At 38.1% G+C, this 1,043,022-nt stretch overlaps 5 protein-coding genes and 2 long non-coding RNA genes across 22 annotated transcripts; 2 read left to right on the top strand and 5 right to left on the bottom strand.

Annotated features, from left to right (window-relative positions):
• Positions 1-172,149: 172,149 nt before the first annotated feature.
• Positions 172,150-187,047, bottom strand: WNT5A (Wnt family member 5A). The gene is made up of 5 exons (XM_074914271.1): positions 186,525-187,047; positions 183,036-183,169; positions 181,646-181,911; positions 176,551-176,843; positions 172,150-174,963 (listed from the first exon to the last, which is right to left on the bottom strand). The coding sequence occupies exons 1-5, from the start codon at positions 186,528-186,530 to the stop codon at positions 174,505-174,507; spliced, it is 1,158 nt and encodes a 385-aa protein (XP_074770372.1). The 5' UTR covers positions 186,531-187,047; the 3' UTR covers positions 172,150-174,504.
• Positions 187,048-201,757: 14,710 nt separating this feature from the next.
• ERC2 (ELKS/RAB6-interacting/CAST family member 2) lies at positions 201,758-787,396 on the bottom strand. 5 transcript variants are annotated; one of them, XM_074914417.1, is made up of 21 exons: positions 787,058-787,396; positions 786,173-786,350; positions 768,184-768,984; positions 705,765-705,788; positions 704,725-705,141; positions 661,165-661,239; positions 648,559-648,714; positions 642,434-642,601; positions 549,231-549,398; positions 521,271-521,408; positions 512,262-512,402; positions 511,577-511,717; positions 508,131-508,166; positions 501,283-501,476; positions 478,794-478,929; positions 432,856-433,016; positions 356,077-356,224; positions 338,697-338,831; positions 321,506-321,571; positions 263,392-263,582; positions 201,758-204,654 (listed from the first exon to the last, which is right to left on the bottom strand). In XM_074914417.1, the coding sequence occupies exons 3-19, from the start codon at positions 768,838-768,840 to the stop codon at positions 321,545-321,547; spliced, it is 2,922 nt and encodes a 973-aa protein (XP_074770518.1). In that variant the 5' UTR covers positions 768,841-768,984; positions 786,173-786,350; positions 787,058-787,396; the 3' UTR covers positions 201,758-204,654; positions 263,392-263,582; positions 321,506-321,544. The 5 variants fall into 5 exon arrangements, with proteins under 5 accessions (XP_074770518.1, XP_074770520.1, XP_074770519.1 ...); XM_074914419.1 differs by lacking the exon at positions 508,131-508,166; XM_074914418.1 differs by lacking the exon at positions 705,765-705,788.
• A 29,411-nt stretch (positions 787,397-816,807) lies between these two features.
• CCDC66 (coiled-coil domain containing 66) lies at positions 816,808-841,291 on the top strand. 2 transcript variants are annotated; one of them, XM_074913808.1, is made up of 19 exons: positions 816,808-816,903; positions 818,131-818,195; positions 821,043-821,065; positions 821,905-822,325; positions 823,219-823,354; positions 823,519-823,622; positions 824,518-824,642; positions 825,420-825,596; positions 826,405-826,536; positions 829,146-829,399; positions 829,767-829,851; positions 830,664-830,825; positions 832,281-832,428; positions 832,850-832,972; positions 834,233-834,711; positions 835,993-836,030; positions 836,302-836,588; positions 837,042-837,169; positions 840,906-841,291. In XM_074913808.1, the coding sequence occupies exons 1-19, from the start codon at positions 816,893-816,895 to the stop codon at positions 840,987-840,989; spliced, it is 2,982 nt and encodes a 993-aa protein (XP_074769909.1). In that variant the 5' UTR covers positions 816,808-816,892; the 3' UTR covers positions 840,990-841,291. The 2 variants fall into 2 exon arrangements, with proteins under 2 accessions (XP_074769909.1, XP_074769910.1); XM_074913809.1 differs by lacking the exon at positions 825,420-825,596.
• Positions 841,292-842,944: 1,653 nt separating this feature from the next.
• On the bottom strand, positions 842,945-872,948 carry TASOR (transcription activation suppressor). 7 transcript variants are annotated; one of them, XM_074913825.1, is made up of 25 exons: positions 872,453-872,948; positions 864,965-865,110; positions 863,744-863,836; positions 862,769-862,841; positions 861,382-861,473; positions 860,879-861,037; positions 859,440-859,567; positions 858,765-858,796; positions 858,021-858,126; positions 857,491-857,594; positions 857,277-857,380; positions 856,979-857,051; positions 856,754-856,828; positions 854,814-855,495; positions 854,475-854,477; positions 852,652-853,076; positions 851,609-851,622; positions 850,060-850,201; positions 847,188-847,972; positions 846,355-846,474; positions 845,667-845,826; positions 844,901-845,009; positions 844,555-844,733; positions 844,310-844,468; positions 842,945-843,703 (listed from the first exon to the last, which is right to left on the bottom strand). In XM_074913825.1, the coding sequence occupies exons 1-25, from the start codon at positions 872,805-872,807 to the stop codon at positions 843,141-843,143; spliced, it is 4,881 nt and encodes a 1,626-aa protein (XP_074769926.1). In that variant the 5' UTR covers positions 872,808-872,948; the 3' UTR covers positions 842,945-843,140. The 7 variants fall into 7 exon arrangements, 6 of the variants coding, with proteins under 6 accessions (XP_074769926.1, XP_074769923.1, XP_074769925.1 ...); XM_074913828.1 differs by having other exon boundaries at positions 843,665-843,983; XR_012634257.1 differs by lacking the exons at positions 851,609-851,622; positions 854,475-854,477 and adding an exon at positions 843,853-843,983 and having other exon boundaries at positions 843,590-843,703; positions 847,188-848,095; positions 852,644-853,083; positions 854,806-855,522.
• Positions 872,949-881,200: 8,252 nt separating this feature from the next.
• On the bottom strand, positions 881,201-1,013,675 carry ARHGEF3 (Rho guanine nucleotide exchange factor 3). 5 transcript variants are annotated; one of them, XM_074914396.1, is made up of 13 exons: positions 1,013,538-1,013,675; positions 1,000,328-1,000,423; positions 971,541-971,607; positions 944,433-944,495; positions 900,433-900,540; positions 893,653-893,823; positions 891,845-891,907; positions 891,416-891,512; positions 891,243-891,319; positions 889,479-889,736; positions 887,044-887,214; positions 884,396-884,582; positions 881,201-883,443 (listed from the first exon to the last, which is right to left on the bottom strand). In XM_074914396.1, the coding sequence occupies exons 1-13, from the start codon at positions 1,013,570-1,013,572 to the stop codon at positions 883,097-883,099; spliced, it is 1,740 nt and encodes a 579-aa protein (XP_074770497.1). In that variant the 5' UTR covers positions 1,013,573-1,013,675; the 3' UTR covers positions 881,201-883,096. The 5 variants fall into 5 exon arrangements, with proteins under 5 accessions (XP_074770497.1, XP_074770498.1, XP_074770499.1 ...); XM_074914397.1 differs by lacking the exons at positions 1,000,328-1,000,423; positions 1,013,538-1,013,675 and adding an exon at positions 971,722-971,824; XM_074914398.1 differs by lacking the exons at positions 944,433-944,495; positions 971,541-971,607; positions 1,000,328-1,000,423; positions 1,013,538-1,013,675 and adding an exon at positions 911,637-911,784.
• Positions 1,013,676-1,034,076: 20,401 nt separating this feature from the next.
• Positions 1,034,077-1,035,263, top strand: LOC141964296 (uncharacterized). The gene is made up of 3 exons (XR_012634303.1): positions 1,034,077-1,034,150; positions 1,034,233-1,034,304; positions 1,035,064-1,035,263. It is a non-coding gene; the product is annotated as an uncharacterized LOC141964296 (long non-coding RNA).
• Positions 1,035,264-1,037,305: 2,042 nt separating this feature from the next.
• Positions 1,037,306-1,042,519, bottom strand: LOC141964321 (uncharacterized). Its single transcript, XR_012634306.1, has 3 exons — positions 1,039,696-1,042,519; positions 1,037,969-1,038,874; positions 1,037,306-1,037,474 (listed from the first exon to the last, which is right to left on the bottom strand). It is a non-coding gene; the product is annotated as an uncharacterized LOC141964321 (long non-coding RNA).
• Positions 1,042,520-1,043,022: the final 503 nt, after the last annotated feature.

Here is a 1,043,022-nt window from a genome sequence, read left to right as displayed (position 1 = left end):
CTCATCTTATGCCTTTGGCCATTAGGGTCAGACCATATTTCTTCCAATAGAATAATATTCTTGCTATAGCTCCTTGGGAGGATTTACCTCACCTTGAAGAGTCAGTCCTATGTTTCTTTGCAAGAATACTTTTGGAGCTGGATGTTTTAACTTGGATATAGCAAGTCATGGTGTATTCTTTTGATGCTGTGAGTGGATTTGTTTCCAACTCTTTCAGACTTTTTTTTCCTCCTTCTTCCCATAGTAACTGTGGTGAATTAAGTAAATGTTATTTTATTGTTTGCAATTCCAGTACAAATTATTTCAAATGTCCACAGTTCTGCCTAGCAGATGTTTTGAAGAATTTCAAAGCACATTGTTAATCTAGAAAGAACCCATTGACTTTCATGGGATTAGAGCTGGAACAAGAGGCACTTCTGCGTTATGGCTGAGTTAGAGCCAGTTTAAAGATGGTAAAATAAAGCTATATTACCCTTCAGTAACTAGTATTAACAAAATGTATGCAATACATTTTAAAACAAAAATTATACCTTACATATCTTTGTTAAATGCCAGATGACTGCTTAATGATCGGTTTTAAGAACATGAAACTTTGCTTGCAGAATTAGATCTAATTGAAATGAGTGTAAACAAGGCATGCTTTTTCATTGTGAGGGCATTGCATTCCCATGTAAGGATATGTTAAATATCTAATTACTGAGGCTTTCTTTACTTCTGTAGTTTTAAAAAAGGCACCCTTAATTAAACAGAAAATAAAGTAAAATTAAAGGGTGGTAACTAATTTTTTTAATGGTTTTCGCATAAGTCTGAAGATGGCCTTACTTAAAAGTAGCCAGTAGAGCTGTGAATTGATCCAGACATCCAAGTGATAAGATGTTGAAAGCTTAAGATAACTTCCATTTTAACAGTTTTGATTGCTCATCGTTGTGGCAGAAATAACCAGGTAACTGTACGTATGTCAAGCTACCCTGTAACACCTCACCAGGTGTCAAATGCTCACATTCATTCTCTGCTCTACTGCTTCTGGCAGCATATGGGGTGCCTTGTCTATGCAGAGATTTGTAGGTAATTCACCCCAAGCTGACAAAACATTATTGAAAAAAAAAAATCAATGCAGTATGAATGTAAGTGGCATAAAAGCTACTGTATTCCCTGTGATACTTGCCTTATTAATTGAAAGACCTTTGCTGTCTTTACGTTAAATGGAATTGAGGCTGAATTTCCAGTTTGTCACGTCAGTATTGCAGAATCCAAGATGCTTGTTGAAGAGCTGGGCTCTAGTTCATTCAAGTAGCGCAGAATTTTTTTCTCTCTTACCTGAATTCTTTTATCAAAACGTTATAAGGAGTTGACAGCTAGTAGAGCCTCTGTAAGATCAAACTCGAAAGCTGGCTTTTTTGTTCCAGATGCAGTCTTGAACTGCACTTATATGTGTTTAAAGCAGCCTTGTAAGAAAAGGTTACACTTGACAATTCTGTGTCAGACTTGAACCCTAACACCAGAAGTTCAAGTGGTTAATACTAGGTTTGTTTGATTGTGTTAGGATTTAGTTTGCAGCTTCAACATGCTGGGTATTTCACTTCCAGGAGAAAGGGAAGATCATATTTCAGCAAGAAGTGTTTTGAATCAACTATTTAAATGTCTTAGGAAGAGTGCTAAATGTTTAATAGCAAAAACTAGTTGGGACTAGTTGGGATAGCTGAACTAATCGAGAATGCTTTTGGCAGACATGCAAATGTGCAGATGGCTCCTGAGACAGGAAATAAAGAATTGTTTTGTTTCGTTTCTTTGTTAGTGTCTTGGCACTGGTCAGTTGCGTTTAGCTGAAAAATGAAAGATTATTTTTCATTTGCCCATGTTGTTTGTGGGGAAAAAAAATTAGATAGAATTAGTTTGTAAGCAGCCAGCTGCATTCCTGGATCTTCTAATACCACCTCTGAGACATTACTGTGATATGTGCAATAGTTAAGATAGAATCCCAAGTTCCTGTCAATATTTTATTATCCGTTACAGTTAATGAAGCTGTTTAGGTACATCTGTTTCATGTCTACAGATGTGAGTGATATATTTAGGGGAAAAAAATATATTCTTACATTGCTAGTTATATCAAAAATAAAACAGAACCACAATTACTTTGTAATTTCATTATTTCTAACAGACTTTAAAAAGCAGGAGACAAAACCTAGTGATAAAGACTTTAATGGAGACTTGTGATTTCCCATCATCAGATCTTTGTGGGTTTCAGAAAGGCATTTTCTTTTAAAGCAGATGTTCTTCCTGCTTTTTCTTCTTCAGTCTTTCAAATGCAAACCCAGATAATTTCAAGAACTCCCAGGAAATCTATCCTCTGGAGAAATGGTGAACAAAAAGTATTTTGAATTCAGCTTAAACCCTGAATTTAATGTGATACACTTAAACTCCTACAAGTACGGACTCAGTAAGGGATATCTAGTTAATATCCTTTCGGTCCACTAGTAATGATATAAGCAGAGATCTCTGTAGGAAGATAAATATTCTGTGAGATATAGGATGGTCAAGAATTGTTATTTTCCACTGATAAAACTTTTCTTGGCAGAAAACCTCCAGTTTTTATTTAAAAGAAAAAGCTCTAAAAACTTTGGTTTATGAGAACTTAGAGAGGCATTGTTTAAGTCCATTTTTTAACCATTAAATCCTTTTGACATATGGCAGTTATTAAGTATTTGCATCTGTCTATCTTGAAAGATTTTTTTCTAATAGAAGATACTTAGAAGTTTCACATTTAACATATTTTTCAATAAACACTTGAGAACTTCTTAACAGTAAACAATGATCTTAAACTGCCCTGCCAAGCATGTAAATGATCTACAATTCCTAATGCACCAAAGATTGTTACATATTTTCAGCTCTGCATTTGGGACCTCTAGGCAATGCTGTTTCAGATTAGGACAAACCATGAATTTCTTAACTGTTTCACTTGAGAGAAGAGGGCTTTATCCTTCTGATATTCATGGCAGAAAACCTGGAAATTTGTCCTGCCCATTCCTTTCCAAATACAGCAACCCTATCTTCATTAGCATCTGACAGATTTAAGATACTAATCTTAAATATTAGGGAGGATACTGTAATGCAAACCAATACACAGGAAAAAGCCCTCTATACTTTATACTGCTTTCCCTGCCTGTCCAGATTTTGCCTCAGTCTTACACAAGAAGAAAAATCCATTGTAACATGGCAGGCATAGAAAGAAAAGATTATGGCCTCTTGAAAGGGAAGAATAAAACATTTTTCCTTATGTCCTGTTGTAATATGCATTCCATGTTCTTGAAAATATTCTTTCTTTCATGTAGACCTACTGATAAAACTACATACGAACAGGTAGGGCATATAAGATTCAGCTTTTTTAGGTGTTAGAGAGCAAAATGAAATTTTGTTTAGACAGCATTTTCATGGCTTTAATGTAAAGCAGTTTTTATGCAGAAGGACACAACCGTATGTTATTAGCAGCAGTGGCTCAGTGCCAACTTGTAGAAAAGGCAACTTGGTGCGTGCTTGTATTTGTGACAAGCAAGGCATCTTATGAGAAGCTTCATTTGCTGTACAAGAATGAGCACAAGCAAGGACAGTAGAGACTCAAAGCTGAAGCAGTTGAAGACAAGGAAACAGGAGAAGGAAGTTGGCTCTGAGTAAATTCTGAAAAACAGAAAACCAAAAAGACAAGCTACCCACTGAGCTAGGTTTGGTCTTGGTTCAGCAGAGGGTTACTTTTGAATTCTTCTCCTGTAGTGTCCTTGATTTTATAGTTGGGGAGATGGAAATGCAGAGAGCGCAGGATGTGAATCCCTTGAGATTTTGCATTTGAATTTTAGTCAAGAAGTAAAAGTAGTCTAGCGCTTTACCTGACTGGGCAGTAAGTACTTTGCAACAGAAGTGCTACGTTAATCAAATCAGGAATTGAGAAGCCTAGTCATTCAGTCAGTAGTGCACAAGCGATGTAAAGATATGGCTCCAAAGAATTTTACCTATCAGTTTCATGTTCAGCATATTGAACCACAGTGTCCTGAGAAAAGGGAGGCTGATCATTTAAACGGACACAGAATAACAAATCAAGTGAAAAATCTCCTATCTGTTGTAAATGCTAGTAGAGTCTTATCCATATGTAATTGAAATAACAGGGAAATAGGTGCAGGTATCTTTTCCATATCATTAGTGAATTTTAGCTTGGAGCATATGAAGTCCTTAATCTAAAATATCTGTTATCTTAAGATCAGTGCTATAAATAAAGAAGCTTATTTGAAAAATAGTTCTTACAGTATGTCACGTTTATCATGCTTATCAGAAGTCCCATCCAAGAGAGAAATCTTTAATGGTGCCTGTAAGACCTGGAGTGTAATATCCTAAATCTACTTTCTGGAGAAAGAGAGTATTAATCTATTCTTAAAGCCTTAACATAGTTAAGTAACTGTGTAACATTGCAAAATACTCCCAACAAGCCTCTTGGTCCATTTGTAACGGAGGTTCTAGAAACATGATCTTCTATTACCTGCATTGTGTTTTGGAAGAGATTTGCATCTCATGTAAAGGAAAAAAACAGTGCTTATCAAACAGACAATGCTTTAACATATCAGTAGATCAGGTTAAGCAGGGTTTTTTTAATAGCTGAATAATCACTGAAGAAACACAATCACAGCATTCATGACAAAGAAAAAAGAAAGCAAAGGAGTATAAAATTGACCTATCATTCTTTGTTCCAGTCTTCCGAGACTGCTGTACTCCACATCTGTTTCTTCTCCATAGTTTTATCATGATGGATCTTTTCTGCTACAGCTTATAGGGCTCTAGGTCCTTTTAAATTCTTCCATTTTGTGTTTCTATTCCTACTTTTTTTCCATGAGTTTTGAAAAAACTCCTAAAACACCCAACAAACCACCAAACCCTAGCATCAGATTGAAGAAGGTAAAGAGCTCAATGAATCTTTTTTGAATTTTACATATAGTCTGTTACTATTAGAACCAGAAAGATCAGTTTCACAGTACTATAGGGGATGTGTGTGTGTGTGTGTGTGTGTGTGTATGTATGTACATTTGTATATATTATAGTTCTGGAAAAAAGTTATATTGTAAAGAGCATTATTTTACTTATGCAGCTATTGATAAGCAACATGTCATCCTAGAACATCCTTACTTTCTGGTTCTGATTACATCCTCTTAACCTGGTCTATACCTATGCACTGGAGTGCAATAATTCATGGAATATTATGGGCCATGTATATTTCAAGCTGGCTTCTCAAGGGACAGCATAACTCTTTCACAATCTCCTAGTCCAGTCTTCAACAGAGAATGTAAATCCTTGTCTCCTTTCTCTCCCTGATGAATTTGAAGAGTGCAGCAGCATTCCCTCTATCCATGCGCTGTACAATGAGGATCCTACACTTCATTCCATCTGTCCTCCCTACATGGACTGCCTCTAAAGCATCTTATGTATGGCTGGAGGGAGGCAGAGAATTAAGAAAGAACATCTATTGAGAAGCCTCAGATGACAGTGGTTTTTTAAATTCTGTTTGCTTTCACTTGTTATTTTTCAAGGATTTGTTGGAGAGAATTATCTTCCAGTCCTATTTATACATACACATAAAGTGCTTTATAGCACTTGTGCCCTACTAGAAGTGACTTGGCAGGACCATTCAAAGGTAACTTATTTCCATGGTGCACTTTAAAAGTATGTTCTTAAATGCAATATAGAGTATAGTGCTTTAATTTTTACCTGTAAATTCATCTTTAATTTCAGGGAAAGAAAAGACATTGGATTTATCTTGAGGCTTGAATGTAACTAAATGTTATTTTTCTTTCTGTTTCCACTGAGTTTGCTGGAAGCTGTATCAGAAAGGATCAATGAGCTACTTAAGAGAAATTTCAGCAGGAAAAAAAAAAGTACATATGGGCCTGATTCTGTATTCCACTGCAAACGGTGTTTGAAGTGGCCAATGGTGACTGGAACCTCACTGTTCCTGGGCTGCTGCAGCTTAAGAGTTTGTTTTTCTTAGCAGAATTTTAAATTAACCTCCTGGATCTTCTTGAGATCTGCTGGTTCAAGCTCACTCCTGTGCTAACTCCTTCAACTGCAGTGAATTTAACCTACTGGTTAACACAATTGCAAGAAAAAATGCTATTTATATCTGTGGTGCTGCTATGTTTTCCCACTTTTCTTTCACTTGTAGATTTCTCAGAAAATGACCATTCTTAGAAGGATTGGAGACTGTGATTATTCTTTTTATTCAGTTGTCTCAGGTTAATATATGACCTTTTACCTTTACTGAGGAATTTCCCCATATGTCTTCTCAAAGAATTTCCTTGGATGATTCTCTATGGATTTTGTTCCATGTTTTGTGGAAGTGAATTATGATTGGATTAGAAAGGCATAAATCTTCCTGAGTTTTCAGGAGATGATTTCCTGGATTTCCAAAGTTAGCAATATGTCATTCTATCTTCACCCATGCCATGGGCTCTGTATCCCCGTTCCAGGCTTCTGCCTGGTTGAAATTAATTTGCTTTAAATTTGAGTTTTTAAATTTTACCAATCAAAAGCAGCTAACATCATGCAAATATAAGGAAATGGCTTTTGAACAGAACTGTTAGAGTGATTCAGAAAGCCTACTGCTGAGAAAACAGTCTAGCTACTTTTCTGTCTGTAGAAGACAGCTCTCTACCAGGTGAGATCTATTTGGTCCAATGGGATAACGAGAAACATTCAAAGAGCTAAAGCTGTCTAACTAACCAACAGCAAATTATATTTTTTTTTCTTTCTTGTGAAAGGCTCACAAAGTATTGCATATTTCTAGTGTTTATCAGTTTGTTATAAAGACAAACATGTGTTCTTCAGAATTCACATAGAACTATTGCTACAACTATTTCTAATTATTTTTCTGTTGAGAAAAATAATAGATAATGCATGGAGAAATGTTAGTTTAAACATATTACTTTCAAAAATTAAATGAATATTCTCATAAGTTTTTCAATATTCCACAAATGCAAAAAGGTTCCAGTTTCTGTACACCTCTGTCAGTGTGAAGAGCAGCATTAATCGCATATTGGAGGGCCATGTCTGTACGTAAGAATCTGACATGTCCGGTGAAAGAAACAATAGAGATGCAAGATTCACACTGTAGATGCCTCCTAATTAGAGGAAGTAGAATATTAGAGCTGCTTCCCAAGTACACTGTATCAGCTTATATTTTTGCTTGAGTATCTCTCAAGGAGCACTGAGCAGCTGACATGCTTCCTTGCTCCGAGGCAGTGTTGGTCAGCTATTACTAGTGCTACTATTTCACTAAGAAGTGAGTAGAGTTTTTGAACAATTATGATTATTGAATGCTGGCACTTTGCACAAGTATAATTTCAAAGTATTGTAGCTGGTGCTACCTATATCACCCACTGTCCTTTTAAATATTATCTCAATTGACAGCCCTCATCCCCTGCTGCACAACCTCATTAAGTGCTGAAAGGCACTTCTTTCCCAAGGATACTGTCAGGTTGGACTCCTCAGGCTTTCTTCTGCTTTCTCATCCTCCTAACATGAGTCTGCTAGGAAGAACTGTCTGTAGGGGAACATTTCTTTGCTTGGCTATACTGGTATAATTACACCAGTTGTAATTACACCAGTCTGGCCAGTATAACTCCTCCTCTGGATATATTTAGTATGGAATAAAGATATCTTTTTCTCCTTAAACAGCTTTCAAAGTGACATAAGCTAACCAGAGATAAGCACTCATAGTCCTTCTATGCATGTCTAAATAGAGAGTTATATTTATATCCCAATTATAACAGTTCTAATTAAGCCACACAATTATGCTGGTAAATTTCCCAGTGTAGAGAAGCCCTTAATTAGGAGGTATAGTCTGAAAGGTTTTCAGTTGGCTAATGCCACCCAGCTTTAAAACAACACCATGTCAAATTCATCATGAACTAGGCAGCTTCGTGTGCCCGGTTCAGTGTGGGGTAAGTCTGAGGTCAGAGCTGAAGCCTGTTACTAATATAACTGAAAATATAGGTGTAGAATGGGGAGGGAAAAAAAAAAAAAAAAAAAAAAAGAGATAATGTGACCAGTCTGGTGTTTCCCACCCTTTTTAAGGATGCTTGGTCAGGACTCTTCTTTGGGTCAGATTTGTGCCTGGCAAAGAGCTTAGCTGTTTCTTTCTGATGTGGACTAGGAGCCTTTGCCACTTCCAGGTGAGGCTGCTGCAGTGTACCTATAACTCCAGGAGAGCAGACTCATAAAGAATGTCACTTGCTTAACAGATGATGTAATAACATGAGGTCCGGCTGCTTTGTAATCTACAGGTAGTAGCTCCCAGACTGAATTTAAGACACTAGTTTTGATTTAGAAAGTTCCAAACAGCTTTGGACTATCCTATATGAGAGAATGACTCTCCAACACCATACCTTTATACTTAAAATGAGCAAAGGCATCCCATTTCACTCGGAAGAGAGAATGCAGTTGTCTATAAATCCTTTGTTAAAATCATCCCTTACTAGAAAAGACTCAGTATGCTGATTGATCTTCAGGACATTTTGCAAAATACATACTTCTATATGAAGTCTGGAGCTTATGTGTTGTGATGGAAATTGGAGCTCTGTAAGGGATAGAAGGTGTGGGGGAGTTTTGCACAGGCTTAATCCCGATAGATGTTAAGGAAGGATGTGAATATTTAAATCTTGTCTGGGTACTTTAAAAGGTACAGAAAGATTCTGGATAAGTGCTCATTCTTTGTGACAATTTCTATAAATATTTAAGCATATACTGTCAGATGCACCAATAACCTTTGACCTCAGAATTGGTCATATTTTAGTTGTAGGTAGAATTATTTAATAAAATATAGATAGAAATTCTATTATATTTAATTATAAATTATATTTAATAAATTATATATAGAAATTATATACAGTTAGAGAGCTAGCTGTAATGGGAAACACCCAAATCAATCTGTGTTCAGGAACAAGCATTGAGAAAATTGCTAGAGGACTTGTATATTTTTGGAACTCTAACCCTGATTTTCTATTATTAGATTTTGATCACCAAAAATAGTCTAAAATATCAGTAGAGCTTTGCAGCTCTTCAGAAAAGACCAAGAAAAGTGAATAAATCCTGTAAATTGTTGAACACATTCAGAAGGGAAGGACTTCTAATCACATTTCAGCTAATGCTGCAGACAGTAAGTAATGAGTAAGTAATGGAAATCAGATAAAAACTGTAGCAACATTTGTAGACAAAATCTAGAGCTGATTTATCAGGCTCACATCTGCTGATTCAGAGAAGAGAAGTGCACAGCTGATTAATGAGAGAGATTGATCCTAATGCTTTAATTCAACTCTCTGTTGCTTTTCTCAATAATGTGCATAATGAGGAATGTCTGGTAGTTGATGATCAGTATCTATGCGAAATTTTCCACTGCTGTCAGAATTGCGTGTGATACACAGTGGTGTTCTTTGGGAAGTAATGCACTTTGTTTCGTTCTCCAGCTACACGTTTAGTTACTTTCTCATACTTCCATCTTTCCTCACTGGATTGTGGGGCCTAATTCTAACTGCCTTTGCCCAGGGAAATCTACAGTTGAAGGTAGGAGAAATCTGCCTGCTTAAGTTTTTGGCACAGAGAGGCAGGACTTCTTGAATCAAAGTTGGAGGCATGTGTAAAAGCAATAGCAGGTGGCTTTAATGAAGGTCTCCCAAGGCTCTACAGCTTCTTAGAGAAGTACGGACTGCCAGGCTGTTTTTTTCCAATCCCTTACAGATCTAGTAATATGGTTTGAAGCAAAAATAAAATACAGAAGCTTAGTTAATTTATGCCACTTTCTTAGCTCTGTTTAACACACAAGCTGAGTCCTGAACTTGTTTGGTCATTTTGACGATTGGCCAATTATGTATAATACATTGTACACTTTGGCTTTTTATTTCCTGTTTAATTCTGAAAAACAATTACAGTACCTGCCTAAGAAATGGTTGTAGTCTTTTTAAATGTCACGGCATATTAAACATGCTTGTATTTTGGCAAGTGTCACAATGCATTACTTCTTTAAAAATCATTTATGCACATTACAGATAAAAGACACAATAAATTTTGAGGAAAGACTGCATGCCACAGAAATAAGTGATGGCAGTTGTACAACAATATGGGTAGCTGTTAAATTGTATTAAGTTGTGGTCAACGTTTTTGGACAAAAAGTTTTAGTATGCTTTTGTTGTAACCTTTTTCTTTCCATGGAAAATATTTTTTCCTTGGGGGAAAAAACCCACATTTTTTCTTTTTTTAAAAAAGTAAAATCTAAAAATGTTTACTTTGAACTGACATTATGAAGCAAAATGAACAGTTTCTGTTCCACTAAAAGTGTGTAATTTTGAATTTAATGTCAAAATGTTTATTAGAATGGCAAATGCTATCTTTTTGTTGAATACCTGTTCATTTTTTTTAACTTGAGAGCTGTAAAACTATATACAATTCTAAGTGTATATAAATAGCAGCATATTTTAATAAGAAAATATAATTCAGATCTGTCTGATTGTCAGCTTTTGGAAAAGTAGATGAAGAATGAGACAGTTTCCTAAAAAAAATGCTGTCTCTGTTCAATGAGTTTTCCCCTTCATATTGCAGTATAACAGTCAGTGGTCCTGATCGAACATGCATTAAGCTAGGCTTGTTCAGATTCAGAAGGCTTGTTCAGATGCATGTACAGGTCCATCGGCTTTGGTAGAACAGATTTTTTGCTCAAAATTAAACACATGTGTAAATGACTGCTGGAGCAAAGCCTAACTTAGCAAGGGACTTTACCCCCTTGAAGGACAGTGCTTCACAAACCCAGTTCTGTGATATTATATGCACAATGTGTTCCAGAGCCATGCTCAATGACTGATGCATCATTTGACTTCAGTATGTGTTCATTTTGGATTCTTTGTTTCAAAATGTGGATTTAAAGACAAATGAGCCTGAATGTAGGCCAACATAGGGACCTCTTTCTGTCTCAAACTATTAAATGCCTAAGCATCTTCAATTTAAAAAAAAATAAACAAGGGACCTGATGCTAACTGGCCTGAGCTGTAACAGACGTGCTTATGTGATTTTATTTATCTTTTAACATGTGTGTAATTGAACACTATCAAGCCAAACCCACAATAAAATACAATGGAACTTTAGCATTAACATCTGTTTGCCCTATGTTGTTCAATGGAGGCAAAAAAAGTCCCCTTTTAAACCCATCTCTTGCACTCTTCCTTCCCCATAAGGGAAGAAAGTGGGCATTGAGCAGGCTTTGGCCATTGCACTGTTGGTTCAGGTAAGAAACAGAGTGCTGGTGCTGGGTGTGCTTTCAGCTAATCTGCTCAGACAGACACCCCTGTGATTTGTATACCCTCTCTAATCTTGAATCACGGATCAAAGGAAAATGCAGGCTGGTAATGTCAAAGCACAGAGCTCTCAGACGGTGAAAGCGAAGAGCAGCACTTTGAGCTGCAACCATTAAGGGAGTCTGCCATAAATCGTGTTGTGGCATTAGAGCAGGATAGGTGAAAGCCACCCACTGTGTTTGGCTTGTAGCTGCCACTTGGGTTTTACAAAGCCTGTTTGCTTCTTTTTCTTTTTTTTTTTTTTAAAAAAAAAAAAGATACTTTGCTGGTCTCTATTATAGTGCCATCTAGATCAGTACTCTTATAAAAGCAGTGACTTGCATGCTTTTTGCTAGAAGATGAGAATTTTTGATAACACACATTTATATCAGGGGAGTAACAGGCATTAGTGGCAGCAGTCAGGACTTTCCTTTTCAGTAAACAAAGGGAGAAGCTCATTTCTATTCCGAGGCCTGATGCACTATTTAAGCCTTGTGCTTGGACCAAAACCCTGGCAAACCATAGGTAGGTGGCAAGACACTCACTAATCAGGATTAGGTAATAAAATTGAAATGGTTTATGGGACCTTTGTGGGTCCTAGGCATTGAGACAAATCTACCTCACAATTTCCACTGAATTAAAGCATCTGGGGAAAGAGGCAGAGTGCCTGAATGAAGATAGACGTATGGAGAAAGCAGCCTGAGAGGAGCGGCTCAGTGAGCCTGTACTATCACATAGCACTGCAACAGGACTGCTCAGTAAGTAAAGCCTGTCCTCAGAAACTGGAAATTTTGGTAACAAAGATTCAGCACTGTCAGAAGAAGTTGTAAACTTAACATGCTACAACCTGAACCCCTTTAGAAGGAAAACCTTTGATTGTGGTGCAAGAGGTAACCTGGGTGTGGAGCTGAGGTGAAAGGGAGGCAGAGCTAGCTGCTCTGGTGCCTTCACATCCTCTCCCCTGACTACAATGCTACAGAAAATTTGCCTGGGCAAGGGCAGGCAGACAAGAGGAAGAGCATTTCTCATGGGAAAAATGATGCTGGAAAGAGGATGAAGCAAGATGAGAAAATGTCTTTATTCTTTGATTGAAGTCACTTCAGCTTTGCATGAGACACAAGGAGAAATTATTTATTAGGTTATTTAGCCACCCTCCACCCTACAGTTGAATGAATGAAATAGTTGCCTGCTGCTTTGGGGAGTCCCTTTGGTATCTCAGTGACTTTCCTTGTGTGATCATTACAGGCATTTTCTAGAATCCCAAAGATGAAGCAGAACCAGCAATTAATCAGGGAGCAAAAAGAAACCCTAATGCTGGAAGTTGTTGTGGTGGATGCCAAACCATTTCAATGATGCCTCGGACTGTTAAGTTCAGTGAGGTTGGGTCCTTTCAGAAATGAAATGTGTAAAGATACTTCCTGCAGGAATTGCCACACTGTAGTGACTGGTTAAACAATGAAAACAGATGGGCTTTTGTTCTGGGTGCTTCATAATGGGTAATGCTCAAATGATTAATGTGTTACTGGAGAACAAGTATCAACCTAACTATTATTCTGTATGGCATTCATGAACATAGCTGTTCGGCTGGAGTAAAACTCAAAAGTCAGAGCTTTGAAAAGTTTAAGCACATAAAAATGTTACACTGTTTCGTGTCTCCAGGAAGCACACAGTAATGTGAAACATCCACCACATGTTTAAACTGTGTAGGATTATTTATATATGTGCATGTTTGTGTATTTATAGGGGGGGAGAGAGAGAGAGAGAAGGAGAAATAAAATTATGTGATATTACTGTTTTAAGGCTGTTTGCAGATATTCTATAGCAATTTTGTAAAAGAAATGTCTAGAATGAGAGAAATGAACACCCAGCATTTAAAAAAAAATTAAGTAAACAAGATTGTCAGATATCATGCTGGTCTAAAAACTCAATCTACAAGAATTAATGGAGGAACTGGACCATGAAAGCCAAGAAATGGGGTCTGAAAATAAACTTGATTAAGAAGATAATGCTCAAGATGTACAAAGGAAGAGTGATTATTATAGATGAGAACATCAGTGAACAAGCAGAGGAATAAATCTAACATAGACAGTTGCTCAGATCAGATCGGAACATATTTAAAAGATGAAAGACAACGTAAGGAGCAATTTCTGATTTATACTGGAGAGGAAGGCCTCCAACTGATGTATTCCTATAAATGGCTTTTGGCCAAGACACAAAGCTTTGTCCACAAGAAAATATGGTAGTTGGTTTGCTTTTATCCTGAAAATCTGTAAAAAGACCACAACAGGAATGCCATTATGGGAAAGGGACACAAACTGATGAATAAAACAAACTTAATCAGCAAATAAATGTAAATGCAGAAAAGGTGGTAGACTGGGGTCATGAGGGTGGGAATGAAGTTATGACTGATAGCTATCGCACTTGTGAAGTAATCGCCCCCTATACCTCACAGTGACTTTGGTGGGAAAAGCCCAATTTTGATTTTTTTTTTGAAGGCAAAAGGCTTCAACCAATTCAAACTGTGAAAGCATCACCAGAGTGCAGGTTGCTAGCTGTTTATTAATTAATCTGATGAGGGTTTAAGAGTGTGAGTAAGTCTCTAGATGATGGGTCAAAACTGGAATGCATCATCTCTGCTGTGAACGACAAAAAAAAAAAAAAAACCAGAAGGGTGGCAGACATACGCTACAAGGAAATATATATGATACAGATAAAGTTAGCTACAAGAGCTTTTTTTTACATGTGGGCTGTTGGGTTTTTTTAATTGAGAATAGAGGCTTAGAGGAAGAGAACAGAAAGAAAGATCTGAGCTTGTCACCTGTAGTTTATACAAGACATAAATAGACATATTTTGTCCCAAGGAAAATTATTAAGGAGAGACAGAAGACCTAATTTGGCTAATGCTCTGTTACCATTGTTATACTGCCTTTTGGTAAGCTTAATTCTGAACGGACATTGCCATAGGGTGGCCTCACCAGCTCGATGTGTCTGAAGGTGCACAGGGTTGGGTATTTTCGGTCAGGCACAGGCAGTCACAGCTGTTGCTATTTTTGCGCTGACTCCTCTCTAATCACTCAACACATTTTAAAACAAGATATAATGATAGACTATGTTGCCAAGACAGAAAAATCAACAAAGTATCTAAGGGAATATGAAAAGAAATGAAAATTCAAAATGTATCTGGAAGAGAAATATAACAGACAAAAAAACTTTTGATAAAGGTTATTTCTATAAACTTGGCAATGTCTCTGCTGTAAGTAAATATGACTGTCTGCCTGTCTTGCTTTATGTTCAATATGTCCAAAATTGGGTGTGTGTGGGGGAAATACAAGGAAGTCTGTTCTCTTGGTGTAGCCAGCTGAGTTTTCAGGCCTAATCCATTCTGAAATTAAAATTAGCTCAAATGGTTGGATTCTACCAGGAAATTTAAAATGGAGAATTTCCTTCATAAATATGGATAAGAAGACAACTTTTTGGATGTTCTACACAGTGACTTCCATTAGGAAAAAAAAATAATAATTTCCCAACAGTTTACCAATGCTATCTCTGAATTTCAGATATTATTTAATACATGATTAGTATATATGAGTCCCAAATCCCCATTACTACTTATGAACTATCTGTGGGTTTATATGACATTTTTAGTGATAACCATTGAATCGGCTTACATGGAACCCAAGGACAAAGTTCCACTAACTTCATCACTACCGAATCACACACAAGAGGTAGTAAAACCCCTTCGATTTAAACAAGTTAGGAAACACCATGGTTTACTACTCCCCTTCTAAGCAATAGAAGTCCCAATCCAAAACAAGCTGACATAAATAGAACAGCTTGTATTTCTGATATCAAAGGGGTTTGGTTGCAACTACAAATAATGGTGAATTAGGCATAATCTAGCTGTGCTTCTATTTCTTTCATTGTAAATACTGCCTTTCCATCTCGATTTTAGGGGGGGAGTAGGGGTTTTTTTGATTTATTTTTAATTTATATTTTTAAATATTTATTTTTTTTTTATCAATAGTAGTATTTAGAATACATAATGACGTTTTCTGGCAAATGTAGGACAAATAAATTGCATTGTAATGACAAAAAATAAGTCTCCTACTGAATCAAGTACTCCATCTACCAAGCATTGTAGAAACTGAAATATGTGACTTTCTGGAAACAAATTTCTGGTAATTAGTAAAGCTGTATCATTTCTGTTTGAAAAACATACACTGCATTTACATTAGCAAACCACGTGCTTATCAGGAGAGTCTGTAACATGACACAGTTGGTGCAGAAGATCTGACACCCCAACATATAAATAAAACCAGGAGTTGAACTCTGGGCAAGGTTTAGCACAGTCCCTTGGGCAGATGACCTACCAACAGCTCCAGCACTTTACTGGGGCTTCTGAAACACATCTTCCAGTTCAGGTTCCTCCAGACCATGGGTTCCTCCGCAGCTTCATAGCATGAAGCCCAGCCAAGCAAGTGAGGATTGCTTCAACAGGTACGTGTCTGATCCAAAAAAATACTAATGGAAGTACAAACAAAGTAGCTTTTTTTTTTGCTGTTGATGTTGCTGTTAGACATTTTTAAATGCTTTCTTAAGACAAAGCCATAGTGTAAAAAATATTTGTGGATAATACTTGCCAGAGTTCTTTATGAATTTACTGCACTGCCTCTGTCTGAATTACAGACTGTTATTACTTAAAATAAGAGATAGATGGATTATGCTGAAAATATGTGAAAAAGGAAAAAAAGACTGTGGTTTACAAGCTGTGTAGGAGGTCCACACTAAGTCAACATGGAAGCTCGTTAATTTTATACATAAGGTTTCATAACTAATATATCTTATTGTTTCAAGTGGTATAATCAGAATTGTTTTGCTTCAAACCTGTCTGATTTACTAATATTGAGTAGAACTAGTCACATAACTGCATCTCAGACTGGATTTATCGTATGATGTTGATGTTGGATGCTATTCTGGGTACTCAAAAATCTTACAATTAGTCAAAGTGACTTTTTAAATCTACCTGAATACATCACGTGAATTATGCTTCTAGGTGCTTTGCTGATGCAGGGGTACAATTTGGTGGTCTTTCCCAGGATATGCAATTAACACCCTCCCTTGTGGCACAAATGGCGATGACAAAACAGAGGCAATATGTGCAGCTTTGAGTATTCATTTTTTTAAGAACTTCTCTGGTACATCTTAGTAGGAGATAAGCTTTTGGTTGGGGAATATATTTTTATTTTGTTTGTATAATAGAAATATATGTGTAAAGAAGTAATAATAGCAGTAATTCTTATCACACAACTAATCTTGAAAACTAGCTTTTGGAGAGGAGGCTGTTGGTAATGATCATTCCAATAATTTACATTTTCTTGATATTTTATAATTTAAATATCACTATTTTGCTACTATGAAAATGGATATTATTTTAGCATCTCTCTTGTTAGTTAAACTTGTCTTAAAATGCCCTTAGGAATAAATTTGTACTCTATGCCAACGTGAAAAGAAAATTTGATATATAACAGTTCTGATTTTATCCAAGTAAAATCATTTTAGCTAATTTTCTAATGAATAAGATTTGCATTGCAAATAGCACTGAATCTTATTTTGCATGTTGCTATTTCAAATACAAATATCTTTCCTTTTGCAGCATTTAATTTGTCTGCGAATATTTATTGAAATCAAACCCCAATGTGGAAAATATGCCAGAATATATTAGGTAGAACATAATAGGAATGTGTAAACAAGTAAGTAGAAACAGAGCTCTATGGGAAAGATCACTATGGATCCTCGGTATTAAGTAAGACAATTCAGTTTTATTGACATATGGCTTTAACCTGAAAATAACAAAATAATTGAATATTTTTTTTCCTCATGTGGGCAAACACTTCTCACTTCTTCATAGTTTTTATCCCAGTCCTGTTTCCTGAAAAATGGCATTGCCAAAATAATACACCTGCTTATCATAATAAACCACACTTAGCAATTTTCTCTTAAATTTTCCAGAATGAAACCAGATTTACAGCTGTGTATATAAAGTATGTATTTAAAGTATTTTAACATACTGGTACTTTTTCAAGTCTGTAACTTTGCTTTTACTTCCAGAGGCCAGCTATATGTGGCAGGACAGGTAACTCCTGAGGTACCAGTCTCTGTCTTGGTCCCCCATTTGCCCACACCATGAAATCTCAAGTGTCTGGATCCCTGCCTGACCCATGTGCCTTGACTCCATCCCAAGGAGACTAGGTTGTCCCCACCTCTTGAGCCAGGGCACAGCCAGGAACATACCTGAGCACACTCTGCCAGCATCCAGAAAATACCTTGACCTAAGTGCCGTTCAGACCAATGGATAAGCTCCTATAGACTAATGAGATTTAGATCTGAACCTGAAATATGGAGTTCATGCTTAGTTACTTACATACAAGTTAAGTATTCAAAGTATGGCCAGCACTGATATTCAATCTTAAGTCAGTTTGGCCTGTTAATGCATTTATTGCATGATCATGGAAGACTCAGGCATAAGCTGATTGGGTCACATAATGGCTTTATTTACTTAGCAGGGTTGGAGGCAAATTCTTCTGTTTCAGTAGCTAGAGAGCCTTTTAATACTTGGAAGTATATCCTAAAAGACTTTAAAAAACTCTTTATTTAAAAACAAATGCATAGCAAGTCCCTCTTATGTACCTGTGAAACCAGTAATATTACAATATTACAATATTACCATCAATATTATTACATCTACATTATCACATCTATGTAGTGTTCTTGAGAGCAAACATAAGTAAATATTTCACATTCTTAACTGTTCCATACCTACTCTCCCCCCAGATCCCCCATTAAATAGCTGCTGGATGGAACAGGAACAATCTCCTGTATCTGTTTCACTACTGGGATTTCTTAGTTGCATTTTACCTTGGGCACACAGTATTGAGGATCTTGCTATCAACTGACAAGGATAAATCTTAAGTAGGGACACATATAAAGCATTTTATAGGGTAGAAGATTAGTGTCTGATTCATCCTAAAGACTGGGTAAGGACATACCCAGCCACTGGGATACAGATTACATGTTATCAGGCTTCTGAAGATCTTACAGGTAAGGGGGATAAAAGAGCTGAAATACTTAGTCAAAGACCTTTACATAAAAGTGAACTTTATAAGAACATTCACTGTGTTCATTTTTCCAGATTCAGTCTTATTCTAGATCTTGTGCTTCACTTTCCTATCTGAATTGACTTTCAAAATGTCATGTTAAAAGTATGCTTATTCTGCTAAGTGTAAGGCAAAATACTTGCTAGATTAGTTTCTTTAACTGCTTCATATATTTGTTGCAGTTTGAAACAAGAAAACTAACTGGCTAAAATTCCAGTACCTAGTATACACCTACATCTTTTTACGCAGTCACCCTCAGGTGATACCTGTGCCCATATAAAATAATAAAAGTTAAGGCAAAAAGGAAAAGAGTATATAAAATAGCAACAGCATGTGATACCAATTATGTTACAGCCAAAAATAATACTTCTTGGCATGTTATGCTTAAACTATGTTCTGTTAATGTTACTTGGATATAGGCAGTTTTCGATGTATGCTGAGAAATATTTCTATTTGAGAACTATTAGGAAAATATTTTGAAATTACAATGTTTGAGCATGTGGAATGAGTTACCTCCCACAATTATGTGAACTACTGTATAGCAGAGCTGCATTAGATTCCCTGCGACTAATGAACCATGTCATTAATTACAGACATTCAAAATAAAAATTACTCCAAGGCAAGCCAAATATTTACTATAAATAAAATGGTCAAGAACTACAAAGTACCCATTTCATTCTAAACCAATTGTATTTAATTTTTATCCTCTTTCTCCTCAAATTTAATTTGAAGCAGATTAACTTGATTTTATATGTCAAATCTGACAGCTGTAGGTGCACCCCCAATGAAAATTCCATCAGGGTCTAAGATCACTGTAAGATTTTCAGTAAAAGTGTTAACTATTTTAAGGATGTGTTTATTAAACTCACGTGACTTGTTCTCAGGAAAGGTTTCTTTCGGATATAGCTAGGACACGTGTTTTCACAGATTTCCCTTTGATTGTCTCACCACCTTCAATTTTCAGTCACAGCATCAGGCTGGTAAATAGCTGCATCCCCTCATCTCCGAGGAGCTTGGGGTGGTGGGCAGAGCCCTGGGACTGCAGAGAGGGCTGAGGGTCAGAGCAGAGCTCCTGCTTGCCAGAACGGTGGGAGGAACCCTTAACTCCCTCGCTATTTCTCCTCACCTGCTGAGTAAATAGGATCTGGCAGGTGCCACCAGCTTTCTGATATCTATACAAGGGTGCTCCTCAGTGCTCACTAGGAGCTGGGGTCCTGCAAGGCCTTGAATGGTTGACCCACTGTCATAGTATTAAGTACAGAAAAACGCAGTTGGAGATCCTAGAAATTCAGGTAGGGCCAAAAGCTGACTGCTGTTGGTGGGTATGATTAAAGGTGCTGGGGTGGAGACTGTCCACAAGTCTCCCTTCAGTGCATCAGGCAGAGTCCGACTGTTGCCTCAGGGCTGTAAAAGCCACTGTACCCATTCTGCCTGCAGAAAACTCACAGCAAAAAGTTTGCTTTCTTCCTCATTTCAGGTCTCTACTTTGCTCCTCTACTATGTGCTGGCTCAGTGGAAGAGTGGGAAAAATAATTCTAATTTTTGCACAAATGTTTCTGTGGAGGAGGGTTTTCCTTGTCAGGCTTCTGAAGGGGAACCCTCCCTCGGTCCTGCGGGCGCGCAGTGGCGTCAGGAGGGGAGGCACTGCCTGCTGGCACCCCACCGACTGCATCGCACGCCGCCTGACCTGCACCTCCTACCCAGGGTCAAGCTCTCTGCACTGCCACTCTACCTATATTTTTCTTGTACTTTTACTATTTTGTCTAAGGGTAGTTTTGCTTGGATTGGGTGATTTATTTATTTATAGCAGATAATATACAGTCCTAAGTAATGTAATAGGGTTTTCTTCTGTGAACTCATTATAATGTTTTGTGTAAGTCACATGATGTTACATTATTGCAAGTTACATCATTGAATATTTTATATTATGCATACTATAAAATATTTGCCCTCTATTTTCTTCTTTTTCCTCTTTGATCCACATTGTTACCTCTCCAGATTGAGGCATGAGGCTAGACAGATGCACTGACCATATAGATAGCAAGCAAGAAGTTTCCCCAATGAAACAACCACATAAAAGTTCCTCAGGTATCCACCACCATGTTTGTAACTTAAGTGTTTGGCATAGTAAAGATAACAGCAGTAGATAAGTAGTTTATCTAAATGCATTGTCAAGAAAAAAAGCAGACAAAATGATGATAAATTATTACAGCTATCAGGAAGCCAGAAATTGCCACAGTTCAACCAGTTTCTGTACTATTTTCAGTTAGGTTCAGTTGTGTTCATAGTAATTTTAACAAAAGTGAGAAGAACAAGAACAGGAATTGAGTGGAAGCAAATAGCTCAAAAGTAGGCCTTGCTGGAATGTGGGAAAGTTGCTAAAAGTCATATTAAAATCAACAAAAGCATTCAATACATGTCTAGGAGAAGGAGGTTGTGTTTAAGTAAGGGAAAGGGTCAGCTGTTAAAAAAAATATTTGGGCATTATGAAAAATTACAAATCATTTCATCAGGAGTTTGTGACTGATTGCATGAGGTTGTACAGACTTAAAAGTGACAACTTTTACAGCTGAATGATGCTTTTGCAATGAAATCCTGGCTCCATTCAAATCAATGGCAAAATTCCCATCCGCTTCAATGGAGCCAGGATTTCGTGTATATCTGTCTTTTTTCATTCTTCCTTGATATTTGTATCCCAGCTATCTGGCAGACTGTTGTCTCTACAGGTCAAAATTACAGCTTTCTATTCATATATGTCAGCGTTACTGTTTGTTTTCTCATTAAAAAAAAAAAAACAAAACAAAACATATTATGCATACGTGTAGTGCTATATCATTCACTTCATTGCTCAGAGTAAAGAATTGTTTGCTGCATCCACTAGGAGAATGACAGAAATGCAAGCAAAAGGGCTAAATGCTGCCTGTGTGTAACTCCAAGGCTTTTAAAGAGTTCTTATTTTCAGTTCTACATGTATTAAGTTTCGGATATGGGTGTCATGGGATTTAAGCAGGGGCAGAATTACCTCAATGCTGTCTCCTCTTAAAAATGCTTCCTGAATATGGAAAAGTATTGCATGAGCAGGAAGGAAGGTGACTTTCATCAAACAAATCTGTCATGCAGTGAGACTATTTAACTCATCAAAAAAACCAGAGGCATTTGTGCTTCTGAATATAAGCATTAACCTAGAAAAATGAAAGAGATTAATGAAAATTCAAATTGAGAGAATGAAAATAAGAGATAAACTACTACTTTGCAGATGAATGAATTTTTAAAAATGCTTAAATCCACAGAGCTTGTCAAAATGCACCAAGAAGTGCCCTTTTAAGTGAGAAATGACACAGAGAAAGTAATAAATGTGAATGGGGAGCTTTGTGTTCCCCCAGTGCACTATTTGTACACTACAAAAGCTTTAAAAGAATTGTAATTCTACACTCACTGTTGCTTATCTTGAGGAAAGTACATGGTGTCTGTAATGTGGCTATTGCTATTCTGTTTTTAAAGCCCATCGGAGAGCACACAGACATTGCAAACCAGAATGTTTTACAAACATAATGGGGAGCCTTAGAAAAGTAAGAAAACATTCAGACAAGTGAAAATCCTTTAATCACAGTCAGAGAAAATTCGAAAAGAGGCAATATATCAGCTGGCTTTAGTTTGTGGATGGTAACATGGTAGATAAAATATACATGGTAGTGCATGTGCATCTATCAAAGACAAAGGAATATGTCAATAGTGAGTGAATCCCACATAAGAAAATGATAATTACATAGTATTGATCTCCAGAGATCAGCTCCAGGCTAGATACAGAGTGAATGCCAGAGGAGGGCAGTTTGGATATGTTCAGTAAATAAGAACATGTTCATAGTTCTTCTGACATTTTCTGGCCTCTATTATCCCAGGCAAAGTCCATGAAGTTACATCAGAAACATTACTATGTCATTAACTTAATGGACAACTGATATGATCAAATATATTTATTGTTTAAAATAAATATGCACATATTCTCAATTCAGTCATAGTTAAATCTTGCACAGTCCATGAAATAGAGGTTACACTGTCCATCCTTTTTGGTGGGGTTTGTGAGCATGGTATTTGGTATTCAAGTGCTGTTGCAACTACTTGTGAGTACATCGTTAACATTCAATACCACAGTGGTCACTTCTGAAAGCTGCATCAGCAAATATTTCTGCTAGCAGTCTCTTTCTGCAGAATATTAGTAGAAATTTAACACACTTGGGAAGTGCAAACAGCAGGGTTGACAAGCCTGGGATCAGTGCCAGGTTAATGCAGCTACACAGCTTTTGTACCAGCCAGTTCATATCCTACAAGCTTGGAAAGCAACTAAGGAGAACACATTCCTCCATGTAAGATGTACTTAAACATGGCCGAGACACCAAGGCAAACATCATAATTACTGATGGAAAAGGATGCCAAATGTATTGTCTCTCTTGTCTTTTCAGCTGGCCAGTGGAAAAGAAAAAGAAATCCTTTCTGAGTAGAAAAATATTTCTCTTTTCCAGTTCTTCAAGGTCTCTTTCTCCTGATTTAATTGTCTTTCTCAAAGAGATGTTGAATAGTGTTTTGCTCACTGAGAATAAGGAACTGTGTTTTTCCTTTGACACATTTGCTAATTTTTTTAGCTTTCTATATATTGGTAATGGTGAGAACTTTAATAAAGCTACAGCCTTAGATTCACAGAGAAAAACTGCCACAAACATGTGGAACTTGCTGTAAATCTCATTGCTCAGATTTAATCTGGAAGCCACAGAGAGGCAATAAACATGGTAACCCCTCTTGCCACAGTAAGATCACAGTTTAATTGTGTTGACCTCAGGAATCTCTTTGTGATATTTCCATGAAATTCATGATAGTGAAAATTAGTAATTCTGTTTTGGGAGCCAAAGTTACTAGTTGTTGCCAAAGAATTGTGTGGTAGTTAATTGAGTTTTGATGGTTTTGCTATCTACAAACCCATTTTTTCCATGTGACTTTGTGATGAGATCTAAATCTCTGTATCAAATGTTAAAGCCCATTGCACTTGCAAAACAGAAAGATTTTTGTAATGAATGATGGTTGAGGAAAATAACGTTGTTCTCACTAGGGAAGGGGAGACATTGTGGTGATCTAGTTGATGCTTGTCCTCATATGCAGAAGACTGATAAAATTGACCTAGACAAACTTTTCCTACTGGCAAAAACACAAAAACAAGATGACATAATGCACATCCTAGGAAATTAGGAGCAGGTAGGAACTTAACATGAAACCACTGTAGTTCATCCAAAGGGAAATACACATATTGAATGGATTATAAGAAAGGTCCACTAAGAGTGGCAAAATCAATTCGTTCAAGAGATAGTTAAAGAAATTGTAGACAGAAATGATTGAAAGGCGTAGGAAAAGGCAGTATCTTTAAAAGGAAAAAAAAAGGCAAAAGAATTCCTTTGGTTTCCACATACCTTGAATTTCTGGTTTAAAAAAGATGCTAGTTCAAAAGCACAGAAGCAGGAAATTATATACCAAGATATTCCAAGTCTAACATCCCAGCTCTGAAATGCACCGTCTTGCTCCTATTATACACTGACCTTGAATATGTATTGAATGAGACTTATATGGTCCTTTTGTGGGAAAAAGTCAACTTTCAATTGGAACAAAACACAGCTTGTAACCACTTTCAGATGACAGTGCTTCCCTGTCTTTCTTCAAACTCAAAACTATGGAGGTGCAGCAAGCACATTTAAAAGTAGTGAAAACCTGACCATGAAAATCAGTTATGAAATTCCTACTGTTTCCCAGTTCTGAGTTTTAATGAGATCATAATCTACTGAATGTAATCTAGATACTTTGGCTAAGTATAATTAGGTCAAAAGGAAGTTCTTTTGACTTAAATGTTCTTTTGGCCATGGCTCTTTCTTCCAGCTCTGAAGATACATATTCGAAAGCCCCACTGACATGTGAATTAGCTCAGAAGCACTATTCACCATGAATAACACAGTTCAACAGTTTGTCTTCTATTCCCTGAAAAAATACTGCACTACGTCCTTCTGAAATCAAGGATGATGTGTGCTTTAATTCTGTCCTCCTCCTTAAATACATTGCTTCAATATCACAAGGAATTTATATGCATCCATGAAATTATACTCTTCCTTCTAAAATGGACAAAACTCTTCGAATGATCCATCTTTAGACTGGTCTTAACACAGGCAGGATTATAGTTTTGTCCTCACCAGCAAGACTTCTCTCCAGGACTGCTTCTTGAAGTCTCTCTCAGTATCACCTTGGCATCTGTGATTATCATTGTCTTGTGAACATATCCTGAGAAGCAGTCAGCTTAAACATTTGAAATGACAGTATTTAGCCTCTGAACTGGGTAATACAAGCTGAGTGACTGCAGTGAAGTCTCCATGACACATGATCCCCCGCACTGGAGATCATGAAACAGCGATACACCTTCCTGAATTTCATCCAGGTGTGAGCTCTTTAAAGCAAGGGAATGGCCACATATCATGTCAGTTGTTTGTAGCAAATACAAAGATTGAAAAAATCCTTGAATAGGAGGAGGAAAACAGAGTCTGAAATACTGAGAATTTTAAGAAATTTGGGTTCAGAAGGCTGAAAAATGCTGGTATCTTGGACATGGGAGTTCTTTTAAATATGGTATCAAATAAAGACTAAGGACATTGGTCAGTGAGGAGGAAGTTTTGTTTGATTTAACACAGATGCCTGGTCAGAATGCACTGTGCAGAAAGGGAAAGGGCCTACAACTCTAGCTTAAGCAAAAACTGCTGAAAATAGTCAGGAATCTTGAAGGATAAAATGTATACCTATTTTCTGTTGCTGAGTTGAGATCTTGTACTACTTTTTGAAGTTGATTATCTTCTCTCTACTATCAAGTGCCCCTGCAAAGTATAACTAAGGAGTTTGTCTTTTGAACCAGCATCACTGGGAATTTGTTAGGTAGGGTAAGTCTAGGAACAGGGCAGAAGGCGAGCCAGCTCCTGATACACTGGTCAGCAGAGAGACACCATATTACTATGTACTATATTACTGAGTACCTGTGTGAAGGACATCTGCCAGAGGTAAGAAAGAGGTAAGAAAGCATCACTGTTGCCTGTTCAGATCAAAGGGATTAGTTTAGAGATTGTCCAGCAGAGTAGACTCATGAGGTCTATCCCCACTCCAACAATTCTGAGTTTGTAGGACATGAGGGACTACACATACAAAGAGAAGCACATGCTTACTTGTTTCGCTGTCTGAATCAGAGCCTAAGTACCTGAAGCAGTAGGGTATGCAGGAAACGCTGACTCTATTTCTTGCCTTTTTTGTATCTACTTGTAGATATGGTTTGTTAATCCCCACAATTAACTACAGAGAAGGAAAAAAGGGTGATAACCCTAAGAAGAAAATATTTCTCCCTCTTCCTCTAAGTGTTAAGGCTTCCCTGGCAAGGAATTCCAGTTTTCTGCCAGTCTGGAAGATGGTTTGAAACTGAAGAGCTGCATTAGCACTTCTGGAACAAGAAATAAGAAGAGTTACGTTGTCCAGGGCATGAAAAAGCACTGTGGAAGCCTTTCTACTTGAGACACCTAAAAATTAAATGACTGAAGTTTTTAGAAATGTAGTGTAGAAGACTCACACACAATTAACGGGTAAATAAAACAGATTGCCTAGAACTAATTTTTGAGTTGCAAAGTTTTGCCATACTCTGGTGCTAGCTGGGGCACTTAACTGAGCCATTCCCAGGTGAATGACTCTGTTTCTGCTCCTACAGCAGGCTCCAGGCAGGAACTGACAGGAGGAGGAGGCAAGCAGAAGGTTTTACAGGATGTAAGTCACTGAAGGAATGATCTCATTTGGTTCCTGGGGTAGAGTGATCAGGGGAGAGCAGCGCTCTAGCCATTGAAGGGTGCAATCAAGCTTTGATTTAGGTATCCAGAGTAGTGGAGCCAAAAGACACCAGTTTTACCAAGACTGGTAAAAACTGAACCTTCTCCCGCACCCCCCCTCCCATCTTCTTAAAATAGAAGGGAAAGTAAGAAAGATTATCTGCTTAACATGCCACAGCGCAAAAGGAGTCAGTCCATTGACAGCCTCTGGAGACAGGTCCAGGGTAGCTCTTGGGGCCAGCTGGCTCTGCATCGCAGCCAAGGACCAGGCTGCAGTAGGTCAGGAGCTTTGGAGATGAAGTGTCTGTTGGAGGCAATGAAGATCTTTAGATCCACTGGTTCAATTAACATAAATCTTTATATTTCCAAATAATTATTTGGGGAGTCTGGTATATCTTATAACCATATATTCATGCCCTGAACATTGTTCATTACAGTTATATTTCTAAGAGTGACAAGAAAACCTTCGCCCTGCTATTTAGCCTCATCTGCTGTGTCTTGCCTTGTCTTGTCCATGCAGCTGAGCCAATGAGGGAATTTAGGGAACTTTCCTTTCTACTTAAGCAGATGTTTAACTTTCAGCACCTAAGCTGACCTTTTGACTTGGGTTTGAAATTCTGGCCCGGCTGAAAAGGGTGGAACTTTTGGCACTGATTTCAATAGAGCAAGCATTTAATTCCAGGTGCTTTATTCAATAAAGCATATAAAATTACAAACCGTAGGCCTTTCCTCCTTCTCAACTTCTCAATCATCCTAGGAATCACTAAATGATAAACACAAAAATCTCGAGGAAACAAAATCGCATCTTAAAAAAGGCTCCTACATGAATGATTAAAATACCTTTTAATATATATAATAGGTACACCTATGCACACATGCACACACGTATATAAGATGTCAATGGGATCAAAGCTTTTCTCCAGCGCTTTAATAGGTGGCATGCACCCTCACTTATCTGCTAAAATCAAAACTTGTACATGCACGTGCAGGTGGTGGGAGTTGCTTTTTCATATTGTTGGCACAGGGCCACAGAGTAGAGCCATACACCTTCATTTCTTAACAAGCCTGTGTTTTCTCAGGTGTTCATTTATCTCTGTGAAGAAGTTTCTCAGACCAGTAAACTCAAGTTTAGTATGGTAATAGCAAGAGGTGCTCTTGCTGGCAATAAACAGGCCTTATTCTGTCTTAGATGCAAGGATATAACAATAGAATTCCTTTTGTATTATTTATAAATATTCTTTGCAAATGAGGATATCATGCACATGTAATAGTAACAATGTGCATTTGGAACAGACTACCAAAGGATGTTGTAGATTTCCTACCAGTGTTTTACCATCAAAGTTGTATAACTTTCTAGAAGACAAGTTTGGGTTCAGTCTGCAAGATGCTGTCTTAGAGACATATGAAATGTATGGCCTGTGTTGTAACGGCTCTTTTTGGCCTAAAAAATCCACCAGTCCATGCTGGTTTTGGTGACAGAAAGATACCATGAACAAAGGCAGAAGGCAACTAAAGATTATTTTCTTGAAAAAAAAAAAAAAAAGATTTGCTTTGAATAATGAAGCAGAGCTAAGGAAGGTGCATATTACTATCCATGTGATTAATATAAGCACTCTGCTCAAGTGGGCCAGTCTTTTAATTCACTGTTAAACTTTAAAATTGCAAAGTGGATTGACTGAATTTTTGAGTGATTGAATTGTTTATACTGAATACCTTTTTGGCAATTTAGGAAGTTACTCTGCTCTTGCTACTTAAGCCCCATTACAACAACTGTGATTTTTCTGCAGGGAATATTTGTCAGATCCCATTTCTCTCAATACTCTGCATTTTGATAGCAGCACAACCTGGGAGTCAAATTACTGATTTTTTCATTGTCTGAAAGGCCTTTGCTTTTCTGCAATTGTCTGCTTCAAGGGTTCATTCCTTCTCCTTTACAGTCAGTAGTTTTATTGTTGTCTCTCACAGGCTGTGGATGGGGTTCTGGTTTTTCTTTTGCGCATTTATTTGATCCAAAGAGCTGGCTCTCGTTATCTAAACTGAAAGTCACTTTCCCCTCCATTAGTCATTGTATGTTAAAGATCAAAAGTTTGGAGGATTTGTCGTTGATTCTAATCTCTCAACATTTTTCTCTGTTTACTGCTCTTGTAGATTCTGTATTTGAGAATTTGCAAAACTTGTTTTCAATGTCAACATCCAAGTACTTCCCATAAATAAAAAAGCTGGAGTCACTTAAAATAGTTTCAAAGACTTCCCTACACAATCTCAGATGGAATAGTCTGTAGTTTCCTGGTATTAATCTATGTTTTTATTTTACATTGTAGTATTACGTTGCCACTTGTTTTTTTCTAGTTCTTTTGGATCACTGCTAAAATGTATAACGTTATGAAAAGAAATTACATCTTTAAAGAATGCTAAAACCCTTCTAATTGCTGCTTACTTTTATGGGTACTCTGGAAGATGTACTGTTTTCAAATCTTATTAGAATCAAAAATATTTGACTCCTACCTATTTCAGAGTTTCCTGAATGAGCATGAAAAAAACCCCAAAGAAAAAAACAAAAAACATAGATTACTTAAAACTGTGTATTTTTCTAAGTATTAAAATGAGAATAACTTTCAGAGTCATCAGTTACTTCTAGGAGGAGGACATATGACAGAAAGAGGCTTTTGGGAAGGAAATCAGTGTGCAGGAATATTCAGCTACCCAAGAGTAACCCAGGATTTTGTGGACAAGTTAATATCCATGTGTCCACTGCATAGAGCAGCAAGAGCCATTAGAAATATTCTGAAGAAATACTGTGGCTCTCCAGCACCAGCTAACACCAGCACTGCAAGAGCCGCCTTAGACACTGCTTATTCTGTACCTATACATGTTCTTGAATGATGTACATGGCTCCATTTCTGCCTTTCCTGACTCCCTGTGTCCTACTGCTACTCATGATGCTGCTACCTCACCTGGTAGCAAGAAATACCCACAAGCACAGATACTAAAGACACTATTTTCCAAAGAGTTGCTGCAATATAGTCATTGCATTGTCAGCAGGTCACCCATGAGATTAGTGTTTGCATCTCCCAAGAGGCATCTCTCCAAAGCCACTGACAAACTCACGTCTGCTTTCTCTGGGCCATGCAGAATGAAAGCTGAGTTGAAATACATGATTTCTCTTAATATGCTGTTTAAAATCTTCCCTTTTAAATAGCAGTGCTTTCCTCAAAACCACTGTCATACACTAAGGGACATCTCAGAGCAGCAGTGATATTGGCACTAGACCCAGCCCAGAAGCCAGGCAGATCTGAGACCACTTGGGACATGCTGCTGTGTTCACTGCTCATCCCAAAAGGTAAGAGACATCACTGATGGTAGGAGCCATCATTCAGTATCAATCATCTTTTCTCTCTTTTTCCTGCTGCTTTAAAGTAATTGGTTTTAGTAAGTTTTGTGCCTCAACTCCTCTTTTCAATGGGCTCAGTGGATGGCTTATTCTCTAATTTCTGGTATGGATTATATTGATCAAAGTGCATTTTTCTCTTAGTACACTCTTTAAAGCAGGGAGAGTACTGCTTGAGAAAGAATTTGAATAAATCTGTTGGTTTATTTTGGTATTTGCAACAACTTAATTTACTTTCTTAAAACTTTCATACAAGGGATTTTTAAATTATTATTATTTATGGGCATAGTGATAGGAAGAATAAAGTCTATAAATATGTATAGACACAGTATTTACACTGCAATTCTATGTTTATCTTGGATACTGTATCTATTAGGTACTCTCTAGTCTGGAAGTGAGTGATAGCACAGGGCTCAGGTGGACAGTAATTATCACGCACAGTTAGTCTGAAATATTGCCCATGGCCAAAGGTTTTTCAGCAGTCCCTAAGGTGAGCTGTAGTTTCATTGAGCTAACAGGAGATTTTTAAGTAAATGTGTTCATAAAAAATGCTAAAATTGACTTGGAAGTTGGTTGCTAGCCAAAAGAGGGGCTGTGACTGTCATACGAAATATCAGATGTGGGTAATTAGCCAAGATCTAGTTTTGATGTTTTTAAAGTTCTGATATATGCAAGCTTCATTTCTACAGAGGATTTTGTGTATAATCCTCTTTATACTTCCCCTTAATTTTGTTTCCAAAGAATGGCCATCTATTTGTATTTTTCAGGTAATGACTTTATAACATGCTTTATTCTCTCACTGATGTGTGTCCCTCCCCAGTAAAAACCATGAAGCAAACCATAGATTTCAAAATGCATGTTCTCCTAAGCACTTTCCTAGGAATTCTGCTGAGCTTAAATGTCTTCAGCATGTGTGAGAAAGTAAATATACATGTAACAAAGAGTTCTTCCTTCCCTGGGCAAAAGCATGTTATATAATGGAAGAAATATTATTCTTAGCATGATAATTAAAAAGAAATAATGCATCTGAATAGTACTAGCCCTCAAAACTCTGGGCTTGCAGCTGGCAAGTCATATAACATTATTCTAGGATGACTTTTTTTTTTCCACTAAGGTAGAAGTTACATGGGTGATATGTCAGGAGCCTTTGGCTTTGGTTAGTTTTTGTAGTAACATTAATACAACTGAAGCCATAAAATTTTATTTTACATATTAATTTTGCAGAAGTAATTTTCTTCTCATTTTAACTGAACAGTACGAGTGAGGTCCATACATACTGAATCCAGAATGGTTTCATAACAGTATAATTATTTCTTAATTTTTCTGTGAGATTTCTTCTAACAGTCCCAGCATATTGGAAGTTATCTATTTACAGAACCTGTCTTTCCTCATACTTCTTTCTTATTTTGTGCTGTGGCAAGGCTAGTATAGTCCGGGTTCCTGCTCTCCTCCCAGGCAGCATGGCTGTGCCTGGAGATGTTCTGAGCACTGGAGTATCTACCACTTTCAGGGGTAATTTGGATTTCTATTAAAGATCCACAAAAAAAGTGTACCTTTAGCATCCTGCAGGCCAAGCATGGAGCCTTGGGAAGGCTGTGAAGCTCTGAAACCAAATGCCTTTTGTTTGTTTTGGTTGTTTTTTTTTTTTTTGGGGGGGGGGGTGTGAGTGGATTTGCACAATGACCTCAGTATTGGGACATGGATAAGTGCCACAATTTTGTTTTAAACGACTATATCCCCAGAGTATATAGCGAGTATCAAGGACCTTATGCAGGGGAACCTGTTGAGGCAATGGAACAGTACCAGTGCCAGAAAGAGCTATGTCCCAGCCTCTATCATTATTTCTTCCTGCACCACATTCTCATGTCCCCCTAATGCATGTGTAATCACAATATTCCCCTAAGAAAACATCTGTAACAAAAAGGAAGAGAAAAAAAAAGCCTCAAATCCATTCATTTCAGTTCTAATGAAACTAATTATCAGATAATATAAGCCATCTGCAGCCATTGACTATTGACAAGTCAGGGAGATCAATGGGGTTTTACTGATTCTTGGTTCCAAGGGAATGGGCAGACACACTGTCACCTTTTCTCACAGAAGCTCAGCCCAGTCTTGTGGCAGAAGCGATGGCCAGGAGCTGGGGTGTGCCCGCAGGCATGCCAAGGAGCGGTTGCAACAACATCACCTTCTGGTGGAGAAATCTCCGTGTTTACCTTCAGGCACGAGGTCTGATTCACAGCCCAAAGATGTTGTTGCTGGGTGGCTGGCAAGGGCATTCCTTGCATGCTTCTGAGTAAGTATTTGGAAAGAGAGTGGGTGGTCACACCTGCCAGCAGCTGCAAAAGAGGCTTGTAGTTCCTACCTCGAAGGCAAGGGCTCTCCCTACATTACACTGCCATTATATCTTCCTCCACTGTAGTCTATTGCAAGTAGTCTACAAACAAGGAAAACCAATATGAAACCTTTCTGATGGGATAAAATTGTAAAAATATTCTTCCACACTCCATTATATAACAGTGTGTAGTGTTGCTGAAGATGCCAGAAATACTGGGAGAAAGAAGAGACAAAGCACATGTCACCCTCTGCAATCCTTCTTCTCCTCCAATGCAAGTCAGATGAGCTGAGCTCACACCAGCCCATACAGAGATTCAGTACTTTCAAGCTGAGGAATCCTACGGAGGGATAGTCTGTGATGGAAACCTGAGGGATCCTCTGAATTTGCAGATCATTTAAGGGCTGTTGTTTTCCAGTGTGCATTAGTGTGTGTGTGCACACAAGGCTGGTGGGTTCCTTAGGCACCGGTAGCCTTTTGGAGGCTGCAGTGTATTCGAGAAGGTTTGCTTTTGGCATCACGCGCCTAGAGTCGTTTGGAGCCTGATCATGCACTACAGAACATGTCAGGAAACCACAAGACATAGTTTCTCTGTGTGGCGATAATCTGCAGGGAGCCGGGATAGCTATAATGGTACATTGCTGCTTGCTTTATGTCTGGCTTCACATTAACTCTTCGATTTGCTTGCTTTGGCTTCTCTGACCGTTAAATACATACACGCAGGGTCACTTTGACATAGTAAAAAATCGGTTTCTGGAATCGGCTCCTTAGTCTCCAAATCCTGGAGCTCCTTGCACTGGTCCTGTTCTCGCGTGCTGCATGGGGTCGCATACAGCGTGCGGCTGGGGTAAGTCACCATCTCGCCTTCCCTTGCAAATTTGCTGTGACAATGACTAATTCCAGAGACATTGGTAATGAGCTAGGGACTGAATAAAATTACCTGAATAAAATTTACTATAAGATTTACAAGGATTATTTTTAACTGTTATCAAATGAAAAGTAGTTTTTAAAAGATCTCTGCCTACCTCTTCTGCCTTTGCTATGCCAAACCCTAGCAAGCATGGGGCATCTGGCTTTTTAACCCTTTTTCTAGTTTTCTACTTTTAGATCTCCTCTTATACTAATGCAGAAGGATTACACTTTCCACCAGGCCTGGAATATTCCACTCCCTTTCTCTCTAGTTGTCCTCTATTTTGATCATTTAGATTTAAAGAGACTAGACAAAAAATGGTAGCTGGAACATCTAAAATCTGTCTTGGGAAGAGGAGATTGTTGTCCTCCTCTCCCCACGTATCGGGACAATATTTGCAAGGCTGCAGAAACACTGTTTGCTCTCCCATCCACAATATATGTGTTGGGGTCTCTCAGGCCCAAGAGATGCAAAATGTATTGACCTGGGAAATAAGATCACCACGAATTTATAGTACTGGAGGAAACTTTGAGTAATTATTGCTAGATCTAGTTTTTGTTAGTATTTACTGCTTTTATTTAAGCAGATGTACTTTAGATACATTATATTCCTTGCTGATTGCATCTAGTAAAAACAGACAAAATAATGTTTGATAAACATAGCCTGTTAACTGAAATAAATTGTTCTTGAATGAATATCATCAGAAGTGAAATTAAAAAAAAAAAAAAAAAAAACAAATCTGTATTTTTCCATACTAAAAAACACCCAACATCAGATTTACACTGCCTGTGACTTAAACTTAGATTGAAGAGAGACAGGTAAAGAAGAACCAAATATTATCAGCAACAAAAGAAACAAGGTGTCTGGCAGAGGGCACGGCAGATGCTTTCCTGTCTAACCTGCTGTTTCACCTCGACACATAAAATGGAAACTGGCCTTAGAGCTAGGTGACCTGCAGAAATAGAAAGATGCGTCGTAGGGGAAATAAAAAAAAATAAATCAGAGCAGCAACGTAGCTAGATATACCAGAAAATATTTGGTTTGGCTGAAGTGTCAGTTTAAGCTTTAAGCAGTTCTTGATTTTTTTTTTCAGGTTGGTTTACGCATCATTAACAAGGGCCGTACTACAGTTAGCTCAGTCACACAGAAGCTGCGCCCAGGATCTCGGTCTCTTGAACTATGCTGAAGGTGTGAGTCAGGGTAACTAGGCGATGTTTACAATTCGTACGTAAAGTGAACAATGCTGCATTGTCGAATCTCAATTAGCCGTGCTCGTGTATTTGGTCTAGGGATTATCCTTGCCATGGACCCCGAGCACGTGAACCTCCCAGATGTCTTAACCCAGCTGCGCGGGGTGCGGGCCCGGCCCTTCCCCGCCGGGCGAGGAGCGGGGCGAAGAGCCCCCTCAGCCGGCCGGGCCGCGGGGCAGCGCCGCCCTCGGCACCGCGTCCCGCCGCGGGAGGGGCGCGCTCCGCGCCGGCGGCCTACCCGCCGCCCCAGCTCCCAGCCCCGGGCCTGCTCTCCTCCCGCGGCGCGGAGGCGCGGGGAGCGGGGTCCCTCCGCGGGGCGGGGAGCGGGTCGCCCGGGGCGGGGAGCGGGTCGCCCGGGACGGGGAGCGGGTCCCTCCGCGGGGCGGGGAGCGGGGTCCCTCCGCGGGGCGGAGAACGGGGTCCCTCCGCGGGGCGGGGAGCGGGTCCCTCCGCTCGCGCTGCCCCCGCCTCTCAGCGGGCTGCGGAGTTTAACCCCGACGGGTTGGTTTGTCCCCATCGGTATGTCCAGGTCGCGTCAGCCCTGGCTCCTGGCAGGGACTTTTTTTTTTTTCAATTCTTTACAATTTTGGATGGGCTGCTTCATCATTTTACTCCTCAGAGATTTTTCTCCCAAGCAAGCCCTTATGGAAACCCAGTGAAGCATACAGCAATGACTATTGCTTTATTAGTGGAGAAAGAAACAATGTAGCTCATGCATAGTAAATTAGTAAAAAAATATTTTAAAACAGTAAATATTAAGTTATCCTCCTTGTCATGAGTGTCTGATAACTGTGCAGGCCTCTGGGAGGCATTACACCGTGTTTGTATATGGCACAACATGTTACTCACATAGCAGTGATCTCAGTCATCAGAAGACTTGCACTTCAATATAAAATGTGTGCAAGAACATGCATTGGAAGTTCGTATCATCTTAGCACGTGAGATGAAAGCTTTTCCCTTGTAAATAGAAGCCTGGATTAGAAGTTCAATATGCCTTCTATAAAATATTGTCCAAATATAAATATTTTTCTTCAGATAATACAGATGCCTTAAGACTGATTAAAAAAAAAAAAAAAAAAGTTTTAAAAAGCCCTTTCTAGAATTCTGTGGATGGATTTAATAGTAAGTGATGTTTCTGCAGCACTGCAGCAAGGTGGGGTTAAGCAGGCTCAGGTCTGATGGCTCCATTTCCAGCTCCAATAATATATTCCAGAGTATCTTGCAAGAGATTCTGTAAATGTGAATACAGAAAAAATGAACATTCTTTTACACAGGCAGGTCTTTTCCTCAAGCATAAAAATTTTCAGTCTGTTTTGTTGAGATAAAGGCTGTATCATTACCAGACCAATGGCTGGACTTTCTCTTTGAAAACGAATCCTTGTAAATGATGTGTTTCGGAAGTCAAATGCTCATAACATCCAGGGAAAATGTCACTGAATATTCCATGCAAATAGCAAATTGTAGTAATTAGCACCTTTCAAGCATTACACAAAATTAATATTACATAATGTTGAAAAAAAGAGAAAGTTATAAAGCTACTTCCTGTGAAAATAATCTGGAGCTTTTATTCTTAAATCCCTTCAAGATTTTTGAAATTATTCACATACCTAAATCTCATTAAATTAAATGGAAGTTAGGACCATAAATAAAAATAAATGTCCATTTTTTGTGTTTATTATTAAATCTGAGCTTCTTAAGAATTTTTAGAATTTTTTCAACTTTTTATTAATTAAAAACAGTGAATATGCAAGCAATCATATGCCTCAAACACTGTGTGCATGAGAACAAATCCACTATCTAAAACTCTGTAAAAAGGAAGTCAGCAGTCTAACATGATACTATCATGTACAAGAATATCTTATAGAAGTTTTAGAAGATTATTTTCAGCCAACACTGAGCTCTAAACTACACAGAAAAATAAATAATAATTCCGTTAGATCTGGATCTTTTTTGAGTTGCTTGTTTGAGGATGCTTGGTTTGATTTAAAGAGCTTTAAGATATTCTTTGCTTGCCTTTTCTTATGACAAGTAACATAAAAAATAAAAGATTTCCCCATATAACAGTAGCCACTGGTGTCCTGTGTCAGGGTATTAACCTTTTTAACCCTGTCAGTTTTCTGGGGCCAGGATATATAGACTAGTTTTTTACTACTCTTCTGTATGTCACAACTTTATTACACATCACATTTTTACTCTTCTGAAGTGTCCGTAGTACTAAAAAAAGGAGTCTTGTAAAGAGAATGCCGTGTTACATGGCCAAAAAGGTATGTAGGACTGAATATCATATATTTTATCAAAGCAATGTCCTTCTTCATCCAGAGTGCACTATTGTTGCTCTGTAAACTCTTAACATCAAAGAAAGACTTGGGGTTCTGTTCCGTATTTTGCAAAGGTGCTCTCTGAGCATTTCTAGTTGAATTATTCAATAGTTTGCTGTATATCATTTCGCTGATGACAAGAAAGCTGTCTCGTACCTTTAGTGGTGTCTGTACAAAGTTGGCTTGTCTTTCAAGGTAGTATAAAGCCATATATAGCTGATTAGCAATAAATATTTCATCTGCTATTAAAGAAATTTTAATTCCTACAGATAATAGTATTGTCCATTCTTTATACATACTATACTCTTCTCAGAGAGCTTGTACACAACCTCCATTAGGAAGAATAATGAGAATTATATGAGCACTTAAAAATCGTGATGGTAAAATGGCATCATATTACTAGGATAATCAAAGACACACTTTAATTCATAGAAAAACATTGCTTTATCACTTAATTATAAATCTTCAGAGATTTACACATTATTTTCAGTAATCCAGATGGTGGTAGAAGAATGCTATCTTCCAGTAAATATAATTTTGTTAAATATATAACATCTTTGGGCATTACATGGCAAGCTGCATCCAATTCTCTCTTCTTTGCTGGGGTTATAGCTGATGCAATAGCTTGGCTTCTTGCTCCTTACCCTTATGTCCTTTTTTTCCAGATTGTCACCCATCATTTAGTATTCATGTTTGTGCACAAGGTTCATCTCCAAGCGCTATTTTTTTTAACAACCATGGTAGCAATGGTTAAAATGACTTAGAGAGAGTGTCCTCAAACCATAGTGGTATCTGCCTGCCAAGGAGTTCTCTGTCCTATTTTGATCCTGACCTTACACACCTACCTGGTGCAGGCAGGTTGCCCCAGCCATCCCCTTTGGCTGGAGAGAGCTGCCTTGTTCCCTGAACCTCCTGCCTGCACTTCCCTACGATCCCCTTCACCTTGCTTGCACCTGTGCCACCACTCTTCTCCCTTGGAACCAGAAATGCGTAAGGTTTGGATCCCTCTGTTGCAAAATGGGTTGGGTGAACCCAACCAGCCTGCAGGACACCAGGTGGGCTTCCACTTCTCAGGTCACAGCCAACCCCCTATTACCTTGAACCATCCAAGTTTTTCTTTTTTCTTTTCTTTTCTTTTTTCTTTTCTTTTCTTTTCTTTTCTTTTCTTTTCTTTTCTTTTCTTTTCTTTTCTTTTCTTTTCTTTTCTTTTCTTTTCTTTTCTTTTCTTTTCTTTTCTTTTCTTTTCTTTTCTTTTCTTTTCTTTTCTTTTCTTTTCTTTTCTTTTCTTTTCTTTTCCTTTTCTTTTCCTTTTCTCTTCTTTTCCTTTTCTTTTCCTTTTCTCTTCTTTTCCTTTTCTCTTCTCTTCTCTTCTCTTCTCTTCTCTTCTCTTCTCTTCTCTTCTCTTCTCTTCTCTTCTCTTCTCTTCTCTTCTCTTCTCTTCTCTTCTCTTCTCTTCTCTTCTCTTCTCTTCTCTTCTCTTCTCTTCTCTTCTCTTCTCTTCTCTTCTCTTCTCTTCTCTTTCCTTTCCTTTCCTTTCCTTTCCTTTCCTTTCCTTTCCTTTCCTTTCCTTTCCTTTCCTTTCCTTTCCTTTCCTTTCCTTTCCTTTCCTTTCCTTTCCTTTCCTTTCCTTTCCTTTCCTTTCCTTTCCTTTCCTTTCCTTTCTTTTCTCATTTGGCTTCTGTCTCAGCAGCCTCCTTGGATTTAACTCCTGGCAGTCAAGCAGGGTAATGTCACACAGATAACCCAAGGGAATGGTGACATTTATTCCCTGCAACTCTGCTATTCTCCAGAGAAGGGTATTTCTTTGGGGTAATTTAAATACAATCCAAGGAGCATTCTAATGAGACTTTATCACAACTAGATAGAATTTGGTTCCCAAAATCACTCTCTCCTTAACAACTTTAGTCCTTTAGAAGGGGAAGACCATGGCAACACTTCCTGTGAGGAGGTTTTGTGTGCTGCAGTGGGATTTCAGCTTCATCCCGATCCCTCTGTGCACCTCTGGCAGCCTTTGGTAGACAGATTTTTGGGAGATAGATGTTTTGGGGATGAATTCAATCAGTAGAGCAGTAAGAAATAAAGTGAGGGGAAGTTTTCCCATTTGTTGAGATGATGCAACACTGTAATAATCTGGAAATAGATGGACTGAGTAGACTTTTGCTTGACTGATTTATAAGTGAAGTAGACAAAATAAAGGAGAACATACTTTCAAGAATAATCCTACCTCAGACTTTTCATCTGAAACTAGTTTGGGTTGGTTACTATTCACATTTTCCATTTCTTAAGCTAATCACTATTTAGAGTTTCCAGTTTTTAAAAAAATGCTTAGCATTCAAAATGCCCTATTTTTAACAAATGTTAACTCATTCTGACCTGAAATAAAAACACAGCATTTTTGAAATTTTACACAAAATCAAAATTCTGGGAAAAAGATGGTTCCCCGCATTTTTTATTCCAGAATTATGAAATGTGTTCCAATCTTTGGTCATATTTATAATTCTGCAACATATTTGTTGTTAGAAGACTGTTTTATTTCTGGTTTGTGATTTGTCAATAATAGTAGTAATCTGATAATATAATAATCAGTATGGTCTGTTCATTTTAAATTGAGAAGTAGTGCTCATGTGATTAAAAATGTCTTTTCTTTTTGTTCACAGTGGGTATATTTTAACCACCCCTGATAGCACTTTACATCATCAGAAGAAACTCCATAGTGACTGGTGTGTCTTTATGGTCCAGAGCAGAGCAATGCTGAGAGGTTAACGAGAGTCCTAAACTCAACAGAGCTGTGCTGGAAAAGTTAGAGAGTGGTAAGTGCAGCAGCAGATAATGGATTTGCTCCACTTTATCATCTTTTGTGGATCCCCTAAAGGTAGTCCAAAGGCTTCTGAAAAGACTAGTGGAATTCAGATTTATATCTTTCTTTTCACTCTTAATCCTTGTGCAAAGTATTTCAGTCCATTCTAAGAGGCTAAGGAGGAGCAAGTTATTGTGATTACTTTATGTCATGTTAGGCATCAGTAGTTTGTACCCTGTGTACTTCTGCTGACTTGCCAGAAACTAAAAATTAAGAAGAGCATTGTACAAATCACTGCCTGGAAAATTGAGATTATAAATGAAATTTCAAAATATTATGAGATAAAAACCCTCAGTGAAAATTTGTTCATTTCAGAACATTTTTCTTGAAAAACCTCCATCCAAAGTTCTGAGATTTTATCAAGCAAGTTTATGGTGAAGGAATATTTGACTAAAATGTCATAAACCATATACATATGGAGAAGGACCAGGTATATCTGGTCTAAATGAATTGCAAATTAGAGGTGTTATTTAACTGAAATTTCTGAGCTAAGGAGTACTCCTTATTCATTGATTTGATGGGAATGACAATTTGTTACCCTTCTTTTTTCTGTATCGCAGAGCTTGTTTACTCGGAGACTATGCTTTAAAACTTCGCATTACATTTTAGATGGAAAAGGTTAAATTTTTTGAAACACTGTGTATGCTATATAAATAAATATTGTCCTGGTTTTGTAAGATAATCCATTTTACTCATGCCAAAAGTGGAATGTCCCTGTTCTGCAATTGTAACTGAAATTTTTTTTTTTAAGTTTAAGATTTTAATTTCATTTTTTAAGCAAATGAGTTTTATCGTAAGAATAATTAAAATTGCAACACACTTGTTCCAGTAGCCTCTTGAGATGTAATTCATGAAGTGCATGCCCCTGCTTTGCCTGGCCTTGCCTTTCCCTTCATTCCTTTCCCTATTGTCTTTTTCCAGCACAGCAAATATGATTGCTTTATACCAAATATCATACATGACTTTTTTTTTTTTACAAGGGTTACCCCTTCCTGCCATATTTTTCTAATTTGTAATATATTAGTCCATTTTATTCTTATTTCTGGCACAACTGAGTGTTTGGAACTTGTTTTTAGATTTTTGTCTATACGCAGTTAAATGCAACCAACTTCCAGTAGTAAAGTTTTGGTCACTTAGTTCAAAATGCTGAAACAACATATCCTGTTTTAAGGTTTTGGTTTTTCTTCAAGACACTAATATGGTGTTCATTATGAAAGGACAAAGGGCACTCTGAATTGTAATAAGGACTTTCTGGTTTTAAATTCCATTACTTGCATTAAAACCACTTACTGCCACTAAGAAAAATGAGTATAACTTTGTGCAGTTTGTGGCAAATAGGCAGTCTTTTGATATCTTATAGCAGAATGTTTCAGTTAATAGGCCTGCACTTGAAAGTACCCTTTCACACCAATGGTTGCAAGTGCATTCTGTGTTTTTGTTTAAGTCTGACATCCATGAAAAGACAACCAAGATCTGTTTCTTATTGTGCATTAAAGAGGATTCTTTGGAAATTGCTGAATAACTTAGCAATATGCTCTGTATCATTTTTACTGATGACAAGAGAGATGTCATCTCTGGTGCATCTGTCTGAAGTATCCTCTTGGATAACTTCTGTATATAGCAATCTGCTTCATTTCTTCAAATAGGAAGCAGTTTCAAAAGCCCTGTTAATTGGAAAATACCAAAATATTTCACTTATTTGCAAGAAACAAAAACGGAGCATGCTGACTCTTGGGAATCAGTTCCCTATAGTAACAACTATTTCATTAAAAGGAGAAAAAAAAAAAAAAAAAAAAAAGGAAAACCCCCACAACACTCTTGCACTTAATTCAAGAGCAGGACTATTTTTTTCAACACAAATATGTCAGGACTATTTTTTTCAACACAAATATGTTGTATCATTTCAAGCATTCAGGTCTTTGCCTTGGCATGTCTAATGATCACAGCTGTACCAAATTGGTTTATCTTTCAGTAAAGGTCAGGCCTGAAGACTGACTTTTATTATATTTTAGTGTTTAGATTCATTTTATTCTGTTTATCACTTTTGTACATGGAAGAAAAAAGGGGTTCTTTCCCAATAAAACCCTTTCAAATCAAGATGTAGGTGGTGAGGCCATCATCTCACCAGGCTTCGTCTGCAAGACGGATCAAACCTGACTGTGCAGTCCTTCCCCCCGCGCTGTGTGGGACTGATGCAGCTGGGTGAAAGCACACGCATGTCCTGAAAGGCAGCTGAGGTTTTAGCCACTAGTCTCTTTTGCAGAGAAAACTACAAATCTGCCATGAAAATATGGTGTAACAGGCGCTTGACACACAGCTTAAAATAAAGGAATGCTCCAGCTGCCTGCTGGTACGCTTAGCATAGAGGATTAAGTAAAAACAGGGGGAGTTACTGCGAAATGAAGCCGAATAGTTTCACAACACAAATTTCCTGGAAATATTCCCCTCTTTTAGAAAGAGAACAGCAGCAGAGCAGGGCAGAAGGGAAGGAAGAGGCAATGGGAGGGAGTACAAACAGGGTGCACCTCCAAGCGCTGGCTGGTACGGCTGATATCATCCCAAACATGGGGTGAGACTGCCACAGTGGCTAACATGGGTTTTCAAAAGGGACAGCTCAGTGGTGAGCATTGGTAAAAAGAAATCTGCCATGCCCGAGGAAATGTCCTCTAACAAAAATGAAGTAATTTTCACCATATTTTACTCAGTGGTGCTAGCCAATGATGCTCAGTTAACATATTTGTGTTGGTTTTAGCCTATGAATAACTGGACTGCCCATTACACAGTATCTCAGTGGAGACCCTTTTGAATTGAAAAGGCTCAGGTTTAGTGTATTCCTGTTATATTTGAGGGGGGTTTGCTGAAGGCTATACTAGTCTCAAATGAGCCTCTCTTCACTTAGTTGTGGCATGGACTCCTGCCACAAAAATTCATCCTTGGGAAAGCTGCTCAGGATTTATCACATTACTGTGACTGGAGTTTGCTAATTATGATACTTAGATTGAGTGTTTTATAAAGCCTTGAGAGTTTTGATTTAGCATATTTTTGTCAGGTTGTTATAGATACAGTGAGTCAGCATCAGTATTCAAATCTGGATCAAAACCTCCACATAATTTGGACTTCTCATACCCAGGGATTTTGTGACCCCATCGCTGCTACCCACTCCAGGTGGCCAAGAAATTGATAGCCTCTAATTGTAAAATCTTCTTGAAAAGAGAAAACATTGTTTGGTGAGATGTGAAGAACCTTACTCTTATTGCTAGATTCACACCCTTCTTTCTCCCAAAATAAAATAAAATATAAAAGCTAGAAAAATGTTACTATTTCAAACTCTAAAGCCTGGCTCTTTTCACTTTTCTTTATATGCATATACTTTGTTTTCTTTTTTTAATAATGTCAGTTCAGGCCATGTCTCTGTCAGCCTGACTTACACTGTGTTTTTAAGATGTCAGCAGAAACATTTCTTTTAGTGACTGCCAGTCATTAATTGCTTCTCCTCTATGTCTCCATAAACATTATATGTAGATATATTGGTATATAATATTCACATGTTTTATGTTTGTATAAACATACTGCTAATACTGTGTTTCTCCAATAGAGATCTCTATAAATCTAGACCTCCAGAGATACCTTATAATGACTTAAACATTAAACCAAACAAGAGATTCCAAGAGGACATGATCAGGATGTAATAATGGGCCAGTGTCAAAGAGGATTTATGATTATTATTCATATGACTCAACCATATGCTCCAGCTACTGCTGTAATCTTGCTAGTCTTGGTCTGACATCTGTAGTGATAATGAGTAAAATTGCATTACGCCACAGAAAAAAATCAAGACACTTAAAAAATATCTAGTGGGCTGCCAGGAGAAACATTGACCTCCTCTGTTGGGTCAAGAGATGGTTTTAAAATATGCTGGATGCTCCTGACAAAGTTGAAGCACTCTGAGGGTCTGGCAGCCAGCTGTTCTAGCTTTATTAGAGAAGAACTAATAATTGAATTCCGAAACCATATGCATTTATCACTGCAGTTAAATACCACACGTAATCCTATCGAGTTGATTTTAAAAAAGGGAAGTTACCTATTTCATTCTATATAGTAGGACAAAGGTATCTGTTCTAATAATGTGAGTTTGGGAAAGATACTTGAATAATGTGTATTTGCAGGGTCACCTGAACTGTCATGGTACCTGTCAAGTCTTTCCTGGTTAAGCATCAGGCTTCCAAGTGACTACAATGAAAAGACAGATATTTCTGGTTTGTTCCCCTCTAACAGCCTTGGTCTGTCTTGGCCTTTTAGGGACCAACCCTCAGCTCTGGCTGCAGCTGAACCTGGTGCTGGCTGGGAAACAGTAGCTTATCTGTGCCATTTCCAGGCTTCCCCATTCAGTGGGAATTTAGCAAATATGCAAATAACTTCTGAAGAGATGTACAGACATTGAGAACTCCTTCATGCTTCTGGACTAATATATAGTGTTGTGCAATGTAAATATATGAGCGTAGACTTCCCTAGTTTCTGTCAAAGTCCATTAATGTTCCATTACTGACTGCAGCACTTAGGTGGTTCATTTCTCACAGAGAAAAAGAAAACTCAGGTGAAATGGCCTGATGTCAACCCTCCTAATCCTGCAGTGGTGGTTAGCAGATGGCCAGTAAGCAAAAGTCAAAGGAGCTCATGCATAAAGCCTGCTAAATCACAAACCACCAAAGCTGCTATAAAATCGTGGCCAAACATAGCAGTAAAGGACAAATATTTAGGCAGTGTCAGTCAGTCAACTAATGTATGTATCAGCATATTAGTGAGGAAATCCCCAGAAGCTCTGTGGGAGTTTTTCTTTTTGATCTGCCACCACCTGCCAGGCTGCTGGCACTGCCGCTGCAGCCACCAGGCAGGCAGGAGCAGTTCCCCTGGGACCTGAACAAGTTGCTCCTTAAGGCAAATAGCCACTTCATTAATTCAAAGGCAGACTGAGCAATCAACAGCAGGTGAGGAGCAAAAGGCAGGGAACCAGACTAGAGGCAAGCTTGTCTGGCTCCCCAGAACAGTGACGGGAAAGCTCTTTCTCTGTTTGTTAATAGCAGCAAATGTTCTTCATTGCTGTCAGACTTGCACAATCTCCATTTTGCTCATACTAAATTCTGATGCCTCTCCTCATCCTTCTGAGATCCTCAGCCAAAAGACACGTTCGACATCTGTGAAGCCTGAAGTCTTGGCTCACACGAACACAAGCACTGGTAGACTTGAGATGTTGTTTTAAGCACCTGACATCTTCCATCTGTCTTCTTTATTTTTAATTATTTCTAGTCTATAGAGTGACCTAATCAAACAAGCTCCCGTCTGATGTCAAGTTTCTTTCTTTCCTTTAATCTCTTCGCATTTCTATATAATTTCTTTTTCCTCTGGAACTATCAAAGTGTCTTTAACAAGCCCATCAATGAAAAACAAAGTCTGCATTCTTGAATTCTAAGTCACACATAAACCTTAAAGATGCTGTTTGTTCAGTGTTGACAGAAGCAGTCGTCTGCCCTAATTTACCTTCATCGTATGTTTTTATTAGCGCTGTGAGAGCATGCATAAACTCACCAGGGGCACATGCATGTTACAGTGCTCTTTTCTTAAACTCTCTCAGCTCTAATAAAAACACATGGGCTAAAACACTGTCCTGTATTGGGACAGTAATACCTCTCTGTCCTCTGTTCTTTCAATATGAGAACAATTGTCTCTGAGAATATTCACTCACCTAAAAGTCATCACAACAGAAATGAAGGAATGGTCTTCAAGGAATGTTCTCAAGGAACTGTCTTCTTCCACTGATGTTCTTCTGCTCAGTTCTGCCCAAAGATCTTAGTGATGCTTTAACTCAAGTGTCAAGTTTGATATCCCTTTTCTAACCTAATTATTTTTCAGGTGCCTATAGGGAGAGAGTGATGCCATGGACTAACACTAATGGGCCTCCAGAAGTAACTAAAATGGCCCACATGTTGCTATAGGCTCACATTTTCTAAACAAGATTTTCATATCCACTGTGAAATTTTTGAGTCCCTACCAACTGACAAATATTACCTATGGATGTATATAGCCACATGCATAAACATCAAATGGAGACACTATTAGCTCAACAGTAAAAGGGTTATCACTGTGGCTGATTGGGGTTCTTCATATTTAGCTTGTAGTATTACTTAGATTAGAGAAAGGTGTCATTTGATCTTCCATTTTTCCACAGATGCTGCCAAATAGTTTTCTAAATCAGTCCCAAATGTGGCCTGGTCTCTGTGCTGGGCCAGTGTGAGCATAGTAGTGGTTTTGTTCCTCCTTGCTACCTTTTCTTCTCCCCCGCCATGCTTCCTCCTAGAGTTTGGGGTGAGAGCACTGAGCCCCAGAATATCACATGAGTTAGACAAAACAAAGCTCCAATGTGTGCTAGATGTAATAACCTGCAATGTCTCCCCTGTCATCCCAAATTACTGGAACACACTGTGTTTCAGCTCTGCCTACCTACATGCCTGCCTGTTGGAGAGAAATGCCTCCTCCTCGTCAACCAGGCTGGTGCAGGGTCAGGTGTCAGCTCCTTGCTGGAATGAGCTGGCATTGCATTCTGCTTGCCTCCAAGGTCATGGGCAAACAGTGCTTATGCTGATCACCTGCAGGGGCCTTCATGAATTATGTGGCTTCTTAGAAATGTTTTGAGGTTTACTGGATGTACCCAGTAATATTGAGGATATTGGTCCCTGCCAGCAAGCAAGTCAGGCATACAAGACTCCGCAATACCTGACTGGTGCCTTCAGCTGGGCCATAAACAAGTATCCCCATTGGAGTTAGGGGAAAATCTGTTCCTCCACACCAGGCTGTCAAGGCTGCACATTTGGGAGCTCTGCTTTTTTAAAAAAAATAACTATTCTATGACATGGAATACAAGCCATTTCTGAAACAGTCCTGGATATGCATTTAATAAATTCTCTGCTATCCTGGGGAGATAGGTCTTCAGTGACGCCACTGATCACTTGCTTTTTTAACTGTTTATAGTAATTTTGTTCTTTTACTTCTTTGATTTTCTAGTGATGTCCCCCTAGTGTCGGGTGACAAGTGGGTGTTGAGAAACCACTGTAGTCCATGGTGGATAGGCTGTGTAGACAAACACTCTCCAGGCTTTTCATGCAAGACACTTATTGCTGCAGTCTCAGGTAGCTGGACTTTAAGAACTAATGTAGTGTTCCAGCCTTATAGTTCTCATAGTCTAAAGATTAGACACATCCATTGAAATAGTTTGTGTAGTAGGTCTGAAAATTTGTCTCAACCAGACAGAAAGAGGTTAGAAAACCCTTGTTAAAGGGTACATCAAGCATTAACACTTGAAGACAGTAGACTCTTCCATTGGCTTAGGTGTGTCCCAAAGAAAATGTTTTCCAGAGCCACATGGTGAGGGAATCCACACCTACCACTTTATTGCAGTCCTGTGTGCCTCAAAGAGGGTTGAGGCTACACACTAACACATCTGTAGTGTATCCTGGTGTACTGACTGGCATAGTTGAAAGTTAAAGGTGTAAAACTAATTTTTCAGGTAAATCAATGCAAATATGCCACAAAGTGGTAAAACAGATGTTTTTCCATAAATCAGTGAATCGTAACATAATGTGTATTTTTCTCCACTTACCCCTGCAACTAGTGTGTACTGATCAGAAGACTGGGTCCTCAAAAAGCTCTGCAATTACATACATGCTTGCATGTGGTATCTTTAATCACTGATAGTTTGTGATCTATTTCACTTACTGCTGCCTTGTTCTTACATCTAATAGTTGTCTTTTTATAGGAAAGTTAATGATGGGAAGAAGTTTGATTATTTTGTAGGATGCCATTTACTCTTGCCTTCCATGTACTTTTGCCTCTCTTTACCCTATAAAAAAATACAGCAAACGTGACAGAATCCCATAAGTATGGCCTGACACAGCCCCAGTTAAGACCCCACCTTCCCAGCAAACCAGATTTTTTACAGTACTTTCTTGAAGTGTGAGTATATGAATTTGGAGAAAACATTGTGGAAAGAACTCTAAGGGTTTAAAAAGGTTTGTTTTGTTTTAATTTGATTTGCACAATATAATTTTTTGCTTGCAGCAATATATTTTATGATGATTATGGCAGAAGTAGTTCCTAGTGTAAAGCAAACTCTTGCTTGACACTAGGGGAAAAGGTCCTGCTTAATCTTGCATTTTAGAACCTTTTTTTGAAAAGCACCAAAGGATCACTAAGTGCACAAGAGAACAACTGGAAAGGTAAAGTTCAGGGCCTCAAAAGCATCTCTGCTCCACTTTCAGATGTGGACTGACTAACACAGCTAAGGACAGGGATGCAAGTGGATAAGAACATGTGTCATTTTCCACCCATTAATATCTAAGGTAAGATACAGACAGTTCTAAAAGGATGACTGAATTTTTACAATAATGGTTGCCTAATTCACTTCTTAGAGCCTGTCTAGAGATTATGCTTCTAAAGGAGCAGTTTGGAGGAAGAGACTTGGAGAATCAGACTAGAAAGTCATACAATGTTCAATACAGTAGCATGAACACAGGGATTCAGGAGGTTGTAGAAGTGGAAAACAGGGATATAGTGATTGGCACTATGGCTAGATTAGTAGAGATAGATACATGAAGGGTTTATGGATAAGAAACAGGCAACACCCTTCTGCCCAGCTCTCCTTGGGTCACATAACTGAGTTATGTGAGTGGGCTCCAGATCAGGATTGCACTATACTAAACTAGGGACTAAACAGGGTGACAACATGGCATCTGGATGTTAAGTGGTGGAGAATGGCGTGACAAAGATCAAATTCACAAAGCCCCAAATGGACTGAAGATAATGTCTATTAGTGCCATTGCTTCCCTTTGATGTTTGCTTTTGATAATGTCTATTGGTGCCATTATTTCCTTTTTTAGCACACCTAAACTGCTTTGCTGGGCATAAAAGTACACCGGAATGCTTGGGTATCTTCAAAGGTGATGGAAAGAGAAATCCCATGTCTTAAAAGTGTATTTGCACAATGTTAACAAAAGTCTTTTGGTAGACTGCAGTCTGTATCACTGCTAAACTCAGAAAGATGTCTATCCAGGAGCACAGTGTCCAAAATCAACCCAGGGAAATTTCCTCCCAGTGTGAGAATAATCACTGCCACCTTTTTATCATAGGGATTTCATATCTTTCAACAGACTTTTCTATCATCTTTGCAGTAGTGGTTTGTGAAACGAATGAGGTCCCATAAGTGAAAACATAAGTAGAGTAAGTGACCTTCATACATAGAGGTATAAAATAACAAATCAAGCATCGCAACAAGCCAACAGTGCAGTGTGCACAGATGGAAGCAGACAAAATAAATTAAAACAATGTTGATATCTGCTGTATTCCCCAGTATCTCAGAGGCTCTGAAAAGTTGCCTACATTTTTAGTTCCCAGTTGCTTATATTCAGATTTTTAAAAGCCCAGAATCTGCTTTATGGATGTTTTCTGTGTCATTTAATGACAAATTGAGGGAAGGACTACTATAACTTCAGTAACTAATTGAGCTAGTAATTTAATCATAAATTAGATGGCAAAACATTTCTATTTTCAGTAATAATTTTTACTCTGCTTATTGCTCTGTAATTTAAGATTAAAACTGCTTTTTAAAACCACCATCTTAAAACTCAGAACAAAAAGAACTTACAAAAGGAAGTAGATGAATGTTAGTTTCGGGATGTTTTTATTAGAATACTTTCAGAAGAAATTGTTGGTGAAATATTGTTCTAGTAGCTCAGTTTTCCTTACTACTGAGGAAAATCAGAAGCAGAAAAGGAGGTGGTTTCTGGTCACACCACAAGTCTAGGGAATTAGGGCTCAGTCTCTGTTTACTGTTTAAACTCATAAAATGTGTAGGCTCATCTCTTAGTTCAGTGGAGTTGCCCTGATTAGCTGGCAGCCACACCAGCCCGTTCACCCGGGTTACTTCTAACCAGAGCCCGTATTCTGCCTTTCCATACCTGTGTCCTCAGTGCCGACAGGAAGGAGCCAACACATACTTCTGTAAGCAGAATACAGCCACGATAGCATGTCATGCCAGAAGAGATTTCTTTATTTCAAAGATTGATGTTTTATAATGGTTACAGAAATGCCTTTCCATGCAAATTCTAGCAGTGACACATCGAACTCAACTGACTTAAATCAGGAAAGAATTTGAACAATACATCTAGAGTTAAAAAAAAAAATCAGAAACAGAAAAACAGTGTGGGTTTTGTTGTCTGGATTCTTTTTACTTTCATTTTACTGTTTTATATGATGAGTTCCCAGAGTTTCTCTAAGTTTGAATGTCTCTACTCGGGAAAGTTGCCCCAGCAGAGGCATAAACTGGGTGTATACCTGGTCCCATGTTTTCACTTAATGCATGTATGACATTTAACAGAGCTAAATACATACACAGCTACACAGAGAGCTATCTCTGCAAGTAGCATTGCACAAACATCTCTTGTTTTCTGTGTTTATTAGTTTTCCACACCCTTCCATCACCTGTGGGGGCTTAAAAGAAAGTTATAAGAAGCACTACTGCTGCATGAATATGAAAAAACTCCAAAACAAAGGCTAGGTTACTGCCCTAACAATTCCACCAGCTGAAACATTTTCTCTGTGTAATCAAATGTGCCTGTCATTATGACACTCAAGCAAACAGCTTAAGAGGTGGCTTAGTCCAAGGATGTACAGTCCAATGTATAAGAAAATCCTGCTTTGTAGCTTGTTTCATGAAAAGCAAAATGTAGATTATGCCTTGGAAGTTGTTTACAAAAGTGTTCTTGGTCTGTCCTGAAGATCAGGTTGTCAGCTTTGTGAGCCTCTCGGCAGAGCTGCCTGTTCATGTTTCTGTGCTGCCCAGAGCAGTTTTCCTGGAGAAATAAGAGTGTCCTCTGGTGGCTGATACCCTGCTGCAAATCCCCAGGGTCTTGCACTGAGACAAGGGGGTCTGGTGGCACTGTAAGCTGCTGAGCCACGTAACCCTTATTTTTGTTTTCTAAATCAGGTAGTCTTTTTTGCCATGCAGTATCTTATTTTCCTTGCAAGTATCCTTGTTATTTGAAATGTCCTGTGATTAATGAAATGCTCGAATGGGTCCTGCAAAGCATGTCCTCTCCTTGCGAGTGAGTGCAGTGGCCCTGGTGGCATTCATACCACTGTAAGGGGGCATGACTGGGCGGGTTGACTGACTTCTGCTGTGAGATTTTCGTAACGATAGGTCGTATCTGTGAGAGCTTGTAACTCAGCCTGCGTGTACCCACATCACACAGTGCTGTGGGAGCTGCTTTTGCCACGAGGGCTAAGATTACAGAGCAGTTTCCTTCCCAGCCTCGTGACTCCACGTGTGCACACATGCACATTTCCAAAATACTTGGTTCTGGGGTATAAGGGGTTTTTTTTGATGGACTTGCTCTATGCCAGAATATTCAGAAAAGTCTTTTGAACTTTTGGGGGGTTACGAGAGGACAGAAACAATGCTCTTCCTATGAGTTAAAAAATTCCAACTTCTGTTTATTTCAACAAACGACAAATAAATGTACTGTGTGTCCCACAGTGTTTCTCTTCACAAGCCTCCTCTTCTCTAGTCATCCTCCTCTTTCCAGAAATCATTGCTTTCGGTTTCCCCACTGTAAAAGCACAATCTATCTCCCTCTTCTTTCTCTCCATCTTATCAAACCTGTTCTTTCTTTTCCTGGATAATCCTTACTTCTCATTTTCCCCTCAATCTTTTTAATACCAGCTGCTCAAACCGTAACTATTCCTTTTCCCAGTGGGCAGAGCCTGCAGTGTCATGATCCGTTGGTAAGACCACAAATGAGTGGAATTTGGCCCCATAATGACCACCTGGACAGGACCCCAAACTCAGGGTTTACAGGAGTGCCTCTCTGAGAATTTTAGTGCAAAAGACACTGTTTTATTCTCTTCTGTGCCATTTTAAGCAAAGAGCTCATTTACTCAGATACAACAGTATTTGAGTCCCAGTGGTCCCATGATTTCCGTGACGAGTTAGTTGGCTGGAGTATCCCTGAGGACAATCCTTTATTAATGTGACCACACTGATTATTATTTTCTTTCATTAGTAGGATATTTTAATTCACTGGAGTCACACCCTCTCTCTTTATTTTGCCTGTCACTCAGATGAGCAGAGTTGGCCCATCTGGATCTCAGAGAAGGATCTGGTCCTGTTACTCTGTGGTATCTTTGTCTGTTTGTAAATTTTGTCTTCTGTTCTTTAGCCTGCATGAAGTGGTGGCATCTGACATTTTAAGCCAATCTCTTTGTAACATCTCTAAACTAAAGCCTCTGTCTTGTTTGTTAGTTTGGTTTATCTTTACTATCATCTACCATGAAGCTACAAGCTTCACATTCTTTCAGAAAACAGACATGACTGACAGCACTTGCTGTACAGAAAAGCTGAAGCAAACCATGCTTTGATAGATTTTCTGTTAGGATTCATAATAGCATGGAGTTAAAAGAGAGAAAATAGGTGCTTTGGAGCATAAGATCGTAAAATGCTAATTTCAGTGACACAGTGGTGGACTGAGTAAATATAGAAAGGATTTATTATGAAGTTCTTTAGTGTTGTTGGCACTAACAGCAAATTGCTGGGCAACATTATATCGCCAAAATCCAGGAAATAGCACAAACATTGAACCACTGTATTTTCAATGACAATAATGAGAGAAGCTTTGGTATTGGTTGGCATCCCCACAAAAGGCACATGTTGGCATGTTCAGGAATGTAAATGATAGATCTGCTGCTTGAAGTTTATAATTATTTAATCAAACCCAGACTGCAGAACCTGGAGGGACATCGTGTATCCTTAAAGGAGAAGTAAGAAGGAGAGAGAAAGAAAAGAAAGTCATACTTTACAAATGACGGAATGTATAAGTCCCTTGGGTGTGCCTACCATGTATCTGTGACTGCTGCAGAATTTGTGGGTGATCTTTTCTGCTCGCTACTTCACCATATATTTAAGGAGCACTGCAGGAAACAAATTGCCGACAATCTCTTTTATGTGCTGATGGAAGTCAGATCAATTATCCTTTCATGCAAGAAAGAAAAGCTACAGATCAGGACAGGAAACCACTCATTTGATGAACTATTTCTACACTACTGTATACGCACACACATACGCAACCTCCACCCTTCTCTCCTGCAAGCAGACACGCACACAGCTACAAGCCCTCGCTTTTCTAGACACACAGAGAGGCACATTATTTTCATTCGCATTTCATGTTTAGATTATTATTACAGAATTTCAAGAAGACTTATTCTGTTTCCATTTTTTGTAAAAAAAAAAAAAAAAAAAGGAGATAATGAACATTCCGTTTTCAGAAATAAATCTCCCAGTACTGTATGTTCTGGCTGGTAACGGGCTGAGTAGCAGAGGTCTGCTGTGTTCCCAGCCTGGGCTTTGCTGATGACTCAACTTTCAATTTAGTCCTAGCATGATGGAAAAAGAAAAAAGTCTATCAAAAGGAGTATTTGTGTGTTTCAGGGGAGAGAGAACAAATTACTAAATCAAATTAGCATTACATTTCATTCCTAGACCCTAGGAGATTCAAGGATTTACTTAAGATACTTTCTTAAATTACAGTGTTAGTGTAAACATTAAGATTCTGCACAAAATCTCTGAGAAGTGATGCATCATTAGGTGATGTCATCATGCAATAATAAAAAAAAAAAAAAAAGAAAAAAAAGGAAGAAATGCCTTAGCTGCACATATCAACACATGATTGCACTATTTTTAAAAATGAAAGTTCAGGGGTTTATTATATTCTGAAGGATTTCATGTCATTAATCCATTCACTGTGTGTGCTAGGAATACTTGCATTGGTTTTTATTTTCCTCTCCTCACAGACAAAGATATTTCCTGTAGGGTATTCATGGCTGTAGAAGATGAAATCCAGGCCCCACACAAGGCTGTGGAAGAGTTACCATGGATTTCTATGGGGTTGTCATTTGACTCAATAAGGCTAAATAAGGGTTCTTGGTATTACTCCATTTCCCATCCCAAATTTCTATACCTAGTGACCTTCTCCTTCCTCATATTATCAAATTCTCTGTAATTCTCTCTAAATGTATTGCTTTCTTTTTTGCAACACTGAGGTAGAACAATGTTCCATGGGGGCTCTGCAGCTCGTTGTTGCCCTATGGGCAGCCACACTCTCACATGCTGCTGCAACCAGCCACGTGGCACCAGGCTGCTTCTAGCTCAAATTAAAACAAAAAAAAAAAAGCAAAAAAAATATTATCAAAATAAAAAGAAAAAATTTGCTTCCACATCTAGAGCATGTGCACTTGATAATTAATAATTTGAAAATTAATCAGAGTATAATATAGAGAAGTTTATTGTTAATTTTATGAGTTTCAGGTCCACTGAAGAGCTGCAAATGGTAAAAGGAGAAATGAAGTAAAACTGTATTTATGTCCTAAGACATATAAAGGACAGTCAGTACTGTTTCAGCTGTGGAATTAGAACTCCTCTATTTGAGGAGCTAAGCCACAACAGCATACAGAAATATGCAACTTCTGTTTAATTCTTTTAAATTTAAACATGACTTAAAGAACCATACAAAACAAGGACAACATCAAAACATATGGAAGTCAAAAATCTTCATAACAGTAAAAAATTATTGTAGTGTTCAGGTTTTATTAAGTTGGACTAAACAGTTCTGTTAATCCTAGGATTCTCTATATATATTTTCTGTGTTTCAGACTATAAATGCTCCCTACAAATTTATGCAATATTATGTAATATATTCAGGGAGACTAATTACTGAAGCAATTTATGTTTGGAAAGTTATGTCTAACGCCAGAGGGATAGAATCATTTTGTATAATGAAAGCTTACATCCCACATATAATTTCTTTTATTTAATCTACCTCTGTATAGAAAGCTATTATTAAAAAAATTATAATTGTCAGAATAAATTCAGTAGTTGAAAGACATAAAGAATAAATATGCAAATTGTGGAATAAACAGCTAAAATTACAGGTATTTTAAAACTTCTTTATTAAAAAAACCCATGAAGCTAAAAGTTGACTGTGTATCACAATTTGCTACCACTCTAAATGTACTCTTCCACTACCTTGCAAATGGGCATTTATATTAATAGAGTGTTGGGAAAAAAATGAGCAATGACCGCTTCTTATCTTTTTTGTTTGTTTCTTTCTTTTCTTGACAAGAAATGTGGAATTTACATTTAAATTTCCTGGTTGTCCGTTTGTCATCACTAAGGCCATCTCTGTGATTTACTTTATTTGCATTTAATAATTTTCTCAAACAGAATAAGAAACTCTCTTTTTTAGTTCTCCTTTTAAAATCTTATGTATTGATAGCAGGTTTTAAATAAGATCTATGATTAAAGAAAGATGTGGTTAATTTTACAGTTTAGAATTATTTTAAAATATAAATTAATTAATTCAAAACCACCACCCCCCAAAAAAAAAAAAAAAAACCCAACAAAAAAACCAAAAAACCAAACAGGATCACTTTGGAAAGCCTTCAATCATTGATTAATATGTAAGGATCAGGCAGATATCTACAATGTCTGATTATCTTTATATGAAAAACATAGCCCGTGCACATTTTTTTTTCTGTGTCACAAAAAGTTTCTTTTCCTGCTAAAGTTTCTGGGTGCACTGCTTAGCTGCTGGTCTTTCTCAAAGCCTGAAATTTCACGAGACAGATCCATTATCCAAATACATGTTCTCTCTGCAGCTGATCCCAAATCCAGAGAAATCAAGGGAGACCTTGCGTGAAGATCAGACATGCCAGATGCTCCACACAGGGGTGACTTCACTGAAACCGAAGGAGCCACATCACTTCACACCGGAAGTAACGCTATATACAGGCTGGGTTTAACGGATATTTAAAAACTGGCTCAGTTTCTCAATACACAGAAGTCTCATGTAGAATATATATTCTGTATGTCGATATATTAATTACTAATAATACATCGAACTGTATCCCTAGGTGTGCTGAAGACACTCCCTAGGTATTACTAGGAGTCATGTATTAATACAAATTGAGAGAACTGAATTTATTTATTTATTTATGGTTTATTTATTAACTCACCTATGCTCCAAAAATATTTTCATCTCAATGTTTTCTTTTTTTCTTACCTACATTTCCCATCAGCCTTTCCTTAAACTATATGCCATATTTGTGATTTTTTTCAAATATCATCATTGTGACTATTGTCAGCTTTCTTTATTCCACAGTTGGGAAGTGCACACAATTCCTTCCTGATTGCCCAAGAGAGGTGTGTACACCAGGAGTCTGTATTTCAGGAATTAAGAAAATGTAATTATATGCTTAGATATCTTATGTCACCAACTCATTTGCTGTGAAGTAGCTGCTAACTTTCAGCCCTGTCTTCTTGGTCCTTCTCCATCACCAGGAGCTTTACGTGTGTCAGGAGGAGTTCTGGCTCATTCCGGGGGAGGTGCCAGCTGTGCTTGAGCCGGCTGAGCTTCTTCCTTTCTGCCTCTGTATCACTGTGTGCATCTTCGAACACTGAGCTTGTTGACAGCAAATATGTGGCATAGTTTGTACTTTAGCAGCTTAAATTAAATTGTATCTCCTCTGTTAATAGCCGCCTACCTTTTGCCATTTAGGACAACATCTGTTTTTCAAAGCACACCGCTTAGGTAAAGCATTTGTGTACATTTTTTACCCAAAATTTGACTTACAAAGTCTCATTTTGACAGGCACATACAGAGCATGCAATATTTAAATGTGGTGTATTTATATCAGATGTATACACAGTAATTCATTCATATCTCTGTATATCAGATAGTTTTGTGTATAATGTAAATAATATGTCTCTTCCAAACAGCACTTACACTTCAACAGTCTAAATCTCCATTCATCCTATGTTAGCAAGATGAATAAATTTCTCCAACCCTTCAAACCAGAAAGCTAAACATGCGGTTGAGTGGTGAGCCCTTAAATTAATGACATGGTCTATGCTGATGTCACTGGACATGACAGTATTTCCACAGCATAAAACTCACCCAATATAATATCAACACATACACGACTTAAGCAAAAGTTTCACAGTTTAAGTATTTTGCAAAAATGTGCTTACGTAAACAAAAATGTCAATGGAGAAAAAACTACACTGTTGGTTTCATTTATTTTTAATAAGAAATACATTACTATAAGAAATGTTTAATAATTTTAATTAAATTTGATTTTTATAGCATATTACTAATTATATCATTTGACATTATAACATAACACAGTGATGAACACTCAGAATATCTCAGTGGCTGCAGCTTTAAAACTCATGACAATATTCATGTTTCAGCTCACTTTTATGCCTTGCCATAATTTATTTTTGATTCCAAAATAGCCATTGAGTTAGAAGTTTTGATTTTTGATCATCTTTAGAAAGCACATCAGTATTAGGAGGAAATTCTTTTCAAATTTGAAGAATTTAGTCAATATTATATACATATATTGATATCCTTTCTCTGTGCTTCATTTTCCCCTTTTGTAGAAGGGAAAAAAATAGGTCTTCCATGGTAAAATACTTTGAGATTGACTTATGAAGAATTGTTTATGAAAAGTTGTTTTAGTCTTTCTCATCATGCTCTTCTTTTTTTCACAAGATTCTCTAGGACCAGATTGTCTCTCAGAAGCATGAAGCTACCCAGATGCTGACTCACCCCTGTACCCTGAGGTTTCTTACTGCCTACAAAACTCTTTACCATTTCACCTCATCTTTCCAACTGAGCATGTATCATGCTTGCATTCACCTGACTCAGCTTCTCCAGACAGGGCTGTAAGTACCCTCATCAGCGGGATCAAGAGGCAGAGCATGCAGCTGACTTTGTTCTTTCCCAAATGCTATTGCAGTGTGTGCCACAGTAGAGACAAGATCTGGATCATGGGCTGCCTTTTGAGTGAAAATGGCTCTTGGCTGTGCATGGCTAGAAGCATGCCTTTGGTAACAAAAGTGGGAGCACTGGGCAGCACAAATGCACTCATTTACTTTGGCAAAACCACGCGGATGCACCTGGCATTACCTTTTCAACTCTCTTAAATACACAGCGTGAACTAACTGGCAGTACACCAGTCTGATTGTGTATACATTTAATGGGAAATGCTTTGCTACATGCTTAAAATAAACCACATAGATAAATTGAGTGCCACTGAATGAACTAGTTTACACAATCAAAACACACAGAACATTTTTGGCTATCTTTCTCTGGAAGGTAGCATTGCATGGCAGTGATCAGACCCAACAGTACAATACCAAGGTTATCTCACAGGTAACATCCAGAACCCTGGGAGGACAGGTTATGTGCCTGGGACAAGATGTGCAAGGCATTTAAAAATCTTATAAGGTTGATGTTAAAACTAGAAAAATAGCAAAATTGCTGTTAAAGTCCTATTTAAATTCTACTCTGCACGGTTTTCCATTATGTTTGAAAACCTGGTAATAGTTCAGCAGCCTATCAAAAAAGAGAAAAGGAAAAAAAAAGATTACTTTTCTTTAAGTGGGAAGAATGACAAGATTACAGCATCTGGGGGTCTATTACTCCAAACTACATTGTACAGAGTTAAAATGGATCTTCCTACAGAAAGCTAATCAAGGTGGAAGTGAAAAATTGAGTTCATTAACGATCTCTGTCATTGAAAAGTCACATAATTCTTCACTCTTCAGTTGAGTCCAATTACAGAGATATTACTAGAAATTGTTTTTCTGTAACAGAGTGCTTTGATGGTGGTTTTTAATTTTTGGCACTTATTGCTCACTCACATTGCACCCATTGCTAGGTGGAGATTAACACCTGTTACTGTTTTAACAGAAAATTATGAATGGTGCCATTACTGGCACAGCTTTATGTGAACAAAATTAAGCTTGTGTGTGTTAACTTTTGTAGTTACAGCAATTACCACAATTACTTTCAAATTATAGTTTTCACAGACCCTGCACCAAAGCTGAACAACTGAGAACAACCATCCTCCCATTTTCTTTGAGTAGGCTGTAGGCAAAATGCAAACTGCAAGCTCATTCCATGCCTCCCTTGAGTCAAGGGAAAGCTATAAAACACCCCCCTTATTTTGCCCTCTCAGCTAGTGATTTTCATAACACTCCTCTCTAATACGTGTATAAGGTTCTCACATTTCAGTTTATAGCTACATTTGACTCAAATATGAAATGGATATTTATAAAGCTTGAGTCAGATCTCAAGTGCTTATCTGGGTTTTTGAAACCTGACCCACGTGACTAAATTAATGGGCATAGTTGTAGTTTGGCTTTAAATATATGTATCAGTTGTAACCCTCATTATAATTCATCTCACCTGGTGTTGACTGTCGAAGGTTTGAGTTCCAATTTAAGCTGCTCATCGAGGTTCCCTCTATAGTCATTGGGGATCAAGACACGTCACTCCATTGAAGATAGACGGCTGGTATTAATGAGATCAGTTGCCATCTAGAAGTGCCTTTTTCTTTCCTTCGACTATAGAGGGAGCCCACACAACTGGCTTGGACCAGAAACCCAGATTTTATTTAGGATTAAATTCAAAGCCATCTAGATGAAGTGAAGGAAAATTGCCATCCGCAGATAGCCACTTACGGCTCTTCAGCTGGACCAGCCAGGTAAGCAGCTGTCTGTTGCGCAGTAGCATGTTCTGCTGGGTAAACTTCTCTGTTCAGATAGAAAGTGCTACTTTTCTGTTTCTCTTGTTGGCAGGCTGAGTTTCTTAGTGAGAAGTGCAAAAATCACAGCCCAACAGTTCTGAAATGTGATACTTAGAAATGTAGTTGTTAAGAGATCTAGTAATCTTTTAGTTTATTAGACCTCTGGCTAGTAAAAATATTAATGACATTTAAAAATTTTTCTTTCCTGCAGCTAACCATGAAATTCAACATCCTTTCTTTGTTTTGTGGTGAGATCAGAAAAAGTCTCTTTGTGATTTAATCTGATATAAAATGTTCTCTAAAATACTTTACATATAAATTGTTCTTATAAAGAAATATATTTTTCAGAAATAAAAAACCACAAACCAATTCCCATATCACATTTCTTGGAACTAATTATCCCCATTCATACAAACCAACCATTATATCTTCCTGCTGTCAGCCCTTCCCCTTCCCCTTCCCCTTCCCCTTCCCCTTCCCCTTCCCCTTCCCCTTTCCCTTCCCCTTTCCCTTCCCCTTCCCTTCCCCTTCCCCTTCCCCTTCCCCTTTCTTTTCGTAGCATGTGGATCAAATGTGTGTGGATTCTTGTCTTTTCCTGAACCCAGAAGCAAAGTAGCAACACGGCCAAGTTTTAAAAGTTTGCAAATAAGAAACAAAGCAGACAAAACATATAGTTTTCCCAAGAGAGCTGAGACATGAAAGCATCTGTGTTGTGATGTACATACACAAAATCTGTTGGGACTAGACTTAGTTGTTCAATAGGACTCAGAATGCACTATGATTCAGATCTCCTGTAGTAATTTCACAGAATCATTTTATATATTTTGCCACAAACTCCCCAGACACAATGTCTGTAATGGAGTTGAACCTGTTCATTACTCTGGACTGGACTTCAGATTTTAGGACACTCTGATCTTCATCAAGATTTTAGGTACATGTGCCATAATACATGTTCTACTTGAAGACAAACTCTGTAGATGTTTTGTACGCTTTGGTTTCTTTACAAACCTCATATGAAAAACTATCCCTATTGAAGTTAGTGGGGCTTTACCACTGCCTTCAGGATTTCATTCCTGTCTCTTGCTGTTTTCTTGCCATGGTCCTCTGCTGATAAACTTTCTGGTCTCCTTTCCTGCTTGTTTCACCTGACAATGGTTAGCCTGACTCCACACAGTTAGCAAGAGCATTGTCTGGCAGGAAACTGGCATGTGCTACCACACACAGTTATTATCCTCATTTTTCACTCTTCCCATAAACTACTTTACTCAGTGCTAATGCTTTAATCAGGTTATAGTGGGTTACTAAGTCAAATGTCTTATACAAGTCTTACATCTGTATAGTTACCTTCATCAAATTGTTTGACAAGACTTATTTTTCCATAAATCTGTCTTGACTGGAACTGATTATAGTGTCATCCTTTAATTTTATACTAATTAAATCCCTTATCAGCTTTTCCATTACTTTACTTGGGACTGATGCCAGACTAACTGACCTGTAATTACGGTGATCATTCTGCTTCCTTTCTTTGGTTTTTGGCAACATTGCATATTTCTACTGTTCTCTAGCAACCTTTGGATTTATAGTGTATGGGATCTTTGACATAAAAATATTCATCTCTAATAAAAGGATTTTAACAGTGGATTCTTGGGCAATGAGGGAGTTTATTATCATCATCGTGTCATTTGAATTAATCACCTTTTTTCTCTTCAAATACTAAAGAGTTTGTGTGTGTCTGCAGCTACAATATATGTTATATACCAGTATTTATGTTGTATATTGTATTTATATATTGTATAATATGTATTATTTCTGTCTTATCTACAATAACACTGTCGATTACAGCAATCCAGTAATGTGTTCATACCATTTAAAGGAATTTCAGGGGAAACAGTACAGTCCCGAAAAACCTTCTAATTGTCTTAGCAACATATATTTCCTTAGCTTGCTTTATCATATTTCTACATTATTTTCATTGCTAATTTATACATACCACTGTCTGATCTGATAAACGTATATGTACATATATACAAACAAGAGGTTTTCCATGTTATTCAGCAATGTCATGTTATGTTTTGGTGTTTTCTGCCAAATAAAAAGAGACATAATCACAAACACTGCTCATATGAAATCAAACGATCAGAAAATATGTTCTGATTGAATTTAATCCATTCTGTTCTGAATGGTTGTTATTTTACAGCCTAGAGCATTTGTTCTAGTATGTTCCAGTAAAGAACATAAGACACCCTTAACGCAAACTTTTTTCCTTTTCCATTGTCCTTTTTTTCATTTGTTTAAACATGAGTTGTTTGGAAATTCTACTTATTCTACTCATTCACTTTTGCTTCAAATGGTCAGTATACTTATGTCACTGCACCAATGCATCCAACAAAGCAGCTCGAAGCTTACCAATGACATCCTGACAGCTGAAGCTTGCATTCTCTGTTTACTGGTGTTTGTATCTCTCCTGTTTACTGTAGCTTTACAAGAGAATGATATTTTATAAACACCTGGTAATTTAGTTAAAACAAGGAGCTGGACTTTTAACAAGAGAGCTTTTTCTTTTAATGTTTGCCATTCAGCTATAAAACATATGTTTATTGTGCTTTTTTAAGTGTCCAGGAGATCTTGTCAAAAGTGTCTGGCATGTACAGTTATTTTTATGTTATATGTAAGTGTATATTATTCTTTGTTTTAATGTATTAACACATGTATATTATTTCATAAATGAGTTTTGTTTTCTTATTATGGAATAATACTTTTGGTAATTGCCTGCAGCTCTGCATATAAATGTGCTCTACAAAGGTGTTTGGATTAAAGATGTCTGGCTGCAGCATTATTAAACAAACTGTTAATTAATCTCAAATATTATCTAGCATGCCAAAGGCTTTCCCTTTGTAGACAATGTAGGTTTATCTGTGGAATCTCCAGTCACTTGGGCTTTCTTACCTCTTATACGCCAAACGCATTTCAGTTGTTTCCCCATGCAGAATGCTGGGTGTAATAATGCATGTACAGCCAAGAACTAAAGCCTTGATATGCAGCTTTGCCTTGCCAAATCACGTTACCAACCTGGACTGTCTGTTGGCCTCACACTGTGGAATGTAGACCTCACCTTTAAAGTTGCATCAAAGTAAAACACAAGATCAACTTTTTAATGGCAATTTCTCTTAGGACATCAGTCCTTTTCAAGCATTATTCTTAAGAGGAACCTTTGTTAAGAAAGCAAAGCTCTGGGAATAGCAGCCACTCCCACAGAAATGTTCCCATTGGATTCTGCAGAGACCGCCATTTCCCAGAACTCTTGTCTCAGCTCTTACTCATGACTAAGGACTAATAAAACCAAGAGGGATTAGTTCTTAAAATCCCTCAGAAAGCACCATTTAGGGCTAGACTAACCATTTCGCGTGCAGTCTCATTCTTAGTCAGATTCTGCCCTTGTTTATGCTAATTTAAATCTAGTGCAAGACTGTTGACTTCAATAATGTTCCAAATGAGGAAATTAAATTCCGAATTTTGACCTATTTTGCTTTATGCTACCATTTCTGTTCTTTTTTGTCTTATCTGTTTTGTCTCAGTCTATGTCCTCTTCTTTTGCATCAGGTAGTGCGTCCTCTCTGCAGCTTTATTTCAGGTTTTGTTTGCCTCTGATCTTTTTCTCATTCTTCTAACAAAAATACATAGTCTTATACAAAAGACGGTAAAAAGGTGTGTTTCCTGGACTAAGCATGAATGAGAGGAGTATAATACTTCTCTCTGTGTCTTCTGATTAAAAAAACCCCTGCTAGTTATGGAGCAGTTAGTGGGGGGAAACAGACTATTATAAATGAGCCTACATTTAGAATTATGAATTTGAGTCAAAGCCCACTGAAGACCATAGGAGCCTTTCCACCAACTTCAAAAGGATGTGAAGCACACCTAGTCTTACCTTGCTACTTAATACAACTTTGGGTAAGAGTAGCATTAACAGCCTAAGAAAACTGCCTTGAAGGTTAAGTCTGCCTTATTTTCAAAGGGAAAGTTTAACAAATTTTGCCAGACTCTGGAACTTAATTAAAACACTGGAAAATTTCAAAGTGACAACTACTTTAAGAGGTTTTTTTTCTATATTTTCTTCTTGGGTGGATCAAGTAAAGTAAAAGAAAAAAGAGCATCTTTGATTTCTGGGAAGATTTTCTTTCATTCAGATACCTATCCAAACTCCATTCACAGAGAGGAAAAAAAATATTACTTTGACCTCTTTGATATCTTATGCAGAAATTAAGTTATGGGGTAGTTATACATGTTGCCCTGTATTACACCCAGAACAAGTCTGCTGTCTTCTAAAAAGAAAGATCATTACCAGTCATACTGTTCCTGTGATGATCTTGTGTATCAGAACTATATTTAGTACCTTTTTCTTTAACAGAATGCAAAGTGAGTCTGTAATTACAAGTTTTTAAACTAAATTATTAGAAAATTGGTTACTCTGATGCACTATAAAGATTTCAGGCCTACTCATGTTCCCATGTTGACAGGACTAACCACTCATTTGCTACATCACTGATAAGGCAGAGGTGGTGCCCTCATTGGTGTCATTGGGTCCCTTGGGTCAAGCCAGTTGGATTTTCTTACTTGTATGAAATACCTCCTTTTTTTTTTTTTTTCCTTGGGTATTGTTGTGCTTCAGAGCAGTAGTCATTTTTCAATATTTCTGAGGAAATGGATACTGTGAAAAATTATTGGCTTGAAAGCAATGTCACAGAGTACTGCCAAAGTACAGAATGCACCTAAGAATCTAGAAGGCACCGAGTGAGGTGACGTGGATTATGCTGGCTGTGCTTGTCTCTACCACAAACAAATTTCCCCTCCGAAGTTGTAAGTCTGCATGTAGAATTTGTGTGCACAGTATGCTTTAAAAGTGCTGTGGTATGGTGAACCTCCTGGGGAGCCATGGGGAGCTTTAGCCTCCAGCTTCTTCCTACTTCAGCAGTCAGCGTGGGATGCTGTCCCATGTGCCTTTGAACTGTGTTGTAAGATACAAATATGAAACTTGCATGTAGAAATGTATGTAAATATTGTAAGATTTGTATACAATAAAAAAATACCAGTGTGTATATAGACATGTATTTAACTATGTATATTTAAAACTTTTTTTCTAACATTGATCTAAATTTTCAAGCTTTTTTCTCTGTTTGGATTTCCTCTATCCCATGTGCAGATTCACTATTTTCTTGTATCAGGAAACCAAAAGAAAAATCAAGATTAAATTGTTTTCTCATCTCAGTTTATAGCATCATCTGACAAAATGTAGGTTTCTTCTCCAGATAAACTTTATAAAAAGTTAGCACTTTGCCAGAATCCCTAGAGCGCCTGTTAAATACTTAACAGAAGGCTTGTTTTGACAAAGGAATATTACCCCTAATTGTCAAATCCATTCCAAACAAAACTGGGAGAAGATGAGTGGGTAATATTTTCAGTCAGCAGTCAGGCCTTTGAAAAGTGAATTGTGGACAGTCAGAGCTAATGCTGCATTTTTGTCCTATCAGTCACAGTTTCATGGGTTTCATTATTTTCACGGGTTGCTTTTGTTCGATACTTTAAACATAATGTTTGACATGTGGGGAAGACAGACGTGACAGGACAGTATTTGGAAAGAAAACTGCTGAGCTGATTTCCTCATGGTGTGTTGCTGGTATGTGTTAGCCTGGGCTGCAGAGCAGTGGGAGCTGGGCAGCAGCAGCATACCTGATGGAGAGATCCAGGCCCAGGAGCACAGGTACAACAAGGTTTCTTGGGGTTTTTGGAGTAACATCTGTTGAGAATGAACTAAGTTTCTCCCCTCTTTTTCACTGTCCCACAAGGGTAGCGTCTTACGGTCTATTTGTCTCAACTCTTTTTCACGTTGTTTTGTAATCCCTTTGAGGCCTGTTCCCCACCCTCTTTTCTTTTTCCAGTGCTGTGTTGCTTAGAGGTATTGTTGTCTTCCTTCCTCCAAGGTCTTTGCACTTTTAGCTAGAATTAATAACATTTGGGTCAGACAACCAAGAGAAAACTGGATCCTTCCAGTTTTAGGGACCAACTTTGTTGGCTTTGCAGAAGGACCAGCCCTGGAAATTGTTGACATAAAGGGAGACTGCACACTCATCTCTGCCTGTATATTTTAAAGGCTTTATTCTCAAATGGCACTCTGTGTTTGGAGAAAAGAAAAACCACAGGATACACTTATGAGGAAAATAATTTCTAAAGCCATGCCAGATCCTCAGCTCTTTCCTCTGGCACAGCACTGAGAAGCAATCTTTAAGCTGCCTGCAGAGGACATCTGGTGATTCTGTGGTATAGGGGAGTCATCATGTTGCTCAGCCACTTTAGGACATCTGCTCTTTTTAGCTTTTGGAAAGTGGTGAGACACAGCCAGAATTTGCAGTATTTCAAAAAAGATCAGTTAGCAGAATAGTCCCTGGAGAATTTTATTCTTGCTGGTGTAATTTCAGGTTGATTCTCTCTATGCTAGTTTGAAACCAAGCAGAAAAGACCCAGCACATCTCCAGATGAGACATCAGAGATATGTTTTCAAGCAGTTTTTGCCACTTCCATGGATTCTGCCCAAAAAGTAGGTTTCCAGACAGGAGGGACCTGTTCTGAACACTGAATATAAGTTTTTCAAGGAAATATCTTAGCCACTAATAAAGACAAGAATTCTGTAGCTTCATAGAGTCAGCATGAATTGAGAGATAAAGATCGTACACAGATGTTGAGAGCACAGGGCATTTGGTACAGCTCTGAACTTCCCTGGGCATGTCCTCAATGTGAGACAGTTGCAGGTGCCTGCTGTGCTGGTGATGTTTCTGTATGTCAGAAATGCTGAACCTCCAACTGTCAGCATTACCTCTCCAGTCCCTTGTACCACCTTCTGCCCCAATATTCTTGTATTGAAAACATCAAAGACTTGACTGCATGGCGTTATGCTTTATTTGCTACAAACCAGATGTACATAGACTTGGTCTTACTCTTCCTACATGAACAAAAAAGCAGAGTAAATCATTCACACATCCATCACAATGGAAAGAGAAAGGCTCAGAGGTAAATTTAGCTGAAAGGTGAGTGGATCATTAATTAGTCACCTTCTCCCTCTCTCTGTTACTCTCTTTTTTGGTAAAGATGGCCCAACCTCCACCAAGAAAATAAGGTAATAGAAAGATAACATAAGATAAACTAATTTGGTATGAACTGGAATAGGATGATATAGAAATTTCCATCTTCTCCTATGCTATATGTGGTAGCTGCATAATTAGACAACTTACTCTGTCACATTTCTAACATGTTAATCTGCTTAATAAAGAAAGTCTCATAAGTCTGATCTTTTTGACTTCTAGACAAATAATCACTCATGGAACACACACTATAACTTCTGTATGGACGAGATGGAATGGTATCATCATCCTTGGCACAAAACTGAGTTAGTGTGTATTAAATTATTTTTTACTCTTTAAATATTATAAGCAATTATTCTTTCCATAGCTTTAGGTAGAAAGCAAAAATTTAAAAGTACTTTTATATTTACATTCTAGAATGCCAGCAAGGGAGACCGAGTAAAATTGTTAGGGGGATCATGTCTAATGTAGAAGATATCCATGAAAAGTACACACATTTTTAACCATGTCCTGAACAGATACAAATTCCTTGGTTAACAGAAAAAAAAAAAAAAAGTATGTTTGGGTTGTTCTGCAAAAGAGTAAATTATTTCAATTGGTTATCAAGATGTCTGTCCAGGTGTTTGAATTTGTGAAAGACTTTAAAATTACAAGTAACATCAGTGCTCGCGTAAATGTGAATTCCTCTTCAAGTATCTTAAGCACTGAGAAGTAAACCGAACAGTGGAATATGCAGGTGTAAAGCCCATTGCCTTGAAAAAAGATTTGCATTGTTTAAACCACGAATTTGGTGCAGAATCATTTAATCCAGTAGATCTGATCTCCTGAAATCATCTTTAGATTAAGCCTCTTCAGCATGTCTTCTGGAAACAAGCATTTTTCTAGAGACATAAACTTCAGAATTTTAATCACTTTTTCAGACTGCTGGCACCAGTGATATGCATAATTCATGAGTTTCATGTTGCAGACATGTTAAGGCAACTATTGCAAACGTGTAGCTACTTACTGTGTACATACAAATCAAGAAGTAGATACTGTTCATACTTCACTACGCAGTGCAAAATGCCTTTTTGCTATTGAAATATAGAGGCAGCATTTTATGATTTCCATGGCCACAAAGAGCTAAAAGCATGAATAGGTGGATTTCAGTATTTCTGTCATGATGGAGAATGGTAACACATTTTCCTTTCTGCAAGTCTCAATTGTTAAAATACATAAATCTTAACAGTGATTACAATTTTAATTAGAAATACTATTTTTATTAATTTTCTCCTCTCCTTTCTTTCTTCAGAATCTAAGAACCCTTTCCTGAATTCAGTCACAAATACAGTGGAGGTTTTGAAGCAGTTCATTTGCAAATCTCAACCACAAAATAGAAGGAGTCACCTCTAAGATACTTGAACCACCTCAAGGAAAATGCCAATGTCAACGTTTACCGGTGAGGCGAATGACATTTTTTATTTAGGGCATCCTTAACATTATTAAAAATCCCTATGTGTCTTCACTGCCTGAGAAGGGAGCCAAGATGCTGTTTGTTATTCTTTGTCTACTGCTCATCTGTTCATTCCCATTTATCTTCTAACATAACATTTGTCAATACATGAAGCAAAGTGCCCTTCCCGTACTCCCCATGTGCTTCACAGATCATGAAAAGCCACCCATGTTTCTGAGAGATGCTCCTGGCTTTTGTAGCAGTTCAGGGCAGGGAATGGAAGAAAAGGGTTTGAATCAGGCAAATTAAGAATGATCTCTAAGATAAACATGTATTATCCAGTAACCTTATTTAAATTCCTGGAAGTCTGCAGTCCAATGCCTATTTCTTTGTGTTTTCCAAAGCCTGGTCTTTGTCTGCTGTCAGATTTTCAATGTATGGCTGGGGATGACTGACTTGCCCATTCATTTCCAGGCATAACTACTTTCTCACTCTTCAGCAGTGCCTTCAGATGTTTGTCACAGTCAAGATTTGTGGCTGTTGGCATGAATTCCACCAGGTCTGAGGAGGAGGAGGACATTGCACGTTTTCACCGAGGCAACTCAAGTCATCATTCTCCTATTTCTGTCACGCACTGCTGTCTCTCTCTAAAGTGATCAGAAAATGTTACCTTTTGCAGCTAACTTTATATAGCCTCGGTGATACCTTAATAGATTCACAATTTCTGATTTTTTAAACTTTTTATCTTTTTACATGTACTGTCTTCCTATTAAACAAAGGAGGTGGAAGAAGGAAAAAATGTCTTCAGTCATTCTGCTGAGACTGAAGCTGGGTAAGCTTTGGATTTTACATATCAGTTCATGAGAAGAGGTCAGGGAGCATGCAGATTTCATGTCTTGAACATGAAAATATGAATAATGGGTATAAAGTACAAGTTTGCTGCAGTTACTGCTTGAGTGGAACTCACTTTCAACAAGGCTCAGTAAATGAAGCAGGGGAACAATTGTTTACCCTTTGTGTTTTTTTCCATTCATAGCAGAAAAAGATGCAAATTAGAGCTCTGTCAAACATAGAATAGCTATCTCATGCAAAGTCTTGAAATATGGCTCTGTTTCAAACTGAAACAAAGCTCCAAAATTTCAAAATGTTCAAATGAAGAAAACTGTCAGAGAAAAGTAATTCACCCTGGGTTGGCTGAATCATTTGACTTTGTCAAGACTGAAGTGTTCTATTTTGACTTTGATTAGTTTTTTGTTTTTTTTTTTTTTTTATATATGTTGCATCTAACCTGATGCAAAATAAAATACCTTATTCAAAACTTTCAAGTCCAAAAATCTGGAAAATGGCACCTGCTAGGCTTACCACTTTGAAAGTAGAATTATCAAAATCTTCACAGATGTCTACTGAGATTGTTGAGAGAGGAGTTTCAGTCACTTACTAATTTGCAATTGGTCATTTGGAATTGTTTTTATAACCATTTATTCAACCATATTGAATGAGTCACACATCATAATAACGCCAAGAAGCAGGGAGACCACCTGACAAATACCGAGCCCTTCCTACTAGTGCCATCTGAGTATGGTCCCAGCAGTGTTTAGGAAAGCCCATGCAGATGTGTGAATTATCACAGCATAGGCTGAGGGTACACCTCTGGCTGAGTGCAGTCACCTGCTGCTTCAGGTCACAACCCATTTTAGCTGAAGGACGAACAGTCCTGGTAGACAATGTTACAAGTTTCCTTCATGATCTGAGTTAAGATGGACTGAAGTTTGGGTCTCCATAACCTTGGAAGATACTCCTGTGAATTAGCCTTGATTTGGGACGAGCTGGATGGAGGTAAGCATGTGTGCCCAGACCATAGAGGTGAGTTTTATTTATCCTAGATCAGCCACGGGCCATAATGAAATATTTAACAGCGGCATTATCCTTTTTTTTTTTTTTTTTTTTTTTTTTTTAAATTCTTTACAGTACCTAGCTAGAACACAATCTGGGTGTGTAACTGGGAATACACGTTTTGAAATATCCAAGCTAACAGTGGAAAAAAGGCTGTCCTTCCACTTCTCAATTGCCACTATGTTGATCCTGTGGGGCTTGTCTGGTTTTGTTTGTTTAGTAATCAAGCAGGGGCCTTTTTAGTCATTCTTTAATCATGAGGGCATAACTTGTTCATATGTGGTCATGACACAGATTTCCATCACAATTCCTTCCTACTGACTATAAAAGGCATGACTGTAGCATAAACTTGGAGGGCACATTCACCCCTTGTTTCATGTTGTACTCACAGCTTGATCATTGCAGTTTAATCACTGTTATATAACAATGTGTGAGCTGAAACCACTACGTTTCTCAGAATAATTTGTTGGTGGAGAGTAGACCTCTAAAATACAAAACATTAAGTTAGAGAGTTGGTTGATTCCTGCCATTCATTTATTTCCTTATAGAGCATTAAAACTCCCATCACAAAGACATTAAGTATTGCACATTTATTTGCTTAAGGAGTCTAGTAATCAATCAAATTTCTCTGCTTGTTTTGTGGCATTGTACTTCATCACTTGGTAGGGTATGAAACATTATCATTCTTTACACAAGTTTGTTAATGGAATATTTATTTGAAGAGTTTTCAATATAAATAAAGATTTTCTACATATCTTTCTTTTTAAAAGATTTATTTTTATTTCAACTATTTGTTTTCCTATGAAAAATTTATGTGAAAAAATAATCCAGAAGTGTAAAAGTCACAAAAATGAAATTATCCATCAGATGGAAGGGGTGATCACTCCAAGTCAGGTATGCAGGTTTGGGTGGAGTACAGCAAATGGCTTCGTTTGTTTATACGTTTGGGAGATTTTTCTCCATGGCCTTCTCTTCCCACTACTGTAGATCATTTATCCTTTGAGAAAGAAAAGAAAGGCTGGTATAAATTAGGAATGGTAATGTAAAAGCTTATATCCACTGCATAAAAGTTTTTCAAATTAATACAAGCATTAAATTGCCAAAGTTTTTTCCATATACTGCCAATATTAAACATGACATGCCTGCTAGGGTTGGTATAAAGTTTTGTCAACATTTTTGGCATACAAGGTCTCAGCCTGGGGTCAATATTTTCTTGACCAAATTTTGTTGTTTCAGTTGCCTTTTTACACTCGTATATTGTAAGTCAAACATTTCCAAAAAAATGAAATTTGGCAGGCTATTAGTCCATAATGTGGTCTAATGCCTTTGGGTATTTTTTTAAATGTAAATCACTGAGATATTTAAGGTTTGAGGTTTAAGAACTGTGCACACACTTTAACAACTTCTTTTAAAAATATTTAGTATGCATATTTACTACATATGTATCTTATAGAGACTAGAGATTAAACTGGAGATTACTTGCTAAAATATGCAAACTGCTGTCCATGCATAAACATCCTCATGAACTCCTATTGAAAGTTTTTAATTTTAAAAAAGTTGTTTAAAACTACAATGAAAGCAAAGGGAAGTAAGATGGGGAGAGGAAAAAAGCAACATTTAAGTAACTTTAATGGTTTAACCTGCCCACAGGGGGAAAAAAAAAAAAAAAAAAAAGTTCTTCTTTTTCTCCTGGGATGTAATCCAAAACCCACTGAGGTCAAAAGAAGGCTTTCCACCTATTCCCGTGTGCACTGGATCTGGTCTCTGCTCTGTTGCTCGCTCACTGCTGTGCGGATGGGCTGCAGCAGCAGCCCACATAACACAGGAGACCACTCATCTGCCATATGTATTACATAGGTTTGGGGTGAGCTGCTGGTGGCAGAGGAACTCTCCTCTGGAGTGTCCTTCCTCCTGCTGTAAATTTAAATCAGATTTCCACTTTTGCTTTGACATATCAGTGTTTACCAGTTATTCATTATAGTCCTCACACAGTAAAATATGGAAGGAAAATTGTAGAGGCTTCAAATGTCCCAGTGTGCCTGTGCACACAACAGTGTTACATACCACACAGCATCCCTGAGCCTGAGAGTTCTAGATATTAACCTCATCTCAAAGTAATTTTTAACATCAGCCTGGGAATACATTCTATAATTTTTGTTAGTTACAAATGACAGGATTTGTGTAATCAATGAGCACTGGCGCCATCGCATGCAATGCTCGTTAGGATGCAATTCCTGCAGTTCCTGGACAATCTGTTCCTTATGGTGATTTCTGGGAGCTTGTAAACTCTCACTAAGATGCTGGCAACATCAACCAAACATCTCAGACACATTGTCTTTCTGAACCTGAACTTTTAAAATGGTGGTTAAACATGTTGTCTGCTTTAGTTTCCTGTCTATCTTCATCATAAGCCAGCACCTGTTTCCAATAAATTATACACAGAGCTGTATCAGCAACACCTTGGCAGCAGCTGCCACCCTGAAAAGCAGAATGCCCTTGAGGACAATACACCTGTGAACACATACAGTGTTTATTTAGCTGAAAGGCAAAACTTTTAAGTTGCATAAAGCAATTATCTAAAGCCTAATGTATGCCCATTATTAACACAAAATAACCTTGTTCTTAAAAACCAATAAAAATCTATTTAAAGGCTTTTTCCAAATCCCAGGGAAACATGTACTAGCACTGTGGATCTGCTATTAGCCTAAGACTTAAATGTCTGATGGTGGGAAGACATGTGGGGGAGGCTACACGTGCAGAGTTCCAAAGTAATAGGGCAAGGATTTGGAGTTCATTGTACACAGAGATGAGGGAAGAAGCCAAATCATTTTCAGAGAAGCTGTTGAACAACAGACTTTTTTTCTTTTTTGTTTCACATTATAAAGTAGCATTTTGTTGCTGAAGTACAGAACTACTGTGTTTAAGACAGTGTTTGATCCTTCCATCACTATGAGGAAAAAAATGGTCCTGAGAAAAAGGTTTTCTTATTACTAGAACAAACCTTTTATATCCAATTCACTACCAGCACTGTCCTTTCATGTAACAGCAAGCCTCTTTTAGCAGCAGTAAGTGGAGTTTGTTGTTTGCAGTAGATCACAGGATAATGGAAATGAAAAAACTTATGATTAAAATAGAACACAAATTTGAGATAAGTTCTCAAGCTTTGGTAAAGTGAGAAGTAACACTAGGAACTCTGTAGTTCAAGTAAATTGTAAAATGTTTTCAGTTAAATATGCATACTTTAGAGATTATTTGACACATGAACTTTATAAATCACTTAAAGGGGAAGACATTTTCTATTTGATGTTTCCAGAATTAACACTAAATATGAAAAGTTTTTATATGTGTGTGCAAGTATGTATATTTTGCTCTATTAAATGCTCATAAAACACACTTTTAAGTCATACTTTACAATACTTTCATTTCCTGTCGGATGCCTCCTGATGCCATTTATGTGATCAAATTGATGCTCTTAGGTGAAAATGTGTTTTAACACTTCTGTTTGGCCAGACCTGAAAGCTATGTAAGGACTTGCTAATGAGTATTACAGCTTTCTTAGGCTCATTTTTTTAAACCCTTACAATGCTGAATACAAATATAGGTAGGGTGGTGATGCCAGCATGTAGCTATTCTCCCATCAGTTAATTTTGGACAACTACATCCAATGGGTTATGTTATATTTTATGAAGCACAAAACAAAATTCCAAGAGAATAACATTAGTATAACCTCACAATAAATACCTTGTCTTTCAAATGTTGCTAATAAACATAACATATTTTGTTTCATATTTTATCACCATATAGATTGAAGTTTAATATAGCCATATTTTTTCCAGTTGACTTTCCTAAAACTGCTGTTTTCATCTCAGAACAAGCCTGGCACATTTCAGAGATCCAAGCTAAAACATATGGATTAAGTCAATGATTCAGTTTCTAAACCTCCAAATGACTGTTCTGATTACTCATGCAAATCTATATTTTTGCCAGGTTTCCTTAAGACTTTAATACAAGTAAAATTAATAGGAATATATTTTCTTCTCCTAATGCACGTGAGAATATGATAGACTGCTGGTCTCCATTTACAGATATAAACCTGCTTCTTGATTTCAGTTTTCTTGGCTGTGTTTGATTCTAATTCAATATAAATGCTAGGAGCACCCAGCTAAGATTCCAACCAAAAGGAAATTCAGCTATGGCTGCAAAATAAAAACTATTTATTTTCCCCTGGAGTGTTTAGCTTTTATTAAATGTCAACAAATCTTAAAACATGCTTTACTAATCTATGGTGTGTATGGGAAATAAGTCACTAATACAAGTCACTGAAGATGATGTTTGCTTTGGTTTAGATAAACAGGTTCCAGAGAACTGAAATCTCTCACAAGTATTTAAAACCTACCCTTTGTTTTCCTTTAACATTTGTCAGATCTCCCACTGGTGATCAAAGAATGCCAAGCTGTGATATAGTGCAGGGGGTGAAAGCAGACATTTGTGACTGTTCGCTACCCTCTGTGATAAGTTTATCCATTAGTTTCTTTTCCTGTTGACTTGCATGCACAATATTAAGCCAGGATGTTACATGTTCTCAAACAGAAAATGGAATTACAAGTGGAAGATGCTGTCACCTGGAAGGTCTGCCTCTGTGCTGCCCATTCAGAGAATTGCCTTGGGAGTAAGGACCACAAAAGCAGCTTCATGCTGGGACCTGCGAGAAGCCCCACCTTGCTCCAGTGTAAGCTGTGTTCCTCCTGACCTCACATCTGTGTTGACACAGGTTTTGCTGAGATTGGGATGTCAGAGTCCAGGTAAGTGCTGTACATAGGAGAAATGGTTTAGATATAAAAGAGAGGATGCAACCACAATGCTTCCTCCAGCACAGTTTTTCCTAGATTCAGAGAGGATAATGGGAGTGAAAGGCCATGTGGGTCAGTCCAGACTCACCCAAGGGATACCAAGTTTGGTTTGATTTGGTGAAAAAACTGCTAAGATTTTATAAACTGACTTGCCTTGTGGAGGGGAGTAAAAGGGCAAAACATTACTGATACATGGTATTGCAGCCAGTATGTCCAGGACAGAAAAGCTGAGCCCACAAAAGGAGGAGGTTAGAGCGGTGGAAACCTGCTACCCTCTTAACATCCTTGCTGCAGTCTCTTCTGTGCATTAGCTGTCATCACTGGGTTTCTCATGATGTGATGTTTGGGCCAAGTAAATATAGGGCTTGACTTTCGTCTCCAATCAGATGGCATCCAAAAGTAGGTATAAAAAGGCACCCTCCTCTTATTAAAAAGACAAACAGAAGAAAGTACAAATGCAAAATACAGTTTGGGTACAGTGGACAAACAACCACCAATAAGGCTGGGCATGTATCAAACCATCTCTTTCAAGAATATTTTATTCCAGACACAACAAGGTGGGAAGAGAGCCATTGGTATGAAAGTTTCCTTTATTGCAGTGCTTCTTTATTATTTTAATAACATTTCTTTCTACTCATGGAGATACACAAAACAATAAAAAATGCAACATGAAATTTCACAGTATGCAAGATTCATCTTGTATTCACAGGTTTTGTGTAACCCTTTTTATACTGATGTTTGCTGGTTTAAGAATGCACACCTGCACATTACCACTTGTGGTAAATAAGTTTATTAGCCAAGGAATGTCTGAATACTTACTGGAAAGCTCATGTAAATACAGTTATGTTTTCTGTTAAGATCCCTCTCTGGTAAAATGTGCTCTCCCACTTTCATACTCCAGGGGGAAAAAAAGCAGTAAATGGTGTACAAACATGCAGGAAAGATGCAGGTGAAAAGATTCACAGGGCTTAATAACGTCATATGCCTGATGATTCAGTGTGTCTTTCCATGTACAATTTAAGTATGCTGTTTCATATAATATTTATGACAGATCAAGTGTTCCACTCAGAGACTAGGACTTCATTAGTGTCTTATTTGTATCTTTTTTTTAAATTTGAATTAAAACTTAAAGGTGGTGACAGAAGAAATTCTGATGCTTGGAATAGGATTAATACTTGAGGGCCATTCAACTTTGTTAATCATCCATTTGAAGAGAATTTCCTTATGCAAAGAGATTGCTCCACTTAGAACAAAACCATTTTTTTATCTCTGAACTCCAAAAGAGTAGAAGGGTGGAAAGAAAGTGAGGGGAGGCAAAGGAGCAAAAGGAGACAGAGTGAAGTGGGAAGCTTTGATCCTTTCAAATGAGGGGCTGAGGCAGTTCAAAATGAAAGAACCTCTCACCACCTTAAAAAAAAATAATAAATTAAAAAGGAAGAGAAACAGAGAGAGCAGTATGACAGGAGACAAAAAGCAAAGCAGGAGTCAAATTCTCAAAGCAAGGGCTGATGCCAGGCTCTGAAGGAGAAGCTTTGCAAGGAACAGAAGAGAGGAAGCATCTTGGCTTCCTAAACCTAAGGAACTTCCAAAAGAAGTAAATAAATCACAGGAATAAAATACATTCAAGTGACCTCCGATTTTGCATTTCTCATCACATTTCTTGCACTATCTAAATTATAAAATAATTGTGCTATAATTGGACTGAACAGCCTGGAGCTATGGAAAAAAAAAAAAAAAAAAACAAAAAACAAAAAACAACTAAGACAAAGCTACCAGGCAATCTGCATGAAGAGCACTGGCCCCAAAACCTTCAGCAGTAGGACTGAGAGGCCACATTTCTAGGGCAGAGAGATGCAGCCTGGGTGCGTATATCAGGGTTTGGGGAAGGGGCAGTGCTGGACTCCATTTGGGTCAGAGTAAACATCAGAGAAAAGGGGTCTACCAGCAGGTCTATTAGCTGTTTCATGACCCATGAGACACAGATCTACTACAACTGTGTCTCTGATTTAAAATGAGCAGAAAATTAATGAATTTAGCATTTGGGCTTAATTTTGTCATAGTCAGTTTGACTGGTACATTATTCCAACCCAATGAAATGAGTAGGGCTTCTCACAGAGCAAAGCATTATTACACTTGAGGCAGGATCAGTCTTCTAATCTGCTACCCTTATACAGTCCAGTTTTCTTTGTTTACACCTTTTATGTTACAATGCCTACATCATCTGTCAGTAAGCATTCTTTTGGCCAGCCAACAAATTGAGGTGGATATACACAAAAGCCAATTTATCTGTGCCTGCACTTTGCCAGGGATCCTAATGGAATATGAATGTACAGCCCAAACACTGTAGTATGCCAGCACTGTTCCTGGCAGTACTAGTTAATCATGAACAATCTGTGATTTGTTGAAGACCAATAAGAAACTTGAGTCCTTCTTAATCTGTAGTAAGATCAGTTTTTGCAAAATAACGATTGCTATGAAAGTGGTGCTTAGTATGCTTTTATTTTTGTATGATGGTAACCTCTACTGTTATAATTTATTCTTAAAGAACTACAGTGTATAAGTAATTATAAACAGCATATGAATTCAGTGTCTGAATAACTGCCATCTTTTTTTTCTTACTAACAGCAGTCACTGTTCAGACATTTAGATGGTAGAAACAGAATACACACCTATGCACTGTAATTTATTTCAGTCATTTTCAACAAGATGTCCTCTTTAAAAAGAAATTCCTTGAAAAATCCACATCAATCCTTCATCTCTCCTCTGAGGGATGTGTATTTATATTATTCTTGAGCCAAGAATGGATCATCATTCACATATGCAAAAGAAACATTAGATTGCTTCTAGAGTTTGCCCATTCCTACTTTATTCTCTTTACTTCACTTTTGTGCAGAGTTATACGTTATCTGTTCTTCTGCTGAGTGTAATAGGAGTACCTGGAACCTTACATAGAGAAGAGTGCTAAGAGACTGAGTGAACATTGTCACTTATTTTTGCAAGAATCTTCTATTTTTACAAAGAAATAATACAAGGACAATCTTGGGCAAGCAATAGCAAGGTACTGGTTTTCTGAATCCTTCTGGAAATACTATTTACAAACATACCAGACCTTGTCTTTGTCTCATTCAATGTCCATGCTCAAAGAGAATAGGATTTCACATTAATTTAGCTGTATATGTTTGTTATTTCAAGTAAAATTCTCAAAGCATCAAAAGGCCTCTATATATGAGGTATTTCAAGAAAGCAGACACAGGCACACCAGATCAAAGGTACAGAATACAGTCTGATTAAACTAATTTTTAAAAAATGTATCCAAAGAAATTTTCTTTGATTCGGGGAACATGAAAACCAAACTACCTTTGAACAAAAAGTTCCAATGAAATCCAATATTTTTTTTTATAATTTAAGAAATTCAGGGGTTTTAATGTTTCTTTGCTTTTGCCTTTTTATATGTCAATTAGAGTCGGACAGAGCTATTGAATGAAATATATATGAGGTCAAAGCCTAAAGTAGAGCCATCAATAATAATGTCTGCAGAACATCTAAGCTTTCTTTGAATTTCATGCCACTTTAGAACAAAGATGTTTGCAAAAGTCTCAGCAAGTAGTGGCATTTTAGGTTGTTTATTAAAAAATAAAGAGACCAAACCTTTGAAAAGCACAATATAAGTACATTTACAACTATTCTTGTTAATAAATTTGGAGACTCCTTTTCTGTTCAGCATTTATCCTATTTAGCTATCACATAGCTGGTCTCACTTCATGCTGTCCTGCCAGTCTCACAAAATGTAAAGCATCCCCAATATCCAGGACATGAGAGACATTATGGAAAAATTTAAGAGCACATACAGATTGTGACTTATGGAAGCAATCAGACATGAGCCTTGTCTATATCTTATTTTAGGTAGAATTATAGTATCTGATCACTGTGTGCTCAACTTTAAAAATTTAGTTAGCTTCATTCTTATGTCTTCATTAGTTTTGATGCTTTGGTCACCAGCCAACATGCTGCTATAGTTTCTTACCCTTTTTTAATTAAGCAGAATGAAGAAACATGTCTCTGAATATCTGAAGGTTTGGAATTTTTCTCATCTCCACTGACAAGAAATTCTCCAGCCAATAGCATAATCTAAACCTATCCAGCCCTCACTAGCTTTACTCCTGATCATTGCCAGCAGCAGCACACTTCTTGGTCACAGTTTCAGTAGCCTGTAGATTGGATAATCTCCAATAATATCCAGTTTCTAGTCAAGATTTGGGACCAGTCTGGAAAATAAATGCTGTCCTCATAATTTATCATTTTTCCCTTTTCCTACAAGAAATTGCCTAAAAATTGGTTGTCTCTTCATCAACTTTGGTTTCCTGACTAGCTGAGGTTTTTTTAATCCTCTTCTTATACTGTTCAGTTGTCATCCCTTTCACTTCCATAACTTCTCATTTTTAATCTTCAAACTGTCCTTCAGAAGCTCCTGAATTCTCTGAACAGTTCAGCCTTTCTTATTGCATTTGTACATTCCTGAATGTATGATAACTCTTAGATTCTAGTGAAGGCACCTTCTGTAGAGACTCTTATTCTCTAGAATGAAAGGTACAGTGCCTGTTGGAAGTACTGCATAGAAAGTCACCAACTCCATCTATTTTCCTACCTTCTATGGATGCCCAAATCTTATTTAGAAAACTGATTGTGAAAAAGTTTCCCAGTAGCAAGTAAACTTTACTAGTTATGCTTATAAAGTTGTGATAACTATAATCAGCATGAAGGCTATGAGCTTTCAGAAATGGCAAGCAAAAAAATGCAGCTAAATGGGTATCAGCGGCTGTTAAAGCATTGCCTGGCATAATGGCAAAAATAAGAAAATGTCTGTTAAAAAATATATTTTATCTATTTGATAGATATCTAATGACAGTAACCTTGATCACCAATGTCCTGGTTCTTGCTAATTTTCAGGATATTTATGCAAACTTAGGTTTTGGACTGTGATTATAATAAACAAAAACCTAAAGACTCACCAAGCAATTCAGTGCAAAGTGACTGAAGAAGCTGTCAGACATTCTCATGTGTTGTCTGTGCTGTAATTGTTTCCAGTGGTCAGCAAAAACCGAAACAGAACCATAAGGTTTTAAAGATTAGGCTTAATGTCTCCCGCATAGTCTAATACATGATATGGCCCTTTCCTGGAACACTGTATGCACTGAAAGAGAATGATGAAGCAGAAGAATGGGCACTATGCCATTGCATCAGATGAAAGGGACGTTGGTGGATATTTGCCATGGGAATACTTGACTGTTAAGCACTTGATCTACTGTCTGTTAGCTCATGGGAATGGAACTAGTAAACTTGGGAAACCTCAAATAAATTCCCATTGTATATATAATATAATCCAAAACAGAATCTTCTTGGGAACAATTGCTAATGATACTGGAAGTCATCCTTGTTTAGTGGAAGAAGAAACAATTTTCTATAATGTATTTCAGTACAGATTTTTATACTGAAAATTTCTACCCAATATTTACAAGATGGGAAGTCTGTCAGTGAAATCTCCATTTCAGGCATCAGTTTACTAGGGAACCAGAAAGAATATTTTTTAAAATGCCTGCTTCTGCCATCCTTGCAATGACATGAAGAACATTTAAAAATACCTACATGATAAATTACTGTTTCATAAGAATTCTTGAATGAGCTCATCTTTGTACCCTATCCACCATAGTCATGGTTTCTGTTACAAACCAGATGAGCTGAACAATTACCTTAGATCTTTTTTCTAATTTATGAAACAAATATATAACAAAGACAAAGCTAGTTTCACATACAAACATTTTCACTAACATCTAAAACAATCCAGTGATTTTGTCACTATATTTTAAAATTCTTCCTCATCCCCAAACTGTTACGTTTTTTTAAAATCAATCATCTGCAGATACTTCACACTGAATAAGTCATGCATTTCTAGCTGGCTTCCCTAAAGGGGTTTTATTCAGTGTTTAACAGAAACCATTAAGTCTCTGGAGTCAGAACACACAGCTAACATATTAACAAGCACAGAATAGAGTAACCGAAGTCAATTGGTAAAGAATTTATCTTTTAATTACTAGACCCAAATAATGAATCAACACGAACTAGTGAATGACATATCAAATATACCTGGTTTATAAGGTACATATAAATAGTGTGGCATTGGAGTTGGGGACATGACATATAATGAAATACATTCTTTTATATCCATTTTTTTTAGAAAAATAAATTGACTACTGTCATTTTAACAAGAGTTTTCTGTTATAGCAGCAGTTTAATAACAATTCAATAGCAGTTTTCTTCTTACTGCCTTGCAGATTTGTTGCTCATTTGTCTTGAAAGGATGTTTCTGTATTCACTGTCTAAAACCCAATATCTCCATAAAAATTTTATCTCAAAACGTCGTTCTTGGCTACTTTTTTTACTCTCATTGCCTACTTTTTTTACTCTCACAAGACATAGCCAGAGAATAATGTGTCTCAGATGCCACAGAATGAATTCCATCAAAAGAATGCACCCAAATTTGACCCAGGGAACAAGATACACCCCACAGTATATAAAGACATTAATATTAAGTTGCCAGAAGGGTATCTCTCAAGCTCTGAATTAAACGTCTTTTCAGCTATCTCTAGCTACTCTGCTACTCCATAACCTTCTTCCCATGGCACACTACTTTATGTAATTTTTTTTAAAAAAAACCACACTTTGTTGGACATACAAGTCTTTTCACAATAACTCCAAGGTTCAGGTGAAACCCAATTTTCCTGTTTAAATTATGCTCAGTTTTCATTCCCCTCTTTACCTATATTCTTCTCCCTTCCATTCTGTTTTTCTGTCCTTATATCTGAATGGATTAAAATTAAATTAAATTCTTTAGAAAATAAGGGATAAAAAGACACACACATGCATGTCTTCTCAGCTTTTTTTTAAAACTCTCACAGCTCTAGTAAAAATACTTTATACCTAGGCATTGCAAACCAACATTATTTTTGCTGTAAAAATACCACATGCACGTTCTTAGACATGAGTCCTCTGTGCAAGATCTTTTCACACGTGCAAAAACAGCTGACATTTCATCACTTTCATACAGGGATAAATAGAAGAATCGTGGAAGAGAAATCCACGACTGTTCTTGTCTGTTTTTCTAGCTATAGATGCTGCTTCTTCAGCATCAGGATTGTACATGTTAATATTAACTATGAAAGTCCAGTGGCTGTTACTGCAGAAGTTTAAATTATTTGTGTGCCCTGCAGTTGTCACAAACTTCTTACAAAATGAGAAGAAAAATTCATTTCCTGGACCAAAGTTCTGCTGCACCCGATACAAGTAATAATCTACTACCTTGTGTCACAGAATCACAGAATGGTTCAGATTGGATGGGAGCTTTGGAGGTCTCTGGTCCAATCCCCCTGCTCAAGCAGGACAACCTAGAGTCAGTTGCCCTGGACCACATCCAGATGGTTTCTGAAGTCCTCCAAGGTTGGAGACTCTACAACGTCTCTGGTCAACCTGTGCTAGTGCTCAGTCACCCTCATTGTAAAAAATGTTTCCTGATGTTCAGTCATCAACACCTCCTGTGTTTCAATTTGTGTCCAATGCCTCTTGTCCTGTCACTGGGCACCACTGAAAAAAGTCTGGTTCCATTTTTCTTTACACCCTCTCTTCAGGTATTTATATACATTGGTGAGATCTATCATGAGCCTTTTCTTCTCTAGACTAAATCATCCCAGCTCCCTCAGCCTTTCCTCATATGAGAGGTACTCCACTCCCTTAATCATCTTTGTGGCCCTTCGCTGATCTCTCTCCAGTATGTACAGTATTTGCAGGCAAGGGTGGGTTTAAAGCAGTGCAGAACCTAGGTTAAACATGCTTGAATAAGGCAGCAACACAGTCAGTGAAACCACAGATAAAAAAGCTGAGCAAATTTTTTAAAAAATCAAAAATAACCTGTTACGCCCTGGATTTTGTACATAAAGCCTTAGCACGCAGAAATACAACTTGCCTGGGGATTGTTCTGCTTTGCTTCTGGTGGAGAGCAAAGAGGGATAACCAGACATTACAGAGAACTAGGAGATGGGGCAGCGCAGAGATGTTTAGAGGTAGGATGCATGTGTGGATGCATATGTCCGTGTGTCTGTGTGCATGCCTACAGATAGTGGTCTGCTACTGCTAAAGCACTGTAATCTGATGCAAACTGTTTCACATATTAAAAAGCTGCATTAGTAAAAAGAACTTTTCAGAAATAGACAGATGTGGTATCTATGCCAAAAAATGACATTGCAAAGGGATTAACTGTTTAAGTGGTCAAATTAAACAAGACAGAAATAGTTAGCTTCCCTTGGCCTGTAGCTCCTCTGCATGAGGCAGCTTGTCTCAAGTTGCCAATACCTCATTGCTACTAAGGCGAGGAGACAGTAATGTTAGGAATTGGGACATTTCCCAGTCTCTCACTGTCTGACCTTATGCCTTGTAGGCTTATCTGTGCTAGGGCAGGATCTCCCAATCGCCCTATGCCTAAACCTGGGCCACAGAAGAGTGCGTTCCTGGTGTAGCTATTTCTAGAGAACTGTCCTAGCACTTGGCGTAGACATGTTTATTCTGGCAAAGCTGCACTTTTGCTGCGTAATATGGGTGAAATAAGCTACCCTGGTGAATACACAGTTTTGTCATAACTAAGTCCATAGCAGGGACTTTTGCTGACACAACAAGGGATAATACTCTTTGACTGATACTGTAGTTTGTACTGGAAGCCTGGCCTAAGTCCAGGACTGGGGCCTATAACCTGCTTATTATTATTCCTATTAGCAGTCTTATTTAGATTAAGGCACTGGTTTGATACTTGATTCAGGAGATTAGGAATAGCTATGTGCATATGAAAGAAAACACAGGGGCATGCAGAGGTGCTCTGTCCAGTCCGAGGGCTATTCCAACACATTTGTTTCTGTCACTCAACTCTACTCTTTCAGAACAAGCTCAGCTATCTTCGGACAGTATTGCATTCTGCCATAAGGCTAATCAGTCTCTTAAAAGTATTAGCTGGCATGAGAGAACATCAGCTGGTTTTTTCTCTTCTTTTTTTTCCTTAATAGGAAAAACTCACTTTATAAATACCTGTTCAGTTCCTTGCTTTAGTCTCAAGTTCCATAGAAAAGTGAGATGTGCTTTAGTCCTACGTTAGCAATATAAATTTAAAGTAAAAAAGAAAGAAACAGCTCTCAAAGTCAGCTTAGTCAGTTCTCAAAGTCAGCTTCCAAAGACCGTACCTGGTCCCATCTCCTTCTCCCTTACCCAACTATTGTAATTTTCCCAGCTTCTGTGTGCACAAATCCTGTCACTTCACTGCTTATGCCACCAATGCATGATCTCTTTCCTTAGGCTTAGCAAATGCCCACAGTGCAATTGATATCTCCTTTAAGCTTGGATAACATGTCTGCAGCAAACATGAACTGAGATGCACGTTGCCTTGGCTGGTCCTGACAGAACCAAATGCCAGGAATTGTGAACTAGTGTCTTTGTAATATATCTAAAGTATGTCCTGGCACAGCTCTTGGAGCATCTTGAGTCGAGTTTTTCAGCCTGAGTGGCTTAAAACAAAATGGCTTCATAACCACGGGAAGGTGTGCTCCTTCCCACAGCCACAGCAATACGGTGTGGTTGTAATGTATTGTGATAGATACGGGCAGCCCCATGTGGCATCCCTAATTCTCACACAAGGTATCCTAGATGGTTCACTGACCCTACTCTTGTCCATGTAAAATTATCATGCCATAGAGACCAACTTAAATCTGCCAGACTTTTTACTACCAAAGCATAAAAAGTAGATTCTGCAGACCTCCTGCAAATCTTAAACAAAATGCCAGAGAGTATTGAAGTCCTTAACTAGAGAAAATCAGTTTTGCAACCACCATAAATTGCAAAAGAAACAACAAGTGATTTGGCAACATTTGCTACTGATATTAGGTTCTAAAAGATGACAAAAGCATTTGCAGAAGAGTTGTATGGCACCGGGTGGCTGGATGCTAAAATGGCAGCAACCACACAGCCCAGCACAGACTGAAAGGGTGGCACTGAAGTACTTACTAGCAATCCCAAGGAATGAGACCTGGAGCCATAATAGATACGTTTAGAACACCAGTTCACAGTCAAGCTAGACCATAAGGAATTATTAGGAAAGAAAAACAAAACAGAGAACTGCTCTATTACCTGTATTTTGAATACCAGGAACAACTGTTGTGTCCTACATTTCAAAAATAGTAGTAGCAGAGAAGGTGCAGAAAAGGATACCAAAACCTGGTCAGTCCTGCAGAGTGGGGAAGGCACAGAAGGATGGGCTTGGTAGGACATGTCCTGGTTTCAACTGGGATAGAGTTAATTTTCTTCCTAGTAGCTGATGCAGTGATATGTTTTGGATTTAGTGTGAGAATAATGCTGATAACATGCTGATGTTTAGTTGTTGCTAAGCAGTGCTTATCCTAAGGTAAGGATTTTTCCATTTCCTGTGCTCTGCCAGCAAGCAGGTGCACAAGAAGCTGGGAGGGAACATGGCCAGGACAGCTGGTGAACTAGCCAAAGGGACATTCTATACCATAGAATGTCATGTTCAGTATAGAAACTGGGGAGAGTTGTCTGGGGGGCAGATCACTGCTCAGGCATCTGTCAGTGGGTGGTGAGCAATTGCATTGTGCATCACTTGTCTTTTCTTGGGTTTTATTTGTCTCTATTATTATATTCCTTTTCATTATAATTATTATTATATTTTTATTATATTTTATTATTATTGATTTTATTTGATTTTATTTTAGTTATTAAACTATTCTTATCTCAGCCCAGGACTTTTTTTTTTTCTTTCTGATTCTTCTCCCACTCTTACTTGGAGTGGGAAAAGAGTGCTTAGTTGCTTGCTGGTGTTAAACCATGACAGGGCACAATCCCCTTGCTATCAGCACCATCAGACAGAATGCAGCTCTTGATGGTCCTCTGGTCAGCCTTTCCCTGTTGGGGTTTTTAACATGTAAATCCTTCATTGGTGCTAGATCTGTATGGCCCTGAGTAGCTGAAAGGAAACCTAAAGAAGAGGCCGAGTAGGGAGAAGAAAACAGAGAGGAGAGAAAATATTCACAGTCTCTGAAAGAGCCAGTCAACACAGCTGGAAAAAAAGTTCTGGATAAAAACTTGCAGCCAGTAGAAGTGATGAGGTGCAGTTAGATTGAACTACAGCTGTTCTGAGTGGGCTTCGTCAAAAATATGCTTGCACAAGCTGTATTTCCAGTATCATTCACAAAACTGTTAGTATCAGTGAAGCTGACTTTACCCAAAATAATTAGGCATTTTTCTACTTTTAAATATTCTCTAAATTTGCAAAAATACCATCAGCAGCTCCAGTCTGCTACAGCAGCTATCTGGAAGTCAGATGGACAAAGAGACAGGGATGCACACATGCAGCCACTCGAGCTGCATCTGAAGTCTGGTGAGCTACAGCAAACACAGCAGCTGCAGAGCCTACAATGACCTAGGGGCTGCCTCAGCCGTCAGATGACAAAAGTACTAATACACCAAATTGCTGGAAAAATGCATCAGTAATTCTGTAATATTTGTGCTACATTTCTCATTTATGGTGTCATGTCTGACTATCTCCATAGCTTTGATCATAGAGGAACCTGGCAAAGGACTGTTCTAACTACGCTTTGCATCGTTCTTTCCGTGAGCAGCCTTGGCATGGTCAGTATCTCCCTGTGCAGGTTGCCTGTTTGCCACATGTTATCCTTGTATATACAGACATATGTACACGCTGATTAATAAGTTAATTTAGCACAAGAATTCGATGGTGAGACAGAAGACCCCAAGAGAAAAGTTCTTTCCTGTTGAGATAAAGCAGCAACTCTGTTAGCTTAAGCCAGAAGAGACTTTTTTTATGTTACCCAGAATTGCTTAGACTGAGGTTTTCTGAACATCTATGCATTTGAAAAAGACTAAACTATTTGAAAGGATCTATTAGCATGCATGCTTTAACTTCACTTCTTTTTCATGTTTGGCTCTTACGGAAAAATACCAGATTTTGATATGAACATCTGTTTCATGTTTTTCTAAATGTGAGCTTAGTATGAAAATTAACCCCTGAATTTTTGGTTTCAGCAGCCTTCGAGCTCTTCAGCATACATTCAGGAGCCTTCTCTTCCTAGTATTGCTAGGATCTCAGCCCAGCCTTATGGCTGCTTTGTCTTCTGGACATAACTTGGCCAACACTGGATGTGTTCAAATATATAATGAAGATGTTTTTCACATAGTCACCATTAGCAGTTGTCACTTCTTTTTGCTGAGGCACTCCAACAGAAGTAACTAACTCAGCTCTCAGTTTCATCCAACCTCATTCAACTTTTATCCCAAGAAAATGTAAGAAAATCACAATCATAACTGGTCTTTCCAGAAATGTGTTTTAATTACTAACAGGCCCAGAAGTTGTTTAGCAATGGTGAAACTCTACAGAGCAAAAGTCTGAGCTTGATTCAGTGGGGAGCTTCTTCTCGCTCACCAGAGGAGTAAGGCATCGGACACTAACATATTTTCATCTACCAGAACAAAGGTAATTTTCTTTCCTGTCAGTTTAGGGTACATTAGCTAAAGGTAGTGACAGGTAGCAAATATCCCCAAATGCAGGACTTCCCATCACCATGGGTGAGCACCCAAAATGCCAGAGGATTTTCTGAGTTACTCAAACTCCCAAGTCACCAAAACCAGCCTTTTGGTACCTCCTGCTTTAAGTTGGCTCCAGAATTGCTCAAATGTGATCTTTCTTTCTGACAGATTGGCAGTTCTCATCCAGAATTAAAGGGGGACTATACAAGGAGGAAGAAAATAACTACATTAAAAAAAAAAAAAAAAAAAGCAAAACAAAACAAAACCAAAACTTTTATGCTTTCTTAACTTTTCAGAATGTTTGACCTTGACCTGGGTGAGTTTCAGACACAATTCATCTCTCACCAGTTTGGCTATCTGTGATCATAACAAGGTTCTTCATCAGTTTATGGAAAAGGTAGGTATTTGATTCTGTTACTATCTGAAGAAACCATTTTTCTTTTACCACAGTGAGAAAGTTTTGCATGCGTTTCCACTGAGGACTTAAAAACTCCAGTAGTAACATCTTTCAAAGCTAATGAGATGCTGTTAATCTCCCCTTCAAATGTATAGGTGATGTACAGGGTTTTCTTTTAATACCTGTGCATGTTGGTTTTTTTTTTACATACTACCATTGTATTTCTGAGGCCATCAGTGACATCCAGTGGCCAACTAGATTAAGTCTAGACATGTTTTATAGACATCTGCTTACTGTTTTCCTTAGTAAAAAAATCAATTCAAATGTTAATCATGCAGTTGACCTGTTTAGCTTAATTCTCTCACAGGTGTGATGAGAATCTCCCTGGAGGAAAACTCACAGGATTGGACCCTCACTCTATTCCCTCCCTTTGAACTGGTGAGACCCAGATGTTTCACAGGAGGCACAAGGATGTGATTTGGACTCTGCTGTCTGTGTCAGTATCACTGAAGTGAATCGAAACTGAAGTTGCAACCTCTAAGAATTTGAGATGTGCAAAACTATAACTCGATTTTTTTTCTTCTTGATGCAAGCAGACATGAATCTCAGTATAAGCATGTCCTGTCCTCTCTGTTTCATTAATGAGATTTCATTTTTACTAATTTATTTTAAATGAGCTACTCTAAAAGTAGTTAATAGGAAAAGTAAGGGAAGCACAAATATTTATTCAGCCCAAATAATATATCTGGATAAAAAACAAGTGTGAAGCACTACAAAAATGTTAGTCATATTGTATCTTACAGAGATGTTAAGACAAAATTAGGTGCAATAACAGATTTCCAACACTGAATTTTAAGCTTGCTTGCAGTGAGTTACCATGTTATTAACTCTGTTAATAGCCTTCACTGGGTAAAAAAGAGGTGCTCTGAAGAAGGTGGTTGATGATGTTCAACCCCTTCAGTGGTGACAGCAGGGCAGCACAGGGGAGCCGTATCTGGCCCTCACAGTTCAGCCCTTGCTGCGGGTGGTGAAATTGGGTGTCCACCCCCCTGCATGCCCTTCTCCTGTCCATCCCTGGGGGCACTCGGGGTGCTGAGTTCAGCTCAATCTTTTAAACAGCTTGTGAAAGTGAATGGGGGTGACGTTTGCCCTCACATGGTTAACCTATGCAGAGTGTAAAATGATTATATTTTTGTTTGTAAAAGATCTTTTTAAATAGAAAGGATATGAAAGGAATAGGAGTTAGGGACCACAACTTCTGGTGTGCGGTTCCCAGGGCATAAGGACTTCAATTACTGATTTAGCACTACAGAGCATGGACAATAGTACCAATGGTCACTGCCATTGTATTCGAACAGCAGTAGTAGTCATTGTGCTACTAACACGTCTGATTTGTGATGCCTCTCATCTTTTGCTAAACAGGCAATTTTCTTGTGACCTGTTCCAATGAAGTATTACATCTGCACTTTGCAAAAAATTGAAGAGCTAAGTGCAATACATTTGGAAAGGACATTCATGCCAGCTACTATCATTGTCATATTTGTGATTAATTTCCCCCATTATCCTTTCTCCATGGTTGGCACAAACTAAAGAATCAGGGCTGCTTATGAAAAATATTTGCGGTCATCAGAAACAAGAAAAAATAATAAATTCCAGAACTCTCGTTTAGAATAAAATGTTTTACTTCTGGGAAACAGTGTGAGTATGAAGTAGCAGTGAACAAGAACTAAATGTCTATTGTTCATGAGTTCACCAGATAATGAATTAACAATACTTCATGGATTATAGCCTGTAAAGATGGAATCTGGGCTCATGTGCTCATGACAAGGGAGAAGAGAATCACTGAAACTGAAACTTACTCCCCATTTATACTGTCAGAGAAGGAACTGCCCCTTGTTTACAGTGTTTTAAATTCCTTTAAATACATAAATAATATGCATTTAATTGGTCAAGAAAGGCCCAAAACAAACCTCTGGTTTCATAAGCCTATATCTTTGAAGTGCACTAAACAGATTTTAAATTAAAAGGTAATGGGTGTTTCCTAAACTTCCTTGATTCTTGCCAAGGGCAGACTGACTTACAGAGCAGACAGCCATAGAAAACATGCTACCTTCTCATTGTAAGCAGAAATTTCTCACCATCTCTTCATACAATCACAGTTCCACTTCCACCTCTACCCTTTCTACAATAACCAGCAGCCACTTAAATGTCAACCTTGTGCACCCAGATGCCAGTAAGTAATGGTGAGGGACGGCAAATATGTACATATAAATATTTGTAGATAATTATAATATATATCATATATTAAAATATACATATATAAATATATATATTTGAGAGAGAGAGTATATATAGAGAATTTTTTTTTCATGCCAAGCACTTGTCCAGAAACAGCACATTAATGAGTCTGTTGAAGGTGTCATTACAAATACCAGCATTCAGATTCAGAGTATGAGTGCCTTCATTTTTTCAGTGGGAGACAAGCAGTTTCCTCCAATTTCACAGCAAAGAGAAAGAGCAAGGCTTGCAGAACTTCTACAAATGAAATACAGAAAAATTGTTGTGAATCATTTCTGTAGTAATTCCCCCTGAAAGCCAGTAATACATTTAGAAACTAGCAATTATACATGCAAGGCATCGTTACTGGCAAGTAGCACTGCAATGAAAGGCTGTATAGTTGGTATTGTGGTTACTGATGGTTTGCTCTGTTCTGCTATATGGTTTCCTTTTTATGTATCATGTAAAGATATTTTGATGATGTTTCACCACTGTAATATACAAACATCATTTTCTATGAGGCAGAAAATTAAAATCCAAGGTGGATACCCAAAGGCATTGAGAAAATTTTAGCTACTTTATTTATGCAGTTATTTAAAGAATCTCATAAGAAAACTGGCATAGCTAAGCCACCAGTAATCATTTGGACAGGATAGTTGAGCTCAAGATCTTCAGCTCACCATCAGCTGCATGGTCAGATCATTCCATGGAGCTTTTGCCATGTTTTCTTTGCACCGTGCTGATAACACAGTTTAAAAATCCCACTCAAAACTTTGAAGATATTCCACTGTGAGCAGGTGGTATGAGAGGATACTTGTGCCAGTTGTCTGTGCCTGAAGCCCCCCCTCTATTCCCAGAGCCAGTCCACAAGAGCTTCCCCATGTGGGTGGTCTGCCAGCATCCCTGGGAAGCTGCAGCACAAGAGCATCCTGCAGGTCTGAAAGAGGGGAAGGTACAACCCCACTGATGCTGCTCATTTAAATGAAAGGCCTTGAGCGTCAGGCCTATGCAAGAGGCTATGGGTGTTATTGCTGGGATATGCTTTTTACAGCAATGAGAAGGACTTGCACAGCTGGATCAGAAACCATGCACAAACCACCTGCTGACGTCGGTCTGTTTGGAAGCAACTTTGGCAGAAATATCTACTAAAAGAAGAAATACTGAAAAAAGTACATCTGTTTCTTGGTGTGTCTCTGTCTAGAGGAAGTTCAACCTCAGTTGAGGGTCTGGCAACACCCAACCAGTCTGCGTGAAGGGAGCATTTGGGCAGCAACTATGGAAAGATGTTTCTATTCTCCACTAGGCTTCCAGATGCAAAGGATGGGAAATAGCTTCTCCCAGGAGGGACACAGCAGTGAACGTACATCTCTGCCTGTCATGGCTTCTTCAGTCAGTGTGAAGCATTTGCTAACTTTTGCATGGAAACTAATCATACCTGCATTTTGGAAATCTTACTTTTAAAAGGCTCCGTGGTACTTCTATTGATAGGGTTCAGGTCTGCTGAGCTTTCTTGATGTTGCTGAACCTCTTTTGTTAACATTTCCTGACTACACAGACAACTGATCACAGCACTGGCAGCACTGTGTTTCCATCTAAGGTTTGTCTCAGTTTTAGTCTAGGTTAAAGCAATTATGGAATTAATTATTGGCTGTACAGCTGTTCTTCCCCTGCACCCTGCCAAAAGTCAGCTTAGCATACAGTCTTCCCTGCAGAAAATGCTGGTGACAAAGCAAATCTAGTGTATAGAAACAGCACCTACCATCATATAGCCAAACCAGAGGATTAAAAGCAAATGCTTGCCAGGAAAGCTGCCATGCATCCGGCATGCCTGTCACTCTGCAGCCTTTAAGCAAGTATTGTGAACACACAGCTGGGATCTGTAACATAATATATGAGAGTTAGTGATGCAAATTGGTTTGTCTTTAAAAAGCATTTGCCCCCTGTTTAGACAACCAAATCCCCTATCCAGTTATACTAATACTGAACCTGCTTCATCAGGTGTAGCAGAATTCTTTTTCATGCACATTCTTTGTACTGATTGTCCTTCATGTGGTCTTGTGCATTTCAGTATGCTGGTATAGAGTTATGTTTGGTCCACTTCTTTTATTGACACGGACACCTTTTTTCTCTAAGAACTAAAGGTAAAATTACCAATAATCCAGTCTAATTGGTGGCACTTTCCCTGCTCCACCTGCTTCCCTACATCCTGCGCAACCACTGTCTCACAAAAACACCTCCCATATGCTTCAGAAGAAGGTAGATTATTGTTATAAAATATCTTATTTAAAAGAGCCCATATAATCACATGTGTCTTTGGAAAGTATACCCCTTGCCACAGCATGACTTAATTTCACTTGCAAGGTCTGGTGTTGAGCAGCTGCCACTCACAAAGCCACCTCTTGCCTGCTTCCCAGTTTGGCACAGGCACAGAGAACATGAACTACCCAAGTGAATTCAAATGCTGGTTTCATCTTTGAGGATTTAGGTGACTACCGGGTATGTCATCTCTGCTGATGAACTGATGAGCCATAATATGCATCATGTTATATGGAAACTGAAGTGAGGTGCCAGGAGGAGAAACAAGGGCAGTCGGGGACAAGTGTATGCTGTCCTGGTGGCAGGTGTAGGCAGGGTATGTGGGTTTGCATGGTGATCTGAACTGGCTGCCAAACTGGGACCAAGTGAAGGGTTTTTCCCCAGCCCCACAAGCTCACTGCAGCCAGAGAGACAGCAGCGCCTTCCCCAGACCTGGTGGTCCTGGCACAGCGGGGCTGCTGTGGCCACATGTTGTCTGCCCCTGCCCCCAGATCAGGAGCCCACAGGAGCACCCAGCTCCTCTGCAGGTGCAATATGTCAGCACAGACATTTCCCTTAGTTTGATTCCTTTGCTTTAATCAAAACAACCAACATGCATCTTTTTCTGCTAACAACCTGTAACAGTGCCAAGCAACTTTGGTGCTCTAAGAGAAATTCAGGAGCCTGAAGGACAAAGCACAGCTGCCATGAAGAAGCAAACTGGGCTGAATTTAAAGCTGCAGCTTAAACAGCTGTCATCTACAAGTGCTGCAGTTCAGCAGAGCTCTTCCTGATGGCTCTCACCAAAGACATCTTCTCATTCAGTAGTCCCCACAACATCTCAGCAGAAAAGCATATATCCTTCCAGTGTGCTGCAGACTGTTATCATCACTTGTAAATGGAGAACTTGAGGTGTACAAGGATGAAGGAATCAGACTTTCAAAGATAGCGTTAATTCTCCAATGTTATGTTTGAGTTTTGTTATTCATTGGATTACATAATCACCTGATCAGTGACCAAAACCAATACCACATCACTCCAGCAGATAACCACACCAGGCTTTTGACACTTGAATAGTGTATCCTTACAGTGAATCACTTGTGTACTATACAAAAAGCCAAATAATATTTTTGAGAAATGGCAAGTAATTCTGAGCAAATAGACTGGATAATTTTTAAAAAAATATGTGAACAAAAAAGTGACTTCTTGTTAATTGTAGTTCACACTTCCAGCCTTAATCTCTGAAAAAATAAATCATATACTTAGGTGTTTACACTCTGATTATCCTCCTCATGGCAGTTTTTACTCAATATATAGCAGAATTGTTGGGGTTTTTTTCTTTTGAGGATTGATTTCATCTGGAAGAATTGTATTAGGTATAGAAGTGGTAAGAGGGAACTTTTTGGAACAATATATTATTTTCTAATGAAGTGTGTTTTATTGTTATCCTCATTCTCCTTTGTAAGTGAAATCTGAATTGGCCCTGTAATATCTGTGAAATTGTGCTTCCATGTCTAACCCTCACATTGCTTCTAGTTTCCAGTGACTTTCAATAAGTTGTCCAGTGGCTCCCTGCCAATCTGAAAATCTCTGTAAATGCAAAGCAACTCTCTGAGGATCATTTTGGAAGCACAAATGCTTTTGGTTTCAGTAATAGACACGGCAGAATCTAGAAAACATTTTGGGATATTTATTTATACAGCACAAATGGGCACACTGAGTATCATGCTGTTGGAGTTTTAATTCCCAAACTGCATCTTAGAAATTCAGAGCTTTTCCCCTCCTACAGTGAAGTCTGACTGCTGCAGAAGCAGAGAGAAGCAAATGAGATTTTTCTAAAATGGTATGAAAGTTATCAATAATGAAGAGATCAAATTTCACCCCTCTGGTTCATATAAATCTGAAATTACCTGAGTGGTTTCAGCTGAGTCATTTCCAGTTTGCACCAACAAATCTGACACTGGAATTATGCTTCTCAGTGATATTCATCAGCAACCTGTCTCTGCTGATCATTTTGGGCGCAGGGATGGGACTACGCGCCTCCACACACTGCATTGTACCTGCAGTCTGAGCATATCTGCTGTTGTCCAGTAAAACATAATAAGCTTTTAAATAAGTATATGCTTAATCCTAAATTTGTAGTCCAACACTCATGGCTCAAGCAGCCCAGATTACAGGTGAGGTCTGTAGGTGGTAATACCTGCTTTTGGTGGGTGTTTGAGGTGGACGACTGGACAATTAACCCTGGGGTTTTAATATTGTGGTTGGTTGGTTGGTGGGGTTTTTTTAACATCTCTGAAGAATGAAAAAATTTGTAAAGCAGAACTGGGCAGACAGTTTGCTGGCAAAAGAAGAAAATAGTGGGATTGAGCAGGTGTTAGGATTGAATTTTCAACTCCCACAAAACAAGCAAGAATTAACTTGAATAAAGCTCTTTCTTTGTGACCAGACAAGTATTTCATTCCAGCTGAAGTGTTTAGGGTTTAGTTTCTTTGAGTGAAATTATTTCTGGGTAGCTTTTGTTGACCTGAATTGATTTTTTTTTATTTTTTTTTTTTTTTGTAAAACAAACCATCCAAAACCTTCATCCACCTCAGCTGTAGAGGTCACTTTTACACAGAACTGCTCATTGTGGAGCAGTGGAATCTGTCTATCATTTCTTCCCACCAATGCAAGAGAAACAGTGGACACTACCATGCTCAGGATGGAAATCACCAGCATCTCTTTGTGAGTCTGAACACGTGAGAGTACAGGCATCTGCAGGGTGGCTGGGAGGGCTGGGCATTCCCACCTGCCAATTCACTTGCTTTTTCTGTCATAAAGTATTGTGCCATTTGCTCTGAGCTCAGATCAAAAATCTCTCTCTAATCCAGAGGATCTGGGACTGAAATGCAGAGGTAGGGATTTGTTTTCTTATTTTTTAAGACCCTCACAACCAGTCCTTTCTCACTAGTACACTTAATTAAAAACAGTACTTCCACTGAGGTTTATTGATGTGGTAAATGTGTGAGACTGCATCATCAGTTTGAGTAAAGGAAGATCTGGCCCAATATGTTTTTCCTAAGGAAGCTACCGTGAGACTGTGTATACAGCAAATACTAAATACACAGTGCATTCTCCTTCACAGATAATGTACTGTCCTATTTGGTCACTGTTTTAACAAATTATGCAAAATCAAGAGATACAGAAAGAGTTCATCTTCCTGCAGTAAAGCTGTTCACCTGCTAATGCTGTTACTAAAGACAGGAATCAATTCAGATTCGTAAAGAGGAGACAATTGCAAGAGACACAACAGTGTGATATACTTTTCCTGCAGCTGTTTTCAACAGTGCTATTTTTATAATAATCTTGGAAAACTCCTGTGGACTTAAGGGTTGGCTGATGTTCACTGAGTATCCAGCAGAAACACAAGACTAAGTGCTTACCCCAGCTCTGATAAGCAGAAGGAATTGGGCTGACAGGGTTTTCTCATTCACTCAGGACCCAAGTCAGCTCCAAGAAAGGAGTGACCAGCCAGCAGAAACATCCACAGACACCCCATGGACATACCTTGGTCAAGCACCCAGCTAAATAACGCAGTGGAATACCTGTCAGCTTGTACCAAGTACTGATTCTGAGGGAAATAGTTTAAAAACAGATAAACTCACCAGTTCAGTGAATAGAAGTGCCTAAACCCTGCATTGTCCATGTCAGAAGTAAGGAAACGCTGTTCAGCTGAACTTACTCCCAAATGCATCACCACTTAGGAACTAAAGTGGGAACAGAGTAAATAGTAAATAGGATGCCCAAAGTCATGTAAGTAATGCTGCCACACCATCAGAAACAGACTTTTCTCCTGAAAACCAAACCATATGCAAAGCCCAACAAGGAGAATGATCATCAACTGACTTTTGTGACAACTGTTTTTGCTTTGCATTCCAAAATGACTGCACGGGTACTGATTATAATGAAACAAATATCAGTTGTGCTTGCCACACCATGCCAGCTAGCAGATGCACTTTAAAAGACAAATAATTATAACCATCCGAGATTATAGATTAGATTAGCAAAAATATAACTGCAAAACAGACACAAATTTAATTACTGTACTAATTTTCTCTTGGTACGAGAAATACTGACTATTGTCCTGGAATTACTTGTTTTATACATCAAACCTTGCTAATACTACCGTTCAAGTTACTAAAGCACTTAAAAAAATGGAAACTGCACTGCAGTTGTGAAGTATGCTGAAACAACCTGTGAGTATAACACAGTTCTAAGATCTTAAAAATGCAAAAACTAACTTTCATCCCTTTCAGGGGAAATAAAACTTAGAGCTGCAAAGCACTAGAGAAAATAAAAATACATTTGTCAAAAATATGTTCTCTCTTCTATGAAGAACTTGTAAAATTTTTAGTAATTGATACAAAATGAAATAATTTTGTGAAAAATCTGGGGATTTCCTCCTTGCTCAATTAGTATTTTAGCACTGATTAGAAAAACAGTCTTTCTAATGAAAGGAAAGAAGTAATCAGTGGGACATCACCCAGAAAATGCTCAAACTTGGCCCAAATCCCTGAGTTTACTGTCAGTTTACTCAGGAAAATGAAAAGTGGAATTCGCCATGGAGATCTGCGTGATTTCGATCATACACTCTTTAACACCAAAACCCCACAGTTCTTCACATCTTCAGTGTCATGAGATCAAAGTTTTAAAAGAAATGCAAGAAAAGAGTGTCTATGTTGGATTTGCTGCTTGGTAGATGTAGATACTACTCCTATTATCATGCAGAAAGGAAAAAGTTGATGCTTGAATCCTTCCCCAAGGGCTGACAGCCAGTTAGTGAGTGTGTACAGCTCCCTGCCTGGCCTGTGAGAGTCCTAACAGGCTTGTCAGGGAACCCATTACACCAGTGCCCCAGCATCAGAGGCTGGTGCAGAGGGTCCGAGAGAGAGGGAATCTGCTGGGGGGAGTGGTAGTGGTGGTGATTCCAGGGGGGCCATGCAGACGTAATTACTGGAGCTGTGCAATACACATCTGCTTCTGCCACTGAGGCTGACTTGGCTCCATTGCATGGGAAGGGGATGATGAGATGGGAGGCTGGAAAAATATCATTGCTCTGGTGTCAAAGGAGACATCAGATCAGCTCACCTAGAAGACACCCAGACCTATTTGGACATCAGAAATATCTACCATTCCTTCAGAAGAACATACTTTTTTAGCCATATTTTTCTTCTTGCTTTTTTATGGAGATTAAATTTAATGCCTCTTGTTCAGCTCATCTTTACCTTAGATAGCAACAACTTTTTCCATTTGGGAGTATCTGCTATAGGTGGTATTGGTATTCAGCAGCAAAGAACGGTGCAACATGAGCCTTCAGGAAACAATCTCTGCCCTCAGATGTTCATGGACAAGTCCCATTGAACCTGGGGCATAACTTCACCTTATAACTTGTTTTTATCAGCAACATAATGTTTCTCTATCAACTGTTCTGGATTGCTAGGCAAACCTAAAGTTTCTATTTCTGAACAGTAAAACTATTTTCCATCTCCCACCCCCAAAGTAGAATATGCTTCTATTTTTGGCAAGAAACTCCCTCTCTACCCTGGGATAGCTTGAGTGAGTAAAAGGAAGAGAAAAGGAAAGAAAGAAAGAAAGAAAGAAAGAAAGAAAGAAAGAAAGAAAGAAAGAAAGAAAGAAAGAAAGAAAGAAAGAAAGAAAGAAAGAAAGAAAGAAAGAAAGAAAGAAAGAAAGAAAGAAAGAAAGGAAGAAAGAAAGAAAAGAAAGAAAAGAGACTCCTCCTGCTTGCGAACAGAAGATCAGTTCATTTGCGCATGCTGTGTAAAACTTGCCACAAAATCCTTTGTGCCATCAGCATGAAAAGAATCCTTTGCCCAGGCAGGAGATTAGGGTGGCCAGCGGGAATCCCTGCACCCGAAATTCAGATCAGAATGGCTAAGTTCATGGGAAGTTGGGATTTTAAAGGGATTGTTCTGATGATGCCAAAAAAGCAACAGCAACAACAGCCAACTCCACGGGCCTATCCAAATTTCTGTTTTCTCTTAGTGAAGGTACACTGAGGAGAAAAAGTGCAAGGGGCTGGATTTGCTCACCTTTAAGGGTACTACACAAGAGTGAACCATAAAGGTGATAGCAGGTACGTCAGGTATCTCATTTGAAATCCCCAACTGCAGCCTCTCCCTTCCCTTCAGATTTGCAAACCCTGAGAGATTGGGGCCGATGTTAAAAGCCCTGCAAGGAGGCAGCGGGGGCAGCTGAATGCTATGGTCTCACGCAGCACAATCAATGCATCAATCTTCCTTACACTGGTGTCTTGGAGGCTCCCAGAGTCGTACTCAACTCCAGAAATTATAAGGGCACCAGGGAGCGGGTGCTGAGATGCGGGGGCTGCAGCTGCCACTCCCCTCCTGCGCCGGCAATTGTGCTGCCACCTCGGGAGTGCTCCTGGCTGCCCGGCCTGGTCAAAAGACCTTTGAATTAACCTTTTCACTAGAAAAGAGATTGTGGCCCTATAGAAAAGTATGAATTCAGAGCAAAGCCTTTCTGCAGGATTAGTCCATTAGAAGCAAAAAGGAGAAAGGTTTTTTTGTTGTTCTGCAAAATATAAGTGATTACAGGATTTAAATAAAAAAAAAAAAAATCGTCTGTCTATAGTGGGGAGTATCTATGTTGGAACAATGTGTGCTCTTATCCTCTGCCTAAGTCATTGTACTGCCCTTATCTCCATCACATCTGACTGCCTGCCAGGAGTGTGAGCTAAGAGATATAGTGTAACTGCTGTCCTGTGTGGTCCATTCCTCCATCCTCTCTGAAGAGAAGAAGGTGTGTGAGAGATGTAGATCTGCTTTGCTATAGGATTTTTTTAGGGAAGGGGGAGGGCTGTGCTAAGATTTTATATCAGAGGAAGAAAAGCCAACTAATTCCTATCAGAGTTTTGGTGGGGCTTGGTTGGGGTTTTTTGTTGTTGTTGTTGTTGTTGTGTTTTCTTTTCCTCTACTTTTCAAGTTTCCCCAGTCAGATGTTTATCCCACTAATAGCCAAAGCACCCCCACCAGCTAATCTCACCTTTGAGAGAAAAGTAAACCACTGTGTACTGCAAAATACAACACTCCCCTCATCACCTTAGAAACAAAGGATTTTTTTGTATTTTCTTTATAAGATATCTATATACATGTGCTTAGGTACACACGATTATTTTTTTTTTTTTTAAATGATCAATTATTGGGGGGGGGGGGGTGTATTTTCATTCTGGTAACAAATTTGAGTAATTTTAAAAGAGTGAAAATTTTTTTCCCCAAGGGTAAGAGAATAGCACACACTTAATGAGAAATCTGTTCCCAATACAGTATCGAAAAACTGGAAGAGAGCAAACAGTGAGCACCTCTGTTTTAATTCATCATACAACTTTAAATAAAGCTAAAGTTCCTACAGCCCCCATAGTAACTAAAGGTAAAAGGCTTTTCAAATTTCAGATCATGCAGTCCTTATGTCAAAACTATTTAGTGCGGACCTTATGATCGGACTTTCAAATAGAGTCTGATCTTTGTTTAGAAACCATCTGGCCAAAGAAAAATAGCCAACTGTTTCATCTCTTTTTTTTTTTTTTTCCCTTTTTTCACCCCATCCCAAAAATATGTTTTGAGATCAGCATTCCACTTTTCATCCCTTTTTGTCAAATATGATAAAAGACTTTTAAATATCCAGTACATGTTTGTTACACATAACAAAGTTTGTGTAATCACATGCTTGAAGCAGTAAAATCCCATATTCCTCCCCTTTACAGATGGTGCAGTAATTATCATTTAGCTCTCTGAATATGACTCAGGGTGTGGAAAAGATACGTAAAGTTTGCATGCATGGTAGCGCACCCTTTTACAGAATTTCAAATGTAACCAGTTTTTTGGTTCTATGGTCACATTAAAATTCCCCCTTTGCAACACTTTATGCAAAAACCAAACACCTGGATTCAGACTTTCCTAAAGGAGTCATCTGAAAATAGGTACTTTCTGCCAAAATGTCATGAAGATTTATGTGCTTACATTCATGGATTAAATTGAGGACAGGTGGGAGAACATTCAAGTATGAGAAGGAATGATAGCAAATTTATGTGTAAAAAAGGGTGGGGGAGGGTAGTTATTATGATTTCTGGTGGCTTAGATAAAAAAGACATAGATTTGTAAAAGGGAAGGTACTGTGCCTGGAAAGTCATCCTTCAGCAGTAAAATAATTATCTGCAGGACTGTATTTCCTTAAAACAAAAATGGAGGCATTTTGGAATTCAAAGCATAGTCTTGACTACAACCACAGCACTGAATGGCACTTGGATGCCATGTGGAGTGTTGGAACAGATGTTTATGGGGAGGATTGACAGTGTATCAGCATGCTGCAAGCAGGCACTGAAACACCGCAGCTTGCTTTCCTCCCCTGGCCAGGATAATTGCTCTTCTCCCAAGGACACCCCTCCCACCACAGAACAGGAGAGAGCAACAGCTGCCACAGGGGAGAACTGGATGGTCACTGCCATTCCCTGGAGCCTCTCAGACATGGTGACCTCCAAGCTCTCGGCAGAAAGCCCATGAGCAAGTGAGCACTGATCACAAAATACCAGCGCAACACCTCACATCAGGGCGAGAGGAGACTCAAAGCAAGTAAGCTGAATTAAAAGCAACAAGTTGTATATGGAAAATTATAGTATCTGATTAGTATTTCCAACACTTTTTTAACACCAAGGTAATCTTAAAGTACGATCACCTAATGACTGGCCTGCTAGAAATAGATGCTAGGATCTGAGAAATGTCCTCTTATCTGGATTTTGCCGCATGGGGGAAGGGGGGGGAGGAAAGCTGTCCATTAAAAGTTCTGCTGTGACCAGACCCTATATAAAACACTTTCAAACTAAACTTTACACTGAAGAAAACTGTAATATAGCTCAATAGGCAGCCAAGCCAGCTGTAGTTTTAGCCTCTAAACCACCATCCCAACTATTATCAGCATCCGTAGCTAAGATACGTTGTAAATCAAGCTGTTCGGTGGGAACGAAATTCCTTTTAAATTAAAATTAACATTATTCCAATCCATGCACCACAAGCTGGCTGTGTATACATTATTGTTCCTTTAAAACAGTGGTGCAGTGAAGATCAACATATTCCCAGCTTTTAAATCACAAAAGGTGATTTCACTGAAATAAATGAAAACTGAAGCATATTGACAAGCTTTCTTTTTTTTCCCCCTCTGTAGGGAATGACTGTAGATGTAGGCAGTCTAGTGTTTCACAGATTTATGTAAATAAATATATAGCTAGGAAGAGTCATGAAGGTTAAAGTGTATCTGTAAAGAGAAACTATGATTTCTACACTCTTTGTTAAGTTTATTTAGTAGAGGGACTAGAGAAAGTTTCAGATTGGGCTGTAAGGTGCTAATAGTCTGACCAGATAAATGTTAGCTTCCCAAGTCTGGATGCCAGAAGAAACTGTAACATGGTTAAGAGCTGACAAAAAAATTCTTCTATCCAAAAAAAATATGTTATTCTGCACAAAAATTAGGGTATAGGGTATTATATCTCTGTATAACACTGATGTATTATTTCTTCTCAATTTCTAGCCTTCAGGATGGTGCATTGTTATTGTTCTCTATTAATCCTCTCATGCATATATTTAGTTTTAAAATTGTCTAAGTGGAAACCATGAACCTATGCTTCATGATTTAAAATTTATTTTTATTCACTGTTGCCTATGATTACTTCTTAGAAATTTAAAGCTGAAATAGGTTTCCTCTCTAAATCTATTTTTTTTCCTGTATCGCACATGCATAAAGATTTATCAACATAGAGCACTTGTATGAATTTGGTTGCATTCTGTCCAGAACTGAATTAAATTATTTACACAGGAACAGTGACTGTGGGGTTAGGACTTAATTACAGCTACACTTTTGCAAGCAAAACAGGTTGAACTCTTTGAAAAATGGCAAATTCAAAGCATTCTTTCTCCCCAGCAGGATGTTAAATTTTGTATCTATTTATGCAGTATGATCAAATCATGCCCCCATTTTCACCTGTACAATCACATTGAAACCAGTGGAAACAAGAAAGTGAAAAAGAAAGAAAATGTACAGTGAGATCATTGTTCTTTTTTTCTCAAAGATAAGAAGATTTCACATAACAACGCCCTCTGGGAAACAATCCATTTTAGACTAAATTAGTCCCAGTGGTAATGCTGATTTTTAGCAACTGTGTTACACCAGGTTTACATTTAATCCCACTTTTCTTTGTTGTTCTCATTAATAAGCCACATTATGTCGCTCAGTCTGCATGCAAAAGTATCATTACTGTTATTTAATTACTTTGTTTTTGTAAGAAAAACTGTAAGATTCAGTTGAGTATAAACAGTAAATGTGGCCAAATCAAAGATGTGCACTCCAACCTAAATATTTTTTACTTTGTTTCTGCACATATAATTGCATGTAATTTTTACTTGTGTACAGAATTTTTATGATAAAATCTCATTAATCACAAATTCATCAATGCAGCAAAAATACATCCAAGCAAATGTGATATAATGTTACAAATATAAGACTTGTTTCAGGATGGAAAGAGGCCAGAATCCCCATCTTCATCTATCCCTTAATGTTACATAAATGGCTAAGTCATCATATCAGTGGTTTTCACATGGAAATATAAACACCACTGAAATTCCATATGCTATAAGTGGCTATGACTCTAGAGTGCTCAAAATTACCAAGAGAACTATAAGAATAGTGTACACAATACCCACTGAAGGATGAGAACAGCCAAGGCAGTGCTGGCAGTGTGGTGCAGTTCATATGGGGCATTAACTGCCATGCAGGCTTCTGCTCCTGGCTGCAGTTATCACCTTCCCTTGTGCCCTCACACACACGTTGCTTCAGATCTCTGGCTGTTTGGTTCCTTCCAGCTCCTGACATGTTTGTTGTTATACTTCTGACACTCTGGTTATTTAGCTCTGAAGACCTGCATGCATGCTGAAAGAACAGAGTCTGAAACTTCGTTTAGCCCCTGAAGCCCTATTCTAGCACTAAGTAAAAATAACCTTTCACTGTGGACCCAGCTTCACACTCTTCTGCAGCACTGAGGATATGAAGTCAGTGCAGTTGCTTCTAATCTATAGCAGCATCCAGGTGAGAAGAATTTTGCTTTGTTTGTGCTTTTGCAGCTAAACCAAAGCCAGGATATAATCTGATTTTAATATAGTCCTTAAATCAGCGGCTCAGTGTCTTTTTAACTTCAGAGTCTCGAGAAGACAATTCACAGACAAGAGGTGGTTGTGAAATCCAGTCAGGCAAGACTTGCCCCTGATTTTGAAGCAGAAATCCATTCTATGTTGATGGCTCAAATATCATATTTACATTCTGGTTTTTAATGGCTTGCAGTTAGGAATCAGACAAGCTGTTCTGTAGGTGGTCTAAATTATATCCTGTGTGCACATCGCATGCTGAGAAGAGAGTCTGCTGATCTAACAAATGATAAAAGACAAGCAATCGCCCACTGTAAGTTCAAATCTTTACCCTGGCAAACCTTGCACTGATTTTTCATAGGAGTTTTGTCTGAGTAATGACTGTAGAATTTGGCCCATTTTGACCACACCGGTGATTAAGAGTCCAGCATCAGGACCCCTGTCCCTCTGGTCCATTTTAGGTATTTAAAGCTGATTCACATTATTGCAATAACCAAAAATCTTACTATCTTCTAGTCATTTTTAACCTCAAATTTCTCTGTGGTGAAGAAATTTTCTCCATTTAATGCTAATATTTTTTTCTTTTAGATATCTTTGGTTACCTAAAAATGTAGATGTATGCCTTACGGGATTTTTAGGAGTATCTGACTACTTGTCTCTCACTCAAATCAATGAGAATTAACTTCTAAATGTCTTTAATGAGTCATACAAAAGTGGCTGATGGAAAATATCACATTAGACGGTTTTGACAAAGCAGTAGATTTATTCTGCCACACATATGCCAAACCACTACTCAGGTCCCTGCACTTGACTTCTGTCATCCTCCTTTCTCTTCAATTCACTTCATTTCATGTACTTGAAAATAAGGGGAGCTCTAAGATATGACTTGGTCTTTCAATCTGTAAAGAGTTTAGCAGTGAAGGTCTTAATTCTGACTGAGACTGGGCATTACTGAACTGAATTAATTTAATTCAAATAAATGGTAAAACTTAGAAATTGTAGTGACACCAATGGCAAGCTGCCACTTTCCATTTTTGTTTTTAATTTCATACTTGAAATAGAAATGCTTGCAAACAAGCTTTCTTACTTGGGAGGGCAGGAGAGTAAAATTTTAATAACAATTCTATGACAGGCCCCTAAATGGTATAAAAACCTAACACCTTTGTGCTATGAAAGGCACAAAGGATGGTACAACAGCCGCTGATGTCTGCTCCCTACCCAGCAGCTAAGCAGCTCGGGCTGCAGGCTCGTTGCCAGGTGCATGCACATCTAAGCCCTTTTACCTGAAGCTGCTGAGGACAGACTCTGCAGGGCTGTGGCTCCTACCCTTTCTGTACTGGCATATTTACTGCTATATCCATGGCAGCAAACAAGCAGTGCAGTCATGGTGGATCTAATAACGTGGACCCAAAATCAACACAGTGCATTTCTGAGGGGAAAGGGGATTATCTGTGGGCCAGTCCTGGGCTCACAGTGACGGCAGCAGCCTGGGAGGTGTTTTGAAGCACGCTTCCCAGGAATTTGTGCTCTGAAAACATACTGGCTAGTGGGAACAATTAGGAGATTTACCTCCTGATCCAAAGTAACATGAGACATCATGTAAGAGTAAGATTAAAATGATTAATTTGAGGCAATTGCAGGAGAAACAGCCTCTCTTTATGTTACTTTTTCATAATCCTGAAATAACCCCTGGAAGAAGGGAATTTCAGTTTCCTTCAACACCTGCTAATATGTTTCAGATATGTGTTGTAACCCTTATTCCTCCTTCCTGTACCTTGTTGGACTTTGGCTTTTGGGGGTGGGATTTCTGTAACTGTATCTTTAATTGAATATAGTTCTGCTTACAGCCATGAGTTACTAACACTGTGAAAGTCCCTACAGTGTCTCAGCTCTCCATCAGGTTTAGGAGCAGTTTAGCAGATAAGGTGCTTGTTTCTCCTCTTTATCCAATCACCTTCCTACAGCGCCAGGAAAGAGCAAGGAATTGGAATTGGCTAGCTCTTCATTGCCAATAAAACGCCACTGTGCTTGCCAGTAACCACAGAAGGACAGAAGGAAATGCTCCAGGAAGTCCAAACTTGATGCCAACCCTGATGGTCAGGCAGAGGAGGGAGCTGGTGGGTCCCCAAGCATGAACCCTGTCTCAGTGGAGTGCAGGCAAGGAGAGCAGACAGCAAGCCCTTTGCAGGTCTCACCTGCAGGAGCTGCTGCCAACAGTTCATGGACAGGCCATGGAAATGCAGCTCTTGCGCTTTCTTGTAGTAGTTATTAGTAGTATAAGAGTTAATATTTTCATTCTTACAGGCAAAAATTACTTTATTTTTTGCTGTTTTGCATGAAGAGCACTACCGAAAGCTCATTTGTAGTGTATTGATCTGGATGGTAGTTTCAACCTAGATGCAACTACCTACTATTTTCCTGCCCAAGACTTTGGAGAAGGCAGGACACCTGCACCATGCCTGTCCTGGCAAGCCAGGTGGGTGCTGCCCTGCAGGTGGTCAGAGCCTGCCAAGTGAGAGCTTTTACTCAGAGAAAGAAGAGTTTCTTCCTCTGGGAGCAGTGTCCTAATCTTCACGCCTTGCAGACCCTCAGCAGCAAAAACTACAATCCTCCATAGTTGTGCTTCCCCTCATTTCTCCTCCCTGGAGGCTTCTCACAGCCCTGCCAAGAGGCCACAAGTTCCTGCCTCCTCCCAGCGCCCTGGATTGAACCGTGAGCTGTTGAACTGTCAAATGTGCTTTTTGGTGGGTGCACACAGTAATGTTTTGTCTGCTGCTCCTTCTAACTTGAGTTCATTTGTCTTGGTGTTTCTCACAGATGGTTACAATAAGACTGCAAATGGTTTCCCTGCTTTAAAAAAAAAAAAAAAAAAGGCAACAAAAACCCCCTCTCATTTCTTAAGTAAAACTTAGATATCTTAGTTAGGAAGTATACTCTGGACTATGCAGTGTAGTCATTTTACTTTTGCTCACCTGGATTTTTAAACAGTCAGACCTCTCAGGGGTGGAAATGTTCCCTCTTCCAGGAAAGAAGAATCTTTGCTGCTGTGTCTTGGGTGAAAAAGGCTATATACAATAAATAATAACATGGTAATATTTTCAACACTATCTTTGGTCATTTCATTAATCATCCCTATGCATAAAAAGTAGTAGGCTTTCTGATCTGGTTACATATTTTTCTGCATATTTGTTTCACATTTATAGCTTTTTTTTCCATCTAGCTTGCTAGATCATGATGGGATAATTTCAGGAAGCCTACTGATAGATTCCCTCCTGCTTGCACTGACTCTCTGAACAGCAGGACATCTATTTCACACTAATATAAGAAAAATAAGAACAAGTTTTCACTGCAAGAGGTTCCTCTCCTAATTCATTCAGACTTTCTGGTAGAAGGGATGAAAATGGCTTTTGAAATATAAAAGACTACTATAGCTGACTCTTCACTAGTGTTTGTCATATCCCATTAGCAGTGATCTGGAAATATCAGTGTCATAATGTGTTGGCAATCACTCATCTTTGCTAGTATCATATGAATGCCTATTCTTACTAATGGGCAACCTGTCACTCAAACAGCTACAAAAACATATTGTGTAGCAGAAAAAAGTTGCTAATGCACGTAGACTTTCATGTTACCAATACAAGTAACGGAATAACATGCTTTATGCTGTAGAGACTGGTACCTATGTCAGTGCATGCTAGACAAAAAACATCACCATCACATGTGCTTTCACCCTGTCTGCAGATTTTGCATTTTAGATATTCTTTTAGCTCCATTAAAATCCCTTTCTATACATGTATTTCATGGCCACAGTGTTTGTTTCAGTTCAAATAGAAAATATAGCGCCTCTGCCTAATAATTCCTCTTTTTTTTTACTTGTATTCAATTAGGCCCATTTTATTATAAAAGCCTCTATGTTCTCTCATTGTAAGGGATTACTATTACATATTCCTATAAATAATTGTTCACTTTAAGGATAAAGTGATTAGGAATTTGCTTCCAGAGCATTTTCATAAATATACTGTCAGCTTACTGCTGATACCTTTTAATTACAAGGGCTTGTTTCTGGAGATTTATCCTTAAATCTCTTGATAATCCCAGCAAAATCTCAATGTCAGATAATGACCACTCCCCTTACAGTGCAATCATATCAAGCAAAGGATCTAAATAATTCCTTTCCTTTTTCCTCAATTTAATGATATATAATTGTTAAATGGGAATAGACTCTAGGAAATGTCAATCCACAAACAAGAAAACTCACAGTAAAAGAGACAGAGTTACATCCCTTCCTCTGAACAGAAAAAATTCAGCTGCAAGTCTGTGGCATGCAATTTCATCTTTTAGGAATTTTATTCAGACTCACAAATGAATATGCATTATTCAGCTTTTGTCCACAAAGGAAAAAACAAAGCCAGCTATGCCTACAAGAGTTCAGAACAGGAAACAGAGAGAGAAGCAAAAGAATAGTCTTGAATTTGGAATAAAATTTAGATGTTAGGTGGCTGAGCTATTTGAAATATAATTGCAGTTGCAAATATTCTAGGGTTGCTCGGTGAAATTTAATAAATAAGTAAAAAATTGGGTGTGAACATGCTGTTGATCTGGGCATTCGGCAAAACGCCATTTCTTACAGACCTACAGAGGTTTCGTGCACATTTTTCTGATTGAATGCTATTCTCCCAGTCAGTCAGAGCGCAGCACAAGTTGCCAGAAATCATTCATCAGCCCCTCGCAGAAAAGGCTGTCAGCTAAGGCTACAGGCCTAGCGCCAGGCTGTCAAGTTTTGGGCTTGCAGCCAGTCTGTCATGGTTTGAGGCTGGTAGCCAAGCAGTAACTTTGATGTTTAAGGGGTTAGCCAACTGGTATGTGAGGGTGGCCTATCAGCTCAGAAATAATATACCGCACTCAAAGGTCATGAGTTCTGAAACTAATCTGGCTGTTATAATATTTCTAATAAAAACTGAGGTAGACCTTTTATATTGTAAAAAGTGTTCAAATTATTTCAGTATTTGTTTTGATTAAAATTTCCATTACACGTGCTTTTCATTATGCAACTCAATTAGTATATAAAAGATTTTCTGTTTAAAATGTTCAAATGAACATAATTGTTCAATTTGGAAAGATTACAATGCTTTTATTTAATTAACACTGCAATAAATACTTCATTTTGTAATGAACCCCATACTTTTGGGCCATTAACCATTCAATAAATTTACAGTATGGAAGGTTCTTTATGGGGAAGAAGATAAATAAAGCTATTTAAATGAATGTGCAACAGCTCTGATGCTAAGCAGCAAATTATAGCTTTTTGCTTCCCATCCACTGGAGTTGTACCTCGATTACAAACATGTGGGAATGTAATAAACACTATACATTTCAATTACTATTTTGAACATGAGTTACACAACACTCTTTCAAATTTGTTACGTAGAAATGCAGTCCGCATTCATGGCATCTTCCCAGGAAAAGAAATTGAAATAATTTTTCATCTGCCTTTCACCTTCCCCTTCTCCCACCCCATCCACACCTTATTCAGTTCTGAAAATCCATGTTGGAACGTCCCAATTTATATCTGATCATTTGTTTCTTCATGACAATATGTGTTAACATCCCTCCATTCTGAGGCCTATGACAAGTGCATCTAAATCCATAATTAAGAAAAAGGCTCAAGAAGTAAAACTGTCTCTTTCAGGTAGTGGAAGTTCTGCTCAGAGTGTGATTGGAAGCGAGAGTCTGGAGTCCCCACAAGCAGGGTGATCTGAGCCCACAGTGCCTGACGTGACTGACCACACGGTATTAAAGGCCTTCAAATCCCAACAAAATCAGCAGACCTGGGAGCTCTGGACAGTTGCAGAAGCTATTCAACATCTTGTTCCATCCCAGGCTGCCTGGGAAGTGTGGCCAGGGCCACAGTTCCATCCACCTGCTGGGTAGCTGTCATGGAAAAGGGGTTCACTTCTGTCAATATTTTATGGTGTTTCATGGTTGTATGCAAGGATGTAAAATGGGAGGGCAAAGTTATTTCAGATTTACAGAGCAGCTCAGCCAAAAAAGCTCATAAAACTCTAGTTTGCCGAAAACGGCAACATAACCAGTAACAAAATCTAATTTCTGAACTTCATTGGGTAAAAGGCCTCTTTGTAAAACTATGATATCATCTAGGAATATGGATTCAAAATATTTTATTATTAGCCAGACCTGACTTTGTCTAATCCATGTGTTACAATCCCAAATCTTTAAATGAAAACAAAAAAATTCCACCCAAGAAACAAACCACACCAACAAACAAACAAACCTAAGAAAATACTTTGGAAATGTATTAGACTTCCCTTTTTCACACTTTTAAAAATGGCTGAACACCATTTTTCTAAAATGTCTGCTGGAGTAATTTCAGATGTTGCACCATGTTTACAGTATAAATTGTTTACAATAATTATGAAATGAAAATAAGCCACATAACCATGTATTTAGGTGTTCCCTATGAACTGTAACCACTGAACACACTACTTGAAAAACATTACTGCATGCTGTATTTCTCAACTGTTATTTGAAGGATTTTTTTTCTATTCTGAATATAATATATAAACAGCACACACATAAAATAAAATAAGTTGTGGATGTAGAGAATGTTAAAAACTACAGGTGAAAAGAAAAAGTACTGCTGCAACTTACCTTAAAATTTTTTTCTTAAGAGCATTTAAAATTCCTAAGTATACATTAAAAAAGTAAACATTTAAAATGTATTTTTTTCAGGAAACCTAGCCACCTGTTTTTGTATATTTTCTGGAAAGGGAAAAAAGATAGACTCCTGCTGTGTAAAAATAAATTGTGCAGTTTGTGGTAACTTTATTAAAGATGAGTAATTTTTAAAGCTAGCAGTGAGACATAAATGTTTAGCACAAGAGTCTCTTTCTTATGGAAGCTTTGAATAAGGACATGCCTGTTTTAAACTGTAGATTTACAGGGAGAGAAGGAATAAAATATTTTAAAATATTAAGTGTATAGTCTGGTCAATGAAAGTGTTAAAATCAGATTAAAAACTCAACAAGCCACGTCCTGTTTTATACAAACTTCTTAGTCCCTGGCTCTTGCAAACCTAGTGAACTAGGATATGAGCCTCCGTGTATTTCAGTCTCGTAATAAGTGTAATAATACACTTAACATTGCTAGCAGAAAGGATATATCCCTTAAAGTCTGTTGTGAAGGCCTAATTCAAGGGCCTGATTAATAATCGATACACTTAAGAATGTTCTATATTTCATGGTACTTAAACACAAGTATATAAAGTAGTTTAGTTTAAATCCATTTGTTTCTCTATGATAGTAATCTCTATCTGATTATTAGTTTTCTTTCTAATTTCGGACTATGAGATCTGCTCTTTTCTTGCCTAACTGCATGATTTAGGGTCAACCAGATTGAGAAATGATAAAAGATTCCTTCATAATTAACTGATGTTATCAAACTCCAAACATAAAAGAAAAAATATTCGGAAAAATCAGGTCCTCTGGTTTAGTTTTGCAATGTTTTCTCTGAACTCTCCACCTAGGGAGGGAGACTTCTCTGTTTTAGAGCTCAGGTACCAAGGAAATATCACAATCCTGCCTTTCATCTATATGGCAAATGAGAGAAAAAAAAAATCAGCCATAACTGTCTAAAGGATAAGTTATTAATTTCCTGCTTTTGACTGTTCTGGCAAAACAATTTCTGTTTACACAAAGGAGGTTGATTTTTGTTTTGAAACATTTTTTCTTTACCATTCTTATCCCAATCCTCAAAACTCTTCATCCCTCTCTTTTTATGGCAATATAAACACTGATAGTAATAATGATACACTCTCCAGTGTTGTCTTCCCTCATACCTGAACCTTAATCTATCTACTTACAGCATCTTAAGAAAATAAATTATCAGAGTGGGTTTTTTCCAGTGCATTCAGTACATGATTATGCCCCAAATAGACTATTTTATGAAACGTGTGTTGTAAAACCCTGGACTGTCCTGAAGTGTAAACTTGAAATAGGGTCAAGAATGCTAATTTTTTGACCAATCTGTACCCTAATGACAACTGGGGGGTTGTGGACTTTTTTATTTTCTTTTTTTTAACTTTGTGGAAGTTTTAAACTATGCCATTAAGACACTTTTGAGTTATATGACCAACAGACGGTCTTGTCTGGTGCCTTAAATGAATGTCTTGTCCTTTATTATATAGATCAGAAGTTGAAGTATCGCAAGTCTCATGCACAGCACTCTGCACTCAGTGTGAGCTCTTCTGAGATTCTTATCTCTAAACCAGTTTTTCTTCAAAGTCATAAACATCTGGAAAATGTGCACCATTCTTGTTATAGAAATCAAATGCTCAAGTCCTTATTTGATCTCCCAGGGAACATTCCCATTGCTTTCTTCTGTTGTGTAGGTGCCACAGGATTTGGCTTTCTACTTGACAGCTTCTTTTCTTAGGTGACTGGGAATCAGTCAGACAAGGATAAATCAGGTCTTTTTTTGTCAGCTGCATTATTTAACTATCTAAATAATAAAATGTTCAAGAGACAGTAGGTTTTATATTGAGATAAAGTTGTTACAACAGAAAAGTTAAAGTCTCATTTGCCCTTACCAGGCACACAGTGCCCCTTCCCATCCAGGCTTTACCTGTTCTAGAAAGCTGTGGGCCATTATGAAATCCAAACTATTAAACATGTTTCTGGTTGTGAGTGAGACATATGACTAACATGGTGTTTTGCCTTTGACTGACTAAGGAAAAAAAAATTAACAGGGTAGGTATACAGTGATTTCTTCCCCAAGAAGTTCTTGCAACTTCTGATGGTACCAGGCTTGGGGACTTCCTAAGTTGTTTTCTAAAAGATAACACTCACTACTGTCACATAGTTGAGACATTAAAGTTTTTCCAGAAGAGACAGATCTTGCTCCATTTGAATGAAGCAAGAGTTGAGCTTGACCTGGTCTTTAAGAATGGAAATTTCCATAGCAGCTTCTTAAAAAAAAGGCTTGCATAGAAGGCTCTTGTGTGTGGCCACAGCTCAGCTTTAAAAGGAAGAGCTTTAAAGGATTATTGGAAAGATTTACTATCTATCTCATCCTGATTTTCCTATTTTCTCTGTTACAACCATCAGATGATCTCAGTAGCTTCATAAGGAAATGAAGTTAGGATATTTTTTAAATTTGTCAAAAAAAAAAAAAAATCAGTGGTATATATTCTATCCTTGATTTATCTTTAGAGCTAGGGAATACAGTTCCCCCTATCATGGTAAGCCTACTGGCCTTGTAGTTAAATCCTGTTCCTGTCAAAGAAGAGTGGCTAATGTTCCCTATCAACATTTTATTTGGTGCCCTTCATTCAGATAGATTCAGGATGTCTCACACATCTCAGGAAGCAACGAGCATCTGCCGTGTTTTTCATGGAAAATACAATCTGAATAAAACATGAAAATAGAAGCACAAATGGCACATGGCAAAAACAAGTCTTCCATGTCTCATGTCAAATGGGTCGATTTCTTGTTGAAAAAAAGGGACGTTTTCGATGTGTTTTCTTCCCCCCCCCCCAAAAAAAAAAAAAAAAAAAAAAAAAAAGAGTGAATTTCCTCCCCCTCCTGTTTTTATTTTTATTTTCCTTTAATGTTTCCTTCAGGAAAAGAACAATTCTGACCAGGTCTATTTTCCTGAATGCTCAAATATAAAATTTCCTTGGCAGCTTTGCACCTGCAGGATGTGGTCCCTTGTATGGAGCAGGAATTTCTGGAGAAGATGGCCCGTTAGATCATCCCATAAAGAGGAGAGACCAGCAGCAGGTGAGCAAATGCACAGCTTCAGATCTCAGTTTATCTTTGTGCCCTAAAAGCCTGAAGATGTTTCATATAAATGGCTGTAAATAAGGTGTACCAAATTCTGAAACAGAAGTTATGAAAAAATGGTGGGGTTTTTTTAACAGGTTACACCCCATCATTAAACTTTCTGAAGGGTTGTCTGTACTTCTTGAACTTTTGTTTTTGAACAACCCCTTAGAAAACAATGAAGTCATAAAACTCATACATATTGTATTTATAGTTATGATGAAGGATAACAAGTTTCATGTGAGCATCTGAATATATGAAAAAAAAAAAAGCAGCAAGTGAGACTGACTATAAACTGGTGAAGCATCAAAATGTATTTACATTCATGAGTTCAGGATGCCAAGCTAATTTATGAGCAGCTGAATGAAATAGAGCCATAAGTGAGTTCAAGTAAGTGGTCATTCCAGATAAGTAAAAAAACCCCAAACACTACTAGCCTCTCATTTAACCACTGGAGATGTTGCCTGTCGTGTTGGACCATGTATATTATCTGTGCAATAAGGAACAAGGGGAATTTAATGCTCTTCAAGGGGTCCAAAATGTACATTTAGTGGTACTAGCAAGCAATGTGCTGCAGAAATCTTCATGGCTGGCTGTCTTGTTCTAGTCTGGGAATTGTCAATCTCTCTACAGCACGTGAGAATAACATGTTGGGATGCCACAAGTATGTGGGTAACATTTATGTAACCTTCAGCCTTTGTGGGAAAATAAAAGCCTTTGTTACTTGGATTTGACTCTGTACCAGATGGTATGAATAAATGTTTGCAATGCCAGTGTTGTTCAGCTTGGCTGATCGATTCTGTCATACTCCCAAGGAGGTAAGAGAAGGCTTAAATAACTGATTCAGGATGTAGAAAATATTTTCCTTTTCCTGTTGCAGTAGTATTATGTAGAAGTGACACTATTCTGACTGTCAGCTTCTCACTCGGTGGGATGCGTGAATTATGTAAATATTGATCAGGTTTTTAACGAAGTTTACACAGCTCATTGCTAACCCTTTCACGTATTTTAATTCCCAAAGAGTCTTAAAGCACAATGGACACTATCTTTTTTGGTTTTGTTTTACTGTTTGGTGGGGTTTTCTAAAGTATTATTGTTGCTTGGACTAACCAGAGCTGATGCAAAACCTGTGTTCAGTTCTTGATCAAATTCTTTCTCATTTCCTATGGCAGAACAATTTGGCAAGCCTTTCTCCGGCCAGTACATGCCTGATGACAGCAATCACCTTATTTCTTATGTGTGGAATACAGTGCCTAGTACACTGGCCTGAAGCTGACTCAGGGCTTCTAGGTGCACACTATGAATAAAAACAACAAAACAAATCGTTTATAGAGTTGGCATAACATGTCTTCTTTAAATTTTCCCCCTTTCTTTTCAGGATCTAAGGTGGTGGGTCTCACAAACGCCATAGCTTTTTATTTGGAAAGGTTCAATCCCCTACACCCTACATCCACAAAAGACTTCAGCCCTTAAAGTTTGATCATGTGCCAAAATTTCTGTGGACTTTGCTAAAGCTGGGCCACAGAGCCCAAACTGCTTTTTTGTGCAAAATTGCAACCGAAAAACTCACTGATTTTTCATAATTTTCAAAAGCATGTGCTACTTTCAATTTCCATGCTACATACAAAACTTTGCTGAAACACCTAGTGTGGTATCAGGTGGAAAAAGTAAGTTTCTGCATGTTTCTGATGCAAAACCATTTTTATTTTGGCAGTGTCACATAAAGAGTTTCATGTTGTTTTTTTACTGAAAACTCCTGGTCTATTTTAGCCCATCTCCTCCATTTATGCTGCATTGTGTCATTTAGAAAGCTGTGAAATCTCCGAAGGTTTTTGTCCCTTTTATATCCTTAACAGAGTACATATCAGACCTGCTTCTGCAGAGAATTCCTCACTGCTCTTATCAGACCACAGCAAAGTCTCAAGATAATCTTTCTCCATGTCTTAAGGTGGAGGAGATACATAAGTATTTCAATATTGGTGTCTACAAAGCTATTATTACAAGGAAAATAAATACTTCTTAGACAAATTCACATAATAATAATTTCATCTATACCAATAGAGCAAAGCTGTATTTACAATATTGTAACTTAAAATGAGATTCCCCTATCTCTATCCTACCTGAATTTACAACAGATGCTCTTTGGGATATATACATTATGAACACAGAACTGTCATCATGCCACTCAGGACTACATTTTAACCGGTACATGTGGTGTACACCTGTGCTTTTTCTGACAATGCCCTTGATTTGTGGTGTGGTAAACTCCCAGGTTCAAAGCTAATCTAGTGTCTTTCTTTTCTCTTATAAGACCTTTTTAAGCTTTCCTCTGTAATTCTTACACAGCTTCTGGGGTAGCTGCATCTTTAGTTCCATCTCCTTTAAGAATATGGAATTTATTTTCACTAATACAGAGTTAACTATTAAGAATAGAAGGGCCCACTGCAGAGCACAGATGAAATGCTCTACTCTATATACGTTCCCTCAAAGCCAATAATGTTCAAGAAGAAAAACGTTTCATCAAATTCAAAAAAAAATGACAGAAAGTCAATCGCCACATCTAAAGGTAGAGCTTTTACACTGTTTCACTTCAAAGACCATAATCACTGTTTCTGTTATATTCACCCTGCAAACAACCCTTGCATTTTCATGTGATGAACGAAAAACAGTGGAGACATTATACAATTATAATTCAAAAAAACCATCACCAACCTATTCTTTCTCATTCTTCCTGGCCAAACTGTTTACGGACCCAAATGAGACCATGGAGTTCCCTTTCCTTGTGCTTTCCTCACCCTCCCTTGCTGTATTCAAGGCAGCTGCTGCATCCTGAACTCAACAATAACAGAAGTTGGCTATCTGGATTTTACAGGCAAAATGGCTATGTCCTATATATGGAGTATACTAGCCTCTTTGTAATTTAATGCTGGCATCTTTGACAAGGTAGCTGCATTCTGTCTCACAGCATGTTGTATATTTTAAATGCTGTTGTACAACTGCTAGCCAGACCGCACAGTATAAAGTAACAGCTGAACAAAAAAGAGATTCAGTATTAACAGGCAAACCACAAAAGTTTTGGCCGAGCATCCAAAACTGCTAATGCTTATCGGGACCTCCTGAGAGCCCCCCTCTTTCCTGCAGCCCAGAAACCTCCACCGCCAAGTGTCCTGATCCTCATTAACTTCACATAACTGTCATTTGTTCATTTTTTGCAGCAGCAGCCTCCACAAGCTGCTTGGCACTTCCCAAACACAGTAAGAGACATGCTTTGCTATTGTTTTTTCGTTGGTTGTTTTTCTCATTTTAGGGGATAGCAGGAGACGAGCTATGCTGGAGGAATTACAGAATTAGTGCAAACCCTGCTCTGTTTCTGTGCAGCAATGTGGTGCTCTCTGATGAGAGCTAGATTCTGGCCTCCCAGGCCCTTTCGGGGTCCTTTGTCACACCGTCAGGCCTCCAATCCTGCCAGCTTAGTCTGAAGCATGGAAGCAGCTCCATTAAGTTAAAAAGGAAACCCACTTTAAAAGTTATGCCTGAGATCTTACGTCTGAGCAGAGACAAGGACTTTTACACGCATGATATGAGACTGCATCAAAGTGCAATGGAAGTAAGTTTAAATATAGCTCTCTATGTAAGTGCTTACACCAAGCATTTACCTGACAGACAACAACTTCTCAAGCTTTTTCTTCTGCTCCCCATTCCTGCTCGGTCATTCAGTAGTAAGACTCCATACATATTTTTGGACAGAAATACCATCACTGATCCTTTCCTCTGCCAATAAGCACTACTGCAAGATCATTTGGGGTTTATGCAGTTTCTTAGAAATGGTCTGCGACCACAGACGAGCTTCAGGATGCACCATGTAATCACAACTTTATCTGAAAACTCCAATTACCTTTCCAAAGTACAGAAATTAGAGGAAGACAGCACAGACTCTATCACAGGATCAACATTTTGTTCACTAATTCTCTTTTTCTTTGCTTTCTCTTCCTACTTATCTGGATACTCTTCTCCTCTTGGTGTTATTTTGTCCATTTGGCTTCCTGTGACAGCTTGCCCTGCTCCTGCCCCTCTCTCTCCTCCTTGTGCTTCTCCTGTGGGTTGCAATGCTTTCCTTTTGCATTACAATTTATGATTTACATCTGCAGTCACAAGGCTCTGTTTCTGAATGGTCGATCAGGTACAATGGCATGTTGGTGACCTAACACCAGCAGAAAGTTTAGCAAAACTAATTTTTCTACATATGACTAAGAATCACAGTTTTACAGGAAAGCAACCACTCTAAGTCTTAACAAATCTGTGACCTGCCAGTGCCCTGGGGAGTGTCTGTTAGGTGTCACCAACACTCAGATAAAAGCACTTGCTAACATGATTTCACTCACTCAGAGTGTGACAATATGATGTTATTCCTTGGATCTGATCCACAGTGCCAAAAAGGGTGTGTATGTGTTGGGTTTTTTATTTGTTGTTTTTTAACAATAGCAAACATGGCTTCTGGCTTCTTTGTGGGTGGTATATTAAATTTAAATTTTTCCCCCTAAAGAGATTTAGCTATGAATTTATTTTCTCCCCGCCTGCTTGAACCATAATATTATGCTAATACAAGTTTAACTTTGGGGTTGCTACAAATCAGATATGCAGATTTTAGAATTTTCTTCTTGTTTTGTGTCAAGAGTTATAAAATAATTAGCATATGATATAGCACCAGAAAAATCCTGATTACCAGAATTTTCTTAATATGTATATTTTGAATAATATGTCTTCTTACAGACATAGTCTTCCTGTAGATAATAAAATGGTATAGGTTCAGTAGTTGTGGTGGTACTATTTAGCAAGGGGTAGCAGTGCAGATTATGGATAAAAAAGGAAATTGTCAGAGGTATCATTAGAAAATTCTCATGATCCTGGAGACAAACCATCATGGGAAATGAAGTGACGCAAGTACCCATGAAATGGCTCTATTTAACAAAGTAGTGCTTGTTAACATTTGAAAAGCTAAATAATCCTTTAATTTATAAAAGAAGTTGAATAATTATTCTCTGAGGAAAAAAACCACACCATCAAGTGCATCCTTTATTGCTGTCTCATTTCTCACTTTGTTAAGGAGCTAAGGTTTTCTTTTCCCAGGTGGGGAAGAAGAAAATAATGCACAACTCACAAAACAGATCTGTCTTTTTAACTGTTTATTAGAACTACCCAAATCATCTAACATGCTGCATTATTAACAAGAAATTAACTCATGATTATTTTTGAGCAGGTGTGTTAAGAAAGAAGAAGAAAAAAGCCCTACCTGGAAACATGCTACTGAAAGTCACTACTGCTTATGTGAAGTTGTAATCTTGCACTAACTGCTATCAGTGGACACCATAGTTTGGCCTGGGATTACACACTGACTGCTTATATATTTCATAATTATATATTATTATATATCAGCTTCCCTGCTTTTTTTGGACATACTTCCCACATCTGTGCCACTCTGTACACAACCATACAGTGGAGGGGAACAAGGTCTTTATTCTGTGTTTCACTGAAATTCTGTTTTAACTAAATATAAATATGTGTTCAAAATGGCTAGCAAAGTTTCACAAGCAAGAAACTAGACACTGTGCTTGCTTTCTAACTCATCTCAGAACCATCACAAATAGTGACTTCCCACTAAGAAGTCCCCTCTGAGCACTTTAGCTCACTGGCTGTGCAGTGTAAGAGGAATTTATATATACACTGGATTATATACAATCTTTGTCTAGCTAAGTCTTTTGCTTTTAAGTTTGTTAATCCTGGTATCTTTGGGTTCTGACTCACAAATCAGATAGTTATCTTAGGATGTCTGCAGTGATTCCTGCTCTTTGGTGCCTGGACCACCCGCCTCTTGGAGATCTTCCCCAACCCCACCTTCCTCCCATTGCAGCATGACTCATCAGCCCATGGACCAGGCATCACACTCTCACATCTTTAAATAAGGAGGGAATGACAAAGACGCACACCACCTCCAGCATAGTGCTCATCCGCAATATAGGTGATGAAAACTTGTGTTCTCTGACACTTTAATGGAAGTTAAACTCAGTTATCTGAATTCTGGGCAAATGGTTTCTCCTCTCCTTACTTCCCTTCCCAGAGGTTTCATCAGCACTGCTTTTCCCCAGTCCACATGAGGCCCTTTTCCATGAGATCAGGCCATGCACCCACATGTTCTTGGAGGCTGTTTTGAACAGCCGTGTGCGTAGTACATCGATTGTCAGGACCTGTGAGGTCTGGCCATGCTCAGAAGAGCATATTTAGGTGTTTAGGGGTATTTAGAGTTAGAAATGTACTCTTATCACCATGTTCCAGTATTTAAAGTATGGCTTCAAAGAAGATGGAGACTCCCTTTTTACAAGGATTCACATGTAAAAGATGAGGGTACAAGTTACTCCTAGGGAGATTCCAACTGGACACAAGAGGAAAATTTTTCATAATGAGAACAATCAGCCACTAGAATAATCTCCCCAGGGAAGTGGCAGATTTCCCAACATTGGACACTTTTAAGATTCAGCTGAACAGGATGCTGAGCCATGTGCTTTTGGCAAGAAAGGTTGAACCATATGGTCCTTGAGGTCCCTTCCAACCAGGCATTCTATGATTCATGTAGCAACTTAATCAAACTGAGGTACAAGCTGCAGAGGAATTTTCAGGACCTATTTAAATTTAAAGTGCCCAAGTTCCTTTAGAGAGCTTTACATACCAGTTAGTGACTGGTTTAGTGCTAATGAGGAAGTGAGCAAGAAGTATGGAAAAACAAAGTTTGTTGAAACATGGATGTCTGGCACAGAGTTCAAAAGACTGGTAAACAACATAAGGAGTGATGGGAGCAGCATTTCCTTTTTGACAGATAGAGCTTTTGGGTGCATATGAAGTATAAATTCTGTTTTTATGATGGTGGAAGTTAGTAAATGTAACTGCATCTTACAGCTGATAGTGGACTACCCACTGGTTGTGAAGAGATGGGCAAATATCATAAATTTATATAAAATATTAGAAACTGTTTCTGAGGTCAGGTCACACAGACTGTATCAAACTTCATTTTTCTGTGGGGAAAAGAAAACAACAACAAACAACATTTTGGGGAGCACTGACCTCTCTGAAAACCTTCTATAAAAGCTGCCAGCGTTAATTTTCATTCTATGGAATAATAGAAAGTTTTATGTTGTTTATACAAGTCTTCCTATTATTTTTGTTTGATAATGGAATGAGTATTAATACAAAGCCTTCTGTGTTCTCACTTGGAACAGTCGTCCCTAGTACTGACATTCAACCTGGAAAGATCTGTTAATACCATGCCCAGCATCTAGAGCTTTTCTATTCTTGACTTTTTGACTGCAAACTTTGTTTCAGCTTTTCATGTCATGGTTCTCTGTCACCTGTTGAGACAATATTATTTAACAGGATTTTTTTGTCCTCGGACATTTCTTCACAGCATTTTACCATCTGGCTGTCACGGCCTGCTTTTCTGCATGTCATCTGGTTTTGATTTAACAATTCTGGTGTGTGGTTTAGTAACTCTTGTCTGTGACCTCTCTATCTTGAATATCCTCTGTGACTCACCTTCATCATCTCAGTATTCTAATTCCTCTCATTTCTTCTGATCTCTTCTTCTTATACCTGACTAAATAGATTTGTTTATTTTGGCCCCAGTCTAGCTTCTGATCTTGTGCTTATTTAATCCTTAATCCTCTTAACACCTCAGTTGAAATACATTCTTCTTTTGGGGGCATCTGCTATTTCTAAATGAATTGTTAACTACAGTATCGTCTCAAGCAGCCACTTAATATTTAGATCTTCCTCCTTCTTCAGCACTAATAAGGCTCAAAATTAATGCAGTGTTCAAGAAGGTGGAAGACAGAGCTCAGTTAAACCAGGGCTCCTCTAGTATTTGCATTGCTCACATAAATGCAGTTAGACACACGAGTTTAGGCTCTGAGACAGAAATTTCAGCAACATAAATTTTGCAGCTGACAAAAGGAGATACAAGGCTTTCTTTTGTTTGACCTTTTGTCCACCGGTAACACTATGTCCAGGTTTCCCTCTATTGCTTGTGAAGAGGCAACAGTGTAGTAGAGACAACTAAATTTCTTCAGCACAGAACTCTGCAGACAACTGGCCACCTTTGATAGACTTTCCTGTTCCAAAAGGGATGAGTGATCCCTAATGTTTCTTCATTACCCTTGTGTGTAGTATTAAATTCATAAAAATTATACGTAAACCTGCTGGAGTGCAAGAAAGACTGAATTAACTTATGCATTGATTCACTGATTTATTGTACTTCTTCCAAAAGACTAGTGATCAGGACAAAATTTGGATCACCAGTTTAGTGACTGGAGCTACAGAAAACATCATGCATTGGACCACAGTCAATAACGTGGTAAATTTTTTTGCTTTTTACTAATACAGCTTCTCTGAAAAGATGACCTTCTCTGCTTGCCTAATTGTCCTACCTTGAGACCGTCTGAGGTAGCTTTCAGCCTGTGTGGTGGGAGCACCACCCAACACATCAAACACCTGTGTCATCATTTTATTTTTCAATTTTACACTACTTTGGTTTCTCACGCATTCAAAGAAACCCAGCAGATGTTTGGCATATTGATTGCTGCTGTGCTGTGTTGTTGTCTGGAGATCTTCCCACACTGCTGACCTGGCTGGCTAAGCAAGCCCTCAGCCACACTTTGGCACTTTGCTCTCTCCTATGAAGAGCTGCTCTTGGCACCTTCTGCCCTAATCAGCGCAAGTGTCCCAAAATGGCACTCTGTGTGGCTCCCACCACCATCTGTTCCTGCCATTGGAAAGCATTTCTTCTTAAAGACTGGTCTGTGATGGTTGAAACATGGCTGTGCAGTAGACACAGGGAAGAACTGGATTTGTCCATCATAAGCTAAAGAAGAACACATCTTCTTTAGCTTATGATAAACCCATTTCTATCATAAGAATGTCTTGAATGAAAATGACAAGCCAGTCTTTCAAATGTACTAGTTTGGATATTCTTCATTGCCACACAACTCTAGAGAAAATACCTGGATGTCTGCACAAGAATATTTCTTGTTCAATATTATGTACAATATACATAACCCTTGCTGAAATCACAACTGAATACACTCTTGATAAAACGATGAAGCTATCCAAATTTATCTGTACTTGTCTCTGAAGTGCTTTACAGGGAAAGATGCTTAAGGGAAAACTTAAGTAATCTAGTCTTAACATTTCATTCTTTGACTACACTGACATTTGTGGCTTTTCTCAGTTTTGGAACATTTCTCAGTTTTCTTACCAAAACCCCCTTATTGGTGAGCCTTTGGTGACAACAGTATCTCATCTATGAGAGATCATGGTTAAGGAGAAAAGGTACACTTTAAAAATTTGCTTTTCTTTTATATAAGCTGGAAAAATTATTCTATACAAAGAGAGGAAAATACAATTGAAATGTTATTTAATACAGATAGTCCCTGAATATTCAAGATCATAAGTTGACAGTAAATTGCTTTGTTAGAGAAACATGAATTTTTTAGCATTCCTTTCCTTTGGGGCTTTTTTTTGGTTTTGTTTTGTTCTTCATTTGAAGGGCTTCCTACAAGCATTTTGTATGTGGAAAACCATGTAAAGAACAATGACTGAGCTCAAAAAATAGAAATTCTTTGTAATATAGGAAAGCTCTTTTGTTCTGGCAATTTTCTTGAAAATAGTTGATGAAAAGAATAACTCTACAAGGCAGTTAAAAGCATGTATGAAGCAATGACAGTATCACTTAGTAATTTCTGTCTTCATGATGGACATTAAAGAAATTTTGCTTAGTTTATAAACACTTTCCACACTTAGATACATGTTGTTAGTGATTAATAAGAGTTCATGTTTCAAGCAGTCAGAGGTCTCTTTTTTTGACTGGAATTAATGTTGATTCCTGGAAGAGGGCACCACTGGTTTTGCTAAGATGGTAAAAAACCATGCTCATACACAGCTCAGTGAATGTAAGCAAAGATGTCTTACCATCCCTGGACACCACGAGGACTGCATTTGTCATGAAGATGAAATACACAGAATCAGACCTTAGCTACAACTTGGCAGAGGGACAATATATAGAAATGTGTGGATAATTTTATTATTCTGTTGTCTGTGGTTTTACTAATGGTGATATAAAATCAATGATAAATCACTTCTCTGTGTGAAATTGTCACTGGGTTGTCTCTTGACTGTTGTAGTTTTGGAGTCAGGCAACATAAATCCATTGCTTCTGCACAGACCTAACATCTTTAAAGGACAAAATTTCTCCTGAAAGGCTCCCATTGCATACTTCAGCTGACACTTGAGTTCTTTGTGAGAACAAATTACTTAAACGGGTGTGTACAGCTTGATGCTGCTTGGTTCTATTGTATAATATGAAATATATACAAGGAATACAAATCCTGCTCATCTCTTCTAGCTCTGGTAGCTTTACAGAAGCTGCTGGCAAATTTCAAGTCTTCTACCTAGATTTAAGCTTGCTCCCTCCCCAAGAACAATGATGCACAGATGCTTGTCTTTGGACCTTTGGGAACTGGCTGGAAATAATACAGAAATAGATATATACTCTGCATTTAAGAAGGAGAACCTCAAATTATGTGTAGCTTTTCTAGAAGAGCTGCTGAAAATGTTATGATGGTTTCTCTTTTCAACAACTGCTTCATAATTTTAAAAATATTATCTCCATTCTTATCTTCTTATTAGGTAATGTTAATCACTTTGCAGACGTGGCAAATTCACCCTATTACTGAGAACAAAAAAACCCCATGCATAGCGTTCACAGTTCAAATGAGCCATGTTTCAGAACATAAAAGCAAATATTTTCTACAGAAAGATAAGTTGTTATCCAAACGAATATAATTAGAAGCAATCTGGTGAAATAACACTCACAGTCCCAATTAGTGAGTAAGAGACCAAGAGAAAATACAAAACTAAACAGTACCTAAAATCTTTGTGTCTTTTTGTCTGATTTATTCTAATTCATCCATTATTAAAGTTTTAGAAGTGAACAAAGCAATCATACTCTTGATTTTCAGCCAGAAGCTAGAAGCGATATTGCCATCCAAACTACAGACCAAATCTGGGCTGTAATGATTACGCTTTCTTGAAAAACATAGTAAACAGTTTTGCAGTGTATATGACTAAGTTTATCATTTGCCATGCAAATTAGTATATATTTTACTATAGCAAGCTCAAAGCATTACAAAAGTGAAAGATGCAGAAATATCCCTCATTTGTATATTTTATATACACAATTAAATGTACCAGTTTCTAGTAATAACAGATCCAACCTTCCAGAAAGCATTGAGCTTTTGTGAATTGTTCAAGCACTCATTAGCTGTTGACATTCTTTAGAAATGAATAATTTATTTGAGTTTGGGAGAGTAGCACATGATCTAATAAATTAAATAAGTCATTGTCATCTGCAGGTAGTGTGCCAGATATATGACTTAAGCCTTGGTGGAAGGAATATTACTATTTGCATAGAATATTCATTTAATGCTAATGTTTGGAAAGCTCTGCTGACAGCTCTCGGCCTCTGCAGGGAGATATGAATCTTCACCTGCTGTCTGCTCCCACCTGCTGTTGAGGTCTCTTGTAAACTTAAGGACAGCCCTTGGCTCCTCTAAAAAAAAAAAAATCATTCTATATATAACTACTCCACACCAGTCATTTAAAGCATAACTTGCTAGACTCAACTTTTTATCAGTACTTATATGAGCATGCTAGACTGTGTCCTTTGTGAAAATAAATATGAGGGGAGTGATTTGTGATTAGTGCCTTCTGCTCTACTCAGACTGAGGACAAGGGTTGTATACAACATCTTATTCCCAGGCAGCCCTCCTGGCTGAGCAGACGTATCAAAGACTCCAACTGGCAAGTTCAGCACTTCATGGTGAAAGAGCGTCCCACCCAAGAGGCAGTCACTCCTATATTTCAAGCCTTATCTCCAGAGACAACTGACTAGTCCTATGGAACTGAGTACGACTTGGCATAGATAGCTTTAATACATTCACAGAAAACTGCATCAGCTCCCTCAAGCGCATTACGTTTACTCAAATGCTCGCTATTTACCACACTGAAAGGTTTTGTTTTGCCCAAAGGACATGAATAGAGAACTAACTAGAAGAAACATTTTAAAAAGTCATGGATTTGTAATAAAATTGCAGGTTTCACCAACTGTTACACCATGGGAGATGATAAAATGTACAATATCAAATAAACAGACTTGCTAGTTGTCATACAAAAAAAAACCAAAAAAACACAAGCTCTTAAATGTTCAAAGCATCAGCTTACAGCGCAGGAACTAATTAAGCATGCACTAATAAGGTATGATCTTATGAAACAAGAATTAATGAAACTTCAAAGTGCTACCTTTTGAAGTACAAAGCTGGCAAAAACAGCTCCAGATAATTGCCTAACTACTCAAGAGTCAGCTCCCAGTCCAGGCTCCAAGACAGGCCTAAAAATAAGTTGCCACCCCTTCCCATAGCCACAAGGAAGTGAACAATCAATCTCAACTAACTTCTGATAGTGGCATTTAAGGACTTGCTCCCCAACATATATATTTATATAATATGGACAACCTCCAGCAGGAAGTGAGCAATACCATCACCTTGCCAAAAGGAAACAGCTGGGGGCTAAACTACACAAAGCTGTTCAGCCCTGTGTCTGCAGGAGACTGTTCTGAAGTTAACAGAGAAGACAAAATCTTGATCTTGGCAGCTGGAGCTTTACAGCTTTGCTATCTGGAACTTCGTAAGCCAGTGTTTAGGAGTTTCTTTAGCTAATGTACCAAGGGAGTGACAAAACTGAGGGTTGGAGTGTCCAACTCTTGTTGCTTCCCTCCCTGCCTAATGAAGAGTTAGTTAATACAAAGCAGGACAGCTACAAAATGAAAATCAGGGACATATCCAGAAATAACAAATAGTCTGGTAGCTAAGGATGCTTGCCAGACATGCAGAACACTGCCTTGTAGGTCCTGGCTCTGAACCAAGGCCAAGCAAGGACTCAGCTTTGCTATCCAGCACCCGTACCAGCAGGTTACAGAGGTCATAGGAGCACTTGTATTCTTCATCAGCAAAATATTTTACTAGGCTAGAGAAACACTCTGAAAAATTACTTGTTTGGGATTTATTCAGACCTTATCAGTGTAGGACGTGTCTCTTCAAAAAACCTGGGGATGAGGTTTCCTGGGGCAGAGAATGACTTTTGAGATACTTTTCTAATCCGTTCAGCCCTACCATCTCATCTGAACATTCAAGGCTGCAGTAACAATTGATAAACTGTCATTTGCAGCATTTAAAAATGTGCTTAAGCCAAAAGATGCTCTTGGTAATTCTTTGCTTTGACTGCAAATCATGCTTCACAAGAATCAGTCCCTAACTGGCCTGTGGGACCATGGGAAGCATGCATGTAAGTAAAACAAATGGCTTATGCACCGGTAAGGAAAACATAACTGGGAAATGATGCATTTTAACATAGTATCTTCCAAATAATACTTCAGAGTCACTTACATGAAACATAACTCTATATCATTCAGTATGTTCCCTTCACCTAAAGTTCAGATCATTATTGACTTTAACTGGAAAGACTCTAAACCCTTGCATCAAGCAAAGCCTTTACAGGAACTCTGTCAGGCAAGGACTTTATAGGAACTATGGTTTTTAGCCACAATATCTCTAGAAATATGAATATAGTTTGCATACTACCAGTATTTAACTTGTGCCTTAAGGAAGAACCTCAAAGTCTAACATATTAAATGCACTTTCTTCCTCTAGGTACTGTAGGAGAGTAATAAATGGCATTCCTAGCCTCTGATCTGAAGCTTATTATTTGAACAGATCTCAGGTGACTGCGTGTGAAGCATAAAAGACATGTGGACTTCTGTCTGTGTTCATTTCACACAACACAAGAAAATGGTGCTGTGCAACAAGACAGTTCAAATCTACCAAGGAAAATCTGCATACTGGATTTTAGCTACGAAGAGAGAATTTTAACCATTTCATAACTTGCTGATGCATCTCAAGTTTGGATTGAGAACATTCCACTGTTGACCCACTCTTCTGTATCTTGTCACCTACTTTACATTTTGCTGTGTGAACTGCTGCTTCTCCACCTTTCGCACCGTGTCCACTGTGTGACATAAATATTTTGAACCACACCTGAAATGGTGTGGTCTGGAATTTGAGTCTCTCCCAAATCATTACGGCTTTAACTTCTTCAGCAGCTCTGGTTTTGTTCTGATTTATTAGTACTTGTCCTTTTTTTATTTAACTACACTTTCAAGGAAGAAAATGAAAACTGTCATATGAATTATTGTTCTCATATATAATGAAAAGCCAGATAAGGACACTGGACGTAGATTTAAAGCTCACTTTTTTTTAAAAAAAAAAAAATTAAAACAGTAGGATTATTTTCATTAAAACATCTATTAAAGTTTGCCCAACATTTTCATAGATATGTTTTTGCCCTTTTTTTTTTTTCCAATGGAAAAATATTTTCCAAGGACATTTGGATATGTTTTGAACAGACAGTCACGAAATATGCGGAATAATATCCTCAGCTGGTGTAAACCGATGACAATCCATTTCTTTCAAAGCTAGCTTTGTGCAACCACCCTGTTTTTCGCCAGTTGTGGCTCAAAAACTATCTGGAAAACAACCCCTTTGGAAATGTTTACATGCCTGGCTGGTCTTATTCTATCCTCTTTTGTTTATATCTTAAATATTTTGGACCAGATATATGATTAATTCAGTGGAAATTTTACCCTGGTTACTCACAAGTTGCTTTACAGTGGTTTGATTTAACTTCAGGGAGTGGAGAGATTGTGTTTACTGATGGAGGAGAAAGAAACAGCAGTCATAAACTCCACACTTTGACACTGCCGATGCACAGGAATGCTGCATACCGCCCTGTCAGCATTACACCATGCTTTCATACTTCTCTCACAGTTTACCAGTGAGAGATTCAAGATTCCTACAATTCCCAAAGTACCCACATCTTCTAGACTGAGGCCAATATCAAGTTATCACAGTAAAGTTCAATGAATTATTGTAGCTTTTCAAACTGTATTTATAGGTCAAGAGGAGGATTTGTTTTGTTTTTCCCTCTTTGAAGCTTCAGAACATATACTTTTTAACTAGATATTATCTTCCAATTAGAAAAAAAGAAAAGGGTTTCTGGCCCTAAAATCTATGGCCTGCAAAGTAAACATACAAGCTTTCTTCTTTCATGTTTTCCAGACCAGACATCTTTAAACTCCTGGGAAGCTCCTACCTCCTGCTCCTATCAAAGGCAGACAATGAGGAGGGGGATAGGGGAAGCCAGGGCTTTCAAAATTGGTTTATTAGGGGATCAATTGTAGACTCCGTGATGCTGCTTTTGTTTTACACAGACACCAGGACTTGCAGCTTCCTTCTTTCCTCAGAAACCAAACCTCCCTTGTCCTCCCCACTATTTCTGTGGCTCTCAGAGCTTTCAGCTACACAGAGCCATGATGAGAACAGAGATCCAATCTCCAACAGAGCTCAGCTAGGTAAGGAAATAACTTTCATAAAAAGCTAATTCAAGCACAAGCAATTCTCCCAGCTCAGGTCAAAAAGACCCCCTTGTCACTGCCTACTCTTAAAAGACTGGGTAAAAGTCACTTCCTTTCACATTTTAATGAACAATTTTAACATCAAAATACTGACATTGGAAATGATCTTGAGACAGATACCTTAAAAATACTTCATTGTATGAAACACAAGTTGAGAGAATATCCCACAGACAACTGAATGGGTAGGGAGAAGATGAACATGTGAATTCAACTCCCACAATGCTGTTGAATAATGCTTAATGCACTGTAATTGCTTATAAGCAATAGAAATACAGTGAAAGCTGTCTTTTCATGAGAAATAGCAGGTGGAAATAGGGAGAGAGAAGTAGCAGTTCACCGCAGACCACCAGAGCACCAAAGACCTCAGAGACCTTGTGTTAGGAGGGATTAATTCTGAAAAGCTAAATTAGCTTCCTGGTATTCAGTATAGCCAGATCTACACCCCCATAAAATATGAATGAGACCCCCAAAATCATGAGACTGGCTTTAAAGTGAGATTTAAGAAAAATAGTACTGGTTTATTTGCTTTCTGGGTGTTCAGCCTCTAGGGTAAACATTTCCAAGCTGCTGTTTGTAATCACAAGGCCTAGAAGTCCACTATTTAATAAATGGAAACTGAGATTTGTACATGTGAAGGAAAAACCTTAAGCCTTGTAAGAGATGTGATAGAGTCATCATAGTTGGCAGCACTGTGGATATTATATAGTTTGGCCTTGTCCAGGAGAAGGATATTCTCTCCAGCTGCTGACCTTACAAATTCTCCTGGTCTCTACTGGTGATACTGCCCAGTCTCAGGAAGTTCCTACACCTCTGCACAGCTTTTCTGAACTTCAGAATGTTTAGAGTTTGTTCCACAGTAAACTGAGCTCAACCCTGAACAGGCTGATCAGCCAAGGAGCCAACAACAATAGCTTTTCACAGTTTGGTTGGCCCCAGGAGTGCCAAATATACCATAGCATATAGAAATCTGAGACATATAATATTTTTCTAAAAAGAGAGCTAATTTTCTCAACATCTAATTGAATTCTCTAGTAGCTTCACTGAGAAATCTTGTGCTGGTTTCATCTCAACATTTAATGAATACCGATTTTTTTAAAGAAACTGTTTATTTACATTGAAAATTTACTTCCCCACATTTCCCAAAGTATCAAAAGAAATTGAATGTTAGATTTATAATTAATGTGGTTTGGATTTTAAAAGAAATTTTTTACAGCAAAGAACATTTCCATAAATCATGTCTATGATTGAAAAAACATGGTCATAACTGAAGACAAAACTGCTTCATTTTGCATCTGTTTCACATATATAAATGTGTCAGGTTTACATAAAACACGCTGATAAAGATGAGGAAGAGGGGAAGAAAATTATTAAAATAGCCTAGGTTGTATCGGTAACACCTCTTTTATTATAATTCTCTCTGATACTATTGTGACCAAACTCATGACTTTTCTTGTCTGGTTTAGTCACTTAAGCTATTAAAAAGCTAAAAGAAAAATAACTTTTATTGAATTAAGCTCTTAGTTCAACCCTAGAAAAAAGCTGGCATGTGTAATGTGTCATTACCTTATTTTCTTCTGACCACTTCACAGATAAGAACACTAAATTGGTTCATCACAGAAGTGATTGCTTTCTGTTCACACCAAATGTGGTCATATTGACAGCTTTGACTACAGGGCCAGTGTTGGCAGGGAAATGCCAGTTTGTACCCGGGTAGGATTGGCCCAGTGTTCCCATAACACAGCAGAAGTGAAGTAAGCAGTTGAAGTAAGTAGTTTGCCAACAGAACGACTTATCACATGCAATGTCCTACTTGTAGTATTACTTCACAGCATAACGTATGTCTTCCAAATAAATAACTCTGATGCCTAGTTGGCAAACAATCTGCTATTAATAAAAAAGGAACACTAATATGTTTCTTCTAATATTTTTAATTAAAATATACATCTTTAATGTATTTGACTTCTTTTTACCACAGCAGTTTGGCATGAAACATCAGAGAGAACAAGAGTATACAGCAAAAATAAATTGTTTAACCTACCACCATCTTGATGGGAAAACGTATGTAGTAAATTATTCAAACAGAGGTAAGTAATGTGCTACATAACTTTTTCTTCTAACAAACAAGTGTGTGGTTGGGGTGGCTAATGCAAAATGTATCTCCTTCACATGTAAAGTCCCTTTAAAGCTGTTTTCAGGCTCTTTCCATTTATAGTGGAATCTCCTTCAGTTTACTTAGGACTTAAATATTTGTGTGCTTAAAAAAAAAAATTAAATTCTTCTTTTCTATAGCTTATTTTCGCAGCAATACATTATTTGGAATAAAAAACCTGTTTGTGAGTAATTTCTGCCAATAAATTCCCCTGTCCTTCAATGGCAAGGTATATTTCTTTTTGTGATATGTCCATTAATTTAAAAATTAACAGCAAAAAAAGAAAAATCCTTAAATATTCTTCAAGAAATGGGAAGTAAGAAGTAAAACTATCACTCAGTTTTCAGATGTTTCAGTTAGGCAAATTCATATGCAATTTGCAGGCTCGCATGGATCTGGAGACTGACATTGTATATGTGGTTTTTACTTTTACTTACTGATTTTTAGGAAGTAAAATCTTAGAACTTCCTGATTCTGACATTGTTTTGCCTCTGATCTCTCCGTGTGTTAGAGATGCAGAGCTGCAGCTTTTACTTCCAGCTGTTTCTCCACCACCATTGCCTACATACACATGATGGCCATGGGCCCTTTGCTCCCTTTCCAGAGGCGGCAGCCTGCCCTCGCCAGCGGCGCCCTGTGGGACCCTCTGGCCAGGGGCCACCCCCTCAGTGGGCAAACACAGCCCCGGGGTGGAGAGGCCCTGTGGCATCCCAGCAGGCAGGGCGCAGGATTCGGCCGTTTACACTCTGCTTTCCCATCCAGCCTCAAGAGGCTTCTAAAGCTGGCGTGTGGCAGGCCTCATTATTGTTTTGTGCTTCCTTTTTATTTTAGTTGGCATTTATTTACTTGCTGAGGGCAAGGTATCCTCCAAACTAAGGCAAACCGCATTTTTAGAGGCACAGAAAGAAAGAAGTGATACAATTTGTGCTGACAAAATGGAAACTCAGTTTGCTTCCCCACAGCCCCTGCAGCTGCACAGCTCTCTAGCCACAAGGCCCTGACATGGCCGCCCAGTTGGGGCCAGGCCTGTGCTAGAGACCTCACTCTTGGCTCCTGGGCCACCAGGCATCATCGTGGCCACCAAGCACAAATATTGAGGAATATCATGGCCATTTGTGATCAGGCCCCCCATCCCTCATGATTGGATCACCTTTGGAAAGGGCTTTCAAAGCTCCTGTTGAGGGTGGGCCATGACCAGTGCCCACTGAAAGTTGTGCTATTCCCAAGGTGCTTGATGGCCACAAAAAGCTACCCAGCAGGGAGAGGCCCGGTGCCATTCCCTTTTCTGGGGCCAGGAAGCACCAAGCCAAGAGCCAAAATGCAGCTGCCCTCACTGGTGTGGGCCGAGGCTCCCCAGGACACTTCCACCTCCTTCCCAGCACCATGCCGGGCCCTGTGCAGCCTCACTGGCACAGTCAGTCCCCAGTCTCAGACCAGGAAAACACAAAAACAGACAAAATAAAGGGTAGAGGGGAGGGGGAGAAGGCAGGACAAAGAAAAAAGACAAAGGTTTAAATAAATATAAATAAAACAATGAAGCAACAGAAACTGGAGAGCAAACCTGACAAATGACTTGTCTGCTGACAGCCACCCTGGCTCTAGGACACACGCTGGAGCAGGAGGGTTTGTGCACACACAAGGCCTCAGGCATATTTTGGGAGAGCCTTGGCTGTGCTTCCACCCATGGTTCCCCAAGCAGCTCTGCCTTCTGCACCTCTATGCTGACAAATTTGTCATGACTTCAACCGGCACAGACAGCACAGAGCAAGAGGGCAAGTGAGGAAGGACGCACCGGGGTCCCTTACTGCTAGAGAGATGTTCGTAAACCTGACAAGCAAATGGCCCAGTCATGATATTTTTACCCTAATGTGAATAAGCTGTATGAGAAATTTGTTTTGTATGAGCAAAGGCTGCAGGACTGAGCCTAGGGACCACCTTATGAAGATGAAATATTTCTTCTGATTTGGTTTCTGTATTCCAAATCCTTGCATTAGCCAGTAAATAGCAGTAATGCCAAATTTCCTTTTACTGAGCCTTAGTCAGCTGGCTTTAGGTGCCAAGCCAAACCCCAAAAAATTTATTGTATGCTGCTATCTCCAGCTCCTAACAATATATTACTAAAAACCTGAAAATTTTAACTGTGCCAAGCATTCCTTATCAAGGAGGTACCTGAATAGGAACCTTAATTTCTGAGTGTTTCTGCAAAGAATAAACTACTACTTAATGGTAGGAACATTACAAGATGGATATATCCTGGCTCTATAAATTTGAATTCTGTGCTGATTTAACCCTATGTACAGAAGAACACAGAACAATTGTACTGGGGTGCATCTAACCCATATCCAGTCTGCATCACTCTGTCAGCTGGCACATGGGGAAATGAAAAACAAAAGGCAAAGATTTTTAATACTCCCATTACCGAAAGCATTCTCCCAGTCCAACTACTTTCAGCTTTGCTGATTCCCAGCTCCAGTCTGGGAACTTAGTAGTTTGCTCAGTAACCCTCAAAGGGTCTCTTTCATGAGACCTTTTCCAGTCTTGGCTGGAGCCCATGTGAACGCCCAACACCCAAAATGTCCTTGGTCTAGAGGTTCTTCTGCTCATCTCATAGAGAACTTGGGCTTTTGGACCTGGCCCCCACAGTCCTCACCTCTGAGTCCTCATTCTCCTGTTAGAGACAGGCAAGACTTAATCCCAGTTCACCTACTCATAATTTTCTAAACTTAAAAGAAAAGGAAGTAGTAAGAAACTGTGCTTTTAAGAGGTGGAGGGCAAATGAAGAAAAGGGCAATTAGGAGGTAATAGCTATACTGGGTGAGCTATTGAAACACTTTGATTTCCGCATTAAACCAGCAAAACTCTGATGTTTCCAAGTTCACTGGGATGTGTGTCCAAATTGACCTTTTATTGCATATGGTCAAGTGCTGTGAAAAATCCCACCACTTAGCATCTCTCTGTTATCTCAGTCACAAGCAGGGAAATTCTCCCCTTCAAAGAGAACCATAAAAAGAGATAACAGAGACAGGGACTTCTGTGCCATCAGCATTTCAAACTCCACATCCCCTCAGGAAAAGTGGGTGGGGGGAGTGTGGGGGGGTTGTATAAGGGAAAATAGAGTTATTTGTAAGAGTAAACTGATCAATGGCGGTAGTTTCTCACCCACCAATCTTATGCAACACAAGAGAAGAAATGCCTCCAGACCCTCCACCTGGAAAATGTAGTAGCAAACCAGTGCGGGTACAATTCCTGGAGTACTAATCTGGCACCAGTGACATTGGTAAATCACCTTACCAAACACACATGCTTAGAATTTTCCTGTATAGTTGCAGTGCAAAGACAGCTTTCTACCTAACTCTTACACAACCTCCTTTCAGCCCCCTTTTTACCAAGGCGCATGATTTTTCTTACACTAATAGATCTATAGTCAAAACTTCTGCTGTATACTGAATGCCAAAGTAGATGCTGCTGTATGTGGGTGGGAGGGGGAAGGAGTCTGCCAGTATAGCACATTTCATTCAGGGAACTGGTATAAACTACATACAGACAAAACACTAGCTTGCCAGTATAAGCTGTGGCTACACTAGGAAAGTTTGCCAGAATAGCAAACTGCCAAATCTTTTCTAGCATAGAGAATCCATGCTATGCCGCAGATAAATGTTGCTTCAGACATTAACTCTCACTAGTCTCACCATACTGCATGTGCGAGCTGATGCAACTGATAGATGCTATTTCTTTTCTCCATAATCTGTCTGAGGTCAGCAATTTCAGGAAGCCCAGACTCTTTTGGGGAAGTTGGGAAGGGAAGAAACCTTTGGAGGCTGGATTATACCCCTATACATTTGCTTCTGTGACAGATGCAATGGGGCATGGCTGCTGCCACATACAGAGACAGAAGATGTGGCTTTGTTGAATTAGAAAAGAAAGAGGACTACCATTTCATTTCACTTAGCTGGAGTAGTCACTAGTATCCCTAGCTGAATTCATCAAGCTATCTTCTGTCATAAAACATGAAGGAAATGGATTTTACTTGCAAGTGAGAGAATTGAACAACAGCTTGATGATGAGTTAGAATAACATGCTATTACAGTAGCAAAAAATCTCACCTGGTATAGCAACAGTATTGATTTCACAGGGTTTCCCATATGTTTGTACCGTTTCATGTATTACCTGTGGCCATCTTTCTTATACTTTTACCTGAAGTCAAAGCAGTGATGGCTATCATTCTTCAAAGACCTACACACTTAAACTAACGGTAGACACAGAAAGGCCAGAACATCTGGCACAGTAAATACCATAGATGCAGAAGCAGGATTTTCAATCTAGCACAGAAAACAAAGTGCATTCCTTTTTTTTAGATGGCACTTCAAGGTAATGTCAAGAGCTTTTCTGGGAGAACGTGCATAATATAATATAATCAGATCTGAAATCACAACAAAAATTATCAAAAAAAATCATACTGTACTCAAAGGATTTATCACAGCTTGAGAAAATCCTTTTATTGTTCAAAGTAATGGTCGACTCAGCATCTGAAAACAGAAAATGGAGGTAAAGAAGGGAATCAATCATTTAGTGGAGTGTTGCGTATATATGCCTTTTCCTGTGCAGGTTGTTTTTTTAATTGGAATTTTCTTCACATTCATGAAATCTTGATAATTAACATGCTAAGAACATTTAAACACTATTTGTGTAGAGCACAGGAACTGATACCATTGAAACCATCAGAAATAACCTCACTTTATAAAATTTTAGAGGTGATGCCCCAAGGCCATCCAACAGTGGCTCATGCTTTTTGCCACAGTGAAATAATTAATTTCTGATACAGGTTTAAATTCCAATCCACCTCCATTTCTTTTTTTTTTTTTTTTTTTTTTGATAATTTTTCTTTCCTTTTGGCAGGTAAGTGCATTGCTTATTTACTTCACATACTTTTTTTTTTTTTTTTTCATTTTTTCTCATATCATCCTGTCTTTTGTTAATCTAATTTCTGAGAAAATGAAGTCTTCAGATTTTTTTCCTGCATCCCCAGACTGGCTGGCAATTGGTCCTACACTGTTAAAGGAGAGATGACAGTTTATTAACCATTAAGCTACAGACTAATGAGTTCTTGCCAAAGCCCGTCAAAATTAATTCATTCTTCAGTGAAGTGAAATGAGTGGCTGAGCGGATCAATACAATTGCCTGCAATCAGTGCTTCTCCACAATAAATGCAAGAAAGTGCCACCACTAATATTCTGCTGTATTTGTCATTAGTGACTCAAGTCTCAAATTACCCAGCTTCTCTTCCGGCTGCTTTTGCAAAAAAGGTTTGCCAGGGAGGGTGAGGAAATCCAGGCAAAGTAAATAACAGTGTTATTAACTAATTTCTTATTCTCATCCAACATCTTTCCCCCTATTGCCCACATTTGCCAGCACTCAGATTTCATGTCTCCTTTGACTTTCAGGAAGAAATACTTCAGTTTCTCGTAAGGCTATCTTACCACTGCATGGGATCTGGCTTCAGATATAGTCCCACAGTTCTCTGAGAGGGGACCAAAAAAAAAAAGAAACAGTGGAGAAGGGCTTCAGATCAGTGGAAATATACATTCCTGGGTTAGGCACTCCTCAGTGTGAGCCAAGGTATTAGTGTGTTGCCACCAGGTTGTCTAGACTAATTAACTTGAAACACCACTGTTTATTATTAAAATTTATTTCACAGTTTTGTCTGTTATTTTTGAGCTTCTGAGATTGTCCTTGTGACTCATTCCTCTGAATGCTCCTGCTCTGTTCCCTCACAATTTAAAAAAAAAAAAGAAATCCCCTTTCTCCTCTGCTCTGGCCACCTTTCCCGGGGATAGTATGACCTAACTCACACATCAGGTCTCGAAACACAAAAGGCTCTGGAACCCCTTTAACATAGCCACTGACTGATTTAAGAGGCGATTCTTATTTATTATACATTATGGTAAATCATTTTTCATTGTTTGGGAGATTCAGGGGGCTTTGTGTTACCTTTAAAGAAAGTGCTGACAAGTTACCACAAGTGTAAGGAGAGAGGCCACACAAGAGGAGGAAAAGAAAACTGGTGCTAATGGCTGTTTGCTCGAATATGGCTGATATTCCTCATTCAGTCTGTATTTATTTAGGAACTCAAGGAATATTACAATTGTGGCAACTAGTCAGGGGCTACTTCATTTTATAAATTGGTTCACTTATTCATATCAGGTGCTCAAAGCCAATAAATGTCCTGGTTTGGGATGTATGACACCGAAGTGCGGAGTCACCGAGGAAAGCAATGAGAGCTCTCCCTCACTCCAGCACTCAGCACTTAGCAATCGTTGGCTGCTACATAAATACTGTGCTGTATTATGATACGTGCTAGGCACAGCCTTGTTCTCTGGTCGAGCCCCAGCACCATTGCTTTGGCTCTGCACAGAAACAAGTTAGCTCCTCTCTTCAGACTTGGCCATAGGAAGCAGAGCCCTGTTTTCCTTTCCTGTGTTTACTTATTTCTTGTGTCTTCTTACTTTTAGACACATGAAATTTATTGACTTTCTAGAATCAAGAATTTCAAATGTTGATAATGATCCCATCTCAGGGTATCTTCATAAGCAAACTCCCTGAGAGATAACAGTTGGTCTGTTGATGGAAGAGGCAGGAAAGCCTGCTTTCCTAAGAATTTGTGCTTGAAAGTGAACTGCTGGGTATGACATTATCTATGAGATTAACATTCACTAAAACCTGTCCTTTGGTAGGGACACAACTTAGGTCCCTTTCCTCTGCTGGGTTATTCTTATAAAACAAATAAAAATTGAAACTATTTTAGAACTTTCCCCTTCTGCAAAGTTTTGTTTAAGCATCATTGGATGATAATGGAGGAAAATTGACATTGAAAAAACAAAATACCCTGCAAGAAAGAGGATTAATTACTGTATAGAGCAAAGGTTGGGAACTCTAGTCAATTCTGTTGTAGGTAAGAAACAACTGGAATAATTTTTCAAGGACCACATGATTAGTATATAGCTAATTAACTATTGAAGGCATTTTTAGGATTCACGAAAGGAAGAGCAATATGCAACTAAAAAAATTCTCACATTTATGGCAGAAGTACACCTCATACACTATAAAGTGGATATAAATATAGTAGAAGACTAGTAATTGTAATTTCTTTTATACTATTTCTACATCAGTATTTGTTAATTCCAGCAAATTCTAAGATACATTTTTATTTCCTATATTCCTAGAGATAACATTATAGAATAAATCTTCAAATCCCAGTCCCTATGTTTCCCTAGGTTCGGAGTTAATATACACAAATATGTGCATTATGCACAAAAAAAAAAAAAAAAAAAAAAAAGAAAAAGGGGGGGGACACAAACAGCACATGTTTAAAAGAACAAAGAAATCATTACTTTAAAGCCAAATTCTTAATATTTTGAGAGAGATGGATGAAGGGAGAGGAGAACAGGGAAGATGAAAAGGACCAAGTTACAGTTTTAGAGTTTTTACAGATATTATATGGAGCAGCCTGAAATAAATAGGCTGTAACCAACATGCTCTTTCAGCAAGAAAGATACCCACATTCAGAGTGCTCTCTTGATGTGCATGCTTAGAGCCAAAGATGACTTTTTTTTTTTTTTTAAATCATATATTTTTCCCAATTTCAAATCAGAAATCTTCTACTTGGTTGCAAGTCTGTCAGATATAAACTATTGGACTAAGTAACAGAGCTCCCTCTAATGGTGCTTCTATAGTTATACTGATCTATAGTATATTGTTATGTCATTCCTTCTACTTGTTGCTAATAAAGTTACATCAAGCTTAGGACTGCCTTTGTTGTATATAATTGTGTTTACTCATTCCCATCTGGTACTGCAGCTTTTCCCTCTGAGAAGAGAGCGGTTCATTGCAATGGAGTCTGAATATCAAAGGGAGCTTGTGCAGAAGATGATGATGATTATGTATTAAGCAACCCAAAAGGGGAGCAAAAGAATTAGCATCTAGATAGCATTTTATAGGCCTTTTTTTCCTGTTTGTAAATACCGGTTACTTTCTTGCAAAAAGCATGCATTAAGAAAGATAGTAACACTTTATTTGCATGTTTGGATTTTATTTATTGTTTTCTCATCCTGGCACCCCATCATGGGAGAGGCTGTTGCTGTCTTTGGGATACTGCCAGGCACAGAATTGTTGAGGTGGGTTGAAGACAATACAGGATTCAAAGAGAAAATTTGAGGAAAGAAGTGTAAGCACTTGACAAACCTAAAGTAAGATAATATGAAAACTTGCTGATACAGAACATTAGTTCATCCACTTGCTTTTCACCTAGAAATTTGCCAAAGCCAGGTTTATTTCATATAATTCTCCCTGCTCCACCCCACTTTGCAAGCTCAAATGAAGCAAGACCCAAAGGCAAACCACACCTAATTTTGATCTAGAAAAACAAAAATGAAGTTTGTTTGTTTGTTTTACCCTCAGGGCAATCCAATTTTGCCCAGAAGAGCTCTGAATATTCCAGTTTGACCACAAGTAGAAATAATCTGCAGTGCCTCATCTTTCCCTTCATTTGTCCATATCACCAAGCTTAGTAAATTAGCAAAATTACAGCTGCTCAGTGAAGGAATAAGCAAAATATGAAAGAGATATTGCCAATATGAAATAAGAGGTATTGACATGGTTGTGTAAAGAAGTCAGCACTATTAATTCCCTCTTTAGTATAGGTATGAAACACATGCACGTATCTTAAACAAAAGATAGAATTGAACAGAAACTTTACTACAGTGTTGAAAGAAGAATAAAAAAAGGACAATCTGTCTAACAAAAATTAAAAACTAAGAGGAGAGAAGGGAACAGAAGTTAATGGAAAGAAACCTGGCTTCACAAAACTGTAACTAGGCACAGCTATGTTTATACGTATTTTGTACTTTATAAAAAATTATGAGTATACACCACATTGGTTTAAGAAAAAAGAGCAGCAGAAGTACTGAGAGAAATAAAACACACCCTTGGCTAAGTATCTTGGTCTGTCTCCCCAGGGAGAGAAAGCATTTTTGGTGGTCAGGCAAAAGGGAAAGCATGGATTCATTATTATTACTTTTGTAGAACTATTTTCTCCATGCAAAAGGAAAGAATATAGAAAGGGCACTTATTTTAACTTTCCCATGTACTTAATTGGTAACGCAACTTTAAATAACAGATTCTCTTTCTGCATAGTACCTGCCTATAAGAGGGTTGGCCAGTAATCAGATCTTTTTTTAAGTTTAGGGGGTTTTATATTGTTGTTAGTGCTGACAATCCATTTCCTCAGAAAAATCATCTCACAAGTTCAAAAATCTGGAAATCAAGAGTTAACAGAGGCATCGTTCAGCAGCTGGGGCACTGCAGGTGTACAGGTTGCAAGTCCATTTTAGGTCACAGTAGTGGGTGGTAGTGGGTGGCACTAGCAGTGGCTTATTTGATCCTAAGCTACCATCTTATTTGAGTTTGAAAAAACACCTATTCGTGGTTTTCAAATTATGGAATGAACTTAATTAAACTGTAAAACATTAAACAACAGTAGGAAAGATTATATCCTTGGAGAAAAAAAAAGAATAAATCAAGTGCCTTAGTGACTTTGAGAAAATAAACATAAACCGGTTGTTAAAATAAATCAGCAGTTTCCAGTCCCACCCATCACCTTTTTAGTGGATACAACAAGGTGAGTGTGTCTTCTTAGAGTATGTTTCTTCAAGAAAAAGAAAATTCTGATATATTGATGCAAGTCCTTGAGAAAGATATATCACCTTTCTCTTCTCCTTCTCGCCTCCCCCCACACCTGTGTCACTCTGTCATGCTAAGAGTTGCAAACTCCAAAGAGTTTAAATGTTTTTCTGAAGCTGAAGAAACATGGTAAAATGTGGAGCATTACAACATTACCGCTCTAATTTATCAAAAGTTTGGAATGTTTCTTGATATGTGTGAGTGGGAAGGCAGAAAGAGGCATTTTTAACATGTAAAATCATGGTTAGAGAACTTTAGAGAAAGTTCAGGTAAAAAAGGAGAGCAAAGGGAAAAAACCAGAAAACAAACAGAGAAAATTATGGTGGGGAAACAAATTCACAAATATATCCTACATTAATTTAAAAAATAAGTAAAAACTGTAATGAATTGAAAAGATTTTCTGCATGGTAATTGAAAGAAAAAAAAATTAAAAATCAGATGAAGTCTTTTACATGAGACAAAAAAATGTGTCTCTACCAGCCATCAAGAACATATTGCACAATGACTGGCATAGAAATCTAACCCTCAGCGGTTTTGGGGTTTTTGTTTCTGGGGTTTTTTTTAAATGTATAAGCAATGCATCAGAAAAGCTAAACTGGAAAAAGAAGTTACCACATTGTATTTAACTTTCAAACAAGTAAAAGCCTGATTCTTCTGCATTGCGGAACAACTGAAGACAATGTGATACTGAGAGATCAATTAAACAAGGTACTTAACAGTGTGCCCAGCTTCAAATCAAAGTGACTGCTCAGTTGGGTCAGTGAAATTCTCCAAGTCAGACTGCAGCAAAAATCAAGGACAATCTTAACATCTTCTGTATAAGAAACTGTCAGTAAGAAATTAAAGTCCTTGGTCTTTAGAGGACTCTTGGAACGGAGTAAATCACAGAGATTGACCAGGAATGTGAGGACAAAAACTGTCAAAGAGATAGGCTGGGACTATGTAACACCTTACAAACAAGGAGAGCAATTTCAAAAACAGTATGGTATTTGACTGGCAGCCAATACATTTTCAAAATAAATCGAATGTGCTCCTGTCGTCTCCTTTTCATAAGAAACCTGGCAGCCACATTCTGTGCTAGTTGGAGTTTATGTAAAGTCCCCGGTTCCCTTAACATAGTGAAAACCCAGCCTACACTACAAGTATTTTCACTGTTCATCTAAACCATACTTGCATCCTCAAACACCACTCTGTTTTCTCATGATTTTTCATCGTATTGCATTCATGAAGAGTCTTTAAAAGGTTAGATTGCCCCAATGAAGAAAATAAAAAATTAATTTGCTTGCAGCGTATGATCTCAGGAACATCATAAATAGAAGATTAATTATGTATGTGTAACAATGCTAAACCAGACCTGATGACTTTCACAAACAAAATTAACTGATCTCTAAAATTTGGAGCAAATTGTTATTTTCTGAGATTCATTTCACATTAGTACATGAAGAGGTTTTTTTTTTATTTCGTAGTATTCTGTTCCCAGCATAGTATATTAATATTGAGAATTAGTATTTACTATAACAGAACAGGTATTTCAGTATCAGTTGAATTCTGCGTAATAACTGAGTATTTTACAAAGATTAAACAGAGCAGGAACTGGCAACAAGTTGGGGGTGGGGTGGGTGGCAGGAAAGCAAAAGTATTGCTAATCACTGAAAGGGAGGGAAAAGGTGCATGCAAGTATGGTGCAATAAATCTACCTTTAAAAAGCAATGAAACAAAAAGTCAAAATAGAAAATGAAGAGCCTTACTGTGATGACACACAATCATCAGCGGCAAGCAAATCTCTAAGTAAGGAAAATCATTACACTGCTTTATACAAACTAACAAAACCAAATTACAATAGTTCAATTAGATTTTTTAAAATTCAGATTCTTAATATCAGACTCTTGATAGTAATTTGGGGAAAACTGCAATAGAAACAGCCAAGACGGATACAGCAGCAGAATTTTAGGTGAGAGAAAAAATGCAATGCAATGGGTATAGTGTGTTGTCATATATGTCTTTATAAGGGCAAAGATTGCTGGATAAATGTTAGAACCAATTTTACTTAACATCTTTATTAATAATCTCTAAGAGGGAGCACATAACACCTTAACTAAATACGCACAGCACATTAATTAGGAACTGCTACAAACATCAGAAAGGACCTAGAGATATTTAAAACCCCAGCGAGAAAAAACCAAATGAAGTACCACCCAGACAAATATATGCTGATATCCTGGGGAAAGTGGTGTTTAAATTCTGCACTGAACTTGGAGGTCTAGTGGCTCTAGTAATATATGCTGAAAGGAAATTAACTGTGCAACACTTGCTTCACATAATACTACACAGGACAAAAACATCTAGAATATTTTGCATGCCTCTTTTTAGACAGGGAAAGATATTCAAGCTTCATTGTGGCAAGGTTAGCTCTTCACAATGATGCGTCAAAGGAAGAATGTCACATTTGGCTAGGATTTATTCAGATAACCAGATGAATTATTATGCCTTTTTTATCTCTAATTCCTACAGCTTACATCTTCCCCTTTTTTTAACCAGAAGAATCCTCCCCCAAATACGAATTCTAATTAAAAAAGAGAGTGCAATGTAGCTTGATTACTATGTTTTACAAGTTATTTGTCTAAATTATGTTGCCTCTGTATGAATAATTACTCTTTATCATTCATTTTGCTCTCTATAAAGATAGTTGAAAGGTAATTAGAAATTGTCAGTGGTTAGCCAATGCTGTCTTTGATCACTCCTTGCTTTTAAAGTTTGTGCCTGTGCCCATACTGCATTCCCAAGATGTTTTCATTTACCATCAGGAAAGCAGATAAAATTAGATCATGTCACAGGGGAAGAGTGCTGAGAGGATAAGTAAAATTAATGCAAAAAAAAAAAAAAAAAAAAAAAGACAGTTACAGTTTATCTCACAAGTTTAAAAAGAAAAACCCAAACAACAAGTTGGGTATTTTAGGATTTTTTTAGTACAGAAGGAAATTGGTACAGTCCCTCCAACATGCTTATGATCAAATCCATAATGTGGCAGCCAAATATCCAGTGCTCATTGCTTCAATGGTTCCTTGTTAATTCACTTAAATATTGAAGTTATGTTTGGGAAGCCCCACTCAAAATTTACATGGCCAACTGACTCAGAAATGTCCCCCTGCTTCCATTAACTCTTTTTATATCTTCCTTTCAAATCCTCATCACTCAAGGAAAATAGGTCACTTGTGGCAGGCTTTGATTTTGATGGGAACGCCATGGGAAAGGCAATTCACACATAGGTGGGGTGGGCAGAGGACTGTTCATGTAGCACTCTCCAAACTCTTATGGAAACTCCTGTATTCAATATCACAGTAAACAAGGAAGTTATCAGAATGGACTCCACACCACTGGCCATTTGATACCTGATTATGCAGCAGGCTTGCCAGCAAGCTTGCTGAATAGGCTTTAAAATATCTTATATGGCTCAGTGGTCTCATAATCCCCATTATATGAGACCTGGAACATCTCTCTTGGAATTCACCTCTGCTTCGCTCAGTGTAAGTCTAACTGTCTTCAGCCTAAGCAGAACATATTGATCCCATTTGATTCTACAATACATCTGCTTCAAAGAGGTTTTGCCATTACAGCTTTTATTGGGAGGAAGATTCACTATAAAGGGCAACCTGCTGCCTGCCCAGCATTTATCAGTACCTATCTTCAGGGGAAAATGAGCTCATTAGCAATGTGCTATGCGGAAGGACTGGAAACAGCGAAACTTCATAACAAATGATGACCCATAAATTAGAAAGTAAAACATGCTATAGCAATGATTTGACATCACAGCAATGTCCCTGCCCACACTCAGTGAGTAAAGGAGACCCGCACTGAAGTTTATTCTAGACAGTAAATAGCAAGCGCTTCTCTTGTATTTGCCTTGCAGAATTAGCAGTGTGGCTAGAAATTGCTCTTCTGGGAAAAGCTTTACATTTTATGTTCCACATCTTCTTGGGAATTGTTGTCACCTCTATCTAAATCTTATCAGTAGGTTTTGCCAGCTATCTCCTTCCTCACTCCAATTAGCATAGAAAGAAAAGAGCATTTATCTTTGTCTTCTTTAGGGACTGAACAAGGTGATAGGAAGGGCAGATAATACTGGATGCATTACAGGAATTTTTAGACCCATAGTTACATGCACTATGCCCTGCAGCACAGGTCTTGAGTTCCTGGTGCTCTCCAGCCTCTGAGGTCTTCAGAACACAGAGCCAGAAGGATGGTAAACAGGGATGTGTACTTCAAATAGTGTGAGTGTCCTCTCTAACTTCTTTAACAGAAACTTGCTTACCTCCTTAAGAAGACAAGACACAAACCTTTCCTATAAGAACGTCAGTACTGGATCAGTTCAAAGATTCATCAAGCTCTCTATTCTGCCTCTGACAGCAGTCTCTAGCAGACAAGGAGGGGACAGTAAGGATCATCTGAAGATACACTTATAGATGAGTGTGCTGCAGTGGTACTCCCTCCAACATCTGCCTTCTTAACTTCAATCATAAAATGGCATAAGGACATCCAGAGCTGGGGGCTCCACCTGGACCATAGATTTTGACAGCCCCTGAAGGAGTCAGCCTCCATTAATGTATCCAGTTCATTTTTAATCTATTATACTTTCAAAAACACAGGCCCAGGATTCACTTCTTCCTCCCAATCACCTCATGGGAAGGGAGAGACAGTCAGAACATGCAGTTGCTGGTTTCTGGCTGCCTAGCTGTGCCTCTTTCAGAAATCTTATGATTGCTGAGGTGACACTTGAGAAAGGGGTAAGCAGGACTTCTGTTTTCATCATGTTTAAAAACAAACTTCCAACACCACCCAAGCAGTCCAGCAGCTTACAGTAAAGGGAATTGTATCCACTCTTGCAGGTCCTGTGTGGAAGACTGGTATATTAGATGTGAAACAAGCAGTGCTGCTGAGCAGGATTTGATACATGAAAGACTAGACTCCTCACAGACTGTCTCTGCTATTGAAAATAAAGCGGAGTCTTTTTCTAGGAGATTAGAAGGTGCTGAAAACAAGTTTGCTGGTCTGCAAATTAGCTGTGCTGGATATGTTGGCATGTTTAATATGTTACTTAAGGAAAATAAAGTGCTACAATACAAGATAGACAACATAGATAATGAGACCAGAAATGGGAATTCTAAGAATAGTTCTTCACGTCTGAGAAAACTGAAACAGGGAAAGGGGATGTTTCCTCTGCACAGTGGCTTGAAGATCTGTAGTACTGGGGGAGGACTGGGTGCTGATTGCTTTGATCTCTGCTGGAGGAGTACCACAGAAAAAGCAATATATCCTGCAGGAGTCTGTTAGCCAGTGCGGGGGCCCATCCACACCAGTGAAAACCTCCCAGAGATTGGACTATCTCAAAGGTGGCTCAAGGCTGAGGAATTAACTCTCCCATTTGCTCACCACTTCTGCTTCCAGGGTAAAATACACCTTTTTGACCCTGTCTTCCCTAAGAATTGCACATAAATTGCCACAAAGCTGACGTGATGCAACCTCTTGCCTTTGGGATGGGCCAAGACTCTCTGGGAGCTGCTGTGATTCATGCATAGGTGGAAAGCACGCATGAAGTGACAAGTGATTCCTATAGCTTGATTTACTTGCTCTGGTGTTTTATTAAACTGACTCTCCTTCCTGCTAAACACAGCACCTAGTTGTTCATTTCACACTTTAATGTCTGGTTCCAGTCACATCAAATATTCACCTTAAACTAGCTTAGAGGTCCTTTTCTCAAAATGTTTCTCTCTCAGGCAAACATTATATTAACCAGATGATCATAAACAAAAAGTAATCAGAAAATCTGTTTTCTTTTACACTCAACTCAGTAGAATGTTCCTCTGACATCAGCCTGCCCATTTTTCTGAAGTGCAATATTTATTGAGTACAGTAATTTTAAATTTTAGGTAATATTTCTAAAATGAGGGGAACTCTCTTGATTTGCATGTGAGAGTAAGTATGCACAAATTTCTATCCTGAAATCTTTTTTTCTTCCAGTTTGCTGCTTCTTCCCCTCTCTTCTCTCTGACAGTAGGATTGGGACCTAGTTCAGAAAGCATCTTCAGCATCTGCTGCCCAAGAACACCAGTGAAGCAGCCATTTAAAATGCCTACATGGTTTCTGAATAGAGGCCAGATAAAATGCATGTTTAAGTCTTTCTAAATCAAGGTGATATACTTAATACAGGCCACTATGCAAAGCCTTAGCTAGTCATTTTGTTGGAATAGGGACCACTCACCTTATTTGCAATGCTAAAAACATTGAACACTGCGTTTCTAAAGCTGATTTGTTCTAATGTTACATAAAGAGAGACCTTTTAGTGGCTGGTGAAGAACAGTTTTGGTGCATACAGCAACTACTCTACATTTACAGTTCCAATTCAGCTTGTTTACATCCCCACAAGTTGCATGCGAATAGGTTTGTTCCCATTACCCTGTCGCATTCTTGTCCCTTCCGTCACTGAATACTGTTGCAGTGGATGACAAACAACTCCCCACATAAAAGGCAGGCTAAGCTAAAGGTCATACTGCTTCTTCATTCCTAAAGCATAGCTACTCCATTTCATTTGTACAAGAGAAAACACAGTCCTCTTCACAAGAACTCTTTACTAAACCTGGGTTATTTAGGCCTAGATACAGAGGGTAAGAAGTGGGGGCAGCATCTTGCAAACACCCATACACACAGGTAACCTGACCCTGCCAGATGGCTGGAGCCCGACTGCCCTGTGCCACACGCAGTGGCTCATGCACCAGTGCCAGGCCTAGGGGTCACAGAGGTGTTTTGTAGATTTTAGGAATTGCTTCAAGAGAAGGGTACGGAGGGGGTATTCAAAATTCAGAAACATCTACTTTGATGTTGCATGCTTTTCCCCTGTCATTCAAACACATGTTTTTTTGTTTAAGGATGATTAATATATTTTTAATGTTTTTCCTAACTGAAGGGAAGCCTGTGCTATATATTAAAAGAGGCTAGAAAAACACCCCGAAAGCTGAGCTGGCATAAGTGGGTAGCCTGTATGTGATGTTTATTATGATTTTTCCTTAAGATCCTTGTCTCCTCATTTTTCACTGTTTCTTTTTGCATTTGTCACTGCCCTGTTTGAGGCATCTTGTCTTCACTCCTGTATTAGTCCAAGTCCCAAGAAGAATTCAACCCAAAACACCCTTTGAGAAAGCTTTAACAAGTACAAAACTGAGCGAAGCTCTACTCAGAGCTTTGCAATACTTACAGAGAGCTAACTTTACCACCAATGCAGTTCAACTTGCCAAAAATCTGGGTGTGATAGTGCAGGTTTCAGGGTGTTTGTCAGGTGCCTGCATTAGGGTACAACCTGGGGTATCCAAGCCTGGGTATGGGAGACCCAGAGCTGCTGATCTGACAGGGGAAGATTAACTAGCCACCACATGCCAGGGCTCCGTGTTTGCCCTGTGCCAGCAGCAGCAAGACCCTGGCATGTCTCCACCCCAGCCGCTCTGCAGGAGCCACCTGCTCCAGTCCCAGCGGGCCTGGGGAGAGCATCGGCCTCATCTCCGCCTGCTGCACATAGAACAGCTGTTTCGGTGTCTAACCCTGGGTCCAGACAGATACGGCGAGTCCTACCAAAAGCAGGGGGGTTATTCTCACTCTCATTATGACATTTTTCAACTTTTACGGGGGTAACCTCAGGTGATGGCTGTGCTTGGCACAAGAGAAAAAAATGGTAGAAGAAAAGTTTGTCAGAAAACATTCAAATGTGAACAGTTCCTGGAACTGGAGTCATGACACTTTTGGGGGAGGTACCAGGTTTAGAAACAACGTCCAAATCTGAGCTCAGGCTTACAGGTCAGATGAAACAGCTGCTTAAATGTCCACGAAAAATGACTGTTTCACTGGCATGTGGCACAAGCTGTAACACCAATCAAATAAATAAACAGTACTCCATGTGGTCCTCAAATTCATTCATTTCTATCATTTTCACCTTGCAGATAAGACAAAAATCCTCCTTATATTTTATTTCCTAAATTTTAGGACTCTGATATATACTCAGGAAGATTGCCTTTGCTGCTGTTAACTACCTGCCAGCACTTTCATTAAGGTTCATTTAGGAATAACCTGTGACCAAAAAAAGAAAGGTCCAAGTTTCAAGGATAGATTATTCAAATCGCAGCATGCCATTCTGCAGCAACAGGAAAATTGCCAGTTCCCCCCACCAGCACCTTTCAGAGCCGCTCAGTGGGGGAAGAGGCAGCCCATGGGAAGGTACATTGAATTTCCAGATGGGAAAGAAATGGCAGAAAACTCAGGCCACCACAACTCTGGACAAGTACAAAAGAGTGATATTTCACTCTAGTGTGAAGAGCTGCACATAAAGAATATACATTCTGCACTGTCCCTTAAAAACTATCCAGATGGATGATAAGAATATTTAAGACATCATGTGCCGTATAATATTCTTTGCATATATAGTATTCTTACTTGCATTTGTAAAAGAGATACAGAAATTACTAATATATTCTTGGAAAAGATGCAAACATAGGCAGAATGCAAAGCATGAGGCTATTCTAAACAGCATGTAATAATGCATACACCCATTTTTCTTTCTTTTGATTTTAAAAACTTCTCTAGAAACTTAAATGTATGCTTGAATCGAAATGTAACAAATATTATAGTTTATATTACTATACAAGTATCTTTGATGATTCACTTCAAAATATTTCTCATCTAGTTTACTTTTTAAAATGCATTCAAGCATAAATATTTTAGGAAAAAGCAAAAAAATGCTAATGGATTAAGAGGAGGAAAAATCAAGTAATGTTGACTGACACATAAAAAGTAGGTTTTGTTAATGTTAAATTCATTACCTTAGAAAAAGTTTTACAGGAAGTGTAGTAAATCCACCACAGATGTGATAAAGATTAAAAACTCTTTTAAAGCAAATCTGTCCATTTAAAATAACCCAAAAGGCATATGCAACATTTCTCAGCAATTCTCCAAATAAATAGCTGATGAAACAAACTTAATATTAAACTGAAGCATTTCATAAATTCTAGACAAATACAGTCCTGTTAAGAGGAAAATCACAAAATCCCCATTTTTCCCTTCATCTCCAAGAGATATTAAAAAGCACTTAGAAACTAATTTGAAATGGCAGTCCATTTGCTCTAGCATTGTGCTACCTACCACAATGACACACAAAACTGTTTTTATGTAACGTGCATTTCCCTTAGAGCACTACTTACATTAAAATAACCCACACCAAAACAAACAAAAAACCCAATACATTTTCAAAGACAAGTATCTACATTAAGAGTACATTATCTGATACATTTAAGGGAGGAAATGTTACTATTTTATCCACCATGTTTCATTTTGTTTTTTAATAGACCATCTTTAGATGAACCAGGATTAAATATTTGCGTTAAGCATACCTATAAATGCCATTGAACAGCTGGGTCCTATCAACCCAAACATCACAAATGGCTTGCAAGATTCTGATTACTACATGCATATTAAATCAGCATTAACATTTTTTCCTAAAGGATATATGACAGCGCAGTAGAGTTAAATGAGAGTTTAAAAATAAAGAATTAAACCAGCCACTTCATCATGATAACATGTTGTATTTCATTCTCCTCCAATGGGTTTCCCCATCCTGCAATTTTCATTTAAGATTTCTACCATTCTCCTATATATTTAATCAATGTTTCAAAGCAGTTGAATTGAAAGGAATATTTAGATCAACAATAGACACCCAGAAGAAAAATAATCACTTCTACATACAAAATTTTTTGCTATTGCTTTGTAAGACATGGTATAACCTGATCATTACGTTCTACTCCCACACATGAGGGCTGTAAGAGAATAAAAAAAGTTGAAATGGTGCAGCTGAAGAGGAAAAACAGCCTTGGGACCCAAATCTGCAAACATTTTTTTCCCATGATTAACTACTCTGCCATGAGGAATCTCATTTGAATCATTAAGAGTACTCAAAGTCCTGAAGTTAAATACATACATAAGTATTTACAGGCCTGGACTCTGATATGACCCAAGGAAGCAGCAGACAAACTCTGTCCCTATTTTTCTTTGTTCTCATCTGAGCTAATTCCTATCACTAACAGGAAAAATTTCTTCAGGAAAAAGACCAGTCATTGGATGCCAGCTTCCCCTGGGTACATAGATTATTAATTCAGATTTTTAATTTGAAGAAAAAGTTATCTCTCTCCCAACAAAAGCAGTACAAAGAGAACATGTGTGCCGATTGCAGCCCATAAAACTATATATAATGTTAAATGTTTGCATATCTTCTTATGTTAGCTTGGCAAGAATTAAATTTGCTACTCAAGAGTATTGCTGACATTCCAAGTTCATGCCAAGAAATGTATTTACTACCACACACTGCCATCTTTTATACAACATAACATATGTGTGTTTATATGCGTATACATATATGCATACACAGTCAAAAAGAGCTGTGCCATAAATAATAATAATAAATCAAGTGAAAATGGTATTTAACCCCCCCACACCAAACTCACTAATAAACACAAGCAATGTATAGACAAAACCTATGCTTGACTTTCATCATGATGTAATTGCTATTTCAGATCAAACTGAGAAAATTAACATGCTAGCCAAACTAACACGAAGTAGGCTAATTTGGCCAAAATGCTCAATTTCTCACTTTCTTTCGGCAATAAAAATATTACTGAAAAATTCCAATTATGTAAATGAGGTACGAATAAATAAAGTGTTAAAAATATAAATCGGTTCCAATGAGGGAGGAATATACCAGGGTATGAACCCTGTTTCTTAGTCAGGCTAATTCTCTGCTGAAAAAAAGAGTGCACAGATCAGGGTATGCCAAAAAGAACACAAGTGATCCAAATACAGCACCGTGTGTTACAAGGGAAATGTTACTCTTTTTTTTTTTTTTCTTAAAAGAAAGCAATGCAGTAAGTATATAGACTTCAATGCTTAAGAAATTTTCCCCATGGATGGTATATATAACTTGATATATTATATGTATTTCCTTGTACATTTCCTCCAAATTCCTGTACTCGAATTAAGTCAGTTGTAATACACTATTTCTCAACAGGAGCTTTAACAGACATCAGATCTTTCACTCTTCTGTGACTATGCTATTTTCTCACAGAAATAAACAAGAACCAAACTTGCTTCCAATTAATTCCCTGATGTCCCATGCCTATGAAAGGATAAAGCACCAGCCTAAGTAGAGCCCACAGCATGACAGCCATGGTACAGACTTGGACAAAGTGCAATCCCTGTGCCTGTGGGGTTGTTGCAATATATGCGCATTCTCTGCTGTTCAGAAAGTGGGATATGTTCAGGACTGAGCAAAAGAATCACAATTTACCTTTCACATCTGTATCTGTGGCTTTAGAGAACTCTATATCCCGATGCTGGGTGGTGTGTTTGTGCCACATGTCCTGATACAACACTGCTGGGCCCCTGCACTTGTTTTGTTCCAAAAAAAAGAGCATCTCCTTGTCTAAAAAGATTCCCACCTGATAAAACAGTCCCTGGAGTGCCACTTGGCATAATTTAGAGCAGTTAAAAGAACCAATCCAGACCCCCAAAGCAGTTATGAGCAGACACATGCATGTCTACACCATTTGTGCACCCATATTTACTTGGTTCTTCCAAGTCAAGCACAGCTCATCTGTAACTGAGCCTGTAGCCCTGCAATCACTGTGGTGATTCTTTCAGGTCACATCATGGCAAGTATCAGAAAGATGAGTATGCTCCCCACTTCACAAATTTCTCTGGCCAACATCAAAAGTTGGCCAAGTCCAAGACACATCAATTACACAAATTAATGTAAAGTTCACTATAAAAAAGAAAAATCAAAATATTGCGGTCAATACACTAAATTCTGCAGAGAGCACCCTCAGGATTTCTACTAGTGAGAGAGAGCAAAATGCTCATAAAATGTAGGCAACCGGTAATAACATCATGGCAAGAAAGCAATTACATATTGCTTAGAAGCTCAACAACATTTCAATTTGAAAATGCTTAAGAAAACTTACATAAACTGAGTACAAATCATATTTCAATAATTTACCCTCTCCATGAGAGAAACAACTTCAAGTGAGACTAAAATATACAGGTTTAGAATTTCTTTGCCTAAGAAAGACACATCCTCATTTTTGTAATATATAGTGTTAATAGTATATATTTAAATGAGCCTCTATAATTTGTCACCCTGCTACTTTAAGTGTTTCTTTAATCAGGAGAAATGGGAGCCTGGATGTCAGCAATTCTGAGTAAGTGCAGCTCCCTTTACCTTCCTTGAGAGCTGTGCAAAGCTCAGGGCTCTCCAGGAGGTCTCCAAGGGTCAGGGCTTCCCCACACCCTGCTGAGAGGCTCTTGCTCTGGCACAGCTGCCAACACTGCACACCATGCTCACTTCCTCATGTGAAGGCCTCAGAATTTGACCTAATTTTAATATAAGTTGGAAAATCACAACCACTGTTTTAATAACACACTAAAGCCAGCAGTAGGTCAGGAACTGTTGGTTCCTGTCTGCCTTTCCAGATACACGCCAGCTACAATTTCAGGAACAAAATGGACACTACCCACAAAACTCTTGTGATGTTACTAAACAAGAGCGATAAGTGGAGCATCCAGTAACTCCTAGAATAGGAATTCCAAAAAACAGCATTCCAACAGAGTTCATAAAAAGCATCTATCTATTTAATAAGAAAAATCCATTGTGATTTTTTTAACTTCAAAGCAATTTATCAGCGCCTGAGAGGTATTAGGATTGTATTTTGTGATGCTCCTCTGGCATAAGGTTGCCAGAAGGTAGTTTAAGCAGTCAGTGGAGAAGCTTTGTCCAATGCTTTGGGGTCCTTGGGACCTGGAGACATCAAAGCATCACTCAAGCCCCACTGATTGCAGCAGGCTAATAGCAAAGGGAAAGGGACGTGTCCCTCCCTGATGTCCCAAGCATCTCCTGAGCACAGCTAGGGCTGGCTGCCAATGTGGGCAGAGGGGCACAGCAGAGGCAGCAGGAGCAGCTGAGCCTGTCACCTCCCTCCCCTGATTTAGGCTCTCCACCTTTCACAAGCCACAGGAGTTTAAACCAATCAGGTATTATAGTTCTGGGAACGCATGAACCCCTACCCATCCAGAGACGATTTCTTCCCTTCACCATGTCTACCAGTAACGGGTACCAGTGCAGCAGGAGAAGATGCATGAGCTGTGGCAAGCAGCTATGAAGCAAACCCTTAGTCTAGGGTCTCAATGTCTGTACTTACATGTTTTTAAGTGCATTTGGCTATATGTTAATATATATAATAAATTAATTGTAATAGCTGTCTATGAGATGTGCTTTTTGTATAAATAAGTTTCTTACAATGCCTGGTCATTTGGGGGATTTAATTAACAACTACCTGTAAATTCTTACTTGAAAACTGACAAAGTTGATGAGTGTGCAGGTGACTGTCACCAATGGGATTGCTAGAGAGTCACTGATGAAACTTGAAAAAAAGAAGAAACTGCCACCACCCCCCCCCGCCCCCCCAGTTTCAAGTTGATAAATGACATATCTGAGTGTGCCTTTAAATGAATAAACAAAAGGGAAGAAAAAAAGAAAAAGAGATAAAAAAAAGGTTTCCTGATTAAATGATGAGCTATTGCCTAGAACAGCAAAAACACATAAACAAATACAGTGACTGTGAGAGCTAAAATGAGGAGAGAAAAACAGTTTCAGTAAAGACCAAGAGCCTCTCGAGAGCATGAGCTGTGAGCAGTAAGCCGAGCCCACGTCACAAGTATGGTTGGCACCAGTTACTACTGAGGATATTGGTTACCAAAATGTGCTGAATTTTTTTTAGCACTGATCCCAGCTCCTTACGTGTCCTGGTGTGCATTTCTTTTTTTTTTTTTTTTTTTTTTTGTATGGGTTTGTTTTGGGTTTTCTTAAGCAGCAATACAAAGTAAAGGGGTGGAACAGGTTGATATGGTGATGGCATTAAGCTTTGATCTCTCGCTTCAAACAAAAGATGCACACCCAGCTATCAAAATAAAGTGAACATTGTTTAACGCTACTTGCCTGACTTTCCCTTGCCTTTTAGCTTGCACAGTCATACAGATCTGAGCCAAGAGGATATAAAAAGTTACCCAACCAGAACTATCCACAATGCACATATTTTATACCCATGTCGCCGCCTCTTGTTTCTGAATTCCTTTTATAAATGCCCTTTTTACCTTAGTCCTCTCTATAATATTTAAGTAATTTTCAAAGCATAACAAACTCACATTTAATGCACAGTGTCAGAAAGGGAAAGCCATTTTTCCAGGACAGCTTCCCTTCCTCTCTGTCAAAGAATAGCAGGCTATGGTGGGTCCCAGAGCAGGTGACTGATTTGTAGAAATGTTATGTATGACGAGGAAATGCTTCTCTGCCAAGCAAGTGTAAGTGGAGCTGCTAAAAAAGTATCAGCAGCAGCTTTATATGCAGAATTCTTTTAAATGGCATGTTATTATATTGATGTTCAATTAGGAGCTTCCACACATGCTGTTATTTTAATATTGTCCAACCAGAAATATGTCAATGTATATATTTTTCATAAGGATTCCAAACTTCTAGATATCTCTAGCTGGGAAAACAAACAACACCCCCCTGCTCCTTCCAAGCCTCCCATTTCCTATTCCTGCAATGCAATAAAAATGCTTGCAAAAGTTTTTGGATGGTCTCCTATCTTTTCTCCTGTTTGAGGAGAAAAATAAATGTTCCTCAGATTCCTTATAGCAGAGAGATGTTTAAAATAGTTTCTAAAAGATTTTATAGCATCTTAAAATATTCTCTTTTATCTTTTATATTTTTCTTACAGTGTCTGTAGATTATGGGCCGAGTTTAAAAAACCCTTGGGTGCTACTTTTGGAGCTGAGAGTATGCATATGGTGCACACATTTCCAACTAAGTGATGACTTCCATGAGACGTAGTACTATATGTGGGTGGGATGCTGGCAAGTAACAAATTTTAATGTACAATTCAAATAAGGGCATGAAAATCCAAGTTTTGCAATAAAAGAAACATGTCGAAATTCAATGGGAGAAATTTAAAGTTATTTATTATCTGCCTTCAAAAGAGCTGGGATTTTTGGTTGTGTCCTGAGGCTATACAAAATGGCTAACTGGAAAATCTGTCTCCAACCAAATCTGCCCAGGACTGCAGGCATTAAGCTGGTTTTGTGATGTCATCTAGAGTATTGTTTCACACAAAATATGGAATTGATTTCATTTTGCTAAGTGAAGTGGAAACAAAAAGATTTCTCATGCTCAGTTGTAATCACTTCAAAATTAGGCCTAATACATCTTTCTGCCCTCAACAGAAACCTCTTTATCTATAAACAACTTCAGCAGCCTTGAATGAGGTGTGCTGATACCATGACGCCACCTAAGAAGCGAGCTCTTATTGTTAGCTGGGCAACAGCCGTGGCTGCATTAAGATGCGGATAGTGTGGTCTTTTAAAGCTGGAGCAGCAACACTATAAAAATTCTTTGCCTAAGGCACTAGCATAATTAGGGATGGCTCTGATCATTAGTGCTGGAGAAGCAGTTATATTGTTTAGCAATTTATCCAGTACCAGCAACGTTCTCAGTTCTGTACTGTATATAGTTTACATTTATTTCCTTCCCCAAGGAAAGTATAGATTGACCACACCATGAAATGTACTGTGACTGGGACATTGTGTCCCAAACATGTTATAACATACTCTTCTCTTTCTTGTGTAGACACTGTTACTGAATTGTGTTATAGCTCTAGATTAATAAAATATTTTTAGGTCTTTAAGTGTGCTGACAGCTTAGTACATAACAGATAACTACCAGATTCTTGAAAGTCTAGCATCAAATTTGTACAGATCCAAGTGATTTACCAACAAAAGTCTTAAAGGAAGGATTTGCTATAAAGACAGTTCCTGAAGAAAGAAAAAGTAGGTGTCTGTTTATTACAAAAATGGGAAGATGTTCTCACAAATGGAGGGAGTGGGTGGTGACAGCATAAGGCTAGGAACATAAGTGTGAGAAGGATGAAAAGTTTGGGGGATGCGGTATCAGGAAAGAGCAAGAGGTTATGTAAAACTAATGAGACATGCAGAGCCCTAAACCCACATGCTATTACCCAGGGATCAAATCCCACAAACATCCCATGCAATTTCAGAAAATCATTTTTTCTCATCAGATCTAAGACATACAATATAGTAGGAAAATAGCGTCTCCCTTTTTTTAAGCTTGGCACATCATCAAAGTCTCCTGTGAAGTCAAAGAAAAGCACCTCCACCCTAAACTGAGGCTTCCACACAGAGAAAGAAAACATATTCCCTTCACCAGCTATTTCTACTGATGAAAGCAGAAAGTAGGTGGGAGACACACAGAGCAATCAGCTCTTCCCATTACACATTAATTAAGCTGGAATTCAGCCAGGACACAGCTACAAAAATGCCATCGAAACCTGTAGTGATCCAGTCCACCCCTTCACAAAGATGGCAACTTTGGAAGTCCACCACTACCTTAAGGACTAATTTATCCCTGACTCAGAAGGGCTCTGCCTCCTGGTAGCCCACCAGCTCCCGATGTGCCCGAGCTTTGGTGGCTTTGCAAAGACTGAAGAGACCTCGCCCTCGCCTGCAAGCTGACAGCTCCCAGACCAATGGGGAATGGCTGCAGACTTGAAAGACATGCTGCTTAAAAGGCTCTCTCATGTTTCAGCTGACCATGTGTTTTCTCTTAGTACCCTGCAAGTTCAAATACCTCTGTATAACAGAAGTCAGACTGAAAAGGCATTGTGCATAAAATAATTCTTATCCGCATTGGTACCAGCCTTTGTGCTTTTTAAAAGCATATACGAGTAGGCAGGGTACTATTCGCACTACTTGGTGCATAGATTGCATCTTGTTCAAATTCGGTTACAAAAATAAAAAAATAAAAAGGTTTGTAAGGGTTTTCTTTTAAACCTGATCTGTAGCAGCACAGAAATATTTAACAACATCCATATCGTTCACAGGTAACTATCTTTTGAGAAAGACCAGATTTCTCTCTCTTCCTATGTAACACTGCTAACTCGAGTGCATGTGCCAACCACAGGATCAAGTTCACAGTAATGACACAGTTTGCAACAGCATCCTACTAAGTTCTAAAGCCAATCCCAAATCAGACAACTGTTTTCTAAATTAATTTTTTTTAAATATAAAAAAAAAAAATATGCAGTAGTAGTTCTGAAGTATTGAAGGATGCAAGTCCACCAGTGGCAAGAAATCAGGAATTGCACCAACAAGGTGTTTGGTGAACACACCCCAGTTCTGAAGAAGGGTGTGTTATCTCTGATTTTTATTAGTTATTTAAAGGTACTGGCTTTACAGCTTATTCAATGCACCCAGAATGCCATCAAACGTAAACCACTGAAGTAAAATTTCTACACAGAATGAGTAGTCACTGTCACAAAATAAGGTGGCATTTATTCAATTCAGAAACTGGGACATCTTGAGGACAACAGCTTAAGAAAATTTTGATTAAATTGAGAGGCTCATATTTTACTATATTTTGCTTCCTACAAAGTTATTCACTGTCCATGAGTAAACATTTCAGCAGCACTCCTCAAAGTCTTTGCATTTATACTGCAAACTCTGGCACTTGCTCCTAGACATCATTTAAGACGATGTGATGGACTCTGCATATTTGATCTCACCATCTACTTACTGAGCTAAACCAGTTGCTCACTCATTGGCATGGCAGTTAGGAAGCAGCTGAGAGGTGTCTTCATTGATGATTTTAGGTACTAACACATGGAAAAAAATAATCTTTTGGTGGTGACTTTCCAGCCTTGCAGATACATAGACTAAAATGAAATGTAGACACACACACACACACACACTTTTCCACTCTGCATGCTCAGCCCAGGGCCGTGTTCAGGTTTGCTTTCAAGACTCAAACGAGCCTTTCAGTGCAGGGCCCCGCTGTATGGCACTGTCCTCACCCTGCAGCCATCACATCCTTCCCCCTTGAACCCCCAGAATGTTTTTAGCACTCCCATTTACTCTCTTTTCTAAGAGCACAACAAAATAAGAACAGGATTGCCCACACTGCCCACAGACTACTCCAAACTCCTGCAGACCCACACTTAGATTAATGTCAGGCGTTAGGGATTTAGCCAGTCATTCACACAGGTGAGAAGTAACTCCTCTCCTCACCAGCTTCTCTACTCCTGCTTGACAGCAACAGTCTGAAAACCAGAGGTCAGGGATGTGTTTTAAAGCAGTACAAGTAATCCTCTTAGGCTACCAGGAATCCTTTTCCCAAACCAGGTCAATAGGGCTGGGGGAGCTTCATCTTCTGCACCACAGGGCACTTTGCCACTGCATCCACCTGAGCAAAACATATTCCAGCAGGTACCAACAAAGTCTTGCAGAGGGCAGCACTGGGAATTTTCTATCCTCTACCTGCAGTTTAATTTCCCAGTTTCGACTAATCAGCTTGTGATGAGCACCTCACCACTACAAGCATATTATTCTGAGTACTTAACTCATCCTCTGGGTTGTGCTGTGCAGACTACCCTTAACAGTCTGAGAAACACAGTCTTCATGACCTGATGCTCTGCTGTGGATTTTAGAAAACTCCAAATGCTTGTAAAACTCATATTAGCATACTGCATCCCACTGTCATGAAATTTTTTATCATTACAGAAAAATTCCAGTGTCATGAGAGCATTTACAATAATAATTTCTGTCAGAATTGTATTTTACAAAAGCCTTTTTCATTTGATAAAAATCAGACTACTTTGTTAACTAAAATTTTTCCATGTAAAGGCAACTCTAATTCAAAACCAGCAAATAGGTCTAGAGCTTGTATTGCTTGTATCCGAGCCAGAAAGAAATAGTTATAAGATGCTTATTAATGTATACCTTTTCTACTATGTTGACTCAGCCTTCCATGCATTTTTTTTTTTTCTTATACCCCACATATACCGGCCATCCTCTCTGTTCACACAGAAACCCGAGACTAGCAGCCTTTAAGAAGCATGTTAGCTGGAAAAGCTAGAGGTATATTCCACATTTCATGTACTAAATTCCCTCATCCTGCTGACCTCTTCTGCTTTCAGGGAAAATGCAGGCTGCATCACTGGGCAGGACTTCAAAACAATTAGGGACAGGGATTAGACACCACTGGACTAGTCAGGGTCAAGATTTTCTTTCCTTAAGAAAATCTACAAGACTCATGCTTCAGTTCTCATTCACAGTTTTTCTGGAGCACAACGTGTTCTGTGTTGCTGTGGGTTATGAACACATATTAGGGAAATTAAATAAGTACCTAATCCAAGCACCACTCAGTTAATTAATACTTTGCTGTTAACAGGGTTATAACTGCACGCGTTTCATGAGAATTAACAAGATTTGTTTGTGTTAACATGGTCTTACATCTCCCAGGTGACAGCAGGGACCATGCAATGGGGATTTATGCTGTGCTCTGGCTGCTGCCACCAGTGCCCAGAGGGGCTGGGCAGGGACCCTGACTCTGGTGCATGGAGGGCTCTGATCCCCACCCATCACTGCCAGCGCCAGCTGAGGAAGGTCACAGCTCGATCCCTGCTGTTGAAGTCAACTGTAGTTTGCATGAGGGAATTACTGGTGGCTTGGCGCAGAGAGAGGGGAGATGACCCTCTGGCCTACTGATTAAATAGACTAGAACTGAACTTGCAACAAAAATAAACACAGCAAGTACACAAATCAGCAACACTTGCGTGACTTTATGAAGACAAAAATCAAATTACTTCAAGATGATCTTTACAATTACGTTAGCAAGTTCAATAGAGCATCAAAGTTGACAGCTGTAGCTTTCTGCGGCAAGGAGCCCACAGAAGGTGGTGACAGAGCTTCTCGGGGCTTCAGCAGTGGCAGGGCTGTGCCCCTCTTCTCTCATTCCTCAGCCATTACTCACATGAGTACCATGAAGATTTTCATTAAACACTATTAGTAAGAAAGTTAGGATAGAAATGGTAGTCCTGCTTTTTATTTGGCACTGGTTAGGTGAGACTTCTACCATTTTCAGTTCATGTTTTCCTCCATTTGCTCCTCTTCAGTTGTCTGTCATGCCAACTTTGTGAACTCCTACACTGGGAGAGGAGATGCACCTGCCTTGCTGCCTGCACGCTGCCGACAGCAATGACTGGAGCCTTAGTGATAGGCCCAGGGTGCTGACAGGAAAATTGTAGACACCACTCTATAATAATAGATGGGGTTTGCTGTCCATTTGACTACACAGCTATTCATGATTAAAAGAATATCTTGCTTGCTTTTATAAATATCAACTGTAACAATATTTTGCATTAAATCATTTACCTCCAAACACTGCATTTGTCTCCATTACTAAGAGTTAAATATATCTATTTTCAGCAGTAAATAGGAAGTAGGACCCACAGCAATTTATAGATGAACACTACATCAAACTTAAGGTTTATACCCTTGAAAGGTCAGTATTATACGTTTGATGTAGACTACACAAGGTTTAGCCAAATGATACAGGCCATATTATGGGACAAATCTCTGTAGATCTAAGATGAGGTCCACATATTCTGCTACTTTGCTCATTTGCAAACATCTGCAGCAGAACACACTGATCTTCCACTAAAAAAAACACCACACAAATGGAGACTGATCCATTTGTTTTCCATATATGGGAAGAACTGTCTCTAAACAAATTTAATTCTTGACTCCAAGTGGGACTGAAGATGCTTCTCAGATAAGAAGTGGTAAAATAAAATCGCAAGAGATCACAGAAAATTATGTTGTTATTCCCTTCCTGCAGCATTCATCTAATTTTATGTTTTGCATTGGGGCAGTTTGGCCTTCTCATAAGATCAGAAAGACAGCAGACAAACAGCAGTTGAGCAGTGGTTAGGCTGCACTCATGTAACCCAGCAATCATAATTCAAGGGAGAAAATGATTTCCTGTCAAAAATATAGACTGAAACTGCCAAGAAAATCTCTCCAAAGCTACAAACTTATCACCGTTCACCCATTAGACTTGTGATGAGGAGAAAAATCAAAATTGCAGCAGTTAGTAAACCATGGATGGAGTATCACACAGAGAGGAAGAAAAGAAGATGGAGCCATGAAGCCAGCTTGAGTTCTACTAAATACTTTGCTCTGAAATCACATTTCTAAAATATCAGAGAAATAAGTAAAAATACAGTGGCATTTATAGCCTACCCGGTGTAACATTTTTCCAGACAACTGGCAAGATTTTGCATTAGCTATGAAACCATCTTAACAATCTTGTGGATTCACTCATCTTTCTATCCTTGGTGCCAGAACTATCATGTGTGATGAACAGCAAGTTGGCTTTAGGACACCATGCATATGATGAGCAACTGAGGGGAACACCAACCTGAGAGCAAGTGCCTGTATAACTATTCAAACCTCCCTAGCTGCAGTCCAGCTTTCATAAGGTTTATACCAGGATTATAGTCAGGTAAAGTTTGAGAGGTGATGCTCCTTGAGCTTTTTCAAAAGTATTTGCCTAACAATAGTGAATTTCTCTCCCTAGTATAAGTGGCACTAGCAGTAGGAAAAGGGGAAAAATCCCACTTGCACAGTGGGATTTCTTGAATTTCAGTTTTCAGTTGTGAAACCCTTGTCCATTTTTTTCACACTGGTGGCTATAGCAGATAAAGCATCATCATTAATGCATTATCCAACGTATTATTTCAACATCCCAGAGGAAAAAAGACTGGAAATTCAGTTATCTATTGCCACAAGTCTCTTTGTTACACCACGAAAACAAAACCCAAAGCAGATTGATTTTTTTTTTTCATAGAGCTCCAGAAAACAAAATTTATCAAAAAATGAGAAACACAGTAAGAGCTGAATCTAACTAAAAATTCTGACATATCTCCACTAATAATGATTAATGACTAAGAAAAAGAAAAGGGAGGCTGCATGCATAAATGCCAGCCTGAACCGACATTAAGACATATAGATATTTTAAATATTTTCCCTTCTAATTACATATTTCTTACTACTGTAAAATACTCAACATACAAAACCAGATTGGCTCTATTGCTTGTCTCAAAAGCAGCAGGCAGTCAAATAAGCTCTGAAAAGCTAATTCAAATGCCACAAGTAAAACAGAACTGCTATTTCTTTCATAGAAAATCCTAACAAAGCTCATTTACTTCTCTTTTGAGTATAAGGCAAAGGTATTAACACCACAGTAGACACATTCTACGGTGATATATGAACAAGGAGACTGAATGCCCAAACCTGCAGTGCCTACTACAGCCTCCAATATTTTTACTTACATTTCAGTGGGAGCATTGACTTGTGGAGAGGGCTGTGGCCACACTATCAGTTTGTTCACCATTATCTCCAAAAGAGAGAGCTCACGTGTGCCTTGGTAAATAGTATTCGTGGTATACCACTGTTCACTACTTTCCAAGCACCAAGGACCATTCTGCTGGCAGAATGGGTCTTTTAAAGACAGCTTTTCAACTAATGCATGGCACGTCATTCTACATGATCTGAGTTTCACCATTCAGGTGCAAAAAATGTAAGTTTTAGTATTTCTTTGTTTCATTGACAGGTCTAAAAGAGTGTTTGCATGCCAGAGAGCATACTTGGGCAGAGCTACACATGCAGCAGTAAAGGTTGTTGGAGCTCCGTTGGGTCCACATAGCAGTGGGTGTTATACCGGCACCATGACATCAGCAGGAGGCTAAATGCTTGTGGTATAAAACATACCAAAGTTATTAGCACGACACCAGCATGATGCCCTACTTAACACCCCACTGCTCAACTCACCCTGATCATGCGTGGCTTTACCTTTGCCCTCACAGCCCAGCTCCCAGGGAAGGATGATGTCTCTGCGCCGGTGCAGGAGGGCAGTATGACTGAAGGGGGGCTGCGCATCAAATCCCGCACACCAGGGAAAATGCCTGTGCAAACCAAAGCTGCTGAATACACCAATTCAGAGGCTGGTTAGGGTTTTGGGAGGTGGGTGACTGAAAGCTTGGGTCATGCCAGGCATCACAGCCAGGACTGGTTTCAGCAAGGTCACATTTGCCAAAAAGCAGGTAACTAGCAACAGAAAACAAACCCCATCCCCTAATGCCACTGACCTCATACAAAAAGCTTAATAGCATGTTGATATTTGAGGAGAGCAAGGTGCCCTCCTTGCTGTCCATTATCATGCAAGATTGAAATAACATCATTTGTCACTGGTTCAATGCCACGTAACACATCTGGAAGCAGGGTGTTGGCGGTATTTGTGTTATGCTCTCAGCGGGAGACAATTTGCTGGTAGAGCTTATGACAGCACTGCTGGAGATGAAAACACCCAAAAAAGCGTCCCTGACGGGCAACTTTTATTTTGCAACATATGTCAGACTCTTGTCTGTGATGTGGCACAACTAGCTATCGTATGATGTAAGCGCAACAGCACATATTTTAACATACAATACAATTGTCTGGGAGAAGTTAATTCAACTCCCCGCTGCGAGACACATTACGTGACAACCAAGTCTTGAAAAGTGCTCTCTAGTCCACTTAAAACAGTGCTGTGAGCTGAAAGGGCTTCTCACAAGGCAGGATGCACTGGGCAGAAACTTCCAGAAGTGAACTGTAAATGGAAAACCTTTAAACAAACACAAATATTAACCAAACTGGATGCAGAATTACTAGTTTGGGTTGGGCCTCCTCACAGTAATGAAGCAATTCCCTTAGAAATGCCTCTATATGTTCAGAGCCTGCACTTAAGGCAGATTAGCCATGTTGTCATCTTATGTGAATACCAGTCTTTGCTTGGGAAAATGAATTAAGACCACACCAAAATTACTCCAATGAAGAGTTCTCAACAACACTCGTAACCTCAGGGATGCCGTTATAACAGCAAAAGGAACCAGCAAAATACAGACTGGTTTACCAATGCTGTTTTACTGCAGAGCAAAAACACGGTTTATGAAAGCGAAACACACCAAGGAAATACTTCGCTCAGACCCCAGTGTGGTGATGCAGTTCCTCAAGAAAAGAAAGTCATTCTTCATCCCTTCCAACACAGAGTTTAGGAAAAAATCACATCTGACGTGAGTCATCTTCTCATTCAGACATGAATTCAGTTTATCCTTGCTGGAAGGATGATCTAACCCCTACCTTCTCCAGACTTTCTCAACAGGGGATCCAGGCACAGGGGTAGAGAGGAGCTCAGTGACAGAGGTGAAAAGAGGAAGGAAAAACATACACAAACACACAGAAAAGCGATAATTCTGGAGTTTTCCTCCAGGAAACCGTGTGCCACTGCACAGCAACAAAAATAACCCAGGGGTTCCCTCTCTGCTTCAGCTCCCTGTGAGGAACCACTTTAAAGCTTTTAGAACATTTGCAGAGTTTGAGAGAAATGTTTTTTGTTTAACTTCAGCTACTTCAGAAATGCCTGGGGCCTGAAGAAACATATTTTTGGATTGCACTTAAAGAACAGGCTGAACTTTGAAGTTTTGGGAATTTTTTTCAGATCAAATGTTAAATTAATAAACACCAACATGACAAATCGGTTTGAGTACTGGGGAAAAAATTAACAATCACTAAAAAATCTTCTTGAATTAATTAATTGTGGCATATTGTTTCTTATTCTAATATGTTGATGGGTCTGGCACTTCAAGTCCTATAAGCCACGCTGCATAAAGCGTTTTTGTGTTCTAACTAAGCACGTCTGATATTATTGCCCATTGCCCCTACAAAATAAAAGACATATTATCACCATTGAATAAATTCTGGTTTGGGTAATAATGAGATCATGAATAACTAGTTTACTTATGGATCGTTTAAGAAATGCACACAGAAATTCAAAGCATCTGGGATCTAAAATTACTTCTTTGTACACAGTTTCTTTATAACAGAAGTTTCATCAATGCCACTGAATTTACCCTGCACTTTCTTGTTAATTGAGGTGCTCAACTAAAGTGTCCCACATGACTCATTTATTCTTCACCGTATTGCAAGAAATGGCTGGATGAGGAACCCTTGACTCCATGGGAAGTCATGGGTCAGTCGGCTGCAAGCCACACACAAACTATTAATTACAGCTACGTGGTTGCAGAATCATCTGCTAACACTGTACAAACAGAAACAGTATCATGCCAGTATTGCCACATCCACATTTTTGTATTCTCGCCTCAATTTTCCTCACCCTATTTTCAGAAGAAAAACCATGATTCATTCTTAATAGGTGACCTATTAAGTACTTTAAAAGCAATAACGTAAAACGACCTTCCTCTATAAATACTGGTAAACAGTTCACTCACTGCTGTAGCTCCTTACCATCCCAGTGAAGTGTAGAGGGGGAAATGCTCCAATATATTTTCCTGCAGATTTCAGGGACATTTTTTTCAGGAATCCGAGAACTGTAATGCTTCAGCAACCCTAAAGTGTACCTACCAAGGACCACTGGAACAAGTTCGCTTCTCACAACTTAGCTGATTTGTAAAACAAAGAAGAAAAAAAAATACACCACCCCTAGATTCTACTCTATTCTCATTCACACAAGCCAAGTTAATCATACCAGGACATTCCTACTGCAGGATGGAGCTGAAATGGGAGAGTTCCTACTGATTTTATCCCTGGGGAATCCTACACCAGAATCACCTCCTTGAAAAACATGGTCCCTGCAGAAGGCCAGATCCTGAGCGGGCACTGACGGACAGGGTGCTTTGATTAACACCACAAGCTCCTGACCCAGAACATCAGCGCCCTGAGGAGGATTCCAGCAAACATCTGTTACCATTAAAGATCGCTGGTTGAGATCTACACTCAGAGAGAGCCAGGGCTGAGGGATTGCATAGTTCCTCTCTGAGGCTTAAACAGCACACAGATTTGAATGTTAGCAGAGCAACATTTAAGGAAATCGGCTTCAGAATCAGGAATGAGGAATGTGAAGCTATTCATTTAGTGGTTTCTCTTATGCTTCTCCATTTAATATTTGCAAATTTAATATTTACACATGTAAGCCTTACAAAAATTATGTTACAAGGAACAGCTTCTGTACTTCTCATAATAAACAAACAACCAAAAATACATGGTATGTATAGCAAGGATTTACAGCTGGGGTCCTATATTACTTCTTAGAGCCACTTATCTAAGATCTAGTATCTATAAAAAGCCTCTCTGTTTGCTATTTACACAGGTGTCCTGAAGCATTATATAATCATGTAGCAGATCAACATAGCCTTAGGATCTCAAAGTATAATAAAGTACATTAGGATCATGGCATAGAGGGAAAGAGTTGGCTACCATTTGACACCGGTCTTTTATTCCCTTCAGAAGTTCACCTAGACATGGAGGATAGATGTCTTCAGTTCTTCATGAGAATAAGGCAAAGAAAACACATCTTTTCCTAATCTTGCTCATACAGATTTTTTAAATGTAGAGTCAAGCTGGCTCATCACATAAATGTTTAAATTTTGCCACTCTTATTTACGCTAAGTAGTTCCACTAAACTTGGTGATAGATCTCTTACGGTCAGGTCCACAGGCCAGGGGTTTTACAAGATCTCTGCTTTATAAATAGTAAAGCCATAGTAACTTAAAAGTATTCAAAATATACACCACAGAGGAGGACAGTAAGACATGAGAGATGACAGAGTCTACACAAGGCATAGATGTTTCCACATATCCTCTAACCACAGAGAGGATCAGAACTACATTACAAATTAAAGCAGATTCTATGATAAAAATGCCCTCCAGAAAAGGCATATATCATCCCTTAAAAAAAAAAAAAAAAAAAGGAATGTGATGCATTATCCATAAAATCCTCTACAATGACTAATCTATCATTCCAATCAGCCAAATCCCGAAGACACGGTTTGAATCTTAACAAGGTAACAACAAAATCCACTAGAATGTAAGAACAAGGGACATATTCAGTTCCTATTACATCTGGCTTCGTTAGAGTTTATTCTGCTTTCAATCTGCTATAATAAAGACCTTACGTTTGAATAAAGATCTTAGCATTTGACATGTTCATATAGAAATATATATTGCATGCAAATGACATGGCAAAGGCATCACTTACATCAGACCTTGTACTTACTATGAATGAATTATGTCCTTCGTTCACGAAGTCCTTCTGTCATTCTTTTCCAAAGCATCTGTTACACAGGATCTGTACATAACTGCCTTGTTACAGAAGACAACATCAGGATGAAGAAACTTCCACCTCACATTCCATAGGCTGTGTACAGCTGCTGCTTATGCCAAGGCACTGCACCCTCTCCCCTAATTTTTATCAGTTCTTCAGATTCCCATATATACTAGAAGGCTGTAGCAAAAAAATAAATTCTTATATATAATACAATGCAAATCATAATACTTTTACAAATTTAAAAAGAAATCTTATCACCTATGTTCAGGTACAAGCATGTCATCATGCATACTGAGGACTGCCAGACCTCATAACTTACAAGCATTCTATATAATGTATATAACTACCAAGGAATTGCTCCCAGACTACTATCATTGGCATTGCCTAGTTGTACGTATATAAATCAAATGGCACTGTGGCTTAAAATGGACATACTATCTTTGACAGAAGTAACCATTTGCCTGCTTGAGCACTACAGCAACACCAGCTCTTAAAAAAGTATGTTTGACACATCTTGCACCGTTCATTCTCTTTATAGTGGTTTTTTGGAGCTGTTTCCTTGGTTATGGTTTTACTTCCAGTTCATTAAGTCCTCAAACTTGATTTACTTACAGGCTCTTTACTCACAAATGTACTATGTAAGATGAAAGTATCATCAAGGGAATACTTTCATCCAGAAAGCATAAATGCAGAAACACACAGACCTTCCGTCTTATATGAATGTCAATCATCACCAAAGACGACTGCTAACAAAGCCAAAGTATTTACCCACCACAACTTGGTCTTTTCCCCATTTTCTTCAGATATTTACTAGTTCATGTCTTGCTCAATAACAACTTTCTTTTTCATGCTTGAATCCTCTCACTCAAAGGAAAGCACAAAAATACAGCTGACCAGTATTTTACAGAATTAATGACCTAAATCTCCCTGCCCCAAGTAATGGCCAGTTCAAGTTTGCTCAGGGCTTACCTTCTACTCCTTGAAGGCTGCCGATTTACAAAGCAAAGAGATATCTGAGAAGTCCTAAAACTGTTTGCTTACCAAGCATTAGCTCTTCTGAAATCAATAGTCATGGAGAGTAAATCCCAGTCCATACTTGAGAAAAGCTGTGTAAAGATGTTTCTCTTTATGAAAAACAACAGGAAAACCTACCAGGAGGTAGGCTTGCTTCCCTGGCAGGAAGAAGAGGCAGCAGATGATGCTGTGATGACTGGGAAGATGCAGCTGCTGCATTCTGCTAATTAACTGCCAGGGGAGAAGCAGGAGGACACCTGGTTTCTGAAAGTCATCCTCACAATGCAACCTGTCACTGAGAACACGGGAGTCACTGCACAGAGGTTACCATCTTGTACTGCAGGGACCGTTTCCTTTGCTCAGGGTGTGCCTCCCAGAAAAGGACTTTCCAAAAAAAAATTCTTTAAAAAAAAGTAATTTTGGAATGGGCTGCTTTATAAAAAAAACCAAACCCCAAACCAAATCCAAAAAGAACTGTGAACCATGCCATGAACTCTACACTACAGTTTGCATTTTTTAAATTCCTCGCAATGGATCTGGAATACATCAGCAATGGGTCAAACTGGTTCAGAAAGTGTTTGAATAACTGCCCATGGAGTGTCCAGGGGTTCTCCCTCAGCTAAGTATTTTGACTGCTGCTGTTCAATTACCATTTGAGAAAGCAGAACTGCTGGGAAAGACAACACAACGTAAACCAACATTGGCTATAAAAGCATACAGTGTACCAATATTCACACTGCACAGCCTGGTTTCAGAGACATTACCAAAAGCAACTTCACATCACACACCACTCAGTGACACTCCTAGCCAGCAATATTCAACACAGCCAAAGGTAAGAGGTCTTCAAGAAATCATGAGAGCCTGAAATATCTCATTTTATCTCTATAATAGAAACAGTAATTGACAAATCATTATTTTACATTTATAAAATATATGATGAGGAGCATACCACATGCATTCTAGACTTTCTGTCTGCACTGGAAATCAACTGGGAAATTAGGAGGTATGGCGTAGAAACATCACTATGAATATACTGTATTACTGCTTTTGCAGCTGCAGTCCCAGAATTTGTTTCACAATAATTCAGTTACCCATGTTTAAATAACCAGCCAGCAGAAGAAAAGCTGATATATTTCATATGCATTCTCTTTGAGCAGGGGGGCCTTCACGTCTGGTCGAAAAATGTCAGGCTCATATGACACCACCAAAGTCAGGAGAGATGCCTAACCATAACTAAAAGCAGAATTTGGCCAACACAATTGGAAAATACCAGCAGAATATATACAAATGCACATATGCAACCTCATATAAGAGCAGCGCATGAGACAGATTTGATTTTTTTAATCACACCTTTTAAAAAAACAAAATTTAATTTGATTCATTTATCCCACTGCAAAATAAACAGACATACCAGAGCCTCTAGTAGGAGAGAAAGTTGTTTTTTTTTTCTTCCCCCCCCACCCCCCCACCATTGAGGATTTTAAATACAATTTGAAGAGCGAAAGAACAGATCTGGCCTGCTTTCCAAACTGACTTCAGTAATAGATAAGCCATTTTAAGACTAACACAGTCAGCAAGTACATACATAAGCTATACATTAATAGATTTATCTATATTTTTAAGAGAGCTTTATTTTCCCCCTTTGTTTTCATACTTTGTTCTAGCAAATAGTTCAGAAGAAAAAAATTGGATGTCTTTCCTGGTTCAGCAAAACCACCATTTTACAATGAGTATCCTAACAGTTCTCAAGAAATCTTACCCAAAGCAAAGCAGTTTTTCTGTCAGCTTCAGTACCAATTTCTACAAGTTTTCTATTATCTTTGTAAGGTCATTCTATCAAACACATCCTTCAGAAAGGAAGGACTTCAGCTTGCTTTCTGCATGCAGTGCCTGACTCAAAGCTGCCATTCACTTCTTCAAGCTTCTTCCCTGTTCCTGGTACACTTTCTGCTAACACCTGGGGTTTCAGTATTTTGCAAAAAACAGGGTGAAAATCAGTATTGGCAAAGCCATAACTGAACACAAAGATTTTAAGCTATTACTAAAAATACAAGATTCTGAACCAGGGGATAACAGCATTTTTAATAAAATTAAACAGATAAACTTTGCTGCAAATTAAAAACAATTCTCTTGTCTCTGAGCCCATAATGACTATTTTGAATACAGATATTTACTGCTGCCAATAAAGAAAATTTTTGGTAACTTTTCTGTTATTGGGAAGAGCTTGAATACAATCCAATCCAAAAAAATGCTGACTTTCCTAAATAGGGGCTGTGTTTTTGCAATAAAGAATACTGGTCAATATACAAGTGAAGGAAAACTGAACCAGATGTCAGTAATAGGACCACAGAACGTTGCATTTGCCCAGAATCGCTATTTTAAACACACGATGTTGGTCTACTGGTTTGTGGGATAATACATTCTTGGCAGCGAGAAGCAGTTTCGATATGTTAGAAGGTTATCCTTGAGAAAAAAAAAAAAAAAAAAAAGAAAAAAAAAAAAAAGGAAGAAAAGGAACAGAGGAGAGGTAGAGAAAGGCCACCAATTCATCAAGCTCCCTATAGCAGAAAAAAATTATGACTTACTCAGGAAATCAAAGAAAAACCAGTCTCAAAACAGGCAGCTTGGTTTTTACATTAATTTTCATTTTCTGCTTTACTTCATTACTACTAATACTTCATTGTGCCTTGCCTTTTGTTTTTTTAAAGGATTCTTCCCTCCACAGACACTCGATTTCTGGGCAAGGAGTCTAGGGAAAAACTGGTGAGCTTTCACCTTGCAGCTGAGGCACAGTCAGGCTGATGGGTGGGGAACCACACCCCAGCGACCGCAAGCGCAACCCAAACCGCACAAAACCCGGTCCTGAAAACGTTTCGGGTTGGAAACCTTTGCTCATGTGAGGATCCTGCTGCCATCACTGGGATTACTGGAGGAAGCTGTTCAAGGACCAGGCCTCGCTGACCCAGAATCACTACAAGCAGCCCTGGAAGCCATACGCGCACAAATAACATTAACCCAGGTCTCTATCCATTGCCAAATCAGTATTTATCCATCTCTAAACTGCTTTCTAATTCTGTCATAGGGATTTGGGATTGGGTTTTCTGTTGGGTTTTTTTTCCTTCTATTTAAGTAGTAGTTACATTTGTATGCCTTCTTAATTTAGAAATAAATCTTCAAGATGTACTTTGTATGTTTGGCGAACAATCACTTCCTGTTTTACCATGTAGTAAATTTAAAAATCAACTCTGCTCATTGTTTTAACAAACCCTCCTCTGAAAGATAATTAAAACCACTTCCCAATATACAACCAAAGTTTTATTTTATAGCCTATCTTCCATTATGGCATAATCCTTTCTTTTTTTTTTTTAAACCAGTGAAATATACAAATCACGTAAGACAGAAATATGTACATTAAATGTACAGAACAGAGGAAAGGACATAGAAGATTTACATATCTGAATGACAAGCAAAATATTTTACATTAAATAGTGTTTTAATACTAGGATCATGAGATTCAGCTCTGTTCAGATAAGTCACTAAAAAGGAACATGAGGTGATTCAGCAAATGAAAAAAGATGATCATGGTTTTTGTACAATAAAAACCAAAGTGACATATTCAATGAATTAGTGCTTTATTTATTTATCTTACTTTAAAGATATTCTTTCCAAACATCTGAAGATGAGGGGTAAATATGTCCTTGTACAATAAATTAAGAGCAATAAAGCGCCATTTCAGAAGCTGATAAATGATCAAGATGAACTTAATGATACAGCTCAAAGGCTCGTGAAAAGTTAAGGCTTTAGTACAACTAGGCTAAAGTGAAAGATTCTTCTCACTTGGTACTTGCAAAACCATTTTCTTTAACTTGTTGGAAGGGACTGAGTTGGAAAGAGGCATCTGAACCAATGATGAAATCCTGTGTAACTACACAGTACTAGGGGGAACGCATATGGTCCAACAAGTAACAATTTCCATTTCAAAAACTGAAAAGCAAGGGCCAAATGCAGCACATTTTAGAGTTGGAAGGTGTCTCCTTTCAGCAATAATCAGTAATGCCCTTAACATGAGAGTGGAATAGACGTAATCTCCAGACCGGTATCAATTCAAGTGCAGGGTGCTGCCTCTACCAACTGCCCAAGAAAGACCTAAAGCTGGGAAGAGACTTACTTCTTTGTGAGTATCCTTAAAACTTTTGAATGATAAAACCTTTAAAAAAAAAAAAAAATCATACAAAAATAAAAAACACCAAAAGGTTAGAATCAGTCTGAAAACCAGAAGAGATCTGAAAAAGAAAATGGGGGATGAACTGCCCCTGTAATTTAGACGTTTTATTATTTAAATCACTAAAATATATATGTACAAAAAGCTTTGAAATATCAGACACCAGCAGACCACAGTTCTCCCATATATATGTAACTGCTCAAGTATAGTCTGAACAGTTGTAGTGTATATCTGCAATATATTATCTAAAGCATGTGTATTAAAGACATAAGATGATAAATTTGGTATTGCTGCAACATTTCATTGAATTATAATAGTCAGTTAATGTTATTAAAATATGAAACTATTGTTTCTTTGAGTGAAAGCATTCCCAAAATCTGAGGAAAAAATAAAAATCAATCATTCCAAGAGTGGATATCTAATGATTTATTTTCTCACATAAAATTAGAGGAGTTATTTGTCAAGCTGTGTTTTGAAAGACAGCCAGCTATTACACCATTTTTAAGGCATTTTCAAATTTGGGGAATTCTATTTTCTATGGGCTTTCTAGGCTGGGAGACCGAAACTGTTTGCAAGCACTGCAGCTCCCCTCTGCCCAGCTACAGTGCTCACTGCACCTCGGATACTCTCCACACTCGGCAGCAGCGAAGTACTGCTCTGTAAGATGAGACACATGAACATCACAATTAGCTAGTAAGGCCAAATTCTGCCTTGAAGAATATCTTTATTATTCATCAAAGCCGATTTTTTCTCTGGTTTTTGGGTCTTGTTAGGTTCTGGAACCAGACACGGTGACTCAGAAATAGCACAGTTGAAGCCTTTATGATCCTTTGCTCTTTACCCTCCGATGACATTGCGTACTTAGGCAGGCACATTCAGATATGCAACTGACACCGCACTTCGTGATGAATTATACCCCTTATTTGCAGAGCCCTAAATGTACTGAACAGGTTTATATACCCTGTTCTGATAACTTCTAGTGTCTGAAACTAAAAGTCATGGACAGGTCTGTGTGTTCCTCATATCCATAAAGATTGTTCTAAAACACAAGCACATTACGTGGTTGCTCTGCCTACTGCACATGTATTACGTCCCATGGGACTAAATTAGGATATGTTGGATTTTCCCCTCAAACTACTCTATTATTCTTAAGAAAAGTCAATTTTTTATTTTTTTTTTTTTTTACTTTGTAAAATAAATATTCTCAAGTTCTCCCCCATTATTGCCAAAAATATGTCACACACAGTTCTGGGATGGACACAGAGAGGGTTTCCAAGGCACTTCTCTTTGCAACCTTTATATTTTTCTTTTTAAATTCTTTTTTGTTTTTCCCCTTCCCCCCACCCTTTTTTTTTGTTTTTTTTTTTTTTTTGTTGTTGGTTTTTTTTTTTTTAAAGAAGACGACAACTCAATGGACTCTATAAATAAAGTGGAGATAGTCCTGTGAAAAGGGAGAGGGGCCTGCACCCCTTGCTGGCAGGTGGCTGCAGTTCCTCCCACCTCATCCGTCCCCTATTTGCACACAAATTGGTCCACGATTTCTGTGCACAACTTGCATTTCACATAGCAGCACCAGTGGAACTTGCAGTGGCAGCGCTCTCGCTGCACCGTCTTGAACTGGTCATACCCCCGGCCACAGCACATGAGTTCGCAGCCGTCCATGCCCTCCGAGGTCTTATTGCAAAGGCGGCCCTGCGTGCCCAGGGACCCAGTGCTCTCGTTGCGCACGCAGTAGTCAGGGCTGGGGTCAATGTAGACCAGGTCGTGGATGGTGGGCGCATTGAAGCGGCTGTTCACTTGCACCAGCTTGCCCCGGCTGTTGAGTTTCATGGCAGCAGCGCTATCATATTTCTCCTTCAGGGCATCGCCTACCTTGCGGAAATCGGCAAGCTGCAGCCAACAGGTCTTCAGGCTACAGGAGCCAGAGACACCATGGCACTTACAGGCCACATCAGCCAGGTTGTACACAGTCTGGAGGAGCCAGGGAGAGAAAGCAAAAATGATGATGAAAGATTAGTATGGCTGCGAAAGCATTTATTCCCCTCATTTCCTACCCTCTGTGTCATTCCCACTCACCCCTCCACAATATTCACTTTAGCATCCTCCTCCCTCCTGCAATACGCTGGGAAGGAAGAGCAAGAGAAGACACATGCACCCCCAGCACCCCTGTTAGCCAGAAGGAGGAGGGGAGCACTCTCGCCAGCCTTTCCCCACCACAGAGAACAGCCGCAACAGCGCGCACACAGCCCAGACAGCAGCATCAGTCAAGCTGCAGTCAAATTTTAGGAATTCACTCTCACGCCAGCAAAGGATTTTGCTGTTTCATTGAGAAATGTAAAACATCCCTTTATTTTCTATCTGAGTTACTCTCTCTATTGATCTCTGCTTGAGGCTGCAATTAGGGAAAGAGTTAAGATTCCTCTTGGTCCTGGCTCAGCTGCAGCTGATTGTCTACTCTTGGCTCAGCATCCTCCTCCCATCCAAAATATTGCTCTGCAAAGGAGCCTTCATCCAAGAAGAAACCCCCAAACACCTATGGGTGGGAGACAGTGCTACATAGCAATATCCTCTTTACAAAGCTTTGGCAGGGAAATATCAGTCATTTGCCCTGTACAAATAGAAATAAGAGTCAGTGTTGACACTGCCCCAAAAATCCTGGGGTCTGACACATTAGATGATACTGTAGACAACTTCCACCCAGCAGTTGCAGAGTCTTAACACTGCCAAATGGCACTGCAAAGATGAGGCTGAGGAAGGAAAAAACTGCTCGAGTCTCTGTAAGCAACTGTGAAAGTGTCATTTTTCTTCTTGCTAATAGTAAATTGGCCTGTCCATTGCTTTCAGACACCCTCCTCTCACATTTAAATACTATTAATTCTCAATTATCTTTCATCTTTCTTCACCTTAGAACACAAGTGTAAAGTCTCCAGCTGAGTATTTCTGGCACTTCAAGGTCTAGGAAAATAATGATTTTGGCTCTTCATATTCAGACTATTAAAAAAAGAAAAGTTTACACCCATTCATTTAATGCATTTTTGAGATTAAAGAAACCATAAAGACATGTTTAACCACAGAAGACTATGTTTTCTAATAATATGGAGGAGCTTTTCACATCCTCTTAAAGCAGGGAAAGAAAAAAAAGTTAGAACAATCCTGCGGCACGATTCCAGCCTGGGAAGCCCAGCATGTCCCTCTTCCCTCCAACGCACACTGTCCTGGTTGGAAATACAAACTAATAAAATTCTGTTCTACAGGGAATCCACAGTGAGGAGGGCACTTTTAGTGAAACAATACAGAGGGAAACACAACACACTTTGGTCCCAATCCCCATGGGGAAGGCAACAGGGCTGTCAGACAACCAGGAGCAACACAAATTCATGTGCTCCCCACCCACCTACACACTACTTGCTGTCTTCTTGTTTCGTGCATTGGAACAGAGACAAGCCTTGGCAGCTGGACACTACCCAGTGCAGCTCTATGCCCCACCACGGCACGTCTTTCCCCAAAAGGAGGGATGTGGACAGGGGCAGAGGGATGTGCTGTTTCACAGCCACTTACTCTTCTCCCAGCCTCGTTGTTGTGCAGGTTCATCATGATGCGGGCGCTCTCATAGGAGCCTCTCTGGTAAACTCTCTCGCGCTCCCGGGCGTCAACGAACTCCTTGGCAAAGCGGTATCCATACTCGATATTATCCCCACAGCCACCCCAAAGCCAGTCCCGGGGCAAGTCCTTGGGCCGTGCTGCCCGGCTGCAGCCGCAGGAGGAGAGTTCACCCTCCCGGCAGGCACGACTCATGGCGTTGACCACCCCAGCTGCGCTCACCGCGTAGGTGAACGCCGTCTCCCGGCTGCCTGCACAGAAAGAGAAGCGGTGTTAGGGTGGAGCCCACGTGCACCGCTCCCTGCCCACCAAGGAGCCAGGAGGTCAAAGGCTCTCCAGGAGTCACCAAAATTCATGTGCCTGTTAAAAGGTAGAGTAACCCCGAACCATGCTTCTCAAAATGCCTTCACTCTGAAAACACCAAGAGAAACCAACCCATTAGAGCACACAAGGTGTTTGCGAAGAGCAGGAGTCACTTCTCATTCATGTTGGTGAAAGCTTGGATGAGGGAGCGGGGAGGAGGTGAATCAGAGCCAGAGCATGATGCCAGCAGAGCCAAAGCAACCGTGCCTGCGTGTGAGGGGTGGAGAGGGAAACAGACTCCCTGTCTTTCAGGAAAAAAAAGATATGTTAAATACAACTTTTAAAAGTCTGGTTCTTAAATTACTACTTCTCAAACATGATTTATGCACTTCACCCACTTGTTCCAATTTATTTAAAGTTATAGTGTTCTACAAAGCCTCCTAGTATCAAAAGAAATGCACAGCAGAATAACACACAACTTTTCACCCTATGCATAAACCAGGCACTTTGTAGGAAGCTATTTAAAACTAACAACAACCTGTGCTGCTTAGTATCCACCACTGCAGCTCACGTGAAAATAGCAAGTGAGTCCATGGACAATCACCTTTACAAATTACAGGGAATAAAAAACCCTTGGCATGCGGCGGCCTTCAAGGTTTTCTCCTGCATCTGGTGCCCTTAAATGGAAACTGAAAACCTCAAGTTTCAAACTTTTGGAAGAAAAAGTTACAATACCCACAACGCAAAATATGGCCACGTACCATCTATCTAATCCCACCTTTATTCAGAGCTTGACTTCTCCTACTGCTTTTCCAAGGGTGCCACAAATTCTAACTACAACTAGAGAAGCTTTCAAACAAACAAACAAAACCCCATAAAACTTGCACCAGAGAGCCCACTTGAAGTTTACTTTTCATCTTAAGAAAGAGCATCCCACTGGGTCTTTTCCAAAAAAGATTCCCAGAATGACTGAAAACAGACTAAATATATTTTTTTCGATTTAGATGAGTTAAGTCTTATCCTTAATCTTTGGTCTAATCAATAATCAAGCTATTTAATCTTAATTTTACAAGATTTTTCTTAGGGAACAGCATGGGCCTTTGTAAAATTAGGGCTTTAAGAGACTGCGTTTTGGACATGTCATATGTATTAGGCAGCAACATTCTGAGGTAGAAATTCTTTGTACAAGACCTACCATAACAGGTCAAATCTAATAGGAGCTTTCAAGCACTTCTGGAACATAAATAATTTGCAGTCTGGTCCATATTTAACATCAAGATGACACCATGCTCAGAGCAGCTTTGTTAATATAACAGCTGTCATCCACTGGATTAATTTTAGTAATAGATGCTAGTTTTAAATGGGAAAAATCAGAAGTCTGATGTGGAGAAAGATCAGATTTAAGGAAGATGAGAAGCACTTTGCTCCCTTACTTACAATGGTCTATTCTCACAGACACCTGCTCATGGAAGTACTTACATGAATTATGGGTATAAGGGGTTACAGGAGTAGCCTTTCCAGTTAAAAAAGATTTGGCTTTATGTGGTGACTTATGCCTTGCATTTATTGCAAACTATAGCAGGGGGAACCTCATACAGATTTTAACGTTCCCGTTTGTTCTGTAACACACATTTTTGGATTAATTCCTTAAACAAAATTTCCACTAGATTGAGAGGAAAGAAACGTGGTCTGCTTTGGACCACAGGACTTGCCTCTTCCGCTTCATTTTATTCTTTTTCATGTTTAGTTAGCTCATGCTTTCACATGGTTAACTATGCCGTTTATAGCAGGATTTAAACTCATAAAGCTCACTTTTTTTGACTAGTTTTCATTATTACCCTGGAGCATATTTTAAAGGACTTACTCTTGGTGGGAAGGAGAAGGAAATGCTGGGGTACAGAAAGTGGAGCTGCCCCCCAAGTTCCCTCCTTGAACATTTAGGCAAATTAGAAACTAGCATCAGCTGCTGAAGTAGATTTCAAGCCCCCGCAGGTTGCAAGCCAACACTGCCTCAAGTCATCGACCCCAGGAACACATTAGGAGTGATGGTTCCACATGGATGAGTTACTCTGATTTTTCTTTTTTTTTTTTTTTTTTTTTTAAGTCTTCAGGCACAACTGTGCTTTCCTTCACTGTCAAACATATCTGTCTTTTCCCACAGTCCAGCATTTCTCTCTGTTGTAGCCATGGCAAGGAAACACACATTCCAAACACGTTTGAGTCCCCTCTCTCCCATATATATAAAACACAGAAATGGAACTGTTCAATATACACACACTGTAGGAAGCCACCCACAGAGCAAGGAGCTGAGCTTTACACTTGATATGAGTAAGTCTGCAAGAACAGAACATTTTTTTTTTATACCTGGACATAAGATACAAAATGTTCTTTGTCTTGTATTTTAAAAGCATTCAACGTCAGGCAGCAGGCATGAATCAACTGGACCCTAACTACACTAAACTGTCGTGGGAGGATCCAGTTATTTTATTTTATTATATGTTAGCACTTAGCTGTTTGCAAAGCCCGAGCACAGCCAGCCCAGGGCCGGCCACAAAGCCAGGAGATGGCGCAAGGCAGGGAAGGCAGCAAGGACCATGGCCTGACCTGGGAACCAGCAGCCAAGGAGAGCAGCAGAGAACAAAAGCCCTAAAATTTTGCAGTTCAGTAAGCCACAGAGCAAGTTTCCAAACCCAATGCTAGGTTTATTTGTACAGCTTTAGCTAACTTTGCAGGATAAATCCTGGAAGAAAGACTGTCCATTTATACACTGGGGTAATTACTGTGCTGTCAGTCAGTGCTTTGCCTTGGCGCTCTCCTGTGCACGGCCAGCGACAGCTCAGATGACAAAATCCTCACAAACTATGTGCATTCAGATCGTGACTACCATCTTCTCACATCGGTGAAAGTAAGGAGTATCTGAGAGTCCCTGACAAGTCAGGGTATGGTAGGCTCAACTAAAATTGAATCAGACTCTAGAAATACGCATTTTTCCTTCCACTTGGAGGAACGGCAACTGGTCATTACCGAAGGTCAGCATGAAATAATACAACTGTTACCCACAACACCTTTCTTGTTCTCAGTGAATACACTTTTTAGGCTCTTTAACGCTTGAATATGGCTATTAACCTTGCTTCCATCTGCAATTAGAATAAGTGGCTTAATTACATGATGAATTGCTGTGTAGACATCAGCTAATGCAGTCATACTCAGCAGAAGGTTACAGCAAAGTTATTTAACTTGAAAGACACTACCTTTAAATAAATCTGTCATATTTGGGGAGGGCGGAAACATCTATTCCAGAGACAAACACCACAAATCATGGGCCAAATCCTGTACGTTTCTTCACACCAACAGTCCCCTTGAGCTAATTTTCACTTGCTTGGCTAATAAATAAGGGCTGAAGGCCTAATTTTTAAACATATTATTTTTGTGACATTTGTTAGAGTATTAGAACAGAAAGGTGTACAGAAAAAGTTTTCTTTCATGTTTGATGTGCTTTTAGACTTTGGGTCAGGTAGGCTAAAAGAACCCAAACTCCAGAGGGGGAGTTAACACTGTGTTTGCAAAAAAGCCAAGGAAGGGTTTTTTAATCTAAAATCAGCTGTTCCAATTTGGTACTTTTATGCAATAGATTTTTTTCTATTTGTCTGACAATCTTCATATAAAAACTTCTTTTAACAAAAATTGAGAACAAATGTGAATTGATGTATTCCTTCAACCTTAACTGGAGTTAGCCTATTTACAGATAAACCTAGCTTGAGTCTGGTTTTAAAACTTTATTTTTTTAAAGCAAGACAGGAAAACACCCATATAAAAACTTTACTTTACATCTCCAACTAAAAAGCGCTGCTGAGTTTGTCAGCGTACTGATCACTACATAAAAGATGACAACTGTCACCCAGGAAAACAAGCATTTTTTGGTTGCTTACAGAGTCAGCAATCTGACTTGGGAAAATCAGAGGAAGGTTTCACCATGGACCCAGTTCAACAGCACTGGTTAAAATTTCGCCAAGGACTTTCAAATGTGATGAGGTCCTTAAACGACAGGAAAGGCAGGCAGCACGTGAGCACTGGAGAAGTACATTTCAAAGAGGATCTGATAGGGAGAGGGGTGGGTGCCCACCAAATTGTGGTAAGATGTTAAACAGGAATCTGCCTCTCCTGCCAGCCATGTGATTACATTACATGCGAGTTAGAAGGACAATCACATTTTGTCCTGATAGAACTGATTTCATAAAAACTATCCCGCTACATTATTTTTAATATAAATCTACCTTTTCCAAAAAGAGAAAAAAGTTACCATATCGGGAAATAAGCAAGAAGGAATTACCTATAAATGCTAATAGACAGAGCAACAATTTTCATTTAACCTCCAGGCCAAGAGCAATTTATTATGCAGCCGCTAACTTTGGAACTAGACATAGACATCTTTAATTTTATAAGACGCTGCTGGTTTTAATTCTCTTCGGTTGCCTTCATTTTGTCTCAGGTTTTCTAAAAGGAGATTTTTCCTTTCTCCTCTTTTCTCATATGCAAATATAAATTCCTACTTTGTTTTCCAAGACACATGGCTGGACAGTGGTGGGAAATCACCTCCAGCTAAAAATAATTCAACTCCTTTGCCAACTTTTAAAAACAGTTGGTTGTATACAGTACTCAGTAAGAACCTGGCAAGAGTTTCAAGTGCAGAACAGTTTGTGCCACACATATGCTTAGTCAAGAGTTTAATTATAAAGATGGTGCTTCCTACCTATCTGCATGACTCTGCCAAAAACAGAGTTGTTGTCCACAGTGCTGCAATTCCATCTTCTATGTCTGAACTGATACTGGCACTCCTTAATTCCCGTCTTTGCACCCTCTCCAATGAACTGCATATGGTCCTGATACAATTGGCAGAGTTTCTTCTGTCCTTGGGAAAGCCCTGCTAGCTGGCTACATAGTGGCTGGGCTCCTATTATATATACCTCTGACATCTGAACAGGGTTCATGGGGTTCATAGGGTTCATCCCTAAAGACCTGCATAAAGAAAGATTTGGATTAATAAAGAGAAGACTCAAAAAAAAAAATCTAGAAATCCCAACAGAACTGTATCATACACATGAACATACCACTCCTGGTTTTCTTAACAGGTGAGAAAAAAAACACTTAAACATGAAACTTTTGTTTTAAGACAGCACAGAAGTTATTAGTTCCCATCCATGTGGTTATCACCGTAGATTAGGGACTGAAGTAATACGGAAGACTTGCATCTAGACAGCCCTTTACCAACTTAAATGGATGTAGTAAAAGTAACAGAAGCTCCAAACAACTCCAAGGCCAGAAAAATAAATAAAGCAAAAATGAAAAGAGCCCCTCAAACCCCAGTTTATTTTAACACGCGTTTTAGATTTAAGTCTGGATTTTTCAATCTGTTCTACCAGAAACAAATAGGGAAACATTTAACAAGCCAGAAGTTAAAAACTTGGTACAGACTACTTCTACCTTCTTCCAAACAACATATAAAAACACAGAGGCAAGTATATTCACTGTAAACAAAATCAACTTTGTTTTCTTAATTCTTACAGTGCTCTTCACATGATACATTTCAATTAAAAGTAGCCATTAATCCAAAAAGGATCACTTGAAACAGCAGGGAAACACCTATTTCAAGAACTCCCAACATCGTGTGCTACACAAAAAGAGATAATTTGCCAAAGCAGAAATTTAAAAGTACTTCTTTGTAACAAAATATATTTATAAAGATTTAAATTACAGAAAAGTTCAAACCAAAACTTTAACAAAAGTTTTTACTTGTAAATCAGCGTTCTCTTTCATATATGCAAAATCTCTAAGGGAGTTGAAATGACTCTTAAAAGAGAGGCAATGCTAGTAATTTAAGGATGATCAAATCCATAGAGAATCTATTGTACAGCACCTTAAAAAACCTGAATTTTACAACATGAGATATTGCCCATTTACGCTTATTCGAGAGATCCGTTCACTTTACTACACAACGTATTACAACTAAAACATTACTCCCCTGCTGTCCCGTTCATGCGATAGTACTCCCTCAGAAACAAAGTACACAAGAAGTAAACAGACATTTAATCAAGCAAATCTGAACACCCCCTTTAAAAATCAAGTCGATACAAGATGCTTACCACCAAGAGCTGGCTTCTATTACAACCTGGGTAAAAGAGGAGAAAATGGCCAGAGCCACTATGAGGTACTGAGAAGCCATTGTACTGCCAACTGTCCCCAATGCACCTCCTTGGATTAATACTGCCGTGGATTTCTGGAGGGGGGAGAAAAAGGATCAGATTGTTTATTGCTTCTCAGACCATTTTCGAGCATTCAAGTTTAAACAACGGAAGTATCCGGGCCCCTTTTAACTTGACTCTGACTCGCCTGCCCTTCTCCCCGCCGAGGCTTTGGTGCCAGACGCAGGCACGTCGCGGCTCCCGCTCCACCGGACAAAACCCACCCACGCACCCCCCACCCCCCGGACACCGCCTTCCCGGGGCGGCCGCAGCACCGACCGGCCCGGCCCCGCCGCTCCCCGCACCCCGCCCGCGGCGGGACGGGGCGAGACCGCTGCTCCGGACACGGGGGACCCCGTCCCCCCACCCCGCCCGGCCATCCCCGCTGCCCCGGGGCTACAGGCCACCCGTGGGCCCCGAGCCGGGCATTACCCCATCGCTCCCCGCTCCGGAGCCAGCATCGTGGGGACGAAACGCTCCCGGCGGGCTAAAGGCGGCTTCAAGGTTTGCAAAGCGAGCCCGAACGGGAACGATGGGGGGGAGGGGGGGGGAGGGGAGGCCGGTGCCACGAGGGGGTCGGTGCTGCGGGGGGTGGGGGGCCGGCGGCTCCCACCCGGGGACTAGGCGGCCGGTCCTCGCCCTTCCCCGCCGGCCGGGGAAGGCGCTTGCCGCTGCCCCTAAACCATCCCGCCGCAGCCTCCGGGCTGCGCCGCCGCCCGCTCTCCGCGATCGCCGAGGCAGCCCCGAGCTCCGCGCTCTCAGCCCCGACGGCAGCCCCCGGGCCCCGCCGGGGTCGGTGCCGGCCCGGGGAGGTACCAGGAGCGACAAGGAGCGACTCCGCGTCCCGACCCGGCCCCTGCAACGACCAGGCTGCCGCTTGGAAGTCAAACGCTCCCCCCGACAGGTCCCGCGATCACCGTCTGAGTCCTCACACGGGACTCTTTAACTTGCTAACCAGTGCCATTCACGGTTTTTTATTTCCCCTCCCCTCGGAAGGAAAAAAAAAAAAAAAAAAAAGGACATTTCGACACTTGAGGGCTCCCTATTCATTCTCAAAAAGCCCTTAATGCTGAATTGAAGCTGCTCTTAATTCTAATTTATTTCTGTTTGCGAAGGGTCGGGAGGAGAGGCCCGATCGCAGCGCCGCGGCGGGAAGCCGGGCTGACACGAACCGCCGGACACACGCGGGGGAGCGGCAGACAGCGCGGGGCGGCCCGCGGGGACGTGCGGAGCCCCCCGCGCCGCTCATCGCCACCGCGCCGGGGCTGCAGCCGCGGGGCGAAGCCGCCCCTGGCCGCCTCCCGCGGGTTAAACACCCCCTGTCCGGGGGCAGCCCCCAGTCCCTCCCCGCCGGGAGGGGTGAATGGGGCCGGTCTCCCGCAGCAGGAGCCCGGCCGGTTTCGATGGGATCGGTCCCGGGAAAGATGCGAAAGCCGAGGGCGTGTTAAGGAAGGGACGCGGCGAAGCCAGGCGCGCGAGGAGCTCGCTGCGGCACCCAAAAGCCAACGCGTTGGGGTTTATTTCTTTCATCTGCTAGTTCTCAGTAAAAGTAATAAAGAAGAGTCATGGAACTGCCCGAGCCCTGACGAAGCGGGAGACGCCGGTGCCCAAGCGGGACCCCAACAGATGTGCGGCCGCCGGGCCCAGCAGCCGCCCCGGTACAACGCCGAGCTGCCCCGGCGGGGCGGGCGGCCGGGGCCCGCCGGGCACGGAGAGCGCCGGTGTCCCCGTTGCCAGCCCCGGATGGCAGGGCCAAAGCCCCTCTGCCTGCGCCCCTCGAAGGGCCCGGGTGCCCGCCGCCGCAGCCCGCGCTGCACCGGGCCGGGGCCGCCGCGCCCCCGGGGAGCCGTGCCGCCGCGCGCCCAACAGGGGGCGGCCTCCGCCGCCGCAGCCCCGGGAGGAGCCGGGGCCGGGGCCGGGCGCCGCTGCCCCGCCGACGGCACCTCCCGCGCCTCATCACCGCTGCCAGCGCCCTCCGCGTCCTCCCGACACGGAGCGGCGTGGCCAGGCGGGACGAGGCACCTGCGGCCGGGGGCGCGGGCCCAGCTCCCCCCCGGCCCGACCCTTCTGCACGCAGCAGCTGACAAGCTGCCATCAAAAACCAAACAAAACAAAAAGCCAACCAAAAAAAAAAAAAAAAAGACAGACTCGCCGGCAGCACTGGCTATCAGGAGCGTGAGGCACCATGTTCAACTTTGTAGGGCCGCGGAGATTGGTTTTTGGTATTTAATCACCCCATGCGGAGCCCGCGCTCTTTGCTGAGATGAAAAGGGAGGCTTTTACAGATCCTGCAGCCGCGGGATCGCCTGTGATCCTGTTTTACACGGGGTGTCTGGACAGCCTGCGAAGGCATCTGGTTTTCTGGGAGCACTACCTGCGGGAAGGCGGCATCCAGAGCCCCGGCTCCGGAGGGCTGTAAACCTTGGCGGCCTCCGCGGGAGGCGCAGCGGCTCCGCGGGGAACCCCCCGGCCGCCCCCTGCGGCTTTACATCCATTTTTGAAGGGCGAGACCAGGTTTCACGTTTGCAGAGAAAAGCACTCGCTGGGTCCCCAGCCCAGCTCTCCCCTACCGGAGAGGCGGGGGGGGTGGGGGTGTGTTTTCCAGAGGGGCTTAAGGCGCACCTCCGTCCTTCCCTCCGCGCCAGCTCCGGCCGGGGAGAAGCCTGGCTTCTTGGCCCAACTGAACTCTCCGTGACCCTCCGAGCGCAACCGATTTAGCATACAATTGACAATTAAAAACAAACAAACAACAAAAAGCCAACAGTCTTTCCAACATGGAGTCCTCGCAGCGCCAAGGGGACCCCGAGGAACCGCGCTCCTCCGCTCTGACCCAAGCGGGACCCTCTGCAGATGCAGAGTGATAATCTCCAGAAACTTAGAATAAAATTAAAAAGGGGGGGAGGGGGGGGCTGACTCCGGGTCCTCCGCTGGCCCCCAGCCAGCTCTCCTTAAAGGTACAGGCCACCATTAGCGCCGACGTTGAGCTCCTCCATAGCGATCCTCCTCGGAAAAGTTTGGGAAGTTTGGAAAGATGTCTTTAAACTCGCGTTACGAGCCGCTGCCAGAAAGATGCACCGGGACGCGGCGGGCAGAGCGAGCCCAGCAAGTGTCCCTGCGGCGGGCAGCCTCTCTTGGGGGGGGGGGAGGGGGGGGGGAATTTAAAAAGAGAAAGAAAAAAGAAAATAAAGGCGCTTTTTCCAAGCGGGGAGCAGCGCTCTCCGCGGTGGGCGAGAGCGGAGAGGTGGGAGCGCCCGGCGAGGAGAGGGCCGCCCCGTTGCCGGGGACCCGCGCCCGCGCAGGGCCGCGCCCCGCCGCGGTGCAGCCCACCCTGCGCGCCCGCGGCGGCAGCCCCCCGCGGCGCGGAGGCACCTACGCCCCGCGCGGACTCACCTCCATTGCCACGGGATCACCGAGCGAGAGCAGCCAAGTAATCCAAGCAGAGCAGGAGGGGAAGGGGCGAGGCGAAAGTAAAATCCTGGATCGCAGGAGCCGGGCGGTATCCTCCCAAGCAGCGGACGGCGGCGGCTGCCGGGGGAGCGCGGGGGCCCGCGGAGCTGGCGGGGGGCGGTGGGCGAACGGTCGCTCTGTCCGGCGCAGGCTGAGCGTGTCCGACTGCGGAGCGGGGCACCAGTGCAGCCTTCCTTCCAAGGTCCATCAGCAATCGCAGTAATTAGGGCTTTCCACCACCAGAAGAAGAAGGAGGAAAAAAAAAAAAAAAAAAAAAAAAAAAAAGAAAAGCCAAAAAAAAAAAGCCAACCCAACACACGCACACAGCGCCCGTGGGCGTGATTGTGCGGAAGCAAATAAAAATCTTCACAAGCGGCAGCGAAAGCGCCGCGGGCGACGATCCGTCCCACCAGCCCAGGTGGTGCCGCCGCGGGGCTCCCCGCGCTCCCACCCGGCCCCCGGCAGCGCTCGGCCGCCGGCGCGCCCCCTCCGCAGGTCGGCGCGGACCGGGGAAGGGGGACGAGTTGAGCCGAGCGAGCGCAGGGCTCCCCCCTGCCCGCCCCCCTTCACTTGCTTAAAGGCTGGGCGGCGCGGAGCCGGGCGTCCGCGGCTGCAGAGCCATCCTGGGGCTGGCTCCCTCCATTTTACACAGAGAAGAAAAAGCCCAACAGAAAAAGAAGTTTCTGCACAAGCGGGGAAGGGGGAGGGGGGGACCTTGTGCACGCGTGTGTCTGTCTTACGGGGCGACTGATCCTGCAAGGCGAGTAGGGGCAGGGGGAGGGGAGAAGTCCGGGGCTTCAGGAGCTGCAGCTTCCCCAATCCATCGCTGGCAGAGACACACAGCGCCGGGGAGCAAGTTACGCGCGGGAAAGGGAGCCGGAGCAGACGGCGTCGCGCTGCAGCCGACCCTTCCTCCTCGGGGCTCTGCCCCCCGCCCGCTGCAGCCGGCCCAACTCCCCCCGTGTCTCTCCCTCGATCCTCTTCACCCCGCTGCTTAAAACTGTTAGGAAAAAAAAAAAAAAAAAGAAAAAAAAGAAAAAAAAGTTGGAGAGCCAACGGCAGCTGAAAAACTTTCTCCGCAGCGCATGCGCCTGGAGCCGACCTATTGCAGACGGGGCTGGATTTTAAAGCTGTACGGCAGCGAGCAGGACCCCGGCGCAGCCTCGGGGCGGACGGGGGGTGCCCCGGTCCCCCCGCGGCCGCAGCGCGCCCCGGGAGCGGCCGCATCGCCCGAGCGCCGCGTCGCCGGGCCCTTCGTGGCCACCAAGCCCGGCGTGAGGCCCCGCGAACACCCCCTCCTGACACAAAGCGGCGACCTCCCCTGCGCCCACCCCGGCCGGGGGTCTGCGCGGCCGCCCTATGCCGCCAACACGCTATCCCGGGGCGGGGGACACCCCCCCCCTCCTGTAACCTGCTGGGTCGGCCCCAAGGGGGCTCCCCCGCGCAGACATGTGCGCGCAATGTGGAGCGCACATGGCCGAGCCGGAGGGGGCTGCACCAGCATTCCTGGCGAGTGGCTCATTTGACAAGCCCAGTTTATCGCCTGCTCCGAGACACGAGAGGCGGCCGCGTCTGCCGCTTGCCAAGCGCGGGGGGACCGAGCGGGCTCGACGGCTTTGGGTTCCTCCTTCTCCAGCGTCTTTTTTTTTTTTTTTTTCGCTGTAAATTTGGCAAGTTGTTGACAAAACTGTTTGGGTTAAATCATGTAAGACCCAATGAGAGCTACAGGCGAGGAGGGCTTCGCGGACCCTTTGTACTTCAGAGTGCTTTCCCCGCTCTGCATTCCTCAGCCAAAGGTTTTTTATTGCACCTCTCACATGCACCCAAGTGCAGGAAATGGGAGCGTTCCCCCAGCCGTGCCGTAACTCCGCATTATTTCCCTTGTATTCGCCTGCGACTGCGGGTCCACGGGGGGACGCGGGGGAGGGGGCACATTATCAAAGCGGCCCTGGGAAATCCAAACAAGGCTGCGAGAGCCGCTCCGCTATCAATAAATGCATTCGCTCCTCCAAAGCCGTTACAGTGCAAATAAAATCCCTTCAGCAGCCCGGCGCGGGGAAAGGCACATCCCGGCCGGGCCGAGCCCGCCGCCGCTACACACGGCCCCGGGGCCCAGAGCTCGCCCGCCCCGACGGGGCGCTGCCCGCCAGGTAAGCGCAGCCCTCCTCCGGCACCGGCGACCGCTCCACGCTGCGGCCCGGGCCGCCGAGCAGGAGGGCTCCCCTCCTCCCGGCCCCGCTCCCCCGGCCCAGCCCCCTCTGCCCGGGGCGCCGCTGCCCGCCGCCTCCCCGGGAGGGGCCGCCGGGAAGGGGTCCCCGGCCGCGCGGAGCCGGGCAGCTCGGGCCGCGGGTGCGCAGGACGGGAGCGGGGTGGCGCGGAGAGGGGAGCGCTGCCTCAGGCGGGGGCTTAAAGGCAGCGCGGAGCCCTCCGGGCCCTGGCGCGCCCCCGCCGGCACCTGCCCACCCGGGCGGGGCCCGAGCCCGCAGCATCGCGCCCGGCGGGTTTATTTGCTCCCTAACACCCGAGGAGCCTTTTTGCATCGGGCATCCTCACAGCCCGGGCTGCGGTTCATTCCTCGGGACGGCTGGTGAGGAATTTATAAATTAGGTGTAGCACCAGGTCCGGGGAGGAATAAAGGGGCTGTTCGTTCCTTTTAGGAAGACCAACCTTAGTTTTATGCCTAGTAAATAATATTTTATTGCCTTTGGTTTACTGTGGCATTTCAATTATCCCCTTTAGGAGTCTGCAAACTGCGTGGGTTAAAGGTCATTTCTCAAATCACTAGAATTAGTAAAGAATAGCAGAAAACTGTAAAAAGGGGAGGAGCCGCGCAGTAAAACAAGAAAGATCGCCTGAAATAAACTAATAAAGAGCCCCGAGCTGTTTACCTCTCGCATTTGTATTCCCGAATGATGTTTATCATCATGTAATTGCATAATGTCATCGGGCACAGGAAAACGCCTAGCCCGGGACGATCAATACAGGCAGGCAGGCAGGCAGGGCTGTTAGCAGCCGTTTGGCAACAGGGGAAGCCAACACCAGATCATTTTCGTTGCCGGTATTCCTAGTCGTTGCTTTTTAAAAGAAAACTGAACAGGGAATTTATAAATCATGGGCAAATTTTCAAGCTATGGCGCATATAAGTGGAAATAAAGGGCAGAAATCCAAACATCCTGCAAGGCTTTAAGAATTTTAATTTCTCCTCGCTATTTAAAACAGCTGGGTGAAGCTAGAGGGGGCAGGAGGGAGAAGTATAGACAATGTTACAGGCATTTGTGCTGCCCAAGCTTTTGTTTTCCAGGTTTGCTGGCGATGGAGCTCTTAAGTTAACCAGACAGTTGATCAGGTGTGCTTTCCTGCCAACGTCGAAGTGTTTTCTGGAGGAAAAAAAAAAAATGCTCAGAGTAATGTAATAAGAAGTGCAAAGATATTGTTGAATGTCCAAAGAGCAGAACCCCAAACAGCAACACTGCGGGATTTTAGAGATTAAGGTCTGCCATAGCCCTGTGATTCTCTGCAAGACAGAAATAGGTTATCTTTGGTCTTTTAGATGTGTTTCTGCCATTTTTCTACGGAGTAATGCATTTTAACAAAGGAGTGGTCACATCGAAATACTGCACGCATGGTTCATTTTAATGTGTAGTGCTGTGTGATTTATATCTTTACACCTCGTCCAATGGCTAATATGCAGTCAGAGGCTGATAGGCAGGGTTCTCCATCATGAAGAACCCGTTTGGAAAGCAGAACTTTCAAGGGAAGAAGGTATTTTCCTAGGTATCTTTTTAGTTCATCATGGCATTTGAATACAGAATATAGGAATTATTACACATATTGCACTGAACCTCTGTGAAGGCATAGCCCATCTGCGGCTGCTTTGGTATTACTATGAACAGTGTATCTGCATATATGTTTTTTTAGGTGAGGGGCCATGCGTAGTACTATAATGACCATTTGACAGAGCAAGTATGTCATGTTCCTTTGAACACGTAGCCTGCACTCTGCCCACCAGTGCATCTACACCAGGCATGACTTTTTGTTTTAAGCTCTAAGGGACTTAGACGTAACTGCCTTGAAATCATATATGCATTTTCCTAAGGCTGTTTTCTTTCCTAAAACTTGCTGTTGCTTTCTTCTTCTACAGACCACCCTGTCATCCAAAAGATGGCTAAACTACAAAAGAAATGCCAAAGATGATGATTTTATGCCAAATCTTGCAATTGTTATTTTCCTATATCCTTAGCCTCTAGAGGCAAGAAATAGCATGGGAAACCCTCTTTTTAAATAATCATTTTATATTTATAACTTGCCTAACTGCTGAAGAAACTTTGACAAGAGACTAGAAGACAAAGAGAAGAGTATGGATGTCTGTCATGTCCCTCCACCCTGTCCCCTTCCCCTCACTCAGATCCCAAATTCCTGATGTTGAAAGAAGCCAGGATATTTGGGGGCTGCAATAAATACTAGAAAGGAAGAAATATAGTCTAGATTAGTATCCATCTTTACCAGGTGAAGACATATTTTAGATGCAGTGAGATGCACATAAGAGACAGCAACAAGAAAGTTTACAGGGTAATGAATGTCACAGATGCTGGGAAATACACCAATCTACAAACCTGCAAAGTCTGTAGAAAAGAATATACCATTTTATATTTGAATTGATGATAACTATACCAGTTATGAACTGCATAACAAATAGCCCCCTCAAAACAATCAGCATTTATCTGTATTATCTGCTGGAGAAAGACAGCTGTGGACTCATTTTTCATTTTTAATATGCGAAACACAGGTAGGTTCTTTTTATTCTCTCCTACTGAAGTCCACTAAACCTTGCTGCCACTGCAGAAACCACAGCCCAGGTACAACATGTGTGTGAGCTGAGTCATGGAGGAAAATAAATACATAAGAAAATGCTATACACAAATAAGAACTCTAAGCTGTTGAACCAGGCTGCCAACTGTGTGCCATGTCTATTGGAGCGTGGGGCTCAACTGCCATGAGCTCAGCCGGGTGGAAGGTGGTCAAAACCCACCCTCTCACAAGACCAAGAAGGCTGTGTTTTCATGCCCCACAGTGATGATTATTTTACTGTTCTGGGAGGCTGGTGCCAAAGCGCAGGGGTCTGGCACACTGAGCTTGGTGAGCTGATGGGGCAGGTGCTGACACTGATGGAGGTGTTCAAGGAGGACGTGACTCCCCCTCAACCAACAGGACATGAGAAAGCTGCCTTTCTGTAGTAAGAGAGACCATGAAAGGGTGCTTCTGACATTTTTAAATTTTATCTCTGCAATAGCAAAGGTTGTTGAAGGTAATTATCAGGGAGATAAATTTATGCCCCCAGAAGTGTTTGCAGTTTTCTCTTCTGTCCTTTCTCTTTCCAGGGTACATGTCCCTCTCCTTGCACCTTGTGCCTTTGCCTACAAGCTTATATCTTTATCTTGGTGATACCTCTCCTGCCCTCATCTCAGCCATCCCCCTGCTGCCACCATATGTCATTGGAATGTTTCAAGTAGTGAGTCTGGTTTACTTAAAGAATAGTGCTTTTAGAGGAATAATACTTTGCTTTGTTTCCATTAGGACCTTAAAAAAAACGTTTATGGGAGGAAAAATAAACAATCCCACCACCACTCCTTAACAACAGAGTACTTTCCCTCTCGTAATGCTACCAGTTCCTTCTTTCACTGAGGCCAAAGGCACCTCCCATAAACTCTGGAGGGCTCTTATACGTTTCTTCTGAGTGGTCTGAACATAACTCTCCCCAATACACACACACACACAAAGGCACACAGAGTTCATTTTCCAGAGATGACCAGGCAGGGAACTTTGCCACACTGACTACAGACCAGCACAGTCTCCCTGTTCTTCCTCAGAGAGCTGCAGAGTAGCTGAGGCATGGGAGACCATGGCTGCAGAGAGGGTCCACAGGGAAAGGACAGGACAAGTCTCTTCCCACAGCCCACCTGTATCATTCACGTGTAACAGCCCTGTAGCAGCCCCGTTCTCACATGCTGGTCTCTGCCTTGTGGCTGTGCTTCAGACTCCCAACTGCAGCAGCAAAGAGAGGGCAGAAGTGCCCCAGCACCAGGTACAGAGGTGAGGGATGACACTGAGGTGATCTCTGCTCTTTAACCAGACACCCCTGTAATGAGACTGCCATTGCGCTCCATGTACACTGCTAACACACCCCAGGCAGCCTGAGATGTGGTCTGGGGCTGCGTGTATGGTGCTGCGTGGTACATCACCACATTTATTTCACCATTGTCCTTGGAGCCTATAAGATGGTACACCTACCTTAGGAACTTTTTTATCCCATTTTCTGCCTGGCATATTTTCACGGTGTTGGTGTGATTGCTGTGCCATACTCATGACACACAGGTAACTAGGACTCTCAGAAGATTTTGCTGATGGCAAAACCAGCAGACCATGAACGGGCAGGAAGGGGAGGAGAGAAAAGGGCAACACAGACTTCCCATGAGCATGGACCAATCTGACACCCTCTCCTGACATGGTCACAACTATGCGTGGTTGCCTGGGATGGCATCTGGTCCTCAATAGCACTACTTACTTCTGAGAAGGTTAGGCTGGAGTTTATAACTGTAGCAATATGAGATCCTCAAAGTCTGCATAGCTCAGGGAGGAATGTAGGTGGATGCTGTCTTAAGCTCTCCCCTGAAATATCACTAAGCATTTCTTTAAAATATGTACACACACATGTTGTCAGTAAGGTGTGTTTAAGACTGAGAGGAGGGATCTTGGTTAGTCCTTATATGACACTTATCTTAAAGACAACTTAGCTAATTCATCATTTCCTTAGGACTAAAGATATATCATAGCAGCTAAGCCAATGTATATTTGTCAATGACTGCTTAAAGCCAATATAATTCTGAACACAGCTATCAATCTGTGCACTATGAGTAACACATCTGATAAATTTAACCCTGTCTTTCAAACTCCATAATAGTCTGTGAATTCACCTTGATTCTTACCAGTTTATTTAGAATACGGAATTGCTTGACAACTTGTTTTATAAAGATATTTAAGGTTTAGATTAATTTTGAAGTCTTCATTTTAAGTATTTGATTAGGCAAACCTTGTGACTTGTTTCCCCAGTGATACTGTTTGTCTTTATTTCTTCACTGAATGATTAAGGTACCATTTTAGCTCTGTATTATTTTCCTCAGTTCAAACGAAAATTGTGAAAACAGCACTGATGGTGCAAATGTTAGCCCACAGTGAATAACACAAGGATACACTGATAGCACAGCCGTAGGACCAGGCTGAGTAGTATGTATTAAGATTCTATACAGAATAGGTGTAATAGCCACATGTGTAGATCCAGCACTTATAGCCTCCCCTGCTAAAGTCACTAATCCAGCCTTGAAAAGTTAGAAATTGATTTATCATGGATGACCTCTCATTCTCTTTTGCTGTATAAGAGCCTGTAGACTCACTTTTTGAGGAGTGACCTGACAAAAAATGCTGTGGTATAATCTTGGAAGAAACAAGGACCACTGTAGTGGAAAGGGTATTGTGCTTCCAGGCAGGACCTGGCCATGAAGTGGATGAGGGCATCTGCAGTGGCGCCTCTGCTGTGCTCCAGCCTGCCTGAGTTCTGGTATCAAAAGTCCATAGTCTGTGTATGTGTGACCCCTCTTGTTCTGCTTCTTCATTCAAAAGCAGAGAAAAGCCATCCAAGCAGTTTACTGTGCTATTGGAGTTTACAATCCCATGGAGATGGGAGATGATATTCTGTTCTTTATTATAGTATAGAACACTATAAGCTTTTTTATCAAGTAGCTGTATTTTTGCTTCTGGGAGAGCATGACAGGTATTCATTACTGCCTAGTGTGCTGCTTTGAACAGCTAGGATAATTGCCCAGCCCTGCCTCATTGGCATCTGTCCTGGTCACAGCATTTCTTCCGCCCAAACAGTCAGTAATAACCTATAATTCAAAGCATAGTGGTGACTCCTTGATATCACTTTTAACAAAGCAGCCAAGCAAAGGAACAGCTACAGAAGTAGCCATTTAATTGCTTGATAATAATCACTGCACTTTATTTAATTGTCTTTATTACGGGTTGCCAATATAGCAACTTTTCTTTATTTAATCAGCTGTTTTGCTAATATTTTCATGAAACACTTCCTTCCAGAACGTCTGAGGCTTGCAGGGTAACTTACCCAACATAAAGGTGGGTGTACTGATCTACTGCTGGTTGTAGTGAACTCCACAGGAAAACAAAATCTCATTCATTTCTTTAAGGTTTTATGGAGAACATCTATTGCATTTTCATGATCAGTTACATGTATTTCTACAGAACGATGGAAATGCCAGAGGCTAACACCCTACCTGCTTTTCAAGCAGAGGTGCATTTCCATGCAGTTGCATCATCCTGTGACTTTTCTTTATTTTTTGATAGTATGGTACGAAGTATTGTGAAGGCTACATTCTCATGAGTAGAATGTCATGAGAATACTTTCTATTTTCATAGAAGCTGATAGTATTTCTTCACTGTCCCACAACACCAACTTGTGTTCTTTGGGAAAATAATCCCAAATTTTTCAGTATTTTCTTTGTACCTCTCCTTTTTATCAAAAAGCTGCCTTAGCTGTAAGTCCCAGCTTAACTCTGTAGAAAAAGGAGTATAGGACATACATTGTAAAAATCACTCAAATAGTTAAATGTATGTCAAAGCAGGGCCTTTTACCACTAAGTAGGCAGGGTGCTCCCCTTCAAAATGCTGGACTTCATACTTGGCATTTGCACTGCAATGAATATTGACAGTCCTGTCCCTGAGACTAGAACAGTTTTGGGGAAAGCATTCCTTGTCTGAAATACAATTTGAGCAGTATTTTATTATACTGTGACCCTGTGAGTATACAATCAGGAGGGACTCCTGGGGTTTATTTCAGCTGATTATGGAACACAGAGCAGAATACAGCCAGTGACCTCTGTAAATGATCACATATTTGTCTTTTGGATAAGAAGTCATCTAGTCATAAATGATTTATCTAAAAGATTCTATCAGATCTGAGACTAAGCTTCACTCAGCTACATTAGCAAAGCACGTAACAATTTATAAATGTCACATGCTGTAGTACTTTAGAAAATATATTTACATTTTATATTCTTTACATATATCTGGACTGAATTTTGAAAGCTAATTCAAAGTGAAATCAGATTTTTAAAATATTTGTTAAAAAGCCCTTCCTAAAAATCTGGTATTCATTTTAAGATGATATCCTGTATTTAATAAGAATTGTTAATATAGTCTGTGTAGCAAAATTAGAAAACTGTACTAAGATGTAGCACTCAAAAGAAGTGTCCTTTTCATCTTCATTCCTGCGGTGCAAGTAGGATGTGCATAACATCAAAACTATCTCTTCAGTTGACATTTTGTTTGTAATATGGTTTAAGGCAGCGACTTTGAAATGTTTTGAATATGCAAATAGGAAGAAATTTAGCAAAATAAAAACATCTGATTTTTTAAATTTGTCCCATTCCCCTGGTGTTTGACCTTCCGGAAACTACTAGGCTATCTCACATGAAGGCAGCCTTCCTTTCATAGGAATTAATTCAAATATCTAATTTACTTTATTTTCAGACTGCAGTTTAATGTCTGTGTTGCTAAGTAATCTAAATTCTTCTCAGAACTCTCTATGGTGTCAAGGTCCAACAAATCAGTTACAGAAAATGGCCCTTCAGTGCAATTTCTCACTAATCAGTTTACAAATATGCGTACATCAGAATTTGTATTTGGAATTTCAAAAGTGAATGGGAAAAATAATCATTGAGCCAAACTTATTAGACAAGGGAACTCTGAAAAAACAGCATTTCTAAACAACCTATTTTAATATTTCCGGATTTGTCTGATTCTTTGGGACATTAATGATGGCAAACTAATGTACATTAGGAAAATTTTATGAGGTTTTCTATATTTCAGTCTCTATCATGCAAGATGCGCATTATATTCAAATCCCACAGCTAGCAAAGGAAGGAGAGAATTTTCAGATTGCACAGAATAGGACCCATAGGTAATCCAGGTCTGAAGCATGTGTTTAATTTTACCTTTGGTTCCTCCTGCCTCATGCAGAGTCCTCTGTGCACCCCCAGAGAAGGAGGAATCACAGGATTTCTGCAAAAAATTTTCAAAGACTGCATATGGCACTTCTGTGTGAGGGAATTTAGAGCTGAAAAATGTGCAAAGCACTGCAGAAAGGAGAAAAGTCAGTTCTGTATGTCCCCATGGCTGCAATGGAGAAGAGCAAACAGAATAGCAGCAAAGCATAAACATTTTAACCAAAATAATTCCCTGCGATGTATGTAGAGAACAGATCTGGATGAGGATTGCTATAAAAAGGTATCAGTATGACCATGAGCATTCGCATTACCCCCAAAACATTTATTATTGATTTCAGGATCTAAGTCCTGTAAAAATTTCCTCACGTGAGTAGTTGTATTCTATAAGCTATCTGTCCAATTATAACCAAAAATGCCAAGCACTGGTAACTCTTACTGACTTGAGAGTGACTGAGAGTAATTCCTTCTGACTTCAGTAGCGTTACTCACGGAAACAGGGTGCTATTCTTGTTCTGTGATTTTAAAATTTTAACCTGTTTGAAAGATATGAATTAATATAATAGTATTTATAGTCAGGTTATTAAACAGTTCTCTGTATTTTAGTAGAATAACTATATCCAATGCATTATACTTCACACTGAAGGAAGTTTGTGGCATATTTAAATTAATTTATCTATTAATTGCAATAACTGATGGTAATCTTGAAGAAAAATTAAGAATACCTGCACAATTCTTAGGTCTGAAGACTTTTCCATTGAAATATTCACATTTTTGTAGCCAAGAAAAAAAATCCTTATCATATGAGCCGGACAGGTCTTTTCCTGTAGTTTTCAGACCTTGATGTTTTATTGACCAAACTCCTTGCTTTAGACTTGAGCTCATGTTCTCTGAGGAAGTACAAGTGGTAATTATGCAAGTCTTTCCTTCCCTGTCATAGGCAACATTCACAAGGGAGATTTACAACCTTCAGCTTTCAGATACGGAGACTGGTTGTTTAACTTCAGTGAGAATAACTCTGACATGGTGAACGGCATCAGAATTGGAATAAATCCTCTAGAAACTGGACAGGGACAGCCCTGGGAGTTAGATATGGAGGGGGGGGGGGGGGGGGGGGGGAGCAGGGGGGGGGGGGTGTTGCCTCTTCTTTTTCCTATAGTAGCCCCAACTGAAAGATTCATCAGAATTTATTTTGTTTTAGAAAACAGACTCCTTAAATATAATTCATTTTACTCCTGGAGGCAATAGCAAATCTATCTATAGCCATAGCAAACTAACCTATGGACTGAATGATACTCAATCGTAACAAATACTATAAGTGACTGTAATGTAGAGGTACTAGAATAGACTGTGTTAAGCATTGGTAGGAGTAGAGTTCTGACCTAGAAACAGTCAGGACAACTATAAACAAAATACATTGTAAATGAACTTTAGTAATGAATAATGTATTTTCTCATCACAAAGCATTCAAAAAGTGATGCAGTTTGTTCATCTGAATTACATTTAGCTCAAGTTCTGATATATAGAGGAAATGATTTGGCCCCATGCTCCTGTAAATGTACACATTGGCTCCAGAAAGAAGCAAGTGGGGTACAATCAGAAACTTAATCAATAGTCTTTCCGTTGACTTCAGTAAAGTTTGGATTAGTCCCTTAATGCACATCCTTACCATGACTGACAACAATCCTGCCTTCACATGTTTGATTGATCTAAGACTGGAGAAGGCACAGAGGGCAGGAGAGTTATGCACAAGGAATACGGCTGGTCCATAATGACCACATTTCTGTGACCTTTGGTGGATTGTAATAAGGATCTTTTTATTAAAACAAAACAAAACAAAATAAAACTGTAAGAGCTCCAGGGCAGATCTGTGTTCTCTTTTGGCCTGTGTTAACCTCTAACCAAAATCTGGCCATTTAAAAAAAATGTACTTCAGCTGGTTTTCTTTATTTTTGGAAGTTTAAAATGAAATATAAAGCCCATAATAAAATGCATATGAGGACACAAATCAGTAGACTTGAGAACTATGTTAAGAACTATCCAACCATATAGATCTTCATTAACAAGGGTGTTCTCATGAAATTTGGAAAATGCTCTTATTTGCTTGTATGCATGTTGTTGTTCATGATATTATTTATTGCTATGGTAACCAAAGCAGTAAATACAGCAATGTTAGACAACAATAATCAAGAAAAAAAAACTTATTGCAAAAGAAGACAACTAAGAGCCAAAACAGAGGTGTTTAGATGATGGTGTAATTTGCTATAATAACTGTTTAGCCACATATTTGGCAAGCCCTGGATAACTCATTTATGAGTAATGCATTCGTCTAAATTACACTAAAATAAAAAATAGTTACCATGCTACATTATCATGCATTCTGCACAGATATTTCCTCTCTATTGATTTTCCCACGACAAGAAGACTTCTTACTGAACTCAAGTTAACTGTTGATTGATGCTTATTTCTCTTGTGCAACCTCTCAGAAGCTGCTTAGGTGATGTGGAGCCACACATCATCAGTCCTTCGCTATCTGGAGCTATCTAACTTCCTTGTGCAGCCTCCCACTCGCCTCTCCGCTGTCTGCTCCATCTGGAGGGAGCTGGCTGCTCTCCTCCAGCCCTGGCTCCCCAAGCGCAAGGCAGCCTGCGGCTGCCAGAACATCTGTTGTCTCCTGGCCTTGCTGGGGTGAGTAGCAAAAGCATGGCCGTTTTAACGTTGGACAGTCACTTTCATTAGAAACTGGATGAGTTCAAAGTTCTTGGATTTGTCCTCATATTTGTAGCTACATGGGAATATCTGGTATAACTATAACACAAATCCAAGTGCACATTTCAAAGGAATACATGCGTTATCTTTGGGATGTACTGGCATTTTGCCTGCTCTTACCCTGCATCTGTGGTGATCTGGTTTTAAAATAGTTTCATTCTGAAGAAATAGTCATTTTTGAAGAGCAAGGAATGTAAAACCAACCAAAATCAGTCCTTCATTCTGCAATTGCATCTATCAAGGGTGGGCTTCTCAACAGGGCTACCACTGCATCAGTGCCTGCCTCCAGGCCATACGAAATCTGTAGTGATGTGTTGTGGGCTACTCCTGGTGAAGGCAGAGGTTGCCTCTTCTTTGAAAAGGTGCATTTGAAAAAAGTATTTTGTTTGAAAATTAGGAGTATGAAATAACGTCACTAATCTCACAGGAGGAAAATTTTTAGCCCCCCATCACCTGTCCTTTTCATATATGGGCCAAATCATGCCCTGGCGACATGCAGGGCTCCCACTGGCTTCATAATGGGAAATGTAGTACTTATTTTAGAGCTGACTTGGCTTTATTTAGAATGATTTAAGACATTAGTTATTAAAAGTTCTGTGTTTTGGAGAAGCAATATCAACAGGTGAAATACAGTGACACAGTTCTTTGACCCTCTGTTTTGTACTTTCTGACAGGTTTCTCCACAGGGCAGGACTCAGTGTGCATAATTAGTGTGGCTCTTCCAGGATCAAACCCTGGACTTGGGTTGTTCACAGTGTGAACAACCGGGAGATGCAGTAGGTGTTCTGCAATTGGCTTTATCCAACTTGTGCTGTCATGCAGCTGTTTGGGGCTCTCAGAGTGTGTCTGAACTGACATGTTGGCTTGAAATGCAAGCAGACACATGGCTTCACCCCCTGAATGTCCCCCACTGCTTATACTTTTGCTTGCTCAAACCTCGAGGTTCTTTGACTTAAGTCTGGAGTGAACAAACAGGCTCTCTTATGAAGAAACCTCAAGCTCAGAAGAGGTTGACCCTCATTCAGGCTCTCTCCTGTAGGGCTGGAGGAGCTCTTGACTGTATGAACTCAGCCTTCAAGTTGAGGTGAGATGTTCCTGCAGCCAGGGCTGCGCTCTGGGGAGCTCCCCTCCCCTGAGGCATCCACCAGACACAAACACACTGGTTCCCCTTCCCCTGGGGCCCTCACAGCCCCTTTCTACAGAGGAAAGAGGGGACTCCTTGCTGAAAAAAATTTTACAGAAAATGGGGCTCAGGAGCCTTTTACAGTTCTTCCAAATCCATTGCAGTCCTGCTCTGTCCCTAGTATGACATGCTGGCACATACTGTCCCCTTCACCGTGCAGAGAGGCAGGACCTGTCTTTAAAACAGGAAGTGATTAACGCTGAAAATAGAGTAAAAAAATGTGTGTTTCCAATGGAGTGAGATGGAGAGACCCCTAGTACGGGCACTGCCTGAATATAGAACAAGACCATTCTGAAAAATTGTGCAGGTCTAGAAAGAAGATAGAAGCAACTGCTACTCAATTTATAGTTTTGCAGCTCAAAGCTAAGTAGGCATAAGCAGAATACACAAACAATGTATATTTAGCTGTAGTTAAAAGTGAAACTTAATATCCTATGTTAGTACATAGTACTCTCTTACCAAGAAAACTAATTTATAGGTGAAGAAACAGAGTTTAAAACTAAAAGACTGTGTGTTTTTAAATAACCTAAGTAAAATGCATACTTACTTACCTTTTATTCTCCTGCTGTGTGTGCCCTGAGCTGGTCCAGGGAGTTCTATGAGGTAAGAAATTCCTGTCCAACAAAAGTTCCTTTTCTAAAAAAAGTTAACATAATGGAAACGGGGAACCACTTACCAGGCAGCTGAAAAAGGAGCTGACTGTGCAGAGAATTTCACACCTTATGGCTTTTGGTCAGTAAAGTACATAAACAAAATGTAATTTTCTATGCAATTACACAGGGTCACACAAGAATATTATGTTTTAGAAACCCACTCAAAAGCATATTGCTCTCTAAGAGCCCAATCCAGAAAAAGGTTCCTCACTTTAGTAAAGTTGCTGGTAAGCATTTCTGGGAGTGGGGCCTAGGAGACATTTTCCTTTTTATGCTTTCTTAAACAGTTTATGTGATAGTAACAACAGGAAGATAAATTACTTTGAATGGTAGCAATTAGAGAAATAAGGAGTGTGATAGATTTAGCATGTGGAAAACATCTCTCACACATTTTCTTACAGTCATTAAACCTACTTTTAATGACACAACACTGATTTCAGAAAGAAACAAAGTTTATTTGATGAATATAAACAAGCTGATCAACACTAAATACTTCCCATACACATGATAACAATGTTATGAACTCTAAATACCGTGGTACTTTACACTTCTACTAGACATTAAATTACAATGACTGTCTAATACATGCCCACTGGTAATTTCTAGGAATTCCTTAGTTTCATATCAATGTCCTTAACCATATATCAACATCACAATCCAGAACATGCCACTCACTTGAAAAAATTATTACAAGAAGCACTATCAAATGAGGACCTAAGGTAAATAGGGAATACTGACCCATTGCTGCAGAACATCACATTCGAACGTCACCCTACACACACAAAAAAAACACTGCAGATATAGTTTGTGTCAACACATCTGAGGTCTTTTCATAAACACTGTTTAAAAAGTAAATTGAAACTCACTTTCAAATGAAAGTCAATGTGCAGGTACGTGCATACTGGATACACAAAATTCATTAAATACAAAATTCATACTGTACATTTAAATGAAAGAAAGAATGTGCAGTACAAGACTGACCTCACATTAAAATAATAATCATTATCTTAAATGTTAACCGAAAACTGGTTTGCTTCTTTACACTTAGAGGGGGAAAAAAACCTACCAAACATTGCTCAAATAAAATATTTCCCAACATCACAGTGTTTATTGTAAACCCCGAGATTCTATTTTAGTGTATGAAAAGATTTTCTCCAAACATCATAGAGTATCACATGAAATGAAAAGAAAAAAAAAAAAAATAAAGCAAAAAGCAATGTTAGACAAAATTTTACTCTTTAGGGGCACACTTGCAGGTCCTGATAAAAGTTTAGGTCAATACTCTTACCAACATGAGTGGAGCAAAAATGCCCCTAAAATAATATCTGTGACAAAATTGGCACATACATATAAATATCTAACTATACAGCTTTGTATCTGTGACCCTACTTCCCCCCTAGTTTATTTCCTACTTCAAGTATTCAGTTGCAGAGTTAAGGTAAAGACCTGATTGTAAGAGACACAGACGATTGTCCCCTACTGTGACAACAAATTTGTCATGAGAAACTAGTTTTGTTGTCTGAGTTTCCAAGTGCAACATTTGTCATATGTGCTAAATATACTCCCAAAAGCTTTGCTGTTTCAAAAACAAAGATCTAAAATGCCATTGATAGTTAAAGGACAAACTTTTTAAACATGAATGAAATTGGGATTATCTATGCTATACTAATGCTATACATTTTACTCTATTTACTGAAGACAGTAGCATCCAGCAGGACTCCTGCTCGAATAAATTGCTCTTTGATTGCACCAAGAATTATGGTACAAATAAATAAAATATCATCTCTAGACAATAATTTTAAAGGGGTTACTACGTATGGCTCATGTAAGATGTTTAGGGTTAATTGCACCACAGGTTCCAAAAATAATTTTTCTAAATTCAGTGCAAGACTTTAGGAGTATCCATTTAATTTCTCTTTTTTTACAGCAGCAAAGAAAAACTACTAAGGATTAAGGCCACCCATGCTTAAATTTATTGTTTGTCCTTTAAAAATGCAGATATTCTATTCCCACTCCCATCAGCATGGAAGCATTTCTTCCATGGACAAAAAGATGCCTCAATAAAACAGCCAAACATTTGCACATGTTTGCCAGACTGACTGAAAGTGTTCACGGAGTCATAAGGATCCTCTCCTTGAGAAGTGGTAGAGATTTGACTATCAGTTATATTCTCTCACTGAATGTAATGACTTCACATTTTTATTTTTCCTTGAATGTGATTTAAATTTATTTTATTAGATACATTTTGTGGATGCAAACAGCCTTTAAGTGCTGTTTGTTCATTGGTATTTTCTTTAGCATATCAGAATCATTGGGATCCATGTTGGAGACTGTTTTTCAATGTAGAAAACAATAACAAACAGTTCCTCATTTACAGGAGACCTAGTGCATATACTGTATTCACGGCAATCTTATATTTTGTTTTGTTTTTTAAAGAGTCCCAGCTTTTACTGTTGAAAACCTGTATGCTTTTGGATGGTAAAAGCTTGATACATCCTTGTGTGTATGTCCATATATATACATACATATGTATTTATATATGCCTCAAGCTTTTACCATCCAGAAATAGATACATTTTGTATATAATCTTATATTTATGCTCAAATTAGATGTCCTATGCATTGTCAGAGACACACACCATATTTTCATAAAGCTAATCTTTGTCATCAGTTATTAGTACCAAAAATTGATTTCATTTCCAACCTGGCCCAGAGCTTAATTCCGGTTATACTATCAAAGTTTTTTGGTTTTAGTTTTGGTATTTTAAAAAAATTATTATTATTTTATCTGTAGATATAAGAAAACAGAGGAGGGTAAAGGCTTGGATTTTATCTTTTGGAAAAGCCCACATCTAACTGGGGGTAAGATTAATGCCCACACCCTTATATAGCATTTTACTAATACCTCTTTGATAATCTAGTGCAATAGAAGTGATACTTTAGAAGAGACTAGGTAAAATCAGCAAATGCAGATACCACATCTAAGAGAATCTGAATCACTTATTAAAATCAATATCAATTTACCAAAAATTAGTTAAATAATCTGCTTAACTGAACTTCATTAAACAATAATATTCTGAACAGATGGTTTCTTTGTGAAAACAGAGTAACTTCCAAGACCCATTAAAGACAGAAATGAAGCTCTTACAATTTCTGCTTGAGTCTCCTTCATTATTTTCCAAAGTATCTAAATTCATAGTAGACTACAAGAAATAATGGAGAAAATGCCAATTAATGCAGCATTTCATTAGATATCAACCTTAGCATTAATTTTCTGCATCTGTGATCTTCTCCAGGATATCATGGTCATGTTTAGAGATCCAATGCAATAGATTATCATCGTTAGCTTCCAGTGCTACATTTTTTTTCTTCCTCTTTCACTAGTTCCTCTGACAACTGTAACAAGGAAACAAAATATTCTGATTAATAACATGATCGAAGCATACAAAACATCCCAATTCTCATCTAATCAAGCTTCTCATAGACATCAGTGGATATATTGTTTTTCTAGGGACTAAGGATTAAGTAAGGATTTAAATTTGATTTGAACCCACTTATTATGTTCATGGGGTGGCAATTACTTTTACAGCTGATTTTTATGACAAGATTCACCCTAAAAGGGAAAATTCTTAAATTCCAAAGATGTGAAATTCTGTTGTGCTTGTGATTCTGTGAATGGTGAGTCTTCTGATCTTGTCTATAAGCACAGTAGTTTTGAAGTGGAAATGCTATTAAATAAAACTAAATATTTTTATTTGGAAACCGAAGTAATCATCCATTTCTTTCCACTGTGTTCCATGGCAGGTGGGAATATGTAGTACCTCTTGCAACTCTCCAGAATTGAAGGTACTGACAGCAACATTTTATTGTTATATTTTAAGCACTTTAAGTCCACTTTAATTTACAAAACAGTGGAGAAGGATTTTATGGATACAAGAACCTCAGATTTATAAAAGTTAAAATATACAACAATCTGTTATGAGTTTTTCAGCCATGCAGGCTGGCAGTCAGTGACTATTGCTCTTCATGGCCTGTCAGGCACTGCTGAAATCTAGGGCGCTATGAGAGGTAACTTGTGTAAGCCTGACTCTGTCCGTGGGAAGAGTCTTCCTGGTTTCCACAGGCTTTGGATGAGGCTCCGTAGTCTGATTGTAAGCAACTACGGAGCGAGGCCTGAATGATTTTTATTGTTACGCTAGTTCTGCTGCAAGAAAACGGCACAGTATTCTTGAACAGAGAGCAATGGATTAGTCTTATTCACATTATCTGTGTATCAGATGAGTGGGAGGAATTAAATGATTCCTTTACAGGGCAGTTGTTCATTTATCCATTGACTTTGTTTCTAGAAAATTGGAAATGGGTTATTATGGGATTCTCTGTTATTGGCCTTGCATTTATGTAACCTTAGAAGTTTCCGAAACATCCAGTTTTATGAAAAAGAAATTGCCATAGAATGCTTACACTTTTGCATACAGCTGAAAAATTGTTAAGTTTTGTAAATAGAACTAGTTGACTAAAATGCTGCTTTACATTCTAGAATCTAATATTTCTCAGAGTAATTATTTTGTGAGTAAAGTGAAATACTGTTTACAGATAAACTCACAAACTATTTTAAATCCCCATTTTCAAGTTCATATCTTTGTGGCAAGTACATGTAATGGTTTATATAACACAAGCTTAGATGAATAGTTCTACTTTTCCAATGGGAGGTTGGTACAATTCTTCTGGTTGAAACACTTAGGGACTAATCCAAAGCCCACTGAAATGTGGAAAGGTTCCCACTGATTTTAACAGGTTTTGGATCTGGCCCTTGAATGGAGAAAAAATGACTTCTGCAGAGCTGGAAAGCCAGGGAGTTCCTAAAGTAGATCATGTTACTAGTTCTGGCACATAAAATCTTTGCAAACTTTTTATGAAAACTGTAAGTCAGAGCATGCATTACGTTTCGTGAACTGTGCATAGCTCCCATTCTTTTGTGTGCAGAGTATTTCTTAATCATCAAAGAGATACATAAGCATATGAAGCACCCACATAACTTACTGAGCAGAGTACATTCCAGAAACTGTAGCACAAAAATGTCTATATTTTTTTAAGAGTTTCACTACAAACATAATCACAGCAAATCTTCAATATACTTGGTATTTTACAAGTTCCTTTGCAATTAATACTCGTTTTTGCTCTTAGAAATAAGAACCCAGCATAAAGTGTCCAATCTGAGGAACAGCAACAAATTACAAAATATAGTATCTCTCTGACTTGCTCCCCAAATTTTCACTGGGGTTTTACTGTAGAATGAAACCCCCAAATAAACCCCACCCACTTAATCAACCCACCCATTCATCAGGAAACCATACATGTATTGGAAGTGTAAGAAAAACTTATTCACCACAGGTAGGAAATGCAAAGTATTTCTCTAGTAAGTCAAATAAATATATAAAAGGATATTGCTGTCAAATACCAACTGAGGTTGAGTAAATTAAATTTATATTTGTTTCTTCAATGCTGTACTTGGTATAGGTCACTGAACCTCTAAAACAGAAATAAAATTTGGTAACATACATTGGGCCTGAGATTCAGCAGTGCTCCAGCTGAAATTAATGTCTTATGAGTTTGGCACCTCTGACAGTCCATTAGATACCAGTCAATGAAAACAGCAGAAGGATGTGAAGATATAAAAGTGTAGTAGCCCACAAATATTTGTTCAGATTGTTTTTCCTTTGGATAAAGACACCTGCCTGATTACTACTTTTTACCTTCAATCCTTTCCTCTCAGCAGTGATTTGCAGAAACAAGCTGGAGTGGGTGGGTAAACACAAAGGGGTTAAAGGGGAAACTGTTTAATAACAGTAGTAAAATGCAGGCTATTTTTGACATCTGGGTTAATGTCCATTATGCTCCATATGCTTTCCAAATGTTTGCAACAAGCACCCAGATACAAAAACAGATACCCATTCACATAGGCTTAAATTGCCCTCTCCTAACCTGTTACACATGGTACCTACATAAAAGGCCAACAACTGATATGGTAATTAGTGAGTCAGAAAGAGAGGGAATAGCCACTTTATTGCAGGGAATTGGTATCTGACCAAATGTTAGTAGAGAAGGATATCATTAATAAAAACCTGTTAGGGCTATTTCTCCTCCTTAGTCTATGACAAGGCATCTGCATTGTAATGTGACATCTTTTAAAAAGCTGTCAGGATCAATGACTCAGTTTCCTTCTCTAGACTCATACATCATTACTGTGATCAGAGTACGCACAAATGATGGGAAATTATTTCATTTTCTGGAAACAAGTAACTAGATTGGAAAGTAGTATTTGAAAAATAAGGCTATAACTCATAAAGTCTTTCTCAACTGACCTTCTGGAACTCACCTGCACCTCTTGCAACATCTAAATGATGTGAAGAAAAAAAAAGCATTCTCAATTTTTACTTTTGTCTGTGCAAAATCATGAGAAGAATGACACAATTAACTAAGACAAAGCCCTGGCACAGTAGTGTTCTGAATCCTGTCCCTGCCACTAGCTTATTGGGTGACTAAGGAAAAAGCCGTATCATTTTTCTGTGCCCAACTTACTCTTTGCTAGAGCAGGGATAACATCAGGCTCCTCACAGGAATTTGCAAGGCTTAATGTTTGTAATGTGCCTTAATAGTCTTGGATGAGTGCTAAGTATTATTATTTTTCAGTTCCTGCATTTGATTACAACTAAAATAACATAGTAAAAATTAAATTAATATATTAAGTTACAAGTAAAGAGCAAGCATGTGGTTTGTGGAGCTACTTGTAACACTTTTAATACAAACATGTATTACAGACTAGGTGATTCCCAAGGTCTGCAGTGACATGTACCATGTGGGCATAACTTAACAACTGCAGAATCCCCCCAGATGTTTGATTCAGCCAAAAATCTGTTCGTGGCTTCTGTGCGAGCCCAGAGCTCAGACCAGTGGGAGCACTGCGGGCTGCTTTTCCCCTGCCCCTGAAGTGCAGTTGCAAACATGATCACAGTCCAGATATTTGCAACTCAGCACAAGAAACAATATTAGGTAGCACAGATCTGCTGGAGTGCTCGCCACAATATAGTTCCCTTAACACAGGATACAAAAATGGGATGATATGTACTATTTGAACTTCTCTGTCATTACAGTCCCAACAAATACTGGTTTTGCTACTTCCTCCTGGCCTAACTCTCATGGAAAGAATGAAAACCCACTGTTCGCTTTCTAAAGAATACAGTAACCTGTTAAAGCCTGTTATATTGATGTAAAAATCTCTAGCAAGGAGGGCCAAGAAGAGAAATAATTAAGACATAAAGTTGTATCCAATCTATGTAGAAAACTTCCAGTGCCGAGATGCCAGAGACACCTAAGACACTTGTTGAGCTGAGTGAAAAGGTAAAATCTAGTTTAAATTTATAGCATTCCTTCAGTGTCCCTCTAGGAGTTTGGCTTTTTGCCAGTGTTCCTTGTTAAAAATTTGTTAAACGTGTTTGGCATTAATGCAAACACAAAGTGCTCATTTGTTACAAATTCTATTGGAATGCATTCATTTAAGGCAATGAAGTAGTTACCAGAAAAGAAAAAATGTTCATTAAGTACATTTTAAAAATACAATGATGTATGCGGTGCATAACTATGGCGCCCCAGTGGCTATATAAATATCTGACAGAATAACCACAAGTTGTGTTTGGTTTGAAATTGGAATCTTTTAAACATAACCGATAGAACAAAAACTGGTTTTGTTTGTTGTCAAAACTGATGTTAGTCTTTCTTGTTTAGAACTAGTTAAAATAACCAAAGTTCTGGCATACAATTTCTTACATCTCAAATCAATAAAGTCCACAGGTTAAAGTAATGCTAAAGGAAGTTTCTTGATTTGAACGGTAAGTGCAGCACTGCATATTATCTGGAGAACACTGAACAGAGAAAGTAAACACCATGCTTGGAGGAGAACAAATTTTCGTCATTCTTAAAAACTCCACTTAAGGAAATGTTACCTGTGAGATCTGCAACTGTCTGACAACGTTCAGGTATACCTAGGCAAAGCTGCCCTGCTCTACTCTTAATGCACTGATCCTTTCAGAAAATAAATAGCTTAAACCTAGTTTACAAAATCCTAATAACAAATCTCTTTTATAATAATGTGAAACATCCCTGATAATGATAACTTGATTTTGAATAAGCAATTCTGAGGTGTATTTCTTAGATTCTAGAAAATATCTTCGTAGCTACATTGTAAAAGTAGAACCATTTTTCATTTTACTTTTTCAATGATTTATAGTTACTTGCAATAAAGCTTAAAAATGGCAAATAGACAAGTAAAATACATTTTAAAAGAAAGATCCAGAAACTGTGTGATTTAATTAAATATTGAAAGGTTCGCAAAAAACATCAGTATAGAAGGTTACGTATAACAAAATTAACATTGTTCCAATTCTGGCAAAGAAATTATTTATCCCATTTTTTGCTATTTATGTTTTAAATTCATTATACAGTAAAATTCAGAAGGATCTACAGCTGGTGGTAGAATCACTGCTTGAACGTGATGAACTTTCCATATTGTTATAAAGCCAGAATGTTAATCTGAGTTAGGGATAAAAGCAGATACCATTGGGATGAATAAAATCAAATGCATTCAAGCCCTCTAGAGAGTGAGAGTCCTTGAAAACTACTGTATGATTATATGATAAAAGTAGATGAAGTTTATGAACCTTAAGACTATTTGGACAAGGATGTCTTCTCTACTGGGAATGTTTATAAATCAAAATTAGGTAAGTGGTATATGAATTGAAAGATTCTTTAATAAACTTTTTCTTTTCATAAAACAAGTCTAGTCCAAATCAAAGCTCTTCAGAAATTTATGAGAAAACTCAGCACATGTCCTTCAACCTGTCACTTTCATGCTGAATTAAAAAGAGTTCTATGGGAAATGATACGGATGGCTTCAGACTAGCACTTTGATGGGCTGAGCTGGAGTGTATCAAAGATGATGGAAGAATTTCTATCGACTCCAGTGGACCCGAGAGCTGCTCATGGAGGCAGCAGTGACTCAGCAACGCACGGCATGGAGCTCTTTGTCAAGACATTTATGACTTCCTTAAGATGCAGCATGTGAGACCATTAAACTCCTTTTTTTATTATTTAAATGAAACAGAAGTGACAAATAAAGAAGAGGTTTTGGGTAAAATGGATCAAACAACAAGAGTTCCCAATGTGATCCTAAAAACTGTCAATTGCAGAGATTACTTGATGAAATTTGAAGGACCCTTTTTCATCCTTGCTGATGTGGAATGCCATTTATTCTCATGCTAGGGACTAATTAGGGGCCTTTTTTGAAGATCAAGGTTTTTCGATCTCTGCTTCTTAATAACATGGTTTGCCTGTCTGCCACCTGGGACAAGGCAAGGCACTCTCTCTAACTCCTGAACAGCAGGCACTGCCTTAGGCCATTGCAAGTGCAGGCAGGAAACTGATCCTGCCTTTTCAGTTTAACCCGTTCACTGCCAGCCCTCCACAAGCCCACTCAAAGTCCGGAACAGGCAGTGACCAATCCAGTGGGAAAGCGTTAATTTAATATACTAAAAAATCGTGTGCCTGGAAATCTGACATGAAGGGCAAAATTATTGTATTGGTGTAGTGATAAAGTGATCAGAAACCATGCTCTACTTAGAGACCGGGTTGAATGCATGTGGCAGTATTTGCTGCAAATCCACATACCACTTACTGTGCTCCAAGCAGGCAGACCATGTTTCTGGTGGCTAAGAAAAGAAGTGGTTAAATAAAAGCTGTGTCAAGCCCCCAATCTAATAAGTCATCTTATTAGGAAGTTGTGATGCCCTGTTTGCCCTAGCCTGTGGCTTGTCTGCTCCACTGAAAGGTCTCCTGCTGGGACCTTTGTGGCATTATATGAGGTAGAGAAGGCTGCTGCAATATATGAGCCTTGGTTTTGAGCAGCCAGAACAGCAGGAGAACTAAGCTGCAAAGAATTAAACATGTAACAACTTTGTAAAAGCACAGACAGTGATTGAGGTTGGCCCTTTTGCTGTTGACACATTCTGGCCCCTGTAGGTTGTGGTCACTAAGCCCATTAGAGTTGCAGTGTGGCAACATCTAGTTCAGCAAGTTCAATGTGTTTCTGTTTTATTTCTAAATACTGGACGCAAGCTGGCAGTGATAGGAGAGTGGAATATGGCCCCAGAAATATGTCATAAACACAGTCGTCATTGTCAGGGATGTGAAATTACTTTTCAAACTATTTATTTTTGGCAGATGGAGGTTGTATGTACTTTTGCATTTTGTTAACTGAAATTTAATTGCAACTTGCTGCATGTTTTGTTTTAATTTTTTTTTTTTTCTTTAAAAAAGGAAACCTCAAGATGCTGTTTTCTCTTAAAAGAGAAAATTTTCACTGGATAGAGAAATCTTTGTTGTTAGAAATTCATTGCAAAATGAAAACAGAAAAAACGAACCCACTAAAATCCCAGCTGGGATAAGTTTCATTTATAAGCATCCACTTATTTAAATCAACACTCCTCACTGTTCTTTTTTGTTTGTTTGTTTCTTGAAGATAAAACATATATTTAATTCAGGCTTTAAAAACTGGATTCTAAAATGGACAAGAAAAATTAATTAAATTAATTGAGATATTACTGATATAACTGAGGGGTAGATTTAAATCATAAACCCTAATATGAGATGCAAATCAGAAGAATACTCCTCCCTATCTCTCCAAGGACTACACTTTTTCCAGGGAACAGTGTAAAGTTTCTATTGCACATTGATGAGGATGCTCATGGTCCCTGAGCTCTGAAGGTTCTGTTTGCCTTTCAAAACTGCATTGTGATCCCATCTTTTGTAAATCCCTGCAGATTCATCACTGCCAGTCTGTAGATATGGAGCAAATGATGAGCTGGCTGAACACTTGTGCATCTGAAACATTTGACTCTCTCAAGCCTGTTACGTGTTGCTGCTGTCCTCATTCCCAAATGAGCTAAGGCTTATGTAAGAGGTTAAATGTGCAGAGAATGATAAAGACAGGTCACAGCTGAAGGAGGGAAGGGGTTGGCAATCTTTTGTTCTTTCTGTCCACAGGCATTTCCCTGGTGCCCTTCCCTGTTTCTTCATGGGTGAGGTAACAGTGTTTTTGCTCAGGCGTAGTCACCCTTTGGGTGCACCCAGCTCACTGCTGCTGGCAGCACTGCCGAGGGCTCAGTAAGATCTGACTTGCTGACCCACAGAAATGATTGGCCACTCCTTTTGGAGGGACAAAAATTATGTCAAAGGAAAAGCACATTCTTTCTTCAGCCAGCAGTGGTGAGGGGTGTTTCTTTCCTGTTCTTAGGAGTTTGCCTGAGCCAAGCAAGGTCATAGCTGTGGCTTCTCTCTGGATGAGGGGAATTTCTAGAATTTGTAGGATTTTTATTTTTTTTTTCTGTCATCTTTTTAGATTTCCTGATAGTTTGGGACTAGAAGGAAATTCTTAAAATCTTATACATATTTGTCTGGTTGTAGGGAGTATGACTTGGTTTTCACCTCACACATCCTACCAGAGCCAGTCAATATTTAATAGCTAACATTGGCTGGCTGTCACCACACTGTTGTTAGAAGCATATTGGTTACTAGATGTTGTACCAGAGTAAATACTAATATATCTGGTGGTGAGGAAGTTTAATCCAAAAGCATTCCAGCCAATGAGCAGTACAAGGCCTGTACTCCTTTTGAAGTACCCAAAGGCTTGATGGAGTCGGGAGGAAGAGAGGTGGTGAGGGCTGAGTGCAGGTTTGAGGTACTTCATGTGTGGGCCCAGTTCTTCCCTTAGGAAAAGGTTGAATACTTGGCTAGAGAGGGCAAGTCTTCTTGGAAGTGCTGGGCATAGCATGGTGTCCTTAGGGCAGATGACTCCAGTAAATTGGCAGAAGTTTGCTGGGATTATCTTTTTCTTAACCAAATAGTAAAAAGAAAATTAATAAAGATGCATCTAATGGCTTATGTCTGCTTTTCCAATCACCTTAGACGGCTTATCTTCTAAAACTGAGAATAAACAAATGAGCTTCAGAGTATTGCTCTGTGGATCTGAATATTTGTAACAACCACTGTATATTCCCATCTATACTCATAATTTAGGTAAACCATTAACATGCCATTTCATTAGTTTTTTCTTCTAGTTAATAGCCCTGTACTCTTTAAAGTTATCCTATCAGTTATATTTAAATATTAATTGTGCTGTGGAGGGAATTGTGATGTATACTGATTGTATAAATAATAATATAAAAGAAATCAATATGCCAAAGGATAGCTCAGAATTTTGTTATATATCTAAAGCCTGTTTTACAGCATGAGATGTACTTTTATCTTCTTCCTCTCCAAATGATCCTAAATATTTTTTATTTTACATGGTTCATGATATGAACCTACTTATAAAAGTGAAGTGTGACACTTACAGTTGCATCTTTTAATGTCAGAAAGAAAGAGATACAACTAAGGAAAATGTTAGCAGGTTTGGTCTATTTGAAGTAAGACCAATGTTGGATCCACTTAAAACTCCTCAAACTGCTAAAGCATTACAATGACTGTGTGTGGCAGTGTGAACATGACCGTACATGCTTGACAGCTACTTATTTTTTAAATACCCATCCAAACAACATGCAGCATTTTGAAATCTAACTTGTGTGGTCTAATTATGCAATAATTTTTATACTTTAGGCCCCAATAATATGAGCTTCTCCACAATTATGAGTCTGCCCACGCATTTCTCAGTGCATGTTACGGAAGACTTAGGGACCAGTTCTAGGAAGCATATAAGCATATGTTTTAATTTTTACTCTAAGTGAGACTTAAATGTGCACCTAACATTAAGAGAATACTTAAGAGTCTATAATGAAAGGGGCCTTACAGGCTATCCTTTTACTAAGGGCATGCATACAAGACCCATAGTTACCAGTATACCAGTAATAATGACTATTGCACAAAGGGAAAAAATAAAATAGCAATAAGAAACTTGTTTAAGCAAAATCTTGCTTCCCCTCCCAAATTCCAAATACCATCTTTTTAACCATTCACAAACTCAAAAGCATGCATCTGTGTAAGAGTTAGCAAGTTCAGAGGCTTAGATTGCAAGATTTCCAAAGGAGATACTCAGACTTTCCATGCAAGTGTCAAATGACAGATAAACATAGACAATGAAAAATACGAACTTCATTATGACATCATATAAAATTACCAGGACAACATTTTCTACTTGATGCATTTACAAAAAATGATAAACTGTGTTTATCAAGACAAGTAAATTTGAGCATAAATAATCACTACAATTCATCATAAATCACAACTTACACTGAATAGTATTTTTTTCTAGAGAACACCTATTTCCCTGTGCCCATTTTCTTTCCCCTTTCGATCTCCCATTCCAACTGTGCACAGACCTTCTCTAGTTTTTCCTCTCTATTATTCTTCTTGCTTAAGCTTTATTTCTCCCCACTCTTTTTTATTCCATTCTCTGCAGCAGTGCTCTTACCACTCTGTCAGTCTCTGCTGCCTATCTCTGACCAACTCATTGCTGAGTGATGGTATTGGACTATAACTGGAAACTGTGTGATATCATCACCGTCTACTTTACTTGCATATTGCAGTTCTATTAGTTGGAACAAGATAAAACACGAGAAGAGTAATTCACAAAAGCATTTTTGAGGATAATTTGCTAATTAAAAACAGCAAAACAAAATCAGAAGATACTCTTGTGCATGCACAAATGTGTCAGTCCCACTGAGGAAAAAGTAAAGCCCAGAGTGGAACTTAACTCACAGCATCAACTTGAAAAATAAGAATAATGATGGCAATACAAACTTTGATAACTCCTCCATCAATTTTAGAGGGAGTAGCAATAAAAGTGGTGCTTAAAATTTATTTTTTTTCTACTGAAACAACTATATTACAAGAAAGATAAGATAGTTTCAGGGCTACTTTCCAGAAACTTTGTTCTTACTGGACTCCCTAATTCAATAAGAGAAAACCAAATTTGACAAGACATCCTAATTTCTCATTAAGTATTCTAAATACAATAAAATTATCCAGCCCATTTAATTCTAGTCTTCTGGATTTATTTCTTTCCTCACACTTGCATGTTTTGCCTCATTTTCTATCTGAACTTAAAGATATAGGTCGCCACCTTCACATTCGTATTTATACACTTCAGATATGAGACACAGCAGCCTGTGCTATATAAGGAACTTTGGAGCTGGATACAAAGACATGGGAAATTCAGCAAAAAAGCACAGTTGGATCACGATTTCATATTTGAATTTAGTGTACTGTATCGTGAGGGCTAGAATATAAAATGCAGGGATTAAGTCAAAGAACATGGTCTCACTGCATTTTTTTGATGAGAAAACCTTGGTTTTACAAACATTTGCACAGATAAATCAAACTTAACTTTTTATTAATTTATCTGAGTTACTTGTGCTATTTGAACAATTTTTATAGCATATACCCTAACTGTAATTTATCAATTGTTTTATCACCAAAAGCAATTGATTAAGCCAGGAATAGCTTTTTAACAGAGCTCAACAATTAACAATCATGTAAAAAATAACAAAACCCCATGAATTTTCTCATGCAAGTCCCAACATAGCACATAAAAGTAAGGAGGAGAATCACCCATGCCCTTTGCAGATTTTTTTTCCAATAGAATGTTTTAGGATCTTTACTTTCATTTCATTAAATGAAATGTTATTTTTAATTCCCCAAGGTACATACCTGATGGAAGCATCATTAGGCATTGCCCACAATAATGGCCACAAATTATTTTGTAGGCTCATAGAAAATGCAGCTTGTTCCAGTAATATTTTCTAATTTATCTCTCTTCCAAATTTTGAAGTGCGGATCAGGAACAACTCGCACTTTCTGCTATCCCTGTGTAGAAGGAAACAGGGCCTGCCCTTCTCCTCCAGAGAATATTCTCCAGGTTCCCCACAATGCACGTGCCCCTGAGTTCAGGAATCCCTGCTAAACCCAGAACCTTGCACTGAATAACCATCAGTAGACCAAAACCATCCACAAACCATTCAGCACTGTTCCAATTTCATTTATACTTGAGGTCTCCGCAGCTGGCATGGCAAGCCTAGGCAACAGTTACATGATATCTGAGTAAGTATTGCTTGCATTTTATCTAAAATCCACTGCCTACTCATTTCACTGAGTGTCCATATTGGGAAAACATACCAATTATTTAATATTCACACTCTTCAGACTATTCATGATTTTAGAGACTTCTAATTTTTATACTTCTTTTCCATGGGAGAATTATATTGCAATAGCCTCTTTTTATGTAAAAACAATTTGAAATCCTTTTTTCTAGCCTTTCCTGTGTTCTCTATTCTTTCTCAGTGGCTTATTAAAAATGTGTGGAATAGCAAAGACGTGGGCAAACCTTGAACAGGTACAGAGGTTAAAATGGCTTGGTGTTTAGGTATCTATTTGTTTCCTACATATTTATAGTATTGTTTGCCTTTTTGATCACTGCTCCAAATAAAGCTAAGATTTCGGAGGACTGTACAATAATTTCAATATCTCCATCATGAAAAGTAACAGTAATTTACGTCATGATGTTTGGTATGTAGTGTTAGGGTTGCTTTTCTCCCATATGCTTCTTTTTAAGTTTATCTAAAGAAAACTTCATCTGCCATTTTCCTGCCCAGTCACACAAGTCACAGCAACCTAGATTTTGAATTTTCAGAATTCCTTCAATCCTACAGAGGAACAAAATAGATTTCAAAACCATTTCATGGAAAATTCCCATTAAATATATCTGGTTTCTCAAAAGAATGATCTGAAACTTGCAGGGCAGCTGGGATCGAGGGAAGGCAACAGACATATTTCCATTCTGTGCATAATTCAACAAAGTGCCAGTCCATGCTTGTGGAATCCTTTTCTGTGCTGGTGTTGCTGGCTGACACTGTCAGCATTTTTCAGGATTATGCCATTATCAGCCTGTACTGGGACCCTTCAAAACCGCTGAAATAAAAGGGCTCTTTTTGCCTATTTATGCCATCCTGCTCTGAGCACTTCCTGTTGGCCCCAGTAAATCTCTTTGCTAAATTTCAATCGACTCTTGTGGTGTTCCAGCTGTTAGATAAACTTCCAAGGATATTTTTGTGACAGGTACAAACCTAGACAGGAAATCTCATGAAGAAATCCTAAATTAATTATATGTCAACATTCAAGCCACAAGAAGGAGCAATTGTCATAAATTTTTGAAAGTTAGAATCCAATTTTAGTTGTAAGTGCAAAAAAGTTCACTGACTCAGTTGTGAGTCACTGCCAATAAAATAATATATTTCGCATTCTTTAACAGTTCATTTTGGCTAAACATAGAAGGGAATAAGCTAAGATTAGTGAACTGTACATTTAAATCACATAAAAAGGCTACAGACACAAACCAATAACAAATTGTAGATTTATAAATTATCATTCAATATTGCCTAATCATATCTCACTTTTTTTGAAAACACATACAAAATACAAACTAATTTTGTGCTAAATGAAAACATCTTCACTGCCTGAAAATCTGATAATGATGCCAAAAAAACCTTTCTGCCATACCACACAACACGTATCCCAGCTCTCTTCCTCTATACACACACACACACACTGTGCATTTCGTTTGTTTTATGAATGCTAGTCATATTGAGTAAGCAAGGGGTTGAGAGGGCAGAGTGTTGAAACAGTACTGGCCCACAGAGGGTTACCCATGCTTCTCTGGTTTTAGCATTGCTATGGATTTCTTGACAGCTTTTCCAGTTCCTCTGCGACATGCCCTCGCAGAAACTCTGAAGACTGCATCCGGGACACATCGGCAGCGAGAGTGCTCTGCAGCCGCTACCGGCTGTGCAGGTGGCAAAGATTCCCTATCCTGTTCCCCCAATATTCAAAACATTTTCCTGGGAACGCTGTTGAGGGCCATAACCCTCGCAGTGCTGCTGCCTGGCAGTGCTTCCCCGACAGCAGCGGCAGTGACAGTGTGCGTCCTTCCAGGCCTGTCAGCTGCACACAGCTGGGAGCAGAGCTCTAATCCACTCCCAGCTGAGAACAGCTGAAAAAGCCAACCACTGTGTGTCAAGACAGGTACTCAAAAGCAACCTTGTGCTCTAGCCTGGTAGGGGGCCCTTTCCATACCATCTGCCTAAAGACAAAAGAGAGAGTTTTGATATACCTGTTGTCTCAGTACAGAGAAAAATGTGTTGTGGGGGTAGGAAGAGAGGGAGTGGGAGAAAATGCATTGAGTTTTGCAGGCTGCATTCCTTGATGCAGCTTTGAGGCACTTGTGGGAGATGCTTGTGGTCCTTATTCTGGCACCAGGTCTGTAACAAGCTCTGGCAAAAAGCAGAGCAATGCAGCACCACTCTGAATCCTGTGGCATCTATACAGACCTCAGGATACTGTCTGCTAGGTACGGAGCTAGTGGTGAGAAACTGTACTGGTCACAGCCATTACTCCTACACCTGGCAGTGCTCTGCACCATCAGCCCTTGGCTACATCGTCCAGCAACCATTGCTCAAGAAAGAAAACCCCAAGCAGGAAGATTCAGGCACCTTCCTCACGCAGAGGCAAGACAGAGGGAGCAACCTAGAGAATCTGCTTTACAGCAAGAAGTGTTACAGCTCGGAAGGAGAGAAAGGCAGTTCAGACTATTGAGAGGAGAAGCAATAAGACAGTCATCTCACACAACAGGCACGAGGCCATGGCTGACCATTCTGTTCATAAACAATATCTGTTTATGAAATACAGGTAACATTCCCCCTGCTTTACTGAGCGCTTTCTCTTCACAGATGAAAGACACTAAAAGGATACATCCAAAGCCCACAGAAGACAAAGTCTTTCCATTTATTTCAGTGGAGCTATGTCAAACTAGTACCAGGAAGCAAACACTCAGAGACCCATCTGCAGGCAAAACTTGGCCACAGCATAAAATACAAATACATAAGAAATCTGGCAAGGCACCAGCAGGAACATACTGCGCTTAACTGACCACCTTGATTCTGTGTCTCTGAAATACTGTGGATAAATAACTATTTATGTCACCCTGGGAGAAAAGGAATGTATGATATGGCTATGAAACCACCTGGACTTTTATATATAAAAAGTGTTTTCACTACTTATGGAAAGCCAGACATGTAAATTACACTACCTTTAGCAGGAAAAAATATGTGCCACAGACCATGCCTAGGAGCAGAACTCAGGAAGAATGGGGGTATGGTCATGCCAGTTTTGCAGTGTTTTCTTTTACAAGCCTGTTTTACTGCTGAGGTAGGGGAGACCAGTGTTATTGCTTCCTCAGAAAGCTGTTCTCACAGGATTTGACTATTGGTCATGAAATTCTTATAAGGTCAGACAATCCTGCAAGATTTTAAGAAACTGAAGGTTTAAACGTGTTCCCAAGATTTTGGTTATGTCTGTTTATAAGATGGAAAGTAATCTCCTTACAACCGTGTATCCCCTGGGGAACCAGAATTAAATAAAAGCAAATCTGGAGATCTGAATTCAGTTCCCTTGAAAGTTTACACAAATTTGTTATCAAATGATTTCTCTACTTTCACCACATGGACAGATAAAGTTGGCATTATCAGCAAAACTACATCTGCATATTTAGTATGGGAATAAATAGGCTTAGCCTGTTTTCTTGGTGCTGAAGACTGATTATTTTGCAAGACCAAGAAGACACACAGCCACAGCATCCTATGCCATTAGAGGTCCCCTCAGGGCTGATTGTTAGCATTAGAACATTAGCAATCTGTGTATTTATCAAAATGTGGACACTAGAGTGGCTTGAAGTAGTTCTACTTCCTCTTAAATGATAATAAATTGGCAGCATGAGTGTTGACTGCCTGAAATGCAACTTCATTACTTTAGAGGTTAATGGAGCAACCTCTCTCTGTTGATCTTCCTGTCACCATTGGCTACAAAAGACTCTCTGACACAGTGCAGTTTTCAGGAGAGGCACAAGTATAACAGGGATTAACCACATCAAAAAGAATACTGTCCCGCTCCATTATATTCTGCAAAGCTGGTGTGCAGTAAATTACAACACCCAGCAGTGTGATCTGCCTTGTCTAAAAATAAAATCAGCATAAAAAGAGATGATGATGATGATATATTACTGAAATACCTTTCCATCTTAAAAAGAAAAAAAGAAAGTAAAAAAAGAAAAAAATAAAAGGAAAAAAAATAAAAAGGAAATTTAAAAATCGATGAAAAGAAAAAGGAAAAGGAGAAGGAGAAAAGGAGAAGGATAAAAGGAGGGGGGAGGGATCGGGAGAGGGAAGGGAAGGGAAATGTGAATACTTTAATTATGATGTAAAGTATTAGGAGCTGCTGACCTTATGCTATTTTGCACTATTTCTATAGAATCCCTCTTGTATTTCTTACAGAAAGCTACACAGTGATTTAGCCAAACTACTATTCTTTTGAAAGATGAATTCATGCTTTTGCAGGAGATGAAGACTGACAGGAAAAGAGTAGGAGGTGACTACCGAGATTCAAAGAGGATTACATTTAATGCTGGTTAAGTGAATAACCCACTGAATGAAAGTGTATTCATTTAGGGAAATGTGCCTCTTCTTGTTATATGTAACTGCCCTGAAATGCCTGGAAGGTGTGATAAATTTCAATAATTCATAACTCCTGTTGATCACTAACAACACAATAAACATGTCCCTCACAATTCTGAATAGAAAACATTGCTCAAGGAAGCAGAACATTCTGTACATCCTATAAACAAATAATTGGAAGTCACTTCAAGAAGGGAGATTATTCCTGTCCTACAAGCAGCATCCGCTTTCTCAAGAACATTAACCTAAATTCACAATACATACAGGTTAGTTTTCTTTCTGTGAATATGTGAATGAAATAAAATCTCTCATTAGAAATGTTTCAATTAGTTCAATATTTATGTTCTCTTCAGCAGATTAACATGAATAAATAACTAAAAGTACACCAGCATGTAATTATAGCACTGTAAATGCATGCACATATCAAGTTATTATATGTGGAGTTGTGCAAACGATTAAGGTGTGTTTCAGGTCACTTGTACCCACTCTCCACTTCCCACCCTCGCTAGTGTTTGGGATGGTGTTTAGCAAGTCTGACAACACACCTACAGCAAATATATCAAATTTCCTTGTTGAACTCTTATCTTTTGGATGTTTCAATTAGAAGTGAATACTTCTGAGCATGAAACATATCAGCCTGATTGAAAGCATTCACTTCCTACACCCAGTGGCGGGTACCTGGATTTCTTATTAGAAGGCAACAATGATAATAAGAAGTGTCTGCTTGTATAGCTGACAGCACAAGGGAGGAGGAACCTACTGGAAATTATGGGAGATAAGGAAGATTGGGATTTCTTGCTGGAGAAGCAAACTGGGGATGAGATTCCAGAAAGAAACTCCTCTGAATGCCAAAGCAACTGTCACCTTCCCAGCCTGTGATCTAAGTGTTGTGAACAATCAGACAGGAATTCAGTGTTTGGCTCCATTTGTGTTAGTGGCTCCTTTAGAGACCTTGGACAAGTTGCTTAATCTTTTCTATATCAAGATTTTCTCAACTGTAAAAATCAAAAAAGCAGCTACTAAACCTAAAGAAGTCCCTTACAACCTACAGATCAAAGTGGGATTTAAATACTAAACTTTCTTCTGTACTACTACACCACTTCCAGTTTCTTTGGGTTGAAAAATGTATGCAGTGTTATCTGAATTCAGGCTGATTAGGAACCATGGCTTACCTTTTAAAAGATTGAATAGTGGCTCTGGATGACAAATTTGAAAAAAGTAAAAATTTTTCACTTTCACAAAGTATTCAGCCTTTCTCTAACTTAAGATGCAAAAATGAGGTCCACCACTTTGAAGTAGTGTTTTGCAATAGCTGCTATGTTGCAGATAACCCTTTAGTGAATGATTTAAGAAAATAATTGAGGAGAAAAAATTGGTAGATCAATGACATGTTGACCCCATGAATGTCAGAGTTGAAAACGTTCCTTCCACAAATATATCAAACTCAAAATAGATAATTAAGATGACAGCACTGCAGGTTCTAAAAGTTACCGGTCATTGTCTCACTGAAAAGTGTTTGAGAAATTGTATACTGCATAAAAATATTAATTGAATATGAGAGTGTAAGACAACTCTTAAACATGGGAAAACTCCACCTCTGCACACACAGAGCATCAGAATGCAGCCATATATACTTCAAAGCTACAATGCTGCAGACAGAATCAGCCACATTGCTCTTTGTAGACTCTCCTTTGAAGAAGGAACTTTATGGGTAAGTGGGTGAGAAGTATAGCTGCCACTTGTGGCTACACAAAGTTATCCTTCCTTGTCCCAGAATGCTTCATTTTTGCTCCATTCAAAAGTGGACTATGGAGTGGCTGGTCTATAGGTTAAGAAAACATTTTTGAATATCAGTGAGAATTTAATTCCAGCTTTTTTTCTATGTCCATAGATTTTTTTTTTTTGTATTTGTTTTTTCATATCTCTAAATCAGTTTGGCTCTGCTGCAATGTTGCTGCTGCAATGTCAAAGTAATGTACAGCTAATATAATGTCCAGAATCATGTAATTCCATCCTGCATCATAATGAATACTGTTGTAGATATGTTTATATAAAAGCACTTCACCTGAACAACCCAGAGGAAAAAAAAGTCTATTATGTATTGCAGAATCTATTCAGTAACACAGCTTAACAAAAGACACCTGACTACAGATAATCACTTCGGACAAAGGTATGTTACATGAAACAAGAAACTTGTACCAGGAATACTAATACAACAGAAAGTTTTGTATTTTCTGAAATAGTAATATCTTATTACTGATATCAGGCATCAGGTTTTATTCATGTTATGTGCATTGTCACCCACCACTGTAGCACAACAGTGCACTTTTACTTGTGTATGAGTGAGCAATTCCCATTCTCAGTACAACACTGGAATTAAAGCAACATCCTGATTTACAAAAGTAATTGAGCATAGACGGTTTACAAAATAACTACTATTAGCTGCATTTTAATGACATATATGGTTTTCAGAAAAGATTATGGTAGGTAAAATAATCCTAAATATTTTTAAAAATTCACAGTAAGAAAATATTCTAGAATTTTAGAATAGATTCTGACTTTGCATCCTGAACTTTTTTTTTTTTTTAAATAAAAAACCCTAGGTTCTTTAATTAGAATTTTTAACAACCAAGGGAAGAAATCTTAGAGGGAAACCTGTACCTATGTATTTTTCAATGGGATGCAGACTTTAGAAGGATATTCTTTGTTAAAAAGCAACACTTCTTTGATCTTTATCTCCATTTGCATGGTAAAAGTATTCAAAGGAGTGAAGTATTACTGTCATTAGTAAGTAAAAGAGATATCAAGTGTACTAAATTCAAAGATTATCCATCATAAATGAAAGAAAACAAAGACTTTACAAGTATAAGATAGCCCTTTTTTTTCTGTTGGCTGAAATCTTTTATATGGTATATAATGCTAGCAAAACAAAATTTTTCTATTCACCTTTTTCCCTATTGAAAAGTAATGCTCTCTTTATCTAACCTTTTTCTAAACCACCATTGAAAATTGTATTTTCTGATTCAAACAAAACATTGTTTTTCTTTCTGCCGCATATGGCTAATAATAAAGATTTGAGGCAAATCTCCCTACAGCTGCTTTCAGTTCATTTTAAGTCAATGAAACCTATATAATCCTGTAATACAGTCAATTGTTTCTTTTCTACTAGGCCTGAAGGGCTGCAAGCTTAGAAAGGGAAGAATTACTGTTTTGCTTTTAAGCACCTATTAATATTTTGCCCCTCCAGCAGTTCTTTTTTTCCCCTTTGAAGCCATTTTCCCACTAAATTAATGTTTAACAATTAAATCAAGCTGAAGGAGATCTTAAAAGATCTAGACAATTACTGATTGGGTAGAAGAACAGGCCTTTAATTTAAATGGGAAACATCTCTCAAATGATGGTATGAGACCCCACAACTAATTACATAATTTTCTGCATCTGAGAAAACATGAGCTGAGAGAATGCAAATAGAGCCACACATGTAATATCAGGAAAAAAAGCTGGAACTCTAACATCTACCTATTATCTTTGAAAATAGAGCAACTTGTAGAAAAACAAGCTTTGTGCTACTAGATATACAGAGTGAGAATATAACTTCATAAAAAAAGAAGAAAATCCAAGGGATAGCATCTCTTTTTCAGGCAAATATTACCAATACACCTAGAATGGCAATACTAACTCTCTATGTAAACATCACAAGCAGGCCTAAGAGCCCTTTCAAAACTGTATATTCTTTGTATACATAATATACTTTTGTGTACTTGTAAGATAGAAGTGTTCTGAGTTTCCTGCTTTCTTCTACAGTAATGTGTATGTTAGCTTAAAAATCCATCCACAGCTGAGCAGTAAGCTATGATAATGGAGTTTTTCTGTTAGGCCTGAATAGTTTGTCCTGAATGAAATCCCTTAACCTGAACTCAAAAGCTGGCTAGTGGCCATCTCCTTTGTCAGATCCTCTGAGTACCCAGTCAGAGAATTGTCTGCCCCCTTGATTCAGATAGTCCTTTGGGTACTGAGACCAACTCAGCTCCATAACCACATGTGTCTCTCCAGATCTCACGGACACATTCATGTGTGCTAAGATCCCAAACACTGTTCTTTGTCCCTCCTAACCCAAGAAAATTTAGCCTTTGCTTCTTAAAAAGGGTCAGACTGAAATACGACCAGGGAGTGTTTGGACCAAATGCGCATTACCAAGACTTAATTAACAGAGTCAATAACATTATCTTGCTTCCAACATAGGTGCAGAAGCAGCTAAGGGCACCTACTAGAATGTCCAAGAAAATGATGGATCGTACCATCAGAAACCAAATAGGTCTATGGTGTGAAACTCCCAGCACTGAACCCATCCCCTTTAAGTCTGTCCCTCACACAAGTATTAGGTACAGACATTCAATGAACTAGACACCTAACTTCCCGACAGGCCCTCTAAAGTATTTCCAAAGGAACCTGACTCCCACTGATTCCAAACATATGAGAAAACAGCGGTTTTTAAGACAGATGCTTTATGCTGGTTCCAGTTAAAACATATAATAGTTGAACTCTCAGGGAACTTGAAGGCTTCATTTGCTGTTTCAATGTTAACTAAACTACAGCTATTCCTTAAACATTTCAGGAATTGCACATTGTTCTGTGAGATTTTGAGAATGTCCTACAAGACAAGCCACAGGTAAATGAATTAAAAAAAATAAAAATCTCAATAGATTTTCACAATTCAAATACTTGCTTAATATTTCAGATGGAGTTTTCTCTAATACAACAGTTTTACTCATCCCTAGATAGAATCCAAACATGATCTGAGGAAAAAGTGTGACTCAGTTTTATGAGTCATCAAATAATTTTGAAACACCGAGCACATTTTAGCTCACCATCTGTTATATAACCTCAATGCAAAGTAAAAAATACTACGTCTTTGGCTAGAAATCTGAATTCCATTTTCAGAAAAAGTTTGAGATTACAAACATACTATGAAGAACACATTCAGCCAACCAAAACCACTCCAGCACTTCCAGGAATTAAGCCTCTGATTCCTATAATAACAAAAACCATCACGCATATGAAGGTCATGTCCTTTCCTGCTTTTTATAATATTTTAAAAAATATAAATTCTTTATCTTTCTATTATTCATTTTAAATGTTTCATTTCACCAAGCCAATTATATTAACAATATATTTCCCAATACAGGCTGCAACTGATTCATGAGTATACAGCTGAGGCATATCCACCAAAAAGCTATCCTTGGTCAAATGTCTTCTTGTCCACAGAAAGGACCTCAAGTTTGTGTAATTTACACAACGTGTTGTTAAAAATCAACAAAACTATGAAACATTTGTATCTTATGCAACCCCCGACCCCGGGACATTCTATAGTAACACTTCATCTATGCTCCTGAAAGGGACTGACTCTCTGAAGGAAGTATCTATGTATGCTGAGGACCAACATAAGCACCAGCCCCTTGCAGAGTAGAGGCTCTGCTCCCAAGTTCATCCCACTTAGTCCCTGTTTGAAAATCGTTTGCATGCGAGTGGGTGGGATGGGTGACAACCTCTGGGGCTGTGACTGAGCAGGCAGCAAGAGGAGATGCAGCCGGGCAAATCAGATAGGAGCTCAGGGGCTCCCACCACAGCCAGCATCAGTTGGGTGCAGAATGTGTTGGTGGTAGCTCTTAAATGACAAATCTGAGGTGTGGTTGTAAGTGCACGTCTTTACTGAGCAACCGGTACTGACTCCAGCACAGACTTACCTGCTGCCACCTTTTTTCTTCTGAGTCAGAGTGCTGCCAGAAGCAGCTGTCCCACACATCCACTAAGACTGGAGCTTAGCCCATCCCTGAGGTCTCCAGCTCCTTCTGAGTTGTCAAGGGCTCTGCACAGCCGGATAGCTTGAGGGCTGCTCCCTCACCTGAACACAACATACTCACCAGGGTGCAGAGCAAGGCCTCCCATAGCACTGCAAGAAGCAGCAGCCATGGTGGGCTGGTGACTCGGGAAGGGACGCACAGGACAGATGCTACTAGGAAGAACAATGATGATAGCTCCCGCAAAGCCTGGGACAGGCAGTGACGTGCTGTGCCCAAAAGCCCCATCCTGCTGAGTGGCTGCACTTTACCTCCACATTAGGCAGCAGTTCCTGTTACCAGCAAGCTGCGAACCATGTCCTCACTCTTTCCCCTCCATTTCACCATGCAAATCTGATGAGTACACTATCCTCTGACACCTTCTGTTTCAGAGAAACTACAGAACAAGCAAAGATGTTGCTAACACTTCAAGAATGTGCTGATTTGGGCAGTAAAGTTTGCTGAGGATTGTCTGAGAAGGCAGAACCACCCTCCTGGGGCAATCTGAAGGGAGCACAGTATTAAACACTGTTTTTTAAAAGCTGTGAAGATAGGGTGGGTCAAGAAGACAAATAAGGCAAAAAGTAGGAGAGAGATGAACAAAAGCACAGGCTTTGGGCCAAAGATTAAACTTTCCTTACTGTGTAATAGCAAAGGTGAAGGGGAGTTGACTGGCAGCAAGAAACAGCCTGCAAGTTTCCAAAGAGGGACTATGCCCCTCTCTAAAAGCTGTGTTCCTAACGCAAGAAGAAAATGCAAGGACATAAAGATGTTTCTTTCTTTTGGATTAGGGATATTTCTCGCAATGTCAAAAGTTCAAAGTGAAAATTTCCATCTCAGTCTGAAGAAGAACAGTGCAAGATTTGAGCTTTGGGAAAGCATGAGGATCTTCCTGGAGATCCAGCATGAATACAGGCCTAAGCAACAGAAAGCTGGTCTGAGCAATTAGGAGAGCATGTCTTGAGAAGGCGCATAGGAGCCCTGAGCCAAAGGCAGCCCCAGGTTCTGCTCAGAGTCAGGAAGATTGAGAGAGCACAGCTCCAGTGTGGTGGGACCTAAAGACAGAGCTTGGGGAGCATCCAGCCAGGGAAGCCTGTCCAGAGACATGACACCTAGTAACAAATAAATAACAAACAAAGATATACCGGTGACAACAATCAGCTTTAGAAGTTAACAGGAGAAGCCTGGAAAGTGTAAAATGTATTTGTGTTGCTAGGCAAAGGCAGTGAAACTAATTCTAGAGTAATGTTGTGTCAAGTAGAGTTTTGTGCAGAGGAATTCAAAGACCAGAAAACACGGAAGATTAACTGTTATTTAAATTTCCAGATTTGGATCCTTCCCATAGCCTGAAAATGAAAAATTAATAATACAGATTCATGAAGTTTGTAACAAAGAGGCCAATATTGTGTTCTCAACAAACATTAGCTAACGGGCATGGGAAGGTTTAAACTGTTACCATTCAGAGCAGTGATGATGAGTGAAAAGTGACACAGGAAACTTGGGGACTGTTTTTAATCACCCTTGCACAGCTGTTAAAGGCAAAATAAAACAGCAACAGGACATTATAAATAGAGCATGTAAAAGAGCGTTCTGTGACAGGCAGAACTGTTACAGACTCCCTTATTAGACAGGTTGGCTTAAGCATTCACTCCGTCACCTTCCGCAGTTGGTCAAATGCTCCGTTCCGTCTTAAAGATAACTGAGCTTGTTCAGCATGGTTTGGCCCATCTCTAGTTTAATATTAAAAGGGTGATTTATCAGTTACTTTAAAAAGCAAACCAAGCAACAACACAAATGTGTTAAAACTTTTTCATTTTCACAGAAAGGATGCCAGCTTTGTTGTAAAAGCTTCACGACTTGAAATACAATTTAAATAATCTGGGATGTTTGGACATAAATTTGTTTAGAGAAAAGAAACCTTTCTCCCCACAAAGATGCTGGGAGAGTATGGAGCTTCCTGGTGATTTCTGGTTGTGTGAGAAATGAATTTTGCACATCTGTCTGCGAATCACTCCCCAAGCAGCATTGCACAACATTGTCTTTTGGCCTAATTTTCAAAGGTCTTAATACCAGCAATTCCCACTGCAGTCAGTAGGAACATAGAACTAGTGAAAGGAATTTGAACATTTATGTAATTTATGAAGAATAAATGATAATCAGTCCATTTAGTCTTGAGATACAGCATGCAAACATACTGAATTCTTGATGCTTTACACAATCTACAGCAACAGTTTCATCACAGAGCATTCAAGCTTAAAAAAAAAAATCAAGACAAATGTTTCTGTTTTTTTAACAATTCAGTTTGGATTCTTATTTCACTGACAGTTATGAACCGTAATATAGAGCATAAAAATCAACTATCATTCAGAGTGAGCACTGAAGAATTACTAATTTGTTTCCAGCTTTTACTTCTTTTTGCTATTACATCACAGATGCACACACATTTGTTTTACTATTTTGTGCATTTAAGGCCACAGTTAGAAGTAAAGAAAATGGGGTCTTCCTTTAATATCTTGTTAGCAATGCTTGCTTTTTGTTATCATACAACAACATACAGCATGAAGACCATAAAAGGAATATTGGTGCTCATGTCATTTAAATTTCTTATTCATCCTTCCTTTCCCCAAATATGTATTGTGTTCAGATAATATCACTTGTCATTCACAGAAATGTTTAAAACAATGAAAAGAAACTCCTTCAAGAGAAAGATTATTTCCCTTAAGGCTAATCATAATTGAAGTATTCCAAGAAAATAGTATCTTTAGTGCTCAAAGACAAAGGACTGTTCACAAGACTTACAGTTTTGGATACTTAAAATTTACATTCTTCTCCCAAATGAGGAAAATATCAATGATTAAGAACAATTAATGGTTTTTTGGGGTCACCCAACAGAAAAAAAAAAAAAGAAAAAGAAAAATAAAGAGCACACTAGAATGCTGGGAGGGAAATTAAACAGTAAATAAATAAATCTGATTAGATTTAAGTGTGCATTTAATACATGTTTGGAATTCTTCACTCATGCCTGACTCCATTATTGCACAGATCACCTTTTCTTTACCCTTTCCTCTGGAAAACTAATTAATGGTATGGATGAGAGATGCTCACCAAGCACAATGAGACATGCAAGGGATGTACATGAGGAATACTCTGAACACTCTTTGTAGTAAATCATCCCAGTTTTTTTCTAAACAAATGAGAGTGTAAATACGAAGTTCACATAAAAGTCAACCACGCCGCACTTCTGCAAACAGACATGCCTCATCTTACCAGGAGGCAACTGTGTGCAGAGTAGACCAAACCTTCATTATATGTTCTCTCCTAAGATAAAAAAGGAACACACAGCAATGAATCTTACTATTATCTTCAGGTTTTCAAGTTTGGTGTTTTTGTTCTGTTACAATCTACTCCGTTCTCATGGCTTAGAGTAGCTGCAGACACGATGCCACTACTTCCATGCCTTTTCCATGTTACTGTATTCAACTGTTTCTAAAGGAAAAACATTTGGAAGCCTTTTCCCTCAGAAAATCTCCTTATATAAAGACTGTCTCTGAAATAATTAAGATTGCTCAATGCTAACCTAGAAAAGGATTGCACAACTCTGAGAAATAACCCACTAGACATAAGGACATGGTAAATGACAGGATGTCAAAAGCAAAAGGAGGGAGACACCTGCAAATTAATTCTGTCATCTGCTCGCTACTCACCCACTCACATCACGTGGGGCTGAAGAATGAGGGACCTCATCTCAGTGGGGTGGTGAAAGGATCACCAAAGCAGCAGTTGATCATAACAGTTGCAATTGAAAATTGGAAGGGCAAAGCTCAGGGAAAATTGAAAAACTGAATTTAAATACAGACATGGAGAAAGGCCAAGATAGAAGAGATAAAACACCCTGGGCAATTAAAGAGAAGACTGCATTAGAAGAAAAACAGGGTTTACCCCAGCATGTCAAACAAAGGCAGACTGCAGACTTTGTACCTGAGGGTCCCCTCTGTGCCAAAGTACATCGAGGGGACTGATGGATGTCCCTGCTGTTTCTGAACCTGCAGAGAAACTTCCCCAGTCTGGAAGAGGGAGAAGGCAGGTACAGGCACAACACTATCCTTGCTGAACTCCACTGGAAGGCTGCCAAAAAGTGAATGCAGTTGAAGATTAATTAAACTATGAGCAAACTACCATTGCTGAGCAAATCCTCCTCCCTGTGTTTGAGAAACTGAAAAGGGGAAGACTGAAGTGCAGAGGTAGCACAGAAGCACCCATCACCCCTGAGGATGTCTTTGTGATCTCTGCAGACCTGACTGCTCACTTCACAAGGGAAAACCATACTGCTTCTGCTGCACTACAGGCAAAAACAATCTACAAGGAAATTTTCCATTTTTCTTGTGGGCTTTTTTCCGTTAGAGTTAGCAGGTCATAACATCAAGATACAAATGCCTGGCTTGAAAGTCTGCAAAGTTCACCTGACAGTATGCCTTTAAGGAAATGTTTGTGTGAGAAGTGCTGTGTATGTGGGAATCTACCTTCAAAAGAATATGTATCCTTATCAATGTGCATTTGCCTTCCCTCCTTGGGAGTAGGTGCAAGTATCAGTGTAAAATGATAGCTTGATTTTTCAAGCATTTACATGGTTTTAATGAGTAGCTGCTTAAATGGCCCAGCAATTCCACACAAATATTTGACCCCAGGGCTACAGTAATTTATGGACCTTCCAATTATGGAAAGTATTCTTTTTTCTTTTGCATTGCACTTGGACTGTTCCTTTTATTGATAACTCCGTATCTTTTCTCTCTGTTCCCCTAAGAAGCTTTGGGTGATTTCGGGAAGTAACAGAGGAATCTGTACATTAATTTCTACTTTTCTAGAATGGCATGAAAGGGGAACTGAGTTTAAAAATGGGTACTACAGCTAGAGGTTCGAAATGATATATATATACTTGCCTCTAGATAAAAGTTAAAATCCTGGCCTTTCAGGTATGTGTCAATAACTACTGTAAAAGTTTATGAGGGAAAATGGAAATTCTCATCTAATTCAAGCCATGCCAGAAACGTATCTGCATTGTCTACAGTGATACAGAAACTGTATCAACCACAGCCTGATCATATTAAAATTATAATTACAAAGTCCTACGCAACTATGAACAAAGTCTTTGGATGTTTCTTCATGAAGTCCAATTTAAGACACACATTCCAGTACTTAAAAACTCTTGCTGTTTATAGCAGGGGATTCATTAAAGTACTTTAAAAATAAAAATTATATGTCTTCCATATAGTATTTGCAAAATCTGTTCTAAGTGTGTTTCTTAGTGCTGGCAATATTACAACAGCATTGGAAAAGAAGAAAGCCACAAGTAATCTCTGTCCAGTTAACAACAATCTTTTCAGCTATCTGAACTAACTAAAAATACACTGCTTGAATGAGGAAGGATAGCTTTCAGGTAAAAATAGCAGAAACAAAGAATATTTGAGACAAAACAAAAAAAAAATCCCAAATCATTCTTAAGAACTTATGCAGAGCTTTAATATTTATAACCTCCTTTCCCAAGCAGAGCTTCAAAACACAAAGAGGACATGAAATTGATAACAAAGGAAAGATGCCAAGAATGTACAAAATAGAAAGAATTTCTGCATTCCTTCTGTGAACATGGAAGTCCTCCCTCTGAAGCAATTTATCTTGGCTGATGAGGGATAAGTGGGTGTGCCCAAGACAAAACTTGTCAGACAAAGACATGTTTGTTTGCTTTTTATTTATCTTAAAGTAAAAAGCACAATACATTGCAGTGCTAACATGGGCCTTTCCAAATCTTCACTCTTCAGTGGGATATGAGATGGAGAAAAATACTTATTCCAAAGGGAGAATAGATCTGTAACTAACTGTAGTTATCATAAATTTGTACAATAGGTAGCCTTTGAAATGGCTGTACAAGCATATTGAAAAGTATTCTAAATAGATAAGACAAATAAAGACTGAAAACAGCAGCAAAGACAGAGGTGAACCAGTATATTCCCCCTCCTACAGTAGAATAATGGCCCACTCATTGCTAGAACTATTAAACTATAGAGCCTTGCTCCCTGCAGTGATGTTCCACCCCAAAGAAAAGTAGATCCTTCAATTAACATAAATTAGTCACTCCAGCTAAAATTCAGGCCTAACTGCAAGACAAATTCTTTAGTTTATGTTTTCAATTCCAGTCTTGCATACACTGAAAATTTCGTTTTGAAGCTAGGTATTATCCAAAATTAAGAGTTTCAGAAGAAAACGCTGCTTAAGGAGTAGGAAAATGGAATGGGTGAACTAATGTGTGTATTTTTTAATTTCTATTGTCCATGGCTCCAAGTGGACAATTGACCTTGAAAACTGCATTCCAAGCAAGATTAAACAGGGTACAATTAACCTTCTGTTTAGAACAAGATTAAAGAAGATATCTGGAAGACAGAGGGTCAGTGTTTTACTTCAAAGATAGGTATGAAAATTTATTCTGACAAAACAAAACAATATCAAGTGAAAAGTCAGAAAAAAATCGTCTTGGATCTCTACTAATCAACATTGCTTTTTTAAAAATGGAAATCCAGGAATTCCATCATTAAGAATTCATTGGAGATGAATTACAGTTAAATCAATTTATTAATGCATTATAATTTATATTATTTTATACTTTTAACTGTAGTTTGTTTTGAAATGTAATGGGCATAGTATTAATGCACTGGACATAGATTCTTCATTCTATTTTATACAGTCATCACTTTGGTGTAGAACTTTCGGAAATCGGGAAGTTTTGAAATGCTTAAGTGTTGCTACATCACTCTGGGGTAAACTCTGCCTTGCATATTCTTTTGAGTGATTGACAACAAGAATAAAAATAGTACTATGTTAATCCTTTTTCTTGATTAAACTTGATTAATTCTAGTTACATTTCTAATCTTATTAATCTCTTGGGATTACTAGTTTTAGGCTACGCAAGCTAAAATGTATTATCTGATGCAATCATTTGATGAAAATAATGGGCTAAGTGATTACTAAGGAAAATGAGTGTTCAGTACCTCAGGGGATGAGGGACTACCTAGGGGATCGCAAGGCACTGGTTTTTGTCCAAATCTTAACAGTTACATAATATTTACTGTTACCCACCCATATACTAAAAACACATAATGCAGATGGTATTCCTAACTTGAATTTGTCTCATTCTCAGAAGAGCCCATGGTGATTTTATTTATTTACAAAAAGACACTGAAGAAATAAGATATCCACTGTACTTGCATAATTCCTGGTGAAGACCTAGGGTTTGCTTTAGGCTGTATGAGTGTTAGAGGACTCACACCCTCCCTCATGTTGGAGTATGCCATATACTACCAATGCCTGAATTTTAGTCATGTTATTCTCAATCCTGGACAGAATTCTATTGGGTTTTTTTAAAGAAAATCAGAAAGAGGGAAAATGGGAACACCTGGAACTTTGTGGTAATAAATGGCATTTTATAGTTTGTCCATGACCTATTTACCATGGGAAGAACCCATAGAAAGGGGGAGGCTTGCGCCTTCCAGCATTAAGGTGCAGAGAGAAGCTTCTGCCTAAATATGATACTACAAGGAATGTATAATTTTCTCCTCATTCTCATGAGTTTCAGAAGAAACTACAGCACCATAATTTTTTTTTTTTTTTTTTGGTCTTAAAATCCCTTTTTTCATGCATTCAACCAGTTCTGTCTCACATACCTGCTAATCAAAGATTCCAGCTACCCAAGATCATTACAAGAAGCATTTCCATTTTCAAAGGTAGGTCAACAGCAGAACATTTCATATGAAATGTGTATTCTTTCATGAAACAACATCTGACATTTATCTGTTAAGCAGACAGTGACTAGATGGCACAAAATAAATGTAATTAAGTAGCCAAGCCCAGCAGCAGCAGGGTCAGAAGCGAATCTTGAACAGTCTGCAGTGCAGCAAGCTATACTTTCGGGTTTTAGTCCAAAAGTAGAGAAAACCTGGAAAATTACATATTTTCACAAGACTCATATAAAATGCAAAACATTCATAAATATGGTTTTAAACTCCTTAAAATATAATGCTGTAAATCTTATTACAGACTTCAGATGTAATTGTTCTGCTGTTTGTCTCATAACGCTGTGCCTCTTAACTTTATATGGTTACAAAGGGGATTAATTTTGCTTTAGTCCTTTGTTTTCTTTCGCTAATAAAGACCAGACATGTTTGTTCATTTTCATTCAAGTACTTCTGTTTCTTATAGTGTGAGCTCATATAGATGGAATATAGGAAATTGGTATAAAAATCTAGATAGTTCAGGTAAAGTCCAAAAATTTGGACAACTTGAGAGTAATTGGGGGTCATCCATGTCCCTTTTATTCCCTCATATTTCTCATATTCCTCTTCCCTTGACTTTTCCTTTTATTTCAAACTATTAGATACTTCTTTCTCTCTTCGTAACTTCATATGATTTCCTCTCAGAGTCCATTTTTCTTTTCCCAAAGTATCACCAGCAATTGAAAATACCTTCACATTACAGGCTTCTCAGTTCATCTTCAAAAGTCATCTTGCCAACAGGGATGTACATGTCTAGAAAAGACCATCTGATCCTCCTGCCAACTAAAGGGACAGACTCTTGTGTTTATATAGTGCTTTTCTGGTATGAATGTGTAGGTGTATATCATAGCATATCTAGATCAGGTCCAATAGTAATAATTTCTTTTAAATACAGCATCACTTAATAGAATTCAGAATATATGTTTATATATTAAAAAAAATATATTAAAAAAAGAGATATTTTGAAAAGCCAGCTGGCGTAGAAATGCCTTCAAATTTTAAAAATAATACAAATAATAATTGAAATTATTTTGTATTGCAAGCCCCTTACCTGTGCTGTGCTCCCAAATACAACCGCATTACAAACAAAAAAGCTTAGCAAGTAATACATTATTGCCCAAAGTGAGAGTAAACAGTCTTATCATTCATCCTTAAAAATGAATGAAATAAAAATGTGCAACTGAACCAAACGTTAAAGTCAATAAAGATTTTGGTACACTCTTCTGCTGCAGAAGCCCAAGATATTCATAACAAAGTAGGAGCTATATAGTTTACCTTGACAATATTCCTTTGCATTCTCTACTTATAATTCTATTTAAAGATGAAATACTGTTTTAAATAAAAATTTTCATGAAAACAGCTCCTTTCATTGTATTCTTTAGACAACACAGGGCCCTCTGACCTGTAATTTCCTGGACTACAACTTACGTACATATTAATAAAGAAATAATAGCTCTGACTTGTTATTGGCAAAAATTTTCCTCAATTCAATAAGAGATAAACTCTTAGAATGTAGATACCAGAAATACCAGAAAGTTTGCTTATAGATTTTTTTACCCATCTCATACAGTAGTCTAAGCCAGGATGAATAAAGTTCTAGCATTACTATACTGTTTAAGTAGACCTTCATACAGCCTTTCCGACTTCATCTTTCTTTCCCCTCTAAATATATAATATTCTAAGCAGCATATAACTATGCATGTATATGCACTTGGTACTAATAAGTTTAAAGTAGGAAATGATGGTGATGTGATAGCAAATGAATGTTGGCAAAATGTCAAATGTCCAGTGTAAAATTTTATGAACATGCACATTCCAATGTAACGTGGACACAAGCCATCCACTGTAGTTCATTTTGGCAGAAATATTGCAAAAATATAATTTTAGCATATACTACAATTCACTTATGGATGCTTAAAAACACATTCATCAACCTCCCAAGAAAAGTCAAAGAAACACATGGGTATACCATATATAAGAGCAACTGGTGTATCAGAAAAGACTGGTTGAAAATTGAGACACAGATAGGTACATCAAAGCTACTGCACAGATTTCTTAGTGCTGACTGGGCTACAAGTAAATACAAGTCTGACAGCAGGGAAAATGTAAGAGAGCATGGCTATGCTGATTTTAGTGGAACTATAGCAATTTAATCCAAGTAATGATCAGGCCGTTAATTTGCAGAAGAATTAAAAACTTCATCATCATCATTAAATGAAAGGGTTTGATGCTTTGTGATGGTACATACATAGGGCCATGTTTATAATCGTACCTGAGACAGTATCCTTTTTTTTTTTTTTCATGGAATAATCCAGTGGTTTAATTTGTGCATTAAAAAGACTAAGTAGAACGGTTAGTTGTGTGTGTTTAATTATAGGTGGAAACTGGAAATCTTTTCTTTTAGTGGGAGACCTGTTTTTTTAACAATGAAGGGATAGAGAGGTTGTGAAAGAGATAAGCAGGGTTAATGATATACCCCATTGCTGTACAGCAGCATTGCGCACTGGCACAGATGTAAGCAGCAAACAAGCAAACTTTGGGGCAAAACAATACAGCTAGAGTCCACCAAACAGAAAACTACTTTTACATGATGTCAGAGTGAGAGGCACTGATGTCAGCAGGGCTTCTCAGCACATACAGGGCTTACAGCTCCCAGCTCAGCAAGTGTCGAGAAGTGCTGTGCTGGTACAGGGTTTTGTGCCAGCAGGTGGGTGTGCAGTCAGGCACTTCTGAACCTCTGTAAACAAAATCTCTGTCCACCAGTGACTGGATTACAGAATGACTCTCAAATACACCTTAAAATATCTTTATAAATGTACTTAAATCTACTATGTATCATATAGGCAATATATGGCGGACACATCATAGCAACAGAGAAGCAATTGTATTACAGTGCTAAAAATTTTGTTATATCATTAGAGCTGGTAGGTTTTGAAAATAAGGTATCTTTACATTACCTGACTTCATCCTCCTAAACATGTAGTCATTGGGAATTAGAGGTTTTCAGGATGGATATAAATATTCAATGTTATACTAATTCTTATTTATATAATCAAGTTCAGTAATGGAAGTATGACATTTGCCACACCAAGAATAATGCCATGGTGTGCAGTATTTCTTTGAGTCCCAAAAAGCACATTCACTCTTTAGTTTGCAAAAAACACCTGGCATCTGGCAGAATTTCCTTCTTGGGATCTTCATCTTTATACACTGCTTCGTCACTAATCATTAGAATATTTGTGAAAAAGGGGAACTTACTCAAGGCTTTCAGAACCTCTGCCATAACTTACAAAACCACTAACTCTCAGACAAAACTTTCCTTTTAAAAAAACATATGACATCCCTCAAAGCTCTACCTCTTCCAGACTCATTAGCAGGAAGTGATAAAAGACAGTAACGAGGGAGATACTTCTAATGAGCTTCCACAGAGGTCTGTGGGTGTCCACTAGCAGCCCAACCCCTAGTACTCCCTGGGCTTCTGTTTCAGCAAAATAGGTCTCTTCTGAAGTGTGATTCTCTTCCTTCGGCATTTGTCATCCCTTTACAAGCTGTAAGTAAGCAAGTAAACTAAAAACCAAAGAGAACTCTGCTAAATATCTGTCTGGCAAAGTTGCTTTCACAGCAGAAGTCATACTGCACGTTCAGAGAGCATATGATATCTGCTGCTAGTGACTGCTTAATACTAGGCAAAAACAAATAGCCAATGTCCTTCACCAAGCTTTATGTGGCCAGTATTATCTCGACAGAAGTGGGAACCTTCAGTTCACAAAAAATGGCAAAAGCAAAGATCCTTAAAAGACTTCTTGTGACTAGAAAGGCTATGAGAAGTTAATGAAACATTCTACTGGATCAAACACCCACCAAATCCTTACCATAAACATTTGCTTGTCCATAGGGCTAGCTTCAGGCAGAAGTTAATGGAGAAGACCTCTAAATGGGGAGAGGAAATATTAAAGTAACACTGATTGTCAAAGGTGCCCTGGGAATGCTGCCCAAGACACTTAAGAACCACCTCAATGACTTTTTCATTAGTCTCCAGAGTTTCCAAGAGTCTAGACTTACTATCTTGAAAATGTCAGTATCAGACAAATTTATGGTGAGAAGCAAAGTTCCTGAGATAATGGGGGTGGGGAAATGAGGATGTTGGGGGAGAGGGGGAGACAGAGAGGGTGGGAAGAGAGAGAGATAATAAGTCCAGACTTTCTTTTGAATATATCTTCCGTTTTGTGACAAGATCTTGACTTCTAAGGATCTGGTTGATCTTGAACTCATGAAAAAATAAATCCAGTTCATAGACAATAGCATCAGTTTATTTGATTGATACAAATTAATAAAAACAACAATCCTTGATATTATCCAATTAGACTAGCTAATGAACAGGGATTCACTGTGATGTACATATAGCTAATTCCAAACTCAAAAAAAGTATCGATTCAAAGTTGCAGACACAGAATGTAAGATGGGATCATACAGAAATGAATATCATGATAAACTAACAGAGTTTTCTTATGTGCATTCTTCAGTCAAAGTTTTACACTTGGAACTGAAAGTAAGGTAGAAGATATGCCTGCCCAAGGCTTCTTCCATTCTTATCATTCTTTAATACTTAATTCCTGGCTGTGTTGAACTTTATTTGTACTGTACATATTGGTTCCTATGCAGCCTGAAAGTAATTAATGCTTAATAAATTTGCCCACTTCACCTAATGAACAGGCTGACCAGAATGAGCTTCCAACCTGCCTGATTAAACAAAGGAGAAAGGCAGACCTGAAAAGATTATAGGGCTTAAAAATCGTCTTTGATTGTCATTAACTGATCTGCATCTGGAAAAGGCATCAGAGAGCATAATGTGATAAAACTGAAAAGTTAAGATGTTTGCAGAACAAGAATAATCCTTATGCTATAGACAGGAAATATTCAACTCAGAATAAAGTTTAATGAGGCCAAAATAAAGCCTAAGCATGTGGAAATGCTCCTCTTTGAGGATATTCTTTATACCAATTACTCTTCAAAGTTATTGCATTAATGTTTTTGGCAAAAGATTACAATTAAATCAGATGAATAGTTTCCAATGTTTTTGCATCTAATGTGCTCAAAAAGGTTCTTTTGCTCATATTATGAATCTGTCATCCTTGTATTTTATTTTAGAAATTCATATAGATACTGATTTCAATTATGTCAAGAATTTAAAAACATTGCAGCCTATTAATCTAGTTTATGACATGACAAATAATTAATTGGGTTTCATTATTGTTTTTTGTTTTCCAAGAATATCACATGGGGAGAAACACTGCCAATAAGTTCCTACTTATTTCTTATTTCTTCCAGAGAGACCTATTTTCTTATTTTTATTATTACCATTTTCCCTTAAGGATCATCCACTGTCTTGAACTATACAGCCGCTTCTAATTTCATTCTAAAAAAATTCTTTTGCCTTGTTACTGTACTAATATCAGAAGCATAGCAAAATAATACAACATAGTAATTCTGTGATAAGCTAAATTTTGGGACACAAAGGAGATAATTTTTTGAGCAGTGAGTTCAAGATGGGGTGGCACATCAGAGTTGGGATATTCCTCAGTGCTTAACTTCCCACATATGCCCTCAAAAATTTAACCTCATGTTTCAAAACCAATGCTGTAATCTTTATTCCCCCACAAATTCTAATAATAGCAATAAGCCATTTTGGTTATGTCTGGACACAGAGATCTCTTTCCTCAGAAAATCTACTTAATCAGGTGATAAACTTCACCTTGAAAAGATCTGGGAGATGAAATGCACATCAAAGATCAGTCTGAATGCACTTCAGTAACAAGAGCGGGGGTTGAAATCTCCCGTCTCGTGCATTCATAGAAACTTTAAACTCTGGATTCCTCTTTTTCTCACACCTTTTCCTATTCTCCCCATACCATTTCTGCAAATTCTCCCATGTCTGCCATATGCCATACTGCATAGGAAACCCCAACTTTGCAGGACTCAGTAATTCAGCCTTTTTTCTGACTGGTATTCTTGGACTTCGGTGTTTGTCCCCAAGACATTGCCATACTCAGTGGTGCTAGCCTCCACTGAGGTGTCTTGCAAGAACTTCTGGATCACAGAAAGCAATCTGAGGAAACAAGGGGCAGTTGTGAGCAATTAGGAGATGATTGATATTTATTTAAAAATATATTTTATTTTTGAAAAATAGAAGAAAATTGTGACATAGGAGGGAAACATGGGGAAGAATCTCAGACAGGAGGAAGGTTTGACATACTTTTTCAGACAGAATTACTTTTTAAAAATCTGTCAGAAGAGTTGGAGGAAACATTCTTTATATAAAGATGCCAAGTAAGGCACAGTCGGAGAAAGCAGCCTCTGGTAATAGATGCTGATGTAAGAATCCCTGCATATAATCTCCCTTACAGTTTAGCTCAGGAAGACACTTGTCTCTTCCAAATTATCAAAACTTCAAGTGAAATAACAGTTGTAAAAAAGTGGGTTGATTGGGTTTTTTTTGGTGAAAAAAATCAAAACCCAAAAAAAGTTTATAGTAAGAATAGACCACCATAAACCTTTTGTTTTCAAAACCCCTAAGTGAGCAGATAGGAATTTATTAATCTAAGTTTTTGTTTTACTGGAGATTAAAATTAACTACCTAACCAATATTTTCAAAAAATACCAAGATGAAAGATTTGTTACTGACAGACCAGAACTGCTGAACCAGCACCTTGCTGGATTTGGCCTCCCCTCACTGGATCCTAGTTGCTATGAATTACAGTTTTCAGCTCTTGGTGTGTTTCCTTTTGCATTATTTTAACCTTTTCCTAAATCTATACTTACCTCCACTGCCGTGCTCTCCAATAACAAATTCTCATTTCAGCTTTTTATATATTATAATTGCTTTATAGTTTTGATTTGCTAAAACAAAAGATGATAGGATCACCATAATGACAACAAAGAACACATTCCCTTTGTTTCCTAGCCTATTACAGAGAATTTAGAGATAGATTCACGTATAAAATCAGCACTTTATTCCTTCGATAGGGCTTTTGTGCTGCTCTCCTTACAATTACAATGAAAATAAAATAGATATACTATGTCAACTACTGAAAGGAAAATTTTTGTAGATCTCTTTTGTCTAACAGTGTATTAAATTAGGAAAACAAGATGGATTTGAGTAGAAACAATGTAGTTGTTCTACTCAAACACCACCATAAATCTGACTCAACTTAAGTGCTTTGTTCAGAATTAGTGTAAGGAGCCATTACCGTAATTCTCCTACTCACTTTTTCCATCACACTTCAGCACTGAAGAACCATCACTCATTCCTGTGCTTTGAAGTGCATCCTCAGCCAAAGAGATTCACTTCCTATCACACACCCTTAAGTAATTTGATGCCATTTGCCTTCTTAACTACTACACGATTTGTTGGGATGCTTTTTCCAGGCAGCTGAACAATCATATGTATTACTACTAAAGAAAATTTTCAGAGTCCCAAAAATATGAATGGAGGCAGTATTTGTGCAGCAAGGTGTCTAAACTTTCTGCCTGCAGTTATGGAGCATTCCGGTCTGCATGTGGAGCATTCAGCAACTAGCAGGCAGCCTTTTATGGTGAGATACAGGCCTACCAGTAATGACAGCAGTAAAAAATGACAACACAGAATGCCTTTTATAACATTGCTAATTCACTGCAGACTACAAAGTACACAGGCATGCAAAAAAGGAAAAAAATATATATTGCATATAATACTAACAACTCTTGTATAAAATATAACAGTATAATTTGAAAACAGATATTCAAATTATAAATAGCTGTAGACATTTCAACACTAAGGTCTCCCAGTAATATTGCTGCTAATTTAGAAGAAGGGGTTATTGGGTGAAATGGTCTTAAACTATGTCATCAATGCCTGCTGCTAGTTTTTATTCTTTTTGCTGTATGGTCTTTTGGACATTACTATAGTTCTTTAGTTTTACCTAAAGCAGAGGAGGCAAACAGCATTTCTGTTTAATCACTGTGGCCCCTATGTGCCTAATGTTGATTCCTGGGATCTGGAGTGATCAGAAGCCAGACTTCTGTGGGTCACATTTAGCTCACAGGTTGGTTTTTGCAATAGGTTCATACATTTCAAGCATTAATCCCAATTTTGGGTTTCAGGATGCTCAAAAACTTCATGGTTCAGCTGAAAGAAGTATATTGTCCTGAAAGAAGTACATAGAAAGGGCAGACAGGAGGGGGAAGTGTATAGAAAACAGTCTTCTGAAAGGCAGCCCCTCTTCTGCCAGATAATTTCAAAATACCAGTTCAATTGCAAGTAGAATTTCTGTTCCTTGCACCTCTAAGTGGACTTGACTGTGGATACAAAAAAAAAAAAAAAAAAAAGTACCTGTTTATTCTCTAAGGGAAAAGAATATTCAGAGTAAGTGTATGCTTACAATTATGTTAATGCTTAGAAAGTACAGTTGTGAAAGGATTTGGTTTTTGGTTTTGTTTTGGTTTTGTTTTTTTTTTTTTTTATATATATAAGTTACAGTGTAATCTAATGAATTGTATTGAAAATGTATGATTTTTGCATTCACATCACATTGCTCCTTCTCTGTTCCCAAAATCTCATAAATGTAACTAAGACAGATCAAGTTTCACAGAGAAAATCAACCTAAGAAAAAAAGCAGAATTGCCTTCCACTACCCTTTCTGCTTTCCTCATACATTCACAAAAGAAAGTCTGGGGAAATGTCAGCTGTACTGAGAAAAAATATATAAGTCCAAACTTGAGACTTCATACTACATGTAGACTATGTATTTAGAAATAGAGCTTTACATGTTCTGGTATTTGTCAATAAAAATATGGCTCTTTAAATTCATAGAAATTGTGGAACATACCATATTTTGTCTTTCATTTTAACTTATCCTCTGAATTTTGACTTCATATGCAGAAGAATAAAGATTACATGTCAAAAAAAAAATGCTATAAGAATGAAATATACAGCATGTACTGTGGGAAAGTACTTGGTTTACTTACAGATGCAGCAGCTGGTGTGCACTACTGAAAAGTGCTTAATTTAATCACCCGGAAAAATAAAAGAGTTTATGGCATATTTGAAGCAAAGACATCTTGAGTTTTTCACATGCTTAGTATTCAGTATTTATTTTAATATTCATAAGTCTTCACTGAAAATTAGCACTTCCTATATGAGAAAAGATTAATTTTTAACTTTCTTTCCCATCTAATGTAATATACTATTACATAGCAAGGAAATCAACATGTCTTTTAAATCCAGCTTCAAGTATCCACACATTCCATGTTAAGCTGCAATGCTTAATTTAATATCTGTACAGCACTGGTAAACATCTTAAACAATAGATTATGTAGCCTAAGGGACAAAGCCATAGTATTCAGAAGGTGGTATAATAGGTTTGAAGGATGACTGTACACTTGAGAGAAGGCAGAAAAACCAAAAGCAAGGAAATCTTTACTACAATTGCCAGAAAATAATGCAGTTACTATGTGAGCACACCCTCTGGCACTCTCTTCTGTCAGGACAGGAGAGATGTCTACAGTACTGTCATGGTCCACAGGCTACAAATGTTCCCAATGTAGCTTTGTATTCAAAGCTTTTGACAAAAAAGGTCAACAGCTGTGGTTCACTGAAAGTCTGGGGGCAATAATTCTGTGCTTTAATGACATAAATGACAATAGTTTTTCAACAAGAGAAAGAACAGAGAGAGAAGAGAGACAGCAAAAACGGAAAATAAAATTAGTCTTATTTCATTTCCTTTCTACATTACTAGTTGGAATAAAAAATAGAATACCATTCCAAATTCCCTCAAGTGCTTGAAATCATTCTTCAAAATGAAAGGTGTTAATTACCTGCAGCAGTTATGTTCATCTAATGTAACAAGATTTCATTTAGCCTGTCTTAATCTCTTCATAGCTGTTACTGGTCTTTTATCTGGGCAGTGGAGGGCAGGCATGAATGTTATTATTAAAAAATTCATTACCAACTTTGCAAATAAAAATTCCTTAAGAACCAAAGGAAATAAGATCATTAATATACTGGTGCATACATATAAAATTCTGTTGCTAAATACTGGCACTGATAGCAAAAATTTCTACAACTACTGCACATGACACTGCAAACTGCATACAGCACTTCCAGGAATGATGCATAAAAGCAGTGTCTAGGGAAGACAAAATGTTTTCTAGATGATATTAACATTACCATTTAGGATGAGCCAAAAAATATCCTGCAGGTTCAACTAAACAGCTTGGGAAACTCTGGCATCAAAATACTTAGTAGATCCAGATGTTAAGAACTTAAAAACCAAAAAAACCTTCTAATCTTTCCTTCTACACTTATTCTACTGTTTTTCTACCATTCCTACCATTTCATGATGTGCTTGTGATTTTTCACAGGACCTCAAAAGGTTCAGCTCAGCTAGGGAACCGATGGAATAACTTTCTGCTCTCTCTTGTTCTCCATAATCTCTTTTATCCCCCAGAACACGCCTTCTGCCACCGACCATGCATGTTGCCTGCACGATCCTTTCCTCCCTCAGTGACTACCAGCAGCCCAAGTACCAAAATTTTGTCTCCAATATGATCCCCAAATTTTGTGGAACTATTGCAGATTTTCCTCTTCCTGCTCTCAGATTCTTAACAAAGCCAATAAAAACGGAGGGTCTGCTCATGGAATCAGTTCCACACATACTTGTCTTATGGAGGTGAATAATCCTGCTGATTTCAAAAGAATGACAAATGTGCATGAAGTTCAACATAAGTGTAACTGATTGCAGGCTCGTGGCCTGGATGCTGATCCCAGGATTTGGCTCCAGCAGCACAACCTTATGCAGCTTGTGCTGATAAGTCTTATTTTAATATTAGTAAAGGGGATATGGCACAGAACGTGTCTGTTAAAAGGTTTAAAATACATGTGTATTTTATTTAAGTAACGTTGAATTTCTGGGCAACCTCCCTAAATTCCTTTAGTTTGCTGAACAATTAGAATCAGCTTTGGCATTCTTGTGTAATGACGCAGCGAAGAATTAAATGACAGACCATATGTATATGAAATGTATGTAAATTAATACAAACATGCAGTAAAATTAGACATATTATAAAAGAAATAGTACAAAAGTAGATGCTGTTTTGTGCACATAAGGTTGTACATTGTGGCAGAAAACCTGCTGTGCTTGCCTATGAATTAATCCTAATTTGCTTTCTATATAGAACAAACAAATGTTTAAAACTTTTCTAAAACATTTGTTAAAAGAAAGTGCACATCTGTTCACCAAAGCTGACCTGAATTTGCACACAGTATTGCATCCTTCAAAACAGTTTTTTGGAATTAAATTTAGGTTTTTCAACAAAAATGTTCCTAATTATCCTCATATAAAGATAATTTTTAGATACTGTTAAGACACCAAAGCCCAAACTAGTAACATGTACTGAACCCTAAAAAAAGGAAGCAGTCCTCTCTCTTATCTGTGTGCCCAGCCGCTTTTCTACAAGAGTTTGCAAGCCACATACACACACAGAGGCACTTATATATGCAGTCAGGGGGCAGTGCTTAGATACAAGATTTCAGTCGTGGTGTTACCCCATATAACTCTTCACTTACAGAATGTCACAAGTATTTTAACACCCAGAGCAAGATGTCACACTGCTTACAAAGCAATCTCTTAGAAGTCCAGGCAAACCAGATGATTTGCTTTCCATCATTTCAGTGGTGTTATTTTCCTGACATTCACGTGGGATACTTGACCCAGGGGCTGCTGCGGTCCCAATAAGAACAGCATGCCGTACAGACCTGCCTCACACAAAGGGGTTCCTAGCAGGGGAAACGGAACCTGTATTTTCCTGCTTCAGCTCCATGGGCAAAAGCCAGTTGCAGCAACTGTCCTGGTTTTCCTGACCGTGACAGCCGGAACAAATTCTATTCTTGCAGCAGTGCTGATTATACTTAAAAAGCGAGATGGAGCTGTCACTTGCGTAGCTGACCCAGTGCACAGGGACGTGACCGGTCCTGCCGTGCGGAGAAGTGGCCAAAGTGTGACACCTTGGAGCAGGGTACTGCCTTGGCTCCCAGCAACTCTGGGCCAGGATTAGGAGTTCTGCATTCCTGCTCCCCCGGAGGCTGTGATTTGCAAGTCACATTAGAGTTCCTGAAACTGGCACGATGCCATCTTTTGTATGGGTGAATGTTTTTGGAAATAAGAATGAAACTATTGTATTTGCAATCACATATCTTAGCTGTAGGTTATCTTTTTAAAGAAATAATTCATAAAAGCTTTGCTTTCATGCAAAATGAATTTTGAAATGCATCAGTAGTTTTCCATAGGACTGGAAAAAAAATTTAAAAGTTAACCTGCACTCTGAGAGAAACCACTAATCTGGAAGAAGAAAAGAGCTCAGCAAATTTTCCAAAATACTTCAGCCCAAATTTCCACAGGCTTTCTGAACCATGATCATAGAATTTATGCATGTATAATGACTTATTACAGATTTCTATCTAACCCAAGGCATTTACTTTCTTAATTTGTTACATATCATAACAAGCAAAGTGAAAATAGTTTGTAATGACCACCAGTGAAGCAGATTTGTCAAATATGGACCACACTGATCCATGACAATAGGGAACATAAACAATACATGGACTGAAAGGAATTCTCTCTCAAAATGCAGTGCTCAAAAAACCTCTCCAAAAGCAACACTGATTTATCATTAAAGAACAGGGGAGTGTTAAAATGAAAGTCCATCTCTATCCATCCGATTTATACATCAAATAGGAAAAAAACAAATCCATATGGTCCATGATCTAAACACCTCCTAAAGTAAAGTTTTGTTAACGTTTCTATAGTGATTTACTACAGTTGTTAGTACAATTAATTTCTAATTATCTTCGCAACAGGAGAAACTCCTAAGAAAAAAATATAGCCAGATATTAACATTGGTTGAACCCATTAGCAAAAGCAGTCCATCCTCACTGTGGAAAATTCAGCATCACTGTGGACAGTCCTAAATAAGTAATGAACTTCTCCATTGGCTTTTGGTAAGCAGTAACTAAGCTAATCTCAAATTAATTTGTATTTGTTTTTGCATACCTTATTTCCCCATGAATTGGTCCAAGCTCTCATTTGCTACTGCAATTCCCAACTGGTCTTAAAATCAGAACAGACTTCTTGAATTTATGAGTCTCTGTTAGGAAGCTGGACAGATTCCAGGACACAAGATATGAACTTGACCCTCTGATTCGCAGGCAGCAGTTCAATACTTCTAAAGGAAAGTGCCTGGGGAGTGTTCGGTAGGAATTGAAACTTGCATACACTGCACACAACCCTCCCTGCCCCCCCCCCCAAATTTCCAAACCTAAAACCAGACAAACTGACACACATTAGCAAGAGGAGGGGAAACAGTGTGTAGTTTGCATCCATTCATTCATTCTCCATTGCATAGGGACCGGGAAATATAGCTGATATCTGAAAATGATCTGGAAAGCAAGAAGTATTTAATACTGGACCTGTTCTTCCTTCAGAGACTTTTATATCCATTTAAATGAAAGTTGAATTATAAAACTAAAAGATATCACACTCCTATGGAAGCTGTAATACTAAGAATTCAGTGGGTTTTCTGACAATGATTTAGTAGGTCATACACAGCAGTAAATTTTTTTCTGAAAAGTTTCTATGCTTGTGTATGTGCTGCAAGTGAACGGATCAGTGATGATAAAACTAACACTGGTCACAGAATCTGCTGTAAAACTATTCCGTTTTCCAAAAAGGTAGGGAAAACTAGCAATTTTTCTGTTTGAAAGTATTTTGCTAACAAACTACTAAACCAAAATATAGTTCTTTCATACTTTCACAGAAAAATGCCAAGTGGCTTTTAAGCATGGAGCTCCATTCTTCAGCAAAATGCTACAGATATACATATGATCATTAAAGAAAAAAAAAAATCCACCAATGGCAGATCCCTTCATCACAGATATGTCACTGCAGATTTATCAGTTTAATTATGGCATCCAAGAATGTCTGCGCAGCTGTTTTTGTTATTAACTATGTATCCTGTGGTAGTGCTAAGTTAAAAGCTTTCAAAAGAATGTAATTTAGCTAACTGTTTGCTAACTGTTCAGCAGCTTGGATTTACATAGCATAGCAGAGCTATTACTGTATTTGACAGCATGCTTATTGGAAGTCATACATGACTGAGCTTTGATACTTATGCTATGCACTTTTACCCAGAAAGAAAGAATGCAATCCATGTACCAGTTAATTTCCTGTATTCTATCATTTAGATACTCTCTTAACAGTTAGTTTCACAGTACGTAAATAATATTAATCATTACTAATTGATTTATGATGAACTAAAAATTGTTTTGTTAGCTTCAAGAAATTTAAGATTTGCCATTAGGTATTTCCAGATCTTCTGTTTCCAAAATGAGGGTATAGAGCAGAAATACAGAATATAAATTGGAAACAGGCAACAAGTGCTTTTCTTGTGAATGACACAAAAGCAGGGAGGGATTTAGATGGCTTTGTGATTGGCATTGCTTCAATTATTCATTCCTTGTTTAGTGCAAATTCAAAGGTGTCAAATACTCTTCTTTAGAGATTATGTACAATGTTTTTAACCAGTATAAGTCATGTTGTGAAAGGATTTAATAATTAACTAAGTGTAACTAAGTAATATGGCAGCCTCAGCCAACTTCAATTTATAATTTTTTTTTTAGTTGAAAAGAAAAACAATTACTATACTCTTCTTTACTCCCAAATCTTCAAATACACGTAGGCTAAATATAAACAATATTAAACACAAATAAATGCATTTCAAGCATGGATGTTCTGTATCAATTACGTTTTTACATATTAAGTAATAATTATGCATCAAGTTTTTCATTGCTGATAGAGTCTTGATTGATGAAACAGTTACTCTAAGGAGCCCTTTAAACTTCCATTTATTTTTTTAATTAAAAGATATGCAATCACTGGATTGTTACAGGCTCATGCAAAACCTTATATACAATCGAGGACAACATCATACAAAATAGACCCTCTTTTGAGTATCAGTGGAATTAATTTTTTACTAACTACTGATATTTAAGATATGCAAGTTAGAAGGCTTAGGTCTGATTGACAAAACAGTTCTGCATAATCTGTATTGAATAAATACTGATTTCTGAAAATATTGTTAAAAACCACACAATATAAAACAGGTACTGAAAAAGAAATAATTTTTATGTACTTGCAATTGGTAGACCTACAGCATATGTAAATATGTAGTATTGGTAAGTTTTACTACAAATATGACCAATCTACTTACCAATATGTCAGCCTTTTCTAGTATCTTCAGAACCTGATATTACTATAATAGTGGTATGTAGAAAATGCCTCCATGACTTTCCTCTTAAAGAACCCAAGCGCCCCAGAGAAATAATTGCTTGGAAGAACGGCAGGTTGCTTTGCTCTTCACATAAATGTATATAAGTATTATTAATTTATACATCTTTTCATACTCCTTAGACATTATTATCAAATTCAGATCGTAGCTACCACTGAAACCTTGATTCTATAGTCATGTAATAACGAGTAAAATCTTATCTAGAAGATGCAAGGCTTCAGTGATCAGAGAAATTCCTATATGGGTGTATATGCAGAAAATTGTCTCTAAGTTCTCTGTAGGAAAAGTAAATATCTCAAAACAAGGATAAGGGGAGGTGCTGACATTCTGACTTGCATAAATAAAAGAAAGCAAAAACAGAAAAAGAAAGAGATATAGATAAATAAATACAGTCAACACCAGCTAGGAAAAAAAGAAATTAAACACTAGGAAATCTGAATATCCCACACAGATCACTATAAGGAAAGCTTTAGATTAGGATTCTAGAAACCATGATTCAGTAAACCAACAGTTGTCAAACTGATAGCAGACACGACAGCTGTTTCCTGTCTGGTGCTGTCCATTATGGAAATAAATTTACTAGATTACTAAATCACTGTGGAAAATGCTGCTAAATGAGTAATTCTAGCGGAGACCTTTTTTTCCCCTATTTATTATTTACATTACAATAGTGCCCAGAGGCTGTAAACAGGATTGGAACCTAGACACAAGTTTAGACAGCTCTTTGCATAGTGTTGTCTAAGCTTGCTTAATAGGTAGGTATACGGAAAATGAACATGTGTGTATACACACACACACAAATATAAATCATCCCTGCTTAGTACCCATACAATTTTATTTACATATTCAAAACCATTCTTTTACACTATCAGGATCATAAATATAAATATATATATATTAATACAGTATACAATGCAGTGACCTCCTGGTCCATAAGTGGGCTGAGTAGACATTTTTTATAAAAAACAGTGTCGCACATAATCATCTGAGATCTGCTATTTTTGTAAGCAAAGTCCATACTACTAACAGAAATAGATGTCATACACATTTTAGTATTTTTAATTATTTTTCTCCTGCTTCTCCTCCATTTTATAAATGCATCATATACAAAGAAAAAAACAAGTTACTTGTTAATTATCTGATCAGTATTTTGAACTTGAGATAAAGTAGGCATCTTTTTTTTTTTTTTCTATGTTCTCATCTCTGTGGCACCGTAGCAAATAACTGATCAAGACCATGGTAAAAATTCTTTAAGTAGGATTTTTCCCTGTATTTCATGTTAAAAGACATGAAGAGTGGTTTCATAGCAGCTCAGTTAACTAGGCAAGTAAGAATGCTCTTCAACTCTGCCCAGAATTAGAATATTATGATATGTTGTGGCTGTCAAATCTACAGATATTCTTAGCCTAGACAGACAACTTGCTCTGTAGATCACTTTACACCTTGTAACAATTTGAGTTATATATCTATGTCTACAATCTGAACAGGGGAGAAGGCAGAAAGTTAAATCTATAATCCGTCTCAGTTCCTTGTTGAGACTTCTATTAATTAGGTCTTCCTCATCACCATCTCTTTAATTGGCATTTTTCTAATATCAGGAAGAGACGCCTAATGTTTAGGTGTCTGATGCTGCATCAAAAGGCTACCAATGATGGCAGAGCCCTATTTCAGGAGGAGAGCATGTGTTGTCAATAGAATTATTTCTCATTTTAAAAACAAAGGCTAAGCAATGAAGAACTTACAGTGTCAGAAATGAAAAAAACTTTGAGGGAAGAAGAGAAGCAGACTAAGTGTTACAGGCTGTTTCTAAAAAGATAAATGTTCCCTAGTTAAGTGGACATACCTATACCAGAATAAGAAGTCGGAAGAATAAAAGAGGACCATACCATTGGAAAAACTCAGAGACCAAATGACTCTGAAACATGCCAATGAAAGCAAAGAAAGGAACAGCACAGAAACATTTTTCTCCACCTATCTATGATTTTCACATGTGTTTTATAAGTAAAGGGCACATATTTAAGAAATTCCTCTGTGCAGACTATGAGGCTAGGATTATAACAGGCATATCGTACATGTGGCATTCTTAACTAGACTGGACTGCCACAAGGGAGCAGATCTGGAGACAGGAGATACCATACAGATTCAAAGCTAGATGTAATGTCATGTATGACATACCAGAAATGTATTCAAGAGGCCAGATTTAGTAGACAGGGCCTGGAAGCTTTTTATTTCAGTGGAGCTGAGGAGGACATGAATGTTTAGTTAGTGCTGTGTAGTACCTTGCTGTCAGCTGACAGGAATGACTTGGGTAAGATACCAACTCTTGCTCTTCCATAGTAAGACAGAATATTCCCAGATATTAAGAAATACTGGCACATATTCTTTTTCTGTTTAGAGATGCATGCTGTAAGGTTTTCAGACATTCAATACACCTCAGACTTCCATGAGCTTTCTCTAGGCTTTTTGTTTTGGGATTTCTTGGTTGTACAAGGACTAGGAAAGTAAATGTAAACCACCTTAAGATCTGTTATCTCCTTCTGTGTCTAATTCTTTTCAGAGTTTTTTCTAGTCCCGTGATATTTGCCTCATGGTCCTTCTTTATCCTGAAGAACCGTATCTACTGGAAGAACTTATGTGCTAATATTCTCAATCATTATTTTAAAAATGCCCTACAGAATTCAAAACAATATGCTTCAACTAGGTACTAATGCAATTATTTATGCATTCCTTCATTCCTTTCAAGCAAAATCTGATTTGGCCCTACATCTGTATGCCTCTTAAAGATAAACTGGCATTATTAAAAAAAAAAAAAAAAAAGTTGTTGTTTAGCCATAAGCTAAACGAAGCTTGGTGAATGTGACAACAGTTCTTATTTACACACAACTAAATCAAGGCTGTATTTGTGGTCTACAGTTTTAAGGGTTTTCTGACATTATGAGTTAAAGTAATTCAGCTTTTTGATTCTATTTTGCTGAATGACATTAACTTACTGTCTTTGCTGTAACTTTGGTATTCATGATAAACGTTTCTAGATATTTATACTGATTGTGTTCTAAATAAGTTTACCTAGCACTACATTTTTATTCATGAGCAAAGTGCTAGTGATTAGAAGCTCATTATGTAGTCAGTAGATCTGTTTGTCTGAAAATCTACACATCTGTTTAATAGAGAAAGAGACAAGGGCAGGAAAGAACAGTTTTTGGTAATCTAGAACTAGAATATTTAACCTAAAGGGCTGTTTAATAGCTCTCAGGCTTTGATTTACTTTACATTGAAGGGATTCTGTCCCACATCAAAGATGTCTGTTAAAGAAAAAAAAAAAAAAAAAAACCAACAAAAAAACCCCAAAAAAAGATTCCTTTCTAGAACAAAAATCACCTTTAGTTGAACAAATAATTTTCAGTTTAGGAGTAGGTGACAGTAAGATATCTCCCAAGGGCAGAGTATTTAGACTTACATGGAACTAAACAACTCTGTTATGATGAAAGCCGGACATTCCTCAGTGCTGTGATCTAATGAAAACATCAATGTTTTACTAAGTTTTGAAACTGACAATTTAACAGTTTTACAAGAACCATTTAACATTTATCATCACTTTCTGCAAGTTACATTTAGACAAGGGAAATAGTTACATAAAGCAAACGATTCTTGCATATAGTAAAAAAAAGGGCACAAACTTCTTAAGATGAATGTACATTTAAGAATGATGCCTCTTCGCAATAAACTGTCAGCAATAATAGGTTCCCATAAACAGGAAATGGTTTTATAAAAAGAAGAACAGATTATTATCATCTCTGATGACAGAATCTACATACTTTCTTTTTCTCTGACTCTGCTCAGTGCAAAGTCCATCAGGTTGAGCACTTGTATGGACCAAGTAACAGGAAATTGTAAGGTCAGAACAGAACAGTGAAAATTACTGTAACACAACTGTTACAAACTTCTGTGCCACTGGAGAACATTAGGAAAAAGCTGAAGAGGCAGGAGATAGATGACGTAACCTGGGAAAGTGGGGTTTTAAGTTTGGAAAAAGAGTTTGAACAGCCTGCAGCTTGCTAATGAGGAAAGAAGGGAAAATAGGCTGGAGGTAGGCTTGAAAATAAATCAAATGAAGCTGAAAGCCTGGAAGGAATATTGCAGCTGGGAAAGGTTGTAGAGGGAAAGGAAAGCGCAGCAGAAAGACCACATAAGAGAATGAAGAGCCACTAGAGGCTGTAAGAAAGGAGACATTGAAATACTGGATGTAAAATGTTAGAAGAGCAAATCTGGCAAAATAAGGATAAGGTGCTTCCTTGAATTAGGTAGCTGAATATGAGGCATATCCAAACAAGTGCTAAGACATTAGTAACTGGAATACTGCAACCTTTGTCATATAGATAATTTCTATTAATGACATGAGGCACATTGTCTTTGACAGGAGTGGTTGCTGGAAGACGAGCTCTAGGTGCTCAAGAAAACAGTTGGATGACAAATTTGAGGAGACACCATAGTTCAGGATCTCTGATATGTCAAGAATGTAGAAATTATAAAAGTGTTGCCACATAAAAGGGAAAATACAAACTGATATTTCTGTTTGTCCTATAATGCCTTGAACAGGAGGATCCTAGACTTTAGAACTATGTCTTAGAAATCTTGCGGGTACTAAATAACAAGAAAATTAATTAAACCAGATATAAACAGTTTTATATGCTAACTTTCAGATATGCCTTTAACTGCCTATACAAGCCACTGCTCTAAGAGAAATTGCACAGAATCCATTTTGTAAAACACCATTTCCAGAAGCAAAGCTTGCTCTCATTGAAACACATTTAAATATTTGTGTTTAGATGATGAATTCATTTGCTTGTTCTAAACATTCATTGCTTTTGATTCTGCATCTACAAGAAAAATAAATTTGCCCAGAGGTTTATCACTATACCATTTCATTAACACACAGAAAACCAAAACTGTTGGAAATGTGCAACAGTACCTTATGCAACAAAAGCCTATTTATGAATTATGACTCTATATACAATATGCCTTGGGGATTGTTCCTGTTCTAATCAAATACGTTTGCAAATTTGTTGGCTAGGACTGATAATCAAAGCGGGGAGAAAAACTCCAATGCGTGAATGGTGCTTCTATAGGAGCTGTGGTAACATACACAAATATTTGCATTTTCAAAGTATCTACCTGCAATAGTTAGGTAAAAGAATGAGACTATCAGGTAAAATATATTTTCATATGTACTTTGCATGTTTTATTCACTCAGTAGCCAGCTTCCAAAGGTTCCACAAAAAAATTAAATCACATAGCTTAAATATTTGTCTGCAAATAACACTGGTTAAATAGCTGCAACATCTGGTTTCCTTTTCTGTTTGCTATTTGAGCGCTTTTTCTGAGTATAATTAATCCTTATAAAATGGGAATAAAGCAAGTTACTGTCTTCTGGAAACTAATGAAGTATATTACAACTACAGACAAAGGGACTGTACTTCATTCTGCACAGCAGAGTTAAGATGCCCACAAAGAGGAAAAGAGCTTATGTTCATAAGAAAATGGTATTTGGAGCTCCAAGGTCTAGATTCACTTAACAAATTTAGTAAAAGGAAGTAGTTAGAGTAACCACATAGTTGAAGTGGAAAATTTCAGGAGGACAGTTTGAAGAGATGGGAAATAAAAGGACAGGGAGACATGACAGGACACTTTCCTCCTGTCTTAATTTTCCATGTTGAGGGCTTTGTGCCAATACTGACTGAATTTTTGGGCTGGCACAGATAATCAAAGTGGGGAAAAAAAACCCAATGTGTGAACAGTGCTTCTATGGGAGCTGTGGTAACATACACAAGTATTTGCATTTTCATTACAGTATTAATCTAAGACCAAAGAAAGGTTTTGTTCTCCCTGTATTTGTCAAGGTGCACAGGAGAACAAAGCCACACTCCTAAGAAATCATCTTTGAATTTAGAATTCATTACTGTAACACTTCAACCAGCAGAATTTGAAAGGGTGGTTCCAGACCAAGCTGCCTAAAAAACTCTACACCAAAAAACTCTTTATTACGCCTAATTACAGAGGGCAAAACTAACATATACCAATCTTTCTTTTATAAATCAATAAAGTTTTATGGCACCGATTGCCATGAACACAGGTTTAGCATGAAAAAGACAACAAGAGCCGCTGAATTTGGTGGAAAATACTGTTCTACCCTCCTGTTCTGACAAGAATGGAGATTAAACAATCTTATGTTCTCTCACATCTTCTTTTTCTATTTGACAGAAAAACAAATGAAAAATGACGTGCAATACTAAACTTAGCTAAAGCAGTCTTTACCACTGGTCCAGTTCAGGTACTTGGTCTACACATACAAATCAATTAAGATAAAGGGTCGACTTTTGTCTCCCCTTTAAAATTAATACTGCAACCCCATCAAATTCAACAAAGGAGATGGATACTGATCAGTTAATCATGCCTCTGTAATGCATAATAAAATATTATCTACTTTCCATTATTGTTTTGAGGTTTGGTCTGATTTTGCCTTGGAAACACGAAGTGCTATATTTGTAACTGTCTTTGATTATAGAAGACATCTTTTATAATCAAAGCTTATTTTATGTTTCAATGATATATTACCCACAAAAGGATCCAGACTTTACAAAAGGGGCTGAGCCAATCCATTAGCTACCTACGCAAGCTACAGTTTGAATCACAGACTCCAAAACATAACAAAGAGCTTGTCTTCAAGAAAGCCTCAGCAGGACTGTGCCTCAGGATGTAACCTCCAGTATCCCTCAGCATTTCAGACTGTACAATATATATGGAAGAAGAGTGAGAAATATACATAGGAAAGTCACACAGCCTTAACACTGTAAAGCACAAATGCCCACCATTCACTGTATTCAGTTTAATAAAACCTTACTTTTACAACTCTTAATTGTATTTTAAGAATAGGATATAGACCTGCACATAACCACACATGTATTGAACTTTACTTGCATGGATCAAATTTAAACCATGAATTTGCATTACCAGTTTGGACTGGCAATAAAGACAAAATTAATTAAGTACTCTAGGTAGGCCACATTACGCCGCTTCCAAAAATCAGTTTGCTAAAGGAAATCTTCCTGGAGAAAATGTCAGTTTTGTACTTTTCAATATGTTTCCTATTTCTGCTTTTTTCTACATCAATTTGTTATGGAACTATCTTTCAGATTATCCTTGCTTTTATTTTGTTTGGTGTTTGTTTTTAAGTAGAGTCATAAATGTATTTCCATTTCATGCTATTCCCAGTTAGGAATAAAATGACAGTACTTCCAAGAAAGAAAATTACCAGGAATCTGTTCTGCATTTGAAGGCAGGACTGAGGCACTTTGAATGGAGAAGAATTAAATTAGCCCCAGATATAGGGGCTGAATACTAGCCATGTGTTTTTGAAGTGAGTATCTGCAAACCCTTTCCTATAGATCCTTTACAGTGTGAACTTTATACATATAAATATAACAATATAGGTATATTCTGGTAAAAAGCTTGCTGCCCTACAGCAAGCACAAGTCTATCAAATTTTTAGGCAAAACACTTATTTTTTCTCTTCCAAAGGGACCACTGGTCTCTGAAGAAAATATTTTTACCTTCCCCCACAGCCACCAGTTTAGAATGAAAGCATATTCCATGTTTAAGATTCTATATTTACTTAGTTTAAATATTTATGGGTGAGATGTATATACAGCATTGAATAAAACAGAAACCAGATTCATTCCTTAATGAGTGAGAAAGAATAGACTTCATATGGGGCAAAAAGTAGCGTTAGAAATTGTCACTGTGTCTTTAAAGTCAGCAACCACAAGAAATGTTAAGTCTTCTCAACTACTGTACAGAATAACAAAACCAAAATAAAGTGTTATTAGCCTTTCTTCTATATTATCAGATTTTTATGACAAAGGTTAGAATGTTCAAAAACGTGTTTAAATTTATTCAGCTGTTCTCATAGTTTCATGTTTCACTGGGCTGCTACACTGCATTATGTTCCCATATGACTGGATTAAAGCTATCTAACAGGCTGGTTAAGCTATTAGTCCAGCATCTGAATACTTGTTCAGAACCTTCTTCATCGAGTATTGACAAGCTGAAAAAGTCATACAGGATTTTTTTTTGTTTTAAACAGGACATTAATGGTATTTGTCAGATCAACAATTCTAAAGACTACTCTTCCTCCAAAGACACTGATAAACTAAAAATGGTGTTAAACCCAGTAGTAGGGGGATTGAACAGCCCAAGGGAGAGGTAACGGGATACAGAGACTTTAACCTTTAGGTCATCAATTTAAATTCAGCTCAAGTTGATCATGACCAACATTCCCACATGATGAATGTTTGTTAGCCTGTGTAAAGAAATAGACACAATAAATATTGGCGGACACATTACCAAGGTAACCGATCCCTTTTGGTAATCTTAGAAGAATACCTACACACTGACAGGGCACAAAACAATCCTCATTCCTGTAGTTTCATGGAATCCATCATTGACTGTGTACTCCAAAACAATGTCCCAATCACAATGAAATTACTTACGACAGGTTTTGGAATATTATTTTTCTCAGTAGATGCACATTTCAACTAGAAGCATCTTCAACAGTGTTCACCACTGAGTTCACCTTGTCATAATAAAGTATAAGGTGCAAAAACAGAGATAGAAAACTACATTGAAAAATACCATTAAACTAATTGCTGTTATATCCCAGGTACTACTTCTAGACAGATTTGGTTGAACTGTTACAAGTATGGATATAGGAAAAACTAAACCTGAGAGGAGATGACAGGAATAACCAGAGGCATGAAAAGATAGCTTTATATGGAGTCTGAGATTGAGATTTGCTTTAGAGTCCAGATTAATAAATGTTGCCTGGTATGAATATATAAAATAATGATTATTGCAGGCATTACTTCAGAGCCTGGGGGTTATGAATAAAGCTAGGCACAAAGGTTCTTTCCTAGCCTATGAGAATTCTGGAGATTTCAGAAAGGTCTTTTTAGTATTAGGACAAATCCTTTCACAATTTCCACAAAAGCAGAGATACCCAACCTACTACAGACAATAGTCCAGTGGTAATGACAGTTGCCTTGGATGCATTAGATATTCAACTGGGTTTAAGTCTCTATTCATCTGGATTCAGAAAAGGAAATTGAACCAAAGTCGCATGTCTTAAAGGATAATGCCCTAACTATTAGGCTCTGGGCATTGTAATGCAGATTTCTCAAGATTTCTTGTTGAGCAGTTCCATTTTCAATAAATTAGTTATTTGCTATTTGAAATTAAAGCTTCTTAAAGGAAGTTTCTTTAAATTACTCTTGATATGAAAGAGGTTTCAGGTTTGATAAAGCAACAATTTCTATCAAAAACTGTTAACTTGAAAAATCCCCTACCAGCTTCAGTATTTAAGAGCAAATGCAAATAAGATTCAGACATTTGTAAAAAGTCCATTTTTCCATTGTGGCAACACTAAAGAAGAGACAGTGAGACCAGACCATGCAATCTTTTTCTGTTCAAGATACGAAGTGATTTAAGGCTGGGGAATCATTGCTACTAATCACTCATCAACGAACCTCTCAAAATAAAATATGCAATAAAATGAGAAACATTTTCATTTAAAATTGATCAAGGGAAAACACAACAGCATTCATATTACTTTTTTTTTTGTTGTTAACTGACAATGAAGTTGACAACTTTTAAAACTGGGAGGATAAGGCCTTGTGATTCCTTTTAACTCTTCCTATCTGTAATCTTGAAAATATGCTGTTCCTAAATGAAATACTAATTTTCACATGATTTGAACCACAAGTTTGTTTTTAATTTCCATAGGTTGTCTTACATTTAACTATACCTCCATCAAGATGCTTATTGATCACAATTTTTAATTATTATGACTACCTTATGCAGAGCTTCCCAAATTACACCAAATGAGCTAGAATCATGTAATATAGTTTATCCATAGTTATACAAACTTTATTCGTTCTTCAGAATCTCACCTCCAAATTTTACCAATCTATCAACACATAGCTTTTAAAAAATTTCCCTTCTGTAGAAATGTTTGTTTCCTCTTCTATCCTACTCAATTTTCCGATTACAGTTTTCCTTTAGGCCTCTCTATCTTTCTCTGTCATTATGTAGGTTATGACAGCGTTTTTTTAGCTATTTATCCCGAATTCATAACACCGGTATCTAAGCACCCCATTTAACATACTAACAAACACCTACTTCTCCAGAGCAATCAGAGCAACACTGTGTGTGCTAAGCAGTTAAGCAGTTCCCTGCATTGGTAGGTCCCAAAATCATTAATAAGATGTTGGCTTACAATCTTTATCAATTTAAATTCTGCTGACCGTGAAAGGAGAGACAGCATTAAATCGTGCAAATGGTAGCCCTTCTAAAGACAGATAATGAGACAGTGAAAGTCTTGTGTGTGGAAACTTAAATGCTGCCAAATGAACTGCACATAAATCTACTCAGACAATAACTAGGTTATGGATTGCATCCTTCCTACTTTTGCTGAGTGCTATCTCACTGTATAAAAAGCTCCACTGCAATGAAAATAGACACTAGTGAGGCAGAAAAAGACTTGTCTTTAAAACTAACAGCCTGTCATGAATATAAGTTTCTATTCCCACCTCCACCACCCCCAATTTACCATATTACAAAGCAGCAGTAGTTCACATTTGGATACCAAACTAGGTGACACATCTACTGCCAGAAAAGTAATGTGAATGTGTAAAGTGAATTATTCCTCCAGTGTTTTAAATAGGTAGAAACAAAAATAAAAGAACTGCCAAGAAAATCCACAGTTCTAATTTTATCCTGTCTGTAGCTCTTCAGAATAAAAATAATTCACACATGTTATTTTCAAAATTAGCACTTCTATCAAAAAGAAAATGAGACTCATCCTAGTTGATCTTAGATACTGACTTACCAGAAGAATTCCACTGAGGCGGATAAATGCATTTGCATGAATAAGGACCTGCACTGCAAGACTTAATAAAAACATACGTATCGAAAGCCTAGGAATTAAGTCAGAAATTTTGAAAAACATTTGTTTTATAACTGCAATGCAATTAAATTAGTTGAATATTCCTGAGTTCAGATCTAATACACACTGCTCTACAGAACTTCCTGAAAAGCATTAACACATTTAAAGCAATTTCACTTTTTAGAGCTTCAAAACGCACTGTGTTTGTTTATGGTTCATAACTGTCAATGCATGTTTGAACCACAAACTCTTCCTACAATCTTGTTTAATTATAGCACATTATTTTAAAGTTAACTTATGTTTGAAAAACAGGTTCATTAAATCCGTCAGTTCTACATTCAAAAGAGCTGTTAAATTAAAATAAACTAATTACAGGCCTAAAATATGTGAATTCAAAATGGAACATGAGGAGAATTTAGGCACCTCCAGCTAAAACGGTGATTCTCAAGGCCCCTACCTCATCTTGGAGATGTCTATTCTCTGAAGAGAATACAGTTTTTGATGGTAGGATAGGTCATCTGCATAGCCAGAGTTTACTCACTCGGCCAGGACTGAACATCTCACTGTACAGCTTATGTCTAAGCCTGACTGGGATCTAGAAATGAAGCCCACCCCTGCATAGATGATCTGAAGAGTTTGATCCAACAGGTTTTCTCAAAGCCAGCCTAAGCCAGCCTAATAAACACCAACCAGGTGGGTTTCCTACAAAATTCTTCAGGTACTATTTCTTTCTCAAATGGTACATGAATAGCAGTCATTCCTAGCCTAGCAGTAGAACTACGCATCCCAGAAGGCAAAATCCCTAGGTTCAATTTCTTCTTCAGTGTAGGACTCAAAGCAATGACTTTGAAAAAATCAATAGGCTACAGGCTGTGCTAAATGATGGGACAAGGATAGGGATATATTAAAGCACTCCTGTGCTTAAGATGTATCATTGTACAGAAAATAATTCAAGATTCATTGGGCCAGAGAAAGAACACAAGAGGGAGCAAGAGTCTGTAGCCTATTGATTTGGGCACTCAGCTGGGAAAAGGAGTCCTGGGTTCCTGGCCTTTGCTCCACAGAAGGTTCATGCAACTTATCTAACAGCTTTTCCATAAAATAAGTTCTAGGTTGATTCTGGCTATATTTTCCTTCTTGATCCAAGTCTATAAATAACATTTTGTGCAATGACATTTATCGATGTGAATTTTGCAAACATCAACATGTCTTTTGTATGATTTTAATGCTAAATTTTAAATAGAGAACATCAATAAAAGAGAAATGTGCCAAAACCCCAAAGCTTTATAAACATATAAAATACAAGAACTTACTTGAAAGCAGGTTAAAAAGAATATTAAAATACAAATACATCTATTTACCTTTGTCAATAATGTTGCTTTGAATTACTAAGTTGGAATTTATTTTTATCATCTGTCTCAGGGTGTGGTAAGATTTTTAAGAAGTTATAACAATAGTAACAGACTTCTAATATCTTAATTCTGCTCAGTTTCAGTTTCTGATTCTTGCTTAATAGTATTTTCATTTGCTGGTTCTCATTCCCTAGCACAACAGTGCAATGTCATGCAGGCGACTGTTTAAATCCAAGCAAGTTTACCCTGAAATTCCCACTCCAACAATTTCATGGACATATTTCTGTTTTTGCTAAACATTCTTTTTATAATAGCTTCATTTTGGCCCTAAGCCTACATAACAGGGTCCCTTTAAATAATATTCCATGCCTTGAAACATATTACAAAAACTGTTATATCAAGGCAAGTTATGCAACAGCTCTCTATGGTTTTAGCATATTTACTCTGTCACGCCATATGTGAGACTGCAGTCTCCACAACAAAACCTTTACACACTGAAGTCATTATCTCTGTGAAGTCTGCAACTGGCATTTAAAACTTATTGATGGCCTGGGTATTGGTGGCTCAGTAGGCAGCACTCTTGCCGGAGGCCCAGAAGGTCAGAGGTTCACATTCTGCTCAAAAAACAAGTTGGACATATTCCAGGATTGTGTGTGGGCTGTGCTAGACTCCTAAAGGGGCAGTCCTTAGGACAGTAAGTGAAACCTTATCTGTTTTGTGGATATCAAAGTCCTCTTGGAAATGGAAGAGTAAGAAGCAAGTTTAACTTGCCTGAAGCAAGTGAATGAAAATGAGTGTACCTGCTAGGGACTTGGATTTAGTTGTCTGTGCTATAGAGTACACTGAATAGTTTTAAACAAGCCACTTTGTCTTTGTGGTCAGCATACATTCAAAAGACAGGTACAGACTGTCAGGCATGCTCAGTAGCATCTAACTTCCTTAAGAGTAGCATGACTTTGGATTCAATTCACACCATGGAACTATGAAAAAATGCATGTGTAGTTTCAGTAACTGAGGAGTCTGAAAAAAAAAATGCTTTAATGCTGTTGAAACTTCAGAGCATACTATATAATCACTGAAAAAATCCTGAGTCAAATATTCAAGTCAATACTAGCAACATATATAGAAAAATATAAATGGAGATTCAACCTGCTCTGGTGTTAAAGTTTGATACTTGAATATCCCAGATGTCTCCCTCCTCCTCTTCTTCTTTATAGACAGGTAAAGATGGATCTCTTGAAGGAACTGGGGATCACACTCTAGGCAAAGGTTGGACAGGTGATCAATGTACAGCATGAGATTTTGCCGTGGCTATGTGCCTCCAACAGTGACTGGATCATCTGGTTTAGAAAAACAATTCAAATTGTAAGATTTTCTAAAGAACTTATTTAGGGAAAAATTAGAAAAAGGGACAACAAATCATTTTTATAACATTGAATGTATCACAGAACTTCTTCCCATAATTATATAGTTAATTTCAAAAAGTCATTTATTTCTACATTTAGTTCATTACCTTTTCAATTCCTCAGAAGTCAGACTTTAGAGGATTATATCCCATTTCTATTGGCAGAAAACATTGAATAGTTATTGATAAGATATGAAGTTATTCTTATATTTAATTTCTTTTTTTGGTGTCTAACACAACCACACAAACTGCCAAGGCCAGGTCTGGCCCATTACTTAAACAAGCTTTGGAGCAAGCCACTATTTATTAGCCAAATGGGATTCTAGCCGGTATTGCACTTCAGGGAGGTATTCACAGAGGTTAATGTTTGTTAATGAAGATTCATCTCCCCACATTCCCTTAATTGTCAATAGACTGAAAGAACATTTTCAAAAGGACCATTCAGAGAACCTAAAGTGAGACTTTTTCTTCTAGCATTTAGAAACACCATCTTTTATCTACTTATCTTGTACATAGTGCTTTTTGCCTTTTTTTTTTTTTTTTTTTACCATCACGGAAAGACAAATAATGCCTTCCTTCCCAGAAATACCCATTAGTATAATGGACCTTTAGGCTTCAGCTTGGTGAAATCAACCAAGTATTTAAGCAGCAGTGTTTACACACAGTAAAAGAGATAATGAATTACAAGCATCATGACATCTTTAGCCTATCACACAACTAATGTGTAAGCAATGAGCTTCTTACACAAAACAAGTTAATGATGGCATTATTTCTAATTTAGAAACAGAGGAACTCATAACAGAATCCCAGTGCAAATTTGCAAAGAATTACGAGTTCATTTTGTCGCCAAAATACGAAAAGCAGCTATTTCAAGGAACGAAGGATGTCCTCTTAACCTGTGACAACAAACTTGTTTGGTTTTTTCCCTTTTCAGTAAGAAAGCAATTAGGTTTTTTCCCAATAAAAATATCCTTGTTCATATATAAACACTCCTGGTAATCATGTAATTACCTTACCCAATCAGATTAAATTGCTGTCGGTTGAGTTCCCACTGTTGATTAACTTTTGTGTACTCTAACCCTAAATGAAGTCTTTGGTAAAGTCACTTAGTCATTTACAAAGGTGTCTCTATGATTCCAAAAAGTGTAACAGCAATATATTATTTGCTATGATCATCAAATATCCAAGGTCAAGGATAGATCACAGTGGACCTCTTTTTTAAAACCCAAAGAAACACAGAATTAAACTATGTTGCTTATTTTTGTGTTTCTTGCCATGACTTCTAAACGTAATAGTAACCTTTGACCCCCCACATTAAACACCATAATTATGTAATTAAAACTAATTATGCAATTTAACATACATATTTTTGTCCTACAACAGGCAGGTCAATTACCTCACTCATTGACCTTGGAAGCTTTCACAGTTTAAACAAAACAATGAAGCTTTCAATTAATTTTAAAGTACAAACAGAGAAGGAGTAGCAGAACCACAAGTCTTCAAGCTGATGTTACATAGATGGATCACTTACAAATCTCTTCATTTCGTATTACATAAAATAAATCCCCCAATAAAAATTTCTGAACGTCTGTCTCATATGTTTCTATCATTAGAAATGTTAACACATTTGTGAACAAATCATATTACTTGTCAAATGCAAGCAAGAAAGGAGGCCATATAATACTTTTTTATTTGTCCCACTTCTTCAGTATGGTTTCCTCTGCTTCCTCTATACTTCTCCACTTCCTGTTTCACCTTTACTTTCTGAAGTGTTTTTCTTTCCCCTTTTTGCTTCGTTATCTTCTCAGTTCCATTCCTAGCTGTAAAACTTGATAGGAATTTATATATTATCAAACTGCTGTAGCCATTTTCTTTTCCAGTTTCCACTTGCATCCCTAAGCCCATTCACAAGATGGTGTTTCTCATCAGGTCCTGGCACCAGTGGCTCCAGCCAATGATAATCCAGCACTTTGAGGGAACTCTGGACTGCAGAAAGCTACAGCTAAAACAAACACAGTATAGGTCTAAAAAACATTCTAAATTTTCCAGTGTGGGAAGTTTTGTACAAGTGAGAGACACTTTATGAAATCCTTGAAATACGTTTCACCTGGATAATGTCTTTATTATCTTTATACACTTCAGTAAACTGCACTGAAAGTTTTTTAAATTGTACAACAGAGACTTATGCAATATTACAATGTGTGCAAGGAACCTCTTTCTTTTCACAGAATAAAATTTGTATCATAATTTAACCAACTTTTTATTTTTCAATAAACTAAATCCCCTTCATTAAAGAAAAATTCTTAAAGCAAGCACAAGCCTAGGAGCATTACATTAAAAGGACTCACATTCTGCCATCCTATTTTTTCAATTGCTATCTTAGCCACAAATAGTTCCACTGAAGTTAATAGGCTTAGTTGTGAAGTGAAGACAATGTATATATAGGTATACCAATCTAGCTTTAAGTTGTTTTCTTTAAACCTGATGTGGGGATCAGAAAATAGCTACTGACAAAATACATACACAAATCTTTGCTGAGTTCTTGAAAGTAAGCAAAAAATATCTCCAACACACTTTGTGTTTTGGTGTCATTTCTAACACCATTTTTGGAGTCCTTTCAGTTCTCTGCTTTAATTAGACCTGACTTGCACATGGAGTTTGAAAGATATCAGTAAACCTTTGACATAATGGAAACAAGTAGCACTGAACTCTGAATGAGGAGTTTCAACAGGAAAGAAATAATTTAAGACGGTTGCAAGCCTTATTGCAACATTAAACATCAAATTGGATCTGATTTATATAACGTATACCAATATATTGAGATAGTGCCCCAAACTTCTGGACCACAGTTTGAAGGAAAATAATATAGTGCATGTGTAGAAACACTATCCAATGGAGCGGAAGAGATTATTCCTTATACTCTCATTTAACAAAAAGGTTCCTTTTGTTTTGAACAGAATATTAAAATTCTAATTCAGTTCATAGAGCATCCCAAACAGAGCAGCAAAAGAATGTGTGAAGGAGTCCAAATATGGTGCTATTGAAATAGAGTGGATTAGAGGAACTGGGACAGAATCCTACAAGTGGCTAAATAGCAGCAGGAGATCAGCTTCACAAACAGCAGGATGCTGTTCTTTCCAGACGTGAGTGACATAATACAGGCAAAACAATCAAGATTTTAGCTGATAAGTGTATGTACTAGGAAAAGGCATTGCTGTAGAACTTTTATATTCAACAAACATTCAGGTAAATTCCGTAGACCTAATTTACACTGTTGAACATTTTGTCTTATACAAACATGTCATGTTAATCCTGTGAAACAGAATCATTTATAACATAAAGACTAAGTTTTAAGAGCCTAAATGCAGAAAACACAAGAGCATTTGCTTAATGATTCAGTAAATGGATAAAGCCAAAAGCTTTTGTAGCTTGACACAGCTTCAATTCTGTCCTAAGCAATTCTATGTACATTAGGTTAAATACACATAAAAATATTAGCTCCTAATATCTATATAATTCTTAGGTCAAGAACAGATTCCATCCTGGAGTAGAGGCCACACTTACCCTCGACTCTTAGAACATGGGTAGACAAGACTTTGAGTGGTAGGGTAACTGCAGGAGGCCTGGTAGAGCTAAAGAATATTGGAGCACACCACAGGTCCATCCACCACAGCACCCATTCTCCTTTGGTGGCTCCTGGTATAGACTCTCAGTTTAATCAACCTTCACAGCATAGATTTTATGTATTGCAAACAGTACTTCAGCATTTAATAGCCTCTGATGGGCATTTTTTCCCTAGCATGAATTAATCAAATCTCTTTTTGAACCAGTAAAAATTTCGGCACTCCCAGCATTATGTAGCAAAAAGTTCCATAGAAGAACTGCAGTTTATAGGAAAAATACCCTATTGTCTCTCCCACCCTGTGGTTTGGTTTTGGTTTTTTTATTTAAACTCTCCAACTGCTATTTGATACTCTGATTAATTGTAATATGAGGGATAGTGAGTAGCTTCTTTAAATTCACTTCTTCATCAGGGATGGCTTTATACTTTCTGGAAACTTATAGGCATTTGTCCAACCTTACTAGTTTTCCAGTTATCAATAATCCAGTTGACTGTTTTTATTCAGAAATCACTTTAAGAGGCAGTTGTGCCTTTGAGAACAAGAGCCATAGTGATAAAGGAAGCACAACAGAGAAAAGGCCAACCAGGAGCACAAAGGCAGAGTCCTCCTGTCATGGCTTGGGTTGGGCAACCACTTAAGAACCACATCAGCAGAAGACACCTGTATTCCCTGAGCCCTTTCTAAGCACATGACCAGAAGTTCACTCACCATCTGATCACAAAACAGGCATTTCACATCACATGATTAAGTGAGTGAACATGACAGATGATGTCTGTACTTTGATAATTTGATGGATATGTAAATAGATCTATAGTCACTTCTGGAGAAAGACCAGATTACAGAGTAGATCAAGTTCTTGCTAGCTGGCTCCAGTCTATGGATCTTGTCACAAGCTGGCCGTCTGCAATGTTAACATGTATGATTTATGGAGATCTTTCATAAAAATGTGCAATCAGAAATTTGAAATGATGTAAAGACAGTCATAGTATTCAGCAGTCCTAGCTCTAGCCCCTTGCTTAGCTGAAAAACTAGACAATGTTGCTTTTCTATTACCTGCAGCATTGTGCAGTTATTGAAATATGTAGTCATCTTGTTCTCATCACCACAGGGAGTGTAACTTATTTACATGTACGGATGTATTGCACATTTATAGCATGTTTGGTACAGAGCAGAGCAGCTCTGTAAAAGCTGATTAAGACATTATGCTGAACTAAAAATTGGATGCTTTGTGTTTTGGCCTTTCCCCAAATGTCTTCCCCCCACAAAGTGAGAGAGGACAGCTGGAGTAGACTAAGTTTCTGTACACAAGAGACTTTTTTCTTTCCTTTTGAAGGTATTACTTGCATATTATTACATTTACATAAAGGATTTTTATTCTTTCCCATATATAGTAAATTGCACTCCAGTATGTGAATGTTGTATAGCCATTTCCCCCCAAATACAAAATAGAATTATCCTGTCATTCAAGCTTTTTTTTTCCCCATTACAAAGAATTGATGCAAATCTATTTTTGTTTGGTCTGGTTTATGCTGACAGCAATTAATTCTAAAGCCTACAGCATAAAGACATACAAGTATCACATATGTTTTTCATCTACAAGCAAGTTATCCAATTATTTTAGGTAAACTTTATGATCACAACCATTCTTACCAACTCTGATATGATAGGTTACTTTCTTCTTAATGGCTTAAGACTCATATACACTGCTATGGGGAATATACTCTTGAACATTCCTTATGTTTTACCTCCTGATCTTGAAATAATATAATCAATGAGCACATTTTGTTTATACTTATTAGTAAAAGACACTAAAAGCATGCTGGGAAATAATATTCCATGCCTTAGGACTCAAACAAGTTCTCTTTATAAATAGATCTTGTGTAAATCACAGACAAAGTTGACAAATTTCATGGATTAGTCATGGTGAAAATACCAGATTTCATGGTTTAAAACAGATTAATAGGAAAATCATATTAGAATCATGATTATCCAAATTCTGCATGCTGCTGAAGAATGAAATGAAAAATAGTAATAGTTCCAGAGTTCATTCACTTATTTACATTTGCACTGAGTCACATATAGAGTGTAAATCTTCCTCATCAATCAAGTGCCTTGTTAAACCACTGAAATCTATATTTAGCTACATTAGGCAAGACACAATAGGAACGAGAACATCAGGAATTATAGACTATAGTACATTCAAGCTATTTCAATGCTCTTTCCCATCAAATTATCCTAATGCGAAAATATTTTGTCACCCTATAGAAAAACTTTAACTAGAGGAAGAAATCGATTTTGAAATGAAAGCTGCTATTTTCAGTTATTTATGTTGGGTCTATTTCATCAAAAACTAGGGAAAGAATCTCCTAAAGAAATTTCACTTTAACATAATATCTTGGAATTCTGGTAAAAATATAAAATTCATACCAGTGACAAACATTTGGAATTAAGATAAACTATCAGTTATCATGTAAAACTTCATGGCATTTAAGTCTTTCATGATTATGTAATTTAAAGTGAGGCCTTACTTAAAAGAGAGGTTACATATAACCATGTGATTCAAAGAGACTTGTTGACTGTATAACTATTTGGCTTGATGCCTACATCTCTTCTCCTTAGTTGTACAGACCACTTGTCATCTTTGCATATGAAGACAGCCAATTTGTCAGACATTTGCTTTAATTCTTTGTCTTCTTTTCAATATCCTTCATATACATCCTGGTCATCAATATCGTATATCTGACTGGAGGATGGAAATTCATTTGTGTCTCCGTCTTATTTCCTTTGCATGCAATTCTCCTGGGTCTTATAGGATGTACTTAATAAGAACCACATTATTCTGTTAAAGGAAGTCCTTGAGCAGACTTTGAGAAGCAGTATGGCAAATTAGTTTCAGAATGTGGAAGGTCAGGTTGGAAATAAAAAGCTGCAGTTATCTGCAGTATTTTCTGCACTTCAGAAAGTAAGAAAAAGAGGTCTAACGTTCAAGAAAGGATTTGTTTGATGTTTTTCCTTTAGAAAGCTGGATTGGATTAATTTATCCACAAACAATAATGTGTTGGACATTAGCTGAAACTAATTAAAATTAGCTTTTAGTTAAATTCACATTTTTAACATATGAACAATCACATTTCTCTTCCAAGTGTATTTAAATGCTTTTGTTTCCACAAACTTAGAACATTATTTGCAACAAATTCTATGCCATTCAAATATTTAAATTTAAAAGTGTGTTTGAGTTTTATCATAAATAGCCTTTTAGACGGTTGACAATGCCAGCTTTATAGCTGTCCTAGCAACCTTTATTCTGCCCCCTGGTGTCTATAAATTATGGTTGTTTCTAACTAATTATCACACATTATTTTTCACTCTAGAATCTCAGTGTCATTCTGTTCACAGGATTAATGTTTCTTACAGAGTGAAGTTGCCTTTCAATAATACCAGTTTTTAAAATGCTGCCTTTGCTAAGCATCTCCCCAAAACCATGTTACTATTTGCTCCCTGGACTTCTCTGTGTTGCTCATCACCATATCTGGATATGTCTAGAACACTAACAAACTGCTTTCTGCATCTTCTTTGTGATACAAAATGAGCATTATTATCTATGCGTGAAAAGACGGTGCGCAGACAGTGGGAACAGTTTCAAAAGTCTGTTTGTTGCAGATGTCTTGCTCATCTGCTCTAATGCATTAGGTTTACTTGTGGAAAGTTCTTCATTTTTTGTAGTCCTTTTCATTTCTGAAACAGTTGTATAGACGTTAACATGTTATATTTGACACATCTCTATAAAATAAAATTGTACATTTTATTTTCCTCATTTTGTAGATGTTAAAAAGTGACTTTTACCTAGGCAGTCCAGAGAACTGTTAGAAGTGGCTTAAAACTCAGAACCACTGCTGGTGCCTCTGCACTGCTTTTGCCCCTGATGATCAGATACTTTTACTACCACAGTGGCAGTGTTTTCATTGCTCTGAGGTACTGCAAATGCTCTATATCTGAGACAGGTCATGACTGCAATAAATAGAAGTTCACACAATACCTATATTTTGCTCTACACAATTTGTTAGCACATAAGAAATCTGTGGCAAGTCAATGGACAGGGCTAAGCTGACCAATAACATTGTTTCTCCCACAGTCAGTGTCCCACTTAATATGTAACTCAAGAACGTATTTAGTATAATAGTAAACATGGAACAGCAGTGATATGCTACAGTAAATGGCTGTATAACTGAAAAGCACTGTAACATGTACCAAAAAGGGCACCAAAATAAAAATTACATGTCATTTAAATCTGACACTTCCTGACTTCCAGATTTTTGATTTACACTGTAACGTCCATTTAATGAAGCCATTCTGTTGACTTGCAACATATATTTGCTGTATTAAAGGACAAAAGTTACAGACAACCTTAATGATGGTTCATCGGTATCAGAAGCAAAGTTTGAGCTCTTACCAGTGACAGCTGAAGTACAGATACATACCATTTAAAATAAACCTGTGGTTATTGGTGATCACTTACAATTATAGCATCACGTACTGAAAGAAAAAGCTGCTAGCTTATATACTTCAGCAAAGGAAAGCATTTTAGCTTGCTTTATTTATTGTTAAGACACACTGGAGCATAAATCCATCACTCTGAACAAGATCTGAGTGTCCTCTCTGAAGTGGCCATGCAAACCAAAAAATAGTGAAAATAAGGCTTTTAATTCTTTAAACTTACAAGATTTTCCTCCCTATTTTCAAATGGATCTGGTCCAAAAATCAGCTGGACTTATAAGGAGCTTTTTGTTGATTTCACAGTTAGGTGACATACAACTTGGAAGAGTTTGAGCAATGTATACTGTCAGGTTAAAAATATCGGATCTACTCTTTGTTTTCATCATCTGGTTTCCAATCACACAGACCTCAATGGATTTCTCATTATCTGTTCTAACATCAGTAAATTAGAATCAGATACAAAATTTAATTAAATTAATGTATTTGTAAAAGCAATGAATGCATTATTAAGATCCAATAATAGTCTCAGTCAAATCTATCAAAAACCTCCCATTTTCCTTGGCAAGAGGAGATTAAAACTGAAAAGCTATGAAAATTCCAATTTCTTCTCCAGTAGTGAGCTTATGTGGCTTTTGGTCTATTTCAATGCTCTTCAGTGAGGAAAAATTATTATAACCAATTTTTGGTTCTTGGAGTGCAAGAATTGCAAAAAACATGCTTGATTTTCTATTGACACTGAAATAAGAGAAAAAGATATTTCCCTTACAATTCTAAAAAAAAAAAAAAAAAAAAAAAAAAAAAATTTTGGACTAAATTGGGTCAAAACTTTGTCACAGTAATCTCTCCCCTACCTTCTCACATACTGAAAGATATACGTAATCCATGTTTGTAAAGTGTTTTAATGAACTCAAATGAAAATTACAGAAATGCAAAGCAAGTATAATTGTTATTATGATGAAAATGTCTAGTTTTACTCACTATGTTCATTGCCTTAAGTAACACAGTGGGTAGCCTGTTATTACTAAAGGAATAAACTTTTTCATCAAGCACTCTTTATAAAAATATTTCCCTGGAAATGTAACACAGCATGTAGCAAGACTACTACAATTTTCCATCAACTATGAGTACATGCAGCATAGGTACTGTATTTAGATAATTTTAGTTGAGCTTTTTGGCAATAGTTCCTCTCAAGGAAACCTACATTAACCCGAAATTTAGAGTCTGTTATCCCCAGGCCAGCTTCATTGGAATTTTTAATATGGCACTGTCTATTCAACAGTTGTGTGTAAAATGCCAATAAACTGGCCAGAAAAGAGCTGAAGGGCTAATTGCCTTTTAACTCCACTGTGATGATAAAGTCACGTAGAAAGAAAGGAAAAACTCCCACTGCTTTAACAAGTTTATCTGACTGCCACTTTAACATTCTCTGTCTGCATGCACTTTAGTGCATTCACCAATAAAAGGATAAAAGCATTCAAAATCCTATACCCTCAATAACTAAGAAAGTCCAGATTCAAAACGTCTGCTCTGCTGCAATCGGCCCATTAGGTCAGCTAACTTTTTGCATAGTACTTGATTTCAACTATACAGCATATATTAAGAAAAATGTTCCTTTTGATGCAAAATATTATAAATCCCTAGGAAACTGGAGTGAGAGAAGGAAAGAAAGGATACCATTTTGAAAAAATAATAATAAAAAGCAGAAACGCTTCTCACAGATGGTGAAAGTGCCAATCAAGTCAGTGGTGAAATTCCCACTGACTTTAACAGGTCAAAGATATAATCTCAAAATAAAATACAATACAGGAAAATATAGCAATATTTATTTTTTAATGCTGGATAAATATGTAATTTCAATTTTCAGTTTTTTTCTCTGTTCCTTCAACCACATCTTATATTCTTCTCTTCTGTACTTCCCTCTTCAAAAATCCAGTTTTATAAATACAATTTTTCATCTGATTATGAATGAGATTTTCTACCTAACTCTGTTTTTCTGCACCTTTTGCACAGTATTCTTTCCTATTAAAAGTAGCCATCAAATAATGTCATGTATGGAAGTCAGTATTTATAGGCAAAAGGCATCTTTTTATTTGCCAGCTGAGTGATAACCATTCTTGTCCTACTTGATTCCAGAAAATGAGATGGTTATTAAAAGACATTTCACAGAATGACTGAAAGGAAGAAACTAGTGGTCACTTAAATTTTTGCTAGACCTGTATCTTCACTCTGACCAGAGAAGGAATACAATCAGGTCTGATATTGAATTGACTTGTTCCACTCAATAGAATAAAAGCAACAGTAAGGCATTGTCATTGCCAGCTGCAAACCACCAAGTGTTGTTTTTCTATTAAAAATCTCTTCCATGTTTTTCTTATTGTAACCTGGAAAGAGGACAAAATCTGAAATCCAAAGGAATTTCTATAGAAAAAAATACTGTTAACACGGAAAGTTCTTCAAGTACTCACCAAAGCAAATGTTATATCATATTACAGTAAAATTGAAAAACAGAAGTTCAAACGAAAAATGGAGTGTCCTTCAAAACAGACTTAGGTGCATCAGAGCCTATGCATTAATGTACTTATTTCCATAGAGTTCTGCATTTCCCTTCTCCATCACTTCATAATTTGTTCCAGATTTTGTTATTTCTTTCACATTTGAAAGTACATTGTTCTCCATTTGGGTGGTGAAAGACTGAACTGTATGGAAGTGCAGTGCAATGTTAGAGGGAGAATGAAAACAAAAATTAAGTTAAATTTTCCATTTATAAGGTAGTAACAAAACTAAAGAAAATTCAATGCTCAGGGAGACCTGGAATGTTCATGTTCACAGTACAAAATAAACAACTTTGTTATCCTTCCAAATGTAAAACCTAAGGGAAATAATGAATTTATCCATAACAATACACTACTTTTAGGTTGTCACTGCAGTTCAGAGGTATTCTGAAAGCTTAGATCTTTGTTACTAGATTAGAAGGCTGAGTAAACTAAAAGATCAAGCTAATCTAGGATAAACTTCTTTTCCACAGTTCAAAGGCATTGGCCTTTCCACAGGTTCAATTGCAGGTTTCTTTGAAGATGTGCCCTAAAGTTCATTAAAGAAATTTCACTGACTTGAACTGATTTCAACATTAAAAAGATAATGCAAAAGCTTCATTTCCAGAAAGAACCTGACAGACTGACTTTGAAGCTTTTTAGGTGGAATTATTTTTTTTATTCTTCCACTAAAATCCTTCTTTATTTAAACAGCTCTTTATGTTTAAATCCTTAAGAAAACAAAAAAATAAATTTAAAAGACCTTGAAAACACAGATTTTAAAAAGTCTGGTAAAAAATCATTACTTAATTCTTTCTACAAGAATCCAAACTCAGCATCACTGATTTTTTCCCCCTCATTGACTGTCCTTAACAATGTTTCCAGGTGACAGTGCACACAGTGAACTGTCGCTATGCACACAGGTTTGCAAAGAAATGGCAAGAACAACTGCAGTCTTTAACAATGTAAGGTTTAGACAGATATACATATCCTTATCTTAATAATAGATTACCATATATTTATAATAATATACATAATAAAATATAAATATATCAATACTATAATTATATTAACAATATTATTAATAATTAATAATTGTCTTAATGTGCTCCATAGCCTGTGTCAATACTAATGTGAAGAGCAAAACATTGTTTAAGATTTTCTCGACACATTTGCTGATTATAACTCTGGAGTTATACTTGGTCTTTATAATAAACATTTGGGTTTTTATAGTAGGGTGAATGCTAATCTCCTCATTTGGAAAAAAATATTAATTGTTGCTATGACACTCTTAGGAAGGGGACTTTTATTAATGAAGTACCTGAAGGGGAGGGTCTGCCTAGAGAACAGGACTGCACATACCTTCAAGATTTGCTATGAAATAGCTTGCAATGTATTACAATGTTGTACTGGTTTTTAGTACATAATGCTGCACTGATGACATGAAAAAAAAAAATAATACACGGAATATTTCCCAAATCAACGGTAAGCACATAAGCATCAGTTTTCAGAATAACCAGGCACCATCTAACTTTCTAGCAATACAAGCTGCGGTTCCTGGTTACTATAGTCTTCAGCCTTCTGTACCAGACTCACACAATGGTATTCTTGAATTTCATTCCATTTCAGCTTTGCTCTAAATACTGACTTACTGACCAGATCCTGTCAAATAAAACCCCATCATGGTGTCTGACAACTATTATTTTGTAAACACTGCTGATGCATGGAACTTGCCTTCTTAGACAATAAATTCTACATATTTAGGTCAATTAAATACTATCACTGCCTCAAAAAATTGCTTGCAGGACAAGTCAAATATTCAGGCAGTACTATATTCCACTTTTAAGTTATTCTACCTTGAACCTTTATGCTAAAATCCTAAACAGAGAGCTGTCATATGTACCAAGGTTTATTCGAAACACAACATCCTCAGCTTTTTGATGTATCCTTTGTTACTCTTTCTCTGTCTAAAGAGGCACAGCTGTCTCTTTAAGCCTATTTATTTACTTTGCTTTTTTGAGTTCAAGATTTTATCTTGTAGATTAAAAAAAAAAAGACAGAACTACCTGTCAATGTTGACACATTTAGGCCTTGTAGTAAAAGCTGTCAGGCTATGTAGCTCACTCAAGGAAACTGTGTTTTATCAGAATAATGGAATTGATTACAAAATAATTATTTAAAAAATTACAAGATGACTGATACAGGTATACATACTGAAGATAAACCACTGAAATTCACATTAAGCTTTTGTCATTTAGCAAATACTCTGTTGTATATTCAACCTCCTGCAGTGATGAACAAGCAAATATTTTACTGATTAAAAAGAGATTGAGAACCTGATCCTTTTTTCTGTCACTTAATGTTAACCACACAATGTGATTCAAGTCTAGACACACATCTTTTTTTTTTTAATTTACACAATGAATTTCCAGAAGTTTGTCTACTATCTTGCACATAGTCTGCTTAATGTGTATTCCACACAGAAAAAACTTCTATGGTATAGCAACATTATTAGTTTACAAGTTGAAACAAGCAAAATGTAAAAAGTTCTAGAATGAAGACTAGCTATTCATCTTGAATTTTGCATCTTATTAGATATTAGCTATGATACAGTCCTTACTTCTGCATATTTTGTTCTTCTCCAGGACTCCTGCCTCAATCAGTATGCAGAATGGATGCCAGGCCCTCACCCATGACCCACTAGCCAAAATTGTTGATACATGTTATCTTTGAGGTTGGTTAATTGAATGCTATTCAAACACTATTGTCAAAACAAATCTATTAGTTTTGTTCAGGTTTTTCTAGAGCATTCTTTATTATGACATTATTCCATTCATTTACCTGAGTATCAGCATCCATCACTCAGCCAACATGTAGTTACCATCATCTCTCTGGACTCTCATCAGTCACTACCATTAAGGATTTTGCTCAGCCCGTTCCAATTTTTCTCTATTCAATCATTCTTATTTGTGCACTCTGACCTCCACCATGACCTCCAATCCCCATCTCACAATCCCCTCCTTCACAGTTTAGAAGTCCCAATGTTTCTCGTCTCCTGAACCACCAACCATTATTTTCACCTGTTTGCACAGATACCTCAGCTCTACCTTACCCCTACAGCTGATTTACTCTTTCTTTTCTATTGAGATATATTCCCAAAGCCTTTTTCCTCCCACCTCAAGATTCTTCATCAGTCTCAATCCTCTCTGGATCTCATTCTCCCCCCTCAAATTAACTTGTTGACAAAAATCACAGCTGTGGACTGGCAGATGACACAGAAGATACAAGAGAGACAATCTCTCAGCTTCAGTTCTGGATCTGGCACACAGAAGCCATCACAAACTGAAAACAAAGGAAATCTTCCTCAACCCCAGAGCTGATCATGCAGATAGAATCCTAGTTGTTAAACCCTAATGATCTTACAGAAAGTGGGATTCTTCTAAATTAACCAAATTAATAAACATTTACTTGGACAAGAAAAAGTACATCCATGAAAATGAATACTATCCAACTGGTAAAACTCAGGACCTCAGGACACTGTCTTGAAGCAACTGGACCAGTAAATTTTTTCAGAGAAGTTGCCACTTGTACTGTTTACTAGTTTGCTGGCATTTTTTTCCTATATTCACTCTCTTGGAAATAGCTGTCTCTTCAGCTAAGCACATGGAACCATTTGTGCAGAGTATAAACTCTTGAGACTGATACCTCACTTGGCAAGTGTCCCAAGTAATTTTATAAAGTTATCAGCTAAAAGAAAGGATTGCTTTATGGAATAGGTCAGACAACCTTTAAAAGAAGAAAGGGTACTTAGGCAGGTCTGTAATAAACTTATACTACTGCTTTATTGTAATAACTTATTTATTTCTGCTTGTTGTTATAGCTAGAAATGAAATTTTAAAGTGCTGTAATTATGAAATAAAAATATGTAGAAAACCTTGGTTGATAATTTGTTAAAACAGCTAAAAAAAAAATTAAAAAAACCCAGCAGAACAAGCTAATAAATACTGTAAAAGTTATTTGTAAAAAAATATATTTATATAATTTTATATATCAATATAATTACATATTGATATTTTTTCACATACTGATATACATGTTCATATATGGATATAAATGTTCATATACTGATATAATTTGGGGGTCCTTCTTGCTAAGGACAAAAAAAACCTCCAGCATGATAGAAATAAAAATTTGTTGCATACATATATAACACTTTCAAGCTACAGCATTGTCAGAGAGAATGTTGTTATTTAGAGATGATTAAATATATTTAAACCTATCTTAATATCAAGAATTATTTTTTTCTTTTAAAATTTTGTAAAATATTACTGTTCAAAATGAAGTTAGGGATACAATTAGTCACAAACCAAGTCAATACAAATAGATACCAAATAATTTATGAACACGTCATAACATCTTTGTAGTTCAGTTTATCAAAATAGAAATATAATAGTTCCTACTTACAAATTATTTTGTGAAGTTTAAATTGATTAGAAAGAGAACACAGTAGTAATTAAAAGCAGATATTATGATTAAAGATGTAATCAAAGGCCTTTCAGAGGAACATAATGTGTAAACTATATATATATATATATATATATAAAGAATGGGCTGCTTGACAGGCACCCTTACACTTCAGCAATGAAGGTAAAACTTGCTTTTATAGTTTGATGTAAAAGGTAATGGTTGACTTTCAACTGACATTGATGGATTGGAGATCACACCTTCAAACCTAGCTGGATGAATTCCAGTTTTCATAGGTGTGATATCACTATCAGTATTGCTACCACAGTCAAATAATTGACCAATGACATCACACTCCAATTGCAAGATTTTTATTCTGAGTCCATGGACTGCCATGTGTTTAATACTACAGTGTACCATGAGGGCCCTTTAAGCATTTCCTTTTAATTTTTTTTTCTTCTGTTAGCTGGGTTATTAACTGTATTAGCAGTATTTCCTATTCTGCATATAGGAAATACCTGCTCATACCAGTAATACCTTGTCTAACTGTTAAAAATCTAAAAGGAAACTATCCACTATCCTACACTCCATAAATATATCAAGCTCTTAGGCACATAAAAGTGAGACGCTGTGACCCCTGGTTAATCCCAGATAGATCTCTGTTAGAGTATTTTGGCTTCTTCTACACACATCCCACTAATAAATTTGAGTCAACTTAATACTGTCTAAAATTAAAATAATGGTCACCTGCTATATTTACATTATTGAATGTGAATGCTTACTATAAGATGAGAAAAAACAACTAAGTAGAAGAAATGACAGCACAGCCATTTGAAATATAAGTATTTGTCAGTTTTTAACATATAATTATAAAATTAAAATATATTTTAAAATCAGATTTATTTGCAGAAAAAAACCCAATCTTTGTCTACAATGTCTGTTGAACTCGGCAAGTGCACTGCCTTATTTTTTAGGGCAAGGAACATTCATAAGAATACACACATTTTATCTTCCTTGGGCTCTTGGGAATGACTGTTCTTCTGCTAAGATACTGTATATTTTATTCTATGGGAATGCTATAAAATTCAATCTCATTAAGTTAATGCCTCACAAAAAATTCAAAATTGTTGGTTCACAAGGATTATGGTGTATGGAGGATAACTTTGTTACCATATTGCATTTCCCTTAACTTTTAGCCTATTAATTTCCACATCAGAATTCCATTTTTGTAAAGTGTACACATAAGATATTGGCCTTTTTATCAATTCTATGAATGAAGTAAAATGACAAACACCTTGGGGTTTTTTTCATTTCTAAGGTAAAAAGCCCAAACCACATTTTAATCTATACCTTGAGATCAACCCCAGCTAAGTAGAGGACACACTGTCCCACAGAAATTCTATATTAATTAAATATTTGAAAGGTGCATCTTTATTTCTACAAAGATTACTATTAAATAATAACAACTTCAAGAATCCCCTAGCTGTAGACGTTAAGTTGTATTTAGCATTGTAAGAATTTTCTCTTTTCCTCTTCAAGGAACATCTGAGAACATTTTGTTTATTAAGACTTATTAATCTCATTTCTGTGTTTTTGTACCAGAAACAGATGCAGAAATGTATAATATTCAGTGTAGACATGTCTAAAAATGAAAGGCAACAGAGAATAAGCCAGAGTCAAATTCTTTCTCAGCATTAATTCCACCTTTTTTTTCCTCCACCATGCATTCTTGCCCCTTCTACAACAGTCCTTGAAGTTTAGCAGCTTGAAATCATATGTCTGTCTGTTAAGCTGCTAGGTATGTGGAAATAAAGTTTTTAGGAGACCCATAAAACCAAACAAGATCAGACTAAATTATCTGCTGCTGATCTGCACTGATACATTACTGCTAGTCACTAAACCAGCCACTTTAGGTCCCGAAAAAAATTCAAGGGGCAATGAACCATGCTATGCAACTTCACTGAAAATTAGTTGAGCACATTATCAGACCGAAAAAGCATTTTCAACTCCCTTAGTTGTCAACTTGGACAACATTAAGAGTGATAATTACCTCTTTAGCCCTAGTAGAGACCAACTGAAGTATTACAACATGAAAACTCTTTCATTATGCAAACTGATCTCCTACTGACTAGATGTGCATTCTTTTTTTAATTATGGGATATAAATTATGCCACGAAATTTGTACAGAGACCTACCTGAAGAAAATAAGGCTGCACTTCAATCACTTGCCATTGCAGATACCTTCTCCTATATGCCAAGTATCTGAGATCAGATCAAAATGTGGTTGTTGGGCTTTCATTGCTCCTTCTTTTCCTTTTGGAAGACAGTATATCAGTGCTTTATTTACCTCCCACTACAGAGCTGTAACCAAACAATTATGTTTTCTTCTCACTCCTCTGCTCTTTCTCCTATATCACAAACAGAGTTTGTTTTCCTCTTAGGTTTATACCTTCTAAGGCAAAAAAGGGTCTACAGCATTTATTTAAACATAGTGTACCAAGTATTTTCAGATCACCTGCTAATTCTAAATGAAATCAGAATTAGCCACAGTTGTAGAATTAGTTACAAATCCCTTGCATTTACTACTAAAGAAAGTGTGAAAAGGTGTGTAAAAACTAAATATTGAGTGTGCATTTGTGCATGAGCTTCCAGAGGCAAGTCTTGATATTTCAAAGACAACAGTGTGCAGATGGTGAGCAAGTTAAATCTTCCTTACACTATAATGGAATTCTTAACACTTTTCTAGGTTTTTGCTTTGTATAATTTCCATCATGGTTAAAGCCATGAGAAAACTACTGATAAAGCTGAAGTCCATCCATGACATTGTGCACAATGTACCTTCAAGTGATTCCTTCAACAGATCCAGAATTTTTTGTTTAGCTGAAACCCTGGACCTTAACTGAAAGTTTCAGAATGACAGAATCCACCACAATTTTTTGATGTTAAATTGTCTTCCCTGTTACAAATTTCTCTCTCATCTGTCATGTGGGGTTTTTTGGTGTGAAATACATGCTATTAGTTCCATCACAAGTTTCCAATAATCCTAAACGGCTATTTGCAGTTTTCAATCCCTAAATGTCATGATAGCAGCTTCTAAGTGCCTAATTCCCTGTTTTCCTCCACAGTCATGACTGTTGGTTTTCTCTGCTTTACACTCGTCACTCACCAGACTCCTTTTATTTCTTCATCCTTCAAGAGATGTATTTCTAATTTCCACTTTCTCTGTTCCTGCTCTCACTTTGCAAAATATCACTGGATAAAGCCTCATATCCATAAGGCTTCCTTTATTACAAATTTGCTCTTTTCCTCCATTTTTAATAGTCTTACTTTGTTAAAATTACTTCTACTAGCCATGACTCATTCCAAGATCCAGATATTTATTTGCCATTTCTCAAGTTTACCTCCCAGCATATTTTCACTATCTTTTCTCTGAAGTCTTGGCAACTTTTTCAGCTTGTCACATATTGTCATATAAGTTATCTGACAAAATGGAAATACCAAAAGGTTAAGCTGAAAATAAAAAATATTTCTAAAAATTTATCCATATGCAGATGTGGGCCAAAAGAGATAGCGGAATGTGAAAGTGATAAAAACTGAGAAAGCACGTCACTTATGATTAAAATGATAAAAAATAGAATCTTCTAGGTTACATACATTAGTTCAGAACTACCAAAAATATTGTTTCTTTTATCCACTGTTTGACCTATACACTTACCCAAGAAGAGGTAAAAAATAAACTGAATAAATACAAGAATCATAATACCTTTTTTTTATTTCCTCTCATGGGACAGAATTAGACAAAATGGAACCTTCGAGAATTATTTCAAGTACAAGTAAGTCCCAACTTACTCCCTAGTTTTTGACTGCTGTATTTCAAATGACCAGGATAAATACATGATGAATCAACTTGAAGAGTTAAGAATAAAACTGAGTGAGAAATAAGAGTATGTATATCTGAACAATGTGATGAAATACTAGAATCATAGAAGGGTTGGAAGGGACTTTAAAGCCCATCCAGTCCCACCCCCCTGCCCTGGGCAGGGACACCTTCCACCAGCCCAGGTTGCCCAAAGCCCCGTCCAACCTGGCCTTGAGCCCTGCCAGGGAGGGGGCAGCCACAGCTGCTCTGGGCAGCCTGTGCCAGGGCCTCACCACCCTCACAGGGAAGAATTTCTTCCTTATATCTAATCTAAATCTGCCCTCTTCCAGTTTAAAGCCATTACTCCTTGTTCTATTACTACATGCCCTTGTAAAAAGTTCCTCTGGCTTTTTTGTAGTCTCCCTTTAAGTACTGGAAGGCCACTCTAAGGTCTCCCCGGAGCCTTCTCTTCTCCAGGCTGAACACCCCCAACTCTCTCAGCCTGTCCTCACAGGGGAGGTGCTCCAGCCCCCCCATCATCCTTGTGGCCTCCTCTGGACCCACTGGAGCAGGTCTGTGTCCTTCTGATGTTGGTGCCCCCAGCGCTTGACACAGCACTGCAGGTGGGGTCTAAGGAAGGCAGAGCAGAGGGGGAGAATCCCCTCCCCTCGGCCTGCTGGCCACACTTCTCTTGATGCAGCCCTGGACACGGTTGGCTTTCTGGCTGCGAGCACATGTTGCTGACTCACAGTCAGTTTTCCATCCACTAGTACTCCCAAATCCTTCTCTGCAGGGCTGCTCTCAATCCACTCTTCACCCAGCCTGTATTAAATTATTAGACACTATTAAATGCATTAAAACTTTGACTGCTATTAATAGATTAATAGTCAGCTATAGTAATGCTCATACTGAAAATAGTCATTATAAAGCAAATCACAAAAAAGCAACTAGCATGCCCTGGTTATGTATTGCTTATGATCTGAATTGACAGTGTGTGAGTTAAAGGTATAGCTTTTAATAGTTTTGAATCACATTCCTAATTATGAATCTTGCAAGCTGGCACCTCCTAATATTGACTATCCACCCTCGATATTAATATCTTAACTTCTTTATGGACTCAATTTGATTACGAACATTTGAAAAATATTTTGGCTCTAATAGAATAAAATTTCTTTATTGTTGTTCCAATAGACATATCAACCCTGCTCTTAAAGACTCCAAAACCTTTGGCTATATGAGAATAAGCATCTTTTAAGTGTTTGATTCTTTGAATACTTATCTTCTCTGAGTATATCAAGGAAATTATGCAAATAAATAAACCAACTTTGAACTACTATGCTTAAGACCTTTAAGTAGCAAACAAAAATGAGTTACGGTAAGGATACAAACATCATATATACAGTACCATGCCACACTCTTAAAACTAAGAAAATAACAGCCACTGTACACAACAATACTGTGTTTTTTAATTCTCTCTAAACACACAAAACATCTTATAAATCAATATGATGCAGATTAAATGTATATCTTCATCCTTTTTTCACCTTTTGGTTTTGATCATTGGTTTCAAATACCTTTTTTTTTTAAAGTATAAGATGAAAGGAAAAGCAACAGTCACAGATTGGCTTACAAAGCAAACGATCAAGTAAGATCTGTGGAACACTTTCAGGTACTAACCGCCTCAATCACTTGCACTCCTGCTATGCCTGGTTAGCCCTTGTATTCTCAGAGCCATTATCATCAGTTATAAGGCAGGCACAGTAACAAATTGAAACAAAAAAATCTGTTCCACTTCTAAATTCTGGAAGCTTTTCCCACATCAAATACTTTGTGGGAGACATCACTAGAGGAGGCACAAAATGATCTAGGATTCAGTAACATGCTCAGTAATGTAAACTACACATTAATAGCTCTGCTACAACTACACAGTATCTGCACACAACAAAGCCAAGGAATGCTGGTTAAGTTGTGGATCTCGACTGACTCGAGTTCAGCCTCTTGTTTCAATAGTCCTTTCCTGTCTCTGAACTTTCTGAGTAGCTACCCTCACTCAGAGGAATTATTCACCACTGTCTGTATAAATAGTTACAGCTATGATTATAGAATTCCTCTGGCATTTCAAAAATTAGCACTCCTGCTAGGCTTATTAGGTAAAGACTGTCTTATCTTCTCTTGTGAGCAAACATTTAGTGTGCCTACAACATACAAACTACAGATCTTCTTACTATAAACAAGAAAAGCAAATAAACTATCTTTCAGAGACAAAAATCCTTAACAGCCAAACTATGTATCAATCCTAGCGATTTACACTTTTAAAATAATACCATTTCTACACCTATACACAAAAAGTGAAGTACAGATGGTAATGATGGCTTCTGGAAGAGATATTCAGACTAAGTATATATTTTCCCCATGCAGTCAAAATTAACGGTAACTGCAACTTTCTAAGGAAGGTGGGAAATCACCCACTTCAGACAAGAGAAGGCAGTGGCTGTAAGAATGAGCATGCAGCTTTCCCAACCCCCAGTGCCTGTCACAATCCTAACAAATTGTGGGGCAAAGCTTTCCCTGCCCCCAAAAAAAGGTCTGTGCAACAATGCCCAAGAACTACTATTTCATAGAATTGCTTTCAATAAACTTCCCTAAGTGCACATTCCTTGATTTCTGATGTCCTGTGATTTAATGAAAAAGAAAATTCAAAAATCACACTGCTCATAACAATCAGAATTATTGATTTCTATTACAACTGTACCTATTACCCATTCAAGGACTTAAGTCCCATCATGCTATTTACAGCATAAATACCTTTCATCCAGAGTTTTCACAACTTAGGATAAAAATATAAAGAAATTAATAAAGGTGAAATGAAGTAGATATAGCCCTGATATGAATTAGAATTTATCAGCTTTGCTTGTCACTTGCCCCTCTTTTGTCAGACAGAAGTTAATAGCCTTTAAGGATAATCATTAGTGATTTAAAGGGTGACATGGTGGTGAGTTTATAGATTTGGACATAGTTTCCGCTCACCTGGAGGAAACATAAGAGAAAGTGAAAAGTTATTGGAGGAACAAGTAGATTGTACTAGAAATAAATGTTGGACTTCCTGATGCAACCAAGGAGAGAATGATATTGTGTCCTGGAATCTTGGGTCTAAATGGTAGACAGCCAAATTCTTACTGAAGGTGTGAAATCCAAAATGAGACAGGCTTAAATTATTCAAATTTATTGCATACTTTTCTGAGCACCTCAAAGGCAAAGTTTACTGATGAGCTTACATCCTCAAACCCAGGACTCTTTTCTGCTGCATTAATAGTAGATGCTCTACAGAAAGCAAACAGCTATGAAGATGGAAAATAAGGAATATTCCCTGAGAACAAAACTACAGCAATATTTTGATGCACAACGAATTCCCAAGGAATGCCATTTAGAAATCTAATTAGGTTGAAAGTGCTGATAAAAAATATTCATAACACATTCTGTACTAACTTTACCATAGACTCAGGGCCAAAACTGATATGTTTATAGTATAAAGATAGCAACTGCTACATATATAACACAACTGTAATACATATCTTCAGGCATATCAGCATTAAGTTTTCGAAAGAGTTCGAGAGCTTCCTATCAAAACCTGCCACACATGTTAATAGAATGTGCTTGGACAACATATTATCAAAGCTGGTGATCCTGAAGATTGTCTTATATCTTAGTGAACCTAGGAAAGCTTTGGAACAGTCTCTAAAATATGCACAAAATGCAAATGTGCATATTGGAAAAAACGAGAGGTATTTCAGTGACTGGTGTTTTGAGTGCACATTCATGATAGAGAAGCAGCAAAACCAGGACAGGACTGACATGGAGGCGAAATTAAAGCCCAGATAGAGAAACACTGGTACTGTGACCTACATAGCTTATGGACTGAACACTGCCAAAAACAGGATAGGACATCAAGTAGGTACAGCACTTCTACATATCTCTATTCTAATATATACAGCTTGTTTTTTCCAGAGCATGGAAGAAATAAAGTAGGTCAGTAACAAAGACAGTTCACTATTAACTGTCTCTGTTCCTGGAAGAAGTGCACCAGGTCCCAAACACTGGTAAGTTAGAAGTAGTAAATTTGTTATTGTGTTGAACAGCTTGGATATTCACAGCATCTCACCTCAGAGGAGATGAAAGAGCCACTGATATCAGAAGAGATCAGATCACCCATTAAAAGTTCTAGTAATAGACTTACCTTTGAAGAACAAGAGCAGCTGTAGGTACTGCTGTGAAACCTTACATGCACATCCAGGGCAGCATTTGCTTCATACAATAAGATACTGTATTTCATAAAAAAGATATGTTATTCCAAATTCTTCTCCTATGTTAGTAGGTGCACTTATTCAATTCTTGATTTGATTTGAAAAATTTGAAAAATATTATTTGAAGAATAATAAAGTGACTTAGAACTAAAATTGCCCAGCATTCATTTAAAATAATGCAGTTTGGTTTTGGTAACATTTTTAAATACATAACTTTTCCCTTGTACAAATGCAAATATAGGCTTCCCCAAACACATGCCAGTAACTGTATCTGCCAAATCTCTTGTGCTAAACACAAAATTCATTCTTTTGGCCCCATCTCATGCTCTCCTGCTGCAAGATCTCATGCATTTACAGCATGGTGCCGCTTTCTCTCTCCAAAGTCATAACCTAATATGCTACATGCATCTGACGGGCTAATCCACCATGTGTATCCCGTGTGACTTACATGGCAGTGGGGAAGTGGCAAGGGCAAGTCATGCAGCTGAAAAAGCATGCTGCAAGGCCTGCATGGGCCCGGCTGCCTCTATCATGTGAGCAAACACCCATCTCCCTCACTTAGACAGCTCACATGTTGGGATTCCAATAAACTGAAAGGGCTGGAGTGTGTAGGAGGGATTGACATGTGGAAAATCAAATATGGAGGGGAAACACTTCTTTTATGATGCACAAAACCCATTGGTGTGGTCAACAGATGGAATGTAGCCAGATGCTCATTACAGCAATGCTATTGACATTGCTACAATTAAGGTAAGAGTCACTGTTTCCACTGTAAACTCCTGTTGCAAGACCTTATAAATTGGCCGTAAAACTTCACTTCAGGCAGAACCTTAACACACAAGGTCTCAGCATTAATGTTTCACATATATTAAAAAAATGGTGTGCCTTTCAGATTACATGGTAGCTCAAAACAGGTTTCCCATTCTTGTTCTAGTATTCTCTACTCCTTGCACTCAGAAAAACCTTTCTGTCTACTGAGGAGAATGATGGAATTTTCCATTCTAATTACAATTTTCCACAGTTGGTAACAGTTTCATTTCTTATTTTACTATCGCATTAATAAGCTAAGTTGTTAGCTTTGGAAAACTGGTTATCATCTTTTGAAACCGTATTTTTAATTCATAACACCTCCTATATATTCATTTAACATAATCAAAATACAGCTTCATATAATAAAGCACCTTGGTGGAAAAGGATGCATTATAGTTTTTAGTCTATTTTCCTCACATAAACACCCATCCCCCACTATGTAAAACAAATTCAGCAAGCTAATACAGTATGTTATCCTTTGTCCCGGAAGAAAGAGGGAAAAATTTCCTTGGATTTCACCAGGAGCAGACGCAAGCTTTCAAAATACATGGGTGCATAACACTATAATTACTTCTTATTTATAGAGTGCTGACAGTAGGCTCCGTGCTGTACAAACAAAGGAAGACATGGTCCCTGCCCCTTGGGGCTTACAATCTGAAAACACAACAATTGAGGCACATAAAACATCAAGTGGTGATACAGTCCACAGTGGAACACTGGCATGTTTGTTTTCCCATAAATAAATAGCTCTTTGGGAGTAGAGAGAAAAGGTATAGATAGCCTTCTTCAATTTGCTTTTTAAGAGAGGATTTGAAAGAATTAATATTTCTATCACCCTGTCTTCCAAATTCCCCATCAAATACAACTATGAGAAAAAATAATCTATAACAAGTAAGGACTTAAGCAATTACTGTTACAGAAAAAAAGGTTAGATTCCCCTTAGAAGTAGCTGAAGTGCTACTGTATATCTGTATTTCTCAACTATTGAAATGCACACATCATCCTTCTGCTTCTCCATAGGATGTAACAGTGTCTTTATACATCTACATAACTGCATAGCTAACCACGGTTAGCACTCTGATGGTGAAGTCATCTACAGCAGTACAGGACACTGCACTTTTCAGTAGAGCCTCTGTGCTTGTGAAACTTGGACTGTGATATTCAAAACGAGTGCACTTTCCTTTTAAAGAACAAATGCAGCTGGATTTTCTAAAGCTCAGAAATAACACTGTTCTGACTTCTCTAAGATAGGGTCCATTTCAGCAGCCCTCCAAGAGACAGGAAACATTTCATTCTATTCCCTTCCAGGCACTTTGCTGGTTATCTTCCCAGCAGACACTGAGTCAGACACATCCTATTCTACAGAGCCACTCCTTGTTTTAGTATTAGTAGTTTTACACTTTAATCAGATCAGTTACAATGCAAACGTTAAAAGTAAGACCAACCACTCCTTTCTCCTAATTTCATCTCTCCTGCATAGTAACATCTATACAGCATGCTCTGTATGTCTTCCTATTGCCAAATTAAGTTAGGAAAAATGTTGAAAACAGGAAGACTGTTTGGCACATGCAACACTTAATCCCAGCTAAAGTGCTAATGTTAATACTTTTGAAGCACTCCCCAACTGTGTATATGACAAAATCCAGTCAAAACTTTGTAATAGCTAGGTCATGCAGCTAGTAAGCTCCATAGTTCAAGTGCCTGAGACTACAGATTCGCATTCTTCACATAAACTTCTTATGACCTATGGCTTCATGGCTGGATACAGTTTTTTAATTAATCCAGCCTTGATTATTTATCACACTGGGTCAGTGACAAGTTTTTAAAGAAACTATTCTTTAAATAAACATTTATGCTGTTAACTTAATAGCCTGTAATATCTTCATAGAATTATAGGGTGGTGGTTTTGGATTTTTTTTAAAGTGACAGATCAAGACTGGAAGGCCTAAAATTTGACCTGTCCTGGCAGTGATCCTCCTTTCCATTTATTTATTTTTCTAACCTGCTTGCCACTGGTAAAATTAATGAGAAGCAAGTGATATTAATACCAAAATAATAAAATTAATGCATAGGGCATACGAAATAACATATGAGAAATCACAACAACATAATAATATGAAATAATGTGAAAGCTTATTTATATACTGCCATGTCCAAGTAATTTATGCCTTTCCAAAACGTTACTTAATTGAGAGAAAGTTCAGATTCTAAAAGCAGAGGCATCAGGAAGAATACTCCTGACATACACATTGCAGAGAAACACATCTGCATGGATACTCACAACCTATCTGAACAGCATCCTGGTAGAAAGAAACTCTGCCAAGGGACACAGTAGCCTTGACTTTAAGGGTCAACTTCCAGGACAGAGACATTTTAGTTAGGTGCTAGTGACAGCCCAGTTGAGTTAGGGTCAGCACATCACATATGCATTAATTATTATGGTTCCCTAGGTCTAAAGGAAGGATGCTCTAAGGAAACATGAATGCCATGGTATTTGCAGGTATGTTTGATGTTCTGGCAGTTACTGACTGTAAAACCGGATACAAAGATTTCTACCATCAGCTTTTACCATAACTGTGTAGGGGTTGCAGCTGAAAACAAAATTTGAGATTGAAATAATGTTACACTCGGAGGCACCTCTCAGGGGAGAATTGATATGAAATGTGGTACTGTGTAAGTCACACACAGAGACACCAACTCAGGTAAGCAAAATAAGGCTTGTAAAATGAGCACATTGTAACTGAAGAGAAGGATGCTGGTGAAGGGGAGATAATGTCCCTGCCCACGTCAGGGGAACAATGACAAGATGATATTTGAAGATCCCTTCCAACTCAAACTATTCTATGACTCTACGGTAAGGAACCTATGGCAGACTAACTCATATTTGCAGTTTTTCACATATATCTAAATATTGAAATAGTGTGCCAAATTAACTTCAGTATAATGACACTAGGGTTAAATATCAGATTTTCAGTGAGACAGTGGAAAATATAGGGGAAAAAAAAGGACATTTTATTTTTAACCACTGAACCACCTTGCAACTAAATACATGAAAGAAAATGTAAGTGAATACCCTCTCTTTGCCCACATTTTAACACATATGTTCCTGAGAGTTCTTCCTCTTCTGCTCCTCCATATTATGATTAAACCCACTTGTGCTACTTAAGACATTTTTGCACTGTTCCTACATTCAGAGGGAATGAAGAGTGTTATTTACACACTGAGCAGAGGTGAATGTAGATGGCATCTAGAAGTATAAACTGGCATAAGGGATATTTTAAGGATAAAAATGAGATTTAAGTCAACCCAGATAAGATTCTATCCAAACTTAACTACGACCCATTCACAGAGAGGTATTTGCAAGGGAGGTATGGATTGATTGTTATTCTGAAAATATTACGGAATCCTTAAACAGCTTGAAGGGGATAGTGAAATAGAAAGGAAAGAAAGAATCAAAAAATATGTGGTGTGACAGAAGATATTCTTTGTGCACTGTAAGTGCATTTGATAGGTTGTGCACACACTACAATCCACAGTCAGTTACAATAGATATGCATGTGATCCTCCGCTCTTCTTGCTGGCAACTGACACCTGCCTAACAGAATCTGCCTTCCCATGATCCTGGCACCAGTGTATTATGGATGAAGCCCACTACTTTCTGCTGACCTTTTTTATCGTGACTTTTTTTTCTTCCCCAAAATTTTGTCTCTGTTACATTCCTCAAACATTCTCCATTAAAAGTAGTTATTCATACATGCAATATACAAACATGATTTGAGTATAAGCATTGTGTAAAGATTCATTAATAAGTAAACAATGCCTAAAACCAAACCACTTTAAAAAAAATTTGGCCCTTCTCTTGTAAGAAAACCTGGAATAATCCAATGCAAAATCCATGCTTACAGTCTTGCCAAAAACCATGAGTTGAGTGTGGGGCTCACTCTTTTACACATCTAAGCAAAGCAATTTAACCATAATTTTCAAGACTATTTTTTAAACTTCTAAAATCTGACTAAATTTTATTTGTCATATCAGGAGAAAACAAATTTGTGCACAATGATTTTCTTTTTTCTAAAAGACTTTTCGCTCTTTGGAAGACCTATAAAATTTAGTATCATAATAGTGTTTCTCAGTTTGCATCATCTCAGAAGACTTCTTCTCTTCCATGTTAGGGGATTGTCATGGCAAGCCAGAGAGTTTGTTGTGACTTCTGTTGTGTTTATTGAGCACTGGAGGAACCAGGCTTTAAAGTGTAGGTCACCTTTTGGAATATAAATTACAGCAGACCAAGGGGCTATCACTTAATTATATATTTCTGGTTTAAGTTTCAAATCATTTTTTCTACAATTGGTATGGCCTATGACATAGAACTAATCATGTTTCCATCAACTTTGACTTCACTCATTGTGTTGTTCAGTTTTCATTGAAGAGAGTACATATTTATGACTGTCTAGTGAAAAACTGAATACACTAGAAATTTCACTTTCTATGTGTTTAATATAATGCATATTTAAATCCAATGCTAATTCAATTGTAAGCCTATTTAATAAAATTAAACATTAAAATATTTAATACATTTCTAGGTAAAAACATCTGGTTTTAGGGATTAATCTGTAACTGAACAAAATGTTTTATTAATGCCAAATGAAAAGCAATTGACTTAACTACCTGCAACAGGACACACAACTCTCTTACAGAACTCCCCTAGTTGCTCCTTGCTGGGGTTGGCTCAGTCACAAGGAAAGGAGGAATCTTATCTTAGCTATTGCTGATATCCAGGAAATATCATGTCTAATGAATAGGCACTTTGTTAAAGAAGTTCAACTTCTGGTTAGAAAGAATTTTTCAAGTGCTATATATAAGAAATGACAACTGAAATCTATCCAAAGAAAGAATAGTCTATGATTTATAGCCTGCAATGATGGGAAAGCTCAGTTTTTGTTACGCTGAATTTGTATTTGACCTTTAAAGAATTGGTTATCTAGGTAAAATGCAAAGACCTCATGTTGGTGAACTGTTTAAAGGAAACAAAAAATTCCATATTGGTAGAACACATTAGTATTCCAAACTGCTTGGATTATTTTGTTGTTGTTGTTTTAGCAGTATATTCCTAAAACAACATGCAGCGAATATGAATATTACAATTGATGTCAATGGATATAATTTTACAATTGCCTTCAGTTTATCTGCCTTCCTGCTAAAAGGGGACATCCTATCTTCCTATGCCCCGTATCCCTGCACCTCCCACCTCCCAGTCACAGCCACGTGGTTCTCATCACTGGCTTTTTTTGGCATTACTATTCATTTGGTTAACTAGTGAGCTGGATAAGCTCATTGATTCAACAAAGTAATTTTTTTTTTTTTTTTTTTTTTTTTTTTGCGTATGTGCGTGTGTGTAAGGTTTAGTGTTCAGCCAGATCTGCAAGCTGAGCATGAGTACTAATAATGGCAAAAAGACCACGCAGCCAGGAGTCAAGGAAAGGACAGGAGTATCCTTCACAGCAGTATCAACAGACTTAGACCAGCTTTCACAGATGACAAAAAAACTTTGGGGATATTTTGTGCTTTCCTTACACATGTTCTAACTCTGGTTTTTCATGCATCATTGCTGTCTTCTGAGATGTATTTTTTTAGTTATATCATATGGCTATAAAGTAATAAAATAAAATGAATTAGAATACCTCACTCTCCTACGAAATATCTTTAAAATTAAATAGTTTTGCAATTTCATTTGATTTCTATTTTTATGAAGCTAGAAAAATGGATGCCAGGTTATTGATAAAGTAAGTTATAGATTTTCTCCTTTAAGTAACAGATTCACATTAATAATTATTGCAAAATTACTATAATCAAATAATCTTATAACTGGCTAGCATTAAATTAGTTACTATCATCTGAGTTTTAATAGATGGTTAGAAGTACTATGTAGTAGGCCAGTACAGTGTTACTGGTTATCTAAAGAGAGAAGTCAAGGAAGAGAAGACAAGGTTTTGGGCTTCCAAATGTAAAAAAGAGGTCCATTCATGGGGTTCTCCTGACTGCTCTAATAAATTCACATACCAAAGTGTGTGTCCACCAAACTGGTGGAGTCATTAGGTATGTGGTAAGTTCCTTTCATAGCAGTTCAATCTCATGTAGAAAAAGGGCATTTAATGATCTCTAAATATACAGGTAAGTTTGATTCATAACTTCTGTTCCCGACGGACCATTGATGACATAAATTCTCCTTGCCCAAAGTCCTCCCACTGAGAAGGGCCATTTACACAGAATTTGTGATGCCAGCAAAGACCCTTCAGCTACATCTGGTACTATATTATCAACTTCACAACATCCCTGCTTCATCCTTTCTTGCATGAAATGTAGATAGACAAATACATAAATTGTTCTTATTTCTGTACTACCTGTTCATATGTTTCCATATATTTCACTGACCATATAATCTGAGCTCTTGGTAAAAAAAATCTCAGTCTAAACAAGGGCCTGCATAGTCTGATCTAACTTTGAAGTTAGCACTACTTCAAGCAGGAGCGTCATTGTAAGTAAAAATCTATTCATGATAAAATATAGTGGGAAATTTATGCAAAATATTAATTTCTAAGCTTTATGTAAAATTGTGATTTAATCCTGAAGTCTGTCAGGATGGGACCAACTGTCATAGCACTACTGAACATTAAGTAAGTTTGGCTGAGAAAGTGTTTATTTCCTTTTGTTCATCAATGAACATGCTTTTTAAAATTATCTGAGCTGCCACTTGGTTGTGAAGTGCCCCAGACATGAGAATGGTTTATATATAACTGCCTATCCTCTAAGAACATAAATCAGCAGTCTTTTTTTTATTACTTTTTAATGTACACATGCACTATCTGAGTACATTATCTATGGATTTCCCCTAGAGTTGCTTGCCACACATGTGTATGTTAGCTTTTTCCATTAAGCTGAGCTCTTTTCTGCAGTACCACCTGAACAATGCCTATTAAAAATTGTCACTCCCATGTAACATAATCCTGGCTAAAATTCACATGCAAGATGTAATCTCGACAAGCCACTTGGAATCCTCTCTAAAATAAGTAAAAGCCTACATTCTTCCAAGGGAATGAATCAATACGATAAAAATGTCTCAGATGGATGACTAATCTGTTCACATGAGAACCTGCCAGCAGAACACTCACAATGTAAAATTAAACCACCTTTATAATCTGTCATTAGAAGGAAGAGTAATTCATTCAATTTCCGAAACTCCTCTTAGAATCCCAGTTAAGATCCTTCTCTCATGTTTTCATGTTTGCATGGAAACTCCAGCAAAAAAATGCATTTAAAAAAGTAAAAAATCAAATTTTCTTTACAAATTCCTGTTTAGTTTTGCCTCTAAAAATCTACTTCCATTCAAATCCTTCCTCCAGAAGAAGTATATAAGGTTTAACTACTAAAACAAGATATCAAGATCCTAAATTTATAAGAACTTTAAATTCTGACAATTTTTCTTTTAAATCAACAAACACAGATCTGAAACTACAATCATCTTCATGCATTCTTAACACTGATCGTATGTCTAAGTAATTATTGACAGTAATACAGAAAACATTCTATTTCCAAGACCAAATTCAAGGTTCCACATGAAATAGAATTCTACATAAACTAATCAAATGTCCAACCATATCCTTCATCACTAAAAAGCAAATATTTCCAATAAAAATATATCTACAGCACAAAGTAACCAAAAATATTATTCCACTATGTCTTCTGTAATGGATTTTTTCAAATTTTACTTTATAAATTCCTTTCCACTGACATTTTTCTCATTACTAATCTTTAAATGTATAGCATTAATACTTCAATAGCTCCTGGGAAGCAGACATCTCCGCCTTATCTCCCTACAGGAACCAGTAGAGATTACTATTTTAGAATTAAAGAGAAACAAGTTAATAACTTTTAAAAAAGCTTTCTAGACTAGGAAATAAATATAATTCTAACAGCTAATCGCTTGATAAATCCTCTTCAGAAACAATGCTAGAGCACATGACAATAATTTATCTGTGTTAACACCTGTCATCCAGAGGGTATGGATCTACCCTTTAAACGATGTATATTTGAACCAAGACACTTCAAGCCACACTTCGAGTAAAAGTTACAAAAGTTAAGTAAAACTAGCAATGTTACCAAATAGTTTAGGAAAAAATTAAAACATACTGACTTCAGCAAAAACTACAATGGAGACTTTTAAGTGTGGCAGAATATCAAGAAAATGACTAAGTTACATATGAAATTAAGGAGCTCTACCTTCCTGAAAAATGTCATGGTAATACCACTAATGGTAATAACACCTGAAAATGGTGATACCACTAATCAGCAAGCAACATAATCTTTTTTTTTTTTTTTTTTTTTTGTCAGAAGCAGTGTTAAAATGATTTCACAATGGGCAAAGCAATATACTGGAATAAAAAGGAGCTGGCTTGAATTCTTCATAGGTAAGACCAGGACAGCAGTAACCAGGATATCTCTCTCAGCTCATGCATGTTAGACACTTACGCATTTTTTAGAGCAGTGTGCAATAGCAGTGTTGTTTTACTATCACTACATAAGCAGAAACTTTTGACTGGCTAGGAAACACCAAACCTTTCTCCTTACCTATGACTCTTCTAGCCACCACAGTGCAGGCATTGTGTCCTCTAGAACAGACTGCTGTAACCTGGAAATAATTTGAAAATATTACAGATTTCCTATCATGGAGTGGGCTGCTGTAGGTATATAAGCATAGAGCTCAAATCTCCCAGAGCCTATCTATGCCCTATTTCTAGCTCAAAATGCTAACCCCAGCTTCGGCCCTGGGCCAAAGGTATATCTAAGTAACAAAATGTAATACCTCTCAGTGGTAATAAGCTATACCTGAATGTTTGACCCTCACGACCAGAAGCAGCAAAGCTTTGTAACCTGATGAACATCTCAGGACAACTTGTTTCTGTAGAGTATCACACAATTTCATCTCTACAAGGTATAAAAACCTGCATTAAATTCTGAATAGTTCTGTCACCCTCTTTTTTTTTCTTGGTTTTCTTTTTTTTTCTTTTTTTTCAAAATCTGGCAACAAAATTATCTAAATCAATGTCATATGAAAATCTGGAAGAAAAAATAGCAAGTGATTAAGGAAAAAGCCTATGCATAGTCAAGACCTATACATTATAGAATCACAATTTATGAGCATTAACATTGAAAATTACATGAATTCTTGTTCCAGTAAGAAGGTAGAAATTAATAATATGCTGAAAGAAAGAACTGTTACTGTTCACTTCATCTAGGGTGAATTTTCTGTGGTCATTATTTTAGGCAGTATGAAACAACATACAGTAAGCATCTTTCCTTGTTCCAAGCAATGAAGTGAAATGTCAGCTCTATTTCATTAGGATTAATCCTATTGGAACAGTGCAGTTACCCATGGCAGAGGCCACCTGGGAAATGGGGGTCCAGGTAATACTTAAAGATGTGTTACTTATTCCATAAGAAGAGGGACCAGTTCACAGCCTGCACAGTCTGTGTATTTGTATCAGTTCCTAAAATTATAAAATACAGCAGGATGCTATTTCTAAGCTTTAAAATCAACAGGGTATCATTTTCCTCAAAGGTTCCCTGTAATAACTTATCCATGATACATAAGGTTGCTTGTATTCTGACACACATCTGCTTCTAAGTCTTTTATCAGTCACTCCTCCATACTGTGCACTTTGTTAGATCATCAAAAATCCCTGATTTGTGTTTCAAAGGAAGCACCATACTGCTTAAAAATTATGCTAAAAGATGAACATCATAGATGATCCTACCAACTTGAACATATGCCTTTTTGATTCCATTGACTTTTATTTTCATAGTTTAAGGCACAATATTTTTGACAAGGGAAAAAGCAAATAGAGGGAAAGCAAATGAATGTGATACCAGTGCTACTGAAAATCTTTTTTAAAAAAGCACCATTATTATTTACAGCACGTAAAATAAGAACCAGAGACCAGCTGAGGTGTCAGTCTTTTAATTCACAGTAGGGCAAAATGATTACCAGGTTTTGATCCAAGTATACAGTTGATGGGCTGGATTCAGAAGTCAGGTGGGAATTTTGCAAACGGTTTTCAGAAATTGAGATGGATTACTTTATCCCCATGAACTGAAGTCCCACCAGAAAATGTTTCCCAGCTACAAATGTGACCAGGACTTGAAAACAGACCCTTTCAAAATTTGCATCACACCTAAGAACAAAGCAGGGGCATGGACCTAACCTGGGTAGTAGAGTCAAAGCTACATACAGAATTTCAAAATGGGATTTCAATTGTAAACAAAACAGGCACTTTTTAAAACAGGGTCTGAATGCCAGCAATCAATAATTATGTGAATTGTTCTTTTAGACTAAAATATGCAAACAAAACACAAAGGGGTTTTTTAAACACTCGGATATAAATACAATGTAATTAAACACTTAGAGACCTGTTTTCTACTTTACAATGGATTTAGGGTACTCGACTTAGCAAAAACCTTTTAACACTTTTATTGTTATTACTTAATTAAATTATAAATTTGAAAAAGAATGATTTGCTAATTGAAGAAGATTCAATCTGGGGAATTTTTCTTTTTGTTTAAGAAAACAAAACGGGACACTTGCCCCATCCTAGCACACCCTCCCAATTAAATAAATAAATAGTATTTTTATGTTAATGGCAAGTTGCCAAAGCTTAAATTGGCCTCCTAAGAGGCTGATAGAGCTGTTCTAGTCACTACCACTTTGTCTGAAAAACTGAATGAAAACCAGGGAGGCTAAAAATGTCTTGGTTTACATTCACTAATATGTAAGAGAAAAGAAATAGTAATAATGCATACAGTGAGTGTAGCTTTGCCAAAACACTTTAGTCAGTCTGTTTAAAAACAATGAAGAAAAAAAAAGTGAAAATTCTCTTTGCAAACAGGGATGTTCTAACAGCTTTTCATTAAGCTAATTGGTTGGAACTCGCACTGTTCCTTTTCAGACATGAACTAAAGTCTTATTAAAATTTTGAAGGATTTTAAATAAAGCATACTTTCTTTATGTTCTCTAAATTTATTTTAAATTCTTTTCTTTCCTAGAACGATCTCAAGTATTTCACCAAACCCTTCTCAAGATTTTCCCACTAAGGGGGTTATAATTCACTCCCTCTTTTCATTCTCCTAGTGCCTCTGCATACTATAAAGTTCTTCAAGGATAATAGTGTCTGTGAGTCCAGGAAAGGAACAGAATGAAGGACCTAGATTAGAATGCTTTCTTCAGATTTGTAATTTGCTCCCTGGCTGCTAGTCACATAGCAGTTTGCAAGTTTCAAAAATAGCGTGTTCCTTTAAAGTGTTACAATGGGTACATTCTCAAAACAGAGGGCTCTAACACACCAACACAAAAAACTCTTTTTAAAGTGTTATTAGAAACAAGCATCTTTAGGGAAGACAAGATTCTACAGTTACTATTATTATTATTAGCAATATTACAATTATTGCTACTATTATCATGAGTCATGACACCTACCTTGTGCAAAACACCAAAAACACCTTAAACAGGGCATTGTCAGAGATAGGAAGAATTGGGGAATGAATTTTTCTATTTATTAATATTTTCTGGAATGTGAACTTTCCACGTTAGTTTTCTGTGCAGTATGTTTTTTCCTATTGTGTGGTGAATCCTCTTATCTCTGAATAAGCTTTAATGAAATTAATGCCTATTTGTAAGATCTCCTAAATACATTATTTAATATGGATTTGGATCAAATCCTATGAAGAAGTTCCTATTTAAATTCCTGTTGCTTAAATGATTCCTGATGCATAAAATGCTTTTAAGGAGATGACTTTCCATTCAGTTTTATGCAATGTATAAAGTTTGTAGAAATAGTATTCTATGAGAGAAGCCTAATGTAAGATATTATTTTATTTGGGTGGTTATTATCTTAAGAAGAAATATGTCCCATTCAAAATTTTAGTCCTGAGAATAATATACGTTGTCTGTAGCCTGGCATAAAAGTTAAAGATTCCAAGGCCTAAAAATATACTCGGGGTAATGCTCAAAGCTATCTATATGTACAATAGGCAACTGAATTTTTATAACAATTCGGACATCAGGTAGTTCACGAAAATTAAAAAAACAACTTCTGCAAGTGTCAGAAAATGCCTGAGTGTGTTGTAAATTTAAAATACTAAAGTAATGTAATTATTAAGTAGAAATATTAGAAATAGATCAAGGAGACAAGCTAAACCTGATTGAAAATAAGTTTACTTTTTTTTAAACTTCAACTGAAACCGAATATGACATTTTGTTATTTAGAAAATGTTTTGAAATTTGTTGAACTAAAACTGAGACACAATTTCAACTAGTCAAACCCAGTCTAGAGATGAACTGAAAAGTTTACCAGTTCAATTCCCTGGCAAGAAAATTTAGGGATGACACATATTTTTTGAAGTCACTAAAGAGCTGGGAGATTAGTTTCTCATCTCATGTATTGTTTGGAAATATACCTTACTGGACCCATTTATTCCTAACGCAATTTAAATGGCATCCAGTGGATTTAAGCAGACACTAGAGCTGGTACTCTGTTTTAAAAGAATGCCATTCATCATTGTACATAATCAAAAATCAAATGAGATCAGAAGAAACCAGATCTGAACATTTCTTCAGCCCTACTTAAATTCTGAAAATCTTCAGTATCTGCCCAAGCACTTGGGATCATTTCACCAAGAGATTATTTGTCCACTACACAGCATTAAAAAAAATAAGAGGTAGAAAGTTTCAGGTAAATTTCCATGTTGCTTATCTTCATTAGTATTTTTCACTGGTTAGGCTTACTTTTCATTGTGCAGAATACAGAAGCAGACTTGCTATAAGTAATTGTTAATTACAAGTATCACAAAGTATAAAATGGTGTGTGAAAGAAGGCCTACTTGGCAGCAATGGTGAAAACTGAACCAAGGTATTAGAGGATTAAACTGCTGCTGAATGTGGTCTTACAAGTGCAGCTTTGGAAAAGAAGATAAGAGAAACTACTGTCGTCCAACCACAAATCACATGAGATAAGAAAAAAAAAAAAAAGACTGATAAGTCATCAAAAAGGCCAATCATCATCATAGGAATGACAGGAAACAAATCCTACTGAACTACTACCAAGCATCAAATGATGTCCTGTTATTCTGTACCTTTTAGTTCACAATGACATGAGTTCATTTTGTCTCAAGAAGCAGAGGTACATGAAGAAATATTTCTTTAGATAGGTTTACACATATCTTGTAAGATTATAATTTAAATCAAGTACAAAGCTCAATTTCAGCATTCCTTATTACTAGCCATATTACAAAGACCAGCAAATTGGGAGGTAAAGCTGCTTTAGCAGTGATGCTTATCTGACTTCAACACATCTTTCTTCATGTTTCAATCAAAGAACAGCTGCTGTCATCCTACTGAGAAAATAGTGACAGCAGAACACATAGCAAGCCTAAAAAACTGCTAACACAGGAGCCTTATTGTGGAAATAACTCATCTACAGTTAAACTTCACATACAGGGAAGCCTGTAACTGAGGTGAACAGATGGATTTAGCAGTAACATTCTTTCAAAGTCTTGTGCTCCCTTTCCAGAAGGACAGCTCTGAGCCAAAACAAGGCCTTGTTCCACAGGTGATGCACCTTGATCTCCTCCAGATCACCAGAGACATGGTCTTTCAACAGCCAGGCTGTTAAAATGATCACAAATTAAATACATCACTGTCCCATCACAAGCCTTTAGGACAAAGTGTGGTGTGTCTTACTGTTGATAACAATATTAACAAAAAAGTTACCTTTTTAATAAACTATTTCTGCTACCTTTAAACTGCTACTTGGTGCAGGGTTTTTGTTTGTTAGTTTTGGCTATGATTACAATATGTGAGGGGGTTTTTTTAAATAAGAGTAGAAATTAATTTTATCATTCCATTTAATGAATCATTTGGAGAAACATATTCCTTTGGGCAAAAGATTTAAAACAGTAGTTTCAATAAAAATAATGTTCTAAAGAAAATGCCATAGTGAAAAACAATCTCCCCAACAGTAGGGCAGTGCATTGAGACATCATGTCCAGGAAAGGAAGAAGAAAATTCCCTGGACTTGCTAGCCTAAATAAGGACCTTCTGTAGCTTTAGATTTGGTGCAGATGAGAAGAGACTAAAAGTTTTCTAAATCTAACACTTCAATTGATCTAATTTTATTCAGCTGTTACATGAATTAGATCTGTGTACTTTTTAAAACATATTCATGTTTTCTTTGATATATGCAAAATAATAAAATCTTCAAAAGTTATATAAACTTTACAACTAAGAAATGACATTGTAGGAGGATGAGTACCATTCTCCTCTAAAAGGACGATAGGGAAAATGAAAAGTGAAAATCCTTCTAGGATTTCACATCATTCCTATTGCTTCCAGGAAATAGCTGCTAATATGTAAAATCTCTAAAGATTTAAACAACAAACCACAAGGACCAACATATTGACCTTCAACCTAAAATAACTTTTACTGTATATTGACCTTACTCATACAGTTGTTTCTTTGCCTTGATAAATAAAACAGAATATTAAGCACACTGCATACTGTACCTTTGTTAACATAAGAAATTCCCATGAAGAAATGTGTGTAAGGAATACCTCAGACCTGGATGTGCTCACTTTGCCAGTTGCTAACCACTTTGGTAAGTAAAACTTCCTGCCAATATGAACAACTAGATCCTTTGGGAAGGAAAACTGGCATGCTCTACCTCATCACGTTAGCCCTCATACCACACAGCTAGTTAAAGAGACATTCACTAACACATGCCAGCGAGCACATGTTCTGCTTAAACCGTAGGTGAACAGCAAACAGGCATTATTCTAGAGTATGTCCTTTACACCCCCTTCCTTCTTTCACTGACTCAGAGGATTGTACTGGTCAAGCTAGTCTCATAAAATAATCAACAGTATTTGACTATGCCTACAAAAAAGATACAAGCCATATAGCTAAATATGCAAATTAAATGGGATGGGTAAATGCCAGATGGATTTACATTCATGCGGGTTCAGTTCAGGTATGAGTGATTGGAATGATTGACTCTGAAAGCTTGCAGTCACTCCATGTAAATAGGGATGAAAAAAAAATTTGGCACAACTACTCAATCCCCTGACCCTGGCAGGAAAGTCAAGCCAACTGGCCAAAGGAATTTAGATTTAGACTTCCTTGAACATGTTGGGATAATAAAATAGTACATTAAAATTATATCTTACTCCCTAAACAAAGAGCCATGTCATTTACTCTTTCAACGCCAAACACTGATATTTTGTTTCAATGCATGTCAAATTTTCAAGCATTCAGAAGCTAAAACAATTAGGAGCTCATTAATCTAATCAGCACAATATATTGACCTTTTCAGGCTTACAGTGCTTGCAAACATAAAAATAAAACAATAAAATATAGCATTTATGGCAAGGCAAATAATGAGTTTTCTTTGAAGTTGTAAATAGGAAGAGCAAAGCAATATACGCCCTTATAGAACCAGGAAATTATGCCAGAAGTCATCTTGTTATTTTTATAATATTTTTTTAAATAAGCAGATTGTCTAGTTGATTCATTTCCAGTGATGACACTGTAAGCATCTTGATTACTTTTTAGCTCAATGGTCAATACAGTAATTTATTGAGTGCTAGATAACCTGCCAGATTCCTACCTGGAAACTCAATAAACAGCACTGTCCTAACCACAAAACCAAAATAGCTGAGTTTATACTTTTAAGGCTTCTGCACAACAGGCCTTCTTTTTACTAAGTGGCAAACCCTTGGGAAAACACTACAGACCTGATCTGGAATCTGGTAGACCTGATTTCTGCTCTGACATAAAGAAAGCTTAAATCTGGTAAATCAAACCCTCTCGATTTTTTTAGCATTGGGATTTCTTTGATGGTGTACTGGCATTTTGGTCATATTCTTCACCATGATACACCTCTTATACCACAGTAACGTAAATAGTGTACAATTCTAAGAAAGTCAGAAGAAATGGAATTTCAAATGACAAAAATGCAGCTATCAAAAGGTGTATTATTTCTTGGTACCTCTAAGCATGTGATTCATTGATGTGCTGTCAATGATATTTTGTAAAACAAAATTATAATAAAAGTAAATGTACTGAGTCACAGTAATTTAAGGAAATCAGTATTTTCAAGCCCAGGTGCAAAAATAGGTGCACAAACCTTTGTTGATGTCTGACTTAACACTTGATTCATTTTTTCAATATGCATGTAGATACTGGACTTTGTGTTCAGGAAAGGGTACATAAAAGGATTTGGAAATGTAAGCCTTGGTGTGCATTCCAGTTATTTGTTGAGATTTTTTTATTACATGTTAATTTTGTTTAAAAATTAAATTTTCACCTAAATCTGCAAAGCTTTTGATAATTGACTCTAAAGCACATAGATGTTCGCAGCATAGTTATTTAAACTATGTGTACATCCTACAGATTAATAAATGCCAAATTCTCCCATTGCTTCCAAATTTTTGTCCTGTTTTGAATATCATAGAAGAAGTCCTGTACAATACAAAACTGTTTCTGCCAGAAATTGCTGAAGTGAAAACAAGTGTTTAAGACTGACTTCAGCGGTTGCCTTGGCAACTGGCAATAAGGATCTAAAATTTTTACCCAGCCACACACCTGAAGTCTTGAGTCATTCCTGATTTCACAGGAGTACATTTATACTGTGTACTTTGTATTAACAGATTATTTTTAAATATTATTCTTCATATTCTACGGCAAAGTAGAAAAGGAGATTATGATGCAACTGTTTGGAGGGAGAAGAATAAGATGGATTCCTATAAGCAAGATCTATTTGGAGTGCACTTAACCGGCCCTTTACCATCTTTGTGGACTGGATAGACCAGCAGAGCAGATGACTGGCAGACAAGCCTCTGTCTCTTTTGAATCAAAAACATAATGTTGATGAAGATCCATCCACACTGAGGTAAAAAGTAATTGATTTTATATTCCATACAACTTTCTACAACTTTTCTGATACTTCCTTAGCTCCTGGAAATTATTTCAAATTTGTGAAATCCTGGGAAGACTTTTCAAACTCTTTAAGATTCTACCTTTCACCAAACGGAAAACAGAAGACAGGGTATTATTTCTCTTAACCTAACAATTTCTTAAGTAATAAAAGTGAAAACTTCCTTAAAAGTGACCGACAATGCATAATTTTCTTCTTTAATTATTTTTTTTGTCTTAATCAGAGAAATTTGAAAACTACTAAGAACTGTAGAATAAAAACTGTTTTCCCCAATTCAAAATTGAAATGTGGCGTGATTTAATACGTAATATGATATGTGATATGAACTTATTACTTGTTCACCATCTCAGACCAGCAGTTTCTAAGGAATCTCTAACAATATATTTTATAATATTTTATATTTTCTATCAAACTTCTTTGTACATATATATTTCTAAACCCATTACATAAGGCAGAGTTCTCCATCCACTAATGGACAAATCTTAAAAAAATGTGGGCTGCTTCTCCACCTTGTTCAATCTAGATATCTGACAAGAAGAAAAATCAGTAAAAATGTCTTTCCAGTGTAGTTTCAATTGGCTTTGAAGAAAAAAAAACAATTTTTTAGACTTTTCTGGGGGAACGGGGCTTTTCTGGGTAATGAAAACAACCATGAAAAAATATTAAAAGTTTTGTCACTACTCATATGCTATTGCTAGCTCACAAAAGCAAATAAAAGCATCTGAAACAAATAATAGCACTTACAATATCATTGTTTTAATAGTTTGTTGGGTTTTTTTTTCTTAAAATTTGACCTGTTCCGCTACTGAGGGCATAAATTATGTCTTCCTTAATAGAATTAACTGGGCAGAAATGTAAATACATTGTAGGAGAAGAAGAATTTTAAGTCTTGAAACACTGTGTTGAATTAACTTTGTTTAATTAACCTTCTGAATACGTAGGTAATATCCCTGTACACTAGGAGTGGGATTTCTTTAATCTGTCCACCTGACATCTGCTATACCAACACCATTCTTTTTTTCTGTATTCTGGTCTGCAGACTGAAGATAATCTAACTCACTGTGCCAATTATGACTATTTCTTTCTACTGAAATGGTTTTGGTTACACTTTTTTATAGTAACATAGCTAATATATATTGTCTAACTCACTGGAAAGACCCCATCATAAGATCCTTCCACGGACTAGCAAGATGATGTGTATACTACAGACGGAGATCCATCCATACTAAATCCCAGCCAGTTTATTTTGTATGAAAACTATCAAGTAGTGACTCATCTACAGTAGCAGACAGTCTATATCTGTTAGTTATTACCTTTAGTAATGAATAAAACAATTGTATTCTGTTCTGGAAGCTGGAAGCCAATTTCCTACAGGGGCTTTCACAATCATAGGCTAAAGTAAACATCAAAACAAAAGCTGCTCTGGCACAATACAGGCATAACGAAGGTAAAAAGAAAACTTAAGTCTTTCTCTGTGTTCCAGACCTCACCTCCCTCCACTTTCCTGCTTTGAGGTTTCAGCTGTGTGCCGCTCATTTTATGTGCCTGCAGAACTAAACTACATGGCAGTTTGTCTACTTGGGGAATCTAAACAAATTAATTCATAAATAATATTAGAAAAATCATATTATGATAGAATGATCATGAAAGCAAGTAAATAAAAGCAAAAGGTACACTGCCTATTTAAGACTTAGTTCCTCAAACTAATAACTAGATACTTGAGGGTTGTAATAGCTCTAATTTGGAGAAAATTAGTTGGATCTAGGGTAGGAATGCAGATTATGAACTACCAGCAAAAACATAGTAAACAAATAGCGTTTGCAGGTGAGATTATCCAAAGGTTAAGGTGTAGAGACATAAGAAAAGGGAAACAAGAGAAAACAGAAACAAACGGAACCTCAAAAAAAGTGGTGGAGAATATCCATCAAAGAATAGTTGAAGAGAGTAAAAAATTAACACCTATATCTCTCAGTCCTTTGCTGTTCTCTCCATATCCTAATTCTATCCCAAAGCTAACTCTTAGCTTACAATTTACCTACCACTTTCACTGGATATAACCCAAATAATCTGTTTTGTCATTCACCTTTTCACTCCATCATCTCAGATGTTCAATCATGCTGAAAAAAACTATGCCCTATCCTGGTGCTAAAACTAGCCAGGTTCTTCCGTGACTTCCTGCTTCCACCTGCCTGAAAACATTCATATTGGTCTGCAAGTCTGTCTCTCTTACAATCACATACAACAATCACAGGTTTGAAGAAATCTCTTTTTGTCAATCTGCCGTCTCAGAAAGTCAATTCCCAATTTCATAACCAAACTCTTCTCACTGACATATCACCAACCCAAATCTATCTTCCCTCATTACTGACAGTGGAACTGAAAAAGCAGAAGGAAAAGACAGCACGTTAATTAGCCAATACTCTTAACTTGTGATCCAAGCACAGTTTTATACATTAATTGATCAAGTTTGTTTCTTTATAAGAATGGCAAAATGAAAAATAAATTATTATTCTACAGGAAGAAAGAATATTTCCTGCCATCTCATCATGCTTCATCCCTGTTACTGGGGATAGATGTATCTTGCTGTGATAACCTTGATTCCAGGATCACTATCTTATACAAGTTGTAGTGTTATCACCAGCATTGAAACATTGAGTAATTCGACAGAATCCACCCAATTCTTCAGGAAGTTAATTATCACTAAGTTTTAAAAGTAACATCATCTACTACCAGAATCTACATCTCACCATGTTACTCATTATGTTGACCCATGTGATTAAGTTAGCCAAAAAACCCCAAACATAAAGGGCAACAAAATGAAATAGTTTTGAAATGTAGATTTACTATCATATTGTAATATAAATTTGTACACATCTCTCATACAAAAGCACTGATTGCAACAAGACACTTGGAAATGAAACCAGCCTTTTGCATGACCTCACTTCCTGTAAGTGGTTTAAAACTATTTTTTTTCCATTTTAATCCAGTATTTCAAAGCAGCATCTGGATAAAATATGCTTTTAATATAGCCCACTGATTTATTTATTGCTTACAACAATATTTGGAAATAAAAACATTCATGCAACAACTTCATGCAAAAGTGTTGCAAAGACATTCAAAAAAGCAAGTACTTGTAAAAGACAATTAGTTTGCTAAGAAAGAAGGCAGGCCGTAACATGTTTTTTGAATGACATGTCTAAGTTTCAACAGCAGCTTCCAGGAAACATTTACATTTGAAATATCCCTACTTTGACCTCTTTTTCCCCAGTTTGCTTGCTGGCAGATAGGAGTACATGACAAATGAACCTAATTTAAGTGGGCTGAATGCCAGATTGCCTGTTAAAAAAGAGCACCTGATTGTACATTAGGTGAGAGGTCAGTGACACTGAACACCAGCAGGTGTAATAACAACCGCAGGCTTTTTGTAAAGGAAATGCAAACAAGAATTCACCCTGAGGACATTAACAACAGTTCCTATCTGCTTAGGTACCAAGTGATTGGCAGTCAGGACTGCACATCAGGATACTTGGTGATGCTTTGTTAAGCTCTATCATGACAGGACTTTGAGCAGTATGTCACAAAAGACGGAGTCTTTAGCTAAAATCATAAAACAACACAAAACAACACAAAACTAGTCACTGAAGAAGAAAGCAGCTATTAAAAAAGCCTCAAAATACACAGAATAAATCGTTCTGCATCTCAGCACCTGTTTTCTCCTTGCTACAAAGCCTTTATTCATCTGCCATCATTTAAAAACACCAGTGTTGGAACTACCTGATCATTAATCTTTGAAACATTTGCCAAGAGAATATTAGGTTCTTGAAAACTCTGCACACTCTATCCACCATTTGTGGGAAAAATATAGAAAAACAATAAGTAAATAAGATTTTAAAACAGTATTATTTTGTCTTACTAAATTACATTAATTTGTCAGACACCTCTCCTGCAGATTTGGAGGTTTTATATTCCAACTACTGTTTTTGATCTAAGGAAAAGTGGCTGGTTGATAAACAATGCTTTTCTTATACAGAAGCTTGCTAAAATTGTATTATTAATATCAATATCAAAGCACACAATATATAGCAACCACAGTGCAGTTTTGTAGCAAAGACAATATCCAGTACAGCTATTGTAGATTTGGGGGCTTTATTTTCTAGAATAGCACATCCACACTTTACTTCTGGAATGTTAGCATCTCTTTTGGTTGATTTATTTACTTTATATTGGTTTAGAATCTGTCAATGCATCTTTGTCTGTTTCAAAAATTCAGTCATGATATTAAGAAGAATGTAGAGTTCTTGGGTAACAGGATAAATAGTTAATTATTGCTAGCAGGATCCTAGCAAAACCGATACGTGTGATATGTATACCTACATTGGATCTCATGTAATAAAATTATGAGAAAAAGTAGTTTGCTTAGTAATTACCTTACTGCTCTCCATTTTCTGAAATACATTGTTCTGCATGATGATATGTGGTAGATCCTGCTTGGTGAGAGAGATGGCTTGATTATCTTTCAGATAAAAATATTTGTGCTACAATGAACTTTGAACAGAATTTTTCTTAGGATTATATTATATCAGACATCCCAAGCGAGGCTATTTATTAAAAAGACACTCACTGCTTAGATTTTTCTATCATACTAGTAACAAAATACAGCAGACGTGTTTTATATTTAGCTTTTGGTCATTATATTCTGATTTGTACAGGAAAGCAATTAATAATAATGAAAATTAGAACAGCATAGCTGACATACTCTCCCTTTTAAAAGTTCTTGTGTGAAATTTTGTCCTCAAAGAAGTCAATGGGACAAGAGTTTACTGACAGTGTGTTGCTGCACTGTAAATTTTCCAGGACAGTGGTGGCTTCACATGCTATGTCCTTCATCTTCAACAAACATGTATTTGGCATGTAATAAATAAAATTACATGAAACCATGACAAAATAAAGATTTCTAAACCTAGCATTATACTTCTAGAAACAAAGTGAAACACCCACTGTCATTACTTTTGAAGTAAAACCTGTCTGTGGCTTACAGATCTTCCAGCTGGTCAAGTCTGTTTCTGAACAGCTTTTATGTATAAAAACATGCACAACCACACCCTACACTACTGTTTCACCATACTCAAAATTTATAGTGCAGTTGACTATTAAAGAATTTTTCCAAATACAGAAAGCATACACATCTGAAAAATATGCATCAATTTACTTATGGAAAGAGCTTGTTTACTGAAAATAAAAATGCAGTTTTGTAAGGTGCTTAGTAATTCTTCCTTTAGAGAATTTCATATTCTAAGACAATTTAGTAGCAATTTACATGTATCAGGCCACATAAATTCAAGAATCTGAATACACAAAGACAGCATTTGAAATATTTCTAATGTCAGTTTATTAACTGGTTTGTTTTATGGGTGCGAAGCCGATATTAATTCTGTCCAATCAGCTCATTTAGGGGAGCATGTACTTATGTGTTAATCACCTGCTGGGTGGTGGTGAGGAATCTATCCTTTGATCAAAGGGAGACGTACTGGTTTTACTTTACATCCTGTCTCTCTAGCTCTCAACTGGCCCATAGCTGGAGGGATTCATTTCAGGATTTTTCTTTATTCCAAGTATTCTGTTACTTGCTGCATACCACCACCCAAGACATCAGGGCTAAAACTAAACACGCTTTGTGGTACAATCATGACAGACTTCAAACTGGAAACAATATTTAAGTTAAACCTGTAAGATCAAATTTGCTGAAATCCTGCAACACATGCAGCTTTTGAACACTACAACATCAGATCTAAGTTTGACAGGCAGAATCAAGGAGAGAATCAGTACATTTAAACCTATCAATCCTCAAGGAAAAACAGAGAACATTGGTAAAAGTACAGTTGACAGTATTTACGGTGTCTTGGTGCTAACAGCAGCTAAATACATCTAGAGAGCTCATGTTTTTTCTCTGTAGAGTATATTTTTTCCTTTAACTAAGGCAGAGTTCTCAGCTTGTCTTAAAATACATTCTTAGAAGCTACACTGCTTTCACGAGGGAAAGGGTATTTTTCTTTTGATTCTTATATTGAAAGACCATTTCCAGATAAAACTGTCTTTAAGCAGTAAGACTGTATCTGTGGAGGATTCATATACAACTTCAGTAGTTGTCATAGTAAGACCTCTCTTCCCTGCAAAACCAAAAGAGAAGGTACCCTAAGGCACCGCAATATTTGAACAAGTAGTCTTCATTAGAGAACTTATCAAACAAGTAAAAGAGATGTGACTGAAAAAAAGCATTAGCTCTCTGAGAATGAGCCCTCCTCTCTCCTGCCATCAGTTGCAGGCTTTTTTTGGTTGACAGGTTCAATTCTAAAACTATTACTACTAGCAGATATTTTTTGCACATTTATCATTTTTCTTAAAATGAATGAAAATTCAAGTTCTATGAATTACACACTGAAAATACATTACAAGCCCTAAGGTAAACGGATTTGCCACACTGCAATTGTAAAATAGTTAATTTCAATTATAAACAGTTAACAATAAGAGAGCTTCTTATTAAAATTTCTGCTGCTGACTTAAGAAATTAGGCAAATTTACAAATGAAGAAAAAGATCTCCTAGAAGATGAATGACCACAATTGTGTAAAAGATTGAATAAAAGCTGAATCTGGTTTAGTAAAAAAATCTGGGAAAAAAACCAGCAAAGATATTTCAAGCAGTTTTACAAGTTTTTAAAAGGATGACCTACCATTCATAAATATTTTACAAATGAGTGCTGCAGGATCTGTGTAAATTTCTCAACAATTTTTTCAGCCTCAGACAGACTATGAGTGAGGATAAATTAAATAGGGTGGATAAGGAGTTATGTTTTCATTAAATCTAACCACAGATTTAAATCATAACTACAGCATATAGTAAGGCAGAGAAGAAAATTTAGAGAATCGGTAAAAAATTCTTTCAGTAGCATGACATTGGAGGCAAGCCCAACACTGGATCAGGAACAATTATAAAAATGTTTTGCAAAAGGAGTAAAGTGTCTCACCTTTATCCTTTTTTTCCCCCACAATTAATGCAGCTAGAATATAATACTCAATTACATTAAAAAAATGTTAAGGCAATCTCAGAGGACTTTCAATCCGAAAGTCTTGAACACAACTTAATTCAATCAAAATGTTAGGATCTGTTATTACTTACACAGGTATAAATTCCTATAGGGGTACAGAAGCAATGTGATTCAGACCTAAAGCCTCTAACTGCCATAATCAACATCATTCTAGCTAACAGAATTTCTGAACCATTAAAAACTTACCTCAGTGTTTACATTTGACCCTATCCATATTCTTAGAACCAAACTGAATCCTCATGAAAAGCTCACATGCAGGAGCCAGGTCAACAGATGTAAAACACTACACAAAGAATGTGCCAGTACTGTGCTGCTTTGATGGCTCCAACAAATAAAGATTTAGGCTTCAGCCACATTAGGGAACAGTAGTAATTTGTAAACACTTATAGGTGGACTTTAAGATCTGCTATAAAGAGCAAAGCTCTCAGCTTTGTTTGAGATTTATCACCCAATGTATTTCAAGGTCCTAGAATCATGTGTGACAAAATTAGTCATATTATTAATATTATTGGCTCAGCAAAGACTTATTGAAAGATCTATCAAAAAAACCCAACCAAAAAACAGTTTGGAGAACTGGCTTTCCTAGAATTTAACACTGATTTACTATCCAAAATTATAGCTTCTATATAAAACAGAAATTATCATTTATTACTGATCTCCATGCTTGCATCTGGTAAAAATATGTCTATCTGCAAAACTAACAAAGAGGTTCTGATTCTGATTAGTTAAACAAGAAAACTGCACTGCTTTAATTTAAATTATTTTAATAACCTGATTACCTAAATTGGTGCAAGTGCCTTTGAAGATGATCTCAGTGAGGGTCTTTTTGTTTTTAACTTGTGGACATAATTCTCTTCCAGACTCAGCTTTTCCACTTGAAGATGTAACTGGCACTAGCTGTTCTTCCCTAACCATCAGCTGTATGTTACCACACAGTTTCTAACAGAGAATCAGAAATGTCAGAGTGCTCTCTACACCACAATAAACAGGCTTGTCTGATGAATGGGTATTCATCACTATTTAAACTAACCTGGCTCAGTTTGCTTGAAGTTGATATGGGATTGATGGGAGTGATTTCTTCTGTTGATAGATCTGGGAAGGGTAACAATCTTTAGCAGAAAAATAGTAATAAGCACATAAGGGTGGGTGGTAATAACGTCATCAGCTGGCACAGCTGTTTGTAGAGTGCTCTTCCCATGGCCTAAGGCTGTGGACAGATACCCTCATCTACATCCAGATATGCTGTTGAAAGAGATTCCAGCTGCTTGTCCCTCTCCCTTCTAAGACTATTACTTCAAATCTTCCAGTAAAGCTGCTCATTTTAGTCAAAAAGATCTGGTTTAAAATAAAACTATTGCATGAACTGTTCAGCTAGCTTGGCTCACTTTGGTAGAGCTCAGAGCCAGGCTAAAGAGGAGCTCATGATCCGGCCAGTCAGATGATCTGAAAGGCTCCAGGAGGGAACCAGTGAAATCATCACTGCTCTTCTGGAAAACAGACCTGCAAACATTTTCACTGGTGAGCTGTCTATAAATCAAAGATCAAAACTGAAGCAAAATAAAGCAGCAAAGCTCTGCCTTTTGTGATATGCAGGGATATTCCATCACAACTAAAGCTGCACTTTGCCTAGTGGTCTCTGAAATGGGTAGCACAACAGGTATTTTTGAGCAAATGAGATTACTGATGCCAAAATGGGTGCCTAATTAGAGTGGGACAGTATAGAAAAATGAGGAATATAAATAGCCATTTCTTAACTACTTGAAATCATTACATTAATATTTGCTAGAGCACAAGTATACAAATAACAATGTTGTCAAAGCAATGTTCCCAAGATGCTTGGGATTAAATCACATGAATAAATATTTTTCCTAGATTTCTGTATGCACACTTATTTGTATAAGTGTTTGTATTGTACTGTATGTACAAAACTCTGTTATAGGAATTATTCACAAATTATCAGATTGAAGGCTACAAACACAAGACAATCCCATCCTGCTCAGTGCCTGCCCCAGAAAAAGGGAATGGCTGTGCAAGCAGTATACACCTGCTGAAACAGCCAAATGCCTTTTTAATTTGTTTCTTTGCATCTACGCCTCACTCAGCTCAGCTGGAGCTCCAGCCACCACACCCAGATGAAGTGCTTCAATTATTGCATGTGTGTGATCTGAAAATCTGCATTAGAAACCACTGCCAGAATAACATGAAGCGTAAGAGACAGGGATGTGTCTCAAAACTGGCTCCAGGCCTTGTGGCTGGTAGGACTGGATATCTATGATAGCAGTCATCACCTATCAAAGCTTTTCCTACAGGAAATCAAGAGACATATGCAGTATCAACTGGTATTTCATTAAGTAGGTCAGCACAGGGAGGTTTTCTTTCTTTCTTTTCTTTTCTTTGTTTTCTTTTTTTAAAAAAGCAGCATTATAGCATTGTAGCTAACAAAATAAATATGTTTATTTTATATTAAAAAGAGATACTAATTAATTTAGTAGGTATTATTTTCTGTACTTTACTGAATATTTTCTCTTGTATTTTTCATAAACTTCCCAGAGCAACTTATATAAATCTCATTCAAAATTGACTGTTTTTTTCATATTTTTGTATTCAGCTTTAAAATCTTACATTCAAATGTTTAGGTCATATGAGCTTTGATTAGGTCTTCAAGTCAGGTGATACTTCTGCTTCCAAACAAACCAAGACCTACCAATGGTCTTGAATTGCTGTGCTGCCAGTCCCATATTCATATACTCTACTATTCAGACAACTGCTTGAAACTCTTTTCAAGACAAATAATAATAATTTCACATGTTCACATGAACATTTGTAGAAGTGCAATTCATCACTGAATTTGTCTCTTTAAAGCAGATTTTCGCTACTTAGGTTGCTCAGCTTCAGTTATTAAACTGTATCTAAATTATGTGATTACTTCTTTTGGCATGAAGTCAGTGATTATCTACTACTCCTGTTTTCAGCAACTATAACATTTTGAAACAAAGTTTATCTGTGAAAATCCATAGTGCCTTTTCTCGCTTTCTACCGTGTTAAAAATTGCTCTAGTATGGTATTTGTTTTTACTATGGAAGATGATACAAGAGCACAGCTGATGATTGTAGGTCCTGTGATTTTTGTCTTTAGGCTGACTACATCAATAGCTTTGAAGTTCAGTTCATCAGCTACATTTTCAGATTGTTTGCACACCTCCCGCACCTGCAGTGAAGAAGCTGAGGCCAAAGTTCAGGCAGAATGGCCTGACTCACACAGCTAAAATACCAGTGACAGAAAAAAACCCCTATTGGATTTATATAATAAAGTTCTATAGCTAGACATGAGGGTGATTTGGTGTCTCATAAATACCAAGGATAAGATAAGGTAGGATAAATGCCTGTCAGATTAAAGTAAAAGACATGCAGTTTGTAGAAGTCTTTTTGAGAATACATATATGTATATGCACAGATGTTTTTCTACTAAGACAATGAACAAATAAAAAGACAGAAACTGATCTGAATGAAATAAATAACAAAACTTTCACTGACTTGAGTGGACCCAGGGTTTCAACTTCTGACCTTAACTCTAATGTATTTGGCTGTAGCAATGCTGTAATGGAAAGTTAAAGTATTTTTTTTAAAATAACAGTGCTGATGATCTTTACTAATCTCATATTCCATAGGAAACACAGAAAAAGTTTCACATTTGTCAAGCGATTCATGTATTTCCAGTGTATAATCAGTAAAAAATAAGCAAATACATACAGCAAAATAAATTCCTATGTACTTTTAATGAAAACCCTCTGTCTTCAGTGGTGAGCAATCAATACCCAAAACTACTAGCAGTAGCAATGACATCGACAAGAAAAAAGAAAGCTAATTTTTCAAGTAATATAGAATTTACCAATTAAATTAAAACCTATAAATGTCTTCTATTATGAATAAAAGTATTTTAACAGGAATGAAGACTAGTCACAAATCTGTCCATAGTCTGCAAAACAAACATTCCTAGGGAGGTTCCTCCTTTTGTTTAGTAAAAACCAAGTTGCAGTAAAACAACAATCATGTCTAAAAATTCACAAATCCAAAATGCCCTTGGGCTCCAGTCAATGTAGCAACACCCACTTAGCTTATTAAGCATAGAGCTAGTATTCATACACTCTATGAGAAAATTAAAATTAACACTGCAGTCATGCTCCTTATTTTTCCATTGCTTTGCATGCTACTGAGACTCATTTCAAAGTTAACATGATTTTTCCAAAACAGGCTAAACAGAATATCCCAAATGTAAAGAAAAATATTTACAGAAATCTTGACTTGAAATAATGAAAACAAAAAGCAGAACAATAGCTAATAGTTAATGTCTTTAAACATATCCTTATATAGTAACATGACCAAATTTTGCTATGCTTTATACTGCTATTAGTAAGGACATCTTGAAAGAGAACTGTTCACCACATCTCAACAAAGACAAAGCTAGGCACCACATTTGTTTTAAAACAGCCTCTTCTTCTCCTCCCTGAAAACATACAAAAGACATCCAATAGTTAGAAGTGAACAGTGAATATTTGCCTGAGCAATAATTAAGCAGTTTTATTCTGTTGCCCATTCTGTAGAGAAATGCTGCTTTGAAGGTTTTTTTTTTTTATCAAAGGACACTGACGTCTCCTGAAGAATGCCTCCACAGTACCCCTAAGGCAAAATTTAAAATTACAGACTTTAAGTTCTGCTCTTAAAACCAAATTTAGCAGACTAGCTTTATGATTCTAGTTTCAAAAACACTAGACGTAATTTGATGCTAGGCACAAGCTTCAGCCCCTCTTTGTCTCAGGTGTGAAGGTAACCCTGCTCTAAGGATATAACAGACAATAAACTTGTCCAAACACTCCTAAACATCATCTTTCAAAACATCTAATTTACTTCACATCTGACAAAGAACAAAGTCTACAGCACTGTACAAACAGAATACTCTACAAACAGGTTTTGTGTTGATTTCTCTTACAGACACGCATGGACAACTTGTGGCAAAGTCCTAACTGTTTTTCCAGTGTCTGCTGCACTTCAGTGGTAGGAACTGGAAAGAAAAAAACAAGCGCTTGTGTTCTACCTGCACACCTCAACTGTGTCACGAATCATACTTTCTGAGTCACATGGCTTCAGTTATCCATGACAGACTTCTATACAGGCTTAATTCTTAAAACTTATCATCACCTCCTGATTTTCGGGATTTTTTTTCCCTTTATAAGGGTGAGGAGAGGGGAAGAGATCCCGTTTCTAAACAAGTCCCAACCAGTGCAGCTACATGTGCTACCAAATTTGCCGGCCAGTGAGATTTCCCTGAACACTTTGTTCCTTAAGGAGTAACTAGCTGTCTATAACCTTACAACATATTCTCATCCTGCCACTCTACATTTCCACCATCATTTCATGTCACTCGTGCAGTAATTAAGTACTGAAGTTGTAAAGTTTAAAAGGACTTCACTGATTTTTAACTTACTACTTTTAAAACACAATTAGAATACTAGTCTGCACTATCCTTACTTAGGCAGAGTACTACCTCATGGCCTCAGGAACACTTTTGATTGCATAAAACTATCTGCACGGTACGTAAAACAATATTAGTAAAACTGATTTATTCATAATCAGGATTAAATTAGACCTGAAAGAAGACAAGTTCAGATGCCAAACATTTTGGTATCACAGTGGCTTTTTGTTTTGTAGAAAAAAAAACTCTTAAAGAGAAATCAACTCCAATTCAAAAGCATATAATTTATTTTACACTACTGTAACAAAAATTAAATTAAGATTTCCATAGTTTCTTGATAGTTTTCAAAATCATTGTACACTTTGTACGTAAGTTTTTTTAAACTAAAACAAATGTGTCTTTGAGATTCTAAAAGGACAATAATATGCTTTGGTTCATAAACAAATGTGTGTGTTGCAATGGAACTGCTGCATCCATCATTTGTATAATTTAAACTGTATAACTAAAAATGATGTCAAATTTACAAACTATAAAAAAGGTGAAGGATTTTTTTCTAGAAATCCGCATTCTTGCCATTCAAATACTTGTAAAATTAAATTGCTGGTAAAATTATATTTTCTGCTTCAACATAAAATATATTCCTCATGTTCATTCTCGTTGGGTCTCTTGGTTTTCTCATGTTCACAATTAGATTTTGATAGAAATCTGAAGTAAAAAAACAAATACAGAGGAGCTTTTCTAAAGAAGATATACACCCAATTTAATTGTATTAAGTCTGTGTTTAAATATATAATCAGCTGACTGAGAGATTTGATTTCCCCCAGCCATTCTACTTATGAAAATCAGAGGAAGAATGGTAAAAACATGTCTAACCCCGTGAATTAAGGGCTGTTTTAAGGGTCCTTATATTATGAAGAGTGCAATCAGCTCCTTCCTACATAGAGATGAAATCTCCATCTCATCCCCGTTCCATTTATCTAGTTTTTAGATCTGTTTCAACAGGCTGCTGAAAGTTCACCAGTTCGACCACTCATCCTCTCTACCACCATCATGCAAAAAGAGTCAACCCATCCTGCTGAATCCTGCAGCCACAGTGCAATGAAGATAACTGGAGTGAACTGTGCACCCATCATTCCTGGTGGTGAACAGCTGTTCAGGGAGTTTTATCACCTTGCTTTGGTAAGAACAGTATCCAGACTCCTCTTATATGCACTGTCAAAAACACAGGGCAGAGCACTCTGTAGTGAAGAGTTTATGCCTAGAGCTTTAAAACTCTGCACAGTAATGGATTTATTGTAATGACCTACTGGGATATTCTACTCATGTTAACAATGTCAGTTTTAAATAGTAATGCAACATTCAAGACAATTCATTTCACCCTCATTTCTAATCATTTAAACTATTAAACTCACTTAGCCTTAAGCCATATGCATCCAAGTCAAATCTTGTGGGTCTTATTTAAATAGCAATAGAAATGATTAAAATGTTGCAAAACTAAATCGCAGGCACTATTCCTTTCAATCCATAAGTACAGAATCATAAAGTGGATGCTAAAAGGAATATCATACAACAAGTTAGAATAACAGAACTAATTATAATGTCCAGACTTTTTAAAAAAGCAAACAAATGTATAAAAAAAGTATTTTACAAAGATGGTGTCAGATAAAGATAAAAAGATACAACTCTATTAACCTTGCATTGATTGTAAGTAAAAACAGGAAATAATCCATTTATCCAAAATGTTAATTTCCTTAACAAATCCAGGGATTTGGTCTATGTGGCAGAATGTACCACAGTGTTACCTTAGAATCAAATAATTTTTAACTGCTGCACTGCTCAGACTTCAGAAAATAGGAATAAAGACCTCAGAAGTAGTTTATGTTGTAACTTCTACTCCTCAAGAATAGTTCTGAGAACTAAGACCAGTTTTCCTCTGGTTTAAAGAGCTAAGTAGTTCAGTTCGACCTGAGCAACCCCCACTGCTGAGCTAGATGGGTGGAGACTGCGAACTCCTGTGCTCAATCAGCCAAATCAAGCCGTTAGCTCTCCAGTCTGTGCACAATAGAAAAAAATATCTATTATTTTTTCAAAGCATATCTTTTGAAAGCATCTCTTTTGTGAGATATACTTACAGCTCGTAACAATGAATGTGAGGAAATTTAATATTACTACATGTATTTTCATAAGCTTTATAGGTCTGGGACCTAAACTATTATTTTCCCCTAAGGAAGGAGATCTATGACATGAATTTTCACCTTACGATAGCCATTCCACTAGACTCATGGCCATTTTTCCTACAAGGACAGGTCTATTCATGAGTTCAGTCTGGAGGACAGACTATGCCTGCTACCAGCTATTTTTTATACTACATTTGCAGTGCTCCCCCACTTGAAAAGAAACAGCAAACAAGTTATTTGTCAAGGATCTGGTACATAACGATACCAGATAAATTATGCTGGCATTTGAACAAAAGAGTCAGAGAAGAATGTCTGTTTTCAAATTGGAAATATATATGGGCCTGGAAAATAAACAAAGACCTGCTCTCCACACCCAAACCAGAAGAATGATGCTAACAAACAGCTGAAAATTACATTACTTTTAAATAACATCATAAACGGCTATTAAAATATCATGCAGCTGCAGTTAACAGAACTTGCTAATTACTTAAAACACAGCACTAAGAAAATCCATAAACCTTTTTTTACATTTTTATGTGAAAAAGAACAATTCCAGATTCTTTTTAAGGCTGCTTATTTTCACAAAAGAAGAAAGTATAGCTAAAAAAATTTAGAATATGAGTCACATCCTTTCCTACTGTTACCACATGTGTGTCCATAAACAAGGAGGTTACCTACACGTACAACCTGTACAAGCATGACATTTAAAGCTGAATCAGAAAGCATAAAACCAAAAAGTTTATAATTATACTCTGATAAACCAAGGTTGCTTTCTTTTAAATGATAATGGTATCACAGTGCCCATTATTTTATTTTACAATTGTTGAATCTTAAAATTCTCTGCGATAGAAAGCTTCAAGAGTTTGTTTGGGGTTTTTTTTTAAACAAAATGCAAATTATTCATTATAGACAGCACCAATTTTGCATCTCACAGCTATTCTAAAAATAGTAAGTATAAAAGAACAAAAAATATTTGGAGATTTTATTCCTGTCAGATAGAATGACCAACTTGTAACGTGGTTTATAACACTACTGGAAACAAAACAAATCATACAGTCTTTGACTTGGGGTGACAGAGGCCAAAGTAATATAAAGTATAGCAGCTTTAATAACACATTAATCTTTACTTATGTGAGTAGATTTAGCTCCTCTGAACAGTCCCATTGTAAATAGAATTGTTCCAGTAAGAAGTAGTTACATGAGCAACGTGGTCTATGAGTGAAACACCAGGCCCATGATTTTAGCAATATTGAGACCACAGTGATCACAAGCTACAAATTACCTACAGCTTCGAAGGCAACCACCAAAGAAGTGGATATGCATTGATCAATAACACAGTGACAATATAGTTATTTACTCATAACTGAAAGAGACTTAAACAAAATAAACTGCACTTTGTACTCTTAAATATCACAACCAAAGTATTGTATGGATGTTAGTCCATCAGATTATTTCAGGCAAAGAGCATGTATTGCATAGACAGATTATACTTCCCTTATTAAGCATCTACTGCTTATTTTAAAATTTCACCAAAACATTTTAGCTTAATAGGTTGTCTCATTTTTTCAATGCACATTATAAATTATACTCCAGTAAAATTGTATGCTTTATCTATGGCAAACTTTCTTAAGTATCAAACTTTCACACTCATTCTCCAAAAATATTACAGTTTCTTAAAGCAATTTTCAAAATAATATAGCAGGTTAATATTACCTTAGAGAAATTCTTATCTACTGAAAAAAGGAAATTGTTTAGACAGATACAGACAGATCCAAATACACTACTTCTAAAGTTTTGTACCTACCTACACCTTTAGCCACAACAGGCTGTGAAAAAAATTAGACATATTTTCTAGTTGTTCATTGCATATGAGATGACATTTTTACAAGGTTTACAAACACACTTGTCAAGATACACACAGCTCCATGCAGTTTAAAAATAAAAGATAGATTGCAACTTGAAAGAGATAGAAAAGAGAGTTTCTCACCCCTCAAAACAAAACTGGAACTTTGGTTTATAGGAACGGCTAAGCCCATATACCCTCCTCGTCATCCTGTGTGCCAGAGATTAGGAGTTGCACAGAGAAGATGTTAGCATTGGAATGAAAGAAGAAAAAGTTAGTTACTTTGGTGCAAATATAATACAGTTCTTGGCTGTTAAAAACATGATTTTTTTTTTAGACATAAGCTAGCAAAACCAACTAGAACAAGTTTGTGTTATATAGGCAAGAATCTGCATCTATAGCAACCAAAAAAACAAGAACAGTGATGTAAACATTTTTCCCACCCAGTTAAAACAGTGTGTAGGAAGTAGATTATAAGATTAAATATTAAAAGATTATCTATTTTTTAATTGCACACAAATCAAACCAACACTGACAGCAGAAAAATATCAAACCTTGTAAGTATGCAAAGTAATTGCTATAATCAAATTGTCTTAGATTGTTAGGTTAAAAGATACAAAACTGTTGAAGAATAAAAAAAAATCTATCATTAGTGAAGTACACTTTTCTAACATGCTAGCAAATCTATCTTTTAAGCAGTCCTTAAACACTGCAAATCATTGAATGCTATTAGTTTATCTCCTTTTTTCCATTTTTTAACCATTACGATTATTTATTTAGAGTTTTAATGATAGATGACATTAACAGCAAATACAAAAAAATCATAACCATTTCAAGAATTTGTTTGTAAAAGAAATTACTGTAGATGCGCTGAAAGCAGAAGGTCTTTCTTTACGTTTATTATAAACCCGAAGTTAAAAAGAACAAAATAAAAACCATGAACTAAAGCAGGGGAGTGAAATGTTCTTTCCTGGATATGTTTAATGAAGTTTAGATTTTTTACAATGATTATTTACCTATACACACACAGATGTGTATGTGCATATCTATATAGTTCTACTGTGGCAAATTCTGATGGGATACTCAGCTCCTAGAACAAGAGGTGCACAACACAATCTTTTTCATTTAAATCAGCATTTCAAAATCAAATAAAATCTTATAATTTAAGATATTCTTAAAATTCACCCATTGATATTTTAGAAACGTAAAATATTACAGTCTATAGTTTCAGAACTTTGCAAGTTAGCTGGTGTAACATACTGCTGGCACTCAATTAAATCTAAAAACTAAATAAAATGAATGGTAATTAATTATGATTGAAACAGACAGGAATTTTAGCCTGAAAATATACACTGCCAGTATCACTACTGTTCCTAGTCCATTCTTGGAATAAAAAAGAGCTCCCAGATGTCAACCGTTATTAAAAACCAGATGTTAAGATAGATGTCTTGCATGTTGCTGAATTGAGTAAAGAAATCTGACAGTCCACTATAAACTTAGCTATCATTTAACACAGAAGAAATGCGGGTAAATTTTTTACAGTTAACTTGGAACATGTCTTAGTTATAAGGTCTGCACAACTACACTACAAAGCAAAGTCACAGTAAGGCCTGAATAGTCTTATTTCTTTTTGAAACAAAGGGATGAATTCTGTAAAACTTCCAATGAGCTGGGTTCACCTCACTGAAAATACAAGTCTGTCCCTCTGAATTCTACAGGAGCTACTTTTATTCAGGCCTGCTAATGCTAATTGAACTGACTTTGAAGTTGACAAGAGTTTTGCCAGAGTAAAGGTTGAAGAAAGACTGAAGGATTTCTTTTCCACTGAGTAGTTTGATCCTAATTTCGCTAACAGAACGCATTAGGTTAATCTTTGGTGATATCTTTAAAAACAGCAAAAATCAACAAAATGGGCAACTCAGTACATTTCCAAATGAATTCTAACTACAAACAGCTGGTTTGCTGTTTAGTGTATTGTAATTCTTCAAACAGGCAGACATTCATTTTTACTTCAATTACTTGCATGATCTCTTTTTGGCAGAATTCTAGAAGAGTTGAAAAATCAAATATTGTCTAATATTTTAAAAAAGTATTATGGGAAATTACTGACTATATAGTTTGACACTGATCCTGATATACAATAAGCAATAAATTAAAAGCTGGAACTCAGTTAATGTCAATCAATATCACTTTTTGGTGTACTTGTCCTGTCAAAATAACTTTCTATCTTTTTCAATTACATAGAGACTCTTTTTGATAAGGTAAGTGCTTTGAAATAACATGCTGAGATTTCTGGAAGGCATTTGATTATATGCCATGAGACACAGTGTCAGCAAAATTAACTCTACATAGAATCAATGTTGCTGGAGAAGGAAGGGGACCAGCAGGTATCTTTTCTCATCCCAAACGTTTTCTGTTTTCCCATGATCTGAAAGAAAAGTCTGACAAAGACTGCTTGGAAAAGTGAATGTATTTGGTATTAGCTGAATAAATGTTATCAGCTGCATACAGATATAACTGAAATCATGTATACATTGTCATCACTTGAAAACATACAGGGCAAACTTAGAAGACAGGGGACTGTATCTGAAATTGATGATATCAAAAAGGGCTACACAGACCATGGTGGACATGAACATGCGATACAGTGTTGAATTTACAAGGACAAATACAGGTGGAGAAATAAAAATCAAAGTTTGCTGTATCTTTATGCAGTAGCATAAAACCATTAATAAAATTACACATCTGGTAGTCATGTCATACTTTTGTGAATATTGGGATGACTGTAACCAGATCAGGAAACAGCTACAAAATTATTGAAAAATTAACTTGGCAGTGAGAAACAGAAGAGACTCAACATAACTGGTCACTCAGAAAATATTCAAAGATTTTTTCATCACTATTAACTAACATACAGAAAAGGAGACAGTTCTTTCGTCTAGCAGAAGAAAAGCTTGATAGAGATTTATAGGAAGTAATTGCACTGCAAATACGGTACATATTTTTCAATAGTGCATCGCTTCTGGATGACTTGAAGATTTTATATCAAGACTCTCTAAAAGATATGGCTAACTGTATTCAAAATAATTAAAGAAAAAATACTGATTTAATGAAAAAATTATTGGGTGGTCAGGTCCACTTCAGCACCTACAGTTAATAAAAATCATCTTCCATCTTTTTTCCTCACATCTGTTTTAGTGCGAATGTCTGTGCCATAATCTTATTCTGTACACAAAGAATTTATTATGTATTTTCCAATTTTAGTGATTAAGAAGTTCATAAAAAATTACTTAAACACAGTTGATCTATTTTGACAGACAACTGAATAGAAAAAACAAATCCTCACTGGATTTTAAATTTTTAATACTAAGAGCAACCTCAACACCACTCTCAACATAATGTCCTGTTTAAAAAAAGTGTATCTATACAGTTTTTTGACTAGAGTTATAACTATCCCAGAAAATCTGTTCATATCTCATTTTTAATTCCACACATTAATTATTTATAGAAGACAGATTTGTACTAGCCTAAGTAGAACTCTCCCACTTATCATTCCTATCAAAAAAGCCCAATGTTTCATAACATGCTTTATTATCTAATAAGTTATTTAGTTAATTATGTCATATATTGATGTTAGGTAATGCACTAGCCTAAAAATATTCTGCATTTAATGATAGTTGAGGATAGAAGTAAAATACCTACAAATATTGGAGAATGTCAACCCTCTTTTTGATTAAAAAAAAATAGAATTAAACCAAACCCCATAATTCCATTATATGTACTGTCACTTTTTAATTTAACAGAAGCCACAATGTGGCTTTAAGATGCAAGATCTTAAAGAATTATTAAAAGAACTCATTGATCACTTACTGTTCCCACTATGCATACAGATTGTTTTCAAGCCTGCACTACCTCCTTCTAGTGCATTGGATCAAAGTTATAAGACTCAGCTATTCTTGTCATTCTGCTGCCCGTTACAACTTGAGGAGTGGATATTTAATGGTGTAAATCCTAACTTAGTGTTATAGGCTTTACAGATTTTTTTCTGTATGGATAGGAAAAATCTAAAAGCACTGGATAAAAAGCATGTCAGAATCAGGATTGAAGTTTTCTTTGGTTTTATGAATAAACTATCTTATCAAGAAGCTAAGGTTTGGTACCTCAATGCAAACAGATAATGTAAGAGAGAATACAGAATTTTTTACTGATGTTCAGAGATATATTAAGTTCATTACCTATTTTTGCATTCTTGACATACGATGAAGCAAAATAAAAACTGCAGTTATGCCTTATCATTTATTAATATTGGATCAGAGGCTTCCAGAAGTATGCTTAGTCTTTCATATCAGTGTGTATCCTACAGAATCATTAATCTATGGCTCTTTCAAACAATAAACTATAATCAAGCAGGTTTTGATTAATGTTTGTGTACATTAACTGCTTTTTAAACTTGGATCTTTCATTGGTTTATGTGGTCAAGAATGACAAAAACTGCAAAGCAAAATCTCAATTACACCCAAGCAAAAAGGGAAAAAAACAAAATTCAAGAAACACCAATGGAACTGATAAATCAGCATACATGCTTAATTATTACAATATTATTATAAATTCAAAAATTTAAGATATTGAATGTTTTGTATTTTTAGGACTGACATCCAAGTCTCTAATTTGGACATATATTTAGGTACAGTACATTGGTATAATCTCAAGTATTATTAAAGCCTTTGTACATGGGCTATTTAAAGATTATTAATTCATTGACTTTATCTCATCCTTTTGCTAGTCCTTTCTTCTGTGCTGCTACTCATCATATTTGTTTAATATCTTAAAAAGAAATATCCAGTGTTACTAAATATGATTTACTCTTCTGATCCAATTGTCACAAAACCTGTCATTAATACCTCAAAATGGTTTTCAAATTAGCAAGATGAGGAATTTAAGGAGTAGTGCTTGGAAAACACTGCACACAGATGTAGAAAGCTTGTATGAAGATGTCTTCTGCTTTACTATTGAACTATATCTCAATACAAGTTTTGTAGGTACATTTCTCAGTCATCAATTCTTTAAGGTTCATCAGTTTCAGTAATAAATTTGAGACAGTGGCCCTCAGATAAAAGGGGATACATTACACAGCAGGTTAGAAACAAAGGATAACTTTAATCATGGTGCACATGATAAGTATATCTAAAAAATTTTAACAATTAGATGACAAATTAAAAGCCTATTTGTAACTGGTTTGCACATAGCATATTCTTGAGCACTGGTAAATATGAAATAGTTGCAAGAGGTTGTGTCTAGCAGTGTGTTGCAACAGCAACAGATCTACAGCCAATACAACTGGTACTGAGAAACAGCATCCGTACAATGCACCTATCTTGAGGCGGGGTATTCTGGATTAATTTTGCTCTGTCTGCAAGACTAAATTCCCTTTAGCAATTTCATTGTGTTGGGGGATCTTCTGGAATGCATCTTTCAGTTAAATTTAATCAAAAAGGAATTCAGTGTGCCCACTCCCACACGGCTTCTGGATATGATCCATAGTGGGAATGATCAAATTTGCACTCTTGATCAGAACTAAAACCCTAATGTAGATGCAATCAAAGACTGCAAAATTCTGCATTGCTATGAGGCCCACTGCTGTATAAAATGTGGTTACCTGAAGTGAAGAAAACGGTGAAACTGACCCAAAAAACAGACAGCAAATACCTCCATGAAGCTGAAGTACAGCACACGTCCCCTCACTTTTGTGGCATGCAACTATCTTTATAAAATGCATTCTTCACATAAATAAATTCTTTAAAATCCTAATCTCCTTTTAGACAAAAAGCTTTTGCAATACAGGCAACATTAAAAACTTGGTAAATTGAGCTTTTTTGGCTCTCTTCCCACAATAGAAGACCCTTCCTGACAAGGCTCATCACATTTCCCTTTCATGTGCTGGCATGCTGAGAATTAATGTCTTAACTTGGGTTAAATAAATCTAGTTGATAACCTGCTCATCTCTTGAACTAGCTTTCTGATGACTGATTTATGCTACTCTCCTTATTATCTATGGCTACTAATGGGTCATTAAACATGCAACTACTGTCTCTGGACTGTGAAACTGTCCTACTTACAGCAAGCAATTACATTTATAAATATTAATTTCCCCATGTGACACAAAAATCTACCTGCTAACCAGTGAAGTTTCTCTCAAATCTAGAACTTAACCTAAAATCAGAATCTTTCAGAGCCTAGAGAGACTTTTATCTACTACTCAATTTCTAGCCGCAAACATAGCTGAGGACTAATCTCGTGAACTCTCCATACACAGAACAACTGACTACAGAAGAGTTTTGTGCATGAATGATTTGAAGAACTGAGCTTGTAACTGGAAAGAGGAAAGGCTAACAGTGGATTCATTGAAGGCTTTGGTGCATAGAGTTTTAGAAGGTCTTTATGTTTCATTTGTGTATTCAAAAAGTTGAATAAATCTTAAAAATTGCTTCAGAAATACAGATTTATGTTACAGGTCTATTTTCAAACCTATCCATAACAGAAGGGGTCACAAGTAACCATGCATCACCCATCTATGAAAATGACTATAAAAACCATCTCACCATTTGTTCTATTTGTATATAGTTAGGTTAAAATCAAACATAAATACTGGCAGTGGGGGTAAGCGAAAGGTTGTTTCTGACCACTTACTTTACAACACCCTGACTAGCGTTAACATGAATAAGATGTTTCACCAGATACTCATGCATTCTAAAGCTTTATCACTAGATGAAGCGGAAACTCAATGCTTCTTACAAGAAGTGGTCCGTGAAATCAGATTTGCAATGCAAAAATTTATGGTCCCCTTTGTAGTGAAAGCCTGTGACATGTTATCTCACTTAAGTTACCAGCGCCAGATATGCAACTTTTGTTATCAAGTTACTGTCTCCCAGAATGCATTTTTGACTCTTTCAGCTGGTCTAAAGACCTATTTTATACTATGATGGTGGCAGCTAATTTTTCTAGTAAGAAATAGAAGATAAATGTAAACCTCTATACAAGTGTTGTATATTCTAACACACACATTCATGGGAAGTGAGGGGGAGAGGTTTCTATAGCTAAACATGATCTCAAAAAATTCTTCCATATGTGGAAAAGACTGCAAAGCTAACATATAAATATAGATATATATAAATATACACACTGAGCAGTATGTATACATTTATATCACATTCATTAAACCTCAAAACATAAAATAAATTCATTTCTGTAAGCAAAGGAAAGGTATAACTTTTCAATACACAGAATCCATCTCCTTGAGGTATCATAGACAGCAAAACCTGTTTTCTACTTCTTGCTTCTAATACAGCTCCAGTTTAGCTGATGTCTTAGTCAAATTACAAATTTAATATAATTAAAAGGTATATGAAAAGATCATATGGCTACAATATACTTACAATTAAGAGGTAGGAATAACAAAAACATTAACAAATATTACAAACTTCTTTTACTTAAGATGAGAAAACCTGAGTAGAACACAATGTTTGTAACTGTAAAATGGCAGCATATCAAAATCAAGAACTAGAGTATCCCTGAAAGATAAATTAATACTCAAAGCAGACTTCCAATTTTCAAGGCTCTTTCTTTTGTTCCATCACAAGTACAATGTAATCTACAATGGAATTTAGGTTTGAAATCAATCATATTTTCCTCAAAATCTGGGCAAGCCTCTATTTCAGTTTTTAGGGTAGAAAGAAATACCTAGATAGATGTCAGAGGCAGGAAAAATTCTCTGTATCTACTAAAATAAGCATATGATAACACTTAGTGTCTACAGAAATGCTTAGACAGAAATTGCATCCTCATTAGAAGTACTTTGCATTCAGTAGCATGTTTATAATAACCAATATAGCCATGATAACTGCATACCATTTAACCTGAAAATTGACTTTTCAGTGATGACCATGACACAAATATGTTTTTATTGCATTCAGTTCAACAAGTCTGAATGATGTGTGATATGAATCACAAGTTCTTTGTTCCAGAGGAAGAGTATGTGCAGCAAGGATAAAAAATTAGAGGAAATACTTAAAAATGTGAAACCATTTATATGACTAATTTGCACTGCACTCCTGAGATCTCAAAACACTAATTAATTCAGCACAATACTAGTTATTTACAGTGGATATGCCTGGGATTGTTTATACTGAATGTAGCGACAAGCAAACCTTGCCCTGCCCAAATTCCGAAATTAAATAAATCCATGTGACTCCTATGAGCTTAGTGCAGGCTCAGCACTGTGCTAATGCAATTGCGTGCTTCCTTGCAGCTTGAGGCACCAGCAGAACAAGTTCACATACATTTAGTGAACAGACAAGCACAAGCTCACACCTGCCCAAATACAACATGTAAACATGCAGAATAAAGAAACACACAGAATATTGAAGAAAATCTGGGTCAGGGAGGCAGCCAATAATTCCGATAATTTACTGCATTAAACTGCTATATCATATCACTACTTTTATATACTAAAATATTACTATTGCTTTGGGTTTTCCCCTTATTTCTGTTTCTTCTTTCCTGAAAAACTGAAAGACAAAGTTTTAATATTGCAGAAAACACCCAAACATGATATTTCAATCTTCCAGATACTAAACTTCTGCTCAGATTGAACTTGTTACTCACAGCCTGAAGAAATTTGAAGAATTTTATGCTTTTCAAATAACCATCGTTATTTGAATAAACTAAAATAATCAGTTTTGGTTTATATATGTCCTCCTTTTAAGTTGTTTGTTTTTGGGGTTTTTTTTATTTTTTATAAAGACAAATCCCAGTTTCAATACTCCTGAGGCCTATTCAGGAGTTTGAGGTTGGCAATTTTCCAGTAGAGCCACAGAATTTAAGGCATTGTGCTAACAGCCAGGGCTGCCAAAACACTAAGTAGCATGCACTCCTTTCCCCTAAAATTACATATGGATCAATACAGTGATTTGCAGATCAGGACTCAGACACTAAAATAATAATCACTGTTTGACTGTCCTGTGGCTCTGATTTCAAAGTCATCCACCTCAAACAAAATCCCATCTGACCTGTTCAGTTTTTCACATATCATCTTTCAGCAACTCCAAGGATATTTAGCAGTTCCAGCTGATGAACAAAGACCTGTTGCCAAGACCAGTCACCACTTTACAAATCAATAAACGCTTTTCTTGAGAGCACATGGTCATCTTCAAAAATTTAGCTTTTAGTGACATACTCCTCCTTCACAACAGTCAGACTGTTGTCAAATTTTGTGCATCACTGCATGTAATTTTTCAAATGAATGACTTTATCAGCATACTTTAAAAAAATCTTTTTATAATGACATGTATTTAATACTAAGACAGCTATCAGGTAGCTCTTTAAAAGTTGGCTTTCTGATTGGAGAGTGGCAATAAGGGAAGTTTCATAAATACACACTGCCCAATCACTGTCCTAATAAGGAGGACTTTTCCTTCAGATAAGAGGATAGTTCAGAAACTCTGAACTACCTTTTTGGCATCTTTGCTGAGATTTCAGAGTAATGGAAAACTTGATGGTGAGTTTGTGACAAATTACTTCTAAACACCACCACCTTGTAGAGGGGCCATCAAAAATGTTTTAAATAGTAACTAAATCTTTACACAGCCAGACTGGATTAAAAGATGTAAAAGAACATGTTACATGCTTACAACACTCTGTGAAATTCCATCCTCAATTGCAGCTTCCAAGAATAGGGTGAACTTTTGGAAAGCAGCCAGCTCATACAGTCTTACAGCACAATCTATGATATTCAGATTTTTCTAAAAATCATATTCTTTTAAATCAGAATATCACCTCTCACCATAAAACAAAATTAAAATATATTTCTAGCCTTGGTGACCATGGAGTAAAGCATCTGACTCAGCTACAGCTTGGGAATTCAGGAAACTCTTACAAGATGATAAGCACTTTATATTTTGTGTCTTTAAAAATCTCCAGAACTATGAGAAGTAAGAATATTTGATAGTTCTTATAATTACCAGGATTGGCAATAAAGTCCTCAGGTATGAAAATTCTTTAGATGTTATACCTTCAGTCTTCCACTGTGTGGATGCAGAATCAAGTTTTTCCACATGCCCTCTCAAATAGCGTAACTTCCTATTAAGAATGCCATCAAACTAACTTAAGTATATCCTAGACACATACGTGTCATAGATTACCTACACAACTACTTCTAAATCCATTTTTTAATGCAGAGATGCTGCTTTTAACTTAAATAATCAAGTGCAGTTTTTTATTATGTAGAACATAAACAGCAAGTTGAACCTAGGACCTTTGAACCACATCACAAAAATCTCAGGTACTCGAACAAGACAGTCCTGGGTGATAGCAAAAGAATGTTATTTGTTATGTGGAGACCATCCTAGAGTTCTATCATACAAGCCAATAAGTTAAGGACTGTTTCAGAGACAGCAAGGAATGTAAAATGCCTACCGAAACTAATAGTAGGTGAATGGAGCCTGAAAGTCAGATCCAGATACAAACATGGAGGGGCAGAAAGGCTTCTGAGATTAGAAAAACAAAGGGAATGAGATGTCTCAATTTGACCAGACTTGTGGTTAGCAAGACAGAATTCCCTGTTGGTTACTAACTTACAGGCATGCTACAATACTAAAAGTGCAAGGGCAAACTGTCAAAATGACTGCACTACAGTAAAGCAACTGTGACAGGGAGTGCAGATGTGCTGATTCCTATCAACTTTTTTAACAGTAACAGAAATTTCCTTCAAGAGCACACAGTCACTTGTGTGACACAAACAGGCGCTTCCTTCAAAACATTTTCAATACAAGGAAGAAAACTGAAAGATCATGTGAGCAACTGAGGCCAAGAGAAAAAGTTTTTCAGGAAAACTAGTAAGTATGTAAAGGCGAGAAATATGAGAGGCAGGGAGTTGGACAGTAGGCTTTGTGATGAAGTCTACACAGTGGGGCAGGACAGCTTCTATATCTCAAGTTCCAATTTATTTAGCCATCAGGTTTTTTTGTTCCAGATAGATCTTGGATGCAATGATCCAGATTAGATTACTGTAATGCACTCTACAAGGGGCTACATATTACAACTCCTTGGAAACTGAAGCTAGTACAGAATGCTTATTAAGCTCATTTTCATGCTGGGAGTATTACACCCACACTCCAGGATACACACTGACTGCCAAAATGTTTCCAGGTGGAATTTAAGAAAGATTGCCAACTATCAAGCCAAAACTGAAGAGAATAAATTTAAGATTTTAGTGCAAAACTGCAAAATTATCTTTTTTTCCAAGATTTAAGACTAGTAAAAATGGTTAATATTGCAATGTTATTGACATGGCAGCACTCAATCCCCAGAAATTTATTTATATCAAATAAAAATCACATGCACCAACATAACTAGGGAACACATCATGATTCACTGTAACATGACCATGTGTATGGGCAGAGGAGAGTTAGCGTCTTCCTGTGAAGTTTTCTTACATCTTCCCCAGAGTTTAGGTCCAGACATACAAGAACTAAAAAGGTTGCCTACCTATACCTCTCCCTAAAGAGAAGAGCAAAAAAAAGCGGGAATAAAGGCAAGAAGTGGCTGGAAATTTGGCTTTGGTCCCTAGCAGCAGCCAGAAGACATAAAAACACCCACTACATCAGAAAAAAGGTGCCCGACTAGGTCCTTCAAGAGAAGTCAGAGATTCTATCCTGTAGTACATCTAGAACCATGCTGCCACATGCTGCCCATAGCTGGTTATGATATTGAGTAACGGTTATAAAAACCCCATGATCATTAAAACAAAACATCACTACCCACACTGAACAGCACCATGTAAAAGGTATGTATATTTCAAGCAGGATGTGTGTGTATTTTTTCTTCCAAGACTAGTGGTACACTTCTCTTTAAAAGGAGTAGAGACTTACAGTAGCATATATACAGTATTTTACATCAGTAAGTGGGAAATGTGTCATTCTTTGTTACAAATATGTACTCAAATGCACATGTACATAGTTTTACAGCCACATATAACATACATATATTTGTTCATATAAATGTAGCATATAAATTAGAAAATCCAGTATTATCCATAGAAATGAGAAATGTTTCAAGATTAACACTGTGCATTCAACTGTCTCTTTCTCTCCAGAATTTGTGAGAAAACATTCAAAAAAACCTCCCTAGCATTCATTAAATCAAATGGCATTTATGTTACAATATGCACCACTTTCTTGTCTTCTTACAAAATTAAAAATGCCCTCCAATGATTTGCAGGTGTAGTGATGGGATGAGTTATAACTGTTTTAAACTGAAAAAGGGTAGATTAGATCGAAGAAAGAAATTCTTCCCTGTGAGGGTGGTGAGGCCCTGGCACAGGTTGCCCAGAGCATCTGTGGCTGCCCTCTCCCTGGAAGGGTTCAAGGCCGGGTTGGACGGGGCTTTGGGCAACCTGGGCTGGTGGAAGGTGTCCCTGCCCAGGGCAGGGGGGTGGGACTAGATGATCTTTAAGAACCCTTCCAACCCAAACCATTCTGTGATGATGATTTTCTCAGTTTATTCTGTGGTTTCAAACCACTAGCAATATGCTGGATTATGGTCATTAAAAACCACATATCTAGAATTTATGTGTAATACGCTATTGAACAGGAAATACAAGTTTCTATGGCACATTGGCAGTCAAATCGCTGTACAAAGGGATACTGTATGGAATGATAAATAACACAACACAGAAAGTGAAAAAATAACATAAAATCCATGACTGAAAACTGTAAGTTAAAGCAATGACCAGAGTTCACTCATGATTATCATTGACTGCACTGTTCTTAAAGATTATTTCAGCAAGGATTTTGCTATGGATCTCCTAGTTGCTTGCTTTACATGTAAACATTTGCTTGGCTAACCCATTGTTCATAGAAATTTAGGGATGGCTGTACTTCAGGAGAACACCTACTCCAAGCCCAGTGCACCAGCACAAGATGAAATAAAGCTATTATGTGCCACAGATATTCATCTAACCTGTTCTTAAAAAACACCAAGAAAGGAACTTCCAGTGCATCTATATGAAAGAATGTTCACATTTTCTTTCTATTTACAGATTGATTCAACTCATAGTGAAAAGTTTTCTCTTGTTAAGAGACTAACCTAGTTATTCTTGGTAAAACTAAATTTACCACTCCTACTCTTTCTCCAGTAGGCACTAGAACACAATTGACCATCATTTTCTTTACAACAACATTTTATGTATTAGAAGACTTATGTCTCCCCTCTAGTACTTTCTAGACTAACACAAATCCAGTTCTTCAAACCTTCCTAATAGGTCAGGTTCTCTAAAACTCCTATCATTCTTGTTGCTCACTTTTTATCCCTTTCTAATTTGTCTATCTTTCTTAAAGCATGGTGATCAAAACTGTATAGTTTTTCACATGAGGTCTCACTGGTGCTTGAAAGAACAGAATAATTGCTTCCTGATTCTTTTTCAGTATTACATCCATCCCAGAATTACATGCAACTTGACTGCAATGGTATTCCATTGTGTAATCCAGATTCCTTTTTCCATGCTATTGGCTCATCAGTACATGAGATTTCTCCCTTGTAAATGGACTTTAGTGAATTTCAGATTATTTATTCTAGACTTTCTCTGAAGTTTATTGAGACTGAAGCAGCAAGCATCTTATTGAGTAGTTTAACTGCTCCTACTAGGCCTGCAGTTTCTTGCAGCTTGGTTCATTATCAACAATATTCACGTTTTTTTCTATTTCATCAATGAAATAGTTTTTCTAAAAAGATACTCCACAGAAGCAGATAAAGGACAGACCTCTTCGGAACCCTGCTGTAACTGTCCTTCTCTGACAACGAGTAACAGAAAATTTGTCTGTAGCATGTTATTTGTATCAGCTGCACACCCATCTCATGGTGTTTTAATAATGAATTAAAATATTATTTATAGCTGTAGCTTTTATTATTATAATGCATTTCACTTCACATGTTAATTACATATTACAAATATATGGTGTGATGGGACAGTGTTAAAGGCCTTATGAATTCAAAGTATGTCACAGCTACCATTTTCTTCTTTAGCCACAAAGCCAGTTATACCATTAAAGGAAATTAGATTTGCTTGACACAATTTGTCCTTGACAAACACAGGCAGACTAAATATAGGATGGGTATGCTAAGTAACAGCCATCTAGACCTGCATTCTGTTTTAGAGAGTGGCCCAAAACTGTCACCTAGGAAAGAGTGCAAGAATAAAGTGAGTACATAGTGATAAACGATCTCATATCTTCAAGAATGTAATGTAAAAATAGTTTTTCTGAACTAGGATAGGAACCACTAGTTGATGATTAAGAAAAGAGGATAAGGGCAAAGCGGGTAAAAGGTGATCTGATACACACTGAGATGGATAGATCTGATACAGACATCAAGCTACTGAAAAGGATCAGTAAAAAGACTACTGGCTTTCTATTGATTCACTGATTAATAATATATTCTATAACTTTCTAGGGTCTAAAATAAAGGTATTCATAAATCCCCATACATTTTATTTGTAAAGATGAGAACAGTGTTTGCTTTCCTCGAGCCTCTGAGTTGTTGAATATAATCATAAATAGTTCAGAGTAAAACTACGAATACTAGTAAATATTAGTAAAATAGGTAGTATTTTAAGTACCCCGGCCATTTGCATCATGCATATAATTTCTTAAGTTTTTTTAAGTTCTTCAAGATAAATACTTTCATTATGCTTCTTATCTGTTCTCTTCCCTGAGTAACTTGTTACTGTGCATTGAAAAGCGCATTCTTCACTAAATGTTAGCTCTCTTACATTTTCTTGTCCCTCAGATTTTCTTTAGAGGTTCAGGTTTCTTGAATTAGTTTAAACCAGTGTCTGAGTTTCAGTAACACAGAGGTTGTTACCTCTTTTTTTCACATCTCTTGCCTTAATTCTGTTTTTCTTATTCTATTTCTTGCACAAGGCCAAAAATTTTTATTTCATGGTCTTTTTCAGACAATTTTGCCTGCTTTTATAAACTCAGCCAACTTATCTCTGCTACTCAGAAATGGAACTAAAACCAAGACAGCAAGTCCTTATTACCCTTCTCCACTTTCTGAAAGAAAAAGTTGTTTTAAGCATGTTCCAAGAACCCAAAGGATTCCATGTTCTGTTGTCCAGGGTTTTTTTGGTTGTTATTCAAGAAATTGAGTTTTCCATACTTACACTTTCCTGTCTTTAGTACATTTAATCATTGTAAAAAAAAGTGTTATTTAGCTTTTTATCTCTTATTTCAGATTAAGTAAGAGATAAGCAAGATATCACACACCCCCATTGTAACTTCACCAATGTTTTCCCCTTTTACGTCTACCCAGACATTATGAACTTACAAGCTAATTTAGTATCAAACAATGATTCTTCATATAAAAGCAATGTTTTAATTTTCTCTGGGGTTCTCTACCTGAAAAAGAGTTACTTGCTTCTATAGACTGTTTTTCCTACTCCAGATAAATATATACATGGATAACTTCTCTCCTTGTCCTACTGTCACTGAGTTCCTCCTAAAACTCCTGCAGCTTTCAACTCTCACTCATTGTAGTAGGCTGAAGAGTCATATAGTGAAAAAAAGTCTATCTTAAAATTTAAGTCATCTTCGGGCCAGACTGTATCCACAGCTGACAAACTCTCCACTGACTAAACGCAGTCATTTGAAATGGAAGAGTGACACCCAGTATCAGCTGGAAACACATGGCATGCTGGCAGCATATATGTTTTAATTTTAAATAAGAAGCTTGTTTCTTGAAATTTCATCTACTACACCTTAGCTTCTTTCATTTGTATTTCTTGTGGTTTAGCATTTCATACACATACATGCATGTATGTACACGTACTATTTTTTAGCATAACAAATTTTTAACAGTATCAGATGCAGACACCTCAGAAAACAGTTATAAAAACATGTTTGCTGTCAGAAGGGTGAGATAAAGTCGTCACTATAATTTGAAATACTATTTTGGTGTGTATATATACAAATACAATATATATTTTATATAATTACATAATGAATTAAATAATTTATTATTTTCAATACTACAACTTTAGAATGATAATGAGCTATAACTAGTATCTTCAATATTATTATTAATAGCTATAGCAATGCTATAACATTATTTTCAATAGTAGAACTATAAAATTAAAGCAGATACTTTATTTTTGGTGGATCTGGATTTAAGCTTTCCAGAAACAAAAGGCACAGCATTTTCTGTTTGGAAACATCTGTTTCAAACATCAAAACAATAAATTTTCAGTCAAGGTGTCTGCGTCACCCAGTTGTCTATGAACCAGAAGTACTGAGCTGGAACACTGGACACTTAGCAAATTTCTGCCTACTGATAGCAACATTATCTGAAAAAACATATTAAAGTAGTCCAAAATACAGTGTTGGAATGCTAATAAACCACAGAACAACACAACCTTCTCATTCCAAATATACAGTACAAATATTAAAACTGTGACAGTAAACTTGTTTTAATATTTTTGCATTTTAATTTTGTCTTAACTTTAATATTCTAAAATATTATCAATAAAAGCAAATGAGTTGTTTTTTGGGGTTTTTTTAATTGTGGTTGGAAAATTGTATTTATTTGTAAACAAATATTGAAATTTACAAAATCAAAACAGTGTTGGGCTTATGGATGTTTTATAAACCTGGGTGGAATATAAAAGTTACAATGCTAACATGGTCAATTAACATAATTTAGAAGACCATGTTATTAGGACAGTTATTTGCCACTTCTGAAACACAAGACTAAGAAGAATAATATTCTAAGAAGAATAGTAGTGAATTAGTAAGCATTTTTAAAAACAAAACATCACTGGAATTTGGTTTAGTATTACCTAGCAAAAATGCATCACTATTGATTTTTAAGCTATATCTGTTGTTTGAATGCTTCATCATAAAGATACTTTCTAAAACAGTTTAGAACCATTAGTTTACAACTTGCCAAAGGGAACTGCTGCACAAGATTCTTCAATACTAATGATTAATCTATTTAAATAAACAAAAAAATATTCCAAACTTTTTCACTGATTTTCTACTGAAAAAGTTGTGTTATGACATGCTGAAGATAGCTGCAAAGCTTATAAAGATAGGAAGAAGAATGTAAGATACCAGATAAAAAGCCAAAATGTTTAAATTGTTTCAGGGATGCAAATAAATATGAGAGCTATCAGTTTCAGTTCAAAGAACACATCACTTGCTTATTATTTCTATGGAATATTTATTTTATCTTGAAATATCAAAATAGTAAAATTATAAAACTGAGGGTGAAAAAAGAGGTGACAAACCTGATCTGGAGAGGGTCTGTGGTTGGAGTGTTGTGGCCTTCCAGGAGATCGATGATGGTGGTGGTGGTGATGGTGGTGGTAGTGGTGATGGTCATCATCGTAGTTATCTGCCATCAGTTTCATTCTGTTTTGTGTCTGTTTAAGACGTAAAGAGAAACAATTCTATTACATGCTGGAATATATTACTCTTAACTGTTTTAGATAGATCTTAGCTTATCCTTAGCTCTCTTTTTTTTGTTTTTTTTTTGTAGCTGTAAGGGTCTAACAATAGAAGTCTGGACTGTTGGCTAACAAATAAATAGAAAAAGATAATGTGAGCACATATTCTGTCTCAGTTTTCACATGAGTAGAATCGTACAAAGTCAGAAAAGGATATGATCTAGGATGTTGTCTGAAGGGTGAGAGCTTTTCTAAATCTACTCTTTTAGAACCATTTCCTATTTTTTCCCCCATCTATTATTTTAGCTTGCCATTTAACTTGTAAAATCTCACTGAAAAAAATATTAAGTGTACTTCAAATATTTACAGTTAGCTACTGAGGCATGTCAACAACAATCTTGAATAGTTATGCTAAAAGCTCTATTTGGGCTTAATTATTCTAACTATACACCAGAATCACCCTCATAAACAGTAAGTTAAAAGGATCTGAAAATTAACTGATACAGAGACAGGCACATAGAGAAATAAGTGATTATAGAACTTGACACATGTTACTGAATGAAAGTTTAGATATCTATTTTGAAAAAAAGATCAATGCTTCAGCTACTGCTGTGTACAGGTAATAAAATCTATGTCACCACAAGATAACAAGATACATCACTGCTCTTTATCACTGTTACAACTATTCCACACTATGAAATACACAGACTGGAATAATTCAAACCTTGCTCATAATACCAGAAATATCTTACTACCAATTGCCCAGTACCAGTGGATACAGTACTTATTTTTAGTTTTAGTATGACTGAAGGCTGTCTCAGGTAAACTTGTTAACCTATAATAAAGTTTTACTTAATTTAGCACTAACAAAACCCAGAAGAAAATGCTGTCAACTCTCAAAGACCTCTTCCAAAATGATAAGAAACAATTAGAGACACATACAATTAATATAATGCAAATGACTAAAGGAAAGAGCAGTCTTAATACACAACATCAACTTCAAAAATTTCACCTGAACCCTACAGGAGAAAGGTTGTGCTTGAAGGAGCACTATCTACTTTGTGCTAATTCTCTACATGGAGTTGCTCAAGCACACACAAGTCTACTTTGCACATGGGCATTTTTGAGAACAGTAAAGGCAATAGACTGAAATCAACTGCAAAAAGCCACAGTTTAGTTGTACCCATGCTCTAAGGTAGCAGCATTCACACTACGTCCAGTGAGGGTGCTGGCTAAACACATTACCCCTAGTCTTTGCCCAAGCTAATGAGTTCTAAAGGACCAACTTAAACAGACAAATTTAAACACAACTCATTTGGTTCAGGTACATTCCTATATTAACAGGTCTAACTGGCTCCTGATTCAAAGTGCCCATGAGAAAGTTAGCATTGCATAACTAGTATGTGGTAAGTTTACTTCAAGGACTATTGTAAATTGGTTTTCATATGAGAACTATCCTATATCAAAATCTCCATTAGGAAAATTTCACTAGTAAGTATATTTTAACAGCAAATGCAAAAATTCAGAGATTGCTATTGAATTCCACAATTTTAATGTTTTTTGTAAAGTAGAAAAGAGATTTTGGAAAAAAGGCAAATTAAATATTCATATCACACAATATTTGAAGTCTAACTAAATCTAATACAAAGAAAACTATGAAACACAGGGATCACAGGAAATCCTGATGTATCTTTTTAGCAATTAATTTTTTTTGAAATGTCACAATGCTTCTCAGGCACTTCACATGATGTCAATTAGAAGGATCACAGAAAGCTATTTTACAGGAGGGAACATGTACTCAGGTCAAGTAAAACCAATCAACCAACCAAAACAAAACCTTAAGGCATCCACAATAAAAAGACAGAGGAACAACCACAGATCAGATGTGCACATACTTTAGCCACTGTCAGGTTCTTTCTGAGCATCTCTAGAGCACTGAAAGAGCATCTTCTCAGTGTGTTACAGAATAAATGTCTCCACAGGTCAAGTGGTGCATTCTGTTGAACAGGAATTGCACTGGCACTATTTAGTGTCATTTCACAATTGTTGACAGTATTTTCTGCACAGTTGGAGCCGTTTCATTTTCTCCTTCCTGGATAAGAATATGTAAGCATATAGCTGTATGGATTTCAGTTATGAATTTCTACTGATTCTGCCAAAAGATCAATCTGAGTCATCATAGTTGGTCTGTTTGTCTTTCGATTCAAATAGGAAGGCCTTTAGCACAAAAGAGTGGAAAAGATGATGAATTAATAGACAAATAATAACCCACTTACTGTAAACACTGTAATATCCTGCCTCTTTGGGGAAGCTCCTAACATTTTATTAGTTTATTTTCTTATCAATGAACAGCCTTAAATTTCCTACCTTTCAACCGTATTCCATAAAAGAATGCAAAAGTTAAACAAGATGATATATGCAATCCTAAAAGTGTCCCCTGTAATGAGGTGTTGGGGATTAGACATGTCATGGGATAAGAACTGTAAATGAATGATGTCATCTTTCTAATTTGGTGCTGAAATATAAATAAACCACTTCTAATGTTTCTTCCTTTTGGATGCCAGATTGCAGTAAAATGTGCACAAAGAAATGTTAATGCTGTAGTGGGCTTCCTTTAGTGTGCCTGCTCTGAAAGCAAAATATATAAATGTGAAATGAGAATTTATTTTCCACTCAAGTGATTATCATCCAAACTTTTACCTGACTTATGGTTGTCATTAATTTCTTAAAATGAAGCTAAATAATTTGCAAAATATTATTTTTGAAAGTTTTTTGGTTTTATCTTCACAATGGTAACTAATATGATTCTGCTTGTCTGCTTTAGCTACTGTCAGAGTGCTATACTTCCACACTGAACTGCATGTTCCAGGTATGCTTAGCTTTGACTTAAGAAGTACAAAACATGGTATGACTTCAAACTTTTAGAAGCAGGAATTTTGATAAGGATTGAACAGGAGGATTTCTGAGGAGGAACAAAATTAAAGCCATCCAGAGGAACAATACAATCCTTTCCAGGTCTTTCTAAACAAAAATCTGTAACGTTACTTGTTTGCTTCCCTTGCTAACTCTTTGAATCATTAGTAGGCTTTCAAATGCCAGGTATATTTTTGTTTGAGGAAGAAATTAATTAACCACATTGGAATTCATTCAGGACCCCAGGGCTTCACACCCCAACACTACACAGAAGCACAAACACACAGAAAGGCATATACATTTTAGGACGTTGGTTTCTCAGACAGACAGTAAATCCTCCTGGTCCCAGTCCCACATCAGGACACTGTCTCAGTACTGACTGTGAGGGAAAAATTCCACCTACTGACTTGGCAATGCCATCGTAGCCTGCAACATCTTCAGCAGTCTTGAAAATTTCCTATTCAAGAACATCCAAAATAATTTCTTACACTACTTTTGAAAGCACAACAGATTATTCAGTAGGACTTTTCTGGATGATCGGAAAGCTTTGTTTTGGAATGTGCAATTCATGAAAATTAGAATGATGATTGTATATGCATTTAAACTGTGCAATACCTAATTTGCATCATAACTCATCTGCATGAATTACTCCATATCTGAAAGTCATATAGTTCAAAATTTTATTCACATTTTCCTCTCAAAACTGTTATTATTGATACAATTTTCCTGAAAAGGGGTTTTCTCAAAATATACATAGCCACAACTCTGACAACAAAATTATCATGCCAACTTCTTTTTGAAAAGCCTGATGAACACCAGGCCTACAGCTAAGAAGGAGCAGGTTTTAATTTGGATTTATACTAGGAAAGAAAAAAAATGTTAACTTGTAAGATGCAACAATTAATTAACTGCATCTCCTACAAATCATGTATAGGCTTATTAGTTTTGGCATACAGTTTTCTCAGATATTTTTGCTTTACATTTATTGACTACATTCAATAAATACTGCATCCACTTTGAAATAAAGGAATGATAGAGGAATTAAAAGCAGTTTAAATCTGGGTGCACAGGTATATTAACCCTTAGGGCTTGAAACAGTTGTCTCTGATCATACAATATCACTATTTGCTAAGCTGTCAAGGTCACAAATGGTATGTGTAACAAAATTTTTAAACAATTTACCAAAGAATTTATGATCTAGCACTGTAAGAAAACTGACAGATATTTCTTATCCTCCTAAAATTCTGTTGAGTTTAAGTAAGTATCTACTGGAGTGAAATGAAAGTTTGATTGACTGGTAACGGACTAAATAGCTTAACAGCAATCTGTAACTGTAAAACTATAATATTAAAACTGTCTTCTAAAAAATATTTTAGCAAGGTGGCAATAGGGAACTATGCTTTGATCTGTCATCTGGATCAAGTTAACAACAAAACTCTCATGAATGAGGTTCAAATGAGGAAAAATAGTAGGATTTGTTGCTCTGGGATATAGGTGTAATACGATTCAATAGCTATTACTTTCCTTCGGATTTTCTTCTCAATCTCTTCACTAAATGGAATTTGAAACATTTCTGGAATATTCACTTTCAATAGCGTAGGATTTTTCCTGATATAATATGGGAGAGATGATGATATAAGGTCTACAAGCTATCCTGGAGATATCCTGTGGTCTAATTATAAAAGCATTGAATTAAAATCTAGATACTCATATTCTAGCCTTGATTCTGCAACAGCCTCTTGTTGTCTTCAAAGACAGATAACCTCTCTTTCTTGCAATCTCAGTTTTTTAAGATAAGCATGCTAATATTTCCACAAAGCACACTGAGATCTTCATGTGGCAGACGTTTAGTCTTCCTGAATTTTACCAACATTTTATATAATAAATTCTAAGACAATTTTAGAAAACACAAATATTTTTTAAACTTTGAAATCCAGAAGGTAAGGATCTAAAAAATGGTGTGCTTAAGACTATATAGTGCACCAAGTTGCATAAATGGAGTGGAATTAACCTGGTTTTAATGAAAGCATGTGTAACTGCAGTTGGTTTTCCAGTATGAATCCAGTGCTTCAGCCATGAATTCCATTAGCTGAGGGTTAACACAATGTTTGCTAATTAAGCCAGCTCTGTACTTAGTCTCTTCAAATAAAAAAAGTTTTTATGTCAGAACAATATTTTTACATATTCTTTGAAAACTGTTATTGTCTGAAGACAAGTGAAGTATTTCTTATCATTTCTACTGCTGCACAACATGAAAGTTGCTAACTGCCACAGAATACAATTTATAGATGATTTGTTATTTGATAAGTTAGAGTTAATTAAATCCTGTACTTGGCCTCAAACATCCTTAAAGTTCCCCAAATTTCATTTGTCACACTCATCCTATTAAAGGACCATAACAGCTTGCATGAAATGAAGACTTTACAAAAACAAAATATATTTGTTCATTAAAAAATACAAGATATTCCAGAATGTAGATTGCTATGCTTCTGTAACAGAGGAAGACAGTCTTGAAAAGTAGGTAAAAAAGGCATTTCAGAAGGCAACACAGAATGCTCTGTTTCTAAATAACCCTTATGATAACTTCTAAGACCGAATAAGTCATCACAGGCTACACTGAGAATTAAAATTAAATGCCATGTAAAGCCTGTATTTCTAGAATATGATCAAATCCACTGCCGCCATTTTTTTTTTAACTCTTCAGCAAGTTTCCATTTGTTTCAATTCTGTTGTCTGATCATCATTAAATATTTTTCTGAGATCAAAAATAACAAGTTCAAGTTCCAACGTTGAAGCCTCTAAAAAACATGGTTCAACATCACTGTCATTTAGTTCCATCCTATTTGAGCATCTCAAGCTTACTAGAGATACAAGCATCCTCCATAAGTGATTTGATAACAAACCAAATAGTGAGCTTAATTTGCCATCTAGAAAAGAGATTTAAGAGAAATTCCATTGCAAAGTTTCAATTGAAACTTCTTTTGCTTAAACTTTTTGATAGATATTTTTGAGCACTGGTTCATTAATTATCCAGCTGAAGCAAAAAAGATAATTACAAGGATATTATTTTTAAAAAGCTTAACCATGAGACTGCTCTCAATTCTTTTAAATGGTAGCACAATTCTTGAATCAACACATGATTAAATGAGACAAATTGTTAAAATATATCCACCAGCTATAGTTTTGACAGGAGGACTTGTGGCTTGCTCTGAAGCATCTTTTGCCAATACTAGAACTGCATGGAAAAAGTGGACTTCAGTATTCTTCAATATACTTAAAAATACTTATGCTTCAAAGTATTCCAGAGCTTGCACTACTTTATGTTAATTATTCATGTCACTTCTAACAGCATAATACTAGCAATATAATGCTAATCATTTCCAAAATAAATTATACTCTTGTCTTCAACTGTTAGAAATATATGATAATATTCAATTCAGGATTTTTTGTTGCTTATGCAGTGAATTTTTAGACACGAAGAAAATTCCAATAGAAAAAAAAGTAAGTTATGAAGACTGTAAGTTTGCAAGCACTCATCAGTAACCAAAAGATAACAAAAAATATAGAGTATGGTAAGTAACTAGAAACTCCAGATGCTAAATAACTATCATAATCATAACCCTGTGGGTGTTGGAATGCATCACTATGGGGTAGAGTTATGTTTTACTGAGTGCTTTAATTAGGCATTTTCTTTTTATAACATCCTTATAATGCAATCTCTTCTTATATTCTTACTCTTAACTGTATTTTAACAGTTTTTCTGCTTTTTTCCCTGCCTCCATTGAAGAAAACAATTAATTTTTTCCTTGTTAAAATTCCAAATGGGCTAATAAGCATGTTTTTCTTTTCCTGTTATAGTGTATGACTTGTCTTGGAAAGTGTGAGAGACAGGATACATGCAGGCTAAAAGTGTGCGTGATAGCTTATTGAAGAAAAATGTGGCTACTCCTCATTTAGCTCTTTATTTTTTACCTCATTAATGATACAACTGTTGCATATGAAATAAAGACCACCGTAAAGTTTTTATGCCAAGAAAGCACATAAATTTTTTCCCTCTATATCTAGTTATAAAGTTAATTCATATTACATTTTACATTAAAATCTTACAATTCTTATAATTCATAACATGCATGTAATCAGAACACTTCTTCAGGTCACATCTGTACCCCCCCCCCTCCCTGTTTCACAGGACAGAGATTAGGGACTGAAAAACAGTAGAGTATTTTCCAAGTTTTCATGAAATCCAATCTTCCTCCCAGGTGAAATACAAAAGCATTTGCTAGTCAAATTAGACATGCTAACTCCTGTGCAGCAAAGGAAAGCAGCTTCCAGTGATGATCTTTTCAAAGACTTGGGTCTGATAATTTAGTGTTGACCGTGAGCATAAAAGTTTTATATATATCTCGATTTTTTTTAATTAGAGTACTATTTAACTGATATTAACAACCATTACACCTGCTGCTTTGCAAGATTACAAAATGTGACTAACTTATCCTGAAAGTTAGAGCTCATAGTAAGTCTCCCTCTTCACAAGCTGAAGGATAATACTCTCAGAAACACCAGCTGGAATATTAGACACTTGGCAGACTGAGACAGGCAGCAGTTTCAAGTGCCAAGTAGACACTTATCTAAAGTACTAAGGCCAAATTTCAACTTTCCTGACACTTGTGACTGAACAAAGTTTGAACATGGTCCATCTGATCGTTTAGTTGCGGTCTCTGCATTTAGAGTTTGTGTTTTTGAAGTCTTTTTAAGTTCTGTGAATTAAAAGTATGGCTTGAAGCACAGGAAATATCTTGTAATAATACAGCATACTCAGTAATGTACAGGCTAAAGTCATGCTAAAAGTATTTGTCTGAGTCCTACTACTAAACTTGGTAATTACATAGAAGTATGTAAGAACATAGACACAAAGAAATGGGTTAAAAAGCATAATTAAAGCTCTAAAACAGTAGCTGCCTGAGGATATCTCAGGACAGGTCCTACTAAATGCAGACAAGCAACGTGAGAAGGTAAGGTTCTCTGGTTTTTTCCTTTTGTTTACAACAGGAAATAACTCATTAAAAAGATACTTCCCTGTAATAATTATTTAAAACCAGACATGAATCAGAAACTGCAGGAGCTAAACAAGACCTTTGAAACTGCAAATCTCTGGTTAGTAGAACTGACTGTCTTTTTCATCATCTTTCATGTCTGAATAGTTCATTTCAGCTGTAATTTCTGCAATTTCATTACAAAGCCCAGTTTTCTCATGCGTATCATATACAAAATATAGCCTAAGCTGAAATGGCTACATTTTTTCCACTGTATGCAATAAAAATTGATAAAACCCACATAAATTTCAACACATGGATGGTATATTGGAGATAATGGATAAACCGAAATGGAGATAACATCACAACACTGTCTTGATATGCTTTGCAGAGTCACCTTACCTATTGTTTGATGCTAACTTGTAGAAATGTTTTATCCACCATCACTGGAGCAGAAAAATTTGACACCCAATTTTTACAATATTTTTTAATACTGGCCTACTTAGCACTGTACTTGAGATCAAGTGTTAAACTATATTTAGCTTTATTATCACGGGGTACTTTGTAGTAGAACTTAAGGACTTGTTTCAAAAATGTCTCATGGAGAAAAACTTTTTGACTTGGGTGTTCACCCATTTGTACAATGGAGGTAATTCACGATTCTTATCTGAGATACTTAATACCCATTTTCACCTATAGAGCCAGCCACATCAAAAATTACAAAAGTTCCAGTGTCAATATATAAATTATTTTATATCTTCATTACCTAATATTTCCATTTCAGATTTTCAGTCTTAGTGGAGTTAAACCGTTTGTCCGAACAATGTGTGTTATAACAGCTATAGCTATTGAGAGGTTCTAGTGTAAATTCATGAGATTATCTCCAGTGAAAAAGGGTGCAATTACACATGGCCATGTTTCAGATATGATATAAATTCTTCAAGAATTAAAGCTTTGAACAGAGAACAAACAGAAACAGATTTTAAAGCAGATCGACCAACTACAAAGCAGTAGAGGACTTATGTACCAGGCCTGTGATGCCATCAGGGCCCGACTGCTATAGGCTACATGGCAAAAAAAAAGCCCCTCTCATTGGAAAATGTTTGTGTAAAAATACCATCCATCCAAAAGAATTTAGATTCCTAAGAGCATAAAGAGGAAAAAGTGATGCCATATCGAGTTATGACTTGAGTCCTTCATCTTTTATAATATAAATTGTCAGATCTTACCAAGAATATGTGAGAAGTGTTGTGTGAGCACTTGCCAATATCTTTAGCATTTTTCCAACACAGAACATTTCTTCTGAATTAACTAATTTGATCAGGCAAAGGCTATTAGCTACACACACACACATTCTCTTTCTTACCTTGTGCTATATGGAGCTTGCTGTGTTAAGCTATAGGGAGATGTCACTGCTGATTCACCCCTACACTAATCTGTCCTCCTGGGGCTTCTAAGATGCTTGTAATTATTAAAATTAAGAATTATAGACTCAGATGCAAAAATACAGATTCAAAATTCAGGTTACAAATGAAGAGAATAAAACACAGTATTAAGAGATGCAGAGATACTGCCTTAGGATATTTTTAATTAGTAGAAAAGTATAAACTACAAGGATTTTTAAGATAGTCAATAAATTTAAGGCCATGGAACGCATGGGCTGCTTGTACTGATGTCAATGGAGTCTGAACAGACACACTGAAAATCAGAGATTAACAGCCATTTTGCTACATTGCCTGAGAATTTTTAAGGAAAAAATAACCAGACTGATTTTCCTCATATGAGAGTTCAATATATGAAGTTATTATTATAGAACACCTTACCTGCCCAAAATAAAACAAAGAACTTGTGTAGTGTAACTGTAACAAACCTCCTGAAACTTAAGGGTCTCAGACTACTCCTTTGTTCAGTTAGGTGCTTAAAGCTTGAGCAAGACCAGTATTATGAGTGAGTAAACACTATAAACAGAAGGGTAAAAAAAAAAATAGCACAATGTCTGCAGTACCCATGCAACTGGCTTCATAACATAGATTCTATTTACTGTGCAGTAACATTTAGACTCAACAGTACAATAAATCTCTCTCTGAAGCAAACCTGTAGGTATAATAATAATAACAGTAATAATAATAATAATGTAGTATTCTGTGCTCCTACAATATTGCCACCTGTAAAATTCAAGGAAATCAGAAACATTAACTTAGTCTGACATCAGAAACAGAAGCAATAGTGATCAGGAACCCACAAAATACCAGGACAGTGCTACTGATCACAAGGTCTACAGATGATAATTTCCACAGATACCATAAGAAATCATTGAAGGACTTTATTGTTCCCACACTTAGGGGACTTCAACAACAAACATTAGGGGACTTAAATGCAATTAATTAATGCACAGTTTGGCAGAAAAATGGTTTGGGCCGTCAGAATAATCACTATCACAACTTCTAATCCTATTCTTTTTCTTATACAGTAATATTAACACTGTCAAGATCATAAAATACACAATGCAGTACACCTGAAAATCTAGCAGGGAAAATATAACTTAGGGTATTTTGTTATTCTTGAGTACTTGATGTCACCACCATAATATCACATTGGCACTATCTTTGATGTACTTAACTAGAACAGTATATGTAATGCAACAGACTGTCTTCAATTCCATTTTACACCTTTGCTGTTGAAAAAGTTCTTTGAAATATTTGGATGTTAATTAGTAAATAATTCCAGGCATTGCATGAAGGAGAAAATGTTGCTATTGGTTAACTTGCTGAGAAATTGTGGTTACACAGATTTTTAAAATTCCTTGATTGTTTCTCACACTTTTTGTTTCATTAGCAGTATGTTCCTGTGATGAAATATAGAGTGGTGAACTAATGGACTAGAGAATATAGCCAAACACCAGCTTTGCCTCTGGCCAGAGTATTCTGTACACCTGCAGTCTTGAAAACACTGGAAAGGTTTCTGATTTCATGTTTTGAGAAGAAAAATAAAATGCTCTCAAGGAGTTAGAAGACCTTGTATTTTGGCCAATTCCACTTACACTTTTGGCTCTATATCCCAAAAGTGAAAAGAGGCAACTGGGAAATTTTCTCGCAGTATCCAAGTTCAGAATGAATCAGTAACATAGCAGTGTCTTCTGCTCTTACCAAAATCTCCTGAGATATTCTAAAAATGGACTTTAAGCTAATTATTTCATGAAGGATTGCATCACTACACAAATTTCTCTAAAAATAGCTGTCTCAGAATTCACAAAAGGAATCTTGGCCAAGGTTATTATAAATATTATGTAATGACTCAGCCAAGCCCTTGTGGTGATTTTGTTTAATACTGTATTTCTGAAAGTTTTTTTAAGCCTACTACAAAATTCTGTGGCTCTCAAAATGCAGCATTTGGTGTATGAATCAAAACAATTCCAGTGGTTCTGTTTTGCTGGGAGTGCATTACTATGCTTCCCATTTATTTAAACTACTAAACAATAAATATTTAACTGACAGATTGCAGCTGCTCAATTGTATTAAAATCATTCAATTAAATATGCTCATTTCTTATGGGAGGGTGTTTGCAACACAGAACTCAGTATTATTGCTACTACTTTTACAGGTGGATACACTGTGATACAAATAATTTTCCTAGGTTATCAAAATATAATGTGAAAAAACCTGTAAAAGCAAGCCAGCATTTGAGAGAAAACCAGTGCTTTTCTTCCAGCTTAGAAATTACGGAGTTTAAGTAAAACTCACACCGTCACAATCCATAAAAAGACTGCTCAACTGATTCACATAAATAATACTTTGGTCTTTAATATATTCACAACTGTAGCTTCATATTTAAAATAAATTACATATGCTCTCATTCCTTTACAAAGGAATTATATTTCATTTCTTTAAGATACTTCTTTTTCTTTTTCAGTGTGAAGAATTGTGACAAATTACTTCAAAATCAATGTCTTGCTAGTTTACAATCTGTTTGATGTTCCCAGAGGCCAGAAAAATTAGAATAGAAAAACTGAAGGAAAGCATTCAACTGCATTTTCGGTGCTAGGATCATTAGTTAAGTCATGAACTATTTAAAAAGAGAAAAAACCCTAGAATTTGCAATTGAGACTTTTTTTAACTTTCTTTTTTGAATACATTCTATTTCTGCTTTAATTCTATTTTAGTTTGGATTACTACTGGGATGTCCTTTGTCAGTCTGCAGGTGCTGCCAAGCAGTGAAAATTAGTACATTTGTCAATGTGGAAAACAATGACATGACTAAAAAAAATAATTGATAAATTAAAAATAAAAGGATGCAGGTGGTTTTTTGAGTTTAGCAGAGGGGGACATATTTGGGAAGTAAATACTTTGTCTCCAAACTGATTAATACTGACTCCACTGTTGTAAGACCACATTAAAAATAAAAGACATAAAATAACAAGTTTATGACATGGATACACTAAGATGAAAATGCATGCCTAAGCAGGCAGCACACTGTATTTGTTTTAGCTTTGCCAAAATGGTGTCTGTTTAGACAATAGTCTGTTACTCCTAAGATACTGAAAGGCTCTTCGTACTTTCTTCCTCTCCTGGAAGTTTTCATCTTCATTGCCTGTCCCACAATATTAATATTCTTCTGAAGCAACCCTACAGAAGCTTATGGAGAGCCAGAAAGCTGCTAATTGGAATATAAAATACACCAGGATGTTTCAGGAGTCTACCAGAGTGATTAGAGAAGTTTTACACAGTGTAAGTCTGTGGTAAAAGCCGCTACATTTGCATTTAGGCAATTCAATCTCAGTGCAAGTCTGTGATACATTACAGCTCAGCGATAGAATCTGTTTTTCTGGCCTTAATCCAATAACAATAAAATTCTATGAGTAACCTCAATACTTTGGGTTACTCCACTTAATAGAATTGACCTCCTGAACCTGTAAGACATCTACTACATACTGTGCCCTATCTCTTTAAATATGAAGCAGGCTTCTGATGACCTCACATGGCGGGAGCCACCACAGCTCTTCTACAGCATAATGAGTGCAGTAGATGAATTTGCAAACATTGTGATGTTCCAACTAGGTAAGCACCTATAAATGTTACAAAGTATATCCATTAAAACTCCACAACCTTTAAATTGCAACCCTCCCTGGCCTCATCAGAGTTAGGTAAAAGAGCAGTAGTTAGACCTCTCCTGCACATGGCAATATTAAGGAGGATTCACACTTTTTGTATGAAAAAAAATTCTGACTCTAGGATATTTACTTTCAACAGGATTTTCCAGAGGAAGACAATGACTCCCCTCCTTATGTCTCAAGGAGGATATTCCTGGGCATTCAAGAGAGACCTCTCTCTCCCAAGAAACAGCCTTTATAGCCCTCTCAAAAAAATGTCCTTTGTACTTATTTCTATATATCAGCAGAGGACTTTGGAAGCTACAGCGATCCTACCTCAGACACTGAAGTCACCACTTCAATAGGAATAGTAAACCAGCATCCTAGGCTTGGGGTATAATGTCGCGATTTTTTACATATTATCCATTGCAATGATCCATAGTACAGTATTATTTGAAATTGCTAGAAATATGGAATTGAAGTTTACCAACTACATGACAAAGTCTAGGATAACACTGAAAGAGGCAACAGGAGAAACAGAGACTCAGAGAGTTTCTGAGATAGAAAGAAACTCCCCAAACTGCAAACAAAAGCATAAAGCAAATCAAACATTATATGATGATGCAGCATGAGGTTTGAAGTTTCACAACAGCTTACCTAGGCCAAAGTGATCCACCTGCCTATAAAGATTAGAAAATCAAACTCAATTGAAATAATATTTTGCATTTCAAATGGTAAGGGTAATTCAAATTATTGCTTCTTTACTAAAATAACAATTCTTTGAAAAACAAGATGTTCTTGGGAGACATGGAGGACACAGGGTGAGCAAATGCAATTAGAAGCTCAATTGCAGCATCACCACATGAATTCTGCAGTACAATGAGGAAAATACAACAAGATTATCTGAAGAACCTCTAGGATGTTGCTTCTATATGAGCTTTGTTGACATCTACAACAGTGCATGTAGATTTCCAGGCAAGACGAAGTTATGTTCAAGCAAATTTCTGACTTCAGTTAGTACTCTAAAATAATTACAAATTATTTCCCAGTAGCTTGGCTACATGATTTAAGACATTATGTGCTTTACACTGCAATAACTTGCTTTCTGTTTTGCAATGGTGAAATGAAAGTCTGGTTCTTAAGAGAACACTTCTCAGCAAAATTTGGAGAACATTAGACATAGCACAGGAATCGTAAAAGGAAGACAGTGGAAGTGGAGTAAAACAACTTTCTTGTGAAACACAGTAGGAAATATTTGAATATTTAATGAGGAAATCTCCTAAAACTGATGCACCTGTAATAATAGCATTTTTGTAGCAACACAGAACAGATATAACTATTTTTTATGTTCAGGAGATGCATTGTTTGATGTGCAAGTCAAGAATGGCACTTACTCTAAGATATAAATATATCAGAATAAATGTCTGAATTGCAGATGCTGAAGGAGAAAGGAACACATTTACTCTTATCAGCTGATGCCTCTTTGTGGAACAGGGAAAGCCTCCTCTTACTGATGTTCTGCTAGTAAGATTTTCAGCCACAGTGCTTCATATGCAGCCTAGCTTTCCCATCACTAACTGACAGCTAGTCAATGCACATGAAGCCATGAACAGAAGGCTTCCTGCTTCACTGGATCCCTAGATAAACCAAAAATCCATTTGTTATTGTGGATGTGAAGGGAATATAGATTTTTATCACTGTCCACCACGTTATTTTGCCTCTCAAAACAAAAATTCCTCCTACAGTACAGAACAGGAGAGGATTTGGGGGCCTAATCTAGTATTATCTAGTGAGTCATCTTCTAATATTTATAAATATCTCTCATGATCACATTAGACTGGAGAAGTTGGGCTTTTTTTTCTTCTTTCTTTCAGCAGTGTAACAGCTGTGGAAATGGGGGATGGGCAAATAAGGCCATAAGAAAAAATTTGATGCTGCATCTGATCATTCACTGAAGTTCTAGTGAACCAGAAATAGACTGGGAGATGGCATCTCTGCCGTCTGAGGAACAGAGTGGATATATCCCACAGTTTGGAATCCGTCACTCGCCCCCTGAGCCAGCACAGTCAGAGCATGGAAGAGTAGCACTAACAAGCCTTTGTGTTGGATGTACATGTGAAAGCTTTGGGGTTTGACAGGGGTTCTCCCCAAAGGGATTAAAGAAGTATGAATGATCTCTACAACCTCTATTATCAGATAATTCTTAAGTGTAATAAAGTGGTGACCTAGTTAAACCACATTCCTGTTTCTGGTGTCTCTTTTTTTTTTTTTTTGTGGTGTCTAAGATAACAGGGAGATTATTTTGGCATCAATTTAATCTAGTTAAATAGCTTTACTGAAGATCTTTATCACTATAAATAATGGAGGTATTTGAAGTATTTGGTTACAATTCTAACTGAAGTTATCCAAAACAATGCCTATCTAGCAATCCTCTTCTGCTGTTCCTTCACTCTGTCTCAAGAAAGTTATGAATGTTTTGAACACTTTTCAGCAATAGCTTAAAGGTACAAAAAAAAAAAAAAACAACACCCCCCCAGGAAAAAACAAAAACAAAAACAAAAAGGCCCAGTTTGCCCAAAACTCTGAGGAACATTTAGAAAACAGCCATGACAGGTATCATGGAACATGGCAAAGTTTCATTACTCTTCCGTAATGAAAGATGACTATGAAAAAAGATGAGGAGAAAATAACTACCTTCTCTTTTCCAAAACAAACCAAACCTCCCTAAAATTACTTGGAACATAATATCATCTGCTTCGATGCAAAACAGTGGAATGAAGTACTAAAAATCATAAAGCACGTCTGCCTATTTAGCATATAAAATTTGGGTGAAACGTCTCCTGGCCAGCTGACTGATCTGAGACATGAGTGCATCATGGCTGGAACACAGGTACTTGGCTGGAATGTCTGCAATGAAGTCAGCATCAGGAGTGGATGATAACTTCATGCTCAGGGGCTGTTTCCTATTTTTATAGACCTGGGGGGAAAAAAGCTATAATCATTAGATGCATGAGGTCAGAGGTATTGGGAATTTAGCACAACAGCAAGAGTCTTCCTTAACTTGCTGTTACTGAGTGCATGGAGTTCTACAGTATGTAATGCATCCTTCAGAATAAAGAATCATAACATTGACTATGCACTATGTCCTAAACTTTATTAACATGGCAAGCTCATTTGTAAAGTGGCACACTGCTGACAGTGAAGTAGTTACTTTGACAGGCTGAGATCAGAATGATTTTGCAGATGGTATTCTCCTCCTCAAGCAACAATCACAGAATTCAATAATGTCACATAAAGAAAAACATCAGATACAACAACTTCAGACATGGTCTGAAAACATCTTTCTTATCTTTTGCACCTATTCTGAAAGAGGAAAGGTGTTTAACAACATACATGACACACAGCACAGGTTTTTAGTGCCTATGTTATATGAACATCCTTTGTCCTCTTGCCTACAGTACCTCTTCTGGCTATGACTATCACCTTTTAAAAATCAGGGGGATTTTTAAGTACAAATGTTTAAAATGTTTAAAACTGTAAGTACATAGTTTTAAACATTTTAATTACACAGAGAAGAGACCTGCGTACTGTGTCTGGTACATGTGTACTGTGTCTAGTATGGTTATTTTCCTCCTTAATAAAGCAGAACATAAATTTACTTTTGATAAAGTATATTTCTAGAGTTTCTATTAAAACCTCAAATGACTTATAGTGTTGAAGGTAGCGTGATTTTTACTGATTTGAGAATTTTTTTAAGGATAATCACAATTTCCAGATAACCTCTCAGAAAGCCCGAAACCTGAAAACACAATTGCTTTACAACAGATGAGCAAACAACTGAACAGAAGAAAGTTAGAAAGAGTCAACAGAATGGATAGTCTCACTTTATGGCAAAGAGCATTTGCTTTTTTCTGTCTCACATAATGAAGAAGGTCGGGAGCTATGTAAAGAGGGAAAACAAAAACTGTATTAGCTGCTTATAATATGACTCAAGCAAGCATGCAGCTAAGTACTTAACCATAGAGAAGCAATAAACACTTACATTGAACACCTCCTACCTTTCGTAACTGCTGTCACATCTCAGACCTGGCTTGAAGACTTTCAATATGAGGTTAGAATAAAATAGTGCAAACGAAAATAATGCTAATTTTCTGTTGTCATGAAAGTATGAAAATGAATGTCTCCCCACCTGCTGTTTTAACTGATGTACTAATCTGTCCTTCTCTCGTTTAAGAGCCATTACTTCCTCTTGAGTCTTCTTTTTCTTTGAAGCAGACAGTTCAAGCAAGGCAATGTTTGCATCTTTTTCACTAATTGCAGCGAGCAAAGCTTCCTGTCTGATAAGATAAAATAAAACCTGTTATATTCTCATTAAAACAGAACATGCACTACTATATCATAGTACATGAGATTCTTTTAACCACTAGGAGAACAATCAACCACATTCTGAACACCTTATATTGCATCGTCATGTCTAAGCAAAAAATGAAATAAACTGTTTACCCAAAACAGTTATCTTTATAAATTTTTCATTATTTAACTATTTTACAAAACTCAGTCTATTTTAGTACAATGTGATATCTAACAATATTTATGTGAAATGTCTTGCTTTTAAAAATCTTTGGTATTTAGTTTTTTAAAGTCACTTTCATGAATTCTAGAAAATTTTATATAAATCTGTTGTGAATTATTCAAATCATACAGACTGAACAATAAAAAGCAAAGTGATACAGATAAAGTTTTATATTATCCATGTTAATTTGGTACCCTAGAGACCTCAGTACAGAAATCTCTGGACATCTTCCTCACACTTACTTAAATGCTTTCCTATGAATTTATTGTTATTCATTGTGTCACCACAAAACTAGAATCCTTGAAGTTAAAAATAACATTGAGAAAAGAAATTCCTTGATCTAATTGTTCCTAAGGAATCTTTTTCCTTTAGAATCCTGACACCTCAATCTCCATATAGCAAACAGAAACTTACAGCACTCAGAAACATATAGAATTACATAGAAGCTATCAGGGGTACATCGTAAATCATTTGTGAGGATATATTGCAAAGTTAATTTTTACACCATGCAGTTGGAAGGACAGATCTTGCAGTATCTTATTATTTCTTATACTCTAAAATGTTCACATTGGCAAGGCCATAATCTGTCCCTTATTTTCCTAAATAAAAGAAATATATTCATCTTCTGCAATGCGTTCAGTGACAGACTATGACTTATCAGCCAAGAAAAAGCATATACTACTTAATAGCTTTTAGAACAGAATATGTTACGGCCTATGCCTTTTTCCAGAACTATGTAAGATCAATCATTAAAAAATAAACATGGATAAATGAGTCATAAATTAACCTTAGGCTCCAACTGCTAATAAATATAAGAATACGGCTCATGAACTTCATACAGTCAAGGTGAGATAGAAGCTTGGAATTCTCATAGTCCTTTGCCTGCCAGCAAAAATGTCAAGAAAGCTATTTCACTTTTATTTCAAAGTTCCTAATGTATTAATATAAATATTTATAGGACAATATTTCTGATGGAGTCAAAGAAAAACAACCCATTTATTTTACACTCAAAGTTATGAGACATGGATCAATTTTAGATAAACAGTTTCATTTTATTCATACACTTAAATAGTCTCATTTATTATTCTGTCTTCTTCTTTCTAATCACAGTTAAATGATGTTTAAAAGAGGATGCCATAAGTCTCCAACAGTCTTAATTTAAATGAAAGCTATTAATTATTTTAAATAATAGATATTAAAAAAAACCCAAGACATCAGAGGGTCACATATCCACAATGCTAATTTGAAATGAGATATAGGTATATTGTTTTCTATAAACCTCATAATAACACAAAAAATTGCTGCATAGTAATTTGTAAAAGATCATCAGTGTTTTCACATGTTGTGCTCAAATAAAATATCAGTTGCAGATCATTTTCATTAAAATTCTAATTTATTTGATGCACTGAAATAGAAGAAAGCTGGTTTACTACTGTATTCAACAATCCCTCTCACCTTGCAAAAAGCAGAGAATTTATGCACCATACAAAATCTAAATATGCCTTCTTTTGAGCATCTAGCTCAAACAGAAAGAAAAATATAATACAATTTCAGCTTTTTCTCCACAGTACATTTTATATACATGTCCTTACTTTTCTGTTTTAGAAATGTGTCCTAACCCTAGAACGTGGGGGTATTTTTCAGGGCTGATAACATGAGCTTTCTGACAGAAAGTGTCAGCAACAGGTATTTTTTTACTTTAAAGTCAAAGAAACAGGATATTGCATTAATACTTTTCTTCTAAATGAAATAAGATTATGTTAGTTCCTCTACAGTTACCTGACAGCAGGATGTATTAAAATTACAAAGAAAGGTTAGTCAGAAGTTTTGACAATGTTCCACTGGTTTGCAATTTTTAACTTGCACCCAGCAACAATTTTGTTGCTATTTTGAGTATTATTAAAAAAGAGGTTTTACAATGTTCCTCTGGTTTTCAGGATATGCAGGACAAAGATTTGCCCTGTCTGCAATTAACACCAGTGGGATTATTTCCTAATATTTAATTCATGGTATTCATTGCTGTAAAGTAGGTACCTCTGGTAAACAGCAAAACATAAATCTATTTAGACTAAAATTATCAGTCTAAATATATAATTACTTAAGACCTGAAAGTAAACATTGACATAACCATCACAAACCTGACACAGAATGAAAATAGGTAAAGAAATATACATCTAAGAAATTCCAAGGTTTTGAAATATATTTAGAATAATTCTTAGGTTATGTAAGTTAACTCCATCCTAGCCAGACCAAATACAATGTCTACTCATTTAATAGAAAATTTCATGGTAAATAGAAACCTTGTAGGTGGCAAGTAACGATATTTAATGTTATTTAATTATGTTTATCACATATTACAGTTGTAAAAAGCCACAAACAGAATAAAAGTTTTAAATTTACTTGCAAACTACATGAAGCTATACTGAAATTTTACTTCAAAGTTTCGATTATTTCACTGCCTCAAAAATGGCAGTGAAAACACAAACCTGACTAGTGATGAAAAAGTCAGAACCAATGAATTATTTGATATCATTTCAACATCTGACAATGGGATTCATTCACATCCATTTTTTTGTATTGTCATCCAGAACGATCACACACTCTTGTGGTCATAACTGTTCAACTGTGCAACACTCTAGACCCACTCTAAAGTAACAGATGAGGTAAAACCTTCCACAGGAGAGAACAGCCAGTCAACATGGTCTGAAAAATCTGCACTCTGGATTCTGAAGCCCCAAACCCACAAGATTTTGCAGACCCTAGCATGCTTTTTCTCAGCTGATGTATGAAAGCCAACCAGAAGTTATGAGAATGTTTTTGCAAGGGAAAGCTAACAAAATCTTTTTTCTCTATTGTCTTGTGGCTTACAGGATAATTCCATTCATTATACCACTTCTCTTATCTTGGGAAAATACATAACTAAACACTTACCTCCAGGAAATAATGGTTCATAGTCATGTGAAATAGCTGCTCTCATATGACTCCATAACTGCTCCACTGAGACGCTCTAAGATTTGAATCAAACCCACAACACATACACAAGTTTGAACTGGCCTCCCAAAATTATTGTCAATATATTTTTTAATTCTTATCCTTATAGTAAAATCTTATCTTTTAAGTGGAGTTGGGAGGCCTTAAACCTATGAATGTTGAGATGACTACACAATATAAGAATGGGGATTTCTACTGAATTCCACAGCAATGTGGAATGATGAATATACCCACACAGATGGGCAGCTGAATGCAAACTTACACTGCCAGTACTCTTGAAGTCATCCAAATGTGAGTCAGCTTCAGTTCAGAAGCTGTAAAGCCTCATTTATCTAAGAGACAAGGTGTTTTAGGTTGGGCATAGTGCCACACAACATGCTGATGGCTTCCAGACTGGAACTGGCTCATACAGCCTGCTCAGACTGTACGCAGAGCAAGCTTGCATCTGTCTGCACCTGTCTGCGCAGACATACTCCTGGAGTATGTCGACATATTATCTGTGTCTATTATCATGGATAATCTGAACAGTAATAACCTCAAATATCCAGTGGCATTTAACTAGGCATCCAGGTTAACAAGAGTTCAGCTGAGAAGGGTTGTATATTCCTACAAATTGTACATATCAGGTGCTTGCATCCTTATGAACGAACTACTTCAATACAGAGGCAAGACAGAGAGACCCAGCAATTATTATTATTATTTTACAGAGTGAAAAATAAAGATGCAGGTTGTGACAGGGCATCTAAAGAAACCGAAGTGGCCTCTTTTAATTCTGCATGGCCAAGCATACTACTAGAGTTACAGTTACTCCACTAAGTCCCTGGGAGATAGAGGTTGAAAAATACCTTGCCCATGATGGTGAGGCACTGTAAGTGAAGAGATCCAAGCATTTATAAAGCAGCCTTTGGGGATAGACCTGGAGCTCTACATTATCATAACTCATTTATTACATATCGTACACTGGTTTACCCACCAGTTGCTGTGAAAGTTGCTGTGCTACCCTGTCAACATACTTCAAGTTCCTATGGAAGAACAAAATCTGATTAACATAAGAAATTTATTTTAGCTACCCAGTGACCCTTCTAAAAAATGAAAATCACCATTTTTGCAGGAATCATTTGAAATGAGATTATCTGACCACTAGGAACAATGCTGAGATGTCATCAAAACAGCTGATAATACTGACTTTCTCACTTACAAACATGAAGTAAACTTAGTTCGAAAATATAAACAGGTGGCAAGGTCTTCATCTAAATCTCTCAGGTGAGTAATACACCTCTGCTTTGCTGCTAGAAACTGGAACTCATCATGCATTTCTGTGCACGAATTTTTGAAAATCAAGACCTGAACTGGCTGTGGTGGTGCAATTCTCACCCCTCCTCGTCCCGCTGCTTGGTGCTAGGTGTGATTCCACCCACATCCCCTGAGCTATACACCAAACTGAGGAGATGAGGACTGCTAACATTAAGGCACCCACTTAACAAGCCTGACTCCTGCCCTCCAGATTGCTCAGAAACAGTTACGACAGCCCATCATCTCCTGATGGCCTGGCACACCTGTGCCTGGGATGTGGTCAGATGGGAACAGTAACAGGGGTGCACATTCAAGTTCTTGTGCAACTGATGGAAGGCACCAGATAGTATTTGACAAAAGTCAGTTATCTTGGACCCTATAAATTGTGACCACCAGGGAGACCCTTTGAGCTCTCCTGGATCACAGCAGCCTGTGACCAGCATTTCCCCTGAGCTGGGAGCCTCGCGGGTATCAAAACCCTTAAGGTGTCATCTGCTGCCAGAGCTGACGGAAGGCCTGAGCGAAGTCAACCTGCTCGAGTCTCAATTATCCCCTGTTGAGGAATGTCAAGGCATTGGAAGTATTTACCTAAACTCGAGAGGAGGGAAATTTTACTTTGAGCTAGCTTCTCTTTCACCTGTTCTTTCTATGCTGATTGTTGTGTAGGTAAGTACACAACAATCTTTCAACATTTCTGAATTATTTTGTAATTATTTTTCTTTCAACATTTCTGAATTATTTTGTAATGATAAATTGCTGTTAGTTATTAATAAATCTAGATTTCCTGCTAAATCATTACCATGTTAATACTTTCATCCATGACACTGGCAACAAGAACATGCAGTCTGATATACTGTCAGCTAGCATGCTTAAGAGTGTAAGTGTAATTTATAATTCCTAATTATCTACTGTCTCATGAAAAAAAAATTACTATCCAAATACAGTTCTATAGAGATATTATCACTATTCACAGCCAAAATGTCTCCTTATTGTTTAATAAATGATGGTAATAAAATACATTTTAAAATAATTTATTAGAGCACTGAATTAAATTACATTCTTTAACAGTAATATTTATAAAGAGTAATCCTTTTTGCTATTAGTAGTTTTCCCTCTCTTTTTTGGCAAACTAATCTGTTATACAAGTAACAAGGTAGTACTTTTAACACCAAGAAAAATAACTCTAACTGTGCATAGTAAAATTAGGTAAACTCTCAGATTACTAAAATAAATATTAAATCTAACATCATTTGCTCCACGTTGGTAATTATTCTGCACATTTGCCTTTCACATATATAAAATAATTCCTAGGATTCCCAATCTATCTATCCTCCACTGTAACATGGTTGTTCATTACAAGTAGTAGGAGGAGAACTTTTCCCCAAAAAAGCAAAACCCATGAAATGAAAGTTCATCCCCCCAGCAATTCTACTCCATAGTAAACTACTACCTCAAGCTAGTGTCCTTAATACAGTGTCCTTGATGGGCATACATGCAGCTGTGAAATCAGGGCTTAAAGTACTAATTATTTCAGTGAGAAGCACCATGAAACTTGCACAAATATCTCAGTACACTTCATACTAAAATACAAAAAAGACAAGACAAGAGGACCAGTCCCTTCCAACCAAGTGGCCAGGAATTCATTTATTTGTGCAAGTGGTATTCCATCCAAAACCATTCAGGATTCCACTCTATTTGATGTTTTCATTAACTAATATACATGAGTGATGGACTAGAAAATCTACTTATTACATTCTATGAGACTTGAGACTGGAAGGATATTCAAGAGCCATGAAGACAGGAATAAAAATGTCTTGACAAACCAAAGATGCTGTCTAGAAAACTAAGGAGGAACTTCATATTAAAGATCTGTTGTGAATGAGGCAACATCATACTGTGAACTGTAAATGGAAATAGATTGAAAGACAGAAATAGTTCTTTTTGATCTGTGTGTCTTTAGGAAGATTGTAGCTGAAATACTGAATCCAGTTTGGATATGCTTCTCCATGAAAAATGTGGAGACTCTTCAGGGGAGAGCAACAGAAGCAGTCAGACAAGTGGCTGACCGGAAAACATTGGAAAAACTGTAATAAATACTCTATGAGTGGCATGTGATCATCAGAAGACAAAACGCTAAGTCAAATTGAATTATAACATTTTTATCCATATCCATGACACAAAGAACAAGAAGTAATGTGCATAAATTGAAGGAGAAAAAGTTGCAGGTTTTTTCCTCCTAATGTCTACCCAAGGTCTAATGACAATGACAGGTAAATATGAATAGCAATTCAGTACTGGAAGACATTTCTGTGGAAAGATGGTCACTGACAGTAGAAGTCTTTTTGAACAATTAAGGCAAATGTCTGTTGGAAATGACCTTGGTATAGCTGATCTTTCCTCAAGACATGACCTTACCAGCAACTCAATTATTCAATGATTCAACGCTTTAAAGCTGATTCTGTGAGTCTCGCTTAAGACAGTAGTCCTTGGAGCTAATCTCATGTTTTATCCGATTCTATCACATGCTTCCTAGCCTTCCTATGACTGGGAGAAAACACCTTTTACATTTAAGTTTCTACATCTGTAATAAGAAAGAACAATAACATTTTCTGTGAAAATTTCCATGACAACAATTACAGATAAGAATGACTTTATACTGCATAGGCCATTCCTCAGTGATAGTGAAATAAAGAGATGCCTTTCATTGGAGGATCTATCAACTATTAATCTGAGAATAGACATGGCTTTTAGACAAAAAGATAGTACAAAATCATATAAATCTTTTAGTAAAGTCACTGGAACAATTTGAATTAAAGAACATTTGTGTTAAAGAACAATTTGAATTAAAGAAAAATACCATACACAGGATTAGAGAAAGAAGATGATACCAAAGCAACTCAATTATAAATGTAACCTAACACCTGAGAACCACAATCTTACAGATCTCTAGCAATTTAGACATAGAGTATGCATTTGTGAAAGCATCTGTCTTGGAGTGAAAAAGATTACTTAATATGAAAAGGAAGCCTTAGCATACTAGAAGGGAAGATAAGATAATGCAAGAAGAAATAAATCCATGAAAGACTCTGTTGAATGCCAAACTGAAAAAGTATATTGTATACAGTATTTTATCAAACTGCAGCCTAAACAAATGTCAAATGGAATAATTTCTTTAACAAATACAGGCAACAACTGAGAAAAAAGGGTTGTTCACTAGCATATATTTAGTCAAGATTAACTACGGATAAAAAAATGTACTAAGAACAGATTTAATAACCCTAAACTGTCATTCAGCTTGTAGGAGGTATTCAAGATGCAGCTAATAAAACACAAAAAATGGTTCTAACCACCCACAAAAAAATCTCAGTAGTATAAAACACTGAAGGATGACCACTAAGATAAATGCTTTCTTTTGAGAGCTGCCTTGCAGTTAACCTTCTTAAAGAGTCTCCCAGAAACCTCTAATCATAATACATTGCATTGCCACTTATCACAGTCAATTTAGAAGTGAACTCTGTAAACACTCCTGCTTTACTCCCCACCTCTGTTAGTCTAAGAAAAATTTTCTGAGCCTTAATAAAAGAACTCATGACAACTTTTGGGGAGGTGGGGTGTGTTCTTAGAAACAGTCCAATTGTAATCTAACAGAATTCCAAGATTAAGATTTATAGAAACAAGATCTTCTAACAAGAACTTTTACTGCCTTTACTACTTAAGCTGTTATCCACAAAATACAAAAATGCAACTGAAAAAGTCACCATTAAACTTAAGTCAAAAATGTTTGAACTAATGATATACCATACTCAGCCAGCCTCTTACATACTAATTGTACTGAAGAAGAAAAAAAAAAAACAAAAAACAGCTCAATCAACTTTTTCTCTTAATTATTGTTTTCTTTCCCTCATGACCCCCAGTATTCAACCTTAAGTTCAGTAGGAGGTGACCAGAGATAGACGGTGATGAGAGATCCTGTTTGAAACAGCTTCTCTCTGTCATTCCTAAAGCAAATAAATGGTTTGTTAAAACATGCTGTTAATCCATTATGGATGTGCATGCATCTTAGAAAATAAACTTCAGAATATTATTGGTATTTTAAAGCTTTTTCTTTAAAAACAAGACATACTGATCAGAAGCATGAAATTTAAAATCTTTATATTCAACACTGTTGTAAGTCTAAGCTAGCTGTATGACAGAGACATGTAAATTCAGTCACTATTGATATTAGACAATTATCCTAAAATTGTATGTCTGAGGCTACAGAAAATTTGTCTCTCCAATTACATGACTAAATATGCTTTCCAAAATCATACTTATACCTTACTGCTTTTAAATGAACAATTATTGCATTGTTTTCAAAGAACAATCCCTTCTGAAGTACTTTCAGAACTAAAACCAGCATGAACTAGCACTTCAGGTTGGCCCAGTGCCCTTCCAGCAAGCACAGAGAACTACTGATGCTTCACAGCCCAAACACACCAAGAAGCAGAGAGGACTGCTCCATTAACTATGGGACAGAAAGACAGGGGGGCTCACTCCTACACACCCCAGTCCAACCCACCAAGACTTTTCCTCACATTATCTGAGTATCAAACCTTGAATTTACCATCTGATCAAGCCTTCTGCTGGAAGCAGGTTCACACTGTGTGAGATAGACAACAAATACTCTCTATATTGCACCTGTATTAGATGTATATTTTCATTAGACTAGAATCAAGGAGAGACAGGAAGAAGCAGCTGTGCTTAATGTGAACTTTCAGAGTAAATGGAAAGAAAGAAAAGAGAGGACTTGATTTTGAATAGTCACTAAGGAGTTTCTTGAAAAAGCAGCTTTCTTATCCATTTGTCCTTTTCTCCAGTTTACCTCCCCAGGGCCATAGTTCAGTGCTTCTTCCCTATGTTTCATTATTCCCATAACCACGCATCTCCTTACATCCTCCAGCAACAGTAAGTGTATTGTCTTTAGATTTGCAATTTTTAACTATTCCTTCTTTTTCCTCCTTAACAGTGATTTTGAATGTTCATATAGGTCTTTTGTTCAGCAAAAGTCACCCAGTATAAAGGTACAAGTTGTGACAGAAATTTTAAAAGCCAAAGCAGGAACTTCATGCCCATCTTTTGGGGCTAAATTTCAAGTAAGAAGTAGGCATTCAACTGCCCTTTGAATTCTCTGAACTTTTTCAAGCCCTATAACATTGCACTGCTGATGATTTGTTTTAGAAATGACAGATAAGTGAAACAGACCTCCTCAGAAAAGACAGATTCATCTGTGAAAGCAATTACATCATAGTTTCATAGATCATGCTTCAATAACCACTGGATTATCATTTCATTCAAATGGGCAACATTGCTGACACATGAGTAGATATACCAAGCTTCAGACCATGTGTGAAATGCAGAGGAAAAAAAGAATTCACAGTGCTGCAAAAGTTAGATGATGACAGTTATTTCTGGGTTTTGCAGCTTATTGCTAGAGTTGACTCCTATTGTTCATTAGGCTTTGTATGATTCTCCATAGGAATGCAACCAACTTTTGGTTAAAATACCTCTGCCTGTTTTATGCCATACCACAACACGGTGCAAAAATGGGGACTGCTGAGAAGGACAGTGGCATCTGAACGTTTGGGATTGTGTTACAGCAGAACATAGCACTGCACAGGGTCCACCTAAGTTAAACAGGAAAACAAAACTACAGGTAATCTGTCATTGTCAGCCTCCTTATCCTTCAACACCACTTTTTGTGTTTATAGAAGACAAAGATAAAAGTACTTTGCAGGATGAATGGTTTGATCTCTAGAATATAGTTCTTGGTAACGTTTTTGAACTGCCAAAGAAATATTTAAGCTTGAAAAAAAGTTAGAATTAAGACTTACTATTGTTTTAATGAATTTGCAGACAATTCAAAATATTTGAGTCAAAGACATACAAAACTGAGATGTATAGACAGAATATTAAAAAGACAAACTTCAGTTAATTATATTCTGTTCTTAATTTTGAATTGACAACATACTCCAAATGGCCATTTGTTAGGAAGTAAATGTTCATGCCAAAGAATGAGTGGGCTTTCTTACAACTTTTAATAAACACTGATCAACAAAATTATCCTTCTGGCAAACAGATAACAAAATATACCAAAATCTATTTCCTTCCTTTCCATTGGAAATTTAAGAATAAAATCAGTCTAATTTTGAAAGAATTTAAGGTCGTCCCTCTAATTTCCATAAAGTTACAAGCACTTGCCCTCTGAATAACATATATAACAGAACTCATAAAATCCAATTTAGATCACAGTTAATTTTAAAGTATATCACAGAGGGAATAAGTAGCTCCATTTTGAAACAACATAGATATCAATATGAATATGTATTAGAATTTATGCCTTGAACTTTACAGTATATTAGAAAGCAATTTTAAGAAAGAAAATTGCCTGAATACATATGATTAGCAAAATGCATTATCTTGCAGTGCATAATTCATATCTGATAACTGATCTGAGGGCATAGCTTAAATGCTCATCAAATAGGGTGTCAGACAGAGATTATGTAAAGCAGCGTCATACAATTTTCACTAGCCACAAATATATGTCAGAGTACAATTCTGTATATTAGCCTTAAACTGAGAAATTCCTTAGAATTTTGAACACACACACACACACCCAAATAGGCTGGCAGTTTTAACATTTTAATTATTGTAATCAAGATCCATGAAGTCAGAAACATCATTACCATTATTAACATGACAACATCCATTACTTACTGCTACACTATGAGTATATGTTAAAACTGTTACATAGCTCGATAGATACAGAAAATTCTACAAATTATTACAACTAAACATTTTTTTATTTTTTTAAATAAAATGTTTTTGTTAAATTTGCCTAGTTGATAAGGTATTGCCTTATAAATAAGCTACCATTCCTTTAGGTGTGGGATGTCTAAAGACCCAGGTGCCTAAAGGCATTTTGCCAGGGAACTTTTATTCAAACACTGCCTCCATCATTTTACCTCAGTGAAAAAAAACCCTTGATTTTCAATAAAATACTGCATGCCCAAAATACAGCATATGAAAATAATAACTATAAAATAGAAAAGTATCAGTAAAAACGATGAAAGCCAAGAGCAGGCAGAAGATATTTTATAAGGAAGGAGAGAGGGAATTAGACAACAGCATACAAATATTTCTCTAATTAGTATCTTAAAAGATTGGGAATGAAAGAGATAGGATACCACATGATGTTGTTTAATTATATGACTTCCTTGCTAATGGAGCTATTCACAAGCGTTGCCAGGAGCATGAAGACCATCATATGATTCAACTTTGCACAAAGACGTTTGCTCATTGATCTTCTTTGGTGGGTTAACTGTTTTAAAATTTGTTTCAGACTAAGCAAGCATTTTAAAAAAAGGCATATGTACAGTCTTAGAGCTCTAAAATAATACACACTGACTCACAGTGAAGACAGTTTGTACTAAGTTTCTCAAAGCGGACAAAAGAGGCACAAGATGTAACACTGAACTGTATGAGAGAGAAGGTATAGTGCCCAGCAAGGCAGATGTCCAAATGGCAATAAGGAGTCATCACACTAGACATAACAGTAGTTGGATATTTTAAGACAGTTACACAACAAATTGTTGTTGTAGCATGTTGCAGCATGTTTAGTCTTGATAAACAATTAACTTCTTACATATCATACTAGACTAACACATGAAATTCTCTATTGATCTGAACAATATTTCTGATAGTCTTCAGAAAAACTTCTAAAACTGAAGGACTTACCGAGGGCAAAGAAAGAGTCTGATTTTGAGCTAAAATTAAGTTAGTTCAAATTTTACTACAAAAATGGATAATAGAATGACTTAATCCATAGGACTACACTAACTACTGAAAAGTTGATGATACTTTTAAAATTATTAAAATCAGTGAACTAGAAATAAAAAACTTAGTTTGACAGGTCAATCAAACTGCTTTTCCTTCCTTGTCGATGTTTCAACTATCAGCTCTTTCCGTAGTTAGATCACTCCCTCCTGTAGATATCAGTTAGATGTATGTCAGAAGGTATGTCTTCTAGTTGGGTAATCTCAAGCATATGTTAAAAATAACTGACTGAAGTGAATCTTCCTGAGGAAAGGGGATATTAAGACCTTTTCTAAAGAAGCTACCTAGCCTGCAAGGTGACACAGAAAGGTGTCACAGCAGGGAGCTGGGTGCCAGCAGTTTGCACAGACACCCAGATTACAAGCAGGGGTAGCAGGGGACAGACAGAACTTCTGAGGAACCCGTAGGAACTGGATAGAGTTTGCTGCCATTCAAAAGTCACTGAGTTAGCTGGGAAAGGGGCATGTCTGCAGGGGGAGGAAATTATATATATCTCTCTTTTAATTTCTGATGAGACAATCCTAGCTTTTCACTCATCTTTGAGGAATGCTTAGGGGCAAAAAAAAAAAAAAGAGATCCATGTCAAAACTAGGACCAAGCTGTGGCCTTGTCACAAAACATTAGACTTTCAGACACATATATGTAGTCATTCAGTCATGTCTCCATCACACATAGGATCTGATATCCATCCAGATGGCACACAGCTGAATTTACTCATTAGTTAAACACATATATGTTGGCAATGAATACACTGCTGTAATCTTCAAAGTGACAGTGGAGTAACAGGACTGTGTATAGTGGTTTTCTATATATTTTCAATTCTTCCTAATGAAGAATGCAGCATTTTTCTCCTCACTCTTTCTGTTTTTATCTTATGGAAAACTACAGGAATCAGCAATGTTGTCCTTCCACCTCACTGTATCTGCAATATTTGCAAGGCCCAAGAGTTCTGCTCCTCACTGCATTTCATTTATTGGGAGGATACAAATTACTTTTCTGTTAAAAACAAAATATGTCAAGTCCAACATGCAAAGTCTGTTTTTAAGGTAATGCTTCAGAAAACATAGAGAAGTAATCTGAAAAGCCATCAATAATAAAAAATCAAACTACTTTCAAAAATACAACTTCAAATACTATCTAGATGTTATTTTGCAAATTTTGTATAGCTGTATCTTAGAAAATATATAGAACTATTGCAGAACACTGGGTAAAGTGATGTTTATGGTCTTATTAAATTTAAGAACTCTTTAAGAAGTCAACAAAAGCTACAGAAGGCTTAGTATTTGGCAGCCAAGCTACTTAAACCTGTACTAGACATTACAAAAGCAACACAAAAGCAGAGGATAAGTAATTCAGCTGAAGAAAAACAATCAGAAGGGATTGAAAGAATCCGAAAAAAGGGATTATTATTGAAAACCCTGATGCTTAGATCATGATGGATGACACTTTTTAGCAAAGAGGACGTGAAAATATTATAATGCACTTGAATTTTAACACAGGCATAAATTTCATAGTTTAAAAGAATGTTACAGGGGAAAATAAAAGCACAGCATAGACACATGCAGAATGCAAATCATTTCAATTTTCAATTTTATTTTTCAAATCTGACATTCAACAATGATGACAAACTTTATCCCACCAAATTTAAACTTGGGTTATAAAAAAACCCACAAAAACAAAAGCAATGAAGGTTTCAACACTGAAAAATTGAGAGTACTCCAACAGTAGAGACAGTAAATTCATACAATCAGGTTTTCCTAGGGATAGTCCTAAAAGAGGTATGCTTGCAAGAACATTTAAATTAATACAGACTGCTAAATTTCTACAGTGGCTATGGTACAGTCAAACACTATAAATTACTTCCAAAACCTAAGACACTTCCTGTAAGTGTAACAAAAAACAATAGTGCTTTTGGAAAAGTAATTACTGGCCCATTCAAAGAAAAAATGTTTTCTTAGAATCAAATAAAGGATACTCTCTGGGGCCTCTGCATGTCCATGGTTGACTTGATTTTTATTTTTTTTTTAAACGATGTACAAAATTGTACACTTACTATAACCTCGGATGAGCTCTAGAATCTAAAACTACGGAAAAATAAGATGTTTCTAAGCAGAATTTGAACATTACCTGAATCAACAGCACATCTGGAATGAATCGTGACAGAAAGAGGCTAAGAAGTAGTTGCTATGGAAAATGCTCTCTTAAATTGCTATCCGGGTGGCCTTGTGACTCATACACATAATATGATCCATTTTAAGATGAGCTGCCACTAGAAGGAGGAATGCTAATAGAAGTAAGTGCCATTGCTATGAGAAATTAAACAACAGCTGTTAACTTCTGCAATGCGCAGAGATTCTGTACAGGTGGTAGGATGTAACAGCACCTCAGCAGCTCAAAGAAGCCAGAACTAACCAAAGTCTAGATACAAAAGCAGGTGTAGGAGTTTTTTCCTGTTGCACAGAAGGGAACTCATTAATTAGTACAACTGAGCTCTGCAGGTAGATATGCTGTTGAAGATACTGTCCAAGACAAAAGAAAATGCACACTCTCAAAATACAACAAAGACTTGCAGTATTCCGGAATTTTTTTTAAAGCATACGAGAACCATGTTAGCTGGCTAGAACAGTATTTCCCCAAATAAGAAAACAGCACAAAAATTTGCCAAAACGATGCTGAAAGAGAGGATCAAATGTTATCCTTTCTGGAACAGAAGATTAAACAACAAAAAATTAAGGTCAGGATCAGGTGCTAAGAAAGGTTATGTATGTCTGCCTTAATTCTTCCAAAAAGAGAAAGATATATAGGCTATTATTGTATTAATTACAAAACCCTTTGATTTTACAATAGAAACCAATGCCTTGGATATAAAGAACTGATGCATTTTTAGTAATAGGAAGAAACACTACGTAAAAATCTAATAAATACAATATTAAAAAAATTTAAAAGTACATTCAAGTATTAAAAACCTGGCAAAAACATAATTGGTTTGGCTGTTCTGCTCATTTTAAAACTATCCTATGTGAATACTGTTCATGATTCCATAGTTAAGGTTGACTTAAGCTTATCCTTAAGGCAGAGAGTCATATTATTTAAGTACAAAAGAACAAAGTATATTTCTCCCCAAATTACTTCCATGCTTCTGAACATTAGTGGAAGTTACTTTGTAATGAACAATTACTAACAGCTACAATTGTTTGGGAGGAACAGAGTGCATATGATGTTTATAAAGGCTGACATATTCAGTTCACATTTACAGGAAGCAGACTAGCTTGAAGCAAGAGAGCTGAAGAACAAGGAACTTAACATACCAGTGCTGACTACCTAAGTGAAAAGTAAATCAGCGTAGTGTATGGGAACATAATTTCACATATGTTGACAATACCTCCAAAATAATTTCTTATGTTTTTTAAGAAGTCACTGTCTCAGCCACTCGTATAATCTACTATTTGTTCTATTCTGCAATCAATACAGTGTGTAAGACATATGCGCATTATAATAAAAGGAAGAACTGCTAATAGAAATTTCCTGTTTTTTTCAACAGGTAGAGAAGCCTGTGCTGTTAGCCAGTGAATTTTTGTTGGGCCTGGAATGCTGAATAGATAGTAATTTTTAAAGTCTTTCCACCCAACTATAATCTATGTCACTAGCTGCCAACCTTTTTGCAGCTGAAAATCTCTTAACAAGTAATGCCCCATTGAGTGATCTACCTTGATAATCTTCCAATTCACAACTCTGGGCTGTTGCCACCTGTCTTCTTTCTTAGTGGGTACTGCTGCCACTTCCACTTAACCTCAATACCAACAGCTCTTCTGCATCCTGCAGTTGTGCCAGCATTGCCACTAAGCCAGGAAGCTGGATAGCCTGAAATCTCTGCCCCGTGCAGCCCAGCATCTCCAGGTCCAGCCAGCTGATAGACAACTGATGAACAAACTGGACAAACCTAAAACCTACCTGGCAGAATTTATCTTTGCAGTTTATTCTGTGTAGTGCCTCATCACTAGGTTTATGTCATTATCTGGTAACTAAACATCAGGTAGTCATAATATAGTCAACTGAATAAATCAGAGCAACATCAATATCAGGTTAAAACAGTTCCCAAAGTTCAACGCTGTACCTAAAAATGACCAATTCTCTGAGTTGAGAGATGGACAGAACCCCAACTCTGCCCCAACCTCCTTTCAGGAAACACCTTAAATTTCTCAAAAGACCTAAGCATACATTTGTAGTGTTGAGAGATGCCTTAGTTTTTCAACTTAAACAGTCTCTAGCAACCATGACTTTTTCAAATTAGCAAAGAAATTATTACGGGCAATGACTACTGCACCTCACTAGTGATTTGTTAAAGATGTTGATAAAATTCTCTGTTTAAAAAGCTGTGTCATTCATTTTCTAAAGATGGATCTAACACTAATCACTTTAAAATAACATTGCAGCAGTGACACCTCAGCTCCTACAGGAGATGAGAGAAGCAGATGTATGTTAGCTACCAAAAGAACAAATAGCATTTACCAACATTTACCATCTCATACATAATTTTTAGTTATCTTCTTCAAGGTGAACTATTCAAACTCTGTTCTTTAACATACAAGCACAAACCTACCAAATTACAATTTCATACTGTACATGTGACAATATGATCCCACATGTTATTAAAAAAGTTTTTGAAAAAGTCAAAATATCCTGCAGATTCCTTTTGCACAGAAACTAAAATGGTGAGAACCCTACAAAGGGCCATGGAACTCCTGGATGGGGTAAATATTGCTTATTCCAATCAGTTAAGATCACTTTTAGGAAGCTCTGATCTAAGTAAATCTCATTAATCATAGACTGTGCCATTACCCAGCACAAAGTCACAGTTTCCAGATACTGCATGATTATAGCCCACAGTAATGAAGATAAACATAACCATACCTCTGAGGAGTCAGACTAGGTCAACATCTCTTGATTGAGCAAAATGCCCATAATAATACAGGAAAAAAAGAGAGCTTGCTGGCAGGCTTTAGAGCAACCAGGTAACACTCACACATGAGACAGAAGTCCTTTGCTCCTTCCTTGATATACCAGCGGCCCATAGGCTTGAGATAATACTCTTCTGTACCTTCTCTGGTCCTAACCATAGTAATACATAAGATACATGAGGTAATCTAGTACAGCAGAGCTTGAGGTAAGGATTAAGTTTCATATTGCTCCTGCCAGGAATCCCCAGAAAAATTATCAGAATGTGTCTTTTGAGTATAATAAAATAGAGATATTGAGAATTCCAGGCCTTGTCTTTTCCTATTCAATACAGACAAGCAATAGTAGAGCTAACTAAACCACAGCAACTCTCTAGTGTAAACAAAATCCAGCTGCTAGATTTGGTCCAGGTCTAATTCCGAAAAGGGACCCCAAGGACTCTAGTCCTCGTAAGGTCACCATGTGGTATTAATTGGACTAATGTGCCTTTCCAAGCACCTTTTTTTGTCAAAGATTCTTGGTTCCCAATGCTACATCTAGACTGCACAGCTGGCGCACATTATTTTTCAACTCATCCAGATTAGAGGCCTGGTTTTTACAAGGTCACAGGATCAGAGGGCACAGCAGCTCTTTTCTATCTTATATTCTAGAGTTTCCTTCCTGTGGAAGTTAAGTATAAAAGTGAGATGATGGGATTACACACAGACCTCATCCTGCCACAGCTCAGAGGCATTGTTGCTTCTCATACTTTCAGCACTGTCCATCAACAAGACACTCCCTTTGAGAAGTGCAAAGCTCTGTTTTAAGAAAAAAAATATTTTGAGATGCCAAAGATCTCATGTGTCCAATTCATCCTGGTTCTGGCTTTGTCCATCCCTTGCAGACTCTCCACAGAAGGTATATCTCCTGTGAAACACAACTATGACTATGTGTCCAACAACAGAAACTCTTACAAAGAAGGTCTCGCTCTGGACATGGTCACTTTAAATGAAAAGTATAGTCAAACTATCAAGGGCACCTTGCTGCATAAAGCCTAGGGATTGTGGAGTTTTTGGCAATGGAACAGGAAGCTCTAAGGGTCATAGCTTAGGTGTGAAACAACGCAGTCCTAAGAAAGTCAGGCAGTCACTTCATATTAGCGTCAGCATGGGCATTATCTTCAAGAGTCCTTCCCTGTTTTCTTTGTATGGTGAGATGATATGGGCCTAAATTATACACTGGAATAACCAGAATTTATTACATTCACCAGGAAAAAGTGAACTCTGCGGTTAAAGGAAGAAATTACTGTATCAGCTACTAATAACATCTGTTTATAAATGAGGTTTATTATATATATAACAAACTGATATTTTCAGTCCAACTCACAGTAATTTTTCTTTCCAAATACTAATATTTCCATTGTACTCGCAGTAGCAAATGTTTACACACCGTATCTCAATCAACAAAGGCAACATGTTTAGAGATTACAAAGAATCTCTCAAACATGGCCTCCACTCTCTCAAAGTGTAGATTTGGCCAAACTTTTCATACACATTTGGTGTTATTCAGTTTCATTCCATCTTACCTTTTAAAACATTTAAAATCTGTGGAAAATTAAGCCAGAGTATTTATAGACATTCATAAAATATGTAAATACCATGAGGAAACAAAAATTGAAAGGAGTATGAAGAATCTGATGACAATTATATTGAAAACGTTGATTACATCCCAAACCAAGGACTTCTGTAAACTGCAAATTTACAGTTCTTTACCAACTAGAAATGATGAGACTCACAACTGCAGTAGTGAAAATATTATTGCTTCTGTAAACTCCATGCTCAAGTATAAAGTAGATATGTAATCTTCAACTCCCTAAACACTCCAATTTGGCCACTAAAGATGCTGTTTTACATTTCCAAACATTTTCCCCTGTCACTACGTTTTATACTTCAGTTCTCAGGTTGTAAGTATTTGTTACTTGCAAAGCAACTCCTTTTGAACACAGAATCATGGGAGGCATTTGTTACTAACTGCTAATGCAGCCTGCCAAACAAAAACTCCCTGCTGGTGACATGACCACCTAGTGACCTCTAAAAATGTTTTAACAATGTGAAAAATATCTCCCTCTTGTAGGAAACAGCAATTTTTTAAATTAAATGTACATTGAATGTTCGCTTACATACAGATAAATGGTATTCAGAGTCACCTTCTCTGTTTCCAATTTCAATCTTTTGAAACCCAGCCCAAACCTAAATAAATAAACGTTGATACTAAGAGGAAACTAAGAGCTCAAGAGCCTTGTGATTTCACAAACAGCTTTTTTCCATTTTCTAAAATCTAAACTTCGAGCCAGACATAGAACAGGTAATGAAAAGAAACAAGTTTGGCAGCCCCTATGTGGGTCTAAACTGAAAATATGTCAGGCAAAAATAAGTGGCTATAATTTGGCAGATTTAAAGTCTAAAAGTTTGCAGCTTGCTAGACTGATTTTTTTTTTTTTTAGTATGTAAAATTTGCAAATTGAAACACTATAACTGTGTTGAAAAGTGACTGTTACATAATTCCACCATAATCAAGCTTTTAAACACCATTTTGCCATTATCTATCCCTTATGCAATAGCATCACAAAGAGAAAAATAAATTAGGATATACACTTATCAGATGATGAATGTCTAATGTTTAAATATGCTGTATTTCTCTAACACTTTTTCAGAATTTTTATTCAAGTTACCAGGATATTGACAGCTTTCAGGTAAATAGTTGATTAATCTCATTTATTTATTTGTTCCTCTTTGGAAGACACTGGGATTAAAAAACAATGCTATCTGATATCTTTTTAACAAAATACAACAGTTCCTGGAATGTTAACCTGTAATTACTTCAAATCATTCATCAAGAACAAATTTGCCAATCTCCATCAATTTTTACTAAGAATAATAAAGTTAGGGTACAGGACTTGAATCTCTCTCCTACCCAGAACTATCTTGCCCACTGTTACAGTAGTGTATCAGGTTAAAATAGGTTTAGCAGGCTAATACCACAAGACTGACAGAAGTTATGGCACCTTCTGTGTCACTGACATGACTGAACATAATTTCAAGCATGCTGTATAAATTAAAGGATTTTAGTCCTACTAAAATAAAACATGATAAACTTTTCCCATATTTAGATTCTGAATAAAAAGTCAGAAAATCTGAGATATTAGAGTTGAAATACTGACACCACGAATAATCCAAAGGAAGTACCTGGGGATCCAGAACACATTTGAGTAAAGTCCATCTTACATTAGCATGCTACATCAATGCACAAGGTCATGCATTTGCTAAGCACGGCTTTCAAAAACTTTCTACTGTACTAATTAGCAGTCATATTCACTATAAAGCATGGATAATTTTAATGGAGTCATGAAGAATACTCTTCCAAGTACCATGATGAGAACAGAACTTTTCATCCAGATAAAATTCTATTTCAGTGTGTAACTTAATCAGCAACATATGGAGGTTTTATATGCATCTAGTGTGTGCAGCTACTAACAGCTTTTAGGTGAAGTACTCCTATAAGGAGTTCAAAAAACTTATTCTTCTAAACCTTTTTCCTAGGCTACAGAGTACGTCTGCTTGATTCTTCCTTTGTTCCAAAGCAAAAAGTGTTATTTTCACTTTTATAACTGCAAAAATGGCCAAAAAGTAAAAGCATATCATTCAAGTTCTCAGTAACAGAACAGAATGCTCCTCACAAGAATAAGACCCAAGGCACTGAATTATTTTTCATCTTTGACCCCAACCAAATACTACCGTTATCTGGGCAGCCTGATGCTGGTTCCCACATCTGTCTGGAAGCAATCTGGAGCAAGGTGTTCTCCATTCAGAGGCACTCTCTCGAACAATATTCAGTATAGACATCTGATATAGACTATAAGATAAATATACCTCATCTCCTTTATATCTGATGCAAGACAGACTTGTGCAAATACAATCATAAAGTGATTAAAATCTCTGTATTGCAATATTTTTGCACCAAAGAAAATCTGCTGACTTATGTGAAGTGATGCCCTTTTGATAGTAGTATGAGGACATATTCTCAGAGCCAATTCTCACCTGTAATTTAAGTGTGCTTTTATATGTTAAGTACAGAGGTTTACATAAGGCTCCTTAAACCAGATCTCTAGCTGGTACATTTTGTAAATCTCACTAAAATCACAGGGACTGTCCTAGTTCAGACATAATGGTCTGGTACATAAACCTTCCACTGAGTCAAATCACCTTAAAGGTGTAAAGTTATTGTGATTGTTGGGCTTGTATTTATGGATGCAAACCAATGAAGTTTAAAAAAACATATTTTAATGCTTTTTGTATAATTAATATATTTTCTGACTTTTTTTCTCTACACCGTTTCTTCATAGATTTGATAACAAACTGGGGCAACACATCTGTCAAATTCCATCTTCAAATAACAGTATTACTGACTCTCTGCTTAATACATTATTAGGTTTTATTCAGCCTGCTCGGACTACTGCACAGGAAGAACTACTCAAAGTTTTCTTTCTTCTTTTTTTTCACAACAGTGGGAGACATGCCAGCTGGGACATTTTAAGTCTCTTTCATTAAAAAAAGGTTAAGGTCAAAATAAGTATGATAAACATGGTAGTTCATCTTCTCAAAACTCAAGATGAAAGACTAAACAGAAAAGAATATTTTAACCTCACTAATAGTAAAATATTTTTTTTCTTAGTGCATAATTAGAAGCAAAAAAGAAAGAAAAAACATTTTTGCTATAAATTTTTTGTCTTTAGATGTACTCAGTAGTTAATTTAACAACTATATAAGTCTTAAGTTTATTATATGTTTTCAATTGTCCAAATGACAATCCAAGTTTTATGAAGGATTATGAAGAGTAACATACTTAAAGAGAAAAATACATTTTCCCATTGTAAAAGAAAAAAAAAAAGTTTAAAAGAGAACTCATGTTGTGTTTTGGTTAAACGAGTTGTCCTTTGACTCAAAATTTCTAAATGCTATGTCTCAGAGTTCCTTGCTTGTAGGAATATATTAAAATACAGTAAATCCCTACACTTTCGTTTCTTATACTAAAATACTTTGTTACAAGAACAGTGAAATATGTTTTCACTCACTTTCTTAAAGAAAAAAAAACAAACCAGAGGTTATCAGACAAACGGGGACAATAGATTAACTTCCAAAGAACTATATTCTGTTTCTTGTAAAAGAAAAGTAAATTTATAGCACATCAAGCTTTTATTCCCAAGTGAATATGATAACTGGAATGCAAAAGTCTAAAACTGGCAACAAGTAGAGCTGGTCCAAGCATATGTAATGAAACTTGAAACTAGGCAAAGAGATTTGAGAGGTTAAAGGGAGATAGGGTGGGAAGTTAGCAAGGCAGACCTGTTCTCCCTCAAAACCACAAGAAAAATCTTCAGTACAGTGAAAGCAGCATGGGTTGCATAAATTTGAAGTGACAGAGTCTTTTGGAGTATGGTGTTATTTAAAGTGGGAGGATAGTTGCAGGGGTGGCAGGGATCCATGGAGCAGTACATGGGAGCAGCTTTCTGCCCAGTCTTATGGGTTAAAGTGAAAGAGAAATATCAAATGGACCATATTAAATTAACTTTACCTCAAGGACTGGTGCAATGAATTACCCATGGAGAGATAAGAACGAAAGGCTCAACTATTTTTTCCAAAAATACACTGCCACAAAACCCCTCTGTTAACCTAAGAAAATACATTATTTTTTAGTATCCTTTAAGTCATAAAAAAAATTGAAATCATGGAAGTTTTAATAGATCTAGTAATTATTCTTAATGGATAACATAAGTCATGTAGTATCAGCGAGTAAAACGTCCACAAACAGCTGACGTAGAATTTATTAAAGGAAGAGGAAGGCTTCTAGTTTGTACAGTTATAGAGGAAAGGCAACTCCAAATGGTGCCAAGTATCAACAACTAATAGCATAACTCTGTTCTGATTTACATACCATATACACCAGGATGACTGGCACCGGAGAGAGTGTAAGATTAGGTAAGAATTTAGTCTAAAGTGCCCTCTTGGGCTAATTACTGCGATGTGCTCAACCCAAGGCAACTCTAGCACTGATGCAAGGGGAAATCTGAGCTAATGCAAAGGGCAGCAATCCATTTAGTAAGTCGTATATTTTAGACAGAGATCTTAACACCAATACTCCATGACCTGCACTGGCTGGCTGCCAACTTCTGGGTGAAACTGAAAGTGTTAGTTCTGATCTATAGTCTTAAATGGCTTGGCACCTGCTTACTTGAAAGATTCCTTCTTATCCTTCTTTTGTGCAGGGCAGCATAAGAGACCCAGCAGGAGTCTTTCCTATAGAAGTGTATGTGGAGGCAGGGGGGAAGAAAAGAACAGGGACGAGGGAAGAAGAGAAAGTATTGTGTTCTCTCACACTTGTGTAAAAAACTGCACTTCTTGATGTGAAACAGTCCATGAGGTTATGCTATATGAACCATCATTTTACTTGAGTGTATGAAGAGGGTATGGTTTCCTATTCGTGACTATTTGATGAACACACTAACTGCACTGGCAAGAATTCAGTCTTTAACTTCACATTATTCTGAGGTTTTCTTTATTCTTTGACTCCACTTATAGAGTTTCCTTAAACAATGATAAAACAGTACTTTGAGTGGTATATGATTATTTTTTTAAGCGATCACTACAATGCTAAATAATAACAAGGTTTTATATTTTCACATGATACCCTAAATTTATAGCAAAAGTCAAAAGGAAGTTACTAGAAATCACATTTTTATCAGTGTTTAAAGTCTCTGCATTTAATGGTGCTACTCCAAATTTACTGCTATTTTTCAAGGTTGAAGCACTGCACTTAATGTAAAGACAGACATTAAGATATAAAATAAATTACATAGCAACAATTTCCAGAGAAAAGCCATGTCCACAACAGCAATAAAAAAGACTTAAAGATTTTGTAACTGAATGTTTGGAATGGTCAATGAATAGAACATCAGTTTTATGACTGTTTAAAAGACACTTTCACCACATATCACATAATGCTTTTGTACACATGGCAACCAGGTCCTACTTTAGCATATAAGCAGTTAAATGGTATTGAATCAGGATAAGACAAAGTAGCTATAAGGTTCAGTTGTTATTCAATATATTACTGCACTATTTTCACATATACCCTTGAGGAAACGAGAGCAGAAACATGCTGCACAGTTAATACACAGTTCAGCTATGAGACTACTGTATTCAAGCAGTAGATAAAGTCTGGGAGATGTCCCATAGGATATCCCTATTAAATACTCATCTGCGATTTAATCTAGTTAGCCACAGGGTGTCAACACTGGTCCACACAGAGGCAGGCTCACTGAATTTGCATTTGCCAGTTTAAAAATAAATCTTAAATAAAACAATCTAGAAATAACAGTTTGAACAATCTGACACATACAATAAACATATGGAATGACTTAAAAGGCAAGAAAACTGAAGCACAGAGCAAAAGTGAGTTCAGGAGACACCCAGTCTTGTTACTTAAGCAAGCCGTAAATTGAATCAAATTCTTTTTGCTTAGAGCCAATGGGACTGGGTAGATGTCTCAGACAAACAGGCTAGAGATAACAGGGAAAAAGCAAGATTACAACAGATGGAAAAGGACATCAGGCATTTTCTTCACCCAGTTACACTACTGTTCTCCAAATTCTTTCCCCAAAGACAGTGTGAACCTAGATTAATTTTTCAAAGCTGATCATGCTATATAGTAAAGCCATAATTGCACAGCATGTATTCACCTGATCAATCTGCAATGCAAAATCACCCAAAATAGAAGTTCCATCTTACTGATGTTATGCATGTAAGATGGAAGTGCTGTGTTTACCCTTACCCATTACTGAGCAAAATAGCTATATTTAGCTGAATGAGCTAAAAATAGCTGTTTAGCTCCAAAGCTTATTAAATCTTCAGGTTTGCTTTATATAGAGTACTTTGTTCCAAATCTGTTGATTCTGTGATGTAAGTTAAACAATGCAGCAATAAAGTATGTATTTGCATAATCTATTTTAAGAGAACAGACAATAAAGAAAAAAAAGCTAGATAAAATACAATCTCTATTAGACTAATGCCAGTGCCTCTTCACACGAGCATTTTTAAATCAGTAATTCTAACAGATATAAATTAAGCACCACAGAACTGCCATTATTTTTTCAGTCATTTTTGTGATCCTGTTGAATCAGAAACTATTTGGTATCAGATCTAAGCATTGTACTATATTTATGCTGATATTTTTTTAATAAGTGGGAATTTCAGAACAGTAACAAAAATATTTTCTTTTTTGTGCAAGTGTTCAGAGAAAGAGGAAGCAAAACAGAGTCCTGAAAATACTCCCTAAATTATCACCCAGCACTTCCCCAGTTTATCTTGAAGTATTTCACAAAGAGGTAAAATAGGAATAAAAGGTAAAACTTATTTTTCTAAAATCCTTCAAAAAATAGCAAAAACCAAATCAGGAACAACATTCATGTTTATGTTTCCCAGAGTACAGCTTTATTTACTAGCCACACTGTCTTAAGACTGGATAGGAATTGTTGTGCAATGTAACAAGTTTTGGTATTTTACTGAAAGCCATCCCTATATACAGATCCTACTGAAGCCCACTGTAGGGCAATGACTGCTACAAAGAACAACTGCAGCTAAAAAGAGATGGATTTTAGCTCCCAGAACTCACTTATACAAACAGTTCCATCATTAGTGCCACTTTCTGAAAGCTGTAACTTTTTCTTTACCTCAGATGCATCCAGTAAAAGCTAGTAAAAAACCTCAAAAGTCATAAACAGCTACTTCAGTACTGGAAGATTAATATCAATATACATAAAGCACATTGGAGATTCCAGAAATTAAACCTATGTTTGCACATTATCAAGAATAACTTGAATATTGTGTCCTGGAGTCACAGAATATTAGAAGGAAGAGATCCATCTAAAACCCGAGAATTATAAAAATGACTTCACAATGTTGTTACAGTAAAGTAAAAACATGGTAATAATAACCATGCTGTTATGCGCTGATCAAGCACTTAATGATCTATGCAGACTAGGAAAAATAATTAATATCACGTGAAAATCTTCAAATACTGGAATTTCATTCATTATTCTAAAGGGTCCTGTTTTAACAGTTTAGATCTCTCCAGCAGAATCGCTGACTGCATGTGCCATATACAGCACTTGAGAAATGTGCTGTCTGGTCAGTGGTTTTTCACTGCCACGACTTGGAGCAAAGCTGCCAAAATTATTTCTCTATCCAGAATTTCATTCACTATCCAGAATTTCCATCACTTCCCTATTCCAGAAATTCTGAAAAGGAATTGCTTCATTATGTAACATATTCAAAATACGCTGATTAAATATTGTTCTCTGTTCACACTAAATATGGTGTTCTCCCTTGTGATGACATGACCTTTCTTAAAAAAAAGGCAAAAAACCCCAAACCTAATTTTAACTAGTTTTTCTATACAGTGCCACTTAGTTACAGCTACCAAAAGAAATTTTGTACCCGTTGTCTGAATTTTTTTTAATTACTGAAGACATAAGGAAAGGAAAGTTAGAAATACTGACAAAGTGATACATATATGTACAAGTCATAACAGAAACAAGTGACTGTAATGGTTCATAGAGTCAAGGATGTAGAAAACCAAAAACCTGCAATCACCATTAGTGATTATACTCCAAGTCTACAGAAACCCTTTAAGATTATTTTCCTTGACTAATAGGGCTGAGTCCTGAAAGCCACAGAGTGGTCTGCTCCTATTCACTAAAGCATTTAAACATATGCTTTCTCATAAGCAAATAAGATTTGAATTCAGTAGAACTACTCACATGCTTACAGATAAGCATGTGCTCAAGTGCTTTGCTGGTCAGGGACAGTGAAATTCTTACCTATTTGTGGTTTTAGGAGCTGGTAAAGGATCAAAATACTCTGTATCATTCTTTGTGTTTCCCAGAATCTTATTTAATCTGCAGATAAGGGCAACTATCAATCTTTTTAGCATACCTCTATTCTGTTCGTTGACTATAAATACATCATCTGTTTGTATACTACATCTATAATACAAAAGAAGTCTTTCAAAGTTTAAATGAGGTTGGCAGATCTTTGGAAAGAACAGATTTCTGCCTGAATCTACCTAAGCATTATTTTTTTCACACAAGAAAAATAATTAAGTATTTTAAAAAAAAAAAAAAATATCTAGACTTTTAAAATTACAGAAAAGGTGGGTGGAAGAACAGTAAAAGCAGCCAGAAAAGGAGAGACAGAGATAAATACCATAAATTCAAGAGTAGAATAATATAATTATAATATCTCTAGGGCATTCTCAAACATTCTGTCTTCCTGTATATTGCTTTTAGCAGGAAAACACAGTCCCCATGATAGGGTGTCTTCAAAAAAATTTACCAGACTTTTCAAAGCTAGAGACCTGAAAAATGGAGTGATGTAGCATGTTAAGCAAGGGATACGTTAGAAAATTAAATCTCGCATAATCCTTCATACTTCCAGTGGCAAACCTCAACATCAGCAGGCACACGTGGCACTTCTGCCTTTTCCACAGTAGATATTAATTCAGACCCACATAAGAACACATCCATCAGAGCCACCTGTCTGTGCAGTCTACAGGAGATAGGCCTACCACTGGTTTCAAAAATGTGGGGAGACAGTAACTGAAGTATTGCTCCCAACTAAAGTCATGGCAGTAACAATCGGCAAGAGGTGATACACATGCATTTGACACTGATGATGCCTGACTGCTCTAAAAATCAATACTCCCAAAGCAGACCAATTTTATATTAAAAATAAATTGTAACTTTTGATGTTGTGGCCAAAAGCTGAGTTCAAGGAGTTTGGGATTTATTGCTACCTTAGATCAATTATAATACACTAGTACTCACCTGGGCTTCCCTTTATGTCCTTCTTTAAAGCACAACATAAATCTATAAACCTGACAAATTTAGAAACTTCTTTAGGTTGCAGTAATTGATTTAATCTTGATAGTTTTTAAGTCTAAAAAGTCTTTACACTGATCATTAATTCTGGACTGAAATAACACAGCTGATTATTTGAAAGTGTCATCTTTCTATTCTCCTTAAGCAACAGCACTTTATGCAAAACCTTCCTGCAAGAATGATAATCCAGTCTGTATGTCAAAGATCATTATTTCTCTGCAGAGAGAATTTATAGAGAAGCAGTGAATCAGTTTTAAGATCTTCTGCTAACAGACAGTGCTCTGCTTGACCTTGCTCCTTGCTCTATCATGTTTACATTTTCTACTACAGTATGTCTCTAATCCCCAAAGTGTCCCTAAGGGAACTTTACTGTTTCTTAAGTCATGCTCGATGGCTGAACTTTGCAAAACACAGCCAGAGAACAAAAAAAGTATATGAACTGATAAAAAAAAATGTTTTCTATCTTAATTTTCCCCCAATTAAAAAATAGTGGGGGTTTTGTTTCTTTATTTAAAAGATCTACAATTATGGTAGTCATTCATTCTGTATTTTCCTCTCATGAAAAACTTTACTTTCCAAAAATTCATTGCCTCATTATTATTCATTTATAAATTACTCACTTCTAAGGTTGCAGCATAAAATTAAGAAATAATTTTAACTCACAGAAGTTACATCAAATATTCACCTGCAGCTCACAGCTTTTACGATAAAGATGTGACTAACTGGCCTACTAAGTACTTAGAATTTCAATAAACTCCTTCGAGCTAACTATGAGATACACTGCTCTCCATTAACATTCAGCGACCTTCTATGATCCTGCGTGAAGTAATATTTAATGCAGTTTCATTATTAATCTCTTACTATACCGTAAGAAAATCTTGTATCGATATCACCAAAGATAAAAAAAATAAATATACACTCTCTCAATGTTGCAGTCATAAAAATAATTCCACAGAAATCTCTCATCTGTGATATTTCTGCATAAGTTAATGCTATTTGGAAAATTTGACATTGTATAAGATATAGTACTATATTTCTTCTATGTTCTTATAGCTTTGCCTACATATGCGAAAGAAATCTAGGCTATCAAGGAAATAATTATTGTCAACAGGCAATGCATTAAGCACATTTGAAGGTAGATGATGAAAACAGGAAGATAACTCACCACCTCTTACAGTGCAGACATGGTATGCTAGAGCTGAGGTAATGAATCTTTGTTAACTCCAAGCAGGGCAGGGCTTTCAGAGAAAGATGAACTGTTAACATGCACAGTAAGAGAGCTGTTATGTGCCTGCGGACACAATGACTGAAAATTGTCCTACAACTTCAATCTCCTTACCTGCTTTCAGCCTTCTTAAAAATCTCTGCAGAACACAGTTTCACATTCTTATGTCTAGGACTGTCTAGTACATGTCCAGTACTATCCAGTACAGTTAGAACACCAGGTATGAGACAGCGACGTGCCTCTTGCCTCTGTGCTAGATTCTACAAACTACTTTGGAAAAGTTACTAAAAGGCAAATTAGGAAAAGGGTATTTAAGAGTTTATAGATACCATTTGAAGCTCAATGGACAGGAAGGAAATACCCTGGTAAGTAATAGCCAATCTGTTGCAAACGGAATATATTGCTAACAGCATCCCAACTGTTCACCAACTGGGATGCTGGAAACTCACATGCTTTCAACACAGTGACACCCCTTATTTTCAGCTTGTCTACCAAACATTCCTGAGACTTTGAGTAATGAAGACACTTTTGCTTCAGAGGAAAGAAAAGAAGGTTACCTAGATTCATGAATCCCTCTGTTATACCTAGTGGAAATTGCTCATGACAGGTGACCCAGGGTATCAATCATAAAAGCTAGTGCTGATAATACTCTAGAACATGTTATGAAAACGGTTTCCATCATTGACCCAGTCATTTTAGAAAATTCTACTGATCTGTTACTTAATTGTGTAGATATATACACAATTACTTAAATCTGGCTTGTCTCTATATCACTTCTAATCTGCAAAACAGGAATCATGTTAGGCATGTTGCAACAGTTAACTACATTGCTGTTATGATACTTAGATGTAGAAGTAATTGGGTGATATATATATGAGAGATATTATGCAACTTAAAATAACATGGGGTTTTTAGCTAAAAAAATACACCTTTATTCCTCCTCTTAAATCAGAAATATCCTAAGTAAAAATTTCCACAAGACTAAGTACACTTAAGAATTTGGATGCCAACTTTTTCATGTTTATATGTGGTACTATGATTCAGAAATCTGAAGCTTTTACCTGGTAGACATCATCTCTCCATTAGAAATCAGTGCTTGCTCCTCATACAGCAACAAGAGAAATATTAGACCTTAACACAACATATTATGCAACTACAAAAAATTTATCTTGCATAAAGAACTTTGGAAATCTGGCTTCCACAAACCCCCATACAGTAGGATGGATTGCAATTTAAGACATTCATATTTAGAGGGATGCAAAAATATCCAATGTGGAAGTTCTTCATGGTTTAGAGTTCTAGCTTAAACATTTTATTTTTTACAACATCTGGCATACACAAAATGAGCAATGGTATGTTATGGTAACTTTTGTCAAAAGGCACGTAAAATCAGCATATATATACACAGATACACAATGTTTAGCTATATTCTGATACAAGAGAAGGTGATGGGTTTGGGAGTTACAGTTGAGGAATGCGTGTTTTTATAAGGGATAAATTAATCCCTAGTGCCATTCTACTGATCTACCAGAAAAAAAAACAGGGATTAATCTGGCCCAGGACACCAACTGTAATAGTAAAATTATTTTGTGGCTGCTTTTCTACATGGATTTATTATCCCTCACCGTGCAGACGTACATTGTCAATAAATAATGTCTTTGTTCACCTAGCAAAAAGCCTTTCTTCTTAAAAAAATTTATATGGTAAATATGTGTTCTAGCACTTTCATATCATCTTCAACGGAGATTTCAAAGTTTCCTCTATTAATATCACAAAATAACACTGAATTTTGTTTTTCTCCCAAGAATCATAGCAAGCATCAGTTGTTATATTAATAATGATGTTTACATCTCTCATTTGGGAACATCCCTAAGCTTTGACTCTGCTGATAGTTACATTTGTACTTGACAAAAGTCAGCAGAAGTATTTGCATTCTAAAAATTAAGCAACATTTAAACATTGGCAGGAGTGGATCATAGTTTGGTTCCATTTAAAATTAAAAAAAAATAATATTTACTTACAAGTATTTCTTAATCAAACTGTAAAATTAAGTCCTAAGAAAATCTGCAATATCATAAAAATAAAATGGGGACAAAAGAGTTGGTTAAGACCAACAGAAAATAAAGAAACAAATGAGAGAATTTATTTAAATGACTGCATATCTTCCATCTTTGAGCTCCAAAATATGACAGCATTATCATGATAACAAAATAATTCAAAGGCCACATAAATGAACTATAATTTTCCCATATTTTATACAAATAAGTGTATTACATTTAATTTTCCTGGCATGTTTCATAGGCCCACACAGAAAAAGCTGGATTTTATCTTTCAGTTCTATTTCAACTAAAATACCAATGAAAACCAGTATATACACAGCAAAGTATCTTCCAAAGGAGTACATGATTCAATAAACTCAAGGAAATGAACTCCTAATGATTGTCACACACGTTTAAACAGGCAAAGCATTGTGTTAATGCCTCTATGCCAATAGAACATGAAGATCCATGGACATAACCTATTTTTCTAGAATTGTGACTGGGTAGTTAACTCATAGTACAACAATTACTGACATCTTAAGGCTTCATAAACATATGTACCATTTCTTGGAAACAAAATTTGCCAAAAAAAAAAATCTTTTCCTGTCCACTGTATCCATGAAGGCCCACAATTTCTGGGTTGGTGCAGAATCCAGTCAGTCCCCCATGCTCTCTCAGAAGGGTCTTTACTTCCATCTGAGGCCTGAGGGGCTGCTTTCTGCTCTGCTCATCAGTCTCTGCTTAAACTGCTAAACTACTGCTTCCCGCACTGTCTCTTTAGTCCTCATCAGAGATCCCCTCCAAACTTTTTGCACCGCCCATGCTTAGCTCTTTCCCATGAAAAAGCTACCTCCCCTCACAACTCCATATAATCCTGTCATTTCTTTTTTACAGGAATGCAACAAAAAGGAAGAATCAAACAAACGAAAGATATGTCAGTGCTGCACCTTTCAGATAAGGCAAATCCATTGGATGGCAGCAATAGTTGTTTGGCTGAAAACATATTTCCTTTGAGAAGCTATTGTCTCTACTATTTATGCATGGGACTGGTTTTTACCCTCACTGAGAACAATTCCCTTGTCATCTTTGAGCAAGCCTTATAGTTATTCAAAATATGATCCGATTTTACAGAAATATATATATAAATATATAATATAGAATGTTACTTTAAATACATGTAAGGAATTCTAATTAAATATAGTTTCACAGAAAAGAAAACAATAAGAAATATGTCACAAATAGAATTCAAGAAGAGAAAATCCAGGGTATCAAAAGTAATTTCATAACTTATAGGTAGTATTCAAAATGTAAAAGAAAAATGAACATGTCTTTACTCAGAAGTGCATTCATGGAAATTCTTAGAAGTTTCTACAATAAGACATTTTCTATAACTTGATATTTTGCATTGGAATAACAGGGGTTCAAAGTTCATTCTGTGTATGAAAAACAAACTATGACACAATATTGGATAAAATGATGAAATCATAAAAGCCATGGTTTTAATTTCAGAGTAGGAACAGTTTCTATTTTCAACAATTCTCATTTTGATCATGGCTATTTTTTCACAGTGATCAAAAAATATGGATAGTGGATATAACTCTTTTTTTTTTTCTAGTAAGCACAGTACTGAATTTATACTAGGAGATTATAATTTTATCAAATGAACTTTCTCAAGGAGGGATGTTATTTTCACCGCTGTTTGTGAAGCTTTCCTTTTTAGTCATCAATATATGATAATTTTTAAAAGGATATATTGCCTAGCTCCTAAGCAAGGAATAATCATATTACACTGCCTGGAACATCACCATCAGCTTGATCCTGAAATCACAGCACAGGAAGATAAATGGTATTTCCATTGCAAAGTCTCCACAAATAGTTCAGTGTTTTAATAGCTTGTTCTGCAGATATGCTTCTTCCTTAGACTTTCAAAAACTACCACGTCAGACAATATGATAAACACAGTAATACAAAGGTGAAATTAACTTTGTAAACCAAGACCCATAGGTAATGCAGTTCAAAAATGAAGCAAAGGTAAAAATGTCAGTGAAGTCCATCTTGCTTCACATGATGTTTGCTGCCTCAAAGGGCTTGTATGCAGCCATGACCTAACACAAATTAAGTAACTCCAAAGTAGGAGGACTGTGACTACATCAGCACAGTGCCACATCCCAGCTAACAAGACCTGACAAGGTTAATTGTTTCAGATAATGATGTATTGCTGCAGTTAAACTGTTCCTAGAATTCAAACTTGCATTGCTCTGTAGAACAGGAAGATCATCCTCAGTTAATAAGAGTGCTTCTAACACTGCACTCCTGCTAACCCTTGTAACAACCTTCAATTTAAACTGAGCTAGCATTTGTAAAAATCACTCACATCCATCTTCTACACTGGTATGCATATACCAAAGTTTCACAGGAGAAGATTGGTCTTAATTATTCATTATCATGCCATCTATCTTAACAGAAAGAAAAAAAACAAAGATCCAACTACTCATAACCTTTTCTTGTTGCTAACATTTCTACCCTACAGCAGAAGGCCTATTCTATACAGAACGAAATTTATTCTATGGAATAAAGCACTTTATTATACTCACTTTATAGCATTTATTTGACCTTCTATTGATTGTCCAAAAATTCATTGCACTGTTTACAGGTTTTATCTTTCCATGCCCATGCACTTTATAGGAAGGAAGCAGGTGGAGGAACACACCTTGTCAGATCTCCCACAAATCTATACTCACAAGGAGAGCCCTGTACATTCAAGGCTGCTCATTCGCAGTGTAGGACAGGAAAGTAGCCAGATCTTCAAATAAACAACAGTCAAAGTGTACCCACAATAGCTCTTTCAAATCAGTTTCCCCACATAGAATCTTGCTAGTTCTTTTGTTAGCACTTCTGGAATGGCACACCATATCAGAAAGACAGGACCACAGCAAGACAACACAAGACCAAATTTTCTCCATGAGCTCCACTTAACTGAAAGTTGTCTTTGGACACATTGCTTCACTTGTTTGGGCTTGTTTCTGGGATTTCCTTTCTTTTTGTTTATTCCTCTATCATCTTTGACAAAATGGCAAGGATTGCCCTGTCACCTCACTTAAAACTTTAATAAACGCAGAGGATTACGCTTCCTCCACTAAAAGTCCAGATATTTTTTTCTATTTAATCTTCTTATATACATCTTGAAAAAAGCAACAATTAGCTTCAGCAGTGCACTGAAACAGGAGGGGTCCATAACAACATCAGTTTGCCCTTGACTTCCTTTATAAACCATATAGTAAAAGGAAATCAAATGGGGAAAAACTAAAAGACAGAATGTAGAAGTCAAAGAGAATTCACAGGCACAGTAGATTAATTTAGCTTTAATCTTTCTCTATTTAACAGCAAAGATCAAACTGCTGAAAACTTTTCCCTTTGTAAATCATATATATTCTTATAATCTCTAATATCAAATAAATGCAATTTAAACCCACATCTAAACTTAAAAGCACTATACATGCTGCACAGACTTGTTCACGATCTCATTTTTAATGTAGGTGTAGTATAGAATGCCAATAAACAGTGCACTTTGTAAAATTATTTTTAGTACTCAACATGATAGCTGCATGTCAGCAGGATATGGTGATAGATATTTTTTTTCAATGTTTTGTCTTTGCCAAGTAAAATATAATAAAAGAGATAAATAAATGAGATAAATTCTTCAGTTTCTGCTTTTTACCATTTATTAAGGCTTCTGGACCAGTTAAGGAGTGACAAGACACCAGAAAAAAACAGGGATGTGTTATTTCTTATGTTACAATCACTATTAGTACTTATAGTGCTGTACTTTCTCTCAAGACCCTCACCCACGATTGTGTATCTTATGTATCCATGCACATGGAAGACATAAAATATATGTCAAACAAAATAAAGCAAGTTATTAAGTCAAAATAGACCCTAAATCTTAGTGGAAGTCAACAGATAAACACACTATAGGTCTAGTTTAGCCTAAGTACACAATGCATAATTCAGAGCTGAACTAAGTTTATAACTTATTGCAATATTTCTTACTCAGAGAGAGGTCTGGTATATTAAAGCATTGTTCAGTCACTAATTCAGCAAAATTCATGAGAAACTTCTTTCTTACTTATAGTTGGGGGTTTTTTTAAGAGCCAGTACATCTCTCCCATGCTTGGGAAAAAAAAAAATCTGGTCTGAATCGGCCTATAATTAAACACAGAAATTTATTGCTAAATTATTTGTACTCAGTGCTCTCACTGTCACATTCATACACATTACTTCATGTAATTCCATTATGATTGTTAGTAAAGACTTTTTCTTCCTTATCACTGGCTTTCCCAGGCATCCATCCTTCTGGACATTGCCATATAAATTCTTCTTACCACTAGTGTAGAATGCTTAAAATATTTTGTAAAATATTGGAAAATATAACATGAACTTAAAGGCATAATAGATTTATGGAAGCATTTATCATCACCATTAAATATGTAATAATATTCATGACAATTTTCATCTCTACAATTTATTAACATACAGATATAATCATAAATATTAATATCCATCATCTGATTGATAATGTTCAAGTCTGTGCACCAAACCTAACCATTCTATGCTCTCATATCTGTCACTTTGCAATGCTGAGAAGGAAGAGTAGCTCAATCTGAATGTAGAACATAAAGAACTCCCTTTGCTCCCAGCTGAAAAGAAACATTCTTATAAACACAGACACATCCATCCCCACAGGGTACGATACAAATCTGTCATGCAGAGTGTAAGGAGACTACCAAGATGTTGGGAACCCATGAAGGAACTGTAGCATGTGGGAATCAAATAAGAGGAAGAAGGGCAACCAGAGTGCACACAGAAGACTTTTCAATTTCAACTCTACACCAATTTTCTGAAACTAAGCTAGGGCCTACCAATCCTGAACAGTTCAACTTTCATCAGCATATTCACCAATGACACCAAGCTGTGTGGTGCAGTCAACACGCTGAAGGGAAGGGATGTCATCCAGAAGGACTTTGATGAGCTTGAGAGGTAGGCCTGTGCAAACCTCATGAAGCTGAAAAAGACCAAGTGCAAGGTCCTGCACATGGGTCGGGGCAATCCCAGGCACAAATACAGGCTGGGAGATAAGTGGATTGAGAGCAGCCCTGCAGAGAAGAACTTGGGGGTACTAGTGAATGAAAAACTATGAGCCAGCAATGTGCACCTGCAGCCCAGAAAGCCAACCATGCCCTGGGCTGCATCAATAGAAGTGTGGCCAGCAGATCGGGGAAGGGGATTATGCTCCTGTGCTCTGCTCTCATTAGACCCCACCCACAGTGCTGTGTCCAGCTCTGGGCCCCCCAGGCCATGGACCTGCCCAAGTGGCTTCAGAGGAGACCACAAAGATGCTCAGGGGGATGGAGCACCTCCCCTGTGAGGACAGACTGAGAGAGCTGGGGGTGTTCAGCCTGGAGAAGAGAAGGCTCCGGGGAGACCTTAGAGCGGCCTCCCGGTACTGAAAGGGGCTACAGGAAAGGGGGGAGGGAGTATAGGGATAGGATGAGGGGTAACAATGAGGCAGCCTTCATGGAAAGTCATAGGCCACATATGAAAGATTTAAAAAGAAATCAAATTACTTTTTTTATCGTAAAAATAGTATCACATGAGAAACAGTAACCTCACATATGGTTCTTTATTGGTGACAAAAAGTCTAGAACTATGTTAAGAAACTGTAGTGAAACAACTCCAATACATACTCATTTAATTGACAATATGTCACTGCATCAGTCCAGAGAATTTGTTATAATCCAGTGAATGATGGAAAAAAGGTGGTTGCTATTATTTACAAATACAGTATCACTGTTTTGAACAAAATTTGTTTAAAGATATTTTACCTTAAATTAAGTACATATAGAAACAGCGTTTCTGTTTAGTACTGCCTCCCCCAATCCTTTTCCAGCATCTCTGTACTAACCTTTTTTCTCTCCAGTATTTACCCACTGGTTCAGCTATATAATTAGTATTTCCATTTTCATAAAAATCATCAAGAATTTCCTCATTCTAGTGTTTCTCTTCTTCTCTCATTTTCTAACATTCTAAAATCCTTTAAGCTACCTTTTTCTCAACATTTACTCCACTTCCTAAATAAACTTCAAATCTCTCGTTACAATACCAACAAAATTTTATTCACTAAACATTGTTATACGATTAGTGCCTCCTCAATTAATTATTATGTAACAGTACCACTTCAGTTTGTTCCAGCCATTTAAATTTAACACCGGTGGTATTCCAACTTAGTCAAGATATACCTTGCAAATTTCTATATTTCTTCCAGCCTGCTTTCCACAGCATTGCCCATGAGCATAGCAGTTGATTAGGATGATAAACATATGCTAAAAATTATCTTTTATAACCTAAATTACATGGTTTATGATTAAAAAAATATTATTTGAATAATGTTTTACATTTTTAACATCTGATATTCAGGAATTAGGGAGAAGTTTCTGATCATCTTGCAGGACATCCTTTATTCATGCAAACTTAAAATTAATATTCTATTAAAAATTTCAGTTATAAGAATTGAAATTGAAAGAGGAATAGAATTGCTAGTCTTCCTATTCTTTAGTGTCAAATTTATTAATAAAATTTCCATGTTAGAAGAAAAAAGCCGAATAAATGCATCACTCACAAGGCAAACCCAGGATATGACAAATTATGGGACAATACTTAATTTCATGCCAGTGCCCAAATAGCATATTTTCAGTGACAGGCTTGTCATCATTATTAAGAACTTCCCCTGTCTCCCAGTGATGAAGAAACACATTACAGACAAACACATTAATCTTTCCACACAGTACAATGTAAAACCTTAATTACAACCTCATGCTTTCCCCCACAAACACACAACATACCACAGACCTAAACCGTACATATGTCAACCCTGGATATCTGTTGATGTTCTTAAGACTGCAGTTAAGGCTTTGTGTGAACTGTGAGGGAGATCACTATATTGAATACAGTATGTTTTTTTCTCAATAAAAAGTTTAGAAAACCCACAAAACCCAACCTGTTCTCATAGATTTAGGGCTGCAGGTTTGTACACATACACGGACTCCTAATACAGAGAGTTTTCCAGCAATGGGACTAAATTATCTTTTTAAGTTAAAGGCAGAACTCTTACAGAGGTGCAGTTCAGTGACAAAACTACAAATTGGTAGAACCAACACACTCAAATGCCATCTGTGTGCTGATCATATGCAACGCCTTGTATCAGAAACAGAACTTAGTATCTCATATTCCTCTGTTTTCCCAGTTGAAGTTTAGTCAAAACCTGACTGAGACTCAATCCAGATAAAACAAAATATTTTCCAGGAAAGGAAAAGAATTAGAGTAGCTGAAGGATTAGGGTCAAATGTTTTCATTTTTTCTTTTAATCCACTGAGACAAGGATAGGAACCCAGTTTTACTCAGGTCTCCCATAAACATTGGGTGATATTTCTTTTTTCTTTGCAGAACATTATTGCAATAGCTCTAGACGGTGAGACTGGCAGAGTCAACAGATTACAATATTTTCCTAGCAGGTGAAGGCTGCAGATTCAACCACAACTGATCAATTAAAATTAAGTCAGTACTCCTTCGCTGATACTGTAAGAACCTAAGCACTACCTTTCTTTCCACTACAATGAGTGAAATGAGTGAAACAAGTGAGTGAAACAAAAAAATTCTTGTTTGTTTTGAGAAGAAACCCCTTCCTCCCATCACTGGACAAGACAAAAAATAATTACATGGCTATAAATGTGAAAGCTTATTTGATAAGTAAAATATGGTCACACACTGATGCTTTTTAGTAAAATAATTTTGATTCCTGCCTGTTGCCAAATTTGCTTGCACTTTACAACTCATTTTCCACTACAGCGAGCCTGGATTGGCCTTCTGCTGCTGAAAAATTGCAGGTCATCACTCCATTTGACCTCCATCCTGTATTATTGCAATGCTACGATTAAGGATTACCCTTGAGATCACTAAGACATGTCAGTCAATGTACTTTGACATGAGAAGCAAGGATTCCCATGGTTTTGTTCACAAAAGTACAACTTAATAAATGAGACAATAGACAAGGATTGAATAACAAAATTTGTCTGCACAATGTTCAATAGATGTAACAGGATATGCATTTCACATACAAAATTGTAACAGAGAACTCAGGAGCATTATTTTATTTCTACTTGAGAGGGATACATGCAGCTCGACTTTTTCTGCCTATCATCTCTGGTTCTAATATAACTACAAGATACGCTGCAAACACTAAAGCTTCTCAAGTCAGAGAGAGAATACCAGAACAGAAAAGAAATGTTGATTTCTTAACTACCAAACACAGATAAACAGTCTTTTCTACTAGTTTACACATATTTTAAAGAAAAGCTGCAGATCATGCTACAGCAAAACGTATTTTATGGATACATGCATATGAAAGGGAAATGTGCTTATTTACTTTTCTAAAATATTTTAAAATATTATAAGGGGACAATAAAAAACCATGTTGACTGAAGTGCTATGCTGAATTTTCATGGTTCATCAAAACTTTTAAGGGAATAAACCAATTTTCACAACTACCTTACAAAATTTCTACAAAGGCATTCAAAAATCTTTCTGAAAAATTGCAAAGTAGAGACCCATTTCTGTGACATACTCAGAACCTGTAACTACGCCTTTCAGCAAAAGTGTTTTGTTCAGCATCCTACAGGACAGTTTCAGCAGATCAGCCTCTCTATGAGATGAGACTATGCTATCAGGTTCTGGTCATTTTTACAGGGCTTTAGTAAGACAAAGATCAAAAGAAATGTTTGTCTTTGGTCCTCGGTAGATTTACATCAGTTCAACTGCCAATATTTCTTAATTCACAATGAAATTGTGCAGGGCACCCTTCATAAATATTTATTCAAAAAGTTAGACAACTGAATTTTAGTAGTGTGCCAAGCTATAAACTAACTGAAAGACTATTTGTTCTTCCAGGGAACAGATGTCAAGGTACTCAACTTCCTCTTCATGTAGCAAAACTACAGGCATATCAATTCCTTTTTTTTTTTTTTTTTTCCTTTTAGTAACTTACTACTAAGTTGAATAGTTAGTATTTAGACTACTAAATGCGCTGGAATTCAGATTGTGCAGTAGACCCACTATGTGTATTATTATAGGATAGACCTCAGTCTCTTCTTGAACATGAAAATTACATGTAATAATTTCCTGAATTGAAGATTGCTTTATAGAGTTCGTTATGCATTAAAGTAAGTTATTTTTAGTGATTATCATAAGTGAAATAAAATTCTAAAAGGAATAGGAAACATGCATATTCTGCAATAGTTTATTTACTTAAATATTATGTAAGCATCATGCATTCGATAAAACCTATGTTATTATCATCATCTACTTTGTGTCATTTGAAATATCTAATCTTTGGTTCTCAGTTTACACTAAGCTCAAAGGTGAGTAATTCCACCTTAAGAAAAATGTCACTAATAGACTCTGTAGACGTGTAAATGGTATTAAAAAGGTCAAAGAGACCAAAGTCTGGCTTTCATGAGGTCTCACAGCTACAAGGCGTTTGTCTTTGTTGTTGGTGCCAGTTAAGTCATGTCTGGCTTATTTGATCCCCCAGATTAATACAAAGAAGATATCTGAACTGTGAAAAAAAAATACACAACAGGAAGCTTAAATGCAGCCATATGGACCATCTGATTCTTTCAACCTCTTAACAGATGAGGGTTGAAATAACTTCCTTTGCTTATTAGCTAATTAAATCGTCCTAACAGTGTATAAAATGGCTATAATAAAACTGAGTTTAACCATAACCTCCAGCTATGTTCCATTTAGTTTCACATTCTAGGTCATCTTACCCTACAGTATACAAGATATTGCTAACTGAAGTATAGATATATATTTTCTCAACTTAAAAAACCCTCTCATTTTAAAACTAATACAGCTCACAAAAAAGACAAGAAAAATAATAAAAGTACTTTAAAATATCCACTTATATATATTTAAGATTTTCTACCAAGATTAAATAATTACCTTTACATGGCATTAATGCAAAGTCACTTATGTCTTAGCCCCTATTAAACTTTCTAGTAATGATTACATGACAGTACCTACAGTATCTAAAACAGCTTTCTTTTTTTGTTTGGGGTTTTTTTTTTTGTTTTTAACACAGGGAATACTTTGAAATCAGTCATAAGAGAATTGAAAAAATAAAATATGCTTTAATGTTGTTCATTACATACATCCAGATACATGCTCTTTCTCCACGATAGCTGCTTTAAATGTTGTTTAATTATTTGCTGTATTATAATGAATTTTACTGCCCTTTACATGATGCACAGCTAAATGACTAAATAAAAAACATATCAGTGATTCTAATGCATACATATCACCAGGGTAACAGTTCCTTCTTAAATTCTATGAATTTTAATTAATGCAGCTGAAAGGACTCTACAAAATATATTCTCTGAACTAGAGCAAAGCCTATGACTCTTTCCAGAATGACTGAAAGCTCCTTTATATCCTGTTATCTCCAAATGATAACTGTACCTTTCAATGTATATTTATTTCTCCTAGATAGGAATAGCTAAAGTACATTTCCACAACATATGACTTCCATTAGAAGATGTGATGAATGACCCTCTCTCAACAGCCCAGAAGAGCTCATCTGTGCACACTGAAGTAACATGGCTAGAATGAAATTTTTCCTCACATATCACCATATATTATCAAAGTGACATGCACTGTAATTTTCCTAGGAGATATCATACTGCCTGAATAAAAGTAAAAATAATCTCTAATCTGCAGATTTCAATGATGGTATTTTTTTTAATTGATACTTTGAAACCACTCTTCCTTAAAATTTGAATTAATTACAATTCACATTGTAATGCTGCCAAAAATTGATAGTGATATCCTGGTTTCTTTAATCAAAGCCAAAATTGCCACCAACTTGATAGTGTCTGATGACTTTCATGCTGTCATTTTAAAAAGTGGTGAGTGTGAGAAAAATGCAACATTTAGTCACCCATGAAACAGCAATCATTTGAAAGAAGAAAATTGTCTTTGCAATTGAATATATTAACTACATAATTTTACCTCAGCTACGAAAGGTGATATTCATTGAGGCAGGAAGTATCACTAAACTTGCCTTGACAAAGCTGTCAGTAAGAAATTGGAAGGAGGTGATTCCATATTTCGTGCATGTTAGTAAGTTAGGAGTATGGATGGATGGACCATGGGAAAAAAATGCAGGTTTTTTGTGATCATGCCAAAAGAAACAAGGACAGTGGGTTACAGTAAATGGGGAAGTCAAATCCTGTGGATCTGGGAAGACTACTTATTTCCTTGTCACCGGCATTATGAGCTGGTTTACTGTGAGTTATTGTGAAAAAAGTGAGTATCACTCCCAAAGAAAGAAATTAGCTCTCTGAAGTTCATTACTCCAATAACAAAACATATTCTACTACAGAGGTTTTGGGTGACAGATGAGGCAAAGTTAATGGATTGGCAAAGATTTTGTATTAAAGGAGGGTTTAATGCCACACTTGGCATCACTTATTTTCGCTTTATGAATTTGCATTTCCAAGTTTCTCCAATACAGCACACATTGAAAAGACTTTCTCTTTACAAGACATAATGCACTGGAATAACAGAAAATTTATATTTCATTAATTTAACATAAATAAGTTTTCATATCTACAGGCACTTAGGATGAGGAATTAATAACCTACTACTAACAGAAAAATCACATTAAGAGATAACTCTATCTAATGCTTATTGCTAGAGATTTCTAACATAAAGGTAAGAATATACACTAGAGGACAACATATTTTATAAAAATGAACCAACTTAGTGTCTTCTTCTTTTGAATTATACCAATTAATTAATACCTAGCAATTTCATAATTGCCAGTATCTCCAGTAAAATCAACTCCTTAAAGAGGCTAAAAGTTGCACATGATTTTCTCAGACTATGCTCATCTCTGCAAAAAGGAAATCAACAGTCTGAGATTAATAAACTTTATCTTATTAAGGTGTACTTAGAGACAGGACCCAAATGAAAGTTTTAGAGATAATAACTTACTATTTAAAAAATAATATCTTTCAAGCTGAATATACTTATTTTGCACTACTTATTTGCTATGCTTGAAATATTAAAACTAGCTTTTTAAGCCCCTCATTTGGAAGCTTGCCTATACACCCCATTTTCACTTCAATTTTCTTTAGCATTTCAAAATTCACAAGAATAAACATCCACCACTTCAGGAGAAAAACCATTCAACCCCTAGCTTTTTATAATTTGGCTGGTGTTTCAGCTGGTCCGCTACATTTTGTAGGTTAGCAACAAGAAAACAGTAATCGTATGTTTCAACTTTCGATACACAAAACCCCCCAGTAATTACTGCTGGTCTAGCTGGATTTTTTGAATGGTTGGGTTTTCAGATAATGCAGTATTACCTTTTCCTAAAAGCCATATTTCTCAATTTATTTTTATTTTACCTTTACCTACTGGACAGTTTGAGGCATTTCACAAAGAGTCAGCTCATCTCCCACTACAAAATAAAAGTCATGAACTATTTTAGAGCTGTTTAAGTTCACAAAGATTATGGGAATAAAAACAGTTACTATTGTGTATGTTTTATGTATATGTACATACACACACTTTTAGGAATATTATTAACAAGTATGTCCACTCAAAGCCTGTGAAAAACTTAAGAATCATTTTAGAGTGATCACATACAGGAAAGCATTTATTTTTGGTATTTCTTTTGAAAGTCACAAAGTGAAATAAACAATAAGTATGTAAACTTCTCACAAATTGCCAAGACAGAACTAACAACAGAACTAACTCTCCCCACATAGTGGCCATAACACTATTCTTTTTCTCTTCATCTCCTTATCATGCAAGCTGATATGCTTGAACAATTTATTAATAGATCAGGATGAAGATTAACAGCTGGTGGAGCAGTATGCCCGTTTCAATCCAGAAAGCCATGGAAAAACACCCATTATGGTACAAGCTACTATGTTACTTAAAAAACACCCACCTGGGTAAATGAGTTCATTTTCACATATGCTAGCTGCAATAAGCAAAAGAAAATATTAGGGTCTACACTTCAGGAAGAGATCCCTATTTAAAGTATGTCAAAACAACTAATTCAACAAACAGATTGGTCTGAGAATCACAGAATGTTGGAATGCCTAATGTATCTATTAATAAAGGTTTATTGGATGCAGAGACCTTCTGCTGAGACTTCTTCAGATATTGTACTAGAGTAGACCATAAAAATGTTCCCAGTGGGTTTTTTTAGATTACACAAGCCACTCTAGAACTTCCAGACTGGGTAGTGCTGATTACAGCAAAGAAATAATTTCTCCAGACTAAATCTGTCTTTTATCTCCAATCACTGCAAAGGTGACATCTTTTTTACTACTATCTATCCAAACTGAAAGAGAGCTGCTACTCTAAAACAGCAGATTAGAAATGTTAAGTACATGTTGAACCTGTCCTCTAATACCAAGTATTAGCTATTAAAAATATCTGGGTTTTCTTTCCATTTCTCTTTGATAAAGAAACAACATTACAGAAAATACATGCTGCGTATAACAGTGAGCAACCACAGGAAGGTGGTTTGAGCAGTGAAGAAGCAGTGTTTTAAAAAGGAAACTTGTTTTGCGTGCACCAGTTGTGCCTGCAGACACAAACCATGTCAAAAGCAAGTCATGTAAAATGTAACAAATGATGCCATAACAGTATCATCTTTCTAATTTGCTACAAATTAGAAGTGAGCATATATGTGACCAGTAAAAAAAGTTTAACTTCTTTGTGAAGAGGAGTTCCTACCCCCTGTAGGCTTGTTACCCCATCATATCTTAGGAAATTATGCAACATTAATTGACTAGAATAGCCCTCCAGCTGCTGCTTTTCTGAACCCTGTGTCCTGCTTCCTATTACTACCTATATACAAGATTGGACTCCATCCTCTACATGCTCTTCATCCTAGTTTATAAACACTGCAAGATTCAGTAGAGTAGCTCTCCAGCTCTTGATTTCTCTGACTTTAACCTTTACAACTAATTGCAGTGTGCAACTAATGTACACTGCAAACATGCCTTTCCATACACAGACTTTAACATCCACTTTGACTCAAAGCATTCCTGCAAATAAATAATGACCTAGGCATGAACAACCAGTTCCTTCCCCTTTCAACAAGTGCATACGTCCTCCTCTAATCTATCCAAAATCCTAACTATCCTCTAACACTCTCTGCTGTCCATAGGAGGAAAAGATGAGTCCATCTGTACGGCTGATATTTGCCCTTATTTTGTATTGGCAGAATATCCAGTATTCAACAAATACACTGATTTTTCAGCTCATAGTTTTGCAACTTGCACCACAAACTTTATTTCAAACATTCACATGAGCACAAGCAGACCTATCTATTACAAATGAATCCCTATTCCGTGCTAACTTCCAACACGAGCCTCACTTGCAACAGCACTGAAGGTCCTGCAAAATGGAGCTGGCCATTTTCCATTTTTCTAGATCTTTACTGCATACCTTCCCTTAAATATCATGTCAGGGACCATCCCCATCCCCTCAGATTTCATATTAAAGCTACAAATTTAATTGTAAATCTGTTTCTATCAAAATGATCTGGTTTAGAAAAATCCTTAAGCATTATTAAATAATTTAAAATAACTTCAATCATTTTGACAGAACTGGGGGAGGAAGCAAATAAGAGTAGAAAGAGATTACAGTAGAGCAGTCACCTCTAGAAAAGCAGAAACATGCAGTGTTGAACCAAAGGAGGTAACTTCATAACTAGACTCAGCTGCAGCCAGAACAGGGTGTCTAAATGGAGGCTAAGACATGCCAGAGGGTTAAATCAATTACGGAAATCTTACCAAAATTTTCACTCCATCCACTGAGATTACAGTACAAAACATTAACATAAGAATTATTGACTACTGCATTTTCAGGCTAACTTAAAAACATGCCCATTCAAAATAAACGAAACCCCAACATGGTTAAGACAAGCTGTTTCTAAAAAAAAACCAGAGTGTATCCCTCTACTCCATTTTGTCAGTTTTATTATATTATTTCAGTTCTACTACTCTGTTACTAGAAGGCTGTGCTGTCAACAAGTTGGAATTCATTCTGAGACAAATGTATAAAGAAATAGTAACAAAAAAATATGCTATAGCCAGGTAGAGATTCCCATTGCTGAAATAAGTCTTCAGGAAATAAATAAGAAAATTCTAAGCTGCAGTGACTTACCATGATAGCATGTGAGCAGCAGGATAACACAAACTTTTTATTACTTGAATGAATTCTTGTTTCGAGATTATATTATTAGCAATATTAAATAAAATAATAAAACAAGAATATTAGAAGTTCAGTCATCCAGTCAAGTAATTTACTTACTAGGTTACCCTTTCTGTATTACTGAGATCTCATGCCCACAGGGGGAAAAAAAAACCAACACAACACTCTCTAGTTGAAGTACCTTTCATTGCAAATCTCTCAACACAAAGTTTAAGCAACACTATTTGTAGTAGACTCTAATGTAAACATCAGCAGCAGCATCAAAATTATCACGTAACACTCAAGTTACATGATCCTACTAAAAGTAATGAGTGAAACTGCATTTGTGATACAAAACCACAAATACATACATACTGAGTATGATACAAGAAAGTAGTATACATTTCCTTGAGTAGGAAAACATTTTAGCCTTGTTTTAACAAAACTAACACCATAGCTCTAAATGCACTAAGATCTGTGCAGTTCTGGAGCCCAATGGTGCAAAAATCATGAAGTGTGAACAATTGCATTTCCATTATGTCATCTGATTATAAAAAACAGTGTATATTCCAATTTTAAGTTGCCTGCAGGAAAACAGAAATGCTTCTTGTAAAATATGGCAGGAACACAATAGAATGGTTCAGCTGGAAGGGACCTACAATGATCATCTATTCCAACTGCCTGACCATCTCAGGGCTGACCAATGAGGCCATTGTCCAAATGCCTTTTAAACACTGACAGGCTTAGGGCATCAACTGCCTCTCTAGAAAACCTGTTCCAGTGTTTGGCCACCCTCTCTATCAGGAAACGTTCTCTAATGTCCAATCTGAACCTCCCCAGCACAGCCTTGAACGCGCCCACACGTCCTACCACTGGAAGCCAGGTAAAGAGCTCAGCACCTCCCTCGCCTCTTCAGGAAGCTGTAGCCAGCAATGAGGTCACCCCTCAGCTTCCTGTTCTCCAAACTAGACAAGCTTAAAGTCCTCAGCTGTTCACAGAATCAACTAGGTTGGAAAAGACCTTGAAGATCACCTAATCCAACCGTTAACCTAGCACTGACAGTCCCCAATTATACCACATCCCTCAGCGCAATGTCGACCCCACTCTTAAACCCCTCCAGGGATGGGGAGTCCACCACCTCCCTGGGCAGCCCATTCCAACGCCCAACAACCCCTTCTGGAAAGAAATACTTCCCGATATCCAGTCTAAACCTTCCCTGGCGCAACTTAAGGCCATTCCCTCTTGTCACTTCGTTAAAGAGGCCCATCCCCATCTCTCTGCAACCTCCTTTCAGGTAGCTGTAAGAGGGCGATGAGGTCTCCCCTCAGCCTCCTCCAGACTAAAACCCTCCAGTTCTCTCAGTTGCTCCTCGTACGACCTGTGCCCCAGACCCTGCACCAGCTCCGTTGCCCTTCTCTGGACACACTCGAGTCATTCAATGTCCTTTTTGTAGTGAGGGGCCCAAAACTGAACCCAGTAATCGAGATGTAGCCTCACCAGTGTCGAGTACAGGGGTAAGATCCCTTCCCTGTCCCTGCTGGCCCCACTATTTTCAGCCCTTTCATCAGCTTTGTTGTCCTCCATTCCACTACATTCCAGTACTGAACACGTTCTTAAATTGTGGGGCCAAGAACTGCACACAGCACTCTACGTGAGGCCACACCAATCATAAACGCAGTGGGATAATCACCTCTTTTGAACAGCTCATTATACTGTGTGTGATGTACCCCATAATATGGTTTGTCCTCTTGGTTGCCAGGGTGCAACAATTATATGGTTAGACAATATTTGATGTGGAATAGGGTCTGCCAGAAGAAATACGCTTTCCAAAATAAATGAACCATAGGGGTAAGTTTGTACAGCATTCATACTTAACAACATAATTGATCTGTTAATAACTACCTTAAAACAGTACTTACTGTCTCCTGAAACAAAAATCCAATCTGATAAAGAACTGCAACAGATCGGGCCATACTGCATCCAGGTGAAACAGCCTCAGATTTCTGCTCAGAAGGACAAGTTTTGGCATTACAAATCTCTCTCACAATCAGTTCTTTACTGGTAGAACCTCCTAAACATGGCATCTCTAAGACACAGTAGATCACACAACTAAAGTACTCCACTGTCTCTATAACTCCATCCTTCTTCCTTCTTTAGAAACTTTACACTGTATCTCCATAACACTTAACTCACCTTTAAGATTCTGCTCCTTTACTACTACCCAATCATCAGGCATACTTGCAGACTTTCCACACTGCAGCACTGTCTACAGCATATTTATATATACGTTGAACACTCCGCTAACCATTTCCTAAACTGCATCATACACTTAAACTGAACTATGTCCACAGTGACTACAGCATACACTTTTTCAAGTCCAAGCCAGATTTCCCTTTCACTCTCCTCCCTGCTTCCTCCTTGTATCTGTGTCCCCACGTGGTACGAAATTGGTTCATTCCAGTCATGAGTCAGAAACTGAACCAACATGTTGACATTCTAGACAAGAATTAAAGGTTTGAGTATAAAACCAATCATCAAGATAACAAACATAAAAAAATTAGGATTAGAACCTTTAAAAGTCTCTACTAATCTATATGCTTTCTTTTTTGAGTACACAACTTTACCTACAGCTGCACGTAATCAACATAATATTTTTCTACTAGAAACCTCAGGTTGAAAAATTATTATTAAACTGTGACTTCAAATTCTTGAGAAAGCTGTAGAAAACCATAGACTAGAACTAAAATATCTTAAACTTTATTTCAGTATCATAAATACTGTGTCAAGTTTTTGCTGTTCTTTTTCAGTCATTTAACTTGGTCTAACTTATACCATCAGCTATATATTCAGACTACAGATATTACTGAATTCAGAATGCCATATGTACTAGTTAGAAATTTTGGGCCCTGGCTAGTGTATATAACACCTAACTTCCCGAACTAAGCATTTTGTTCTTTAATGTTTATTACACTCTTGTTACAATTTCCAGTTATTGCTAAATATGCAATAATTTCTATCAAGTTGTATTTTGAAATACAGATGTAGAATAAATTTTTTATAACAGCTATATTCAATGCCCACTTTATAAAGTAAATACATAGTACATTGCAGCTATATATATATTGTAAAATTCATACACTATGAAACAAAATAATTTAGGTGAAGATCTTCAGGATTGGAAGTTATTAAAGAGCAGAGGGCACACGCATATACACACAGATCTGCTAAAACACAAGTATTTCAGTTACAGACTGGCATTACATTTCAGCGTACTGTATTTTTCTCACTTTAACTTTGTTTTCCATGTTGACTTTAAATTTTTTTTTTATTTGCTTGGTATATTGAACCCTGGCTTGGAATAAATGGATTCAAATAAACACAGTTCAGTGCCAGAACTGCCACAGGCACATATTTTTCTTTCAGTGGTCCTGGGAAGTGGTTTGTTAAGCTATTGTTCTCAATTAAAAACTCATGTGTTTGTTCAGTACAATATGGGTCGCTGCTTTGAGTGAAAGATTCCCTTGACATGGCAAAACCTCTAATTGTAACAAGTCTATGCCAAGTATGTTTAACCAGATGCAGCCCCGGGTTTGATTAGCAGCCACTGGATTCCATGTACAATCAGATAATGATGGTTTTGCTTCTCTGCTGAGCAAACATCCTCGGCTTTTAATCAAGTATGTATGTGTATCTATATACGTATGTACGTATATGTGTATATTTCTAAAAACCTCTATACACACAATTATGAGTAGCACAACTATTTTAAAACTGTAGTTCATCTCAACTTATTTGACCTTTGACTGTTTAATCTTAGGAGGACCTGTGCAATACCAACTAAAAATAAATGGAATAAAATATTTATTTTGGCAGATACTATATAGATATAGTAAAGAGACATGTGGTGCATGGAAAGTTTTTACCGCACATGTAGAGAGCAGAAAAGGCTCTGGAATACATTTTTGTTTTCCCACTTGTGGGATAGCATCTATTGGATAATGATGATATTAGAACTGCAAAGACACGTGCCATTTTGGAACAACATTCCAATACTCCTTAACTATGCCTGAGGGAAGGTGGTGAAGGTTGGTGTTTATTTTATATAAGAGTGGATATTAGTTAAGTTTGCTAATATGACTTCAAGAATGTTTTGGACTTCTATTTGCATTTATTTTTGGTTTATTTGCATGTATTCAATAAGGGCTATTAGTGGAAGATAATAAAACAAAATTCTATCCCCTGTTTTAAGCCTGGGCTTCTTTTATTCCAGAAATAAATATAGTATTATCTTAAATACCCAACACAATCAACAATCTCTCATATAAAATAAATGTCATTCTTTTATACACTATATACAAAAAGATAGTTAATTTTATCCTGTTCTGCTCTGGTTTCTTTTGTTCAGAAGCACAGAACTGAGTTCAAAAGAACAAGATGAAAAATAAATGTAACGTGCAGTGAAGTTCAGTCTAGAATAAGTGTAAAAGAAATTTTAAACAATCTAAATAAAGGCTATGCTGGAGAGTATTAGAGAAAATAATCTCCTGTGTCTTTTAAACATTTATCTTCCACAAACAGCAAAAACACATATTCTGCACTATTGCCAATAGCATATTTCCCTCTGTGCTAACATACAAAAGCATATTTATTTTGTTCTATATAAACTAGCATTGTTCTTTCACTGAGAAGCATGTGTGTGAAATTAGCTTCATGAAGTACATAAAAATAAAGTAACTAAACATAAAACTATGTGAACAGTTGATAATGACTTTTTTTTTTTAACTTGCTTGTTGAAATTAATAGAATCTCAATTTAATCATCACTTCAAGGATGCTGTATGTAAATATACTGGTGTCCTAGCTTCTGTCATTGCCATTCATAAGCAGATGAGAGAGATGTGGGAAAGTTACTTGCATGTACTTCCTACCAGAGTCTTTAGACCAAAGCTGGTTCTAACACACAGTGTCAATTTTTCTATTACATTAATATGCACAGAGTGAAAATAGAAAGGAAAAAAAAAACTTAAGGCACTATTACAGCTTACAGTACTGGGCTACTAAAAATACTTGCCTCTAACAACAAACAGAAAATAGCACAGAAAACATTTTTTAATTTTCCTCACTTAAGCTTTTCTTTTTCCATTTTCACACTGAAAACTAATGCAGTGCAGTGTTCCAGACTATAGTTACACTTAAAAGTTTTACAAACATTTTAAGACTAGCAGCATCTTCTTACCATATGCTTCACAACAAACTTTCATCATGTAAATAAGCAGTTAAAACGTGGTTGAAAAGCACTCAAAAGTCAATACACATTTTTTATCATCTTCAGCTAAACTTCCTTCTTATGTTTACTTTGCCAAGTAGAAGACTTGGGAGATGGGAGGAGGAATTGTACTGCTTTATATCTACACTACAGAACTAGTACTGTGTTACACTTCTGTGTCAGGCTAAATCACAACTCCATGGATACCTATTAACTCCTCCTTCCCAGTTCTGTTCTTGATTTGCCTATCTGTGTTGAATATTATTTCCTCTGTGTGGTCTTAATTTCCTAACATGCTGTAAATAAACCACGTTGTGAAATACGTTATCTTTTATTTGCTGTAGCTTGGTCATTTTTCACAGTAAGCCAAAGTGTTTCTCAAATGTTTTCTTCAACACAGACATATTTTATAGGTATGATAAAACTGGGAAAAAGCATTGCGTAATTACACCTGAAAAACAAAAATTAAGTTTTTGCATTTTCAAATTAATTAAAGAAGTACCCTGAGAAAACTGGGCAGTTAACACAGGCTCTAGGATGCAGAACAGGAGAGCATATACATTCTGACTTCCTAATTCCGAGCTGTGTGCACCTCTCTGCAAAACTGAGATAATGTGCAAAACCAATGTATTCCCATGGAAGAGTAAGAGATGTTTCTAACACTGCACTCCCTCAAGGCCTCTACTAGTTGTGGAGAGCTGGTGAAGAACACTAATTGACATTGTGGAGCAGCTTGTCCTCTGGCATCACTGGCTATATCCCTCAAGGAGAGTTCTTGTAATGCAGTACTGGCTGTCAGTGGAACCATCAGCAAATGCTTCTGCCTGGGAAAGGAAATAGCCTTACACTGTACCCTGAGGATAAAGAAACTTTGGCTTTGTTAAACCATGTATGTATCTGTGTAAGAGAATTCCACAGTCAACAGACCTCCACTGAGAAAGTCCTGCCACCAGATGTTTAAATCAAGGGATTGTTAGTGCACCAGCTGATCTCAATTGCTGGTGGTGGTAGTGGAGGCGCTTTTCGCTCTCTTTGAATTGGGCTGTTGTCTCCCTAGGTGGGGCTGTCATTTTAATAATAGATCATTGTATTTCCCAGTAGGAGGCCCACTGTCATGGTCCAGAGTAGGATGGGGAGAATTAAGCTCCTGTTTAATATTTTTTTGTTATGTCATATCTCACAAATAGCATTGTTTTACTCTGTAGTCCATGGAGAGATCTCATGCCTAGGACTTATTTGGAAGAAACACAATTTTCATATTTGCTTACAAAGAAGAGTTAGCTTATAAGCCTGTGCACACAAAACGTACAGAATTTAGGACCACTGCCAGAGATCTGACATATTACCAAAAAAATCATAGTGCAGTGTATGTGTGGTCTACTGAATTGAATAAAGGTCTGGTACCAGGAACAATTCAGTTCCTCCTCACTTAGATATACTATGTGGCTAAATACAATATTTCAATTACAAAGCAGGTCTAACCCAAGCATCATGTACTTCATGGAGTTAAATCTTATTATCTAAATGAATACCAACTTGATGGGCAGAGATGCATATCTGCATTCCCAAACATCAGGTGCATTTCTGGGGAAATGCACAGGCAGTGAAGTAGGAAATGCACAGCCTGAAGTAGTGTGAAATAAATGTATTGCCTAATTTTCATCTTGAAATAAACTTCAGTAAAAAGTAAAAAGCAGATTTATGCCTCCATTTATCTGTAAAAACTGCAGAAGCACTACCTCTCTACCACACCATAATGTTTCAAGAATACATCCATTATTGATTATTTAAGAATTACCAAAATACTACTCTATAAATAGCTAGGTGATATTGCCTCAGATTCAGTGTTGTTCAGTTCACACAGATTATTATTTTTAAATATGACCTTAGTTGCAAAAATAACATTTTTGGTGTTTATATCATTAATATACATTTTCAATTCAGTTATTTTGCTTCTAACCTGTTTGCACATATTTACAACTCCAATATATTATTGCAGCTGTCAGGGAACTCATTTATGAGATGTATCATACATAATGCTTCTACACTTGGAGTACACTGTGTAAATAAGTAATTTTTAAAAATCATGACAGGAATCAATAACTGAGTAAAATTCTACTATAATTAATAAAAACTTTTATAAGTGTAACTATTCTCACAGCCAAAATGTTTTCAAATATTTGACAGTATCTAAAGCATTTTGTTTTTCCTTCCACTAAACATTGATGATCTTTGTAATCCATCTTTATATAGGTAAAATGGTTTGTTCCATATTTGTCAAGTATTCTTCATATATATGCTTTTTAGCCTACAAGTCAGATGTCAATTAAATTAATGAATGTATTATTTACAACACTTAGCAAACACTATTCACGGATTAAAATAAAGTATAACTTGTCCAAGAGGACTTAATCCATTAAAGGCATAGGAAATCAGCTCAATTTGTCAGAATGGCAGCCATTAACTCTGCAAGGTTATGCAAATACGGCAGATGAATGAGAAAGTGCAGACCATCCCCACTCTGTCAAACATAAATAAACTGTATGAAACTGGCAGCTAACAAATTTGTTGTGTAGAAAAGGCAGGTAAGGAAACACAAATACTTTTATCCCTTAAATAGGAAAAATTTAAATAATTCCACAAATGTTGTTAATGTTTGTGAAATTATACAACTACTTTTGCCTATATATGCTAATACATTTCTTGTTCTCTGAGGTTCCCTGGAGGGAGGAAAGCTTAAGAATCTCTTGACAATCTGTGTGGAATTGGCATGTCAACTGGTAATTACAGACCTATAGGAAGTACTTAAGCACACTCTAAGTATAAATTTAGATAAATTAATAATATCACTAATGAATAATATTGCTGACAGGGAAAACCTTTGATTTTAAAAGTATATGGCTTTCCTGACTCTATCAGGTCAATAACTGTTTTAAAAGCCATAATTCCTGATCCTATTAGACAGTAGAAGAGGGTTAAAGGATCTTTCACACCACTGACAAATACAAAATCTATGTGTGTGCATGTATGTGTGTTCTAGATGCAGATAGACACAAATTGACAAAGATCTTGCAAAACTTAATGCACAAATGATCTGAAGTGGATCATACAGGTTGACAAGTCAGTACATCACTGTAATAACTTCAAATTTGTGTCGTTGGTCCCTATTGCTATTGTTATCTGGATCTTTCATGCATAGAGGCCCTTTTTTCCAAATGTAAGTGCGGATAAATACTCAAAGAACTCGTGAAGGGGCAGAGTATATCACCTTGAGAAAGAAACATGAATGTCTTTGTAGGAGCTGCTGACAAACAGGGTCATTTCAAGAAATACAGGAACATGTAACTCTATGTAATTACTATTTATGAGGGAAGAGGAGGAAAAGGATAGAAAGAAGCACCCAAATCAATTTGAACAATAGTGTAACAGTCAGGTAACCCACAAATACTGGAGAAAGACTACACTGTACAGGAGTAAGATCATCATCATCATCTATTATGTAGCATTAGGGAAAGGTTCAGGCATAAATTTCATTACACATGTACAACCAGTTTTACAATTCTGCTTTTTGGTTGTTTTGCATGGAACAATTTTTATTACAACTTTTTAAAATGTGGGTCACATAACTAGCCACACGATCCCAAAAGATGACTACAAATAGCTTTGAGGTAATTGCTATATGTTAGGCAGTATATCCAAACAGAAGGTCAAAGAGAAGATAAATTGTGAGACAGTGCTTGAAGCAAGTTCCTAGCTTTCACCGAGCAATTTCAGAAGGAAGACAGAGGGAACAAAGTTGTTTACATCCTCTATATTTTCAGTGCTAGATGGCTGAACTCTTTAGAGTACTGAACCTTCCTTAACTAACTTTATCAGTTCAAGTTATCATGACAATTGAACAACCCCTAGTGTACCTCTTGACCAATGACCTCTTCTTTCCAGTTGTCCATATCACTTTTTTTCAGATCTTCCACAACTACATGAAACAGTCTTTCTAAGGCTGATTTTTTTTTTCCCAGCTCACTCTACTCTGTCTTATTTTCAGCTTCTAAAAAGGACATTTTCTCCCACCCCAAATTTGCAACTTTGTTTATCCTTCAGCACTACACACATGCAACTTACAGTGCACAAACTTTTCCTGTACTTCAGGAAAGCCCACCCTTGGATCACTTATTATCCCTGAGTTGGCCCCAACTGTACAAAACAGGAGAATTTGCTACCAATCCCCTAATAAGTAAGAATTAACAGAAAATCACATAGGATCTACTAGCACTGCTGCTCTCAGTGGGCTACAAAATGAAGGAAAATATAAACAACAGAAAATGTTCTTCTCTACCATATAAAAACACTTACCAAAAACTTTAATATATTTTTCATCTTTAAAATGCTTAAATATTGTTTGCCAAATAATTCAAGATAAACTCTTCCTTTTATAGTCATTCCACTACTTCCTACACTCTCCCCCCTAGCCCCTGCAAGAACTCAGTCTACACACTCCTGCTAACAACTTTTCTTAAAAGGTAGAAAAAGATATGGAGCCATAGGAAATGCTTCTCTGAAGTTTCACTAATGAGGAAGCAGATCTTAAGGCTCTTGCTGCTATTGGGCTCATTTGTATTTTTTATGAGCTGATGTACTAGTGGGTAGAAGAGAGACAGACTCTCTACTGGCAGATTAACCAGCCCTTTAAGGGTGCCTGCTATTAATTTTGGTTATTCATCTGCACATCTGTCTCTGCCCAACTGTGTCATGACTATTGCTCTTTGCAGCTCACTTCATTTAATCAGAAGCTTTTCACCACTGAAATCTGTCAGCTTGTTTTCTTCTCTTACAATATCTCAACTCTAGTTATAATCTAGTTGAAGATCAGATCTTTCATTTCCACTAGTGGGAATAAAATAATCTCTGATATTAGAAATTCGAAAGTTATTGACTACGTGTTTATTCACCACATTACTGACATTATGGTTCCTGACAACAACTAGTACATCTATTATTTTCCTTAAGAAAACATCCTTTGCTAAGCCCCAGACTGTTCTAGCTGTGACTCTAAGGGAGCCAGTCATACTAGGAAAATCTCTGAACCGAATACAGTTTAAACCCTCCATTACCTTAAAATTTCATAGACAAATTCCCCTATCTTCCAATGGAAGAAAGACTAGCTTGTACCAACTTTCAGATAAGAGATGTGTTCGCTACTGAAGAAAATTTCCCTCTGTTTTGCCAAAGCTTATCCCTCTTACATCTTAATTCTCAAGGAACAAGTCATATGACCTGTTTCTTTAAATATCTTCACTTTCATTTTCTAGACTCTATCTGACTATAATAATTGACTTTGGATTGTTACTACCACCTGTGTACAAAGTGTAGTACCTTATTTCAAAAGGAATATACAGTACATTACCATGCAGTTCATTTAAGCTCTGCTCCTGTCCCACTACTGCTTTGTTCACTTAGGGAACCATGGGAGTTTTCTCAAGCATTCCATAGATCTGGCAAGTAGGAGCATGGAATCTGCTGTTCTCTACCTTTAGCTGATATAAACTCTTGCCTATACAAACAGAAGACTGCTCATACACCATATATTATCCATGCCTGTACTTTATGAGACCCAAACATCTCACATGGTTCACCTGATTTAGAAACAAGTGATATAGCAGAGTTAGGATTAGATCACATCAAATATATTCTGTTTGCATTTACATTTGCTTTGTTATGAATTCTACTTTAGAAGTACATATGCTCTTTCCCAGCTAAGAAACACACTCCAACTACAATGGTCACTGTCAAAAGAATCAAGGTACAGAAATCAGTTGTTTCCTTAGTAAGGCAGGATGTCTGATTTCAACATGAATTTTTTGTTTGGTGTAAATTTATTCTGTCACTGTTCTTATCAGTCTGAGGGTTAACTACCTGAAGGAATACAACTAAAGACGACTTTCTTAATATCATAGTTTTGCCAGATTTACAATACAGGGTTCTCCAAATCAGGCTGTTTTCCTTACACTCTCTTTAAAGAAACCCCCTGCTTGCTTTGTGATGCCAGAATAACACAAAAAACCACAACACTGAAAGATTTTGCCTGTGGACTACCATTTATCTATCCTTTCAATAATATTTTCAATTCATTTTTAGTAATGTTTAAATACCTATTTAGTCAAATTTGGTTATTTACACATAAATTTTAGCATTTAGATTTATCTGTCCTAGATAGAAGCAGGCACACTGCAAAGTTCTAACCATTAGCAGTTTCTCACAAAACCCACGACACCATGCCTCTTATGCCACAGTGAACAGAGTCACTTTATTATGAATGATAGGTAAAACTGCCTGGATGCATAGGATCAAAGAAAATAAACCACCGTAGATACACTTAGACCATCTCAAAACCTAGGTACTTTTAAAAAAATGCATGGTAGGAAAGAAGCTGTTTCTTATAAAAGTAGGCCTCCATATCAACTATGTCTGGGATTTTTACATGCCTTTCCACAGACTGGGATAGACAACTTTAATAATCAAATTTCAGTCAAGGATGCACGCACACGGTCACCATTATTTAAAACAAGCTAAAAATTTAGTGGTTTTGTGAACATTTCTAAAAGCAAATTCTTTTCCTACAAGAAGGAAAACACAAAAATAACTGAAGATCAGCTGATTAAAATTTAGTGTCTTGTTTTGTGAATAGTAATTTATTTTTTGAAGTCTGGAAAGATTCCATATAACAATATGTTAATATGAACATCCCTTCTCAAAAGGATTTTTCTCTTCCTAGTGTCTCTGCTTGATTCAATAGTCATTATTATGGACGGTGAAATAACATTTTCCCAGAGGTAGAGAAAACAAAATATACTATTTCATTATTTCTCTGTCTTTCTATCTCCTAAAGAGGTTGCTGTGTGATTCTTCATTGTTCAGGACTCCTCCTGTGTATCTGTATTCTATGAATAATATTAAGAAGGCGGCTGCAGGTCCAGATTTGTTCTATCTGGTTGGATGCCTGTGGCCACTGAAGTGAGAGTTAATACTAATACAGATACACCGTAGAATAGACTTTTCCTGCAATTTTTAAGAGGAAAAAAGCCATTAAAAGCACAAGATTAGATCTAAAATTTATCTTTAAAATAATTCCTGAGACAGGAGTCAGACCAGAACAAACAAGCTTCTGATATTTACCGCCAAGCATATTAGTAAATATGATTCAGAACTGCAACCACCTTGTAACATTTATACACAAAAAACTAACTTTGAGACACCAAATTACAAGGACCAGCCCCAGTTACAACACCTGTGGATTTCTGGACATATGTGAAATTATGAAAATAAATACACAGCAGCCTTAAAGTTCTACTCCTTTTGACATATCTGTATAATGCTATGTGTCAGTATATGATAAAATTACAAAGTCTAGGCCTCTCAGAAAACAGAACAATTTGATGTATTATATGAGACATGGTTTGCTCTTGGAAAAAGAGAACAGGAAAAAAATTTTTAGATTTCTTTGTTAAGGTAATGAGGAGGAGTGAAAGGAAGAGAAATTACTTAAGTACTCACTCAGAAGGTAGCTACAATCTTTAAGAAAAAAATTATTAACTGGGGAAAAAATGGACAGAAGAAAGAACATGGATTTAAAGAGACATCCTGAATCACCAAGTCTGGTTGCCTCTAAAAACCAGAAAAGGGTAAAATTAAACTCAAAATTCATTCTTAGGGCATAAAATTGACTAAGGCCTACCCCCCTTCTATATGCCAAAAATCTGTGATAAGTCCTTCAGAATGTCCCAATTACCGCTTGACAAAAAAGCCCAGAAACCAACACGGATCCCTCCCTTTGAAGGGGCATCTGAATCTTCTGCCACACACAGAGACTGCAGGAAAAGTATTAAAAGGAGAAAATTCACATATATGAGAAGATGCTGGACCAAGTGTTCCAAGCTATGTGGCTCCAGCAAGGTAAAAATTTTGTAAATGGGACATACAATGTCTATGCACTTCAAACAACACCAGTGTTCAAAGGAATTTTTTATACTAATCTTTCATGCCTATGTTCAAGAGAGTTCCTTTGGTTTGGGTTGGGTTTGGTTTTAACCTGTTCAAAATTCTGGAATTCTTGCCTGAACCAAAACATGTAACTAAACGTATCATTTCTCAGTGGCAGAATAAACATCTGGAATCATTCTAAGTAAGCCTCAAGTGTCACAGTGACCCTCCTAACATCACACAATACAAAGAACATTCTGGAGGCACACAGGAATTGTTCTGCCTACCTCATGTTTTATTCATCACAGTTGCTACAAAATCTGTCTGAAAATGCTAACAAGATGCCCAAGCAATGGCAACCAAAGAGGTATTTGACTTGGTACTACACCTGAAATAGCTTCAGAACTGGGAAGAGTATGATCTTCCTAAATGATCTTCCTTTAACAACCCTATGTTAAAGGGCCAACAGAGTGAATATTAGTGTCTCAGTTACTTCATAAAATTTTATAATTATGGTAGCCCAAATACTAGAACTGTCCTCTGACAAGCATGTTCTGTATTTTATATTTCTGACAAATAAGTTACAAACATGAATATAAGGTTGTAAGGTAACCTAAAGGAAAAATAAACACCAGTTTCAGGCAATGAAATATGGGTATCATTAATTACATGTATTTAGATTTAGTTTGGGGAAAAGAAATAAAAGAAATTTATACTATACTCCAGTTCAGAATTCCTATGGTAAGTATGTATGGCCTTCACAGAATTCTTTATTTTCTCATTTGTTTTACAAATTAAAGTAGTGGCACTATGCCTTTCTTAGGGTATTGCTTTCACATAGGATGATAACAGTCCCTTCACTGCATATTCAGAAATCAAAAATAACAGAAGTGATGAGGTTCATTTTCTGACCAAAGGAGGCCACTCTTCATATATGTTATAGACATATACAGACAGTCTATGTTTTCACATCTGTGAAGAACTTTTAAAAACTTAGAGAAGTTTTCATTAAAACAGCTATAGTTCACAAACCAGAAATGAATACATGAAGCTACTGCAAAGGTAAAAGACAAATATTTCTATTAGGGGAAAACTCAGTAATACCGGTGCAACTGAACATTTAAAAATTACTTTAAAAGAGTCTAATTTTATTGAAAAAATATATAGTCCAAACAGCAATGAGATTTTTAGAGTTCACAGTGTCTTACATTCTACTATCTCTCTGATATTAAATAAATGCAATTATTGTTGTACTTAAAATGTTATTTAAAGCTTCCTATTATTTAAATATAGTCCATCAGCTTTAAAATTTATATTGTTCAAAATCTCAGAAAAAATATTTCTGCTGTCAAAGAATGAGTAATTTTCTTTATTCCCCATGCTTGTTGTAATCCACATGTATTTTGTCACAATTTATCCTCACAAAACGTAAAATCAACAGAAAACACTCTAGCAAAAACCATCTGCAATGAAGTATAGAGTGAATGCTGTTAATCTGCTAAACAAGAAAAGGGAAATTAGGGGTGGACTGGCTGCTGGGAGAAGTAGCATTATACATTTAAATTAACATTTCTTAATTAAGTTTATTTGTAAACAAATCTTGAAACACAGTGCATCACTTGTGTTCTAATATTTTCTGAACAAAAATAAAGTCACTGTAATATGGATTTTGACAGCTAAATCCACAACATAATTAAAAGGTAGCAAATAAAATCGTCTACAATAAAATGTGAGCTTGTGAAATGATTACCTCCTTTAACTGGGGTTATTATACCTTTCTTTAGAGTTATAAATCATTCTTTAAGCTAATAGAATTTTAGATTTGTTCAGCACTTTCGAACAAATTATTCTCAGGTTGTTTCATATTGGTACCTACCTTTCTGCTTTGACTTTCCAGAGCACCACTGAACCATTTGAGAGGTATTGAATAATCAACATTTATTCTGATCAGCAAAATTCTACCCTCCACTCCACGTTCATTTTATGTTGGGTTCCTTAGATGCCCACATCAAGGGTTATGATAGGCAGTTAGTATGCACACTTCCCCAAGACATGCCAAAATGTTGAATTTTCTCCATCAGACTCCTGAGCAACTCAGAAATAGCTCAGAAAATATTCTTAAATTTCTATCCTCAGACCTTCCTTCCCCAAAGGAATGAGCACTGTGAAAAAACAGCTATAGTTCTATTTACATTTAAAAAAAAAAAAAAAAACACCACACCACCCCCCCCCCCAAACCAAACCACAGTTCCCTAGGGATGTACTTCTGTAGCAGTGGGAATCAGCATGCATTACTTTATAGCAATACGTTCTGCACGCTTAGCTCTTTAGTATATAAAGTCACTTCATCAACCCAATTATTTCTTTTTTTTTCCTGTTTTTTCCCCCAAAGTAACTCTAAACTACTTTCAAACACCTTCATTACAGAAATGATTCAACCAGCACTGCTGCAAACCATGGAAATGTAAAAGCTGTTAAAAATGTATTAAATGCTGTCCATGCCACAAGGGTACTAGTGTAAAATGACCTTAAGTTTAAAGGCTCCCTATGAAGGCAGAACAGTAATCTGCTCTGCTTCTCCTAATGAATAACAAATGGGCCTTCACAATTCATTTAGTTCAGTACAAGCTGCCATTACAACCCATTTTGTTTTTTTAACTTTGTGGTAATGTATCATCTTGCCTGACTCTATGTCATCTTCTTGAAGGTCACCAAAGGTATGTAACTCCACTCTTAATAATGAAAAAAAGGAGGAAGGAAAAAGAGATATGACAAATTTTGACAAAGCACCAACCAGTCCATTCGGATATACTATATCACACAGTGAGGCTCACACTTCCTACACAAAGATGCTTCCTCTATTTTAAAGAAAGTCAGAAAAGCACTGAAGTCTTCAAAATTATTCTGTTTTTCAATTAATAACTAAAATACAACAGTATCTGGGAAAGAACGATTTGGGTTTCTATTTACTTACTCTTGATTATTGTTATGCCTTAAAATACAGTCTGAATCTAAGCATTCAAAAAGGGATTAAAAGACCACGAATATTTATCTTTATTTCACAGGTATTTAGAAACATGTATTATGTTGCTATGGACAATTAGCCTTTTATCCAATTTTAGTTGGTAGTTTAACTCACCCACCCTAAGGTTTTAATTATCCCCTCAGTCTGCATGCTTAGGCCTCAATTCATGCAGCTGGAAATCTGCCTCAGTGATGTTATAACCTTGTTAATGTAACAAAAGAGGAGTTTACTTAAAACTGTACTGACTGTGGACTTAAGCCAAATTTACTTGAAAGAGGAAAGAGACTGTCAAAAATCCTACAATAAACACAGAAATGCAGTTCTTTCATAACCTTCACCTTAATTCATATAGACAAGCAATTTACATGTAAGTGGATTCATATGGCCTGTGAGGGGCCTCCTCTCTGGAGCCGGACTATTCTTTGTACCCTACCCCCATCTTTAACAAAAAAAGCTCCAGCAGTTCACTTTACAGAAATGGCAAAGTATCTGCAATCTTTTTTAATTACAATAAAACATAATTAAGATAAACATTTATAAAGCTAGTCACTATCAATAAAGGCACCATAATTTCACAAAGCCAATTTCAAGTAAATTCAGCTAGTCCTTTGTCAAATACGTATTTTAAATTCAATAAAGGTTTCATTTGAAGAGTGTAAAGTTCCACTTCTAATGAGGTAATAGTTACATTAGCCTTAAGTGGAAGTTGCTTGTCATATACTGATATCCCCCATTCATTTAGTTGCCAAATTACAGTAGGGATTTCCTACATTCATCTGCTAATTAGATTCATTTTTAGGCTAGATAATAACAAAAACCTACATTAGACTAAACAAAACATCATAGTATTGAAGTGTTGAAGGGAAAGCTTTCTAAGAGTGAAAAAAATATAAGTTCTATTTCTTAATACAACTGTGAAAATACTGTAGGTAATTTTCATCCTGATTGGATCCTTGTACTATTTTTTTTAAGAGGGGATCTGATGGGAGGGGCAGTAGTGGGTAGTTGGGTGGTACACATGTATGCATAAGCCACAAAAACAGTAAGAGACTCTGTTTTCATTTCACCAGTTTTCTTTCAGTTGCTTCCAGGTGGGTAAGGAGTGCAACAGGCACCCAAACAAAACTGGAAAGCAGTCAAGTTTCTTTCAAACATGCTGAAAGTTTAAATATTTTTCAATAGGTGAAAAGTCTTTTCTTTAAACTCATGAATGTCAGAGTATTTTCCACCTGTTAAGAGGGTATCAGGTTGCTGGATGTCAGATGATGATCTATCACACTTCTTGGGCTTCTACTCTTTAGGTGTTATGTAATAATCTCTACTTTTTTGCTACTGAATTTCACACTAGTCCCAACACCAGCTCCTGCTCTAAACACCACAGACATGAACTACTTACCTTCAGTTTATGGACCACACAGAAGACTAAAAAGAGTTTCTCAAGATAGACATACAAGATCTGGATGAGGTTGTCCAGCTCACAAAAATACTCATAAGTTACCAAACACCATATATCCCCTAAATAGTGATGAGAATATTCCATATTTGGAGCTTTTAGATTGAGGGGGTTTAAAAGTTCAGATTGCTCTTCCTATTAACTGCACACTCCTTCCTAACCAGTCTTCGGCCTGCCATAACATGCAGACAGCTAAACCTAACCCCCATGAAGTCCCCTCACTACTGCTCACTGATTGATGCAATAAGGTCCTATGTTTACACCTGACTGCATTTTATCCAAAACTCTTCCAGTCTAAAGAAATAAAATTACATATATAAAGAATTACAGAATATAAAATTACAGAATATAAAATTACAGAATATAAAATTACATTCTTATGAGTGTAGATTTAAGAGGAATTAGAATTTTGTTCATTAATTTATATTCACATCCCACTTAATGTAAGGATTTGAAAGTATCTAGGCTAGTTTTGATTCTGTGTTGAACACAGAGGTGACCTACCTATCCTATAAAGCCTACTTTTGACATTTTCTACCTCTGTTTCCAAACCGTAAAGAAAGGGTTGAAAAACAAAAGAATAAATTAGTACATTTAATGACTGTTTCTCTCAGACCACTCTTACATTCTCCCTCCCACCTAGAAGGTGAGAACTATGTAAACTAGTCCTCAAAGAATGCAAGATGAGTTTATTGGGAAGCAAAAAAAGAAGAATCCCTAGTAACTAGAATGATTTTAGCAATATGGTGATCCTCAGAGGCCTGTGTGGTCTAATTTTGGTTAGAGTCAAATGCAACAAAGACAAACTATATGTTTGAGGTAGGAGTGGTTAGAAACTGGGAAGAGTTTAACGACCAAAAAAAGTATTTTTACATTTCTAATCTGAACCAGTAAATCACAGTTCCCCCCTTAGTATCTACATATTTACAAAACTAAAACTGGATGGGGTTTGAGAAAGTCACCACTAAATATGAGGAAAAAATATACTGTCTTTCACTTGCCTTCCCCAATATACTTTTAAATACTAAAATACAGCATATTAATCTTAATACTCCTGTGAGGATTTTGCAAACTCCTCTACAAAAGCAACATTTCTATTTACCAACAATTGAAAAAATCTTTCCACTAACAATATTCTGCACAAGTTTCTGCTGTCACCAAGCTTTTGTTTCACCTTGAAAAGTTTATCTATTCAATTGAAGCAACTTCACCCTAAGGAGGCAAAGCAAGGTGTCCTTTTAAGGTGATGTTTATCCTGAACACAACAGCTTGACTGTAAGACGTAGCACAGACTTATATCATGTACATTCTTAAACAGGACTTTTCTTTGATAAGATACCCTGGTACACTGTGTAACAGTGTGGACACAGCCAGGTTCTTCACAATCAGAGAAAACTGAGACGAGCTCATCCTAATTTCCACTGTCATCACATAAGTCATGATGTGTGAGTCTCTGCTAAACAGCAGCACAGCACTGGAAGGAGAAGTGGTGTTCATTAGAAATTCACTGCTTTAGCAAATTTTGTTGTGCCATATTTTACCATTTTACACGTTACAAAGCATGAGAGGATGCACATTAGAGAGCATTAATGAATGCTCTCAGACATGAGAGCGCAAAATTTCAAGCACATCTTGCACCTTATTAGATACCAGAGAACCCAATCAGAGGCAACAAAGCAATACGAACTTAGATTTGTTTTGCCACAGCACACAGAGAAGTACTTGCTTTGCTGGGGGCATGGGGGGGGAGGTGGTGGGGGTGTGTGGAATGAGGAAGCACAGGAAGGAGGCAGCAGTGGATTTACTTCATAGCACCAAAGGAATAACAGGAAGACAGAGAAAGCTAACCGAACCTTTCCCTTCTGCCACTAAGCAAGCTGTTCCTGTTTGACTGCTTCTGACTCTGTTCTCTCCTGTCTTTATAAGACCTTCTCCTTTTAACAGAAAACATCACCATATACATTTCTAAGCACATTTTGTATTTTATACAATATTAAACAATAAACCAGTAATTTAGTTTCAGTGACCCAAACCTTTACATTTCATTGTTTCTCCATTTTCAAAGATCTGAGTTTACATGAAGTTCAGCATTATCCCACTGGGGAGATCCTCAGCTCATAATTCCTACCATTGAATTGCATGTCCTGGGTCTCAAGTATGCAAGATTTGCCACTGGAAAAAAGGAAAAAAAACCTGACCCATCATATTTTGAGGTCTAAAATGCAGAAACATCTGCTAGAATCATATTCAGTTGGCTGAGGTTAGGAATATGGGAGCCTGCAGTTGATCAGCGCTGCCCTAGGTGTCACGGAGGCCAATGGGAATTACACTAAGAGGGTTTCAGTAGACAAGGGCGTAATTCAGTCAGCTTTAAAAAAAAAAAAAATCCATGAAACAGAAGCCTAACTTTTTCTTTTTTTTTTTTTTTTTTTAAACTTTCAGCCTCCTACTCCTTCCTTTCTGTCTTTTGAGCCACTTGTTCTTTTGAGTGTATTATCAGAGGTGGAGGCCTTCACATTCCCATGCTGGCTGAACTTCAAAACAAATGCCATCCTACTTCATCATTTTTATCATTACTGATTTTTTAGCTAATAAAAGCACCTTTAAGGTAGTTTTAAAACAAATCATATATAGCTTTGTCAAGATCAATAACTACAGAGTTCAACTTTTATCTATAGTATTGTTCTTCCAGATTTTGTTGCTTATATTTTCTTACATTAAAAAAAGTTGTGCAATAGAAATGAGACAAAATGTGTTTAATACTTAGTAAACAGCCTACAAACTTTTTCTTCTCTATCTAAAAAGTCAAGATCACTAAACTCCCCAGTAAGTTAACTGTAGATAAAAATCATTAAGCTTAGAAAATAGAAACATACTTCAAACTATACTTTTCCTTTGGAAGAGTCCAGACCTGGATTTTTATTCTTCAGGTCTGTATAGCCCTCCTCCTTTTACCATGGTCCATGTTTCACTGAATAGTAACTCATAGTCCCTTCTCATTTTTATGTTATCCTTCTCATCACTGTCCCTTTTCCACCTCACATGACTTTAGAATGCTATAAATCGTTATATCATACACTTGTGTATTTTAAACCCTAACACATTTATAAACTAAAAAAAACCAAGCATTTTAGTTTAGAGGTTAATTTTTTAAAAAGGAAAAAAGAGGAGAAACAAATGTAATTATTTTCAATGGCAATAGTTTCTTCAAATTTTCATTTACATTACAAAACACTAGAATACTCTGCATCTCAAAGTCCTTCAAGCAGCTTTAGACACCTGTAAACCTTGACGCACTGTTAATTCTGTCTGTCTTCTAAGTGGTGCAATCACTAGAGAATGTCATGTAACTGTCATACTTCACTCTTAAAACCTGCACTTTAAAACAATCACTTTGTCACTTGTATCATCTTGTAAATTCTCTTATATACTGCAGGGCAATAGATGCAAAAGGCTACTCAAAGTGTGGCCTTTAATCTTTCTGGAGTGTATTAGTTGACTTAATATAATTGGTTCTCAAAAAAAGTTTTAAAAATCATCTGATCATTAACTATATGTGTTTCATAAGACAGCAATGTGTGAGGAAAGAGTTAATACTTCAGATAGAAAATAAATTTTGGGAACATAGTTCAAGAACAGCAGCCAAAGAGTATAAAGAAGTAGCCATTTATGGATCTCTTGTCCATGAATTTGTATAACTCCTTTTTGAACCAGCTGATGCCACCCTGCCCTCTGTGAAAGTAAGTTCCAGAAGGTCACCAACCAACCAATCCATAAAGCAACACTTCTGTCTTTGGAATCGATTACTGATTAACCTCAGCAAGTGCCTGATATTCCTCATGCTGGGAGATCTGGCAAACAACAGTTCCACATTCAGTTTACGCCTTCCTTTGAGATTCTGCAAACTTCAAACATATCCACCCCCTGCCTTCCCCAGAGTGAAAAGTCTTTAAGTCTCTCCCTCATAAAGCAGCTGCAGAATCCCCTTGATCTCTCTACCATTCAGGTTCTGGAGAAAGCACTTGAGGAATAAAACCCCTAAGTACTGTGGAATTTCCAATATAAAGTGTTTGCTGGAGCACTGACTGTTATTTTTCTACTGAGGCAAGGTACCTGAACGGGTAGAGAATAATGACAACAAAATCAGAAAGAAAAGTGCACTACAGAAAAGTGCACTACTAGGATACAGAGCAGCTACCATCAAAGTTACTTCCTGTCTGGCAGATAGATGCCTCAAGCCATATGGATCACAGGAACCTGGAAGATCCTTTTAACAACTACAGAGTCAGAAGCTTAAATCTCTATAGTTTCTTGAGAACACTGCTCTTGGAAACACATGATAATTATACAAAAATACTTATAAGATGAAGAAAACAAGACAGTCAAAATCCAGACCAATTTTCTAGATCAGAGAAGTATGCTTATTTACTGTAACCATAATATGGGTTGTCTGTAATATGTTTGAGCTCTTTCTGGTTCGCCTTCAGACAATGCTTCTGTGACACAAGAAGCACTACTGTCATTCCGTAAGAGAGAGGAAGACATTGCCTTCCTGGGAGGGAAACACTTTGAAAAGATTATTACTGCACTCTACCACTGTCTAAAGGGGACAGGAAACACGGGCGAGGCCAACTTCCTTTGCTTGGATACCCATTATAAAAACTGGCATAATACAGCTTCTCATATCACATTTTGGAAAAATCTTAAATTGATCTTACTAGCCTCCAATAGCAGGTGACAATCTAATTTGAAAGTAAATTATGACCTTAACAAGAACAAAATGAAGAAATGGCACACTTTCTTCCCATGATGATGAAATTTCAAACATCACAAATCTTATAAAATAAAATCAAAGTATACTATCATCTAGTCTGAACATATAAGACTCAAGTGAATAAATAGGAGCTTGGTGACACTCCTATGTCTTTAAATAAGAAAAGTGCTTTGCCAAGTAAACAGTTCACTCATTCTGTTCTCACAAAGAGAAACATTTTATTGCTTTGTGCCCCTTCGTTGTTTACAAAAGAAAAACATCTCTTCATTTTAGTCAAGAAAGCTTCTGTTCCAGAGAACAAAGCCTTCATTTGGGTTTCTCTAATCTTTATGGTGTTTGCAAGTTGGTGTCAAAAATGTTAGTCAAGGCATGCTGTGTTACAGGTCTGTGGGGCAAAAGCAGTCACAAGAGACTTTCCACCCAAGTTAGGAGACCACATTACCATTCTAACTACTTCCTATGGAAGTCACAGTTGTATCAACATCCTGCTGTTTTGTTTGTATTTAACTTGGGATATGACTCTCTACACTCTCAGCATGAATCCTACAATTAAATCGAAGCAGTCCACAGGTTACTAAAAAACAGTCTAGTGTTCTATATTCAAAATGGTACAATTTTTGAGACAATCAACTTGCTATCCATTCACTGAACATGTTTATAGTATTCATTACCACTGCTGAAACAAGTCAAAATAATCCCTCTAATAAAAATACAAAAAAATAGTAAACTGCTTTCTGAAAATCATTTTTTCTCCACAGCTATTTATACACCACTCTTATCTAACCTATTAAGTAGAGATATGTTAAAGAATTCATGTTAGAGAAATTATCATAGCTATCTTTCTCAAAATATAGGCTGTACTAGAGCTGACAAAGTAGAAAAAATATTTTTAAATGATCCTACTTTCAAAATAATACTTTATTAATAGTCTAAGAAATCTGGCCCTGGTATATTTGCTTAAAGTTCAATTCAAAGATTATCCTTTAATGTCAGGTATCCACTACTACTTATTTAGCCTAGAACTATCCCCAAGGTAGGCACTGGCTCTTTTTAGAAGATACTAGTGTATAAAAAAGGAGCATAAACCAAGCATCTTTGCCCACACCTTTTAGATAAACACCTTAGTTTACAGTGTAGGCAAGAGAAACAGTTATCTACCTTCTTGCTTTCCTTTCTGAAAAGAAGGGGGCAGGGGGAAAGCATTGCCTATCTGTAACACAGAAAGCAGGCAGTTTCTGTAAGCAAGTTTTCATTTTAAGTGGTTTTAAAGAGTGAGTTACAAGCAATTTCAAAGAATAGTTCTGTTAAATCACCCTGCCAATTTCTCCTACCTTGCTATACTGCTTTCCTCATCTTTGCTGCTGTCTGGAAGAACCCAAAAAAGGCAACTAACTTCATGACTACATGCACGTAGAACCCCTACAATTTCATCAGGGATTTTCCTGTCAATGAATGTCATGCTTCTGGCCCATGTGCACTGAACAGGTGAACTGCACACACAATTGCTCTGAAGTGTTCCAGATGCACTGAATTTATTACTCACGCAGAGATTTCAGAAGCACTTTTGACCATAGCTGCACCCACAACAATGAGGAAGAAACCACCATCCTGTGGGTGACAGAACATTTTGGGGTGGAGTAATTGGGACATCAAGGAAAACATGCCGAGTTCCTCACATTTTCCCTCCTGAAGTGCCAGTCCGAGATGGAAACACTAATAGGAGAATGTAAGGCAGGGACATGAGCTGATTTGTCCAGGTGCTGGAAACATGTCCAGATTCTCTGGACATCCAACAGCCCTTGTCAGAGCTGCAGCTCCTACTGAGCTGCTACACAGATGTGAAATCCCCAACTTCTACTCCAGTAAAATTTATAGATGGAAAAAAGGGGTATGTCTGCAGAAAACCAGATGAATGGTAAACTCCCTTATACTTCTGCCACTAGTACTTCATAAAGCATTTTGACTTCCCTGCAAACTCTGAGTGTGCCTCACTAGTTTTATATCTTACACAGTCTTCCCCTTAGGCTGTGATCCCTGACTTCCAGAATCCATTCAAAGACCTTCTTCATCCCTGCAATATCCTCAAAAGTCCACTTGAAGCCATTTGTATACTTGGCCATGCTTGAATTTCCTGCACTAAAAGGAAGGAGGGGACCGGTCAGATCAGGTGACAAGACAAACAGGCAAGACACATTCTCCTCACTGCAACACGACAAGCTTCCTGCTTACACTGTGAAGTTGCTCATACTCAGGTTTGTTGAGCCAAGCAGATCCAGACCATGGTCTTGCACCCGAGACTGGTACCTAGTGGCAAATACAAGTGCCCTGTCCTTGCTTGGCAGAGACCCTGAGCCACTAACCCAGCAGGTAAAAGTGCAATACGTGTTCAGCACTTTGACAAAGACTGGCAGTTGGTGGGGCTGAATCCCTGGTGGAAAAAACATTTTATCCAATTCTTCCCAAAAATATTTCACCCTTGACTATACACAGGTGCTGTTAAATGAATAAAGTAAACACACTGAAAAACAGAGATAAGCAATATTCATTTATTATTTTCAGCAAAAAAATGGGTGGACATTCTTAAACACAGGAAGGGCTGTTTAATTTTATACTGTCACTGTAAGAAAATTTAATGGAAAATCTGATTTAAAAATAAATTGGTTTTGAACAGCACAGCAATGTTCTATTTCTAGTAGCTGGTTATTTTACTAGGAGATATTTAATGCTTCGTTATTGAAATAATCTGATTTATTCCACATAAGGGAAAATATATATTCTTCTCGAAATTTGTAGTGAATTTCAGGGCAAAGTCACTTCCAACAAAACTGATTTAGCAATACTCACAGGTGATGGCATGAACTCTATCAAAGGCAAGGAAATTGCCTTTCAAACTCTTGGAATTTCATTCAAGATCCTCTGAAAGCTTCAGAGCACTGAGTGTACTGAGTTGACTGCTAAAGGAAATAGTAATTAGCAGTGGCATCTCAAAAATTAAGAATTCACAAGTCAAAACATGAAGTTCAGTCTTTTGGGGGATTAAACTCATAGCCTCTGATTACTAAGTGTAGTGTTTATCACATTAAGTCACTGAAAATTGATTAAATTAATGCCAAACCCAAATGACAATTTTCTTTTTAAATTTTATATTTAAACATTTTACTAAGTAAACACCACAGAAAGTTAATCTAAGCGCTTTTAGCCAAAAAATCCCCAAGTTTTGATAACAAAATCTTGGGGTTTTTTAGGGAGGGTGGTGGGTTTTTGTTTTAACTTCAATGGTTGCATTTTGAAGATTATATGCATATAATTTAAAAGTTGATCTAACAAATAAGGTGATTATAACCTTTATATCTTTTCCCTCTAATGCCATTAGACTTTCTTTTATGACAATTGGTTCTCCAGGTCAAACCTTATCTTTCAAGGGGAAAATAATTTTGACCATTTCTAAAAAGATGATCTATCCCATAGAGTAAAATCCACTTTCCACAAAGACAGGCATTTATTTCACATACATATATAAAGCACTTTTATTATTATAAAAATACTCATTTATATACCTATACAGCTACCTAATTTTGTTACAAGCAGGTTTATGAGTTTTGGAAGGAACCGCCACATAGGAAAGGACATCTGTATGAAAGCATTGTGGATGCCTTGTGGTCATGAAAGTATGCTCCACAAATATGGCATTTCTGAAAAATCTCTGCCACATCACAGCACAAGCGTCTCCTACCCTCAAGCTCTTCATACTACAAAATGAATAAGCTTTTCTAGGCAAGTCTTGTGAAGTTCCCAGTAGACTGTGCTCCTTCTTGCAGACTCTCAGAAAACAAAATCAATGTCTGGAAAAAGTAGTCTTGATATATGTATTTCTAACTACCAATTTTTAAGTTCCAGGCCAATTGAAACATTGTTATGGATGATAAACACATTTTTAAAAAATATTAACATGTCTTTTGTCACATTGTGCAATACGGAATTTTTTTTTAAACTATCACATTAAAAAATAAAAAAGTGAACTGATTTTTTTTTTATGCTCAGAGATAAAGCATAAAGCATTAAGACAATTAGGCAAAATGATGGATTTGAACACATGCTGCATTATACTGTATGAGTAACTTCCATTAACGTCAGTATGAGTTATGTGTGCACTGCTAAAATAATATAACCATAACAAAAATATTTCCTCCAGAACTAATATAGTAATATTTTTAATAGACATTTGGAAAAAAAAACCCACATATTTAGAAAGTAACATGCAATTGCAAACTTAACACTCTGGAATCCTTTAAAATAAATCTTTTTTTTTTTTTTTTTTTTCCACATGTTGGCATCAAGTTAAGAATAACTCAATGTTTATCTCCTTCCATTGAACCACCTTTCATTTAATGGGTACTTATCTACTTTCTAGTTCAAAAAGACCAACCAGACAATGAACAAGATTAAGCTGCTATCCATTTTTATTCTAAACTTCCTTAAATAATTGAATGTATATGGGAACATGTAATGACAACTGAAGAAGTTATCTAAAACTGACCATTTGATTGTAGCCAGTAAATTAAGATGGATCTTGGCAATGTCAGCCAGATGGGCCTAGAATGCAGAGTTATGTTTGGAACTTGAACCTAATACAAGCATAGGAAATCATCATGAATGTTCTTAAATACACAGTTCATGCGTATTTACTGGAAGCTAGCAGCCAAAATCACTCAATATTAAATTTTTAAAATGATAAATAGAAGACATGGTCAATGCTGTCCATTAATAAATTATCTTAAAGTATCAGAGAGAAGACACACTATTTTAGTATATTACTACAACACAGAAGTATCATTATTCTCTCACTGGATGTCTGGTTCTTCACTAATTTCTACAATTGATTTTTGAGAATAACTTATTCATAAAAACAACGTAATGCCATATTTAGTATATTCTGTTGTAATGCAGTTTTATAAACTGTGTCATACACTAGTCACACGTCACACATTCTACTGAGCAATTTCAAAAATTAAACCACTGTAATGAAATATCTGAATTATTTCTAAAAGACATTTACTAATGCATGTGTATCTATTAACTTGGTTTTAGCATATCTTATTAAATTATCTGAAATTGAAATTTGCATTTAATTTATATTTAATAGCAGTCATGCAGCCCTTCTTAGAGCTCAAAAAAATGACTGTTCACTTTTGCTTCTCTGATTCAGTACTAATGTTGTTAAAGAAACAGTAAAAAAAAGTAAATATGATCATGGGAATTTCTGTCATTACTCTTTGTTCTCTGATAGTAATATTGTGCTGTGATCTTACACATTTCGTTTTGTTCATTAATTCTAATTTACTTCTAGTGCAGCAGAACCATCCTAACATCTGACAGCCATGTTAATTTCTTTCCATCTCACCACAAGCAACAGAAGTTCTGTCTGATTCCATCTCCAATATGAAATCAGTCATGTAACATATTTCACAGAAACTAATTAAATATAGCAATAGAATATATGGGGGTTTTATTAAAGTTAATTCTAATTCTAAGTTACTAGCTGAATCACAGATTTCAGCAGGAGTGATTTGTATATGACTTAAAGAATTAGACTCTTACAGGTAACGACACAAGGCTAAGTAGCTGGGAAAGCTACCTAGTAGAGGATTAGGTAACACTCTGTGGCCTAAGTAGGAAGAAGTATGCATTATAATTAATTCTATTTCATTATTACAGGTTAGAAAGGTTTGGTTTTGAATTTGAATTTCAAACAATGTTTAGGTTAGTACAGGATTAAAAAATGTAAACTGTATATGAATGATTGCTTCTCTTGAAGACAGAAAAAAGACAATAGCAGAAAAAGTCTACATAATTACACAGCTAACAGTCGCAATTAAGAAAGCAAACACAAAAAAGAAAAATAAGTAGTCTTATAAAAGAAACCATGCTACTAACTACACAAAGAAAAAAAAAAAACAAAAACAAAAACAACATCCATTTAACTAGAATTTTTACTACTTTAATTTTTTAGATGGTACTTTAAAATTTTCTTCTAATCTTACTATTTTACTCATGAAATTTATATTGTAAAAAATGCACTGTATGCTTATGTCTCATTTTAAATTCCGAACTATTCCTAACTTGGACCTTTGATACTGGGTCTTTCACCACTAGTACCATCTACTCAATCATTTATTAATAAAATAGCTTTTACAAAAGAAAAGTCAAATTTCACTACTTTTTGCCAACTCCCAGACTGAAGATACATGCCTTACACATTTCTTCTGTGAGGTTCTGTATACCCAACCAAACAAGTCACAATAAAAGAATTCAAGAATTAAATGCTTTTCTTTTCCCTGTGTTGCTCAATAATTGATACTTATGATAAAAAGAAAAAAAATCTTACCATTAGGATGAAAAACAAGCATGCACTCAAAGAAACGGACCAAAGCACTATACAGAAAACAGATGACTTCATGAAATATACTGGCACTGAGCATCTCAGTTATCATAGGTGAAATAATATGTACATGAAAATCAAAGAAAAAATAATTATCTACTATAGAATATAACATCACATACTACTCTAATTTGCAAGTGCTCCCATTTTTCTGTATAGATACAGACCTAATTAAAGTCAAAAGCAGAAGTTTTCTGATTTCACTGGAAACATTCATGCTTACATTACAGTATTTCTGCACCTATATTACATGGCAGCCATTCTTAAAACCTACTTTTAAATTTAGATTTAAATTATATGTCTATCGTCCTTCTTCATTCTGTAGACATATAGATAATGATCATGTATATGTAGGTTTTTGTTGTTTGGGGTTTTTTTTTAACCAATTCAATGCAATAACATTTGCACCATCCTTAAAAAGTTAATAAACCCCCCTCCTTGAATTTTACACTAACAGAAAATCCACATAGGATTCCCACTGAAAGATGGGGCTTTAGACACTGAATTTCTCCTGGAAGTTATACTGTGCTGATATTTTTATTTGCATGTAACAAAGGGCAGCTTTCAAAAAATTATCATGTCAACTGTTGAGTACTTCTAAACTGAAGACTTTTGCATTTCCGTATTTTAAAAGGAATTTAACAGTCTTATAACTATTAGAGGTTCTTAGATTCAGATTTTAAAATATATAGAAAAGAAATCATACAGAAAAAACCCTTCTCTTATGGGAAGAAAGTAGTAATTTTAATTTTTCTAGAAATTAGAAAAATCATCTACTTACTTCATTTCTAGAATTTCTTCAAGCTGTTTTCTTCGCTCTATTCTCAGGTTAGCCAGATGTGCTTCTTTTTCAGCCAAAGACTGCTGTGTTGAGGCAAGACGGGCTTTGGTAGAATCTAATTCTTGTCTAGTCTTTTCCAGTGCATTCATCAGCTCTTCTACCTAAGAGAGATAATTTTTTAAGCTCCACATTCTTTACAGTAAGTAAATCTTAAATCCATATAAATACAAAAAAAGCGCCCCAAAACCACACAAAAGGAATTATTTTAAGTAAACGGCTGTTCAAATCTATTTCTATCTTAACTGTTTTAAAAAATAACAAAAGTAGTCTATAGCTAATGTTTCCATTAATCCATCACGTAATAACCAATATTTATACAAAACAGAACTAACAGATTGCTAGAAACCTATTTAACCTCAGCCACTGCCACATACAGACAAAATTTATAAATATTTTCTGCACCATTTATATTATTTAAATTAAGGGTGGTAGTAACTCATCATAATATCAATTTCAGAAATTTTAGATGCAGATGTAGACATATATTTTATATTAAAACTGGTCATTACAATCCATCTATTTTTCATCAAAAAATGCACTCCCTTCTGTGCAGCACAGGTTGGGTAGGGAACCTGTAGACTTGCCAATCCTTGGGTATTTTCAGATCCTGAATGAAGGAAGTCTGGGGCATCTGATCCATCTTCAAAGTTATCCCTGCTTTGAGCAGGTTTTTGGACTGCATTGCCTCCAGTGGTCCCTGCTAACCCAAATTATTCTATGATCCTGAACATTAAATGTCTGTTACTGCTCTAATAACAACCGAGTTATTTTCCTCATGACAACTGTGAGAATCTCTGAAGTATGAAATGTAGGAATGTTAGGGTGATCTTTCTTTAGTATTGGTAAATGTCAGCTGGATGTAGGATAAATTGCTTCTTGCAGGAATTCAGAAAACCTTAGTCTTTTGAGAAAACAAAATTCCGGAAAAAAAGTGTATGACATGGTCTATCGCATTATTTAAAGAACACACTAAGGAATGGAGACTACATATGACACCTGTCTGGCAGCAGAAAATTTACTTGTGGGGTGAATCATTATATTCACAGAACCAGAGGGTCGCAAATAGTATCTAGCAACAAAGACACCAGTATCATTTCCCCCTATTCAAAATGATACTGTTTACATTAGGAGCTGCAATTAAACAACAGATTTAACTTTGGTTTTTTAATTATAATTTAAATAATGAATGTCCTATTTCTGTATTTTCTTTTTCGCCTCCTTTGTCCAAATATTAACATTTTATAAGTTAGCAAACACTTCAGGAAAGAACATCTAAATAAAATTAAATGGGAGAGAGGATATATTCCAGTTGTTCATGTCAAGCAAATGATTGACAAGTGTTCACTTTTGATGGTGTATTGAAAAGTCTAACAATATTCCACTGTCATGATATAATCAGTGCCACTACAGAGAAAAGAAGATGTTTTCTCACCAATTCATGCTTAACTGTTGTTTGCTGTTGTTATCTAAATCCTACTGCCATGTGATCAGTATTTATAAGCCACGTTTGTGTTTCAATTTGAACACACATTGCCTCCTATATAACAGGTTTCATAAAGCAAAATTAATAATACAGTCCTCAAATTATAATGAGAACTCACACCCTGTTTGAAAATGATACACTGATCACTTACCACTTCTACACCAGCTGCATCTGCATCTTTATAAACAGTCTAATAAGATCAATGGAATACTAGAACAAGTCTGACACCCTTCAGTGTATAAGAAGTTATATTTGATGAATGCAGAATCAGAATTACCAATAACACTGAAACTCAGATGTCCAACCTTCCACACAGAAAGCAAAACCAGTGTAACACTGATATAAATGAAATAGCAAGGAGTGCAAATTGTGCAGTAGAGTCTGGGCAGGTGCAAGATTCTACTGAAGCAAACCATGAAGATGAAGGCTTTCGATATCTTTGTAAAATGACAATCTAAAGAACTTTTACAGTAAAAGCAGCAAAGAGAAAATATACTTGAGGGAAATAAAACAGTAAAAAAAAGCTTGATTTGCACTTAAGTCCCAGAGGGGGGGAAAAAAAAAAAAAAAGCCAGAAGGAGAGAGATCATATTTCTTTGAAAATACACTCAGTTTCTAATATAACACCAGACACTTCATTTTCTCTTGTAGTACAAGAGCACAAACCCATGCTGTCTCAAACAAGGCCAAGCCTCCACTGCTAAAGCATAATATGATAATGCTACTTGTTTTCTTGGGTTATTTCTTAGGCTTGTCCTTGTGGTTTTTAAAAACTGCAAATAGTTTCTGCTGAGCTTCCAGCCTGTTAGTTAATTCCAGGCAACAGAGATTAATAGAAACAGTAGAAAGGATTCAAGACAAACTCTTTCATACAGACTCTTGCTTTGAGGCAGCATCTTTAAACCCAAGTCACTCCACAGTTGCAGATTTGTTCTGCAATGAGAGCGCAGGAAGGTGGAACAGCAGCACTGCCGTACCTTTAGTATCACTGCACTCCTTTGCCTACAGGTTCAGCTGAATTAGTACCCAACCTGTTGACTGACCGAATGCTCACCTGAGTTCTGATATATCACATCAGTTACACTTTTAAACATTGAAGGGAATTAAATGGAAAACAAAGCTGTGGATTTGTTAATGTATATTAACAACATACTCTTATATTACCAGACAAAAGAGATCAAAGTTTAAGAGAGAAGGGGAAAAAAACCCTTTAAAAATTTAAATATGAAATCTTTTTCAAACCACAAATCGTTAACACATGTAGGCTTCAAAGTTATGTTTTCATTTACACTTTCAACACAGTATTTGCCAGCTAGTTCTTCCTCCACTTTTTGAATATGACCCAAGTTCAGAGTTGTATGTCTTCCTAGTTAACTGTCTCACTAACACCTACAGCAGAATTTAACTGGCTGGCATGTGCAGAAGAAACTGGTTTTTTTAGATGAACTACTATCACACATTACTATGTGTGTGAATGCTGAAGTTGCGCACAAAACCATCTTAGCATGTTTATTATTTAGCTGCAGCAGATATATTACAAAGGAAAATTAAACACTGAAAGCAGTATTATCTAGATATAAAAGTCTAGGGGGAAAAAAAGCATTGTAAAACATAAACCAAATTCTTAATATAAGCACATGTTCTCTTCTTTGATATTAAAATGACCGCAGAAAAAAATTAAGGGTTAATGTTTATGTACTACCTCTTAGTCCTACTCTAAGAAATGGAAATAAATCCAGTAATATTAATGACAAATTTTAGCTGTCTGACCCATGGTAAATACTTCTGCTGCACTCAGGGGCACTTCTTCTAGAGAATAATGCATGTGCAGGAGTCCCTTCCTCTCCAAAGCACTGGTATGGTCTTGCCTTCCAGTTTCTTTTTAGTTTTTCCGCTCTCCAGATATTCAGCTGAGTCCTCCATTGAAGTGTCAGATCAATAATGACCAAGTAACACATTTACATACTTTTCTTATCATTGTACAAAGGATCAAGCTAAAGTTTGTATTCAGGACCATATCTGTTAACTGTAATATCCAGCCGTTTTCCTCCCAAACTGAAGCACCTATTCTACCTTAACTATCACATATGCATGCTTAAGACTTTTATTTACAGAAAAGTCCCTCAAAGTAATTGTTGATCAGTAACATATTCTAAATCCCAAGGGGCGTTTGCAATGCCCTCACATGCCGCAGCCAGGGCCTGCCTTGCAGCGGCACCTCTCGGGGGGGGCTGGAGCTAACAGCTCCCACCTCCCTCCTGCCTGCAGAGGGGCAGATCCTTACCCAGCCTGGCAAGACAGTTTGCCTGAAAGCCTGCTCATTTTTCCCCCGCTATATCTCTTAGTCTAAATACTTCAAATCACAAACTTTGCTGGTTTAGATACCAGCTAAAGAATTAATAAGAATTTGTCTTTTGAAATTTTACTGTGAGAACCTCACTGAATACAAAGTTCTTTCCCAGTAAGTACTCTATGCCCTGAATACATTATTAACTGGGTTTTCTCCCCCTGTGCAAGACAACAGATTCATTTTATCCTTTACATTTTCTAATAAAAGCCTTTTTTTTCATACATCCAGAAACTGGATGTATGAAAACATTTCAGAATAGCAGAAAACAAGCAAACTAAACTATTATAATTCTTTCTTAGCTTTGAGTATTTTAAATGAAGACATTCTACTTTTCCTGAGGCTTCACATTTTCAAGTCCTATCAGTAGTGTTTCACACCAAGGTAAGAAAAGAAATGAATGTGGCTGAAGTATACATCTGTGTTACCAGATTCTGCAAATTAAAGAAGGTTAGAGTTCAAATGAATGACAGTTTATTAAAAATGCCCTGGAGCTTTCTTAATTCCAGATTGGATTCGGCTCAGCACAACTCATGCTAACATAACACTGGTCCAGGTTGGGGGAATAAGGAGGGGGAGGGACAATTGCATGTTTTCTCAGTTCAAGTATAATATATTTCTGCAGTATGATGAAGAACTGGCAACTTTACAGCAATCAAGTTTAGTATTATTACTATCTTCAAAGGGTTGGCATGTCATTTTAGCAACTATGTTGGTGATAAATGCAAGGGGTTTGGATTTCCCTGTCTTTTTCAAGTATCACTAGCTATAGAAAATCTCCATACCTACTTTAATTTAAAACCTAATCTTGTGTTAGTACACACAGATCATTTATTAATTTTACAAAGTAAAATAAATAAATTCTACTATTTACTTACAGGTTCTTCATTTTCTTTAATACAAGAATCTTAACCATTCTAACCATTCTAGATAATCCAAAAAAAAAGGTTTAACAAACTATTATATTTATCCAGTACAGGATTATGTGAGCTACATTTTTATAATTATAAATTAGTCAGTGTAAAAATCAATTCAACTGTTTTCAAAGGTGCTTTCTTTTTTTCCATTTGCTAAGGAAATAGAGGGTTGGTTGGTTTGGGGGGGGGATAGTGCCAAGTTACACCCGATACACACAATATCAATTTCAGTTATCTCCAGATCAATTTAATAAAAACTATATTTGGCTTATTTTCCCCATGATTAAGCATGAGATTCCAAAAAAAGAAAAGACTATAATCCTTAAAGTTTCTCTATCTGGCTTTCCTACAAATTTATTCTGTCACTGGACTAAAAGGACATAGATAACACATTCAGAGATGAGGGAAAACAGATAAAAACCTGGATTTGTACACACAAATATCCACTTACCAGCTCTTCTGACTCACAGGCTGGAGACTTCAGCTTTTTACACTAATGGATTGCCTATGCCATGCTCTGGATAGTGAAGGATGAGTGCCAGGCCTCCCAGGATCCTGTACCAGCAGCTGCTGGCCACGCAGAGAACCACTCTATCTCATGACTTAATTTAATTACACACCTACAGGAGGTCCAATACAAGTCATGTGGATCTACTGCTCTTAAAATTGCCAACAATGTCCTGTGATATAGTTTGCAAATACCTTGTTTCTTTCTGTTTCTAATGGAAATTTCTCCAGTGTACAACTGCCTACACAGTTTCATTACAAAGGTGTTTTTCACAAAAGCAAACAGACATAGCAAAGTGTCATACTGAGCTTTGCAAGACATGGAAATAAATTCTTTGTCACCCTCCCCTCCACTCTCTTCCCATCCCATTTGTCATCCATAGCCAAATTTCTCACCTCTGACTTCTTCCATCACAGCTTTTAAACCCAGGAAAGAGGTCTAAGAAAACCAGTATAGATATGAAGGCTGATGCTGCTGAACATTTCCAAATGAAGAAATTAGACACATGTTGTCACACAATTTTGGATTTTGTCAGAGAAGAAAAAGGTAATCATACTCTAGAACGTATAGAAGCTTTAAAATAAACATCATAAGTGAAGATTTGACAGAAAATTAAGTAGAACATTTATAAAGTCCAGAATAATGGTCCATCTCCAATTTGAGATTGTTGGGTTATTTTTAAATCATAATAGACTAGTCAAGTAGGCCCCAATTATATCAGCCAGCAATGCAGTGGTAGTATAACACAAATTACTGGAAGCACTGGAAACAGCAGTCCTCATGAAATGGCTTGCCAACTCCAAAGGAACACAACAGCACAATTATTAAATGGGATGCCATACTGCAGAACCTGAAATCTGAAACCTTACTGAGATTACTTTATTACATACAGTAGGATTTAAAACATTTTGATCCTTTTGTTAAGCACTATGTTCATAATACATGAAGTTTAGTTTTATTCAGATAAAGAGAGACAGTATAGGTATAGCGCATATTTTCCATCCAGACAAGGACCACAGTCAGGGAGAAAAGCTACTTTAGCTTCCTTAGTATTCCCTTGATGGCTGTCCCATGGTGGCTACCAGTCATGTTAATTTATATTAGCATGGTGTTATGACAGACACATGCTTCCATCTCTACATAAAAATTTATCAGAATTTAGCAGATTCCCATAGATTAAAGGAAACATATATCCTAAGTGGAAGGATTAAGTAGTGGTCTTTATTAAGTTAAGACTTTGCAAGACAGTTCTCAGAACTGTATTGTATTAAAATTCGTAACTGTCTTGATACAGATACTGACAGAACATCCATCACCTTGTATTCTAAACATCAGTAATTCGATAAAATACAGAATCATAGCAATAGAATTCTTGGATTCATTATCTCATCTTCCAATTAATATAGTGATTTAATCTATAACTGGAAAACATAACTAAATAATTTTGGAAAGTATTGGTAATAATCAACTTAAATAGAATAATAATCAGTTTTAAAAGCCAAACCAAACTAAAGCAACACTAAAGTTGTTTTAATATATCTCTATAGATATAGTTTCAATTAACTCAAATGAAAATAATGCTATAAATAATGTTAACCTCTGTGCTCTAGGGTCCTGTTTCTAGCTGAAAACAAAAACTACTCTCAAGTACAAACAAAAATGATGCTTCCACTGCAGTTCCAAAACACTGTAATCTATTTAAACACTTCATCTTGTGAAACACAACTGGCCTCCAATTATCATATTCTCAATTAGTTTCAACTAGAAAATGCTGTATGACAACCTAGTGTCAAAATGTGAATGTGACCTCCTGCAAAACTGAACAGGATAGGGAAAACTGCAGAATACTCCTTGCAGATGCAGCTGGAATGTTTTACCCCAAATAACAGCTCTTTCATTAGCAGCAAAATACAGTTATATGATGGTGTAATTAATATCACATTCTGGTTTTGCAATGCTATATAAATTAGAAAAAAAAACCCCTCAGACCATGTCAATAAAGATACAGTATTCAAAGTGTTGCAAGAATCAGTCAACAAATGTTCTTTGTCCAAGGTAAACTTCATGCTGACAAGGCCTAACTCACTGTTGGCCTCACTGAACTCTAGAAGTCATCCAGACATCACTGGAATGGAAACAAGACCAGGCACCTGAACAATTGTGCAATTCCACTTTTTACAATAAAGTAAGGCTTTTTTTATTATTTAGTTTGAAAATTAATTATTTCATTGACATTTCTTACTAGTTTTCTCTCCTTTTTCCACTGAGCTTCATCTGAGCAAGTCTGTGATTGTCTTAAACAGCTGGTGGCCTCAGTTCTGCTCTAACTTACACTTGCTTGACACTGTGCAAACCTAATTACAAAAGTAGTATTAAATGTGTTTTATAGTTGTGCAAATGAAAGCAGATTTAGATATAATATACTGATAAATTATAGAGCTCAGCCTAATGTTTTCAGAAGTATAAAAAAAAAGTAATTGAATTAGCTATTGAACATATGTTGATTTCAGTAGGACACTCAATTGTCCTACAGGATATTGTATCTGAAAGAGAACTCTTATAGACTGAAAACAATTACACTGTGTGATTTCAGTGTTGAGTCTTTTTAGATAAACCATGCAAGTAGAGCAGAGCAACTCTTTAGCTGGTGTTAAAGTACAGCGCTGTCAGACTGGCTTCTCTGGTTAATGTCAGTAGCACTGCGTATAAAAGGTGACTAAAGTGTGTACAAATGTTGATCTTTGGAGAAGGCATGCCTAGAATCATACACACATCTACTATTTCATCCACCAGGTCAACTTCAGGGAGAGAGGGCAAATTGGGAGTTTTCTTGCCAAAAGCTGATTCTTAGCACACTTGTTAGGTTACACTGCACAAAGCTACTTCCCCACTGCTTTTAATCCATAATCCAAATATATTATTGAAGTTTGAAATGTTTCTACCTTAGAATATTTCCAAAGGCAGCAGAGATACTCATGGTATGTGTAAAGTCTTACTGCAAACAGGTAGTTTATGTACCTAAGAGTTTCTCCACACACTACAATATCATGAAGTAGCACATAACATGTATTATTAATTTATTATTATGCATGAAAATACTTGGATAGTTTTATGTGAGAAATCTCAGAAAATACAGTTTCCCATCTAGTTTTGACACAAGCTAAATAATATTAATAAGCATCAAGATAAATAAAGATTCATGCAACTGATAACAAGTTATAGTTTCTGCACCAAAGAAATTTTATACCATCTTTAGCACTGTGATTTCTAACATAGCATTTATGTGAGTACTGAGTGCCCAAGGAAGTTTGGCAGAAAGGAAGAAAGATTATCTGCACTCTTCTCTTAATGCAGATAATCTTTCCCTGTTTACTTAATTCTATGGCATTTTTACTACAAAATTATTTATGCAGTATTTTATAGGCTTGGCAAACCTGCAAAAGTCACAATGGCATGGACATGCTACATGCTTATAAACTAAAATTAATTCCTATTGTATATAATGCAATATCAGCTATATAAACAACCTTAATGTATGAACATACCATGACTTTTCTTAAAAATCCAAGTTTTAGCTCCGGCACACCCCTTTGCAGATCCATTTTACCAATAAAAATTTAATACTTGGTATAGCAATTGGTAGTTACATCCTTACTCAGATTTGTCCAGAGACACAAGTAAAGGACAGGAGAACACATGGAACAGGACTACAAACAGCTAAGTTAATTGTTTCAGACACGGTACAAACATAAGTAACACAAGTTTACAAATACGAGCTCTGTCTTTATAGGTCAAATAAACTGCACTTAAGCCTTAAAAACAAAGGGTATGTATTTTGTGTAATTTCTGGTACTCTTCTGGGGAAAAAGGTTCCCTAGAACGCAATCTTTCTTACCAAAAAAAGATAATTAAAAACTGCTTTGGAGGGTCATTTCAGGAAGAGACCAGTCAACAGGAACAGAACTGAAGTGCTTATGAGTCTCTCCAGGATAGGGTGGCCCATAGGACAGTCAGGGGAGGCCTGCAGGGGACAACATGTCTGACAACTGGACTCCATTATTAAGACATGATAAGCTAGGAAAGATCACATGGAGAAAAAATATCAACCCAGAATTTGTCAGCGGGAATTCCTCCAAGAAGGCAGTTTACAATCAGCATGTCAAATTTTCAGAGAGCTAAATAGAAATCTTGCTCAAATAGTAGCTCCCTGTTTATTAGGCTATCCCCACACCTACTACACAGTAATAAGCTTACTGGAGAAATCAGTCACAGATCACAGCATCTCCCTCAGTCAACACACTAGAGAGAAATTCCTGGTGGGAGGAAGAAGCAGTGCTGAAGGAGCAGGATGCCGAACTGAACTCAACAAGAGTCTCAGGAAATACTACTTGTGCAGAAAAGGAGCCAGATGTAAGGGTGGTTGCAGAGCCTGCTGCCTCTGAGAGCAGTGCTGCCCGCAGGTAGCAAAAGCCGAGAAGGCAGTAACAGAACGCATAGATGCCTCCACAACACTGCAGGCACACTAGCTCAGGAGGAAACTATGCAGCAATTAAACAGATGCTTACACATAATTGCACAGACAGCATGCAATGATGCAGAGCAAAGTTGCAAAGAGACAGAATGTGCAGAATTATACACACAGAGTATGCAGAAAAGAAACTCAGTAGGAATGACTCACTATGATTACAGAGATGGGAGAGTAACGTCAGGTGGGGGAGAGAGCACTGACAAGGGTTAGAAGATAGCCCAAGAAATACTGTCCTTCCAAAACTGCAAAATTTTCCTCAATCACTATCTGAAGGAAGGAAGAGACGTAAAGAGACTGTATAACAACAGTTTTACTCCATGTCAGAAACAGTTAACAATGAATGAAAACGCTGGGAAAAACAAAGATGCTGAACTACAGAACTTGCTCTTTTCCAAGCAACAAATCTACATTGTCTGACTATCATTGAACCAAAACATAGTGAGGATGAAGAAAAAGAGCTGTCACTTAAACTATTGTCTCATCTACAAAGAAAAGAAAGTTTTAAATTTCAATTTTGTCACATTGGTTTGAGAGAGTTTGGCCCACATATACAAACACAAATACTGTAACTCAGAGTTCCAGCAGCCTTTGTCTTCCCTCATGCAGTTCATGATATAGCAGACAACTATGCATTTAGCAATGCATTTCTGTTGAGTGATATTCTATTTCACTGGACTATAAAAGGGGAGGCAGAGAAATTATAATATTTGCACCCCTATTCACCTTATCACTATACTATTACAGAGTACTTATATCATCCCAACATCTACCAGGTACACGAAAATAACAGAAAAAGGAATAGAAAATGGTGCCTAGCTCTCTGTTCTATTAGTCCAGTTGCTTCTTCCCTCTCATAACTGTCCACAAGTACTCCCCCACTACAGTGCTCTGCAATTCAATTTTCTATGTCCATTCTAGTCCCTTTCGGCTTCCAAATAAATTAATATCACAGAGCTGCTTCTTTAGCAAGCTCCCAGAATTTGCTGAACCAATTCTCCCTCTTCCACTTCATATTCCTAACCAGCTGGTCTAGGACATATTGGAACATTTCTCCATATTATTCTTGGAGAGCTTCAGTTTGAAATTCTGCTTAGTCACTTAACTAAATGTTTTTGCCTTTTTATCTTCTCAGCCCAAAGATGTGACTATTGAAATATTCTGACAGATCTTCCCTACAGAAGTCAACTGATTTCTCAACTATTATCTTTGCTGAGCCTTTTCATGGGTTATATGCTCAACAACTAGGGTAAGGCAGTTTTTATCATTTAGCGATTACAAGCAGGTTTTGCCATCTGGTAGAATGAAGAACAGCAGTGGTCAATATTTAGATAGAGCTTTCATGCTTCCTAAATTACACTTCACATTACATTTCCATAGGTATCCTTATGAAAGACAGCCTCATTAGATGCAGGAATTCTATTTACTCTTCTTATTTAGCATGAAGAGAGTTGCTGTATAGATAAAGTAATGATCAATTTATAACAAGAAAACTAAGAGAAACTTTACTATAAAGCCTTGGCCTGAACTGGGCAGCCATAATTATTGCTCTATGGAATTTACTAAAGATTTTACTGTTGTGTCTGTTCTTGTATGAAAATCATTTAGATACAAAAGCATTTGGCACTTATATAAAAGCCTAAATTTTATACAGCTATAAATATATTTTTAGGCAAAATACATTAGGCAAAGTTTGATGAGAATAATAATATTTCTCACCAGATGAAAAAAGGAATCATAAGGGAATCTTTAACTAATATAAGCTGCCTTTTATTCCTCAGCTAAAATTTTGGTTTTCTTAGTCTCTCAAGACTCCCCACACAAGGCAAAATGTAGGAGAGTATGAACAGAAAACATGCAGATATGCAAGTTGATATTATTCACTCTATTTTGAGGCAAAAATATGGGCATTAAGACGACAAGCTAAGTGACAGGACTTAACAGCTGTGATGCTTGAACTGGCCTTGATGAGAACTGTGTTTTGGATCTGCTTGACCTTTCCTGTAAACTAATACCCTTGCCACTCTTCATATTCTGCATAGTAATTCTCATGAGGACTATCTTTTGTTATTATTAAATCACCCCCATCCAATAACAGGTTTGGTTTCAGAACATAGATATGACTATGTCCACATCAAGTTGTGCATTGTAAGTATTTTTTAAGATCTAGAGTCCCTATCCAAGAAACATGCAATACCACAAGTGAGGATACATTAAAAATATATTAGAGTGCATTCACAAACATACATATTTACACAGCATGTTATAAATTAATGCTTGTTTTCTTTCTCAACTTTGTACAGGCTTTTGTCCCACATACAAATTTTATCACAGAAGTCTTTGCTATATCCAGCATTTAAGTCTTTAAAAAAAAAAAAAAAAAAAAAAATCAATTTTCTGTCTTACTTGTGCAGGTAAAACTTATGAAACAAACAAGCAAAAATTTCTAGATTTATCTTGTATTAAGTAAGCAGTTATGTACTATGAATTAAGTAGGCAGTTTAAGGCACAAGAGCATTTCCATCCATTTCAAGATGCTTGATACAGAAACGTGACTCTTTAATGCTTAAATTACATATATACTGTTTCAGATGGGCTATTCAATCTCTCTAATCAGCTCCAGCACATGATACAGTAAATGAAATTTGTTGAGCATCTGATCTGTATTATGAGCAAAATCCTGAACATCGTTTTGATGTTTTAAGAGATCTCACCTCCAAATGTTCAAAGAAAAACTTATTCTTTCATCCACAGCCTAACAAAAACAGTAACACCAACAAAGTAACTATGTACTCACAACATAGGATGTTACAGTTCGAAAACTGTCTACAATGGCTGTGAAATTATGACGCCTGTGTTAAGTACACAGGATTTTATGAAGCAGGTTATATCGTTATTATTTTATTATTTGTATTTCCAGTCAGATACAAGTATTTTTTGAAATGTTTGGGAATAATGATAGTCTAAACATAATATACTTCTAGTGGAAATAACATTTGCTCCATTTAGACATCAGGCACTGCTGATGGCAGAACAAGATAGAAATAATTATCTTTGAGGCTAGTCAATAGGTAGAAGTCCCTTATAATATCGCCTTTAAGATCAAGCCAAGATATTCCAGTCTGAAACAAGGTTTATTTATTAAAGGATTTAGCACTTTTAGATCCAATATTCCCTGGAAGACCACCAATTTCCATTCCCAAATACCTAATTTCTCCAGTTTCTTGGACCTTCAAGATCACTTCAGTAAGCAGACACATATGCACATAAACAACATCTAAATGCCTTCCCCTCTCTAAGATGAATTCCACAGGAAACACCTCTACAAAACAAAATCTCCACAGAAACTGTAGATTTCAATAATTCTCATTCATCTAGGCAACACAGCTCAGACAATTGCAGACATTTTTTATTGGAAGTTGAATTTTTCTTGATCTTGATTGGTAAAGGGATACTGAGAAGAATATTATTTCAAGGCTAGTAGAAAATAAAATTAAGTAAAATTAAACCATTGGTATACAGAAATCGTCCTATTTTTCCATTTTCCTTGAGGTAACAAAGACAAAAGACACAAAAATTAGACAACAGCGGCAAGCATATACATAGATATACTTTGAACATTTATCTAGGAAGAGAGGTGATCACTTAAAATTTTTACTTTTTTTTGCTTTTTAAGAAACACTGTTTACTATGAGTAAATATTAGACCTCAACAATTCTCTTGATGTAAGTTGGCTTTTTCAGTCTGAGGTCTTTTTTTGTGTTGGTGAAACTTACGTAAAATCTACTGTTTATGACAAGACCAAAAGTAATGGTTTATAATACAACATACGTTCAGTAAGTTCATGTGATAGCGTAATATTAAAGAGGCTTTCTATAAATGAACAAAAAAGAAATATAGCCTTTCTACCTATAATGGATTTGGTCAACAAAAAACTTAAATACTCACAGTATGATCCTGGTTATCCAAACTTCCCTGCTCTATATGTCTTCCTGTCTGACACTGTCTCCTCGTGATACAAATACTGAGTCACCCAGACAAATTTAGTGTCATAGAAGTTGTTTGAATAACTGGTATCCTACTGTATTGCATTATGAATATAGTTCGATCTCAGATGTATCTCATGGTACTTCATGTAATATTATACAACATTCCACCTCAAGGGGAGGGAAAATCTGTCATTACAAAAGAGTAACCCTCACTGCTACAAATGCAATATAATAAAATTATTTTATTATGAAAATAATGAAAATAATAACAACTATTAACTTACTGTGCTGTTGTAATACTACAAAAACACCAAGTATTTCATATTCAGAAAAACCAAAATACTGACAAAGAAAGTTGAAAGAATTATTTTTTTTTTTTTAAAGAGAAAAGAGCATCTACTTTACCAAGTCAATAACTGTAATATCAGTCTCTCCTTTAGTTAAGTAGAGTTAGTAGTTAAGCTGCCAAAGAGAGGCACAGATATATAAAAGATTTCCCAAACCAAGTAACATAAGTCTCCTGGAAAAAGGAAAGAAGATTCAATCTCCTGATGTTAAAGGACAGCAACCTTCCTCGCTGCCCCCACCCCCTCCAACAGGGTTTCAAAGAGAAAAAAGGAAGGCCAATTATATCCTCTGCCAGGAGGATATATTCTGCTCCCACATACTGCCCTTGGCTTCAGCAGGGTAGAAGCAGCATAGCTGATACAGATAGCAATCCACTATTATTTTTACTCAGAGTTGCATTTATAAACTAAAGCTATTTTAATATTCTCAGCACAGGGTTATGGTTAAAAGCCCACATGGTCTCATATACACTGTAATATCTAAAATGAGAGACTTGAAAAAACAAAGAACCGAACCAAGGCTAAGAGCATTGCTGTCTTTACCAGAGAAGTCAACTCAGAAATAAACACAACTGTTCATGAGAAAGATATTAGAAGCAGTAAATTTTCTAGTGATGAGTGTTTTTAGGTGCATAATTTATGTGTGCAAACACTCACTGGTGGTATGACCAGAAACACAGATATCATGGAATGAAAAGAAGAAAAAATAGGGTAAAGTAGAAGATGTGGATATATGCTCCACTAGGCTGATAAATAAAATGAGCAAACTTATATGAAAGACTAGATTGTGACATATTTTCACAAAAGCAAAAACAAAAACAAACGTTGTTGACTCAAGAATGAACGTTGGCAGGAAGCTGCCATTAGGTCTTCTATAGTTTACACTATATTTTTTCCTTCCAGACGCTGCCAGTGGGAGGTTTTATAGGATAATGATATACTGAGAAACTTATGACAAGCATGTCCAAACAAAGTAAAACATATTTTTCACAAAACAGTAAACTCTGATAGCTTTAAATCCATGGAGCCAGAGGTAGCCTGAAGACTAATTATAGCAGAATTGTTAACTTGTGAAACCTGTTTAAGGTATTTAAGTATTCTTGACTTTTTTCCAGAAGATAGTTATAGCAGGAAGTTACTTCTAAAAAACAGAGTTGAAATAGGAAAGGCGTTTTTCATACAAAAATGCTGAATAGTAATATGTTTAACAGCTTGATGACAGCAAAAATAGACAAATTTCATAACTGGCACAATTAAAAAATGTATCTGGCATAGTAAACAGAATTTTAAAGGACTGAGTATGCATAAAACTTGAAGAGTTTTTTATTCCTAGGAGCTGTTTTTTCTAAGTCATACTTAGAGTTTGTTAGCAATACAGTACAAAGGTGTAACTACATTTGAGTATATTTAAATGTGTTGTGTAAATGGAGATAATGACAACCAACCATACAGTCACCTCTAACTTTTATTGCATAATCACATGACTAATTCCTGAAATACCGAAACCCTGTAAGAATGTAAGAAACATTTTTCACATATTAAGACAAGTTTATCTGAGTCTGTGTAGAACAAAAAGATTGCTGAAGAACCAAAAATATGTTAAAAATAATATGGGTGTGAAAGATAAAATTTTAAAATATTGGTAACAGAATTATTTTAATCCTTTTATTCTTGTTGAAACACAATCTTGACCCAAGAAAAATTTCTCACCTGAGTTAGACAAAAAGGCAGAATCAACATCTTATGATTCTCCTGACACTTTCAGATAGAGAAGATGCAACATTTCTCTCGATATACAATTCAGTCCCAAATCTGTGCCATAATCTGAGTATTATTAGCCACCACCTGAGCACTGGCATGCGACAACTGCTGAGCATGCGCATTACAATGATTTTTCTTCTTTCCTCCTAATATAAGGAATCAATAATTCTTTCATTCTAATAATTCCTAAAAGGGGATTAAATAAGGCATAGAAGCCCAGGTGTAGCTTTCCCAGCACAGAGATGCAATTGAATTCTCAGCAGTGTCTTGGGAGGACAAAGATAATCTCCTAGCATATTTACATGGCACATTTAGTCACAAGCAGGAATTTGTTTGTCCGTCTCCCGCCGTGATCCCAACTAAGTAAATAATAAAGAGGTCCAGCCTTACCCAGAGACAACAAATCCACTGTCTTCTACCTGGTGCATAACTGCTGTTAGAAATAAAAAGGCTAACAAGAATCTAGGATAAGGGATAGACTAATAATCTAAATATGACAGCTGAAAAAGAGTACCAGGATCAGGGATTATTTGGAAAATAAACTATACTTTTCAGCTACTCCTTTCACACATTGTCTTAACTGTACCGATAGCATAATACTTGCATTCCATGTGTATCATTCAGAGTTTAGTTCGTAAATTCGCTAGTCATTTTTCTGTTGTTACTGAAGTACTTCTTTAAATACATATTGACTAATCTATGGTTTCATACATCAAGTAGACTATTTTTCATATACAGACTTAAATCTGGCTTTAAAAACTGTACGATGAATTGTAAAAACAGTTTAAAGTTATGATTGGCTGATAAAGTGAAATTCTACTCCATTTCACTTGGATTAGTGTGCAGCTGCAAGATATAAATTCTGTGTGAGAAACAGTACATTTTTTAATGCTCTTTGAATTATCATGTTTTTGCAAAATGAAAGACAACTGGTTTCATATGCAGGTAAGAAATATTGGCATAAGGAATGTTATTTGATTTTAACTGAGTCATGTTGCCAGAATGCATGAAACAGCTGCACGAGTCGAGTATCTGCCTGAGGCTACAACTATATTTCCCCCATCCTTTACCACCTGTCTGTGCTAAAGTTACTGGATGCTGCTAGATATCAAACTCCACTGGGATCTTTAACTATCATAATTAGGAAATGCATTCTCTATTATCCTATTGACTTTTAATGTCCAAGCAGTTTGTACTAGATAAAACAGCATTATCCCTTTCATTTGCAAACTTTTAAAATAATGTCATAAACTCACATACAAACAAAATTACTAAAGCTATGCTGAAAGAGTGAGGCTTAACTCTATTAAGCTTACTCTCTTTGACATATCTGTAAATTTGTTAAATGATTATGCTAAGACCACCAAAAAGCTGATGCTCTTTTACACAACTCTACCTAAGGGTAGCACTGATCAAATAAGCACACTAAAGGAGGGAAAGGAAAAATCTCACTGTTAGTGGGGAAGAAAAACAACAGGTAACAGAATAATGGGATGTTTTAATATTAGTTAGATATAGTGAATTTTGTCCTAGGAATAAAAATGGCTGATAAAATCTCAGTGCTGTTGAAAACAAAAGTGGTTTTGAGAACTCCTGGGGAAGAGTTGTGATAGCAAAAAACTATGGAATGACAAATATAATTTTGATCTTAACAAAAGAGGCTGGAGAATTATAGATAAATCAGTTTTGATTCTGAGATTTACTAGAACAAGTAATCTGCTTCAGACTATTTGTAAACACCTAGAAGAATCAATACAGACTTCCCCAGAAGTTATGTCAAACAAATCAAATTTTTTCATATGGCAGAGTAATTGGTTTTGATGAAGGACAAGAGTAGCAGTCATATTTGGTAACAAATCTCAAGATAGCCACATAAGCAAGCTAAAGAAAAATATGATCCAAATGAAAGTAACATAACAGGGATGCCAAACTGGTTGGGAAACTGTAGCAAGCCACCAACAATTTGCTGTTAAACCAGAAGGATGTTTAAAAAAATGGGATTTTGCAGGGCCATATGATACTCAATTTTTTAATTAATAATCCCAAATACTAAGACTACAAATTTGCAAATGGCATTAGTATGAAAAACAAAAATGTAACTAAGATATCTTGGCAAACTTGAGAACTGAATTGGAAAAAAATGATGATATGTAATAAGGAGAAAAGCAAGGTCATACACTTCAGCGGAATTAATCAACTCCACAAATCCAGGAAGAGAAATAACTGATTAACAAGTTGTTATTTTCTACTAAAAAAAAAAAGGATCAAGACACTAAGGTGACAAGTCAACAGTGTCATGTTTTTGCAAAAAACACACTATAGAAAGATGTATATATAGTAGTAATCCTTCTGTTTTCTTTGGCACTGGCCAGATCTCAGCAGGAGAACTGGATTCAATTTTAATGTGAACAATTTTAGATGTGAACAAACTGGAAAGACCACAAAGAAAAGCAACAAGGACAATAAGAAAACTAGAAAACATAACCTCTATGATAAGATTGAAAGTAGTAGGGTCTATCAAATTCACAAAGAGAAAAGTAAGGAACATGATATGCATTTTCAGATTCAAGCCATCACAGAGGAGAAGGGAAAAAAAAAAAAATCAGTTTACTATGTCCAATGTGGATAAGGCAAGAAATAACTGCCCAAAATTAAAGAAAAAGAGACTAAGTTAACATATTAGAGAAATCTTTTAATACCAGTGGACAATGAATCATGAAGAAGGTTATTACAAAGGTCACTAAGAACAAGCTAGACAAACTTCTCTCAGAAAGAAGTGGTGTAATTGATACTCACTTAGTACTATAGATGCAGTAGAAGATACCTTCACATCCCTTCCAGTTCTGTTTTCTATGATATTTTAGTTTAAAATATATATATAAAAACTGTTTCTCTTATTTTCTAGCATAAAATGCACAAAAGAATTGCTAGACAAAATATTCCAGACCTGCCAAAAATCATTTGAAAAGAACCTACTCTCCCAGTTAAGAAAGACAAACAACCTAAAACTATCTGCAATGAAAAAAGGCAGACTTTTAAGCAGAATTTTTCTGCTGGAAAATGCACTATTGAAAAAGAAGCCAGATACCATAAATGCTATAGAGAAGGTGAAATGGGAACTATTGTTCACTATTTCTCACAGCTGAAGAATTATGGGCACCTAAGGACATTACCAGGCAACAGGCTTAAAAACCACATAAAAGGGAAAACTATTAATATGACATTTTAAGTTGCACAGCTCAAAGATCTGGGGTAATTCTCAACCCCAAAATGAGTGCCAAAAAGTTTTAAACACTTTATTGATTATAAGTTCTATAGCTTCTAAATATTACAATATATATGCTATTTGCAGCTCAGAAGGTCCCTAAAGCCACCAACGAGTAGAACCTGGGACAGTATACTAAGGAAGAGATAGTCTGTCTATTTTTATTTTTTCATGCCCTAATTCTTGTATTATTCTGGTTCAAGATTTTTTGTGCTGACCAGGACAAAAAAATTAAGTAGAAGCATCTCTTATCTGATGCAGTGTGTCATTTCTTGTGTTGCAAAGATTAATGCATTTTAAATGTATGAAAGGACAGGAATGGCATCAAGGCTGATGATTCCTTCTCTGAAAATGGTGCTGCCACCAACTCATTCTCAATTCACCAGGAAGGCATAATTACTATAATAATACCCAGAGAGGGTAGCTGTGACACAGAATTACAGAACTACAGAACTAGTTCCCAAGCTGCAGGTACAAATTACAAAAGCTGCAGACATGTTAATTAAAGCTACTGCTGTTCATGGCTCACAGTCGAATATTCATTCTGGGGAAATATCTAAAAATCACTCAGATACGTCATACAAGTTACACTAATTCATCCTCAGAGCATTAGTAATGTAATGTAATAACCTTACATAGAACCATATTTAAAAAAAAAAAAACACACACCAAAACAACCTCAGGGTGAAAAGTGCTTGCAGAAATGCAGAAAGATTCAGATATGGAAGAAAATTCTCTGTCATTCTTTTGCATAGAGTGAAGAAATCACTCTTGGTGAGACCCATACAGTTCTTAATTGGTTAGGGATTCCAAAACAGAAAAAGAAATGTAAGTCAAATTCCTCTACGTTTCTACTTAAAATCAAGAAAGTCTATCAAAGAGTTAATGATAGTATCTAGAATAAAACTACTAAAAGCACTTCTCTGTTTCATGAAAATAAAATAAATATTTAGGAAATGTCAAAATATATTATAAATTGAAAAGGACTCACAAGTATGGAGAGTAAAATCGTTAGTACTGAAAACCAAGAGGCATGACAGGAGCTGGAAGCTTGTGATCGCCCCACTAAACTGAAGAAGAATGACATGTCTTCTACCCTTCAGGAAAACTTTACTTCTCAGTGGCCAACTCTGTCTATAAATCAAGCTGTTTATAGAAACGTGTATTAGTTGCTTAAATACAGCTGTGAGTAGATAGATAAGCACCGACAGCTACTCTTGGTCCTCTGGTATACAGTTATGTGGATAGAAGTGCCCTACTGTAAATCACAGTATCTTACACTAATGCATGCACATTTTTCCTTGACAACACTGGAATTTAAAATGTATATATACCATATCATCACATTCATAATTATTACTTACTGAAATTAATGATCATACGAAAGTCTCAGGAACCATTTATCTCCAAAGATGCTGCACCTCAGTTCAGAAAGCTCATGAAACAAAGCCATTTGAGCTGTCATTTTTGATTCTTTTCTTGGAAAGTAAGACACCAGCTGCTGGATTATGGGCCTTGATGTCTAGAGTTTGTTCTGGGATTTTACAAGCAATCAGTGACTTACGTGACGAAGTTGCTTTCATGTTCAGAATATGTTGTTGTATCATGGGGGTTTGGAGGAAAACAGAAAAAAACATAACAATTATTCTACAAGTACAAAAGTTTAAAGCTTTTGTTCAGATTTTAAAGTGGGGGGAAAAAGAGCAGCTCTAGAAAAAAATAAGTGTCTTTCACAGACTCTTCAAAGGTCCAAGCATAATAATATTAGCTTTTTCCTGCAGTCTCAGATATTCTAAAACTTTCTTGTACATATATCTGCAGTGCTTTAGAAAGCACAGACCTAACTGCTGGTATGCAAAAGGATGTAAACCAGGGGTCTCAAACTTAATATATTATTCTTCTACTACCTAAGTAATTGAGCAATTGACCCTATATACCTGTGCAGGAGTGAAAGCACATCCTCCTTACTTAAGTATTACTCATGCATTGAACAGCTCTAAAAGTTCTGAGACATGGCAGTACCACGTTGTTTTGCCAATTATTAGGCCTAGCATAAAGGACACAGCCAGCATAAAGATGAACCAATAACCAAATTGTATTTGACACAAAAGGGTCAGTACAGGGGTGAGCACTGGGGGTACAAACAAGTCAGTCAGATTATACATAATCGACATCAATCCCACTGACCCCAACAACGACACTGCACGACCAACAATGGGTGGAATAAATGGTGAAATGCAGTCTCCCATAGAAGGGACAGGAGAGAACAGAGTCAACAAGCCAAACACATCAGACCAAGGAAGCCACATACTGAATCTCTACACAGCCCACGTTTACAAAGGCCAGACCTGACTGGAGCCCAGTCCCAGGGAGGCGGGAGGTCCTTCCCCAACAGGGAACTCTGCACAGGGCATCCACCTCACAGACAGACACTGCTCCTGCCTGCAAGGGGTCCCAGCTTTATCCCTCAGTGGGACACCTGACCTTTGTTACTGACTGCGGGACCCCTGGGGCTCCTTTACCCAATGGCTCTGTCTGCCAGGCTGGCCCCACCCTGGAGGGAAGCCTAAAGGCAAACTCATCCCCACTTCGTGAAGGGCTGTGGGAATGACCCTCATGTCAACCTCAATTTGGGGCTTGGGGTTGAAACCCCAGCATTTCACATGTGCACTGATTTTACTTTTGCAGCCCAAGAACATCATTCACTATATTCCAGTTCCTTTTCACATTTTCAGCTTTTGCCTGATAATTTCACTTCCATCAACCAGTATCAATTTTACATTCCCGCAGAAAGAAATGGTTGGTCTTGTGGTCATTCTGGGAACCACTGTTCCCCTAAATTTCATTATAACATTCATCCTACATTTCTTAAAGACTATGAAAAAATTCTCAAGAATTCCACAAGTGCAGATTCCACCCAAACATTGTATTAAGCCTACCATTCCTTCTAGATCTGTCAGTTAACTGCAGCTTGTTTTGTTACCAGAAAATTTTTCCTGTGAACATGTATTCTAGATATTTTAAAATATTTATTTACTATTATTTCTGTTCTGCATAATTGAAGGACCAATGAAATCAGTGAGATGCCCTTCCATTTTAATGGGATCATTTTAATGGGATCAGACTTAGCTCAGTTACACTTCAAGTCCAAATTCATGCTTGCTAAGAGCAGGATTAGTTCCTCAGTTACACAAGTTTCCTTGTTTGAGTTGGGGTTTTTTGCTGTCTTTAAAAGACTTATACCTGCTTATCTTTTTTATCCTAAGCCACATTCTGGATGTATGTGAAATGGGTTTCCAGACTATGACTCTTGAGCCTCATGTCAAGTGGATAGGTCAAATAAAGTTCCCATGAAAGGGTTTCATTACACAACTGATAACAGAGCTTTGCAGTAGGGATATGGCTGGGTAATCTGAAACCCTGGCTGGGAAGGAAAAGAACCAGCTAAAATTATGAGATTGACTAATAGGCCAGATCCATGGGTAGCAGATTCACCCACAGACCCCCTAGAGACAGAGTTGTTTCCTATTTAGTAAACAATCCAAAGAGCCCAACTTCTATCCCCCTACTTCTGATTTTCCAAGGTGTGAGTCTTGTGGCTCCCATCCAGACAATTTTGGTCCATAGGTTGTAAGATTAAGGAATCCAGTCAGCTCTGATACATGATCTCACCCACCCCATAGACAAATGTGTATCTTTATCTCCTTTCTAACATAATATTGTACCTTTAACTAATAACTAAAATGAGAAAGAGGACAGCTTACACCCGGCATGGTTCATTCCCATCCCAACTGATAAATTGATGACATGGAAATCTTGATTCTTGACATCATTCTTGATTCTTCTATTCAGCTGCTACTTTTCTTAGCTAAGTACAGTGCACAGAATTAAGGCCACTATCAAAAGCTACATATCTGTATTGGTGCCCTAACTAGTGCCTTCACAAAGAAATAGACATTTTCATTGTTTGCAGTAGGTATTTCTGTAAATTAAAAACTAACCAATTTTAAAAGCCTGTATGTTTTGTAGCCTGATGTTTCATATAAACTCCCATGTACTTCCAGTATTCCAGATCTCTTCAGAAACTTTTATCCCACTTCCACCAAGACTACAGTATTAAGTGTTTGACTCTTCTGTCCTATACAGTTTTCAGGGAGTGCCCTTACTGATGAAGTATTTATTTACTGGGTCAGTCAGAAGTGTTACTACTATAAGAATGCAGAAGCCTTTCACATGTTTATGAATCTACAGAAAGACATCACACAGAATCACAAAATCATTCATGTTGGAAAAGACCATCAGCCTTACTATACAAAGTTCTCCCCTACACCATATCCCCCAACATCTCATCTAAATGACCCTTAAACACATCCAGGGATGGTGACTCCACCCCATCCGTGGGCAGCCTATTCCACTGTCCGACCGCTCTGTGAAAAATTTTTTCCTAATGCCCAGTCTGAACCTCCCCTGTTGGAGTTTAAAGCCATCCCCTCTTGTTCTGTCACTAATGTGACACTTCTGTGAGAAGAGACCAGCACCAACCTCTCTACAATGTCTACACGTAGAACCCTCTCTCTGCTGCCTGTCTCTGGAGAAGAGGATGCTGAAAAGGACATAAAATAAGGGTGGAATATAATTTTTTTCCACATATTCTTCGGCATCAGTGTGACATGTCTAGAAGAAAAACCTGTAGCATCTTCAGGGAAAAAAATAGGTATACATTCCACATATAACAAGCATTACCCAGCTGTATCCCTGCTGCTTGAAAATTCCACACAGATCTTTTGCTGAAAAACTAATCTTCACTTATAAAATCTAACAGAGAGACTTCACAGGAAATACTCTTCCAAGCAAAAACTTTCTTGGGCCTGTCCCCTCTGCCCCCCCCCCCCCCCCCCCCAACAAAAACAAAAAACAAAAAAACAACAAACCCCACTAACCTACAGAGAGAGTTCAATCACAGGGATGCATGTAGCATGGAAGCGTCTCTCTCCCTAATCTCTTTCAGCTATTGACTTACCATGGGAAGGGGACACAATAATAGAGCTATATTCCATGCACTCAGGATCTACAGTCCTTGCTTTCAAAACAAGTAGCAAAACAGAGATGAGGCTAGTTATGCAGCATTCAGACTAACAAAATCTATCCCCTTTCTCCTTCCCCTCAATTTATGATTTTCAAGGAGCTCTGTTTTCTAAGTTCCTCCCCTAGTACCCACAGGTTCCTTTGCCATAGTTTACTGTGGTCACTGCTTTTCCACTTTGTCTTTAACAAACTGAAGGTAAACAGTTACTCAATAATACAGTTCGCAGATGAAATATGAACCTAATGAAAATTCACATTTCTTCAATAGCATAACTAATTTCAATTTGGGGGTAAGATAAAAAGAATTTTGTCATAAGAAAGCAAGTGAAGAAGGATACTAAATTTATAATTTTTAGATGAACACTTTACAGTTCAGCTGAGGATAATGTTATTCAAGTCCACAAAAGCAAACATAAAAAATAAAACTATCATGAAACTGCAGATATATTTGTGATACTGTCAGGACTGCAACTATTTTTTCCAGATAACACCTTCACCATACATAAAATAAAATTCTGGAAAACTAAGTTTTCAAATGAACCTTAAACTTGTCTCTTTTGAGCTGTAATATTTGGCTAAGGTTACATGTGAAGTTTTCATAACTCTATAATTCAAAAATTGGCCGAACTTCTGCAAACTTCACACACACACCCTTTATTTTAAAAAAAAAAAAAAAAAAAAAGACAACCTGAGTGTTACCAGGAAAATTTTTAGGCCAAAGGAAAGCTCAAAGTGTGATCAGTTTTGTAACCTTATAAATGGGGCCACAAACATAACCCCTTAATAATGTGAAGAATAATATGGTTTTGATTTGACCATACAATGTAAGAAAAAATAATGGGAGAGGAATTTGATAGCCTTAACTTCCCAAATCCCATATGGTATGTTTATCATTTACCATATGTACAGTGTCTGATGTGCATACAAAGACTACAGATTTGAGATGCTTTCTCAGTCCAGCAGCTTGAACATATCGTATCCCGCGGTTTCATGAGATCCAAATGAGATGCAGAAATGCCCCATTTACTGTATAGGCACGGCTGTCTTAATGGAAAGTGGTATTTACATTACCAGAATTTGAGAGATACTTGTTAATATGTGACAGAAAGGAGCCAAACTATATCCATTTCTTAAACTGTTCAGTGTTTTGAATGTCTTAATTATGTCATTTCATATTCTGAAACACACAAAGGCCAAGTATCTAACACTATCACTTCCACCAAAGAGACAAAATGAAATATTTTCAAAATGGACATGAAGACACCTCATCATTTCAGATGGTATCTACAACCTTGTTCAAATCTTCTGTAATGCAAAACTGAAAGACGAAACATTTGAGGTCTCATTTTTCATCTTCTTATGCACATACAGTAAAAAGACTTTTAATGGATATAGAGACCCCTATCCATTAAGATTCAGAAATAGAAAAGCAGCTCTGGAAAAAAGTGTAAAGAAACAAAGAAAGGGGAAAACCATTATGATAATTAGAGTTGTGTGAAACTTGGCTGTTATGGTATGTACGGTTCATCCAAACCTTTTCTTTGGCTTTGGTTCATATCCCAAATGTTGCTTTGACTTCTGGGCTTAAAGGAAGCCAAAAGCTCCAAGTGAAACATTGCCAAATCCAACATATTTTTGCAGGTTTAGGGTCAAAACCATGCAAACCCACAGAGTTCCTCCTACCATCATAAATCAGCCTGAGTTTGCCGAAATGTTCTTTTTGGTTCCGCAGATACTTTTTCACTACACTTTTCCCTGTAACATTTAAGCTTTTTGCCATCAGTACTGCATTTAGTAACATGATTACATACATTCATATCTTAATGGCTTTCTTATTCTATGACAGTTGTCTTTTTTTAAAAAAAATTAGTCTTACAGGTTTTGTTTTTAAAAACTACCCAGCTTCCTATGAGTTTGCAGGGAGGCTCAATCAAAGAAACAATCCTTGGTCTTGGAGTAGATGATGCTGAATTTCAATAAACTGTTCACTCTCTTTTCCAGGCCTTTTAAAAACACACCTAACAGTTACAACACAGATCCTTATGGGACTTTTGAAAAATATAATGACTTGTGAACTCATGAGGAAGGACTTAATTTTAGGAAAAGCACTTTGCCTCTTTACCAACATACTAAGCCATGTGCCCTCTAATTCTACTTTTTTTAAAACAGTTTCTCTTGATTTGTCTAATGCGGATCCAAAACCTACCTGGAACCCTTTTTAGAAACAGATGTCCCATTAGCCACCTTCCAGTCCTTTGGTAAAAATGGAAATTTTAAGCAAGTTACACACCAGAGTTATAAATTCACATATTTCACCTCTAACTTTCAAAAAGTTTAGAATGAAAACTACTTGGTTTTAACAGCAACTTGGCCTGATAACAAGCTAACCCTGCTTTGAACAAGAGGCTGAACCTGATGATCCCTTTGAGGTCCCTTTCTACTGTAATGATCCCCTGATCCATTGATGCTACCATGATGGCATTGTTAATTTTGGTAACTGTGTGTAATCTCTCCTACTGTAACCTCACTCTGAGACAAATCTTCCAATACTTTGCCCATAAAAAGGAGTTCGAGAAGCAGAAATTACCCAAGCTCCTCTTCTATGAACACAGGAGAAAGAAATTTCTTTCATTTTTTTGACCTCATGACCTTATTTTCTAAAAGCACTCTTTATATGTCTCGATTATCTTTGGCTCTATAGATTCTCTGGCAGGCTTCCGCCTTCTGACACATTGGAAAATTACTAGTTTGAATGCATTTCATTACTTACTCCTTAATGTGCTTCATGCATTTCATGGTCTGCCTATTTGTGCTTTTTACATTTTACTTAAGTTTTATGATTCTATTTTTCTCAACTAGACAAATTTCAGTTTTTTGAAAGATTTTTTTTTCTTTTTTGCTTATGATAGCGTCCTTCAGCCTGCTGTATAATTATGCTGGTTTCCATTCAGTCTTCCTAAAGTAGTTTTCAATAGGTCACATCCATTTCCTCTGAGCCGACAGAACTTTCTTGAAATAGCCTTCATGATGCCTGCAAAGCTTTTACTCTCCTTTGACTGTTCTTTTTTTTATTTTTGACCAACTTCCTTATTTTTGTACTCTTTTTTTTTAAAAAAAAAAACAACAAACATACAATATATTTATTGGTTCTTGTAGCTTCAGTCCATAGTGAGTCCAGATAAAATGTCAGCTGCTACAGCATTACTCTCAGTACCCAGTTTTTAAACCAGGTTTCAATTTCATATTATTTAATCAGCATAGGCTAATATTAATTTTCTTTATTTGACTGAAAATACTAAACACCTACAGAGAGTATAGTATCAGCAGTTAATCAATATCACCACAGCTGTACCCACATTTGACAACATAAGCTGCATTTTTCTTGCTTTCCACCTTTACATCATGAATTGTAAAACTTCCTTTACACCAAGAAAAAAAAAGAGAACTTGCAAGGTTATCTGAATAGGGCATCTGTCCAGGATGTTGCAGTGGTTTGTGAAGAATGAGAATGTGTTGTCTATTAATACCTATGGATGCACCAAAACAGAATTCCTTAGGTATTCAACACTGGGAATCAAGACACAAATATGAAAACATGATACTGCCAACAAACAAGAAGATATTTGCATCATTTAAAAGATATGAACAATAAAGACAAGGCTTTGTGTGAATGCTAATGAAGTTTTTGACAAAACTACATGACTGAGAAAGTGTAGAGGAACAAATACAACCTTTTATATACATAAAACACAAATCAATAAAAATCAAAATTGGGTCAAATTTTAGATTTATATACTTTTAAAATTGAACAAAATTTTCAGATTGCAGGAAAAATGTAACAGCAATATGGATACTAAATGTGACTGAGACTAAAAGCCTCAGAACATTCATGTTCTCTTAAGCAGAATTCCATTTGTTCATATTTCAAATATTATTTCGAGCAATGAGAGATTTTTGATTCTTTCCAGAACACACACAAACCCCCACTTTTTTCCCCACAATTTATAACTTCTACATGTATGGAAGAAAGCTACACAATTTCTTAAAGATAAATAAATGCGTGTATATATAAGCTCAAGTATTCATATTATGGGCCTAGTTTTACTCAGATTTTGTGCAATTGTTACATTAAAAAAGTAGTGTAAAAGTTATATTTTTCTTCTGAATGCATATTCAGTGCTAAACATCTCAATTTTTCATTAAAATACTGAGCTATTTTGCAATATCCTAACATTCTGAAATATATTTAAGTCCTTTGTTACTAGCTCACTGAATTTATTATTGATTACACTTTCCTTTAAAGCACAAATGCTAGAGTTACATTCTGCCTGATTTAATGACTTTCAATCACTATATGAAACATCTGGCCAGATGTGCTTTACCCAAGGATTAGTCTTACAAACAGTAAATGTGAGGGGAAAAAATTATTATTTTTTTTAGAAAAGGACAACAAAAAAAACCCACACACCCTATCAGAGACACCAGACTCCTCAGAACCTTGCTAAAAGAGACAGACAGGTTTATACTTGCTATATCATTATCCAGGTTAGAGGACAGATGGTCACTGCACATGGGGTATAACCTGTGAAGGAGAATTTAATACATGTGCACCAAGCAGAGTAATTACAGCATTAATCCTCAAACAGGAACAAGAAAAAATATCGACAAGATAAATATGTAATTGTATCATTAAATCAGGGAAAGAGAGAAGCACATCTTTAAAAATTTTTGAAACTGCAGTTTTCTAATTTCTCATAAGACTCCTTTTACAAAGAAAAAGTGCAACAAAACCACAAGCAAATATGACGTAATGCTTCAGAGTAGCTGTGTACGTCATTTTCAACACATGCAATTGAGTCTACCCACCAGTAGTTTACTGCATTAAAATCAACATTACATACTTCAGCCACTGAGCATGAGAGGACAAAGCTGCACCTATATATGAACTTTAATGATGTATATTTCAGAACTGTAAGAAAGCTGATTTAAATGAAGAGGCATTTATGTCTGTGTCCTTTACTAAATCTACTGTAATTGCAGTCTAACACAAACACAGATTTAAAGACGACCTATTTAAACTACTTATTCCTTTCTCAGAAATTTCAGATAGGAATATTAATCTGAAAGCTCTTCATTGTAAAAGACAGGGAAAATAAATATCCCATATAGTAATACTTCAATTAGTTAAAATGGTTTAACTGAATTATTACTATTCAACTGTTTTAAATTAAAGCATTACTTTTATGTAAAATGTTCCCTTTTTGACCTTGAGGCTTTTGCTTTGTATTTGAGTGATGTTTCCAATTGAGATATACTTCAGTGGTACAGGGTATTTCTCTTGTAGGCACTGCCTGACTGAAATATTCAGTGGAGACAGAGAAAAGGATGTACAGAGGCTCAGAAGTCTTTACCTTATAGACTGAAGGATTCATACTCTTTTTTAGGTTTCCTTTATGAAATAACTTGGTCAGTAAAGTGAGGGAAACAGGTTACATAATATACCATATCTCTGCCAGAACTATGCTGCAGGTTTCCCTGTCTCCATCCCCATCCCCCAGACCGAGGTCAGCCCTTGGCTGTTGTATCTCATACTGAGTGGACCTGGAGGGCACATGGCAGCCTGTTATCCCCAGCCAGGCCTCTGGCCGCCATCTCCTGCTCCTCCTGACTGGGAACCTCGATGGCCCTTGGACCCAGCTCATCACTAGTCATGCCTGGGACTGTGGTTAGACCCTGTTGTCAGCACCCAGCTCTGTCTGCCACACTGAGATGCTGTGGGACTGGACCAGCTGGCAAGGGCACAGCCCATGCCTGGGTGGCCTCATGCTGCCGGTCCCTGAGGGGGCAGCTGGGCCTGCCCTGCGGCCTGGCTGTGAGCCCTGGCCTGCGCAGTCCTGCGCCGTGGAGCCTGCCTGTGTCCCTCCTCCTGAGAGCCCTGGCCTCGGATGTCACAGCAGCCGACCCCCTGCCCTGACCCAGGATCCTCAGGGACTTCTCTGTCAGCGTGTGGTGGGGGGCAGATTCTCAGTGGCAGCCTCAAACACCAACTCCTGGCCACCAGCCACAGGTCCCCGAGCCACGTCCCTGCCATGATGCTGACCCAGCTCCAAGTCCCTTGTGCCACCTCCCTGTCCCCTGAAACAGCCCACTGACACCCCATGGCAAATAGGTGACTTCACAGCCAGTCCTCTCAGAGCCCAGACCTTCAGGAGGCAGGATGGGAAGGGGGAGCTGCTGTCAGGACCCTGAGGACACCAACAGCCTTAAAGGCCCCGAGTCGCATCACCTGCGGCCTTCCCCACCCCCTGCCTACAGACCCTGTACCTCCATTTCAGCTTAGCCCTGTGCCCACCCCTGTCCCCCTTCCTGCCTCCTGGATCCACTCCAAATTCAGCTGCAGCTTGCTCATTACCATGATCAGAATTAGCATCAAAATGTTTATGTATGGTCCCCGCTTCCCTTGTTAGGACCAGGACAGCACTATTACAGAATAATTCCATACTAGAAAGTTGCAGAAATAAATATTCTTCGAAAGTCTTCACATGTATTTTATAACATCCTGGCTTTTCAAAGTACCACAGCAAAGTGAACAGGGAAATCACAATTTGTGGGATCAACGAGGACAAAAAATATGTGAAACTTTCCCTTTTAGCTTTTAAGAAACACTTTGAGGATTTGAGATAAATTATTTCACCTGTCTAGTAGACAAATCGATACATGTTTTAATTTAATAGGTGCTTTATACACATTTCAATTAGGTAAGGATAGAATGTAATTTGCATTTGAAAACTGGAATAGAATACCTTAGAGAACCAACAACACACAAGTTAGCTTATGTCAGGCAGCTAAGTATAGTTAATAATTTATATCCTAGCACAATGGATTTAGGATACCTTGATCCAGGTATCCCATGAAGTTTTCTAGGTAGGAAGCCATTAGGTGATGTTTTATATGCTAGATTTCTGGTATTCATGTGATACGATTATTTCACATTTAGAGACAAGATACAAAAGAGAAGGAGTTTAAGATACTATTATCCTGCTTATAACACTTATTATTTTAGTGTTCAGTTTCATAAGAAAAAGGTGAACAAAGCCACTACGCATAAAGGACCAAGGCCTACGCTGAAAGCAGAGAACCAGACAGCAGCCTTCTAGCAGTCTTTTCTAATGTCTGTATTAAGAGAAGTAATGATGTTTGCTAGGACTTGGCAGCCAAATGTTCTTATAAAAGAACACCCAGACAGAAAAGGCAGTCTTGAGAAACCTTACAGCTGACTGCAGAAGGACTTTCTCACAAATTACAACTCCCATCAACAGATCAGATGTAAATGATGAATGACAATGGACTGTTTCCATTTGTACTTGAGATCTGCTTTCTCAATGACCTTCTACGTTTATTTTTTGTCTGTACAGAGTTTTTTTTAATTATTTTTCTCTTCATGTGAGAAATCTTTGTCTGACAAGGCAGTGGCAAAATTCCCATTAACTTCACTAGAGTCAGGAATTCACCCCATATGCAGGAAAACACAAAATTCTTTCTTCAAAATGAAGGGACTATAGCACTCATGTGACACACTGTTCACATTGTTATAATGTCCCTTTGAAGTTTAAACAAAAAAGAGGAGGGGGGATTCACATACACCTGGCTTTTATCTTTGTCATAGCTTCTAGATGGATAAATAATGGTAGTTGTCAATATGACAAAGGTATGTGACAGCTAAAGAATAGGTGTAAAGTGCTTCTTATGCCAATATGCAACTGTGAAAAGAAATGACTGGCTGAGACTGAATAATATTGCTTAATAAAACTCCACCGCACTAAAGAACAAATGCATTTGTAGAAGTATTTCTAATTTATGTCACTAAGATATCCACAGAAATACAAAGAATAAGGCAATATGAAAAATCATTTCATTTTAGAAGGCAATATGAAAACTCTGCATTCTGTTCATAGTTTGGTGTTTAAGATTCAAAGTTAACATTTTTATACATCTATATCAAACTCATATTTTAAATTAAGTTCATTTTTCCCTATTGACAATTATGAAAGTGTCACGGAAAAACCTCCAATTGTATTGATACATTTTAGTGAAAACATTAGGATGTCAACAATATACATAAACTGTTAGGCTTTCTTCAAGGTATTTCTAGGAAAGGAGTCTTTTTCAGATGCAGAAAGCTGAACAGAGTGTTTCCCAAGGAAAGGAGAAATGGAAAAATACAAACAGAAGTAGAGGATCAAAGAAATGCTTGTTAAGGTAGTAAGGATCCTAGTTGTAACTTGAAAGAACAGCCTACTATAAAATTTAATGTACTGTGCTCCAGTGTTGTTTGTCGATTATCTCAACCATCCAGGTTTAAAAAAAAAAAAAAAAAAGCAAGCTGAATCCATTGTAAAAGAAATCTAAACCACAAATGGCAGTACTCTTTTCTTTTCCTTCATATGCAGCTACTATAGACCATCCACAGAGAAGTGAGAGGTTAGTAAAACTGCCTTGTTGCTGCAAAACAGTTATTGTGGTATGTAGTCTTCCTCGGCTTTCACATGCTAAAGACCAATCTTCCAATTGCTCACTGGACCAAAAACTATATCAAATTCATCTGCACTAAGTACCTCAATCAATATCAATTCATTAGCAAACATTTTATTATGATGAGTAACACACCACTTCAAATTCTTATCAGTGAACAGTTCAGACCAGTAAAAGGAATACTGGATAGACTAAGTCTGTGCTCCTTAATGGAGCCACCTGGGACACCTTGTGTGTAACCTTTATTCCTTATGCCTCATTCCTTATTCTTTCAATATATTTTTTATACCTCTATTCTGTAAAATACTTTGAGATCTATAAATAAAGTATGCCTTGTCAAATGTGTGGTTTCATAATTGAACACTTAGTTTTCCCTTTAACTTTAGTCACAAGTGAGTATTTTCTGGCAGCCTTTGGGTACTGTTTTAACTTGCATGTATTGCAGAACAGCTAGGAACCTGAAATGTCAACAATTTACTCTCATACTTCCATGGTTAAGAAATCAATATCTGAATACAACTTTATCCTAAGTGACAACAAATTTCAGTAGGTGGCCAATACTTGTTTCTTATTGGATTTAATATGATCACATTATATTTGTGTAAATTAGAAGTTGTTTTTTTTTTTTTAACTCCAAGATCTGATAGTTCACCTTGAGATTTGAAAATCACCACATTTTCCCCCAATTCATCTCTTCTACCATGACTAAATTTGCTAACTAAATTCCGTCCAACTAAAACAAAACAATTTTTAAAAAGGGATTGACAAAGTATAACAGTGAAATTTGATCCCAAAATCTTCAAATGAAATCTATCTCTTGAAAGCCTCTCAAAGCAAAGATGCATTTACAATAAATAATTTTAAGAAAACTTTCCAAGATAGGAGTGTTCTAGACAAGATTATGTAAAGAAGCACCTTCACCTCCCTTCTCTTTCTAGTCTGTAACATGAGATAGTCTGTAAGTAATAGTGTATAAGGCAATTACAGAACACTTGTAATGAGAGATAAGTGGTATAAATCTGGCTTATTAGCAAGCAACCAAAATAATTTTACTTACGTTTACCTCAAACAGAACTTTTGTTACTGAGCAGACGTATTAGTACCAGACTTGCATGCTATTTAAAATGATCTATGGAGAGTGACAAGCAGCAGCAGCAACAGCTAGCAATGGTTACAAACAGGTAAATACAAGAGCAAATTATGAAACTAGCTAGAAATCTGAGCTTGATGCAGACCACAAGAAGGTTTTTGAAAACCTTTTTATATTTTCAACCAGCTTATCATGCTTTCAACAAAAAAATGCTATAGCCCATGGATAAGTTATGAATATAACAAAGTATACAGAGATACAGTTTGCATAGAATTTAGCTAATCAGTTGTATTTTTAGAACATGATTACTTTTTGCTAGTTTACATGTAGGAAAACAGCTTTAATTTATGAAAACTGAAAATTAAAAGTATAGGTAACATTTTTAAGCAATGCCTAAACTGGAAAAATCTATGCTAATACAAATTTCCATTATACTGTTTTTATATTACAGGGTTAAACCTCCTATATTCATCTTATATTGAAGACAGCTACACAAATAGGGTCAGACATTTTACTGCAATTACACTTTGCAGAATTTCAATCTAAATCATTGGTTTTGTCATTGATTATAATTTATGTAATATAGAGTGTTTAAATACATAAGTTAGTAAAATATTAGATGAGCTATAAGTCAATGTTAAAGTTAAAAATGAACTATATGTGGAATGCTATATTGGACAGTCATGTGCTGAAATACTAACATCTATTATAATGAGGTTATTGATGTAGAGTTGACATATGACTTGATTTGCAGATGCCCTACTGACTAACCTTTTGCAACTGTATCTCAGTGTAAACCTGTGGTAATTATTGCTGGGCAGGGAGAGTTGGTTTAACTGAACTATTTCTTTTGATGCATGTTGAATGTGATTGCCCCCTGGAGACTACAGGAGTCCCACATGTGTGAGTTATTACATAAATATTGAGGGGGAGAAAAAAGGTGTATCACATTAAATTTTTCCTGTTTCCTATTGTTGCAGTTCTGTTATTTTCAAACAGGATCTTTTTCTTCCAGTGTCTTGCCATATATGCCTTCTTCAACTAACAACACTTATTAAAGCACATAGTAGAAATAACTTATTTAATCTAAACATAAAATACTTGTCAATAATTGCATTTCACAGATTTCTAAATAATTATATTAGAATACACAAATTTAACTTTGTTTGCAAATTAGGATGTCCAGGTTTTATTCTTGGGCAACATTACTTAAACACTGAAAAACATTATGTTTCTAACTTAAATGTAGAAATTGAGAAAGATGAGAAAGTCAGTATTCCAACTTTCTGTTACGGGACGCTCTAAAAGTCCTTATAATCATGCAAAGGTTGTATTAGTAATTATTTATTGTTCTATAATACTGTGTACTTGCCTAAATATCCAAAATTAATAAATTGGAATAGTTCCAATAATAAAATTCATGTTATTTTATACATACTCATATAATGTAATACTCTAGACAGAAGAAAGAACATGACAACTACATACAACAGTGGTACTGATAATTTTTTACAGACTAAATTTTTTTTTATTTTATAGCTGATTAGAGCAACACGGCACACAACACAGTCACTCTACCAATTATTACAAAAAGGTTTGAGAGACTGTGAGTCTAGTAGAAACTGATCTTCAAATGAGATTTTCACAGATGGTCTATAGGGACATTTTATAACAATAGTAGTTTGGGCTTCTGGGGATTACACTGCACAATGAAAACAAATGTCAGAGTAAATCCCCAAAGAAAAAAAACACTTCTGGTATTGATCCTCAGACCCACCAATCAACCTTCCTGCCCTCTGTAGACTCTCAAATAGTTTTCTTCATCTGAAACCTTTTAGAAGTATTTTCTTCAACATAACCTTAAACTACTGGCTGGAGTTCAATACACATTTCAGCAACACATATGGAATTTATCCACAACTTACGGAACTTCCACAGGCCAAGGAGGAAAATTCCTAAATGTCCATCCATGTTTACAATCTGAATTTATATTTCTATTATGTTAGAAATCTGAAGATAAGTACACTGGCTGTATCTTCAACAGTCTCACGTGTGTTTGAATTGATTAGTCTGAGTTTTGTAAGTATGCACTTCTAATCTGGTAACTTTTTAATATACTGCACTACATCATCACAGACTTTTGTTTTTCTATTACCCACTGCCTGAATCTCCGCTCAAATATTTTTGTTTTTATAGATTCATTATCAATGCATCACAGAAAAGACAACTTTGCTAAGTCCTACTTTTTCAAAATGTCTATTAACAATTTATGTTCAGGTATGAGAAAATTACTACTTTAAGAAAATGCAATTCCTGCCTTTTTCCTAGATAGCCACAAGAAAAAAAAGTTCCCTGAACTGTGAGAAATTTATAATAAGCTATAGATTTTGCTGAAGGCTGGACATTTCTGAAGTTGTAGTTATTAGCTACAATCTGTCTTTGCAAAATACAGCTATAATTAGAGAAGAAGAGAAATGCCAAAGGCAGTACCCATGAACGTATCACTAATGCACACAATTGTGCTATCTACTGTGCTGGGTTCTCTACATTTGCTAGTACATAACTCTTGCTTTATAAGGGTAAAACTATTTGATATGTACATACACACTATTTTCTTATAAATTGACCAAACTTCAGCTTAACCACTCAAAGATGAAACTTTACAGTCCCCAAGGAACCTATAGTTTGAAAACAGAAGCAGAAAAGAACATATTTTAGTTTTCAAGCCATAAGAAAACTACTATAAAATACTGACTTTTACATTTCTTCATATGTTAGTTCATTAACGTAATAGACTATATATGGAGAACTTAACCAAAAATTCCAAATATTACTCACTTGCACCTGGAATCAGTTCACTTGTTAAAAAGTTTTTGCAACAGCCTAAACAAATGTATCCATTAAAACAAATTACAGTTTAGTCTGAAACTTTGAGAATATTTCTGCATGGGCTACAATATTAAATAGGACATGTACAACACAAGAGCACCACAGTCTTAATCTTAAATGTCAGGTGCATCATTAAGCTTCTGCTTTAATTGTAGAAAAGTTCTGGTAAAATAAATTTTTGACTCACTACAACCATAATAAAAATAAGTTTCTATTCTGTATTTTCCACAAACAAGTCCATGGCAGCTTTAAAAGGACAACTTAATTCTAGCTGTAGCTTACCCCATCTTCTGAGTTTGCCACTGAGATAATTCCAAAACCTTATGATTCTTTATTAACTCACACAAAGACTGAAAGATTTGTTGCAGCTGACTCTTACATAGATTTGCAAAAAAACCCCAGCTCTTCTTCCAAAATACTTGTCTCTTAGAGCAGAAATCTTAGCAAGAGGCAAGATCTTCACCAGCACTGGAGGCCATACCTTATCCTTTCTCTTGCCTCTGTACATATTTCCAAAAGTCCATCTCCATCACATCTCATCTGTGTGTTCTGATTGCTCATAATACTGAGAAAGAAAAATCAAGGACAGTTTGAACCTATTTCCCCTTATCCTCTGGCCCACAACTGAATGAGAGGTAGGGAGCAATTCTACTAATTAGAGCTAGATCACAATATGTGTTTCATCCATGCACATTGTGGAAATCAGAGAAGAAAGGTATAAAAGGCAAAATCTGAATCTTACCTCCATTTTCCCCTATCAAATGACCAGCCCTCTGATGACAGAGAGATACAGAATCTCCTTCACACTTGGAATGATTAAAGCCTTCCAGAGAGGTATAGGCCCACCTTCAGATGCATGCTTAAACTAGAATTCACTTTCAGTACAGTAACTTATGATTTTAACCTCTTAAAAGGTTGAGTTTTCTCACTGCATATGTATTTCAGCACTAACAAATACAAAGCTATGTGTTTATGCAATGAATGCTCTCCTGCCTTATGTCAGCTATGTACACTGATGCCTGTCTGCGTAAGTCATCACTGTTTCCTCTGTCTCTGAACTGATTACACTGCTCTGTTCATTTCTACTTGCAAGAATTGATCTCATTCCCTTCCTCTTTTTATTAATATTATAGTTTCAAAGTTTTTGAGACAATGCAGTAGGAAATACACTACATTAAAAGAAAAATCATAATGAATTAATGTTAGGTATACCTCTTGTTTAGGCCATACTTCTATTTTATTTTAAAAGACACAGACATAACATATGACAATATGCTATATCTTCCGTATATTATGTATTTCTACTATGAAGCCGAAAATTATATGCTGAAGCACAGACTGAAAAATAAAGAAACAAATCCAAGTTTAAGGATTTACACTGACTAGCTGTGAACTCTCTTGGGACCTATTTTTAGTAAGATACCACAGATATTCATTCACATGGTAAGAATCAAACAGCAGTAATGTTAACTACCCAGTTTTTCTCTCTCTTTTGAGAAGACTTTCTCCTGATCATGTTTTATTCACTACTTAAGACTAGCAAGTTTATTCACTATTTAAGAATAAATTTCCAGCTGGTATGGAACTATTGAAAAATGAGGAATTCTTGCCTTGCCTTACTATGTCCAGTGACAAACCACGGCTGACATGCTAGACTGTTTAAAAAGCAAGATACTTACACCTGGAAAATGTACATGTGTACACAATCTGTTTCACAGTATTTCAGGCTTAGAGCATTGATCAAGCTGACCGCATGTGCTCTTTGAAATCAATGAGAACTACACATTGTCTTGCTTAAAACCAATTTAAGTCTCTTTTCACTACATGGATTTCATAGAATCATAGAATCATCTAGGTTGGAAAAGACCTTGAAGATCATCTAGTCCAATGATTAACCTAACACTCACAGTTCCCAACTACACCAGATCCCTCAGCGCTATGTTGACCCGACTCTTAAACACCTCCAGGGATGGGGACTCCACCACCTCCCTGGGCAGCCCATTCCAAAGCCCAGTAGCCCCTTCTGGAAAGAAATGCTTCCTAATATCCAGTCTAAACCTTCCCTGGCGCAATTTGAGGCCATTCCCTCTGGTCCTATCACTTACTACTTGGTTAAAGAGACTCATCCCCAGCTCTCTGCAGCCTCCTCTCAGGTAGCTGTAGAGGGCGATGAGGTCTCCCCTCAGCCTCCTCTTCTCCAGACTAAACACCCCCAGGTCCCTCAGCCACTCCTCGTACAACCTGTGCTCCAGACCCTGCCCCAGCTTCGCTGCCCTTCTCTGGACACGCTCGAGTCATTCAATGTCCTTTTTGTAGTGAGGGGCCCAAAACTGAACACAGGAATCGAGGTGCAGCCTCACCAGTGCCGAGTACAGGGGTCAGATCCCTTCCCTGTCCCTGATGGCCACACTATTGATGACATAAGCCAGGATGCCATTGGCCTTTATGGCCACCTGAGGACACTGCTGGCTCCTGTTCAGCCGGCTGTCAATCAACCCCTCCAGGTCCCTCTCTGACTGGCAGCTCTCCAGCCACTCCTCCCCAAGCCTGTAGCACTGCTGGGGGTTGTTGTGGCCCAAGTGCAGCCCCCGGCACTTGGCCTTATTGAAACTCCTCCAGTTGGCCTCAGCCCATGGCTCCAGCCTGCCCAGGTCTCTCTGCAGAGCCTCCCTACCCTCGAGCAGATCAACACTCCCACCCAACTGGGTGTCATCTGCAAACTGACTGAGGGTGCACTCAATCCCCTCGTCTAGATCATCAATAAAGATGTTAAACAGGAGTGGCCCCAAAACCGAGCCCTGGGGGACACCTCTCGTGACCGGCCACCAGCTGGATTTAACTCCATTCACAACTCTCTGGGCCCGGCCATCCAGCCAGTACTTTACCCAGTGAAGCGTGTGTCCATCCAAGGCCACAAGCAGTCAGTTTCACAGGAGAATGCTGTGGGAGGCCATACTAAAGTCAAGGTAGACAACATCCACAGCCTTTCCCTCATCCAATAAGCAGGTCACCCTGTCGTAGAAGGAGATCAGGTTTGTCAGGCAGGACCTGCCTTCCAAAAACCCATGCTGACTGGGCCTGAGCATCTGGCTGTCCCACATGTGTTGCATGATGGTGTTTAGGATGAGCTGGTCCATCAGCTTCCCGGGCACCAAAGTCAAGCTGACAGGCCTGTAAGTTCCCAGATCATCCTGGTGATCCTTCTTATAGATGGGCGTCACACTGGCCAATTTCCAATCAGTCGGGACCTCCCCGGTCAGCCAGGACTGCTGGTAAATGATGGGAAGTGGCCTGGCGAGCACCCCAGCCAGCTTCTTCAGCACCCTCGGGTGTATCCCATCCGGTCCCATAGACCTGTCAGTGTCTGTGTGATGCAGCAGGTCACTGACTGTCTCCTCCTGGATTGCGGAAGGGTCGTTCTCCCAGTCTCTGTCTTCTGGCTGAGGAGGCTGGATTCCCTCAGCACAACTGGTCTTGTTATTAAAGACTGAGACAAAGAAGGCATCAAGCACCTCAGCCTTTTCCTCATCACTTGTTACCATGTTTCCTCCTGCATCTAGCAGGGGATGGAGACTCTCCCTGGTCTTTTCCACAGAGAACTGTTTCTGGACTTAGTACAGATATGATTCCATAAGATTCGATTCACTTACTAAATAGATACTTTACATTTATGAAAAGTATGATCAGAAAAAAGTGTAAGTTTCGTTTCCTTTGAGACTATATAATGGTCATATGGAAATATGATTACGTGCACATTCTTACTGTTTACTTTAGAGAAGGGACTTTGTTGTTGTTGTTATTATTACAGCAGGTTTGAAAATCAGAATCAAAACCAAATCCACTCAAATTCTCAATGTTATGCAAATGTTTTCTTTCCCAATTCTACGGAGGTAACAGTGTTACTGGAACAAACACGTTCCATACAAGAATCCTGAAAAACACATCTCAGGAAATAAACATCTCACATCTATAACATTTCAAGATCCTTCAAAGAGACTTGAGGAATTATGCATAACTTCATTACATGATGCCTGTATATTTCTTAGCTTAGCATTTCTCATAAAGGCATATCTTTTTAAGACAGACAAAAAAAAAGAGATAAAAATGAAGGCATGTTAGATACACCGTTCTCAAAAAATTCCATGATAAAGTGTTCAAGGGCCAGATCTCCTGCTGTGATGCTTTATGTAATATATGACCATCATGTCTGGCAAGATTTGCACAGGTCTGCCCTTGATTTGTGGAAGGAAAAAGCAGAAAACCTCACAACTATTCTTCATTCCCAAGAATTAATCCGAAGTCTGGCTCCCTGATGTTTCCAATTTTACAGTGATCCAAATAACCCCCCAAAACCACACCTGAAGCATCACTCACAATTATAGCTGATAGCTAAGGGAGACCAAAGTGAATTCCCTCCTCAGGCACCCCAGGGCACCCTCCGTCACAGCACTAGCCCTGGAGTGCTGTGAGATGGGGCCATCAGAGACTCAAACTTGACCTGCAAGCACTGATGCTAGGATATGAACCAGGCTTTTATCTGAAAAGACAGTGAAAAGTCTCACTAATATACATGATGCTACAAGCCTTAGGAACTATTACACACTACTGAAGCTTCAAAGAAACTACAGACTCCTGAACTACTTCAAACCTATCAGAAAGCAAGTGGACAGCTGAATGGATAGAGCTTCAGCCCCTACTTGAGCTGTACAAAATGGACGGCTCTTCACAGATTGCTTCAGTTTGCCATGAATGACTCCCTGAAAGGTCTGTGGACAATTATACTAGCTTTCGTATTACATCTTTTCCAGTACTTCTGCAAAAGGGATTGAGACTTGGCTGGAGTAAATGTAATTTGACTAGTCTAATTGCTCTTCAGTTCTCAGCTGAGTTTATCACAGCTAGCCAACAGCCAGCTTATCACAGCTAGCCAAAAAATACAATCATTACATCTGGCCAGAGAAGTTTAGGATATACGTTACCCTAACAGCTCAATACATCATTCACAAATATAACAAGTACACAATAGTCACAAGCACTATGTGTTATAAATGCCTATAAACAGAGGGTGTTTCTATTAAACATAACAGAAGATATTACAAACAGTAACAAGAAAAGGCGGTCAGGTCCCTATGGTTTACTAGGATGTTAATTCAGTATTTATTGAAATATCAATTAATTTTATTTTTAATTAGCAGATGCACAGTACTCCCAGAAACTTTTTTTTCAGAGTATATCATACATCTCACATCATGCATCTCCCCACAAATCCTGCCTCACTTAAATCCTTAGATCACTACTGTTACATTTTATTAACTCTATATATTATTTATAAACCAAAATTTAATATCAAGAATGACCAAGTATTCTACTCTGTCAGATTATTTATTTAGTCAACTCTAATATCCCCATTTGAATTCTGTAAATGTTCACATCACTAGAAGAACTTCAGTTTATATTTTGCTTCCTGGTAAAAGTATTGTACCCTTGGGTTGGTAGGAAATAAAATAAATTTAGCTATTACATACTGCATTACCTGTATCCTTTTGAACACATGCCTAAATAAGTTCAGATCTAAAACACTCACAAATGTAGCTGCATAGTCAGACCTGCAGACAGCTGGTGTGTTCCATCCCTGCACCCAGGCATTTGTGGCTAAATATTACAAGAGTAAACATGTATCTTATGCCAAATATGTGAAATAGTTTTATGTGACCAGGTACAAAAGTGTCAAATCAAAATCATTCTGAAATAAGAAGCCATACACATCAATCAACATCATAACTACATCTACCATAACTTGATCAAATTTTTTAAAAGGAAAAACTTGCATTTTAAGGGATATTTGCTCTTTAAACAACTCTGTGGAGGAGGAGGTTTTTTTTAAAACAAAACAAAACAAAACAAAACATTTCCTTTGTATAACAAGGCTAAGTGACTATAGCTTTAGAGTCTGTTTAGTTTTTTAACCAGTCAAAAATGTTAGTAGATATCATATAAGAACAAGACTTGATGCTCTCACCTAATGTTGGTATCCACCTTACACATATAAAACAAATAAACCATATCAGTGAAAAACTTCAAATCAAAATACTCTGCTCTCAGCAGAATAAATGCACATCAGAGTCATGTTACCTCCACTACTTAATGTCAAACTATTTGCTATAGTTGCAAGAATCACTGTGGCATTTATGTACAACAACTAAAACATCCCCAAATCTTGTGAAGATAGGGAAACCTCAAACTCCCCAAGTGTGAGGCAGGAACATGTTTCCATTAGATGCAGAAGTATATCGTGAGCTTTACTGTAACAATGAATTTTGTGATTCATTTTTGAAGGCAAACCCTAAGGAACTTTCAGAGAATAAAATTAATTTACCTCACAAGAACAAAAAAAAAAAAAAAAAGCCCCAGATACTACCACCACCTCATCTTCCTTAATCTTATGAAAGAAGCAATCATACAAGGACACGTTACCAAGCCCATTTTGGGAAGGGTCACTTGAAGCAGTGAAATGGTATCTGTTTCCTGTACCAGACCAAACCAGAGCAACTCTGTATCTTAATTTGCTGGGGAAGGAAAAAGCTGCCAGACATTCAAGTCTGACTGCTTTTGTGCATCCCTCACCATTCACTTTGTTTCCTTAGGGATTTACTTGAACACATCAGAGTGCTGTAGTGTCAAACTTCTATTTACAACTGCACATCTCCAGATATGTTAAGGCTCAATCTGTAAAGTCAAACAAGCCATTTGCCTTCAGGTGGATTTGCCTCTGTGATCCATGCAGTGACAGCCACACTAATTCACTAAAGAAGCAAACTGCAATGAAAGAACACATCCAGCCCTGAGTGAACACGATGGCCAACATTAAGAAAAGCATTGGAAGACACAGCCCAAGGAAATGAAAAAAAGTTTTAGACACAGGAAATTTAACACCTAGTATGGCAGCAAACTGATGAGAGCAGAAGATTGCCTGTTTTGCTTCTGCCAGAGAAGGCAGGATTAGCTGTACCAGCACGCCAGCAGCACAGACAACCAGTCCTCACTTCCTCCTGTTCTTGCAGCGACTGAAGGAAGAACTGTGAAATGCAAAGCACCTACTGACAGGCAGAAGCAGTTGGGATCCCCTCTTTTCACTTTCCCAGCAGCTCAGCAAGTGTAGGATGGGCCACAACACATACACACATACATTACTGAAAGTATAATGTTGAAGTACACAATATTAACATTTTAAGGCATAGTAACAGAGAAATAACAATTCTTAGTCAACTGGTTTTCATAAACTGTTCTTAGCATGTAAATGCTTTATAGCAATTGAATGGCACACAAGAGTTTTTTCTTTCTAAATTCAGGCTCTTCAGCCATGCTGCTTCCATTTGATAGACCCATTCTCATCACATGACTTGAAAGATCCAAGCATAGCAGTTACATCAAAGACCCTAGGAATGACTTCTATTCCCTAGTGATCACACCACTCAAACCACAGATTTCCAAGATAATACTGAAAAAATAAAGCTCTAATATATTATTTTTACTGAACCACATTACAAGCTGCTCAACACTGAAATTTAGACCAAGTTATTAAAATATCTCACCAAATATTTCACAAGGTTTTATTACTATATCTGTGCAGTAGAATGCATGGTGATGCAATCAGTATGTAGTGACCAAGGTTTTAAAATATACATAACACTACACAGATGCATAAATAATGTATCATTTCCTGAACTTGATTCTGACATAGGTCACCAACACAAGCCTGAAGAGAGGTGTGGTGTTAATTTCTCCATTTTGCATAAGAAACACGTGAGAAATACAGTACTATCTGAAGCATGTGAGGGTCAAATTCCACCTACTGGAAATTTTCCAGAAACCCATTATATTAGCCAGAGCAAGGCAAAGTCGGTATTTTGCAATGTAAATTAGACTTGCCTATAAACACTGGCTATGGAGACATTGATGTCGTTGACAGAAATCAGTACTTCTTTTCACAGTTTTTCATGGTCAGATCTCAGAATAATTTTTAAGTCAAACCTCTGACTTGTTTTGTGGCCTTAAATACAAATTCCCTAGTATGTAAGGTATCATTTACACCAGATCAGCTAGTTATCATTCAAATCTCAATGCCCAAACTCAGTAACTTACAAACTGTAGAAACACTCCTAGAATAAGGTTCAAAGTCTATCTCAAATAAAAAAGAAATATAGGAGAAGCTTTTCTTTCCAACTGTAGGAAAAAGGTTGCTGGTGTAGTAAATATACAGTAATGTTGATCTGTCAACTGATCAAATGATCTGTCAAATGAGACAGCTATAGCTGTTTCCAGTACTTCTCTATGCTACATCTGAGTATATAAGATAAAATAATCTTTGGTGAGGATTCTAAATTCATCATTACCCTGTTAGATAGTCTATTCTCACCCTTTTAAGCCACTACATATGCATGTACAGAGAGATAATAAGATCAAATCACACTCAATGATCTGAGTATGCAACCAGATGATGATACAGAATTTCACTCCCAGACAGTGGATTTTAATGTGAAGCGCTACATCTAGAAACATAGAACTGGAAGGGGTTCATGGTCTCAAATGTTGTTGCATTCAATCTCCACACTGGAAAATATGGCAGAATGTCTGTTATACATTTGAATGCTCTTGGAAAACTAAACTGTATTTTACAGAACTAATCACCCTGTTATGTAAAAGCCCAGTAAAAAAAAAAAAAAAAGAAAAAAAACCACAGCACACTACTATTTGATATTCAAACATGCTGAACATTCATAACCTCACTATGGCTTGTGGATATAATGCTGTGAATAGCACAGAAATAGAATCCAGAGAGGATAATTATCCTTCTATTTTCTGACTCTCCACAAAACAAGCTATAAGGACTTACTTATTTTTAAAGAAGTAAAATACAGTCCTTGTGAGAAGAGGGCTTAAAATTCTATTGGTTTTTCCTCACCCTAAATATTAAATATTTCATGAATGCAACTGAAGTCAGTAGTGGCCTCTGGCAGGAAAGCAGAGAGTCATCAGCTCTTTCTGGGAAGAGATTAATTTTACATCCTGGAAGACAGTCAGTGAAACAAAAGTGTACTTTCTTTGATGGTTTTTAAAACACAATTGAAAAATAAACTCACTTGTAAATGTTGAGAGTTGTCAGTCATATTGTCCTCTCGCCTACGAACTTCTTCCAACAACTGTGCATTCTTCTTTTTCTCCATTTGCTGATTGTGCTTCAGATTAGCAACCTTCTTGTTTTGGTCCTTCATATGTCTAAGAATTGCATACACATGTGCATTAGTGTTAATGACTACAATCACTTCTTTTTCTCTATAAAATAATTTGTGACTATGACACAGGACATCGATTCTCCAACAGATACAAGTATTCCAAGTATAAGATCTAAACAATAAAACTTCATCTTGTTTTCAAGATGGCATATCAAAACAGCTTTAATATCATCAGATTATTCAACATTAAAGCAACTGGGCTGAGAACATTTTTTCTTTTTTATCATTTGCTCACAAATACTCATACATGTTCTAAGCACTATGCAGGAAAACTGTTGTTGCAACAGAGGGAGATTATCCAACAATCTTTACACACTCACTGAGTTCAAGAACAATTCAAATGGGTGCTTTAAGTAGCATTAATTTAAAAGGAAGCCAAAGGTGAAGGTGATGACTAATATAAGTTGTGAAATTCTATTTTTGAAAACCTGTACTATAAATACAATGTGTCTTGGAATTAAAGTGTGATGGGGTAGAAGATCAGGCCATAAATATGCCATGAAGAATAAAGGATGCCTTTACAAATAGCTTTGTACATAACATAAACATTACATTTCTTTTTTAATAATGAGACTTCTTTCTACAAAAGATTATCAACAAATAGATTTATGAGTAACTTCTAATGAAAATTAGACAACCTTTACCACTGTTATGTATTTTCTTTTGTTAAGACTGTACTCAAGCAAAAAAAAAGAAAATTGTTTCAGTGTTTAATTATCTTTTGCTGTGGATCTTATTCATTAAGTTACCAGAAGCTGTCCTGATTCTAATGCTTAGCATACATCCTTTTAAGAAAGAAACAAGCTAGTTTTGCCTGGCAGGCACTGAAAAAATATCCTTGCGGTAATGCTTTCTACCTGCTCAGATTCTTAGATATTATTTTACTGACTTTCTCTGAGGAATTCAGTCCCTTTTATCTATATAAAAATAAAGTCATGTGCAAATTTCTGAGATCTACTCACTAATCCTACTATGGCAAATGAAGAGAATATTATTCAATGACCAAAGGATCACTGAGAATGTCTCTGTTGCTTCACCATTAGAACTTTCAGTGAGAAGTTGTAGCATAATAAATTCAGTGCAAGAAATGTATGCTAAAGAAACTGGGTCATTTTATATTTACTTCTACCACTGGTTTCTCTGTCCTACCACTGGGGTTTTATTCACTGCTATTTATACTAAAAAATCAACAATGAAACTCAATAAATGTTGCCATGGTATTAAAAATTCTTACAAAGACACCTCATATACAAGTTTGTAGGTACAGTACATAACAGAAAAGCTAATTTGTTATTACTGAAAAAAGGAACTTCAACTTGTCTAGAAAAATAAAAGGCATACAACTAATACAAATAAAAATATTTGCTTTTTTAAAAAAGACAAGTATGAATTCCACTATTTGAAAAACAGATTTACCCTACAGTTGTGTTCAAGAGTTCACATCACCCTGTTAATGCACAGAAAGATAGATTAGCCTAACTGATCATCTGTTTATAGCATTTGCCTTTTGTACTCTTTTTTTTTAATGTTAGAAATCAAATTTGTGAGGACTGTACCTACAGTAAAGCTAAAAGAATCCCCAACAAGACATTGTTACCAGAAAATAGACCAGTTTCAGAAAAAAAAAAATAAATTAAAACAATCCTTTATTTATTTATAGTATAATCATTTCTGTATTACACAAAACAATGACTGGAAGACGAACAGCTGAGCTTCTCCAGGCTGAACCAGCTCTAGTCAGGAATTAGCATTTTGCAGTGCTAGAGACTTTGAGACCTTAGTCTGTATCTTCCTTAAATATTCTCAAATATTTTGTATGATACCGAGATATCATTCTAATAAATGTGGCATTTGGCTGAAATTTTAGTGGTATAATATGACTTTGTGCAGTGAAAATATAAAATGCTTTTTAATTCTAATGCTGAGTAAATGATAAATTCATTTATTTAATCTCTGTAAAAAGTTCAATTTTATGCCAATGCTAACTGCATCTTTCATCATCCTTCCCTTGCACAACTTCCCATTTCAGTTCGTCTAATGCCACACTGAAAAGTAGAATATGGTAAAGCTCCAAAGGAAAACATCTGGAGCCTGTGATATGCAAAATCTCGAAGAGAAGGAAATAAAAGAAAGCTGTGTCGCAGCCTCGCTTTCTTCCACAACTGACTACATGCCTATGAAAATGAAAAGAAAATGCTACAGTTAAAAAGCCTAGCTAGTAGTTTTCTATTAGGCCTGCGTTAAAGGTACAGGAGGAGTTCAATAGAAGACAGAAATACAAGAACACATTCCCCAGGAATTTTAATTTCTTTTTTAACAACAAATACATCAAATATAATCCTTGATCTAGTATATTTTTTGAGCATGCTTGGTCTGGTATTTTTTCATTTGGCTCTGTTTCTAAAACGTTTCTGAATAAAATAGAAGACTAGGATAAGTAAAAATTATGTACAATAAATAGAAAAATATTTGGGAACACTACACGATCAGCACAAAATATCATATGCCATTACCATGTAGGATATAAAATGTCCACATAGTTTACTAGTAGTTATGCTGATATGCATAGTTGAATCTACATTATTCTTTATTATAAGGAATTAGTTTCATATGTTCTGCTACACTGTTTCAATTTAAAGCTCTAAGACCACAAAATTCATTAGACAGAATAAAATAAATAAAACATTACTGTTTAAGATATATGTCTTTAAAATTTGAAATATATGCTGCAGGGGTCTGGGCAGTAGAATTGATCTTACCATCACACATTAATCATATTCTGGTACTAAAATATATGCAAAAGTATTCTTTGTTTGACAGTCCAACTGTTCCAAAGCAGTAAGATGAAATCCACAGCTTTCTGATTTTCCACATTGTTATAGTTCATTTTGAAGTTGGGTATCATCTTATAATGAGCAAAAATCTTTAACCACTAAACTAGGCATTACAGTCATCTCAGACTGGTAATTCTAGAATATTATGCTGTGTTAGCAATTTTACAAACTTAACGTAAATGGAAAGACAGTATTCAAACTTGTTCTAAAGCACCCAAGCCCAGAGCACACTGAAGTATGCCAACATCACCTTTGGCTTAAATAAATTATGTTCTGAGCTCATACTAGTTAAGAAGGAAAAAAGCAGTCTAAAAAGCATCACAGATTACTAACTCTTTACACAGATTCTTAATTTTGCCCAACATTAATATGGCTGATTAATGACAACATTTTCAGATAACAAATTTAAATTTCTGTTTGTGTTCCTATGGTTATAACCAATCAGCAATTGTTATAAAACATCTAGCAGCTTCATCTACAGACAAAAGTGGAATTCAGAGTGAAGCTAAGCTGTCTCCAAATGGAGCTAGATTATAAACACATCTTGAATAGTTTTTTTTTAAAAATAAAATAAAATAAAATAAAATAAAATAAAATAAAATAAAATAAAAGTTCTGTTTTATTCCATAGTTACAAACTGAAGGGCTTCATGGGCATCTTCCAACTCATTTGATCATTCAATACAGAGGAGGCGTATCCAGCAAACACCCATGATGAATAAATACTAGATGACAATGATATTGGAAGTTATTAAAGAAGAGATGAAGAACACCATACAAAATATTCTAAATAAAATTTGATTCTTCTAGTACATTAGACATTCATTCTCAATGAAGAAGATTATACAAAGTAACATACTTCTCTAGAAACTACCTTACTGTATGTTAAACTGAGTTTATTAATTTTTTTAACCTAGATCAAGTCATTGCTCTGAACTGTAAATGCACAGTAGACTGTAGCTATGCTACTCCAGTAAAAATTGGCCAATCACAATCACAAAGGAATTCTAGCCAGTAAGTCAGCTCCACCAGGGGCCCAACTTAAATGCCTCTGTACAAACACACGTAGCATGGGGAATAAACTATGGGGAACTAGAGACATGTGCGTGCCTGCAGGGCTACGATCTTACTGACATCACGGAGAGTGTTGGAATGGAAGGAAACAGGCCCTTTAGGAAGGACAGGCAGGAGTGGGTGGGGGGTGTCACCCTCCCTGTCAACAACCAGCTGGAGTGCAAGGAGCTCTGCCTGGGGATGGATGAGGACCTGACCAAGAGCTCATGGGTCAGGATTAAAGGGAAGGCAGGAACAGGACACGTTGTAGTGGGCGTCTGCTACAGGCCATCCCACCAGGAAGGCCAAGCAGAGGAGGCCCTCTAGAGACAGGTAGGAGCAGCCTCACGTTCACAAGCCCTGGTCCTCATGGGGGACTTCAACCACCCCAATATCTGTTGGAGGGACAACACTGCAGTGCATAAGCAATCCAGGAGGTTCCTGGAATGCACTGATGATAACTTCCTTCTCCAAGTGACAGAGGAGCCAACGAGGAGAGGTGCTGTGCTGGACCTTGTTCTCACCAACAAGGAGGGGCCTGTGGGGAGTGCAAAGCTCCAGGGCAGCCTTGGCTGCAGTGACCACGAAATGGTGGAGTTCAAGATCCTTAGGACAGTGAAGGAGGGCTCACAGCAAACTTGCTACCCTGAACTTCAGGAGAGCAGACTTTGGCCTCTTCAGAGATCTGCTTGCCAGAGTACCACGGGCTAAAGCCCTGGATGGAAAAGGGGCCCAAGAAAGCTCGTTAATCTTGAAGGATCATCTCCTCCAAGCTCAGGAGCGATGCATCCCAATAAAGAGGAAGACAGGCAAAAACACCAGAAGGCCTGCATGGATGAACAAGGAGATCCTGGCCAAACTCAAACATTAAAAAGGAAGCCTACAGAGGGTGGAAGCAAGGATAGCTAGCCTGGGAGGAATACAAAGAAATTGTCCAGGCAGCCAGGGATCAGGTCAGGAAAGCCAAAGCCCTGCTGGAGTTAAATCTGGCCAGGGATGTCAAGGGCAACAAGAAAAGCTCCTGTAGGTATGTCACTGATAAAAGGAAGACTAGGGAAAATGTGGGCCCTCCGTGGAAGGAAACAGGAGACCTTGTTACCTGGGACATGAAGAATGCTGAGGTACTGAATGACGTTTTTGCCTCAGTCTTCACCAGCAAGTGCTCCAGCCACACCACTGAAGTTGCAGAAGGGAAAGGTGGGGACTCAGAGAATGAAGAACTGTCCACTGTAGGAGAAGATCAGCTTCAAGACCATGCAAGGAACCTGAAGGTGCACAAGTCCATGGGACCTGACAAGATGCATCTAGGGGTCTGGAGAGAACTGGCGGATTAAGTGTCTAAGCCACTATCCATGATATTTGAGAATTTGTGGCAGTCCAGAAAAGTTCCAGCTAACTAGAAAAGGGGAAATATAACCCCCATTTTTAAAAAGGAAAAAAAGAAAGACTCGGGGAACTACAGGTCAGTCAGGCTCACCTCTGTGTTGGCGAGATCATGGAGTGGATCCTCCTGAAAAATGTACTAGGTCACATGGAAGATAAGGAGGTAATTGATGACAGCCAACATTGCTTCACTAAGGGAAAATCATGCCTGACAAATTTGGTGGCCTTCTACAACAGCGCTCATGGATAAAGAAAGAGCAACTTACATCATCTACCTGGACTTGTACAAAGCTTTTGACACTGTCCCACATGACATCCTTGTCTGTAAATTGGAGAGACATGGATTTGATGGATGGACTACTCAGTAGATAAGGGATTGGCTGCATGGTCGCATTCAAAGAGTTGCAATCAATGGCTCAATGTCCTAGTGGAAAGCAGTGACGAGCAGCGTTCCTCAGGGGTCAGTACTGGGAACGCTGCTGTTTAACATCTTTGTTGGGGACATGGACAGTGGGATTGAGTGCACCCTCAGCAGGTAAGACAATGACACCAAGTTGTGTGGTACAGGTGACGCACTGGAGGGAAGGGATGTGCCATCCAGAGGGACCTGGACAGGCTGGAGATGGAGGCCCATGCAAACCTCATGGAGTTCAAAAAGGCCAAGGGCAAGGTTGGAGCAATCCCAAGCACAGCTACAGGTTGGGTGGAGAATGGATTGAGCAGCCCTGTGGAGAAGGACTTGGGGATATTAGGGGATGGAAAACTGACTGAGTCAGCAATGTGCACTCGCAGCCCAGAAAGCCAACCATGTCCTGGGCTGCATCAAGAGAAGCGTGACCAGCAGGTCGAGGGAGGGGATTCTCCCCCTCTTCTCCACTCTCATGAGACGCCCCCCTGCAGTGCTGTGTCCAGCCCAGGGGCACCCAATATAAGAAGGACATGGATCTGTTGGAGCAAGTCCAGAGAAGGGCCTCAAAGATGATCAGGGGGCTGGAGCACCTCCCTTATGAGGACAGGCTGAGAGAGTCAGGGTTGTTCAACCTGGAGAAATGAAGGCTCCAGGGAGACCTTATAGCAGACTTCCAGTACCTAAATGGGGCCTACAGGAAAGGTGGGGAGGGACTCTATCAGGGAGTATAGGATAGGATGAGGAGTAACAGTTTTAAACTGAAAGAAGGCAGATTTATATTAGAGGTAAGGAAGAAATTCTTCCCTGTGAGTTGTCCCTTATGAAGTCCAGACCAAAGAACCTAGAGCTCCTTTTGTTGTGCAAACAGAATATGCCATTAGATCAATTATGCTAGCCATTCATTCTACTTAATTTTTTAATTGAAATGTCTTTGTAAGAAATAAACATCAGTATCATGGAGACCCAGACCCTTGATCAGCAAAACCACAAATATCAACACAGGAATAGCATTTATCTCTTGTTAGTATGAATATCACTAATTGTAATGACTACATTTAAACATGTTCGCTTGTGGGTTTTCCTTCTTCTGGAATAACATACAAAATGATCTCGTAGTTCTAACTACAGTACATTGAATTCCTTCAGTCCAACTTTCAAAGACAAATATTAACATTTAATTTCTGCATATATGTGAGTTTCTTTACAATGTCCATTTACAGTAGTGTGTAACTGTTGTCTAAACTCCAAGGTCTTCATCTCTGATAGGTATAGAAAATCACACTATTTCATTAAGTTCCCTGCTTTAATTAGCCACCTGGGTACCTTGGCCAAAAAATTGGTAACGTCAGCCAAAAATTAGTGTTACATGCTTAGTATAGCCTTTACTCTATTTCATAAAGATTTTTTTTCCTCAAAGCATCCAAAAAATGCAGACATGCAAAATACTCCCAAGAGCAAAATATGTAACCTTTTCTAAAGGAATATATCTCTCTAATAATTTTCATTACATTGATCAGCATTACAATGGGACCAGCTGCCTGAATGTGAATAAAAAAATTCTCCAGTACACTAAGAATCTGTACTTCCAACAAATTTTAAAAAAGCAATAAACTTACCAAATAATGCTTTCAGGAGAAAAAAAAAAAATGCTTTATGAAATACAACAATTTAGTCAAAACAAGTAATTTCTATAAAATAGGAAAGTCTCAAAAAAACATTTTGAAATTTAATCCAGTACATATATTTTAAATTAACAAACATCTTCACCTATTCTTCTCTGCATGCACTGGGTAGAACATTACCAACATCATTACTTGAAAAAATTACTTTTCTTTTTACCAGATCATCTCCTTCTGCTTTGTAAATAGTCCACGCCTTTACAAACAAATGATGTATGTGAGCAATAAAATGAATTTTAGCATTGTACGAGGCACTCTGGATCTCAGTAGCTAGTCATGCAGAACACCTGAACCTGTAAATCCTGTCCATGTGAATGTCCATTCTTGAACTACATTACTTCAGTAAGACTCAGTAGAAGTACTTCCAACAGTTCTGTTCTCACTGTCGTAAAAATGACAGTATGCATAAGTTCCCATAAGGGTAATTCTTCAAATTTCAGATCCAAGTCAATTGAAATCAATAAAATAGAATTTACATTAAGATATGAGCAACATTAAGTATTGTTTCTTGCATCTTCCTGGAATACAAATGTATTTGCTACTACCAATCTATAAGCCTGAAAAACAAAGATTGGTTAGAGTCAAGCAAACCAAAATACCACAAGAGATACTAAGAGGGTTACTGACAGACACATTCCTGACACAAATATTCAAGGACACTATTTATTCACTTGCAACCCATAGATGGATTTGTCTGAGGAAAACAGGTATTAGCATGATAAGAAAACCTACATTCATGACAGGCTGAAATTTTGATATGACAAAGAAAACATAAAATGCCACAAATAACCATAATTTTTCTAAAAGAAAGCCCTTGTGCTTGACTGCTAATTTTATTTAATGTTAGACTCTAGTCACCTTAAGATTTATCATATACTAATAAAAAAGTAGTATCTTTCTGTGTTGTCATTTGCATTTACAAAAACTTTCACATTGGGTTTTTTTTATTAATCCAGATTTTATAACCTAAAGAATTATTAGTATCCAAAACATGTTTTAAAATTTGGGGATTTTTCTTATTGTTAACCTTTCTTATTTTCTTTTTGTTAACTAATGCAATTGTCATGATGATAAAAAAAAATAAAGTAAACCTTAAATGCAAAAACAAAAGAAAGCATCCCAACCATTAAGAAATTAATAACTTTAACACAGCCAGCATGTCCAGCAGATCTGAGCTTCAAAGTAACTTTTATTCTTTCTCCCTTGATGGCAAAAAGTTTATATTGGGATTGACCCTCTTTTTAATGATGTAATGATGCTCAGAAGCTAGACCGCTTGTGTATTCTAGTCCAAAACATTCATCTAGCTTTATGCCCTGATATAAAATGGCAGGGAGCAATGATCATAACCACAGGAAGAGAATAAAATTTATTAACATATAAATTTATAACACTTTATTTCATCAGCATTTTGACTTTTTACTGGTGAAATGAAATCTACCTACTGCAAAACTGCAAAGCTATCTCACCATTGTACGCAATTTTTTACTGTGAGATCCACTGACTAGCAAACATGTCATGTTACAGCAACACAAAATGCAACTATTTATTGCTAGTGCATTTGTTAAGGGAGAAGAAAGAATTAGTATGCCCAAAGCTGCACAGAAGTCATTGAAGTAAGGTGTGTCACAGCTGCAGTACCAAAAGGGGCAGAAGAAAGGTACAAAGCAACTCTCTGGTTCTCCCAACAGGGAGTCTTCAAAACACAGAAAAATATATATATGTTGCGGGGCTAAATGCATCAGCATGAACTGTTTCAGTGATGTCCTACCAAAACTGATTCACAACCCACACAGAGTGCATATTCACCCTGATACAATATAATCCACCCATAAAACAGGCAACATATGTAGAATGGAGCCTATAAAAGTCCCAAAGCTATAATTAAGCAATTTACCTTCCAATATGGTACCTCCTCCAGAGTAATTATTTCACTTGTCTCTTGGGTTATTCAGACAGTCTGATGATGAAGCTGCTATGAATATCTGTTACTTTGTTTAAAATGGGACCAAAACATGTAATACTTTCTCTGCACAGCCTCTTTATTCCATTTGATAACACTACTCAATGCTCCCATATTCTGAGAATATAAGTGACAGATAACTGTCTGCTTTAAGTAGGACATGGCTCATACTAATTCACCTGGAACTGAAGTAGGACATTGGCATAAATCAGCTCCATTCTCTATTTCAAAGCTATTAGACCATTACAAAAATAAAAAATAAAACCAAACCACAACAACACATTTCTTCTGCTTCTTTTGAATTTGAGAATCTTTCTGATTTTCATGTGAAAATTTGACAGACCAACATAGAAAGCTCACAGATTAATACAGACCACTACATAGGCACATATAAGTAAAGTGGTTTGAATGAAGATCTTTCCTGGAGTTTTGTTGAGGCAGACTCAGAAGGAAAAAAACAGAATTTTTTCCACATTTGTTATCATAAAGACCACATTTTGGAGGAATACTTCACCCCCAAATCCCAAGGGATTCCTTTCTTTGCATGTCTGACTAACCTACATCATATATAAAAAATCCTGTCTACCCTGTCTCACCTTTGCCCTTCTTGCCCTCGTTATTCCAAAGCAGAAAATCTAGAAAATCTTATTCCCACCTTTTTCCTTTTCTCTAGAAGAACCATATTTTCTCCTCTCTATTTATCACCAAAAAGGAGCGGGGTTAAGACTTCAACTGCCTGAACGAATCGCCTTTATAATTGTCTAAACTCCTTAACTGGGGAACAACATAACCTACCACCCTACAGCTGAGCCTGTGACACAATTTCATTTTTACAGCAGTGCTATCTGATTTTGTAACTGAAAAAAATATCAGTTCTACAGTGACATAATTGGGAGTAGCTCAGTTTCCCTGTTATAATATGGGATGAGAAGGAAAGTCTGAGTGGATGCCTCCTGGAGAGACAGGAAAATGTTGTCACCCTGGGTCTGGATTGCCCCTGCTGCCAGGAAGGCTAACAGGGGACATTAAGAGCTCATTTTACGAAACAAGCTTATGATAACTAAGATTTTGTTGCCTTTTGGACAAGAGAATTTGGAGGAAGGTAATACTCTCTGGTCAACTTTGGCCAAACTGACTTTATGCTTTGATAATAAAGGCCACTATTATGCTACACGCCTCAGAGAATATTACCACAAGAACTCAGTATTGTCATCTCTTACTGAAGAAGCATGCTTGGTCTCTTTCTGCCATTCACCTCAAGATGAGACTACAGCAAACTCCATGTCGCAGTTCATACTCCATCTACTCACCAGAAGAACTGAGAAGCACCCTCTGTGTTCTCTCTATGTTGATATAAAGGACTGGAATCAAAATGACCAGCACAAACAATGGGCAAAAAAATAATCCAAATCAAACAACATTTTTAAAATTTCCAAATAATTTGATTCCTACATCCCTAATTCTCTAGTTGAATGCAAAAATACTGCAATGCCCAGTTACCAATTATAAAAATGAATTTTAGTACATTCAATGTTTTCATTACATTCCCAGCTCCTGTTACCAATGGATTACAGAGCCATTTCAGTTTCACTCAAAGGAGCAAGCTTGCAGCCCACACAGATCTATAGTCTCAAAAAACACAAGGCAATTCTATTAATGGGCTAAAAAAAAAAAAAAAAAAAAAAGGCACAAATTCAAATATCCCTTTAATTCTCATTATTTCAAGTGTTTGAAGCCTAGTTTAAGATTTCTTAATATTCAGATTATGACAGTGCTTCAGTGTGGCAACTGTGTTGCCTCCAGATGCACCACAAAAAGATATTGTTGCCTTGAGAGAACCAACGACTCTGCCTGGTAGAAATAAAACGAGTGTCACAGAAGTCACTGAAACATTTCTCACCTCGAAGACAAAAATGTGGGAGGAAGGGTTTACCTAACACACAATCTGGGAAGTTTTCCAAAATCTTTGTTTAAGAAGTGTTTAGTCTGACACAGTTCCCTCCAAAGCCCTAGAGAGATGCTAGAAATATCCACATGAGGATAATGCATGAATGAAAAAGACCTACTAAAATCCTGTTCCAAAGTATGGTTCATATCACTTTGTTTCAACACATATCTGCACTGCAACCACTGAAACTCCAATACAGTGCAGTGCACTACTGTCTTTCTCAGCACATTCTTACTGGATGACACTTCATATGAACATGTGTGAAATCCGTACCAGAAGACTCATCTGTCACACATCTCTTGTACACCCAGGATTGTTCTGCATTTTCTTCTGATGTTGTTCTTTTAAAATTTTTTTTAAAAAAAACCAAACCTGCTGATGACAGGACACTAGATGAGAGGGATATTTGATCTGATTTAATATGGCAATTGCTTGCTCAGCTATTTTATTAATTGATACCATTAGCGATAACTGTAGCCAGTAACTGGAAATGGTTTGTTGCCTGATATTTGAACTAAGCAGTTGCAGTCCTGCTGCTGCTTCATCAGGTTCTTTCCAGCTGTTGTCCAGGTAAGCTTTTATCTTTTTTTCTTTTAAAAAAAACCTCAAACCAACCCAAATAAAAAGACAAAAATACTCTGAAAAAAAGACAAACAAAAAAACCCAAAGAAGCACCAGATCCTGACTCTGTCCAGTTATTCTCTTCATCCAACTGCTCTATAGCATATCCAGCTCAGCCTGACAGCAATCAGGATCAAATCTCCTCTGCTGCACTCCATGTTTCATTGCAATTTCTGTCTCAATCAAATCTTTCAACTGCAACTCCTGGCTCAACCTAGCAGTTCTCAGAATCAATCCAGCCATTATCATTCAACACATAAATCAAACTTTCCATGCTTATGCAGTAACCTCTTCAGACCTTCAAATAAATCTCATACATTTTGTACGATTTCTTGTTTTGACTTCCCCTTATTATAAATTCAGATCAGAGCATTTCAATCCAGTCACAATCATGTTGTCCAGGCATGTTGCTCCTGCATTATGGAAGCAAACAATGCGAGTGGAAGAAGTGGTTCCACCAACAGCCCAATTCCTAAATTTAGTTTCTCTGTCTCTTTTCAGTCACAGCTTTTTGAGGGTAAGCTGTGCTATCTCACAATGATTCTTCACTCACACACCCCTCCAATGTACACAGGGAATCCTGACAGCTTTGCACCCAGGCAGTCACCAAGCTCCCCGGAGTGCTCTATGGCTACTTAATTCAGACATTCAAGAGGTGAAAAAAATCTGCACTGTGGATCTTCCCCATGGGAATACTACTGGAAGCAGCAGGTCTAGAGAAGCACGAGAAATATCACCCTATCTTGAAATTAGTAACTGAAAAGGGAAGAGTAACAGCTCCTTGTGTTCTTTCTTCCCCAGCTCAGAACTGAGTTGTCAGGTCCTACCCAATCCAAAGTGAATATTTTTCCTTGAGAGAAGTAGAGCTCTTTTCTCCTCATATCCAGTTTATGCTGCATATCCATTTACTTCCACAGAGTATTTGTACTCCAAATCAAAACCAGAAAAAAAGCACATCACTGAGAAATAACAAAATATCCCTCTTTATTTAAATAATACATTTCTAGTTGTCTCAGAAATTATTATTTTAACCTCTGCATGCCTTTAAGCAAACTGAAAGGGCAAAGTATAGACCTGAGCAGGGAGGTTCAGGAGTCAGTGGGATAAAAATGAACAACAACGCATTATCCTGTCCCAGGGACCCATTTGTATAATTTTATTGGTCATCACTGATTCCTGCTTATTTTGCAATATATTATTATTTTGCTATTTTTAATAAAGTAGAATTCCAAGGAAATAAACTTTCTACTTCACTATTTCTTAAATAAAATGAAATGTAAATGTACACAAATTCAAAACCACACATGTAATCAGCTAAATCTAAATAATCTCTTCTCAATTCTCTATCTCTTATAAAATGTTTAAAAGTTAAAATGTTCACAATTTTAAAATGATGATTCTGTATATGTAGCAAACAGACTAAACCAGAAAGACATGACAACAATCTGCCTGTTATCCAATGTGACAGCTATGTTTCTCACTCAGAATAACCAGTCTCTAAGAAGAGTAATGTATATCACAGATTCTCTCAGTTTTCCTTAGTACACTATCTCAGTTTCTCCAGGGAAATTATCTTTGAACAACATATCATTCTGTCCTTGGAACCATCAAACTGACATTTGACAAAACTGTGGAAGGCTCATAAGTTAAATTTAAAACTCCATTAAACCTTGCCTTACACATCTCATTGAGCTCTAGCCTCCCACGGAAACAGTGAGGAAGGCCAACACCAGAGGCTGGTGGGAAAATTTTCAGCACTGGTCAGTATATTATACATGGAAAAAATATCCACCTCCTCTTTATCTGCAGTTTGGGTAGTATATAAACTGCTGTAACCTAAATGAAAAAAACCAAACCAAAACAAAACAAAAACAAAAAAACCCCACCGAACTGTACTGATTCTTGTGCTCAGAACACTTTTTTATTTTATAGATAGATGCACATGAGGGGGTTATGCCAATGTATTTCATTTTCTCGTTTGCCATCAGTATTAATAGCCTGTCAGGTTATAAAACAGATGCAACATTTCATAAGTATTCTAACCCCATATAAATATAGATAAATAAAATGACAACTATGAACATACTGATAAGCAGAAATTAAAGAAATTAATAGATCTGTTTCTTAAATTAAGTTTTGACCTTAATGACGATTCAAGCTGCGAAAACTTAACACTTCACTGAAATCCCACAATAAACTCTAATCATACACTACAACTTGTCTAGGGCTCTAGGGATGAAAGTTGGCAGGGTTATGAGGACAGTTTGCTTCAGCAAGGTCAGCTGGTTTTTTTAGGTCAATAAAACATAACAGAAATTGCACCTCCAACTGCTGAACAAATGTTTCTGCATACCAATCACTGAATTCCAGTGAAATCAACCATAATGACAACCGCATAGCATAATACCTTTCTTTAAGCTCTCTCCAGCTAGAGAGATTTTCAATCAATGTTGAGTATGTTCTGACAGAAATGACAGAGTGGCCACATTCAGACAATAGTTTTATCATAGACAACTCCAGAGCAAATGCATTTAATTAATTTCTGGAAGTAATAAATATTCTGAAAACAAATTGTTTAAGTATTTTTATAATTCAGGTGTAATAAATATTCATTTAAGCACATTAAAAACTCCTTATAGTAGATAGAAAATGAAAAGAAAGTGTTTATCCCGTTCATTACTGCAGTTATTAGCCACAAATTTCAGAAACAAAATTTTCCATCTGGAAAGTAACTTGCAATTGTGATGTGCATTAAAGCACATGAGGAAAAAAAAAATCTTGTCTTGTCAGTCGTTTCATATGAGCCAAATTTTGCCATATAGTTCAAAGGCATCCACGTCAGAAATTTCTCTGACTTGTCTGAACCGTGAAATGTGAAATCTGCTTGGTTTTGAGACTAAGATACCAAAACTCTCCCAAACTGGCAAACTCTGCTTCTATATGAATAGAGGACAGTGCTGCGCAAAAAGTATACACCGACACAAAAATTCTGAAAACTTCAGATTTGAGCACATTATAAAGGCAGACTGGACATCTGCCATGATCCTAGTCAAATGTGCAGCACGGCAACCTGATACCTGGAACTATATCTGCAAATGAAAAACTTGGAAATCCACCTGAGAGTCTTTGCAGTATATACCCTCCTTTATACTCCAGTCTGACTGATCTATGAAGAAGTAAACACTGTCCACCTTGATAATGATTGAAAACCAAGTCTGTTTCTGCCTAAATCAAAGCTCCCCATTACAGGAAGCAAAACAAATGAATGGGGAAAGGAAGCAGAAGATGAACCTGTAGTCCAAACCATATAAAGTTATTGGTTTCTAAAATATCAAGTAGATGCTTCAAGACTGTGCCAATTTACACTTTACAGGCTTTCATAAGCATGAGAAAGCAAAATTAACATCAAGGCCCACTAAGAGAAAAAAATGTTGACTAGATCCATTTTTACTTTCAATAAGCACCACAAGACAGGTAATAATACTTGATAAAATGATAAGATTACTCAAAAACTCCAACACAAGCACAAATGCTAGCTAAACTAATCTAAAACCTGGAAGAAAGAAAACCATGTCTGACTAGATGATGCCATACACAAACACAGCATATGAAACACACATACATACACATTCCACTTGCAGTTGTGTGCTGGTCCTGAATCTGGCCAGCACAAACAGCTGTAAGTTTCTGAACCAGAAGCTGAACCACTCCAACTCATCCTATTATGTTTGCAATAACAGAAAAAGGGGTGACGGTAAAGTATTAAGAATTCTGATCCTGGGTATAAATCTCTCTGTATACTATTGCTATTGTTCCATCCATTACCTACTGGGTTGGTTTATCTACCAAAAAGTTATTCCCAGTGTTGAACTTCCTAAACAAAGATAATAAAAGTAAAGCTGAAAGAAGAAAAAAATCTTCACACAAAACAACATATGAATATGTTGTTGATGAACATTTTTTTCTTACAGACTTTTGAAAAAAACACTCATTTACTGTAAAGTTTCTGATCTAGAAATGGAATGACCAAAAACTTCACCATAGGGACAAGCAGGATAAAAAGAAAAAACAAAAAAGACAAACAGAAGTTATTAATATGGAATCAAAATGGCCAAATAAATGAAGCTTCAATGAAAACCTTCATTGTGGAAGGAGCAATTAAGTAGGAGAGCAGAAAATACTGACCTGGAAGTCAAGCTGGTTGGAGTAGGGATGAAAGCAGCAGTTTGGAGAAAAACAGATAGGGAGGAAGACAGCAAAAGAGAATAAAGGGAGGAACACATTAGTTCTTTAAAAATATAACAAGCAGATGTTATATCAGCAGATTTTATTAAAAAAAATGAAAAGGGAAAGAGAGAAGTAAAATAAAATCTCTGTAGCAACATACCCTTGCTGTGCACTGAATAAAACAGAAATGTTAAAGTAAAATGGCATCTTGCCATTTGTGGACTGTGGAAAACCATCCACATCTGTAACTATCCAAATGCATATACAAACTGAATGGATCAAGTTAGGTGGATATTGGTAGTGTCTGCTGCCACACAAATGTCTCATCATATACCACACAGTCTTTTTTTGAACTGACATAGATTTGATGACCCACATTCATCAAGTCTTCCCATGAAAGCCAAAACAGTTAAACAATTTGTTCAAAGGTATCATTTAGAAGTTCACAAAGCACTGGATCTATTAATCAAAGACAGAGATTTGCTCTCCCCACCAGGAAATACAGACCCTTCTAACACTGACAGAAATATTTTTCTTCAGTCTGGAGAATAAGGTTAATACTTCATCACTGAAAATATTCTGATAACTTATTTGTTAAAAAGTACCTAACATGCCCTTTCAATTAAGTAAGACAAAAACATCCCTGCCTGACAGCCAACTAGATTAATCCTTAAAGTTCTCACTGGTCCACAGTTTTTCATCCACTTATGAAAGGGAAATTGTTTAAAAAGCCACAAAAATACTTTTTTTGAATGCAGTTATTCCATTTGCTGATGTTTTGCCATTTATGCAATGAATTGTCAGTGCTGTGTGGACTTATTTTCATCAGAATTAAAATCCAAATCAATTCAGAATGAATTAATTGTAGTCTGAACACCCCAAGAGCTTAAATGCACATCTATGTTATTACCCAAAGCTTACCACTGTATAGGAGAAGTGGATAACAAAAAACCAAACTTTTTGTTTAAAAACAAACCAGTTTTGCCTCACAGCTAGTAGAGTATTTTAAATGAACTTTCATATTGTTGTAAGCTTTGCTGCAAATCAAGCAAATGACCCCTCATCTAACGTACCACTGGAGAAAAGCAGATCCAAGATTTTGCAATCTACACTATGTTCTCATCACTTTCTCTTTTCAGTCTGAATTTATTAATGGATAATTTATATCCGCTGTATTATGTGCCAACACTTTTACAGAAATCACTCCTCTTTCACCGAAGTGCTTACCCCTTCACATATTTATAGAGAACAGGCATCCCTGCTGAGCCTTTGTTTTGCCAGAGAAACAAATCACTGTTGTTTGGACTCCTCCTGTGACACGAGCACTCCGTTCCTTTAATTACCCTACCAGCCCTCTCTGCACCTGTTTGCAGTTTTCATTCAACCTTCTCGAATATGACTGGTGAGAAGCATACAGCAGTGTTCCATATGGAGTCTTGCTAGCGCTTGATGACATTAATACCTTCCTATCCTTACTGCAAACATTTATTCTGACATATCAGGATCCACACCTCATTATTTAGAGGTCTGCCTCATTATTTAGAGGTCTGCTTCATTATTTAGATAGCTCATAATGACACTGCCATAAGCAAATTCACCCAGTCTTTCTCTTCCTAAACTGTATCAAGGATTATCCTTAGTTTACAGCTGGCAGTCTTACTGGTCCTAACTTCACAATCATGCATTTTGTACTATTGTATTTCACTTATTTTCATGACTCAAAGTACCTAGCATATTTCATAAATATACTTTTCATTGTAACACGGTTAATAAAAACATCAAACGATATACTCCTTCCACCTTGACAGTTCCACTTCAGCTGCAGTTACCTCTATTTGGCTAGGCCCTTCACATTAAAATTTAAGCTGATCACTATCTTACCCAGTTTCACTTACATTATTTAAAAAAAAAAAAAAAAAAAGAAAAGAAAAAAACCACCACATTTCCTTCATCAAGAAAAATAAAGAAAAACATCAAAGTTTACCGCAAGATCATTATGCTGGGATGTATTACATTTTATTTTAACCTGTTCTCATAATAAACAGATAAATCATGACAGATGTAATAAAAGTTATAAAACAGTTTTAGTATAGGAGGAGGAATTAGTTCTTCTATGTAGTAATTTTATAAAACACAAAATTAATATATATCAAGTAATTTAAGAAACAGACCAACATGTTTTTATACATGAGGAACAGTATGAATCTTAAGAGATGCAGCTCAGAAGGGTGATAGTTTCTGTAGCAAGAAAATCACATGAAAACCAAAAGAATTACCATTCTCCATGAAATCAGCTTCAGGATTATTAATAATGTTCATCTGCCAAATAGCATACAGTTAAAAATTTAATTGGCCGTATCTTGAAGCAGATATTTCTACCCTTGGGTATTTGACACTTTCTGTGTTAATACTTTCTGATAAATAGTAGAAAGCTAGTATTCATCATCTTGTTTTAATTCTTTTTTGAATTTGTAAGTGATAACTGTATTACAAATGTTTTTACTTTTCAAACTGATTTATACAGGTACACGTCATTATGCTGATGAATTTATATGTGATTACAATAAATATTCCGAAGATACTATGGCTTGCAATGCTCTTAAATTATAACTCTGTCAGAAATTTCTGTTTATAAATTTAGAGAATTTATGTTGTTGCAAGTATCTTGCAATGTAAAGATGTTGGCATAGAACTGAACATGGATCCCAGCAAGCCATTAACCAACAAATACATTTCAAAAGAGCATTCATTCTCCTACAAAACCCCAGAGATGCCCTTGCATCTGAAATTAGGGGAAATGTTAAAGATACGCTGTTTCTGAGCAAGAAAAAAAGGAGAAAAAGTAAGGAGAGAAAATAGCAACCTAGAGCACATTATATGAATTACAAAACAGCGGGACAAGAAGGAAAGAAATTGTCAAATATGCTTCTGTTACAGTTGCAGTCATTTTCACAATGCTTTATTCCCATAAAGTGGGTAAACTGAGCTTTGGCTCCACCTCTTCCCTTCAATAATGAGCCAATCAAGTAGTCATTACAAGCAGAAAAAGTAGTAGCACTTCATAAAACGTTACAGCAATTTACACTCCACCTAACCCCCTAGAAAGGGGAATTTCAACATCAAAGTTCCCTCTCTAAGGACACCAACAGGTGGCACAGTTATATATAGACTTAGATATTTAGGCCAATGTTTTTAGAAAATAAGGAAGAAGGAGAGAAAATAAATTAAATTTTAGAGAACCTAAAACCTCAGGTGAGCCTGGTTAGTATAAAAGGTTAGATACCCAGTATCTGAAAATATTTCCCTATTACACCTTTATATTGCTTTATATTGCATCCTAGCCTTACTGTACTACTCAACAAATTTGGGCCTGTGCTTATCCATGGTGAAAGTAGATTTAAGACTCCATTACCCAGTAAAGGCAGTAACTTCAGTTGATGAAATCAATAATAGATAATTTTTATGTAAATCCTTTTTTTCCCCTAGTTTACAATAATTAACTGCTATATACTCTGTGTATAGGAATTCGGAGTTAATCTTGAAAGCTATACATCAAAGTGAGAAACTGCATTAAAGTTAATAGAATTCACAAACAGATCTTAGAGCATGAGGATTCCCAAAAACTGCACCATACTACTGTCCTTAGCTGGTCATGACACTGCATGTTGTGGCTGGTCATGTCACAGCATACATCAAATGTTGTGAACCTTTAAGTGCATTACAGAAGCACTTAAAGGTTCACAGCGAAAAGTTACTTCAGGATCAACGCCCTCATCAACAATAACAGACTAGAAATTGGTGTCCCAAAATTTCACTGATAAAAGTACATCAATTTAAAAAAACATAAATAAAGACAAAAATAGAAAATTCTGTCTGATACATAACCCACTACAGGGTTCTCAAACAATCAGAAGAGTCTGTATGCTGACAAGGCTGTAGTAATATCTCTGCACCCCTTTGTTGGAGAATGGCTTGCAGAGCAAGGCCATGGGTCTGTGCAGGAGCTGATTACAGCCATCTGAGGTAAACAAAGGAAAAAACCCAGGGTACAGTTATGCTAACAAGGAAGGAGACTCAGGGCACAGTTATGCTAACAAAGAGAGAAATTGAGGTACAGAGAGGCCTTGATTATAATGGAAAACAACCTTTGGGAAAAAACAAGCCAGAAGAAAGAGGATGTTGTGACATACCTGAAATGCCACAAGGGGCTGGGATATTATAATGTAACCTTTTAGATGTATCCAATAGATTTATGATTAGTGTGCATAATTATAGTTAGTGCTTATATAAGGTGTGATTTCTTTCAATAAAGTGGAAGCTTGCTTTATCATTCACATTGAATCAACTGCTTGCTTCCTCCGTCCACCGCACCCCTTGGTTCCTTGTTTCTTTGTAATCAATAAATCTCAATTTAATTCAAATAAATCTACTGATCTATATTGATTCTTTATTTCTTTTTTTATAAAAAAATATTTAAATCAAATTAACATTTACTGAAAAATTTAGATTACAAGCTTCACTACATCATGTTCATCTTTCAATCTTCTCATTTTAACATTCAACCATTCAACATGTATGAGCTACTTAATAAATCTCCTGAGATTATCCTCTCGATCAAAAGTTTAGTGTGCCTACTATTGTGTCTCATGTCACACAATAATTCAGTAGGGTTTATAGCCCAATGAGGATATCAGTTACTGTTTCTAGTAAAAAACATACAGTCAGTTTCCACCAGCTTGGTCACACCTGGAGTCACTGTATTACCAGCCTAGGTCTGTAACTGCCCCTGCAATACATGTACCAATGGGTGGAATAACAGCACTTTCCTGAGCACACAAATTCAGCACTCATGTTATCTTTTCCCAAGATGCTGCTTTAGGATTTTGGACAGTTTAGGCAGCACTCACAGTCATGGTGCACAAAGTGACCACTCTTCATCACTAGCTTCCTCTGGTATCTACTTTACACATTAAAATCAGTGCAAACATTAGAGCATTCTAAACTCCTTCTGATGTGGTGATAGAGGTAATTGCTGATTAAAGTTGTCCTCGTGTAATCACTGAGTTCTATCGTGAGTACAAATCATCTTTTTTCACTTTAGATTTGAGGTCTCGTTTCTCATGACACTTTGATTGATAACTATATACCATTCATTATTATCATTATTAAACCTTTGCCAAATATCTGCAAAGATAAATTTTGGCAACAGATAACTGTGAAGGTTGATAAGTCATCATCAATAAAAGACACTCGACATATCTTCCTTTCCAAGCTGGCTGTTTTCCTCCCCCTAAGGTAACCAACATTTCCAGCCGATCTTCCCCTCTTTCATGTTAATTCTCTCTAATGGGACAGACCAGTGTTATGTCTTGACTGGAACTATAGCAATAAACACAACAGTGAGATGACTTAAGCTTCTCTTTTGGAACCATGAAGCACTTTTCTTCTGACTTGATCACTAGAAAACAATTATATAAAATATGTGAAACCACAAAATTCCTTCTTTCCTTTACCTAAGAGTGGCTAAGTATGGGAAGAGAACAAATAAATCAGATCCACATAAATTGCTTATCAGTCAAACAAACTACAGCACACCATATGGGAGAAGGTTCCAAGAATCATTTAATTATGAAGGGCATGAGACAAATGGATCCAAAATCCTTCCTGTCTCAATTAAGGAAAGATTGTACAACCTTCCCAGAAAGAAGACAAACACTGCCTGGTCAATGTCAGAAAATATTCATTTGAAGCGGACTGATTACAGAAACACCGAGATATAGTTACAACTATTATTAAATAATCATGAGACTGGTTGGAAATACTTACCAATACTCTTCAGGACCTCTGAGAACTAGAGATGCTGTTCACACTGAAGAAACATGTGTGGGGACAGTTTTGATTTACCAGTTACTAGAGAGACAGGATTGTTCCCCAAGGTTTTCTGGGAGGGTTTTTGTCATTGTAAAGTGCATATGGCTTTTCCTTTATGTGTTCCTTTGATAGAGACTGCTAAACAAGTGGAAACCTTGAATTGTTCCAAAATCAGCAGGCAGGAGATATAGTTCTCAGGTAGCCATTTTTTTTCATTCCCGATTCAATTTTAGAAGACATAACCAATACTCTGTTAAAGAACATATTTTACTCTTAACTTCTCTACTCTGCAATGAAGACCAAGTAGGTAAAAATGCCACTCAATGTAAAACAAATAATATGAGAAATACCTTTCTAACTCAGCAATTTTCTTATCCTTGTCATTCTTCTCATTCTCTACTTCCTTGAGTATTTCTAGAAGTCTGTCAACCTCCGCCTGAGCTTTGCCACATTCTTCTCTATAGTACGATGCCTCTTTGTCAAGTTGTTTCATTCTGTCTGCAAATTCTGGATTCATCCGTGCCTCCTCTTCAGCTTCATGAGCCTTCAGAATCAACATTTCAAAAAAAATAAGTATGACAATAATTTATATAGCTTTAAGAGCCTTCCTTCTTCAGTCTCGGAGTTCAAATTTTCATTAAAAAGGATTATGGGTATTTCTGTCTGATGACAATGTTTTCTACCAGAAGCATTATAAAAAAGAAAGTAAATATCTTCATAGTCTAAAATTATAGTAAAATGCTAATGTCCTGAAGGGGGAGGGGATTTATTAAGGTTTTTTACATCTAAAGCAACCATATTTTAAGGGTGTTTTTTAAATTAAAAAATCTTATTAAGAAATCATATTCCCTCTCTTTCCCCATATATACACACACACATTATCCATGTATATATATACACATATACATATATACATATTGTAATCTGTATTACCAGATATTTCAAATGCAGATTGATATGAAGAATTTGAAAGGAAGAAATTGTTTTTATGCAGTGCTGTTTTTAAAAGACAAACCAATATACCAAAAAGTTGCTTTCAGCAGACATTTTACCCAATAATCCTTTTTCTCTTATTGTTAATACTTAACCTGAAACATCAGAAGAACAAGCCCATTGGCGAAAATGGCACAAACCTGGCAAACACATGCATGGATGGGTGGCAGTTTCACAGACAAGAAAGAACGCAATGAATACAACAACAACAGTGCAGAGCCCAATCTTACTCCCATCAAACCTAATGGCAAAAACCCAATTAACTTCAATGGGAGCATGATCTGGCATCAAGTGCTTTAAACTGTTGGCTGGAGTAATCACAGACAGATGGAAACAACAACGCACTGCAATGCTTAGCCTACCCCTTGCTTCCCATTATTCCTAATTGGCATCTTGAAAGAGCAGGCAAGGAAAAAACAAGTAGTTTAAGGCAGTGCACATTAAACATAGAAAATTCAGATAACATTCTCTCAACATACAGAAATTTTACAGAAATTCATGATATTTAGAACTGAAGGTCCTCCAACTATCTTATTACACAGAGATGGCGTGGACTTAACTTATCCTTCTTAATTTCAGGGAATAGACAATGCAAGCAAGCAATGAAAGAAATGCAGATCAAAATGAAACATGCGTGTTTTGGAAAGAATTAATATAAACTACAGATATTAGAAGGTTCATATTCTTTGCAATGGTTAAAATTTTCTCTATAAATAAAGAACAAGTCTGGGTTTAGTATAAATACAACAATTAAAAAAAAAATGAAATTACTACGGAAGAAACTTAGGGGGGTTGCATGTAACATATCATTTAAGCATGAGGATAGTAAGAAAAAAGATAGTAGATTTTAAGTGTTATTTATCATAGTGTGAGATTTTTATTCAGAAGAAATATTTGGTTACCAAAATAGACAAGGGAATGACATGAGAAGCCTACTAAACCTACTGGCCTTGCTCTTCAAATTCTCTGTTTTAGATAATAATACATGCTCCAGCCCTGAATTCTGTGCAGATACAGGACTTCCCTAACACAGAGCTCGTTTCAAGGTAACATCCAAAGAGTATCTTGATTTTACTGTTTGGGTGAGATGATAGCAAAAGATTCCTTTTCACCCTCATAGATCTTCCTGCTTTAATAATAAACTTTGATTTATTTTTCTGGGTGTTAATTGTGTCAAGAAATTTACTTTCAATTAGCTTTGCAATTTTTGAAGTAAATGTAATATTCAGACTCAGGTCCAATTATTTGAGATACTGTGTATCAATTTCCAGCTGTAAACCACTTCAAATTTCAATCAGCTCTATTAATATATTAGACAATGTTTTATCTTTGCAGAATGAACACTAAGTGTTCTTTTGCAAAGAACAAAAATAATTCCATATCTTAGTAAAGGTAAATTTACTCTAGGAAAAAACCAAAACCAAACACACACCCCGCACACCCGGTATACACACACCCTCCCCCCCCCCCCCCCAAAAAAAAAAGCACCTTTAAGATACTAAAAAAACTGTGCAAAGAGTATGTTGTTCCCTATTGCTCTTCATATTTCTCCTCTTCTCCTAAGGGTAAATCCCAAATTTCACAGTTCCCCTCTAGCGGCTATCACTCTTTCGTATTCCTTCTTGTCCCCTTTCTTTCCCTTCTTTTTATTTTAGTGCATAACTCATTTATCAGCCTTGCTTCCATCATTTCATAAACAGGCAAAACACGCACCTTCCTGCCTCTAACTAGTCTTTTCTTCAGTTTAGCATACACTCTTCAGCCCATTGTTTTCATCCCCCCACGCACCCCTGCTCTAATTTTAAGCCAGGACAAGAAGCAATGCAGAACGGATAGAGAAGCCTGTCTTTTCTTTGTTTTTCATTGCCACACTGGACTTTCTATGATGAAAATATACAACTGGGCAATAACATGATAGTGTCACCAATGCAAAGCTGCTGAACGTTCAGCGACAATAGAACATTCCTGTAACACAGGAGCTCAGAAATGTACTGAGCAAATTATCTATTGCACAGCTTATAACTAAAGCATCAGCTGAAATTATAAATTATATCCTTCAATTTAGCCCTATAAACCTTGCTCCAATAGCATGCTCAGGAAATTAAAGTTAAGTTGCAAAAGTATTATCAATTCTTGTGCTTTCTGTGGTACTCACGCCATTCCATATTTGTGGGATGTGTTTTTGGAAAATTCTGTAGCACAAACTTGGTCATTGTATTTCCCCATGGTTTTCAACATAAAGCAGAGGGTATGATTAAATCCAATGTGATTAAGTATCCAACCCATACAGGGTTTTGAGGTGTAGCACAGTTATCCATAATGTCACATATAAATCAATATAAGCATTCAGTTCAAAGACAAGTATAAGATTATTCTAACCTTTAAAAAAAAAAAAAAAATCCCTGTATTGCAACCTACCAATTAAGTTGGTTGCCTTTACTTTTACAAGCACTTCCTATAGAATATTTTTTTACTATTGGCAGGAATCAGGTTTCTACAAGGGCATTGCTTTAATGAAGAAGGAAAGCAAAGTTAGTTAAAAAGGGAGCACAAGAACATAAAACATTTTTGAAAAAGAGCATTCTGCAGGTGATACTCTAACTTGCAATGAGTCCCTTCAAGGGAAGCCTCATATTGTAAACAAAACTGCTGATAGTACACGAGCACAAAATCAACCCATCTGACATTCTCAGGACAAAAGCATAGAATTATTTATAAGAGCCCTTTTATATTTTATGGCTTTGAAAGATGTGTGTGGATTTGAACTAAGTACTTTTTTTTAATTGTTATATACAGATATGGGGTGATTTGTTGACAGATGGAACTTGATGTTTGAGGTCAAACAGTAGGCCCAAAGGAGATGAAAGGCAGTTCAGTTGATATTGACCCTGCTCCTACCCAGACAGAAAGCCTCCACATATTACTGCTATCTACTCTTCTATCCTTTTTTTTTTTTTCATTTCTGTCCACTTTCTTCTCGCTAAGTTCTGTTTTCTTGGGAAGAATACATTTTCTGATTTTATGGGGCTTTTATGTGTAAGAATGACTGGTTCACACATACCTTTCAGCAGCAAAGTAATTGATCTCTTAATCTGTATGTGTAAATGATAATACTTGTGTGTGCAGATTAGCCTAGTTTTAAGATAGCACACTTGGTTTATGATGCTTTGTCTGTCAATCTTGTTACTGCTGTTATATGTTAATTTTACAATTCAATAAAAATAGAATATCACTCTACCATTAGAACTTCACTAATATTTACAGTAATTTTGTATCTGTTCTGATATTTGCTTAATAAGTACTACAAGTATTTTAGAAGTAAAGTAACATTTCCTTAAGTAAACCACCAATTTCCCACAGAAACACCATAATAGTGTGGCACAGACATGCAACATGAATTATTTAGTCTATTAAAATTTTATGGTACAATTATGCATGCATTAGTCTGCATAACAGAAATGGATGAATAGATATAGTATTTAATTTTTAAAGCTTCAGACAAACATACACAGAAATCAACTGAGTACTTTATAAAAATTAAATGAAACAGCAGAATTTACATGCAAGAAATTACTTTGTAAGATCCTTCAAATTTTATTACTTTCAATAATAAACTAAAAAAAAAATGCTGTCAGCTTATTTTTTTTGGTAGTCTCCTTAAAATTCAAGGGGTGATTTTATTTTAACTTCAGGGACCGCTCTAAGCAAATTAGGGTGGATTCTGCAAGTACTTTAAACTTTAATCTGATGTTGCTCTGATGGAGCATTTGGAAAATTAAGTCTTTATTACACAGAAAAAGGTTCACCTGAACTCCAAACTAAGTATTCATTCCATTTTCATTAGAGTACAAAATAATCATGTAAGTTCTTATAATCAATTTTGCAGAAGAATTCATTGAGTATTTCAAAAAATTCACCATTCAAAACATGAAGAAATGCTTGCCCAGTTCTGTTCATATCTTATTCATGCAGGTGAATACATTGTGAAATCATTTGCTGGAGAGTACGTAGGATTTGCACACCTTCCATATCATCTCCACTTTGGTACCCAAATGTTTGTAAGAATAAAACACTTCTATCCATTGCTGTATTTTAAAAACATTAGATTGAGAGATAAAGTCTTGGGAGTTGATACATGTGTTCCATAGTAGAAAAAACATATTCCACCACAAAAAAAAAACAAAAAAAGCTGTATTACTGCATGGGCTAGAAAAGGTCTAATCAGAGACTGACTGTTATTGCTCTGACACATGTAAACAAAAGACTATTAACCTTCACTATTTTGAGATTAAATTGCCAACTGTTTTTTTATAACACTATTAATGTCAAGGAAACATTCTATTAAATAAAGTATCATAGTGATTTGCAGTACAAAAAAAAATGTTTCAAGTAACTGCTATTATGCCATCTCAAAGAATAAAGGTGGAATCTTGGACCTGTGGAATTCAAAGAATATGTTGGCATTGACTTCAATCAAATCGCAATTTCATTTCCAGATCTTAGGTGGTTTTGGGGGAGGAGTATTACTACTTAAATTATTAGAAGTAGACTGATATATATATATATATATAAATAGGAAAAGAAAGAAGATGAGCAAGAGAAGTTTATTAAATCAGTCTCATGGATATACCACAATTGCTGCCTGGTGCCAAAGGAAAAGGATCTTGTATCCATTATTTTGGAACTGCCATCAGGCTGTCATTTTGAAAATTAAGCACGTAAAGGCAGAAAAAAAAATATTTAAAAGGACTGACTGACTTTGGAATACTGCACACAAATAGACTAGGAAGTAACAAAGTAACAAACAAATTCCATACAGCAGAATAACTAATACTGAAATAATGACTGGAAAGCATTTATGAAAATCAAGAGAAAAACTAACACAAGAAAGACTCCAGTCTGAAGAGACATGCACATTAGGAGTGCACATGATATGAATATAAACATAACTACCACAAGGGTGAGCCAAGAGATACAGAAAAAAAGAGTTTTATCATTCAAAGGGAAAAGCTCTTTGGCTAGTCGTGTGCTAGGTGGTAGAGGCGATAAAATGAGGTCTTATGCTACCTGGATAGCATATCCATTTATAACTGGATTCTAAAAACAGTTAACCCATAAATTTAAAAGTAAATGCAGCACATTCTGTGGAACTCTCTTTTCTCATACATAAGTTATAACATATCCATTACATGGTTAGAAGCTGCAAAACTTAGCAATAATAGACTCCAAAGCTGGAATCTTGGTCCACTGACACTAATGGCAAAATTCCCATTGACTTCAGGGAAGGCAATACCTTCCCTAATGCATAGTATCACATTACTTCAGCTACAAAACCAGTTCTTCTGTATATACTATCCCAATTACATGGTAATTCCAACTATGATTACTATGTAAACTGTAGCTTGTAAATTGCTGTTACATCATTTTTTCTGTCCTGTGATGCTCACAGCACATTAAATGTAACAGTCCCAGCCAAAAAAATTAAAACTCTTCTCTGCAGAGAGAATGTTTGTTACTGCTCTTCCTCTAATTGAAAAAGGAATGCAGTCAAGTATTGTGCAATTAAAGCAAACATTGGCAAGAATGATAAAGCTAAACAAGCCAAAGTAATACTGTTTGGCTTTTTCAAATACTACCCTTCGCATTCATCATTTTATATTTCAGCATTTTCTTCTATTAAATATAGTGTTTCCGTATTCTTAATGTATATATGCTTAACATACACATTCTTTTATGAGTAAAACTCTTCTGAACTAGTTTAATCATACTGACTTTTGAAAATAGTACCAGTCACTTCCTAGATATTATTATTCACATAATCAACTCAGTCACTTAAGGTAAACTGAATAAATTAGAAGTTATTTATCTTTGAAGGATCGAATAAAGTACTACAGAAGGAGGAATTAAAAAGCAAAGCAAAGCAAAGAAAAAAAAAAAAACAAAACTGCATGCTTTTTCTAATGGAGAAGTTGAGGACCTAAAGGCTAGGATGTCTTAGAAATACTGCATGTACCTATTTAATACATTTCATATTCTTAAAATGGCCTTGAAGTCCACAAAGTTCATTTATTTGGATATAATGAATACAGCATAGTGAGCATCCGAAGTATTCTGCAAAGCTCCACAGAGGAAGAGCACAACACAGTAAGGTAATGGATCCTCATGCTTTCGTATGTTACAGCGGGCATTTTAAAAAAGAACTTACTGGATTGTACATCTGATTGAACAACTGTTCAGCTTGCTACATTGCAAAGTTGGAAGGGAGTGAAGCACAGACAGGAAAAGAAGGAAAGATCCAGGAAAACAGCATTAGCTCAACAAAACCAGTGCATTTGCACAGAAGAACTTGTCATAAAAAAGTAGAAATTTAAGATCCTAAACATTCCTTCGTGAAAGTGAGAGGCACTGGGGAAACATAAATGTTGACTTTGGCTCCTAAAAAAGAATAGCTGGAGTAAGAAATTTAAGGTTTGTGTTACTTTCCCTTTCTCAAGTTAAATAACCCATGAAATAAAGAAAGGTGTCCACTTTTGATGATACATTAAGTGCTGGTCTCAAGCAATGAATCACGAGAAGTGCTTTTGGCTGAGGCTGCAATTTATCACCAAAGCTTCAAAGATGGTAATAATAAAAGATTAATTAAATTGTATCATTAAATTTATTACTTTCCTTTTGTTTAACACAAGACTGAATTTTCTATGCAGAATGACTTTCAAACAGTACAGTTTGGCAAAAAGTACTTTAGCAACTGCAAATATGTCAGTAAGCAAGTAAATTTAAGATAATGAAAAACAACAAAAGGAGGAAATTCTAGAGTGGATAATAAGATTATATATATATACACACACGTATATATAAAAAACACTTAGCTACCTATTAGGTAATTCCTGCTGTTCTTTCACTAGTAGCAATACAAAGTAAGTCAACAAAAAGTCTGTGGAATTTTGGCAAAAAAAAGCATTGAGAATTCTTCTGGGGTTTATGATTTTTTTTTTAATTTTATGAATTTCAATCCATAATTTTTGTCACAAAAAGTTTAATAAGTATGTCTGGTTTTAAACACTGTTTTGTGTACCAAAATATAACACAGTTGCATAACTACTCTTTTCAAATAGTCCATTTATTACTTTTTGAAATGTGTCTACGCTACAGTGGTTTTAGAGTCAGCATGTTTTCTCCTGCTGAAGTGCAAGCAATACAGTTATGTAATACTGAAAAATATTTGGATCGAATCAGATCCAATCAAAAACATCTTATTAACAAAAAATGAATCTTATTCTCTCCAAAAACAGAAAAGAGAGAAAAAAAGGGAAGACAAGGGAAACTTCAATTTATTTTTTTTTTCCTTTTACAGATTTTGTTTGGATTTGCCCTTTATACATGCTTTCTTTCAGGCACAGTACTTATGACCATTAATGCTCATGGAAAACTAACTCCTAACAAATGTGCACAGAATGCTATCTTCATATTTATTAGTATAATTTGTTAAAACATATAAATAAATATTAAACAATAGTGATTTTACAATACAATAATTTAAAGTGCCTTCTTTGATATTTTTAGAGAGAAGTAATGTGTAAGCTGCATTCAAATTTCTCGAAGTAACAGACAGCCCCTTGGAGTCACTTTTGAAAAAGAGATATAAACTCTGTCCATTTCTTCTAGCTTCCGTTGTGGTTAATGTTCATACATAAGCACACTTATGGGACGTGCAGGTTAATTTACTCTGAATTATGTTGATGTTCCCTCCTACTCTAACTCAGACATATGCAAGAATAACCCAGATTTCTGTTTCAGTTAGTTTCCTAAGGAGTGAAAACATGGTGATGGTAGTTTTCTGGGGACCAATTACTTTTAACACAGGATATTTACAGGTTTGAACATAAAGTATTTTATTAGAGAAAATGTGAATTGAAAATTACTGTTTGGAGTCTACTATCATTAACAGTCACTGTTTCTGTTCAACTAAACATGCCCACAAAGAAGGTTGTAACTACATTTTATTGTGGAAATACCTGGTCTCCTACAAATGTTGGGTGAATTTCCATTGGGGCTCTATGCTGTATTTATGATATAATAAAACTATTATGTTTTCAACTTTCATTTAATAATCCTTTGTATTTATACACAGGGAACATACTCCCTTTTTATATGAAAGACGTCCCAGACACTCTCTGACTTTTATAAGTGCTTATTTTTCCATGACTGTATGATGTGTTTATATGTACAGTCATTAAAATTGACTTAGGATTTCAAGTCCTTCAAGACAAATTTGATTTTTTTGAGCTGTTCTTTTAGGGTTTTTTAAACTATTTTTTTTAAATTAAGAAAGTAAGATATTTCAGACTGTAATGAAGTATATTTTGTAGTGAAGTGCAAAGAAAACAATCACATTTTCCAAAAAAAAGATAACAGAATAAAGGACTTCCAGAGAAACAGCTTCTGTGGAAATTTAAATCTGACATCAGTAGCATTTATAAGCTATCGAACATTTTAAGTAGTTTGTTTTCATTAAAAGCTTCTGTATATGTTTATTGAAAACCAGTAACTTCTTTCCCCTCCACAACTAAACATGTAACACAGGCACCTAAATGCACTTCTTCACTCTGAATTCAAAAATAAAAGGCTTACACCCTGGTATCTGTTATACATTGCAATACCTTCTTCACAGGTAAGGCTACTGAAACAATGCTTAAACACAGAGCAGGATACTACTCAACCTGGGTAAAAAGAGTGTCAGAATATTATCCTTTGGTAACATTCATAGAACAAATACATATTCTCTTCTAGAAAATGAAACATTAGCTATCAATATAAAAAAAATAATGTTTGACATACACTTAGTCATGGATTGCAGAAGGCAAACATAATGCCTAAACCCATCAAGTATGTCATGAAATTGGTGCTTGAACAATGAGAGCAGACATTACCAAATGACACAGAAAAAGGTCAAAGAAACAATGTATGGTAGAAAAGGCATCAACAAACTTGCAAATCATTTAAGCAATAACTATTTTAATGCATCAATCTAAATAAAACCATGTTATAAAATATAGGATCTGTACATTTTCCTTTAAATGCTTGCTTCCACTACTTGCTGAATAGAAATACTGACTTGCTAGCTTAGATAAACTATGCATTATTTTGCTTAATTATCACAAACATTTTCATCAACAAAGCCAAATAAATGCCAAAATAAAACCTAGCTAGAGTTTCCATTTTGGAAGCAGAATTTTTTTGATGAGGAAGTACAGCATCTCTTGGATGAGCCTTGAATTTTTCCCTATGCTACAAACATTTTAGTCTACTTCTAATAGCAGTATAAATTCACATACATACAAATTGCTGGTTTGATAATTTCTTTCTGCCCTTTTATTTTCCCTCCAATGTCCTGCTCCCAGTTCATCTATCTGTAGCAGCTTCTCAGAATTCCTTCATATACGTATTCAAGATAATTTCTGAGGCTCACTAGTGGCTTTGGTACAAGAAAAAGTTAGCAGTATTTGATGCAAGCATCAGCAAACAGCGTAAGATGGGTAGATTTTAGATTTACTCCAGAAGAGTAAATAATCTCATCTTTTCAAAATGAGGGGGTGGGATGTTGATTTTTGGTTTTCTGATTGTTGTTGTTTGTTTTAAGATGGAACTTACCTTTTTCAACTGTGCTTCCAACTTACTACACTCTTCTTTCTTTTGTTCTATGGCTATTTCTAAAGACTTAAGTTTGGAGTCTCTTTTCAGCCCTGCTGATGCCAATGAAGATGCATGTTCTTTGAGATCGATTAAACTAGACTGAAAAATGACCAAGAGTAAAAAGTTAATTCCTAGTCATCAGGATACTAACTTATTGCCAACTTAGTAATCACTTGGATCCTGTTCCCCCTCCCCTTCCCCAAAAAGAGTTGACACAAAGATAAGAATTGATAGCAAAAGACACCATTTTGAAAATACAACCAGTTCGAACCACAGGAGCTGGCATGCAGTGAAACATAGAAACATTCATAATACAGACGTTATATTCTGGAGGTACGACTACTTTGAAGTCTATTACTCTGACAAATGAAAACAGGAGAAACAATGGAATATTTGAGCCTACTGGAGGCTTATGTAAAGGAAAAAGTAGAGATAATGACACACAACTACATAAAAACTGAAGCAATATTTTATGTACAAAAGTGAGGACTATGAAGAATGCTTAAGAAAATAGCCGTTCAGAAGCTGACCACTGAAGTGGCAGGATTTCAGTACTTCAAATGATTCAAGAGTAATCCTAATTCATTTTCTTTCATCATAATGACACAGATAGAAGAATATAGATTTTACTGAAAAGACTGACCTCTTTTTCTGTCAGTTCAGCTTGTAAAGCATTAACTTTTTCCTTCAGGTCTTTGTTTTCTTTTTTATAAGATTCAATTTCTTCAAGTCTTTCTCTGTCATCTCGCTCCCTTTGCTCCTTCAAGCGCTCTATTATTCTTTCCTAACAAGGGAAAGAATTGCATAGTGGAAAAGTTGGGAATCATTTTAAGAAAAGACAGAATAAAAATTACTTTACGTTAAGTAACAGAAAAAACAACCTTTAGAAGCAGAGGATGATTGAGTTAATGGTATTAAAGTCAATGCAAGATTTCCCCTGATTGCAAAAGCATCAGATCAAGGTTTTAAATACTTGATAAGAGTAACATAGTACAGAAACTTCATTAAATACCTATAATGATATATGTTTCATCTTTTGATAGATATAGGAAGTTATTCATCTCAGTAATGTATTTCCTGTCAGCGATTTCATAAGCAATTGAAGTCTTGAATAAAAGTTTAAAATAGAGAGGCCTTGACTGGTTTACTCAGCTTGAATTTGGTTATGTTTTTAAATGCTAGTAGTCTCTATAGTGGAAGTTTTCAAGATTCTAAATCTAATCAGAAATTCTGATACGACTCATGATATCCAAAGGAAGACTCTTCTCCATCTAATTAACAGCAACCCTACACATGTTTAAACTCAAACACGTTTTTGGATATTTTGCTGACTTGCAGTTATTATTACAAGCGTTGCTGAAAATCACCAGTCAAGGACTGGGTGATAAATTCAAAGGGTGAAATGTAAAAAGCAGTTACAGTAGTATGGTTTTGTTAAGCTTTGACTACATTCTTCAAAACCACATTCTACCAGTACTTGAAGGACACAAATCCTAATCAGAGAGAAATATTTAGGGTAGAATAATAACCACTAGAATTGCATCTGAATTGGGCATAGGCCAATTTAGGCAGAGTATCAGGGTAAACACTAGCATCATTTTGTAAGTGGCAGTCAGGCAGGCAGTGGAAGCAACATCATTTAGGAAAGTTAAACCTGCATGGGAGAAAATTACATCCTGACTGATGAAGTTCTATACTATCAGTAGTGTGGCTCAGGTAGAACCATCAGCATGCTCATGGATCCTATTCAAGTCCTTTTGTACTTATTGTTGAAATCTACAAGGACAAGTTTAAGAGTGGGATTAATACTTAAAATACTATTTCACAGAACTGGATAAGACTGATGGAAGCCTAATATTATCAGAAAGAGAGAAAAATGTCATGCTAATTCCATCTGTCTGTGACTCCTTATACTGCCACATTTATACAAACACACACTGGAGATATATATATATACACACGCATATATATGTATACACTACACATATACATACAGTTTACCTTTGCCCATATCAATATACTCTCAGCTGTGGCTATTGTATCTCAACAAACATTACATTGCAAGCAATGTTTCAGCAGCTGCACATCCCCTTTGATTTGGAATAAACTTAGTCATTACAACGAAAGAAAAAAAATTAATTCACTATCAAAGTTAGCTCAAATAGTAACAGCACTTTCAGAAAGCATATATTGTTCAGACAATCCTGGTTACTCATTCATTTTCTCCATACACAAAGTGTGATGTTCCCCCAAGCCCTAGAGGATCGTCTCAATATTGCTTCATGCCTTTTAAAGATCAAGGCATATTTTGCAAAAAAAATTTCTGCCAACACTTACACGCATAAAAAAGAGACTAATCTCAAGACTGTGATTTTCAACACAGCAGTCTCCAACCTTGAAGATACTCAAAACCCAGCTGGACAAGACCCTGAGCAAACTGCTTTAGTTGACCCTGCTTTGAGCAGCTGAGTTGGACTAGATCATCTCCAGAGGTCTCTTCCAGTCTCAATGGTTCTGTGGAATAGGCAGAGACATTTTCTAGATTCTGTACCTTGAATACCAGTTGTTTCTCTTCTGCTCAGTCTCCCCCCATTTTCACAATTCATCCTTTTGTAACACTGACCATATCAGCAACTCTGGTGACAACTGTCCAGTGCCTCAGCTTGTTGTCTGTTCCTCCTTTCATACTGCATAACAAAGGAACTACTTACTAGAATATGGAACACATAATGTTTTCAGAAGACTGGGAAGTTTTCTGTAAATGTCCTCTCGTATTTTCAACTTCTATGTATCTGCCTTTCACTAAGCATCTTTTCAAGATCTCCCATTTATATACTCTCCTGTCATTTAAATGCCATATTAGCTACACGTATAAAGTTTAAAACTGATAATCAGTTTCGTTATGAACTGAATACATATTTTGTTATTTTTAATTACTGATTCAACACTTGGCTACACTTAAATCAATTTGACTTGAATGGATTATGCATTTCCCTAAAAATACTTAAATGCCAATTCAAGAAATCAAAAAATTCATCTCATAATGATCTTTACTTATTTGAAAAGTCTCTAATGTCTGCGGTTGCTTATTACAAAGCTACTTGTAGACTCCAGAGTAAGTGCAATTAAGCACACTAGAATTTTAATTTAAATCTAAAATTTTTTATCTCTTTATTTTAAATATTTAAAAATTCATTTTTGCATTATGTTTATATAGCAAGCGTAAGCTATGATGCAACCTATTTCATTATGTAACAGGAGCTCTTAAGATCAAATAGCAAAAGCAGATGTGGGGTATTAATCTTCATAGATGCATTCTATATTACTAGTCTATTATTGAATGTGAAACTAGGCCTAAGTCCAAAAAGTCATATATTTCAAATATGTTCCTTATAGAGCTATTTCAAACATTTATGCTCCTCTAATAAATTAATCTTTTTCTTCCACTGTATAATACTGGCTTCCAGCTCTAATAATTTGATTCACCAACAGTCAAAATTTTTTAAAATGCATCACTGTTTTATAATGTAATTATATGTAACAGTAAAATTAATGTTAAATATTATTATGTTTTTAAACAAATAGACAAACTTATTTACCAAATAAGTAGTTATATTTAAGTTTGTAAATAAACGTAATTTGAATCTTTTACACATTCAAAAATAATCAGCACTGTACTGAATAATCTTGCAATAAGAATATTGGTTTATTTTTTGCTACCCAGTTCCTAAAAAAAAAACCTTTCCAAAGAGCTGAAAGTTGATAGTGCTACTTTCATTTTGCATCTAGCATTCCCCTTTTTGAAGACATCAGGGACTCCCTTTTACAATCTAGGTAACTGAACATACATATTAACAAATGAGTATTACTTGAAGAATCTTCACAGAAAACAGGGTTGACTACTCATATAAAACTCGTACCCCTATGTATTTCATGCAGAAGGAAATACACATTGATGACATACTACATTCTACTTAACATACAGTCAAAAAGACATGGTAAAAATTAAAGGTAGCAGGCTATCTGTAATTAAATCTGTTTGAAAGATACTATGAACTGTCTATGCAATGAGAGCCCTGGAACTGCAGATGTACATGACACCTGGCTTTATTCAGCCCACTGGCAAAATCTCCCTTTGGCTCACACCTAGCAGGATTTCAGGTCAAAATGAGTTCATACAGAAAGAAGGTCCTTCAACAGCAACATTGTTGAGTATTACAGGAATGTCAAATCAGAAAATGTACTAGCTGATTTTCAGGGGTTTTTTAAATCTTACTATTAGATGACTTCTGCTATAGAAATTATGCAAGAAAGGAATGTTTATAAACAGGGAAAAAAGGAAGACCCAGGGAACTACAGGCCAGCCTCACCTCTGTGCCTGGCAAGATCATGGACTGGATCCTCCTGGAAACTATGCTAGGGCACATGGAAAAAAAGGAGGTGATTGGTGACAGCCAACATGGCTTCTCTAAGGGAAAGTTGTGCCTGATATATTTGGTGGCCTTCTACAAGGGGTTTACAGTGCAGGTGGATAAAGGAAGAGCAACTGACAACTGACATCACCTACCTGGACTTACTCAAAGCTTTTGACACTGTCCTGCATGACATCCTTGTCTCTAAATTGGAGAGACATGAATTTGACAGATGGATCACTCAGTGGATAAGGAATTGGCTGCATGGTCGCATTCAAAGAGTTGCAGTCAATGGCTCAATGTCCTAGTGGAAAGCAGTGCTGAGCAGCGTTCCTCAGGGGTTGATGTTGGGACCACTGCTGTTTAACATCTTTGTTGGAGACACAGAGAGTGGGGCTGACTGCACCCTCAGCAAGTTTGTTGCCAGCACCAAGCTGTGTGGTGCGGCTGACACGCTGGAGGGAAGGGATGTGCCATCCAGAGGGACCTGGACAGGCTGGAGAGGGGGGCCCAAGCAAACCTCACGAACTTCAACAAAGCCACGTGCAAGGCCTTGCCCATGGGTCGAGGCAATCCCAGGCACAAATCCAGGCTGGGTCAAGAATGGATTGAGAGCAGCCCTGAGGAGAAGGACTTGGAGGGTGCTGGTTGACAAGAAGCTCATCAGGAGCCATCAGTGTGCACTCGCAGCCCAGAAAGCCAACCATGTCCTGGGCTGCATCAAGAGAAGTGTGACCAGCAGGTCAAGGGAGGGGATTCTCCCCCTCTTCTCTGCTCTTGTGGGACCCCCCCTGCAGTGCTGTGGCCAGCTCAGGGACACCCAGTATAAGAAGGACCTGTTGGAGCAAGTCCAGAGGAGGGCTGCAAAGATGCTCAGGGAGCTGGAGCACCTCCCCCTGTGTGCACAGGCTGAGAGAGTTGAGGGTGTTCAGGCTGGAGAAGAGAAGGCTCCGGGGAGACCTTAGAGCGGCCTCCCAGCATGTAAAGGGGGCCTACAGGAAAGGGGGGAGGGACTTTTTACAAGGGCATGTAGTGATAGGACGAGAGGTGATGGCTTTAAACTGAAAGAGGGCAGATCTAGATTACACATAAGGAGGAAGTTCTTCCCTGTGAGGGTGGTGAGGCCCTGGCACAGGTTGCCCAGAGCAGCTGTGGCTGCCCCCTCCCTGGAAGGGTTCAGGGACAGGTTGGACGGGGCTTTGGGCAACCTGGGCTGGTGGAAGGTGTCCCTGCCCGTGGCAGGGGGGTGGAACTAGATGATCTTTAAGGTCTCTTCCAACTCAAACCATTCTGTGATTCTATGGGATACTAAATAACCTCAAGTATATTACCAGTAACAAATAACATAAATTCTTAGTCCCTTGAATATTAACATTAAAATAATAAGAATATTTTTATATATATTCTTAGCAACAGTAATGATTACACTGCAATAAACAAAAAATTATTTTAATCCTATTTAAAAAGTTTGACAGACTATGCAAAAGTGCTATCAGCTTCCTTGATGTTTTAACAAGAAACTTTTCAAAGAATATCTCAGCTCTTGGACTGGCCCAAAGCAGCTCAAGAGGTTGCTTTCATGAAGCTGATATTTATAAAGTTGGTGCTACTGTAGCAGCATACAGCAGATAAGCAATTGAGTATGTCTGATAATAGAGCCATATGCTGTGGCAATTCAGTTCCTGCTTCTGTGATAAAGTGCAAGTAGATTAGACCTGTGAGGTCCTAGATTAGTGCATAAGGAAAGCTTGCCAATGCAAATAAGACTGAAACAAGAACACATTGTTGGGATTTCTGCAAGTTAGCTGTTAATCAAGTAAAACATGGTATATTAGGACCTTTTAACACATTTTTGACATTTAGCCTTATGCAGCTGACAGATAAATTAGTCTTCTTCTGTGATTGACTGAGAAAAAAATGTATACTGTTCATTAATAAGATGAAATAGTGTAAAGTTTAATTTGTTATAGAAGAAAAAATAATCAGTTTGGTAAATAAATCTTCAAGACAGAACTGGTACAAAACTAAGTCTGAATATAACTAGGTGGAGTCTGAATGGTTATTAAACTATTCCGCTTAGTGAAATATATATATATATATTAGTCCACATAGATGAATAGGGATATGAAAGGTTATTCACTGAGAACAGCTAGGGTGAATTTGAAAGCTGGACACAAATAGGAATAAGAAACATGGAAACATAAACTGTCAAGGTATTTAGCTGCCAGAAGACACAAGAAAGCTAGATACAATACTTCTTCTGGAACTTCTAGAAGATGCCTATGGGCTTCTTTGAATGTATAAGTACATCCCAGAGACTACACTTAAGATTGAGAAACCTACTCTTCCAAGCATGACCTTCAAGAAACTTATGATGGGAAAGAAATTGTGCATGATTTCTCTTTATCTGACAATAAACAAAGACATATAGAGAGATGCTTTTACCTTGAAAACTTCCTCCTCATTGTGTCTCATGATCAAGTACCCTGTTTCTTAAAAGTTCTTATTAATTCTAGTCTGTAGTGTTGCTTTTCTCCTTATTTTATCTAAAACACTAATCATTTCTCAACTGTAAAAAAAACTTCCCAGTAGCATACAGTATCTGGTCACACATTACAAGTTATAAAGCTCAGGTGTAGAAAAAGGTTATTACGTAATAATTCTGTGTATGTTAGATTAACAAAAGTAGCATTTCTGAAGTCATACAGAATAAGCATATCACTATCATATAGAGTACTTGTCTTTATATACTACCACCTAACTTCTATAAGTAACAATCTCTCCATAAGTGATTGACACAGTCACCAGTAACCACAAGAGAGCTCAGCTTCATGCCACTTCTCAAAAGCACTGGTTTACAAAAGATACCATTGCCTTCATTAACTGCAAAAAGACAGAAATCTCTGGCAGAGGAAAACATCTCACAGTATTCATTGTAAATGTGTCGCAGAGTAGCCTACAAACACTGCAGGAAAGATGCCATTCTCAGCTGACTGTATGAAAGCAAAGTGACTACTTTGTACAACATCCAACCTCAGGGACCACAGGTCAGTTCTAAGCAATTCCACTTGGAAAAGCCACATTGATTATTTTAAAAAGGGTCTGTTCATATATATCCAAGCAATTCCAAATGAAGTAGACATGAATTGCAAAACACAGATTTCAGGGAAGGATCTAAATTCATCCTTTTTTTCAAAACATTAAAACTATCATCATTTATCAGACTTTGAACTTCTATTACATCAATCAAATAAAGCTTGACACAAAATTTCCATACCATCCAAGTCTCTTGTATGGTCACATTTCAAGTTATATACACAAAGAAATTCTATAGCACAATTTTTTAAAAATTCTGGGACAAATCCTCACTGTGATATTAAAAAATAATGTATCCTGAGTTTAGTAAAATTTTACAATTTGTATGCCTGACAATTATAGAACAGATACACATTTTCAGATACATACAAGACTTCTTCAAAATTATAAAAATTTACATTTATTTATTAGTTTACATTTGTTTCAACAGCTTTTACAATGGTACTGGAACAAAATTACTTGAAAACAACAAATTGCCACTCATTAATTTCAGTTAGGTTTTAACCTGCTACTGCTTAATCTTTTGTATTTCTGGTATTGAGAAGATGACTATACATGATCTATTCAATGCCTTCACACTAGCTGCTCCTACTATGACCCCTGGCAAACTGTCATTAATTTAATATCTTCAACAGAGAATTAACATCACAATTGAAGACAGACTGCAACTTAGCAAATTACCCCAGCTAAGTATTGCATAAGTGTATTTTCTCTGAATTTCTGAAGATATAGCTGAGGTGGAAAACGGAATACAAGATTTCTTTGGCTTTTGACCATCTACTTCAAGCTTAGTTGCACAGGAGAACTGGGAAGTTTGCAGTGTGACACTCGCTCTGCTTTCTACATTGTCAACAGTAGCATGATGGTTAAAGGACTGTTTTAAACTCTCAGCTGCCTCTATGGGCATTTTGGGAAAGTGACGACGTACACTAATCCAGAAAAGACAGTTTACAAGAAGAAAAAACAGATTAAGAAGTACTTTGTGAGATTAAAAAGTACTTTGTGAGATTGGTGAGCACTGTGTCCAGATTGGCAGTGAAATATTAACAAAATGCCTATAACTTTCTTTACTGCATAAATGCTGTAAGCTTATCCATATGAAGCCACAGAAATAATAGTAACGCCAACTTTTTTCACTGTTTTTGACCAAGCAAATGTAAGGTGATTAAAAAATACAAAGAAATACGGAGAAATTAAATAAAAAAATCCAACATTAGCATTTTAGGTGTTAGTGCCAACACCACAGTGGCATTTTAGTCATATACAGTCATAAATACCTTCGTAGGATTCCACACTGCAGAATGGCACATAATACTTTAATTAGTTGCAGTCACCTGTGCACATTTCAGTGACAGATATTAAGATCTGTGAGCTGCAAAAAGTGGATGCTTGTACTAATTTTTTTGGCATATAAATTCACTTGGATTACCTGTATTCAAAGTTAAATTGAAGAAAGACCCTGACCTCACTGAAACTGGTAGGAATGTTGCCACTAATTTAAACAGTCCGGATCTATTCCTTCTGCTAGGTATTTACAAATTAAAGGCATAGAGTTTTTAAAGAAAAAAAAAAAAATTCTCCATTCAACAGTTTTCTGTCCTTTCTATTAGGTATTCCTTTGCTAAAAAGTATCGTTTTCTAATAAATTACAGGAAATACATTTTCTCTTATAAATTAAGTGTAGGAAACTAATAGTTCTAACAGCAAATCAGGGTAACAGTTGGTACGGTCACTTGCTGTTGACTCTACAGTTAGACTCTGCTTAACAGACAAAAGAACAGGATAATCAAGATCACAAAGCTATAAAAATACCCAAAACTCTACCTTCTTTAAGTCAGGTGTCCATGCCTTTCAGTTCTTTCAGAGAACAACCACTCATCCCATAGACTAAGGAAAAATCTTCCTATGTCCTGGGCCATTCACTATGGCTTTGTTTCAAAGAACAACCTTCTTTAGTTTAGAGTCCTGTTTCAGTCCTGATTCAGCCAGGAATCACTCCTTGCTCATTCTAGAACAGAGCCACCTGCTTTCCTGACAAGGCCCACAGGCTTTGTTTCAGTGCCAGACCAACTTAAAAATACATTTTCTAAACATGCTTCACCCACAAGAGCAGCGCATAATGCTGTTCCATGAGAAAACATTACCTTTTCTGAGAGGGCTTCTTCCAAGGTCGCTAGTGCTGTGTCTGTGTTACTAGAATCCGTCTGCAATGACTTCACTCTGTCTTTTAGATTAGTTAGTTGTTTGTCTTTGTCCCTAAGTTGCTCCTGTAGATTTTCAATCTGAAAATAAAAACAGATGACAATGTTCATCGACCTTGTCTTCACATTCAAAGGTGGACTAGGATCAATTGAATGTACACATATCACATATGATACATATGCCTCAGTATACTCCCAGGGTATAATATCAACAGTTTTCTGTCCTTTCTATTATGTATTCCTTTGCTAAAAAGTATCATTTTCTAATAAATTATAGGAAAAATGTCAGTGCAGTCAGATATTTTATTATCTAAATATTTTCTGATATCAATCATTTTAAGGTACTGCATTATCTCAGTAATTCAAACTATGTGTGGAATTATCCCTTTAGATTATTCTAGTTGTAATAAGGACAAAAAAAGGGAGGGGCAAAGTGAGCCTTAAACTGTGCAGGATGATAACCTACCTATCTAAAAACCTCTTCTTCCACGATGACCTGCTGTAAAGGAAACTCACCTGGACAGAGATCAGGATGTTTATATTTCAAAAAGTCAAATCCAGAAATAAAAGCAAACAAAAATCCCCACACACCCCAAAGGCTACCACTTCCATTCACTTTCTTCGTCTCCATGAAGATTTAAGGTATGTCATGCTCTTTTGGATATTAAAACTGCCTTAAGTGGGTCCAGTTCTTCCTCTAGTGAGTATCTAAAAATACTGCTAAGGTATTTTTACAAACACACTGGTTTGCTAAACAGGTCACAACTTAGAGTGTTTAAATCAGAAAACACAGTTTTGCACAAAAAATTGTCCACAGGACCATCTGAGTTTTGGAAACAAATCTGAATAAAAGCCTTCAGCTTCTGATTGTCATAGCAATCACCTTCCATGGCTGTCAGGCACTATGACCTTCTGGGCATAATGCAGCAAGGACATGTAGTATGCCACATATGCAAAATTTTATTAATTGTCTGTCAGAAGAATCAACCTCCCCTTTACCCTATGCTCTCAGTGTCACTCACTATGATGCCACTGGCATAAACCCAAAATTTGTCCCATAACACTTAGCACAAATAAACAGTAACAAGAAAATTAACTAGTCCATTATTTTAGTATGCCACTTTATATATATGACAAAATATGCCTAAATCCATAAGGTATCTTTTGTTCAAAACTCCTTTTGAATATGCTATAAAAATTAGACAAACTATTACTATCAACGGAGAGTCAGATTCTTACTTTCATCAGTGATTTTACACTTTGGATCATGTTCTGTTGCTACTGAAATGAATTAAGTTTTGCTGTTCTTTTCATAACATAATTTTTCTCATGGCCAATGTCCTTTCCATTTAAAGCAATTCAGATTTTAACAGAAGCAGGATCCTTCATAATTACAGTTAAACTGTTTTTAAAGATTATTTTACAAATCTGAAGCTGAATTCAATGCATGTGCAGCTCCACAGAAGTCATTCTGTCAATAAAATTTGGTCTCCATCTGCAAAAATGTATCTTCATAATCAAACACACTGTGATTTGGGGCATACTTTGGTAAAAATTCTCCTCCTCCTACTTTATACATGTGTAGGGAAAAAAGCCTTTAGTTAAGTTTTGACATTATATAGATCTATAATCAACAAATCATAAAATCCATGGTACAGCTCTGTGCGCTGTATAAAGTTTATTTAAATAAATCTAAATTTTAAGAGTACTTGAATAAAAAATAAAATACAATTTGCAGGAGCACATTCCAAGTAGAAATTCTTCGTAACAGTATGGTAAACACAAGTATTTTACCTTTTTTTTTTTTTTTTCTTCTTCTTTATAGATATAGTTTTGTATGTCAGATTACTGCTATGGGCCAAAGATTCCACTTGCTCTGTAAACTATAAAATACTAAGGTATATATAGAAAGGTTTCTTGGGAAGACCTGACAGAATAGCTCACTCTTGTAAACGACCTCTTGTAATATTTTTCTTCGTGTGTATATTCTATACAGATACAGAAACAAGATACATGTGTTAATGAGTTAAGAACTTTTTATTTTATGGCATGTGTATTAGTCACATCTAAAATTACATTAACTGGCATTCAGAGGACTGCACACTATGTTTCTTTCTTTACTTTCATCCAAGTATTAATGATTCTAACAACTACCTCATGACACCCTGTGGAACACTTAAGCAATTGCACATTTCAACTTCTCCAAAATAAATTCTCAAACAAAAAGGAAATAAACCAGGAGAGTGAATATTGATTACATGTTCTTTGAAAGAAAGCTAAGATCTGTTCCTTTATTATCATCAGCTTGACCTACCGATTTTAGGCACCCTAAATTAAAGTACTTATTTCCTATGCACAGCGCTTATCTGAATTCCACAGCATTTACACGATTTCCTTCCTCTTAAAACTAATTTAAAATATGATCCAACCCTTAACCAAGACAACATGTTCCAAAATTATTCAGCATTTACAAAATTCTTTCCTCAGAGGTAAAGAGAACAGGCAGCAAATTAAAAACATCCCCATTGAAACACAACTGGTTTAAAATAAGTCATCCAGTGCATAGGCCATAGATAAAATATAAGGAAAGGATCTGATTATTCTTCTCTTTGTGCTATATAAATCTGAAGGAAATACTTTGATGGAAACAGGACCACCCTATGGTATGTGAAAGTAGGGTCAGTACCACAGAGTATTTGCTTGTTTGTTGGGATGGGCACAGGATTAGTAAAGATGTGCTAATGCAGACAAGATTTTATGACCAGTTAGTCACCAAGTGTTCTCTCAAAACGATTACAGGAGACAAAGAGATTGAGCAGTCTCACATGGTAACATCTTGGAACACAAGATATGATTTAGTTCTTCCTCGGTTTTTTAAACCCAGAAAGAACAACAAACCCTCTGGTAACCTTTGTCATTCTCCAACATATATTTGGGTACAGGCATGTATGTATGTAATTTTATTGCTGAATAATGACTTACTTTTGAGCATGCCTGAATTCAATTTATGACAAGGACTGTTAAGACTTTCTTAATCCTCAAGCACTTACGTTTTTATCTGATAGGAAATGAGTTACTATGTAGTTTTGTCAACATGTAATTCTTACCTCTGTAAACTGTTATGTTCCTGTGCCATGAGCTGTATTAAAAGAAACTGCTCCATTCTTTCTGTATTTGAGAAAGTGTGTATATTCCCAGATCTTAAGACAGAATTTATTCCTTTTTAAAAACAATACCCTTAAAGATAAATGTCTTTCCTATGAGATATCCTGTCAATAAACTGCAAGTGCTAATCTTGTCACTTTTTGGCAATGGTCTCAGGAATGTTTCTTAAATACTCAAGGGATTAAATTAAATCTCATCCACAGACCAGCTTTAAAATTCTACAGTGACTCAAGTCCTCAAAAGAAAATTACTTTCATTATCAAGATTAAGGTACTGTACTGTGGTATTTGCAAGAAAATTATATAATCAAAGAAAATGTTCCATGCTATAATAACCTGTCTTTAGAGATATGCATTGAAGTATATGAGAGTTTAAGACAGTGTAAGAGAGAATTTATCAGAGACTTCTTAGGCCTAGCTAGTGAAACTGTAAAGCCATATACTTACACTTAGCTCCATATATATTCCTCTCTGCTCTGTATTTGAGTTTTAAACAACTCAGACAAGTATTTTGTAACACTGGTTTTTTAAGCCTAAAATTAATTTTGCTCTACTCTAAATTTCTCTAGGCAGAACACTTCGAGATTTGTTTCATATTAAAACACAGGTCATGTCTGTTCCAGTGAAATAGATCAACAATATAAAATTACTTTAATTTACATTTAAAATTGAAACACAGGGGAGGAAACAGAACTTTTGTATATATCATTTGCATTATTTACTAAAAACAAATCTTACCATTTCAAGAAAACAAATTCTACTGAACAATTTCTCAAGTACTGTTACATTCTACTTTAAGCAGTTAATGGAATTACAAGCAGAAGAGATTTAATAAACAGCATTCATCCAGCATGTGCATTAACTATGACTACTTTAAACCTTAGTATTTATTCTCAGACTTTAGCTGCTGCCTCATAGATATACATGAAAAAAGACACACACACAAAAAAAGGTAACTATTATTGAAACAGAAAAAATTAGGTATTGTTCAAATGCAAATACTCTAAATGTCTTCTTACAATTTATTTTTATTGGTAAGACTCACAATAGATGTTCTGTCTCATATGGTCCTTTTCAGAAACATCCCAGTATATCCCAGAACATGAAACAAGCTTTGGTAGTGACTCAGCAATATAGTTGTATCTATAGATGTTCTAACATCTCCATTCACTTATGTGTGCATACGCATGCATAATTTGTAATGAAATATCCAGAAAACAAACGAAATAATTTTTCCCTACCATGTCTGTAAAAATATTACTACCTGAAAGTTCAATATACAGAGGTATAGTTTTTGGAAAGCACTATAGATTTTTAGCCAGAAATTTTTACCAAATTATGTACAGTTACTGAATATCAAGTCAGTTAAAGCATTTTAAAATTAACGGGCTTTACATCAGCTAACTGAAGTTTCAGCCTATGGGGCAAGAGGGGGAAGCTTTTCACTAACATTCAGGATATGGCCTTAATACTTTTTTCAGTTCAAGCAGGATTTCAGTTAAGAAAATGAATTCATTAAAGGGCAACTTCGCTTCAACAGTTTGACACTGCAGAATTGTCTTCTGTTTTGAAACAAACTAGCCCCCAAAATACTCCATCATTCAGTACCACTAATTTTCACTTTGTTTTTCTTCCTTTTAAGTAGGTAGATAGACAAGCATTAATTAGGAATATTTTTTCAAAAGTCAAAATACATATACGTTTAGATTCTGAAAATTGTTTTATTGAAAAAATTATACTAAAATATAAAAAAAACTTATAAAATGGGGGTTTGCTGCTTGCAACAATATATTTATTAAAGCATAAGATTTGTGCTAATCTTTGGCTTTACCAAGGTAATTGGAAAAAAGCTTGCTAATCTTATCATGACATGACAAAATACTCGTATTTCACTAGCATTTCCAATAGCTACCAAAATGCATGATCATTTCTCAGCAGAACAAAGCTTCTTAGCCATAATTGCCTATTGCACAATATGTTCTCAATTTAAAGTATTTCCAGAGTGTCTTCCTGTTACTACATTCCAAATTTATATTTTCTAAATTGGAGTAATACAGCAGCACTGTACTTCAGATTATCTCATGGTTCAATAGTACCTTTTAGCTTTATATTCTTTCATTATTTTGCCCCACAAGACTTTCTTAAACATCAGAGATTGTAGATGGACCTAAGTATCTGACCAACTCAATCCTACACTGTCAATATGACAGTGGATTACTAAATCAGAAACAGTAAAGGTACTTGTAAAATGGTCCATAAATTTTACATAACCCTTTAGGTTACGTAAAACAACATTTCCAGCCACGGATATGGTGTGTGTCTGAGAAGAAAGCAGTCTCCAAATCGGTGGGTCTGCAAGGTTTTCACAAAAGATGATCTGTCCAAATAAGTTTTACCTCAAACTTCCTTCAGGACTACAGTTCAAAGTAGCAAAGTGCAGCTGCACGGTGACTGTCACAAAGGAGCTAATGAAGCAAATGCAGCTTCAGACATCAGCCCTCACATCAACCTGATGACAAGAGCAATAGAGAAGTGGCAGGAGCTAGTAATTACCCCACTGCTACCTTCCCAACTCACATAATCCAGGCAGAAAAGAAAATAATACTGCAATATTTTGCTGCACTTGACAAGTTTAAAAAACAGGAAAAGACATATAAGACCACAATTTAAAAAAAAAAAAAAAAAAAAGGTAAACATTATTTTTTTCCTGAGGTACACTGTTTCCCTCCAAAATTACAGCCTTTCTGTACAATACATTTTCTGCTTCGTCAAACTCATCCAAGTTTTTGCTGCTAGGATTACACATCTGATCAGATTAACACTATGGTTTGAAAAATTACTTTTATGGTTGTTCATTATTCTTATATCATCAAAGACCTTTTTTTTACCCACTATATTTCCATTATTAAGAACCACCTGGTCGTGCCCATTTTATCCAATATAACAGAACCATCTTTCCTTTTGCTTCATTTGAAGTTGTTCATCTTTATAGTCAGACTTGTCTCTAATAAAGTGGCAAGTGATTTGGGCTGGGAGGATGTTTACACTGTGATTAAGCAAAATAAGGCTTCAAATTCTAATAGGCATTTTCAGATAAATAGCACAATGTAAAATACTACACTTCACAAGTGAAGGTGAAGCATTTGTGAATTTATGACATGAATTTTTTCTCAGTGAAATCAATTAATCTCTATTTTTTATCAAATTTTGTTGGGTAATGTTATCACATTTATTGTATTAATATATATAATGCCATTTTAAAACAATTCTGTATAAAATAGCTCCAATAAGCCAACACAACCCAATAATTTACCGAAGAAGTATCTTTCTCTATACTTACAAAATGTTAGCATTATCCAGTATTATCACTGTCAATCAAGGATTTCCGGGGAAAATATACTCCATAGATTTATGCTGTCCCTTGTAATATGCACTGACACGTTAAGTAAGCCAAATGTACCATTTCATAGAGAATAAATGTCAAGTCTTGGGATGACATACTAAGTACAACTAGTTTTGTTAAGGAAGACTCTGTGTAAAGACAGTTGTGAAAGACTGCATGAGAATTTGATCTGTGCCTTGCTCAGTGGCTAGAAAAAATTCTCTTCAAAAAATGAGCACTGTGAATTCAGCTGAAATTCTGAGCTAGAGAAAAGAGTGCTTGCTTCATGACTGTTACCACTTGTATTCCAGGAATACCCAAGATTTTATGAAAGCTATTCACTCATGTATTTATCTCCAATTTCTTGTTAACAAGCAAAAACTGTCACCAGCATACTAAATAAAGCAATAAAATGCACACTGCTTGCCCACTAGCACCAACAAGGCCTCTGGGAGGCGAGAGCAGAATAGCCAGGACAGGGCATTACTCCGCTTGCAGATGTTACACTTCCTGTTTGAATTATTAGTAATGACAGCAAGTTCTGCGTCAACATCTTTCATATCTTTTTCTCTCAAACGACAAAGTTTGCAATATTTTCCAAGCCATTAATGAAATTTCAGATACTTATTTCCCAATGTATCTTACAGTTTTAATTTGCTTTTTTCTTTCATTTTAAAGAAACAAATAAGGCTGAAAACTTCATGTACAATTTTATACCTAGGTTAACAGTTGGACTAGATGATCTTAAGGGCCTTTTCCAATCTAAATGATTCTATGATTCTACAAAGTATTAATAATTGGTCCCAGTACTTAATTGTTATTCCGGAAAGGGAAAACCAAATTCATACTTTTATTTCTATTTTTGTATATTTACAATGTCTGAAGTATGATTGCAGTAATATATTGAATTTCATTGCAAATACTTTATCAGAACTCCATAAAGTAACAAGGAAATTTCTTAAATTTACTTTTTCCATTAGTGCATAATTAAATGAACCGTTTTCAAAATTCCCACATACTTCACAGGTACAGTAACATGAAAAGAAATAAGGTCTTCATAGATTTGCAGTAGCTGAAGCCCACTTGCCACAGAAGCTCTACAAACAAAATTTCAGCCCTTGAATCCCTCTTAGCTCTGTCACCGGAACGGGACTAATAGTTGCTTTTATATTGTAACCTACTACAAGCGTTTCATCAGGTTTGCTTACAAAAATCTCTGTCTTAAGGGACAAGTGATTTAGGAATACAGGGATATTTTAAGGTCTAGAAGACATTCTTGCTACTAAACAGTTTAGTCCCATATGTTCACTCTGCCTATCCATCCATTTGATAGTCCAGTCAACACATTCACCACATTATGGTTGTAAAGCTGCAAAGAACAAAAAGGATATGATTAACGAAGACATGAAATTTATGTTGATATCAAGCTTCCAAACAGATGTTACACAGTAATTAAACTTTCCTAAAGTAGGCTGAGGAAAGCAAATAAGTCAGTGGTAGAATCAAGAGATCTACTCACATGATGTAGAAGTATTTCCCATGTCATTATAAGTTCTGTATGATTCAGTTTGTTAAATGTGTGGAGTATTAACAGAGTATTAGTAAAATCTTAGGGAAAACAGTACAGAAGCACAAAGTATCATTATGCTATATAAAAATAAACCCAGTAAGATTGGAAGTATTCCTAAAGAAAATATATATGCCCCTTAAATCAACAGAGGAAAAAAAATAGCATAAAGAAGGAAAAGAACCCATGAACTGTTGATCACTAAGAGAAAATGTGTATTATTTACTAAGAATATGCAGTCATATTGTGTGGTCAGTAGCTGCAATGAAGTGCTGTTGTATGTGACTAGAAAAATAAAAATTTTTTATTCTATGATTGGAAACATCAGCCTACTATCTCATGTACCTGTATAAACTGAGAGCATCCTATTGCATCAATAAATAGAAGCAAATGCAGCTAAGACTGGGGATCAAAAGCAATAAAGATACTTTCTTCTTCCAAACCAAGCATGTTTGTTTATTTTATTATGCAATCACTGCAGGAAAAATTTCACAGAATCATAGAATGGTTTGGGTTGGAAGAGACCTTAAAGATCATCTAGTTCCACCCCCCTGCCACGGGCAGGGACACCTTCCACCAGCCCAGGTTGCCCAAAGCCCCATCCAACCTGTCCCTGAACCCTTCCAGGGAGGGGGCAGCCACAGCTGCTCTGGGCAACCTGTGCCAGGGCCTCACCACCCTCACAGGGAAGAACTTCCTCATGTGTAATCTAGATCTGCCCTCTTTCAGTTTAAAGCCATCACCTCTCGTCCTATCACTACATGCCCTTGTAAAAAGTCCCTCCCCCCTTTCCTGTAGGCCCCCTTTACATGCTGGGAGGCCGCTCTAAGGTCTCCCCGGAGCCTTCTCTTCTCCAGCCTGAACACCCTCAACTCTCTCAGCCTGTGCACACAGGGGGAGGTGCTCCAGCTCCCTGAGCATCTTTGCAGCCCTCCTCTGGACTTGCTCCAACAGGTCCTTCTTATACTGGGTGTCCCTGAGCTGGCCACTGCACTGCAAGGGGGGTCCCACAAGAGCAGAGAAGAGGGGGAGAATCCCCTCCCTTGACCTGCTGGTCACACTTCTCTTGATGCAGCCCAGGACATGGTTGGCTTTCTGGGCCGCGAGTGCACACTGATGGCTCCTGATGAGCTTCTTGTCAACCAACACCACCCAAGTCCTTCTCCTCAGGGCTGCTCTCAATCCATTCTTGACCCAGCCTGGATTTGTGCCTGGGATTGCCTCGACCCATGGGCAAGGCCTTGCACGTGGCTTTGTTGAAGTTCGTGAGGTTTGCTTGGGGCCCCCTCTCCAGCCTGTCCAGGTCCCTCTGGATGGCACATCCCTTCCCTCCAGCGTGTCAGCCGCACCACACAGCTTGGTGCTGGCAACAAACTTGCTGAGGGTGCAGTCAACCTCACTCTCTGTGTCTCCAACAAAGATGTTAAACAGCAGCAGTCCCAGTACTGACCCCTGAGGAACATCACTTGTCTCCACATTTCACCCATTTTTACTTACTTACTCTAAGATTCCAGATTCCTTCTATAATACTGGATTCAAATGTACAGGAAGGATTCAGAGGAATCAACAAACATTAAGAAAGAAGACGTGTGCTGAGCTCTCATACAGAGAGGAGAAGAAAACTCCTCTAGGGCTGCTTAGGGAAGGGATCTGCCCTCACGTCAGCTGACACTTTTACAGGGCTATAAAAGCAGGTCAGTGGGCAAACTGAGCCAAAAGAGGAGAAGGCTGTCACACAGAAAGGAGCTCCTGGACTGAAAGCTTGGCTTCTGTTACCAGACTCCAGCTGAGAAAGAGCTGGAACTTAATGCTAAAATTAACCTTCACCAGGAAGCTAGCCAAAAGAAGCCTGAGCTGATATTATCCACTTGTGTATCTGGAAATACTCAGTCTCTGTCTCCTCTTTAGGGACCAATAATTTTTCCGAACAAAACAGCTTGATTCTTGGACTCTTCTAAGCAGGACTCATAGTCTTGTGAGACAACCATTGAAAAGTTTTTGCTCTCATTATATCTATTTATTGTGATATAATTCAAAATGCAATAGGTGTTTTACAGACAGTAAATATAACAGTACAAAATAGACTAACACATAAATCCAGTTATAACACATGACAAGATGGTCATTCATTCTCAGCAAGGTAATGCTTCTTGTAACAACTGTCTGTATATATTCAGGCTAGATTTTAAGCTGGGTTTGTTCAGTATGAATTCCTACATCTCGCAACAATTCGCATGTTACAGGGTAATGAGTGATTGCTGAACTTTTTTGAAGTTTAGCCCAACTGCACATTGAGAGCATCTGAAAATATGACCTGAATTACTTCTCCAAGTTAACCATGAAAAATCATACCTTTCTGCTCAACCCTACCTTTCAGGTATTTGAAGACATCTGATGATTCGTTACTTGTGGCCAGTTTTGTACTATTTGGTATAGGTGCATATAAAACGGGACATGTTAGCTTATGTAAGAATTTCACAAGAAGATTTTGCATGGAATACTGTTACACTATGTCATATGCAAGCCAAAGTACATATACTCTAATATACTCTAATGTAAATGCACATGTAGAAAAAAGGCTACTTTGGCACAATTTTAATACAAATCATTTAAGATGAAGAGTGATATACCTTTTAGTTTGTATCTTGTCATTCCTATTATGTCTGTTTCAACTGGGAAGACTTAGTGGCCTCTGCCCAGATTAAAAAAGTTACAGCACAACTCATAAAAAAGTTAACAGATGGTGGGAAGAGAGAGGCAGCAGATAAGTTGTACAGACAAGTGTTGGGCAACAGGGAATACTGAAATGGGAAGCTACAAAGGCAATAGAGTAAGAATAGGCATCTCAAGAGCTGCAGAAAGAGAGCAAGAGCCAGTTAGACAGTAGTATGGGAAGTCTTCCAGAGACATGAATACAGAGAAATCAAAATGCTAGAAAATGTGAACGGGAAGTAGCACAAGATGTGTATGGTGTGTGCATTATTTTAAAATACACAGCTATATAAAGGGAAACATATAGAAATAGAAAAATCACATAAGATTTAAATGACCAATCTATTCTGAAAGCATATTTAGGTTTTGGTATCCAAAGTATCACAAGAAAGAAAATAAAAAGCATATTATCTCATTTTAAATAAAATTATTTCACTTTACAATATGTTATTAAGTCAATGTAGTTATTAAAAAGCAATACAGTCCCGATAAATTAATGAGAAGCATTCATCAATGAAAACAAAGCGGTAAAGCAGAAACAGTCTCTATCACTAAAAGACTAAAAAGAGCTTATGAAAATAACAGAAGGAATGATTTACTACAGCTTATCCTGAGTTATGATTTTACATACTTAGGAAAATTATTGACAGGAAAACAGACACCCAGAAAATTATTTCCTTTTAATTATGGGAAAGAGCCATCATTTAGAGTTCTGAATAACATGCAGAAACCTTACAAACTGTACTTCATTTCAAAGTACAGTCCTGCTATGATATTCTAAGATCCTTTCCAGGACTGTAGCCAATGTTACACCTAGCATTGAAAAACCTACAGTAACTGAATTTCCTTTTCCACTTGAAGGCTATCCAATCACTTAACAGATCTCCTTGTCAATCTGATTTCATGCTACTCATTTTCTAAGTTTTACACTGTCCAAAATTAATTTCTCCTCTTTTGTGATACTTACAACTTCAGAATACTTGAATAAAACCCTAAGTTCAATTAGTTTTATCCAGATACCTGTCTATGTCAGGTCTCTAACTATTTGTTTTGTCCAACTCCTTCACATTTGCATCATTGTTCTGATAATGAGATGTCTGAAATCAAGCATGATTTTTCAGGTGGGATGACACAAAGGACACCTAGAGAGAGGTTACCATCTTTTGTTCTGCTGTCCAGTATTTCTGCAGAAAAAATATCGGCAATTATTACTACTACATCCCATTGTAAATACTCTTCTAAACTGGTATTAGTCATCCCTTTAGCCTCCTGGCACTAACATTCCAAATTCTTTTTCCAGGCTAGTCACCATATCTTTCTCCTCCATCTGCATTTAAACTTTTTTTTTTTTCCTAATTGAAATACTGAAGAATATTTTGCAAATGAAAATATTGAAGGCCATATCTGAGACAAAAATCTGCCTTCTCACTCCAAGTCAGTCCCCCTCATCTTAACTGTACTTGCCCATTTATCCTTTTTCATACTTCTTCAGTCAATGCAGGGAATATTTTTTACTACCTGAAGGATTTTTTTACATTTATTCTTACTGTTCTATGTTCACTCTTTCCATATTCAATCCAGAACTATGGCTATAATAAAATATTTCTAGCCTAGAAAGTCACTGCTCCATTGAGATGTCATATACACCTATGTGGACAATCCAGTTAAGAATTAACACCAAATTTAAAATTTATCATAATCTGTGGTCTCCCAGTTTTTCTTGCCTATTTTTCATATACTTTAATTTATGTACATATGCATTGTAATTCTTGCAGAATATCTGTTTTGTTTTTACTAACACTACTATATTTCTGTTGATGGCTTAGTGTTACCATTTAAATCCCCAGCTTGAGTGAAAGAAAAGAATACCTTTATTTCCTTTCCTGGAAAGTTTAAAGAGATATTTAACATGCTTTGTAAGGTTTGAATTTGAAACTCAATACATCTCTCATTTAAGCAACCCCTACAGTTTTGATTCCAACTGAAAGCTATAAAAGATACAAGAGTCCAGACAAAAGCAAAATAAATGCAGTTAAACATCACATTGTTCTACAAGACAGTGTAACTCTGACCACATATAATTATGAGTATAGCAAATGTCTAACATTTACTGCAGCATACTACAACTAATTTTTTTAGAAGACTCTGGCCATAAATTACATGATAACAGTAATTATATCTCCTTATATTAATAGTTTCATAACATGCTTTTTACATAGAACTGTATGACAATATTAAACATATTTGGTATAAAGACTTCAAAAGCACAGACAGATCATTCACTTGAGAGTTAATGTAAGCTTTGTTTGTTCCAAAACATAGAGAATTCTCAGTATTCTTTCTTACATTCAGAGACCTTCAGATACTTGTACTTCTCTTAATTCTAAATGACAAATTGATTGTACAGAACTTATAAATCACAGACATTTCACACCCAAAGGGATAAAAAAGTGCAAACACAGCACTTTAGAACTTCTCTGTCATTTTTAATCCTGAATTATATACCTCTTCCTACAAAATTCACAAAATTATTTCAGAGATTTCCAATATTATTTCCCAGTTTTTCTGTAAAATATTCTAAATAATAATATAATACTTCATCAAAGTCAACAGAGGTAAAATATTAAACTTTATACTTCTTTACTCTCAAAGTAAGAAATAAGGGAGCAGACAGGTTGAAGAGAGAGGAGGGAAGCTAAAAATTGGAAAATAACTTTAAATGAGAAAAAAATCTGTAATAGCAAAAATTTTTACATTGAGAGTAAAAATAACAGGCCTCCCCACCGAGATATAAATAAAAGATGGTTATATGAATTCAATACATCTATGTTGATTTGTACTAAAAGAGCATCCTACCCTTAGAAATTGCATTCAAGAGCTTGTAATAGAGAAACCAGTTTCACATGGTACTGTTTTATATGAGTTTCCTTAAGTGCCAGTGGTAAAAAGTAGGAAAAAAGCCATAGCAGTGAAGCTTAAACAGTTAGGCAGTAATTAACCAGAAATAGTAACGCCCTTTCTATTAGAAGGCTTCCTTTTAGCTCCCCGGTTACAGAGGCCATCTATATATATAAGGGACAGTGCAATGACGTTACATAAAAGTTTTGCAGAAGGATAACATATCTCCCTGCCCCTTTTTTTTAAAGATGTCTTTTCTTAATCACTCTAAATTAACATATGGTCAATGTACATAGGTTTATATCAATTAAGAGCTGAAGTATTCAAAATGCTCATCAGAGAACTAAGATTCTTGTTACTATGAGATGTAATTTAATATTTGCACTATAGCTGCATGGAAGACAATGCACGTATTGAGTTTCACCATTAGTTACTGCAGGCCAGACACAGTCTTTCTACATATAAACTATCAAAGCACCACTAAACTTAAACTGAAATGTTAAACGCAGCAACTTGGATGTCTTTAATCAACATCTGCTGAACAGTTTAGATTTTCTATAGCAGCAAAGGTAACACAACAATGCTTTTATATAAACGTCTGAATAGGAAGTAAATATAATCTGAAGTAGTCCTGTGTTTAAGATAGTTTGCTTTTGGTATGAAAAAACATCTTTTTTTTTTTTTTAATATTCACTGAATTTTCCTTATCATGTATCTCCTCCTAAAAACAGGCGGGTTTGTATGTGTAACTTAGCTTCATTCTAACATCACTAACTATAAAAAAAGGAAAGGAAAATTATTTTATGGTAGATCTATGACACAGAATACTTTTTTTCCTCAACCTAATTTTTCATTGGGTTGTTGACGCCTGGAATTTAGTAATCAATGTAGCCATCTTCATTCATTTGGTTTTCTTCATTTTTTTAATTTATTGTAAAAGCCTTGATGAAAGGATCCATACAGAACACTCATTGTCTCTGGCAGTTACAGGAAAATTCATTGTAATATCCTGAAGATGCATTTGGAGGTCATCTGCTATCGCAATGTCAGCGACAGTGAACTCATACTATACTAAAACTGAAAACACACTCATAATATTTTTTCTCTGATGATATTTCTTTGCTTTTTATGACAGATATTTAAAAGTTTATCTTAAAGAATTACATAGGACAGTGAGATGTTTTAGCAACTGTCAGACGCAGTTGTCTCTTCCATAGCGTTAAGCCTCCATGTTCACTTCTGTTGCTACCCGAAACATGTGCCCCTCTCCACAGTGGGGTTTGACAGACACTACATAAAACCTTCAGGTGGTGAGTTAGGAGTTTTCACTTAAGAACACTTTGAAGTCCTTTAGAGATGATGGCTATATCAAAATATATTACACAGATTGACTACCTTATCTCTGTAGTTCTGCAAGCATTAGAATTATTACAGAACTTAATTTTCGTGAGGCTTCCACCTCGAGAACATGCACTTAACTTTAAGATTCTTTTAAAAAACTTAAGCATTGCTTAACAATGAAACCACAATAGTCTGACCACACATCCATTTTTAGTGTCTCACATTCAGGAGATGATATTACTGATGGTCTGGACTTTTTAAATGACTGAATGATGGCCAGCTCAATGCTAAAAAAACATCAGACACAGGGAAGAGCTTCTTCCAGAACTAGGCATATAGAGAGATTACTTTCTACTGCTCTGCTCAGAGAATTTTTATTTTAGTGTTAGTACAAAAAGTTAATCAAGTAGTCTTTGAGTGTTAATCAGGTATTCTGTAAATGTATAAACTAGCAAATCTTCCTGTTCTGTTCCTGCTCTTTTTTCTGGTTTGGGTTTTTGGGGTTTTTTTACAGGTTCTATGCTAGAACACTTAAAGCACAGTGATAACCAGTGACTGCAGCACCAACCATATTCCCCCCAATCCCAGATCCCCTCTCAAAAATACCCCAGATTCAGCCCTTACTAAGAAATACGTGCTGCAGCATGAATTGTAGCACAGGTCTCAATAAGAAGATATGTTTGTCAGCATTAAACACTGCTGTCAGCATTACAATATGCCCAAAGAAGGAGAAATGCTCCTGCCTTGCCAAGGAGAGGCAATTCACAAGGATAACAGTATGTATTGGTTCATTTTGCTGTCTATGAGGTGGCTTTTCTTGCCCCTCCCCAAAGTTGGAATGATTTATAGGGACTCACAGAAGGTGTTGCAATTCATACATTTCAAGGCAGAGGCTTGAAATGTATGAATATTACATTTCATAAAATAACAGTATACAAATATTATTAACAATTAAAGAGTGCTAACAGTGAAAATTGCTGAACATGTAAAATGTCATGCAAGAAATCATGTTTTTTAAATCTACCACAATGTACAAGCCTAGCTCTCATGGATAGTTCACAGGGATGATCTCTTCTGCAACTAAATTAGCAAACTTGTTTTCTATTACCTTCTTATGTAGTCTAGATTCTACACTTTTAAGTTCTTCACATTTGTTCAGCTGCTTACTATCACATCCACCTCCTGACATGCAAAAAATCTGAAACTCTCAAGTGTCATGGATTTTTTTTTTTTAAATAAACATTCAAATCAAGCTATTTATGGCTCCCATGACAGCCACAACAAAAATCCAGACTTAACCATAGATTAAGATTTTGGGATAGGTCACAGCAGGTATTTCACTCAAATTTAAAATGTGCTTTTACATACTGTCAATCCTGTCTATCAACAAGCAGCTGCTTTAAGATGAATAGTTTACAAATTCATGTGGACCATTAGCAGCTTCTCATCCTCACTCAAGATCAGCAGTAGGCAAAACAGAGAGCAACGTATAGAAGTTCCCATGGTGTACAGTCACTTTGGCATGGTTAAACACAGAGCAATAAAGGACCCTGTGCCTGTCTGGGGACATGAATGGAGATTTCTGCTGTCAAATCAAGGCATCTCTTAGGCAATAAATATAGTGGGCCTGATTTTTCTCACAGATAAATAAGGGTTTACACTAGTATAATTACCTTTAGTAAATTTACTGCACATTTATTCTTAAGTGAATGACAAATAGGCCGAATATTTCTTTCATATATAAAAGATTATGCAATGTTATGCCATTTTTCTTCCTCCTTTCCAAAAACTGCTTTACTCCATTCTCTTTATTTCACTTTGATCTTAGCACTGTGCCTGGCTAGGCATTAAAAATTAAAGTCAGGTGTGCTAGAAGGAAGTGAATTAGATTCAGATTCTATTCTAAAGTTGGATTTATTCTACTCATATTTAAATATACCACTGCTGATTCTACCAGCAAGAAATACATACTACTTGGCAACAAGAAAATTATCGAAGCAATCTGACCAAATTGGCACCACTAGCTCTGGCTACATCTGGTAACAATAGCATGAAGGGAGAAGTATGAAGATAACAATTCTCATTTATTGTTACCATTAAACTTATCTGCATGTGTACTCTTAAGTCTTTGAGCTTCATGCCTTCATAAAGCCAGTAAGAGCTCCACTCAAAGGTGAGAGGCGATGCTTTTCCAAAAGTGATAAAATATCCAATTTACTAAGGTATTAGTCTCCAGTCACAGACTGCTCAGTCAGGCAGACAGCAATGGAATACCACCAGGAAAGCATGGCTGCCAACATCAAGGAGCTCTAGCAATGCATAAATTAAGGTGTTTGATTCTATGCCAACAAAAGAGTAGAAATTTAATATACTACAAAATTGGTAAAACAACTGCTAATGCATAAGTCTACCTTTTATATTTATTAGGAAATGTTTCTTTTTATTTCCAGATATAACAAACTGGATATACATTAGGTCAAGTTGCAGATCAAATGTAACCACCTGTCCTAGCAAGGAGATGAATAAGAGCAGTACAATCGACTTCCTTGCTTCAGGAGAAGGTCAGGATGGTTTATCACATTAACAAGTTATTCAATCCCTACAATGCTGAATATTTCATGCATCAGACTATGAGAAAAACATTCATTTTAGTCAAAATAGGCTCAAAATTATACATAAAATGTAGCATTTCTGAATCACTTAAGATTTAAAATCATCTTCTCATGAATTTTACTGCATGTAATTAAAAGCTGATGAATTTATTTTCCTAGGAAGCATTTAATGAAACTATGATTTGCAATTTTATAGCAATTTTTAGCTTGCATGCTAAAAAGGAATAAGGATTGTTAATAAAAACCTGGTAGCTACACATTTGAAACGGTGTACTATAACGATGATACAAAATCATACAGATCATTTATTTAGATTCAAAATTTATCATTATACTTTGCATACAGGCAATCTTAGTCAACTTTGAACTGTGTCTGAGACTTAGTATTAATACACCAAATTCCAGTAAGAATGGTGCATTGCTTCAAACAAAAACAAATAAGTAATATCCAAATATTTTATTCACTCAATTATGTATGTAACATCCTCACTTTACCCAAGCAGGAAGTAATTATAGCTCTGAAATACATCTAGCATTAACAAAAATCTCCCCAAACTAGTAGCATCAACAGTTGCTCCCACTATGCATGTAACATCATAACACCTTCAAAAATACTAGCCTGACAGGGTGCACAGTTCCCAGCTTCACAAAAGATTATGTCGAACGTGACAACTTATGTATCCCAAAGGAAAAAGATAGGAGTTGAACTTCTCTACCAATATTGGTGTAATCACAGCTATGCCATGTAACAAAATATGATATACAGAATAAAACAACTGCTGCTTTAGTTAAAGTATTACTTGGCAATATATTCCCAGCTTGCCATCTTATATATTCTGAAGCTAGAGCTATGCTTTTAACATACATGTATTTATTCTACTGCAGAATATGTCTGAAATGGTAATCTAATCCAGCAGGTCTAAACTTTGGAGCCTGGCAGAGAGTACTTCCTATACTCAGTTACAACATACACAGAGACATGGCTGCTGACTCAGAGAGGCAGCTGCAGTGTGTTCCTCTGAATCCCCCTTTTCAATGTCTGTGTCAGTCAGAAAAGGTGAGAAGCCACCCAACCTCCTTCCTCCCTATGAAAGAGCTTTCATGAAAAAAGATTAGCATGTAAATAGCACATACAAGCCTTTTGGGTTTGTGCACAACTTTGTTCCGTGCTCTACTTTTTGAAGGATCTGATTTTGTGTCACTTAAAAGAGTTGCCAAGGATCCAATGGTAAACAGCTGGCAGGTATAAAACAGCTGAATCTGTCATGTTGAGACAGTTAGGAAATAGATGCAGTTCCAAGAGCAGTGAATCACATGGATACACACTCTCAGTCAGCAGCTGAAAATTAAAAAAAAAAAAAAAAAAAAAAAGGAATGACAGCAGAATACCTCTCTAATGTAAAATTATTCTCAATTACATTTATAACACTCTCCCTTATCAGCTTTAATTCCAATCAGCAGACTTCTATTTGATTTCTTGGAAGGCTATTTCACAGAAAAATATATTTATTCTCTTAAGCAATTCTGATTCTCCCTCATTCTTTTTTGGGTATATAAGTAGTCATCCATTTCCCTCAATAATTCCTTTGTGTACTTATGTACCTCCCAAATATGACAACTTCTACTTTCTTTTTGCCCAATCACACTATACATAATTTAGCTCTTTCACACTTCAAAAGACATTTCCTCCAAGTCTATTGAAAAGAAATTACTCTTCACACACCTTAAAATTCCCAGCATGCAAGTTGGCTGTTTTCTCAGCATGAATAAATCTTAGGATATTATTTAAAGATAACTTGCTAATTAGTATTGACATTTCAGAGCCGAATGGCAGCTTCCTTCCTCACCAATAGCACTAGTGTCACACTAGCAGTATGAAACCCTTCTGTATGTATCTCATTAAGCTCAGCCCTCCTTTGCAAATGGCATACTGTTTTTAAGAGCACTCTGTATGTTATGTACAAACTGAGTCTTGAACCATTCAATTCTCTTAATTTGAGCTGTATGTGAAGAACCCTCTCAAACTAGCTAGCATTATTTGGTCTACGTTATTTACACTTAATGATTCACCTTTAAAATCCTGAATACATGTGATCTATGCATACACACTTACTATTTCCCAAAAAGTGAAGCGTTTTTTATCTCTTATTTATATATTGTACTACATCACATTTTAGATCTTACAACTGATTGCCTGCTTTCTGTATATATAACTACATTTAGAAAGTTAATAATGTATGTAGTAGTAGTAGTATCATTCTACTGTGCTAAAAACTACACAATTATATGACAGCATCTCTTCAAAGCACTTATTATTTCATCCTATTTCTTCAAATAACTAGTACTTTTTTCACTTTCACTAACAATTTCTTACCCTATAGCTCCCAAATGAATTAAATGATATAACCAAAATGTTTTCCACAGGTGGCATACAAAGGCAGCCAAATTATTATTTTTAATTTTTAGGATTTTAAAAAGCAATTAGGATTTTAAAACATGCAAACAAACAGGTTCCTATATTACCTGTTCAGAGATGTGTATTACTGATAACATGAACCAGACTAGATTAACCAACTGCAGTTTGAGCCTGTTTCTTGAAAACTGCATATATGTTGCTTCTTGTAATATTTCCTGTCAAGTGAAGGCCATTCCAAAGAGTAGATGCTTTCCCCTCATACTGGGCGAATAACTACTGTAAACTAAGACATGCTTGCAGTTTCAGCTACTTACACTGAAACCTACTGACACTTCTGAATTCTTCCAAACACCTGGTGCCAAACACCCCTAGCCATTTCATTAATTTTTCAGCTGCCATTGATAAAGAGACCTGCTTAGACACGATTATTATGAGTGGATCTCCAAACAACTTTAACACTGGGTGCAGTCAATATTTCTTCACTTCTTGAGGGTCCATGATTTACAATATAGCTGATATTCTAAAAATCACCATGTTTACAGAACCGGCATTAGATAAAACAGTTTTTAGATTTTGTAATCTCATGAAACTTCATTTGAGGAATTCAGTAATTTTCCTGTGAAGATAAATGCTTACTTTCAAATAGGTCAGTAAGCAGAAGCATGTAATCCCTACTCTCCTTTTGAAGTGCAGACTTGAACAAAAGCAGCAGTAGCATTGGGAATGGGGGGAAAGAACAAAATGCTGGGCTTCTAGCTTCGGTGGGTGGCAAATTCACTGGAATAAACAGTAGATTCAGTCACAGACTGAATAAAATCTTTATAATGATCACCGATTTCAAGGTGCAAGGACTTACCTAAACTCATAGCTATAGTTTTAGGCTGGATGATCATTCAGGCTGGCTTCACTAAGTGAACTTATATTAAATCACATATTTCCAGTGATTTTTTATAACCTGTAAAAACTTAGAACTGTAGTGTCCTACAAGAACAGGAAATTATAGAAGCTAAAGGAAGTGAAAATGATCACTGCCTCTGATCTTAATGACATTGTTCTCAGTGTCTCAGTGTACAGTGTACAGGTTGAGAGCATCCAAACAGCTGCAGTGGTTAGGCTTGAGTTTTTTCCTGTATTTATTCATATAACCTCGATGTGTACCACACGCAAAGTTCAAGGGTCCCACGGCTGAATTTTTGTGTGCAGAATCACTGAGGATCCATTTGTTTGACAGTGTATTGGGATCAATAACACCACCACACTGGATGAACAATTGGCTATATTTAGTTCCATCCCACTTTCAGTCTGCCTTTATCTCAATAACATAACATGATTTGGCAAAGCTGCAAGAATAAGCAGCCAAAAAAGTACTATTTTCTAATACTCAGTACACTGAATGCTGTACCCTCAAAGTAGGCATACATTCTTAGAAGAAACGTTTCTTAACGCAATACACAAGTCAATAGTCACCACAGGAGGTTTGAAAAATCAAAACTTTCATGTTACTCGACAATGACTCCTGAATTTTTTTTAAAACTGGTAATCTACAGTCAGAACATTGGTCTGTTTTCTGGAACTAATTAGTTCAGAATTTTTTGTCTCACTCCAGAAATACAACAGAACTATGATTTGGTAATTGCAGAACACCAGTTCACATAACAGGCTATTTAACGTGTTCTGAGAGAATTTGATAAAGTTAATAATAATATCTTTCATCAAGCCATCATGTCCCCTTTACGGGATCATGAAAATGCGCTTCCAAATGATTAAACCATGAAAAAAAAAAAAAAAAAAAGGCATCTTCTATCAGCAATGTTCATTCACTTTCTACTTGTTAAGATCAAATTAAATTGGCCTCAGGTCTTCCTGGACCATTCCAGATTAAGAAGTTTCGATTTCAGTAGTGTTCTCAGCCAGAATTCCTGCATCAAGCAGTAATACTGATGCAAATTTCTACACACAGAGTAGGACTCATTTCTTTACACTAGTATACTCCTAGTCTGTCCATATGTAAATTTCTTCTTTTTTAGAAGATAGCTAACAGTACTGGTGCTTAGTTGCTGGCTGGGGTTAAACGATGACATGCATACAATTAATTGTATAACACATTTTAATTTAACATGAACTGGACAGTATCACCTAGTGTGGAGAGTCCAGCCACTCCAAGTACAGATTCCAATTATTACATGAGAGCTAAGACTTTATGACATTTCCTACAAATGCTAATTAGCTGGTAGGTTAGGGCCCTCAGTCATGTAGCACTTCATCAATCACAAAGCTTAAACTATTAAAGATGGAAACTCTAACATTTTACATGAAAAGTTATGTTGCAAGTCAAAGTAGAATATTATATTAGCCCCCTTTACATGGTGTTCTTTTATAATAGTCCCCACAAAAGAATTTCCACACACTGTTGTCCTAATATGATCCAGGTCTACATCCTCTATGCTGTTCTTGCCTCAGCAGCTACCATTTTCAACACCAAGACTCGTACTTCAGAGTATATAATTGTTTTTTAAAATATCTACAGATTCCTAGGAAACAAAACAGAGCAGGTATAGTCACTGTATGAAAGAGAAAATTTGGGAGCAAAAAGGGACATGAAAGAATCATCATCCAGTTCAACACTTCTGCCCTTCAAGAGCACAACTCAGCCATATTCATAGAACTTACACATTCTGGTAAAAAATACATAAAGATTTCTGAGGTCTGCCCCTCTGCATGCTAAACTGACAGATATGAGGTGTAAGACTAGCTTTGCCAGGTTAAACAAGGCTATTAAAACAGCATACCCAACTTTACTGGCACTAAAATGTAACAGTGGTGCCAAAGATTCTAAAAGAAAGAAATATTAAGTAATATTGCACCTCTGACATTGACATAAGTTTATTATTACTCCATGCCAATCTACCTTGATCCAAATCCTCTAACTGCATGCTGTTCCAGTTCTGGGCCTCCCTTAAGCCTGCAAATTATACTGAATAGTGTAGCAATTTTTCAATTTGGTCAAAAATTACACCAAAACCACTGCATAGCTGGACAATGCATCATTAGCTCATTATCTAGCCCATTACTTTCTTCAGTAACGTGTTGCCTTATGTGTGTTCCTACGTCACCCCATGGGACTCAACACAGCTGTTTTGTTGCCAATGTTTTTGTTTCTTCCACACCTCTGTCCTGTCCTCCAAGTATAACAGCTATCCAGAAAGAAGAAACAGCTCTAACTTTGAAAATAAGCTTTTCTGGTTTTAGTTTGGTCTCCTTTGTATTTTTCAACATGGTAGATTACAGTAATGTATACAAGAGAAAGAACAAAGACTTAGAAATTGCATCTTTCCAAGTTACATATTCCTTCCTACTCAGTTTCATGTTATTACTGACAGAAATATTTTTAAGCTCTACATACAAATTCTTCATTCTTCAATGACTTGAATACAACCATTAAAACAAATATTATTTTAGGCTGAGTGAAGCACTTCAGGCTGAGTGAAGAGAGATGTAGCCATCTATCTTGCATCAACAAATGAAGGCACTAGAGTAAGTGGTTATTCACAAGTCCTCATGTCAAAAGTAAATAAAAATGCATAAATATAAAATTTGACCCTGCATAGAGAAAAGAAAATGGAGACAAGCATTATAATATTACAGTCAGAAAAATCTAATGTCTTGGGAGAATTTAGGACAAAGAACTAGAAGCAATTCTTCCAGTTTCAGAAGGGTTTTCATAAGAGTAAGAGAGCAACCAGGGCAATGTCCTGAAAGAAGGTATGTGAAGTGTAGAAAATCCACTGGAGGGTCCAGTAATTGTTTCACCTCCTAAATGTCATATGAAACTGTCTATGTTGCTTTCCACACACTGAATTCTCCACATATATGTGCACATTAGAACAAATTAATTTCTAAATGCTCAATGTACAAATGTCTGGCTGCCATCACTTGAAGTGAAAACAACAGTGGAAGAAGTGGCCAAAAGGTCAGAAGGAGATGAGTAAAAATCAAAGGAATGCAAGAGGCATGTGTAATCCATCAAGGATTAAAAGGCAGAAGTGAATTAGATTCAAGTAAAGGATTGTGGTGGTGCAATTCTCACCCCTCCTTGTCCCTCCTTGTTGGGCTGCTTGGTGCTAGGTGTGATTCCACCCACATCCCCTGAGCTATACACCAAACTGTGGAGGTGAGGACTGCTAACATTAAGGCACCCACTTAACAAGCCTGACTCCTGCCCTCCAGATTGCTCAGAAACAGTTACGACAGCCCATCATCTCCTGATGGCCTGGCACACCTGTGCCTGGGATGTGGTCAGATGGGAACAGTAACAGGGGTGCACATTCAAGTTCTTGTGCAACTGATGGAAGGCACCAGATAGTATTTGACAAAAGTCAATTATCTTGGACCCTATAAATTGTGACCACCAGGGAGACCCTTTGAGCTCTCCTGGATCACAGCAGCCTGTGACCAGCATTTCCCCTGAGCTGGGAGCCTCGCGGGTATCAAAACCCTTAAGGTGTCATCTGCTGCCAGAGCTGACGGAAGGCCTGAGCGAAGTCAACCTGCTCGAGTCTCAATTATCCCCTGTTGAGGAATGTCAAGGCATTGGAAGTATTTACCTAAACTCGAGAGGAGGGAAATTTTACTTTGAGCTAGCTTCTCTTTCACCTACTCCTCTGCTTACTGGTTTGTGTGGGTACATACTTCATCTTACTGGATCCGAAGACTTTTGTCTCTGTGTGCATTTGTATATTTTGTGTTTGTGTATGCGCATGTACATATGTATAGATTTAAGACACCATAACGTAAATTAGTGTGAATTTTGTCATCTTAGAATCTGTAAATAAGTCGCTATTTTTATAAAATTTTTGGAATTAGTTTATAATGATAAATTGCTGTTAGTTATTAATAAATCTAGATTTCCTGTTAAATCATTACCATGTTAATACCTTCATCTGCAACAAGGATAAAATTACTGCAATCAATACATATTAAATACTTTCCAATCAAAATTTATACTTATATATGGTTGCTATTAGAAAGGTATGTTGTCAAAACTGGAAAGAAAAGAGGTATCTCATAAAATCTTTTTCTTAAAGGACAGCATCCACTACTAGACTATATGAAAATTCCTGAAAAGTGAATATTCAAAGATATTACAATAAGAATACTACAGCACTAGGAATTAATGCTATACATAGCCCAACATATTTCTGATATAACACATGACTGAATGAACAATCTGCTTATGGTTAAAAAGGAGCTGTGCTCCCTTTGGCTTTGACAGACTAAATACTCTATGAGGTATGAATGCCCCAGGACACATAATTTCATGCAGTGAGGCTAAAATTATCTAGAACAGAAAGGCACTAATGTCAGGAAAGCTTCTACAAAAAAGTAGACAGACAATGAAAATCTTCCCTTCTACATGCAAGTATCATGGTCCAGAGATGAGATTGCATCTGCTGCCAAGGAGGCTGTGATGCTCAAGGAGGCTAACTATGAGAAGTCATGATCTAATAAGTCCTGTCAAAATGAAGTTGAATGCTTGGGTTCACTAGATAAGGAGAATTTTTTTTTTTTTTCAGATTAATTTAAAAGCCTGGAATTTCTATTGGTGACATAGAGAATTTTCTACTTCATAATTGTACACCACAGACATGAAAAGTAAACAGTAAATGCATCCTTTAGTATCATACTCTAGATTTATTTAAATAATGGGTGAGTAGAGCAGGATGATATTTCAATAAAATTTTTCTCTAGTCAAAATATCTGTGAGTGAATTTATCTCCAAACATATTGGAAGCGAGGCACAAGTAAAGTAATGATCCAAAGATGCAACTGTGACCTAAGAGTAATTTTAAAAATGTATTTTTCAAATATAATATTCTTTCCTATAAACCAATTAATGGTGTAAAGATGATCTGGTAAACAGCATATTTGGTCATGCTAACATCTACATATTAAGATAACGTTATTAAAAATGCTCCAGAGAAGCAAATCTACACATAACTTTTATGTGATGTAAATGAACTATTTTTCTTGGGGTTTTTTTTAAATAATCATCATAGTTCACTCTTCTCTAAATAAACCCATAGCAGAAAAGTTGAACTTCAGAAGTTCCCTGATGAAGCATATTCACCAGAATAAAAACTGCAAAAAAAAAATCAGGTGCTACTTCCAGTTTTAGAGTCAATTTAGTACTAACTCTGGTTTTGCACCTAGTAGTTATCAGGATTTATTTATCACATTGTATACTAGAGCTCACAATGCTAAAACATGTGTTTATGATTTAGTGAAGAGATAGTGCAGTTTGAGAATTATTATTTTCATTAAGAAGCAGGTGCTAAAGAGGCAAGGCCATCTGCAAGCCCTAATAAAATAGCCATGATGTATTAAAAACAGGCTATGTTTTAGCCTAAAACTAAAAACACACTATGTTGCAGATTTCTGAGCACATAGCATTGACAGATAGTGCTGACAGCTCTGTGATAAGTCATATTCATCACACAATTTTGATCACTGAATGCACATTCCTCCTACTAATCCATTTCCTCAAGATCTAAATACAAGACCAACTGTAAATTGTTGGTTTGTTTGGGGCTTTTTAAAAATACAATCACAAGAAAAGATGCATCCTTTTTTCTTCAAAATTCTCAAGTGATGTCCAAAACTAATTAGCATTCAGCACACAGGATAAAAGGCTTGAAGTTTGCTATCTCTACAACATCAGCATTGCTAACAAGGCAAATATTCAGAAATAAGATTAAAGTGGACAAGTACCTATATTCCAGTTTTGGTAGGCCTTATTTCCCGGGCCTGAAAAAGCAGTCTTCTCAGTTTCTGGAAAATAAGGACTTAGCTTTTTAAAGACTGTATTTAACCAATTGCAGACAGAAGCACAGCCAGACTATGAACCCTATATGAATCGTGAAGGAAAATCACAGTAACATGAACTACCTAGATAATAATAGAGAGTAAAGAGTAGACATTCTGAGTGGCTGTAAAAGAAGAAGTAACAGTAAAGTGTATTTGATGTCAGGAACTTTTTCTCCATTTATCTGTGTGCTCATGAGTGCATCTATATACAATAGTGTGATACACAAAACACACATACCTGCTAGCATAAGTATTTTTGTAAGCAGAAGAAAAAGGGTACCGTGTACACTACTACTGTATGCAGAACACTTGCAGAGCTGCCTTTCCAGGAAATTCCCTCCCCACTCCCCCAAATGGAAACCGCAATGATTAAATCCAACTTCCCAAAGATAGTTAATGCAGTTAGCTAAATTTGTAGAAAATAAGTCTAATAACGCTGTTCAGAGAGAGCCTCCCTTCTTAATGCCTTTAGCTCACAGAAAAAGCAGGTAATTGACTTAATTTAGGTTCTTTCCCCATTTCCATCCTCCCCCACAAAAAAAAAAAAAAAAGGCTTAAAAAAGAAAGCAGTATCCTAATCTTTTAGCAGTCCCACACGTTTTATTTACATTATTTAGAAAGAGTAGAAATCACTGTTACTAAGGATAACTGAATACTTCATGAATAAGAAGATTTGTCAGACTTTTTAGGACATTAATTTAATTCAAATAATTTTCTGGAAGCTGCAGTACCTAATATCTTTGTGATACAATATAATTAAGATGTAATACTATAGAAATGATCCCATGGAAAACAGTAACACAGATCTTCTATTAGAGAATTATTTGACTATTACAGACTTACTCCTTACATTTTTTAATATATTAAAAGTTATACACTGTAAGAAATATATTTCCTTTGAAAGTGACTCGAAAGTTTTACAGCTTATCTTTTCATCAGTGATCTTACCTTTTTTTGAAGGACATTAATTTTTCTTTCTTTTACTTCCAACATGTCTTTCATATCTCGAATCTCCCCAGCCAGCGTTCCTTTCTCTTCTGTGAGGTCTTGAAGTTGTTTTGTTTTTTTGTTCAGAAAGGTTTCTTTTTCTTCCAATCGTAACCGCAAGGCATCAACCTACAGTAAGTAAATCAAACATATTTAGGTTTTAGTAAACATCATCAGCCTACTTTATTTTTTTATAATACCCTTTTTTGTCACTTAAGAAATGTTTTTTTCTTCTCTATGTAGATTTTCAAACTTTATCTCAGATTAAAAGTTTCTTTTACTTGTTAAAATGTAATAAAAAATTAAATCATTTCCAGCACCAATACATGAATAGAAAAAGTAGAATAATCACAACATGAAATAGCATTAAACCAGTCCAAACTTGACATACACATAAAATACTCAAAAATAATCCAAAAACAAAACCAAAACATTCTTCACTTATTAAATATATAACTCATTGAAAATAGTGTTCTGTATCCTGTATTTAATTTGCCCATTAAAACCATGAAGTGGGCAATCAGATACTACAGTCTCTACACAGGTTTGGGCATGGATCAGTAGTCTAGAAACACAATTATTTTACAAAGACATGGCAAATGGGAAATTATAAGGTTCTTCACTTTTCTCGAGTGCATCTCGCACAAATCTCTTAAGAAATGGGCCTTACTGTATTTTTCTGTAGTAAGTACAAATTCCTGTTAACCAAAATAAGGGATATCCCAAGGATTGTCCTATGCAGAAATGTCTTAATAAAGAACTTCACCAAATTGCTCTGCATTACATAACTGCTTTTTTCCTTTAGAAAACCTAAAAAAAATAATTAAAAGAAAGGAAAAAACCCAAAAGCATTCTAACAACACACAAAGTGTATGTAGCCTTGATTTTCTCATTTCTTGCTGTAAAAATGCTCAAGTATGCAATTTTATCATTCCTTTAACACAGTTCAAACAGTTCTCAAATTATGGTCAGGCAAATACTTTCTGGTGGTCTGGAAAAATAACTGTAGATCACTTGATACTGGTTACTATCTGTATACAGTTGTTTCTACTAACAGCTCTATTGCTAATAACAATTAAAAGCTTGGGGACTCATAAAAGCATTTGGAAATAAGATGGAAAAATAGCTGACTCCTCCATCACAAGAGGAGAGAGAGGAGGGAAAGGAACAGCAACCTTCATGGACAAATATTATCGTCAAAACAGATAAAAACATTTGGTGAAGGGAGGAACAAAGTGGCAAGAAAAAAAAGAAAATCTAAATGACAGGGTACCTGTTCAAGGAAATGGAGGAGGAGGGAACGGGCTCTTTGGGGAGTATAATCAAGAAACAGGAAAGTATGCACAATGTGAACAGACAATCATGGCCACAGCAGTAGACATATACACATGGATCCAGATGGAAACACACAAAAAACGTCAAAACAGGGGAAGAAAAAGAACTAGACAGAAAAGATACTTTTTTCAAGTAGATTTAACAATCCTACTTTATAGCTTCGAATTCCTAGTACCTTTTTTAGTAATATCTTTCTACTTAAGCACTGCCTACATTAGTTACCACAGGGTAAGGTACAATTCCAAGGTGTCACTTTTCACACAGGGAAGAGAGGAAGCAGTCACTGTCATGATGCTCACTGATAGAATCTTTGAGAACTCCTAATATACTATTCAGACTATTGCCTCTAAAGAACTTTCAAAAAGGTATTCAAAGTAAGAGATCTTGTCACAGCTTCATTAAATTAACATATAATAATGGAAGGGAATAAAGCAAATACATAAGTGGTCTTACAATGATGTGAAGGTGAAGTGGAGATGAAACTGCAAGCAAGAATTAACGCTGGAAAATTTTCACAAGTTTTAATAGTGCCTCTTTTTATATAGTAAAGAAGGACAAAACAATTAGAAGTCAATACTGTAATAATTCAAGAATATAAAGATATTGACTGTTGGATGGGGCTTTGGACAACCTGGGCTGGTAGAAGGTGTCCCTGCCCAGGGCAGGGGGTGGGAACTATATGAGCTTTGAGGTCCCTTTCAACTCAAACCTGTCTATGATTCTGTATTTCCACATTCTGGTTCAGAAATGAGGTTATAGATGAACCACTGGGCAACTCATGGGCAGCACAGCACAGAATACTGTTTTGAGATATTTTGGGGTAAAAAAACCCAGATTTCATTATATATCAAATTTTTTAAGACCAAAAGAGACACTTTTTTTTTTTTTTAACGTGAGCCTCATATTTTTGAAGGCTAATTTGAAAATAAAATAATACAAGAAAATATAGTATGGCCCTGAAATTTTTTCAGCACTTTTAAACATCAGAAGAAATCAACAAAACCAACCCATTGTCAATGTTAAGCATTAGAGATTCAATTCTGCATTCCCTGTGCAGTCTCAAACTCCCAAATTCAAGCCTGGGGTACAGAAATAAAGGAATTTATTCTTAGTGAAATATTTTGGTTTTCCAAAACAAAACTTGGAATCCAGGAGAGAGGATAATAAAAATACTGCTATAGACCTACTTCTACATTTGTCCTTCTGCCCCACTCAGAGAAAGACTCTATGTAGCACAGAGAGCACACAGAGGTAGCAGTATGGGCACGGAGGACGTTTGCAAGGTTTGCAAGCCATCAGAATCCCATTCTAATTTCACGCAAAGTAGAGAACTAAGATAAAGAGAGTGCAATCATTTGTTATAACAGACAGGTTTCCTTGAATAGAGGCCATTTTCCTGATACTGCTTTCTTGTGCAGCTCTTAAACCATGAGGTGTCCGCATTAAGTGGACCTACACAGGCTTGTTTTGTCTGCAGGGTACACCATTGAGAGGACAAGGTTTGGATTGAAAATATATGATGTGGCAATCTCAAATAATTCTCCATCTACAAGAGAGCTGCAGGAAGTCAGGCAAGTGAGAAATTTTAGATTCACTAATCTAAATTTCAAACATACAAATGTCAGAAAATAAAGAACAAGGGGTTTAAGTTTACATTACCTAAAAATTCATAAAGTTTATTCATAATAAAAAGCTAGCTGGAAGTAACTGAAAGGGTATAAATATCAGTTTAACATTTTTAAGTTCTGCAGCTGGAATAGTCAGAAAGGGCCATATCTACTGAGCACTTTTATTCATAGTTAATCAGAATATTAGTAAAGTAAAAAACAATCAGCAAATATAATTTATTTATTTTTATATCCTGAGTTTTGTAATGCTAAATGTATTCAAAGTAAAAGTCTTTTTAAAAACTTGGTTTGGGACCAATTTAGATGATCTATTGGATCTTGAAATGCATGTTCCTCCTGCTCTTAAAATGGCTCATTGCTTTTCTATACACCGGAAAAAAGATTTATATTCTACAGAATTTATTTTATTTTTAAGACCTTTTTTACAATATTACAGTAATAGGATCTTGCAGTTTGTAAGCAGTGTGCAGTATGAGATTCAAAGATGACTTTTTAAGTTAGAAAACAAGAAATAGTAGTAGCAGCAAAATTTCAGACCCCTTAATAATCATAAAAGACCTCATCTGAAACTCATTACCACATCTTCTTTATACTTAATCACTTATTTGCTTCATGTCTGAAAGCAATCCCTTAAGTCAAATCATAAAAATCTCTGTTGGGCCTTTAAGCTGCAGCTGAAAAGCTCGTCATAACATCGCAGTAGGAGCTCCAAAAGGGGTTCTCTTCAGTCAGGCACCGCAAGTCTCATTTTCCAACTGCCGCTAAATAGAAGCTTAATGCTTTAAATCGAAGGGAGTTGAAGGTGATTAGACCCACTGATAAACAAAGCACTGATATCGTTCCCTCATGACTGGGATAATACAGTAGCTTACACATATGCTGATACAGTTCTGTTCTGCTTGGCTGAACCAGGCAGTTTCTGAGTCAATAGTCTTTTCTTCTCTACCCATCCAGTCCCCACCCTAAGGGCCAAGCAAACAATTCTCACTCTTCCTCATAAATTTCTTCCCACACACCCTGTCATCACAGTTCACTAGATTCAACTCAGGAATGGGGATTTGAGGCATTAAAACTTGGGAGCACAAAAAGGAGGGTTGAGAAGATGGCACTGAAGTCCCAATCTATGAGTGACAACCTGTGTGGGAAAGGGGTGCAGAGCCCTGTCCACTCTGGTTTCTCAGACTCCAATCCTGTCCTCATACAGCTGTTAAAGAGCAACACATCATTGAACTTTTCTGCATTTCCTTTCAGCACTAGCTAGCTCATAACACAGCCAGTACATTATTTCTATTCCCTAAACAAAGACGCTAATTCAACCTGGAGAGACAAGAAAAGGTGCATGGTGGTTTTCTTTCACACCAAAAAGAAACACACATGGAACTCTCGAACAGAGCCGCAATCTCCATCTTTCCTTTCACTAGTTAGCATTCAGGCCATCCACACAAAAACCTTTAAGCTATCACAAAGGTTATGACCTCAACTATACCAGAGTACCAGGCACCTAGTATTTCAGAGTTATCTGGACTGACTCTAAATGCAGAAAGAGATTGTTTTCTTGTTAATGTCATAAAAAGATTACTCCACATGCCTTCATGTAAACAGTTGACACCTTAGATCAATTCTTCCAGCTCCATGGTAACTTTTTAACAATTATTAATGAACATTCATGTGTTTGAGCTGAATTGCATTCTTCCATAAGAAGTTGCACATGGACTTAAGATCTGAATATTTTTAGACGTAAGCAGTGTAACTTTTGCCTAGAACCCCAATTCCCAGAAGAGATTGGTCTTAATATAAGACTATATCAGTTTTCATTTAAGAATTCATTTCTAGTCTTGGTAGCTTAATTAAAAAAAGCTTTAAAGAATGACTGAAGTGCAGCCTCAATTGCACTGAGAAAAATGTTCTAAAAGATTTGAAACCGCCAAAGAATCTTGATCCCAGTAACTCCACACGACAGTGCAAGCATTGGGACAGAAAGACTATGGCAAGGAAAAATTCCTCTAAGAAGGAATTTCACCTTCCTGGAGAAACAAAAATCTTTCTCAAGTATGATGAAAAGAAGCTAGTGACATGGGTTACTAACATAGCATTTCCCATGTTTCAGTCTGGACTGTGGAGTTTCAAACTAATCTTTTGCAAACGATACATTTTCCTATTCTTCAATAAGACACTACCTTACTTGATGCTCCTCCTTTTTTCCCCTTTGTGCAGAAATATTTTAACTATTATATATTATAGTTAAAGTCAAATCCATGTGAGAGCTCAGACTAAAACCTTTAAGATCAGAAAAGGATAATATTTATAACACAGCATGGTTTTTCCATCTGTGTCATCCTTTTCTCCTTGCAAGTACAGGAAACAGAAATATCTCTAGTCTTCCTCCCTAGAAGCTATTTTTTGTGGAGCTCAAGTTAGATTGTGTCCTGACACCAATGTTGGGAAGAAAAAAATAAAAAAAAAAAAAAAAAAAAAAATCTTCTAAAGATATTTTCTTACATCTCCTCAACCAGTGGGCAAGTATTTTGAGACTAATACAGCAGAGAACTTTAATTCAAAATCCACCTACACAATGAAGCCCGGGTATTTTGATAGAATAGGTATATCATCCCCCAAACTAACATACACAGCAAGAAGCCATTCTGAAATCAGTGCTCTACGTGAGTTTTCAGAAAGGCAGAACTCTGAGCCAGTGCTAGTCTGCGAGACTGAATATGCAACTCATACTGTGTGTGGTCTTAGGTGTACAGATTTATTTTCTATTCACAGGAATGCAATGTGGAGGTTTACAAGAACATCGGTTATGTCAGTCATTTTCTCCTTCCCTAAATTCTTCTTTCTGCCTCCAGTAATCATGAACCAAGCCCTTTACATTTCTCATAACGCAAAAAAACCCCACCTCAGCCTGAACTGCATGCAACCTTGTACTATATGGTATCTGGTGCTAAGCAGGTATGACATCATTTCATAAGTCAAATATGAACCTCCAGATGGTGTAAAAAGCTGTTAAATCAGTTCTTTATCTTCTGGAAGACAAGAAACAAAAGATACTACCTTCGTTTATATCCAGGATGAATTTGCCAATATTAGAAATTATCTTTTCCCCTGCAAATGGTACTGTGAAATCACATCTCCCAAAAATAATGAAACAATGAAGTATTCTAAATGGAGCATGCCAGTACACTATGAGAAATGTCTGCCATTTTGTTACTTCTCCTTTTACATCTATGTCATTTCTAATATAATCTGAAAGGAAATTAAATATGGGTTATTTTACAGCATCAGATATATACTTTTATATTTGGAAGGATAAGGATTTCTGGTACACAAAAACCCTCTCTGGCTTTTCACTCAACACCATGTAATTTTAAGAGTCCTTGACTTATTTTTCCCAAGCTTTGGCAGTACATTTACCAGTAAAACCTGGCAATCTGAAGAACACCATCATTTTCCAGAAAAATAAAGCAAAAACAGATCTGATAGCTAACACATAAAGCATTTCAAAGGCCTCTATCCAAGTAAATTGCTTTTTAATTTTCTCCTACTTTTTTTTCCTCAGCAACTACTTATTTCAGCTATTTAATACAATAAATTCTGTCACTTGCTCTGGAAATATACAACACACTGCAAAAACTTCAGAATTAAGGTTATACTTTAGGAAGAAAAATTCGTGTAAGTGGCAAAAATTGCCAAATTCAAAATCAAACTTTATTAATCTTCATGTCATCACCCACCACTCATGACCAGCTCCAGTAGTGACGTCTATTTCTTGAAGTTCCTTATTCTTAACTGTTTAACTTATATGCCATATTAGACACATCATTTATGAAAGTGTTTTCAGTGCTATGGAGCTCCATGTGGAAGTAAAATATGAAGAAGCACTACTGTGTTTCACTGTTAAGAATTAATTTTACCAACAAAGGTTTAGCTGTATTTTTTTTTTTTTTAAATTATTCTGAATTTACCAGTTAAGCACTAAATGTACTGTAGTACCACACCCGGAATAATAGAGAAGGCAAACTGCAACCCACTGTCAATCGCCTTCCTAAGCCCACCACTGTTCCAGCCACTGTGTCCAAAAGCCAGTCTTCTCCCCTTTTGTACTATCATCCTCTCCCTTCCTGATGACCACTACAGGTTCCACAGAGCTCTTGACACTTTTCTGTGTTGTTACTTCCCAGGCTTTTTATGGAATCCTCACACAAATACTGACCTTCCCTCTCCCCCTGCAGATTAAATGCTGCCTTCCCCAAGGTGCGACTACGGGTCAGGAGGAGCAAAGGCAGTATATGGCAACAAAACACACACAAATGCTTCCTCTAAAATGACAGAGGCGTTTTCATTATGAAAATGATTCAAAATTGGGAAAACTGATTGATGAACAGTTTGCAAAACTGCCTTTGCTCTACAGTCCAAATACTCTCAGTCCCCTTCTGGAGGATGGCTTGGAGGCCAGCAGGATTTACCTGTGAGAACTGGGACAACTCCATCAAGGGCAGATACCTGGGCCAAAGGCAAATGCCCAGCCTACAAACAGAATCACATTCGCCACATCTGGAAAGACCAAACCAGCAACAGGCCAGCCCTTGCACTTCCCTTTACCTCCCGGTCCCCAGGAGAGGCCTACAAAGGCTGAATTGCACTTCCAGGCTGAGAAGCTCCACCCTGAGCAAAGGTGTTCTTTGCATCTCTCCCTCTACTCTGGCTGTCTAAGGTCTTAGAAGACCAAGAGCTTCTTGAAGATGAAGCCAGGCAATTCCATGGCAGTGTACTCCATGGCAGTGCACAACAAGTAGCAACAGATCGTGCAAAGACATTAGAGAGACAGCTGTTGCTTTGGAAAAGCAGAAGACTGCAGTTCTGCCAGGAAGAAGCGCTGGACCTCATCCTTAAGGTCCCTTCGAGCTATTTTATTAGGCGTTCTTTTCAAGACTAGCCAATAAACCATTAAACCTCAAACAGTGAAACAACCACCAAAAAAACCCAATAAACATGCCTCCTCTCTTATCTGGCACTTCAGCAACATCATCTGGGCTCCTCTGTCCCCTCCTGGTCTCCACAGTCCAGGAAAGATCTGTTGTGAGCCCAGCCCAAAGCCTTTGAGGTGGGGAGGGGTGTACAAGGGCAGGCAAAGGCAGCTTCCTCTGGTCTGCATCAGGAAGGGAAGAAATGCTCAGGGGTGGACCTGACTGGTGACTACAGCTGAACAAGCAGCACTAGGCCTAGGAGGAATCCCAGCTAGGTGAAAGGAAGACTGTCACCGTGAAGCTGCTCAGACATGGCGCAGAGGCCCCAGAGCGGCTGTGGAGCCTCTGTGCTTGAGAGCATCTAAACACGGCTGAACAAAGACCCAAGCAACGGGATGCAACTGGAGCTGCTCTGAGAAGGAGCTTGGACTAGAGACCTCCAAGTGTCTCTCCCAACCTTTGTGCTTCTGCGGGTCTTTGAACATAACCTGTCCTGCCATCCCCAGGGTCCTCCCTCAGTGGCCTCCAGCAGGCTCCTTGCATTGTCCTGGCACAGCAGCTCAAAGGACACCAGGCCCTCTCGTCCCCTTCTCCTTCAGAGCTCCGTGTACGTGAAATGGCACCTCTCCACGCTCCAGAGCAGAGCCAGGGGATGGGGAAGAAGAGTCCACACAACAAGTGGCAATCAGCAGTTCTACACAGAGAGCTGTCAGACCTTGCGCAGGCCGGCTGGATCTCACTTCCCTGCCAGTGGGATGTCTTCATGTTTTGCCCCCTCTCAGCCACTGCCAAGCACAGGAGACTCTGCCGCTTCCAGGGCATTGGTTCGGTGGAGAGTTGCTGAGGACCCCTGACCCTCCTGGAACATGGCTGCCACTGTCTCATTGAGGGGAACCCTGGCACGGGATGAGGAGGGGGCTGGAGCCCAGGGCTTACAAGGGGAGGTGGAGGAGGGCAGTCTCTGTGCCCAAGGGGCAGCCTTTCTCTTGGACAAGCATCATGGCAGGTGGGAGTGAGTCCCAGGAAGGGGACCCTCAGCCCCTGCGACCCTTCTTCTCCCGCATTTGGGCATCGCTCAGACCACGGGCCCACCACGCCCTAACCTGCCACAGTTGGACACGCCCACTGGCCGCAGTCACCATCGCCATCACAATGGCCCGGTGATGTCACAAACAACCACAACAGCCTTTTGTTCCGGCCCTATAAAAACAGGGACCCTGCAGCTGGCCCACAGCTTGCCGAGCTTCCAGGCCCTCAGAAGCCAAGCATACCTGGAAGGAAGAGGAGCCGGAGCATCAAGGCGGGTGGCTGCCTACCTTTGCGTGGGACAGCAAACAGATCATTCCCACCACCGGCAAAGAGGAAGACACCTCCCAGCAGCCTGAATCAGGAGGGCAGTCAGTGGAGGAGGAGGACATCACCCCTACTGCCATGGGAGTGAACGACCTTGCTCCTCGGACTGACCGCAAGAGGCGCCTGCCTGCAAACTCACAGGAGAACGGCCCGGAGCCCAAGCGCCTCTGCCTGCCAGGGAGCATCCAGAGCAGGGAGGCGGGTGCCTGCCCACCTTCGTCAGTGATGGCAGAGAGAAGGTTACCATCACCACAGGCAAAGAGAAAGGCACCTCCCAGCACCCTGAATCAGGAGGGCAGTCAGCGGAGGAGGAACAACATCACGCCTAGTGCCATGGGCGTGAATGCCCTTGCGCCTCGGACTGACCGCAAGAGGCACCTGCCCACAGACCCAAGGGAGAACGGCCCGGAGCCCAAGCGCCTCTGCCTGCCAGGGAGCATCCAGAGCAGGGAGGCGGGTGCCTGCCCACCTTCATCAGTGACGGCAGAGAGAAGGTTACCATCACCACAGGCAAAGAGAAAGGCACCTCCCAGCACCCTGAATCAGGAGGGCAGTCAGCGGAGGAGGAACAACATCACGCCTAGTGCCATGGGCGTGAATGCCCTTGCGCCTCGGACTGACCGCAAGAGGCGCCTGCCCGCAGACCCAAGGGAGAACGGCCCGGAGCCCAAGCGCCTCTGCCTGCCAGGGAGCATCCTGAGCAGCGAGGCGGGTGCCTGCCCACCTTCGCGTGGGAAAGCAGAGACAAGGTTACCGCCACCACGGGCAAAGAGGAAGGCACGTCCCTGGAGCCTGAAGGAGGAAAGTCAGCGGAGGTGGAGGAGGAGGAGGAGGAGGAACACTACCCCTCGTGACATGAGAACCACTGACCGCTCTCATGCAACCAGCGTTGTCCAGCAGACAGCTGTGGACACACAGGTGAACAGCATGGGGCCCCACCATGTCTATCTGCTGAGAAGTCCTGTGAGGACCAGGGGCGGCAGTGCACCAGACAACGGCGTGGAGCCCACAGAGGTGAATCCACTGGCTCCCTACCAGCTGCCCAGGCATAACAGTGCACCAAAGGACAGTGTGGAGCCCATGGAGGTGGATCCACCTCAATAAACAAAAACAATAAACAGCAACAGAATAAAAATGCTTCCATCCTCTCTTATTGGGCACTTCGGTGACTGCATCTGCACTCCTGTCACCCCTCCTGGCCTCTGCCTTTTAGTAGGAGGCTCTTTCTTGGAAACTTTCTGCTTCCATGCCCACCTTCGTGCTTTGGCGGTGCCTTACCTTCTGAGGTTTTTTAAGCTATAATATCAGTAACCTGATACTAGTTTTTTCAATGGAGTAAAATTATCATAAGAGAGGCGTTGAACCCTAGGAATGTCTTGTTTCCCCCACCACTGAGGGATCCTCTGAGAGGCCGGGTAAGGTGGACAACTGTTCAACCTCCTCCAGGGCAGCTACACCAAAAGCCCACCGGTACCCTTTTGGGTCTCTGAAGTACCCTCTCCTGAGATAGTCTGTGCCCAGGATGCACGGGGCATCTGGGCCAGTCACAATGGGGTGCTTATACCAGTCCCTCCCAGTCAGGCTCACTGCAGCTTCCAGTAGGGTCAGCTGTTGGGATCCCCCTGTCACTCCGGAGATGCAGATGGATTCAACCCCACTGCAGCTCGATGGCATCGGGGTGCACTGACCGCCAGTGTCCACCAAAGCCTTATACTCTTGTGGGTCTGACGTGCCAGGCCATCGGATCCACACTGTCCAGTAAATCCCATTATCCCTTTCCTCCACCTGGCTGGAGGCAGGGCCCCTCTAATCCTGCTCATCATCACTCACTTCTTGTGAGAATGATTTAGTGGTCCCCTCAAGAGGGTCAGACATAACGTTCGCCGTTCTATTCTGTCTGGGGGATTTCCGACTGGACACTGGAGCTGCGCTTTTCGTGGAGGACTCCCCTTTAGTGATGGTCTTCCCTTTCAGCTGCTCTACTCGTGCAGCTAGGGCGGCAGTGGGCTGTCCATCCCACCTCCTCACGTTTTCTACATGGTCACGGAGGAAAAACCACAGGGTGCCTCGTGGTGTGTACCTTCTGCTGCCTTTCTCTTGGGTGGGGAAACGTTTACTTCTAAAGGCTGAGACATTAGCCCGTGCAGGTGGATGTAGGACACGTCCTCTTCCACTCTCTGGACCCTCTGAGACTGCTCCTTTACAGCTGAAACCCAGGAATGTTGGGATGACGGGAGATTTCACTCATATTGCCGGAGCTTGCCAACCACTCCATCCACTGTTAGAGTCTGGGTGTCTGTCCACCAGGACACTATGGCCAATGCTTTCGAGTGCGCTTCTGGTGCGCTCTTCAGGAACTTTCGCCACATCAGGTGTGTGCAAGGGGCCTGATCTGGGTCCACGGGTGGCTGCTCATCATTCAGGTCACGGTAAATCATGTCAAACACAGCCAGTTCCCTGAGGTTCTGGATGCCTTTCTCAATGCTGGTCCATTTGCTTAGCTGACACAGGATATCATCCTTGCAGGGGTACCTCTCCCTTACACTGAGCAGGAGTCGCCTCCAAAGGCTGAGGGTTTGAGTCTGTTTCCCTATTTCCCTATCAATGCCAGCCTCCTTGGCCAAAGATCCCAGCTGCTTGGCCTCTCTCCCCTCCATTTCAAAAGCACTGGCTCCACTGTCCCAGCATCGGAGCAGCCAGGTACAAATCTGCTCGCCTCCCAGGCGGCCGCAATCTCTCCACATATCTCACAGCTCAGTCAGGGATAGAGATTGGACGATCACCTCTGGCCCTTCCTCCTGTTCCCGTGATGGGCCTGGCTCATCCCCATCCCCCACTTTGCGAGCTGACTTTCTGGTATATTTTGTTTTCTGTATCGGGGCAACTGATACCGGCACTGGTTGGCTCTCCGGCTCAGCTGCTGTGCTGGTGGAGGCGACTGATACTGGCTCTGCCTGTCCCCCCGGACCAGCTGCTGTACCAGTAAGTTCACTCTCAGATCCCGCAGCCCTTTTCTCCCCCTTGAGGACAGTGCGTGGTATTAAAAAGGACACAGTAGGCATGGGCAAGTCCCCAACACATTGCAGCGAGGTGTGTCTCCTGGGTTTTGCCAGCTTGGTAACACACCCTTTCTAAGCACTCCATCAGTTTATCAGGGCTCTGCATTTGTTCGGGAGTGAAATTCCAAAGCATTGGAGGTGACCACTGACTCGGGCATTTGCCCATCTCTTCCCACACCCCTTGCCACTCACTATTATCTGACCTCGGGGCAGGTTTCAGGGCGCTGCTATTGTTAGAGAAGTGCCGCATGGCCAAAACCAAAATCAGGCAGGCATTCAGAAAGCATTGCGCCACAATCACACTGGCCTGCATGCTCCGAGGATAATTGACACTCTCAAAAACCGAGAGGATCTCTTCCCCTGGCTCACCCATAGAGGGGGTGAGACCCCTAACAAAAGCCCAGGCAGCAAATGGGTACCGGCCCGCCCCCACAAACAGTGATACAAACACATTATAAACAGACGGTAGCCAGTATAACAAAACAAGCCCCTTTAGACATTTTCCACTGACAACAAACATCAGCACTGGGAATACACAGTGGATATAAGGAATAATCCAGCCCCACCACGCAAGCAAGTGGGCCAGCATTGCAAACATTTTCTTATCAAGCAGGACAAATACAAACAGAAAAAAAAATTGCACCCAACAGATTGCTCCAACACACCCTGCTCAGGGTCTGTCCCTTTTTGAACCTTATTTCAACCCTCTTGCACCCCACGTTGGTGTGCCAAAAAAGGCTGTGATAGTTTTAAGCCCTGCCGGGACCGGCGACCACGTTGCCGTTGTCCCTCCCCCACCCTCGGACACAAGTAGGGCACAAACCCTGGGTTAAAATAAGAAGAAATTTAATACAACAGTGTAATAAACAATATGAACAACAACAATAGCAATAATAAAAACAACAAACAGTAATAACAGTAAACAAGACAAAAGATATACAGAGAAATACCGCAATGGACACAGCCAGCCCTTCGCACGTGCTTCCCGCGACCAAAGCCACAAAGGAAAGCTTCCCGCGCTGCCGCACTGGACCTGACGTCAGCATGGTATGAATAACTGACTGGAAATAACCTGGCTGGAGATCCCTTCTCCCTCCTGGGGAAACTTAACCCTATTCTAGCTGAACCAGGACAAGTGGTCAGTTAATAAAGTCACCAGCACAATTGTTCTCTGAATCACTGTGGAGACTTGGCCTGCCCTGCGGCTCTGCCGAGCAGAGACTGGCTCTGCCACCGGCAGGTAGGCAGGCTCTTGGGCAATTTGAAAGACTCACCCCCCTCGTAACCCACTGTGTGGGATGAGACACCAACTGGGTACAAAAGACCAAAATTATTTGAGAACAGAAGCTTTTTTCCTACTGAGGCATTAGCAATATTCAGGATTATTACCATTTTCCTAAGTTTTTATTTCCCACCTCCTTTGCAGGCGATGTGCTCCAGCACAGAATTTGGCACTGTGAATTTTGAATTAGTTGCTTTATTTGAACTAGCACCAGTACTTCATACATCAGTCAGAAAATCCTGCGGTCACACATGCCTTTGGTAGTGATGTTCCTCCCAGGCTTTTTATGGAATCCTCACACAAATACTGACCTTCCCTCTCCCCCTGCAGATTAAATGCTGCCTTCCCCAAGGTGCGACTACGGGTCAGGAGGAGCAAAGGCAGTATATGGCAACAAAACACACACAAATGCTTCCTCTAAAATGACAGAGGCGTTTTCATTATGAAAATGATTCAAAATTGGGAAAACTGATTGATGAACAGTTTGCAAAACTGCCTTTGCTCTACAGTCCAAATACTCTCAGTCCCCTTCTGGAGGATGGCTTGGAGGCCAGCAGGATTTACCTGTGAGAACTGGGACAACTCCATCAAGGGCAGATACCTGGGCCAAAGGCAAATGCCCAGCCTACAAACAGAATCACATTCGCCACATCTGGAAAGACCAAACCAGCAACAGGCCAGCCCTTGCACTTCCCTTTACCTCCCGGTCCCCAGGAGAGGCCTACAAAGGCTGAATTGCACTTCCAGGCTGAGAAGCTCCACCCTGAGCAAAGGTGTTCTTTGCATCTCTCCCTCTACTCTGGCTGTCTAAGGTCTTAGAAGACCAAGAGCTTCTTGAAGATGAAGCCAGGCAATTCCATGGCAGTGTACTCCATGGCAGTGCACAACGAGTAGCAACAGATCGTGCAAAGACATTAGAGAGACAGCTGTTGCTTTGGAAAAGCAGAAGACTGCAGTTCTGCCAGGAAGAAGCGCTGGACCTCATCCTTAAGGTCCCTTCGAGCTATTTTATTAGGCGTTCTTTTCAAGACTAGCCAATAAACCATTAAACCTCAAACAGTGAAACAACCACCAAAAAAACCCAATAAACATGCCTCCTCTCTTATCTGGCACTTCAGCAACATCATCTGGGCTCCTTTGTCCCCTCCTGGTCTCCACAGTCCAGGAAAGATCTGTTGTGAGCCCAGCCCAAAGCCTTTGAGGTGGGGAGGGGTGTACAAGGGCAGGCAAAGGCAGCTTCCTCTGGTCTGCATCAGGAAGGGAAGAAATGCTCAGGGGTGGACCTGACTGGTGACTACAGCTGAACAAGCAGCACTAGGCCTAGGAGGAATCCCAGCTAGGTGAAAGGAAGACTGTCACCGTGAAGCTGCTCAGACATGGCGCAGAGGCCCCAGAGCGGCTGTGGAGCCTCTGTGCTTGAGAGCATCTAAACACGGCTGAACAAAGACCCAAGCAACGGGATGCAACTGGAGCTGCTCTGAGAAGGAGCTTGGACTAGAGACCTCCAAGTGTCTCTCCCAACCTTTGTGCTTCTGCGGGTCTTTGAACATAACCTGTCCTGCCATCCCCAGGGTCCTCCCTCAGTGGCCTCCAGCAGGCTCCTTGCATTGTCCTGGCACAGCAGCTCAAAGGACACCAGGCCCTCTCGTCCCCTTCTCCTTCAGAGCTCCGTGTACGTGAAATGGCACCTCTCCACGCTCCAGAGCAGAGCCAGGGGATGGGGAAGAAGAGTCCACACAACAAGTGGCAATCAGCAGTTCTACACAGAGAGCTGTCAGACCTTGCGCAGGCCGGCTGGATCTCACTTCCCTGCCAGTGGGATGTCTTCATGTTTTGCCCCCTCTCAGCCACTGCCAAGCACAGGAGACTCTGCCGCTTCCAGGGCATTGGCTCGGTGGAGAGTTGCTGAGGACCCCTGACCCTCCTGGAACATGGCTGCCACTGTCTCATTGAGGGGAACCCTGGCACGGGATGAGGAGGGGGCTGGAGCCCAGGGCTTACAAGGGGAGGTGGAGGAGGGCAGTCTCTGTGCCCAAGGGGCAGCCTTTCTCTTGGACAAGCATCATGGCAGGTGGGAGTGAGTCCCAGGAAGGGGACCCTCAGCCCCTGCGACCCTTCTTCTCCCGCATTTGGGCATCGCTCAGACCACGGGCCCACCACGCCCTAACCTGCCACAGTTGGACACGCCCACTGGCCGCAGTCACCATCGCCATCACAATGGCCCGGTGATGTCACAAACAACCACAACAGCCTTTTGTTCCGGCCCTATAAAAACAGGGACCCTGCAGCTGGCCCACAGCTTGCCGAGCTTCCAGGCCCTCAGAAGCCAAGCATACCTGGAAGGAAGAGGAGCCGGAGCATCAAGGCGGGTGGCTGCCTACCTTTGCGTGGGACAGCAAACAGATCATTCCCACCACCGGCAAAGAGGAAGACACCTCCCAGCAGCCTGAATCAGGAGGGCAGTCAGTGGAGGAGGAGGACATCACCCCTACTGCCATGGGAGTGAACGACCTTGCTCCTCGGACTGACCGCAAGAGGCGCCTGCCTGCAAACTCACAGGAGAACGGCCCGGAGCCCAAGCGCCTCTGCCTGCCAGGGAGCATCCAGAGCAGGGAGGCGGGTGCCTGCCCACCTTCGTCAGTGATGGCAGAGAGAAGGTTACCATCACCACAGGCAAAGAGAAAGGCACCTCCCAGCACCCTGAATCAGGAGGGCAGTCAGCGGAGGAGGAACAACATCACGCCTAGTGCCATGGGCGTGAATGCCCTTGCGCCTCGGACTGACCGCAAGAGGCACCTGCCCACAGACCCAAGGGAGAACGGCCCGGAGCCCAAGCGCCTCTGCCTGCCAGGGAGCATCCAGAGCAGGGAGGCGGGTGCCTGCCCACCTTCATCAGTGACGGCAGAGAGAAGGTTACCATCACCACAGGCAAAGAGAAAGGCACCTCCCAGCACCCTGAATCAGGAGGGCAGTCAGCGGAGGAGGAACAACATCACGCCTAGTGCCATGGGCGTGAATGCCCTTGCGCCTCGGACTGACCGCAAGAGGCGCCTGCCCGCAGACCCAAGGGAGAACGGCCCGGAGCCCAAGCGCCTCTGCCTGCCAGGGAGCATCCTGAGCAGCGAGGCGGGTGCCTGCCCACCTTCGCGTGGGAAAGCAGAGACAAGGTTACCGCCACCACGGGCAAAGAGGAAGGCACGTCCCTGGAGCCTGAAGGAGGAAAGTCAGCGGAGGTGGAGGAGGAGGAGGAGGAGGAACACTACCCCTCGTGACATGAGAACCACTGACCGCTCTCATGCAACCAGCGTTGTCCAGCAGACAGCTGTGGACACACAGGTGAACAGCATGGGGCCCCACCATGTCTATCTGCTGAGAAGTCCTGTGAGGACCAGGGGCGGCAGTGCACCAGACAACGGCGTGGAGCCCACAGAGGTGAATCCACTGGCTCCCTACCAGCTGCCCAGGCATAACAGTGCACCAAAGGACAGTGTGGAGCCCATGGAGGTGGATCCACCTCAATAAACAAAAACAATAAACAGCAACAGAATAAAAATGCTTCCATCCTCTCTTATTGGGCACTTCGGTGACTGCATCTGCACTCCTGTCACCCCTCCTGGCCTCTGCCTTTTAGTAGGAGGCTCTTTCTTGGAAACTTTCTGCTTCCATGCCCACCTTCGTGCTTTGGCGGTGCCTTACCTTCTGAGGTTTTTTAAGCTATAATATCAGTAACCTGATACTAGTTTTTTCAATGGAGTAAAATTATCATAAGAGAGGCGTTGAACCCTAGGAATGTCTTGTTTCCCCCACCACTGAGGGATCCTCTGAGAGGCCGGGTAAGGTGGACAACTGTTCAACCTCCTCCAGGGCAGCTACACCAAAAGCCCACCGGTACCCTTTTGGGTCTCTGAAGTACCCTCTCCTGAGATAGTCTGTGCCCAGGATGCACGGGGCATCTGGGCCAGTCACAATGGGGTGCTTATACCAGTCCCTCCCAGTCAGGCTCACTGCAGCTTCCAGTAGGGTCAGCTGTTGGGATCCCCCTGTCACTCCGGAGATGCAGATGGATTCAACCCCACTGCAGCTCGATGGCATCGGGGTGCACTGACCGCCAGTGTCCACCAAAGCCTTATACTCTTGTGGGTCTGACGTGCCAGGCCATCGGATCCACACTGTCCAGTAAATCCCATTATCCCTTTCCTCCACCTGGCTGGAGGCAGGGCCCCTCTAATCCTGCTCATCATCACTCACTTCTTGTGAGAATGATTTAGTGGTCCCCTCAAGAGGGTCAGACATAACGTTCGCCGTTCTATTCTGTCTGGGGGATTTCCGACTGGACACTGGAGCTGCGCTTTTCGTGGAGGACTCCCCTTTAGTGATGGTCTTCCCTTTCAGCTGCTCTACTCGTGCAGCTAGGGCGGCAGTGGGCTGTCCATCCCACCTCCTCACGTTTTCTACATGGTCACGGAGGAAAAACCACAGGGTGCCTCGTGGTGTGTACCTTCTGCTGCCTTTCTCTTGGGTGGGGAAACGTTTACTTCTAAAGGCTGAGACATTAGCCCGTGCAGGTGGATGTAGGACACGTCCTCTTCCACTCTCTGGACCCTCTGAGACTGCTCCTTTACAGCTGAAACCCAGGAATGTTGGGATGACGGGAGATTTCACTCATATTGCCGGAGCTTGCCAACCACTCCATCCACTGTTAGAGTCTGGGTGTCTGTCCACCAGGACACTATGGCCAATGCTTTCGAGTGCGCTTCTGGTGCGCTCTTCAGGAACTTTCGCCACATCAGGTGTGTGCAAGGGGCCTGATCTGGGTCCACGGGTGGCTGCTCATCATTCAGGTCACGGTAAATCATGTCAAACACAGCCAGTTCCCTGAGGTTCTGGATGCCTTTCTCAATGCTGGTCCATTTGCTTAGCTGACACAGGATATCATCCTTGCAGGGGTACCTCTCCCTTACACTGAGCAGGAGTCGCCTCCAAAGGCTGAGGGTTTGAGTCTGTTTCCCTATTTCCCTATCAATGCCAGCCTCCTTGGCCAAAGATCCCAGCTGCTTGGCCTCTCTCCCCTCCATTTCAAAAGCACTGGCTCCACTGTCCCAGCATCGGAGCAGCCAGGTACAAATCTGCTCGCCTCCCAGGCGGCCGCAATCTCTCCACATATCTCACAGCTCAGTCAGGGATAGAGATTGGACGATCACCTCTGGCCCTTCCTCCTGTTCCCGTGATGGGCCTGGCTCATCCCCATCCCCCACTTTGCGAGCTGACTTTCTGGTATATTTTGTTTTCTGTATCGGGGCAACTGATACCGGCACTGGTTGGCTCTCCGGCTCAGCTGCTGTGCTGGTGGAGGCGACTGATACTGGCTCTGCCTGTCCCCCCGGACCAGCTGCTGTACCAGTAAGTTCACTCTCAGATCCCGCAGCCCTTTTCTCCCCCTTGAGGACAGTGCGTGGTATTAAAAAGGACACAGTAGGCATGGGCAAGTCCCCAACACATTGCAGCGAGGTGTGTCTCCTGGGTTTTGCCAGCTTGGTAACACACCCTTTCTAAGCACTCCATCAGTTTATCAGGGCTCTGCATTTGTTCGGGAGTGAAATTCCAAAGCATTGGAGGTGACCACTGACTCGGGCATTTGCCCATCTCTTCCCACACCCCTTGCCACTCACTATTATCTGACCTCGGGGCAGGTTTCAGGGCGCTGCTATTGTTAGAGAAGTGCCGCATGGCCAAAACCAAAATCAGGCAGGCATTCAGAAAGCATTGCGCCACAATCACACTGGCCTGCATGCTCCGAGGATAATTGACACTCTCAAAAACCGAGAGGATCTCTTCCCCTGGCTCACCCATAGAGGGGGTGAGACCCCTAACAAAAGCCCAGGCAGCAAATGGGTACCGGCCCGCCCCCACAAACAGTGATACAAACACATTATAAACAGACGGTAGCCAGTATAACAAAACAAGCCCCTTTAGACATTTTCCACTGACAACAAACATCAGCACTGGGAATACACAGTGGATATAAGGAATAATCCAGCCCCACCACGCAAGCAAGTGGGCCAGCATTGCAAACATTTTCTTATCAAGCAGGACAAATACAAACAGAAAAAAAAATTGCACCCAACAGATTGCTCCAACACACCCTGCTCAGGGTCTGTCCCTTTTTGAACCTTATTTCAACCCTCTTGCGCCCCACGTTGGTGTGCCAAAAAAGGCTGTGATAGTTTTAAGCCCTGCCGGGACCGGCGACCACGTTGCCGTTGTCCCTCCCCCACCCTCGGACACAAGTAGGGCACAAACCCTGGGTTAAAATAAGAAGAAATTTAATACAACAGTGTAATAAACAATATGAACAACAACAATAGCAATAATAAAAACAACAAACAGTAATAACAGTAAACAAGACAAAAGATATACAGAGAAATACCGCAATGGACACAGCCAGCCCTTCGCACGTGCTTCCCGCGACCAAAGCCACAAAGGAAAGCTTCCCGCGCTGCCGCACTGGACCTGACGTCAGCATGGTATGAATAACTGACTGGAAATAACCTGGCTGGAGATCCCTTCTCCCTCCTGGGGAAACTTAACCCTATTCTAGCTGAACCAGGACAAGTGGTCAGTTAATAAAGTCACCAGCACAATTGTTCTCTGAATCACTGTGGAGACTTGGCCTGCCCTGCGGCTCTGCCGAGCAGAGACTGGCTCTGCCACCGGCAGGTAGGCAGGCTCTTGGGCAATTTGAAAGACTCACCCCCCTCGTAACCCACTGTGTGGGATGAGACACCAACTGGGTACAAAAGACCAAAATTATTTGAGAACAGAAGCTTTTTTCCTACTGAGGCATTAGCAATATTCAGGATTATTACCATTTTCCTAAGTTTTTATTTCCCACCTCCTTTGCAGGCGATGTGCTCCAGCACAGAATTTGGCACTGTGAATTTTGAATTAGTTGCTTTATTTGAACTAGCACCAGTACTTCATACATCAGTCAGAAAATCCTGCGGTCACACATGCCTTTGGTAGTGATGTTCCTCCCAGGCTTTTTATGGAATCCTCACACAAATACTGACCTTCCCTCTCCCCCTGCAGATTAAATGCTGCCTTCCCCAAGGTGCGACTACGGGTCAGGAGGAGCAAAGGCAGTATATGGCAACAAAACACACACAAATGCTTCCTCTAAAATGACAGAGGCGTTTTCATTATGAAAATGATTCAAAATTGGGAAAACTGATTGATGAACAGTTTGCAAAACTGCCTTTGCTCTACAGTCCAAATACTCTCAGTCCCCTTCTGGAGGATGGCTTGGAGGCCAGCAGGATTTACCTGTGAGAACTGGGACAACTCCATCAAGGGCAGATACCTGGGCCAAAGGCAAATGCCCAGCCTACAAACAGAATCACATTCGCCACATCTGGAAAGACCAAACCAGCAACAGGCCAGCCCTTGCACTTCCCTTTACCTCCCGGTCCCCAGGAGAGGCCTACAAATGCTGAATTGCACTTCCAGGCTGAGAAGCTCCACCCTGAGCAAAGGTGTTCTTTGCATCTCTCCCTCTACTCTGGCTGTCTAAGGTCTTAGAAGACCAAGAGCTTCTTGAAGATGAAGCCAGGCAATTCCATGGCAGTGTACTCCATGGCAGTGCACAACGAGTAGCAACAGATCGTGCAAAGACATTAGAGAGACAGCTGTTGCTTTGGAAAAGCAGAAGACTGCAGTTGTGCCAGGAAGAAGCGCTGGACCTCATCCTTAAGGTCCCTTCGAGCTATTTTATTAGGCGTTCTTTTCAAGACTAGCCAATAAACCATTAAACCTCAAACAGTGAAACAACCACCAAAAAAACCCAATAAACATGCCTCCTCTCTTATCTGGCACTTCAGCAACATCATCTGGGCTCCTCTGTCCCCTCCTGGTCTCCACAGTCCAGGAAAGATCTGTTGTGAGCCCAGCCCAAAGCCTTTGAGGTGGGGAGGGGTGTACAAGGGCAGGCAAAGGCAGCTTCCTCTGGTCTGCATCAGGAAGGGAAGAAATGCTCAGGGGTGGACCTGACTGGTGACTACAGCTGAACAAGCAGCACTAGGCCTAGGAGGAATCCCAGCTAGGTGAAAGGAAGACTGTCACCGTGAAGCTGCTCAGACATGGCGCAGAGGCCCCAGAGCGGCTGTGGAGCCTCTGTGCTTGAGAGCATCTAAACACGGCTGAACAAAGACCCAAGCAACGGGATGCAACTGGAGCTGCTCTGAGAAGGAGCTTGGACTAGAGACCTCCAAGTGTCTCTCCCAACCTTTGTGCTTCTGCGGGTCTTTGAACATAACCTGTCCTGCCATCCCCAGGGTCCTCCCTCAGTGGCCTCCAGCAGGCTCCTTGCATTGTCCTGGCACAGCAGCTCAAAGGACACCAGGCCCTCTCGTCCCCTTCTCCTTCAGAGCTCCGTGTACGTGAAATGGCACCTCTCCACGCTCCAGAGCAGAGCCAGGGGATGGGGAAGAAGAGTCCACACAACAAGTGGCAATCAGCAGTTCTACACAGAGAGCTGTCAGACCTTGCGCAGGCCGGCTGGATCTCACTTCCCTGCCAGTGGGATGTCTTCATGTTTTGCCCCCTCTCAGCCACTGCCAAGCACAGGAGACTCTGCCGCTTCCAGGGCATTGGCTCGGTGGAGAGTTGCTGAGGACCCCTGACCCTCCTGGAACATGGCTGCCACTGTCTCATTGAGGGGAACCCTGGCACGGGATGAGGAGGGGGCTGGAGCCCAGGGCTTACAAGGGGAGGTGGAGGAGGGCAGTCTCTGTGCCCAAGGGGCAGCCTTTCTCTTGGACAAGCATCATGGCAGGTGGGAGTGAGTCCCAGGAAGGGGACCCTCAGCCCCTGCGACCCTTCTTCTCCCGCATTTGGGCATCGCTCAGACCACGGGCCCACCACGCCCTAACCTGCCACAGTTGGACACGCCCACTGGCCGCAGTCACCATCGCCATCACAATGGCCCGGTGATGTCACAAACAACCACAACAGCCTTTTGTTCCGGCCCTATAAAAACAGGGACCCTGCAGCTGGCCCACAGCTTGCCGAGCTTCCAGGCCCTCAGAAGCCAAGCATACCTGGAAGGAAGAGGAGCCGGAGCATCAAGGCGGGTGGCTGCCTACCTTTGCGTGGGACAGCAAACAGATCATTCCCACCACCGGCAAAGAGGAAGACACCTCCCAGCAGCCTGAATCAGGAGGGCAGTCAGTGGAGGAGGAGGACATCACCCCTACTGCCATGGGAGTGAACGACCTTGCTCCTCGGACTGACCGCAAGAGGCGCCTGCCTGCAAACTCACAGGAGAACGGCCCGGAGCCCAAGCGCCTCTGCCTGCCAGGGAGCATCCAGAGCAGGGAGGCGGGTGCCTGCCCACCTTCGTCAGTGATGGCAGAGAGAAGGTTACCATCACCACAGGCAAAGAGAAAGGCACCTCCCAGCACCCTGAATCAGGAGGGCAGTCAGCGGAGGAGGAACAACATCACGCCTAGTGCCATGGGCGTGAATGCCCTTGCGCCTCGGACTGACCGCAAGAGGCGCCTGCCCGCAGACCCAAGGGAGAACGGCCCGGAGCCCAAGCGCCTCTGCCTGCCAGGGAGCATCCTGAGCAGCGAGGCGGGTGCCTGCCCACCTTCGCGTGGGAAAGCAGAGACAAGGTTACCGCCACCACGGGCAAAGAGGAAGGCACGTCCCTGGAGCCTGAAGGAGGAAAGTCAGCGGAGGTGGAGGAGGAGGAGGAGGAGGAACACTACCCCTCGTGACATGAGAACCACTGACCGCTCTCATGCAACCAGCGTTGTCCAGCAGACAGCTGTGGACACACAGGTGAACAGCATGGGGCCCCACCATGTCTATCTGCTGAGAAGTCCTGTGAGGACCAGGGGCGGCAGTGCACCAGACAACGGCGTGGAGCCCACAGAGGTGAATCCACTGGCTCCCTACCAGCTGCCCAGGCATAACAGTGCACCAAAGGACAGTGTGGAGCCCATGGAGGTGGATCCACCTCAATAAACAAAAACAATAAACAGCAACAGAATAAAAATGCTTCCATCCTCTCTTATTGGGCACTTCGGTGACTGCATCTGCACTCCTGTCACCCCTCCTGGCCTCTGCCTTTTAGTAGGAGGCTCTTTCTTGGAAACTTTCTGCTTCCATGCCCACCTTCGTGCTTTGGCGGTGCCTTACCTTCTGAGGTTTTTTAAGCTATAATATCAGTAACCTGATACTAGTTTTTTCAATGGAGTAAAATTATCATAAGAGAGGCGTTGAACCCTAGGAATGTCTTGTTTCCCCCACCACTGAGGGATCCTCTGAGAGGCCGGGTAAGGTGGACAACTGTTCAACCTCCTCCAGGGCAGCTACACCAAAAGCCCACCGGTACCCTTTTGGGTCTCTGAAGTACCCTCTCCTGAGATAGTCTGTGCCCAGGATGCACGGGGCATCTGGGCCAGTCACAATGGGGTGCTTATACCAGTCCCTCCCAGTCAGGCTCACTGCAGCTTCCAGTAGGGTCAGCTGTTGGGATCCCCCTGTCACTCCGGAGATGCAGATGGATTCAACCCCACTGCAGCTCGATGGCATCGGGGTGCACTGACCGCCAGTGTCCACCAAAGCCTTATACTCTTGTGGGTCTGACGTGCCAGGCCATCGGATCCACACTGTCCAGTAAATCCCATTATCCCTTTCCTCCACCTGGCTGGAGGCAGGGCCCCTCTAATCCTGCTCATCATCACTCACTTCTTGTGAGAATGATTTAGTGGTCCCCTCAAGAGGGTCAGACATAACGTTCGCCGTTCTATTCTGTCTGGGGGATTTCCGACTGGACACTGGAGCTGCGCTTTTCGTGGAGGACTCCCCTTTAGTGATGGTCTTCCCTTTCAGCTGCTCTACTCGTGCAGCTAGGGCGGCAGTGGGCTGTCCATCCCACCTCCTCACGTTTTCTACATGGTCACGGAGGAAAAACCACAGGGTGCCTCGTGGTGTGTACCTTCTGCTGCCTTTCTCTTGGGTGGGGAAACGTTTACTTCTAAAGGCTGAGACATTAGCCCGTGCAGGTGGATGTAGGACACGTCCTCTTCCACTCTCTGGACCCTCTGAGACTGCTCCTTTACAGCTGAAACCCAGGAATGTTGGGATGACGGGAGATTTCACTCATATTGCCGGAGCTTGCCAACCACTCCATCCACTGTTAGAGTCTGGGTGTCTGTCCACCAGGACACTATGGCCAATGCTTTCGAGTGCGCTTCTGGTGCGCTCTTCAGGAACTTTCGCCACATCAGGTGTGTGCAAGGGGCCTGATCTGGGTCCACGGGTGGCTGCTCATCATTCAGGTCACGGTAAATCATGTCAAACACAGCCAGTTCCCTGAGGTTCTGGATGCCTTTCTCAATGCTGGTCCATTTGCTTAGCTGACACAGGATATCATCCTTGCAGGGGTACCTCTCCCTTACACTGAGCAGGAGTCGCCTCCAAAGGCTGAGGGTTTGAGTCTGTTTCCCTATTTCCCTATCAATGCCAGCCTCCTTGGCCAAAGATCCCAGCTGCTTGGCCTCTCTCCCCTCCATTTCAAAAGCACTGGCTCCACTGTCCCAGCATCGGAGCAGCCAGGTACAAATCTGCTCGCCTCCCAGGCGGCCGCAATCTCTCCACATATCTCACAGCTCAGTCAGGGATAGAGATTGGACGATCACCTCTGGCCCTTCCTCCTGTTCCCGTGATGGGCCTGGCTCATCCCCATCCCCCACTTTGCGAGCTGACTTTCTGGTATATTTTGTTTTCTGTATCGGGGCAACTGATACCGGCACTGGTTGGCTCTCCGGCTCAGCTGCTGTGCTGGTGGAGGCGACTGATACTGGCTCTGCCTGTCCCCCCGGACCAGCTGCTGTACCAGTAAGTTCACTCTCAGATCCCGCAGCCCTTTTCTCCCCCTTGAGGACAGTGCGTGGTATTAAAAAGGACACAGTAGGCATGGGCAAGTCCCCAACACATTGCAGCGAGGTGTGTCTCCTGGGTTTTGCCAGCTTGGTAACACACCCTTTCTAAGCACTCCATCAGTTTATCAGGGCTCTGCATTTGTTCGGGAGTGAAATTCCAAAGCATTGGAGGTGACCACTGACTCGGGCATTTGCCCATCTCTTCCCACACCCCTTGCCACTCACTATTATCTGACCTCGGGGCAGGTTTCAGGGCGCTGCTATTGTTAGAGAAGTGCCGCATGGCCAAAACCAAAATCAGGCAGGCATTCAGAAAGCATTGCGCCACAATCACACTGGCCTGCATGCTCCGAGGATAATTGACACTCTCAAAAACCGAGAGGATCTCTTCCCCTGGCTCACCCATAGAGGGGGTGAGACCCCTAACAAAAGCCCAGGCAGCAAATGGGTACCGGCCCGCCCCCACAAACAGTGATACAAACACATTATAAACAGACGGTAGCCAGTATAACAAAACAAGCCCCTTTAGACATTTTCCACTGACAACAAACATCAGCACTGGGAATACACAGTGGATATAAGGAATAATCCAGCCCCACCACGCAAGCAAGTGGGCCAGCATTGCAAACATTTTCTTATCAAGCAGGACAAATACAAACAGAAAAAAAAATTGCACCCAACAGATTGCTCCAACACACCCTGCTCAGGGTCTGTCCCTTTTTGAACCTTATTTCAACCCTCTTGCACCCCACGTTGGTGTGCCAAAAAAGGCTGTGATAGTTTTAAGCCCTGCCGGGACCGGCGACCACGTTGCCGTTGTCCCTCCCCCACCCTCGGACACAAGTAGGGCACAAACCCTGGGTTAAAATAAGAAGAAATTTAATACAACAGTGTAATAAACAATATGAACAACAACAATAGCAATAATAAAAACAACAAACAGTAATAACAGTAAACAAGACAAAAGATATACAGAGAAATACCGCAATGGACACAGCCAGCCCTTCGCACGTGCTTCCCGCGACCAAAGCCACAAAGGAAAGCTTCCCGCGCTGCCGCACTGGACCTGACGTCAGCATGGTATGAATAACTGACTGGAAATAACCTGGCTGGAGATCCCTTCTCCCTCCTGGGGAAACTTAACCCTATTCTAGCTGAACCAGGACAAGTGGTCAGTTAATAAAGTCACCAGCACAATTGTTCTCTGAATCACTGTGGAGACTTGGCCTGCCCTGCGGCTCTGCCGAGCAGAGACTGGCTCTGCCACCGGCAGGTAGGCAGGCTCTTGGGCAATTTGAAAGACTCACCCCCCTCGTAACCCACTGTGTGGGATGAGACACCAACTGGGTACAAAAGACCAAAATTATTTGAGAACAGAAGCTTTTTTCCTACTGAGGCATTAGCAATATTCAGGATTATTACCATTTTCCTAAGTTTTTATTTCCCACCTCCTTTGCAGGCGATGTGCTCCAGCACAGAATTTGGCACTGTGAATTTTGAATTAGTTGCTTTATTTGAACTAGCACCAGTACTTCATACATCAGTCAGAAAATCCTGCGGTCACACATGCCTTTGGTAGTGATGTTCCTCCCAGGCTTTTTATGGAATCCTCACACAAATACTGACCTTCCCTCTCCCCCTGCAGATTAAATGCTGCCTTCCCCAAGGTGCGACTACGGGTCAGGAGGAGCAAAGGCAGTATATGGCAACAAAACACACACAAATGCTTCCTCTAAAATGACAGAGGCGTTTTCATTATGAAAATGATTCAAAATTGGGAAAACTGATTGATGAACAGTTTGCAAAACTGCCTTTGCTCTACAGTCCAAATACTCTCAGTCCCCTTCTGGAGGATGGCTTGGAGGCCAGCAGGATTTACCTGTGAGAACTGGGACAACTCCATCAAGGGCAGATACCTGGGCCAAAGGCAAATGCCCAGCCTACAAACAGAATCACATTCGCCACATCTGGAAAGACCAAACCAGCAACAGGCCAGCCCTTGCACTTCCCTTTACCTCCCGGTCCCCAGGAGAGGCCTACAAAGGCTGAATTGCACTTCCAGGCTGAGAAGCTCCACCCTGAGCAAAGGTGTTCTTTGCATCTCTCCCTCTACTCTGGCTGTCTAAGGTCTTAGAAGACCAAGAGCTTCTTGAAGATGAAGCCAGGCAATTCCATGGCAGTGTACTCCATGGCAGTGCACAACGAGTAGCAACAGATCGTGCAAAGACATTAGAGAGACAGCTGTTGCTTTGGAAAAGCAGAAGACTGCAGTTCTGCCAGGAAGAAGCGCTGGACCTCATCCTTAAGGTCCCTTCGAGCTATTTTATTAGGCGTTCTTTTCAAGACTAGCCAATAAACCATTAAACCTCAAACAGTGAAACAACCACCAAAAAAACCCAATAAACATGCCTCCTCTCTTATCTGGCACTTCAGCAACATCATCTGGGCTCCTCTGTCCCCTCCTGGTCTCCACAGTCCAGGAAAGATCTGTTGTGAGCCCAGCCCAAAGCCTTTGAGGTGGGGAGGGGTGTACAAGGGCAGGCAAAGGCAGCTTCCTCTGGTCTGCATCAGGAAGGGAAGAAATGCTCAGGGGTGGACCTGACTGGTGACTACAGCTGAACAAGCAGCACTAGGCCTAGGAGGAATCCCAGCTAGGTGAAAGGAAGACTGTCACCGTGAAGCTGCTCAGACATGGCGCAGAGGCCCCAGAGCGGCTGTGGAGCCTCTGTGCTTGAGAGCATCTAAACACGGCTGAACAAAGACCCAAGCAACGGGATGCAACTGGAGCTGCTCTGAGAAGGAGCTTGGACTAGAGACCTCCAAGTGTCTCTCCCAACCTTTGTGCTTCTGCGGGTCTTTGAACATAACCTGTCCTGCCATCCCCAGGGTCCTCCCTCAGTGGCCTCCAGCAGGCTCCTTGCATTGTCCTGGCACAGCAGCTCAAAGGACACCAGGCCCTCTCGTCCCCTTCTCCTTCAGAGCTCCGTGTACGTGAAATGGCACCTCTCCACGCTCCAGAGCAGAGCCAGGGGATGGGGAAGAAGAGTCCACACAACAAGTGGCAATCAGCAGTTCTACACAGAGAGCTGTCAGACCTTGCGCAGGCCGGCTGGATCTCACTTCCCTGCCAGTGGGATGTCTTCATGTTTTGCCCCCTCTCAGCCACTGCCAAGCACAGGAGACTCTGCCGCTTCCAGGGCATTGGCTCGGTGGAGAGTTGCTGAGGACCCCTGACCCTCCTGGAACATGGCTGCCACTGTCTCATTGAGGGGAACCCTGGCACGGGATGAGGAGGGGGCTGGAGCCCAGGGCTTACAAGGGGAGGTGGAGGAGGGCAGTCTCTGTGCCCAAGGGGCAGCCTTTCTCTTGGACAAGCATCATGGCAGGTGGGAGTGAGTCCCAGGAAGGGGACCCTCAGCCCCTGCGACCCTTCTTCTCCCGCATTTGGGCATCGCTCAGACCACGGGCCCACCACGCCCTAACCTGCCACAGTTGGACACGCCCACTGGCCGCAGTCACCATCGCCATCACAATGGCCCGGTGATGTCACAAACAACCACAACAGCCTTTTGTTCCGGCCCTATAAAAACAGGGACCCTGCAGCTGGCCCACAGCTTGCCGAGCTTCCAGGCCCTCAGAAGCCAAGCATACCTGGAAGGAAGAGGAGCCGGAGCATCAAGGCGGGTGGCTGCCTACCTTTGCGTGGGACAGCAAACAGATCATTCCCACCACCGGCAAAGAGGAAGACACCTCCCAGCAGCCTGAATCAGGAGGGCAGTCAGTGGAGGAGGAGGACATCACCCCTACTGCCATGGGAGTGAACGACCTTGCTCCTCGGACTGACCGCAAGAGGCGCCTGCCTGCAAACTCACAGGAGAACGGCCCGGAGCCCAAGCGCCTCTGCCTGCCAGGGAGCATCCAGAGCAGGGAGGCGGGTGCCTGCCCACCTTCGTCAGTGATGGCAGAGAGAAGGTTACCATCACCACAGGCAAAGAGAAAGGCACCTCCCAGCACCCTGAATCAGGAGGGCAGTCAGCGGAGGAGGAACAACATCACGCCTAGTGCCATGGGCGTGAATGCCCTTGCGCCTCGGACTGACCGCAAGAGGCACCTGCCCACAGACCCAAGGGAGAACGGCCCGGAGCCCAAGCGCCTCTGCCTGCCAGGGAGCATCCAGAGCAGGGAGGCGGGTGCCTGCCCACCTTCATCAGTGACGGCAGAGAGAAGGTTACCATCACCACAGGCAAAGAGAAAGGCACCTCCCAGCACCCTGAATCAGGAGGGCAGTCAGCGGAGGAGGAACAACATCACGCCTAGTGCCATGGGCGTGAATGCCCTTGCGCCTCGGACTGACCGCAAGAGGCGCCTGCCCGCAGACCCAAGGGAGAACGGCCCGGAGCCCAAGCGCCTCTGCCTGCCAGGGAGCATCCTGAGCAGCGAGGCGGGTGCCTGCCCACCTTCGCGTGGGAAAGCAGAGACAAGGTTACCGCCACCACGGGCAAAGAGGAAGGCACGTCCCTGGAGCCTGAAGGAGGAAAGTCAGCGGAGGTGGAGGAGGAGGAGGAGGAGGAACACTACCCCTCGTGACATGAGAACCACTGACCGCTCTCATGCAACCAGCGTTGTCCAGCAGACAGCTGTGGACACACAGGTGAACAGCATGGGGCCCCACCATGTCTATCTGCTGAGAAGTCCTGTGAGGACCAGGGGCGGCAGTGCACCAGACAACGGCGTGGAGCCCACAGAGGTGAATCCACTGGCTCCCTACCAGCTGCCCAGGCATAACAGTGCACCAAAGGACAGTGTGGAGCCCATGGAGGTGGATCCACCTCAATAAACAAAAACAATAAACAGCAACAGAATAAAAATGCTTCCATCCTCTCTTATTGGGCACTTCGGTGACTGCATCTGCACTCCTGTCACCCCTCCTGGCCTCTGCCTTTTAGTAGGAGGCTCTTTCTTGGAAACTTTCTGCTTCCATGCCCACCTTCGTGCTTTGGCGGTGCCTTACCTTCTGAGGTTTTTTAAGCTATAATATCAGTAACCTGATACTAGTTTTTTCAATGGAGTAAAATTATCATAAGAGAGGCGTTGAACCCTAGGAATGTCTTGTTTCCCCCACCACTGAGGGATCCTCTGAGAGGCCGGGTAAGGTGGACAACTGTTCAACCTCCTCCAGGGCAGCTACACCAAAAGCCCACCGGTACCCTTTTGGGTCTCTGAAGTACCCTCTCCTGAGATAGTCTGTGCCCAGGATGCACGGGGCATCTGGGCCAGTCACAATGGGGTGCTTATACCAGTCCCTCCCAGTCAGGCTCACTGCAGCTTCCAGTAGGGTCAGCTGTTGGGATCCCCCTGTCACTCCGGAGATGCAGATGGATTCAACCCCACTGCAGCTCGATGGCATCGGGGTGCACTGACCGCCAGTGTCCACCAAAGCCTTATACTCTTGTGGGTCTGACGTGCCAGGCCATCGGATCCACACTGTCCAGTAAATCCCATTATCCCTTTCCTCCACCTGGCTGGAGGCAGGGCCCCTCTAATCCTGCTCATCATCACTCACTTCTTGTGAGAATGATTTAGTGGTCCCCTCAAGAGGGTCAGACATAACGTTCGCCGTTCTATTCTGTCTGGGGGATTTCCGACTGGACACTGGAGCTGCGCTTTTCGTGGAGGACTCCCCTTTAGTGATGGTCTTCCCTTTCAGCTGCTCTACTCGTGCAGCTAGGGCGGCAGTGGGCTGTCCATCCCACCTCCTCACGTTTTCTACATGGTCACGGAGGAAAAACCACAGGGTGCCTCGTGGTGTGTACCTTCTGCTGCCTTTCTCTTGGGTGGGGAAACGTTTACTTCTAAAGGCTGAGACATTAGCCCGTGCAGGTGGATGTAGGACACGTCCTCTTCCACTCTCTGGACCCTCTGAGACTGCTCCTTTACAGCTGAAACCCAGGAATGTTGGGATGACGGGAGATTTCACTCATATTGCCGGAGCTTGCCAACCACTCCATCCACTGTTAGAGTCTGGGTGTCTGTCCACCAGGACACTATGGCCAATGCTTTCGAGTGCGCTTCTGGTGCGCTCTTCAGGAACTTTCGCCACATCAGGTGTGTGCAAGGGGCCTGATCTGGGTCCACGGGTGGCTGCTCATCATTCAGGTCACGGTAAATCATGTCAAACACAGCCAGTTCCCTGAGGTTCTGGATGCCTTTCTCAATGCTGGTCCATTTGCTTAGCTGACACAGGATATCATCCTTGCAGGGGTACCTCTCCCTTACACTGAGCAGGAGTCGCCTCCAAAGGCTGAGGGTTTGAGTCTGTTTCCCTATTTCCCTATCAATGCCAGCCTCCTTGGCCAAAGATCCCAGCTGCTTGGCCTCTCTCCCCTCCATTTCAAAAGCACTGGCTCCACTGTCCCAGCATCGGAGCAGCCAGGTACAAATCTGCTCGCCTCCCAGGCGGCCGCAATCTCTCCACATATCTCACAGCTCAGTCAGGGATAGAGATTGGACGATCACCTCTGGCCCTTCCTCCTGTTCCCGTGATGGGCCTGGCTCATCCCCATCCCCCACTTTGCGAGCTGACTTTCTGGTATATTTTGTTTTCTGTATCGGGGCAACTGATACCGGCACTGGTTGGCTCTCCGGCTCAGCTGCTGTGCTGGTGGAGGCGACTGATACTGGCTCTGCCTGTCCCCCCGGACCAGCTGCTGTACCAGTAAGTTCACTCTCAGATCCCGCAGCCCTTTTCTCCCCCTTGAGGACAGTGCGTGGTATTAAAAAGGACACAGTAGGCATGGGCAAGTCCCCAACACATTGCAGCGAGGTGTGTCTCCTGGGTTTTGCCAGCTTGGTAACACACCCTTTCTAAGCACTCCATCAGTTTATCAGGGCTCTGCATTTGTTCGGGAGTGAAATTCCAAAGCATTGGAGGTGACCACTGACTCGGGCATTTGCCCATCTCTTCCCACACCCCTTGCCACTCACTATTATCTGACCTCGGGGCAGGTTTCAGGGCGCTGCTATTGTTAGAGAAGTGCCGCATGGCCAAAACCAAAATCAGGCAGGCATTCAGAAAGCATTGCGCCACAATCACACTGGCCTGCATGCTCCGAGGATAATTGACACTCTCAAAAACCGAGAGGATCTCTTCCCCTGGCTCACCCATAGAGGGGGTGAGACCCCTAACAAAAGCCCAGGCAGCAAATGGGTACCGGCCCGCCCCCACAAACAGTGATACAAACACATTATAAACAGACGGTAGCCAGTATAACAAAACAAGCCCCTTTAGACATTTTCCACTGACAACAAACATCAGCACTGGGAATACACAGTGGATATAAGGAATAATCCAGCCCCACCACGCAAGCAAGTGGGCCAGCATTGCAAACATTTTCTTATCAAGCAGGACAAATACAAACAGAAAAAAAAATTGCACCCAACAGATTGCTCCAACACACCCTGCTCAGGGTCTGTCCCTTTTTGAACCTTATTTCAACCCTCTTGCACCCCACGTTGGTGTGCCAAAAAAGGCTGTGATAGTTTTAAGCCCTGCCGGGACCGGCGACCACGTTGCCGTTGTCCCTCCCCCACCCTCGGACACAAGTAGGGCACAAACCCTGGGTTAAAATAAGAAGAAATTTAATACAACAGTGTAATAAACAATATGAACAACAACAATAGCAATAATAAAAACAACAAACAGTAATAACAGTAAACAAGACAAAAGATATACAGAGAAATACCGCAATGGACACAGCCAGCCCTTCGCACGTGCTTCCCGCGACCAAAGCCACAAAGGAAAGCTTCCCGCGCTGCCGCACTGGACCTGACGTCAGCATGGTATGAATAACTGACTGGAAATAACCTGGCTGGAGATCCCTTCTCCCTCCTGGGGAAACTTAACCCTATTCTAGCTGAACCAGGACAAGTGGTCAGTTAATAAAGTCACCAGCACAATTGTTCTCTGAATCACTGTGGAGACTTGGCCTGCCCTGCGGCTCTGCCGAGCAGAGACTGGCTCTGCCACCGGCAGGTAGGCAGGCTCTTGGGCAATTTGAAAGACTCACCCCCCTCGTAACCCACTGTGTGGGATGAGACACCAACTGGGTACAAAAGACCAAAATTATTTGAGAACAGAAGCTTTTTTCCTACTGAGGCATTAGCAATATTCAGGATTATTACCATTTTCCTAAGTTTTTATTTCCCACCTCCTTTGCAGGCGATGTGCTCCAGCACAGAATTTGGCACTGTGAATTTTGAATTAGTTGCTTTATTTGAACTAGCACCAGTACTTCATACATCAGTCAGAAAATCCTGCGGTCACACATGCCTTTGGTAGTGATGTTCCTCCCAGGCTTTTTATGGAATCCTCACACAAATACTGACCTTCCCTCTCCCCCTGCAGATTAAATGCTGCCTTCCCCAAGGTGCGACTACGGGTCAGGAGGAGCAAAGGCAGTATATGGCAACAAAACACACACAAATGCTTCCTCTAAAATGACAGAGGCGTTTTCATTATGAAAATGATTCAAAATTGGGAAAACTGATTGATGAACAGTTTGCAAAACTGCCTTTGCTCTACAGTCCAAATACTCTCAGTCCCCTTCTGGAGGATGGCTTGGAGGCCAGCAGGATTTACCTGTGAGAACTGGGACAACTCCATCAAGGGCAGATACCTGGGCCAAAGGCAAATGCCCAGCCTACAAACAGAATCACATTCGCCACATCTGGAAAGACCAAACCAGCAACAGGCCAGCCCTTGCACTTCCCTTTACCTCCCGGTCCCCAGGAGAGGCCTACAAAGGCTGAATTGCACTTCCAGGCTGAGAAGCTCCACCCTGAGCAAAGGTGTTCTTTGCATCTCTCCCTCTACTCTGGCTGTCTAAGGTCTTAGAAGACCAAGAGCTTCTTGAAGATGAAGCCAGGCAATTCCATGGCAGTGTACTCCATGGCAGTGCACAACGAGTAGCAACAGATCGTGCAAAGACATTAGAGAGACAGCTGTTGCTTTGGAAAAGCAGAAGACTGCAGTTCTGCCAGGAAGAAGCGCTGGACCTCATCCTTAAGGTCCCTTCGAGCTATTTTATTAGGCGTTCTTTTCAAGACTAGCCAATAAACCATTAAACCTCAAACAGTGAAACAACCACCAAAAAAACCCAATAAACATGCCTCCTCTCTTATCTGGCACTTCAGCAACATCATCTGGGCTCCTTTGTCCCCTCCTGGTCTCCACAGTCCAGGAAAGATCTGTTGTGAGCCCAGCCCAAAGCCTTTGAGGTGGGGAGGGGTGTACAAGGGCAGGCAAAGGCAGCTTCCTCTGGTCTGCATCAGGAAGGGAAGAAATGCTCAGGGGTGGACCTGACTGGTGACTACAGCTGAACAAGCAGCACTAGGCCTAGGAGGAATCCCAGCTAGGTGAAAGGAAGACTGTCACCGTGAAGCTGCTCAGACATGGCGCAGAGGCCCCAGAGCGGCTGTGGAGCCTCTGTGCTTGAGAGCATCTAAACACGGCTGAACAAAGACCCAAGCAACGGGATGCAACTGGAGCTGCTCTGAGAAGGAGCTTGGACTAGAGACCTCCAAGTGTCTCTCCCAACCTTTGTGCTTCTGCGGGTCTTTGAACATAACCTGTCCTGCCATCCCCAGGGTCCTCCCTCAGTGGCCTCCAGCAGGCTCCTTGCATTGTCCTGGCACAGCAGCTCAAAGGACACCAGGCCCTCTCGTCCCCTTCTCCTTCAGAGCTCCGTGTACGTGAAATGGCACCTCTCCACGCTCCAGAGCAGAGCCAGGGGATGGGGAAGAAGAGTCCACACAACAAGTGGCAATCAGCAGTTCTACACAGAGAGCTGTCAGACCTTGCGCAGGCCGGCTGGATCTCACTTCCCTGCCAGTGGGATGTCTTCATGTTTTGCCCCCTCTCAGCCACTGCCAAGCACAGGAGACTCTGCCGCTTCCAGGGCATTGGCTCGGTGGAGAGTTGCTGAGGACCCCTGACCCTCCTGGAACATGGCTGCCACTGTCTCATTGAGGGGAACCCTGGCACGGGATGAGGAGGGGGCTGGAGCCCAGGGCTTACAAGGGGAGGTGGAGGAGGGCAGTCTCTGTGCCCAAGGGGCAGCCTTTCTCTTGGACAAGCATCATGGCAGGTGGGAGTGAGTCCCAGGAAGGGGACCCTCAGCCCCTGCGACCCTTCTTCTCCCGCATTTGGGCATCGCTCAGACCACGGGCCCACCACGCCCTAACCTGCCACAGTTGGACACGCCCACTGGCCGCAGTCACCATCACCATCACAATGGCCCGGTGATGTCACAAACAACCACAACAGCCTTTTGTTCCGGCCCTATAAAAACAGGGACCCTGCAGCTGGCCCACAGCTTGCCGAGCTTCCAGGCCCTCAGAAGCCAAGCATACCTGGAAGGAAGAGGAGCCGGAGCATCAAGGCGGGTGGCTGCCTACCTTTGCGTGGGACAGCAAACAGATCATTCCCACCACCGGCAAAGAGGAAGACACCTCCCAGCAGCCTGAATCAGGAGGGCAGTCAGTGGAGGAGGAGGACATCACCCCTACTGCCATGGGAGTGAACGACCTTGCTCCTCGGACTGACCGCAAGAGGCGCCTGCCTGCAAACTCACAGGAGAACGGCCCGGAGCCCAAGCGCCTCTGCCTGCCAGGGAGCATCCAGAGCAGGGAGGCGGGTGCCTGCCCACCTTCGTCAGTGATGGCAGAGAGAAGGTTACCATCACCACAGGCAAAGAGAAAGGCACCTCCCAGCACCCTGAATCAGGAGGGCAGTCAGCGGAGGAGGAACAACATCACGCCTAGTGCCATGGGCGTGAATGCCCTTGCGCCTCGGACTGACCGCAAGAGGCACCTGCCCACAGACCCAAGGGAGAACGGCCCGGAGCCCAAGCGCCTCTGCCTGCCAGGGAGCATCCAGAGCAGGGAGGCGGGTGCCTGCCCACCTTCATCAGTGACGGCAGAGAGAAGGTTACCATCACCACAGGCAAAGAGAAAGGCACCTCCCAGCACCCTGAATCAGGAGGGCAGTCAGCGGAGGAGGAACAACATCACGCCTAGTGCCATGGGCGTGAATGCCCTTGCGCCTCGGACTGACCGCAAGAGGCGCCTGCCCGCAGACCCAAGGGAGAACGGCCCGGAGCCCAAGCGCCTCTGCCTGCCAGGGAGCATCCTGAGCAGCGAGGCGGGTGCCTGCCCACCTTCGCGTGGGAAAGCAGAGACAAGGTTACCGCCACCACGGGCAAAGAGGAAGGCACGTCCCTGGAGCCTGAAGGAGGAAAGTCAGCGGAGGTGGAGGAGGAGGAGGAGGAGGAACACTACCCCTCGTGACATGAGAACCACTGACCGCTCTCATGCAACCAGCGTTGTCCAGCAGACAGCTGTGGACACACAGGTGAACAGCATGGGGCCCCACCATGTCTATCTGCTGAGAAGTCCTGTGAGGACCAGGGGCGGCAGTGCACCAGACAACGGCGTGGAGCCCACAGAGGTGAATCCACTGGCTCCCTACCAGCTGCCCAGGCATAACAGTGCACCAAAGGACAGTGTGGAGCCCATGGAGGTGGATCCACCTCAATAAACAAAAACAATAAACAGCAACAGAATAAAAATGCTTCCATCCTCTCTTATTGGGCACTTCGGTGACTGCATCTGCACTCCTGTCACCCCTCCTGGCCTCTGCCTTTTAGTAGGAGGCTCTTTCTTGGAAACTTTCTGCTTCCATGCCCACCTTCGTGCTTTGGCGGTGCCTTACCTTCTGAGGTTTTTTAAGCTATAATATCAGTAACCTGATACTAGTTTTTTCAATGGAGTAAAATTATCATAAGAGAGGCGTTGAACCCTAGGAATGTCTTGTTTCCCCCACCACTGAGGGATCCTCTGAGAGGCCGGGTAAGGTGGACAACTGTTCAACCTCCTCCAGGGCAGCTACACCAAAAGCCCACCGGTACCCTTTTGGGTCTCTGAAGTACCCTCTCCTGAGATAGTCTGTGCCCAGGATGCACGGGGCATCTGGGCCAGTCACAATGGGGTGCTTATACCAGTCCCTCCCAGTCAGGCTCACTGCAGCTTCCAGTAGGGTCAGCTGTTGGGATCCCCCTGTCACTCCGGAGATGCAGATGGATTCAACCCCACTGCAGCTCGATGGCATCGGGGTGCACTGACCGCCAGTGTCCACCAAAGCCTTATACTCTTGTGGGTCTGACGTGCCAGGCCATCGGATCCACACTGTCCAGTAAATCCCATTATCCCTTTCCTCCACCTGGCTGGAGGCAGGGCCCCTCTAATCCTGCTCATCATCACTCACTTCTTGTGAGAATGATTTAGTGGTCCCCTCAAGAGGGTCAGACATAACGTTCGCCGTTCTATTCTGTCTGGGGGATTTCCGACTGGACACTGGAGCTGCGCTTTTCGTGGAGGACTCCCCTTTAGTGATGGTCTTCCCTTTCAGCTGCTCTACTCGTGCAGCTAGGGCGGCAGTGGGCTGTCCATCCCACCTCCTCACGTTTTCTACATGGTCACGGAGGAAAAACCACAGGGTGCCTCGTGGTGTGTACCTTCTGCTGCCTTTCTCTTGGGTGGGGAAACGTTTACTTCTAAAGGCTGAGACATTAGCCCGTGCAGGTGGATGTAGGACACGTCCTCTTCCACTCTCTGGACCCTCTGAGACTGCTCCTTTACAGCTGAAACCCAGGAATGTTGGGATGACGGGAGATTTCACTCATATTGCCGGAGCTTGCCAACCACTCCATCCACTGTTAGAGTCTGGGTGTCTGTCCACCAGGACACTATGGCCAATGCTTTCGAGTGCGCTTCTGGTGCGCTCTTCAGGAACTTTCGCCACATCAGGTGTGTGCAAGGGGCCTGATCTGGGTCCACGGGTGGCTGCTCATCATTCAGGTCACGGTAAATCATGTCAAACACAGCCAGTTCCCTGAGGTTCTGGATGCCTTTCTCAATGCTGGTCCATTTGCTTAGCTGACACAGGATATCATCCTTGCAGGGGTACCTCTCCCTTACACTGAGCAGGAGTCGCCTCCAAAGGCTGAGGGTTTGAGTCTGTTTCCCTATTTCCCTATCAATGCCAGCCTCCTTGGCCAAAGATCCCAGCTGCTTGGCCTCTCTCCCCTCCATTTCAAAAGCACTGGCTCCACTGTCCCAGCATCGGAGCAGCCAGGTACAAATCTGCTCGCCTCCCAGGCGGCCGCAATCTCTCCACATATCTCACAGCTCAGTCAGGGATAGAGATTGGACGATCACCTCTGGCCCTTCCTCCTGTTCCCGTGATGGGCCTGGCTCATCCCCATCCCCCACTTTGCGAGCTGACTTTCTGGTATATTTTGTTTTCTGTATCGGGGCAACTGATACCGGCACTGGTTGGCTCTCCGGCTCAGCTGCTGTGCTGGTGGAGGCGACTGATACTGGCTCTGCCTGTCCCCCCGGACCAGCTGCTGTACCAGTAAGTTCACTCTCAGATCCCGCAGCCCTTTTCTCCCCCTTGAGGACAGTGCGTGGTATTAAAAAGGACACAGTAGGCATGGGCAAGTCCCCAACACATTGCAGCGAGGTGTGTCTCCTGGGTTTTGCCAGCTTGGTAACACACCCTTTCTAAGCACTCCATCAGTTTATCAGGGCTCTGCATTTGTTCGGGAGTGAAATTCCAAAGCATTGGAGGTGACCACTGACTCGGGCATTTGCCCATCTCTTCCCACACCCCTTGCCACTCACTATTATCTGACCTCGGGGCAGGTTTCAGGGCGCTGCTATTGTTAGAGAAGTGCCGCATGGCCAAAACCAAAATCAGGCAGGCATTCAGAAAGCATTGCGCCACAATCACACTGGCCTGCATGCTCCGAGGATAATTGACACTCTCAAAAACCGAGAGGATCTCTTCCCCTGGCTCACCCATAGAGGGGGTGAGACCCCTAACAAAAGCCCAGGCAGCAAATGGGTACCGGCCCGCCCCCACAAACAGTGATACAAACACATTATAAACAGACGGTAGCCAGTATAACAAAACAAGCCCCTTTAGACATTTTCCACTGACAACAAACATCAGCACTGGGAATACACAGTGGATATAAGGAATAATCCAGCCCCACCACGCAAGCAAGTGGGCCAGCATTGCAAACATTTTCTTATCAAGCAGGACAAATACAAACAGAAAAAAAAATTGCACCCAACAGATTGCTCCAACACACCCTGCTCAGGGTCTGTCCCTTTTTGAACCTTATTTCAACCCTCTTGCGCCCCACGTTGGTGTGCCAAAAAAGGCTGTGATAGTTTTAAGCCCTGCCGGGACCGGCGACCACGTTGCCGTTGTCCCTCCCCCACCCTCGGACACAAGTAGGGCACAAACCCTGGGTTAAAATAAGAAGAAATTTAATACAACAGTGTAATAAACAATATGAACAACAACAATAGCAATAATAAAAACAACAAACAGTAATAACAGTAAACAAGACAAAAGATATACAGAGAAATACCGCAATGGACACAGCCAGCCCTTCGCACGTGCTTCCCGCGACCAAAGCCACAAAGGAAAGCTTCCCGCGCTGCCGCACTGGACCTGACGTCAGCATGGTATGAATAACTGACTGGAAATAACCTGGCTGGAGATCCCTTCTCCCTCCTGGGGAAACTTAACCCTATTCTAGCTGAACCAGGACAAGTGGTCAGTTAATAAAGTCACCAGCACAATTGTTCTCTGAATCACTGTGGAGACTTGGCCTGCCCTGCGGCTCTGCCGAGCAGAGACTGGCTCTGCCACCGGCAGGTAGGCAGGCTCTTGGGCAATTTGAAAGACTCACCCCCCTCGTAACCCACTGTGTGGGATGAGACACCAACTGGGTACAAAAGACCAAAATTATTTGAGAACAGAAGCTTTTTTCCTACTGAGGCATTAGCAATATTCAGGATTATTACCATTTTCCTAAGTTTTTATTTCCCACCTCCTTTGCAGGCGATGTGCTCCAGCACAGAATTTGGCACTGTGAATTTTGAATTAGTTGCTTTATTTGAACTAGCACCAGTACTTCATACATCAGTCAGAAAATCCTGCGGTCACACATGCCTTTGGTAGTGATGTTCCTCCCAGGCTTTTTATGGAATCCTCACACAAATACTGACCTTCCCTCTCCCCCTGCAGATTAAATGCTGCCTTCCCCAAGGTGCGACTACGGGTCAGGAGGAGCAAAGGCAGTATATGGCAACAAAACACACACAAATGCTTCCTCTAAAATGACAGAGGCGTTTTCATTATGAAAATGATTCAAAATTGGGAAAACTGATTGATGAACAGTTTGCAAAACTGCCTTTGCTCTACAGTCCAAATACTCTCAGTCCCCTTCTGGAGGATGGCTTGGAGGCCAGCAGGATTTACCTGTGAGAACTGGGACAACTCCATCAAGGGCAGATACCTGGGCCAAAGGCAAATGCCCAGCCTACAAACAGAATCACATTCGCCACATCTGGAAAGACCAAACCAGCAACAGGCCAGCCCTTGCACTTCCCTTTACCTCCCGGTCCCCAGGAGAGGCCTACAAAGGCTGAATTGCACTTCCAGGCTGAGAAGCTCCACCCTGAGCAAAGGTGTTCTTTGCATCTCTCCCTCTACTCTGGCTGTCTAAGGTCTTAGAAGACCAAGAGCTTCTTGAAGATGAAGCCAGGCAATTCCATGGCAGTGTACTCCATGGCAGTGCACAACGAGTAGCAACAGATCGTGCAAAGACATTAGAGAGACAGCTGTTGCTTTGGAAAAGCAGAAGACTGCAGTTCTGCCAGGAAGAAGCGCTGGACCTCATCCTTAAGGTCCCTTCGAGCTATTTTATTAGGCGTTCTTTTCAAGACTAGCCAATAAACCATTAAACCTCAAACAGTGAAACAACCACCAAAAAAACCCAATAAACATGCCTCCTCTCTTATCTGACACTTCAGCAACATCATCTGGGCTCCTCTGTCCCCTCCTGGTCTCCACAGTCCAGGAAAGATCTGTTGTGAGCCCAGCCCAAAGCCTTTGAGGTGGGGAGGGGTGTACAAGGGCAGGCAAAGGCAGCTTCCTCTGGTCTGCATCAGGAAGGGAAGAAATGCTCAGGGGTGGACCTGACTGGTGACTACAGCTGAACAAGCAGCACTAGGCCTAGGAGGAATCCCAGCTAGGTGAAAGGAAGACTGTCACCGTGAAGCTGCTCAGACATGGCGCAGAGGCCCCAGAGCGGCTGTGGAGCCTCTGTGCTTGAGAGCATCTAAACACGGCTGAACAAAGACCCAAGCAACGGGATGCAACTGGAGCTGCTCTGAGAAGGAGCTTGGACTAGAGACCTCCAAGTGTCTCTCCCAACCTTTGTGCTTCTGCGGGTCTTTGAACATAACCTGTCCTGCCATCCCCAGGGTCCTCCCTCAGTGGCCTCCAGCAGGCTCCTTGCATTGTCCTGGCACAGCAGCTCAAAGGACACCAGGCCCTCTCGTCCCCTTCTCCTTCAGAGCTCCGTGTACGTGAAATGGCACCTCTCCACGCTCCAGAGCAGAGCCAGGGGATGGGGAAGAAGAGTCCACACAACAAGTGGCAATCAGCAGTTCTACACAGAGAGCTGTCAGACCTTGCGCAGGCCGGCTGGATCTCACTTCCCTGCCAGTGGGATGTCTTCATGTTTTGCCCCCTCTCAGCCACTGCCAAGCACAGGAGACTCTGCCGCTTCCAGGGCATTGGCTCGGTGGAGAGTTGCTGAGGACCCCTGACCCTCCTGGAACATGGCTGCCACTGTCTCATTGAGGGGAACCCTGGCACGGGATGAGGAGGGGGCTGGAGCCCAGGGCTTACAAGGGGAGGTGGAGGAGGGCAGTCTCTGTGCCCAAGGGGCAGCCTTTCTCTTGGACAAGCATCATGGCAGGTGGGAGTGAGTCCCAGGAAGGGGACCCTCAGCCCCTGCGACCCTTCTTCTCCCGCATTTGGGCATCGCTCAGACCACGGGCCCACCACGCCCTAACCTGCCACAGTTGGACACGCCCACTGGCCGCAGTCACCATCGCCATCACAATGGCCCGGTGATGTCACAAACAACCACAACAGCCTTTTGTTCCGGACCTATAAAAACAGGGACCCTGCAGCTGGCCCACAGCTTGCCGAGCTTCCAGGCCCTCAGAAGCCAAGCATACCTGGAAGGAAGAGGAGCCGGAGCATCAAGGCGGGTGGCTGCCTACCTTTGCGTGGGACAGCAAACAGATCATTCCCACCACCGGCAAAGAGGAAGACACCTCCCAGCAGCCTGAATCAGGAGGGCAGTCAGTGGAGGAGGAGGACATCACCCCTACTGCCATGGGAGTGAACGACCTTGCTCCTCGGACTGACCGCAAGAGGCGCCTGCCTGCAAACTCACAGGAGAACGGCCCGGAGCCCAAGCGCCTCTGCCTGCCAGGGAGCATCCAGAGCAGGGAGGCGGGTGCCTGCCCACCTTCGTCAGTGATGGCAGAGAGAAGGTTACCATCACCACAGGCAAAGAGAAAGGCACCTCCCAGCACCCTGAATCAGGAGGGCAGTCAGCGGAGGAGGAACAACATCACGCCTAGTGCCATGGGCGTGAATGCCCTTGCGCCTCGGACTGACCGCAAGAGGCGCCTGCCCGCAGACCCAAGGGAGAACGGCCCGGAGCCCAAGCGCCTCTGCCTGCCAGGGAGCATCCTGAGCAGCGAGGCGGGTGCCTGCCCACCTTCGCGTGGGAAAGCAGAGACAAGGTTACCGCCACCACGGGCAAAGAGGAAGGCACGTCCCTGGAGCCTGAAGGAGGAAAGTCAGCGGAGGTGGAGGAGGAGGAGGAGGAGGAACACTACCCCTCGTGACATGAGAACCACTGACCGCTCTCATGCAACCAGCGTTGTCCAGCAGACAGCTGTGGACACACAGGTGAACAGCATGGGGCCCCACCATGTCTATCTGCTGAGAAGTCCTGTGAGGACCAGGGGCGGCAGTGCACCAGACAACGGCGTGGAGCCCACAGAGGTGAATCCACTGGCTCCCTACCAGCTGCCCAGGCATAACAGTGCACCAAAGGACAGTGTGGAGCCCATGGAGGTGGATCCACCTCAATAAACAAAAACAATAAACAGCAACAGAATAAAAATGCTTCCATCCTCTCTTATTGGGCACTTCGGTGACTGCATCTGCACTCCTGTCACCCCTCCTGGCCTCTGCCTTTTAGTAGGAGGCTCTTTCTTGGAAACTTTCTGCTTCCATGCCCACCTTCGTGCTTTGGCGGTGCCTTACCTTCTGAGGTTTTTTAAGCTATAATATCAGTAACCTGATACTAGTTTTTTCAATGGAGTAAAATTATCATAAGAGAGGCGTTGAACCCTAGGAATGTCTTGTTTCCCCCACCACTGAGGGATCCTCTGAGAGGCCGGGTAAGGTGGACAACTGTTCAACCTCCTCCAGGGCAGCTACACCAAAAGCCCACCGGTACCCTTTTGGGTCTCTGAAGTACCCTCTCCTGAGATAGTCTGTGCCCAGGATGCACGGGGCATCTGGGCCAGTCACAATGGGGTGCTTATACCAGTCCCTCCCAGTCAGGCTCACTGCAGCTTCCAGTAGGGTCAGCTGTTGGGATCCCCCTGTCACTCCGGAGATGCAGATGGATTCAACCCCACTGCAGCTCGATGGCATCAGGGTGCACTGACCGCCAGTGTCCACCAAAGCCTTATACTCTTGTGGGTCTGACGTGCCAGGCCATCGGATCCACACTGTTCAGTAAATCCCATTATCCCTTTCCTCCACCTGGCTGGAGGCAGGGCCCCTCTAATCCTGCTCATCATCACTCACTTCTTGTGAGAATGATTTAGTGGTCCCCTCAAGAGGGTCAGACATAACGTTCGCCGTTCTATTCTGTCTGGGGGATTTCCGACTGGACACTGGAGCTGCGCTTTTCGTGGAGGACTCCCCTTTAGTGATGGTCTTCCCTTTCAGCTGCTCTACTCGTGCAGCTAGGGCGGCAGTGGGCTGTCCATCCCACCTCCTCACGTTTTCTACATGGTCACGGAGGAAAAACCACAGGGTGCCTCGTGGTGTGTACCTTCTGCTGCCTTTCTCTTGGGTGGGGAAACGTTTACTTCTAAAGGCTGAGACATTAGCCCGTGCAGGTGGATGTAGGACACGTCCTCTTCCACTCTCTGGACCCTCTGAGACTGCTCCTTTACAGCTGAAACCCAGGAATGTTGGGATGACGGGAGATTTCACTCATATTGCCGGAGCTTGCCAACCACTCCATCCACTGTTAGAGTCTGGGTGTCTGTCCACCAGGACACTATGGCCAATGCTTTCGAGTGTGCTTCTGGTGCGCTCTTCAGGAACTTTCGCCACATCAGGTGTGTGCAAGGGGCCTGATCTGGGTCCACGGGTGGCTGCTCATCATTCAGGTCACGGTAAATCATGTCAAACACAGCCAGTTCCCTGAGGTTCTGGATGCCTTTCTCAATGCTGGTCCATTTGCTTAGCTGACACAGGATATCATCCTTGCAGGGGTACCTCTCCCTTACACTGAGCAGGAGTCGCCTCCAAAGGCTGAGGGTTTGAGTCTGTTTCCCTATTTCCCTATCAATGCCAGCCTCCTTGGCCAAAGATCCCAGCTGCTTGGCCTCTCTCCCCTCCATTTCAAAAGCACTGGCTCCACTGTCCCAGCATCGGAGCAGCCAGGTGCAAATCTGCTCGCCTCCCAGGTGGCCGCAATCTCTCCACATATCTCACAGCTCAGTCAGGGATAGAGATTGGACGATCACCTCTGGCCCTTCCTCCTGTTCCCGTGATGGGCCTGGCTCATCCCCATCCCCCACTTTGCGAGCTGACTTTCTGGTATATTTTGTTTTCTGTATCGGGGCAACTGATACCGGCACTGGTTGGCTCTCCGGCTCAGCTGCTGTGCTGGTGGAGGCGACTGATACTGGCTCTGCCTGTCCCCCCGGACCAGCTGCTGTACCAGTAAGTTCACTCTCAGATCCCGCAGCCCTTTTCTCCCCCTTGAGGACAGTGCGTGGTATTAAAAAGGACACAGTAGGCATGGGCAAGTCCCCAACACATTGCAGCGAGGTGTGTCTCCTGGGTTTTGCCAGCTTGGTAACACACCCTTTCTAAGCACTCCATCAGTTTATCAGGGCTCTGCATTTGTTCGGGAGTGAAATTCCAAAGCATTGGAGGTGACCACTGACTCGGGCATTTGCCCATCTCTTCCCACACCCCTTGCCACTCACTATTATCTGACCTCGGGGCAGGTTTCAGGGCGCTGCTATTGTTAGAGAAGTGCCGCATGGCCAAAACCAAAATCAGGCAGGCATTCAGAAAGCATTGCGCCACAATCACACTGGCCGGCATGCTCCGAGGATAATTGACACTCTCAAAAACCGAGAGGATCTCTTCCCCTGGCTCACCCATAGAGGGGGTGAGACCCCTAACAAAAGCCCAGGCAGCAAATGGGTACCGGCCCGCCCCCACAAACAGTGATACAAACACATTATAAACAGACGGTAGCCAGTATAACAAAACAAGCCCCTTTAGACATTTTCCACTGACAACAAACATCAGCACTGGGAATACACAGTGGATATAAGGAATAATCCAGCCCCACCACGCAAGCAAGTGGGCCAGCATTGCAAACATTTTCTTATCAAGCAGGACAAATACAAACAGAAAAAAAAATTGCACCCAACAGATTGCTCCAACACACCCTGCTCAGGGTCTGTCCCTTTTTGAACCTTATTTCAACCCTCTTGCGCCCCACGTTGGTGTGCCAAAAAAGGCTGTGATAGTTTTAAGCCCTGCCGGGACCAGCGACCACGTTGCCGTTGTCCCTCCCCCACCCTCGGACACAAGTAGGGCACAAACCCTGGGTTAAAATAAGAAGAAATTTAATACAACAGTGTAATAAACAATATGAACAACAACAATAGCAATAATAAAAACAACAAACAGTAATAACAGTAAACAAGACAAAAGATATACAGAGAAATACCGCAATGGACACAGCCAGCCCTTCGCACGTGCTTCCCGCGACCAAAGCCACAAAGGAAAGCTTCCCGCGCTGCCGCACTGGACCTGACGTCAGCATGGTATGAATAACTGACTGGAAATAACCTGGCTGGAGATCCCTTCTCCCTCCTGGGGAAACTTAACCCTATTCTAGCTGAACCAGGACAAGTGGTCAGTTAATAAAGTCACCAGCACAATTGTTCTCTGAATCACTGTGGAGACTTGGCCTGCCCTGCGGCTCTGCCGAGCAGAGACTGGCTCTGCCACCGGCAGGTAGGCAGGCTCTTGGGCAATTTGAAAGACTCACCCCCCTCGTAACCCACTGTGTGGGATGAGACACCAACTGGGTACAAAAGACCAAAATTATTTGAGAACAGAAGCTTTTTTCCTACTGAGGCATTAGCAATATTCAGGATTATTACCATTTTCCTAAGTTTTTATTTCCCACCTCCTTTGCAGGCGATGTGCTCCAGCACAGAATTTGGCACTGTGAATTTTGAATTAGTTGCTTTATTTGAACTAGCACCAGTACTTCATACATCAGTCAGAAAATCCTGCGGTCACACATGCCTTTGGTAGTGATGTTCCTCCCAGGCTTTTTATGGAATCCTCACACAAATACTGACCTTCCCTCTCCCCCTGCAGATTAAATGCTGCCTTCCCCAAGGTGCGACTACGGGTCAGGAGGAGCAAAGGCAGTATATGGCAACAAAACACACACAAATGCTTCCTCTAAAATGACAGAGGCGTTTTCATTATGAAAATGATTCAAAATTGGGAAAACTGATTGATGAACAGTTTGCAAAACTGCCTTTGCTCTACAGTCCAAATACTCTCAGTCCCCTTCTGGAGGATGGCTTGGAGGCCAGCAGGATTTACCTGTGAGAACTGGGACAACTCCATCAAGGGCAGATACCTGGGCCAAAGGCAAATGCCCAGCCTACAAACAGAATCACATTCGCCACATCTGGAAAGACCAAACCAGCAACAGGCCAGCCCTTGCACTTCCCTTTACCTCCCGGTCCCCAGGAGAGGCCTACAAAGGCTGAATTGCACTTCCAGGCTGAGAAGCTCCACCCTGAGCAAAGGTGTTCTTTGCATCTCTCCCTCTACTCTGGCTGTCTAAGGTCTTAGAAGACCAAGAGCTTCTTGAAGATGAAGCCAGGCAATTCCATGGCAGTGTACTCCATGGCAGTGCACAACGAGTAGCAACAGATCGTGCAAAGACATTAGAGAGACAGCTGTTGCTTTGGAAAAGCAGAAGACTGCAGTTCTGCCAGGAAGAAGCGCTGGACCTCATCCTTAAGGTCCCTTCGAGCTATTTTATTAGGCGTTCTTTTCAAGACTAGCCAATAAACCATTAAACCTCAAACAGTGAAACAACCACCAAAAAAACCCAATAAACATGCCTCCTCTCTTATCTGGCACTTCAGCAACATCATCTGGGCTCCTTTGTCCCCTCCTGGTCTCCACAGTCCAGGAAAGATCTGTTGTGAGCCCAGCCCAAAGCCTTTGAGGTGGGGAGGGGTGTACAAGGGCAGGCAAAGGCAGCTTCCTCTGGTCTGCATCAGGAAGGGAAGAAATGCTCAGGGGTGGACCTGACTGGTGACTACAGCTGAACAAGCAGCACTAGGCCTAGGAGGAATCCCAGCTAGGTGAAAGGAAGACTGTCACCGTGAAGCTGCTCAGACATGGCGCAGAGGCCCCAGAGCGGCTGTGGAGCCTCTGTGCTTGAGAGCATCTAAACACGGCTGAACAAAGACCCAAGCAACGGGATGCAACTGGAGCTGCTCTGAGAAGGAGCTTGGACTAGAGACCTCCAAGTGTCTCTCCCAACCTTTGTGCTTCTGCGGGTCTTTGAACATAACCTGTCCTGCCATCCCCAGGGTCCTCCCTCAGTGGCCTCCAGCAGGCTCCTTGCATTGTCCTGGCACAGCAGCTCAAAGGACACCAGGCCCTCTCGTCCCCTTCTCCTTCAGAGCTCCGTGTACGTGAAATGGCACCTCTCCACGCTCCAGAGCAGAGCCAGGGGATGGGGAAGAAGAGTCCACACAACAAGTGGCAATCAGCAGTTCTACACAGAGAGCTGTCAGACCTTGCGCAGGCCGGCTGGATCTCACTTCCCTGCCAGTGGGATGTCTTCATGTTTTGCCCCCTCTCAGCCACTGCCAAGCACAGGAGACTCTGCCGCTTCCAGGGCATTGGCTCGGTGGAGAGTTGCTGAGGACCCCTGACCCTCCTGGAACATGGCTGCCACTGTCTCATTGAGGGGAACCCTGGCACGGGATGAGGAGGGGGCTGGAGCCCAGGGCTTACAAGGGGAGGTGGAGGAGGGCAGTCTCTGTGCCCAAGGGGCAGCCTTTCTCTTGGACAAGCATCATGGCAGGTGGGAGTGAGTCCCAGGAAGGGGACCCTCAGCCCCTGCGACCCTTCTTCTCCCGCATTTGGGCATCGCTCAGACCACGGGCCCACCACGCCCTAACCTGCCACAGTTGGACACGCCCACTGGCCGCAGTCACCATCGCCATCACAATGGCCCGGTGATGTCACAAACAACCACAACAGCCTTTTGTTCCGGCCCTATAAAAACAGGGACCCTGCAGCTGGCCCACAGCTTGCCGAGCTTCCAGGCCCTCAGAAGCCAAGCATACCTGGAAGGAAGAGGAGCCGGAGCATCAAGGCGGGTGGCTGCCTACCTTTGCGTGGGACAGCAAACAGATCATTCCCACCACCGGCAAAGAGGAAGACACCTCCCAGCAGCCTGAATCAGGAGGGCAGTCAGTGGAGGAGGAGGACATCACCCCTACTGCCATGGGAGTGAACGACCTTGCTCCTCGGACTGACCGCAAGAGGCGCCTGCCTGCAAACTCACAGGAGAACGGCCCGGAGCCCAAGCGCCTCTGCCTGCCAGGGAGCATCCAGAGCAGGGAGGCGGGTGCCTGCCCACCTTCGTCAGTGATGGCAGAGAGAAGGTTACCATCACCACAGGCAAAGAGAAAGGCACCTCCCAGCACCCTGAATCAGGAGGGCAGTCAGCGGAGGAGGAACAACATCACGCCTAGTGCCATGGGCGTGAATGCCCTTGCGCCTCGGACTGACCGCAAGAGGCACCTGCCCACAGACCCAAGGGAGAACGGCCCGGAGCCCAAGCGCCTCTGCCTGCCAGGGAGCATCCAGAGCAGGGAGGCGGGTGCCTGCCCACCTTCATCAGTGACGGCAGAGAGAAGGTTACCATCACCACAGGCAAAGAGAAAGGCACCTCCCAGCACCCTGAATCAGGAGGGCAGTCAGCGGAGGAGGAACAACATCACGCCTAGTGCCATGGGCGTGAATGCCCTTGCGCCTCGGACTGACCGCAAGAGGCGCCTGCCCGCAGACCCAAGGGAGAACGGCCCGGAGCCCAAGCGCCTCTGCCTGCCAGGGAGCATCCTGAGCAGCGAGGCGGGTGCCTGCCCACCTTCGCGTGGGAAAGCAGAGACAAGGTTACCGCCACCACGGGCAAAGAGGAAGGCACGTCCCTGGAGCCTGAAGGAGGAAAGTCAGCGGAGGTGGAGGAGGAGGAGGAGGAGGAACACTACCCCTCGTGACATGAGAACCACTGACCGCTCTCATGCAACCAGCGTTGTCCAGCAGACAGCTGTGGACACACAGGTGAACAGCATGGGGCCCCACCATGTCTATCTGCTGAGAAGTCCTGTGAGGACCAGGGGCGGCAGTGCACCAGACAACGGCGTGGAGCCCACAGAGGTGAATCCACTGGCTCCCTACCAGCTGCCCAGGCATAACAGTGCACCAAAGGACAGTGTGGAGCCCATGGAGGTGGATCCACCTCAATAAACAAAAACAATAAACAGCAACAGAATAAAAATGCTTCCATCCTCTCTTATTGGGCACTTCGGTGACTGCATCTGCACTCCTGTCACCCCTCCTGGCCTCTGCCTTTTAGTAGGAGGCTCTTTCTTGGAAACTTTCTGCTTCCATGCCCACCTTCGTGCTTTGGCGGTGCCTTACCTTCTGAGGTTTTTTAAGCTATAATATCAGTAACCTGATACTAGTTTTTTCAATGGAGTAAAATTATCATAAGAGAGGCGTTGAACCCTAGGAATGTCTTGTTTCCCCCACCACTGAGGGATCCTCTGAGAGGCCGGGTAAGGTGGACAACTGTTCAACCTCCTCCAGGGCAGCTACACCAAAAGCCCACCGGTACCCTTTTGGGTCTCTGAAGTACCCTCTCCTGAGATAGTCTGTGCCCAGGATGCACGGGGCATCTGGGCCAGTCACAATGGGGTGCTTATACCAGTCCCTCCCAGTCAGGCTCACTGCAGCTTCCAGTAGGGTCAGCTGTTGGGATCCCCCTGTCACTCCGGAGATGCAGATGGATTCAACCCCACTGCAGCTCGATGGCATCAGGGTGCACTGACCGCCAGTGTCCACCAAAGCCTTATACTCTTGTGGGTCTGACGTGCCAGGCCATCGGATCCACACTGTCCAGTAAATCCCATTATCCCTTTCCTCCACCTGGCTGGAGGCAGGGCCCCTCTAATCCTGCTCATCATCACTCACTTCTTGTGAGAATGATTTAGTGGTCCCCTCAAGAGGGTCAGACATAACGTTCGCCGTTCTATTCTGTCTGGGGGATTTCCGACTGGACACTGGAGCTGCGCTTTTCGTGGAGGACTCCCCTTTAGTGATGGTCTTCCCTTTCAGCTGCTCTACTCGTGCAGCTAGGGCGGCAGTGGGCTGTCCATCCCACCTCCTGTTTTCTCCATGGTCACAGAGGAAAAACCACAGGGTGCCTCGTGGTGTGTACCTTCTGCTGCCTTTCTCTTGGGTGGGGAAACGTTTACTTCTAAAGGCTGAGACATTAGCCCGTGCAGGTGGATGTAGGACACGTCCTCTTCCACTCTCTGGACCCTCTGAGACTGCTCCTTTACAGCTGAAACCCAGGAATGTTGGGATGACGGGAGATTTCACTCATATTGCCGGAGCTTGCCAACCACTCCATCCACTGTTAGAGTCTGGGTGTCTGTCCACCAGGACACTATGGCCAATGCTTTCGAGTGCGCTTCTGGTGCGCTCTTCAGGAACTTTCGCCACATCAGGTGTGTGCAAGGGGCCTGATCTGGGTCCACGGGTGGCTGCTCATCATTCAGGTCATGGTAAATCATGTCAAACACAGCCAGTTCCCTGAGGTTCTGGATGCCTTTCTCAATGCTGGTCCATTTGCTTAGCTGACACAGGATATCATCCTTGCAGGGGTACCTCTCCCTTACACTGAGCAGGAGTCGCCTCCAAAGGCTGAGGGTTTGAGTCTGTTTCCCTATTTCCCTATCAATGCCAGCCTCCTTGGCCAAAGATCCCAGCTGCTTGGCCTCTCTCCCCTCCATTTCAAAAGCACTGGCTCCACTGTCCCAGCATCGGAGCAGCCAGGTGCAAATCTGCTCGCCTCCCAGGTGGCCGCAATCTCTCCACATATCTCACAGCTCAGTCAGGGATAGAGATTGGACGATCACCTCTGGCCCTTCCTCCTGTTCCCGTGATGGGCCTGGCTCATCCCCATCCCCCACTTTGCGAGCTGACTTTCTGGTATATTTTGTTTTCTGTATCGGGGCAACTGATACCGGCACTGGTTGGCTCTCCGGCTCAGCTGCTGTGCTGGTGGAGGCGACTGATACTGGCTCTGCCTGTCCCCCCGGACCAGCTGCTGTACCAGTAAGTTCACTCTCAGATCCCGCAGCCCTTTTCTCCCCCTTGAGGACAGTGCGTGGTATTAAAAAGGACACAGTAGGCATGGGCAAGTCCCCAACACATTGCAGCGAGGTGTGTCTCCTGGGTTTTGCCAGCTTGGTAACACACCCTTTCTAAGCACTCCATCAGTTTATCAGGGCTCTGCATTTGTTCGGGAGTGAAATTCCAAAGCATTGGAGGTGACCACTGACTCGGGCATTTGCCCATCTCTTCCCACACCCCTTGCCACTCACTATTATCTGACCTCGGGGCAGGTTTCAGGGCGCTGCTATTGTTAGAGAAGTGCCGCATGGCCAAAACCAAAATCAGGCAGGCATTCAGAAAGCATTGCGCCACAATCACACTGGCCTGCATGCTCCGAGGATAATTGACACTCTCAAAAACCGAGAGGATCTCTTCCCCTGGCTCACCCATAGAGGGGGTGAGACCCCTAACAAAAGCCCAGGCAGCAAATGGGTACCGGCCCGCCCCCACAAACAGTGATACAAACACATTATAAACAGACGGTAGCCAGTATAACAAAACAAGCCCCTTTAGACATTTTCCACTGACAACAAACATCAGCACTGGGAATACACAGTGGATATAAGGAATAATCCAGCCCCACCACGCAAGCAAGTGGGCCAGCATTGCAAACATTTTCTTATCAAGCAGGACAAATACAAACAGAAAAAAAAATTGCACCCAACAGATTGCTCCAACACACCCTGCTCAGGGTCTGTCCCTTTTTGAACCTTATTTCAACCCTCTTGTGCCCCACGTTGGTGTGCCAAAAAAGGCTGTGATAGTTTTAAGCCCTGCCGGGACCAGCGACCACGTTGCCGTTGTCCCTCCCCCACCCTCGGACACAAGTAGGGCACAAACCCTGGGTTAAAATAAGAAGAAATTTAATACAACAGTGTAATAAACAATATGAACAACAACAATAGCAATAATAAAAACAACAAACAGTAATAACAGTAAACAAGACAAAAGATATACAGAGAAATACCGCAATGGACACAGCCAGCCCTTCGCACGTGCTTCCCGCGACCAAAGCCACAAAGGAAAGCTTCCCGCGCTGCCGCACTGGACCTGACGTCAGCATGGTATGAATAACTGACTGGAAATAACCTGGCTGGAGATCCCTTCTCCCTCCTGGGGAAACTTAACCCTATTCTAGCTGAACCAGGACAAGTGGTCAGTTAATAAAGTCACCAGCACAATTGTTCTCTGAATCACTGTGGAGACTTGGCCTGCCCTGCGGCTCTGCCGAGCAGAGACTGGCTCTGCCACCGGCAGGTAGGCAGGCTCTTGGGCAATTTGAAAGACTCACCCCCCTCGTAACCCACTGTGTGGGATGAGACACCAACTGGGTACAAAAGACCAAAATTATTTGAGAACAGAAGCTTTTTTCCTACTGAGGCATTAGCAATATTCAGGATTATTACCATTTTCCTAAGTTTTTATTTCCCACCTCCTTTGCAGGCGATGTGCTCCAGCACAGAATTTGGCACTGTGAATTTTGAATTAGTTGCTTTATTTGAACTAGCACCAGTACTTCATACATCAGTCAGAAAATCCTGCGGTCACACATGCCTTTGGTAGTGATGTTCCTCCCAGGCTTTTTATGGAATCCTCACACAAATACTGACCTTCCCTCTCCCCCTGCAGATTAAATGCTGCCTTCCCCAAGGTGCGACTACGGGTCAGGAGGAGCAAAGGCAGTATATGGCAACAAAACACACACAAATGCTTCCTCTAAAATGACAGAGGCGTTTTCATTATGAAAATGATTCAAAATTGGGAAAACTGATTGATGAACAGTTTGCAAAACTGCCTTTGCTCTACAGTCCAAATACTCTCAGTCCCCTTCTGGAGGATGGCTTGGAGGCCAGCAGGATTTACCTGTGAGAACTGGGACAACTCCATCAAGGGCAGATACCTGGGCCAAAGGCAAATGCCCAGCCTACAAACAGAATCACATTCGCCACATCTGGAAAGACCAAACCAGCAACAGGCCAGCCCTTGCACTTCCCTTTACCTCCCGGTCCCCAGGAGAGGCCTACAAAGGCTGAATTGCACTTCCAGGCTGAGAAGCTCCACCCTGAGCAAAGGTGTTCTTTGCATCTCTCCCTCTACTCTGGCTGTCTAAGGTCTTAGAAGACCAAGAGCTTCTTGAAGATGAAGCCAGGCAATTCCATGGCAGTGTACTCCATGGCAGTGCACAACGAGTAGCAACAGATCGTGCAAAGACATTAGAGAGACAGCTGTTGCTTTGGAAAAGCAGAAGACTGCAGTTCTGCCAGGAAGAAGCGCTGGACCTCATCCTTAAGGTCCCTTCGAGCTATTTTATTAGGCGTTCTTTTCAAGACTAGCCAATAAACCATTAAACCTCAAACAGTGAAACAACCACCAAAAAAACCCAATAAACATGCCTCCTCTCTTATCTGACACTTCAGCAACATCATCTGGGCTCCTCTGTCCCCTCCTGGTCTCCACAGTCCAGGAAAGATCTGTTGTGAGCCCAGCCCAAAGCCTTTGAGGTGGGGAGGGGTGTACAAGGGCAGGCAAAGGCAGCTTCCTCTGGTCTGCATCAGGAAGGGAAGAAATGCTCAGGGGTGGACCTGACTGGTGACTACAGCTGAACAAGCAGCACTAGGCCTAGGAGGAATCCCAGCTAGGTGAAAGGAAGACTGTCACCGTGAAGCTGCTCAGACATGGCGCAGAGGCCCCAGAGCGGCTGTGGAGCCTCTGTGCTTGAGAGCATCTAAACACGGCTGAACAAAGACCCAAGCAACGGGATGCAACTGGAGCTGCTCTGAGAAGGAGCTTGGACTAGAGACCTCCAAGTGTCTCTCCCAACCTTTGTGCTTCTGCGGGTCTTTGAACATAACCTGTCCTGCCATCCCCAGGGTCCTCCCTCAGTGGCCTCCAGCAGGCTCCTTGCATTGTCCTGGCACAGCAGCTCAAAGGACACCAGGCCCTCTCGTCCCCTTCTCCTTCAGAGCTCCGTGTACGTGAAATGGCACCTCTCCACGCTCCAGAGCAGAGCCAGGGGATGGGGAAGAAGAGTCCACACAACAAGTGGCAATCAGCAGTTCTACACAGAGAGCTGTCAGACCTTGCGCAGGCCGGCTGGATCTCACTTCCCTGCCAGTGGGATGTCTTCATGTTTTGCCCCCTCTCAGCCACTGCCAAGCACAGGAGACTCTGCCGCTTCCAGGGCATTGGCTCGGTGGAGAGTTGCTGAGGACCCCTGACCCTCCTGGAACATGGCTGCCACTGTCTCATTGAGGGGAACCCTGGCACGGGATGAGGAGGGGGCTGGAGCCCAGGGCTTACAAGGGGAGGTGGAGGAGGGCAGTCTCTGTGCCCAAGGGGCAGCCTTTCTCTTGGACAAGCATCATGGCAGGTGGGAGTGAGTCCCAGGAAGGGGACCCTCAGCCCCTGCGACCCTTCTTCTCCCGCATTTGGGCATCGCTCAGACCACGGGCCCACCACGCCCTAACCTGCCACAGTTGGACACGCCCACTGGCCGCAGTCACCATCGCCATCACAATGGCCCGGTGATGTCACAAACAACCACAACAGCCTTTTGTTCCGGCCCTATAAAAACAGGGACCCTGCAGCTGGCCCACAGCTTGCCGAGCTTCCAGGCCCTCAGAAGCCAAGCATACCTGGAAGGAAGAGGAGCCGGAGCATCAAGGCGGGTGGCTGCCTACCTTTGCGTGGGACAGCAAACAGATCATTCCCACCACCGGCAAAGAGGAAGACACCTCCCAGCAGCCTGAATCAGGAGGGCAGTCAGTGGAGGAGGAGGACATCACCCCTACTGCCATGGGAGTGAACGACCTTGCTCCTCGGACTGACCGCAAGAGGCGCCTGCCTGCAAACTCACAGGAGAACGGCCCGGAGCCCAAGCGCCTCTGCCTGCCAGGGAGCATCCAGAGCAGGGAGGCGGGTGCCTGCCCACCTTCGTCAGTGATGGCAGAGAGAAGGTTACCATCACCACAGGCAAAGAGAAAGGCACCTCCCAGCACCCTGAATCAGGAGGGCAGTCAGCGGAGGAGGAACAACATCACGCCTAGTGCCATGGGCGTGAATGCCCTTGCGCCTCGGACTGACCGCAAGAGGCACCTGCCCACAGACCCAAGGGAGAACGGCCCGGAGCCCAAGCGCCTCTGCCTGCCAGGGAGCATCCAGAGCAGGGAGGCGGGTGCCTGCCCACCTTCATCAGTGACGGCAGAGAGAAGGTTACCATCACCACAGGCAAAGAGAAAGGCACCTCCCAGCACCCTGAATCAGGAGGGCAGTCAGCGGAGGAGGAACAACATCACGCCTAGTGCCATGGGCGTGAATGCCCTTGCGCCTCGGACTGACCGCAAGAGGCGCCTGCCCGCAGACCCAAGGGAGAACGGCCCGGAGCCCAAGCGCCTCTGCCTGCCAGGGAGCATCCTGAGCAGCGAGGCGGGTGCCTGCCCACCTTCGCGTGGGAAAGCAGAGACAAGGTTACCGCCACCACGGGCAAAGAGGAAGGCACGTCCCTGGAGCCTGAAGGAGGAAAGTCAGCGGAGGTGGAGGAGGAGGAGGAGGAGGAACACTACCCCTCGTGACATGAGAACCACTGACCGCTCTCATGCAACCAGCGTTGTCCAGCAGACAGCTGTGGACACACAGGTGAACAGCATGGGGCCCCACCATGTCTATCTGCTGAGAAGTCCTGTGAGGACCAGGGGCGGCAGTGCACCAGACAACGGCGTGGAGCCCACAGAGGTGAATCCACTGGCTCCCTACCAGCTGCCCAGGCATAACAGTGCACCAAAGGACAGTGTGGAGCCCATGGAGGTGGATCCACCTCAATAAACAAAAACAATAAACAGCAACAGAATAAAAATGCTTCCATCCTCTCTTATTGGGCACTTCGGTGACTGCATCTGCACTCCTGTCACCCCTCCTGGCCTCTGCCTTTTAGTAGGAGGCTCTTTCTTGGAAACTTTCTGCTTCCATGCCCACCTTCGTGCTTTGGCGGTGCCTTACCTTCTGAGGTTTTTTAAGCTATAATATCAGTAACCTGATACTAGTTTTTTCAATGGAGTAAAATTATCATAAGAGAGGCGTTGAACCCTAGGAATGTCTTGTTTCCCCCACCACTGAGGGATCCTCTGAGAGGCCGGGTAAGGTGGACAACTGTTCAACCTCCTCCAGGGCAGCTACACCAAAAGCCCACCGGTACCCTTTTGGGTCTCTGAAGTACCCTCTCCTGAGATAGTCTGTGCCCAGGATGCACGGGGCATCTGGGCCAGTCACAATGGGGTGCTTATACCAGTCCCTCCCAGTCAGGCTCACTGCAGCTTCCAGTAGGGTCAGCTGTTGGGATCCCCCTGTCACTCCGGAGATGCAGATGGATTCAACCCCACTGCAGCTCGATGGCATCAGGGTGCACTGACCGCCAGTGTCCACCAAAGCCTTATACTCTTGTGGGTCTGACGTGCCAGGCCATCGGATCCACACTGTCCAGTAAATCCCATTATCCCTTTCCTCCACCTGGCTGGAGGCAGGGCCCCTCTAATCCTGCTCATCATCACTCACTTCTTGTGAGAATGATTTAGTGGTCCCCTCAAGAGGGTCAGACATAACGTTCGCCGTTCTATTCTGTCTGGGGGATTTCCGACTGGACACTGGAGCTGCGCTTTTCGTGGAGGACTCCCCTTTAGTGATGGTCTTCCCTTTCAGCTGCTCTACTCGTGCAGCTAGGGCGGCAGTGGGCTGTCCATCCCACCTCCTCACGTTTTCTACATGGTCACGGAGGAAAAACCACAGGGTGCCTCGTGGTGTGTACCTTCTGCTGCCTTTCTCTTGGGTGGGGAAACGTTTACTTCTAAAGGCTGAGACATTAGCCCGTGCAGGTGGATGTAGGACACGTCCTCTTCCACTCTCTGGACCCTCTGAGACTGCTCCTTTACAGCTGAAACCCAGGAATGTTGGGATGACGGGAGATTTCACTCATATTGCCGGAGCTTGCCAACCACTCCATCCACTGTTAGAGTCTGGGTGTCTGTCCACCAGGACACTATGGCCAATGCTTTCGAGTGCGCTTCTGGTGCGCTCTTCAGGAACTTTCGCCACATCAGGTGTGTGCAAGGGGCCTGATCTGGGTCCACGGGTGGCTGCTCATCATTCAGGTCACGGTAAATCATGTCAAACACAGCCAGTTCCCTGAGGTTCTGGATGCCTTTCTCAATGCTGGTCCATTTGCTTAGCTGACACAGGATATCATCCTTGCAGGGGTACCTCTCCCTTACACTGAGCAGGAGTCGCCTCCAAAGGCTGAGGGTTTGAGTCTGTTTCCCTATTTCCCTATCAATGCCAGCCTCCTTGGCCAAAGATCCCAGCTGCTTGGCCTCTCTCCCCTCCATTTCAAAAGCACTGGCTCCACTGTCCCAGCATCGGAGCAGCCAGGTACAAATCTGCTCGCCTCCCAGGTGGCCGCAATCTCTCCACATATCTCACAGCTCAGTCAGGGATAGAGATTGGACGATCACCTCTGGCCCTTCCTCCTGTTCCCGTGATGGGCCTGGCTCATCCCCATCCCCCACTTTGCGAGCTGACTTTCTGGTATATTTTGTTTTCTGTATCGGGGCAACTGATACCGGCACTGGTTGGCTCTCCGGCTCAGCTGCTGTGCTGGTGGAGGCGACTGATACTGGCTCTGCCTGTCCCCCCGGACCAGCTGCTGTACCAGTAAGTTCACTCTCAGATCCCGCAGCCCTTTTCTCCCCCTTGAGGACAGTGCGTGGTATTAAAAAGGACACAGTAGGCATGGGCAAGTCCCCAACACATTGCAGCGAGGTGTGTCTCCTGGGTTTTGCCAGCTTGGTAACACACCCTTTCTAAGCACTCCATCAGTTTATCAGGGCTCTGCATTTGTTCGGGAGTGAAATTCCAAAGCATTGGAGGTGACCACTGACTCGGGCATTTGCCCATCTCTTCCCACACCCCTTGCCACTCACTATTATCTGACCTCGGGGCAGGTTTCAGGGCGCTGCTATTGTTAGAGAAGTGCCGCATGGCCAAAACCAAAATCAGGCAGGCATTCAGAAAGCATTGCGCCACAATCACACTGGCCTGCATGCTCCGAGGATAATTGACACTCTCAAAAACCGAGAGGATCTCTTCCCCTGGCTCACCCATAGAGGGGGTGAGACCCCTAACAAAAGCCCAGGCAGCAAATGGGTACCGGCCCGCCCCCACAAACAGTGATACAAACACATTATAAACAGACGGTAGCCAGTATAACAAAACAAGCCCCTTTAGACATTTTCCACTGACAACAAACATCAGCACTGGGAACACACAGTGCTTCCCGCAACCAAAGCCACAAAGGAAAGCTTCCCGCGATGCCGTGCTGGACCTGATGTCAACATGGTATGAATAACCCGGCTGGAAATAACCTGGCTGGAGATCCCTTCTCCCTGCTGGGGAAACTTAACCCTATATTAGCTGAACCAGGACATCTGGATATTGTGGTTGCTCTAGTTTACATTTTAATTCAGAAATTATATTATTATAGATAGTTAACAACCTTTATATTCTTTTAAGTACAACCTGTTTTACTGTCCTCTTTCTACTCGTTCAGTATTTAAGAACTGACAAATGGAGAGGGGTTTAAAGCAGTTGAATACATTGTAGTTGAGGGGAACACTGAGCAAGGTGGTTTATAAACACAGGGCAGTTGGCTGTTCACATTGGGAAAACAAACTCATACCATCTCACACCATTTCCTTGACAGAATCACTGTCACAAGCTCATTCAATCCTTCTGTACAAGGATGGGAGAACCACCTGATAGTATATTGCATCAAATGCACTTATTCCCCTTTACTTACTCCTTGAAAAATGGCACCTACTGGTTTCATAAAGCTCCCAGCCTCCCTCCCTGAGAGTTTAGCCAGCCACCGTATCTACTAATCAATTTTGATTTTTCTTTCGTTCTTTTTCTCCAGTAGTCTAAATTATGCTGCTCTTTAAAAGAGAAAATTTGTAATACTAGTCAAACCACACTAGAAAAGGTTTTAGCTGAACTAGAGATTGTAACCAAGATATAAATGGTTCCCTCAGGCAGTTTGAAACTCATCCTTGTGGAACATTATATGCCACAAGGAATTCTGATCATGTGTAGCTTATCAATTCAGCCAACTGCCTAACAGCTGTTTTATTCAAATTTATATCTTTGCCTACTCCTACCACTAAAATTAGGTAGTTTAAAGCAACTAGTCCAAAGTTCAAAATTTAATATTCAGTTCAGTTCCAGCAAATTTTGGAAAACACATGGGAATTTTAACTCATGTGCTAATACTTAAAGTTTTTCTTAATAAAACTTCCAACACTAACCTTACCTCACTGAACTTACCTCACTGATTTTTATGCTCACTATAAAACTATAGCTGTCATAATATTTTTGAATTATTGCAAAAGGAAGTCAGTCATTCCAGAGTCAATATTACTTAGCAACATAATGATAGTTATAAATTCAAAATACTTAAAGCCAATTTACAAAACTATCAATCTTGGAAGCTTTTAACTTTTGAAATTTCTGTCTCCAATAACATTCAAATTTTATTATACTGTAACAGATTAATAGAAAGTGAATTAAAAGGCCACAATGTTCTTTTTTAAAGTCATGCCAATGTGTTTAACTGCTTTATGAAAAAAATGTGTAGAATTGCATAATAGCATAAGAATCATCAGTAAATATGTTAGCTTCATACATGATAAAAATAGAATTTTTTACATGAACCATTTTCCTCAGTTTAATTCTTTTTAATAGTACAAGTCACTTATTACAAATAGTTGACATAGCAGTGGAAGTGTGATTTTCAAAGAGCACATTCAGGTTTGTAACCTACCCAGAATATTCAAAGAAAGAAGATGCCAGTAGGAAAATCTCTGTCCAACTGAGTTAAAGAGCCTGTGTTATGCTTGCAGGGGTGAGCTGTACCCTTGACCTCTCTCTCAGTTTCACATGTTCTGAGTGAGACACATCTCTCAGAGGAGAATCTTATGATTCACCCTGTTCTGAGACTGGAACACCTGTTTCTGTCACCCGCTTTTTATCAGACATTCCTACATCAGTAGGTCCAGCTGGAATCAGCTTGGCTACAAGCTTATTTTCCAGGATATATGGCCAGCTCATAAATAGAGTGACATGAAACAGCTTGGGTAATATTTTTCATTTATTCATAAAGAACACTGTGAACAGAGAAGGAGGTTAAAACAATAAGCTAAACATATATTGTTTACTTTAATTATAACACAGTGTTTTCTTCAATATGCCATTTTTGCTTTTATATCTCTCCTGCCTGAATTCTTCCAAGTTATAGCCTTTTCTCTGCAAACTGATGCATTTTTCTTCAGAATGATTAAAATTTCACCTCTAAAATCTTCCAGATATAAAAGCTGAAAATGAAGTACTCTCTCCTCCAACAAGCCAGGCTCCATAATCTCCTAGACAACAGTAAACATCAGCTGGTTTGATTTCAACCTTGAGTACCAGCAAGTGTTACAGTCTGCTCAGCTCCATCAGTTGTCCTCAATCCAAACCTCTGGTTCTCCAGGCCCTTCTAGAACTCAGAACTTTCTCAATAGCTCTGGCTTTCAAGGTATGTAAGACAAGGCAAACCCCTTGCTTACTCCCCTTGCATATATGAAGCAGGAAGATATTTGCCTAGTATCAGAGTGCAGTAATTTACTACATTAGATGGACCAAAAGGTGATGTGGAATATTTGGCCTTCCAGTAGCAATGTTCTGAAGAGAAAAGTTGCCACAGAAGTTAGGAAGTCCATTCTGGCTATATTTGAGACTTGCCCATAAAGGAAGTTCTCAAGGAAAAAAACTCAATAGAGGTTCAGTTTGCCAACATCTGTCATATTCTCAATATTTATACATTTCAACTAAAGGCTACCAGACCCTCCTACAATCAAGTTTTTAAAAGCATAAAAGGATAAAAAAAAAGGTACTTTTATATAAAAAGGTACTTTGCAGGAAGATTCTGCACTTAAACATGCATTTATTCAGAAAGTCTCTGTTCTCCATGCAATTAAAGACATCAGCCCCCCTCTTCAGTAAGGCCTGGTCAGTATATTATTCTTTCAGGGTTTTTTTTCCTAGCTCCATAGTCAGTCTTCTTTACCCATGCAGATTTGGGGTGTATATTTTCTTGTGGTACAGAGCTGTATCAAAATTCCCTGTCAATGTGCTGTTTTAAAAATTAATTTCCCTTTTACAGCATGCAATTTGGGGGATATACAGAAATAATACCTTTCGTAACAGTACATAAATTAAGAATTATTATAAATGCCAAGTGTTTGCCCGGAGGGAAGACAATATACAATTGACTAATTGTGAGAACAGACTGTACTGACCAAACTGTGTACAAAGTTCTCTGTCTTTATCTCAGTAAATTAGGCTGAACTATGCAGGCATATCAGAACCATGTAGACCTCAAATCAGAGGTCCCTGGGACAGTAAGACCTAGAGTGAGAAACAGAAGTCAGCTTTCTGACCTGCTCTGGCTTTGTGCAATAATACAGTGGTACACATAAACCCAGAATACCTTTTTTTTTTTCAGGAAAAACCTAATGCTACATAGACACTCAATGCATATACGCACCTGGTGAAACAGACTTTTAGAATATCCCTTTTCACAGAGAGTAAAGATCATAGGATACCTGTACTGCTTATGGGCTTCCAGCTCTCCTGCAAGTTGCTGGTCTTAATAGCATCATATAAACTTACAAAATGACAGCAACCAGAAATGCCGTTTGCTCAGAATTCCAGAATGTTCTTGCATCTAGAGGCAAAATACTACATTATTGGTTATAATGGCTTTGACAAAACATTTCCAAAATAACAAATAATTTGAATCTTTAGCTGACAAGCCTTAATTTTAATAAACAACAATGCCGAGGTTTCTTGTGGAAATCTTTTTACGAGATTAACATGCAATGCATATGATGCACTCTCTTTCATTGACTGCACCAGTGGACTGTTATATTTTCTTTCCATGTCTCTCCTCAGTCCTCTGTGATTACAAGGTCCAGTTTAAAGACTAGCAATATTCAAGGGTAGATCCAAAAATAGTAACTCTAATGTAAGAATTAGATGATATAACCAAACTGAATGTACTGAGTCTGAAACACATGGTGTAAGGCATCTGTGTAAAGAAACCATACCTAAAGTCTGTGAAACAAACCCTTCCTGGCTCAATTCTATTGTAATTGTTAAATCTGAAAATATATATGTGCTAGCAGACAAGCTGCAAATTAACTTAAAAATGAAATTTAAAGTGACATTCTTTTTACATTCTTTGATCTACCAGGCCAAGGAGACAAGTTTCATGAAATTCAGAAGTCAGGTCTGCTAAAACAAGAAATAAAAGAAAACTAAGACTAGCTAATTAAATTACATCTTTCTAGCAATAAAACTAGAAATTATGTAAGAACAGATTAACTTGGGAGAGATCTTTATTTCCATACTCAGAGTTGAACCACACCTACTAAAATGTTGCAAGTAATAATTAGTGAGTAATATTAAAAGCTTTTTTTTTTTTTAATATGGCCTGAAAGTTCCATAAATGGACCCTAAAAGGCTTACTCTGGCATGTAAGTAAGGTACATTCTCGGTAAATGTTTTTCTCTGTATCTATTAAACATTGATAAGACATAAAAAATGATAAGCGATCTCCCAGCAAGAACATTCTAAGCTATTCAGGATATAATAAATAGCAATAAATAGTTCTTTAAATAGCAAAGTTTGCATACCATTCTGAGACAGTTTTAACAGAAAGCCTGTTTCAAGCAAAGGCACTATGCACTCTACCTACGGCAAAGTCTTTTGCTTCCTGCAAGTGATAGGATAATTTAGGAGACAACAAGTACACGTGTGTCTCAGATCAAGAGTAAAACATGGTATTGATTCCAGTGTTTGTAAGGGTAGTATTTTGAGGTTTATTTCTGAACTAAGGGGAAAATCACTGATTAATTCTGACGAGACCCAAAATAAAAAGCTTCTGTAGCAAGTCCATAGTGATCTCAGTGCAACAAGTGATCTAAAAAAGCATTTCAAACTCAGCTGATGATGGTGATTCTTTTTAGCAGTGTGGTATATCCTTAGTTTTTCAATTATGGCATCTTGAAGGTTAGAACACACTTTTCCAGAGGAATGAAAACACCAAATACATGCAATACTCAAAGTCTACTTCTTTAACTGAAGGAGGAGCAAGAGTTGATATTCTGCTTTGGGAGTAAGTAAAACTTGGTATATGAAATTCAGAAGAAAATTTAAATCCAATATCACAAAGCAAAAAAAAATCACACTCAGAGATTAGCAATGAAAACTCTTTTTGATAATAGGTGTAAGATTAAAAAGCTAACAGTATAAATACATATTTATAGGTACAACTGGCAAGGTTTTAAGACCTCTTGAATTACATAACTAAAAACTGTATGTCAGCATTGCCTCAACGTGGTTATCTGCACAAATTGCTGCTTCTCATATGAATGGATGTGTTGACTAGTCTACACCAAAGATAAGCCAGAAAAAGAACAGGATATCACTTAATAGCTCACTTAAGGAAAACAGCTCTGTGCCGAGAATAACTAAAGGAATAACAGAAGAACCAACATTCTTGGATGACTTGACACTGTAAAAGGAAAAAGCTAAGAATGTAATAGCAAACTATTACTCAAAATTAAGGACTCTGATACAAATTCAAAAATATACATAGCCAAGCTGTGTATCACACAATTACTTCATTTTTGCAACTAATCAACTTGAAAAAATAAATCAGAAAAGTGACCCTAAAACAGCTCAGCTGTAACAGTGTCTTTGGATGGATCATCAACTGTTTGACACACAAAGATGCCAGCTGGTCTAGTCTTGTAAGAGTACAGATACATGCAGTTCTCTCAACTCTTCCCACCAGTGCCCTACCCACAAACAAGTTAAACAAATACCTACTAATAGCACCACTGTATTTGTTATGTAATGCACGCAACCTTCCAAAGTGCCAAGTGTCTTTTCTGGAAGCTTATATCTATATTAGCGATATTAGGAGATGATACCTAAACGGCTATGTGTATGTCATGTGAGTTAGTTTTGGGACCACAGAATAGTCTGAAAACATTTAATTTACTAGTACAGCCACTAGGACAAGTAACTTCATTAGGCTAGTTTGCAAGTGGCTTGAGACCAAGATGAAAAGCATATCGTGAGTCATGTGATAACTACTTATTTTCTTAATACCTCAGATCAGAAATAATAAGTGTTGAAACTCTTTAAAAAAATTCTGGTCTTTATGATAGTGTAGAAAAAACAAGATCTAAAAAACTCAAAACAGAAAGAAAAATATATAAAAATACAATTTAAATCACATTTAAAATGTTATGATTTTCAGACGACAGATGAGTCAAGATTTCAAGTGTGAGAGCTCAGTAGTTTGCAGATTTAGGAAACATAGCTTTTAAGCGATATTCTGAGCCCTTTAAGAAATTGTTCTGTGAAATGCTGTATCATATATATTAATTTAATTATGTAAATCATATCTTACAGATAGTAATGGCCCATCAAGGCTTGGTAATATTGCTAAACTATTTTGTTAATAACAAGCATCTCAAACAAAAAGCAGACTGTACTACTGAAACAGAAGTGCAGCTGTTTTGCCTGTCTTAGACATTGAAAATATATTTATTTTTTATGCTGGAAACAGACTCCCAAACTAATTTCCAGAGATTGTGCTGGCTTGTGATAAGAATTCCGGACAAGGAAAGACTACTTAGACCACAAGAGGCTCCATGAGATGCAGTGTGTCAAGAAAAGACTAAAAGGGCAGTTTCAGATTCCAAATTGGCAACTCCTTTTTTATGTCATCTCTGCAGTAACATTCTTTAGGCATTTTAGGTAGAACTGGAGAAGGCATTTTACTCTAAAAACCTTCAATCATCACAAAAATGGCAGAACTCCCCCTCATATTTTAAGTGTATGAAAAGTCTAAGAAAATTAATGAGGCTCAACATACTGCAAAGAAATGCATGACATTGAACTAGGGACATAAAAGCAACAATCTTATTCTTTGTACAAATACAGTGCTTATAATAGAGCTTAGATGGTAAATTAAAAATAAGAAGTTATTCAGGAATTAAATCAGACATAAGTTTCAGTTGCAGGCTTCCTAACATACTAACAGAGATTAGCTTGACAAATATTTTTACTGAATCCAGTCTGCCAGATCATCTAGCAGCAAGTCAGAGACATGTCAAGATCTGATCTTGTGTTTATTTATTATTCAGCTGGAAGCTATAGGTTTACTAGTTTACCACAATTATATTCCATTTGGGAGACACTCAGTTTCTCAGGACAGAATAGGATCTGCACGAGAAAGATAAAGCAAACTGGTATGTGCTGCTTTCGTAACAGTCTTGACACTAAACAAGACATGAAAACAAACTGTATCACAGAAATGGTCTTACACTGTCAAACATGTACAGCATACTTTCAGAAGATGAATCAGCATTGAAGTAAGTCTCAAAAACTACTTTCAGAGAAACAGCCCTGCAACCTACAGGAACCAACAGTGACAGCTAAGACACAGCAACTAAATAGAGCTCAGCTGAACACCAATTCAGTGAGAATACCAGCCAGCTCAGATTCTTCAACAGTACAAGAAAGTCTAGAACACATAGATCACTTAACTGCAATTTCCAAGATGCTATCAATGTGTTTCCTTCTCCAATATGTGCAAGACAATACTAGATATCACGTACACTTTATTACATTTCAAAAAGAGAAACTCCATGGACTACATATGCATGTTTGATCTTGTGCTGAAGTAGAATGTGTATGGAAAAAATCATTAAACCACAGTCTCCAACACTGGAATAGCTGAAAGAAATCTTTCCTTCTTGCCCCTTTCCCAGCTCTCTTCACGGAATCTGCAATCTATAAAGCTTGTAATCAGAATAAAAATTAGAAAAATAGTAAAAAAACCAAACAAACAAACATACTACTAGAGTGTCACAGCGCAAAAAATCTCAGGGCCTTCTAAATCCTGCAGAAGCATCCCAGATTTTTTATATACTTGATTCAATGTACTATTTGCTACAAGGAAAAATATGTTGGTGAAACATAACTACTGTTATATATCATTATGAAGACACAGAAACAATCAGTGGGCGGGGGAGGAATTATTTAGCCATGAGAAAACAATTTTGCACAAGCCTAACAATTTGTTCCTGACATCTCATTCCTCTAGACAGTCCTGCAAAACAGCTTCAGAGGAAATGCCTAGGTATAAAAGTCGTTACTCTGTTGGATGTTAAAACAGCCATTAAAAACAGTTCACAGAAAAAAGCTACAAAATACCATCTACAAACTCCTCAGCTAGTTCTGTGACCAAAATCGTGGTCCCTCAAGAGAGCCCAAGGCCAGTTACAAATTTGCCAATCACCTCTGTAGAATATCCAACATAAGACTGTATGACAGCACCTAGTGGACTAAAAAAAAAAAAAAAACAACAACAAAAAAAAACCCACACACAAAAAAAAACACACCCACATTTTCCAGAATAGCCAAATTCTTTCCTAATTCTTTCACAGCAACCATCAAAAATAGACAGAAATTAGTTTATCTGCATTATCCTTGGCTTGGGAGAGTCTTTATCCTTGGCTTGTGAGAGGCTTCATCCATAAAATGGATTAAAGCCTTCCCTAAAATACAACTCAACAAATGAAAACTACTAGAATTACAAAAGGGTCAAAAAATAGCCACCAAAAAATTAAACAGCTTTTCATTTTACAGTACTCAGCTAAAATTTAGGTGTGATGCAATAAAATGCCAATTCACTGACCTTCCATATACTACTACTATATATCTCTTTAAAACCTTGTTAGCACAAGTCTTACCACTAATTTGAGCAATGTTTGTCAAATGTATGCTGGATATGTTTCAACAGAATTTACAGAAGAGAAAGGTGTCACAGTATTCAACTTAACTAACTGGGTCAAAAATATAACTTAAAATAAATACAGCAATATGAAAATATGATGAATACATGCTTTTTAGAGAGTTTAAGAATTATTTCTCTGCTCAATCTTCCTCCCAAAAGCACATCAGCAATCGCCCACCTACAGAAAAGAACTAGATACAAAAGTAATGTTGCAATAGAACTGCTGTCAAAACTAAAACAGAAACTGTAATGATATTCAATAGATTATCCAAATGTATTAAATTATGGTCGTTACACATCAGATAGTGAAACATCATTGACTTAACTTGGACACAACTATATATGTAAGTTCTGTGTGATTTCTTTTTCTTTTTCCTTTTTTTACAGCAAAATTTTGTCACCAGCAGGAAGAAGTAATGCAGGGGGAGAAAAAATGTAGTCAATACAACTAAGTATATAATTATGTCACAGTCCAAATGACATTTTCTACCATTTTCTGTAGAAGGAATTAGTGGTTTTAGACAATACCTCAAGTAGGCAGTCAACAAGAAGATGTTTCTACTCTGTCCAGCTCAGTTTTCCTGTCCATAATGCAAACATAGTAATTGCTATACTTGTCTCTCGGACATACTATGAAGTTCCAACACTTTGTTAAAACCTTTGAAAAGTACCTTGCAGAACAATGCAGAGGGCGTCATGCCACAAAGGCAAAAAAGAATAAGTCAATTGGGTAATAGAATGTTGAATCAGGACAGCAGGCAGCCAGCGTGAGCCATTTCTGGTAAAACCATCGTTCCTTTAGGAGCAGGATCTCTTCCAAAAATTCCCAAGGAAAGATCCAGAGTCCCATAATAACAGTTCTCCTATTGAAGCTTGTGAAATATTTTCAAGGCTTCTGATAGAGATCTAAAAGAACTGTTATTATACTTCACAATAGTAGGTTGGAAGGAAAAATGCAATATGATGTGCAGCATCTTAAGAGCAGATATCCTCCAGGCCAATTTCTACTAGTATTATTACTACAAACATTATGTAAAAATCTGATCATTACCCCTAGAAAATGAAATGTACCCTTACTCAAGTAGCCTGTGAAAACTTTCCTGTATTTAAAAGCTTGAAGCAAAAGTTCAGCTGAATGAAAAAATGTACAAGCGGACATTTCATATAATCCTTTTATTTGAAATATATATACCTTTCAAACTGAAACCTTTTCTTGACTTGACTTTTTTGCTCTAAAAAGTGAATTTGGGAAAAGTTTGAACAAAAATCTTCTGACCATTTTTGGCAAAGACACATAGATTTAATTTTTTAAAGGGGGAACGAGAAAGAAACATTCTACCAATTATTTTTTTTCCACACAACAAACCCAAATTGTTGGAATGCCAGACTGTGACATGTAAATAATACTAAATGATCAAGTAACATATAAACTACAAGATTTTGAGCACAGACTGACATGTCTACCTTGTAAAAAATAAAATTTTTAAAATACTATTTGAGCCTGGTCAGATTACCACAAGTAAACAATCTGAAGTTGTTTAAAAACTCATTCATCCCTGAATGGGAAATCATCATTCCTTGGCAAATATATCATTACCAAAAGAGGAATGTCACCAGTTCATAGTAGTGATAAGCAAAATGAGTTGGCTGAAATGACCTCTGTAAATGAAACCATAATACAATGGCACTTCTGAGCCAAGATGTTTTAGCATCATCAGAAAGTTCTTCCATTTTCCTGATCATCCCTCTAACTTTCCTCTGCACCTCTCCTATCCTGGATTAGTCTTTCTTAAACCTGGGTGACCAGAACCATAAACTGCATTTCAGATGAGATCTCACAGAGTACATTAAAATATTCCCCATCTGTAACAGAACTATTTCCCCTGATACATTCTAGGATCAGATTTTCCACAGTCACATTTTAGCGGTGACTAACAGCAATCTTCTGACTAACACACTATTACTACCGTTACCTCAATCTTTATGTTACAGAACTTCAAGTTTTCAGTCCTTGGGGGCATAACTCTGCATTTCCAACTACCACATCTTGTCCATTTTTCTCATTAAAGAATTCAAGATCATCCAAATCTCATCAGCATCGCTACTGGCTCCAATCTGTGCATCTCCATTAAACCGTATGTGTGTGCTTCCAAAGTTTAGCAAGCTATGAAATGAAAATATTAAATATGCCTCGTTGCAATATCAGGTCTTGAGGTGCTTCAATAACTCCCCAACCTGTTCTTTCCACTTCCATACTATCTATACTGTTTCACTATTAGCCAATATTTCACCTGACGACTCTTCCACTTTAATCACTTGAACATGATACGGCATCAAAAGCCTTACTAAGATTCAGCTAGATTAGACATAATGTAAAAAGGAGAATAATAATGTGGAGTGGGACTTTTTACAAGGGCATGTAGTGCTAGGACAAGGGGTAATGGCTTTAAACTGCAAGAGGGCAGATTTAGCTTAGATCTTAAGAAATTGTTCCCTGTGAGGGGGGTGAGGCCCTGGCACAGGCTGCCCAGAGCAGCTGTGGCTGCCCCCTCCCTGGAAGGGTTCAAGGCCAGGTTGGACGGGGCTTTGGGCAACCTGGGCTGGTGGAAGGTGTCCCTGCCCGTGGCAGGGGGGTGGGACTGGATGGGCTTTAACGTCCCAAACCATTCTATGATTCTGTGATTCTCTTTGTCTACAAGATTAGTGCTCTTATCAAATAAATCATTTATTTTTCAGATTTCATAACCAAAATGGATGAACAGTGGCTCTCTAAAAATGGCTAAATGAATTTTTTTTTTTCATACAAGGGAAATAATCTTTTATAACAAATGCAGAGGAGGACACTCAGACAAATGTATGTTTTTACTTTGGATACAAGTGGATTTTTTACTATTTGTTTCAAGCTTGCAATCCCATCTGAGAGTGGAAGTGGTAAAATTCTATTTGAAATCCTATGCTAGCAATGAAGTTGCACACTTGGAATAACTATTTTGTTCCATAGAAAATATCACTAGAACTCCTGCTTTTTGCATAGAGTATGTTCAAAAGACTCTTGTAGAAAGATTCTGTACTTGAAAGTATATCTTTGAAATACTTCTAGGATTGAATCTTCCAAGATTTTAACGCTTCCAACTGAGGTTATCCTTAAATATGAAGATATGAATGTCTGTGGAAAGGATGTTGCTAATATGCCATAGAAAACATGCAAGAAACATTCATTTTAAAAAAATGTTTACTGTTTAATGATTCTGAATATTCTTTTTAGTGTATATAGCATAGATATTTAGTGTATAATCTTTTTAGTCTATATATATTTAGCATATAAAGAGAGATGTATATACATATTAACGTATAAACAAATATTGCTGCTAAAAAAATAGGGGTATAAATAATTCAACACAGAACTAGAGGCTACACGAAAGCAGATTTACTGGTCCTGGAAATGAAGCTTGGGTATGAAAATTCATTCCTCAACCTCTGACAGTTGACATTAACATGGACCCTTATAAATCTGGCCTTTAAGAAAATTCTACAAATAAATAAATAAAGCAAGTATCATTCCTCATCTGTTTTTCTTTTCCTGGAAAGCATTCTGAAAGTAATCTTTTTTCCAGACATAGATTATTCTGCACATGGGTGAAATTCTGCTCCTTTTTCCAGTCTCCTCAAAAGATTGGGAAAATAAAGATACATTTCAAGAAACAGGACAACACCAGCAAAAAAAAAAAAAAAAAAAATCTTAATGTAAAGTTTAGCACAGATTAACTACACAGGATCCTGCACTATGCAAATTCAATTACATTTATCAGCACATATGAGTATCACAATACCGTCTCAAGGAGAAGGAAAAGAAAAACAACCAGACCCTCAGAAACCCCCTCACCTTTCCAACCCAGTAAGTTATAAAGGACATGTTGAAGAACTGCTAATATTTTTCTCTGTAGCTGTCAACCTGTCTTAAACGATACCTAGTGACTTTCTCTGTATAATCCCATCTCAGTGACACTCATTTCACACAGTTCAACTAAATGGCGAAATGCAGAAACACTTTGGAGCTTAAAATTAAGGTTCAAACAATTTAATTTCAAAGTACTCCTTTAGCAAGGAAGTGTTAAAAAAAAGAGTGAAGAGCTAGTTGTTAGTAAATAAAACCAACCACATGCAAATTAATTAATCTGTTAAATAAAAATCTACCTTAAGATTGCATTACAAAAGTATGTCTGTGGATACATAGGTGCATTAGCCTCTTTGATTTCCATCTCACTTTACAAAATACAGGGGTTTTTAGGTCTATAATCCCTGAAAATTAAATCTAGGACAGGAAAGTCAGCCCTTGTTCTTCCTGCGTATATTATACCCCCCAGTACCTCTGCAGTCTGCCTGTAAACTTGTGCAGATGCAATTAAAGTGCCTCTGTAACTGAAACTTTCTAAACCCTTCTATTATTTATGCAAGAAGAAATATAACCCTCTACCCTCATTCATCTCTGTACTGGATTGCAAGACATAGCAGAGGAGTAAAGAAAATTAAAACTTTATTTGCTGAATGATGTATATAGATGTGATTTTTAATGTTAACAAAGAATGAACCTGAGGAGCACAATGTGTCTTTTCATAGTAATAAAACAGCCCCCATACTTTCCTGTGATTTCTTTATATATATGTACAAACTTTATATTTTTTATATATGTATATATAAATATATAAGGTTTTGCCTTCAATAAGCATTCAGCCACTGAAATTGTACCACTAAGTATGCCCTTAACTGATTATTTTTCCATTTTGAACATCTTAATTCCAAGAATCTGTCTAAAGACTTAAACTGGCATCATTATCCTAGAAACATGTAAGAGTAAATGAATCTAAGGAATAATAAAAGGTTCTGACCTCAGTGTAGGTATCCTGTATCAAAAACACTTAGAAGTGTATAAAAGATTGACCAGGTGATCTCATTCTTTAATTTATTGTCTGGCATAACAATAAGGGTTGTTCTTCAGCACAATTGCTGGTTATAATTAATGACAGTAAACGATGCAAGTTGTATACACATGAATATTTTTCCTGTAAATGAGATAACATTGAGCATCCAAGCAATACAAAGAAGCATTTAATGAGCCTCAAGGTCGCATGCTATATAAATCATTAAGCCACTGAAAAATAAAAACCTTTGAAACAAAAGACAGGATCCCAAGTTTGCAAGCAGTACAGTCCTACAAAAAGGATAATCAGATGGCAAACGGACATCAGATATTGAAACTCAATATACAGAACACAGCCTTTAAATAACAGTAGCAGCCTTTCCCTGGGGTCAAGTTTGCAATACTGGGATGCAATCCTTAAAATTTTCTCCTCTTATTTAGAACAAAAACTATTTTTACATAACTTTGGGATTTCTCTTTCAACCATGTCACTGGGTGACAAAGTGATACAACTGTACATCACACAAAAAGTTCTAGTCTTTCTCTTTTAGCTTTTAACAGCAGATTCCTGATTATGCCACTATAACAAATACCTCTGAACTATTTAACTTACTAACACAGTTACAAGGAAAAAAACCAAAATCCCAAATATGTAATTCATAAAGCAGCATATTTTCCTTAATTAATTTTCTCAAAGTTTACAATATCTGTACTAATTCTCTGTAACTAGATATGTTCTGGATCCATTCTCAGAGAATCTGCGTAGAATAAACATTTGAAACATCTTAAAGACTAACTAAAACCATCTTTCTACTACACTGCAAGGCAAATAATTTTTGGATGTTTTGCATTTTTATGCTAAATAGTGCAGCTGCAATTGATAAAAAGCAATCAAGCTAATTTAAGTCAATCATGTCCAGGAGGTTCTCATCACTTGTATAAAAATGCTCTCACACTCACTTTAAGGCTTTACCACAGCAAGTAGCTTCATCCCCTCCCCCAAATTTTGGTACCTTAAAGTTCCCTCTGCATCTTATGTGACAAAGAAAATTAAATATAAATATAAATATAAATATAAATATATATAAATATAATTCTTATGGAATAAGAATCTGTACATTTTTACACTATAAATTAAACTTGTATGTCTCATTTGAATACATGCTTATGTTGATAGTACCATTTGAGCACAAATTCGATTTATCCTAATTACAGTAACACTGTACCTTTGGTGTACAATGAGGCATCAGGTCAAAGGCAAAGTAAACTTCTAGCACTCAAAATGCACAACTGTTACCCTCTAATGCATAATCTGGATTACATTACTGAGATCATAACATATGTTTTTAATTTATTATTTTGATTTATCAATATGGCACATCACAGCTGCCATTCTGAGTTCCCTCTCAGCTCCTGTATTTGACATTTTAAATGCTGATTGTTTATCTTTTAAAAATTTGCATTAGCTATTGTTGCTACATTTTAGACCTATAAAACTACTATAGCCATGCAAGAACTCCTTCCTAGATGGGGAAAATCCAACATAATGGAGCTGAATCCTGTTATGATTCTTACGCATGTGGCCAACCCACACACACATGTGACTGCTGACACTTCTCAGCCAGAAAAAAAATAATTAAATAACTGGAAGCCTTGAACATCAAAGTATGCCATGCCTTTATTGCTGTTCCCTATGCAATGGTTATGGGATTCAGTACAGTAACCAGAGATGGAAGCAGAGAACCACATAACATGTCCTGGATCTCTTTTTCCTCCATGAAGAAATGAAACCAAGTGAAAGCAGGTGCTATCAGATTGACTCAAATTGCTGTAATGGCTTCTTTTCATGTTTTCTTTGAGCAGGTGCTCATCAAACCATTTGCTCACTGTTCCCACGGAAGCAAATAAGGAAAATACAAAAACATCAAGAAAGTCCTGCATCTGACCAAGACAAGGTTTGAAAAACATACCCTGGCCTTCAAATCATAAAACCTGCATCTGTCTCAGTGGGAGAAAATAAGATTTTATCACTGAAATAATTTTCTAATAATTTTTGGTCTACAGTTGTTGGACAGGAAAATTTCTTTTTATTGATGAACTCCTATGTATCTTTTTAAATACACTGAACTGTTAAAATCAAATAATAATATGAGCTTTTCATCAAACTGTTAGAACTATAAGTGAATAATAATTCTTGGACTTTAATAATAATTATTATTAGAATTAATAATACATTGCAATTCTGAAATGTTCTAGAAATGCTTCTTTTGCTTATGCATCAGAAATAATTCACAACAATAGCTAAATCAGCGCAAAACAAAGACAACTAACTGGAGAAACAGGCAGCACTTACCTTGGGGTTGTGGAGCCTGTCTCTGGAACTTGTGAGATCATACTTGGAGCTCTCTGTCCAGTTTGGACTTGCCCAGTACAAGCCAGATATTGAAATACCAGCATGAGTCCAACTGAGGCCCCACCTGGATGGTCATGGGACAGGGGCACAAAACAGACTAGAAGAGACTGAGCCCCAGGTTTTTGCACTCTGAAGAAAAAGCCACAGGGAGGCCTTACTGCCGTCTTCAATCACTTAGTGCAAGGGCATGAAAAGATAGAGCCAAACTCTCCTCAAGGGTGCACTGGGAAGGGATGAGACACAGCCGGAACATGGAAATTCCACCTTGACATAGAAAAACTACATTTTTTTACCACAGGCTTGGTCAGCTACTGGAATAGGTACCTAGAGAGGTTATGGAATCTCCATCCCTGAGATATTCAAAACTTGACTGGACACAGCCCTGAGAAACCTGCCCTAATAAAGATCTGCTCTGAGCAGAAGCTTGGGCTAGATGACCTCTACAGCCCTCTCCCAAGGTACATGATTCCATGATTCATCCGAATTGAAGCCTCAATCTGTCAGTGTCACATACGCCCTGCGCTAAAAGCACAGAGAACAGATGTGCTCACACTCAGCCTGGCACCACAACACACCATGCTAGGAAGTACCCACTGGAAGAGGAAGCACCTGCAGACCAACCCTCCCTGAGGATTTCCCCAAACATGGGCATGCAGCAACGGGGCTGCACGGGCTGAGGGTGAAATGCACTGCGTAAGAAAAGGTTAGAAAGTCCCAGAATTTCGGATATCCTGTGATTTTGTTCATGAGGTAAGTGGTGAAAATTTTTTATATAATTGTTCTTTAACCATCCTTTCTGCAATGAAGTTGAGCAAAGAGAATCTTTCAAGGTTTCCACTTGCCTAAAACCCATTAGAATCACTACAGACATAAAGTATTTAAAGAGTTTGCCAGTAACTGCAGAAGATAAATACTCTAACAAAAATGCTTAAGAATTATCCGACCGAACATAAGCAAAGAACAATGTCAAATTTCAAATCAAACTATCAGCAACACATCAAAACGACAGCTTTTCTTGGGGACAGTCCACTCAGAAAAATTGCAAAAGTTTAGATAAAATACAAGGCAGAGTTTACTTACAAGCACATCCAGAATACTACTTTTATTTTCACAGAATTGTGGTATGTTCACTGATAGTAAAAGCAGCAAGAAAAAAACCCTATATGCTCCAGTATCCCCAGAAATTCTAGAGAATAAAAAAACCTGCCAATGACAGCATATGTTGAGAATGTGCTGAAAACATACTTAAAGCTTCAGACATTTTAAGAAGTAGGCATGCAATCTGAAAGCTGGTGAAATTCATAAATCATAGACCTGTACACAGGGAAAATTGGGCTAATATTGTCCTTTATCATGGCAGGCTACAATCAGAGTTGCATTTAGCCATTACTATTCATGTGCTTTAGTAGTTAGCTATAAGCACTTTCTTCTTTGTTACTATATTTTATTTTGACCCAATTTCTAATTTTCAGTAAAGAACTGATAGAATAATAAAATCATAGAATAATTATAATCTGCTTTTTTAATAACTACAAACTTATGCCACTGTGGACAGAAATAAAGACCGATCTCTTGCATTCACATCTGTATTTATAAGGCAAAGTATGTTTTAAAGATGAGTTAGCTTGCAAATGGAATTACTCTAGCTAAAATGAAAGAGAGACTGCAAACAACTAGTGCATTGGCATATATTATAATATACACTTACTAAAGATTTTAGGACTAGGTGGTGTATTTAGAAAGAAAAGTCAAGAAATGGTAGTGCTTGATAAACAGAACACAGTCACAATCTTATATAGCAACACAAATACTTAAGACCTCACTAGCAGCAACAGTAAATGTTTATGTGCAACCCCGGTAGTGGCAATTGCCTCACTAAGAAAGGCTATCAGGTTGGTCAGACATTATTTCCCCTTTATAAATCCATGCTGGCTACTCCCAGTCACCTTTTTGTCTGTCATATATTTGGAAATTACTTCCAGGATTATTTCTTCCTTATTATGACCTTTCCAGGCTTTCAAGCCTGTAGTTCCTTGGATCCTCCTTCTTGTCTTAAAGATAAGAGCAACATTTGCTTTCTTCTAGTCCTCAGAAACTTCCCTCAACGACCACAACCTTTCAAAGATAATTGACACAACGCCATATGTACTTCCAAGTGCATTCCAGCAAGGCCAAGGGACTTGTGTGTGTCCAGTTTGTTTAAATATTCCCTAACCAGATCCTCCTCCTTTAGGGCAACTTCACCTGGCTGCGGACTTTTGTACTGGTTTCAGAGACACAGGATTGCTGAAGGCTAGTCTTACTAGTAAAGATCAAGGTGAAGAACACATTCAGTACTTTAGCCTCTCCATGTCCTTTAGGATCAGGTCTCCACTCCCATTCATCACTGAGCACAGATTCTCCCTAGTCTTCTGCTGTTGATGTGCCTGTAGAAACCTTTCTTGTTGCTCTTCACACCTTGTGCTATATTCAAGGCCAGATGGGCTTTGGCTTTCTTAACCCTATACCTGCATGCCCAGATGGGGTCTCCCTATTCCTCCCAGGTCACTTGTGCTGCTCCCATCCCCCCGTATCATTCCTTTATATTTAGCTTCATAATTAGAGGAGAAGTAATGAGAGCTGATTTCAATTATACAAAAGTGATCATTTACAGAAATGCATGATACCAAAACATTCTCATATATTTTAACAATTCCTGAAAGCAGTCTTTGTCCAGGAAAAACATACATCATTTCTTACCCTCTCACTAGGTATGTGACAGACTGCTTCAAAATTTATGACAAAAGATGACATAAAGTATACTACCCACTGCCAGACTCCTAGTACACAGAATCGTGCTGGAAGAGAAAGAGATAACAGAGGCAACTGGCACTTCAACACAGATAGGCCTGAACTTTTGCTTGGCTCATAAACCAACACAGCTGCAGGGCTGGGCAACAACCATGAGTCACCAATGTATATGAGTCTAGGTCAAGTCTGGCAAAGATTTCCTGCCTGATTTAAACTTAGTTTATTTGGTCCAATGGCACTTTTCCTAGAAACGGAGGGCAGGTTGACCACACATGTGCCTGTCTTTATTTGTGGCCTGACACTTGGCAGGATAAACTTCGTTATGTTTATGGTTATGCTTAGGAAAACTACTCTCGATTGTTTCCAGTCTGTTGCAATCATAAATCTACAAGCTGTATTAAATATGTACTATTGTATTTGCCACAACTTTATGAAATCATGCATAAAATCCTAAAATGGGATAAAATAAAGGCAACTTCTCTTCACCTCCCCCAATTTCTGGCAGCATTTCAAAATCAACAAGGAAGCAAACCAATCCTTATATTGGAAGGTCAGCCAGGACCTTATTTACAGGAAAGATATAACTGGCCTAAAAATTAAATAAATAAATTGTTCAGTAAGAGAAAAGCAATTTTCTCTTGTATCAACTATGTAGAAAGATGAAACAGCTCCACAATTAAATATCTTAATATGTGTCTATTAATGAAGAAAATTGAGTTTCTTCTAGGCAAAATAGTAAAATGAAATTTACACTTGCCTCAAAAATGAAATAAAATAATAGTAAGGGAAAAGACTACTTTATGGCAACTCAGATAACATGGATCTGACTAGGTACTGAACAGAATTACGGTTTAATCTTTTATTTTTCTACTTTCCAATCTCAGGAACCTTACTGCTCCTGACATAAAGCAGAGAAATTTAGCTATAAATATTCAAAGACAGAAAAGAATGTGGAACTATACCAAGACATAAAATACATATTCCATTTGAAATTCAACATAGTGCAGAATCCATTAGAAACCATGCACCATGTAACATTTAAGAGTTCTGAAACATGTAAAAGATGAGTGAGGTGTAATCTGGAGCTCAGCTATATCTGAGCAATTTTTCCTCTAGTTTTCTTCCTTGCCCTGTAAGGACTCCTCTTATTTTTACATGATTTTGCTATGTATCTAGATTTAAAGATGAAAGATGAACCTCCAGTACAAATCTTTCCAGCAGTAATCCATCTTCCATACAAGCCACTGACCAAAGAATCACTTCTGATACACTGGATATGGCAAGCAGGTATCATGAACACTTTTGCAGAAATACAAGGAAAAAGAATCTTAATAACTTTTGTTACTACTGGTAGTAATTTCTACCTGAAATTTTCTTATTACTTTACTATTTGTCTTAAGTTTTAAGGCAACATCAGTGTCCTCAGTGAAGAATATTTCAACTTCAATGTTCCTCCAGTTTTACTACTGAAAAAAATGTACATGTTTTACAACAGGAAGTAACTTTTTCCAATATTGCTATAAAAATGTTTTAAATTCTACCACAAACAGTATACATACTTGGAAAACAGCAAAATATTATTTAGGCAAAAAGATTATGAATATACAGAAATAATAGATACTGATTTTTATTTCAATCAGGTATTACAGGAAGACAGCTATAATAGTTATGAATACTATAATCTATTCCAGAATCCAGTTTAGTGTTGCTCTAATGGTGTTCAAAACAATAAGTAAATGATACAGTGTAAAAGTAATTAAATAATGGAAAGTATTTTCAGTATATTCTTGGAACTTCAACAGTTTAAACAGTTTAAAGGGGAAAACAAGCATGCAGTAAGCATGATCCAGAATTGTTTTTATTTACACACTCTTCAGTCTTTCCCACCGTATACCAATCTTGTGTATGATCTCATAGTGTAGGGCAGCTGGAAGAAAGTAGTTTTTAAAGATAAGAAACAGCTGTTATGCTTGTTTGACCTGAGGAAAAATTTGAAAGACAAAAGCAAAAGGACATGAGAAAGAAAATAGTCTTCACAAATGCAGTGTTTGCAGAATTGTTTCAGCCTATTTCTAGCCAACTCTGGTAACAGTATCTGATGTGCACCTTGCTTGCATCAAACTTCTATTGAAAGACAGAAGTAGAAGGGAACCTAGCAAAGGCAATGGTAAAATAGGCAGCCAAAAAATTCCTACAGAAACCGAAACCAAAGCATCCTTACCCATTTTATTCTATCTTCTGATCTACTTCTCAATCCAACTTTACACTAGTACCAACATTTTCAAAACTCTCTAAATTATTGACTTCTAACTCCTTGATTTTATCCATTTCTAACACTAATCATAGCAAAACTCTGCTGGCTCAGACAATATTTAAGCAGCTCTCTACACCAGCGCTGATGTTTCTAATCCAGAGCTATTAAGTAGCAGCATCTTCTGCAATCCCTGTCTACAGTTCCATGTTCCTTTGTCACTCATTTCCTGACGATTCTGTAATACACCTGATTTTCTTCATAAAGCTTTAGATTATTATTAATATTAAAGTATTATTAATATTAAAGTATTATTACTTGACAAAAAAATCCTCTTCTTTCCTTCTCTTGTAACTGTTATTCCTTCAAATGCATCATAAATATTTGTTTGCATTTTTAAAACTATTTTTTTCCACTTTTATAAAACTATTTTTTCTAGCACAGTACTGCTTACACAGTTTCTTCTGTAAAACTAAAAATACAATCACACTGAAAATATTCAGTCATTGTTAAGCAAGAATCTTTCAGAAACAGAGACAGATCTGTGGCAAAGAGTACACTGTGGAAATTCATCAGGATGCACACAGTCTTTAAACAATTACAGCTGGTGGAATGGACACAGGTAGGAAAAGTATGATCATGTCAGAGCAAGAAACCTACAATATATAGTGTCTGTAACAATGTCCGCAAAGTTTGGCGTTCTCATCATTTTTTACATCCTACAGTTCCTTCTCAAATATAAGGAAATTAACTCTGAGAATCATAGGATAAATTAATCTTTTGTATGAGAAAGTGCACATTGAACAGAGAAGTAAAGGAAACACTTCAAAGCCTTTCTTACTTATATTTCACAGAACCAATGATAACCAAAGTCAATTAATTATATAGATTCAAATTTCTTAACGCCACATAATGCTATTTCTTTAACAAATTTTATTTTATAGAAATAATGTAACTAATGTTAGCAGGGGAAGGTATATGATCCTGTACAGGAAAAACAAATCCAAAGGATTTGTTTAAAGAGCTAAGATTTAAGTTCTGATGTCATACATTAAAATAATCACAAGAGAAGAATCAAAGAATCAAACAAGTGGAGAACTGCACCACAGTCAACTGACTGAACAGTTTACATTGTTAACCACTTACATGACCAAAGATCTAAAAAGAGCATTTTTCAAAGAAGACAATTGCAGAACTTTGTTACAAGCACTTTTTACCTAGTCAAGTCCAGCAGATGTTAATTAGCATCCTGCCTTTGAGAACATTTTGTATTTTAATAAAATTAAATTCACAGCCTTCTCATTAACTACATATCTTGAAATTTTTTTTCTCTAAGGACATTAATATCCTTATTTAACTAGGTGCTATCACACACAGTAGTTGCTTAGCCCAGCTTCTTTTTAAGTGTCAGACCACTATTTTCATGGGTCACTGTGCACAACTGCAATTCCTCCCTGCAACAACTGGAAACTAAGATGATTATTCCCACATGTCTGTGCCACCTGACGGTCCACAAGGATTTTTATTCACTAAAGCCTTAAGGCTACACAATTTAACTGCCATGACTTACCATGGTAGAACTGTGAAGTACCAAATCTACTTCAGAAAGACAGCTTTTGCCACACATTATCCTTCACTCCTCTAAATGAAACAGTACATTTATGTCTGGGTTTCTATTTCATCCAATTTATAAAATGAAAAAGCAGCTTCCACTTTAATAGAAAACAAAAATGGAAGCCACAAAACTGGAATTCCATTAAGTTTACCACACCAGCTCATGGAAAATATACCAAATGATGACAGAATCAAATAATTCAGGAGAAAATGCAGCTGCTACTTCTTTTGAAGGAAGTAATTTGTCAATACTTTTTACCTATAACAATGACAAATCTTTCAAATCTTCTCACAGCCTGCATTACTTGATGATTTTAAGTATGGAAAGTATCATAGACATGTAAAGTATTATGTAATTATGTTATCACTTGAGATATGAAGTGTATAACTTCTGTTTGCCTTAGCTGATCTCTCTTGGAGGTTTCCCTAAATAGTAGCAGGTCACCTGTGAAACCACTGATCTTTCACAAGCTTGGATTCTTACTTTCATTTTCTACTGTGATACCAAGGCCTAGACATTTCTTTCCTTCTAAGATTTAAACAAGGGGCAGGGGGGAATGAAAAAAAAAAAAAAAAAAACCAACAACAAAGAAACAAACCAAACAAACCACACCACTGCATAGCTATAAGGAAAATATTCAGAATCTTACCAAGGAATAAATCAAAAAGCCATCTGAGGTCTACTCTGTCAGTATGAGCTTCTCCAAAGATTTCAGCACAACCACAGATGCAGAAGCTTTTTTATTTCAAATGGGTCATATCTCCTATTTTATTAAACTCTGCTTCTGCTGCAAGCATGATTTTTTCCTCTGCAGAAACAGGACAGGCAGAGAATGCATCTTTGCACTACTACAGGCCTGAGTGTTGAGATTAAGACCAATTGTGAGCTAAGAACTCTTATCTCTGTTAGGAAAAGCAGAACTCACTGAACGATGCTCCCAAACTGACTCACTAATTAAAAAAAGACACCATTTGCAATCTCTGGCCTTAGCACAAACACAAATGCTGAACTGTCCCACATTATAACCCTGCACTGCATTCTTAACATCCATATTACAAAAAAAAGTTTAAAAAAAAACACCAACAATACACAACCCTTACTGTACAAGAAGTAAAAAGCCTACCTTGTCCCTACCTTTGTACAGCGAACTTTTGCCTAGCTGTATGTACCCTAGGCAAGAGTCAGCTTCATTAACAATTTTCTATCTTCTTTCATTTTTACACCAAGATACCACAAGAGACCAGCCACTATTGCTCTTTCCCTCTTTCACTTCTATAAACAGAGACCCACTTGTCTTTGGCCTTAAGGCTATTCGTGGCTTATTCACCAAACCACAGCCCCCGTCTCTCTTCAGCCATACGACTTGTGAAAGACTGGAATGTCCTATGACTGTCTCAAAGCTTGCTTGTGTTTGCGCAAACCTCCAAGAGAAGCTGCTGCGGCCTGTGAACTGGTCTGGGGGATGCTGCACAGAGACGCGGGGGTGTATTGAAGGATGCACTCTCCACTTCTTTGCAGTTGCATTGTCCGGACTCTTTAAATAAGCCTCACAGGGGCAGACATGGACTGAGCTGGCCCCATCCTGTAGCCCTTTGTGGCTCCATTGTGTAGGCCAGACCCCATGCCTGCATTGCTAATGAACTGATAAGAGGCAAACTTTCCTGCCCTTGACTCCGGATGCAACAAAACCTGTTGGACCAAAGGAAAAAAAAACCTAAAGGTGAGCAGATATGCTGATCAGCTGGTACTATGAACTTAAAAAGGCTGAAGAAAATCTTTCTTTTTGTGTATCTATCATCAAAGCCAGATCTGAGTGCATCTACCATCAAAGCCAGATCTGGGTGCATCCATCATCAAAGCCAGATCTGGATGAATCCATCATCAAAGCCAGATCTGGGTGCATCCATCATCAAAGCCAGATCCGTGTGCACCCACCACCAAAGAACTGAAGACTGAGGACCAACGGGACACCGCTGGATCCATGGTGGTGACTAGTCTTGCAGCCCTGTCCCGCATCCTTGCTTTATTTCTGCCTTTTCCTTCTATTCTGTCCATTCGCTACCCCTCTTCACTTTTTTAATAATGAAAACGTATTTTGGGTATGCGGCATTTGACCTTGTTTGTGTCTTAATCTCACTGTTGGGATCGTATCGAAACCTCCCCCAACATTGGATCGGGACACGACTTAATTCATATCTTCCTTTCAGTGGCTCTAGCCCTTTCTTCCCAGCTGTTCCTTAAGCACAAAACCCAAAAATATGCAAAACTACTTCAGCAACTTCTCCTCATATTTCATCATTATAGCCATATGTGCAAAACATCATTAATAGTTTCAGACTGGGAGGTTATGTCTGTTAGTTATGCTAATTACAATGTCTACAGAATCACAGAACCATCTAGGTTGGAAAAGACCTTGAAGATCATCTAATCCAACCGTTAACCTAGCACTGACAGTTCCCAACTACACCAGATCCCTCAGCGCAATGTCGACCCTACTCTTAAACACCTCCAGGGATGGGGACTCCACCACCTCCCTGGGCAGCCCATTCCAACGCCCAACAACCCCTTCTGGAAAGAAATGCTTCCTGATATCCAGTCTAAACCTTCCCTGGGGCAACTTGGGGCCATCACCTCTTGTCCTATTGCTTGTCACTTCGTTAAAGAGGCTCATCCCCATCTCTCTGCACCCCCCTTTCAGGTAGCTGTAGAGGGCGATGAGGTCTCCCCTCAGCCTCCTCTTCTCCAGACTAAACAACCCCAGTTCCCTCAGCCATTCCAGACCCTGCCCCAGCTTCGCTGCCCTTCTCTGGACATGCTCGAGTCATTCAATGTCCTTTTTGTAGTGAGAGGCCCAAAACTGAACACAGGAATCAAGGTGCGGCCTCACCAGTGCCGAGTACAGGGCTGAGATCCCTTCCCTGTCCCTGCTGGCCACGCTATTTCTAACACAAGCCAGGATGCAATTGACCTTCTTGGCCACCTGGGCACACTGCTGGCTCCTGTTCAGCCAGCTGTCAATCCGCACCCCCAGATCCCCCTCTGACTGGCAGCTCTCCAGCCACTCCTCCCCAAGCCTGTAGCGCTGCTGGGGGTTGTTGTGGCCCAAGGGCAGCCCCTGGCACTTGGCCTTATTGAAGCTCATGCAGCTGGCCTCAGCCCATGGCTCCAGCCTGCCCAGGTCTCTCTGCAGAGCCTCCCTACCCTCGAGCAGATCAACACTCCCAATTGTGTCCCCCTTGGTTTTGCATGTACCTAGTGAAATTTCTTTGTGTACAGTGCCAATACACTAGAATCTAACTGGGCACCTTTAGACAATCACAATATAAGCAACAGTTAAAGTATAAAAAGAATCGTTTCTGAAGCACTCCTATCAAAGTTCCTCTCCAAAAATCTCCAGTTAGAGTGAAGGTTTTAAATTAGTAGGTAACAGGGCTAATATTTTTCTAATCATTTCCATCAACCAGAATCAAGGCTAATGGAATTTTAATTTATGTTATCACACTGAATTTTGCTTCGTTACAGAAACCCATTAAAGCTGTCTAAGTGAATATTGTTTTAAATGTCAACAAGGTAATTTTCTGTAAATCTAAGGGGGGGGGGGGGGGGGGGGGGGAAGTGGGAACAAAACCAACACAGTTATTTAATTAAATCACCTTAATTAAATAAAATAGACGAAACTGAGGAGTATTTTGACAGTAAGAGAAATCTTGCATTCATTAAACTATTTGTCCCAAACAACGTGCATAAAGTCTTTACACTTCATGTATACAACCCTTTGTACTTTCATCTTTCCCATTTTGTTTTTATTTGTGTTTTCCTGTCTCTGGGCACTACTTTCTATAGGCCCTGCAAATGGAACTCTCCCCTCCTTCAGTCACCTTTCCCTCAGGCAATTCCCTTCCAATTTTCTTATGAAACAAAAATAATGGTGTCCCCAAAAGAAAGACAGAACATTTACAGCTACTATTCAAGAGTAGACTCAGTCAGCATGGGGGAGGGGAAGGTGTAAATAAATGAATTAATATTTAATTTTTCTGGGGATAAATGAATGCTAGTATATAACACACAAAGCAGAAAATACACATCTTTGGTACAGGATTACCTATCATGTATTTGAGAGCGCTTCATCTGTAGTATCATAGTCACTGAGGTTGGAATGGGTCTCAGGAGGTCACTAGTCCAACCTCCTGCCTAAAGCAGAGAACACTGAAATCTCACCATACTGTCCGACGCGCCTGTGAACAGTCAAGTCTTGAAATCCTCCAACAGATAAATAGCCGAAAAAAACCTTTGCTTCACAGTTTACTTCTGTTTAAATATAGCAAATTGCTAATAAGCATTCTGTCGGGTTAACTCTTTGAATTTACTGCCTTGCCACTATGCTCCTCTCTCCTGTTCTAAACTGTCATGAGGCACACAAAACATGGGAACTGTGTAAGTGAAATGTCTGGCAAAGACACCTAAGATAAAGCTCCAATTGAAATATGCAACACACTGTCAAGAAAGCTGTGAACAGCTGCAGAGTGACAGAGAGAGTAAATGGTACATAAGCCTCCAGAATAGAGCTTTTTACAGGGGGTGATCTTTCCTTTGCACGCACAGCAGATCTACCAGAACAATACACTGGCAGCATAGCAAAAAAGACCACACTGAAATATCTGGTGCAGCCTGATTTGAAACAAGAAAAATCACAAAGCAATAGAAAAATACAATTTCAAAGTAAAACTCTAACTTAGAAAAATAAAAATGTGAGAGTAAAATAACCGGTTATACCATTATTACTATAAAATTAAAAGCAGATTTACATTTCAAGCAATATCAAGTATCAGTATTGCAATAGAAAAATAAAGCGTTTGTAGTTTTGTTCCAAGTATTTTGTGCTGTCTGCTTTTATTTGCCCTTTATGCAAACTATGAACTGCCAAGAAGTCAATCATTTCACAGTCCTTCTCTATAAACAGACTTGTCTGAAAGAAAAAACAGATTGCAATAAATACCTACTATAACCACCTTTCCTCTTCATTTTTATTAGGTTTTCTATATTAATACATGTATGCTGAACACATCAGTATTCAGTTACAGTACCGACTTCACCTATTTTCCTAATCTATTTTTTTCCATTTGATGGGACTATGATCACAATTTACAACATTTCTTTGTAGACAATTACTTATTTCACAGTTCACTAACCTTCAAACAGGACACTTGCCAGTTTGCAGGTGTGTTATCTAAAGCAATGATACAGTAACTAATAAAGCGCTAAGTATGTTTGTGTCAGAATTTCTTAAAAAATGAATGTTTTCTCTCACCCAGCTGAAATGAATTTGCATCAGTTTGTGTAAGTTTTTTTTCCTGATGGTAAGAGCAGTAGTTAAGCTCTATCGTCTCAAACTGTACTATCTACCACTTTTCAAAGTACACAAATGGTAGCATCTCATCTTTTTAAATCATCAAAAAGGATCATTAATGCTGTTTAATCTCTTTCCCTCTGCAGTAACAGTACAAGGCTTCATTTAAAAATTAACATCTATAGCTTTTTCACAACAGCAAGGAAAACCTCAGCAAGTCTAGTATTCTTCCTTTTAAGTATTCTGTATGAAGCACAGTGACATTTTCAGTGTTCTATAGCTGGAGTAGCCTGACCTCAGGATTTTCACATCACTAACAAAGAGATAATCAAAACGAAGACTGTATACATCTGAGTAGGAAAAGTTTGCATAGTTTGGCACTATTATCATATATACACTTAAAAATGGAACAAAATGAAATGCATGTAGCAGAGGTGGTGAACCTTCTAAGGCCTGATTCCAAACATTTTGCCTACTGGCAATAAACCATTTTCAGACCTCCCAACTCTGGCCACCATGATAGTTATTGCTTTACAGGATTATATCTCTTTGTTTCAGCTGTCAATAAAAACTTCAAATGACAGCTTTTCTAATCAAATAAACCTATTAAAAAACTCCAAAACACTGACATCATCGAGACAACAGAAACACCATGCAAAAAGCACATCGTGTTTAGATCTAGACTCATTTACTATTGGCTTCAAATTTCCTTACATCATATGGCAAAGTGTCATTGTACCTGAAATCTTAATCAATTATCATCGTTTGAAGGAAATTAGGTATAGTCATCAAAAAAATCCAGATGTCCTCTTATTTCTGATGATCTGTTACAACACATGTAAAACAACTATCCGAACAGATACACTACTCATGCCTCTCAATAGTAGTCAATATTCTGCAGAGATTAAGAATTATTGTAATTCCACTTACACTTCATTTCTGACTGTTGAAACCAACTAATAATATTTTCTGTGCTCATTTTGCTAAGACATCATGAAAATTCGAGACTTGAAACAATACCAAAAAATTATCTATTCTACTGAATAACAAACACTTATAGAATTCACCAACAATGAAAGTGAAACTAATGAACCTCCAGGGATACCCGAACTACAAGAAACAATAACTAATATCAACAGATTACTTCTAAGCCTCATGCCCTATTAGACTTGGCTTGTGAGAACCATGGAGGGAGGTGGAGGAGTATCACGTAGAATCAGGAGACTCAAATAGAACCAGTATTTACCCCTGGGGTCAACACTGGGTCCAGTTGTGTTCAGCATCCTCACTACTGATCTGAATGATTGGGCAGTGTGTAGCCTCGGCAAGTTTGCTAATGATACAAAACTGAGAAGAGCAGCTGATACACCAGAGGGTCATGCTGCTCTTCAGAGGGACCTCAGCAGGCTGGAGAAATGGGCTGACAGGAACCTCATGCAGCTCAGGAAAAGGAAATGTCCTGCGCCTGGGGAGGAACAACTCCATGCACCTGTATATGTTGAGGTCCACCCAGCTGGAAAGCAGTTTGCAGAAAAGGACCTCGTGTGGTCCTGGCGGACACAATGTTGAACACCAGCAATATGCCCTTGAGGCAAAATGACAAATAGTATCCTGGGCTGCATTAGGAGGGGTGTTGTCAGCAGGTTCAGGGAGGTGATTCTTCCCCTCTATTCACTGGTCAGGCCACACCTGGGGTACTGTGTCCAGTTCTGGGCTCTTCAGTACAAGGACATGGACTGGAGGGAGTCCGGTAAAGCACCACAAAGCAATTAAGATGTTAATTAAGGGCTTTATTAAAGAATTGGAGCATCTCTCGTATGACAAAAGCCTGAGAGGGGTAGGACTGTTTAGCCTAGAAAAGAGAAGGGGGCATCTTATCACTGTGCATAAATATCTGAAGGGAAGAGTTAAAGAAGATGGAGCCAGGCTCTTTTCAGTGGTGCCCAGTAACAGGACAAGAGGCAATGGGCACAAACTGAAACACCAGAGGGTCCATCTGAACATCAGGAGATACTGCTGTGTGGGTGACCAAGCACTGGCACATGTTGCCCAGAGAGTCTCCAACCTTGGAGATACTCAAAAGCCATGGGGACATGGTCCTGGCCAACTGGCTTCCTGTGCAGGGAGGTTGGACCAGATGACCTCCAGAGCTCCCTTCCAACCTCAAACATTCTGTGATTCTATGAATCACACCCTGTTGCATCATATGCAGCTGCTGTCTCCAAAACCTGAAGATAACTTGCAGAGCACCATTATTAAGCTAAATAATAATAAAAGGCTTGCTATGATGTAACTGAGATCCTGTCGAGGATTTCTTTTATTACAGGATTTACTAAACTGATTTAATTACAACAAGGTGATTACAAAGTAATCCTATTTAGGCAGGAAGTTGACACTGCAACTATGAATACATTACTCAGCTCCAGATTAGAACTAGCCTTTGATGGTTACTTTCACCTCCAGAGAGAAGCTCTTAAGGCAGGTTATGAGTATGTTTTAGGGCAGCATAAAATTCTACAGTGATAATTAACAAAACCTGTCTATTCTACAAATAGACATTTTGGACATGCAGTAAGACAGGAGTGTGGTTTAATTCAGGCCAAAATGTTATTAACTTTACTCATCTGGGAATGACCAATAATAGCTTATACAGTACAAAGTTCCCTCCATAATGACTCCCACCTGCTGGAGGGCTGCCATTTGCCCTGCACCTCCCTGCAGCTGCTGCTGGAAGCCATTGCCCTCCCTTTAGATAAGACCTGAGGCCTGGAAATAGAAGGTTCAGTTGCTCTAAGCAAACAAAATCTTTTCCCAATTCCTAGCTGCAGAGAACAACACTTGCTACGTCTAGAATCCTTTTTGCTGTATTGCTACCGCACCACAGTCTAGACCTTGGCCTAGTCAGCTTAAAACACAGATCTCAGAGCACGGCTAGCAAAGCAGCATTTGTATTCCTCATGCTGGGATAGCCCACATAGAGTCTCTCACACATCACATTCGTAATATCTTCAGCAAAGATTCATATGAGATATAAACATTCCCTCTACTCCCCCAAGAGTTCTCCAAATTAAATCTTAAATTGAAAGGTAGAATGTCCTTTTGAAAGACAGAATATATCTGAGTACTGAGGACAGACATTGTTGAGTTATATGAAGCTGACATTTGCAAAGCAATTACCAAAAAGATTCCCCATAAAACTAAGAGTAGGTATAAAGTGAATTCAGGAAAATTTTAATCAAAGGAATCATTTTGAATTTTCCTGTCTCGCTGCATCACATTTAGTTTGTACAGGATGTAACAGGAGAATGCAGCTTGAAGGCATGAATTTGTTAATTGAAATATACAATGAAACATGAAAAAAAATTACTGAATTCTTATTGCCACATATTGGCCCTCTGGTCAGTCAAAATATATGAAGGTTAAATAAGCAGGCTAAAGAAATAAGAGGAAAAAAAAGGAGGAATTTCCATCCTGAATAAGAAGTGCAAGCAGCACAAACCACCTGCTTTTACCCGTGTAATAACTGACTAACACTAGGAACGAGATCAGCTATAAAAACCCTCAAACTTATGGCATCCAGTGAGTGGTGTATATCCTCAGTAATTAATTTTTACTGAGGTGTCTTTCTTTTCACTTATGTTAGGGAGGTGTTCTTTCTGCTTTTGTCTAAATATTGATAAGAAACAAGGACTTTGACCTACAGGAATAGACACAGAAATCTACAAATCCAGCCGCTGTCCAGCTTCTGTGTTCCTCAGAGCTCCAGCACACTTCTCCAGAACACCCACAGTTTAACAGACATCCTCTCCAATAAACTGCACACCCAGTCTGGAAGTTGTAACATAAGAGTTTGTGGAGAAGAGACATCCTGGCAATCAGTTTTAACCAGAAAAACTCCCTAGCATACAGCAGGGGGGTAAGAGATGTGCTGAAACCCTGAGAGTTTTAAAAATATGTAACAATAGAACATCATTAGAAGATACACATCAGCCTTGAAGAATCTGATCTTTTAATCTGTGAAATTGCTTGGACACAGAGATCTGTCACTTGTTTTCATGACTGTTAGAGAAAGCAAGTAACATTCTCACACAGTTACACAGCAATTTATGACAAATCCTGTGTTTGGTTATATGAGTATATTTCTTATGCCTAGCTGAAAGCTGCTATAAGACTCTATTCCAGGAAACAAGACTGGATAGGGTCAGTAGTTTTAAGAAGCTCTTGACTGAAATTCTATTCAAAAGAGGTGAAATGTATATTCAGATTAACCACATATCTTTTGTGAGACTCAGTATTATTTAACTCCAGAAATTGTTCTTCATTTCTCATCCCTGAATATCTAGGCTTCTAGATGGAAAGTTGTATAGCCTGTGACATGCCTACAACAACCCCAAGGCTTTAAAACAACAAAAAAAAGTACTGTTCTTTCCTGGTAAGTCCAGGCCTGAGAAACTAATGGGTACACAATGTGCTTTATTTCTACATATATAAAATAAAAGATCTTTTTCAGCAGATCTGTGACGCACTACATCTCCACCATAAAGTACAGGAAAGTAATAAAATATTCAGTGCATCTTAAATGGATAAAAAATTGGATGTAATTAATATTGCCCAAAGTATGCATGTTATTAAAGTATTTTGAGATCAGATAAATTGCTGACATAATTTAAAGTTTAACACAGGTTATTTAAAGTCTCTGCCTTACAGGTAAATGGTGCATATAAAAGCACATCCTGTAATGCTATCTTTTCAAAAATAAATAGAAGACATTTTGAGACAAGTGGGGTTTTTTCCATTTTAAATCTGCTATTAGATCAAAATTATTTGGTAAACCATTTCAAATAGTGGCTGCATCAATACATGTGCATAACTGGGTTTGGAACTTGGTTTATGTTGCTTCTAATGCATCTCAAGACATACCATCTCCCAAAATTATTCCAATTTTATATCCCAAATCCCATATTTTTATGATCTTTGTGGATACATACATAGGTAACATATTGGTCTGTTTTAAAGACTGAAATTATTCATATTTTAAAATAAATTGCACTCAAAACAATAACCACAGATTAATACCATGCACCTTCCAACAGATCCCTTCAAAATACATCAGTAGCCTCACTCTTCAAAAGAGAAATACATAGTAGAAAAGAAGCATCAAGCCAGAGCAACAAAAAGGAAAAAGTGAACTGATAAAGAAACAAGGAATGAAATCACAACAATCTAGTCATTAAAGACAAATTCCCCCCACTGAAGCCAACAAGAATTAGGCACAAACATTTTCTTAAACTGAAATCATAGGTGCTTCTAAAAAATTCTACAATGAGAGCTAGTGTACTACCAGAAAATACATACCAAATATACTGGCATTTAAAGGGTTTTAAATTATTCCACTCTTCTTTAACAAATTGCCTTCTACACAGACTTGCAACAAACACATCATCACCTTGACAGATGCTATTAAAAAAATACATCTATTGCATTTTATGATTAGAAGATACAATACCTCTGTCTGAAGTATGGCAGCTCTCTGTTCTTTGGCAGTAAGTGACTCTTTAAGCACTTCAATGTGTTGCTTGCAATCTGAATTCTGATTGCTAAGGGTTTCAAGCTTAGTTTGTAAGGCAAGAAGTTCTGATTCTTTCTTTGAGAGTTCTTGTTTCAGTTGGTCAATCTGTAATGGAGGAAAAAAGGTTAGATCATTAATATCATTTCCAATTCATAGTTGCACTTGAAATATAAAGGTGTGAATGACCATGATATGACAACTCAGACACCTGTAAATTCTGGAAGAGAATTAAGATTCAGACTTACACTCACAATTGAGTTTCTTGTAATTTAATGTACCCTGTCTTCAGAATGATTGCCCTGCTGTTGCAGAAGTTAAAAGGGAACTCTTAAAGATTATACACAATGATTTGGCCTATAAATTCACCATGGACCTCACTTAAGTTCAAAGGAATTTATCCTATGTGAGGCAAGTCTGGCACGACAGCAAAAATGCATAGGAAAAAAATGTTCATAAAAGTATAAATTCAATCCAATAGCCTATTCCTTCCAACAGCATGATTCCTGTGATGTATCACTGGCCAGAGTGAATGAAGGTTTATTTAGGAACCTGATAAGGAAAAGCAGGCATCTTAGTAAGGACAAGAAATCAGAGAAGTGGAATGTTAACCTTACTCTTCCTGAAAATGTGTTGCTGCCCACCATCCCCACCTCCTTTTTCCCTCCCTGGCAGTTCATACGGAATTCTCAGGTACTAGGAAAGCCAAGCCAAAGAGATTTACTTAAGAGAAGTCTGGGGAAAACGTTATAAAAAATTCCACAGAGTGAAAGGTCTGTGAGACTGTAAAAGCATATCCTAGGAGAAACAGCAGAAACCTAGTCACTAAGACAGAGCTTCTGAATTTAAGTGATTTTAATGTTCATCAGTAAAAGTCATGGAATTGTGATTATTCTTCCCTTTCCACAATGATAAATGGGACACATACCCACAGAATGCAGAAGCATGGTGGATTTAAAATATATGAATCTGAACAAAGCACTGGACAATACAAAGAATGATGCTAAAGGATTGTGAATTAGATGACATGACTATTATTCTTAAAGTTGTGTGAACTAACACTGGTCACCAGATGAGTTCAGGTACATCATCTCATAAGGATTATTTGAAACACCTCAGTGCATCTGCATAACTCAGAGAAACCACACTTCCTTTATATCTGGAAAGTTTTCTTGATGACTGTAAAGTCTAGATTTTTTTCTTTAAAATTCAATTCTGCAACAACCAAAGAAGTACTAGAAGAGTTCTTTCCATCCTCTCCTATCAGTTGCATCCCAACAGACATTTGGGATGCAAGAAATCTAGAAGGGCTAGATGGAAGGATACATTGCAAGTATATCCTTAAAAATTAAAAAAATGTTCCTTCCAACTATAGTCCATATGCATATCTTAACATATTTATTCCTTATTTCTCTTTATAAATCTCAGTATATTTATCCAGCTGGTTAAGGTACCTGGCTAGCCACCCCTAAGCTACTGTATGAAATCAAGAATCTATATTAGCAGTAAAAGCAGTCACCCTCATAGAATGAAAATATCAAAATAAGAAACATACAGAAATCAGATGTCAAGAAAAAGTAGAGTGGAGTTAACAAACTGCTAACGAAAACCTTCTCTTGAAAGTAAACCACCTTCCTCCATCCCTTGCCAGAACATGTAAGCAAGTGTGACAACCGAGACCAAAATTTATACAAAATGAACAATGGGAAAATCTGTCTACAAGATATAATGACAAAATGTAGATCTGCAGCCAATCTGAATTACATCACATGCTTTATATGAGGCCCATGTGAACATCACAGACGCTAAATCTCTCCTAGAAACTCTTCCTGCTTTTCCATGACACAATCCACACCCTGAGAAATAATCAACAACAAAAAACCCCACAAGCTTAATTTTCATTGCAGGTATGTTCTTTGTGTTTTAGAAACAGAATCTGTTTTGTATAAAGTTCTGGCTACAAGACCCACAAATTGCCAGGCATTTAAAAATGTGTTAGAGCTCTCAAATAAAAAAATTAAAACAAAAAACAACACAAAAGATGTGTTTAATTATGCTTTTGGCTGGTGTTTTATTTAAAAAAAGTGTAATCGTGAAAATGTACTAAAACTTTCATTTTAAAAAATTAAGGATCAAAAATACAAAAGGCATAACAAGAAACCACATAACTTTTTAAAGGAAATGTTTAGACCCGGGCATATTTACTTTTTTAAAATTCTGCATTGTCTATTAGTGTGCAAAAGAAATTAAACAGGGCATGAAATAAATTTCTGTCTCCAGCAGATGTGCAAAAATTTTCACTTTGCTATATCTTAAGTCACGTGGAAGACCAGCAGTCATGATTCAATGAGATCTCCTGATGTCAGTACAAAAAAAAAGACAAAGGCAAAAACTTTTTTGTACTTTATAAAGACTACAGTGAAGATAACCTACAAGTCTGTGTATAAGTGCTGTAGCATCTAATGAACTCCAAGTTTGTCGTCTGATTCTGACCCTCCCACTATCTCACATATTTCATGTGTACTTTGCCTGTCACCGCTTTTTCAACATTGCCCAATATGATCTTGCTTCACCTCCTTTCCTGAAGCCCTAGCTTCTTTGTCTTCCTTCTCAATTTATGATTCTGTCATCTCCCATAATTTCAGTTCCTTAGATATTAACACTTCCAGAAAACCATTATCCTTTTTCTTACATCATTATTTTTACACACCAAAATCTTACATGACATTACATAGAGTAACTGGTAAACAAAGAAAAGAAAACAATCAGAGATTTTCCCCTGAATATTGCATATTAAAATTAATGGGCTAGATCTCTAGGTAAATAATTCCATTAAATGAAACTATACTGATTTATACATCATAAGGATGTGGTCTTATGTGACAAATTACAACTGCTTTTGGAAGTGCAGGATTTAAGTAAAGAAAAAACAATAGCAATGCAAATAAAGTGGCTGCATACAGTAGACTCTGTATGAAGTCTTAAACTACTTAAATTCCAGAATGAAAACTCACACCTGAAAAAAAATGCATCAGTGTTCCTTTAAACATCTCTCTGCTAGCCAAAGGACAAACCCTAGTAAACTAGAGAAGTCTTGGAAAGCAGAAATTATTTTTAAAAATGCATATCATCCTATATGTTTTCTTCACATCCCTAATGAATATATTTGAAGCTTCATATCCCTTAGTCATGAAAACTTTAAGACTTGCTTTGACAATTTTTGTATCTTGTGAGTGATGGCAATTTTTGTGCCTTCCAGAACAGAGTAGGGAGAGACCTCATCAAGTAGGCAAGAAAAAAAAAAAATCTAAGCAAGTCTTTCATTTCTACAACTTCTGTATAATTGCAAATCAAAATTAAAGCCTATATACTTGGAAAGAGTGAATATTACTAAGAATTACTTAAGAAAAGGAACACTTCCCAACATTCTCTGCCACTCACGTACAATAAATAATATTCAGTATTGGCCTCCACTTAATACCCTCCCATTTATTTAAATCAAGAACAGATCTAACACAAGTTATACTTTGAGAATAAATGTTAAGTATTAAGAGCTTTATAGCACCTAAGAATGTTAACTGTAAGAAGAGTTTTGTTCTGCTCTTTGCCATCAATCAAGACTTCTGTTTATCAGAATTTATCAACAATCTTGGGTTCAACAGATCAGGTATAATAAGATCCATTTGCTGACAGCTACATAAATACTTTTCCACCTTGAAAGGTTCTCAGATGAACGATAAAAATAGTATCTTCTGCTGCAAATCTCAATTTTAAGTGGAAGAAAAAGACTGGTGAAAGAAAACAGACAAAGTTTCATCAGAATGGCATTTATCAAAGATCAGAAGATTGTGGCAAAACAAGGCATGTTTAATAGTTTTTTCATTCATCTGCTTTCTGTGCCACAGAAATATACTGAAGCATTTCCTCTCAAAAACATCAGAAGATTGTTAACAAAATACCAGGCTTTGTAAATTATTTTTATATCAACAGATTTGCTAAGACGCATTCAGAGTTTTGCTGTAATTTACTAAAATTACTGAATTGCACTGAAATTAACAGTGTTAAATAGGCAAAATAATTTTCCTGATGATAATGCTACTTATCAACTTTAGTCACTTTTCAGTAGCTTAGAGTCACTTTTTTCAACAGAATAAATATATTCTTTAATTTTTTAATTTTTTTTTTTTAAGATATCTGGATTAATTTCACACGGGCACTAACACTTCCATTTCTTCTGTAGCACAAACCCCCAGGAGAAGATAAAAATATGCCCCATGTCCCAGGACACCAGCATTTCCTGGGTAGTTTACAAGATACTACAGTTTCCAAACTGGGAGACAGTAACAGGTCTTCTGAGATGGAAAATCTTCAGTATCCAATACTATACAGTGGTAAATTTTCTTACTCCTATACTCACTGTGGAATTCAGATAAAGTAAAACCATCTTGTCAAGAAGGTCTCTTTTACACATGAAAAGAAAAAAATCAAGGAACTCGGATGCTCCAGAAAGTGATGACACCATTTAATTCTCTGACCATAACCAGGCTGCATACTTTCTCTGAATCTTAGCTTGCCCAACTCTGAAAGAGTGGTAATGGTATTTATCTAGCTGATATTGCAACCTTTGCACTTGAACAGCAACACTGCTAAGTATTTTTAGCATCAACAGACAATGGTAGGCAGAGAATTATGCTTTAAGTCAATTAACTCCTACTTTTTTTGCTCACATGACCTCTAGAGAGATAGTACCAACTCCTCCTTAAGCAGTTTTTTCAGAGCTGCAAGTACACACTTCAGAAAGAGTGAATCAATCTATCTCAGTTCCTTAGAATTTCATATACACTATTTCCCCATACACAAAACCCCACAAACATTAAACAGAACAAGAACCCAGACAAATAATTAGGATGGAAAGACTTTTAAAATTAAGTAAGATTTCATAACAATCATAACTACTGAAGTTGTTTGCCTAGATTCTTCTCTGGCATTATGGTCAAATTTTTAACATCCCTGCAAGAGATGAGATGGCTGGCTTTCCCCTTCAGTGTTTCCACTTCAGGCTGCTGTGACTTGTGTAGCACATCTTAGTTTAGCTTATAAATAATACCCAAAAATGCTATTTCCAAAACTTAAGCTTTTTTTATATGCGAATGGCAGCATCAGCTTCAGTCTCCATAATTTCAAACTTTTTTTTTCTTTTTATCAAGTCCTGTAATTCAGTATTTTCTCACTTCATAAACAAAACACATTCAAGATAGAGAGCTGGGAATAAACCAGCACAAATTGTAACATTATATATATTTATTGGAATTTTAGTGCAATTAAAAAATATCAGAAAAGAAATATTAGAACTCTAAGAAAAACTATTTGGAGTATTACATAGACAGCAGCTGAGCTGCTGAAAGGAGGTAAAAATACCAGATGGGACAACAATTTAGATATCAAGCTTTACCTCTGATGTATTTTAAAATAATGAACAAGCAATACTGTTTGTTTTGTGAGCTTGATAGAAGAAATGTGTTACATCACTACACATTTCCTATCTGCTTGTGGTCAGCTCATAATTATCTATGTATAATAATTTGAAATGAAAGGTACCATGCAGGAACAAAGTCACCAGATTGCAAGTCTCTAACATACTGGAAGATTAGAACTTGGTATCATCAATGGAACAGCAGTCCTTACTCTAAAACTACAGTCAAAACGAGAAAAAAATGCACAATTAAAATCGCACCTAAATAGAGCAAGGCAAAATTATGAACTAACACAAGAAGCCAACATAAAACACCATAAACAAGAAAGGGAAAAGGGAACATGTTATAGACTCAGGATTGTAGTAGCCTCTGCAGAAGTGAAATAGGCTCTTCCTTACCTTCCTAAGTCAAAATATAAACACGTTTTTATTTATCCAAAATGCTTCACTCCTCCATAGCTACTGAGTATTGCATTGTAAAGATTTACCAAAAGAAGACATGCAGAGGGATGCTTGTGTTGAAAAGGGTCAAGTTAAAACTTTTGTTTCCATTATTTAAACAGCATTAAGTTATTTTATTAATAGACCTTACCTTATTTTTCATGAACTTTGAGTGACTCTTGTAAACTTCTATTTGTTTGATTTCTTCTTCTCGGTCCTCTGTATTCAGAACTCCATTTGTCTTTAACATCTGTATCTCATCTTCAAGATCTCTTATATTGCGCTCAAGTGAAGCTATTTTTGTATCCTAAGTTATAAGAAAGAGAGTATTGAAAAATTATATGAAACATGTATTAAAGCATAACAGAAGTTAAAGAAATGCAGAATTTAGACCTCATTCACCACCAGAAAAATATGTGCAATGCTATGTCTGTTGAATAGTCTGTAGAGAATTCATTCTGGTCAAAATACTGTTTTCATTCCTACACAGTTAAGGATGAAGGGAGAATGGAAGATGCCCTGTTTTCCATGCGTACATAACATACCTTGTTTGCTTTGCTAACCACCTAGGTCTGGGTATTCTTCCAAGCTATTAAACACAAAGTTTAGTCTAGGGAGACTAGTGCATCATCACTGCAAGATAACATACCACTTCATTATGTGACTCAGACTGAGGCTGACTTTCCCTGTTTCCATAGAGTTCTGCCTACTGTCAAGAGGAAGAAAGGTTGTCTCCTCATATACTTTTCCTCCACTAATTCAGCCATATCACTAAAAGAGAATTTAGCATTTTTTATTATGAGTCCCAAAATAAATTAATCCACTACCACTAAAAAATTTGTACATCACAGCCAATAACTGCCATATGGGCCAGCACAGCACTGAAAACATCCAGTGATTTTTTTGTTGTTGTTGCCAGTCATTTGGAAATGGACTAAATCTCTTCAGAAAGATTAAAGAAGTGATTACACAAACTTCTCATGTAATTTTCTGTTTAAAAGAGTATTGCAAAATTACACATTAGAAAATCTGCTTTAGGCTCTGTTTGCAGACATTTAACAAATTAAAAACGTTGTGATTCAGATTGTCAGAGAAACAGTTCAAGAACATGAAGGAGCAACCACCCATCAAAAATCAGAGATCAGGTTGAAGATCTTGTTCCAGTGAGGTCAATGAAAAAAAAGAAACAAAAAAACCCAAAACAAAACACCCAACCCAATTCAGTAAGATCAGGATATTAACCTAGAAAGCTAATATGGGAAAAATTACAAATTAAATTGATCCTTTAACCAGGACAAGCTAAGCTTGAATCACTCTGCTTAACTACAATTTTGTTCCTTTTCTCAAAGTTAGTTCTATTTTCTTCAGTTCTAAGAGTACCCCAGTGCTTTCTCTAGGCTGCCTAAAAGCAAGCAAAATCTGAACTCCTATAATACCTTGTTTCATAATACAGCTAGGCAAAGTTAGCAATTTAAGACACAGGACAGTTCAGATGAAGTTCCAAAAAGCATCTGAACTTTTGGTACTAAAGCAAAAACGACACTCAGATTCTTTTTGAGATTTAGCAACCACTGTTACAAATCCATAGGTAATCAAAGCTATGCAAGGACTAAACAATGTCATTTAAATGACACACTACCATTCCTCTAACATTTTAGCTTTTACCTTTATAGTCTATAATAAGCCTCAGACTGAGAGAAATTTTCTTTCATTATTTTCTTATTTATTACATTGGTTAAATTAACAGAGGTTTTTGAATGGGAAATATTTTAACTACTCAGTTTGCAGTACAAAAAGCTGTTTATAAACAAGTGAAAATATTCAGTCTGATATCCTGGAGGTTTTCCAAGGTCTGACAGGATAAGTATTCATAATATGAAATGAAAGTTTGTATTTTCCTTACTCCTAGAGAAATTCTACTTAAAAATACAATAACATGATTTAATTTGCAGTAACTTCAAGATTTTTCTCTCAGAAGCTGATGCTCTTTCACCAAACATGCTGGAGCACATACAGATATGTTTGACTAGAGAACCTGACCAGAATATCCTGAATATCTTTTATGTCTTCAACTAAGGAAATAAAGAACACTTATTCTCAGCCAATCCTATTCCTGTGTGGGATAACACATCTCAAAGAATATTATTTACTGTAGTTAATACTACTATTCTTTTGTAAGCTAAATACAAACTTATTTGCCCATATCTTTTCCATTTTTAGTGAGTCAAAAAAAATAATCCACACTATAGGAGCTGTGTGAGAGGATTCTACCTGTGCAGTGTGAAACAGTTCCACCAAAACTAGCATTAGAACTTCAGGGCTTCTCTGCAAAATAATGTCACATGAACACTCAATTAATCACTAAGAGCTTTCCCACATACCTCCATGAATGAAAGTATTCTAGGCAAACTGTCTCAGTATTCTAAAAAGTAAGATGTCACATTACAGTTATTTGATAAATCATAGCACAGATCGACCCAATTAGAAGGTCTGTGTATAAATAATCTATCCACAGTGTCTTCATAAACTCAGAGCAGTTGAGCTCAAGTTCAAGCTAATCTGAACTATGTAGGAAACAAGTATTTACTTTAGTCTTAACGACAAGGTCTCTCAGGCCTCTGTTGGTTCATGAAAGGGTCCAACCAAGAGTTAGTATCAACAGTGAGTATTCAGGCAGAGCTTACTTGTGAGAACTCAACCCATACAAATCCATAGGACTCAACAGGCTGCATCCAAGGGTGTTGAGATCAGTGGCTGATGTCCTTGCAAGCCCACTCTCTAGCATCATGGAAAAAAATCATGGAAAAAAAAGCAAGAAAAGTCCAAAAGAACAAAAACAGGGAACTACAGGCTTGACAGCCTCACTATGTTCCCTGGCAAAATTATAGTGAAATCTTCTTCAATAACATTTTTGATGAAGGAGAAGGTAATTGGGAACAGTCAGCAGGGATGTACCAACAGTAACCACGCCTGACCAACCCAACTGCCTTCTGTAATGATTAGATCTGTAGATGAAGATTTACCTCAACTTTAGCAAGGCTTTGGACACTGTCTCCCATATTTTTGCATCTAAATTAAAACATTATGGTCTGGATGGGTAAACAACTAGCAAGGTAAAAAACTAGTTCTATGATCAGGCTTAGATGGTAGCGATTAACAGGTTGTGCTCTACCTGGAAACCAGTAACAAGAGTACTATGGGATCCATACTGGTACCTGTCCTGTTCAATATCTTTATCAGTGGCCTAAAAGAGGTGACAAGAGTGTTTGCTTACAAAGCCTGTAGATTACACCAAACTGGGAGACCAGTCAAAATGCTCAAGGGCAGAGCTGCTATCCAAAGGGGCCTAGACAGACTGGATGAATGAACAGACAAGAATGTTGGGAAATCTGACAAAAGACAGAAGCAAAGTCCTGCAGCTGTACCAGGCTGGGGAGCAGCTTTGCTGAAACAGACTTGAAGATCTTGGTGGACAGCAAGCTTAACAGGAGACAGCACTGTGACCTGGCAGTAGAGGTGGCAAACAGCATCCTGGCCTGTATTAATACAAACACAGCCAGTAAGCAGATCAAGGGAAGAGATTATCAACTTCTACTCAGCATTCATTAGACTTCACCTAGAGTACTGCATGCAGTTTTAAGCCCCACAGTACAAGACAGATTTGAAGAACTTCAATGAGTCCAGGGGCCCTTGAGTACTTGCCCTCTAAAAAAGAGACAGAGGAAAGTGGGTTTGTTCAGCCTAGAGAAGAGAAGGCTTCAAGCAGGAACCTAAAAGTAGCGCTGCAATACCTGCAAGCGTTACATTTTGCCTACAAGCGTTGGAGATGGTTGCTCAGAGAAGTGGTGTCATTCGTCTCTGGAGGTTTTTCAAGATCTGACAGGACAAAGCCCTGATTGTAACTCTTCATCTGGGCTTTGCAATCATGAGAAACAATATAGTGCAGGCAAATATTAATGAATTCCAATGGGGTAGAAAGAGTATTCTTTCTCTGTCATTACTTCCACAGTAACTGTAGCACAGTGACCTTAAGCCTGAATGTCTGATGCCACTGAAATATGTCCAGTATTTCACTAGCAAACAGCATTAAGATTTTTATTACCCTTAATAATTAGTGCCTTAATAATTCATCAAAAATGGCTTTGCAATATAATTAATTGCAGAAGCACATGGACATGTTTCCCAAAAGTAGGACTGACTTCAGTGCTGCTTTCTTGGATTTTCTCTTCTGCAAACAGCCAGCTGCATCGTTCATAACCAAAATAATGTAAAAAAATACATTTACAAGTCTTTATAAGATCTAATTCCTTTTATTTATGTGTAAACAAATTTTCAGTCAAATTCTGTTCCACTGAAAACACCAGAAAATCACAATACTATGACTGTAGCAAGCAGTAGAACATGGAAATAATCTCATTCAAAACAGTTAGTTGACAATTAGTATCAGAGTAAAAGCACACTTCTGTGAAAGACCATACCCCTCATTAAACAGTTTTGTTCAATTGTACAAATAAAACCACAGTAAATGAGTAACACTATACTGATACAGGTACATGTATACCAGTTCAACTATATAAAGAGAATGGCTTTAAAATGAACAGCAGGAGAAGCACTTGCTTACAGACATATAAAGGGACCAGAAAATTTTTGTGTGAATCAGAATCCTGGTAATTGCACAGTCAGCTCCCTTCCAGATACTTAAAAAGTCCAGAATACAAATTTTCCCTTAAAAATAAAATCAGTCATAAGATGATGGGGAGGGACAACAAAAAGAAAAAAAAAAGACTTGTCAAATTTTGCCTACTGCTAACATGGTGAAAATGGGAAAAATAATCTAGCCTGCTGCTGAATGCAGATTCATTCACTTACATCACACTGATACACCAGTTTTCACTGGCAGGTATATTTCTACGTTGTACAACTATGCAAATACGCTGTGATTCCTGTCTGAAGAGTTTTTCAGTGTGTTTTAATCCAGACAAAAGCTTAGTGATATAAAAGGATGTAAAACTTTTCAATACGAAATCTCACGACAAAAGAATTTAAAATAGAAGTTGAGACGAGCTATCATCCATGACAGCAAACATACTTTCATGCCATACAGGCAAAGTAATGCACTTTGAGGGGAACGCCAAACCCCTTTGTGCATCTCACAAATTTCCAGATCAACTGTATCCTCTTTCAGAAAAGCAGCTCCAGCCAAAAGAGAAAAAAGTGCCAGAATGCAATGGAAACAAACAAACAAAAAATTCTTGGAATGTTAAACTTGCTGTTTCTTATCTTTTATCTCACTAGCTGTTTCTTTTCTGGAAAATATCTGATACTGAAATGCTGATGATAATCTTTATCAGCAGTCCATATTTTCCTTTCTTGAAGGGTATGTTCAAAGAGAAAGAGTATTCCACCAAAAATCAATTAAAAAACAGGAAGGAGCTGACTAAGGTTGCAACTTTAAAACAAAGCAAAACAACCCCCCAAAAACCCACGACAAAAAAACCACCACACACACACCATCACCTCCCTATTCTGGAATACTTCCAACCAGCTTTTAGGTTATATGCCTATATCTAATATAATTATGGAGCTGGTTTTTTGAATAACAACTTTTCAAGTTACACATAAAATGCAACATAAATTACTTAGTATGTTAGTCTAACGTTATTAACATGACAGATTTACAATAGCAGAATCCTAAAAATCTTTATTAATATTTGCCCATGGAATCAAAATTACTCATATCATAGAGCAAAGGCTGTATGAATGATCGTAAAAACAAGTAAACTTTCTATTAAATGGCCAGCCCTTCTTATGACAGAAAATCAACATTTTTATGTTAACCGTTCTATTCACAAAACATTTTTCCATAAACTTTTTTCTATTAAATAAAAAAGTAAAATAAAAGGTTGAGATGGAATGGAAACAAAAAAGAAAGGGGAAGAATTCCCATTAAATCTTATCATTTGGTGAAACTGGTTGAAAAGAAAAACACTGAAAGAAAAGAGGAAACAAGAATTTTAAAAGCTATCAAGGCTTACACACAACAATAAATTATTGTAGCTCTCAGATACTACAATCAAATCAGCTTGCTCCATCAGACTTCATTTTAGAAACTTTCTACTCCTATTACTGAAGATAAAAGCAAAACCTAAGCTTCACTGCACTTTAGAATGATTTTGCACTGAAATATATTAATACTTACATGACCTGTCATGACATCTCATCTGGGAGTAGTCCTCATCAAATCTCTCCAGCTAAGTCTTTAAGAGTCTGGCTTTTTGTACTGCATTTGTATTTTACGTGTTCATAAATATAACATGGCAGAAATAATTTATAGCACAGCCTGTTATAGTCTTTAGAAGGTTTATACATCACAGAATAACATTTAAGCTTTATGAGAAATACCTAACATAACTTTTGGAAGCATTTTCTATACCTCTATTTTATCACAAGAAGTTTGAACTCTCCAAGGAAAACTTTATATTTAATCAATTTCTGCATATTGTGATTACAGCTGTGTAAAAATGAGTTTTCCTAGTCTAGAAAAATTGTCAGTCAGATCTGTATAACTTTTTATTGGAACAGAAGCCAGAAATTTCACAAATTTTGAAGACTAAAATCTGTTTCAGAATAATTTATCAAAAACATCCATGGTGACAAGACAGAAGAGAAGCCAGACATCACCTTTGTTCACATAGTGTTCAAGGAGTCATAGATACTGCTCCCCTATGTATGAACAATACAGGACCAGCAATCCTGCAAATACACCAGGCAGGCTGCTGGCCTGCCCAGGAAACCCGAAAGCTTTCCTGTCTGGGCAACTGCTAGAAATCAAGGAACCTTGTAGGTCGAAGATGATATAGGCAGCCTAGTGCTCCCAATGGGTACTGCCACAGGGAGCTGGGTTGATAGAAAGTTTGATAGCTTTGCTTTCACTAAAAGTTTTGACAGAATAGGCACATTCCCGTAAAATCTTCTGATTCAGCTGAACCAGCGTTTTCCCACAGAAAACTTCAGTTGGAAAACTTTCAGCCAGCTCTTGTTGTGGCACAGAGTCTGGCAATCCTTCAGAAACTGAAACAGGAACAGATGCAGTATTTCCTTCAAACCTTTAAGGCTTATTCGCATTAGCAGCATTCTGAAAAACTATGTGGGTCTGTGCTGAATCACAGAGAAGATTCCTTTGCAGAAGTATTAAGGAAGCAGCTTAGTATTAAATGGTACTAATAAACACCTCTTGAGTTCTACAAGAATGCAAGATTTGTGAAGATTTTTCCAGTCAGACCATCTAAATTTGTTAAAACACATGAGAATATATAGCAAGATTTCTGATACAGACCAGGGTACTCACCCTAATCTATACCTTCCTTCCAGCAGCAACTAATACTTCTTCCTCATCTTATTTATTAGAATAGTGTTGCAGATACTAGAATAGTGTTGCAGTGACAGAGTTGAGGGCCATGCTGGACCTAGCAGAAATCCATCTCTTTTGGAACATGAAATAATTAGAATGTGTCCTGATGCTGAAGAAAATAATATTCCACAATGGAATGGAACTAACTCTACAAAGGAGTTTCCATAACAATGTTTCATGAATATTATATATAGTCCTTACAACAAGAGTGCTATAGTACATTTCCTGAACATCTGGGGGGGAAGGGCAAACCATTTGTAAATAATACAGCATTCCAGTCTGTCTTACGACATCATTTCAAATATCTGATAAATTTAAATTATGTCTGTAAAAAATCTTACTTGTAGGGCATTCAACAAGCAATCAGAAGCAAATATTTGAAACTTCACATTTAATAAAAACTTGCACTTAAAGGCACATAAGACACATACTATCAACAGACCATATACGACTACCCCTACTATATACCTTTAACTTTGTCAATTTAATACAGAGAATATTCAGGTTCATTTCTGAAGGCAAAGGAAAGTGAAAGTTCATGCAATCTTAACAGTAAGAGTATGTTACACTGCAAACACAAATACACGCTTTTTTAGAACCAAACCCATACCTGAAATACCAAAGCTGGATCAATACATAAAGATGGCTCCTTCTGCAAGTAAGGTAAACCACAAATAGTTTCATTTACTTTACAGCTTACCATTTTTAAAGTCTTTTTTAATTCTTGTTGCTCACTATATATATATTTCAGGATGGTCAACACCTTATACTTAGGATGAGTTTTATGTCGTATCTGCAGGCAACTCATTTCTGATTTTCTTTCTCAAGTAATATCAGACTTAATATGGGTTAAGTCCGGAACTGTCTGAACAAGACCATAGAATGGTTTGGATTGGAAGTGACCTTTAAAGCTCATCTAGTCCAACCCCTCTGCCCTGGGCAGGGACACCTTCCACCAGCCCAGGTTGCCCAAAGCCCCGTCCAACCTGTCCCTGAACCCTTCCAGGGAGGGGGCAGCCACAGCTGCTCTGGGCAACCTGTGCCAGGGCCTCACCACACTCAGAATAAAAAAATTTATCCTTATGTTCAATCTACACCTACCCTCTTCCAGTTTAAAAACATTGCCCCTTGTCCTACTGCAACAGGCCCTAATAGAACATCTGTTCCCACCTTTCTTATAAGCTACCCTGAAGTATTGACAGGCCACAAGAAGGTCTCTGAGGAGCCTTCTCTTCTCCAGGTCAAACAACCCCAACGGTCTCAGCCTTCCTTCACAGGAGAGGTGTTCCAGTCCTCCAACCATTTCTGTGGCCCTCCTCTGTACTTGCTCCAACATGTCTATGTCTTTCTTGTACTGGGGACCCCAGAATAGAATGCAGTACTCTAGGTGGGCCTCACAAGAGATGAGTAAGATTCATGTGCTCAGGAGTACTTGTTATTGAAAGAATGAAAAGCGTGTTTCCTTTCACTTTTATTATATTAGTGTTAATCAACTTTGAATATGACTGATATTCAAAGATATCAGTGATCTGGCATTTGTCAGCACACAATAAGCAAAGAAGTATGCATGAGTGCAATTGCAATTAAAGGAAAGGATTCCAACATACCAGCTTTACTTTATGCTTAGACAAAGATTTAGACACAAAAAAAAAAAAAAAATTAAAAAAAAAGCTGTTTGATTACATATATCCATAGTCACAAAGTCAGAAGCAACCATTGCAACAAAACTGGCTTCCTGTATAACAGAAGTCATAAAATTACATGAATGCTGTTAAACACACTATAATTTAGTGTGCATTTGTTACCTCTAGCTTCCAAGCACTGTACTTTACAATGTATTTGTTTTCATTACTGGAAAGGACTTTTTTTTTTTTTTTTTAAATTAAGATATCTCCGGTAGATATCTACAGACTCTAATCTCTTTGCTCTGTCATCTCCTGTTTGTTAAACTACACAAAATTAAGCTCCCAGTATTTTTGAACATGCTGGTGGCTCTTCTATGAACATCATGAGCTCCATGATGTAATTCACTGTTTTGAGCAGGTGTGAACTTCAAAACTTTTACCCCTTTACTAAATCCAGCATACAGACAGCATATGTAGTATGCCTCACTTTCTAGAGAATGGATCTCAGAGAAAACCATGGTGGAGGTCTGAGGGAACAAAACAAAATAGTCTCTTGAAAGCAAGGTTTACAATGTGATTAAGCAAGTTTCAGAAAAACAGGAGCTCAAGGAAATAATGGGAGCATGTGGGGAAAGGAAGCATACCGCCTTCCTTCTGTCCCGTGACTGCTTTCTGGAAGAAAGAAGAGCTTCTGAAGAAGGTCTGTTGCAGACAAGTGAACAGAAAGTAAAGAATGTAATGGAAAAGAATAAACCAAAGACATGGGACATCTGGAAGCAAACATGTCTACTAAGAAAAACCTGAAAGTTTGGAAAGAAAGACCTGTGCTATGCATCTGAAAAGACATTACATATCTGAAAAGGAATAAATAAAGCAACAGAAACAGGATTCAAGACACAGGATGTGAATTTTCTATCTTTCGTTTGCTTTTTTTTTTTTTTAATAACTGTACAGGAGATACACCCTGGTTGAGGTGACAACAGTTATGCAGAAGATACAACTGCTGTAAGAAAAGGCAACTTGCAAAATTTTCAGAGAGAAATGAAGAGCATGACAGGACAAGAAATGTACTGCAGAAGAAAAGATTTTTAGGGAAAAAAAAATTACATATAAGATGATAGGTGGAAGAAATGTGTATATTTCATTGTATGAAAGGGAGGACTGACCAGCAGAAGGGACAGAAAGCATTCAGCTGTGGCAATGGACAGAAGAAAACCACAGGAAAGACTAGAGGGATTTACAAAGAAGGGAAAGCTGCCTCCTGGCAGAGCCTGGGGGAGCCACGGAGGGGACTCAGACAAAAGCTAATGAGGCTAGTGGGTGGAAGGGGTTGGGTGCAGTAAAGAGAAATGTATACTGCTTGGAGCCTCGGCATGGGGGAGTATATGGCCTCAGATTGCCATATTACAGGGTAATCCTCTCCCTCCTTCTACCCTCAACACTGTAGGGAAATTACTGCTTCAATGCTTGATCATTCAAAACAAATGTTCCACATTTTTTTTTCAAAACAAATGCTGTCTGGATTAAGACAATTTAAATTTACTTGAAAACATTCCAAAGCTGGAACTTGTAATGAAAACTGCTGCTTAATCATGTGGATTTCAACATCTTACATTTGTCCCTTTTTCTTTTCAATATTAGGCCTATTTTAGACAGGGCAACCCCAAAGGAGCATGTGTTCATAGGAAAAGAAAGAATTGTGTGCCTCAGAGCCAAAAGGCAGCTCCACATCAGAATGTTCCAGCAACACGATTACAGCCTCACCCATGACAAATGAAAGCCCTCACTACAAAGATCAGATTTTTAAAAAGTGGAACATCGCACCACACCCAACTTTCCTGGGAGACAAACAGAAAAGGCTTTATTGTCTTCAGGGACAGACAGTGTCGGAGTAACGGCAACTACAGTCTTCACGTGTGTCATTCGTGTGTCGTGTCCCCTTCTGGCCCTGTTCTTTTCAAAGAGTTTTAGTACAGGAAGAGGCATTGCAAATTATTTTGCAACATAACCTTTACATTGTTAAAAGCCACATGGAAGACCATAAATTATTATAACGCATTATCTCTGTAATCCCAAAACTTGAAAATTTGTAATTCTGAACATTAATAGAAAGAAACAAATTTCTCAGCCAGTATTGTACTTTCCCATACACTTAGAGTAATGAGTTACTGTGAAAACACATGTTTTAGATTTCATACATAGACTTCTGAGCTAGAATAAACAGGGAAGGTCCAAGGAAAATATACATCAAAAGATGGAATACTGAAATTGATGTACCTTCTTTGTTACTCATATAATCCAAACTAATTATTATCTGTTAAAAGGCAGATAGAATTTATGAAATCCTGCTCTTGTTATAGCTGTGTAGTTACCACAATGTTCAGACATGCTGAACTCATTTGCTCTTAACAGAAGTCACTGGCAAAATGAGGCCTTTAATTTGCACTTCCTTTTAAGACTGAAATGAAAGACCATCATTAATGTATTTCAGGAAGCATTGCCAACTCACAAATTATCTCAAGGCTCATGGTATTTTTCTTAAAGATGTACATTCCAGACTTACAGGATTATGCAAAAATACCAGTTTTCACTTCTTAACTATGATTTTTATGTCTTGTTATTGTGGGGAAAAGAGCCACAACACTTCAGCAATATTATATATCAGAAAGAGGAAACTATATTCAGGACTAAGATAGGAGTTTCATCACATTTTAACATATCACTCTGCTGATGCAATGAACATCTTCCTTAGGTTAGATGTAAAATGACTGCCAAATAACCACCAACAGAAGTATTGTTTTTAAAGATCAAAACCATTTTACATTGGCCTTGGAGAGTTTGTGTTTGCTTCTGGTTTTCAGTTTATTCCATCTACTTTGGCTCACCTGAAATTCCACCCCCCCCACCCTCCAAGTCTCTTTAAAAAGCAATATTCAGTTCTCATTATTTAGCAATGCTGCACTTGATTTTTTTTAATCAAGTCTTGTTAAGCAAACAGAGTGGGAGAAAGAAATAGTAATGATTCCTAGCTTCACAGCAAAATAAACTGAGAAGTAAAAGGAAGCGTTTTATGATTTAATAGTGAAAGTTCTAAATCGAGGAGTTGTGGGTTAACCCTGGTAGGCAGCTAGGTGTCACAGCCACTCACTCACTCCCTCAGTAGGATGTGGGAGAGAATTGGAAGGGCAAAAGTGAGAAAACCCGTGAGACGAGATAAAGCAGTTTAACAGATAAAACAAAGCTGTGCACACAAGCAAAGCAAATTACAGAATTCATTTACTACTTCCCGTCAGCAGGCAGATGCTTAGCTATTTCCAGAAAAGCAGGGTTTCATCATGCATAACAGTTACTTGGGAAGACAAATGCCATAACTCTGACTGTTGTACCCTCAGTTTTGTTGCCGAGCATGACATTCTATGGTACGGAATATGCCTCTGGTCAATTCAGGTCAGCTGTCCCGGCTGCATTCCCTCCCAAGCTGCCTGTCTACCCCCAACATACTTGCTGGAGGTGAGCAAAGAAACTGAGAAAGCTTTGACTGTGTAAGCTCTGTTCAGCAACAGCTAAAACATCAGTGTGTTATCAACACTGTTTTGGTCCCAGATTCAAAACATAGCACCATACAGGTTGCTATGAGGAAAATTAACTCCATCCCAGCCATACCCAGTACATGAGTTCATGCTACAAAAATAATCCATGGGAAAACATGCGAAGACCATACCTTCATTTCAATAACTGTTTGAAGAGCCTTCGTCTTTGCTGGCTCGGGCTGAAGTTGGGTTCTTCTGTGCAATTCCTGTGGAGGGACACGATAGAAATAAGCCTGACGACTCATCTTTCCATTACTTTAATCACTCAAATTAATCTATTACTACAAAATAAAGTCTGATGATTAGAAGCATGTAACTCCAAATGCTACAGGTGCTTCCCTCTCTATAATCCCGCTAGCATCGCTGCAGTCCCTATCTTATATTACAGTCAACTCTGATGGCACATGCGCTATTTCTGAAACCCCTATCAATAATTAATGTCAATGGTGACAAAGGCAGCAAGTAATTTCTTAGGCTAAATACAATGCTGCTGTTTCTGCCTAAACATCAAAACTTAATTAATTCAGTTGTGTTACTAATTCAAACACTGTTCAGTCATTTAAAATCTTTTACTGTAGTTTCTTCTGAGTTTTACCTCTAATATCTGAATTAAGCAATTTGAAAGACATATTTAAATTTGACATTTTAAGGATAATAATTATATAGTGGGTTGACACAGCACCCTCTACAGTAGCAATTACGTTTCAGTTTTCACATTTTCATACTATTTTTATGCATTTTAATCCACAGATAAAAAAAAAAAATAGGTTGCATTAGTTAAAACGTTAACAGAATTAAAGTCTACTGGTCCTTATAAAAAAATAGTATGAAGACAGCAGCACTCAGTCTCTTATAAAACACAGGAGTTGTATCTTGGTATGAGATATCTAAATAAAAAACTCACATATCTATATAGAATAATGTAGAGCTGTGATGAAACATCATCATTTAAGAATTTGGTGATGCTTATACCCCTTCCACAAATCATCTGAGCAGTTTATAACGAAACAAGACTGACACATAACAGATATAGTCCTGTTTCTAGCTCTTTAGAGTCCTTCCCTGTAAAGGACAGGAATGCCACGGTAGATATTCTTCTCTCCCTGTTCCCTCTACCCCAGTGCTCCACATACACACTTGAACTCAACTTTATAAGCATGAGAAATACATTTATGCCTCGTACGCTGAGGAGCTAAGTTCATTTACCACAAAGACATTAGCTGACTCCAGAACCTGAGCTATTGTGCTTTCCCAATTATGCTTCTCCCAGTTCATCTGCATAAATTCAGAGCAGGGGGATAATCAAAAAAATGTAACACCGTGGGTCCTAATTACCTTTATTCCCATCTCTCAAAGCCCCTTGAGTGAAGCAATCAATGTATAACAATCAATTGACAGACTAACAATCAGAAATATCATCAACTAGGGATTGTGCACATTTATTATTCTGTCCCCCCTCAGCATATCCTAGCACATTTCTAGGTCTCACCTACCTTAAAACCCACAAATTTAAAAGTCACAATTTTTTATATAACAAACTATCAATCAGTCTCTTGTTCTGTTTAGCAACAAGCATACTGCTTATCAATGACTCTGAGAAAAAGACACTCTTTAAAGACTAAGTAGTAGGTGTAATTTGGGGCACATTGTTAAATTAAAATCTACTGATAATAAACATTTTTATAAAATACATTCAAAAAATTGTTTGGCCTGATACATTAAAATATATTAAAGACACAAGTTAGTTGTGTGTGCTTCATTTAACCGAACACAGATTGCTTAACTTGAAGTGTAGTATATGACAGGACATAATATTAAGCCACCCACCCCAGAATTGTCAGGTTTCACATGCATTTTTGGTTAAAATAAAAGAAGCTGTCCTTAGGTATCAGAAAATGTTATGTATACAAAAACAGATCAATACTTATGATCTGTAGGATTACAGTTAAGTAGCCAAGTTACAGTCAAATAGCTGGTAAATTAAGACCATTTAAATCATACCAGGCTGATCTCATTTTTCAGATCCCCATTTGTTCCTGATGTTAGCCCACAAACATCTGGGGGCATGGGCAGTTTTTCATTCGCTATTTGTACCATAGCTAACAATGATACCTTAGGCAATGGCTGAAGCTCTTCGGAACCCTGGCAATATAAAGAAGAGAGATTTGGATATACTCTGTCTTGTCTATTCTGTTTTGACTGCTCTGCTGTTTCCATGGAATGGATGCACAAAAACATAACAGTTAGATAAACTGTTAAATTAGATTCTGACCTGAAATAGCCTATTGATATCTTGATAAACCACAGCACTGCCTGCAAGAGTCAGATTAGGTGCAAGTGTCTAAAAGCATACCTAAATTTAAGTAGGTCTGCATGCTTTATTATTACACTAAATATATTGCAGATATATGCATGCATAGTTAAACTACCTCTAACATCTGACAACAGTGAACTTCTAATTTTCCACTGGGCATTTATGAAAAACTATGTCCAAATGGTCATTTTCCTTGTTTTTTTATCTGCAACTCTCTCCAAGTTAGAAAGAAATCTTTTGCAAATCACCTATACAGGGAGTCTCTCAATCACCACCATCTGTTTGTCTCAAATGAAACAAGTACCTTCACTACAAAAATGTTTTTAAAAATAAGAGTATGTCATAGATTTGTCATACAGGTCTCCTACAAAAGTCATGGAAAAATAGTTGGCCAGTCATACCACTATCTGATCAGCAAAAATTACAGCTAATTCTAAGACCAGACTTTGCTCCCCAAGGCCACATAAACTGAGTTGGAATATAAACAGGATTCCACACATTACCCAGGGAGACAAACCAGAGTTTCCACCCCCTTAGCCAAAGATGAATAGACTGCCAGAGATGAGTATTCCTAGATGTCTATCATAGCATGAAGCCTTGCCTCATAATACTTTTCCTGTTTGCTTTATGAATCAATCTGATGCTGGCTGACTTAAAAGCTTTTCTTCTCTATCCCTGATGGTAAAATGAAGCAGACTTTAGGATTCTGGAGAAGATCAGAAAATTACTCCCACTTTATTATTTTGTGTGGGTTTTCTTCCAATCAGATTCGAATGTTTGGAGACTCCCACAAGGCTCAGTTCTTGAATTTATGTTGTTCTATGTGTGCATTTTTTCTTTTGGGGTACCTGATTCGGGGATATACTTCTGGGGTACTGACTCAAGGATACTACCACTTTATGTGCATGATACCTTATACTGATTGTTTTAGTATCTGAGGTCATCTGGAGGAGCTCAAATTTGTCTGAACAGCTAACCAAGAGATATTCTGAACATTTCACAAAGTCCTTATAGCTTAAGGAAATCAGATTTTTATCCATTACATCATGTTTGGAATGATGCTACTTTGGTCTTTTTAATTTCTTTTAATAAAAAGCTCAAGGACCCTAATAATAAACTTAAAAAACAAACAAACAAACAAAAACCAACACATCAAGGATAGTTTTTTTTAACCTGAACTGTATTGGATGGAACTTTTGGTAATTATAGCCATAAGGTACTTGTGCCATCATCTCTGCAACCACCAAGGTCTATACTCATAATCCCTCAGATATTTACTCTATTATGAATTTACGCTTTCATTATATCTCCTGTATGACATCTGTATCACTGCAATTGGTAGCAGTTCTGAGTAACCACTTTGCACATACAAATTAATTATAATTCTGCATAACCCAGCGCCCACCTGGGATTTCATGATCATGTTTAGTTGTCAAGGTGATTAACACAGCCACACAAAATGAACAGGCAATCAGATCTTTTTCTTCACATGAAATTTACTCTCATATTCTTTGCTTTTAGACAAAAATGAGTCTTAAACCAAAGCTGGCCATTGCTTTCTCCTTCCACATGTTTCTGGGATATTAGATTAGCATCTTGTGTTGGCCTCAAAAGTAATCTCAGCACACAATTTTACCACTAATTTAAACATCAAAAAAATCCTAGAGGTGACAGTTTATATCACATACTTCCTAAAATAGTGGTGGAAGATGAGTCCTGTTCTTTAGTTCAGAAATCGATAAAAAAACCTTGCAAGATTTTATCATTATTGAGTGGATCCACACTAGATAGCATAGTCTGAACCCATCCCAATTAAAAACCAAACAATACTGCCTTTTTGTCCCAGCTTTAATAAAAGACACTCCATTACTTGGCTGCAGGAAAGCCAGGGTGCTGCAAACTCATCTTCCTTTAATTCTGTTTCTGACGCATTTTATTAAGGTTCCTAAAATATCAGTAACTATCTGTTGCTCTGATTAGATGAGATTGACCTGAAATTCTTAAATAAAAGGCTACACCAATGCTGTTAATGCAGTTCAAGGTCTTACTTTCTATTTACATAAAACTGCCTAAAATAGAATGACACAAAGTACTAGAAAGAAAATTACTTTTTCAGAAAAATAGGCAATTTAGAGATGGTATCATGAAACTGCCAGCGAGTGCCTACATTTCAACTGGTAAGCTTCTATTGATTAAAGAACAGAAGGTAAATTGAATCATGAATCAGAATATTTTAAAAAATTAATACAGAATTCAAGTTGTATAAAAATAAATACATAATGGCAACAAAGGCATCGGAATCAAATAACCATTGGAAGAAGAAATACAGATGATTAAAGATGGCAACAACTATACCTAAGGCAACATAAAAACAGGCATGAGAAACCATTGTGTCAGTAAATCTAGCTTCTTGTATTCCTAGGTAAAATGTACAAATCTGTAAATCACAGCTGGCAATAGTAAAGGAGCTGCTAGTTCTCTCAAACACCTCAAAGCAGACTGCTTCCATTCTCCTGGAAAATAAAGCCTTGGTATTGCTTCTGCATGGTCAGCTTGTCTGAACGTTAAAATCTACATCAGCAATATAATAATGTTTTGATTAATTATTTAAGTAGAAGCACAGCCACTTACCTAGTGTCTAAACAGTAGTGTTTCTTCAGACAAAAATACCATTAAAAAGACTGAATTCTATTTAACCAGAATACTACAAAAATGTAACATATAGGAATTAATTTATTCTTAACATACAGGGTTATCTTTCCTGTTTTCTAACCCTTCACAGCTGTTTCAGCCAAAATAGTCTCACAGTTATGTAGATGAAAGTATATTTAAGAAATCCTGATCAAACTCCTTATCTTTCTGGAAACTATAAACTGACAACACCAAAAATTTCCATGTCTGGCTCCAGTGTGTAGGGAAAAAAAAGCCCTATTATTAGGAAGGATTCAAAAAATCACTTTACCATTGGTCATATCTTAAAAACCCACTACTATAAGTGTTTGAACTCTGTGAGAACCTGTTAAAGAAATTCTGTCAAATGCCAACAAATTTTATATTTTGAAGAAATGAAAATGTCGATACAAGCATATGAAATGAAAAATTGCAGGAAACTATAAAAAGCCGATAGCTATATGAGTTTTGTAGTAAAGAAACAGTCTCTTTGTAAATTACGTGTATTTAAATTTATTAAGTTCTTACAGTTAAACAAAATAACTCAGATGCATGCCTAATTATCTATTTAGTATTTTAAAATAAATAGGCAAATATGAGTTTTGATGAATACAGAAGAAATTGCATGAATTAGGCACCACCAAACAACTATATGACAAATATCAATAGTCCATCGCTACAGACATGTCCAGCAATAATCTCATTGGCCTCTGTATTACCCTTAAGCAACGATTCTGACACCACTCCTGGCCTACATTAGAAAACTTCAGTGTGTGAAGAAGCGTACAAAGGAGGAAGGAGGAGTTTTTACACCAGATTAAAACAACCATATTGAATCACTAGCCAAAATATTTCTTTACAATGATCATAGTTCTACTTATTTCTGAATTCATGCACAAAAGAAGGGCTTATGATAAGTTTTACCACTATGCCTAAAGACAGGCCGTAAGGAAAAATGATCTGAGCATTAAGAAACTCAGCTTTTCTTTGACTTGAATGTCAAAAACACCTTAAGCAACCATCATGTTGTCATACTGGAAGAGTGTCCTCTGGCAAGAGCCCACGTATAAAAAGTTTCAAGTGAAAAGGCGATTTGTGTATGGAGCTTGAAATGCATGTGGGACAATTTAGTTTCTAATTGAAAGCACATAGAACGTTTCCTGAAAGGAGCTACTGAAACTCTACTTTCACCAGAATTCTTGAAAATTTATTTCTTTTCTTTGTAGAAGGAACAAAATGTCTAGAGGATCATTTCTTTTTTTGCCTAGTATCATTAATCTTTTTTTCCTCTTACCAAAATTACTTCTTCAAAGTTAAGAAAGGGGAAAAGTTACTGCTTCACAAATATCTTCGGAGAAAGAAACGTGACAATAGTTTTCTCTCTTTTCCCCATCCTAATTTTATTTTAAAATCCAGAACAAAACCTCTGAATGCACACAAGTAAAGAAAGCCCATACATTTGTTTTTAGGGGTAGTCAATTAGGAACAGAAAATAAAAGTTCCAATCACCACTTACACTTCTGCAATAATGCAAAAACCTTATTGTAACAAATCCTTTTCATAATCCACAGTGTTTAAAAAATTGTTATCCAACAAATCCATGATGCTGAAGATTTATTTCCACCCTCCAAAACTTTGGTTTACTCCTTCCTCTTTAGAAGTCTGAACACACAAAGAATTTTTATAAATAAGGTTGAAAAAGAAAGAAACATCACATCAGTTTTACAATAAGTGTAACACAACACTAATCATGAAGTAATAATGGAACTCTACCTGTGTACCGAGTGTAACTAAGAGCAGACTTCCTAGCTCCTGCCATCAGAAGCATACAGGCAAACCTTAAAAGGGTAAAGTCACAGCACAGATTACCAAATACAATCCTAAAATCCAGAACACACAACAGAGATGCTGCTGTGTGCCAGCTCCACTCTTCATAAATTTAAATAAATAAATTTTAACGCATGTACAGTACTGTGTGATAGGATGTTACAAGCAGTGCCAACATATAGCGCTTGTAGTATTTCTATGGGTCGGTTCATGTAAGTAGAGGAAAACAGTTTTCCAGTAGTTCTTCTCATATTTAAAAAACTAACATCCTGCGAGATTCGTAGTTCTGTTCTAGAAAAGCAAAAAGACAAAGGACAATATCTATTTTAATGCTTTCCTCACCTTACAACCTATGCACACAGTGATTTTTTTTAAAGTTCTATTCTGCATCTGTGCTCCTCTTCAGACCAAATGGAGGTGAAAAAAAAAAAAAAAATTAAATTTTACTTCTTAAATGGAAGCAAAATAACACTGCCAAAACCAGAATCAAATTCAACTGCTCAGCGCCAGAAGTACTGCATATTTCACACACTTGTTGGACAGACCTCCTAAGTTTAGTGAAGAACATGTCAGCTGGTGTTAATATACACTGAACTTGAAACATGCTGTTCACTTTTTTTTGTAGAAATCACTTCTATAAACTTAGTATTGATACTCTGATTAAGAATTGATGTTTTATCACTGCAAACAGCCTGAGCTAGCCAAGGAAAGTGCTGGCATTCTGTATGTGATACAAATCCCCACACTGCATGGGAATGTATTAGCAAGGGACTTCTTTAATTTTGAAAATCATAGTTTCCTAGATGCATCTACTAATATCCACACTTGTTATTAATGGATATGCTACTTTGTTTCTATCTTTCTAGCCTACATTTTAGTGTGTTCCTTACTGTTTCTTTTCTCTTCATGTTGGCTCAGTGAAATCACTGGCTAAAATAATTTATGGATTTGATTTTCAGTTCCCTAGGTCTCCTGGAAGGGCTTTTCTAAATATGGGTGGGTTTTACTTACATGCATTTAAAATTACTGCTGGTTTAGGCTATTTAGTATTTAAACATCAGGCCTTAATCAGCAAAGCCAACAAACATCAGAGCTAATAAGACTTCAAACGTGTAAGTTCCTTGCCTATTTGGTATAGCTTTTTTTTTTTTTTTTTAAATGCAATGTAGTGTTATTTGTGGTGTCCCTCAGGGGTCTGTATTGGGACCAACACTCTTCAATATCTCAATCAATGACAGACAGCAGGATTGAGCACACCCTCAGCAAATTTGCGGATGACATGAAGTCAAGTGGTGCTGTTGATAACACTTGAGGGAAGTGATCCAGAAGTCATCCAGAGGGACTTTGACAGGCTGGAGGAGTGGGCCCATGTGAACCTCATGAAGTTCAACAAGGCCAAGGGCAAGGTCCTGCACATGGGGCAGGGTAACCCCCAGTATCAATACAGGCTGGGTGATGGATGAATGGATTGAGAGCAGCCCTGTGAAGAAGGACTTGGGATACTGGTGAATTGAAAATTAGGTACCATTATTTTATAACTGTAATCTTTATATTATCACATTGTCATGTAACAAAATGTCAAAGCTCACAATTAACAAAATTATCTCCCCTAGATATTCAGAGAACTTCATCCCTACATTCCCAAGTAGTTAATATATGTGCAGGTAAAAGCGTTGAATTGCTGGATCAAATTAACACATAAAAGGATTGCCAGTTGGTTTTTGCTAACAATGTATCATATAAAACATTAATATTCTTTGAAGAGTTTTTTCCAATACATACAATTTGAGTGTGAAATAGAAGAATAATAATTATTATTTTGAAATTTTAAAATGTACATATTTGTATGGATGACAGTAGTAAAAAGGATCATTGATTAACAGGAATTTTATAGAGCTGTTAGGTTATGCAAATATATGACAGAGAGGGATATGAGAGCACTAACATAATTTTAGATAAGGTATGGTCATTTTTTCATACAATTTGGGTGTTGGGGGGTTTTATGGGATGGGTGTTGTGTTTTGTTTTTTTTAAGAACAAGTTGTAAGCAACACTGAAACAAATACAATTGTTTTGTTAAACTATGTTTAAAACCCCTTAGAAGTCTAAAGCAATCAAACTTTTTCAAAGTGTTAAATAAAAAGTTTAGGAAAAAGTATTTGAAACAGCTTTTATTTTCCATTGCCTTTGATCTTTTTCAAAACAAACAACTGGAATGAAACTCTTATATGTAAAGAAATAAGCACGCTTTTTAACCTAAAACTACATTTTATGCTTGCTAAAAAAATTCACCACACCACTCCCCACCAAAAAAAAAAAAAAAAGATAAATTAATTTTAAATTATCTTTTTTTTAAAAAAAATCCCACTTTTGGATCTACCAGAACCACCTATTCAATGCAGATCTACCTGTCAGTTGAGATATGCCAACCAAGTCAGTCTTTCTCAGCAGGGAAGAGGTAGGGGGTAATGTCTGGACGTTTGAGAATGCAGAATTAATTTCATCCTGCAATTTATATTCTCCATAAGAGCCTGAATGCACCATTACAGGAATACATTTAAATCAGAATATTGTAAGATAGAGTTGACTGTATATGAGAATATTGGAGTGAAGCAAACACCGGTGTCATCTACAGAAACTAGTTGTGATGCGCTGCTTGTCGCCTATGCTGTGTGCTACCATACTACAGAAAAGAACCATTCAGAAAGTCACACAGTGAACTACCTGTACAAGTAGTTATCATCCAGCTGAATATTTACCATTCTATGAAGTCTGTCAAGAGTTTGATAAACTGAAATTCATACATCAGTTCACAATATTTTTTTAAATTTTAATTTTTTTAAAAAAAAAGAAAATCCACTTAGCCCCTGCTCCAATTCTTTCTCCATTGCCTGGGAAACAAAGTGTTTCTTGGTAACTTGAATTCATCTCTTCAAGTTTCTTCTTTCAGTCTCCCTTTTTATCAGAACAAAAAAACACCCCTTAACTGAAAACATGATCAGGAAAAAAAAGTTTTCTCACTGTCTAAAAGATGCTACAGGTCCTTACATGCATTAAAATTATGACTGACTTAAAAATATCTGATATTGTGTCTTCAAAACAATGCCACCTCCCCTCACAGATTTTGGTTTTTTAAAGAAAGAAAAAAAAATTTTATTCATTTTTCTTACCTCAGGGCAATATAAGCAGCAAGACACCACCTTCTTAAACAGTTTAGAGACTGCATCTTTTCTGTAACTGTATGCTGAACATGATATCTATAGCCCGGGGCTAAGGCACAGATTACAAACTACTTTGCTGTGCATCAGTACTTAAAATAAATGCTGAATGCATAGGTATCGCAACTATCTAAATGCTTAGTTTTTTCTAAAGATGTAAATCAAAAGAATCTCCACTGAAATTACTGGTATTATCTGTTGCGATTAAAATCAGGCCCTAAAGGAGAATTCTCAGAATTTAGGAATCCTTGTGATGATGTAAACAGGCTAAGACCGGAAAACAGACAAATGGAGAAAAACTACATGATAATATACAATTCCAAATTCTGTACAGAACACATTACCAAATGTATTTAAAAAAACCCCACCATGTTACAAGCAGAAGTGATAGCAATGACAAAACACGAGTTATCTAATGCTTTCTATTTTTAGGCACTAAACTTACCACAGTGTAATTTGGGGGTTTATTTTGTTTTGGTAATTTTTGGAGCAAGATTCGCACAAAGGCTCAAGAAAACAGGTTTAGTCTCAGCAAATAAAAGTGCTTTAATATACTGAGAAAAAAATTACATGCTATATAATATCTGATTTCTACGTCTATATTTTCAAACTCAAAATCTTGAAATTACTGCTATTTTAAACATTTTATGTCATCTTTGTTTGAAAATAAGGGCAGAGTCAGCTTCAGGCTTCTCAAAGCAACACTTGCTTCAGGAGATTTTAAGGGAGAAGAAAAGAATTGCAAGATAACAACAGGCAATGGCGGAGGTTTAATGCTCTTTTCTGCTCTTACCCAGGCCACCCTTCTTGTACAGCAGGTTTCATTTTCTCTTATGTGGAGCACAGGACAATGAAATGCTCACATTCAACTTGGAGGTACTGCAGGGATTCACACCCTAGAAGCAGCATCTTTCTCTTCCTTAACATTTGTCTTGAGAAGTACCATTCACCTTCCTCCTCCTCTCAAGCTTTGGGGAGCAAAATGGAGCTGAACAAGCAAAGGAAATACTTCTTTTAGAGTTTCAAAGGGGGGGCTGAGGCAGAAATCATTGTCACAGGAAGGGAGCCACTCAACATTGTGAGCCCTTCCCTATACAGCTGGGGAGACTGAAAGGTGGTTTAGAGCAGATGATTCATGGTTTCTCAGCACAGGCAAGGGCAGGTAGATCACCATCAAGGCAACGTCTGCTCTGCCCATTACTTGAACAAGCCACAGCTATTCAGACTGAATGGGGTCCCAACACTGATGCATCTAAGTGCATCCATTACCTTTTTTTCCTTTATGCCTTAGTAACATTTTCATTTTTAACAATCTTTATCTGCTTTCACATACTATAGCTCAGGAACACACATCAAAAGACACTGACTCCCCTAGACCAGTTTGAGCCACCTACTATTGCTTGTACATTGCAATCAGAGCTTAACTTATCCAGTCTAAGGCAAATATGGTATGTATAGACAAGATGTCATCAACCCTTTTGGGCTCTGGCTCAGGCACTTCCTAAAAAGTCCTGGATATCTTCTGCAGTACATAAACTGAAATTTTGAATGGAGTTTTGCAGTTTAATTAAACCCTTGTGTCCACTAAAACTATAGCTCTTCTTACAACCACTTTAAAAAATATATCTTTTGGAAGCACAATTTACAAAAGCTAGTATGTTTTATTACTCTTGCTGCTGTGATGTTTTAAGCCTAAATATCCAGCTTCTTAATATGCAAAGTATTTGGCAACAAAGCAAATAATTGTAACAATGTAGCTTACTAATGTGCAATTAGCTTTAACAGATTCAGACCAGAAATAAATTGACTAGACTTTTCGAGCACAGTATAGTCTTAAACAGAGTAAAACATAAATGATTCTGCTGTGAATGGTCATATCATAAAGATGTCAAAATGACTGCAAGAACAGCACCACCATTTAAGTACAAGGAATTTTAAATAAAAAATATTATTACAACACAGTGACATACTGCTTTGTTGAATAACTTTTTCAAAATGGTGTCCATGAAAATCAGAACAGTATGATAAACTTAGCTGTTGACCCTTCTTATACTGTAAATGCAAACTAATGGAAAAGTACCAATTACACATACACACCAGCAAAGTCCTGACTATGCTTTCCGCAGCAATTGTAATTGAGCCCCCTACACCAACTTCTGCCATTTTGTGGCCCTGTACAGAGAAGGATGGCATACACAAAGATATTCTCACATCAAACAGCAAGCTATAAACGTACAACTGCAAACAAGATAACAGTCACTTTCGATCCAAAGGTCAGGTTTAATTTCCTCCCAAGTTATGTTCCAGCAACTGTTTCCACTAAAAGCTTCATAACCTAATTTAAAAAAAAAAACCACAAACAAACAACAAACACACGAAAAAAAGCCAAAACAAAATGAAACCCAAACAACAAACAAACAAAAAACCCCTACAATTTATAAACAGTTGAAAAAACATTAAGAAATTAAGATGGCTTGTCAAATACAACAAACTTTCAGAAAGCTAAAAGATCTACTACCTATATCTGTTAAATAGACTCCTCCTTATAGATTTTTTCTGCTTATCCGTTGACTGCATACATATATTCATGAAATCTCTGTCTCACAGATGAACTGAAGAATGTATATAAAAAGAAGATGGGTTATAGCCATTAAAAGTCTCAACTTAGACTTTTTGACTTTGGAGTTCCAGTGCAGATCAATAAGATCTATCTATAAATCAAGACAAAAGTGCTTTCTGAATATCGTCACCATGTAACATTGACTAGATTCAGCTACAACATGATTTAATAATCTGAAATTAGCTTCCACACAGTTTACTACACAACCAATAGTACATACCTTCCCCCTTGCAAGATTTGCACATATTGTTCGGCAGCATTAATAGTCATCTACATGGACCTTCAGACACCTGTGTAAGTTTCACACAATCTTAAGTATAGATAGTATAACAGTTAAGTATACATAGTATAGCATACCAGTTCTTATTCCTCAAAATAAGCATTTTTAATCAACAAATGTGGTAAACTTTCCACTATATGTAGGAAACCAGAACAATTTATTCAGTCCACAGCCTCTTCCTTTCTGCTTACTGGACAGTTACGCCAGCCCACACACTGCTACATTTTCCTGAAAAACTTGCAGCCCATCACTAATCATATGACCAAATACACATCCATACCATGAGTAAAAATACTGACTTTTCCAATACATAAGCAGGTACATCCTGTCACTAAGTCATACCAACAACATTTTGACCATCTGTTAGATCTACTCCTTATTTTAAGGTGTACATGTAGGTCGGTACGCACATGCAGTGTTTCATGTGGAGCTACATCATCTGCCCAGTGTCATGACTGCACATCCCTGCAAGTCCCGCTCGGAAACTGTTTCTTTATCAGACAGTGAAAGACAACTTACAGATAGTGCAATAGGGACATCTTATATGCCAGCAGTAACCAGGACCCACAGTTTTTAGAATCCACAGTGCTGCCTCCTTCTGCGATCAGGAAAGCACACACAGAGCTTCTCTTCAGCTTAATAGCGCCTGAGCAGCGTTCTGGATCCACATTGCTGCCCCCAGCAGTCAGGGAAGTCTAGCACCCAGGAGGCTAAGCTGTGCCACACTGATCACTCTCCAACATACACCTGTTTTGTTCTGCTCTTGCTCTCACCGATGGCTACAGAGAGCAGCAGGAACCTCCTCTAAAGGTCTCTATGACATTGAAGAGGATGCTTTAGATGCTTTCCCCTTATCACAAAACAGATTTGTTCTGAACTGAGAAAGTAAGCCATTTTAGGATTACTAGCCCACATCAAATCTAACTTAGCCACAGAATCTCGGTATTAACAGCGATATATACCTTTACATGATAGTTGATCCAGGTTATTTACTTACACGAGTTGGATGAACGTTTCTAACTTATTACTTATGAAAATACTTCTGAGCTCAAGCAATTATTTTTATGACATTTTGATTCAATTAGCACAGGTCATTTTGCTAGTAATTTCCATGATAACTAGCATTTTCCTGTCTCATTAGTGAACAGAGGTTTGTAGAATAGAAGCAGAATTCTCAACATACTGCAAGAATCATGTTAAGGCTTTCTCAGTCAATAAACTGTTTTTCCAATGTATGTCTTAAACTAAACATGTGCTATGTAGTACAAAAACTAGCTAAAAGTTCCCTTCAGAACACTTTTTACCCACCACAAACGAGACAAGCACATAAAATACCCGCAGTGTAAATAAGAAAGGCTACACAATATATGCTACTATAAGCAAAATGGCTAATAAAATTGTTGATCTTATTTCTACATTCAAACTACACCACAAAGACTGTTTTTACAAGCAAAGTTACAACAGCACAGGTTGGCAGAATAATCTACAGTGTCACTATGGAGATTTGCATTTGTATAGTTTGACTTTAAAAGAGCAATTATCTTTGGAAAACACAATCTGTTGCTGAGAATCCCCAGCCATAACAAGAAAAGCAGTCTGAAAAATTCCTGATCTCTAATTATCCAATAATAAATGCATTAACACTTCAGAGCCTATATGTGAATAAAATTTGTGTAATAAAAAAAATTTAGATAAACATATACAAAAATAATTCTTTTTATAATATTCTATGACCTAAAACTCAGAATACAAGACAGAGCAAACCTTAGTCTGTGCTGACACACAGACTACAATATGTGATAACAAAGAACCACCCTTTTCCTGCCTTTTATTTACAAATTAGTTTCAAAATATATCTCAGACATATTAATAATGTATTTGTAAAGTTCTTTGAAATAGCTGAGCAAAAGGCGTTAAACAAGTGAAAAACTACAACACAAATGGAGTAAAATTTCACTCAACATTTGCTTTACATTACTTGTTGCCAAATCTCCACTATATAGACCACTCTATTTTAGGCGATGAAGTAATTTTATTTCATCATTTAGTCTTAAACCCAGTTACTATAACATAAACACTACTAACTCGTTGATTATCATGTTAACAGAAGATTTCTATGCTCTGAGGCTGCAACAGGGTATCACCTCTTGCTTGAATGTATTTATGCTCCATCCATCCTTCAATCCATCAGTTTTTCTTCTGATATGGCTCTGTTAGGAGTTAAGCACCTGTTAATGCTGACACTTCTCTTCAGGGATTCCACAACTCATAACAACTATTCTTTTATTTTTCATACTACCTTCACAGTAAAGAGCAAACATAGCAATCTGACTGAGTCAGTTCTCTCAGGTTCATTTCTTACAGCTCTTCTCTATCTTAATACTGCCCTGAGATGTTGCATTTCACATTTATTTCATATATATTACTTAAGTTTTCATGGGCTTAGACAAGTTCAGTTCTAACAATCTTTTCCAACATGGTAGTTCTATGCTTTCTATGCCTTCCCAAACCTCCCTGTGGGGAATTTGGTTTAGACCTTCTGTAAATCACTAGGGAGCCAGAATCTTATATTTCTGTCACTGGTTTAAGTGCATCCTATTGACTCAACATAACAAATCTTCAGTCTAGATACAAATGTCATTCATAAATGTTCCATGTTTCTTATTAACTACTTACTGTGCATTTAGAAGCTCTCAAGTGAATACAGAATATCTGATACTGTCACTAAATGACAAAAAAAAAAAAATCTTATACCTTACCTAGCAACTCTCTGAACTGATAGATTTTCCTTAATTTAAATATAGCAGTAGACTGTTAGCAATTATTACCCATGCTCACCTGACATCAGATAACAAAGCTTGTGCATAAAGACATTCTGGCACAAGATAATTCAAAACAAAGAGTTATAAATAGTTTAAGGGTTAAAATCTATGAGATGTAGGCTAACTGTACAAAGAGAGAAACTGTGTAGAGTAAGAACTGAAATCTAGACAGTATAAAAAGTTACCTGGTGGAAACTTGCCAACTACATAACTCTGTTGACATATTACAGAAACAATTTCTTTCATAGTTTACTTACTCCATTGCTTCTTGGTTAAATACTATCTAGTTATTTACAGCTCTCCATGGACTCTCCCAGTAGAATCTAACAGATTTTCTAGGCCCCTGTGTTTTACCACATAACCTCCATTTCCAAAATCACTTCTTCACATATCCTGCCAATTGATGGACTTATCCCACCAATGTCAAAAATTCTTGGCATGAACTCCTACCTAACAGAAAACTCTTCAAGTAACAAGTCCACAGTCACAGCATGTTAAAAGCTTCCTTTACATACATTATTCATTTTCTATTTCAATATTGCTGTGTGCCATTATTTTGGACAGAATTTTAAGGCTGAACTTCAGCAGTCAGTAGGTCCCTACAAACCAATGGTTTGACTTTTCCTTATTTACATCAGCATAAGTCAAGTGTAATATTAATCAGTGACATCACTCTGCAGCAAAGTCATTGCAGATGAAATCATACACAAGTCTGTTAAGCATAACAGAATGGAAAAAGATACTAAGGGGTATCTTACATTAGCTTCACTATATTTATAGGCAATTAAAATGAAATTGATATAATATTTTCATTTAGTAGCAAACATACCAACAATAAAACATCTTTGTAAGTTAGATCTCTTATGTGCACTTATCTCATTCATTGTTCAAGTCCTCCATACCATATCTCTGTAAGCACAGTTTTGGAAGTGTATCATATTATGAAAAACTTAACACCAAAGTTGCTTTGTATTTGTAATAAAAACATACTTTAAAATAACTACATTTTATATATTTTTATTGTAAGCGCTTCATCTTATTGCAATTTTGGATGATTGCATTTTCTTTAGAACAGTTTACAAGGTGAGGAAATACTTCTAAAGAAAAAAATCAATGCAACATAGTCCTTTTTTTCGCAGGCTCCTTCCGATCCTCCTATCGTTCACATTTTCTAGGAGGAAAACGGTGGTACACTGGATGATCTCATCACAGGGGTGATCTAAGAGAAAGAATGGTACAATGGTGCTTTAATTTTTTTTACAAAGCAGTTAGGCAAAAGGATCGGGATTCTGTACTTTGCTTCATTAATATATATCATGCAGCATTTTAAGACACATCTACTATATAGACCTCATACCAAATGGGAAGAATTACAAGCCAAGGAACTGCATCATTACCTGCCTCAATATAGTCTTTCAAGCTGGGATCATCAATTTCTTTTTCTGACCCTTCTCTTACGCAATTCATTTCCTATCAGATGATAAGTATCTGCAAGACAGGAAAAGGAAAAAAGAACCCTAAATTGATTTGTAGCTCATATTATTATCCAACCCCTTAAAACAAAAGATAAACAGAAAAATTTAAATATAATGATAAATTTAATTGAAAAATTAAGAAAAAAAAATATTCCAAGACACATGCACAAATTGTTAGTTCTGCGATCACAAACATAAATACGAGTATAACTGACAAATAATTCATTCACTATAGCAAACTTACCACAGAAAGGCTTGTAGGACTTCTGTGGTGCAGTCATGATCAGTACCCGGTGTTCACCGGAAGAAGTGGGCCACCCTGAAGGCCCCCCTTTAGTTCTTCTGCTACACCCTGATGTTCTCCCCATCTGTAGATGTATGCATATAGAACAATCCCTATATACAGAATAAGTACCAATTTACGGGGTTCTTTTTAAGTAATCAATGACTGTTTCACAAAATGAGAAATGATGAAGTCAATGAGTGGCTTTTTGCTAAGAAAATAGAACTGAATGCGGTTCAAAACTCCACTTAACAGGTTGGTACCCTTTCCTTTCTACAGGAAGGAGTCCTGAATCTCAGTATCTTTATCTCTTCTTTTTTGAGCAATATCAACACTACAAAATTTATTTTACAACAGAATAGCTTTCAAAATCAGTTCTCTAACTTTTTCAATTACCACAGCTTATCTGATAGTTAACAATTAGTTTGTAATGATTTATTCACATTAAATAATACTTTAAAAGTTAGAATTAAAGATAGAGTTTAACACATTAGGACTTTGCTTATGCACTGCCTCTGAATTTGAGGGGGTTTAAGTCCTTTTTTAAAAAAAAAAAAAAAAAAAAAAAATTACAATTCATCTGAATGATTGTTACCTTAAATTACTCAACACCCTTCAGTCTTACTCTTGATGTAGGTTTTCCTGATAATTAGTTATATATGTTTCCTCTAGTTGCACACAGAATGTTCTAGGCACACTGTTTAAGCAAGCATCAGCATGGTTATGCTCAATTACCAACACCTAAACATAGATGTTTATATCCATATTAGGTTGTTAGTCATCATTTACCTTTACTCATCTAAAAGTTTACTTTATCTACAGATACTAGCTGAAGCAAAAGCTGACTCTGTACTTCTATTAGATTAGCTCTATAAGGTCATTAAATATGGACGCATGTGACAGTGGACCAGAACTTTCAAGCTTCAGTGAGAAGAGACACCGTACCAGTGTAAGGACTAAATAACAGAGGAAGAACAACTCATACACGGGAGCAATGAATGGAAAGAGTTGGCAAATTATTTTCCAGACAATACAACTTACACAAATAACCTCACAGGCTTCTCTTCCTATTCAAAGTCCCGTAACCCTTCAGAATGAGAGAAATTCAACTCTGAACAAAGTGATCTAAATATTCTCATGGCTGGAAGGTGGGATATTTATAAAGTAAGACTTTCTGAGGTTTAGCTGTAATTTGTAAATATAATACTTAGAACCAAAACAGTTACATGAAAACTTGTAGATGTCTATCACTTCCTAACACAGACGTGTTCAGAAGTGCCTCAAATACTGTTGGCACTCAGATGTCAAGCGTCTTGCTCAAAATTAGGATCTCTCTGAACTAAAGAGTGTTCTTTGTCTTCCTCTTGGAACTCAGTTTAACAAAGATGTTCAGAGCATATTCTGCCCGCTCCTTCCATTCTTGAATAACTAAAAGACACAGATACTGATTACCTCCACTAAGACTGAAAGTCATGTTACCCTTCTGAAAGCACCCTAGAATGATGGATAGCATATTGCACCTCTTCTTTTGAAAGCTCTTCGAGCAGAAATAAGTCCAGATTCACTGGATTAAACAGAACACGTATAAGTCTCTGCAGCTAGCAAGGTGACTCAATTTCAGCCCTTGCTCCAAGGCTGTTTGATACATCATCAACACTGCCAAAAACCCTCTTGTGTATTTTAGGAGAAAACACAAATGCCATTCACTTTTTCAATGCTTGAGAAGCATCAGAATTTTGAAGTGGACAATGACTCAGGCTTGGATACAGGACAGTCACTTAAATTTTAAACATCACCAAAAAAAGTACCTTCCCACATAAATATTACTATTTCTCATTTTCTTAGGGACTGAATTTATTGTATCACTAGGAAAATACTAGCGCACACACACACAAAAAAAAATCCTATTAGATTATTGCTAATCCAACCTTCAAATATTCCTCTGGGAAATATGACATTCCCATGAATGCAGAACTTCCATCAAGCTGTTGGAAAGCTAGTGAGTTTTCACTGCTGTAATTCCAGAAAATCCTGAGCTACTATATAACAAGCATTTACCATTTTAGTAGAGCTCTGAGGACTAAAAAAATCCAGTGGTACACCAAGCTGTAACAGAGACAACTCTACCTTCTATTTTTGCAGATGGTAGGAGATTTGCACATTATCTACACATAAATGCTGTACTTTCACATGAACACATACAAAACTCACTGGATCCAGGCCCCAAACACATCTTGTGCTGTCTTTATTGTCTAAAATTAATTTCTCAAATTTTACTCAGTGTTCTACAAGACCAACCATAAAGAAATTAAAGATCACATCCTATTAAATTCCAAATATCCTGAAATACCAGCAGAGTCTATTCAAAGAAGCCAAAAAAATCTGGAACAAGTACATCGCTCTTCCACTTCTCAGACCACTGCACTGGTAATATTACATGAAAACTAAGAGTCTTGAACATTTTAAGTTATGAAATTAAATTTTTTCAAGACTTTAAATAAAATCATAATAAGAACAGCATCAATCAAAGGGTTTCCCTTCATCAGAAAGCACTGCTGCATTTTTAATGCAAGTAATTTCCAACAGAAAACATTTAACAGAAAGCAGTCTGGGCAGCGCTCAGATTACAAGTGAATGAATTTTATACTTTAACTTTTGCATTACCGTAACACTACATTATCTCATCTAATTAGATTTTTCCAAAACCTCTGGAAAATGAACTTTCCACATGCTCTGGATGTTTGTTTATTGACTAAACATGGTGTGCATGAACTAAACAATGTACTGTAGTAATATGAATTATGAAAGAGCAATACTACAGCCTAATGGACTACAGAAATAGTTCTGTAAAACCATCATGTTATCTCTAGCACAATATGTGTCTTAAACATGTTAAAGACTCACTTTTATAGTTTTAATCTTTATATTTCTCTCTCAAAAACAAAATAAAAACCAGCTCCTATGTTAATGTATAGGCCCTTAAGAGTTTTGTGACATTTGTAATTTAATCAATGTGTAAATTATATTTATTGTGTTATATTTTGAATTTTATTCTGAAAAGTTACATATTTATTCTCCACTATTTATATAGCTATTTCAGAAAAATACCCTTCCCAGGTTCCTAAGTAATGGTGGTTTGATTTCACAGACCTGGCTTATCAGCATTCTCATTTGTGAGCTGTTCACACCACACAGTGCGAGACACCCCAAATAGTGGATGGCTGATTTTTGGGGTTTTTCCCTAATAGACTATCTGCAACTTCCAATGACTTTTAATCTGCGATTCTAAACACTCAGCATTTACAGGATTCTTAGGATCAAAAGAATGATACCCAGAAAATCAGAAACAAATAAGCAGACATTTCCAAAAGCTTTGCCTGAATCAACTGGGCCAGCAATATGGAGAAATGCAGTGGCAGAGCCCACAAGAAACATCACAGCTGAAGTCACGTATAACCCCTTTATTCTATAATACCACTATTCCTTTTCTTATCCCACTTCATTCAGTACACATCCTTGCAGATCCCAGAGCAAATGACACAGAAGTTCTGCCAAAAAACCCACGACACCGATTGACTACCTGACCCCAGTATGAAACAACTGAGAGCTATTTTTTTCTACAGTAAGAGTTTTGTCTTGTGGAAACACAGCATATATTCTGTAGCGACGAAGACATTAGAAGTTCTAGAGAAAACCAGGTTTTATGCTTCACAATTTCTGAGTACCTGGCCTCTCATAATATTACTTTAGTAATATAGAAAACAATTCTGTAAGATACTTTTTCAAAATCTGACTGCTTTGAGTGGAAAGAGAAAAAAAGAAGAAACAAACATTTAACAAAAAAAAGAAAAAAATGAAGATATACTCCTCTATCAGAGTTTTCTAGAATAAAACAGAAGATACAAGAACCTAACTGGACATTCACAGAATGGTATGAAGTTGCATCAGAGGAAGTTCAGACTGGACATTAGGAAAGGTTCTTCACTAAAGGTCAGTTGGTCACTGGAACAGGCTCCCCAGGGAAGTGCTCACGGCACCAAGCCTGTCAGAGTCAAGGAGCATCTGGACAACACTCTTAGTCACGTGGCTTAGTGTTAGGTAGTCCTGCGAGGAGCAGGGAGTTGGACTCTATGATCCATATGGGTCCCTTCCAACTTCTGTTCTATATAGATATTCTATAATTCTCTGAAAATTTCTCTGATTAAATTACAAATACAACTGAATTTTCTTTGAAGGGTTTTTAGCACAGGTTTCACATGTTGTGAGTACCTTCACTTCCAAGTTCTTATCAAATTGTATTTTCCTTCAACATCTAGCACATTAAGCATTTGACCAAAAGCACAAAAGCAACTTTTCTCTCCTGAAGAAAAGCACAAAGACCAAAACAAAAAAAGTCATAATATCCTCAGTACCAACTATTTACCTCTCCAAAGCCATTCTTATGCATCACTATTATGCTAATGTCAACACAGTCTAAAAGTCATCAAAGACCTTGTATTTTTCACACACCACTCTCCAAGCTGCAGCACAAGACTTTTCTCAGATACCTTCAGATATTTCTGCCTTGCCTCTATTTCTATCCTTCTTCGCATTATTAAACAATAATACATAAACAGATGGTCCACTAAAAAAAGAAAAAAAAGCATATCCTGCACTGTTACAGCCCATGTGTTACAAAAATTGAGTATAAAACCACCCTTCACTTTAGTGCTATTTCATCATAACACTTAAAGCGTGCTGGACATACTTTTTTCCATTAAAAAGACATAGAATCACTTGAGCATTTTAGAAAAACAAAAACAACAACAAAAACATCAAATAGTCAAACAAAAACCCACAACAGACTTTATTTCTCAGCACACTGAATTATATAGGATGAACAGAAACATATATATGAACACTAATTTTTTGCTTGTATAATGGCATCTAAAACAGCTTTTGAGGGTGTTTTCAAGACAAAACAATATATTGCTTCCAGTTATCACCTACAGTGTTAGTAATTATGAAAAATTAATGACGCCTCATTATTTTCACTCCTTCCCCCAAGGTCAAGCATTAACTCAGCTTCTTTTCAAGATGTTCCAAGCCAGCCCCTGAAAATCCCAGAGAGCTTTGCTCTTTACAGGTCTATTTCCTCCTTTTTTTAATCTTGCTGTTTTCCCAGTTAGGTGAGACTCTACCTCTGACTGTGACAAGATCTGACATCTTATGTCCTTCAGGAACTTGCTAGTAAAAAGAAATACAAAATGTCTCATCCTCAGCATTTTACACTGTTAATAATAATTTGCAATTCTGTCATCACAATGAAACAATCACATTACAGATTACTTTGTTCAGGTACTAGAGTGCATAAATCCATTCTTTTAATACCAATTATTTAATCCAGCTGAGAACATAATGAAAACTTTCAAAGATACTTCCTTTTCCTTGCAAGGTTTTGATAGATTGTTCACTCAAGAAAGCATTGAAAAAAATATTTTCTTAAATATATCTCCACAGCTGCAAGGCATTCTGTAACAGAATATGCACAGTTTCAACCTGCTATATATATGTATTGTCTATCCATTATAGTAAGTGCCAATTTTTGCATTTAGTTTTGTTTTACACCAAGAATCAGAAGTGTAGTGCTTCAGATCTTGAGGGATAGAAGGAACAATTTAGAAACCTAGAGCTCTGAAGACATGCAAAAGGCAGAATTAGTGCAAAATACAGTCGATCTTTAATTTTATTTCTGAATACAAAAATAGGTACCCTACAGAGAAAAAACCCCTCTACATTTCCACATTTTTAAAAAAAGCACCAAAAAACCCCATCACTTTCTTCTTTCTGCCATTCATATACATTTTTCTATGTCGCTAAAGAAAATTACTTTTGTATTGGTAAACACACAAAAGCACAAGATAGAAGCGTGGGTATTACAGTTTTCCTGGAACTATTAGAAAGAGTCTTTACAGATGGAATAAATTTACATTGCAGAAAAGAATGAAATTTTTGTCTAGAATATCTCTGAAGGAACATTTGGCTACCTTCAGATTGCATCTTTTTTATATGTCATTTCACATAGGAATACTATCGCGAAAAAGAATACAAATCATCACCCAAAACATTTTTACAGATCCATTAATACCACAAACATCTCATTATAAACAATGGTAAACATTGGATATTACTTACATTGAATTTTTAAAAACACTAGCTACTGTCTGATAGCAACTCCTATTCAGTTGCAAAACTACCATGAGGGACTACACACTTAATGCTAAGTATGAAGAATATCTTACTATCCAGAAAATATTTTTGTATCAGAAAATCCTCTGTCACAAAAAAGAATATCAGTGCTTTAGTCATAATTGCATTTACTTCAATAGTGGACATTCCATGTAAAATAAACCTGATTTTTCTTATTTTTCAGTTTTTAACTGGTTAACTAAAAGGCAAGTATGTTCATTCTGCACACTGCTGAGCAGACATTCTACCAATAGTAATTTCTTCCTACTCTTCTAGAAATACCTAGGTTGCAAAGCACCTCAGAACTATTATAGCAACTTGAAAATCAAACTACTAATTGTCATAAAACTGAAGTAGTTACACATGTTAGTATAACAGCACTTCACAGACTAAATCTACTCATATTCTACTGTAGAGGAGAAACGTGAGGGAACCCTAATTCTGCCTTAAACTGCATTACTTTAAGACCCACACAAATACATTTCTGATAAAACTAAAGTTTCAAATAGATGCATATGCACAAGTTCTTATTGGTAGTTCTGAATTTAAATGTAAATGAACATAAAATGAAAATATCCAGACTTCTATGTCTATGTTCCATATAACAGATGAGTTAAAAATCTGCAGTTAATGCATATGATGCCTGCAACAAGTGTATTACCAGATTTCCCACTGCACTTCAGAATGACATTTCTGAAGCTTGTCTCAAGATTCTTCCTCTATGGATTAAGTCTGTGAAATAAGCCAAAAACATCAAGGGCTGCACAAAAAGCAGTCTTCTTACATTAGAAAAGGTTTATTTAACAGAGACTTGTGAAATAAATTATCTCTGTCAGTATCTAAAATTATTAGTGAAAATGTTTCTCACTTATAACCCAATATGTGTCACAGTCTTATTCTGAGTTATTATCAGTCTTATTACTGAGTTTCAGCTTAAGGATAACTCAAACCTTTGCAACTGTGAAGCATCCAGAAAAGCAAACATGATGCAAAGTATCATACACAATAAATATACAAAGTTAATATGTAGCAGATTTTGTAATTAATTTGATGGTGTTTATTTAAAACTACAGTGACAGAAATATGAATGTACAGAAATATTAAGTGACAGTAGGAAAGGGAAGCTCTATATTTTCATAAGCTGAACACTGATTAACTTTCTTTGCTGGAAGATGGGAATTGTCAACCCCCAAAATATCTGTGTGGATTTCTGAAACTTAAGGTAGAACTTTTCCAGTCTAGAGGAAAGAAAGAGAAGAAAATGAATTATTAATAGCCCTATTGCCAAGAAATTCACTTGGAAAAGACAGATTCAAGTCCCTGTTCTGTATGTTACACTGATTTTGTTGGTACTGTCTGTATTTGTATAAATAGTGATGCTGCCATCATACTCAAGTAACTGCTTTTCAGATTGGAGGCTGAGAACTAACTGAGGTCGGAGCTGCGTAGCCAGACAGGTGTGACAGCCAGCCAGCCACACAAGGTTACTCATGTGCTTTGTACATACACCTGCAACAGTTACAACAGCTGCTACTTCTTCTGCACATGCACCCTATCTGCGCACACAGTATAGAAGATGCAAGAACAGGGCATGATCTATTGCTGCTCTTTCTATGCTCTGAGTATAGATGAGAGTGGAAGTGATGGGGCGGGATGTAGAATACATAAAGGGTCAAAGCATCTCAAAGGAATCCAGAGGGCAGACAAGCTGGTAAACTTTCATTTTTTCAGTTGCTTGGACTTGTGTTTCCCTGCTGTAAGTGAAAGAAAAAGTCTGAATGTGTTCAGAGCCAGTTAATTCATAGCAAAGCCTTACTCAGAGACAGTCAAATTTTTTAGTCTCTCAACAGGACTAACAGTTTAGGGAAAGAAGGCTTCAACCTTCAAACAAGAAGGCTCTTCTGAGATCTAAGAAATGCCATAGAATTTCTTCCTGATTTGAATGTGTCTCAGAAGGAATACAGTTTAGCATATAACCTGATTAAATGTGGAATTCTGAAGCTATCTTGGGCAAAAATTTTGAGGATGGCTTCATCCAGATCACCCCATGATGAAATACAGTAAAGTACCAAAGTGGGACAGAAGAGTCTCACAGAAAAGTCTTCACTGTTTCGCCCTGATACTGGCTGATACCGTTACTGCTAAAGTAATTCCACTTTTGAAGTGAAATGGAAAAGGGATGGGAAACAAAGGACTTCAATACATTAGAGCTGGAATATTAAACTCAGATCTGCAAAAGGAGGGGAGAGTGATCTTGTGGAAGAACTCTTGTAGCTCTTTCATAAATCTGTGAGTCACTGCAAGCTTAAGGTACAGCAGTCTATTGAAGGACTAGAAACACTAATGACTGCCAAGTTTACAATAAATTTTTATCTGGAGGGAATACAGTCAAATAAATTTAGCTGTCACAATGGCAAATGTAATTATTCAAATCATGTACAAAACCTTCTCCAGTCTGACGTAACAAGGTTTCTTTGTAAATTCCTTCATGCTCTTACAATCATCTAAATTTGACTTTTCTGTAGTAAATGTCTATCCAAAAAGCGTGCTACTAAACATGAGGAGAGAAGACAGGTGTCAAATGGATCTGTCCTGCAGACACAAGAAATCTGATTTAAGAGATTACTGAACATGGCCTCTACAGCCAGCTGAAGGCCAAAGGACATGTCAATGCAGGAGATGCTACCTGAACTGCTGCTTGAGCCACAATTGCAATGATAGGAATGCAGGTATTAGTTAACCTGACCACTGACTCAGAAAACTATCTCTTAGAGATCTCTGACGAGTCATAGACCCAAGAACTCTTTGATATTCTTGTTTGCAGTGAATCCACAGATGAATAACCCCCACAACTGGCAAACTAAATACATCAAGTTAGATCTTTTACTTCCCTGGAGAGTTTCTAAGACTTGTCAGCATGTTTTAAAGAACTGGTAAGCATTTCACAACATGATGATGTACATACCAGTTCCAAACCCTGCTTGCTAACCTTTGTAATTACACAGCCTACACTTTCCCTTATTTATCAAGTTTATCACTGTCATACTGGCCAATGATTCTAGCAGGAAGAAACTGCAGAAGGTTCTCAAATACATTTTACATTAGTTAAAGCTCCACAATGTTAAACTGAGTCAAAGATTCCCGTGAAGCTCAACCACCATAAATTCATACACTGGGAATACTCAGCTTATTAATAATGTATTCATAATTTGTTTCCAAAGGTATAAAATGAAAGATTTATACAAGTTTCTAACTGTATTCTTTCCATCAGACACAAAAGCACCCAGGTTTTCTGGAGATTTAAACCAGTATTTTTAGACTTTGCTGGAATACAAAACATTTAGGGAAAAAAAAAATGGCTAATAAATTAAAGAACAAGTTTGCAAGTGGCACCAGGCTTCCAACTACATGTGACAGAGACAAGAAAGCCCTCCTGCTGAAGGGCTCAATGGAAACAAATGATCAAACTAACCCTGATTTGGAATCCTTCCAGAAGCTCTGTCTTACCATCCTGAAGTCCGCTATTACTTTCATAAATTCTATCATCCGAGTTGGTGTTAAAATGAACTTTTTTTGAGATAAGAAGAATGCACAAGAGGGAGTATGTTTATCTGTTCCCAATCTCTTGGTAAGATTTGCTTTTTTCTAATCAATCATCCTGTGCCTTAATGATGCAGATGGGATGTAAGCACTGCCAAGACCTCTGTAAACACTCTCAATACTGTTGAGAAGCTGAAGGGTAATATTATATTGATAATAGTTTCTGAGACTTGTTATCAGCAGAAAATCTTTTGTCTGCCAGATGTACTCCTATGTGAAAATATGCCTTTTTCAAAATGAGAGCTGAAAATGACTCTCTCCAAGCGAGTCAGGAATAATTGAGAACAAACTGATTGTTCTGACACTGAAATGTGCAGGTGTTCAGTCCATCAATGTTCTGAAACAGAGCAACTTTTTTGGGGGGAATAACAATGCATCTGCAATAAAAATCCTTCCTCCTGTGCTATGATGGTACACTTTTAAACAGAATATAGATGCTACTTCCTTTGTGAGAAAGCTCTCCTGAGCTCTACAAAAGGAAAATGTTTTGTGTGGCATGTATGTGTAACTGCACTACAAAATCAGAAAAATCTCCAACACAAGTTTGTTCAAGCTACAAGAACCTCCACAGGCATCTTCTATGTGAGTTCAAAAGAAGTGTAGAATGAAAGCTACATCTTAGGAAATTATCAGTATGGTAATTCCCTAAAATACTGTAACTCTTTATCTAAACAGATATTTAATAGGTGACAGCAAAGACAACAACTCAGCAGGGAGTATATTGGGTGTTCTCATCCATCTGACATCTCCACAATCTCTTGTAAAAAACTTAAACAATAAAAAGTTGAATTACATTTAGGACAGATAAATTCATCAGGAATGACACAGTCTGAGTCTTAAGATGTCGAAAACATGAGGGCCCTGTGTCTCAGTGGTACCTTAAGCTGCAAGATGCAATGGCTCTAATCAGTGCTGCTTGAACTCAAGATTTTACCAAAAAATTGCTAAGATTTGAAATAACCATAAGTGGTTCCCTAATATGCTATCATAACTTGCCTGTACACCTGATCAGCTAAAAGATAAAAAAAATCATTAGATTATAATTGTCAGATATTTAATAGTAAGCTTTTCTTAAAAAAAAGATGCAATTGCCCCCCCAGTCACCTTTCCAATACTGCTGTAAACTGTTGCTTTATTACACTGCTCACCACAGATTTAAAAGAAAAAAAAAAGAAAAAAGTTTGAGGCAATCCCTATTCCTATTGCTCCAGTGTTCTATGTATACTGACATAAGAAACAAAGATGTGTATATATATCAAAAAAAAAAAAAAAAGTTTGTCACGCAATTTGAATCTAGTTTGTTTGGCTTTTTTTTGTTATTTACTTTCCTGGTTTTTAGATGAGTCCTAGTTTTAGGATTTTACAGAATAGAGGCTTCCTGAACTAAATACAAAGTAAATGTCAAAGAGTAAAGAGGTGTGTTTATAAACACCAAAGTTTTCTTGATGTGTAGCAGTTAGGCAAAAAAAAAAAATCTTGATGGTGCAAGGATACAGGCAAACTTCTCATTCATCTGGGGGTTTTTTCTGCTTTTTCCTGCCTCTGCTTCCCTTCCTCAATGGTCATTAGTTGTTCAACATGTTCTCTCTTGTCACAGGATCTGGTTCTGAAATTCTTTTAATGTCTTGCGTATATTCTATGTTATTAGTTTCATTATGTTTAAGAGTTATGTACTTTGAGATTATAAATTTTAAAACTAAAAAATTATGAAGGCCTGTTGTGTGAGAGTGCCTTCACTGGAACTTTTTAACTTTTTTTTTTAATAGAAACAACACATATTTTGCTGTTTTGAATAAGTCCCAGCTATTTCTTCTCAAGGAACACAATCATTTAAGTACTATCTAATACACAGAGACAATAAGGGTACAATGAATATCTCATGCAAATGGGAGTAAATTTTGAATAGAAGATTTAGATTTACAATTCCTACCTAAGAAATTCACTTTTTTAAAATCTTGTTGCATCTTATATTTATATAGCCTTCTCATCTAATGTGATACTTTATCTTACATACTGAAGTAATTCTAGGAAGTATTTCATATATTCCTGAAAGCTACATCTCTATATTTGCTTTCATGTCAGAGGATTCAAAATGCATCACAAACTATGTCATGTGAAGGCAGCTATATATGTGCTGCCTTTGGCTTTCTTCAGTATGGTTATACATTACCATGCCATTACAAAGACAAGAAAACCTTCTGAGTAAACTAAGTATTCCAAGCCTATCTTGAAATGCAGCAGGGCATGTCAGCATGACTTGAGATATCCTCCACCATCCACCTTCCAGGTTCTAATCACACAGTACCAGTGTAGAGGTTAATTTCAGCAGCTGGGGCATGAGAGTATCATGGTGAAACTTCAATCCATTCAAAAGAGGAAGATGCCATCTTAGTTTGCTCTTTTACTTTTGTAAATTAAAGTGAAGATTACAAACCTTGACTAAGACATTGGGACTGAATTCCACTAATACCTCCAGACTGAATTCTCGATGTCATTTTTTCTGCAGAGAGCTGTGCTGTATTTTTTAGTCTTCTTGCTCTGCTTCTTAGATAAAGCTATTCTAAATTGCATTCAGTTTACATATTACTATAAAACCTCCGTGAAATTGTCTTTCCATCAACTTTAAATGATGGTTGTCTTCGTCTTTATTCTATCCTTGTAAAATGAGCGATGAAAAATAACAAATAGGGCACGATCACCTATGAAAACGAGAATGAAAACCAATCCTCATTCAAGAGTGCCATCTAGTGACCAAAACAACCCTGTATCCTTCACATGAAGGATGCGAACCGATCAAGTTACCTACCACTGAATTTTAGAAATTATTTAGACGCCCTCACCACTTTCTCCCCCCCTTAATTTTTAAAGAGGAGATAATACATTTGAAACTGTACAATGATAAAGTTTCTCCTCTATAACAGGCTACCCTTGCTACAGTGTAGTATCTCCCTTGAAGGCCACAGCAACTCATAGGTCATTCTTAAGTGACATTAAATTACACTATTTGAATGTTTATGACCTCCAGTGTTGAATTAATTCTATATGCCTGGAAGTCTGTATCTTCATAAACCTCGCAGTGTATATCCATGAAAATGCACTTCTGCAGAAGCCAAACTATTGCAGAGGAAACAAATATGTATCTAAATGAAGAAGTGGTATTTGAGAATGGTGCTGGTTTTATAAATGCTGCATATTTCCTTAAGTACACCACTAACTCTTCTCAGCTCTCATTACAGATCTTCATGTGTGGGGATTGGTTTGTGATATAGGGAGAGGAGCACTTAGATCTTTGGTCAATATTCCCTATGTTATGCAATTCTATACAATGTTCACCAGGACTATGCATACAAGCATACGCACAGTTGTACTGAGGTTTTAATGAGATAAGGCCCGTCATATTCCCATCGTAATTCAAAATGCCAACATTGGAACTATTCAGGAGATCCTTTTTACATCTTTGTTTTTAAACAAACTATACAATTAGATTCTGATCAATAGTTCACACAAGCATCTTGAAAGAAAGGTATGATTGCAGAATCAGAAGTTAACATAAAAAGTGAACCATAAAGTACTCTCTAGTTAGCAAGTTATATGACACATTATAAACCAATTACTAACTTTAAAATGAAAGAAGTTTGAAAACGCAAGCAAATCAGACAAAAATATGCTCTATTCTTGGACTAACGTGTGGCTTTTTTTTTTCTTTAATCTCCACTCCTTGAGAAAAGGATATATGAAAACAGAATATGCTAAATTTTTCCATGTCTCCAGTTTTCAAAGCGCAGTTCCTCTAGGAAAACATAAGAAGTTTCATGCAACCTTTCTTTTAATGTGAATAATGCTGCAAAAGAATAGCATAATCATACAACAGAACAGCTGTATAGTAAATTCTAAATGAAATTTTAATATGTTCTGCTAACATAAAATGCCATTGGTTATTTGTTCCTTTAACACTATAAAAAAGACTAAAATCTCTTCTACATTAGCCAAATCTGGAGACTTACAAAACTGAATCATGCTTTGGAAGCATGGCAGAAACAACGCACCTCTTTTTGTTGGCACAACTACTACTACGTGGCACATACTTTTTGTAGTATGGCACCTCAGCTCCCCTGTAAGTGTGATATGTTGTCAATGACTGGTGAAGAAGCATCAAGTACTACACTTTAAAGACAACCCCAACCAGACCATTTGAACCATAATTTGACTTATTCTGCATATAACTAGCACAGAAAAAGCATTACTTCATTACCAAACAATTGCTTCTTGGCAGAAGCAATCCCACAGAACAGACTAAATTTTATGGGTTATATACATTTACAATTAACAATTTTCACTTGAAGAAGAGAAATCTGAACTCAGTTAAGCTTTAGTCTTAAAATATGATCTGAATGTTATCAATAGGCAGAAAAAGTTATGTGGCAAATAAGGGCATGTTAGTAACACCTTTTTTTCCCAATACTGTCAGATATCTAGTAAGTGATACACTATTTCTTGTTCAGCATCTGAAGACCACTGCTTCAATTAATAAACCATGTAAAAATTCATTTGATAATAAAAAGGAGAAAATTCATTAGCTATTTGCAGGAACTTGCTGAAAGGATATAATGAACTAAGAAATTACTTAAGTTCTCCTTCTAAAGATCCCATGCTAAAAGAATACTTTTTTTCCAACTTTTTTTTTTTTGGAGTCAAATAATGAACCAAAGAAAAGAAAAACACCTCATTTCTCTTATATTCATTGTTATAAATGTAAAACTTAACATCCACATATTTTAGTAAATAAATTTATATTCAGGGAAATAAAAGATGTTAAGAGTCAAAGCCAATTAAAGCAGTGTGACTAAAGAAATATAAATATAACTGTTAATTATCTATTAACAGATTAAAATAATGCATTCTGCAAAGGCAGATTTTAAGAAGAATAGTGTGTGAAGCACATTCCCATTAGTAAGATGTCTCTTTACTAACGCTGACTGGAACACTTTCACAAGAAATGCTTGTTTGAAATGAATTAGGAATCAGATTATCAGCACAGCAGAGCAATAGCAGTGTAAGTTAACGGAGGCATACAGTAGCCAGAACTCAGTGACACACTGCTAAGGACAACCTGTTTGCAATTACCAAGTTTAGCAGGAAGTTGACTAAGCATTTTTCTCTATGTCAATTATTAGATTATTTTTCTTCTGAATTGTATCAGTGAAACTTGGACTATGTACAAAATCTTACAGTATTATAAGTGTCTAGGAGAGAATACAAACTGTGTATTTAAAAATAATAAATTCAAGTAAATTGTGTAAAAAGCAGAGCAATAAAGAACATACTAAATATGCCTCTTAAACGTCCTGAGACTATAGAGCAGGAAACCCTACAGTTTTGTCAATCTACATGCCCCAAAAAATTGATAATTCATTACAGTCTATTATAGAGTATTGCACTCCTCTTTCAGTAATTAGGAAAACATGTCTGATTCACACTTCCCTGGATCACATATTGTTTCTATTTATCCCTTCACTTCCTTCAGCAAGAACTATGAAGTGTTATTAAAAGACCAGCAGGAACGTTGCTCAACTCTTTTGTATGAAAGTGGAAGGAACAGGCAAGGGCCCAAACCCTACAGATACGTGCAACAGTAAATAGTCCCCTCAGTTCATATAACTGCCTATATTAATACTTAATCTTGGAAATGACAGTCACAAGAACACACAGAACCAGTAACTATTCTAAATATATTCATTATACATAAATGGTTCTAAAAAGTCTGGGTGGTTTTGTTTGTTTTGTAAAGCTTTATGTTTCAGGGAGAAGAAAATAATCAGAAGAGCAACAGAAATACTTCTACATATGAGTATGATGACATATGTGTTGGTAAATGGAGATAAACCAAGCAAGCAAAGAACTGAGCTCCATCTACAGAAAAGCTATGGTGAACTACTACCTTCCAACCAGTGTAGCCAAGCAGTTACCAAGCAGTAACCAAGTCTGGATTCATTTATTCTTTCAAATCTAATTGTATTCACTTTGAATCACTCAATCTCAATGACGGCATCTGACTCACAAAAAAAACACAGACAGAATTTGGTCCTCAGAACTTTCAAACATATCCATAATTTTGGTGGATATGTCTTTCACAGCACATTGGGATTATTTATCGAGGTTTTAACCAAATCTTTATAGTGAAATAGGACATATTTATACTAATTATCAAATTTTGTATTTGCAAATAAATATATCGAGAACTCTACAATCATGTTGGACTACCAGGCTCAAGGTGTCAAAAGAAAAAAAACTGACCTATAATCAAGATTATCTTACAGACCAATGAATACATCTATAAAATTAGGATATGATCAGCTAATTAGTGACCAGCTAAATTCCAGTTCCACTAGATCAAAGGCTACATGTTCTTACTGAAGGGTCAGACTGCTTCAACAAGAAATTTATATCTGTTCACTAAATCAGAAATCTTGTTTCGTTAAATAGTTTAATCTAACATTACACTTTTTCTTCACCAAATTGAGTTTCATGGGAACCTTTAGAAAGAGTTTGCATTATCAGCCATATTCTACTGCCTATAATATAATTTTACTTTTAATACTGAGACAAGCATATACTCACGTTGCTACACAGAGTTTAAGATTTGTACAAGTAAAAAGTTTAGTAAATTAAAAGCTTAATTCCTTTTTAGGTGACCGGGACAGGGGGAAGGTGTTGGGTTTTTTTAAGATATGACAAAACACATTTTCTTCTTTTGGTGCTTTACATCCATGCAAAGGAAAAAAATGTGCACATGCACACACATGCACATGGACACAGTCTCTGGCAGGAGGCTAGCCTGTTGCAGTTTTCTGTAAGTCAAGCTCCTATGACTACAATACCTGAGTTTTTAGTCCAGGTGAAAGGCTGCATGATTCCTAAAACAAAGAAGTCTCAGCTAAAACGTGTGGTGCACTGGAAATAGCAGTTTTGGTTTAGAATTTAGAAGTCTAGTCCTGAAAATTACAAAATGGGGTTCACTAATCTTACTCTGCTCTTGGAGCTATGTATGTATAAAGTATTTAGAACAGTGAGTGTTCTTCAGTCTATTATTTTACAAAGCTTTCATGTACTTCTGGAGTTCTAAGTTTTCTTGTGAGATGATGCAGCAGGTGGTAAGAGAGATTCCAGCTTACAGGAACTTTAACAACAACTGAAATTACTCAGATTTTCAGTCTCTTCTTCCAGTATTCTTCTGAAAATACTCATACAGTGGGAGAGCACTGTTATAAAGAGATAAAACAGTATCTTTCATTTAAAATGGATGATAGAATAATTTTTCAGACCAGTTTTCCTACTGGGGTGTTATAAGACAACAGATCTGGAATAAAAAAGGTGGTTCAGGTCTGAGGTCCACGTTCTAAATCCATTTCCAATTCCTTAAGCCACCCAGTAAATATACCCAACATAACTGTTACTCTGGTGCTTGCTTAGTAGTATGGTTTTAAATTCTCTGTAATGTTTGTAAGTAGGAAGACGGCATCTGCCATAAGATACCATGTCATTAATGATATCTTATGTCCAGATTTAAACATCATCCAACAGCTATTGCCCCAAAGGAAGATGAAAAAAAATCCCAGTAGATTCAGTCAGTTGTACCTCAATTTGAAATGCAGGTAAGAGTCAGCAAAAGTGGAACACATTATTCACATGTGTGCAGTGTAAGCAGAAGATTAGAGGAATGTGATTTGAGAAGTATGAACAATAATTCAGCACTTGAGTAAGAACCCGCTTGACTGAAGCTTTAATTCTTTGACCTCAACCTGAAAAAAACTTTTTTTAAAAAAAATATATTAAGAATAGCCTAGAGCCTGAATTAATACTACATAATCAGGTCTACACTTCTTTTACTAGAAAACAAGCCAGCATGATCTTACAAGACTACAAAATACAGTAAATAACAGAAGGAAAATAGAAAGCAATGTCATTTCAGAGTATTAGATCTTTCCCTCAAGAGATAGCTTGTCATGCAACAGAAAGTTATCAAATGTTAAGGATCTACACTCTCGCCCACACCTGGAATTGAATCGATCCCCCTGAATTTTCAAAATACACAAAGAAGCAGAACTGGTAACCTGATAAACTCTCCAGGTTTGGCTGGCTTGAAAAGGGTGCCTATGAGGAGCAGTGCTTATACTAGAAATCTTACATCTAATGGCAACTCTTCCACCATAAACACTCAGCTATTCTTGAATTAACAACTGGAAACCCTCTTATCCAGGGTCTATTCTTCACACAGGTATGAGCACTACATTTTTGCTAAGCCTTTTCATTTCCAGCTGTCTCCTCCTTAAATTGATTTGACCATAATTGCTTCCAGCATTTTCTAGTAGCTCATGTTTTAAACAAAACCTGTTTAATACATTAGCATGTTAAAATATATTCTTCTATTTTAAATTCAAATCTTTGAATGAAGACACTCCTTTTCAACTACTGCAGTTCCATTTACATGGTGGACTGAAATGCGTAACAGTGGTCAGATCCTTCACCCTGCTTTATTACTGGTTTTCTGAGAAGACCTGGCCAGTTTGCTGACTTACCTTTTACTTCATTTTCCTCATCTATAGAAGAGGAGTATTACACTAAGACAGACACCGAGAGGTAATTTGTTAATCTGTGAGGCAGTCAAATGTTATCGGTAACACAGATCAGATCAGTATTTTTGTTAGAGTGTTGAAATTCTGGAAGACACTTTCATGCTCTTCTGTGAAGGATTTCCTTAATTTTGAGTTGACTGATCCCAGTGAGATGCAAGAGGTAATAATTATCTCTGATGAGCTATATATAAAACTACATCTTAAATAATTTGGTGCCTTGTTTTGATATCGGTATTTGTTTTTTAATCTTCAGTGATGTTTCTTTCCCCCCTTTTTATTTATTTTCCTTGTATTTTATATGAACAACATAGCACTACTGATTTTACCTTTTTTTTTTTTTTAGACTCAAAGAAGGTAGAAATATTACTTCTCCCTGAATGAATCAAGCAACTAGGAAACATGGCTTCTCTCAGATAGCACTGTCTAGGTGTTTACACTGAGCAGAGTGACTAAGGAGATGCATCACTCTCAGTCTAGTTCTATTTCAGTAGGAGCAGCAAATTTCCACATTACCTCTGACAAGTTTTTTTCTTTTTCTAATGACTGTTCTAAGTCTTAGCCATGTATTATCTAATGGGAACAGAACTCCTAAATTAAAATAATCCTAAAATTAATGTTGAAGATAGCACATAGTATGACCAAATTACTTTCAAATGCACTTCTAAGCATAATAAACTGTGCTACGCATAAATTCTGTGGGATTTATGATCTGTATCTTATATCTTCTTAGTCCAGTTAAAGTTCCTCAACAACTATGGGCAATCTATTCCATAGCTTGAACTGCTCTCTGGGTACATCTTCTTGCACTTGGAAGAGAGTCTAAAGCAGAAAAGTATACATAGGAATTCAAGGGTAACCAACTCTTCTCTTCCCTGCAAGTCCAGCTCTGACTCTTTCTGTAAAAATGCATCAGCATGTCAGAGCCGTGAGTCATATATGTAAGCTACTGTCATTCATATAAACAAGGACAAGAAGATGAAGCTAGAGAAAATTTATTATGTTATGGAATAGAGTAATTAAGTTATTGCCATAGATATAAGAAGCAACATGTTTACAGAACAGAGACTTTAAAAAAAAAATAATAAAAGACGAAAGGAAACAAAACGTATCATAGAAACCAAAAATTGCTCTGCTTCATTATTGGCTAGTGTTTGAAATGTTTACATACAGCCTGAAAGTTGCAAATGTGTGAAATGATCAAAAAGCTCTGCAAAGACAGTATTTCCACATCTGGGGACAACACTATTTTTGGAGCATTTCAAGAGAGTCCCCAGATTACCTTCTAAAGGATGCACTTCCCAGGAGTGCTGGCAGGACCAACACTTATCACCCTCCACAGGTATAAAGGTATAGAAAAGCCAGCTTATTTATGAATCTTTGATTTTTCTCACTCTTCCTGAAATACTTTATTTAGTTGCTACTCTGAGACATGTCAGTTTGACAGTTTTCTCATATTCTAGATTCTAAACTACTGTGATGTTGTCATGGAGAGCAATCCCATCTTTAAAGAAACTGACTTCTAAATGCAAAAAAGCTTTCTAATCCTCCACGTGGACTTTTGAAAACTATTGCAACCAAGGACCCTGGTAAGAATATGATAAGGCATAACAAAATCTGAATGGGCTATGCTAGAATTACTAACTATTCTCTAGAGCGTAATCATGTTCTGTCTACTTTTTCATGTCTGGAGCGACTGCCAACATTGCAAAGTCCTTCTGTATACTTAAGGGGTAACCTTAAAAACACATATTACTATTGATATTTTGATAGAAAGTAATTGTCTTTACAGCAACTGATAAGATTAATATTCTGAGCTGAGCCAGGACAAATAAAAGAAGGAGGCACTAATGAGCCTAATAAAGAGGTTCAGTCTAGAATGATTGTTAATCTACATAACTAACTTCAGGGAAGAAACGTTTGGTGTCGATAAAGCATTTCCTTAGTAAATTACTACTGGCTCCAGTGTAAGACATTTACAGTAAACACCAAAAGTCTGCAAGGCATCTGTTCTATTCACAGTGGAAGAAGGAACTTTGCTCCATTAATAACTTTAAAAACATGCAATAACTAATTCATGATGGCAGTTCAAATCCTATCAGCAGCCTTCATTATTTGAACAAGCTGAGTTCAAAGATAGAGCAAGTTTAAAAAAAAAACCTTGAAAGTTTAGAAGTACACTTTAAATTATAATAAAGAAGCTGTGTTCTTCTTCTTTTTACTAAATATAAAAAAGCTGTAGCTTTAAACCATATGCAACAACATTATTTTAAGAATACGTGCAAGATAAGAGTTAAACCATATATATAAAATCCTATATGATCTCAGATTCTGTTTTAGTGGAATTGTATGTTATAGAAGGAGGGCATGTGTAATATACGTGTATGTATATATAATAAAATACTTGCTGGAATTTTAACATTTGACTTTACTAGAGATTTAGTGGGACTTTGCCTAAGGCAAGTTTTTAATAGCAATAATAAAAAAATACTTAATGGTACTTAGGGTAAATAATGTGTGGTCACTATGTTTAAAAAAAGTAATACCAAACATCTGTGCCAGATTTCCACATGATAAAATCCCCATATTCCCTACAGTTCTCCCAAAGTTATAGAGAAACAAAAGTTTATTTAAAATTCTAGAAGAGACATGTGATAACCAGTTTAAGAACTTTAAGGCAGGCATCTTGTGTTTTCTGACACGAATGTATATTCAGTAATCTTCATGATATTTAATTCTGAACATGAGGAATGCTATAGTATGACATTATGGCTTCAGGACAGATTTTCAACCATTAACATACTAACAGGGAAACTACCCAGCCCAAGAATGTCCTTTTTCTTACATGTGTGTATTTGCAAAGACCACTTTGTTCCATACAGGATATGTTATTTCTCTATCAAAGCAAATGCTATATCAGTTTGCCTTAGAAAATAGCAATAAAATATTTTTCTTAATTTTTTTCAAAGGCAGATTGAGTGTAGTTACAGACATGGGACTCAGTCAAACTCGGTGATGGAAAACTGAGTGAAGTTCCCAGAAACCATGGAAAAGAGCTCAACATTCTCTCCTCAGTAGGCTGCGTCTCCAAAACCGAAGCAGAAACACATGGTCACACATTTTGCTATTCAATCACCATTTTATTTGTTCTTTCTTGCTTTGTGAACCAACAACTAAGGCAACTTTTGTCATAACTATTGAAAGCTGGGAATCTAGCTGTCCTTCTAAATTCCTTAATACATGGAAAGAAATCTAATCCCTTTTTTTGCATAGCTTATTTCCCAATATTTTAATGAACCTTAACCAACACCGACATTCTTTGCTATTCCTGTAAAAGAGCAAGATTCCAACTTCAGCTGAGGTGTTATTCTCCTCCTGTGTAATAAACCTCAAATTTGTCATTCCTAAAACCTTCAAACACAAAACTTGAGCAAACCTATCATCACAAGTTTCCCTCTGTGAAACAAAGTTTAAAGATGCAGTAGACTGCACACTGCAGAAAGGTACAATCTTTGAGGGCCAGGTAGTTAACATGCCAAAATCATTCCAAATCTGCTAAGAATATTAAAACAAAGGAAAAAAAATGAATTGTTTTATTTTCCAGAGTTATTCCCATGCCTCTGATACACTAGTTATTTGTATGTCTCTTCCCTGTACCTTCTCTAAGAAATATAATCTAAGGCCTGGAGAAATTCCAGATCTTTGAAGGTAGCTATATTATGAAATTCTGCTATGAGTATTCACAGGAAAAAAAGAAACAATCAGTGGCTTGAGAAAGAGAAATTTTTACATGATTCTTGAATATTCAGCAAATTATTTTGAATCCAAACAGTAGGATATTAGTTTCTGGTAATGTGCATGCTACGTGAAATGAGCAGAAAATGAATACGAGAAACATTTCGTAATTGACAAAGTGGTAGAGACTGAAGGACAACAAGAAAAGTTATTTCCCTCTACCTAGTAAAAAACTGAAAAAATTACTAGGTAGACAAAAGCAGCTCTGGAATAACAAAGAGCATATCCCTTACTATTCAGTTCCTAGTATGATCAGTGCTCAGGGGGGTGCAGGTCAAGGAGATAGAATTCACAGCCATTGGAGACACAAGTGAAGAAGAGGGTGTCCTTAATTACCAATGTTTCACGACCAGTTGCTTCAGTTTCTCTCACAGCATGTTAGTTTAATTCTCTGGTTTGGTCAAAATTCCACCCATACCAGTGATTATTAACAACAAACTCAATTTCTTCTGCTTCTCATCCATTAGCTTTCTATTCCACCATGTTGAGAGATCTAAAAGACTCTGAATGAACAAGAGAGAAGACAGATTCCAGCTTTGGCACTATTGTAAAGAACTAAGAAATGAACAGCATAAGGGAGAAAGATATGGTTACATTAGGAGAAAACATGTTCAAAAGCCCAACAAAATACATATAAGACTTGGTCTTTCTCCAGCTAGAATTTAAAAGGTAACAGGAAGGTATACAATTAGATTTCAAGAACTTAAAAACTTCAGATTGGAAGTATTTTTAAACTAAATACCAACAGCATAGCTTATGAGAAGTCAATTCATATATGCTTTTTAATGTAGTGCTGAGGTTATAGAAAATGAGTAGTCTTCCATTATTTTTTCCACATTCAACCTCATTTCCACCATGTTCAGGTTTTTTTCCCATAGACAGCACTCTCCACTGGAGACTACAGCAGAAACTATCATTGTACGGGTAAATCGACACACTCAAAAATTCTGTTCATTGATTAACTTAATTTGCTGCTACAAAGAAGTTTACCTTCCTTATTTCTTGTGCAGTGGCAGAAAGTCAAATAGCAAAACTAATTTAAAAACAGAAACAAGTGTTCAAGATTTGATAAAACAGTATGTTACATGTGACAATACACCAGTTTCTCAGAAATACACTCAACACATGAGCTCTATACTCCAACCTGTAAAAATACAGAAAGCAGAATATTTTAGGTGAAGTTCTAAAACGACAAATATTTTGTTAAAGCTATAGAAAGATTAAAACTATTTGAGTGACTACTAAATAATTCATGAATGGAATTAATTTAAAATGTATCCAAGTTTCACTTCACTTTTAAAGCATTCTCAGGGGCGAAAAAACAATCCTGTAACTCTGCAAGGTCATTTACACAGTTAGGATGAAAGTTAAAAAAAAAAAAAAAAAAAAAAGTAAAAATATCCATCCACTGAGAAGACTACTGCAGAAGATTCAGTAGTTCCTGTTTTATCATGTTGAAAAAATGTATTGTGCAGGATGAAGACTACATGCAGTGACAGCAATTCAAATGAGCACTGCAGAACAAGGACTTACCAAGCTTCACATGAAGATCAACAGTTGATCCATTTGGACTTAAACAAATAGATAAAACTACAGAGAACATCTGATGTTCCCTCAAAGCATGCAGACAACTTCCCATAACAAGACAGCAAAAGACAGAATTTGAACCTCAGAACATTTTCCAAGAGCCCACTTGAACAATCAAATCCAGATTCCTGTAAAAATAAGCAGGTATCTACTAAACATTTAGTTTCTAAAAAGTTCATACACCCTACAAATCATACTTCCAAGCTCCCTACAGCAAACTTCAAATATGCAGAAAAAAATAATCAAAACCAACAAATACCATGCGCAACAGGAAGAGAGCTGAAGAGACAGACTTCACCCAAAGCCTTGAATTCTTACAATAGCAAGGAAATTGTTAGCAAAAATCTCCATATCACTACATAGTTCCTGCCAATCTCAGATTCCAGACAGCAAACCTAGTATATTTTTGAACTTCAACCAGTTACCAAGGCATATCAGAATGTCATAAGCAGAACCCCCAGTAAACCCCATTCAGTACTTGCAGTACTCCAGAGGAAAGACAACCTCTATATCCTCATATAAATTGAAGGAGAAACATTTTTTTCGTGGCCCCTGAGGGTAACCCAGGGGGAACTCTGAAACATAAAACTAATTCAGTATAAATACAGGAGAAACATGCATGGTCTGTAAGTAGCAATACAATCTCCTTTCACCACTCCTTGGACTAAACAATAAATTGGATACCCAAGAACCTTACTTGAAAGCTTACACTTTATCTATTTTTCAATCTTTAATTAGTTCTGTTCCTTCAGTGATATTGACTACTATGCTAATTGGAAACTTTCTTCAAATTTCCACTGTAAATTTATTCATGTCCAATACCTACCCAAATGAGGATTCACAAACTTAAGTGATACTGGTGCCACAGGTGACACAAACAATCACATAACAAAGCAAATAATAACTAGGAAATCATCCATCCTTGAAACAGACTGTATGTACTACTCAAAATAGAAATCTAAATCCAGAAACTTGTCTGCTAGTTTACAGAACTTCTCCCACAATCCTTCCTCATCACAAACTCACTATCATTAATTCTTTACGCAACTACTTTCAGGATCCATTGACTTTCAGACTTCATTAACTGGTGGCATCGCTTTTAAATTAAAATTCTGCCTGTGAAAATATTCAGGATCTACACTTTCACAAGAAAACTTTACTGAAATGTATCATTATGCCTTGCAAATCTTCCAGTTTCCAAACTTCAAATGGGCCCCAGATACCACTGAGTCCTCAATAGATAGTCTAGGTTAGAGAAAAAAAAAAAAAAAAAGCAGCTATGGATTTGCCCACAGCAAAGAAAGTATTTTAACAACTTACTGTAGATGTAAATAGCTGTTCACAATCTCTAGCATTCATATACTTAGTGATATACAGAAATCAGTAATAGTTTTATGCTCTTGTACTACTTTTATTCATGCTTTGATCTGTCAGGCAAATTGGTGTTTTTACTAGACTGGACATTCAATCAGAGTACACTGTTGCTGAGTTTCTAAGGACACGGACCTGTTTATCCTGATTTCCCTTACTGTGGGTAGCTCATACACAATGTCCCTGCAGTTTTCATCCTTCTTAGCAGGAAGCGACAGGGTCTTTTTGAGGAAGACTCACTGCCTTATTTGCCTTGGCACTAGTTACATGATGATGCGGATGTGGCTGCTGGGATGCAGAGGGGCAGATGGGCTTGACATCAGGGAGATTCTCTTTAACTTGTACTAATTCAATAATTCCAAATCCAGTCCCAAAAACACATTCACAAGTGATGTGGGCAGCTGGTGCGGGTGGGCTTGGGATCCAATTAAGGAACTCGCAAAGTGTAGTGCAGCCATCACCCCAGTGTTTTAATGTGGTAACATTATATTTACCTAAAAAGTTGGGGTACCACACATGAAAATACATTACAAATGCACATAGGCAGAAGCCTTTGTTTATGTGGAAGGCAAAACATTTTACAACATTCATTTCCAACACAAGGGATATAAAATCAAACACAAAAGCAGCAGGCACTCATGACTATTTAATTTAGTGGCGGAAGGTGTTACTTTGCTCTTCAGTAGTTCTAGTCCTCATTTTCCAAACTCTACTCTGTCAAAATACAAATACAGAAACTACACAAAGCAACGTCAGAGACAGTAAGTCCCAAATTACTTTTCTTCCATAATTTCTTATGCTTGCCTTCAAATGTCATGCAGTCCTGTTGTGTATTTATTACAGATGTAAAACAAATGCACATTATCTTTTGTATGAAAAAATGAGAGAAGAAAAAGACACTCTAAAGTATATTTATATAACTGCAGCACGTAATTTGACAATATCTTTTAAACAAATAAATTTTTCATTACCTCTCTAAGATGCATGTTCTCCTTCTCCTTCTGATCTAAAATCACTTCTAAATGATTAACCTGAGATTCAGCCTCTGCCATCCTTCGAGTTCTCTCATTGTCATCTTCCATTCCTTTAGATGGCAAACCTTTACTTTGCAACATTTCCAGAAGCTTTTTTATTGATTCATCTCTGGCATTTAGTGTTTGCTTTTGTGTTTCAATCCTAAGCTCCATTTCTTCTAGTGTTTTTCTCAACAGGAAGAGCTCTTTAGCTTGTCTATCATGTTCTGCTTGAAGTCTTCGAAAATTCTCCTCTGTGAGCTCAATGGTAAAATGCTCAGCCCCTCTGTTTCCACTTTCTTGCTGGAGAAGGTGGTTAAGATCTCTCTGGGTTCTAAGCTCATCTTGAAGTGCCTGGATTGTCATTTGCAGGTGCTGCAATAAAAAAAATAAAGGAAAAAAATCAATTTCAGATCTGAATGAAGGACTAGTCTTTGATTAAACTTTTTTTGTACATTGTTACAATAATTCATTAGAATCAAAGATGAAAGTATATCAAATGACCTTATAAAATAGCAAATGCATGTGACAATATTTGTAATGATATCTTTCAAGTGCTTCTAGAAAAAAAAGACAACAACAAACACACACACAAAATGTCAGCTAAAGATAAAATAAATAGCAAAGAAAGGTAAACCAACAAACCCAAACACTAGGCAGTGACACATCCATTAGTACAGTCAATATGTACCTACAAAGCTGAAAGACTCAGTATTCCATGTTTTCTAAATTACTTCATAGACTGAAAGTAATTCTGCCCTTCATGGAGCTCAACGGTACTGTTGTTTATAAAGTTAACCAAAGCACTCACTATAATTGAAGGGGGCTTTGGGGATGGGCTGAGTTGGGGCTGGTTGGTTTTGGTTTTTTCTTTCGACAACTAATGCTATGAACATGTTTAGTAAACAGGATTACTGTATCTCTAACAAGCAAACAAAAAACCACAATAAACAATACTGAATTTTGAAAAATAAATTGACCGCAAATAGTGGACAAACCTTTGTTCTCCTGGCATCCAAAAACTGAACAGCATGGTAAATGAAAAAATGAAGCAAAATCAACATAAATAAAGGTCAGATGCAAGCAAAGGAGATTCAACAGAAAGAACTGAATTCAACAAAAAGTACCTTCAACAGAAAAAAAAAAAATTATCAAGTTATACAAAAAGGCACCAACAAGTCCACAGTACTCAAATATATAAACCTACAGACAGACTTTACTCAATAGATGTGACAAAGAAAAACATATTAGAAATAATCAATTCCACAGTGTATAACAACATTCCTATTTTATCTTACTGTTCATTTACTGTGTTTTGAAAAAAAACTTAAAATAGAACTTGTCCTAAAATATTTGTACTACATCTGAGTACAGGAGTCTTTCTTTGTTCAAGAGGTAAATCTTATATTCCTTACTCAACATGAATCAAAATCAAAAAGGATTTTGTCCATGATAAGGTTGGAACACAGATAATTATCCTAAATTACTGGGTTTTATTATGTTCATTTCAGATTATATTGTTATCTGATGATATGTCTTCTTATTTTTTCCCTCTATTCACTGCCTACACAACATAATGAATTTATAGAAATATGAATTTCTGGATAGTCACATGATCTGTACCAAAAGACATTTAATTGCAGGAATTCAGGGATTTAAATGCATGGCCCTAGAATTTTTTGAATTAAAGGATATTCTGCAACTTCACATTATAAAAAAAAAATTAAAAAATCCAAACAAACAACAGGATATAATTTCATTTGATACTGCCTTTATATTTAGCATAATTACATCTGAAGCTTCCGTTTCTAACAGTAATTTAAACTACAAGAAAAATGCAAAAACCTTAAGAAAATAACCTTTTGAAATCACATCTTTTATCAGTTATTTCAAATGGAAAAATGTATTGTCAGTGGTAGAATTCTGCGCAGTTAGACACTTTAAACCTGTTCTATTGTTAAATAGCACAGTTTTAATAACTGACCAGATGTTATTTCTCTTAATATTTGCATCTTACTAGGCACACACTCAATTAAGAGCATACACATGTAAGGCTAGTCATTACAATCCCTGCCTTTATTTAATGGCAGTTATATTTTCTTAATTTCATCATCTTTTTAACTATTTATATAAACTTAAAAGCTCTCAATAAACTTAAAACTCCTCTAGATGTAGCAATTTTCCCACTTTAAATCTACTAATATACTGTTTACAATCCCAAGACTGACAGTTTTAGCACACAAATTCAATGTATGAATCCAAATCAAATTTTCAAATAGTATAGAAATTATATTCAATTATTATCATGAATGAGTGAATTAACAGATTACTAACTTTATTAACTGAATTAATTGAACAATTACTGTGTTCAGTTTTGGGCCCCTCACTACAAAAAGGACATTGAATGACTCGAGCGTGTCCAGAGAAGGGCAGCGAAGCTGGGGCAGGGTCTGGAGCACAGGTCGTATGGGGAGCGGCTGAGGGAACTGGGGGTGTTTAGTCTGGAGGAGGCTGAGGGGAGACCTCATCGCCCTCTACAGCTACCTGAAAGGAGGGTGCAGAGAGCTGGGGATGAGCCTCTTTAACCAAGTAATAAGCGATAGGACAGGGGGTGATGGCCTCAAGTTGCACCAGGGAAGGTTTAGACTGGATATCAGGAAGCATTTCTTTCCAGAAGGCGTTGTTGGGCGTTGGAATGGGCTGCCCAGGGAGGTGGTGGAGTCCCCATCCCTGGAGGTGTTTAAGAGTAGGGTCAACATAGCACTGAGGGATCTGGTGTAGTTGGGAAGTGTCAGTGTTAGGTTAATGGTTGAACTGGATGATCTTCAAGGTCTTTTCCAACATAGACAATTCTGTGATTCTGTGAATGAAGACAGGAAAAGGCAATGACAAGGAGGGAGGGATGCTGCAAAGTAAACAGAATCAAATCAATTGCTTCCTAAATGTTTTTTCACTACGTTAAGACATAGAGACCTAATTTTTGTAGTTACCACACCCAGCCAACACAGTAGTTTTACAATGACTCGAAACTAAATTACACCTTTCAGTAGAGAATACAGACTTACTGTATTCTCTAATCCTTTGTAGCTTTGTAACACTGAGAGTTGGAGAAGAATAGATGCTTGAAATTACGGAATTAAAAATAATTAATGTTTTACTAAGTAGATTGCAAGTTTCCTTTATACAAGAAAATATTATTTTTCTTCACTAGCATTAGAGCAGAAATATGGATGAAACCCTGGTTTAAGAATATTGAAAGAAAAAGGAAAATCAGAAACCACCTTCACATTACATTACATTCTTCAATGTATGACTATTCAGATGGAAAAGGCAAGGGAGCATGTAAAAGTAACATTTTGCTTTTAAAAAAATTAAATTCTCAGAAAAAAAGTAAGAGAGACACCTGGAGGGAAGGGATGTGCCATCCATAGTGACTTTGACAGACTTGAGAGGAGAGTCCATGCAAAATTCATGAAGTACAATAAGACCAAGTGCAAGGTCTTGCACATGGGTCTGGGCAATCCCAAGCACAAATACAGGTTGGGTGATGAGTGAGTTGAGAGCAGCCCTGTGAAGAAGGACTTGGGGGTATTAGTGGATGGAAAACTGAATATGAGCCAGCAATATGCACTTGCAGCCAAAAAGCCAATCACATCTTGGGCTGCATTAAGAGAAGTGTGGCTAGCAGGCTGAGGGAGGTGATTCTACTCCTCCACTCTTGTGAGATACCAGCTGGAGTACTGTGTTCAGCTCTGGGGCTCCCAGTGTAAGAAGGACAGGGACCAGCTCGAGCAGGTCCAGAGGAGGATCATGAAGTTGATCAGAGGGTTGGAGCACCTCCCTTATGAAGACAGACTGAGAGAGTGTGGTATTTCAGAGTAGAGAGGAAGAGACTTTGGAGACACCTTATTGTGGCCTTCCAGTACTTAGAGGATGTCTACAGGAAAGGTGGGGAGGGACTCTTTATCAGGTACTGTAGTCATGGAAGAAAGGGTAACAGTTTTAAACTGAAAGGGAGTAGATTAGATACAAGGAAGAAATTCCTCCCTGTGAGGGTGGTGAGGCCCTGGCACAGGTTGCCCAGAGCAGCTGTGGCTGCCCCCTCCCTGGAAGGGTTCAAGGCCAGGTTGGACGGGGCTTTGGGCAACCTGGGCTGGTGGAAGGTGTCCCTGCCCAGGACAGGGGGGTGGGACTAGATGATCTTTAATGTGTCTTCCAACGGAAACCGTTCTATGATTCCTGTTATGAAAGTGTCGGCTAGAGCTTACTGAAAATTTTCAGATGAGTAATTATGGAAAAATAGATTTTCATCCATTTAAACTATTCATAAATTTGTATCAGGCTTGACAAAGAGCGCCTCTCAAAAGCTCAAAAGAATTCAATAAATTTTTGTCTGTTTTTCAAATTAGTATTCTAAAACTTTTTCATGCTACCCTTAATTTTAAGTTGTCTTTTTTAAAACTAAGTTAGAATTTTAAGTGAAACATTTCCTTCTGATCAATAAAATTTCATTGAATATTATGCAAAGAAATTTCCATTTTAATTAATCAAGTTGGTGTCCGCATCAGCTATCAGCCAGATCTGCAGTCCCAGGACATTTATGTGAAGCATGAAGCTCATATCTATACATTCTTCAGAAGAATGACTGGCTGAAATAACACACATATAAAAATTTACATAAGCACAGTAGACTAAATCCTCTGCATTCCAAAATTATTTCACTACTAAGCAACAGCAATACTCAGCAACTACCAGTAGTCTAAAAATACTCAAACGAATAGTCTTCTCCAACCCGAATAATGATTTACAATATGTCCTCCTAATTTTAAATTGGACAATATATACTGCTTTATGCTGAAAACTATTTATAAAAAATGTTTTCCCCAAGTCAAGTGCTGTCTGTACACAAAATGCCTATATGCCTATGTGATTTTAACTAATCAATGGGAAAGTAATTTCTAAAATATTTAACATGTTGTAAAACAAAAATAAAAGCAAACTTAACATACACATTGCTAACATCCAACACTTCTGAACATAAGCTGTAAGAGCCAGAACTATTGCATCAACACACAAATAATGAGAAATCGAGACTCAAACAGCAATTCTTAAGATAAACCAGGTAAGTTGTTCTTCTATCCCACAGCAACCCATGTATGTGGTTCTTTGGGTTCTACCCGTAACTATGTTTGTCACCAAGCACAACAGTAGTTGTGGCTGCTTCTCAGTAACTATGTTAAAACAGCCCCAACTGTGGCAGACTACTGCTACTTTGACATAATAGAATCCATTTTTGGACACCTCCAAGACTTAGAACGCTCTTTGAACATGATGGACTAGATTTAGACTTGTGTTGGCACAGATTTTCGTATCTGCAGCTAGCTAAGAAAAGGAAAGAACAAATGTTGTGAGGGTGGAAAGAAATTGTATAATTAATTGCAGTGGGGGAGGAATGTAGGAGTGCTATGAATATCTGTCACACTGTTGTTATTACATAAACATAGAACTTTATGCGATTTTTAAAAAAAAACATGAAGTTCTATCATATTTGTCATACTTTATATTAAAAAAAAGACCAGTTGACCAGAAATATTTCCATGCCAATTTATCGGTAATAGATAAAGAGTTCTTTCAGAAATTTTTCATTCCTTCTCTATAGCCCAACTCCAAGATACAATCCATGGAACTGCACATAAGGTTCCATTAATCTTTCTCTCAATTAAGCATATTGCAAGTTTTCAAAATTTGCCCCTATAAATTAAAACAAAACTATGAAAGGAAGATGAATTAATGGCCCTTCCCGGATTCCAATTCATGTTCTACACAATGAAGTTCCTCTAATCTGTGACAACTCTCTATTCCCAAAGCAACTGCCACAGTATGCCTTGGGCCAGAGCACATAAGCACTTTCAGAGCATCACAAAGCCTGGTGAACAGTGGCGGAAAAGGAAATCACAAGAAGAATCATGAATTAAGATTGTTAGTCCACCTACAGAAGTACATAGCTTCTTGTACTTGGCACCATCACCCTGGCACCAAAAGCAAAGAACATGTTGAAGAATCCAGTCTACTTCATGTAAAAAATTGCCTGCTACTAACATGGAAGGAAGTGACAAATTTTTTGTAGGGTCAGGAAAGAGAAGTTATAGCTGGGGCAGTATCTGAAGTATCTGGTGGCAGAAAGTGGACTTACACTCTAATCAAGTGATGGATTTTGAACTATATGTCCATCTATACACAATTTGCTTGTAGTTTTCTGTGATGTAGCGATAATCTAACAAGCTAATTCCTCAGACAGGAATCACTCAAACTTGGACAGCAGAGCTGCTGAAGGATTCTGAGTATGTTCTTTGACAGTTTCTGCTCTAAATAATTCAGTACAGCACTATGACTAAAGAGGGGTAACAAGATCATCCGGGAGACCTGAAACAACTATTTCCATAGCCATCCAAGATTATTTGTTATTTTGGTGCTTTATCCAAAAAGAGCTATAGCTTCTTCATTGAGCTTGAGTGTTTTTTCACCACCTAGTGCCTCAATCCTCCTTCTCACCCCTCCACTGTCTTTTTATTGACTTTACTTCCTACCTCTCATAGCTCCATTTTTAGCTTCTGATTCTACTGTTTCCTTTCCACTCCAAACACAAGGACAAAATGTATTAGCTATGTCTTCTGGGACCCTCTTACCTGGCTTTACAACAACTGAGAAGGAATGACTACTGTTGTAACAGTCTCTGTCCTCTCAATGCCAGAACTTCTATATAATGTGATGGTCAATCTGACAAAAGTGAAAACCAACTGACAGCAAAACCCTGCAAGTTTAGCAGGAATAATCAAAGTCCAGAAAAGAGGTCATGTCCAGGCAACAGCCAACCACACACTGCAGGGTGGGATGTCTGAACAGCCTTAGCTTACACCAGGCCTCTAGCAGTACTGGAATACATAGGAGCACATCAGGATAGATTCATGACAAAGACTTCCAGAAGAGCTGGAAATCAAGCCAAGCTGAAGATTTCAATATACTCTTTCTTTTTTTCCTTTATTAATGCACATAAAAATGACAACAGATTCTTGTCAACAGTCATTTATGATCTCTTACAGCCTTTGGAAAGGTCTAACAGTATTTTTCTGAATTTGTTCTTCAAACTACGAATGATTGTTTTAAGCAGCCTCTGCAGCTAACTTCTTGATGGTATTGGGTATCTTAAGCAGATTTGCATGATCACATTATCTCTATGGTGCATGCAATAAAGGAACAAAATGTACTAAAATGCCCTGTGTCTTGGGACATAAATACAGGCTTTACAGAGCTGGATCAGTTGATATTGTCTAGCCTCCTGATGGTGGCAAATATGATGATACAGAAGACTGTTGGGGAAAAAAAAAAACCCACACCTTACTGTGTAACTGTACACCATAGAAAGCTACAACTATAACTGAATACATCTGAACAAATAAAACAGCAAATTATACTATTTACTACAGTCTAATTTTCTAAAATCAAACTTCATTATTTATTCTATAGTCTGCCACAGCTCCATTTTCATTCTTCACTGTATGAAGCTCTACCATCAAAAGCTTACAAACTACTTTAAAGCTTTCTTATGAACTATTCTAAACCAATCTGTATGTTAACTTTAGTTACACTACTGAAACAAGTATGAACATTAGGCTTGCAAATATTTATAACTAAACATTGTTAAGGACAAACATGCAAATCTATCTTTTCTTCTGTAAAACAAAACCAAAAGGGGAATTGGAGATATTTTCTTCATCAGCATAAACTAAGAAATGGATACTCCTACGCATTTGCTCATCTGTCTAATGTAATATAAAATTCTGGCATCCAGAATGACAAGAATTTTGCTTGAATAAGACTGGACTGACAGAAAGACGCAAAAGGAGAAAACAGATATAATTTTTGAGGAATCACAGGAGATTCAGAGCACACACACCATGCATTTTCAGCATTAAAAATTCTGGAGGTGCAACAGATGTGAGACAACTTCTGCATAACAACGTCTGCTGATATAACCATGTATTTGAAAAGGGAGGATTCTTGTTTACTGGCTTTCCTTAATTTTTCTTTCCTTATGCTTTTAAATTTGGTGCCTTGTCAAATTTTATACAGCTTGCCTCTAATACCATGCTTTGCAAGTTAAATAAGGATGTGTTCAGGTGTGAAGTCCCAGGTTATGGAGGTGATAACCACCCTAGGAACCCGCCCAAAGCCTTCCGCACACCCTGCCACCCAGGAATCAGCCACCTCAGGGCACATTTCAGTACTGCCTCACCCAAAAGCTGTCTTCTCTTACACCAGGACAACACCAGATTCCACAAACCCCATAATATACTAACTGTTAATTAGTAGTATTAAACAGCCCACATAAGGGTGAGCAAGGACCTCAGGAACCTGCATAATCAGAGAATCACAGAATCATCTAGGTTGGAAAGGACCCTGGAGATCATCTAGTCCAACCGCTCGCCTAGCACAGTTCCCACCTACAGCATATCCTTAAGTTCCAAATCGACCCTACTCTTGAACACCTCCAGGGATGGGGACTCCACCACCTCCCTGGGCAGCCCATTCCAACACCTAACAAATAATAAATAATAAAACCATCCACATCAATCCTGCATAGAAGAGATTTATTAGGAGATTTATTCCCACATCTTCCCCACAAGATAGCTCCCCAAGCACAGCAAGGCCATCAATGACATGGCCATTGTTTGTACTAGCATGTTCACAAGATCTGCAAAATAAAGAGATGAGCAGCACAGCCAAACTCCGTAATCCACACAGGAGCTTGTCATTAATAACTCCTATAGCTATAGCATGCTTAATACAAAACTGCCATTGTCTTGTGCCCCACGTTGGGCATCAAAAAGGGCTGTGGTGGGTGCCCATCAAGCCACTCTAGCACTCCTCTAAGCTTGCCCTTAATACATGCTTTGAAAGTTAAATAAGAAATCTCGTCATGCACATTTAAAGTTGTATTTCTTAATATAGACATTACTTTTAATCTGAACTATCAGACTTCATTACTATTCAATCAGCTTCTCTGGGTCATCTCACAAATACTTTGGTGAAAAACAACTAAGATTGGAAAGAAAGCATTGCCTGAAAACTTGAGGTCATTGTAAACAATGCATCTCCATGTATAACTGAGGGGTAACTGTAGGTTAAAATGTTTTAGCAGTGCAAGTTTCATAGTAGTTTTGCACCTAATTCTTAAGGCACAATCTGTAAAGATACTTCTTTCCTAATTCCCTGGTTTGTTGTGGGCTGAGAGATGTTGTTTTTCATTTATTTCCTTTGCATTGCCATTTGCCCTAAATAGGTCTGTTATCACAGATAGAGTTTGTTATTCTGTCAAATAATATTTCTTTATAATAAATATTTACAGTACCACAATTCCATCTTTAAAGCACTGAAGTTCACTTGTTAATTTGGAGTATTTTGGGGTAGAAAAAAACTAACTGTATGTCTGAAATATCTCTTCCTAGAATCCTTTCCTTCTTTCTTCCACCATATTTCTTCAGCATAGGCAGTGCTTTCTGTGGTGTGTCTTTCAAATTCACCTTGCCTCTAAAATGCAATACTACTTTTCTTTTTTTCTCTGTGAAGAAAGCTAGCTGAATGCTATTTGTTGAATTATTTATTCAATGGACGATTTATGACATTTATCAACCAGCGTTAACCAAAGTCAGAACATAGTCTTGTCTCTGTGGAGACACAGTACATTTTACCTCAGTCCACACTTACCAATAGGAATTCAGTTCTCGTGTACCTTGCATAGTCAATATATCAAAAGGAAAATTTCAGTACAACCTTCATTATCAACTTTAATCCAGAATATTAGAATTAACCTATATGTTTTTTCCTATTCATAAAAAGCATTTTAATACTCATGGGCCAAATCTTTCAGCCTGTAAGAACCAGAAGGCCAAGAGGAAGGGACTTCTAGAAATATAAGAAGTCAAACTCCTTGAGAGAAGTAATCTGCGAAGATACATGTTCACACAAATGCCCACATCAAGTTCTCTACTGAAAAAAGCTTTATTAAAACACGTAAGTTATCAGTATCAAAGCAAAATGCAAGGTTTTCTATTTAGGTGAGGATTACTGGCACTATTACTCTTTTAAACAGTCCAATTATGCTGTTATGACAAGACTGTGGCCTTTTTCCCCCCTCTTCCCTTTGGAAAATAAGGCTGAGCAATCTCAGAATCACTAAACAGTATTTTAGCTGACCGAAAATCACCTGTAACACAGATTTTGACCAATCTGAACACATCTGGAAGAATCTGTTTCAAGATTACTTATTACAACTTACTGGGAAAAAAACCAAAATGCATTTTAACAAGGCCTGGAAATCAATGTTAGCTTAAGAAAAACAGATTTTGATTTTTTTTTTTTTTTTTTAATTGTATTTTTTTCCAAAAAAAATCTGTCTGTAAGTGGTAAGAACAATGCAAGTTTTATAAGTCCTGGACACTCAAAGATAAATCTTAGGCATTCATATTTTAAAACTGTTCTTATCAGATTAGATAACTATATACCATGAGAAATCCTCCATCCTCTAATGCACTGCATTTCCTCTGATTATCTTTACTTGCCAGAATAAATAATTTCCACTCTTTTTGGAGAATTAATCCATTAAGGTTCTCTAAGGAAGTTTTTAGACCATTTGGGACCATAAACCTTTACCTTCCCCACACAAGATTTCTCCTATGGCCTAGACTCTATATAACTGATCCTTTCGGTTTGTATTCTGACTGCCCATGGTTTATCAAAGATGAGCAGAATCTCAGTCCTACAGCTAATCCCAGGAGTAACTGCAGTCACAGAACAGAGTTCCTAGAGCTTCAAATCATCACAGCATAAGTCTAGGAAAGTGCAAGAGCACTCAAGATCTTTCCCAAAGTAAATTCCATCCCTCTCAAACAACCCCACCCCCAATCTCCACTGTTAATAAAGAGATAAAATATTAAAAAAAAAAAAAAAAAAAAAAAGTAAAACATCAACATTCCTATCTCTCTTTTGCTCATAAACCAGCAGATTTCCAGTTATCTCCTCAGCCTTTTATTTTTAAAGGAACAGTAAATTTGCAACTCCACTGATTCACTGTATAGTTCTTCTGGAAGCCCTTGTTCTGAGTATTGCCTTCTCTGCTTTAAAACTTTCCTATCAAAAAAGATTTAACTCAACATCATAAATATACCTCTTAAGTAATAATCACTTGCTTTCAGAAGATAACAATTTGTAATTATCTTCAATATGTTTTCATTATGTTTTATGCGGAGAAGATACTTGCAGACACACAAAAATCCTAAAACTTTGCTGAAAAAACTTCCTTAAAACTCAATGAGCAAAGCATTGTTCATTAACAAAACGCTGCACTGTATATTTAGAAATTATTGAAATTTTCCTCCTCTTTAGTTTTAACCAAAAAAAGGAGGAAATTCAGAAAAAAATAATTTCCTCCCTGATTTCTAACAAATTTCCATGAACAATGCAGAGGGATTTTTTTCCAGCATGGTGATGTTTAATATCAAGCTTTTTATCAAATAGCATTATCCTCCTCTTTTGTTACGGCTATAATTCATGGGTTATTGTGTATTTAATGCCCAGAACAGCAAAAGTGCCATACCCAGAGTAAATTAGTAAATCACATGGAATTTAGAAAACACACTAAATTTTAACACACCTCTTATTGTGAAAAGTGCATATGGATTCATTAATGATTATAAGCAGTCAACACCTCTGCATTATGTCTTGCTTGTCAGAAGAAACCTATTGTTTTCTACCAGCAAGATCAAGTAAGTGTGGCCTTAATGCTTTTAATTATGTCTGGCCTATTTCATGTGTCTCATTCATCAAAGTCATTACTAAAATTATTCTTATTATCCTTTAATGTAAGTTATCTCCAGTGTTTCCATTCTAGCATTTTCACCTAAGTAACCAAGCAGTATACTTTTGTGGTATTTTACCACTTTGCAGTGCTAGGCATTAATCAGCTCTCATCTGCATGCCTTTGAATGAGCCTCGTGCATGCAGTCTTTCTCAGAAAGGCTTTGACCTGTTGATTAAATAGGAAATCTCTTTTAGGCCAACCACTTGTTTTTGAGTCATGCAAATAGAACACTAAATATTTTACATTGCCAACAATTACAACTGCTTCCATTAAATCATTCCCTACAGGAACACACTGAGTAATTTCCAACAAGTTATTTGAGCAAAATTACACAAGTCTTAGAAAGTAACTTTTTTGCAATATGTAAACTGTACATTAAAGATGCAAAAAGACAGTACTACATTACTATTCCACCACAAAAAAGGTCAAAGGAAAATATCTGGAACATGAATGACAATCCATAATATTGCTGAATTAAGATCATGTATAATTGAGCACATTAATGCCAAATAACTGATTCAGCTCTATAACAGAATTCCTATTTAAGGTTTCTGAGATGCTAACAGTCAAATAACTGAAACCAAGTGAGCAAACATTCACAGAATATTTCTGGCTAGCTTTTTATAAGCAAACCCAAAAATTCTTTACATAGAATTTACATCTTTCATGGTTGTCATTAAAAATTTTAATTCCTCAGAGCCTTAAACCCAAGGCTTATTTCCTTCCTTCGAGTAACACTCTTCTAGTGCTTCTGTCATCCCTGATGCTAGGGCTCATGTTTTAAACAGCATTAGATCCTGAACATACTGGGATTTTGAATACTTCTGCAATAGCTCAGAACAGGGGATGTTCTGAAACATTTCAACTGTACCCTCCAATAAAGAGCAGGAAGATCACAGCCTTCACCTGTGGATGACAGTGATACTGCAAAAACAACACTTCTGAATAACACTTAGGAAAAGCCATAATGCTCCATATTTCACAGTTTCTATGAGCATTTCCTACACTAAATATTGTACATACTGAAATCATAGTAATACATACCACCAATATAGAATAGCTTCCCTGAAATGCTATTACCTGCACTGTATCAGTTTACCACTTCTTATTCAGAAAAGATTAGCAACAAAGAGATGGACTCCTCCAGGCACGGGAAATTACTGCATAATAAGGGGATATGAAGAAATTCTTCCCTGATATCAGTCTTGTCAAAGCAATGAGCAAAGAAGCAGAGGTACAAATTGAACTTTCCATAAGAAAGGCTACTGACCATTCCTCAGTCCTCAAACCTGTTAACATGTAACTAAAGCATTTGAGAAATTAAAATATTATTTGTCTCTTGCCATAACTACAAGTTTTAACTTTTTTTGTATTCCATAAAATTAGTTACAGATTTGTGTTATCAATTCAAAATTGCTTAATCAAATGCTGGGAGAGGGCTGGGGTGTGTTTTGGCTTTGTGGGGTTGTTTTGTTTGTGGGTTGTTTTTTTTTTACAGAAAAAACAAAATATAGAGCTCCCCTCACAGTGAAATCACATACTATTGTGCTCAGTGCAGCAGATTGAACACTGCCCTGTCAGATTCCAGCATAGATTACTGACCTACTGGAATTTATTCTTCTTTCTCAGAAAAGCTCTAGGGACTCCATTAATTGTTTTTTTTAAGCAGTAGTAGCATGCCACAGGATCAACATTCTTCAACATTGTTTTGGGGCTTGAGAATAAATTAGGTTTAGCATTGATCACAGGGGACCAAAAATGAAAGTCAGAAGCATATACATGGAATATTTATTTAAAAACAAGATTGTATGTGAATTAACGGAGCTGAGCTCTATTCATGCTTCTGTAGTCATGTACAACTGAAACACACCTGTTAGAAAACTTGGAAAATTATATTTGCCTTCTCCCTGGCATATCCATGAGACTGCATTCAGTAACACCAGTTCAGTATAAACTGCTATGCAAACTTCAGTTAACGAAGAACAAAAAGTTAAGAATTCACTGTTTCTGATTGCCAGCTTTAAAAAAGACTTCTAAGCCAAGAAATATTTGGCAAGTAATTTCCTCTCTCTTTTTGGACAGTAGAATACATTGTCCATCTTGCTGATTCAGTCAAAATAATAGCATAGAAAAATCTTGAATGCTAAAGAGGCCTATTACTTTCTTATTTCTCAAAAACTGATGTCTTGCTACATTAAAGGAATTATTTTTGGGGGGAGTGAGTCAAGAAGTTACTTACAAAAGGAGAACATTGAGAGTAAACAAGTTCACATTTCAAACACTGAAAAACCCATGGTACTTGATTTTCAGTCCCTCCCTTTATCTGCTTGATCTTTTGCTACAAAGTTTAGGGGCTTCTCGCAGAAAGCTCATTATCACCTTGAAAATAATCATTTTGCTATATTAAAAATCATGTGAACTGGGCTCCCTTTTCCTAATTTGGAATCTGACTACAAGGAAACAAATATCCCAATTCATTCATTTAAAAACTAAAATAAAAACTGAGGGCAGGACTTTCTGTGGATATAATACAGGTTCTGCTGCAGCTATCAAATTAAAAATGCACATAGAGGAAAACCATATAGGCATCCAAGTAGTGTTTCCAGTAAGATTATAACAGACTGAAATAGGGATGGTTGCCATTGTCAGTAAGTAGTTATGGACAAAACACTGAATTATGTGAATTATGTTAGAAATATTAAAACAATTACTTCCATAATATACACCATGTGTTTGTTTCTCAGGTGACCTTAATATGCCACATACTGTAAAAGTTAACTTTTGTCATATCGTATCTAAGAAACAACACAGAGAAACAGAACAGCCTGATATAGGCTGTCAATTTCTCAAAAAAAGATCCCAGTGATTATTTGACACTATATTGAAAGACACAGAATAGGAAAGAGAGAAGACTAGACAGAACCTCTACATTGCACTGCAAACATACATGTTTAATTTACACATGAAATAAGTGCGTAAATTTTCTGTACAGTAAATCTTCATTGGCATAAGAGACAAATGCATAGCATCAATGAAAGCTGTGGGAGTGGGGCACCTTCACATTTTTTTTATGATCTTATCTTCTCCATCTTTTGATTTTGAAACTTTCTAACTATATTCTTTTAATGCAGCCACTAGAAAAAACATATGAATATAAGTTATTCACATGACAACTTCAAGCACAGCTTTTAGTAAGCCAGAAATAAAAAAGTGATAAAGTTCCAATTTCAACCTCTCCCTGCTATATTTTAATCAGGCAAAATACATAAAAGAGCACTCTTCAGCTTCCAATTTTTTTTCTCTACTAGGAATAGTACTGTGAGTTGATTAACCATAATACATAATCATTTCCCATTGAAACAATTTGAAAAGGAGCTTCAGAACTATGTGTTCTGCTACAATTAAGAAAAAAAAAAATCAATATAGAGATTTTAGTAGCTCCAATGAAAACAGTGTGCAGTTAGATCCAACAGAGAAAAACGATGTATCACAAAGCAAGACAACCATCTGGAAAGACATTTCATCCTGAGTTACTGAAGAAGTGCAGATCAGCAGGAAAGAGAAATCTAATGACAACATTAGGAAGCAACATTTTGGGCTCAAAAGGTCTATGCAGCTCGCAAAAAATAAGCTTTCATAAGTCGGAAGACTTTGGTTTCACAATAACTTTGTTAAATCTATATTTACTCTTGTCAGATTTAACAGGAGTACTATTCAGGCCATAAATAAGAACAATCAGTCATAAAAAAACCCTGCCGTTATTATGTCTCCCACAAGATGGCACTAAATCCACAGCTGCAGAAAATTATTCAAAACCACAAAAACACAACTATGGTCACATACCTAAAATAAATAAGACACGTAACTTTACATAAAAATTAGAAGCTGTAGGTATGGAAAAATACAATTAATAGCCGAAGTCATGTCTTTTGCTAAAAGAGATAGCAAACTTCCCCTCATAACTCAATAACTAGGGCGGGGGGAGGACACACAGACACAGACGACAGCACACACATATATGCACACATGCTCAATATATACTTACACATACTTACATATACTTAATATATACTTAAAAATATGTACCTGTACATATATATAAGTAAATAAATTCCAAGCATTTGTACCTCAATGTGTAATACACAAAAGTATCTGTAGAAACTGAAAATCCAACCATGAGTCTGAAAACCGGATTGCCTTGCAAAGGATAATCATTAAAAAGCAAACACAAGACAAAAGTGAACTTAAAATCTAGTAGCAAAATGCCCTCTAATTTGGAGCACCCCAAGTGCATAGCCAAGTACCCTCTCCAAAATTACTGAAATGAAGACCAGGGGAACCCTAAACTAACAATACTATTCAAATTTAAATCAAAGCATTACTAATCTGGAACTTTGCTTTAATTCCTAAGTTTGAAACCATAACTCACAGGCTGACTTATCATCACTAATCAAAAATAGCTGCTATTTCTTCCCAAAGCCTTGTATAAGACTGCAGTGAAAAAAGCGTATTGGGTTTTTTTCTCCCCATAGAAGTCTTTCAAAAATTATTACTCCCTGACTTACAGATAGCACTTAACAACAAATCAAGCTAACCCTTAGCTATTTGTTCCAAGTTCTGATACAGAACCACAATATTTATCAGTCTAAAATTATTTCATGCCACTGGTTGCACTAACACTGGTCAGTCAATGCCAAATACAACCACACTGCGCTGCAAACACAGTCAAGGCCATGTTCTGTACTTGCATGTTTAAATATGGGATGGCCTTCATTCCTAAGAAGCAATTACAAAGATAGTAAAGTTACATACATCAAAGAATGGTTAAATCTGTATGTCTTCCTAATCACCATTCAACACTCCATACTGCACAAAATACTCAACTGACTTTTAATTAAGAAGTATTTAGGATTTTAAGTACTACTGACTTACATTCTTTAAACATAACACCTGTCATGTATTTCAGTAGGAAAATTATATCAAATTAATGGTATGATTTTGAAACTAACCCATAAACAGCAAGAAATTTCTCAGCTAAGACTACAGAACCACTGTTAAACCACTACAGGAGAGCAACTGAATACAGTAAATACTCCATTTTAAACTAATTGAAGATTCCTTACAGCTGTGATTTACACACACACATCCCCAATCCCACTTTTCATTTCTTTTACGCTGGCGGATTCTTTTTCCCCCAAGTATGCAGCATAATCTAAACTACTACAGTGCCGAAATAGCAGTGTATCCTTATGCTGGTCTACTATTTAGTAGTGGTTCAAACTCACGAAGTGCCCAGAAGCCTCCAGGGAGCCTTTTGTTGCCAACTCTAATTAAATAAACAGGTACTATGGGTCATTTGGGGCCACCTGCATTCCACAGTGCTGAATTTGAAATTGTTAGCGCTATCTTCTGCCAACAGTCTACTGTATGATACTTTTTCCTTATTTCTCCAACTGCTTTAATGTAAGCATGCTGTAAGAGTATTCCATTTTTACAGCTATTAAGAAAGGAGTTATTAAAGCTCTGCAACCACTTTTCAACCAGACACAAAATAAAACAATGATTAAGGCAAGAAAAGGTGAAGTGATTTTGGGATATGGTCTGTGCTCCAAGACTTGTATTCACAAAAAGCAATGCAAGCTCCACATGCACACCACTACTATTGATTTCCTTTCAACCACCCCATATTGCTGACAAGAACACCACAAGATCTGTGGGGTGGGTAAGGCATTTTAGAGCCACCTCAGAGTGCAAAAGGCTTATTTAGTTAAAACTGTTAGGGGTTTTTTTCCCAAATCACATGCTTACACATCTGTTGGCTGTATAATGCAAACTCATTGCAGTTTAAGTACAGATTTGTGATCAGAATAAATATCTCCTTCAACACATCCTCCCTTAATCCCCAGTTTTTGCACTGTATGACCGGAGAGGATTTGCTCTGTGCTGCATAAAAGGAGATGAGAGTATAGAATCAATAATTATGTTGTCATCCAAAACACTCCATGCATCCCACTCAGCTAATGTCAGCTTCCATCAATAATTTAATAAAATGTATGGTCTCTTTCGACTTTTTAAGAAATTACGTAACCTTGTATCTTTCTACTTTTTAATTCATGCTCAGATGCATCTTTATAACAGGATCATTTTATCTTACTCTTGAGCAGCACATAAGACATGGAGCATAATAACCATATGAACTGGCTTTACAGCTTTCCGTTTTGCTTGAATTACCTCTGATTCCTCCCTTCTCTTCTGTAGTCCGCATTTTCTCTAGATTTTCCTATATATTTGCAACAAGTTCTCACTAGTATCTGGTTTACTTTGCGCAACACATTTTTCAGTTGCAGCTTTCCTTTAACCCTAACGTTTCCCAGATAGTGTTGAATTTTCAGTAGAACTCATGCAGTAGCAAAATCTTGAACATCTGTGTTACTGAGGGTAGGGGGGCTGTTACTTCCCCAAGTACACACACAGACATGATGACTAGTCAAAATTAATAGAAAATAAACCAAAAGTGAGCGGAAAAAACTCTTTTCCAACATGATGGAATGATTTAAAAACCCCGTATAGCCATATCTGAAGCTATTTAAGTGTACAATAAATGTCAGCTATGATAAGCAAAACATACTGCATAATGCACCCCAGTGTGTCTAGAAGGTCTTCCACAGTCTGATGGACAAAGCAACATATTATTCAGTATTTAAAGAAATATCACTAAATCCACTTCACAAAAGCCTGGAGTGATGTCATTGCTTTGCAGTGAACCACCCTACACATACACATGTAACAATATCCCTGTTTGGGGAATTAAAACCATGCCTTTTTCAGCATATAAGCTTTAGAGAGAGAGAAACTCCACAGAGATCATGAGGTTGAAAGCAAAACATCAAGTAGCTATTAAAAACATCAGAGAAACACAATCTTCTTTGCGGTGCTACACGCAGTTTTAACTTCACTTCTAAGATAAAATATAACTATATAAAAGTGAACTAAACTTTATGACTGAATGCAGCTAATCTACCAACTTTCATTAGAAGATTGTTTGATTTAAACAGAAAGCTTCATGTTCCTTTATCATGTTTGCTTTGTGGTGTTGCAAAGATTTTCAGGTTTTAATGTTTCTGCATACATGTGTTCAAAGACTGCGCTGGCAATCATTATTTAGTGAGACAGGTGTGCCCATACGAAATCTTTCTCAAGGAAAACAGAAATATTTTTGTTCTTTTGAAGGATTATAGTGTTTTCTGAGTTCTGTTTCACAACACTGATTATAATTTCTATCCTGATTTTCATAAAAGACTGAAAATAAACTAGCAAACTCATAACTTACAAATTGCTGCAGTTAATCTCTCAGAAGGCAGACTACCTAGGTTCAGTACTGCACTTCATTCATGTTTTTATATCACTATTACTGTAAAATAAATTATTCTGATGTCAGACATCATTCAGACTCCACACTAGAATGTTAGAATTCTAGGGAAAAACTTTTTTTTCCCCAGCACAAATTACGTACAAAATAATCTGGTAAACTGCAGACACCATTGAAAATTAAAATAAACCAATTAATTTCTATATAAAGATAATGGCATATACATTTATATAAAGGCTAAGGGAGATAAAGCTTCATTCTGTCCCTACTCTGACTGCTGTTTGTTGATCCTTAAGTGCAAAGCAGTTGGAAATCAGCTGAAATCAAGAATGCTCCCCTACCCACAGCCTATACAGCAATTAAAAAAAAAACAACAAAACCCACTGCCATTGTAGGAAGAGTGTGACAAGCAATATCTTGCATTAGTCTTTTTCCCATATTCCAAACTAGTCCTTATAATCTCTTCTTAGCCCAGCTATCACTATCACCAGTCCTTACTGTTAGCATCAAATCCGAAAAAGCTGATTCCAAGATTCCTTCTCTAATTAAGAGAATCACCACTCTACAACGCGATATTTTCACATCACATTCCTAGAAATAAAAGTAGGCTATTGCACTATTATTGAACTGTTTTATATGCACTGATTGCACAGAAAAATTCATATTTCAAACAACTGCACTACCACTAGAAGCAAATGTTGAATTTTAGTTCTCTAATTTAAGGCCATCTAACCACATTAAGAAGTGGAAGAGGCCCCGCTCTCATAAATTATGATGCTGTACAGATGAGATCACTAGTAGCAGCAAAGGACTAATCACTGGGGAATTGCTCTCCGCTATACCACATGCTATGGCTCCTATAACTTCCAGTATGCCTTCTCACTCATAGGAGGTGTACAGTAATGCACATGCTACTTGGGGTATAAAATCTGCATCAGAATTCTCTGGATTAAACCCTCATGCTACTCAGCGAACCAGAACATCTCATCCAAAAAAGTTCTTCCAAAGGACACAACGTACCGTGAGAACTTGTATCAGTCACTATAAATAAAAGAAAAAGGTCTGCATCTTAAGCCATTTAAAGGTTTACAAATTAATGCCTCTGAAGAAAATTTCATTTGCTTTTTCAACTGAAAAACAGAGTAAAAAAGCTAGTTTAATTCTGTAAACATTGTCTAAGCCTCTTAACAGTCAGAATTTTATTAGCCCAAGAAGGCAAGCTTGTATATAGCCCTCCATTTAAAATGTGAGGCAAGAGAAGGGTTTGTTAACTAAACAGTATTATTCCAATCAAGTGACATGTTTTATTAGAAATGCACAGAGGCAACAACATTAAACATAAACTATTCTGTGCTTCAGAGTAGACACTCTTAATTGTAACTTGTAGATCAAGTTGCTGCTGAAACCAGCAAGCAGATCACAAGTTAATTTACTTATTTCCAATTTACACTACAGGGGGAGGATAAAGTTGCTAGTAACATCAGGAAGCCATACTATGCATACTAAGTTATTTCTACACAAGAAAAAATTAAGTAAGACCTTTTCTTCAGGACTGATACCACTTAGTGGTATGGAACTGTCAGCCAGTGAGGTAGAGACGTAAAAATCTGAACGGCCAGACAGTATCTTCAAGTACATAGAGGAGAGAAGACTAGGCATAAGAAAGTATGATCACAGTGGTCAGGAAAGAGATTAGAAGTCCTAGAAGTGAGAACAAAATGGAGTTTATAAGGCATTACACTATCTTTTACCTCTAATAGAACACTTGCCCGAACAATGGCACTGAAAACTGCATTGCAGGCTTTATTTTTTTCATATGATCAATTTCTGTATCTGGTACAGAGATGTTAAATGATCACAGATGAGAATAGAGATGCTCAATGGAACACAATCCTTTTGTGAAGTCTTGAACCATTATCTCAGACAAAACCAGATATAATTCTACAATGCTTTCCCTTCTCTTCCTACTTCAATTCCTATCTATTATCATTAATTTACCTTATTCTATTAAAAAACACAACCCCAAGATGACAAGAAAGATTAGTTTTAAAACTGTAATTTTTCTCACAAATATGAAGTATTGACCTCATTGATGTCTGCAGCAGTAAACCAAAGAGCTGCAGCTCAAAGACCTATTTCATACTTTTTTAAACTTTATTCATAATTCAAAATTCAATGGAATAATGAACCATTTGGGGAATAATGAACCATTTGGTATTATTTCTAACAAAAAACCCCCAGCACATTCCATCTGTTCAAGCCATGTCAAAGGTACACTTTGGGGTTGTTTTCCTCTCCAAACTGCCTTCTTACAGAAACACCTTGAGCAGCTACCATGACTCATCTGTCACACAGACCCTCTCTTTAATATTCCCAGCTGTATTGGGAACACAAGTTCAGTCCTAGATATTAAATTTTGTCTACAAAGAGAAAAAAAGTCTAGGCCACTTGTACTCTGAAACTTTGAGAACATGAAAAAAACCTTTATAGCAAAGTGTACCTTAAAATAGCACCCTGCCATTTCTACTGCCAAAAAAACTTAGTAAAACATATTATACTTTTTAGAAAGGATTTTTTTCCTTTGATAAACAGAGCCTATAGAAATCCTGAGTCAGTGCTATCCATACGCAATACAAATCAAACACCTGGGTATGATGATGTGAATAACCATTCCATTTTCCTCTGTGTTCTAAAACTGTTCCTGACAATGAATACTTACTGAGAAAGCAAATTCAAGAAAACACCTCAAGCACTTTTTTTATTATTAATTACTGTAAAAGACAAAGGATGTCCATTCCAAAAAAACACACCTTTACCTTGTATGCACACTTACATATTAAAATCTTGTTAGTTGCAGTAAAATGTAAACATGTATCTGGGTTAGCCTCATTCCTTTTCATCTCTCAGTTCACTCAGATCCTAGAAGCTGTCTACATGTTATAGTGTAATCTACTCAGATTTCTTGTACTTGCATGGGGAAACTGAAATTTATTTCTGAGATGGAACAGTAGGATACCCACATAGTCTACTGGTCAAAAAATTCCTTTGGAAAGGGTAACAGGAGATGCTATTGTTTCTGCAGGGCTCTGCTGGTTCTCTTCAGTTGCAAAAAGGAAAAATAACCCTCTTAAGGAGGAATATTTTTTGTGGCTTTCACACTCACATCAAGTTCACAATGCTCCATTGTCTACGAGCTTGAAGCTCTAATTCTTTCAACCTTTCTTCTTGTTATAGCAAGTAAAATTGCCAAAAAAAAAAAAAAAATCAATTTGTATTTCCAAGCAACTATTTGAGAGGACGGGGAAAAAATAAGTTAAATTTGCATAGTCCTAAACTCTAATTACCCAGTAACATTTTTCTTGCCTTAAGACCTTTACTTCTTTTTTCTCCAGTGTAACTGGAGGTTTAGTCAAGCTGGACCATAGAAGATAAATTCCAGGAATGATGAAATGCAACATATCCTGACCTCCTTGGAGAGTAATACCAACTCTTTACCTGCCAAATGAAAAGTCTTCAGCCAGCTGGATCATTTATTTTTAACTATCACTAAAAAGAAATCAAAAAGGAAGTGGCTCCAAACATTTCAGAAAATGAAGAAAAATTATACATTTAAATATTTTATAACCAAATGGACTTTACAATAGTATTTTGTTCTGAAGAATCTTTTATCACCTTTTTTCCTCATAATATCTAGGAAGAAAATGCAACAGTCTTCATAAGTTCAGGGCAACCAGTCAACAATTGCTCACTCAGGTAGTCTGACAAGACATCTCAGAAACCTGGTGTTAGAGCTCTGTTTAGCTAAACTAGCTGTTAAGTCTAACCAAGAGTGTAAGAATAAACCCTAATAATCAAGCATCTTCACTTAGAATCATTGTGCAACTTCATTTATGTGTACTAAATCCATTTTTAAGAGTTTGTTCAAAATGAAACTGTGCTGAAAGTTATTCCAATGACAGAAGTTTTGTAACTACACATGTACCTACAAAAGAGTGTCATTTTTATTGTGTTAAAATTCAATTCTATGAGATAAAATAGCAGAAGGCTATCTTATTACCGATGCACCAATACATTTTTTCTGGTCCTGAAGTCCGATTCATTGCAAGCATCTGATAAAACTATTCAGTAAATAAATCAATTCACTATAGCTAGTTAAAAAATATTACCCCAATATAGCACATTTTCACCAGCCAGTGGTTCAATGTTCTTTTCAGCAGAAATAATGGGAATATTTGCAATAGTTTAGGCTAATTAGACTGTTCAGAACATTGATGTTTTTGCTGGCTCTTACTCCTCATTGGGAAGCAGAGAAATCTAAATTTATATGACATAAGAAAGAAACATCAAAATGTGCTTATTCAAAAGTTACAGGAAAATGAAACATTTTTTGTCTTTTGATTTTAAACTTAACACTTTTGACAGTCTTCCTTCCTCTGAACAGGATATTACTTTCTTAATTCAAACTCATATGTTAAATCTGAATCATTTCTGGTACTTTATATCTGGTGTCTTGGATTTTAAGTGCTCCCTAAGATAACTAATACCCACTTAAAGGAAGCTTTGTCTATAAAGGTCAGAAGAATCCTGACCAGATGGTATACCTCAACAATTTCATTTTCCCTAATAAAATGTAACCTTTATTAAACCCAAATGTATTGTCTCCTAAAATATTCTGCAACTGATCTACTTGTCAGTTTTGATATTAAGCATATATTTCATAGTTGCAACTCCTGTTTAGAGATTGTAATTTTTTTAGTGTTTGAACAGCTTTTATGAAGTGAGTTAACACTATCTGCCTGTGAACAAGAGTTTACTGACAATTAATCTAGTTTGATGAAGAGCATGGTTCCAGATAGAGATGTCCTTCTGGCACTTTTTCTTTTGATCTGGAGACAGAATCCCTGGTTGAGAGAACCAGGATGAAAGAATGTCTGGAACACAGACTGATGTATATGCCCAGAAGATGTCACCATTCATTGATGACCTTATGTTATTTATGACTACAATCACTCTGTTCTTACTAAGATCAGCAAGAGGTTTGGAATGCAGTCCACACAGGTGATTCATCTTTTAAATTCACAGACAGGGAGGGGTAACCACAGTTTAAATATCGTTCAAATACAACCTATGTGCTTTCTTTTTCTGGGCTTTTATAGGAATGATTTTGATTGCATGATCTAGTGACAAAATAACTTACATATAAAAAAAAAAAAAAAAAATCTTGGAACCATCTTTTGGAACAGGGCAAGAAACAGTGGGGCTCCTAAGTCAGACACTACAGGATGTTTTTGTACTGGATCCAACAACCAGCCAATATTGGATGCCTTAGGGAAGAGCATAAGAGGCATAAGCAAAGGGGGATGCAGGTTCCTGTAGTCTTCAGGTCAAGGAATTCTAGGTCAGGATGGAGATCTATGTGCTTAACAGTTCTTGAAAGACTTTAATAAATCTATCTAATGAATTTCTGAATTTGTGGAAGCCAAAGTCCTGCAGAAATGATCTACCAGCTCAACTCCACATTTTTTGTTTAAATGTCTTCTTGCTAATTCTGATCATGCTACCTTCATCTGATATTTTCCAATTCTCATTGTATGAGAAATACCAGTCATTTCTCACTTTTTTTTTCCCCATGCTGCTCAAACTCTTGCAGATTTCTATTACATCCTACTTCTTAGTAGATCTTCCATATTTTTGTTTACCCTTCCTTCCTTTCTCAGTAATACCTTCTCTAGTTCTACCATGTCCTTCTTGAGATGAAAGGGATCTGAATTTGCAGAGAAGTCAGGACATAGATGAGCTACAATATATAAACTATCACTGCAACATTCTCTAGTTTGCATGTAATTCCTTTTTCCTTTTTTTTTTTTTCTAATTTTCAATCAGCTTTTTTGATGGTATTGAGCATGCAAACTGACATTTCAGTACAAAACCTATTATCACCCAAAAATCTCTTTTTTGTGTACTAATAGCCCAGTGGGCATCGTCTATGTAACTTTAGGATTGTTTTTTCCTCAGGTGCACCACCTCTCATTTATGAATACTGAATTTCATTTACAGTTTTATCATACATTCATTAGTACACTCCTGCACTCTTTCTAGTCAGTATTCACTGCTATTAACCTGCTTACGAATATCAACAAAAGATGCCACCATACCCTTTGTCCCCTTTTTCACATGATTAATATACTAAACAGAGGATATCCCCTTTGGACTTCATAAGCAATCTCCCTGATTCATTTCAACCTGTTATTATTCCACAAGTGATTAATGCATGTGAAGGAACTTTCATTTCACATGAGATTAGTTCTTTTAAGAACCTTTGACAGGTGACTTTGAAAAAGCTTTTCAAAATCCTATGTGACTATATCAACTATGTCACCATTATCTAGGTAAACAGTGACTCGTTGGCATACACAAATATAATGGTGATTGAGTACTATGATATAAATAAGTATGAACAAATTAGTTTCTATCAGGTTTGGACTCTGATGACTGGGAAATACAATTACTCCTATACTCAATCTGATAGAAAAATAATTGTAGGCTTATAGAGTTAATCAGACTTTTCCATATTTTGTAGAATTTTTGGCATGGAACATTCCTCATACTGTAACATGGGGGAAAAAAAAAAAAAAAGTTTTTAAAATATCTCTAAACCACTGTTTCCAAAAGTTAATATACCAGTGAACCATGAAGAGGCCAAGAATTTATAGTATGTTGACTGGCCATAGGGTATAATTTTATGCTTCCAGCTAAAATAAGACCGTTTCTTTCATACAGTAAAGATCACAGGTTATACAAAATAATTAGCTATGATCAGCTTGCTACAGAACCAATGAATTACCTACAAGGGTATGTAAATATTTTTGTCAACCCTCCTGCCAGATACAATTAATGAGTACAATAGCAGCCCATTTTCCTGTATGTCACCTGAGAACTAGACCTGAATCCACAGACCCAGGTTTAGTTTTTGCTTCTTTTAGCACTTCTCAAATTGCTCCACTGTTTCTTAGCAGACAGTAGCTTGCAGAGCAGAATTCTCCATAAAGGGGATGTCTAGAGCTCCTATACAGTCCTCTCTTTGCCAGCTTCCTGCACAGCAGATCTGAGGTACTCAGTTATGGCCTTAAATGATTAAAAGACTGCAAGGATGATGCTTGAACTAGAGAGCACTCCAAAACACAAAATAACACATATAAGAAACTGCACATAATAGAGTATCCTCTTGGGAGCTTTTCATACCAAATCTCTAATAAATGCTTACTGGTAACTAAGGAAAGCTAGACGAGTTTGAATACAAAACTAGTTCTTCCCTATCTTTCACCATTTGTATGTTTTTCAACTGAAAGCCTAAAATATTTGGCCCAACTACTCTCACAAGCAAACCTCAGTTTTAACTGGAATCTCTCAGCAATATTGGAATGCAGATAAATAACTCTCTTCTTGCAGCCTATACTGCAAGTCTGTTACTGAAAATGAGACATTCTAGAATTGTTTAAATGTCATAATATACCTCGTTTCTATATTTATCAAAATATATTATATCTATTGCTTCTTAGCTGAAACATACTGACACTTTGAGATAATTTGTAAGTTTCTAAATGAATTGTTATTTGTGTGTCATTTTTAAGCTAATACTGCATTCAGATTTCCTAACTTGAAATTAAAACTGCACGAGTTAATTTGAATTTGTCTGTATTTTTTAACTGCACATACACTAAGCTAATTTTACAACATGTCAACAGTATGTGCTAGTTATATTTCCACAGACGGTAAACAATAGGAATGTGTAACATCTTAATGACATACAAATGAAAGCAATTATTAATAAAAGTCAGGAAAATAACTCTTTGCAGTCACCTGAAAATTTAATCCTACTTCTCAAAAAACATCAACTAAAGTTTTTTCACACGTTTCCTATCAAAGACTACAGCAATATGGTAACAACAATTAAAAGTTCTTATGTGAACCCTTATCTCTTTCACAGTGATTTTCCCTGAATAAGAACTGGAAGACTGAATGCAATTTGATTTTTTTCCATCTATTCACCTAATGCTACGTTAGATTATGGCTGTTCCACACTAAATACAGTTGGAGAAGAGTGTAAAGAACAGATGATACCACAAAGCTTTCAATTACACTGTCCATGAAGGAAACAGCTATTCATAAGATACTACATCAGATGGAAAATAACAGTAGGGAAAAATTAATTTTAACTGAAAAAGTAAGGATGTACTGTAGGTCTTTCAGGCATACTTTCAGATACAGAAACTGTATTTTTCCTTTATACTTCTCCTGACCACTTCATCACCAGTGAAAACTAAATCTCAACTTGTCATTACTAAATATGAAAAAAATGGTTCTCAAGTAAAATTATCAGGAGCTTTTCTGTCTGTAAATGCAGTGCACTATCTAACCTTCCCAGAAGTGAGCTAGGAAGATCTATTCAATAGGAGGCCTGTGAAGTCTCAAGAACCCCCAAAAGGTAATCCCCAAAATAGGATTCTTCAAAGCAAAATATTTTTACATATTTTATACATTTTATAAATAAAATTATTCCGCTCAACTGAGTAGAAAGACTAGATTCCTAGATGGTGTAACAATCCTCTCTTGAAACACTATGCCAGAGCAATGTCAATACACAGTCTTCTGAAGGAAAACCAAAACCAAACAAAAAGCACCACCAAAAAACCAGATTTTTCTTTTTTCTTTTCTTTCCTAGATAAAAGGTCTCAGTTGCTTACCCAGCTAGTAACAGTCTAAATAACTGGAATACCAGTAACCTTTGATGAAATAGCTAAACCATAAGCTCTCAACTCATTGTTCCTAATAATAGGCACTAGTAGGCAAGAGAAGCCATCACAAGCTTTATACTTGGCTACAAAAGTCATTAGGTCTCAATGCAGACCAAAAAGCACACAAACCCAACAAAAAGCAAGGTTCAGACTAGAAATCTCAGCTGATCCTAAAAAGTGGACCAGAAGCAATACAGGAAATGAAATTAATATTATAAAACTAGGGGGGGTTCTTTCCTATTTATTTTACTGTGCCAATCAGCACAGCAGCTAGACAGTATAACGTGTGTATAAAAATAAGTACACATTAAAATCTTTTAAGCACATAAAAATTCAGATCTCCTTCAATAACAAATGAAGGACCTCTTGTAGCTCCCAAGGGGGTTGCTATAATGGCCTCATTTTTACCCAACAAAACATACGTATCAAAGGCTGACATTTTAGTCTATTCAGTACAGAAGCTTTGACTCCACTTTCTGTAAATGCTCTTAACAGAAAAGATAGACTCCCTCTTGCTCACTTTTTGTAAAAATTATCTCTGACCTGGAGGTACTGCAGAACACCTGCAGTAAGACTATCATTCAAACTTCCTATGTTCAAAAATTCAAAGTTTAATTTTACTCTTATTTCATTGCTTTTAGCAGGAAATTGGAAATTTTACAGAAATAAATTGTAGTCATAACAACACAAAGAATATGTGTCATTGATAGGTATTAAGTTTTGCCAATTTGAATAAGGTTTTATGCCCTTATTCAAAAATAAGATTCCATACAACTAGAAAAAAGGTGGGGAAAAGTAATTCTTCAACTGACTTCAAAAGAGTCTGTGAAGTAGTTTCTGCTGCTTCTACAGTACTTCATAAAGTAGCTACAGAGCAGCATCAACAGAAAACAGATCAGTCCCTCTCTTAATTCTGATTAAATGCATAGTCCTACCAATATGAATTAATTCACAAAGGTAAAACACCGAAAAAAATTATAAACACAAGGTTCATAAAATCTCAAAGCAAGGTTTGCTCATAGTTAGTAAAAAAAATAATTTCCTTTTCCTGCTTTGAATCATCTTGACTGTATTCTGCTACTCCTTATTTTGAACTACAAGCATTGAAAAATTGATTACATTTTCTAGAATAAACTTACATCACCAAATAACCTAGTTACTGAATTTAACCTATCTATATAGGAAATTCTTAAGAGTTATAATGGTATCAATCCTACTATCCCATATTAATAGGTATTTTGTAACATGTTTCAACAATTATTTAATTTTAGTTCAGAGTTAAATTCTCTTTGGCTATCAAGCTAAACACTGAATGAACATCAAGATCACTTTGCACACTGGGATAGTCACCTGTAATTAAAACAAGAGCATTAAATAAGTGAAGCTCTTCTAATATTTCAACAAAAATTACAGCAATTTAATCTCTTACATATATGAAACTGGGAGGCACATATTGAACAAGTTACTTTGCTCATACATAAAAGGAGTCATGGGTGTTTAACAAATTACTGTGACACAGAGCATAAAATTAAGATGGAACAAAAAATTATATTATAGTGACACTACTTAACATGTTTCTAATCTGCTATTTCAATACATACGTAATTTATAAAACACAGAAAACTAAACTCTACAGAAATAACTCAAGACTAAAGCCTCTTTTCTGTGGAGCTTTCTAGGAGCTATAATGCTGTAGAAAGAAAATTGTGGAGCTTTCCTTTCTTTTCCAGGTGGAATGTGTCCTGAAGATTTCACGGAAGATTGTTATTTTTGGTTTAGGACACAGAAATCCAGAGAGCCTTCATTTTCATGCAAATCAACATTTCTATAGCAACTAGAAATTAGTTAAAAAGGAGCTATCATAAACATCCTTTTCAAGAGGCCATCTTAGAAAGTAGTGATAGGAAGAGTAATCAGACCTAGATGCTTATGACTGTCTTGCCCAGGTACCCAATAGCATAACTGAGAATAGCTTCAGTCTCAATCTAGAACATTCAAATGCTAGGAATATATAGCACAGTCCTATTGGTGATATCCCAGGTTTTCTTACATACTGGAATCCAAAATCCATGGAAATGTGAAGAAGGATTTCCATGGAGTCAAGAGATGGGGAGGGTGAGCAGCCATCACCACACCTCTTTTTAAAAAACATCAAATAATATTAACCACTTCCTGTTTGCAAGAATCCAGATGTGGGGGAGGTTTCCCTTCCATTTTCCCTGAAGAAAAGCAAAAGGATATGTAGCCCTCAATTTCCTACTTAAGAGAAATTCCAAATTATTTAAAATTTTGACTCACAGCAAAACTGAAAATGCTGGGTTTTATTTCCTAGCAATCTATATTGGTTTTTCTGAATGAATATGGATTTTAAAGTATATGCTTGCCTCAGTGCTTGAAAAACATCTAAGTTATTCTGTCAAGTTTCAATTTAACTTGGTTATAGAAATTTAATTGTGCTGTTATGATGAAAAGATATTTAATGCAAGATTTAAAGCAGTAATTATAGGGTTTTTTAAATTAAAAAAAAAAACAAAACACAGCCAGGGGTTTGGCTACTTAGACCTTGGGACTCACTTTGAGAAACCTGGTCTACTGGGGGCTGAGGGCATCCATCTGTCAGAGAAGGGGAAGAGCATCTTTGGTCACAGGCTTTCCAGGCTGGAGATGAAGGCTTTAAACTAAAGTTGCCAGGGAGGGGAACCTCAGTCCATCCCACTCCTACCAGTTTGATGCCCAGAGTCTGGAGTGGGCTCACAGGGCAGCAGGAGAGCACCTGAAGAGCAGCACAAAGGAATTCCAGCCAGTAAGTCAGCTCCACCGGGGGCCCAACTTAAATGTCTCTATACAAACACAAGTAGCATGGGGAATAAACAAGAGGAACTAGAGACATGTGCGTGCCTGCAGGGCTACGATCTTACTGACATCACGGAGAGTGTTGGAATGGAAGGAAACAGGCCCTTTAGGAAGGACAGGCAGGAGTGGGTGGGGGGTGTCACCCTCCCTGTCAACGACCAGCTGGAGTGCAAGGAGCTCTGCCTGGGGATGGATGAGGACCTGACCAAGAGCTCATGGGTCAGGATTAAAGGGAAGGCAGGAACAGGACACGTTGTAGTGGGCGTCTGCTACAGGCCATCCCACCAGGAAGGCCAAGCAGAGGAGGCCCTCTATAGACAGGTAGGAGCAGCCTCACGTTCACAAGCCCTGGTCCTCATGGGGGACTTCAACCACCCCAATATCTGTTGGAGGGACAACACTGCAGTGCATAAGCAATCCAGGAGGTTCCTGGAATGCACTGATGATAACTTCCTTCTCCAAGTGACAGAGGAGCCAACGAGGAGAGGTGCTGTGCTGGACCTTGTTCTCACCAACAAGGAGGGGCCTGTGGGGAGTGCAAAGCTCCAGGGCAGCCTTGGCTGCAGTGACCACGAAATGGTGGAGTTCAAGATCCTTAGGACAGTGAAGGAGGGCTCACAGCAAACTTGCTACCCTGAACTTCAGGAGAGCAGACTTTGGCCTCTTCAGAGATCTGCTTGCCAGAGTACCACGGGCTAAAGCCCTGGATGGAAAAGGGGCCCAAGAAAGCTCGTTAATCTTGAAGGATCATCTCCTCCAAGCTCAGGAGCGATGCATCCCAATAAAGAGGAAGACAGGCAAAAACACCAGAAGGCCTGCATGGATGAACAAGGAGATCCTGGCCAAACTCAAACATTAAAAAGGAAGCCTACAGAGGGTGGAAGCAAGGATAGCTAGCCTGGGAGGAATACAAAGAAATTGTCCAGGCAGCCAGGGATCAGGTCAGGAAAGCCAAAGCCCTGCTGGAGTTAAATCTGGCCAGGGATGTCAAGGGCAACAAGAAAAGCTCCTGTAGGTATGTCACTGATAAAAGGAAGACTAGGGAAAATGTGGGCCCTCCGTGGAAGGAAACAGGAGACCTTGTTACCTGGGACATGAAGAATGCTGAGGTACTGAATGACGTTTTTGCCTCAGTCTTCACCAGCAAGTGCTCCAGCCACACCACTGAAGTTGCAGAAGGGAAAGGTGGGGACTCAGAGAATGAAGAACTGTCCACTGTAGGAGAAGATCAGCTTCGAGACCATGCAAGGAACCTGAAGGTGCACAAGTCCATGGGACCTGACAAGATGCATCTAGGGGTCCGGAGAGAACTGGCGGATTAAGTGTCTAAGCCACTATCCATGATATTTGAGAATTTGTGGCAGTCCAGAAAAGTTCCAGCTAACTGGAAAAGGGGAAACATAACCCCCATTTTTAAAAAGGGAAAAAAGAAAGACCCAGGGAAGTCTCATCTTTGTGCCTGCCAGGATCAGAGAGCAGATCGTCCTGGAAAATATGCTAGAGCACATAGGAAATAAGGAGGTCACTGGTGACAGCCAATACGGCGTTACTATTTGTCCTAGTTTCAGCCAGGATAGAGTTAACTTTCCTTGGGCTGGGAGTGAGCACAGCTGGCGGCCTGGGCCCAGATTGGAAACTGGAATATTCCATATCATGTGATGTTATGCTCAGTATATAAAGGAGATGGATGTGCTCTCTTTCACTTCCAGTCAGCACGGCAGGATCTTTCATGCTGTTGGGATCACTGTTGGGGGCAGGCTTCATACTGATCACCAGGTGGTGAGCAACCGCATTACATATTACCCCTTTGGACTTCCTATTGTTACTGTTGTTTTGTTACCATCACTAAACTGGGGTTTTTTTATTCAGCCTACAAATTCTCCCTTTTTTTTGTCCCTCCCCTATTTTACCGGGGAGAGAAGAAAAAGTAAGCGACTGGCTGCATGGTGATTGGCTACCAGCCGAGTTCAAACCATAACACTATGGGATAAATGTGCCTGACAAATTTGGTGGCCTTCTGCAACAGGGTCAGGGAAGAGCAACTGACATCATCTACCTGGACTTGTGCAAATCATTCAACACTGTCCCATACAACAGCCTCATCTCTAAACTGGATTTGACAGATGGAGCACTCAGTAGATAAGAAATTGGCTGGTCACACTCAAAGAACTGCGGTCAATGGCTCGATATCCAAGTGGAGACAAGTGACAAGTGGCACTCCTCGGGGGTCAGTATTGGGACCGATGCTGTTTAACATCTTTGTCAGTGACGTGGACAGTGGGATGGAGTGAACCCTCAGCAAGTTCACCAATGACACTGAGTTCTGTGGTGCAGTTGACATGCTGGAGGGAAGGAATGTCATCTAGAGGATGTCATGTGGGTTGGGCAAATCCCATGCACAAATACAGCTTGGGTGGAGAATGTATTGAGAGCAGCCCTGCAGAGAACGACTTGGGGGTGTTGGTTGGGGGTGACAAGAAGTTCAACATGAGCCATCAATGTGCACTTGCAGCCCAGAAAGCCAACCGTATCCTGGACTGCATCAAAAGAAGTGTGACCAGCAGGTTGAGGGAGGCGATTCTCCTTCTCTACTCCACTCTTGTGAGACCCCTACCCCCTGCAGTGCTGTGCCCACCACCTCTGGGGCCCTAACATAAGGATATGGACACGTTTGAGAGGGTTCAGAGGAGGCCACGAAGTTGATCAGGGGTCTGGAGCACGTCTCCTATGAAGACAGCCTGTGAAAGCTGGGGCTGTTCAGCCTGGAGAAAAGAAGGCTTCAGGGAGACATTATAGCAGCCCTCCAGTACCTAAAGAGGGCTACAGGAAAGGTGGGGAGGGACTCTTTATCAGGTACTGTAGTCATGGAAGAAAGGGTAACAGTTTTAAACTGAAAGGGAGTAGATTAGCTATAAGGAAGAAATTCTTCCCCATGAGGGTGCTGAGACACTGGCACAGGTTGCCCAGAGCAGCTGTGGCTGCCCCCTCCCTGGAAGGGTTCAGGGACAGGTTGGACGGGGCTTTGGGCAACCTGGGCTAGTGGAAGGTGTCCCTGCCCAGGGCAGGGGGGTTGGAACTAGATGATCTTTAAGATCCCTTCTAACCAAACCATTCTATGATGTGAAGCAGAAGTTAATTATTTCTGTCTAAACTTTAAAGTTTTGTGTGGTCTACCGTGTTGTCAAAAATTGTTCTAGCAGATAACTGAATAGTTGGGATTAATATACAGGTACAATCCCATCAAAACCAACTGAAATGGGAACATTCGTAGGTTAAAAAAAAAAAGACAATACTCGAGCCTAACTCTTCTCATACTCATTATTCTGCAAATCTGGAGTAACTTCATTGAAGCCTAGAGAATAACACCACAAAGGAAAACAAGAGAGAAGGGGATCATATCCTCACATATAATTCAATCCCCAAGGCTCCACACAAACTAAAACCAAGTGAGTTTTAATTAAACACACTGTATAGCTGAACTTCAGATATAGACTGTGAATCAGTGAAAATTCTATATTATCTGGATAGAGAAAACAGAGAAACTTATATTAACCACTCTTAAAATCCAGTGTTCAACAAAATATCATGTTTCCCTTCAAAGAAAAAAATCTTATTCCTCAACTAGTGGGTCAGTCTGCATGAAGTACTAAAACAGTATTTTTTTTTTTAATTCCAGGTAGGAGGTAAGAAAATATTTTTAAAGTAAATATACTGTATTATTCAGGTAATGCCCAGAATTAAAACTAAAGAGTAATGTTCATACCCTTTATCTAGCCTATGCTATGGCAAAATAATTGGAGACTGACAGAAACAGCAGAGAAATCTTAGCAAATGTATCCACTTTCCAGTGAGTAATAGCCATACAGGCCTTTTAAAACCAATTTCCCCAGCAACACCTATATAGTCTGGGACACATGTACATTTGGCCACAAATTCTGCACCTAAGAGCAAGTCCATTCTTGTTCAAATAATATTTGTTACAGCTCTTCAGGGCACCTGAGACCTATTTTGGGCCCTTCCTAACTGCCAAAAAGCACAGAGAAAAAAGTGCAAAAAGAAAAAATTATCATCAGTGATTATGATACAGTAAACACTATGCTCAAGCATAAAGATAGTTCTTCTGAATGAATCTGAAATACAAATTTGGGGCTTTCCCCAACCCTTGCAAAAAGAAATAAAACTTACTTTTTTATGAATAATACATGTATTCTTGCATGGCCCATCTTTTTATTATAGAAAACAAATGCACAGTAACATATGGTACATCTGTTTCATATTTTCCCTTTCTGCTGTCATAGTATTTCTCTCAACATTCAATAACACACTTCTGTTGGCTCATAATAATTATTTTTAAGCTGCATATGAAACACAGCCTATCTCTACCATCATTCCAAGCACATGATATTCCTCCCTCCCTCCTCATACAAACATACAGTAAATTATCAAGTTAGCAAAACCAAAATTAAGACAAGAGAGACCAGGAGTTGTATTATCAAATACTTTATACTCCTTTACTTCCAGAAACTTGTTTTTGCAAACACTCCTATTCTGTATTTCACAGGAAAAGTGATGGTAATAGAAAGAACATGACACTAACAGAAACAATAATTACAACTCATTTAAGCAAACCCTGACACTTGTTCAGGTCTATACTTGTCTTGTTCAGGTCTATACTGACACTTGTTCAGGTCTATATATCTATAAAGATATATTCTCCAATTGTATAGGTAACCTCAGGCACAAAAACCATGATAAAACATCTGTGAGGCAAAAAGCATGACAAGAGAGCTGGAAGCAAGCACTGAGAAAAGAACGGTAAAGGAACTGAAACTGGAAAAACATCATTAACTGGCAAAAGGCATGTGAGGTGGGAAAAATAAATAGGTAACCAGAAGAAATATTACCTACAGGGTGGACTTACAGACAGAAACTTACTGAGAAATAATAAACCCAGGGAGAAAGAATATGGCAGGTGTGGAAAAGAGTTTGACCTAGAAGGATGCATAAAAAGACACAACAGGGGAACCAAGACAGGAGCCAATACAGAGCAGTGAATACGCAAGCAGTTCAAGATAGAAAATAACAAGTTTGACCACAAACATAATGGAGAGACCCAATTTTTCACACCTGCATACATACAGAACAGCCTAGGCAAAAGAGAAGATACAGAGAGGAACAGAAACCAACTAGTAATATCTTTTGTGAATCTGATACTGGAAGTTGATGATCGCATCAAAAATGCAGCAATTAATATAACCAAAAAAATGTTAATTTGCCAAAAATATTTTTTCTCCACTCTGTCCAAGAAAATCTAAATACTTCTTAGTGACTGTCTTTTCCTATGGGCTTTATATCACGTTACACAATGGGGCACTGATTGGCAAATCTGACTACCACTTTGTTAAATAAATAAATGTTAAATAAAAATAATACAGTACTATTGTTGAAATGCCAATTTTAATTGCAATACTTCAGTCCTTTTCATTTCTCTGTGAAGCAGCTGGTAGTTTTGCTGGAAAGTGAAGGACTGAAGGTAGTTAGATTCAGCACATTGAAAATTGGCACTGGAAGTTGAAAGTGTTCCATTTCAATTTTGTCACAGAGAAAGACAAATCTATGAATTAGATCATAATCTATGAAGCTAAAGGAGCATTTAACTCTCAGACTGCTTCACCATTATAGAGTCTGAATAGTTTCCTCTTGGACCAATATATTATTAAACATATTTTACAACATGCTGTAAATGTCATAAATTAATAAACAACTCCATTTCTTACTTCTGAGGCATTCTTACCATTTCTTCACTGTTCTTGCTGTATAAGCACAGAAATAACTGCATTTTAACAAAAAGCTAACACATGTATATTAGAAAAAAGAAAAAAAATTCTCATCGGGAAGGGGATTTTAGGTACCTGTTGATAGAATACAGAATTATTTACAGGACAAAGTTTTTTTAGTCATTCATTGATCCAACCGATATAATACTGAAGTGATATCATATATCATACTTCATATTTTGATAGAACTAAAACATATGGTTTCCAGTTGACTGTTTTATGAATTGGACTGTTGACAAAGAATAAGCTTTCCAAATATGCCATTGGGACTATACTAAACTGAAATATTAAAGCGATTTCTCATATACTAAAACATAAAAATATCAATATGCTTCCTTGCTGTATGAAAAGTACTTTATGTATAAAGAAAAGGAATGTGTCTATACATCTTTAAACAGAACATACAAAATCCTAAAAAATTGTTTCTATAGGATGATTCAGAATACTAATAGAAAGGATAGCAGTAGAAAACCTTTTAAAGGGAGATCTATAAACGAAAACTCCAATAAATATTTGAGTCTTGCACAGATAATTTTCCAAAAGATTTTAATTTTTATTGATAAAAGGAGAGGTGGGTCATACTTTCTCAGTATTATTCTAACAGCAAGTGAACAAGGCACTACTAATATATAACATGCAATCAATTGGCAACTTTATTCCTCCTGGTTACTACACTGCTACATTTTCATGACTGTGAAAGGTTAAGTGCCACAGAGTATGTATTGCATCACTTTTTCAAAACTTATGTTTTACTTGAGGATGGGATTTTTCAAGACCTTAAAAGAATTTTACAGCACAAATTCAATAGCTAAAGTTAGCAAGGACTGCTCCCTATTTCCCCAGGCATTTTTCACAATCTCCCTTCAAAGCACTAAGTACAAGCTTGCACAAACTACTTTTAAAATGAACATTCTTCTCTATCTCAAGAAAAGATATATCAAAATACATTGCTTATGCCAACAGGGGCATTGTATGAGTAGCATTCACTCCACTTCAAGGAATAAAAAGGCAGGTCCTTCATACACTACTGCTTTCTTACTGTGTTTAGCATCAAGACTATGTTCATATTCCAGATGTACTCAGAAGCTACCCTACTATCTGCTATTAGATTTTTTTTCTTTTACCAAGGCACAAGCAGCAGTTACAAAAGATATTTAGATATTACAAAAAAATCATGTTCATAATTTTTCAACTCTCATTTTTATTAGAATACATATATAGCTTCATTAATATTTTTAAGCCATAGCCCTCATCCCTCAATGTACATTCATTCAGTAATGACAGACATGCTTTTCCTCAACCACACATTCATTTATGTCACCAGCTTCAGTACACAGTAAGAATGATACAAACATTCTCAGGCATAGTAAACTGAGTTATAGGCCTGCATCTAAAATATAGCATGGTATTCCCAATGAAACAATTCCATTGTTTAATTACATTTTTTAAAAACAAATGTTTCTGTAATCATGAATATTTTTAAAGTAAGGTGACTGTTCAAAATGATCACTTAGTATTTGTTAGATTTCAGATGGGTCCTATACTGCCAATTTTTGTGGTAAGATATTGCCTTCTTTTTGCTGTGCCTCCACAACATACAAAATATCTCAAAATTAGGCAGGCAGAAATCAGTCCTTCCACTGAAACCACCTTCGGAAATTACACAAACCCTCAGCTGACGTTCAGATGCTGGCACAATGCCAGCCTGGACATGCTCCAGTAACACAGCAATGTCAGCAGCTGTAAGCTCTGGGCTCTTACCCACCATGCACAGTGCCTCTGCCAACGCAGCCTCTCAGCGAGGAGAGACACCAGCAGAAGCAGCCAAGCATGCATGTGCTTCAGCAGCACAGCAGAGCTGGCAGCTGAAAGGTGACAAAAGTTGGGTGATAAAATTTCTTAGTTGTAGGCATAACCTCACCCAATAGAAACTAGTTGGGACTATGGGATTTGACCCATCAAATACACTCCTCTTTCTCCATACACTCCTCTTTCTCCACCTAATGAAATGTCCGAATGAACATTCTAATATTACTCTAACATGTTGGAAAAAACTCAGTTATGCATTCTAAAGATATAAATCAAACTACATTAATATTTTGTAAAAAGGAAGTTAAATTAGTATGTGAGATATAAAGTTAAATTTGCAGAAACAGTCCCTATTTCATGTTATAGAGGAAATTACTCTAGGGATTAATTTATGTTCATATTCACAACCATTTGTCTAATACAGTCATTAAATTCTCTTTTATGAATCACTGTTCTCATCTGGGCTAAAGCAATTAAGTACTCAAGACAGAACAGCAGGTGTGCTAGTGCTAATTAATATTCCCCTCAGGTGAGCCTCAAGTTTGCTTGTGTCTCCAGTATACCTGAGGCTGGCATTAATCAAGATAACTATGCTTTCCTGGCACCTCTCTGAGAGTACAAGATAGGCATTTAGGATCAAGTTTCTTTTCATCAGTGTGTGCCTGCATGGTCCTTCCCTGCACTAGTACTGAGGTCAGATGTGGTTCTACATTTACTTGTAAGCAGCATTTTATCTAACTGCAGTGCTTTCCATCTAATTCACAACATTAAAAAGTCATTAACAACATGATTTTAACCATTTGAGTTAATCTGTTCAGGAATCTGACTACTGAACTGATTTGCTAAAAGACAGATTGGGTAAAATCTGATAATATAAGAAAAAAATGGGACCTTCCTATGGCACTTAAGAAAACAACTAAGAGCTAAGGAAAACTTTTTGAGCTTGTACCAAATCCTGAAAAAGTAGTTCTGGCTGTTTCTGTATGCCAGCTACATTTTTCCTCCCTTCAAATACCTTATTATCCCATTGCTTCACTGACAAAACACTAACAGTAGATTTAAAAAAAAAAAAAAAATATATGGCCTGTTTGATTATTTTACTACTTCAGCCTCTGCCATAAGGTAGGCCAAGAAATTCCTCTAATGCTGGGGAATAAAATTTACTCTCCCCATGAGTTTTTAGTGGGTTTGTTTCAGGTTTTTTTATAAACAACATTTCAAATGGGCTTCGGAAACAGTTTTATGTTTTTCAGTTATGCTATTGATGAACATACATAAATACAGAAAATTTATTTTTCTCACGTTGTTTTAAATTTACTATGTTAGCTTATTCTTACTGTGTATAAAACTCTATACTTGTATGCACAAGTAGAAAGTTGTACTAACAAAGAAATAGTTTTAAATCCTTTTGTTTTCTCTGTTAAATTACCAACCAGAAAATACTTTTAAGTCTACAGATTTTCCTTTAGTTCATTAATTCAAAGTTTTCTCAGAAAAATCATGCAAACTGTATAAGAGAAAATTGAGTAAAATCCTTTAAATTCTTGTTAAAAAATATAAAACTACAGTTACAGCATTGTGAGTCAAAATTTGATTTGTCTTTTTATAAAGAGTGCCTATCTGTAACTTCTTTTTTTCCTAAACCTCTCTGCTGGGTTTGCATGTGGTAGGGTTTTGGTAGCGGGGGATGGAGCTACAGGAGTGGCCCCTGTGAGAAGCTTCTAGAAGCTCCCCCAGCTCCAAGTTGGACCCACCTCTGGCCAAGGCCAAGCCAATTAGTCGCAGTGATTAGCCTCTGTAATAATGTCTTTAAGGAGTTGGAGTTGTGAGGAAAAGACCTCTGCAAACACTGAGGTCCACTGAAGAAAAGGAAGAAGTAGGGGGAGGCTAACCGGAGCAGACCCCCCTGCAGGCCGCGGTGAGCGGGCAGGCTGTCCCCCCACAGCCCGTGGGGGTCACCGGGGGAGCAGATCCCCACCTGCAGCCCGGGGAGGCCCCACGCCAGAGCAGGCGGCTGCGCCCGAGGACGGCCGGGGCTCTGGGGGAAGCCCCCGGGGGAGCAGGCTGTTGCTGGGAGGACTGCAGCCTGCAGAAAGGACCCACACTGGAAAAGTTCATGGATGATTGTCTCCTGTGGAATGGACCCCCACACTGGAGCAGGGGAAAAGTGTGAGAGTCCTCCGCCGAGGAGGAAGGAGCAGGTAATGAACTGACCGCAGCCCCCATTCCCCCTCCCCCTGCACAGCTGGGAGGGAGGAGATACAGAAATCTGGCAAAAGCTGAGCCCAGGAATAAGGGAGGGGTGGGGCAAAGGTGTTTTTAAGATGTGGTTGTATTTCTCACTATCCTACTCTGATTTGATTGGTAAATTAGCAGTGGTGGTGGTATTCAAATTAAATTGTTGTTCTTTCTTCCCAAATCAAGTCTTGTCTTTTGCCTGTGACTGTAACTGGCAAGTCACCCTTCCTTGTCCATATCGACATCCCCAAGCTTTTTGTTGTGTTTCTTCCTCGTCATCCCACCGAGTGTGGCTCATGGTGCTCAGTTGCCCTCTGGACTTAAACCATGACAGCCACAGATACGGTCACCTTTAACACACTCCAGTTACTTCTAAATGTAAACCTGTAAAGAAGAAAGAGGGTCTTTGGATTAAGTTATTTCCTAACCCAAAGATAGGCTTTTTAAGAATTACTTCAGATTACATGTAGTTCAGATATTCTATCACATCAGATTTAATGTAGATTTAAACATGTTTGCATGTTTAGATCCATGCATAATTCCACATATGCTGTTGTTACTGACAAGTTTAATTGCAGAGAAACTGTTCATTTTACAGGCTCCTTCAGAAGATGTCACAGGCCTGACTACTGTCACTGCTCTCCCAAAATGTTCACTGGTCTCCCCTAAGGAAGATGAGTTTAGATCTGCACATTTCATAATGTGGATGCTGCTTTGTACACTTGCACAGTTCCAAAGAGAATAGTTCTGTATTTTTTTATAAAAATGGAAAACTCCTATCTTCACTTTCTGCAGCTGTTTGATACAGCAGCCACCCAAAACCAAATCACTCCTTAGCATTCTTAAGCAAAATTTGAAAATCTTTAAAGTTTCAACAAAACAAGATCTTCCATCTCATAACAGTTTAGAGAATAAAAGAGGTATGTTGCACAAGACATGGCATGTGGGTGGAACCAAAAAACAAAATAACCCCCCCAGATTGCTAGTTTCCCTAATAAAGGGAGCAGTAGTCAGTCTTCAAACTACTTGTGCAACAAGATATTTTTAGTCTCACAAAGAAGGATCCTGGATTTGCCAAAGGCTGACAACCATTTAATGGGAACAAGGAGCAGTACAGATATCTATGTCAAAATAGCCAATGTAAAACTGGATTTCAGCGGACATCTGAAAAGTGCTTCCATGCTTCTGTGATATTCTGAGAAGTGTCAGAAGACATATCTTAGTATTCTGGTCCATTTAATTGCAAATAATAGTATGTCACTCATACTTTAATTAACACATTTATGTTTCAGTTTACAAAACACAGTGGCTCACCGTGAATAGGAACAGATATGCTGTAAGGGCTGTGAAAAGGCATCCAACATGTTAAACCAGCAGCTATTCCAGACCTTTTGAGTATTTATTTATTGATATTGATGGAATTCTATTATCAAGAGGAAAGCTATTTATGTTCAGGCATAACTAAAAAGTTGGTCAAACAAAAATAGCTTTCATCTGATTGAGAAAACTGAAGTAAAATATTCATTTCCTATCAGTATATTGAAGATTTCAACATATGGTCTGTTCTTGCCACCATTTTTTTTTATGTTTCAGTGTCTAAAGAGAAAGTCATAACTGGTAAGAGCAGCTCATTTATGGGAAAATTTTCCAATTATCTTGCTTCACAAACTTCCATTAGAAATAAGTGGCCATAAGTTGATATTTCAACTATATATTTTAAATTATATCCATTCATGTGTTGACACTACTTGCTAAATATTCTGGTCAGAATCCTAGACAACAAGCTGCATACACATAGGTTTGCAATAGCTGGGTCTTGAACCTGGTTGGAAAGCGAGGAATTACACATATTTTGTAGCTGGGCTACAAAACCTCCTAAGAAAACATCTGTGATAAAAGGCACTCTGCAGGTTTTATCCTAAAAGAGGAATGGGCAGAGTGTCCTCTCTCCCTTCAAATTTTTGTTAGTTTTGAGCATTGTGGTCCTAAGGCTCCTATTGTGACCTTCAAGGAAAATAGCGCAAGGCATTCTTTGTCACAGTTTATAAAAACATAGCCATATGGTTAAAATCTCCCCCTACTACTCAGGTAAATGTGACCTGTATCTGTCTGAGATTATACAGTGTAATAGAATATTCCATACTAATTATTGAGAGAACAGGTATAATTTTTATGTTGTTGATAAGGACACAATTCCATTAAGATATTAGGATAAAAAATCCACTTCTTTTATTGGGCTATTCATTACTAAAGCTTTTGAAGAGAAATGGGAGAAATCTAAAAGTCAATTAGAGGAAATACAGTAAAGCTTTGCCACTGTGCAACAAGAATGCAAATTTCATAGGACCAGAAAGAGTATAATAAAAGGAACTATGCCTAATATATTGCAGAGGTATTCTGCTAACAATAGGAAGGGAATTCCTGGTCCCTTAACAGCTATTGATTAGGGATTCTACACACAGGAATAAAGAAAAAAAAATACATATGTGTTGGGTGCCTAAAAAAAAAACCAGAGTAGACCCATGAATTACTGTGCTAACCTAAATTCCTTTGTAAATTTTGGCTTCTATCACATATCTGTATTTATAACCTGTATTTATATTTTGCAGATGCTATTTTATTTAAAAGAGACTATATGAACAAGGTTCTCTACATTATTTAAAAACAAATATAAAGTGAGCTTGGGGGTGAGGGGGTTAATATTACTTCTGAGTATATTTTACTCTTGATCCATGGAAAAATCAGGTACAAGGTGTAGGTCAGAAGCAAGCCATCATAACTTGAATGTGGCTCAGGTAATGACATGTGCCAAGATGTGACCACAGATCGAATATTAATAGTTGTCAAGGAATTTAGAGTACACTGTATCTGTGCTATTGAACATTTGGACGCTTAAGTAACTAAAATCATAATTTTTTAATGCTAAATGCTAAACTAAAATAGTGGACTATAAACAGTCTCCTAAAAGCAAAGAATCAAAGAGAACAAAACATTTCCTAAAATGTATGCCTTTTGATATAGTTAAACATAGGTCCATAGCTAAAGGCACATAGGGACAGCATGGAACTGTTTGTTTGAAGAGCAGCCTAAACAGTAAATGTATTTTAAGAGCATGAAATACTTTTTTCATAGCTGCTTTAGCTATTCTATGAAAATGCAGGTTTGATAATGATTAAAGTCATTAAAAATCAAATTAGTGATGAATATTGCATTTTCTAGTTCTTAATTACTTCACCAGCTATGCATTATGCACTCTTAAATGCATTATTTTCTTAGTGTTTCTGTTAATAGACATTTTAATAAATATTCTGTTCCATTAAATTTTTGCAGGGTAGTTTATACCACTATTTCCCTTTCAGGTCATGGTTTCTCATCCTCAGTTAAGAGAAACTTACTGGCTCAACTTTCTGAAGAGAGAATAATCTACTCATCCAACATTAAGATTTTTCTTTTTTTAATTAAAATTAAAAGTGACCTAAAATCTAAATAAGCTTTTGAGGTTGCAGGAAAATTGATTTATTCCCCCTTTCTGTGCCCCATGCTCAGAAGGGAAGAGACCGCCCACAACTCAGAGCAAATCCACAACTGTTCTAAGTCAGCCTGGTTAATTAGATTTAAACAATAACTTGGCAAAGTGGCAGACGTAGCTTAACAAGTACAGTATCCATCAATACGTCCATAGTCTAGCTAGAAGACTAAATGAAAGTCAAACAACATCTATGTTGAAATTAATATTTAGACTATAGCTCTGATGCCAAATAGGGCATATTATCTAATAAATTATTTACACAATAGCCAGACTTCCTTACCTAGTCAAAACTAATCCTGTGATTCTGGTTTGAGGAATTCCTCACCAGAACCTTTTCCCCCATGTGCATCCCACTTCTGAAAGAAATGGTTGGGCTGTCTGTTTCATAATCTCCATTTTCCCCTACTAGATGGCATCAGTGGACACCACCTTTCCTTAATTTTATTACTGGTCCAGAATTGCCATTAAATATTTTTTTTAAATTAAAAAATTTATTGGGTTCACTACCAAGTGCACAGAGTTCAGAACTAGAACTGACAGACATTGTAGAAGGGGGGCATGAAAGGGCATCTTTTCACACCTTCACTTTGAAGGCACTGAATTACTCTACAGAATTATTCCAGATCGTCAGCTACAACTGGAAAAATGGAAATTAAATTAACAGTAAGGAATCGGATACACCAAGAAAAGTAGTATTTGTATTCCTTTAGGTACAATCACTGTTCATGTGTTTTACTGATATGAAACCTCCTGATTTATATTTTGGTAATCAATTACTATAAGGAGTTAAATTCTGAACTTTTAATATAGGGTAATAGTAGTAAAGATTAATAAGAGTATTTATTTAGCAAAATTTCTGGTAGTCTTAAAGGTCAGATTTGGGTTCAGTTTTCCCGATATTTAATCATGAAATCCCTTACAGCATAGCAAGAATCCGTGCAACTAAAATAGTAAGAGTCATCGTCTGAGCTGATGTAAGGCTGATGTGATATTAAACACTAGAAAAATCAAAGCCTCAGTCACTAAAGTATAAAAATACTTTCCTGTGATTGATGAAGGAAAATTAATTGATTTGATGGCAGAGATCCATATTCAAAAGCAATGCAGGAATGAAATTCATATGCTTAGAAGCTATGAAACCTTTGACAATAGGGCTTCTGAACTCCAAGATTTACACCAGATCCAGCAGGCCAAACCCCAAAAAAGAGCATGTTTATTCAGTGAGTATTTCCAGCTGCCCACAGACAACAGAGCATGAACTTCTTTAGCTGCTGTACAGCTGTACCCTTTGTTTCTGGAATTAAGCCACCACAGTCCTCAGAAATACAGACATCTTCTAAAACATTTGTTTCTCAAATACTTCCTACAGCACAGCAAATTAGTTTGAAGGTATCGGTACAAAGAACTGAAACACTCCGCTTTCAACAAGAAACATTACTGAGGCCTTTCAGTTTGCTGCATCATTCAGGTTTTGCCTGGCTTAAAGGAAAATTTAAACTGAAATAGAATAGCACTACAGAAACCTGTAAGACTGTTCAGAATCACTTAACTCATTGCTTGAATATGATTCAACTCGAAGAGTAGACTGCTGAAGTAAAAGAAGTCATAGGAAAAATAGTAGAAAATGGAAAGATTAAAACAAAAAACCCTACATCATCTCAGTAACAGGGAGATCAGGAGAATTGCTTCATATACAAAGAATTAACAATTTGAAATGCAAAGTTCAACAATGTAGTTGTGCATATGCAGAAATTTAAAACAGAAGTACTGCAAATGTGCAGGTGTATACTTGTTCTTTATAGCATTTATCACAAATTGCTCTATTTTCCTTATCTGCCAATTTGGTAAAGAAGATTATAAACTGCAAAAGCATGTACATTACCTACCTTTGCACACTATTGTAAGTGATACTAGAATTACTGAGTATTACTATGTAATGTGCCAAAGCCACTGCTGGGTTCTCCTGAACTCCCACCTTTTTTCTTCTTACATTTGTTTTACATGAGTTCATGGAAGCATAAGTAAATTTTTCATTACAATCTCTTGAAATGAAAATTAATAGCTAATTTGAAATAAATCTTCATCCAAATTTGGTATTACAGAAAATCCTCTCCTTTCTGAAACAACCTGAAGCTGTAATTTACCCAGTGTTTTATTTGCAGAGCAGTAGTTAAGATACACATTGGTCTGAAAATCAATCAACTTCTGGCTAAAATTTAATAGAAAAGAAAAGAAGTGGCTTTATAAAACAATCTCATAGGTAAATTAACCATCCTGAATTATGAAGGTCTCTTTAATGGTATGGTCTGCACTGCTTCTAGATATTAAACAGTTGCAAATGTATTGATCTAAAGTTCATTGCTTGCCTCTGCAGGTGACACAAAAATATCCACCTTCCCTGTGTTCTCCTACAATAACCATAGGAAATGCAATATTCATGCTCAAACACCAAAGTACTTTTTAAATCTCAAAAGGAAACTACTGATTTTGCTTGGGTTTTCCTGTTTCACATCTAAAGCCTGAAGTTTCATAATTTCAGAGTAATTTTATAATGGAAATGTTCATCTGCTGCATACTGTTTAGAGCCTTAGTTAAACAATTACACTTCTTAGTATTCAAAACAAAAGAAAGGAACATCTCAAGCCATGGTTATTTTATATACCAGTTAACCAGTTATTGCCTGGAGGGGGGAGTAGGGGAGTGGATATCACTTTTTTGTATTTGCTTTAATTAATACAGGTTTAGCTTTTTCGGAATCTCCATCAAAGTCTTCTTTCCCTTATCTACACCTTATAAATTTGTAGGTTTTAATTTTATCCAGCCAAAAAAGTGAAGCTTGATTTCAGTATTTAAATAACCTGTGTATATCTAAAAGTTCATTCTATAAGCAGCAAGTTAAACAACTTGAACAGATACCACCTATTTTCTCTTATTCCTTTATTAGAGAAGGTAAATTAACTCTGACTCAGAGGAGGACTGGCTCCAGATTATCAGGAAAGGTATGTTCCTCCTTACCGAATTGCAAAGGCAGTGTAAACCCATTTTGATTAGACAACAGATTGCCAATGGGAAAAAAGTACCACTTTTAAATTTGAACAATAGTTTACCAATTGTTATGCTAATTATAATGGCTTAGAAATAAAGTTCTCCATTATGTCCACATCCATGTTCCCAAAAGATTGCTTGTTTCAGTTAAACTGATCCTGCAGCACAGCACTATACTCCATGAACTTACTCATGGAGCACAGTTATATGGGGAATTGGAAACCTCAGCTATTTTCCTGGCTCTTCACACCTGAGCTTTTCATCCTCTCAGATATGACTGATGTCTGGTACAGAAGGAAATATTGCTTTTAAAGACCACACTATTCAAAGCATCATTGAAGAGGAAACACAGTTATTCTTTTGGTATTTAAATGCTTGAGCTTGTCAGTCTGATAAAAGCAGGTGAGTAGCCATGCTCTAGAGTGCAGACTTACTACCTCAAGACGCTGCAGACTTTAAATTTAGGAGTCAAAGAAAATGCATAGTCACAGCTGAACAGCACAACAGAAACGGGCAGGGTAATACTGACTGTGTAAGATGTGTAAATGGTATAAATAAGGAGTTTACACAAATTGACTCACTTCTTGATCGCACAATCTTCCCAGTAGCCTTTTGTAAGCGGAAATGAAAACAAGAACAGCAGCAAACCCTGTTATGTTTTCCAGGATTTCCTACCATCTGGTAAAAATGAGTTAAGCAATGAGAGGAAGAAGATCAATACTTCATAACAAAATATATTTACTAGATTTTATTTGCATTAAAAACTGTGTTTCTGCACATTTTAGAATTCCTCATCTGTTAAGATAATTATTGAAAATGGATGATTACTTATTTCTAGGGAAAAAAAAAAAGAGGAAGATAAGCCTTTAAAGCTCAAAAAATTAAATTTATTGCAGACGCTATTAAGCAAGGATTAAAAAGAAAAAAAGAAAAACCACCCAAATATTCTCATGGTGGTAGAGAAAGACTGATCTTAACCAAGTCACTGAAAAAACCCCAGCTCTTCAGATTATATCAAGATAGAATAAAAAATATTTATGGACATTTGAAAATAAATTGTTCGGGGCAAACACCAAAGATGATATCAGAGCTAAAATGCAGAGCTAAAATACTGACCTGCCAAAGAGAATGTAATTTAACGGGAAATTGCCTTGTACACTGCAGTCATAAGAATATCAGTATTCAACATTTTCTCATTATGCTAGCATGCAAGTACAAAATACCTAAATTAGTCTAAATATTATTCTATGCACCCATTGAGGTATGTCTGAAACAAAGACTGCAGTATAGTACAGACACTCAAGCATTCTTTCAAGAAATTTCTTAAGTGCCAAAAGCAGTCAAGCCTCAGTAGCAAAGAGGCTCAGCAGCAGAATCTGAGCTGCTGCCAGAATTTGAGATTCCACCTTCATCTCCTACTCTTGGCCACTCAACCCTTCTACCTGCTTTACACCAACACATGACTAGATGTGAGCAGTCAGGGAAGTGATCCAGCTGAAAATTAATCTGGGGAAAAAACCCTAAGCATTTTGTCTCTACTGTAGCACATAATTCTGATATACAAATTCTAATGGTGAGTGAACCGACCAGAGAAGGTGCCCTGCTGGATCTCCTCTTTGTGAACACAGAAGGGCTGGTGGACGATGTGGAGGCTGGAGGCCGACTAGGGCACAGCGATCATGAAATAGAGTTCTCTATTCTTAGAGAGGTCAGGAGAGAGCTAAGCAGGACTGACATCCTAAACTTCAGAAGGGCTGACTTTGTCTTGTTTAGGCACCTGCTTGAAAGGATCCCCTGGGAGACTGTCCTGAAGGGTACAGGGGCCCAGGAAGGCTGGGCACTCTTTAAGAAGGAATTGTTAATGGCTCAGGAGCAGGTGGTCCCCAGGTGCTCTAAGAGAAGCCAACGCCAGAGAAGACCACCCTGGCTAAACAGGGAGCTTTGGCTGCAACTCAGGGAGAAAAGGAGAGTTTACAGCCTTTGGAAGAAGGGGCTGGCCACACACAGTGATTACAAAGAGGCTGTGAGGCTGTGCAGGGTGGAAATCAAGAGGGCTAAAGCCCAACTGGAAATTAATTTGGCCTCTGCAATCAAGGATAACAAGAAAAGTTTCTGTAAGTATGTCAGTAGCAAAGGAAAGTCCAGGGATAGTTTCCATCCCCAGATAGATGCAGAAGGAAATATGGTAACAAGTGATGAGGAAAAGGCTGAGGTGCTTAATGCCTTCTTTGTCTCAGTCTTTAATAACAAGATTAGTTGCATTGAGGGAATCCAGCCTCCACAGCCAGAATACAGAGACTGGGAGAACGACACCCCTGCAATCCAGGAGACAGTTAGTGACCTACTGCATCACATAGACATACACAAGTCTATGGGACCGGATGGGATACACCCGAGGGTGCTGAAGGAGCTGGCTGGGGTGCTCGCCAGGCCACTTTCTATCATTTACGAGCAGTCCTGGCTGACCAGGGAGGTCCCGACTGATTGGAAATTGGCCAATGTGATGCCCATCTATAAGAAGGGTCAGAAGGGTGATCTGGGAAATTACAGGCCTGTCAGCTTGACTTCGGTACCTGGGAAGCTGATGGACCAGCTCATCCTAAACACCAGACAACACATGAGGGACAACCAGATGCTCAGGCCCAGTCAGCATGGGTTTATGAAAGGCAGGTCCTGCCTGACAAACCTGATCTCCTTCTATGACAGGACAACCTGCTTATTGGATGAGGGACAGGCTGTGGATGTAATTTACCTTGACTTTAGCAAGGCTTTTGACACCGTTTCTTACAGCATTCTCCTGGCAAAAAATGGCTGCACGAGGTTTGGACAATCACACACTTCGCTGGGTAAAAAAACGTCTGGACAACCCAGCCCAGAGAGTTGTGGTAAACGGAGTTAAATCCAGCTGGCGGCCGGTCACGAGTGGTGTCCCCCAGAGCTCGGTTTTGGGGCCACTCCTGTTTAACATCTTTATTGATGATCTGGACGAGGGGATCGAGTGCACCCTCAGTCAGTTTGCAGATGACACCCAGTTGGGCGGGAGTGTTGATCTGCTCGAGGGTAGGGAGGCTCTGCAGAGAGACCTGGGCAGGCTGGAGCCATGGGCTGAGGCCAACTGGAGGAGTTTCAATAAGGCCAAGTGCCGGGGGCTGCCCTTGGGCCACAACAACCCCCAGCAGCGCTACAGGCTTGGGGAGGAGTGGCTGGAGAGCTGCCAGTCAGAGAGGGACCTGGGGGGGGGGGGGTGTTGATTGACAGTCGGCTGAATATGAGCCAGCAGTGTGCCCAGGTGGCCAAGAAGGCCAATTGCATCCTGGCTTGTGTCAGCAACAGCGTGGCCATCAGGGACAGTGAAGGGATCTTAGCCCTGTACTTGGCGCTGGTGAGGCCACACCTTGATTACTGTGTTCAGTTTTGGGCCCCTCACTACAAAAAGGAGCTGGGTTTGAGCCTCTTTAGCCTAGTAGAAAGCAACAGGACAAGAGGGAACGGCCTCCAGTTGCGCCAGGGAAAGTTCAGACTAGATATTAGGAAGTATTTCTTTCCAGAAGGGGTTGTTAGGTGTTGGAATGGGCTGCCTGTCCCCATCCCTGGAGGTGTTCAAGAGTAGGGTCGATTTAGAGCTTAAGGATATGCTGTAGGTGGGAACTGTGCTAGGCGAACGGCTGGACTAGATGATCTCCAGGGTCCTTTCCATCCTAGATGATTCTGTGATTCTGTAATGATAACTACTGGGAAAAGCATCAGGAGAAGAATGTGCTAGATTGCTAGTTGGCACAAAAATAAAGTGACTTTTTCAGTGCTCTGTGACCCCTCCCACTAAGATCCAAAGTCCTGCAGAAAAAGAATGAGATAGCCAAGGTCAGAATACATTAAACCACACACATTTGCCAACTTCCAGGTTTGGGTATTAAAATAGTGGGGAGATACAATCACAAACCACAAGGAGTAGAATTTGAAATAAATGAAACTTTCTCCAAACAAAACTCTGCAAGTTGAATCACCCATTGAGAGAGTAAGCCTTCAGCAGAATGTAGAGAAATTCTACACATGATGGGAATTCTTTCAAAAAGGCATATATACAATGCTGCATTTCACAAATTTTCAATTATCTAGCACCCACAGGAGGACTGAAGAAGTAACCCTGAAATAAACAATGCCAGCTGGACATGAACACCATTCTCCAAAACTGGCAGATACATGCAGCAAATGCAGAGAAAGATTGGTGGAAGGGGGAGAAAGGCAGTGGGGAAAACACACCCACACAGAGTAATAATAATAGAAGTTGGGACCACTTTGGTGTAAGGTAATGATGCCTTCTTATTTCCAAACTACTTCTTTACTGTTTTGCAGTTTGATTTTGTTTTTTTTTTTTAAATTGAGATATGTTAATTATCTGAAATATTAATAACACAACTTACCATAAAATACCTAATAAATATGGGAACAATTTTTTTATATATTTTACCAAGTTATTCCAAAAGCTTAGTTCAAGGATATCAAATAGAACAGATCCTAGCTCACATATTTGGAAACAAAATGACTCAACTGGACATATCTATAAAGAGCACATCTAGAAAGATTTTGGAACCACAGGTTTTCAAATACAGTTTCCAACTGGATCAAGTTACCAGTTTCTTCTGAGACCACTGTGACATGAAAAAACAACTCTCTAGTTGAAACAAGTATGGAAAAATATATTCCTAAATATTATTTTGCTTTCTTGTAAATTTGCAAAATTTTCCTTCTGATATTCCATTCTATGCTTAGCCATTGATGGCACCAGTTCTCTACACATTGAAGCACTGCTTTATACAAAATCTGAGTTCTGAAAAGGATAATGCCCTACCTGTTTAACACAGAATCTTTATTACTGGTGGCTTGAATTCATTATTTACGGTTATAAATATATATTTATTTAAGAAGACAAACTCTTCTGTAAAATATTATTTAGAAATAATTTTACTTGGACTTTGCCAGACTGGCACTGCTTGTTCATTTTGCAGTCCTGAAGTCAGGATAATGCAGTGTGCTCAGGTGGAAAAGCCTATCATGAGTATTCTTGTCTAATTGCTCAAATTCTCATTCCGACAGCTCTCCCTTTTGAGGGGATGAACTGAAACAGGATGAAGAATGCCTGGTTTTGCTCTCTTAAGCAACTTTGTGCTTTCTACTCTATGGTTCCCTCCCCTCTTCCTTAAACCCACTAGAGAATCTGAAGAGAAAAACCATAATCTCTCTAGTGTAAGGAAAGTACTAGTATTCATAGACAGTTATGCAGCTCATTCATTTCCACATTTCGACCAAACTACGAATGAGTTATGTGCTATAAGCAAAACATACTAAAACAATAAAAATATAAAATGAAAATGAATAAATTTTATCCACAAGAGGGTGATGGCCTTCTAAGCAGTTGTTGTTAACCAATGATTAAAAATTATGCCAAATCTCTCTTAAGTATCAGAAACTTCCTAGTAAACCCTATATTAGCATAAAACACAATGTCTTCCTCAACACAGATTTTGTAGGAAGAACTTCAGACTTCCAGAACACTGTAATCATTCCAGTGCTATATTGGAATTTTCACGGCAGTATTAATGATCTCCAGAAATACAAAAGGACTGCAGTTTCATTTTGTTTTTTACAATCTATATCAAAACAAGTAAGACAATATACTGCATAGCTAGATGTATTTATGTTAATATCAAACTCAGCACAAGCCTTTATTTTAAATAGCTTTTATGTAGGTAACGCAGTCCGGATTCCAGAGAGCTGGGCTGACAAGTAGGTACTTTTGCAGTGGCATGGGAAGTAATACAATCTTGGCTGTAGAATAAAGGGCAATTGGGAAATTTTGTTTCCCTCAAAACTCAAAGAGATACAGCTTAGTTTCTATCCTTTGGAAGAATAGAAACTTTTGACACAGGGAAGGAATTTAATATGATCACTGAATGCAAAACTTTCGGAATATCCGAACATACGTGTAATTTTTTATGTATATGTATCTATGTGATAATTACATATATAATTAAATAGACCAGTTGGCTTTTGTCACAGACCTGTTGATTTCAGTGTTTTTCAAGTTTGAATTGAAACAGTTTATTAATGCTTTAGTTTAGCAAGATTTAAGTCGCAACCCAGTATTTTACCTCCACCTTCTACTGTATCCAGCAGGAATACTGTATCACGATACTTAGGCATTTCTTCACTTAATTAGTTAAGAATACTCAACTTAATCAGTAACCATTAGATATCTGGAGCTGACAATCACACAGAACATAAAAGTTCAGACTAAAAATAGGACTATTCTTTCAGACTTTATACCTACAAATTGGAAGAGCTATACATCAGTTTACACGTAATTTAAAACAAAATACATAGGAAGTATTTAATTTTCAAGGCACAATTTCCTGCCTCTTTGTGTTGTTTTACTTTGAAGAAAACAGACTCTTGCAGTGAAAATTGCACTCTGAACAATTAAATACTGTAGTCAGTTAAATGGGAAACCTGAGTCTGTGCAAAAAGCAGACCTTTTTTCAGGTCTTGCTGCTCCTCTGAAGCTTCATCCCAATGTGTGTTACACTTTTTCTCTAGAGTTTCTGCTGACCTTTGCTTTTCTTCTACAGAAATGTGATGTGGTGGAGACCTCACACTCTCATTTAATTACAGATGGAACTGGAATAGAGATTACCTTACAAGACCTCAGTGTTCTCTTAGTCTCTAACACTGAAATATTTACATTGATTTGCCTCAGGATTTTTCTTTTGGCAAAACCCATCATTTATTCATTTCCCTTCAGGGTTCGAAGAGCACTTCACATGAAACCTAACTGCCTTCTTTTCACATGCATTTTGTTAGCTTTGTATATCATCTTCAAACACCATGTAAGAGCAATAACTATATTGTGGCATATGCTTAAGGAAATCCAAAAAGTAAAAAACATTTCCCCATCCCACAGGCCAATATTCTAAAAGTACTACATTCAAAAGAGTTACTTGCTCCTGCTACAGGGAATCCAATCTGAACCAAAGTTATCCTCTATAAAGTAGACCGAGGGCTCCTGAATGCTAGTTTCTTTGCTAACTCAACTGACAGATATTCTAGTATTAAATTCAAGTAGCAAATAATATCTTTCAACTGACAGTTGCAAAATAATATTTTACAACTGACTCTCTGGCACCAGGGAAATACACAGTTCTATAGTCAGGAATGCTAGACACCTTGAACAGAGCAAATGGCAGTTAAAGTCAGAATCTGACCCTGCATGACATCAACAAACCGTAAGTCCCAGACACGCAAAAACTCAGAAGAAAATTGAATCGGTGACTAACAGGTTAAGTCACCATCATAACATTCCCCTCACCCTGACACAATCTGAAATGCATCTTATGAACACAGAAACATAACAGAAAAGATTAGAAAGTGTCATGCAAATTTATGTTCAAATTATATACATATATAAAACAAATAATGTTTTGCAGCACAGCCAAAAGGGTTGTGGTTTTCAGAAACAGCCTAAAGGACAGAGTTTCCTATGGCAGGCTAATAGAATATGGCATTATTGACCCCCTGGTAGGTAAATTGGGGACAACTCTCAGAAAATTCAAGATGAAAAGACAAAAAATGAGGGAAAACGTCTGAAATAGTAAAGACTAAAAATGTACAATGAGAAAGGAATGACTAATCTTTTTTAATACTTCCTCTTCTTTCTCTCCCCCTCTTCAGATCACGGAAAATTCTGAAGAGTCATTTCCAGCATTTTTTTCAATTAACTGTAATGCCTCAAGGTTTTAAGACAGGAAGGAAGCCAGTTTACAGAAGCTAACAGAGAAATAAAAATATTTTTTAAAAAAACACCCCATAAACTGCAAGCTCCATCACCATCAGTGGAAAAGAAATTCACCAAGGATGTATTATGATGTATTATCTGTGATATCTGTGAGAAACTGTATTATTCATGAGATTAAATGTTAACTTCTTCAGGAGACTTTATTTATGCTTTGTAAACATTGCTTTCAAAATAGTCTCCTGCGTTACCAAATAGTTTACTATTTATGCAATGTATCCAATATCTCCCAATTCTAATAAAACTCAAAGTTGTTTATAAACAAATTACCTTTCTCTTCACCTCCTTGATGTCATTCTGACAGCATAAAGCACCCTACTAGAATGCCTACTCTGGACTGATCCCTAATTTAAGGCAGGAGTCAGCAAAAAGCGGCAGCTGCCATGCTTGAGGTACAGCTTACCCGTATGTACTGAAGGAATACCTTCAAGCAGTGCTTCAAGCCTAAAGCAAGGATAACTTAATGGTAGTTTTATCCAACCTATTTCCTGCTAGATCTACATTTTTTGAAGTGATCATCTCTGAGACCCTGTCAGGATCCTGGCTTCTCTACAAAGGGTTTTACCCACACAGCAACATGACAATCACTGTTGAACAGCAGAACAATGCTTCAAAGCACACCAGAATGGGGAACACAGAAAGCAGCATTCATCTGAAGCTGCAAGTGAAATTTAACAAACAGATTTGAATTACTGAATTCAGCTAAGGCATCAACTAATAAACCTATAGCCTTTCAGAAAAATCCTCATGCAATACTTCAGGTTTAAGTTTTACGCACAGATGATCACCACCATTACAGGACAAAAAAAACCACAACAGAAGCAGCAGCACTTTTTGTAGTATCTCAGGGATGTACCATCAAACATTAGCTAAGGATATGAATATGTTCAAAACTGATGAGATCACAATTCTGAGTCGTACAGCATTACAAGTTCCTAACCCCTTTTACTAGAATGCTGTTTCTGCTATAGTCAACCCATCTTTCCTTAAAACATGTTTACACTTCTTTATACAAACACTGACACTCATTATTTGACACTCATTCTAAGACTTCAAGACACAACTGAATTATCTTCAGCAGTGGCACACTTGAGAATGACCTATCCTGCATTAAAAAAAAAGTCACCAAAAAAGGTGACCTAACTGACTAAAGTAGGTATTTTGCTCATATTCGTTTAAGTTTAAATCACTTTTTCAAAAACTTTTAATTTTTAACATGATAAATAAAGTACCTTTTGTCTAAAACATAATAATAGTGCTTCTTCAGATGACAGAATTATACATAGTGTATCCTAGAGACTAGAATTCACGCTCCTTTTTCAAATACTGGGGGGAACAGAACATAAAATCAGCATTTACTTTCCTTAGATCTCCTTATATCTCCAAAATGCATTGTTACTATCCTTTCCAAATACCCATTAACATGGGATATAATTTTCATATGGCTCAAACTATTAGTTTCTACTACATAATGTATATATGCTTATTATCATTATTAAATCGGAATACCACCAAAAAGCTTCAGTCATGACTAAACAAGTACTTGCACACTTAGAGGCACACATTCCCCTTATTCTTTTTCTAGCTCACTACTTACTAAGCTTTTTCAGATTGAAAAATCCCATTAAAAAAAAATCAGCACAAAGCGGTTAAAAGCAACTACATTCCCCATTCACCCTTAAACAACTGAATTATTGGTTTCTCAAAATTTCCTTGGATATCTACAGCATTATGACAACCTCCTTATCTCTTTCCGCTCCCCACCACGGAGTTAGTAGCTCTTCATCTTCAGTAACAGCAGCATAAAAGCCACTTCACACTCTTCTGGCAGGGCTTATTCCCCCCTGTTTCACACCACCTATATGCCATCACTTCTCAACAGAATACTACTGCTATTTTAGGCTCCCCCCATTTGACAGAAATGTTTTTATTTTCAAATTAGAAAAAACAGAACTACTGATGTACTTTTGTTTCATTATACTTTCATCTTCAGATAATGAAGGTTTGCTCTATAGTGAAAGTTTCATCTATTCCACACATTTAAATGCTTAGACACTTTGTCTCATTTTTTAAAAAATAAATATTTTGCACTTACCTAACTTACTATCAATGTAATTTAAATGAAAAAGTGAAAACATCCAAAATAAAGTTAAAACCAACAAGTATGCATGCAGCTCTTAAAACAGAAGTATTAAAAAAAAAGTTGAAGAAAGCAGGAAACAATACAACGAAAAAAAGGTGAATGAATGTGCTGAAGGTACTAAAGAGACTTTCACTGGTCATAAACTCTATATTATAAATTTGAGTTGAAAATATTTAAATTTATTACCTTTTCTTGAAAACATACTTGGTGAAAAAAAATCACTTTTTTTTTGGTTATTCTTATTGAATTAGTTTATTAATGTGGTGACATACCTCAGGAAGCACAGTAAAACATGAACAGATCATTTCCATTGCTCAGGTTACTAGCTTTACCTTTTGTGTGCAACCTTGTACTTCATAAATATTAACAACAAGCTTTAAAATTTGTGGTGTTGCACACATGTACAGAGAGACAATGAAACAGGCTGAAAGGTAAAACTCCTCTGACCACCTCTGCTATTCAGGAACAATAGGGGACCACCTTTCCAACCAATAATCAAGCGTGTACTTTGATGCATATTAAGGAAGAAAATAACTATTTAGGAATTCAAACTGAAGACACAATTGCTGGCAACTCTGCATATTCCACTAGGATCAAACCTCCAGAATGTCAATGAGCATGAACATCTCAAAGAAAGATGAAGAATAATCTCAGAAGTGGACACAGTGAGGAAATAACAGATCTTCAACTTCCTTTGACTTACATTTAGAGGATGCCAGCAGGGTCTAAACAATGAACTGTCCGGTTTGGAAGCAGGCAGGGTTGATCCCAGCCATGAAAACCATTGGGCAAAGTTAAGAGGTGGTGAGCTTCTTTAAACATGTATTATTAATGATAGTAATAAATTATTATATTAATACATTTTTCAACTATATAGTTTAACAAGTATATAAATAATTTATATCCTTTTTAATAATTTTTTTTAACGCCACCAACTAGTTCCCAGACAAGCTAGCAAAGTTACAGCAAATTAAATTATAGCCCTTACTTCCTGACTTTTACAAGGCACAAATATGACTAAAAGAGTGTACTTTGCATGATGTGCAATGCATCTGAAAGCAAAATAAGTATATATGTTATGTCTGGCTTGGTTTTTTTTTTGTAGAATGTATACATTAGCCTGATCAAAGTTTTTCTAGGAATATACTTTAATTAGCACAAAGAAGGGAAACATCATTTCAAAATATATCTTCGTGTATTTTTTTCTACTGTTCTACTTAGATACTTGTCTTGAATCAAAGTAAAAATGAAAAGCATGTGAAATAACATTGAGTAGCTACTTGCAGTTCTGAGTTCATGAATACGCATACCCTTATCTACTGATTATTTTTTCAGCTCTATTCTGTTAATTGCAGCATATGACAGTTATTCATATCGCTACAGATATATAAAAATTATTTCAAGAAATAATTTTGTATTCAAAACTTTGAGCCTCTCACAGGAACTGTTCACTATCCTTTTTATCCCTTCTCTTCATCTCAATCAGTACCAAACTCCTGCAGTATCAGGACAGGAACTTAACTTCAAATGATCAAAATTTATGTTTTCAAAGAACACATTAAGTAAATTAAAATTACCTAGTTTACTGTAAGAAAGTAAAAAAGGATCAAGCTCACCATTTATTTTCAACAACAATTAACCATATCATGAATGAAAGCCACTGTTAATTGCACACAGTGGCTCATTTTGTATTAATTAGGTAGTATCGAATAATGACATTTATAAGTAGGTAAAGGGGGCATTATTTTGTGCAATTGACTTTACAGTTTACTTTTGAAATGTCACAGTAAATCTAATTCAGTTATTGCAATGTCATAAAAGCAGCGTATCAACTAACAAACATTAATATGTTGTCTTAGAACCAGCCAATCCAAATGGATAAACTAGGTCTCCCTCTTTTATGACAGACCGGCAAGAATCCTGGGAATGAATACTGCTGAATAATTTCTTGTATCCTCCCAGTTCTTTCCACCTCACAGTCTTCTGCTCTCCACTGAAACCTTCTACATTAACTCTTGCTGAATGTGTTATATAGAAGATTAGAGAGAATAACTATATAGAAGATTAGAGAGAATAACCTGGAAAAAAAAAATGCAAGATCTGACTGAGACGTTGCAAATGGATGATTCCAAGATGAATAATAACTTTCAATAGTTAAAAACACTTAGAGTACTTTATGTCCCTACATATATAATCAATCCACATATAGAATAATACTAACTGTGTTGTGAGAAAATATGTCACAAAGAATATGAAGAATAAGAAAGACAAGACAAATAACTTTGGGTTGTAATAATAAAGAACTGGTGCTCAAAGCATATATTTTTCAAAAGTAAAATAATCTTCGGGAGAAAATCAGGAATGTCCAAGTTACTGTCCAGAAACTTCTTCATGGGTCTCCCTTTGCTTCCAACAGGTTTCATTTTTATCAGTTTTCTATTGAAACATATCCTACTCTTTCAGACTCTTTCTTCAATTTTTCAAATTTGGTTTCATTCATAATCTTATTTTCTAGCATGTTTTTAACCCTTCCCAGCTTGACATTATCTGGGTGTGTAATAATCATTCAGAACACTAATGAAAGCCTCAAACAAAGGACAGATCCCTACCAGATCCTATGAGACATCTTTTCCATTTCACCATGAATCACTGATAATTACACTTTGACGCAGTCTTCCAATCAGATAGGCATCAATACAATAGCAATTTCATCTCATACGCTTCCCACCAGCTTGCTAATTAAAATCTTCTGAGATAATGTAAAAAGTTTTCCTAATTTTAATGTTACTACTGTTTTTCCTTTATGCATAAAGCCTGTTTTCCCGTCATCTAAGAAAATCAGACTTGCTTGACTTATTCTTGACAAATCCGTATTGAGTGTTAGTCCTTTTTTATATATTATTGCCTATATTCCTTATATTTTAGAACTAATTAATGATTTTTTTAAAAATACAATTATTAGATTTTACAAATAACTTTCTTTGATTGTCCATAACAATATTTTTCCAGGAAAACATCAAACTTATAATTCAGTCATTTATCTTTTTTTTTTTCTTCCTTTTCTTTTTGGCAAGCAGCTAGATTTGCCCTTCTCCAGTCTCCTGGGAGTTCCCAAAGTTGGCTATGAGACTAAGAGCCCCATTCAGGGTCGATTTCATCACACACAGTCAATCAGAAAGCAGTTTTTAGCGTTTTAATAAGAGACATCTCAGCTTTTACAAAAGGAACATTCATAAGCCAGTAACCCTCAGGCACTCAGGGAGAGGTCTATCACTTTTTAGTATAGATGGGATACATTGCATCAATTTTTTGTCTTTAAAATTACAGCTTTTTGATAATTGAAATTAGTTGCTGGAAGGAATCAATAACCGTGTGGGTAAGTAAGATTGACAAACCAGAGCACACAACCAGCTTGGACTTCCAAAGCCCTTCCTTCAGAAAGGCTCCTCTCCAAATGCTTACATGAAAACTAAACAGCAACTAGATACAAGAGATGGTCCTTTCATACATAAATATTTGATTACAAGAGAGGAAATAGCAGAAACACATGGTCAAGTCAAAAAAACCAACAGAAGGCCCCTGTGGAGTTTTGCTGGAACCTGTGGCTGGACTTTGTGCTGTCTGACATCTACTAAGCAACCCAGAGAACAGGGCAAGCAGTGAGATGACTAATTTTCCTCATGACATTAGGTTATTCAGGGCAGTAAAGACTAAAGCCAAATGCAAAGAATGATTTTATAAGACTAAGCAAATAGGCAAAGGCTGGCAGATGAAATTCAGGGAGATAAATGTGAAGTTATACACATGTGAAAGTAATCCTACCTTCATGGATAACAAACTGGGATCTTAACTGATTATAAACACTGGTGAGATTCTTCAGCTATGATAAACATGTACATTAAAATATTAGCTCAGTATTCAGTAGCAGTAAAAAAAAAGGTCATCCAATGCTAGAAAGATCATGCAAGTTGAGTGTTGGGAATTGTTGGGAGACACGTAAAGAATAGAAGGGCAAACACTGTAACATCAATGCATAACCCATTTTACACCTGTATTAGGAGAAACATGAGCTGTTTTGGTCTCCTCACCTCAAAACAAGAAAGTAAATAGTTCTGAAAAAGAAAATGTCACAGTTTCATGAAAGGAATTATCACACATGCTAAGATTCTCCTGTCTGGAAAAGAGCTGAGGGAGGGATGTGATGATGGTGACCTATAAAATCACAGGTGGCACTGAGACCAGCACCAGACATCAACTATTTCATGCTTCTTCCAGTACAAGGAACAAGAAATCCTAGCAAAAGCAGACAAAGTCTAGTGCAAAAAACAAACGAAAAGCAGTGGTTCTTCAAAGAAAAGTCGACAGAGTTAAGCACACAGAAGCTATAGCTGGATCATAAAGAGTATGCAGTGGAGATATCACTGTATACTAGATCTAGTCTATGAACTTTTGGACATTATTAGCAATGGAATACTGAGCTACCCAGTCTTTACATTATTTTATTACCGAGTAAGGATTTATGTTAAATACATAGATGGGGGGGGGGGTTGTTGTTAGGTTCACCCTTACAAGAAAATAAGAGCACTTGTTAAAAATAAAAAGCTATAATATTCTATGTGATTAATGAAAAGGATGACTCATAACAGAGTTACTAATTTACTTTCCCTTCAAGATGTGGAAATACCTTTTTGAAAAAAAAAAAAAATGCAAAACCACTTTGGCAGGTGACAAAGTCTCTAAATACCAGATTCAGATACCAAATGCCAATACAAGATATTAATGTGACACTTCCGTAAGAAAAGCTACCAAAACAGAGTGTATCAGAATACTCTTCCTACTGCTAAGGTGACACTATCACAATTATAATGTCTAACCAATAAAGCTTTGGAATAGCAGAACCTCCACCAAACATGTTTTTGATACCATTGGTTCTAGCAGCATCCTAGTGTACCTACTATAAATAAATATTCAGTAACTGTCAGTCTGGATATACAAGTTACACAGAAAATAAGAAATTAATTCACTACACTGAATTCCTGATCAAGGCCCAGTCAGTTTCCTGCTGAAGTAACTGCTATCAGGCTTGTTAATTGTATATATATTGAGGTCCACGACACACCTAAGAAGTGGAAAGTTTTATGGGAAGTACTGCTGAACACTAACTTAGAAGTAAATTAAAAATTTCAGTTGTTGCTGCCTGCCAGCAAAGTTTAGATTGGGAATCTGGAAGTGAGAGAAACACAGGATTGTGTTTTTGTCTGGGGAAAGTTAACAGATGGTCTAAAAAGGAGCAGCTTTAAAATAAGACCAGCAGCCAAAAAGTGTGTGGAGACAGCAATACAAGAATTTTTTGATCTATTCTGTGCCACTGTTTGGTACAGCTTTGTGAAATAGCATAGAGTCTCAAAGCTTGATTTTATAGCTTTATTCATCCAGATTAAAATACTTTAATCTTTTTAGAGCTTTGGGAAAAGAATGTAAATAGAAGTATTTGAAATATATATTTAAAGGATGCTCTTTTTCTAAGACACAGGTCTCTGAAAATACAACTTCAACTTCATTCTGTAATGTAGAACTACAGAAGATTACATATGGGTATTTAATGGCATATCTTCTTTTAACTTTAAAAAAAACTGGTCAGCTAAATCCCTATGCAGCTCTCACAAAATATGCTTCTGGACATTTATACTTTTGCAGAGATGGCTCATTCACCTCTTCAGAAGAGGCTGATAAGTATATTTAGACTGTTGCTGCAAAAAAAAAAATAGAGAAAGTCTCCAAAGTAAGAAGTAGTGACAAACAATCATTCTTTTCAGCTATAACGTGAAAGAATGCTGCATGAAGGAAATTATAACCTGTATTCAGATTCTTATTAATGTGCTCTCCTACTATTTAGCAGCCAGAGGCAGATAGATAAAGACATACCAAGTCTTGTTGTAAATGACAAACTTGTTCCAGCATAGGACACAGTACCATAAACAAAACATCAAGTACTTAGCTGTAAATCAACAGAAAGAAACTTTCAGAATTACTTACCTGATTTTCTTCATGGGAAACTCTCATCTGTTCTTTAAGAACTGACATTCTGGCCGCTTCTTCTTTCCTCAATACTCTTTCTTTCTTTAGCTCAGGACTCCAGAAAGTTTTGATGCTATTCATGGAGGATCCCAGCTTGCTGTCCTTAATGTCTAGTTCTTTTCTGAGAAGATCATTTTCCCTCTGTAGTTCTTTAAGCTGAGCCTGCAGGTCTAACATGGTGCTATCTCTAACCTGTCTCAGCATAGAAGGAACCTGATGGTGGTGATGGTGTGAAGATGTGGTCAGACCTCCATGCTGATCAGTGTAAGAAAGGACATCTGTGTGCGAAAGTCCAGCTGAAGCAATATTGGGACTGCTCCCCATAGCTGTGACTCGACCACCATACACAGCTCGATTTGTAGCCCTTCCAAGAGTCATTGTGCCCTTTGGGAAAGTAGTAGAAGCTACACCTTCATGGTCACTCAGATACATTGGTCCAGATGTTGCATAGGCTGCATTAAGGGACTGGATGTTCTCCATTGATAACGTCTTGCCTGTTCCTCCTCCTCCTCCACTATTTGTTCGCCTATGGCCCAGGCGAGGAGATCTTGGCAATCGAGGAGACCTGGAGGGACTTCCTTCTAAGTTGCTGATTGTTCTTGCACTTCCATACATTTTTCTTCTACTTTGAGGTACTATTTAGTAAGAAACTAGTAACACTAAAGTTGAATATTAAGTTTATAATTCCAGCTAGAAATATTGGCAGTTTCACTGCATTCTTCCAGTAGGCAAAAATCTATTGTTCCTCCAGTCAGAGACCTGAAAAAGAAATTATCAAATTAAGTAAATTTTCATCCTGGGAAGTAAGTTTACAAGTAATCAGCATATATCGGAAAATAAGGTAACCCACTTCCTAATTACTTTAAAAATAAAATTTACTATAGGCTTAGTATTTCAGATTACTAGTTAAAAATGCATTTTCACACTAATTTCATTCAGAAAAAAACCTCCTCATTTCTTTCTTGCAGAAAATATCTTGACATTTTTACTTAATTTAACAAGCTTTATGTTGCAATAAACAACAAGGGCTCAAAAACATCTTAGCTGATATGTTAATAGAATTAACATCAACAGCTCTTTTTTTTCCTTTACATAATTCCACATGGTCAGTCATTTAAGAACTACTCAAACTATGATATCACATTTTCAAAAGACAGTATGAAAGTAGCAATTCAGCAGTTCTGTATGTTCTTTAATAACATTAAACTAAGACAGAACAAGGAAATAAGCAGGAGTTTTGTTGTTTGGATTAACAAAGAGGTTTTTGGATAGGAAAAATGATGAAGGAAACAATGCTTCTAATAGTTCAGCTATTCTAATTGTTCAGTAAAAACATTTTAGTAAACAAAACCCAATAAACCTAAGCTAATTTAAGTGAATATTTCCTTGTAAACAACTGTCACATATTACAACACAGTATTATTTTTTCAGTGAAGTACTATCTGGCCGGTATTTGTCGTTAATATGCTCATCAGGAAAAGACTGCATAACCATAATCTAGGTTTTCATTTAGAGAAGTGCTTGTGAAATACAATTTTCTTTCTTTTCCTATGGATATCATATTATTACTTTGATAGAACTATCCTTGTAATTTAATTAACCAAACAACAGATAGATGTGGACCAATGCTCTGTTTTCAAATTCTTCAATACTATCACTATAATTTACCAAGTTTCAAATAAATTGATTAACTTTACATAGCATAAATATACAATAGGACTTTAGAATTAGGTAGGTCCACTGATACTTTTTTCCCAACAAATCTGAACATTCCAATAAATTTGTGGTATTAAATTGGTGGTCATTAACCAGATCTAGTACCATTTATTTCAAAGGTAAGTAGAGGAAGATCTAGAAAAATTGGATTCAGTCAAATCTGTTAATCTTTAACCATACCCTCAAGGCATCCTCATTATCTACAGATGCATTATTTGCCAGTGTTTTACAACATCTGTTCTACATTTGCTGTGAAAAAAAGTGTTGATGCAGGGACAGGCAGAAGAATGATTTAATGTCACATTTATTAATAAGCTCTAGTATATTAAATTCTCACCAACAATATTAGCCTAAAATATCATTGATACAAATGATGTCAGCAAACAAGAAGCTGAGTTCTCCACTGATCATTATCCCACACAGCTTATATGAATTTTAAGAACTGCTTGGTATATGCTACATTTCCATCAAGTTTAACAGACAGAACAGTCTAAAACATTTTTGTTTCATTTTAATTACCAGCATGCATCTGAATTAGCTGAGATGCTTCAACTAGCGCAACTTGTTTCAACTACTATTCTGCAACAGTGGCCATTCTTGTGAATTTTCAGCTCCTTCCCAAGAGGTCACAAGAGTCTGGTGTCAAGAATCACAAGACTCAGAAGTGGAAGGCACAGCACTACACTACATTGAAATGTTGATGACAATGCCAGTACGAGTGCTGGGCAAAAATGTAAGGGTGTGGTATTTACTCAACATTGATGATTTGGAAACACTGAACCCTGTACTGCACCCAGGATGCCCCATTAAAGAGTAATTCATTTCAATGTAAACACTGCCCTTGGCAAAGTGGATCAAACAACTAACAGCATTGTTCCATACAAACTGTATTAACAAGATCAGTAATTCTGACATAAAACATTACCACTTTTTGCCATTTACAAACAATTAGACTATGCATAAAGCAAAGCAGGGGTAACTACTTCAACAAGAAAATTTAGATTGTACCTATTTAGGAAGACAGATACAAAATCACATTCTACCCTCTTCTACTTCAGGATCACATAACCCATAAAATAACATGAATATTTTTATATCTAGAGGCAAAAGCCTGATCCAACTTCTTGAGCCATGAAAACCTCTTAAAGCTTCCAGAATTCAGCTCCATGGCACACAGATTTAAAGGAACCAGATGCAACTTGCTGATTTGCGTTTTCAAATTTTGACATTTTTTAAGTATCCAAATATGTCCCCCTTTTCGGTTGTCATCCAGCATTCAAGAGATGACCTACAGCTTGTTCCTCAAAAAAATGGTGCAGCTTTTCTGCCATTTCAAGTTCAATGCACTGATCAATAAAAATTGTATCTCATCCTGGTGACCTGGGCAATGCAATTGCTTATCCTAATTCTCAAGTGCCAGCCATCCTCTGGCCAAATAACTTACTCAATGCACTCCGAGAAATCCATCCTCATGTATTTCTGGTTTCCTGAAAAAGTTCTGTAGCTCCGTCAAAGATCTCACATGAGATCAAAGCTGAAGAACTTTTTTCTTCCACTGGCATATGGCAGATCCTGAACAAAAGCAACTTTCTAGACTGATGCAATTCTCTCCACCACCACCCCACCCCCACCACCACCACCCCAAAAAAAAAAATCTGAGCTGGTGAAAAACTAAGATTGCTAGCCTAAAAACTGTCAGTGTCACTTCAAACTGGATACAACCAAATATTTTTAGATACAGTAGCCCTGATACATGTCCAGGTCATGGGGGTTGGTGTAGATCTGTTGATCCTCAAAAATATAGGTATAGGATACCTTTACATCATATCATTACACTTCTTGCTTTCCATTGCCACAGTCTGATAAATAGGCAATTTATGCTTCTTCCTTTGAGTCACTTAATATCCTTCTTAGCTTTTTTGTTTATGTCTCCAATACGTATTTTTAGGTAGTTGTTTTGCCTTTTAGAGTTTATTAGTTGTCGTCTGTCTTCTTTTCTCTATTTGTGTGAAGTTTTGAGAAGTTCTCATCTTAAAGGAGAGAACATGTTTATCTTGCTTAACACTCCATTGTTTACCATTAAGCCCTACTGAAAAAGGGAATCATCATCCCTCATCCAAAGGGAGGCTAACTTCTCCTTTAATAATAATGTTTACATACTGATTTAACACTCTCATATGCCTGTGAAAATTCTGAAAGTAACAGGAAAAAAGAAGTGAAACACCAATAACCAAAGAAGCATTACTTCCTTCACAGCTTTTTCCATTCTTATTTTTACTTCCCCACTGAAAATGTTTTAATCAAGATGGAGACCTCTATGTAGAAAGAGCAAACACCCCGACAATATGCTTGGTTTTCTTACTTTCACAGGCTACAAAGGATAGCTCACAGATCAAAAGCTGAAAATCGCAATTTAAAGAAATTCCCTCAGTTTATCTCTATTTTCATTTGCAATTCATTGCCTACTATAACCTGAATTATACAGACTGGCTTTCTTGCCAGCACCTTGGAAAAAAGAAAGCATGTGAAAGTGTGCTTTTTGGAAGCGCATACATCTTAAGGATAAACCTTGAGCCTTCCTTTATGGCTGTGAAGAGTCTCAGACACAGTAGAAGCCATATACCACTGCTTTATGGAAGAAGGGAGAAAAGCACCTACATAATTTTCTACTCTTTACTGCTTATACACAGAGCCTTCCTAGCTTCAGGAAGATTTATTGTGTGTCTCAACACATCAGGAATTGGAGGCATGAAAAAGCAGTATCAGCCTCAGGGCCTCAACAATTGTCACAGAGATCGTTATCTACCACCTGGGAAAGAAAGAGAGGAGATTCCTTCTCCCATCTTCCCTAGAACCTGCTGACACAGAGCCTTCCAGTTGAACTTAGAGTGGACAGATGAGATATAGATGATTCTATCTTAAAAAATTATTTTATATTGCTATTTTAATTTAGGGGGGGAAGGCGGGGGGGGGGGGGGGGGAATTCTCCCTCTAAAGCAATCTTTTTTCACCCAATATTTCAAGGATGGTTTTGCTGAACTGAAGCATAACCATCACGCAATGTAGTGCAAGGGGCAGAGAGAAAGATAAATGGAATCAAGCAGAAACATATGGAATCAAGCAGAAACATAAGAATCTCATATATTATGGGGTAGATGGGAGAGCTGTATAGACAAGAACAGCATACCTATAACTAAAGAGACCAATCCTCCCCCTTGATAGAAGGCCAGAAGCTGTAGATGTTGCAGTAGCAAGCACAGAGAAGCTCCAGTACAACTCATGAACTTTATATCCTCCTAAAGACTTCTCTGAGACAAAAACTCACTCAGATTCATTCAACCTGGTTTGGGACAGACCACAGACCTACCATATTCATTTTCCCAGAAAAGGTTATTTTGAGTTTTAAAATCCAAATCAGCTTAATAGTACTAGAAAAATACAGATGGTCATCTACTTGTCTCAGTATTTTCTTACTTTAAAAAATACTTTTTAATGTACATAATGTATGACTTAAAAGCTAGCCATTATAATTGTGACTTTAATATTTTGTGTTGCAAACAAAACGATATTAAAGAATCCAAAAAATTAAGCATACATTCTTGGCAGGGGGAGGGGATGGACATGACATGGAGAGGCATGACACCAGACACCTCCCCCTCACCCCCCCCATGCTCTCATCAGCCTTGAAAATCTCAGCGAATAAGAAATAGTCTGTTTCACGCTAAAATACATCCTGATGGCTAAGTTACATGTTTCTGCTTCATCTCATCACCTGCACTCTGCAGACAATAACATAATGGGTTCACATTATCCACATCACCTGTGTCTCTGACATTGCATTTTATTTGCCTTTTAACTATTCTTATATAGACTTAAAACATAGAATTCTAATATGATGCTAGTGGAAGGTCCGTCTCACTCAATTTACTCCCCAAATGCATTACTTCTACATTTTACATAATTACACAGTTTCCTTGAAATACTGTCTTCAGAGGACCCCTTAAGTTCTCGTTCTCACTGGTTACATACTCTTACCCCACTCCCCCCCCCCCCCCCCCCAAACCCCCACAATTAATTTTGTTAAGATATTTAAACAAATCAGTGTCACCAAGTTCAAAGCACGTGAGAATTTTCTGTGTCGGTCTGTCAATCTTTTCATAACAAGTCCAAAAGAATTGCGTAGAGGCATTTTAGTTTGGCCTCAGAACAGACTGGGGGCTACTTTGCCTGTTTCCTGGGCTCTGTGAATCAAGATGGTTCAGAAAAAAATGGAACTAGATTTTGCCAGACAAAAGTCTGTGGTGTCTGAATAAGTTTTAATGAAATTATTAAATTCTTTCTTCATACAGTTCAGAAGAATCACAATACGTTGTTATATTCCATGTTTCTCCTGTAAAATGTTTGGACCTAAGCAGCCCAGCAGTCTCAGATCAGATATTCCAAGCCATTAAAAACAGGTAACAGTTTGAGCTTTGCTATCAATTCTGCCTGTAGCCACAGTGCATACAGAGTTCTCACCAGTTTCACATTAGAAGTTTCATTAACAAGCAAGTGCTACACAGCACACAGTGCGGCTAATTCCACAGCAGATTAACAACTTTATTTTTAAAAAATTATCAAATCACACTATGCTGGAAAACACCAAGAAATGCAGAAAAATTTCAGTACTTATGCTCAAGAAGTGCATTGACTACTAGATCTAAAGTATCAACCATACAGAAATCATTCGTATTACTAACAGCAGCCAAGCATTTTTAGCGAAGGGTAAAGAGACTTAATTTCTTCCTCCTCCTGTTTTTTGGGGGTCTGGTGTTTCATTTTTTGGTTTTATGCTCAGACGAGGGCATGCTATTAGTTTCATTAGAGTGTGTGGTACTGTTTCCTTACCATTAACCAGTATTTGAACATGGAGCTACTTTGTGTCAATATATCTCACCTGCTGACCATTTACACCTTCTATAATACATAGGCAGTCACAGTGATGCCACAACAGACACCAAAATACAGATCAGGCATAGGGCTGTGTGTCTGAAGAATCCTGACAATTATGCTGAGAAAGCTCAGGCCAATTTAGCTTCTGTATCTCCTCCTCTGGCCTGAACCACCTAGTCAGCAGTAAGTTTGGATATTAGCCAAATATTTAATAGCTTTGCACAACTACTTGCCAATATTAACATTCAGCCAAGAGCTCAAACGTTTGTAATACTACAAAAAGGTTTAAGGGAACCCCTTCCTTACAGCTATCCTCTCCAAACAATATATAAGGACAGCTAAATGCAGAAATCATCAATCTGATTTTGGAAGTACTCAGTGGCTTCCAAACTGTCTAAAACTGCTTAGTACTATACGGCTCCCCAGATAAAAGCCAAAAGCAACAAAACAGAAGAATTAAGAGATGATGTAGAAGATAACACTCCTATACTCTCCACCAGGGCTCATTTTCTGTGCTTTCTGAGACACCACAAAAGGAAGGAGATTCACAGAAAAAGTTCTGTTCCATAAACACATCTGGCAAACAGTAAGGATTTTATTAAAATAAAGGAATCATTTAAATACTCTCTTATCACCACAAAAAACATTCTGTATGTAGAAGTCCAGGGATGCATGTGTATTTAAAGCAGTGACCAAGAGCCAGAAATACTTCTGGCACATTCCTTTGTTTTACCTAGGTTTCTGACTGCTTTAACAGTGACTCAACATGTCCTCATAAAAGAAGATATTCTTTTCTTTGCATGTTTCTTATTATCTATGTTGATTTTTAACAAAAAAAAAAACCTAAACAGCCAGCTGATGCAAACTAGATATTGTACAGTATTGCTTCCTTCCTCCATTCATCTGAGCAGCACAGCATGTCTTATTTTAATGACATAACAAAAAGATAATGAACAAAACTCTGGTTCACATGGGGTTAGTGCAAGACCTGCATTATTTTTATTAAAAGGGCAAAATATTCTTTCTTCCTACTTACCAGACTTGTCAGATTGATCAAATTACTTTTATTAAATTACCATTTTTTAACCATAAGAAGAAAATCACACATGTCTTCCTACTACTCTACTGGTCCTTAGAAGTTTGAAAAGCAAAATATACATGACCAACATTAAAAGCAACATCATCTTCATTTAGGTTCCTCAGTGTCCTGATCCTGCATTTCTAATGTAAATGTTTTACACTGCCTGCACCGCCTGCACAATAAATTTTTTACCTTGTCAATAAACATTAATTTGCCTACTTTCTCTTGAAGTTAGTTATAAAAATAGTACATACAGAATTGTGTATAAAATAAGTTTCCAAATCTGTTTTAGTCTCGCAGGTTGTCGATGTCTGAACTTCCATCAAGGCTAAATGAAAGAATTGGCATTTATCACCTCAGAGGATTAATTCATCACACCTCTCTGCCTTTCATTTCTATTTCATACAAAAGAAATAGTATATGAAGCAGAAGGTAGGAATGGCTGCTGAATATGCATCTAATGACATACATGGAAAATTAAGTTGTCAGGCATTCTAATGTTGTCAGGTGCAGTGACAGCAATTAATACTTATCATGCAATCAGAAAACTCCAGCAATGGAAACATTTGCTCAAAATGCAGTATTAAAAATCTTGAAAAACAAGCAGTTCTTGACTGAGTTATCAGGATTGTCAATTATATTACTCACATATATTTAAGTGAAGAGTCAACAATACCTTTTGAATTCTCTTTTATACAAGTTTCACAGTTTTAAAATAAGGCTAGCATTCAGTGGAGGTACATTTTTTCAATGCACTGACTTTTTCTCTTTATTACAATGCTAGAGACATTGTAATTATTTTAAAACACTTTTAAAGCATAATATTAATTAGAAATAGGCTTTTAGTAAAAGTACTATTTGAAACGCACCAACTGACACCTCCATTACTTTGTAACTTTTAAGGTAGGTCTCTCCTTGTTCTTAACAATTTATCTCTAAGACTTCCGCTAAAATAATTATTTCCTGCACTCTTGCATGTGACAAAAGAAAGTCTCCCTGGGGTTTCTAAGATGCTTAAGGGAGGTGAGAAATTTAAGATTTGTTCTATTTTACTTTTCTTATGTTGTGTCAAATATTAAAGACTTGAAGATAAATCATTTTTTAAAAAAGAGGCTTCTATAGCCAAGCAATGGCAGAATCATCACATATAACTTTCATTGGTTTTGCCAGAGAAAACACTGTATCTTTATAAAAAGTTACAGGCAGTGTGTCTATCTGTGCTCGCTCTATCCGAGCAAGCACAACAAATTATCTTCCAATGCAGACTATATATCACTATCCAAATTTATTCTGATTTAATGGTCAATCAACAGAAGCAGGGATGTATAGCATCATCCTTTGTTTAAAATATTAAGCACCCACATTAACAGTGTTGTTAAGAGTTTCAAAGATGCAAAGTAAAATACCTCAGTTTTAACTGATCAAAGTTCAGTCCTGAGCTCATTGTGCCATTGTTTTGCCAGCCATCTGCTCTCTCTGCAACTTTTAACATTAAGATCCTATTTTTTGTTGGGGGGTGGGTGGTGTGAATCCCAAGTAATAAGGGCTAGAAACACATACATTCCAAAACCCTCTCTGCACCTCTCCAGTTTTTTCAGTTTTCTCAAATTTCAGGCACCATAATGACCTTCTCTGAGTACACAGATATTTTTAAAGGCTTGGCAAGCTTTTGCCTTTCCAGAGAAAGAACTCCTAACATTTCAGTCTTTGCAGGCATGCAGGTGCCATCCCACAATTGTTAATCACTTCTTATTTCTTTCTCAATAAGAAATCTCATTTATCAATGCAAGCCTGCATTTACAAACTCCAGTCTCTTGTGGGGGATTATTCTAAGGCACCAGAATTGGGTTAGTCAGACAAACAGTATTTTTACTTTAATGACTATTAAGCAGCAGTAAAAAAATTAAACATCTTAAATTTTTACTGAAATAGTCTCGTTTGGGAGAAAAAATAGTAGAACTTGAAAGTATACACCATTCTTTAGGATTACTTAAAAATTATGCCTAATAAGCAGCACAACTTTGCTTTTCCCAAAATTTACCTGATTTGAATGACTATTTAACGATTTACAGAAACACAGTATTTGTTAGAGATTGAATTACCTTTCTATTTCAATTGAGAAGTTAGAGCTTAAAAATAAGCATGATCTAAGAAAACCTTAAGGTTTTCTAGCAAAAACTGGAAGACCAGTCTTAGTTTTTTTCTATTATTTCTAAATTTTAAATATCTACAAAACCTTTCTTCCCTTTTAAAGTAATCCGTTAGTTCTTATTTATATTTTTAAATTACAAAAGCATAATTTTTAAAGCTTCTTTACAGAGCACCTGTAACTTCAAGAGGGACACAAGAGACAGTTCTAGACATATTTTAAAAGATTTTTTTTCTCTAGCAATACTACACATATTTCATTATAAAGATATGTAAAGAATCAAATGAAGACATAATGGATCTTGAATCTCCATTTTTATAATTATTTTTAAAAGATAAATAAAATAGTAGGACAAAGGAAAAAAATAACAAAAACTAAGTAAAAAATAATATATCTATATTATGATTTAAATAGCCAAGCTTCTTTTTCTTAGCTGCAATCTCATTTACCTTGCTCACGGAACATCCAAGTTGTAGACAATAAAAAGTGAACCAAGTAGGTTGATTCACATTGACAACTTTGTGTTGCTAACTTATCATCTAGTCCACATTGCTTCTGCCTTGTTTATGATGAAGGAAAACTGAACCCTTGACAAAGGAAATTATGGTCCAAATTCTTCAGTCAAATGTGAGGTAGGTAAGGATCCTCTAAACAAAGTTTAGATCTTCTAATCAAGTTAATTCTAAATTGTATGCATGCTGATGACACTGAATTGCAATTCTGATAGAAACCTTAGTTTTTCTTATAGAAAAATTTTGTGCATTTATTTTTTCCATTCACACACTCTGGACTAACAGAACCCATTGTGAGTATTAAGCAACACTTACTTACAAAGACAAATATTATTGCAGAAGTTTGTTACATCTACTGTTACATCATCATGCAAGAAGGGAAGATAGATTGAGGTTCACTCCCAAAAACTGGGAATGATGAACCTATACGGAAAAGCTATCATGATGCTTTAGACCTTGCGAAAGAGCACTCTTAGAATCCAGGTATTGAAAATACCATATTTGTATTACTTTTGAAGATCAAACAAGAGATTCATAAAAATTATACTTTATTAAAATGTTTTTAATGCTTTTATATATGTGTGTGTATACTAAAGACATTGCTTCAAACTGAAAGCTTTTGTAAACACTTATGTGTGACACCTGTTATCTGTCTTTCCCCTTGCTATACATAGTAGCAAGTAAGGTTACAAGAGATTAACAATAAAAGACACAGAACAGTGTCAGTAAACGTTCAGGAATGACAGAAGTAAAACATCATTACATTAAACAAATATTTCCTTACAAATTATGTCTGCAACAGGAAAAGACATGTTTCTGATGCATCAGGAACGTTCTGATAATGCCAAAATAAACCATGTTTTTCAAATAAGACCACAAAGGTAGAATAACAAAAAAACTTGTTACACATGTTCATGCAACATCAAATGTCTATACTGTCAACATTCACACCAACAGTCTTTGAAACATAAAGGTGTTCACCTGATAACACATACATATTAAACACACCTTTAAGACTGCAGTTACTTGTTTTAAAAATAAAACATAAGAACTGAAAATAATGTCAAAGGAAATTGATTGAATTTACTATGAGACCTGTAAAGTTGTCTATTTTCACATTAAGTATGTTTAAGAATGTTCTGTCATTTACATTAATGTAATACTTTTCATTTCAAAATGAATTTGAAATTTTTAAGTCTATCTTGGAAATAATCAGAGATACTTCTACCCAATAGACTATTTTCAATTGAATTCACTAAGGCTATTCACATGAATGTTATTAAACACAGGCTTATGTATCGCAGAATAAAGCTCTTTCTTTTTTGCTACAAAGTTTCCATTCTCATAAGGAAAGCAACACAATAGTCATAGCATCAGCTATTAAGACTACCTGTGTAACTTCCAGCATTTTCTTAAAATACTTAAATATTGAGATATTTAAAATTTAGCAAGCCTAAATATCCACCATGCATTTTAAATTTATTGGATTCAAAAGTAGTAACATACATACTCAAACCATAAAACAAAAGCTCGTATTTGTGCATTCAAATGGTATGCTCATGCCAAAAAAAAAGAAACCGGCTGTGCCTCAGCCATGTTAGATCAAAGTTCTCCAAGGAACTTACAGGCTCTGTAAGTTATGCAAGTGATTTAGCAGATTACCCCTCCATTCAGCATAGAATCAGCACCCTGAAACCATTAGAAGGCACTGCACTTCTGGAATTACTTTTTTCTTTATTTCTTCATTCACAGAATAGATTGAAAAGAGTTCCCCAACCACTTAGTTGCTGGTTATTAACAACTTCATAGCACAACCCAATCTTCCACCTTTGTGCTGACACTGAACCCATCTCAGCTGAGCATAACCACACCAATTCACAAGTGCAATTTATAAGTCCTTATAAGCATCTGACGTGAACATCTGACATTGATGACAGATGTTACTGTAACTGCTTTCCTTAAGGAAAAACAAATTGTCTGAGCAGATTTCAAATGAAGTCTGTGAAAGAATATAAATGAAAGCCAAGGTACATCATGACTGCCAATACTTAGCCATCAAAAATAAACATGCTTTACACAGCAAATTGTCTTCCAGAGGAGCACCTGAGAGTACCCATTTCTTGCACTATTATTTGACATCAGTCAACAAAAAGAACTATTCTTTACCATGTCATATTCATCCACTAACCCAAATTGTTCAAAGAACTTAAGTGGCAAGAACTGTATTTAAACAATTTATTTTGAGGAAAATGACGCACTACAAAATACTATTTAAGTCAAAGTCCACACCATCACAGAAATAACACAGGCCTATGATGTTTTATAAAGTTATTAAATGATTCAGGCATTGCACATACCACAGACATAATATGTATCTTAGCAGAGTACCTGTAAATAATTTTACTGACCATAAAAAGCATTTAGTTAACAATACTGAAAGCCAAAGAAGCATCAGCACAATCTCCAATGGGATTCAACTCATATTTGACAAAGAAAAATCACTTTGTGAGAATTCAAGTACTGTGGTCTCCAAGTCCATTCAATGTGTTATTTTTGCAATGAGACAATCCAAATGGAAGCCAAATAGTGTAGCCATGAGTGTGGACACAGTAAACCTCCTTTAGCAATTGGAAAGAAGTCACCAAAGTGTGTTCTGTTAGCCTCTCAGTCAGAAGAATAGTATGGCCAATAAATCAGCATTCATCCCAAGTGATCTGAGCTATGTACTTGGAGGGAAACTGTTGCACATATTACCAATGCTCTGTGCAACATATGATCTGTTGGACTAAGTTGAGGAATGGCAGAGACTTTTATTGCATTTCTTTCACATCTTTCAAAATAAATTGCACATTATATCCAGCTAGGCAATCATTACAGACATTGCTTTCTTTAGAAGTTTCCCCCATCAACTCCAGCGTTATCCCAGCACATCATTTTTACACATACCTATACCATTTATCTTTCACTGATCTTCTTACTCCTTTCACCGTTCCAAGGCATTTCCCACACAATTTGAGCTATTTTTTTTTCATGTGACTTAATTCCAAAATAAATGTCTCATAATTTTCCATTTCTGTAGAATTTAGGTGCTACATTCTACATCTGCACTGTGACTTCAGTTAGAGGGATAGGATAATAGGCGTGACAAGCAGTAAGAAGCTTAGAAAAAGACTGTATTTGTTGGAAGTAGGATACTTTAAATAAAAAGTACACTGGTCATTAAGGAAGCCACCTGTTAACTAGCCAGAAGCATTTCCAGTGAATGGCAATCTGCATGATTGAGTATCTAAGAGAGTCTAGAAAAGATAGTCTAGAAAGCTGATATCCCCCTTTCAAAAACCTGATCTTAAAACTTCTCAGAAAACCTTAGGCTTTGCTAAACATCTAAAACATCAAAGGCTTCCACTCATCCAATCACAACTCGAAACCCTTAAGCATACCTCACATTCTTAGACACATTTCATCTGCCAACCTAAAAGAACAGAAATTCTGACACTACAGTTCTCCCTCATTATTCTCTTTACAAATTAAAGAGATTGTAGTGATATACAACTTTCCAAACATGTAAACTGTCCATCTCAAAGTCTACACTTCTAATATCATGAAGGAATTCCAGGTTTCTGAGAAGAGAAACGGTGTGACAGTAATGGAGCCTTATCCAGAGAAGTGCTAAAACATCTTTGCTACTGTTCTCTCCTTTGTCAGAGCTCAGCACCTGACAGACTGACTCTGAAAGAAGATGAGGCTGGTGTTCCTAATTGTTACAACTACTCCAAAACAAAATCTGGCTATTTAAAATATTCCAAAGCTGGGCACTGAGAAGGCTGCTATCACTAAATGAATCATAAGAACTCCCAGTGATCAACAGTCAAGAAAGCAACAACACTACTTAAATACTACACTATCAATGTTAACTCAAAGACATTTAAATTTGCATATATAAACACTGGATATCTATGCTTATAAAATTTCTCAGACCCCACAAATACTCCACAACCATTGCCTAAGGCAAGGGTTTTTTTGATCACACCTTACATACAAGCAGTAACAAGCCAACACGAATCCATCTTACTTTATTTCAAATAGATTTCTTTATAAAATCCATTACATATCAAAAAAGTGACCAATTTAAAATCAAGTGCCCTAGAAAAAGATTTAACTGATGTTTCTGCTGATCTGCCTTTGCATTTTTCTCTAAGTATCACCAAGAAGCAACAGTACTATCCAGTTCATTTAGAGAATTTAATTTCTAAGCTTTCTCTTGATCAACTATGATCCTCAGAAAGAAATTATAATTTCATTTTGCTTTAAAGTAACTCTTGCCCTTTTTCCAGGACTTTATAGAAAATATAGAGTTGTATTAATCTTGCAGAATAAATAAGTTGAGGCAACCTCATCATTGCTAAGTACAGAGAAGATCACTCAAAAACTAAAACTTACACCACAAAAATATTTTAAAGCAACCCTAAAGCTGAAGAAAGCAAATATAAGCTCACAAATAAAAGAGCAGTCACATTATAAAAAAAAAAAAAAAAAGTAAATAAATTCAGATTCAGTATCACAGACATATTTCCTAGGTGGATCTGACTAACCATCTCCATATATATCCCAGGCATCTTACAAACTAAATTAAACTGAGAAGATAACAAATGCATCACAGTAGATAAAAATATAATAAACACCATAAGAGATACAGGTGGGAGAACATATGTTGTCTTCGGAAGTGATACACAGGCTGGTTGCCTCACCCTCTTTGAGGTGTGAACAACCCACTCTTCTGTTAGTCATCCTTCAAAGGTCTGCAAGAGTCATCTTTCTAAAGCAAGAAAATCACCTTAGGCATTCTTTTACAAAAACATGCATGCTGAATAGCTAATTCTCTAAATATCAGGTATATCTGACATTCTAAAATGGCTGAATGTGCTTACTTGATATTTGGCTGCTAAGAATATGGGCAAGCCCTTCCCTTGCCACCTTTCTACAGCCTTCAGAGCAGACAAGAAATAGGAGAGGCAACAGGCATAGATAATTACATCTTACACTACCATTCATCAGAATTTGACCCAGAATTTGACTACTAGTAGGTTAGGGGATTGAAGAACTACCCATAGAGTACAAGAGGTGGTAAAATGAATCTCCTCCAAATGCAGCTTAACCACAAGAGAGAGTATCATAACTATAATGAGTATAATAAGGCATTCAAACACTAAGAGAAGATAAAAGAGGCCAATGCTCAGGAAGACCAGACACACACACTTTCTAAGGCAAGGAACTCTATTTTGCACAGTAGGATGGGAAAGAACAGATGCCTCTACATGCCAACTTTCTTATTCATGCTTGGAAAGGATGGAAACCATTTCATCCACTACCTACTGGAAAAAGGGATGCATCTTAGTTCAAGACAGAAGACACTTTCTATTCATAAACCCATCTTCATGGCAGAGGAAGAAAAAAACCCACACAATCAGAAAGTCAAAGCACGTGATCCCATTACTAGAATAAGGAAGGAAAACAAGACCGTATCATCTTCCACATTCAGGAATACACCATATCAACCTAGGCACCCCACTAACTGAGCAGGATTAAAATAGGAGCTATTTAAAGATAACGGCAAACAAGTCTCCTCCAAGCCTGTCTAAACACACTTTCTCCAACACAGAAATCGCCTTTCAATCCTCGGTACTAGCCTTCAAAATTATTTACTCAACTGTTTTCTGGAGTCAGTATTTTTACCATCTACTCTCTCAAGTAAATGGCATTTCTGAGAGAATGCCAAGGAGAGTCCACATACTCCCTTCCCCTTTCACTGGCAAAACAGTAGCTCCTTCCCCCTGCATTTGAAATTCTAGTGGTGATAAAAGAAAATGTCTATTTGAAGACATAATACAATAGAAGTAGCACTACAAAAAACAACAAATAAGAAGTCTCTCAGTTCTTAACTGGAAGATCTACCCCACCCTGGGTGCACTTATAAGAGATGCAGCACAGAGTTTCTCCATAGTTTAAACATCTAGTTTCAACTTGAGCTGTGAAGCCATAAGCCTGAGGGACTGCCCTTATCTCATTAATCCTTTGGAAGAAGAAACTGTTCTTTCACTCAGGACAAAAAGTCACTCCTCCTTACCCCCAGTTTCCTCTAGAAGAAGTGAAATTGCTAACTCACCTTGCTGCCTTTGGAAACTGTTTTACACAGACCTTTCAAACAAAAATCACAGGAGTGGAAAGCTTTCTTTTAAAGCACCAAAGAAATGTGGAAAGACTTATTTTCACACGCACACCCCCTTAACACAGCCACCCACGAAGCCAAGACTTGGACTGTAAATTTCGTGCATCAAGAAACGGTAACAAAGCTTTTCCCACAGAAACATTCCTTAAGGGAACGAGAGAAACTTACCATTACACACTGCCTGTGTGCAAAAACAGACCCTGCAAAGGGTCCTTCTCCTCTTCGCATCCAGGGAACAGAGGCAATGGGGGATGCCCTGCCCAAGCAGCTGAGACCGTGAGGAGACAGCGGCTGCACGAGCCTTCGCTCTGCCATGGAAAAGGGGTAAAGAAAACCCCAGCGGCGAAGCACGACGGCAGCGGCCTGACCCCGCCAGGCGGGGCGCGGAGGGGGCGCGGAGGGGGCGCGGAGGGGGCGCGGAGGGGGCGCGGGGTCCCCCGCCCCTGGGAGGCCCCGCGCGAGCTCCCGAGGAGCGAGCGGCGGGCGGCACGCGCCAGCCTCCGCCCTCTCCCAGCCCGGCGAGCCGGGGCGTGGCCGCGCCGCCCACCGAGGAGGGCGGGGCAGGGCGGGGCGGGGCGGTCCCCCCTCCCTCCCTCCCTGCCTGCCTGCCCTCCGCCCGCAGTGAGGCGGAGAGGTGCCGCTGGCAGAGCGGCAGCGGCGGGGGGGTCATCTCTGCCAGGAAGATTGAAGGAAGCCCCCCCCGCAGAGCGATCGCTTTAGGGGTCCCTGCAGAGACGCAGGGAGGGGCGGGCGCGCCGCTCTGACGCCGCCGGCCGTGGGGGGAGCTGGGCCGGGAAGGTGGTCGGGCTTCCTCGCCCCTCGCTGACGAGCGGCGAGCCGGGGCGGGCAGTGCCACGGCCCCCCTGCCCCCGGGGCGGGAAACGACCGAGCGCGGGGCCGCGGGAGGCCTCTCCCCGCGCCCTGCTTATAGCGGCTCAGCCAGCGCGGCGGAGTTGGACGAATTGCTGAGGGGGGCGGTATCGGATCCCCACAGCATCCTCCCTCAGAGCGGGCGGCCGGCAGGCTGGCGGGGGCAGCCTCAGACGGAGGAGCCTCTCCGTCCTGGACTTCGCCACTGGGAAACGAGGTGCCTGCAGAGAAGCGACTTGACGGAGGGGGGAACCTTCCCCCCTTCCCCGCCCTTCGAAGGAGGGGGCAGGCGGAGAAGGGCCTGCGCTCGGAGGAGCTGCCGGGAGGGGGCTGCGTGCGAGGCGGCCGCCCTAGACATGCCCATGGGGAGGGGGGCAGAGGAATCGGAAATAAAACCAAATGCCAAACAAACAAATAGTTAAGTGAAACCACTGATTTGAAAAGGCAACCAGAAAACTAACCCTGACAAGTAGGATTTGCCCTCCTCTTGGCTGCACTTATTGGCCGTGCTTATTTGCAACGAGCTTGTATCTGCCAATGCAAGTGGTCGGTTGGTGTGTCCATCAACAGGGAAATATCACTTCGCCGCTAAGGGAGTAGATTCCCATCCATCCATCACAAGGCTTAGCAGGTAGCCGCCTAGAGATCAATCACACACTAATAAAAATACATATATATATGTATATTCCTTTTCCATCACATTATTACTCTAGCAAAATACATGTATGTATCCTTGATGAATATATGCATGGATTTTATCGTATACATCACTCTTATCCAACCTAAAATGATCATTAAAAAAAAAATTAAATCACAGAGCGTCATAAATGAGGGACCTCAGTAAGTATTCATTAATTATCTAACTGCAAAATAATATCCTGTTAGTTTCTGCTTTCCATTCACCAGCCACTAGGAGGGAACTAGAAATCTCTCACCTTTTTCCTGACACGATTTTTAAAACACCAAACATTATCTACTATTTAGGTATAAAGCTAGCAATTTTCAAAGCGCATCCATTCTGTTCTAGAAAACTTTAACAACAACAATAATATCTTTAAACACTGGGCACAAAAAATGAGACTCCTATGGTTGCTTTTAATAGAAATTGCAAGAGAGGTTTCTGGTCGACGATTCTGTAGGGAGAGGCACTCTGTTTCCAGAATGAGATGTGCACTTGGTCCCATTTATTACAATGTATTTCTAAAGCAATAGAAAAAGCCTGTTCTGCAATTTCTTTTTCAGTTTCAGCCACCAGACAGCTGTAGAAAGCAATATATAGCGATTTCCTTAATCACAATAACTGTACAGTAATGTATTACAGCCATATTCTTGTTTAAGCGTCTCACCTTTCAAATCATTGCATCTGTCTTTCGTCCTCACATGGATTTTACAACATCACGTTTAGCTGACATCTCAGTAGCGCGGAGGAAGGAGGCAGCAGGGAGAGCCGGCGCCGCCGAACACCTACGAGGGGAGGAAGCGAGGGAACCTGCTGCAGTCGGGGGAGGCTGGCGTGCTCCCGTCCCTCGTCTCCCCGTCCCTCAGCGAGCCTCCCTCCGCCAGCTGCGAGCCCGGGTGCCCGGGCTGCCAGCCCCTGACTCAACACTCCCAGCATTCCCGAGGAGCCGCGGCCGGGGCCGCGCCGGGCGGCCTTGCCGCCGGGGGCAGCACCAGGCGCCCGCTCCGCCGGCAGCGCCCGCTCCGCCAGCCCGGGGATTTCTCGGAGCCTTCGTCGCTCTGCCTTCGCTGCAAAGCCAGGGGTTCCAGTCCCCACCCAGCAAACGTCGGAAGGGAGAGGGTGTTACTCATTGTGAAGGGGCCGAAGAATACACCTCTGCCTGCGTAAAACTGCAGGGGCAAAATTGCTTTCTTGTGCTGTTCACCGAAGGCCAAAAACGCTCAAAGCAGGTGCTTAAGAAAGAACATGGTATCTAGAAATCCGTTACTGTATGTGCGTACATACACAAGGGGAAAAAAAATAAATCTAAATCTGTGTTTTGGCTTACGTGTAAAACTAAGAAGACACACATACTTGTGGGTTCGTTGGTTGTTTCGGGTTTTTTAGATAGCATGCAGGGGGAAACAAAGCAGCAGATCAGCTGCTATGTGAAGCCTGAAAGCTGTTTTCATCAGAAAACTGCATTAAAAATTACTCCTGAGATTTTATTTATTTAGTTTTGTATTAAGGGGAGTGAAGGAAACTTCATCACTGACTTCTCATCCTAAGAAATGAGGAGTTTCTCCTCATCTATTGCTCCCCTCTTCTCAAATTTTGAGTTTAATTGCTCTTGATACAATTATAACTGATCACCCTTAGTCCTTAGCTTCAATACAACTTCATACCTTATCTTACACAGAATTTCACAAATGTATTTTATCTGCCTCTTAGCCTCATTGTTGTGACAATGTTTTTAAGAAGCACTTCAGATCTGTAGTCGGTTTACTCTAATCTGTATTTTATTCCTCTCTTGCCCACAGATGTACCTATACATGCCACTATTAAACATTATTGATAAGAACAGCTTTTATGGAATTACTATTAAAAACCATGTCAAACGGAATTGATTTCAACCTATCATGTTTAAAAATAACATAATCCCTTCCTTGCTGTATTTGAATTATCCAAAGCCAGCTGAAATAGTTTGCTGTAGTGAATATTTATTCAGAGATGCAAATATGCAAAACAGTGCTAGAATGCAATTCACACAAAGTATAGTGGTTTATTTCCCCAAGAAAGGGACATACTCTTATAATATCTGTATACCTCAGCTATAATTACAATATGGGGCAAACATTTTTTCTGAGTTCAAAGTAATGGGATAAATCATGATTAAAATGCAAATTTCAGTTGCTTTTCAAACCTGTGTATTTACTTGAAGACATTTCTATTAAAAAAACCCCATGGAAATTATGGACAGAGAAAATGCTCCTGCAGAAACTGAAAAGAAGGGACATGGGGGTTTGTACAAATAATTTTGCTTGATCTAAAAAATAAATAGTACCCTAGAAGAGTTAGCAAGTCTGCATCTATACGAAAACGGATAAACACTACAAAATGTAGGTCACCACGCTGAACACTTCAAAGCACAAGGTGTCCATTTTCAAAAACTTAGTGCTTAATTTGGATTCAGTGCACAATAAGAATATCTTACAGACCTGTCTCAGTATTGCCAATACCAGTTTTGTCTCAGTACTGTTAATGATGACAGGACTTTTGTTCTACGGGGTGTCAGCTGCTGACAGGTTTTTAAACAACATCCCTGTCCATATGAAAAGACAGGAACATCAGGTTCTGCTTTAGCTTTCTTGTGACTCATTCACTGGCAAAGGTTATGGGCCTTGTGATAGCCTGCAAAAGCCAGGATGATTCTGACAGACCAGTAGCCTAAGAATCTTCTTTCCAAGGATTAATCCTTGTGGGAAGACACCATGGAGTTACCATAAGGTTGTAACAATATTGCAATGAATTAAGCTTGCTATCATTCAATAAAGTTTGTAGCAGAATTAGTCACAGACCGTCTTGGAGCAGTAGACCATCTGCAGGGGGACTGTCAGTATTACTAGTGCCAAGGAACACAATATACCCACTATGGACAAGACCATTTGGTGTAAAGCTTAGTGAAAAAAATATTTTGCCAAATTGTATTCAGAAAGAGTTGTTAGAAAAATGTGCAGTTCAAGTAAAGGGGAAAAAATAATCAGAATTTTACGGCTAATCTACTTATTGTATTAGCAGAAACAACATCCATGCCAACAACCTCAGGGTCACATAATCCGAACCCTTCAATGATATTCATTCCTTACATCCAAGACAATGTTGGAATCCAGATCCAAAGGGTAGGATAGTAACAATAATATGTACTTCAGACTGACTTCTTTGCAGCTGATTAAAGTTCTCATTTCAGCCTAATCACAGGCACATTTGTGTTATCTTTGGTGTCGTGATGCAGGCGGGTGCCATTAAGCATAAAAGAAGAAAGATCATGAAAGTAAACTAGCACTTTTTTTCCTTTTGTTTTTGTTGTAAGATGTTCCGATGTATTAACTACTAGACATATCCTTCAGGCAACTTTTAGAGAAAAATCAGTCTGTTGTAAAACTTAAACCAGTATTTATAATATGTGTCACATGATGCTATATCTAAGGTTTACAATTTTCAATAGTTTCTACATTCAGATATGTTTTGGGCTGACATACTTTTGTTTTCTGAAATTGTTTGTTTGCTTTCTACCTTAAAAATGCAGCGTATTCATAGTTGTTTATGCTTGTATCATACATCAGGAGCTGTGAAAACCCCACTTAATGACAAAATTATTTTTTTATTTAAATGAGAGTAAGGTAGGCCCTAAACAATTAAAGCACATATGAAATACAGATTTTTAAAGTCTGCTGTTTTCCTCAGCCTATGCTATACTGATTTTAGAAGCAGGAAAGTATAAAACATACTCTTCATATGATTTTTCTGTTTAGTTATTCTAAGTATAAATAATTCAAAATAACATTAGAAAACCTATAATGTTACTGATTGTCTTCAGTCCCTGTGCCTCCCTTTATCCTTCCCAGCTCTCTCTTCTCTTCTTACCTGTGGTAATAATACTTTAGGAACAGCTAGCTCCCTTCCATGTTTTGGTAAAGATGTACACTGTTTAGTACATCATTTTTTGAAAACAGAAATACAAATGGAAATGGAGCTCAGTCACTGCTGCTGGATAATTTGAGAGTAAGCAACTGCAGGCGTGTGCGCCTTAAAAACAGAGGAAAATGCATTTCAGCTTTATTCCATTGAACCTGGCCCTGTTGTATTAATCTGTGCTTCCCTAGTGGCAGGGTTGCTTTCAGCTTTCATTTTCTATTACAAAACCCAAGTCAAGAACGTGATATAACAGTCTACTTTTAAACTAAAAATTAAAAGTTTGTAATTGTAAAAAATAATCCTGGTATTATATTAACATATGAAAAACTACTTTCTCACAGAAGTACAGCACAAATAGAAACAACACAAAGATGTGAAAATTGTTAGAAGTATGAGAACTTCTGAAGCAGAAATGAGAGATGATCTTGCAGGTCAGCTCATGTGTTTTGGTGGGGAAAAACAGAAATATGTAAAACAGTGCTAGATTAGACTATTATCAAGAAATGGAATCAGTAATCCTGTTTACCCTATGTGGCAGTACAAAGCAAATAAATGTGAGAGTAATCTCCTTGATAAAATTTAGCTGTTTATTGCTTTCACAAGCACTTTTAAAGTTAGTTATAATTGTCCAGTAGAACTCACTATTACAAGATATTACTGAGATTTGCTGGTTTATTATTTATATTCTAAGAAAGGGCTTAAAGGATATATTTAATTTTTGGAAAAGTAAGTCATGATGGATGTTGGTGCTCTTTATTCATATTAATACCCAATTTCCAACAAGGATCAAGTCCAAAAGTTACTTCCATAGTGTAAGTTCTTCCCAACTGGTAAGGTCCAGAAAGAAGAAAAATTAATGGAATTGTGCAGGAAAACTATTTTCACATGGACTACATTAATATCTCCAGAAGAAAAAAAGAAAAAAGCAAAAAAACAAAAAAAAACCCCCAGAGATCTGCATGACTTACACTGAAGGCTACAGGAAAAAAAAGATACTGCATTTACCGTGATGTGGTGATCAGACTTGGGGTAAGTACTTGACCCAAAACAAACAAAAAACTTTCACAAAATCATTGAAACAAAATTAAGTTTTTCTACCGATTTCAAAATAAGGTCCTATCAGGCTGGACCATAGAGGTGTTGCACCTGTCAGTCAATAACTTAGAGGACTGCTTTCTTTCCTCTTTGTCAGTTCAGCTATCCACCTACACATATCTGTCAAACTGAATCATAAAATAGTTTCCACCAAATGTTAGTTTCCTTCTTTACTTTCCTCATGAAAGATCACCGATCAGTCTGCTGGTTTAGTTTTCAAAATCATTAGAATAATTTATTTATTTTTAACCTAATAGTGACACATGCTTTACAGAGGATGCAAAAATGCTGCTTGGATATATGTGAATACAAAATATGCTATTGTGGATTTCGTGATAATGTATTATTATGCAAAAACAAACAAGGAAACTGTATTCTTTTTAGTAATTGCATAATATAAGCAATTTATTATGTGCTACACTGCTAATCTATTCAGGATAGAAATAAAGCTACATCGGCACATGCTGTTAATTTCATTTTTGCAAATAAAGCAAAAGTAGCAAAATTATTTAATAGTATAAATACCCATCTCACAGAAGTTCCTCAGCTGCCACATCCCAAAATAGGGCTATTAATAGGCTTTTACATCAATTGTACTATATTTTTCAGAGACCTAAAAAGTATCTTAGAAAAATTCAAACTCCAGCAACCCCTAACAATATCTAGTAAGTCTAGCTTAAAACATCTTGAAAAAGGATTAATATTTTAAGACCTAAAATTTTATCAATCGTCCTTTATTCACCTGGTTGGATCTGTTTTCTGAAAACACAGTATTACTACTACCACTATTGTACATGTGACTATACTAGAGCTGCTGCTAAATGAACACTGACTAATAACACTTAGATGCTGGTTGGTTTTTAATCAGCTCCAGAGGAGAGTACAACTGACTTTATAGAAAGGCTTCAGCTTTTAAATACCTACCTTATTTCTGAGAAGTAAATCTATATACTAAAACTTTCACTTACAAGTGTCAACATGAGGTACTTCAGATGAAGGCAGTTGAGGTTCCCGTCAATTCTCTAGTTCCAGGAAACTGAGATCTCCTTCCCTACTTATGATCTCAACCACTACAGTGAAGTTAGCAGGTACAAACAAAATCAGAATCGTAGAACTGTTCACCCCCATATATCATCTTTTCTCAGCAGAGCTATAGGGAACTTGTTTAGGAAGGGCACCTTTTATTGGCAAGACAGCCTCCTTTAATTTTAAACAGCTGGGTACTGAAGCCTGAGTTACTGACCTTACCACATTCACATGGTGGCAGGACTTGGGGAGGAACCAACTACCTAAGCTTGGTGGAGCTAGAAACTTGATCCACAAGAGTAGTCCCAAAATGGAATCAAGTTTCTACAGCTCCCCACTAGATCAAATAAATTAAGGAACAAAGCAAATATAGTGAAAAACATTAGCCTTGTATGACTGCTTCAAAACTGACAATGAACCTGCAGATGCTTTCCTACTTTTGTACTAGTTGTGGATTCTGTTGACGAGCTGCACATCCAACAGAATAGCAAGAAGTGTAAAACACCTGACCATGGATGGCCCATCCAGTTCACACTAATGCTAGTTATCAGCTAATAACTGACTTTACATAGAAGGCATGAGGTTCACACAACTGTTATGTTTATAACAAGAAGACTTGATAGTCTCCCATCTGTTATTCTATATAGACAAGCTGAAGAGGATTTCTAGAACGACTGCTTTGTGAGGGTAACACTTCATATCCACTTTAAAATAATAGCATTATACAAATGATAAATTTAAGGGGAAGTAAGTTATTTTTTTTTTGTATAATACTTTAGACAATTTACAACGTGTTTTTATAGGTGCTTTTACACATACACTAGTACTCCTCCTTGGCATTTTTGCATGAAAACACAAATAAACCCCCGTAAGTTCCCCAGTGAAAAGCTATGATGCAAAGGCTCAGGTTCTCTCAATCTTCAACTTCCCTACAAAGTCCCAGAAACTTTAAGAAAAAAAAATTCAATACTATGAGCTCTTCTTGACTCACGGTTCATGACTGTAGTTAGGGCATATTTTATGCCACCCCAACATTCTTTTAAAATTAATTTTAAATGTATTTGTTAGACACTAAGTTATACTATGTAAATAAACATCTAGAGAACACAAGAATATTAGATTTTTATCTGCACCAATATATTTTTTGCTTCATGTAGAACCTAAGGCTGGTTATTAAGGAATCCTACATTTCAGTAACTGAACAGTTGTCATACTCCATAATCTTCATTGAAGTAGTTCTTAACTTCACTGTCCCATTTTCTTAGTATTGTAGTGGTAACTTACAAAACAAATCTCATAACCACTGTATTTCTCTTTTATCGTCAAGAGTCTTGTCAGTGCTGTAACACAGAATAGCTAGTGCCACATGCCATTCTGTATACTTCATTTATGTTCTGGTTTTTAAAATTGAAGAAAGGTTAAATATAGGCTTGAAAGTATCCTTTTATGTTCCTATAATTAAATATCCATCAGTATTTCTATGACAATCATCTATTACCCTGACTTTATGAAATATCAGGACTTCTTCCACATTAGAGTAAAACTTGGTCAATATTGGAGGATCTAACTTTAAGGGGTTATGTCCACTTATCTTACCAATGCTAGAACTAAAAAGAGAAAATGGTCTTCTCTTTTTTTTTTTTTTTTTTTTTTCCCCTCATATTTACCATTTAGAACAGGCCTGTAAACTACATGTATGCTAGAACATTTAATTAAATTTATCCAAACCAGTCTCTGGCATAAAGAGGAAATGGTTTAGCATTATCTGGATTCATCCCTCTAGACACTCTCAGCTCCAAAAATAGAGTATTCCCATGTAGATTTCCTATTGGGAACATACTCAAATTAATGCCAAATTCAAAAACATGCCTGAGAACTGGAAGAGAGGGAGTTTGTCTAGTACAAAATATGATAGGTACTGTTCTAACAGTTTAGCAGTTAAATTCCAGTGCCAAGAAGTGTTCCTGAACCGGTTTAATTTACTAGCATAAATGTAACTGCAGGTGAAATTATTTCTATTTGATTCTGAAGAAATTTTTGTGTCTACAGAAGCTTCCTATGAAAAGGTTCTCCTCAGAACTGAAACATGCCTTAAAAAAATCCTACTTCAGTACTGATGACTGCAGATGAGGTGCCTTCCTTAGCTAGGGGCATTTAGATCCTGGGATCAACTCAGTATTGTCTTTTTTTGCACTCCTCCCCTAAGAGTTTCTGCTTTCTTCAATCCCACTTTTACATCCTATTCCACTAGTATAGCTTGTTGATTATCTTTCTGACTAAGCAATTTGTGACTTCAGTAATAAAAACACAACCACATTTTGTAACAGAAGGATTTATGTATATAACAATAATGGAGGTCTACATTAAATTGCACTGGTGACTTTTTATTTCTTTGTTGAGCTATATAGAAAAAAAGAAAAAAGGAGAGGGCTCACAAGTTAAAATAGTGAGGGAGAAAGGCTTTCTAATTGGCAGCTTGACTTTATATAACATTTTCCTACAAATAGGTACAAAATGGCTGCTAATGTACAGGAATTCCTCCTTGTCAGTCTGGCACATCTATTTCTAGTGGACTGCAAATCTCAGCATACGCAATTTGTGAGCATGAATATGCCTGAGGTGTGACTGTGCAATGAGGGAGAAGGTGGCTCTCATAACATACTTCTGGCAAATTCAAGGAACTTTTTTTTTCTGTTATCATTTGATAAAGTATTGTTTAGAGGGAAAAAATCCATACGTGTGACTATGCCTAATCTCCTTTGTCCATTTTGGGAGGCTTTCTCATTGTTTAATTGACTTTATTGTGGGAATCAAATTAAAAAACAAACAAACAAACAACTAGAAAAAGGAAAAAAAAAAACAGGAAAACACAAAACTTCAAAGCTTAGTGGAAATAATTAATAACTTTGTTTCCAACCAACCCTCGTTATGGATTAAATATACTATAGTAACTTTAATTTCCACATATTTTTTCTTCTTTATCATTTAGATGTAATCTTAGGAAGAAAACTTACTTGAAGCTGCTGAAAACCAACAGAAACCACAAAATGTAGGAAGGAAAAATGAAGCCTATAAACAGCTGTTTCTCTAGCCTTCCCTCACCTTTAAGGATGAAGAAACATGTACACTCCTGTCAATCCATTAGCACTGAGTAGCACAGTAGTCTTTTGGCAGATGTGAACAAAAGCAGAAGAAAACCAGAATCTATGCCAAAGCCATGTAGAAATGTTGAGAAGCATATTCAGAACTCCCAGAAAGATCAGGCAATAGAAACAAATAGAAGTATTGGTAAAATTCTTTAGTGAAATTACAAGCTAGAGGAAGAAATATTTACGCAAAATTTCTATAAATTTATCAGTTGTAGAGAAGGTAAGAGAAAAGAACTGGAAAACCTCACAAATACAGCTTATTTCCATTGTACTGAAACAATTTCTTGTTCCTTCCGGATGTAAAACACCTATATATAACTGAACTGTAAAATATAAATCACAAGATTTTTCATATTGGGATAAAGGAGTATTTTGCCATACAGTATTGAATTTATTCTAAAATCTTCAGGGCAATCAGAAAGCAAATATGTATAGCAAAAGGCAGACAGGCAAACCATATGTTACTGCAGCAAGCAGCCGCTGTGAAGGAGAGGATAAATGCATTAATCACAGAAGTACAGCTCAATTAAAAAGATTTTTATAAACCATGAAAAATCAGACTACAATACAGAGCATGATTTTTTTAATCCCTGAGCAGACTGCTACGAATGTTGTATGAGAACTGTGTATGACCATCTTTAATATGAATGGGGAAACCAGAGAGATACTGGGATAAAACAAGAGGCGGTAGTTACAACAGCATTTTTAATAACATTTATCTGCCTCTTACTTATATGTACTCACATTACTCCTTATTTAAATGTACTTTGGATTTTCAAAAATATATTTCTATTTCCTGCATTCATTTTTTTTAATACCTTGACCAGGCAGCTGTGAAGAGGAGTACATTTGAAAATGAGTAGAAATATTCTGCAGCTACAGCAACTGGTCTAAGAAAACATATTACTTTCCTGTACAATCCTTATCTCAGTGGAAATATTTTGTCTGCTTCTTCCATGCAGCTAATGGGATTCACGTTTTTGGTGTTTAAGTACAGTTACAGTTTTAGGATCCTGAACAGCACTATGGCCTGTGCTTGACAGACAGAAGGGTTAATTTAGAAATAAAAGGGAATCCGAGCAAAACTACTTTGTAGTCTTTAATGAGAAAAAAGATAGGAACACAGGGGCATAACTAGAGAAAATAACGTATTTTGGAAGTTGACGGTTATTTCATTTATAATAGTTTACTGTTAACATTAGTTGAGTGAAATAGCTCTTTACTTCTGTGTTCTTGTTACAGAGCAGAGATTATAGTGATCCACAATGTATTATAAGGAATAGAAGTGAAGAAAGAAGATCAGGCTTAGACAGGATTTAGTCTGGCATAGTAGCAGGTACTCAGGAATGTAAGGTGAGTTCAGGTTGTTTGCACATAAAGCCACTAGATCTTCAAGACCTCTAATACTGGCTGTTTAGCACACCCATTATTAAACTTCCGTATCATATGCCTACTAATACAAAAGGTAAGGAAAAATGCCCAATAGCAGATATTGTGGTGGCAGTCTTTCTTGCAGGACTCCTACATGCATTTGATTTTTCATGATTTCTCTGTAAAGCAGGATATTGGGGTGTCCAAAGGCCATGAATCTTTGTTTCGGGTCCTTCTCAAACACCACTCCCATCTTGTTACACAGACAAACCACTCTGGTTGCACTATAGTACAGGTTTCATTGTTGTTGCCAAGCTACATTCTTCGCTTCTTGAGAAGCTGCAGGTTGTTGATTTTTCATAGTCCTCTTCTTCCTCCCAATTTGATGAACACAATGCGGCAGCAAAGATAGCCATGGAATTGAATGATGCTATTTGTCAGTTACCTCCTGGTGCGATGAAGCCAGCAGGAGTAAAAAGCACAAAAGAATGCCTTCGAAACAAGAGTAATTTTCTTAAATATTGAGAAATGATTCTCTTAAGATAATACTTGCAATCAGCACCCAGCATGTGCAGCAGCCACGTTCTGGAAGACAAAATTGGCTGCTTCAGAGAGTTCAGCGTAAAGCAGACGGTTGGGGTGCTGTAGTTCTCCTACACTAAGTTATTAAAAGACAAATCCTGTATGCTACTGAAGCTCAAACTGAGGTGTTCCAAAATCACATAGTTCTTATAGAGAAGCGAAAATAGTTAAGATCTGCATGCTGCTATTTGAAATTTAAGATGTGGTCACCAAATCCATCCATATTAATTACCGTGCATCTTAGAGATGCTTTCTTGCAGATCAGCTTGGAAAGTAGAACACTGTCAGAGGCGTAGAAATGACTAAGATGCATGCAAGCAGAACAAAGTAAACTAAGGAAGAAATGAGTGAGAGAGGTGGGGGAAAGACCAGAATAGAGTGCTACAATACTTAGAATTTTTATTTGTAGAATAAAAACCAAACCAAAACAAAAACATATTGCAATGGAGTTATGGTTATTAAACAGATACCGAAAGAACAAATGAAAGCTACTGAGCTACTGAAACACTTTTTATTAGTCCAATTCCAGCAATGGTCATCATTTTAAGTACAGAGATGATCCCTTTATTGATCATCTCTGGCAGTTTTTAATGGAATTTAGGGTACAGTATTATCCCTGAGATTGCTGCTTACTTCTTATAGTAGAACCCAGAGTGGACCAGTATTCACAAGGCTGCACATTCCCTGTGCTCAAAAACTAGATTAACTGTTTCTAGCTATTCTAGCACTATCTGTCCTATTTATTACATAAAGACTCATTCATTTAAAATACTGAATCTCTCAACATTTTGTCCTCTCTTTTCATAAGACATTCTTTCTATGCTCTGATTTTGAAGTGAAGCTATCCAAAAATTTAAAGTTGTCTGAAACATTATCTCCATTTTTATATGCTGTTGTACATTTTTGTTATTAAAAAAATAGACTAACAGAATCTCAACCACTTATTTATCAAAAGATGTTACTTTTGGTGGAAGTGCTGTGCTGAATGCAGATTGTTAGAGGGGAATAAATGTGCTTCACATAGAGCCCATTGGAAATTAACTTCACAGGCCATTCAGATTAGAATAGCATGGCTGGAGATTGCTTATTTTGTCATGATACAATTAATACAGATTTTAAAATAAATAATTATGCTCTAGAGTTAATATGACAGTTTATGACTGCTCACATGAAGTCAGAAACACATTGAGACTTCATTCACTGTGCAAAAAATGCATTTTTTTTATAAGGTGAGCTCTTTTAAGAAAATAATAACCTTCATTATGCCAGCAAACAGGAACAATTTCATTTATACCTAATAAATAGATTATAAGTGTGTACCTTTTTCCTGAAGTTATAGTCTCTTTTTCAGGTTTTGTTTGTTTGTTTGTTTGTTTTTTTAAATGTTCATACCATGGTCTTCTGTCATCTGACAACAGGATCATCGGGGAAGTAGCTACTTCTTTTGAGGAACTGCTTCTTCACATAAGGTGCAGTGGTACTGCAGACTGAGTTTTGATGCAGTCTCTTCTTGGTCTCCCAGCACTAGCATTAGCTGGTCTTTGCTCTGCCTGGTCTGTATTTTAACTCGTGCTTTATGGGACACTTCCAGAGCTCATCACAGTTATCAGGAAAATAAGAAATCTCTACCACAATGACAGAAATTAGGGTATAATCTGATATGTATTACTTTAGGAGCAATGCCAGGTTTCACATTCCTTGCTATCCATCTGTTCAGTGATACCAATTCTTATATGGTGCCGCACCACAATTTTTTTCCATTATGATGACATAGCTATTTGTATGGTTCTACGGTGAAAATCAAGAAAGTGATCCACTGAAAATTACCCCCTCATCTTTTACCTTTTTTTCCCTACACAAAATTTTTGGTCAGATGAGTTTCTTAGTCTGGCTCCACATGTGACAGCATGAAACCCTTGTAGTGGCACACAGAGAAGAGCAGCAGTGAATGAAGGGGTACAATCTCCACTGAATCTTTTACAATAGCCAAAGAGCTTCTTTCTTTCACCATGGTGAAAAATGCTGGTTTAGTTGTATGAAAAAGCTTCTCATGTCTAATAGTATCAGGCTATAGTCTTTCTAGTTGAAAGTTCAATACCAGAAACCAGAACTCTAAGGAAAAAAAACAAGGCATTTCAGAGTGCAGATTCATGTGATAACCATGTTGCCCTCTGCTGCTCTACTGATACACTCGTTTTACAAATACAGCAAGTATACTTCTGAGCTATTTTTAAATTTCCTAATTTATTTATTTACATTTCCAACCTGTTCATGACTCATAATTTGAGTAAGTATGTATCTAAATTACTGTTTATATTAAATACATATCTCTCTAGGAAAAAGGAAGAATTCTTATCCAGAAAGTGCTGTCATATGGTTAGCTGAATAAATTAACAGTATACTGGAATAGCATTTTAAAATCTAAAGTAAATGTTTGTGTAATTTTAGTAGAAAATCCTTATGTATGTGGGGAAAAGAGCCTCTCTAAGAAGTAAAACTGTTGTTCTTATCTGACCTCCGTGATAATATTTAAGATGGTACTGAATAAAAAAATTGAACTGGGAATTGATAAATCATTTTATTTTTTTCCCCCTTCTGTACATATCCAGCTTATATCAAATTAAAGACTCAGCAAAGACTATAGAGCTTGCATATACAGTAACAATTAGACATTTGGCTTTGTCATCTGAAGAAAAAAAAATAAATCCATTTATTGATTAGCCTGAGTCTTGTATTTTAGGAAGTATTATAATTCTCTTCAGTCAGATGCCATTGCTTCCAGCCATCCTTTGGATGATCTGTTATTATTCAGAAGTGGTGTGTCCTAAGGACAGTAGAGTGCAACCGTGTTTTTTCCTTACCTGTAACATGATAAGCATTCAGTGTCAGAATTTAGCAAGTCCAATAACAAAAAAGGCCTCTTACTTGTAGCAGGGGTCCTACTGCCAAGTGGTTATATCAGTAGTTCTCACAGCTTCTGTCACATGCAGCCTATTGGTTGTTTAGATTGTAAATACAAACACTGCCACAAATTCAGAACATTTTCAGTCTAAACAGGGGTAAAGTATGACAGATGGATGTAGAACACAGATGGAAGGAGGGAATAGAAAGTCTTCATTGCCACAATCCATATCATGTTTATTACAAAGAAAAAAATAGCTCCGTTTCTGAAGCACCCATAAAGTATTTTTTGAGCTTGGAACTCTCATAGATCAGTTGCTGATGAATTGCTCAGCAACTTCTGCCCTTTGGGCAGTCAACAGTCTCACTGTCCCTATTTTTCTCCTTTCGTTTTTATTTTTCACCTATGACAATCAGTTCCAAGCGTCACAGACATCATCTTCTTTTCACTCACCAAACCAAGATTCAAACGTCTAAGCATTTTATGATCTCCATGACCTTTCAAGTGGCCTTCAAAGTTTAGCTTAATTACATGGTGATGTTATCTGGCTTATTCCAACTTTGCAAGTGTACAAAGGTCATTCAAGATCTTAAGTGCTCCAACTTGCTAATTTCCTTAGCATGAAAGAAGAAAACACAATAAATAACTAATTTTTTTAGGAAAGAAATGGAAGTAAAAAAAAGATATGGACAACAGGTGTTAACCCCTTCTATACCGTAGCTATCAGGGGTGATAAGTGTATAGCAAGACCTGGGTAAGGAATCCCTTTCCAAATAGCTTTTGTGCAAAGTTTCAGTACTTTAGTTGTCAGTTACCTAAATCACTTATGAAATATTATATATCATACACACTAAGAACCATGTAGCCATTCTGATACTATTATTTTCAGTATTTTGCTTCCCTCTGAGACTGAACAAAAGGATTTATTTACCTTGATAAAATGGAGGGGGGGGGGGGGGGGAAGCCCACAATTTTCTAAATCATGTTGCATAATACCATGTAGCCATAGAGATGAGATGAAACTGCATTTTTCTGTGTTACTGGAAACAAGAGCAATGTACATGCTATGAAAGTAAGATGCCACTTACAGCATAATCTAACATATTTGAAGAAAAATCCTATCAAATGGTGTAATAATACTGCCCTATTTTGCAAATGGAAAAGCAAAGCAGAGAGGGAAAAGGTTACACCCCAATTATTCTGGAATAGCAATTAATGTGTTTCAGCTCTTGGCCATATGGCTGTTTCACAGTCTATCCTTGGACATTTTATTTGGGCATTTCTGATTGTATAGCAGTAGTACACCATCTATCTACCTCTGTCTTTTAACTCCCTAAATATGAATCAAAAAGCACACACACACATACACTCAGCTAAGAATAACACAAAATTTCAGGGTAAATATTTTAATTATTGTTAAAAACAGAAACAGTCATTATTATGTCAGTGCAGCCTCTTGCTTTGCAACTTTACTGATACACCTTAGAAACTCCCATTGGTCTGGCAATAATCCCATTAAAACCAAGTTATTTTCTATTTAGTGTGCATCAAAGTGACAGAATTTGGCTCATTCTTACTACTATGATCTAATAACGTATGCTTCTGAATTACCACATGTTGTAAAAGCATACTCAATTAAAAACATTAGGTATGACATAAAATTACAGAACACCCTTTCAGAAACTGACAATTTTTTATAATCTCTAAAGATTTGCACAAGTATGAAGCAATTTATTGTAGATACTGGAATAATTGCTGGCAGATTTCATTTGTACCAGAATATAATACAGGAACACTATCAGATGTACATTTGCATTGCAGTAGAACAGAAAAATCACTGCAGAAGGAAGACTAGACTGACTTGAGCTACATGATGATTGAGCAACATGATGATTTGTTGTCACGCTTGTCATCACAAGTTCAGTCTCATCTTTTTGTAGCTAGATAAAGTGTATTTCTTTGAAGTGCTGAAGATTTTTGAAAGCTATGGCACAACATTTTTATCTCCTTTTCTTAATAAAGCTCCTTTTGCCTGTTCAAAAGGAATATCCTGAATTACTAGTGTCCCAATATGTTTCTATTCAAGCTTATCTAATTCAACAGTACAAAGCTTTCAGAACAAAGAGAGTGTATACTTACACGTGTTTTTGTGTATGTATAGTTACAAGAACAACCCCATATATATATTTAATGGGGGTGTGTGTCTGTATACACACATCCATATATATAAAGTTTTCATGGTAGAAACAAAACAGTTGGCAAAGCTTACTCATGAAGTGGCATTGAATCATAAACCATTTAAGAGTTCTAGGCTGGTTTCCCAATTTTCTGCAAAACAATTACTGCCAAATACAATTAACACTATCTTCAAAGCCTGATAAGGATTATATGTAAATGAAGTTACATGTTCAGAAATTCTAAAGCACATGTGAAAATGACAATATTCAGCAAAAGGCATTTGTTGAGATTTATTAAAATTATTTTTAAATATATCTAAATTCATGCCCAACTCAGTTTAAGCAGCAAGTTATGATTAGAGCTCTGCTCAGAAAACTTGACAAAAGGGGAGATCGTACAAAAGGTGAGAGAATGCATTACAACAGCATAGGTCATCCTTTTCTTTTTTGTTAAATCTCCCATCCATTATGCTGCTTTTTCTGTTTCAGCTACACCCAAGGGATGGACAGGTTAAAAAGAAGACATAAGGATAAAACCAAGACATTTCCAATTCTAAAAGCCTTTTTATTGTTAAATTTGGGGGGTCAGGATTCAGTGTAGTTGATGGGGTTTATGCCAAATCAATTTCTGCAATTATTTATTTCAGTCAGAGCTGAATCTGCTATTTCTGCTTTGGTTAACTTATGCACCATTTAGTCTGTCAAAGATTTATGAAGTACTGCAAAAAGTGTGAAAGAAATCCTAGGAATTTCTGTAAATTGAACTGTTAGGACAGAGTCTATAAATCTACAGGAATCTATGAAGTTTCTCCTATTGCCAACTCTAATTACAAATGTGAAATTCTGAAGGAGGGAAGGAAAAACTATAATAAAACTTTTCATTTGGGAGCATTTATGACATTGTACTAATAGAGGGACTGATTCATCATCATCTATAACCTGTAAAGTTAACAGTGTCTTTGAAAATGTATATAAAATTCTTCTCAACAGAATTCTTCATACAGTTACAGGGAATATAAAAAATGGCAAGGAAAATGACAATAATTTATTTATTTAATTATTTACATTAAGGGTTAACTACACTCATCAATGATCATAAAGAAATAAATGATCACCCAAAGGAAAACCCATGGGACCAAACGGGAAATTGTGCTAACTAGACATATAAGTCTTTCCTTCATATTGTTTTACTCTAGATAATATGAAAGGTGGAAGTTTGCAACAATTTATCACCACACAAGTATAAGTGTCCTCCTTTTGTCTGAGGTGGAGCTAATTCTTTTTCTTAGTAGCTAAAATAGAGCTGTGTTTTGAATTCAGTCTGGGATTTGGTATGAGAAGAATGTTGATAATACACCGATGTTTTCAGTTGTTGCTAAGAGATCAAGGACTTTGCAACTTCCCACGTCCTGCCCATGTGCAGGTGCACAAGAAGCTGGGAGGAAGCAGAGCCAGAGCAACTGACCCAAACTGGCCATGAAATATTCCATATCATATAACATCATGCTCGGTCTATAGAGGGGGGTTGGCTGGGAAGGGAGGCTCTTTCTTCCGGGACTGAGGTTTGGGGGATCTTCTCTTCTCTGGGATCACAAGTTGGGAATGGGCTGAGCATCAGTTGGCAGGTGGTGAACAATCACGTTGTGTGTTACGTCTTTGTATTTTCTATTATTATCCTTTTGTTTTATTTCAGTTAATAAACTTTTTTATCTCAACCTATGAGTCTCCTTACCTTTACTCCCCTAATTCTCTCCCCCATCCCCTGGGCAGAGTAGGGTCAATGAGCAGCTGCATGGTGCTTAGCTGCCAGCCGGGTTTATCCATGACAATAAGGATGAATCCAATCATATGTACAGCTCAGGGGTGAAGGCAAAGAGAATGTGCTGAAATTTGGGGAAGAAATCAGATACTGATAAAAGGAAGGACAAGATAATATGGAAAACACCTATGAAAATGGCATTGTTTACAGAGTAGAAAGAAAAAGGCAGATGAGGGAATTTGGTAGAAAATCCTACTATTTATCCTTCAGCACAAATAGCTTTACATTCAGTCTGCTGACACTCTACTCAGATTTTTCTTAATCAGATTAGCAAAAATACAAAATCATCTTGAAAATGGTTGTAGAGATGTCCACTTGTTTGTATCTGCCTCTAGCCCATGGATGTGCTTCTCTTCCCTTATCACACAGAAGTGCTGTCATCTAGACTGATCATCTTAACAAAATTTCTAAAAACACAAAATATTCCCTAAATAACACAATGTTATATTACCTATTTTTTCCTAAGTCATATTACAATAAAGTGTAATCTTTGTATTTATTATGCCCTCACTGACTATTTTAACATATGTAACATTTCTGTAGTTCCCCCCACAAATGAGAAACAATTGGAAAAAGTATACAAAGCATTAACAGTTTTGAAGAAAAATTGATTTTTTAAAATGCTGCCATCCTGTAATAATGTCACATCATAAAAGAAGGCATGGTCTCCTTCAGTAACACTTCCCAGTTTACAATAAATGGATGCATAGGGTATGTATTTATATAAATGAATATATTTATCTTAAAGCAAGAAATGACAAGTCATCTCCTCTCCTGTTTATACTTTTGTTATTTCACTGAAAAAAATCAACTCATAGCTGATTTCTCAAAGCCACACAATTTCTAACTTATGCTGCTATTCAGGATGTTTGTTATTGTTATATCTATTATTTTTCTGATATTCCAGAGCTCCATTTCTTTCCTGTAAAAAATAAGCATCTTCATACTTTCCCTCTCTTCCCAAGTTCAGGCAGCTATGCAATTCCATATTAAATTTACTCTAAAATCCCTGAAAATTTGGTTTTAAAAATTGGACACAAGAAGCCCCAAAAGCTCAGAATGTATCTTTCACTTTTCAGATATGATCCATTACAACGTGAACATACACTTTTTATTTCCCTCAGGGATTCCTCTGAATAGACCCTTTGCCTAAGTTCTAGAAATCAGAATGGTTCACATTCTGAATAAGTTAAATCTTATCCCAGGAAGACAAACAATATAATACAAAGTGATGGAAATATAATTACTAGCATTCATTTCCTAAAACTATCATTTTCTTTTATATTTCTGCAGCTGGTTTAACTTTGATTGTTTCAGTGCTTACTCCTAGTATATCCTCTGCATGATGATTTGTCCAAACTCTGATGAACATTCCCTATTTAATTGATATAGTTTTAATCTTAGGGGGTTTTATGGACATTTTCTTCTTAAGATAAGTTGCACTTTATATGTATATAGAAGAATAAAGAAGGGGAGAGAGGTATCTGCATAACACCTGATCAAGTGCTTTCTCAGAAAAATTCAGTGGCTTGATCCATTTTTGGAATGCAGAGGACTTAATTTTTCTCACTTTTTTGTCCACTCTTTTGGCCTCTTTATTTTGAGTTTAAGATGACATCTTAAATTTTTAAAATATATTTTTACTTTGTTAGTGTTTGATTTTCTAGTTTTTCCTTGCTTTATGATAATTATTCATCTTTGATTGTAAGAACAAATAAACATCATTACTGTTTCAGTTATTTGGTTATTATTTTCTGCTATTGCTTGCTAAGGTTTTAGTTGTTTTAATTTAGCTGTCATTAGTGTATGTTCAAATCCATACTGAGTCATTTCTTGTGAGGACAGTTTCTGCACTCCTCACATCAGATATTTATTTTATAGCTACTGTAAGATATTAATTTTTATTACATTAAATGCTTCTGCTATTTAGTAGAACCTAGTCAGTTCACATGGGAAACTTAACTATGCATGAAGTTGAATGCATCAGTGTCAGTACGGTATCTCTATCCAAAAGAAGGCTCCTTCAAGAAAAGTAATAAAAGACTTGACAAGCCACTGGATTTTTATGAAAGGGAAAAATGGAAGAGAAAAAGAAAAATCAGGCTTATTAACCTCGAGCAAAAACTCTTAGCTGTCAAAGGATAATCCTGAGATGCTTGCCATGTCTTAATTAAACACAACATGGGCTGATAAATTGCAGAGAACCTACCTAAACTCCCCTATGTACAGTGAATTTCTGCCTAGACATCAATGACTATTCTGAATTCTCTGTAGCTTGCAAACTGTACCAAACAGTTGTCACATTTCTGCATAATGCATTTCAGTCAAGGCTCGAGATGTAAAATGCTCATTTGTAAGTATTTTGCAGGAGATGCTTTCCTGACAAGAATGAAATATTAAGTGGTAATCTTTGCTTTCACAGTGTTTTATTATAAACTATCAAAACATACTTTTAGGGAAAAAAAGATGATACATCCTTCAGAAGAAACTGGTCCATCCTCACTTAACTGGCTGATCATTAGTAATTTTTTTTATTTTTTTTTTAAATACAGACTCGATGCTACATATTAGCATTATGTAATTAACATTCTAATCTCATTACCAGAAAATACTGTTATTTTGATGCAAGATTTAGTCTTCCCCAGCATTTGATTGGGAATATATTTGTAAGAAATAAGACTCGACTCTTTTGTGTTTTGACAATCACTGTGTGTTACAGGACAGTACCATGAGGTTTTGTTCCTTTGCTAGTAAGAATGTAGAAAAAAATCTTGGTAAAAATCTGCAGCCACTCAAGGACACAATCCATTCTTTACTTGATAACGTTTTGCCTTACTATGCAATATGTTCTATTTCTACACTCTGTACCAATTCTGTGATAACACTACACATAAATCCCTTTTTAGTCACATAAACTTTGAAATCAGTTTCGTAATGGATTTGAGATTTTTTTCATTTAAGACTGCCATGTGAAGAAAGAGGACAGGAAATTACTGCGACGAGAACCTTGTATAGCTGTGTGCAATTTCAAAGTATCACGTGCCATGTACAGATAACAAATACGCAGCAAGTACACTTGTCTTTTTGAAGCAAAGCATGCAGTTCAGCATGTAACCTCTGAACAATTCCTACAAACAATGGTGCATGCAAAGGTTAATATTCACAGGTGTGCATGAGATACTTGAATACAGAAAATACTTCACAAATGCTACAAAGTCCGAGAAGCTAATTAAAGGGTTAGGAGATAACTTTCAATAAGAAAGTAAGATTCACTGGTGTTCAGATACAGTGCAACTCTACTGGAGAAACAACAATTTTTGCCACCCATGAATGTGACTGCAATCCAATCGAACTGATGGAGTTGAAGGTTACAAGAGAATAAAGCTACTGAAGGATTCAATTTACATAAATTTGGGTGGTTTACTCCAGAGTCTGTCATCCCACTTTAATATTGCTCAGTAATGCACATGCAATAAGAACATACTTCCTTTATGTGCTTCTTGGTGATCTAAACTGTGTATATTTCAGATCATAAAAGTACCAATCTTCCACATAATAGTCACTGCAAGGTAACAAGTTATACAAAGATGATGCTATTAACACAATCTCAAGTATAACTATAATTTAAATCCATGAATATGAAGGGAGGAAATATGCAATACCTCACACTGAGAACAAAACTACGGTGTGTAAGCTCTGCATATTTCTTGGCCACAAAGGAATATATTTTAGAAATATTCTAGTGTTTGAAAACTTCTTAGTTTGTAGTAATCTGTGATATCACATATAAACTCTAATTTATGGACATCACATAAGCTCCTGTTTGGAATACTATTTTAAAATCAGAACATGCAGTCCTGTATCAGTTGGACTGCCAAAAAGCAACTGATTTTCTCAAAAGATTTTGTTTGATTTCCACAGTCAGTTTATTTGGCATACAGTTCATACATTCATTTCATTAATCATCAAGTATGCTAGCTAAAGATTAACACCATCTCATGCTGGCATTTGATTGCATAGTTTATAGTTACTCTTCATCCTTTTGCAGGAAGCAATCAAGAAAACGGGTCTAAAAACTTTCATTTACATTCCCTAAAATGTATTGGAAGCAAGGCCAAAACTGTTCAGGTTTCTCATTTAACTTCTGAGGACCTGAAAACTAAGTATGAATTTGAATCTGTCCAGTTGCATGTAAGACATCTTCATGCTTTGAGGGTTGCTGTTCTTCAGCAGTCATCTTTGTTTCAGTGCTCATCTGTAGAGCACTTGACAGGGATTTGCTGTTTGCTCACCTGTGCAAACTACTAAATTTCATCAAGAAAAATTAAATACACCTTAAGGACATTCCTGATTTACTTTACTATATCTGCAATGGCTGGAAATCCCAGAGAAACTACATACAAGGATTAAGAGAAAGGATGATGATTTCTGTCTGTCACTGTAGAGTTAAAGGATACACTTTCTGTAAATGTTATTCTGAAAAGATTTGGGGATCCCTTCCCCCCAAATTTAGATTAAAAAAAAAAAAACAACCCACAACAGATTAATGGATTTAAACCACACTTCCAGTATATTCAACTTTTTAAAAAATACTCCCCCATTCTGCAACAATGCCAAATACAAATCTGCCTGCCTTCCATATGCATGTCCTAAAGAAATGTAATCTTGGGGGACCCTCTCAGCTGCATTTGTATTGTAAATGCGTTTACAAATCCAATTAGAGGCCAAACCCCCATTGTTCTAGCTTCCAGAAGCTATCACTAATGATGCTAAATTTAATCATTGTGCCAATCCATTTATCTGCCTAGAAAACAAGCATAACAATTCTGAGTGGGGTTTTCATGAGTATGCAAGTGATTGAAAAAAATCAATGGGACTTGTTCTCTTAAGTCACTTAAGACCAGATATTAATGGTATTTATGTGTCTGGAGATCAAGACAGACACCTGAGGGGACTTTCATAACACCTACCTCCTACTGAAATCTCATCCTCTTACCTTGCTTATACGGGCTATTAGAAAGTTTAATTAATGAGTGATTGAAGTGCTTTGTATAGTGTTTCGTGCTCCTTAGAAGAGATGCATGTAGCTTGAAAGCATATTTATTCAGTCCTCTGGAATGATAAATCAAGAACTTAAGAATGCTGGAGATTAATTTATCAGGAAATGAAACAAATAGTGGTAACTCTTTTTCTGCAAGCATTCCAACAGTCCTTTTATTATAGAAACAAACGCTATCTCCTCTATTCTCCTTCCCAAAAGCATAAACACTTTAAATATTTTTGGACAAGCAGTAACAGGAAATATAATCTTTAGATTTCTTCAGATATTTCACATCAACTCCTATTATGCCCATTATGTTGGATGCTAATATTCACATGAAATTCTGCAGATACAAAGCAGTAAATAAAACAACAGAAGTTAATTATAATATGGAAGCATAACAAATTAGAATATCATCTATACAATGAGACATAATGCCATGAATAGATATATTATCCACACAGCATTTGGAATGCATGGCTAAAGCATCCAGTCCAAAACACAAAAATGCCTAATGATAATATGTAGATTCCATAGTCACATATTTCATAAAGATATGTCAGTGGAGCCAATTATTTTCCTATCTAATGAAAAGATACAGGGAAGATAAAACCACAAGTTAAGGCTGGAGTTTTACTACCTGATGGAACTTATCTTAAAACACTTAGAACAGAATAGAATAATTATAGAATCACAGAATGGTTTGGGTTGGAAGGGACCTTAAAGCCCATCCAGTCCCACCCCCCTGCCCTGGGCAGGGACACCTTCCACCAGCCCAGGTTGCCCAAAGCCCCGTCCAACCTGGCCTTGAACCCTTCCAGGGAGGGGGCAGCCACAGCTGCTCTGGGCAACCTGTGCCAGGGCCTCACCCCCCTCACAAGGAAGAATTTCTTCCTTGTATCTAATTTAAATTTACCCTCTTTCAGTTTAAAGCCATTACCCCTCATTCTATCCCTACGCTCCCTGATAGAGTCCCTTCCCATCTTTCCTGAGTGTCCCCAGGAAGGAGTTGTCTTAAATTTGAAAGGTTCCCATGATTTAAAATAGTAATAAATACCAAAGGGTGAAAAAACTTAATTATTTTTAAAAATGTATATCAGAGCAGGATTTATCTTCAAAGATTCCTTTACTGGTAATTCAAAAAACATTTTAAATTACAGCATGTACACAAGATAGTTAGATTTCCTTGCTTATTTAATAGTATGTCAATTTGTAGGCTGGAGGTAATTAGACTGCCTTAAAATTTGTACTGTCAGCATTAGTGCACAATGCACTCTCAGTGCAAGATAAAGAACTGTCCTGCTGTAGGACAGAGAACTCTACTTTCCAGCTTTGATACATAAATGCTTTGATACAGTTCTTTTCACAATACATAAACATTTCATAGGGACTCCTTGTAAAAGTGCAGTTCAGTTAAGGGACATTGGATATTTTCAGAATTCAGACTCCTAATATGGGAATGACACATGATATTTCAAGAGGAAATTTAGAAGGTAGTCTAAGAGGAAAAAAAAAAGTTAATCCGGCTTTCATAGTAATACAAAGCCAAGTGTGCATTAATGGAAACAATACCATTTTTACAGTGCAGGAAGTCCTTTCACACAAGTTACAATCTGCTTATTTGTGTTTAGTTATCTAAAAATCTTACACTTAACAAAAAATGATCCTTCAAAAATGGCAAGTCTTTCAGGAATTTGACAAACAGTACAAAATGTAAAATTATTTTGGCCAACTTCATCTACGGCATAGCTGTTAAGGAATTAGTTTGATATCTTACATGCAAGCCAAACCAGATCTGCTTCCGATATAAAGACTTACCAAAGGACAACAGCCTGTTCAACTCAGTGAAGATAACTTAAAGTTACAGAGTAAAAGGAGTATAGAGGAGTATATACTTACATGCTTTATGTACTAAATTTACAAATTTACAATTTGCTGGGTTGGTGTGGTGTATTGGCAGCAGGGAATGGGGCTACAGCAGTGGCCCCTGTGAGAAGCTTCTCGAAGCTCCCCCAGCTCCAAGTCTTACCCACCTCTGGCCAAGGCCAAGCCAATTAGTGACAGCAGCTGCACCTCTGTGATAACTTATTTAAGAAGGGGAATGGGAGAGGGGGTGGGGGACTTTGGGGAGGTGTTATGAGAAGGACACCTGTGTGAACACCAAGCTCAGAGGAAGGAGGAGGTGCTGGTGCTCTGGAGCAGAGACCCCCCCTGTATCCCGTGGTGGGAGGGCAGGGCCACCCCCCCAGCACCATGGAGGTCACTGGAGGAGCAGAGATTTGCCGGCAGCCTGTGGAGGACCCCCGGGCTCTGTGGGAAGAAGCCCCCGCTGTTGTAGTTCGGTGCTGGGAGGTGCAACATGGGGAGGTGACCTACACCAGAACATCTCTAGAAGAATGCATCCTGTGGGGAGGACTCGGGGCTGTCTCCTGTGAGAGGGACACCCTGTGGGGCAGGGGGTGTCCTTGGAGGAGGTGGCGGACTGACTGCACCCCCCATCCCCTGCCCCTGTGCTGCAGGGGGGAGGAGGTACAGATACCAGGAACAAACTGAGCCTGGGAAGAAGGGAGGGGTGGGGGGAGGTGTTTCTAAGATATGGTAACGCTTCTCACTGTCCCACTCTGTTAAGTGTTGGGTTTGTTAGTGTTTGATGTCCTTTTTCTTCCCCTAATGAACCTGTCTTTTGCCTGTGACCGTAGAGGCTGAGCCATCCCTCCCTGTCCTTATCTCCATTCCTGAGCCTTTTGATTCATTTTTCTCCTTCCCAGTGTTGCAGGGGAAGGGGTGAGCGAACATGAGCTGCATGGTGCACAGCTGCCCTCTGGGCTCAAACCACGACAGACTACCAGTCAAACTAAAAGCAAAGGTACATTCTGGTTAATTCCTTCCTCTGACAAAACTCACTTAAACATGTTTTACTTTCTTCCATTTAAGTCTTACAAAACAGTGTATGTGCCCAAGTTCTGTGTGGTGATGCAGTCCAATTTTTGTCTCATGGTGCACATACACGCATTTACTTCAGAATGAAATGTGCATCCCAGGGCAAAACATAGGTCTCTTGAGGATATGACCCTGGCAAATCAGCAGGCCATTCAATATATTCCTTTGCCCTACAACAGGATCAAATATACAGTATTTTTCTTTTTTAATGACTGAATTTCTTCATTTAGACTAACTAGGCTGTACTTTTTTTATCATCAAGCCTTTGTTGCCCTTATATTTTGTGCAAATAAAGCATAATATTTCAGTTTAAGATGGTTTAAAGTTTAATTCCAGCCCTTCAAATACAGCAAGGCAAAATTTTTTATTTCTCCCTGTAAGTCAGAAAGGGTAGCAATGACTAACCTCAATGACTAAAAGTTACGCAAATGATCCCATGCATGGAGGCAAGAGTTCTGAAAACATGTAGAATGGTGTACCAACAATATAATTGGGAAGCAGAGATGAGACAAATTCAGAGAGATAAAAGGTGACTTTGTTCCAGCTTCCCTGATTCTCATTTTTTTGTTAATGACACAAAAAATAAATACTTGCAGTTTTAGCAAACACAGTGATTAGCATGTGATTAACTTGTTTCTGTAGATGTTTACTGTAGAACTGGTATGACCGATCCAGTTTCTGCAGCTATCAAAACTGAAGTTATGTAGTAGTACACCTGTATGACAGCCTTCTTGTGATCTACTGTAATGTATGAATTCTCCATAACATTTCATGCATATTCATTTACAAACAGGATTAAATATAGATCAGAATTAAATACAGAATATAGGGGACAGGTTTATTCTGTTACTTTGAGAGCATTCCCTTCCCCCATAATGCTACAGCAAACAACCTGATTTTAAGAGTCAGAATTGCTCTTTAATATTAGGGTGGCTTTTTGAAACAGACTTGTGATTATCTATTAAGCCTGCATATTGTACCACTCAACCCCATCCCATTCTGGAAGCTCCCATTCCGTAAGTATAGAACAAGTTTTCTAGATGGTCTTAGACAAAGAATAGAATAGTGCCATGTTTCTCCAAATCCTGAAACCACTGTGATTTACATTAAAAGAACTATTGAATCTTAATTCTGATATCACCCTGGAGACCTCAGGAAATATTCACTATAAACAGAAAAACAGCTTTACCATTTCTGTGGACATCTTGATAAAAGAGCAGGCTATAGAGTAGACAGGCAGGTACATAATTTAAAAACCAGTTTTACTTACAGCTTCAAATAGCAGCATTTGATCAACTACTATCAGCTTTTGAAAGAACTATTTTTCACACTTGTCTAGCAAAACACTTATGTTTATAAAATATTAAAATAAAAGGAAATCCAAATGGACTGTAAAACTGGTTGTTTCAGGAAAAAAAAACGGTTTAGAGTCCTTACACATTTATCTTCTGTATGACAAAGTTAAACTTTTGGAGAGATGCTTGAAACTATATTGCCACCTGCTGTCTCAAAAAGCAGGAGACAGATCTGGTTGATTGTATTATTTAAAATTCTGTAAGTATAATTGAAATCTATTAATTTGGGAAATCCATTGTGAAGCGGGGGATGAAATATAAATCTTTAAATTGTGAAGAATTACTCAGTGCCCACTGTCCCCTTCTTTTGCTTGGTCATGATGGATCCAGAAAAAATGTGATGAGTAAATAAGAAGGAAATATACCAGTGAAGATCATGTAAACAGTCAATGCCCTGCTCATCATAAAACAACATTCATTTGCAACTCTTATCACATTGTGACCATATACATACAGTTGGAATGAAATCAGGCATATGAGATTCATGAAAGTGAGCCATTTACTTATTACAGATGCAGTGTTTTGAGAGACTGAGGATACTGGAAGCTGATTAGGAAGAAGAAAATGCTTCAATCTTCTTTATCTCCTCTAGCAAAGAGGTGATTGTCTACAGGAAACTAGGATTTAGCCTCTCTATGGTAATGCTGCATTTCAATGAATTAAGCTTTGGGAGAAGCAAGATGGAGAAAGAAATAGAATAAAGTTCTTTTACAACTTTGAGTGTTTTGAGGGAACTAAACAGAACACAAGTGAATTGGTATATAAATACTGTTAATTAGAAGGGATTATGAATACCAACAGAGACCCCACCAAGAAAAAAATAAAGATTAAAAGATGCACACTGATATGTTAGAAATATTAATACTAACTTACTCAAGTATCTCAGAAAAAAAAAAAACCACAACACTAGTACCCCATTAAATTTTTTTTAAAAAGCATTAATTAAAATGGTGTAGCTTAAAGCAGTATTTCTGGGACTGGGTTAGTAATACGAGAAAATAAGGAGTTGCTGTATGGAACACTACAAAAAACTGCTATTCTTGGACAGTAGATAAGGAGACACATGATGGCTCTCTGAAATGTTTTCATCCAAATTAAAGAGATAATGCCCTTCCTGATGTACAAGAACACAATTTCAGTGTTGTTGTGGGAAAGCACTGATCAACAGACTTTGATAAGCATGTGTTCTTTTGTCTTGCTTTTATCAAATTTTCATTCCTGGACTTAATGATGATTCTACACTATATCAGCTATACAAATTAATTCTCAGAGGTTTTTCTTGATGACATCTCAGGAAGTTTCTGAGAATAAGAGGTTCAGAGACACTGATATAAGGGAGCCAAATCCAGCAGCAGTTATCAACAACATATCTTGTATGTTCTATGCTTCACTGGACTTCATATGTAGAACATTACTGAGAATAACTCCAGGTTTTTCTTTTCCACCTTTGTTCTAGTCTCTAAATGAAAATTTCAAAGACTCATTAGCTGATGTATCAATCAATACCATAGAAACAGCTGCGAAGCAATATTTGGGAAAAAGACATAATTTTGTGTGATGACCAACATGTTAATTTTATATAAAGCCAAACAAAGCAATTCAGATAGTATGGAAGAGAACAGATTTTTTGTACGTATTAAACTCTGCCTCATTGTCTGTTTCTCTATTATTATTTTTTTTCTTTGTTGTCTCAAAAGGGCAAAACTTCCATTACTGTCAGCTGGAGTAAGCACTACAGGATCTGCCCCTATATATATATATATATGGCCAAACAAAATTACAAAATTAACTACATCTAGAAGCAACATTATTCATGCTCTTAACGTCCTTTGAAATGCTGGGTTTCCGTAAGCGTAAGCTTGAATGCCATCTTGAATAGCGAAAGATCTAAACAGGCTCTGAAGCATTTTATTGAATCTGACTATAGCCTTTAACGAAGCCAGATCCTCCTTACATAAATCGAAGATGTTTTGCCTAAAAATGAGGCAAAACGTAGATTTATTTAATTTGCATGTCTACATGTCCTGTTATGTAAGAAGCTATACCTACAAGACAACATACTGGACGATGATACTCAGCTCCTAGAACGCTCCTCAGGAACATCACAACTGGACCCCGAATACCCACCACCCCCTCAGCACGGTTTGGGAAACCCACCAAACACAGGGTCGATCGCAAAAGCCTGGACAGCGAAGTTCAACAGGGCTGTCATACAGAAACCACTTGAGCAGCCCAAAGAGTCTACTGAACAGCACTACCCGTTAACTACAGCAGAAGTTACTGATGAAAAACGCCCTACGCGGGGACGCCCGGCGCAGAGGACGCCCGGAGCGGTTCGCTGCCGGGGACTCCCCACCCCCCGCTCCCGCCGGGACGCTGCTGCCGGGCCGGCTGTCCGGCCGACTCCCCCTCCTCAGCTGCTCTCCGCTTTCCACCTCTCCTCTCCTGACGGGACTCCCAGGCCGCTGTTCCCGACACAGCCCCAGGACGCCCGGCGGGCGGGTGCAGCCTCTCACGGCTCGAGCAGGCCGTCCGCCGCCCGCCATCTCTCCCCCCATCTTCAGCCACGCGTCCCTCTTCCCTACCTTGTTTGCTTTGTCAAAACCACTCCAGAAAAAAAAAAAAAAAAAGGCGCGCGGGAAGTAGCCACCCTCCGAGGAAAAGGAGCCTCTCCGGAGGGAGCAGGCGGCTCGGACGCCGCGGAGCCGGGCCCCCGCCCTTCCCCGCCCGCTCCAGCGCTCCCATCTTCTCTCCCCCCGCCCGTCCGTCCCTCTCCCCACCCCTCCGCAGCCGCCTGCGCTCCGGGGATAATCCCTCTGCAATTGCTCTGCACCCTCGGCGGGGCCGCTGGCAGCAGCGGCGGGATTTGGGCGACATCTCCCGGGCATGGGACTCCATCCCCCACAAGGCCTCGCTGCGGCCGACCCCGCAGTGTGCGAGGCGCCCATTGGCGGAGCCGCCGCTCCGCGGGGAGCCTATCGCCTCCCGGCTCCTTGCGCCCGGCCGGCAACGGCAGCACACGGCGGGTCCGCGGGCTGTGCGCCCCGAGGCCTTTCAGTCTCCGCTGCCTCGTCCGCAGCCGGGCAGAGCCATGAACCTGGGGTAAGGCGCGGGGGGCGAAGGGCTCGCTGGGCTGGCAGCGGGCGCCGGCCGGGCCGCGGCCCTGTCCGGGGAGGCAGGGCCCGGGAGCCTGCCTGGCGGCCTCGGCACCCCCAGCCAGTGCCGCGGCTCTGAGGGGGCTCCCGCGGCCCGCCAGCGGTAAAGGCGCTTAGTGCCTCGCTGCTGGGAGCGGGAGCGCCCTGCGTGGCAAAGCCCAGGGGTTAGGAGACGCTTCTGTGGGGAGGGCCTCGGGCAGGGGCTGGAAAGCGGCTTAGGGGGATGAGACACTCGAAACGCCGTGTTGCAGCGGGGCGAGGGGCCGGCCTGCGCCATCCCTTAGGGCGAGCGGGGCGTACGGCGTTGGGCCACAGCCGGTCGCCTTCCCTCAGGTCCGGGAAGTCCCAGCGCGCCACAGCCCGAACCCGTCGGCCGCCCGTTGCGTCCCGGCCCGCCGGCTCCCGCCGACACAAAGCGGCTACGAAGAATAGGCGCTGGGCTCGGCTTAGCTGCCGTATGCCGTTTGGACGTCTAGAGTTACAGCTTCAGGCACTTCAGTTGCTGTCGTGTTAATTAGGAAGTTGCGTGCGAGCTTTAGATGTCTTAATTTTTTTATTTTTTTAATGAGCTCGAAGATAAGCGTTATTTTGAACCTTAATCTTATTAGATTTTCTCAATGCATGGAAGAAAGAAAAGCGTTTGGATAGTTACACTCGTGCACCTAAACACTGCCAACATTTTTCTTCTTTTTTTTTAAACCCAAGTAATAACGTTTGTTCCACTTTAAAATGTGGACTGTTTTGCAGGAGAATAATTAGACTGTTTTGAGAATACAGCCCCTCTTTGTGATCAGTGTTGGCATTCAGGGAGACTTGTTCAGCGTTCTTTGTAGCATGCAGTTTATTGTTGGATTATTAAATTCTCGAGGCAGGCGTATTGCTATGTATAGCAACAGAGTGGCACCTTCAGCATGAGGATTTACTTTGTAACATGCAAATCCAAATGCTCCAGTGTCAGTAATAAAAATACGCCCTCTTCAACACCTGTTGATTTCTTCCTATTAAGTAACTTCTCACAAATGTAGAAAGCTTACGGTATGAAAGACCATCTGGACCTACAGTATGTGCAGTGTTATAATTAAGTACAACTGTCCTTGTTATTAATGTAAAAATCTTAACATTATCAGATTATGTAATATTTCAGATTCCTCCCCTTCTCTCTCTCATTTTGCAGTGATGGACTGAAGCTTGAAACTGAAGTGCTGGATGGAAAGCCTAGGCTAATTTTAGCTGCTTCTGGTATTTTTTAAATCATTTATCTCAAGTAATCTTTAAAGCTTCTTGAAGTTAAACCTAGGATCTAAGCAACAGGAAGCACAGCTTTACTGAAATATTTTTTATACTAGGAAGAATATTTGTGCATTGCTATTCCTCTTGTTCACCAGCTTGATACTGAACTGTAGACTGATAATGAACTTCTAAATAGCCTGTCCACTGGTGAACAGCTGGCAACTAGTCTTGACTCTTTACAGCTTGTCTCTCCGTTCATTAAAAAAAGGTTAAGTACTATTATATATCAACTGGCATAACTTTATGACTTCTGTAACTTTACAGAAACTTACTTACAAGGAAAAAAGAGGCCTAGTAAAGCTGCTTAATTTACCTAGAATTACATCATTACAGACACATTTCTGACTTTAAAGCAGCTTTAGTATTTGGCAGTTGATGTTTATAATTTTCAATAAGCAGTTTGTTTAGGCCAGATCTCATTACTGCCATCTGAGATAAGACTTTTCCGGTGTATGTTCATAATTTAAGCATTAATAAATTCTGGTTTTGTGATTTGTCAAACATGTTTCTATGCAAGCACAAGTCCACTTTACCTAACTGTTCTACATAGCAGGATACAGAAATTCTCCATTTAATGCCCTCTAAATACTATTTTAAGTTTCTTCATTTTCCAGACAGCTGTCTAATGAGGTATTATGGGGTGTTCTGAGTGAGTAAGAAATACCAGTCTACTAGAAAGAAGACGTTGCAACACTTCTGAAACAGCAGTGCTACAGCTTTCACTTCTTACAACCATAGTTAGCATCACTGGCTGGATAGGACCAGTGTACATTCCAGAGTGCTGTAAGATAAAGCAGGACCTTAGACTTTGAACCAGCCTTGAACAAGTAGTCTTGTCCAGGAATTAACATATTTGTACAACTGATAGAAACAGCTCTTCCTTGATTTGAATTGTGTCAAAAATGGTATCAAATTGTATTACTTGTGGATTTCAGTTCTCTGCACTGTCAAACACAGCTCACTGTCATAGGAGCTGAAGTAGGATTATTATGCAGTAGCTTATGCTGCTGTGCAAGATAGTTGTATCTCTCTTACACAGGAAAAAACCCCAAATAACCCATCAGCAGCACTTTGGAGTTCCACATTATGTATCTCCCCACTGTGATGGCAAAGACTATATCTATGTTTCTTTCTCCCTTCCACAGAGAAGTTGGGTTTACATAGCACATAGAATTCCACTTTAATTTCTGAGTAGCCAGAAAGAAGTCAAGAAGTGACTATCACCTACTCAGATGAGGGTTGAATGCCTGAGAACTTAGTGATAAACACAGCTGCAGACACCTTTACTAGTGAAACATTATCAAGATCTTAGAATCATTCATGTTGGAAAAGACCTTGGGATCACCAAGTCCAACCATCAGCCCTACTCTATGAAGTTCTCCCCTACACCCTATCCCCCAACATCTCATCTAAACGACCCTTAAACACATCCAGGGATGGTGACTCCACCCCATCCCTGGGCAGCCTATTCCACTGTCTGACCACTCTTTCTGTGAAAAATTTTTTCCTACTGTCCAGTCTGAACATCCCCTGTTGGAGTTTAAAGCCATTCCCTCTTGTTCTGTCACTAATCCCCTGTGAGAAGAGACCAGCACCAACCTCTCTACAATGTCCTTTGAGGCAGCTGTAGAGAGTGATGAGGTCTCCCCTCAGCCTTCTCTTCCTCAAACTGAACAGGCTCAGGATTTGCTCCTCACAGGATTTATTCTCCAGGCCCTTCAGCAGCTTCGTTGCTCTCCTCTGCACTTGCCCCAGCACCTCAAGATCTCTCTCATATTGAGGTGCCCAAAACTGGACACAGTACTCCAAGGTGTGGCCTCCCAGTGCAGAGTACAGGGGGACTGTCACCTCCCTACTTCTGCTGGTCGCACTATTTCTAATACAAGCCAGATGGTTCAGGATTTAATGCCAGTCTCTGCAGGACAACAATTCAGCATGCTCCTGAGTTTTAAAGTGTTCATCTAGGTTGGAAATTATTAATATGGTTTTTCAGACTTTTAAGAACAATTAACATTCTATAGTGTCTTTAATTGGTATGTAAAAAAAAAAAGGTACAGTGCAGAATGTGCAACAGCCACTGCCAGGGCAATAATTGCATAGTACAGCTGAAAAAGCCTTGTTTTCAACAGATATGTTCCCCTAAAATATCCCTACTATTTTCTTCACCTTTTCCATTACCCATATGTGCAGGATTTCTTGTGCTGAGTACCACATCGCCTCTATTAATCAATATGGTAATATTATTTATTAATAAGTGTATTAAACATTGTACTTAATTTTGAGACCACTAGACCTCTGTGCATCCTCTAGGATTTGGGTTAAGAGTATTTCAGGGCATAGGTAAAGGGAGCAATAATGGATGGTGTGATTGTACAAGTATTGTTTCTTTAGGCTGTCAGTGATGGAGACAGGTAACATCATGTAGTATAATGGGATTGGATGCAGGGACTATCCTGAAGGATGTGACACAGAAAGCAAACTGAAAAATCATAATAATTACGAAAAAGTCATTATCACAGGGCTCTCTGAGAAACAATTAATAGCAAGGGAGGATCAGACTGGCACAATAATTTTCTTAGATCTATATAAAACTGGAAATAGTTACAGGAATATATCTTTAATTTTTGTTGCAGCATACTTTTCAAGCGTGTTAGTTGGGGCAGATGTTACAGGGAAGGTTCTTTCCCCCATCTTATAAAATTAGATGAATGTAACTACTAATTTCTCAAGATTGTTTTTCAGGAGGAAGTTGGTATTAAATACTTCTCTCATATGTTTGTGTTTGTTTCCCAAAAGATAAATCAAAGCCTGCAATGAAGGTAAGTGGAAAAAGGACTTTTTTGGTTAGAGCACACAAATTAACTAGTTAATTTGTTAACACTGAAATTTGAGAACACATTTGAACTAAATACTTGTAATCAGTAATATTTATGCAAGATAAATCTGTGCTTATGGGTCCCTTCCAACCTGAGATCAGGTTCATAATAGCTGTTAAAAGGATGAATTAAAAGTTCTATGACTTTTACCTTTGCAAGTTACTTTAGTTTAGTTTGCCAGGAAGTTACAGCAGCATGGGGAATCGCCTAAATCAGAACTTTAAGAGACCTTAAAGAATCTGGTAAAATAGGGATCTGAAGCATGCTTAAATTCCGATTTAGTTGTATTGAGTAAGCTAGAATGTAGTGGGTTGAGGAAGGAGAGAAAGCAGAAAAAGGTCTCAATACATAGGAGATGATTACAAGCGTGCATCAAGGACCTTGAAAGGGATAAAACTTTATTACAGAATGGAAAAATCAAGACTGAAATAATACTGGCTGTATGGTGAAAACATATACCTGTTTGAAGCCAGGCTTAATAAACACCAAAGAGAAGCAGAATTAATGTTTATTAATTCTTTTAAATGTTATGCCACATAAAGTTATTTTTCATGCTGTCATTTTTAAATTCAAATTTTGGTGCTGTATTCTCTTCCTACGTATTTCCTAGTACTCATGAAGATACTTCATTAGTTTATACTCAGTTAGTTTCTATTGATGTATAATAACAGAGAAGGAAAATTACATTTACTTTACTTGTTGCTTCAATCTTGTTTTCGTTTGTTACCTGTGCAATTTTATTTCCTTATTTAATGCATGGTGAAATCTTACCGCTTTAACAGATGGGCAATAAAGCCAGAGCACCTAAACAGGCATTGAGAATAAGGCATACGGGGCATGTTCTGAGGTCAACACAAATTGCTTGTATCAAGCAGGAAAACTTAACAAAACCAAGGAGTGAATCAAGCTTATCAATGACAAAAGGTGAAAAACTGCAAGTTACTAAACACTCCTCACATGAAGCTGCAGCTAAAGATCACTCTTTGATTTTTCAAAGAGATAGCACAAACAGATACCCTGATTCGGAGAATCCTGATGGTGTTAAAAAAAGTAAAGAGAAACCACAAACCCCATGTGTATCAGCTGAAGACCTGAGAAGTTTGGTGTGTTTAACACAAGAACAGCTTCAACAGATTTTGATGACTGTAAAAGAAGGAACTAGAAGCATCTCTGAGACTCATAATGAAAAGCAAGAGAAAATGGGTAAGATACTGATAGCTGAGTAAGTTCGTTTCATGAAAACAGAGCAAAATGTGAAAGCTTAACTTCAAGTTCATAAGTTTATTTGCAGGCTGCAGAGGTGTTACTCAGGTTTAATGCTCTCAGACAAAATACTGTTTGCTATTATAGATGTGAAATTGCCTGTTACTGTTTGAAACCAAGCATTTGATAATTTTAACAGTAAAAACTAAGGATTGATTGATAGCATTCCAGTAGTTTGAAGAGAAAAATAGCAAGCAATTCTGCCAATATTTAATGCAAAAAAATTAACCATTTTACACTGAGGAAAAAACATAGTAGAATCACACTGTACTGTAACCATTAGAAGTTTGGAAATAAAAACCAACACCCTACCCAGTACCTCAAAGATACAGGCCTTTCTGGTTTTGTGAAGAGTTCCAAGTCCTGCTATGTGTCCCAGGAGCAGTAGTGCCATTTTCCTCTGTCCCAAAGTTGTACATGTATCTTTTTGCCTAACTGTAATACTACTGTTGAGGAGTTTTTATTTCAATTTACTTAAGAAGCAAAAGAACTATTGTGTATCTTCCTATATTATATTCTTACTCCTGTTTGTGGACCTATGAAGGTGGTCAACTCTTTGCCACCAAGAATTAAACACATTGCAATTAAGTAGAGTCCCAAAGTCTGAGCTGTTAGCTAAGAATAAGTGTTTATGTTAAGTCTACCATTCTAAAAATATCCTGTGAAGTTGTAACTTATGTGTCTTAACTATACAATCAGGGCTGAAAGCATTTTTGTTAAATAGTGGTGATTTTGCACTTTTCTGCTGTTCCCAAAGTATTTACTCATGCTGAAGAAAATTTAGTGGTCATACATACATTTATATATTTTTATATATTTATATTCTACCACAGCTACTAATGAGGCATCAGAGGAAAACATTATCGCACTGCTCCAAAAAACTTGTGAAGTTTCATCTGTTCCAGATGAAGCTAACTCTGATTCAAGCAGGAAACAAGAAGCATATCTGCAGCCAGAACAGAAAGTTATGTACGTAGATGTGTGTTACTGTCTACAAAAATTGTATCTCCAATAAAATTTTTAGTTCTTAATCACAGTAAAAATCTTTGTAAGTACTAATTAAAAAGCTACCTTTAAAATTAATAGATTAGCTTTTTAGGTAAAATTATTTTTTTCCCCTTCCTTTTCTCTAGAAAGGATTCGTGGAAACCTGCTGACATGTTTAGTACCTTGGGTGAAAGAGAAGGGGAGAAAGCCTTATTAGAATTTAGAAAAAACCAGTGGAAGAAGGAATTAGGTACTTATGAGATACAGAATATATTTTTGATCAATTTATTACACTCAGGATGCCAAACTTTGTGTTCCTTATGCTCTTTAAAATTTACTTACTGCAGTTGCTACAAATTGGAAAGTATATAGTTTTGATAGTCTGCAAGACAGATTAAGATTCTTGAATTTCAAAATTTTATGCAAGCGTTGTCTATAAATTCTCACAAAAATGCTTCTTAACCAAATATATTAGTTTTGCTTCATATTTTAGGAGTTACTTGCCACCAATTTTGTCACATTCTGTTCATAGTTGATAGCCATTATAATTAATAATTTCATTTGTTTTTAAATGGGAAAAGTGTCACCCTAATCTACAAGTATGACTGAATATATCAAATTGCAATTTGATCTTGAAACAGTTTGCAGTCCTGTCCCATCACTGACCAAGGGGAATCTCTGTAGAAAAATAAAAATGTTTAACGCATAGTAAATTCTGACTAATTAAGCCTTTTATGATTCACATGCAGGAGCGCTGTGTTTTGTTTTCAACTTTTAGGGTTTGATTCTGTATTGTCTGGAGCTTCCATGCGTAGCTCCATTGGTTTAAATAATATTATAGTAGTCCATAAAATTAAGATCATTTATTGTTCATTTCCCTCTATACCTGGACATTGTTAAGCCTTCAGTGTTTTGTAGTCTTCTCAGAGAGATTCCTCAGTTACCTCCACATCGCTGGGCAGAGATTCAGCCACTGTCCTCTTAAGAGCAAAGTCATGTTTAGACTGGTCAGACAATGGTGACTTTCTCTTGTCCATTTTACAATCAAAATTACAGGGTAGACATGCATTACTTTTTTTTTTTTTTTTTTTAAATCTGCTACATGTCTATATTAGGAACTCTTACTAGAGTTTGTTCTTTCGAAGATGAACAGGTAGCATTGAAGAAGAAACTGAAAGAAACTTTGAAGGGAGAGGTGGGTTATTTCTGGGCAAAAGCTGGCAATAATAAAACCCATAAAGAGAAGGTGGAAACACCTGACCCAGATAAGGTAAGGCTATAAATAAACACAAAAGAGCATGCAGTTTCCACAGCACTGTACCAGAACAGTTCCTCTTTTAATTCATACAAGATTCTGCTTCTGTACGAATCCAGTCTCAGTGGTTACTTTAAGGTCTTCCATGGCATGAATTGCTGCAACTCTTTTTCATACTTAGCTATTGCTCCAATTTGTAGCTTCACAAATTAAGATTGTTGTAGCATGAGCAACCCATTCCTGTCCTTCCATGCTGATTCCTAACTAAAAGGTATAAATCTTTTCTGGTTCTGTTTTGAGGAATAGTCTTAAATGTAATTCCTGTTTATATAATCGCTTACAGTGTTCATAAGCTCTCACATATATTTGATGGCTTACATAATAATGAGCATAGCAATTTGACTTTTATTCTAACCTGCCTGTTAAAAAGAGCTGTCACTCTGAAAATGCTGTGCACATAAATATGCTCAGATGAGACTTCTTCAGTGAAATTGATTGCTGTTAAACAGAAGTTAGGGTGGTACATGCTATCAGTTATTACAGCAAAAGCAAATTGTGGCATTCAGAATTCCTAGAAAAGTTACCACTCTGCCCCATAAGAATTTGTTTCAATCTGCATAATTAAGGAATACTGGAATGTGATGGTCAGTTACAATTTTTTGCTGAAGTTCTAATAAATAGCAGCTTCTACAAGTATAATTTACTTATTATATGTTAAAGGCTATTTATTTAATGCAAACAAAACCGGTGAGCTAAATAAATCAAGTTTTAAAGCAGTCACTTTATTTGCAGACAGTGTTCCCAGCTGACTCAATTATTACCACTGAGAAAAACTGTGTCTGTACAACTGCTTTAACCACAGGGGCTAATAAAGTTCCCCTGAATATTTCAAGTGTTCCAGCTGGACAGTCTTCTGATTTTAGTTCTTCTGACTTACCAGCTGTCAGTTGCACAGCATTTGCTTTTGGGGTAAGATTTTTTAAATTGCATGCAGTTTTTTTTATTTCTTGACAACAGGTGTATATCTTCAGTAGTTCTTTTAAACCAGAATAATTCAGTAGACCTTTTTGCCCTATCTAAAGAATTGTGTTTGAATTAATGTTTATCAAAATATTGATGCTTTGAAGACTGAGCATTTTCAAGGCTGATGTGGAGCAGTACTAGAGGTGTGAGATGAAGTGTTAATTAGCTTTTAAGTATGCATTAAAGAAATAGAGAAGTGGGAACCTATCAGGAATAGAAAACTAAAAAATATATTGATGGCAGGTTCAAGTAGTTTTTGAGCTATTGCTAGTAGGCACTGATTGAAGAGTGCTTTTTGTCAGATAGCACTGAAAGTTCTAGGTGTCCCTGGAGTTTGCTTAATAATATAGATGTCCATTAAGAAGCAGAAACACAAGAAGGAAGATGGTATCTAGAGTTTACTTGAGACTATGAATTAGATCATGGTGCTCAGTCTACCTGGAACACAGACTGAAGGAAGGGATTTTTATTCATGATACATGTAAAAGAGTTTTTGGAGTGAGAGACTGATGGTTCAAGTTAGAATAATATTCAAAACTGGCTTATTTGGCATCTTCCTAACAACTGAAGCATTTTTATGGAAGAGTCAGACTCTCGCTAGTTACAAACTTACATTCATATTTTTTCTGCAAGAGAACAGCCTAGTTATGCGTAGCAACCGAAGGCAAAGTTTTCAGCCAAGTCTTTATTACGTGGCTTGACAAGGTGCTGAATTTTTTGTACAAGGAAGAGACTAGCACTTCTCTTATTTCAGGAAGCTGTGCCACAGGAGCGACCTGTTAGTGCTTTGAAGCATGAGCAACAGAAGAAGTGGCTTGAGGAATTGGACAAACAGAGGGAAGAAGCTAAGCTACGAAAAATAGAAGAAAAACTTAATTTATCAAAGGTATTTGTGGTTTGGAGGGACTTTTTGGAAAAAGAGAAGTTCTTCTGTACATTTGTGTTCTAAAAAATAAAAGATGAAATCATAGACCTAATGAAGTAGCACCAAAGATGTAATTACCTGCAGCATGTCTAGGTTTTCACCTTAAGTCCATAGGATGGTCTAATTGAACATTCAGTCAGTAGCTGTTCCAGTATTTCAGTGGAGAGAACAGACTACCATGTTTCTGGTGTGATGTGTTAGAGTGCTTGCTGCAGAGATGAAGATGGTGATATTACTATACTTTTTTTTCCCTTTCCCACCATTGTGCGAAAGCACTAAGGTTTGGAAGGTGTTGTAGAGACACTTTGTAAAAAGAAATTTTCAGTAGACTACAGAAGGAGATGAGAAAAGAGAAGGAAAGTTATAGACAAATACACTGTGTCACAGTGGTGTTCAAATCCTGTTCTAGAAATACTATTTTAAAACACATACACTCTTACAAAACTTTTTTAAACACTTCTCCAAAGAGTATTGAAGAAAATAGCCTTACCTTTTCTACCCTTTGGTTTTTCCAGGCTGTTGAATGTAGGTCTCTTATGGTGGATCTAGAAGGACACTGGCCAATATATTTGCTGTGCAGGTGGAATACCTGAAGAGACTTTTAATACTGTCACTGCTGGCCAGTTTGGTCAATATATCTTTTACCCCTGGAGGTTCTTCATGTAGAAGCTGACTTTCCTTTACATGTTAATATTTCTACTATTAGTAGTTTTAAGGTCAGTGGAATACTCTGCATTCCTATACAGCCGAATACTGATACACTCTTTCAAAGACTCTTTGTCTTTTGAAGTGAAGAAATATGCAGTGAGACTGTACTATTGCTGGAATTGACATTTCCAAATTACTGTCCACAGCTTTTAACCCCAGGATCATATCTTTCACCATGCATGAGATGCAGTCACATCATGAGATGTTCTGTATTACTAATGAACAAGAATCTTGGTTGCCAAAACTTGATTGTTGTGAATGTTCATAGTCCATGGCCTTCTGGATTAAAAGGCTACGGTTTTTACTCTCAGCTGAAGCATTTATTGCAATTAACAATTCCTGAACAGAAATTCTTCATTTTAATGCCATAGTTTGTAATACTAGAAGAGAGCTTCCCTACAAACCCTCCAAAAAAACCCTTGTTACCAAGGTTGTTTACCTACCCCCACACAACACAAGTCTTTTAATTTCCTGAGTTGCTGAAGGGATCAGATTTCCTCTGTCAGCTGAGCTTTGTAACTGTGAAGGGAACACAGCCGTGAAAGGTTCCTTCATTAGCTGCCTTGTTTTTTAATTTGCTAGGTGTGCTGTGGGAGGATGGTTGCAGTCACTTCTAGCCTCTTTTTGAAAGGAAGTTAACACTCACTTGATCTCATTTTCTTCAGTATCTTTTTTTTTTCCAGGTCTTGTGTTATACTCAACCCTTCTGCATATTGTACCACAAACGTGCATAAAAATAAAGTAGATTTTCCAACTACTCTGATCTGCTTCTACAAAACAGAGTATTCAAAGGAACAAACTCAGGGAACAGAAGGAAGAATAATTTGGATTCTTATTATTTGGACTGTGATTTTCTTGCTTCTTTTAAAATAGGTGTGAAACTTTTCTGACACAAGGGCCTTTTATTTAAGGAAAGGACTCCTGCAAAGTTTATTAGATTTGATTAGGTTAGGTTTTTTCCTGCAGAATACAAATTTTGAGGGAGCCATTCACCAGTCCCTCCAGGGAAACAGTTGTTCTTTTAGTCAGAAAACCTTCTCAGTACCTATAGCAGAAACAAACACACCTTAGGTAAAAATCTTTTATTAGTGATATATTTGATTGTTCTAATTGGTAGCCCTGAGCCACAAAGATAAGCCTGGGTGGTATGGAAAAGAGACTTAAACCCAGTATATCACCTCTACAAAAGCTTTAGGTACTTTGCTAGGATAACAGCGATGTCTTCTGTGGGACGAAGAGTTTTTGAAAGAAGGCTTATTTTATAATAGGGCTGTCTACTGAAAATAGGAGGTTAGAGGTTAATATCTGCCCAAAGCACATTAAATCTGCTGCCATCCAGAATTAAAATGGAGGGGGTAAATGTAGGACAGTGTAAAAGATGCCACTTCATGTTACTAGAGAGAGAATATGTACACAACAGGAGGAGAACATGGCAGAGTGGACAGGATACTGACTCCTCAATCAAGTAGTTCCCAGTACTATTAGAAGAATTATGGAATGGAATAGTAATATAAATCAAAAAAGCAGTACCAAAAAGCCTGAATCCATGTTAACTTACATTTTTATTGTTCAAAATTTTTTACTTCCTAATTTTTTTTTTTGGCAAATATAGTAGCAATATATTTTTGCTGATCAAGTATATGGATCAGCAGTAAACATGATCTGACTTGCATTTTAAGCAACAAAGAAGCTTCTGTATTCACATTTAGGGAAGGAACTACTGTCTTGATTGTAGCTCCATAACAGAGCTTTGCAAATGTTCCAGTTGTACAAACTGTGTATTGTCTGTTTTGTTAATGATACTTTATAAAAACAGTGTAGTTGATCATATTTCCATTTTTTGTTGCTTCATATTTATTTAGGCTGAAGAGCATGACAGATGGGCAATGCATTTTGATTCTTTAAAGAACCACCTTAATGCTAATGCACAGCACCCCTTAAATGGAATGTACAAAAAGCAGCCTGAAAGTCTTTGCCTGTCACCTGACCCTAAGGAGCTGACTGCTTTTATTCACCCTTTTTCACCTGCAGCTTTAGGCAACCTCATGCCCTTAAAGGTGGGAAATGCAGAAAAAGCTGCTAAAAACAGTGCTTTGGAACACAGTCAGAAAGTCAGGTGAGTGAACTTTGGAAAGACATTCATCTTCCCAGCCAGTACCTTCCTGATGCTTCCTTAGAAATTTAAAAAAAAATTGAATACAAGTCTTTAAATCTGATCTTTGGATCTTATTCCTTGGCTTTTGCCTTTTTCAGAAATACTGGTTGTTTCAGTTTTGAAAGACACAAGTGCTTCCATTGTTCATTAATAAAATTTACTGTAGATAACCTTACTTTATTCCTTAGTAAAATGAATTTAATTGTAAATTAATACAATGGGATAACCTCAGTATAAAAGTATTACTTGAAATCTAACTGATTGTAATTAAGGAAGGCTTTAGGATTATTTTTAATGATTAAAAACTTACATGTTTCTTTGTTCATAGTTTCCTCCGTTCAATGACAGCTCTCCTGGACCCTGCACAGATTGAAGAGAGAGACAGGCGGCGGCAGAAACAGTTAGAACATCAGGTAGACTTTTGTTCTAAAGTCTAATGCTATTTCAGTGAGAAGCAGGGATGAAAAGTAGTGTTGTCTCCTGAATAAAGCATGAGATTTAATACCAGAATCTTGTGAGGCACTTGGCTTTTATACTTCAGATTACATATTTACAGCTATTTAATAGTATTTAATTCAGCTAGACTCTGCAGGGTTTTTTTTAATATTTGTACAGTGGTTATTGCATTTCTGTAACTGAATTCTTGCCTCAAAAAATGTAGAATGCAGACTTTAGAGCTCCAGTAGGTTTGTGTGCATTTTTCTTCAGTCCCCACTGTCATCAGGAGGACTGGTATTTACAGATACTCACACCATGAATCTTCAATTTTTTTATCTACTTTATACTATTATTTACATTACTTCTGTGGCATTCTAACTGAATGTAAATCTGCATGATGATGTCTCTAGCACAGTGTAAAGTCTTAGTATAAATGTAATGAGCCTGTACTGTGATTTTGCTAGATCAAAATTCTGCCTTACAGTACGTAAGGTAAAAATCAGACCACCAGTTTCTTTACAAGAAAAATAAAAGCATTTTTGAAAGCATTAAAAAGCTACTTTTGTTTGAGTATTTCAAACTGCTTTACTGGACTGGTGATTCTTCCACCCCACCCCTCCAAAAAAAGAAAGGCAGCTACCTCTCATGTGAGAAATTAAAATAAAAATGTTTGAAATAAATTGTCCAAACGCAATTACTATACATGTATACGGAAGTATATGAATAAATAGCTTATAATACCTTAATCTTAGATCTTTTCATTTTCCTTTTTTTCTGATTCTGCTAGAAAGCAATAATGGCTCAGGTGGAAGAAAAACGGAAGAAGAAACAGCTGGAGGAAGAGCAGAGAAAATGGGAAGAACAAGAGGAAGAACAGCGCCTAGCACGAGAAAAAGAACATCTGCAGAAACAGTTTGAAGAAGATATGCTGAAACAAAAACAAAAGGAGGTGAGTTTTTGCAATTTCTTTAGTTTGAAATAATACTATTTTGAAGAAAATGGTTCTTGTTCTTCACCTTCAAAATTGTGTAACTTTACTATTTTGAAATGAAATCTGTATCTGAATTTTAGACATTTGAAACCAAAATCTATTTCCTCAGTTAATAAACTTATAACACCATACAAATGTAAGGCAGGGGCCTTTTCAGGAAGAGGAATAAGAACTGGCAAAAATGGAACAGTAGTTTTAAATACTGCAGAAGCATGCATTTTTAATTTCAGATTTTTAATGAAAAAAATACCTCACATTATGGGATCTAGTTACTGTTGCTGGTAACTTGATGCTTTTACAATGCTTCAGTACCATGAAGTTTATCTGACTGGATGTGCTTTCACTCTGGATTAAAGATTTCAGAATATATTCTGGAAAAGTAATTTAAAAGTCATTCATGTTTCAGAGCTTTCTCCTCTGTAACTATTGCTGAGCTTTACATACTCCTTTCTTATAAAAGTTAAACCAAAAGTACATTTTGACCTTTGGTAAGTATAAATTCTGCATTTGTATACATTCTTACCTCTGTAGAAGGTTAAAAGCCTTGTATGATGTTTTATGCTTCCTTTTGGCTCAGTAGCAGCTATTGCTGTTTGCATTCATATTTAGAAGTGTAGCAGAATTCCATTATGTCATAAGATAGGGTGATTTCAAAACCACACCCTTCTCTAAAACCTGCAGAAATATGGGTCCCTGATTTCTCTGCATATTCTGGATGGAAACATATAGCATCCACCTGTAGATACTAGAACAAACTTGTGAAAATTGGGAAAGTCACCTTTCTCTGCAATAGGCCAGCTCCTTCAAAATGAGTTATGCTAGCAGTTGTTGTTCTTTCCACCTGCAAATGCATTAGGAAGCAGGATGAGATGGTAATAGCAGTTTGTAAAGGAGATTTTCCTTCACCCAGTCTCCTGCACCTTGAAACTGCTGAGTCTGGAAACTGTAACCCTTATATTCAGGGACATTCTGCCTTTGTTAGGGAGGCTTGGACTGCCCCCCTTCAGTGGAAATAGGAAGAAGGTGGGGTTTTTAATTATTTTTATTTAGGATTCTTTTATTTCATTAAGCCACATGACATAGGAGGTCATTAATGGCTGAAATCAGGGCATTTAGGAAAAGATTAAAGTGTCAGAAAGGGGATAAATATCCATATAACTTTGAGGATCTTTAATGCTAGGCTTGAACACCTTTTGTTAGCACAGCAGAGGTTCTGAATTTGTCTTTATAAAAGTTACATGTTACGTATTTAATCTACTCAATTAGTTTTGGTTTTGTTTTTTTTTTAAAAAAAAGCTTTACACCAAATAAGACTATATGTAAACCTTGATGATTAATAATCTGATCAGCTTTATTCTCAAAGTAAATAATCATGTATATTTACTGGTTGGTTGGTTGGTTTTTTTTGTAAAGGAATTTGTGACTCTCAAAACAAATGAGCTCTATCAGACAATGCAGAAAGCTCAAGAATTAGCACAGAGATTAAAACAAGAACAGCGCATTCGAGACTTGGCTCAAAAGGGACATGACATTTCAAAACTTCAGAAGAATCTTGGTGGTGGCAAGTACAAGTCTTTTTCTATTGAGATTGCTTAAACTCCTTCAATGTTTGCGTGCAAATTGTTTGTGGCTTTTGGTTTGTTTTTTTTTTTCCCCTGTCTGCACTTGGGTCAGAAATTGTTTCTTTGGTAGCTCCAGACATTTAAATATCAGTGTTAACTAATATGGAGAATATTGTATTTTGGTAAGCTTCAAATACAATATTGTATAAATGAAGAAACATAAATATATTATCAGGAACGCACAGGGAATAGTCAGACCTATGTGCCGTTAATTGGATTTCCAGTGGTAGAATATCAGGATCTGAACTGTAGTTCTCCATCTTGCTTTGAGTTCTAAACCACAACAGTCTTATAACTTGATAACATGGTTTAAATGGAACATGCATTATAAATTGAACAATTTTACATACTACTTCTTAGGTGATACAGAATTTGAAAATTGTAATACTGGCATTTCACATGAAAGTCATAATTTTTCTGATGACATCAAGAGTCATAATGATCATCAGACTTCTCCTCGGAAAGACACTGCTGTACAGACAGGTATGCAGACCTTAAATTTAGTTACTCTGATGTACCTCAAGAAAGACAGTAGAACAGCATATTTGTGAAACTGACCCAGATCACTGTCATTCAGAATGGAATAAAAGTAGAAAAAGATACTTAAACAGACATGGGCAATACATCACTATGTTCTTCTAAATAAATCATATGTCTATATAATCGTTACTTACCGGTTAGAGTCAAATCACACAGTCTGAAATACAGCTTTGACTTAGAGTCATGGTAACAAGCCATGTAGGACTAAATTTATCAAGGCATTTAAATATGTAGTTGCAGTAGTCTTCAGTGTGAATGTTCACAGGTTTATGTAATGTGGTTTGGTATCAAGCAGGGCTGGGTTCCTAAGGCATCCTTGAAAATATTAGCAGAAACGTTGTCAATAATTCTGGAATTAGAAAACTAGATTCATTAGAAAATGAGAGCTTACATTCAGAGCTTTCTACAGTTCTTGCTAAATACCCAGACAGAACTGCAGGTCCATCTAGGTGGAATACTTCCCAGTCTTTATCTTGAGTTTGTACCACACCATTAAAAAACCCAGCTCAAACTTAGTCTGCATTTATTAATTATTAGATGAGGTGTGAATGAGCAGATTCAGTGGAAACTTACAGTCACTTTACGCTTTTTATTTTGAAGTGTATTAGCTTGTCACTTGTGAAGCAGAAGCTTTATTTCTATTTGCTTAAGTAACAATTAGTCTTTTTGGTTTTGACAGTGCTGGTAGAAATTTTACTGTGAATTTGGAGAGTTAGTTTACAAATTAATTGGGTCTGTGTATGCCCCTTAGTAAAGAAAGAAGCTGGATTGTTAGTAATTTAAAAATTGAACAAAATATTTCCCTTGGAAGATGAGGGTTGGGAAAGTAGGTTATTCCCAGTAGCTCTGCGAATGTGACCGAACTATCAGCATGCCAAAAAGCTAAACAGGTCTGTTTTGCTCTTTATGTTTGGGTACCATGACAGAAATAGAATTCTACATTTAATTTAGTTTCATTTTACATAAATTTTGTTTTACAGTGACTTGATTTCATTCTCCAATCTTTTGGGTTTTTTTCCTGTCCTTACCGAGTTTGCTTCTCCTGGTCCTATCTTCTTGCACATCAAAAAGAATAAAAAAGCAGCATAAAACTGTAACAACTATTTTTTTAATAAAATCAGTAATTGGTAGATTGATAGACATATAAAGTCAAGTAATTTGAATAGTTTAGACTTGGAGTTAAAATACAAATTTTTTTTTTAGATTACTTTAATACTTCAGCATATACTGAGTCAGCTGAGGAAAGAACTGTGTGTTGTGGGTCACCTGATATTTCCGTAGAATATAAAGAAACCTCTACCAGCAAAAAATACCAGAAGGAAATGCAGTATTTAGATAAACATAAAATTTCAGGAAAAGAGACTGGTGGTATTTACCGTGATCTACATGAACAATATGCAAGAAAAGAAAGACAAATTAAACCTTCAGAAAAGTACAGCAAAAAACCAGACTGGAACATAAACAAGCCTGGGAAAAGATACATTCCGGCATCAGAAAGATACCCTAAACAGCTACAGAAACAAAGGGAAGAAAACAAAGTAAGGCGACAAATGGAGCTGCTTCAGTTGGTAGAAAGAAATACCCCTGGGAATCTCTGCCCCAAAAAGGGTGGTTATTCAGACAGGTCTCCTTCACCTCTTGAAGAAACAAATATGAAGAATAAGGGACACAGAGTCAGAAAGGTAACTATATGATCTTTAACAGCGATGTGTGTTTTTCACATGGTTTTGCCTGGATGGGAATTCAGTTATGTAACACATCGAGAATTTTCCTGTTCCTATCTTTTGTGTAAAGAATGGTATTACAGCACCGTTTTGTTCATCATGATCAGAAGAATATATTCAGATTTTGTGACTTGGAATCAACACTTTGAAAGATCGAAATAATAGTAAAAGCTCTTTCATTGATTCATTATCATTGATTCATTATGTAACCAGGGAGCTTGATTGAAAGCAGTGTGTGGGATAGAATGCCATCTCTGCTCTGTTTTGTCCAGTCATTATGTTGTGGTGATGGTTGAGGTCTAGGAGTATCTGTTCAGTATCTGCAAAGAATATGGATTACTGAGGATCTACTCTGTTGTCACAGATGTGCATCCTTCTTTATTTCTTCTTTCATTCTCTATTTGCAGTAAGCAGTTATCTGTACAGCTTGTGGCTGGGAAAAAAAATAGTTTGAAGAAAATACTATCAAATATATTCATGCCTCCTTTCTCGCACTTGCTTGCTCTCTGAATGTATGTATATACATATATATGCATGAACACCTCACTTTCTCACACCTTCTAATAGAAAAAAATCTGCTGTAGAAAAGGCAGCCAGTTCAGTTCTGTTTAGCCATTTTTTTGCTGTGGCTACATACACATATCTTAGAAGCTGTAGGTATTTTTTTAAAAAAAAGCATGTGAAAATAGGTAACTTCACATATTTAACGATTTGTTAAAGTGAGTTTGTTGGTCTATTTGAGATTAATGGTAAATCTAAGTTTTATGTTTACATTATCGAAAGGTTCAAGAATTTTGTTCCTGAGAAATGCAGCAATGAATTTTAAGCAGATTTCTAAGATGAGTAAGCATTGTCTGATACCGTAAGAAGCATGGGATACATTAATAGTTTTAATTTAAATAGAAAACTTCTACTGACTGTATCTAGAAACATGACCTTTAATAATCATTATTTTGGGCTGAACCTTTCAGGTTTATAAATGCAACTTTCCAAGGTTACTGGAAAACATACATAGTATTTGTCATAACAATTGGAGCAAATCCTCCTGTAACAACTTTGATTTGGTTCAGAGACTAAAAGTCTCTTTAATGCAAGTCTTCGATAAATATCTTTCTCCTGAACCCAGGTCAAATACTCGTTTTGGAATTTCAGAACAAATTTTTCTTGAAAACTAAAAGCTCTTAATAGAAGAACATGGATGTTTTTATTTCACTTTTGACTTTCTTGGTTTTCTCCTAGGAAGAACAATTACATAAGAATCATTTAAATGAAGAAAGGTATGTCAATACTTTGCAGTAACGAAATGTATAAATACATTAATAGTGAAATATACATACTTCTTCCTGATTTTTAATATTTTAAAATAATGTAGATGCATCTAATTGTCTACTATTAAAAATACACAAGACCAGACAAACTGCAGGGATAAAAGCAGAATAAATGAGAAGTCCAGTCATCTGAGGGTTCTCTGTCTCTACTGTTTGAGAAAATTAATCATGTTACTTAAGTATTGTTTGGGGTTTTCTTAACTGAAATTGTTTTGTACAGATCTGAATCACCACCTGTTCCAGCAGTTAAGAACAGATTACACCAAGTACAACAAAAACAGATACATGCTTCTAATTTCCTGGTGCATCACCACAATAGTGGAAGAGAAAAAAATATCAAGACAGATACACAGCAGAGGAGCTCCCCTACTCCTGTTACAGAAGCTGGAAGACCTCCCTCTTCACAATTTATTCCGTATGTTCGCACAAATGAAGTATATTATCTTGATCCAGATGCACCAGTGACTAGACCTTCAACACATGACCCACAGTATCAACAGTTTAATGGTACTGATATGTATTATGAACTGATTCATGTAGAAGAAATGTTACAGTGATTTAGTTCAAAGTGCTGCAAATTATTCAATTTGGTATTGGTTTTAACTGAATTTTGCAGTAACCCATGTGTGTCATAGCACTGTACAGAAAGCCTATGCAACCAAATGATACTCTATTAAAAAAAAAAAAAAAAGTTAAACCCAAAAAAGCAGCAAAATTTCTTACCTCTTTTATATGTCTTTTTCATCTGTTTAGCTTTAATGAAGTATGACTGCACTTCTCAGATATTATCACATATAGATTTGGGTTTAGGAATCTAAGTGTTGTTTGACTTAAAAATAGTGATTGTAATCTGATAGCAACCAACACCTGATTTTCACAAGCTGTGAAAGTCTACTGCTTAAAAATTAAAGCAGAATTGATAGAGTATTGTTAACTGATTTGATATACATTTACTTTTAGATTCTTACCAAGCACCACGACAGATTTTTAGCTCTGATCACATTAGAGATCCTCTTCTAAATCCTGATGTAGTTAAAGTCAGAGAGAGACAACAAGCAATTCTCAAAGGATTGTCAAAATTACGCCAGGTAAGCAAAAAGTTATTGGGTAAACATGCATGTTTATATATACTAAAGTCAAAATGAACATTGCAAACTATTACACAGTTTTTAATTAATTTTTCCATCATACATGATTAAGTTTTGTGCCCTTTCCTCTACTTTTGTGCCCTCTTACTAATTTTGCTTTTCATGCATTACTTCAACCTTTGGACTGTCCTTAGAGACACACTGTGATCTCCTTAGTCCTTAGATCAGCTATGAAACAGTGAAATACCTGAGAAAACTTGAAACTAAGAGGAATTGCTTTATTTAGCCTCCAGGTTTGAATAGTTAGGGTTGCTTAGAGTAAGAATGTTTCAGTTTCAAGGGGAAAAATAATAGTATTTTAACAAAACACTAGAACCCGTGTTAATTTCACTTCTGCATTTCATGGGTAAGCCAATCATAACAGAGCAGTGTAGTTGGTGTAGAAGAGTTAGTGGGGTGGAACTTGTGTGTCAGTCCTGGAAAAATACTGTAATTTGCAAATTTGAACTGTGAACACTTAGAAAAACCTTCCAAGATGCCTATTCATTAACATGTAAAAGTTAAATTCAGGATTTGTCTATCAGCCAGCTTTAGTGAGTGAATATAAAATGAAATTTAGTTTAATACTACACACAAACGAGCTCCTGAAACAAAAGCCTGTGTACGTTTGTATTCATTGTTCTGTTCGTACTAAGTTACTGGTAATGATTAGTATTGAATATGGTGAGACTGTTTTTAAGGCTCCACATTGCAGTAGATAAAAGCAGCACAGGATTGTAGCTGGTAACTGTGAAGTTACCTTTTTTCCTGTCTGGAGTCAGAATACCAGGAAAAATACTGTCAGGCATCTAGTTATTAAAACATGAGTGAATTTGATACTCTACCTGTTGTCAGCAAGGGTGTGGCCTGGAGCAGATTCAAACCACAGGTCTGGACAATGACATGGTTTCCATTCATGCTTCCAAATGGCCTGACAGGGGACTGCAAGACAAAAAAAACCCACATTGAGATTTGCATTTTATTCTTGAAGAACACTAAAGATAAACATGTATCAATATCTTCCCTTGGTTTTGAATGGCTCTTTGCCTTAAGAGAGAAAAATCTCATAAATTATCAAAATAAAGGGAAGAATCTGACAAGTACATCAAAGCCACCAGTAGTTAAGCTATTATTACCTGCTATGCTTTAGAAAGACAGAAGTTCTGCCATGCGTACTTCGTGCTTCAGTAGTAGGTAAATTCCTCGTGCGAACAAAGGGTTGAGGCTCTCCCCCAGTTATTAAGGAAATTTGTGACCCAAGAGCTCTGAAAGGTTGCTAGTTTCTAATGGCTTCCAGGTAGGTTTGTCTGGATCTGGTCTTCCCCAATGCTCATTAACATTTTTGTTAAGTAGCTACAACTGTTAAACATTTCATTTGTCAGTGGTATTTTGGTTAAGAGTGAAGCCAGCTTCAAAGCATGAGCTGATCCTTATGCTTGCTGTGGTCAACAGGAGCCATGGATATTTAAAGGAGGTTTAAGGTGATAATATCTGTGTTGGGAAACTTAAGAGACAGGAGCTTAGGGACATTTTGGATGCATAGTGTATATTCAGGTTGTAACAGTGGCTAAAAACTAATGATAAGGTTCGTCTTTTGATGGACCTTGCCTCTGGAAGACAGTTAACTTAAACCACTGAAATATCCTACCAGCTGCAGAATGCATTTAGGACGTTAACTACTGACCTTAGCTTTATCTGGTATACCTAAGAAGTATTGCATACCGCTTCAGATGACACCTGTTCTGCATCAGTTATTCCACAGAGAAAGGAAGAGTAACACGGTACTTTGTATGAAATATAATTCAGACAAAGAACAGAGTTTACTTTTCTATTCAGAAGATAATGTTCTAAATTTTTATATACCTGCATATATACATCGGATTGATAGCTTCAGAAGAGAGATACATGTATTCATAATGTATTTGGCCAGTCTTTAGCCATCTTTTTTCTGGGGAAGTTTGCAGCATATTTGGCCCATTTTCAGCCTTTGAAGTTCACACCCAACTAGAGTGACAGGTAACTACAAGGGTCTGTTTCAGTACCAGTCTGGCTGAACCAGATGACGCGTGGAAGGCACCAGTGCACATCGAGGGCAGACGTGGGCCTTCCTCTGCCCCAGGGAGGGGGCTGCTGGCACCACATTTGTTACGAGACACAGGTTTCTTGTATTTCAGGTGACAGCAGTAATAGGAACTATCAACAGACTTATTTTTCTCACTGAAATTAAAAGAGTCAGCGGAATAAGCCTAGGTTTATTCATCTAGCAACGTGAATTAAGTATTTGTGAAAAAGAAGGGCCAAAATTTAAGAAAAAGGACAAAACCCCAGTTACAGTCAGTACATCATACCAGAGCATCTTATCTTTACTAAGGCAGTAAAACCACTTGCCAGCAGGTTGTAGCCTGCAGTGGCTAAGGGATCCTGCCAGCCCCCAGCAGGCTGTCCAAGGACATGCAAAGAAAAGACCTCACTACTTGGCCCTCTGTAGCTATTTCGCTTTACTTTTGTCTAGGCCCTTTTTTTTCACTTTTGCAAGCCATGTGATAGACTTTGTTCCAGTTTTCAATGTTACTTGTTTCTCACCTCAGCTCTGGGTTGATGTAGGGTAATTTCTTGCATGACTTTGTTTTGTAATAATGCTACTAAATGCAAAAGCCACTCTATAATACAAGTAATTATTGACAAAGGGACTGAACAAGGCCCCTGACCCATTAATAGCAGATACTTTTGATTAATTAAAAAGCAGTTCATCCAGTGATTGGAAGTAGGCAGCTGCTGCTTTTGGAAGGATGCAAAGAGAAGTGCAACAGGCCTCTGCTAACTGAAGCCAGTTCTGCAGGACCTCTCTCCCCTTCTGTGGCACCAGGAGTACCGCAGGCTCCATGTTGAGCTCTGCCAGCAGCCCAGAGAACCCTTTGCTTTTGCAGAAAAAATACTGCTGTAACTTTTCTTTTTTTCTGTGTGTTAAACAAATTTCCTTGGTACCAAATGACTTCTGATGCATCTAAAATGGATAGAGACCAAGGGGCCAGATGTACCAATATGTACAATCCCATTAATTACAGTGAAGAGCCTTTAAATTTATGAATGTACTGGACATAGCTGTGTCATGTATATCACTTATCACATAGACAAGGATACACTTCCAGGAGTTCTTTTATTACAGGTTTTCTTCAATGTCTAGTAGTTGGCCACTAACAAAGCAGGAACCTTTTACCTTTTGAGAGTAAATATGCATATCCTAAAACATATGACACTGTTCTAGTTTAAATGGTAATGCTGTCCTTTATCTTAAAAGTATAATTTATGTTACGACTAAAAGCTGGTTGCTGTCAAGGTTTTGGGTTCAGCTCCATACAGGAATACACTAGAATACCACACCTGTAGCGACAATGCACAGAGGCGTGAGCAAGTGAAATTTAAAACAATGGAAAAGTCCTTTTTCCTCTGCACCGTCAGCCCTGGAAAGTGGACTGGCTTCCCCTTCGGTCACACTTCAAGCCTTTTGCAGAAGACAGGAAATCTTGCGTTCCCTCTCTACTGAATGTATTATGTTGTACTGCTTTTCTTAAAGTCGTATATTTAAAAAGCATTGAGCCTTAAGTAAATTGTTTTAACATATGAAACAGTAACAATTTATTAATTCAAGCTCCATGAAGAGGACAGAACATTGACCTTTGTGCTCTGTTTGTTTCAGGGCCTCCTGCAGAAGCAGAAGGAGTTGGAGAGTGCCCTGATTCCTGCTATAGCTCAAGAAGAGAACTTTCTTTTGCCGTTTTGAGAGGTACAGATGAATGTTCTGAATTCTTAAAATGTAAATGCACAGCACTTTGCTACTGTAAGTAATTATGAATCTTCTCTTTTTTTATGGAATACTTAAATTATGTGAATTTTGATAAGATTACAGGGTCATGATGCTTTTCATATTGAAGATACATTAAACTAATGATGGTGTGTCTGTTTAGAATGGTCTTCATGCTACTTGAAGAGTATGTCCATTTAATGTAAACCACCAAAACATAGTATAAAAAAATGTTACATGTTTTTGTAGAACTCAGTGTATGTATTTTGATAAATAAAAATATTAAGATGTACTCTGAATGGCTTTGTTGATATCTTTAACTATAGAAAAGTGCCTTTACTTAACTATCATTTTTAGGCTTAGACAATTAACTGAAGTAATCCCTGATTTTAAGACCACAGAAATGCTGACTATAAACTTTTTCCTCCCCTCTCAATTAAAACAGGATAGCAGCACTTAGCATTATGGGCAGTAGAACTCGTTTATAAGAAAACTTCCTTAAACTAAGGTTTGAACACATCACTATTCAATCTTCCAGTCAGGAGTAAATGTTTACTTCAGATTAATTTGCTTTTAGTCCTCAAAAGAGGGTAAGCTAGTCAAACTGTTTCCCTTCTATATCTCTGCAGAAGCTGCATACCCTGAATCCCTGTTAGCTGTTCTGTGCTATAATGTGGCCCTAGGTGAGAATCTGCACATGCTCTGCAGATTCTAGAACAGTTCTTCACAAACTCCATTAAGGTTATTGATACAAGGGAGTTCTCCTTTTTGACAAAAGATTATTTATTGCCACTGCTACACTAGTCTATTACTGGTTTGTTCTTAAATTAAACAAATAAGCAACTGTTAATAATAGAAGGAGAGACATTCAACTTTAGGGAATTTGTTTTTTAAAAGGTACCCTTTTTGTTAAGCAGTAATATTTGTCCCAACTACTTTTGGGAGAGTCATAGTTTGAAGCACTGTCATCTGGTACTACACCACACATCCTACATAAAACCACTGCAATCAAATTACAGACAGGAAACCCCCCCAAAATAGGACTTTGTACAACTTGAAGACAGGAGCAGTAAACATGATTCAAGAGTAGTAGCATATGCAAAACCAGCACTGGAATACCAGGAGTAGTCTTAAGACTCCACAGCTATTTACTATCAGCTGCTGCTTGCCAGAAGCCTGAGCCAATTCAGAGAGAATCACAAGGGAAAAGTAAGTTTATAACTTAACTCAGCAGATGTGAAACGAAAAAGGACAAGATTAAGAAACAGATAAAACCATATTTACAATAATAGTAGTTCATAAAATAAGAAAAAGTAAAGCACCAGTAATCATTATGCTGAAGTGGGAGAGGACTGAGGTTTTTCTAATGCAAATTGAACTACCACAGTCATTTGTCCTTCTCCCATTACAGTAATTACCACAGCAAGATAAAAGTTGTAAGATCACTCTGATGGTGAGCGCAGCCTATCGAAAGCAGATGCAAAGATAACTGCTATTCATAAAATGAAGTTCGGGTGTTTCTCACAAACTTGGAAAACAATATAAAAACCACAGACAATGCAACGTATTACAAGTCCCTTGTGCATTAAAAGTTTATTTTATTTTTGTAATGGAACTGCACCATCGGTTACTCTAATTGAGGTATTTAGCCAAAATCCAGTATATAGTCAGTAAAATAACTACACTGCCTTATAGCTATGTAAAAACATTTGTACAAAATTTGTGTCAAATGTCAAATAAATAGGTAATTTTTGATACTTATGTAAAGAAAAGTGATTTGGATACTCTTACAGTTAAAAAAAACTCGCTTCACATATTTTAGGCAAACATTCAATTTTACATTAAAACAGACCTCAAACTGAAGCCCAGGTACAGGTCAAATACAAATGTAGAAACTTAAAAGTGCCAACAAACAAGATCATTCAAGTACAGTAAATGTTAAAAAATATATATATTTATTTAAATTTTCTGATGCATCAAACTGGTACAGGCCGTCAGGATTTAAATAAGACAAGAAAACATTTGAGATAAAGGACAAGAAACATTTTGTTCCAGAATAAAATAGAAATTGTTAATCCACAATTTTAGAAACAGAAAAGTCCACAGCAACTTATAAAAAGAGACGTGAGTTTATTTCTGTTTTGAATATGGCCTGGAAGAATCACAATTTATATCCCAACCACCAGGCGATGTTGACTTTTCTGTATCCATGCTCTGGCTGTAGGCAGATATAAAATAATTGCCCCCTTCTTGGTTTTGACTTGCAGAAGAAATTGGGTATGTTGTTCCCAGAAAGGTCTGATGAGTGAGTACATTAAAGTGACTGAATTGATGGGACATGTTTAATTGTCTACTGTAAGCTGGGAAGTTATTGAAAGGAGTTTGTTCAACTGAATTGTGTTTTTCTCCTTCAGCAGAGCATGTTGTAGGAACTGAAGTAATTGGTTGTATCTCTTCCAAGTCAGTTTTAGAAGTCTTTTCCATCAGGCCAATTTGTGCTTCAGGAGATAACTCTGTAACTGATAAGCAGCTCGCTTTTGCATCTGCTCCATGTGAGCCCTTGGCCTCTGCCTGCAAAGCTTCCAAATGAGCATCATACTTAGAGGCATCACTGCAGATTTCTATTTGTGATGTTTCATCCTCTGAATCCAGAGACATGTCCTCCTCATCCTTTTCATCCTTTTCTACAAGAACTACATTAAAAAAAAAAGAGAAAGTCCTATTCTATTGAAATACAAACTTTGGTTAGAAAAGCTATACACTACTCACAGAGTGTTAGGCTTCAGGTGTGTAAGTCCAATATCACTTAAGTCTTGGTCTTCTGCCTCTCTTGTTCACTTACTCAACACACACACTTAACCCTCTGTGAGTGTCCAGTTACTCCGATGCTAAAAGCTTCTGCGCATTGTGTTCATGTTTAGTGTTGGGAAATCCCAACTCCCAGCTCCAAAGGGGTTAATGTCAAAACAGCATCTGAAGTTACACAATTAAAGGAGTACAATTACTGACATCTCAGTCCTTTTATTAGGCTTTCTGAAAGCTATCCTTAAGTTTATCCTTTTCCTGAAAACAGACGGGCATACGTAGGCCAGGTTAGCCTGTAACTGCACTTAGGATCTCCTTCAGTGCTCCATCCCCGCTGCTCATCCCCCATCATTTAAAAAAGAAGAGTAGCTCGAGAGTTGGGTTTTCCTTGCCATCTGTGGTGGTCATTTGCAAGAGTAAAGGCACCCTGTCTCAAGGACCTCCCCCACACAGCTAATTAGGTAAAGAAAGCAGAAGTGTGTTTTTAATACTACCTGATTGTCTTTTGGGAGCGTCCGAGGGAGGAAGGCTGTTTTCTTCAGTAACCAAGTTGAGATACCCAACAAGACTTTTAAAATTTTGCATAAAGTCATCAACAGTAGCAACCACTATTCCATTATCAACATAATTTGAAAGTCTTTTGAGATTCTTTTCTAAATACATAAAAGGAGATTTTGAATTAATATTTAGCACCTCTTAGCAGAAAAGGGAGAGAAGTATTCATAGATTTTGTTTTTACCTGTTAAGAAGACGACGTGTCTCTGTTGTATGTTTTGAGCCTGAAGCCTGATAAGACACTCTAATTCTGGAGCATTTCGAGTTTGAGAATCACAATTATGGTAAGACAGAATCTCAACCAAGTGCTTCTTCTGATAGGTGTTCAGAAGGGTCAGCAGATTCAGGGCATTAGCATTCATTCTACAATGGGGAAAAAAGCACACTATTAGAAAGATACTTGATTTAAGGCCACTCTGACTATTAAGTCAAAAGACAAACATAAGAGTAAGTTCTACTTAAATGAGTTTTGGAGAATATAATTAAAGCTGAAGCACTGTAACAACTGGCAGTTGAAGAACACTACTTACCTCCCCAGCTCTTTAAGTTTTTTTTGTATTTTGCAGTGGACTTTCCACTGCCATTTCCCATCTGGGGTATTGAGATCCTCCAGAAACTTTAAGAACTGTTTTAATTTATCTGTTTTGGAGATACAGGATAGAAGTTAAATTCTGTGGTATGCAAACTGAAAATACTAGTTCAGTATATACATAATGCTTCCTTCTGTTTTTATCAAAGCATAGTTACACAACTGTGAACATCAGTCTAGTACTTCAGGTTTTCTGCAGAGCAGATTAGCCAACAACAATAATCCAAAACTGAGCTGCTTTTTTGTAGGCTGGATGCCTAACAGTGGTATCTGCTTGCATAAAAGCCGAGTTCAGTCCTACATGGTCTGCCTCGCAGAAATATCTATTTAAGAAACTGGTAACTTCGTCAACTATTCAATTTCAAATAAAGAAAACGTGGGGAAAAAAATGTAGTTTTTAAATATTTTTTTCTAGTGTATTTGTGGTTTGAGTAGTAAGGAATAAAAGGTTCCACAGACATAACTACACTCCCAACACAAACTTAGAAAGACAAGATCTCCAAGTTCACATGTTCCCCAGAAACATGTTCTCCAAAAAGGCTACTGAGGTAAGAAAGAGATTGAAGTAGCTGAAATTCTCAAAAAAACCCTCACAAAAATTAGATAGAAAACCGGAAAATTAGAAGACTTAATTCTTCCCCGCAATGAGTATGCTGAAATGTTAGTGTTCTGTTTGTGTTGGAAAGCTTCAGGAAGCGCACACTTACCTGTAGTGATGGACTCTGGATTAAGGACAGATTCATCTGACACAACAAAACCACCAGACACAAACAAGTCATTGTAAGTGTGATTCTTCACATCATCCAAACTATCGACACCCGCAAAGTTGACACAGGAAAGCCTCTTCAACGTTACTAAGCAAGGTATCTGTTTAACAATGTTAGAAATCAGAGATGTATAACAAAGATAATACAAAAAAAAAAAAGGAACTACAGAACTTCCTACTTACTAATACTAAATACCAAACTTTTCAAACCTTTTTTTTTTCTTGCCTTAGGAGGTGCTCTCTCAAAAACATTACAGCAATGAGCCAATGGAAGTTGAGCACTTCTTAGAATAATTTTACTTTCTGTCCAGCAGAGGTGCACAAACTGCAGCTGTTGGGAGTACCCAAGGTCATCTGACAGCTGCCTCCACATGCCATTAGAGCATCACACAACTAGAAGCAGAACTACTCAGGCCTCTGTACAACTTTACAACTACTAAGAATAAATACACATTAGCATGTATGTGGAGGTGGAAGATGGCATTCACCACAACCATTTTTGTTTCTTCAAACAGCAACTAAAACTAAATGCTATGTTGATATGAGAAAGTAGCCTTGCTCAGAATGAGCTTTGTCTCCCCGGTTTTAACAACAGCTTTCTAAAGTACACATTTACTTATGTGAAATACCTTATGGATGAGGTTGGCGATGTCTTCATTTTGGATAATTATCAGGAGTTTATCTAAAGCAGCTCTTTTAAGGAACTGTTCTGGGTGGCACTCCGTATTACCTAACTTTGTAAGATATTCCTAACGCCACAGAAAGAGAAGATGGTGAAGAAAAAGTGAATAGGTGGATCAGCCAAAACAATCCCCACATGATGACCACATCAAATAAGTTTTCCACTCGAATCTCAGAGGGACTGGTTTCCTTGTCTTTCTGATACATTAATTGGAAGGACGTAGCAACACAGAAATAGACTGTTTCAGCAATTCCATCATTCTTACACATAAATGACCAACTGACAGTCTATCAAAATTGCATGAATTTTCAAGCCAGAAGTTTTTATTCCACTTTCAACTTTCATCTTACACATTTAACTACAGAAGAACAGTAATCTCCAAAAGTTACCTGTACTATTAACTGGAGTTAATAAAAACCCCAAAACCACACACATGGACTTTTCATATATTCCTTCTAAAATGGTAAGCTATCACATTTTGCCCTTGTTACCTTTTTTCCATACAGCTACCCCCGGCAGTATTTTCCGAAGGAACCAAACTACAGCCTGCTCTGCTTTCCAACTGTAACAAAAAGACTTACATGAAAGCTAAATATAAGCAAGTCTACCTCAGAAGCTCAGACGAGAAATGGGACAGGACAGCCTACTTTCACAATTCAACATTTCTGAAACAAATTTCAGACTCCCTTAGGTTTCCAAGTCCAGTTTTGTACATTCTGATTTAAAAGGCACTCTATTCTATTTTAACACTATACAGAGGATGAACTGGAACATACTTACCTTGATTTCTTTGCAGAGAATGCTTTCCTCTTCTTCATGAATATAAAATTTCACAGTGTTTTTCTGTACATCTTTAATAATTTTGACCAAACTGTTAACTACTTCAGGTTTTAACTGGCTTATAAAATCAGAAAAGGCTGGTTGGGTTAGTAAGTTTAAGTTCTCTGGGGATTTCTGTGTCTTTTCCAGTGGTTCCATCATATCACCACTGGCAGAGGTCTGATCATCTATTCCCTCCTTTGCTAAGGGTAAGCTTGACGAGTGCTGCTCATTAGAATGCAGATCTTCCACCACATTATTACACAGTGGCTCTGGTAACAACGTCGTGTCAGAGTCCCTGCAAACAGGTAACGTGTCGGGTGGAGGATTCAGTGCAGCGTCACTAACCACTTCTGCTGATTCAGGACTAGAGTAAATGGGTGGAGTATGCCTAACGTACGAAGACGACAAAATAACACTATTCAACTTTTCACTCAGTGTCTCTATATACTCTTGGACAGAAACCTCTGATGCCTGTAAACATATGTATTCAGAAAGTCTCATTATCCTCTCTCGAGCAGAGAAGACCGGTGTGGACACACCACTAACATAAGCAATATTCTTTTGCTGCAAAATTTCTTGAATTTTTCTTGCAAAGAGATTATATTCTTCTAATAGCGTAGTCTCTATTACTGCACTAATGGAATGCTTAGTTGTGAAAGGGTGATCTGCTAGCCCACACTGATCTTCGAGTTTCTCCACTTGTCTTGTATAAAGTCCATCTTCTGCTGTCCCCTTTTGTGTGTCTGAAAATGGAGAGCATGGAAACTGATAATCAGAACTTCTCTGCCTATTTATTACCCGGGGGTCATTAGGAAAGGCATCCTTTGGCGGTAAATACACCAGTGGTTCTTCTGGTGATTTCAGACCTATATAGGAAGAGTTAATCATCATAATCTTGTTTGAAAGTCATACACGACTGATATACTAATACCTCCAAAACACAGTTTTAAAACAGCATTACTGTTGTGCCTCCCCCCGCCAATCAACTTAAATCCAAAGACTCAAGTGTTACTGTATGCTGAGGTACAGAAGCACAGAAAATTTAATAGCTCCTAAAACAGTAGAACAATAAAGTTTACTCAAAAAGCAGAATACAAGTAATCCTCCCAGAGATTGCATCTGATTAAGCATAACAGGAACTGCCTTAATTACAAAAAAAAAAAAAAAAAATCAAATTAGAAATCAAGCAGGGTGACAAATTATTCAAATATTTTCATCTGCTACTAGGTTATAATCCTCAGGCTTTCAGAAGGCTTGTTTTAGCCACACACTACCTTGTGGACTTAGACTGCAACTTGCAAGCTGCACGTCTGATCTCACAATTGAGAACAGACTTTTTTTTGCTTAAAAAGGTAGGACGTAAGTCTTATGGTAATTACTGATACACAGAATCAGTCCTGCTGCAAGCAGTGCTGAAAGCCTCTCATAATCCAAACCTCAGATCATTTCTGCTGCACTGAGTTTCTTCACCATCCATATTCAAAACTATGGTTTTGTTTGGTTTTGAACCAAATTTAACACTTTGCTGCAATTAATGATATATATACACAGATATTTCAGATATATACAGGTATTTCAGTATATATCTGTTCCATAAATACCTCAAAGGAGGGTTTGTTTGTAGGTTTTGTTTGAGGTTTTTTGTTTGTTTTTTAAGTAGTGTATTATTGTTAAAGCTAATACAGTTGTAATCAGAAAACCAGGTTTCTGGAACAGAAGCAATAACTTTTAGAAACTGTCTACTATTTTGGTTTAGTGTTCTTTTGGAATGGTCAATTTTGTAGCCAATTAAAGCAGTTATAGTCAGTCCCTAATTTGATCAGGTCCATCCAGATCTAAAAGGAAAACATCTGCCACTCACAGGATCCCTTTTTCAAGGTGACAGTATCACCTCATAGTTACTTTTTGCCAGTCATACAGAGACACCAGAAATGTGGTTCCGTTTTATTTTCCTTATCAGTGAAACTGAATGTTCTGTCTTCATCCTTCAAACCACATCCTTTGAGCCAACCCATATTGCTAGTTTTCTTTAAAAGCACTAAACGCAGATATAAATCCGGTTATATCAGAGTTCCATTCTATTTGATTGGAATCTTTTTTCTGTTGCCCTATACCTTCAGTGTTGATCTACACCTTTTGTATACACAAGGTACATTAATTTTAAAAGACTTTGAAGAAGTAGGTACCAAATTATAATGTTAACAGAGTAAACTTAGTTTAAGCTCATTTGAGATACAAGGTACTTAAGAATCTGTTAGCTATCTCATTCTTCTTGAGCTGCTCAACACACAGAAGCTACATCACTATTGTAATCAAGAAATACTGTACTATAACCAAGTCTTAGCAAGAAGATTAAACGCTATATTATGGCTTTAAATTCAGGACTATTTTTATAACTTCTTACATTTTAATACAGCTGATCAGTTGCATACCAATTTTTAGCAATTTTCTATAAGGAGAACACACTTTCCAATCCTTTTTAAGATTTCTAGTTGCAATTATCCGCCCATCCAATCTTTCAGCAGAACCTAGCAAGTTCAAATACTGAATTCCAAACAGTTGTGCACCTTACCAGATAAACACTCAAGCATTCACATTTCTAAATTATGTCAGTATGTACCCAAATCATTATTCTCTACCAGCATCTGTTCTCATCCAGCAGATTTCTGTATTAATCAAATATCAGAAACACTGCATAGGCTATATATATGCTTGTGTACCAACATGTGACTCCAGAATGGGATATATGGAAGACACAAGCTTTTAGAACTTTAGAACTTTAGTGTTCATTCACTATTTCTAGCAACTTGAAGAGTTAAACCCGTCTTACCTGTAATTGGAATAAGTTTCCAGTGCATTCCAACTTCTACGTTATTTGAGTTGGAACGTTGCCTGCGATACACATGTTCTATAGGTGTACTAGGACAGGGATTGTAGTCTTCAAAACTACTTACACTTCCAGTGCTTGCTTCCTAAAAAACAAAATTCTCAGCTCAAAACCTTTTTTTTTTTTTTTTGGTACCTGTTAAGCTTTTACATTCTGAAAAGCTGACAGAACACCTGACTTTACTAGCATACTGGTAATTTTGATGTCAATCTTAAGTCAAGTCAAGTCAAACTTGGAAATGTTTACAGGAGGTACTTATATATTTCATTTACCTGTTTGACAATTTCTGAGACAGTTGTCTCTGCTGATGGTCTATCATTAAGTAAATAATGCAGTCCTCAGCACATGCCTTAATGTACAGAGGCTGGGTGGGGCAGGGAGAAAAGGAGGCAAAGGGAAAAAAATTTTAAAAACTAATTGCTCCTTAGCCTTTTTCAGGCTGTTGTCTTAATAGCTGACTACAGTCATCAGATGGTGGCATTACTGAGGAATTGCCTGCAACTACTACTAAGCCCCTGAACAATCCAATTTCATCTCATATTCCAGATGGTTAGAAGCAAAACAGCACAGCAGGACAAACTCCTCCCTGCTCCATGACTCAGAAACTGAGCTTTGTGTAGAAGTATCACTAACAGAGATGACAGAACAACCACTCTGCAGAGTAATGTGATCAAGCAAGCAGCTGGGGCACTCGGAACCCTAAAGCACAAGGGCCTTCTCCAAAGGGTGTTCTGCCAGTTATATGCCGTCATGAAAAGTACGCACAGAACACCTATACACCACTGCACCAAGAGAGCACACAAAGAAAGCTAGGCATGCATTTAAGCGCTCAGAATTTTCAACTCTGCTCCCACCAAAACAAAATAAAGCCAATTTCCCCAACCATCTTTAGTATCCATAGAGCATTTAAGACAGTGCATTCCACTATGCACATTTCTGAACACTTTATCACTCAGACACTGCTAGATGGGCAGAATAAGCCCATCATCTTTTCCACAATACCAGACCAAAAGATGATTGCAGGACCCTCACTTGTGCACAGAAGTGAGGGGCATTTTCTTGCCCTATAAAATGCCTGCTACTATTCAGTAGGAGAGAGAATGCACTTTGGAGGGGCTGGACCAAGACCAATTCCCAAAACGGGAGCAATAACTACAATTAGAACAAAAGGATGCTTGATTGAAAACCAGTGAGCATCACTTCATTAACCCTGAGGTACTGTCACTAGAAAAGGTCACTAACTCAGACAAAGAAACAGTCAGCTGAGGCAAACTGTTGCCATTGGGTTTTCTGGTTTGTTTTCAAGATAATAGTTCAGAACCTGTAACGTATACTTGGTTTCCAAAGAAAATCCACTTAGGTTTTTTTGCCAATCTGTTCTATCAAGACAAGAGAAACAGCTCTCGTTCTGTTTCTCTAGAGTAGCTATCGATCACCTGTGGATAAACATTCTTGTTTAAGATCCCTCCAACCAACTCTAAATATGAAATACAGATTGCAGTTTGACTTCTTTCACTTTCCTGTTTACGACAAGAAAGCAACAGGCCAAAACAGTCCTGAAATTATACAGTCTATGCATAATGTATTTATTTTTGGTTTGCATTTGGGAGAGAAGAGGGAAGAATTCACAGTGTATAAGCTTTGAAAGAGATGGTCTCAACTTATATCTGGGAGGAACCTGGTCAAAAAAAGGCTCATTTCTGTGCCTCAGATGGAATTTCATAATCATGACAAGTTGTCGTATCCAAATTATCTATCAGGTCTATAGATGAAGTAGTACACAAACACTGATGGCCTGTCCTGCAACCACTGCTGAGAGAGTCCATATGGAACAGCAACTACTGCCTTATAACATGCTTCAGGAAGAGTAACAGCTAGGCAGTGACTATGACGAGGAACTCTCAAATCTCTCCTTACTGAGCTTCAGGTTCAGCAAACCTCAATACCCTAGGCCAGACCAAGAGTCACCCCCGAAAGGAGGAGGAAGATGGCAGGCAGCATATAAGCTGTTACAGTAACACTATACTTACTCTGTGCAACAACTTCACATACTGCTAAAAACCCCACCACCATAAGCAAGCTGAGCAACAGAATAAAGCACCTTTTTGCTACAGGAGGTAGAAGACAACTGCAAGGCTCTGGTCACAGAAAACATGAAAAGACACCCTATGTATAGCACTCAGCCACTGAAAGACAGAAGATTTGCTGCCTATTGCTGGAGCAGCTGCCTGTGACACTTACTGTAAAGCTAGTGAGGAAGACTGACCATGGTTGCTCTCCATCTTTCAGGTATTCTTAATTATAATTTTATTACAAAAAGAGTAGACAAAAAAACAGGAACACACATCTCCAAGTTCAGAAGATTTCTATACATGCTCCTACCAAACAGAAAAGCTTCTTTACAGAAAAGTTAGAGCTTATCTATGTTTACCTATGTAAAAAAAGTGTTTTTTTCATTCAGTCTCATGATATTTATGAAAATAGTACATTCACTGTCAGCATCTACCTGCATAGCAGTTTCACTTACTTTTAAACGTGTGTGTTCAAGGCCCACTTCATTAGCTGAAAGCCGTAGATCAACATCAGCAGGGTAGGGTAAGCATGCCACATCAGTTTCCAGTACCCCCGGACTCTGTAGGTCCTTAAAGGTAACATTTTCAGCCTGAGCAGTATTAGGAAGCTCATGATCATCTTTGTCCTGTGCTGGAATGGATTCATATTCATATTTTTGTCTCATATCCTCTTCAATGTCATCAGCGCTTAATCCTAAAGCTTGATTTACAGATCGTGCCAATGATGCATCCAAGTGTCCTGCACTAGCTAGTGTTTCTGAAAGCAGTTTAATGAGGCCATTTGTGTCAGTAACAGCAGCGTCGGATACATCTTGCTGCCTCAAGTCAGTATCGTGTCCACCAAGACCAGTATTAATTGAGAGAACAGAGTGTGGCGAATCCGAGGTTCTGCCCCCTTGGAGTAGGGGGAGGAGGGGAAAAGTAATCCATTACTAAGGTTTTTTTAAAAAGCAAAACCAGAGCCCTCCCAAAAACCTGCTGCACACCCAGTGTCACTCCTTAGCATCAATTCATACAGTACACATACATTTACTTTCTTAACAAAAATTTTTAAACAGGTATATGTTGATAAAAGGACAGTTTCTAAAGCTAACAGTCTCCTCCAGATAAACAATTACCTTTTTTAGGTCACTCAACACCACACTATTTTATGTTTTAATAGAAGTCACACACTATGATCTGTGCATTTTATGGAAAAATTGTAAAATCCTCCATCACTTGAGAGAAAAAAAAGATTAGTTTGAACAAAATATTTACTTCCCTTTATCCTATCGCCGTTGCTCCAGAAGCTGATGAGTATCTTAATAAGTATCTTATGAGCTTAACCTCATAAGTTATCGTAGACTGAATGTAATTCTAAAACTTCACCATGCCTATTTATACTAAACATATATTAACCTCATCCTCTTGGATGAGTAAACACCACAGGTATTTTTTCTTCTTGGACAGAGACAGGCCAAGAAACTACTTAAAGTATCTGACGAACCCCTAAGGCATTTATCATAAACAATGTATTTCCATATAAGTGCTGTTTGACTAATAAACATCTAAATATGTTTAGATACTTAAGCTCACAATATTTTAGGTAAGGCTTTCTGTGCGACAAACTACTGGGGTTATATAAAAACATGGAATTCAAACCATAGGAGAGATGTTGTTTTGGTACCCCTAGAGGAGTTAAGTCAAAATTTAGTTTTAAACAGATATTGTTCTGATTACAGCCAAGTAGAAAAGCATTCACATATTCTACATTAATAACCAGTGTGAAAAGACCCTGAAGGTTAAGAGACTTCCATCCTCTGTCTCCTCCATTCACACATACCAGCATCTTTTGTCCCTCTCAAAAGGCAAATTTATTCCTAAAATCAGCCACTTCATCTTCCAAAACGATTCATGTACACATGAGAATGACTGGTGCTTGCTATAAATCCCCCTCTCCCTTGTGCCACCCTTCTCCCTATTTCTTCTTTTGAAGGAGGCCTATATCATTGCCTTGAGAAAAGGGTCAGGAAAAGAGGAACCAAAGGGGTTTTTTTTGGCAGATCATAAGTAAGTATCAGAAAATATCTGTGATAATTATCCGAGGTTTGGATTTATATAATTTCACATACAGAATAATTCAATCAATACTATTAGGTTGTTTCCTTTGTCCCACTACACACATTACTGGCTGTTTCAAAACTTAACTGTGCTCATGCTTAGCAGTTTAATTCTCCCCTTTAATCTGAATGTTAGGTACTATATAGAGTATTGGAGCCATAAAGAACTACAGCAATGCCTGAAGACAAACTCTGCAAAAGACATTACAGTATCAAAGCTGCTGAGTACTCTGTCTTTGGACAGTTCCACTGCTAAGCAAACTCCCTGGAAGTCTGCCTTCTTTACGAAGAGGCAGAGGAAAAGCAACAAATCCTTTTAACTTGTCTCCTCAAAAGAGACAACTTACATAAAAATAAAATTCATCTCTATTGATAGATCTCAGACCAATGTTTAAATGAACCATCATGCATTAAAATATCCACAGTACGCAAAAAATACTCATTCTATAAAGATTAAACGTTAAGTATGTTTTGAATTACAATGTTTAGAGAGGAATGCCAAACAAAGACTTTCTTACCTTCATACTGACAACTATTCTCTGAAGATTCACTCATTTTTATGTATTTCCGCAAGTTTTCAGACTGTTTTTCCAGCTTCCTTTTCAGACCACTTTTATTTCTAGGGTCTTCAGAATCAGAATCTCCACCTACATTTTTTTTCCTACATTGGATTAAGTTAATAAGTTCTTTCAGTCTGTCAGGATCATAGTCTCCAGAATGAGGCAGTTTTCGCTTGGCAGCAGTGGCTTCATATTTTGTATGGATTCTTTTCCCACTTTTTGCATTGGCAAAGTCAGAGTCGTCTTCCGTGACTTCATAATCTGAGATGGGACTGAACTGTGGAAGTTTCTGACTTCCCTCCATCAATTCCTTAGCTCTAGAAACAGGTAGTTGATATGTCTCACAACCAAAAATATAGTTTTGCAAGCAGCTGTCAATATGAGATTTATTTTTTGGAGCAGAATAAAGAAATTTTTTCTCATCCAACCGTGACTCATACTGATGTAATACAAATTCTCTATATTTTCCAGAGCCACTATAGCATCTTTTCATATACCCATTTATAAACCTTTCCACAACAGCATTGAAATCTGAAGTAGTGTCTTTACGAGACTGGATTAAAGCAAAATGCAGAGCCTTAATAAACTTTGTGATTTCTGGAATGATTTCCCGATTTTCGTGCAAAACCATGGTAGCTGAATTTTTCTCTGTTCCCAATGGAATGCTTTTTTGTGCTGCCATAGAAGAAAAGGGAATTCACAATTAAAATCAAATCATAAAGCTATAAATAAATGATGACTAGTTAGCATTAATTCTGTACTATACATATTTGGTGAAACACTGTTTGGAATAACTGTGGAGAAATAACCCAAAAGCCAGGGAAGTAATTTTTTTGTGAAGTAACAAGCTTTAAAGCCTGCTTAAAAGTCAACCTACTCATGGTCATGATGAACTGTTCATTTCCATAATTTTGTGGTAACCTGTATCCTAGATACACATATCATTTCCAATCGTTACCATTATCATTTCCACCTGAATGACCTTTCTAGAAGGCCACTTCAAAGACTTGCTAAGGTTTACTCAGCAGCAGCCTAAGAGCTCTCTGCAAGAAAGAGGGAAGCCTGTGCAGTCCTGATGCATTCGCTGTGCTTCTAAGCTCACTGGACCCTTGCTGAAAGAATTGGGAGTATTTTTAACAAACCGGTATGCACACACTTTAAATGTTAAGATGTTATATCTCCTCTAACCAAGATATAACCAATTTTCACAATTGTTACTTAAGTAAAAGGTATTAAAATAAGAAATGTACAGATAAAAATCTAGGAAGCTGCCAAAACTTAGGACAAAAACTTCTCTGTAAGTGAAATGTCTGTAAAAAACTATGTTTTGACAATATAACTTCTAACTCACAGCAGGCCATAAAGGACTGCATTCTGCTGATGGTACTACTTATTGCAAATTTCAACTGTAAAAGATTAAAGTCTCATTCCAAAGCATTAAAGTTCTACTGAAACTGTCCTTTCAGTCATCTTTTACTGCCTTGTTTTATCAGTATGCTCTTTGCTCAGTTTTTAATGCCATAATACAAAAATTACAGGTACATTGAAGACTTTCGCATGTTTTATCCTTTATGTTTTGATGGTTAAAGAAAGCCCTCAAACGTCTCAAGTGCCACGTTATTACTAATGCATAGATCCCTTGGAATACCGATGCTCAGTTTTACTGGAATATACAATGAAGAAATTTGAACAAAGTTTTACCTTCTCAAATATGAACAAACCAACCTAAAATCTGTAGTGTGTGAAGTACTTTTGTGAAGAAATAAACACCTTTTTGAACACCATCACTATGACCATAACAAACGCAAACTGTTATTCCTCATTTACACTGACAGGCTATAGCACTACTCAGTCTTCAACAGAATATGTAAGCACATACACAACACTCAACAGTGAACAAACTTACTCGAGCTCATTATACCTCTCGGTTCTGGAAACAGAAACAAAGCATGTAGCATGCGGGGCCGTCCAGTTTGGTGGTCTAGAACACAAGAAAATAAAAATAGTTGAGAAGATGACCACTATGCTTCAAAAGACAATCTAGTACTCAAAACCCCACCCCTCTTTAAAAAAAAACCAAAAAAACAACAAACAAAAGCAACGCAAAATCAAAAACTCAGAGTACGCATACCATAAGGGGACATCATTTGCCAAGGAGAAAGAAGAAAAAGAAATCCTCTGTCCAGAAGTGGTTTCACAAGAACCTGTTTTCAATCAAAAAAAGTACACCATTTCAAACAAAGACATTTGTTCACTACGCATACTCTGTAAGCTGAATATCACCATGGGTAGAAAAGTGCCCTGATACAACACTTAAGAATATGCCAGCTAAGGAATTCCAGCGAGATCATGGATATTGTAGCATGCCTCAATTAATAGGTAGTAAAATGATTTTTCAAAACGGGAATAGTCAAATGTGTAGCACTCACAAGTTTCTCTTTCTCTAGTTTTTGTAGTAAACCCTCCAAGTGACTACCAGAACGGGACTTCTCCACAACTTCGTAAAGGCTACAGTACATGCCGTTCTTCAACACTGACATGATAGAAGCACAGAAAGATAAAGTAAGAAAAAAAGAAACAAAATTTTAATTCAGGGAACTTTTAAAAATTCTGATTAAAAAAAAAAAAGCTAGAACTCTTTACCTTCTTTTGCTCCTAGGTAAGTTTCTTTATAGAACAACACCGGTGAAACTTTTTTCTTCAACTGATCAATGCTCATAACTTTTTCAACCTCAAGCTTCTCAGGACTGGAGATGAAGGGTGGCGGGAGGGAGAAAAAAAAATAAAGACCTCTTTTTTCCGCCCATAGTCCTACCCTCATTGACCAAGCAAGAACTATGAAATACACGCTCTTAAAAATCACTTCCTTAGACTGTCTCATGAGCCAGTGGTGTTTATTCCAGCAAAGGAGTGTGTGTCACTTCAAAGGAAACAGAAAAACCAAACTAAAAAACAACAAAACACCAAACAAAAAAAAGAAATGCTGACTGAGTTGTGTGCACAAACTAAAAGCAGCTCTGGACACACATGACTCAGGAGTCAAGTTTGACATATTTAAAGCATCTAGTCAATTTTAATTTTCATCTGAGTATGTCCAAAATTCACCAGTCTCTACTGGAAAGAGTTTTAGCACAGCCATATTACAAACTTACTGTTTAAATGGTAATACTCACAGCTTGCATGGAAGGAAAGGACGTGTTGCTGATTTCAAAGAAACATGGCACAAAAGTTTGCCTTTATTCCAAAGCTGTCCCCTCCATAATGTATAGTTAGATTTATCTAAAGATGAAGAAAGAAAGACTAAGCAAAACCACTTGCTACATGAGACTGAAAGGAAATGGCATTAAAGAGGCTGCTGAATCTCCAAAAGCTGTTAAATAGTAAGTTAAAAGGTAACAGAAAGGCTATTTAAAATCTTATCATGGTTTGACCTGCTCTGAGCAGAGCAAAGGAGGTTGGTATGTTACCTGTACCTGTCTATATAAGCATGCCCCTGATGCCAGCATCTGTGGAACAATAGCCTCTTTCCTTACCTTAACTGTCAACCACTTTCATACATATTAATATCTTGTTTGGATGAGGTTGAAAGAAAAGCAAGACAGAGGATATTATTTGAAGTGCCATTGAACAGGAGATTCAGGAACAAAACATAAGTTCTTACTACACTGTAAGCAGAAAAGGAGGGAAAAAATACTTTTGATTTTCTTGAGTTCTACTTTGTTCTGGTAAAAGATTAGGGTGTCTCTTTGATCATCTAGTAGCAGGAAGAGATGCCTGACATCAGTGTGGTACAGGACAAAACTCAGGTATACAGTAAGCATGAACTAAGCTGGTTAAAGACAAAACTGCACAGACAAAAAGGTCCAAAACCTTCCATGTCTGTATCATAATAACAATAAACTTCAATTCATTCTTACCTGTACTTCTATCTGTACTGAAGCTGTTTGATCTAACAAAAAGAAACAAAAACAACAGAATGACTACGTTGAGACAGAAGCTTCTGGCTACTAAATCTTACCTTAAGGGTACTTTATCAGTCTAACAAAATAGCAACACTAAAAATCCCCCCCTAACCTCAAGCTATCTTGAGCTATTTTAGGTATCTTGACAACTATGTTTAGCACCACACATACAGTCCCCACATCTGGATGCCGTCCTATCAGCACAGGTATCATAGTGTATCTGTAATCAACTGCCCATTTAGATAATCTCTCCACAAGCAGTAAGACGACACCATTGAATCATTCAGTGAAAAAGTATATAGAGTATTTTTTTAGAATACCAAGTAAGATAATGTGAACATTTTTATGTCTGTGAATTTCCTCAGTTATGCAAATAAAACCACTATACATGGATTCCACCTAGTCAGAAGACCAACGGGTGAAAAGAGCAGCAGAAGTGCTTCCTACAGGGGCCAGCCTGCTGCATTAAACCAAGTCTGTCACCTCTTGCTTTGCATTAGAAGTATTTATTATGCTAAGTCCCTGTGACACATCCATTCATTTCAGCACTGTTTATCTAAACCAATTCTAAGCTACTGCCAAGAGCTTTAGGCTGCATGCAGTCTTTCCAAAACTCATTTCCTAGCTTACCTTGATGGGGGTAAGAATTTTGGTACTTGCACCATTTCATCTTTATAAGTAAACTTAACGACAGCATAAGGACAAACATGTCTCGGTCTTCGCCTTATCTCATCAAAGCCATATTCATAAAAATAGTACTAGAAAAAGAAGTGAACACAATGTTAAATTAGAAGTCTGTAAACTGTATTTTGCAAATATACTAACAATCCATGACCCTTCTTCACTGAAAGGTGTACTCTTTCATAGGAATAGCTTACAAAATATACCTGATGATTAATGATTTAAATAAACAAAGAGAGTATGTCTGAAACCTGTTATGCCAAATATTAACTGGCATATAAAACAAGTTATAAGTTACTATAATAAATTACATTTATGTTCCTTTTACCAACAGCCAGTTTCTTCAAAAGCTGATACCTGAATTAAGGAAGCTTTTAAATGCCGTTCTCATAAGTACTTCATAATACAATCAATTAAGGTAATTTTTTTACCTTCTCCTCCCTCCTTTATCAAACACTGACAGGATGGACACTATTTCAGAAGCTAATCAAGAATAAAAAAATATTTTTGCAACATTTATTAGAAAGTATATTCTTGATGAGGTAAGGGACAATTAACAAAACCAAAAAAAGTTTCACTGAGAAAAATAAATATTGCTATGAGTTTTTGAGTCTATCCTTAGTTCAGTCACAGAATTCTAATGTTAAAGAATAACGTCAATTAAGGCAAGTTTGTAAAGAGAAATGAAAACATACACTAATTTTCTAGCCATCTGATTCAGTGCCCAGCCCTGATTTACAGAAGTCAAAAGAAGTTGTAATACTGAAGAGAATGCTTTCAAGTAAGTATCCTGCAATCTATGGACTTGACGGAATAATATGATTGCAACTACAGGAACAGATGGAACAGCTAGCGAAAGAGATGCTCAGAACTGATTCCATTCTCTCCTCCTTCACTATCTCCAAACCTGAGAATTTGGCATGGAAAACAAATGAAACAGGAAAAAAAAAAAAAAAGAAAAGAAAAAAGAAAAATGCTGTTCTTTGCTAACCCTGTTTTCCCTTTAAGGACTCTCACTTTAAGGACCCCACTAGCCAGTTCTACTTTTACACTTCAAACTCCATATATTATCTCCTGTCCCCCCCAGCCTACATTCTAGTCCCCACGTACATTCCCTAGCTATATCATATTCCACCTACATCCTAGTCTGAAAGAGATCTCCAGTTGGGTCCAGGCATATAGAAGGGAAACAAGAGAGGCTGACATGTTGTTCTGCAATTTCTAATGCAGGCATTTGTTGGCTACTGCTAAACATAGACCAGACTGCAGCTTTACAGGACATGCTTCACATTTGTTCTCTCTTCAATGATTTTATCTCCATAATTTCAGAAGTTCTGTTGATAAAGTTCTTTTACAAGAAGTTAACACAATGTTCAACTTCCCTTTACCTGAGTAAGTTCGTAGGCTCGATAAGCCAGCAAGGAGGTTACTTTATTTGCATTCTTTGAAACATGACATTCATGCTTTGGTGTTGGATCTAACGCACTCTTTACTGTTGATTCCATTGCTTTCATACCGATGTGGTCATATATGCTTTTCATTTTTCCCTGTAATAAAGCAGAAGAACTGTACGCCTAAGTTTTTCTCCTGAAAACTGGCAAATTGCTTCAAGTACCAAAGGAAGTAAGACCAGGGAAATTTAAACAGGCCATTAAAAAAGCCAGTTACAGAAGTACATTATTCATACTTTCAAAGAAAACAAGACATTTTTGCCTTTCATAAAAATTTATTATACTTAGCTCAATGTCAACATCAGATTTTAAACCTGGTAGGGTTCTAGCTTCTCTATAAGCAGATAATTGCATAAATGGAAATTGAATGTTAGGTTAAAACCACCTTTATTTTATCAGTAAGCAATATAATCCTTCAAGAATAAGCAAGATCAATTTACCTTTATTATTTTAAAAACAATCACATCTCCAGTTGCTCCAGCTTCTAGAGGATTAGGCTGCAATAAATCAGCATACCTGGAGATATATACACCTGAGAGGAGTATAAAAAAACCCACCACATTATGCTGAATGTTAGAACGTTAATAGAAGTTTAAGAAGCATTACATGGGAATTAAAGCTCAATGTATACCAAACAAAGATACAACAATCTTTTTGGAATATGATCAGAGAAAGGTGTAAGGGCATGTTCACAATTCATAACTTCAATACAGTAGAATAAATGTTTACTTTCACCAACTGCACTATGAAACACCACAGCAGAACATGGACACTAGCTCAGTTTGAAAGGAGCACACCCACATCGCTGAAAGTGGTGTGACCAAGAAGACAAGCCATGCCCCCAGGCTATACAGATACTGCTTTCAGGTGTTTTTTTTTAAACAGCTGAGATCCTTCTGCACAATGTCCCATCGCATAATGTGGAGATAAGTAGTGAAGGTATGACTGAGAAGTAAGGCAGGAAAACACTGGCATCTTTCATTCTACACTGTTGACAAAAATACAGTTTTGAAATCATGAACTGACACACAAATGAAAAGTTAAAATAATTTCTTTCTTTTCAACACTTCAGCCATAATTTCATAGATTTTAAGGCCTCAAACACAAACTATAGTTCATTGGTGTAGTTAGGTACCTCAGATCAAATAACTGTAACTGAACTCAGGTACTCACAAAAGCATCCATTTTGCTTAGGTTCCTCTCATTCCAAGTCTGTATTAACTGCTTTGGTAAATTGTGCCAGAACCTTTACTGGCTATAACAGTAAAAAATTATATGCTCATATACCTTTGTTCTCCCCCTATTGCATCTGTTCTGCTTTCAACTTGAAAAGCTTTGCTAAAGGAACTTTGTATTTTGCACTTTCAAATCTCTTAACACCTCGTGACTTTTCCAAGTCTCCAATTTATCGATGCTCTTCTTGGATTCAAGAACTTTAGTTCTATCTACATCAATACTAAGATGAGCTACTATTTCCATTAGGTGTTTCTGAATGCATACATATGCTGAATGTACACACAGAGAGAAGCACACAGCCATAGATTACATTAGTTCTTTGGCCTCCCAATTCTACTGGGAAGACATGATATATTGGTTTGACTTAAGTCAAAATAAGAATTAGGTCTTCCCTTTTGGAAAGGGATTTAAATTAACTAGTCAAAAACAGAGTTATGAAATTGCATTCTGATGTCAATCTACTTTGCTAAAAATCCCTAGCTGTGATGTTCCTGAAGTGACAGAAAGGACTGAAAATTTACACAACTACATCCCATTATCTGCCAACTCATACTGAGTAATACCAGCACATAGAATCAAAAGATACATTACCCATGGAAGGGCTGCCGAGAATTGTTATTTTGGAGTGGCCCACCTGCAGCCCCTTTTCGCATATGCTTTGGATCTGAAGAGAACAGACATTTTTTTAAGCATGTCTACCAGGAAAGTCAGAATGTGAACAGAACAAACAGTGAGAAACAAGAGTTACAGAATTTTGACTGAGCTAAAAATAACCCCCCACAACCCAGAACCCCCCCCCAAAAAAAAACCCTTATAAGCAAAACTACTCAGTGGCAAGACTAGTTTGAATTGCTGTATAAACTGTTAAACTGTGCAATTCAAACACTCAGTATAAAGCAGTTGCACAGACTGACCCATATCTTAAGGAAAAAAAGCCTCCCTATATGTTAAACATACGTTATAAACATTACTTGTTTTTAACACACAAAACAGAAGTAAACCTACCAAATAATTAATACTTAAGAAAACCTGGCTCTATAATAACAGAATAAGCACAGAAATTCCCTTTCCATCACTTTCATTAAAAACATATGAACAAAAAACATACATAAAAGATAAGATCCATTTTCTAATATTACAAGTTACCTTCTCCTTAAGGTAACCTCTTCTTGATGCAAAAAATTCCTCACCACCAAAAATCAACTGCAATGAAAACACTCAACATCCCTTTTCAATTAACAAAAACAAACCACAAACACAAACCCAATAAAACCCCACATGCCATCCAGAAAAATCTATCCTTTTATTTATAAAATCAAGACTAAACCAAAGAAGACATGTGACAGACACATGTAAATAGAGCACCATAAACAGCAGAGAATAAAGGATTTACACAGTGACATAGTACCGTATCTTTTTCCCATCCTTCTACACCTTCCAGTGCTGAATTTTTCAAAAATAAAGACTAGTAAGTGTGTCAATAAAATACATTAAGTTTAAAAAAACAACAACAAAAATTCTTAACTGATAAAGAGAAAGCATTTATATGCAGTTTTGTTTCCTTACCTGAGGTCGATCAACCATCAGAAATGCATAGTTTTCAGAAAGCTCTTTTTCTAGACGACCATCAAATTTCAGCTCTCTGCGTTTTTCTGTGAACTGTTATTACAGAAAGTTCTTAACACATGTAGACAGATTACTGCTGTCACATTCAGGTGTCAATGTTTTAAGGCCCCATCTATGTTAGCAGATCCAAGTGCAGAAAAATAATCAAAAGATAACTTGAATGAGACTATAGTACACTAAAATTATATTTAAAAAACCATTATACCCATGGGAAATATTATTGACTTAACCTGCCCAAAGATGAATTTGTTTCTTTTTTAAAGGGACACTCTTCAACCAAACCTATGCAGTAATGTTTTAGAATTATCTTTGTAGCATAACTATCTAGAAGCACTCAGCTCAATGCCTTCTGTATGATCACCGAAATTCCAGAAATAAGCTTTTTTCTCTTCTTAGCAAACAAACCATTATCTCTTACACTGTGCATGTACTTTAGCAGTAGCACCTCACTGCTACTGAGGTGGTTTTCATCAATGGCAATATTCCTCAGCTGTAACCATGAATCATAAATGTTATAGTAGCAAAAAAAGAAAATGCTTTGGAGTTTACCTTACAGGTTCAAGATACTAATTATCCATACATGAAGCTTTTTGGCACTGGGACTGAAAACTTATTTCACAGTTATGAAAGAAAGCCATGACTGGATTTAAGAGACAGCACGTAAATACAGCTGAAGTGCGCTTCAACCAAGCTGCTCCACTTGATAGTTCAAATCATCCACTCAAATTTTAGGTACTACTTCTTGAAAAACAATAAAATTACAGAGACTATGTAAACTTAGTATCAGAAAAATATTTTAATCTTCACAGGAAGCATCAGGCCTTTCAAAGTGAGACACTATAACATCTTTCCAGGTCATTAAAAAGACATAAAAATTAAGAACATTTTTGAAAATTAAAAATGTACAGAGATAAGTGGTGCAAAATACAGTTTTTCTTTTAGCTTTTTCTAAGTATCTGGCAGGCGAGATTTTATGTCTATGCAGCAAAAAGCTTGCCTGAAAAATAGCTGCTAACATTTTTAGGGATGTGAGTTTACCATTAAATATCAAGCACATCAGTAAAAAATAATCTCCAAGTCTTTGCCTCTAGACTCAGAAGAAACATTAAATTTTATTTGACTTGTACCTTATGCATAAAGAGAAGCCACAAATATACTCACTTCCTTTTCCAACAGTTCACTATGAACTAAGCTGGCCCTCCTGTAATTAAAATTGGACACTGAACTTGGTTCCAAGTAAGATGAATGCAGAATCTTCACAATATCCTCAAATTCTCGAGAGCCTACAGCTACTGGCTGAAAGAGTGCTATAAAAGAGAATAAAACAATAAGCTCCAATACACATCTGAAAAAATTTCAAAGTTTTCCATTCACTGTTTATGCATAAAGACAAATAGCTTATGATTCAATTTAGAATACAAAACACCTAAAATATTTCAGAAAGATACAGCTTAGGCTAGAAGGTTTAAGTTGCTTCAAATTAGAGCACCTTAAAAAAAATATTCGTTTCTTTATGCTTTTTAAATATTACTCTTGAACAGCTCGTTCTCAGAAGTTTATAAGGGAAGCACATTAAGTCTGAATTTACCCTTTGAAAACGTTTGATATGTATTGCAAAACACAGTTTAATTAAAGTTCTAGAAGTTTAATTACAAACTAGCTCTTTTAATTAAGAAACAGGAACAAATTGTTCTAATAAAAGCCTTAACAACAGTTTCATAGCTTAGCCTCTCTTTAGAGCCATTATGGAGTTTTCTGTTTGTTTGCTTATGGTAATAAGACTAAATATGAATAAATTCAATACTGTCTTAAGAATTCCAGTAATTTCCTATTATTAAAAAAGACACTGCTTGTGTTCATGCTTTATGATCTGATCCCTTACAACAGCTGCTTTAAAAGGAAAGCCCTTCATTTGTTGTACAAATTCACCTCCTGGGCAAATCTTTGCCTAAGTTCACACAGTAAAGTGTTCATCTCCCCAAGCTTCTTTATTTCTCTTTGGGTACCAAAAGTGACAAAGTGATCAGAAAGGAAACCCCAGAGTGGGCCAGCAGAGAATCTGAGCACCTATTCTGAGAATAATGTCTAGGAAGATAATACTCCTGGGGGAACTGAACTAGTTCAGTAAGTATGGCAAGTGTTTTCTTCCTCAGTGTAACTTCCAAAATACTCACAAAAAGTATAGTATTTTTATGGTTTTTGCAAACTTCAGACAGTAAGTACTCCCAGCAGATATTTCTGAGACTGCTTTTGCTCTTTTTGTAGGAGGGTCTCTTTCTCTATGGAAATAAACCCCTAAACCACCACCACCTCCTGAAATAACTAAAATTTACAATAGTTAGGAATAAACTACAATAGTACTAGTCTCACATAAAATAATCTTCCATTACTCTAACAGCAAATTAAATTTTATTACATCTTTAGAGTTTATCTCCAACTTCATTAAATAATACTGTGGTAGATTTAGATAGTCATCTTTTCCTCATTTGCAGGAAATATTAACTGCATTAGCCTCAATAAAAAACATGTTCTACATGAAAAGTGAACTGGTTTGTGTCAGCTAGCAAAAGCTGCATTTACATACACACTTTATAGTGTAATATCACACCTGTAAACTAAAGTAAAGCAATGATTCCAACACCACCAACCATGAATAATTGAGTTTTTAAGAGTGGAAGTTATGAAAGAGATTAAGAAACCTTTCTTATATAACATCCTTTTTTATAACAAAGACTTCATTCTTGAAAGACTGAAAGCAATATGGGAGTAAAGATAATTGGAAGTGAATTAAATTCTCAACAGTATTACTAAGATTGAATGCACTTGTACTGAAGAGAGAAACACCTATTAGTAAAATATAAAACAAGCCTACTATAGATACACACACACTGCAAAAGCACTTCATGTCCTAGCCCATCCCCAAACACCTCTTAGATCTTTCTGACAAGGAGTTAGTAAACCCTAGTGTTGGAGTGCATGTCTCACATACTGCCAGTTTCTCTTCTGTCTAAAAGGTCCAGTTAAGTCAGAAGGTTACCAATGCCAGCTGCTTGTCCGAATTTCCTGTTTCCCTCACAGTCATTAGCGTACCTTTCCATGTTTTCCCCTAGAAACACGTGCTCAGTCAAACCCAGCCTACTTCTTCCATCTTGAGTCCAGGCAAGCAGAAAACTCTATAGGACTAGCTAGAAATCTGAGCAACCACAAACTATACACAATGTTCTGCCCACTTCCCAGATGCAAATCTAGGAAGAGGCATACTATTACATCAACTAAGATCTCACTCAGATATTGCCAACTACACTCCCATTTGTGTTTGAACATTTCCTGCTTTGTGGAAAGTTCTGACAAGCAAGCTGAGACAGACTTGCCAAAAAATAGCAAGTCTCCCTGTTCTGCAGCTAGGGAGAAGGTACATAAACTACTATACAATTAGGTCTCAACAGATTTATGGAAGAGCTCTACTTAATGCCTTAAATTACAAAATACAGCAAATTAGAGATTGAAGATTGATGCGGTTTTTTCTTCAATTTCTTAGCAGAGGACTGGAAGTAGGTTTTACTGCTATTGTTACTTATTATTCAATAACATATATACTTTCTTGTACTTCACCAAATTTATACCCAAAACACATCATCTAAGTTCACCAGAGACACTACTGAAGCTAGAAGGGCTGTTGCTACCTTTGTAGTAAAGACAGATCAAACTGAAAGTACTTGGGTACAAAATTCACTTCTGTGATTCCATTTTTTCAATTTGTTAACATATAGAACATTAAAACTAGACTGATTCCACCTTATTGATCACATCAGTCCAAAAACAAGACTTTACATCCACCTTTTAGTTGAAAAATGCTTAATAATCCAAAAACTTCAGAGTAATGGAATTTCTACTGCTTTGATGTGTACTGCCCACTCAATACAAAGTGAACAAGAACAGCAACTACACACACAATCTTGCCTTACTTTACTTCATGCATAAAGTAAGAGTGATTTGCTTCATGATCAGGCGTAACCCACTGACTGAGTAAAAAGGAACATGAATGAAATTTGTTGAATGTATAATCCTTACAGAAGTAATACTTGTTTTTAATATTGCTTATAAACACTGAATTTTATCACCAAAACCTCCTATCTGCCTGCCACCTTTCCATACATAGTAGTAGCAGATGATCCACACTTGGTGTGAGAAACAGACAGCACCCACTAAGCATTTCTTCTTCAGGGGCAGCTAGCTAATTATGTATCTATGGTATTCTATTTCTGACTTGCCAAAGGATGGATGGAGCAAGTAATGTCTGGTAAACTGATTGCAGGACAGCACTCTAATTATAAAGCAGAAAAGTCACTTAGCTCCGAATTTCAGATAAACTATCATATACAAGTCAACAAATTTGTTACACAGTGCATGGCATAAACTGTTTTCTTCCTTCTCTAAGGATGACTCCTCAAACACACTCATCCCCTACTTCATGACAGGCTCCAACTCACTTCCTGTTTATTCCAGAACTCGAGGCGCTGCAGGCTTTAGGTTCTTACTAAAAACCTGAAACATTACCTAATGAGGCAAGTAGCAAGGCAATACTTTTAAATGTCATCTAAGCATTGGTGCTAAAGGGCAGCTATTTTCTAAAAGGCTAAGGTTACTATAGAAGGACCTGTACCTCACTTACAGGAGTTGAGAAGCAAGAAAAAAGAGACTTCTACAGCAGTCACCAAACTCTATGTTCACAGGCAAAGGATGAGATTATTAAGCTTATCTCCAGTCCTACATCACTTCAAAGACTAGTAGTGCGTACACACGTTTTCCAGGCTGACTATACAAACCTGATGTGGGTATGCTGTACCTTCACTGACCCATGAAAATTAAACAACAATTTATGTAAGGACTAACTTGCAGTATCCTTGTAACAGACACAGTTCAATTACTGTGCTTTTGCCAGCCTGTTCTGCATAAGCAAGTAAATAAAATACAGGTTTTGTTGTGTTTCTAACCAGTATATTGGAACATATGTAAGTATTTTTAGGTGGAAGCTTAGTTTAACTAATATACTACGAAGTCTAGGGATGGACATTAGACCAGATGTTTGGATACCTGTAATTCCCTAGAGGCTTTACATTTCTCTTTCACAGCTGTCTGATGCTTCAACTTGAGAAAACTGAGTTTGGAATCACTGGGTTTGGTTGGGTTGGGGTTTTTTTCTTAAGTCAGAATGTGAGGACGATGACAGAGACATTCTCTTTAAGAAATGCTGAACTAATTTTTAAGGGAGGTAAATTACTTATTTTATTAACAGGTAAATTGGCAGAATGCTAGCACTCTTCACAAACAAGTGCTCCTGCTACAAAAACTCAATTGAGAAGCACCATTTTAAATCTTCATTTCTTAAGACTAAGACCAAGATTCTGTGGTGTTAATGAACTGTAACACTGCTACTTTTATGGTATTTTCAGCCCAAAATACCTCTTGCTCTCAAAAGGTCTAAATATCAAGGAGTGCTTAATGAAATCACCCGGTAGAAATATCCAGTAGCAAATAGCAGATATGCATCTCTACCAAAAATACAGAAAATTAGGAACGGCAAAACAAACCATCAAATACTATTTAATAGCAAAGGGACAATGTAGACCTCCAAGAAACTATTGCTAAGACTTTCATGGATAAAAGCAAGATGTTTTTTGTTCTACTCAGTCTGAGAAACAGCAGTCATTTATTAAACTGGTATACTACAGAAATAAATGTCCAACCTTTATCAATAAGCAACCCCTGAAGTCACTGGTTGCTAATTCAGCATGTTTTGGGGAATTGTCTTTTGGTATAAGGATCACTCATACAGTTAGTACAGTAAGGAAAAAAAATGCTCTTCCAGTGCTTTATCTTGGAAATTTTTTCCCTCATCCTATTAAACAAGGATCTTTGACGTGTCAGGCAGACTTAGAAACCTGAGCAGATCTGACAATCAAATTAGAAGAGGCCATGACAACTGGCTATAGTACTGAAATTAAAAAAGAGATAAGATACTCAAGTGTAACACCATTACTAAACTGTATGTACCAAGAAAATGGAAACTTTCAAGGCAGTTCTAAGCAGGAAAACAAGTGCATGCACACCTTCAAAAATAAATCTCTCAGCCAGCCAGCCTTTTTTACAGTTTGGGAAAAAAAAAAAAAAAAAGGGAAGCCAGAAGAAACATTCTCTGTGACAACAACCACAGTTAGTTTTAAGAAGTATGTTTCCACCAGATGCATTTCTCCACATTAACAACGTTCTTTCTGTTGACTTTCAGTCCCTTAGTCTTCAAATCGAGGTGGGAGGTGGACATGAATTCCAGAAAGGCTAAATAAGCAGCTAAATCCTAAGTTTTCTAGGATTTGTCCCTTAAATTTTTTTCTTTGCAGATTCAATTTTTAATTGCTTCACAATCAAAAATTGTTCCCAAAACACATTTTGGTGCTTAAAATAAGAAAACCAAACCACACAAAAAAACCCCAAACCAGAATAACAAAGTCATCCTGTACAGATTTTATAGTATGTACAAGACGGATTAGTGTTCATAATCAAGATAGCAAGTACCTCTCAGGATGGTTTGTCCAAGAATAAAATGGAGGTTTAGAAACCAAAACAAGGACAACTCCAATACAAGGAAGAATGAAAGAAGCTTCCATGTTTATTATTTCATGCTGGAAATTAGGATCTAGCCAGGAGAGCTCTTCTGAGAGGGACAGATGATGCTCTGATTGTTATTTAACAAGATGTATTTGAACAGTAGTGCTAAGCATGTTGCAAGCATATGCCACTACAATGTCAGATGATCAATTCACTGCTGATCTTCTAGTTTAATTGCAGAACTGATGTAATGGCATCATTTCTCAAATGCCAATGCTAATTCCTGTAATGATCTGGTTGTCCTCAAAGATTATGTTGGCAGTTTTTATGCTAGCCCACTTTCGCTACTCTTGTCTACCACATGCTCTCACAGCACTTTGCATTATGGCATCACATAGTGCAAGACCAACAATCAGCAACCATAATCAACTGTAAGACTGCAAGCACCATAGGCAGAAAGTTCCATTTTGAGAATTCTGGGAACTGTAGATCACCAGTATGATTAAAATGTCCAAGCAGCTTTCTGTAAGCTGAAAGGGAAAGGGGAAAAGTGCAGCACGCTAAAAAATAAGCCCTTAAGAACGGGTCAAATGACCTTGACATTAGCAAGTAAATTTTAGAAGTGTAGTAAGAATGGCTTCCCCTTCTATTCTAGAAGCCACAGAAGCCTGATGTTTCAACTACCTATTCTAAAACTTCTTACACACTGTAGGAGATGGTTCTGGATAGACCAATGATGAATTAGGTGACCCAAATAGGTATTTTGCAGGTTTTAATTCACACTAGAACCAAATGCTAGAGAGGAACTTCAAATGTCTGTGGCTAACTACTAAATATTTCTTCTATATATTCAAAGGTATTCAAATGCAACCACACTTGGGTCTGACATATGGAAGTGCAAGAGGCACCATATTTTATTCAGACATTTTTCTCTCAGATGAATGAGACTTTTTTTTTTTTCCCTCCAAATCAACCCAGTCTTTTTTACAATGAATCTCTGCCAGACTTGTATCACCCCTCGGGGGGTGGAAATGGTAAAGAAAGGGAAGAGAAGGAAAAAGGGGACATTATTGCCAAAAATGGACGAAGGGAGAGACTGGATAATGAAATAAACCTACCTTCATCTCTTCCTTACAGAAGAAAGCATTTCAATAAGTTAGATGTTAGACTCTTCTCTGAAGAACTAGAAGCCTATGCGAACAGGTATTTTTGTGGTATGTGCTAAGTTACTGACCTGATGTTGCAAAAAGGTCAAGAACTGAGATAGGTTTCAAGGAAGAAATAAGACATGTCTTCAATGCTACTTAACAAAATCAAAGATAAACAGAAGCCAATGAAGTCTCTCGATAAGTAAGAAATACCACAGGCTTTTAGAGGAAGAGTTACTTGAAAACCAAAAAACAAACCCTGGACGCTTGGAAGAGGAATGCTTCCAAGGCGAGGCACGTGAACATGGGATGCTCACTTTCTCCCTGCCAAGTAAGGAACTTTCACTAGATAAGAACAGTCTTCTGCGTATCATCAATGAAGGACAACTCTGCTCAGTGCTTGTTAGTCTACCCTAAACAGGATTACACCCCTTTCCTACAGAGAGGAAGTCAGGGGAAAGAGAAAAGCGAACCATCTTCTCTGCATGTCCGTGTCCCAGAGAACCATCTTCTCTGCATGCGACTGCCATCTCCAGAAGCGGAGCCAGGATCAACACTCATGCCCACCCTGACAGCATCCAGCTACTCCGTCCTTTTAAAGCGACGGTCTGAAATTCAAGCCGAGATTTTTTTGTTTTGGTTTTTTTTTCTCCTCCTTCTGACAAAATAAAAACGAAAAATAGAAGAGGGAGGGGTAGGGAGAGGAAAGAATGTAAAAGCCTGACACTAAAAAAAAACCTTATCCCCAGCAGCCTCGCTAGTCTGAGCCATGCCACAGCCTCCTCCACACCCGCAGGATTTTGCATGCAGTTGTGTGAGGTGCACAAAGAGCCTGCCTAATGAATAAGATGAAGAGGAGAGTGAGGGAGAGAAGGAAGGGAAAGGGAAGAACAACCTTTCTTTTCTCTGCTCTTCCTGGGGATCTGAAAGTTCCTCCTAACAGGCAGGTCTTCTGGGGGGTTAGAGAGAGGGGGAGGCCCCCCGAACACACCGCTGGGCGGCTGCTGCTGCTGCTGTTGTTCATTTGCCGTTGAGATGCTGCTCCTGCGCTGGCTGCTGCTAGTGATGCTGAGGTTTGGGGGGACCTTGTCCTCTGCAGCAACAGCCACCAGCAGCGCCTCCCCAGTGCTACTGCTCTCAGAGCGTCCGCCATTTTGTGTGGTGTCCTCAGCGGCTCCTGCTCTATTACTCTCCACCCGGAGGAGGCCCGCGCTGGTCTTCTCCGTCCGCTGATGCTGCTCCGGCTCCATCTCGCCACCACTGGGGATCACGGCATCCGCCACTCGCTCCTAGCGCCGAGAAGAGAGCACGATAACCCGCGCCTTCTCTTCCTCCCCACCAAGCTACCCCTTCCTCGGCGCCGCGCACCTCCCGCTGCCGCTATTGCTCCCCCTCCGTCCGCTCGCTTTATGGCAGCCCCGCCGCCCCCTCCCGCGCTCTAACATGGCGGCGGCGCACACGGAAAGGGGGCGGGGCTCGAGCCCTCCCGGCTCCGCCAATCCGGCCGCGGCGCAGGTTATAACTAGAGGGACAGGCGCTCGCGCCAGGGGCGCCGCCGGAGCCGCCCCCCGCGGGCCGCCGCTGCGGAGCCGCCGGTAAATGGGGCCAGGCCCCGCCGCCGCCGGTCGGGCGAGGCCCCGGGCTGGCGGCAGCGCCTCGGAAGGTTCCTCCGCCCGCAGCCTGCCAGGATGGGGCGGAAGAGGCAGCTCGCTCTCTTACCGCTTCCCTCTTAACGGCGGTGTGGGCGAGGAGAGGCGGCAACGCCTTCCTCCGGCTCGGGAGAGAGGCCGGAGGGGCGGGCGCGGCGGGCCCGGTACGCCGGCAGTGCCGCTGGGGAGGAGGCGGCGGGTATTTCACCTCAGGGTAACGCACCAGGCTTCAGTCTAAGCGCGCAGCCGGCGCACCGCTGAGATGCAGTAACGGGCACCGCGGTGTAGAGCAGGCTCCCTCAGGCGTGGTTAGCCCGCCAGCTTCCCCGGGCCCAGGCGCGAACCCCAGCGCAGCATCCAGGGCCGGTAACGCTTTGCCCCCTGCAGCTTGCAGGAGGTTGACTGGGCAGATACAGTCCCGCTGCTCTCGCCTCTCCTGACAACGCGGCTTAGCCACTTAGAAACTCACCTCCGCAAGCTCCCAAGAACAAAAAGTAGCAGTGCAGTAAGAGTGCCAGCTCCTCTTCTCTCAAATTCAGGTCTTTTTAAAGGAAGTGGACAAAATGACAACATTTCCCCTCTGAAGAATAAAAATAAATTATTAACGATGAAGGACAGGCAAAAATCTCAATACACATTAGTAGAATTCTTGGATAGTCTCATGATGAATTAAACCAGCACCAAATAATCTCACTTCCCCCCCATCGCCTCCTAATATCTTCCCCCCTTTATTGGGAGAGTTGGGTACAAACACCAACAAACTTTTTCTGTCTTTGCACTAACATGTCTTCAGTGCAGAGAGTAATTCCAGTTAATAATGACAGCTTTGTACAAAGACTAAGAGATACAGTTATTACTGACTCAGTTAAAAATATGAACAGTGTGGTTTGTTACACTTTCTCAGAACGGAATCTTAAAACTGCAAAGGAAATTTGTATTATTGCAAAGACTTACATGATTAATTATGTAACTTCATTGAATTTAATCCTCTCTTATATGTTTAATCAAATGCATGTAGAATCATGACAAAAGACAGATTCTGTAGTAAGGGTACTTAAGTGACAATAGCTATTTGTGTTCCATGGCTTGTAAAACTACAGATTGCAAGAAAGCTTCAACAAGAAAAAACTGCATGTGCAAGTAATGAACTATTCGACTTTCCACCATTCAAAGCTAAAACAACTATAATGTCTCATCAGTAGGATAAAGAATTACAGATCAACTGAAGGCAATATAATCCATTATTCATATACCAGAGAGTACCATTTTTCAAATGCAGTGAAACCAAATGCTATAAATGGTTTTATTACTATTGAAGCTAAGTCAATGTCCTGGTTTTGGCTGGGATAGAGTTAATTGTGTTTTTTCCCTTCCTTCTTAGCAGATAGAAGAGTGCTGTTTTGGATTCAGTATGGGATTTGATATGAGAAGAATGTTAAAAGTACACTGATGGTTTTAGTTGTTGCTAAGAAATCAAGGACTTGTCAACAACTTATGTCCTGCTAGTGCACAAATACACAATATGCTGTGGGGGAGCACAGCCAGAGCAACGGACCCAAATTGGCCAATGGAATATTCCATAACATGTAATGTCATGCTTAGTATATAGATAAGGATTGATCGAGAAGCACCACTCAGTTTTTCAGGGTGATGGTTTCAGGATTCTCTCTTCTCTGGGATCAACAGCCAGGACCAGGCTGGGCACTGGTCAGTGGGTGCTGAGCATCACACTGCATTACTCGTTTGTATTTTCTATTATTACTATTTTTTTATTTCACTTATTAAATTTATCTCAACCTGCAATTCTCCTTACCATTAAACCTCCAACTTACTCCCCAATTGCCCAGGGGTGGGTGAGGGTGACTGAGTGGCTGCGTGGTGTTTGGCTGCCAGCCAGGTTTAAACCATGACAGTCAGAAACTGTTTTTCCAGCAGATTTACTAAGGAAACTAATGAGGAGGTATGCTAGGATGGTTATGTGCAACAGATTTTTTTGTTCAGTGCCAGAGCTGAATAATAGTGTGGAGCTGTTACAAGTTTTGTTTACTCACAAAGAAAACATAATGCTGTATTTATAGACCTAAGTGTGATATAGCAAAACATGGAAAGGTGCTAACTTGAATTACTCCTCTGTCACGATTGTTCAGTCTGTTCTATAGTCTGTAATTAAAAGAATAATGAGAGCGCATGTAACTCTTGTGATCATGGATGTAGATCAGCTTTTAGGGAAAATCAAGGCTTCAAACATAATGCCAGTAACTGGTGTTTCAAAACAATAAATTATGAAATTTCATAACATCTCCACAGTTGTTAAGTATTCAAAGATGAGCTTTGTTGGATTCCTCTGCAGTAATTTAAGGTGTTGCTACCTCATGTTGTCCATCCTACACCTGCACTGGAGGCCAGTATCAAATCAGAAGGTTAGTATTTATTCACTTCTGCCACTGCTGCAAGGCTTATAACTTCTGGTAAATGAAAGGTGTGAATATGTGAAAGCCAAAGCAGAGGCCTTTCTTTGGCAGCTCTTAGGAATGCACTAAGTTGAGAATAACCCATTCTTACAGTGCTTAGCAAATACAAATATTAGATGTTTACATATAGAAGTAGCTAGCAAAACATTAAAAGCCCACAGTTTGTTTGCTTAGTTAAAAGTATACTAGTGCTGTAGTTGTTGAACAAATGCATACATTCATTAGTTACTGTTAATTTAAACCCAGCTGGCATCCAAACACCATGAAGCCGCTCACTCACCCTTCTCTGCCCTGGGTGATGGGTGGATTGGAGGAGTAAAGGTAAGGAGACTTGTAGATTGAGATAAAAACAATTTAATAATTGACTCTAAATAAAATTAAAATAATAATATACAAACAAGTAATGCACAATGCCGTTGCTCACCACCTGCCAGCTGATGCCCAGCCTGTTCCCAGCGATCCCAAAGAGGAGATCCCGCAGCCACAATCCTGGAAGTGAGAGCCCGCTTCCTGGCCGACCCTCATCTATAGAATGAGCATGATGTTATATGATATGGAATATTCCACAGGCCAATTTGGGTCCATTGCTCTGGCTCTGCTCCCTCCCAGCTTCTTGTGCACCTGCACAGGAGCAGGACATGGGAAGTTGAGAAGTCCTTGATTTCTGAGCAACAGTTAAAAACATCAGTGTCATATCAACATTCTTCTCATACAAAATCCCAGACTGAATTCAAAACACAGCACTGTTCTAGCTACTATGAAAAAAAATTAGCTCTATTCCAGCCGAAACCAGGACAATTACTTACCAATTATCTTAAAACTGTTAACTGCAGCTATTTATAGTCATCTCAAAAGCAGTTACCAAGCTTAAATACAAAGTTTTTTCTATGCAAGGACCAAATATTTTAACCTAGCCCTTTTATTTTATTGATCTCTTTTTAGATTACCTGTAAGTCATAAAGTATAAATAACCTACTAACTCAAAAATGGTCGGGTGCTAACGGCAGTCTCCAAGGTGTTAAGATAAGCTAATAATTAATAATTTCTTCTTAGAAGTCTTTGGGAGCCAGCCAAGTTTAAATAAGGTAATTAGTATCCATAATTTACAGAAATTACAGAAACATAACACCAAACATTTATCTGATTGCAGAAATACAGTGTTCAATTAACAAGAGGTAATAAAATCCACAAATGCAGTGTTCAGCCTATGGATAAATTAAGACTGTCTCCCCAAGAATCTGATGTCCTGCCTCTGTGAGGTTTCAGTGGTAGTAAAGAGAATATTACAGATCAGTTGATACATATCAGAATAATTTTGCTGTGCTTTACCTCATTCAAACAGAATTCTCACATACAAGAAAAAAAAAATACCAAGAAGAAATACCAATCTAGTGTTGGTCTCCAAACATGTAAACCTGTTTCATTAAGACTGAACTGGCAAAGCTGTTAAAATCACTTCCAGGCTGTGTACATCTTCAATATACAACTAGTTCAGTTGATTGGTGTTTGGATTTGATTAAATCTGGCTTCCCTGCATTCACAAATGAGCAATAATACTACAGAGCTAAGTTGGTGTCCTCACTCTCGTTTTACACATACTGTGAAGTTATTGCTGTAACTTCCGGGAACACATCTAATGATTCTTTTGTGCTGCATGAATCTAAACCGTTGTATGAAAGACTGGAAGAATGAGGGTGTTTTGTCTAGAAGGGAGAGGATAAATAATAGTTATCAAAGATGGTAAGTGCTGTTGCGGAGGAGGAAATATTCTCTATGTCTCTATGTCCTTGGTGATTGGTTTTAGGATGAGGTTTAAGTGTATCAAAGGAGATTTAGGTTAAATGTTAGGAAAAACTGTCTAGCAATAAGAAGCTCAGGAAGAAATTCTTTGGGGACACTGAAGGATTTCTTTAACTGATGTTTTAAAGTTAGGTAAGACAAATTTCTTCCAGGAATTGGTTCACATTTAATATAGGTCCTTCCAACCATACTGTCTATTCTCATTGCAGAAGAATTAATGAAAAATGTATCTATGCTTTGGACAGGTTGAATGGATTTTCAAAACAAAATGAGGTCTTCCAGTAGCCACTAAGTAACTTAGGAAAACATAATTTTAGCATGTCTGTGTATATTTATATACACACACATCAGATTTATTTCCTTGCTTGTTTGAATTATCATAGCTCTAATGACATACTGGTCACATTAGATGAAGATCTATTGACAGACAGTGAATAACCACATGACAGTAGGGTTCCAAAGACTTGAGAAGAAACATGGAGTCTAAATTGCATATCTTCACTGTATTCTAGTAATCCTGGAATGGAGCCACATTGTATGGATCAACTATAGAGCCATTCCAATAAATTCAACAAGCACTAAAGAAACAACTACAAAAAAAGGTAACCATGTGGGAAACTACTGTCTACTAATACTACCCAGTAACTGTGAGAAGTATACGTACTACCACTCTCTCACAACAAATACTGCAAAATACAGGAAAGCATATGTTTACAATGTATTGTTCAATAATGAGAAATATAAACATCATAAGCATGTATCAAATCCAAACAATGTATAAAGTCTTGCTTATTTAGCAAACAACATACAAAGGAGTTTTCCTCATTTACCACTTGCTTTAAAAAGATACTTCTTTGCGGTTGTACAAAATTATTCTCTGTATTAACATAAGCCTGGGAGAGATCATCACAAGAATTACCAAGTACTACTTGATGTAACAATTCTAGATCGCTGTACCACTATAAATCTTAGATCCTTGTAGATATTAAATAGGTAGCAAGGATTTCAGTTTACAAAACAAAGGTTCAGTGAAAAATCACCATAGGAAGAGATTGGTTGAATACTTCGAAGTAAAAAAAAGCTTGTAAAATCTGTCACCTTACTGTCTTTCTAGTTTCTGGGTTTTGTGGTTTCTGGTATTTGCCAAGCATTCAACCGCGACTCCCTGGCTTGCACCAAGTGGTTTCCCACCCAAGTACAAAGCAGCTGCAGATCCCTTTGATTCAGATGATACGTAATACATTAGTAATACAGATTTAGATCAGATTAATAGCCACAAAATAAAAGACATTTTAAAGGGAGGGTTGTATAAGGCTCCGTGTTCCAGGAGTAAACTTGGGTGCTTGCTCCAGACATCACCTCAGTATTCTTTCATGAAAGCAAATTTAGAAATGCAAATTATTATTTAGTCTGAGCATACTGTTGCAGTTTAATTTAAATAACTAGAAATTACTATTTTATTTTCCAGAAATTACTCTAGTGATGCAAAACACATTTCTTCAAATGTGTAAGTGCTAATTTTGTGCCAACTAAATTCTATGTGCTAGGAGATCAAAGACAGGAAAACTGTATTGTTAAAATTTCTTCATAGACTATGCAAAGAGTGGCATCTTCAGGAAATTCAGACAAAGCCTAATTTACACACTTGGAAAGAGCTTTAGTATCATTTACCAGCCATGGAGAAAATATGCCTATGATAGTAAAAGGTGAGACAAACTGGGCAAGTAGTCTTGACTTGGCTTTGCAAAGCCAGGAATTCGTAACAGAAATTCACCTAGTACTTTTTTCTAACAAATTTGTGATCCTCAGGAGGAAGTCTGAAAGTATCCGTATTTTTTAAAGTAGTTTCATTTTCTAATTATTCATACATTTAATATCTTAAAATATTTTTAATGTAATCAAATCAGCTCTAAAAATATGCTATTTTTCCAGTAGATGGCAGCATCAACCTGTAGAACAGATTACAGTAGTTTAAAATTAGTATTCAAGAGTAAGCATTAAATATGGAAGAATTGTCCATTCTTGATCTGGAATCCCCTATTCAAATGAAACAACTCTTCTTCCATATATGTAGAACTCAAGTCTCTGGCTCTGTTAGATCCTCAGAATCAAGACTGTACCTTAAGTGCCAGACAGTGTCACCATAAAACATCAACTGTTTCAAAAGCAGCAATCCATTTGGTTATTAGATTGGTATCTAAAAGTTCTGATGTTCCTTTCTAATTCTAGGAATTTCTGTGAAACCTGAAGAAATCTGGTTCCCACTACTGCAGAGGCACTCCTAAGGCACTATCCCTGGTTTGGGTGGGTCATGCTGAATAGGAGTCACCACTGAGAAATACTTCCTCTACCTTTGAGTTCAACTTTGGGCCTGTCCTTTACCCAGGTTCTGGAAATTGAGTCCCTGTTACTGAGCTTCACAGACTTTACACTAAGTGCTCCTGGTGTCTCATAGCAGCCCTTTGTGTTCCAGGAGACAGGCATTGATCCTTGCATTGTTCTTTTCAGTGCTGCAGACCAAATCTAGGGCACCAAAGAACAGACAGTTACATTTTCTTTTGTAGTTTCAGAGGACCCATATAGTTCAAGGGCAATCTCTTTACTTACCTTTCTTTCTCAGTCAAGTCAATCTATGCTTTTACCTTTATTCCTTTACGTTTTTTGGGGGGTTTTTTGTTTTTGTTTTTGTTTTTTTTTTTACACACTCCACCTGTTGTCATTCAGCTTTTTGCCATGGCACTATCCTTCCATCTGAGGCAGGAGTGATTTAAGATCCCTTGGAGATCCAATACAACAATTAACACAGCTTTGAACTGTCTCATTAGTGGAAGCACTGGACATGCAATGATGGGTGACCTGAGAAATCAGAAGCAATTATCTGCGTAAGAATCATGCAGAGGCCCATGCGTACTGCACAGCTGTGGTACCCATGCCAGTTCACTGTTGCAACTTCTTAGACTCCATTCTGCTGACACCAGGATTACTAACCACAATGACCACTTCGACATATTTACTTATATTACTTGTCCTCCTTACTTTGCATTCATCGTTTTACATTTTGCCCATCCTTTTTGTTACATTTCATCATTCATGACCCCTCCACCCCTATCAAAAGTCAACCTTTAAAACACAGTGACATTTTAAAAGTGCTAGAACCAAAACAAGCCAACCAAATCCAGAATGGTATCAGTATTCATAAACTTATCCCTTAAGATGATTTGAAAAACAACATTATTAAGCTTTCTTAAATCAGTAGCTAACATATCAAGTACAAAGCAAAACAAACACTTGCACTGCAGCATTTTGAACATGATGCTAAGTGGGTTGCTAAACAATAGTAAACAAATGTAAATTAATCTTCTGAGATCACTGGCTGGTTGGTTTACATGCCCCCAAGTTCATCATCACAGTGTTTTAGAATAATATATATTTAGTAGATATGTGACCCACAAGGAATCAGGAGAAAGAAACTAATGGCAGGATTTAATTTTTAGTCCCACTTACTAAATTGATTATATATTACAAAAGTTTGGGGAATGTGCTGAATTGGGTGCAGTGACGTTTCTTTTTTACTATTTTGTATCTAGCAAATTAGATCCAAATATGTAACACTTCCAGAAGAACCAAAATGTAAGTGTTGGTCACATATGTTAAGCCTCACTGTGCACAGCTGCAATCTTTTTGTAGTCTTGCACAACTAACCAAACCAAATAAAAATCAAAATGGTTTAATGTAATTTATTTGAAATGCTTCCAGAGAAGTTTAAGGCTATTATAAAAAAAAAAAAGTCAAGACACACATTCATTCTTTCTTCTCTAGCTGAACACTACATGCTTTTCGTTCTTTTTAAACACTTTGATGAACAGGTTTTACAAAAATGGTTCATCATCTAATATGCTTTCCTATGCCTTTTCTTTTGTAAATTTTTTCTTTCATCTTCACTGCCACACTCATTCAGCTCTAAAAATGAAGCAGTTGAAATAAATTACAAAGCCTGAAACAGAAGAGAAAATTGACTTCTTTTAAAAACTATAAATACAGAAATATGTTCTATAGGGTAAAAATGACATTTTCTTTAAAAAATAAAAATACCTTGGTTTACACTAACATCTTGTCACACCAATTTCTGTAATGCACATCAGCATATACATATGCAAGATATCTGACAGTAAATTTTCTGTAAACTTGTAGAACACAAGAAAAATGGTTTTGGCAATAACTTAGAAGTTTTTCTATTATTGTTGTTGTAAGTACTTTGCACATGTTATCTTGTGTAATACCAAGGATCACTTATATTTATTAATATATCATTTTCATAGCTTGCCATACAGCACTGGCATTATTTCTTATACTAAGAAATAAAATACTACCCAGGGATTCCTGGAAAGAAACAAGATGTTGAACTGAGTGTTTTAGACTGCATTTACGTGACTCGTCTCCTTCTCATCATAATGAGTAGATTAAATCAGCCACCAGAAAACACAGTAACATTTCCAATTACAGCATGAGATTAAATGCAACAAAAACTTTTTAAAACAAACGAGAAAAATATAAAGGATGTAATACATCTGAAAGGAAAAGCAATTCCCTTTTTGTTTCTCTACATAATTCCATAGGGTATTTGTAGAGCACCACTGATAAAAAATCATCACTTAGTTTAAAAACCAACTACATGTAACTGTAAACAGACATTTACAGAAAATTAAATGTTTTAACATTAGTTTAGTGGTGTTTAAAACCAACAGTGGAGGTCAGTGGAGTGCAAAATGCTGAAGAGGGCCTATTCACAAGCAAAAGCTTTTTTCCATTCTTATCCTGTTTGGGATAATTATATATATATATGTCACTGAAAGCAAGCTACTGGCTTATTTACAAATACCCAGTATTCTCAGCATTTCATTTAATTCAGTGCTGGCTGTAGAGGTTTGGTTATTGTTTTTTTTTATCACTTGATTATTTGTAGCATTACATGCTTTGATAAATAAACCACAGCACTATGCTGACCACTTTAACTGACCAGATTTTAGACCATTTGGTTGCTGGATTTTAGGACAGTGCTTCATTTTGATAAATTAATCCCTAAAGTGTCACGGGCTACATGGCCCGCTGCTTATAGTTCTTGTTGATTTAATACCACAAGAGTTCAGATAGGTGTTTTTCTTTTTTCTAATAAACTATTTTTCCCTTCCATGCCTTTATGAAAACTTGTTATCTTGATACCTATCCTGAAACTCCATATTAAGTCCACATCTTCAGCTGCCCCATTAAAGGGCAAATAAAGTACTTAAAAAATTATGAAAAGATTCTTTATGTAATGCATATATAAACAGTAGTTTAGAGATTCTGTTTACAGCAGGACATTGAGAATAACTGGTCAAGTACCTCTTTCATCCATCTTAGATGTTGATGGAATATAATCACAGGACTTGAGTTGCAAGAGATTCCAGCTTATACAGATTGGTAGTTACAGTACTACACTCATAGGTATGAATACAAGGAGGACTGCATTGATGTTGTCACAAAAAACATTTTAAAAGTGCTTCTCCAAATGGTTCCATCTATGGAATGCAAATACTGTACAGGCAAGAGAGATTTTCTTCCATGAACTGTAAGTTTTTGTCAAACATTGGTTTCTATTTGCTTCTCATTTTCACAAGAGTTCGTCTGTTCCATACGTTCACAGTCGGTGCTGATCTCGCTGGTGTCCATACTACAGTCTGACTCACAGTCCGATTGGTCCATTTGCTCGAGCGTGGTTTCCCCCTGGGGTACTCTGCTTCCATTTGGTGACAAAAGAAAATGTGTTTCTGAGCTCAGCATGCCAGCTTTGCCTGCACATGTAACTTTTTCTTTGGCCTGGCGGATACAGTTAAGCCACTGTTGTTTGTTGAAGGAGTCATTGGCTTGGAGTGAGTGAGTCTGGCTTTGAGATCCATTTTTGAAGCTGACTCTAAAGAAGTTTTTGACTGAAAGAAACAACATATATCAAAACACTGAATGCTTTGGCTGAATGGATTTTATAATCAAAGAGTATATTTAAATAACAAAATCTGCAAAATCTTTGACTTAAGGTGTTTTCCTGCCAATACCATGTCAGACCACAGAGAATCTTTTCTTTCTCAGGGTATCTTTTGTGGGGCAAGAAGACAGAACATCACAAGTGCTTCTAATAATTTGATATTGCTGGATTAAACAATTTTGGTTCTGCCATGCATGAGCTACCCATAAAGCTTTATGTGAATCAGCAGGATTAGGGCTTCTCCCACACTTCAACACCTCTTCTACTTCTCTGCAAAGGAGATTTCCAGAACCTTCACTGAATACCGTTCCTTGTGTCAGCCAGAGACTGCCTCATCTCTTACATTCACTTCACTAATAAAGCAAATACATATAAAAAACCCTCAAAGTTTTTACAAGGTAAGTGAGTTTCAGAGGATCCTTGTAATAGAAACAAACATCTTTATAATATGCTTAATTACAAGTACATTAACTCTTACCCCTTGACATTAACATGAACAGCTACAGTCTTACCACTGAGCATGACGTTATCTGTCAGCTGAAAGACTCAGTTAGGGAATAGCAATCAATGTCTCCATAATATAGGGAAAGTCATAACAGCTAAAGCTTAAGATTTCAAAATATACTTGCTTATAATTTTGTGGGTTTACCACTACATTCTACACAGTTCCCTTCTCAATTCAGTACAGAAGAAGGTGTGTGGAGAAACCCCAATATGGTGAGCTTTGAGAAACAATCTAAAAGAAGCAAGTTACAACATAATAAGCCAGTTTAGAATAAAAATCAAGATGTTGGATATAGATAACATGAATTTCAGAGAAAACATTCTGGTGTCTCATTGGCAGTTGTCTTAAGTTCTAATGATCCTATATGAAGAAATTAAAAAAGGTGTACTCATACTTCTCTCATTGTTGCTGAATGCACCACGTATGGATCCACCCAATCGCACCTCTCCATCTTGCAAGTCTTCTAGCACAAGCTCCCTCACTGGAATTGGCTGCCGATACAGCTGGTAGCAGAGCTGTTCATTATGGGTGACAGCTCGAGTAATCACCAACACTTCTTCAAACAGGAAGACATGCAGTTTCTATTAAAAATTGATAAATAATAAAGCATTAGTCCTTCTTTAAAAAAATAATTAAACCAAATGTATTTAAACTCTAGTATATTACAGTCTTGTGTTTTCAACAGTTAAAATAAGGATTCCTCTCTTCCTGCTATTTAAAAGTCTTATGGTGCGACAGCATGTAAGTACGTAAATATAAGAATTTGAAAACTTCTAAAATTATTTTTCCTGTCCTCTACTCAGTTTCTTATGTCATGATCCTAATTAATCTTTTCATGTTGGGACCTTGAAATGTTCATGCTTATACACATTCTTCTTTCTGACACCCACTTTAACTTTACTGCCTGTGTTACTAAGAAACAGGCAATCTTAATCATCCAAACATTTTCAATGAACAATTATAAGCAATGTTTTTACAATTCACATGCTGCGCACAATCAGCTTCACCACAGCTCTCTGAAACTCAGAAAATTACTTTCGCTCCTGGGTAGCATAAGTCACCTCTTATCTTTAAATTCTGTTTCTCCTCACATTTTTCAATCTCCAGTGGCTTCCAACAATAAACTGAAATTTTAAACTCATTCCACTTGGTATCATGCATTGAAATCAATTTTTTATTTTCCACAGCCAGTATTTCCTTCCCAATCAACTATCCTTTGTTTCTGAAGTTCACCTGACTAAATATAAATGGAAGCACTGTTTGCAGTTTTAAAACAAGACAGAGCTTCAGATCCATTTAGCTCACTGTCTCTTCTTCATGTTTTCATGTTTTCAGAAGACTATAATGAAAGAGTAATTATAGCAGAAACATTTCCCAATATGCCTTGGCAGTCTTCCGATATTGAAAAAGTTAATCTTCACTATTTTTCCGCAACAGATGCCTCATTTTATATCCCTGAATAGTCCCAATTTTTTTCCACTTGTGTCTTTCCAAGTCTTTGCAGAACACACACCTAAACTTTCTGTTTGTTCCTTATTCTGTAGTGCTGTCCTCTTCTGTATTAATAAAGATTCTGTGCAGAGTCTGGTGGAGTCTATCTATTATGTTTCAGTTTATATGTTCAGCAAATGGCTACCTTCTCATATGAATATGAAAGCACAAATGTGTGAGATAAAAGATCTGAGGTATATACAGGTATGGATGTTTGCATGTTAAGTAGGGTTGGTTTGGTTTGGTTTGTTTCTAATATTCTAAATGTGCAGGAAAAATACCTTGTTTATTTTGAAACTCAGTTTTCAAAATATCATCCACAAAATGTGGCAGATTCCTCATAATGTAAAGCTTTGTTATGGCTCATTTTAGTGGGGAGTCACATGAAACTCCTTTCAATGGGGAGATCTCTTATTTGCTGCAAAAGCTAATACTCTGTAATAGCAGGTAGATACAAATGATCTGGTTTTCACCCCAAATCAAAGAAATGCACAAACATAAAAATACCCCACACTGTCAGTTGTATTCAAGGAATACATCAGTGTGGAAACCTCCCATAAATGCTGGGGAATTTTAAATACTGTTCATAAATTGAAAATAATTAATTATATACTTAGTGTTACGCTACCAAAGAAAGGCAGGGGTAGTGTGGATGGAATAAAGAAAGTTCATCACAAAGATGAAATTGCCAGATTCTTCCTGGTAGTTTGCTATACATTAACTGCCGGCCTGATCTTTATCAGGTGAACCAGAAAACAGCAGCCATTTTATCTTTCCATCTCAGCCGTAGGGTAAAACATGATCCTTCTATTGTATGCATAAACATGCTAAATAGAGGCACTCCCAGCACAGAAAAATACATTCAGAATCCTGCTTACTTTGTTAGGTTTTTTAATAAAACTTTCATAAACTCAATTATGAGAAGAGGATCTTTTTTCATTGTTTGTCCATGACTGGTTTCTCTTCCATTAATATCTCTACTAATCTACATGGGTGGGTGGGTGTGGGGTGTTGTAGGGGTTTTTTGTTGGTTTGGTTTTTTTAAATGGAAAGCTCAGAGTATAACACTTATCAACAGTGCAGACTCACTGAGACTGGAATTCGCAGTATCAAGTACCTAATTTCTCTGTTGAATGAATTAACTTTGACCTCAACAAATAATCAAGTAAAATATTCTTAATAACCACAGCCTTTGACAGATTTAAAATTTGTTAGTGTATTTTGTGTGTCATTACTATCACGTCTCTGAGACCAGAAATTTCTAATTTGCTTCTCTTCCCTGCAAGTTTTACTGAAATTTATTAGATTTACAATTTATCCAGGATATTGTTAGGTCCCCTTAAAGAGAGAAACACATACAAGCTTATTATCTCCATATACAGATATTTGACTGCTAACAAAAAAGAGCAGTGTTATATATAAGTTAATATTTTTCAACTTCCTACATATGAAAGGGTGACATTTATATATGTATACTCACAGCTCTTTTAGCTGTCATGAAAAATAAAAATATCTTTAAAAGGTATTTATGACAAAATATTTGTTCCTTACCACTCCCCTGTTGTTCTTCAGTTCACCATGACAACATACAACGCGTGAATTGTCAATCAATGAATCCCTTTGGCCTTCTTCAAGATAAATAAGTCTCTCTTTGTAATACTGGCATTCAGATTCACCAGTCTTTATGTTGATTTCAGCCACTATACCCTGAATTATACTTATCTACAGAAAAACAATGAAAACACATGAACTTTAGACAGTCCAATATTCTGAGTTATCTCCTAGTAATCTGAACTGCAGCTACAAGAAAGTACATCTTAATTTACTTCACATGTTCCATGAATTTTTTTGCAGACCAGTTTATAAGAGTATTAATATTTGCAATAGAATTAAACAGACTACAGCGTACAAAGATACTTTAGTCTGGCTTTATCATTGTTTCTAACAATGGCTTAAAATCTGGTATTTAGCTCTTTTTATCAAACAGAAATAGGCAGAATTAAGATAAACATATTAAGAAATATAATTGGAGATGTGTTTTTCTCAGGTGAAATGTGCCAATAAATGACACAGGACAAACAACCTGCCTTAAAAATGTTTATTTAAAATGGATTATAATTCTCTGAAAACTGATGCATCATAGCAGAGAACAAGAAACAGAAGAACTATCAAGATCTTTATCCTGCAAAACATGCAACTAGCCCAAAACAGTAATTTTCAACTTTTGTTCATTATGAAGGCTACCCTCTGGCAATAAGGTAAATTAATTTTATTTTACAATTCCACTACTTGCACATACCTACAATTTTACAATTCAAAGTAATAATTATCTTGCCTTTTTACTTTAAAAAAACCTTTAAAAAAAGCTTTGCCTTTTCTTTAAAAATACGCTGTCTTGAACTTCCTTATACTATGCAGTCTTTAAGGACCCTGAGATCAATTTATCTGAAACTTAAAATACTCCTTAATTGAGCATGTGGATATGAAGTTCTGTTGATTACAGTAAACTCTAACAGTGATCACAGGTTGCTTAGACCAATCAAATTCCTCTGTTATATAACTGGAGGTGGAGCAGGGAAATGGGTTGGGACACACATGTCCAAACAGATAATTCAAGAATCTACTGATCCCAGGATCAGCTTGGCTCAGTGTGCTTATAGCAGATTGCCAGACAGGAAAACAAATGTACTTCATAAGCTTAAAACAGTGTTAAGAGCAAACCCCATAGAGTAATTTCTGTTTCCTAATTTAACTTGGCAAATATACAACTTATGAAATACATCACTTCAAAGGTAAACTCTTCCGCTGAAGCAGAATACCACAAAGCTATATAAAGCTAATGAAATATCAACAAAAAAATCCTGACTATTTATTATTAAACAACTCCCAAATACAAGCACTAGAAGAAAGCATTTAAAATATTTTTTAGAAGATATTACCAGATATTATGCAGAAAAGCAAGCCTTAGAAATAAGCAAAAGCATTCTTTGAGATATTTATGATTTTTGTTTGGATTTAAAAGAATATGCACAAGGGGAAAATATACCTTATAGATTACATCTAAATGCAAGTATCCAAGCTTTGAATTTAAACCACAGCAGTCCAATTTTACAACAGATAAGTTAATTTGGGCAAGGTATTTGGGGAAGGAATAGCAGAACAGTATTGGTCAGGTTTAGAAACATGCACTTTGCAAAAAAAACAGGGCTGTCGTTTTTCAGCAAATACTAAAATGTACAAAATGTTCAAGTCTAGGCAAATCATAAATTCGGTCCTGAAAATATTAATGGAATTTACTTTAAATACTATTCAAAAGCACTAGGATACTGATGATATTCTTAATTTAGAACTGTGTTTCAAACAACCGCTACAGTAAACTGACGTACTCCAAGATATATGCAAAATCCAGTAATATGTGCATACATGCAAGTATATACGCACGTATATGGGAAAGAACAGAAATCTTAGAAACATTTTTGAATATCTTAATCAGGTCCCTTTCTATTAATAAGGAAGTTTTAAAGCTTTGGATTTATCCTCTGGTTTTATTTCAGAAAGTGCAAGGCTATTCTGAATAAAAAACAGAATGAAGGCAGATTTCAGCAACATTCCTGCAAATGGTAATTAATCTAGATTCAGAGGTTATGTAATGTCTCAAGACAGGGAATAAAACTTAGCTAAATGATCTAAAACCTGAAGAGAGATCTCCACATTACCCATCTTAGATTAGAATACATTTAGAATAAATGACAGTGATCAGACAAGAGCTGTGGAAAACACCTCCCGCCCCCCTCCTTTTTTTTGGCATCACCTTGATACCGAAATAGGATTTAACTGGGGGAGCAGGACTAGATATTTCACGTATTAGTTTCAGCTGCCCATATAAGTATTTGCCTTTCCATATTTTATGTAGTGTCCCATAACTCATTAGTAAGCTAAAAGTGCTGTAAACTCCTAAAAACACCCGAAACCAAACAGTAACTCACAGCTTCTTCAAGGTGCTGCTGATCTGGATGATCATTTGGTGTGTGTCTCAAAATTTCTCTGAGTAGTAATGGGTATTTAACCAAACGACTTCTTGGGATGTCAAGGAAATTCCAAAGGTCCAGTTTGCGACTGAAAGGAGACTCTAAGCAGCGCTGTAGGAAATCTTGCACTCTGTGATCTTGTTTCTTGTGATCCAGTAAAGCTTTGGCTGCTACTTGATTGCTGCAGTAGCTGTCATAGGAGTTCAGGCATGGAAGCTGAGAAAAAGAATAAATTATTCTGCAGCTGAAACAAAGCACAGTTTGCTACATCAAAAGTTTCACGTGATTCAGGATGTCAAAACTCATGCTGAGAATCTTTAAATGGAGATTATCCCCAACTTATTGATGATAATGTTTCCATTAACATTATCATCAATAAGGTTTACAAGGGTCCTCTGACCACCTCGTCCATCATTTAAATAATTTAGAAGCACTAGTTCATCTCTCAGTTCCCAGAGGTCTACAATATTATTCCAAAGCATTAAAAACATCCATGATTTCAGACTAAACACCAGTTAGTGAAGACAACAGTTTAACACAGAAGTTATTTCAATTATGAATGGAAATAAAAGCCTAGGAATGAGTACTCCCAAATCTGGTCTTTTTTAGATAAGCAAATTTCTATAGTCAAACTTCTGTATTGCCCTTGAGAACCTTGACCAAACTAAGATGACAAAACTGTGCCTTAAATCTGAGAAAACCTAGCTTGTATTTTGATTAGAACAATATATCCATTTATAAAAACTGCTATATTAACACACAATTATATGTAAAATCTTCAACAAAGGAAATTAGACTTGGAAATATTAGGAACAAGAGAACTTCACTGGCGTTCAGACATAGCAGAAAATAAATATATTTAAAATTACTTTACGCAAAGAAAAACAGATAATTTTTGACACAAGTTTATCATTAACTATCTGAATTAGGTACCAGCAGTGATCATTTCTCTTATTTACAACAGACCACTCTTTCACACGGAGCTGCTGAATGTTATTACCTAATTCCTTAAAAACTTCAAGCCCTTTTTTTCCTTCTAGATTTCATTACTGACATATACTTACAAATAAACTTTTCACATACCTAAATCCTTTAAAAAATAGCTCTTCTTCATTATAATGAGCATCAACAGAACTAATTAAAGCTATTTTCAGTGTTCGTGTTATTGGATACTAGTGAATTGAATTTACCAACATTTTCTTTCACAGGGCAGCAATAGCATTGCTATTGTATCCCCGTCTGTCTTATTGTAGCAAACTTCTAGAAAATCACTATCTTCGACAGCACTAACAACTACCTTGTTACCTTGACTGGAATGGACTGACATTCAAAAATAACTACAGGGTGCCTTTACACAATGTGACTGTTCAAGCTTCATTTCCCTAGAAACCAGAATACAAATGGGGGCAGATTCTCAAATTATCTACATCAGACAAACTTCAGTCTGACTCTTGATTTTTGTTTAAGGCACGTTAAATACTGCTTGTCTGCTGAATAGTAAAAGCTTTAAAAGCAACATCCTAGTCTGAATCTTTTAATGGTAAATCCCTGAAAAGAGGGAAATATTCCATTATGTCCCTAAACAGTTGCCTTACCTTTTAAAAACATTTTGAGAATGTATTTTTGACATGTTATGCTAGAGGTGGAAAGGAAATTGTCTGATAAAAACTATGTTGCAGCTCCAAACTAAAGTCCCAAAAGTGATTAAAAACTCTGCCTTACCCAACCCACAAGGATATGGCCAACATGTTCTGTGGATCCATCAGGTTTCCTGACTTCTTGAAGTCGCCTAAGAAGATCTGATCATGATTAAAAAAAGAAAAGAAGCTTCATTTAATGACCAGATGACTATAAATCCATGTGTGATAGTAATGCAAAGACCATTTGAGTTTTACCTTCATGTAGAGGAATTAGAGAGTCCAATGTTCCAAAGATCTGGTTCAACTCTTGTTCTGTCATTATGGAAAGTTTAAGCATCGGGTCATGATAAGCCTGAGAACAAAAAAAGGGGAGCTCTGTAATTAATACATCATTGGTAGTTGAAAAAACAGTGACAGCATTTAAAACTCTTTGTAAGTAAAAACAGACCAATTGCTGAGAATAGTTTAAAGTTTCATAATCATATCTTAAATATGTTGCTTTCATTTTTTTTAAGAATGAAATTGATAGTTTAAGTGTTTTGGAAAGAATGGGAAAATAGAAGTATGTTTTGGGTTTTTTTCCCATCTTACTGTCTTAGTAATTATAAAAAGCAAGGGTTATTTTAAAAGTGGTATGAACCAAAGAATACTGTTTGTTATGGTTTTTTTTAAAAAAACCCATACCTTTTTTGCTAACTTCAGGTCTTCTATCAAGTCTTCTTCTCCCTGGGAAAGTTCAAAGATAGCCTATAAAGAGAGACACAAATATTATAAAATATCTTTATTTAATCAATATGCAACTTGTTGAGTTGATGTTATATTCTGAACAGCTGTCTTAATACCATGTATCAGAACTTCTCTAGTAAACCTAATTGCAGAATTAAAGTAAGGCTTTATTCCATAGCTACTGAATCATGCACAGTATTTTTTTGAACAGCGCTATATCAGATTGTTCATAAAATGCTTATCTGAAATAGTCACAGAATTAAGGGTTTTTTTTCAAATGGATGTGTTTCCAGGTGGGGAAGCTATCTTCAGTGCGGTATTTTGACTCAACTGTAACTTAACTGTTTATACAACTAGTTGCATTGGAGTTTGTTGTGTTCCATTTTAACACATGCAGTGGTAAAAGTTCCAGGGAGTCTAGTAAGTAAAAGAGCGATCTTCTTTAAAACATTTCTTTGGTGGTGGGCACTTTTATTTTGGTACCAGTTCATTTTCTTGTTAGGAAGGCTGAGCTCAACTGTTAGCTGATGTTAGTTACTTCTCTTGAAGCAGATTTGAGACTTTAAAGATGGCAGATTAAAAATAATCACCAACCTAATACAGTAACTTCCCGAAATACCATTTATTTGCTTATTGTATGATTTCATTCTAAACTGGGGAACACTAAAAGTTAAGAGCACTTTGGTCAGTTAGAATTACTGTTTTTACAGTCAAGGCTTTCAACCTGCATAAATCCTGGAAGAACACCTTCAGCTACTGCAGATTCTTCTAGCTTGATAATACAGTTAACTGACAGCACACACGTGAAGCAGTTCAGATATTCTGTTGAGGCATGCAGTATGTGAACCAATATACAGCAGAACCCTCATGAAAAGCTTCCTGGAACACAGCTCATTTATTTGGGCTTTTTGAAGGGTTCTGGCTTCTGCCCCAAGACAGTAATGACTGTTACACTAGGCAAACAGTTTCTACAGTTTATTTTTCAATAATCTGCCTTTGAAGTTCTCAATTTTAAAAGTTATTTCCTTTGAATTCTTGCACAATGTTAAAAACTGCACAAGAAATGCTTGATGTTCCTGCTGTTTGATTTATGACTCAGTCCCTGAAGTATTCTCAGAGAGATTGTTATAAACTTTGTTGATACTGCTAGAAATTTCTTTAGGAAAAAAAATAGTCCTGATTCTAAAGGACCTCTGTCATTGGCTGTAACACAAAACTGTTTAGACTTTGCCACATATACCACATTAAAACCACTGATGTACTTTCTTTGCTTTGGAACATACCTCTTTCAATCATATATCATTTTCTAGCACTTAAAATTTCCTCAAACACACTCTTTTCCAGGGGAAATGATTGTGGATTTCTGTGTGTTCATATCACTTGATGAATGAATACCTGTTCCTGAAATAGCATGCTTATCTATCATTACTAGAACAACAAAATGGAACATCAAAATATCAACCATCACTACAGAAACTGGCATACAGAACCTGTACACTCATGCAGCCAATCACAGCACAATATATCCTAGTAACTCTACATTTATTAAGGAAATCTGATGAGCTGATTTTAAAAAAGAATATATTAGTCTAATACAGCTTGAATTATAAAGACTGTGGATGGAATTCTGCTCCTAGTGTAGGTGGTGACGTTCTGTTTAATTTCAGGAAAGCTTCAAGTGCTATCCTAATGCCTACTAGCATTCCTCAACCGCATGCTTTAAAGACAGCTTTTGAACATGCAATTTATGGGTAAAAAAATTATACCTCTTGACGCTTGATTTCTTTCGATGTAAGCATGTGATTGACACAAACATCAAAGGTCTCACTCCACAGTTTGCTACCTCTCCGTTTTGTGTTAGCAGGGGGCATATTTCGAGACCATGGTCGTGGACTGAACAGATCTGGGCGACTGTCACTACGGAAACTGATAGAACGCTAGAAATATATAGAAGAAGAGTTTTTATTGTTAGAACAGTTTCACATATTTTTTTCTAAGGAATTCACATACATAGTTCAGTACAACAATCAAACATTATCTAATTAGTTTTTATTGTGAATAGCAATGCTTAGTACTGGGAATGTAAGAAAATTATAATACATCTTTATGGAAGGTCAGTACTTCCATTCCTGCAGTGAACTATGTCCTTGTCCTGTTTTCAACATGTTTGAAACTATACAATGCATTCATATACCGTGCAACAGGAATGAACTACAGGGATAATGGCACAATGGCCCAACACACTAAAACATAACTGATCAAATACAAAGTTTCAATTCAGTAAACACACAGGAATTATTCATGCATTACATATATCTGCCTCATTAGATCCCTAATACTTAAAAAAATAGAACTAAGGCAAGTTTTAGAGACAAAACTAACATGGAATACTTTTTTGGTTCATTTTGAAAGAAATAATCATTACACACAAACTCTGGAAAGCTAGGACAGCAAAATCTGGTAGATAAGTAGCAACTGACAGTTAACAGAATTGTTGGGTTTTGTTTATTTTGGGGGGTGGCATTGTTCAAAGATATCTGTACTGAGAAACAATAGGTCCTTCCTTGAGAATATCAGATGAAAAGGTGCACTACATCAAACACATATTAATAGTTTAAGAAAAAAGTTTTCTCAGTTGGACAGAAAGAGGATTCATAAAGTGAGACTGCCCTTCAAAACCTTTCCTCTTACCTTAGTGTCTTGCTACCTGATAGCAATACTTTTTTTTTTTGTTTTGTGAACTGTCAGAATCATGAAAGATTTGATTGGTATAATTATTACAGGTATCTCCAAAAGCAGGATTAAATAAATAGTGATATAATGCTCTAATTGACCAAACTGGTTTTGATACATGGAAAAAACTCTTTCAACTGGTAATAACCTGTCTCTTCAGATGTATAATGAGATCAAGAAACTAATTCACACAGAAAGGTGTGAAATGGATGTCTGACTGAAAAGAGAAGAACAATCACATTATCTTTAAGGAAAAGGTATGTCAATATTCAGATTTTAATGTTTATGACAAGCAACAAGCCGGATTCTTTTCACACCACTTGCTCCTACTTACTTCTTAGCAGTTTAGGAAATGTGTTAAGCAATCAGTGTTAGAAGACAGCAAATTGTGATATACCAGTTTTGTGTTCTGCTCTGGTAGAATCTTTATTAATATTTCTGGAGCCTCTAAACTCTGATGATGTGTACCAGCAACTCTGTATCTGTTGTCTGGTCTTAAAACTTCAATAAAAACAAATCCAATTTTAAGGGAGACTTGAGACTTCTATTTTCCTGTAGACTCTTAAAAAGAGTCCAGGCTAAGGATAGATACTTTATGCTCTCACCGTGCTGTTTTGAAAAGATCCCTTTCTTGCTTCATTAAAATTAGAGGCTTCTTCTTGAAGTCCTACCTCTGAAATGCCTCAAGTACTTCACATTATTGAATTACTCTACATTTTTGTTGTTATTTAAAACCTGTCTTACACAATCATCTTTCAATTGCCTTGGGTAAAAATATTTAAAATAAAATAAATTCTCTTCATTTCCAGGTTGAAAGCAGTACATACAAAGTACAATATCGGAAATTCTCCTCTGAAGAGCCCATGAAATGCAAACAGTGCCTATAAATACAGTGTTTTTAAAATACAAGAAGACATTTATATAAATAAAAACTGTGCCTTTTAACAGAAGTCATTTTGAGCCCTACTTGGAATTGACAAAACCCCTAAAAATAAACACACACACACACACACATATATACCAACCTTCCAAAACTGTGCAAGTCAGGTGTTAGTCTTCCTTCAAGAGTTAAGAAGATAAGAAACACACGTGAAATTACATGCTTAATTTACACTTGTTATAAAGATGAATAATGAAATCCATTATTTTTACATGCAAATGGAAAGATTAGGGAAAAGAGGCAGGTGTGTTGCATCCACAAATCACCAACCATGAGAATGCAGCCAAGCAGAACAGTTGTCATTCCATGACCCAAGGTGGAATGCCCCTTTCCATGCATTCCCATATGCATCCTCCAGTATCTAGCTCCTGTGTTTGTGGTGGCGTTTTCTTAAAGGAATGTTTTATGTCGAATGAAGAAAGTACTTATAATGAAAAGCACCAGACAGACTGATTTTTAAAGTAAATACCTTCATCTTGAAACCTTTTAACAAAAAGTCATATATCATGTTATAAAATGACATGCACCCTTAACAGCAAACTGAAATTACATAGTTTTGAGAAAAGTAAGCTTGCACATCCACTGATAGTAATGTTTCTTTATGCTGTATGAGAATGCTTGATGCTATTCTCTACAGCCCTATACTGTCCTCCATAGGGCAGAAGGGGCACAAAAAGGCTAAGAGACTCAAAAGGAAACCAAACTCCCCAAAATCCTGCTTTCTTGCTTAGCATCTTTGCTACCTGGACAAAGTAAGTATATATTTAATTGATTTCTCTCATACACCAGCCTTTTAATTAACCAATGTGTACCTTACTTAATAAAGAACATTGGACTGAGGGTATTATTAGTGGAAAGGGACAAAAATGTTTTGACATGTTATTTAACAATGAGGGCAAAGTCCACTTCAACAGCAAGTGGTCCCTTTGTCACACTTCCTTCTTTTATACACTAACACAGCAAAGGCAAAAACACTGACTGACTTCTGGTACACTGAAATCTTGTTAGGCTGGGAATCACACATTTCAGTGAGGAATCCAAGCTTATTTTAACATATCATGTTCTCCTTTGCATACACATTGCAGATTGGCTTGTAAAGCTATGAAGAGACAAACTAATACATCACCAGGGAAATAGTATTTAATGCTAAAATTAATACTTTGTCCCTTGAGAGTCAGGCATACTTGAATCATCAGTGCTGTAACAGACAAGAATAGAAATGGGATGTAAACCTGATATATAAGCCTAACTAAAGAAATCCCCAAATAAAGAATTAATTATTTCAATAAAACTCTCTGACAGTTTTTAAAAACAAGTTTAAAGGTACTCTGGTGGTATCTTTGATACTCACCATGGCGGGGGGGGGGGGGGGGGGGACGGACGGACAGGACCAGTCATGTGACAGAATCCCATTAAAGAATTGTAGGAATGTCAGAACAGCATTTCTATGTCTCCAGTTATTTAAAAATATTTTCCTAGTTTCTGGTTTCCTTAAAAAACATGTCCATCATACTGGTTAAAAATGACACCAATCTGGGATTATTAAAATTTTCATATAACTCCAAAAACTAAAGGAGCTGGGGAAGAATCCAGTCACAACCCCTGATTTTGTTTACTGCATTTATCTGAGCGCAATAGCTTTTCACCAGCTGTTACCAGACTATTACTATGACGGATCTATGTGTTACTGATGTTAATTCATGCAATTAACAAACTTTCGTTTCAGCTGCAGTAAAACAAACAGCTTCATGTACTGGGAAAGAGGCACTACAAATCAAAGTCTGAGCATTCAGAACTGATGTTAAAAAGATTTTTGTTCTTAAGGATTTTCAGAAATTTCTAACGTCCTAAAATAGATAAAAATAATTTGGACTCCCTGCACAATGAAAACTGAAGTTGCAGAGGAAGCTAGCCAGACTTGACTCTTTAGCATCAGCTGGAGTTCTTTTTCTGATCCTATTTTCAGCTTTTAAGCTGAACAACACAGCTGTGAACAAGACCAAGCAGAAACAAGCAGATCATCGTAATCATTAGTCTAGCTTGATGCAGACTGAAAATACAGCTATAAAATAAAGTGATTTTCCAGGTGGATAAACAAATAAAAATACCTGCTTAGCATCTGGTATTGAGCAGATACACAGACAGACTCTGCCAGAGATGAAGCTAACAGCATTATATTAGTCAATTAGTCCACAGTGCTCTGTGTGACAGAAACAGCAACTACGAATTGTCACAAAAATCAGAAAGCAAGCTGTAAAGACTTCATGTGTTTTGTTACTTGGAATTCTTGTGGAAAAGTACTGACAATAATTTGGAAAATCATAACAAAGTTAAGACAACACAAAAAAACCAAAATACCTCTATAATCAAAAAATATATGAAACATGAAAGGGTGCTAAGAACGTATCTTAAAAGTAAATACATAGATCTCAAACATGGAGGTGTTTCTTCAACCTGCATGCAGAAAGTCCATTAAGTGGAAGTTACATGTAGAGAGGTAAGGAAAATTATGCACAATAAACTTTAACTCTTACACGTATCTTCCATTCAGAAAGAATATATAAGAAGGTTTGTTTGAAATACCATAAAGGAAACTCAGAATTTTCTAGTTCCTTTTATTGATGCTGTTGGAGTGGTCTTTTTGGATGGATGCTCTGTTGGCTTTGTTTTGTTTTCTTCCAGGGGAAGAAGTTTGTATTGGATGTTGTGATGATGATAGTGGTTTTCTTCATTTTACAGATACAGAAAATCTAACAGCAATGCAAGAAGAATCATGGGTTTTGACTGAAATAACAGTGAAGATACATAAAAATTCATCCAGTAAGAAAAATCAACACTTTTTTCTTTTTACAAGTATCACACCATGAAAAAAATCCTGCTCTACACTGTTCCAACAAGGCACAGTGACAGCTATGTCAATACATAATAAAGTAAAAAGGCTATACATGCTTCCCAGAATGTTTCTAAATAATTCCAAATAGGGCACCTGAGCACAAGGTCAGTCTTTTTTTTTTTTTTTCCCCTGTTTTACTGTTGTTGACAAAATCAGTAAGAAGTCAATTTACAGCCCGCTATGAAGGCAGTTTTGAGAGACATCACCAGCATTCATCACTTGGAAATGGATTCAGACCCAGAATTTGGAGAACATACAGGTTGATTTCTCATGGCAGCTCCTTCAAGCACATAGTTACTTAGAGGAGATGGTATAACATCACTGTTTAATCTGCTTAGAAACAGACAGTTAATTAAAATATATTTTTATAATCAGTATGAACAGAGCAAGACCAAAATGTTTGTAATAAAGCCACTGTTTTCTCTCCTATTTTTGTATAAATTTGCCCTGAAACACATTTATGTAGCTCTCATCTCAGGAAGCTGCTACTACACGCGTGAAACGATAGTTTGTTTCAGACAGTCTAAATCAAACTATTAAATACAATATTGTACTGGACAACCCAGTCTCAAAGGCGTTCACTACAGAATGCAAGCATAGGTACTTAAATGAGGACAACAGCTGTCTCAGGCTCTGAAAAGGGAAGTGCTGTGCATAGAAGCAGTTTAGCCAAAAATTAATTCACTTTCCACACTCCTCACAACTGGAACTAATGTAGTCCTTTCAGAGTTGGGCCAATTTTTTCCTGGAGACAGACTATGGAGGAGATTTATACACCCCAGGGAATACAGGCATCTCTGCTCTAGTCACGCTATAATACACCTTCTGGATCAAACCCAGACTGAGGGGAGTTCAGCCATTTTGCCTTTCCACCAACCCCAACACATGTGGCTTTTCTACGCTGATGTCTGCACTTTCAAAATCATAGGAACTGAACACAAGAAAACCAATGTTAAAGAAACCCTGTAATATCAGTTTTCTAGGTGACTACCACCATAGAAAAATGGGGGGAGCTTTCCCATTACTTTTTATTTATTTGTCATGATTCCTAGCTCTAAAGTTTTATTTATTTCCTCCTTAAGATTGATAACTTCAGTAATACTCTAATTAAACTAATTTTGATTAAGTAGGATTTTTAATACATTCAAGATATTTTTGTATTTCCTCTCATCAAAGAAATTACACTTGTTAAATGACTTTCTTCAGATCTTATACATGCGTTCTTACACAAATGGTTTTAAAGAGGAAACAGTCTGTCTCTCTAGGCCAGATCCACAGCTGTAGAGCAGCTCCCATCTGCTTGCCACTCATGAGAACCATTAGGAGCTGAGCACCCAAATGTTTTGCAGTCTAGGTCTGGAGGCACAAATACTTTACAAACTACAGTTCCATTAGCCTCTGAGTATGTTAAATATTATTCACCTAATCTACAATACAGAAATTGAAACTACAAAATTATTTAATTTCTAAAATGCATTTAGAATTTGCTTGCCCTTTATTATTTTCAGCAGCAGCTTTGGAAAATTACTTTTTTTCCCAATTATTCACTCTTTTGTTTAGGCAAGGTTAAAGTTCACTACACAGAAGGAAATTTAGCAGCCCTACGTGACTAACTATACCAAAAATAACATTTTCAAAGAAACCAACCAAAATTAATAGAAGATGTAATGGAAAAGACTGTTCATCAAATTTAAAAAGCAATAGTAATCCTTTAGTGTAACAACTTTTCTATGCTGCAGGTGCAATAGTTTTCTTACTGGTAATTAAAAAATGTTAATTATCTGGAGAGAGATATGGTTTTTTGAAGTGAGAGTTCAGTTTTTAGGTTGAGTGACTCTGCAGTCATAAGTTGCCTAAACCTGTTTGGCCACATTACAATGGGGGGGGTGTGCATATGTTGGTTCCCGTTCCCATCCAACCCTGGAAGAAAGAGTGAGTATGTATGCATTCCCCTTTTAGCAAGGCATTTACTGCAATTACCTGAAGTGTCTGGCTGAACCGCTTCAATGGAGTGGCTCGTACAGGAGGAATGAGACTGGCTAGTGATGTAACTCTGGAAAGCGGCTTGACCCGTTTGTTACTGGGCTCCTGTAGGAGGGGGAGGAGGACAAGGGAAAAAAAAAGAGGGGGGAGTGTGAGTATAATCAGATGAACATTGCTAACTGTTTTGCCGACTTTCCTAAGAAAGCATTTGTAAAAAGCAAGTTTGTAAACCTGATATATAATTAGAATAGTAAATAAACAATAGCAGTTTTAAATGCTGACAATGACAGATTACTCTTGGCTGGTACATACAGATCCTGGATACAGCTGAAAAATGTAATGATGGAAAAGTTGGCATGGCAGGGAAGGGAGAAGTTGGCAGGCTGGGGCAGGAGAGGACTGGAGGAAGGTAAAGAAAGAATAAATCATTTTGTTGTGTTAACTCACTCTTATAAGAGAATTTTTCAGCAGTGCTCTGCAGCTGATGCATGCTATGATAATCTTGTCACCAAAAGGAATACTTTCAAATAAAAACAACTCCTTTTGTTTCTTTGCCTCTGGCACTGTCAGCATGTGACTCTGTTCAGTTAAATGTATTTTATTCCAGAAAATATAATTAGATGGAAATCTCTAACTGTAATGGTCCTTTGAGTGCACATTCCTATGGAAATACTTATATACACAGGCAAACACATTAATAACATGTTTACAGACATTTAATTTTTGCATAAAATAGAAAGGAGAATTAAACAAAAATCTACCATAAAGTATTCAATTACATGTTTTTCTTTTCATATATACTTTTAACAGCACTTATTGTAATGCACAACCACTTCAATAAAATATGCCAATTGTCTTGCAGATTTAAAAAAAGAAGTTAATAAATCATAACACAAGAAGTTATTATAAATACATAAAAATAGAACAGTTACCCTTGGCTTCCTAACCTCCATCTGACATTTAATGGATCTTGAACAGCACATGCAAAAGGCAACTTTTGACAGAAAAAGAGCCAAACCTTCCAAATGAAGTTAAAAAAAACATCCAACATCATATTTCAAGGACATCCTATAGCAGTTCATCTTTCTTTTTCAGCCATGCTTATAAAGTTTGTGTACGCTTGCTATGCCTCCAATTTCCTAGATATAGCTTTAAGAAAATGAAGCATGCCTATTATCCTTTTGTTCAGAAATCCAAATCCTTCTGGAAATAACGCAGATTTATCATCCTTCCTGATACCAAAAATAATGAAGCTCAGCAGCGATGATCATCATCTGTAGTACTGGCAAGAAAAATTCTCTTCCATTAGTACAGCAGAGGAAAGGTGAGAAGCAGCTACACATTTAATTTACTTCTCAGCAGGCAGACCTGAAAATCCATAAATGCCAGCTGAGATGAGGGACAAAGTGTTTAACCCTCCAGCAAAAATAATGTATTCCATCACACGTGAAACTGGCATTAAAGAATTTCAGCAGCCTAAATCAAGTTACATCCTTATCTTCACCATTGCACTGCTATTCATATTCTTTTGTTTTCAGCAACCATGTCTTTGACACAGGTTTTTGAAGGAGTATTTTTTTTACGTCATTGCAGCACCGCTAGCATACTTATCTACAGCATCACCATCCCCATTCCCCTCCCCCCATCCCCCGAAAAACAAGAAAAATCTTTGAGATTCTACTTTAATTCTTCTCTAACTGGTGGCTCAGCCATCAGCTGTTTCTTTTTTATGATTATTCAGAATGCCAGTCCTGGTACACAAATAATATCCCGTGGCAGAGCCTGCTTATTATGAACTGTGCTGCACTGCAGTGGAAGGACATAAAGTCCTAGAGTTGGGCAATGCTGTGCCAGCAGCATAGCTTTTGCTAGCATCTCTACCTTAGCAGCAAAGATTATTTAGGCATAAATATCACACCCTGAAAGCAAAATCTGGAAATCAAGACTGTATGGGCTTTCCAGAAGACAGGGAGAGGGTGATTAGGTTTAAAAGATTTCTCCTTCTCTATTGTGTATCCTTTCTATTACCTTAAAACTTTGTTGCTATCTGTATGTTCTTTGGTCAAAAAATTCAACTTATGCAAAAAAGCACAAATTTGATCTATACAACATCATAGCGATATATCTTGCTTTCTGAAAGTTAGATTGTCCCCATAGTCTTACAGACATTTTTCACACACAATGTGATCTATTCACAGTTTTGCAGTTTCTTCAGTCTTGACTTACAACAAAACTAAGGCCAGAAGCCCTTGGATAATTTTCTGAGGAGTCTACTGACAGCAAATGAAATCACAGAAGAAGTAAATCTGTATTTCACAGCATCTCTGCAGCATTTCATTTGAGTGTGTTGCAAAAAACTTGAATGAAACTTCCTGAGTAGTGTTTAAAACTAAGTAAGGAACAGCAAGTCAGTCTATCCTTATTTGAATACTTCCAAATGCTGTGTGTGTGTGACTGCAGCTGAAGTTTATTAATTACTACCCCCAAAACCTGCAGGCTAAGAACTCAGACCAGGGCGTAATTTGCTCTGCCATGTGGGGCACATAAAACCTCAGGCAGCTGTGAAAATTGATGCACAGCATCAAATAACCTTGGAGAAAATCAGCCTAAGTAAAAAGAATGGAAATCAACTTCTCTCTTGGAGAGTGAGAGAAATAAAAAAAAAGAAATATAATTTCCCCTTCTTCACATCAGACTGCCCAAAAGCTCTGAAATCTACACTGTCTCCTAGCCAAGGATGCCTACATTTTCAGGGGGAACACAGTAGAGACCCCCCAAGCTCTTTAAAACTCCCCATCCATTTCAAGGAGAAAAATGCTAAGGCAGTATAATTTTTACTAACGTTCATGCTACAACACCTTACTGAAAGCAGAAATTGATGTTAAAATAGAAGGAACTCCAAACAGAGGTTCAGCCAGTATCAAAAAACATTTAAGCTCTTCCAGAGCTTCTTGTTGTAAGCCACCAGATTCCAGCACTTCTCCCAGTAGTCAAAGTTAGATAATGGTTTGTGAAGGTATGTCGGCAGAGGTCCTACCCCTTCTGTGTCAGCACCCCGTTTTGAATTCCTCATGCAATGCACTGCATTCCGATCTCAGACTGAAAAATCAGATCAGAATTCAAAACAGCTAAATATATCATTCAAATTAGGAATTCAATTTTATTAAGAGATCAGCATATTACAGGATTCTCTCCAATAGAATTATTTAAGATAACTTCAGAAGTCTGAGACTTTACACCTTTACCAATGAGTTCTGAAAGCAAATCTTGTTAGTCATAAGTTCTTAATTACGAGGAAAGCTCTCTGAATACTTCTAACAATTTTCACCCTGCATTAGAAACCATCTAGTAGGTTAAGATACCTAGCTGGAAGTGAGAACTCATCAAACCTTAGAGTTCCAGGTGTCATCTCCCTCAGAGAAATCTAGCAACAAGAGTCATCAGCACTGAGTCATCCCTTCCAATGTGGAATAATAAAAGTACAGGTAAGGCTTTGACTGTGCAATGAAAAATATAGCACTGCTGGAGCAATTCTAAAAGACAGTAACACTGAAACTGTTAGGCACTCGATCACAGTATTTCTGTTGCATGGTCTCCACCCATTCTGCTCCTACCTCCCCCTTCATCAGTACTCTTTCTCAAGCTGTGTCACCTTTCAAACCAGCACCACAGAGCAGCTGAACAAACTGTTGAGACCAATGATCTGGACAGGGAAAAATTCCACAGTCAAGTGCATAAAAAATAAGTTTTAAACAGATGGTTGTTTTTCTCACTAAGGGCTCTGTTCTTCACAACCAACAGATCAAATGGAAAGAGGAGAGTGTGTGAACTGTTCTGCTTTAACCAGAGATACTGACCAGAATCTGCACTTGCACATGAGTTCAATGAGACCAGGGAGCTGCATTCCAGATGCTGCTTCCCAAGCCTCTTCAATTTTATTTATTTTTAAAATAGTAAACTGCTTGTGGTTAGGAATTCCTACTAATTTATCTCTGATTTTTCCAGTTAACCAGGGGTTCCACAATCATAAAAATCTTTTCGTGTGTGAATCTAAGCACATGGAAACACAGAACTGCTTGATTCCAGCGTCTGTCCTGCATGAAGGGGCTCCACACTGCCCAGGTAGACTGCACATCAGGTTCCAGATCTGTACCTCTGAGTGTGGTCAGAAGACTCAGAGCTACCCACATCATCATTCCTCCTTCCCTCCTGCTTCCCCTCCAAGTTCAGGGAATTTAGAAGCAGACGGGATTAAGAGATAGGGTTTAGTGTCTGGATGCAGTTGCAACAACCATCACCTGTCCAGACCAGGAACTGGGCCAAGTTATAACACAAAAAAAATCAAGAGTTACAATGTTTTGCCTGACCTTTTAAAGTAGTTATTATTGATATTAAAAGTAAGTTCAGAGTTTTGAAATTACTAAATGTTAGACTGCATTTTCCGAGTCAGGAAAGCTTGCCAAAATGATATGGGAAGTTAGAAAACAAAAGATCCAGACTACAGTTTGGCAGAGTTTCCAAAATGTGGAGCTGGTATATGTGAACAAGTAACGTTAATCTGACAGGGCTCTAAATTTGATATAAGGCGAAATAAAGCTGAAGGAAACATAAGTGCAGGAACTTCAAAGGCTGAACAGTCAAGTGAAGTCAAATTAATACCTGACTAGGCTAGAACAAAGAGCAGATGGCTTTTGGGGGGAGTTGTATATTTGAACTCAAGATGACTTTGGTAACATTTGAATTCAGAGAGCAAAAAATTGAAGCTGCAAATAACCACGTATATATGCAGCCTCAAAAAGAACTCTTGAAACTGTGAACAAACTGATAAAAGAAGCAAATCTGTGTCCAAAATCTCGATGGTTCTGGAAACCAGACAGTGAACATTTCAGACAACTACTATGTCCTTCTTGAGAGAGTATATTTTTATCACATACTTTTCTGGGGAATTCATAGGAGGAACGATTAATCACAACGGCATAATCACTGATTATCACAGATTAAAGATGGGAAACTATCAGACTAAGCATTCAACAGCAACGGAAGCATGCTAAAGCAGAAGATCCTTTGAAGAATTAGGCACTTAGATTAGCTGCAATGCACTGACAGCTAAACTGATGTTATATTTATTTCTTCATTATTGAAACCAGCACCTAATAATCTGATGTACTGTACGCAACAGCATACTATACAGATATGAAACCTTCTGGGAGGCTAATTAGGGGAAGAAGCTAACACGTCTCGTGCTCTTCATCCACAAAATAAAAAAATTCTTTTACTAGTGTATGTAAAGAACGGAATTTCCCCCAAATTCGAAGCAGAGCATCAGTGAGTTAAATCAATTTAATAATATTGATTGGTTTTCTATACATTGTCATTCAAGAAGGACACCTACAGCTTAATTATCATATCTTGATGAATAACTTACTCTAGCAAAAGATTGCTTTTAATTTTCTAACAAACAGAAGGAAAGGAAGCAAGAAGAACTAGGCCAGGTTCCCTCTGTATTGCCCTAAGAACAGCAGAATCAATGACCTGAGGATAACACACACTGAAGAGCACTGAGTAGTAGTCTAGGTGCCATACAAAAGGTCTTCATTTGCTTCAGTACATTACTTCAAAATTCTTTCACTCTATGCTTCTGTCCAGCTTAGCCACTGATTTCCTCCCAGCAAAGAGTAAAAGCAAATAAATGTACGTTCACTGCTGGTATGATTTGTTTTTCCACCCGACTCTCTCACCTCTTATCAGCAACTTCAACAACTGTCTCCATGTCAGAGAACCGGTGCTGAACTTGACAAACAAGGGAAAATGAGCGGTCATTACATTTGTGTCTTCAGCCCAGGTGAGGCACTACTGTGACCACACTGTGTTGATTTTTCTGATTGTATTTAAAAACAAACTCAACAAAAGAAATTTACAGAGATTTTAAAAACCACTCAGAAAATAAATGCTACGTGAAAACTGGTACAGGAACTTAGCATTTTAGAATATTAGAATTCATGCTGCTTACCTTCAAAAGCAAACTAACTTCTCAATCCAGACACAAAACATCTGAAAGTGGCAATACTTGTTAAAAACATCCTAACTTATTGGAGTTCAAGTTCTGAGATAATTAAAGTAGTAACTCTGGATTTGGGGTTGCTAACTTTCTTGATATTTTATAAAAAACATTATGGGTCAGGTTTTTTTTTCCCCTTTTGATATACTTTCTATTTGTGAACCAAAACAAACAGGTACCCAAGCACTCATTCAGTGCTACAGAAGCATTCATTAATGCAAAATGGTTTAACTTAAATTAGTCTCAAAAGAGTTAACAGTGTAATAAATGGAAGACACTATAAATTGAAACAGTACAGTAACCTTTGTTTCAAACCTAAGCAGTGCCAGCAAACTAAAACAGAACCACTCTGTTTCAGACTTCATGTAACTGGCTAAATTTCCATACTCCTATACTTTAAAGGTTATTAGGTTTTAGTCAACTTCATAAGGGTAAGTCAACATTTGTCATGGCAGGAAGCCCAATATTATTATTTTTATTAGTCTGCTACTAGTTAAATTGGCCTAAGATTAAACAGTTCTAATAAATGCCCCCAAAACTTACAGTTTACTAAAGAAAAAAGACAAAAAACAAAAACCAAACACAACACACTCAAGCCCTGTTCCACAGGATGTTATCAGTATTTAACCTTCAGGACAAAACCAAACAAAACAAACAACAAAGCTTAAAATATAAAAACCAACCTATGTTACAACAGATTGTCTTAACACACCAAACATTTATCCTAAAAATAAATTAAGCCAGGCTTTTTGCATCTTCAGAGAAGCAAATCTAAAACCAGAACAACTTTCTTAATTGTTATTAGCACTAACGAAGACCTTAAAAATATTTGCAAAGCAGAGATTGGCCTTTGCTTCATAATATCTTAGAAATATTCTGACTGGGAAATTCTAGAACATCCACTCTTCTAGAGCTGAGGCTGATGGTCAAGGTAGGTAAGTCTGAAGCAGTTCTAAGTACAGTTCAGTGTTGCACAAAGGTAACTGTAAGCATCTGCACAAATCCATTCTAAAACCTGGAAGAGGAATCCCATCCGTAAAACTCCCAGCATCACAAGAATAATTTATGAAGCTATTTAGGCAAATGGATACATAAAAGCAACTTGATCATCCAATAAACTGTGTATACAACTTTCCTTCAAATCCATAAGGGATTCACCTGATGGGAGCAGGTGAAAGTTTGTTATTCCTCCTCTGCCAGTCTCTGCAAAACCAGCAAGCCAATAAAACAAAGTCCAGAGACATTTGGTTTCAATCACAGTATCATAAAGATGAGGACCTGAAATGATAGGGTACAATGAAAAGCCATACAGAGATGTGGTGAAGTATACTCAGTCAAAGAGTATCATCTGAACTTTGCAACACACTGTCGCATCGTGTTCATCAAAGATTGGCTCCTTGTCACAAATTGGCTGCCCTCATTAGTCATCACCCTTAAGACCTCAGATTTCATTTGCCATACGCAAGACAGAACCACTGAAGTGTCAAGAACATAAGGACAAGTTGCATCCAGCTATCTTGACTGATCATTCATCTGCAATACTCAGAAATCAATATATCTACCAGGAGTTAGGAAATGAAGGCCAATTAACAGAAAAATCTCACACTGAGGTGAATTAACACAAGCAACAAAAACTAAAAAAACCCCAATAACTAATCTAGAGTTGATTAAACTCTGCATTTCCTCTCATTAGAAGCTGCTTGTTCAGACTACCTGAGAAAGACCTTTTCCATTCTGGAACAAACTGGATATGAAGCTGGGCTGCCAATTAACAAGCAGACATCAGATGGTGAGTTACTGAATGGAAAAATAAAGGCAAGCTATTTGTTTCAAATTGCCATCAAGCAGAACAGATCAGCAATTTCAAGTGTGGGGGTTCGACATATTTCCATGTTTAGCTCACTGCAGTTACACCGCATATGAACTTACCTGCAATATATCGAAACCGCAACTTGCTAACGTTTCATTAAATATGAAATACAGACATTTATGAAGATCAAAGAAAATTCATGACTTGTAGTTTATCTCATAATCTTTTGGCCCCTCTCCCTCTGGCTCCATGCCTGGTTCTCATGTTAACGATGTGCCATGGCCCAGAGGCCTGTGGGTTACCCTGCAGGTTACCCCTCCTGAGCGCCCAGTTAAACACAGGCCTGGCAGCCTAAACCTCCTGCACGTCGAACTAGTGAGGGTATCAGGAGACAACAAAAGACAGATCGCACACAGCCCTGATTCCTAGATCTAAGATTTCTGCAGTATAAATGATGTAAGCAGACATACAACATACCGGAGATGCAAAGGAATTCTATTCCACCATTGCAGTTTTTAGAGCCTAAACCCAGGCTCTGTATTAGATCCTGTACAGCAGAACAGAACGCACTTACATGAGGAACTCATGTCCTCCTTCCCATGACTTCACATTCAGACCTTTAAACCTCAATCTGTGATCGTGTGCTCTTATCTGCTGCCCATTCACTGCCTGCACTTCACTTTTTTTCCTTTAGAGGGGGTGGTAAGGCGCTTTAACCCAGAAAATGGTATGTATCACTGGGAAAGATGTGGGGCTGCTTATATCTTTAAGCAAGCAAATTTCAAGTTTTACTGTCTCTATTTTTTGCTTATGAAAAAGCGAGAAGGAGCCCAACACCTCTGTACCGTCTACACCGAGAACTATTTTACAGGGAGTATGCAATGATGTATGTAAAGGCTTTATAGTATTTCCTATATCAACTCATTCCTCAGGCATTGCTGTGTTTTGTTGCCCTTAAACCGCTTTTAGAAATAACTATGATAACTGTACTCTGAGTAGAGGTACGCTAGCCTTTTCTCAGAATCCAGATTTTTACTGTTCATATACATTTTTCATTTGTCATTCTTTTGTGACTGTGCTACTTCTGTGGAATTTATGCCAGGGAAGCTGATGTGGCTCAAAGAAAGAACTGTAAGTAGAAAACCTCTGTTCTCTTTTGTGCCACTGACTTATTCCTCAAGAACATCCCTAGTTTTCCACAGCTGCTCTGCCGACTTCAAGTGAAGCCCAAGAATAAGAATGAATTAATCTACTGACAAAAAGTTTCCGCTTGTCACCCATAGACCTCCAGCTGGAAATTCGGGAAAATTTCAACAGTAAAGTATATGCACAAGTTTTTTGCTGAATTTCATCCCATACAAGTACTGTTGTACTTGATCTTCCAGAATATATTTTGTATTTGTTCAAAACAAGTGCTAAAATGTTATTGTTCAATAAGGTTAGAGGAAATATTTTATAATCATGAGTTTTGATGTAAAAACAAACCCCATCTACATAGCAGCAAATCTGTTCTGCTCCACACGTATCAATGCTTATGCACAAGTTAGGTTATTAGATAAATTAACCAACTTCTCATGTTAATAATTAAAATGAAACTCAAGTTTTCAAAACCAGAAATTCATAAGCCCCACAAAACAAGCTAACTTTCTGGTGTAGTAACACAGAATTATGGTAGAAGGCGCCCAATAGCTTTATTTAGCCTTATAAATACTAAAGGGTGGAAGAACAGTTTAACGTTTGAGCTTGAGAAGAATCAAGGATTCCCCCCCCCCCTTGACAGACTTAAAAAAAACAGGCTGCATAATTCTATCCTTATAAAGCCTTTCCCAAAGAGTAGTGTTTATTTCTGCTTCCTTAACCAGTTTTTGGAGTGGCAGGTGGTCTTTTCATACCCTTCTAACAAAAACCAGAATGTTTAAAAGTTTGTTTTTCAGAATGCTGGCAGTCCACCATACCATTGGAAACAGTCTGAAAGCATAGGGTGCATTTTCTTATTCATATAAAACACAAACTGAAGGATTATAAATCCAAAACAACTGTTTGCACATTGTAATTTTGATTGATCACATCTGTTATTAGATACTTCCTCAAGCTCTATGCTTTCACTGAGACTTCTTTGAAATTTAACTATAATCAAGCTGCCTTTCTAACTGTAAGAGTAACACTCCAACTCTTCAGATTTGACAATTCTATTCATTCACAAAAAAACCTTTACGCAGTAAAAAACAAAAACAAAACCATATTTCTTTAATATTATAGTTAGTAAAATGAGTACCTTTAAGAGAACTATTTGGTACTTGTCCTTTTCATACATGTACACACACATACACTCAAGGTGTTACTTTTCAAAAACACACACAGTTGAAAAAGCCTCCACTTTCATTAACTGCAATAATTAAATCCCTTTATGTAAAAGCACACTAAAAAGCAAGAGTGCAGCACCTTATTAGGTCTTAGCTTAAGCATCATAATTAAATAGGGTCACTTGGCTTACGTTACTTTTACTTAGATCCACTCAACTGATGGAGGTAATTAATCTTTGATGTAGTTGTATTAAATGCAGTCGATTCAGTACACTGTCTTCACATTACTCATCAAACGAGACTAATGAAGCTATATAAGCGCTAAAAACTTCCAGAAAGAAACTTTATCCTTCCTCCAGTGCAGCTGCACAGAATTCACTGTTTTCTTCCCAAACAAGCACACAAAGCAACACTAACCTTAAGTATCAGATATGTAAGTCTTTATGAACATTTGTTCCTGACGTATTCCACCATTTATGAGAATTTTGCAAGTGACTATGTTGAGTTTGAGTTAATGAATAAGATTTTTAATGTGACTTGAAAGGATCTCATGCTTTTTAAGAAACAGAGTACCCAACCTGCTGACAGGGCAGAGTTTTCCGTTAACTATTATCCGATCAATTTCTTTGTTTATTACTTATAAGGAAAAGACAGCGCTTTAAGATACCGTTTTCCAAACTCCCTCCCAGTTCCTGCATAAGTTTAACAATTTGTAAGTAACGGTTAGCCCTAGAATAAAAGACATATAAATTACTTTAAACTGCATATCGAAACCAGGTATTTCTCAATTAGCTACCTAAAAGACTACTTTTAATTCCTTAAAGTGACAGATGACAAAAACCTAGATTCTTCGTTCCTCGCCTTATTCTAATGGGAAGTTCAGTATCTAGAGAAGGCAGTAAAGGATGCCTAAACAAACCCGGTATCGATTCACAGAGCCTGTTTTCAAAGCCCATTACTCTTCCCCGAAGCAACACAGACCGCCTTAGAGAAACACGGCGTTGCAAGCGCCCCGGCGCAGATGAAGTACCTCCGTCTCTCTAGCTGGGCTGCTCACCGGCTGCGCTTCCAGGGCACAGTTTGCCCTCTTGACGGACAGGTAGAAAGGGTAGTCCTTGGCCACCATGGCTGCGGGAGGCGCGGTGCGGGGCTCAGCGCCGGCCCGCCCGGCTACCAAAGGCGCCGACACCCCCGGCCGGCCGCTCCGCGCCCGCCGCCCTGACTAACGCTCCGGCGCGCGCGCCCCGCGAGAGCTCCCGCGCTGGCGCGGGGCAGGGGCGGAGCCAGCGCCCCGCCGCACGCAAGTGCCCGCCCACCCCCCCCGGCCGCGGGCGGGAGCGAGCGGCGGCCCCGCGGGGTCCCCGTGTCCCGGGCGGGCAGCGCTAACGCCGCGGACGGCAACCGGGAACGGAACGCGGCCGCCCTGTTTGCCTCTGCCAAGGAAGGGCAGCGCGGCTGGGGCCGGCGCCGGTGCCGGCAGCCAGGAGCCGTGTCCCGAGCGCAGACCGCGGCCCTGGGGAGCGCAGGGGCAGAGAGGGCTGAGCAGAGAAGGAATGCTGCATCACGTTATGCTGCCACAATATACAGCAGTACTACTTTTTTTTGTTTGTTTTGTTCTCCCATATTGTTGCTTCTTCCTGTCTGGCAAGCAGGAGTTTGTTTATTGTGTTTTTAAAGTTCCACTTTTGTTGCTATTGTTTGATCAAAGAGCTCCCCTGCCTGCACCCCTCATTCTAACAAGCTGAGAAAGTGGAAAAAATACCTTTGCCTAACAGGGCATCTGAGTGGCTGCATAGCCTGGCCATTTCTATTTGATGTCTACCTTCAGACAAAGGGAATGAAAAGTTCCTGAAAGGAGAGAGGAAGTGTCAGGGGCCCTGTCTGCAACACGGAGTCGATCTGACAAAAAGGGCGACAAGGAAAAGGAAACGGAGTAGGAAGCTGGACAGGGGGAGGAGGGAAGGATATTTTCAGCCAAAGGGAAGCAGCACAACCAAGAATAACTTTACAGAATTTGAAAGAATTAACTGGTTTTAAAGGCAGACGGTATGGCAGATGTTGCTTTACATGCATTTCTTTTGCAAAAGGTTGTTAATCAGATTATGATGTCTTTAGAATAAGCTTAGCCAAAGGGCAGATATACTCCTCATTTGGTCACTTTTCTTTGACTTCATCAATATCCCAAACATACAATATACCCTCCCAGGTATACTTAACCTCCTAGGCCTCTTCAGGAGCAACTGTGGTAGAGCCAGAGTTGCTATCCTGCTGCCTGTTACGCAGAGGTCTCCATTTTGTAATAGCCTGCTCATAAAACAAAAAACCCAACTGGTTTCCCAACCCCACAATTTCTGGAAAATTGCTAGAACAAAGTTATCAGTACTTCTAGATGTTCAATTATTCTAGAAGAAAATGTGACATTTGAACATCTTGAATGTTACGTGCAGTACCACTCTCCTCATCTCCATCATAGTAGGATGGCACAAGGTTCACTGAAAGCAAAAGTGTTGACAAGAGGAATCGAATAGCTTTCATGTAGACAGTAATTAAGCAGACAGGACATTTCAGAGAAGAAAAGAGAGAAACTGGAGCAGGTGTGATAAAGATGTAGAAACCATGAGTGACAGAGAAAGTAAATAGGAATTTTTCCCCGCATTCAACTTGAGGGGAAAAAAGTGCATCACATTAAACCAGATGGTGGCAGATTCAGAGCAAAGAAAAAGGAGATAATTCTTCAATGTTATATACAAGTAGAAGTATTTGCCAAAAGCCTCTCAGACACAAGTTCTTGGCTACTGGGACTGTATTTTGGGGAAACATCACGACAGGCTATTTCTGTTTTGTACTCTTCCCTAAGCATCTACCGCTGACCACCACTGGAGATTTGGTATTAGGGTCAATCTTTGCTGCAGCCCCCTTCCTTTCCATATTTCAAAAAATATGAAAAGAATGCAGTGTTTTATTTGGAGACTACCTGTCGTGAGGATTTCTGAAGCTGTGAACAATTATTTCATTCACATGAATGTGCATTCATTTTTGCAAGTCTTCAGTATGACATTCAGAAAACATACCTCAGAGCATAACCTGATAATGTTGGACAGTTTCTCCTTGCATTTCAAGCACATCAAAACACCAATACACACAGGTTGTATAAAGTGGTCAAGAATCTCCTGAGAATGCTGCAGCTGCTGTGTAACTATTTAAGCCCAAGAAGCCTTGATTTCAAATACCATCTGTGTATGTTTGTTTATGAATATGTATGCTAACAACATTTTAAAAATCAACTTCACTTAAATCAGTTAGACAAAATGCCTTCAGGGCCTGTCCTCAAAGCATTCTAATCCTGTAACACGCTTCACAGCATGAAGAGCACTTCACACAGGACAAGAGTGTACCAGTTTGGAAACTGAAATAATGAACCTTGGTTTATGCACCTAAAAATTATGCCAAGAGAGGGATTCTGTCATGTCTTCATTAATCAGGCCAATGCACTTCAGCTTGACTAAGCATTCTTGAGAAACAAGAGAAAAAGCTGTCTTAAGACAAACACAATCCTTAAATAGACAGGACCTTCATATCAGTAGGTTTCAGAGCATCTTGCATCTACAAGACAGACTTCAATGAACTTCTAAACCAGGATTCATTAGACCCTTTGGATGTTTGTTTACTTCACCAGGAGAGTGTAAAGACAGTTTTAGAACTGAAATTTGGTCCCAGAGTTCATTGGTGAATAGCACCTAACTTTGTAGGTGTCTAATTATCTAATGGAGTAACACAATGGTACTATTTCAAACAATTCTCTCTTCCAGAGAACTAAATTTGACTGTAGAATTCTATGTTCATTCATAATCAAAACCATGTCAGTTTAGTCATGGTATTGAGTCCCTTCTGTATTGCATATCAAATACAACACTTGGAGTCCATTCTGAAAGATCTTACAAACTTAACCAGCATTGGTTTACATTTACATTTCATTTCTATATCAGTTTAGATTGCAAATGACTGCCCATCAATAGTCACTGTATTGTGTGTGTATGCACACCCAAGCAGAGCCAAATGTCAGTTTGAAAACATGTGGCTGAAAGACTCCCTAGTGAACTCCAGTTATACAGTTGAAGAAAAAAGGTTTCAGTGATAACACTAAGGAATCTCGTAGGATTGGAGCCAGTGACTCCACTTATTCAAAAAATTATACTTGGATGACAAATCTACAATAACACTATAAAATTATAGTGTTTTTCTCTAAAAATTAGATCTGAATTGCAAGCTACTTTCAAAAAATAAACTAATATTTAAGAAAAAACAATGCTAGTGACTAGATTACACAGCAGACCAGTGCATCAACTTTGCCATTTCTGAAACAGGTTTTTTGTGGGTTTGGGTTTGTTATTTACTTAAGCCAAAAGGCACAATTGACAGTTACTTACATGTCAGGGAGGAGTAAGTAAACTATTTGGTAACTCTGGAAAACCCTGCTCAAGAAAGATCCCTACCACTATTGATGTGGTTCAGGACTGAAGTTCACAGACAGAGTCATTCTGTGATAGCCTTGTTCGCACCAATGCGTTTAGTTAGTTTCCTCATGCATTCAAAACCTACCACTGGAGTAATTATTGCATAAGCATCTGACTGCATGACAATGTCCTTTGAAATATTTGGGGCTCGAACCTTAAAAATATATTTATGTGTGACAGAATTCCTTTTCATTTTATGCTAATCTTTGAGATCCATATAGCTTTGGTCAGAGTAATTTTAAAGTTAAAATGCAGTTGATTAAACACCTCGAAGGATCCAAAATACAATGGGCAAAATAATAAAAAACAAAACAAAAAAACCCACTTTCCTTTTAAATAGTCAAGAACCCATTATGCTAAGCAAGAGCAAAAGGAACTGAAACATTTAATCTAAACGCCTAATTAAGGAAAATCCAATGGAGTGAAGAATCTTCAATCATCAAAGTCATGGGCTCTCAGGAGTTCAGCGGAATGGAAAATCACCAATTAAAGCTGAACTCTGCCTAAGGAAGAAAACCCACAAATAGATTGTTTAAAGATTTGATTTGGTGTTTTCATTGTTTTTGTTTAAGTTTTGTTTTAACACGATCTTTGCCAACACATTTTAACTGCCTTTGGGCAGAAATGCAGAATCTGTGCTTCAACAGAAATATTTTGAGATGTCTACACCCAGATCTCGATTACCTTCTTCCTCCCAGTATGCTGAAGTGACTGCTTTCCCTATTAAAGTAAACATCTGTTCTGCCAAGCTCTTAAAAAAAAAAAAAAAAAAATCCGAAAAATACAATTAATTTTTGGTAAAATATTGGTATGCCAAGAAGTAAAAGTGTCTGAATGTCTGTCTACCTGCCTCTAGTTTTTTTCTCCCTCAACCAATGGGAAACAGCCCTTGCCTTGGTTTTGGTCTGTATTTGACTGTGATGCCTAAGAAGCAGCCTAGGCTTAGTTGCAACAATTCACTCTAATCATTTATTAATTACAACTAGCAAAGTTTTTAAATAAAAAACCATGTTATTCATGTTTATGGGAGCTCTTCCTTTTGATCTGTCTATTCTGATGACTCAGAAATGAACACTTATGCACATAGATACTTGCTTGAAGCATATGCCTACCTGACAAGTGTCCAGTAACAAGACAAGAATTTAAGAAAAGGTGTAATGCTTAAAAAAAACCCCAAAACCAACAAAAGTAACTATACTATCAGTGTAATCTTAAGAAAGCTTTTAAGAAAATTGTATTAAGAACAATAAACAAGCCATTGCTTTGTTTTCAAAACATTAATTGCTGTAAGAATATCAAGTTAACCAGTAGTCTGACACACCCTGAGTAGAGTAGCTCTGCTGTCTAGCTAAATTACTCCAGATTTATGGAGGGAGTAAAAGATTTAATGTAAAGCGTGTTGCAGAGGACCAGAATCTCCGATAACAATTTTGGCTTTGTGTGCAAAGAGTACTAGGCATATGGTGTTTCTGAAAATTTTACCCACCATGAAAATCTGAAATTAAGTAGAAATATTGCATACACATTTCAAGGAAAAAAATCTCAGTAGTTTGCACTTTATGGAGTATTCTCTCATATATGCACCCATCCTATCTATGCAGTTTCACAAAAAAAAAAACCAAAACAAAAACAAAAAACCAAACACCACAAACAGAACAAAAGCCATGCCCAGGAGAGGTACAATTTTGCTATGAATATTCAAAGAAAAGCTACTATTTCTACTATTCTTAAGTGACCAGGGAAAGTTAGCCAAGCTAATGCAACACATTCACGCAGGGTTCTCTGCTTATTGAGTATCTCTGAAGCCTCTCCTCAACACCCCCAAATATCTCTTCAGGATAATCATTGGCAAGCTTTCCTTTCAGGAAAACAAAACCAAACCAACTAAACAAGCACAAACCAATCGCCAAACACCAAAACCACATGCAAACAACCAAATGAAAACTTTTGAAGCAGTCATTTCAACCAAACATTATAAATTTGAATCTGCTTGGGAGCTGGAATGCAGAAACACTGACAGTGATGAGTAAGTAGCTAGAAAGCATAGAAACTGCTAGATAAAAGGTATTTATCGGGCAGTTACACAGCTGTTCAAGAAACTGCAATTTCACCATTGCAAATATGGATTGTACACTTGGTAATGAGAGTTACAATTTACTAGGTAATAAATATTAGGAAGAGACTGCTTCATTACACATTGGTGCTTAGAAATTCCAATAAAAATATGATTACAGAGTAAGTGATTACCATTTAAAATGTTCTCTCAAAAACCACAGCTGTAATTTTTCCAGGTAGAGTCCTAATCCTGGAAAGATCAGTGAAGAACAAAGAAACACATCTCTGGGGAACATCTGACATTACAAAACTGAAACCCAAATTTCTATTCTGTCTAGATTCTCCACTTGAAGATTACCTTTCATATGACCCTTATTTGCACAGCTTATGGAGTAACAAGAGAAGGAGGAAGTTATATTTTCTCACTGTTATCATGGGCTATGCTTTGGGATTTGCAGCCAAGATGCCCTGAACTATTCCCCTAAGTTTTGTCAAATACAATTAATAAATAAATTACCATGGTCTTCCACTGTCATTGATGACTTCCACTGTCATTGATGACTATTTCAAAATACCACATTTATACTGAAGTACACTCATGCTGAACTGATAGAGACATGCGGTTCTGATACAAATCATCATGAGTGTCTTATTGTACAAACACATCCAGCTTGTAAAGCAGTCTGCAGGCTTTCCAAGTAAGATGTGCATACATTGTTTCTTCATTGTAGTTCACAGAACAGTTCTGCACTGGGAGACAAACAGATGAAACAACATGCCAAGCTGATTTGTTTGTTTGTTTTCAATTCGCTGAATTCATGTAACTTTTGATTGCTACTGAAAGTTCTGTGCAGGTCAAGGATGGCCTCTAACAATTGTGTTTGCACTGAGACAGAAGCACTTCCTGCAGGAGCTTCCCTGAAGGAAGCCATTTTTAGAGCTACCTCAGATTCATATATAAAAACTGTTACAGTGACTGGTCTGCTGTTCAAGACTCACGATGGCTTGCCTAGAAAAATCAGGAAGGATTCCTGATTCTCCACCCCTCTACCACACCCAGCAGTGATAACTATGAACCATGGTGGTCCCTGATGGGGGAATGCACAGGGTGTGGTGAGGCTGGATAAAATGACCCTTGGCAAGTCACAACAAAGAAGTTGATTGAACTCGTCTGAGTATACTTCCCTGGGGAGAGCAGAAAGGAGGAGGTGGGAAGGACTGTACTGATTTATAAATGTGATTTTAAACAGCCAGTCAGGTTCTGTAGAGAGTGAAATGATAACCCACAGTGTATTGTCCCTTCCTGAAATTTTATATTGAAAAAAGCATTCTAGGGAGAGGAAATTACTGCAACCCCTTGTATGATATTTAAATGAGATTAAATGCAAATACTTTTGTTTAAGTTACAGGCAGTGTGGGAGCAGGAATTTCTTTCCAGAGCACTCCTGCTGATTGGAGAATTAAGTAACAAATTTCTTTGTAAGAAATCATCTCTAATGCAGTGTTTACCAAGACATCAGGGTAGTGATCTATTTTTTGTTTTGATTAAATTTTATTAAAATAACATTTATATTACATGAGTAACTCTATAATATTTATCCTCAGAGAAGACAGTATTTTGTAATCTTTTGCTGTATGCTCAGATGTGTGTATGCTTAGACACCAGCAAGAAGAAAATTATATTCTATTAAGAAACAACAGGAACTTTCCCCACTCTATAACTGATCTCACCTGTAATACTGGCCAAATGCCACTTAGATTGTTCTTCCAACCATCCCCTCCAACTGCAATATATAAAGCAAAGTTTGGGGTTACAATGGTTTATTAGACCAAATTATACAAATGGGGAGAAAAACAAACCAAACCAAAACCTCCCAAACCACCCAAACAAAACAAAAAAAAACCTTCCAAACAAACAACAGAAGAGCTTTCAGGTACATAGATCCTCCTTCAGGTCAGAAATAAAAGCAGCCAGAAAACAAGACTTGGGCCTTTTGCATTTTCTTTTCCTATTCACTTATTTATCTAGTTGTATAAATTTCATATCTTGTTATACATTCCATTCTGTTCAGTTTGACACATTTAATACATTTATCTCTTAGTGTGATTCTCCCCAGTGCTAAGAAGTTATCTGAGTTAATCCCATTCTACCTTTCATTAATATTTTATTGTCTTTATTACTTTTAGAATCAGCTTTTACTTTGGGAAGTGCTGTACTCAAGATGCAAATAAACCCTCAAAGTGCTGACAAAGTATATGATTCTACAGTATGGCTGAGGTGAATTAAAAATCTGCCACTTGTAAAAGTATAAACCTCCTCCTCCCTCTTTTCATGCTCTTCCACTGGCACCGTACCCTCTCTGTGTAGTCCTTTCCTGCCACTTTATGCCAACTCTAACACTCATCACACAGGTCCACAGCTGTCCAAAACCACAGTAATACCTCATTTTGCCAGGTATATTTTGTGGTGATTTTGTGAGCTGAACAGGTTATCGTACTTTGAGAAAACCACCAAAACTCACTGAAGGAAAATGAAGGGAAAGCGCACAGGTACAAACAAGGACAGGACAGGGAAAAGGGTAATTTTTCTCCTTCTAATAGTTATGAACTGTCAGCTCAGCTTAATTATTTTATGAAATCATACCCAAAGAATACTGTCAGCATTTCATTTTTTTGGATGGAAATTTTGGATCAGAAGCTCTATTTATTTATTTTTAAAAACAGACCCACCTATTAATTTCCATAACAACCATGCACTGTTACTCATCTTCTAGTCAGTTATTTTTGCCAATTTAACTATCATGAAATTAAGAGAAGATCTGTGCTTCTTGAATAAATATTTAGAACACAAACTTTGAGACTGATTTCATGTTCTCCTAAGTATGATGTACCCTTTTCTAGACAATAGCCAAGGAAATGCCAGCAGTGTTTCTAGACCCAAAGTTAAGCAATTTACAGTTCTTTGACACAGATTACGAGACATCCATGGAAAAGAGGCATGACAGTCAAGCAAAACAGTGAGACTATTACATGCTTCACAAACAGTAAGAACAGTCTAATATCTCAACTACAGTAGAGCAATCTTGAACCTGAGATGCCTTATTTCGCACTACAATACTCCCTGACAACCCCATGCAGAAAACCTCCACATTTGGTCATGAATAGAGTTTTGTAGATCACACAGTGCCTTACAATCCAAATTATCACAATGACCATCCAAATTGCAACATTCCACTATTGTGGCCCCTTAAACTTTTTAGAAATGTTGTTCAATTCCCATGTGCTACGACATACTGCACACAAATGTCAGACAAAAATGAGCACAAAAAAATTAGATCATCTTTCTCTCACCCACATCCTCTCCCTATGAGGGGGAAGGAAGAACCATGGTATAACTTCAAAAAGAAGTGTCCTTGCAAAAACTGATAGTGCATGCACAAAAGATAGAACTAACCTACCCCCAGTACCGCTCATATTGTAGATGTATGACCTTAAAGATGATGTGGCATTAGCAAAATGTGACTAATCTTTAAGAGACAGTTGAAATGGGACATAACATCTTCAAACAGACCTCAACAACTTACTCTAGAACAGAACTTCTTTGTTCATACCCCTTGATCAAGAATCAGGGAATTGAGAAGCCATTCCCAGGAATGTTTTACTTTAAATAAAACCTTGTTATAACCCAAAGTTACAAAATACCTATCTTCCCATGTGTAAACATAATGAATTAATCCCATATGGTAGAGAAATTACTACAAGTTTTAATTGAAACATAAAAATATAAATAAGAAAACAGTTTTCCTGAATACTACTTTTTTGGTTCAAGAATTCTAACTATAATTTCTGAAGGCTATCTCCTCTTTGGTCAAGTTATTAACCACAAACTGCTATATGCCAAAAAGATCGAGTATCTCCTATTTTTGCATGATCTCTATTATCAAATCTGCAAACACAATCCTCTGTGTTTCATTTCCCAACAATGATGACTTTTAGACAGGTCCCTAACAAGCACAGTTAACTTTGTCAGACAGCAGAGACAGTCAGTAATTGAAGATGAAAAAGAAAGTCCTAGAAAGTAATTCCCACCACCACAGATAAAATAGTGGTTATTATTTTTAAAGTTAAGAAACCACTCAAAATTGCATCAGAACAGAATTTTTGCATCTATTAATATTGAAAACATACTTTTTGACATAAAGCAAGATGATATATTCATATGTTTTAGCAAACATTCTAATTTTTTTTATATAACTGGGTTTGGTCTTAAATTACATGGCTGTCCAATATTGTATCTTCAAATCCCTGAAAATCATTAACATACTGGCCCTAGTAAAGTGTTAACAGAAGAGACTTTAGAACAGCATGAGGAGACTTAAATACAAACCCATAGCCATAAAATTATTTTGTTCTTATGATGCATGTTAGCAGAAAACAGAAAAAAAGATATGGAGACCATATACTTTTAAGAACAGTCATTGGTTTCAGACCCCAAGGTGATTAACAGCTGTCAAGTTTGCTCTGACCATCATGTAAATTTTGAGGAGGGTTCTTCTGAAAGCATGAGGCTGTATAAGGGGGAAAAAAGCACACAGATTAAAAAAAAAAAAATTAAAAAAAATCAAGGATTAAGGGTGGTATTCTAGACAAGACAGGAACAGTGAACCACTTCAGTGGCAGAATGATTTGTGGGATGGGGATAAATAAGTTATTTATCCTTTCAAAAGCCTTTGTAGTTTCTGTTTGATGCAAAATAGAAGTTGTTAGAGCAATGCAAAGAGCAGCACCCCAGGATCAAAATGTTCACCTAGGAAAATAGCTTTTGTAATAACATCTGGCTATATACATGGAAGGCAAAACTGGTTTTGTTAAAGTCAGGAAAAGAAGATTGTTGCAATAATCAAAATGCAACCTAGTAAGTTCTTGGAGGAAAGTTTTAGCTTTGTAAATAAGAAAGACCAGAAACTAATGATGACGTGGAAATAAATACGCAAAATTAGACACAGGGCATATAAAAGGACCTGATTCTCCGGTGAATCCAATTGCCATTCAAGAACACAGCAAAAGAATTTTAGAAGAGATTGCATTGTTGCATTAAATGAATTCTTGTATCTGAATTTTATGTGTGGTAATATATATCCCGTAATTGATGGGTAGAACATTTTTTTATTTTGAAGACTATGTACTATGAATGTTCCACCAGCAAACTATACACAATACTGCACACTGTGAAATTCCCAGACACATTCCTTTTACTTAACTGAACCTTCACTCTTGTACAAAAGCAGCAATTTGAGATGCAAGTGATCTTCCTCCCAAAAAATCTTATTTCACTCTTCAACTCTCAGAATGTGATTTTGTCTGTGAGTTCTAGGCTACTACAGAAGAGAACAAGATGACATAACTTCTCTAGTAACTAAACTTGCTGTAGTTACAATGACTTGCAAGCACTTCAACTGTTTATGATTTTTGTTGCCTTGAAGAACAGTATAAACAAAGTATTTCTATGCCCAAACCACAGAAAAAACACATTCTGGTTTCATTACATCTTTTAGACCTAAAGAGAGGGGCAAACCATGGAAGAGAAACACTGGCCACATTGAAATCAAAGGAAGTTTTGCCAGAACTCCAAGCAGGTTACAGTTCACCCATATCAGAAAAACACTGCACTGGTATAATTTAATGCAATTTGAGTATCAGTAACCTAGGCTAATTTAGAGATATTGATAGCAGAAGGTGGTACCAATGGAAGCCATCTCACTGACTTATCAATGATCTACATTCCCCTTAGTAAAAAGTGGATTAAATATAAAAATTACTGCATAGGAGAGGAAAGGAATAAAGAAATCAACATAAAAATAAACCACCAGAACTGCTATTGTAGGTTGAAGCAAAAAATATTCTGTCACATACAAAAGCTGAAAGAGGAAAAGGGAAGTAAAAGGTGCAGTAGGGTCAAAACCCATGTTTTTCCAGGCTGCAGGATACAGGGCCTTCATTTTGATTTCTAGTATAATCATCAATTAGAAGCATGATACATTCCAGTGCCTTACCTTAATCCAGATATGATAATTAAATAATGAAAAGTCTAATCAAGGTACCAAACAATTAGGAGAAAAAGCAAAAGCAGAGTGCTGGCATGTGAACATGCTGCAATAAAGCAGAAGACAAACTGTTAATCGTTCTGTTGTACTTCAAGTGTGCTGTCTGGTACAGGTGTTCTTAGTGTGTTCTGCAAGGTGTCCTTCAATTCACTACTCCATTCCTCCCTAAAATAAAACAGGACAAGGGAGGAAAGCATAGACTGGATATTAAAGACAACCTAAGTGAGCTGCAATGGTAATTCACAAAGAAAAAAAACTAAGTGTTTAAATGTCAAAATTGAAAGGCTGAAAGGACAGCTTCATAAAAGCACAGCTGTATAATAAAGATTGGAATGCACTTCATATCTGGAATAGAAAAGCAGGTATGTTATTACATACTCTTCTCTGGAATTCGGTAGGTTTGTTTTTGTACAAACATTTAGAGACTACCTGCTTCTGTTGCTTCTGTTCATAATGGTTTCCTCTAAACCTGGTATTTGTATTAAAATAAAGGATATCTATCCTCCCAAAATGACTGCAGTTTTATGACAATAAGAATCTACCTGTTTCATTAGTTCAGGAAGTTACATTTATTTTAGTACGTGCTATCTAACAGCAGATGTGCATTAAAATGTGTTGTTGCAGGATATATTAACCACATCACATGAATAAGCCAAACAGCTGAAATAAGAAGCTACAAAGACCTTTTTGAACATGAGCAGCCTCCCTGATCTCTGTGAAACTGAATCACCTGTCTGATATTACGCACACATATGGGAAAGATACCATAACCAGGCAACAGATCTCATGTAAGCCATAGTCTTATGCCTTGCAGCAATACACTTGTTGCACAACTGCTACCTACCATACTAGTACCTTTTTTTTTTTCCCCCTGAGTTGTATTTTTAGATATCTACAGTATATCTGCAATACAATTATGATTCAGATATTATTTCCACAAGATAAACAGCTTGGGAGGTGGAAGGGAAGTTCGTTTGTTTGTGATGTTTGGGGGTTTTTTTAATCATCACTTGGCCTCACTTTCTCAACATCTGCAATGTTTGAGCTGCAAAATCCTCTAAATTAATCAGCTTCTGATCTAACATTTCTGTCAGAATTTTAATATCCCCACACCCTCTGTAAGATTCAATGCAATAAAAAAAAATAACGTTAGCCAAATTTTATGTTTGTATCCAGGCTATGAGAAAGCACTTTAGAGTGAGATACTGCCAAGTTTTCAAAATAATGGTAACAGAGAGAAACCCAGTTAATAAATTACTACAAAAACATGTATTTCTTGCAAAAAGAGAAAACAGAAAGCAAAATTTTTAACCCTGATGAATCCATCCTGATTCCGTCTCTGGTGTTTAGAAATGAGCAGCTTTCATTAGGACTTCATGTCCAACTCAGTAGGAAAATGTCACCAAACACCATGCTGAAAAACTACATCAGAAACACTGTACAATGTTTCTCATCCTCTGTCTAACCTCACAGAAATAGACAGTACAAATGGAGTTTTACCGTCTGACCATGATATAGCCATATACAGACATCTCTAAGTACCTGCTGCTAAAAAATCAGCTCAGGAGTCAGACATTCATTGGAAATAAAAGATATGCAGATTTTATACTGCTAATCCCCAAACTTTAGGGATCATAGACAACAATGTTAAGCAAGTGATGTGCTTATTGACAATTACAGGGTTGTAATTAGGAATTTCTTTTCTAAATTTCATATGGCCACAAGAAACATTAAGGTAATCTCAGGGACAGTGCTGTCTGCCATCTATAATCTCAGGACTACTGTTTTAGACTTTTTTTTCTATAGTAATTAATAACAGCTGTGCTTGTGAGGTGACCAATACTAGCAAAGTCACTGAACAGTTCACATGACAGTAAAATAAAAATAAATTTTAAAAAAAATCAAATGAAACTCAATATGGCCCTAGTATTCACCAGTAAAAAAAGACAAGAATACCAAAGAAACATTCCTAAGAGAGAATGTATTTGCTTAACAGTTTTTAAGATGCTGATATGATCATTTTGTTAAATGTTTTTCCATATGTGAACAAATTCCAATATCTAAGACTACAGTTTCTTTTTTACTGTATTCAGTTCTTATATGATGAGGATTATGTCTTGTTTGTGAAACTGGGTGGAAGTTTTTAATGGTCCTTTTCAGGAAGCATGCATCTGTTTTTTAAACCTGTTCCTTCCTAAACTTGCTAAAGTTGGCCCCAAAAATGTATCAGGAAATAACTGGAGGATGAGGGGGGTGGGGAAGAAACTTTAAAGACACCTTGTCTTAATTAAATCTAAAAGTGTTACTTCTTCCTGTTCAACTGAGTCACGAATAGCTTTAGCATATCACACCTGACTGGGGGGAGGGGATGTGTCAACATCGAGAATAGGTTCATATTTCAGCTGCCTCCTGTAATTGGCAGCCTGGAATTAATTAATGAAGTGGAACCAGCACATATTTGAATGCAGCATAAAATTAAACATAGCAACCAGTACAGAAAAACATTGCTGCTTTCTTTAATACTGTTTTATTCCTACAAAATGTGGAAAGGTAAAATAGTAAAGCCAAATGCAAATTAACAAACGGATGACAGTGCCTCTAGCAGGAATTTTTACCATTTGGGTTCTCATTCAGCTGCTAAGCTATTACCTGAACAAACAGGTGCAGTACGAATAGTTATCCTACCTAATAAACAAATAGCCTTTGACATTTTTAGTCTCTTTAGTCTTAGAGTTATTTCAAATAATCTGTCTAAAACCATACGATTCAGGTGGCTGTTACGAACAGTCTCAGCTGGAACCTCTCAGTACACAGAATCAACATTTCAAATACTAATTCAGCTGGAAAGCCAGGGTTAGGAATGCCGTCAGCTCCATGTACTCACCAACTCATGACAGGAATGTAATTTTTTTAACTCTCCTTCTTGATCAGCTTTTACTGTTCAGCAGAAGCCACCTTCCCAGAGATGAGCCCATGTATTTAACTGCTGTATTTTAAAGAACAGTCTTTGGAGAGGTATAGACTAAAAAAAATATTCAGTTGGTTTTTGAGCATTTCTTTCCATTTATTTTTATTGTTAAGTAACAACAGATCTTGCAAGAATATTTCTAGTACCAGAGAGAGTCTCACTGTAAGTCCCTTTTTTGTTGTTGCTGGGTTTTTTACCTCAATAAATGTTAGAGAATCTTTGTTTTGGATTGTTTCTCTTGAATGAAGCTTCCCTTCTGAAGTTCTGAGCAAACACCTCTACCAAAATAATGCCACTCCAAAATCCCAACTGCAAGCTTGGCTGGCTCAAACCTTTTCTGTATTAGAAAATGACAGTAATCTGAAAACAATAAATGGTTCGTTCATTAGCTTTTATAATCCTCAAGGATAAGACCTGCTTTTCCCATACAGAAGCTTCCACATGGAAGAGCTAGAACATTTGAGCTTTTCTGATAACCTTTTTAAGAGAATAAAGATGAATGTTGCCATTAACCATTTCTTCCCACTTCCACTTCCTATTTCTTTACCAAATGGGAAATTTTAACTCATTTGTTAATTACTTTTAAGAAGTAGGAAGTTATGCAAGCTTCATTACCTGTGTAGCAGTACCTACATATACTACAGGACTTTTACAAAGGCTCTGTCAATCCCTCCTTTCTCACTTGCATATATAGGTTTGCATTTTGGAATGACCTCACACATCAGATTAAAAGAAAAAAGTAAATGCTGCTGAATGCACCAATTCTTTGCTTCTGAAACTAAGGTCACTCCAAAGAAACTAGAAGATGAGAGGTTTACCAGTAAATCCACTGTATATTTAAAACTTTGTGGTCTGTTTAATGTTAAGAATTGCTTTTTAAGATGTTCTCATCTGTATCTCTTACTTGTAGCGGTTTTTTAGCCTACTTAAAACAGTGAATACCACAAAGAGGAAGTTATTTTTAAAGAGCACTAAAAGTGACAAATGTGAGAAAATATATCTAGCAAGAGGTACATCATTGCTGAGCTAATGGACAAAAAATTATTAATAAGTTGACACTATTTATGTTTTCTGCTAATGTAAATAAAGACCACTAAAAGACAGATGACAACAGTAAGAATCACAGTACAGCTATGCTATTGCTACTAAAAAATTATTTTGGAAACAAAGCATCTCATTTAATGGAAGGGAACATTCATTCTTCCTATCCTCAGATACAGGGGGAAAAAAACAAAAAAGAAACATCTCCCTCCCAGAAAGCCATGGGGAAAATTATTTTTCCAGAGGCATACTAATCTTAACTGGCTGAGGAGTTAGGCAAAAGCTGCCAGTTATGCATCTAATCCCATTCACGACCCAAGATGCATGTGGCATCCTGTTTTATTGGTCTTTCCCTCCCTACCCTCCCTTGCCCCTTAAAAAAAAAAAAAAAATAAATCACTGAATTTAAAAATACAAGGTAGAGGAACAACAAATGACCAATGGCAACAAAGGGGTGATGTTATCCTCAGCTCTCTCTCTGAACAGTTAGTGCATTTTGGAACTTCTGTAAATGTAAAATAAAGTGCCCATTTAACATGACACATAAAAATCAAGTGAGATTTTGATGCAGGTGCTGGCTAGAAAATGTTCTGGCAGACAGAGATCAGTATTCACTGTTATCTCAGCCATGCTGTAATGGCTCTTATCCCTTCTTTTTTTCCCCTCTTTTTTTCCTTTTTCTTTTTTCCTTTTTCTTTTTTCCTTCTTACTATATAACAGAATACCATTTCACAAACTTCATGCATTAAACCTATTTTAACACATTTGTACTGAAGTATTTCCTGGCACTGCTTTTACTTTGCTTTTTTCACAGCTATGCATCCTACATCAAAAGACTATCTCAACCACAGCAGGTCCTGAAATTCTGCAAGCAAAGCAAGTTCAATTCCAATCGCATAATAAAAGAATAAGGGAATAGTAGTTTCCATTTTAATAACATTTTGTATAGTTCTTTAAATTTGATTAATTTTCTTAGTATCACTAAGGATAAATAAGCTCATCAGCTTATAACCAGGGAAAACAAGCCACAGAGTGAGTGATACATGAAGTTCATATGAGAAACATGTCATAACCACAAATAGTCTCATTACTCCAGATCGACACAAACTCAGCCTCTACACCAGTTCTTTGGCCAATTCCACATAGACACAGGCAGCAAGTTCATTATCTACACACTGTTAAAAATGTAATATGAGCATAAAAGGGCATAAAAAGCTGTGTATCCTGGCAAGAGATATAACTCCAATACCAAAAATGTCTTCAAACATCAGAATACACAAGCTGCTCGAATTCAGAACAAATTTCACACCGTGCTCAGGAAGTCACTGTGCTATTCTAAGTTATGGTACAAAAGAAAAAAGTCACAAAAAGAGCAAAATTAACACGCCTCAGATGTAAGCAAGAAACAACAGAATATGAAAACAACAAATCTCTCAGAAATAACACAATGCATACAATAAATAACATAATGTATACAAAATATATTCTAATACAACAATGCTCAGACAACTCTCAGCTTTATGCCTCAGAATTGACTCATTTGGTTTAATTAAGAAGCAACTACAGTGCTTTCATAAAAGAGGTGAGAAAAACTTCATCCAACTACTCTGTACTACCTATAAATACTTTCAGAACTTCGCTTAATGGTTAATTAGTAAAGTTAATAGGTATAACAAAGAGTAGTGCAGACTCTCAGAAGAATGCTTCTGCTCTCATGATAAATCCATTCGCACAGTTTGCCCCTTCCAAAGTCCCATCCTGTTTACATCCTATCATGTACACGTTACTGACCAGCTTTGAGACCCAACAATAGATACACATTAGACAAAAATACCTGATTTAGATGCTGACAGATCTGATACAAAGATGTCTGTAAGTAATAAATAAGAGCATGTGCCTATTAAAACTTGGAACTTATTTTTGTTAATATTTTCACACAATCAGGGTCCCTATTCTTTGGCTGAAATCAAAGGTTTCTGGAAGAAATTCCATTAACTTCACAGGAAGAAGAAATTACTGCCAACTTTTCCCCCTCCAGCTAAGGGCCTGTATTTGCTTCGTTAATTACTGCACTCCTGGAAGCCTGCAATTAGTTTAATTTACTTTCAAAGCTCTTCACTGTTTACAGAAAAGTAACAGCTACAAAAAGAACACCAAAGCTCTTTACCAAGGTTATGTATTTAAGCCTCAACTATCCTATGTTTTCATTTGCATGTCCCATCATTCAAACCTAAGATAAGTGACTGAGATCTCTTGAAAGACGTATTCAACAAAGGCCGGATAACACGTAACCAGTTTTTACATTTCATTGAAGAACTACCTTATAGTACAGAAAAGCAAAATCACAGAATCAGAACTTTAGGCTTAAACAGGCAAAGTGTAAATCTAGTAATGCTACGGATACTCTTTGTTATTACCAGGGTTTCTACATAGCTTACAGTTACAACAGTAGGAACACATTCTTGACTTATTTAATATAAATTCTCGATAGCTTTAAGTCAGTTATTTATCCTCTATACAGTAACACTAAACCATTAAAAATTGTCTCAACTTTTCAGTAATATGCAGTTGGTATAGAATAAACTTCATATTCAAAACAACACTTTAATGCTTTATTCTACTTTAACGCTTTATTCTACTTTAACAAGTAGATAAATCACTCATCTGTAATATGCTACATCATCAGGTTCGTGCCCTACATATATTAAAATCAAGTTTGTTCTAAACACATAAGGATGAAAAATTTACATTTCTTTACAAACATAAAGTACAGTAACCTAATTTGGAAGAGAAAAATCTCCAATTATAACAGTTTTGTGAGGAAATACACAAGAATTCATAAAGTGTTTTTAATCAACATGCTAAAGAAAAAGCAGACTAGTAGAATATTGCAGTCTTCTGAATTACATTTTCAGAAAAACAAAAGTCAGTCACATTCTCACAGTGAGTTAAAATTGAGTAGTACCATTAAGCACACAGCAGCAGATATTTAAAAGTAGTAAATTACCTCCAGTCATCTGGAAATTAAATGCTTCAGCACCTTTGACAATTCTATGCAGATAAATGCATCCATCACTACCTAAGCATCATTAAAGAAAAAAAAAAAGGCATACGGTTCCAAATAGTGCAAAGGAATACCTTTGGCAGCTAAACTGCTTGCATTCTGGGAAGGAGAGCTTTAAAAAGATTGCAGTTCAGTTTCCAGTTCTATCAAATGTTCACTAAAGAAGCCAGATTACTGAGATAAATCAAGCAAATCCCTCCTCCATGAAGGGATCAAGCTCTTACAGGCAAACAAAACTCAAAGGGCAACCTCTTATCAACAGTACAAAGCAAATACATAGTTTAAATAATATATTCTATGTACACAAATAGCAGCTGAAAGTATCAGCATTTCCTAAGGCACAGTCAAATTCTTGCAGTATTAGTTTCCTTGAGAACAGTGGTGAAAAATATCAGCTAGGTTGTTATACAATCATTGCTTTAGGAATTAACAGACAAATTAAAATAATAGATCTTTTAATCCAACTAATAACTGATTTAGCAGATAAAACAGAAGAGAGTATAGAGGAAGTAAACTAAATAATCCTCCAATATAACAGCAGATTTGGATTTGACCCTGCAAATTTAGAACTGAATGAAGACTACATGTATGAACCTTGCAGGTTCACAGCAAAAGAACTGTCTTTTCTAATGGCTAATTTTTGTGGTTATTTAAATGAACACGTTCAAGCAACTGTAAAGATCTCAGAAGCTACCACTGGAGATGGTCTATCTTCAAGCAGGTAGGATGATTTTATGACAGTCCAGTGCTCTGAATAACCTTGAAAAATCTCAGTCTAATCTTAAAAATCTGATTTTTTCTAAGGCAGACTTGTAGGGTCCTGCAATGCCATGTGCATTATAGGCTCATTGCCTGAAGGTCTAAAAGTAACTAAATTATCTTGCTCCGCCTCCTTTATGTTAGTGGTTGTAGCGTAACGACCAAGCATATTGCTCTGCAAGTTTTAATTCTTTTTTCTTCATTTTTGTTCATCAGTAGAGCTGACACACTAATATTCTATTGAGAAACACTTTCACACACTTGCAACAGTAATGTATTATTTTTTGTAAAATACTCAGAGCATTTCCAGATAGATGTTGAGCTTCTATTTGCTGGAGGCTTTTCCCCTTCCTTGCTGGGTGCAGTTGCATAACAACGTGAGTCAGCAGCTGTACGCAGATATCCTTCAGCTGTCCAGATTACACAGCTACAGAAATAATGGAATGGTAGAAGTAATAAAAAAAAAAGTTTCCCCGAGAGATAAGGGGACCTAAGGGCTACCAAATTAATTGGGAATTACTTCTGCTATGCAGAGGTAATATTCTAAGATAACCATGGCACTGAAAGACAACCCCAGAGAAAACTAGTGAAACATCTATGGAAAATCACGTTATACTTCTCTGTTACAATAAACTTCTAAGATTCACTGCTTGTGTCTTCCGACACTAACCGCACTGAAGTGACCTTGGTTAACAGCCTGCACTGGTATATAGCCCTTCCAGTTACAGCTATCAGCAATGGCAGTGCAGAACACTCTTCTACAGATTTTTGCATTCTGGTCACAAAGCAGTTTAAGAAAACAAGCAAGCATAATTATTTGTGTTTTGCAGATAAGAATCTGATCAAGAGAGAGGTCAGATGGTTCACTGAAGGTTACACAGAAAACTTAAGGCTCATGCTGAAATAAATACAAGCCAAGTAGACCACGTAACCTCAAATATCTGTGTAAAATTCTTTATCTTTTTTCAACCGACTCTTACCAGCCAAAAGTAGAAAGTATCTAATAAAAAATTTTGTACAGTAATACTACTACTGACAAAGTACTGATAACATTTATAGTTATGAGGCTCATCTTTGCTTTTCCTGTTGCTAAGTTCCTGCTCAAGAAGTTACTTGATAATGATTTTCCTGCTAAAATGCAGCCAGTTTAAAAAAAAAAACAAAACACAACAACAAAACAACAACCTAGTTCAACAGGTTTCTTCAGAAGATACAGGCAGATACGATCTAGTATTTAATTAAAACCAGGCCAACATACTAATAAAATTACTTTTAATTTCTCATTTGTTGAAACAAATAGTACCTCCTCTGATTTGCCTAACCAAAAGATCAACTACTGCTGCATTTTACTTCATTGAAAAGATCATCTTTAACTCCTGTAAAGCAAAAGGCATCATCTGAAATAACTGCTTATCAGTAGGTCCTGGCTACAGTGAAAAATGTAGTATAGGATCCCCTGTCCATACCTGTTTAGTAGATTTTACAGTCTTACATTGATCTGAACTAGCATGTATGGTATAAGGCAGTGTCCTAAACTAGTCTGTGACTAGGGAAATCTTGTTAACAACAGACACAGAGAAGATCTAGACTGGATTACCTGCAGAAGCAGCAGATGCTTCTCAAAAACTTGCAGAAATATCTCTAATGAATAACTTCATTATCATTTAATTCAACCATCAAGAGAGATGGATGGGACAAATGCCCTCATGAGGCCTATCCTAACCCTAGGGTGTTATAGAGACATACCAGTGTATTTGTGTACAAACTTAAATTCCTGTTACAGCTGGTCAGTCTTAGAGACATAGCCAAAACGTAGCTGGCCTTACAGAAATCTATGGACCTTAAAATATGCAGCCATGCTAATTCAATTAAATCCCGACCTGACTTCCACTCCACACTTCAGTAAACAGTGGACTACATCAAACACTCCCAGCAGTTATTATTTGAAGACAATTTTTTCCTTTTTCAATGGAATAATTATAGGTAGACTGTTTTTAATCAAATGTATAACATAACTTGGGAAAATAACTATCTGGTTAAAGGGCACACGGAGTACATTGCTTACATGGAGCCTTAATTTCTCTTACAAATTCTGTCTGCATGATCTGTATTATAGATTCAATATAAGATACAGTTACCAATGATGATGTATAAATTTTAATTTTAGAAATATATATTGAATTATAGAATATTTATCACTGTAGAACTAATATCAGTTTTTATTCTGACCTCCAAATAAACTACCATAACTCTTGTTTCTTGATTCAATTTCATTATGAAAACATAACTGCATCTCCTCTGCAAATCTTCATCAAGCTGACCACCACACACATTTCTTAATGGATATCCAACTTCGTAGCTGTCAATAACATCTGGCTAATTCCTGTTCACAAATGCTCCTGATTTTGCCATGTTGAAAATAAGCATATGTCAAGTCTGGTTCTGCAACCCCAAAGTAATTTAAACTGAATTCAAACTTCTATTGCCATTTTCCATCATAGAAGAATAACATAAAGAAAAACAGCATAATTCAAGAAAGTAATATTCAATTTATCAAATTACTACACTGTAATGAGATACAAACAGTAAGTGGAAAATACTGCACTGCTAGCCACTATCTGCCTACAAAATCACTGTTCTAAAGACAGCATAGGATAGGAAAGATATTAAGGGAGATTAATCAAAACCTCAGTTTTAGTATACCATACACAAAATAATTGCTGTAGCTTAAAAAGTTGGACTGCAGTTTATGTAGGTGTGGCCAAGAGGTCTTATAAGTACCTGCCACAGCAGTACAGTATGCTGCTTCAGGGTGTAGCACAAGTTACAGGGCTCATTTAGTACCCTCAGTTAATAACCAGGCAGCCACACTGAACTGAACCTAACATATACTACTATCTAAACTAATTATTTTCGATCTATCACAGATTTATGTGTATTACTTTTAACTGAACCAGAGAGATAAATAGTGTTATGTGCAGTTGTCATGAAAATAACAATTTATTTCTTGAAAATAAAGTTCTTTTTTGTCTCATATTTTTCAGTCAGGTATTTTGCTGCAGTTTGGAGCAAAGTGTACGAACTGAATGGATTTTTTGGATGAAACATTTTTGATTTGAAGGCAAAACCTTAGTTCATGTTCTTCTCTTTGGTCATTATAGTCAAGGGAAGAAAAAAATTGCACACCATGGTTATCTCACCAAAAAGCACTAGATGTAAGAATCTGCATAATCTGTTTCCAGTTTTCCACCCCAAGTCTTCTACAGCTCCCAAGACTTTAATCACAATTTAGTATTTGATCAACAACTAAAACAGATGGCAAAAGTATAAGCAATAGCTTTGCAATATCTGAATAGCATCCCTAGATTCCTGTAAGGGGTTTCACAATGTCTGTCTTGCTCCACAGCTATGCATATTTGAGTTTAGGAACAGTAGTACTGAGCAGGCCTCATCAGAAAAAAACAAACAAAACAACAACAAAACCAACCCAAAACATCAGAAGAAAAAACCCCCAACTTTCTAGGAACCAATGAGTTCCCCACAAAACCTTGCTTTATTTCCCCCTCAGAGAATGCAGAATGCCAAGAACTGCACAAAGAAAGAATCTCAAAGCAGAGAAAGAGGCATACACAAGAAATTTAATTTGTCAGATATTTTTTAACTCAGGTATTTCTATTTCATTTTTACTGTTTATATCAATCATCCTCAGCTCTGGAATTTTTCTTCCTCGACTGTTACATGTCTTAACAGTATAACAACTTGTTTAATCTAATTCCACCTTTTTTAGTCAAGATCATAAATAGCAAGTGGACGTGCTTCCTTTTGTTCAGATGTGTGTCTTCAGAGATACATCTCTTAATGCATCTTCTGATTTTTCAAAGATTTTACAAGATGCATGGAATTTAAATTCTACAGATACTGCAATTCAGCGAAGCACACAAACAGGCTTATCTATCTTCAAGCGGCTAAGTAGTTCCTCTGACTTCTAGCAGTTATTGCAGTGAGACTATTGCAACATTAAGTCAGCCAAACTACACACTTATGTACTTCAATGATGGAAAACCCTTAAGGTCTGCCCTTATTTTGCACATAGTTTCAGTAATTCTGCTTATTACTTACTGATCTCCCATGAAGCAGAACCAGGCAAGTGTTCAGCTAGATGGAGTCTGCCATTACTAGCTGTGTTCAGTACAGCACTGAAAGCAGGGGTACAGTGGTACTGGGAGAGGAGGGGCTGGGGAGTGGCCCTGCAGAAGGGATCTGGGGGCACTGGTTGCCAGCAGGCTCACCACGAGCCAGCAGTGTGCCCTGGCAGCCAAGAGGGCAAACTGCATCTGGGGTGCCTCACACACAGCGTAACCGGCCAGTCAAAAGAGGCGACTATCCCGCTGTATTCAGCGTTGGTGCAGCCTCACCTGGAGTGCTGTGTGCAGTTCTGGGCCCCACAATTTAAGAACATGTTCAGGTACTGGAATGCATCCAGGTGAGGACAACAAAGCTGGTGAAAGGGCTGGAAGGAATGTCCTTGAGGAGCAGCTGAGGACTTTGGGCTTGTCTAGTTTGGAGAAAAGGAGGCTGAGGGGTGACCTCTCCTGAGGAGGCGAGGGAGGTGCTGAGCTCTTCACCCAGGTACCCAGTGATAGGACATGTGGGAATGGTTCAAAGCTGCACCAGGGAAGGTTCAGACTGGACATTAGGAAACATTTCCTTACTGAGAGGGTGGTCAAACACTGGAACAGGCTTGCTAGAGACGTGGTTGGTGCCCCAAGCCTGTCAGTGTTGGAGAGACACTTTGTGCAGTGCCCTTAACAACATGCTTTAACTTTTGGTCAGCTCTGAACTGGTCAGGCAGTTGGACTAGATGATGGTTGTAGGTCCCGTCCAACTGAAATTGTCTATTCTATTCAAAAGGGCATCCATTACAATAAGCTGGAAGATAAAAAGAACTAGAAGAGGGAATGCTAGAAAAAGATACAAAAAGTCCTGCAGCTGTGCCATGAGCTCAAAACCACACCAGTTTATGCATTCTTGCTCAAGCACACCCATGTCCCAGCAACCTCCCTAGAACCTGTACCTATATTTTCCTTCCAGTCTCTTCAGGAGTATCTTCCCTTTGCCACAAAATATGTTTCACAGACAGTATCAGGGCAAGATTCAGCTGATCTCTCTTATATGTTCTTGGCAAAACAAAATCCAAATCTTAAAAGTATAAAGGAAATCTAGATAACTCACAGCTATAGCTGCCAAAAGGTAGGCAAGATGAATCCTACCAAAACACCAACCACTAAAAGACCAAGTACAGATGGTGATAGAGCTGTGTTAATGCAGGCACAAGCAATTTGTGTTTCCCTGAAAAAATATAATTTGCAAATTTTATTCATACCTTCTATACAAACTCCATTTAAATAACATCTGAAAGTCTCTCTGTAAATACTTTGCCTATGTTAAACCTATTGCTGATACAGCACCAGATTCAGTAATTCTGTCAGACCACAATGCTCATTCTGGTCACACTTTTATTTCATTAAAAAGACTACATAATTTCTCTAACATGGTATTCAGAAGGACTGATATTTTTCTTCTTCATTTAGTTGATCATTTTTTAACATGCAGTCATAAATGAATATTAAGCTATATTTATATATTACACAGATAAATTAATATTATAAACACTGTTTATTCATGTACACTATTCCTTTTCTGTAAAATATAAAACTAGAGACCCACTGGCAATAGTATTTGTTTTTCTAAAGCTTTATTAGTTTGCCAAAGACAAGATGATTGTAGCCTACCTCCCTAAACTGCATTTTCCTTCTCTGATCCGAATTTTCCATTTTTCTGTTATAGACCGCTGTTAAATAGTGGGTATTCTTTACTCAGATACTCTTTCCTTTTTGTCTGTAAACAGACCTTGTTTTATATGAAATACATGGCACGTTAGAACTACTAAAACAATCTACTAAGACAATACTAAGACACTGCACATCAAGAGGAAAAAAGGAGGAAACCTTAACACATACAGAATCACTTAATAGTCTTGCACATGGGCAGAGTTGTTCTGAATTTCCCACATATGTTAATTATTCAAAGTATTTTTTCTTCCATATGTTATTGCTTAAAAGAAAAAAAGTGAACAATTTCCCTGAGGTCAGCAGATTCTCTGTACTTCAGGAAAGGATGCTGTATTCAAATTACATCTTGTATATGAATTTAAATAGGAGCAAACAGATGCTAGCAAGTCACAGTAAGATATTATTATAGTTTGAATTAAACCTTAAAGAAAGTTAGTTTTAACAACCATATTTCATTCAAGGTAACTAGAGATCAGCTTTAATTTCTAGAAACTGAGTGAATTCATACAAGAGACCATTTTCTTAGCTCCCAGATGCACAAGTATGCTTTAAGACAGTTTGGTCCATATTTCCAAAGGATTTGGCATATTTGTATAGACAGATTTGTATTGACGATGTCCAACTTCATACACATTTGCGATCTTCACCGGAATAATCTGAGACTTACTGGAACAATTAGCCAAATTCTGAGAAGCTGTTCAGGTAAATAAAGAGTAATTGTATTGCAACACTACACAGGAAGTCTGAGACCATTCCAGAATGCAAGGAAAAAAAAAAAGAATGCAGCATAACCAGCGGTTTATACATTTTTCCAGTAGAGCACTTGCAGGCCTTGTTTAATAACAAATAGCAAAAGAATATCAAAACATAGCCTTAAGATAAATGACATTACACTACTCCAAATAATACCAATAGCAGACAGTGTCTTGTCCATAACAATCATATGACAGATTAATAATGGATTAAGAACAGTCACTTTATAATGAAGCCTGAATCCAGATGGAGCACTGACCGCCTCTGTGATACAGCAATATTAAAGTCATGCATAATTCAAACATACTGTATACATCTTACTGGGCAAGCTGAAGGCCTTTCATACTATGAACAATGCAACAGACCAGAATTTATAGAAACAAAAAGATCTAGATACAATATATATTTTAATTATCTCAACTCTGATAAATTAATGTAGAAGTAATCCTCTCTAAGCTTTTCAAAGCTAGCTCGCCATACTTTAGCAACCAGATATTATTGAGTTTATAATTAACTTTAATTAGGTCAAAGAATATTTCAGTTATATTGACTCTCAAATACATAACAAGTGATCACTCAGCACTAAAAGCAATCAAAATTAATGAACTCTGATCTAGTGTATGCAAATATAGCTTAAGTCTGGGTAACTTTTTGTTTGTATTTTATATTGCAGCATATTTTATTAACTTGCAAGTAGACAGATGAGCAGTAAGACTTCTCCAGTTTAGAATGCCCTAACAGATGACCATTTAGAAAAGTTTTATTTTCAGTACTAACTGTTCTATATAAGCAAAATAAATAACTCTTGAGGCTTTGCATATGGAATTTGACCTTCTTTATGAAAGTGTTTTACTTCAGTTCATCATGTATTTGTTTTGTTCCTTCCCTACAATATAAAAAGAAAAAAAAAAAAGCAACTTCCATGAGTTTACAACAAATTCTGCATTCAACTGATTGCAGAGAAGAACTGCACACCATCGCCCTGTTTCTTCTTCTGAACTGGATTTTGCTTAAATAAGTATAATTTTATTCTGAAAAGTTCAAGTTTTGTATTAGGTTTTACCAGCTTTTTGCTCTGGCTATCTCCAGAGTTACTTATGATTTTATAGAATTGAGATTCACGAGGCACACAGTATCATCTATCACTATTACAGGATTTCAACTACTTTGTAGTTACCCCTTTTGGAATAGCCATCAAAAATACATTGCTTTTAATGACCTTGCTGAGTGCTCTACATAAAAATCTCCAGGTAAGTATCCACACTTTGCTTAGTGTGATATACTACCTCTATTTAACAGCTCAAAATTCCCAAAGAGCACTTGTATTACAGAAACTAAATTAATACCCTGTTTCCAAGAAAGGTGCAGAACATAGCTGAGGAACTGGCTACCTGACCCTAACAGAGGAGCACAAACCCTTACACTGCTCCAGCACTCCAACAGATTCAGAAGAAGGTTGCACAGACTGAAGACCCACCTTTCAAAGCCTGGGTATCAGAAAAGAACAGAAGTGGCAGCAGCAACAAGGATTGAAAGCACAGGCTGAAAAAATCAGGAAGAAGCTCACAATTTACATAAGGAGAGACAGTGTCTGCAAAAAGAGAAATACAGAGTACTGTAGAGCTCTAGGGGGGTTAAATACAAAAAAGTACTTGGCCTTCTATCATCTTTAAAGCTCTCTCAGCTTCTCTGTCCCAATTCGCCAAGCTTTAAAGGGACATTTATAAAATCTAAAGTTCATGTAAGCCACGTTAATTATATAATGTCTGTAAATCAATGTGCTTATGGCAAATCTAGACATATCACCATTTTAAGAGCACAAGCGTGAAGCACACTACAGGCTGAGTTTGCTGCACAGACTGAACACAAGTTAAGCCTTCTGGTGGAGGCCAGCATAAATAAGAGCATGTTAGATAATACGTACATTTTCCTTTAAATCAGACTTCAGACATTAGTGGCCTTGTATGTTCATGCACTCAGCCCTCAGAGTCTGCTGGCCACATCTGTCACAAGTTATCACAAACTATCTGACATTAAGGGGATTTACAAATCCACTTCTTTAAACTGGCAATAAAATGAGCCAAGACCAACCAGTCAGTTTAACAAGCCAGTTTATCAACTCCTGAAGCATCAATACCAGTCCAGATCACTAAACAAATACAAAGATTAGGTTACCAGTCCTTGTCCTGAGTCAGCAAAGCTCCAACCAGCATTTCCTGTGAAAGGAAATTCTCTTTATGACTGATTCCCTGAACAAGACAGGTGTGTCTAGCAATGGTCATCATCAAAAAAAAAAAAAAAAAAAAAACCACAACAACAAAAACCCTGTTTTTATAAAAATATTGTAGACAGATGATGTAAATTGGCAGGAGACCCATATGTATGTTGCTTTCCACGGTATGAAGCAATCCAGTCTTTAAAGAGTTAATACCCTCTTTCTTTGCCATCCCCCACCCTCTCCTGGACAAAGGTGGTGAACATATGCATTTATACAAACTGCAAAATTTAGAGTAAAAGATGGCCAGATCTTTCCACTGGCAAGGATAAAAAAAAAAGAGGGACTTTCCCGAGGTGATGCTGGTGAAGCCAGAACAGAGTGACCAGGAGGCGACTGCCAGCGCGTCCTTACAGCAGCAGCTGAGGGAGCTGGCAGAACTGAACTGGAGGCACTCACCTCATTGTGCTGCACAGGGAAGTCGAATATGCTGATTTGTTAAATACATACACTATTTAATAATAATAAAAAAAAAAATTATTACAGTCTGAGATACATATTATCTGTAAAAAATTAGTAATGTAGAATTATCCCAGTTAAAATCTAAATTCATAATAAAGAACACATGCATTCAAATTTTTACACTGTTAGCCATTGCCATGGAAAATGCTTTCATTGAGGATATACATATAAGCAATTTGGCACATCTTTACAAAGACATAAGAGAGTTGCTAGAAAAAAGAACCTGAACATTTAGTTATTTACATCATGCTACAATCCAAAGGCTGCAGCTAAGTGCAGAGCCCTCACTATGTCATTTCAAAACTGTCATTGCTTGGAAGGTAAAAAGGTAGTGGATTGGGCTAAAGTCATCTTGGAATGGCTATGACTCAGGCTAAGGATGGATCTCTGAGCCCAGTACCGTGTTTCCAGCAATGGTAAGAAACAGCTGTCCAGGGAAGTACATGAAAGCAGAGCAAACACCTAGTGATACACACATAGTTTACTCTCCCAGACTCCAGAAGTATGCAGGCTCAAGGATTTCTTCAGATGGATGGTTTCACTCAGTCTAATAACCCCTGATGGGTTTTTTCTTTCATGAATTTGTCCAATCTGCTTTTTGAACTCCTGTAAACCTCCAGTATCCAGAACACCGTGCCAGAATTCTGCCACTCCATGCCAGTGAAGTAGCATCCCTTTTGGTTTGATATGAATCTATGAAGAGTTTCGTTTTGTGCCCTTAATGACAAGAGAACAAATAACCTTACACTGATTGTATTTCATAGAACTCATTACCCACCTTTTTTTTCCTCCAGTATATCCAATTTCAGTTTATATAAGTTTCAGTATATTTGACTGTTTCTTATACAGGAACTGTTCCAAACTTTTGATTAGTCTAGAGACTTCTCTTTCCACACCCCACGCCTACCCCCCACTTTTGTGGGCCTTGTATACAAACAGTGGAGAGCAACACAGTACGGAAAGATGATCTTGCATAACACCACCACAGTTGGTTTCTGCGAGGTATGAACTGATTCTTTTTTACGTTTGCCTTCTTTTTGAAAACCCAAGATGACAGAAGACACATCTCTCCCCAGTATAAATAACATCTTCCAGCATGTCTCCCTTTTCTTATGCTTTTTAAGCACACACAGAGAACAAAATGCTTCTACAGAGAAGTATTCTGCCACAGACTGCTGGATTCCAACTGCCCCTTTCACATGACAACACTCCACAGTGCAGCTAGAGGACTCTAGTTTTCTAATGGCATGAGACCCTTGGAACTTAAGGAGCAGGTGTTCAATCTACATGCCTACCCACACTGTTTTATCCATCAGCAAAATATGATGTGAAAGAAAAAAAAAAAATTGTCATATCCAGAAGGATCACAATGGTGATAGCCCTCCTTTACCAGGATGATTTCAACTGGCAGGAACATGAGTCATTAGAAAATGCATAATTCTTCCTGTCCAACTTGTTCTAATGTCAACAGCACCAAGTTTTGATGGGCACACTTGAACCATTACCTAAAGCTAAAAAAACTGAGGGTGTTGTTCTGAGGTCACATGCCAGGCTGATTTTCCAAACCAAAGGCACTTTTCCTCTCAAGTCACCCTGACAGTTTAAGCCCTCTATCACAGCCAGAGGCAAACTAGCCTTAACACCAATTACTATCAGTGGTGAGAGCACAGTATCACATGCTGAACAGGGCAAAGTAAGTTTCAAAGACACAAGATGTAGTATATTCTGTCTGGCTGTACAGCATGAGATAATGGGTACTTTCTGGTAACAGAAAGAAGTGGTGACAAGGCTTGAGGCTACCTCAAGCACAATAGATAAATCAACTAGCATATATGTAAATTGTTCATTTAAATAATCTGACCATTCTTCAAGATATGCTGCATACCATACCCATTATATCCTCACAGGATATTCCCCACCCTGCTGTCCTGAGCAATTCTGAAGTCCTGTAACAAAAGATTCAAGCTTCTTCATCCATTCCTTTCTTGCTCCTTTTCACCCTACAATTTTCTAAGAATACAGACTTTGGTATGCATTTAAATTTAAGTAGTGAAGTTACTCATTGAAGGTAGCAGGAATTACTTTTCTTACAGCCCTTCACACATTTTATTGATAAGATCGCTCTAAAGTAGGGATTTACAAAAATCCAAATTTTGTCATTGTCTCATAGATCAGCATAGAAAATTTAGTTAACTGCTTTATCTTTTCTCCAATTCATGTTTATATTCGCTTGTCTTGCCAATAATAATAGTTATGCAGAAAAGCAGTATCAAGGAAGAAATAACATTTTATAAATTTTAAGTAGCATTTAACAGCTGGAAATTAAGGACATTCTATTGCTTATCAGTAAACCATGAACCTCACTTTGCCCTGTGCTTCCTGTCCTTATTTCTGTGGGCCAAATTCAGCTAGATTGTCCTCCTCTAAGAATTCACCTATTAACAGGAACTGTACCTTTCAAGCGTATTTAAATCTTTAGTTAGTAGCCAAAACAGAAGTTATACTTATCCAAGTATTTCTACAGCAGCATAAGAGCTTCTACACAAAAGAATTTTACATAATTGTCTTAATTATACAAGAATAAAATACATACTCTTTGCAGAACCAAGAAAATAGTTAAAACCAGCATTTTCCATCCCAGATCAGAGTCAGGCATCTAAAAAGCTACCAATTTGTCCAGAATAAATAGTCAACAATTTTGACGTTTCACTGAAGAATAACAATCCTTTTAAAACTCCTTTAAAAGGAACAATAATTCCTTTGAAGTTGGGCCCAATGTAAGGCCTAATGCAATTAACTAACATTAAAGTATTAACTAACAGACAAGGTTAGGCTACTGTGGGTTTATGACCTCCAAAACAGTGCTGGATTCTACCCAGCCCACTTGAAGTGCCTACAAGAGCTTGCAGTCATCCAGGCAGATGAACCCTTAAATGTAATTGCTTCTTCAAAGAACAGGTATACTTCAAAACCAAAATTAAAATCTGATCATTAATCACAGCAGTAGGTTTGACACATGCTAATAAATAAAAAACTTAAATAAAGCAGATTTTATTCTCTATATTTTAACTTCTTTCTGTACTACATGAGAGGTCTACAGAAAGGGAAAACTGGCTCAACAGCTGACCAAACAAACACTGAACAGAAGGAATGGTAAATTTTCCTACATCTATTTTAGTTCCATGGATTTGAAATGATAAATGCAAGTGTACCCTTATGTCACAACTTTACATGAAAAACAACTCACATGCAGTTTACTGCATAACTACACTTGGTAATACTTTGATTCAACATTCACCAAAATCAACACAGTTTAGTGATAGCTATTTTTAAAGGAAGAAGACATCACTGTAATAATTTTTCTTTTAATAATAAAACAAGTTGGTATTTCACCTTTACTTTCAGAAACAAAAATATCACATCACAAACAGTCTATCTGTAAGAAAAGTATACACATTATTGTGCAGTTTTTATAAAACACGTTTTCTGATGTCTTCACATCTGAAACATGATAGAGTAGCATAGCTGTGATAGGCGTATCACTTCAGCAGTGACACATGTAGGTCTCACAACTGTATTACTATCACAGTACATAGTTTCACACCGCCAGCATTAACCACCGACATAACTGAAATAAAATTTCTCATACAACCATGCAAGTTGATAAAAGATGTGATTTTAAGTCCTGCATTCACAATGTGCTTTTATCATAATTGTTTCCTAATAATAGATTCACTGCTTTACAATAAACTGTCATTCTTTTTATTTTTTCTCTTTAAAAGTTTTACTACAGAAAAATGAAAAGCAGTAATAAATCTAATTTAATTTTTAAGCAATAAGCAGAACAAGTTATTCATGCTATGCATAAAAACAATACAGCTGAAAAGATGAGCAGGTTTGTTTCAGAGTACCCATAACAGCCATATTTTAGTTCAAGGGGGTGGGGAGGGAAGACAAAAAGGAAAATTAAATTACTCACACTTGTATCCAGGCTGCAGATACTGACTGTGTCTTCATCTTGAGTACTTTGTTTTCGTTTTTTCTATAAAACAAATTGAAAATAAATGCTCAGTTTAGATTAATAGTACCAACTACCACTAGCTTCACCCTGAAACAGGATATATATGTGTATATATATAGGTAATTATTTTCTCTCATCACCATGCATGTGAACATAAACTCTGTTTTCACAAGTTGAAAAGTTACATATTAGCACATTAGTAAAATAAATGCCGTTACTTTTCCTGCTAAAGAGTTAGGTTCACTTCAATTAAGAAACTTTTTTCTAACTACAAGAACAAGCAATTACTGAATATTGTAAATTGTGCTCTGGCACTTGATAAAAACTTTTGACATTAATGAGTCTGTCAGGAAAAGAAACTTGTATTTTGTGTCATAAGCCTGTACTTAGATTTTTCAAAACACGCATTCAACAATCACGTACTATTCCCAGACAGTCAATATCACATAGCAAGGATAGCAGGTGAAATGTACTGCAGAAATTAAATTAACATATATTTGTATTTCAATATCCATGCCAGTGATTGCATTCTGCTCTATATTCAGGTTTTGGTTTTGAAAATGGCAAACCCTCCCTCATGTAATTTCGCAGGTTGACCACAAGATTAATCTTCATGTCCTTCAAATAAGAAGTATGAAACTTCATTTAACAGAGTTCTACATTTTCTACCAGGCCAGGAAGACTTACAAAACAAGAAAAGTCACAGAATACATGATCCTTATTTATCCAGCGGTGTTGTCTGTCACCTAGAGATAAGCATTCATGCATAATAATACCTGGGATTTAGTTTCCAGTCTACAGAAGTCAAAGATGAGCAATTTAAAGACCAAAAAAACCCCACACAGATGCCCTACAGGGCTCCTATCTTAGGAGATGACAAAAGTTCAGCTAAAAGGCAGAAGCTGCATGTTTGCGTGTATTTTTTAGTTTGGGTTTGGGTTTTTTTAACGTGATACGCAAAAACTCTCTCTCCCCTCCCTTGCACCCATGCTCCTAGCTCTTCTGAAACCTGAAGGTTTTATTCCATCAAGCCAGTATAACAACCACTGCATCTACTAGGTCAAGCATACGGTTTCTGAGAACCGTTTCCTTAACAAACAAAGGTAAGGATAAAATCCAGAAGTTTTTATTTCATGCTGTTTTAAAATTAAACTGTAGGTGTTGAAACTTTTTGTATTTACTCACTAGTTTTCAGCAGATCTTTGACTTGTGTAATGATTTAAATACAATTTTGCTATTTTTTAGGACATAACTTGTCTCATTTTTTTCTGACAACGGTAATTTTGAAGTCATGGACAGCTGTGTTTTACCACCATTATTACTCAGAAACAGAAACTGGATCATGAGTTCTCTCGTCACATTACACAATGCAAAGCGTTTTATGAAAAGTAATTCTCAGACTATGCACAATTAAATTCCTATTACCATTAAAGTACAGATTTTTAGCAACAAGTTAAAGGACAGAATAGAACACAGTAATTTCTGGAGCAGACTTATCTGAAATAATACCATGTGTATTTGTTTATCCTGTAGTGTTATTTTATAAGGTTGCTCCCTCCCCCCCCCCCCCCAAACTAATGAGAATTATTATTCTAGGGTTAGTCAATGTGAATTCATTATGAAAAACACAAAACAGGCATTAGATATGTAAAGACAGTACTTTGACCAGAGGGTAACATTTCCTGAGATCCTAGTGAATATGTTGCAGACTATTCTTCAAACCTAATTAGACTTCTGTATATACAAATGCATGCAACCTTTATTTTACCTCAAAAAAATTAAATATTGATTCTACTTAAGTCAACAGCGAGTCTTTACTTTGCAAACAAGAAATTACAAAACTAAAAGGTACCAAACCTCCCACTCAGTGGACACAGGTTAAAGCAAAATGAAGGGTGTTGAGATTTCTACAAGAGAAGGGTAAATTAAAATGATTTATGGATCTGGTATACCTGAATCTATACTAACTGATGATTCTGGTTTATGGATGGACAGGATGCAAATGTATTCACAGCTTGAGTTAGTGTTGGCTTATGTCTGACACTATTAGTTATGGAAGTATAGAAAAGGTATAAACTTAAGCCTCAGTCTGCAAAATATTAGACTAAAAGTTAATTCCAAAAGAATCAATATAGTAATACAACATCACTCAAAAAAAAAAAAAAAAAAAAGAAGAAAGAAATAAAAAAGGTAAAATAGGTGCTTGATTAGAGTATGTGTTCACAATACTCTATGGGCAGATCACATTAAAAAAATAAAAATGTCTCTCTAAAATAAATACTATGTATTTTGAAACTAAACCAAATGTTTTCTATAATGGAATAGGCGCAACTTCATTGTTAACAGAGCGTTACAAATGACCACACACATCAAACACATAGCTTCCCTGTTAACTGATTAAAGACTGACTGGTGGTCACACGGCTACAGATTAACACAAAATGTGGCATTTCCAACACAGGCCGACTCTAATGAAAGTGGATTGAGACTAAATTACATAATATGAAGTACAAGTGTACCATCAAGGCTACAGGATTAAAGTGAACTCGAACGAGACAGGACATCCTCTTACTGTAGAAGGAAAGTTACACAGCAACTATGTGTGGGCTTCTATCTATTACATTCAAAGTGGGTATATGGGTCCAAACCACAGAGATATAGACAAAGCAGTGTCCATGAGGTCAAGCGCCCAAGGCAAGGCTATTCAGGTAAAGCACAGCACAAAAAGTAGTTCATAAATACCAACATGCTCGTATATTAGAGACAAGGCCTTTGGTTATATAGCTAAATCTCAGTACACTCATGAGGAACAACTCAGTATCAGCTGTAACGTACACAGCAAAAGGGTGAAAACACAGGTAAATCCTAAGAAAAGCAAATACATAGCCTGTAGGCTTTAGGCTATAAATACATAGCTGTAAATAATAAGCCTGGGACAGCCTCCACAAAGCAGATCCCTTGCTCTATCTTATACTTTGTTGTGCTAATCAAAGATCACTCCTCACTTTATTTTAGCTCTTCTACTTACTGAAAAGTAACACACACACGCGCACAAAATCTACCTAACAACCTCTATACTATACTACTCTTGTTATCTGGAAGTTTGCAAGTATCATACTGCTTATGTTCTCTGTAAGTCTGTCTCAGCAGCTATGCAAGACAAGCCATTTCATACAGAAATTACTACATATCATCAACCACTGCAAGATTAGTGTTTTAAAATTTCTAACAATTTCAAGGGCTATTATCATTGTATAAATGTGTGTGTAGGAGAAACACCATGGGGAAAAAAAAAAAAATCCAATAATTGAGCTACCAGATAAATTTCTTTGCCCATAATAAGTGGATTAGAAGCAAAGATTGCAGTGAATATTGTGCAGGGAGCATAAGGTGCTCATTAAATTAATCACTGCTCTTTGTGAGCTTCTTTTACCCAAAGGAGTTACAGACGCTGTCGTGGTTGCCATAGGACAACACAGCTGATGCCTGAATCTCCCGTGTTCCAGAAAATTACCCCTTAAACGTCACTCTTCATTTTATGTTTTAAACCACACAACACATCAAGTAATATAAACTTTACTCCATTTTGATCTCAGCACTTTTGTGTGTATTCCTTTCACCTGCAAGTACAGTGCAATAGCTTTAGGACAAACTCAGAAGAGTTACGTGTAATGTGTATGCTTTGCACACAATCATAGTGGGATAAGCATCACTGCAAAGCCAAGTGACAACTGGCTAAGTTCTATTTGAGAATAAAATGAATTTATAGCCCAGATACTGAAATCAGTTAAGCAGCATATTAATGAAAAAGTTTCATTTTCAGAGAGAATTTAAGTAAGCAGCACTCTGAGAGGTTCAAATATCTACTGCACATATTGTTAGAATGACAAAAACTTATCAGACAAAACTGTATCATATTGTATTATAGTATATTTTTCATACCAGCTTATATTGTGACACAGGACTGTGTTAAGCCAAAAAACACAGTGTGTGAATCTTTATTCAGCATGACACGTGCACTGGCCCAGGCATAGCATTAGTGAGAAAGGACTGATTTCTTAATTCCATTTTATTACCTTGCACAGAAAGTATCCCTAGTTCTTCTTAATATTTCGCACAATTATTTATGGCTGTAGCAATCACCAGTTTTAATACAGTCTCATACCTTTTTTTTTAGGACTGTATGGCTTGAAGAAGCATGTGCAACAGGGAAAATTAATGCCTATGCTGAATGTGCTATATTAAGATGACAGTCCATGAGTATACCCATGCAGAGATCTTACAGAAAAATGCAGAACCACAAACATGACAAGGGATAGAAAAGTTGAGGCCCTTACAGATACCTAAGCATGCCTGAGTTATGTACGCAAGTTCTGTTCCTTACATGTGTAACACAATCACATTCTAAGATACTGCATATGCATGTTGTTTTAATGGAACCATATCCAGTTAGAGACGGTATCAGTTTTTGTTTTAATTAAAATCCTGTAAGAAGCCCCAACATATAACAAAAACTACGAAGCAGGGATAAGTTGTGAGACACATGACCATTAACGTGCCTTATATTTGTTCTCAGGAAGCACATTAAAGCTATTAATGTGAATATTTCTGTAATTTTAAACTGAACTATCCAATTAGAACCCATCTCTATTTTAAATTTGGACTAATAACATTAAAAATAATCCTATTAAAAGGTAGTATGCTATCCTTATACTAGACATGATCACTCATCATCTCCAGCATACATTAATTACATACATAATGCCATACTGCAGCATTGTATGAAATAGGTTAAATATAAAATACTGTGATTATATCAGCCTATGAGCAATGGAAATGCCATCTGCTATCTCACTGCAGAGTATTTCTTTATAAGAATTTGAATGTACTCAAAACAAACTAAATTGATAAATGTTATGACGCTGTTTGCCTTGCTGGAAAAAAAGGACAGCTTGCAATGCATCAGTAATTCCCCTTTTCTGCACAATATTTGTAGACCTTAAAAAAGGTGTACATGTCTGCATGAAAAAAAGCATATCAATAACATATCTATTCTGAATACAGATGTGTCTATGTTTTCTGACTGACCACACAGATGCATTACATGCATCTGAATAAGGACCTCTAGACTGAAAAATGTTTTCTATCACGCTTGGGGTTTGTCTTTTGAAATACATACACCCCCACAAAACAAAACCAAACTAACGAACCAACACCCCTAACTCCCCAGAGCATGATGACTGGATGTAAAACAGGTTTGAAACTTGATCCATGTTTGAGACACCGTTCCCCTAAAAGGCTGTGATTACATCCACCGTTATAGAGACAGAACACTTCTGGTCTTCACACTGAGGGAAGAGTTATTCTCAATAATTATCTCACAGGAGATGAGAAAGTAAGATAACCAATTATATATTAAAGCAATGATTTAATTAAAGGAATTAGACATTGTTATAGGAAGGCTGAATTAATATCCTCTCTCCATCACTGGGTTTTAGTTATCAATACCAGAGATTTATATTTTACCACCTGGGAGATGAAAATCAAACATGCACAAAAATAGCTTAATAAAAAAACCCATCCTGTGACAGGAAAGGAAATGCTTTTCAGAAGAATCGCTGACTTTTGCTAAATCATCTATCCATTCTAATTGCTTAGAAATGTATCTGCACACAGACTGGCATCAAAATAAATAATAGTTCAAGAAGCTGTATTTGCATAGGCACATAAAATCCTTAAACTTTCTAAGTAATATACTAATTTCAAAACAAAACACAACACAACTTTTAAGCCCTTTTTTCATACAGAAATCTATTTAACAGATGAGGATCCATTCATTCTACCAAAACAGACTTTATTCACCCACCCCCAAAACAAAAAGTCCAAAATAAAGGAAAACTAAAACCCATTTAATCATTCTGTATGTCAAATTGTTTTCATATGAAAATATCTAAAAAACTTAAGTCTTTCCAGAACATACATATGGGCACACTTCAACACTGCTAATTGGAAGAACGCAACTTTGTAAAAAATGCAGTTCTACTATATGATTTAAATAAACGTAAGTAGAGGTGCATATATATACACACTTATATAAAAATATATGTGTATAAATAAATATGTATATATAAATATATACATGTATATATGGTGTATATTTTTTCCTCTTTTTTTAAAAAAAAACAAGGCAAACATACCACAACATGTTCTACTATGGTTCCTTTGACTGTCCTATTAAGATTTTGAGGGAGTAAAATACACAATGAACTAAAAAATATTTGGGTAAACACTGTTAGGTCTAAGTTAAGGAAACAGTTTTCCATACCAGCAATAATTCAAAGTTTCTTTAAAAGGATTGCTAGGTGGCAAAATGCAAGTTAACACACTTTTTCTGAAGTTCAGTAATGAAAGCATTTCTGAACTCTCAATCCCAATTCTCAGAACATCACCATACACTGTATTTAAAAGGAAAATATGTAAAAAGGCATGAATGTAAACATATTTTATGCCTGGTCCGTATGTGATTTCCTAATCAATTGCCTGTTTTTATGAAAGTTGAATATATATATATATATATATATATATAAGTTGAATCAAAACATAAATCCTCCTAAACTAAAAAAACCCTAAATTTGCAGTTATACAGAAGAGGGAAAACCATTTAGCCAACAAAATTTTTTATCACTTTTACTGATGAGGAAAATGCCGGAAGGGATTCACTGTTCTGGGTTTTATGATCCTCTCCACTTTATGGTATACTACTATCAAGGACAACACAAATCTCTATCAGACTGAGTTAAAAACCAAAACCAACCAAAGTAAAACAGTCAGAAAAGATCAAGTATAGTCAAAAATAAAATCCAAAAGGAATTCATGTTGAATGGGGGGAGAAAACACACCAAATACTTAATGAAAAGTCAAACATTATAGGCCAGGAAAGGTTCAAGCCAAACTCCAAAGGGCCAACACTGTCTTCATGAAAAGCAGATCTACTACATGATTTCTTGTAGTTTAAAAAAGCAATCAGTATCTCCTCAGCCAGCTGAGAGCTCTCTCAAACTACAAGGAACCTTCCTATCAAAAGCCTGATGATAGCCTTCTGCACTAGGAATCACAGCCAGTGTTTAAGCAGCTGGGAATAAGGCAGGAACACATCATCACTTTCACATGAGTTTCTATGTGCACTGTTTTTATACAACATTCCTTCAAAAAACATCCGGTTAAGTTTATAAATTCTCTTGATATGTAAATAATTTTTATCAGCAAAATTCGCATCTATATATATTCAAATATACTACTGATTCTAAGCACCCTTCTAAGTTTTAAATACCTACCATGTACAGAAGCTAGTAAGTTCAAAAGAATATTCAGACACAATTCTCATCTTTTTTCCTTTGTAGTTTGTCAGTACTTCAACACCCATATGTAAACACATTGATCTGTCTCCTAAAAAGCCCTGAAAAATCCATCTTGCCAAGACCAAATCTATTCCTTTAATTACCCAGAACCTCTACCTGCTGTTGCTTCTGTGTTATAAGATCTGTTTCACATTTTCACAGTTTCCATTTGCAATCGCATTCCAATGTTATCAAAGGTATCAAGCTGCCAGTTAGTTGTATCACAGAGTATGGAGGATCCACAACCAGGACAAAGTCCACTGATGAGGCACAAATCATACAAAACAGATGTGAAAAGTGAGGTAGGATGAAAGAAATAATGACAAACTGGACTGGGAGGGATGTATTTAAATTCTCTGGACCAATTAAGAATTCCAGAAGTTTCACAGGTCCAGAAAACAAAAAAGTTAAAATATTTCACATTAGAAGGTAAGCATATGGATCTTCCTAATACAACGGGAGGGAATTCTCACTAAATGCTTCAACATTTTTCTCACCTGCTGTTATCAGTTAACAAAATATGCCTTAGATCCATCTTAAATTGTGTATAAAATTACAAGGCAAAAGATTAATAACCTTCTATCTTAAGGTTAGTTGAATAATCACTAATTTAACATTTCCTGCCACAGATGGTGGGATATAACATCACATTGCAGGCTTCAGAAGTGAACTAGAAGAGGCAGTGGTGGTGTCACAATACTGAGCTTCAAGCCAGAACACTCATGATACTGAAACAAGAATAAGCCTCATGTAGGATTAACTATTTTCCACCTTATCATGTTACTGTTGCACTGTCATTCAAGTGTCTAAGATAAAATAAAGGTACAGATGCCAAACAAACCTAACTTTGGCCTGGCTGATCCAATGCACAGTTCTAGAAAGAAGTCTGTATAGAGGGAGGCCATGTCATATTAATCACATAAGCATCTCTGCAATAACCAGCCAGAAACCTTTGAATTTCCTGTTGAATATGGTGTTCCTCGTAAGTTTGGTTCAGAGATAACCAATTAGTTTCACAAACAAGTGACAATTCATTCCCTGGTTTAAGGTCATTCACAGGAAGAAATTAATCTCGTCATCTTTTCAGGCCAGCCCTCTTTTCACTTTACCAGAGTCTACCACCTGCACACCAGTACCATTATTCCTCCCTGCTCATCTTTCACTTCCATGGCCGTACTACCTACACTTCTAAGAGCCTGAAGCCATGAGAAGACAACAGCATCTTAAAGCAGGTTTCCCAGAGCACAGTGCCTTTTTTTTTTTTTTTTTTGGCTGAATGATGCATTTTTGCTGAATTATTTTGGGACCATAACTTCAGAATACTGAATTCTAATACAAAATTTTGAACAGGAACAGAACTTGTTACACTGTATTCCAATATAATAGTTCTTTATATGATGTTGACAAAAATAACTTGCTTAAGCTCTAAAGAGAGCCAAAAATTCCTTAGTTTTATAATAAAACTGGCTTCCATGTATATTTCCGCTGCCCTCTACTGTTCAGAATACCAAAGATGTTACAGGTTTCTTTTCCTCAAGAGTGACACGAAAATCTAAACAAAAGCTTTATTCCTTTTGGAGGGAGAAACAGTTAAAGATAACCTGACTGCACAGTTTGCACAAGTCTGGTACAAAGCTCTGCCGGTTCTGTTTCCCACCCAGCACACGTTCAGCTGGCAGGCTCTTTGTACATTGGTGTTAGTAACAGAAGTTGCTTGTTCTTAATGTCCCAAGCAAAATAAACACATGAAAAAAGACTCTACTCTGTTACACCACAGCAGAAAACTCTGAAATGGAGGTGAGGTCATCTATGACACTTAAGACTTTGCCACTGGAAGTATCTAAGCACTTCTGAGAAGTCACTCACATCTCTGCCAGACAAAATGGCAGCTCCCTTTTGCCTTTCTCTGAACACAGAGAGTAAGCTTTATTTCTGCAGTGGTTATTGTGATGGATTTGAGATTTTCCGGTCAATGTAACATAAAATGAACACTGAAGTGAACAATGAAATGAAAGTTATATTCAATGTGTTTAACATTCACAACAGGAAATGGGTGTGCATGTACGGGATGCTGTAAGGACAAGGATCAGCAGAGCTTTGTTTGAGGACTGGTATTTATTCTATCTTTATTTAACCTTCTTCCTTCCCCTTTTCAGAAGACGGGGAAGACTATCAGTCACTGGAATCTGGCAGACAGCTAAACATGCTGAAGCTTTTTCACAGTTTACTATAAAGTCTGAATCAAATTCAGATAAGTTACATACTTTTATTTCTTTCTCTGTAGGAGTTCTTTGTTGTATGAGTGAACAGTAGTCTCTATCTGATCTTTTCTCATAACTGCAAGACTGCTACATAAATTATGCTTTTGATTAACACACTATTTAAGGATTCTAAATTCAGCTGGCATATAAATAAAAACTAAGATGCAATCTAAAAAAGCCCTTACATTTCTGTTCTTCTTACAAACACATTTCAGCTGGGATCTGTCAGATCCAGTTCTTTGTGCCCTTAGGTAATATCATCAGTCAACATGCAAACAACCCCTGGATTCCTTTGCCTTTGGCAGCTGACATGATGAAGCTGTGGTTCCTAGCCTTGTATGTTTGTGTTGAGGCAGTTTATTATAGGTCTAGTTGTAAAAGCAAGAATAATCAAAGTCAGGCTATTTTAATGCTCTAAATCTACCCTTCAAGGTTTTGTGCAGTGGAAGGCATGGGAGCTTCCTCTCACTGGACAACAATGACCTATACTTGCTGCAGCTGAGCATTTAATCACAGCTGTCAACCACCTCTTCTGGTTCCAAAACTGCTACATCTGTGTAGGTAAGAAGGTAAGCCTTTTTCTTGAAGCAAAAATCACAATGAAATTTTCTCACTTGAAAAGCATCTTCCTTCCAATGACACTTTATTGTTGTTTTTATTATATTATTTATTTTTAAGGTTTGGGGGTTTTACTATTTGTTTTTAAGAGTATCAGGAATCCAAGGGAGTTTCTCATTGTAAAAAAGAGCTTGGATTGCTGATGCTGTGGCACAACACTGGAATCACACAGAGCAGAATGAAACAATTTCCAGAAACTGGTCTGGAGGTCTCCACTTGGCATTCAATTGGCTTACACTTGCATTAATTGCAATAATCCCTTGTTATTCTAATACTCTACTGCTAGTCTGCTTTCCCCCAGTCTCCTGCATTTCACATCATTATGCTGCTGTACCTTTAAAACCACAGTCAGGTTCCTGAATATGGCTTTTGATCTAAGGGCCTCAAGTGCTGCTCTTCAGCATCACACAGAATAGTAAAATGGCTGCATGCAAAATGGATTCTTCTGCAGATAAGAACAATACTACTTTTACAAAAAAACCTGCTGCTATATCTGGTTTTGGTTCTATATATATAAACACACACACACAAACACTTTAGCTCTATTTCTCAGGAAACAGGGCTTATGGGATATTGGTCAATATACCCATGACTTCTGATTCTTGAATTATTTTATTTTTGTAAAACTTGTTGCCTACTTTCAACCAAAATTGACAAAGAGATGAAGACCTCAATCATTTTGGACAAAGCGTATAGAATAGGAGACAGTTTGCTCTCACAAGATTTCGAAGTGAGCTCGGCAATATTAGTAGACACTTAAGAATCTGTGATTTTACTTCACAAACATGCACCTCCCTGGTGTTGCATGAACACTATGACATTTATTAGATTTCTTCTGCTATAAATTTTCCAGTGAAGGATATCTAAAATACACACCCACAGCAAATATGCACATTAAGTACATCCAAAAAGACCACACCAATTTAACAGTATGGCAGTCAGTAATCAGCCTTTTGCAATTTTGATTTACCTTTCTTAAACATGATTTAACTCAGAATTGCATAAAGCATTTAAGAAAACATCTTAAAAACGTTCTGTTCAATGAATTTATCACAGAACATCTCTCTCACTATTGAAAATTGTCACAGGGGGCATAAAAAAAAATATCCCAATTAACAATCTAGACTTAAGCTTCAGTCTACTTAAGCTATATTCTCCCAGCAAATCCAAGAGCATACAGGCCCTTGAACATACACCTGACTTGCTTGCTTCACACTACAGGCCCCCATCTTTATCATGTTTCTAAGAACTTCAAAGTATGGTTTTATCCAACATATATGCAAATATTTTGAAATAACTTTGCTTCTTAAATAAAGTGCTCTAGATTTCCAACAAGTGGACAGATGCGATAAAATGGGACTAGAGCTGCAAAGTTAGAGATCAGACTTGTGTACCTGTGACCCTAATGTGCTGCTGTGCTACTCTTATTCTCTTATTATTAACAGCCCAAAACCCAAATCACACACAAATCATTAAGAACAATCAACTATTAAATGCTAACCACTGCAACATGTGAAACAGGTCAAATTGAACAATGCAGCTCTTTCTAAATTACACTGAAAAGTTTGAAATGACAGATTTTATAACATAATTGTATACTCTGTTACACTGCTTAATTAACATCATAACCAGGAAGTGTTTCCCCAAAAAATATTTAACCTAGACCTCCCTTGCTATGAAGTAAGCCCCCTTATTCCAGTGCTGCCCTTGGTGCTTGTTCTCTGTATTTGCCAACTTTGTAACTGTTCCCACACAGAGACAAATGTATAATTGTATCTCACATCAAGTTTATTTTCCTACACACAACATCCGCTTCAACTTTTAAACTTTCTTCATAGGCTGTATTTTCCACAGTTATTATCAATCTTCTACTTTTCTGTTCACATCTTTCCAAACTGCAATGTCTAAAACTGCACCGTTCTCCAGGTGCCATCACATACACATGCTGCAGAGCAGAATCATTATGCACTGTAAATACACTGTAAATAGAATCTGTTACAGCTTTCACTTTGACAGTGGAGTTGTGCATATAGCTATAAGTGTTCTCATTTAAATCTAGCATCAGCCAAAATTTTCATTTTTACACCAGGAGACAAAGATTTTTACACATGCATGATAAAAAAGCAAAATCAAAACCATAAAACCACCATCCTGCAGCAATAAACTACCAATACATAGAGAAAAATAAATCATCACCCATCCCATTGGGAATAGCCAAGTATGTTATCTAAACTTTTAACAAACTTCTTTCCTCACAGAAGGAAACATTTCTGCTAAGCAACATTTTGGTTTCATTAATACCCAGTTTTAAATTCTGGCATGCCTGCAAACAGTATCTGTGCAATTTCACTTTACTGCAATGCCACACATGCCAACAAAAAGTAACACGATCCCAAAGTTACACTTACCTGATGGTGCACAAAAAAGCAACACCACACCATGAGGTACTTCGTATTATACTCGGATTTTAGGAGGTTTCTTAATATTCAGCGTGACAGTGAAAAGTCTTTGCTCCAAAGGAGTCCCTATGTCTCTCCTTCACTTTTCGGCAGGAACTCCTCCCCATGCAGCCACACAGTTTGCTCTCGCTTCCTGTCATGTAGCGTACTACAAGTGTCATAAGCTGAGTGGTATGTATTGTGTCTATCTCTGTTGTGGTTTTTCCTCACAGATTGCTTAGAATAATATTTTGAAATGACAAAAGTGTTTTAAAAATTGCTAACAAGTGTATGGCACCAGCACCGTAAAGGTAGACATCATTAATGTGATCTTAAAGTAATAGGTAGGTCTTTGGGGGTTTTGAGACTCAGTAACTGAAAGAGAGTCCATCTGCTACCTGTGCAATTCTGTCTTTTACAGCAGCAACAGGCTTTAAACTCGAGGGAAGACAACTATCTGCAAATGCAGATGCCTCAGAAAACAAAAACAGCTGGTAGACACTGGGTAGAACTTTTCAAGATGTAGTTCACATAAGTCTTTCAATATTTCAGAAATTAAGATATCTGCTAAATGGAGTTCCTAAATTAACAGAGGCACAATGACAAGAACTCAGTACAGAATGCTTCAGAATCAGCCCGTGATCAAGGCCCAAAGATGAGCTTGGCAGAGCACCCAAATTCTGCATGTGAGGACATGTCAAGGAAGCACAAAGCTCAATTTTATCCATGGTAGTTCAAGATAGCTGATGAAAGATACTAAATTTTTGCTGACTCTTCACCAGTGTAGATAAACAAGACTTTAGCAGCTGCATTCTATGAAACCTGGTGAATCTTCGTTTCGCTTGAAGTCTGAAAAGATATATACCTTAATCATCAAGAAAGAATTAAACTTGAAGTTATTGCTGCCTTTAAAATATCAAATAAGCCTGTTGCTGCGTCAATGACACTGGCCACCAATGTGATTGAGAACCTGTAGTCAGTAAACTTACAGGATTAGGTTCCAGACTTGTAATCCAAACTGCTACATATAATGCCTCCTTGAGAACTCTTATATTTGCATGCAAAATCATTCTTTGGACAAGAACAACCAAGAGAGACCGACCTGCTAATAATGAGAGTCTTCAGTGGTCTCTCAAACTACTAGCTAGATCACTAGCACCTTCTAGTACATATTTTCCTTTAATATATAGTTAAATGCCTCATCTGGCCATCCTATCAAGTTACATTACTTCAAGGTAAGAGAAACTAAGTTTCATGAGGTGTTCATCTGTAAGTTATCAAAAGACATATTTAAATGAAAATTTGTATTTGCATATGATTCATATATACCAGTTTCAATGTGCATTTGAGCAGCCCTCTTCAAAATCTAGACACACATAGATATAAACCTTCCTTAGCCAAAGTTAGCTAGAAAACAATGTAGAATACTGACCCTGAAAAACGGAATCCATAACCACCACAAGTGACTGAAACAGTGCTTTATACTGCAAGAAAAAAGTGTGATTTAAATTGGCTTTCCATCACCTTTCCTGCATCACAAACTGAAATAACTGTTTTGGGCAAGTGAAACTTGTCCTCAGAAGCTAGTAAAAAGGAACTATTGAGAGATACATGAGATTTGATTCTTTTTTAAAGCATATGTGGACTCTAATGTAAAGAACAAGTGCAAATACAGGGAAAAGTAAAACCCTGGAACTTTTCTGATCCTTTGTACACAAACTGCAAATATAGAGGAAAAATTTATTGAGTGCTTACCTTTCAAAATATTTTCTACAGGTTTGTAAGCTAGCATTATTTGGTTTAGAAAACTTATTGATTAGTCATATCAGAAGACTGAATATGCTCCTACTACCATTCCAAACAGACTTTTTCATTTAAGACTTAAGGAATAATCATGTGAAAAGTTCAGGCAAGTAGCCATAATGGACAAAGAGAAACAGGTGAACATATCAGTCAACCATTTCATTTTAACATACAAAAAAAAAATCAAGTTTTCAGTATATTAAACAGAAAATGAATACATTTTGCTATACACACACAGAGATAACTACTTCATATACACTACATCCTTACACCTCACTGTTGATCTGTCCCTATCCTGTTCAATCTTATGTTGCTCAGACCTACCAACACTGAGCTGTTCTGCAAAGTTCTGCACAGTTCCAGTAGGCAAGAATATCAAGGCAAATTTGAATTTGGGTAGCAAGCTAACAGTAATTTGAACTCTATTTTTAAAGAAAACAGGCCCTTAGTGAGCTTGTGCAATCTTTCGTCAGTTCAAAACTCAATTTGAACAAAAAGTTTCTGCTGAGGTTGGTGGAAAAAGATAAAAGGTGAAACTGATACCAGCCAGCAACCGATTCCTTTGACAAGGGCCATGACATCTCTCTGCAGACAGAAAATACAAATTGGAAAAAATTTTCAGGAAACAGACATTTTAGGCCAAGACTTTAAAAAAATCTAGTGTTTCCCTAGCACTTGCACTATTTCTTATGTCACCTACAACCTTCTGCCTCAGTAGCCACTGGCATTTAAGAATCCTAAAGGCAGATACCACAGATTTCAGCCTAGTGTCAGGCATGAGATTGGCCAACCAGACTTTTTCTTGTCCATCTAGTAAACAATGTTTACAACAGTCTGCCCCTGCTACCTGTAGCAATCAGCACAGATTAACAGGATGGCAAACACTGCTAACCTCTGACTAAATAAAACATGGTACTTGTGGTTTTTCCCTGCAGCTTTGCATCAGTCAGTTCCAAGTGTACTCTGCACTTTGTTGGCAACAACATCAACGGCATCCACCTGAAAGAAAGCCCAGCTTGAATTCACATATATTGCAAACACCCACAATAAGTGCTAAGGAAGGAAATCTAAGACATCATATCTAGAATCTAGGCAGCAACTGCCTCAAAAGATTGAGGTTAAGAAATCATAATTGACAAACATAATACATAATTGACAGATAAAGAAATATATAAAAATATGAAAGCTGTTCCATTGGTCTCTGTACAGCTACAGCTCTGCTGCCAAGCCCAATGCAGTAGCAACATGAAATAAAACAAGACTGCACTATGAACACAGGATCAAACCAGAAACAGCCACAAAACTGTGGGTACAGGGAATGAAATTTTACGAAAACTTTGGTTTACAGAAACAGAGAAGGAACACGGGGTATTAATTATTTAAATAAAAAAAAAAAACAAAAAAAAACAAAAAAACAAAACAAAACCAAACACAACACTTCGAGAACCTTTCCTGCCTTAATATTCTTACTTGTAAAATGCCCAAAGCACTGGGGTGGCATAAGGTTGGAGTTTGTCAAATGTTTATAACAACCAGCACATGATAAGTCTTTATTCAGACAGTATTCAGTCAGTTTCCAAGTATCTCTTGTGTTGTTGATCTTGTCAAAATGATAGCAAAGTGCAAGCAAAACTACTTAAGCAGTTTCACTGTTGCTTTCCTCTCTAGAGTTCTTAAAAGGAAATTTAAAAAATGAAATAAATAGTCATGCTTTCAGGGCAGTATCCTACTGCTGCAACTAGGATTTTTAACTGCACAATGAAAGGGAACATACACACCTGAAGTACTGAGATAGGAAGACACGTAACATTCCCTTTTTCCATATCCAGAAACCTAAACAACTTAAATGCAGGCAGGCCATTCAAAAAACCTGCAGCTCTCTTCCTCTTTTCAAAAACTGTGTTGTAAAGGGGCTGACTTCAAACTTTGTGTAGCAGTCAATCCATTCTTCAGTTTACCTACCGGTAAGAGAGGAAAGCTTCCTCAAGATTGGGATTTGATATACATTTACTATTGGATATTAAATTGAAAAAAGGTTATTGAAAAAATAGCAACCTAAATATTCCTTAAAAAAAAACCAAACCAAAACTTAAGTTTTAATCCATCTCTGGGTGACAGTGACATGAGGAAAGCAACTTACTTGAAGAATTAAGCTATAAGGGGGCTCAAGTTTTATGCAAATAAAAGGTTTTGCATTTTTTGGCTAAATATTACAACAACAAAAGAACATAAGAATTTAAACAGGAGAAAATACAAAACCTTGCATGATAGTAATCCTTAAGAGATGACATACTGGTTTCAGTTCTGCTTCTGTCCACCCTACAAGATACTTTTAGGATACCTACTGACATCACCTCTTGGATTGCCTTTGACTGTATTTTATCTAACTGCAATAATGCCTCACAGGCTTTAACACTGGCCTCTACCTAATTGGCATGTGCTAAGTGGCCTGCCTGTGTCAACTAATTCCTAATTCTGTGATTACAATCAAGCAGGGATCCAGAGGCTTGACCTGGCTCCTTCTAAGAGCTGGAGAGATGTTCACTGGTAGCAAATTCTCTGCAAGACTTCCAAACATACCCATCCCATCCTCCATAGTACAAGCTATCTTGAGATTGTCATTTCTCACATACACTCCCAGAGATAATGATTTGGAAAACTCTAAGGTGATGCTTCCCAGAACATGGAAGATTCTCACAAGTTTCTGAAGACATGGAGAAGGGAATAATTTCTATTATTGCTTATATGACAGTAGTAGCCCAGAAACAAGTGTCGTACAAAACTGCACCAGTCACTGCCCAACCGAGTGCCCCCAGAAAGTGCTGTGATTCTCCTCTCCTGTTGTCTTCTAGTATCCTTCCAGACAGGGCATGCAATCGATCTTTTTAGGACCAGTATAACTAACCTTATTTTATTACTTTTTCACAAGACTACTGGTCTGCCTTGGACTGGAAGTGTCCAAGAAGACACAGTGATTGTTGAAACTTGGACTGCTTCTTCTGAGGATATTTAAGGTTGCGAATCACTGAAAACTTGAAACAGTGCTTGGAAAAGAAATAAGCTTTCCAAATTCAACGGGGAGCCTGCTTGCACAGACAGACTGAAACTGTTTTCTCATTGTGCATTATGTGTGTTTTAAGGATGCTAAATTTAACTCTCTCTGAAAAGCTTTACAATTAACCACAATTCAGATACACACAGCCTGAGTGTACTATTTTTCAATCAAACCCAACGTAATAAATATTTTTAAATTAGTATTTTACAGAATTTTAGAATGCTACCTCAAATCATGGTAGGATCATGTTATAGGCAATGCTTCATACATCTTTCATTAGATTTAATATCCCATATCAAAACGTATAGCAGAATCCAGGAATTATGAAATCTATCATCATGAGTGGAATTTAAGAGCATCAACAGATCTGATTTTACTTAAATAATATTAAATTACATTTTTTAAAGAAATGTTATAGTATGTTCTTACAAATGTTTAGATTATAAATTCTTTGGAGAAAGAATAGCTTATTATTATGTTAGGTGGTATCTAGCAAAATGAAGACCTTGTTTTCTGGTTGCTACTGTAATAACAAAATTTGTTTCTAGGCCGCTGTAAATAAGACACACCATTATATTGCTCTTATTATGCATTTGTGTCAGATTTTAAAAGATGGCCATAATTTTAAATTGCTGTGTACATTCTAACCACAGAAAATAGCATTACATTTCAAGAAGAATCTTGTTCTTATGTTTAGTTTAAAACTAATTAGGACTCATTCTAAGACTAAGATGTCTCAGAGAAAATCATCTGTGGAAGCACTTTCACATTTGGGATGAACAGCAGTCTTCACAGAGAGTACCAATAAACCTACTTGAAATGCTTCTTTCAATTGAAAACATCAGGAGGAACTCAAATTTCCTCCTCTTTTTCCATCAGCTCTTGAGGACTGTTTATAAGGTCTTTCAGAAGTTCAGAAGTTTTCAGAAGGTTTTCCTTCCCTCCTGGTCCTTAAAACATTTTGTTTAGCTTTCTGTCACAACTTGACAACCTAAATCAGAATCTGTGGAACTGAGACAGAGGCGCAGATGTTTGAATAAAACCTCTAGTACAGAACAGATGATTTCCCAGCTGTTCTGCAAATAATGCTTTTGCAACCTTTTCCAAATGTGCAGCCCATTTATTTACTTTTTATTTAAAACTTACTCCATAGTTTTAAATAGTACCATCTAAGCACTGCTAAACTGGAACTTGTACAATCAACTTAGACTGACCAGTGAGTTTTTACAGTATGAGTACTGTCACCGAAATCCGGGATAAAATAACTTATCGACACCAATTTGATGTAGATAAGCAGACACTTCTTTATTGTCGGCCGGACGTGTAGGGGAGTATCCTCACCAACAACACGTACCAGGCACCAAGATCATACATCTTATATAGAACTTACTTATGCATATTCATTAAGTATACATACATAATTATACAATTTCTAAGTAACCATTAACATATTCTCCTCCCACTTCCGATTCTGCGTAGTAAAGGTTAGAAATGTCCAGAAATGGGTCTGGGGTGTAATGTGAGTAGGTGGCCCATGAGTCGGTGGTCGCGATCTCCCCCTGCCGGAATTACCTTCTGCTTAAGGACACAGTTTTCTTGGCAGGTACTTGCAAGGTGTTACAGTCACTTCCCTCAGTTCCCATTAATCCTAGACTTTGACAACTACTTGCATTCTTCTAGTCCTATGTATGTATTATAAATCAGCTTACAAATCATCTTGTGTTTTGGTTACCTATGTTTTAACTGTTTCTACTAGATAATTGTGGCCAATCCCTTTGGCCTTGGTATGGGGCTGTACAGGGAACATTTAGAGTAGCAGCTGGTTGTTAGGTTCAAAATACAATAAATGTAAAATGATTTTTACTAAAATATCTTTTAGTTCCACACTTATACTAAAATTAAAACACAATCAAACACAATTTGATCAATTAATAATAAAATCAGTAACAGTACTAGGAAATTAGACAACAGACCATCACAATGCTTTGGTAAAACAAGGAACGGGTTATGTTAAGAACTTCTCTTTATAAAAGATTGTAACACCAAGTTCTACTGCAAGCGTCATGACTAGTAAAAACAAAAAAGCAATTAAAGTCCATGCATACAACCATTCATGTCCTCTAGGCATTTTAAAGTAAAATTGCTAATCAGAAATAGCATAGCATTAAGAAAATATCAATGTATAATTCAAAACTGTTTTTAAAATTTTGGTTTCTCAAACTGAGTGGCATCAAATTCAGCTGGACAACAGCATCACCCTGTTAATTATTACAAGTTTCTGAAACAAAGTCATAGGAAATAGTAATTTCACATCACGTGTTCTCAAAGAGTAGCCACTGATGGGGTGTGGGGAAACAAATACAAAGAAATGGGCAGAGTTTAGTTTCAGTTAAATTGAACAGGGGTCAAATTGCTGCTGTTGAACAAAGAAAAGAACAGTAAATGACAGCAGGAGTACAAGGTAACACCCAATCTATGATTAAAGACAGGAAATCTGCTATATAACAGAACATCAAACTGAGCCTAAGAGAATGACAATTGGACCTATCTGCTCTATCACATGTTGCTTCCAGCTCAGTATTGTTTGTATGTGCAAAATAGCTGGCATGACGGGTTTATAGCATATACCAGAATATTTCTACTATAAATAACAAACCACACCCGGAACAAAAATAAACTTTTTACAAAGATCCATAAAATAAAGCCCTACAATGTTAACAGAATGACTACATAATGTTTCAAGAAAACACCTATTTGGTGAAAAGCCAACATGAAATTATAAAAAATCCTTCCAAAGGGGAGGTGTCACACTATTTTCATTATCAGAAAACTTCAAAATATTAATTGAATAATGGAGCTTTAATAAACAGAATACCTACTCTTTACAATACAACTAATGATGGAGAAGTCTTGCAAATGTAAAAGTCTATGACAGTCTCTTTATTTCAAGAATGCATTAACCAAGTGCTCTATAAGCATGCCTCAAAATTCTTGCCCCAAAAAACAATCTAGAGTGTATTCTACATAACTACCATGTAATTGACTTGAAAGTAGCCCTGTAAACTAGGTCATTGGATAGGTTTAATGGCTATGTACTTAACTCATAGATGTTTTTAGATGTAAAAAAAGGTGAAAGTTTAGTAAAACAGCTATTGGATTAAGGAAAACACTGCAAATTCCTGAGCATTACAGCAATCTCTAGATAGCATGAGCAGTAACAGCTCATAAAACGTGCACAGGTTTTTCTACCTGAGTGCAAAACTACTAGAAAATTAGTGAAGTCTAAAGGCCAACCTGCATCATCTTCCTTTATAACTGATTATAAATTGCTCATAGATGTCTTTCCAGCACATTCATGATTTCTGCAGTACTACAGTATGCAAAGAACCTTGTAATTTACACTACCTACAAAAGATACAGCCATTTATCACAGATCTAAAAACTATTATCACCTAACCATGTTTTTCTGGAATTTCAAATAAAGCATTCTGACATGATACAGCTAACCTAACATCACACACTGTGGACAGAACTTATCATGGTAATTAAACCGTGCTGAGTCAGTGTATCAGTTAGGAATAATACATGCCTGAATTCTTCAAAATTGTCTGACTGGTGACACCAAATTGCTTTTTAAATTTGGTGTATACATTAAGAATACAACAATTCTGATGTGTGTTTTGGAACTGCAGATGGAATTGATTGCTATCCAGTTACGCAAATGCCACACAATGAATTTCTGATAGCATCTCTATTTGTTTGCCAACATAAACCTTGCTGTTCCAAGAGAAATTAAGTCTTGTGACTAATCAACAATTCCAATGGTTTGTTCAAAAACAAAACCAATAATAAGCTAAACCATTTAAAACTCCGCCCATAGATTAAGCAGGGAGACATCAAACCCAACTCTTTTACAAATGAAAATCAGCATCCAAGGTATCTACTTGCTACAGTTTATAAGTTCTAGTTTTCTGAACTACAAATTCTGTACCATGAAAGGAATTTTTACCATTCCTATTGCCCCCTACATTGCTATCAACAGTCTGAAGTAAAGTTTCCCTGCTCCTGCAACACTCCAAAGACCGAACTGCAAGGCTACAGCGGAACTCAGCTTCTACTAAGCCCATTATACAGGCTGTGCTTACAGCATCCACCTTCTAGTGCATTAAAGCAGACAGACTTACAGAATTGCATCTTACCACCTCTGATATCAGCTATCTGAGATATTCCAGCCCAAGAAAGGTCAATCCTGGACAGATGCACAACACCACCTCCATAAAGGCAGAATAAAGGCAAGCCTGAACAGTAAGAGAAGCACTGGGGCAATTAAACTCTGAAACAGAGGAGCTTGCAACCCACTGGAAGAAGAAAGAGAAAGAGATCTAAAAGGTGCAAGTGGAGCACAGGAGTACATCAGCTGTTAGAAAAAGGAATACGGAATTTGTACTTTCTCCTTTCGAAGTGAAAGGGGGATGAGACGGGTCAGGGTTCAAGGATCCACCTAGCACCTCTTTAACCAACTGCGGGAGGTTAGGAGAAAGAGGACTCTCCACAGCGGGAAATGGATGAGCATACAGCACCAGACAGAGCACTCGGGGAGCGCAGGGGTGACAGCAGCACTCCCCCACGTGGAGGAGGCTTTCTATGACACGTGAAGGAACTAGTTCCTGACTTAAATCATAATAGGCTATTCGAGTCACAGCTATGCTGTGAGTTATGCACAGTAAACCTCCCTTCCCACCCCCCAGAGGAAGCTACTTAAATTTCGCATACAACATACAAATACATTAAAATAACAGAAAAAAAGCATGCACTTCTTAATATATAGGATAACTTACGGTTTTAAATCATGTTGGTCATACTATGAGATAATGGCATTTAAGGACATTTTATCTACAGACATTAGTGCATTACTTTGTTTCAACAAATATGAATAAAGGTCTGTCTGATACCATTTCTAATAAGTGTCTGTTATAGCAAATGAGTATCAGTGGGTACAGACATTAAGTAAAACCAGTCAGAATCCAGGAGAGGTAAAAAGGTGCTTTCTGTGGTAGTATGTAATGATGAAATCTATGTAAGTAATCATCAAGGTAAAGCTAGGGAAGAACTTCTCTCTTAAGAACTTTTATCTTGTTTAGATTCATGTACCCTGAAGGAAGTAACTGAAGTCTGCCAGCCTGCACAAAATAAACTGTTTTCATAAATACTGTCTGAAAAGTGTGAATTCTTCCTATTTGTCTTGAAAGACACCTTTTTCCCCCACAAATACACTTGCAGCAAAACCAGCAAAGAAACCACTTGCACGTCTAAAATTGACCTTCAGCATGTTTAGCATATTTTCATGTCAGGCTTCTCATAAATTAGATCAGCCTTCCTCACAGGTGACCACACCTGCAGCTTGGTTAGTTAAATGCTTTTGCAAAACTAAAAAGGAAACAAAAAAGGAGGAAACGGAAAGAAGCCTAGTTGCAATAAATTTTATTAAATCTTCAGGCGACTGCACTCCAAACACATGCCTCAAACTTTTTCAAGTAGAAAATGTTGGTTTAGATTTCACTATTTATTTATTCTTAGCACTAAAGTTCTTCAGCCACATTTGGTGTGTAGGGAGAAAAAAGTAGATAAACCATCATAATGGTTCAGATGTGTGTTTAAAATATGCAGGAAATGATGCTAGCTCTTGGTGGAACAGTAGAGAAATATCAACAATATCTAGAGACAAAACCAGCATCCTCTTCAGTTATGCTTACAACCCTAACATTCTCCATTAATCAGATAACTGCTTTTCTTTTGACTATGTGGCAGTTTCTTCATAGCCATCTGAAGCATCATCATATCAACAATGGGACTACTATGTACCACTACTGTTGTAAACATATCTAAACACATCATTAGAAAAAAAAAAAAAAATCATTTAGAGACTTTCAGTAACACAGGCCCACCATTCACATAAATCTAGAAAATTATCCTGCTGGCAAAAACAGTAAGTGGGTGATTTTAGGGGAGTAGAAAGGGAGACTGTTTCCCACTCTACATGAAAACATAACACATTATTTCCATAGACACTAGGAGCAGCATATTGAACTGCTATCTCTTATGTATAAGCACCAAATGGTGGTGCTGAGGAAAGACTTCTATCTGCATCAAGGTTTTAAGGGAAGGGTGGCATGGAGGTGAGAAGAAGAAAAAGAGTGAGAGTTAGTAGCAACCAGAAAAGAGTGTCAAAAAAGGATTAATACCAGTCTCTGTGCTAAGATCTGTGCTCTTTTCTTTATATATATCATTGACCTGCTTCTGAATTGCCCCATCCCATCAGATATTCATGCCTCTTCTCCTTACCAAGCCCTGGCCACAGATTGCTCCCCACCCACACAGTGCCTTTATCTTCCCAGAGTCAGTATTTGCAAAGGCTGAACGGATGAACCTGTAGTGTTTTATAGAAGACTTCTGTCTTCACTTCATACTTCCATCTCTCTGCTTTCACAATCACTAGTTTTTCTCCATTTCCATAACTTATCCCCTTCCACTCTCTCTCTCTCACACATCTTTTGCTGCTCCTTTCTTTCCCCGTCCTGACTATCCCTCCTACCAAGTTTCAGCTGTCTCCTCTTTCCTTCTCCCATCCTATTCCCAGTATCTTCCTTTGCTTTATTTTTCTACTCTAAGTACCACACCTACCACCTAATCTCCTATGTTCTGGTTTTCCCATTACACTGTCCCTCCAGTTTGCTGTATTTTTGTCTCCACAGGTTCTGTGTTTCTTCCTCTGAAATTACAATTCTCACTATAAATACCTTACCACTAAAATAATCTATTTGCTGGATGCCTGACCATACAAACTCTTCAAAGACCAAATTAACTGATGCCTTGCGTATATGCAGGAGGAGCACACAGCAGAGAGCACACACTGCTTGGTAACTAAGTCTAAAATTATTCTAAACGAGGATTTATTAGCTTATTTATTAAAAAAAAAAAAATCATAATCGACTCCTTTTTCTCCACTGATACCTAAAACACTGTCCGAAGTTCTGGAGGTAACTGCTACCATTATCTAAAAATGACAGCATTGGTAGAAACACGTAAATGAGATCATCTTGACATGGAAATCCCCACTCAGAGAATTAAATGTGATCTCTAATCATGGGGCTCAGAAGAGCTGTTCAACATGGAAAAAAGCTTCTTTTGATAAAATAAATGTAAGTAAGGAGAGGAAAAGAGAAGTGCAGAGGAGTTTCTTTGTTAAATGTTTAGCATCTGGTCATTCCTTATCTTATTTTGAGGTTTACCTTGGTGTATGTTGAAGGATGCTTTAAACATGCCCACTCCATCAGCATGAAAGAGACATTTAAAATCAGTGAAATGACTGCAAAGTGAGGATAAGTAGATGAATACAACATTGCAATTTGGTGTTTAACCACTTTCTTTCCTTTTTTTTTTTGTTACTGTTGAAATGATCCTGTATTATAGTATGTAATACAGAAATAGCATGTAAGTGGATAGCAAACATAGCTATGAATAAGTGAGCTCCAGAGTTTTGTTTGTTATACTCGTGTGACACTACTCCATGGTCAACATTAACTTAATTCTTCTACCCAATAAGGTTTTACTCCTGTTTGAGAAAAGACATCAAAGTTAACCTTTTATCATTCACCAATTGTATGAACACCTTTGTGACCTCACGTCTGCTCACTGGGCTTTTCATAACACAGTTTTTCCACCCATCAAAATAAAGTTGATGCTGACAGAACGCAAACATGAAGAGAGACTTGGTTCTCCTTTTTCCAGTGCTCAACTGTCTTGGTTTCAGCATCCAAACAGATCAAGGGAACAACTGATACTGGTTCTTTCCTTGATCTAGTAATTTATTTCAAACAATTAACTGCAACTGCCAATTACTATCCTTTCTATGAAATATTACAACTACAGAACTTGACATCTGTGTTAGTATCCCATAAGTTACCTTAAAAATAAGGTGGCAGACAACTCTCACAGATGCTCACTTCTACGCATGAAGGAAGCAGTTTGAAGAGCCTTTACTCACTGCCTGTTTTCTCTAATACTACCTATTCCTATTTCCTTTCAGGTTGTTGATTTCTCTTCTTGATTCTGAGTCTTTTACTCCCCAGTTCTCTGTTCTTCGTGTACTAGCCCACTGCACATCTGCCATGCAGTTTGGATCATCACAGACTTCATGCCACCACACTTACCAACCCTAAGCCCTTACTTCCAGTGAGCTATCACTCTCTGAACTTGTGATTATTGTTTCCCCAGCTACAATTCATACCTATAATACTTTCATACCTACCTTCTTCCATGATTGCTTTTCCAGCATAGCTGAGAATTAGAAGAAATACTAGAGTAAATTTTACTTTTAAACTGGCTCTGAAATTTATAATTAATCTACAGATTAGAGGTAGTTGGTATTTTCCCTGCATTCTTAACAATGCTGTTGTGGGGGAACTATTTTCTCAGTAACGCTGACAACTTCATCTCTGTAGCAATAGTGGATGCTCCATTTAAAATACCAAATTGGAATGCAAAACTCAGTAGCAGGTATAATGAAAAATACTTTTCATTTTAATGAATACCACAGTATGACCAACACAGACCCAGTAAACCTATCAACACCACTTACCCTTTCAGCAAAGCATTTAAGTAATGCCTTTCTACTTAAATATTTTGTTGGAAAAAGCTCAGAGAAAACACATATATATGCTCTCCTGTATATAAAACTAAACTCTTTGGATTCAGTGTCAGTCCACATTACAGATAATGGTAATTTACTGTTTGTTATACCAAACAAAGTTTTCAAGGCAGAAAAGCCCTTCGTTTAAGCAAAAGATTACAGTAACACTATGACATAGATACAACATGTAGTGACAACTCCTTCTCCTAGACTGTATCCCAGGCTACAGTACTTTCACACACAGCAAACACACCATTGCCAACTGAATGCTGGCACCATCGCATTAAGTTTTTCAACAAATGGCGTAGAAGGCTTCACAGGTCTTAGGGGACAGGAAGGGAACAATATGACTCTCTGAAAAAATTAATCTACATAAGAATAAATCTCTGAAACCTGAAGCAGACACAAATATAAGCTCCTGATACCACCCGCAAATATTAAGGTTCTCAGTTTCACTTGCATTGCTTTTTCATGTACCTTTTCACTCAATTACTGTGGTAACAAACATGCTTCCATATCTCCTTGCTCAGCCAATCAAACAAATAAAACCTAGTCCCTTCTGCAGTGTAAGAAATCCACTTACATTCAACTATCTCCCCCACCCCTCAAAATACGTCAGCCAATCACATAAACAAAAGCTGGATTTTTTTAGAAAGCCTTTTAGTAGGTCATGAAACAAGCAGTTCTATAATTGTTTTGCCATGCTTTTAGTCCTTGCAGATCATAGTTTTAACTACAAAGCTACACTGCAACAGAATGAAGCAAAAGGGAATGTTAGAGTATGAACAAAACAATACCAAACTTACCCCTCTGAAATTCCAGCCCTTGGTAGAAGGAAACAAGGAAAAATTGTTCTGGTGCTGTTGTTTTGGCCTGCAAGATGAGACAGAGAAAAGTGTTTACATTTTCAGCTGTCGTATTTTCTAGATCAGTAACAGTGACAATAGAAGGAGAAAAGAAAAACACAGGCTTTGAATACTATGACACCTCAGATTTCCTTGGCTGTAGTTCTGACAGGTTTCTCTCTTCAGTTTAGTTAAATGTTTTAATTCCGATTGAGAGCTAAGGGACATGGCAGCCTTACAAGCCTTCAGAGACACGCTATCTAGATGTCTGACAACTTATTACTTATTACTGATTTTCAACAAGCAGAGACAACCCTGACCTGAACAGCGTGGGTCTATGAACCTGCAATTATGTCATGTGATGCAAAATGGTGCAGCCTGCCAGCTGTACTGCATGGGGACACGAAAGAGCCTTTAATCCTAACAGTGAAGCTATGTGAGGCACCAGTGTAAAGCAAGCTAGCCATACATCTGTGTGACGCTAAAAACTAGAAGCTGACTTCTGTTTTTACTCCTTCCAAAACCTTTCTCCTACCCTATAATTATTGCTGTACAATTATTTCTGAAAAGTAACCATAACATTCTCCACTTCGCTCTTACCAAGTGCTTTTCACCAGTAGGATCTTTAATGAGTTTACAAAGGTAGGCAAACATTGCTGAGATTTTACACATGAAGTCAGATCAAAGCTTGACTGACTTGTTGAAGTTGACCAAACCAACAAATAGTTTGGCAGCAGTACCTAAGTGCTGAGCACACTTCAACTCCAACCATGCAATTATACAGATTACAGAAATGATCACAAATAATGACAGGAATACAAAAACTTGTCTAAAAAATAACAAATTAAATGGCTGCCTGTCAAGCCTCACCATCCAACAAGAGGACAGATGTTTTGCAGTTAAAGCACTGGACTAACACATGAGAAAGATCTGGAAGTCATTCCTGCTGCTTATAATTCCTGAAGGACTCCAACACACTGTGCCCCGGTTTCCTTTCTGCAGAGTCAGGGTAACAATAGTTCTGTCTTTTTTCCTTCATCTCTATTTTGGTGTAAAATACTTGGTGTACAGATATTTTTCTTATTACGTGCATTAAAACACATCACAGAGCAGTGATCACAGTAGACACTTTTAGATGCCAACATAATGCAAATAATATAGTCATGACAATTGAGTCATTTTTGTAAGATCAAACATTGAGATGTAAATCTTCTCAGTTTTTTACTCTATCAGCCAGCCAACCAGAAAGAATATCAATATTTGAAGCACACTGATAAAGCCATGAAAAAGCACAAGGCAGCACACATGGCAGACTTCAGTGTTAAGACTGTCCCACTAATAAAGCCTCCTACTGCAGCTTTCCAAGTTAAATTGTTACGGAACTGAATTTCTAACCCAAAATCCTCACTGGAACTGTAGCTGCATCATGCAAAGAGAAAAATGTTATTAACAAGAGCAAGTTACACAGATTGTCTGTAAATAAAAAGGGTGCAAAACACCATTAGGACAACAGATAATCTCACACTAGAACCAGTCAGATTTTCCAAAAAGTACTGTGAGCTCTCTATGGAGTTATGCTTAGTCACCTCAAGAAAAAAAATCTCATGTTTAAACTTACATTTCCACAGTTTCTCTAATATTTTAACATTTATTTTCCCAGTTTATGAAGAACTGCACTAGTTCTATTTTAATTAAGCTGAATACAGGGGAAAATACACATTTCAACCTCAATATAGCAGGATTTATCATAGTTTATACATCAGCTACAAGGGAAACGAAAACTTCATTAAAAATTATCTCTCCCCACAATCATTCTGTAACAAGAACTGAGAACTCTGTAGGAAGCAATGTTTGTTGTATCATTCATCTACACTAAACTGAAGGCTATCCACTAGAAGACGACTGATGACTAACGATTTATCATCATCAATCTGTAACTTTCCCAGTCACTGAAAACATCCCAGATTACACAACAGCCAGTCATTATAGAGAGCAGACAGTATTAAATCTACATTTTCCCAGTTTTCAAATAGGTATCCTCCTTCCTTATAGGTCAAGAGCCTTACTTCATTTTGGTGAGAATGGACCTCTCTATTATTCACAATAGTATGCTAACTCCTTTCTTTTTAATACTATTGTAGTGTGATGAAAGAGCCTTAAATGCAGCAGCCTAATGAAACAAGACAGTTTTACCAAGAGGAATTAATTAAAAAAGGAGTAAAATATACTGGGATCACTCGATTTTCCACCATGACTTACTGGCCTGATCCAATACATACAGGGTGTAACAAAATTCTACTCAAATTGTTTTTTCACCCAATGTGTGCAGGACTTTTCTAATGAGCAGAAAACAGGCTGAAGCATTACACTCATTACCACCCTACGGGCCACCTTAAAGAATTTCTTCAAAAACTTTCACTTTTATGCATCTGGCATGGATATTACTTTCCCATTTTCTATTCTATTGGAGGGTATTCAAAGTTTAAGTCTGGATCAAAGTCTAATTGAGTCTAATTTCCCATTACAAGCAATCACTTCATATAGCCCTCCTCAAACCTACCACGATATTAAAACTGCAAAACTACTGTCCTACTATCTTACTGAAAGACTGTTTTAGAAATCTCACTGTTCCTATAACTAGAAACAATCTAGGCTAAACACATTAATAAATTGTTTATGCCTACCATTCTGAATCAGCATTTTTCAGCTGAACACACCCCTAAATCAAAATGAAGTAAATACAAGTTCTGGTTCTCAAATGCACCTCAAGTAACAAAACATAGTTCTAACAAACCCAAGAACTCATTTAGAGTTTTCAGTTTGGTCCTTCACTATCTTAAAGTTATTTTGATCTCTTGGTCTTCCCAACGTTCAACATCCATGAGAACTGTACTGAAAAAGAATTAAGAGTATCATAGATTTTTTCAAACACATTTTAAATTAATGTCTTGCTCTTTTTTTCTACAGGGCACTACTAATGTTGCTTCTGAACATTCTGTTTACTGTGTAAATCTTTTCTGAACTGCAGCAGTATAGGAGTTAATTAAGAAACAGCCTGTGTGTATTATAAAAGCTAATAAAATACTGTTGCTATTTGATATTTTAAATACAAAAACATAAAGCTACAAAACTGTCACATAATTCTATTTTTGAAATAATGAATGTTACCATTTGATAGGAGGAACATTATGTTAACAGGTGTGTTAGACCCCCTTTGGTTTGAAAATAAAATAATTTACTGACCAGACCAATAATAAAAGTCACCACTGGCGTAAGTAGCAGACAGAACAAAATAAAACATTAGCTTAAAGATGGAAAGAGGAGACAAACTAATATGCATTAACAATGATAAGCAGAGGAGAAGTCTAAAATAAATTACTCAGATACTGTAGTAATACTTTTTCAGATGTCAAGAACAAGACAGGAACAATTCCTGTAACTGCATGCACTGTGATGAACACTCTTGAAATTCACTAAAGAGATGACCAGACTAGATCATGGCTGAGAAAAGGAAATACTTAATGTGTGAGGGAAAAAGAGGATTTCCTCCCTACAATTACTTACAACAGTAATCTCAAAGCTATAATTTATAATACTTGACCCTTCTTACAGATATATCTTTTTTAATTTAGCTAAAAGTCACCAAAACATCCTCTCATCAGTACCGCAATTTTAAGAATTAAAGACTAGAAGGTGGAACAATACAGAACTCTTAAGACTGTGGGACAGAGGGGGTCACCAAACCTGTCAGCTGATCTTGGTTTGGAGATTGCTATAGAAAGTTTAGCTTGAAAATAAAAGCCTGAAACCAAGTCCATTCAGTCTGAGAAAAGCACAAGTGGATGCCTGCCACTCGGAAAGGTGAAGATACTCGACCTTCAGCCATGTCTATGTGTTTGAGTGTCAAATTCCTCCTCCTCTTCTTTAGTAGGAGTTTTAACTGTTCCATCTTCCATTTGATCTTTAAACTCCAGCCCTGGAAAAATAAGCCCTGGAAATACTATCTTCACATCTTAGTAGCTCAGATGTAGTTTAGATCCCTTGGAAGACTTACCAGGGAATGACTGAACTATACTGACTCACTTGCCTGCTAATTTTTTAGCAATCCTGCTGTTTAATAAGGATCATTAAGAATTTGACTGAATAAAACATTTATTACTGCAAGAACATTTTACACTGGTAATACCCTCTGAGCTTTGGCTCTACCTTTAACTAAGGTGCTTCTACCACTATTTTGTAGCCTGAAGATTAAGTGGCCACTGAATTAAACATACAGTTGTTACTGTAAAAGCTGGCAGAGGAACTCTTTAAGACTTGTTTTGGAGTTTTAGAAAGCAGGCATTCTTTATTGCAGCACTGGGCGCACATGAAACACTGACTTAATTTATTCTCAGTAAAAAAAAAAATGTTTAGCAAGACTAAAAAAATATGTTAGCAAGACATTTTGGCTTACACAGTGAATATCAGTTTAACAGTAAGGTCTCTGATTCTGGGATCCATGAGAATCACATGAAGTCCTAAAATCAGCATTAATAAAAGTTCTAGAACTTCTAATACCCGTAAGTTAATCTATACAGTTTACTAGGTTAATGACAAGAAATCAACTCTCTATGCTTCTTGTACCACTTACAGTGGTGGAGAAAGGGAAAAAGATGGGGGGGGGGGGGGGGGGGAACGACACACACACAAGATAAACCATGACATAAAATATTATCACAGAGAAATCTTGTTTTCTTTCTCACAGCTAAGTATGTACTACAGAACTTTATTGTATACAATAAATACAAGAAGTCGCCATAAAGTCTAATAAAGTATTAAAGTGGGTTAAGGCTAAATGTCAGTTGATTTTCACTGTGGAACACTAAATTAAGAATAAAGAAGCATGTCTGTCAAGACTAAAGTAGGTATTATTTGTCTTATAGTATGTTTATGTTGTCCCATCTGCTGCTTGCATTCAGAAAAAAACCCCAGTATTTCATATTAAACTAGCATCATCTTAAAGGCTTGTCTGGAAACAAAACATTGATCATCCTTAAAATAGTTTCGCAGAAGTGATTCCTATTTTTATATTTGTCGAGTTTAGTACGTATATAGCCAGCATATTCAAATTCTTTTTGGAAATTCATTTAAAAATTTGGGGTTTTTTTTCCCCACCTGTCACCTGTAGCATTTAATGTTTACAGATCAGTGAAACTACAGAGTTTTTTCAAAAACTGAGTATGATCTATAACTCTTTTCTTCTGCCTAAAACTCAGGATAGAACCCAGCTATGCTCCCCACAATTTTGTTGAAAATGCTAAGAAAAAGAATTAAGAGTCATAAAATAAAGCTTTTGTCCTTAAGATGTACAGCATTTTCTGTTTAGGTTCCTTCACAGATATACTATGAATAGATACAATAAAAAAAAGCCGAAACTGTTGGACAAAGATATCCTTATTGAAGTCTTTACTTAGACACAGTTTTCAGACATAAAATTAACATGCCTCCCAGAAGAAAACAATAGAGCTTTTTTGTGCAACTTTACTGTGCCATAGGTTACTTATATAGTGACAAACAGTAAGTAGAAGTATACAAAGGAATCTAAAGACTCCAACATGCACTGAATGATTTAAAGTTTCTATTACTTTTACTAAAAAAAGTGTTATCTGTCTTGAAGCATAATGATGAGATAAATGAACACTTTATGGCAGTTAATATAAAGCTCATGTAACTTTCACATCTTCATCTGATCCTGCAGTCTTTCTGCACACAGAATCACTGAGTACAACAGTATTTTTTTAGATATGAATATGCAAGCTCTATATGTTTTAAAATACTCAGCTGCTACATCTGTTTGAAGATAAAAGTGTATTCATGATAGATTTTCATTTCTATGTATCCACATAGATTTGTGAAATACTCAGACAATAAAAAGAAAGCTCAAACCGCTTAGAGGCAAGCTGTGCTAAGTAAAAATTCTTTTAAATCTGCAAAAATAAAAGGTTGTTACTACAGGTGTGAATATTTTATGAAAATACTGTTAAATAATAAATAGTACTTACTGTTCTGAACTGTTCTTTGTAATGTCATCTGCTCAACCTATCAAAAGTGTACACTGATATACTGTTCACAAAAGCACATTTATTTTAACACACTGGGATATTTGTGGTACTAAATTACACACACAAAATTTCTATGTGGTTTACCTGGTGAAACCTGAGATATGCAATAGCATTTTTGCTTTGAACAATACTAATTGTGTTATATGTTTTAAGTTACAGATAATAGTAAATTAATATACCTTTGGTACTGATTTTAAAAGCAGAAAAAACCCCCACCGTGATACGACCTACTTAATAAAAAACACTGACTCCACTCAAAATCTCAAATACTATTTCTCTTCTATACTAGGCCTGTGGCATTTTGACACTAAAAGGAGATTGTGCAAAAATTAATTTATTTTCCAAAAGGAAAATTTTAAAGTGCATATGGAGATTTTACTTAATACCCTTTTCTTCCTAAAGGTAAAACAACTCATAAAGATTGCTTGTATGTTTAATTTAGCAAGGTCCAATCCTGCAGACATGAGCTCTTCAAGTTCCCATACTATTTACTAATAGACAATCTTTTTGCAGGGGAGGACAGGAAGACCACTTAGATGAGCAAGACTGAACACTTACTACCTTGAGAGAAATAAAAACATCCACCAAAGAAAAAAACAGATGGCTGATTTTTACTAGCTGGGCTGACTTCCTGAATACTAACATGATCTTTTATTTTCCTACTATCATGGGCTGTGTGTCATAAATACATTAAGAAAGAAAAACAGGCCTTGTGAATCTGGATATACACAGATGAAATCACTGAAGCAGGTACATGTACCAGTGAGCTGTCCCACACCTACTCTTTTCCCACACTTTCTTCAGATTGTTTATACTATGAATCAATGCACACCACTGTAAGATATCCCATCACTAATAAAACCCAAAGAATCTACAAAATGCATGTTTTCACTTCTCCATTTGATTAATTCCCTGTAAAAATTAATACTAATTTTGAGAGGAAAACAATCTTTAGTTCTACATTTTGATCTAAAAATCAGGTATTTCTAATGATGTAGCATTTCTTCTGAAGAAGAAATACAGGCTTGACTAAAAGCTTTAAACGTAAAATTTTTAAATCTGTAACTACTGTAGATCAATGCAATAAATTACCTCTGACATAACCACTGTAAAAGCATCCCCCTTGACATGTATGAACTCTGTTCAGAACTGAAACAAAAGCCCTGGCTACCAGCCAACAGGAGGATGCAGGATTTTCTGCTATTTGACAGATGTATAGCTGCATTAATGCTGGGGTGGATGAGAAGCCAGTCCTGTATTATGTTTCTGTAACAAAATATCACTGTTTCATGAATATTTTAAAAGATAAGATTAGAAAGACTATTCACTGGCTCACTTTGCATGTGCAGCCTAAAATTATTCCTGCAGCATTTCAGTAATAGTAGGAAAAAGACTAAAAATAATAGTAGGAAAAAGAAATGGCAATAACATGTTTGTTAATTTTCAGTCATTACCTCATCCCACCACTATATCACAGATACATGCTGAATTCTTTACAAAGAGAATAACTCCTCATTAAAAATAAATGTTTGCTCATCTCCACCCTACAGTCACCCATCCAGATAAGATCCTCTAGTCCATGGGATAAAAAAGATCTGATGGTAATGCTTAAATGGCCTCCATCATGAGAGTGTCAGAAGAAGCAAGCCTCCAGGCAAAAACCTCGCAATATTAATTCCCAAGGAGAGTAAGCCTTTTGTTTTCAAAATAGAAATAAGCTCAAGATGTTCACTCAGAGAAAGCAGACAAGGGATTTCTTAGCAGTTCGTGAAATCCAACTCAACAGCAGTTGCAGTGAGCCTATAGAGAAGCTACTAACACCCTCAGAACGATCATTCAAGTGCCATCACATCATGTTCTTGATAAAGGAAATGGGTGTTTTCTGAAAATCCTTTTTGTTTGGATTCTTATCATCTGGCTCTCTGAAGGTAAACATGAATTCCTGCAAAACTGTGGTTCACTAATTTAGAAAGATCAGGACGACTGAATAAAAAGGCAAATGCTATTTAAAACAAGTAACATTTGGGGGCAAGTCAATCCAATACAAGATTTTAAAACTTCTGTACTGCTATCTCCTTATCCCTCCATTTGCAATTTTTTTTTTCATTATAACTTGTATTTCAACTGAAAAGGCCAAAAATGTAGGTTTGTAACAAAAATGTCAATAGGATGATTATGTCATTCAGCCTATTAGCCAATTTAGAGGCTTCTCTGCTGACTTCAAGGGTGCAATAACCATCCTCTCCCCAAAAAGTCAAACTATACCACATAATTTCATGTCTACACTAGTTCTGCCCTCTGCCATGCCTGAAGGACTGCAGGCTGTCATGGCAAATTCCATTTACTTACTTTGTCACATACACTTCCATAACTCGGACATGAAAGTCTCACCAAAGGCTACATGTCACATCATACTTGACTCTGCTCAGGACGCAAGCAAGTATTTAACTACAGCATAACTAAAACATGGGCAACAGAACCTCTCCCACACTTTAAGGATTGTCAGTTAAATAAAGACCAGGGTATTAAAAAATGAAAAGAAGATCAGGAATTCATCAATTTATTGATAACAACTCATTCACGTGAAAGGTTTTTCAATATTTATATCAAGTCTGAGGGAAAAGGTTCAACTTTTTCAAACCACCTGTTCCTGTTTCTAGAGCTTTTTATTTCAAAATTTAAAGTACTGTGACCTGGTTTGTTTTTTTTTTTTCCTTTGGGTGCTGTAAAGACAAGCACCCAGTGAAACACTCTTTTATAACTTTAGGGCAATATGAAGCTTGGAGAACACTTCCAGTTTGTCAGATTGCTAAAACCAACACGTACAATGAACACAACGATGCTTAACAACGTGTTTAAGATACTCAATGCTGAAACATATGTAGACAAGCAAAGATTTTCAGTAGTTATGTACCCAATACAACCAGTTTTCTTTAGTAAGCTGCCAGTATATTTACTTTTTTGAACTGTTATATGCACCAAAATTAACTACAAGAGGCCCTGAATCAAAGTGTAAAGCAATATGTGATATATACATAAAAGTCATCAATATCAAACTATGCAACTTTCAGACTTATGAAGACATTTTCACTTGTAAAAATTTCACTTGCATTGTTAGCAGACTGTATACACTGCAGGAAGCCAAATAAAACAAGTAGTGATTTCATCTCCACTTCAATCTTCATTTCCACCTGCACAGAAATTCCTGTTAAGTTGCATAAATAACTGTAAAAGCAACTATCAGCTCCCTGGGCTTAGAAAACTTCCTTCTCTTCATATTTAACAAGTGATCTTCACAGTTTTCATACTTGGCTTTAACATATTTTTTAGCTCCTGAGAAGAATAAGCAGTATCCTTTTAATATTGATTAGTCTCCTTTGTTTGATATAACTCATAAGGACTTTTCATTGTGGCCATAAATCCCCTAAGCTCCATAAGCACTTTGTCTTACTTCATGACAGTAAAGCTACCAAATCAAGCCCTAAAATGCTTTCAAGTTTAAAAGTTTATTCATATCATAAACACCAGATTGGTTTCCCCTTTGTTCTGAATAAAAGTGAAATAAATACAAACATGGCAACTATATGCACAAAGGCCAGTTTACTCATACAAGGAGAGCTAGATTTAACAACAAACATTTTCAATAAATATTGCTTCCTCTGACATCAGGATATTCTGTTTAATACAAACACCGCCAAACTTATTTCTGCAAAAGTCAGAAGAGTTTTTGAAGGCAATTTATAAATACACACTGAAGTCAACAAATACTGACCTCTACCATGTGACTCCTGTGATCTTTATCTTCATTGCACAGTGAGGTCAGAAGACTATCAAGATAGTTTTCAAGAATTATGTCAACCATTTACATAGCAAATAATACTGTTAGTAAAACCTAAGTTATCATTTCTGAGCGGAAGATTTTGTACTACATATTTGGCATTAGAAGCTTCCTTCCAACATGAAACATTTGAAGCCAGTGCCAAAATTTACACCTAATGTTTCTAACACTCTTCATTGGTCTGAGGGCTGATAATTCAGCAATATATTCCAAGAGTGTGTGCACTTTGAAACCAAACACTCCTTTCATGGTATCTGGATTTTTATGTAGTAGAGTGACTTTCTATTAAGTGAGCAAAAAACCCACACTTTCACTATTTCCATAATTTCCGAAGGAATATTTAACCTGAGATGCAAAACCAAAATGTTTTCACTTGTTAGTTATTATTCACAGCTGGGTTCCCGTGGGAACATTTTCTTCATCAGTGTTGCCATAGTAATTACTATAGAAACCTCTGAATGCAATGGAGAAATAAACCTGTTGAAACTATAATTCCATTAAAGCTCCATTCAAAATATCATCTCAGGACAAATAATGTTCACATATCTCTACTTCTGTCAGCAACAAGTTATGTTTTCTAGTCTCTTCAATATAAATACACTAACTACAGTACAGTAATTTCAGCCCAAGGGCATTTTACAAGAGCATAGAGAAAACCTTCATAAAATAATTTTGTTACAAGTACAGAATCCCATAATTAAAAAATAATATTATACCACTGACGACTCTGAAAGTGTGTGTTTTTCTTTTTGTCCTGGGTCAAAGTAGATTCATTAAAAAGTGCATTTATGGGTAGGACAGATTTGGAGCCTTTATTTCAGAAATACACATATATGTGTGTATATATATATTTAAAATAATGGGTTTACATGGATGAACACACCCCCTCTTGTTTTTTCCTTCTGAATTAAGCCAATTTTTGCAAAAACAAGAATTTACATGTTAAGTGAGAGCAGATGATCAGACAGGAAATGGGATTTTGCTGTAAAAGTAGCCCAGTGATGGGATCCACCAATGGAGAAAATTTTCTCATCTCTTTCAAGGTAAGATCTTCTGTCCGTGCCTGGAAGCAAGAAGGCCTATATCCTTCTTATTCTACCTCATTTAAGAGATTTGATATCAAGTACCTTAGCTAACACATGTATTTGTTGCTTTCCTTCTGCAGTCCCTGCCTGAAGCACACAATGTCAGAGCAAGTGCAATAATTACCTGTTGTTTTATTTGCCTCATAGTGTACATTCACATTATCTATTTCAAATATACTAGTGTATGTTCTTATAGGCAGAAGACAAAGTCAAACCAAAATTTCAGACCTATGACTCCAGACTACCTGCTTTAAGATGCCTTCTAAAATAAATACAGTGAAAGTGCTTCAAGGTCAAAAAGCAGTCATGTATATATGAAAGCTACAAGCAGAAAAATCTTGTAAGAAACATAACTTGTACACACCATCAAGGGAAAATTACTGCTAATAAGCATTGGATAGTTCTTCACATTATTTTTAAGATTACTTTTGGTGTAGGGAAAAAAGAGCCCACAATTATTTTAATGTTATCAATATTGCTAAAAATCACACTCCTGTACCTTGCTCTTCCAAAAAACATGAACAAAATCCATTTACTTCTGCTATGTGTTTATGCCATACGTACCAAAATTTTCCTATCCAAGCACATTTAAAAAAAGCAGCTAATACAGAATTGACATTAACCTACTGAAATAAACACAGCTGTATATGAAACTTTACATACCATAAGGAGTAATAGAGTTTGCTCCACTAACTCACATCAGACAGATTTTTAACATAAGTTTGTCAGAGATTATTTGCTTTCAAATAAATAATGATTTTGGGGCTATTTTGCCCTTGCACATACTGATATATTCTCCTAACATAAGATGGTAGAGTATGATTTTTCTTCCCAAGAAAATACTCCATGATTTGTAACAATTTATAATATCCAGTAGAACATTCATTCTGACATGCAGAAACTACTAGTTTTAAACTCATTAGTTATTGGTTTTTTTTTTTGTGAAACTGTTGAATGTTAGCACACCATTTCATTCTGTATTTTCATCATTTTTCTTCAAGACATTCGCCACCATTATGTTTCCTCTGAAACTTTTTCTAATGCCATGCCTTTAAATTAGGGCACGTTTATCTTTGCTCTTACTCTGGCTGATAGCTAATGCATTTGGGTTTCAAAGAGGTATATTAATTAAATTTAGGAAGTAGACATACACTGCAGTATTTCATTATAATAACTGAAAAGCTTGCTAATTACAAACACAAGAGAATAGGCTTTTTCAGTCTGCAGAAAGCATAAGAACAATATTCCTACTTACTACATCAGCTGAAGTAAGACAGTCATAAACCACAAGGAAAGAAATCAAACATATTGATTTGATCAATGATGATGAAAAATTATTTATAATATTATTTATTTATTTATATGTTTATAATTTCCTAGTCATTGACACTAGAACTACAGTTGGTAGCCGTCAGACAGGAACATACAGGTAAATGGTCCTTCTTTTGAATACGTGAAATATGTTTCTGAAGCCAAACTGTTGGATTTTCTCCTATCACTTTATCTCTTAATAAAATAGCATCTTGCTTTCAGCACAGCACTTTTTTTCATTTCCAAATGCATCAAAAATACTGTTCTATGAATCTGTGAAAAACGGATATGAAAACAGTACACTTGATCCAATACTCTCTCCACCTCCAACTAAAGTGGGATCTTTTGCATCAAACACATTAACGGTTTTGCATTTAAAACATTAATGATGCTGCAAGACTCACTGATGGCATTATTTATCTAACAGCCCTACAGGCAGATCTCCCAACCTTGACAACTTCAAATTGAGAAAGAACGAGTATGCAGGGATGTGATGAGTCCATAGCCTGGGAGGACCGGCATAGCAATGAAGCACATCTAGAGCTCAACCTTGCAAGTCTGATGCTCCTGTATGGGCTCTTTGTTAAGATTAGCGATAAGAAGCTTTCATTTCAAAGAGAGTAAGGTGGCACCGGAATTAAGTGAAGCAGCAGCCACACCTATGCACAGCATGTGACCTCATGATCTCCATCAGAAAGTAAAGAACTGAGATAAGCACTGGGCACACAAGATAATTGCAGAGGCATCACCTTGTTGCAAGCAGACACCGCCTCAGCCCCCACACACTGGAACAGACTCTGCAAGGGGCAGAGCAGAAGGCGACTGGTTTCCTGTAGAAGCAGGCCCTGTGTTTGGTCCCACACCTCAGCACACTGTCTCTCATTACCTCTGTGACACTCTCGCCATGAAAAGGCTGTGGTTAGTTCAGAGCAGCACATCTGCTGGTAGGCTCCTGCCAAAAGAACATAAAATGGCTACGCTCTTGCATCCTTCCTCACAAGGGTGGTACTAATTGGGGTCTCTCACCTCCACCCATACACAATTACATTAAAACTTGAGTTTAATGGCTCTGACATCTTTTTAAAAATGAAACTGGGCAATGGGTTGAAAAGTTACTGGCAACAGATAGACAGCACAGTCATATATACCATTTCCTGAGGAAACCAGGCTTTCTTTAAACCACACACAACTTTCTGCAAATCTGACTTTTCTAGGTACTTTGAAAAGTAAAGTAAATGGTTTCATAACTTCCGTCTCCCACTCCCCCTCTTATGTCCTACTGAGAAAGATAAAAGCTGGGGGGTTTGGTTTGGTTGGTTTTTTAAACTCAAAATGTGTTACAACTTTTCTGTGGAAAGGGGAAATAAGTCTGTTCTTTAAATTATCATAATGCATCACCCACCCTACCCTGGAAAAAAAAAAAAGTACAATGATTTTTCCCAAAGTTCATAAAATCAGGCAGCTGTTCTCAAGAGAGAAAAAATTTACAATTACTCACAAGTGAAAAATACTTAAACCTAAACCACAAAGAAATATATTAGCACTGTGTCTGAAATGTAAACAAAGAGCTTTAGGATGATCATTCTAAACTCAGCTGCACTGTGTAAAGTTAATGCAGAATAAAACCCAATACAGTATTTTAAAGTTGTCTTTAGACAGAAACCTGATAAAACAGTTAAATCTTTGCTCTAGTAGAATGTAAACAGAGTTGGAGTACACCTGTAATGAATAAATTCTACTGTGAAGAGGCTACAAAAGCCTCAGCAAACAAAAATTTGCCCTGTAGTGCATTTGAGATTTAACTGATTGCTAAAATGATATTAAGGCATTAAATTACCACAGAAGACATTTATTGCAAGCCTGCTCTGATATCATGAGTGTAAATCTTTGCACTCCAGATTACAACATCAAATAGACAATAACACATAATAAAAAGTAGGTGCTATGACACCTTTACAACAGCTTCACAAAAACCTTCTAATTCTTACAGAAATCTCAAAGTGTATGAGTCACTGTGTAAAGAACCTGAACTTCTAGATATTTGACTTTCAAATAAATAGAGGTACGTTGAATAACTGAGCTAGTCTTCCTACACAGTTTAGCACTGGCAACCAAGGAAATTCATCTGCTTCGCTAACATTTCCACTTTGCGAAGCTTGGAACAAGGCAAGACAACAGGCATCCACACTGGTCCCAAATTTTGCTCTGTAGCACCAAAGTTTTGTTTACCTGACCAATTTCTAAACTGCTAGATTAGGCTGAGAAAAAGGATTAGCAGTTTCCTCTGGGGACACACTGCTTGTTGTTTCACCAGACTACTAACTATCCTCATCCATTCACCTAAGAGATGCAATTTCTTATTAGTAGTGTTACTGATTTTATTATCAACTGAAATTAAGTGTTTGATTTTAATGTAAGTGTAGAATTAAGGGATATTTTAGTAAAAATCATTTTACATTTATTGTATTTTGAATCTAGCAACCGACTGCTACTCTAAAATTCCCTGTACAGCCCCATACCAAGGCCAAAGGGATTGGTCATAATTGATTAGTAGGAATGGTTAGAACCTAGGTAACAAAACACAAGGTGATTTGTAAACTGATTTATAATACATGTATAGGAATAGAAGAATGCAAGTAGTTGTCAAGGTCCAGGATTAATGGGAACTGAGGGCAGTAACCTTAACAGCTTGCAAGTACCTGCCAAGAAAACTATGTCCTTAAGCAAAAGGTAATTCCGACAGGGGGAGATCGCGACCACCGACTCACGGACCACCTACTCACATTACACCCCAGACCCATTTCTAGACATTTCTAACCTTTACTGCGCAGATTCGGAAATAGGAGGAGAATATGTTAATGATTTATTGGAGATTGTATGTTTATGTATGGATACTTAATGAGTAAGTTCTATATAAGGTTTATGATTCTGGTGCTTGGCACGTGTTGTTGGTGAGGGCACTCCCCTACACGTCCAGCCACCAATAAAGAAGTGTCTGCTTATCTGCATCAAATTGGTGTCGATAAGTTATTTTTATCCCTGATTTCAGTGACAGTAGTATTAGTAACCAGAAGCTCAACTGTACTACATGTTGAACAAGTCTATAAAATTTATAAGAACAGATACTGGAGTCTTAATGAAAAGCAATCATGAACAAGGTCAATCTTTAAAAGCAAAGCAAGATAAGCAGATAGTTGCCAATGGTGGATCACTGGGATTTTCTTTTTACATTTAAGAAAAAATGTCACAGACTTCATGTGAGCATGTACACCCACTCAGAGAATCAAGATTCCTAAGTGGTTAGCAGAAATTTACACTATTCTACATTTTATATGTATTTACTTATGTATTTTATTGCAATTTATTTTGAGGGCTTTTTTTGTTTAATTTGGAAGTTTAGTAGGTTTAAGTTAAGAGGTCTTGATTTTCCTAAATCAGCCTAAAAGTAAAACACACTCCACCTACAATGAAATGCAACAAAACCTGGTATGCTTCACTGAAAATGGGTTCCTTTATTCCATGTTAACTGAGCAGAGAAGACTTTGTTAAGAACTCATCAGCCAAATATTGCTTAAAAACAAACCCAAAAAGTATTAGACTGATTTCTATGTACAGATAATAAAAAACAAAACCAAAACAAAACCCTACCATGAAACTAAAGACATTGTGGCAACTAGATTTAAATAAAATTTCAACTTTTGCCTTTGTGGACAACTTTTTCCACCCCAGTTAAAAAGGCAAAAGAAAATCTTCACGGTCAATAGGTGATAGTGCTAATATAGCAATAATGAAGCCTGTAGGATACATAATTGCTACAAAGGCCTGGAAAACTTTAATTAGCACAGAAATTATGTGTTTTGAAACACACTGGCAGACTTAACTGCAGTAAGTGGTAGCAGCTGCCCACAATGAGTAAGGGTCCCTGGAGGGCTAATTGTTCCTGAAGTATTGATAGCAATTAATGGCAATGAGGCTGATGAGCAGCAGAGGCATACTCCAGAAAGAACAGTCAACTTCACATATATTTGATTAAATCTTCCATAAGTACTACTAGTATCATCTGTTTCATGTCATATCCTGCAGCCTAACTAGAAATAAGAAAACCTTGCCTTGTTCCTGTCAGCTTGCTCAAAACTTAGTTGCTCAGATATCATAATGCTATACACAGTATTTAAAGATCAAATCTGAGAGAGATCTAAATAATAGCAGTTTTCCTACAAAATGCATATTGCATGCATCAAATACAGTGATGCGCTAAAGCAGCTCTAATAGTGGGGTTTGGAGGATGATTTGGGGGGATATTGATAAAGAGTAACCCACACACTCGGTTAGTAAAAAGCTCTTCTACTATAACATGTAAGATCTCCTGCATATATTAATGCTTTCTGCTTATGATTCAAGTATCACATCAGTGTCTATTTAATTTAGCCAGAGTTGAATATTTTTTGTAGAGAAATGGAAATTAAGGGAATTAAGACAACCTAAAAACATTACAACTCTCATCACTGTTAATTTGCTACTGCCACAAGTTATTTTTACTATTACTAGAACAGATTATGAAGGAGGGAAGGAAATATTTTCCTTTGCTTGTTAGCATGCTTCATACGTTGCAAATAAAAGTTTTTACTATTTCTGCAATTTTTGTGTTTTTTTCATGAACTAAAAGAAAAAGCGGCAAGATGCAGCAGATCTAAGTGAGAAAATGAGTCTCTACAGCATGAAGAATACACTAAGACATGACAAATTTCATCCCTGCTCTAAACTATGCAAATTCATTTATTCTGTGTTTACAAGACTGCACTAAAGGAGAAGTTCTCATCCGCTATAACCATAACTTCAACTTGCAAATGACCAAAACATGAGTTAGGGATGCTGAGGCCTCCCTCCACAGTGTATTAGTTATTTACATTGGTGATCCAAGACTAATCACAATGCCTGTGTTATTTATCACCCTGCCAGCATGCACTTCTCTCATCCACGGGGGAGGGGGGAGGGGGGGGGGAGTCTTAACATGCCAAAAGGAGAAAGCATGGTTCTTTAGATAAAGCTACACAGATTCAGCTTCCCAATACCAGTGATTCCTCTTCCAGCCAGAAGAGTGACTGCCACAGAAATTCCAAAGTAACATTCATTTTTATTACATATATTTTCTAGGTTTCACCAATATGTCCCATCAGGAAAAAAGGAAGATACTTTTAATGACAGGTGGACTGCTAGATTCTTACATTTATTTTGTACAAACTAACCAAAAATTATATATTATTTAAACATTCTTCAGCTCTTTAAAAACTAAATATATTTCACTCACTCTATACATCTTTGTGAATGTTTCATTTACTTGTACATCAGGGTATAAAAGCCATGTCACTAGTCTGTTCACCAATACACATTTATAAACAAAATCCCATTGACTGCACCCTAAATAAAGACTGTGTTACCTTTTTGTTGGATAAAAACTACAGGACATTGAATTGGAACCAATTAGGCGTTTCAGAAATATTTGTTCTAACTCCCTAGGCTAACAGCTATAATAGAAACATGTAACAGTGAAAAAGCAGGTAGAATACAACAGTCATAACCAAGCATGTAGCAAGTGTCTCAAGAGACAACAATACCAGTTGAAATTATTTGAAGTATGACCTAGAGACAATATAATCACATGTACAAAATGCAGATGACAGCTTTATCCAGAAATCTAGGGAGTGATCTTTCACCAAAAGGGAAGAAATAAAGCCCCTGGGGAAAAAAATAAACCAGCCACTAAATATTACCTATAAGAGGCAGTCTTAGCTCAGTAAGATGGTTTTTGAAACAAGTAGTCACTAACCCTCACCTCTGCTTATATCTCGTTATGCAGTCCCAGAATAAAGCAAAGGACGGGGCGGGAAGAACAACCAGAAATAAGGACACCGGTGAGAGCAACTTGTTCCTCTGCCGGGCTGAGAACACAGCCTTTCTGAATTTCGGATCAAGCCTGCCATCTTGTGGGATTCAGAGTCAAGCCAGCAGGCAAGCGGAAGGCTTTTCTTACTTAAGGCAAACATCAAGATTTTTTTTGATCCCGTCCAGGATAAGGAAATGCAATCCATACCAAGTTTTGTAAGACATGATTATTAAACATATGTTTAAACTTGTATTTGCCTCTGGGGCATGTTTTCTTCAGTTACAAAGCCCATTTCATGTGTGCATGAGAAGTCAGCAGTTAGCGACTGCTCTTCCTTTAACCATTTCAGCACGCTCCCAGCTCTTACTGTTCTGGGTGTGCTGCAGAAGCTGAGATGATTCATCCTCCGTGTTCTGCGTCGCTCTCCTGGATCTTCATCCACTTCCTTTAAGGGACTGGCTCTCAGGCTGCAAGCCCCAGTGCAAATGATTCCTTCATAACAATTTTCAATTCTAGTACTCCTTTTATAGGCAGAGAAGTACATTAAACAAACAAGGAAAGTTAAGTAAGATTGAAGTGGTTTTTAAAAAATTTATTTTGTAAATATTTAAGTGCCTTATTAGCCTGTCATAATTGTTAGATTATGCTAACTATCCTGAATAATCTCCAGCTTTCTAAGAGTATTTCCTGTCTTTACATTAAGACCTTACTAGCAAACAACTAATTCAAGGCCTCTTGCAAATAAGATGAATTTTATCTGGCTATGTAAAGTGTTAATCTGCAATTTAAGGGACTTCCTTTTTGCCAGCACTGTAACCTTGTATTCTCCAATCATGTATGTGCCTTTTGTAATCACAAACATCTGCAGTTAAACTGCACTTGACTAGAGCCATTTTAAAACAGGGTGACTCATTTCTGCTGATTGAATGAGGCTACAGGAGAACAGGGAAAGTTGTTAAACTTGTTCCTCTTCTCACTCTAATTCCAGACACATAATTCTTCCTTCATCAGTTAGCAGCTGGCAAAAGCTGCAACAGAATTATGATGATTTATGTCACGAAACCTTACTTCACACTCAAGTTTGGAGTCAGCTTGGGTACTTGTCTGAGCTACAGTATGCAGCAATTTAGCTACCCTATTCTGATCCTCATTAAGGAAGAAGGGTTGTGTGATTAAAACCACATGCGTTAAGGTAAGTATCTATCATGTGGTTTCTACATACTACCTCATCATGAAAATGCAGATTTTCAGCTGCTCACCACTGCTTTCCTACCTTACTTTTACTTACAATGCAGTCATGGGCATGCCAGTTCAAGCATCTTTTTAATCACAGTTGACCCTGTTATTTCTATTTGGTTTTTCAATGGCTTCAAATACAGTTTGCACAATACCCTGGAATAACTACTTTTTCTATATCAAAGAGTTTGCAAATTTTAAAACTCAGATAAAACAACAATTCAGAGTTTCAGGAGCGATCCCATATCTAGCCACTGGGCAGGACTTCACTGCAGAACCGTTTTACCTTATTAAAGTCACATTAAAAGCTAGCTGTGTAATTGTAAGCCTAGTGGGTCCTAAGTAAGTGAATGATTAAAAATAGGTTTACCACAGCAACAGCTGCTAAGAACCTAGAATTACAAAAGTGAGAAACCACTTCTCAGCTGAGATAGAGCTCAGCCACAGTAAACCCCACCATTAGGGACTGAATGGACTCTATTGCAATAGAAATGCTACATAAATATGTAAAGGCATAGAAAATGTTTTCTGCAAAGTGTGAGGGCGCAGCTAACAAATGCTTAGCGCAGCCTGAGGCTCCATCTATCGACCTTCCTTTCCCCACCTTCCACCCTGCACACTTGTTTTAAATACTAACCAGCATTTCTTGACTTTTTGCAGCCCAGTATTTTTATTTTCCCCTTGCTTTCCTGTTTGTTCTTTTCCATCTTCTGTGACATAAGACAAAACCAGCCTCCTAAAGAAAATGAGCTGTTAGAAGCAGGGTAACAAAATTAATTAGCGCCTTCAGCACGCCAGTAATTTTTTTCAGTGGAAAAGCTTTTAAGTTTCACTCTTGTAATGATTTACTCACAAGTTAATTTTACAGTTAATTAGTCCCAGTAAAGTCAACAGAACTGCATGGTGTTCATAATATTAAAACAGACTGGGTATCTTCACTATATCAATTTTAACTTTTTTTTGGGTGACATATTATATACAATACTTATGAACTGACAACAGGGATTTGATCCTAAGAAAGTGTCTATAAAGTAGGCCTATATCATTCTCAGACTAGCTCTATAAATTCTTATAGCTTCATATTGCTCCACTGAGGTCAATATTCTCACTACATGAGCCTACTTTCCTTCTTTTGATCAGGCAGATATATACTGTGTGTATATTTTTGAAGTCAGAAATCTTTTTCCAATCATTTAAAATAAAATGTTCACCTATGAAGTTCTTAGAAACCCTAGAAAACTAGCGTACTGGATACGGCATCTGGTTATGAAACAGCACAAAAAATAAAGATCAAAGAACTTTTTATTCATAAAGCTAATATTTTTAAATAACAATTAATTCTCTAAAGAAGATAAATATGAAATTTGGTCAATTTATTTGACATTACATTTCCTTATAGTTCTTATAACTCTATCTTACTGCTTTAGGATAAAAACCACTAGTTTTTGCAAAGAAGTCCTAGTAAAGTGGTCAAACCCTGTGACTCACAACTTCCTTGATCACTGTGTCCTACTCCATACTTACTGCAGTTTTTCACCCGCTGAGCTGTACCAAGCAACTGTTTGTAGGACTGAGGTACATATAAAATTACTGAAATAAATCTCCTTTTGGAAAAGCTATTTTTAACCAAAATAATTTAAATCTAGTTCACAGAATGGATCAGTACAGTATTGGCACAACAGAGGTGGTGGGAAGTAGTAGTGAAAATAGGAACACGCAACTGAGAGGCTAGTGTTTAAAATCAGCTTCACTGCAAAAGCTAGATTATTGTGGAGCCTTGCTCCCAAATGTTTTTCTGATTAAAAAAAATACTCTGGTATGTTTCAATTAATTATTTCCTGTGTCTGTCTACAGTGTTCTATTTCACATTTCTAAGGTCATGATATTAAAAAAAAGACAACAGTAGAAGTAACAACTTCACTCCTAGTTATATTCCACAGTATACCAGATCCCTTGCCTAGGGAAAGGAATAGCTGAGCACCAAATAATGTGTAAGCCTTCAGTGAAGGCATTAAACCATGAACTCCATGAAGAGCCTAAAACCAAGCAGAGTTCTATTGTCTTCAGTCACTTATGATATTAAGAAAAAAAAATTTTTTTTCTGACTAAAAGTTGCATTTATTTTAACTTACATGAGCTTTTCTGGGTAACTATCCCTAAGTTTGTAAATCATTACTAATTACTTGGATCAAAAATTCAAATTAAAAAAACACAAGAAACTGGGATCTGTTAAAAAAACTTTAATAATGTTTGGATTGTCAAGGTGGAGAATCAAAATTTTGGTTCAAATTACTAATTTGCTTCTTATTGATTTTTTTTCCTCACATCTTCTGATAGGCCTTAGTGACTGAAAAATGTTTCAAAATCTCATTCTAATAATCAAATGCAGCACGTTCCATGTTTTCATCTATAAAAGTTGCATTCTAGATAACCACACCACTTTAAAAAAAATTACTGGAAGAAAAAAGAGAAAAATAAACTCTTGGTGTGGTCTTGGGTGACCTGCTCAAAATCAAGAGACTGAAAACCAACTTGGACCATTTAAAAAGGAAGTGGAAAACACCCAAAGTACATCTGTTTCAGGAACACAAAATGGTGCACAAATTTTTATTCCTTAGTATTTGCTTCTGGAAAAGATTTATGGTTTTCTTACCAGAGGTAATAGCACTTACTTGACTAAGCGAATGAGTATTTGGTTATATAGATAATATATGCTTGGGAACAAACCATAAACTTGCTGCTGCATTCAACATTCCTCCATTTAGAGCTGGTCTAGTTTTAAGAATTGCAGAAGCCAGCTGTGCAAGAGTAATTAGGTAGTCCATCTACCTAATTACTATGAGGGTATCTAGCCCTCATATAGACAATGCTGACCTGGAAGGACTGTTATGTCGATTATGAGCAAGAAAAGTAGGCTCTTCCAACTTTGTGAGAAAACACTGAGGCATCTTCCTGCAGAGATGGTGTTTTAGGCATAAGGACACAGCCTCACGTAGGGCAGACCAGATCTCATCAGATGGGCTGCACAGCTACAGCTGCATGACAAGCAGTAGTGCCATGTATCACACCAGCCACATTTAGGATTAAGATTTTAACAATCTCTCTGCACCCTAGATATGTGCACGCTAAGATACGGTAGTAAGCTTTTCTCTTTCAATGTATGCAATTATGGAGCTGGTTTTGCTTCTTGCTATACAGACTGGAGTTTCAATAGCTTCCCTTCCCCCAGAAATCACCAAGATAATAGTTAAAAATTGTCAATCTCTCTATAGTAAATTTATCAGAAAGCAAGTTATTCTTCTGTTAAAGTTTAGTGCAGAAACAGAACTAATTCCAGCCCCCAATGAAACACATAACTCTTAAAAAATGACAGATATTCCAAATTAAAGTTTCCACATAGGATACTTAACATTGTTATTTGCACACCACTGCTCTCTCAGCCAAGATTAGCTCCAGTACCCACATGCCTTTACAGATTACAAAAATACTTCCCGCTCCGATTGGAAAGGAAGGCTGAAACAAAAACAACCTAGCTGTTATAGCGGAAGACAAAGAACAAACAAAAATGATTTAAAGACATTTCTGTCCCCAAACTCAATTTAAGCAAGTCATAAATACAGACAGTCAGAATGCACTGGAGTTCACACTTAACAATGCTTACTTGGTTAATTCTAGAATGTATACATTTATTTCTTCAGAGCTTCGTGACAGAGACAGTTTTCAAAGAGATTTGCTCCAAAAATGATGGTGATTGTCACAGAAATAGGAGAGCGTCGCATACTCAGTAAGCAACATGACAGAGTATTTGGAGACAGAAATGGAAAGCCAAGGCACCACAAACTCTGCCACGGAAAAAATCCAGAATGCCATTTTTCAATTATTAGTTCTAAAAAGTTGAAATACTTCCTGACTTAATCCTATGTAAAAAGATAAAGAAGCGACTAGCAAGATTTCATCCAGCCTAGAGGAAGCACGTTATAAATCTACACACACTAATAAAAACTGGAAAATTTCCAATTCCCCTGCACATTTGTTTTGAAAAACAATGTGCCAGCTACTTTCATAGTAAGCATAGATGAATTGACACAGTTCCCACTAGCTCCCTTATCTTTAGTTCCTTTCTTGCAATTTTCAGCATTAAGAAACTGAGAATCTGCCAAATCAGTAGCTTCTAGAATTTCAAGGCTCTCAAACCTTCATTTGTTCAAGCACTGTTCCATACTAGCTCAGACAGTGAACGGTCAGAACATCAATTAGTAACAGCTAAATTTATCAGTATTCCTGTTTATCAAGAACAGCTTAATTTGGTTCACACAAACTCTGCTGTGATGCCCTCTTTTTATCAGACATTCACAGCAGTCACACTAGTACTACTACTAGCATCTTTTTGCTGCTGTAATCTTGATTATGTCTGTTGGGAGGGAAAAAGCAACAGAAGCAAGTGAAGCACTGCAAGTCTGAGAATTCAATTAACTTTATCTCTTAGAGGTACCAAACTATACAAACACTGATGAAATGGAATGGCAGTATTTGTAAATGGCTATACAGTGTCACTGGGAACAGAGCAGATAGTTCTGAAATTCAAACTTCCAATAGTAACTAAGTTTATTGTAATTTTGGTTGTTTTCTTTCAGAAGCTCTTTCCTATCTTATCAGATTATATTCATTTCTGGCTCTAGAGAAGGAAAGCAGATAAGGTTTCAGATGTCCTCTCTGTAGTCAGTAAAGGAGTTAAACCATAGAATTCCCAAAACCTATGAGCATTTTTGGGAGACTGAAATTAAAGAGTTCTTCCCTCTTGAACTCCTTCCCATGAACTTCAAAATTCTACCTAATTAATACTATACCATTAAATACACTTTGTTTTCCATAAAGTTACACTATTATCTTCTATAAAAGGGGAGAAAGCAATTTAGTGAACTATTATTTATTTCCATTTTAGAATTTATCCTCTATCTCCAATATAAAAATATATCATGCCCGAAGTATTTATGAATGCTTTATTTAAAACAAGATGCTATGCAGTAGGTAATTTATGAGAATAAAATCCTCAGTAGTTGTCATTAAAACATCACTTACAATTTATAAACAAAGTATAAATAATATATAAGTTCCCAACTTTACGGAATGGGACAACATAGAGCAATTTGCACATTACCTGAACAAATGCACCATGCCTTTACTGAACAACATACACAACATTCATACAATGAATGCAAGTTTAGTTACAGCACTTGAGAAAACTTCACAATATACTAAGGTTATGTGGGTAATTCCACCACAAGTTTGTTTCATAATATTAACGTCCTTGATATTAAGTGTATCTAGCCATTTTTTGCATTTTAATAAATATTTATTCAAAGAAAATAATTAATAATTTTGTCTTCTGGCTAGGAGGAAAAATCATCACCAATCAATTACTCTTCCCTCTGTTTATAGGGAGCCTGAATATAAGGCCATACACAACATCAAAGCCTTTTACATACATTATAAGTGATGTTTAAATCCTAGATCAGGTCTTGGTCAGAGCCTTTGCTCTGTGGAGACTTTTGACTTGATGGAATAATTTTCAGTTACTGCACAGTTTTAATAGCATACATTCCTAATCTTGCTATGATTAACACCAGTCCTTACCAATAGTTACATTTTCATGAAAATAACCAAGAACCCATCAGAAAGTCAATGTTTCAAAAATTAGATAATGAATAGACCAAAAATAAAAAAATCTATGAATCAGTAATGCAGTGCAACATTGTACTTTATTAGGATGAGAAAAATAATGTTTATTCAGCTCTAGTACTCACAAAACCCCACAATACAAAGCAAAAAACAAAATTTGGAAAACCTCAAACATATTCCACACAGATCTAGATAAAAATTTCTCCTTTGTATTTATTGCATCCACCAAGTAATAGCTGAGTCACAGAGTAAAGAAGTCAAGTCAGTCACATCTTGCATTCATTATACCAGACACGCATGAGACTGCTATTCTGCTTATCAAAAACCCAACTAAAATTCCATGGATTGCAAACACGATGCTCTTGTGAACAAACAAGATTGTGGTTTACAAAATAAGAAGCAAGCAAAGGTAAAAGTGATATTGTTGGTTGATATCCAGGTTGAAACACACTTAAGAAGATACAAAGCACACCTAAAGTTGGGTTAAATATTTTCAGTTTCTTGTAATTCAGCACAGGCCCCACAAATTACACTAAGAGATAACCTGGCTCTCTATACCACTTCTATAACCTAACACATGGTGCTTAAATATAAAAGGGTATCACAAAGTCCATGACAGCATATATTATTCTCTGCTCACTGAAGAGTTAAATCTCAATATATCCTTAACCACTGCATCACTTTATCTTTCAATAATAAACACTTCAGTGTCAAGACAAGTCAGTCCAAGTTTCTACTGCCCCTGATTAGCACTCTCATAAGCTTACTCATACTTACTCATAGCCGGTCTACACGGTCAGATTCTAATTTAAAATTTTCATTTCATGTTTATCTTATGGATTGAAAGTATTTATCAAGCATATATCCACATATACAGTGGTGACTATAGAACCAGTCAGTGTTAATACTCTAGTGGTTATAGAAATCTTTCTTCCCAAGTACCATGTAAATTGCATTAAATAATTCCTACAAAGTGAAACAATTCTCTACATCTCAGTGACACACTGAATAACTTGGCCTATCACCAACAGAGATAATGGGAGGGACTTTGAGAGTATGTCTGCTCCTGCAGATGAACATTTGGAATTGTGGGTATTTATTTAACCTCAAATCCAAAGGTAATTTTATAATGTCTGATAAAAGAAATCTCTTATCTCCTAATTAGACTTCCTAAGCATCCTAGAATATTAAATACAAAGATTAACTTAATTCCTGAAGAAGAGCACAATCTGTGCTCTAACCTCTGACTGATTTAATGAAGAATTGCAGGAAGGCAGTGAATTTAAAATTATTATCAAGCATGACTGAATGTATGCTGAAGAAATTGTAGATTAGTATATACAAACAATATATACAAGAACTGGGGGGGGAGGAGGGTCGGGAGGAACAGGACAGATGCAACTAAAGGCAAATCAAAAACTAGCAGACAAGTAAATTCTGCTATTTTCCACCACTTTCCTTAAGCTCAATTACACATTTCTAACAATTCATATCATTCAATCGTGATACACTAATACCTGATAATATTAATTGTGCTCTCCCCCTATTTTAGTCAACATTACCACAAAATGTCATTAAAAAATATGAAGTGATACTCATAGTATCATAAAATCATTTAGGTTGGAAGCAACCTTCAAGATCATTGAGTCCAACTGTTAACCTAGCACTGCCAAATCCACCACTAAACCATGTCCCTAAGTGTCACATCCACACATCCTTTAAATACCTTCAGGGATGGTGACACAACCACTTCCCTGGGCAGCCTGTTCTAATCCTTGACAACCCTTTTGGTGATGAAAATTTTCATAATATCCAATCTAAATCTCCCCTGGTGCAACTTGAGGATGTTTCCTCTTGTCCTATCACTTGTTCTTTGGGAGAAGAGACCAATCCCCACCTCACTACAGCCTCCTTTCAGATAGCTGCAGAGGGCGATGAGGTCTCCCCTCAGCCTCCTCTTCTCCAGACTAAACACCCCCAGTTCCCTCAGCCGCTCCTCGTACGACCTGTGCTCCAGACCCTGCACCAGCTTTGCTGCCCTTCTCTGGACATGCTCCAGCCCCTCAATGTCTTTCTTGTAGCAAGGGGCCCAAAACCAAACACAGTGTTTGAGGTGCAGCCTCACTAGTGCCAAGAACAGGGAGGGGGATGATCCTTTCCCTGTCCCTGCTGGCCACACTATTTCTGATACAAGCCAGGATGCCATTGGCCTTCTTGGCCACCTGAGCACACTGCTGGCTCATATTCAGCTGGCTGCCAACCAACACCCCCAGGCCCTTTTCCACCAGGCAGCTTCCCAGCCACTCCACCCCAAACCTGTAGTGTTGCAGGGGATTGTTGTGACCCAAGTGCAGGACTCAGCACTGAGCTTTGTTGAACCTCATACAATTGGCCTCGGCCCATTGATGCAGCCTGTCCAGATCCCTCTGTAGACCCTTCCTACCTTTTCTTGCAGATCAACACTCCCACCCAACTTGGTGTTGTCTGCAAACTTACTGAGGGTACCAGTTCAATACCACAAGCAGGATAACAAACAATAAAATATATCAAAGGAACAGCATGTGTCAATACCTCATCCCTCATTAGATTTTGGAGTCAGGAGCGAAGTCCACAAATCTTTCTCATCCCACCCCTTCATCTGAAGGTTTTGTTTCTAACTTTGAGGATGTTCCAGGAATAGTAGTAGAATAGCGCGAGACATTTAAAAAGAAACTACAAGGTACTATGATGCTGTTAATTTAATCCTACATACAAACAAAAGCAAAAAAAAGATTCTACATGATTTATTGACACGGATCCAGCAGGGAATCTAACATTCATAGTTATTTCTTTAATTCTTTAGCTTTTCAAGAGTATTTCTCAGACTACAAAACCAATGCAAGTTAGCTTTTTGGCCACATAGGTGCTGTGCTTTCTGTCATTAGTTTATTTGGTTGTTACATGATAAACAATGTAACAAAACCATAGCTAAAAATCTAGTGAACAACAGCAGGTAAAAATCAGCAGGCTCTCAATAAAAGGCACTCATTAACACAGCTGAAGTATCTTCAATACCTTCTCAACACCATGTTCCCTTCATGAAAAAAACAAACAGGGTGCTAAAAACTGCATGGTCAGTGGCACTTTTCACAAAAAAAGACTGTCCTAAAGCATAAGCATTTGTTCATATCTACCACTGAACAGCGCAAAATTTTTTCCTCCTATACAGAGGGGTTTTTTTTTTAATAAAAACCAGAATTGTCTCCCAGGGCACGAATCTCAGGAGACAGGAAACCTGCACAGTACTGAACAGTACTAGTAATAGCATCACACAAGTGTAGCAATAGCACAGGGAGATTAAGACATTTGCCACATGTGAAAGATTCCATGAGTACAACTGGTGCACTGTTGAAGTGAACAGGAGTTTTTCCATTGCCCATCCCCCATGACACCCTGTCCCATGGCCATCTGCTAAAAATTCAAAAATAAAAAATTATTTCCCTTTTTCCTTCTGTGTTGTTAAATAATGCAAAATGAATGCAGTTATAACAAATAATTCTTTTACTTAATTTTAAAACTACATCTCCCAATATTGCTGTGTACTAACCTCTTAGAAAATTAGAAGAAAAGCTTACCAAATTTTTTCTTCTTCCATTCCTCCTCTGGCACATTGGTTTATTACAGCAGGGCTACTCATGGTTAGTGCTGAGCTTTCAGAATTCATTTTTTTTCTACAAAGGAATAACAATATCAAAAACATGAAAAAGCAACGTAAGTGAAGAATGTGTTTACTGATTCACTAGAAAACCAAAACTTTAAGACAAGAACTTTTAAGACCAAATCCAGTATGTTTTACTCACTTAAGTAAATGTCCTAAATCAATGGGATTAATTGGATGAATACATTGAGAAGGATTTGGCAGTTCTGTGGACTTGCTAGTTATGCCAAACTCAACACTGATTGTCTTTTGTTTACTTTTCTGAATACATGCCAAAAGAGTTGATGTCAGCAAGCCTGTATCCAGGGCTATGCATAGTGTCAGTTATGTTAATTCAGAGCAGCAATCACAGCTAGCGTTGCCATAGAATGATCCACCCACCGTTGGGATGAAAATTTCCATTTCTAAAATGTAAAGATTTGCAGAAACTTTTTAGCATATTTTAATAGCTTAAGATCCATATTTTAATAACCTAAGATCACATTTTGCTGATTTGCAGAAAATAACAATTCATTCATGATTGAGGCCACACTCAAAACCAGAGGAGACATATTCAAGTGCTGGCAAGAGTAATTCCCAGGTTACAATGCTTTCAAAAGGTCTCTATGGCCAAAGGTGCTTCAAGTAAATGACTTACATAGTAAGAACAAACGAAGTCTAAAATAAGGCAAGTTAATTTCACCAGGGAACACTATTTTTTGGTAAGAGGATCCACAATGTTAACATAGAACTTCTTACACCTATAGCTTTTTTTCTTTCTTTTAAAAGAGAGAGAAAAAAATATTTTTAGCCAAAGTCATCTTATTTGACTGGATTTCACTCATGGTTTCTATTACGATCAGCACAAAGACCTAACTGATTAACAGAAAGCAGGTTCAGCTGAGTATTAATTAGTATCTACTAGAACATAACCAGAAAATAGGCTGCACTTGTCAAGATAATAATCCCTTGCTTTTTGCAAGAAAGCATAAAGAACCATTTAAAAGCTGGTTTAACCTGTGTGAGACCTGGGTCAAAATTTGACTTGACAGTTACTGACAGCATGAAGAGTTGAGCACAATGCACGTGTCCCATCAGTGGCAGTGAGACTAGGCCAATCTTCACAAAACAAGTACTTCAACGAGAATGCTGATCTTTGTTTCAAAATTCTGTCCATGCAGGAGTAGATAAAACTGCCTTAGAAAGCATGTTTATTGGACAGAAGTCCCAAAATCAGCAACCAAAATTTGGTCCTTACTGGAATTAATGTCTTCTTTTTGCCTGCCCTTTGCAGTGAACAGAGAGAGCATGCAGCACTGCCACTCCAGAGAAAAGAGAATGGACTTACAAGAACAGGTCCTTAATTTTGCCTTTATTCTACATCCCTCATAACAGAAAGGGATAAAAATTCTGCAACCTGTTTCTGAGCAAATGTATTTATTGAAATCTTGGTTTAAAGATCCAGAAAACTATTCTGAAAGGGAAAACAACACAAGCTTCACCTCTGTAAGGACAGGAACAGAGACTATTAACCATCTGACCTCTTTTTGGATCAGTGCCTCATGTCAAATCTACTCCTGATTCTGAAGTTGGATCACTTTGGGGAAAAAAAAAAAAAAAAAGGAAAAAAAACAACCAATCAAACAACAATAAAAAATTCCCAAAACCCAAACCCACCCAATAGACTTGTAATTCTAGAAGTGGCTCGGCATCAGCAAGTGTTGAAAGTTAAATTATTACTTGCCTCTCTAGTCTATAATAGTACAGGAAGAGGAAAGCTGTTCTTAAACATATTTTGAAGCAACAATGCAAGAGTCTGTATTTAAACATCTTCTGCAAAGTTCCCCTCTTTTAGGAAGCAATTTCCTGATAGGGCAAATGAAAACTTTTCTTTTGGTAATGCATTTCTACCCTACATTGGGAAAGCCCAGATGCTTCAGTGATCATACAAGTTATCCCAACAAGTTTTACCTTCTCTTACAGTCACTCGTACTAGCAAGACCAAAGGTTCAAGGGCAGGTTAAAAGCAGTCCATTAATTCTCAAAGTTGGAAGCTGGAAGATTCAAATTACAAAAGCACAAGATTGACATTCTAGCAAAAAACCCCAATAAAACCAACTTCTACTGTTCACTTCTGAACTAGCAATACAGCAGTACAGATGTCCAAGGTACATTCTCCCCCCCCCCCCCCCCCCCCCCAAAAAAATGTTTTTGGCTCTTCCCTCCTCACCCTTGGAAACATCTAAGCAAACAGTCCATATGTATCTCTACACTGAGATTTCCATGCTGAAACTAGAGTAAAAGCAGAGGACAGAAGAAGTGATAAAAGTTACTATGAACTTTTCTATGAACAATTGAGGATAAAGGTTGACATACATCTAACAGAAAATAAATATGGCACAAACCCAATTCATGTTCTCACAGGTTCTGCAAAGAAAACTACATAAAGTAATACAGAGAGGAATACATCTTGTCAAACTTCTCAACTCCCTCAGTTTTAGTCTAATATGTGATAATGTCAGTAACACATTGCACTCCTTCCCCTCGACATCCTCAGGATCTTACAAAAATCTGCTTCTGGTGTTTTCTGTAACATAAAAGGAGGGCATCAAGGGGACAGCATTTTTTAATTCTGAAAGCAAAATCTCATCCACCACACCTTCAGAAAGATACCTATATGCTGGATAAGACAGCAGGCTTTCTAGATACCAAGAGTCATATTCTTCCAAGAGACAGAGTCATGATCTTGAAGCCTCCACTGCTCAGTTTCCAATAATATGAGATCTGTCAATTCACCCACTAACTAAACAAATGCACTTGTCACACATGTGGAGAAGTATAACAGCCAGCTGATACAATGGAGGACAAGCATTGTTCCTCAGCTACCACTGGCAAAAGGGGCATGGGAAACACCACCATGCCTGCCCTGTCCTGTCCTCCCCTGTTCTCTGCACTGCAGCAGCCTAGAGCACCCTTACTCAAGATTGAGGCAGGTAGTGCAAAGCATCCCTCTAACTTTTGACCCACGCCAAAGAATGAACAGTGCTCCAGCAATACCCACCATGTAATCCCCGTCTGCTGTAGCATAAACTCCTAGCACCTTGAATGACTTTTGTCTATCAGTCAATTTCTTTCAAATCATACTCCTCCTTCCTTACTGTCTTTTGGGATGGAAATTGTCAAAAGTTTTGAAACCAAGTGTCCATTCAGTGTTGCCATCCAGCAGCACTTCTCGTTCACACTTCAGAGGCTGGTCAGCAGTAAATCAGACAAGCTTCTGAAAAATCATCAAGGATACTCTTTTGTCATCCTATTCCTGACAACAGGTCTACACAGGTCCTAGATGACTCTTTACCAGGAGCAATAGGTAATTAAAACAGCTGATCCCCACATCACTGACAAGTTTTATAGCCTTGTCAAAATACCAGAAGTTTTTGAGTTTCTAAATGACAAATGGAAAACGGGTATTCAGCTATGCTTTCCAAAGCCATGGATACCAAATATTACTACTACTCTTACTTGAAAGTAATTTCAAAGAAAAATTCTCAGCCTGTAGATTCTATCCTGACTCACTGTTGTGCCACAGACTGCTCTTAGGTTCTTTCTTCAGAATAAGTAACTATATTTTTTAAAAAAACTTCTCCATTTTAAGATGTAGAAGGGGATATCTTTTTTCAAGCATTAAGAATATTTTGTGAAAGTATTTCTAGTGAACAAACTGCTTTGGTAGGTCTAAAATAAAATGGAACTGTTCTGCTGAGGAAAGAAAAGTTACTATATTCTTATATTCTCTGAAAATATTGTTTATATCAAAAGCAAATCACACAAAATTAAAGCTAAAATTGGCAAAGTAAAATTTGGTTTGGAATATACTGGTTTAGAATTTATTCAACCAGAATACTAACACTATCCCCAAAAATCAGCCTCTAGTAATCATATCTTAGAAATTTAAATGCAATTAAAGAAGCAAAGGAACAATGTTCAGAAAAGAAATGCTATCCACAGGTGCCTCTTCCTATATCACCATCCAACTCTTGTTTGGACTTGAACTTTATGGCACAGGCACTATACATGACAAAACTTGAAGGAAGAAAATAAATCTATCATCTTCCCTCTTAATAACTTGAAGTCAGATGCCAAAGCAAGTCAAGGAGTATTAATTTAAGAGACTGCTTCAAATGTATTCTGTTCCTCATCCTCCGTTTGTACACTGAACCCTGACTGTTCCAGATAAGGAACATGCACTTTAATTAGGTGTTGTCCTAGAGATGGTGCTGCACAGTAATAGGAGGAAGTAGGCAAAAGGCAATTCCAGAACAAAAACACAGGAAAACAATGTCAAAGACTTTATTTAGAGCAGCTATGTTTAACATTACTGTCACTATCTTACTGAGGGAACAGCCCTGAAGAAACATCATTGCTGGTTTTGAAAAGACATCTGAAATTTAGCATACTTAGTCTTCTACAACCAAGTATAGATTGTTTAATACTAGAGTACCTAGAAGGAAGAACGCACCCCAAAATTATCTGAAATTATCTTCACAAAGAAACTCATTTTTACGCTTTCATTAAAATAATTAACTTAGATTATCTGATGAATTATCAGTCCATCTGCCTTACAGTAGATTCTTACACCCCATAATGGCAGTGGTAAGCCAAGAACTCAAGAACTGAAAAGTATTTATATTTAAGTATATTTTATTTATTTAGATTTAGTTCTGGAAGTTCTGCAATTGCCCTTAAATGGACAAAAGTAAAGGGGGAAAAAAGGATCTAGTATAGCACAGCACTCAAGCCTCTGAATACCTGCACAGAACAGCATTATAGGATCATCCGAAAAGAAAACATTTAGAAGGTTCAAGAGAAGTGTTGAAGCCACAACACTCCATGTGCTCAAACCAGCCTGTGATTTATAGCAAGTAGAAAGGGGAAAGTATTAGCTGATCTTTTCAAAATTGTGATCCCCTACACAAGGGCCATTTTTTCTCTCTCTCTTTCCTGCCCCCTCCCTCCACCCTTCTGTTACAAAGTGTAGATACACTTTGATCCTGAGGCTAAAAATCTTTTTTGCCTTTCCTTCCACTCTCTATTTCTATCTCTAGACACATAAGATATTCACAGTAGCAGTAGTTAAAAAATAACATATCATTCAACAGCTGTTCACTACAGTGGAAGTAAAAATAACCACTATCTTCTGATAAAACATGTTCCCACAGCTCCTTACCTTCACCAAAATGCTTTGCATTGTTGAAATAGTATCTTGTTATACTTGGTTGATAAGAGAATGGTGAAAAAAGCTTTACTGAACACTAAGACCCCTCAATGCAGAAACTATTATTCCTTTTAATGAAAAAGAAGACAGTAACATCACTATAGTAATGTGCATCTACTACAAAGAAAAAAAAAAGTCTTGTAAATTACACACCATCATTCTCTCAAGCAGAAGCCATTATGCTCACAAAACCTGAAGAAATTACTAATTAGCAAGCATACATCATAACATCTTTAATTGTAGAGACAATTTTCCATTTCCTTACTAGCTGCACAAAAGTCTGTAATTCCTAGTGAACATTTACTCTTGTATTGTCTTCCGAAGTCACATTTCCACATGCAAAGTTAGCATCTCACAAAACATAGTATCTCACATCTTGATAACATTCAGCTCCTAACCAGCAACCACCTTAGGCAAATAGCATGTTGAAGGGCAGATTCAAACTTTAAAATGAACTTTATTATTTAACTGCATAACAACAAATACCAAAACCAAACTTTTATCCAAATTGTTTTTCTGAGATTTTCAGATACTGTAGTTGCCAAATATCTTTATACCACTAAAGCATACTTCAGTAAAATCAGAGTGAAAACTCAAGAACTTCTTGAAGAATATTTCTCCTGACTACAGCTCCAAGTAGTAGGCAGTGCTGAGAAATTTCACATTGCATAATCACTTCCATCCAAGCCTAGCATACCATAAACTTCATTTCACACACACTATGGTTATTTCAAGTCAGTTTTGACCTCAGGGAACACATGTGGCATACCATTACTCACCTTCTTGAAGTTTTTCAAAATGCACCTGATGCACTAAAAGAAAAAAGTCTTGGAGGACCTTTTTCAGTACGTATTTTTGAAAGCATTTTTATTCCTGTTCTTGAAGCATCTCATTAAAAAGTCACCTTCTGTCCCTCTCAAGAAGCACAGAGAAGTTTTATATAGGTACTTTACACAAGTGTACATACAAAGCTATTTGGAGGAAGTAGTTCAGAGAACAGCAGGCACTGTACATAACTTTTCACTTCATATTTCATGATTCTATCAGAACTCTCCAAGACGGTAGGAAAGAAGCTTTAAAATAATATAATGAATCTGTCTCACAGCAAGTAATTGAGTGTGGCTCCCTGTCCCATAACAAACACACTGGCTATAGACATCTAGACAGTGTATCCAGCCATATATAAAAGACAATGTTTATTTTTGAAATAGCATGAATATTATCTTTATTCTCAGCACAAAGTAGATTAAAGGGTAAAAGACAACCATTAAATAAATAAATACAAGTTTGTACCAGGCAGAAGCCAGAGCACTAACATGGAATAGTGTTCCATGCTGAAGAAATATAGTCTGCTATGAGACACTGTTTTCAATAGGACTAGTCCTTGAGTTTACCAAGACTAGCTCTTTCCCCTAAAAACACCAAAAGAAAAGGAAGACAACTAATTACATTAAAATTCATCTCACATCCCCCTCATGAAAGCACATGGAGAAGTTTACTAGCATCAAAGACAGAATGTGGTTACAACTCAGGCATCTTTCAGGACCGTTTAAATATTTTTATATAGTAAGACACCAGCATCAGGGAAACTATAAGCAGGTACATGCACATGTTTTACTTCCAAATACAAACATATATTTTCCTGAGCTGGTTATTGCTGTGAGAAATAAGAGTTATGAAGGAATTCATGCTGCTGGTTTAGTCTATCCTGCTTATCAGCATATTATATAATATTGTACATCACTGCGCTAAAGAATAGAAGAGCAAGGGCTCATCTGCCAATCTGCAAAGTTATCAGGAGCTTTGAGTCTTTTAGTGGTTTCAACTTAAACTTTAGCAGTGTAGGAAGAAATAGGGCGTGTTTGTGAGCTTTGTTGTCACTTTTAGGGATGGTAGCTGATTGTCATGCCAATTATTAAAAAAAAGGAATTTAATGTTTCAGTACTCTGTGTCTTAGTAATAACAGACAACTAAATCTCTCTTATCTAACATTATGAAACACTATCAGAGACTTGAACAGAACATTTTAAACCAAAGGTTTACACAAATGTTTTGTGCACACACAAAAATATACCGTTGAAGCAGAATACAGAGAACACTAAGTACTATACTCAACACAAATAGATATCAAGGATTTTTTTGTCACTGATGTTATAATTACATGTGTCATCCTGAGACAAATCTGTTTCTCTCTGGACTAAAAGATCCAGATGTTCCTATTTCAAGTATCTGGCTTCAGCACCAGACTGTAAACAAAACAACCTATCCATTCTATCAGCGTGCAAGAAGAATTCTCCAACACTGGCCATTTCTCTACCCTTTTCCCCCCTCCAAGTTTTTATTTCTTTCCAACAAAGCAAGCAAACAAAACATAACAGTATGATAATCTAGCATTTCTTGCAGACTTAGTGTTAGCCTTTAGTCCGTTTGACAAGCAAAAAGGGACAAAAAGTTATCTGATTTTTTTCATAAACTATGATTTCAAATGCAAATACAAGTACTTTTAAGCTAAGTATACTGTATTGTGTTTTGCAGTTGACACTATGCAGCAAAACAATGTTGAGAGGTTCTTTCCAAAGATTATGAGTATTTATGTTCCCAATTTAGTGACTCATACAGCTAGCAATTTCTGAGATTAATTTAACTCTATCCTCCTCAAACTTCTGAATTTGAAAGGAAGCACTAAATTGTTACTCAAAAGTTGTAACAATGACAAACAAAGATTTTATCTATTTTTTTTTTAATCTGGATTTTATCTAGGGGAAAACTATTTCCAGAAATAACTATTTACTATTTCTGTAAAGAATATCAGAAGGACTATACAAAGCTAAACCAATTCAATGGACAATTTATTAAACAAAAAAAGAGTAGTTTTCTGCAACTACTGCTTAAATTAAGTATTTTTCATGTTAATGGCAAACTCGGAAAAAAGAGAGATACAGCATGCATGCCCAGTGTAGAATTACTGCAACCACTGCCACATTTTTTCATGTTCTTCTCTTCCTTTCAACATGTTCCTGTCTTCTTCATGATAAAGGGGTTTATCCTCAACAAAAATACATTAAGAATAAATTAAAACCAAGAGAAGTACCACCACAGTTGAACCAAACACAACCCATTCTCCCCTTTATCAGAATCATCATTACCAGGGAATGATAGCAGGTTCAAAATTTTATCTGCCTGGAAGGATGTCACGTTTTCTCCTTAACATTAAAATTATGATCCTTTCAGCCTACTATCTTAGTAATCATTATTATTTCATTCAGGATTGCTGCACAGTTTAATAAGTCATTGAAGTGTGTCAATTTAGTTTTGCATTTATTTTTCTTGGTTATTTAATAGATTTGAATGACAGACAAAAAGGTGTATTGTCCTCAAATTATCTTCTTTTCAGTCTTTACAGCTTTTCACCTGCCATTTCTAAGCACAGTCAGAACCCAAACATACATGGAAAAGTTTGCAAGATCACCCCTCCACCTAGTAATCAACTTGCTTGAGAGAAGGTTTTCTAGGCTATTAAATACTTATCTGTGGAGCATCAACAAATGCTAATTCTGACAGCATCTATTTCTGTAGGCAAAGTATTTTAAGGCTCATACTCACATAACAACCTCAGTATCTACAGATGGATACCAGGTTTGGAATACACTCATCATAGCCTGTATCAACACAAATGTGGTGGCTTTAAGTGCTGTACTGCAATTCATACTTGCCCCTAACCCCTCCCACCCACCTGCTACCTGGATGCATTAGTTAAGGCCATATACAAGCACAAGCAGTCTGACACCCCCAAAAGACACACCCTAAATAGCTGCTTGTGGTCTTCAAGTCAAAGGTGATGTTCCAGACAGAACCTTCTGAGGGAACACTAGCAGGACACACCAAAATACGTAAAATAACATCAGCAGGATTCCTGATAGAGTACAAACAGTGCAATGAACATAATCTTCTCCTAGCTATAATCCTGAAAATTTATTTTGGAAAAATGCTGAAGTGTTTAAAATGAACTACTGAAAGCTGTACTTCTATTTAACAACTAAACTGTTTGAGCGATGATACCAGCAGAGCAGCTGTTCTTGCTCTACAGAAACCACACAAGTCACATAAGTCCTGCCAACTTTCCAAGTTTATGCAAGCTTCAGTGGTATAAAAGCCAGTAAACCTTTCTAAATACAAGTTGTACCACACACTGATTACACCTGCAGAGTTAGCACGGGAACTGCATGACTGTGAGGGATAATTAATCCTATATAGAAGAGGGAAAAAGAAAAAAAAAAAAAAGAAAAAGGAAAATTAGTAACAGTATAGGGCACCTTTCTAATCATGTTACCATTTCTACTTGTATATATATAATGATTTAACATGAAAAGCAAAAAAAAAAAAAGTTCTCTTATTGTAAAGAACAAAGTTTCTGCTTCTTGTCCAGTTAAAACTATTTTTGGGGAGGGGATTGCTGGATTTCACTACTGGCCATGCCTTCAAGTACCACTCTCAGCAGTGATCTGTGTAAGACACATATTACTTTGAAGTAATTCATACACCAAAGGCAGCATGCTCCCTTAGATTTGAAATTCTTTTTTTGACTACTCATCAAGCACACGATTAGGATGAAGTAAATAAATACGCATGTATATATGCCCTTGCGTTTAGATATTAAGAGCTTGATCCATTAACACACTAACCTCTTCAGCTAGATTTTGTACAGTGTTGAGCACCTGCCAGTTAATCATTGTTTACATTTCCATAATTGACAGTGTATCAACTTCATGTTCAACCCTAGGTGACACTAAATGGAAAACATTTTTTGTTTTTACATACACTATATTACATTTGAGGATGGAGGCCACACTTACATGCTATTACCTATTTATTTCAGAATAGTTAATTTGCATCTATGACAGCCTAAAGGCAAAGCACAAGGTGCTTGTTAATCAGAGACTACCGCAGTGTATTTACTGAGTCCTTTATTTTCCAGTTATTTGCCTACTACTTGACATGCTCTTCGAGACTTGTGCAAGACCATCGCCATTTGTTTATTCCAGATTTCATATGACCTCAACAATTGAAAACCGCAACACACCCTCACAGGCTGAAAGGCACAATTTGGTAAAAAATCAAAAGGGACTTTTATAGGACCTAGAAAATACCATATGTGTAGAAATAACATTTTTTGAGCCATTAACATGAAAATTGCAAGATTTTTCTTTGACCATCAAGTTCAATGATTTTAATCTGTTTCCACCTTTTATTCCAATGTAGTGCTGCTCTGCTCAGGCTTTTTCCAAGTCACAGTTTAGAATTTATCTATAGATTTACCTATTTATCTGTAAGTACTAGAATTTATCTGTAAAACCAATGTGACCTTACAATGCTTATATTCCCCAAGATTTAATAAATACATAAAATGAACAGACTGATTAAATGAAACATTAAGAGACTAATTAAGTTAAACAAAATACATCAATAATGATTTATAGCACCCCAAGTCTTCCAGTCTTCCACTAAGCGTATCCCAGTTTCCCTACATATTACACAAAAAGAAAATGGCAACTCTTAACAAATTACTTCTCAAAATGCCCATCACACTTATCCGAGTATAAAGTGTCTGAAACACAATACACTCACAAAGCACTCCAAAAGGATTCTAAATGCATTTATTACAGCATTTGCAACAGCAGGCAGATGGTTTCACAAAAAAGACTCGGGAAAAATATGTTTCATCAACAGAGATTGATGAAAAAACCTAAAATACTGAAAACATACAAATAAAACTCTAGCATAAACAGAATTTAAGAGGTCAGGTTAATTTTCTTTAGCACCCAAAGCAAAAGATTTAACATGGGAAAAACTAGGTCCCAAGTTGATACTAAGACATACATATAAATTCCCAAGCAGAATCAGGTACCGCCCACTTCAATTTACAAACAGAAAGACAAACCAGATTTTTGTTTAAGGTCATGTGGTCTCACTGGCCACTTGCTGGAAGCAACTCCACATAATACACCTCCAAACTGTGCACACATAAGACTCCCACAACTTGGAATCATGTCACAACAACTGTCCACACAAAAGCAGTCCAGAGAAGAAGTGTGCTATTCAAAACAGAGCGGAGGTCTGAGAAAATGTGCAGAGAATGATACTGAATGTTACAGTGTTTTCACGGGTCACAAGGCCCTGTCACATTGCTAACCGATATGTACGATTCTGATGGGAAACAATAGGGTATTTTGTTTACTAAAAGTAGGTTATAAATATTTACTGAGAACAGGTAGCAAGTCATATATAATATGTAATTATATGTACACGTATAACATACATATAGCACAAAAAATTTTAAACAGAAGGGCTAGATGCACCAAAAGACAAGTCAAAGGCATTCCTGGGCATTCCCTTACTTCATGTACACTGGGGCAGCTCCATTTCACCTACTCCCCTACCTGCATTCTCAAAACCTGTTATTTTAATTAATATTTTAAGTCCCTTTGTTTCCAAGTCCTATGGCTTCTCCTGTTCTGAACTCAAATTCTGTACAGACACAGCATCCGTTTTGTAACTTGTTGCACTTGGCAGACCTCTGCACATGCTACAGAATTGGGTATGCAACCGAATTAATTCTGTAAGGGTTGGAGGATAAAGGAATTTTCTCTGTGCTTTCACTATGAAAACGTAGCCCACAAGGTACTAAAGGAAAACGTTTCACTATAAATTATATTAATGTATGCATATACATGAACATTTACATAGTCACAAGATTTAAGAACTGTATCAAAAAATAAAGATATCAGCTACCAAAGACAGATTTCTTGCATTACTGTAAATGGTTCCTCAGTAAATCACAAATTCTGGTCACCACCAACCACATCACTAAGATAACCGGCCAAACACTGGCACTGCACCAGGCCCCCAGAGCCAGCCGCCAGCCACCTCACAGCGTTTCCACCTACACAGGCCTTCACCAGCATTAACAATTTAAATTCAGACAATGACCCGTACCATGCTAATTAATGTTGGCTCTCTTTTACAGCCTATCCAGAGTCTGCTGGGACTGGCTCCACAAGTGTAAGTCATTACGCTCCGTGTTTGTGTTTTCCACTTCGCTTTCGCCTACAAACCTTCACCACCTTCCCCCCCCAAGGTGGGGGCTGCGCTGAGCGGAGGGAAGGGCTGAAAACCAGAGACCGGCGGAGCCGCTCTCCTACTGGCCAAACCAAACAAGCAGCCGGAGGAATAACTTATTTGTAATAACAATTACGGCTTTCAAAGGAGGCAAGAGGCACCCGGGACGTCGGCCCTTCCTTCGCGGGGTTCTCCTCCCGAACTGACACCCGTGTAAGATCTGTCCCTGAACACCCGTTAAGGCGTTCTTTAAAGAACCGGTACGTAGAACCACAGCGGCCGCTGAGCCCTGCGAGGACGCGGGTCCAGCGCCCGCCGCCCCCACCGCCGCCGGGCCCCTCACAGGGCGGCCGGGCACCAGCGCGGCTCGGGGGTTCCCGCGCCAGCGGGTCCCGCGCGCCTGCCGGCCCCTCGCGGGGGAGGCGGGAGGGCCCCCACCGCGGGACACGGCCACGGCGGGCGAGCAGGGCGGCGACGCCGGGGGATGGAGGAGGAGAGCGTGTCCCCCACCCCCCGGAGCTGCCGGCAGCCCCTCCCCGAACCGCTGGGGCCGCCCCGCTCCCGTTCCCTGTGCGGTCCCTCGGGGGCCGGCGGGTCCCCCCTGGAGGCGCAACGCCACCCCCGCGGCCGCCCCGCTCCGTGCCCGCAAGCCTGGCCGCCTCCGGGCGCTCCCGCGGAGCCGAGCCCGTCCAGCGCCGGCAGGCAGCCGCCTCCCTGCCCAGCCCCCAGCAGAGCCCAAACGCAGGGGACAGCACCTCACCTCGCACCCTCCTGCTCCTCCTCGGCTCCCGGCATGCGGCTCGCGGGGCTGCCGGCCCGGCGGGGGCGAGGAAAGGCGCGGGAGCGAAGAGGACGCGGAGGGGGGGCCCAAGGCCGGCCCGGCGGCTGTCAGGGGCGGCGGAGGGAGGAGACGTGGGCGAGTGCCCGCCCCCCGGCTCCGCGCCCCGCCTGCCGCCCGCCCGGCTCCGCGCCCTTCCCACTCGGTCTCCCCTTCCCCAGCGCCCGTGCGATCCCCGGTTGTCCGTCCTTCCCTTCCGCTCCTGCCCTCCGGGTCCCCTCAGATCTACCCCTTCGGCGAGGTGCCGCCGCAGCGGTGCCCGCCCGGCCCCTGCCTCTGCCCAGGGATCCGGGCTGCGCTGCTCCCGAGCCCCCCGCTGCCCGCCTGGGGAAGCCGGGACCCGTGCGACGCCGGGGGTGAGGAAGGGCACCGAGCCCGGGGCTTGGCACGGCTTGTGCCGCCCGGGGAGCCCGGCTCCCGCCGTCCCGCTGGTGTTCAAAACAGTTACGGAGAAAGACCGACCAAAAAAGGGCAAGTGGCACCAGTTCCACCCTGAGATTAACAGCAAGAGACCAGGAGCCCGGGGAAAGGAGCGTCAAGTAATTCAGCATGTCTGTTTGGGAGGAAAGAAGGAGCATGGAAATATGCTAAGGAAGCCCTACTGACCAGAAAAGGAAAATAGGGCTGTGAAGATGCAAGGAGCTCTTTAGATGAGGGACTATCTACTATGCGTTCGTACTGTGCCTTGCAAAGATAAACTTTCTGTGACCGAAGTCTATAGGCACTAGTTCAGTGTAATAATAAATATTAACATCACTTAACGCAATGCAAATTTAATAAGATGTAGGTGGTGGGTCTTTTTCAGTAGTAGCATTGCCAACATAAAACAGCCAATGGAAAATAATAATAAAAGATGAAAACTAGCTCAACACATTTTGTAGTCCAGACACCAGAAATATTTTCAAATAAAATAACTAATTGTGTTTCTCAACTATGGCTAGGCTTTTCATTTCAGACTTAACATTTTGCAGTGAGATTTAATCTTTCAGTTAGTTCAGATTCCTGAGGCTAGAAATGTGGCATAGACATAGACATATATGAACATCAGACCTTATTTCTTTTTAAGTAAATGTCTTAAATTGCATTTCATTTCTTCAGTTTGGGATACTAAAGTAATCTCTGAACTCCACTTTACACAGTATGAAAATACTCTGAAATTAAAGTCACATTTAAAGAAACTGTTTCTTAAGGTGACATATTCTTTTCAAACTAGGGACAAGTCAACTGGAAAATAGCCATCAAGATGCCATAGTAGTTTAACTACTTCTTTTCTGCTCCTAAACCAGCAATTCACATAAATTATACAGGTATATCAGGACCTGGCACTTCTCAAGCCTCGCAGCAATTTATGTGTTAATCAACACTGTGTTATGAGCAAAACCTGGGCTCCCAGCAGTATTGATATAATTATCAGAATGGAGAAATCTTTGAGGCTGCTCAGGTCTGACAATTTCTGATGGATTCCTGAAACACTGAGCCAAAACAGATCTCCCACCCCCTGCTTTGGCAGTGCCACTGAAGTGGTGCCTGTTAAAAAAGCAGAGCTGCGACAGGCAGCAAGTGCCTGTCCATTTTTTTACTCAGGACTTACCATGCCTGTAAAAGAAAGTGACAGTTTCAGACCCCCGTTTTAAAGTTTAATTTGGTATTCATTATCAGGAAATGGGAAGAGATGGTCTGTTTAGAGACCTTTAATTTTTAGTCAATTTTATGTGTCCTCAAAATTTCCACTTATGTACAAAGGGAATAAAGAATTAGTTGATGTAAATTCTATGATTATATAACATACTGGAATCTGCTCAACCACATCAGCTAAAAATGTTGTCCAGGGAAATTTAACACTTTTTAGTAATTACTGACTTGTAATTCCTGTTTTTTAAGATGATAAACTATATAACGCAACTTGCAATTGTTGTTTGTTCAGCATTTTTAAATCTTAACAAGCATGAAATGTTCTTTAGTATGCAAAAATATAGAATGCAAGTGTTAAATGTGCTATTCCTTCAGTCCAAAACACCATCTTAAAATAAAGTGATATTTGACAGTTATACTTTAACAAAATGTTTAACGTGCCAATTTAAGGATAAGAACGGGAATATTCAAACATGTGTACCTGTATTTTTCAGGTCTGAAGGCACTCTAAGCAAAGAGGGTAAAGTTTAGAAATAAGAATTCTGCCCTGCTTTCTTGATTCACTGTACCTGTTATTCTTGCCCCACCCTCGGTAGCTGGGCATTGTCCAACTTATCTGCAAAGAGATGGTTTCCTTCCTAGCACCTAAATCACACCTTGGCACATTTGCAAAAGCTACAGTAAAGAGCCAACAGTTTCCTTTCTGTTGATGACTAATGACTTTTATGGGTACATCCCCTATATTAGACATTGCTAAAGACAAGTATGTATAATTCTATTCTCATTTTTAATTATTTTGAAGTATGACATAACTGACAGCAATGAAATCACTCCTGATTTTCGTCAGAATTATAAAGGAGTCATTCTTGCAAACCAGGTTCACATCAAGCGATGTACTTCTAGAGGAGAAGTAGTACCAAGGAGTGCTACGGGGCTGAAGCAGGCCCCTGCAGAGTCCATCAAAAGGCTGCCCTAAGCTAACTCACACTTCAGATGTCTCTCTGGTGTACTGTAGAGGAAAAAAACCCACATTGCTTAACATCTGGCACAAATCTACCTCTTCCTTCTCTTGCAGTTTGTGCAGTGCTTCCTGCACAAACCCTCTGCTTCCCACCATGCTCCATCAGTAGATGACTTGGTGCAGTAGTGCCACGCAACTCTGGAGCATAAAACAGTTCCCTGTTGATTGTTCTATCATGCAGGTTATTGCAAAAATACACTGACTGGTTATAGACTGTTGAAAGAAGCACCATTATGGCTCAAGACTAAGACATGAATCACTGCACTCTGTCTTCAGCTGACACCAGCTTCATTTCTGTTCTGAAGCAGATCTATTTCCCATCTAGTTCCTATTCATTTCTCATGTAAAATGAGGATAACAACAGTCGCTTATGGTCTTTATATCCCCAGTTGTAGACTTGAGGAAAAAAATGTGACTTGGGACACACCAAACAACTCCTCCAATGTATGTCCCACTCCCATTGTCAGTATCTGATTTCATAACCAGACCCACTGAAATTGGTTGAATCATCTGAGAAACAAAGCATTACTAAAAACGGTGTGGCCACAAGAGTCATAAAAGGCTTAGAAAATGTTACTGAAAAAGACTTATACTGTGATTATTGTTCTGCAACATGCACTGTAGGTTACTTTCACCAGGCAGTAGCTAGATGCAGTGAAAATATTCTTGGCACTTGTTTCCTCAATGTAAAATCCTTATGGGAACTTTTGCCTTTGAAGTTTAGTTTGTTAACTGTGTAAAAAAAAAAAAAAAAGTCCATTCCCTAAGTGTTTAGTTTTCCCTTTTGCTGTGCTAGACATCCAGTCTTTTGACAAATTTAATCCTTTGTAATTGGATTAGAAATAAAATTCTCTCAGACATGGAAGAGGTGACTTCTATTTTTAGTTCTGATGTGAATTTTTAGCGTACTATCAAAGGTAATAAAGAACTCTTGGTCTGCAGCTGTTGGCAATAATCAATACTGCAATAAAAGGCAGAGTGTAGCCTCCAAAGACTGCTTTACTCCGATATGGGGAAAACACTCTATCAGCCTCCCAGGCCCTTTGTATAATCTTGGGTTCCATGTCTATTAGTAAGAAATGTTATATTCCCTAGGAAATTATATTATGATTATCAATAGCCAAGTATATTTGGTTGAGTGAAATCTCATCTTAAACATGGTTGGCTATTACAGAAATTCAGAGCAAGTTATGTGAACAATTTGATGTTGATTTACAGTCAAAGGCTTAATACAGTATTTGCACTGGGAGCATACATGTGTTACAGCTTTTACAATTACGGGAAACCATAGATGCATACTTCCCCTGTGGAGAAAAAAATAACAATTCCATAGATTATTACGAAATAAATTTACCTGACTTGTATAATCAACAAGACTGCCTCTCTCCAAGTAGATCTTTTTGCACACCAGTAGCAACTAGATAGTTAGAATTCCAGCTAAAGCAGCAGCCTGACAGGACAGCATTCCATACACTCACTCAGGCTAGTTCAATCTTCATCTGTTGTCAAGGCCTGTGAACCTACCAGCAGAGTCTGGAAAAAAAGTAGTTTGATTTCTGTGGTAAATCAGCCTTGAACATTACAGCTCCCTAGCCATTAAAAATGAAGTCATTTTATTAATTGATGAAGAAAATTCTCCAGATGTTAATTTCTTCTTGCAGATGTTTACTATTCTAACTATTAGGTCTATTTTCATTATTAACTACTATATCCAACTACATATAATTAAACACACACACACACACACACACACACACACACCCCGCCACGTCTTTCATGTTTTCACATTAACGTTTTCAAACTCCCAGCCTGACCAAAGTATCTTCATTGGAGTAAAATACCAAAATCACTAGGAAGTGAGCTTTTAGCACTGAGGTAGGTATGGGCAAGCACTTCAGTTTTTGGTCATCTAAGTGACAGGTGACACCGAGGAAAGAACATTTCCTTTTCCTCTGCTTTTTGTGAACAGGACAATATGAGCAATCTTTCCTATTTCCATGGACTGCTATAAATATAAAATCATTGTCAACAGTGCAGCTGCCCATAAAAATGAGTAACATAGGTAAATCAGACTCTAAAGCAGTTCTAAGAGAATAAAGAATGAAATTGTATCCCCTTATAAAAGATATAAATTGACTATTGTTCTGGTTTTTATGAGTCTGAGAAACAGCAACAGATGATCGCAAAAAAAAAAAAATTATAGCAGATAGAGGGAAAAGTTCCTTCAGCTGATCTATAGCACGGCCTTTAACTTCTGACTTTTCAGAAATAACTTGGGTCTGACCAGTCATAGGTTGAATGCACATATTGTGTGCAGTGCATATTTTTCACTATAACTCGAAAAGTGTTATTGTGTGAGTTGGGGGATTTTGGTATCAAGTTACAGAAGTATTTAAATGAGAAAAATGAGAGCTTACTTCCTTAAGTTTTTTAAGATGTATATGCACATCCTTGTATAGAAGCATATCTTTTCATGTCCTTAAGGTGTAAGAATTTAGGCCAACAGTTCACAAACACCAGGAAAGCATCCCCGGGATTTTCCTTTTACACTGAAGGTATAAGAACAATTTCTTTCCATTTTCTTTCAACCACAAATTCCCTCATGTACAGGGCTTCAAGGCAGAGGATACAGAGAAGAGGACTGCAGAATATACATATGGATAACACATCTCAAAGTCTAGTTCAGATACAGAGAAGTAACTTACGAAATTCCCTTTTGAATTTCTAAAGCAACTATTCACATGCTCAGTGACACTTCAGAACATCTCTGATGTACCTGGTGTTAGAAGCAGAATTTGGAACTGTGGACTAGAGGCCCAAAGAAAACAGGTATAAACATTTTAAACATCATCCTGTAAATTCAACATAGATAATGTGTATGCAAACTATCTGATATTAAGCAGTTCATATCTTCAATAATAACAAGTTTTACAGACTCATTACAGATTTTTCTATAGCATTCTAAGTTTGATTGTGCCAGACCAGAAGTCCATTCTAAAAATCTTCATTTACCTGAATGACATGAGGGATACAAGTAGTTTCAAATGGATACACTTTGCAGCACTCATTGACTGGAACAGTGCTTTGAAATCCACTCGGATTAAAACAAAAAGCATATAAAATATAGGCAATTATCACATCTTCTTTGACAAAATTAATCCAATCCAGGTTATTATAGTTTTGTAGTTGGTGTGAGTAGGTTTCACTTGACATGCAGAACCATATACTACTAGGAGACTTTCAAGGAGGATATAGGAAAAATAATCACATAAAAATCATATTAGGACAGTTTTATTTAAAAAAAAAAAAAATCAGACCCAGTCTGTCCAATACCAAGGTAAGTTTTAAAGCGTGCAGCTGTGACCTCGTGGCAGGGAGAGGGAGGCAGGACCCCTGGTCTAGAAACAAGGTCCTCATGCACCAAAACGCCTGGGTGGAAAGAAGCTTCCGGAAAGCTGACCATCTCTGACCACAGTTCAGATACGAGCGGGCTCTGAACTGGGGCCCCCACTGGAGCCCTGCTTTGAGTGGTTCTGTGGGGAGCAGCAGGTATGTGGTGGGAAGCCCTCCCCTGGGGCCTGGCATGCTGCCCGAGGAGACTTGCCCGGCATGAGTCTCTCCCCTCTCCACGTTCCTGACGGAACACATCCTATCATATACTTAAGCGAGGCCTCGCCCGCTTTGGGTGAGCGATTGCATCATCTGGGGACCCTTGAGTGAGAGGTTCCCCCCTGAGGGAGTGTGTGCACACTTCGGCGGGGGTGTTCTTAATGTGTGGCCATTCAGTGTGCTGTTGTGTAGTAATAACTTCCCCAAGTGGTGCGTTGAACTTGGGGCTTGAGAACTGTTATTGCAGGGTTGTTCTGGTTGCTCCATCCCCATCGTCTGGTTACCTTCAGCTGTTTGGATTTGGTTACAAATGAGAGTTTGTTCAAGTTTATTATTGGTGTGAAACCATGTGTGTGCAACAGTGGAGCTATGACACAATCAGAGCGGGACTGTGATGGCACATACCCCCATGGCAACATGCTGGGTGCACTGACTGCTCAGCGCTCTGACCATGGCCCCCACTGCGGCAGCAGTAGCAGCAGCATTGGCAGCAGCAGCATGGTGGGAGGGCAGGGGGCCGTTGCAGAGATCATCCATGGATGTGAGACATGTGCCACAATCAAACATGCCAAGCGGGTGAAGCCCCAGCTGAATGGAGAGCGATGGCTGAAATATAGATATGGAGAGGCCTGGCAGATTGACTACATCTCACTGCCACAGGCCCGCCACAGGAAGCGCCACGTGCTCACAATGGTGGAAGTAACCACTGGATGGCTGGAAGCTTACCCAGTGCCCCAGGCCACCGCCCGGAACACCATCCTGGGCCTTGAAACCCAAGTCCTGTGGCGACACGGCACCCCAGAGAGAATTGAGTCAGACAACGGGACACACTTCCGAAACAACGTCATAGATGCCTGGGCAGAAGAACACGGCATCGAGTGGGTCTACCATATCCCCTACCACGCACCAGCCTCTGGGAAGATTGAGCGCTACAATGGACTGTTAAAAACTACACTGAAAGATTGGGAGGTGGGACCTTCAAAGACTGGGACATGCATCTAGCAAAGGCCACCTGGCTAGTCAACACAAGAGGATCTGCCAATTGGGCTGGCCCGGCTCAGTCGAAACCTCCGTGTGCTGTAGATGGGGATAAAGTCCCTGTGGTGCACATGAGGAATGTATTGGGAAAAATGGTCTGGTTTAGTCCTGCGCCAGGCAAAGGTAAAGGCAAACCCATCCACGGGATTGCTTTTGCCCAAGGACCTGGGTGCACCTGGTGGGTGATGCAGGAAAATGGAGAGGTCCAATGCGTACCACAGGGGGACTTGATTCTGGGTGAGAACATGCCGTAAAATATGCTGTGCCTTTGTAAATTATTACTTTGCAATTGTTAACTGCTAAATGGCAACTGGACATGACGCAGATGGTATAGAATAAAGGGGTGGATTATGTCCTGGTTCAGCTAGGATAGGCTTAGGTTTCCTCAGCAGAGAGAGAGGGGGTAGGGATCTCCCGCTGGGTTATTCATACCATGCTGGCGTCAGGTCCAGGGGCGGAACCTTTTTACCGGGCTCTTTGGCGGGAACCTTTTTTCTGTAAACCAGCTAGCAGTATTTCTCTGTATATCGTTCGTCTTGTTCACTGTTATTGCTGTTTATTGTCATTATCATTGCTACTGTTGTTGTTCACATTGTTCTATCACTCTGTTGTATTAAATTCCTTGTTACTTTAGCCCGGGTCTGTGCCTAACTTCCAGCCCGACCGGCCGTGGGTGGGGGAGGGGCAATGGCAACGTGCTCTCCGGTCCCGGCAGGAGCTAAACCTGCACAATCTGTCAAGTGAAGTTTTTTGGCAGGTGGGTTATGTGGAAAGCCTGAGTTCTGACCCAATCTTGTAGGAGCAGGCCCCTGGACAGAGCTGCTTGAGGGGACGAGTTCTCCTCCCTGGAAGGGCAGCTCCAGCGGCTCTCCTCAAGCACCCTGAGAGCCGTCGCCATGGAGTCTCGGCCCGGTTGTGACATCATAGTGGGGCCGTGATGTCACAGTGGGGCCGTGACACCATCAGAGTGGGACTGTGATGTCACATACCCCCGTGGTAACACGCTGGGTGTACTGACTGCTCAGCGCTCAGGCTTCAGAGCACACTGCAGCAGCAGCAGCAGCATCATGGTGGGAGGGCAGGGAGCCATGGCCCTCACCCGCCGCCTCCTCCTCATCCTCCTCCTCCTGGTGGCCCTGCACGCCAGGGCTGCCCGGGCTGCTCCGTGGCGACTGCGGGGAGCAGGTAAGCGAGCGGCCACCGGTGCAGCCTTTCACGGGCCAGCGGGCTCTTCTCCCTGAGAAGCGTGGATGGTGGCTTTTTCCCTCCAGTGCTTCAGCGAGGGCTTTGTCTCTGTGTGCAAGAGCTCTCCCGGTAAGAAAGCCCCCGGGAGCCTTACACGGGTCCATCTGCTCCTTGACAGGTGTTGTACGTGGCCTGTGAAAAGTGAGTGGAGAGCTGCCAGGTGCCAGCCAAGAGCTCACCAGGCCCCTCTGCAGCTTTGACAACCTCCACCTTTGTCTGGCCCTTCCTGGTTTTGACCAGGATGGAGTTAATTTTCATTGGAGTATTTCATACCATGTGATGTCATGCCCAGGTGGGCACTTGCTCTCCTGGGCTTGGGTCTCTCTTGTGTGCTGTCTGCTTGTCGGTCGGTGTTGTTGCTGTGGGGGGCAGTCACCGCATTCAGTAAGCCACTGTTGCATTTTACCCATTTTCTTTTTGAACTCACTATTGTTACTCTTTTTCTCTTGTCATACTTGGTAATTTTTTTCTTTTTATTCAACCCACGAATTCTCTTCTTTTGTCCATCCCCTATCTTACCAGAGAGGGGGGAGGGGGAGGTGAACGGCCAGCCACGGCCATGTGGTGTCTGGCTGCCAGCTGAGTTCAAACCTCCACAGTTTTTGGCGCCAAACATGGGGCACGGAGGCTTTTCTTTTTGTTTGAGATAACAAAAAATGGGTAAAATGTGGATTGCCTTGCTCCTTAAAATCTTATCACCTCATATGCCATATGTGTTTCCCATGCTGTTGCTCACCTTTCTTGACAGTTGGGTTAAGGGTTTTTTTTCTGTGGTACTATATGGTGCTGATCTATGATAGTGTGCTGTCATTGGTCCTGGGGCTATTTACAGCTGTGTTTGAGACATTTGGGGAGTTCAGATATCTTTGGAATACTAACATAAGCATGGTTACTGTGCTGTTAGGAGCTAGTGTTCCTGAATGTGGTTCAGGTTTTGTTTATGGTTAAGATGCTATTTAAGATTAACCAAATAACTGAAACTACAGCCACTACAAGCCCAAGGACGGGTGCTGCAGCTGAACCAGAGAACCAACCCACGATAGTGTCAGTTGCTTCCATACAGAAGAAATACACAATAAAATCCCCTTGCAGTGTACAGGGTGATGATGAACCAGACCCATCATGAAACCAGGAGGAGGCAGAGCCAGTAATAGTCACCCAATCCTTGTCCTTGAGAGTTGCGAGACATAAGAAAAGATTACAGCTGCCAGCCAACTGAGCAACTTGTTACCTGGCTGCTGCAGTTCTGGGATAGCGAGGCCAGTAGCATGGAACTAGAGGGCATGGAGGCAAGGCAGCTGAGATCTCTGTCTAAGGACGGGGGCATTGACAAAGCCACTGGAAAGGAGACACAAAATCTTAGTCTCTGGAAGTGACTTCTGTCAAGTGTGAGGGAGAGGTATCCCTTCAAGGACAACTTGACATGTTGACCAAGTGGACCACTACGGAGAGAGACATTCAGTACTTGAGGGAGCTAGCTGTGCGGGAGGTAGTTTACTATGACCCAGGTAATGCACAGCTACCCACAGATCCAGATAAAGTCTGATGCACCTGGCCCATGTGGAGGGGTTTTGTACGGAGCAGTCCCTCATCATATGCCAATGCATTAGTAGTAATGGACTGGACAGATGAAGAGACACCAACAGTGAATGAACTGGTTCGCCGACTACAACAATATGAAAAAAGTGTCTCTTACACCATCATTGTGGCTGTGAAACAATTATCTCAAGATGTCCAGCAACTTAGGGAGAACATGTCCTACTCTCCACCTGCATGGACCAGAATCTCGGCTATTAGGAGCCATTGTTTCTCTACTTAAGAGAACTGGTACACACCACAGGGGAAGCTGTGGCATTGCCTGTGTGACCATGGAGAAGACATGAAGAAATGGGATGGAAAACCTACCTACCTCCTAGAAAAGCGGGTATGTGAGCTGGAAGGAAGAACGAGGACAGAACATTGTCCTTTCAGGAGATATGCTGCTCCGATATCCAGTAATCAAGATGAGGCTGAAACCTGTGCACACCACACTAACCCATTTGTTGTTAGCGGGTATTATGACCAACATTAGAGGGACCCTGCCTCCAGCCAGGTGGAGGATGGGGACAACTGAGTTTACTGGACTCTGGATTTGATGGCCTGGTATATCTGACCCCCAGCAGTATAAGGCTCTAGTGGACACTGATGCGCAATGCACCCTAATGCCATCACATTTTAAAGGAGCAGAACCCATTTGTATTTCAGGAGTGACAGGGGGGTCTCAACAGCTGACTGTACTGGAGGCCGAGGTGAGCCTAAGTGGAAAAGAGTGGGAAAAACACCCCATTGTGACTGGCCCAGATGCTCCATGCATTCTTGGCATAGATTATCTCAGGAGAGGGTATTTTAAGGACCCAAAAGGGTATTGGTGGGTTTTGGTATAGCTGCCTTGGAAACAGAATGAATTAAACAGCTGTCTGTGTTGCCTGGTCTATCAGAGGATCCTTCTGTTGTGGGATTGCTGAGGGTTGAAGAACAAGTGCCAGCTGCCACTACAACTATGCACCGATGGCAATACCGCACCAATCGAGATGCTGTAATCCTGATCCATAAACTGAATCGCCAGCTAGAGAGCCAAGGAGTCATCAGCAAGATGTGCTCCCCCTTTAACAGCCCCATAAGGCCAGTGCGCACATCTAATGGAGAGTGGAGATTAACAGTGGACTATCGTGGCCTGAATGAAGTCACGCTACCGCTGAGTGCTGCCATGCCAGACATGTTGGAACTGCAATATGAACGAGAGTCGAAGGTGGCCAAGTTGTATGCCATGATTGATATTGCCAATGCATTTTTCTCCATCCCTCTGGCAGCAGAATGCAGGCCACAGTTTGCTTTTACCTGGAGGAGTGTCCAATATACCTGGAATTGACTGCCCCAGGGGTGGAAACACAGCTCCACCATTTGCCATGGACTGATCCATGATGCTCTGGAACAAGGTGAAGCCCCAGAACATTTACAATACGTTGATGACATCATTATATGGGGTAATACAGCAGAAGAAATTTTTGAGAAAGGGGAGAGAATAATCCAAATCCTTCTCAGAGCTGGTTTTGCCATAAAGCGTAGTAAAGTCAAGGGACCTGCACAAGAGATCCAGTTTTTAGGAGTAAAATGTCAAGATGGACATCGTCAGATTCCAATGGAGGTGATTAATAAAATAACAGCTATGTCCCCACCAACTAACAGAAAGGAATCACAAGCTTTCTTTGGTGGTGTGGGTTTCTGGAGACTGCACATTTGAAATTACAGCTGGATTGTAAGCCCTATCAAGTGACTCGGAAAAAGAATTATTTTGTATGGGGCCTGGAGCAGCGACAGGCTTTTGAACAAATTAAGCAGGAAATAGTTCATGCAGTAGCCCCCGGGCCAGTTCGGACAGGGCAAGATGTTGAAAATGTGCTCTACATTGCAGCCGGGGAGAATGGCCCTAGCTCTAGTCTCTGGCAGAGAGAACCAGGGGAGACACAGGGTCAACCTCTGGGGTGTTGGGAGTCAGGGATACAGAGGATCAGAAGACTGCTGCACTCCAACTGAAAATGAGATACTGGCAGCATACAAAGGGGTCTGAACTGCTTCAGAGGTCATCAGAACTGAAGCACAGCTCCTCTCGGCACCCCGACTGCCAGTGCTGGGTGTTCAGATGGAATGTCCCCTCTACACACCATGCAACTGATGCCATGTGAAGTAAATGGGTCACATTAATCACACAATGGGATCGAATAGGGAGCCCCAGCTGTTCAGGAAAATTGGAAGTGATCACAAATCAGCCAGAAAGCAAAGATTTTGGAATGGTGCCAGAGGAAAAGGTAGCACGTGCTGAAGAGGCCCTACCATATACTGAGCTACCGGATAATGAGAAGCAATATGCCATGTTTACTGATGGGTCCTGTCACATTGTGGGAAAAAACTGAAGGTAGAAAGCAGCTGCTGAAGGAGAAGGTGTCGAGTCAGTTCGCAGAGGTGAAAGTAGTCCAGTTGACCTTGGATATCGCTGAGCGAGAAAAGTGGCCAGTGCTCTACCTCTGTACTCACTCATGGATGGTGGCAAATGCATTGTGGGGTGCTTACAGCAATGGAAACAGAGCAACTGGCAGCACAGAGGCAAACCTGTCCGGGCTGCTGAATTATGGCAAGATATTGCGGCTCGAGTAGAGAATCTGGTTGTGAAAGTATGCCATGTAGACACTCATGTACCCCAAGAAGCGGGCCACTGAATAACATCAGAACAACCAACAAGTGGATCAGGCTGCCAAGATTAAGGTGTCTCAAGTAGATCTGGACTGGCAACGTAAGGGTGAACAATTTCTGGCTCGCTGGGCCCATGACGACTCAGGCCATCATGGAAGAGATGCAACATATAGATGGGCTCATGACCTAGGGGTGGACTTAACCATGGATTTTATTGCACAGGCATGGTGGTTTAGGCCCTGCCAGGATCTGAACCACCCCATAGTTGTCCCTCCCCCACCCTCAGACCAGACGGGGCAGGGAGTAAAATATAAACTCCAGGGTTGAAATAAGGAAAATTTAATACAACAGTGTAACAAATAATAAACTGAACAACAACAATGATAATAACAGTAGTAACAATGAAGAGAATAAGAGATATAACGCACAGAGTACAGCAGTGAGGGTACCGACCACGAACACCACACGTCCCCCCAGCTCTTCCCGCGCTTGGCACCCAGATCTGACGTCAGCATGGTAGTGAATAACCCAGCTAGAGCTCCCTCCCCACATTCTAGGGAAACTTAACTTATCCTTGCTGAAACAGGACATAATCCACCCCTTTATTCTATACCATCTGTGTCATGCCATTTAGCAGTTAACAATAACAAAACAACAATTAATAAAGGCACAATATAATTCACAGCATGTTCTCACCCAGAATCAAGTCCCCTGTGCTATGCATCGGACGTCTCTGTTGTCCGGCATCACCCACCAGGTACACGCAGATCCTTGGGCAAAAGCAATCCCGTGGATGGGTTTGCCTTTGCCTGGTGCAGGACTAAACCAGACCATTTTTCCCAATATATTCCTCATGTGCACCACAGGGACTTTATCCCCATCTACAGCACGTGGAGGTTTCGACTGAGCCGGGCCAGCCCAATTGGCAGATCCTCTTGTGTTGACTAGCCAGGTGGCCTTTGCCAGATGTGTGTCCCAGTTTTTGAAGGTCCCACCTCCCAATCTTTCAGTGTAGTTTTTAACAGTCCATTGTAGCACTCAATCTTCCCAGAGGCTGGTGCATGGTAGGGGATATGGGAGACCCACTCGATGCCGTGTTCTTCTGCCCAGGCATCTATGAGGTTGTTTCGGAAGTGTGTCCCGTTGTCTGACTCAATTCTCTCTGGGGTGCCGTGTCGCCACAGGATTTGGGTTTCAAGGCCCAGGATGGTGTTCTGGGCAGTGGCATGGGGTGCTGGGTAAGTTTCCAGCCATCCAGTGGTTACTTCCACCATTGTGAGCATGTGGCACTTGCCTTGGCAGGCCTGTGGCAGTGTGATGTAGTCAATCTGCCAGGCCTCTCCATATCTATATTTCAGCCATCGCTCTTCATTCAGCTGGGGCTTCACCTGCTTGGCATGTTTGATTGCAGTACACATTTGTGGATGATCTCTGCAATGGTGTCAATGGTGAGGTCCACCCCTCGATCTTGAGCCCACCTGTATGTTGCATCTCTACCTTGGTGGCCTTGAGGTCTCGTGGGCCCACCGAGCTATGAACAGTTCACCTTTACGCTGCCAGTCCAAGTCCACCTGAGCCACTCTGATCTTAGCAGCTTGGTCTGCCTGCTGGTTGTGTCGATGTTCATCAGTGGCCCGACTCTTGGGTACATGGGCATCCACATGGCGCACCTTCACAACGAGGTTTTCCACCCGAGCTGCAATGTCCTTCCATACTTCAGCAGCCCAGACGGTTTTACCCTTATGTTGCCAGTTGCTCTGTTTCCATTGCTGCAACCATTTCCACAGGGTATTCGCCACTGCCCACAAGTCGGTGTAGAGGTAGAGCCTCGGCCACTTTTCTTGCTCAGCAATATCCAAAGCAAGCTGCATGGCTTTCACCTCTGCAAACTGGCTCGATTCACCCTGTCCCTCAGCAGCTTCAGTGACCCGTCGTGTGGGACTCCACACAGCAGCCTTCCACTGTCGATGTTTTCCCACAATGCAACAAGACCCATCAGTGAACAGGGCATATCGCTTCTCCTCATCCGGCAGCTCGTTATATGGTGGGGCCTCCTTAGCACGTGTCACCTCCTGTTCTGGTGACATCCTGGAATCTTTGCTCTCCGGCCAGTTCGTGATCACCTCTAGTATCCCTGGGTGGCTGGGGTTCCCTATTTGAGCCTATTGAGTTATCAATGCAACCCATTTACTCCACGTGGCATCGGTTCCATGATGTGTGGAGGAGGCCTTTCCTTTGAACATCCACCCCAGCACCGGCAGTCAGGGTGCCAGGAGGAGCTGTGTTTCAGTGCCGACCACTTCTGAGGCAGCCCAAACTCCTTCGTACACTGCCAGTATCTCCTTCTCAGTTGGTGTATAATTAGCTTCAGAGCCTTTGTATCCCCGGCTCCAAAAGCCTAGAGGTTGGCCTCGGGTTTCCCCAGGTGCTCTCTGCCAGAGGCTCCAGGTAGGGCCATTCTCCCCGGCTGCGGTGTAGAGCATGTTCTTAACCTCCTGCCCTTCCCGGACTGGCCCGAGGGCTACCGCTTGGGCAATCTCCCACTTAATCTGTTCAAAGGATTGTTGTTGCTCAGGGCCCCATTCAAAATCCTTCTTACGGGTTACATGGTAGAGAGGGCTCACAATCAGGCTGTAGTTTGGGATGTGCATCCTCCAGAACCCCACAGCGCCCAGGAAAGACTGAGTCTCCTTTTTAGAGGTTGGTGGGGCCATGGCTGTGATCTTATCACCTCCATTGGGATGTGGCGACGCCCATCTTGCTATTTTATCCCTAGGAATTGAATTTCCCTTGCAGGCCCCTTAACTTTCTTTTGCTTGACGGCAAAGCCAGCCTTCATGAGGATTTCAATTATCTTCTTCCCTTTCTCAAAGACTTCCTCAGCTATGTCCCCCCATACAATGATGTCATCAGTGTACTGCAGGTGTTCTGGAGCCCCATCTTTCTCCAGTGCAGTATGGACCAGTCCATGGCAAATGGTGGAGCTGTGGTTCCACCCCTGGGGCAATCGATTCCAGGTGTACTGGATGCCTCTCCAAGTGAACGCAAACTGTGGCCTGCACTCCGGCGCTATTGGAATGGAGAAGAACGCATTAGCAATGTCAATCGTGGCGTACCACTTGGCTGCCTTCGACTCCAGTTCATGCTGGAGCTCGAGCATGTCCAGCACTGCAGCGCTCATTGCTGGCGTAACTTCATTCAGGCCACGGTAGTCCACAGTTAGCCTCCATTCGCCATTAGGCTTTCTCACTGGCCATATAGGGCTGTTGAAGCGTGAGTGAGTTTTGCTGATCCCCTTCTGGCTTTCTAGTTGGCGGATCAGCTGATGGATGGGGACCAGGGAATCTCGGTCGGTGCGGTACTGCCGCCGGTGCACCGTCCTGGTAGCAATCGGCACTCGCTGCTCCTCAACCTTAAGCCGCCCCACCACTGAGGGATCCTCTGAGAGGCCGGGTAAGGTGGACAACTGTTCAACCTCCTCCAGGGCAGCTACACCAAAAGCCCACCGGTACCCTTTTGGGTCTCTGAAGTACCCTCTCCTGAGATAGTCTGTGCCCAGGATGCACGGGGCATCTGGGCCAGTCACAATGGGGTGCTTATGCCAGTCCCTCCCAGTCAGGCTCACTTCAGCTTCCAGTAGGGTCAGCTGTTGGGATCCCCCTGTCACTCCGGAGATGCAGATGGATTCAACCCCACTGCAGCTCGATGGCATCGGGGTGCACTGACCGCCAGTGTCCACCAAAGCCTTATACTCTTGTGGGTCTGACGTGCCAGGCCATCGAATCCACACTGTCCAGTAAATCCGATTATCCCTTTCCTCCACCTGGCTGGAGGCAGGGCCCCTCTAATCCTGCTCATCATCACTCACTTCTTGCAAGAATGATTTAGTGGTCCCCTCAAGAGGGTCAGACATAATGTTCTCCGTTCTATTCTGTTTGGGGGATTTCCGACTGGACACTGGAGCTGCGCTTTTTGTGGAGGACTCCCCTTTAGTGATGGTCTTCCCTTTCAGCTGCTCTACTCGTGCAGCTAGGGCGGCAGTGGGCTGTCCATCCCACCTCCTGTTTTCTCCATGGTCACAGAGGAAAAACCACAGGGTGCCTCGTGGTGTGTACCTTCTGCTGCCTTTCTCTTGGGTGGGGAAGCATCTACTTCTAATGGCTGACATGGGCCCATGCAGGTGAAATGTAGGATATGTCCTCTTTCATTTCCTGGAGCTTCTGAGACAGTTCCTTTACAGTTGAAACCCAGGAATGTTGGGATTAAGGGAGATTTCCCTCATATTGCCGGAGCTTGCCAACCACTCCATCCACTGTTAGAGTCTGGGTGTCTGTCCACCAGGACACTATGGCCAATGCTTTCGAGTGTGCTTCTGGTGCGCTCTTCAGGAACTTTCGCCACATCAGGTGTGTGCAAGGGGCCTGATCTGGGTCCATGGGTGACTGTTCATCATTCAGATCACGGTAAATCATGTCAAACACAGCCAGTTCCCTGAGATTCTGGATGCCTTTCTCAATGCTGGTCCATTTGCTTAGCTGACACAGGATATCATCCTTGCAGGTGTACCTCTCCCTTACACTGAGCAGGAGTCGCCTCCAAAGGCTGAGGGTTTGAGTCTGTTTCCCTGTCAATGCCAGCATCCTTGGCCAAAGATCCCAGCTGCTTGGCCTCTCTCCCCTCCATTTCAAAAACACTAGTTCCACTATCCTAGCAATGGAGCAGCCAGGTGCAAATCTGCTCACCTGGGAGGTGGCCAAAATCATTCCGCATTATCTCGCAACTCACTCAGAGATAGAGATCGGACGATCACCTCTGGCCCTTCCTCCTGTTCCTGTGCCTGGCCTGGCTCATCTCCATCCCCTACTTTGCGAGCTTTTTGGTGTATTTGGTTTTCTGTATCAGGGCTACTGATACTGGCACTGCTTGTCCCTCTGGCCCAGCTGCTGCACTAGTGGGGGCAATTGATACTGGCACTGGCTGTCTCTATGGCTCAGTTGCTGTACCAGTAAGTTCACTCTCAGATCCTGCAGCCCTTTCTCCCCCTTGAGGGCAGTGAGTAGCATTAAAAAGGACACAGTAGGCATGGGCAAGTCCCCAACACATTGCAGCGAGTTGTAGCTCCCGGGTTTTGTCAGACTGGCAACACACCTTTTTTAAGCACTCCGCCAGTTTGTCAAGGCTCTGCATTTGTTCGGGAGTGAAATTCCAAAGCATTGGAGGTGACCACTGACTCGGGCATTTGCCCATCTCTTCCCACACCCCTTGCCACTCACTATTATCTGACCTCAGGGCAGGTTTCCAGGTGCTGCTGTTGTTAGAGAAGTGCCGCGTGGCCAAAAACAAGATCTGGCAGACACCCAGAAAACATTGTGCCACAATTACACTGGCCTGGATGCTCCAAGGATAGTTAAAACTCTCAAAAACCGAGAGGATCTCTTCCCCTGGCTCACCCATAGAGGGGGTGAGACCCCTAACAAAAGCCCAGGCAGCAAATGGGTACCGGCCCGCCCCCACAAACAGCGATACAAACACATTATAAACAGACGGTAGCCAGTATAACAAAACAAGCCCCTTTAGACATTTTCCACCGACAACAAACATCAGCACTGGGAACACACAGTGGATATAAGGATTAATCCAGCCCCACCACGCAAGCAAGTGGGCCAGCATTGCAAACATTTCTTATCAAAACAATACAAATGAAAAAAGAAAAATTGCACCTAACAGATTGCTCTAACACACTCTGGTTAGGGTCTGTCCCTTTTTGATCCTTATTTCAACCCTCTCAAGCCCCAAGTTGGGTGCCAAAAAGAGGCTGTGGTGGTTTAGGCCCTGCCAGGATCTGAGACCAGGCCACGATTGTCCCTCCCCCACCCTCGGACCAGACGGGGCAGGGAGTAAAATATAAGCCCCAGGGTTGAAATAAGGAAAAATTTAATACAACAGTGTAACAAATAATAAACTAAACAACGGTAACAACAATGAACAGAATAAGAGATATACTGCATGGAGTACAGCAGTGAGGGTACCGACCACGAACACCACACGTCCCACTAGCTCTTCCCACGCTTGGCGCCCGGATCTGACGTCAGCATGGTAGTGAATAACCCAGCTAGAGCTCCCTCCCCACATTCTAGGGAAACTTAACCTATCCTAGCTGAACCAGGACAACAGGTAATCCATGAATGTGAGACATGTGCTATGATCAAGCAAGCCAAATGGTTAAAGCCCATTTGGTATGAAGGACGATGGTCAAAATATGAATATGGGGAGGCCTGGCAGATTGATTATATCACACTCCCACAAACTCAGCAAGGCAAATACTATGTGCTTACAATGGTGGAAGCAGCCACTGGTTGGTTGGAAACTCATGCCATGTCCCATGCCACTGCCTGGAACACCACTTTAGGTCTTGAGGAGAAAATCTTATGGCAGCATGGCACGCCAGAAGGAACTGAGTCAGGTAATGGGACACACTTCCAAAACAATCTCATAGACACCTGGGCCAAAGAACATGGCACTGAGTAGATGTATCACATTCCCTACCATGCACCAGCCTCTGGAAAAATTGAGCGATACAATACGTTGCTGAAAACTACACTGAGAGCAATGGGTGGTGGAAATTTCAAACACTGAGACATGCATTTAGCAAAAGTTATTCAATACCAGAGGAACTGCCAAGCAAGCTGGCCCTGCTCAGTCAAACCTCCTACATACCGTGGATGAGGATAAAGCCCCCATAGTGTGCATTAGGAATATGTTGGGGAAGGCCATCTGGGTTACTCCTGCATTGGGTAAAGGTAAACCCATATGTGGGATTACTTTTGCCCAAGGACCTGGGTGCACTTCGTGGGTGATGCAGAAGGATGGAGAGGTCCAATGTGTGCCTCAGGGAGATTTGATTTTAGGTGAGAATAGCCTATGAACCGGACTATCAAATACCCCTGTTACTGCATTTAGTGCCTTGCAACATCCCTGTGCCACATCCAAAGTCTTCTCTGCTCCACTGACTGAGCCAACTCCGCCTCATTCCTCAGCATTATAGACTGTCATAACAGATGGAACCAGAAATTACGCAGCAAACATTGTGGAAGGATGGACCATAGACTAAGGGAATGATATCTGTGAGACCTGAAAAAAAAGAGAGGGTGGTGATTCCTTAAGATGTATTTAGAAACCTGAGCATAACGGCGATGGTATGGAATAAAGAGTGGAGACTGTCCTGGTTTGACCAGGATGGAGTTAATTTTCATTGGAGTATTTCATAACATGTGATGTCATGAGGTGGGCTCTTGCTCTCCTGGGCTTGGGTCTCTCTCGTGTGCTGTCTGCTTGTCGGTCAGTATTGTTGCTGTGGGGGGCGGTCGCCGCGTTTGGTAAGCGACTATTGCATTTTACCTGTTTTTGAATTCACTATCGTTACTGTTGTTCTCTTGTTATATTTAGTAAATTCTTTCTTTTTATGTAACCCACAAATTCTCTCCTTTTGTTCCTCCCCTATCTTACCAGAGAGGGGGGAGAGGGACATGAACGGCCGGCCATGGACACGTGGGGTCTGGCTGCCAGCTGATTTCAAACCTCCACAGGCCCGCACGTGGTTACCTGAGCCCCTTCCCATGCCTGCAGTTCCCTAAGTCAGAAGCGGTTCCCAGCATGCAGTGGCAATGACTCTCATCTCTGCTTGCTTCTAGATCGGGCTGGGGGCAGTGGTTATCCAGCTTCTTGGCTGGATGTTGGTTTGGAGCCCTTGGGGCATCCTGGAGGTAAGTTCTCAATGTCCCTTTCCTTGAAAGAGTAAACTCTGACAAGGTGGCAAGAGCTTACTGAGGTGCAATTTCCCTTCAGATCCTCTCGAGGTCGATGGATTCCCGACTTCTGCATCTCTTGCTGTCCTCCAGTCTGAGAGCAGTCCCACAGGTAAGTCAGTGGGAGGAGGGAGCATCTACCTTTTTGTCTTTTTTCTGTGAAGTGCAAGTTGCTCCTTCTGTGGCTGATGTGCAGAGAGGGAAGGGGTTGGGCTCAGTGATGTGCCCCGGGGTGCTCTCCCTTGCCAGGCTGTTTTTGCTGGCCCCTGGCAGCCTGAGCTGCTCCCGGTGCTGGCTGCCACGCCAGCAGGCTTGTTGGGAGCCCTTTCTCCCGGCAGCTCCACGCGTGGTTCGTTCGTCCCAGCGTGGTGCCGCTGCAGGCACGCGGTAACTCTTTGCCCCGTGCTCCTGAGGGGAAGGGAGAGGGCAGTGCCGTGGAGTAAGCCCGTCCTTGACTTGCACTCGCTGCCGCTCCGCTCCGAGGAAGCACCTTGAGCGGTGTTACGGGAACTGATCTGTCGTGCGCTTCTTTGCAGTTGTGACCGTAGGCAAACACGATGCAGCTTCCCGGGAAGGGAAGGGGTCGAGCAGAGCCTCGCAGCAGCGATGCTGGGTTTCACGCCTTGCAGGTGCTGGCGAGCCCTGGAGCTGGTGCAGAGCCTCTGCTGCCAGTTGTGGCTTAAGCCAAGTCCCAAGGGCAGCTGCTGCCCCCAGTGTACTGTGAGGGCTCAGCGCTGGTTTGTGTAGACGTCATCAGGCAGATTTTTCTAAACCTGATCGATGCGTTTGAGCAGTGTGGCCTCTGGAAGGTGCCATCTCCCCGACGGGGAGCGGCTCCATCTGATCCAACTGTCCCGCTTGCTTCCTCAAGAGACAGACCGAGAGGCTGCGCAGGAGGCAGAATACCCAGAAGGAGGCAGTGGCTCCCTGCCAGCCTATGGAGCAAAAGCAGAGGGGATGCGAGCCGCCGCCACGCCAGGTAATTGCTGCCCCGCAGTCAGCCGGCATCACTCACCGGGATCGCTGTGTGTCAGCAAGAGCAGCCCAGAGCGGGATCCCTCCCGTGAGCTGAGGTCCAGAGCGATGCCCTGACTCCCAGACTGGGCAGAGGCTTCGAGGGAACCGCCCCACCCCCCTGCATCCTCTGTGCCTCAGCCACGTGCAGGCTTTACCTGTCGTCTCTGCTTTTTGGCAGTGATCGCAAAGCCTGGACAAGGCCACCGTGGCAGTGCGTATGAATTTTTTCAAACAGACTCAGGTACTGAGCATTCCTGCTGGGGTCCCTAAGTGGGAAACATGTCCCGAAACCTGGGAGCAGATGCGGGCGGTGGCCGTGCTGGGGAAAAGGCCGAAGGGGAGAGCAAGGCTCAAGTGTCTCTTCAGAAGGCCTGACTCCGTCCCCTCGGGGTGTGGGAGCTGGCCTGGGGGCAGGGAGGGTCAGGGGTGTGTGGCTCTGCCTGCTGCAGGGATGGCTTTTGTCCGTGTCCCTCAAAGGAGCAACCGGCCAAGCAGCTCCAATCCCCACCCTGTACTCTCCTTCTGGCCACCGGAGCTTTGTTTGGTGGGACAACCTGTCCCAAAGGGTGGGAGGGTGCTGCAAGCTGAGTGGTGTTTGCCAGACCGACTAATGTCCCGAATTGCTCCTCCAGATGCGGTCGGCGAGAGATCTCTGAGAATTTCTCACCCACGCAGTCACAGTGCTTTCAGACCTAGACAGATGCAGAAGCGCTGCAGGATCAGCGCAGCAGTAGTGGCGGTCGCTGCGCCGATTGTACTGCTGCTGTGCTGTGTCTGGATGGTGTGGCGGTGGAGAAAAGAGTGAGTTGATGATTTCCCCCCCACCCCACTGCTGCTTGTACTCCTTGGATGGCTGCTCGTGTCGTGCTGGGGAAGAGATTCCCCACGTGCCACCAGCACTCGAGGACCTCACCGGCCTCCTCTCTCCACAGGGCCATCTCTGCAGCCTCTGCACCAGAAATCAGCACCTCCCCCTCGGCCCTGCAGACCCAGACCAGCCACCCTGGCACCCCTGAGAGCGGGGATGAACGCCAACAACTGCTGCCAGCCTGGTCCCCCCCTACTTCGCGCCCCCCCAGCACCCCACCGTCCCCAACTCCCTCGGACCGCCTCAGCCTCTTACTGGGTGCCATGACACTGGATGACCCACCCAGCACCCCACCGTCCCCACCTCCCTTGCACCCCGCCAGCCTGTCACTGGATGGTATGATACCACACAATCCACCAGGCACCCCACCGTCCCCACCTCCCTCGCACCCCGCCAGCCTGTCACTGGATGGTATGATACCACACAATCCACCAGGCACCCCACCGTCCCCACCTCCCTCGCACCCCACCAGCCTGTCACTGGATGGTATGATACCACACAATCCACCAGGCACCCCACCGTCCCCACCTCCCTCGCACCCCGCCAGCCTGTCACTGGATGGTATGATACCACACAATCCACCAGGCACCCCACCGTCCCCACCTCCCTCGCACCCCACCAGCCTGTCACTGGATGGTATGATACCACACAATCCACCAGGCACCCCACCGTCCCCACCTCCCTCGCACCCCGCCAGCCTGTCACTGGATGGTATGATACCACACAATCCACCCAGCACCCCACCGTCCCCACCTCCCTCACAGCCCCCCAGCCTGTTACTGGGTGCTGTCACGCCACACAACCCACCCAGCACCCCGCCAACCCTTCGCTATCTGATACTGCATTCTGCACCCCATCCAGCTGCCCTGAGCCCCAGCCCAAACAGCCCCGCCAACCCCTGAGCACCCTCATTGAGGCCTCTAGCAAGGGCACAAGGCGCCCTATTAAGGCCAAACGGCACTTCTATCCCCACAGAATGTTCCACCACCAATCCTGGGGAACAGAGTTTTCTCCCCGGCTAAAGAGGGACAGAATGCTCAGGTACTAACATCAGCAAAACCCCTGTGACACGGCGGAGCTCGAGGCCCGGGTGCAGGTGTGGATGGCGACGGTGTCCATCCTCGGTGTCGGCAGGCAGGGGCCAGGCATGGGGCTCCTCTGACTGGTGGCGGGGCCCCGAGGGGCTGGCAGAGCATTCCCCTTACTCCTTCCAATCATGTAATAAAGTTTTATTTTAAATATAAGTTTCATTAGTCTCAAAATTTGACCAGTTGCTTGGGTCTGAATAGATTTCATCTTCAGACAGTCAGCAAGCTGTAGCAGTCACAGCAACTACAGCTATTAAACTTCGGTTCAAGAAGCAGCACTGTTTGCGTTCCACGGATGTAACCTCTCACCTGAAATGAGAATAAAAGTCTATCAGAAACATCATCTGCAGATGTACAGTTCTTCCTCCTTGGAATTTAAAAAGAATACAATCTAGGACCACAGCTCTGCAGCCAACAGACATAGACCAGTATGAGGCCGTAACATTTATCATTCTGGTGAAGTAAGTAATAGAGTGACTCTTTTCAGCTCCTGTAACAGTTACTGGCTCAAAGAAGATCACATGCTGCCTAAAGTAGTCATTTGCACTGCTTCTGCTAGTCTTAAATTACATGAAGTCCCTGCACAGGGATTCTTTTCTTATAAACATCACTCGTTACAGCCTATACCCTGACCTTGAATCGGGTGAAGCCGCCTTAGCAAAAGGCAACTTAAAATACACATTGTTTTCCGCTCAGCAGCACGTGGGTTTCTATAACTGCGGCCGACTCAACTTCGACATTAATGCAGCTCAAGACAATCTTGAAGTAAAGGTGTCTTAGAATATGGAAATCCAAATACTTGCCAGAGAGATGTGTGACTCACAGCGCCCTTCTTGGCAAGGTCCTCTTGAGAGCAGAGCCGGAGAGGAAAACTGCTTGTTTTCCCAAAGCAGCGGCAAAGATGAAGGCGTTCACCGCCAAGCACGACTGCCCTGCAGCTGCCTCCCCCCGCCCAGGGCCGAGGCTCCAGCCTGCCCCCAGCTTTCACCACACGATGGGGCTCCCAAGCTCACAATACCAGCACTAACCCCAACTCCTCACGGTGGTACCCCACGATTTCAGCAGCACGCCCTGCGCTGGGTGCTTCCTGCCTCATACAGACTCTCTCCCTGAGCAAGTTCCCGCCTCCATCTCCAGCCCTGCCTGGAACACCTGCACATCCAGCAGCCTGCTACAGACTCAGGCTGGTTACTTCCAGGGTTTTTTGTCTGAACGGCAGGGACTAGAGCAGGGGAAGGGGAGCAGCTCGACTGACGCCAATGTTGTTGTCCTTCATATTGCTTCCCCTCCCTTCACTCAACTGCCCCTGCACTGTCATCACCTGCTGCTACACGCTCGACTCATCACCTCTTTCCACAGGAGGCTCAGTAAGATTACAGAGTTTGACAGGAAAGGTTCAGTGTGATTTAAAAATCTTTTCCTCTTCTGTATTCACAGTTCTGGATTGCACTTTGCTTTGGATTAAGAAAGCGCTGAACTTGCTAGAGCCTTCCTCCTAATTTGCGTCCAAGAGGAGTGACAGTAGGAGAATCTCAGTGGGCTCTAGTGTGCTGAAGTAGACTTTGCATGCTTTTCTTGAGCTGTCAACTTAAAAGCTCTAAAATTTTCCTAAACTGCACAGGGGGGGGAAAAAAAGTCTCAGGAATGTACATGGTCTTGCTTAGTAGCACACAGTGGAACATCATAAGCCTCTGAAGCTATTCTCCAACCTGTAAAAGAGAACAAATCAGTTCAGGTGACAGGTACGATTTCTATTCGTTACTCTGCTGAAGGAACAAAATGCATATTGGTGGAAATAGCAAAAGCCCTGTTTCCTCCCAGTGTGCTCCTACAAGACAAACCCTTTATTCTCCCGGTTATTTGGTCCACTTTACAGCAGAGAAGAAACCACCTAAAGCTGAAAGTGGGTTTGTGGAAGGAATAGCTCCTCCACTAACTGTGCTTTACTGACACCTACGATACGCGGCGTGGAGATAAACGGATACCTCTACCTGAGGTATACAATACTGCCGTGCATCCTTCTGTGAAAAGATCATTTGGCAATTGTAAATTTGTTATGGGAAAACACTATTTTACTCTGGGGCTTAAATCCAGCTTTAGAAATTCAACGAATAAAACTAACCATAACAGACAAGTCAAAGCTGTAAATTAGAAACCAGTGTGAAGATTAAGACTAAACAGATTAGAGGGGTTTGGCTTAGTTTTTGTTTTTATGGTGTTTTGGTTTTGCTTTGGTTTTTTATTTTGTGCCAGATGACTTCACCTGCACTGAAAATAGGCACTGACCAAGAAAGCAAAAACTTTCATTAGAATGTAACGCTTGCCAGCTGAAGTCCTGGCACCTTCTTCAGAGTCCCCTGCTTATGCCCAAACACTTAAAATTTAAGACCTCTCTTTCGATGTGCTAGTCCATTTAGCAGCAATACACTGGAGTAAGTGTAAATCACACCAGAATACTTGTTTGAACTGGCAAATTTTACACAGAGGAGAAAAGGAGTACAAGCAGGCTCACAACGCTACACAGACTTACAGATGGGCTTTAACTCCAAGCACGAGCAGTACCAAAGGCCACAGGCCTAGACAGGGATGTGTGTCCGCTAGGTGCGTGTGTCCCTGGCATTTTTCACACAACACCCTAAAATGCATAGGTTATTGGTGACAATCAGTGGTATTAATCTAGTGTCTCAAACAGAAATGCCAATATTTTTTACAAAACCTAGATCTCCTTTACACAGAATTGCTTTAACACAAAGTCTTCTGGTTTTGCATAATTATACCATGAAATCTTACTCTTGTGCCACATTTTCAATCAGGTTTTGATTTTGACTTGTTTTTCTAACCATGCTGTTACAGCTGGAATATAAATATCCAGAAACCATGGCTTGAAAGGAATTAAAAGTCACTACTGCCCACTCATGCACTGAACGAAGCATGTCTCCTCCAGAAAGGTAAAGTATGTGACCATAATTAAGAATTTCTAACATGAACGCAGAACCAGAGTAATGCAAATCCTAGCATCCTCCTGTACAACGTTAGGATTAAACCACCTGCGCCTAAGTGGTGCGTGCGCTACAGCACCATACAATGCTGGCAAAAACCTCCGTGAAAGTAGAGAACACCTTGTAGTAAAGAAAACGACTAGACTAAAATGTTATCAGGTTTTCACAAATCCTTTTGGAATACACATCTGTCAGTGCACTGGCAGGCGAAACAGGTGTGTGAGCACACACTTTGGTTTGACTACAGCTTCAAACAGTACGAAGGCCTCTGCAGCGCACCTCTCAAAGGAAACCATCATTTTGGTTATTTCTTCCCACCTCAACAGGAATGTAATCTTACTGAGGAATAGACCAATGTGTATTCATTCACCTGGGTTGTGTCTCTTAGGACATGCTACTAGTAAGCAGCGGGCTAACGTTTTCTGCACAAAGTTTGCATGTTAACAGAACAGTTACATAGATTCAGCAAATAATGCAGTTAGTGCACGAGAACGTTTTCGAGAATGCTGTGCTACGTTATGAATTGGCAATAGAACTAAACATCTATTGCCCTTTCTGCGTCCTAGGAGCCTTTCGCCGTTTTGCAGACAAACTGATGTTTCCCCTACTGACAAAGGAGGAAAACACAGAAAGCATTTTCAAAGGGAAAGGGACATAGGGATACTGCTTGCTAGGAGCAGTAGAAAATCAAAGTGATTTGATGTTTCATCTGAGCTTCCTTTTGCCAAGACTCCTTAGTAGGCAAAAGAACTTCCCAGCATGACCTCTAGGAATGGAGGTTGCATTTAAGACCTACAAAGTATCACTTGTTGGGAAGCTCAGTGAAGAAAGTCACAACTTGACATTATAGATATCATTGTACAGCTATTTAGCAGGTCCTGCTTCACGAAGCCAGCTGTGACAGGGCAAAAAAACCACTATCAAATCTCTTGGTGCACACTGACTATGCTGGAAAGGCTGCAGCAAGTTTGAACACATGCTGTAAATAACACCTTGGGTAAGTTCAGGCTATGTAACGCCTGAGCGTTGCTGTGAACAGAACAGGTCAGATGTGGCAACAGGAGCCACACCAGTAAATAACTGCTCTGGTGAACCCCCTGGCAGCTGGGGATGCTTATACCTGCTTGGAGAACCAAGGAAGAGGGTGCCCTGTTCCCGGAAGATTGTTTAAATACAAAACAGTAGTGCTGTTGAAGGGACAGATACACTTCCTCCAAAATTCTCTCATGGATTAAATTTGACACATTTTTACAACTAAGCATCGTCCTGTACTATTTCTAGGTATGTTGTTAACGGAAGCCATTTCTCCATCCCAGTTAAGACTCGCACTGCAGTAACAAAACTGTCTGCGCAAGTACTACAATTAGAGAGGAGCATAAACAATGTAGAAGAGGCAAACCTATAAATGAGGATTATCATAACCTTGGGTTTCCACACCTATGTAATAAATATGATGATGATTTGTGTTATGAAATATATTGACCCTTAAAACAAATGTATGTGTTGTAAATATTTTATTATATATATATGTTAAAAGGAAAATTATTGTGATTTTGTCTTTAAATCATTTCAAGGCTTTGCAGTCTCAGACTATGTAACGACTATGTTGGCGTTTTGACTATGTTTTACTGCACCTAGCGGAAAAGTACCAGACAGGCCCTTGTATCTGACAGACCTTTGTTCTGATGGAAAAGTACCAGAAGGACCCTCATTTTGGCGGGAAGAGGAGAAGTGGAAAAACAGAGAACCCCCTTCAACACCACCAGAGAATCTGGGAAGATTCCAGAAACTCCACTAAGCTTGCGCGGACTAAACACACCCATCTTATGAATATGTATCAGAAAAGCGTATAAAGGGGGTGGGTTCCTTTACACGGTGTGCGTGGGTGGGGGAGAGGAGACTGCCTGGCATTCCCCATGCGGTTTTGCTTATTCTTATTTCAATAAAACTATAAAACTTTATTTGGATTTTGGCTGCTAAATTTATAACATCTATAAGAAATAAATAATCAAAGCGTAATTTGATTGTGTAAAGTCCTCCTCGAAAACCGACTGTGCTGTGCCATAAGCACGTTGCTGCTTGCCCGGGACACATTCTACGCTGGTGCTAACAACAATCCTGGAGCATAACGCAAGTGCTCAGTTTCGATCACTACAGCGTATACTGACGAGCGTTCAAGTTCAGTTTGGGGCAACCCAGCCCCTTACCCTGCTGTTTACCGACAGCACGTTTAGCTGCCAAAGGAGGGACGTTTCATGAGGCATTTCTGTCAACCTCTGCCTCCTCGTTCCCGAGCTTCGCTGTTCCTACGCCGCAGCGTGTTCTGCCGGCCCATCCCGTCTCTCACGCCCTCCCGCAGCCCACCCCGCCACAATCTCCTTCGGTCACCGTTCCCCGCCGCAGGTCAGGGCTCCTCGCTTCCCCGCCGGCAACGGCACCCGCGCTCCCGCCTCTCGCCGGGACAGAGGGCCGTAGACAACAGCGGCGCCCGCGGCCCGGGACGCTCCCCGCGCCGGGGCCAGCCCCGACCCTGCGGGGCGGCGGTGCTGCGGAGCGGAGGAGCCGGGCCAAGGGCCCCGCGCCCGCCCGAAACCGGGAGACGAGACGAGACGGGCCCGTCCGTCCACCCCACCGCCCCGGTCCGGCCCCTGGCGCCCAAGCCGCACCAGCCGTTTCCCACAGGCTACCCGCACCTCGCCGCCCGCCACGCAGGGCATGACAGCACCCCCGGAGCCCGGCCCCTGGCGCCGCCCCCGTTAACCTGCCGCAGGGTGACCCGGAGCCCGCCAACACCCTCACGGAGTCGCGGCCGCTCCTGACGCCGTTTGCCGCGCGACTCAACTCAACGCCAGGCCCGC

Source organism: Athene noctua, chromosome 10 (assembly GCF_965140245.1).
Source record: "Athene noctua chromosome 10, bAthNoc1.hap1.1, whole genome shotgun sequence".
Taxonomy (NCBI): Eukaryota; Metazoa; Chordata; class Aves; order Strigiformes; family Strigidae; genus Athene; species Athene noctua.
This window is presented reverse-complemented; position numbering and strand designations above follow the sequence as displayed.

Bases quoted from the DNA above. Each gene is read 5' to 3' on its own strand.
- ARHGEF3 (XM_074914396.1), bottom strand. From the start codon at position 1,013,572: ATGCCGGGAGCCGAGGAGGAGCAGGAGGGTGCGAG. The intron at 891,908-893,652 runs GTATAATTTTTT...CTCTCTTTATAG, and splicing joins AAGAAATCAAGCGTCAAGAG to GCTATCTTTGAACTTTCCCA. The intron at 891,320-891,415 runs GTAAAACTCAAA...AATCATGATCAG, and splicing joins TCTAATTCCTCTACATGAAG to ATCTTCTTAGGCGACTTCAA.
- CCDC66 (XM_074913808.1), top strand. The intron at 818,196-821,042 runs GTATTTTTTAAA...GTTTCCCAAAAG, and splicing joins GCTAATTTTAGCTGCTTCTG to ATAAATCAAAGCCTGCAATG. The intron at 823,623-824,517 runs GTACTTATGAGA...GTTCTTTCGAAG, and splicing joins CCAGTGGAAGAAGGAATTAG to ATGAACAGGTAGCATTGAAG.
- TASOR (XM_074913822.1), bottom strand. From the start codon at position 872,807: ATGGAGCCGGAGCAGCATCAGCGGACGGAGAAGACCAGCGCGGGCCTC. The intron at 863,837-864,964 runs GTGAGTATATTT...CTGTAATAACAG, and splicing joins GTGAACTGTTGGAAAAGGAA to TTCACAGAAAAACGCAGAGA. The intron at 844,469-844,554 runs GTAAAAACAAAA...TTATGTATTTAG, and splicing joins ACACGTCGTCTTCTTAACAG to AAAAGAATCTCAAAAGACTT.
- ERC2 (XM_074914417.1), bottom strand. From the start codon at position 768,840: ATGTATGGAAGTGCAAGAACAATCAGCAACTTAGAAGGAAGTCCCTCC. The intron at 512,403-521,270 runs GTAATGTTTTCT...TTCCCTTGTTAG, and splicing joins AAGAAGCCCTCTCAGAAAAG to GAAAGAATAATAGAGCGCTT. The intron at 501,477-508,130 runs GTAAGTTCTTTT...TTGATTCTGAAG, and splicing joins TCAATCAGATGTACAATCCA to GCTCATGAAGCTGAAGAGGA.
- WNT5A (XM_074914271.1), bottom strand. The intron at 176,844-181,645 runs GTAGGAAGCACC...CTTTCTGTGCAG, and splicing joins TGGCAGAGTCATGCAGATAG to GCAGCCGGGAGACGGCGTTC. The intron at 174,964-176,550 runs GTAAGTGGCTGT...TGGCTCCTCCAG, and splicing joins ACAACGAGGCTGGGAGAAGA to ACTGTGTACAACCTGGCTGA.